The sequence below is a fragment of the Schistocerca americana genome, chromosome 3, assembly GCF_021461395.2.
Source record: "Schistocerca americana isolate TAMUIC-IGC-003095 chromosome 3, iqSchAmer2.1, whole genome shotgun sequence".
Taxonomy (NCBI): Eukaryota; Metazoa; Arthropoda; class Insecta; order Orthoptera; family Acrididae; genus Schistocerca; species Schistocerca americana.
Genome location: NC_060121.1, coordinates 213,510,939 through 214,562,850, shown reverse-complemented (window position 1 = coordinate 214,562,850; position 1,051,912 = coordinate 213,510,939). Strand labels below are relative to the sequence as shown.

General features: G+C 42.8%; 5 protein-coding genes, 1 non-coding gene and 1 pseudogene across 8 annotated transcripts in view; 5 read left to right on the top strand and 2 right to left on the bottom strand.

The window, feature by feature from the left end:
* Positions 1–47,692, top strand: part of LOC124607435 (protein ecdysoneless) — a 94,325-nt gene extending 46,633 nt beyond the window's left edge. The window contains exons 7-13 of the mRNA XM_047139764.1: positions 1,842–1,970; positions 32,286–32,466; positions 40,203–40,374; positions 41,011–41,177; positions 41,276–41,377; positions 41,503–41,606; positions 46,386–47,692. Of these exons, the coding sequence (XP_046995720.1) occupies positions 1,842–1,970; positions 32,286–32,466; positions 40,203–40,374; positions 41,011–41,177; positions 41,276–41,377; positions 41,503–41,606; positions 46,386–46,589 (1,059 nt within the window). The 3' untranslated portion in view covers positions 46,590–47,692. The remainder of the gene's footprint in view (positions 1–1,841; positions 1,971–32,285; positions 32,467–40,202; positions 40,375–41,010; positions 41,178–41,275; positions 41,378–41,502; positions 41,607–46,385) is intronic.
* A 30,525-nt stretch (positions 47,693–78,217) lies between these two features.
* On the bottom strand, positions 78,218–136,134 carry LOC124606991 (tether containing UBX domain for GLUT4). 2 transcript variants are annotated; one of them, XM_047139131.1, is made up of 10 exons: positions 135,888–136,134; positions 125,234–125,289; positions 104,578–104,747; positions 104,333–104,492; positions 103,801–104,257; positions 103,351–103,484; positions 86,904–87,127; positions 81,749–81,932; positions 79,232–79,425; positions 78,218–78,339 (listed from the first exon to the last, which is right to left on the bottom strand). In XM_047139131.1, exons 1-9 carry the CDS (start codon positions 135,972–135,974, stop codon positions 79,248–79,250), a joined length of 1,650 nt encoding a protein of 549 aa, XP_046995087.1. In that variant the 5' UTR covers positions 135,975–136,134; the 3' UTR covers positions 78,218–78,339; positions 79,232–79,247. The 2 variants fall into 2 exon arrangements, with proteins under 2 accessions (XP_046995087.1, XP_046995086.1); XM_047139130.1 differs by lacking the exon at positions 78,218–78,339 and having other exon boundaries at positions 79,167–79,425.
* A 412-nt stretch (positions 136,135–136,546) lies between these two features.
* On the top strand, positions 136,547–602,795 carry LOC124606710 (sphingosine kinase 1). The gene is made up of 9 exons (XM_047138740.1): positions 136,547–137,161; positions 567,978–568,207; positions 578,264–578,382; positions 579,080–579,179; positions 585,085–585,205; positions 588,145–588,434; positions 594,335–594,560; positions 597,715–597,854; positions 601,169–602,795. The coding sequence occupies exons 1-9, from the start codon at positions 136,636–136,638 to the stop codon at positions 601,352–601,354; spliced, it is 1,938 nt and encodes a 645-aa protein (XP_046994696.1). The 5' UTR covers positions 136,547–136,635; the 3' UTR covers positions 601,355–602,795.
* On the top strand, positions 478,512–478,585 carry Trnan-guu. Its single transcript has one exon. It is a non-coding gene; the product is annotated as a tRNA-Asn (tRNA).
* A 50,725-nt stretch (positions 602,796–653,520) lies between the features above and the next one.
* Positions 653,521–664,906, bottom strand: LOC124605397 (ankyrin repeat domain-containing protein 54-like). Of its 2 annotated transcripts, none has more exons than XM_047137041.1 (7): positions 664,400–664,906; positions 664,189–664,315; positions 663,965–664,096; positions 663,318–663,468; positions 655,995–656,110; positions 655,125–655,252; positions 653,521–655,045 (listed from the first exon to the last, which is right to left on the bottom strand). In XM_047137041.1, exons 1-7 carry the CDS (start codon positions 664,628–664,630, stop codon positions 654,872–654,874), a joined length of 1,059 nt encoding a protein of 352 aa, XP_046992997.1. In that variant the 5' UTR covers positions 664,631–664,906; the 3' UTR covers positions 653,521–654,871. The 2 variants fall into 2 exon arrangements, with proteins under 2 accessions (XP_046992997.1, XP_046992998.1); XM_047137042.1 differs by having other exon boundaries at positions 653,522–655,045; positions 663,974–664,096; positions 664,400–664,904.
* Positions 664,907–741,755: 76,849 nt separating this feature from the next.
* Positions 741,756–815,753, top strand: LOC124606654 (glutamate-rich WD repeat-containing protein 1). The gene is made up of 8 exons (XM_047138656.1): positions 741,756–741,979; positions 750,541–750,674; positions 751,009–751,155; positions 754,725–754,923; positions 770,607–770,781; positions 790,080–790,248; positions 805,034–805,201; positions 815,523–815,753. Exons 1-8 carry the CDS (start codon positions 741,814–741,816, stop codon positions 815,658–815,660), a joined length of 1,296 nt encoding a protein of 431 aa, XP_046994612.1. The 5' UTR covers positions 741,756–741,813; the 3' UTR covers positions 815,661–815,753.
* Positions 815,754–902,816: 87,063 nt separating this feature from the next.
* LOC124607597 lies at positions 902,817–902,934 on the top strand (annotated as a pseudogene).
* The last annotated feature ends 148,978 nt before the right edge of the window (positions 902,935–1,051,912 follow it).

The following is a 1,051,912-nucleotide window of genomic DNA, read 5'->3' as shown; positions in this document are numbered from 1 at the left end:
AGTATTTCAAGCTACAGTCCTACATTACCCAATGTATTAGTGGCCACATTCACATGGGTTGGTATGTATCCCTGATAATTTTCAGAGGGTCCTTTGTAAAGTCAGGAATATCTTTTGTCTTGGCCAGTGAATGAAAGATGATTTTGATGTTGCATTTTCCAAGGAACATCGTGATCTTGGCTGAGAATGGCTGCACGTAAGGAAGAAAAGTGAATATCATGTTTCTTTCCTTGTTTTCCCCATTTGCTGCATCTTTTCTTTCTCCTGACAGTGGGATGGGGGTTTGAAGTGTCATTATCTTATAAGTAAGTTACACTCATGTTATGTTGTTGAAGGCCTCTTGAAGGCTCCTTCCAGTGTCACAGAAAAAAGTGTATAGTTCCATTTAATGTGCTGTATGTTATCACTTACTTCTCAATCTGAAATCGGAATCATAGCTGTTTGTTCATTGTCCATTCTTAATCATCCTGTCGTATGTATGTTCAGTGGTCCATGGGTTGGAGTGACTTTAACTTTCTTTCAGTAGCTGCTTGCTGCTACTATGCACAGACCATTTACCCCCCCCCCCCTGCCCCCCCTCCCCTACTTTTGTATATCTTTTTCCTGATGAGGGAATTTTGAAAACTCCAAAAAAATACAGAGTTTCAGTTTGCTTATGTGTGGCGTTCATGCTCCACTTGTTCCTATTTTGATAGCTAATGAGTGGTTGCTCATCTTCTGTAGGAAACAAATGGTTTTTATTGTAACGATTTGATCATTAGCAAAAATTTAAGGTAAATTTTTATTTCGTTCATCATCTATCACTAGACATGTTTCACTTTGTTACACTTAAGCATCTTCAGAGCTGCTGAAATGCAATAAGTATTATAATTTGCTGCAGAAAAGCTAAATATGCCTAGTGATAATACAGAAACAAAGCTGCTCTATATAAACTTATTTTTAACCAAGTCATTGCAAGGAGTGACCTGCAGATAATAATGGTCATACATTACTGAATTTTAGTTCCTTATTTCATTATTATTATTATTATTATTATTATTGTTATTATTCACCATTTTTAAATATATGTAACACGTTGCACGAAAGAAACTTCTTTTGGTGCTTTTGTTATTAGTATTTATTTTAAAAGTAGTAAATTCCTGTAACTTGTCAGGTTTTCCAAGCATTGCAGCTGAAATATTATTTATCTTATGTTGAGGAATGCCACATGTCTCATTGGTACAATGCTTTGATGCTGTTACATTCAATACTTCAATGATACTGCATTGTCATTGTCATATGCTGACATATTTACTGTTGCATTTTCACTAATATAGGTTTTACTCATTTTTAAATAACAGAGTTTCTGTCATAATTTATACAGGCCGGTGTTGTTACTGTATAACCATCAAAAAGCAATATCAAGAATTAATATGGTGTAGTACATCTGTTTTTGTAATGTCATGGTATCTCGCAGTTCTGTGGTATTGTGGTGATCCTAATTGTTATTAAGGTGGATCTTTATACATGTATTATGAAAGCCACACACACACACACACACACACACACACACACACACACACTCTCTCTCTCTCTCTCTCTCTCTCTCTCTCTCCTGTGCCCTACATGGTGCTGGGTGGACACACAATGCTGAGCATCTAGCCAGTGCCATGGAGGGACATAGGTGGTGTGCATGCGTGTTTGTGTACGTACTCAAGATCGCTTTTCAGTGAGTTGTCTCCTTTAATCCAAAACTATTTGCATTCTGCCAGAACTTTCCTATAGATTATACTTAACATTCTGTGCTTTTTCAATTATTTTTCAAAATATTTCTCATGTGTGAGCATAATTATTTGTTTTAGGCTTGTGGGGTTGAGATACTTGCTTCTCAGTCCAAGCCACCGAGTGTACCTGACACAAGTGGAGAAATGTTCAGTGGCCGAAGTTGGCATACGTTTGTTGAAAGTCTGAGGAACCATGGCTATTTTCAGGTATTTTGCCTTCAGTTTTAAAATAGTTCATGCCCTAATTTAGTATCAAATATTTGTTGTGTATAAAAATAACTTTTCCTTGTAGATGAATAACAACTATAAGTGTGCAGGAATTAGAAAATTATTGACCTGAGGGAGATCTACTAGTCTTTTCCATAAGGTGGGAAGAGAGTTTCCAGTCTTACATCTGTCATTGGTATTGCACTGATGGTTAGGTTATCATATCTCCCATGGAGTTACTATAATTGTAAAATCAGACAGTTTAAAATTCAGAATGCAATAACTACAATATGAAAAGTATAGATTGCTACTCACCACATAGAAGAGGTATTTAGTGGCAGACAGGAACATCGAATAAGGATTGATAGGTATTCAGTGTAATATACATTTTTCCAATTAGAAACGTTTCACTTTGTTAAATGTTAACAAAAAATTGAAGAGAAATAAAACAGTAACACCACAAATACTGACAATTGAAAATTATGGTAATGGGCAAAGAAAAACAAACATAATATAATAGCTAGTTACACCACTATGAATGTTATTTTTATTTGAACTATAGGCTTATCTCAGCTATAAAGCCATCATCAGGTTATCTGTAATAGAAAATCTTATAAATTTTGGTACATTTGTTGTAGTACATGTGAGTTACTTATGAATAATATGATTTTATGTACATTTTCTAGTCCTGACTTCCATGCAGTATTGTTGTTTCTGTTGCTGTCTATTTGTTAATGATTATATTTTATGTTAATGTAGCAATAGCAATTAGTTTTGTAGTATGTCTTGACACTTCTTGTAATAGTGGTCAGAATTATATCTTAGTCTGTAGTTGACATTTATTAACAGCATTCATGACAGATGATCACTGATTTTGTGATTTCTGTTGCTGACTATTTCTTTACTGATTATATTCTTTCATTGTTCTTCTACTAGTAACCTGTTGTTTGTTATGTCTTGATGTTTTATTAATAATGGTCAGAAATAAACTTACTTTCCGGTTGAAATTTTATGAGAGCAATTATGTCAGATGATCAGCGATATTGTATGGTTACATCTGCTTATTGACAGTTCTAGCAGCAATGTGATTGGGTTATATTGAATGGATATCTGTGGTGTTGTGTTATTTAAGATAAATTTTGTCTCTGGTTATATTATAGTTTATCCAAGATCTTTGTGGATAATGACAGTAAAAATTTTCGATAAAATGTGTATATTATAGATCAGCTCATGCATCGAGGATTAAATGCGGATAATCTCATCTGTGTAAATATATCTCAGTATATCTCTGTATTCATCTACATGCAACACCAAAAGGACTGATAATGAATATATTGCAGGAAATTGAGATATATTTACACACTTGAAATTATTCACATCTAATTCTTAATGAACAAACCGATCTACAATATAAACACTTTATCAAAAACTTAACTTGCATTATCCACCAAGATCTCGGATAAACCATAATTCAACCAGAGACTAAATTTATCTTAAATAACACAACACCACATATATCCATTCAATATAACCCAATCACATTGCTGGTAGAATTTTCAATAAGCAGATGTAACCATACAATATTGTTGATCATCTAAAATAATTGCTGTCACAAAGTTTCGACTGGGAAGAAAATTTATTTCTGACCATGATTAATGAAATCTCAGAACATAACATACAGTAGATTACAACTAGAATAACAACAAAAGAATGAAATCAGTAAACAAATAGACAGCAACAGAAATAAAGAATCACTGATCATTTCTCACAACTGCTGTCACTAAATGTCAACAGCAGACTAAGATTTATTCCTGACCACTACAGAAAGAAAAGTGTCAGAACATACAACAGAACTGATTACTATTGCTACATTAACATAAAATATAATCAATAGCAAATAGACAGTAACCGAAACAATGATATTGCATAGAATTCAGGACTAGAAAATTTATGTAAAATCATATTATTCATAAATAACACACTTGCACTACAACAAACGTACAAAAATTTATAAGATGTTCCTTTACATATAAGTTAATGATGGCTATGTAGCTGGTACAGGACTATAGTCAAATAAAAGTAATAATCGTAGCAGCATAACTGGGTATATAAGAGTATTATGTCCTTGAAAGACATTTATTATGCAGCAGTCCCAGAAGATTACAAAAACAAACAATAAATGCCAAAGAAATAAGTTGTTACCATTTTATACCTGAATCAAAGTAACAGGGTGGTTGACAGTTGAGCATGGAAGGGGTGAATGTTGCTAGTTGTCTGCACAATGTCACTTCTGTGACAACAGACAGGCATTTCCATTGCAGGTATATTCACATGCAACCCATTTTAATGTGCAGTAATGGGTTTGCTTAGCATGATGGTAAGTCTTATCATTTTCTTGCGCATTTTCTCAGCTAGTAAAGAACATTCTGTTTCATAAAATAAACATGACACACAGAGAAACAATGAAAATGTATCGCAGTTGTTACGTTACGAGCTGCAAGTGCTGTCTGTAGCTGACATGGCAACTGGCACATGAGGTAGCAGAGCAATGTGACAAGAGGGGAACAAAATAGAAGGTGTGACCAGTTGATTGGTTGTTGCTGTGGTAGCGGTTATGTAAACAACTAGCTTTCAGTCGGTTTCCTATTTTGACCGAGCTACAGTCAAATGTACACTGAAAGCAAAGTTTTACATTACTGTACATTATACAAGGTGTTTCAGTATAGACTTAACAGCTTTACCATTGCATATAAATTTTTTGTGACAACTCATAGAGCTGATTCTGGTGTTACTTTTTAGCAAAATACAAGTTTGAAATCAGGAAGTGGCATACCGTCAAGTCTCACTACTGTTTGCAAAAGCTCAGTTTTGTGAGTGGTAACTGAGACTCCCTCGAAATAGTGGAAGGCAGCCATCAGTTGTGAATTATTTTGTGTTAGTTACTTAAACAGTTTCAGAACTCCTGTTTATTGACAGAATGTATAGTTGCGACTCCAAACTGTTGCATGAAAATGCACTTATATAGCAGACTGCAACTGTACTGCACTGTATTGTGCTGTCAGTTCTTCACTCAAACTGTTCATGTTTACTTTCTTGTGAATTCTCATAGTGTATCATTTTTCACAGGGTGCAGTCATGTGACAGTACTGTTGTTTGTGATTTGCTCTTTCCACCCCAGGTGCTACATTTGCACTGCTTATAACAGCCGTATCATTTGCTACCTGTGTGATGCAGCCTTATATATTAGACACTATTTAATTAGTCTTATGGTTAATTTATGACCAGTAAATTAATGAATCAGAGAATTGCATAATTCAGTATATTGCATCATAATTAATGAGAAAACCTTTCCCGTTAGTCAGGAGATTCTAGTGATACAGGCACGAGTCCACCATCAGCTTTTGCCATATCTACATGTCCACACAAAACATGAACAAAATCAAACTCATTAACCGTCTGTGTTAATGCTAACCCAAAAAACAGAAAATGCCGTTTGTCATCAATACATTCCACATCACTCCGTACAGAGCTTTGAAGTTTGCTGTCTGCCTGCATGCTAATATTTGCAACATCAGCAGCGGTATCCATTTGATAGCCACTAGTGGATAAAGGCCTTCTCTAGACCTCACCACATATCACAGTCTACAGCTATTTATTTACATTCACCTTTCTCCTGCATGTTTTCTAACACCATCTACTCACCCTCCATATGAGCATTGTCTCGGTCTTTTCGTATCAGCTGGTATTTGGAATACAACAAAGAATTTCCATTGTCCACCTACTGTCCATTTGCCTAGTTATATGTTCTGCCCATGCCCATTTTATTTTCATTATGGTCATAATTACTATTTAAACAATTATTGTAAAATGTATGTTCTATATTAACTATGCTGCAGTCCAATTCAGATTTTCAACAACATCATTTAATCCAAAAAGTGATAATTGCTAATCAGAAACATTAAAATATATAAAACACCACAGTTGAAATTTGCCTACAAATGCAGGTGAATTACATACATAGTTTAATTCTTAAATTCCATGCACATTTTTGTATTTAAGAGGTGTAATCTCCCATTTCGGTAACTAAAGTGTAGATTTGCATAGTCTGTTGCACAGTCTCATTTCTTTTCATTGGCCTGCTACAGAGCTCAGTAAAGCATCAGCCTGGATTGATAGCATGTCAGGAAAGTTAGTGAGCTATGTATTTACCTTTCTGTGTGGGCTTTTATAGTTATCCATCCTAGTAGTATGGACAGGACATGTGCATGCTACGTGGGACACAAGAAGAGGTGCCTGCAGTTAGCGGTCAGTGGAAGCTTTTGGCCATGGTTAGCAGCCTTCAGGCTATTGTGTCAATGTGTGGTTATGGCGAAGAATTTGGTGTGTTACCTCAGGTGTTGCTTTTTGCGCTTACAGGCTCAGCTGCTGAGGCACCTTGCAGTGTGCCGAGGCAGTGCATCAACCCTCACCGCAGGGTGAGTGGCAGGTGGTAATGTGTTCATGTTGTGTGAGACGGAGACTCAGTGTGGAGACTGGCCGTTCGGACTGCCCATCTGCCCTGTGGGAGGATATGTGGCTGCTCCTTCAGCAGGCACAAAGGGAGGGGGGGGGGGGGGGGGGAGGGGGTGTTACTTGTTGCTAGAGAAATGGAGTGGTGTTGGGAGGCAGAAATTGGATCTTGACAATTTGGAATTCATCAAGAAGGTGATCGTGTAGGACTGGAGAATGGACAGGATCATTGTCCATAACAAGAAAGACATGGAGTGGAGGATTCATCTTCAGCAAATAATTTTTCAGCAAAGAACCAAACACTTCGTTGATCTAACCACAAAAAAGATCACATGTCACCCAAGCCTTCTTATTGGACCTCCACATCACATTTAACCTGCTCTTCTGGAATTTAACTTCTTGAAGGCTCTTGGTGTTTCTGAGTGGTAAACAAGCAGCAATTTAATTTTCAAACTGCCACTTGCATTGGCACATAATAGCAGTGTGAGATGGTCTTCCATTGGCTTGTGACCGGGCAATGCATTCTCCTCTGCTATTGTAAAGGTTCACCTCAGCATCTTTTTCAAGAATAGACCTATCTTGTCACAATTAAAATCCCGTTGCGGCAGATAACCCTCAGAATCTATGAGCGTCTTGAAGTTGCTGACAAAGTTCTATGCTGACTTTGTATTAGAGCTGACAGCTTCACCATGCCTCGAAATGCTGTGGATGCTGGTTCTTCTCTTATATTTCTCAAACCACCCACGGCTTCCCTTAAACACTTCTTTGGTCGCTGATCATCCTGGTGTCTTCTTAACAAAGTTTGCAAAAATCATTCTCACCTTCTCACAAATGAAGTTCTCATTAATAGTGTTGCCTTGCAATTGCTTTTCATTTATCCACATAAGGAACAACCTGTCGACATTGTTCAGAATACAAAACTTTTGTTCAAATACTCTTGTAGCAATATGCTGCGATGTGGACCTGGCCATCAAAATAGTCTGCTAAACTGTTGGTCAGCTGCTCATAAGGGACAGCATGGGGTTTCTACCTCTGGATGCAACTGCTGCACTAAGCAATAAGTGTCGTGACCCACATAGGCAAGAAAAAATGCACGATGCTGGCCAATGTTAATGATTCTGTGGACAAGGAAATGTTGTTCCAAGCGATCTATATAATTACTCCACAGTTCAATAGACTTTTCAAATGGCGGTAACGCGGCAGTTGCAGCCAACGCCGGCACCCCCTGGAGGAACACTAGTCAAAGTCTGTAGACACTGAATCAGAAGTTCAGTTGTGTTTTGCATACGATCCAACAGCTCAAGGATGCGAGCCGATGGCGCATCTAAACCCGGAATACCTTCAGCCATGTCAGCAAACAATGGAGCATTGCAGGAATTCGAACAAACTCTTCGCAAATGCTAAATCTATGGAGCAAGAACCAACTTTTTTTTATTAAGGAAACTACAATAAACCACAAACAGTAACACACTATTCAAAACAAAACAAAAAAACAAAAATGTTCCCTTCTGGGGATCAAGCAATTAACAACTAATCCTATAATCAGAGTTCCCTTCGACTCTATACCCGTACAGCCGTTCCATGTCAAAGTCTGCTGTTAGTTCCCCTGTGGGTCGTGGGGTTAGAATAGGCCTGAGGTATTCCTGCCTGTCATACGAGGCAACTAAAAGGAGTTTCACACATTTCAACCTTTATGTGATGGTCCCCTGTAGGGTTTGACCTCCATTCTTCAAAATTTTCCTGAAGAGCGAGCCAATTGGGGAAAGGTGCCTTACAAGGTGCATCATGTCCATCGTGCATTGAGATCTTTAGCTCACTTTCTTGTCGTTGCATTGCAGTCCTGTTCATTCTCCATCTCTTGGGCAAGGACACCTTCCTGGGTGCATTTCCCACCATGCATTGTGCAGTGTTGATTTGTGTGTTGACGATGACCATGGACTTCTTTGCACCTGTTATCCAGCACGGTAGTCAGTCGGTTGTGGTGGGGCCGCCATGTACTCAGGTCGCCATGTACCCTGTTGGTTGTAGCCCCCTGACCACACAGGGATCGCTCTGCTGATGCCTGCACTGTTAAATCCCATGTATGCCAAGGGGTAAATGCCCATCCCCCTGGGGCATCGGGACTCCTGGCAATGGCCATCCTGCCAAGTGGCCTTTGCTGCAGCTGGGTGGCGCCCATGGGGAGGGCCCATGGTTGGAGTGAGTGGCATCAGGGTGGATGACACGTGATGAAGCGTAGTCCATCATCTCTTGCTGGTGGTGAAACACCAGCAGTCTCTAAGCGATCACAAGCTCAATTCAACGCACAGAAGTACGACCCGAAATTGTTTTTCTCCCTGGCCGCACCATGGGAGGAACGTGAGGCTGAGGATGGCACCGGATCTTATTTGCTCCAGTACCTTGTATGTACGAGAGCAGATGGAGAATCTTTCATGACGATGAAACCTCAATTTTTTGTTGAGCATTTAGAGGACAAGTTCGGGGAGGTGGAGGGCTTGTCCAAAATGAGATCTGGGTCTGTCTTGATCAAAACAGCATCCTCTGCCCAGTCAAGGGAGTTGCTCGCTTGTGACAAGCTGGGGGATGTTTCTGTAACCATCACGTCCCATAAGAGCTTAAATATGATCCAGGGTATCATATTTCACAGTGACCTTCTTTTGCAGTCGGATGATGAGCCGCGCGCCAATTTAGAGCAGCGAGGTGTACATTTCGTCCGGCGTGTCCGCCGGGGTCCGGAGCTCGCCTGACTGCAGGATTCTCCAGAAAGAAAGGAAAATATGGAGCACAGGACCCTGGACAGACTGACTTACACTGAGGCTAAGAGAAAATTTGAACACCTGCATCCTGTGTGTGTGACATCGTCTTACACCGCCGCCACTACAACAGTTCTGGCACCATCAGCTCTGCAAACTCAGGTCACCTTTCAGAGCCAGAAGACTAAACCTGCCCTCTTGATGGTGGGGGTCATTGCCCTCCCTGTTGTTCCTGCACCACCTACTTCTGGAGCAACACCCCCCCTCCCCTCCCCCCCAACACCACCCCCCCAACCATCGTGGACGTCCATCCCCACTTCTAAGCTGGAGAAGCATAAGTCTTCTTCAGCTTCTCTCACTAGGAAGGGATCCCGTGGGTCACTCCTGTCCCAGGTTTCTTCTAGTGGGAAAGAAGACACCCACCAGTGGCTGAAGAGCCCAAAAGCATCTGGTCGTAGGGCTTCACACTCATCCTCAGTCCTGGAGACTGAGCCAGTGAAGTCCTCCCAGCCAGGTAAACCCAAGGAGCAGTGACAAGAGTATCCAAAAAGAAAACCCCTAAGATCAATGATACTGCGGTGGCACCCACACCACCGCTAACTACAAGCTCTGTGGCTGAGGATGGGGTGGAGATTTTGGCGTCCGCTGAGGACCTATATCTCACCAGACACTCAGATACAATGGATATAGACTGCTCAGGCAATAAATCGGTGGCAGCAGGTGACTCTGAGACATAAACTGCCTCATTGAATGTTTCATGCCTTCCCAGTCTCACGATGTCATCCTCCAGTGGAATTGCCGCGATTTTTTCCACCGCTTGGCTGAGCTACGGCAACTGTTAAGCTTTACACCTGCTTTCTGCATTGCCCCCCAGGAAACCTGGTTCCTGGCAATGCAGACCCCTGTCCTCTGTGGCTATAAGGGCTACTGCAGGAACCGTAGCAACTATAATCGAGTGTCAAGTGGAGTTTTCATTTATGTCCTAAACTCAGTCTGTAGTGAACCTATGCCCCTTCAAACCCCTCTTGAAGCTGTGCCTGTCAGGATAAGGACAACGCGGGAAATAACTGTCTGCAATGTATATCTTCCTCCAGATGGTGCAGTATACCTGAATGTATTAACTGGACTGATTGACCAACTCCCTAAACCTTTCCTACTTCTGGGAGATTTTAATGCCCATAACCCCTTGTGGGGTGGTACCATGCTTACTGGCCAAGGCAGAGATGTTGAAACTTTACTGTCGCAATTCGACCTCTGCCTCTTAAATACTGGGACCGCCACACATTTCAGTGTTGCTCTTGGTAGTTACTCGGCCATTGATTTATCAATTTGCAGCCCAGGACTTCTCCCTCTATCCACTGGAGAGCACATGATGACCTGTGTGGTAGTGACCACTTCCCCATCTTCCTGTCACTGCCCTGGGGTCAGGCCCATAGATGCCTGCCCAGATGGGCTTTAAACAAGGCGGACTGGGAAACTTTCACCTCTGCTGTCGCTGTTGAATTACCCCCACATGGTAACATCTGTTTGATGGTTGAGTAGTAACTACAACAATCGTTTCTGTGGCAAAAAACACGATCCCTCGCTCTTTAGGGTGCCCCCGGCGAAAGGCAGTCCCTTGGTGGTCTCTGGAAGTCGCTGAAGTAATTAAGGAGCGTCGGAGAGCTATACAGTGGCATAAGCGGCAACCCTTCCCTGGAGCACCTCATAGCCTTTAAACAGCTCCGTGCCCGTGTTCGCTACCTTATCAAACAACGGAAGAAGGAGTGTTGGGAGAGATATGTCTCCACCATTGGGTGCCACACGTCACCTTCCCAAGTCTGGGCAAAGATCAAACGTCTTTTCGGGTACCAGGTGCCCAACAGTTGTCCCTGGTGTTACCATAAATGACGATTTATGCACTGACGCAAACACGACCGCCGAGCACTTTGCTCAAGCCTCTACATCGGAGAATTACCCCCCAGTCTTTCACACACTCAAACAGCGGCTGGAAGGGAACGTCCTCTCATTCACTACAGTGAATCCTACTGCAGCGAATCCTATAACGCCCCATTTACAGATTGGGAGCTCCTCAGTGCCCTTGCACATTGCCCCGACACAGCTCCTGGGCGAGATCGGACCCACAGTCAGATCATTAAACATCTCTCATCTGACTACAAGCGACATCTCCTCATCATCTTCAATCGAATCTCGTGTGATGGCATCTTTCCATCACAATGACGGGAGAGCACCATCATTCCTGTGCTCAAACCCAGTAAAAATCCACTTGATGTGTATAGCTATCGGCCCATCAGCCTCACCAACATTCTTTGTAGGCTGCTGGAATGTATGGTATGTTGGCGGTTGGATTGGGTTCTGTAGTCACGTGGCTTGCTGACTCCACGTCTGGGCGGCTTCCGCCAGGGTCGCTCTACCACTGATAATCTTGTGTCCATCGAGATGGCAACACCTGATTGCCGTGTTTTTTGACTTACGTAAAGTATACGACACGACTTGGCGACATCATATCCTTGCCACATTGTATGAGTGGGGTCTCTGGGGACCACTCCCGATTTTTGTCCGAAACTTCCTGTCGCTCTGTACTTTCCGTATCCAAGTCAGTGACTCCCATAGTTCCATCCATATCCAGGAGAATGGAGTCCAGCAGGGCTCTGTATTGAGTGTCTCTCTATTTTTAGTGGCCATTAATGGTCTAACAGCAGCTGTTAAGGCCTCTGTTTCACCTTCTCTGTATGCAGATGACTTCTGCATTTCGTACTGCTGCTCCAGTACTGTTATTGCTGAGTGGCGCCTCCAGCGAGCCATCCACAAGGTGCAGTCATGGGCTCTAGCCCACGGCTTCCTTTTTTCAACCACAAAGTCGTGTGTCATGCACTTCTGTCGGCGTCGTACTGTTCATCCAGAACCCGCACTTTACCTTAATGATGATCCATTCACTATAGAGGAGACATATCAATTCCTAGGACTGGTTTTCAACACTCGATTGACTTGGCTCCCTCATCTTCGTCAGCTTAAGCAGAAGTGCTGGCAGCATCTCAATGCCCTCCACTGCCTGAGCAACACCGATTGGAGTGCAGATTGCTATACGTTGGTGCAGCTCTACAGAGCCTTTGTCCAATCCCGAATTGACTATGGAAGTGTGGTTTATGGTTCGGCAGTGCATTCAGCATTGCATTTACTCGACCCTGTGCCCCACTGTGGCGTTTGATTAGCGACAGGAGCTTTTAGGATGAGTCCAGTGACCAGCATACTGGTGGAGGCTGGTGTCCCTCCACTGCAGATCAGACGTGCGCAACTGCTCGCCAGTTACGCAGCACAGAGTTTCCCTGAGCATCAGAGTTACCGTCCTTTTCCCGCCCGCAGCAATCCCATCTCCCGCATCGGTGGCCCAGATGCTCCGAACTGGAGTCATTCCCTTTACCACCTCTACTTGCAGACCATTCACGTACGCCTCCTTGGTGTACACCTCAGCCGCAGCTTCTTCTGGAACTTTTGCATGGCCCTAAGGACTCCATCCCTCCCCATGAACCATGGACCTTGCCGTTGGTGGGGAGGCTTGCGTGCCTCAGCGATACAGATGGCCGTACCGTAGGTGCAACCACAACGGAGGGGTATCTGTTGAGAGGGCAGACAAACATGTGGTTCCTGAAGAGGGGCAGCAGCCTTTTCAGTAGTTGCAGGGGCAACAGTCTGGATGATTGACTGACCTGGCCTTGCAACATTAACCAAAACGGCCTTGATGTGCTGGTACTGCGAACAGCTGAAAGCAATGGGAAACTACGGCCGTATTTTTTCCCGAGGGCATGCAGCTTTACTGTATGGATAAATGATGATGGCATCCTCTTGGGTAAAATATTCCGGAGGTAAAATAGTCCCTCATTCGGATCTCCGGGCGGGGGCTACTCAAGAGGACGTCGTTGTCAGGAAAAAGAAAACTGGCGTTCTACGGGTCGGAGCGTGGAAAGTCAGATCCCTTAACTGGGTAGGTAGATTAGAAAATTTAAAAAGGGAAGTGGATAGGTTAAAGTTCGATATAGTGGGAATTAGTGAAGTTCGGTGGCAGGAGGAACAAGACTTTTGGTCAGGTGACTACAGGGTTATAAACACAAAATCAAATAGGGGTAATGCAGGAGTAGGTTTAATAATGAATAAAAAAAATAGGGAGTGCGGGTAAGCTACTACAAACAGCATAGTGAACGCATTATTGTGGCCAAGATAGACACGAATCCCACGCCTACTACAGTAGTACAAGTTTATATGCCAACTAGCTCTGCAGATGATGAAGAAATTGAAGAAATGTATGATGAGATAAAAGAAATTATTCAGGTAGTGAAGGGAGACGAAAATTTAATAGTCATGGGTGACTGGAATTCGAGAGTAGGAAAAGGGAGAGAAGGAAACATAGTAGGTGAATATGGGTGGGGCTAAGAAATGGAAGAGGAAGCCGCCTGGTAGAGTTTTGCACAGAGCATAACTTAATCCCCCCCCTGCGGGTTCGGGGGTTAGAATAGGCCCGCGGTATTCCTGCCTGTCGTAAGAGGCGACTAAAAGGAGTCTCAAACGTTTCTGCCTTATGTGATGGTCCCCTGTCGGGTTTGACCTCCATATCTCAAAATTTTTCCGAAGAGCGAGCCGATTGGGGAAGGGCGCCTTACTTGGTGCATTGTGTCCGTGTTGTGTTGAGAACTTTCGCCATCTTATTCGTAGTTGCATTGCAGTCTTGCCCGCTCTCCATCTCTTGGGCATCGATGCGCCCCTGCGTGCACTTTCTGCCAAGCACTGTGCAGGGCCATTTTCTGCACTGACGACGCCCATGGACCACATGTCACCTAACATCCAGCACGGTAGCCAGTCCGTTGTGGTGGGGCCGCCATGTACCCTCTTGGTTGTAGCCCCCTGACAACACAGGGATCGCTCTACTGATGCCTGCGCCGTTCACTCCCCACGTATGCCAAGGAGTAGATGCCTATCTCCCTGGGGCATCGGGACTCCCGGCAATGGCCATCCTGCCAGGTGGCTATTGCTGTGGCTGGGTGGCGCCCGTGGGGAGGGCCCTTGGTCGGAGTAGGTGGCATCAGGGCGGATGACCCGCAATGAAGCGTGGTACATCATCTCTCGCTGGCGGCCAGCCGCCAGCAGTCTCTAAGCGTTCTCGGGCTCAATTTAATGCTCAGAAGTACGATCCGAAAACGTTCCCCTCCCTGGCCACGCCGTGGGAAGAGCGTAAGTCTCAGGATGGAGGTAACAGTTATTCGCCCCGATTCTTAGTTTGCACGAGAGCTGATGGGGAGTCTTTTCTCTCCACAAAGCCTCAGTTCTTCGTCGAGCATTTAGAGGACAAGTTTGGGGAGGTGGAGGGCTTGTCTAAAATGCGCTCTGGGTCAGTACTGATACAAACGGCATCCTCTGCCCAGTCCCGCAGGTTACTTGCTTGTGACAAGTTGGGGGATGTTAACGTTTCTATTACACCACATAAGAGTTTAAATATGGTCCAGGGTGTTATTTTCCATAGGGATCTCCTTTTGCAGTCTGATGACGAGCTGCGCGCCAACTTAGAACGTAGAGGTGTTCATTTCGTCCGGCGCGTTCATCGGGGTCCGAGGGACAATCAGGTTGCTACCGGTGCCTTCATCTTGGCCTTCGAGGGTGATACGTTACCGGAAAAGGTCAAGGTGATGGTCTACCGATGTGACGTCAAGCCCTATATCCCTCCCCCGATGCGGTGCTTCAAGTGCTGGAAGTTCGGCCATATGTCTTCCCGCTGCACTTCCAGCCTCACATGTCGCGATTGCGGACGCCCATCTCATCCCGATACTCCATGTGCCCCGCCTCCCATCTGCGTCAACTGCTGGGAGCACCATTCACCATGCTCGCCTGACTGCAAAGTCTTTCAGAAAGAGCGCAAAGTCATGGAATATAAGACCCTGGACCGGCTGACCTATACTGAGGCCAAACGGAAATATGACAGACTCCATCCTGTGAGAATGACATCTTCTTATGCAGCTGCTACAACAACTGTGCTAGCTCCATCAGTTTCGAGACTTCCAGCCAGCTCGATAAGCAGTAAGACTCCTCCTGCCCCCTTGCTCGTGGGGGGCTCTACCCAACAGGTTGCTCCTGCACCACCTACCTCGGGAGCAACCTCCTCCCACCCCCCACCCGTCGGGGACGTCCGTCCCCGCTTCTCAGCCGGAGAAGCGTCTAACTTCTTCGACTACTCTCGCCCGTAAGAGTTCCCTTGGGACCCTCCCTTCCCAGGGTTCCACCAGCGGGAAGGATGACGGCCACCAGTGGCATAAGTCCTCACCAGCGGCCGGGCGTAGGGCTTCACGATCCTCCTCTGTCCCGGAGACTGAATCGGTGAAGCCTTCCCAGCCGGTGAAACCCAAGGTTCAGCGAGAGAAGTCCAAGAGAAAGACCTCTAAGCCCAAAGAACTTGCGGTGGCACCAACCCCACCGCACCTTTCGCGCTCTGCGTCTGAGGATGAAGTCGAGATTCTAGCGTCCGCTGAGGACCTTGATCTCGCTGGTCCCGCAGACGCCATGGATGCCTCTCGTACGGGTACTGAATCGGTGGCAGTGAGTGAACAAGCGGCGTAAATTGCCTTCCCAGCCCTTTCACGCCTTTCTCAGCCATGGACAATACCATCCTCCAGTGGAACTGCGGCGGTTTTTTCCGCCATTTAGCTGAGCTCCGCCAACTTCTCAGCCTTCGCCCTTTCTTCTGCATTGCTCTCCAGAAAACTTGGTTTCCAGCGATGCGAACCCCCGCCCTCCGTGGCTATCGGGGTTATTACAAGAACCGAGCAGCTTATGAAAGGGTGTCTGGTGGCGTCTGCATATATGTCCTTCACACTCTGCACAGCGAGTCTGTCCCTCTCCAGACGCCTTTAGAGGCTGTCGCTGTACGCGTATGGACGCCACAGGCTGTTACCGTCTGCAGTCTTTACATTCCACCGGATGGTGATGTCTCGCAGCATGTCCTGGCTGCCCTGGTCGCCCAATTGCCGCCACCTTTCTTGCTATTGGGCGACTTCAACGCCCATAACCCTCTGTGGGGTGGGTCAGTGGCCACAGGTCGAGGCGCCATCGTTGAGCATTCCTTGTCGCAGCTCGATCTCTCGCTGTTAAATGATGGTGCCTTCACACACTTCAGTGTGGCGCATGGCACCTACTCCGCCATTGACCTTTCAATCTGTAGCCATAGCCTCTTACCGTCTGTCCAATGGAGTGTGCATGACGACCTGTGTGGTAGTGACCACTTTCCGATCTTTTTGTCACTACCACAGCGCCACTCTTCTGGGCGCCCTAGCAGATGGGCTATGAATAAGGCTGACTGGGATTTGTTCTCCTCCACTGCCGCTTTTGAGCCTCTCTCCACTGATGACATTGATGCGGTGGTTCAATCGGTCACCACCGGCATCGTTACTGCCTCCGAATCTGCCATTCCCCGTTCTTCTGGGTCTCCTCGGCGGAAGGCTGTGCCTTGGTGGTCGCCTGAGATCGCTGAAGCGATTAAAGATCGCCGGTGGGCGCTCCAGCGTCACAAGCGACATCCCTCCTTAGCGCACCTTATCGCCTTCAAACGGCTGCGTGCGCGGGCCCGCCTCCTTCTCCGCCAAGGCAAGAAGGAGTGCTGGGAGCGGTATGTGTCCACCATTGGCCTCCATGTCACTCCCTCGCAGGTCTGGGCCAAGATTCGACGCGTCTACGGCTATCGGACCCCTGCCAGCGTCCCTGCGCTCTCACTGAATGGAGCCGTGTGTACTGACTCCGACGTCATTGCAAATCGCTTAGCAGAGCATTTTGCTATGAGTTCCGCTTCTGCGAATTACCCCCAGGCCTTCCGCTCCGTTAAAGAGCGGCTGGAACGTCGGAGCCTTTCGTTTCGCACCAACCACCCGGAATCTTACAATGCTCCATTCAGTGAGTGGGAATTTCGCAGTGCCCTAGCTGCTTGCCCTGATACCGCTCCTGGGCCAGATGGCATCCACTGTCAGATGCTGAAACACCTTTCAGTGGACTGCCAGCGGCGCCTTCTCGATCTTTACAACCGTCTTTGGGTCGAGGGGGAGTTTCCGTCGCAATGGCGGGAAGGCATTGTCATTCCCGTTTTGAAACCTGGGAAGACCCCTCTGGAGGTGGACAGCTACCGTCCCATTAGCCTCACCAACGTTCTTTGCAAGTTGCTTGAACGGATGGTGAGCCGGTGCTTGCATTGGGTACTGGAGTCTCGGGGCCTTCTGGCTCAGTCTCAGGGTGGGTTCCGTAGAGGCCGCTCCGCCACCGACAATCTGGTGAGCCTGGAGTCGGCCATCCGTACTGCTTTTGCCCGCCGTCAGCACCTGGTCGCTGTCTTTTTCGACTTGCGGAAGGCGTACGATACGACATGGCGTCAACACATTCTTTCTACGCTTCATGGATGGGGTCTTCGGGGTCCTCTGCCGATTTTTATCCGCAATTTTCTGTCGTGTCGTACCTTCCGCGTGCAAGTCGCGGCCTCGTATAGTTCCTCCCACGTCCAGGAGAACGGTGTGCCACAGGGCTCTGTTTTAAGTGTCTGTCTGTTTTTAATAGCCATTAACGGCCTTGCTGCGGCCGTGGGAAATTCTGTCTCCGCTTCCCTGTATGCTGACGACTTCTGCGTTTATTACAGCTCTCCTGGCATTGCAGCCGTTGAACGTCAGCTACAGGGCGCTATCCGTAAGGCACAGTCTTGGGCTGTAGCGCATGGGTTTCAGTTTTCGGCAGCCAAGACCCGCGTTATGCATTTCTGCCGGCGCCGCACAGTCCATCCTGAGCCGCGGCTTTATCTTGCCGACGAACTCCTTTCTGTGGTGGAGACCCACAGGTTTTTGGGGGTGGTTTTCGATGCCCGGTTGACTTGGCTGCCTCATATCCGGCAGCTTAAACAGACGTGTTGGCGGCATCTAAACGCTCTGAGATGCTTGAGCCACACCCGCTGGGGCGCCGACCGCTCTACCCTGTTGCGGCTCTACCAGGCGTTAATCCAGTCCCGTTTGGATTATGGGAGCCTGGCTTATGGCTCAGCATCCCCATCTGCGTTACGGGTGCTGGACCCAATTCTCCACAGCGGGATACGCCTTGCCACTGGTGCCTTCCGCACCAGCCCTGTGGACAGCGTACTAGTGGAGGCAGGTGTACCTCCACTGCGGGTACGACGCCAACAATTACTCGCTGCTTATGCTGCCCATGTTTTTAGTTTGCCCGGGCATCCAAATTACCGTGTCCTGTTCCCACAGTCGGTCGTCCATCTGCCGGACCGTCGGCCCCGGTCGGGTTGTCCGATCGCCGTACGCGTCAAGGAGCTTCTCTGCCGGCTTGGGTTTTTCCCTGTTCCGCCTCCTTTCCAGGCGCCTCTGCGTACACCCCCGTGGTGTGTTCCTCGCCCTTGCCTTCGGCTCGACTTGGCACAGGGCTCGAAGGACTCGGTCCCTCCAGAGGCCTTCCGCCGCCGCTTTTATTCCATCCTTGCCACGTATCAGGGCTCTGGAATTGTTTACACCGACGGTTCGATGGTTGCTGGTCGTGTCGGGTATGCGCTAACTCTAGGGGACCATTCCGAACAACGGTCCTTGGCGGCTGGCTGCAGCATTTACACTGCTGAGCTAGTCGCCATCTTTCGAGCCCTAGAGTATATCCGCTCCTGCCCAGGTGAGTCCTTCGTGATCTGTAGCGATTCCCTGAGCAGTTTACGAGCACTCGACCAGTGTTTTCCTCGTTCCCGTCTGGTGATGGCTATCCATGAGTCCCTGCATACTCTTGCGCGTTGCGGCCGCTCTACGGTCTTCGTGTGGACCCCAGGCCATGTTGGGATCTCCGGCAACGAGAATGTTGACCGGCTGGCGAAAGAGGCGACTAGTGCACCATCTCTGGACGTTGGCCTCCCGGAGACAGATTTGCGAGCGTTCCTACGCCGCAAAATTCTGGACCTTTGGGACACTGAATGGCGCGCCCTGCCTTCACGCAACAAACTTCGGGCCATCAAGGGGGCTACCGGTGTGTGGCGCTCCTCCTTGCGGGTCTCTCGCAAGGAGTCTGTTGTCCTCTGCCGGCTGCGCATTGGGCACACTCGGCTTACGCACGGCCACTTATTGCGCCGTGAGGACGCGCCTCTATGTCGCTGCGGCTCCGTTTTATCCGTGGTTCATGTTTTATTGGAGTGTCCGTTTTTAGCCGCGCTCAGGCAGTCGTTCGCACTGCCTGACTCGCTCCCTGCCCTTTTAACAGATGACTCGGCTATGTCTGACTTAGTTTTACGTTTTATTCGGGCAGGGGGTTTTTATTCTTTAATCTGAGTGTTTCTGTTTTTATCTTATTGTTTAGTGTTGATTCTGGCTTTTGGCCTCCGGTTTTAAACTGATTTTTTAATGTGTTTCAAGTGGTCGGCTTTTCCTTTTTTATTTCTCTGGTCGGCCAACCACCGTCACACTCTGTGTGGTTTTAGTTCGTTTTGTCTGGTCCTTGTCTCTGTTTCTCTTGTTCAGTGTCGTCTGTGCTCTATTCTGTTACTCGTTTTTTTTATTCTCTGTGGGTGTTTTTTAGTACTTGGACAAAGGGACCGATGACCGTAGCAGTCTGGTCCCTTTAATCCCCCAAACCAACCAACCAACCATAACTTAATCATAGCTAACACTTGGTTCAAGAATCATGAAAGAAGGTTGTATACATGGAAGAATCCTGGAGATACTAGAAGGTATCAGATACATTATACAATGGTAAGACAGAGATTTAGGAACCAGGTTTTAAATTGTAAGACATTTCCAGGGGCAGATGTGGACTATGACCACAATCTATTGGTTATGAACTGTAGGTTAAAACTGAAGAAACTGCAAAAAGCTGGGAATTTAAGGAGATGGGACCTGGATAAATTGACTAAACCAGAGGTTGTACAGAGTTTCAGGGAGAGCATAAGGCAACAATTGACAGGAATGGGGGAAAGAAATACAGTAGAAGAAGAATGGGTAGCTCTGATGGATGAAGTAGTGAAGGCAGCAGAGGATCAAGTAGGTAAAAAGACAAGGGCTAGTAGAACTCCTTGGGTAACAGGAGAAATATTGAACTTAATTGATGAAAGGAGAAAATATAAAAATCCATAAATGAAGCAGGCAAAAAGGAATACAGACGTCTCAAAAATGAGATCGACGGGAAGTGCAAAATGGCTAAGCAGGCATGGCTAGAGGTCAAATGTAAGGATGTAGAGGGTTATCTCACTAGGGGTAATATAGATACTGCCTACAGGAAAATTAAAGAGACCTTTGGAGAAAAGAGAGCCACTTGTATGAATATCAAGAACTTAGATGGAAATCCAGTTCTAAGCAAAGAAGGGAAAGCGGAAAGGTGGAAGGAGTATATAGAGGGTCTATACAAGGGCGATGTACTTGAGGACAATATTATGGAAATGGAAGAGGTTGTAGAGGTTGTAGATGAAGATGAAATGGGAGATACGATACTGCGTGAAGAGTTTGACAGAACACTGAAAGACCAGAGTCGAAACAAGGCCCCGGGAGTAGACAACATTCCATTAGAACTACTGATGGCCTTTGGAGAGCCAGTCCTGACAAAACTCTACCATCTGGTGAGCAAGATGTACGGCACGGGCGAAATACCCTCAGACTTCAAGAAGAATATAATAATTCCAATCCCAAAGAAATCAGGTGTTGACAGATGTGAAAATTACCCAACTATCAGTTTAATAAGTCACAGCTGCAAAATACTAACGCGAATTCTTTACAGACGAATGGAAAAACTGGTAGAAGCCGACCTCGGGGAAGATCAGTTTGGATTCCGTAGAAATATTGGAACACGTGAGGCAATACTGACCTTAAGACTTATCTTAGAAGAAAGATTAAGGAAAGGCAAACCTGCGTTTCTAGCATTTGTAGACTTAGAGAAAGCTTTTGACAATGTTGACTGGAATACTCTCTTTCAAATTCTAAAGGTGGCAGGGGTAAAATACAGGGAGCGAAAAGCTATTTACAATTTGTACAGAAACCAGATGGCAGTTGTAAGAGTCGAGGGACATGAAAGGGAAGCAGTGGTTGGGAAGGGAGTGAGACAGGGTTGTAGCCTCTCCCCGATGTTATTCAATCTGTATACTGAGCAAGCAGTAAAGGAAACAAAAGAAAAATTCGGAGTAGTAATTAAAATCCATGGAGAAGTAATAAAAACTTTGAGGATTGCCGATGACATTGTAGTTCTATCAGAGACAGCAAAGGACTTGAAAGAGCAGTTGAACAGAATGGACAGCGTCTTGAAAGGATGATGTAAGATGAACATCAAAAGCAAAACGAGGATAATGGAATGTAGTCGAATTAAGTCGGGTGATGCTGAGGGAATTAGATTAGGAAATGAGACACTGAAAGTAGTAAAGGAGTTTTGCTATTTGGGGAGCAAAATAACTGATGATGGTCGAAGTAGAGAGGATATAAAATGTAGACTGGTAATAGCAAGGAAAGCATTTCTGAAGGAGAGAAATTTGTTAACATCGAGTATAGATTTAAGTGCCAGGAAGTCATTTCTGAAAGTATTTGTATGGAGTGTAGCCATGTATGGAAGTGAAACATGGATGATAAATAGTTTGGACAAGAAGAGAATAGAAGCTTTCAAAATGTGGTGTTACAGAAGAATGCTGAAGATTAGATAGGTAGATCACATAACTATTGATGAAGTATTGAATAGAATTGGGGAGAAGAGGAGTATGTGGCACAACTTGACAAAAAGAAGGGACCGGTTAGTACGACATGTTCTGAGGCATCAAGGGATCACAAATTTAGCTTTGGATGGCAGCGTGGAGGGTAAAAATCGTAGAGGGAGACCAAGAGATGAATACACTGAGCAGATTCAGAAGGATATGGGTTGCAGTAAGTACTGGGGGATGAAGAAGCTTGCACAGGATAGGGTAGCATGGAGAGCTGTATCAAACCAGTCTCAGGACTGAAGACCACAACAGCAACAAAGGACTCCATTAACCCCGCCGCTCTCCACTGTCACTTCCTCTCAATTCTTGACGTGTTCCGGGGCTCTGAAGTGGTTTACACCGATGGCTCAATGGCTGATGGTCAGGTAGGCTTCACATATGTTCATGTAAGACATATTGAGCAGCACTCCTTGCCAGTTGGCTGCAGTGTTTTCACTGCAGAGCTGGCAGCCATATCTCGTGCTCTTGAGTATATCTGCTCATGCCCTGGCGAGTAATTTCTCCTGTGTACTAACTCATTGAGACTATGTATGTGTGGAAGTCTTCCATGCAGGCCTCTCGCAGGGAACCAGTTGTCTTCTGCCGGCTCCGCATTGGCCATATGTGGCTAATGCATGGTTACCTACTCTATCGCGAGGACCCACCTCAGTTTCGCTATGGCTCCCAAATGACAGTCATCCACCTCTTGCTGGACTGCCCACTTTTAGCCGCTTTGCGGCAGACTTTTAACTTTCCCAGCACCCTGCCTTCGGTGTTGGGTGACAATGCCTCCACAGCAGCTTTAGTTACATGTTTTATCTGTGAGAGTGGGTTTTATACTTCTATGTAGGTTTTAGCGCATTTCCTTTCTCTCTCTGTGTCCTCCACGGTAGTGCTTTTAGGGTGGAGGTTTTAATATGTTGTAGAGTGGCTGGCTTTCCCTTTTTATTCTTGTGGTTGGCTAGCCACTGTAATCTACTCTCATGTTTTACTCTCTTCTGTTTCTAACGTCTCTGTTGTTTTGTTGTCCCCTTTTGTTCCTTTTAGTGTTCGTTGCCTTCCCTTTGTTCTTGTGGCTTTTCCTTTCTTTCCGTTTTGTGTTATATGTTTCGTCTGTTTTATTCTCACACTTGTGGCATTGTTTTATTAGGAACAAGGGACCAGTGACCTCATAGTTTGGTCCCTTCTTCCACCTTTAAATCAACCAACCAATCTGCTGTTAGCAGCTGGTAGATAGCCTAACACAACGAAAGCAACATCTCACAATCATTGCAGAAGCAAAGATGGTCGACGTGGCACACTGCTGGGCCGGCCAGTTTCCTCTGCACTCGGTGAGTTGAGAACTGCCTGCTGAACAGCTGGGTGCCCGCTTGTCTAGCCTGGGCAGAAGGATATGTCCGGGACTATTTGCACACACGTGAACACCAGGAAATAGTTCATTGATCATTGTGCCCCCTTTCTCCGCTGCTGGTTGATGCCCTCTGATGGACGTTGGCCATACATATGTGTATGTTGTCAACTGTGATACTTGCTTGTAAACGCTCTTGCATTGGTCAGGCTTCACAACGGGGTCGGCAACCCGCATCGCTAGTCTGTCTGCAAAGCTGCCACTGCCGTAGACATCTGTGATGACTGCAGAACAAGACTTGCCAGTCTTTACCAATTCAAATCGCCACTGGAAAGGAGAAACTCTTCCGTTACAAATTGGCACACATCATAATTACCAACATGAACCAGCACCTGCAGTTGGCTGCACATCTGGGATGATAAAACCACCACAATGCACTGTAACTGCTCAGTGATTGACACTCACTTTTCCCGTACCTTCAGCTGCCTCACTTTGGTGGGACCATCCTCATTTGGCACTGTAGTCACGATGACCTTATGCCACGTGACATCCTACTTTATGGGCTTGACTGGGAGACACCTGGCAACATGCTCCCGCAATTCCATTCACTTCCACCTAGTAGTTAATGTTATATTACTTTATCTATCTGTTTCTAAGTGAAACTTTGCTTCTGTCCTCCTTTACGCAACTTTCTGTGGTTTGCCAGCTCTACCTGTGAACTCAAGAATCATATAGATTTTGTTGTTGGCAGCAGATACAGTCAGCCTGGTAATGTGCGCTTGTAACTAGCTGCAATGTCACCAGTCAGTAACCCACATGGGCAGGCCCTCACTCAAGCTACTGGGAAAGTATCCTGTGTTAAATGTAGCTCATATTTTCAAGAATTCTTTGTCATTTTCAAGACACTTTAGTTTTCATGTGGTACTTTTTTCACAGAATATTAGTTGTGAAATTGTGAACTGATGTAAGTAAAAATATAAATACTTTACTAAAATTTTGTTTGCAAGAGGGGGCATCATGTCCTCCCTTGGATCCACTCCTATGTCAGACAGCATTTCAGCACTGTCTAGAAAATATGGTCATATGGTGGTGGATATTGACAATAAAGAAACCCATGAACAAATTATTCGAATCCACATGGTAATTCGTTAAACTGTATATTCACAAAAATAACTGAAAACTATTGAGGCTGATGAAGAAATAAACATGCAGCCATGAAATTATTTGCAGTTCTGTCATTTTATATTATTTATATCCCTAGATGATACTAAAGACTCATTTATACCTGTGTACCTGATGCCTAGTCACGTGGGCCTGTGTTTGCCTCACACATGACAAGAGGCACACATGTAGGTGCAGCACTTTTTATCAACATGAGTGCATGCATGGTTCTATTCACACCTAGGTAGACTCATGCACGCTGCCACAGTAATCAAAGTTTTTGCTTTGCTAGCAACAATTGTCGCTACAGCCTGTATATTCTGAGACAAAGAGGAAACCAAAGAAATAAGTGCAAATACTGGGATGTTCCATTTTGCGTAATTGTGCACGGCTGTGCTACAGTTCAAGATATCTACTGCACGGAAATCTGTCATCATCCCAGAAGTTTTCCAGACTTTGGTGAAATCCTAGGAAAGCTACATATAGTTTATGATCACTTTATATTTCTTTCTGTGGAAAACAAACATTTATTTGATACTTAACATTCACAGTCAGTAATCCAGCAATATTGAGTTCCTGAATATGCAACACAATAGAGGTGTGTAGAATAGAATCACTGAAAGTTTACATATACAACAGTTAAATGCCATCAGTGTGTGTGGGGCGGGGGCTTAGTTCGTCAAAAGCATTAATTAGATTTGGATTTGTTTATCGTCAGCCTCCAAACTCTAGAGAAGAGTGTCTAGGCATCACACACAATTTTGAATTGAGGCGGAATTTCAAGCACTGTCTGTGGACTTTATATGGCCGATGTGTGGTTCTGCACCCACACAGCAGGAAAACAGCTATTTCGATTATAAGTATGATTTCAGTGTTCTTTTATTTTCTCTCATTGATGCAAACTATTTACGAATCAAAGTGGTTTATAAACCAAGGATGACATCATTAAATTAATTGTGCCTGAATCACTCCTCTTTTAAGGTTTGCCTTTGTTGTTTCCAAGTTATACTTATTTGTGAGTAAGTGTTAACAGTCTTTTCGTTTCACTTTGTCTTCATAGTCTGTTGAATTAAAAAACCGCAAACAAGGAAATCGGTGATAATACTCTTCAGGTTCCATGTGTTTCTTCTTAAAGCACTCAGCCAAAGTGCTAACGCAAGGATAAATTTCAATGTGTGCAAAAAACCTAATCTTTTAGAACTGCAGGCAGCCACATAACAGTTACATGTGCCTCCCCAACTGACATGGAGAGACTCCAGTGCTTGCGCGTGGCATCCAATGCATGCAAAACAGAGGCAGGCGTTACTTCGCACCATTGCATCTCCCCTTTGCCTCTACATGCAATGGTCACATGCATTTAATGTGCACAGAAAGCAGTACAGGTGTATACACAAATTAAGACTCTTCATTTCTTCATCCATTTTTTCCATGTTGATTAGTGTTTGATGGCAGAAAAAAATCAGAAAGTATGTCGTTAACAGTCCCTTTTAATCTTTTCAGCACCCATTTCTCTTAAAATAAATTGCTTCCCAAAGTAGATACATGTGACAACTCCTGCTAGGTACTGAACCCAAGTCATGAGAAAGCTTGGGGCATGGAGCTTTCTTGATTTTTCCCAACCGAATTTCATGTGTTGATCCTCTAGCATAATTTGAACTGGTATTAAAGTAACATTTACTTCAAAAAATGCACCTATTGCTGCTGCTGCTGCTGCTGCTGTTGTTGTTGTTGTTGTTGTGGTCTTCAGTCCTGAGACTGATTCGATGCAGCTGTCCACCTATTGCTAGGGACAGGAAAATTTCACGAAAACAATAACACAAAAAATAATGAGAAACAGTCAGTTTCACAGTGACATAATGCAAAATTGGCAATTTTTATGAAATATTGTGAAAGTTATGTTCCCACATAACAAATGTTATAAATCTGAGAACAGTAGTTTGCCAGTATTCATAACTGATAGTTATTGAATGCTGAAATTGCGTTTTGATTTCCTCAAGGCTGTGATTCATGTATAATCTTAAAATGATACTTCATTTTCCATGTATGGTGTGATGCCGAAAATAGCTACAAAATTGGCAAAAAATAGCTCTGAAATTGGCAGTAAAACAGCAAAATTGATAAAAAAAATATTGAATCTGGCAACAAAAGGTAACACCGAATGTGGCAAAAAAAAAAAAAAAGTTACATCGAATCTGGAAAAAATGGGGAGGGGGGGGGGGGGGGTTTACACTGAATCTGGCAAGAAAAGAGTAACACCAAAAGTGGCAAAAAATAAGTAGCAGCAAATCTCACAGTGACAAAAAGGAGTAGCAGAAAATCTCACAAAAAATTTGGCAAAAAAGAAAGTAGTTCCATATCTGGCAAAAAGTAATGACGAATCAAATCTGATAGAAAAACGACAACCAAATTTGAAGGGGTGAAGGGGGGGGGAGGCATCGAAGTTGGCGATAAATACCGAATTTAGCAAAAGAAGTAACACCAAATTTGAGAAAAAAGTAATCCTCCATGTGGCAAAAAAGGTAACACAAAATGTGGCAAAAAAAGTACAATTGAATCTGGCTAGAGAAAATTGACACAAAATCTGTTAAGAAATAGCCTCAAACAGGGGGGAGGGGACTGAATTTGGCCATAAAATAAAACAATTTATTCTGTCCCTGCATAATACCCCTAAGTTAAGAAGAAACTGCTGGACATAACACTATCTTGTTGCCAAAATGTTATAGGTTCATTAAGTTTTTACATCTGAGTACTAGGTGGTGCGTTTGACCTGTGGCATTACTATTGTTTTAAAACTTGTCATTGTTGTTAAAACAATGACAACTCAGAAACAGGTCAAGTAGATTGCTTATAGCAAGTGTTAAAGACACAACCTTGTTAAAAAGTGGAAATTTTATAGGAAGTTTACCCTTATACAATGATTTTTCAATTTTTGTAAAGGCTTAACTCAACAACATTATTTCGCATAGCTTTGTTCAACTTTTTGTAATCAATCTCCCTCTGAAAAGACTCACACTGCCAGAGTGGGACAGCTTTCAGATATTGTGCATGGGCAGTTGCAAGGGGGGGGGGGGGGGGGCAATTGATTTTCCCGCTCACTTGTTTTCATATTTCTCTACCTAAGGTCAGATGCTGAAACTTAGCAAGCAGGACCAACTTCCACCATAATTTTTGCAGCAATTTCTTTGTTTTTTTGTTTTCTTTTTCTGTAAATGTACTACAAATTGAAAAGCTCATACGCCAAATGAGCGTCACATAAATTATTATTATTATTTATTTATATCTGTAGTACTTTATAAAGACAAGTTATTGCTTAATGTTGTTACCAAAACTCTCAAAGTTCATGATGAATTTACATCAGATTTCTAGTTGATGTTCTAATAAACATTCTGACAGACATAGGCTACATGTTTTTGATATGTAATGTATAAAGGGGAAATGTTAATATAAAAATCCTGATAAGTTGTTGCCTGATTTACTTGAAATTTTTACATGATACAAAACAAGTCCTGTGGGGATCCACCAACTGCTGTCTCGGCGAAAGAAGAAACGGGAAGAGTCTCTGCGGGAATATTTTCTTGTAATGGAGGGACTTACCATCCATGCTGATACTGATAACAACTCACTATTTCAGTATTTGTTTAGGTGCAAAAACTTCCACTGTACTGGGCTGGAAATGTAAAAGAGTTTAAGGAAAAAGTGAGACATTACAGAAGAGCTGTGAGGCCATTGCCAAAAAGAAATAACAGCAGTGAAAATTGAAACTCCAGTAAGAAAGATGCTAATGACCCAAGTAGTAGAAATACTAAGTGCAGCTTGAGAGCCAAATAAAGGGTGTTTCAGTTGTGGTGCCAGTGGTCTCAGATCAAGTGATTGCAATTCCCAGAGCAAGAGAAAGATGCTCCAATTGGAACAAGTTTAGCCATGGATCAAACTAAAGCTTTAATAAATAAGTGTGATGTTACTATTAGGATGCCAGAAGGGGGAGCTCATCTTATGTGTATCCATACACCAGACAAACCAAAGCTCTGTTAGTGATGAAACAAAGGAACGCGTCAAAGATTTAGTGACTAATAACATCCCAATAAAGACAAAGTCTGCTGATGTCGGAATGAAGATTATTGAGAGAGAACTACAACAACAACTGATATATAGTAGATCAAGAAGATTGTCACCAGATGAGAAAGAAATTGTTGACAACCAAGTCCAGATGTCGCATCTTCGAGGAGTAATAGAACCTAGTTCATCTGAATATGCTAGCCACATTGTAATTGTAAAAGAGAAAAATGGAGATTATCGCATCTGTATAGACTACAGAATATTAAACAAGATCACAGTGAAAGATCATTACCCATTGCCCATCAAAGGAGACCTTTTAAACTTCAAAACATCTGTGTGTTTTCCACACCAGATCTCAAAAACGTTTTTTTCTACATTGATGTTGAAGAAGAAAGCCAAAAATATACCTCATTTGTGACATTCAGGAGAGTTTTAATTCAGGAAAGTTCCATTTGGATTATCAAATTCACTTGCAGTGTTCCAGCGTTGTTTAAACATCATGCTTTTGGGCACTGGCTTTGAGAAAACTTGTTATTTATTTACATAGAATATATAATAATACCAACAATGATGATGAGGCACGGTTTGGTTTAGTGTTACAACTGCAGCAGAATATTACTTGGAAATTAATTTTGCGAAATACCAGTTCTCGAAGAGAACTGTTGACATTTTCGCGTGATGTTATACAGTGTGAACAAATCTGACCTCCTTCTGAGAAGATAATAGCTATTCAAAATTTTTCAGAACTGGAATCTGTGGCAGCAATAAAAAGTTTCCTATGTCTTAACAGGATACTTTAGGAAGTTTACCTCACATTACTTTGCAATTGCCAAACCTCTGAGTGCTTTACTAAGGAATAATTGAGAACATAAGTTTGAACAACAGCAGAAGCAAGCATTCAAGATGCTTAAAGATATTCTTTCATCAGATCCAGTTTTAAAAATCTACAGCCCAAAACCCAAAACTGAATTACACACAGACACAAGCAAAGAAGGCTTTCGAGCTGTGTTATTACAAAAAAACATCAGATTATGTCAAGTTCCATTCAGTATCGTATATGAATTAAAAAGAAACACCACAAGAGTGGAAATACTGTAGCTTGAAGTCTTAGCTATTGTTAATACCGTAAGTAAATTCTAGGTGTATTTACTAGGAATACGTTTTAAAATTGTAGTGGAATATGCATCAATCCAAGAGACTATGGATATGAAGGACTTCCAAGAATAGCTAGATGGGCATTACTGTTAGAAGTGTGTTCCTACAGCATCCAACACTGATGTGGTTCTACGATGAAACATGTAGACACCTTAAGTCGCCGTGTGAATGTAATGAGGATGAAGGTTGAGCAACAATGTAAGAGCTATCTCAAAGAATGGCCTTATGAAAACTTTTTAATGAGAGACGGAATTCTTCTGAAGTTCTGAGATTGATAAGAGACTTTGTTTGTTCACGCAGTATGCAATGTGAAATCATCAAGCTTGTGCATGAGAAAGTTCATCATGCAGTTAACCGAATTGAAGAGGAAGTAAGATTTGACTGACAAGGTGAAAAGAGTGACCTCCAAGTGTATAAAATGTTTGATTATGGATAAGGAATCAGGAAAGAAGGAAGGTTTCATTCATAACTTATTCAAAGAAAGTGAGCCATTATGCTGGATCACTTCAATTAATTACACAGAGAATACAAACACATTCTAATTGTTATTGGTGTATTCGACAAGTTTACCTGGCCATATCATATAAAGACTACAAAATCAACAGAAACAATTAGTAAGATGGAATTAGAGAAAACTGATTTTGGGAATCCAGTCCAAATAATTGATGATGGGTGACTTGCTTTACTTGTCAAGAATTCAAGGAATATTACATTACAGAAGGAGCTGAACACACTTTAATAATGATGGGATTCCCTAGAGCCAATGGACAGCTAAAATAATTGCTAAGCTTACGGTAGTATTGATAGCTCTAATGAATGGTATAAGATGGTACCATTAGTTCAGTATGCCATGAATTCAACATATCACAGAAGTAGTGGGAAAACACCATTCAGATAGGAGTTAAGGTCCCCACACAGATCTTCACATCACAAAATTATTATAAGAATAAATTATTAATTCATTTGAAGAGAGATGCAGTAAAATGAAGGAAAGGTGAAGGTCAAAAGTTAAAACAAATCACACCCATGATGTGCCGAGAAGATGATAACCACAAAGATTGCAGGACCCAGGCTAAAAATAGCACTGAGAGCCTGAGGTTTATCAACCTGAACTAAGAATAGAGAACCTCTGAAGTGCTTTGCGGAGAGTACTTTTAGCTTCTAATTTTGCTTTTTTGGTCATAAAGTGCTGTTGGTATGAAGTTATCTGAATATTAATATCATATTGAAGTGTAATTGTTAAACCTCACTGGCATGTTAAATGATACTCCACTTTCAGATGAGTACAGATCATTCAGTGATGATAATTTTCAGTCCATATGATGATAACATGCTGAATGGATTCCAAAGTGCTCTGGCAGTTATCTGCCCTGTGAACCTCACAGTGTGTTGTACCTGCTGAAAAGTTGAACTGAATTCAAAATGCACAAAGCTCTTCACTGTCGTCATCAAAAGAATCAACTCTTCCTAACTGCCCGAAATGAAATAGATTGTTCGTTGGAAGCATGGAGAACACACTGCTTTATCAAATTCTAAAGTGAGCGTGTTCTTTTGGCTGAATCAAGTGAGGGGTCACAGTGGTTACTGTGGACTTTTATTTGTGAGGAAGGCGATTTGGATTCCCATTCTGCTATCCAGATTTTCAGTGGTTTCCTTAAATTGCTTAAGGAAAATGCCAGAATGGTTCCTTGGTAGAGAGCATGGCCATTTTCCTTTCCTAGCTTTCCCTTAACTGAGATATAATATGAAGCTGAACCCTAATGTTTCCTCCTTTCTTCCTTTGCCTGAATAAAAACCACTGCTTTTTCTGCATGGATTGTAATAATTTTAGTGAATATCCTGTATGTTGTGGGAAAGCTGATAGACAAACCCAGCGAGTAGCAAGGGATAATAGCTGCCGTGGCTAGACTAATCCCTTCCACACTAAAGTGTCTCTCCCATATAATCTGTTCAGTCACGAATGGCACATCTTTAATGACGAGTAATCCCTTGCCCAGTGTGCTGATGGTCTTACTAAGGCCTTCACAGATAGAACCTCTCCCCCCCCCCCTCCCTCCCTCCCTTTTCCTCTCAAACATAGTCCAAAGACAGACTTCATGCAACATTTTGACAAGTGTGTACTTAATCCTCTGGCTACCCCCAGGAACCAGCTGCAAAGAAACACATCCCCCCCCCCCAAAAAAAAATCACGAAAATGCCATCCTGTACTGGAGCAGCTGAACTATATCATTTGCCAGGGCTTCAACGACTTATCAACATGCCCAGAAATGAGGAACATCTGAAATGCTATCCTTCCCACTCCTAAAATTGTATTCCACCAGCCATATAATCTACTCAATATCATAGTCAATTGTTGTGCCACATCTACTCCTTACCCCTTGCCATACAGGTCATACATACACTGTGGAAAATCCAGGTGCAAGAGTTGTCCAGCTAATCTCTTTATTCAGATTTTGTAAGAAGTATTACTAATGATGCCAATGTACGCAAATTAAACTTAAATGGTGTGTAAAATAAATATTCCACCACTATCCATTTTAATAAATGAATTTTAACAGAAATTGATAAAAGTATTAGATTTGCTGTTTCGCTTTGTAGTGTGTGTACAGCTCAGACATCTTTTCTTGTTTCAGGATGAGCTTGAAGGGTCTAAAGGATACAAGAAAAAGCTAGAACAAGCTAAGCAGTATTATGTGGAACATCGGGACAGTTTACACTGCCGTCCTTCAGTGGCCCAAGAATTGTTACAGATTCTTTCCAACTTAGATTTTGATGAAGATGCCTTGCGACATGCAGATGTTCCACCACCTGATGGTAAGAAACTCAATCAGTAAACAAGTTTTATTTTGTGCATCGAAGAAAAACTCAGTTGAAAAAACTAGTCAGTTTTGAGACAGAATTGCTTACCCTGTTTTACTTACAGGATGTGAAATAGTACTGCTGATAGAAGCACATAATAGGAACGCTCTACATAGCTTTTGAAACTAATAGTTCCTTTGTTTGGGAGAAAAGAAGTATATCTTGGGGAAAGTTAGAAAGGAAGGCAGGCCACTCAGACCTCAGGATGAGAGAGACCCATCTGTAGTGAGGGCAAGGGTATGCAAGGTGAAGTCAGAGAGAGGGGTCACAGATGGTACATTGTTAAGCACTGTGTCAGCTCCGCTCCAGAGATGATAAATATAGATAATTAAGGGTAAGCTACATAAATAGTGCAAATTAAGCCCGAGAGCAAGTTCTCATCTCCTGAGTTCAGAGAAACTTGTACTGGGTGGGAGAATCCAGATAGATCTGTGTGGTGCAGCATGCACTCAGTGCCCCCTTGATTCATACTGTAGAACATGTTCAACAGCTGGGTGCTTGGTGTCCTCAAGGCAGATGGTTCTTCTGTGCTCACTCCTGTTCTCAGTTTAGTGATGATTACAGCTGTATAAAACACTGTGCAGTGGACACAAGTTAACTGATGAACATGCATTGTTTTGCAAGTTGTTTCTGTCTTTGATTATGTAGTATTTATTAGTGTTGGGGCTGGAGTACATCCTGGGGGGTGGGTACAGGGGGCAAGTTTTACAACAGAGACTGTTGCATGGGTAGGGCCCTTGGGACAGAGATAAAGGTATGAAATGTCATTAGGTTTGACTAGGTTGTTACCAAGGTTATGAGGGCAACTGAAGGCAGTTGTGGATGATGTGGGGAGGATATCAGGACACGAGGAGCTCGGTTTAGGGCATGACTCAAGAAAGTCATAGCCTTGATGGAGTAAAGTATTGAGGCATTCAAGGCGAGGGTTGCACTGGGTAATAAGAGGGTGCTTTAGAGTTTCCTGAAAGTGGGAACTTTATTATTCAGAGGGTACTTCCTGGAAGATTTGTTTGTGAATAAGATCAGCTGGGTAGTTACAGAAGAGGGAAGTCTGTGAGAGGTTGTTGGAGTAGGTGTTGATGCATTTGGTGGTGGAGCAGATATGTTTGTCTTCGATGCCTAGGGTGGAGGACAGGGAGTGTTCAGTGTGAAAGGAGTGGCAATTGTAGGTATCATTGCTTATTGGCTGGTTTTATGTGGGCTGAGGTTTAGATTTGGGCTTCAGTGAGGTGGTGTCAAGTGTTAAGGAATGTGGTCCAGCTTCTGGGTCAAGATAAATTATTTTTCCATGTTGTCCATGAAACAGTTAACTTAACAAGGGTCATCATGATTCCCACAGTTCCCTTGATTTATTTGTAGATTTGGCCATAAGAAATGAATGGGTATGGATAAAGTCAGCTAGGGTGACTATAAATGAGGTTTTAGGAAAATTTTCAGGTTGTTGTTGTGAGTGATAGTGCTCTGTGGCTGAGAGACTGTGCGTATGTTGGATGTTTGTGTAAAGCAAGGTCGCAACAAAGGTGATGAGGGGTCCAAATGAGAGAGGGATGAGATATTCCAAGAAGAATCTTTTATGTATGATTGAAGGCTCTCTGTGGTAGGATGGAGTTGCGGATCAGCCAGGTCTGAGATGCATTGGGTGAGAGCTTTAAAACGAGCTGTTGTGGGACAATTAGGTTGGTTGTATTCGTGTATTTTGGGAAGTAGGTAGAAAGTGGGAATATGTAGATCAGGAGATGTATGGAGATTTATGGAAACAATTTTTGAGTTCTTGTGAGGGGCTTAGGGTTTTCACGATTTTCTGCACCTCTGTCTGGATGAAAGGATCATTAGAAACAATTTTGTATGTCGGGGTGTCCGAGAGCTGATGATGTCCATCTGCCACATGCTCTTCTTGGTCAAGTACTGCAGTAGTCAAGTTGTCCAAAGGGAGGTGATTTCTTATTTAATTTTGTTTGGTGCATATAGATAAGCTCATTGGAAAAAATGTTAGTCACCCCTATAAGAACACACTGATAACATTAGAATTCTGTAGATGGTGTAGAACTGGTACCAAATGTTGATGTGACCCTCCACAACTGATGTTAGTCATGCCAGCGAAGTGATGTATATGCACCAGTTAGTTTATTGAAACAGCACAAGATGATCTGTCAACTCTGCGACGTGACAGAAAGGCAGAAGAGAGGTATCATGATTGTACAATGACAGGCACAAAAAAAACACAATACTTCAATTTCTTACAAAAACTGAAATTTATTTTAAATTTATGACATAATCCACTGTCTGATGATGGAATATTGTGGTGTGGTCCCATCTATGTGTCCAACAACTTAATAAGAAAGACAATTATAAACAAATTTAACAAATTAAACCAGAGGACACTTTGAGGAAATTTTTAATAAGCTCATAAAGTTAATGCAAGTTTGTTTTGATGTTGTATACTTCACACTTTACTTTACAGACCTTGGAGACGATCTTGGAGACCCCGTTCACATCTGCAAAAGAATGTATTGTCACCTCTTGCACCAGTAACGGCATTCAACCTTTCAGGCATGCTCCTGATTAATGCGGTTATGTTCTGTTGACGAATCTTCTCTCATTCTTCCAAGAGGGAGCTCCTTAAGTGCTGTAGGCTCTCTGGACAGAGCTGATGGGCCTTCTCCCCAGCTGGTCCCAAACGTGGCCAATAGAATTCAGATCAGGGTCTCGAGCAGGCCAACCCATAGCATGAATCCCTGTTTCATCCAAGAACTCTTGCACAATTCTCGCAACATGCGGGCGTGCATCAGTGTACAATCATCACCAATAAATGGACCAAAAGACACAACATGCTCCAGAAGGATTTCCTCCACGTACCAATGTGCAGTGAGGCTCCCGTGCTCCACAAAGACCAAATCCATCCTTGTAGCTGTATTGATTCATGCCCTCACCATCACAGAACCACCCTGAAAAGGCATCCTGGATGAGACTGTGCTAAGGGAATACCTTTCCCCTGGCCTCCTTCAGACCGACTCTCTTCTGTCAGGTGATCAGAGGCCAAATTGCGACTCATCGGTGAACAACACTTGATCCCATTGTTGTACTGTCCAGCAAAGATGTTCCCTTGAAAAACGTAGTCAAGCTATGCAATGCTCTCTGGTGAGTTCTGAGCCTGTAGCAGGTCTTATGGACTGAAGATTGGCTTCTTACAGTCTTCTTCGAACAGTTCTCTCCGTAACATTGACCCCTCGAACCTGTTGGAGTTGATTTCGTGCTTCAGTAGCAGTGGTGTGATGGTTGCATAGAACTTGAAATTGTAAGAAGCATTCATCTCTCTTGGACCTGCTCCTGGTCTTCTTGCAAAACCTCCAGTTTTCCTGCACCTTCTTACATTTCCAGAAATCGTGGAAGGTGTAGTTCTTAACAATCCTGCAACATAATGCCTGCTTTGGCAGCTTGTTAAGGGGTTAATGGTGTATTTACTCCAGAAAACTGATTATGACAATCACAGAAAGATCCTACAAACACGTATGAGTGAAAGGGGAACAATGCAGGATACTACAATAAGCACTACAAGAACGAGAGAACATTATTCGCTCACATTCAATGGTAGGTTTTCCATGTTGTATGGGGAACAACCATTGAGGTTAGTGCAATAAAAGATTGACAGTTCATTGTTTGCTTGCAAAGCAACGCCAATAACATACCCCGTCTTAAAAAATTGATTGAAGTGCTTCACTGTGATTAAATGAATAATTACACATCATTTACTGGGTGTTGCATTTTTCATGCCAGTCAGTGTATGTGCACATGATCACACCCCGGCCAATTTGTTCGTGCATCAACACAGACTGTCCATTGTGTCTATAAGAATGGTGTACCAATTGCAGCTTTGTAAAAAGGCTAAAGAACTGTGGTTGCACAAAAAAGCTAACCACCAGAGACTGAAGATGAGAGTCATGCCTTGTCAGTGGCTATCAGTTTCAAACCCAGCAGGAATTGCTGCTGTTAGTGAATCCAGATCCATCTCAACCACCATCTGAGTGACCATTGCATGCTTGCATGCAATAGAAAATGGAGTAGGGAACCCCAAAAAAGGATATTGCTTACATTGCCACGTAGAACTGTAAATCTTCAATGGGTCTAACCATATAGGAACTGGACAGTAGCTGACTGGATGTATGTAGTTGTGTGGCAGGTCAACATCTTGCCTCTTTGCAAGTGATGCAAAGTGTTGAAAGCTTTGATGACCCAATGAGGTGATTAATTTGCAATGTGTGAGGTGTTTTCTTCAGTGTGGATGTGGTTCTGTGATGTTTTGAGGGTGTTTCTCATACCATGCCAGTCCATTCATTCAGATTATCATGAATATAACAAGGACATTCATTTCAACATTCTTGTTTATGTAAGTGCAGCCCTTTCTTCATCACGAGTACTATGTGTTTATTCCCTTCTTCCAAGGTGACAACAGTCTTGTTCATAGATTGCGTGCATTATGAACACTCGGGCAACCCTATCACAACTTGACTGGTCAGCTAAATCACCTGATCTTAATCCCAAGAAAAGTATCTGCGACTGTTTGGAACAGAAATAGCAGCCAACATCTTCGCAGTGTGATAGTTCTGCTGTCCATTGTGCAGTAAGACACCACTGGCACCTTCTAGGCTAATCCCGTAGACAATCTCCTCTTCAAGGGGTGGAGGGAGAGGGTGGGGGGGGGGGGGGGGGAGGTCTTATGTTTTAGGTTCCAACAGTACCAACTCTTACTCACTTACACAATCTCCGTCCAACAATTTCCTAATCATTCAACTTATCAAATTCTTTTTCATACAGGGAGCATTAACCCATTGCACACCCACTGTTGGGTAAGATTACCAGTTGGAATGTGCCTCGAGGCTGTCTGTTGGGATGTCTCCATGACCCCCTTAGAGTGCTCCTTGTATTTTCTATTCTGTTTCTCAGCTTTGGCACCAATATTGTGTTCAGTACACAATTTTGCCACTCCTACATACTTTCATAATTTGATTAAATTTCTGTCTTACATCAGTAACTCCATATGACCTATCTCATGACTGAAGGAGTGGCAATCTTACTGTTTATCTCCACCCCCCTTCCATTTCCTAATCAACCAACTACCTGGATAGCTCAATCTGTAGAGCATTTGCCCAAAGACAAAGGTCCAGATATTGCATTCAGTTTTAATCTGCCAGGAAGTCCCAACACAGTACCTACTCAGCTGCAGAGTGAATCCTCCATTCTGGACACCCTGTTGCTGCTTCTGCTGCCAAATTAACCATGTCTGTAGTATGCCATTAGCAATAAAAGATTTTATTTTCCAACTAAATTCAGTAAGGTTACCATATTTTTGAAGGGTGAATAGTAATAGAATTCAGTGTAGTCATTACTTATAAAACTGATCGTTCTTACAAACATGCCAGTTATTGTAATGGTTATGTAACGAAGTTCTGCTATGAATATCTCAGTATGCTTGACATACATATTATAGTGCATGAGAAAGAATTGTAATAAATATGAACGTCTCCTCACCTTCGTGGGGAGCTTGTTGCATATATGTTTTCATCCCAGTCCTCACGTGTTGTATCTCAATCTAATTTTCAAATATTATCTGCATCTGCATACATACTCTGCAAGCCACCACACAGTGCATAGCAGAGGGCACCCTGTATCACTGTTAGGCATTCCCTTCCCTGTTCTTATAAATGATACAAGGTAAAAGCAACTGTCCATACACTTTTGTGTGAGTCCTCATTTCTCTTATCTTGTCTTCGCAGTCCTTACCTGAGATGTATGTGGTGGCAGAACGATTGTTCTGCAGTCTGCTGCAAATGGCGTTTCCCTAAACTTTCTCAAGAGTGTTTTGCGAAAAGAATGTCTTCTCCCCTCCAGAGATTCCCGTTTGAGTTTACAGAGAATTTCCCCAATGCTCACATCTTCATCAAATGTCACAGGAACAAATCTAGCAGCAAAAATCTAACTTGCTTTAATGTCTTCCTTTAATCTGACCTGAAGGGAATCCCCAAATACTTGGAAGCAGTACTCAAAAATGGGTCACACAAGTGTTCATACACGGTCTGCTTTACAGATGAGCTGCACTTTCCTAGAATTCTCCCAGTAAACCAAAATTGGCCATTTGCCTGCCTTACAACTGATCACATGTTCTTGTTCCATTTTATGCCGCTTTGCAATTTTATGCCTAGATATTTAATGGGCATGACCGTGTTACGTAGTGCACTGCTGGTATTGTATTCAAATACTAAAGCATTGTTTCTCCTATTCATTTACATTGACTTACATTTCCTCCACATTTACAGTGAGATGCCATTCATCACACAAATGGAAATTATATCCAAGCCATACAGTCACTCAAAGATGACACTTTTCCATTCACTACAGCATCTTCGACAAACAAGCCCATATTGCTTCTCAATGTATGCATCATGTTGTTCATGAATAAAGAGAAGAAAAGCCATCCTATCACACTTTTCTGAAGTACTCTTGAAGGTGGCTCCAACGAACACTTGGCGTCCAGGACAACATACTAAGTTTTAGTACTTAAAAAGTCTTGGAATCACTCCCATGTCTGAGACCCTATCCCATATGTTTGGACCTTCATTAACAGGCTATAATGTGGCACTGTATTGAGTGCTTTTCAGAAATCTGGAGTGGGGAATCTGACTGTTGCCCTCCATCCATATATGACAGGTTGTCGTGTGAGAGAAGGAGAAATTGTGTCTCGCATAAGAGATGCTTTCTAAATCAGTGTTGATTTGTGGATATAAGATATCCTCCTCCAAGGACATTTATTATATTCTAGCTTAGAATATGCTTAAGAATTCTGCAGCAAAGTGATATTAAGGATACAATAGTGGTTCCATTGTTTTACTCTCTCAAATACAAGAATCACCTGCAGTTTGTTCCAGTTATTTTGGACACTCTGCTGGGTAACAGATTCAGGATATATACAAGCTAAGTATTGGGCCAACGCCAATAAGTAATCTCTGTAAAACTGAATTGGGATTCAGTAAAAGATAGGGAAGGGTCATGCAAATGAGCCATTTCAAGGATATGGATGGAAATTCACCCAAGGTCTCACGTTCAGAGAAGATCAATGCCACTGATTTTCCTCTTTCCTGTCCTCTTGAAAATATCCTGATGAGTGTACTTGGGTAACTTTCCACCCGTGTTATTGAAATACTACTTTTGTCTGATTCTTCCCTACCTTTTGCTCAGCAGAGTTTCGTGGAGCTTGAAGGTAGTGAATCTGATAGTTTTTTTCATGCCACTGTGTCTGCAGCCAACTGATATATAGAGTTTTATTCCTTCTTTGTAAGATTGTTAACTTTTTATATCCAGGAGGAGGAGCAATTCAGAAAATAGCAGAAAGAATGGAAAGCACACTAATTCCCTTTGTAGATACTGATAGGAACTTTCCTCTTATCAGATTTAAAAGTGTTTGTGCTTCCCACTATGCTGTCACCTATGTCGGTTGTAGGGGATGCTTCATTTCAAATTTAATACCTTTGTTGGACTGGTACTGATTTAATCCCAGTTCTTAAATTATATTTCCCATTTTGTGTACTTTTGATTTTTACTTCGCTTTCAGAAAGAAAGTTTTTTTCTCCTTCTGGTAAAAATTCAAGTAGTTCATAGAACAAACATTTTTGAATTGTAAAATTTAACTTTGCTTGCAGATGATTCTTGGTTAGAAGTGAGTCCAGCAGACATTGATCGCATGTTGGAACAGAGATACGGCAGAAAGGATTTCATGACAGCAGATAAGACCTCAGATCCATCAAGTATATCGGCTCACCTTAGCCGGTTTCTTGATCACATGTCAGGTGTCGAAGGGGCTGAATTTCCTAGGTATTTTGATGATACTATAAATTTTTTTTTAATGACAAAATACTAATTGGCTTATCTTAAAAGGCTAGCAATAAATGTCAAATATTGCTTTTCAGAATGTCATTGTATAAAGAGAATATGACAACTTGGCTGCAAGCTCAAAAACTTGTAAATCAGTATGTAATTAAATCACCTGACACAATATTTGCTACCTGTCTTTCAGTAAGTTTTCGATAAAAGCATTAACTCAGATGTATCATTCGCATAGTCTTTTTACTATTTATATATCATTTCTGAAAATTTGGAATTGGAGCAGGAGTGCTATGCTGCTTATAAACCTTTTGTGAACAAGGCAGAAAAGCTTTCAAAAGTCATTTGCAGCTCTCCAAGATACATGATTCCTATATGTTATTATTACTAAGAGGGGTTTGGATGTACACAATTATTTATGATCTCCCCAGTTCCAATAAGCTATGTAATATGACTGTGGGTTATAAAATGTGGCATCAAGGGCACATCACAAGCCAATACACACATCACAGATTATGATTATTGTTGTAGTTTTTATTCATTCTAATGAAAGTTAAAATTGGAAAGTACTAAACTTTTCAAGTATTTGACTTATTTAAATAGTTTTGCTACATGTCTAAATTATAGTGATGACCTGCCACCAAAACGTCCAAAGAGAGGCATTAAACCATTCAAGAATAAGAATTCTGAGGCAGATCTCCAGGGTAACGAAGATGAAATGTCGGCCTCAGTTACAGAGAATAAGATTGCATTTGATCCAGAATCATTTTCTTGTGCAGTTCAAAATATTCTTGGTATGTTGATATGTACTTAATAAACAATAATATCTATTGCCACTAAATTAAAGACTATGGTAGTAAATTTCCATGCACTATGTTCCATTTTGTTCAAGACTTTGCCATACCAGAAGATAGCTGGGATCTTGAATCAGATGGATCAGGAATGAGTTCTTATGAAGATGAACTTGATATGGACATTGATCAACTAAAGAAAGGTATGAGTAATTTAATCATATCCATTGGTCTGTATGTTCTTCATTATACTGTGGTGTACGATTAGGTATTATAGCATTTATAAAAACGCTGTAGGAATTATTAATTATTTTATTAACACTTTAAGGTAAAGGTGGAGAACAGCCCAAATCAGAGTTGAAGCAGTACATGGACCAAATGGATCAGGAACTAGCTTCTACCACTATGGGTCAGAGCTTCGAGAAGTCTGAGGTAAATTGTTTCTATTAGAAACGATACCTTTTCTACTTTCCAGAGTTAGTTGTGTAAGTACATGTGCCTAGAACACACACACACACACACACACACACACACACACACTCACACTCACACTGGATCTATGCCATCCTTCACAGTAAGCAATAAGCTTTCTAAGATGTCCATCATCAGATCTAGTGAGGGTGTTTTGATTTCTTAAGATGTTCTAACACATTCCAGAAACACTAAGAAAAAAATTGTAACACCAGGAAATAATTAATATAGAATAATGAAATTTCAGGAACACATTTGTCTGTGTAGCATATGTAAGTGATTAGCATTACAAAATCGCAGGTTAATGTAAGCACGAGATAAGTCATTACAAATGTGAAAAGTTGGTGCATTAATAACCAGTGCAACTGCCAGAATGTTGAATGAAAGCTTGCAAAAGTGCATGCATTGTGTTGTACAGGTGCTGGACATAAGTTTGTGGGATGGAGTCCCATGCCTGTTGTACTGAGTTGAGCAATACAGGAACTGTTAATGGTGCTTGTGGGTGTCACTGGAGTTGTCGTCCAGTGATATCTCATATGTGTTCATTGGAGACAGATCTGGTGGTTGAGCAGGCTAAAGTAACATGCCGACATTCTGTAGAACATGGGTTACGACAGCGATATGTGGTAAACTTTACCTAGCATAAGTTATTCTGGAAACACCCCCTGGAATGTTATTCATAAGCGGCAGCACAATGGGTCAAATCATCAGACTGATGTACAAATTTGCAGTCAGGGTGTGTGGGATAAGCACAGAGCACTGCTGCTGTCATACTAAATCCCACCCCAGGCCATAACTGCAAGTGTAGGTACAGTGTGTCTAACGTGCAGACAGGTTGGTTACAGGACCTCAGCTGGCCACCTGCTATCCAGCACACAGCTGCCTCTGGTTATGAGGCAGAACTAGTTTTCATCAGAAAACACAACTGACCTCCAGCCTTCCCTCCAGTGAGCCCCCACTGAAGTCACAAAGGCTGGTGTTTTTGGGGTCAATGGGATGCACGTTACAGGGCATCTGGCTCGGAGCTGTTATTAAAGTAACCGATTTGTAACAGTTTGTTGTGTCACTGTGGTGCCAACTGCAGCTCAGATTGCTGCTACAGTTGCATTACGATGTACCAGAGCCATACGCCGAACACAGTGGTCTTCCCTCTCAGTAGTGCCACATGACAATCCGGAACCCAGTCTTCTAGTGACCCTCTGTTCTCATTACCACCGTTGCCAGCAGTCACATACAGTGCATTCCTGCTAAGTCTTTCTGCAATATTGCAGAAAGAGCATACAACTTCTTGTAGCCCTATTACACGACCATGTTCAAACTCTGGAAGGTGTTGATAATGGCATGTTCGTAGCCTTAAGGCATTCTTGACTATTATCAACTCACCACATCTAATCTCAAAGGTAACTAACACTCTCAACTGTTACAGTGAGTATTTAAAGCAATCATTTGCACCCTGACTCTTACATGAGTGGCATGAAATTTGAATAGACATTATCTTTCAGGTGTAGAAACACACGTACAAGTTTTCGTTTGTCTCACAATTCCTTCTTGGTGTTGAGATCTTTTTCCATCAGTGTATTTTTACATAAAGTAAAGGCAACCACTCACCTTGAGCAGACTTATGTATGTCACATAGACACATGTAATGGCACACAATATTAACTAGCTTTCGAGCTCTGGCTTTTCTTCTGACAGTAAGTACCCACATTAACAGTCACAACAATACAGACGCCCAAATGCTCACTATTGCAGCTGCAGTAACACTGATTATTAGAGAGCAGCTGCCTGGGCTGATGGATATGGGGAAGGTGTAGGGAAGGACACACGAGGCAAGAAGGGGGTAGTGGAATAGGGCGAGGCGGAAGTGGGAAAGACATCACTGAGACATATCAATGACAAAAGAAAAAAGTAATCTGAGGCAGTGGAAAAACAGATTAGTGGAAGTTTATACCAGAGGGGTTGAGAGAAACATATGCTGGATGAGATCATTCAAATGGCATGTGTAGTGAAGAAGCAGCTTTTGAAGTCCTCTTTGGCAGCCAGATAGTAAAGTTTGCAGTCTGCCGCAGTTTGGTGGTGGACACTCTGCTTGTAGACAGTTGGTTACCCATTACGTGTTGTGCCCAAGAAGAATGCTGCACATTAACTGCAGCGTATCAGACATATAACATGGGAGCTCTCATGTGTGGCCCTGCATTTTATTGTGTAGGAAATGCCTGTGAGTGATAAGAGGACTACTGGTCGGTGGCTGTTTAACAGGTTTATTGCTGTCAGAGGAGTGGATGGCACAGGAGATCTGTTATGGATGAGCTGGATGGGATATGGTTTGTCCATAATGGGTCCAGCACAGCTATAATATATTACAGCAGTTTTGTCTGTATTGTAATAGATGTGTATAAATAATTATTTTGTTGTAATATGCACAGTATTAATGTGAGTTGTTTGTGAAAAATTTGAGCATAATGAAAGAAAAACTTTATAACATTCAAAGCAGCATATAGTTTTTCAGTGACGGGTTGAGTAGTACTCTCCAATTGGCCTTTTCAAGCATTTATGTGCACAATGGTGTAATGGTTGAGGCATTGGACTTCCATTTTGGGAGGAGGACCAGTCTTTAAATCTTCACTTATCCAACCAGATTTAGATTTTATATACTTTCTCTAAATGACACCAGGTGATTGCTGAAATAGGTTATTTAATAAGCGACAGATAACTTGAAGTTTTTCTCACCAATTTAGTTAGTGTAACCACTGAAATACTTAAGTCATATATATTGCAGAATTGATACTACAAAATTCGATGGATGGTTATGTTTAACTATATGTCAGCATTGTTTGCCTTTGAAGTTAGCTGGTATCACCTTGTGGCATGGTCTGGGATGCAGTGGTGTATCATCAGTAGTCTCAGTCACTCTAAATTTTGCACGTCGTAAATTAGGCTACTTGTTTATCCCAAAACGGTGTTCTTCATTCATTCATTGCACTCCAGAAGCCATTTACGAACAGAATAGTATTCATCCACATATTGTAAGGGATGTTCAGTATGTCATATCCTCAATACAGCATATTCCCTCACCTGTCAAGTTGTGTGACCCTTATTTTCTCATTCTACTACAATGTCACCCATTGAACATATCAGGAATTTAATTGGTCAGCAACTTGTTCATGACATTTTTACCTGGATTGGAAGCACCTGAGATATCATTCATCCAAGTACATTCAAAGTCTGTTTGATGTGATGCCTTTGGGTATAGAAGTTGTCATTGCAGATTCACCAGATAGTGATTTTGAACATAATATAGAAAAACAAAATATCATTTCTTTGTGTTGCTATAGGTCCTATGCAGGCTAAACTGAAATTATTTCTGGTAATGCATGTATGGTGCTGAATTTTTTTCATTTAGTATAATGAAACAAAAAATACTGCATTTATTTATTCAAATGTGTCAATCAAGGTGATGAAATTATCCTTTGCACACTGGATTGTTTGGTTTTTTTTTTAGTTTCCAGTTAAAGATATTAGAGGTCATACATGTGGTTTAATAATTAACATTGTCACTTTGTGTTATTGATGACATCCCAGGTTTATTTCGACCAGATGACAATGTGGTTTGGGTGCATTTGTTTTGTGCACTTATAGTTACTTGTTGACTTTGGATCCTGTAAATGATGTCTTTTTTACTGACATATTCATAGATGAAAGATTTTGGTTGTTGCAACAGCTACATCATCCTGGGAGGAGGAGTGGAGGAGAAATGTATGTCAGGCAGTGGAATGGGAGAGGTTAATATGCAGTTAGAGAAAAGTGGTGTGTGACATACTGTATGGTGCAAGAGGGGGCGGGACAAGGAATTATGTAAATGAAGGGAGAGGAGGAGGAGAGAGGAGGGGGTGCATGCAGACATCAAACATACTAGAGACTGTTTTTTTTTTTTCCCCTCCATAAACTCCATTTGTTGTCATAACACTTGATATAATAGCTCAAGGAAGCAACTGCTGTTACAGGACAGCTAGTGTAAATTATTCTCATTGGGAGTTTATAAGATTCAGCTAAAATGCCACATGTATCACTGGTGAAATTATCATTAGATTTTAGTACTTTTCTCCATAGCAAAATACAGTCTTCAGCTTGTTGAATAGCCCAGTTTAAACACTGGTTACTTAACTATGAAGTTGTATTTTTCTCTTTACTTCCACATTCCAATCTGAAATAAGCAAATGGTCACATTTGCTTCCTACTATGCAAATAACATTTTCTTCAGTTAATGCTAATAAGTCATTTGTGAGAAAACTACACGCATCTCTTAACATTAATGCAATACACCACCTTATTATCTGAGATGTTACAAATGACTGTTGATACAAACTAAACTTTGCACAGTAATGTAATTAGTCACACTTCTTGTTTTTTTTTATTTATAGGTAACTAGTAGTTTATGCACTATGATGGATATTAAAAAAAAGTTTGCTGATAATGTCACATTTACCATTGCCATATCCAGCATTTAAAATGCCTGCAGTCTCTCCTCAGATTCCACTTCCCCTTCTCTAGTTTTTTTTTCCCAGTGTCTTACTATAAGTGTGAAAAAGAAAACATTTTGTGTTCAGTTGATGAATTTGATGTTTTCAGGTACTAGCTGTCATGTCTGTAATGTTAATAATCTTACTCTCAATCCATTCCAAAATAAACATTCCTAAACTTGTGTATTGGATACTTGCTTTAATTTGCCTTTTTTTTCAGATACCAGAGAAAAAGTGGAAGGATGACTTTGAAGATGTTGAGGATTTTAAACCTGTGGACATTGATTTAACTGCTCTGAAGAATATATTGGAGTCATATCAAGCTCAAATGGGAGGTTCTGGGCCTGCTAGCAATCTGTTGGGTCCAATGGGTGTACACTTAAAGACAGATCCTCCTGATACAGATTCATTACCAGGACCTTGAACAGTAACAGGTCATTCAGAGAACAATAAGGCACTCTAGTCAGCTCCTTTTTTTAATTATTGGAATTGAATAATTCCAATGCACATGCCAGTTTTCAAGCCAGATGATACACTTTTATATCTGAGAATCTTCATATATTTCCTGTTCTAAACATTGGTGCTTATTGTACAAAGAACTGAAAAAAAATTGCAAGGCCAGTCAGATGTGGAAGAAAGTATATTGTTACAGACAGTGAAGGAATTCAAATGCAGAAAGTATACAGTTGTTACATGTTTTATTAAAACAAATCTGAATATTGTTGAAGGACGTACGACAGGGAAAAAACGTATAACAATCTGTATTGTGAATAGAAATGCAAATCAGTTCCAGAAGACCCATGATTAAAGGTTATTTTTGCAGTGAATGAATTTATGGTATATCAACCAGATGCTCAGTTATATACAATGGTCACAATGAAATGTCACTGTAGTGGCATTGTTTTGAAGCTATAATTTGTAATAGGAGGATGATTTCCTGATTTATATTTATGGAAGTAGTTTGGTAATGCTTCACTCTCAAATCTCTTGATAAACCAGCTTAAAAAAAGTTGTCCTACATAACTGAAATTAAACATTTTTTTAAGAAAAATCAGGAAGAAGAAGGGACAAGCCATTGAAATCAGCCAGAAAATTACACACTGTTCTTACATTTTAAAGTTTATGTCTGTTGGCTTTATACTCACAGAATGAACAAATTTGCAGTGTTAAATGGTTTAAACAGGGAAGTTTTTTAATGTGAAATATTTTCTTCATTATTTTACAAAGTATTTTTATCAAAATTATGGCCATAATTATTTTTGTTTTGTACTTGCTACAGGAGTCATATTAAAAAAGGTGTGATTAAACAGTCAGCTTGTAATGACATGTGATCACTGATGTACTTACTAATTTGTATGTTTGTGTGTGTGTGTGTGTGTGTGTGTGTGTGTGTGTGTGTGCACATACAAAATCCATGGCACCAAACAAAACATTAAGGATGTGGACTGTATTTGACAGAAAGTTCTGTTGAAGTAAAATGCAACAATTTTGTATTTTAATTTTCTAAATAAAATGCTTTTTTCAGGATATTAATTATTTGTTTCCTCCAGAATGTGTACAGTATCAATTTGAGAAGTTTTGGTTGCTATTGATCATGCTTTACAAATTCATCTCTTGCTCAGTGTGTGTCAGTATCATGTAGGGAAACTGACAGACTATTTTACATTGATGTCACACCTTACCTATAAAATTACTGGTGTGATTAGGACATCACAATGTTTAAGAGCAATTTCAAATAATTTAATTTGCAAAACAATATGAAATAAAAAGCACTATAGAAATATGTCTTTCGCTGGGTGGCTATTACTAGGAGTATTATTATTATTGTTATTGTCATCTTTCTCATAATAGAAATTGCATTGTTAGATATAGTCAAGACAACTCCAAGTTACTTCCATCTTCCTCATGAGTATCACTCAAGTGATTTTACAATACACAAGATATGGGCAGTTCCAAGTAGCATTATATCTTTTATCTCACTGTTTTTATTACATCCTGGGACTCGAGACACTGCTTGCTTTAAGTTATGCGTTATTGATTCCAGATAGCAATGATTATCAGGATGACATCAGTTTTAACATTCCACATTCAGCTGACCCCGGCACTCGTATCCTTATATTTCAGTTTCTTCTGAGCAACTTTTAATCATAACGTTCACCTCACACAGGATTGATAAATCGATTAAGAGGCAAATATTTAGCTGGTCTGACATACCACATCGGATTTATTGATTGCAACTGCTTGGTCCTTATGTATCTGACCGTACAGGATAGTGTAACATCCATCTGCTATGACTGCTTTAGGTGTGTATTCTTACCATTGTTGGAGATGTATCTGGTAACACTAGAGCTCTACATATTTGCAAATGAAGGTATGAGCACAGCTTAATTGTGCCTCTTGATGTATTTATTCTTTGCCAAAATATGGCATTCTGATGTTCTTTGGTCTCAGAGCATACTCCACAAAGTCAACGTCTTATCATCTTGAGTTGTTTTCCTTATAAATTTTTCAGCTGCAGGACCTGGTGTTGGGAAGCTGCTAATAAAGCTTCAGAGTCTGCTTTTTCTTCTTCTTACGCCCCAGCTATTCCAGATCTAAATCAGTGTCTATATATACTCTCCTCAAGCAGTTGTACAGTACATAGCAAAAGGTACGTGTACAAATATTATAGATTATCTTTGCTATTCCAGTCGTGTACTGAGCAAGCGAACGGTTACTGTCTGTATGCATCTTAATCTCTCTCATATTTTTCTCATGATCCCTATTTTCATTAAACTTTTGTATAGGCCTATAGCAACCAGTTACAATCCTAGCATCATTTCTCTGAATTTTTCTGATATCTGTTGTCATACATACCTGGTAAGGACTTCCAACACTGAAACAATAGTCTGCAACTAGTTGCACTATCTGTGTCAGGGTTGGGGGGGGGGGGGGGGGGGGTTGGAGATGTCAGATTAAGGGTGTGTTCTACTATGGAACCACAACCCGTATCGAAGTTTTAGTGCCCATGGTTGTCTCAAATTGTGTTAGCTATATAGCACATGCTACAGGCCTTACACCGGCACTGCAGTTTTCCAGGAAAAATTTAATCAACTAATTATTAGCAGCTTTAAATTAAAATAATCATATTGTTTAGAATTTTGTATGCACAATTTGCAGCATTTTAGTTTAAGAAACTTTGTCACATTCCTCACAGGCTGCAGGCAGACCCGGATCTATGATATTTCCAAAGCGAGGCAAAACCCTTATAGCACCACCGCCCCCATCCCCATAGAGTGTTTGACATAGGATATCAAAAATCTTTAAAAAATCGATTTTTTTCAAAAATATCTTCATTTTATAGCACACATCTTACTGAAGAGTTTGATATAAACAACGTACACTTCTTAACTGTGCCAAAGTGCAGTGCCACGCCTCTTCACACAGCATTCTCCTATCGCACATCGCTGTATTTCGCTCTTTGGAATTCAAACATCTATATTTTGTAATGGAAGCCATCAAATCAGTATAATGCACAGCGTAAATTAAAATGTCGTGTGGTGGCTCTTCTGCTCCCTGACAGCTGATTTGACATCCTACCCCTCCTTTTTTTAAAAAAAGAAAAAGAAACCCCTCACAATAAATGCTGAGTGGGATATATTGTGGCTGGAAGAATAGCCATTCCAATGCTTTGGTAGTGGAGTAGTGACCTTAAAGTATCTATTTGGCTATATTCGAAAACGTGTTGGCAAAGCTAGCCCTTAATTAATTCCAAAAGTATTGCTTGCTTAACTATATATGTTAAATTCATGATTTAAACAAATAATTTGGCCTAACTCTTGCAGTAGAAGAAACTGCTAAAAAAGGCACAATTTTTCAATGTATTCAGTTAATTTAATGAGTTAAGTTTTAATTGTAATTTCTGTAAATTTAACTTTGAACAATGTGTAGTTTCAGTACCTATTATTGTGAGGATAAATAAGGGCCTGATTTTTGGTCCCAAGACAGGAAGTCCACAGCCAAGTTTCAGTCGAGGAACCTGTGTTGGTTAGAACGATAACAATGCATCAAGAGTGTAATAAGTGTTGCACAATTAGGCTGTGTGTTAAAACAGTGACAGTGTCTGCTCCATACGTATCTTTCTATTCTTCAAGAACTGTGAACTTTGTGATTAGGCTTTTACTGCTCACATATGTAGCAGTAAGCTATTTTAGCAGTGTGTGGATTTTCACCTGCTAACTATTAATGAGGCTTATGGGAAGTTCGAACAATAGTGCACTGGCCATATATAACTGTGTATTATTGGGGGGAGGGGGGGGGGTTGTGAAAAGTGAAAGTACAAGACTGTGCATCTGTCAACTACATCATTTATAGTAGACAGTACTGCACATCCACCCCCTATTTTTTCAGCCAGTAAGTCGAGACCGAGGACAACAAACGAAGAAACAAAGTAGGTGAACCGCTAAAATTTGTAATGTACAATGCACCCCTCAAGGATGCATTTGGGCAAACCAGTGCCAAATGACCAATTGTTTTGTTCATCAGCTCCACATCAGTCACGTCATTAAGAGAGACGGAATACTGCAAAATTTTGCCTCTACTAATATAAGTGAAAGGCACCTGATTATATCCATAATAATTACAAAAATGCTCGTACGTTCCACATCTTCTCCTAAACCACTGGACTGACTTCAACCAAACTTGGTACAGATATTATTTACTTTCCAGAACATATCATTGTGGGGTACGAATCTCCTCCCCCTATCAAAGGGGTGGAGGTGGGGGTGAAAAATCAGTGTAGCCCATGACGTGAGAATACCCTTACTTCAGTTATCCAGTATTTGAGAATGAGAGCACTTAGAGACTTGAAACAAACTTTACACATAATTTCAAACCCTAACAAAATTTTTTGTTGCTTATGACCTCCACAAAATTATGTTAAGGAAAAATGTTTATCGCTTCCTTCATTTTCACTGTTCATGCAGTGAAACTGCCCCATGAAACATGATGTTTTAATTTATTACTTCTTTACTACTTACTGTATTCGTGACACATTTTGCAGACAGTATTCACGTGTACCACTGACTGTACCAGAAAAATTACATTATTGTGTGACACTTAGTTTAGGAGATACAAAGTCATAAATGCTGACGTAAATGAAAAACTATCATATCATGCAAGATGTTTAAATTTATTACTTCATTGCTACTAACTCTATTTGCAACACTTTATCGCAGACAGTATGCAAATTTGCTACTGAATGTACCTATACAAATATATCATTGTACGACACACAGTTCAGGAGAGATGATGTCAGATGCTGAGGTATGTGAGAAACTGCCGCATCATGTGTGACATTTTAATTTATTACTTGTTTACTACTAAATGTATTCACTGCACGTTTTGCAGTCAGTAGGCACACACAGCACTGGGTGGACCCATAAAATTATATCATTGCATGGAACATAGTTGAGGAGATAAGGCATAATGACCATAAAGCTTCTTGGAGTGAAACTGCAGCACGAAAGTCGCTAGACATACGAGGTATGCGAGAAAAATTAACGAGACAAATTTTTTTACATACCAAAGTTTTTATTTTTTTCAAACAACAGTATTGTCCCCTTCAAAGTAGATCCCTTCGGCAGCTATACACTGGCAGTCTTGGTAGCAATGCTAACACGTCTATCTCGAGTTACAAAATGAAACCGTTTTAAAGACTTTTTCGATTTTGGGAAAAGAAAAAAGTCACAAGGACTCAGACCAAGTGAGCAACAGGAATGTCTTTCGAGGTCAAGAATTCCATTGTGGAAGTGGCTGTTTGACATGGGGCATTGTCATGATGCAGCATCCACTTGTCTGCAATGTCTGGTCTCACTTGATTCACCCTTTTCCTGAGCCTTTCAAGGATGTCTTTGTAAAATGCTTGGTTGACAGTTCTTCCTGAAGGAATAAGTTCTTTATGTACAACACCCCCTATTGTCAACAAAGCAAACCAACATTCTTTTGATCTTTGATTTGCTCATTTAAGATTTTTTCAGTTGAAGAGATGTCTCAAGTGTGCCATTCCTCACTTTGCCGCTTTGTCTTAGGATCATACTTAAAAATCCAGAATTTATCACCTTTGATCACATGACTGAACCATTCATTTGTCAAGATCAGTGCACATGTTTCTTCAATTGCCTTCTGCTAACTTGAAAGGTTTTTTGGCACCACTTTGGCAGAAACCTTTCGCATGCGCAAATCTTCAGTCAAAATTAGATTTATGGTGAAAGTCAACAGTCACCCTCGTCCTTATTGTTAAACACCAGTCTGATGTCAGAACAGCATGCACCTCTTTGACATTTTCATCACTTTTTTAAGTTGAAGGTCTACCTGAGTGAAGTTCATCTTCAACATGTTCTCAGCCTTCCAAAAATGATTTGTACAGTGAAAAACTTGTGCTCTTCTTAAGGAGTGTTCCCCATAGACCTGTTTCGACTTTTGAAAGGTTACACTCACAGATTCCCCAAGTTTAACACAAAGCTTGATTGCATAACATTGCTCTGAATTCCGTTGTTCCATTTTCGTAACACACAACAAAAATACAGCTTCATGGATGGCGCTCTCAAAAATCACCTGAAGGCTGTATGGTGCTGAAACTCGGACTGAGTGTCTGGAAGGACTGAACACTCGGGTCTACACACTTAGAATAACACAGTGTTGCCAGATCACTTACAGTGTTGTTAGTCTCATTACTTTTCTCACACATCACCACAGGTGAAATAAGTGTGTGAAATATATTTGACATGTGCATATTTAGCTAAGCCACATGTAAAAAGCTCATCCTGACCCCATGGAACAAATTCAATCAAATTTGGTACAAATATTATTACAATATGGAAAGAAATACTGTATGATTAAGAACCACCAGTCTCCTATCGGGGTGAGTTTGATTATGAGAACAGAGAAGATAGGATGAGGAGATGGACAGAGAGATGGGGAAGAAGAGAGGCAAAGAGATTTTTTTTTGGGGGGGGGGGGGGTTGTGGAGGAGGAGTGGAGATGATGGAAGGGGACAGGAGGGATGGATAGTGAGAGGAGGGAGTTGAGGTGGATACACACAGAGAGAGAGGGGGAGGGGGGGGATGGACAGAGTGTTGCTTGGTTTCTCAGCTCGTGTGTGTGTGTGTGTATGTGTGTGTGTGTGTGTGTGTGTGTGTTTCTCCTCCTAAATCCCCAGGATCAATTTCAACCAATACTGGCACAGAAACAACAGGGCTCGAGTATCAGCACTAGCTGCAATAGGAGTGGAGATATAGGCAAAAACGTGTTTTTGTAGCTCCTGCCTTATAGGCTGCCCTGCTTGACAGGCGTGTTATTGTAGTGGTGGTGGTGGTGGTGGTGGTGGTGGTGGCAGTAGTAGTAGTAGTAGTAGTGGTAGTATTGGCCTGCTTTATCTATCTGCTTTGCATGGTGGCCTGTACATCATGGACACACAAATGATTTTCAATCCCCTGATGTGTAGCCTGCACTACATGATAGGTTTGTTGTGGGAGAATAGTATTTGCCTGCTTTACTGAACTGTATTGCAAGGGCTACCACAAGCATGAATAGATAGAGAGAGAGGAGAGGAGGGGAGGGGGAGATGCTTGATGCAGGCGGAAGGTGTAGTGGGCAAGTGGAAAAGCGAACGGTGGAGGCAGAGATAGAAAGAGGAGTATATAGTCAGGGTGAGGAGAGATGAAGATAGGTTTGGGGAGGGGGGTGGAGGAGACAGAGGGAGGAAGAAGTGAGCATAGAGAGGGGGAGGAGGAGGTGTATTCAATATATGCGTCAACCACACATGCAGGCAAAGTTGCGGGGACAAAGACTAGTTTGATCAATATTTTCTTAAAGAAAACATCAACCAATAAAGCAATAGACAACTTAATTCCTTTAATGAAATGGAAAAAAGCTTTATACAGAGCTTGTGACTGAAGACAGACCCCAGATCATAAAAGACAATGAAGGCAAGACTGATGAAACCGTGCAAAATATAACCATTATGGTAGCACATTAGCTAAAATGGAAACTGGCCTATCGTCTTGTCCTGAATATATTATTGTGGAATTATTGAAAGTTGCATGACACCATTTGAAGAAAATAGCACTCCTTACGAACAATTGTCAATAGACTGAAATACCATCAAAGTGGAAAAGACCATAACTGATTTTTATTTTCAAGAAAGGGAATAGATAAGCCAAAAACTGTTACGGAGGCATTGGTCTGAACTGCACAAAGAGCCACACTTATGTGGAAAAATTATGAATGAGAAAGTAAGGCAGAATGTTGGCCACCATATTGTTGAAAATCAGAGTGGGAGTACACAGAATAGACTCTGTGCAGATAATCTCTTTATTTTACAACAGCTAATGAGGAAATTTATAGCTGTGGGGTAGGAGTTAAAATTGCCCTTCTATATTTAGCAAAATTTTACAACATGGTTCCTAGAACAGGACTAGGAAGCTCTGTAAAGTGTAGATATGGTGACTTTATTTTACAAATTATTAATGAAATGTAAACATCTATTAAGGTACTGAAATATTGAAAAACTGATTCCAAACACATTTTGTACCACAAGTTTGGCAATTTCTAGAAGAGGAAGGACTGTCACAGAGGGCTGTTCTGGTACCGAGCGCTGCGGGTTTCGAATCCATGCCAGACAGCATGGAACTCGATGACCATTGCAGCAGTCGTGCTGTAAGAGTCTAACGTGAGGGCGCCACTGTGGAGCACTTGGTACCAGTGGCAAATAGCGACATACCGATATACCCTGTCGTGTATTTAGGCGGCTGCCTCTCACGCAGTGAGGCAGTCTGTCACGCAGTGAGGCAGTCTGATATTCGCGTTGAGTCAGTCTGGTTGATATCTCGCTTACAGACATCGTGTTTACATTGTGTGTGCTTACTACCTGTTGAAGAGTGGACGTTGTTTTGATTTCGTGATGTTATCTCTTGTGACCCGTTGCTTAATACTTTGGTGTTGATCTTGATGTCTTGCTCGGTTATCTGCCTGTCGTGCTTGCACTTCCATTCCCGTTCGTCCATCTTGTTTGTTCATGGGCTGCTCCCATTTAGTTACACAGCATTTTTGTTAGCGGCAACCCCATGAATGTTCCTGTCGCTGCCCTTCCTTGTCCCAAGGACTTATCTGCAATCCAGGTGTTTTTGGGCATGGTTACTTATTACTTAAAGTTCTTACCCCAAGCTGTGTCTGTTGCTCAACGCCTCAATCACTTGCGACGCAAAGGGGTGACTTTTGATTGGACTCCCACCTGTGACCAGGGTTTTCTCTGTTTAAAGACGATGCTGAGTTCCACCCCTTGCCTTACTCCCTTCTCTCCGCACCTCCCCTTGGTTGTGATGGCTGATGCGTCAGCATACGGCATTTGGACAGTCCTCGCACATCGGAATACCGATGGCTCAGAGCAGTCCATCGCTTATGCATCCAAGAAGTTAACCCCAGCACAATGGAACTACTCCCAGATTGAAAAGAGGCCCTGGCGAGAGTGTTCGCCGTCCAAAAATTTCACGTCTATCTCTTTGGGGCAGACTTCACCCTCCTGATGGACTATAAACCCTTAGTTACACTTCTCAGACCCCACTCTCACCTTCCAGAGAGGGCGGCTCAACGTCTCCAGCACTGGGCATTATTTTTACAGAATTACACTTATACCATTTGGTACAGCCCCGCTGCCCACCATGCTAACGTGGACGCTTTATCATGTCTCCTAGCAGGCACCGATCCTGCGTTTGACCAACAGGAGGTCCTCTGCTTTCACATTGATTCCGCCTGCCGGGGTGCACTGGACGGTCTGCCTCTTATAGCTGCTCACATTTCCACGGCTACACACAGAGACCCTATCTTGTGGCAGGTTCTCTGCTATGTGGTCCATGGCTGATCCTCCTATATTACACTTGTCACATGCGGACTGACTTCAGCCTCTGGCATCATCTGTCCCCACGGGCTCTCCGTGGTCGATGATTTCCTTCTGTTGGCCACAGAGTTGGATGCCCATCGGCCAGTCATCCCTCTGGATTTTCGATATCACATGCTCCGTTTGTTACACCGCGGGCAGTAAGGTATGTCCCACATGAAAGTTTTGGCTCGCCGGCATTTGTATTTGCCCGGCATCGATGGTGATGTTGACTGCCTGGTCCGCGGGTGCACTGTGTGCGCATGCATCACCAGGCAACCCCCCCCCCCCCCCCCCCCCCCAGTCCTTGGCCCCTGGCCTGTGACTTGCTGGTCCTGTGATCGCATCCATCTCAATTTTGCGGGCCTGTTTTTGGGATCCATGTGGTTACTTATCGTTGATGTTGTTGTTGGTGTTGTCTTCAGTCCTGAGACTGGTTTGATGCAGCTCTCCATGCTACTCTATCCTGTGCAAGCTTCTTCATCTCCGAGTACTTACTGCAACCTACATCCTTCTGAATCTGCTTAGTGTATTCATCTCTTGGTCTCCCTCTATGATTTTTACCCTCCACGCTGCCCTCCAATGCTAAATTGGTGATCCCTTGATGCCTCACAACATGTCCTACCAACTGATCTCTTCTTCTCCCCTGTTCTGTTCAGTACCTGCACATTAGTAATGTGATCTACCCATCTAATCTTCAGCATTCTTCTGTAGCACCACATTTCGAAAGCTTCTATTCTCTTCTTGTCCAAACTATTTATCGTCCATGTTTCACTTCCATACATGGCTACACTCTATACAACTACTTTCAGAAACGACTTCCTGACACTTAAATCTATACTCGAAGTTAACAAATTTCTCTTCTTCAGAAACGCTTTCCTTGACATTGACAGTCTACATTTTATACATCCCTCCAGACCCTACAAAAATTAAAAAAAAAACTCTTCTGTTTTGATCTGAAAAAGAAACTTGCACAAACACTTGTATTTTTAATTATTGACTACAGTAATGTTATTCTACAAGGTATTTCTCAGGAAAATTCACAGCACGTGGAACTGGTTATGAATACCTGTCTCTGACAGAATTACAATGTCATTGGCGAACCTCAAAGTTTTTATTTCTTCTCCATGGAAGAATTTTTCTTTTGTTTCCTTTACTGCTTGCTCAAAATACAGATTGAATAACAAGGCTGCAACCCTGTCTCACTCCCTTCCCAACCGCTGCTTCCCTTTCATGCCCCTCGACTCTAATAACTGCCATCTGGTTAATGTACAAATTGTAAATAGCCTTTCACCCCCTTTATTTTACCCCTGCCACCTTTAGAATTTGAAAGAGAGTATTCCAGTCAACATTGTCAAAAGCTTTCTCTAAGTCTACAAATGTTAGAAATGTAGGTTTGCCTTTCCTTAATCTTTCTTCTAAGATAAGTCGTAGGGTCAGTATTGCCTCACATGTTCCAATATTTCTGCGGAATCCAAACTGATCTTCCCCGAGGTCGGCTTCTATCAGTTTTTCCATTCGTCTGTAAAGAATTCGCATTAGTATTTTGCAGCTGTGACTTATTACACTGATAGTTCGGTAATTTTCACGTCTGGCAACACCTGCTTTCTTTGGGATTGGAATTATTATATTCTTCTTGAAGTCTGAGGGTATTTCGCCTGTCTCATACATCTTGCTCACCAGATGGTAGAGTTTTGTCAGGACTGGCTCTCCCAAGGCCGTCAGTAGTTCCAATGGAATGTTGTCTACTCCCGGGGCCTTGTTTCAACTCAGGTCTTTCAGTGCTCTGTCAAACTCTTCACGCAGTATTATATCTCCCATTTCATCTTCATCTACATCCTCTTCCATTTCCATAATGTTGTCCTCAAATACATTGCCCTTGTATAGACCCTCTATATACTCCTTCCACCTTTCTGCTTTCCCTTCTTTGCTTAGAACTGGGTTTTCATCAGCGCTCTTGATATTCATACAAGTGGCTCTCTTTTCTCCAAAGGTCTCTTTAATTTTCCTGTAGGCAGTATCTATCTTACCCCTAGTGAGATAACCCTCTACATCCTTACATTTGTCCTCTAGCGATCCCTGCTTAGCCATTTTGCACTTCATGTCGATCTCATTTTTGAGACGTTTGTATTCCTTTTTGCCTGCTTCATTTACTGCGTTTTTATATTTTCTCCTTTCATCAATTAAATTCAATATTTCTTCTGTTACCCAAGGATTTCTACTAGCCCTCGGTACCTACTTGATCCTCTGCTGCCTTCACTACTTCATCCCTCAGAGCTACCCATCCCTCTTCTACTGTATTTCTTTCCCCCATTCCTGTCAATTGTTGCCTTATGCTCTCCCTGAAACTCTGTACAACCTCTGGTTTAGTCAATTTATCCAGGTCCCATCTCCTTAAATTCCCAGCTTTTTGCAGTTTCTTCAGTTTTAACCTACAGTTCATAACCAATAGATTGTGGTCATAGTCCACAATTTAAAACCTGGTTCCTAAATCTCTGTCTTACCATTGTATAATGTATCTGATACCTTCTAGTATCTCCAGGATTCTTCCATGTATACAACCTTCTTTCATGATTCTTGAACTAAGTATTAGCTATGATTAAGTTACGCTCTGTGCAAAACTCTACCAGGCGGCTTCCTCTTTCATTTCTCTCCCCCAATCCATATTCACCCACTATGTTTCCTTCTCTCCCTTTTCCTACTCTCGAATTCCAGTCACCCATGACTATTAAATTTTCGTCTCCCTTCACTACCTGAATAATTTCTTTTATCTCATCATACATTTCTTCAATTTCTTCATCATCTGCAGAGCTAGTTGGCATATAAACTTGTACTACTGTAGTAGGCGTGGGCTTCGTGTCTATCTTGGCCACAATAATGCGTTCACTATGCTGTTTGTAGTAGCTTACCCGCACTCCCTATTTTTTTTATTCATTATTAAACCTACTCCTGCATTACCCCTATTTGATTGTGTGTTTATAACCCTGTATTCACCTGACCAAAAGTCTTGTTCCTCCTGCCACCGAACTTCACTAATTCCCACTATATCTAACTTCAACCTATCCATTTACCTTTTTAAATTTTCTAACCTACCTACCCGATTAAGGGATCTGACATTCCACGCTCCGATCCGTAGAACACCAGTTTTCTTTCTCCTGATAATGACGTCCTCTTGAGTAGTCCCTGCCCGGAGATCCGAATGGGGGACTATTTTACCTCCAGAATATTTTACCCAAGAGGACGCCATCATCATTTAACCATACAGTAAAGCTGCATGCCCTCGGGAAAAATTATGGCTGCAGTTTCCCCTTGCTTTCAGCCGTTCGCAGTACCAGCACAGCAAGGCCATTTTGGTTAGTGTTGCAAGGCCAGATCAGTCAATCATGTAGACTGTTGCCCCTGCAACTACTGAAAAGGCTGCTGCCCCTCTTCAGGAACCACACGTTTGTCTGGTCTCTCAACAGATACCCTCCGTTGTGGTTGCACTTACGGTACGGACATCTGTATCGCTGAGGCACACAAGCCTCCCCACCAACGGCATGGTCCATGGTTCATGGGGGCAGGTTATCATTGATGCCTACTCCAAATATCCATGTCATCCGCCACCACAGAGACCACACTCACAGCCCTGGCCCAGGTTCTTGCCATTGAGGGCGTGCCTCACACATTGGTCTCCAATAATGGCCCCCAATTCACGGCATCCTCCTTCCACGACTGCTGTCAGGTCAACAGTATCAAACATATCTGTAGCTCGCCTTTCCACCCTTCCTCCAACGGTGCAGTGGAGAGGCTTGTCCGCACATTTAAATATCTGTTGACAAAGGCGGTCAAAACATCTCCAACCATGTCGGCCCTCACCCTGTTTTTGAGCACATATCGCACCACGCCAATTGACGAAAACAGTCTGGCACAGCTTCTCCAAGGGCGGCAGCCATGGACCCTGTTCTATTTGCTGATGCCATCACCCTCCCACCACTGCTCCCGGCCCTCTCAGTGCAGCCGTGTGGGCCCGCGTGTACGGGAACAAGGCAGGTTGGACACCTGCCACGGTCGACACAGCCCATGGGCAGCGTGTGAAGTCAGTGCAGATGTCAAAAGGCTTGGAGCGCCGTCATCATAACCAGTTTCACCCGCATACCCCCGCAGGCCTCCTGCTGCTGCCTCCTCCAACACTCTCTCCTTCAGGTACAGACGTGGTCCTCTAGTCGCTGCCACTGCCCCCCGGTTACCGCCTCCTCGCATGCCTGCCGCCAGCCCTCCCCGCCCCCAGATGGATTGGAGGCTCCCTCTGACGCCCTGGCCTTTAGGTTGACCATCATTGACACCCCAGATATCCCTTCCTCCCCGACAATGGCAGTTGATGAGCCTGGGTCTTCTCCCATCTGCCAACCACTGCGCCCCCGTCTGGGGCATTTTTGCCTCTACGTGCAGGTTTCAGGGGGGTAAGGATCTGGTACCGAGCGCCACAGGTTTTGAATCTGCATCAGACGGCATGGAACTTGATGACCACGAGAGGTCTTTGCAGCAGTCGTGCCGTAAGCCATGGCTGCACACGCTCCTGGCCCCGAGTCTAACGTGAGGGCTCCGCTGTGGAGCATGTGATCCCAGTGGCCAATAGCGTCATACCCTGTCATGCATTTAGGCGGCTGCCTCTCACACTGCGAGGCAGTCTGGTATTCGCGTTGAGTTGGTTGATATCTCGCTTACAGACATCGTGATTACGTTGCATGTGCTTGCTTCCTGTTTATGAGTGGGCGTTGTTTCGATTTCGTGAGGTTATCTCTTGTGACCCATTGCTTAATACTTTGTTGTTGATCTTGGTGTTCTGATCGGTTGTCTGTTGTCGTGCTTGTCCTTCCATTCCTGTTTATCTGTCTTGTTTGGTCGCAGGCCGCTCCCATTCGGTCCCGCCGCATTTTCGTTAGTGGCAACCCAGCGACCGTTCCTGTCGCTATTACAACAGCTGTTCTATTGCTTGATAACGCCCCTTCTCATTCCATTGTGAGGGTTCTCGTATCTGATAATGGTCTCTTCGTGACTAAAGTTTTTACCTCCTAAAGTGAATGCCGTTATACAGCCAATAGGCCAAGGTGTAATTGCATTGGTAAAATGACGCTACTGGCTAGTATACTGATAATACTAGTTGATGAGGATGATTTGATGGTATTCTGGAAGAAGGTGACAATTTTAGATGATATACACTAGTTCAGTCATGGGCGAAAATTCTGCCAGATGTGTAAGAAAGTGATTTTCAGTGTTGATGTAAACTTGAAAGAGTGGCTGAAGATCAATGATTGCAAGCCCAGCTTCCAGTATACAGATGATGCCAAAATTGTGACCACTACTTCACAACAAAACAAAGAAAAGGACAGTGAATGTGAAAGTGGGGATAAAAACAGTGACCTTATCAGACATTGTACAGCTTTGCAATGTGTTGATACTCTTCTAAATTATGTGGGCCAGAGGGTGTATCAGTACAATGACATTAGTGCTGCAAGAAAAATTCAAAATGCCGTGTCTAAAAATGTCAACTTATCTTAGAAGCAGAACATCACAGACTAGTTTAAGAAATAAACAGGCCTACAGTAGCTATGCACAGAAGTAGGGTAAAGTTTTGAACGAAGAATAAATGATTGAAAATATCTCAATTATTAGGGTTTTTTGATTACTTGGTATCTTCTTTCCCCCATTACCTCACATAATTGGGCAGTGTACTGTATAGGTAAGAGAAAAAATTTTCACTTATGAAGAAGATTACACCCATGAAACTGGGTGGCAGAAACATTTGATCAGAGCGTAAGGAAGTGCAATGCAAAGCAGAGAAAGCAGTTTACTCAAGAATTACTTATTAAAACTCACACTCTTATGAAAACTGAAGCTGCTTAAGCTCATTGCAACATTACACTTATGATTGTCTCCAAACAACCATAATTGCATGCTCTAAAGATTCCAGTCATGTAATTAATAATATGACTATAGCCATTGTCATGGCAGGTAGCCTTCAATGAACGCTTTCCTATTCGTTCCAGTTCCCTGAAGGCAGAATTTGTTTTAATTCTTTCTGAGTCACAGATAAGCACAACAAAAAAAACTGTCACAAATATAGCTTTCGGCCAGTAAGGCCTTTTCACAATATTGTTACATTCCATCCTGCATTTTCCATATTTTGATTCTTTTTCTGTTATGATGAACAGTTGCTGTCTGCTGTTCATCCTGGAGATGTTTTACCAGGTTCAAGTCATTAAGGGACTCCATCTGATATTCTTCTAATCAAGATGCTATGGTCTTGGCTTTGTGGACAGGAGAATTATCATGCTTATATAGAACATCCCCACTTCCAGACTGATACCACTGTGTAAAGAGCAGGTTATTGAATTTTAGTTATCACTACACACACACACTAGTTGTGCAATGAAGGGGGAGCAAAACTGATAGCATTCTGTGAACAATTTGATCTCTGCATTGCTAATATTTGGTTTAAGCACTGTCAGTGAAGATTATATATGTGTAGAGTACCAGGTGATATTGATAAGATACCAGACTGAGTTATCACAATCAACTATTTATTAAGAAACAGTATTAAGATGGCAAAAACTTTTCCAGGACCAGAATCAATACAGACCATAATTTACCTGTAGCAGATATTATGATAAGATTACAGAATATTAATATAAAGACAACAGATTACGATATGGGACATTGGTAAATTCAAGAATAAAACTTTAAGAAAGAGTACAGTAATTATGTCGAAAATAAATTGGAATGTGTAAGGCAAAGCACAGAAGTCACTGAAGAGCAGAATATAGTGTTGGAAGGATTAGAGATAAAAATTGGAGAAGTGAAAACAACAAGGAATAAGAAAAAGTGGATAACATGAAGTATGTTGAATAAAATGGAGAGCGCAGGAAATGGAAAAATGATAATTTGGAAAAAGGCTGAATACAGTATAGAAACCTGAACAATGAGCTAAGAAGGTTAAATGATCAGGCATGAGAGTACTGGATGAGAAAGCAATATAAGGAATTTGAAGAATTGGAAAAGAAAGTAAAATTGGAAGAAATGTACAGAACTGTGAAAGCTTTAACAAAAAGAGAAGTGAGGAAGATAAAGTGTGCAAGGATTTTAAATAAACATGGGAAGAAGACAGTATGTAATAGAAGAGGAGGAGAAAATTTGGATCAATTACGAGGGCTGTTCAGAAAGTAGGGAATGTTTCAGTCTGACACCACTAGGCGCATGCCGATCGTGTATATTTTGGTATGTGCAAGCTTGGCAGTTCACTTGGCATCCATCCATAACAGTGGGAGCATCTCTGCGCATTTGGTTTTTTCGAATTCAAATTTAAAATGTGCGGTGCAATCAAAAATCCCATCAGTTGTGAGGTGCAGACTGTGATACGGTTCTTGTTAGTAAAAAAACCTAAAACCTATAGAAATTTATTGTGAACTGTGCGAAGTACATGGAAACAACATAATGAGTGAATGTTCCGTCCAGAAATGGTGCATTCGGTTTAAAAATGGCCGAACTAATGCTCATGATGAAGAGAAGAGTGGACGCGGACGCCTGAGCGTTGTAACGGACGATTTTGTCGCTAAAGTTGATGAAACGATTTGAGGAAACCTTCACTTCACAATAATGGAGCTTTCACTTTCTTTTCCACAAGTGTCATGGACTTTGTCACTCAAAAGCTAGGCTACCACATTTTGTGCACGATGGGTGCCCAAAATGCTTACAGAGCACTGTAAAGAACAGCAAATGGGGGCAACGTTGACATTTCTGGAGGCCTACCACAAACATGGTGATTCATTATTGGATCTAATTATAACTGGTGAAGAGACTTGGGTGAAACACGTCAATTGCCAGACAAAATTATAGTCCATAGCATGGGGACACTCAAGGTCCCCCCCCCCCAAAAAACCAAGAAAATGTTTGCAAACCTTGTCAGCAAGGAAGTTGATAGTGGCAGTGTTTTGGGATAGGCAAGGTGTGCTCCTTATTGATTTTTCTCGAGCATGGAGCAACCAATAATTCTACCCGGTACTGTCAAACTTTGCACAGCCTTAAAAGAGCAATTCAAAACAAATGCCAAGGAATGCTGATGTCCAAAATTTTGTTTTTGCCCGACCTCACACAGCAAACTGCACTAAAGAACTCCTTAATTCACTCAAATGGGAAATTTTCCTACAGCCTCGATCTTGCACCAAGCGACTTCCACTTGTTTTCCAAGATGAAGAACTGGCATGCAACACAGTGCTTTGATGACGACACGGAACTCCAGGCAGACGTGAGTCACTGGCTGAAGTCTAAGGCGGCAGAATTTTACGATGAAGGTCTTTCAAAGCTTGTCCACCGCTATGATAGGTGCTGCTATGTGTTTAGTGACTGTGGAAAAGTAGTACATCAGTCGCTCTTTCAGATGTATATAATAAAATTTATTTCTTGTACTTAATTTTTTTTTAATGCCAAAATGTTCCCTACTTTCTGAATAGCCCTCGTATATGGAAGAGTTATTCAGTGCATAGGTGGATAACACCAGAATGGGTTTGGAAGATGAAAGGGGATCAGAATGAAGAAGAGCGAGGTCATAACATAATGAAATGGAAGTTGGAGAAAGCAATTCAAGAGCTCTGTGAAATGAAAGCATTGTAACCTAAAAAGTGCAACACAAAGACCACGAAACAATTACTTTTATTAGTAATGTTACAAAGGCTGTAATGAAATTCATACTGAGGAGCATTGAAAAGAAAATTGAGGAAAATTACTGGGTCGGACCAGTTTTGGTTCAGAAAGCATAAAGGAACAAGAGATGCTATACATTGTCTGAGGAGAAATAATCCATTTGCACAAATATCCATCATCTTTGGGAGTCAGCATTTAAAATCCATAGTTCTAATCCATAGCACAGGACAGATTCAACAATTTGCCTTTTCTTATTGTTGTTGGAAATGTCCACCAAAAATATTGGTGAATGAAAGACAGAAATGAACAAGGATATATTGACTGGGAGAAGGCATTTCATAGTGTCAAATGGAGTACACTGCTGAAAATGTTTGGCAAGTGGTCTGCCTTACTCCTAAACTATTCACATTCTGCTAGAACTTGTTGGTATCGACTGGAGAGATAGAAGTTTAATAACACTCCAAGTAGGAACATCAACAATGTAGAAAAGACAGATTGCTACTTACTGTAAAGATAACACACTAAGTTGCAGACAGGTATAATTAAAATACACTTGCACATAACCCGGAGATGGCAGTCGTGTGCGTGAGGTATGCTTGCTTGTGTGAATAAATGGTCTGTGTTTCTCTTTTTCCGACCAAGGCGGTGGCCGAAAGATTATGTGAAAGTGTCTTAACTATATTTGTCTGCAACTCAGCATGTTACCTTTACAGTAAATAACAATCTATCTTTTCCTACATTGTTGAGATTTAATAAAGGCTATGTACACAATGCAGAAAGTGATAAACTAGGCTATGAAGAGAGGGAAGAGACGAAATTTTAAAGGGGTGTAAGGCATGCATGCTCACTGTCACCGAAGCTGTACAACATATAGAGAGAAGTAGAAGTGTAGGCTTCTGTGTCCACTGCAACAGTGAGTAAAATTCTTCTGTGTATGTGACCGCATCGTCAATGTGTAAAGTTCTCAGACATTTTGGGCACTGTTGCTAATGGCCTCCCTCAGGATATTTTTGCTAACAGCTGAATGAGAGAATTTTCTGTTCTTTCTTACTGGTGGAAGAGGCTGTTATCATAATCTAATAAGATATGGATGAGGAGCACAGATGTTAGACCTCCTTTATTGGAGTATCCATTGTTTCTTTTCATTGGTGGAAAGAGATGTTCTTGATTGGTGTATGTGTGTGCTTGATTGTTTGCTGGGAATAGACAAAAGAGAAACAGTTGGTATTTCAAGGTGTATATGACTTGGGACAGCCGGGAATTCCGGGAAAAACCCAGGAATTCATTAGAATTCTGGTAATTTTTCATTTTTTTTAGTTTACAATTAAATTTACTTAATTTCGACTGGTAAGAAACAATACTCTAACAAAGGATATTACTGTATTTGCTACTGCAGAATAATACTGCAGCAATAAAACATGAACAAGAGATGAAAAACAAAAATAAAACTTAACTTACAAGAGAAATGCACCATATACAACAACAACAAAACACAGTGTCCATACAAGCGTCTGCCAACAGCAAAATGTGTCAAAGGCTTTATGAAGAATATGCAATGCCTCATAACAACAAACTGCCTTCGATGAGCGTGATGTCACAACTGTTTACATTAGATTCGTTGGAGCAGTTGCGAGCAACCTCATGTGCATGCACAGTCAAGTCGCTTATGAGTAATACCACAGTCCTTTGTTAGACTGTGGTAGTACCTACTCCTGCTTCTGGCTACAGAAGTGTGGCTGTTACCTGAATAAGCAGTAGCAGTAAGCAGTCAGATGTTACTCGGAAAAATTTTACTGGCGTGCACAAGCTGCCAGATTCATGCATGCGCAACAGGCCCGGGTCTAGGGGACGGGGGCCAAACTGGGGTATCTGTACTGGGTGGCAACTTCAGGGGGGGGGGGGGGGGGGGCAATACATATTCTTGAGGAAAAAAACCTTCTTTCTCAAAGTGCCTAGCTTCCACTGCACATTTGTCTATCAACTATTCATGTGATTTTGAAACGCATCCCTGTTGGTTTTTGAACATTTAACACATTCTAAGTTGATTATTGAATGAATAAGCTGATTTTTGAATGCGTACATAGCACACGTGATGTCTCTGCCATGGGAATCCTCATTGCATCTAGAAATAAAAAATCCTGCAGACAAAATGTGACGGGGCTATACAAGCTGAGTGTAATAAAGTCAAACGGGTGAATGCCAATCACTGTTTATGTGATTGGCTGGGCTTTCGAATGATCAGCATTGTTATAAGTGCTAGTGAAACCATAGATTCAGACCACTAGAATGGAAATAAGTGACTAACAGTGGATTACTTATCTTCTTGGTGTAACCAAGAAAATGAAATTTTGACACAAAATTTTTGGCCAGACCACTACACTAGTAAGGACCAGTTGTAGAGTCCCAGTTGCTTAAGTTATATTCTGGGAGTAGTGCGGAAAACGCATTGTACAAATGCGTAATAACGCCTAACCAAAGAATAAGGATAGCTAAACTGGTGATTGTGGCAGGGCTAGTGAAGTTAACCGGAGAATAAGTTTTGACACTGGCAGGAATAGTTTCAAAATTAGTGATGACATAATTGTTAATTAGAACGAGGAAGAAAAAGAAGTGAGGACATCATGCAATTATCGAAGAATATGAGGATTCCAAATTTATATAAAAATTTCATACTACTACTTTTCGGTCTCATGCTTCAGCAACTGGAGAGTATAAACAAAATGTGAAACTATTTTGTAACATTAAGTCTGTTGCTTGTAGTAGGCCTAATAGGCATTTGATATTGGTACTTTGTGATTTATATTCTGTCATGTTATAAAAATGACCATTTGTGCCAAAACTGTTTTGTTTAGTTGGTGTGTTACAATTGCTACAATATTAGGCAAGCCTGATTCGTTTTATCTTGCAGATGGTGACAAAATACATGTAATCAGATCGAGAAACCACACGAATCTTTGGTACTATTTGTATTAACACCTTTTTCAGTATTAGACAACAACATTTTGTTTTTTCATGTAGCAAAATGTTTGACAAACTTTGATGAGGTAATAGATTCTTTCCTTGAAAGGAAAGCACGCCATGTAAAGCTGTAGCAAGATTAGAGAGAAAAAAATGCTAGGACTTAATGACTGAAGAAATGTGTGCTGTCTTGCTTGTCTCTTGTCTTTCTTGTTTTTATGTATCCTATATTTAATTTTAGGTCGCACAAAACAGCAAGTTATTAGCTAATAAGCAATAAAAAGTGCAAATTTTCTGAAGAGTTCTTGTTCTCCCGTTTACAAATAATCCCACCCAGTATTAACTGAGGTTGTTTCTCCCCCCCCCCCCCCCCCCCCCCCCCCCCCTGATGTCATCCATTACAAAATATACACGTTTCAATTCCACAGAGCGGAATACAGTGAGGTGCGATAGAAGTATGCTGTATGAAGAGGCGCACACTTAAGACCAATAACGTCATACATTTCCTCGAACACCACGTTTTATGTATCAGACTCTTCAGAAAGATGTGCGACACAAATGAACATTATTTCAAAAGTCTATTTTTTAAAATTTTTGGTGTCCTCCTGCCTCAAATGCTCAAGATTTGGGGGGGGGGGGGGGGGGGGTCATTGTGGCGGTTGTGGTGGTGGAGCGGTGGGTACCACTATCTAGTAATACCTTGGTTCAGAAGTATTGTGGATCTGTGGCTGATGCACACAGCAGTCTGAATTGTAGTGGGGAAGCAGGTAGTCTCCAGGTGACTCGTGTTTACATTTAGTGATTTTGCCATTTCATCTTCTTTTATTGCTCTCACGTCACATGAAAACAAACAGATTTCTGTGGCTGAGAGCTATCAAGCGAATTAAAACACATTCAGGTAATTCCGGAATGCTAAAATATGTTACTAGTTTCAGATTTTATTTTATTTCCACCTTTCTGACAGTCAAGCATTAATTGCCTTCCAGAACAATGAAGTTATTTTTGTCGGTTTGCTGAAGAAATTTAGCTTTTATTAATCTTTTCCATTGAGGCAGTCTATTTCAAACAAAGTGTTTAATTCTATATAAAAACAAAGATGAGGTGACTTACCGAACAAAAGCGCTGGCAGGTCGATAGATACACAAACAAACACAAACATACACACAAAATTCAAGCTTTCGCAACAAACTGTTGCCTCATCAGGAAAGAGGGAAGGAGAGGGGAAGACGAAAGGAAGTGGGTTTTAAGGGAGAGGGTAAGGAGTCATTCCAATCCCGGGAGCGGAAAGACTTACCTTAGGGGGAAAAAAGGACAGGTATACACTAGCACACACGCACATATCCATTAATTCCACGCTATTGGCTAGTTTTTGCCGTTCGCTGCATTTCAAGTGCACATTTTAATTTTCTAGCACGTATGGCATTATGCCATAATAAAGAACCAAACGTAAGATAATACAGTACAGGTACTCCAAGAAAATTTACATCCGAATCTGGACATGTCAAAGTGCATTTTAAGCTGAATTATGCATTTTAGTGGGGTTCACAAAATTCCGCTCTTGGAGTATCCTTTAATGTGTTGTTTCTTTTATGACACAATGTAAGATCTTTTCATATTTTACACTTATGAACATACGGGCTTCCTGCATCATCGTAGCTTCATGAGTGCAGTGATGCCTATTACTTGGCGCGCTCTGGCAACTGTTGAAACGAACCTATTTCTAACAGGTCGCGGGAAAATATTGCGAACGGTTGTTTGAAAAGCAAAAGCGTTACTTTCAAAGTAAATTTCCTTTTATGCAAGATGAACTATGTGCGGTAAAGTATGATGAATTTCTTAAATCACAGAGTGTTTGACTCTCATTTAAAAATCAACTCTTTAAGGACGACCAGTTAGAAGAATTTCGAGCCCAGAAGATCAGACATTTATGTCATTGTTAAAACTTTTACTGGCACATTTGTGTGATATTTCTTAAAGTGTAACACACGCAAAAAAGATCAATATTATACTTGAAAGCTTAGCCTCTCTTGCAGCTTATTAATCTTCGAGACTGTTACATGTGAAAGCTTAGCTTTCTTTTTCTTGTAGCAACACTATGCATATTAATTTAAACCATTAACTTTCCCTATTTGTGTGTTCGTGCTACTTAACAGTGATGCTGCTATTGGCTGACTACGTCACGTCCTATGCTCTGAATATCGGCTGGTGAGATCATGTGACATGAGCTATGCCTGGCTTACAAAAGCACATCGCAATCTCGATTCCAGTGCTTCAGAAAGTAACATACAGTGTTAGGGAGAATTCGAATTTATGCTTTTGTAACACGAAAATATGCAGTGTACATGTTGCTGCACATAAAATATCTTTCCAAAACATGTTGTTTCCCCAAGTTTCGTTTTCTAAAGTGCCAGGAAATTCTACGCCAGTGTATAAAACCTTAACCACTGAAAGGGTAAGTTTTACAGTTCTGAGGAAAGATATGCTGTCACTTAACATGGAAAAAGTGTATTTTGAACAGGGAAAAACACGCTCGCTCGCCCCCCCCCCCCCCTTTTCACACACACACACACACACACACACACACACACACACACACACACACACACACATCCCGTATTTACTTGCTGCCTACTGCCAGCTGAGGCATTGCAGTTATCCTGGTGTCTGCCACCACTGAATTGGTGTGTTGTCTTAGTTGGACATACCTTTTATGTTCAGACATCCATGTGCTGATTGGTCGCCCCATCTCACCTACATACAATGGTCCACACTCCTACTTTGTTTCATAAACTCCAGCAGCATGTAGATTGTTAATTGCACCTTTCATTGAGCCAAGAACATCTTTTATTCTGCTGCTGTATTGACTCGTCTACAAGTCCCATGTGCACAGAAGATATATAGTGTACCAAAGGCCCGCATAGGAGCAATGTGAATAGCATTAATTCACAATGCTGCAGTCTAGTGGAAGAACTGGCTCCAGAGCTTCAACATTTGGTGGGCCACATAGATTCATACATTAAGGATTCCACCCATTTTGTAGTGCCTTTACAAGAGAAGTATATCTTATGGACCTGATGATCAGCTTCAATGTGAAGTCATTATTCTCGAATGTACCAGATTCAGACACCGTGAATATCTTAGAGGAATGTGTGGTACTTTATGTCTGCAAGCAAGTGTGCCACTGTTTAATGACCACCTCTTTCACGTGGAAAGGCAGATTCTATGAACAGACAGACGGCAGAGCTATGGATTACCCTCTCTTGCCTAATGCAGCAGACATCTTCGCGGGAGCATTTGACGAAAACAGCACTCTAGTCCACACCTTTACGCCCAGAATGCTAGCTCCAATATGTTGATGAAACTTTCATAAACATCTCAACCAGCAGCATACCAAAACCCAGTTCACTATGGAAGTAGGAGAGAATGGAGTGCTGCGTTTCCTCAACATGTAAGTTTACTGAAAGCCTGATGGTAAACTTGACCACAGAGTATATACAAAAGCCCACCAGCATGAACAAGTACCTACATGCCTTATCCCACCACCACCCTACACAGAAGAAATCTGCACAATTTAACCAAGAGGACCCACAGGATTAGTGATGGAGAACATCTGAAGGCTGAACTAAAATTGTCAGCATTTTTTGAGCCAGTGGTTATGCACTGAAGGTGGCAGATAAAACTATGGCGATAAAGGATGTAGGCAACAGGGAAATGCAGAAGGAAGCACAAATCATCGCCCTCTTACCATATGTTCAAGGAGTCATTGAACATGTGGGAAAAATTCTCCGGTGAGCAGGTATCACCCTGATTTTTCGAAGCAGTAACAGAATAAAAGATTTTCTTGGCACAATGAAAGATGCAGTTGACAAGCTACATGCTGCTGCAGTTTTTGAAATAGAGTGTGAGTGTGGACTAGCGTATGCAGGGAATATGGGGCGACCAATCAGCACATGGATATCTGAATGTGGAAGATACATCTGACTAAGACAATACACCAAGACAATGGTGACAAAACACCATGATGAGTGTGGCAAACGGGAGATTTCGAGAAGACTGCATACTGGTGAAACAACCTCTTATCTTCACGAGGAAGAATAGAGAGGTGATATAAATAGCCAAGCACCACACCAACATGAATAGAGACGACAGGTACAGACTACTGGCATCTAGGCTGCCACCAGCAACACCACTATGGAATGGCAGAGGTGTGCAGGAGACTACAGCGACCACAGATACACAGAGTACTGGCATGCTTCAGCCAGCACAAAACAGCAGGTAAACAGTGCTACGTGCCAACTGCTATGTTTCTCATTCACCTATTTTCACTTGTGGCAACCAATCAAGCGGATACCAGTCGAGACCTTCTATTTCCTCCAATGAAAAGAAATCGTGCAAAGACCAATAAAAGACATTTAACACCCTTCCTCCTCATCCACAATACCCTGTCAGATAACGATGACAGCCTCTTCCACTAGTGCACAAGAACCAAAAATTCTCTCATTCAGCAGTGAGCTAAAAAACCCTGAAGGAGGCCATTTGCAACAGTGCCTGAAACATTGGAGAATTTCGCACATTGACAATGGGTCACACATACAGAATAATTTTACTGGATATGTGGAGGAGAATTGGCAGGCAAGTCCATAGAGATGCAAGAAGAATTGTAATTGGAGGAAAATACATGGACAATCAAGCATGTGCAAGCAGATACGAAGAGAAGCAAGCTTACAGTGGATAGTGAGGAGTATAGCAAGAATGTCTCGAGTGTAGTGCTAGGCAACAGCGAAACATGGACAGCTAAAAAAAAACAAAAAAGTTATTTATTAAGTTTTTAATAAGAGCATAGGGAAGAATGCTTAAGGTGATGTGGACTGACAGACTTGAATGGGGATGTAATAAATGAAAATAGGGGAAGAAAGAAGATTGCTGGAAGTGACCAGAAAGAGGAAAAATTCTTTGCTAGGACATAAACTGCATTGAAATTGTTCTGCAACAAAGAATTATGGAGCAAGAAGAGGTAGGAAGAGAATTGGAATGATGAATGACACTAGAAATGGATGACATACAAACTGATGAAGGAAGATATTCAAAACACAACACAATGGAGAACTTCCAGTTGAAACCTTTCATAAGACACTAGCAACTGCAATGTCTCATCATGTACTGTCACTTAATATTTTGGAATATTAACTTGCAATGAGTAACAAATCAATGACATTTTGTTTGTGTCACATTGTGGCATCACACATTAATCCTATGATCAGTAACTTCTGGGTACTAGAACACTCATAAAAACCGTGCTCCACTGACCTCTTTGTCCCTGTTATCCTGTTGGCTCCCTCATCACACGTACATAAGTCCTCTATAAAAAATATTAGTGAACCACTTCAAAAGTGCACACTGTGCTCTGTAGATGGTGTAGAACTGGTACCAGACAGTCATGTGACCTTCCACCACTGATGCAAGTCAGCAGTGACGAGGTGTGTGCATATGTTAGTTGGCTATATGAAATCAGTGCAGTAAGATGGGCTGACATGAAGAAGTGACAGACTGTCAGAAAGAAGTTTTCATGTTTGGACATACCCATGACCACACCATAAATGAAGTTGCCCAATTTGTTGGTGTATCAATGCAGATTGTCCATTGTATCTACAAGGACTAGTGATCATACAAAGACTCTAACAGAAAGGGATCAATAAGAGTATCCTATGTCCTGCAAATGACAGTTGGTTGCTACTGTCAGTGAATGCAGGTTCATCTCTAACAGTTTTTGAGTGAATGCTGCGAAGTGATCTGCATGCAGTGGACGTTTGGAAGCAGATACCTTGCTACAGACAACTAGTCACAGCAGCAAATAAATCTGCTCATCTTCTGTGGGCCAAGCAACACTGAAATTGGACAGTATCGGACTGGAGGCATGTAGCGTGGTCTAACAAGTCACTGTTTTACCCTTTTATATATATAAAATTTCTGCTTGTGTCTGTGCATGTGCGGATGGGTGTGTGTGTGTGTGTGTGTGTGTGTGTGTGTGTGTGTGTGTGTGTGTATGTGTGCACGCGAACGTATACCTGTCCTTTTTTCCCCCTAAGGTAAGTCTTTCCGCTCCCGGGATTGGAATGACTTCTTACCCTCTCCCTTAAAACCCACATCTTTTTGTCTTTCCCTCTCCTTCCCTCTTTTCTGATGTAGCAACCACTGGTTGCGAAAGCTTGAATTTTGTGTGTGTGTGTTTGTGTGTCTATCGACCTGCCAGCACTTTTGTTTGGTAAGTCACATCATCTTTGTTTTTAGATATACTTTTCCCATAGAAAGAAACATTCCACATGGGAAAAATATATTAAAAACAAAGATTCCATGACTTACCAAACGGGAAAGCACTGGTAGATACACACACACAAAATTTCAAGCTTTCGCAACCAACGGTTGCTTCGTCAGGCAAGAGGGAAGGAGAGGGAAAGATGAAAGGATGTGGGTTTTAAGGGAAAGGGTAAGGAGTCATTCCAATCGCGGGAGCGGAAAGACTTACCTTAGGGGGAAGAGCATGAAACAGGGTCCATTCAACCCTGTGTGTGTATGTATGTATCTACCGCGCGCGCACACGCACACGCACACACATCCATCCACTGTATACAGACACAAGCAGCCATATGTCTTTCCTGGTGAACCAACCGTAGGTTGCAAAAGCTTGAATTTTGTGTGTGTGTTTGTTTGTTTGTTTGTGTCTCTATCAACATACCAACGCTTTCGTTTGGTAAGTTACATCATCTTTTTTTTTTATTGGGCCAAACTCTTTGCCTTTAATATGTCTGCTTGTGTCTGTATATGTGTGTGTGTGTGTGTGTGTGTGTGTGTGTGTGTGTGTGTGTGTGCGCGTGTGTGCGCGTGTGTGTGCGTGTGTGTGCGTGTGTGTGCGCGCGCGTGCGCGCGAGTGTATACCTGTCCTTTTCCCCCAAGGTAAGTCTTTCCGCTCCCGGGATTGGAATGACTCCTTACCCTCTCCCTTAAAACCCACATCCTTTCATCTTTCCCTCTCCTTCCCTCTTTCCTGACAAAGCAACTGTTGGTTGCGAAAGCTTGAAATTTTGTGTGTGTGTGTGTTTTTTTTATTGTGCCTATCTACGAACGCTTTCCCGTTTGGTAAGTCATGGAATCTTTTCCAGTAAGGTATTTAAACTGCAGTACGTGTCAGTTGTAGTTCAGGTCAGAGATGTTGCAAAAACATGTGTCCAACACATCACAAAATGGTGTCTTGTCCAATTCATTCAGCTCACTGTGAACACAAGTTAGGATGTGTACTTCAAAATTTATGGTGATCTATGTCGGTATTTCTTCTAGATGTTCATTATGAGTATACTGAGGACACTCTCGTCTTTCAAGATTACAATAGCAGTGTTCACAGAGCTACATGCTTAAGTTTGTGGTCTGATGAACACTTAGGTAACCTGATCTAAATACATAGAAAATTCCTGGGAAAGTTTGGAACAGCAGTGAAATGTAACAAATCACATCTCCCAGTAAGATATCATCATCAATGAGTGGCTTCAGCTGGATACAGCATACCTGAAGAATTTTGTCCAAAAGGCTATATGGTATTAGCATGATGTATCCTGGCAGTGACTAAGTTTTGGTCTACTTACACACTTTACAATGCACTGTACACTGCAAGGTGGAGAAAATTTTTTACCACTGTCAGCTACTTTCTGTTCTATTCCAGCAGTCTCCATGATCTAGATGTTAACTATTGATATGGAGGTCTGAAGTTCAATATCAGAAATATCAGATTTTCTTTGGGCTGGAGGGGGGGGAGGGGAAGAGCATGAAACAGGGTCCATTCAACCCTGTGAGCCCAAATGAGAAGTTGATTCATAGAATAAGTAGTGGAACTGATACACAAGCTGCCAAAGTTTACATCTGGCCAGAGGAGGGGGCATATACCCCCTCCCCGTACCCCTTCTCAGTCCACATACAGAGTGACAAAAAGAAATACTGTCCTATGCCTTGGTAACATTTTAAGCAGGCTTACTTCCTCCATAGTGTTAATTCTTGGTGCTTTGCGTCTATGCTCCATCTAAGTGCTTGTGGGGGTCTTTAATTCTTGATACATTCTCGCTTTTTTATGCCGTAAAAACAGCTGCTGCCAGCCAGAAGATTCACACATCTCTACATGTACATTCTTAACATTTTTGTATTTATGCTCCATCCCAGTAGCTGCTGGGGTCCATCAGTTTTTGGCATGCTACTCACTGTCCACCAGGCTCTTCGCAAGGTGTTCATTCTTAAGCGAGGCAAGGGCTACCTCCTGCATAGCTCCAGAAAGCCCCCATGTCCATCTCTCTCCTGGCCACTGAAACGGGCTGGACTTTCTCCCCCAGCCTGGGACTGGGATGCAGGTGCTGTGAACTGGCCAAAGTGGCTACCAGCAGACGTATCAAGTACATGTCCTAATCTCACAACAGGATGGAAGATCTCTGGCAAATACTAATGAGCTAACTTACAGTAGGAGGAGAATAGTCAGTTTTTGGAATCTGTGACTAGCTTCCTGGCACATTTGCTGATTAATCTAAAGATCTGTTAGGTCAGAGTGCTTGTTATCATAAACTCTATTTTGCTTGTTCTATTATCTGTAGGTACACACTTGACAACAATGTGCAAACAAAGTTCATTTCTTGTTAAGCGAAATCAACAATAGAGTTAGTGAAAGACTGCGTCTTTACCATGACTGAAGATAGTAAAATTGGAGAGAACCCAACATGCAATATCCATTTCTTATAGGAAGGTACCATAGTGATCCAGCATTACTGTCAAGTGCTGGATCAGTCACATAAAAGTTCATTATGGTGATCAAAGAACTTGCTCATCCACCATGAAAAAGTTCTTGGCTATATAATGCTGTGTCAAAATTATGTTGGCCAAGAACAAAATGACAAATGGTTTTGCACCCACTTAATCAATGTTCTTAAAAATGTAAACTGCAAGGATTACTCCAAGTTAAGTTTTCTCGATATTTCTGTGTTTCAGAATTGGTATTATTCAGTAAATCCATAAGCTGTATTGCATAGAATGAATATTGATCAGTTCAACTCATAACATCCCACCAAAATTGTAAATGAATATCAAGAATATATGGGTATTTTTGTGAGCAATGCTGAAATTCTGAAGGTTTGTTGTAGTCATATGTGCCTCCCTACATACTGTCATAATCCCAATTCCAAAACTGAACAATAAATAATTTTAAAAAGGAAATACGGAGTACTTGCACATCTTCAATACAGGAATAGCTTTATTCTCTCTCATATATTAACACTTAGCCGTCCGCATGTCCCGTACAAATTGATTCGCTTGGCACTGGCAGCACTAATTCGGGTTACTTGGCTTGTCACCAGCCATTCTTGACATTATTGGGAGATTATAAATTGTTAAGGTTTACTAATCTTCATCATTAGTTCTCCTAAGTTCTCAACCTTGTTCCCCTACTTACAATAAAGTTAGAAGATAAAATTTGTTTGTTTCGTATATGTGTTTATTTGGATTGTCTTTGGTACTTAGTATTTCTCTTTCGTGTGATATGCAGCAAAACAGTCTCCAAGATGTAATGCAACTCCACAAGACTTGCACATTAAGTCTGTTGTGGTTCTTTTTTTGTTTTTGGAACATACATATCAGTTTCTTTGTTTTGGAAATAAGTATTAGTTTATGTTGCTTTATGTGACCGGAAAGTCTGTCAACCAGATCAAGATGCAATGTAGTGGCAACCTCCAAGTTTTGCTCAGAAGCAGGTACATGGTCTTTTATCCATGAATCACTTTCAATAAAATCGGAGACTCTTGTGTTCTGTATTGAAATATTGACATGTACTGAATGCATTAAATAATGCACAATTAAAGAGGTACTTGCAAACCTTTTTTGACCATTTTATAGTTTTTTTGTATATTGGATAATAACTCAAATATTGGTCTGCCCAATCCACTCCTTGTTGTAGTCTAATACACTTTAAGGTTTTTTTTATTGTGTAATTGGTTTTTCTACATGTTCTTTGAGTGTCAGTCAAAGTGGCATTATGTACTGTAGAGATCATTCGTATGTTTTAGTTTTCGAAGCTCTCCATACCTGTGCGAGTACTTCACCTTTCTGCTGATGACAATCTTCAAACACATTGACTTGTGCACTTTAATTTTTCCGGAAATCCTCTATTATGCCATATCGTTCCACAAACTCAAATTTTCAAGTAACTTCTCTGCAAGTTCTACACTGTTATAATAATTATCTATGTAGAGGTGATACCACTTTCCATCAGAAGGTGTCAATAGTTCCATCATTGTTTCTGCTAAAGGCTGTCCAGAGCCAGAATATATCTTGAATGAAGAAACATGATTGTACTCTAATCATTTTAATGAGCTCTGATAGAGTCATCAACAATTACATTCAAATTTTGTGGTTTAGATGGTTCTCAACTGGAATAAGATCTACAAATGTTTCAGCCACTTCTTTGTATGCCCTATCTTTTACATTCTTGTTCATGTACAGTTCACGTCTCAATTTCCATAAACCAGGCATGCTGTAGTAAGTTTTTCTAAGTGGTCCTTGGTCAATCCCTCCATTACTCGTAGCAGCTAAAGCTTCCTGTCACCTGCAAACCACAAAAAACTCACTGACTTTGTGAACACGGCCCATCATAGAAATCCACTCATGTGAAGTGGGATTGTCAGTTCCAAGAAAGGCAAGTAATGTACTGCAGGTTGTGTGTCCACTAACATACATACGGGCCTTCGAGTTTTTCCAGAATCTGTTGGAAATATCTGTGGTATGTTACTAAAATCTGCTCACATGTGGCCAGCTGTTGTCACCTGGCAGCATCTGTTTCCATTATTTTCAACAGCATAATTAAGAGAAAACAACTAGTTTGACATTAACAAGGGTTTCAACATTTTCCACAAAATGTGCGAGATGTTACTTCTCCAAACATAAGTGATTTAACTGAATATGACCTAGAATAACAAATTGACAGTAGGCAGCATAAAAGGGGGCAGTGGTTGCAGCAGTAACATCTGTAAAGTTCCATACTGCATAAATTCCCACATTCTCTGCTAACACATAATGTTGAGTATGCTTTGCAGGATCGTAATAGCCTGGTCACTTGTCTGCGCACATTCACTACTAGCCTCTGCTGCATAAAATAATCAGCACAGTGAAACAAAGCATGTAACCAATACAATTTACAATAGTAATTTTCTTGGTTACACTTGATAGTGTAACCAACACCTGAGATAGCAGAACAATATTACGACAGTGAACAGAACAGAACGTGTGGCTAAGTTATTTTTCTACTTGGCTGTTGCTATTACAGCTGCCCTGTTACTCTGATACAGGGATATTTAAATATTACAAAATAATATAATTTTTACAATGAAATAAATATAATTTTCAGATTTCAGGTAAAATATATTGACAAAATAGTAATTTTATGAACATGCAGTTTTAATAAAAATATGGATAAAACATCAAATCAAACCAAAACTTACAATTATAAACAAAACATTATAATGGTTTAAACCACTTAGGTATTTTATTTGGATGTATGTCCGAAGAAACAGTAGCTGCTCTCTGGCTTGACTTGTGAACTGGGTTCTCTTTAGAGTGATGTGGCTGCGTCCCACTAGTGCTTGGCTTATCAGTATTTACAGTTTCCCGATTCTGGGTGACATGGGGTGTGGCCCTACATGACAAACAATTAGTTACACACTGTAGCATCATCAAATACTCCACAATTCAGAAGTGTTATTTACTTATCTGAAAAGTGTAATGACATAATTACTAGTTGTAGTGTGATCAACAAGAGCACTGGAAAATATAAATGCACTAATATGAAAAAAAATTACACAGAAGTAGTTGGAACATAAAGGCGAATATAAGACTCAAAATACCTAAATAAGTGTGGATAGTGGACGGTGTTAAAATAAAAGTACGCATAGACACTAGAAAGAATGACAACTTGGGGAAAGGGGGATTTATGTGAAACAGTATGAATCAGAGCCGGATAATAGTAAGAATAAAGTAGGTGGTTTAGTGCTCGTCTCCAACTGAAGAGTCTGCTGTGTGGAAAGAGGAAGGGAAGACATCTATCTCTCTTGTGATGTTGCAACATTTGCTCTGCTAAAGGAGTACTGTATGTTGCAAGCATCCAATGTTTGCCACTGTTTATGGGATTTTTATTAAAACCTTATTCTTCTGTTACTGCTGAATACTTCTCCCACAGTGGGTTCTGTCCTTGGTATATCACAACACTCATGATCCTCATACATGATGGGAGGGTGCACAAGTTGCAATTTTTGTAAAAGACACACTGAAGTGATAAGAAACAGGTTATGATAAAAGCAATTTCCAAGTTATCATAGAGGCTCAAACAGACTACAGACTTTAACAGTGATAAAAAGTTACTTTAGCAGCATGATCACAAGAAATCACAAGCCTGTTGCAGAATTTAGTCAATAAAGCATATGAAACCTGAACAACTTCCAGATCTCCTCTGATGATCCACTAACTGTAAGAGATTGTTTTAGATCTTTCCGTAATATGTAACTAAATGTGTTCAGTGCTACATCACAAGCTAGCAACTTCCTCTCCTTATCAACTGTTAAGAGGAGGAGGAAGTAGTAAAGGTCTAGGTAATCACCCAGCTGCAAATGAATGATGGATGACACACAGACACAGATATACTAGAAACGGGAACGAGGCAGAGGCAGAGGATCATGGAGGCTTTCATTACCTTTAGAAGCTAGTGTTTTGAATAATCTGTTAAAATGATCTTATCTGTCTCTTATTGGAAAAAACAATTACAATGTAGTATCAAGCATGTCACTGTTAATCCTTAACATACCAAACTGGGATCTTGAGGGGACCATGCCTCCCCCCCCCCCCCCCCCCCCTCAACTTAGTAGAGTAGGAGGTTCCCCACATAAGCTTCTTTGGATATTTGAAGGTATATTTAAATTTAACACACACTGTTGATGTGTTGTTTTATCTTCAAACCTGATAAACTGAATAATATACACAAACTGATTATGTGACATGGCAGCAGTAAAAATTGATCAATGAATATTTTTGTACGTTGTCCACATTTCAGATACTGATTCCTCTAGGCAACAAAGAGCTCCAGCAATCAGTAGCACACCAAAAAGTGCTCTCTTTTTGACAGAATCTGTATGTGCACAAATTCTCATTCTGCTTAGAGCAGCACTTGTACTGTAATGAAAACAACACCTGACATTTCAGCATTGGTGAAGGGGCATATAGTATCTACAATTTGGTCATCACAGGACATGTTCAAAAGTTCAGGCACTGTGGGTGCAACGTCACTTGCACGCATTGTTCCGGGAGATCATTTGACAATGTTATGTTGACAACAAAGGGTTAATTGGGAGCACTGAACTTTTCCATTTTTGTCCCGACTTTCAAATAAACTCCTCTGCTCCACTGGAATGCCCACCAGAATTTTCGATGACGATGTCGAATTCTTCTGAATTCACTTCAAGGTTATCTTCTGATTCTGACACAATAGTTCTGGAATAAAGATCACATCATGTTTTCTCAAGACATCAACTGGATCATTTAGATCACATTCATCCAGCATCTGAAGAGTGTCACCATCTGGGATTTGCTTGCAGGCCATTTTTGTAACTATATGACCATTACGTATAAAAAAATCCATTCAGCTATGTAACATAGTTACATCAAGTCCTGGAATGACGACTACAAGTGTGTTTTCATTTTTTTAAATTTTTATAAAAATGCATTATAGATCTAATTATGCAATATATATCTTAAACGGATGCAGAATACATATAAAAATCAAGAATAAATTGGTTCTTATAGTTGCAGCAGTATCACTGAAAATCCCTCTCCGAGGTCCATGGAGGACCCAGCTTGGTTTGTAAGGGTCAAAATGCAGATCTGTTTTTAATGCTCAGTTGACATAACACAAATTAATATTAAACATCTGAATGGAAATCCATATAGCAAGGATAATGGAAGAATATTACCTGTGACGACTAGCTATGTTTAAAGCTGCATTGGGGGATGTCAGCCGATTCATGATGTCAGGTTTCAGATAAGATCCATCCCCAGCAGGTTTCTCTGATCCAAAGTGGATCACTGCACTGGGAATTAGGCCAGCTTCTACTAGATGTAGGTCATCTGAAAGTACTTGCTTTGGAGGAGCTGTAACTGATTTAAAAAGAAATAAGCTACAATATAATATTTGACTAGAATAGAATTGTTGTATAACACTTCCACTGTCAGTATGTTTTCCCGTACAAGCACTACCATTAATAATATCTTATTGTTATGAATTTCATAAAGAAACATATATTTGATGGAATAATGAGTTAGTGTACAAATATTATATTTGTCATTGGCATAAACTGGGTAGGTCACTGACATGAACCATGTAACCTGTGACTATCAAAATCAGCCCTAGAGGGAGAACATTATGAATAAAGTAATGAGAGCTAAATAAGCTGAGCAAAGCCAAAATCATAAAATATAAAATAAACGGCATTCCATTTCAAGTCTAGGCCCAGAAGGCAAGTTAAAAGCACTGCTGAGAGTTCAACAACAAGATACAAAGTGCCAATGCAGCTGTTAGACCTCATATTTTATTACTTTAATGGACCAGTGGCCATCCCTATGCAATTTGTTTGCCACATACGCTGATGATACCGCCATCCTGCTCTGAGTCAGTTTTGGGATATTAGATCCCTTCCCCCTTTAACCAGCCCTTATGGCCAGTAATGCTTGGTGTGAAACTAGCACTGGAAGAACAGGGGGGAAGGCAAAGCAGGAATCTCTGCCAATTGCTTGGTGACAACTGGTAGCATGAGGGCAGAACTTCAGTGGGTCTTTAGCATGGGTATAGGTTCTAAGTATGTGTTGGCTGGAGTGGAGATTAGGAGTGTAGAAGTCTGGGAGATGGTCACCTGGACACAGGAATGCTGGATGGCGTAGCCGGCAGTGGGGCAGACTTAGGTAATTACATCAGCCTTAACGATATTGGGGAGGGTGGGGGTTGGCGTAACATCATGCAATCATCTCGGTTGAAGCTGAAGCTGTTCAGTCACTACTTCAAACTGACAACCTCTGTATCTAATGACAACCCATTGGGTCCACCCAGACTAGAGAGCCAGTATTGCAGCACAGATATAGCTGTGAAGACTGCAGAGAGGAAAAATGTATAAAGGCTTTCTCAGAGGTTGCCATCATAGTTTTGTTCATTTGTGACTTAAACTTTCTGACCAACTGCTCTGCTTCTGTGTTAGACCCAAGATTATAAAGAGGGAGGGTCAGATGTGTTGTATTGTTCCTCCTTGTTGGAACTCTGTTAATAAGCACAATGGGTCATTGTTGGATACAATAATTTGTGGCGCTCCTTTTATGGTGAAGATCATCACTAGTGCCCAGACTGTAGCTCCTGATGTAATTGATAATATACAGATACCATATGGGAAATTATCAAGAATATGTCCACCACAAGCAGCCACAGTCTCCTTGAATGAGCCTGCAAAGTGATATGCATGTAATACCATGCTGATTGGGAACAGGCCATGGGGAGAAACATCACACCTGATTCCAGGTGTTTTGCACATGTCAGGTAGGCCTGAATCTCACATTCAGTCAGCATCAGTACTTCGTCAATATATGTGAAGCCTTGCCAATGCCTCCATCCTCCATAACCCGGTGTACATTATGCAGTACCTTGAGACCAGAGTGTAATAGGGATCATAGTCCAACCCTCAGAATCTTCCATGGCCAGCAGAAATACCCATTAAGTCTGTGCCACATCAAAGAAAAAGTCCATAGTGCAGGTTCCATAGCTTTGTACAGGTGCTCTGAGCAACCAAAAAGTGCATATCTTACTACTTCATTAGATACCTTCTGGGCTGTCATGGGGAATTTTTCAAGTGTGTCTGTACTCTTTTCATTAAGCTGGTAGCATGATACAACATCAGTGTCAATGTAGTGGGCAGGGGGGTTGATCTCATAATGATGGTTCTGTTGTATCATCTACCTTTCACTGTCATACAAAACTACAGTCCAGGTACATACTTTAAGAAAAGAATTCTTAATATTTAAAATTATATTACATGCTAACATACTTCCTTTTCAGTTTTTTTTCTCAATACTGCATTTTATATTCTCTCTCTCTCTCTCTCTCTCTCTCTCTCTCTCTCTCTCTCTCTCTACTTCAGTTATCATCAATTTATTTTGCTCTGCAAAAGCGAAACTAACTACTTTTAGTTTCTCATTTGTTAACCTAGTTCTCTCAACATCACCTGATGTAATTTAACTACAGTCCATTCCTCTCATTTTAATTTTGTTGAGGTTCATCTTATAATCTCTTTTCATGACACAATTCATTCCTTTCAACTGGACTTTGAACTCCTTCACAAGCCCTAACAGGTTTACAATATCATAGGAAAAGTTAACTTCTTATCCCTGACTTTGTACCATCACCCAATCTCTCTCCATATTTAATACTTTCAACAGACATGTAAAGGGTACACACACACTATCCTAGCTTTTGGAACTATCAGTTTCTAACTCACTGAAGAGAGAGGAATACACAGGGGAAGTTTAAAAAGGAAGAGCAGGTCACTCGTACCCCATGATGGGAGGACCCGCCTGTTGTGAGGACGAAGGGGGAGGAAGACAGGAGTAGTTGTTAATTCAGTGTGTGTGTTAAAAATATTCTGGTTGATGGGTCTGTTTTCTTTGTGCTTATTATTCTTTCTTATGTGTGTTTTACCTAATGCCCCTGCCCCCTCATCCATTTTTATATGAACACATCTTGAAAACTAAATAATACGTTCAGTGACATTGAGGGACTGTGTATATACATTCCATTAAGTGGTTTTTATTGTAAAGGTGTAAATATTGATAACCTCAATAATGGAAATAATCATCATTCTGTTCTGCACTTGTACCTAATGCTTATGATACAAGAAGACAGGCGCAACTGGTAACTATCTTGGTGAAAAAGCACATGTGCAATCTTTTCCAGCTGTATTTCACACAATGCTGGAAAGAGCTTGTTCTTCAAAACATCTTGGTAGGATGCACCTGTCAGCACAGTGCCCTTTGGAATACAATGAGTAAGGTTTATGCCATCGCTGTCCCACAACATGGCCACCAGCATTTTTTCAGCACTGGAAATTTCCCGAAATTTTTTTTGTGGTGGTGAGTATGTGTGCACTTCCAATGAGCTGATTGGCACTTCATTTCAGGGTTCAAAGACAGCATCCACATCTCATCCATTGTCACAATAGATGAAAATAATGTCCCATTCATGCTGTCATCACTGCCTGGCAACATGCCACGTGCACAGTCTTGTGGTCATCTGTCAGCATTCGTTGCATCTATCTGGAGGACACTTCACATTTTCAGGTCTCAATGCAAGACTCTGTGTACAGATCCAAGGAAATGTCAACTTTGGAGGCTGTGTGTTCCACACTCCTTAAGTGATCTTACACAACAACTTCCTCCATTTGTTCCATCAGGTCATTAGACTGGTTGGTGTGAGGCCAAGATTGTATTGGTTTGTTGTCACACAATGATCTGTTGCCTTTGAACTGTCAAACCCATGAACACTCCTTAGACACATCCATGACACCATCACTGTATATCTCATTCAATTGGTAATGAATTTCAATCTGTAAACACCATGCCTATGGAGAAAAAAATGATTAGACACTTTCCTTGTAATGAAAACATCGCCATTCTAAGTATCAAAAACAGTCCTCACTCTTGCTGCTGCCACTAGGATTCTGTGAGCCATACAGTGCTGCCATCTCTGTCACTCACTCTCAATGAGTGCATGCATATTTTAAAACAAACCACATGTTTCTATTGGTTTCCAATTCTGATAAAAAAAACAATCTGAGGTGGTGTAACTTGAATGCACTCACATGTAAGATGGAGGATGATAAATGTTACCTGTTATTTCATTTATAGGCTCCTCAGTACTCTACTTGTTAATGTTCAACTATAATTTTTCACTGTATGTTTTGTGTTTACATACATTGTATGTTTAAGAAATATCTTGAAATTATTGCCACATTCAGTTGTGTGATTTTCAATTGTATCCCAAAGAAAATTCACTTGAGGAAACTATAAAATTACTGAATGGCTGCCCAGTACTTACATTCAGAAGGTGAAATACCAGTATTGCTGATGGGCCCATTAAGAGGGACAGAGAAAAAACAGGTCAGGTCACGCAGATTCCAGGATGAGAGGGACCTTTCTGACTTTCCAAAACATACTCTTCATTCCTCCATGGGACAGGAATTAACAGTTTCACAAGTCAGGAACAGTTTTTTTCACTTTTAAATGTGCCTACTGGCAGCATTCGAATTTCACCTCTTAAAAGTAAGTACTGGCCTACCATTATGTTTTTTTGTAAATGTATAGTTTTCCCAAGTAAACTTTCCATTTAATGCAATTGAAAATTAAGTCACTCTCAGTGTAGATAGATCCCAGATATGCAAAGATAACTTAATATGAAATTCTTTTACTTCTAAAATGAAAATTTACATAGAATTACACAAGACAAAAAAGTCAGTGATTGCAGAAAAGCAGCACACACAGATTCTGGCCACTTATGTACGTGTGAGGTGTGCTTGTTTGTGTAAATGTACAGTGTGCGTATTTTTTTCTGGAGAGAGCTTTGGCCATAAGCTAAATGTGTAACAGTCTTTTTGTTGCACCTATCTGCAACTCAACGTGTTATCTTTATGGTGAATGGCAATCTATCCTTTTCATAATACTGTCAAATCTTAACTCTAAGTTTTTATATGCAGATGTACACAGAATGTCCCTGAGTGCATTTCTGAACGAGTGAGCATGATTGCCTGCTGCAATACATAGCTATGCCTACTCCTACACTCACTACTGTAGAGGCGAGGAGAAGTAGTTAATCTTAAACTACAGAAATCACTCTCTCCCTTCAATGTGTATTTACTTACTGTTCGTGATGTCATTTGCAAGATTAATGGATATCAATACCATAACAGCAAGTTTACAAGAGATCATAATTAGAGACTCATGTTACTACCAATCTAATATTTTGTGCAGTTACATGTAAATTATGGAAGTGTTTGGTGTTTATAAATTAAACAAGAAGTGTGAGCTGCTGTAACTTACAAAGATAAAACTGTAATTCAGGATCACAAAGGAAGCCCCTTACAAACTGTGCCACAGTGCTGACTGTTTCATGAGGAGCAAAAGTGCCTTGTAAAACTAGCTGGTCTGGGAAGTAAATTCGTATCACAGATTTCTTGTACCGGCCCAAGTTGTTGAGCACCTGCTTTGACGCTTCCAGTTCCCTCATGGCAGATGTTGTGATTGGAGCATCCTCCAGTTCAGCCCTGTGAAAAACACATATTTATTACAACAATATGATCAAAATGTTAGCATTATTGTTTTACAGTAAATATACTAAAAATATAATGGTAATATGAGTATGTTACTATACTTTATACTGAAAAGTGTTCCCTAAAGCTTCTACTTCTTTATTGTGGTAAATCTGCTTGGTTTTGGTTTTGATTTGCTTTAGGGTGCAAAAAACAACTGGGGTCATACATGTAAAAGTCAAAACTAGAAAACACGGCAACAGAAAGTAGTTAAAAAACGACTATACTTCAGGCCCAATTGACATAGTAGAAGACAGCTAAGGGCTAAAAACACAAAACTGAAAATTAAATGGCCTTTGCCACATTGCTTTGGTGTATAAAAAGTAAAACACAGTCGACAGCCCATGCGACATTTGCTGAAACGGCCGATAAATCAGACGGCAAACCCAAGCAGGAACGTAAATGGTTAAAAAAATGGGCATTCCTCCAGGAATTGGTGAACAGTTAAAACTGGGGCGCAATGTGTACAAAGTGGTGTGGCAGCACCACTTCGCAAATTACTATGGCTAAAAAGGCAGTGCCCAATATACAGCCTAGTTAAAATGACTTCCTCCTGGAGGGAGGACCGAGAGGAGGTCGTGCAAGCCGCTGGGAGAGACTTAATAAGCCAGAGCTCATTCCCGTTAAGGGCGGACCATTGGCGATGCCAAAGGGGTACCAGCACCTGACAGATGGCGACACAGAGATCATCGGAGGGAATATAGGTACTTGCAGTCTGAGGTACAAGAACTGCAGCCTTGGCAGCAGCCTCATTTCCTGGCAGACCAACATGACCAGGAACCACAGAAACATCACACTGGCTCCACTGATAGTGAGCAAGTGACAGTTTTCCTGGACCCGCTGCACTAAGGGATGGGTGGTGTACAACGCAAACAGACTTTGAAGGGTGCTGAGTGAGTCTGAGAAGAGAACACAAATGAAAAGGCTTTGTCACTGGATGTACTCCATAGCCTGATACAAGGCGAAGAGCTCAGCTGTAAACACTGAGCAGTGTGCCAGATGGCAATAGCGAAAGACATGGGTGCCAATGATGAAGGCACACCCAACCTCACTGTCAGTCCGAGAGCCATACAAAGGTACTATCGCGAAGTTCCATGCAAAGGTCATGAAACTGAAGGCAATAGACCGAGGCTGGGGTAGTGTCCTTAGGAAGCGAATGAAGGCTAAGGTTAACATGGGCCACTTCACGAAGCCAAGGTGGTGAAGGGGTCACAACCACCAGGAAAGTTGCAGGTAGTGTGTAGTTAAGCTGCCATATCAAGTGCCAAGCAGACTCCAGGAGGTAACAGAGAAGAGGGACATGCCCCATACTGACGATCAAAGGAATCATCAAAGTAGGAGACATAGGATAGGTGGCCACACGTGGCAGACAAATAGCATGCATACCTGCTGAGGAGAACGTCATGGCGGTAGGACAGTGGTAGTTCAGCAGCTTCAGCTGGACTAGAGTGAAAGATGCCCGCGGCGAAATGGATGCCACAGTGGTGGATAGTGTTGAGATGGCGTAAGAGGGATGGGCATGCAGATGAACAAAGCACCCATACTCGAGTTTCGAATGGACAAGAGACCAGTACAAACGAAGGACTGTGGTTTGATCAGAACCCCAGGAAGTACCATTGAGGACATGTAGGACATTTAGGAACCGTGTACAGCAGGCTGACAGATAAGACACATGGGAGGACCAACAGAGTTTCCTATTGAGCATGAGCCCCAGGAATTTTGTAGTTTCAATGAAGGGAGCAGGCCCAAGACGTAAGGATGGTGGGAGAAACCACTTGCGTTGCCAGAAATTCATACAGACGGTTTTGTCAGTGGAAAAGTGAACGCCACTGTTGATGCTCCAGGAGTAAAGACGATCAAGGCATCACTGAAGACGCTGCTCAGTAAGACAGGTCCGTGGAGAACTGCAATAGATGGCAAAATCGTCAACAAAAAGGGAGCCTGAGATGCCCAGTGGGAGTCAGGTCATTATAGGGTTAACGGCAATAGCAAAGGGGACGACACTCATGACCAAACCCTGAGGCACACTGTTTTCCTGGGTAAAGGTGTCCGACAAGGAAGAACCCACATGCACCTTGAAAACTCGAACTTTTAAAAATGCCTGAAGGAAACAGGGCAGGTGGCCATGAAAGCCCCACGTATAAAGAGTACGGAGGATACCAGTTCTCCAGCGTGTGTCTTAGGCTTTCTCCAAATTGATAAACACTGCCAGTCTGGGATTTCCGCACAAAACCATTCATGACATGGGTGGACAAAGTAACGAGATGGTTAACCAATGAACACACTAAATCCACACTGTGCATTCGTCAGTACATTGAGACACTTGAGCGACCATACCAGCCGGGCATGAATCATACATTCCATCACCTTGCAAACACAGCTGGTAAGAGAGGTGGAGCGGTAGCTAGAACAACAGTTTTTGTCCTTACCGGGCTTAGGCTTCATGCCAGCACCCAGGAAATGTTCCCTCTGCCCAGATGTAGTTGTATGTGTTAAACAGAAAGTGCTTGCCAAAACAGAAAGGTGCTGCAACATCTGAATGTTGATGGCATCTGGCCCTGGGGTGGAGGATCGAGATGAACTAAGAGCATGATCTAGCTCCCTCATAGTAAAGGCGGCATTGTAGCACTCACAATTCGGAGAAGAGAAGGGTATCACCTGACCCGCCTTTGCTCGTTTCCAACGGAGGAAGGAAGGGTGATAGTGGGAAGGGCTCGAAACTTCCACAAAATGGTGGCCCACGGTGTTGGAGATAGCAGTAGGGTCCACAATAACATCTGCTACTTTCAGGCCAGAAATTGGGGACTGGATCTTGGTCCCAGAGAGCCATCGGAGGTTGGCCCACATGACAGAGGAGGGGGGAGGGGGGGGGACTGTTAAAAGAACTAGTGAATTAAATCCAGGTAGTTCTTTTGCTGTCCCGAAGAACGCAATGACACTTTGCACTTTGCACTCTGTTTATAAGTAGCGCAGTTTGCCATCGTAGGATGACAGTTAAAAACACGGAGAACACATTGTGTCATGGCATGCCTCAGTGCACCAAGGGACTGGGACACAACATAGTAAAGAGGAACTGCGAGGAATGAAATGTTCTGCAACAGTAAGGATAATCTTTGTGAGATATTCCACCTGGGCATCACAACTGGGGAAATATTTTTCTTCAAAGGTCGCCTGGCAGGAGTAAAGCTGCCAGTCAGCCAGAGTAAGCTGCCATTTGGGCATGCACGTGGATTGGATAGGAGTCAGCAAAAGGATAGCACGCAGGAAATGGTCGCTCGAGTAGGTGTCAGAAAGAACGGACCATTCAAGATGATGGGCAAGCTGGGCAGTGCAAAAGGATAGGTCCAAATGGGAATAGCTGTGTGAGGAGTAGGAAAGGATAGTGGATGCTCCAGTGTTGACCTCTTCTGCCTTACACTGGTTAAGGAGGTCAGCCAAGAGGGCAACTCTCTGACAGGTCCTGGGAGAACCCCCTAAGGTGATGATGCACATTAAAGTCACCGAGTAGCAAAAATGGAGGAGGAAGGTGCCCAATAAGGTGAAGGAAGTCTATCCTGGTGACAGTGAATGACGAAGGTACATAAATGGTACATAGGGAAAAAGTTAGGTGGGGAATAAAAAGGCAAACTGCAACAGCTTGAAGATTGGTAGTCAGGGAGATGGGTTGACTATGAATGTCATCCCGTAGGAGCAGCATGACACCCTCATAGGATGGAATGCCGACCTCAGGGGGAAGGTCAAAACGAATCGTTAAGTAATGCGAAAGCTCAAAGCGGTCATGAGGGCCTAATTTTGTTTCCTGAAGGCAGAGTACAAAGGGATGCTGTGATGCTAAAAGCAGCCGTAAATCCTCTTTGTGGGACCAAAGGCTGCGAATGTTCCATTGGAGGACAGTCATGATGATGAAGAGATGTAAGGGTGTCAACTCAGCGGCTGCCGAGTGGCAGCTGGTGTAAAGTTGCTACTACAGAGCACAGAAGCAGGAGGCTCCTGCTCCATGGGGTTCACAGAAGCATGGCTTGCTTGTGTGGTTGGTCCATGGAGTCCAATGTTTAAAAACGGTTGGTGGTGCACACTGGCAATACGGAGGCGGGCTGGGCTAAGGTACCATGGGGCGAGACCGCCTAAGAGGATCTTCGAGTTGGCGAAGGAGAAGACCTTTCGCCTTTGGTGGACTACTTCGAGCCTTTCCAGTTAGAGGAAGACTCTGGTGTTGTTTGGCTGGAGGGATGCAGGAAGTCTACATAGGAGTACTCCTCCTGTCCTTTCGGGCCCATTGGTTGTGTAGCTGGTGGCTTCGTTCCTTGAGGTGAGAGTTTGACAGTTTGTTGCACAGTTGGACAGAGGGATGTGATGCTACCTTGACACCGGATGGTTTCACAACCTCAGAGCTGAATTTGAGGTTGGATGTCTGCATGGCCATGTCCTTCATGGAGCAAGGAGTAACAAGAACAAAACTATAGGTGACAGAGAGGAGCACACAGGGTTTGCAACTAACCAGCAGTTTGCGAGCTACTGAGTAAGGCATTTTTTCCTTTATCAGATCTCTTGGACAGCCCGCTCATCAAGATACAAAGGACAATCCCGAGAGGAGAAGGCATGGCCGCCATTGCAGTTGATACAGCGGAGAGAAGGAGGCGGACAATTGTCCTCAAGCGCATCCCTACCACAGATTACATATTTGGCTGGGTGTCGACAAGACATTTTAGTGTGGTCGAAACGATGACACTGGACACTGGTAGCAGCGCATCAGGTTCAGAATGTGCTGCCAGCCTGTGATAATTTCCTAACCTGCTTTGATCTTGGACGGCAGCACCACTCTGTCAAAGGTGAGGAGAAGAGTGCAGGTGGGCACTAAGGAGGAATCTATCTTTTTCATTACATGATGGATGGCAATGACATCCTGTTCAGAGAGATAAGACTGGATTTCGGCCTCAGCTAGACCGTCAAACAGCCTGGTGTACATTACACCACACAAAGAATTCAAAGTTCTATGGGTCTCGACCCGAACAGGGTAGCCATGGAGAAGCGAGACAGCAAGCAGTTGTTGTGCTTGAGAATCAGAAGCAGTCTCCAAACACAAAGTGTCATTCCACAAACGAGAGCAGGATTTCACAGGGGTGGGAATTGTATCAAAACCTTTCTGAATAATAACTTGATTGACCATGGTGAAGGACTGACGATCTTCAGTACATGAGACTACGAGGAACTGTAGTGCAGCAGGAAGGGTCTTGGAATCATTAGCCTCATTATGTTTACGTATCATAAACTTGGATTGGGAAGATGGTTGACTCATTGCAAGAAAATCTCCATGATTGCCGGCGTGTCTGATGGTGTGCTCCTACCAACTGGGGGCTCCCTTCACAAGGGTGCACACCCGGCTTAGGTGATTGTTCACATCTCCCAAACACCAGACAGAGGGACCAATCAGCAATTTGGGAAGGTTGCAGCTAAGGCAATCATCCCTCCCTGGGTCTGGCCTGTACCAGGGGGTACGTGCAAACCGTACCTCTCAACCCAGCACTGGGAATTATGCGTTACCCAGTCACCTGTTACGCATCAGACATGTGGGCCGTCCTTCAGGAGCGCACAGGGAGGAAGAAGAAAAATGCCAAAGTGGATGAACGAGAAAAGAAGGGAAACAAAGAAAGGAAAAGAGAGCGAAAAACAAAGGTGAGGCTGTTCTTACATCAATGACAGACCATGCAAAACATTCCCAGTAACATCCCAAAAACAGCGAGGTCATGGTCATTGGTCTCATCGGATTAGGGAAGGACGGGGAAGGAAGTCAGTCGTGCCCTTTCAAAGGAACCATTCCGGCATTTGCCTGGAGCGATTTAGGGAAATCTTGGAAAACCTAAATCAGGATGGCCGGATGCGGGATTGAACCATCGTCCTCCCGAATGCGAGTCCAGTGTGCTAACCACTGCGCCACCTCGCTCGGTGTTCCCCAAGGGAGGGGAAAAAGAATAGCAAGAGGATAGACATGCAGCACGGAAGAGAAAAAATGCTGCAAAGGCTGGGGCCACGTGGTAGCCAAGCATGAACCCGCCAAAGAGTGGTGAGCCCCCTGGGATGGAGGTGGTGGTAAATCTGATGTTTGCAGAAAAAGGGGGACAAGAAGGTATTAATATATAATATAAACAGCCACATACTGTGTAGCAGAACAAACACAGAAGAGACGAAGAGATTCACTAAGTTATGTGCCCAGACACACACACACACACACACACACACACACACACACACACACACACACACAGACAGACAGACAGACAGACAGACAGAGAGAGAGAGAGAGAGAGAGAGAGAGAGGGAGGGAGGGAGGGAGAGGGGGGAAGGAGGGGAGAGAGGGGGGCAATAAAACATAAGACAGGAACATATGACCACTTTGTGCAAGAGTGACATGAACCAGGAAAAGAAGTCAGTGTCAATGTTTTTCCAAGTTATTTGCAGCCATTATATCTTCTTGGCCTAGGCAGTGGCCACGCACACACATTTATGTAGTTACAGTGCTTTGGAAGATGGCACTACATATAAAGTCCAAAAAGTCACTGCATGGCGGAACTTCTAGGCCGTAAATGGCTGGTCGAATGACATGTGGCACTGCAGCTGGTATGCTGGCACTCATAGACGTGACAACTTTGCCCTGCAGGCCAGGTCCAGTTTCATGTTCTCTGGCGAGCTTTTGAAACCACTGACCAGGATATCAGATCTGTCCCCCTCCCTGAAATGGAGGTGTATGGCCAGAAGTGTTCTAGATTGTTTCAGGAGGTGAACTAGTGGTATAGTTTGTGTCTCTGCACTTACGCCTGCTGGCTGGTGTGAGAAACTGGGAACATCCACCATCATATTTGGACATGGCAATGTGTGCACATTGGTTGTAGTTGTGGAAGCTGCAGGAAGATTCCATCTCCAAGTCTGCATCCACTGAAACTGCCACTGGTTTTCTTGGATGCAAGCTATATCTTTGAACGCGTGGGACTGGCAATGGTGGGCTTTCTAATGCAGTGTGTACCACCGGTAATGATGCCGTCAGTTGGCTATGATGACATTCAAAACACTTCAGTGTGTCAACTGACCTGATGTGCCACCTGTATGTGTCCACATGTCCTTTGTTCCCTACAAGCATGTACACACTGGTGTTCCAGGTGTGTATTACCATGTGTGCCCGGTTCGGGTTTTCTAGGGCCAGAATATGGAGGAGTGTCATGGTTGTCTCCCATGGAGGTGATCCACTAGGCTACAGTCCTGAATGAGGGTGGTACTATATGTACTCAGGAACAGCAGCTGTTATGTTGGTTTGCACAGCTTTCAACATTTGTTGCTGAAACGTCTGAAAATCCTGGATTGCTTAGACTTCATGGCAGTAACTGTTAGTGCGCCACACGTAATAATGATGAAACTGCTGGATTTGATGTGGAACTGCCTGTAGATGTCACCTCTGAACTATTAGTAGTACAGTTTCTGATAGAGATATTATTATATTTTGTGCATGTGAACTTTTACAGAATATATCAAACAGTTAAAACTTAAAAACTTTTACTTACAGTTATAGGTCCTGATCTAACTGAATAAACAACAACTAGGAACATTTTCTTTCAGTGAGCACAACGAGGAATGTGGGCTTGCAAACTGGAAATTATGGTCAGTATGTTTTCCACTGCTTTCTAGCTGACCACAAAAATAGTTTTCAGGCTCTTGTAAACAGTGAAGGTAAGTGTAAAGCGTGCACAGACCATTCAAGTGTTATGACATAATGGAGTACCGACCATTTGATTATTTACCTGCCACTCCAGAAATGGTTCATTGGCTGACAAACCATACTGTGAAAGTGATTTGTACAAAATAGGGAACTCTATAGACACTAGCAGGATACTGAAATGAAATATGCTGAAACCAGTGCAAGAACAGTGTTAAGATTTGCTCAAGAGTGTGGAAACTACATTGTGAACATTAGCCACTGTAAACTTGAGGAACTGCAAGCTACTGCACACACTCACCAGTGCCCAGTGGAAAGTGGGTTTCACAGCTGTCACATCTGACAGGAAAGATGAAACCAGAAAGGACAAAGGATAATCATGGGACTAGTAGATAAGCTGCTTTGGTATTGGCAGAAAATCATTTCTGCACCTAGACATAATGTGGCTAGGTTAATTGAGTATCTAGAGAAAGTGGAAAGAGTAGTTGCTGTTGTGGAGCAGGTGCAGAGTAGTAATAGGTCCTCTAACAGTCATATAAACAATTGAAACAAGGACAGTTGGAACATGAATGTTAGAAGAATGGAATGCCATTTTAGATGAAGAAGAGGTAGACAGCCACTGAGCTTTTGCAGTAATTATTATGACAAAGGCAGAAATATAAATAATGTATAGTTGAGACAAGATGGAGACCAGAATGCTACCCGATCTGAATCTGAATCAAATGAACATAATTCACCATGTGTGAGAAACTACGTCCCCTCTATTAGGAAACTGGTGCTCACCAGGTGGAAGCAGTAACACAGCCAGTAACAAAAAACAGCCCACAGAAAGTTAGCACACACCAACCAATAACAGGACAGTAACAGTAATGTACTAAACTGCTCTCATTATCTAGCTGACAGAATTTTGGACACATCAGAAAAATGGGACAAGAAGGAAAAAGAAAATGCTACAGATAATGGGGAAGAACAAATTACGTGGGATAAATCATATGAGGATGAAGATGACAATAATGGCAATCCGAAGGCTGAAGTTTTGGTAGAGGAAGTAGAGTCAGTTTTGCAAGGTTTTGAGGAGGAGGAATTGTAAAGATGAAAGGAGTAGCAATAATAATGAGGTCAGGGAACGTATTAGCTATAGTGACTTGCCACAAACTGTCAAACTGTAAAAGCAGACAACAGTATTAAAGGTAGCAATGTTGCACAGGGACGCAGTTGCTCAGAGGTAGAGAACAGTTTAGCTGACGTGACAGGAAGTCATCAAGTACTTTGATTTAAAACGGGTGGACAGGTTGGAAAAAAGCAGCTACAGACGTAATGTTTGATGCCTCTGTGAATCTACGCACAAATGTACTTGCAACTGAACAAATTTACTTTAGTTGGAGACAATTTCATGAGGAACCTGTTCAAACTAGAATAACTCACACTATTACAAGAACTAACATCTCAGGAATAACGGTGCACTGTCTTCTCGACAGTGGTGGCGAAGCCAGTGCTTTGGCCCCAACATTCTTTGATTCTGTTCCCAATAAGAATGTGTTAACTGTCATGAAAGTAAGCAGTTTAAGGGTAACAGGTGATACTGGAAAAGTTTCTAGGTCAGTGCAACGTGAATCTTTTAGATTAGTTGGTACAGGTAACATAATAATAGATCACTTCGTATAATTGTGTTCAGGTTGTGTGCCAAAATGTTGATTGGTACAGCCCTTTTAACTAAATATCAAGGAAAGATTAACTTTGATCAGAGCCACTTAGTATTAACTTTAACAGAACAGATTCTCAAGGGATTATCGAGCTTTTCATTGGAAATTATGTGGGCAGTAATAATGAAGCATGGGAACTGCCTATCATAGTAGTGAGAAATAAGGGATATGTGCAGGAAGATACTGAATTTAGGAATAATGTGCAAAATGCTAATGCAGAAGAGAACTATATTCTGGAAGAAATAGAGGCTAGGATACAGTCAATAGGTCAGACTTCTGATAAAGAGTAGAATTAGGGGAAATGTTCACCACTCATCACAAAGTATTCTCAAAGACGCTTGGTTAAGTTAATGGATATACATGTCATTTGAATGTAAAGCCTGGACAGAAATTTTTAAAACACTTTATAAGATGTATGTTGTGAGAATGGAAGCTGTTAATGAAGAAGCATTCAGGACAATAGCTAAGCTTCATGCAAACGCATACTGATTGGAATAGGTCTATGAAACCTTGTAGATCTGAAGCCTTTTCAAAATTGATAGTAATTAGATTCTGCAGAGAGTGTGCCACTCTTAGGTGGACACACAGTTTTGCGCACTGTGCAGTCCCACTAGTTGAATCTTTTTCCCCTTTCAAGTTTCATTCTCTTCTTCTATTTACCTAAAGTAAGTAATGAATATGTGCCTTCATGTTGTCCATATGCTTTTAGTTTGTAATATCTTCCTAGTAAGTAAGAATGATTCCTGAAAATGACTATACCCAATTGACGACCTATAAGAGAATAGAAGAGGTAGTTTGCAATAGCAAGTTCTAAATGTTCAAATAACAGTTAACTTCTTAGCATCACTCATTGAAAAATAATGGCTAAAATTAACGAATAATATGAAATATCCGCAAAAATACAGATACTTTGCATTAAAAGAAATAACTGAAGTTGGAAAGTCCTAAAATCTGAAAGAATACGCTCTGCATAAATTAATAATTTTCATGTTGGAAGTAAGATTGTCTGCAGATAGAGAGTACTAATATGGTGCCAATAGAGGCAAGACAAAGTGTTTTGATACTAACTGAAGAAGATGTACAAATGTGGTGTGAGGATCACACCAAAAATATATACAAATACTGAGGTCAGTAGGCTGACGAAGATAAATGGGAGAAAGAAGCATCGAATATGTAGGAAAGTGAAATATATGAATAAATGAAAATAGGGAGAAGTATGAGAAATGAAGTCAGTAGGCTGATATATATATGGTAAAATTGTGGAATTTGGGATTTAATTCCCTCCTGTCTCATAAAATAGGACTGAGAAACGCGTAATCTTGCTTAAAGCAAATGCTCAATTAACAGATAAATACTGACACATACAGACAACAATACAGATAAACGAAGGTGTTAAGAATGTGAATTGTAGAGTACTGGTATGTTATAATGAAAACAGCTTTTAATTATGTGTGTAACAGAGCAAAGTAACTGCTGGTGGACAAATGACTCCTTTAGCGTACTGATCCGTACGATAATTGAGCCATATGAAGACGGAGCTTACAAAGGTTACTCGTTTTGCTAAGTAAAGCAACATCTAAAGTAATGAAGTGAATTGCAAACTAGCCCAAAATGTGACATTTAAAGAGACATATGCTGACTTTCAGAGCACAATGGCTGTAGTTAAAAAAAAGGCAAAGTTAGTGATTCAAGTACAATAATGAAATAACAAGGAAAAGTGAGCTAGAGTTACATCACAATTTTATGAAGCAACATATTGCCAATAACCATTCCGAAAAATTAACAAGTTTCCCAAATAATAAATTTTTTCAAATAATAAAATTTTAAAAAAGAAAAATTCTTTTTGATAACTGTTAAATTAATTATAGAAGGAAATTAGAGTATGGAATGTGTTTTGTCCTCCCTTAGATATAAATTGCGAACAGAAACTTAGGGTATGTTACCTGTTTCTCAGGGATGTGGAGGCTCCATGAAAGGCATCCTACAAGCTGTACTGGAGAACAAAGCTAGGAGGACACCAACAACAGTGACTCTTCCCCTTTCCATTTTTGTAAGACTGTCAGAGGGACACAAACCATAGTGACTTCCCTCCATCTACCTTAAATGTTTTAGTGAAAGTGGTTCATAAGGAGACACACATCACAGCACTTACAGTTGTGGTTAAACGAGTGAGTACTACAAAAATCTGTAAAGGAGTGAAATGTTTCTGTGCGTTCCTCATTCAGGTAAAGTTTGGTTGTAAAAACCCACTATATTATGTTTTTCTATATGGTTAACTTTGTGGGTACATTAATAAGGAAAATTTAGCTAAAATCAATTCCATTTAAAAGCAGTCGGCTATAGTAACATCACTTGTTTACAATATTTAATTTTGTTCAAAAATAAATTTTTCAAAAAGATAAATGGAGGGTGACAAGGCAAAACAAGCGCTGTATCATTGTAAGAGGTGCAGAGGCAAGTGTGTGTGCCAGGGGTTGCCCCAGTTCACTATTACCAGCACCACACTGTCATAACACACCTGCCTGGGCTTAACATATAAAGGATTGCACCGTACCTAAGAATGAAAATTAAAATTAAAATAACTTTTCCAAACTTCATCAGTGTATGCTTCAGTATATTAATATTAACATTGTTAGGTCTCAGAAAGATCAAATGAATATGTTAGACAAAATATACGAGCTTAAGAAAAAAATAAATGGCATGAATAATAAGACTACAAAGCTAAAAGTTGTTCAGAACATGCAAATGTATGTCACAGTTAAAAGTTACAGGTCTCAGCTTGATTAGAGCAATACTACGTTCAAAATCTGCTTTTGGACAAAAAGTTGAAGCTGTCACATAGATGAAAGTCCGTATGTAACCACAGTTCGACGTAAAAGCATTAAATAAGTAACATTAATAAGCTACCTATATTAGTTTTCAAGTTACCTGCCAAAAACCAAATTTGGAACGAAAATTTCATGATAGATTAAGTATCATTTGTACACTCCTGGAAATGGAAAAAAGAACACATTGACACCGGTGTGTCAGACCCACCATACTTGCTCCGGACACTGCGAGAGGGCTGTACAAGCAATGATCACACGCACGGCACAGCGGACACACCAGGAACCGCGGTGTTGGCCGTCGAATGGCGCTAGCTGCGCAGCATTTGTGCACCGCCGCCGTCAGTGTCAGCCAGTTTGCCGTGGCATACGGAGCTCCATCGCAGTCTTTAACACTGGTAGCATGCCGCGACAGCGTGGACGTGAACCGTATGTGCAGTTGACGGACTTTGAGCGAGGGCGTATAGTGGGCATGCGGGACGCCGGGTGGACGTACCGCCGAATTGCTCAACACGTGGAGCGTGAGGTCTCCACAGTACATCGATGTTGTCGCCAGTGGTCGGCGGAAGGTGCACGTGCCCGTCGACCTGGGACCGGACCGCAGCGACGCACGGATTCACGCCAAGACCGTAGGATCCTACGCAGTGCCGTAGGGGACCGCGCCGCCACTTCCCAGCAAATTAGGGACACTGTTGCTCCTGGGGTATCGGTGAGGACCATTCGCAACCGTCTCCATGAAGCTGGGCTACGGTCCCGCACACCGTTAGGCCGTCTTCCGCTCACGCCCCAACATCGTGCAGCCCGCCTCCAGTGGTGTCGCGACAGGTGTGAATGGAGGGACGAATGGAGACGTGTCGTCTTCAGCGATGAGAGTCGCTTCTGCCTTGGCGCCAATGATGGTCGTATGCGTGTTTGGCGCCGTGCAGGTGAGCGCCACAATCAGGACTGCATACGACCGAGGCACACAGGGCCAACACCTGGCATCATGGTGTGGGGAGCGATCTCCTACACTGGCTGTACACCACTGGTGATCGTCGAGGGGACACTGAATAGTGCACGGTATATCCAAACCGTCATCGAACCCATCGTTGTACCATTCCTAGACCGGCAAGGGAACTTGCTGTTCCAACAGGACAATGCACGTTCGCATGTATCACGTGCCACCCAACGTGCTCTAGAAGGTGTAAATCAACTACCCTGGCCAGCAAGATCTCCGGATCTGTCCCCCATTGAGCATGTTTGGGACTGGATGAAGTGTCGTCTCACGCGGTCTGCACGTCCAGCACGAACGCTGGTCCAACTGAGGCGCCAGGTGGAAATGGCATGGCAAGCCGTTCCACAAGACTACATCCAGCATCTCTACGATCGTCTCCATGGGAGAATAGCAGCCTGCATTGCTGCGAAAGGTGGATATACACTGTACTAGTGCCGACATTGTGCATGCTCTGTTGCCTGTGTCTATGTGCCTGTGGTTCTGTCAGTGTGATCATGTGATGTATCTGACCCCAGGAATGTGTCAATAAAGTTTCCCCTTCCTGGGACAATGAATTCACGGTGTTCTTATTTCAATTTCCAGGAGTGTATTTGTAATAGAAAGTTCTAATTACAACCCCTTATTACATGCATGCAATATTACAGCTGAACCAAGTTTCAAGATGCTATTGTAAATGACAGAGTTTACAAGGAGTCTTAAAGAGGCAGTTCAGAGGACATGCTCTACTATGTACTTCATTCTAAAGATTCTAGCTGGCAAAGTTTAAATGCAGCTAAGCTAAAAAATTTTCAATAACTAAAGCAAACTTAACTATTTATATCAAAATTAAGAAGATTGTAAATTGTTAAACAACAGAGATAGTAAGTAACACAGGCCTGAGAAAAGGGCCATTTAAATACTGCTACCTGGGTCTAGGGCAGTTGACAGCAGATGTTCCGTTTGGCAGTCCACTGTGCCCATTTACAAATATGGCCAGTGAGACAGTTCGATGGAGACACTTCACACCGAGATATAAATCTGTTCGTGTCAGTCAAATGCCTGCATATGTTTTGTCTCAGATGACGTCAGAACTGCGCAGACTTGAAGGCATTTTTGGTAAAAGTAGAAAGTGAACTCTTGAGGACTGTATACTGTCCTGGGTCGTTTAGATTTCATGGACGTGTCACCCATAATGTTTATTAAACGCATGGCAAATGGCAAAATTATTTTGCACTTTTAAGGTGAGCAATTAACTTTTGGTATTAGAAGTCAGGGCGACACACCTTTTTACTTGGAATTTCCTGTAAATGTGCCCTCTAAACTGTTTCTGATAGGAACATTATAATGATCATCACCATTAGGGATATTATTATATTTTGTGCTTGTGAACTTTTACAGAATATATCAAACAGCTAACACCAAAAACTTATTTATGGTTACAGCTCCTGATCCCACTGACTAAACGGCAAGTAGGAACATTTTCTTTCAGTGAGCACAAAGAGTAACATGGACTTGTAGACTAGAAATTATGGTCAGTATGCTCTCCATTGCTTCCTGGCTGGCCGCAAAAATAGTTTTCAGGCTTTTGTAAACAGTGAAGGTAGGTGTAAAGCACGCACAGATAATATGAGTATCTTTTCAAAATGGCAAAGTACTAACCATCTGATCATTTATCTGTCACCCCACAAAAGGAAAAAAAAAAACATTTTTGATCAGGTACAATGAACATAAAGACTCATTCAGATTAAGTAATTATGACAAATCAGTTGTAGTGAATCATATATATGAAATATGACATCCGCTTGTGGGAATAAAAAAGGAATTAAAAATATTGCACACATAAAAGAAGGGGAGGAACCTCTACTTGCTAGAAGAAATAGAGATTCATTAAAAGAAACACAGCAATGTTCCGAAAATACAAGACAATGAAATAAGATTTTTTAGTCGCTTTGTGGAATTATTTTAGGGCATTTACACAATTATAAATTTGTTATCTCTCTTTGATGCATGTCACTTCACAACAACCCCCTAACCCTGCATAAGCATCAACCTGACACTCTGATCCCACACTATAGAAGCAAGACGTAGCCTGGTATAGTGTGTGCTGCAGGATGGGGCAGCCATGGACTGATACCGATTGTAATGTAAGATGAGCACCCATATTCCAATTGTCTTTATACAATTTTATCTTATGAACGCCATAATTATTATTGTTGGTAGATTTTTTTAGTGTTCATGAACAAAGTTTTACAACCTGACGGTGAAGCATCATCTGTGAAAATGCTTTGTTGAGCAGTGTGTAGGACACGAATGCTACTAATTATCACTGTGCAAACTTAACAGCTTCACCTCATACCTGTAAAAGTAATATTAAAAAACAAAATCCTACTATCCTTGTGTATTACTCGAATGTTTGGGATCTGTACCAGATCAGATTGAAGGAAGATATCAAAGCAATTCAGAGGCGAGCTGCTAGACTTGTTAATGGTAGGTTCAAACAACACGCAAGTGTTATGGAGAGTCTTAGGGAACTCAAATGGGGATCACTGAGGGAAGGCAAAGCTCTTTTCAAGAAAATTTAAAGAACTGGCATTTGAAGCTGACTGCTGAATGACCTTACTGCTTATAACATACATTACACTTAAGGACATTGAAGATAAGATACAAGAAATCAGGACTCATATGGAGGCATACAGTCAGTCATTTTTGCCTCACTATTTGCAAGTGGAACAGAAAAGGAAATGATAAGTAGTGGTACTGGGTACCCTCCACCACACACTGTATGGTGGCTTCCGGAGTCTCTATGTAGATGCAGAAAACTGATGTTCCCATAATTAAAGGAGCAAGTTGGTGCTTATGTAACTTTCATCAGAAGATGCTGTGTTCATAAATGTAGCAGTGATCTCAGTAATAACATTCTGTCAAATTGACAGTCAAAAACCACAATTCTCATTTAACCTTAGCTGCAAACCTACCTTCGACGTTTTATATCTCTCAGTAATATTCGTGCATCCTCTACAGTCAGGTCAAAAAAATCATCTGGGAGATCATCATAAACAGCACTCTGCACGCAAGCAGAATTGAAAGCAATAGCATTTCTATCACCTAACTGAAAAAGAAACAAAACTTAATTTACACAGGTATCACAGTGTTATGAAAAGTCAAAGCACTTCAACAGTGCTGGTAAAAATACATTAAAATTTTTCTCCTCACGGAACATCACAATTGATTTCCACCGAAAACTTAACATTATTTTATGATATTCAAAGTTTGGAGATTTGAATCAAAAACTAGTTTCATTGTTAGATCCTTATCAATTATTGAAATAAAGTTATAAGGAAATAGCCAACCCATCATTTAAAACAGAGCATGATGATATGACTTTTGAACCTCATTTCACCAGTTCACAATGATAGACATCTTACTAGAATAAGTTCTTCTTCAACAGGTTCAGGACCTGGATCTGCACAATGTGGTGTTGTAGGAGCAGCTTCTCTATCAACAGGAACATCCATCTTCAAAGCATCATCTCTATCAATTTTCTTTGTTTTATTTTCAGTACACCTCTGGGAATCAATGAATATGTCCTGATTTTCTTTTTTCTCTTCAATTTTAGTAGTAGTCACTTGCTGTACATTGGTTACATCTGTGGAATGCACACACCCTTCCATGTCTGCACTAGTAACATTCCTTATTGCTGATTCAACTGTCTTTGAAGTTTCTTTGTGGGGTTTTAACTCCTTGGGTGATAATTTTAACTGCTCTGGTGGGGATTTAGCAATCTCAGGTGCCTTTTTAGTAACAGGTTCCACAGATCTGTGTGCTAAAGGAGCTGATACATTGGCTTGATACTGGAGCTCTTCTGGTGCACGTTGAATCAACCTGCAAAATTAAAATGTAATAAACAGAAAAATATAATTTTGAATGGTAGTGGTTACTGCAATGAAAGACTGTTACCTCAACATGGCTCTACCACCAGTTATGCCCAGATTTCTTAATGTTGTTTCTCTAAGTTTCTGTACGCCCACTACTTCTGAACGCATATATATCACCACAGGGTTTGAGCTAATATCTGTTCCTTCTGGACAAAGTTTCTGCACAATGTCCCATAAATTATCTAAAAATAGAGAGTGAAGAACACAGTGAGCGAAACGAAAACTTCATTAGTCTTTCATCCTAGATTATTGTTGAAACATAATCACCTGTTGGCACAAAACTTCCCATGTTCCTGCTTCCAGACTCAGACTGTAGAGCAACAGTAACTTCAGATTCTTTTCGTTGCTTAGCTATTGGTGCCATTTCCAACTGTGCATTGTTTGGAAGGCCAGAAAAACGTATTGCTGAGGTCAGGTCCAAGACATGATTGTGATGTCTGAAGGCACAAAATTAAACTAATGTAATTCTTAATCATTTTTTCATAACTGTATTAACCTCTTACAATGAATAAATGTTCACAGTTACCATTCACCATCAAGCACTTACCCACATTGTTTATAAAAGAACAACAGAGACTCAAGAATCAAATGTTTATTAATAAAAGAGGCCTGAAAAGTCAAATAGAAAATAAAGCTGAATAGTTCACACAGCAAATGGAAATGTTTCTTTCAGAGCAGACACACTGAGATTGAAAGATCTAAAATTTACATCATGCATTATGGTCTGCAGAGACGATAATATGCACAAAAACCTCTTCCCAATATCATTTATTTTAACTTCAATCGTAAAATTGCTATAAAGCTGCAGCTCCATTATTTTCAAGATAATGAGTATCTTCTAACTGCCAGCAGTCTCACCCACACTGCAACACTCCATCACCCATCCAATTTATGCAGTTATCCTAGTCCATCACTATGAAGCTACTGCCATTCCGCAATGTACAGGTCATTCTTCTCATCCATAATCAGCTATGCTGTGATTACTTTGTAACATTTTACATCAGTACAAGTAACTAGACATCCACCACACCTCCAAATTTTGCCTGCGTAGCTACAACTCTAGCCCCCCACCTACTCCCCCCCCCCCCCCCCCCCCTACTGCTGACTATGCCCAACATCATCACACCAGTGACTTTGGCAGCTGCTTCAAAACCCGTGTTATTTGGATTCACCTTTCTTCAGAGAGAGAGAGTGTGTGTGTGTGTGTGTGTGTGTGTGTGTGTGTGTGTGTGTGTGTAAAATCAACAGCATACTTATTGCAATAGAGAACTCAGTATCTACTTTGTTCATTACAGTCTTCAAATACAATTTGAGTGAAAGAAAGCATTACTAGTAAGTCAAACATTGTGATGGTATGCTTTTATATATCATCTGCCTCAGAAGTCAAAGTGGTGGATAGTCGTGTCAGGCATGCAAAATATTTCAATAACAGAATGAGTTGCTATCATCAGGTATGCATATGGACTTATACCAAGAGGTTGGATCAACTACTACTCACACCTGCAGGCACCATGGGTGAGTCAGGCATTCCGCACGCTGTCTGCACTCCAGTCTGTGCCCCAGTGCAGTATATGGAGAAGATGAAACTCATGCTAAATTAGCCTACCTACAGAAACAACAAACCAACCAGGAAGGTCCATGGGAAAACACTGACACTTCTCCAAGCATTCAGTCTGGCACAAAATATTACCTAGACGTTGTGTACGCAAGGACTGGTACAGTGAAGGTTATACAAACTCCCTAAAATGCATAATGAAGGTGTACTATTTTGCTCCAGCTTAAGAAACGTATGGTATTTCCAAGTATCTGAAAGACATTCTCAGCATGTATGTTGGTAAACATCAACACCATATTTGTAACCCACAGGACTTTCAACAACAGTGCAGTCAATTCAAATTTCAAAACACTAGCATTCTTGTCAATATTGACATTGTTTCCCCTCTTCAGCGCAGGTGCCACTAGAAGAGAATAAAAAGCTGATCAATGAGAAATTCAATGATGAGATGATGGTGCTATTTAGACACATCCCAATCTCTATCTATTTTATCTTTAATGGAGACTGCCATGAAGAGACCAGTGTGGTTGCTAAGGGCAAACCCTTTTCCACCATTGTCACAAACCTGTATATGAACATTCAAAAGAGGAAGTTCTAAAATCAGCTAACTCACTTCTTTTGTTAAGTAGTCAACATGCTTTTGATGAGACCAGGTGGGAAAGACAAACTACACTGACAGAAATGGGAAGTGTTATACCATTAAGCAGCAGTTCAATATTTATTAGACATTGTGGAGATATTTACCACACAATAGGCATATGGTTATAATAGAGGGAAACATTCCACGTAGGAAATATATATCTAAAAACAAAGATGATGTGACTTACCAAATGAAAGTGCTGGCAGGTCGACAGACACACAAACAAACACAAACATACACACAAAATTCAAGCTTTCGCAACAAACTGTTGCCTCATCAGGAAAGAGGGAAGGAGAGGGGAAGACGAAAGGAAGTGGGTTTTAAAGGAGAGGGTAAGGAGTCATTCCAATCCCGGGAGCGGAAAGACTTACCTTAGGGGGAAAAAAGGACAGGTATACACTCGCACACACGCACATATCCATCCACACATACAGACACAAGCAGACATATGTCTGCTTGTGTCTGTATGTGTGGATGGATATGTGCGTGTGTGCGAGTGTATACCTGTCCTTTTTTCCCCCTAAGGTAAGTCTTTCCGCTCCCGGGATTGGAATGACTCCTTACCCTCTCCTTTAAAACCCACTTCCTTTCGTCTTCCCCTCTCCTTCCCTCTTTCCTGATGAGGCAACAGTTTGTTGCGAAAGCTTGAATTTTGTGTGTATGTTTGTGTTTGTTTGTGTGTCTGTCGACCTGCCAGCACTTTCATTTGGTAAGTCACATCATCTTTGTTTTTAGATATACACAATAGGCATAAATTGATTAAACTTTCATTACATTCAGAACTGAAGTCCATCAACAGCAGCTGAGCACAAATACACTCAAACTTGTTGTAACAGGGCAGCAAATAGCCTCTGAATGTCGTCTTGAGGAATTTCTTGCCGTACTTGAAACACATGCTATCTGGAGGCTCACATGGACCTATGTCATCCAATAGTATTCCATACAAGCCTTATGGGCAATGCAGTAGGCCAGATACGGATCCATAGATTCCTAGGAGTTTGCGGTGTGAACTGCAGAGTGGTGTCTTGCATTCCAGTTGGAATATGCCATTTGGTACTGGGATCATGAAGGGTTTGGGAACAGGATTTACCATTATTGCCACATACTGGAAAGCAATCTGACTCCTTCAACAATTACATCAATCTTGTTGTCGTATCCAATAGCTCCCCACACCACGGGTCATGGAATTTGAGAGATATGGACTGAATAATTTCTGCTTCCTGTCACCTTTCACTGCAGCTACCCTTCTGGTAGATGTGTGGCTTGTGCTTTCTTACAACCATTGGGCACACAGATTTCTATTCAGGGGTCTATAGTTACTGTTATGGTCTTCAGCCACAATACCAGTTTGCTGCAGCTCTCCACACTAATCTATCCTGTGCAAGCTTCTTAAGCTCTGAATGACTAATGTGCCCTCCATCTATTTGAATCTCCTTAGTGTATCCATGCCTTGATCTCCCTCTTCAATTCTTACCCTCCTCATTACACACACACACACACACACACACACACACACACACACACACACACACACACAAAATGTGGATAGAATATTTACGTTGGTACGAAACAGATTAATTACATCATGATCTAATCCCATAATTGCCATGGAAATTCATTCCAAATACCAATTAAATAGGGAACAGATATCATGCATCACTCCTGAGAACTTTCCTGGTGTGTGCTGCTTGTATATATGAAAGAGATGATATTCATTTACCTAATGCTGTTCTCCATTTTTCATGTATAGCTCTATGCAACATTCGATAACCAAATTACAGCTATGCCAGACAAGTTGTCCAGCCTCAGATACTCAGTGATTACTAAGCAAAGCCAGAACAGGTCACTAGCTGGAGTCAGCATACACAAAATACCCCTCATCCAATCTTCCATGTGATGCCCAATGTCAACAGAAAGTGTCAGTTTGTTTCCTATTACAAACAAAGTTATTTTTAAATTGTAATTTTACGTTCCCATTCAATAGAGCACTACCAAATTAGTCTAGTATGATATTTGTTTTATGTACTAACAGAGACAGCAAAACATGAGGACTTAACAGTAATCAAGCAGCAACTCAGTAGTGTTGCACGTTTGGTGCTAACAACGAGTGCGGGAGCCAGGACAGAGCTATCGCTGCTGGAGTCCTGATTTTTCTTTGTGTTTTACTATCCTTGTTAATACAAACTGATAAAACAGATATCCCACTAGACTAACTTGGGAAAGTTCTATCTACTTTGAAAATAATTTTGTTTGTAACAGGAAACAAACTGACGCTTTCTGATGACAATTGGCATCACATGAATGACATGATGTGCACTATTCTTTGGGCTGACTAATTACACAATGAAAAAACAAAATTGCAAATATCTGCTGAAATGCTAGTGAAAATGCACCTTACGACTCTTAGGAGTGACCCCTTGTATAAACTGAAGTCCCCCGCCACAGTTCTCTCTGTACATTTCGACTAATCACAGAAACTACTGCTGGGATTTTGATGTGGTTTTCACTAATAGATAGACTGCTTTATAAAGAAAGCTTGTGTATGTAGCTCACATATATATCAAGCGAACTGACTGAACTATAGTAAATTAAAGTCTCCTCCCCCCACTGCCATCTAGCCAACCATAGGTCATTCCATATCTGGGTGAGCAGAGATCTTATTTGCACCCATAAGTCTCCACCTGAGAGCAGTAAAGCAAATGGGGCCAAGTAATCACTCTAGCCAAACAGTCAGTCTGTTCATTCCCTGGGATACCCAACCAATATGACTTGGGGGGGAGCCCAAAGAAAGACAGCCAAGCAGTCAATATGATTAAGTTCAGTGAGAAGGTGATGAATAGCAGAGACCACAGGCTGACAAGATGGTCTGAAGACTGCTCATTCAGTCACAATTAAGTCGAGGGCTCTGTCAATGCTTGTCAGCTCCACTAAAAAAATACTACTCTTTTCTGGCAACAAACATTGTTCCTGACTGGCAGGAGATGTAAAAGCATGTCCTGTCTTATCCACACATTTAGTGCCATCAGTGTAAAAATTGGTAGTACCCTGAAACTCCTGAAGAACTGAATAACAAATGCCAAAAGGGGCAGGGGTGAGGGTTGCATGTGAAAAGAAGGTGGGCAAATCTGAGGGAAGAGAGGCACAGATCATGAGAGAGGGCTGAGAGGCAATGTATCAGGAGGTAGATGCCCACGGTATGCAAAAAGACTGGGATATGTTGGATGATCAGGGAATTGCACAGGAGACAAAGAGTTGGTATCGATGGAACTGAAGAGGTAAGATCTGTGCTTCAGCAAGGAGACTGTCCTTGGGACTAGTCCGGAAGGTGCCAGTAGCCAGAAAAACTCCACAATGTTGTAATGGGTCCAACAAGTTCAAAGCCAAAGGCTCCACCAAGTCATAAACCTGCCACCCACAGTCTAGTCATGACAAGATCATGGTCCAGTAAATACAAAGAAGAGTAGGCTGATCGACACCCCCATGAGGTGTGTGCATGGAAGCAGAATGCATTAAGCTTCTGCATGTTACTACAGGGTATGTCAAAAAATGTATTCCCTGTTCTACATGGTTCAGCTACTGGGCAAAAGTAATGTTATATTTCTTCAACAGGTGGCAGCAGAATTGTAACTCTTGCTGTGCAATCCCGCTAGTGACAAGGATGTAACCTCGACGTGGCTGATGTATGTTTGAGCTTTGAAGTGTGGAAGTAAGTAATTAAATGGTACCAGAAGTTTCAGAATGTCATTATGGTTCAAAGACAGTGGAGAAGTGAGTATGGTATAGCACCACCTTCAAAGTTAACAATGACATGTCTATAAGACAAATTCAAAGTTCACGGAACAGTGTGTAATGTGCACAAAAAGTGGCACATGAAAGTATTGTTAAGTGTTAGTTGTGTGCTACCCATTCTGAAGAAAGGCATGTTTCATGGGTACATCCCAACGCTTGTGCAACATCTCAATGACAACGTATCAGACTGAAGGTTAGATTGTTCAGAATGGATTCAGGAGATGTAATAAGTGAACCGGGATTTATGGGTAGCATAATTTACTCAGATGAACCCCAATTTACATTTAATGGAACTGTCAATATGGCACAATTACGTATATTGGGCTTAAGATAATCCTCACATTACAGGTGAAAAGGCTGTGAATTGTCCTGGTGTGAATAGGTGGTGTGGTTCGTTTGCAAGGGGGCTAATTGGGCCTTTCCACTTTGAAGGCAATGTAGCTGGAGAAAAGTATCTACCACCACTTGTTGATTCCATATTCCCTGCTATACATGAGTTGTAAGATAATGACAAATTTTGATACCAACAAGATGGAGCCTCACCATGTTGTCATAGGGGCGTACCTGTATCAAAATTTGACAGGCCAGTGCATAGGATGCAGGAGACAACTACGCTGCTCGATTTCTTCTTATGGGACACAGTAAAAGATTAGATGTGCACACAAGAACCACATAACCTAAACCTACTTTGGAGTGAGATTCAAGCAGTTTGTGCAGAAATCACATTGGACACTTTGGTATGATGTACAGAATCAATGGTGACTCATGCTCAGAAATGTATTGATTCCGAAGATCACCGTTCTGGAAATCAATCAGAAAGAAAGTACATTAACTTTTTAAACTTGCCTTTAATCTTTCCATTTGCAGAAATTTAACCTTGTAGAATGGAAAATAAATTTCCTGTGACAGTTCAAAGTGTGTATACATTTGTTTGAGGCACCCTGTAGTCAGCTTTTTATCAAAAGTAAGGCTCAAAAAAACAGGACTGTGCAACAACTCTGAAGTATTGGGTAATCAAGTAGAGCTCTGGGTCAGGATGGACTACAGAACGACGACAGAAATGGATGACCTGTATTTTTTCAGGAGAGATCTGGAAACTGGGGAAAGGGACTGATAGCAGTCTTGTGGGACCCAGCAGACCCAATGGAGAATGCTACTGAGCCACACCTCAAGTGGCTCTGCTGTCACAATATAGGAAGCCGGCAGCAGCCACTCAACACACTTGCAGTTAGAGTGTCTTTGCTATTACACCATTGTCCATGTTTAGAACAGGCAAGCTTCATCCTTGTTCATATTGAGAACTGGGCTCTATTTCTTGTTGCATTATTTGTAATGAGTCTTCATACTCTTGAGGAAATACAAGTTAAGTAAATCTTCTGTTTGCTGTGCTAACTTGCTCACTTATCATTTCTGCTCCCGTCCAACTTTCCTACGAAGAAATCTGCTGCATCACTCTGTAGCCTCTCCTTACCATTGTGTACAAAGTCGTAAACAACAATTTATATGAGCACCAAATATTCCACAATGCTGGTATTCACGCAAATACTGAACAATCCAGAACATATAAAAATTACAAACATAAGTTATTTCAAGAACATTGCTGAAATATAACTACTAAATAATAAGGAATACTGGTGGTGGTCGGGTTTGAACTGGCGACTCGCAGCATGCCAACCAGCAACGATAACCACTACACGGCATGATGTGTGTTATAGCTCGTAGTATTTGTTATATCAAGACAATGGCTGTGTCGGAGTATACCCTCACCGAGGTGAACAGCAACTCTGAACATGCACAAGTCCACCGATGCAGGCCAGTGGGGGTAGTATTATGCTATGAGAGACATTTACATTTGTAGGCCATGGGACCTGTGATAGTAATCAAAATCACTGTGACCACTGAGGACTACATGAACATTACTGTAGACCACTTGCAACCCTTCATACTTAATGTCTTCCCTGATGGCACTGGCACCTTTCAGGAGTATGATAGTGGACTCCCACAGATGTCTCAGCCAACAAATTCACCTATCTGAACATGATACTATCAGGAGCTAGTTCTACATCCACAAACCACCAGCCCATGATTTACAGCAATTGTGTGACCTGTGAGTAGAAGTCTCGTGCCACACAAGGTCACTGCTGTAGTGAATTCCAAAGATGAAGCAGCATGCTATTAAACTAGTGGTCATAACGTTTTGGCTGGTCATTGTATACAGTAAATTGTGCTGAGGATTACCCCTTGAAGGGGACCCCGTGCTATTCTGCCTGGGTCCACCATCTCATTGCTTGGCCAATTAGTGTGTTGCAGCCCACACATACCTGTGACAAAGGTACAGGTAGATCCCATTACATGCAGATTCATTACACACATTTTCACACGTACACGAATTTAGTTTTAAGTCCACTGATGCCATCTGTTAACAGTACACAAATGCAAAACTGTGTTAATGCATCTCAATGCACATCTTTGGTCATGTCTGTGGATACATGACTCATCGGTACAGGTCAACAGAGCTGTGAAGTTGCACTTGACCATGTCTATATCTAAAAATTTTAGTAAAATGAAATTTAGTGAGCCTGTCGAGTAAAAGAAGTATGTATCAAGGTGGTATTCGTTAGAAACAAAGTGACAACTTTGGATCGCTATGAGAAAAGTGGGTGCATTGTTGACATTCAGCATGCTTTGCGACTTAGTGAACCGACTGTGACAACTGTTTGTTACAATGCAGAATCATTTCGAAAAACTTCATACTGTTAAACTGACTTCAGTATGAGTTAAGTGACTGAATCTCACATGGAAGCAATGGAAAGAATGGAAAGAAAAATGTTAAGCCATTGGACTGAGCACCACGACCAATAGCACATGCCTCTCTCTGGAGCTGCAACTCAAGCTAAATCCAAGAGCTTGTATGCAGTTTTCATAAAAGAAGAGGATGATCCAGCACCTTTCTTGGACAGCTCTGGTTGGTTTGAGCACTTCAAGCATAGTTTTGGCTTTCACAATAATATAATGACATGAGAGGTAGCTGCAGCAGATGTTGGGGGCTGAAGAATTAGAAAGAGGTTTAAAGGAATTGTGACAGAAAAATGCTACACTGCAAAGCATATTTTCAACCTTGCTGAAATGGGCTTATTTTAGAAAGAAGTGCCGAGCCATACAATCGTTTCTACTGAAGAAAAAACGGCACCTGGATTTAAGGCTGCCAAGGACTGATACACCCTTCTTTTCTGAGGAAATGTTGTGGCTGATTGCAAATTAAAACCCCCTTTTAATCTACCAATCTCAGAATCCTAGGGCACTAAAGAATTGTGACGAGCAGACTGAGAGTTCATTGGAGATGGAATAACAACAACTTCAGTGAATTATTGTGTGTTTCAGTGTTAAATTAGTATGTGTATAAATTTCACATTAAAATGTGTTTCACTAAAATGATAATAGTTATTTTTGGTAAAAATACTAAGAAACACTGCAACTTGAAACTTGATATGTGAGTAGATGAGAACCTAACCCCGTATTTTACACATAAAATAACTCAATTTACGCAAATTCTGCATGTGTGATGACTGTGCAGAATGTAACAAGCACATATAAAAAGATTTGCCTGTATCAGGTACTCTAGAATGTTAAGCATATATTTAGCGACTTTTCCACTGTCGTACACAAATGAGATGTGGAGACTATATTGAGAAGGCTGCCCAGAGACAACAGGACCATGATAATACAGGGCTATTACAAATGATTGAAGCGATTTCATAAATTCACTGTAGCTCTATTCATTGACATATGGTCACGACACACTATAGATACGTAGAAAAACTCAAAGTTTTGTTCGGCTGAAGCCGCACTTCAGGTTTCTGCCGCCAAAGCGCTCGAGAGTGCAGCGAGACAAAATGGCGACAGGAGCCGAGAAAGCGTATGTCGTGCTTGAAATGCACTCACATCAGTCAGTCATAACAGTGCAACGACACTTCAGGACGAAGTTCAACAAAGATCCACCAACTGCTAACTCCATTCGGCAATGGTACACGCAGTTTAAAGCTTCTGGATGCCTCTATAAGGGGAAATCAACGGGTCGGCCTGCAGTGAGCGAAGAAACGGTTGAACGCGTGCGGGCAAGTTTCATGCGTAGCCCGCGGAAGTCGACCAATAAAGCAAGCAGGGAGCTAAACGTACCACAGCCAACGGTTTGGAAAATCTTACGGAAAAGGCTAAAGCAGAAGCCTTACCATTTACAATTGCTACAAGCCCTGACACCCGATGACAAAGTCAAACGCTTTGAATTTTCGGCGCGGTTGCAACAGCTCATGGAAGAGGATGCATTCAGTGCGAAACTTGTTTCCAGTGATGAAGCAACATTTTTTCTTAATGGTGAAGTGAACAGACACAATGTGCGAATCTGGGCGGTACAGAATCCTCACGCATTCGTGCAGCAAATTCGCAATTCACCAAAAGTTAATGTGTTTTGTGCAATCTCACGGTTTAAAGTTTATGGCCCCTTTTTCTTCTGCGAAAAAAACGTTACAGGACACGTGTATCTGGACATGCTGGAAAATTGGCTCATGCCACAACTGGAGACCGACAGCGCCGACTTCATCTTTCAACAGGATGGTGCTCCACCGCACTTCCATCATGATGTTCGGCATTTCTTAAACAGGAGATTGGAAAACCGATGGATCGGTCATGGTGGAGATCATGATCAGCAATTCATGTCATGGCCTCCACACACTCCCGACCTAACCCCATGCAATTTCTTTCTGTGGGGTTATGTGAAAGATTCAGTGTTTAAACCTCCTCTACCAAGAAACGTGCCAGAACTGCGAGCTCGCATCAACGATGCTTTCGAACTCATTGATGGGGACATGCTGCGCCGAGTGTGGGAGGAACTTGATTATCGGCTTGATGTCTGCTGAATCACTAAAGGGGCACATATCGAACATTTGTGAATGCCTAAAAAAACTTTTTGAGTTTTTGTATGTGTGTGCAAAGCATTGTGAAAATGTCTCAAATAATAAAGTTACTGTAGAGCTGTGAAATCGCTTCAATCATTTGTAATAACCCTGTATTTGTTAGTACTGTGCTACTGTCATATGCTCTCCAACACTGGTGACACTGTGTGTGTTTGGCAGTAAGTAATAGTGTTCTAGCCATTAATTCTTTTGTGCCTGAACAATACATTCTAGAGTTTTTTCTAACAAATGAGTTTGGTGCAGTTAGCCTATAGCCTGGCAGTACTGTGTTCTTTTCCTTGCTTTAGTATGGGCACAATGATTTGCAAAACCCATATCACCAGGAGCAATTCATAGGCCACATTTAATAGAGAATTCATAGATGTTGTAATGGGTTTGATGACAAGTGTGTGAACACAGGTTAAAAAATGTTGTCAATCAAAGAAAGGAAAAGAGTTTTTCACTGCCAGTTGCAGTTCCCTCATTGTAATGAGTGTGTGTTTAGAGAGTAATCTTTCACAGTGAGTTTGAATTAAATTTCTGTAGGCTTCACAGACGATGAAGTGATTATGTCCACAAAGTCCACCGTACAGCCTGTGACTGTCTATCCAATTTTTTAGGTGCATTTTCTGTTTATAGAGCTCCTGATTTTCTGCCATATGTCCATCATGTCAGCACTGACCATCAGTGGGGCACAGAATTACTTCCAAGGTTCAGTTTTGCATAGTTTAAAGATCTGCTTCACTCTAGTGCTGACATATTTGAATTTGAGACACTTTTTTTTCTTTGAACTGTTGTCAAAATACACTTAATTCTGCCCCCCTTTACATCAATAGCCCAAAAGCATTCCAGGTTGCATAGTATCATAAGCAGTTAATTTTGGGAATGGCGAACAGCGTTCCTTGGAATGGTCATTGAAGCTCTTTTTTAGAACATGACCACCGAGCAAAGTAGCACAGCAGTTAGCACACTGGACTCTCATTTGGGAGGATGACAGTTCAAACCAGTGTCTAGCCATCCTGACTTAGATTTTCCATGATTTCCCAAAATCGTTCCAGGCAAATATCAGGATGGCTTCGATGAAAGGGCACAATACATTTCCTTCCCCACCCTTGACACAATCTGAGCTTGTGCTCCATCTCTAATGACCTCGATGTCAACAGGACATCAGACTCATATTTCAATATGCTTGAACAAACTATCTGAAATGGAGGAAATGAATTTGCTGCCAAATTCATTGTAATCATATGTGGGGAAGCGTTCACCAATTTAATTGGTATACTTAATATCAGGAGCATCACAAGACTCAACTGTATGACAAGCACTACATTCAGTACTGCTGATCCAACACTTGCATTGTTTTCTGGCATGTGCAAAGTAGAGGCAACTAAAGCACTATCTCATGCAACGGATGTATGGTGCCATCTGGCATCATATTTACACTACTGGCCATTAAAATTGCTACACCACAAAGGTGACATGCTACAGACATGAAATTTAACCGACAGGAAGAAGATGCTGTGATATGCAAATGATTAGCTTTTCAGAGCATTCACACAAGGTTGGCGCCGGTGGCGACACCTACAGTGTGCTGACATGAGGAAAGTTTCTAACAGATTTCTCATACACAAACAGTTGACCAGCGTTGCCTGGTGAAACGCTGTTGTGATGCCTCGTGTAAGGAAGAGAAATGCATACCATCATGTTTCCGACTTTGATAAAGGTCGGATTGTAGCCTATTGCGATTGCGGTTTATCGTATCGCGACATTGCTGCTTGCGTTGGTCGAGATCCAATGACTGTTAGCAGAATATGGAATCGGTGGGTTCAGGAGGGTAATACGGAACGCCGTGCTGGATCCCTCGTATCACTAGCACTCGAAATGACAGGCATCTTATCCGCATGGGTGTAATGGATCGTGCAGCCACGTCCCGATCCATGAGTCAACAGATGGGGGCGTTTGCAAGACAACACCATCTGCGTGAACAGTTTGACGACGTTTGATGCTCCATCACAGACAGGAGCACCTGCAATGGTGTACTCAACGACGAACCTGGGTGCATGAATGGCAAAACGTCATTTTTTCGGGTGAATCCAGGTTCTGTTTACAGCAGTATGATGGGCGCATCTGTGTTTGGCGACACTGCGATGAACGCATATTGGAAGCGTGTATTCGTCACCGCCATACTGGCATATCACCCGGCGTGATGGTATGGGGTGCTACTGGTTACACGTCTCTGACACCTCTTGTTCACATTGACGGCACTTTGAACAGTGGACGTTATATTTCAGATGTGTTACGACCCGTGGCACTACCCTTCATTCGATCCCTGCGAAACCCTACATTTCAGCAGGATAATGCATGACCGCATGTTGCAGGTCCTGTACGGGCCTTTCTGGATACAGAAAATGTTAGACTGCTGCCCTGGCCAGCATATTCTACAGATCTCGCACCAATTGAAAACATCTGGTCAATGGTGGCCGAACAACTGGCTCATCAGAATACGCCAGTCACTACTCTTGATGAACTGTGGTATCGTGTTGAAGCTGCATTGGCAGCTGTACCTGTACGCGCCATCCAAGCTCTGTTTGACTCAATGTCCAGGTGTATCAAGGCCGTTATTACGGCCAGAGGTGGTTGTTCTGGGTACTGATTTCTCACGACCTATGCACCCAAACTGCGTGAATATGTAATCACGTGTCAGTTCTAGTATAATATATTTGGCCAATGAATACCCGTTTATCATCTGCATTTCTTCTTGGTGTAGCAATTTTAATGGCCGGTAGTGTAGTAAATAATAACATCACTTAGTAAATCTAAAAATCAGATGTCAGTAACATCTCAACAAATATGATGAGCTGCTAATGACGAACACTTAGCACATAGTAACATTAATCTTTGGATAGGAATAACAGTGCAAAGTCACATAATCTCTTTAACTTTAAGTGAGCTGGCTAGCAGACTATGCTTAGGTACGAAGCGCACACACACACTTCTCCAATCAACCAAAATAATTAAATGCTATAGGACACTCATTGCTTGGCAACTGAATATGTGTAATAACTATTTACTCAGCAAAACAGATCAACAGTGGATGTACAAGTATGTACTAGTTAGCACAAATTATCATTCTCTCTTAAAAAATAGGTGTGTATCATCATCAAACAGAAAGCCACAAATACAGACTCATAAAACATGAGTAAGAGACACTACTATATGACGAAATAAAAAGAAGTAGGTATTGTCCAGGGAAAATAAGGCAGTTCTATTTTTTTTGGATAATGTTTACTCATTTCTACTGACGGATCAGATTTGATTGAAAACTAACTTTTGACAACATTCTCTGCCAAAAATAGCACAAGAAGAAGTATAAGAAACATTTATTGGTTGATTGGTTTGTGGGATTGAAGGGACCAGACTATTAGGGCCATCAGTCCCTTTTTCCATGAACTTTTAAACACCCACAAAGAATAGGAACAAACAATGGAGATGACAAGAGACGACGCAGGACAAGAAAGACACAGAAAGAGACCAGAAAAAAAGGAATTAAAATCACACCAAGTGTGTCAGTGGTTGGCCGACCATAGAAACACAAAAAAGGAAAAGCCTACCACCAAGAAACGCACTAAAAACCCCAGTCTAAAATCGTAGGCCAAAGGCCAGACTCAACACAAATAAAGGACAAACACTTAGATCTAGCGACAAAAACCCCCTGCACGAATAAAAGCCAAAACTAAATCTGCCATCGCAACATCATCTGATAAAAGTGCAGGAAGTGTATCAGGCAGCGCAAACGTCTGCCTGAGCGGAGTTAAAAGTAGGCAGTCCAACAAGATTTGGACCACCATCAAAGCTGACCCACAGTGACATAAAGGTGGGTCCTCTCGGCGCAATAAATAGCTGTGTGTTATCCAGGTATGGCCAATGCACAGCCGGCAGAGGACAACAGAGTCCTTGCGAGAGACCTGCAAGAAGGAGTGCCACGCACTGGCAGCCTCCTTGATGGCCTGAAGTTTGTTGGGTGAAGGAAGGGTGCACCATTCTTCACGCCAGGTGCAAAGTACCTTCTGCCGCAAAACTGACCTGAGGTCATTCTCCGAAAGGCCAATCTCCAAGGCTGGTGCACCGACAGCCTGTTTGGCTAGTGTGTCAACACATTCATTTCCCGGGATGCCAACATGACCCAGGGTCCACACAAAGACCACAGAGTGGCCACAACGGGCAAGAGTATGGAGGGACTCCTGGATAGCCACCACCAGACGAGAGTGAGGGAAACACTAGTCGATAGCTCTTAAGCCACTCAGGGAGTTACTACAGATAACGAAGGACCCACCTGAGCAGGAGCAGATATACTCTAGGGCACGAGTGATGGCGACCAGCTCGGCAGTGAAAACACTGCAGCCAGCCAGCAATGAGTGTTGTTTACAATGATCCCCTAAAGTAAGAGCATAACCGACACGACCAGCAACCATTGAACCATCAGTATAGACAATGTCAGAGCCTTGAAATGCGGCAAGGGTTGAAAGAAAGTGGCGGCGGAGGGCCTCAGGAGGGACTGAGCCCTTTGAACCCTATGCCAAATTGAGCCGAAGGCATGGGCGGGGCACACACCACGGGGGTATACACAGAGGGGCCCAGAAAAGAGGTGGAAGAGGGAAAACCTCAAGCCCAGAGAGAAGAGCTCTGACACAAACTGTGATAGTACACCCTAACCGGGGCCACCGTTCCGGAAGATGGACGACCGACTAAGGGAACAGGAGACGATAATTGTGATGCCCGGGCAAGCTACAAACATGTGTAGCATAAGCGGCCAGTAATCGTTGGCGCCAGAACCGCAATGGAGGGGCACCTGCCTCCACAAGTATGCTGTTGACAGGGCTTGTCTGGAAAGCTCCAGTGGCGAATCGGATCCCACTGTGAAGGATGGGGTCAAGCAACTGCAAAGCGGAAGGTGATGCCGAACTGTAAGCCAGGCTCCCATAATCTAGACGGGACTGAATTAACGCCTGGTACAGTCGTAGAAGGGTAGACCGATCGGCACCCCAGCTGACGTGACTCAAGCAACGAAGAGCGTTAAGATGCCACCAGCATGTCTGTTTAAGCTGCCGAATATGAGGAAACCATGTCAACCGGGTATCAAAAACCAATCCCAAAAACCGATGCATCTCCAACACAACAACAGGTTCGCCATCAAGATAAAGCCGTGGCTCAGGGTGAACAGTGCGTCGCCGGCAGAAATGCATAACGCAGGTCTTGGCAGCCGAAAACTGGAAGCCATGCGCTACTGCCCAAGACTGCGTCTTGCGAATAGCGCCCTGCAGCTGCAATTCAGCAGCTGCAATACCAGTGGAGCTAAAGTATAGGCAGAAGTCGTCAGCATACAAGGACATTCGCACCGCCGCATTGAGCCCATTAATTGCAATTAAAAAGAGGCAGACACTTTAAGACAGATCTTTGCAGTACCCCATTCTCCTGGACTTGGAAGGAACTATGGGAGGCTGCAACTTACACGCAGCAGGAACGAAGCGACAGAACATTTTGTATGAAAATTGGGAGCGGACCCCAAAGACCCCAACCATAAAGCGTACAGAGGATGTGATGTCGCCATGTCTTATCGTATGCCTTCTACATGTCAAAAAAGACGCGACCAGATGCAGGCAGGCAAAGGCCATATGGATGGCAGACTCCAGGCACACCAGATTATTGGCAGCAGAGCGGCCCTTAAGGAACCCACCCTGAGACGGAACCAGAAGGCCCCGAGACTCAAGTAGCCAACTCAACCTCTGGCTCACCATGCGTTCGAGCAACTTGCAAAGAATGTTGGTGAGGCTATTGGGACGGTAGCTGTCCACTTCCAGTAGGTTCTTGCCAGCTTTTAACACGGGGATTACGACACTTTCCCGTCATTGCGACGGGAACTCACCCTCAACCCAGATACGATTGAAAAGGTCTAGGAGGTGTCGCTGGCAGTCCACCGAGAGGTGTTTGAGCATCTGACAGTGGGTTCTTGCCAGCTTTTAACACGGGGATTGCGACACTTTCCCGTCATTGCGACGGGAACTCACCCTCAACCCAGATACGATTGAAAAGGTCTAGGAGGTGTCGCTGGCAGTCCACCGAGAGGTGTTTGAACATCTGACAGTGGATGCGGGAGCCGTATCAGGACAAGCGGCTGGGGCACTATGGAATTCCCACTCACTGAAGGAGCATTGTACGATTCAGAGAGGTGTGTGTGAAATGAAAGGCTCCGACATTCCAACTGCTGTTTCAGGGAGCGGAAGGCCAGTGGGTAATTCGCAGAAGCAGAACTCTGAGCAAAATGCTCCGCCACGCGGTTTGCAATTGTGTTGGAGTCAGCACAGACTGCTCCATTTAGTGAAATCGCAGGTACGCTGACGGGGGTCTGATAGCCATAGAGTCGCCTAATCTTGGCTCAAACCTGCGATGGAGAGATATACCTTTCCCAGCACTCCTGCTTGCATTTGCGAATGTGGAGGCGGGCTCGCGCACGGAGCCGTTTAAAGGCAATGAGGTGTGCCAATGAGGGATGCCGCTTGTGACACTCGAGTGCCCGCCTGCGATCTTTAATTGCTTCAGTGATCTCGAGCAACCACCAAGGCACAGTCTTCTGCCGATGGGACCCAGAAAAACAGCGAATGGCAGATTCTGCGGCAGTAATGATGCCGGTGGTGACCGAGTGAACCACCGCATCAATGGAGTCATTGGAAAGAGGCTCAATAGTGGCAATGGAGGTGACCAAGTCCCAGTCAGCCTTATTCATAGCCCATCTGCAGAGGCGCCCAGAAGAGTGACACTGTGGCAGTGACAGAAAGACCAGAAAGTGGTCACTACCGCACAAGTCGTCATGCACATTCCATTGGACAGATGGTAATAGGCTAGGGCTGCAGATCGAAAGGTCGATGGCTGAGTACGTGCCACTGAAATGTGTGAAGGCACTAGTATTTAAAGGAGAAAGGTCAAGCTGAGCCAATACTTGCTCAATGATGCTACCTTGGCCTGCCACTGATCCACCCCACAGAGGGTTATGGGCATTGAAGCCACTCAGTAACAGAAAAGGTGGCAGCAATTGGGCTATCAGCGCAGCCAAGACATGCTGCGGGAGACTGCAGCCAGTAACAGCCTGAGGCATCCAAACCCGAACAGCGACAGCCTCTAAAGGTGTTTCTAGAGAGACAGACTCGCTGTAAAGAGAGTGAAGTACGTAGATGCAGACACCACCAGATACCCTCTCATAAGCTGCCCGGTTCTTATAATAACCCCAACAGCTACGGAGGGCGGAGGTTCATATCGCCGGAAACCAAGTTTCCTGAAGAGCAATGCAGAGGAAAGGGTGAAGGCTGAGAAGTTGTCAGAGCTCAGCGAGATGGTGGAAAAAACCACTGCAGTTCCACTGGAGAATGACATTGTCCATGGCTGAGAAAGGCGTGAAGGGACCAAGGAGGCAGATTACACTGCTGGGTCACTTGCTGCGACCGATTGAGTACCGACGGGAGCAACATCCATAATGTGTGAGGACCGACGAGATCTAGGTCCTCAGCGGATGCCAAAATCTCCACCGCATCCTCAGACACAGAGCTTGTAGGTAGCGATCGAGTGGGTGCCATTGCAATTTCCTTTGGTTGCCCTTGCTGGGAGGGCTTCTTTGATTCGGTCTCCGGGACCGAAGAGGACCACGAAGTCCTACGACCAGCTACCTAGGGCTTCTTCAGCCCCTGGGGGGTATCTGGTTTGCCACTGGTAGGAACCTGGGAAGGGAGTGTAGACTTACACTTCTCCGGCTTAGAAGTGGGGACTGGTGGCCCTGATGGTTGGCGGGGTGCTGCTCCCGATGTAGGTGGTGCGGGAGCAACAGGGAGGGAAGTGCCCCCAACCATCATGGGGGCAGGTGTGGTCATTCGGCTCTGAGAGCTGACTGTATGTGGTGCAATGGATGGAGCTGTAACAGGAGTGACAGTGACAGCATAAGATGACTCGTGCGCACCGAATGAAGCCGTTCAAATTTCCATTTAGCCTCAGTGTAGGTCAGTCGGTCCAGGGTCTTGTATTCCGTTATTTTCCGCTCCTTCTGTAGAATCTTACAGTCCAGCGAGCAAGGGGGATGGTGCTCTCCGCAGTTCACACAAATGGGAGGTGAGGCACATGGAGTATCGGGATGGGATGGACGACTACAATCATGACATATGAGGCTGGAAGCACAGTGGGAAGACATATGGCCGAACTTCCAACACTTCAAGCACCGCATCGGGGGAGGGATATATGGCTTGACATCACAGCAGTAGACCATCACCTTCACCTTCTCGGGTCATGTGTCACCCTCGAAGGCCAAGATTAAGGCACCGGTGGCAACCTGATTATCCCTCGGACCCCAGTGGACGCGCCAGACGAAATGGACATCTCATCGATCTAAGTTGGTGCACAGCTCGTCATCGGACTTTAAAAGACGGTCCCTGTGGAAGGTAATGTCCTGGACCATATTTAAGCTTTTATGGGGTGTGATAGTAACAGAAACATCACCCAGCTTCTTACAAGCGAGTAATGCCCGTCACTGGGTAGAGGATGCTGTTTATATCAAGACTGACCTGGACCGCATTTTTGACAAGCCCTCCACCTCCCCAAACTTGTCCTCTAAATGCTCTACGAAGAACTGAGGCTTCGTGGACACAAAGGATTCCCCATCAGCTCCCGTACAGACGACATACTGGGGCGAATACGTCTCGCTGCCATTCATAGCCTTTCGTTCCTCCCATGAGGTGGCCAGGGAGGGGAACGATTTGGAGTCATACATGTTTGCATTAAAGCGAGCCTTCGAATGCTTAGAGACTGCTGGTGGTTGACCACCAGCAAGATAAGATGTGCCACGCTTCATTGCTTGTCATCCACCCTGATGCCACCTACTCCGACCAAGGGCCCTCCCCATGGGCGCCACCCAGCCACAGCAAAGGCCACCTGGCAGGATGGCCATTGCCGGGCATCCAGATGCCCCAGGGAGATAAAGGCGCAGGCATCAGTAGAGCGATCCCTGTGTTGTCAGGAGGCAACAACCAACAGGATAAATGGCGGCCCCACCACAACGGACTGGCTACCGTGCTGGATATTAGGTGGCAAGAGGTCCATGGTCGTCGTCGTCAGCGTAGAAAGCGACACTGCAGAGTGCATGGTGGAAATCGCACCCAGGAATGTATCCTCGCCCAAGAGATGGAGAGTGCGCGGGACTGCAATGCAACGACGAATAAGCTGCCTAAATGTCTCAATGCACGATGGACACAATGCACGAAGTAAGACGCCCTTCCCCAATTGGCTCACTCTTTAGAATAATTTTGAAATATGGTGGTCAAACAACAGAGGGGACCGTCAGATAAGGGCCGAAACATTTGGTACTCCTTTTAGTCGCCTCTTACGACACATTTATTGAAGAATGTTGCTGTGAGGAAGTATTTTCCCATGTTGGCTTTACTTTTTTTACCCAACCGAAGAGAAATGGAAAAAATCCAAAGATTTTGGTATACACTAAAAAGAAACAAAGATGTGTATTACTCAGTTGATACAACACTACATTCATGAAGGGAAAAATGCTAATTATGAACATCACCAAATCCCTGTGACTTCATACGAATTTCAACCAATTATCCATACTACACTTTTTATCGAGATTTAGTGCATATGCAGCAGAGATGTGGAGAGTACTGGTCATAGTCTTGTTTAAGGGTTGAGCACTATATTTGTAGTGTGAAACAGCTGAATGACAAGCATTAGACTGTGTATCAATTACCATCCTCCCAATCAGCTGCCCATTTGTTTTTAATACTATCTTATGTTGAACTTGACTGTATAGGGCATAGTGAGCCACAGAAGAGAAGTCACAAACGAACTAATTGTAGCCCGTAAAGTCTAATTTTAAATAACTATGATATCTATTACAAACTGTATAACTAGTCAAACTAGACTATATCTTAAAACACTTGAACATACTTAATGTCATATTCTTCTGCTTGAAATCCATGCTTATGGCATACTTCTTCGAGGACCTATAATGAAACAAAAAGATAATGTCAGTCTGTCACTAACATAAACAAATGAATGTTGCCAAATAGGTAATTTATTTATATTATTTATAATATTTAGAAATATATTAGGATCAGTTAGGTTACTGGTAACTCAGTCTTATGCTTCTACAAGAATTATTGTAGTAGTAGTAGTAGTAGTAGTAGTAGTAGTAGCAGCAGTAGCAGCAGCAGCAGCAGCAGCTTTATTCATCCGTAGATCTCTTTTTACAAGGATATAGGACCAGTCAAAGTATTTACAAGTTTAGATCAATTTAAAATAAAGTAACTCGTATGCACATACATTTACAGACTTCCAGTTACAGACAATCATTAGATTTTCTCTTGGTATACAATACTTTTTTTACAAATAACTTATTAAATAATGTAATAGCACTCTGTTCACTCATATCTCATCATCAATCACTGCATAACACTTCACTCACTACACACACAAACATGCGCGTAACCCCCCCCCCCCCCCCCCCCCACACACACACACACACACACACACACACACACACACACACACACAAACAAACATGCGCATAACCCCCCCCCCCCCCCCCCACACACACACACACACACACACACACACACACACACACACACACACACTCACTCTCTCTCTCTGGGCCATTTTCTGTACCGCAACTTCGCATTTGCTATCCTGAAAAACTGAGTCAGCATCCCTCAATAATGAGTGACACGTTGAGCTCAGAAAGAGGAAGAGGTGATAGTATTGCGCTATGCGTAGCTTGGCACTCAGTATTTCTAGAAAGGAAAAAAGAAGGGAAAAAGCATGAAGTGAAGATGTTATGGGGAATCTTGGATGTTTTATAATAATAATTATTATTATTATTTATTTGTATAACTTTTTTATCAAACCCCTACTTTGTTTTATCTAAGTAATCCTTCAATCTATAAAATGTACTGCATAACAGGTACTTTTTAGCTTCCTTTTTAAATAAGTGTATTTTGCAATTTCTTTAATCTCTTTTGGTAATTTATTGTACAGTTTCATTCCTTGGTAGAAAATGCTGTTATGAGTTTTATGTTTATTTTTTCTTGGTAAATGTAAGCTGAGTCTATCTTTTGTTGCATGGTCATGGACAGAGATGTTTATGCAGTAATTACCAATGTTATTTTTGATGTGTACAACTGACTGGTAAATGTATTCACATGGAGTAGTTAAAATTCCCTTTGTTTTGAACAGATCTTTACAATGAGCTCAACTAGTATTTTTGGTTATTATTCTTATGGCTCTTTTCTGGAATTTGAAAATTGTGTTCATATTTTGTGTGCTTGTCCCCAAAAAAGAATGCCATAGCTAAGAATTGAGTGTACATACGAATAAATTGTAACTAAAAGACACTGCATGTTACACACTGATGATAGGATTGTAAGGGCATAACATGCTGATGACTTCTTTTTGCTAGTACCTTTGTGTGTTCACAACAATTCAACTGAGAATCAATATTTGTTCCTAGAAATTATGTATTTGTTACACAGTCTATATAGGGGTCATCTAAATTTAAGATTTGACAAAAAGCGACTTACGAACAGACAAGAAGTAAGCCAGAGAAAGAACAGTACAGATTTAAACAGCTGGGACCAACTGAAGGAGACTTGTGAAGACACCCAATGAATTCACCCCCTTCATGAGAAGAAGGAAGCATCCATAATGGAATGAAGACTGTGACAATGCAATAGCCCAAAGACAGACACTCTGGGGGAAGTGGAATTGTAAGAAAACCAAGAAAAATTGGGAGAACTTTTTGGAACAAAGAAGGCTTACAGCGAAGATAATTCAAGGAACCACATGGACCTTCACACAAAACCAAGTAACCCAAATTGAAGAGAGCTTTGCTAGGTATAACTCCTGTGATTTCTACAAAGCCTTCAAGTATACACTCAGAAAATACAATCTGCCAAGCCTCCACTTCACACACTCACAGGGCAAACTGGTTTTTAACAACAAGGACAACTGCCATCTCTTTGCTCAGTACTTTAAAAACCTACTCAACTGTGATCCACCCAGTGAAGACTTTGACTACAAAAAAAACCACACCAAACCCAGACTCGCTGCCTCCTTCATTGGAAGAAGCTGGACAAATCATTCAACTTTGAAAGAATAATAAGGCAGCTGGAGAGGACTATCATTGTTCAACACTGGAAATGCGCTGGAAGAAATGCCTTGGCCAAGCTCACCGAGATCATCCAGGACATCTGGAAAACAGAGAAATTACTACCTGATTGGAACACGGCTCTGATCCATCTGGTTCACGAAAAGGGAAATTTTACTGATTTGAACAACTACCGTGGAATCCCTCGTTTCGGTAACATACAAGATTCTCTCCAAAGTATTAGTAATAAGGGCAGAAGATCGACTCGATAGTCAACTTGGAGAATATGAGGGAGGTTTCAGGAAGACCTGAGCCTGTGCTGAACAGATCCTCAGCCTTAAAACAATACTTGCATACTCCAAGATGAGAAAACGCAAGGTGGTAGTCACGTTTGTCAGTTTCAGGAAGGCCTACAACTCTGTTGATAGAGAAACGCTTAACAAAATACTCCAGGTACTAGGACTAGACAACAAAACCTGCAGACTCATTCTAGAAACCTTGATCAACACCTACTTCAAGGTCAAATTTAGAGTTGAGATCTCAGAAAGCTTCGAGATAAAACCTGTAGTGAGCCAGGGGGATGGACTCTCCCCACTTCTCTTCAACTGTGGCTTTGAAAAGGTTGAGAGAGAATAGCGTAAGGAACTGACCAATTTGGGTGTTCAGGGTGGTGTCTATCTGGGCCGTAAGAACAAAGGACTGATTGTAGATCGCGGGGCTTTCGCAGATGACATGGCACTGATTGCTGATTCTCTTGAAATGGCAACAATGCAGGTAAACTGCCTCAGCAAACAGGCAGCCAAAGGGGGTCTTCAAGTGTCGCTGGAGAAAATAGTTCTTCACCAACATCAAAGAAGCTAATAGAGAGATGTTACTAGACCAGAGAAACATCGAAAGGACTGAGAAGTTTAGGTATCTTGGCGAACGGATTGAACCCAGCTTATCAGAAAAAACGTAATTATCCACGAGAGTCAACAAGTGGAACTAACCTATCAACTAACTACAAACACCTACAACAAAAAATGCCTGTCGGGCAACCTGAAACTTAAGCACTACACATAAGTCATACAAACCAGATGCCCTGTATGCCATTGAATGTCTTTCCACGAACCAGAGAGGTCTGATGGAGAAATTGAAAGTCAGAGAGAGGAGATTCCTCAGGAAGATCCTAGGCCTGGTAGAAGAAGATGGGGAATTGAGAAGGCAACATACCTCTGATCTCTATGAACGTATCAAGAGGCTCTCTGACTGAGCAAGAAAAAGAAGGATAGCTTTCTATAGCCATGTTGCAAGATTGTCTCCAAATAGATTGACCAACCACCTGTTCATCTTCTGGGAAAACAAGAAGGTTCGCACCACTTGGCTGACAGAAACTGAAAAGGACATTAAAGAACTGGGAATAACTGATCTCCAGAGCAGACAGTCTGTGAGATGTACCATGAAGGAAGTCCGAGGATTTCAGGAAAATCCCCGAAGGAAAGGTAACCCCTGGACAAAAGAAAGGAAGGAGTTACATCGGCAGAGGATGCGACAGTACTGGACAAAGATCAAAGCCAACAGTTGAACAAGCATGGTACAAAGTAGGCCCATTTGAAACAAGAAGAAGAAACCGATACAGTGGCTTGATGATAGCTTATAACTCAGAAAGTACTGTGAATTAACTGGGAAGGTAAACACAATGACACAGCAGAAAAATATTACTGAACTGCCAAGAATGTGCCTTGGTTTGAAATACCAATACACATAACTTTTAAAATAATGGTGCTTCATCCACATCTACATACATACCGTACTCTTCAAGTCACCATACAGTACACAGCAGAAAGTCACCATACAGTACACAGCAGAGGGTACCTTCTACTGCAGCTAACCATTCCCTTTTCCATTTTACTTATAACAAAAACTGTCCATATGCTTCCATATGAATCCTGATTTCTCTTACCTTGTATTTATTGTCCTTACGTGAGATATACATTATTGCCAATACAACTGTCCTGCAATCCATCGTAAATGCCTGTTCTCTAAACTTTCTCAGTAGTTTTCCACAAAAATTATTTGTTTACCATCTCCAACCACTTGTCTTCTCACTAAAGCATGATCCAGAGCTCTGTCCAACAAGTACATCATCTCTGCCAGAGAACGGCACACCAAATCCGAACACCTACTCTACATGCTTCCTTGGCTATTTTGACAGCTGCACCTTTTTACCATATCCCAAATTATCATGATACCCAGCATAATACTAGCTCTTTGCCTTTATTTTTGATCTGCTGTATGGCATCTTATGTGGTCTGAATATTTTTCTGCTCAATATATTTGATGAACAGATTTCAGGGCCTGAGTCAGATCATATGAGAAACTTTCTACTGCAATGGCTTCTCACTCACGACTTCTTGTTCCCAGCATTATAATTTGTAGTTGCTCTGGAAGATAAACTCTGAAAATCAGAGAAAACAGCTGAACAGCGGACTCCATTTCCCTTCTTAAAGCAATCCAAATATATAACGAAAATACTTGATACAGGCTTAGAATTGAGGAAAACAAACATTTAAAAATGTAATGTGTAATAAGAGATTTCTTGCACTCCATAAAACTTAATATCACTCTGGGTCTCCGTAGATGCCAAAGTGGCAGTTTGATTCATCCCTGGCTCCTTATCCTGAGGTCTAATACATTCAGATCAATGTAATGTCCTTCAGTGCAGATCCCAAATGACTTCGCTGTACATGATTCATTTCTGATTATGCACTCAAAGCCTCCTCATTAACTCCTGAACTTGCATAGTTGATGGGGAACAGAATTCACAAATTTGTTCCATTTACTGTTGATGGTCTATGTTTGAACTTCAACAAAGTTACGCACCTGGCTCCGATTGCTGTGTGGCATTCTTCATTACACCATGGGGCGGGTTTTCTTCCGATATGATTGCTAGACTTTGCAATGGATCCTTCAGCAATTTGGTGGGTCACAGCTAATATGGTCTAACCTGTCCTGGCTGTATAGGAATAGTCCATATCAATTCAAGCAGGATAGGAAAAAAATCTTACCTTCATAGTCTCTGATGTTATTGAATTTAGCATATGTTAAAATGAAGGACTAAGTAAGGAACATTTATTTTTTTGTTTTCTCCAAAAAAATTTCTGCTCCGAGATACAGCCCTCCAAAGATGACACACTGCATACTATTTTGACGATGCAAATTTTGGAAAAAAATTTAAAATGCTGTATCTCTGAAGCAGTTCTAGATTTTTTTTTATTATTATGTGAAAGATAATTGCTTTATGATTACAAAGAAATCCCCCATTTGAACTTATCTGTCAAAGTTCTTTTAGTATAGCATTCTTAACTTTTTTTGTAATTTATGGATCTCTTTTTCAAAACTGCCAATCCATAAAATTTGATTTTCTTCTGTTGATTAGTACCATATAATTCTACATTCCCTGAAAAGGAGAGCTTACACTTGTACGTTGAACATGTTTTATAAACAGTTGAAATTTTTGCCATACATAAAATCTGTTTTATTACCACATTATCACACAACAGGCTCATAAAAATCAAACCCTAGTCTTAGTTAACATATTTTTAGTTTTGAAAGATGAGTAACAGACTCATTTTTCATGATTTTTTTAAATGGTTCCAAAATGTATGCGAAAGGTCCAGAGACTTACAGGTTTCAATTTATATAACTTCTGTGCACTCTGTTTTGCATTTAAATTAGCCAGTCAATGAACTAAAAATGTGTTCCACTCCTTCAGTATCTTTCTTTGATATAGAGTGATGCCTTCCTATTGAACCAATAGGAACTGGAGTACTTACAGTCTTCAAAACACTGAACAGGAGGTGAGCACTGGTGGCATTGTTGCTGTCCTTCAGCTGGAAACCTATTTCCAGCAGCAGGTCCATGTGGTAGCATAAAGTACAATTTCGTTTAACTCACAACTGGAGTCTATAATGTCTGCAATCCACCACACACACACACACACACACACACACACACACACACACACACTCCCCCTTCTCAGATTATGAATCTGAATGTTATCCTACTGTTTCTGAGGTGTTGGCCAAATGAACGAAATTTCTTCTTTCTTGCTCTTTGAAGTGCTTGCAATATGAGTTCACCCACCATTTTGAGTCCAAAAATGTGTCTTAATTCCTTTCACAGGAGTTTGTTTGGACCATTATTCTTTTTTTTCTGCTCACGGAATTCTTCAAGTTCCTCTTTGGACAAAAGATGTGGATGTGTAAGATTTCGTGACACTCTTAAAATCCTCAGCATTCTGAATCACAGATGTATTTGGTGTGGAAAGATTATGTTTTGTAGAAAGGTGCTTCAGCAGCCCGCCCACACTATCACAAGACCCCTTCCCGTGACAACTAGCACTGTATACACAGTCAGTTGGCACAAGTGACTTACTCAATTCAAAGAGCTGGTAATGATTATTAAAATGACTAGGAGCACCATCAGAAATAATAGAGATCTTCTCTGCCCCTGTTTGCACTTGAAGAATTTTGCACATTGCTGGCAAAGCATGTGCTGAGTCATGTCCTGTGTCATCACTTATAACTCCAACACTTGTGGTCTTGTTTTGAAAACATGTCACTCCAATGATATCCTTGTACTTCTTGTGGTAGAATTACAGACCAGTGCTCTCAGCAAACTCATAGTGAAGCATTAAACATAGTTCTTCAGCCTGTACACATCCTTCCACTTCTGCAATGTTTCGTTGTTGCAATTTCTTCAGAAGCTGGTGTGTTACTCGTTTCACTGACCATTTACCAAGTTCATCAATGAAACTGTCAAAGGCAACAGATTTCTTAATTAGTTTAGTTTCCTCCCATGTCGCACATGTAATTTCTGCAGAGTTACTTGCTACGTCTTCCAGGCCAAGTGTCTGTAAAGACAGTGCTTCCTTTCCATGGCAGTCACCACATTCTTGAAACAAACAAGTCTCTCACTTTATGTCACAGAGTACTAATGGCCCAATACACCCAAGCAAGGTGTCATACGTCAAGTGTTCCAGTAACATCTTCAAAGTTACCACACAAAGTTCAAAATTTGTGCAGTACATACATAAACAGACATCTCTGGGTGGGTGTGGAACTACCCACTTAGGTTGTAGTGCATAAAATTTTGATCTTCCAATATGTGAAGTTGTATAGTTGCTCTTATAAACTGCAAAAGTGTCTTTAATACTGCGAGTCATGTACCTCTTCACTTTCACAAATTTCTGACCTTCGACTGTTACAGTTATAGTGTCTTTTTTTGTTGGCACTCTGACAAGAACAGTCCCATTTATCTTCCAGATAAAATGACTGCACTATTTGAACTTAAGCTGCTTCTACAGGATGACTATAATAGGGAACTGGTCTTCCAAAGACTCCTTTTACAGACCACACATCTCTTGATTTTCCTACCACGTACTTTGATACTGATGGAACGTGGTTCAAAATCGTTTTCTTTGAAAATGTTTCAAGAATAATAGCTAACACTTGCACCTTTTCCTGTAGGATGTACAATATTCAACAAAAAAAGTGAAAACAATTAACTGCATCAAAGAAAACACAAATAAACATTGTAAAAAAGAAATTAGTAAGAAACAAATTCAGTGAAGACGTACATTACCCTTGAAAGTAAAAAAAGATTTTTTAAAAATAAACCTGTCCAACTTAAAAGTGGAAGTTCCCCTTTACAGAGAATATAGTACTACATGATATTAATCAACAGAGAAAAATCTTAACTTTCCTGGATTGGCATTTTCTGAAAAAAAAAAAAAAATCACAAGGTGACAGTAAAAGAACTGTTACAGATATGTCCAAACAGAAGGTACCATTGTAATCATAAAGCAATTATCTTTGAAATTAAAAAATTGTTAACAAAATATCTAGAACTGTTAAAGAGACATAGCATTTTAAATTTTTTTCCAAAAATTGCATAATCAAAATGGTGTTCGCAGTGTCATCTTTGGATGCCTGCACCTTGGGGCAGGAATTTTTTTGGAGAAACCAAAAAAAAATGTGTGTTTCTTACATACTCCCGACTTTTAACATATGCTAAATTCAATAACATCCAAGACTATGAAGGTACCCCCCCCCGCCCTCCCCGCCTGAAGTGATACGGATTATGCCAGTGTCCAATTTGCCCTGTTAAGTATTGACTTTTGTGGTGTCTTTTCGAGCTCAGCTTCATTCATCAGACGGATACACATTGGAAAGTGATCTCTGGAATGCATATCTACAGCTTCTTCTCACTGAACAGAGTTTGCAAGAACTGGAGAGCCGAGGCAAAAGCCAATAGCTGAAAACAAACTAGTAGCTGTACAAGAGTGTATCAACTGACTGCAGTTCAAAAGATATCTCTTCTACACGAAGAAGCCTCCCAATGACTAAAAACATGGGGCATGTGGTAGCTGAACCTCACAACACATCAAGTGCATTGAACTGCCCCATTGCAAGAAATGGGTGGGAGAAAGGAGTTCTTTAGGAAGCTTCTTCAGTACATTTTCATTCAGAGGATTGTGGGGTGGCAGGTACGTAGAACATACTGTGATCTTGATAGCTGTATGAACTGCCATTGCACTCACCCATATATCCATGGCAAGAGGGAGTGGAAAAGATGGTTATCTGAAACTAACAAAAACAGGTACCCTAACCTTAGACTTTTTCCTGTAATATCATCGTTCTTCTAGAAGCATATCCACTTAGAAAATTGTCAGTGAATTGGAAATGAGTGCTTTATAAACAGGTATAAATTGGTTTTTCCTGCACCAACAGCTTCAATTCTTTCTCCCAAAACTTTCTGAACCTATTTAAGTTCCTCTGTAGCCTAGAAACGTATTGGCGAGAGCCTTAGATTGTTGTGGGTTTTCCTTTCCCATCTCTCAGCCACAAGGATGCACAGTAGAGATTAAGAGGAACATTAGTCCGAGTGTGATTCTCTGGTTCCTCAATGGGTGCATCAATGTCGTTAACATTGCAATCGTCATTGGAAAGTTGAGTGCTTACAAAGCTGACGGTTTTACTGCTATTTTCTTTATCTATGGATGACATTTTGTTAAATATTGTTCTTTGATTGCTGAAAGTGGTGATTGTGTACATGAAGACATCATCTTTTGTGATGATGCATATTTAAGTGAAGTGTTGAAGCTCTTGTTGGCTTCAGAGTGGTTTCCGGATCGGATGCAATCCTACCTCCACAAGTGCTCGTATTACACATTCACGCTCAGCTCTGATGTTCGAGTTGCTACTGATCCGTTTGTTGTGCCTCCACAACTCCCAAATGTAACTCATCATGACAGAACACTGCATTATCACCAAATTTTTGGCATTTGATGCATCATAACAGTTTGGGACATACAATCCAATTTTAAGGTGGATATAACCTATAATAATGTTTCAGGTAGTTAAAATACATGTTACCATTTTATTCCAGTGTACCAGTGACGTTTTCATGCAGTTTTTCACTACCCCAGTCTTGCACCCTACACCCAGAAATACTCTCCAGATATTGTGAGTATAGTAAGGTGAGGTCTTTTCAAAGATTCACTCCTCTGTCTTCATTACTATGAAGGTATAATGGCAAACCCGAGCCCTATTTATATCTTTCTGATGTTACTTCTCAGTTGGGCTAACTGCCCAGTCTCTCTTTGTTGGTTGGGTGTAGGTGCTGCCTCATGGTACGTCCTTCCCATATTGTGTATTGTTGGCCCCATAGAAATCTCATGAGCAACTAAGGAATTAAATGTCAACTTAGGCAGGGTTTCACTTTCCTGAGCTTTCCACATACAATGGAATTGTGAGAGATGCCCAGAGGTTGCCTACTAGCAACTGTTTCACCTTAACAATCATCCACCCCCTTGGCACATAACACATCTTGAGGGTGTTTTAAGAGAGCTTTGTACCTTCCTTGTGGTTCAGCAAGTTAAGCCATGTTCCCAATCATCCAAAAGACACAATGTTCCATGCCACAGCCGATAATGTTGGCTGTAGTATGCTCAGCATTTACGGTAGAAAAGTACTGGCAGGACTTACTATGAACACAACCGGAAATTTTTAGTTATTTATTCATATTTCTTTATATCAATTCCGGCTCTGGTCGGTATACTTTTTTGTACAACAAAGGTCGAGGTTTATCTAAATGGTACGCGGGCGTGGAAAAGAAAAATACTGCTACATTTAGCTCTCAAGAGGCAAATTCTTTTTTTCTCTTTCCGAACTTCATAGTTTGCAGACTACGTATATTGTGTGGTCCAACTACACTCAACAAGCGTTCACGCGAATATTACTGACAAATGCAGAAGACAAGAAAAAAATCCGTTTATGTGTCGATTGCATTAGCTATTAAATGCGTTTCCACTTCGTATGTCTGTTGAGCCAATGCTAAAAAGTGACAGCTAAAAGTAATCTGACAACTGTTAACACAATCATATAGGATACAGCTCGAAATTTGCTTTTATACCTGCAAAATCGTGGTGTTCGGTGTAACCTTCACTGTTTGGCGTCTGCCGTTCGGTGTTAGTACAATTACTGATTTGCCACCGGACATTATGACACTGAAAGTGTTCACCAGCAATATTTCATTAAGGCATCTCACTTCTTCACGCGTGAAAACACTGACCTGTCACGAATGCATTACTACGCGAAATTCAAACAGACGAAAACAACACCAAAGTATTTTGATTCATGAACATCTGCAATGACTGAAAACGACAGATATTCCTATGAAAAAGGAAGATCGGAGAAAAACAGAAATTTTGAGAATTATAGATCGAAATCAGAAACTCTTTACGCCTAAAAAGATTCGATATAAGCATTGCAAAGTATTAACAGAATATTGAAGACAATATTCTTCAATCAAACGAAATACCACTTTTAGAATTTCATTTCTATAGTGTACAGCAAGAAAACTACTCAAAAGACTACGGATAAAACTAAAATTTCCAAGTTACGAAATGTTTCGCGAGGAAAGCTTTCGCTGACGTGTGATCCTTGTGGTAGGTCATAGCTGCCAAGTCTCTTTCGAACTTCTATCTTTCGTATGATACTCTCAGGCTTGTGTTTTTGTTTGGTACTGACATATCTTGTTAAGGTCCTGCCAGTCTGCAATAGGCGGTGGGGGGATGCGCTGCGAAGTCCGCGTGTGCTTTGCAAAGTGAGCGGTGTGTGATGTATATTGCTTTAAATGGTTCGCGTGTTTAATAAATAACATGGAAGGCGGGAATATAAGCGGTGGTCCAGTTCTTGAAGAAACTTTTTACATCCTTTCAAAAAAAAATACGGTCTATAGGGTGAAACTGACAGAAAAGGGACTGAGTTTGCAAAAGGAAAGTAATGGCAATACAAAAACTGAAACAATTAGAATAAATGATATTGTGGGTTGTCGCTGTATGAGAAGTAAAAGAAGATCAGGAAAATCGTGTGCATGTCATCCTAGCTCCAACAAGCGAAATGACTTAAGAGTTGTTGAGGAAAATTCGAGTGAACAAGATGAGACCGACATAAGTGCGTACCTTTACATATACGCCTACGTACTCAAAAAAATTAAAATGAAATCTGGACAGAAGAGAGAACGAATGACAATAACTCTGCGATTCAGATCATTTGACAGGTACGAAGACAATATGAAGGAAGCTCAAAAGTGGCGAATAGCATTGAAGTGTTTGATAAGGAATAAACCAGTGCCACGAAATATCTTGACAAACGGAGAAGGACCTCTCACGCCGGTGGAAACTGGTAAATACCTGCTTTAATATCTATTTTACTATTTGTCTGTTTCAATTTCAGTAGGCTACCTTTCCATGCTGTGAACTGAGTTCACCCCTGTTGTGTGTTCAGGATTGCGAGAAATGTTTGAATTGATCGAGCTGCTGTTTGTATAAAATTTGCCTTTAATTTCATAGCGTGTAGTATTCGTAATGAACTTTTATTTCTATGAATGTAACATCGGCAACCATTATAAGCATGAAAGATGCGCTTTGACTTCCCGTAATGACAAATCCGTGATCAGCGGCATGAGACATCGTTTGTTTTAGGAGAAGTATTTTGGTTGATTCTGTTGTCTCGTATTCCACCGAAGTAGACATTAAACTTTAACTCTTAAGCGCAGAATATTGTATAAGTAATGCAGATGAGAAAAGAATAGATATTAAAATAGGTATATTTTGAGAAATTTTTGAAAACAGTAATTTCAGCTATGTTGATCTTATAGAACTTTCTGCCATTCAGCGTTGTATTTGTGTCATAATCGTTGCCGAACCTGCAACACACCTACAATGAGGCGGGAAGTTTATGGAAAAAGGGCATCTCGTTACTGACTGACCGTGTGTTGCCTGAACCAATACTAGGAGACGTAGGCGAAAACTGTTTTTCCTCCAGTATTGGTTATCTTAGAAATCTGAACTGAAGAATTTTCGTCCATGTCAGTACTGCGCAGCACAATGAGGTCGCAACGATATTGGCATAAGTTTTCAAAATACTCGGCGATGAATAATTTTATACACCATGCACATACCAGGGCAAAAATATTTAATTTTTATAACAATGAAATAAAAAGAATCAATCGTTCGTTAGGTACAACTACGCTACTGTAAGTCTTCAAGTGTTTAAGGCCAGTAACAGATATTCATTTTCATCTACGACGGTTCATTTTCTGCGATGAGTTTATGTTCCTCGAAATTTCGTCATGGATGCGTATTTACGACGTTATTATTTTGCACAGTACGTTCTTGGAACTAGAGGTTATTTTTGCCTTCGAGGATTTAGCAAATTCCACAATAATTACAGGGAGCTGATTGCAGCATGGCATACTAAATACCGAAATGACTACCGAAAAGAAAGTAGTAAGTTTTCATGTACTGTGCACGCTTTGTGAACAGAAACTGGCGAATTTACATGGAGCCTTACTTTGCCGTTTAATTTTTATACTATATTTCATGACATTCACACATACAGACAAAGAATATAAAATTTACAGCAATTTAACACTTATCTTACCGCACATTTTTCTAGATGACTTATTTTAAATGCTGAGCGCTTCACCGGTCGCCGCGGAAAATATCTTATTTCATGTATTGTCGACAATAGGGTGATCTCCCACAAGTTACATTCGGGGGTTGTTGTATTACGTTTGTTGTGTAGAGTTTTTGCATATGTACTTTGTCCACTAAATATATTTAAGGAAACCTGCTGTGCGCTGATTTAAATGTTACTGTCAGAATAAGATTCAAAAAGCCGCCCTCCCTTATTCCTACGACTGTCACAAAGTAGCTACCACTCTTGTATTGTAAAGCGCGCTTGGCCATCTCAGAGTACGCGACGCTATTCATTTCGAGTTGCGCGCCATTTTAACCCGTCAGCGGCAGTATTGACGTCAGCTGTTATGAGCCCGTCCTAAGACGAAGCTGATAGCGGTGCGGGGCCAAGGGATTTCGGACTCCTTACGATCACCGTTCACTACACGGAAGGTTACTGAGCACGCATATCAAAATCTGGTGTACTTGCGGCTCCTTTTGTATTACGTTTTAATAATACAGTCTGGTTCAAGTCTTGGTATAACGTAAACCGAAAATTCATTTGCACAAAATTGCTGCTAAAAGTGTAGATCGAAAGAATGTAGCAAATATGTGAAATATAACAAGTAACAGATAACTCATCTGATCTGCAGGGATAGATATTGCCATGATTTTCGTCGCCTTTTAGGTGCTATGTGACGTAAGCATTAAGTACCAAAAAATTAAGACGTCACCACGGAAATTAAAAAGAATATACTTTCTGAAACAACGTGAACTTTGAGATGAAAGGCGTTGCCGTGAATACTTTTGCCTACAGTATGAAGGTTACCAACAAGACGGCGGCAGCTCCCTGTTCCAGAAACGAGGTTCTCTCGGAGTTATTATTAGGAATGCTTATATTTCAGTATAGATTTCATGATGACAACTGATCACTCGATGAGACTTCCAACTTCGGTTTCCGTAAACCCTCCCAATACCAATTGTAGTTAGCCTTGTATAGTCTATGCTCCGAATATCAGTTCTGGATGTGGAGTTACAGCTGCCGGATTTCCTGTTCAGAGTCGATATTAGCTTCCAAGTAAATGCTCCACCGTCTTTAAAACGTGTGTGGATTATCAAGTTTTCAAGTTTCTATTTCCTTTTAAAACTACATTTTCAGGAGGTTGTGACCCACAGCTCTTTATATATATATATATATATATATATATATATATATATATATATATATGCGCGCGCCTTGAACTGCTGGGAAATAACTTCAATTATACAACCAGATTTCGTCGTCTGACAATCAGCAGGTTTATAAAAGTATTCGCAGCATCATGTTACGTGAAATATAGTTATCGCCAGATGGTAAAAGAATGAACTACGCACTGTTACATCATAATGTAAATTACATCGTCAATCTATAAAAAAAAGATCTATTTTAAAAAGTTGGCTGCTCTGCTCTGATCAAGAGTTACCTTCCTCCATATACAATTCAAGAATAAGGCCTTCGTGCCGAGTGCTGACGAAATCGGGAACCGGAACAGCTGATTTCGGAGGCCTAGAACAACTGACGATCGGAAAACCGATGTTTGACTCGCTTCATCAACACCTTGACTCTTCCGTCGGAAGCTCTTCGAGAATGCTTTTTATGTATGGCAGTTGCTTCTGGGGCCTAACCGTGTCTACAGTATATATGATTCCGTTCACTTTTGGAAAGAGAACGAAATCTCGCAACGCTGATAAGCCTGTGGGATATAAGTGTGGCACGAAATGTGTTGTCTTAAATATGTTCACAAAATTTTTGTTTTGGACACCCTGTAAGCAGGAGCACTGGAAAAATTGTACAGCCAGACTAACCTGTACTACTTATCAAGGTTTTCTTGATCGCTGAGCTCGCTATTTTTGAATCTTAGACGACTTCCAGTTGTTAGTGTTTAATGTATGATCACTGCCAACGTTACAGATCAGACAGTAATAATAAACTTTATATTATCTAAGTAGCCATTATAAGATGTTGTGTGCTGTCAAGTTAGCTTGTTACGAAGCATTTCCAAGCCCGCCACTGGCGCTGCATACGACTCCTCAGAGATTTGTTAGAATACAGAGCGAAATGAGGAAAATAGTCATTAATGTGAATATTGCTACGGTAATAACAAGATAGCGGAATCTGTAGCAATAATTACTGCTCTTCAAAACGTATGTCAATACGCAGTTTCATCAAAGAGCTCAATATTTTTTACCTCGTTATATTAATTCAGAATTTAACACACAATAAAGCAATGTTAACACATGGCTGTCTGTGTTTAAACCATCGATTCTACATAGTTGAACATGCAATGTAGCAATCATAAAATAAAATCATTTGGACAAAATTCATTGTTTTACTTCAAAATTACCCACGTATCACTCTGTTTTGTTCCGTCACACTATTGCCCCTTTGCCTGATTGCCTCTTTTTCAGCAGTCTCTGTGACCGCGTGCAGTTATTACACCAAATGACTTTTAGTACGATGGATTATCCAGTGAACGCTAAATACAAAGTGCCATATGACTGCACTGTGCAACTGCGCCCTTTCATTCCAAAGTTAATAACTTGGTGTTATGCCGAAGACATATTTGCTTTAGTTATCTGTGATACCTTACACACATCCCCCATTCAGACAAGGGCCTTTTAGTTAAGATACGCGTTTTAGATTATTTGAATTTTAATCAGAGATCTATAAAGGGCGCTACAAACGATTGACCAACTTGGTGGGCGCCGTGCTCTTCAGATTTGCTGCTGCTTGTTGTTTGCACTGAGGTGACAGAAGTCGTGAGATAGCGATAAGCATATACACAGATGGCGGTAGTATCGCGTACATTAGGTGTAAATGCTGTTTGTACACAGGAGATTCATGGGAATACGTTTCCGACGTGATTGTGGCCACACAGCGAGAATTAACAGAGTTAGAACGTGGAAGGGTAGTTGGAGATAGATGCATGGGACAGTCCATTTCGAAAGTCGTTCGGGAATTCAGTATTCAGAGATCCAGTTTCAAGAGTGTACCGATAATACCAAATTTCAGACATTACCACTCGCCACAGTCAGTGCAGTGGCCGGAAGGCCTTCACTTAACAACCGAGAGCAGCGGCGTTTGCGTATAGAGTTGTCAGTGCTAACATACAAACAGCACTACATGAAATAACCGCAGAATCAGTGCGGGATGTACGACGAACGTATCCTTTAGGTCAGTACTGCGAAATTTGGAGTTAATGGGCTATGGCAACAGACGACCGACACGAGTGCCTTTGCTGACAGCACGACATCGCCTTCAGCGCCTCTCCTGGACTCGTTAAAGTATCGGTCAGATACTAGGCGACTGCAAAACCATTGCCTGATTGGATGAATCCCGATTCAGTTAGTAAGAGCTACTGACAGAATTCGAGTGTGGCGTAGACCCCACGAAGCCATGGACTCAAGTTGTCAACAATGCACTGTACAAGCTGGTGGTAGCTTCAAAATGATGTCAGCTGCATTTATATGGAATGTACTGGGTCCTCTGGTCCAACTGAACCAGTTATTAATCGGAAATGGTTATGTTCGGCTACTTGGAGACCATTTGCAGCCATTCGTGGACTTCATGATCCCAAACAATGTCATGTTACTGGGCCATAATTGTTCGCGTCTGGTTTGGAGAACATTCTGGACAATTCGAGCGAATGATTTGGCCACCCAGATCGCTAGACATGAATCCCATCGAACATTTGTGTGACATAATCGAGAGGTTAATTCGTGCACAACATCCTGCAACGGGAACTCTTTCACAGTTATGGACAGCTAAAGAGACAGCACAGCTCAATAGTTCTGCAGAGGACTTCGAACGACTTGTTGAGTCCATGCCACGTCGAGTTCCTGCGCTACACCGGGCAAAAGGAGGTCCAACACGATATTAGGAGCTGTGCCACGATTCTCGTCACCTCATTGTACGTAAGCAAAGGAAAAAGCTGGCTTTAGACATAGATAAACCACAGTGGACTATTTTCGAGTTGTAAAAGCTACTATGAAGTGAATCAATGAGTGACGTTTATCACTTTGTGTGAGATTCATAGATCCTGCAAAGAATTTTGAATTTGTTTTCACAAAATATGTGCTAACAGCCTAATAGACAATACAATGATTTTTGATTACAGCTTCCATAAACTTCACCAGGGATGTGGGAAATTGAGAATTAAAAGAAAAGTCAGGTCTGGAGAAACTGTATCACCATATTTTGTTTTAGCAGTCCCAGGGGAAGTTGTCACATCCTTAAAACTGGAAAACGAAGTAGAAATGTCGGTTAATGGAAGACAATTGTGTGTGCCACATTCGTGTTGCTGACGATGTAGTTCTGTTTGCCACTAGTGCAGATGAACTTCAAGGAGGAGTGAAGAAGGTGACAGAGTAATTTTGAAACTAGATCTGAAAATGAAGTATAGTAAGACTAAAATAATGTACATTGACCACATCGAAAAGAAAATACTTCACAGTGAAATCATAGAACTAGTAAAATATTTATAGTTGAGACAATTGAAGACTACACAACGGACATAAGAGTAATGATGGCCTGGAATGCTTCTTAATAAAATACACTACTGGCCATTAAAATTGCTACACCACGAAGATGACGTGCTACAGACGCGAAATTTAACCGACAGGAAGAAGATACTGTGATATGCAAATGATTAGCTTTTCAGAGCATTCACACAAGGTTGGCGCCGTGCTGACGTGAGGAAAGTTTTCAACCGATTTCTCAAACACAAACAGCAGCTGACTAGCGTTGCCTGGTGAAACGTTGTTGCGATGCCTCGTGTAAGGAGGAGAAATACGTACCATCACGTTTCCGACTTTGATAAAGGCTGGATTGTAGCCTATCGCGATTGCGGTTTATCGTATCGCGACATTGCTTCTCGCGTTGCTCGAGATCCAATGACTGTTAGCAGAATATGGAATCGGTGGGTTCAGGAGGGTAATACGGAACGCCGTGCTGGATCTCAACGGCTTCGTATCACTAGCAGTTGAGATGACAGGCATCTTATCCGTATGACTGTAACGGATGGTGCAGCCACGTCTCGATCCCTGAGTCAACAGATGGGGACGTTTGCAAGACAACAACCATCTGCACGAACAGTTCGATGACGTTTGCAGCAGCATGAACTATCAGCTCGGAGACAATGGCTGCATCGCAGACAGGAGCGCCTGTGATGGTGTACTCAGCGACGAACCTGGGTGCACGAATGGTAAAACGTCATTTTTTTCGGATGAATCCAGGTTCTGTGTACAGCATCATGATGGTCGCATCCGTGTTTGGCGACATCGCGGTGAACGCACATTGGAAGCGTGTATTCTCCATCGCCGTACTGGAGTATCACCCGGCGTGATGGTATGGGGTGCCATGGGATACATGTCTCGGGCACCTCTTGTTCGCATTGACGGCACTTTGAACAGTGGACGTTACATTTCAGATGTGTTACGACACGTGGCTCTACCCTTCATTCGATCTCTGTTAAACTCTACAGTTCAGCAGGATAATGCACGACCGCATGTTGCAGGTCCTGTACGAGCCTTTCTGGATACAGAAAATGTTCGACTGCTGCTCTGGCCAGCACATTCTCCAGATCTTTCACCAGTTGAAAACGTCTGGTCAATGGTGGCCGAGCAACTGGCTCGTTACAATACGCCAGTCACTCCTCTTGATGAACTGTGATATCGTGTTGAAGCTGCATTTGCAGCTGTACCTGTACACGCCATCCAAGCTCTGACTCAGTGCCCAGGCGTATCAAGGCCGTTATTACGGCCAGAGGTGGTTGTTTTGGGTTCAGATTTCTCAGGATATATGCACCCAAATTGCGTGAAAATGTAATCGCATGTCAGTTCTAGTGTAATATATTTGTCGAATGAATACCCGTGTATCATCTGCATTTTAATGGAGAGTAGTGTATGTTTGGTTTAGGAAGCGAAGCTTCTGACAGCTTTCACCTCCTTTCAGTTACTATAGTGAGACATAAACATTTACTGAAAAATCCATTCAAAAACTGAGGGCTTATTGGCTAGGAACGGAGAGATACATGTGGGGAATTGCTAGGAGAGCCAGGAAAAAAAGGCCAGCGGATAGTCTTAAGAGGAAGGCAGGATTACAATTCAAATAAAATAGAGGTGTTTTGAACATCCAGGCTATTGGATAGTAGCTGGATTAATGAAGTACATTGTTAAATTATAAGCGAGAAATTTTGCGCCACCTGGTTATGTCAGGCAGGTGTGTTGCTGTTGTGACTGTTTCTGTACCGATCAGAAGGTCACCTCTAACGTTGTTTGTAAACTTTTAGACAGTTGCCGTGAGCGCAGCGTGGGGTAGAACGCCGCACTCGAATAGACTGCAGCATTTCAGCCGAAAGTAAATCACCAGTAGGGGCGCATTGCAGAAGTCTGTGTAACAGTGAAGTGAACATCTGTCATGCCGCGAAGGACAATCTCAACCAATGTTCGGGCCTACATCATCACATAATGTGAAGAAGGCTTGTCAATCAGGGCTTTGCTCGACGTATGCACTGAGATCAAAGTGATGTGGTGCGGACATGGAACTAGTTCGAGTAGGCAGGTAGTGTAAACGACTTACAATACAGGCTCGACAGTTGCACATGATGATAGATACCTACGACTTTCAAATCAAAGTAACTGTGGGTTGAGTGCTCGACAACCGAATCTGCCGTTCAAAGAGGCTGCAGGATATCATGTTTCACGTCAAACTCGTAGGAGATGATTGCATCATGTGACTCCCATTCCTAACGACCATGGCGAGCACCACATCGTACAGCACAGCACCATGGATTCCGTTGCAGATGAGCAAGAAATCGTGCAAGATGAACACCTCAGAATTGTCACCGGGTGTTGCTTATAGAGCAAACTGTGATTTGTTTGTACCCTGGTAACCACAGACATGTTTGGAGACAACCTGGTAATATAGAACGCCACCGACACTATCCTACATGTGCAACGAGTGACATCTGGGTTGGCATTACATGGGACCACCGTACACCTCTTGTTGTTATTAAGAACAATCTCGCTGCTCTGTGGTGCCGGGATGAAATCCTACAACCAATAGTGGGACTGCATTGCCGACATTTTGGTGAATTTCTTCTTCACAGATTAGAATTCGCATGCTCATCGTGCTCTTCTGGTGAACACGTTCCTTCAGCATTCTAGGATCACCAGAATGGAGTGGCCCGCCTGTTCGCCGGGATGAAACCAATCGAGCATGTGAGGAATCGATTGAAACGACCTGTTTTTGGAAGTTGACAGTGACCACATACTGTGCACATCTTACACAGACTCCCCATTGAAGACTAGCACAATTTGGACTACAGCTGGCTTTATGATCACATCGATGGTATTCCACAACGGATTCAAGTAAGCATCTGAGCAAGAGGACATTCCACCTTGTACTGAAGTCACTCGGGTGCTGTAAAAACCCCCCGTGGGAAACAGAAGATTTTGTCGTTACACAAACTTTTTTTTTATGTTCTGGACACAATCCAACTCAGCTCAGGCTGCAAAAATTGTTTTCTGGTTTATGAATTTCGGAATAAACGGTAGATACAAAACTTTTGTTGATGGGTGCAGTAAAGCAGGCAGAATACAGGTGATTTTGGGGTAACTTTAGTACACAGATATGCCACCTCTGGCATCAACAGTCGTTCTGCTTTGACTGAGCATTAGCTCCAACCAGGCTTGCGTGACAAATACGGATATGTCATTCCGTGCTGCTTCAACTCTATGCCAGATTCATCAAGTGGTGGCACGGCAGTCTCATCGCAACCCATAAGCAGATTTTTTAATTCCAATACCCTTGCATTATCTTGTAAAATGTCACGGAAACCTCGAAGATAGGGCACAGCAAACGGCATTTGCACGTCAGAAACGTAACGCCTGTTGTCCACGTTACTGGCTATACAAACCAGAAACGATCACATTGTGTACCCACTGTCACCCCGCACTTCCATGTCATGTTCTCTGCCCGTATTACGAATACGAATTCAGTCCGGCAACGTTCGTTGTTCTCAGAGCCTTCACATTCAGATATGCCTACGCGCAACCAGGACTCATCTGAAAAGACAAGGTGTCACTCCTGTGTCCACTGTTGTCTGTGGGTGCCCCACAGTCGGCTTGCCTTTCTCTGCTGCTGTTGCAGCTCAGGCTGCAACAATAGTCTTAGTGTTGGCAGCCTGTGTTGCTTCTGATGTCGTCGCACTGTCCTGGCATGGCTGTGTGATCCTTCAAGGCCAAGCGGACAATGTCTCGAATTAAGGCGCAAACGTAGTAGACCAACGAAGTCCAACCAACGACAGGGCTTCTTATCCGCACCAAACGAAGGGCTTGGGGTCAAGAGATTATTTCATGTGGAATCACAGTTGGCTAAGACAACTTTCTACATTCATTCTGTTTGATAATTGTTATAAAGTAGCGTTTTAGTTACAGTTTCATTGGCCAGTATTGCGAGAGAAGGAGAGGATTTAGCATTCGTCACATGCGCAGCATATATTTTACTGCAAGAAGCTGGTCATAAGAAAAAGAAGAAACGACGCTCGTGTGCGACATCTCTCTTAAGACACAGGGAGCAGTGGGGTGGCACAAAATTGTCTGAGCTTAAAGGTGGTCATGAAACAAACACCCAGTCGCTGTCTTCCACATTTAGAAGCTCCTCAAAATTTTCCAACAGTGAGCATACATGCGATAATTTAAACGTTCTGTAACAACTGCAAAAAGGACATTTCTTGATACCTGAGGAAATTTATCATACAACATCGAAATCGTAAATGGTCTGTTCTCTCTCACTTTATCAACTTTTGCACCAAATCAACAGTAATGACTGAAGGTCGTCCACTTTGTTCCTCATCGTGCACATTCGTACGGTCATCTTTAAAAGCTCTCATCCATTTCCATACCATCCTATCGCTCATAATGTTTTCCCCATACACTTCACTCATTTGACGATGGAATTTCAGCCGTTTTCACGTCTCTAGTACTAAGAAAACAATTCACAGCACGTACTTCAGTCAACGGGATTCTCAATCGGAGCAGGCATTTCAAATACTCACAAACAAACTTAAACACGCCAAATGACTCGGTAATGGCGTCTGTGGCTTGCCAACAGAGTGCGGTAAATGCGACAAATGCCGACCGCGATGCTGCAGCGGCGGAATTTCAAAACGGTACTTACCTTAAAAACACTCCTCGTAGAAGTACTGCATGCGATTGTGCTGAAATGCCAATCATTTACTTATATAAGCATGTAGTCCATTTCATGCCAATTTTGATGTCTTTTATATACCGCCTTGATGGTGCTGCAATTTTATTTGCAAGCAGTGTAACTACTGCAGATAGATTTTCGTAATTTATTCTCTAACAATATAGATTCGCTGTTTTGAACGTAGTCTTTCCAAATGTCAGGAGATACCGCAAATGGTTCATTTAGAATCAAAAACAGGTGCGATAAGTTACAACCTTGCCTTACACCCTTCTCAACACTAATTTGTCTTCCTTAATATTTTAGTTTCATTACACCTACTTGATTCTTCCTTCTGAGACGCAGTTTTTTTTTCTTTCCATCTCCCAAGCAAAAGTGAGACTCTGTAGGAGTAAATAACTATCTATATTGAGAAGAAGTGTTCTTGTAGTCCGTCTGATTAAACAAAGAACTTCAGAGCTGAAAAGAAAAGCTATGTTTCTGTGCCTTGTGTTTCTCAGCATATGTACTACCTGATCAGAAGTATCCGGAGACGTTAAATGTATTGGACGTCAAATGTGTTGTGGCCGTCCTTTGCCTTTATGGTGGCTTGGACTATTCCGAGGACACTTTCAGTGAGATATTTGTTTGTCTGTTGAGGAATGGCAGCCCGTTCTTCCTCGAGAACTCAAACTAGGTTAGGTAATGATGTTGGACGCTAGCAAAGTCGACGTCCGAAACCATTTGAAAGGTGTTCCATTCAGTTCAGGTGGGGACTCTGATCAGGTCTCTCCATTACATGCTACTGTTCACAAAATGTCGCGTCACAGATGCTCCTTCAAACGCAGTACACAGTCGATAATTTTTATCTTGGCTGGAGCCGCAGTCACTGTAATTTTTTTGAATAATGCTGCTGCAATTTGACTGTAATAATTTTTATTTTATTGTTATACGGTGCAGATTTCGGGGCGGGCCATTTCTTGGTTCATTGTGCTGGCGTGTTGGACCTTTAGGAGCATTTAGGAGCATTCACGTATTGCTGTTGCAATTTGTAACAATGTATATTACTAATCGCCTACATAGTGCACCATGTTCCCCACAGTCGTTCAATGAGCAAAGTAAGAGCATATGGGCTATCAGACCAATTGTGTGATTGGATTGAAGAGTTCCTAGATAACAGAACGCAGCATGTCATTCTCAATGGAGAGAAGTCTTCCGAAGTAAGGGTCATTTCAGGTGTGCCGCAGGGGAGTGTCGTAGGGCCGTTGCTATTCACAATATATATAAATGACCTTGTGGATAACATCGTAAGTTCACTAGGGCTTTTTGCGGATGATATCGAGAGGTTGTAACAATGGAAAATTGTACTGAAATGCAGGAGGATCTGCAACGAATTGGCGCATGGTGCAGGGAATGGCAATTGCATCTCGATGTAGACAAGTGTAATGTGCTGCGAATACATAGAAAGAAAGATCCCTTATCATTTAGCTGCAGTATAGCAGGTCAGCAACTGGAAGCAGTTAATTCCATAAACTATCTGGGAGTACGCATTAGGAGTGATTTAAAATGGAATGACCATATAAAATTAATCGTGGGTAAAGCAGATGCCAGACTGAGATTGATTGGAAGAATCCTAAGGAAATGCAGTCCGAAAACAAAGGAAGTAGGTTACAGTACACTTGCTCGCCCACTGTTTGAATGCTGCTTGCCGGTGTGAGATCCGTACCGGATAGGGTTGATAGAAGAGATAGCGAAGATCCAACGGAGAGCAGCGCGCTTCGTTACAGGACCATTTAGTAATCGCGAAAGCGTTACGGAGATGGTAGATAAACTCCAGTGGAAGACTCTGCAAGAGAGACGCTCAGTAGCTCGGTACGGGCTTTTGTTGAAGTTTCGAGAACATATCTTCACCGAGGAGTCAAGCAGTATATTGCTCCCTCCTACGTATATCTTGCGAAGAGACCATGAGGATAAAATCAGAGAGATTAGAAGCCACACAGAGGAATACCGACAATATTTCTTTCTACGAACAGTACGTGAGTGGAATAGAAGGGAGAACCGATAGAGGTACTCAAGTACCCTCCGCTACACACCGTCAGGTGGCTTGCGGGGTATGGATGTAGATGGATCTAGATGGAGATGTTTTACAAAGATGGAAATTCCATGTTTGTTACACTTCACGATGTTTAAATGTGAACTTTAATAGTGGAGTTCCATGTCTTAATACTGTAAACACTCTTATTTATCAGTGTAAGCAAAGATAATCTAATTATAAGGCAAAATAAACGGTTCATCTATCTTGTTCCCTAACACCACAGGTTGCATTGCGTGGTGTCTCTTACGCGATCTTTAGAAGACCGTTTCATCTATGGCTATGCCGGTTGTTGTACAGACACAATAATGCGGCAGTGAAAGTCTGCAATATATTTAGGAGTTTTAGAGCTGTTATTACTTTTACTAATGAGATATTTGGCCTATATGACCAGATATGCTTCTTCAACAAGGATTTGTATTTCATGTCAGTCTGATCTCTTTTGAGACATAAATAAAGTAAAGAACCATTGTATTTATGCACTATTTTTCATGGTTGCCCTGTTTCTTGTTTTTGTGATTTATAGTTCTATTGTTTGTTCTAGTTTTTGTACTTAGAAATGGTCTAAGGCCCAAATCTGGATCGTATGAGATTAAAATCAAAAATATTACAGGCGAATGGCGTCAGCTTCATTAAAAGAAAGCAGTACACAGTGCGTTAAATGTTTTCATATCCTTCCGCATTTAGCGTTTTCTAAAGCGTAAGAATAACACCCCCATATAACACCACCTGCTTTTTACTTCACTCGTCACACGCCATTATTATTATTATTATTATTATTATTATTACTATTGGAACTACACATGATGTCAGATGACGTTCTATAGCCATTTGCCAAACCCAAACCCTTCTATTGGAATTGCTACATGTTATGGCATGGCTCAACACTCCAAATCATTCGTTTCCAGCCATCTACGATCCAGTGGCGTAGCTCTTTACGCCACCTCAGGTGTCGCATAGCACTGTTCACATGAACATGTGTCTTATGAGGAGCTGCTCGCACATTGCACCCCATTCTTTTTAAGTGCCTACGCATTATTATTGGGCTAGCTGTACTGTTGATAGTTCTGTGAAATGATTTCATGCGGTTTTTTATAGCCGCCCTCTGTAATAGTCAGAAGCCCCTGTTCGTCAATACACGAGGTCCGTCTGGACACTGCTTGGGTCTGATTGTCCGTTAGCTTCTTTTAATTCAGAGTCACAAAACCAACAGTTGACTTGGGCAGCTTTAGGAAGGGTTGCAATGCCCCCGATGGGTATGATACTCAAGTGACCTCCAATTAGTAGTCGACGTTCGAAGTAGGACTGTTGATACTTTTAAAAATGTCGGGAATTCGACATATCGATATTTAAAACATGTCACAGTTGGACCTCGTCATATCGAAAAATTTCTCGATATACAGGGTGTTTATAAATGTATATCGGGGTTTTAACGCTTTATAATATTTATTCCATTAAACTTACAGTTATAAATGATATGTCAAATGAAAGAGCAACTCAAACAGTTTTGAGAACTTTTAACATTGCAGCGCGTTAACAATCGTGAGTCATTTAATGATTATAAAGAAACCGCCTCGATTGCAAATAGAAACCGGATGTTGACCTAGGTTTCGGCGCGGATAACCACGCCTTCTTCGGAACACACTAAACTACAAACTGCCTAAAGAGGCATGGTCTAAAGAACTAATGTTAATGTTGGACCATGCCTCTTTAGGCAGTTTGTAGTTTAGTGTGCTCCGAAGAAGGCGTGTTATCCGCGCCGAAACCTAGGTCAACATCCGGTCTATTAGCTATCAAGTCGGATTCTTAATAATCATTAAAACAGTTTTACCAAGAACCTCATAAATGTTCAATATGAGCACCATTTGTCACACGGCACACATCAAGTCTACAGCCGAGTTTGGTGAACCTACCGTAACTGGCACTTCTTACCTTGATACACTAGAGCAATGGCTCTTCCCTCAGTTGGAAGAAGATGAGCCAGAGTACTTCATTTTCCAGCAAGATGGTGCACCACCTCACTGGCATAGCGAATACGCGATTGGTTGAACTTCATTGTACCCAAGCACTGGATAGGCCGCAAGGGGCCCAATGACAGGGCTTGCTTTGCATGGCCTCCACGTTCACCCGACCTAACGCCATACGATATTTTTTCCTTTGGGGCTTCATCAAGAATCGTGTGTACGCGCCTCTGCTACCAGCAAACCACCTCGAATTAAGAAACCGGATTGAAGCAGCTGTTGCTACAATCACTGAAGACACACTTATCAACGTTTGCGAAGAACTCGGCTATAGACTTGATGTGTGCTGTGTGACAAATGGTGCTCACATTGAACATTTATAAGGTTCTTGGTAAAACTGTTTGAGTTGCTCTTTCTTTTGACATATCATTTATAACTGTAAGTTTAATATACCAAATATTATAAAGCGTTAAAACCCCGATATTCATTTATAAACACCCTGTATTGACGGAAAACATATCGACGTACCGGCAATATATATATATCGGCTGCACATTGTAAATATAGAGCTGGTTTTAGTGCCGTTTGTTTAAGTATTGATTTGATAATAGATATTCAGTACGTCAACAAGCTAGCAGCCTGCTTATGCCCCTTATACAAGAATTGAAAGGAAAACTATGCCGTTCACACTTGGCGATAATCACTTTGCTAATGTCGTTCGGTTTCGTCACATAACGGGTTTGTCTGGAACCTTCGACTTCCCTGTTTTCTTCGTTTCTGCAAACGCCAGCGACCTAGCAGTTGTAGTGTCAGAATGCGTGGTGAAGTTAAACGTTGCAGGTTCTTTTGGTAGCACCGAACGCCGATTACGTCAGCAATTCCCCTCACACGTCTTGTCATTTAGATTTTTTTCATCAGTTTCAGCAGCTGTTTTTGAAGAATGCTGATGTGAAGAAACATCACACTAGTTGTGTTAAAATTGTTTTTTAATGCAACTGGTGTGCTATTTCTTCTCAGCGGAGATATAGTTATTCCATTCACACGCCACTCCCCCGCCCCCCTCCCACCCGTGTGCAATGAGACTACTTCTTTAATTCATCTACACTTGCTTCACACAGTCAAAGAGGAAGACTGGACGTGATGAAGGCTCAAGAAGCAGTAAGACGCCTTCATACAGTGAAAGTAAAATTATGTTCTACTACAGTTTCAAAAGAGCCACATATATTTATCGAATATTGCGAAAAAAATATAAAAAGTATAAATATCGGCAGCCGAAATTGCCATTTCGATATAGATATATCTGTGGAAAAAATATCGCCGACATACACTACTGGTCATTAAAATTGCTACACCAAGAAGAAATGCAGATGACAATCCGATATTCATTGGACAAATATATTATACCAGAACTGACACGTGGTTACATTTTCACGCAATATGGGTGCCTCGATTCTGAGAAATCAGTGCCCAGAACAACCACCTCCGGCCGTAATAACGGCCTTTATACTTCTGGGCATTGAGTCAAACAGAGCTTGGATGGCGTGTACAGGTACAGCTGCCCATGCAGCGCCAACACGATACCACAGTTCATCAAGAGTAGTGACTGGCGTATTGTGACGAGCCAGTTGCTCGGCCACCATTGACCAGACGTTTTCAGTTGGTGAGGGATCTGGAGAACGTGCGACCAGGGCAGCAGTCGAACATTTTCTGTATCCAGAAAGGCCCGTACAGGACCTGCAACATGCGGTCGTGCATTATCCTGCTGAAGTGTAGGTTTTCGCAGGCATCGAATGAAGCGTAGAGCCACGGGTCGTAACACATCTGAAATGTAACGTCCACTGTTCAGAGTGCTGTCAATGCGAACAAGAGGTGACCGAGACGTGTAACCAGTGGCACCCCATACCATCACGCACGGTGATACGCCAGTATGGTGATGACGAATACAAGCTTCCAATGTGCGTTCACCGCGATGTCGCCAAACACGGATGCGATCATCATGATGCTGTAAACAGAACCTGGATTCATCCGAAAAAGTGACGTTTCGCCATTCGTGCACCCAGGTTCGTCCTTGAGTACATCATCGCAGGCGCTCCTGTCTTTGATGCAGCGTCATGGGTAACCGCAGCCACGGTCTCCGAGCTGATAGTCCATGCAGCTGCAAACGTCGTCGAACTGTTCGTGCAGATGGTTGTTGTCTTGCAAACGTCCCCATGTGTTGACTCAGGGATCGAGACGTGGCTGCACGATCCGTTACAGCCATGCGGATAAGATGCCTGTCATCTCGACTGCTAGTGATACGAGGCCGTTGGGATCCAGCACGGCGTTCCGTATTACCCTCCTGAACCCACCGATTCCATATTCTGCTAACGGTCATAGGATCTCGACCAACGCGAGCAGCAATGTCGCGATGCGATAAACCGCAACCGCAATCGCGATAGGCTACAATCCGACCTTTATCAAAGTCGGTAACGTGATGGTACGCATTTCTCCTCTTTACACGAGGCATCACAAAAGCGTTTCACCAGGCAAAGCCGGTCAACTGCTGTTTGTGTATGAGAAATCGGTTGGAAACTTTCCTCATGTGAGCACGTTGTAGGTGTCGCAACCGGCGCCAACCTTCTGTGAATGCTCTGAAAAGCTAATCATTTGCATATCACAGCATCTTCTTCCTGTCGGTTAAATTTCGCGTCTGTAGCACGTCATCTTCGTGGTGTAGCAATTTTAATGGCCAGTAGTGTGTATCGGTACCTCTTGGGAAATGTATCGATGTTCTATCGACAGGCCTATTTCGAAGTCACTGATTTCTCCAACCGATACATTCTGTTACTGCTGCTTTACTGACAACACAGTATTCGTTGCCTCCTTTAATACTGGAGTCTGCCTCTCGTGACATGTAGTGGTCCGTTCTGCATTGCATAGTGGTGTCTGGATATTTTTGACGAGATAACATAGCGGCCGTTCCATGTGGGTGTATGTTGGTCAGAACAAAGTCTGCCCTGGTATTCTTGGTTATGGGAGTACGCGCTGACCCAGTTCATTTTAAAAATAACCTGCATGCGGAAGGCAGCGCGCACTCCGGAATAGATTGAGTCAAGTCAACAGCTGAGCCAGTGCCACGCTGCAGTCGCAAGCGTCACGCGGCAATCCGGACCTTATCCGCTTGAGCAGCTGCAGCAGCTGCGCGCGGTAATCGGCGAGTATAAATACTGCTGGGTGTTTACGAAGTAATTTATGACACACGCCTAGAACCTCATTATCTTGTACACGCCTTCGTGCCAAGACTTTCTTAAAACCTGGAAATACAATACTGTTGCCCAAGCTGACAGTTGGCAACAAGACATCACCGAGTGAAAGTGAGAAAGGACGATCGAAAAACGGGGAAGCATGGTGAAGAATCCCTTTAGTTTGTTATGAGGAGGGGGAAGGGGGGCGGAAGGGGAGGAAATAGGCTATTTTCTTATTACGTTTCGTCCATTCGCACTTGCTAATTGTTGTAATTTAGTTGCTGTCATTTCGAAGCAATAGTGGCTCCATCTTTAGGCAGTTCACTACAACTCTACCCTACGAATGTATCCCAGGACACTGTCTTGTAGTGGTGTAGTATAGCAGTAGTAGTACTATACTCTATCGTAAGTTTAACACGGAAATACACGTTGTACCTGACGGCTCAACACAAAAGTTTTTTTCTCAAGTACAGATAGTGTTGAGGATCAGTGGACAAAGCTCAAAACCATCGTACAATATGCGTTAGATGAGTATGTGCCAATCAAGATCGTAAGAGATGGAAAAGAGCCACCGTGGTACAACAACCGAGTTAGAAAACTGCTGCGGAAGCAAAGGGAACTTCACAGCAAACATAAACATAGCCAAAGCCTTGCAGACAAACAAAAATTACGCGAAGCGAAATGTAGTGTGAGGAGGGCTATGCGAGAGGCGTTCAATGAATTCGAAAGTAATGTTCTATGTACTGACTTGGCAGAAAATCCTAAGAAATTTTGGTCTTATGTCAAAGCGGTAGGTGGATCAAAACAAAATGTCCAGACACTCTGTGACCAAAATGGTACTGAAGCAGAGGATGACGAACTAAAGGCCGAAATACTAAATGTCTTTTTCCAAAGCTGTTTCACAGAGGAAGACTGCATTGTAGTTCCTTCTCTAGATTGTCGCACAGATGACAAAATGGTAGATATCGAAATAGGCGACAGAGGAATAGAGAAACAAATAAAATCGCTCAAAAGAGGAAAGGCCGCTGGACCTGATGAGATACCAGTTCGATTTTACACAGATTACCTGAAGGAACTTGTCTCCCTTCTTGCAGCGGTGTACCGTAGGCCTCTAGAAGAGCGTAGCGTTCCAAAGGGTTGGAAAAGGGCACAGGTCATCTCCGTTTTCAAGAAGGGACGTCGAACAGATGTGCAGAACTACAGACCTATATTTCTAACGTCAATCAGTTGTAGAATTTTGGAACACGTATTATGTCAGAGTATAATGACTTTTCTGGACACTAGGAATCTACTCTGTAGTAATCAGCATGGCTTTCGAAAAAGACGATCGTGTGAAACCGAGCTCACGCTAATCGTCCACGAGACTCAGAGGGCCATAGACACGAGTTCCCAGGTAGATTGCCCGCATCTCGTGGTCGTGCGGTAGCGTTCTCGCTTCCCACGCCCGGGTTCCCGGGTTCGATTCCCGGCGGGGTCAGGGATTTTCTCTGCCTCGTGATGGCTGGGTGTTGTGTGATGTCCTTAGGTTAGTTAGGTTTAAGTAGTTCTAAGTTCTAGGGGACTGATGACCACAGATGTTAAGTCCCATAGTGCTCAGAGCCAGCCAGGTAGATTCCGTGTTTCTTGACTTCCGCAAGGCGTTCGATACAGTTCCCCACAGTCGTTTAATGAACAAAGTAAGAGTATATGGACTATCAGACCAATTGTGTGATTGGATTGAAGAGTTCCTAGATAACAGAACGCAGCATGTCATTCTCAATGGAGAGAAGTCTTCCGATGTAAGAGTGATTTCAGGTGTGCCGCAGGGGAGTGTCGTAGGACCGTTTCTATTCACAATATACATAAATGACCTTGTGGATGACATCGGAAGCTCACTGAGGCTTTTTGCGGATGATGCTGCGGTACATCGAGAGGTTGTAACAATGGAAAATTGTACTGAAATGCAGGAGGATCTGCAGCGAATTGACGCATGGTGAAGGGAATGGCAATTGAATCTCAATGTAGACAAGTGTAAGAAAGAAAGATCCTTTATCATTTAGCTACAATATAGCAGGTCAGCAGTTGGAAGCAGTTAATTCCATAAATTATCTGGGAGTACGCATTAGGAGTGATTTAAAATGGAATGATCATATAAAGTTGATCGTCGGTAAAGCAGATGCCAGACTGAGATACATTGGAAGAATCCTAAGGAAATGGAATCCGAAAACAAAGGAAGTAGGTTACAGTACGTTTGTTCGCCCACTGCTTGAATACTGCTCAGCAGTGTGGGATCCGTACCAGATAGGGTTGATAGAAGAGATAGAGAAGATCCAACGGAGAGCAGCGCGCTTCGTTACAGGATCATTTAGTAATCGCGAAAGCGTTACGGAGATGATAGATAAACTCCAGTGGAAGACTCTGCAGGAGAGACGCTCAGTAGCTCGATACGGGCTTTTGGTGAAGTTTCGAGAAACATATCTTCACCGAGGAGTCAAGCAGTATATTGCTCCCTCCTACGTATATTTCGCGAAGAGACCACGAGGATAAAATCAGAGAGATTAGAGCCCACACAGAGGCATACCGACAATCCTCTTTCCACGAACAATACGAGACTGGAATGGAAGGGAGAACCGGTAGAGGTACTCTAGGTACCCTCCGCCATACACCGTCAGGTGACTTGCGGAGTATGGATGTAGATGTAGATACATTCTTCATGTTTGTTGTTACTTTGTTGGGATCTCCTTCCCACATAGTTTAACGGCGCCCTATCGGTACGGTTGCGCTGCAACTCGCACATGGCCTTCCAGCTTTTTTAACCTTCGTCTGCGCTGACCATCTATACTTTGTTCATCGGAAGAATAAACATGATTTAAACAATACGACTGTAGTCTTCCTCGTTTGCTGAGATCTCATTGGATTTCTGTTCATGTGGAACGGAAGCCAAGCTGTCTAGAGTACAGTTAAGTACGATAATACCGATACGTTTTATGCTGGCGTTACACGCACATCAACTGAACGATAATACGGGACAAAGCTTTACAGGCGCGCTTAACTTGGACAGCACAGGTCAGCCAGATGGTCCAACCAACCTACAGTGATGTAAGCAGCTGCAGTTAAGACGTAAAAAGAGGCGAGCAGAGAAACAATATAGCTTCGAACATCATTTAATTTATAAACAGAATTAAATAATATTCGGCAAAATTCTAGAACGCTTCTTAGGGTGCCGTCACATTGGCTCCGATATCAGTAAAGTCCGCCGACGACAGACATCGGCCGGAGATGGCCGATTTTTTCAAATCAGTGCGCAACGACATGCGCGGCCACACATAGTCGTTATCATCTCCGGAACGTACAGACTTCGGACGAAATTCAAATTGCTTTCTTCCGTCAAATCGACCGACGTTCTCGCACCCGAAATTTGGAGCTTGAGAAACTGATAAATTTAGTCCACGAAATAATGAGTTAGTGGCATCATGAGGATGAAAATACCATCGTATTATAATTCGCGAGCTATGGACTGAAATCGCAGGTTTATTTGAAACCTCAAATAGGCAAAATCTTTATTGGAAATTTTAGGCATACGTTATAACCTCAAAAAATAATTTGTTCAAGTGAAAAGGGTGGCGTATCTATATGCTTACAGCGACTGTACTGGATCTTTTTTGTGATAGGTTGTCGTTAGTAGTCTGCAAATTGTTATTACTGCTGACTGGCGTTTTATGCCAGCAGGGTAGTGATTCTGTTAATATGAAATTGTTTACAAATGTGGACTTTCCTTTTCTTAGTGCTTTAGGTTTTCAGATATCTTACGCTACACTTTAGGCTTGTCTTTCACTCGTGTGCTAAACGTCAGTCATTGAAGGGTAATTAATGTACGTCTGCAAAAGTAAACAAATACAGCGCCGCGCGGGATTAGCCGAGCGGTCTAAGGCGCTGCAGTCATGGACTGTGCAGCTGGTCCCGGCGGAGGTTCGAGTCCTCCCTCGGGCAAGGGTGTGTGTGTTTGTCCTGAGGATAGTTTAGGTTAAGTAGTGTGTAAGCTTAGGGACTGATGACCTGAGTAGTTAAGTCCCATAAGATTTCACACACACTTGAACAAATGCAGCGAAACAGAGTGTTTATAACTTGATTTTCAAGGTCACCACCAATTACATCGAGTATGCAGCCGAACGTTTCTCCCGTCATCTCATAATTTTGCAAAACTTGTCAGTTTATTCCGATAACTGACGGCAGAATATATAGTACTCGCCACGTACCTTACGAGACAGGAACGCTCATTCACATGCATTCGACTTCTCTTTAAAAGCAAAAGCCGCTATGCAGCACTCGTATCCAAGCACAGATACGTCGTGGTATCCACCCCACCCTAAGAGGATAAAATCTAACCCACTTCTTACATAGAATAGATTCTAACCTAACCTCCTTTGACCCTGTCAAAAACTGACGGTGGAGATGGGGCGCACTACCACCACGCCATCGGTCTTAGGGGACCAGACGGAAAGCATAACATGCTCTCCTTCTTAGCTAACATAGTACTGTAATTATAAACAGAGTAGTGAAAATGCCTAACTGAAACACAGGGTAATTTTTCTGCGCGAGCAATCTTTGACTCAAAAGTGCATTGCTGGGTTTTCATCGTACAATTAAATATTGAAACCACTTAAGGTGTTACTTACAGTCAGCCGTCTGATAATTCTGAACTCGTTCTAGATCTGCCACGTTGATAACGAGTCGATCAACAATGGAATCCACGAAGCTATCCTAGCACAACATTTTCCCCTCGTCTTTCATGAACTGCCATTCCGTACCCTGCCGGCGTTCGGCAGTGACGTGTGACAAGTGCATTAGTCCCAATGCGTCTGGTACCTTAAATGGCTCCAGATCAGTTCTGTTGGGTTCATATTACCGAGGTACTGTGGCAGTTTAAAAGTGCAGCATTTGTATGGTGTGCTCGGCGCCGTGAAAATTGTTTTCCGTGTTTCTACAAAGCATAATCTCTCCGGCTCGTGTGAGACCACATATGCGATATAAAACAATGAACGTAGACCAAATAGACAATTTGTCTTAAACATTTAATCTGTTACGTTTCCTTAATTTAAACAATCTCGGATAATCAAGAATGTGTATTTGCAATAAAAACTGAAATTTTGCGAGCAATATTGAGTAGCATATGTTTGAATTTTATCTTTCAAATATGCAGGTATTCCAAAGTGAACGAAAAAAAGAAGACCAAACTAAGATTATTCCACCTTACGATTTTACAACGCTACCGTTTCAGCCATACGTCCCGTTTACAAAAACGCCTTAATTTAGTAAATAAATTTCACGAAAAGTTCAAAGCCAGTTTTTTCCGTAAACTTATGAAAAACTTTAAGAACAATCTATTTCTCGGCACTTTTTAACAGTGTTCCACGCTCGTGTTTTACTACGGAACAGGAACCAGCGTCAGCCATTTTCATACTACACAAAAGCTTGACAATCAGAGCACAACAGCATAGAGACTGCGACAGTACACGATTTTCGAAATGAAAACTACATAGGTAAAGTGTGATTAAGAAAAACGTTGATGGCTGTTAATTCATTAGAAGAGTTTAAAGAATCATTTGCCGTAACGTAGTAACAATCTACCGAATACGTAAATAAGACCTACTTCCAAGAGCGTAACAACACCAGTATACATGTGGTACGGCTGCTGACCAATCATCACGGCCGGCCGTTGTGGCCGAGCGGTTCTAGGCGCTTCAGTCTGGCACCGCGCGACCGCTACGGTGGCAGGTTCGAATCCTGCCTCAGGCATGGATGTGTGTAATGTCCTTACATTAGTTAAGTTTTAGTAGTTCTAAGTTCTGGGGGACTGATGACCTCAGATGTTAAGTCTCATAGCGCTTAGAGCCATTTGAGCCAGCCAATTATCACGTTTTTGTTTATTTACATCAGATTTATTCTTATGATGAACGAAGTATGGCCGTTGGAATCAACGCCAAGGATTAACTGGGCTACGCTGTAGCATTAACTTGTTGCAACAACCGGGCAATGAAACATCAAATTCCCTGGATACGTGATTCATAAAATGATGAACAGCCGACAGACCGTATAACTTCAAGATCCATTTAGTACAGTTTGTAAGCACAGTGAAATAATGTACGGCAAAACTCCGTAATATGCTACTAGAAGAGAGCAAGCAGAAAGTGGAAGCTACGAGAGAGAGGGAGGAGGGGGAGAGAGGAAACGAGCCGCTGAAAAACCTATCGCAAACATATACAGGGTGATTCAAAAAGAACACCACAACTTTAGGAATTTAAAACTCTGCAACGACAAAAGGCAGAGCTAAGCACTATCTGTCAGCGAATTAAGGGAGCTATAAAGTTTCATTTAGTTGTACATTTGTTCGCCATTTCAGCTAATAAAGTTTTTGGTCCCTTTTTCTTCGAAGGTGCTACTGTAACTGGACTACAGTATCTGGAGATGTTAGAGAATTGGCTGTTCCCTCAGCTCGAACAAGAAGCACAACAATTCATATTTCAGCAGGATGGAGCGCCACCACATTGGCACTTATCTGTCCGTAACTACCTGAACGTCAACTACCCGAGGCGATGGATCGGCCGCCAGGCAGCCCGTGACAGAGCACTTCATCACTGGCCTCCAAGAAGCCCTGATCTTACCCCCTGCGATTTTTTCTTATGGGGGTATGTTAAGGATATGGTGTTTCGGCCACCTCTCCCAGCCACCATTGATGATTTGAAACGAGAAATAACAGCAGCTATCCAAACTGTTACGCCTGATATGCTACAGAGAGTGTGGAACGAGTTGGAGTATCGGGTTGATATTGCTCGTGTGTCTGGAGGGGGCCACATTGAACATCTCTGAACTTGTTTTTGAGTGAAAAAAAAACCTTTCTAAATACTCTTTGTAATGATGTATAACAGAAGGTTATATTATGTTTCTTTCATTAAATACACATTTTTAAAGTTGTGGTATTCTTTTTGAATCACCCTGTATTTCACCCGCGTGAGAAATGTGTAGTATTGTCGAGGTTTACGCGCACCTAATGCACTCGACAAAGAAACACCTGTAAACGCACGTGTTATTTGTGAAATCTGTTGTATCGGTGGCAGCAGACGTTTCTTCCCAAACAAATTTCCCAGCGCCTTCGAACGACAGGACTCCGTGAACACGATGGAGGAGACTGAGAAAGCGACTGTCCAATGAGATTTGAACAAAAGCTACACATTGCGCGCCTCAATGTGTCGTTCGCGTTAGAATAACCACTAAATAACTAGTACTTAAGCACGACCTAGTTTCAATGTTGTCACAACATTTTTGGCTTAGGTGCACTGCGCCGGAAGACCAATCGCTGAGCTACCTTAGTGGGCGTTTGTTACCATTAAGTTTAAACTTAGGACGAACAAATAATGCTTTGCTTGAGCATGGTTCGAACAGTTGAACAGATCGAGAAATCTCGGGCTTTGTTCGAGCTGTCGATCGTTGTTCGATCTAAAGTTGATACTTCCTCCACAAAGGATCAGCATTATTAATCTATTATGCATTGTAATAATAAAAATAACCTTGAGACATGGACAGCAGTGTCTAAAGAGTGCAGGTCATATGTAAAAATGGCAACTAATGAGTAAATAAATTATGGAAGTCACGACTCAGTCTAATTACAGTTTCCTCTCGTTCTGTGATGTCGTGACGTCTGTTGGTACTATTGACACGTTGGATCTTACCGCTGTAATTTATTCTCGCGATCGCAATCAATTTAATAGTATTTAGTTCGTTTATTAGGCATTCCTTTATTAATTTTCTTCATTTTTCATCTTAACGTTACCGTCTTGTTTCCCGACGATCCAAAACTGGTAACTTTTATGCACGTCATTCTAATCTGTGAACAGGACCGAAATGTTCGTTTGCAGCTTAACTTGGTAAATCATTATAGCCTGTAATAAGTAAATAAAATATTTTATTGGGTACATGGATGTGTGTGTTGTCCTTAGGTTAGTTAGGTTTAATTAGTTCTAAGTTCTAGGCGACTGTTGACCTCAGAAGTTAAGTCGCATAGTGCTCAGAGCCATTTGAACCATTTTTGAGCACAACATTTGCTCCCTTTACTGTAGTTCACCTAAAAATCACCATAAATGTTTATATGTCCATAGAAACCGTATGAGAACTCTTATAGCGACTTTGTTTAAACGCAACAGGAGTTTGTACGGAGTTTGTATTTATCGCTATCTCCACTCGTGCTTCACGTGAATTGTCGAAATATCAAGCAAAGTTGTTGCTCGTTTGAGTTTCTCGCGTATCGCTTGCACTCGCGCCATTTGCGAGAAATGTCAAACGATTGCTCGAGCAGCGCTCGATGCCGTATGGAGTTCTGTGGGCGTATCGGGCAATCTCGAATCCGTTGGAACGCCCAGCCCTACGAACAAAGTATAAGTCATAGCTACGACTCTAGATGCTACGTTTCATTGACAGAATCTACATGCAGTGTCGTACCACACTGATCGCAATGCTAAAGTGCGTAAAGATTAAGCCTTAGTTCCGCAAAAACCGATCGCAAATAAATTAAAACAATAACGCAGCTTCGTGGATGAAAAATACTAAGAAATAGTCCAGTCCTCGACAGGAAAGTCCGCCTGCTTAGCTGAGTGGTGTTTGCCTACCATGCAGCGGGCCCGGGTTCGATTCCGGGTCGGGTTGGAGATTTTCTCCGCTCGTGGACTGGCTGTTGTGTTTTCCTCATCATCCCTTCATCGTTGCACAATGTGGCTTCACCTGAAATAAGACTTGCATCCGGCGGCCGAACTTCTCCGGATGGGGCCTCCCGGCCATCAATGCCACACGATCGTGGCATAGGAAAATGTTTCACAGATTACTCTCCTACTTCCAGCGTTATGGAAACAACAACAATACCTTCAGTGTTTTTAAAGGATGCATGGTTTTGGTTATGTCGTCGATGACGAGGTCGTTAGTGACGGAGTACAAGCTCGGATTGGGGAAAGACTTGGAGATGGACGGAAGCTGGTCTTGTTCTTTTTGATGAAACCACTGTGTGCGGTTAGCCCATAAAACTAAATCTGGATGCATCAAATGTATTCGCAGCTGCGAATATAGACAGGCATCAACTGTATAATGGAATGATGACAATGCGAATTTGTGCCGGACCGACCGTAGTTGCCGCTGTTCCTGTTCCTTCGGAGATGCATGCATGTCCCAAGGAACATTACGTCGGATTTCTGAAGAACACAGGCACTGCAATATCGTAAATCTGGATGGCCTAACGGGAATTTAAACCGCCGTCGTCCTGAATACGAGTGCAGTGTCTTTCTACTGCGCCACCTCGCTCGGTTTCAGAGCTCTTTTTTATAGGGAGTGGAGTGAGTAGAAGAAGTTCCGTGGACCTGGCTCGTTCCAGGTGAGCAGTTTTCAGGTACGCAGCATGCCTTCGGCCCCTCATTGCCGTAGTCTGCTGCCTGGTTGCATTACGCATCCGCACCTAATCTCTGTGAATTGGTATAAAGTGAAAGGTAGGGATTTCTTTTTGTACCCCATATTACAGTTTTCCCCCATTTCATTCACGTGCAGCGTGGGAAGAGTGGTTGTTTACAGGCTTCTGCGCAGGCTGTCGTCAATGTTATTTCGTATCCCTCTTCGCTTCTGGCGCGATACACGAGGATCTGAGAAATATTCACAGATTCTACCTTGAAACCCAGTCCCTGTACGTGGATACACACGAAATATTCGGTACTTTTCTTAATTTCTTAGAGCGGCTGCCATTTAAGCCATACGCAGAAATATCGCAGATTCCCTGTTGATCTTAACAAGCCTGTGGCCACTGGCCCAGGCCTCTGAGCTCGTTCTCGCCTGTTAATCCGACACCAGTAACCCCACCCTGGTTCTTTAAAGAATCGAACTCTCACATATAAAGCAGTTCCGGTTTAAGAAAAACCAGTTTTCATGCTTCTCAGTGTTTATGACGTCATATATCCTGAACTATATCTCGTGCAATGATATAATTTTGCAGGTACATGTGTGTGGATACTGTCTGCAAAGTGTTTCGCCAATGGAGTTAGTAGTGAAGGAGTAGTATACGAAAACGTCATGCGTGATGTTAAGTTTCAGTACATGAACGGCGGAAATGTAGGAAGCGATAAACATTTTTCCTTTCATTACTTTGTTTGTGTGTGTGTGGGGGGGGGGGGGGGGGTGGTTCACCGAGAAGAGATTTAAAATTGTGTGTGGAGATTGGTGGAATTCGCTAAGTGATCTCATTCTCAAATACTGGATGAATATATTCTGGATACTTTGCGCGCTGTGTATTAAGTTCTCTCGGCACAAACACACTATTTCTAGCTTTAATTGGTTGTTAAATCTTTAACGTGAGATTATGCCTCTTATTTAGTAGATAATGACAGAATTATTAAATTCTGTTAATAATTATATGAACTACTCGAAATCAAATGTTTGTTGCTCTTGGAAGCCACTGGAGAGGCAACCTACAACTAGGACTTACGTTACTAGCCATTTAGTAATGTACGAGGGGCGTTTAATAAGTAATGCAACACCTCTTTTTACTCCACCAAGTTCGGTTGAAAAAAAAATGCGGAATTTGTTGTGGGACATCGTAGAATATTCCCACTTCGGTCCCTGTTGTTTCATGAAGTTCCGGTAGATGTACGTAACGGAGATGCGATTCAAGCAGAGAGTTATTGTTGAGTGGCCTTTGACGGAGAACCAGAGCATCGCAGATATTCACAGTTTAATGCGATTCTGTCTGTTTAATTATTCGGGAGTAGACCATCTGGTTTTACACTTTCTTTGCTTTTTGCGTTTAATTTGATTGGGAAACCGTTGAGATTGAACTTAACATATTCATGGATGGATATGAGAAATGAAAGGTTACAATAAATTTTTCATCTGTGATCATTACTTTACGCATGAAAAATTTTGTTGCAGATTAATAAAAATGAATTTCTTGGAATATTCCAAAATAATGATTCAAGTTTTACTTTTATTCAAGTACTAAGGATGTTTGTGCAAGAATGAAATTATTATTGTCCATCGAATTTAGCAAACATTTTCACGTTGCAGTGGATTTTTGTTTAACTGGATATACCCCGACTAGCTTTGAAGCATAAGACTATCTTTACTATATGAAAATGTTTTCTTTTTTTATATTGCTAAGCTCTCATGAAAATTATCCACTCTTAAATACACTTTTCGATATGTTCAGAATTTATCACTTTTTTGAATGAAAATTTACAAAAGCTGCAGCTTGTATCCACTTGTAAATGCACAAGATAAAATCTACTATCTCTTTTTATTCTGCGTCTGGAATGCTGTGAAAAGAAACACTTTATTATTTTCCTTCACCTCTACCTGTACCCTTTTTAGGGTGTGGTCGTTATTGCGATCGTATATTTAGATCTGCCGCTGCTGCAGACTGCTCGCTCGCGGGGCAGCTCCTCACCGCCAGCGATATCCAATAAAATGCTGAAATTTCTTAAATAAAATGGGTAATGTCCGGTGCGGACTTTACAGTAATAGTGACAAACAGATTTTACTAGATAAATATATTTTAACAGAAACAATTAAAATCTTTACACACCTTCTACAATCCCAGCAACAAATGGCGTCGATCATCGACTTATGACAAATGAAGACTACCTAAGAGCCTAATGCAATGTCACGGATTCCTCTCCCAGTCAGTCCGTGCAGAAGACAAGCGATTCTATTACAATATATTGCCTATTTAGATCTTAACTAATTCTTGTACATTCTTTGTCATTTTTAATTACATATCGTTTCTTCTGTGGCGGTTTTCACATCCTCTGCCACAGATAGTATTTCACACTCTTTGAATAATCATTTATAATAGCAAAATTCATAAGTATCTTTTTCCTCACAAAATTAAGTGGCCTTTTGAAATTCAATTAACAGAAATACATATAAATTATTTGTTACAGTGAACATTATACATCGAAATGTCCTTTTAAGTTTCACTTTGGATGCGTGCTGCCAGAGAACGTCACAACAGGCGCTTGTAGAATGTCTGCGGAGACCAGGCAGTGAACAAAAGCACGATGAGTCGTTGGGCGAGGCGGTTTTCAGCATCGCAACAAGGTCGCGCAAACATTTCCGATTTCCCGCGTGCCGGCCGGCCGCACGCAGCTGTGATTCCTGCGAAGCTGGAACGTGCGAACACTCTCATTAGAGGTGATCGACGGATCACAACCAAACACTTCGCTGCAGAACTGGACATCTCTGTTGGTAATGCTGACACACTCGTCCACCAGTTGGCGTTCTCAAAAGTGTGTGACCGCTGGGCGTCTCGCTGGCTAACAGAAGGCTATAAAGAGCAACGGAGGAACATATGCGCGTTACGAGGCTGATCGTGAAAATTTTTTGTCGAACTTTGTCACAGGCGATGGAACATGGGTTCATCACTTCGAACCGGAAACCGATAGTCCATGGACAGGTGCCACACTGCCTCTGTTCAAAGCCGCACGCTTAGCCGGTAAAGTCATGGCGACAGTCGTCTGGGATCTGATGGGGGTTATTCAGTTTGATGTCTTCGCTTATGGTGCAACTATCAGCTCTGAAATGTGTAATGCGAACTTCACCTTCTCCATGATAATGCGAGGTCTCAAACAAATATGTACACCCGAGAGGAGCTTTCAAAGCTTCATTGAACTGCTCTTCCTCATTCACCCTACAGCGCTAATTTCGCACCGTTCAACTTCCATCTGCATGGCCCAATGAAAGATACACTCCGCGGGAATCTGTGCGATGGTTATGGAGAACGTATTGATGCAGCAAGACACTTGCCAGTAGAGTGGCACCCCGCACGCATACTGGCTCTCCCAGTAAGATGGCGTAAGGCCGTCGCATTGGACGGTGATTACGTTGAAAAATAAGGTTTTCTAGACAAAAGAATGGGGTATAATATGGCTTATTGGAACCCTGAATAAAACCAACATGCTTACAGAAAAAATGGGTTGCCCCGTCGTAGATAATAGAGATCCCACACACTCCAAAACTATTGTTTCAGGTCGTTAAAAAAAAAAACTTCTGTAAGAAACTGAGATCTATAAATGGTTTTCCCAGATATTTGTAGAATGTGAAGAATGAAGGATTACAATTTAACGCACCTCCGACGCAAGCTCGGGTAGGACTGGGCGGTGAAAAACAACGGTCGATTCCATTTTCAAAGTAACGGCCTTGACACCGCTGTTATTAATTTACGGAAAATACATATGTCAGATTGGATGACCGAATGGTGGGTTCTGCCCGTTAGTCTTCCGAATGCGAGGCCGACGCCTTACACACTGCGCCATATAGCTACGTTCGATGTGAATTCACTGACTGCATTTATGAACGATTAAATACACAATCAATTACTGCTACAATTTTGGGTAGACAAAACTGAAACCAAACATCGCCGTCATGATCTTGATTTCGGTTGATAATGTGTGTAGTGTTTTCATTATAAAATAATGTGTGAATAGTATAGTGTGTGGGATAATCTGTTTTGAGAAATGAACGAATAGCTTTTTACGCTACGAAATAACTTCTTGGCAACACCCTATAAAGGAAACTGTATTGTAGACTACAGATAACACGAATGATGTTGCGCTATTTTAAGCAGGCTGGTTTTTTTAAATGGGAGTATGGAGTCTCCGTCCGGCCATCCTGATTTAGATTTTCCGTGGTTTCCCTAATGACGTCATGCAAATGCCGAGAGGCTCCTGCTGTATGGCCAAGGTCCACTACCTGCTCCATCCTTGTAGTATATAACTTCTCGGACCAGTACACTGTGGGTTTAAAATTTGTTTCATGTCGGAATCTGTCCTTAGTTAAGCTTATGTGACTTAAACTAGGCCTAATATAAACTCTGAATTGTCAAAACAAACTGCAGTATAACACCTCCAGTGTTGAGAGGCTGTATGGGTACGTTCCGAAAGCCAAAACGAATAAAAAGTATTTAAATGTCAGTATGTATGAATTACGTCAGGGTGTCAGGTCTGAGGTTTTAGGTGGCCAAGAGCGGAACACAACTTCTAGTGCCGTACGACCGATCCAGTAGTTTGAAAGATGTGAACCTCAATACTCCATTGGGGAGGGGGGGGGGGGGGGGTTGCTCCATTTGATGAAAGAAGTAATCCGTATCAACCTGTGACATCAGCATTGCTCATATGTGTGTAGACACAGGTTTGTTGAAACAGTGAAGAAAAAAAAATGAAATGTGCAATTTTTGTGCTGGCATCGCAATAGAACACATTAACCTGCGGTGAGATAGGCTGATGTTCGATAGCGCACGAAGGGTTTTCTCTACGCCATATTCGGACGTTATTGCAGTTACCCTGCCACGCACGTAGGAGGTTACCTTCATCGTTAAAAATGAGAATTGCAGCAAATCTTTCTCCCTCCTGAAATCCAGCATTGCCGGCTTCCAGTTAACTGTGTTGCGCAATAGGCCGGCCGAAGTGGCCGTGCGGTTAAAGGCGCTGCAGTCTGGAACCGCAAGACCGCTACGGTCGCAGGTTCGAATCCTGCCTCGGGCATGGATGTTTGTGATGTCCTTAGGTTAGTTAGGTTTAACTAGTTCTAAGTTCTAGGGGACTAATGACCTCAGAAGTTGAGTCCCATAGTGCTCAGAGCCATTTCAACCATTTTTTGTTGAGCAATAGCCCAGAGTTTGAACTTTGTTTCACATCTTCTGTAATTCTTATCGCTATGCGTTAAATACCTATAGCTGTTTGTAATCGCTATAGTCATTTTGAGTTGCCCTGCGTACCATCAACAATTACACTATCTCAGTTTTCAGTGGCACACAATAAATCACATCGTCCTCTCTACCGAGCACAAAGTATTGTGTTATGCCTGTTAGGTTCTCTATCCCACCCAGATTCTTCTGGATATCGCATGCTAACTAGTTCCCTTACGTAACCGACGACGTAGTACTCCATTTGAATGGTGTGGGAGTAGTTCCAGGTGATGGTATCGTAGTGCAAAGATTTCCAGGTAGTTATTGACTATTGTGATGGCATATTATCCGTGGGGATTATGGATTTTGTGCACCACATCCTAATTCAGACAGTACCGAACGACTTTGATATCGGTTGTTTCAGGCTTTTCCATCTCTACCTATCCAAATCACTTCCACAACTTCCATCATAGACTCATTCTAGTATAATCGGATTAACCAGATGCAGCGCAATGATTGTGACTAGAGTTAGTCGACACAGTCTCCCATCAGAGGTAATTCAGTGTAAGACGATTACATAAATCTAGGCCGGCTGCGGTGGCCGAGCTGTTCTAGGCGCTTCAGTCTGGAACCGCGCGACTGCTACGGTCGCAGGTTCGAATCGTGCCTCGGGAATGGATGTGAATGATGTCCTTAGGTTAGTTAGGTTTAAGTATTTAAGTAGTTAAGTTCTAAGGGACTGATGACTGTAGCTGTTAAGTCCCATAGTGCTCAGAGCCATTTGAACATAAATCTAGTTCCTGGGGAGGCTGACGCGAGGCTGAAAAATGGTTCAAATGGCTCTGAGCACAATGGGACTAAACTTCTGAGGTCATCAGTCCCCTATAACTTAGAACTACTTAAACCTAAGGACACCACACACATCCATGCCCGAGGCAGGATTCGAACCTGCGCCCGTAGCGGTCGCGCGGTTCCAGACTGAAGCGCCTGGAACCGCTCGGCCACACCGGCTGGCGCCAGGCTGAATTTCATTAAAAAAAAAATAAACCTCATTTCATTGGAAAAATACACGAAGGAGATAGCTTACCAAACTGAAGTCTGGCTGAATATGGAATTGCTTCTTTTCAGTCCGGAATGACCACTCACTTCGAGGAACATATGGAGTTTCCTTTATGCCGATGATCTGGCATTAGCAAGTCAAGGGAAATTTGAAGACGTTGAAGCCCACGTGGCACAAGCATTGAGATAGTTGAGTGTCTATTTCTATAACAAACAATAGAGACCCAGCTAAAACCCAACTGTGTGCGTTCCGTTGAGCACAGTCAAGCACGTCGCAAACTTAACATCACATGACAGGAGATACACTTCGGAAATAACCCTCCATCCAAAACATGTGGGAGTCACTCTGCATCGTACTCCGACGCACAAATAGCTTTGCGAGAATACGAGCCAGGAATGGCTCTGAGCACTATGGGACTTAACATCTATGGTCATCAGTCCCCTAGAACTCAGAACTACTTAAACCTAACTAACCTAAGGACATCGCACACATCCACGCCCGAGGCAGGATTCGAACCTGCGACCGTAACAGTCGCGCGGCTCCGGACTGAGCGCCTAGAACCGCTAGACCACCGCGACCGGCGAGCCAGGAATAACATCCTTCGCTAGATCACTGGTAGCAGGTGGGGCTCTCGACCACAAACCCTGAGAACGACGACACTAGCAATATGGAACAGTGCTACAGAGAACGCGTGCCTACACTGGTACAATTATACTGACGCAAACATAGTTAAACGAAACGTGTGGGCTTATTACAGGTTTTTTGAAACCTACTCCACTTGTAAAATATCACCAGCTCATATGCATAGCGCCACGAGATACTCGTCGTGAAGTAGCTGCCATCGCGGAGAGAACAATCAGATTCATCGGGAAAACCACTCTTTATATGGCCACGTTGCAGCAGCCCCAAGTTTGAGGTCCAGAAGATGTTTCCTCAATAGCCCATCACTCTTGCAAACGGCAGCTACAGCAAGGACCCAATGATGCAGTTCTCGACGTAAGAATAACATTACTTAGCCTCTCCCTCCGGAAACCCTCCCACCTGGGCATGAACAGATTTGCATCTGTGGAGGTCACTCAGCCGTCTTCTTTCTGGAGTTGAAATATCCAGGAGAATATCCAGGAACGGCACTTCCCTGTGGATACTACCAATTCTGACTTCGGAGAAGCACAGACCATTGAAAACGTACTGGATTATCAACTACGCCCTGCATCTCGCGCAGAAGAAGCTCTTCTGCTTGCACCGAGCGAGATGGTGCAGCGGTTAAAATACTGGACTCGCAGTGCAGAGGACGGCGGTTCAAATCCGCGTCCGGCCATCCAGATTTAGGTTTTCCATGCCGGGATGGTTCCTTTGAAAGCACACGGCCGATTTCCTTCCCCATCCTTGAAATGATCCGAGCTTGTGCTCTCTCCCTAATGACCTCGATGTCGACGAGATACTAAACCCTAATCCTCCTTCCTTCTTCTGCTTGCGACTCCGAACACAAGTGAATTTGGAAGATTTTTGTCAATAGTAGCGTAGCTTGTAACAGCTTTCATTTACTTTACTCTACTTGCCCCGAGTATGAAACTTCAAGACGACTAAAGAAACATACTTTTTCTGACGAGATTATCTTAATCAAATGAAACTTTGATTCCAGCGACTTTTTCAGGTCTCAAACATCTGTGCTGTATATATGCAGACTGAAGCGACGAATGAAACATTGTACCAAGGCCGGGATGCTGTTCGAGTATAGAGGAATACCAAATGGACTGAGGCGCGAATGGGAACTTGGACTGACGAGGGAGGCGTGCTAGGGTAGTCCGTAGAGTTGTGCAAATCTACTGTCCCAGGGTGGCGCAGTCGTTGGTGCATCTGCCTAACGAGCGGGAGACACGAGTTCGAAGCCCGGCCTTGGGACAAATTTTCATTCATCGCTTTAGTCTGAATATATACATCATTGATTTCTCTTAGGTTACGAACATAATACTAAAATTAGAAATTCTGACCTAGGCAGAGGCATATCGTCTCCCGTTCTTCTCGCGCAGCATTCGCGAATGGAATAGGAAGTTGCGCGGAGGGGGGGGGGGGGGGGGGGGGGTGAGCGGCCTCTTTCGCCGCACACCGTTCAGAGATTTGCCAACTGCTGATGTAGATTGAAGGAATTCCAATATTCTGCACCACTGTTTCTACTCTTAGGTCCTTAGACGGCCTCTACTTTTCCCTTCTGTCTGTCATATCCCCCTCGAAGGGAAAAATCTTCCACGACGTAACCACGCCCGATAAGTTCTAGATCTCTATATAATACGCACCAAACCACCATACGGTGCACGGCGGAGGGTACCATCTACCATTGCTAGCCATTCCTGTTACACCCGCAATTGGAGCGAGGGGAAAATGACTGTCTGTATGCCCCCGTGCGAGCCATACTTTCTCTTATCCCGTGCTCTCGGTCCTTACACGAAATGTACTTGGGCGACAGTAGAACCGTTCTTCAGGCAGCTGACAATGCAGTTTCTCTAAATTTCCTGTTTAATGTTTCACGAAAAGAGCGTCGTCGCCCCTCTAGGGTTTCCCTTTGAGTTCACGACAAATCACCGTAATACTCGCGTGCTGATCGAACCTAGCGGTAACAAACCTAGCAGTCCGCCTTTTGATGCCTTCGATTTCTACCTTTAATCTGACGTGGAGGACATTCCAAACAGTTGAGCAGTTCTCTTAACTCTGTCGCACTACTATTCTATACGCGGCCTCCTTTGTAGATGAGCTACACTTTCCTAGAATTGTTCCAATAAACCGAAGCCCGTTATTTGCCATCCCTACTACCATCCTTATATGGTAGTTCATTTCATACGACTTTGCAACCTTACGCCTAGATATTTAATCAACGTGACTGGGTTAAGCAGCACACCGCTAATATTGTATTCGAACATTACAGGATTGTTTTTCTCTACTCGTCAGTATTAGTTTATATTTTTCTACATTTAGAGCATGCTGCCGTTCATCGCGCAAAATAGAAATTCCGTCTAAGTCACCTTATATCATCCTACAGTCTGTCAACGGCAACAATCCCCCATACACTACAGCGCCACTGATTGCTACTCACCCTATCAGTCATATCGTTTACGTACATAGAGAAAAGGACCGGAGGTATCAGACTTCCCTGGGGCACTCCTGACGATACCTTAGTCTCTTATGAACACTCGACATCCAGGACAGCGTATTGGGTTCTACCCTGAAGCGCCAAAGAAATTGGTATAAGCGTGCGAATTCAAATGCAGAGATACACTATGTGATCAAAAATATCCGGACACCGCAAAAAATAAGTTTTTCATATTAAGTGCATTGTGCTGCCACCTACTGCTAGGTACTTCATATCAGCGACCTCAGTAGTCACTACACATCGTGAGAGAGCAGAATAGGGCGCTGCGCGGAACTAACGGACTTCCAACGTGGTCACATGATTAGGTGTCATTTGTGTCAACCGTCTGTACGCGAGATTTCCACACTCCTAAACACCCCTAGGTCCACTGTTACCGATGTGATAGTGAAATGGAAACGTGAAGGGACACGTACAGCACAAAAGCGTACAGGCCAACCTCGTCTGTTGACTGACAGAGACCGCCAACTATTGAAGAGGGTCGTAATGTGTAACAGGCAGAAATCTATCCAAACCATCCCACAGGAATTCCAAACTGCTTCAGGATCCACTGCAAGTACTATGACAGTTAGGCAGGAGGTGAGAAAACTTGGATTGCATGTTGAGCGGCTGCTCATAAGCCATACATGACCCCGGTAAATGCCAAACGACGCCTCGCATGGTGTAAGGAGCGTAAACATTGGACGACTGAACAGTGGAAAAACGTTGTGTGGAGTGACGAATCACGGTACACAATGTGCCGATCAGATGGCAGGGTGTGGGTTTGGCGAATGCCGGGTGAGCGTCAACTGCCAGCGTGTGTAGTGCCAACAGTAAAATTTAGAGGCGGTGGTGTTAGGGTGTGGTCGTGTTTTTCATGGAGGGGACTTGCACACCTTGTTGTTTTGCGTGGCACTATCACAGCACAGGCCTACATTGATGTTTTAAGAACCTTCTTGCTTCCCACTGTTGAAGAGCAATTCGGGAATGGCGATTGTATCTTTCAACACGATCGAGCACCAGTTTATAATGCACGGCCTGTGCCGGAGTGGTTAGACGACTATAATATCCCTGTAATGTACTGGCCTGCACACAGTCCTGACTTGAATCCTACAGAACATATTTGGGATGTTTAGGAACGCCGACTTCGTGCCAGGCCTCACTGACCGACATCGATACCTCACCTCAGTGCAGCACTCCGTGAAGAATGTGCTGCCATTCCCCAAAAATCCTTCAAGTACCTGATTTAACTTATGCCTGCGAGAGTGAAAGCTGTCATCCAGGCTAAGGATGGGCCAACACTATATCGAAATGCAGCATTACCGATGGAGGGCGCCACGAACTTGTAATTCATTTTCAGCCAAGTGTCCGGATACTTTTGATCACATAGTTTATGTAAACAGGTAGAACACGGCGCTGTAAGACATTAAATGTCTGGCGCAGTTGTTTGATCGGTTACGGTTGCTACAATGGCAGGTTATCAAGATTTAAGTGAGATTGAACTTAGTGTTATAGTCGGCGCACGAGCGATGGGACACATCTCCGAGGTAGCGCTGAAGTGGGAATTTTTCCGTGCGACCATTTCACGAGTGTACCGTGAATATCAGGAATCCGGTAAAACATCAAATCTCAGACATCGCTGCGGTCGGAAAAAGATCCCGCAAGAACGGGACCAACGACGACTGAAGAGAATCGTTCAATGTACAAAAGTGCAACACTGCCATTCAACGAAACATCATAGATATGGGCTTTCGGAGCCAAAGCCCACCGCTCGACATAAAAGCTTTACGCTTCGCCTTGGGCCATCAACACCGACATTGGATTGGTACTGACTGGAAACATGTTGCCTGGTCGGACGAGTCTCGTTTCAAACTGTATCGAATGGGTGGACGTGTACGGATATGGAGTCAACCTCATGAATCCATGGACCCTACATGTCAGCAGGGGACTGTTAAAGCTGGTGGAGGCTCTGTAATGAAGTGGGGTATGTGCAACGATATGGGACCCCTGATACGTCTAGATACAACTGACAGATGACAGGTACGTAAGCATCCTGTCTGATCACCTGCGTTCATTCATGACCATTGTGCATTCCGACGGACTTGGGTAATTTCATCAGGACAATGCGACACCCCACACGTCCAGAATTGCTACAGAGTGTCTCCAGGAACACTCTTCTAAGTTGAAACACTTCCGCTGGCCACCAAACTCTCCAGACATGAACATGATTGAGCATATCTGGGATGTCTTCAGAAGAGATCTCCACCCCTTCGTGCTTTTACGGATTTATGAATAACCTTGCAGGATTCATGGTGTCAGTTTCTCGCAGCACAACTTCAGACATTAGTCAAGAGTCCATGCCACGTCGTGTTGCGGCATTTCTGCGTGCTCTCGGGGGTGCTACATAATATTAGGCAAGTGTTCCAGTTTCTGTGGCTCTTCAGTGTATATCACGTAAGAAATCTTCGAGCCACTCAAAAACTCTGATTAATAATTCCGCCATTTCGTTTCATTTCAGTACAACATTGGCAGAATCTGTAGCGATCGCCTTCGGTAGCAAAGAAAAGGCATATAATACTTTTCCTTGTTTCAACTCCCATAAGCCACTATATCATCTCGACTATCTTCTGTCTGTCTGCCGAGGCATGACTACTTGGACCTTGTACTCAACAGCTTATCATAGAGCCGCTAAAAAGAAAACCTCCAGTAACTCATGTCCAGGTATTCTTGAGATTAATGTCTCTGTTAGCTGCTGTGGTCGTTATCATGATTTTTTTCGCAATTAGATCATTCCGATTCATTGCTTGCTTGTTTTACCTTGAAGAATAGTTGTTGTTTCAACTGTCAAAGTGGTGTCATAACAGTACATAAGGTTATTTACAATGTATCATCCGGATTTCGCACCTGAGTTTATATCTCAGCCATGTATGCTTATCGCGATATTACTTGGGAGCAGAGTCTGCGTTAAAGAACAATGGGCACAAGTATTTGCCCTTTCTTGTGCTCTATATAAATCTGTAGATAATGGGTTCGATCGCTGAGCAGCCTAGAAATTTTTCTGGCAGTGCATTGTGAACGTCAAAGAATCATGTTTCACTGTGATCTGAATTTAATTTTAAATGTAGGTCCCTCTGGCTGGCATGTTGGAAGGGTGACGCTTCTCATGTCGGTGTAAGGTAAGGGTAATCTTTCTGTGATAGGACGTCTTCTATTGCAGCACTGCATTGTTCAAACCAACATTCGGATTGATGATATATTTTTTATTTACTCGCTAGTTCTAAATATTACGTAGAACAGTTAGCTTGAAAAACCAAAGGAGTGGGCCAAAGCTGTTGCGATGTTCTTGTTATACTAATAGCCTTCAGTGTTGTACATTCTGCAGCCTGGTTGTAGTTTAAGCTATTTTCCGCGCCAGTTTAGGTAAATTTCAGGCTGATCAATCTTACAAAGCGAATATACCAACAGTTAAACCAATACCTACTAACATACAACAAATGCTTCGTAGACAACACACACTCTGTCAATCCAGTCACAACTGAGGGGCAATATGAAATGGAATGATCACATAGGCTTAATCGTAGATAAAGCATGTCTCAGACTTCACTCAATAACAGAAGAAATAACCGTGGTAGCTGTTGGCATGGTACCAGTATTAATTATTTGTATTTGTTTGTCTGTTGATAGCTTTGCACAGTGACATGGGAGCTTAGAAATTATAAAGACAATGTTATACAGCGTGGGGACATTGAACTGTCGGAAAGGTGAAAAAAAAAGAAAAAGAAAGAAAGAGAATCCAAGTCATTCAGACGAGGTGCTACAGAAGTGTGTTGACGGTAGGTGGACTGGTAAGGTTTAGAAATGCGGAGGGTAAAAAGTGTAGGGGAAGACAGACACTGGAATACATCAAACCAGCAATTGAGAACGCTGTGTGCAAATGCTGCTCTGGGTTGGCGAGTTTGGCACAAGAGAAGAAGTTGTGGCAGTTGGCAACAAACTAGCCAGAGAACTGACGATCCCAAACAGAAACCAACCTATTACACGATATATTCCACGTCTACTTGCTATACTTTAGCCCTCTGGCAAACTGATGGACAGCTATACACAGCCGGAATACAAAAGACACGCAACATGATACTGCGCTATTCACTTATCTACTTCTTTGTTGTTACTACAGTATCAGTTTCTCAAATTACACTTCTCTATTAAAATTCAGTATAAACTGTGTTCAAAGTTGGAGTTGAATAATAGGTGTCTCGCCTGTTCAAATATTTCCTACTATTTTGCGGGTCTGGTGGTCCTCACGCGCTGTGGCTCGAACCCCAAAGAATATGCTGTCATGGTTCTTGTTCAACATCACACATGTATTCATCTTCTCCCGTAAGAGACGAGGAGTGGGATGGCTGTCAGGATCTCCGGAAATCTTTCTCGTCCTCCCGATGATAATCTCCCCACCGTTTGTGGAAGAATATTGTAGTTGAATGTATTCGGTGAAGATGTTCAGGGGATCTGTGTAAATCTCGCCTATATGGAGGGACTGCAGTGTCACTGGGACTATTTTTCCTTTCAATGGAACCCTTGAGGCCAACGTCCGTAAGGGACCGATGACCGTAGCAGTCTGGCCCCTTTAATCCCACAAACCAACCAACCAACGTCCGTAAAAAAGCCCATTACATAATGGATGGATGGGTGCGGCTGGTAATCGATTCACACGGGTACAATTGTGCTCACGCGAACGGAAGACGTGATAAGCCAACCTCAACAACGCTGCGTCAGTCCATTGTCCACTGTTTTGTGTGCGTCGTCTGACTTATATGATTCGGTGTACCAGATATCTGAGTGCGCCCAGCTATCCACCTTCTCAAGGTGCCTTGAGTTAGAGGATTGGAGTTCCACGCTGCGGTAATTATCTTACTCGGTGCGGTCTCGAGCAGTCATCATTGCCACACAATTATGAGTGCCTTTCTAGTTGTTATGTATCTATTGTAAACACTTTACTCTGTTATTCGTAAAAATTCTACACCCGATTCGTCGTACACCGATATTCTGCGCACGGCCACAGCGTAATAAGCCGTTTGCTCGATGCTCCATTGCCTTAATAAAAACAGTGCCGACGTCGTAAAAGACACGGCCTCCTCTTCGAACAGTTGGCTCCAAGTGCAGAAATAAAAAACCTCTTCTATGTGTCACTTGACCCATTCCTGTTCTTGTTTTTTTTTTCGGTCCTCTTTAAAATTTAGTGATAGTCGTTTTAAAGATGAAGTGCTTGCTTGACATGGTATGTAGTGCACTTGTTTTTGCATCGGGGATGTAAGCCTAACACATTTGAAATGTCCACGTTGGGTTAAACCTTTCACCATGACTTCCAGGAGGCTTCTGACGTCATTTTAGGCTGTGCTGGGTCCACAGATGTGCCTGACAAATTACAACACACACACACACACACACACACACAGGGGCGGGGCGGGGCGGGGGGGGGGGGGGGGGCGAGCGCACTGCCGCAGTGAAGAAGCACACGTAACAAAAGTCGTACCATAATACCATAATTGACGGATTACCAACGTAAGTGATTGCCTACATGGAAACCAGCTAGCAGGCTATATTCAAGGTGAACCGGCAATGCGAAACGTAACCTGAGTGAAGCATAACAACTTTGTCACACTACTCTTCCTCGTCCACACATCGATGAGGCATTGAATATACTCTTAGTATTGTTTCCACTGGCATTTCAGAGAGGTACACCTCTTTCATCAGGTGTACTATCGTCAGTTAATAAGGAATGTGTGTATGAGCTGTAAGCATGAGTTTGAGTAACCTGTTGCACTGTCTGACAGCAGAGGAAAAAAAACCATATTAGTACAAGGTTCAAAGTTATGTGGTGGTTACTTGATTGCATAAATAAACTGTAATACAAATGTCGATACCTTTCAGTGGTCACAGGTTGCTTTTATGTTCACCTTTACATCAAATACATTTTATATAGACTAAACTAAGCAGATATGACATATTAAAAACTAACTAGCGTAAATAACATAAAATAATGTTGTCAACGATAACTTTGTATATAACAATTAAATTTACTTTACATGTATTTATGGGAACGTATGAGGGCAGAGACGTAAAAGAAGGGTAGTAAATAATTGTCTCTTTGATAGCAAAGACGTTTCTAGACCGAGCGCTAACTTGGTTTCATAATGACGGGGAAGGAAACTGAACGGCGCCTGCTCGAAACAACCATTACAAAGTTCGAATGATATTATTTCAGGGAACCACAGAAAATCTAAATAGAGAAGCTCAGAATTGAATTTTAACCTGAGCGCTAGTCCAGTGTCTTAATCAGTGCGCTATCTAGTTCAGTAGACTTGTTTCAGATCATGCACATGTAAGTATTTCCTGAACAAAAATGGAATGGGATAAGCGAAAAATGGGCGAGGGAGCTATCTTACACAAGACCAGAAGACTCCAACATCGAGGGGACGTTAAGCCCTAAACTGAGCGAGGTGGCGCAGTGGTTAACACACTGGGCTCGGATTCTGGAGAAAGACGGTTCAGATGCGCGTCGCCCCCCCCCCCCCCCCCCCCCGACTTAAGTTTTCCGTCATTGCCATAAATCACTCCAGGCAGTTGCCGGTATGGTTCCTTTGAATGAATACGACCGATTTCCTTCCCTATCCTTGAAACAATTAGAGCTCTTACCGCGTCTACAATTACCTCGCTGTCGACCGCACTTTAAACCCTAATAATCCTTCCTCCCTTTTTAAGACGTAATTTACGTTCTTTACGTCTGGGATCGTTCGAGGAAGGGTTGAACCGGTGATGACTGAGCCGCAGTGAAAGCTGCTACAGATTTTTGAGTTCTTGCAAGATTCTTGTAAAACGTCACTTTTAAAGTGCCGCTCGTGGCATGGGTAGACGTGAAGTGCTAGAGTTTGCGTGAGGGAAGTGCATAGTTCTGCGCCCACACAGCCTGCGTAGCAATCGCATGACAGGGGCCGTTGCATAATGCAGAATGAAACTAACTCAGAGACTGTGTCAGGGAAGACTTCTCATTGTCCGAAACGATCCTTATGAAGCTTATCCCAGGAAACACTTGCAGGAATAATCCAACATGAATGCACCTTCATAGTACTTCCAGGCGTGTCACTTACAAAAGTGTCATACGGACTGGCCCTCTTCCTTTTTTTTATGCTTATAGAATTTGAAGGCGAGTGCTTGGACAACAATTTCCTAAAGCAGTACGACGCAATTTAAAAAAAATATGTAGGTCATATAAGAAAGCTCTCGTGATGCAAAATGAATCCTGCTCTAGTTAATCTTTTTATTATCCTTGTTTTCATTAAATGTTGGCTTAATGTAACTCGAAGAATATGTTGATAATGGTTTAGCTGTGGATCAACATTTTTAAAACGTTGTAGTTAATTGTACATAGTCCAACCACATTAATGTGACCACCATCTACACTCATGCTCATAAATTAAGGATAATGCTGATACACGGTGAAACAACGCTGTTGTGGGCGGTTTGCGGTGCATTTGACCTGCGGTCGTCGCATGGTGGCGCTGGCAGCAGTCCACATATGCAGAGATGTGTTGATGCATGTAAGAGTACGGTGCAGCGAGTAAGTGTGCAGACGTTTCAGACGTGCTAATGGTGATTGTGTGTTGAAAATGGCTCAAAGAACACATATTGATGACGTTATGAGGGGTAGAATACTAGGGCGACTGGAGGCTGTTCAAACACAGCAGGTCGCAGCACGGGGCCTCCGTCTGCCACAAAGTGTGATCTCAAGATTATGGCAACGATTCCAGCAGACAGGAAACGTGTCCGGGCGCTACAGTAGGGGACGTCCACAGTGTACAACACCACAAGAAGACCGATATCTCACCATCAGTGCCCGCAGACGGCCACGGAGTACTGCATGTAGCCTTGCTCGGGACCTTACCGCAGCCATTGGAACAGTTGTCTCCAGACACACAGTCTGCAGACAACTGAACAGACATGGTTTATTCTCCCGGAGATCTGCAAGGTGCATGCAGTGATCCCTGGTCACAAGAGAGCCCGTAAAGCCTGGTGTCAAGAACACAATACATGGTCATTGGAACAGTGGTCCCAGGTTATGTTCACGGACGAGTCTAGGCACAGTCTGAACAGTGATTCTCGCCGGGTTTTCATTTGGCGTGATCCAGGATCCAGATACGAACCCCTTAATGTCCTTGAAAGGGACCTGTACGGAGGTCGTGGTTTGATGGTGTGAAGTGGGATTATGATTGGTGCACGTACGTCCCTGCATGTCTTTGACAGAGGAACTGTAACAGGTCCGGTGTATTGGGACGTCATTTTGCACCAGTATGTCCGCCTTTTCAGGGGTGCAGTTGGTCCCACCTTTCTCCTGATGGATGATAACGCACGGCCACACCGAGATGCCATCGTGGAGCAGTATCTTGAAACACTAGATATCAGGCGAATGGAGTGGCCTGCCTGTTTTCAAGACCTAAACCCTATCGAGCACGTCTGAGATGCTCTCGGTCGACATATAGCTGCACGTCTTCAAACCTCTACGACACTTCAGGAGCTCCGACAAGCACTGGTGCAAGAATGGGAAGCTATACCCCAGCAGCTGCTCGACCACCTGTTCCAGAGCATGCCAACCCGTTATGCGGCCTGTGTTCATGTGCATGGTGATCATATCCCACATTGATGTCGGGGCACATGCGCAGCAAACAGTGGCGTTTTGTAGCGCATGTGTTTCGCGACGGTTTTCTCAACTTATTACCAATACCGTGGTCTTAAAGATCTGTGTCGTGTGTGTTCCCTATGTGCCTATGCTATTAGCTTTAGTTTTGTGTAGTGCCACGTTGTGTGGCACCATATTCTGCAATTATCCTTAATTTATGAGCATGAGTGTATGTTCGACGTCAACGTGCAATAACTAGTCATAGAGGGCAGGTCGCAGCACTAACAATGGAGGGTACATAAAGAGATCATCCAGAAACGACTAAGTTTGTAAAATTTTCACGCACTATTGTGGTTAAAATATACCGTGTATGACGAAACGGCGCCATCCAAAACCGGCGCTGAGGCAGCAGTAGTGCACCATGAGCCATACATGCTAGCTGCGAACGACGGCTGCGGAAATGTGTTCGGACGAACAGACGTGCAACTGTTGAGCAACTGACCGCCCAGATGAACAAAGGGGGTACCAACGATGTTTCCGTTATGGCCTTGCAACGAACGTTGATGCGTATGGGCCTCCGCAGCAGGCGCCTGGTTCGTGGTCCAACACTGAGTGCAGCTCATCGGTGACGAAGGCTGGAATTTGCACGCCAGCACTGCAAATGGATGTCCACTAAGTGGCCTCCTCAGATGAATCAAATTTTTGCTCTGTCGGACAGATGACCGTTGGCGCGTACAGCGTGAAATATCCGAAAGCAAATACCCTGCAGCAATCGTCAGAAGGGTCCAGGCTGGAGGAGGGAGCATTACGGCCTGGAGAATGTTTTCGTGGCACAGTGAATCAGCACAACCATGCATCTATCCTCGGGGACTATGTCCACCCTTATATGCAATTTGTTTTTCCTTGGCACGATGGCACCTATCAGCAGGACACTGCAACACGTCACACACCTTGCTGTGAAGGTCCGTGGTTCGAAGGGCACCAGAGTGAGTTTGTTCAAAAAAATGTTCAAATGTGAAATCTTATGGGACTCAACTGCTAAGGTCATCAGTCCCTAAGCTTACACACTACTTAACCTAAATTATCCTAAGGACAAACACACACACACACACACACACACACACACACACACACACACCCATGCCCGAGGGAGCACTCGAACCTCCGCCGGGACCAGAATGAGTTTACCGTGCTCCACTGTCCCTGATGTAAACCTAATCGAGAATCTGTGGGATCAGTTCAAAATGGTTCAAATGGCTCTTAGCACTATGGGACTTAACATCTGAGATCATGAGTCCCCTAGACTTAGAACTACGTAACCCTAACTAACCTAAGGACATCACACATATTCATACCCGAGGCAGGATTCGAACCTGACCGTAGTAGCCACATGGTTCCGGACTGAAGCGCCTAGAACCGCTCGGCAACAGCAGCCGGCGGGACCACTTCGATCGGGCTGTTCCCGCTATGGATTCTCAACCGAGAACCCTAGCGCAGCTGTCCGCAGCCCTGGAGTCGCCATGGTTCCACATGCGTATCAGTACCTTCCACTCACTGGCACTCTTCATGCACGTCACGCAGCAGTCCGCGCTGCAAAATGTGGTTATTCAGGCTTTTGACAGGAGGTCACATTAATGAGACTGGACTCCAACCAGACTGTGACTTACTGTTGGTATCGCGCCGCTATTTATAGCCGAGTTCGAGTCCCGGCTCTCGCCCTTCGATGCTCATTTGTTTGTCAGGTACCACACTGTTATTCAGCGAAATGAAGGAAGTAGCCCTTAGAATAGTTAGCTAAGAGTAGACAGTAGATCTTACGCATTAAGAAACTAACTCATTATCTCCTGTAGCATGTAGGTTTACTAAAAACTAGAAATAAAAAAAGTAAAAATGCTGCTAATATTATTAAAATGTATGTAGATTTTAAGACCCATTAATGTATAAGGTGGTGAGTTATGATGTATGATACTATTGGATTTAATAAAGAATTTTTTTAAAAAAAACAAAACAATGAATATTTTCTCAGCGTGTTCCGGCTCTCCGACGAAATCTTGATAAACCGAATGCCGTACTCCAAACCTGGTTTCAGTTCAAACATCCGCTCCAGTTTGTCATTTATTTCGACGTCTTTCTTTCGACTGACTCCTTAATTACGCTGTTCCGGAAACAAACGTTTGCATCACTGTACAGGTCTCCTTGTATTTTATTTCAGTATTATCTTCGAACCACTTCATTGTTGCAGTCGGATATTTCTCTCGTCGACTATGTTACCTTCTTTAAGTTCGTCGAGCTCCGCAGTCAGTGTCAGTTTGAATTAAATCACTTTGAGTGTTAAGTTGCGTCACTTTAAAACATTAAGACAGTTATACAAAAAGAGTTTAGACCATCTTTGCATAGGTTCTCGATAGACCAACTACACTACTAGATTATGAGAATTGTCTTCCCTACATACAGCTGACAACCTACACGAAACAATATATACATGGTGTTTAACTACCATATAAGGGGCGATTAGAAAGTTTCCATTTGAAGAACTTACAGCCCAGAATTGGTATGCCAGTCACGCACAACTGCCGTGAGCATTGTGGCAATCGTTCCACTGGCGCACCAGGTTGGAGATAACCGTTTGGTATAAGACCACATGCTGCTGCGCCATGAAGTCAGTAACTCCCTGCTGCACATCGCCAACGCTTCAAGGCCTTTTTTAAGGGACCGTAGGCGTGATAATAGCATGGGCAGATATCAAGACTATAGGGCTGGTACTCGGGTATCTTCCTTGTGAATTGAGGTAACTTCTGCGTTACGACATTTGCGATGTGGAGACGTGAAACAGCAGTACCCCTTGTCGCAGTTTTTCTGGACGTTTCGCCTTAATTGTACGCCATAATTTCTATAGCGTTGAACTGCACCATTCCCCAGTGATGGAGATACCAGTTTGCTAGATATAAATAAGCAATGGGCCCTGGTAATCAAAGAACAAGATGATGATCATCTTTCCAGCAGGTGACTTGCTCTTGAACTTATTGGGACGAGGGGATGACGGATGACACCATTACATGTTGAGCGCCCTCACCCAAAATAATCACCACCACCACTGCATCGTCAACGCTTTCGACTCCTGTTGGTGGCACCAGCTTTCGTCGCTTGCAACAATGCGCTCAAGGAACGTGTTGCCTTCAACACTGTCGTGTGACTAGGGCCTCCTGTCGGGTAGACCGTTCGCCGGGTGCAAGTCTTTCGATTTGACGCCACTTCGGCGACTTGCTCGTCGATGGGGATGAAATGATGATGATTAGGACAACGCAACACCCAGTCCCTGAGCGGAGAAAATCTCCGACCCACCTGGGAATCGAACCCGGCCTCTCAGGATTCACATTCTGTCGCGCTGACCACTCAGCTCCCGCGGGCGGACGCCTTAAACATTGAAAGGCATCAGGTGTTTCAGGCAAAGAACCATCCGGTTTGCTTTGTGATCAGCACTCAACGCCTTCGGTATCCAGTAGCTGAAGACCTTACGATAGCATGGCACTTGCCGAATAATGTTTCGCATACTACCGAAGCTGACGTAGAGATCCTTTGTTAGCGTAAGACGTGCGCCGATCCGCCTCAGTCGCATCAACCGCCTACTTGTTATTCTCCGTATTGGACGAGGCTGACGACCCATATCGATGGGCGTCTTTTATCGTATCGCGATCAGCACGAAGCTTGGCGCACCATTCCAGAATGGTAGTTTTCGGTAGATGTGCTGCCCCATACATATTCTTCGTTCTCTCGTGGATGTCTTCCAGTGTTCGTCTTTGGGTAGCCAAGAAAAGAATAACAGCACGTCGGTCCTCTTTGGACGCATTTGGTAATAAAGTCAGCATAGTTCACGTTTCTGCATTTACTGCACGCAAGTGAGGAAGATATGAGTGGCACACTAAACCACTACCTACTTGTCGGTTTCAAACGGAAACTTTGTGATCGCTCCTTGTAGCTGCAAACAAAAGGGGCGAGTAGAGAGCAATAAAATAAGCAAATAATCCTACTAAACATTGTTCTGGAAACCGATGCCCCAGTGCTGTCATGCCAATGTTCATATAAAGGCTACTTTTATTTATAAACACCAAAAGTTAGGCGTAAAGTACAAAATGAAAACTTCCCTCGTTTCATTTTATCATTATTCTGAATATGCAAGTACTGGTAAACAGCGTTTCGACTACAGGTGTATCAGAGGTGGCTCGGCAGCACCATGGGCTCCCAAATCCCCCGACTTGAACCCGATGGATTCTTTTGTGAGGGAGTATTTGAAATCTTCGGTGTATTCCAGACCTCTTGATAGTGTCGATGAACTCTGGGAATGTACTGTCTGTGATTGTCGGTGCATTCGGAACAAGCGTGGAATTTTGGAACATATATCGCCATTGATAAGGAGACATGTTGAAGCCAGCCTTCACATGAAGTGTGGCCATGTTGAACACTTGTGGTGTGTTTGTGCTCATGTACATATTAGCAGTTTGCACCCTTAGGGCTCTGTTATATGGTGTTCATGTGCTCAGTCGTGATACGTCCCGGACCTACGTTTATTAGGACTGTTTGCTTGTCTCCCTGCCCTGTACTCGCCCTTTTCGTTTTTGCTACAGTAGTCAAACACCCTGTATAGGGAAGACCCATCCCCATAATCTAGTAGTCTAGTCGCCCCGAAGGCAATTGCTGCAATGATGGTCGAATCGTCGATCTTGTAGTCATAAGAGAACGAAGTCTTTCTCGATGGCATTGTTGTATAAAACATTCTTGACTTCTTTCTGCGTCAATTCAGGGTAAAACCTCGAGCTTTCCACGATTACCTCCATCATCTTCGTCAGAAGCACTTTGTCTCTTGCTTCTTACGAGACGATGGAGGTAATCCTCGACAAGATGTCAGAGAATGTTTTATACAATTGTTGTATAGTTGTTCTAGTATTTTATACTGTCAGGGCCAAACAACCAGAGTGGTTTCATTAAAACTTTTTGTTTTAGTTGACGGTAGCATCCAGTGTATTTTCGCTCCGTCCTGGACACAGTTTGTGGGTGCAGGAAGACATGTGAAATTAACGACAACTACACTGCCTGACAAAAAAGTGAAGCATCCAGAAGGCAGGGTCGGTTGTCACTGTAACTCCGTACGCGTACACGTCATCGGCAGCTATGTAAATGATTGATAGTTGCAATTATCTGCGACAGGTAGAACGACCACGAGAATTCATTAGTGTTGTTCGCGTTTAGTGATTTTACCAAGTCTGGCGGGATTTATAAGTGTTATGAAAAGCGTCAGAAGTTGCATGGTCATTATGAAGAACACGGAGATCCCACGTACTCGTGTGAGACTGCATTATCATCACCTAACAGAGTCCGAAAGGGACCTCATTATGGGTCTCCATTTGGTCGTCTGCTCAGATCGTGCAATATCCAGATTTGTGGACCATTAGCATGTGGCAGTGAATGGATGTTGGACTGCGTGGGAGCGTGAGGGCAGGTATACTCATCGTCAAGGTCCTCGTCGACCTCGTCTGACGCCCACAACAGAGGATCACCGCAGTATGCATCAAGCACTGTGTAACCCCTTCTAATCTGCGCTTGCGATCCGAGAACAAGCAGCGGTCATCCTGCATTAATGTGTGTCATCCTGCACCACCGAGCGAGCAACTGTTTTTGAAGAATGCCGATGTGAAGAAATAGCACACTAGTTGCGCTAAAAAACAATTTTTAACGTAACTGGTGTGCTACTTTTTCACATCAAATATCTTGTTATTCCAATCACACCGCCAACCCCCAGTGCAATCGGACTTCTTTTGTGGCATCCGTACTTACTTCACACAGCTAGGAGAAAGACCGGACCCGATGAAAGCTCAAAAAGCAGTAAGAATTCTTCACACATTAAAGTTATGTTCTACTATAATTCTAAAAGAATGTTTCAAGTATTTACCGGAAACTGCGATAAAATATAAAATAAAAATATCGGCACCCTATATTGTAATTTCGATACCGATGTGTTGGTGAAAGTAAGGCCGCCGATATATACCGATATTTTTTGGGAAACGCATCGATATATAGATATTTTGCCAACACCTCTAGTGGGAGAGTCATCATAGTTTAGATGTTTACGAGAGGCAGAGGGTTGTTACTTCTGCCAACAGGCAGGGTGTATCACTTCAATGCAAGTATGCTCGTCCATATATCGCAAGGGTCCCTGTGAACTGTCCGCGTGACATTGAGGCACTTTCAAGTCCAGCACGATTCTCAGATCTGGCCCCCCAATCGAACATATGGGGCACCAGCTCGAACATAAAGTTCATCTCAGTGTCAGTATCCGGTATATTGGGGACCGGTTAAAGCAGTTGTGGGTTATCTCGCCTCGGGAGGGGGTACAACGGCATTATGACGCCCTTCTCGACTGAATAAGGGCATGCATCAGGGGCCAGAGAGGGTACAACGCGGGCTCATACTGCCAAGTTTTTTGTAAATTTGGCTCGATTTTGTAATCACTGAAATAAAATGACATATCCTCTGAACTTGAAGTTTCATTTCGTTTCCTCTTCCCCTTCTGAGTGCCCCAAGTTTTTTGTCAGACAGTGCATGTAGCTCTAGTGTTATCCACGGCGCCGACTCTATTTGTGGCAGTCACGAGAAGTGAGGAACAAGTAGCAAGTAACTTCCTCCGAACGCCGGCGCGTAGAGTACGACGGCGCGGCGCGTCGCGGCGTGGTGCCTAGCTGACTGATCGTTACCGCCGCCGCTCGCCGCCTGGGGTCTCGGCCGGCGTTTTCGCCTTTAACGGGCTCGCCTCATTAATTATGCACTGTCGTTCAACCCCGCCTGATCTGCTGCATTACACGCCCGCTTTGCCTGCCAGTGTAAATTTTGCTAGCGCCGAGTGCTAGTCCATAATCGAGCAGCTGATGCGGTTCGGTGGCCCAGAAGTAAAGTGCAAGATTACCAATCCAAAGATCTCAATCCTCGATTAGTTCTAGGATTATTATTTGTCGCTTTTCACTTTTCTCACCTCTAGCAAAGTTTGTTAATGTGAGACGTACTCAGTGACACCGTGGTTCAGAAGTACGTTAGCATTTTCTTCGGAGTGAAAGACATTAATGCATGGTTATTTTAATTAACGTCGTCGACAGAAATATCAGGAGAGAAATACACTACTGGCCATTAAAATTGCTACACCACGAAGAAATGCAGATGAGAAACGGGTATTCATTGGACAAATATATTATACTACAACTGACATGTAATTACATTTTCACGCAATTTGGGTGCATAGATCCTGATAAATCAATACCCAGAACAACCACCTCTGGCCGTAAAAACGGCCTTAATACGCCTGGGCACTGAGTCAAACAGAGCTTGGATGACGTGTACAGGTACAGCTGACCAAGCAGCTTCAACACGATACCACAGTTCATTAAGAGTAGTGACTGGCGTATTGTGACGAGCCAGTTGCTCGGCCACCATTGACCAGACGTTTTCAGTTGGTGAGAGATCTGGATAATGTGCTGGCCAGGGCAGCAGTCGAACATTTTCTGTATCCAGAAAGGCCCGTACAGGACCTGCAACATGCGGTCGTGTATTATCGTGCTGAAATGTAGGGTTTCGCAGGGATCGAATGAAGGGTAGGGCAGCGGGTCGTAACACATCCGAAATGTAACGTCCACTGTTCAAAGTGCCGTCAATGCGAACAAGAGGTAACCGAGACGTATAACCAATGGCACCTCATACCATCACGTCGGGTGATACGCCAGTATGGCGATGATGAATACACATTTCCAATGTGCGTTCACCGCGATGTCGCCAAACACGGATGCGACCATCATGATGCTGTAAATAGAACCTGGATTCATCCGAAAAAATGACGTTTTGCCATTCGTGGACCCAGGTTCGTCGTTGAGTACACCATCGCAGGCGCTCCTGTCTGTGATGCAACGTCAAGGGTAATCGCGATAGGCTACAATCCGACCCTTATCAAAGTCGGAAACGTGATGGTACGCATTTCTCCTCCTTACACGAGTCATCACAACAACGTTTCACCAGGCAACGCCGGTCAACTGCTGTTTGTGTATGGGAAATCGGTTGAAAACTTTCCTCATGTCAGCATTTTGTAGGTGTCGCCACCGACACCAACCTTGTGTGAATGCTCTGAGAAGCTAATAATTTGCATATCACAGCATCTTCTTCCTGTCGGTTAAATTTCGCGTCTGTAGCACGCCATCTTCGTGGTGTAGCAATTTTAATGGCCAGTAGTGTATATCTCCTGCCGTTTCGTTTTCCAGTGCGAGAAGGTTAGACATGCAGGGTTACTGATACGTCCCTCCGGGGTTTCAGAATACAACTGCACAAAAACTACAAGACATAACAAAAACAGCCACACATCGGCGGATAGAGCATCTCCAAGTTTTTAACATACAAGGGTACCATTTGTAGCACGGTAAGCTCTAATACGGATGATTCATTTATACGACTGTCCGCCACGTCAGCGCGACGGAACGCCGTGCAAAGGGGCCCGGGTTCGTTTCCCGGCTGGGTCGGAGATTTTCTCCGCTCAGGGACTGGGTGTTGTGTTATCCTCATCATCGCCATATCATCCCCATCGCCGCGCAAGTCGCCGAAGTGGCGTCAACTCAAAAGACGTGTACCAGGCGATCGGTCTACCCGCGGGAGGCGTTAGCCACAAGACATTTCATTTCATTGATACGACTGTTCCGAGAAGGCGCAACAGCAGCCCACTATGCAAACTTGTTCGTTGAGTTGCCTATCTGCAGGCGCGATATATTTCGATACGATACTACAGAGCGCAGCGGAGTAGAGGGTTAACAGTGAAAATTGAAGACAGCACAACGCATCTATAAGATTTGTGCAAATAATTAGCAGGCTATCCCTTACCAGTTGGACACTGATACATAGCAATAATATGCAGAAAATTCCCACTTGTTCGCTGATAATCTGTCGTGGGACTCATGCGATCCAGTGGTAGCAAAAGGGGTAAACTGTAGATGTCCCTATAATTGGCTAAGTAAGTCAGTTCAAAGGTCAGAGAAAGAAAATGGCATGCAACTTTTTATGTAACCTTAGACCTTCGCCAGTTTTTTTGGAACAAGAGTTGCTGCAGTGGACAGGGTGTATTATAATTAGCAACGAAAATTGACGCAGATAAAAGTAAGTGATAATACGAGGGTTGGAACTTTGATAGTGGCAACTATTTATTTACAGCTCGTACAAGATAGATGCGGCTTTCAAAGTTTTACTGACCTTCAAAGTAGTCACCAGCATTATGTATAACCCGTTGCGAGCGACGTGGAAGTCGTAGAATACTCTTAGCAGTGCCAGTTGTGTTGACAGTTCGAGCGGTGCGGTCTATTGCCCGACGAATTTGTAGAAGTTCTGAAGCGAATGTCGTGAAGTGTTTCCTTCAGTTTAGAAATCGAGTTGGACTCACGAGGGCTTAACTCAGGGGAGCGCAGTAGATGGTATTGCAGCCCCATCAGTCAAACAAATCAGTAACAGCTTGCACTGTACGTGCTTGAGCATTGACATGCAAAATGATTGTCAGGTCATGCAGAAAGTGTCATCACTTCTGTCTGTAAGCTGGTCGTAGATGGTGTTCCAAAAATGGACAGCATATGACAATATTTCACAGTGAAATTAATGGAAGGCTCGTAACTGTAACTTACATTTGCACTTTCCTCACGAACTGCTCGTTTGCTGTCCCGTGTTCCGGATCTGTTATCGTATGCATTCACACGTATCAGTTTTCCCTATTAATTGTAATACATCTTGTGTAAGTGATTGGATCGTTATCCGGTATTCGAGCTGTTAGTAAAATTCTCATTATGACACCTATGGCGGCTAATCCTGATAATGTGCAAATCCTCTTTCCGCCATATTATTTGTTTTTCCGAGGTTCCCTCAAATTACTTCAGAAATATTACTCCTTGTTTCCGAAATCAAAGCAATGAGATTTCATTTTCCAGTCTCAACCCGCTGAGCTAACGACCCTGATAACGATGGAACGTGAGGAAGTAGCTTCCATTCCATGACTGCGTCTTTCGAGAACACGATTACTTCAAAAAGTATACGTCTACATGAGTTTATGCTTCAGGGTGTATAGATAGTGGAAAATTGTCGGAATGAAATACGAGCTCTGTTCAAAAAATTCCGGAACTTCGAGTACAATTTTTTTTTTTTACGCTTACCTTTTACTGATTGTGCATAGTCTCCTTAGATATATTCTCCTCCATACCTCAAACACCGCTCCCAAGGAACCGATCACCCTAGCAGTCTGGTCCCTCTCCCCCCCCCCCCTTCTTTTAAACCAACCAACAAACCGCTCCCAACGCCGTTCCCATTTCCTAAAGCAGTTTGATACATATCTTGCAGGATCGAGCGAGGCACCGTCTGCGAAATTTCTTGTATCTCGTCTGTCGTTGCAAATCTTCGTTCTTTGAAAGGGGTTTTCAACTTTGGAAAGTAAACGAAGTCTGTAGGGACCGGGTCTGGAGAGTACGGAGGATGAAGCAGCACAGTGATTTCGTTTTTCTTCAATAATCACGTATCAACAAGGATGAATGTGTGGGTGCATTATCGTGATGCAAGAGCCATGAATTGTCTTGCCACAATTCAAGCCGTTTCCTTCTCACATTTTCTCGCAGCCGTCGCAACACGTCCCGATAGTACCATAAAATCAAATGGTTCAAATGGCTCTGAGCACTATGGGACAACTTCTGAGATCATCATTCCCTTAGAACTTAGAACTACTTAAATCTAACTAACCTAAGGACATCACACACATCCATGCCCGAGGCAGGATTCGAACTTGCGACCGTAGGATAATACCATCGATTGTTGTCCCTGTTGCACGAATTCATGGTGGACTAATCCTTCAAAGTCAAAGAAAACTATTAGCTTCACTTTGACATTTGACCTGACCTGTCGAGCTTTTTTTGGTCTTAGAGAACCTTTCCCGACGCATTATGAAGATTGAACCGTGGTCTCAACATCACAACCGTAGACCCACGTCACACCACCAGTTATGATTCTCTTAAGGAACATCTCTGTCTCATCTGCGAGATACAAATGCTTTCCTCAGATTACGAGGAGAAGGGTCTTCTTGGTCTTGACTCATGAGCCGTGGGACGCTCTTGGTGGCAAGACGCTGCATTCCAAGATGCTGTCAGGATTTCATGACATGATCCAACTGAAATGTTACATTCTTCTGCAATCTCGCTGACAGTCAGTCTTCGACTGGTACGTACAACTTCGTTGACGTTCCTGACATGAGCGTCGTCAGTAGACGTCCTGGTCGAGGGTCATCTATAACTTCCATTCGGCCATTTTTCAAAACGTGCGAACCATTCGTAACACCGAGTACGGCTTAAGTACTCATCACCGTTGACTTCCTGAATCTTTTGGTGTGTCTCTGTAAAGGTTTTCTTGAGTTTCATGCAAAATTTAATGCAGTCGCGTTGCTCCTTTAACTCTGCCATCTCGAAATTTGCAAACTGTGCGACACAACGTTCTAATCAATATACACATCAAACACAGGCGTGTGCAGGGATGCCAACCACATTGCGCTCCAACACATCACTGACGCGGAATTACGAATGTTCCGAAATGTTTTGAACAGACCTCGTACAGTAGGGACAGCGACCTGTTTATTAATCAGTGAAAAGGAGAGTACAATAAAGAAACACAGATTTCTGTTTACATAAACATAGTTAAACAGTCAAAAGGCAAGATCGTCAATTTGTTATAAAAATAAGTATTCATGAGCAATACTGAAAAATGACACTCCGAACATAGAACGTTAGGGTTAGTACTTAGCAGGCCCTGGTTTCCTCTTTGTGATCTCTTGAATTCTCCTTGGAATGGATTTCACCAGAGATTCTGTTGTTTGCAATGTGATTTTACGCCATTCCTCTATTAAAGTGTTCCTTAGATCATTAGTGTTTTATATTTGATGATTCCTCATATTTTTGTCCAGTACATTCCGCAAGTTCTCTATCGGATTAATGACTGAGATTACGGTGGTGTCGGCCGGCGGTTCTAGGCGCTTCGGTCTGGAACCGCGCGATCGCTACGGTCGCAGGTTCGAATCCTGCCTCGGGCATGGATGTTTGTGATGTCCTTAGCTTAGTTAGGTTTAAGTAGTTCTAAGTTCTAGGAGACTGATGACCTCCGATGTTAAGTCACATAGTGCTCAGAGCCATTTGAACGGTGGTGTCGGCACCCAGTGGGGAGTGTTGTACAACAGCCACAGGCGTTCATGTGTATGTTTTGGATCATTACCTTATGTGTTTTTGATCGTTATCATCTGGATGTTTATTAAATCGTGTGGACCATAATTCTTTCGATAAAACATAAATCCCCCACACCATTTGCACTCTCGCAGCGCCAGACAGGTACTCAACCTCTTCCTTGTCTAACTGGGGCTGTTATATTTCTCTTTTCAAGTTCACAATAATTTTTTCTTCACAGTGTTATTCGCCCATTTGACTTACCTCTCAAGTCGACTCTTGTCAGTAAGTACATCCATCTTCCATAAATTAAACACACGGGATTTGTGTTCTCTTGCAAATGCATCTAGCGTCCTCTAGTTGATTTTACTGATGTAGGATTGTCTTGGGCTGCTCGGCCTTCATACCTGGCTTCATAAAGCACATTTCTTTCAGTCTGTGGTGAAAGAGACTTTTCCGTAAGCATTTAAATTGCAGTAGCAAGTTTTGGAGCGCTTAGTTTTGGATTTTTCTGGACTTCTCTAAGTAGCTGACGTTCTTCCATCTCGGATAGAAGTGCAGGACGACCGCTTCGTGACTGGTTTTCGTGCATTGTGTTCTGATTAAATCTTTGTATAATACTCTTCACTGGTAGGTCTGCTAGTGGTTTCACTGATTTCTTGAAAAGGTATTTGTTTTCGAATCACTCTAATTAAAATTTCTCTATCTTTCATAGTTTCGCGACGTTTTCGACCCATAGTACTCAAAAATCACTGAGCGGCTTTGAAAACAAGGAACTCTCCTCTGCAGTGGATGAAACACGACTGCCAAAGGAAAGGGAGAGGGGTGTATGTCGGTGCAGCACCGTACCTGAGATCTACATTACTTGACGAGTACTTGTTTGACATCAACTGGGACATGGTTTTAAATAACGGGTATTTGTTCACAAATCAAGCAATTCTGGAAGCAAAATGGCGTTCTATTTCGAAATGAAAGTATTAACCTATTTAAATAAATAGTTATTGTTCGTTTATTAACTATATTTTTATGATTGTGTTTATTATATTCTATGCACTGTGGTCAGTCTAATACTTTTTGGCGTCACTGTATCTCCATCATGTGGAACGAATTTCCTCGCAGCGGCATTATTGAGCAAAATGTTGCCGGTATTCTTGCGGCGTTTTATTTTTTAAGATTACCTCAATCTTTGTTAGCAGCATCTGACTGTCATGTTGCGAGCGATCGTGTCAATGCCGGCAAAGCTAGTGGCGCCTATTGGAATGTAAACAACTCGGCGAATTTCAGTGTTGTCTCTCAAGGTGGAGAGCTCCCTTCCATGCACCTCTAAGATTTTCGCTGCTGTTCCAGTTATTGTTGCACACCTTGACCTCTACGGTTTCTAAGATGACATCTTCTCAGGAGATCGATGCGTGGGACATGACTTTCGTTTCATTAAACATAATTTGATATTGATTTGTGTATTTGTACTCATGGACCGCTGAATCTACTTTCTCGCAGTTTCTGCTGCACCGTTGGTGTTCTACACGTTTGCGAACAATACATATTCCTTAACCGATTTAATTGCTTCTACACTGACAAGAGGTGCTGCAAACTCCAGGGATTCGGACGACCAGAATACCGAGCATATTTTACACACTTCTTCATCAAGCTTGACGCTTGGGCGTGTTTTCTGAATACCAATAGTTGGTTTTGTTTACGTCCTTACTAGTTCTGTTATCGCAGTAAAAGACACTTAGATTACTTCCATTAGCAATAATCTCATAATCTCACTAGGTTTTATCGTCATTGCCTTGATTTCTATAAAACTATAGCTACCTCTTGTGATTAACGTCACTTCCAGTTTGCGTAATCTCGACGATGTGTTGCTGCCTACTGAATAGAAGTTGGCGGAACGTAATATTTTCCTTCTGTGAGGTCTAGCATAGTACACCAGTTTCTGTATCAGTCAGTGAATTTTCTGAGAATAGAGTACTTGTACCAGACTGCTGAATCTATTCTCCTTTCAATTCGGAACTGTAAAGCTGGAGATTTTTTTCTTTATCTTCCTAACGATTGTTCTTTATCGACATATCCGTTTCTTTTCGTCCTTCCTCCTTGAGGCAGACAGATCAGTCTGTTTGGTTTCGCTGATCGTCGTAATATCGCTGTAGGGTATCCTACGTCGTAAATAGAGAACGTTGGTATTGCCTCTCGAATTTTCTTCTTGCATGGTGTAATACGAGGGCTATCCACAAAGTACATTACGTTTTGGAATTAAAAATAAATAAAGTATTGGAAATTTTTTTTATTATATACAGATGAAAGCCACACTTCAATACTACTTTTCTACATAGTTGCCATTTATATTAAGGCAGTTATCGTAGCAATGGACGAGCTTGGAAATTCCTTCGTCGTAAAATTCGGCCGCCTGCGCCTTCAACCACGTGGTTACCTCTTCTTGAAGCTGTGCGTCATCAAAACGCTGCATAGCCAACCACTTCTTCATTGCTGGGAATAAGTGGAAGTCGCTCGGTGCCAGGTCGGGACTGTACGGCGGATGAGGAAACAACTCCCACTTAAAAGATTCGAGAACTTCACGAGTGGTATTTGTCGTGTGGGCCCGGGCGTTGTCGTGAATCAGCAAGATCTTTGAGCCCAACTTTCCCCTGCGCTTGTTTTGTATTGCTCCTCTGAGGTTGTGCAGAGTTTGGCAATACCTTTGAGAGTTTACTGTAGTGCCTCTTTCCAGTAAATCCACAAAAATCACACCTTTTCTGTCCCAAAAGAGGTAACCACGTGGTTGAAGGCGCAGGCGGCCGAATTTTACGACGAAGGAATTTCCAAGCTCGTCCATCGCTACGGTAAGTGCCTTAATTTAAATGGCGACTATGTAGAAAAGTGGTATTTAAGTGTGGCTTTCAACTGTATATAATAAAAAAAATTTCCAATACTTTATTTATTTTTAATTCCAAAACGTAATGTACTTTGTGGATAGCCCTCGTACAATCAATTGTCCTAGCTGATTTAGAAATATTGTATTAGTCTTTCTGTATTACGCTATGTGCGATCCGTAGAAGGACTTAGCAACGAAGAATTTCATATTACCTTATTTGCGTGAAACAACCAGCTAACCCCCCCCCCCCTCGATCTACACACACACTCTCTGTGAATATGGAAACAAACTGAAATGTCGAATGTTGCTGCTGCACATTCTTGTTGTTCTTCGCATGAAATATGACGTTAATGTCGTTACGTTTTACATGTGTGTAAAGCAGTCGGCATTGTATCTAACTGCGTTCTGCAACCACTGGCTCGTCGAGGATGACCACTGTAAAGAGAGAGAGAGGGGGGAGGGAGGGGGAGAGAGAGAGAGAGAGAGAGAGAGAGAGAGAGAGAGAGAGAGAGAGAGAGAGAGAGAGAGGGGGGGGGGGGGGGAGGGGAGGGGTCCATCGTCGATTCTGCATCCTCGACACGACTTTCAAATATCTCACTTAACGTAGTTATCCACTGTTTGCCGAAAATACTGACGCGGTTGCAATCGTTTACTTTTCCCTAGCCGAATAACACAAATATTTTCACTTCTAGCAATGGTATAGGCGTTGCGTACGATAAGAGTCAGTGCCACTTTTAGCACCACTCAAGGCCAACAGTGCAAACACAAATACACAAATATCATATGTCGGCTGGAGAGTGTGTATAGACATTGCGCTGGCGTAAATACTACAGTTGTCCTAGACGAGACGGTGCTTCCGTGACTGTGTGCATGTGTGTGAGCGTGTGCGTGCATGTGTTTCCGTACGAATCACAGTGAGAATACGGAAGTAGAGCAGCCAGTGAAAACGCTGTCGCAGCCCAGTAGCTCGTGTTGCACAACCTAATTTCCTGCCCGGCTGCCGGGTAGTCACATTCGAGGTAGTGTGTTGAGAAGCCACCGAGGTCGCAGAATTTTTTAAACCTAGCATGTTCTACATGTCCTTTTTCATGGTAGCCTTGGAGTATTTTATAAACACTTCCGGCAGAGCTTAGTGGCTGACGTTCAGTGTAGAAGCACTGGTCCTTCATTCAGTTCACATGGACGACAGCCGGTCGAAAAGTGTACACAACGAACGGAGATAGTGGAAATAATGAAGTGCTTTCAGTGTTGTATTCTACTTGAATATGTTCATCAAATACGTTCTTTTTTAACTCGGTCGTCAGATTTCGTGGGCCAAGTACGTACCCAAAGGGTCACCATTTTGCTCAACTTTTACACGATTGTAGTATGTATTCGGACGTAGGGAATACTGCTCTACTGCGATTCGTTTCTAAAGCGTTCCGGAGAAATTGAGGTTCAAGGTTTTAATAAGTCTGTTGAATATCATACGGGAGCGCAGTCGACGACCAGCAGCATTAGCGCAACCGGCAATGGACGGCAGGCTAGAAGTCTGCCCAGAACTTACTGAGTATCTCGTTATTTTTATTTTTCTACTCTTTCACTATTCACTTGTATCGCTACAACGAAAAATCTATTTTTCTATTCACATATATCGCTACAACGACAAATCCAGTGTTGCTTGATGAAATCTTCGCGAATGAAAACGGACAAGCAGCCTGTTCGCATACGATCTTACCATCGAAATTCTCACCGTCTTTTCAATCTTGCAATAATGTTATTGACAGGTCAAAAATGTATTGACTCGATTTCAGAATGCTTGCACATTGTCGCAAGGTTCAAGTGGCTCTGAGCACTATGGGACTTAAAATCTGAGTCATCAGTCCCCTAGAACGTAGAACTATTTAAACCTAACTAACCTAAGGACATCACACACATCCATGTCCGAGGCAGGATTCGAAGCTGCGACCGTTGTCGCAAGGCCAGAGACAAATAAGCGTATCATCTAATGAGGATTGCATCACTCTTCATTGGTACTACGCCGGTTGAAAGCTCTGGTATTCGAACGCACGGTTTTCATCAAAAATTGTTTCTAAACGACCATTCTTTTGAAATACTAATGACATGTGTTTTCCGCTATCATTATTAAAAATCAAAAGTGCTTGTCAGTATGTGCCACTCATGAAAATGTGTATGTGTTAGGGCTGTGCTGGTTTTTCATGCATTTGTGATAGATACCGCTCTAAATGCAGGCCTTGCGACTCTCGTCGGAGGAACCATAGGACCTATAATTCCTTCGGAAATCAGTTTGAAAACTGCTGGTGTAAAGAGTGCAAAAGATTACTCTGCTTGTAAACGTCGCACAGACTCAACAGAACTGTCACTTCCGCTGTTATCTTTTGCCGATAAGATTGTCGTAAGAAGCTGCAAGTCTCAGCAGGGAACTAAACTCCCCGTCAGGAAGAAGTACTGAAGTTCTACAAACCGAGTCGGGTGACGTTTTCGAACAATATTTGTCGACTGTGTTTTTAGACATCTATCCCGGAATGAGATATATAGAATCACTTGTGACAAAACAATCACTGTTGTGCATGTGCTGGCCTAGCATTTATCAGAATGGGAGGGAATGAGCTGCCGGGACTGATGTGGGCCAGCCGTATCGTATGAATAAATCGGATTCCAAAGCGTCAGGTGTGTCGATTGAAACCTGAACTGTCCCCCACGTTCTCAATATCCAACAGATATGACTCATTACACTTTTCAGTTATTGTTTCACAACATGTATCTCAGGAAGATCAGGCACTGTAACATGTGTTTTGTATCACGAAAAAACTGATGTCTGTTCGTTTACGCCGGCCGAAGTGGCCGTGCGGTTAAAGGCGCTGCAGTCTGGAACCGCAAGACCGCTACGGTCGCAGGTTCGAATCCTGCCTCGGGCATGGATGTTTGTGATGTCCTTAGGTTAGTTAGGTTTAACTAGTTCTAAGTTCTAGGGGACTAATGACCTCAGAAGTTGAGTCCCATAGTGCTCAGAGCCATTTGAGCCATTTGTTCGTTTACGTGTTTCGAGCTAGGTTCCTTGGTACTGTCTACTGCAGATACACGTCCGAAAAATGTTGGAATATTCGATCCGCCGGGGAAACTCCAGGAAACACGACATATAACTAGTTTCCTTCTTTAAAAAACAGCTCACTTTACATGTCAGTTATTCTTATTCCGTTCTAGTATTCTGTACGCATCGGTACGCTGAAACACATCAAAATTCAACAAGGACATTGAACATATTGTGCTTCAGTGACGAAACGTGACATTGATGTGCTTATTGTTGTTTCAGTTTTTCAGTAATTACAATGATGAAAAATGTAGTAGTATTTTGTAATTGGTTCGAAATTCCTGAACTCTGGTCTACGTGCACACTCAGCTTAATTGACAGGATGATTCAGACAGAATCACGTCACGCGATTTTTACTGTAGTTCTTTGAATACAGCTTTTCGCCCTGAAGGAGCAGAAGTACTCTAAACAATTACGCAATACTTTATAATTGTGTTTTCATTCTTAACAGCGCAGACTTTGTTTGTACTGAACATTATACTGCCGGGAAAAATCGCAACTCCAAAAAATAATCAGTGTAGAGTAATGAAATTTCAGGAACGCAAAAGTCGGGTAACATATTTAAGTGATTAACATTACAAGATCACAGGTTGAGGAAAGCGACAGATAAGCCATTGCAAATGTGAAATCCATATACATTAATAACCGATGTAACCGCCAGAATGTTAAATGCAAACGTGCATGGATTGTGTTGTACAGGTGTCGGATGTCAGTTTGTAGGATGGAGTTATATGCCTGTTGCACCTGGTCGGTCAATGCAGGGACGGTTAATGCTGGTTGTGGATGAAGCTGGAGTTATCGTCCGATGATGTCCCTTACGTGCTCGATTGGAGACAGATCTGGTGATGGAGCAGGGCAAGGCAACATGTCAGTACTGCGTAGAGCATGTTGGATTACAACAGCGGTACGTGGACCAGCGTTATCCTGCTGGAAAACGCTCCCTGAAATGCTATTCATAAGTGGCAGCACAACAGGTCGAATCACCACACTGACTTACAAATTTCCAATCAGGGCTTGAGGAAGAACCACGGGAGTGCTTCTACTTTCGTACGAAATCGCAGACCATAACTCCAAGTATATGCCCAGTGTGTCTAGCACGCAGATAGGTTGGCTGCGGGCCCTCAACGGGCCTCCTCCCAACCAACACACGGCTATCATTGACACCGAGGCAGAACCAGCTTTGTAAGTTCTAGGGGACTGATGTCTGCAGATGTTGAGTCCCATAGTGGTCAGAGCCATTTGAACCACTTGTTTTGGTATCACTAAGATGCGCATGTTATCTTCTGGATAAACGAGATGCAGTTAGCGCCGCGTAACGTAGTGAATAGCAGTTAGCGAAAGAAACAGATTCCACGACGAAAAGCGATCTACATAGTTAAGACAGTGGACTATAACTTAGATGGACCGTTGTTTACATTCCATGTGGCCATACCGAATTGTTTGTCTTCTTACTCTAAATCACGTCAGGCTAGTTGTTGTTGTGGTCTTCAGTCCTGAGACTGGTTTGATGCAGCTCTCCATGCTACTCTATCCTGTGCTAGCTTCTTCATCTCCCAGTACCAACTGCAGCCAACATCCTTCTGAATCTGCTTAGTGTATTCATCTCTTGGTCTCCCTCTACGATTTTTACCCTCCACGCTGCCCTCCAGTACTAAATTGGTGATCCCTTGATGCCTCAGAATATGTCCTACCAACCGATCCCTTCTTCTAGTCAAGTTGTGCCACAAACTCCTCTTCTCCCCAATTCTATTCAAAACCTCCTCATTAGTTATGTGATCCACCCATCTAATCTTCAGCATTCTTCTGTAGCACCACATTTCGAAAGCTTCTATTCTCTTCTTGTCCAAACTATTTATCGTCCATGTTTCACTTCCATACATGGCTACACTCCATACAAATACTTTCAGAAACGACTTCCTGACACTTAAATCAATACTCGATGTTAACAAGTTTCTCTTCTCCAGAAACGCTTTCCTTGCCATTGCCAGTCTACATTTTATATCCTCTTTACTTCGACCATCATCAGTTATTTTGCTCCCCAAATAGCAAAACTCCTTTACTACTTTAAGTGTCCCATTTCCTAATCTAATTCTGTCAGCATCACCCGACTTAATTCGACTACATTCGATTATCCTCGTTTTGCTTTTGATGTTCATCTTATACCCTCCTTTCAGGACACAAGTCAGGCTAGTGTCAAGATGGTTTCTTGCTGTAGGCCAAGTCTGGTTTCCTTCCCCAACATTGTCCAATCAGGCTCGCGCTCTAATGTCCAAGATGTTGCACTTTAATGGCCAAGATGTTGACTGAACGCTGAACACCTCGTGGTCATCACGGAAGATAACTTAGATTTACGTAGTTGGCCATGAAGGAAGAACACAAAAATGGTTCAAATGGCTCTGAGCACTATGGGACTTAACATCGGAGGTCATCAGTCCCCTAGAACTTAGAACAACTTAAACCTAACTAACCTAAGGACACACATCCATGACAGAGGCAGGATTCGTACCTGCGACCATAGCAGTTGCGCGGTTCCGGACTGGAGCGCCTAGAAGCGCTCAGCCACAACGGCCAGCAAGGAAGAACACATCTAACCAGTTTCAAATAATCTCTCTTACAGTTCTATGGTCATATAGCTGTCATTTCGAGTTGTATGGAGAGAAAATTTCATGTGATATAAATGTGCGAAACCGCGCCCTCATTTAACAACAGTTGCATGCAGAAAAGTTTATGGCAAAAGTTATAAAGTCCCGCTGGTAAGATGGCCTATATTATTCGACCATAATATTATTGCACCTGGCAGCGCGGACGCCTCTGCCGGCTCGTCATGAGTCAGCGTGTAATCGGGATTGATAGTATATGCGCAGCTGTACTGAAAGCATTGACAGCATGATGCGTTTTCCTTAGTTACCACTGTACTTGTTTATTGTAAAGTCACCGCATATTCACAATGACGGCCAAGTGCAACAATATCATGGTAGAGTAGTACGTAGGACTAATAGTAGGTACTACAAATAAATACATTCTCGTTTCTCGTCATGTTTTACGTTTTCCATCATTCCTTAGGTGCTTCAAAATTCACGGAGGTTTGTTCCCTCTTTGCAACTAAATGAAAGGCAGTCTGTTTTCTGCCATACGCATATCGCTTCCTTTATTTATGAAGCATCGTCAATGGCTTGTAATAGATGCTTGTTTTTTGCTGTAAAATTAGTGGGAAAAGGAATTGGAAATAAGGGAAATACTATTTAAAGGGTTAAATGATTTTTAAGATTGTTTTGGAATATATAATCGGATAAAGAAGGGGTTTCGTCTATCCGAACAGTCACCGTAGCTTATGGAAAAAAATGTAACAACAAGATTTCGTCATAAATACATAGATATAAAAAGTAAAAATGTTCTTATGTCCCTTCTTGAAACGATATCTTACACCTCTTCATCTCTGCGGTGACGCGTTGGTATTTCCACTCCATTATTACTGGTGTCCTTGCAGGTCCTCACAATCGTCCAAACATTTATTACGATGTGCTTTCGTGGACTAATAAATAAATATTCAGACAAGTTTTAAAAACTGTTCCGAATTTATTTTCACACACAACCTTCACGTAATACATTCACAAGGTTAATAATACTTGGCGTGCTTATTTTTTTTACACAAGTCATAATATGCGTCTGGTCTCTTTCAGATCTCAACACAGACAGCCACTAATTAATTAATGCACGCTGGATTGCTCATTAACAGTCATCTCTGACCTCGCTATCTTTTATCGTTGTCACAGATGTTATCGCTATCTAGCGGCTAGAGAGCGCGTCTTTTAATCAACTTAAAAATTACCGCCGCAATATATATAAATGCAATATGTAGTACTTAACCAATATGTTACTATGTTAACTTTTCTCGTGTTTTTCAAATTACAAAACAACTTTTTTAGCACAAGTTTCGCAGTGTTAAATTATCGTTTGGTGTTTCATACCATTTTCATTGTTGCTAGTCCACTGCGTTGTCCTGGAGATGTGTTCATTTGGTCCCCATACTCCATTTAATACATTCTCCTTCGGATGTTTAAAATCCCTAAACTATGCGTTGTTACAAAATGCTTCAGAGCATTTGCGGAATGCTCGAAATTGCGCTCTCTGTTAGCTAAAGGCTGCAATATTCATTGCAATTCGTCTGCGCTTTATTCATCGTAGTTTCAGATCCGACAGCATTTACAAATTTATGTCGGTTTCTGGAGCGCTCCCTGCAACTGTCGAAGTAAATGAAGCTTTGGATTGAAGAACGTTGCTGTTCGTTTTTACCTGAGAGTCTAATACTAATAAAGCGGGCGTATATAATACACTTGATTTCGATACTAAATTTCATATATTATCACCAATTATACGCTGATAACTAAGAGGACTTAAAATGCTGCCGGCCGCGGTGGTCTAGCGGTTCTAGGCGCTCAGTCCGGAACCGCGCGACTTCTACGGTCGCAGGTTCGAATCCTGCCTCGGGCATGGATGTGTGTGATGTCCTTAGGTTAGTTAGGTTTAAGTAGTTCTAAGTTCTAGGGGACTGATGACCACAGATGTTAAGTCCCATAGTGCTCAGAGCTATTTGAACCTAAAACGCAGGTAATGCTCAATATTTTCGAAATGAAACTTACTGCTTCCGTCTTCAAGACTTTTCTACACTTCAGCATTGTTTTACCTAAGGTTCTAAGTAGAAATAGCAACATACATAAAGAACATAATTAGTGGCACACTTCAGTTCTTCGGCAGGATAATGGGAAAGTGCAATGAGTTTACAAAGACACAATACACTGGTTTGAACCATTCTAGAATATTGTTGAACGTTTGAGAGCCATATCAAATACGACTAATAAGAGATACAAGGAAGGGCAGCATGAGTGGTCACAGGTTTGTTGGACTCATAGGAGAGCGTCGCAAGGGTGCTGAAAAACCAGATGTGGCTGACTAAGCTCGAAGATAGACGCCCACTAGCTATCGGGCAAGTGTGTTCACAAAGTTTCAAGTACAGTTATAAATGGTAAATGTAGGAAGGTATTGCGACACTCTTCCAGTAGGGGCCACGAAGATTGATTGGTTGGTTGGTTGGTTGATTTGGGGGGAGAGGGGAACCAAATAGTCAAGTCATCGGTCCCATCGGATTAGGGAAGGAATTCGGCCGTGCCCTTTCAGAGGAACTGTCCCAGAATTTGCCTGAAGTGACTTAGGGAAATCGCGGGAAACTTGAATCAGGATGGCCTGACGCAGGTTTGAACCGTCGCCCTCCCGAATGTGAGTCCAGTGTGCTAACAATGCGCCACCTCTCGGTGGCCGACGGAGACAAGATCAGACTATTTGTAACACGCACAGAGGCATTTACGGTCCATTTCTGCAACTGAGTGATAAGCGCGGCTGATTGCCATGCGGAGGACCCGGGTTCGATTCCTGATGTTGCTAGGTATTTTTCTTTGGTGAGAGAACTGGAACAGGGAGCTCGTGATACCAGTTGAGGCACTATTTGACCCAGTGGTAGTGGCCGGGAGAGCGGAGTGCTGACACCACGCACCTCTATAGCGCAACCAATGGCACCATTGGGAGAGGATGACACGGCGTTCGGTCGGTACCGACGGGCTGGTCAGGGCGAGTGGACGGAATTTTTACGTTTTACAGAGACATTTAAGCAGCTATTCTTTCCACGGTCCTTACACGAATGGAACTGGAAGAAACCTTCAGGCAACGTGCACTACCCTCTGCCATAAAATTCGGTGGTTTACAGATTACAGATGTAGATTTGTATTAGTTATTAGGGACCGTGGACACTATGTGACAGACTAGATCCTCAATACTGTATCACCGCCACTCTCAAGGAACGTCGCCTACAGTGGCTAGTGTACTTATGCCGTACGGACCACTCCCGTCTAGAGAGACAGCACATGCCGATAGACCCCCTGCGAGTCCTGCATTGCCCTTTAAAGATTTGGTCAAGTGCAGCATGAACGCATTTAATATTGACTAGCACAAATGGGAGGAGCTGGCCGAAGACGGTAGCAGATGAAGGAAACTCATCAAGGGTGGCAGCAACTTCCATGACGGCTTCTGGCTCAACAACTTATCTGCGAAACGAGCTTGTCAACAATCGCCTCCGACCAACCGCTCTTCCGGGATGATAAATGCTTACCCCCCCCTCAGGGTGCCCTATGGGCTCTCGTATTGGACTCATAAGTCACCAAAGAAAGTGCCTTCGTGATGTTACTTGAATCTTCCAGTTGGAAGTATAGGCCATTAACTGGTTGATAATAAATAGTTTATCGGTCAGAATTAATGGAACCCGCAAATTTTAGCTCAGGGGTCCAGTAATTATTGGTGTTATTTACTACCTTATTTCCCTAGGCACCAAACTGAGTACTGAAGGGACTCTCAGAAGTTAGAGCAGAAGTATAAAGTAGGTCCAAGGAAGTTAAGTCATTTGAGGGTTAGACTTTACTGATGACTTTTCCTAAGCTCACATTGGTTCAGAAACATGCAGGACAAAGTACTGAAGTTAGAGATCAAGCGCATGTGTGGTTTAAGGTCACCAACAATTCGACTGGATGAAGGGATTAACTCAGCATTTCTCGAAAACCAAGTGGTAAATTTTGAGAGGTAGTTAGTGAAACTGATAGGATGGTAGTCTCAATTGCGTATACAAAAACTTACTGGTGCATTTATCTAAGTAAAATAAATATGGTAAATCAGTCACATCCCCAGGGAAGGAAACGATGTCTGAATATTCAGAAGTGATGTGAAATCTTGCTACGTGAGTGTGAAACATGTAAGCAACCAAACGTATCACCAATTAACTCCATCATATTAAGCGACCTGACGCGGCAATGAATTCAGTCGACACTCGTGCTGTACGATTGGAGTTCAGAGAGCCTTCTGGCCACCTTGATTTAGGTTTTCTGTGTTTTCCCTAAAAGAGTTAAAGAGGGTTTCGGCTCGATTCCGTGGAATAGGCTACTCTCTGCTGTCTTCCGAGGTGTTCCTTAACATTGGATGGTCAGAGGTAAGTTCAAAGGATATTCTGGAGCAGTTTATCGAGTCCAGTCCAGTGAGTGTAGATCCCGCAGAATATGGAAGTGATTAGGACAGAGGCGGAGATAATAGAGGAGACACGGCCGTGACGCTGCACTAGAGTGAAACAGGTCGGAGACAACTTGGATGTGAACTACATGGAAATATACTACTGAAGAGTAATAAATAGGGGCAGGGATAAAGTATTTGGCTATAGGAGAAGCAGCTAGTGCTAGGTAAAGTTCAGAGGTCGCAGCTGTAACCGTTTCCTTTCTCCTTTACTACGAGGATTCTGCTCATGTCTGCCAAATTGCCGTTTCAATTCACAAGAATACCGTTTCCATTAAGATAAGCATTTAATTTCACTATAAGTAAGTCACAAGGGTAAACGTTAAAATAATTTGGCATTATTTTGAAAGAATCGTTCTTTTCTCGCTATCAGTTACACGGAGCTTGCTGCAGAATGGGAAACCCAAATAATATGACGAATATAATTCATAAGCGAATATTGTGATAGAATAGGTTTAGGTGCATTTTAAAAGAAACGAACCAGAAGTTGTAAAACTAAAATGGCTGATGAGAGCGTAATGACATAACCTACGGAAGAAGATGCGGGTCCTACGAACTAGTCGCTAGAGGGGCACAAGCGCACGTGGACAGAGAGAGCACGCCCATGCGTTGATCGTTCACTGCATTCAGTCGTTCTGACATCCGAAGAAGAGTGGGTAACGGAAATTCTTCAAAGACTGGCCTAAGTTTACTGAGAGCACTGCATGCCCGTTGCAGGTATCGAGACGTAGTACAAACGATCCACGGAAGGACGGATGTCGTTGACTGTTGAAATTTCACGATGTGTGTGCTCCAATGGGTACGTCATAGTCTTCAACCAGGACAGGAACCATGTTGGAGGAAACGCTCTCTTGAACATCTGAAGTGTAATGTAAATGTCGTGTGGCTAGGGCCTCCCGTCGGGTAGACCGTTCGCCTGGTGCAATTCTTACGATTTGACGCCACTTCGGCGACTTGCGCGTCGATGGGGATGAAATGCTGATGATTAGGACAACACGACACCCAGTCCCTGAGCCGAGGAAATCTCCGACCCAGCCGGGAATCGAACCCGGGCCCTTAGGATTCACATTCCGTCGCTCTGACCACTTTTTTATTATTATTATTATTATTATTCCCAAAACCAGTAACAAAAATGGCTAGCTCACAATGAAATGACATAAATAAGGTGCAGATAATTGCAGTCATAAATTACAGCATTCATAGACTGAGGACTGACGTTCAGTCTTTAGAGTCTTTAGCAGTAGACACATTTAGCACCTTCAGTGTGACCTTCAACTGGTGGCAGTTCAGCATGCACATGTTGTTCTTCTGCAGTCTGAGATTCCTTATCACCATTTCCCAGACCTAAATTAATCATTCAGTAAATCCTTGATGTATGTTCCTTCCAGGGTAAATTACGTAGACAGAAGAGCAGACCCGAACAGTGACATCGCAAAGTCCTTCACTGCCTTGTTATTTTTGTCAGTTCCTGCCTTCTAAACGCATCCTTAGGAAGTTCAAGATCTTCCTTTATAACAGACACCAGATGTTTGCCATCACATTCTTGTATCTGCTGTACTACTGATTTATTTTTCATGTGTGACTTGCAGGTCAGTTTAGGGTCGGGAACGTGACACAACCCATCCCCTCTCCACAAGGAATCCAGTTCCTAACCTATACCCATTCTGTTGAAGACAATTCGGAGCATGTTACCATATTTATTATTGTGATTCTGATACTTAAGTGTTTTCTCGAATTCATTTTCTATATACATATTGTATTCAATATGTTCATCGCTCCCGATATTGTTACAAATGTAACTTGTATATTTGCCCATTAACCAAATCACTGCGTTATTTTTTGCCTGAGGGTAGTAACTTTCTTGTGATCTGAAGAAAATGTTAGTCGGTACATTGTTTGCTGAAGTTCTTGTTATTTGAGCAATTTTCTCCCTGGTCCGCCTCCAGCTGATAATCCGATCTCCGCATGTGTAACGATGAGGCACACTATCAACGAGGTTGCATCTGCTGCAGAGGTTAGTGTCACTTAAACCAATGGCAAAGAGACGCTCATTAGTGCTGATGATGTTATTGACTACCTTGTACCACGCTGTTGTCATGTCAGACGAAAGAAAATCGCTACTGATGTTTTTCCAGACCACTCAACTACCGGGGGCGGACGACTGAAGTGTTACGCCAAGGAAGGGAATGAATTCTTGCCACGAGTGGTAGGTGGACACGAGACAGGATTTCGCCACTTCGAACCCTAGTCAGGACCACAAATTCTGAAGTGGAAGCGTGCAAGGTCGCCACCAACCAAAAAATCCAATGCCGTCCACACAAGTCCGGGAAAGGTAATGCTCCATTGTTCTTAGACTGAGTGCAGTGAATTGTCGACGCGTGCTCGCTGTGTCGCTACATGGGTGTGTTCCCGTGTGTCCCATAAGCGGCGAGTTTGGGGCTCAGCGCTCGTTTAGAGACAGTCGTATCTTCCGCCGGCAATGACATTACGATATTTCCTACGGTTTTCATTTTAGAGCCTCCGGATCATTTCATTTTGGGTGCGCTTTATAACTGAGTATGAAATAAACTGAAAACAAAAGAGTGTTTCCGTTTACTAAATTCTCCATTGAGAATATTATGATTTAGTTTAGCTTTATAATTTCTGTTCTTGAAGATTCCTTTGCTTAGTTAGCATTGAAAAGTTCACATTAAAAAATTCACGTTTGATGGAGAGGTTTACGATACCTCCAAACCCAACCACCGCCAATCACTGATTAAACGATAATGTTTCGTGATTTGGTTCAAAAAATGGTTCAAATGGCTCTGAGCACTATGGGACTTAACATCTGAGGTCATCAGTCCCCTAGAACTTAGAACTACTTAAACCTAACTAACATAAGGACATCACACACATCCATGCCAGAGGCAGGATTCGAACCTGCGGCCGTAGCGGTCGCGCGGTTCCAGACTGTAGCGCCTAGAACCGCTCGGCCACTCCGGCCGGCGTGATTTGGTTCCTTCAATTTTGACAGCTGGGGTTTTCTGTGATAGGTACAACTTTGCTTTCGGTAACAAAAGCCTTCAAAATCCTTATTAAATTTTGTTGAATACTATCGAAAGCTTTCTCGGTGTCTTTGAAATAAACGAAGTGACAAAACTCACATTCTGACAGCGGTGGAATGGAATTACCGAGCATTATTCATGAACTTCATACTGTGGCGTTATTCATGAAGTTCGTCGCATTCGAACGGAATAGCTGTTTAACACGTGCACTGTAATTGCAACAGTGTCGTAACACCGAGCTGACTGTAAACAGTTGACAAAATAATAGACTATATCGTTCTGATCGTTAAGAATCGTGTCATGGGATTTTTCATTCTTTCGTCACTTGTTACAAGCTATGAAACAAGAGGATGGCACACTGGTTATTGCCTCGGATTCGAACCGCAGAGGGATTAGTTACAAATCCCACTGTCATATTGATTTCGGTTATCACGAATCCCCTTCCACAGTTAACTCCGCCGCAACAGCTGTGTCTCTAACGATAGAGATGAAAAAGACTTTAAACGCTTTAAAAAGGCATTAAGCTGGTGCATAAAGTTTGCTGCGGAAATCTGCCTGCGTCCTGGCGTTACATGGAGTTCGGAACTAGTTAGTTATCAACTGTTCGCTACCCTTACTCCTTGAACACTGAATAAGGTCGAGATAAGCGTTGGTAAAAACAGTACTGCGGCTCTCTACTCTTTTTTTTTTTATGGAAACTATTTTCGTTGTTCGCCTTAGCAGAAAACTAACCGACCTTGAAGCAGCATATGCGCAATTACAGGAGGGAAAAATTGCTACGATTATACTACAAAGCGAGCCTGTGAATTTCCGTTCTGAAATAACGACCTCGTTTTTATCTATGAGAGCTGTTAAGAGAGTAATGGAAAAGTGGTCACAACGTCGTCATTATGAGCTGACTAGCGGTGTACTCAACGTTGCCCGGACATGTACGAGTATTTATCGCAGTTCTTAGGAATTTGTTAACATGGTGAGACTGAAAATTGTGACAGTTTCATCATAAACATGACTTGTTTAGGTAAAGTTATACTTCCGTCTTCAGGTGTACTGAAACAAGGGAGGATATATAAGTCCCTGTGGTCTACAGGGAATTCTAAAAGAAAGTAACTACTAATACTAATTAACTTACAATTCGATCGCACTTTTTTCGGTTATTATTGTAAGTGAATTCCGATTGGTAATCAGGGACTTAGACTGTATTCCCTCCCTTGTTTCAGCAAATTTGTACACCTGAAGATCGGAATATACACTACTGGTCATTAAAATTGCTACACCACGAAGATGACGTGCTACAGACGCGAAATTTAACCGACAGGAAGAAGATGCTGTGATATGCAAATGATTAGCTTTTCAGAGCATTCACACAAGGCTGGCGCCGGTGGCGACACCTACAACGTGCTGACATGAGGAAAGTTTACTCATACACAAACAGCAGTTGATCGGCGTTGCCTGGTGAAACGTTGTTGTGATGCCTCGTGTAAGTAGGAGAAACGCGTACCATCACGTTTCCGACTTTGATAAAGGTCGAATTGTTGCTTATCGCGATTGGGGTTTATCGTATCGCGACATTGCTGCTCGCGTTGGTCGAGATCCAATGACTGTTGGCTGAATGTGGAATCGGTAGGTTCAGGAGGGTAATACGAAACGCCGTGCTGGATCCCAACGGCCTCGTGTCACTAGCAGTCGAGATGACAGGCATCTTATCGGCATGACTGTAACGGATCGTGCAGCCACGTCTCGATCTCTGAGTCAACAGATGGGGACGTTTGCAAGACAACAACCATCTGCGCGAACAGTTCGACGACATTTGCAGCAGCATGGACTATCAGCACGTAGATCATGGCTGCTGTTACCCTTCACGCTGCATCACAGACAGGAGCGCCTGCGATGGTGTACTCAACGACGAATCTCGGTGCACGAATGGCAAAACGTCATTTTTTCGGATGAATGCAGGTTCTGTTTTGCAGCATCACGATGGTCGCATTCCGTGTTTGGCGTCATCGCTGTTAACGCACATTGGAAGCGTGTTCAAAAATGGTTCAAATGGCGCTGAGCACTGTGGGACTTAACTGCTGAGGTCATCAGTCCCCTAGAACTACTTAAACCTAACTAACCTAAGGACATCACACACATCCATGCCCGAGGCAGGATTCTAACCGTAGCGGTCACGCGGTTCCAGACTGTGGCGCCTAGAACCGCTCGGCCACTCCGGCCGGCTAGTGATGATTGAGAAGTTATTGATGCAGCAAGGCGTTGTCTCATACATCGATCAGTAGACTGGTACCATGCGGGCATGTAGGCCGTCCCACTAAAGTGGCATAAGGCCGTCGCACTGAACACAGATTATGTTGAAAACCAGCGTTTTGTAGTCAGAGGAGTGGAGAATAATATGTTTTGGCGTCCTGAATAGAACCAACCTGCTTTCAGAAAAAAAATGTGTTACATTACTTATTGACCGCTCCTCATATTTTGGGTGCAGGGCAGGTCGACAATAAAACGTTGAAACTCTCTCTCTCTCTCTCTCTCCCCCCCCCCCCCCCCCCCCCCCCCACCTTTTCCCTCCCAGAACAAAACTCGGGATCTGTGACTGGAGCAAGATGATTCAGGTAGTTTTAGGGCGGGTCGTTTGCGATAAGCATGCTGTTTTCCTGAAATGCAGGTGAAAAAGAGGCAACTGTCGCGGTGGCTCGCGGCCTGATATGCAACAGCCCCGTGACATTTGAGCTGTGAGTGGAGGGCAGCGCCAAGGCGTGCGGCGCCAACATAACGACAGGCCATTACGGCGGCGCGTCGTCAGCACGTCACCGGCCCGGGCCAGGAGCCGGCGGGCAGGAAATGAGCCCTACCGCTGAATCATAATGAATGCGGGGCATCCGCGCGTGCGCATGTAAAGTCGCTCCCGCATCTCGCTGCCTGCCTATGCGCTGTTCGCGCCAGCCTGGGCAGTGGAGCGTAGCGCCAGCCGCTGCGTAAGCAGTCGCTGCAGACAGACACCGCACCTGATACCGGGAGTTGCACGTGTTCGCTTGGAGGTCCACGTGTGGCTCTCCGCGACTTAGGCTCCGACTCAGTGTTCGCTTTTAACGGGGAAGAAGGGTCACACGATTTTTTTCGTTCCCTCCTCCACTCATAAATAAGACGTATTATTAAAAAACTTCCTGGCAGATTAAAACTGTGTGTCGGATCGAGACTCGAACTCGGGACCTTTGTCTTTCGCGGGCAAGTGCTCTACCACTTGCCCGCGAAAGTCAAAGGTCTCGAGTTCGAGTCTCTGTCCGACACACAGTTTTAATCTGCCAGGAAGTTTCATATCAGCGCACACTCCGCTGCAGAGTGAAAATCTCATTCTGGAAACATCCCCCAGGCTGTGGCTAAACCGTGTCTCCGCAATATCCTTTCCTTCAGGAGTGCTAGTTCTGCAAGGTTCGCAGGAGAGCTTCTGTAAAGTTTGGAAGGTAGGAGACGAGGTACTAGCAGAAGTAAAGCTGTGAGGATGGGGCGTGAGTCGTGCTTGGGTAGCTCAGATGGTAGAGCACTTGCCCGCGAAAGGCAAAGGTTCCGAGTTCGAGTCTCGGTCCGGCACACAGTTTTAATCTGCCAGGAAGTTTCATATCAGCACACACTCCGCTGCGGAGTGAAAATCTCATTCTGAAGACTTATTGTAGTTAGTAACTGTGTAAATGTCTTGAGGCGAATAACCAGTCTATATTTGTCAACTATTTGAGAATGGCAGAGGTACAAAAAATTGGCGACTTGCAACAAACTTTACAAGTAATTACAAACCTCTAAGAAACATTATCTCACTGACATCTTCCACAAAATGATGAAAGGGGGAAAAAAACCTCTTACTACATTTTCGATGTTCACGGAGTGAAACTCCCGCATCAATTATGATGTTTTAATGTACCGGGTGATCAAAAAGTCAGTATAAATTTGAAAATTGAATAAATCACGGAATAATGTGGATAGAGAGGTACAAATTGACACACATGCTTGGATTGACATGATGTTTTATTAGAACCAAAATAATACAAACATTCAAAAAATGTCCGACAGATGGCGCTTCATCTGATCAGAATAGCAATAATTAGCATAACAAAGTAAGACAAAGCAAAGATGATGTTCTTCGCAGGAAATGCTCAATATGTCCACCATTATTTCTCAACAATAGCTGTAGTCGAGGAATAATGTTGTGAGCAGCACTGTAAAGCATGTCCGGAATTATGGTGAGGCATTGGCGTCGGATGTTGTCATTCAGCATTCCTAGAGATGCCGGTCGATCAAGATACACTTGCGACTTCAGGCAACCCCAAAGTCAATAATTGCACAGACTGAGGTGTGGGGACCTGGGAAGTCAAGCATGACGAAAGTGGCGGCTGAGCACACGATCATCACCAAACGACGCGCCAAGAGATCTTTCACGCGTCTAGCAATACTTTTTTTGGTTCTAATAAAACCCCATGTCATTCCAAGCATGTGTATCGATTTTTACCTCTCTATCTACATTATTTCGTGGTTTATTAAGTTTTCAAATTTATACTGACTTTTTGATCGCCCGGTATTTCTTCTTTACTACTAACGCTTTTCGCAGTAATTTTGCAGATAGTACCTATGTACACCACTCAAAGTACCTGCAAAGTTATATCATTGTACGACGCATAGTTAACGAGATATGACGTCATAAAAACTGAGATTCATCCAGTATTTGATAAGGAGGGCACTTGGTGACTTCCAGCAAACTTTAAACATAATTTCTAAACTTTGCCTCGCTTGGATGCGTAACGTCAAATATTTAACACATTAACTCACCTGTAAACTAATCGGTCGTTTGAAGCTGTTTTAAGCGTGTGAATTCGATTCTCTAAAAATCGGAGGTTTACTGGGATGCCTACAAATTTAATAATAATAACAATCGTCGTCTTTGTGTTCACTTCCAAGGATTATGCTGTCTCTTCTCTCTTCAAAGATTATTATTGAGCCCCTCTCATTTTGTGCCTAGCAGGGTTTCTTCTTCCTCGCGGCCCGTACCGCAACAATACTTTCGTCGGCCTTTCTTCTGGCGCGTCGCATTCCCCTTCGCTTAAAAGAAACGATCGTTGATGAGTCTGGTAAATTTTTGTCGTGCCTTCAATATTGGTAAGCTTCATTATTGCAGGGATGGTATAAAGAATTTTAACACTGTACAGCGTATATTCATTGCTGACAGCCGTGAGAACTGGTCATTGTGTCAGCTGCGATTGAAAATGGAGAAAACAAGAGTTTTCATTTGAAGGGTTGGACTGCCGCACAGATGGATGAAGTTCATGCGGACTCTGCACCTTGACTGAAGACAGTTTATTCTTGAACTAGTGACTTTAAATATGGCTTTAAATATGGCTGGACAAGCAGCGAAGACGATGCGCGCTCCGTTCGTCCAATTAAGGTCAGCACAAAAGAAGCTACTGACAGAATCTATGATATGGTAATGGAAGACTGTAGACCAAAAATTCTTGAGAATGCTGAGACTGTAGGCCCTCTCAACTGAGCGAATGCATAATATCTTACACGGAGAATTGGCTATGAAGAAGCTGTGCGCGAGATGCCGCTATTGCTCCCAGTTGACAAAAATGCGCATCCGGCACAACATTTTGACTCAATGTTTGCCGATGTTTAATCGCAAACCGTCATAATTTTTGCACCAGTTTGTGACTGTCGATGAAACCTGTATCCAGAATCAAAACGGCAGTCAGAGCAACGGACAAAGGCTGATGAAACTGCGCCGAAGAAGACCACTGAGTCAACTTCTAATGTGATGGTCACTGTTTTTTGGGATTCCAAATAAGTAATTCTGCTGGATTACTTGGAAATAGGCGACACCATAAATGGACCCTGGTATGCTTAATTGTTGGATCGTTCGAAATTTTCGTTAGCACGCAAAAATATGTTCTTTCGCCAAGACAGCACAGCATACCACACATTAGCGATAACAATGGCGAAAACGCATGAATTGGGCTGTGAATTGGTTCCTCATCCACCGTGTTTACCAGACTTAGCTCCAAGTGGCATTTACCTGTTCACTTCTCGAAACTTTTGTTTACGAAAAAACGTTTTTTCTTGCTTTCTTTACCAGACTTGTCAAACCAGCTTCGAAACAAAACAGTGATGAAGATCGGTCAGTTAGTTCTGTGGCCATGATGGTCTTCCTAAAGTGCGGCAGTGAAAACACGGGTCTGATTTGGTGGCCATTTGGACTTAGCTGTGGCATCATAGCACGCTAAGGTTTTCACAATTGGAATTTCAACCTTCGTGTACCAGCTGACGTATGGCTGATAATTTTCGAAAAATGACACTTCTTTTTAAAATATCGTCATTTCCGGTCAGCGTGAATGTCCGTAGTACGACGCCGGTAAGAAAGACTTTGGATAGAGCTTGCCATTTTATTTAGGTCTTAATACGCAAAACACCTGCTCAGAAGAAGCGAAAATAAAAGGACATTTGCAAGACAAGAACCATCTGCACGAACAGTTCGACGACGTTTGCAGCAGCATAGACTATCAGCTCGGAGACCATGGCTGCGGTTACCCTCGACGCTGCATCACAGACAGGAGCGCCTGCGATGGTGTACTCAACGACGAACCTGGGTGCACGAATGGTAAAACGCCATATTTTCGGATGAATCCAGGTTCTGTTTACAGCATCATGATGATCGCATCCGTGTTTGGCGACGTCGCGGTGAACGCACATTGAAAGCGTGTATTCGTCATTGCCATATTGGCGTATCACCCGGCGTGATGGTATGTATTGGTTACAAGTCTCGGTCACGTCTTGCTCGCATTGATGGCACTTTGAGCAGTGGACGTTACATTTCAGATGTGTTACGACCCGTGGCTCTACCCTTCATTCGATCCCTGTTAAACCCTACATTTCAGCAGGATAATGCACGACCGCATGTTGCGGGTCCTGTACGGGCCTTTCTGGATACAGAAAATGTTCGACTGCTGCCCTGGATTTTCGGAGCTCCAACGTCGATTGTTCTGAGAATGCAGCCTTGCTTCATCAGAAAAAAAGCATCTCAGGATCAACATCTTCATCGGGTTCAGACTGCAACAGCCAGCTGCAATTACGACGTCGAGCAACAGTATCTGAGTTCCTCTGTTGATGCACTACCGTTATTTTGTATGGTTTCAAATTCAGTTTGCGCACAGCGTCATGAGCAGATGCTCTTGGCACACCAGTCTGAAGTGCCAAATGGCGCCGAGAGTTTCTCGGTCTTCCTTCGAAGGCCTGCCCTATCTCGTCTAATTTATTTTCTGTTAAAACACCAGGTTCTCTAGGCCTCCGTTTGTGTAACACAGATCCAGTCTCTTGCAATAGTGGTATCGGTAGCTACGATGCCACGGCGTAGGTGCAAGTTCTGAGGTTGGCGCTACGACACCGACGACAGCGCCCCCTAGCCGGCGCTGTGCAGCTCTACGAGCGCCGCTCCAGATTCAGCCCATTTGATTCCGAGCAGACGACCAAGCAACATTGTTTCTAGTTCATAGTGGGCGAGCCACTGCAGGTTTGCCTTTGTAACTTCTAGTAGCTGTTGGCGCTGATGCCTGTGCGGCTTCGCACCTACGTGCTCCTCCCAGCCAAAGTTACAATTCATGTATTCAGGTTATTGTGTTGTGACATAGTAAAACTATTTCTAAGAGCAGTACCGAAGCATTTCACCTTTTCCTGCTCCTACTCACTTCCTACATTCGGAATACCCTTCAATTTACAGGAGCAGACCCACGCGACGCCTTCCAGGCCGGGATACAAAAGAAATGACTGATCTGCGTATCGTCGAGTAACTGAGAACATGCACACCGGGAAATTTTGGTATTAATTCGAGCCGACATTCCACATGCCATTCTGTTTTTGCATAGTTAAACCCAAAGAACACTCATTGATCCTTCGTGTATACCATATCGAACGGAACCTCGACAGGAAACTCAAAATAACACTAACACTCAGTCCTACAGTGCAGAAGACACGCGCACGTGTTTTTGTCTGAGGACAGGGCCCAGTGTCAGACGGGCAAGGAAAGACCCGGACTCGGTGTAGTTGCGATAATGACGTCTAGCAACAATATTTGAAGCGATTAAAGTTGACAAAAAAACTCAAAAGAAAACACCAGTACACTCAGTCGCACAGTGTAGGGGGCACGCGCGTAGTATTGATGTCCGATAAGTACGCATAGCGACAACCAGCAATCGCAGCGGCGAACGCGCCGCGCCACCGGGCGTCTTTCGTGAGACACGCTGTACCTAGATACTTGTACTTACCCGTGAGTAGCGGGGACGGGTCTCTGTTTTCTCCTAAAATGTAAGTTTGCTCGAAATTTCCTATTTCTCTTCATGCACAGAGCAAGTTTAATGCCGCGTAGAATCCCTACTCAGTAACATGTACTTATATTTCTTAAATATAATGAGGTACCGTCTAATATAAATTTTCTTTCACTAATTTTAGCACTAACAGATTCTATTCACCATGATTTTTGAGACTATTATTTGAGCAACACAATCAACATTCCAGAATGAGATTTTCACTCTGCAGCGGAGTGTGCGCTGATATGAAACTTCCTGGCAGATTAAAACAGTGTGCCGGACCGAGACTCTAACTCGGGACCTTTGCCTTTGCCGGGAAACTGCTCTTCTGCCAGTATCTCGTCTCCTACCTGAGATACTGGCAGAAGGAAAGCTGTGAGGACGGGGCGAGAGTCGTGCTTGGGTAGCTCAGATGGTAGAGCATTTGCCCGCGAAAGGCAAAGGTCCCGAGTTCGAGTCTCGGTCCGGCACACAGTTTTAATCTTCCAGGAAGTTTCACAATCAACATTACTCAAAAAATTGATACTAAGCATCTCAGATTACTCTTATGACGAATAATAGGTCTCTCCATCAGAAAGTTTTGAAATAATTTTTTTTTAACTCTGACTACTAAGTCATGTCTACACTGAAAATGAACAGGGTGCCCCTACTTTTGATTTCACTAAGTGGGGAGAGCAACGTAACCGCTGTCCCATTTTCATATCTTCGCTCCAATTACCGGGGAGCAGAACTACACAGCTGCCCACCGTTTCTAGCGCTGACTTGTACAGGCTGTCTCTAAATTGTTTGCAGCCCACATTAAAAAGTAAAATTGTTTTCTTATAATATCGGTTTGAGGTCCGTCCCTGGTAGCTGAGTGGTCAGCGCGACAGACACTCAATCCTAAGGGCTACCGACACGGTAGCTCAGCGTGTACGGTCAGGGGATTAACTGCCCTCTGTAATAAAAAAAACTGAGTGAACACATCAACAAACAACCTGAACGGGTGTCATGAGATGTCCGCCCCGAACATATACAACGAGCAAAATAGAACAAAATGAGATCAACAAAGGATTTAAAAAATAAAATAAAAAAAGGGTCAGGATTCAATTCCTGGCTGGGCTGGGTCGGAGGACACACACACACACACACACACACACACACACACACACACACACACACACACCCATGCCCGAGGGAGGACTCGAACCTCCGCCGGGACCAGCCGCACAGTCCATGACTGCAGCGCCTTTGACCGCTCGGCTAATCCCGCGCTGACCTTTCTATACCCTTTGTAATCGAGCCATATTCCCAATGACAGTCTGAAAGCATCCATTTCCCGTGGCCTCCAAGTTCCTCCTCTTATTCTCTGTAGCTCAAAACCTTTCAGAAATACCTCGAAAGGTGATGCACACGCATACACACACCGTGAGGACACGTTGCGTCAAAACGCAAAATTAGTGTAAGGAATATATAACAGGATCATAAAAGCAGCACTAACAGAGCTGAATTATTGTTAACCTTAATTCAAACAAATAGCTGCCAGAGTTTTGTAGCATCCTGGTTGTCCGACTGTTTCGCTGAGCAGGCTGTGTGGTTTGGTCGACAGACGATTTCCGGGGAGCTTTCTTAACAATATAGAGCAAATAATCTCCATTGACAATATTGTGTCGCAAATTGATAGTATTGCATAGCACGCATAAGTGAAACTGAGCATCTAAATAAAACTGTTATGCAAAATTGTAACTCGTTAATAGTAGTTTACTGAAATAGATTTACATCGAATGTATTCTTAAACGTTCGTAAATACACACAATTTCATGTCAGTGAGTGATTATTTCAAGTTACTTGAAAAATACTCCTAAGTACACACAATTTTATGTCAATGAGAGATTATTTCAAGTGCTTTAAAAATATTCTTAAACTGTGTTGTAATTTTCAATACAGAACTGCTAATGTATAATTTTTCCCCTGAAAAATTAGGCTGTGTGATGCAGGACCCCTGAGATTCGGGGACTTGTAGCATATTCTATGTGTGCTGTATGGATAGACCGTCCCTGTCTACACCAATAATTTTACAGATATTCATCAGGTTTCATAATGTGAGTGAAGTATTTTGATTTCTAACGAAACATCTTGTCCAGTATTATTAATGTTTATAACGATCTTTTATTCGCAGTTAAAATAAGTATTGTGGGGGGACAACTTCTACGTGCTAGATCTACCAAACGTAATATGGAAGCACTGCACCACTTGGTTTTAGACTTTTTAGAAACAAGATATTGAACTATTCCAATTGAAGCAGAAAGGCAAGATACCTCTATTTTGATTGCTATTTTCTCAAGCGAGACGGTTTTAACTATTGTTGATTAATTAAAAATGAGTGTGATAACACAGATTATTTTTCAAATACGTTACCCAGACAAAACCAGATTCCACATTTATGGCCCATAGATCCAATGCTATCATATGATGTGCGTAACTCTTGAAGACTTCATTACGAGGAAAAATTATTTCTTTATATGTTTAGATCTTACTTTTCTGCCCTCATATCAACAGGTTCGATTAATGTCATATAAACATGATTTGCATGCGTACACAACAGGATGTCCCTTTTATTTTATAAATCACTAAATTACACAGTAAACTGGGCTTCGGCCTGAATGAACAGTATGCAAACATAAGTTGCAAAGTTGGAAAGGATGTTGGTGGGGGGGGGGGGGGGCGGCGGCAATGTGTGGCAGTTACAGGCGGAGACACAATATGTCATTTGTATAACTAACATTGCCTTCGTTCGAAATTTTGTTTGTGCATCGCTCATATCAGCCATATTTGAATTACACATTCTACGTCAGTGTTATTTGTTTATATTTCGAGGTGAGAAACAAACACATTACGGAAAGTTTTTCATTTAATTGATTCATGGCAACATGTCAAGGAAACAGTTTTAAAGACAGAGAAGCGTTGCACCTACGTCTATGGAAGATACAAGAAGCTGAAAGGTTTAAAAGACGAGTGTATCCAGAAGTCTTTCTTTTTTATTTTGCCTTTGTCAGCAAACCATTAAGCCATAAACTACATACATCAAACACATCATAAAAATGAGCAAATATATCACTCAGTACAAAATACGAGGGAGAATCGGAAAGTAACAATAATTTTTTTTTCCTCCACTGCTATTGCAGCTGGAACGTTGAAACTTCACGATGATATAGTTTGAAGTTTGAGCTACAGAGGTCATTTTGTTTTCGTGTGTGGCTCTAGCGAGAGAATCCTGAACGACGAAACAAACATGGCGCGCTTGTTTTTGTCGCCAACTTTAGGAGAGCAGCGAGTTATAGTTTGATATTTGTGGGTATAAACAGAGTGAAATTCGCAGGGACATGAGTGGCGTGTATGGGGATGACTGTATGGACCGTAGTAATGTCTCTAGGTGGTGTGCATTCTTCCAAGAGTGCCGCCTGAACCTTTGTGATTCACCACGCGCTGGGTGTCTGGGAACAGCTGCAACCCCGCAGAATGTTGGACCCATTGAGGCGGCAATTTTGAACGACCGGCGCGTGCAGCTGCGAACCTTATGGCAGCAGTTCAAAATTTCTTGAGGTGATTGGCAATGACACTTTGAAATTTCGTAAAGTTAGTGCTTGCTGGTCGTCTAAGAACTTCACAGGCAGCCACAAGGGTCAGCAAATGATGACACGCTTGCATCACTTAACGCGTTATACCGCAGCGGGGCATGAGTTTCTGAAAGGAATCGTCACTGGAGATGAGCTGTGGGTGTTCCAGCGGAAATGAAGTCCCACGATTCTTGACAGAGCGTAGGGGAACGATGCGGGAGAGACGCACCGCCTTGCTAGGCAATGTCCTAATGGACGTGGTTTACCGTTGTCTTCATCCGACCATAATGCGGTGAATGATGAAGATGAAGACGACACAACAACACCCATCTCGAGGCAGGTGAAAATCCCTGACCCACCCGGACCCCGTATTCGGGAAGCGATAACGCTACCGCGAGACCACGAGCTGTGGACAGGCATTCCAATGCACGACCGAAACCAAGCAGGCCTCTAGGGAGTGAAAACATGCTGGTTCCGTGCAGGAAAAAAAAAAAAAAAACAAAGTGACTCAGTCTGTTAGGAAATAGCTAGTGACAGTGTTCTGGGGTATGCAGGGTGTGTTATTATGCAGGGGGTGTTATTGGTGGACTGTACTGAACAAGGGGCCACTGTGATTGCTGGAGCCTATATTAAAGCTTTAGTTAAGTTGCGTCGTGCCCTTCATGACAAACACCACAACATTAATTCTGATGGTGTCAAACTGCTTCATGACAATGTTCGTCCCCATGTTGTTGCTGCTCCTGCTCGTGAGGAAGTCACCAAATTTGGGTGGGAGGTACTCCAGCATCCACCATACAGTCCCGACCTTGTGCCGTCGGACTTTCTTCTGTTTGGCGCATGAAGAAACGCCTGGCCGGCTAACGCTTTGCGATCGATGCGGAAGTGAAATCCGCATTCCGCGGAGGGCTCTACTCCAACCAAACTGACTTCTACATACAGGAAATATTGAAACTGGTACTACAATAGGAAAAATGTGTTGGAAACGTTAGTGGCTACGCAGAAAAGTAGGTAAAAGATGTAAGCTCGCCGCGCGGGATTAGCCGAGCGGTCTAGGGCGCTGCAGTCATGGACTGTGCGGTGGTCCCGGCGGAGGTTCGAGTCCTCACTCGGGCATGGGTGTGTGTGTGTGTGTTTGTCCTTATGATACGTTAGGTTAAGTAGTGTGTAAGCTTAGGGGCTGATGACCTTAGCAGTCAAATCCCATAAAATTTCACACACATTCGAACATTTTTGATGTAAGCTCATTTGTGAGTTTTTTTTGTTTTTGTTGTTATCTATTAAATATTTTGGTAATAAAATTATTGTGAGTTACTTTCCGATGTCTCTTGGTAGATCTAATTGTACGCATAAATATAGATAGTAACAATTGCAGGTTCGAATCCTGCCTCGGGCATGGACGTGTGTGATGTCCTTAGGTTAGTTAGGTTTAAGTAGTTCTAAGTTCTAGGGGACTGATGACCACAGATGTTGTCCCATAGTGCTCAGAGCCATTTGAACCGTTTTTAACAATTGCATATTCACACTCCATCGCAAATAAATGAATTCACATAAACCTTAAACAATCACAGTTTAATGTTCACTGTAAAAATGTATCCCATAAGAACATCGTATATTTATGGATTGTTGGCACATAGGAGACACTTGGTGGGAATCAACTGAGTGACGTCTTCTTCCGTTTATTTAGAAACGGTCCTGTGTGTGCGCTGCACATCTTGCAAGTGAAAATGATATGGTTAACATCTGGCGAACTACCGTCGCACTCACAGCTGGAGGCATCCAACAAATGAATTCTGTGCAGACGAGTTCAGTTCAAATGGCTCTGAGCACTATGGGACTTAACATCGGAGGCATCAGTCCCCTAGAACTTAGAACTACTTAAACCTAACTAACCTAAGAACATCACACACATCCATGACCGAGGCAGCATTCGAACCTGCGACCGTAGCGGTCGCGCGGTTCCAGACTGAAGCGCCTAGAACCGCTCGGCCACTCCGGCCGGCAGACGAGTTGGGAAAGTACCATTCTTAAATCTCATTCTAATAGTATTGTGGATACTTCCTTCCTTTGGGAATTAAAGGAAGCGAACCATGTGTTGGCACTGTAGGCTTGATTTTGCGTATGGTACTCTTAAAGTTAGATGCAAGGGTTCATTGTTCTTGTCACTTACACTGCTCTCTTCCTGACAGAACGGTTAAATTCCACAAACGTGAGTTCAGTATTGAATAGTAGCGCTTTGCGAGTAGCCTCCTTGGCAAGTTCGGCAGCTCGTTCATCATGATCGATATTAGCTTGTACGTTTGCAAATTGAACACGATGGCTTACCCTCGCCGAACATATTCATAGTAGGTTTTGCGGGTTTGCAAGACGTATTTATTTGCTCTCTTATTCCATTGGGAAAATTCCAGAGCGCTTCGGGAGTTGGAGAGTATCAGACAAGAATTTAATGTCTCAGAGGTAGCAATAGTTTCCGAAGAGAAAACCAGCGATTTTTCTAGCAGACGGGATAGTCGATTAGCTCATAACTGTGATGCAGAAATACGCCCATCCGAATGAAGGCGGCTGTAGTTTCAGTAAACAGTGGTTTGTGTTTGATAATTCTTCTGTTATCTAATGCTCTGTTAACACTGTTCGTCGTATAAGTAGGGGCATCCTGCGAGTTTCAATCACTAGGGCTTTGATTGGCATTGTTTTAATTGCACCCAATCATATCCCGAGGGCACAGAGCTGTAGCGTATCTGTCTTGTCAAGCTGTCTGATATTGCCATTCTCGCATAAACAAGTCAGAATCTGATTGCAGATACGTAAAAAATTAATAATGTCGATGGATGAGCACTCCTCCAAACCGGAAGACAACGTACGACGCTCAGTTCCCGATTGCACGAAAGTACTGAAGGGTTGTTGTATCTGAGTTTTCTATCAAGGATGATTTCCAAGAAGCAGATTGCAATTTTAACTGTATTTCCCTGCCACCTAATGACGGTAAACTCGTTTAGAGATATGTCACACGCCTGGAAAATATTACTGAATTGGTCACTAATTTTTACATGACTTGGAAGCTTAAGTCGTCTGAGAATTTAAGAGTCTTTACTTGTGGAACTGATATCCACTCTACATCGGCAGTATAGACAGTATATACGAAAATCGTTGGTTTGTCAATATAGCTATTACAGTAACGCAGGTTCGAAATAGTTGCCAGTAATCCAATATTTTCGTTGACTGTGTTCCACAGCTTCGACGTATTGTAGAAATGACAGCAAATTATAGTATTAACTGATGTTATTCCTACAATTTGCCAATAATCCCTATGCCGACCGCAACCTCACCTACTTTCTGACCAGAGAGTCGTATGTAGATTATTTCACATAGGAGTACAGTGCCTTCTACACTATGTGATCAAAAGTATCCGTACACCTGACTGAAATGACTTAGAAGCTAGTGGCGCCCTCCATCGGTAATGGTGGAATTCAGTATGGTGTTGGCCCACCCTTAGACTTGAAGACAGCTTCCACTCTCGTAGGCATACGTTCGATCAGTTGCTGGAAGGTTTCTTTGGGAATGGCAGCCCATTCTACACGGAGTGCTACACTGAGGAGAGGTATCGGTCTGTGAGGCCTGACACGAAGTCGGCGTTACAAAACATACCAAAGGTGTTCTGTAGGATTCAGGTCAGGACTCTGTGCATGCTAGTCCATTACAGGGATGTTATTGTCGTGTAACCACTCCGCCACAGGCCGTGCATTATGAACAGGTGCTCGATCGTGTTGAAAGGTGCAGTGGCCGTCCCCGAATTCCTCTTCAACAGTGGGAAGCAAGAAGGTGCTTAAAACATCAATGTAGGCCATTGCTGTGATAGTGCCACGCAAAACAACAAGGGGTGCAAGCCCCCTCCATGAAAAACACGACCACACCATAACACCACCGCCTGCGAATGTTACTGTTGGCACTACACTGGCTGGCAGATGACGTTCACCGGGCATTCGCCATACTCACACCCTGACATCGGACTGCCACATTATGTACCGTGATTCGTCACTGCACACAACGTTTTTCCACAGTTCAATTGTTTAATGTTTACGCTCCTTACACCAAGCGAGGCGTCGTTTTGGCATTTACCGGCGTGATGTGTGTCTTATGAGCAGCCGCTCGGCTATTAAATCCGTTTTCTCACCTCCCGCCTAAATGTCATAGTATTTGCAGTGGATTCTGATGCAGTTTGGAATTCCTGTGTGATGGTCTGGATAGATGTCTGCCTATTACTCGTTACGACCCTCTTCAAAGGTCGGCGGTTCCAAACGGCTCTGAGCACTATGCGACTTAGCTTCTGAGGTCATCAGTAGCCTAGAACTTAGAACTAATTTTTCCTAACTAACGTAAGGACATCACACACATCCATGCCGAGGTATGATTCGAACCTGCGACCGTAGCGGTCGCTCGGTTCCAGACTGTATCGCCTAGAATCGCACGGCCACTCCCGCCGGCAAAGATCGGCGGTGTCTGTCAGTCAACAGACTAGGTCGGCCTCTACGCTTTTGTGCTGTACGTGTCCCTTCACGTTTCAACTTCTCTGTCACATCGGAAACAGTGGACCTAGGGATGTTTAGGAATGTGGAAATCTCGCGTACAGACGTATGACACAAGTGACACCCAGTCACCTGACCACGTTCGAAGTCCGTGAGTTCCACGGAGAGCCCCATTATGCTCTCTCACGATGTCTAATGACTTCTGAGGCCGCTTATATGGAGTACCTGGCAGTAGGTTGCAGCACAATGCACCTAATATGAAAAGAGTATGTTATTGGTGTTGTCCGGATACTTTTGATCACATGGTGTATCTCCTTGTTTCATTTTTTGTCGATCTTTAAATCGCCTCCACTAGCCATGTTATATTTAAGGAACATTTTATTTTACACTACATGCAATAGGGTCATAATTATTAGTAACTTCATCTGTATAGTCAACGCATTGTCAAAAGGATTTCAATACGTCGGCAATTATTCTTCAGATAATTTGTTTTTGTAACTGGAAAAATTTTCACCAGCTTCTGTTGGCAGTGATCTTTCGTTTTTTGATATCTTATGGAAGTCTGTCTTTCTCTCTGTCGTCAACACGACATATCTGACTCTGTGATCCAGGTCTTAATCCACCTCTATAGATAAAACAGTAGATATATTGCAAACATAATACTTTCAACGCTACGAAAACACCAGTCACAGCGCAGGAATGACCTGTTCAGCTAAGTCACAGAGGTCCTGTGTGCAGAGTGCAAAGCTGCAACAAATCGGTGCAGACTCCTGCCCCCAGCACGGGCCGGAAAGCGAGTAGGTAGCGAAATTGGCAGGCGAACGAACGCCACTCGACCCCGGAGAGGGAAAACCACACCTGTTTCGCCGAAATTGGGTCCATCGGCAGCGGCAGAAAGTGGCCAATATGCTACAGATCGATAGGATGCCGAGGAGCCCCGGGCTGCGGTCCGCTCTCCACCCTCGTGCTGACGGATCTGCAGCGCTGCCGCTGGCGCCCACGCACTTTCACTTTAACTGCGCATTTTATGACATGTGACGTCATGTCTCAGCGATAACTTGTATGATTAACGGAAACAACAGTGCAGTTCTGGTAGGCCGTCCACCTGCACGACAGATGAGTCTTTCGCGTCGTGCCCTAAACGTGCAGTGACAATTGCTTCTCCGAAACGCTGAACTGCAGCGGACAGTGTTGTGTTACCTGGAGGTTTCCCCAGTCAGTTACGGCAAGTGCTAGGATAGTGTTAAGCCCGGTCCACACGCAACGATCTGTCTGCGCAGACATCGCCGCAGATGTCTGTACATGCAAAAGATCGCTGCAAATGTGGTGTGTTCACACGACACAAACCCCAATCTACTACTCGCCCGCCATCTGTCGGTGTAGAAAAGAAATATCAGTGGCAAGCGACTACGCTCCCCGTAAACGTCAAAAATTTAATTCAGTTATTGTGAAATATAGAAATGGAGTAAGTTCTGTTGTAGTCTGTGTTCGCAACTTGTGTTGCAAAAAACATTCAGACCAACTGCAGGACACAGAGAAAGCGGTCAAAATGGCGTAGACAGTGGCTGCTAAAGCGGAAATAGTTTTCTCACGTAAATTTACTGCGAGAGTTGCAGGGCGAACCTAACGACTGGCGAAATTATTTGCGGATGGATGTCGAAACTTATAATTATCTCTTAAAGCTTGTAACCACTCATATTATGAGAAAAAATACTTGTATGATAAGGGCAATTTCTCCTCATGGACGGCTGGCGGTAACATTAAGATTCCTAGCAACAGGAAGGAGCTACAAGGATTTGGAATTTTCAACTGCGATATCGAAACAAGCGTTGAGTGAAATAATACCCAACACATGTGAAACTATTTACGCTGTCTTGAAGGATGAGTTCTTTTTATAACAGCAGTTAATTTTCTATTATGTTTTCACACAAATATATTCTTTTGAATAAACTTTTGATAAACGTATGTGAAATACACTCCTGGAAATGGAAAAAAGAACACATTGACACCGGTGTGTCAGACCCACCATACTTGCTCCGGACACTGCGAGAGGGCTGTACAAGCAATGATCACACGCACGGCACAGCGGACACACCAGGAACCGCGGTGTTGGCCGTCGAACGGCGCTAGCTGCGCAGCATTTGTGCACCGCCGCCGTCAGTGTCAGACAGTTTGCCGTGGCATACGGAGCTCCATCGCAGTCTTTAACACTGGTAGCATGCCGCGACAGCGTGGACGTGAACCGTATGTGCAGTTGACGGACTTTGAGCGAGGGCGTATAGTGGGCATGCGGGAGGCCGGGTGGACGTACCGCCGAATTGCTCAACACGTGGGGCGTGAGGTCTCCACAGTACATCGATGTTGTCGCCAGTGGTCGGCGGAAGGTGCACGTGCCCGTCGACCTGGGACCGGACCGCAGCGACGCACGGATGCACGCCAAGACCGTAGGATCCTACGCAGTGCCGTAGGGGACCGCACCGCCACTTCCCAACAAATTAGGGACACTGTTTCTCCTGGGGTATCGGCGAGGACCATTCGCAACCGTCTCCATGAAGCTGGGCTACGGTCCCGCACACCGTTAGGCCGTCTTCCGCTCACGCCCCAACATCGTGCAGCCCGCCTCCAGTGGTGTCGCGACAGGCGTGAATGGAGGGACGAATGGAGACGTGTCGTCTTCAGCGATGAGAGTCGCTTCTGCCTTGGTGCCAATGATGGTCGTATGCGTGTTTGGCGCCGAGCAGGTGAGCGCCACAATCGGGACTGCATACGACCGAGGCACACAGGGCCAACACCCGGCATCATGGTGTGGGGAGCGATCTCCTACACTGGCCGTACACCACTGGTGATCGTCGAGGGGACACTGAATAGTGCACGGTACATCCAAACCGTCATCGAACCCATCGTTCTACCATTCCTAGACCGGCAAGGGAACTTGCTGTTCCAACAGGACAATGCACGTCCGCATGTATCCCGTGCCACCCAACGTGCTCTAGAAGGTGTAAGTCAACTACCCTGGCCAGCAAGATCTCCGGATCTGTCCCCCATTGAGCATGTTTGGGACTGGATGAAGCGTCGTCTCACGCGGTCTGCACGTCCAGCACGAACGCTGGTCCAACTGAGGCGCCAGGTGGAAATGGCATGGCAAGCCGTTCCACAGGACTACATCCAGCATCTCTACGATCGTCTCCATGGGAGAATAGCAGCCTGCATTGCTGCGAAAGGTGGATATACACTGTACTAGTGCCGACATTGTGCATGCTCTGTTGCCTGTGTCTATGTGCCTGTGGTTCTGTCAGTGTGATCATGTGATGTATCTGACCCCAGGAATGTGTCAATAAAGTTTCCCCTTCCTGGGACAATGAATTCACGGTGTTCTTATTTCAATTTCCAGGAGTGTATATTGTTTTACATTATCTCGTGTTCCATTTCCTCGCACACTGACACTCTAATTTCATCTTCAATTGTACTCCTGCTTGGTCTTGGCGTTTCTTGATCACTAAGAAAGCCAAGCAGATCAAAATACCATAACGTTGGCTGGTATACTTGATCTACTCCTACACCAGATCTTCTAGATTTCTGAACTTTGGATAACTCTTTTCGGTAAACAGTTCGCAACGAATTTATTTTTTATTACTGTTTCTCTGTTAGCCGAGGCGTCAACTGCCAGCAATTTCTCAATTAGAGCATTGTATGCTGCTGTCTTTTTGTCTAGGTCACTATATTCTTTACTTTTAATCTTCCACAAACATGGGTGCTTTCTATATATTTCAATGAATTCACTTACAAACTCTCGAGAACACTGACGAGTATCAGCCATTTTAATGTGTGCGCACAAATACAAACACTAGACTGAGCAAACAGCTGTTTCGCGCCAGATTTGCGGCCATCTCCTGTCCACACGCTCCAACTTGTCTGCGCAGATGTGGTTTGAACCCACAGATTTGAGAGGTTTCGCTCAAACCTCCAACTCGAGCTTCCAGGTTTGCACACACCTCAGGTTGGTGCAAATCTTCTGCCCACACGCAACGATCTGTCTGCGCAGATTTGATGTGGGCAGACATTTGCGCAGACAGATCGTTGCGTGTGGACGGGCCTTTATGGAACAGACCACCAACAACGTTCTTCTGTAGGTACTTTGAGCTAAGTTTGTATCTCATCTCTAATGACAGTCATTGATGCGATGTTTTCCCTCTGCCCACAAGGCGAGGTGGAAAATCACCCGTCCACCCTATTTGCCTTTGTGGCATGTGCGGTGTAGCTCAGGTCCTGTCCTCATCTGGGGTATCCTTGTAGCCCGTCACGCTCACAGTATTGGAGGGACTTCCTACTCCGTTGTACGTAATACTGGCTCCAACACGATCTTCGGATGGGATTTCACCTGACATTGCTATGAACGTGACGGTAGCTCGGTTGGATTTCTACCGAGCCTCGTTAATATTGTTAATTTTTTGTTCTATTTTACGGTATACCACAATGGCCCACAAAACTGCGTTCATCATCCCAGAAGTAGTTTTAGACGAGTTCCAAAGCCAAATAGCGATGGATTCTGATGATGCGGATGCGATGGATTCTGATGATGCGGATGAAAGCAATTTTGATGATTATTGCTTGGGAACTATCTGATGATGAGGCCAACGACGGTGAATTCGAAACTGAGAACGAATTCTTTCAGGAAGGAGCTACTCGAAGGCAACAACGAAAAGCTAGATATTTTACGCAGGGGAAAGATTCAGAAACAAAATGGACAAACACACCTCTAAAGTCTAATGTGCCAAGACGCCTACAAAAAAAAATGTAGCATTACAGCTTCCCTCACCTAAGGATATCGCTAAAGGCATGACGAATGAGGGAAAACTATTTTCATCGTTTGTAAATGAACAAATGATTAACATGTTGGTGACATATACAAATCAAAAAGTCGAACTAATAGGCGGGCGATTCAATTCTGTTAAAAGGTATATCGTAGCCACAGACAAATCTGAGATGAAAGCACTTTGTGGATTACTATTGAGGAGCGGATACATGTAGAATTCCCGTTTTAACACCGAGGAAAAGCTTCCAAAAATTGATGGACACCTGATTTTTCGATTTACAATGCATAAAAGCCGGTTTGATTTCTTGTACGTGCCCTTAGTCAACGACAAAAAAACACGAGACCAAAGGAAACAAAACGACAATTTTTCGGTCTTTCGAGCGCTCTGGACTCCTTTTTTACCACTCAGTGTAAAGGTCATTATATGCCATCTGAATTCTTGTTTTTGCCAAAAAGCCCTAGCAAACAATGCTTACAAATTGTCACTGTTAGTGTATATGACGCAAAAATATTTTATTTTTTGGGTGGAATTCCTGACGTTGGGAAGAAAAAAGAATCAATGAATCTTTCCATGCCAACGAGGTATGTCCTATAGCTTTGTGAATCTGCAAGATACACAAACTGAAGTATCACGGCAGACAATTGGTTGACATCGTGCGAATTGGCCGAAGAGTTGACAAAAATGAAACTCACATTAATGGACATGTTACGCAAAAATAAACCGCAAATGCCACCGGAAATGATCTACTCCAGGAACGAACCTTCTTTGCCATCTCATTTTCCCTACGGCCCTGATAAAATGCTCGTTTCTTTTACACTAAAGAAATACAAAAATGTTATTTTATCATCCATGCATGGTTCATTTGGAATAGATGCGCAATCGCAAAAACTTGAACAAATCGAATTCTAAGATATGACAAATGGCCACTCCGGTATTTTTACGGAGTTCTGGATGCTGCTGGTGTGAACGCATTTGTACTTTCAAAATTGAAACTTCCCCAGACGCATGGTTTCTCTAGTAGGGCACGTGACCGATTCCTTAAAAGATTTTCCCATTGACCACTTCCAAAGAAGCTAACTTATAATTCTCATCTACCAAGAGAACTTCGACTTTCTATCGAGAGTTATCTCGGCGAAGAAGAAGATGAGCCGGAATTCGGGAAGCTGCGAAAGAACCTCTTCGATGTGACGTCTGCAATGAAAATAATTGTATTTTTTATTACATATGAACATCTTAATATATCCATACATAAATAAGCACTGAAGGCAAACACAATTAGCATTGAATAGGTACTAGACTCACAAAGGAAATATTTTTGTGCTGTATTCAACAGTAAATGTGTAAACTGCACCTTAAGTTCACTTTACAAGAAAATTTTCTTTATATGTGAACATATAATTATGTGTTGAATGCAAACACAGTTAACAGTTTATAAGAATTAAGTACCTTCACCTAAATTATTTTTGCACTGTATCCTATAGTTATATGTTCGATACGGTGCAAAAATAATTTTGGTGAAGGCGTTATTCAATTTGTACAAAATGTGATGAACCTAAGAATATGGCTTGTTCCAATTGTGTTTACACGCAGCAAAGTAATACCAATTCTTATATTTGGTTATTTTGAATTATTTTGTAATAGATTGTTTACTTTTTTGGAGTACTGTTGTCACGTGAAGTGAAGTGATGAAAGTACCTGTCTGACGGTAATATTTGACAATAGTAAAATAAAAAAATGTATGGAAGTGAAACATGGACGATAACTAGTTTAGACAAGAAGAAAATTGAAGCTTTCGAAATCTGGTGCTACAGAAGAATGCTGAAGATTAGATGGATAGTTCACGTAACTAATGGGGAGGTACTGAATAGAGCTGAGGAGAAGAGGAATTTCTGGCACAACTTCATAATAAGAAGGGATCGGTTGGTAGGACATGTTCTGAGGCATCAAGGGATCATCAATTTAGTATTGGAGGGCAGCGTGGAGAGTAAAAAGCAAAAATCATACAGGGAGACCAAGAGATGAACACACTAAGCAGATTCAGAAAGCTGTAGGTTGCAGTGGTTACTTGGAGATGAAGAAGCTTGCGCAGGATAGGGTAGCATGGAGGGCTGCATCAAGCCAGTCTCTGGACTGAAGACCACAACACAAAATAATGCAAGTAATACAGAAGATTTTTGTGCTTACAGTTAAGTGTTACCTATTTCTGTGAAATGTTGCGCATTTTTATTGTTTCTTTTTTCCATCAATGTCAACAAAAATGGTTCAAATGGCTCTGAGCACTGTGGGACTTAACTGCTGTGGTCATCAGTCCCCTAGAACTTAGAACTACTTACACCTAACTAACCTAAGGACATCACACACATCCATGCCCGATGCAGGATTCGAACCTGCGACCTTAGCGGTCGTGTGGTTCCAGACTGTAGCACCTAGTACCGCTCGGCCACTCCGGCCGGCCAATGTCAACAAAAATTTGATTTATTAATATCAATTGTTGTACTTTAATTATAATTAAAAATACAGAAGTATTTCAGTGATGGTATTCCACCCGACCTTGATGTTAACGTCCTTCCAATTCACATTGTGGGCAGAGAATTAGACTATATCCTCTAATGCCGACTTCCTCAACTTTATTATCTTTCTACCTCGTTTCGTTGCCTTTTTCGACAGCGCGGAGACATTACATAGTAATAATGGCATTATGCTTTATTCGGTTTGTTACCCCAGTTACCTTCGTTTCTTTGAAAATACCTTCACAACAGTGACAAAGCCTGTGATAAGCGATCATCAAGACGAGCAACGCAAAACTCGGAGTAAAATGCAGATGCAAAGGTGCAATGATGTGCTTGACGTCGCTGCGGAAATAGCTCTGTCCGCTACCTCACGCCACACTCCCACTACGTCCAGTGAGTACTTGGACGAGATGCATACCGGCCAATTCATCATCATTACACTTCCGTACTGCTGTGTATCACAGTTAACTTACAACTAATGAGACCGTATGGAAAGAGAGAGAGAGAGAGAGAGAGAGAGAGAGAGAGAGAGAGAGAGACCGAACCGAGCAGTACTGAATGCGGCCTTGAGGTGCAAAGAGCAAAGGGGGCATTACTGTTGTCAACAGCAAATACCGTGCGTGAATGAAACAAGTTTGTTTCGAAACAAGACACAGTTCATTCCATCGAAATTTTCACTGTCGTACAAATCAGGATGAACATTATTTAAACCGACAAGCCGTGAGAGATTGCACTGGACACAAAAAGAAAGATTTTCCTCTAATGTCATATTTTCCTGTGAGGATTTTTTAAACCGATAAAAGGAGTTTTTTCTGCACGAAAATTAATGAAAGAAACAAACTCCGTGAGGTTACAAGGGAAACTGAAAAACACTTTGTGTGGAGTGTTTTGCTTTGAGGCACCATTTTACATTAAATCTTACACTAGACAAAAAGTAACACAAACAATTTTTAAATCTATGTTTCCAAAAGACAATATAAATAAAACACAATTGCGTCAAAAATGCCTCCATTGACTTGTAAACGAAGGTTACATCGGCAGGTAGTATTCTAACAGATTCAACAGGGGCTCTGGAAACAAGGCTGCACGTCTCTCCCCCCAAAAAAGTCAAGGATGAAATCAGGGGATACAGTAGGGCATGATGTAGGATCACACTTGCCAACCCACTTCTCTGGAAACTCTGTTCAAGAATCGACGCACAGGACGACTGAAATGATCCGTTTCCCAATCATGCTAGAACCATAAGCGCTGTCTCATAACAAGTGGTAGGTTATCCAGAAATCCTGGCAATTCTCCAGCAGGAAAATGTAATAATGCCTGCCATTTAATGCCCTAGGTGACGGATTTGGCCCGATTAAACGGTCACCAACGACACTTGCCCACACATTCACGTAAAACCGCACTTGATGAGCGCGAATAAATTTGGCAGGTGGATGAAACTCACTCAAATTGTGGATGTAGTGAGCAAGAACCATATCAGTGTATTCCATCGAGGAGTTCCCTCCATTTGTAAACAAGTATTGGGCCGGGCTAAGACGTACAACGAAATGTGAATGTGAAACAACTATTACGACTGAAGAGTGAAGTATGCCCTCTACTGGTGCAACGAGAACAACTGACAACAAATCAGTCATTACAACTGAAGAGTGAATAAGCTCTTTACCAGATTAAACAATGCTCACAGGAAATTATGACATTAAAAAAATATTTGTTTTGATGTCTTGTGCAGCTAAAATAATGTTCGTTCTGTGTATTCAGTTCAATATAAATATAAAAAATAATTAGAATAAGAAGTAATGTAACAGCCAAGTAACTACCTACTGTGTGAATTATGGATGTATGGAAAGCAGATGTAAGTCTGAAGTCTATAAATAGTGCAAGTTTAATTTCAAGTCTTGTACATAATTTGACTGTTCTTAACTGAGGATCCTTGAAATGAATAATTTACTTTAATTTTTGACAATACTTGGTTGTAATAGCCAAGTAACTAGCTACCGTGTGAATGATAGATTTAATGAAAGTAGATGTAAGTACTAAACCTGTAAATGTTAGAAGTTTAATTTTAATTGATGTACTTAATTTTAATGTTGATTGACTGAGGATCATTAAAATTAACGAAACTCAAGTTTTTCTAATTACATTTGTGTAATATGTTTATCTGACCTGTTCTACACCCAGGAGGATCCTCTCTCTTGTGGGTCTATGGAATGAATAATTAATCTAATCTAATCAGTACAATACAGATGTAAAAAATAATTAGAGTAAGAAATAATACAAAATGCAGTTCTCTGTAAAGACCCGCCGAAGACCACGCATCACTTACTTATGGTCAGAAAATATCCGTGAATAACTTCGTAAATTTTCTCGGATGAGTCTGGAGTCGCCCTATATAAACTTGAAAAATTTAATTACTGTTGATGTAAAGAGACATATAGTTCCGTTAGTGTGATTCTCTTGGAAAAAGAAATGTAAATTTCAACGGTACCAGGAATTACATTGATCTTATCACCCTTCAAACGAAAATCACCCAAGTGTTGGACGAGAAAGTGGGCATCATATCCACTCAAATTGTGAAAGAAGACGGATATGTGCCCTGACAGTTGGTAATCCAAGTTTGATACGTTCTGAGCTGCACCATGGAACTTCGCTGTTAAACGACAACGATCTTTACATAGAGTTTCTCTTCTCTATCCAACGGCAGCCCACATATGACAATCAACTGCCTTTTCGCAGATGGCATCATTCTTCTGCAAATCTATCATGGGAGCATTGTTGCGATAAATTCCATCGACTTCCCAGGCAAGTTTTCCGAGCTCAGCGAGCAACCTTCACAAAGGATTATCCCCGACGTATGATTCGAATTTGTCGCTACTGGAGTTATACGAGTGTGCAGACTTAAAGCAGTATTGGCTGTTAATCGACCGTGAGTGAAGAACATGAATAAGTTGATTTAGAGACCGCTACTAGTCACAAACCTTTGTTGCTTTACTTAAATTATTTAATGAATGTTTCGAGACATAAACTTCATCTTCAGGTTAAAACGATGACACAAAAAAATTTAACAAAAATGTGCATAGATTTGTAAATTGTCCTTTGCATGTGTTAAGGCCTTCGTGCGGAGAAATAGGATAACCTAATATCATGGAATATATACTTCAATTGTCAGTCTGCTGTTCACATACATTTTTAAAACAAATGGCTCGAAACATCAGTGGTTAAATAGAAAGAAATTTTGCGTTGGCCGCCTTTTTGTTTCTATTGTACAGTAAAGTTGATTGTGAATACGTGTTTGGAGTGCCTGTGGAAATTTTATAAAAAGTGGTTAACAAGGGCCCAGGAGCCACAGTAAAGGCTGTAAAACTGAGCACACGACAAGGAGACAGCCATTTCATATGAACAAGGTGAATGATAAATTAATTTGTTTATGTGAACAGCAAAGGAAGCGAGTACTCCCTCATATTAGTTTATTCTTCTCTTTCTCCAGAGTACGGACACAGCACATGCCAAGACTGTAAACAAACAAATTTAATATCTACACTCCTGGAAATTGAAATAAGAACACCGTGAATTCATTGTCCCAGGAAGGGGAAACTTTATTGACACATTCCTGGGGTCAGATACATCACATGATCACACTTTCAGAACCACAGGCACATAGACACAGGCAACAGAGCATGCACAATGTCGGCACTAGTACAGTGTATATCCACCTTTCGCAGCAATGCAGGCTGCTATTCTCCCATGGAGACGATCGTAGAGATGCTGGATGTAGTCCTGTGGAACGGCTTGCCATGCCATTTCCACCTGGCGCCTCAGTTGGACCAGCGTTCGTGCTGGACGTGCAGACCGCGTGAGACGACGCTTCATCCAGTCCCAAACATGCTCAATGGGGGACAGATCCGGAGATCTTGCTGGCCAGGGTAGTTGACTTACACCTTCTAGAGCACGTTGGGTGGCACGGGATACATGCGGACGTGCATTGTCCTGTTGGAACAGCAAGTTCCCTTGCCGGTCTAGGAATGGTAGAACGATGGGTTCGATGACGGTTTGGATGTACCGTGCACTATTCAGTGTCCCCTCGACGATCACCAGTGGTGTACGGCCAGTGTAGGAGATCGCTCCCCACACCATGATGCCGGGTGTTGGCCCTGTGTGCCTCGGTCGTATGCAGTCCTGATTGTGGCGCTCACCTGCTCGGCGCCAAACACGCATACGACCATCATTGGCACCAAGGCAGAAGCGACTCTCATCGCTGAAGACGACACGTCTCCATTCGTCCCTCCATTCACGCCTGTCGCGACACCACTGGAGGCGGGCTGCACGATGTTGGGGCGTGAGCGGAAGACGGCCTAACGGTGTTCGGGACCGTAGCCCAGCTTCATGGAGACGGTTGCGAATGGTCCTCGCCGATACTCCAGGAGCAACAGTGTCCCTAATTTGTTGGGAAGTGGCGGTGCGGTCCCCTACGGCACTGCGTAGGATCCTACGGTCTTGGCGTGCATCCGTGCGTCGCTGCGGTCCGGTCCCAGGTCGACGGGCACGTGCACCTTCCGCCGACCACTGGCGACAACATCGATGTACTGTGGAGACCTCACGCCCCACGTGTTGAGCAATTCGGCGGTACGTCCACCCGGCCTCCCGCATGCCCACTATACGCCCTCGCTCAAAGTCCGTCAACTGCACATACGGTTCACGTCCACGCTGTCGCGGCATGCTACCAGTGTTAAAGACTGCGATGGAGCTCCGTATGCCACGGCAAACCGGCTGACACTGACGGCGGCGGTGCACAAATGCTGCGCAGCTAGCGCCATTCGACGGCCAACACCGCGGTTCCTGGTGTGTCCGCTGTGCCGTGCGTGTGATCATTGCTTGTACAGCCCTCTCGCAGTGTCCGGAGCAAGTATGGTGAGTCTGACACACCGGTGTCAATGTGTTCTTTTTTCCATTTCCAGGAGTGTATGTGTACTTTTGCTAAAAGTTTCTGTATTGCTGCTGCTGCTGATTATCAGTTTAAGGAGACGAAACATATAAGGTCATCTATCTTCTATTCACCACCCTTTCCTCCCCTTCCCTCAAACCCAACCTCATCCCTCGGACGGAATGAGGGTACCCCCAGAACGTCTGCGTCGAGAATGAATTCTACGTGAAAGTGCAAGAAAGTTTTCCATGCGCATAGCGTGTACCTTCAGCGGCAAGGAACCAGCCCAGTATTCACCTAGTGGGATGTGGGGAATCGCCTAAAAACCACATACAAGCTGGCCGACCCTCGTCGCCAACCCTCTGGACGGATTCAATGAGGCCGGCGCGACTCCCAGTCCTGAAACCGAGCGCTTTAACGCTCACGGTTATCCGTACGGGGTTCTCGGGGTTCTGTATTGCCATTGTAGTCTGTAGAAGAGGTTTGTACCTTGAAACATTATTTATAAAATAATTTATGTAAGTAAAATAGTGTCTGTGACCGATAGTGGTCTCCGAAAAAACCTTTACGTGTTAAGACTCGTGAAACGAGCGCTGCTAATGTTTGTATCGTCAGGGCGCGCGTTTCAACCTGTATGTGGTGTTGTAAAACGTTGAATTTTAGAGTTCCGTACTTCAATTCGTAAAAAGGGAACCTTTGATATTCGCAGACTCACTCATTAAAACCTATAGCATACTTACTGTTGACCTAGAATCATGAGAACTGGCCAGAAGCAAGGTTTCATAGTGCAAGTCAAGCAAAAGAAGGATCAGAAAATTATCATTTTTTAATTATATTTCACGAGAGAAATTTCTTTTTTTATTGTTTATCCGCCCACGAACTTAAAAAACGTGCTCGAAAATCTTGGAATTCCCCAGTCCAATATCTTGCCAGTATCAATGTCTGTAAGAGCCAAAAATCGTAGACATTCTCGGGTCCCGGAATGGATGAACTATCTATACACCTTATTAAGTTTCTACGAAACACTCAAATCGCGAGTTCTAAAAGAGCGAGCGAGCAAGCGAGCGCTCACGCTAGTGTGTGTGTGTGTGTGTGTGTGTGTGTGTGTGTGTGTTTGTGTTTGTGTTTGTGTTTGTGTTGTTTTTGAGTGTTTGTTGTTGTAGATAAAGAGTGTTCAAGTGGCAGGCAGTGTTTGTTAGTCACAGTACTTTCCGCCGGATGTGCTTATAAAGTATGGAGATAAGATGGTAGTCATTCATTTCCCCTGACGTTCGCAATGAATAAGCGTTTTCATAGCATCTGCTGGTGCGAAGTTTGAGAGTGCTCGGTGTGACTAAACGGAGATTTCTGCAACGGCAGTACAGTTACAAACGGTGTATACACGAGACAGTACACAAAGAGCAACTGATGAGATGAAATTCTTTTATTGTATTTCAAAGCCTTAGGCCACACAACCGAGCTCGACGTCTGAGTAAGTCATAAGGTGTTCTGTTTAAAAGCAAAGAAAAGGTGCGATATTAAAATGCCGGAAAACTAAATTACAAATAAAACTTAACATTTATTCGCAGCTATACATATCTGAATCTGTTACATTGGAATTCATCTGAAGACCCCAGGAGAGAGGTTTACAAATTTATTTATTTATTTATTTAAATGTCAAGTTCCGTAGGACCAAATTGAGGAGCAAATCTCCAAGATCATGGAACGTGTCAGTACATAAAAAGTAATAACAGATAAAAATAAATGTTCATGAACCTGAAAGCAAACGCTATCAGCAATACAATGAGAATCATCTTAATTTTTCAAGGAACTCCTCGACAGAATAGAAGGAGTGACCCATGAGGAAACTCTTCAGTTTCGATTTGAAAGCGCGTGGATTACTGCTAAGATTTCTGAATTCGAGTGGCAGCTTATTGAAAATGGATGCAGCAGTATACTGCACACCTTTTTGCACAAGAGTTAAGGAAGTCCGATCAAAATGGAGGTTTGATTTCTGCCGAGTATTAACCGAGTTAAAGTTGCTTATTGTTGGAAATAAACTAATATTGGTAACAAGAAACGACAATAAGGAATATACATATTGAGAGGCCAATGTCAAAATACCCAGACTCGTGAAAAGAGGTCGACAAGAGGTTCGTGAACTCACACCACTTATTGCCCGAACCGCCCGTTTCTGAGCCAAAAATATCCTTCTAGAATGGGAAGAGTTACCACAAAACATAATACCATACGACATAAGTGAATGAAAATAAGCAAAGTAGACTAATTTACGTGTCGAAATATCACTCACTTTCGATACTGTTCGAATAGTGAAAATGGCAGTATTAAGTCTTTGAAGAAGATCCTGAACGTGGGCTTTCCACGACAGCTTACTATCTATCTGAACACCTAGGAATTTGAACTGTTCAGTTTCACTAATCATATGCCCGTTCTGTGAGATTAAAACGTCAGGTTTTGTTGAATTGTGTGTTAGGAACTGTAAAAACTGAGTCTTACTGTGATTTAACGTTAGTTTATTTTCTACAAGCTATGAACTGAGGTCATGTACTGCTCTACTTGAAACCGAGTCAATGTTGCACACAACATCCTTTACTACAAGCTAGTGTCATCAGCAAGCAGAAATATTTTAGAGTTACCCATAATACTAGAGGGCATATCATTTATATAAATAAGGAACAGGAGCGGCCCCAACACTGATCCCTGGGGCACCCCCCACTTGACAGTACCCCACTCAGATCCCACATCACAGCCGTTATCAACATTGTGAATAATGACCTTTTACTGCCTGTTGTTAAATTAAGAGGTGAACCAATTGTGAGCTAATCCCCTTATTCCGTAATGGTCCAACTTCTGGAGCAATATTGTGTGATCAACACAGTCAAATGCTTTTGTTAAATCAAAAAATACGCCAAGCGTTCGAAACTTTTTGTTTAGCCCATCCAGTACCTAACAGAGAAAAGAGAATATAGCATTTTCAGTTGTCAAACGACTTCTGAAGCCGAACTGTACATTTGATAGCAAATCGTGTGATATAAAGTGATCAATTAACCTTGCATACACAGCCTTTTCGATAACTTTTGCAAACACTGATGGCATAGAAATAGGTCTAAAATTATCTACATTATCCCTTTCTCCCTTTTTATAAAGCGGCTTTACTATTGAGTACTTTAATCGCTCAGGAAACTGACCATTCCTAAAGGAAAAATTACAAATATGGCTAAATACAGGGCTAACATGTGCAGTACAGTACTTTAATATTCTACTAGACACTCCATCATAACCATGATAGTCCTTAGTCTTCAGTGATTTGATTATTCTCTCTATCTCCCTCTTGTCTGTATCACAGAGGAGTATTTCAGACGTCAATCTCGGAAAGGCATTTGCTAAGAAATTTATATGATTTCCTGTAGATACTAAATTTTTATTTAATTCACCAGCAATGCTCAGAAAATGGTTGTTAAATACTGTACATATATCTGATTTATTAGTAACAGAAATATTATTACTGCAAACTGACTTTATATCGTCAACCTTGTGCTGCTGACAAGACACTTCCTTCACAACTGACCATATGGCTTTAATTTTATCCTGTGAATTAGCTATTCTATTTGCATACCACATACTTTTTGCCTTGCTAATAACATTTTTAAGCACTTTACAATACTATTTGTAAGGGGGGTACTGTAGCTTGATTGTGACTGCTTCTAACATTTTGATATAATTCCCGCTTTGTTCTACAAATGTAAGCATATCTGCGCCATGATTGTTAGAATTGAAGGACACGTAATACTAAAATGTTGGTGACTGTTAAATCAGAAATCCTAAAGTTTGCTATTTGCACACTCTAGCGGGCGGTCACAAGTATACACAACAGACACAATGAAACAACTATGAAATCAAGCTACTTTTAAACTGGTGCGGACCAGCAAAAAAAGGGATACCAACAAAACAGATGGTGAGAAATACGGTCAACGGACATAACAGGTCAGAGAGTGTTTCGAAACAGCTTTGTTACGTAAATCACTTTGTTCCTTGAACAAATTTTATGGTTTTTCTTCTTCTTCTTTTTCTTCCCCTTCCTCGTCCTCATCCTGAAACGTTCCCGCTTATGCTCTTCCAATCTTATCTTTTCTCCCACAGTCTATCATTTAGTATCTCCTCCTATTGCAGTCTCATCTTGTTTGTGGTCTTTCAATTAGTCTCCATCCAGATTCTGTCCATTTTAGGTCCCTTCAAGCCTGCTACTCTCCAGTTTCGTTTAGGGAATTGATCTGCAGGTTTTTAATTTGTCAAGTTCTTAGACTGTCTCAAAACGCCAACCACGAGGATTTGCGATTTAAGAGTCGCTAGATTTCAACTGTTACGTAGTTGACTGTTCCCTTGTGTTCCAACAACCACAGTGTGAGCGCCTGAGTGGGCCAGTTCAGTTTATTACGGTAAAGTCGTCGAAAGAAGATTCCTGACAGTTGGCAGCAGTGTTGTCAACTGTGAAGCACAGAAGACTGCAGGCGAAAACAATATTTATCTACATACCTGGCTCAGAATAACAAAGTGACGGGTAGCTGCCTTAGCAACAACAAATCTGACGAGAGTTTGGTCACACTTTCCGTCCTGTGCACAGTTTCATATCGCTATGCTACCCCAGCTGCCGGAGGGCAATCAGTCTGCTCCTGAATAATAGTTACTTTTTTAATGTCCTTTCTAATTGTAGTGATTTGCTCTCGTATGCTTTGTTTCTTAGTGCGGCATGTTTCTTTTATACCGTTAGAATGTGAGATGCTAACTGTGAAACTGCTTAGAGAGGTGATAAGACTTATGACCCTACAAAGCGAACTCACTATTCAACATTGAGGCTAAGGCTGTACGGGCGTTTTGAATGCAGCTTTTTTGCGATGAATAACACAAGAAATATGGACTCAGTGTTGTGTACACACTATGTGATAACAAGTTTCCGGACACCAGGCTGAAATGACTTAAAAGTTCGTGGCGCCCTCCATCGGTAATGCTGGAATTCAGTATGGTGTTGGCTCACTTTTAGCCTTGGTGACAGCTTCCACTCTCGCAGGAATATGTTCAATCAGGTGCTGGAAGGGTTCTTGGGGGATCGGAGCCCATTCTTCACTGAGTGCTGCACTGAGGAGAGGTATCGATGTCGGTCGGTGAGGCCTGGCACAGAAGGGAATGTAGCATGCTAATTACAATAGTGGAAATCACAAAAACTGCTCAAATACGCGACCACTGGACTGTATGCACGCAGTACATCGTTGAACCATTCATTTTGTTGTGTCCGTTCAAAGATTCCTGGCATGTCCGCAATGGTACAGGCAGCGACGGCAGTTGTAGCGACGAGCTCTTCTGTTTTCACAATGGTTTCATACACCAGCTATTTCATCTGCCCGCAGAGGAAGAAATCCGGAATCATGAGGTCAGCTGATCTCTTGCCCAGACCACAGGGCCACTCGGCCGAACCATTGACTCCCGAAGGTTGGCTCTGAGATGATTCCCCACAGCAATGCTGAAATGGACTGGTGCCCCATCGTATTTGAAGTTCGCTGTTTGTCTGACATTCAGAGGTACATTCACCCAGTACAGCCAGCCATCCGTACACTGGGAAATTTTGAATGTCTGAACGCATCACCAGTCAGCTACACTGAAACAACAGCTTACGTCACCACCACTAACAAAGTTTTCTCTAACGTTAGAAGTTGACGTCAGAGACCACATATTCCTTATCGAAATACGTTTGTTTTGATTTCTCTGTCTCCTATATTAATTTGCACGAATACACTACTGGCCATTAAAATTGCTACACCAAAAAGAAATGCACATGATAAACGGGTATTCATTGGACAAATATACTAGAACTGACATGTGATTACATATTCACGCAATTTGGGTGCATAGATCCTGAGAAATCAGTACCCAGAACAACCACGTCTGGCCGTAATAACGACCTTGATACGCCTGGGCATTGAGTCAAACAGAGCTTGGATGGCGTGCACAGATACAGCTGCCCATGCAGCGTAAACACGATACCACACTTCATCAACAGTAGTGACTGGCGTATTGTGACGAGCCAGTTGCTCGGCCACCATTGACCAGACGTTTCCAATTGGTGAGAGATCTGGATAATATGCTGGCCAGAGCAGCAGTCGAACATCTTTTGTATCCAGAAAGGCCCGTACAGGACCTGCAACATGCGGTCGTGCATTATCCTTCTGAAATGTAGAGTTACGCGAGGATCGAATGAAGGGTAGCGCCACGGGTCGTAACACATCTGAAATATAATGTCCACTGATCAAAGTGCCGTCAATGCGATCAAGGGGTGACCGAGACGTGTAACCAATGGCACCACGTACCATCAAGCCGGGTGATACGCCAGTATGGCGATGACGAATACACGCTTCCGATGTGCGTTCACCGCGATGTCGCCAAACACGGATGCGACCATCATGATGCTGTAAACAGAACCTGGATTCATCCGAAAAAGTGACGTTTTGCCATTCGTGCACCCAGGTTCGTCGTTGAGTACACCATCGCAGGCGCTCCTGTCTGTGATGCAGCGTCAAGCGTAACCGCAGCCATTGTCTCCGAGCTGATAGTTCATGCTGCTGCAAACGTCGTCGAACTGTTCGTGCAGATGGTTGTTGTCTTGTAACCGTCCCCATCTGATGACTCAGGGATCGAGACGTGGCTGCACGATCCGTTACTGCCATGCGGACGAGATGTCTGTCATCTCTACTGCTAGTCATACGAGGCCGTTGGGATCCAGCACGGCGTTCCATATTACCCTCCTGAACCCATCGATTCCATGTTCTGCTAAGTCATTGGATCTCGCCCAACGCGAGCAGCAGTGTCGCGATACGATAAACCGCAATCGCGATAGGCTACAATCCGATCTCTATCAAAGTGAGAAACGTGATGGTACGCGTTTCTCCTCCTTACACGAGGCATCACAACAACGTTTCACAAGGCAACGCCGGTCAACTGCTGTTTGTGTATGAGAAATCGGTTGGAACCTTTCCTGATGTCAGCACGTTGTAGGTGTCGCCACCGTCGCCAACCTTGTGTGAATGCTCTGAAAAGCTAATCGTTTGCATATCAGAGCATCTTCTTGCTGTCGGTTAAATTTCGCGTCTGTAGCACGTCATCTTCGTGGTGTAGCAATTTTAATGGCCAGTAGTGTAGTTTTGGATCACCTTGTACATGTGTATTGGGGGGGGGGGGGGAAGCGGCGTGTCTTGTCATAAAATTAACCAGTCTGTGCTGCGAATTTTATGATACATTTGTAGTCTTTCTTTTTCCTTTTTTGGGGAGGAGACTGCATGCCCGGCAGCCTTTATTTCCACTGTCCCAATCCCGCTGTCATTCGTGAAACGTGCTTCCATTATTGTGAGTATTTCCTGACCACAAGACACGTCGTACACAAGCTCTGTTCGCGAGACCTGCCGTGTCGAGCTGCGTATAAAGGCACCGCGAAGGGCAGCAGTTAGCCTATCGCCACAACTGCATAATCGTGTTGACGTCCGTGCAGTGGGGGCCCCGAGGCCGTCCACTGGAAATAAAAGGCAGCTGAGGCGGCCCGTAGTGTTGTCGCGCTGATCACCCGCCCATGATTGATAGGCCGGCGCTCTCTGCACAGTGAGAATGCAGTGTTGTGCCAGCGGCGTGGCTAAGTTGGCACGTTGCTCTCCTATCTGTTTTAGCAGACTGTGCGGCTGAGGAGGTGAAAGTGCATTGCTTCAGTCTGCAGCTAGCCGTCTTTCACACTTTCCCGGACATCCAGTCAAGATGTAACGCTTTCCCGGTTCCTTCTGCTAACGCTAGCTGCGCGAAGGCGTTCGTAATCAGGAGTGCACTCTTTATCGTTGGCTTTTCTCTTCTGATATTGAAATTTCTCTTGTTTCATCTAGAGCAGTGGTTCCTAACCTGGGGGTAGCCTAATTACCCCCTGAGATGTAGAATGAAAATTTCTGAGAGGTAAAAACAGAAGCGCTCAAATTGAGTTTCGTTCACGAAACTAGCCGGCCGGGGGAGCCGAGCGGTTCTAGGCGCTACAGTCTGGAACCGCGCGACCGCTACGGTCGCAGGTTCGAATCCTGCCTCGGTCATGGGTGTGTGTGATGTCCTTAGGTTAGTTAGCTTTAAGTAGTTCTAAGTCTAGGGGAGTGATGACACATGTTAAGTCCCATAGTGCTTAGAGCCATTTGAACCATTTTAGCATTAACGTGTAACACAATGTGGTGGAGATTAGTGCTTGAGAAACGAATTTATGAAAAACATTTTCCTTACATATTTTAACCACTACATATATACTTCGTACTATGCATATACGACAGTAAAATGGTGACTTACACGTCGCACATACTTAAATATCTCATTAAAATGCCTTTTCTGAGTTGTAGATAGTTCCCCCAACAAACCAGAAATCGCTTCATTATTCACTTCACTACGTTAAAAGAACTAATTGACAGCACAACTCATAAGGACCGATGACCTCAGCAGTTTGGTCCCATAAGACCTTACCACAGCACAACTCGGCAGTAACCGCGTAATGGCTACTCCACCGCTGTAGGACCTACACTGCAATAATAATAATCATTATTATTAGCAGCAGACACAAAGCACTCAGAACCTGGAGTAGTCCAATTTCTGCCAGTTCAGAAGTAAGGAGTCCAGCAACCATGTGATTTTCAAGCAACAAGTTTACTGCATGTAATTAAATTTGGTTGATTTCAAATGGGGATGCAGTTCAAGTTAGCTGTGAAAACCCTGTGAAAATTCGTCTAGTAGCTTCGGAGATTATCGTGTTCAAACAGGCAAAGTTTTTAAAAGTAGTCTTATAGTATTTTGTTACACTCCCTACATCAACCGCAGCCAGTTTTGGGCAAATACTTTCAAACTACAGACACGACAATTTTACAGCTTTGTTATTATTATAAATATAGATTACCATCACACCTGAGATAATTGCTGAAGCTAATATTTAACGGACAAAGAAGTGTGCTGATCGCGGCATACTAGAGACTGGGGTAGCTTGCGCTACTGTTTGCGATGAGTTTTTTCGTTGTTTGCGGCCTACGTACAGGACAGGAAGAGGAGTGGACTGGCGTGTCGCGTGTTTGCAGCCGCCTGCTGGTAGCCGAGGCTCCTTCGCCTGACGCACGTGCATCAGCTAGCTGCCTCGCGTCACTCGGCACAGAGATAAATGGCGCTTCTTGTGGCGGCCAGCGCAACGTTCAAGGGCTTGCGGGTGCAGCGCCCAGTCTACAATAGGCCTCATCACTCAACTGTCGAATGCCAGAGTAGCAGCGCTGCGCAGTGCGTCTGAGGTGTCCTCGTACCCTAAACACAATGCTGTATGTTGGAATAGTTACATTTAAGAACTATCTATCCAGCTGACCTGTATACAGGGTGTTACAAAAAGGTACGGCCAAACTTTCAGGAAACATTCCTCACACACGAAGAAAGAAAGGATGTTATGTGGACATGTGTCCGGAAAACGCTTACTTTCCATGTTAGAGCTCATTTTATTACTTCTCTTCAAATCACATTAATCATGGAATGGAAACACACAGCAACAGAACGTACCAGCGTCACTTCAAACACTTTGTTACAGGAAATGTTCCTGTAACAGAGTGTTTGAAGTCACGCTGGTATGTTCTGTTGCTGTGAGTTTCATTCCATAATTAATGTGATTTGAAGAGAAGTAATAAAATGAGCTCTAACATGGAAAGTAAGCGTTTCCAGAGACATGTCCACATAACATATTTTCTTTCTTTGTGTGTGAGGAATGTTTCCTGAAAGTTTGGCCGTACCTATTGTAACACTCTGTATATAGTTAAAGGCTACCCAGCCATTGATTTTCGTCTGTGCGAATGCGCACAGGTTGCCCGAACTCTTACGGGAATCGTCACGTTAGTCTGCTCTAGTAATGAGTGGATGGGCAAATATCTATTAGGTACATTACGTATGTAAATTGTGGACAGTTGGGAATGTGGGTCTCACGGGCAGCGTGCAAGCGATAAGTCCCTGCAGTCGCGCTATTCATCTGTGGCTCGGATGGAGCTGGCACGGTAGCTCAGCGTATTCGGTCAGAGGGTTACGTCCCCTCTGGAATAAAAAAACTGAGTTAATCGATCAACAACGAACTTAAACGGATGTCTTACGACGTCTGCCCCGAGCAGATGCAACGAACAAAAGCGAACAAAATAAGGTAAAAAAAGAAAAGAAAAGATGGATAGAGCGTCTGCCGTGTAAGCAGGAGATCTCGGGTTCGAGTGCCGGTCGGGGCACACATTTTCAGCTGTCCCTATCGAGGTATATCAACATCTGTCGGCAGCTGAGGGTTTCAGTTAATTATCATTTAGTTTACCACAGTGACTGTATTCAGTAACGCACAGCTTGACAGGCCACTGCTTAATTCTGCAAGCACATCCACCGAGTTCTGAACAAGAAGTATCACAGCGCATAAACTGTATATTTGTGTGTCACTCGGCCCCTCCCACCGGAGGTTCGAGTGCTCCCTCGGGAATGGGTGAGTGTGTTGTTCTTAGTATAAGTTAGTTTAAATAATGTATAAGTCTAGAGACCGATGACCTCAGCAGTTTGGTCCCTTAGAAATTCACACACATCTGGACAGTTTGTGTGTCACTAATATGTTTGCTCTGTCACAGTTCCTCCGTCCATCTTGGGGCACGTAAAGCTAATACGACGTGTGCGACCGTACACATCAAGTAGAAAATGAAAAATGCAAATAAAGCGTTTCTGGACCCATGTCCATATGACACATTTTACTACTCGTTTCGCCGCGCGGGGTAGCCGCGCTATCTAGGGCGCGTTGTCACGGTTCGCGCGGATCCCCAGGCGGAGGCTCGAGTCCTCCCTCGGGCATGGATGTGTGTGTGTTGTCATTAGCATAAGTTAGTTTAAGTTAGATTAAGTAGTGTGTAAGCCTGGGGACCGATGACCTCGGCAGTTTGGTCCCATAGGAACTCATCACCACTCGTTTGTGAGGAATGTTTGGCCGTATGTTTTTGTTGCACCCTGCACGTTTGCCGCTACATGCTAATGGCTGGACAGCTTATTGTCCAGTCCTCATGCTCACCAACTATCTCTTGACAATGCCATAACAGCAGAAGCTGGCCAAGAGTGAAAAATTAACAGTAATTACAGTCGGACATGCAAAATATTGTCATTTCAGTAATTGCGATGACTGTGGTACCTACCCGAAGAAAAGTAAATTCAGGGTGAGCACGAAGTCTTGCCCTGATTATAACAATTTATTACAGAGTAACCGTTTGACATAATAATTTACATTTGATGTCGTTAAATAGGTTAGTGTTACTAGTTTTTTTAAGACCACTTACGTTAGTAAACCTCAGCGTCTGCTCCCTTGGTAGCTCGTAGACTGTCGAGGTGGTATTCCAGTTCCCGCTACGTGTTTCGTAACGTGGGCTCTGTCATACTACCCACAGCAGATTGTATCCTATCCTTCAGTTCGTCAGCGTCAGCAACTGGTGTGACGAAGACCCTGACCTTGATATATCCCCAGGAAAAAAAGTCATGGGGCGTAATGTCTGGAGAGCTGGTTGGCCAGGGTGTTGGAACGATCCTTCCAATCCACCGATCTGGACATTACTCTCCTCTCCAGACAGTACGCCCCCTGACTTTTTTTTCTGGGGCTATATCAAAAACCGAGTCTTCATCACACCATTTGCTGACGTCGACGAACTGAAGGCTAGGATACAAGCTGCTGTGGGTACTGTGACAGAACACATGTTACGAATCACGTGGCGGGAACTGGAATACCACCTCTACATTCTCCGAGCTACCAAGGGAGCAGACGTTGAGGTTTACTAACGTGAGTGGCCTTAAAAGAAACTAGTAACACTAACCTATGTAACCGCATCAAATGTAAATTATTATATCAAACGGTTATTCCGTTATAAATTTTTATAATCAGGGCAAGACTTCGTGCTCACCCTGTATTTTTACTGCTCTTCTGTACCAAAATGTAGTTAATCATTGGGATTTTTAGCACTGTTACGGGATCATCAGACTTAGGCCCGGAAATTATGACGAACCGAGGTTAAATTGTTTATCCGGCCTGATACAGGTTTTCCGCGGTTTTTGTGAAGCTCTCAAGATGAATACCGGGATGATTCGCTTTCAGAAGAACAAGGCCAATTTCCTACCCTACCCTACCCTGCCCTTGTCCTTTTTCTTGACCTGAATGGCCGTGTTGTCGACGCGACTTCGTGATTTAATTCCGTTTAACTCATAGCGCTTTTCATAAATCAGAGATCTATTTCGACCAATCCATCTGGTCCAGATCGACTGCTGCAAATCAGAACTGTTTTGTTCGTCAAACCTAAACTCGACGTAATAAAAGTTGGTTCTGATATAACATCATGGCCACTGCACGAAATTGTTTACAATTATCCATCCCTTTTCAGATCAGCCTTTTTACTTACATTTATTTTATCTGCTTTCTTCGTGTGTTTAAAGTTTATGTATTTTGTTTCTCTTTTAGAAGTTATCCCCGGCTTCACTAACATGTAGAGGGAGTCAGACAACCGCTTATACCGGGGCCCATGAGAATATGGGCCCTGTAACGAACTTGTGACGTCACACTAGTCGGCTTGTCCGCCACACTTCGGAATGTTCGGCTCGGAGCAGCGCCCAGCGGAAATCAATACGTAATTAAAAAGGTACCCACTAAAGGTCTTAACTTTACCGTCGGCTATCGAGAGCTTGCATATTAAACTCGTCTGAAATAGTTACTCGCTCCCCGCTGGAGACGGCTGCTAGCACTCGTAAGACCTGTAGTGCCACGTGCTGTGACGTATGTGCCACGACCTGTCCTTCTCGTGGACCTCGCTTATTCGGAATTACGTAAGAAGTTTTGTGGGGGATGGATTTCGTCACGTAATCTTACACCCCCTGATGCGAGAACACTATAACATCTTAATTTGACACTTTTTAAGTAATGGCTTTTGAAGCAAATAACGCATTTCAGTCTAAGCAGGAAGTCAAAATACCTTGTTTCTTACAGATAATTTCACTTAAAAGACGATGTTTTAGTAACTAATAATTAATTAAAATATTGCTGAAGACATCAATAACTTCCATAATGTCGTAACTCCGTAGGCTTCACCGACCGGTGTCAAGACGATTAAAAATCTCAAAATTTTAAACATGGCTGAAGCAGCAACTGTTGAAAATCTTCACGGTAAATGATAACAGCTAAACTGTTGCAGGATAAAGATTTATTATCCTTGACCACGGTTTCGGTATATCTAAATATACCTTCATCAGAATCAAAAATACACCTGAACAGGAAGACACCTTAATTAACAAAAAAACTTAGCATCATAACTGAGATAGAAGAAAAAAACGCTTATAGCTTTAAGTAACAGTGAAAATTACCAAAGTATTACAAGCACAAAAACTTTTAGTCACTTAATAAACTGTCTGCCCTAGGGCTTCCACACCCTCTTCATGCTAGTTCACAGGCTAAGTACGGATAATATGCCGTGTTTCGCATCGACCCTCTCTTCATAATTATGCTGTGCAGATAGTGGTGATATTTTAACTACTGACGATGCCTTTGTCACGATTGTTTTATGTATCTCCACTGCAGGATGTGATTTTAGTAAGTGACTAAAAGTTTTTGTGCTTTTAATACTTCGGTAATTTTCACGGTTACTTAAAATTATAAGTGTTTGTATTTTTTTCTTCTATCTCAGTTACGATGCTAAGTTTTTTGCTAATAAAGGTGTCTTCCTGTTCAGATGTATTTTTGCTTCTGATGAAGGTATATTTAGATATACCGAAACCGTGATCAGGGATTTCAATAAATCCTTATCCTGCAACTGTTTGGCTGTTATCATTTACCGTGAAGATTAAAAATCTTCTGGATGTTGCACCACGTCATTGTATGAAATACATATAAAGTACTTTAAAATATATTAACTATAATACCAGCGTTTCGGCCGTATTAGAACAGCCTTTCTCGGGTAATATTTTCATAGTACTTGACCTAAACGAAATTAAATTATAGTTTTGTAATCCTCTGATCAAACTGAATCGTTTGATGCTCTGCACGTCATGATGACACATAGTTACATAGTTCTTTTTATTTTCATACATTTCTAGTGATTTTTGTTTTTGTATGTTTTTAGCCCTTTCTATCCTTGTCAGTAGGGTAGAATCAAAACATTACAAACACAATTTTCCCGTAAACAAAATCGGCAAATTGAGAAGGATCCCTAATGTCCTTTATTTAGTATTATTAGCCATTAACATAGTTTAAATCGACACAACACGTAATTTGAAGCATTAGGCGTGTCGTAATTCTGATGTAGAGCTTGTCTAACGTCACGCTAATGTCACTAGTCCCTAGAACAAAATCAGCAGCCTCAGTTGACGAAGGGTTGATTTTGGCAACAGTACTTGCACGATAGCTTGTTGTTGGTCAGATGACAGACGTGCGTATGATTGCAAGGTGGCGCTGCACTGTTTTTGCCTTGGGTGAAGTTGGCAGCTCTGACTCACAGCAGTTGTCCACAACAGAAATAAATATTTATTTGAAGCTGTGCACCTGCACTTTGCAAAAGGTACAAGCTAATTATATCCACGCGAATTGCGGATTTGAGCTTCTACATTATCAGTGGGGCTCGCACGGCCCGTTTGTTGGTCGGGAAATATTGTATGTCACAATTCCCGTTCTCGTTTCCGAACAAATCTATCGCGGGAATTCGAAAAGACTGCCCCGTTTATACAGGGTGTTACAAGAAGGTACGGCCAAACTTTCAGGAAACATTCTCCACACACAAAGAAAGAAAATATGTTATGTGGAGATGTGTCCGGAAACGCTTACTTTCAAGTTAGAGCTCATTTTATTACTTCTCTTCAAATCACATTAATCATGGAATGGAAACACACAGCAACAGAACGTACCAGCGTGACTTCAAACACTTTGTTACAGGAAATGTTCAAAATGTCCTCCGTTAGCGAGGATACATGCATCCACCCTCCGTCGCACGGAATCCCTGATGCGCTGATGCAGCCCTGGAGAATGGCGTGTTGTATCACAGCCGTCCACAATACGAGCACGAAGAGTCTCTACATTTGGTGCCGGGGTTGCGTAGACAAGAGCTTGCAAATGCCCCCATAAATGAAAGTCAAGAGGGTTGAGGTCAGGAGAGCGTGGAGGCCATGGAGTTGGTCCGCCTCTACCAATCCGTCGGTCACCGAATCTGTTGTTTAGAAGCGTACGAACACTTCGGCTGAAATGTGGAGGAGCTCCATCGTGCATGAACCACATGTTGTGTCGTACTTGTAAAGGCACATGTTCTAGCAGCACAGGTAGAGTATCCCGTATGAAATCATGATAACGTGCTCCATTGAGCGTAGGTGGAAGAACATGGGGCCCAATCAAAACATCACCAACAATGCCTGCCCAAACGTTCACAGCAAATCTGTGTTGATGACGTGATCGCACAATTGCATGCGGATTCTCGTCAGCCCACACATGTTGATTGTGAAAATTTACAATTTGATCACGTTGGAATGAAGCCTCATCCGTAAAGAGAACATTTGCACTGAAATGAGGATTGACACATTGTTCGATGAACCATTCGCAGAAGTGTACCCGTGGAGGCCAATCAGCTGCTGATAGTGCCTGCACACGCTGTACATGGTACGGAAACAACTGGTTCTCCCGTAGCACTCTCCATACAGTGACGTGGTCAACGTTACCTTGTACAGCAGCAACTTCTCTGACGCTGACATTAGGGTTATCGTCAACTGCACGAAGAATTGCCTCGTCCATTGCAGGTGTCCTCGTCGTTCTAGGTCTTCCCCAGTCGCGAGTCATAGGCTGGAATGTTCCGTGCTCCCTAAGACGCCGATCAATTGCTTCGAACGTCTTCCTGTCGGGACACCTTCGTTCTGGAAATATGTTTCTCTACAAACGTACCGCACCACGGCTATTGCCCCGTGCTAATCCATACATCAAATGGGCATCTGCCAACTCCGCATTTGTAAACATTGCACTGACTGCAAAACCACGTTCGTGATGAACACTAACCTGTTGATGCTACGTACTGATGTGCTTGATGCTAGTACTGAGCGCAATGAGTCGCATGTCAACACAAGCACCGAAGTCAACATTGCCTTCCTTCAATTGGGCCAACTGGCGGTGAATCGAGAAAGTACAGTACATACTGACGAAACTAAAAGGAGCTCTAACATGGAAATTAAGCGTTTCCGGACACATGTCCACATAACATCCTTTCTTTCTTTGTGTGTGAGGAATGTTTCCTGAAAGTTTGGCCGCACCTTTTTGTAACACCCTGTAGAGGCACCACACTAGCTCGCCTTAGCGACCACTGCTGTGTTGTGCGGGATGAGCAAAGGGTGTCGCGTGCAAGATGACATAGTCGTTTTCTCAGCAGCGAAATTGTTTACGAGTCTTGCGGCTTCCGCCCGAAGGCATTCTTTTTGCCCCCTCTGAAAATTTCCCAGCAATGAAACACGTAAATTCCCGCGGAGCATGCTATTAGTAGATGTTGCGACCTTACGTAATGGGTAATCAAGTGGTCCGACGACTAAGGTGCCGCTTTGAAAAATGCAGCTTTTAATTACAGCCCTCTGTGAGAATGTTCACCGTGCTTGCATGCAACGTTCGCATGCCCGCTTTAGAGACACACAGAATTTCTCAAGGTCAGCAAACGAAAAGTAGGTAAGTAGCAGACGGGTACCGTGATTATATCGAAAAGATGAAGTGTTTGCTGTGCTGCAGAGGTCGGCTCTTTACTGCAATCTCTGCACGACTGCAGCTGAGGTTTCTCATTGCTATTCAATACGCGTCTCCGCGCCCGGACACCGCACTGCAACGTGATCTGATCTCTCTCTCTCTCTCTCTCTCTCTCTCTCTCTCCCTCCCTCCCTCTCCCTCTCCGTCCCTCCCTGTCCCTACACCTTTTAAGAGTGAAGAACACGAATGCAGCAGTCCGTATCCTCTGCAAAACACCATAAGGTGCGTCATAGAGGCTACACGAGCATCTCTGTCTTTTTTAATACACAGGGTGATTTTTTTTCAACGTGCACAAACTGTTCGCACTGATCGATGAGAGGATACGGAACAAAGAAGGGCTAATGAACTTACGTCCGGAAATACATTTTCCACGCTAGGTAACATTTATTCAATCGTACTTTGTAACAGAGTGTGCTGTCTAATACCCGCTGTACCATGCAGTATGTGTTGAAAATGGTTTGCATGTGCCTCAACGCACGCGTGTACGCGCCGTAGCATGTTGTGTCTGACACGTTCAGATCGGCCAGACTGCATTCGAAAAGTGTCAAAGGCAGCATGAATACGCTGCTCCAGTGTCTCCCCATCTGGAATGGGCTCTGCATACACTATGCTTTTGAGATGGCCCCATAACCAGAAATCGCACGGATTGAGAGCTGGTGAACGAGCAGGCCATGCAACTGGACCCCCTCATCCGGTCCATCGACCAGGGAAGACATGATTTGAGACGCGTCCGGACGTTAACAGTGAAGTGGGCTAGAGCACCAACGCGTAGCAGCCACGTAACTCTTCGAATAAGCAAAGGCACTTCCTCCAGCAGGAGAGGCTAAGTCACCCGCAAGAAACGCCGATAGCTCCGACCTGTTTAGCGACGTGGAAGGAAGACAGGTCGCAAACTACGGTCGCCAATTATCCCCACCCACACATTCCGGCTGTACCGATGCTCATGATTCGCCTGCACCATGCCATGGAGGTTGTGCGTACTAGCCCACAGATGACTGTTATGAAAGTTGAGGAAATCACTCCGCGTAAAGGTGGCCTCATCTGTGAATAGGATGGAGGGCACAAATCCCGGAAGCGTGGTTGCCTGGCGAACAAACCAGTGACAAAACTGCTCCCGGTGTGTACAGTGTGTCGCTAGTAGGCCTTGCACACGCTGTAAGTAATGAGGGTAGTAGCACTTGTCCTGGAGAATGTTCCACACGGTCGTCTGGCTTACCCTGTACTGGCGGACCAACTGCCTGGTACTGACACGGCGGTCGCCTTCCACAGTGTTAATCACATTTTCCTCCAAGTCTGGTGCCCGAACATTTCGGATACGTCCTTCATGATTTTCTGCTTCCTGGAACGACCCTGTCTCAGAAACCGCGAAACGCTGTTGCAAACATTTAATGTTGTGGTTGAGCGCGTATTAGACCACAGTCTCTGTAACAAAGTATTATTGAATAAATGGTCTCTAGCATGGAAACCATGCATATTCGGACATAAGTTAATTATACCCTTTTTTGTTCCGTATTCCCTCATCGATCAGTCCCTAGAGTTTGTACACGGTGGAAAAAATCAACCTGTAGGAAATGGAATTCCCCTTTTCCCGAAAACGTACGAACAAAAAAAAAGTTCAAATGGCTCTGAGCATTATGGGACTTAACATCTATGGTCATCAGTCCCCTAGAACTTAGAACTACTTAAACCTAACTAACTTAAGGACATCACACAACGTACGAACAAATCTTATTTGTATAACCTCCTTGAAACTGTAGGTACAAGCGCATAATGGTAAACTTCTTAGTGCTAACTCGATGATATATGTCTCCCAGATAAGGTTGTTCAGAGACGTCTCATAAAGAGAGAAGCTCACCTATGTTTTTTGAAGGGGAAGACAATTCTGGTTGAAAATACGAGGGTTGGAACTTTAATAGTGGCAATTATTTATTTACCGCTCGTAAAAACTAGATACGTCTTTCAAAGTTTTACTGACCTTCAAAGTAGTCACCAGCGATGTGGAAGTCGTAGGATACTCTTAGCAGTGCCAGTTGTGTTGACAGTTCGAGCGGCGCTGTCTATTGCCCGATGAATTTGTAGCAGTTCTGAAGCGAATGCCGTGAAGTGTTTTTCCTTCAGTTTAGAAATCGAGTTGAGCTCACGAGGGCTTAAGTCAGGGGAGCGCAGTAGGTGGTCTAGCACTTAGCAGCCCCGTAAGTCAAACAAATGAGTAACAGCTTGCACTGTACGTGCTTGAGCATTGTCCTGCAAAATGATGGTCAGGTCCTGCAGAAAGTGTCATCACTTCTGTCTCTAAGCTGGTTGTAGGTTGTGTTCCAAAAATGAACGGCATAGAGATATTGATATTTTTTAAAAATATCGAGAATCCGATACATCGAAGAAAATTATCGATATATTGGCTGCACATTGCAAATATATTGCCGGCTTTGGAGCTGTATATTTAAATATTGATTTATTATTAGATATTCTGTAAATCAACAAGCTAGTAGCTTGCCTATCCCCCTTAGAGCAACAATTGATAGCAAAACGATGCACGTTCACTTTGGTAATAATGGTAACTGCATGTAAGTGGCACAAAAAAAGGTGTCGGATGGGTCAATCGTTCGGTTTTGTCATATATCGGAGTTGTCCGGAAGACTTCCTGTCGACTTCCTCGTTTTGTCATTTCTTCAAACGCCAGGGACCTTGCAGTTGTGTCGAAATGGCGTAGTAAAGCTAAACGTTGCAGTTTCTGTTGGTAGCCCTGAGCGCCGATTATGTCAGTATTCCCCTCGCATGTCTCCGTCCACCATAAAGACCAGTCTTGTCATTTAGATTTTTGTTCATTATTTTGAGCAACTGTTTTTGAAGAATGTCGACGTAAAGAAATAGCACACTGGCTGCGTTAAAAATTGCTTTTTAACGCAACTGGTGTGCTGTTTCTTCACATCGAAAAAGTTGTTCACACCGCCACCCTCCCTCTTCCCCCCCCTAGTGGAATCGGTGTTATTCTTTTGTGCGACATATAATTGCTTCACACAGTCAAAGAGAAAGATTACACGTGATGAAAGCACAGAAAGTAGTAAGATTCCCTCACACAGTGAAAGCAAAATTGTCTTACTACAATTTGAAAAGAACTTCGAATATTTTCCGAAAATCATGAAAAAATATAATATAAGAATATCGGCCCTTGATATTGCCGTTTTGATGTCAATATTTTTTCAACAGCCTTAGCTTGAGGTGCGGCTATTTGGTCCGCCAGATCCCACACGACCATTATAGGCGTCTCACGAAAACTTGCAATGCCATTGCTGTCACTCCTGTGGGATGGCATCGATACGTGATAGCACACTTCTGGTTGCCTGCATGGAAATTCTGTCTTTGTACACTGTATTTCAGAAAGGGTATTTTGACGAAACAAGAAACTTCTCTCTTTCCTAGCGTTTATCCTATCGTATTGTGTTAGTCATTTTATTTTGTTTTAACTTTGCGGGCAGATGTCCTGTCTGCACAGTCGTCAGATAAGGTAAGGGAGGAAAGTTGTTTGCCCCGTATGTGCGTAAATTGTGCAAAATTTTATTCCGTTATTGCATTTTAACTGTTTCTGTATCGTATTTTCTGAGGCAGAAATTGGTGACCACTCCAGCATTTGCCCACCTGAGTGTTCAAGAAAACTCACTCAGCCCTACTCAGGGTACCGGACCACCAGTTGCAAGTTGGCATGTGGGCTCCTTAGAAGGCTGGCTCACATCTGTGTCGTGCAAGCTACAGTGCAGTTAACCAAGTACATTGGATAAAGCCTGAAACTACCTTCTCATATTTGTTAACTATAAGACTTTTCTTCCATGTCCACGTCCACGAACTGTTTTAACAATCTTCGTTGGCCAGTGGTCATTAATATTGTGGACTACTCGATCCAAGTTTGCATCACCTCTTTATCTTCCGAGGTAACACTGTAACCTTATGGCTTAATGCTCTTTCAACCAACAGGAAACTTAAGAGACTGATTCAAAATAATTGACAGTTATCATGAGAGTTGGTTCAAATGGCTCTGAGCACTATGGGACTTAACATCTGAGGTCATCAGTCCCCTAGAACTTAGAAATACTTAAACCTAACTAACCTAAAGACATCACACACATCCATGCCCGAGGCAGGATTCGAACCTGCGACCGTAGCGGTCGCGCGGTTCCAGACTGAAGCGCCTAGAACCGCTCGGCCGCACTGGCCGGCGATGGCAGATATACTAAAGGAACTGCGATCTACTTGATTTGGAGTTCATCAGCGAAACAATGTGCTCCGGTCGGACACTGGTCTCCAATTTCGCGCAAGAGAAATCGTCCTTTCGTTTACCTAGTCATGCCCCTTGATTGGATACGGATGTTGTTATCATTTCTTATCAGAGACAAATACTTGAGAAAGCGGCTTGCGGAGAACGTAAGTAACTGATTCGACAGGCCGTGGCTTTTACAATGCAAACATTTTTCCCACGGTAAACTTTTTTTCACTTGCGGGTACTGCTGTGTAAGTTATATTAAGGAGATAAAATTCCACAAACGGCATAGATTTTCTATGCCTGTTCTGAAAGACGTTCATTTCAGTGCGCTGCTGCTTCACGGTTAGTTTCTTTATCACACTTGTCAATTTCTCGGTACAATTACAGTATTAGCTTAACAGTTCGCCCTTCTTATACGAGTTTTGTGCTCGTATTTGGACTGTTCAATATCCGTGGGAATAACATTTTCGAACCAACAAGTCAACTCATAAAATACTTGAAGCGGAGCAGTTTACTGTAGCCTTTCTTGTCCAGCGTCTGTCTTCGATTACGTAAAGTGACAGTTTATGATTGAAAATTAAAGTAAGTGATGTCCGAAGTGTGTAATTTCTACTGCCGCAGCGGTGGCTGAGCCTGTGAGGTGGGAGGGGAGGAGGGGTTGTAACCTGCCTCCATCGTTATTCAAACGGTACGTTAAGCAAACAGTAAAAGAAACGAAACACAAATTTGGAAAGGGAAGTAAAGTTCAGGGAAAGGATATAACAACTTTGAGGTTTAACGACGACCTTGCAGCGTGTGTGAGACGGATGGCAAAGGACTGGGAAGAGCAGCTGACCGGAATCGGTTATGTCTTGAAAAGAGATTATACGTTCAACATCAACCAGTATAAAACGAGGGTAATGGAATATAGTCTAATTAAAGCAGGCTATGCTGAGGAAATTAGATTAGGAAACGAAACAATAAAAGTGGTAGATCGGGTTTGCTATTTGGGCAGTAAAATAACTGATGATGGCCAGCGCAGAGAGGATTTACAAGGCACGCTAGCAGGAGCAATAAATGCGTTACTGAGGAAGAAGAATTTGCTAATAGCTAATAGAAATTTAAGTTCTAGTATGTTCTTTGTGATGTCTGGGATGTAGTCTCGTCCGGAAGTGAATCTGGAACGACAAGCATTTCAGACAAGAAGAGAATGGAAACTTTTAAAATGTGATGCTACGGAAGAGCGTTAAGGATTAGATATTTAGATGGAATAATTGACGGTGAAGTAACGAATCTAACGGGGGAAAAAAGAAATTTATGGCACAACTCGACTGAAAGGAGGGATAGGTTGGTAGCATTCATGAGGCACCAAGGAGTAGTCAGTTTGGTAAAATTGTAGAGGGAGTCCTTACCATGAAAATAAGAGGCTTGCACATGACAGCATCGAGAGCTGCATAAAACCAGTCTTCGCACTGAAGACAGCGCCAGCAGCAGCAATAACAACAACAGCCGTTCAAACGAGGCCATTAGAGAGAGAACGTAGGAGAAATGGCCTTCTGGGTTGCGTTCGGTTGTTTTGGGCGAGGAGACCAGACAGCGAGGTCATCGCTCTCATCGGATTAGGAAAGGCAGTCGGCCGTGCCCTTTCGAAGTAACCATCCCGGCATTTGCCTGGAGCGATTTAGGGAAATCATGGAAAACCTAAATCTGGATGGCCGGACACGGGATTGAAGGCCTTCTGGTATTTGAAGCAAAGACTGAATATCTTGTCGTTAGCAAACGTGAAGACGTACAAGAAAAAATGGTTCAAATGGCTCTGAGCACTATGGGACTTAACATCTGAGGTCATCAGTCCCATAGAACTTAGAACTACTTAAACCTAACTAACCTAAGGACATCACACACAACCATGCCCGAGGCAGGATTCGAACCTGCGACGGTAGCAGCAGCGCGGTTCCAGACTGAAGCGCCTAGAACCGCTCGGCCACTGCGGCCGGCCAGACTTACAACAGTCTCACCGATTTTGCGAAAGGATAAGAATATCTAAATACCTTGGAGAAATGTCAACAGACTGAGATCATATTAAATATCCAAGCCGGAACTTTTTCTTACTTAACTCCCAGTCAATTGCTTAAGTCATACAGTCTGTCGAGAGTTAATTCAAACACCAAAAGTACAGGACATTCAACTAAATAGTGATATAGTATGGAAATTTGACGTGGATTTCCAGGACAAATGACTTTCATGTCAAATTTATTGTAACAAAAAACTCGTCATGACAGTACAAGATGCGAAGACTGGAGAGTGTCAAATATTGCACAGTTTTCAACCGAATGAAACTCTAGAACAACCCAAACCAGGAAAGACTTATTGTCACCGATCACGTCACTCAAAAGATGTCCATTCTTCATTGTCTGCAAAATATTCTTTTTTCCCGGCGCACTGTGGATCAGAATCCTGAAAACTTGCTCAAAATTTCAAAATCTCCCCCAATATGGCCGAAAACAGGTGTAATAGGTTTTCTGCCCTTGTGATAGCGATTTTTGTATCAAAATTGAAAAATTTTAAACAGCGGATGCAATATGGCGAGTAGAATCTGGAAAAAGTTAATGAAGTGCACAAAAAATGTTTTCGGTGAACATTTATAATTTGAACTGTAAACTTTATTACAAAAATGCATGCGTTACTGTTTTTATTACAGACTATAAAAGTAACAAAAATTGAAAATTTTATAAGTGTTCTTAATCATCTTTCTCTTTTGCTTCGTCTTCTTCATTTTCATTTCCTTCTTCATCTTCCTCCTCACCGACATTTGTAGCCTCTTCGTAATCTGCAGCATCTGGTTCCCCATGGTCCTCTGCAGCACGTACCAAGACGGCAACACCTTCCGATGAGTTTTCACTTTCCTCATCATGGTTTCCGCGAAGGAGAAATGTAGGGAATGGTTGTTGCCAGAAGTCTCTTGAGCATATCCTTCATATTTTTCACGCGAGATAACTTTGGGGCAGAGTTTAGGCGCTGTTGTCTTATTAACTTGGCGATTCCCGCGCATCTTTCGACAGTGACCGATTGATAAACTTTTAGAAGCAATTATATTTTTATTTTGTAATTGCTTTTTATCAGTGTTATTTCTATAACTGTATGATTATGTGTGCATATGTGTTCTATTCGTATTTTAGTAAAATTTTCAATTCTATTTCTTCAGGGTAACTAACATCAAATCGCAACTGTCACTAAAAGAGTGGCTCAAAGCCGGAGTTGCCGCTGGTAGCTGGATTTTAAGTTGATCCGCGAAGATGAATCGTACATACTTATGGACAGGAAGAAAAATAAGCCGGAACATCGTGGTATTTAAAACGTATCTCTAATTTTCGCAAGCATTTTACAATTTTCGTGCTTGCATTCCGACAAGAAGTTAATTAACAAAAACCAGCTGTTAATTAATGATTAAATAATAGAATAAGTGTTTGTAATTAAGTGCAGAATTCTGGAATAGCCTTTATTTAAAAAAAATCGGTCTGATTTCACCGAACAAAAATATTTCATCCGAACGACGCAGTACTTTTACAGCCCGTCTAGCTCGGCCCGCGGCTCGCAAATGAATGCCGCTTCTAACACCGGGATTCGGTAGGCAATCTATGGAACAAAACTTCTTAACGCCGAACTTTTTTTTAATTTATAGCCTTTTTTTAGGCTTCTGGCCCAATTTGCGGTGGAAGAAGGCCGCAGGGAAGAACAAGAAAAAATGATAGGCTGAACTCCGTGGTTATTTGCTGCAAATTGACATACGGGACGATTGGCGACAGGGTGCAAGAAATGCACCCAGTGGGGTTGGGTTGTTTGGGGAAGGAGACCAGACAGCGAGGTCATCGGTCTCATCGGATTAGGGAAGGACGGGGAAGGAAGTCGGCCGTGCCCCTTGAAAGGAACCATCCCGGCATTTGCCTGGAGCGATTTAGGGAAATCACGGAAAACCTGAATCAGTATGGCCAGACGCGGGATTGAACCGTCGTCCTCCCGAATGTGCACCCAGTGGAGAAGAAGCCTATGGTAGATGCCGTGCAGCCACCTGGCCTTGACTTCGATATAGGCAGTCTCCAGATGAAGAAAACATGATACCCCTGTGTGTGTTTCTTTTTCGTCTGAAAGCTTTGATACTTCCTATGCAATGAGAAAATAAGAGTATTGTCTTTTGTATAAGGAACAGACGATAACAAATTGGGATAACGTAGATCGACGCAAATGTCTGTTGCTTCATACTTCGTTGGCTGGTAACTATCGGTACATAAACGGTGCTTGCACGCCTGACCTATTGTCTTTCCTATGTTAAACAGGAGACTCCGTTCTGTCGCCTTGCTGATACTGTGCGTCTGAAACGTCTGTCGCATATTCTTCATATTCGATGATCAGAGCTCGTGCAACGTACCAACTACTGGTGACACGGCCTTCACGAGTCGCGTGCAACGGATCTTTCAGATCAGGTGTTATGGCAGTCAATTGTAAACCGGAATGATCCGGTTTCTCACAGGTGCCTACGTGCGGATGCAAATGTACTGCGATGTGGTTGCCGTCGCTGCGAGAACAGCTCAACATAGCGTCGTAGTGCCATTCTCTCGTAGCATGCTGAATGCAAACCCATACACGAGGTAAACATCGGCCAACTCAGTCATCAACAAACCTATCCATACTGCTGTGTATCTCTGATAACATTCAACTAACGCTGCGATAAATACAAACCCGAGACAGAGCTGAACAATACTGAACGCAAGCTTGAGGAAGGTAGTAAAATCGGCGTTACTGTTGTCAACAAAATACATCCTAAGAAAAAAAAGCAATGCATCACGAAGGAATTATCCGAGCAGGACGGAAATCGCTAGATGTTATGCGCACGTACAAACAAATAATTTCAATTTCAGAAAAATTGGATGATTTATTCAAAAGAAAGGGCTTCGCAAATTGAGCATATTGGTAATGCGTTGGTCCACCTCTGGGCCTTATGCAAGCAGCTATTCGGCTTGGCCTTGATTGACAGAGTTGTTGTTCGTCGTCCCGAGGGATATTGTGCCAAATTCTGACCACCTGCCGCGGTTAGAGGCGCCTTGTGACTGATTGCGTGGCCCCTCCCGCTGGAGGTTAGAGTCCTCCCTCGGGTATGGGTGTGTGTGTTGTTCTTAGTTTAAGTAGTTTGTAAGTCTAGGGACCGATGACCTCAGTAGTTTGGTCCTACAGGAATTCACACACACACATCTGACCACCTGGCGTGTTAGAGCGTCAAAATCCCGAGATGCTTGGAGGGCCCTGCTCATAATGCTTGAAACATCGTCAGTTATGGACAGATCCGGTTACCATGCTGGCCAAGACAGGGTTTGGCAAGCACGAAGACGAACAGTAGAAACTTTCACTGTTTGCTGGCGGGCATCATCATGCTGAAATGTAAGCCCTTGGTGGATTGCCACGACGGACAGCAAAGCAGGACCTAGATAATCGTCGATGTATCGCTCTACTGTAAGGATGCCGCAGATGACAACCAAATGGACCCTGCTATGAAGAAAGTGGCATCCCTACCGTCACTCCCGGTTGCTGGGCGACAGTCTGATAGGTATCCCACCGCTGTCTTTGGTATCCCCTCAGACGTCTTCTCTGGCCATTGGGGCTCAGTCCGAAGTCGGGCTCATCATTGAAGACAATTCTACTCCAGGCAATGATACTCCAGGCCGCTTGGTGCCCATCCTCGAACTTCATGAAAGCAACAATTAAAACATTAGGCATACTAATAAGACCCTCGCACTACATTTATTCTTTTATCGAGTTTGTTGTGAAGACCCGTGCACGATTTGAAAATAATAATAGTAGGATTCATAACTGTTACCTTGGAACAAAAATAGTCTCGCTATCCACGATTTAACCTGACTCTAGCACAAAGAGGAGCAAAGTATGTAGCCATAAAAATATTTGACCAACTTACCTTGCGAATTGAGGCATCAAGGGATCACCAATTTATTATTGGAGGGCAGCGTGGAGGGAAAAAATCGTAGAGGGAGACCAAGAGATGAACACACTAAACAGATTCAGAAGGATGTAGGTATTGGGTTCAAAAAATGGTTCAAATGGCTCTGAACACTATGGGACTTAACATCTGAGGTCATCAGTCCCCTAGAACTTAGAACTACTTAAACCTAACTAACCTAAGGACATCACACACATCCACGCCCGAGGCAGGATTCGAACCTGCGACCGTAGTGGTCGCGCGGTTCCAGACTGAAGCGCTTAGAACCGCTCGGCCACAGCGGCCGGCGTAGGTATAAAGAATCTTGCACAGGATAGAGTTGCATGGAGAGCTGCATCAAACCAGTCTCTGGACTGAAGACCACAACAACAACAACCTTGCGAATTAACGGTACTGACAGATAATGATTGACCACTCCTTCTACTTCATAGACGGATTTCTGGGTAGATGGTGTGTAAGGGGCTGGGATACACTTATCATCTTTTGTTGTAGATTAAAATCAAGACAAAAATTCCAGTTACGTATATGGTCAACATGCAGCCATATACCGGCCGGTGTGGCGAGCGGTTCTAGGCGCTTCAGTCTGGAACCGAGCGACCACTACGGTCGTAGGTTCGAATCCTGCCTCGGGCATGGATGTGTGTGATGTCCTTAGGTTAGTTAGGTTTAAGTAGTTCTAAGTTCTAGGGGACTGATGACCTCAGATGTTAAGTCCCGTAGTGCTCAGAGCCATTTTGTAGCCATATCTTGAGAGAAAACGCATCTTCTTAGTAAACCTACTGACACGCTCCACATCGTGACGAGTTTTCGCGAATATGACCTAAGGAACATGTAGAACACTAAACTAAAGAAAACTACTCTAAAGTTTGCGAGTGTACTGGCACCGAGGCGAGGGACCAGTGGTTGAGTCACTACATTCTTATTCGAGAAGGGCAGGATTTAAGAGACCAACTGTTTATCCTGATTTAGTACTCTGTGGGTTCTTAAAATGTTTCTAGCGAATGTCACAATTTTTCCTATAACAACATAGTCCTGTCCTCCATCCTTGTCCAAGTGAATCTCGATTTGTCGACGAGACGTTAAATTAGAGCTTTAACTTTTTCTTTTTTTCCTTATTTATTTATTTCTTCCTTCCATCCATCCTTTCATCGTTCCTTAGAGTGCGCTTGTTTTTCGGTACGGCGCAGGTGCAAATTGCACTTGAGGCTTCACATTTTGCACATCACTTGGTCACGCGGGAAATAACTCCGCCTGTTTTTGTGAGTAACGTTACGCATCGAGCGACCGGTAGTCTTCGCACAAGATACGACCCACAGCGGTGCCATAGACTGCACAGTGTAGCGCGAAGGAATATATCACGACGATGACGACGTAAACGACAAATCAGCGTTCTGCAGGTCTGCCGTGAACAACGTTCCAGAAGTAAATGTCTGAATGGGAAAAATATCTTTGCTTAGCTGTACAGTGACCGTTTTGGTACAAGGTGGTATTTGATCCATTTTGAGATACAGAATCCTCAGGTATTTCCAAGTCGAGCGTCGTAAGGAGCCGTTCAGGTGGAAGATACGAGACCAATGTGATTACGAACGATGTATACGCATTAAGAAACGTGAACTAGATATTAACGTTGTTTAACTGGCGTTTATCATTTCCCCGATAAATGCATCGTTTCTTTGCAATTGAAGTCCCTTGTATTGTACTACAAAATGTGCAGGTTGCCACCAATAACAAGATGACCTGTTTGCAACGATTAGCAAAATTCTTTGAAATGTCAAAACCACTTCGCTGCGGGAAGGTCGTGATCTTTACAAATATAAATTTATTTTTGTATGTGAATGAATTCGTATGCAGTAGTCAGGAAAAAAGGAAACTTTTGCTCTCAGTACAATGTCTTTTTTTATTCATAACGCATAAAAAGTAAAGTTTTATTTGGATACCACAGTGCTTGGCAAGGGATGGCCCTACTGGTGAATACGTAAAGTCGCCATATTGGTTGGAAGACTTCGAGGAGAATATTTACAGGGGGGGTGGACCAAAAATAGAAACACAACACAACACATTATCATGCCTAATACGCAGTAAGAAAACCGTTGCCATTCGAAACAACTTCCAGTCATCTCTCAATGGGTAAATAAAGATCCTTTTTGCAAAATAGTGGCAAGATCAGGTAACGGTGATGGAGGTGGACAGGGATCACGTACCCTTCTCTCCAAATTAGTCCACAAAGGCTCAATATTATTGAGATGTAGTGTCTCTGGTACATCTAGGGGAGATGCTACAATTCATCCTCGTGCTCACAAAACGAGCTCTGGACGATGCGAACTGTGTGACCAGGAGCCCCGTCGAAACACAGCATCACCGTTTGGGAACAAACGTTGTACTTTCGGATGGACGTGATTAGCCAAAATGGCCATGTAATCCTTGGCACCAATGCGAGCTTACAGAATAACCATGGGGTCCATGGGATACCACCATATGACTGTAGAAATCATCATCGAACCCCCTCCATCTTTCACTCTTCGGACATAAACTCGGCCAGAAGTTGGTAACAATGTGCAACAAGACTCATCCGACCAAATGACTTCCTTCCCTTTCTTCCATTGCTCCACAGTCCAGGTTTTACGGCTTCGGCACCACGTTTCCTGTTATGGGTATCTGAATAACTGATGAGTGCTTTTGGAATGCCAGCTCTCCCTGCAGTTTCTTGCTCAAAGAGCTCCCTTCGTGTTCTAGTGCTGACTGGATTGACAAGTGCGACATTTAGTTCCGCTGTGACTTTCGCTGTAGGCGTCGTTTTACTTTTCGTCACAAACCTCTTCAATGACCGTCTGTCACGATCACTCAGCACACGCTTCCGTCCGCGTTGTGCCTTAGCGAATGTTGTTTTTCCGCGTCCCCTGTATGCGATATAAATCTTCAATATGGTGCCTCTTGAAACACCAAACACTCCGCTACCTAAGTTACGGAAGCACCCACCATATGAGCATTAACAATTTGTCCACGTTCGAAGTCACTTAGCTCCGACATAATGCACTTACAACTACACGGAACACTTTCCTGACCACGACTGACACTTGCAATGTACAGAGAACATTTCACAGGTGCCGTTCGTCGTCAAATATAATAGCGCAACTTGCAGGTTTGGCTAGCATCTGCGTTTAAATTCAAGCATGCATTTCCCGCGGTGTTCTATATTTATCTCCAACCCCTGTAGCTCCGGCAACTACACATGTTTCCGTTCTTTGTGTAGATTTACACCTTTTTCCCACAAATTGTGCTCGAATAGTGGGTAGTCGGGTGAATGTTGTTGTTGTTGTTGTTGGTGGTGGTGGTGGTGGTGGTGGTGGTGGTGGTGGTGGTGGTGCATCAAGAGAGCTATCAGCTTAAATACATTAGCATCGTAATTGAAGATATGTCTGAGGACAACGAGACCACTTCTAATGTAACACCGTCTAACGGTGTCTATCTTTTGTCGTAATATTTGGTCACCATATAAAATATCTTCTCACAGATGGGTTTGAGATTTATTGCTGGACACTGTCTGGAGATGTGATCACCAGGTACATTGTCACCACCTCTTCTCCGTTAGCCAGCCAACTGCTGTCGATGAAAACTGGTTCGACTTTCAGGATCTGAACTGGTTGCACCTATGTCGAGCACCATCGTACTATTGTTCTCGTCTACGGAGGCGTAGCCTCTCTCCTGTATTCCTTCACGCAGATTACACTCTTATCAACCAGTTACATGCGAAACAAAGTGGTACACGACAAAGAAGGCCAACAACCTTCCCTAAATACATTGTATGGCGCTGAAGAAAATGTATGTAAATTTTTATGGGACCAAATTGCTGAGGTCATCGGTCCCTAGACTTACACACTACTTAAACTAACTTACGCTAAGAACAACACACACATCCATGCCCGAGAGAGGACTCGAACCTCCGATCGGGGTGGGGGGGGGGGGGTGCATGATGTATGGCGCTGAATCTGCTCATTCTGAACAGAGTAACAGTAGCAACAGTAGCGAACTAAAGCGGTTGCAACAGCTGCATTTCATCTCGTCTACGCGAGCAACAGATCCTGTGGCGGTAGTTCATTTTGCTTTTTGGAAGAAAAGTATTATTAAAAATGTTGTGGAAAAGAATTCTGCCTGAGAAGAAAACACAATATTATTCTTTTCTTACCCATATATTTTTCAGTGCAGTTTCACCAACACCAGTGGATTCTTGTTATGATCTTTTTTTAGTTTCACATACTGCTGTAAATGTACGTGTCTGTCGTCTGAGCACTGGCGATATTTTGGTACAGTGAGGCATTTTGAACTTCGCTTAGATATTGTTGAACAGGTTCGTAGGCAGCTCATAGAGTTAGCTTCATATTGGGCGGGACTTTCTTCTACTAATCACATCTTCATGGCAGTCCCTCTGAAGAAGGCGCCATTATAAAGGCTACAGGCATTCAGAGACAGTATTAACGCGATGTCTCCTGACGATGACTAAGTTTTTGTACAATCTTCTTAGGTACTCGTACATTCAGAGACTTGTCGGTCAGGGTTGGCTGCATGCCAGCAGTTGTGCCCTGCTCCCTCCCCCCTCCCCCATCCACCACCATAATAAGGTATCAGAGCTATTTTATTCGAATTATATCTCACTTGCTTTATCAGAAACGGCCGTTTCCTCTCTTGTCCTCAGAGATTGTAACCCAACGCTAGTGATATTGGGACCCGTCTTCTTTAAGCCGAAAAAATGCTATATTTCGGTCTCTGTGGCTAAAAATATAGTGAAGTTTATGGCCATAAGGTAGATGCAAATTGTCTTCCACAGATAAGTAATACAATATTGCTTTTAATTAAAGGATAATTTTGGAGGATGCCGAGCGGGAGGAATATTTTTGGAGTTCAGAATTTTCATGATTCACTGCAACTGGCATCACATCGTTATGCACAATGCCTTTGGCATTTGAACTGAACACTTTATTGAAATACTGGCAATGAATACCCTATGTCTGAAATAAATATAACGTATTAATACTTCTTTTGGAAATTCCGTGTTTTTCACTTCCACACTGTGGCTTCGGTTTTAAAGTAGTTTGCAGTACGAGTAATACTTTGACGTGTCGTGTGTCCAGAAATTTTATTTACAGATTAATCACCAGACGAATTCTCGGTGATCTTGCGTCGTACAGCAATACTGCAATCGCATTGACCAACAGAACTTACAGACAGAAAATGATCACAACTAGTTCCACGTGTCTCCGTGGCCGAAGTATCCAGTATGTCGAAGTATTTTTTTCTGAATCAGTTTCTTTCGGGTAATGTAAGTAGTAATAGTGTTACGGACTTTAGAAAAAAATGAAACTTTCTTATTTTTTAAATTGCGACTCCTGAGGTAATTATAATTTTCACTTCGGAAATGTTCACTCAGGTACTTTTTCCAAACCTATAGGTGTAAAACTCGAATTTGTTATTGGTATCCCTGAAACATACGTTTGGTATTAATCAACAGTGACGGCTTTTGGTGTTAGCTTAATGCTTAGAAACAGTACTGTTATCGTCTAGAACATGTGTAGGAGTTCACGAATAAAAATTTTTTCTTTGTTCTTCATCTATTATTCAGCACTCTTTTTGTTTCGCTCCAAAGCAAGTATGCCGCAACTAACAAAAACAAGTACGTAATCACAAACAGATCTGTAGGTACCGTATCAAGAAGTTGTTATTGATGAATAGCTGTTTCTGATACGTGAAAATGAACTAGAAATAAAACTTGATGTGCACGAAATCTAAAATATTTACGTATTAACTTCATTAGTTCATGTAAGCGTTTGTAATATTTACCTCTTTTTTTTTTTACTTAGTCCCATCTGTTACGACAAGCATAAGCGTTGATTGATTTCCACAAACTAACTTTCGGAATCCAGTTGATTTTATTCCTAATTTCTATTTAGCATTCTCTTCGGCACTATTAGTTAATACATCAAGTGAGCGTTCAACTTTAGTCACTGCCATATGGAGAACATGGGTTCGCCTCCTGATACTGCAATAGGTTTCTGTTTAGCTAGAGGGCTGCAACAGTGTCGATTCAGGCTCACGAAAACAGCTGAGGATATTCTTGAAGAATTAAGTTAGTAACAGCTACAGTTTCAGAAGCTGATAATAATGGCTGATAGTGATGTCCTAATAAATTTCCTAACCTTTCTGGGCCTCCAGTAATGCCTTGGACGGATAAAGAACGAACGTGTCGATGTGATTATCCAGTACATGGGCCTCTTTATTTTATTTACTGTTTCACCCATCTGTCGGCTCTGCATAATGCGAATCAAGGTTTGAGTTTTGTGAAAATGAACGTATTAACGCTTTTCATCGACTGGAATAAAATTAAGAGCAACGCAGGTCCTAATGTTTTGGACTTGTGAAGACATTGCTTCTGAAGACATTGCATGACTCACTCCGATCGTAGGCTTTCTCCGCAAGCCACCTGGTGTGCGGTGAATACTTTGTGTGCCTCTTTGTCGCTTCCTCCTCTCCTTTATTCCCACTCCCCTTCCGTTTCCAGTCGCGCGAATGGTTTGCAGGAGGAACGAAGCTTCCTTGTGAGCTCGAATTTCTCTAATTGTACCTTCATAGTCTTCTTGCAACATATACATGGGCAAAGCAATATATTTGTTGACTCTTCTAGGAGCGGACGCTCTTGAATTTTAACAGCAAACCACATCGTGGTGCACAATGCCTCTCCTGTAGCGTCTGTTTCTGGATCTGGATGAACATCTCCGTTTCGTTTTCTCGCTTAATAATCGAACCTGTGATGAAAAGCACAGCCCCTCCCGTCGGAGGTTCGAGTCCTCTTTCGGACATGGGTGTGTGTGTTGTTCTTAGCATAAGTTAGTTTAAGTGAGTTTAAATAGTGTGTAAGTCTTTTTAAAAATAACGCCTGACACATACATACAGAATGTGCACAATCGCAAGTTGGTCAGCCATCATTCCAGGTTCTATAGCTTTAGCCCAACTATTAACTGAAACAAAACACATCAAACTTGACCAAAATTTTTGAAGTGCGGCTGCGACATTTTGTATCCCTTCAATCAACAGGCTCATACAAACTATTAAGATTAATAAGCTAGAAATTGTTATGAATAGTTTAACAAACCGGAACGTAAAATATGAACCAAATCTGAAATGGTCAAACGGGGACACAAGATCTCTTGACGTGAACACATTATATGTGATTCGGCAGAGGTGTTACATTTCAGAGTCCGCCAAAACTTAAGTGGTGAGGGGACTAGCGTATGCAAAGTAGCTAATATACATTCGTTGTTAGTCGCCATTTGAGTAACGATGGAGCCTGGGTCAATTTAATAATGCGTCTTTCTTTACGACATCATTGTTGCAACCGGTCATCTAGTAGTGCCGACGCAGCGAAGATTTCGGTAACAGTTCAATGTTGGTCGACACAGTGCTGTCCAATTTAGCCGAACAATAACAGTGGCTTAAATGGCTCTAAGCACTATGGTACTTAACGTCTGAGGTCATCAGTCCCCTTGATTTAGAACTACTTAAACCTAACTAACCTAAGGACATCACACACATCCATGCCCGAGGCAGGATTCGAACCTGCGACCGAAACAGCAGCGCAGAGCCAAACTGAAGCTCCTAGAACCGCTCCTTCACAGCGGCCGGCTTAATAAAGTGGTTCAGTAACTTCAGAATAAGAGGAACGACTTGGAACAGGTCGGGGAGCTGTCCAGACAGTTAGGGCAGCAGAAAACATAAAGTAAGTTCAAGTTGTTGAGACTAGCCCTCGGCGTTCAGCGGTAGACATGCTAGCGCTTTTCACGTTTCGTTCAGGTCAGTTGGCCGCATTTTTCACTTTGACCTCAACTTTCATCCTTTTAAAATCATGGTGGTTCAACAACTGAAGCAAAATGGCTATGTACGGCGGCATATGTTGGCAGAAGGGATGCTGGAAACCTTGGAAAATGACAGTATTCTAATAACGAGTGATGAGATTAATTTTCACTTATCAGGTGCTGTGAACAAACAAAATTGACGGTACTGGTCGGAAAATAATCCGGGTACTCCACGAGTGGCCCCTAAATAGTGAGAAAATAACTGTGTAATGTGGATTAGCCCGAGGTGGCATCATTGGGTCCTACTTTTTCCGAGAATATGGACGCACAGTGACTGTCAACTCATAGCGTTACCTCAGGATGTTGGCAGAATTTTCGATGCCAGAACTGAGAAGTTGTCAGATTGGCCACGATGATCTGTGGTTTCGACAGGATGGTGCTACTTCCCGTAACTCAAGACCGCCCATGGCTTTTCGAAAGGAATTTTTTCCAGGTCGTCTCATTTCTTTGCGTGGGGATGTGGAGTGGCCTCCTCGATTTCCAGATCTTTCTCCTTGCGATTATTTCAAAATGGTTCAAATGCCTCTAAGCACTATGGGACTTAACATCTGAGATCATCAGGCCCTGGACCTGGAACTACTTAAACATAACTACCCTAAGGACATTACACACATCCATGGCCGAGGCAGGATTTGAACCTGCGACCGTAGCAGCAGCGCGGTTCCGAAATGAAACGCCTAAAACCGCTCGGCCACATCGGGCGGCGAGCGATTATTTCTTATGGGGCTACATGAAATCTCCGGCTGGCATTGAAAACCAACTGACTCTTGAAGCTCTTTCAGAAGTCATTACACGAGAAATTCCTCTTGCTATCCTTGGAAGGTGTATGGACAATTATTCCACTCGGGTGCAAAATGCCTGAGCAAGAACGGCGCCAATTGGATGGTATATTTCGCACTTGAATTGCAGTGCATCCTTGTTTGTGCTTTATCTTTATTAAACTGCATTGTCTTTGTAATCTTTGAGATATATAAACATTGGAATTGATTTAAAAAATTAATGTGTTTTGAAAAGTGTAACACTTCCTGTGGTGTCACCGCCAGACACCACACTTGCTAGGTGGTAGCCTTTAAATCGGCCGCGGTCCGGTAGTATACGTCGGACCCGCGTGTCGCCACTATCAGTGATTGCAGACCGAGCGCCGCCACACGGCAGGTCTAGAGAGACGTCCTAGCACTCGCCCAGTTGTACAGCCGACTTTGCTAGCGATGGTTCACGGACAAATTACGTTTTCATTTGCCGAGACGATAGTTAGCATAGCCTTCAGCTACGTCATTTGCTACGACCTAGCAAGGCGCCATTATCAGTTGCTATTTATCTTGTGATGCATGTACCGTCAGACCGATGTTCACCAATTATGGATTAAAGTTAAGTATTCCAGAAGCTACGTACTTTTTTTCTAGACTCAACTCTTTTAACTGTTCCAGACCTCACGCCAGCCTGCGTGAGCTTAAACGCGTGCCTTTCGGCTATCTCATAGTGGCTTGGCTGTCTTGCCAAGTCACAACACTTCCTTTCCGGACCCTGTAGCTAGTAATTACAGCACTATACCAAGTTATCGTTTAAATGAGTTTGTCATTGACTTTCGCGTGTGACTGAAAATACAACGTAATATATCGCGTCTTTCAGCGAGCCTGGCAGGACCATTGTAGACAATATGCCTCCATGTGTTCTCATTGCAAACTCCCTCTCTTTTTATATCTTGCAATGTTACTCCTTTCTGAAGAAGGTCTTCGTTTTTTTTTTTCTTTTTAGCCTCTTTCTTCTGAGATTTCCAACAGGTCTCCTTCCGTATACTGTAATTTCCAAATAATTTGTGTGGGTTCCAGTTTCTTGCATCCTTTGCACGTGCCGAAACCATATCAGTCATGCAATGCGTAATATTTCCTTCACTGTACAGGTCATTTGCATGTCGTAAGATGTGTCACAAAATACGTCAATGAAATTTACTTCTAAAAATAGACGAAGAGGTGAGGAAATTTTTAGTTATTTTAGTTATTTAATTTAAAATCTGAAAGGTTGTGTGTCACAAAATACGCCAATGAAATTTACTTCTAAAAATAGACGAAGAGGTGAGGAAATTTTTAGTTATTTTAGTTATTTAATTTAAAATCTGAAAGGTTGGCAGCCCATTTAGTGGCTATTGCAACCGGCGTTGCCTCATGCCCCTATATATATAATACTTTCTTTTCGTGTGCTGTAAGAAACAGAGTGGCGACTATAGGCGGAACGGCGTGCGTATACGTGTTATCACCTGTATGCACTAGTGACCAGTGCAGGTGTCTGCTCTCCTCAAGCGGACCACAGTGTCTGTAGGTCACGCTCCAACTGCTGTCGCAACGTCCGCTACGGCGGCCTTGTATCGAACTCGTTTCCCTTCAGTGCAGCCGGCACACACACTCATCGCGCTACGCTGCTTTTAATCACTTCCTCGAGCCGGCTATCGACTCGACAAAGCGTCGTCAGCGCCGTACGTGTGGCAACACGTTACTTAATTACGGAGGACTCTGTCACAGGACTCTGGCAGTGACAAACAACTTTGAGACACGTGTAGGCTTTCTCGGGCACCTTGGACAACACTCGCTGCAGTCACTCATTCTACATTCTTGCATTCTCGTCTCCAGCTACATCGAGCCCCAGAAATGTTGCGACAAACTTGCAGATGAGGTGGGACACATCATAAGGATTGAGAATTCCATAGTAGCCCATGGCCGCAAACGCCGTCGTACGCCGCAAGGTGATGTTGCACACGAGTGTTGGAGGGGCCTTCACTTAACACCCGAGAGCAGCGTCGTTGTCAGTGCTAACAGACAGGCAACACTGCGTGAAATAACCGCAGAAACCAATGTGGGACGTACGGCGAACGTTACCCGTCAGAACAGTGCCGCGAAATTTGGCTTTAATGGGCTAAAACAGCAGACTACCGACGCGAGTGCCTTTTGATAACAGCTCAACATCGCCTGCGCTGCCCATCCTGGGGTCGTAACTGTAGCGACGTAACAAGACTGTTACGCCACTTGAAGTAGCCGGTAGGATAGGCACGCGTACACACACGCCGACGGGCGTCAAGTCTGGAACAGGCTACGTAATTAATGCTATGAAGAAAAGTACATAGCTGGATTAATACTTATCTTTAATCAATCATTGTGGTACATCGCTCTTGACTATACACAGGAGACTTTAATTACAATCACTGTAAGGCTAGTGGCGCCTTGCTAGTTCGTAGCCATTAACTTAGCTGAAGGCTATTCTGTCTCTCGGCTAATGAGAGAGAAAGGCTTCGTACATCTAGTCGCTAGCTAGGTCGTCCGTACAACTGGGGCGAGTGCTTGTTCGTATCACGAGACCTGCCTTGTGGTGGCGCTAGGTCTGCGATCACACAGTGGCGACACGCGGGTCCGACATGTACTAAATGGACCGCGGCCGATTTAAACTACCACCTAGCAAGTGTGGTGTCTGGCGGTGACACCACAGTAACCATACCCGTTGCACCCTAGATGACTGGAAAACTGCAGCCTGATCAGATGAGTCTCGATTTCAGTAAGAGCTAATGATAGGGTTCGAATGTGGCGTAGTCACCACGAAGCCAAAGACCTAAGTTGTCAACCAAGGCACTGTGCAAGCTGTTGGTGGCGCCATAGCGGTCTGGGCTGGGTTTATTTGGAATGGTCTGGGTCGACTGGTGCAACTGAATCGATCATTGATTGGGAATGGTTATGTTCGGCTACTTGGAGACCTTTTGCAACCATTCATGGACGTTATGTTCCCAAACAACGATGGAATTTTTATTGATGACAATGCGCCTTGTCACCAGGCCACAATTGTTCGCAATTAGTTTGAAGAGCAATATGGACAATTCGAGTGAATTATTTGGTCACTCATCGAATACCGATTGGATACAATCGAGAGGTCAGTAAGTGTACAAAAACCAGTACCAGCAACACTTCTGTAGTCATGGACGGCTACAGAGGCAGCATCGCTCAATATTTCTGCAGGGAACTTCCAACGACTTGTTGAGTCCACGCCACGTCTAGATGCTGCAATACGCCGGTCGAAATGAGGTCCAACATACTGTTCGGAGTTATCACATGAATTTTGTCATCTCATTGTACCATTCCACTTGACTGCCACTAATTATCACACCTTTCTGGAACAAGTTCTTCCTGGCTTGCTTGATAACGTTCCAGTAAATGTGAGGCGCAGCAAGTGGTTCCAACATGATGGCGTGCCTGCTCATTTTGAACTGACTGTTCGTAGGAATTTGAAGAGGTCATTCCGGTGTCGATGGATTAGGCGTAGTGGACCGGTTCCCTCCCTCCCCCCTCCCCCTCACTGAATTTATCGAGCATTGATTTGTCTTTGTGGGGGGACATGAAGTCTCTCATATCTCATATATTACAATCCTGTGAAGTCTGAAATGGCTCTCGTCGCAAGAATCACCTGAGCAGTTGCTACAATCAAAGGAACTCCCGCTGTATTCGAGCGTGTCCGGCAGTCAGTGCTCCGTCGGCGTCAGGCATGCGTGGCATCGAATGGTACGAACTTCGAGCATCTGTTCTGTATTCATGTCTTAAGCGGTGCATACTCATGTCCAGTAAATGTATGAGATGAATCACTCTCATGTTGCCTTTACGATCTTTGACCTCTGCCACCACTTACCACCTGATGTTTACGGCCACTATAAGCATGAGTAACGTTGAGTCACCCATAGCGGCCAGCAGTGTGCAGAGATGCTGACCCACTTTGTGAAGTACCGCTCAGATGTCTTCAGAACTTCCAAACCAAGAGTTTTGAAAGCAAGAAGCATGCACAAATGTTCGGTCTACTTACCTGATGTAACTTCGTAACATACGCTTTCTTACAGAAAATCAAGAAGTCAGTGACACAAATGCGCAACAAGAACCTGACAACTACTGTGGCAGGCAGTAGGAAAATGGGCTCTGATGCCTCCTATTTGGAGTAGTGGAATGTTTAGTGGCTAGAGCAGCCGGTTTTTCCCTCACTCGTCAGTTAAGACATTTCCTAATCTTCGGTAATGGCATTTAGGCATTTGGGGAAAACACGCAGCCCAAAAAGCTCACATTAGTGATCTGCTTCCTTCTCCCGCGTTATAACTGAGATGCTGGAGTCTGCAGCTAAGGTGCTGACATTTCTAACATCCATTGAGATTTTAGATGTGATAACTACAGGAATTTTCAACATTATTTATCAATGTCGAAGAGATCGTAAGGAGATTGGAGTAATTTGAGGGGAGGTTAGAGGAATGATGGGTGACGGTTATTACACTGTAGATTTCACGATGTTCCTGTGGCTAGTAGACTTAACTGTAACCATTAGAATACGATTTCTGTGAAAAAAAATTGTTTCGAAAGCGACAATAGTTTGTCTAAAGTATATTTTCATTCCGTTGGTTCTGAATGTGAAGAGGGTACGGTTAACGAACATTTTTGGGTGTGCGTATTGATGAAAACTTGAACCGAAGAAATATATTACTGAACTGCGCAAACAGTTATATTCAGCTATTGTTGCTCTTCGTATAGTTGCTAGAAACGAATCAGTTTCCTAATGTATTTTGCAAATTTTCACTCGACAATGTCTTATGGAATAATTTTCTGATGCAACTCATCAATTAGAAACATAGTATCATCAATTAGAAATAAAGTATTGCTTGCAGAAAACAGAGCCGTGAGAATTCTATGTGATGTTCATGCGCTGTTGTCTTGCAGGTATCTTTCACAAGGAGTCAGACATTAACTGCACCTCGTACATGTTCGGTAATGGAAGTCTTCATAAACAAGCCATCACAAATGGATAAGAATAGTGATGTTCATACCGATGACAGAAGAAGAAAAATGACCCTTATTACCCTTTATTAAAACTGTCAGAAGCTCAGAAAGGGAGTTAAGTATGCAGCAACAGAAATTTTTAATCATTTGCCCAGTAATATAAAACAGCAAAGCAAATTTTAAATCTGATATAAACTCTTACATAGACGAATGTTCATTTAAAAACTGGTATAAAAAAACCATGTTTTTAAATGTAGCTTCACGAGTACAACTACAAATTATGGTAATTAACGTTAAAACTTATCAACAGTGCTTACCCTGTAGAGTCACTCGTTTCACATCTTTTCGATAAAAACTATTCAAGTGTTCTATTGAGCATGTAAACAGCTATCATTAGCTGTTGGTGCAAATTATAAGTTGTTTATGCCAATAAAAACTGCATTTTCGGTTCCGACAATCAGTTCCTTATCTCAAAGTACTCATTTTAGGTGCATCTATCGTATGGATAATTTTACCGTAAGTTTTATGAGAGTCTGAACAGCCCGGAGCAGTTAGGGTTGGACAAGGACAACGTAAAGATCTGTGACTCCATGTAAAGGTGTGTGATCCCACACACAGTAGGCACTGACTCCTTCGAAGACAACCCTCACACGGATACCTGACGGGAGGTGAAGGGTTTCATCGTCTTACTAAGTGAAATATCTGCTTTCTATTTAGAATGTAAACTGGGCTGTGTCCTCGAAGTGAAGATCCCGTGGCTGATCTACAATTCAGGGCCATGGTGGCGTTACCGCCGAAAGCCTCCTGTGTTGCGCACACACATCAGCGGCCGTATTGTATGCACAGTTCCTGAATGAATTCTTCAGCGCACGTCCCTGAAGCAGGAGCAGATCGTAAATGAGATAGGGATCACTGTCCTATTCCTTCAAGTCGATAACAGCATATATCTATCTTCGGCACGTGTCCTACACTTGGCGGTCTGTTGCTGAAACTGCGAATTGTTTTTGCAGTTACTGAATAACATAAGAGTCTACCAAAAGCATGTATCGACGTTCACAATATAATTCGTCACAAATAGACACGGTCCAGTCACAATGTGACCACCGCCTATGTGCGACGTCGACGTGCAATAACCACTCACGGACGACAGGTAGCAGCACTAGCAGTGGACAATATGCAAAGCGTGTCGGGTGTGCCGAGAACAGCTCAGCCGTTATAATGTGGAAATGGAATGATTTATCTGACGTCCAAAAGGGCATGATCACTGGCTTTCGGGCAAAGCGTGGAAGCATTTCCGACACGGATAATTGTGTAAACCGTTCGCGTGCCGCCGTGGTATACCATGGATGACAAAACCGCCGCCGAGGCAACTACAGTGCACCAGGGGCCATAGATGGAGATATTTACGGACGAATAGACGTACAACTGCTGCTCAACTGACTGCCCGCATGAACCAAGGGGCTAACAACAGTCTCTGTTCAAAGTACGTTCAGCGAACATTGCTACTTATGGGCCTCCGAAGCCAGCGCTTGGTTCATGCATCCATGCTCACTGCTGTTGATCGAGGACGAAAGCTGTAATTTGCACGCCAGTACCGCAAATGGTCATCCAGTGGGTGGCGAGGTGGTCTTTTCAGATAAATCACGCTTTACGTTCCACTGGACAGATGCCGTTGGCGTGTACGGCGTGAAACGACTGAAAGCAGGATGTTTTCGTGGCATTCCCTTGGTGATCTCGCTGTTCTGGAAGTCACAGAGGATCAACACAAGCATGCATCTATTCGTGTTGACTGTGTCCACCCCCATATGCAGTTTGTTTCCTCAGTTCGAAAACATCTACCAGCAGGACAATGCAACGTATCACACAGCTCGCAGTGTACGTGCGTGTCGAAGAGCATCAGGGTAAGTTTACCGTACTCTCTGGATTTAAACACACAACCCACCCAGGTCGGGCTGTTCGTGCTGTGGATTTTCAAGCAAGAAACCTAGCGCATCTGGCCACGGCACTTGAGTCGGCAGGGCACCACATCTCTGTTGGTACCCTCCAGAACCTAACTTGAAATGCCTGGTTAAATCCGCAGGACAGAACAGATAGTTGGAATTGTGGAAAGGGGCCAGAAATGAGCGGCTGTCAGTTAACACTCGAACACGAATAACTTTATTTAGTTGCCCAAACATTACAGCGCAAATTTCCGAGCTTAACTATGGACTGAATATGTCACACAATCTTGTGGCTTAAGGGCACAACCACTTTCATTTTTAAAACGGCTGAAGGCCCATGATTTCAAACACAACTACAATAAAGTTTCAAAAGGCAAAAAGCGCAAGGTCTTATCCTTAAATAATATTTCAAATGAGGCTGATATCCCAAACAATCTAAGATTTAACAAGTAAGAAATTTAAATTTTAAGATGGCTAAAGGCCCATGATTGAAAAACAACTACAATAAATTTTCAAAAGGCAGAAGGCCCAAAGCTTTATCCAAAATATTTTAAATGAGACTGAAGGCCCAAACAATGCAAGACTTGACAAGTAAGGAACTTTCCATTTTAAAGCGGCTGAAGGCCCATTATTTAAAACCCGACTAAAAGCATACAAATTCAAACCATCGGCTATGAGTCATTAAAATACACGATCAAACACCAATGAGAAAAGGCAGTACAGCCAGCGGCACTCAGAAGTTTCCGGGGGTCGGTCTGCACTTGAAATATTAAAGTTCGCTTAGGGGAGACAGGTAGTCGGTCCAACTATATCCGAACCGCCGGCAACCCAACGAAGAGACAGTCAACGGACCCACCGACAAGACGACTTGCTTTCCACCCGACCAGTGCACAAGGAACCCCAAAACCAAAACGTAAAAGGCGTAGCCGCCCACAACCAAGTATGCATAAGCTGTCAAAACTACACACACGTGTTGGACAGCGACAACACGGTGAGGAAAGGACACTGCCTTAATTTTACGTCAGCGGCCAGGGCAGGTAACCGGAACGCTAACGGCCGCAAGGCAGAAAATTCCGCTGGTGCACTTGGACTTCAAATGACCAAAATACAGTTAAACTCCACCGGATGGTGCCCAAACTTTCGCCAACTCGAAGACTTGTTGTTGCTCACGGGAATACCTCTCCAAGAGCAAACCATGATGATCAACGGGGCACAATGTGAACAGACTGGCTTCGGTAATTAAATCACCACTCAACTTTGATGTCCTGGGTCGGTGAGCCACGAACCTCGTAGCAATCCCACACACTCCGACACTGCATAGAGACCAACAGCAGGCCCGGCTCACTGCGCCGCGCGGAGATTTGCTGGCTGATCCACACCAACCGACCGACTGCCGCACACCGGCTAGCCGGAAACTATAAGCCAGACCAAAGATAGTACAAGCTGCAAATATCGATACACATCGCTGCTGCCACACGTAGAAAGATGAAGAACCACGATATAACTGCAATAACCGCGGGAAACCAAACGCAGAGTAGCGGTCAAGGTTTAAACCAACGCATAAACCAGAGCCAGCACGGCTCTTGACTGTTTCTCTTCCTCCACGTCTCGCAGCTGTTTGTAGTGCAAAAGATGGTTATTCAGGCTTTTGACAGGTGGTCATATTAATTTGATTGGACAGTGAAAGAAACGTGCACCAGAACTATAGTGACAGACATAGTAAAACAGATTAATATTTTTAAGTTGCACATGTTGCTGGGCGCAAACTGATATTTGGTGGCAAATAAGAAAAATGTTACTGTGCATGAGTCGCACAACCATACCGAGAGCGTACTCCATACATAAAACAAAGGCGACGCATTGGCTTCTCAAATACATAAAACAGAGTAAATGGAGCCATTATTGCTACTTTCCTGTTGGGCCGCAGCTATAACGGCTCCACAGACGAACTCGCCTCCGCTCCGGGGCACACTGTTGGTGCTATGAACTTTTTATTTTCTCTGTTTTTATGTATTTGAGAAGCCAATGCCGCGCCTGTGTTTCACAAATAGTGTGCTCTCATTATGGTTGCGCGATTCATGCACAGTAATATTATTTCCAAAAGATCCAAAAATGACAGCTAGCTTTCGAAAACGATCATTGAGACAATAGAAATATTTCAACAACCGATCTTGGCTGCAGAAATTGATACGAGGGTCACTCCAAAAGAAAGACACACTATTTTTTAAAAAATCCGTCTTTTATTCTACATGTTTGAAAGTTTTACAGTGTGTAGATACATCCTTTAGGAACAATATTTTCATTTCACCACATAATTTCCATCTATCACTACTGCTTTAGCCATCTTGGAACCAGCGCCTGTATACCCGCACAGTAAAATTCTGGACCAACCTGTTGGAGCCACTATTTGGCAGCGTGCACAAGGGAGTCATCATCTTCAAACCTTGTTCCACGAAGAGAGTCTTTCGGTTTCCCAAAGAGATGATGGTGACATGGAGCCAGGTCAGGACTATAAGGCGGGTGTTTCAGCGTTGTCCATCCGAGTTTTGTGATCGCTTCCATGGTTTTTTGACTGACACGTGGCCGTGTATTGTCGTGCAACAGCAAAACATCCTGCTTTTGCCGATGTGGTCGAACACGACTCAGTCGAGCTTGAAGTTTCTTCAGTGTCGTCACATATGCATCAGAATTTATGGTGGTTCCACTTGGCATGATGTCCACAAGCAAGTGTCCTTCGGAATCGAAAAACACCGTAGCCATAAATTTTCCAGCAGACGGTGTGGTTTTGATTTTTTTTTTCTTGGGTGAATTTGCATGATGCCACTCCATTGATTGCCTCTTCGTCTGTGGTGAAAAATGATGGAGCCATGTTTCATCACCTGTCACAATCCTTCCAAGAAATTCATGCCCACCATTCTCGTACTGTTCCAAAAGTTCGCTGCATATCGATTTTCTTGTTTCTTTGTGAGCCACTGTCAACACCCTGGGAACCCACCTGGCACGAACCTTTTTGAACGCCATCACTTTCGGTATTCTGCAAACACTTCCTTCCCCAATCCCAACGTAGCGTGACAATTCGTTCACTGTGATGAGTCTGTCAGCAGTCACCAATTCGTTAACTCTCTGCACATTGTCTGGAGTGCGTGCAGTACGCGGCCTGCTGCTGCGAGGACAGTCCTCAATATTGCCGTGCCCGCTTTCATCACGTAACCTGCTTGCCCACCGACTAACTGCACTGCGATCGACGGCAGCATCTCCATACACCTTTTTCAACCTCTTGTGGATGTTTCCCACTGTCTCGTTCTCACAGCACAGGAACTCTGTGAAAGCACGTTGCTTCTGGCGAACGTCAAGTGTAGCAGCCATCTTGAAGACATGCTGTGACGGCGCCACTCACGGGAACAGGTTGAACTAAGTTTGAAAACAAGCGGGAAGGATGTATCTACACACTGTAAAACTTTCACACATGCAGAATGAAAACTGTGTTTTTACAAAAATAGTGTGCATTTCTTTTGGAGTGACCCTGGTACCAACCGGCCGCCGTATCACCCTCAACCCATAGGCGTCACCGGATGCGGATACGGAGGGGCATGTGCTCAGCCAGCACCCCCTCTATAGGGGGTGCTGGCTCAGCACACCGCTCTCCCGGCCGTTGTCAGTTTTCGTGACGGTGCCGCTACTTCTCAGTCAAGTAGCTCCTCAATTGGTCTCACAAGGGCCGAGTGCGCCCCGCTTGCCAACAGCTTTCGGCAGAGCCGGACGGTGGCCCATCCAAGCGCTAGCCAAGCCAGACAGCGCTTAACTCCGCTGATCTGACGGGAACCAATGTCACCGCTGCGGCAGGGCCGTTAGTATATTTAAATCTTGAGAAAACATACAGCAGAGTAGACAAAAAAGTTATCGATTACATGTAGGAGTTAATAAAATGTAAAGATTGTAAATATGGTTCTGGGGCGAGACGTCGTATGTGGTTGTGAAATTTCCACAACATTTCCTCGGCGCAACTGACAGACATCTTCAGGTGCGGTGAACGTGCAACACAATGAAGCATGAGTTCGTCACTTCGAACCGGAAACAAAACAGTGGCACTACGCCATCTCTCCTCCGAAGAAAAAGTTCAAAACCGCGCTCTCAGTCAGTAAAGTCATGGTGACGATCTTCTGGGATTTTGAAGGGGTTATTGTGTTTGCTGTCTTTCCTCATGGCGCAACGATCAGTCGTGAAGTGTATTGTGCTACCCTCAAGGAAACTGAGGAAAGGACTTCAGCGTGTTCGTCGCTACAGTACTGCTAACGAAAGTCTCCTCTGTGATTACGCAAGGCCTCACCTAAATCTGCGCACGCGAGTTGAGTTCACTGGCCTGTTACTTCTCATCCATCCTACAGCCTGGATCTCGCACCTTCCGACTTCCACATGTTTGGCCGAATGAAGGAAGCACTCTGCGGTAGGCAGTGGATGATGGGGAGGCTACTGATGCAGCAAGACGAGGGGTTGGGTTGAGTTGGGTTGGATTGTTTGGGGGAGGAGACCAAACAGCGAGTTCATGAGTCTCATCGGATTTGGGAAGGATGGGGAAGGAAGTCGGTCGTGCCCTTTCGAACCATCCCGGCAATTACCTGGAGCGATTTGGGGAAATCACGGAAAACCTAAATCAGGATGGCCGGACCCGGGATTGAACCAAGACGTTGGCTGCGACGTCGACCGGTGGAGTGGTACCATGCCGGCATACTGGACCTCTCAGGAAGGCGGCGTAAGGACGTCGCTTTGAACGGAGATTATGTTGCAAAATAGGATTTTGTAGCCAAAAAAGTGGGGAATAATATGGTGTATTGGAATCCTGAAAAAAACCAGCCTGCTTTCAGAAAAAAATGTGTTGCACTGCTTGTCGGACGCCCCTCGTACTGTGTTATCAAGGGACGAAGTTTTATTTCTCCTTTGTTTCCTTTACCGCTTGTTCAGTGTACAGACTTAATAACATGTAGGATAGGCTGGTACTATGCTTTCCTTTCATGTCCTTCACACCAGTCAACATTATCAAAAGTTTACTGCAATTCTACAAATTTTATAAAAGTTTGTTTGGCTTTCGTTAATCTGTCTTCTCATATCAGTCGGCGGCATACTGTCCGTAATGTTTTCTTCGCTCCATGTTCTCAGTGGTGACACTTTAATTCAATGAAATGAAATAACCCATTCTATCTCGACCACTATTTATCAGTTACGTATGTAAAACTTCAGTAAAGCCATTCGTAATACGAAATGTAATCGATGAGGTACAAATGTTCCCATTTACGCGTTGTCATCAAAATAGCAGTCACCGACTTATGTTTTTTTTAGTAAGTCTTTATTTTAGTGTCTGTTATGACTAATGTACATGCAGATGGGATTCTGTCTATATATGTACTTCCTGGTCTTCTGCTTGGACATGTTTTTCCTTTGATGAGAATTTGCGATTCTATGGCAGGGAGTCTCTGAAGTCACTTGGTGGCGGACATGGCGCCGGTTCCCACGTCATACATTAAAACATGAAATTGCTCCACGCCACTCGTTCGCCGACAGCAGTACTGCGTATCATCAGCTGCAGCACTTCCGTTTCACCGACGTATTACCTCTTAACTCGCACGTTTTAAGCTGATTTACGTCTCCCTTCAACACGAAATGAGCATTGTAGCATTGGCTGCAATGCCTAATTATTACTGTGCTCGAAAAATGTTGGAAGCCCACAGTGCTGCCGTCTCCAAGGTCCTAGAGGAAGTGGTTTGTCGTTGCCTTCCTTTTCCCTATTCTGAAGTGTCATACATGTAACTGCGTCATGTGGATTAGTGATTAACTTGCTCAATGCAGTGTAACGCTAGTATTATTGGTACATGTGTAATGAAAACAGGAGACGGGGTGCAATCCAGTCCAACTAAACTGTTCTGTTAGAGTCAGGACATCTACATATACATGTACCCATCTACGTGATTACTCTGCTATTCACAATTAAGCGCCTGGCAGAGGGTTCAATGAACCACCTTCAAGCTGTCTCTCTACCGTTCCACTCTCAAACGGCACGCGGGAAAAACGAGCACTTAAATTTTTCTGTGCGAGCCCTGATTTCTCTTATTTTATCGTGATGATCATTTCTCCCTATGTAGGTGGGTGCCAAGAGAATGTTTTCGCAATTGGTGGAGACAACTTGTGATTAAAATTTCATGAGAAAATCACGTCGCAATGAAAAACTCTTTTGTTTTAATGATTGCCACTCCAGTTCACGTATCATGTCTGTGACACTATCTCCCCTATTTCGCGATAATACAAAACGAGCTGCCCTTCTTTGTACTTTTTCGATGTCATCCGTCAGCCTCACCTGATGCGGATCCTACATCGCAAGGCAATACTCCAGAGTAGGGCGGACAAGCGTGGTGTAAGCAGTCTCTTTAGTAGACCTGTTGCACCTTCTACGTGTTTTGCCAATGAATCGCAGTCTTTGGTTTGCTCTACCCACTACATTGTCTATGTGATCGTTCCAATTTAGGTTATCTGTAATTGTAATCCCTAAGTATTTAGTTGAATTTACAGTCTTCAGATTTGTGTGACTTACCGCGTAATCGAAATTTAGCTGATTTCTTTTAGTACTCATGTGAATAACCTCGGTTCTAGGCGCTTCAGTCCGGAACCGCGCTGCTGCTACGGTCGCAGGTTCGAATTCTGCCTCGGGCATGGATGTGTGTGATGTCCTTAGGTTAGTTAGGTTTAAGTAGTTCTAAGTTCTAGGGGACTGATGACCTCAGATGTTAAGTCCCATAGTGCTCAGAGCCATTTGAACCATTTGAACCTTATTCAGGGTCAATTGCCCCTTTTCGCACCATACAGATATATTATGTAAATCATTTTTCAAGGCGTTTTGACGATCTGATGAGTTTACAAGACGGTAAATGACAGCATGATCTGGAAACAATCTAAGACGGCTACTCAGATTGTCTCCTATGTCGTTAATATAGATCGGGAACAATAGAGGGCCTATAACACTTCCTTGGGGAACGCCGGATATTACTTCTGTTTTACTCGATGACTTTCCCTCTATTACTACGAACTGTGACCTTTCTGACAGGAAATCACGAATCCAGTCGCACAACTGAAGCAATACTCCGTAGGCACACAGTTTGGTTAGAAAACGCTTGTGAGGAACGGCTAAGTGCTCTCGACAGGCCTGACTAACACCGCTAGCGAAATACCGCGGAGAAAACTTCAAAATTTAATTGGGCTGCAGTTAAGAATATCTACAATATGAGTTCCCTTTCATTTTTATTAGACTAGTACTTTTAATTTCAGATAACATTGGTAGATCTCTTCAGCAGAAGCAATAATAATGCAAAGATTTCACAAAATCCGAACGACGGAGAATAATTTCCTGAATCAAGCTGTTAGAGCGCGGACCATGGCGTACATGTTCTCTCTCTCTGTCTCTGTTTCTCTCTCTCTCTTTCTCTTTCTTTTTCTCTCTCTTTCCCGAGATGATTCAAATGGTTCTGAGACTTAGAAATACTTAAACCTAACTAACCTAAGGACATCACACACATCCATGCCCGATGCAGGATTCGAATTTGCGACCGTCCCAGCAGCGCGCTTCCGGACTGAAGTGCATAGAACAGCTCGGCACAACGACCGGTTCCCGAGATGATAAGCAAGTCACAAAATCACGAAGGAATTATCCGACTGGGACGGAAATCGGTAGCTGTGGTGATGTACAGACAAACAAATGACTACAATTTCAGAAATTCAGAAAAACAGGGTGTTTTATTGAAGAAAAAGCGATTCAGAAATTGAGCAAGTCAATAACGTACTGATACACCTCTGGCCCTTGTGCAGGCAGTTATTCCGTTTGGTGTTCATTGCTAGAGTTGCTAGATGTCCTCCTAAGGGATATCGTCCAAATTCTATCCAATTGACGCGTTAGGTCGTCAGAATCCTGAGCTGTTTGGAGAGCGCTTCGTGTAATGCTCCAGACGCTTTCAATTGAGATCCGGCGATCTTGTGGGCCAAGGTAGTGTTTGGCAGGATTGAAGACAAGCGGTAGAAACTCTCGTCATGAGCGGGCGGGCATTATGTTGCTGAGATGTAAGCCCAGGATGGCTTGCCACGAAGGGCAACTAAACGGAGCGTAGAATGTTGTCGACGTAACGCTGAGCTGTAGGGGTACCGCGGATAACAACCAAATAGGTCACGCTGTGAAAAGAAATGGCACCCAAGACCTTCATCCCTGGTTGTCGGGCGTCAGTCAGATTCTTACCACACCGCTGCCCCGTGCGTTTCCAGACAGGTCTCCGACCTGGAATCTCACAGACTGGGGTAGAATTGTCTTCAGTGATGAGTCTCGATGCAAATCGAGCCCCTATGACCAGCGACAACGTGTCTGAAGACGCCGCGGCTAGCGATGGGATACCAACCTGATTGTCGCACACCGCACGGCCCGATATCCAGGAGTGATGGTGGGGAGCATTTCTTTTCGTTGCAGGGCCCCTTTGGTTGTCATCCGAAGCACCATTACAGCACAGCGGTACGTCGACGGCATTCTACGCTCCGTTTTGTTGCCCTTCTTGGCAAGCCATCCTGGGCATACATTTCAGCAAAATAATGGCCACCCGCACAAAGCGAGAGTTTCTACTGCTTTCCTCATGTTTGCTAGACCCTATCGAGGCCAGCAAGGGCACCGGAGCTCTCCCTAATGGAGAACGTTTGGAGCATTATGGGAAGGGCCCTCCAACCATCTCGGGAGTCTGACGATCTATGCGCCAATCGGACAGAATTTGGCACGATATTCCTCAGGAGAACATCCAACAACTCTGTCGATGAATACCAAGCCGAATAACTGCTTGTATAAGGGCCAGAAATGGATCAACTGGTTCTAGGCGCTTCAACCCGGAACCGCGCGACCGCTACGGTCGCAGATTCGAATCCTGCCTCGGGTATGGATGTGTGTGATGTCCTTAGGTTAGTTAGGTTTAAGTAGTTCTAAGTTCTAGGGGACTGATGACCTCAGCTGTTAAGTCCCATAGTGCTCAGAACCATTTGAACCATTTGGATCAATTGGTTAATTACTTGCTCTGTCTGTGAAAGTATTTCTCTTGAGTAAATCATGCATTTATTCTGTAATTGTAATCATTTTTTTGTCTGTGCAAGTACATCACATCTACCGATTTCCAACGGTCCCATTTGGATAATTCCTTCGTGGTGGGTTACCTTTTTTTCAGTATGATGGAATTCGACCTATGAGTATCACGCGCGTATCGTGATTGTTAATCCCTGCCAATGCTCTGTGACTGTCCAAACGCCCATGTGCACAGAGATTTTTATGCTACGTATGCCTCTCCTCTCCCTGCACTTTTTCTCTCCCCCTCACCGGATATCTGAAACGACTCGTAAGTCTTATGAGGACCAAAACACCTCTCTGAAGTGCAGTAATGTTCAAACCAATTTTAAAAGGCTCTAACTACTATGGGACTTACCATCTGAGGTCATCAGTCCCTTAGACGTAGAACTACTTAAACCTAACCAACCTAGGGACATCACACACATCCATGCCCGACGCAGGATTCGAAGCTGCGACCGTAGCAGCAGCGCGGTGCTGGACTGAAGCGCCTAGAACTACTTGGTCACAGCGGCCAGCAAACCAATTTTATGGTTGCTCAGAAATTTTTAATTAAAAAGTGGTAGAGTAGTCATAAGACTCAAAGAAATGAAACTAGATGAATAAGTACTATAAGCAGCGTTCGCAAACTGTGTACGTAACGTGGTATACGCGGACAGGTATTCAGCTGAGTAAATGTGGATAAGTGTATAAAACACCCGTTGAGAGCAGGCGTGATTTTCTCCGTTCGTGTAAGTCGTCTAAAGATCGTCAGAGTACACAACGTGTGCAGTTCCACTTGCTTCATGTCTTGCGTCAAAGCAGTACTGAGTACCACGTTATGGGCGAAGCTTAATGGGTTCGCAGATTAAAAGCCGAGCTCGACAGCTGCTTCCTTCACTGTCGTTAAGCCGGTCCTTTATTTGTTTGCTGGTCTGTAACAGTCAGTTGTTAGTTTTAGGGTTCCCGTAACAGCAGCGTAACTTGCATTATCTTATCATACCGGAGGAGCAAGGACTCCTGACACAACACACACACACACACACACACCACACACACACACACAGTTTATTGTGGTTGAGACGGCAAGTACGTAGACGCTCTTACGGGAAAACAACTTTCTCCTTCATATTGCCGTGAAAGAGGCCCCGTGCAGTTGGTAGTTCCAGTGCATTATAGATAGCGCTGGCCGCGTATGAGATGGCCTTAAAATTTCTGGAGAATTTTCGATCTCTGGAAGCTGGGCTTCCGTATAAGAGAACCACTCGTCATAGTGTTGCCGTCAGAACTTGGTTCGTACCTCGGGGACGCGCTCTTGAGATGTTCATTGACGCTACTGCCTCTTTGGGCTGGCTCACAGTTCAGTTCAGAACCTTATCTTTGTTAGTGACTCTTCTTCTTTCGCAGCAGTGGCAAGTGGATCTGCAAAACTGTACCCCATATACAGCGATCCTTCAAAAGCTGATAGTTCAAGTACGACATTTATTCAAAAAATTCCGGAACTTTGTCCATAAAATTTTTCTACGCTTACCTTTTGCTTAATGTGCATGGTCTATTTCTAAATGCCCTTCTCCAGTACTGATAACACCGCTGCCAATGCCGTTTCCACTTCCGGAAGCAGTCTTGGTACACCTCTTGCTGGATCGCGCGAAGGGGCGTCAGCGAATTTTCTTTTATCCCGTCTATCGTTGCAAAATGTTCAAATGTGTGTCAAATCTTACGGGACTTAACTGCTAAGGTCATCAGTCCCTAAGCTTACACCCAACTTAACCTAAATTATCCTAATGACAAACACACACACCCATGCCCGAGGGAGGACTCGAACCTCCACCGGGACCAGCCTATCGTTGCAATTCTGCGTTCTTTCAATGAGGTTTACAACTTTGGAAATAAAAGAAAAGTTCGCAGTGGCCAGGTCTGGCGAGTATGGAGGATGAGGCAGCAGAGTGATTTCGTTTTTTTTTGGCGATAAACACGCACCATGGTCTTGACTCATGAGCCGTGGGACGAACTTGGCGGCAACACCATGCATTCCAAGATGCTGTGTCAGGGTTTCATGGCATGATTCAATTGAAATGTTACATTCTTCTATAATCTCTCGGACAGTGAGACTTCACGCACAATTTCATTGACTTTCTTGACATGAGCGTCGTCGGTAGGCGTCGAAGGGCACCATCTTTAAGTTCCGTCCGGCCATTTTTAAACCCTGTGTACCATTCGTAACACTGAGGACGGCTTAAGCGCTCGTCACCGTAGGCTTCCTGCATCATTCGGCGTGTCTCTGTAAAGGTTTTCTTGAGTTGCACGCATAATTTAATGGAGACGCATTGCTCCTCTAACTCTGCCGTTTCGAAATTCGCAAACTGTGTGATACCGTGTTCTACTCAACACAGCACTGAACAATAACTAACAGAATCACAACAATGAAATATCCGGCAATTGCACATTAAACACAGGGGAGTGCAGGGATGTAAACCGCATTTCGCTGCAACAGACCATTTGCGTGAAATTACGAATGTTCCAGAATTTTGTGAACAGATCTCGTACTGTTGTCGTGTCGTTGAAAACTTGTTTAATCCAGAAAACATTGACACTTATTACGACTGCAAATAATTGTAGCTGCATACACTTTATTAAAACGACCAGATATGTACCGTATATTTAGTGTACCTACAAGAAGTTCGAACGTCAACTCACAACTCACCTGGTGTCCGCCCCCGGCAGCTGAGTGGTCAGCGCGACAGAATGCCAATCCTAAGGGCCTGGGTTCGATTGCCGGCTGGGTCGAACATTTTCTCGCTCAGGGACTGGGTGTTGTGTTGTCCTAATCATCATCATAATCATCATCATCATCATCATCATTTCATCCCCATCGACTCGCAAGTCGCCGAAGTGGCGTCAAATCGAAAGACTTGCACCCGACGGTCGCTCTAACCGACGGGAGGCCCCTAGTCACAAACGAACTCCCCTGGCGTTGCGTTTCAGATCAACATATCGTATTCTGTCAAATTACCTACATTCCTGTGGCATTTTCGGGGCCTTACGTTGTATAGGGGAAATGTGCAGAAAGATCAGTAGCCTTTGGAGTTTTTCACATGCCTTTAGGGTTGCACATAAAATTGTGGAATGGCCGATTTTAGTGCATTGACAATCTTCAGATCTGAAACTTTGAGGTAGATTAATACTGTGTCCCACACATAGGGCTCGAACCCGGAGCCTTGCCATTCGCAGGAAATGTTCTTACGGACCTAGCTACCCAGGCACTAGATCCGGCCGTTCAGATTCAATTTTATCTATACCTCCCTCATACTTTTCAAGCTTCTCTGAACTCGTGCATAGGCGGTGGGACTCGCACCCCTCGAACTTAGCCACAGCGTAAGGCTTACATTCCAGAAAGAATTCTTCACTCCTCTACGGAATGTGTGTAGCCAGCTAAAGTGATTGTTACAATATATATATGAGCCGAACATCGATGTGTAATTTCTATTTACTGCCGTTCCGTCGTGAGAAAATTCTGGCAGTCGTTGCTATTGCACAGTCAGCTTCAGGGAAGACATTTTCAACACCTTATCTAACTGCCTGTAGGTGACTCGGCAATGTATACACCTCTTCTTGAAACTAACACCTAAAAATAAAACTACTTCAGTTCTGTCGACATAAAAGTTTTCTGGGTTTGGTACCGCGTCATAATGTAAAAACTACTGCTAGAGAACTCTGTCATCCGCTCTTTGGCAATCCGTGCTCAGCGCCTAAGTGATGCTCAAAACATCACATCTGAGCTCAAAAGGTTACGCGCAACGTTTTTAGCCAATGGCTACAGCCATAAATCGATAAACACAGCCTTGTCCACCAACACAAGCAAGAAAGATAAGCAGGAAATAGACAAACTGCAGCCAACAGTACGCTTACCGTATGTGAAAAACGTCACTGACCGAATAGGTAAACACCTTCGCCACGTTGGAGTGCAGCCTGTCTTCTATAGTGGTCGTAGGATCCAGGACGTGCTAGGCTTCACCAAGGACAAGGTGGATGCATTACACACTGCAGGCGTTTACAGGGTGGAATGTGAATGTGGAGAGGCATACATCGGCGAGACTGGTAGGCCAATAGCAACGCGCATTCGTCTAGGGCAACACAATAAATCCGCAGTGGCAGAACATCACCATGACTGCGGATAAGAAATAAAATTCAGCGAAGCCTGTGTGTTGGCCAAGCAGCCAATTATGACGAGACGCAAAATCAGAGAGGCCATCGAAATACTCAAACACCCTAACAACATGAACAGGGAGGATGGACTCACGCTTGCCCCATCTTGGCTGCCAGCAATCAGAGCCCAACAGACCGCACTGTCAACACGAGGCACGAGCACTACCGGCGAGTAACTGCCGCCGCGCGGCCGACGTCCAGCAGTTGGTAAACAGCAGCAAACTTCTCTTTCGACTATGGCCACCAATCATGGCACGTAACACAAGAGCCAATGGACAACAGAGGTCACGTTCTCCCTCCACCGCAATAACGTATTAAAATAAAGTTCCCTCTCCTTCTTCCTTAAGTGACCAATAAACTAACTACCTTTCTAAAATTATGACGTAATGGCAGGCGCAGTGAACACTAACAACAAAATATAAAGGACACTGCATAGCTAGAACGCACCATTAGACCCAGAAGAAGGCCGCTGCAATCGTGGCCGAAACGTTGGCTTTTCTATAGCAGCAGTAGTTTTTACATTATGACGCGTTACCAAACCCAGAAAACTTTTATGTCGACTGACTCTGGCCGCGGAAGCCTACGCAATTATACTTCAGTTCTGGTTTATTTGTGTAAAACACACCGCCTGACAAAACAAGAAGCAGCACCCAGAAGGGTAAGCTGAGACAAAATGAAATTTCAGCGTGATAAGAGGCTGTTATTTCAGTGATTACAAAATCATACAGCTCCCACATATCAGTGTGACGTTGCACGCGGTCTGACCTGGGTGATTACACTTACTTGGGTGGGAAGGCTGTCAGAATGCCGTTGAATCCTCTTCTGAGGCAAGCTAGCTCACAGCTGTTGCACTGGGACAGAGCTGACGTCCGAGGTAGGCCGACACATGTCCCATCGCGGACAGGTCTGGCTGGGATCTCGCTGGCCGCGGTCGTACATCAGCATCATTACACAGTTCATAGACACGCGTGCCGTGTGAGGACGAGCACTATTGGAAAAATGGCACTACGATACTGTCGGGTGAGAGGCAACACATATTAGGGCGTAGGATGCCAGTGACGTACCGTTGTACCGTCAGATTTCCATCAGTCCATGCGTCCTCGTCACGGCACCGCTCCAAACCAGCTGTTCGTGTTGTAGTGTTAACGGCAGCCTACGCATGGGATGGTAATCTCCTACTAAGGCTGATTCTAGTATCGGACCATTGGTCAGAAGTTTGAAAGGAGACCGTTACCTGATCTCGGATGGCAGGCGCAGATGTGAAGTCGTTCTGGACTTACAATACGGCGATCTTCCTTGTGGTGGTCAGACGTGGTAAGAGCGGAACCTTGACGACTAGTACGGCTTTCCTCACGTTTCTATGCTGTCCAGTATCAAGTCAGCGTCACATGCGGAAGTCCCACAAATCTGGATATTGCACAATTCTACCAGACGGCCAAATAGAGACCTACAATGAGGCCTCTTTCATACTGCCAGGTGCTGAAAACGCTGTCTCAGAGAAATACAACGGCGTCTCAGTGTCCTTACAGTGATCAGTCGACCTGTGACGCTGCTCATGTCCTTATATACCCTACCACGCCTGGTAACAACACGAAACACGAACAATGCACTCTGGCGGCTGCTCTGCCTCTCTCAAAGCATCACAACTCCCATCATTTAAGTACCCGACGATCGTGTGTGCGTGTACGGAGTTACATTGATATCTGACCGTGTCTTCCGGGTGTCCATGTTTTAAAAGAAAAACTCTGGTTCTAGGAAGGTACATGGCCCCAGTGATGCCTAAAGGAGAAACGGTAGCAGGGACAGGCCGCCAAAGCCACAGACTTTTACTCGAGGCCTATCCTGACGATAACATAAAAGTCAGATGCAGCAGTGTAATCAGGCTGTGAATTACTGTCATTAGAAAGGTCGTAGAAGAGGGCGTTTTAGATTGGGTCGCCGTTGCGCTTCTCCGACTTTCTTATGAGATAAGATGTTATGCGTGTGTCTATCCCGAGTGTTTGAGTGCGAGAAATGCTTATGCAATGCGTTTGTGTTGTTATGGATGTGCGTGAAACGAAAGAAAGTGTGAGAATGAAACCCATTGTCAGAACATAGTTCACAACTATCGAACAGAACCAAGACAGTAGAGCTACACGTCCCTATCTGACGTACGAACGAATCGCCAGCAGTAATGTCACTTTCTCACCTCGCTGAGACACTACAGCAAGATCTGGAATCCGAATCGTGACAATGATGAAAAATCTGGTGTTGAAACTTTGCGCCACAGTTGATTCTTCTCTCGTCTGCCACACCCTAGTGAGCAAAACCGCAGTTCACTGCCCCCGTGTTCCTTCGTCAACAACAGTGCACCTGCCACTTGAATATTAGCAGAGAGCGAGGAATCGCAAAACATTTAATAAACAATATGTGATGTCAGTGTCACCACAAGCATTACATTTTTTCACTTTTTAGAGGAATATAGCAAGTCAACCGTGCTACCTAACGAAAGTATTTACGAAGGGATTGGAAGCTCTAAAAAGGCAAAAGGAGCCACAACTGAGACTGTTACTAATTTATTACACCGTAAAGTACCAGGCTGATATGTATCAAACTTTATGGAGCTGTTCATCACATGAGTTACTGTCATTTGTTGTTGTTGTTGTTGTTATCTTCAGTCCGAATACTGGTTTCCTGCGGCTCGCGCCGTTAGTCTATCCTGTGCAAGTCTCTTCATCTGTGCATAATTACTCCAGTCGACATCCATTTGAACCTGGTAACTGTATTCGAGTCTTGCTGTCCCTCTAATACTTCTTAACATCCTATGCCGCCCTTCATTACCCAATGATGATTCCTTGATGCCCAAGCATAATGACTTGTTTTAGCCAAGTCATGTCATAAATTTCTTTATCCCCCATTTCGATACAGTATCTCTTGATTAGTAATCCGACTTACACATCTAATCATCATATTTTTTCTGTAGTACAGTATATCAAAAGCTTCTTGCATGAACTGTTTATCGCCCACGTTTTACTTCTGTAGAAGGTTAGAGTTCACACAAATACCTTTAGAAAAATCTTTCCGCCACTGAAATTTATATTCTATGCTAATAAATTTCTGTCTCTCTCTCTCTCTCTCTCTCTCTCTCTCTCTCTCTCTCTCTCTCTCTCTCTCTCTCTATGTCAGAAACGCTCTTCGCTGTTGCCAACCTGTATTTTGTATCCTCTATATTCCGCCCATCATCAGTTATTCTGCTACATAAGAAGCAAATCTCATATTGATTAATTCAACTACGTTCCATTACCATTGTTTTACGCCTTTTGATATTCATCTCATAACCTCTTTCTTCAGAACACTGTCCAACCGCCCTTCCCTTTGCCGTCTCTGACTAAATCACAATGACATGCGCAAAACTCAAAATTTCAATTTCTTCTCTCTGAACTTTAATTGCTTTTCCAGGTTCCTCCGTTGTTTCCTTTACTTCTTGCTCAACGCACAGACCAAATAACATCGGGGTGAGGCTACAACCGAGTCTCACTCCCTTCTCAACCACCGCTTCCTTCCAACTGCAGTCTCTTTTCTGTACAAGTTGTAAAGAGCCTTTCGCTCCCTGCGTTTTATCCCTGCTACCTTCAGAATTTCAAAGAGTTTATTCCACTCAGCTATGTCAGAAGCTTTCCCGAATTCTACAAATGCTACAAACGGGGGTATTGACTTTCCTTTCCTGTCTTTTAAGAGACGTCATAGAGTTGGTATTTCCTGGAACCCAAACTGATCCTCCCCAAGGTCGGCATCCACCAGTTTCTCAATTCCACTGTGCATACACACATCAAACAAAGTTTTACATCACCCCGGTTCCCAGATTTCCTGAAGATGCACGTTGACTGTGGATATTGTATCACAGACACAATCTCTTTGACTGTTCAGAGATGTCACTAAACTCTGCCAAAGATGTAAACAACCACGCATGAGCAGCGCCTGTTAGACGGAGGCGGTCGGGCAGCCGATCAGTTCCAGACATTCCACCAGGAAGCAGGTACACGGCTCGTATTATGTGTAGTTCAACAATGCCTAGACAGTTCGATCGCGTCCGCATTGCTATTTTGTGCCAGGAAGGGCTCTCAACAGGGGAAGTGTCCACGCGTCTCGGAATGAACCAAAGCAATATTGTTCGACATGGAGGAGATACAGAGAGACGGGAACTGTCGATGACATTCCTCGCTTAGGCCGCCCAAGGGCTACTACTGCAGTGGATGACCGCTACCTAACGATTATGGCTCGGAGGAACCCTGATAGCAACGCCACCCTGTTGAATAATGCTTTTCATGCAGCCACAGGACGTAGTGTTAAGACTCAAACTGTGCGCAATACGCTGCATGATGCGCAACCTCACTCCCGATGTCCATGGCGAGGTCCATCTTTGCAACCACGACACCATGCAGCGCGATACACATAGGCCTAACAACATGCCAAATGGACCGCCCAGGATTGGCATCACGTTTTCTTCATCGATGAGTGTCGCATATGCCTTCAACCAAACAATCGTCGGAGACGTATTTGGAGGCAACCCGGTCAGGCTGAACGCCTTAGACACACTGTCCACCTAGTGCACCAAGGTGGAGGGAGGTTCCCTACTGTTTTGGGGTGGCGTTATGTGGAGCCGACGTACGCCGCTGGTGAACATGGAAGGCGCCGTAACGGCTGTACGATACGTGAATGCCATCCTCCGACCGATAGTGCAACCGTATCGGCATCGTATAACCGAGGCATTCGTCTTCATGGACAACAACTCGTGCCCCCATCGTGCACATCTTGTAAATGACTTCCTTCAGTATAACGACATCGCTCGACTAGAGTGCCCAGCATGTTCTCCAGACATGAACCCTATCGAGCATGCCTGGAATAGATTGAAAAGGGCTTTTTATGGACGACGTGTCCAAGCAACCAGTCTGAGGGATCTACGCCGAATCGCTGTTGAGGAGTGGGAGAGTGGGGCAATGTGGACCAACAGTGCCTTGATTAACTTGTGGATAGTATGCCACGACGAATACAGGCATGCATCAGTGCAAGAGCAGGTGCTACTGGGTATTAGAGGTAACGGTGTGTACAGCAATTTGGACCACCTCCTCTGATGGTCTCGCTGTATGGTGGTACATACTGCAATGTGTGGTTTTCATGAGCAACAAAAAAGGCGGAAATGGTGTTTATATGGATCTCTATTCCAATTTTCTGTACAGATTCAGAAACTATCGGAACCGAGGTGATGCAAAACGTTTTTTGATGTGTGTAATTATTATCAGCATTTTGTGACTATGACTTTTTAAATTGGTAGTTCGGTAATATTCACACCTGTAGCTCCTGCGTACTTCGGAATTGGAATTGTGGCATTATTGTTGACGTCTGAGTGTGTTTCAATTGCCTCATATTTATTGCACAACAGGTAGAAGAGTTTTGTCGTGATTGGCTTATCCAAAGATCTGTAGGAATGCTGTCTACTAAAGTCGCCGTGTTTCGTCTTCGGTCTTTCAGTGCTCTGTCAAAATCTTCTTTTTGTACCATATTTCCAATGTTATCTTCATTCACTTCTCGTACCTTCTATCTTCATCAAGTTCATTTCTCATGTGCAGGGTGGGCAAAATGAAACTGCCTCTGAAAAGTAAGACTGCCGCGGGATTGGCTCTCGTTAATCACTGAAGATCTTGAAAACAGCCACTGTTGACGTCGCTACAGCGCAGTGCTCGATTTATCAAATTGTGGGACACGCGTAGCAGCTCTGCGTGTGGGATAGCAGCAATAGAGTTTCAGTCTTCTGCTGTAGCTCTTCCAGCGTGTGTAAGGATTCTTTGAGTACACCTGATCTTTCACTTTGACCCACAGGTAAAAATCACGGTGGGGAGAGATCAGGTACCAAACACTTGAGGCACTAGTGAGAAGTTTGTCAAATGGTGACTGCTGTTGCTCAGTGTTGCTACGAAAATCCGTACAGTCGTTCACCTTCCGTGAGCTGATCCACATTAAACACTGTCTGGACATGCAGGTTAGCATTAACAGTTATGGTCTGTCGAGGGTGAGGACACCAGCCACTGCACATTAAACGCCAGCTTTGAGATTATGAAACGGCTCTTCAAAGTACTGATGGGGAGTCTCCGATGCGTAATGGTACATATGGGGTTCACCTACCCTGAACCAGTTCTCGTTCGAAGAAATGAGGACACTGAGGATCGAAAAGACCTCATTCCAAATTACTCAGAAACCACCGGCAGAACTCAACACGAGAAAGTGATCACTGTAACAAGTAGAAATCTACTAATACCAGTATTGCTCACCTCTGTTTCGAACACAACCGAGGTAGATTCTTCCCGCACATCAGTCAGGGGCCTGAAGATGGTGTAGCAAAATTCTGGAATTGGTTGCAAAATAATATAAGGGTGGAAATTTGACGGCTGAAAGGTGTTTAATTTGACATCCTCTATCGAACAAGCCGAGTCCCGCAACCATCTCTAAAAAGATGGACACACAAAAGTTCATCTAGTCGCTTTAATTCACGCACAACAGTAAATTTGTAAGGATGCAAAATGGTTCAAATGGCTGTGAGCACTATGGGACTTAACTTCTAAGGTCATCAGTCCCCTAGAACAGAACTACTTAAACCTAACTAACTTAAGGACATCGCACACATCCATGCCCGAGGTAGGATTCGAACCTGCGACAGTAGCAGTCGCGCGGTGCCGGACTGAAGCGCCTAGAACCGCTTGGCCACCGCGACCGGCTGTAAGGGTGCAGATGCAGGTCCTTTTTGATAATGTTTTGACACGACGATCTCTTAATTTCTACTTGCACAGATAAACGGCATTAAGTTTTCGTCGGACTTTGCTCCAGGCTTACCTTCACTCGCGCGATGTTTTGTGGTGTTCGAAGATGTTTCTAAAAGTTAGGGTTTGTATTCCCTGCAGGATGCTTTTCACACCACTTTGCCACTAAATTTTGCACTGCGACTGGAGGTTCCGCCAAAACACTCCCAGTCTTAAACTCCTATTCAGACAATTTCGCACGTTTTTTGTACGACTTGTTCTTTGCATAACACCCACAAGAAGAATATAACCCGATTTCCTATGAACTTCGCTCAGTGGAAGAGGGGCACGTGTCTGTTTCTGGAAACACGACTGTCAAAGATTTTTTAGGTATTTTCCAGTGACTGTGCCTTTTACGCCATATCCTAGGACGAAATGGTGGCACAGTGTTTTGCGCCGTGGCGTCTTAATTTTCCGCCCTGTGTTAGAAACTGGATTATTTCTTTCAGTTTTGTTTTTCATGTATAAACCCATATCTGTAGAAAATTACTACACGAATGTTTTCCAGTGTATGTTGATATAATGTTGCCCTTATTCGTCTAGTAATTGTATGTCAGATGAATGAATTCTTTTTTTTAAAAAAAGAAGACAAAATAATTTGAAATTGTTTTCGGTGAAATTCCTGTTGTGTATCCTGATTCATAATCAGTTTTCGTAACAGAGAACCGTTACGCATGATTTCCCGCGAAATCATTGCTAACTCACGATATCTTCACCAATTTTAACGACGTTTCTTTCCCGAGTGAGATTCATACGAAGAAATGTCTTGAAACAAATCTTCCTTCTTACGACGCTCGTGCTGTTCGGAATATCCGTGTTTTAAATGTTTCTACAATTGGTATCGTTCAAGGGAATACACTAAATCTTTCTGAAGAATAAACGCCTGAATAAAATATAAGAATTAATATAAGAATTTTTATAGAATGAAATATCAGAATATGAAAACTGAAATAGATTGTAATCACTCAGCGTGCGATACACACATTTATTATATAATAAACGTGTGAAACTTACTGTAAAATCCAGTTATAGTTTCACAGTTAATATAATGCCACTAATTTGATAAGAAACATTCGTGTAGTAACCTGCTACGGACATGCGTAGCTAATGAAAACAATAAAAAATAAAAACAATAATCGGATTTTGAAAACGGGGAGCAATATAAGAATCCGTGACGCTAACCACTGAGCAACCGTTTCGTCTAAGAATACCACACGGTAAAAGACATGTAAAGTACCTCGAAAACTTCGGCCGTCGTTTTTTCAGAAACAGTCTAGTATCTGGAGATAAGCCGAGACACGTGTTCGCTTATTTTGACTCCTCTTCGACTGAGCGAAGTTCCTGAGAAATCGGTTGATAGCACTTCCCGTGTCCTCCTCGTCAGCAGTTCCATGGGCTGTTTTATTGTGAACACCATTTTGTACTGCACTCCACTGGTGATTAGACACGTCTGCTCCTCTCAGTAAGTCAAACATAATGACGTAGCGAAATACTCGGGACAGAGCATGCAGGAGATGCGCGTGCGCAGACACATGACACCAACTGACTGGTGCATCGATATCACGGTTTCCAGCATTTCCTGTGAAGGACAGTTCAGCTATTCATTAACAAGGATCAGTTCCACTTCGGTTCATAAATAATTTTCGGATCAGTTTTATATATAAGTGAATTAATGGGTGAGCAAAATATATGTGTATTTTCCCTTCTTTGCTTGGTACTGGCTTGGCATGTGAGCTCATGATATTCCTACAACTGCTTCTCTTTTCACAGAAGATCTCTTACATTTTGCTATAGGCGGTATCTATCTTTCCCCTAGTCATGCATATTTCTAGAGCCTTGCTTTTATCCACTAACCACTGATTTTGTTATCAGTTTAAAAATCGTAAGTTCTCGGACTACTTGCTTATACGTACAAGCTATAAACTTGCACAGTTAGCACATTCCCTGTTACGAAATTAGTTAATGAAATTCCTGGTCTGAGTTGCAGTTTCTACGTTCTTATTAATGCCAAAGGGTACAGAGTATCATTTTCGACAGCCAATGGGTGGGGTTTGTAGTATTAATTACTCGACCAGCAATTTAATCTAGCCGGCGTTTTTACGTTGATTGAATGCGATGCGGGAGACCGCCGCAGCTTCGAACGTCCTGTCATTCACACGAGTGGCCGGTGTATCCGATAGTATTCTGCGCAAGTCGCGGCAAACTCACGTGCATGCCATTATTTGTGCAGCCTGGGCTGTCTGTCACGCAGACGTGGTTGGCATTCGGGAAGCTTAACAATACAGGCTAAATGCTGTTGTTCAAATTTCTGGGCTGACCGAAGTGACACAGGATTTCCCATTCCCAGGAAGTTTCTGTAAACATAAAGTATTAAATTATAGTACGAAAGTTGCTGGCAGGTGGCAGCAGCCTATGTGGGCCCCCTGTTATTGGAGCAAGGGGGTAGGAGCAATGTAAATCCCGATGAGTAAGACGGAAAGGAGAAAGATTGAAGATTAGCGTCTCGTCGACGACCGTGTCGTTAGAGAGGAAATAGAAGGAAATTAGTCATTTTCTTCTTAAAGAAGTGGTTGACGGAAACCATGAAAAAACAATCTACGTGGAAGAGTGGGGATTTATTTATTTTATTTATTTATTTATTGTTCCGTGGGACCAAATTAAGGAGAAGTCTCCATGGTCATGGAACGAGTCAATACATGAAATTATAACACGATATTAGAAACAGATAAAATGAAATATAAAAAAACATATTCAGGTGACGAACGCGCTATCTTCTGGAACTCAATTCAGTGGCTTAACCAATGCATCAATTCGCTCGGTACTCAGACAGAAGTCAATCTATCTGTAGCTGCAGTGTCTGTGGGCTAAACGAAATACGTAAATAATTCAGGAAGGAGGTTAGGTATGTCGTCCGAAACCACGATCATTGAGCAACAAGAGTGGCGTATTGTCAGAAGAGATACCAGCGTTTTTCGGATTCCTGCAGACGCAGTTCTGCTACGATATTCATAAGTATCATCGCAGTGTGAGAGTGAAGTGGCGCGGAACTCGAAACGTACTCCGGAGTTGATTTACACAGAACAGCATGATTCTTGGACCCAAATGTCTACATTACACACAGATTCTGTCAATAAATGGATAAAATGCGATGTCGCGTCCTGCTGTAGTGAAATGGGCTAACAGTTTGCCTGGACATCAACCACGTATAGTAGCTTCGGTCAATCGACGACCTGATTCGCATCAGTCGTGGAGTGGCATTCGATGACACTGCTCAGCAGATGCGCATCTCATTAGGGAGTGCTAGTCTACCTCCGATATCGTCTGTGATATCGCGAATTGTACTCACACTGGGCTCCGAGATCACTGTCAGCTGCACACAAAGACGCAGATTTATGGTGTCTCTGGGTTTCCTCGAGCGTTGCTTCGTGGAAGTCGGTGATTTCCTAAGCCGCCTCATTACGGGTGATGGGACATGGGCCCATCAGTTGGCACATGCAACAAAGAGAGCATATCTGGAACGGATTCATACTGCCTCGCCCCCCCCCCCCCCCCCCCCCCCCGGAGGAAATGCTGAGTTGCGCCATGAGCAGGGAGATTTATGGTCGCTGTTTTCTTCGACTGTGAAGGAGTTGTGTTCTCCGAGTTTATGGCAAAGGGCACAACCACTAATGCCGATTCTTACTGTGCAACTGTGACATAGTTGCGCAACGCCATTAAGAACAAGAAGCGTGGAAAATTAAGCAAAATCAGTGTTCTGCTGTAAGACGTGCAACACCCTATACGGCGCTCATAACACAAGTTCCGCTTAAACGTTTTCGATGGGGAGTTTGGAAGCATCCGCGATACAGTCCAGATCACTTCGTCTCGGCGAGCTGAAGCAACATCGGCGGGGGGGGGGGGGGGGGGGGGGGGGGGGGGAGGGGGGGGGGCCAACGATCAGAACGTTCATGCAGAGGTTCTCGAAACTCGTGACGAAGGAGCGGATTTCTGTCTTCGAGGAATTGAACGATTGGTGGAACGTCCCGACCGTTGTTCATGGACTTGGTGAGAATGTCAAAAAGATGTGTAGTGTATCAGTGTTACTTTGAAGTGTAGTGCAACAGTGAATCAAAGTTGTTTGGCCTTCAAATATAATATCTAGCTTATATTTTCGGGGATTGTTTATAAGCGAGAGTCGGTTGCGGATCTTAATCTAGGCCACTAGGAGGCGGATTACTGGCGTCCTAAGGGACATAGGCTGTGGTCGTCAGTTTTCCGTTTTGCTGAGATGGGCGATGTGGACCATAAGGATCAGCGAAGTTTCGATTCCAGTGGGGAAAGGTAGCCTGAAATCACAGTTTGATTCGTTCGCAGAGATGAATCGGTCGTTCCGGAGTTTGAAGGATTTTCAAGGGGGGTGAGTTGTGACAAGCAGAGGAGGGCAGTTTTGTGTGCGATTGTGGAGTTTGTTTGGGCGGCGGGTGTTGATAAAAAGAAGAGCGTATCGAGATTTGTTAATCTGGAAAGAAATCAGATTGTTTCTATGTATGTAGAGTTTTCCGTGAATGCTTTGTATCTCGTATTTTTTTTTTTAAATTTTATCACGAGTCTTTTATTTGCCGAGACGCGATGAAGTTGTAGGGAACTATTGTGAGGTTTGTATGGAGGCTATATGCCTTATACTGTTTCCGTCAAGGAGTCGGGGCAATATCCTATCTGAGTGCAATCAGATGCCTATTGGAATCATAGCAACGGTATCATTGTGACTATATAATCATATCTCGCATGTGAAAACGAGGGTGCGCTACCTGTGAAAACTATTTCACTCGTATTCCAGTGCAGAAAGTGTATTCGAGGCAGCCGAGTAATGTGTAGTTTATTGATGGCTGTGTAATTACGTCTCGTATCAAAGTCGAGTGGTGTGGAATTATTGTATTTAGAGAAGCATGTAGAGTGCTGAATATATGCAACAGGCTTAACTGTGTGTCATACGGGACTGGAATCAGTATTCCTTCCTTTGTAGGCAGTACTTGCACCCAGCCTGCCGACAGAAAGAAATGCGAAGACGCCGAAGCTTTCAATCCAACAGCGAAGAGGCACTACGCTTACTTACTGGAGGGATATCCAGCACTGGCCATTAAAATACCAACGCCATGAAGGAACATGCATCAAACGTCAAATTGTCTGTACTACATGCTTTGGTACGCATGTGATCAGCATTTCAGCGGAATACCATCTGCGTTCCGTTTATTAGAAGAGATTACGCAGCGGATTTCCCATTCATAAATCAAATGTGAATGTTGGTTACTTGTGAGAAGAGCATGTAACGCTTCGCTTAAGAAAGAGAAACATTTAATACTACTTGTGGAATTCGATAACGGCTCGATTGTGGCCTGTCGAAACTGTGGTTTGTCGTTCCGCAATATTGGTTCTCACGTTGGTCGGGATCCTACGACATTTGAATTTGTAATGGATGGGTTCAGCAACGTCATACTTGACACTATGCAGGATCCCTCGTGACTATCGCCGGAGAGCCGTTGTTACTGCCTAAGATGGCAGCACTGTGCACAAAATTTCACAGTCTGCATAGTACGAGGCCTAGTAACCTCAGTCCTTCTAGTTACTCGTCTTCCTACATCTCTTCTTCTTAATTGGTATTATTTGAGGATTTTGCGCAGGACCCGCGCAGTCTCCATCCACAGTACACGATCTTTCGGCCTGGTGGTCTAGTGGCAACTGGAAACAGAGAGGTCGCGGGATCGCATCCTGCTCTCAACAAGAAAATTTTTTATTCTGAGTTTATGCTGGCCTACATCTCTCAGTTATCTAAAGGTAGGCCAGGAAGGACACATGGTTCGGGTTTCACTGTAGGTCCCTTTCCCCAGTAGGATTACTGAGGTAGGTTAAAGGTATACAAGTCGCTGAAGTGAAATCCAATTAAAAGAACATGCAAACAGGCGGCTGAAAATCCCTTTTGAGCGACTCTCAGACAATCATGGCATACAAATTTACTTTTTTCGAACATATTCTGTAGCTCTGTACTGTACTGAGGACTGGTCTTTCGCCCGCATCTCGTGGTCGTGCGGTAGCGTTCTCGCTTCCCACGCCCGGGTTCCCGGGTTCGATTCCCGGCGGGGTCAGGGATTTTCTCTGCCTCGTGATGGCTGGGTGTTGTGTGCTGTCCTTAGGTTAGTTAGGTTTAAGTAGTTCTAAGTTCTAGGGGACTTATGACCACAGCAGTTGAGTCCCATAGTGCTCAGAGCCATTTGACTGGTCTTTCTTTGAGATCCTTAAGGGTGTCATTACATCTTTCGTATCCCATAGTGTGTAGGTAGCTGCTCTTCTCATGAACTGGAAGTCGGCGCTCATTAGTCTCCGTTCCGTCATCTCTATATAGTGTCGAAGCTTCGCTACCATAAAAGAGGATGTGGCTATGGTTTGTGTATAGCTTGAGTCTGGTGTACCGCTGAACAAGAAATGGGCTGAAGATACTATTTATTAGTGCTGTGAGTTTTGTAACATTTTTAATTTGTGTTGCTTGTCGTATGTAGCTGAGGTTGTACGCTAGGTATTTGAATCTTGATACTTACACGTGGGTTGTGTTGTCTATTGAAGTTTTGCTTCTCTCTTGGTTTCTCCCGATGAAGGCCATATCTTTCGTTTTATTGTTTTACATTTTTGCTGCTGTGTGTAGGTTACACATTTCTGCATATTATCTTTGGATACTGCAAAAAGTACTGCAAACAGTAGTGTGTCTAGGTCAGTGTCAGCTATAAACTGAAGCGAGGATGTCCCTCCTATTACACTGTATACGGACAGTAAGTAATATTTCCTTTTTTTCTTATTCTTGCTAGTATTGCAGTTTTAATGGCCAGCGGTGCAGTTAATTTCCTTGTCCAATCTCGTATGGCGTTTTCGTCGTCTCTTCTCGACTCACTTCAAGCATGTGCACCATTGTTTCCTTCTAATCGACACAAACGACTTCTTGCATCCTCTCTCGTACAACTTGTTAAAGGCCGCGGCATGTAGGAAAGCGGCTCAATTTTCAGCAGTTATGCGCACCCGCCTTCATTAAATGGTTCAAATGGCTCTGAGCACTATGGGACTGAACTGCTGAGGTCATTAGTCCCCTAGAACTTAGAACTAGTTAAACCTAACTAACCTAAGGACATCACAAACATCCATGCCCGAGGCAGGATTCGAACCTGCGACCGTAGCGGTCTTGCGGTTCCAGACTGCAGCGCCTTTAACCGCACGGCCACTTCGGCCGGCCGCCTTCATTAATCCCTGGCAGCCAATAATACAGGGTGTACGTGAAGTCCGGGAACACTTTCAATTATATATTGCACAAGAGCCAAACATATGTCATTTTGAAGAGATACCCTGAAAGTTTTTTTTTTCCATGTATACCGCCACAGCGTACTTTGGTAATCTGCCGATAGTCAGCGCTAGTCGGAAACATGGCGAGTTCAAGTGCGCAGCGAGCTTTTTGTGTGTTGCAGTTCGACTTGGACTTGTTGCAGGAAGGGCTGATGCCTCAAATGCAATCAGACTCTCCGTTCATCTTTCAGCAGGATGGGGCTCCACCCCATTTTCATCGTGAAGTTCGTGGGTACCTGAACACGGAGCTGCCGCATAGATGGATCGGCTGTGCTACAGAAGGGTACAGCTGTTTCATGAGCTGGCCTCTCCGATCACCAGATCTCACTCCGTGTGAGTTTTTTCTGTGGAGAAATAAAAGGTCTGGTGTACATACCGCCTCTACCACGTGACGTAGCAGAACTCCGGAAGAGAATACGGCGAAGCGACTGCCACAGTCGACACAGGCTGGGACGGGTATGGCAAGAATTCGATTACCGTATTAATTGTTGTGCAATAAATAATTGAAAGTGTTTCCGGACTTTATGTACACCACCTATTCATTGTCTTCCCGAGCTACTATCTGCAAGTTACAGCTAGACGGCGAGAATCTCTCTTGCAAGCTGCACTCTTACCCTATTTCTTGAGAACTGCATTCATTATTCATTCAATCGTCGGTGTGTTTTTCTTGTGGCTGTACAACTGTGAATGTGAAACTGTGTGACATGTTTGTGCAATTTCCATATAAATATGTCAGGTGACGGCAATAAACGTGAAGCGCTTCACAATCAGGCGAGGGGGATTATTGCGGTCTATATGTTGCGGTATATGATGTGCTGGCATTGATCGTGTAAGTATGAAGAACTTCGAGGTGAGTCAGTATTTAAGGTTCCAGTATAAGACAATAACTGTCGTCGACCTAGAGATTGGTCAATTCGAATTAACAAACTGGGTTAAGTCGGGTTGAGAGTATTTAGAGTCAACCCGAATAAGATTTTTAATAACTCGAGTTGTGTTCACATGCTGCGTGGTTTCGGCTGAGGCTGCAGTTTACCGCTGTCGCGGCCACCGAACCCGAGTTTAATCTATGCCTACAGAACAGGATGTCATTTAGTGTGATCTTTAGAGATGTAGCAGCTTATTGTGATTTATTATGTTTGATGGAAATTTGTAAAGAGTTTGATGTTATGTACAAGCGAATCCATACGGAATATTAGCGCCATGAGAACTCGGAAATATATGTACGTATTGGAAATGAAACGAGCGTTTGGCGTCATTGGCCGAGAGGCCCCTTGCGGGGCAAGTCTGGCCTCTCTGGTGCAGGTCTTATTACATTCAGCGCCACATTGGGCGACCTGCGCTCCGTATGGGGATGAAATGATGATGAAGACAACACAACACTCAGGCCCTCAGCGGAGAAAATCTCCTACCCAGCCGAGAATCGAACCCTGGCCCGTAGGACGGCAATCTGTGAAGCTGACCTCTCAGTTAACGGGGCGGACTATGTACGTATTAAAATTTAGAGTGCAAAGTGATTGAGGGAGACGATGACGAAGCGATTACTTTACATCATTCATACTCGAGCTACGGTATTTGGCTACCTTAATATCGTCGCAAAAATCCTTACAGCACATTCCGGATGTTTCATGAGTGTGTTTTCGAATTAAGACCTTATAGCACAGCTACCATTCATGCACATGACGAGGCATTTGGCCACCTTAAGAGTGCACGATCACCGTCCAAGTCTTACAGCGAAATCAAAGTGTCTCATAAGTGTATTTTCAAATTTCAGCTTGTAGTGTAGCATCCACTATTTCTCGCGGCGAGGCATTTGGCCTTAGAGCGCCGAATATGAACCGTCCTCAAGAAAAAAAATGTACTGATATCACCAGAATGATATTTTCACTCTGCAGCAGACTGTGCGCTGTTATGAAACTTTCCTGGCTGATTAAAACTGTGTGCCGAATCGAGACTCGAACTCGGGACGTATGCCTTTCACGGGCAAGTGCTCTACCAACTGAGCTACCCAAGCACGACTCACGCCCCGTCCTCACAGCTTTACTTCCGCTGTTTGTAAAGTAGGAGACGAGGTACTGGCGGAAGTAAAGCTGTGAGGACGGGGCGAGAGTCGTGCTTGGGTAGCTCAGTTGGTAGAGCGCTTCCCCGCGAAAGGCAAAGGTCCCGAGTTCAAGTCTCGATCCGGCACACAGTTTTAATCTTCCAGGAAAGTTTCAATGTACTGATACGTTTGAAGGTTTACAAAATATATAGCGTGTAAGAAAAAATGGCACAGAGCGAGGTGGCGCAGTGGTTAGCACACTGGACTCGCATTCCGGAGGACAATGGTTCAACCCCGCGTCCGGACATCCTGATTTAGGTTTACCGTGATTTCCCTAAATCGCTTCAGGCAAATGCCAGGATGTTCCTTTGAAATGGCACGGCCGGTTTCCTTCCACATCCTTCCCGAATCCGATGGGACCGATGACCTCGCTGTTTGGTCCCCTCCCCCAAATTGACCAACCAACCAAAAATAGGCAGTAGGTGAAACGTATCGCTTTAATATCGGTTATTTGTATGTCGGACAGTAAAGAAAAGTTATTTCAGTTTGATCGGCGATTTCACACAATAAAGAAAATTGCAATCAAAGCCGTTCACAAACCTCGCATATGCTAATGAGAGAAATGAACGCTGTTAGAATTTTCCTACCGACTCGGTTTGGTAACCTTATATGAAGAGAAGTTACAAGCCAAGCAGAATCTGAACGTGGCAAACGACGTTGAACGTTAATTTAGCTTTTCCTGTCTACCTGGTTCGAGTGAGCTTAAGGGGCAGCTCGGTTTATGAAACGGGGTAACTTGGGACCGCAAAGCTCGGGTTGGTTAACTGAAATTAATCGTAATCCTCGCGAAAGAGAGATCTGCGTTGGACGCTACCTTATTTTTTTCTTCCCAACTTGGTCTGAACTCGGTTTATGGGAACTTTCAGCTAGCTTAACTCGACATCTTCAATTTTTGTAGTCCTGTCTTCCTCAGTTGCGTGTAATATTACGGTATATTGATAATTTTTGCTTATGGACCGTCTGACAGCAACTGAATAAAACACAATTTTAGTACCATACACGTTTCGCCTTTATTTTCTGCAAGGCATCATCAGTGGCCTGGAATATGTACATATGTTTGCTATTTAATTTACTTTAAATGCGAACATTTTTAGGTTAGGCTTTACCGTGACTGTTACTGACATCAAATGAAACAACAAGTTTACTGTTACCAGTCACTGTTTTATTTTTTCCACGACGCGTTTCGAAGGTTTAAACCTCCATCATCGGGTGGATTTACATTAGTTAGTATTACATATGTGTGTATGTTGTGTTACGGCTTTGGAGTGTACTGCCATACAGTATACCGTATGGCAGTATACATGTGAAGTGTTACGACAGAAAAAGGAACCTGTGACCACTGGAGGCAGTGCCACAAGTTCCTCCAAAGCCGTAACACAACATACACACATATGTAATACTAACTAATGTAAATCCACCCGATGATGGAGGTTTAAACCTTCGAAACGCGTCGTGGAAAAAATAAAACAGTGACTGGTAACAGTAAACTTGTTGTTTCATTTGATATTTAATTTACATTTTTTTCACTGTACCTATTGGTTATAAACAGTTCTGGTGGTTGGTATTTTCCATTAAGTAGTAATGTTTTGAACTGTACTTACAGGTTGCTGGACAATTTCTTACATTTTACGCTCCTGTTGCATTTTTGGTGTTGTTCTTCTTCTTGTGAATGCCAATTTGCGGTTTTTCCCCCCACATTCCACAGCACTATGAACTGAACGCTTGTTTCAATGCAATGTTTTGGTTTCTGTTGCCGACTGTCAAGTGTTTTTGCCAAAGATCGAATGTTATTGCCAAACACTTTCGAGTGTCATCATTGAAGTATCTATGATCTGTTTGCGTATGCATTTGTGTGTGTGTGTGTGTGTGTGTGTGTGTGTGTGTGTTTTGGTGTGCTATTTTTTTTATTTTTTTTGTGGGCTGTGTGTGTGTGTGTGTGTGTGTGTGTGTGTGTGTGTGTGTGTGTGTGTATGGTGAAGGGGGGGCAGTTTTTTTTTGATTTATCTTATCCTTTCCTTTATTAAGTGTAGTAGGGAGACTGTGCTGATGTGTGTTTGTTCATTTATCACATGTTTGTTTTCTGCAATGGCTTTCTGGATGTGGAAGTGAATAAGCAACCATGACAAACATCTTATACAAATGCAAGAAAACTTCCACAGCCAGAAAGCCATAGCAGAAAACAAACATGTGATAAATGAACAAACACACATCAGCACCGTCTCCCTACTACACTTAATAAAGGAAATGAGAAGATAAAACAAAAAAACTCTTCCCCCTTCACCTTCTGGACACACACACACACACATGCATACCCAAATAGATCACAGATACTTCAATGATTACACTCGAAAGTTTGCCAATAACGTTCGATCTTTGGCAAAAACACCTGATAGTCGCAACAGAAACCAAAACATTGCATTGAAACAAGCGTTCAGTTCATAGTGCTGTGGAATGTGAGAAAAAAACCGCAAATTGGCACTCATAAGAAGAAGAACAACACCAAAAATACAACAGGAGCGTAATATGTAAGAAATTGTCCAGCAACCTGTAGGTACAGTTCAAAACATTACTACTTAATGGGAAATACCATCCACCAGAACTGTTTATAACCTATAGGTAGAGTGACACAAATGTAAATTAAATAGCAAACATATGTACATATTCCAGGCCACTGATGGTGCCTTGCAGAAAATAAAGGCGAAACGCGTATGGCACTAAAATTGTGTTTTATTCAGTTGCTGTCAGACGGTCCATAAGTAAAAATTATCTATATACCGTGATAGGTTAACTCGGTTTGGCGTAAACCCGAGTTGGCCCATCGCTGCGTCAACCGTCCCGCGTGGCACGCTCTGCGCATGCGCCTGCGCCTGCTGTGACGCGCGCGTCACGTTCTGTGTTGCTGCTGTGCTGGGAAGCGTAATTGCCGGGGCAGAGGTCCCGGCAGTGCGCAGCGGGGGAACCTGTTTTGTTGCGTCAGGGCGGAGGCGGCGACGTCCGCCTTCTGCTCGCTGCGGGTGGGCGCTCTCAGGTGACTCAGCAAGGCCGGGGCTGCCTGCCGCCTGCACTACGCCGCGGCCGGCTGTCCCAGTCTTCGGTGTCGTGCTGGCCCTTCTGGCGACCGTGACTGCGCAGCCATTTCGGTCTTGCTGGCGGTCGAAACAGATCGAATAGTGAGCACAGGGCCGCCGTCGAGCTTCCGGGCAGCTTCCTCACTGTATGAACACAAGAGCATGCTTTAATTCCGTGGAAAAACGAACAGGATTAAAAGTAGTAGCGGTAATGCGAAAATGCCGGAAAGTACACAATACAGGATGGCGTAGTTAAAAGTAGCCTGCCTCCCCTTTGAATGCGAATGATTTGATTTCTGAAACAGAGTAAACAGCTGCAACAATGGAAAGTTTTAAGCAATATTCGATTGTTAGCATTCTTACCCTCAGACGTCAAGAAGAATATAGTAATTCCAATCCCAAAGAAAGCAGGTGTTCACAGATGTGACAATTACCGAACCATCAGTTTAATAAGTCACAGCTGCAAAATACTAACGCGAATTCTTTACAGACGAATGGAAAAACTGGTAGTGTCCGACCTTGGGGAGGATCAGTTTGGATTCCGTAGAAATGTTGGAACACGTGAGGCAATACTGACCTTACGACTTATCTTAGAAGAAAGATTAAGGAAAGGCAAACCTACATTTCTAGCATTTGTAGACGACTTAGAGAAAGCTTTTGACAATGTTGACTGGAATACGCTCTTTCAAATTCTAAAGGTGGCAGGGGTAAAATACAGGGAGCGAAAGGCTATTTACAGTTTGTACAGAAACCAGATGGCAGTTATAAGAGTCGAGGGACATGAAAAGGAAGCAGTGGTTGGGAAGGGAGTGAGACAGGGTTGTAGCCTCTCCCCGATGTTTCAAGCAGTAAAGGGAACAAAAGAAAAATTCGGAGTAGGTATTAAAATCCATGGAGAAGAAATAAAAACTTTGAGGTTCGCCGATGACATTGTAAATCTGTCAGAGACAGCAAAGGACTTGGAAGAGCAATTGAACGGAATGGACAGTGTCTTGAAAGGAGGATATAAAATGAACATCAACAAAAGCAAAACGAGGATAATGGAATGTAGCCGAGTTAACTCAGGTGATGCTGAGGGAATTAGGTTAGGAAATGAGACACTTAAATTAGTAAAGGAGTTTTGCTATTTGGGGAGCAAAATAACTGATGATGGACGAAGTAGAGGGGATATAAAATGTAGACTGGCAATGGCAAGGAAAGCGTTTTTGAAAAAGAGAAATTTGTTAACATCTAGTATTGATTAAGTGTTAGGAAGTCGTTTCTGAAAGTAATTGTATGGAAGTGAAACATAGACGATAAATAGTTTGGACAAGAAGAGAATAGAAGCTTTTGAAATGTGGTGCTACAAAAGAATGCTGAAGTTTAGATGGATAGATCACATAATTGATGAGGAGGTATTGAACAGATTTGGGGAGAAGAGGAGTTTGTGGCATAACTTGACAAGAGGAAGGGATGGTTGGTAGGACATGTGCTGAGGCATCAGGGGATCACAAATTTAGCATTGGAGGGCAGTGTGGAGGGTAAAAATCGTAGAGGGAGACCAAGAGATGAGTACACTAAGCAGATTCAGAAGGATGTAGGTTGCAGTAAGTACTGGGAGCTGAAGAAGCTTGCACAGGATAGAGTAGCATGGAGAGTTGCATCAAACCATTCTCAGGACTGAAGACCACAACAACAACAGCAGCATTCTTCTGTCAGCATTTCAGTTTAATTCGTCAGTGAAGTTAGACGTTTCTGTTTGCGCTGTGGAGAATGACTTTCTCGTTAGAAGAATGAATTGAAATTGTGGAGGCATATTGTAACACCTGAAGAAAGCCGAAAACCCAAATAAGAATGTCGTGATAATTTAAAGTAGCCAACAGTGGTATCCTAATAGGTGCGACAACTTTGACAATAATATAACACCTTAAAGTTTTAATGAACACCAATTTCAATAATTACTGAGGATGTCATGATGTAAAAGTAGAAAGAAAGAAAGGTTATTTTTAATTAGCTATCAAACATCTCAGTAATAACTGCAAATCAGTACGACGAAAGCTAAGTCCAAAGTAATATGTCGGTCAGAGATAACATTTATTGTGAAAGAGAATTGTAAACGCGGCGAAAAGGAAATTCAATGCGTCTACAATGCTCGATCATGAAAATGTTAGTAACTTGCTTGCACCGGCCGGCCGCTACAATCTGGAACCGCGCGACCGCTACGTCGCAGGTTCGAATCCTGCCTCGGGTATGGGTGTATGTGATTTCATTAGGTTAGTTAGGTTTGAGTAGTTCTAAGTTCTAGGGGACTATTGACCTCAGAAGTTAAGTCCCATAGTGATCAGAGCCATTTGTACCATTTAGCTTGCTTGCTATCAAATCGTGAGGGAGCATCGTTTGTTATAGTACTACAAACGGAACGCTACAAGATTGTTTCTATTAAAAAAAAAAAAAGTACTATTGCGTGATAGAGATGCGCGGACTTTGTTCTCAGTTATTCTGACTTGAGAACTTGAACTGAAGTGATATTTTGATAGTGTACGACGAGTTAATGAACTTTAATTATTGGAGACATTATTGTTGGACTCATCCTTCATCAAAGTGAACAGTTACAACGAAGAATGGACATAGTATCGAAGACTGCAATACCTGATTAGCCTTGAGTAGGAAACATTAATACGACCACACGAAGATAATACAAATACGCCGATTGTAAAAGTTGTCGTAATTGTCACGATCAACGAACTGAAAAGAATTGTAATTGATCTGATCCATTGGTGTGCGTGTGGTGTGTTGATTATAAACTAACTGCTAAGAAGAAACAAAAAAAATTGTTCGTCAGTAATGGAAATCTCACGTGTTGGCGCCATGATTAATTCAACTGTGTGATAGTTGATGATTAAAATTAATTAACTGTGAAAGTTTTAATTGAAAGAGTGAACATTGAGCATTGAAAGGAGTGTTTTGCCGAAATAATATTACGATGCACGAAAGCAAGATAGCATTATATATTATCTCTGGATTTGCGTCGTGTCGTAGTGAACAATTCTGCCTAGCAACGTAACAACAACTACTGATACTGAACCGCAAATGAATTTTTCCTCGCTTCAGTGGTGTGAAACGACGCCGATGATGAATGATTCACTCAATACTGCAATAACTAACTAACCAGGCTTAGCAAATCATCATAAAACCATAACAGACAATTAAAATCAGCAGTTCGCATCGCTGAGAAGACTGTGCGGACTCGCAAACGGACTTTCAAACATTTCGCGAGGAACAATTTTCTTTAGAAGCTTTCAGGTGCTGTTCCACGTTATCCGACGGGGACAATCATGACTGCGCGTCGCGCCTCCATTCCACAGACCGAGCTGTAGCGGTAGCGGCTCAACATCAACAGCGACAACAAAAGGGGAGAGGGGACGTCACAATATGAGCAAACAGGCTTAATTAAGAAAACTCATGAAATTTTCGGGATTAAGTATCCGGATAGAGGACTACCAGCAAAGAGAGCAACACAGTCTGTATAAAAGCTGACGCATCTCCGGCCCCTTGCGAAATGTAAAACGACAAAGAAATCCTTCAGTTCGCACACCAAAAGTTATTGCAGACATTCGTCGAAGAATTATTCAGAACCCAAAGAAGTCTACACGTAACCTGGCCCAGCAGGTGCGTGTGTAAGTAGGGGGAGTTGCCAGCGTATAATGAAAAGTCATAACTCGAAGCCATATCGAGTGACGGTTGTGCAGCAGTTACGGGAGCATGACAGCCAGAAACGCTTACAATACTGCACGTGGCTTTTGAACAGCATCAACAATGGTTTGTTAGACCCTTTCCATTACATGACGAGTAATGAAGCAAGGTTTCATGTTTCCGCTCATATGAATTCACAGAACACGAGGTACTGAGCAACGGAGAACACTAACTTTGTGTGTTAGCAACTTCTTCATGATGAAAAAATCGGCATTTGGTGCGGCGTAATAGGAACGCCCATTATTGGGCCGATATTTTTTGGCACTACCCTCAACAAGGTTGCATATATGGGAATTTTTGATACATTTTGTGCTCAATTCACTGAATTTGAAAGACAACACTGCTTCTTCCAGCACGTCTGCGGTATCCCGGGAACGAGTCCATGTTGTCTTCACTGAGGAACGAACTGTCAGCAAACATTTATGACCACCATGTTCGCCAGGTGTAACGTGTGATTTTTTCCTGTGGGAACACTTGAAGAGCAAGAGCTATAAAACAAATCCACACACAATACAGGAGCTGAAGAATATCAAGCTTGAAACTGCCGCCATCGATATCGGAACTTTACGCCAGGTGTATTTGAATATACTTAGACGTGCACAGCTGTGTATAGATGTTGCAAGGAGTCACTTTCGGCATCTTCCAGAAATGTATTTTTCACTGTATTTTTCATTGTAAATAAATGGTAAGTCCGTTTCAGCTCTTCGTTTCTGTAATTTCACTGCATTTCGTTTTTACTTACACAGGCTACATTTATCCGCGCTACCCTGTATAAGAAAATACGAAAGAAACATAAGTATGATCATGAGGCGACTGTCCAAGGTGACGTCAGAAGTCTCTTCGCGGGCAATCCGATAGCATGCATACATGCGGTATCCGTGGAACGGGCAGTGGGACAGGAAGTGCATCATTTCGCTGTATACTAAGAACCTCCGACTAGTGGTACCACCGGTGAGCAGTGCGGATGTCGTCGTCAATGGCGGGCAGCTCGTAGAATGAGAACGGAGGCTAATGATAGGAACTGCACGGAGACCAAATCACCTCGGTGTATTGTTACAGCAAGTCCTTAAAAATATCGTTACTAATTTAAAAAGTTTTGTAAGTACAACTATTCCCCTGATCTTGTTGGTTTCCTTACTTCCATTATTCCCCAACGATTGTTGTTGTGGTCTTCAACTCGAAGAATGAATTGTTGTAGCTCTCCACGCTAGTTATCCTGTGCAAGCCTCTTCATCTCTGTATATTTACTGCATCTCACATTCGTTTGAACCTCCAATTCAGCTTCCCCTCCCTCCTTACACACACACACACACACACACACACACACACACACACACACACACACACGATTAGGGACTGATGACCTTATCTGTTAAGTCCCATAAAATTTTACACACATTTGAACATTTTTGAACTTCCCGCCATTCTTGATGCCTTATGAATTTTCCTATCAGTCTATCCCTTATTTATCCAAGTTGTGGCAAGAAGTTCATTTCTGCCCAGTTGGATTCAGTATGTTTTCATTAAACGAGTTGCGTAGCAAAAAGTCCAAATCGATCCAGGAAAGTATTTTTATATTTATTCCATTTACGGACCACGATATTTTATGCCCACTTATTTTGGCCTATGACCGCCCATGTAGCCGAGCGGGTTAGAGCGCTGCTTCTGGAATACCAGCCTGCCCCGGGTCGAGTCCGTCTCATGGCTTAACGACAAGGGCTGGCGAACCGGCCAACCTGGATGCGGTTTTTAGGCTGTTTCCCACATGCAGCTAGGTGAATACCAGGCTAGTACCCACGTCCCCTTCAGATACACGATACGCAGAAATTGAGAAAACGATCTCACACTTGAACGCAGACAGATGGGGGGCATAGATTCCATCCTGGGAGGAGTGATGACGTCAGGAAGGAGATCTGGCCACCACTTGGCGCTAAGATTTCGTCAATCCATAGAATAGTGTCGACCCCGCAGAGAAACGGGAAACGGGAAGAAAAAGAAGAAGAAGATAATGGCTTCTCAAATATTCCGCGGGTGCCAGTGTTGTACAGTCAGTTGTAATGTTTGACCGTCTCCTTTTGCTCCCCTTCCCGCACCCCACTTCCTGCAATTATCATCTGTTGTTCTCTTCCTTGCTATTTCTAGGTATACTTCCTATACTTCTGGTAGTTACTCATAGTTTCAACGACTTGGCCTTTTGTCGCTATCAACAATCGCTCAGTTTCTCCATGCAAGCCTGTGTGCGTCAACCAATATTTCGTTTCTTGCAAATGGACATTATATTATTATTATTAACTAATTATTTATAACAATAAACATAGTAGACGAGTTCATCTGATCATATTCATCATTATGAATGAGTGAAGGAAGAGTAAGTGTAGAACGAGGAGCAACAGGAAAAACGACAAGAAGAAAAACGTGAGATGATCATATAGTCGATAAAGAGGAGATACATCAATTCAAGTAACTAATGTTTTTCTGAAAGAATTCTCAAGGTGATTCATTCCGCCTAAAAACGTTACTCCTGCTAGACATACCCTAATTAGTGAACAAAACAAATCTTACATCCTGCTCTTGAAGTTACTGCGCCTCTCTCACATCACCACCTCCCCCTTATTTCTTTTTCTTCGTTGTTGTCACTTTTTGCGTGCATCCAAGCTATAGTTACTTCTTACTCTTGACCTTGGCAAATGATCTTACGACTCTCGGCGCGTGACTATCGCTTGCAAAGACGAACTGTAGCGATCTGCTGCATAAAGCAAGTAGAGAAAAGAAAATTTTTTACTGGCACAAAGTTTTTTCCGCCTTCAGTTTTAGCATTTTCGAATGTCCAGCGCATATACTTATAAGAAAACTGTTACTTTAGTTGCCAGCGACCAGTATGTTCATTTCCATCACCATTTTTGCGAGTGGTTTTTTGTTAGTATGGACTGGAGGAAGCAAAAGAAATGCAAACTATTTTTTTAATCAATCTTTTATTCTACATGTTTGAAAGTTTTACAGTGTGTAGATACATCCTTTAGGAACAATATTTTCATTTTTCCACATAATTACCATCCCTCTTAACTGCATTACGCCATCTTGGAACCAGCGCCTGTATACTCGCACGGTAAAATTCTGGACCAACCTGTTGGAGCCACTGTTTAGCAGTGTCCACAAGGGCGTCATCATCATCAAACCTTGTTTCACGAAGAGAGTCTTTTAGTTTCCCAAAGAGATGATAGTCACATGGAACCAGGTCAGCATTGTAAGGCGGGTGTTTCAGTGTTGTCCATCCGAGTTTTGTGATCACTTCCATGATTTTTTGACTGATATGTGGCCGTGCATTGTCGTGCAACAGCAAAACATCCTGCTTTTCCGATGTGGTCGAACACGACTCAGTCGAGCTTGAAGTTTCTTCAGTGTCGTCACACATACATGAGAATTTATGGTGGTTCCACTTGGCATGATGTCCACAAGCAAGAGTCCTTCGGAATCGAAAAACACCGTAGCCATAACTTTTTTAGCAGAAGGTGTGGTTTGGAATTTTTTTTTCTTGGGTGAATTTGCATGATGCCGCTCTATTGATTGCCTCTACATCTCCGGTGAAAAATGATGGAGTCATGTTTCATCACCTGTCACAATTCTTCCAAGAAATTCATCTCCACTATTCTCATACTGTTCCATAAGTTCGCTGCATACCGTTTTTCTTGTTTCTTTGTGAGCCACTGTCAACATCCTGGGAATCCACCTGGCACAAACCTTTTTTAACGCCAACACTTTCAGTATTCTGCAAACACTTCCTTCCCCTATCCCAAAATAGCGTGACAATTCGTTCACTGTGATGCGTCTGTCAGCAGTCACCAATTCGTTAACTCTCTGCACATTGTCTGGAGTGCGTGCAGTACGAGGCCTGCCGCTGCGAGGACAATCCTCAATACTGCCGTGCCCGCTTTCATCACGTAACGTGCTTGGCCACCGACTAACTGTACTGCGATCGCCAGCAGCATCTCCATACACCTTTTTCAACCTGTTGAGGATGTTTCCCACTGTCTCGTTTTCAGAGCACAGGAATTCTATGACAGCACGTCGCTTCTGACGAACGTCAAGTGTAGCAGCCATCTTGAAGACATGCTGTGACGGCGCCACTCACGGGAACAGGTTGAACTAAGTTTGAAGACAAGTGGGAAGGATGTATCTACCCACTGTAAAACTTTCACACATGCAAAATGAAAACTGTATTTTTACAAAAATAGTGTGCATTTCTTTTGAAGTGACCCTCGTACATTCTCCGATTAAGGGAGTCTGGACAACCTACGTAATTCGGGATGGCCACCGGGTGTCACGAGGGGTGGGCCTGCTCGCATAAAGGGGAAATTGTGTTGTCAGTGGCAGGCCAGTAAGAGCAGATTGGATCGGTCAGGGGAATTCAGTGGTTTCAACTGTGAGCTGGGCATTAAATATTGCCTGAGTAGCATATCTGTCAGGGGCGTTTCAAGCCATAAGCTCCTCCAGTCGATTGTGAGGTGATGAGGGTTGGAAATCCGAAAGAATAATCTCAGGTAACCCAAGTGGATTTGACATGCTGACGGGCGGGGGTATACATTGTTGCACATGCAATTGCTGGTACAAGGACTCGTATGCTTTGTACAATCGTTAGCTTTAAACAAATCCAGATGCGGACACAATTATTTAAAATCGTCGAAAGACTTTTTTCGCCTGCGAGAGAGTAGAAATTCACATAGTTTTTTTTTTTTTTTTTTTTTTTAAATTGTGACATTCCTGGTGTTCTACCGAGTTGTTGTTCCCTTTTTCGCACAATATTTTTATAAACGATCCAGCCGTCTTTTTCAGGTATTGAGAGTTTCTCTGTTACGCGTACTTGCTGCCTGGACTCCAACCAGCCTATGAGAAATTGTTAATCTCACGCCGCTATTTATAGCAGAGTTCAACTCCCGATGTACTACGCCCTTTGATGCTCACTTGTTTGTCACAGTCCGCCCTGATATTCTGTGAGACGCAAAGTCTTTCAGCGTTTTCAAATTCTGGTGGCTGCGATGGCCGGCGAGACTTTAATAAATTGAGTGCCGGACCCCAAGCCTTGTCTAAATTGTAACCTATCACCCCACTTACACCAGGTAGTGCGGGCCCATGTCCCCGCACATATAGAGAATAAGTGCGGCCCCATCATACTTACCCGGAGAATCCCCACCGATACCTGTTCAAACTAAATAACCGGAGTTTTCTTCACAAGTTATAAAACTGTATGTCAGAACACGACTTATCATTCGTATGCTGCAATATGAAGCATAAAATGCAGAAAGCAGCGGCAGCACACAAGCGGAAATCAAAACAGTGGCACTCTTCTTCCACTACAAACATCTAAACAGGTAAATCAACTCTTTTAAATAATTTCCTGAGAATGTATTGCTGTTATGTCGCTTGTCTTTAATAAGAGTCGCTTGCTGCGCTAGCCGCTGCCTCGCTTTACTCCTACAGTGACGTCGCTGCGCCGGCCAATCACAGCCGATTTAGCTTCGGGCCTAACCTCCTTTTTCAATAACCTTAGTGTGTAGCGTAGATTATATCAGATGACAACTTCCGGAAGGTACATACACAAACAAACGATGTGCACCACATTACAAAAAATTGAGTGCCGGACCCCCAAACCTTGCCTAAATGGTAACCTCCGTACCTGTTTGTTAAAATTTTGACCCCTGAATTACGCTGTCACAAAAATTCGACGTTTGCTCCACTTCACTGGTCTCTCTGTGTTAAATTTCATGATTGTACGCAAAGCAATGCTGGACGACAGTCAATATGCGTTGTAGTTTTAGTCAGGTGTGCCGCTGATGTTTTCTTGCATCCCTCCTCGACTTTTCTAGTAGTCTGCCCCACATAAGACATGCCGCGCTCGCATGGAAAGCGATGCACACCCGGCTTTCAGAGACCTAGATTGCCTTTAACGTTACAAAGCTTACATAAAGCCTTAGTTATAGGAAGCGATATGCAGGGGATGCCATGTTTCCGAAGCAACGGCCGTTCAATTTGACGGTCTGAGTGGCCATTCTTTCGGAGCATATCCTAAACAGCTGACTGCAAGGAATTCGCATTCAGCTGAGGTGACAGTCATCGGATACCTCCTAATATCTTGTCGGACCTACTTTTGCAAAAAATGGTTCAAAGGCTCTAAGCACTATGGGACTTAACTTCCGAGGTCATCAGTCCCCTAGAACTTAGAACTACTTAAACCTAACTAACCTGAGGACATCACACACATCCATGTCCGAGGCATGATTAGAACCTGCGACCGTAGCAGCAGTGCGGTTCCGGACTGAAGCGCCTAGAGCCTCTCGGTCACAAGGGCTGGCCCCTACTTTTGCACTGAGTAATGTCGCAGCCCGGCGTTGCATGACTCAAGAAGTCGTTGAAAGACACCTGCAGAAATACTGCGTATATAGCCGACCGTAACTGCGAAAGTGTTGCCGCTGTAGGGTTTTGTGCACGAACTCACTCTCGACTATGCCCCATAATTGTTCTGTGGGTTTCATGGCGGGCGATCTGGGTGGCCAAATCATTCATTCGAATTGCCCAGAATGTTCTGGCATTGCGCACTGTTATCCATAAAAATTTTATCGTTTTTTGGGAACATGAAGTCATGAACGGCTGCAGATGATCTGCAAGTAGCCGAACATTACCATTCCCAGTCAATGATCGGGTCAGTTGGACCAGATGACCCATTTCATTCCGTGTAAATACAGCTCACACCATTATCGAACCACCACCACCTTGCAAAATGCCTCCATGGTTTCGTGTGCTCTGCGCCACACTCGAACCCTACCATCAGCTGTTACCAACTGAAATCGGGACTGACTCGACCAGGCCACGGTTTTTCAGTCGTCTAAGGCCCAACCGAAATGGTCACGAGCCCAGGAGAGGCACTGCAGGCCATGTCGTGCTGTTAGGAAATGCCTCGAGTCGGTCGTCTGCTGCCATAGCTCATTAACGCCAAATTTCGCCGCACTGTCCTAACGGATGTGTTTGTCTTACGTCTTACCTGTCTGTTAGCACTGACTATGCAGACGCCGCTGCTCTCAGTCGTTAAGTGAAGAGCGCAGGCCACTGCATTGTCCGTGGTATGAAGTAATAGCTGAAATTTGGTGTCCTCGGCACACTCTTGACAGCATGGATCTTTGAATATGGAATTCCCTAAAGATTTCGGAACTGGAATGCCCTGTGCCCCTAGCTCCAACTGTCATTTCGCTTTCAAAGTCTGTTAGCTTCCGTCGTGCGACCATAATCACTTCGGAAACTTTTCATACGGATCACGTGAGTACAAATGAAGGCTCCACCAATGCACTCCCGTTTATACCTTGTGTACGCAATATTACTGCCGTCTGCATATGTGCGTATCGCTATCCCATGACTTCACCTCAGTGTATTTCGTATAGCTGTGGATCGTCGGCATGCACTATTCGTAGGTGTTCGAATTCTTTAGTTGTAAGGTGGTTATAATTCCGCACCTTACAAGAACTCATCCACATACTTTGCCATGATCTACAAACACAGTTAGGTATCATGTGATAAGTTGTACATCGTGTATAAGAATATACACTACTGGCCATTAACATTGCTATACCAAGAAGAAATGCTGATGATAAACGGGTATTCATTGGACAAATATATTATACTAGAACTGAAATGTGATTACATTTTCAAGCAATTTGGGCGCATAGATCCTGAGAAATCAGTACCCAGAACAACCACTTCTTGCCGTAATAATGGCCTTGATACGCCTGGGCATTGAGTCAAACAGAACTTGGATGGCGTGTACAGGTACAGCTGTCCATGCAGCTTCGACACGATACCACAGTTCATCAAGAGTAGTGACTGGCGTGTTGTGAAGAGCCAGTTGCCCGGCCACCATTGACCAGACGTTTTCAATTGGTGAGAGGTCTGGAGAATGTGCTGGCCAGGGCAGCAGTCGAACATTTTCTGTATCCAGTAAGGTCCGTACAGGACCTGCAACATGCGCTCGTGCATTATCCCGCTGAAATGTAGGGTTTCGCAGGGATCGAATGAAGGGTAGAACCACTGGTCGTAACACATCTGAAATGTAACGTCCACTGTTCAAAGTGCGTCAATGCGAACAAGAGGTGACCGAGACGTGTAACCAATGACACCCCATACCATCACGTCGGGTGATACGCCAGTATGGCGATGACGAATACACGCTTCCAATGTGCGTTCACCGCGATGTCGCCAAACACGGATGCGACCATTCATGATGCTGTAAACAGAACCTGGATTCATCCGAAAAAATGACGTTTTGCCATTCGTGCACCCACGTTCGTCGTTGAGTACACCATCGCAGGTGCTCCTGTCTGTGATGCAGCGTCAAGGGTAACCGCAGCCATGGTCTCCGAGCTGATAGTGCATGCTGCTGCAAACGTCGTCGAACTGTTCGTGCAGATGGTTGTTGTCTTGCAAACGTCCCCATCTGTTGACTCAGGGATCGAGACGTGCTTGCACGATCCGTTACAGCCATGGGGATAAGATACCTGTCATCTCGACTGCTAGTGATACGAGGCCGTTGGGATCCAGCACGGCGTTCCGTATTACCCTCCTGAACGCACCGATTCCATATTCTGCTAACAGTCATTGGATCTCGACCAAGGCGAGCAGCAATGTTGCGATACGACAAACCGCAATCGCGATAGGCTACAATCCGACCTTCATCAAAGTCGGAAACGTGATGGTACGCATTACTCTTCTTTACACATGGCATCACAACAACGTTTCACCAGGCAATGCCGGTCAACTGCTGTTTGTGTACGAGAAATCGGTTGGAAACATTCCTCATGTCAGCACGTTGTAGGTGTCTCCACCGGCGCCAACCTTGTGTGAATGCTCTGAAAATCTAATCATTTGCATATCACAGCATCTTCTTGCTGTCAGTTAAATTTCGCGTCTGTAGCACGTCATCGTAGTGTAGCAATTTTAATGGCCAGTAGTGTATAAACGACATTGCATGAAAGGTGACAGAGTGTATTTATTATAAAAATGGTTGCCTATATTAGTAGAGGTTAGAAGGCCAGTGGAGATGAAATGGCTGGGTGGAAGACCCGCACAGGTGTTGGTCCTGCTTAAACACAGGAAGTAGCTACACGGACGTCGTGGCACCTGAGCTCTGGAGCACAATAGGGTGACGGCCGGCCGCTATTGTAGTAGGGGCCGGAAGGATAACCTAATAACACTTCCGAACGCTGAAAATCTTGGACGCAGGTGAGAGGAACGAAGAAGCTGTACCCCGGAAACTACGCTGGCTGGGTTATTTCCAAGGATTTTTACTCAGAAGCGTACCATTGTACGAGTGTAAGTTTTTCCTCGCAAACTTTTTGCGCTGGACGATAAAAGACTAAAATATTGTTGGTCGGCGTTCGAAGGAATCTGTAGAGAGGGAGAATATTCCGTGGTTTCGGGAATACGATTCGTTTTCGGAATTACGATGGTGGGGAGCGAAGCCTTGCTGGGAAGCCAGAACTGGAGAGACGTGGTCTTCCGCTGTGAGCGCCCGTGTGTGACGGTCGCTCGATACGAGCTTTGTTGGTACAGACAGACTTGCAGTCTTTGCTCTCAGGAGAGTTTATAGTTAGAACAGTTAGGCACTGTATTGTTGCCAACCTATACGATTCTGGACTTCACCTCCGGGTTGGAAGTCGTCGTTGAGTACACAGCGTTCAGTAATTGAGAGCACTTCCTCTGCCTATACTTTTGAGATGTTATCTGAACTCCGTCCTTGTGGCTGGGAGTTCGCGTTTCTCGTCTGTAGAACACAGAGAGGAGAAGACAGTATTAGTCAGAGGACCGCCTTCTGCCGTCCTAGTGTTTGAAAGAGTTTATTTGTGGCTGGAGGTCTCCCATCCTCGCTGACGAGTACGAGAACCATCACTTCGACGCACCGGACGCAGTACATACGGCGATATCGCAAATTGCTTCTGCTTAATAGAGCTATAAAAGCTAAACAGCTGTGACCACGTTAGTTTATTTCCACTGAGGTTCCACACCACCGTAGATCATCTTTGAAAGTAGTGTCTTCTAGTGTTTGGTACGCAGATGATGTCAGTCATTTCGTGTAATTGATATTAGACCGCGCAGTCATAATAAAGGACAGAGTTGGGCAATTGATTAGTAATTTTACTTAGGAAATGAAAGCTTTATATTACAAAGTTTTTTTAATCCTCAATAAATACACTACTGGACATTAAAATTGCTACACCACGAAGATGACGTGCTGCAGACGCGAAATTTAACCGACAGCAAGAAGATGCTGTGGTATGCAAATGATAAGCTTTTCAGAGCATTCACACAAGGTTGGCGCCGGTGGCGACACCTACAACGTGCTGACATGAGGAAAATTTCCGACCGATTTCTCATACACAAACAGCAGTTGACCGGCGTTGCCTGGTGAAACGTTGTTGTGATGCCTCGTGTAAGGATGAGAAATGCGTACCATTTAGTTTCCGACTACGATAAAGGTCGGATTGTAGCCTATTGCGACTGCGGTTTATCGTATCGCGACATTGCTGCTCGCGTTGGTCGAGATCCAATGACTGTTAGCATAATATGGAAATGGTGGGTTCAGAAGGGTAATACGGAACGCCGTGCTGGATCCCAACGGCCTCGTATCACTAGCAGCCGAGATGACAGGCATCTTATCCGCATGGCTGCAACGGATCGTGCAGCCACGTCTCGATCCCTGAGTCAACACATGGGGACGTTTGCAAGACAACAACCATCTGCACGAACAGTTCGGCGACGTTTGCAGCATCATGGAGTATCAGTTCGGAGACCTAAGCTGCGGTTACCCTTGACACTGCATCACAGACAGGAGCGCCTGCGATGGTGTACTCAACGACGAACCTGGGTGCACGAATGGCAAAAAAATTTTTCGGATGATTCCAATACCTGTTTACAGCATCTTGATGGTCGCATCCGTGTTTGGCGTCATTGCGGTGAACGCACATTGGAACCATGCATTCGTCATCGCCATACTGGCGTATCACCCGTCGTGATGGTATGGGGTGCCATTGGGTACACGTCTCGGTCACCTCTTGTTCGCATTGACGGCACTTTGAACAGTGGACGTTACATTTCATTCGATCCCTGCGAAACCCTACATTTCAACAGGCTGATCCACGACCGCATGTTGCAGGCCCTGTGCGGGCCTTTCTGGATACAGAAAATATTTGACTGCTGCCCTGGCCAGCACATTCTCCAGATCTCACCAATTGAAAACGTCTGGTCAGTGGTGGCCGAGCAACTGGCTCGTCACAATACGCCAGTCACTACTCTTGATGAACTGTGGTATCGTGATGAAGCTGCATGGACAGCTGTAGCTGTACCTGTATACTCCACCCAAGCCCTGTTTGACTCATTGCCCAGGCGTATCAAGGCCGTTATTACGGGCAGATGTGGTTGTTCTGGGTACTGATTTTTCAGGATCTATACACCCAAATTGAATGCAAATGTGATCAGATGTCAGTTCTAGTATAATATATTTGTCCAATGAATACCCGTTTATCATCTGCATTTCTTCTTGGTGTAGAAATTTTAAAGGCCAGTAGTGTATATAAGCAGGAACAACGTTTATCATTTACATCTACATTTGTAGTCCGCAAGCCATCCAACGGTGTGTGGCGGAGGGCACTTCACGTGCGACTATCATTATCTCCCTTTCCTGTTCCAGTCGCATATGGTTCGCGGGAAGAACGACTGCCGGAAAGCTCCGTGCGCGCTCGAATCTCTCCTCGGGAGGTATAAGTAGGGGGAAGCAATATATTCGATACCTCATCCACAAACGGACCATCTCGAAACATGGACAGCAAGCTAAACCGCGATGCAGAGCGCCTCTCTTGCAGAGTCTGCCACTTGAGTTTGCTAAACATCTCCGTAACGCTATCACGCTTACCAGATAACCCTGTGACGAAACGGGCCGCTCTTCTTTGGATCTTCTCTCTCTCTTCTGTCAACCCGACCTGGTACGGGTCACACAATGATGAGCAATACTCAAGTATAGGTCGAACGGGTGTTTTGTAAGCCACCTCCTTTGTTGATAGACTGCATTTTCTAAGGACTCTCCCAATGCATCTCAACGTGGCACCCGCCTTACCAACAATTAATTTTATATGATCATTCCACTTCAAATCATTCGGTACGCATACTCCCTGATATTTTACAGAAGTAACTGCTACCAGTGTTTGTTCCGCTATCATGTAATCATACAGTAAAGGATCCTTCTTTATATGTATTCGCAATACATTACATTAGTTGCTTTCATCATTCATTTATGTTTAGATTGTAATTTATAGGATTAAGAGGTGGTAAGATCTGCTTCAGGGGGTAGTCAGACAGGGCCAAATCTTCATTTTAGCGTTTATTATTCTCCGTTACATCCCCTCTGGAGCAGCACCTTGGACAGTGAAGATCTCTTTATCCGATCTCTTTACCATAAAATGAAAAGAATAACTCGGCAGAGCACCAGGAAGCACATCATTAATGAATCACGTGGAGGAAACCTGAGAGGTGACATCCCGTCGGACGTTACTGCAAATTGCCACTAGACGTTGTCGTCCCCTGTACAAATAGAACGTACGGCGCAGGAATTAATTGGGTGCAATTGTACTTGACTCTATGGAGAAACCACTTAGCCCCTAAACGAACGAGCGCGCTCTGTGCTGGCAGTTAACCGGTACGGATGACAGCGCCAGCGGCCGCAGCTGCGTGTGAGTAATTGAGAGCAGCGGCTGGTGCGGGCTGGCTGAGATTCCCCGCTGCCGCTGTCGGGTATTGAACGAGAGCGACGGGTCACCCCAGACGCGGCGCCTGGCCTCTGATCTGCGGTGCAGCGGCACATTACGGCCCTGCCGAATGGACCTCTGTCCGCGGGCGCCGGCAGTTTGTCTGCCGAAAGCAATGAGCACGTAGCTGGGCTGCGCTCTGCGCCAGTGCGGCACTGCATGCCGCTATTCACATCTCTGCCTTCCCCCGCTACGCAGTTGCTCTGCTGGCTTGACACTGCATCTGGTCGCCCACAGTTCTCATGTAAACAGCAAATGGAAAGCGCTACCAACAATAGGAACTGCTCTATAAGGGGCAGTCAAATGAAAACCGAACATCCGCCACAAAAGTAGCATGGATGGTTCCATTTAATAGGAAGACGAGTGAGCGGGAGTGACAGATAATGTGCTGCGCCTAGTACAGCTCACTACGGGGCTGTGGCGTACCTCCTTTCAGCCACGAATGCGGATGAGGTTCTCCTTACTCGTCTCGCATGGGACACAGCCGTCATGGTTTTTGGTTGCAGCGCGTCGATCCTCCAGTGTGCGGCGCTCGTGGCGTTCAGATCACTGCGTACCACATTCTACTGGACTGTGTTTTATTTTTGGACCAGATGGCAGCGGCTAATCTGGCCTCTATTCTAAGTGACGTTCAAACGAATGTGGTGAGACTTCTGAGGTTTCTGGTTTCCAAAAATTTTAGGAAGATGTTCTTAATGTGGATCAAATGTTCTCGGGTTTCCAACCGCGTCAATTGCTTAAAACTACACGAGTTTTCGGCCAAGCACTCCTTGGCCATTGTCAAGTGGTATGACTGCCAGTGGGCTGTCGGTGCGCCCTTATATACGCTAGCTGCCGGCTGTGACGTCACTGGTGCCCGTGACATTGCCATATATGGGTATGTTTTGAGTCGGCGTTCGATGTGCCCTCTTCAACAGCGCGATCGCTGGATCCCACGCAGCGCTGAGCTGCAAGCCACTGTCTCTATTGAGGGTGTTTGCGATAATTTTTATGCGAGCCACGACAGAGGTATCGTCAAATTTTAGAGAATATTTACAACAGTATTGTTGAAGGCTTTCAAAATTCGGTGTAATATAGTATATATGAGTCACTTAGATGCAAAACTGTCCATGTCCACTTTTTAAAAAAATGAGTTGGCAGCTCTGGATTGTAAAGTTTGACATTTTACACATGCTTGAAATGCTATTTATGCTGAAAGCTCTCCATGTCCTATGGAAAACAGCTCACGAAAAGTGTGGTTAGATTCAAAACTGTCCATATCCATCAGTAAGTTGGGTGCAAAACTTACCTTGTCCCTTTTGACAAACCGCATTTATGGCTGGTGTCATGTGACTGTAATGCTGGGAGAAAAGCTGTCGCGTGTGTTTACCTGCGACTCTCAACATTACAAAGATGTGGCGACATTACAATTCCGTGGTTACTACTGAAAACCGAGTCAGGCAAAAGTTTTTTAGGAACACATTTAACAAAATTTAACATAGGATTTGGGTCTCCAAAAACAGATGTTTGTTCCATGTGTCTCAGACTTTTGGAGCAGATCAAAACTGAAAAGTGTGACGTTAAGAAAGCTCAGCTTATGGGTCGAAAGAGACTTCATAACCTTAAAGCAAACAGTTTCTATTCACTGCTGAAAGAAAAGCAAGACAACCTTCTGACGATGTCCATTGACTGCCAAAAGAATTAACCCTTGTCAAAAATACCTGATCACAGTGTCTATTACAGTAGGCAATTATATCTATACAATTTTGCCATTGTAGTAGGTTCCTCTAAATCAAAGTTAACCACTAATAATGTCTTCATTCACACTTGGCTTGAACATGAATGTAAGAAGGGGTCAAATGAAATATGTTCAGCTCTTTACCACCGTTTGTGCCATACAGACATGAGCAACATACATACTTTGAGATTAATTGCCGATGGATGCCCTGGGCAAAATAAGAACACAATAGTTGTCTCAATGCTGTGTCACTGGATGTACAAACATGCGCCAGGAGTAAACAAAATAGAAGTTATTTATCGCTTAACTGGACATTCATTCATGCCTCCTGATAGAGTTTTTGGGCTCATCGAAAGGCAACTGCGGAAACGAGAAGTGATAGTTCAGCCATCCGAGTACCGTACCATCTTGAAATAGTATGGGACCCTTCCCATTCTATTGAAGAGACTGGAAGGTAGTTGACAGGAAAGGAGCCATTCAAAACATCACTAAACCCGCAGCATCATTCCCCTTCCAGATAACGAAAGTAAAACGAGTGATCATCATCTGTGATTCTCAGAATGCTATAAAAGTCCAAGGGGAGCCTAATTATAATTCTGAAATCAACCTACCAGTGTCCGTATGCAAACGTGGGAAACACTTAGGACACACAAACTCGAGCTGCATTACGAACACGGTCGTTCCTATTAATGAAAAGAAACTGGAGGATGTTTCAAAACTCCTCGAGAAACACTATGGTGAGTCCTGGAGGGAACGTGAATCCCTGTCGTGGTACATGACATTACTAGGTTCCAGCGGGTCAGGGGCATCAGTTGAATCAGAATGCCTAGCAGGAGATGATGATGACATTGTTCCAGATATGTTGTATTAAGTGGATTGCAGTTTGTCAGTTGTTACACCATGTACCTTCAGAAATATTAAAAGAAATTAAAACTGAATACACAGTTTTATGTTCACTCCATATCCTCTCCTCATGTACAACTAGTCAGGTTCAAAAATGTCCATGTCCATTTCAGTTGCATGCAAAAGTGGCCATCTGCAAAGTCAGATGCAAAACTGTCCAAGTCCATTTTTATTTTGCTTACATCTTACATGCTTTGAGTTCCTGATTTATTTTTTTTTTTTTTTCAATAGCCCAAATGGTTTTGTAGTAATCCATACTTATGTATACAACATACAGTGTAGGGTAGTGTGTATTTACTCAGTGAAAACAGTTTTTCCACTTTTTCTCAGAACCGGTTATGGAGGACAAGGACAGTTTTGCATCTAGGCGACTCGTATGATCTATTATGGTAAACTATATGCATGTGTTCATAAATTTGAGCATCGAATGAAAAACGAAAGTACAAAACTTCGTCGGGTATTCATCTCTTTGTGATGCAGGCAGCCGACAACTATGCACTGCAATCGTAATGCTGTCTCACATGCAAACCGGTGTCAGCTGGTCTCGCCACCTGAGGTGTTGTTATTGTTGATGGTGGTTGATTGTAGATCCAAACACATGCATAAATAATAATTTTCTATCTGTCCTAATGACATTTGAAAGAGCTGGAAACACATTTTTATTGGCGCCTTCTATTCCACACACTTGAATCAACGTTGCATGCGTCTCCGTTGCTGTTCGACACGTTGTTTTTTAGCTGCTGTTTACAGTATATCATACGCGCACTTTTAAAACCCATTGCCATTTAGATACTGGCCTGTTCTTTAAATCTTTGTTATTGTAGTCATTGCATCTTGTATTTACTTAGAACTATATAGTAAGATGAGTAATGATAACCTTGCGGTGCACATCGCATTGTTTAACTGTTTCTGCTATTTTAAACAAGTAACCTTGTCTCCACAGTATTGCTGTGACTAAAGTACTGAAGTCGATTGAATGCTGTTTATCTGGTAGATAAGAATAGCTTTGCTTGTTTTTACAACTAAATTTTATTTTGTTTCCTAATTAAATACAATTAATTTAAGTGTTTGACGTTCTTCTGAGGCCTAGAAAGGAAGTGATCACACACTGAAGCGACAAAAGTCATGCGATACCTCCTAATATCGTGTCGGACCTCCTTTTGCGTGGCGAAGTGCAGCAACTCGGCGTTACATGGACCCAACAAGTCGTTCGAAGTCCCGTGCAGAAATATTGAGCCATGCTGACCCTGTAGTCGTCCATAATTGCGAAAGTGTGTCCAGTGCAGGATTTTGTGCACGGACTGACCTCTCGATTATGTCCCATTTATGTTCGATAGGATTCATGTCGCCGGATCCAAGTGGCGAAATCATTCGCTTGGACTGTTCAGAATGTCCTTCAAATCAGATGCGAACAATTGTAGCCCATTAACGTGGGACATTGTCATCCATAAAAATTCCATCGTTGTTTTGGGACAGGAAGTCCGTGAATGGCTGCAAATGATCTCAAAGTAGCTGAACATAACCGTTTTCAGTGAATGGTCTGTTCAGTTGGACCAGTTTCCATGTAAACGCACCCCACACCATTATGGACGCACCACCAGCTTGCACAGTGCCTCGTTGAAACTTGGTCCATGGCTGCGTGGGGTCTGCATCAGACTCGAACCCTACTATCACCGCTTACAACCTGGAATCGGTACTCATCTGAACAGCCCACGGTTTTCCAGTCTTCTAGGGTCGAACCGATAAAGGTCACAAAACCAAGAGAGGCGCTGCAGGCGATATCGTGCTGTTAACAAAGCATCCCCATCGGTCGTCTGCTGCCATAGTCTATTAACGCCAAATTTCGCCGCACTTTCCTAACGGATACGTTCGTCTTACCTCCCAAGTTTATTTCTTCGGTTATTCCGCACCGAGATGCTTGTCTGTTAACACTGACAATTCTACGCGAACGGCGCTGCTCTCTGCCGTTAAGTGAAGGCCTTCGGCCACTACGTTGTCCGTGGTGAAATGTAATGCCCGAAATTTGGTATTCTCGGCATGTTCTTGACATTGTGGATCGCAGGATATTCAATTACGGAGCAAGTTCCAAAATGAAGTATCCCATGCGTCTGTCTCAACTACCAGTCCGTGGTGAAAGTCTGTTAATTCTTGTCGTGTTGCTAATAATGACGCGGGAAGTCTTTTCCCGAGTACAAGACATAGTTCTGCAAATGCACTGCCCTTTTTTTTGCCTTGGGCAGCGATAATACAACCATCTGTATAGCTGCATATCGCTACCTCATGTACTCAGTCTCCTCAGTAATCATCGTTTACTTACTATTAATATTTTAAATCCTTCAGTTTAGATGTTTAGTGTTTCATAGCAGAACTTTTAAGTTAACTTGGCGTCTACGTTAGTTGAAGTAAAATATGTAGCATAAAAACCTAATTTTTACTGTTTTTTTTTTTTTTTTTTTTTTTTTTTTTGTACGGGGCCACTGGCCCTTTTGCTATCACTTAAGGGGAGAGAGAAAAAAAAAGAAATATTCTTGCATAAAAGTTTCCACTGTGGTGCGCTCGGCTGCCCTTCCCATTCTTTGCTGTCAGTGTAATTGAAGGATAATGGGGAGTATTGGAGCAGAGGGGATAGCAGTGGTTTTCGGATGTTGGAACAGGAAGACGTGGTGTGCTAGGGTTACAACTCATGTGGTACTTGCTGTGTGTGCGTGTGTTATATGCCCAACCCTATAAAGAAAAATTAAGTATGATGAACGATGGATGATAAATGATGAAAAGAGCACAAACAGAACAATAATATTTTCCACTGAGACACGACTTCCAATATAATTATATATTAAGAAAGTGGGATAAATACACAAGAACGCGTGCAATTGTCCTTTAAAAATCCTTGAAGATGTCTTGAAAAATTAGGTGAAATATGTGTGATTAATAAGCAAAACAATATTCGTGGGCAAATGTTTCATGGATTTCTTGCCGCGTCAGATTAGTCTCCTTGACATAAGTAGGCCAACTAAATAAAGTACCACTCAGCTTGCGGAACACTCCTAACGATGAGGACAGAACATCGGCGAACATATCCACCTGACGATGCAAGAAATTCGTTGGAACATTTATCCATGGAGGTAACTACATTCTCAAAATAATGTTTCGTTTACGAAAGATGAGTATCAGCCAATCCCAGGAGGAATGGTCAGTAGCCAAGGATATGACAGGAACGATCATTCCAACTCTGAAAGGAATCTCTTCTACTGCAAGCTCTTTGGTTTTTGTGTGTGTGTGGGCGAGGGGGTGTTAGTACGCACCGAAACAAGGAAAAAGTTGTTGAGTACACATGGGCTCCAAAGTGCATGCCTGAATAACTATGAACACTTGTTCAGTAGAAGAAGAGAGGTGTTTCGCTCTAGGGAAGGTGAACAAGTGGCCATAGCTTTTAAGGTATGCACCTTAGAGACCATTTTTACCAGACTTTTTTGATTCGAATGATCGTTCCTGTTACATGCCTGAATATCGACCAATCTTGCTGAGACACCCTGTATATAATTAATGATACTGAACTAGCAGCTGAGGACGAGTGGCTGCACTATTAAAAATGTAACGAACAGTATATACTCGTGTACGTGAGATGTTTGATTATTCAGGACGAGTCTCTAGGACTAGACGTTCCTGTATATGAGCAGTTTTACGAAAAACTATTGTCTGCGGATGGTGTTTTTTCCCGTCATGTAGACTGAAATTTCCCCTGCAGAATTTTTAGTGTTTGTAGGAAGGTAATTACTTATTTCTTCTTTACCTGAAGTAGCACTGTAATTCGCTAGAAACCTTTGTGTTACACTGTATTTTTCTCGAAAAAGAGTTACTTTCTGTATATTATCCAAGAAATACTCTACTCACAAATATGTGACTATAAAGAACCAAAAGCACAGTTGAGTATGTGAGAGTCAGAGGATGTTTCTGCCTTTGGTTTCAAATAAAACTAACAATATTAATTTGGACAACGGAATATCAAGGGCTGTAACTTAATTGGCACAAGAAACATGTCTTACGCATCCCGTGTTGAGCCATTACCTTTTTGCGACACGAAAACATTGATTACATAACTGTTTGTTTACTCGAAATTAAAAACTGTATTGCTGTTTACTGATCTGATATATATGCTTGGTCTTTCGATTTTATATCATTATCATCTCATTTTCAAGAATTAGGCTGTTGTGTGTTCATAACTCTCAAACAAAATCATTCCCATCTTTTTCGAGGTCTTCCACTATATCTTTCCCCATTCGGCTTGTAGTTCAAGGTCTTCTAAGAAATTCTGTGACTTGACATTCTCATGAGATGTTTGTCTGCAATCTTCACGATATTCTTGACTTTTTTCATTCATGCTGCAAATATTTAAGTCTGTTATAATATCGTCGTTTGTAATCATATCTCTTCTTGTACAGCCCTTAGTCTTTCTTAGGAACCTCGTTTCTGCTGTTTGAATTTCTTCTTTTTTTTGTGGTAACCCAGCCTCTCTTCCATTGGGTAACACAGGAACCGCCATTGATTTATAGAATTAAATTATGGCTTCTTTTATGTTATGTAAATGGTATCACAGACAGCTTTGAATTTGTGTACTTTATTTTCTATATCAGAATCAAAATCAAAACTTACTGCACAGCCTGAATAGGAGATCTGAGACACTTGTTCTAAAACAATTATCCAAAACAATGTTTGATCTGACTGGATATTTTCCTCGGAATGCCATTATTTTTGTTTCGTTGCTAGAAATTTTAAAGTTGTACTTCTTGTAAATTTCGTTCAGCTGGCATACTGATCTTTGGCAGTCATCTTCATTCTTTTGAATAATAACGATGTCATCAGCAAACAAAAGTCATTCACGTATTCCTCTTTATCTCAATTCCTCCCTTTATTTTACATTTCCATTTGCGAAGAATGAAGTCAATATAAATATTAGAAAGCGTAGGTGATAGTCCCCAGCCTTGTCTAACACCATGGCTCTGAGTACTATGGGACTCAACTGCTGAGGTCATTAGTCCCCTAGAACTTAGAACTAGTTAAACCTAACTAACCTAAGGACATCACAAACATCCATGCCCGAGGCAGGATTCGAACCTGCGACCGTAGCGGTCTTGCGGTTCCAGACTGCAGCGCCTTTAACCGCACGGCCACTTCGGCCGTCTAACACCATGATTAATAATTATTTCATCTAATCGATTCCTACCGATTGTATATCAGGAACGAAATTAATATTTTCAACGTCGGAACAAGATTTAATACATCAAGTTAGCTCGAGATTCTTGAAATTGACGTAACAGTGTTATGAAACGTGTAGATATATATCAAAGCCAAAGTTCGAGGAAATCATTTGAAGGAAATAATTTTAAAGGTGATAAAAATGGCTCTCTCTCTCTGTCTCTCTCTCTCTTTCTCTTTCTCTCTATGTGAAAAGGTGAAATAAGGTAAAGGAATGACTGAAAACGTGAACAAGAACGTGAATGAATCACATAGTTATCATTGTTGATGATAAGATAAATATAAACAGGTGACAGGAAAAGTACTACTACCTTTCCATGTAGTTTGAGCTGTTGGCAGTGAAACTTCTCATGAAGAGCGCGAGAGTGATGGTGAAAAATTTACGTAGTTAGGTTTACTGCATTTATTACACTATTTAAAATATTGTGCTACGAAAAAATGGTGAAGATTAGATGAGTGGATCGTGTGACTCATGAGGAAGTACTGAATAAAACTGGAGACGAAAGAAATTTGTGGCCCAACTTGAGTAATAGAAGGGATCGGTTGATAGGACACAATGTGAGTCGTCAAGGAGTCATTAGTTTAGTGGGGGTGGGGGGTAAAAATTTTAGAGGGAACCCACAGACGGATATGGGTTACAGTAGTTATTAGGAGGTGAAGAGGCTTGTACAGCGCAGCTAAATCAGCAGCAATAACAATGACGTTTGAAGATTCAAATAAAGTTAGAGGGAAGATTAATGTTCAACGTTCCGTCGACAACAACGTCATTAGACACAGAGTGAAGTTCAATTTATACATTTCTTGCAACATAGAGAAAATACACCTACAAATTTGGTAGTTGCATCGAAGATAAGGGATACAGTCAGCTGGCGGACATGATTCCGTGCGAGAGTACATGATTTATTTTCCAAAAACACAGCACATGTTGCCATCCGTGGCCAGTCAGTGGCAGGCTTGGGCTTAATGGAGCTCTTTTGCTCCTTTTGGTGGATTACACAACTTGCTTCTTTGAGCATATCACAGCCGATAACCATCCTATCATTTGATAATCTTTGTAAGTGCTTGTTTTGATGGAAGCTTTCGGGCCGTATCGCCACATTATCAGCTAACTAGCCTGTTCAGGCTAGACGGCACGCAAATGTTCATACAGGTGGATGTGCGAGTTACGCACACCTGCTTATTGCCAGATCACCAGAAAAGAAGGTTGTTTGCTGTGATGACAAGTTCCTGTCTTCCAATCGCTTCTCTCGTTTCCCACGCCCGGGTTCGATTCCCGGCGGGGTCAGGGATTTTCTCTGCCTCGTGATGACTGGGTGTTGTGTGATGTCCTTAGGTTAGTTAGGTTTAAGTAGTTCTAAGTTCTAGGGGACTGATGACCATAGATGTTAAGTCCCATAGTGCTCAGAGCCATTTGAACCATCCAATCGCTTCTTCGTTTGCCATCCAGGGACGGCTGGCCATACCATTACATCTACATCCTGTAATGTGAAAAGCTCTTCAGTCACATTGTTATCTGTGCTCGCTATCATTTTAATGCTGCAAACACTCCGTACGGCCTAGTGAGGCTTGGTTGCTTGTGTCTCTGTTGATAAACACTGCAGTACATTAGCATTAAGACCTTCGCTGAATTTACCTAATGCTCTAATAAAAAGGCAATCGAACTGAATACGGCTGAGGACAAACTAAGAGCCACGTGGACACTCCAAAAACTAAAGTAACTGCCCTATCACATTTAGTTCTGCATAACGACGATAATAAACCCTTACAGAGGCAATGTTCCATGAATTGAAGCACGCACAGGTCAAAACAGCAATAGGACAGGCAGCACTGCAATCAAGTTGCAAAGTAACACAACACCATATTAAGAAGCAACTACACAGCATACTGACAAGTCAAATGTGGCACCGATGTTCATGGTTGGGGTCTTTCGTTCTCATAAATGAGCACACCAATGCTCATTTGTACACCGCAGACGTTATTTTAAAGTCCCCGCCAGGACAGTGTGCGAAGTTCATCACAGTCTTAGTACTTCACTTCATCTCAGCACATACGTCTGTGCGTCACAGCTGTTGATGAAGAACTTTTCCATGACTCTTACAGTCACCGAGCGCAGTGCTATCGTTATGTTACTGACAATCTGTATCGTGATTGCTCCCTTCGTAGTTGCACATGTGTAACTTTGCTTATTAAAAATTAAGGATCAAGAAGCAGCTTTATCATGCAGCGTCAAACTGTTTAGGCTCTCTCGACAATCAACATGCAAAGCGAATAGTTTATCAGTACACAGGGTGTTAGAAAAACAACTGTCACATATTCCGTCAGGATGAAATACGGTCGAAACTAGATGAAAAGTTTTTATGGTTATATGTCGGGGAAGAAATACCTGTTGAGATTTGGGCCGTTTTACTTGCGGCGAGTAGTGTATAGTATTTGGTGGTGTAGGCAGGATTTACAAGATATGGCATAGCAAAATAACCACAACACGCACATGTGGGGAGATACAGATCCTCAAGGAACCACGGAAGTGAGACATCAGCTTCTCCTCAGTATCAGATTATGGACAGGAATTGTCGATAACAGACTCATAGTGCCATACACTTGAATAAACAGTCAACAGATGCGGTGTATCACGGACTTCTGTACGATGTATAACGAGTGTGGTTCATACACGACGGGACAGCACCCCATTTTCTACGGACCGTAAGACAGAACGTTACTGCAAGGTTTTATGAACTATGGCTTGGTTGAGGTGGTCTGATAGCATCGCCTTCCCTTTCAGCGGACCTGAATCCATTGAATTTCTGGTTGTGATGACATTTAAATGCATTGGTGTACGCCCAACCCATCCACAAGGTACGGACGTTACTCGACCGTATGACCAATGCGTGTAACACAATCCGAATGTAGCCAGGTGTATTTGAAAGAATGCGTCATTCACTGCGAAGAAGGATGCGTGGTAATCAATTGCAGCCCTGCCTGTAGTATATACTTCGACGTGACAGACAGATGGGAATGGGAGGAGAGACTGGCCCACATCTCAACGGGTGTTAGTTTCTGGATATATCGCTATAGGAACTTTTCTTCTAATTTTGGTCAATACTGCTCCCTGTAGGAATATGTGACACTTTTGTTAAACGCACTGTGTAACTGATATCCTATTTCACATAGCTATAAGCAAGTTATGAAGGTTATAAACAAATGTCAAATGGTTCAAATGGTTCTGAGCACTATGGGACTTAACTTCTGAGGTCATCAGTCCCCTAGAACTTAGAACTACTTAAACCTAACTAACCTAAGGACATCACACACATCCATGCCCGAGGCAGGATTCGAACCTGCGACCTTAGCGGTCACGCGGTTCCAGATTGTAGCGCCTAGAACCGCTCGGCCACTCCGGCCGGCAAACAAATGTCATTATGTTAATTTTGCACAACACGGCGGGTCAGTAGAGTTTTCTAGTCCTATAGGAAACGATTGTAATTGAAAGAAAGAAAAAAATATATACGAATCGATTGGGTAGAATTACAATGTACACACATACTCATGTGGCCTATCTACAATGCATGTTGAGTGCGTAGTACCAATATTGCCCATTTCTTTTCCTGTTCCATTTGGAAGCGAGAGAAATATGACTATGCGTCTGTACGAGCTATTCTACATCTACATCTACATCCACACTCCACAAGCCACCTGACAGTGTGTGGCGGAGGGTACCCTGAGTACCTCTATCGGTTCTCCCTCCTATTCCAGTCTCGTATTGTTCGTAGAAAGAAGGATTGTCTGTATGCTTCTGTGTGGGCTCTAATCTCTCTGATTTTATCCTCATGGTCTCTTCGCGAGATATACGTAGGAGGGAGCAATATACTGCTTGACTCTTCGGTGAAGGTATGTTCTCGAAACTTTTAACAGAAGCCCGTACCGAGCTACTGAGCGTCTCTCCTGCAGAGTCTTCCACTGGAGTTTATCTATCATCTCCGTAACGCTTTCGCGATTACTAAATGATCCTGTAACGAAGCGCGCTGCTCTCCGTTGGATCTTCTCTATCTCTTCTATCAACCCTATCTGGTACGGATCCCACACCGCTGAGCAGTATTCAAGCAGTGGGCGAACAAGCGTACTGTAACGTACTTCCTTTGTTTTCGGATTGCATTTCCTTAGCATTCTTCCAATGAATCTCAGTCTGGCATCTGCTTTACCGACGATCAACTTTATATGATCATTCCGTTTTAAATCACTCCTAATGCGTACTCCCAGATAACTTATGGAATTAACTGCTTCCAGTTGCTGACCTGCTATTTTGTAGCTAAATGATAAGGGATCTATCTTTCTATGTATTCGCAGCACATTACACTTGCCTACATTGAGATTCAATTGCCATTCCCTGCACCATGCGTCAATTCGCTGCAGATCCTCCTGCATTTCAGTAAAATTTTCCATTGTTACCTCTCGATTACAGTGATATGAGATGGAGTCAGGAGAAAGTCCGTACAGTGATTTCCAGTACTAGTTCTGTTGCGACTCGAGTGCGAGGGTCACTTTGTGAACAGGAGGACGAGCGCAGAGTGTGGGTGAGTGGTCCAGTTCACGACTGGAGGCGTCAATACATCGGCATCCGTAACGTTATTTACAGTTCCGGATGAGACTTAGTACATCTGGAAGGACGACGTTGATTTTCATCCGATGACGGCATATGCTACCTGGGGAATAGTAGGTGTACTTAACTGATAATGGGTTCAACATCGTCCGCCAACAGACAGCGTAACAGCATAGCTACCGGAGCGCCATCTATGTCTACCCTTTAACAGGGAATGCTCGCAGCCAGAAGGCTCATTGTGGTGCAAAAGTATGAAGCAAGCAGGCAGTCATGCCACGGAGACGCACTCGTGCTAGCTACAGCCAAATGAAAGAGTTTGAAATGGAGTTAAATTATCGTCTTCAGAGTCGTGTGATGGTTGTCTCGGAGAATCGCCACACAAGTTGGACTTGCTGCGTGCGACATTTGTGCAACGATGCTGTTATCGGTGGTCAAGTGAACATTCTCACATCCGTTATGAGTTTCTGGACGTCCACGCAGTACAGACGCCTGCCAGGATCGTCGCATTGTATAATGAACCACACATTGAATTGTGTTCCTGTTGCCTGCATATATGGAGAGTGGCGAGAATGGCTGACTGCACACCGCTTGTGCGCGATGTTTATCGACTGATTTTATCTGCACGACATTTACGGGATGGATATGTATGTGGCCTAAGAACGTTTGTAGTTTCTGGGCTCATAGGCGGGTCTTGCAATTTTCCAAGCACGTTATTGGGAGATGTACGGCGTCTTGCTTAGAGTTGTACCAGCCATTTTTTTAAAATTTCTTTTTAATTTGTTACATTCCTCACCAGTCAAACAATCCTCTGACCATATTGACAGTATTCCAAAACAAGATGATCGTTCTTGACGCACTATTATAAAATGTCTATTTTAAAAATATGTACCTTGGAAAAAGAAGACTCAGATTTTGCAACAGCCACAAGTTCAATGAGATAGCATTAACACGATTGTGCACACGTCGCGATAACGTGATATTAGTTTGTCAAATCTTGTACGCCGAACAGTTTCGATGATGCTCCTTACCGTCACCACCACAGCGTATGCACATTTAACTGACTTCGTTACGTAAAACTAGTTACTACATTTAGTTGCGAATAAATGTTGTAATCATTAGTCCATAAAGTGTCATTCTAAGATTAGTTAAGGGCTATGTCAGCCTTATCTATCGTTGTTATTAATTTGTTAGAGAATTTACTCTTGTTGCGTTGCCATCAACAGGTGAAAGTTTCATCAAGTGTTTGTCGAATGATGATTTCTGGCAGCACTGTTCCTAAAAGATGAAATGCAGCTGCAGCGTTCATACTACCAGAGTTCAAGGCCTCGGATACTGTACTGATTCTTTCTAGTGCTTTACATTGAAAAACAAACTGTTGCATTCGATTGTGCTATTAAGGCGTGTTACTGCACTTCGTTCCTTTCTCGTGAGAGTTATGTCAACGAATAGCCTCTAAGTGCATAGATGGCGTCGTAAATGCTAGTCCGACGCCTTGAGCGTAGTGCCTTTAGCTTCACCTTGAAAGTACTCACGTAACAAGTTTTTTGTGAATAGTTACCATAATTAGGCGGCGATTATTTTCCAGTCGTTCTCTGAGAGTAAACAACGGATCGCAACGTGCTGCAATCCTCAACAATAGGTGGGTCCCTTCAGCGGCCCATAACCTTGCTTGGTTTACGGTTGAGACGAGACGACTGGAGAGAAACACTAATGTATTCATTCCCAGTCAGCAAATTCTGAAGAAAACCTTATAGCGCAGTAAAAGCACGGAGCAACGATAGCAATCAGAAGCTGAGTCGTCAACAAACACCTGAGTCATGACAATCTCTGCCACCCAAACCACGGGCGTCAGATCGATTGCCATTTTCTGCGGACGCACAGCATGAATTCTCAGTGGCAGACACAGCAGCTATATGCAGAGTAATTTCATTTTGCAAACCCGTCATTCAGACTATATATAGCAGCATGTTTGAAGCAGTTGGTGTTGGAGAAGTCCAAATGTTACAAATCTTGTAATTACAGGATAGTCGGAATAAAACGGCTCATATATTCTGCAAAAACGTTGTTCATTCGCTCATACACATGATGTTGAGCGCGTGGAGTGCATCAGGATGGTCTATGAAATAAAACGTCTTTCGCGCACTTATCATAACAAATAATATGTTTTATAAGAATGTGTAATACCTTGTAAACGCATTTGATACGTTAAGCATCTGCCATTTAAATTAATGGAATCTTGAGAACTGTGGATATCAACGAAATGAAATGCATTTTGAAATTGTCATTTTTGCTAACATATAGGTAAGAGCGTGCAAAAATGTAACAGGGCATAGAGAATGCTCCACTGAACAATTTGAGCTAGGGAACCTGGAGTTGGAGAAAGCACCTGAAGGATATATGGAAGTAAACTTGTCTACTGCTTTGTCTGACTATAGTGTTTTCCAGCTTATTTAAAACTAACATGTGTACAAGATTACACGTACTGTGCTGTATATTTACATGTACATTTTTATTTCCTGCAAGGAAACAAGGAGGACGAGCCAGATTACTAAGAAGTCATGATGCAGTAGGCGGTCTGAATGGCCACCTGTACCTGAGGTGTACCTGAGTTGTTGGAGAACGTAATCTTGGCTGTTCGTGAGAGGATGTGGATAAAGCATGACGGTGCACCATTTCACTTCAGTATGGTTGTCCGCAACTATCTCAATGCTGTATTTCTTGATCGCTGGATTGGAAGGGGGGTCCTATTCCTACGAGGCCCCCTGAGCTGGATCCCCTTGATTATTTCCTATGGGGATATATAAAGTCACTTGTGTATGAGACCCGAGTGGATACGGATGTGGAATTAGCTGCCAGAATTGTAGCTGCTTGCGATGTGATGCGAAACACGCCAGGGATAGCTGTCAGGTTGCGTCAGAATCTTGTTCGTCAATGTCGTGCTTGCATTGAAGTTGATGGCCGTCAGTTTCAGCACATTTTGTAAGATACAGTAGAAATGATACGTTCATTGCGTCATTGAGGATATTTGCAGTTAACTGTAATTAATGTAAATAAAAAATTACACAATAATGTGTTTCTGTTCCTCCTATCTCCTTAAGATGGCTTCTTTGACCCCAAGTTCCCTACCTCAAATTGTTCAGTGAAGCATCCTCTATGTCGTGTTAAATCTTTTACACGCCTCTATGAAAACACCCTGTATAGTTAAATAAGGTTGATCAGCTTTATTTTCTGGTACAGTGCATCCATATACACTTGGGTTCTCGTCTTGCTGGGCCTGTATCATCTTCGGTGATCAGAATGTAATGCTACGCGTAGTATACCTAACAACGTATCTCTCATTGATTAATGCCGTCATCGCTTGTACATATCCTCTTACGACCACGTGTACCTGGTCTGAAACATCAAGTAATATAAAGGGTCACGATCGATATATCGTTGGTAAACTCGGCAGCAGTATCGCCTACAGTAGCTCTTATGTACGCCGCCGTACGGAGCATTAAAAAAGGAACTGAAACTAGTGTTTTGAATGTGAATGTATCGATAAGTTCTGCTCTGGAAAATTTTCTGCTGCGTTTAGCAACAGTGTTTCGGAAAACTGTGATATATCCGCTAAGGAAGTATTCGGATTTAAATTATCTGTTACTTAGCTTAAAAAGGACTTGCATTGTGTGTATCGAAACGGGGGACCTAGAAACGACGGAGAGGCTTCGCCCCACCGTAACCGGCAGTAGTTCACAACCCCACAATAGGCCACAGTAGTCCACCCACCCCACCGCCGCCCCACCCAGGGTTATAGGTTCAGCCCCCCCCCCCCCCCCCCCGCCCCCCTCGGGGGGAACGTGTCTTATACCAGACGAGTGTTTGTGTGGTAGAGTAATGATGGTGTACGCGTATGTGGAGACTATGTTTGTGCAGCAATCGCCGACATAGTGTAACTGAGGCGGAATAACGGGAACCAGCCCGCATTCGCCAAGGCAGATGGAAAACCACCTTAGAAACCATCCAAAGGCTGGTGAGCACCCCGGACCTCGACACTAATGCGCCGGGCGGATTCGTGCCGTGCACTGGCGCGCCTTCCCGCTCGGGAAGCAGCGCGTTAGATCGCGCGGCTAGCCTGGCGGGGTAAAAAGGACTTACTAAATGGTCTCCAATTTTGAGACTACCTTTAATCAGTTTATTATTTACCTTTAAAGAATTTTCCTGTTCTTTTTTCCTGCCTCATTTTTACTATGTTCCAAATAGTTCTTACCTTACAGCAGATAATTTTTTTCTTTTTGAAAATATGTGCTGTGGCAACAGTCTGAACTATTGTTCGGGAACCCAGTGGCTCAGATCACTATCCGACAAATCAGACTTAGGTTTGTCGTAATTTTTTTAAATTGATCAATACGATTCATTTAAATTTAAATTTTTCTTTACTTCTCACCTTTTTTCCTTCTTTTTGGCGCCATGGGGCCCCTCATTGTCGGGGGCCTTTGGGACTTTGTCCCAGTCGTCCCAACTTAGTTATGCCCCTCTCAATAATCCATCAGGCTTGTAACATTCCTCCTTGCTCTCACATAGTATGTATGGCGGCAAGTCAAAGAGAATCTGAGTAGCAAGCTTCGTATGTGCAGCATCCTTCACCTCTTCGCCGGAAATGAATGGACGACCTCTTTAACCATATATAAGTGGACCAGAGAAATGGAAATCTGACAGGACATAATGTCTGTAAACAGGATGCTCTAAGACTCCTATATGCATGTACTGAACAGTTTGGTATGTGGACGGGTGCTTTCATAAAAAAAAACACCACCACTGACTAATTACAGCTGACCACTTATCCTGATAATGTTCCTGAACTGATACTTATGCGTTCCAAAAACTGAAACCATCACTTTTTCCTGCAGAGGTTTGACTCTTGATGCTGCCTCTATAGCCGTCCATACCGAAACTGTTGCTGGTGCAAGATTTTGTGCACGAACTGACCTCACTAATATGTCCCATGTCGGGTGATCTAGCTGACCATATCATTCGTTCGAATTGTCCAGAATGTGCTTCAAACCAGTCGTGAACAATGGTGGTCCGGTGACAGGGTGCATTATCATCCATAAAAATTCCACTGTAGTTTGAGAGCGTGAAGTCCATGAATGCCTGCAAGTGGTCTCCAAGTAGCCGGGCATAACCAGAGGACCCAGTCTATTCTATGCAAACACACCCCACGCCATTGTGGACCCACCGCAAGCTTGCACAGTGCCTTGTTGACAACTTGGGTACATGGCTTCGTGAGGTCTGCGCGACACTCGAACCCTACCATCAGCTCTTACTAACTGAAATCGGGACTCATTTGACCAGGCCACGGATTTCCAGTCGTCTAGGATCCAGCCGACAACTTAAAGAGCCCAGGAGAGGCGCTGCAGGCGATGTCGTGCTGTTAGAAAAGGCATTCGTCTCGGTCTCTGCTGCCATAGCCCATGACAGCCAAATTTCGCCGCACTGACCTACCGCATACGTTCGCCGTAAGCCCGACGTTGATTTTTGCGGTTATTTCAGGCTGTGTTGTTTTGTCTGTTAGCACTGACAAAACTGTGCAAACGCTGCTGGTATCTGTCGTTAAGTGAAGGCTGTCGACCGCTGTGTTGTCCGTGGCGAGAGGCCGCGGATCTCGGAATACCAAATCAAATTTCCTAACGACTCCCGAAGTGGAATGTCTCATGCCTCTAGCTCCAACTACCATTTCGCGTTCAGAGTCTGTTAATTCTCGTCGTTCGGCCATAATCACGTTGGAAACCTTTTCACGTGAATCACCGAAGTACAAATGATTGCTCCAGTAATGCACTGACCTTTTGTACCTTGCACACGCGATACTACAGCCATCTGTGTATGTCCATATCACTGTCCTGTGACTTCTGTCGCCTCAGTGTGTCCTCTCTTTTAACAACGTGGCACTCTTGTTGCAGAGTGGTCGTAGTGGGGGACAATATGTGCATCTTACATTATGAAGTCCCTACGTAGATGTATCGTGGTATATTTATCCATTAATTAGCTCTTTCTCATTTTGGGGCACAGGTTCTTGCCCGGAAGCAGTATATCTTCTGTGCCTGTTCGGACAATGTACTCGTACTCACTGTAACAGCCAATTTTCGTGAGCCATTATGAAACTTCCCCTCTGAATGTAAAGAATGACCGTGCTGGTAAAACTTCTACGTTACTTGATTTTCAAGATCCACAGTGAAACGGAACGTACTGAGACTGTTTCCTCTTTACTTATTCTAATCATTTCTAAACTGACACACAATATTTTAGTGCAACGCAATCTGACTTTTAATAATCCCTACAAAAGAATAGCCCTGACTAACAATAACCTATAACCTGCATGAATCACTTACCTCACAAAAATCTTCGTTACTCGAACTACTGCAATACAGCGAGCGCTAGTACTGCCAGTTACATAAAAGATTCTAACTACTGAAGGCACTAACTGCTGATAGGCGAATGAAAGATTTTGGTAGAGAACAAACTATCTATTTACCTTAATGGTGTTTATACACTCCTGGAAATGGAAAAAAGAACACATTGACACCGGTGTGTCAGACCCACCATACTTGCTCCGGACACTGCGAGAGGGCTGTACAAGCAATGATCACACGCACGGCACAGCGGACACACCAGGAACCGCGGTGTTGGCCGTCGAATGGCGCTAGCTGCGCAGCATTTGTGCACCGCCGCCGTCAGTGTCAGCCAGTTTGCCGTGGCATACGGAGCTCCATCGCAGTCTTTAACACTGGTAGCATGCCGCGACAGCGTGGACGTGAACCGTATGTGCAGTTGACGGACTTTGAGCGGGGGCGTATAGTGGGCATGCGGGAGGCCGGGTGGACGTACCGCCGAATTGCTCAACACGTGGGGCGTGAGGTCTCCACAGTACATCGATGTTGTCGCCAGTGGTCGGCGGAAGGTGCACGTGCCCGTCGACCTGGGACCGGACCGCAGCGACGCACGGATGCACGCCAAGACCGTAGGATCCTACGCAGTGCCGTAGGGGACCGCACCGCCACTTCCCAGCAAATTAGGGACACTGTTGCTCCTGGGGTATCGGCGAGGACCATTCGCAACCGTCTCCATGAAGCTGGGCTACGGTCCCGCACACCGTTAGGCCGTCTTCCGCTCACGCCCCAACATCGTGCAGCCCGCCTCCAGTGGTGTCGCGACAGGCGTGAATGGAGGGACGAATGGAGACGTGTCGTCTTCAGCGATGAGAGTCGCTTCTGCCTTGGTGCCAATGATGGTCGTATGCGTGTTTGGCGCCGTGCAGGTGAGCGCCACAATCAGGACTGCATACGACCGAGGCACACAGGGCCAACACCCGGCATCATGGTGTGGGGAGCGATCTCCTACACTGGCCGTACACCACTGGTGATCGTCGAGGGGACGCTGAATAGTGCACGGTACATCCAAACCGTCATCGAACCCATCGTTCTACCATTCCTAGACCGGTAAGGGAACTTGCTGTTCCAACAGGACAATGCACGTCCGCATGTATCCCGTGCCACCCAACGTGCTCTAGAAGGTGTAAGTCAACTACCCTGGCCAGCAAGATCTCCGGATCTGTCCCCCATTGAGCATGTTTGGGACTGGATGAAGCGTCGTCTCACGCGGTCTGCACGTCCAGCACGAACGCTGGTCCAACTGAGGCGCCAGGTGGAAATGGCATGGCAAGCCGTTCCACAGGACTACATCCAGCATCTCTACGATCGTCTCCGTGGGAGAATAGCAGCCTGCATTGCTGCGAAAGGTGGATATACACTGTACTAGTGCCGACATTGTGCATGCTCTGTTGCCTGTGTCTATGTGCCTGTGGTTCTGTCAGTGTGATCATGTGATGTATCTGACCCCAGGAATGTGTCAATAAAGTTTTCCCTTCCTGGGACAATGAATTCACGGTGTTCTTATTTCAATTTCCAGGAGTGTGTGTGTATATATATATTCGTGACATCCAGTTTAACAAATTTCCTCTTTCTGACGGACACACGTCCAGACCTTCTGCTCATATTAACATCTCAGAACTCTGGCATCTCTCTTCCCACATCCACCACTGCTGGCGGCTCACCCCCAACTGCCCAACGCTACGGGCTGTTCACATCCAACTGCACAACACTACACTGGGGAATAACTTCCAACAATGAGTCCAGACTGCACACAGAGCAGTCAGCGATTTTAATAGAGAGCGCTAAGTGGCGTTACCAACAGAAAAACCCAAACAGCCTACTTACAATTAGATAGACGCAGTAAACAGTGTGTCCCAGGAGCAGTGGTCAATATTCAGGGATATAACAGGAACGACCAGTTCGAAGCAAAAATGTCTATTAAACACGGGCTCTAAAACGCATGCCTTCAGAGCTGCAGCACTTCATCACCTTCGATACTATGAAACAAATCTCGTCTACGGCAAGCACAGAACTTCTCATATACTGAAAGGTGGTAGTGTCGACCAAAACAATAAAAAACGTCCAGTAAACTTTGTCTGTAAAGTGTATACCTTAGGGCGATGAGCACTTGGTCGTCTTCGCCAAGGTGCAATACGTCCCTTTTGCGGAGAAAGTGCACATAGCTCTTAAGGTAGATGCCATCTTCCTTGACTTCCGGAAGGCGTTCGATACAGTTCCGCACCGTCGCCTGATAAACGAACTAAGAGCCTACGGAATATCAGACCACCTGTGTGGCTGGATTGAAGAGTTTTTAGCAAACAGAACACAGCATGTTGTTCTCAATGGAGAGACGTCTACAGACGTTAAAGTAACCTCTGGCGTGCCACAGGGGAGTGTTATGGAACAATTGCTTTTCGCAGTAAGTATAAGTGACCTAGTAGATAGTGTCGGAAGTTCCATGCGGCTTTTCGCGGATGATGCTGTAGTATACAGAGAAGTTCAAGCATTAGAAAATTGCAGCGAAATGCAGGAAGATCTACAGCGGATAGGCACTTGGTGCAGGGAGTGGCAAGTGACCCTTAACATAGACAAATGTAATGTATTGCGAATACATAGAAAGAAGGATCCTGTATTGTATGATTATATGATAGCGGAACAAACACTGGTAGCAGTTACTTCTGTAAAATATCTGGGAGTATGCGTACGGAACGATTTGAAGTGGAATGATCATATAAAATTAATTGTTGGTAAGGCGGGTGCCAAGTTGAGATTCATTAGGAGAGTCCTTAGAAAATGTAGTCCATCAACAAAGGAGGTGGCTTACAAAACACTCGTTCGACCTATACTTGAGTATTGCTCATCAGTGTGGGATCCGTACCAGGTCGGGTTGACAGAGGAGATAGAGAAGATCCAAAGAAGAGCGGCGCGTTTCGTCACAGGGTTATTTGGTAAGCGTGATAGCGTTACGGAGATGTTTAGCAAACTCAAGTGGCAGACTCTGCAAGAGAGGCGCTCTGCATCGCGGTGTAGCTTGCTGTCCAGGTTTCGAGAGGGTGCGTTTCTGGATGAGGTACCGAATATATTGCTTGCCCCTACTTATACCTTCCGAGGAAATCACGAATGTAAAATTAGAGAGATTCGAGCGCGCACGGAAGCTTTCCGGCAGTCATTCTTCCCGCGAACCATACGCGACTGGAAAGGGAGGTAATGACAGTGGCACGTAAAGCGTCCTCCGCTTGCGGAGTATAAATGTAAATGTAGATGTAGAAGGTATGCATTTTAGAGCCCATGTTTACTAGGCCTTTTTTTTGCTTCTAATGATCGTTCTGTCATATCTCTGAATGTTGGAGCATTCCTCTTGTGACAACCTGTATATGTACGTAGACGCGAGAGGGTTCGTAGTAAGACGGCAGTGTGCAGGGACGCAGTTGATCGATGTCTTGGTCTCATGCGGAAGCTATACACGTTATGTGGGTATTGAGGCGATGTACCCATTGTAACAGCCTATTTTCCTGCGCCATTATAATACGTACGTAGATGGTGGCCATAAGGAGGTTGGCAGTAAGACGGCAGACTGCAGGCACGCAATCGATCGGGGATGCGAGTGCGGCTGTGGAGGCAAGAGTGTTGCGGTGGCGTGCCCAGGCAGCAGGCAGCGGCCCTAGCCGGCCCTGGGCCAGTCGTAATTAAGCGGCGCAGACGCCGCGGGGAATATTTCTGTCCTCGGCGCTCTCAGGCGGCCCTTGGCGCGGCGGGGTACTCTCGGCACGGCTTGCCTTACCTCGCCGCCCCTACAGCCGTGTTCCGGCGCGCTCTTTCCGGCCGTTCCACTTCACTGTACACAGCGCCCGCCGTGCTCAGCCCGACAAGGTTACACCAGCTGAATAGGCGACAGTTCAAACGGACTTCACTCCCGTTTATATGACGCATTACTTTACTGACTGTGGGGGTCTTCAAAATTAAATCTCTGCTGCCGGAGTAGAGAGACATACGAGGGGGGACCCAAAAAAAAATTTATTGATGAATTTTTTTACAAAATTACTTGTCACCTGCAAAATACTCTCCAGTACATGAGACGCACTTGTCAAGTCTCTTTTCCCACTGTTGGAAGCATGTTTGGAACTCTTCAAGTTTGATATTGCCCAGTGCCCTTTGCGAAGCTGTTTTTACCGCCTCCACAACGTCATAACGCTCCCCTTTTAGCGTTTTTTTCATTCGTGGAAATAGGAAAAAGTCGCACGGGGCTAGGTCCGGCGAATACGGAGCGTGGGGAACGACAGACCACCTCTAAGATGCCAAATAGTGGATCACTCGTAAGGCCGTGTGTGCTGGAGCGTTGTCGTGATGCAGAAATTAGTCACCTGATCGCCAAAGTTCCGGGCGTTTCCTCCTCACATCGTCTCGCAGACGCCTTAAAACATCCAAGTAAAAGTGCTGGTTAACAGTCTGGCCAGGGGGTACGAATTCCCGATGCACAATTCCACGAACAACAAAAAAGACAATGGTCATCGTCTTTACATTTGACCTCACTTGCCTTGCTTTTTTGGTCTGGGAGAGTTGGGAGACCTCCACTGGCTTGACGCTTGCCTGGTTTCTGGGTCATACGCGTAACACCAACTCTCATCCCCTGTAATTACTTTGTTCGAGAAGTTTGGATCACGTGCAATCTCTGTTTTCAAGTCCTGACACACATTCATGCGGAGTGTTTTTGCTCCTGTGTGAGAAGGCGCGGAACAAATTTAGCAGCAACACGTCTCATGTGCAAATCCTCACTCAAAATCCGATGGCACGAGCTCCAACTGATTCATGTCTGTGCTGAAATTTGGTCGATCGTTTGGCGGCGATCCTCGTTGATCTTTTGGCGGACCTTTTCAATGTTCTCCTCATTTCGCGATGCTGAAGGGCGTCCAGAACGAGCTTGGTCTTCAACACACATCTCACCACGTTTAAAGCGCCCAAACCACTCGAAGACCTGTGTGCGGCTCATAGCATCCTCCTGGAAAGCTTCCTGAAGCATTTCGTGTGTCTCCGTTGCAGTTTTTTAAAGCAGGAAACAAAATTTCACACACGCTCTTTGTTCTTTTAAAGAAAAGAGGTAACCCGCCAACAGTATGAGAAACACAATACCACACTTGCACGTTCAGCTCTACACAGACGCCGTCTGCACAGCTGTTTTATGAAGGTCTCTACTTACACCATCTAGCGTGAGAACCCTGCACTACGTCTACGAGTGGCAGCGCCCTCGGAGTCCGGTTTCTTTTGCCCCCCCCCCCCCGCCCCATCGTACGTCATAATGTTTCCTGCTGTAAACTGTATGCTAAAATTATAAATAAGAAATTAGTGCCAGTAGCGGAGGCAGGTATGTTAGAGGTATATTCTGATTGTCTTTTCACATTGACACAAGTGGCCGAGAAAGGAAAGCAATTTAGATTTCCACACGCAGGGTTGTATCATGGAGCTAGTCACTGTAGGATGCATGATCACTTGCTGCAAGATCCTTGGATACCCTCATCTCGTCATCTTCCTGATCACTCCAGATCCAGTACATCACACGTAGGTGCCATCTCGTGTCCACTACTTCAAACATTGTCGGAAAGAACACTCCGAACAATCGACCTGGTGAGCCACACAGCATGTTGAACAGCCTGCGATTTTCATGTCAATGATTAGACCCCTCTCAAACAGACTTAACTGTGAGAAATGTTGCCTGAATGTCACCTGGCATTCTGTGCCCAAGAATGTCCTCCGCGAGTCAGGGTGTGATCATAAAATATATCACTTGTCCACTATGCACCATTTAAATAGTGTCCCCTGCCCGACTGCAGCATCCGTGAACAGGCGTATATTGGATCTCACTATACTTATTCCAAAGTTTCGCATTTTTATCTTTCTCCCCTCAGGGTGCACTATTTTCAGTGTTCATGAGTGATATCATTACCTATAAAGACTTCACTGAGCCATATGTTACACATCTATAATCAAGCCAGTATCTCATAAGGGCTCTGACCAATGCCTAAGTATTTCAAGATTTTAAAAGCTCTCAATGCTCTTGCCTTTAGTCAACTGAGGCATCAAATTTTTATCGGCTATGAAAAGGCCATTGACAAGATAAAGCGGAAAATGTTGTGGGAATCACTTAAGGAATTGGGTGGCAGTTCAGTCGTTATACAACATTTATAAAACAAGGATCCGTACTGTGAGAAATGGGACAGAACCTGCCGATAGCAATCAAGTAGTCAGTCAGGGCTGCCCACAGTCCCCATCCTTTTAATGTTTACGTTCACGATATCATTCGTAAATGGTTGACTTCAGTACATCGCACATTAAGAAGTGATAACTTCAATTTTATGACTATGCTATTTTTTAAGGATCATATTGTCATAGGAAAATCTGACGAAAAGGTTGAAATTTCAGTACAAAAATTGAATCAAATAGCCGCTAAATACGGAATGAGAATGTCAACAGACAAACCAAAAGTGATGGCATTTCAAGGACTGGAACCCATAACGGCTAAAATGTTATATGTGGTCGAATAATTGAACAAGTAACAGAATTTAAATATTTAGGGTAAAATTTTAAATTTCCCGTGTCAGATGATCTAGAGATGAAGTAGGCCAGTTTCAGATATTTCTGTGGAACTAGACAACGTACATTAAGACATAACGTACGGAAAGCAACACCAATTAAAGACCACAAAGTAATAGCGTTACCTCTGCTGCTGCATGGTAGTGAATGTTGGACCCTAGCATCTGTTCAATTACTACGCATCGAATCATCGGCGATGAAGTTCCTCCGCTCTGTAGCGGAATATTCACTCTTGGACTGTAAAAGAAATGCCGATGTTAGACAACTAAATGTTGAACCTGTTACAAATGTAACTGAAAAATACCAACTGAAAGGGAAAAACTATGTCCAACATATGTCTAATGATTGAATAACTAAAGCGGCAATGAAATATAACTCAACTGGCAATAGGAACGTTGAACGTCCCTTAGAGAGATGGCGTGAACAATTCTGAGGCAAAACTGGCCAAAATGCCTGTTCCTTGAAGACGAAGACGACGACGATTATATATTTCCGCGGAAAAATAACAAACATGGTTTGCCCGATTGCGGGAAGCTGAAATACACAGCTACATAAAAGATTCTAACTACTGAAGGCAATAACTACTGATAGGCATATAGTTAGAGCAGCTTCTCCTTTTAACACATTTGTTAATGATACAAATGAAAAGGAAAGACAGGCAAATTAAAAACTATAGCTGAAAAAACAGTACAATACAGGTATTGAACTAATGTAAGAGGAAGACAATACGCAGCGTGCAAAATAATAAAACATTTAAACAAAGATTATAAAGACCATACCCGAAACTAACTGGTTACAGTGCTATAAAATAAACTCTGGACGGAAGTGTAATATATACAGATTGGTTCTGGCTGAAACAGAGAGGAATGCAGGTTTAATAACGTTGGAGGATCTACAGGATGCAATAACGCCTAGCAAGAACAGGGTGTGATTGGGAATTTCTCACCAGCAGCTGTTATTTCTTTCGGATTGCCTGAAGGATCAGTGAATTTAGTTATACATCTACATCTGCACGATAACTCTGCAATTCACAATTAAGTGCCCGGCAGAGGGTTAATCGAACCACCTTTAAGCTACTTCTCTACTGTCCCTCTCTTGAATAGCTCGCGGGAAAAACGAACACTTAAATCTTTCCGTGCGAGCTCTGATTTCTCTTGTTTTATTATTATGCAATTCGTTTTGATCATCTGATGACTTTACAGGACCGTAAATGATAGTATCATCTGCAAACAACCTAAGACGGCTGCTCAGATTGTCTCCTAAATCGTTTATGTAGATCAGGATCAACAAGGGCCTATAACACTTCCTTGAAGAACGCAAGATATTACTTCTGTTTTACTCGATCACTTTCCGTCAGTTATTTTGTGACCTTTCTGACAGCAAATCACGAATACAATCACACAATTGATGCGACACTCCATAGGCACGCAATTTAAGCAGATATCGCTTGTGAGGGACGGTATCGAAAGATTTCTGATAATCTAAAAATATAGAATCAATTTGACTTCCCCTGTCGATTGCACTCATTACTTCGTGAGAATAAAGAACTAGCTGCTTTTCACAAAAACGATATTTTTCTGAATCCGTATTACCCATTTGTATGATTCGAGGTCCGTATTTTTGGAGAAATTCTTGAGAAATTTAGCCTTGCCTTGTTGAAAAATGCAGATGTAGAGTCGTAAGCACTCATTGCGTCGAGAAAGAACATGTGGTTGGCAGTTTTTTTCTCCCCTACAACTCCCGTATGATATTCGTGGAAATATACGCTGGGGGGAGTTTGGAGACCCATCATTGTGACCAGAAGGTCAGCATTTTCTCCCAGAACTGAGACAATCTAGTGAGCTGAATCATCTTCCACCTCACCTCCAGAGGGCCTGCCAACTGCATGGAGAGCCCGTGGAGGCTGGTGCAAAGGTTACACGCACAGAAAATGGTACTGTGCATGAGCTGTTACAAAATCGATAACTGACTCTATACGTTATACTATACTTCTTCCAAATTCATCATTTAGGTTCCTCACGAGTGCGAGCAGATTTCCTCTAACGATTAGTTTTGTCACAAGGTGCACCAAATTGCGTTTCAAGGGAAATTTTGTTTTGTTTCTTGTCATAGGCCAGAGACATACATACGAGAAACAGAGTTTTAAAGGCAAAGTCAGGGGTAGCTGAACGCAGCTGTTTGGAGTCAGGATTTTCTTGAGCTTTGTTCAAATAAGCAGCTACAGACTTTCTTATACGTAAATTTTAAGATATTTGTCATGAACTTCAGTTTCATTGTTCGTCGTAAATAGTACAAACTTAGCATTGTGTCTTTTCTTACTGGTTTGAATGAAAGATTTCAGTCCTTTTTCTGCCATAGCACTCGTCTGCGTCCCATCTTCTAACAGTTTGTCACAAGTTAAACGTTGCGGACGAGACATGATGTACGCACATAATAACACAAACTTAAAACTACATGGGAAACTGAGAAAATACTGTAGCCCCAAAGATACGACGTGCTGTTTATTCCGAGCTGACCGACTCACCACACGTACTTATTTTCCAATTAATAAAATCTTTCTGGGCAAAGATTTTCGGTGTTCCTATCAGGCAAAGAGCTAAAACACGGCTTAGCCCAGCAATGTCTTCTTTCGAGCCAAAGATGCTCGTTAGGAAGAAGGGCCGTTTTGATGAACTACAACATTTAACAACTTGATGTAGAGGTCCTGCCAAACGATGTAGTTCTCAGTAATTGTATTCTTCAAAAATGCTCTCCAATCAATTCATTCGAAACAGTCTCTTTTTTAAGCGCAATGCTCAAAAAGTACAACTACGATGAGAGGTGGGAGTGGACGTTTGAGAATAGAGCGCAGAAGGCATTTTTCGTAATTTTCGCTTTGTTCCCTCCCTCTTGTGAGAAAATTTAATGTTAGAGACCTCTCCTGTAGAAAAGTTAATGTTCTTTCAAGATTTGCTGGGGCTTTTATTCATAACATTACGATTTTCGAATTGTAGGGGGTGAGAGTCTGCGTTTCTGGCATTTTTACAGAAGGGCCAAAGAAATCGCCGTTTTTCAGTGCCCTCGAACGCCGATACCACTTGTCAGAAAATTTGAAGGAAATTTTGTCTACTTTACTTTTTTCCGAGCTTTATTTTCGAAAAACGCGTAGTTTTCGAGATTTACGCGAAACACTGAGTAAGGGCGAAAATTTTGAGGCTTTTTGCGTTTTTCGTTTCGCAATTTTGTTAAGAAAACGTCTGCTTTGAACATCAATTGACTGGACGAAGATACAATTATGATAACATTTCGCAATGTAACCCGTTTCAAGCACACAGCGGTCGTCTGCAAACTCTTATCCGCAAACGCCGCATTCAGTGACACAGTGCACTGAGAGCTCCTGGTGTTAGTTCATGAGAGGCGGGTGCGGTTATAGTCGGAGTGTAATCACTGTGTGGCTGAAAGCGGTTCTTGTGATTGTGTCGGTATAAGAATAATAAGATATAAGAACGTTCTCCATTTATTTCAAAGGTATCTGCCATGTGCCTTAATAACAGATGTGGCAAAGTTCAGTCATTTGCGTAAGAAGAGCAAGAAAAATTTAAACTGGAGTGTTGCCACAGCTTTCTGTTTCACTAGATCTTACTCGCTAAAAACTGAGGAAATATATGTTGAATTTTTATTTTTAATGGTAAGTCACTGTCATCGCCGTGACGAAAAGAGTTGGTACACACTACTCAGGAGGATATATCTAAAATAAGTTGCTCGTTAGTATACTGAATTAATCACAATTATGAGAGTATTTTCTGACATTCGACGAGAAACCCTCAGCACTTGGTAGGTCAGTCTGTTCGATTACTGAGACGTCTGTTGATCTTTCACAGGGGCGTGCGGGAATGTTTGGGAAGAACACGCATGAGTGTTTATAAAATATCTCTATCACTTTGAAATAAAAATAAATCTAGTATTAGCTGGATACCCCATATACAGGGTTATTACAAATGATTGAAGCGATTTCACAGCTCTACAATAACTTTATTATTTGAGATATTTTCAGAATGCTTTGCACACACATACAAAAACTCAAAGTTTTTTTAGGCATTCACAAATGTTCGATATGTGCCCCTTTAGTGATTCGGCAGACATAAAGCCGATAATCAAGTTCCTCCCACACTCGGCGCAGCATGTCTCCATCAATGAGTTTGAAAGCATCGTCGATGCGAGCTCGCAGTTCTGGCACGTTTCTTGGTAGAGGAGGTTTAAACACTGAATCTTTCACATAACCCCACAGAAAGAAATCGCATGGGGTTAAGTCGGGAGAGCGTGGAGGCCATGACATGAATTGCTGATCATGATCTCCACCACGACCGATCCATCGGTTTTCCAATCTCCTGTTTAAGAAATGCCGAACATCATGATGGAAGTGCGGTGGCGCACCATCCTGTGGTACGTTTAGCTCCCTGCTTGCTTTGTTCGTCGACTTCCGCGGGCTACGCGTGAAACTTGCCCGCACGCGTTCAACCGTTGTTTCGCTCACTGCAGGCCGACCCGTTGATTTCCCCTTACAGAGGCATCCAGAAGCTTTAAACTGCGCATACCATCGCCGAATGGAGTTAGCAGTTGGTGGATCTTTGTTGAACTTCGTCCTGAAGTGTCGTTGCACTGTTATGGCTGACTGATGTGAGTGCATTTCAAGCACGACATACGCTTTCTCGGCTCCTGTCGCCATTTTGCCTCACTGAGCTCTCGAGCGCTCTGGCGGCAGAAACCTGAAGTGCGGCTTCAGCCGAACAAAACTTTGAGTTTTTCTATGTATCTGTAGTGTGTCGTGACCATATGTCAATGAATGGAGCTACAGTGAATTTATGAAATCGCTTCAATCATTTGTAATAGCCCTGTATGTATATATATATATATATCTCTCTCTCTGTCTCTGTCTCTGTCTCTGTCTCTCTCTCTCTCTCTCTCTCTCTCTCTCTCTCTCTCTCTCTCTCGTAGAAGGCAATTCCTCTTGTTGACTACGAAGTCTTTCGCGACGGAGTCCTTGCATAAAAAGTTCTCGGTTTACTTCCCGCGTCAAATTTGGATAAAATCCCGAGCTTTCGATGACTGCCTCCGTCATCTTCGTCAGGGATAAAACTGACTGTCGTGGACCTGTGAGGCTTCCCCTTTTATAAGCAGAGGATGGCTTCCCATAGGCTGGATGACGAAGATGACGGAGGTAGTCATCAAAAGCTCGTGATTTTATCCAAATTTGACGCGGCAAGTAAACCGAGAACTTTTTATGCAATTCCTCTTTTTATTCGCCTGTACTATTTAGTTTGCGCAGGCAAAGAAAGGGTGAAGATAGTGTATGAAGATGTAGAATCTCGTTGGTGGCAAGCAAACAGAGCCCCACGCGCACCATGTTTCCGCTTGGCTTGCATAGGTTGTTCCATAACTTATAGTCGCTTAAAAGGTTGGACGATCCGCAATTCCGGGCCACTCCCGTTTCCTCCACGCTGTTATGAATATTTAATTTCCTGTGCACATAGAACGATATTCCATCCCACAATGATGGCATGTTGCGGGGAAAAGGAGTCTCCCGAATATTACATAATTTAAAGATACAAAAATAATAACAGACTCGGCGCAACCTTCGAAGATGACTTACAGTAAACAAATGCCCGCGACAGGGTTTCTCGCTATTTGTTTTGAACGGCCCGTCTTGTTTTCTGTAGCTTCTCAGAGCATAATACGTCAGCACTAGAAATAAAATTCGACTGGAAGTGGTCCTTATTAGTCACAGAAAGTCTGTTACGCTTCCTCGCCATTAAAAGAAGTTTTGAATCATTTCACTTATATTGATCCCGTGTGCAACATTCCATCAATCTTAACATATTCCTACGCTTTTGCTATGCTTTCTATAATCTAGTCGCCTGTCACATTGTAGGCTATAAGAACAATTTTTTCAGTCTCTCCGTAAAGTTTGCAATTACAGGAACTTGTAAACGAAACGAGCACAAGAATTTATTTACCGTCAGGGTCATAAATATCCTTTTTACTTACAGGGATGGGTTTCGGTTCTATTCAAAAACCATTTCAGATCTTGAACGCATCCAGACGATTGTAATCCAGAAGCTAAAACCATTGGTATAAATTATACGGATCGCGTCCCAGCCTACTCTGTTGGCCATCAAAACTTCAACACCAAAAAGAATAGCAAATACAGAAATTTTACTTACTGTGGATGTATGGTATAGTAGGGAAAACACATTATTAAACCTGGAATTTTAAAACATACATCTTTCACTCCCAACTTGTGAGAGCACGGTAGGCTGTTGTAGAACCTCGTCGTTTTCCATAAAATATCCCAACTATTTGGAGTGGGGCAGACGGACTCCTGCTTGGAAATGTTTGGGAAGGGATATCCAATTCCAGGATGGACGAATGATTATCTCCTGAAATCCTTTATCGGACTGAGGGGATTTAAATACACTGTAAGAAAAAACAATGCATTACGAAGGAATTATTATAAATCGAGCGGTCTAAGGCGCTGCAGTCATGGACTGCGCGGCTGGTCCCGGCGGAGGTTCGAGTCCTCCCTCGGGCATGGGTGAGTGTGTTTGTCCTTAGGATAATTTAGGTTAAGTAGTGTGTAAGCTTAGGGACTGATGACCTTAGCAGTTAAGTCCCATAAGATTTCACACACATTTGAACATTTTTTGAATTATTCTAATGGGACGGAAATCGGTAGGTGTGATGTACATGTTCGAATAAGTGATTACAATTTCAGAAAAACTGGATGACTTATGCAAGAGAAAAGCTTCACAAATTGAGCAAGTCAATAACGCGCTCGTCCACCTCTGACCCTTATCCAAGCAGTTATTCTGCTTGGCATTGACTGACAGAGTTGTTGGATGTCCTCCAGAGGGATGTTGTGCCAAATTCTGTCCAATTGGCGGGTTAGCTGCCAAAATCTCGAGCTGGTTGGAGGGCCCTGCACATAATCCTCCAAACGTTCTCAGTTGCGGAGTGATCCGGTGACGTTGCCGGCCGAGGTAGGGTTTGGCAGGCAAGACGATAAGCAGTAGAAACTCTCTCCATGTGCAGGCGGGCATTATCTTGCTGAAATATGAGCGCAGGATGGCTTGTCATTAATGGCAACAAAACGGGGCGTAGAGTATCGTTGAAGTATCGCTGTGCTGTAACGGTGCCGTCAATGCCAACCAAAGGGGTCCTGCTAGAAAATGGATGGCACCCCAGACCATCACTCTTGGTTGTTGGGCCATATGGCGGGCAACACTTAGGTGGATAACCCATCGCTTTCCAGTTTGTCTACCTACGCGTCGTCGCTGGTCTCGCGGTCGCGTTCTCGCTTCCCGAGTACAGGGTCCCGGGTTCGATTCCCGGCAGGGTCAGGGATTTTCACCTGCCTCGAGATGACTGGGTGTTTGTGTTGTCATCATTTCATCATCATTCATTTACGTGGCAGGGTTGGACTGAGAAAAGGTTGGCAACTTGTACGGTCGCTGATAACCGCGCAGTTGAGCGCCCCACAATCCAAACATCATCATCATCATCATCAGCAATTCTACTCCAGTCAATGAGATTCCGAGCCGAAGACGTCAGGAGACGCGCCGAACAGCAGTGGGATATCAACCTGGCTTGCCCGGCAACCAGGAGTGATGGTCCGGTCTCTCATTTCTTTTCATAGAAGGACTCTTTGGCTGTCATCCACTACATCCTTACAACACAGTGCTACGTTGAGAATATTCTACGCCTCGTTTTGTTGCTTTCTTGGCAAGGCATCCTGGGCTACATTTCAGTACACGGTGAGAATTTCTGTTGCTTGCCTCCGTGCTTGCCAAACCCTAACTTGGCCAGCAAGGACGCCGGATCTTTCCCCAATTGAGAACTTTTAAAGCATTATGGTTCAAAAATGGCTCTGAGAGCTACAGGACTTAACATCTGAGGTCATCAGTCCCCTAGAACTTAGAACTACTTAAACCTAACCAACCTAAGGACATCACACACATCCATGCCCGAGGCAGGATTCGAACCTGCGACCGTAGCGGTCGCGCGTTTCCAGACTGTAGCGCCTAGAACCGCTCGGCCACCAGGGCCGGCAAGTATTATGGGCAGGACCTTCTAACCAGCTCGGGATTTTGGCGATGTAAAGTGCCGATTGGACAGAATTGGGCACGGTATGCCTCAGGAGGGTATCCAGCAACTCTATCAACCAGTGCCAAGCCGAATAATTGCTTGCATAAGGGCCTATGGTGGACCAGTGGGTTATTGACTTTCTCAATTTGTGAAGCTCTTTCTTTTGAATAAATCATACAGTTTTTCTGAAAATTTAATCATTTGTTTCTCTGTACTTGTAAATCACATCTACTGATTTCCGTGCAACTCATAAGATTCCTTCGTGGTGCGTTTCTTTTCTCTTAGTGTATTTTTCTTGGTTGTCCAATGTCTCAGTCAAAACTTTAAATTTTGTGCATATATTTGTGCTAGGTGATACGGAGGTGTACAAGGTGTGAAATTAAGTACACAGAGTTGCTATTTTCAACAGAAACTATGGCTTTAACCCAACTAAACATCAAATGGCACTAAACTTTGATGACGGATACACGTACGTCACTGCATGCTGATTCAATCCTATGCCAGAGTCCATCAACCGTTGTGGCTGGCGAGTGGTGGTATGCCAGTTTCTCGGCAAATATCACGTACGTGAGTATGCTGATGTTTAAGACTACTTACACATTATTTTCTTTGGTGTTCGTTGTTAATTAGTGTTAATACAGGCAATCTACAGTTTCATTCCAGGTTTTTAAAACCTCCCAGACAAGCAGCTCAGTTACTCTTCTTTTGTCCCCTCTAATATTCCGTTAAAGAAAGTTACTATCATGTTCCCTTCCGATGAACTGAGAAGATCTGTCTGTTTACTTTCTCATGATACCGTTTGTCCAGATTCTGAAAAGAGCCTGTGCTGATACCAGTAACTGCCGTGGCTTCCATTGTACTTTATACTGATTCCAGTATCAATACCACATCTCGCGTTCAGCACCGTGTTCGCATGGTTTGAAGCGAATTTTATGCAGACCTCGTCATATTCCCAAAAGGCCTCAACAAAACCCACAATTACTCGTCCAGTAATTAGTTCTCGGGGTCTCCCGTGATACCGCATCTCCTTTGTCAGGCTAGTTCAACACCCAGTTGTTCCTCTAAGTTGTGCCCCACGTTGTTTGCTGCATAGCTAAGATTAAGACCAGGTTTCATTAACCTTGTGACCTGTGTCCTAAAACTTAATTTCTCCTGCAGCTGTTGGCCTGTACTCCACCAAGACTGCTGCCTAGCCTTTGTATTATTATTCCACGCTTACGATTCCTGACATTGTGCTGCTTCATCATGTATTCCAAGAGCATCAGGAAGCGACGGTTCCTTCTACATTCCACCTAACAAATAAAACGGGCGGTTCAGTTTTGAATGTCGTATGAAATTATGCCTACCTTGCCCATTGTTTGTTAGATTTTCATAGCGGTTATTAAATTTCATGCTCTCTACGTGCTCTACAATTATTCAATCTTTCTTTCGTAATCTATACTTCCATAGCAGATTCTCACTGGACATCCTATCCTCCTACTGTAATCGTCCCAGCTATCCTTAAATCCATAGATTCCAGAAATTATTCCTGACCTACATGACATTCACACATTTTAGTAACCCATCACTCAAAACCACCAACCAAATCCTTTACATTTTCTTACGAGCCACTGAATGTTATTGTTTCTCCGGAAATCGGTGGCAACTGACAATCCTCTAAAATTCAGGCAATTAGTTCATGGTAGTTGAATAAAAATAGCTGCGTCGTTTATTAACTGACCAGAATAATTTATTCTTTCCCCTTGGTCGTGACAATACTTGTATTACACTGAAGAGACAAAGAAACTGGAACTCGCGCCTAATATCGTGTAGAGCCCACGCGAGCACGCAGAAGTGCCGCAACACGACGTGGCGTTCACTCGACTAATGTGTGAAGTAGTGCTGGAGGGAATTGATACCATGAATGCTGCTGGGCTGTCCATAAATCCGTAAGAGTTCGAGGGGGTGGAGATTTCTTCTGAACAGCACGTTGCAGGGCATCCCAGATATGCTCAATAATGTTCGTGTGTGGGGAGTCTGGTGGTCAGCGGAAGTGTTTGAACTCTGTAGCAATTTTGGACGCGTGGGGTGTCGCATTGTCCTGCTGAAATTGCCGAAGTCCATCGGAATGCACAATGGACATGAATTGTTGCAGGTGATCAGACAGGGTGCTTACTTATGTCTCACCTGTCAGGTGACCTATCAGGGGTACCATATCACTCCAACTTGAACAGTCCCCTACTGACATGTAGGGTCCATGGATTCATGAGGTTGTCTCCATACCCGTACACGTCATTTCTCGGCACAGAAACATCTTCGCAGAGTGTCTGCGACTTAGAATATGAAAAAGAAAAGTTTGTACTGAAAGTTAGGATCGTGACAGACAAATTTCAAACTATGTAGCCAACTATATTGTTATTTAACGTGTTTACGAATTGTTTTGTTGCGGTTACACTGAAATTTAGATACCTTTCACTCTCTGAAATATCTACAGAGGGAACACAAAAGAACTTCACATTTTCAAAAATTCATACAAACGAAACGGTACAACTTGTTCGCTTCGAACCTTAAGCTGTTAATAGAACCTCTGTGGAAGTTTTTTTACAACTTACGGGGACTCGACATATGTTCCTCGAGACACACGGCAAACGTTGAGACGTTGTTCGTACTCTACTCAAACCTTGCGCAACATGTGAATGCACTGCACCGGAGCTGTGATTCGCCGCCGTAACTGTTAGAAGGATTGTGGCGCACTTTGTCTTTCACATAACTCCATAAAAAATAGCAAGACGTTATGTCTAATGATCATGGTGGCCATTTTCACCACACGTTATCAACAGTGATTGTACGGCTGAGCCATTGTCTAGGCAGATGTTGATTAGGTAATTCCGAACAGCTAAGGAAACTAAGGAGCTTCACGATCTTGTTGCAAGATAAGGTTGTAGGAGTCGTCTTGCAACTGAGGCATAAGCCACATAAAAGCACATCGAGTAGCAAATTCCCGAGGCGGTTTTCTCCATTAAAAAGAAGGCGCGTAATTTTCTCTCTTTATATTGTGCACAACGTATTTACTGAATCTCGTTGTTCAACGAAGAACTGGGAGATTTTTCTTGCACAAAAACGATCACTTAACCGATTACTTTCACTTTTAGTATGAAACGTTGTTCATTCACTAAAAATTAACCTCTTCAAGGTGCCGTTGTCGTTGTTCATGATTGCCAACACCTCACTCCAGCAGTCAGTTCATAGTGCATAGCGGCCGATTTGGCCTAGCTGTTCTAGGCGCTTCAGTCCGGAACCGCGCGACTGCTACGGTCGCAGGTTCGAATCCTGCCTCGGGCATGGATGTGTGTGATGTCCTTAGGTTAGTTAGGTTTAAGTGGTTCTACGTTCTAGGGGACTGATGACCTCAGATGTTAAGTCCCATAGTGCTCAGAGCCATTTGAACTTTTTTTTTCATAGTCCTAGGTTCCTGAAGTGAGAGCGAGGACCAACTGCAGTCTTTGCGGTTTCATGCACAATTTACGCAGGATTTTGGAAACGGTTATTTGTGGTGTTTGTAGCTAACGTCTTGCTCGACATGATTTCTGTGGGCTTCGCTGGAACACTGATCGTACGCAATCAGTACATTTTTCCGACAGAATGCTTTGTTCCAGCCATAAATGGAGGCTCTACTGGGTGGCTCCTGGTGAAAGTTTGTACAAAATGCTCGTTGAACAGCAGTTATCGGCTAATTTTTGCTAACTGAAGAACACACCAGTTCTTGTGTTGTGTAGTTGCCTTCATCTACACTAGCGCTCTCTGGCGGAGACAGCCTGCAACAATAGATTTGTGCCCATAAGTAAACAAAACGTCCAATGACACTCTATTAAATGGATAAGATTAGAAGTGAGCAACTCATACCGTTTCGTTTGTATGAATTTTTGAAAGTGTGAAGTTACTTTGTGCGCCCCTGTACTATCACTCGAAACTAGACAAACATACACGCTTTCTTATTCTTGTTTTTATTTTTTCCGTATCAGTCATATAGTTTTCTGCTGAGGGTATTAGTAATAAATTGACAATCGTATGGCACTTTTAGTAAGTTGTTGGAGTCAACCAGTAGAGATAAAAACTACTTTGACATGGGATTAATACCGCGAACGAATAACCATTTAATGAGTAAATAACTGCAGCAGTTTCTTCTTCTGGCAACATTTGACCGGTGGGGTCATGTGTTTGCTCTTATTCGTGTGACATGAAACTTTGCAGTTTATTTGTGAATGGCTGTTTCTTGAAAATATTTTCCAATGTGGATACAGGTGTTTTGACTGCCGACAAGGATTCATGACACTTTGGACAGGGGAATTTTCAGTTTGACGATTGCCTTGTAAAGTTTGGTCTGCTGATCGCGTAGCAGGAGCGGTCAAGCAGCTGATAATTTAGATATGTCAGCTCTGAAGGATGATCTACACAGTATGGATTCTGTGGAGATGTGCAGGACAACACTTCCTTTCACATTCTTATCGTTGATGCATGACGACGTGAAAGTTTCAACTCTGAATACCATGTTGTTCTAGAAATGAATGACTGGATCCGCGCAAAGCTTTATCCTCCCGTCATCTGAATGTAACTAATGACACTTCAGATAAATGCGTTCAGGCGATCCTAAGACGAATGACAATGCTGTCGAAAGCTAATTTTGTGCTTCGTGTAGAGCCGTCGTTTTACGGAGTCAAATGTGTGAATTCCTAAGGTCCCAACTGCTGAGGTCATCGGTCCCTGTGCTTACACACTACTTAGACTAACACTAACTTATGCTAAGAACAACACAAACACCCATGCTCGAGGGAGGACTCGAACCTCCAACGGGAGGGGTCGCGCAATCAGTGATACGGCGCCTCTAACCGCACGGCCACCCCGCGCGGCTTTACAGAGTCGTAAAACGTTGTTTCATGTCTTACTGTTTGATAATATATTTTTAACTATCTTCCTGTGTTCGGGACTTACTTATAAATGTAACAGAAGTATGTTCTGCAATATTCGATGTTATTTAGATATAAGAGCGCTGTCTCCTCAGCATGTTATAGTCTTAGGTGGAGATTTCAAGTTACCAGATATAGACTGGGACACTCAGATGTTTAGGATGGGTGGTAGGGACAGAGCATCTAGTGACATTATACTGAGTGCACTATACGAAAATTACCTCGAGCAGTTAAACAGGTGGAGATAACATCTTGGACCTATTGATAACAAAAACAGACCCGAACTTTTCGACTCTGTAAGCGTAGAACAGGGAATCAGTGGTCATAAGGCCGTTGGAGCATCCCTGAATATGGAAGTAAATAGGAATATAAAAAAAAGGGAGGAAGGTTTATCTGTTTAGCTAGAGTAATAGAAGGCAGATTCCAGACTACCTAACAGATCAAAACGAAAATTTCTGTTCCGACACTGACAATGTTGAGTGTTTATCGAAAAAGTACAAAAAAATTTTAAAATGTGTGTGAACTCTTATGGGACTTAACTGCTAAGGTCATCAGTCCCTAAGCTTACACACTACTTAACCTGAGTTATCCTAAGGACAAACACACACACCCATGCCCGAGGGAGGACTCGCACATCCGCAGGGACCAGCCGCACAGTCCATGACAGCAGCGCCCTAGACCGCTCGGCTAATCCCACGCGGCGAAAAAGTTCAAGGCAATCGTAAAACGCTTTTTAGAGGGTACGTGCCGAGTAAAACTGTGAGGGACGGGAAAAACCCACCGTGGTTCAACAACAAAGTTAGGAAACTACTGCGAAAGCAAAGAGAGCTTCACTGCAAATTTAAACGCAGCCAAAACCTCTCAGAGAAACAGAAGCTAAACGATGTCAAAGTTAACGTAAGGAGGGCTATGCGTGAAGCGTTCAGTGAATTCGAAACTAAAATTCAATGTACCGACTTGACAGAAAATCCTAGGAACTTCTGGTCTTACGTTAAATCAGTAAGTGGATCTAAACAGCATGTCCAGACACTCTGGGATGATAATGGCATTGAAACAGAGGGTGACACGCGTAAAGCTGAAATACTAAACACCTTTTTCCAAGCCGGCCGGTGTGGCCGTGCGGTTCTAAGCGCTTCAGTTTGGAACCGCGTGACCGCTACGGTCGCAGGTTCGAATCTTGCCTTGGGCGTGGATGTGTGTGATGTCCTTAGGTTAGTTAGGTTTAAATAGTTCTAAGTTCTAGGGGACTGATGACCACAGATGTTAAGTCCCATAGGGCTCAGAGCCATTTGCACTATTTTTGAACCTTTTTCCAAAGCTGTTTCACGGAGGAAGACCGCACTGCTGTTCCTTCTCTAAATCCTCGCACAAACGAAAAAATCGCTGACATCTAAATAAGTGTCCAAGGAATAGAAAAGCAACTGGAATCACTCAACAGAGGAAAGTCCACTGGACCCGACGGGACACCAATTCGATTCTTCACAGAGTACGCGAAAGAACTTGCCCTCCTTCTAACAGCCGTGTACCGCAAGTCTCTAGAGGAACGGAAGTTTCCAAATGATTGGAAAAGAGCACAGGTAGTTCCAGTTTTCAAGAGGGATCGTCGAGCAGATGCGCAAAACTATAGGCCTGTATCTCTGACATCGATGTGTTGTAGAATTTGAGAACATGTTTTTTTCTCGCGTATCATGTCATTTCTTGAAACCGAGAATCTACTCTGTAGGAATCAACATGGATTCCGGAAACAGCGATCGTGTGAGACCCAACTCGCTTTATTTGTTCATGAGACCCAGAAAATATTAGATGCAGGCTCCCAGGTAGATGCCATTTTCCTTGACTTCCGGAAGGCGTTCGATACAGATCCGCATTGTCGTCTGATAAACAAAGTAAGAGCCTACGGAATATTACACCAGCTGTGTGGCAGGATTGAAGAGTTTTTAGCAGACAGAACACAGCATGTTGTTCGCAATGGAGAGACGTCTACAGACGTTAAAGTAACCTTTGCCGTGCCACAGGCGAGTGTTATAGGACCATTGCTTTTCACAATATATATAAATGACCTAGTAGATAGTGTCGGAAGTTCCGTGCGCCTTTTCGCGGATGATGCTGTAGTATACAGAGAAGTTGCAGCATTAGAAAATTGCAGCGAAATGCAGGAAGATCTACAGCGGATAGACACTTGGTGCAGGGAGTGGCAACTGACCCTCAACATAGACAAATGTCAAGTATTGCGAATACATAGAAAGAAGGATCCTTTATTGTATGATTATATGATAGCAGAACAAACACTGGTAGCAGTTACTTCTGTAAAATATCTGGGAGTATGCGTACGGAACGATTTGAAGTGGAATAATCATATAAAATTAATTGTTGGTAAGGCGGGTACCAGGTTGAGATTCATTGGGAGAGTGCTTAGAAAATGTAGTCCATCAACAATGGAGGTGGCTTACAAAACACTCGTTCGACCTATACTTGAGTATTGCTCATCAGTGATCCGTACCAGATCGGGTTGACAGAGGAGATACAGAAGATGCAAAGAAGAGCGGCGCGTTTCGTCACAGGGTTATTTGGTAAGCGTGATAGCGTTACGGAGATGTTTAGCAAACTCAAGTGTCAGACTCTGCAAGAGAGGGCGCTCTGCATCGCCGTGTAGCTTGCTGTCCAGGTTTCGAGAGGGCGCGTTTCTGGATGAGGTATCGAATATATTGCTTCGCCGTACTTACACGTCCCGAGGAGATCACGAATGTAAAATTAGAGAGACTCGAGCGCCCACGGAGGCTTTCCGGCAGTCGTTCTTCCCGCGAACCGTACGCGACTGGAACAGGAAAGGGAGGTAATGACAGTGGCACGTAAAGTGCCCTCCGCTACACACCGTTGGGTGGCTTGCGAGATATAAATGTAGATGTAGATGAATGAGTTTCGCGCTGTAGTCTGATTAAAAGAAGGGAGAATAAATTGCTGCAAGTGAAACGAGCAGCAATGACATTCATATTCTTATTCACCAAAAATATTTGGCTGTTTATTTTCCGGATAAGTCGCGTTTTTCGAGGGTATGGTTAGGTAGGAATCTAAGAACACAGCTTGAAATGCTGCGAGTGATAGGAGCAGCACTGACACTTGGGTACTTGGTTCCCACAAATATTTAGCTGTTTTTTCCGTATACGTCGCTATTTCCGAGGGTGTACTCGCAGTCAAAGAGACACTTACTAATGTGTATGGGTCGTGTGGGTAGAACGGCTCGCAAACGTTTATTAGATTTAGGTGCTCCAAGTTGGACGGAGGAACTATGACAGTGCAAACAAATTAGTGACACACACATACACACCTCATTGTACAGTAACTTGCTGTATGTCCTGGCGGATAGATACGTCTAACAGTGGCCTGTCAAGGCGAGCGTTACTGAATATAATGTCAACAGGACTATGTTATATTCACTTTAACCGCTTTTATGTCGTCTCGTTGTCTCTGTAGAGCTGTACCTAGTAATGCTAGGAGAGGATGTTGGTTGGTGGCCGGTATCCTCGTCCTATAACACAAACTACACGTAATTAATAATGGGGTTCTTTATTCATAAAAAAGAGCTATGTAACTCAAGTTTCCTTGTGCTGAGGTACAAGCTCTCTTCTGTATAGTCCACAGAGCCTCAACGCTGTTGAAGTAGTAGTCCGCTATGTTCACTATAAGGTTGCTACGTGCTGCCTGTCTCTGTTCTAGACGCTAAGTCTGCGGCTCCGTCTCGGTGACAAGCTGGAACTTCACGGCGTAAGATGCTCGAACTAACTGGCTCTCCGGACCAAGGCGGCGATCCTAAATACTGGCGGCTGAGAGGACGTTGGCAGCGCGTTTCCAGCGAGTCTTGTCGTTGGCCTCTATCGATACTCGCGTAACCTCTATGCCGCATGGTGTGCTGGCGCCAGCGCACGCCAGAAGGATGTCCGTCCTGGGCACTATACTGTCAATCACTGTATTAAACAGCTGTCTCTATGGATATGCTATAGGTGACTCAACTTGTAGATTAAGTCTCGCAGGCTGATTTCTCCTACGAACAGCAACCGTGGAACTCTGTACCGGAACTGTCGTACTCCAAAGCCGAATATGAACACGTTGCTGCCTCTGGCCGTCGCTTATTACAACGCAGAAGTCCATGACATTGGCGTCGGCGCAGAGGTTGCTGTTTGGGCTGCGCTTGTGATTGGCAGTGAAATTGTAAGAGCTGCCTGTGGCGCCAGTTGGAAACGATCTCAGCAAGCCAACTGCGGTTGCCTCCGTTGGTGAGGACGCAACTCTTACTGGGTCGACTGCTATCGAGTTTTGTGGTCGCATCGACTACGTCTGCTTTTGATGTCACTTCTGAGTAAGCCGAACGTTACACAAATTTTCGCCGTATAAGACAGCATTCTGTGATTACATCTCTTACTGCAGAAGTTGAAACGCCAAAACGCATTTCTTGAAGGCTGAAGAAGGTGTACTGAGATGATACGGTCGTCGTCAGTACCGTTAGGTGGTGGGTCCGTCGCTGTAGAGCAACTGAAGGGCAGATGCAGCTGGGCTGATGCAACGCTCAGCAGTCGACCAGCGACTGTAGCAACTTCACACAACATCCAGTGTGTCGACCAAATCATCCGCGAGACCGCCGGATAACGAGAGACGAAATGTCTCTCCAGTTACCCATGACGTAAAGGCAGCGTGATGGCCATTATTGAAAAACTGAGCTATTGGTTCTGAGCACTATGGGGCTTAACAGCTGTGGTCATCAGTCCCCTAGAACTTAGAACTACTTAACCCTAACTAACCTAAGGACATCACACAACACCCAGTCATCACGAGGCAGAGAAAATCGCTGACCTCGCCGGGAATCGAACCCAGGAACCCGGGCGCGTGAAGCAACTGAGCTATTCCAAGATTTTTGTGCACTGGATACGGAAAATGTTGACCAACTAGGATAAAGAAAATTTGCACCATCAAACTTCCATCTGTTCGGCCCACTGAAAGAATCTTATCAGGGGTGTCACGTGGAAGATGTGGTCTTGAAAAATTCTGTGCGCCGTTGGCTGAGTAAGCAGGACCACGATTATTACTGCACAGGTGGAAAAGAATTGTGGACAAAGATGATGATTTTATTTTTGTTGTAGCTTTTATCCTGTCAGTGGCATTTACGTGTTTTATAAAATGAATATTAAAAAAAATAGCAGGTCAGAAATACTGACTCGCTTTTAGCCAGTACCCAGAGTTCTGCAGAGATTGTCCGACAAGCGACCTCCAATCCCAGGTTTCTGTCTTGCAACAAAGAAAAATCTGCTGTAAATAATAGCAGGAAATAGAACGTTTGGAACTATTTTTGCGTTGTTACTTCTAGTATTGTAGTCGACCAGGGATAGTTAATAATTTATGTAAACGGAAAAGATAATAGAAGATTCAAAAAAGAGCTGTTGGATTCATCAAGGTTTTGATTAATCAGCTTCCGAGCATGACAGCGTCAACAAATTAGAGAAGCCCAGTATAACATAGGGATACTTACTACATTTAGTCCCACGTATGGTCTGGAACTTTAAAAGGAAGGGAGAAAGAAGATTATTCTGCTTTCTGCTAAGCTATGTATCCGCCGTCGCTCACCGAACGGAAGCTTTTAGAATACAAACTAACGACCCTCCCCAGATAAATATCTATAGCTGAACGACTTGACTAGTTTAGCGTTAATAGATTAGACACAGAAACCTTTCTCAAGAATCAATTTGTCTATTAGTGAAAATCATATCAGAACTCCTACAGTAGTTCGCTGAAATTAGTCTCCTAATATAGACAGAAAAACGCGGAGGAGGGGACTTTAATTTAGTAATATGCAACGCTCTTTTTCTAAATAAAAAAAATTTAGGGGAACTCATAACACTAGGTATAATGCAGCGACAGTTACTGAAGTTTTCAATGCATATTTTTATTTATTTGACTGTAAAACAACAGTACGTTGTAATTAAGTTTAACTAACGCTTTGGTCTTCACGCTTTCTTACCTTACTCTTTGTGTCAGTTGCAAGATGCCTGCCTTTCATAAACCAAGAATGTACATAATCCATAGGCTGAAACACTAACGTGGGGGACCACCCAGCTCATCGAACATTAGATTGCTGACAGTAGCAAGATGGAATAAAGGTCTTGTAGATATGACGATGAAATACATTTGATGTAATTAATTATTTTAGTACACGAATTTCAAGAATGTAAAATGCGGCCCATGTCAACTCCGTTAAATTCTTGGGGATCAGTTTCTGTACCAAAAACATTGAAAGGTCGATTATTTTTCGCTTCTTTAAAATCAGTGCAAAATATATCTGGTGTCATCTCCCGTTCAGTTTGAAACGCATTAGTGCAAGCATTTTCCATAGTCTTCTTTTTAGCACAAAGTAGTATTTGGGCGGCAGCTAGATGAACGGAACTTCGTTAGTTTAAATAAAAAGAAACCGTCTCTTCTTTTCTTGAATCACCTGAAGACGATAGATACGATAGCTCAATGTTGGGCTCATTCACTCCTTGTTTGTTTCGACTTGCGCCCAAATTTCCTCTTTCTTCGCAAATTTTTAAACCAAGTTTTTTGTTTGAAACGATTAATCAGTCATTTTTCACACAAAATGCTGTTTCTTGAGCCAAAGTCAATCGTTGTGAACGATCTTTTGACTTTCTTAGTGCACTTTTTCACTCGTAGGTTCAGTGTTCACATTCTGACTTTTGTCATCCAACGACAAGGTTGAAATTCCTGATTTTTAATTCGTACAGGAATTAAATTAGCGCCGGCCGCTGTGGCCGAGCGGCTCTAGTCGCTTTAGTCCGGAACCGTGCTGCTACTACGGTCATAGGTTCAAACCCTGCCTCGGGCATAGATGTTTGTGATGTCCTTAGGTTAGTTAGGTTTAAGCAGTTATAAGTCTAGGGGACTGATAAACTTAGATGTTAAGTCCCATAGTGCTTAGAGCCATTTGAACCATTTTTGAAGATTTAGCTTTTTAGACGCATGAGAGTAAATAAAATAGTTTATTTTACTGTTCCTCTTAACCTAACCTCTAAGATCACGTGCAACGAATAACAAGGCTTACTGTACAGTCACGTAGCCAGTAGAATGGGAATTATAAGTGAATAACGAAGTGGGACGTGTCCCGTGTGCCGTCTCCCTCACAGAGGAAGAATGTTGACACACTGCCTGTCAGCGATTCAGTTATTGAGAACGGTTGCCTGTTGCTTCGAAATAGTTAAATGTATCGCTTTTTCCACGACTGGCTGCACTGGCATCGTTCATATTGCGATTAACAACATGAAAAAATGAAATCCGATTTACGTCCGTGAAATAACTCGTTGACAAACTTTTAAGTTCTCCAACATCGTAAAGAAGTTAGTTTACGGACAGGAAAAGTTTAGGGGTGCACGTCCCCCAAGCGTTTTCCCAGAAAAAGAGCAGTGGTAATATGTATAGAAGTCGAAATAGTGACTGACACTATCTCAGTTAATAACACGCTGAAATAGACTGTATCTGCCCGCACGGAAAAAGTGAAAAGTCGAAGAAGGGTGGTCGGAAGATCAGAGTTTGACGTTCTGCCGACGGCGACTTCGTTAGAAACACAACGCCTCCATGTGTTCTGACTGGGACCGTCCAAGCATTTAACTTAAGCAATTTAGGGTTCAAATTGTTCAAATGGCTCTGAGCACTATGGGACTTAACATCTATGGTCATCAGTCCCCTAGAACTTAGAACTACTTAAACCTAACTAACCTAAGGTCGTCACACAACACCCAGCCATCACGAGGCAGAGAAAATCCCTGACCCCGCCGGGAATCGAACCCGGGACCCCGGGCGTGGGAAGCGAGAACGCTACCGCACGACCACGAGATGCGGGCGCAATTTAGGGAAACCATGTTTTGGTTGATATATTACACGTACTGCAGATCTAATTGAATAATGTTAACAAAACCAGCGGCTGTATTTGAATCCACGTCGTTTATTCTTTTTAAACAAGCAATCATTTTCGACGCCAAATGGTGCCATCTTCAGGTTTCAAGGGTACGGAATCCATTTAATTTTGACCCGCTGCATACAGTTCTGTTCATTGCACATGAAAACGGTTGTGGGTGGCAGGCTACGCTTGGGCCTTGAAGGTAACACCATTTGGTGTCGAAACTGGTTGCATATGTTGAAAAGAATGAACGACATGGTTTCAAGTGCAACCGCTGATTTTATCATTATTCAAGTACTTAAGAGTCCGGCTGTAGTCGCACTTTCCTTGATGGGTTACCAGATACTGCAGAACTGGTGCTGAGCGCTTGGATGTTACTTGGAAGGTACCTGTAGGCTTGTGAGGTACAGATCGGTATACGCCGACAATGCTTCCTAGCCACTCAGTACGGCTGATAGTATGATGCCTGCCATTTCTTCACTTTTGCTTCCTTTTCAAAAAGTGCAGCAGCTAATCTAATGTGTTAGGGCCAAGTTACTTAGCGAGCGCTAAATACTTAACAAAGTTAGAATAATAACCTGAACTACGGTTTTGGAGCTAATTTTATTTCTCAGACACCTTGTCTCGGACATAAATACACTCCTGGAAATGGAAAAAAGAACACATTGACACCGGTGTGTCAGACCCACCATACTTGCTCCGGACACTGCGAGAGGGCTGTACAAGCAATGATCACACGCACGGCACAGCGGACACACCAGGAACCGCGGTGTTGGCCGTCGAATGGCGCTAGCTGCGCAGCATTTGTGCACCGCCGCCGTCAGTGTCAGCCAGTTTGCCGTGGCATACGGAGCTCCATCACAGTCTTTAACACTGGTAGCATGCCGCGACAGCGTGGACGTGAACCGTATGTGCAGTTGACGGACTTTGAGCGAGGGCGTATAGTGGGCATGCGGGAGGCCGGGTGGACGTACCGCCGAATTGCTCAACACGTGGGGCGTGAGGTCTCCACAGTACATCGATGTTGTCGCCAGTGGTCGGCGGAAGGTGCACGTGCCCGTCGACCTGGGACCGGACCGCAGCGACGCACGGATGCACGCCAAGACCGTAGGATCCTACGCAGTGCCGTAGGGGACCGCACCGCCACTTCCCAGCAAATTAGGGACACTGTTGCTCCTGGGGTATCGACGAGGACCATTCGCAACCGTCTCCATGAAGCTGGGCTACGGTCACGCACACCGTTAGGCCGTCTTCCGCTCACGCCCCAACATCGTGCAGCCCGCCTCCAGTGGTGTCGCGACAGGCGTGAATGGAGGGACGAATGGAGACGTGTCGTCTTCAGCGATGAGAGTCGCTTCTGCCTTGGTGCCAATGATGGTCGTATGCGTGTTTGGCGCCGTGCAGGTGAGCGCCACAATCAGGACTGCATACGACCGAGGCACACAGGGCCAACACCCGGCATCATGGTGTGGGGAGCGATCTCCTACACTGGCCGTACACCACTGGTGATCGTCGAGGGGACACTGAATAGTGCACGGTACATCCAAACCGTCATCGAACCCATCGTTCTACCATTCCTAGACCGACAAGGGAACTTGCTGTTCCAACAGGACAATGCACGTCCGCATGTATCCCGTGCCACCCAACGTGCTCTAGAAGGTGTAAGTCAACTACCCTGGCCAGCAAGATCTCCGGATCTGTCCCCCATTGAGCATGTTTTGGACTGGATGAAGCGTCGTCTCACGCGGTCTGCACGTCCAGCACGAACGCTGGTCCAACTGAGGCGCCAGGTGGAAATGGCATGGCAAGCCGTTCCACAGGACTACATCCAGCATCTCTACGATCGTCTCCATGGGAGAATAGCAGCCTGCATTGCTGCGAAAGGTGGATATACACTGTACTAGTGCCGACATTGTGCATGCTCTGTTGCCTGTGTCTATGTGCCTGTGGTTCTGTCGGTGTGATCATGTGATGTATCTGACTCCAGGAATGTGTCAATAAAGTTTCCCCTTCCTGGGACAATGATTTCACGGTGTTCTTATTTCAATTTCCAGGAGTGTATAAAGCCGTAGTGCATGTTAAACAATCTGTATATGCTTGGAACAGATTGTAGTCGAAAACCTGGTCAAAATGTGTGACACTTTCGTCGTAAATAGGGCGCTGCAGGACATGAGACGGCTAAGAGAGATAGTGCCCTCAATAGAACGCGTTTCAGTGAACGGAGAGCTGTCAGGAAGTGATATATGAACGACCATTCGTTATGATCATTATTTTGTTATATTATTTGAAATGTGCATCCTTTGTTTCCATACTCAACCCGCGTTCATCTCATGGCAGTAACATGACTTACAACGTGTCGGTCCATATAGTACTGGCATTATATGGAACATAAATATTTCAGCTTTCTAACCTTATTATCTGTTATTTGTCGTCTTCGTAGTAAGACTTGATATCCTGCCAACGATTATGTCGTTTGACGGGGCCTATATGTCTAATGGTTGAAATGGCTCTGAGCACTATGGGACTTAATATCTTAGGTCATCAGTCCCCTAGAACTTAGAACTACTTAAACCTAACTAACTTAAGGACATCACACGCATCCATGCCCAAGGCAGGATTCGAACCTGCGACCGTAGCAGTCCCGCGGTTCCGGACTGTAGCACCTAGAACCGCACGGTCACCGCGGCCGGCTACAGGGCCTATAAAACTGTTCCAGTGGTATGTTCGTATTCTGAAGAAATGTGGTGCGAATTCACGGTCAGTCATTTTGATTCAGAATCTACGCTCTCTTTTTTTTCCTTTTTTCCCTTCAAATCGCATGGGGTGCTAGAGTGATTTCCTTAACAAGGGCATGGCCGATTTCATGCATTTTCCTTGACCTACACGAACTTTACTCAGTCTACTATGAATTAGCGTCGAGAGGATATTATATAATAACCATCATTCTTTCAAATACGTGAAAGCTGTAACTGTTAAAATTAAAATGTCAGATTCGAAATTGATGAATGCGGCAATAAACACCAAAACTTGGGATGGACTGCATTCTAATTTCCAAGATCAGGCGCAAGTGGTATAAACAACTATAGGCACAGATCCAACGGAGCAGGCAAGGGGGATGGTGGGTATTATGAACGACTCACCCGAAAAAAAGCATAAGCAATGTAATTGTATTAAAACACTATATATATTGTGTTGTTCGTCATGTTAGATTCCACGTGAATGATTGTAGCCGCGCGGGATTAGCCGAACGGTCTAGGGCGCTGCAGTCATGGACTGTGCGGCTGGTCCCGGCAGAGTTTCAAGTCCTCCCTCGGGCATGGGTGTGTGTGTTTGTTCTTAGGATAATTTAGGTTAAGTAGTGTGTAAGCTTAGGGACTGATGACCTTAGCAGTTATGTCCCATAAGATTTCACACACATTTGAACTTTTTTTTCTTTTTTTTTCTTGTTGGAATCATTGTGCCACACGATCGTGACGTAATCCAGGACAGAAAGGGATTCACCATCGTGTCGTAACATCATCTGTTTTTTATTGCATTGCACATCTAGATTTCAACTGACAGTTCTGCTGTCATCGGTGCTATAAATACAATTAATACAAAAATGTAACATAGAAACAGCACATTGATCAAACGCCATGTCACAGTTATGCACAATTACAGTTCCACAATTCCATACCGTTATCTACAACTACATCTACATTTATACTCCGCAAGCCACCCAACGGTGTGTGGCGGAGGGCACTTTACGTGCCACTGTCATTACCTCCCTTTCCTGTTCCAGTCGCGTATGGTTCGCGGGAAGAACGACTGTCTGAAAGCCTCCGTGCGCGCTCGAATCTCTCTAATTTTACATTCGTGATCTCCTCGGGAGGTATAAGTAGGGGGAAGCAATATATTCGATACCTCATCCAGAAACGCATCCTCTCGAAACCTGGCGAGCAAGCTACACCGCGATGCAGAGCGCCTCTCTTGCAGAGTCTGCCACTTGAGTTTGTTAAACATCTCCGTAACGCTATCACGGTTACCAAATAACCCTGTGACGAAACGCGCCGCTCTTCTTTGGATCTTCTCTATCTCCTCCGTCAACCCGATCTGGTACGGATCCCACACTGATGAGCAATACTCAAGTATAGGTCGAACGAGTGTTTTGTAAGCCACCTCCTTTGTTGATGGACTACATTTTCTAAGGACTCTCCCAATGAATCTCAACCTGGTACCCGCCTTACCAACAATTAATTTTAAATTATCATTCCACTTCAAATCGTTCCGCACGCATACTCCCAGATATTTTACAGAAGTAACTGCTACCAGTGTTTGTTCCGCTATCATATAATCATACAATACAGGATCCTTCTTTCTATGTATTCGCAATACATTACATTTGTCTATGTTAAGGGTCAGTTGCCATTCCCTGCACCAAGTGCCTATCCGCTGCAGATCTTCCTGCATTTCGCTACAATTTTCTAATGCTGCAACTTCTCTGTATACTACAGCATCATCCGCGAAAAGCTGCATGGGACTTCCGACACTATCTACTAGGTCATTTATATATATTGTGAAAAGCAATGGTCCCATAACGCTCCCCTGTGGCACGCCAGAGGTTACTTTAACGTCTGTAGACTCAACGTAAGTATAGTGACACCTATTCCTGTCCAACTCAGTCATATACAAGCATTAGCCCAATTGAGGCTGCTGTTTACAGATCCGTGCACCTAACGTCAGTTTACATCATACTGGGCAGCTAACACCCTCTATTTATTGCACATATTTAAAAGATTCGGTTGAGACAAAAAAAATTATACACAAAAATACAGGGAATTCAAATAGTACTTTTGTCTGGAAGCAAAGAAATTCTAAAAATCATTACGATAAAATGCTATATTACGTGAAATGCATTCGCAATATGGACAACCATCAGATAAGCAATGAAATGACGACAATGAAAATTTGTGTCGGACCGGGACCGAACTCGAAATTCCTGCTTATCGCGAGTGGTCGCCTTAATATTAGGCCAGACCAAAATTCTATATGGCATCAACCATGTGTCATGTGCTATATTACGTCATACTGGGTAGCCAACGCCAACTATTGTTATTGCCCGTATGTAAAAGAATGGGTTGAGATCAAAAAATTTTATATACATAAAAATACAGTGCATTCAAATAACAATTATAATATACAGTTTTGTCTGGAGATATATAAATTAAAAAACAATAAGTGTTACATGACACTGAATCACTTACCATGAAGTACATCGGCATATTAAACTGTGTTTCCGTAAATCACTGAAACAGGATTAACAAATGGGCAAAAAAATTACAATTTACCATTCTCTACTTAATCGTATCGTCTGAATGTAAACAATGATCGTCATTGTACCTGTGTTTGTATGAACACACCATGTAATATTTTAAAACTGATATCTTAGGTTTCACAGAGAATGTGACATACAGTAAAATGGTTATGAGATGTTTATAAACCAAATTCAAGCAAGATAAATAGCATATGTTGATGTTAAAAACTACATTACAAAATATAGCCTATAATGCTGGCAAGACGGCTTAGATATTTGGTTACAGCGTTCTTACTCGTTTGGTATACTGTTACAACGCTAGTACACGGACATGGATCTGTTAGGTTGAATGCATCCCTCCTGGATCACAACCATGCCTTCTACCAAGAAGGCGGTTTAAAAAAAAACTCCCAAACATGGGTGCTACTCATTGCCACTTGTTCATTCAGCAAGAATGTGGGGGAAGATCTGTGATGGCAGAATATCTCCATCTCCTCTAGTAAATCCAAAAATTTATTCTTCTTGTCCCTATGAAGTAATTTTAATTGTAAGGTCATATCCGGAACCCTGTATCCGCTGTCAGTTAAGTAGGTGACAAAATCAGATTTATCAGCCACGTTCCTTCTTTCCAGTGCCACATGCTCGTGCAATCTGGCCTCGAGCTGTCTCCCTGTTTGGCCCACATGACAGGCATTACGGTCTGAACATTCCAATCTGTATACACCTGGATGGTGAAAGATGTTGGTTTTTTTTTTTTGTATATTATGCCATAATAAACGACTAAGAGTGTTCACTGTCGAAAAATAAACAGTATATAATTCTTAAAAACTGATGCCACTCTTGTGCTAACAGTACCATAGTAAGGTAACATAATAAATTTCTTTTCGTTACCTTTTGTGCACATCTGATGTTACATTTTGTTCTATTTTTCTTGCAATTTTGTTGAAAATCGTAGTTACATAATTCCGTGCATAATTATTAGCTCTTGCAATGTAGTTGATAATGTCTATCTCTAATTTGTGTGCAGTTTCTAACAGTGGTAGTTTAAAAAGGCGATTAATGTCAAAATTAAAAAATGCCTTCTTGTGTTGGGATGGGTGGTTTGAGTAAAAATCTAAAACTATCTACACAGGTGTCTTCTGGAAAGTACCAGTGGTTTGTTTCCGATTTTCATTCCTAACTTCTTAGTCTAGGAAATTTATAGAATTATTGCCTATTTCACTTGTGAAATGTATTTTCTCATGTCTGTTATTAAATAGCGTGGCAATTTTGTTAATGTCATCTTCATTACCTTTTATTAGCAAAAGTAATAAACAGTTTTAAGTATCATGTTGGCATTTTCACGGAAAGACCTGTTTAATAGGTGGTTAATAAAAATGTCTGCTAATAAGCCAGAAATTGAACTCAGCATACTTAACCTGTCGTTTTGGAGGTATACTTTCCTAGTGCTAACAAAATAATTATATTTCAGGATTAGGGACAACAGGCCAATAAATTCCCCAGTCTGTTCCTTGAAGATCTATCCTGTACAGTCAAAATTCTCGTAATGATTTAAACAGTAGCCTCAACCGGTGTATTTGTGTACAACTTAACTATATCCAGTGACACACATTGCATTTCTGTTATTACTTGTACATCACGAATACTATTAGCCAACTCGTGACTGTTTTTAACTGAATACTGGCTAAATTCGAGGACGTTGACGAGTAAACGAGAAATTGTGACATTGATTACAGATCGATAAAGTGGTACGAGGCCTGTTATCAGGCATATTACCACATTCTCCATAGAGAACTTTGGAATCAGGTGTTTCTTATCTGTGACGTGCGTTTCTTGGTGGAGTTCGTTAACTTGCATCTGACCCAGATGCCACAGATACATCTTATTTTGTATAATTTTGATTTAACCGTTTCTTTATTAAAGTATGTATTTGATCAGGTCCAAAAAGATAGTTTTACGGTGAATAATGTTTTCATGAGTGATTACCTCGTTAAATACTAATTTTTGTGGCACAGTTCCAGTTACGTCTGTTAGCGACAGAGGGTGAAGCCACAGTTAGTGGTCAGACAATCGACTCATATTAGGGGAGAGGGAGGGAGATGGAGGCGATTCCCGGGCTGACTCCTTTCGAAGGGCACTGTCGATTTTTTCCCCAACCGAAGCTCTAATCACCTCGTCGTTCTTCCTTCTAGCATTCATGCTTGAACCCCTAATGGAAAATGCTGCTATGATAGCAGAAAAAAGGCGAATATGTCCTGGGCAGAGTTAGGGGTGTAAAAGATGGGAACTAGCTTTACGTCTTACCTGGCGGCTTCAATGACATTCAAATCAAAACAGCTTGACATAAGCGCGTTGTTTTACTTGCTGTTATTAGTTCCTATGTCCCGTAATATAATGCATCGTGTGAAGTAAAGCAACATGATGCCTGATGTAATGTTGTATAACATGATACATGCCATAATGTTATTCAATACGGCATTTGTAATCTGTACAATATGGAAAATGGAAATGAGCGTTTGGCGTCATCGGCCGGGAGGCCCCTTGCGAGGCAGGTCCGGCCGCCTTGGTGCAGGGCTTATTACATTCGACGCCACATTGGGCGACCTGCGCGCCGGATGGGGATGAAATGATGATGAAGGCAGCATAAAACCCAGTCCCTGAGCGGAGAAAATCCCCTACCCAGCCGGGAATCAAACCCGGGCCCGTAGGACGGCGATCCGTCACGCTGACCACTCAGCTATCGGGGCGGACATCTGTACAATATAACACAACGTGTCATCGTTTAGGATGCATGTATACCCATTCTCGGATACTTTCTATTATAGCTGCATCCCATTATCTACATTCTCTAGAAGAACATAAATTTCTGTGTAGTTGTTTTGACAACCGCCCCATCATACATGTAACAAGGGATGGTTTTGAGGGAGAAGTAGCCCCCTTGGGGACAACAATAACCCCCCCTCTCCTACCCAGAAGTTAAAAAATTGTTTTAGTGTTCCCCCTGGATCAAATCCACCACTAGATATTTTTGTCCGCCCCCCCCCCCCCCCATGCGAGAACAACGTTTTTAGCTGTTACATGTGTGCTCTTCAGCCATATGATATTATATATTGTTTATTGTGGCTGGCGAATCTTCTAGATCACTGGCACAGCATCAGGGAATGTAGCCTATAAATGGTGAGATGCAGGTTTGCCAACACCTTGCAGCTAAGGAAGTTCGCCGCGCCTTGCAAGTCGGAATAATCTGCAAAAAAGTGCAAGTATGTCAAGATGTTTTGACTGAAATGTCTTTGACTCTGCCATATAAGTTCCCTTCTTTTATATCCCTAACTCTGTCCAGGATATATTCGCCTCTTGTTGTGCTATGAAAGCAGCATTATTCATTTTGGTTCCCAACTTTTACTCTACCATGATGCTCGCACTAGATCTCCATATCTTTGCAAACGATGTGAAATTTTGTTCACTCGGGCGATGACTGGCCCCGGTTTAGGCCTTTTTTATTGTCATTCGAATCATTTTGCTTATGTCGTAGCAACGGTTAAAGCTTCCCCAAAACAACAGGACGACCATTAATTACATGTATTTGTCTACCTTCGTACAAAATTTGAACCGATTCGCACAAGTCTGAAACATATAGAAACGGCGTGCGTAAAACAGGTGTTTTTTGCACGTAAAACCCGAATGAAGCTAGTTTTGAAAGTGAGTTTCAATTTTATCGTAAGAATGGCTTTTTTATTTATTTTATTCACTTCAAACCGTTCCCGCGCGTTTAGTTCTCTTAAGAATTTTACATGCTACATTTAGCTCGACTTCAAAACATTGTATCTCAACAACGTATAAAGATTACCTGATAAATAAAATTTAATGTTGACTTTATCCACTTATCTACCTTTGGGCAAAGTTCGAACCGACTCTAAGTTTAAAGTATACGCGGTGTTTCCGTAAGACAGCGCAAAAGTGTAACATGACACAGAGAATGCTCCACTTAATAACTTGAGGTAGGGAACTGGGCTCAGAGAAGCCAGTAAGGAGACACGAAGTAAACTTGTCTACCGCTTTGTCTAGCAGCACTGTTTTCCATCTTATTTACAGCTAACATGATTACATCTTTACACGTACTGTGCTGTTTACATGTATATTCTTTGTTTCTTGCAAGGAAACAAGAAGGACGAGCCTGATTACTAGGAAATCAGCCTGGCTGTCTGAATGGCCACCGGTACTTCATATTCGTACAAAGTGTTCTACATGAGTTGTTGGAGGACGTACCCCTTCGTGAGAGGAAGTGGATAGAACATCACGGTGCGCCGTCTTACCAAAAAAATTGTTCAAATGGCTGTGGGCACTATGGGACTTAACATCTGAGGTCATCAGTTCCGTATACTTAGAACTACTTAAACCTAACTAACCTAGGAACATCACACACATCCATGCCCGAGGCAGGATTCGAGCCTGCGACCGTAGCAGCAGCGCGATTCCGGACTGAAGCGCCTAGAGCCGTCTCACTTCAGTGTGGATGTCCGGAACCATGTCAGTGCTGTATTTTCTGGTCGCTGTGTTGGAAGGGTAGGTCCTACTACATGGCCTGTGAGGTCCCCTGTCGTGAATCCGCTATGAGGACATCTAAAGACACTTATGTATGCTTCTCCAGTGGATACGGAGATGGAACTAGCTGCCAGAATTGTAACTGCCTGTGATGCGATTCGAAACACACCAGGGATATTTGTCAGCGTGCGTCAGAATCATGTTCGCTGATGCCATGCTCGCATTGAGGTTGATGGCCGTCAGTTCCAGCACATTCTGTAAGACACAGTACAAATGGTACGTTCATTGTGTCAATGATAGTATTTGCAGTTAACTGTAGATAATGTAAATAAAAAGTGTACAGTAATGTGATTTTATTCCTATTTTCTCCTTAAGTTAGCTTCTCCTACCGTAGGTTCCCTACCTCAAATTGTTCAATGGAGCATCCTCTGTCTTGTTAAATGTTTGCACGCTGTTACAGAAACACCGTCCAGAAGTGGAGCGCTTCATAAACGTCCAATAAAAATCTGTTTTTTGCTCATAAAATCCAAACGGCGCAAAATTTTTTTTAAACGGCTGAAAGTTATCTTAGACCAAGGTCCAATACACCGGTGGACAAAACTTGAACCACCAGTCTCGATCCAGGCCGGAGTTACTTAAGGTGGACTTTTTTTTTGACGTGAAAAAACACTAGGGGTAAGCTACAAGCCTCCCTCACGTCCTTCCCTACTAGTCTCCTTTTCAAGCTATAACCGCAGTTTTGTTGCTGTATGTGTTGTAGATAGCTACTCGCTGGCCATATTTTATCCCTGATAACTTCAGAATTTCAAAGAATGTGCTCCAGCCATCATTGCTGAAAATTTTTTTTGAGTCTACAGGTACTAAAAATACGGTTTTGCCTGTCTTCAAAAATGGCTCTGAGCACTATGGGACTTAACATCCGAGGACATCAGTCCCCTAGAACTGAGAACTACTTAAACCTAACTAATCTAAGGACATCACACACATCCATGCCCGAGGCAGGATTCGAACATGCGACTGTAGCGGTCGTGCGGTTCCAGATTGAAGCGCCTAGAACCGCTCGGTCACAGCGGCCGGCGCCTGTGTTCTACTTATCTTCTGAGATAAGTCTTAGGCTCACTATTGATTCGGCGTTGTGCTACATTTCTCCTGTATCCAGTCTGATCTGTCCCCACCTCGGCTTCTACCAGTCTCCGCATTCTTACGTAAATAATTCGTGTCAGTATTTTGCAACGATGACTTATTAAGTTGCTCGTTCGATAGTGTTCACACCTCTCAGCGCCTGCCATCTCTGGAGAACGCAGGCTTAAGGGTCAAGCAACACAAACCGCCGCTTGGGCGCCATGCTGAGAGGGGCGCCAGAGGTGCAACTGTAGGATTTCTATACAGGACGTATCGTCATTTTTAGCTTCCGCTTAGTGCACCAAGGTAAAGAGGGATTCCAGGGGCGCCAGGTGGCAGCTACGTGTAGTGAGTATATCACAGTTAATGACGAAAACCGACATGCGGGAACTGTACGAGGGGAAAGGTGGAGCGGACAAGATCTGAACTCTTCGGAACACAGTACACCCTTCTAGTCAGCTACTGTCCAGTTTGTGTGTCGTTTGATCCACTGAAAACACTAGCGTTTTTACGAGGTACGCGACTCGAAATGTCCACTTGTCTGCAGCTCCCTTCGCACTGTTCCCTGGGAAAGTGGTTGAGATGGACTTACATTCGTTGACAGCATCAATTCCTGTAAGTGTTAAAACCGGAATCATTGACAATGCGTGACATTCGTCCTCTGTCGCTGAGGACATTTTTTATGAGCACTGTTCTAAAGCCTTGTTACAAGTTGCAGTCCGTGTTGATACAACATCAAATCGGGCAACTTCATTCATGGCACGTCGAAAGACTACAGCTGCTTTCTGCCATTCTGTCACACATACACGTCGAACCATTTTACTGCGCTGATTCCACAATATTGCTGGCACGTAAACAACACTTCACTGCCATGACTTCCATCAGCAGTAGACAGTTACATGAACGACTGGTAGCAGTTGTGCAGTTAGGTGTGTGACTAAAGTTCTGTCCCTCGAGCTTCCATTTGTCTGGGCCTGCCGTGGTAAGGTGTCCCCTCCTACACTGACGCGGTAGAGTGGAAGCGGAAGGCGCTCCTGTCCGGGTTTGGGACAAGGCCGGCCTCGTTGCGCCTGTGACACCTCAGAGCCGGCTTTCCCACGGCCACAGCGGTTAATCAGGAAGTGCAGGCGCCTCTGCCGTACTGCCGCCTCGCGGCCCTCCACATTGCCTCACGCACCCACTGCTGCTACCACCGCTGCTGCTGTCAGCAATCATCACGACGTGAGACCTGGTGACTACACCTTACTGGACAGAATAAAACTGTGTTAAAAATCAATAAAAACAATCTCTCTCGCATTTTAAGATTTTTCATTATTTGTTCTCAGCCGGTTTCGGCCTTTTCCTCGCACCATCTTCAGGCTTACACTGCTGGTGGCGGCAAACGGAACGAGTTCCGAAGTACGGTTGTCACTGCAGTACATCTACGGATCTCGCTCCGTTTGCCGCCACCAGCAGCCATAATGGCGATGTAAGCCTCAAGATGGTCTGAGGAAAGGGCCGACACCGGTTGCCAACAAATAATGTAAATGTAAACGTAGGTTTCCGCGGCCGTTGTCACAGTCAATAAAATTCTTCTGGGTTTGAGGCCGCATTGTCTTCTGTAAAATTCCGACGTTTCGGCGACTTTTGCAGGGTGCCTTCGTCAGGGTGTATTGCTAACTGCAAAATCTGAAAACACAATCGAGACTGATTTTATTGATTTTTAACATTTTATATCGATCACTGTGCTCCAGTCAAGAATGCTTTCTTGTAAAGCTGTGTGGCTGACCAGGAGTCGACCCCGAAATCTGGCCTTCCACGGGCAGTTCCTTACCGGCCAATCTTCCAAGCCCCTCTGGTGGTGACGCACGCTTGTGTCCATAAAACATGCTGCAGGTGTCTCCTGCTTGCCCCATATATTAAATACAGGGTGTTTCACATGGGATACACGCTCCTATCGTCGCGTACGGTACGGCACAGTCTTGGGACTCTGGCAGGCGGCTCATCAGTTTTAATCAAACTACACGAGTTTGGAACGGCCTCGCCGGGAAATCTGACAAAATCTTTGCGCCATTTAGCGCTTCGGTGTGTCAGTAACGTCTACTCAAAATACGGTGCACGCTGAAGTTTGGAAAATTACCATTTATTACTTCAAGAATCACTACATGATAAGAAAACAGGAGTATGTAGTGCAGTAAGTGAAACGTCCTGCTTAAGTCCGCAGGACAGAACAGGTAGTTGGATTTGTGGAAAGGGGCCACATATGACTTTATTCGGTTGTCCGGACAATACAGCAAAATTTTTGAACTTAGTTATCTGCTGAAGAGGCCACACTATCTTACGCCTTAAGGGCACAACTGCTTAAATTTAAAAACGGCTGAAAGCCATTAACTTAAAATTCAGATTCAAAACATAATATTTAGAAGGCAGAAGGCCTCACGTAAGTTAGTTCTATAACCTGGCTGAAGGCCCAACAAATCTAACACTTGAAAAGCAAACAAGTTTAATTTAAAGACGGCTGAAGGCGCATGATTTAAGACTGCAGGTAAAAGTAATTTAAAAAAAAAGAAAGTCAAACAAGGCAGAAGCCTTACCTTCCATTAGGCTGAAGGCCCCACACAGTCTGACACTTGAAAGACAAGAACTTTAATTTAAAAACGGCTGAAGGCCGATTACTTAAAACAACTAAAATGATTTTTAGAAGGCAGAAGGCCCAAAGCTTTATCTTTAAACAATATTTTACACAGGCTGAAGGCCCAAATAATCTAAGATTTAACAAGTAAGGAATTTAAATTTTAAAGCGGCTAAAGGCCCATTATTGAAAAATACAACTACAATAAATTTTCAAAAGGCAGAAGGCCCAAAGCTTTATCCAAAAATTATTTTAAATGAGGCTGAAGGCCCAAACAATGCAAGACTTGACAAATAAGGAACTTTCCATTTTAAATCGGCTAAAGGCCCATTATTTAAAACCCATCTAAAAGCACACAAATTCAAACCATCGGCTATACGCCATTAAAATACTCAGTCAAACACTAATAAGAAATGTGGTCTTCAGTCCTGAGACTGGTTTGATGCAGCTCTCCATGTTACTCTATCCTGTGCAAGCTTCTTCATCTCCCAGTACCTACTGCAACCTACATCCTTCTGAATCTGCTTAGTGTATTCATTTCTTGGTCTCCCTCTACGATTTTTACCATCCACGCTGCCCTCCAATGCTAAATTTGTGATCCCTTTGTAGCTTCAGAACATATCCTACTAACCGGTCCCTTCTTCTTGTCAAGCTGCGCCACAAACTCCTCTTCTCCCCAATCCTATTCAATACCTCCTCATTAGTTACGTGATCTACCCATCTAATCTTCAGCATTCTTCTGTAGCACCACATTTCGAAAGCTTCTATTCTCTTCTTGTCCAAACTATTTATCGCTATGTTTCACTTCCATACATGGCTACACTCCATACAAATACTTTCAAAAACAACTTCCTGACACTTAAATCTATACTCGATGTTAACAAATTTCTCTTCTTCAGAAACGCTTTCTTTGCCATTGCCAGTCTACATTTTATATCCTCTCTACTTCAACCATCATCAGTTATTTTCCTCCCCAAATAGCAAAACTCATATATTGAAAACTCATATATTGAAAATCGAATTTTTCTTGCCCCTACGCTGCAAGTGGTGAGGGCTCCGGGATACCATTTTAGTAACATTCTCATAGATTTCTTGCCGAGATAGGCCATGACTCAGATTTGAGCACAGTTAGGTTAGGAAGAATTTGCATATGAACAAATTTGTACTAACTAGGACAATGTTTCATACTTGAGTGACAGCTCATAACTACACAGTCTGTTATCTCGCGAACGGCTCGTTGCTCTTCTCCCGAGTTACGAAGGTACGATCATAGATTACCAGATATGTGAGTGGCTCGAAGACTTCTTAAGTAACGTAACCCATTATGTTGTTCAAATGGTTCAAATGGCTCTGAGCACTAAGGGACTTAACATCTGAGGTCATCAGTCCCCTAGAACGTAGAACTAATTAACTTAACTAACCTAAAGACATCACACACATCCATGCCAGAGGCAGGATTCGAACCTGCGACCGTAGCGGTCGCGCGGTTCCAGACTGTATCGCCTAGAACCGCTCGGCCACAATGGCCGGCCATTATGTTGTCCTTGACGGCGAGTGCCCCAGGGAAGTGTGACAGGGCCGCTATTGTTTTCTATGTTTGCTGATGATGCTGTGGTGTACGCGAAGATGTCGACGTTGAATGACTACAGCAGGATATGAGGTGTCGTAGATAAACTCTGTACTTGGTTTAATGAATGGCGGCTAACTCTAAATTGTAAGTTAATGCGAATGAGCAGGAAAAACAAACCGATAATGTTCGGTTACAGCAGTAGTAGCGTCCTGCTTGACTAAGTCACGTCGTTTAAATATCTGGGTGTAACGTTGCAAAGCGATATGAAATGGAACGGGCATGTGAGGATTGTGGTAGGAAAGGCCAATGGTTGACTTCGGTATACTGGGATAATTTTGGGAAAGTGTGGTCCACCTGTAAGGGAGACAGCATATAGGACGCTGGTGCCGACCTATTGTTGAGAACTGCTCGAGGGTTTGGAATCCGCACCAGGTCGCATTAAAGGAAGACATCGAAGCAGTTCAGAGGCGGGCTAGATCTGTCACCGGTAGGTTCGAACAACACGCAAGTGTTACGTAGATGCTTCGAAAACTCAAATGGAAATCCCTGGAGGGAAATGCGATTTTCTTTTCGAGGAACGCTACCGAGAAAATTTAGAAAAATGGATTTTGAAGCCTACTGCGGAATGATTCTACTATCGCCAACATACATTTCGTGAAGGACCATGAAGGTGAGATACGAGAAATTGTGGGTCACACGGAGGCTTGTTGACATTAGTTTTTTCCTCGCTTTGCTTGCGAGTAGAACAGGAAAGGAACACGAACAGGCTGCGGTAGAGGGTACACTCCGCCACGCGCCGTACCCTGGCTTGTGGAGTATGTACGTCAATGTACATGTAGATTTTCGTAAAATGAAGAACAAACCGCCTTCAGTCACAAGTTGCGTTTATTTATTGCACTATGCATTTCGAACCCTGGAGGCTCGTCTTCAGGTGCTTTTTAGAGATTTAGATCAGGTTTTTTAGTTGTTTACCTGTTGATATTACATTTTTGTGTTACAACATGGTATATTGTAGATATAAGTTTAACAGCGTTAATAATATGAAACTAACTTACAGTTTAACATTGTAACATTGTATGTGGTCTGCTTCTGTTGTGCAGTTGGTATACATAATACACATCTTTAATTTTGCAGTACATACTGGGATATATACATAGTCACACACTTTTTCGCACATTATAGTAGCAGAACGTAAACATGCCAAAGATTGTCGTTCATACAGATGTTCTAAATATAACCGATTTTCTTGTTTCATAGAAGTTGAACCAGAATCTTTGGCATGTTTACGTTCTGCTACGACAATGTAGTATATAATCGATTTTCTTGTTTCATAGAAGATAATATGATATCATATTATCTTCTATGAAACAAGAAAATCGATTATATTTAGAAGTAGAACATATGTATGAACAAGAATCTTTGGCATGTTTACGTTCTGCTACTACAATGTGCGAAAAAGTGTGTGACTATGTATATATATATCCCAGTATGTACTACAAAATTATAGATGTGTATTGTGTATACCAACTGCACAACAGAAGCAGACCACATTCAATGTTAAACTGTAAGTTAGTTTCATATTATTAACGCTGTTAAACTTATATCTACAATATACCATGTTGCAACACAAAAATGTAATATCAACAGGTAAACGACTAAAAAACCTGATGTAAATCACTAAAAAGCACCTGAAGATGAGCCTCCAGGGCTCCAAATGCATAGTGCAGTAAATAAGCGCAACTTGTGACTGAAGGCGGTTTGTTCTTCATTTTACGAAAATAAAACAGTCGCGGACGAAACACTGAAAGACAATGGGTAAAATTAAGACATGTAGATTTACTTCTGTTTAACCACTGAGCTCTTGCCGTTTGAATTTATTTGTAATTCTAGAAACTAGTGCACTAAAGTATCATTTCGTTACATTTCCAGAGGGATCGTCCTATCTTTATTGGTCGCTACGAAGGGTGCGCATGAGGCGGAAAGACATCCAGAATCCCTCCTTCGAAACGATATTCTCACGACTAAGTCCTCATAGTCTCATTACTTCTTGTAGTCAAAAGACAGTCGTTGAAATGCAAAGCTGTTGCCTTGGGGCAGGGTAGGTGTGGAACCTCGCAGTGGCCTGACACACGGCAGCCTCACGTGCACCAGTTGCGGGCGGTTTCTCCGGCAAGTGGCTGAATTGGAGCTGTTAACTGCTGTTTTCCAGAAGGAAAGCGCGCGCCGCCCGGTGCTATCCATCTCAGTGAAATATGTCGCTTTTCGGGACGTGCATTGCACGTATTTCTTTTAACGAAACGAAAGCGATCTCAGTGGTGAACACTTTCTACATTAGTTTAATACAGGCGAATTATGGACTTCAGAATATGAACTAATGTAAATGTAAATGTCGTGTGACTAGGGCCTCCCGTCGGGTAGACCGTTCGCCGGCTGCAAGTATTTCGATTTGACGCCACTTCGGCGACTTGCGCGTCGATGGGGATGAAATGATGATGATTAGGGCAACACAACATTCAGTCCCAGCTGGGAATCGAACCAGGGCCCTTAGGATTGACATTCTGTTGCACTGACCACTCAGCTACCGGCGGGCGGACTATGAAATAATGTAGTTATAGAATACAAGCATTAATCTATATTGCTGTCTGTTTGGATGTAAGCGTCCAGTGTCCAGTGATGACGAACGCCGATAGACTGAGCAAGATAGAAGTTAAGCCTCCGACAAGCGTTCATGTAGAACTGCTTCTGAATTGCGTTAACTAAAAGACACGTTGCTGGAATATAAGACAGCGGGTGCTGTATGCTTGCAGTAACGAGATTGAGGTAAAAGTTTATTGTTTCGCAATGGGGAGAAAGAGTAGTTGATTTGCTCTGCGATAGTACGTGGTGCAATAACTAAGACTGAGCAGAAACATTTGATAGGTGCAATATTCATGTCACTGTTCGGTTGTTTTAAGTTAAATCAATTCAACCGACCTTCTTTTCTCCAACTTTGTACAGCCTACTTATACATGTACAGAAATACACTGCACAAAAGAATTAAAGGGTAACTTTTTTGAAACCCCAAAATTTTCCTCCATTGCAACACAGAAGTTTGAACTAGGCTCAGAGGTGCCTACAGACCACCTCTGTAATGGTGCAAGAGCCTGCTTGCGACGCGACCCTCGGGTTCGGCGATGCTTCAAATAGCAAGGTGTCGGCAGGGATTGCCTGCCCACAGGCGCCTACGAATCGGTCAAGCATGGTCTCTGTACAGGCACCTTTTTAAAGTGCTCAATAAAGGTGCATAGGTGGCAGCAAGGGTTTTGCCGAATTGTGGGCTCTTAGAGGGACCTTTCACCATTTCATACATACACATATCAGTCCCCCTCCCCCCCCCCCCCCCCAATGATCACACTGTAGTAGGGTGTGAAACAGAAGGGCTGAAGAGCTTCAACACCCTTTGCTGGTCTGGATGCGTTCAAGTTTCGTGATACGATTTCGAGCTGTCCCTAGTGGTTCCACCCGTATACCAAAGCAAAAATTGCGATCGCACTACACCCCAAAGGGGTTAGACCATGTTCAGTGGGATTGCAGCCTAACGTTGTCCTTAAAGGAGGGATGAATCTTCTGGGGGGCCTGGGGCCTCAGCAGCGTCAAGCATGTCGTTCTGTTACACACTGCACTGCAGACCGTCGTTTTCGATCGCGAAATGTGTGTAAATGAACGTTCATGGGGGGTGGTTTCATTGACGCCCTTTACGGCACCTCCTGCGGCCTTTTAGTTTCTTATGTTTCCTTTAATTTTCGTCTATGGTCACAAACTTTTTGTTAACAGATTACCGGTTTCGGTCTATAATGACCATCATCAGATCTGCAGCAAAAATGGGAAAAACATAAATACACTCGCAAACTTTATACAGCTTCAGAACAATACATAGACCATAATGAAAAGCTGCAGACCTGATGATGGTCATTATAGACCGAAACCGGTAATCTGTTAATAAAAAGTTTGTGACCATAGACGAAAATTAAAGGAAACTTATTACATATACGGGTCACTGTTTTTTCGCGACGATGTCGCAGTTGTGAAACTTTTACTGTCTATTCTGAGCCATGGTGTACCTGAAATATTTTCCTCAGCCACCCATAAGTGAACCGTGCGATTTCAACGCTGGGCATCGCACTCTTTTCGTGACATACATCTACTGTGGCGTTGGGAAATTTGCTGCCAATGTGACTTCATTAACTCACCTTACGCCTCACATAAACTTCTGAGATCTGGTCTCTTTTTCCCATGGACATTGCTTTTTGAATCGTCGCCGAGACATAGCACGACTTGGCAGGACGACAGGCATTTTGACCTGTGCAGAGAAAAGTTGTGGGCACCTTAGAACCAAATTTCAAATATCTACTTGAAAAGACAGGTTTACAAAAGAGTGACCTTTTAATTATTTTGTGCGGTGTTCTTAACAAGCCACCGGCCTTGTCGCAGTGGTAACATCGGTTCCCGTCAGATCGCCGAAGTTGCTGTCGGGCTGGGCTAGCACTTGGGTCGGTGACCATACGGTCTGCCGACCGCTGTTGGCAAGCGGGGTGCACTCAGCCAATGTGAGGCAAACTGAGGAGCTACTTTATTGAGAAGTAGCGGCTCCGGTCTCGGAAACTGGCACACAGCCAGGAGAGAGGTGTGCTGACCACATGCCCCTCCATATCCGCATCCGGTGACGCCTATTGGCTGAGGATGACTCGGCGGCCCTTCGGTACCGTTGGGCTTTCATGGTCTGCTCAGGAGTAGTTAAGTTTTTAGTTTAGTATGTAGTGTACTTAACAAGCCATTGGACAGTGTATGCCAGAAGTAACTTCACAGCAGTCGTATCCATTTATTGTCGTATTCCACAAGAGTTTTAATCGAGGAAAAGTTGACTGTTTGCTTGCACCTGTTCGCTCCTTAGTGTGATTTAAGTCCTATGGCTCCTTCACGAGATACACGATGGTGATAACTGAACTGTCGCACAGTTTTCGGCCAATAGCTGTTTCCTTAAATTGCGCAAAACAGTTTCAAGAGAGCAGCGTTGCCTCCTTCCAATGATTCTCATTTAATTTCCCTTTGCGCATCTGTTACACTTTCCCATGGGCTATATCGACCTGTTACGATCCCGTCTGCCCGTCTCTTAGTTCGTTAGGCGTCTAATGTCAAGCTATATTTGGTAACAGAACACTGGAAACATACACTAGAAATGTTCTCACTGCCATCTCGTATGAGCATTAGTTAATAGATGCGTTGTTTTTACCCAAAATCTTCCTGACTAATCTACATCTTTCGTCCGGCCTGCACAGTACTGAGTCATGTGTTAGATTTCTTGTCATTTCGTTGTGCTACTCCAAGATATTTTTCATATGCAAGACTCCACAAGCTCTTGCATTTGGATGTTACCTCTTTCTTGCTGTGTGTTGTTTCCATTTTTCCGCGTTTTGAAAGAGCTGTCGTGCAGTGCAGCAATTGGAACACTGTCTGAGTCGTTCGGTATTTCCTCACCATCACCGGTGACGACGATTCTTTATTTTAGAAAATAGTTCTGTTAAAACTAACAATGTGAAAGCGGTGTTGACCTCTTGTGCTTAATCATTTGCGTACATTGACAACATCGGCGACTGTAGTACGCTTTCTCGAGCACACCCGATGTTAAGTTTCCCTAACATAACACTCTGGGACCAGTCACTTTAAAATACTGTACCTTGTCTTGTAATGTAATGATATTAGCCGAATTCGCCCACTTCACGTGATTTTGACTCAGATTGTCCGAGAAGTATTTAACTGCGAGTATTTTAATTTGTTATAAAAACTCCACGCCTTGTTTTTGTCTTCCGCTTCTGACGTGTACTCTCTCTCTCTCTCTCTCTCTCTCTCTCTCTCTCTCTCTCTCACACACACACACACACACACACACACACACACACACAAACTGAGTTTGCTTTTGTGCAAGGCGTCGGAAAGGAGTGGCACAGAAATGCTCTGTTTACGACGATCAAAACCTTTTGTGCTCCACTAGTGAGACTCCGGAATACTCCGGCAACTTAAACGTTGTTTATGTTGTCACAGGATTGAGTTAGCCAGTGATGTCGACCATTATGACCCGTATATGTGCTGTTACAGTCGGCCCGAACCCTCGGCGATCCTTGGCATCGACACTTGAACCATTTCAGTTGACCCTGATGGTGTAGTTTACCGGAATCGATGTACTGACAGTAGACAATTGTCCGCCCCGGTAGCTGAGTGGTCAGCGTGACAGACTGTCAATCCTAAGGGCCCGGGTTCGATTCCCGGCTGGGTCGGAAATTTTCTCCGCTCAGGGACTGGGTGTTGTGTTGTCCTAATCATCATCATTTCATCCCAATCGACGCGCAGGTCGCCGAAGTGGCGTCAAATCGAAAGACCTGCACCAGGCGAACGGTCTACCCGACGGGAGGCCCTAGCCACACGACATTTCCATTTCCAGTAGACAATTGACGCGGGACCCCGTGGAAGGCTCGATGCTTGTATTACTTGGGAGCCGATGCATCTGCCTTCGAAGACTTGACAGTGACTAAATGCGCTGACATCGCTCGTCTCCCCAAATCCTGTGTGCGATTCTTATTCAAAGGGCAGGTGCAAGGGTTGGCGGCATCACGGTCATTTAAAACGCGGAACTGTTCTATTCGCTGAAGCGTCATGAGAGCTTTCTCGAACAAGGTAGCTGTTGGCCGGCCGCTGTGGCCGAGCGGTTCTAGGCGCTTCAGTCCGGAACCACGCGACTGCTACGGTCGCAAATTCGAATCCCGCCTCGGGCATGGATGTGTGTGATCTCCTTAGGTTAGTTAGATTTAAGTAGTTCTATGTCTAGGGAACTGATGACCTCAGATGTTAAGTCCCATAGTGCTTAGAGCCAAGGTACCAGTCTTTGATTGGAGCAAATCGCTCTCTGTGTGCGGGTGGGGGAGGGACACACAGAGGGGTAGAGGAGGTTACTTCTTCGTCACCTGTGTGTTTCAGATATGCATTTAGTGCAATCACCGATACCGTGGGGAATATGTTGGTGAGGTATATGAAAGGTACTTGCTATTTCTTTGATTTTCATAACATTCTTGCTGAGAAACTGAGTAAATCACTGTAGATGAAAATTTCATTCTGGAAACATCCCCCAGGCTGTGGATAAGCCTTGTCTCCGCAATATCCTTTCTTTCAGGAGTGCTAGTTCTGCAAGGTTTGCAGGAGAGCTTCTGTAAAGTTTGGAAGGTAGGAGACGAGGTACTGGCAGAAGTAAAGCTGTGAGGACGGGGCATGGGGCTTGGGTAGCTCAGTTCGTAGAGCACTTGCCCGCGAAAGGCAAAGGTCCCGAGTTCGAGTCTCGGTCCGGCACAAAGTTTTAATCTTCCAGGAAGTTTCAAGGTGTGACAGTCACTTACGGGGCTAGCTATCATTCTAGTAAATATACGCACATCTGTAGCTTAGCTGGCTAGACCGCTTAAAAAGGCATACAGTATTGATCACAAAGTATGCATTACGCGTTTCGGATTTATTTCCATCTTCAGAAATCCAAGTGCGAAGGTAGCACAAGGACAAGAGCTTTACAAGTTGTGTACGTAACATGAAATTACAGACCCCATGGATTGTAAGACAGGAGGTCAGATTTGAACATACGAAAATGTAAGCCAGGGCACAATCCTAAAGCCGATGCTTCGGTGTCTCGAACGAGCTACAGTGGTTTACAAAAATTTAATGTTCGCGGTTGCGGATTCGGATAAGTGACTTGCGGATGCGGTGTGATGCGTAGAACTCTGTCACCCTACCCCTTCACGTAGTGAAGTTTTTTTCTTTTATTTATAACGTGTTCCATTACAATATTTTAATATTGCATGTATGTATTCTTTGTGTATCCGCCAGGGTAGCCGAGAGCGCTAACGCGCTGCTTCCTGGACTCAGGAAGGCGCAACGGCCCCGGATCGAATCCGCCCGGCGGATTCACAACGAGGGCTGGTGTGCTGGCCAGCCTGGATGTGGTTTTTAGGCGGTTTTCCACATCCCACTAGATGAATACCGGGCTGGTCCCCACGTACCGCCTCAGTTACACGCGTTGCAGACATTTGCAACACGTTCGCACTATTTCACCATTTACACTGGATGCAGACAGCTGGGGTAGACTGATTCCATCCCTAGGGGTACGGAGTGGCGGCAGGAAGGGCATCCGGCCACCCCTACAACTAACCTTACCAAATCCGTTCCAACCACGCCGACCCTGCGATCGCTGCGGGACTATGGCGTAAGCGAAAGAGAAAGAAAGTACAGGGTGAGGCAGTGAAACGGCACGATTTCGATAGTGGTTGTCGGGCGCGGAGGGGGGTTGCGAGAGTGGGGGAAGTGACCTTGGGCGTCTAGAGTGGTGGAAGTTTCAGTAGCCATGGAGCGTTGATCGAGTGCGCAACGTGCATATGCCGTAAAGGCATATTACAAAAAGGCGGATAGTGTGGTTGGTGCTCAACGCGCCTTTCGTCGTGAATTCAACCTGCCGCCACGGGCTCCCGTGCCATGAAGGAAAGCCATTCTCCTTTGGGTTAAAACCTTTGAAGCTACTGCTAGCACAACAAAGAAAAGAGGCGGCAGCACAAAAACAATACGGACACCCGAGAACATTAATCGTGTGCGCGAAGCGTTGGGACGAAGTCCGCGAAAATCCGCGAGACGGCACAGCGCAGAACTTGGTCTCAGCAATCGATCTGTAAGACGGATTTTGAAGAGTGACCTTCACTATCATCCATACAAAATTCAGGTAGTGCAAGCCCTTAAACCTAATGACTACAATAACCGTATACGCTTTTGCCAGTCAATGCTTAACGTTATTGAACGAAATGAAGAAAGAGTGCATAACTTATGGATGAGTGATGAAGCCCACTTTCATCTTAGTGGGTACGTAAATAAGCAAAACTTCAGATATTGGTCCTCAGATAACCCGCACGAACTTCATGAGAAACCTCTCCATTCTGAAAAAGTAACAGTCTGGTGCGCAATGTCATCTCGTGGAATCGTGGGGCCCTATTTTTTTGAAGATGAAGATGGCAACACAGTGACGGTAAACTCTGGACGTTATGCTGACATGTTGACCATTTTTGGTCTGCCTGGAATTGATCGACATGATCCAGATGCTGAAACACTCTTCCAGCAAGATGGTGCAACAAGCCATACTGCTAATGTCTCAATGGAATTGCTCAGACTTGCATTTCCACGACGTCTAATCAGCAGGAATGGCGATTTCCCCTGGCCTGCCCGTTCACCAGATCTGACGGCACCAGACTTTTTTCTTTGGGGCTACCTCAAGTGCAAAGTCTTCCAGGAAAATCCACCAAGAACAAAAGAAGACCTGAAGGAGCGAATTCGACAGGAAATTAACAACATTCCAGTACAGATGCTACGAAACATCATGGGACAATTTCATCTCAGGCTTAGACAATGTGTGCAAAACCAAGGACGACACCTCACTGACACCATATTTAAAAAATGATTGTTTTTAAGTTAAATCTTTAATTTCCACTCTTGTACTTGAGATCCATGTTCAACTATTATGATTTTACTTGTAAATAAATCTTTGGTGGTTTTACAAAATCGTGCCGTTTCACTGCCTCACCCTGTATGTGTTCCTTGTGTGTGTGTGTGTGTGTGTGTGTGTGTGTGTGTGTAGTGTTTGTTGCATGAAGATGATGAGAGAAGGGAGAAGGTGAAACCCGGTGCCGGCACCTAGCCTACTCTTCGCAAATAGCACCAAGGGGGCCGCAAAGTTTGATTTCCCCATCCGACGAACGGATCACCATCAAGAGTATCACATGGCTTCACCTCACACTGCGGAGAGGTTTGATGTTTAAACCAAGACATTGGCGCAAAATCTGGTGGTACTTCAGGGCCACCACACCATCACCCCTTACCGGCCAAACACTAACTGTGAAAACTTTTCCACCACCAAGATTCGAACTTTCTTACCCGGGGATGAGCATGCGTTTGCGACCTCAGCCACGGAGACGGGTTTCTTGGGGTGAGTGTTTTGTATGGTATTCGATCCCTGGCGGTGCTGCGGAGAAGCTCCTCATTTTTTATCTCATTAGTCCAGTTAATTTTAAGCATCCTTCTAAAAAATTCTCTTTTTTCGCGGTCTTCTCGCTTCTACCTGGTACTGAGCTGTGGTTGCTGGTAACGTTCTGCCCACGTTCCGCACTGCTGCTGCGGAAGGTCAGGTGTAATGCGTGGCCCGCAGCGAGTGCAATAGCCACAGCCCTGAACACCCACGTGCTGTGGGTTAAACAGCGAGTCAGACTTTACCTCTTCAAAGGCCACACCACCGCCTCATATTCATCGCGACAGCGGTGCCGCGAGAGCTGAAAGAGCAGTGCAGGTGTGTCCACAATAAATTGCTGGCTTTGACGACTCCTGTCTTTTCACGAGAAACTGCCGTGGAGTACATTCAGTTTCACTGGGTGCCACTGAATGGCACGAAGGAACGAATGGAAGACTGGTTGCGCACTATTTTTTCCTCCCGTAAACGGCCGTAGAAGTGTGTGTTCACTAGCAAGAAAACTTCTACAAGTCGCTTGCAGAAACTATTTCTCCAAGTTTATTGACATGGAAACAACCCACAGCAAGTCGGCTTCTGTAAGTTTCGTCAACTTCCAGAAATAGTTTCCGCAACTTAATGGAAAGAGTTTCTTGTACCTTGGTGCAAGTTATTACTGCACGTCACAGTCGCTGGAAGTTTTTCTCGAACTTCTAGAAGTTACGTGTATTCAATACCGGTATGAAAAGGTGCGCCGAAACAAATGTACCACTGAAATCCCTAAACATACTGTATAATTGGCCACCGACAGCCAAAGGAGTGCGAAATTAATTCACCAGTTCCTTTGTTTCACCAGAAGGGAAGCAGAATGGCAGTAAATACACATAAATTTTAGCTGTTTTTTTTTTTAAAGGTAAGCCGGCCGTTGTGGCCGAGCGGCTCTAGGCACTTCAGTCCGGAACAACGCTGTTGCTACGGTCGCAGGTTCGAATCCTGCAGCCGGCCAGAGTGGCCGAGCGGTTCTAGGCGCGACTGCTACGGTTGCAGGTTCGAATCCTGCCTCTGACATGGATGTGTGTGATGTTCTTAGGTTGGTTAGGTTTAAGTAGTTCTAAGTTCTAGGGGACTGATGACCTCAGATGTTAAGTCCCATAGTGCTAAGAGCCATTTGAACCATTTGATTTTAAGGTAAATGCAAACTTAAATGCATCACATGTGTAGTAAAAGTAACAAATACTGTTTGCAAAAATCAAAAAGAATTAAAAGGTGATTTCTTGGTAATATAGTGCCGAATTTTTCTATACAGTTTTCGACTGTATGCTCTTCGAAAGTTACATACGACAGTCTCAGAAAGTTTTTGATCTAAGCAAAGCTCTCTGGTATTATTTTATTCAATAGTGTTATTTGGTAACTTAAATATGTATCCCTCTGTATCCACTTCTTCACCCAAACATTTTTTCTTAACTTTTTGTTTTTCGTCGCGAGTTTTGTTCAATAATAATAATAATAAAACTGAGAAAAGACATCGGACAGCTAACACAATTTATAAGAAATGAAATATCACACAAAAAACGAAAAAGGTTAGGTAAAATCTCACAACAAGAAGCGATAGAGCAATTAGATGAAAAGAAGCAGAGATTACAAGCATTGGCCAAACGACATAGAAGATACAAAAAAAAGTGAAAATAGAAGGAAACAAAACCAAACATTCAACACAAACCAAAAGAAATTTTACCAGACAATAGCTAACACACACATTAAAATAGACAATCCACCAAACATAACAGACATGGAACACTTCTGGAGCAACATATGGTCAAACCCAGTACAACATAACAGACATGCACGGTGGATACAAGCAGAAACAGACACATACAAGATGATACCACAAATGCCTGAAATTATAATTTTGCAACATGAAGTCACCCCAGCAATTAATTCTACGGTAATTGGAAAGCCTCTGGAAAAGATAAAATAGCAAATTTCTGGCTAAAGAAGTTCACCTCAACACATTCACATCTAACTAAATTATTTAACAGTTACGTTGCAGACCCATACACAGTCTCTGATACACTTACACTAGGAGTAACTTATCTGAAACCTAAATATCAAGCAGACACGGCAAACCCAGCAAAATATCACCCCATAACATGCCTACCAACAATATACAAAATATTAACTTCAGTCATTACACAGAAATTAATGACACATACAACACAGAACAAAATTATTAATGAAGAACAAAAAGGCTGTCGCAAAGGAGCACGAGGATGCAAAGAGCAACTAATAATAGATGCAGAGGTGACACATCAAGTTAAAACTAAACAAAGGTCGCTGCACTACGCATACATTGATTACCAAAAAGCTTTTGATAGTGTACCGCAATCATGGTTACTACAGATATTGGAAATATACAAAGTAGATCCTAAATTGATACAGTTCCTAAATATAGTAATGAAAAATTGGAAAACCACACTTAATATCCAAACAAATTCAAATAATATCACATCACAGCCAATACAGATTAAGCGTGGAATATACCAAGGAGACTCATTAAGTCCTTTCTGGTTCTGCCTTGCTCTGAGCCCACTATCCAACATGCTAAATAATACAAATTATGGATATAATATTACTGGAACATACCAACACAAAATGACACATTTGCTATACATGGATGATCTAAAACTACTGGCAGCAACACATCAACAACTCAACCAATTACTAGAGATAACAGAAGTATTCAGCAATGATATAAATATGGCTTTTGGAACAGACAAATGTAAGAAAAATAGCATAGTCAAGGGAAAACACACTAAACAAGTAGATTAATTATTGGATAACCACAGCGACTGCATAGAAGCGATGGAAAAAAACAGATGCCTATAAATATCTAGAAAATAGGAATAGATAATACAAATATTAAAGAAGAACTAAAAGAAAAATATAGACAAAGACTAACAAAAATACTGAAAACAGAATTGACAGCAAGAAACAAGACAAAAGCTATAAATACTTACGCTATACCAATATTGACCTACTCATTTGGAATAGTGAAATGGAGTAACACAGAACTAGAAGCACTCAATACACTTACACGATCACAATGCCACAAATATAGAATACATCACATACATTCAGCAACAGAAAGATTCACATTAAGCAGAAAAGGAGGAGGAAGGGGATTTATCGACATAAAAAACCTACATTATGGACAGGTAGACAATTTAAGAAAATTCTTTATAGAACGAGCAGAAACTAGCAAAATACACAAAGCAATCACTCATATAAATACATCGGCTACACCACTGCAATTTCATAACCGCTTCTACAACCCTTTAGATCACATAACATCAACAGTTAAGAAGAAAGTAAATTGGAAAAAGAAAACACTACATGGCAAGCACCCGTATCATCTAACACAGCCACACATCGATCGAGACGCATCCAACACATGGCTAAGAAAAGGCAATGTATACAGTGAGACGGAAGGATTCATGATTGCAATACAGGATCAAACAATAAACACCAGATATTACAGCAAGCATATTATTAAAGATCCCAATACCACAACATATAAATGCAGACTATGCAAACAACAAATAGAAACAGTAGATCATATCACAAACGGATGTACAATACTAGCAAATACAGAATACCCCAGAAGACTCGACAATGTAGCAAAAATAATACATCAACAACTTGCCATACAACATAAACTAATAAAACAACACGTTCCCACATACAAGTATGCACCACAAAATGTACTGGAGAATGATGAATTCAAATTCTACTGGAACAGAACCATTATAACAGATAAAACAACACCACATAACAAACCTGTCATCATACTCACCAATAAAAAGAAGAAATTAACACAACTAATCGAAATATCCATACCCAATACAACAAACATACAGAAGAAAACAGGAGAAAAAATTGAAAAATACATCCAACGGCTGAGGAAGTCAAGGACATGTGGCATCAGGATAAAGTTGACATTATACCAATTATACTATCAACTACAGGAGTCACACCACACCATATCCACCAGTACATCAATGCAGTACAGCTACATCCAAACCTATATATACAACTACAGAAATCTGTAATTATTGATACATGTTCAGTTACCCGAAAGTTCCTAAATGCAATGTAACATGTACCATACATTAAAAGGAAGTCACGCTTGATCAAGGTCCGCGTCACTTTCCATTTTTAACCAGACATAACGTCTGAGAAAGGAAAGAATAATAATAATAATAATCCAACAACGGTGACGGCTGCTTTGATTTTTAAGCACGACGCTGCAAACTTCCACTTGCCTATCTCACGATGCTGCCCTAGAGGCAACACTGTTGCAAGTACTTGCAGCAAGTTCCTGAAATTAACTTGCACAAGCGACCTGCAGAAGTAAACTTGCGCAAGTTTTTGTTTGTAGTGTAGACATCTCAGCAAATGCTTGCGCAAGTTACTTGCTAGTGGACACACGTCTCAAGGCAACACTGGTGTTCCCGAGCAGTTCTAGTATCACGTCTACTTCCCTTTTGAAATGCTGCAACTGTTTACAGTGTAACCATTCTCACCCTATGACGGGAATAGTAGCTCCACCTGCAAGGTGATAAATGTAAGGGTGCTCCCATAAACAAGAGAGAGACGCAGATAGCGTTAGTAGTAAACCTGCGAAGTCTGATGCAAGTTTAAATATTCAGGTTGTCGCAAAAGGAGTGGTCAGTGTTGAAGAGTATGACAGGAACGATCATTCTGAGCAAAAAACTGTAGTAAACATGGACTCTAAAATGCATACCTTAAGAGCTCTGACACTTGCTAAGCAGAAGTGTTAAGTTTCACTGTAGCGAATATGAACAAGCGCTCATAGCTCTTAAGATATGCATTTTAGGGTCCATGTTTATCCGACTTTTTTTCTTGTTTTGATCTGTACTACCACTTCTCAAGACATGGAAAGCAAAGAGCTTGCAGTAAAAGAAATTTGTTTCACACTATCGAAGATGTGCTCATAGCTCAGGTGTGCATTTTAGAGCCCATGTTTACTATCATTTTTTGCTTCGAATGATCGTTCCTTTCATATCCCCGAATACTGATCACTTCGTGGGAAACCCTAGAGAGAGCGCGACACTACTAAGCGATGTGTAATCTGACAAGCAAGCGAATTAAGTACTACGGAAGGCCATACAAAACAGCAGTGTGACCAATTCCAGAGTACTGTTCTAGTGTTCTGTTTCTTTATTCTGTAAACCTGATGATAGGCGCCGAAGGCATTTAGAGACACGCTACAGAGATCGTAACAGGTCAGTATGACACGCACGGAATTGCAGCCGTGGCGGCGCTCAACAGTATTAAGCCGACCGGTGTGGCCGTGTGGTTTTAGGCGCTGCAGCCTGGAACCGCGCGACCGCTACGGTCGCAGGTTCGAATCCTGCCTCGGGCATGGATGTGTGTGATATCCTTAGGTTGGTTAGGTTTAAGTAGTTCTAAATCTAGGGGACTGATGACCTCAATGTTAAGTCCCACAGTGCTCAGAGCCTCTTTTTTTTATATAAACCACTTGATATAAAGTAGTAGTCGACTTATACGTTAGACTCTGCTTCCGCTTGTTTTGCCGAGGGGGTGCTTCATCCAGCTTGGTAAAACATTACAGTCCCTAATATCCTGACAAAATATTATACTGAGTTTACATTCAGCTAATATTTTTCGAAGGACGGCAGTTTCGTCATTAAAAATGAGCATAAACGGTTATACGTATATCATCCATACCTATTCTATTAGAACTCGTCCTGCAAATTTGTTCGAATACAACGAGGGTCTGTACGGTGGCAGGATTTAATAATATTTCAGCCTATGTTTCACTGAATTGTAAAATTTTAAGCAGAGCTATAGCTTGTTGTTGTGGCCAGTTTCTCGCGTATCTCTTCCGCTCGCGATGAGTCAAATATCACGTGGCTGTTCGAGGAGGCTCGATACCGTATCGATCGCTGCGGCGTATGGGAAAATATAGAGACCTTTCGAACGCGTGTATCGTTTGCCCAGCTCTGCTGGGACAATGTTTGGTTGCGCCCTTGCTGCTGCTACTACTCTACCTTTACCTGTGCACGTCTAAATCTTCGCTTATTGGTACTCTCAGTTCACTGTCCTCCAATGAGACATTTGTGGCAGCATCACAACTCTTTACCTGGCTCTACGCTATATTACTCGCAAAGGCTCTCCTATTGGCTTGTTGATTATGAGTACAGAGTGGTCCATTGATCGTGACCAGGCCACATATCTCACGAAATAAGCGTCAAACGAAAAAACTACAAACAACGAAATTTGTCTAGCTTGAAGGGGGAAACCAGATGGCGCTATGGTTGGCCTGCTAGATGGCGCTGCCATAGGTCAAACGGATATCAACTGCGTTTTTTTAAAAATAGGAACCCCCATTTTTATTACATATTCGTGTAGTATGTAAAGAAATATGAATGTTTTACACTTTTTTCGCTTTGTGATAGATGGCGCTGTAATAGTCACAAACATATGACTCACAATTTTAGACGAACAGTTGGTAACAGTTAGGTTTTTTTAAATTAAAATACAGAACGAAGGTACGTTTGAACATTTTATTTCGGTTGATCCAATGTGATACATGTACCTCTGTGAACTTATCATTTCTGAGAACGCCTGCTGTTACAGCGTGATTACCTGTACATACCACATTAATGCAATAAATGCTCAAAATGATGTCCGTCAACCTCAATGCATTTGGCAATACGTCTAACGACATTCCTCTCAACAGTGAGTAGTTCACCTTCTGTAATGTTCGCACATGCATTGACAATGCGCTGACGCATGTTGTCAGGCGTCGTCGGTGATTCACGATAGCAAATATCCTTCAACTTTCCCCACAGAAAGAAATCCGGGGACGTCAGATCCGGCGAACGTGCTTCGACGACCAATCCACCTGTCATGAAATATGCTATTCAATACCGCTTCAACGGCACGCAAGCTATGTGCCGGACATACATCATGTTGGAAGTACATCGCCATTCTGTCCTGCAGTGAAACATCTTGTAGTAACATCGGTAGAACATTACGTAGGAAATCAGCATACATTGCACCATTTAGATTGCCATCGATATAATGGTGGCCAATAATCCTTCCTCCCATAATGCCGCACCATACATTAACCCGCCAAGGTCGCTGATGTTCCACTTGTCGCAGCCATCGTGGATTTTCCGTTGCCCAGTAGTGCATATTATGCCGGTTTACGTTACCGCTGTTGGTGAATGAAGCTTCGTCGCTAAATAGAACGCGTGCAAAAAATCTGTCATATTCCCGTAATTTCTCTTGTGCCCAGTGGCAGAACTGTGCACGACGGTCAAAGTCTTCGCCATGCAGCTCCTGGTGTATAGAAATATGGTACGGGTGCCATCGATGTTGATGTAGCATTCTCAACAGCGACCTTTTTGAGATTGCCAATTCACACCTACTTGGGCATCATCATTTGTTGCAGGTCGTTGTTGACGTTTTACATGTGGCTGAACACTTTCTGTTTCCTTAAATAACGTAACTATCCGGCGAACGGTCCGGACACTTGGATGATGTCCTCCAGGATACCGAGCAGCATACATAGCACACGTCCGTTGGGCATTTTGATCACAATAGCCATACATCAACGCGATATCGACCTTTTCCGCAAATTGATAAACGGTCCATTTTAACACGGGTAATGTATCACGAAGCAAATATCGTCCGCACTGGCGGAATGATACGTGATACCACGTATTTATACGTTTGTGACTATTGCAGTGCCATCTATGACAAAGCGAAAAAAGTGGTCCAACTAAAACTTTCATATTTCTTTACGTACTACACGAATATGTAATAAAAATGGGAGCTCCTATGTTAAAAAACGCAGTTGATATCCGTTTGACCTATGGCAACGCCATCTAGCGGGCCAACCATAGCGCCATCTGGTTTCCCCCTTCAAGGTAGACGAGTTTCGTTCTTTGTAGTTTTTTCGTTTGATGCTTATTTCGTGAGATATTTGGCCCGGTCACTATCAATGGACCACACTGTATACAGGGATTAACAACTGCGCTGTGAAGTTCCATGGAAACACGTCTCACCATCATTATCGTATGGAGGCAGGGAGTGAGCAATTTTCCTTGCTTCATACGCGAATGTAGTCGGGCTTGGAAAGGAGAAGGAAAGCACCGCCATTCTGGTCACATACTCGCCTATGGAGTCCAGACGACCGCCACGGCATCCTCAGGCAATGGCGTCATCGAGACGGGGTATGAAATCGCGTGGAATCAGCACTGCGCTCTTCCGGCCGTAGGTAATTTAGCTGACCTGGTGCTGCTTTTGCTCGGTCGAGTAGCTTCTCAGTGGACAGGCGTCTAGGGCCGACAGAAATGGGAATTCTCAGATTCCAAGCAATCCGATACATGTCGCCAAAGTCAAGTTAGCCCACTCATATCTCCGAAATGTGTCTTTTCTGTAGAGTATGTATGGATATGGTTTGAAAATTCACTCGGAAAGTTCACAACAAATGAATGCCACTGCTGAAAAGAATGTGTTTAAAAGGAATGCGATGCGTACAACATTGGACCTCCCGATTTAAGCGAAACTATGCTGAATGAAAAGGTGCTAGCATGTGATATTTGACCCCGCCCCTCTCCCTACCCCTGAAATCTTGGCTGTCGTGACAGTGGTCCGTAGCATAGCCCGTGTTCTAGGCTACGTTGGAAGGTGATATTAAGTGTAAATAAATTGCAGAACACATTTTTATTAAATTAATGTGAAAGTCCGAGAATATTTTGCAAACACAAAGGTGAAAGAAAATTTAACACATGATGACACTCGAATCTACTTCCTTCTGTTTATAAACTCCCGCACTCTTCACACCACAATACGCTGCATGTATATCTTAACAATGACATGAAGGCTTTCTAACGCCGACATGTTATTAACTGACAATTATAACAAATTCTAAAAAAGAGGGAGGTATTTGTGATAAATCTTCTCTCCGCCTTGCCTTGAAAGTTGAATTTTGGATCACCTTCTCCCGAGCTAAACAGCAGATATGAGCACCATGGATTCGCGAAGGATCTTGGTAGTACGATCGTAGCGACATCTATCGGATTGCTCGGTAGTTGAAAATCCCCATTTCTGCTGTTGCCCCTAGACGTCTGTCCTCAGTTGGCATCACGAAACTAAGTGTACGTAATTCCCGTCCTCCCAGGAAATACCGGGAATCGAACCAGGATACTCCGCGTTGACTACTTTATTTATTTTTTTCTTTCTTTCGATCTGTTTCTTCTTAGTTTTTTCTCAGTGCTTCTGTGCGGATGTAGCATGATATCTTTCATATTCTATCGATGAGAAATTTCACTCCGTTTGTTTTTACGGAGGGTGGCCAGTCACCTGACAAAACACGCTGAGCTCCCGCGCTAGCTTAATTTGGGAACTGTGCTCTTAGGCACTTCACTACCTACGCACTTTACCACTCAGGTACGGAGGCGGACTAGCCGGATGTGGAGTGGCTGGATGTACCCTCTGACAGACAGTTACGATTGCCAGCGGAGAGCGTATCCAGAGGTGCTACATTTGCACTCATGTGCGCGACGATTACTATTTCGATCGCTCGTTCGCACACTGTGGCGTTCGCCATTTTCCACGCAGTATATGCGATTTGTATGTAGTTACGAGCTTTATGCTGGGTGTGTCTCGTAAGTTGTATCACACCTTTGAACGTTTCAAGATATCGAAATGCGGTTTTCGGATAGTGATAATATGCAACAGGGCTCGTAATTTCTTTGTATGTATAATACTGTTAACTCTTGTATCGACGGAGTGTTGAACGAAGTAGGTCTTTTTAATGAAACTACACTACTGGCCATGAAAATTTCTACACCAAGAAGAAATGCAGATGATAAACGGGTATTCGTTGGACAAATGTATTATACTAGAACTGACATGTAATTACATTTTCACGCAATTTAGGTGCATAGATCCTATGAAATCAGTACCCAGAACAACCACCTCTGGCCGTAATAACGGTCTTGATACGCCTGGGCATTGAGTCAAACAGGGCTTGGATGGCGTGTACAGGTACAGCTGCACATACAGCTTCAACACGATACCACAGTTCATCAAGAGTGGTGACTGGCGTATTGTGACGAGCCAGTTGCTTGGCCACCATTGACCAGACGTTTCCAATTGGTGAGAGATAGGGAGAAAGTGCTGTCCAGGGCAGCATTCGAACATTTTCTGTATCCAGAAAGGCCCGTACAGGACCTGCAACATGTGGTCGTGCACTATCCTGCTGAAATGTAAGGTTTCGCATGGATCGAATGAAGGGTAGAGCCACGGGTCGTAACACATCTGAAATGTAACGTCCACTGTTCAAAGTGCCGTCAGTGCGAATAAGAGGTGACCGAGACGTGTAACTAATGGCACCCCATACCATCACGCCGGGTGATACGCCAGTATGGCGATGACGAATACACGCTTCCAATGTGCGTTGACCGCGATGTCACCAATCACGGATGCGACCATCATGATGCTGTAATCCGAACCTGGAGTCATCCGAAAAAATGACGTTTTGCCATTCGTGCACCCGGGTTCGTCGTTGAGTACACCATCGCAGGCGGTCCTGTCTGTGATGCCGCGTCAAGGATAACGGCAGTCATGGTCTCCGAGCCGATAGTCCATGCGGATGCAAACGTCGTCGAACTGTTCGTGCAGATGGTTATCTTGCAAACGTCCCCATCTGTTGACTGAGCGATCGAGACGTGGCTGCACGATCCGTTACAGCCATGCGGATGAGACGCCTGTCATCTCGACTGCTAGTGATACGAGTCCGTTGGGATTCAGCACGGCGTTCCGTATTACTCTCCTGAACCCACGGATTCTGCTAACAGTCATTGGATCTTGACCAACGCGAGTAGGAACGTCGCGATACGATAAACCGCAATCGCGATAGGCTACAATCCGACCTTTATCAATGTCGGAAACGTGATGGTACGCATTTCTCCTCCTTACACGAGGCATCACAACAATGTTTCACCAGGTAACGCCGGTCGATTGCTGTTTGTGTAAGAGAAATCGGATGGAAACTTTCCTCATGTCAGCACGTTGTAGGTGTCGCCACCGGCGCCAACCTTGTGTGAATGCTCTGAAAAGCCAATCATTTGCATATCACAGCAATTTCTTCCTTTCAGTTAAATTTTTGCGTCTGTAGCACGTCATCTTCGTGGTGTAGCAATTTTAATGGCCAGTAGTGTATATTGCAGGTTGTTAACGAAGGTACGAGCATATGGAATATGTTCACAGATATGAGGGTGACTCGAAGACTTGTTAAAGAATAGAACCCAGTATGTTGTCCTCGACGGCGAGTGTTCGTTATAGAGTAGGGTATCGCCAGGATTTCACCAAGGATGTGTGATAGGACCTCTGTTGTTCTCTATATAATAAATGATTTGATGGACAGCGTGGGGAGCAAACTGCGAGTTTTTGCTGCTGATGCTATGATGAACGGTAGGTGTCGAAGGAAGATACAAGAGTACTTAGACACCATTTATAGTTTAAGTTAGATTAAGTGGTGTCTAAGTCTAGGGACAGACGACCGCAGTAGTTAGGCCCCCTTAGGAATTCACATACATTTGAACATTTTGAACACAGTCAAGTCGTTTAAATATCTGCGTGTAATGCTGCAAACCGATATGAAATGGAACTAACATGCGAGAAATGGTAGGGAAGGCGTATGGTCGTGTATGTCAAAGTCCCAGTCGTGCCTTGCACAAGCTGTCCATATGAGTCCAATCGGTGAGGGGAAATTCGAACGGTCCCCTTGTCAGCAACATTTTGTCCTTCGCGGAGTGAGCCGTCCGTAGTGTTGCGGGGAGTCTCTGTACGACGAGGCAGGAGATAAACAAGCCGCCCGACGCGCGTCGCGGAGCACTGCAGCCGTTTCATTACGGTGCCCTCAGCGCGCTGGCGCCCCTCCCACTCGAGACAAATGCCGCTCAGGGCCAAGGGCGGCCGCGTCAGCCTAGGGCGCGCCGAGGTCGGCCGGTCCCTGCTGGCACGCGACGCCTTGCCGTGTCACGAGCTGCTTACCGTGCCGCTCGGCCCCACAGGCGTCCGGTCGCAGCGCACGCCGGGGCGCTGGTCACCCGAGCGGACCGGTACGTGTAAACCAACATCTTCTCACAGCCTACTACGTGATTGTCAGACTTCATCCGGAAGCAAACTTTACCTGCTGTTAATGTTTCGGTTGTCAGCCGTTCAGCCATCGTCGGCGCGATCCGGAAAGACTGACGATGAAGCGCTCTCGTCCACCTTGTATTTTGGTAGAGGGCGATAATAGCAGGCGCGTCGAATTATAGTAGAACAAATTACTCACGTACGGCAGAGATTAGATATTCAAAACTACCCGGACACTCTTGTGTATTGCGGTATTGATCTCTAGGTGTCACGAAGAGGCTGTCCCGCCAGTATATAAAGTGTCTGGGAGCATTGTGTTGTCAGTAGAAAAGCAGTAACTAAAATGGCTCTGAGCACTATGGGACTTAACACCTGAGGTCATCAGTCCCTTAGAACTTACAACTACACTACTGGCCATTAAAATTCGTACACCACGAAGATGACATGCTACAGACGCGAAATTTAACCGACAGGAAGAAGATACTGTGATATGAAAATGATTAGCTTTTCAGAGCATTCACACAAGGTTGGCGCCGGTGGCGACACCTACAACGTGCTGACATGAAAAAAGTTTCCAACCGATTTCTCATACACAAACAGCATTTGACCGGCGTTGTCTGTTGAAACGTTGTTGTAATGCTTCGTGTAAGGAGGAGAAATGCGTGCCATCACGTTTCCGACTTTAATAAAGGACGGATTGTAGCCTATCGGGATTGCGGTTTATCGTATCGCGACATTGTTGCTCGCGTTGGTTGAGATCCAATGACAGTTATCAGAATATGGAATCGATGGGTTCAGGAGGGTAATACGGAACGCCGTGCTGGATCCCAACGGCCTCGTATCACTAGCAGTCGAGATGACAGGCATCTTATCCGCATGGCTGTAACGAATCGTGCAGCCACGTCTCGATCCCTGAGTCAACAGATGTGGACGTTTGAAAGACAACTATCTGCACGAACAGTTCGACGACGTTTGCAGCAGCATGGGCTATCAGCTCGGAGACAATGGCTGCGGTTACCCTTGACGCTGCATCACAGACTGGAGCGCCTGCGATGGTGTACTCAGCGACGAACCTGGGTGCACGAATGGCAAAACGTCATTTTTTCGGATGAATACAGGTTCTGTTTACAGCATCATGATGGTCGCATCCGTGTTTGGCGACGTCGCGGTCAACGCACATTGGAATCGTGCATTCGTCAACGCTATACTGGCGTATCACCCGGCGTAATGGTATGGGGTGCCATTGGTTACACGTCTCGGTCACCTCTTGTTCGCATGGACGGCACTTTGTACAGTGGACGTTACATTTCAAATGTGTTACGACCCGTGCTCTACCCTTCATTCAATCCCTGCGAAACTCTACATTTCAGCTGGATAATGCACGTACGCATGTTGCAGGTCCTGTACGGGCCTTTCTGGATAGAGAAAATGTTCGACTGCTGCCCTGGCCAGCACATTCTCCAGACCTCTCACCAATTGAAAACGTCTGGTCAATCGTGGCCGAGGAACTAGCTCGTCACAATACGCCAGTCACTACTCATGATGAACTGTGGTATCGTGTTGAAGCTGCGTGGGCAGCTGTACCTGTACACACCATCCAAGCTCTGTTTGACTCAATGCCCAGGCGTATCAAGGCCGTTATTACGGCCAAAGGTGGATGTTCTGGGTACTGATTTCTTAGGATCTATGCACCCAAATTGCGTGAATATGTAATCACATGTCAGTTCTAGTATAATATATTTGTCCAATGAATACTCGTTTATCATCTGCATTTCTTCTTCGTGTAGCAATTCTAATGGCCAGTAGTGTAGCACGAGCGTACACAGCGAATTGTAGTGGAAGAAATTACTCACGTACGCAGAGATTGGTTACTCAAAAGTACCCGGACACCCTTGTGTATTGCGGTATTGATCTCTCGGTGTCACGAAGCGGCTGTCCCGCTAGTATAAAAAGTCTGGGAGTATCGTGTTGTCAGTAGAAAAGCAGTAACTAAAATGGCTCTGAGCACTATGGGACAACTTCTGAGGTCATCAGTCCCCTAGAACTTAGAACTACTTAAACCTAACCAACCTAAGGAGACATCACACATATCTATGCCCGAGGCAGGATTCGAACCTGCGAGCGTAGCGGTCGCGCGGTTCCAGACTGAGGCGCCTAGAACCGCTTGGCCCCAACGGCCGGCAAAAGCTGTAACTGCAGAATGAGTTGTTCAGGAGAGCCCAGTGAGATTTTACGTGGATCTCGCCCGATTAACAACTGAATCAGGAAGATTTCAACCCTTCTAAAGTTGTCCAAGTCGACCGCTGCGATGTGCTTGTGAAGTGGAAATGCGAAGGAACAACCAGATCTAAACCAAGACCAGACCGACCTCTTGTACTGACGGACAGGGTCTGTCGATCATTGTGCAGGGTGACTGAAGCGGAAATCAGCGGAAGATATCGCAAGTGAGTTCCAAAGTGCTACCAGCAGTCCAGCTAGCCCAGTGACTTTGCCTAGGAGTAAAAATTAAATGTCAAGTGACTAGGGCCTCCCGGCGGGTAGACCGTTCGTCGGGTGCAAGTCTTTCGATTTGACGGCACTGCGGCGATTTGCGCGTCGATGGGGATGAAATAATGATGATTAGGACAACACAACACCCAGTCCCTAAGCTGGGAATCGATCCCGGGCCCTTACGATTGACATTCTGTCGCGCTGAACGCTTTTTTTTTTATAAAAAATCTCATTTTGTTCGCTTTAGTTCGTTCCACCTGCTCGGGGCGGACGTCGTGAGACATCCGTTTAAGTTTGTTGTTGATCGATTAACTCAGTTTTTTTATTACAGAGGGCAGCTAACCCTCTGACCGAACACGCTGAGCTAGCGTGCCGGCCTCTGTTTTTTTATACTTAAACTAACTTGCGCTATGGACAACACACACACACACACACACACACACACACACACACACACACATGCCCGAGGGAGGATTCGAACCTCTGCCGGGACCAGAAATCCTGCCTCGGGCATGGATGTGTGTGATTTCCTTAGGTTAGTTAGGTTTAAGTAGTTCTAAGTTCTAGCGGACTGACGACCTCAGATGTTAAGTCCCATAGTGCTCAGAGCCATTTGAACATCAGCGTTCCAGAAATGGACTAGCTTGCCCAGCGTCCCGACCTGAATCCAAATGGACTCCTTTGGGATGAGTTACAACGTCCAAGTCGCTCCAGACCCCTGAATCCAACGTCAGTACATTCTCTGGTTTCGGCTCTTGAGGAAGAATGGGCTGCCATACTCCCACAGACATTCAGACACCTTCTTGATAGTGTCCCAAGCAGAGTACAAGCCATCTTAAAGGCAAAGGAAGCACACACCCCATCTTAATGTCGAATAATAGGTGTTAGGATACTGTCGATCAGTAAGTGTATTTCGGTTGTCAAGACCGACAGACTGTAAAGCGCTCCGGTCCACCTTATATCCTGTCAGAGCGAGTTAATTACTCTTGCGTACACCATAAATGATAGTGGCAGAACTACCATATGGACGGAAGAAATGTATGGTATCGCGACCCATCTGTGAAGGAGGTTGTTTCAAAAATTCTGGTCGACAGGGGGACGGTACGGTTTTCTAAGATGCTTAACTATGGCTAGTGCTGCTTGGTTGGTTGATTTGGGGGAAAGGGACCAAACAGTGAGGTTACCGGTCCCATCGGGTTAGGGAACGATGGGGAAGGAAGTTGGCCGTGCCTTGTCAGAGGAACCTGAAGCCATTTAGGGGAATCACGGAAAACCTGAAACAGGACGGTCGAACGCGGGTTTGAACCGTCGTCCTCCCGAGTCCAGTGTGCTAACCAATGCGCCACCTCGCTCGATGATAGTGCTGGATTACACATTTTGTCAAGATTAAAAGCATCGTCACGGCTAATTAAATCATTCGTCAGATTATTTCAGTAGTTTCCCTGAAAACTGGATCGCAGAAGGACGAGTCAGATATTAAATTTCGGACGTTATTGTAGTCCATAGCGTGACTTGCCCTTATACAGTGCTCGGCCATTGCCGATTTATCAGGCTATAGCAGCCAGGTATAACGTCGATGTTATAACGCATTGTTCTTGAATTGTACAGAAATCACGTCCGATATACGACTGACTGCACTGCCTTCCGCAGTGTCAAATCGTCTTCCTCGTAGCGAACGAGCGTTGCTATCGTTGGTGCTGGCAGAAACGTAACCTTGCTTTTATGTTTAAAGCGCGTAGGACCTAATTTAGAAGAAAAATTCCCCACGAACGGTATAAAGGCCGTCGTCTCAAAGTTTTTGGGTTCAGCTTCGTAAGGTGGGACTCGCACATTCGGTTTTAATTGTAAAGCCTTGCAGATCTTCGATGGTGGATAGCCATTATCTTAAAAAAATTCAGATGTTGGATTTTTTCCTATAGGTGACCCTTATAAGCAGTCAAATGTGCCCTGCGTACAACTTTATTCACGACTCCATTGGTCTGCGCAGGATGATGACGGACTTCCAAGAAAGAAGATGTGCATTTTTTCCATCTCCACGATAAATTAGCTGCTCCCATGAACGGAGTTCAGATGGTCCAAGAACTGATAAAGTGTCTCCTCCCAATGGAAGCACTTTCACATTTTCCTCATCATCTTTTTGAATCCCTAGGTAAAAAGCCTTGAACTGAAACATTTTATTTAGTAGTTGAACCTTCAAGTCATTGTTACGAGAGCGTGCAGTAAAGTAACGCCTCCGATTTTTTTGTGAAAACACTTAAAAATTTTTAAATAACAGAAAATTTATTAACAGCCTAAATCTTTATTTTTCATGTCTAAATATTAACTATTTCTCAACATTGTCACCATGGCGACGAACAAATTGCTCCCAACGAGAGGCCAGTTTGTTGATAACGTCAATGTAGAATGTTTTACTTTGTTAAGGGAGTCACAACCTCATCTCTGCGTGCACCGCTTAATCGCTAACAAAGTGAATTTCTCGAATGCGTTCATTAAATTCTGGAAACAGATAAAAATCGTATGAGTCCAAGTAGGGACTGTATGGACTGTGATCGGTGGAACCAGAGGCGTCTGACTGTTGCAAATGCCGCAGCACGCTGTGTTGTCTAACATTGTCACTGTACAAAACTTTCATTTTTTTGTGGATTTCAATTGGAAGCACGTTTTCTGCGGTTAGAAACTCGATTACAGCACTCTGTTTCTCACGCACCGACATAGTTACGTTACGTACTGGCATTTTACACGGCGCAATTTGGAGCTCTCTAGCTGTAGGGGTTGCAGCTTGCATCAGCGAAGCGGGAAAGTCGACCGAGTAATATGCATAACGTATAATACCTCAATAGATACTGAAAACAGAATAAAAAGTTCGGAGGCATTACTTTCTAGCACGCACTCGCATATCAACTAAGTTTTGGGTCGATGTAATGATCTCTGTTTTGTTAATTGAATCCAGCTTCCTGGGAAACCCAAAATGGGAATAAAATAATTCGCCTGCCTCAAGCCTCTGTCGCAACATAGATTCAAACAGGTCTATGACACGAAGGAAACTCATAGTTTTTAATTTTTCTGATGGGGTAGGCTCGACGTGTGGTGCTTCAACGGATGACAAACGTACGTTTGACTGACATAGCAGTAATAAATTATATACAAAATGTCATTCGTCAGTCTGCCTATTAGTGGTTCAAATGGCTCTGAGCACTATGGGACTTAACATCTAGGGTCATCAGTCCCCTAGAACTTAGAACTACTTAAACCTAACTAACCTAAGGACATCACACAACACCCAGTCATCACGAGGCAGAGAAAATCCCTGACCCCGCCGGGAATCGAACCCGGGAACCCAGGCGCGGGAAGCCTATTAGTGGAAACCGCATAAAAACTCCTACAGTAGTTCCTGGGATTAGCTTTCACATGTTTCACATACAGACAGAAAAACTCATCGGGGAAGTTTAATTTATAGTATGTGCTTTTACCATCTAAAGAGCCACGCGTTTGACTGGCTGCAACTGGGAATTTGGCGTGAGGGAGCGCGGCGTTTGAGAGGCGAGTGATGACTTAATTCATCAGCTGTCAACTGGAAAATCAGCCGAATAGGCCCAAATAAAATAATTATGTCTACTTTTTTACGACTGTAAGAGAGCCCACACAACAGTGTTAATACAAAGACTTATTGTACGTAAAATTTTTGTTGTGCTGGCGCATCGGCTGCAGCGCACATAGCCAGCGTGTAAACACGGCCCTGCGTGCCAGAGGTGTGTTGAAAGAGGCTCGCTAGTTTTTAAACACAAGCATCGCATGTTGTATCGAACCACGAAACTTAACGTCGTCATCAGAATATGCTTTGTGGTCTAAGATTCCGTCATTTTGATTTTCAGCGTGTTATTTTTTTAATTGCATGAGAATTACAACGCCTTTGAAAGCATTAAATTATGCGCATCTTGATTTGATAAGGAAAACATAGCACAATATTTTTTAACCTGTGATTAATATTAGTTAGAGACTTTGCAGTTAGATAGTTCATCTTTCGAAAAATAGTACACTGAAATTAAAAATGAAACTAATTGTATGTTTCTAAAGCAGCATGCTCCCAAAACTATCAAAGAGGTTGTTTACAAAAGAGACTGCCTATAGAACTACTGTGCGTCCCATGATAGAAATATACTCTTGTGTGGGATCCATACCAAACATGACTAACGATCATTGTTTGCGGAAACCCTTGTCTATTCTGTTGTAGTATTTTGCAGCACAGCAACCCACATATAATTACCAGAAGTACATAAACATTTGTTTATTGAAAGATTAACTCAAACAGTGCTGCTTAAGCACACATTAATCTGTCCGAGCTGAGAACTAAGTTTCACAAAAGAACAGTTACTTTCAGAAGTAAACACCCGTCCAGAGACAAAGTGAATTGTCCGCAGCTCGTGGTCGTGCGGTAGCGTTCTCGCTTCCCACGCCCGGGTTCCCGGGTTCGATTCCCGGCGGGGCCAGGGATTTTCTCTGCCTCGTGATGACTGGGTGTGTGTGATGTCCTTAGGTTAGTTAGGTTTAAGTAGTTCTAAGTTCTAGGGGACTGATGACCATAGATGTTAAGTCCCATAGTGCTCAGAGCCAACAAAGTGAATTAATATGCATCGCTACTAAGGCTGTGGGCAGCTCTTTACTCATAGATGCTGCCGCTGACTGCATAGCTGATGCCCGCTGACCGAGAACTGCTGAAGACGACCCCTGGCTGCCGATAATGAACTGTTGGTTGCCGAGGAACTCTGAGCTCTTCGCTCCGCTGTTGCAGAACTCTGTTGAACTCCAGGTGAACTCCGCCGATGAACTGGCTGCTCGCTTCTTGAACCGCGAGCTATAAAGCAGCACGGGTTACTACACTGAATCCATGCTATTGATTGATGCTGCGGACGATAACAGAGGCGTTCGTTGGCTTCGCAAGCGGGCTGATGTCATAAGTGTGTGCGACTGGCGCACGTCAGGAGGTATGGCAAAACAGTGCAGTCGCCGCTAGCGGCATCTGGGGACAAGTTCTCACCACTCTTGGGCGCGCCTAGATGTAAGCAAGTTGACACGCCGCTACGACAGAAGGGTTGACTACGTGACAGGGGTAGTGACAAGGAATACAGCAGATTCCTAGAAATTTTCAGTCCCCCCGAAAGGTTATAATTATAGATCATAAAACATGTTGGAAATTTCTGCAAAATACCGACGACAGCGACACAGCTTTATATTTGTGTGCGTCTGTTCGATGACCCTTCTTGAAAACGGGAATAACCTGTGCAATTTTTGCAATCACTTTGAACGCTCGGCTGGTCCCGGCGGAGGTTCGAGTCCTCCCTTGGGCATGGGTGTATGTGTTTGTCCTTAGGATAATTTAGGTTAAATAGTGTGTAAGCCCGACAGACCCAGCCAGTGGCTGGAAACTGTCCAAGATGATGATGATGAGTGTGTAAGCTTAGGGACTGATGACCTTAGCAGTTAAGTCCCATAAGAACTCACACACATTTGAACGCTTCATTCCTCCAACGACCTGTGGTAGATAGCTGCTATAAGAGATGTAATGTCTTTCGCATATTCTCTGTATAATCATATAGGTATCCCATCAGGCATCGAGGTAATCTCTGAGGGTACAGGCAAAACCTTATCCATGACCGCACATGACATTTGTCGTCTAATCGTTTCCTTTCGTAAAAGGCCACTACAGTAGCAGTCGCGCCAGTTAGTTGCTCCTGATTATTACGATAATGGAAGTCTTTGTATATGCGAGTTCATTCTCAAACCCGGCATGAAGACAGAAATATTGTAATCTATTCTGAAATTAGAATTAATGAAGTATTCGTAGTGGTCATATACAATTTTATTATATAGTAGAAAGTGTTAGTATGCAACTTACGAACAGTTATAACTATAAATAACTAAGATACAGTACATCATGTACAAGATTAGATTTGATTGCCTCCCGTTATCAAAGCTCTACCAACGAAATCATCCGCCCACTTGACTCGACCCAATTCGAAGCTTAAACATGGCAACACTTCTTTATAAACTGGAAGGAAGTAAGCTTAACATGACCTCGAATTCTAGGTAATTAAAAATGAAGATCAAGCACAGGGGTGTAGAACGGTGTGTTTGAAGCAACTATTCCGATATTTGACTGGAGTATTTTAAGGAAGCCGCTCCAAACTAGATTCTCGGTGGATTGTTAAGGTCCATTCTAGTCTGGTGGTTTTGGGGGATCTTGAAGTTCACTCAAATCTCCTGCTAGGATCACAAGCCTCATTCCTGACACGTGTGCCTCATAGTGTGCTTTGGTGCTCCGCAACCACATTCTAGAAGATATATGCTTGACCATCCACAAGAAGAATCCGCCAACCGACAGTGTCCGAGGTCAGGTCTGTTTATCCCATCTGAGATATATCTTTTAAGCTTCACGTTTGGAAAATGGCTCTGAGCGCTATGGGATTTAACAGCTGAGGTCATTAGCCCCTAGAACTTAGAACTCCTTAAACCTAACTAACCTAAGGACATCAGACACACATCCATGCCCGAGGCGGGATTCGAACCTGCGACCGTAGCGGTCGCGCGGTTCCAGACTGAAGCGCCTAGAACCGCTCAGCCACACCGGCCGGCTTCACGTTTGGCGTTTTGTGGAAACCACCGATAAAGATCCAAGGTTTCCCAGGGACAGACAGTCTTTGCTCGATCAAACTGTTAATTCCTAATTATTTATCTACGATTTTCCTGTTAACGTAGGAGTTTTTAAAGTAATGGAATTGTATTAGTGTTATTCCTCGCTGTCAAGCGTAAGATAACTTTAAAGCTCTGCGACTACGCGTATGGGTAGTTGTTCCTTGAGTAACACGTCAGAGATTAATCTGCAGCTCCCAGTTTACTGTTTAGCTCAGGATGATCAGATACTGCCCCTGACGGGATGGCTCGCAACAGAATTCTAAATATCGACGTAGCAGCGACATCAGCGAATCTGACGCGAAAACTGCGTTTCCCTGTGGGTTCCCATACGTATTCAGAATGAAAACAATCACATTTTTCACCCATTGCTTTCTCAGCCGTCATTCCGGAAGAGATGGTTTCGGTTGCAGCTACATGGTATACTTTCCCTTTGCATTGTTCGTTTTACACACACACACACACACACACACACACACACACACACACCGGTACCACGTAACTCACGGCCTTGTTTAGCAACCTGAGCAACACTTGTTTAATACGCTCGTAAGTCGTTTCTTACCATATCCGAGATTAGACTTCTTTTGCACATGACGGCTTCCTGCGTTGTAAAAACGTAAACGAACAGTGATGTTACGTCAGATTGAACTGTCACCAGCCATGACCGTAACTCTACGTTTATCAGAATACGAATTCATGGGTGTGCGACGAAGTGTGATGACCTTTAAAGAGGTGATAACGGGCTTAGGAAAACTGCGTAAGGAAATGCAGTGTTAATTTGACTGAATGTGCCTCTGTTAATAATTGAATACGCTGTACGGCATCCATTGTAAAGGTTTAGAATGGTATTGCTTTGGTGTCGACAGCAAGAGTATCGTGTATTAATTCAGTGTTCACCGGTGAATATCGTATCATGCCGTCAATCTTTACTGGCACTATTCTCTTACTGGCGCTACACTCTTACTGGCTCTGTGACATCATCCATCCAGTGTTCTTTCTGATATAATACAATTTACTTACATATGCATTGAGGCTCTGTTCATTTGACACATGATCTGAAACATATCGTTACATATCCTCATGTTTTTAAAGAAAATATATGTTAAAGGTTGAGCTATAAAGGACCTGAACTAATAATACTCGTAATAATAATAATAATTTAACTGCTGTTGTTTGTTATTTAGCAGTTTTCTCGTACGGTAGAACCCATACCTCACTTTTGCACATCAGAGCAGAAATTATTATGGTTTGCGCCAGAAGTTCATACTTTCTTAGGTCTCCGAAAAAAGCACCATTAATGATTTTCAGTTAGTTACACTTCCAACAGATTCTGAATCTCTAGATGCCAAGATACCCTCGCCAGTGGGAATAACAGGATTGTGCTCTATAGCTACCAAGTGAAAGTCTTGAGTGGATGTTTGTGAGCATTCCTCACTGACTACAGTTGTTCCTAATCATCAGCCATTATATTCATCCACAGCTGTCGAAACACAAACTGCATAAAAATTTAAAAATGTTGTTACTTGTCGTACTATTAAACATATTTTTCTTAAAATCTTCTCTTTCAACAATAGCTGATTCTGAATATCTATCCATTCTTTGTAGTATGTTTATCATTGGAAAAGGCGTCATATACGGCTAGAGAGAAAATATTCCTAAAAAAAAAAACTGCACAAGTCCTGGATCACATACGCGATAGTGCAACCCGTTTTCTAGCCTGGCTTGCTCACAGCGGTTTCTCGACGGAAGCGAATGCTACTGAGGACGAAAGTTCACACCGATGCACTTAACCTAACTAGTTTCCATACCAGTTTCTTGGAAGTGAAAAGCTCTCCCACTAACTTCGGTGAGAACTGGCTATTATTCTTGGCTCACAGCCAGTGCTGTCTAGCTTGGCTTTCACTGTCTTCAGCCATTCAGGTTACGAGTGGATGATGCCGTTTGTAAGTACAAAACTCTAAATACTAGTTCCTGGAAAACATGGCAAAGACACTCAGTTTTATGAAGTTCGCTCGGCTCCAACAAATAATACGCGATATCAGGAATTAACAGTTTTTGTTTAGCAGTCTGGTATTGCCAAGTTTTTCACATGCGACCGATTTCGGATTTACGAACGATTCATTCTCCAATTCATATTTGTTATAAACTAACTCGTCAGTTTCGGAGCTGAATAGCATCCGCACGTCGGAGGACATGTGGATGCTATTTAACTCCTAAACTGACGAGTTTCGGGCATCAAGTCCATTGTATGCGACATATCGGCAGCGTGAAAATGTAAATAATGCAACAGTCACTTACGTTCTTACGTCTTAAAGAACGCCACAATATGAGAATACGAGAACCATAACCGACAATTGCGCTACGAGGGCTATCCACAAAGTACATTACGTTTTGGATTTAAAAATAAATAAAGTATTGGAAATTTTTTTATTACATACAGATGAAAGCCACACTTAAATACTACTTTTCTACATAGTTGCCATTTAAATTAAGGCACTTATCGTAGCGATGGACGAGCTTGGAAATTCCTTCGTCGTAAAATTCGGCCGCCTGCGCCTTCAACCACATGGTTACCTCTTCTTGAAGCTGTGCGTCGTCATCAAAACGCTGCATAGCCAACCACTTCTTCATTGCTGGGAATAAGTGGAAGTCGCTCGGTGCCAGGTCGGGACTGTACGGCGGATGAGGAAACAACTCCCACTTAAAAGATTCGAGAACTTCACGAGTGGCATTTGCCATGTGGGTCCGGGCGTTGTCGTGAATCAGCAAGATCTTTGAGCCCAACTTTCCCCTGCGCTTGTCTTGTATTGCTCTTCTGAGGTTGTGCAGAGTGTGGCAATACCTTTGAGAATTTATTGTAGTGCCTCTTTCCAGGAAATCCACAAAAATCACACCTTTTCTGTCCCAAAAGAGGTAACCACGTGGTTGAAGGCGCAGGCGGCCGAATTTTACGACGAAGGAATTTCCAAGCTCGTCCATCGCTACGATAAGTGCCTTAATTTAAATGGTAACTATGTAGAAAAGTAGTATTTAAGTGCGGCTTTCATCTGTATATAATAAAAAAATTCCAATACTTTATTTATTTTTAATTCCAAAACGTAATGTACTTTGTGGATAGCCCTCGTATAATATCAGTTTTACTGTGCTTGAAAATGCGCGTTATACTCGAAAGACGATTTGTAATTGCACTGGTCAACATTTTTGTTGCATTGCTATCAGCAGCAGTTCTTACCTAATGTAAGGGTGCTGATTTCAAATCTGTGGCCGCTTTTCTTCTGAAAGCTCCATTTTTGTTGCAATCACCAAATGCCAGTATTTCATCTTTCTATCATTAGATCATAACGTAGGTCGACAAATTTAACTCCCTTGGACTTAGCCGGGTAACGCAAATGAAATATATAAAACGGTCTAAATATACACTCCTGGAAATTGAAATAAGAACACCGTGAATTCATTGTCCCAGGAAGGGGAAACTTTATTGACACATTCCTGGGGTCAGATACATCACATGATCACACTGACAGAACCACAGGCACATAGACACAGGCAACAGAGCATGCACAATGTCGGCACTAGTACAGTGTATATCCACCTTTCGCAGCAATGCAGGCTGCTATTCTCCCATGGAGACGATCGTAGAGATGCTGGATGTAGTCCTGTGGAACGGCTTGCCATGCCATTTCCACCTGGCGCCTCAGTTGGACCAGCGTTCGTGCTGGACATGCAGACCGCGTGAGACGACGCTTCATCCAGTCCCAAACATGCTCAATGGAGCACAGATCCGGAGATCTTGCTGGCCAGGGTAGTTGACTTACACCTTCTAGAGCACGTTGGGTGGCACGGGATACATGCGGACGTGCATTGTCCTGTTGGAACAGCAAGTTCCCTTGCCGGTCTAGGAATGGTAGAACGATGGGTTCGATGACGGTTTGGATGTACCGAGCACTATTCAGTGTCCCCTCGACGATCACCAGTGGTGTACGGCCAGTGTAGGAGATCGCTCCCCACACCATGATGCCGGGTGTTGGCCCTGTGTGCCTCGGTCGTATGCAGTCCTGATTGTGGCGCTCACCTGCATGGCGCCAAACACGCATACGACCATCATTGGCACCAAGGCAGAAGCGACTCTCATCGCTGAAGACGACACGTCTCCATTCGTCCCTCCATTCACGCCTGTCGCGACACCACTGGAGGCGGGCTGCACGATGTTGGGGCGTGAGCGGAAGACGGCCTAACGGTGTGCGGGACCGTAGCCCAGCTTCATGGAGACGGTTGCGAATGGTCCTCGCCGATACCCCAGGAGCAACAGTGTCCCTAATTTGCTGGGAAGTGGCGGTGCGGTCCCCTACGGCACTGCGTAGGATCCTACGGTCTTGGCGTGCATCCGTGCGTCGCTGCGGTCCGGTCCCAGGTCGACGGGCACGTGCACCTTCCGCCGACCATTGGCGACAACATCGATGTACTGTGGAGACCTCACGCTCCACGTGTTGAGCAATTCGGCGGTACGTCCACCCGGCCGCCCGCATGCCCACTATACGCCCTCGCTCAAAGTCCGTCAGCTGCACATACGGTTCACGTCCACGCTGTCGCGGCATGCTACCAGTGTTAAAGACTGCGACGGAGCTCCGTATGCCACGGCAAACTGGCTGACACTGACGGCGGCGGTGCACAAATGCTGCGCAGCTAGCGCCATTCGACGGCCAACACCGCGGTTCCTGGTGTGTCCGCTGTACCGTGCGTGTGATCATTGCTTGTACAGCCCTCTCGCAGTGTCCGGAGCAAGTATGGTGGGTCTGACACACCGGTGTCAATGTGTTCTTTTTTCCATTTCCAGGAGTGTATTTAGTGGTACAAATTGAAACACATACACCATGAAGGATGTTACAGTTAGATAACAGTGACTTATAACTAATACATTCCATTGACGCAGGTAGTTTCGTGTTTCAAGCTCTTTTGTTTGTTCACTACTTCAAGGAGATGTCATTTAATACTCTAGCCGTAGTCTGCCATCATATGTTTGTTCCATCTCCCTTGATAGCGATTTTCCACAGTGCTGAGGTCATGATGGAACCATTCGCCTTGCTCGTCACTGATTTTTCATGACTAATCAGGGAATTTGTAAGATAACTGTGTGCGAAGTGAAGTGACACACTCACATGACACCCCTGGATCTGAAAGCTGACAACATACCAGCTATGAGATTTTTCACAATTAGTAACTTTTTTACTATCCCGCAACGAATGACACTCGTGGAATCGTTTCCTTGATGTTAATCTTTGTTTTAAACTCCTCATCAAGTACAAGTGGCTGAATCTGGAGTCCTTTAAACAAGTCCTTTAAACACTCCTGTATTGATCTTCTCAAGGTACAAAGCAGGAAGGGCACTGACCATATGTTGGAACCATTGAGGGTCTCCATCTAATGCTTTAAAAACCTGTTGTCTCAAATCCAGTTTGATATGGCGTGGAGGGAAAATCATTTTTTTTCTCGACAATTGGGTCGCTGACAGCATTCCAGTACCTATCTCGTCCCTGGATATCCTATATGCAAATAAGACAGTGATACTTTGTAATTCTGCTCCGTTGGCCATGTTGCAAATTAACCATTTTGAGGTCCACGAATATTATACTGGAGAGCTCTTGGTATTGAGGTGAACCATACTCTTCAGGTCATTACGCTCCTCTTGTAAATACGCGAAATGACCCACTGGAACAGGTGCATAGACATTTCCATTATGTAATAGACACACTTCAGACTGCGTTTTGAACTGTCTACAAGTAAACGTCAGTCATCAAGATTGTACAATATAATTCCAGATTCCTGGAGAAGACCTCATAGATTATGGCAATAAACAAACTTAGCCGGCCGGTGTGGCCGTGCGGTTCTAGGCGCTTCAGTCTGGAACCGCGTGACCGCTACGGTGGCAAGTTCGAATCCTGCCTCGGGCATGGATGTGTGTGATGTCCTTAGGTTAGTTAGGTTTAAGTAGTTCTGAGTTCTAGGGGACTGATGACCTCAGAAGTTAAGTCCCATAGTGCTCAGAGCCATAAACAAACTTATCTTTCGGTGTAAAATTTGAAAGAAAGACTTTTTTCTGCTTTCGGTAATGTGCTACTTTTGTAATATCACTCGGCAGACATTTTTCTTCCAATCCAGAGGCTAAAACTTCAGCTGCAAGTTTGGAGAGAAACCTAATTTCATTTTAAGCTCTTCCGTTTGTGGAAAACTTCAGGGAGGTCTCGTTTAACGTACCAGCAACAGTCTACCATCACATGTTTGTCCCATTTCCTTTCTAAATAATTAATGTAACCGCATGCTGCTTGAATGGAAAAGTTGGAATTGTATGAAAACCAGAGCATGCACAGCAAAACAGATTTCAAATTTAAAGTCAGCCAAAAAAAAAAAGTGAGAATCAGTAAAAAAATCTCACTCAAATAAGTGTTCGAAAAAAAGTTGTTGACCATTGTTGTTCACTTGGTTCGTAGATGATACAATACAGCTGTAGCACCCCACAATTAAGGGTGATGGTGATGGTGATGATGTGATGTTAAGGGGAAAGAAGAACAAGAAGTAGTACTGTGATCGGTACTTCCATTGTGTCGTGTCGTTTTTGTCGCTGGAAGATGAAACCCGGTGCCGGGAGATGGCCTACGCATATCGCAAAGTACCAAGCTTAATGCCTTCATCTGACGAACAGGTCGACTGTGTCCTACGGTCAAGTTATATGACACGGTACGAATACGTTTAGACTTTAAACCAAACATTGCCACATAGTGTGGTAATAAGGAACTTCTCAAAATATTCTCTTCCTTACGACTCCGTGCCTAGTGGTTCAGCGACACTGCAGTTTTGTGCGCTAATTCATGGTAGTGCTAGGCTGTTATACCAGGAGCTACTTGATTCGTGTCCTGGTAGTGAGAAAAGCTATCCTCATCACCAACATCATCTTCTGACGAATATTCTAGGACAGTGCCGGACAGGTGGATGGTCAAGAAGTAAACTTTAGGACACAACTTTCTATTCCCTTTCCGGTCAAAGATTGGCAATTAAAATTTCTTCGATCGCTAGGTTTAGGAACTTGCGTATCTAACGTGCTTTCGGAATATTGGTTGAGAAGGCTGGTGCCAAGATACACAATAATCATAGAGCTTTGCAGTCGGCTGGAGATGCAGTTGGTGATACCAGTAAAAACAGATCCACCAACATACATTTTGATGAAAAATATGTAAATCTAGAGGTAATAAGAAACGTGGTGCGGAGTGCAGATCGCATATGTTGTATACAGGATGAACAAAACTTGGGCTGTTATTCATGGACATTTTCCGAGTGTTCTGGTACAAGGCAAATGGTTCAAAAGGCTCTGAGCTCTATGGGACTTAACTTCTGAGGTCATCAGTCCCCTAGAACTTAGAACTACTTAAACCTAACTAACCTAAGGACATCACACACATCCATGCTCGAGGCAGGATTCGAACCTGCGACCGTAGCGGTCGCGCGGTTCCAGACTGTAGCGCCTAGAACCGCTCGGCCACCACGGCCGGCGGTACAAGGCACCCGTGGCCTCCGGGAGCTCGTTACTCAGGACATCCATTCCGCTAGACTTTGTTTTCACGCCTTTATAGGTTTCCGTGCCTCAAACTGTAAAAACGGAACCCTTATAGGATCTCTTTGTCATCCGTCTGTAAGATCCCTCTCTGGAACTACTACACTTATCAAGTTAAAATTTATGTCACATATTAAGATCTGTGGTCCCTTGGCGGTGTAGAAATCATATACTTTGGGTAATTCCGTCAAAAGATACGGTAGTTAACATCACATATTTTCACGATCTGAAACTCGCTCATCACAACCTATAGCGTACTTCCCGTTAACCTAGAATCATGAAATTTGACAGGAAGCAAGATTTCATAGTGCAAATAAAGGGAAAAATCCGAATAATTTGTAAATATACAACACGAAAAAATATCTTTCGTCTTTTTTTTATCCGTCTGTTGAGATCCTTTTTGTCTAGAACAATTTGGTGAATCATGTTGAAATTTAAGTCACATACTTACTAAGGTCAGTGGTTCCTTGCCGGTGTAAAAATTTTAAGTCCATGTAATCAGAAGATAAGGCCATTTATGTCACGTATTTTGATACTCAACAACACTCATCAAAACGCATAGGTTACTTCCCGTTGACCTAGAATCATGAAATTTGGCAAGAAGCGAAGTTTCACAGTACAAGTAAAGACAAAAATCGGAAATTGTTAATTTGTAATTATGTCAAACAAAACAATATTTCTTTTATCACTTGGAATTAAAACATTCTCGAAAGTCTTGGTATTCCTGGAACCGAAATCTTGCCAGTATCAATGTCGGTAAAAGGCAAAAATCGTCAATACCCTCGATCCCCGGAATGGATATACATAAATACGTGCGTACGGAAACCACAGTGCGCGAGTCCGCTCACACTTGGCCATTTTTTTTAAATGTATTGCCCTGAACACATTCGTACAACAGTGCAGATGTCAACGGTGTTTGCTGGGTGCCTCTGGAAACAAACTTATTCCGTTCAGTCGCGGCGCTTGCTGCTGGCAACAGTAATGTCCACCTTACTCTTATCCCTCGAGACTGCATTGAGTAATGCCCGGGTGCGTCTTGGGTTTGTTTTTCCAGCAGTGTTAGTAGTACTTTAACAGTTATGTACAGCAGTTTACTGATGAAGAGTTGGCCATATGCACCTTTTGCATGGGTTCACTGAATGCAGTGGAAAAGTGACATAACGACGGCATGGGAATCTCCTCCCGTAGCAACGACAGCCACATCACAGTACATTAGCATCTGTCTGAGGGCTGTTGCGTTACTCTGTCTTTTGCGTTGCACGTTTTGATGATTGCGTCATGGAAGCGTTTTCGCTTTTGTGGAGGCATTTTCGCAGGAAGAAAGGTAATTGGGGTAATAAACCGAATAAATCATAATTACCTTATTCCTCTGTAAAGAGTCACCAAGTACATGGACAACCTCCGAAATTTTATCGGCGGAGTTACTGTTGACGTTGTAGAGCTAACTTCGATTCGGTTATAAGGGCGAGAGAAAGTTCCTAGGAAAATATTAACGTGAAACGTATCTAGTAACAACGCTGGTCGCGTTGTTGTGCAGACTTCGAAATCCCTCTCTAGCGTCGCTCAGTATGGGAAAATAAATTGCACGCCTCATCTCTTACGTTAAGTATTGAAGATGATACTGTAGAGGCGACAAATTTTAAGTTATATGCGAGAGAGGGAGGGAAGGGGGGGGTGGAGAGAGAGAGAGAGAGAGAGAGAGAGAGAGAGAGAGATGGCGAAGCGCTCTCATTCTGGTACCTGCCTAGCGATTTAACGCGTATGGAAACACACATTGAACTTGCATTACAAACATTCCAACTGTCTTCACTTTTGTATTCTGATTTTTCTCACATTTTCGATTAATATCTGGCTAGATCCATCAGTAAGGCCACATTAATAATTTCACCGTGGATTTCCTTTTAAACTAGCGCTTCCCTTCCAGCGACATAACTGATAGTGGAGTTGGTCATTGAGTGAGCGCTTGAGACTGGCTGGGTGGTTGACAAATGGCGGGGTGAGATATGATGAAAAGAGCTTTGTTACAGCTTCTTTGAAGATGTCGCATATGACGAGATTTCCGAAATGTTATAGCAAGTCAGAGAATTTTGCGCTGGTCAGGAAGAGCTACATGCCGAAAACACTTATATCTCTTCATTAGCAGCTAGTTCTAACTGTAATGACAAAGTAATTTCAAAAGAAAGAGAAATACGGGCACAGTTTTCAAAAGCCGCTCCGCAGAGAAGCGAGAGTACGCCATGTGAACTAACCGATTTTCTGTAAATATCGGATTCTCGTTGCACTAGGCTGTAACTTTACTTTCGTTCCAGAATTGAACACATCCGAACAAAGACGTCTTTCCACCGGAAGACATGCGACGAGTAACGAGGTCAGGTGTCCTGTGCATGATATTCTCATTAGGTCTTGCCTGACAGAGAGATGAACTGGGGAAGCTGAAGAAAATCTCGCACTCAGTGCTCCGTAGGATGTTATTGTGATGTGCTTCACTTTTGAGAGTATGTCCCAGCCGTGTTTTCGGCTATAAGCTTTTTTTGATGGTGAATGCAAGCATCGCATGCACGCCACACTTCGAGGTTTTTATTTCTTAATGATCCTAAATGTTTTGTATTGCTCGGTTCTGATTTTCAAATGTATATTTGTACATACACGGTCAAATGGTCACTTAAACTACTAAGAATGCTATCGTTTGATATGTAGCAAATATCGTATTGAGCATTCCGTCATAGTGTGTCGGTTCTCCCTAATGGTCGATCTTAACGCGTAACAGCCCCTGATGGCTCATTCAGTTCGCTTTTCGATTTCACGTCGCTAACATGCGAGCGCGTATCCCCCGTGCTTCTCCTTCATCGTATTGCATCATCATTGTGTCTACGCTATTTCATAGTAGACATCTCAATGTACATTTTTAAAAAGTTGGAGCTTCAAAAGCAGTTGTTTATTCTGATCGCTCTTACAACACTCCACATTTTGTTATATCAACAGCATCCACAAAGTTTATTAAAATTATTTTTTTTCGAATTAGTGGCAAATTTATCAAATATCTTATATATTTAAACTTCATGATCGGATACCCTTTCTGTCGCCCCCCCCCCCCCCCTCCCCAGTACAAAGGTAACCGAAGAGAGAGAAATCGTGTACACCATTTGTCTCTAAATTGCGTGAACTTTTTTCTGTGTGTTATCGTATTTTAACTATTTGTGTATCGTTTTTCCCGTGGCACAATTTGAGGACCAGCCCAGCGTTTGCGCCTGCGGAAATGACTCCGGAAACGAATTTTTTTGTAATGTCAAGGTTGCACATGTGTCCGAAAAATCTATCCCTGATTGTAAGCTTCATCTGTGTCTTCGTAAGAGCAAGGGAGCAATAAAACTAATCTGCATTCTTGGTAGCACGCGCAGTGGATATTTAGTTCCAGTCCGAGCGTAACAAGCGCAACAGTAGAACTAGCAATAATATTAGCTTTCGGTATCTGGTACTGGAATTCTGTACACATGGTCTTACACATGGTCCTGTACGAAGTAATTTAATGGGACGAAGGCGAGAGTGCTAGGAACTCAGGTCGACCGGCCTTAATAACCAAGTATCGTTTGGGAAAAAATAGCATTCACTCAGGAACAGACGTTTATTTATATATTCGGCCTTGGTTTATTAAACTATATTGCCAACAGCTTGGTACAAATATAAAACATTATAGACAAAGAAATCACAACGTACAAAGTTTGAACAATGATTTAAAATCATTTTGTAATGTCCTCATAAGTACAAGACATGTAGCTGAGGGAACTTGACATTTTGAATAGAGACAAAATTGTTAATTAAAAGAAATCAACAGTGACAGGGAAGAATACACCCGGAGATTAATGTGTTAAATGCAGTGACAGACAGAACACCAAATTTTATGTAGACGTATTGCATTCTCGTAGAAAACAAAAAAGGGTTATGTATTTTTTAGTATGTTAACGACATCATAAAACAGGAGCAGGGGCATCTTCAGTTTCACAAGATTTTGTAGCAACTCGTTTTCCTGTGTTTCGAAGAAACTGCAGGAAAACGATAAGTGGTTGACATCTCCTCCTCACTTTCTTCTGGTAGTCGCAGAAAGGATTGTGACTACGTAGGCTTTCCCGGCGTAATAAGTATTGAAAGTCTCTTCGGGTTTGCTGCCGGATCCTAAAATCAATTTGACTCGATATTGCGGCGATCCAACTGTTCGCCATCTTCAGGAAATGCTGCTTCTGCTGATGAGTCCCGCTGAGAACTGACGCAAGATTGCAGTTCGACGTCCTATATAGGCCACTGTTCAGTACACGGCGCATGCGCCGCCCATCACGGTTTCTGCCGTCTCCGGAGGTGTTCGAAGAGGAACATAGATCTGTGGCCTTCCTTTCTTCCTTATGCTGGAGGCTTATCGTTTAAGATTGGACGAATTTTAAGGAATTTTAACATTAAGAGTGTGTTCCGTCCACCTTCTAAGATTAGGGCTCTGCTCGGCTCTGTGAAGGATGATTTGGGACTTAGGAAACCCGGGGTGTACAAAATCCCGTGTCAATGTGGGAAAGCTTACGTTGGCCGTTCTATTCGCACAGTGAATGACAGGTGTGTGGAACATCGCCGCCGCACGAGGCTACACCAGCCGGAAAAATCGGCCGTAGCGGAACACTGCCTAAATGAGGGACACAAAATGAAATTTGAGGAAACTGTTGCGATTGCCAACATTTCCGGTTTTTGGAATAGTGTCTATAAAGAGGCGATTTAAATTAGGTTGGCTGATAATTTAATCAACAGAGACAATGGGTTTCCTCGTAGCAAAACGTGGAATCCTGTATTATCTCGCATCAAATCTGAACGTTCTTCGGTGCGGCCTTGATTGCGATATATCGTTGCCAGCAGTGTTTCACTAAGGGCGGCGCCACCTCCCTGTTTTGGAAGGCAGAAACCGTGATGGGCGGCGCATGCGCCGTGTACTGAACGGTGGCCTATATAGGACGTCGAATTGCAATCTTGCGTCAGTTCTCAGCGGGACTCATGAGCAGAAGCAGCATATCCTGAAGATGGCGAACAGTTGGATCGCCGAAATATCGAGTCAAGTTGATTTTAGGATCCGGCAGCAAAGCCGAAGAGACTTTCTTGAAAGGATTGTGCTTGATGCCTATGCAAGGTAAGTGTGAACGGAGCGAGTTGAACCATGCTTGGTATGCATTAGTACCAAGGCAGTTGCCAGCCTCGTGCTCACCTGAAATTTTTGAAACCAGGGGTACTTCTAATTATTTATTGTTTGGATCGTAGCCTACTATTTGACCTCTATGGTAGATTGAAGGGCGCCAACACACTGCCCATTGTTCCTCGGCCAGTTATCCCATCCGTAACTTGAAATCGGATGATGGCAGACTGACGGTCATTACAGGGAGAGAGACACAGGCATCCTTCGCCAGCCGGTCGACCTTGTCATAAGAGGCCAGTCATACATGAGCTAGGTCCCATAGGAAAGGGATTCTCATACCTCTTCGTTTATTTAGCAGTGCATCTCGTTTGATTTCCAGTATTTGAATGTTCATTTTAATGTTCCATTTCGGACTTTCAATAGTGTGTGATACGCTTTTTGAGTCGTCACTATTAGCAGGTTCTGAAGCCTAACATGGTGACTGAATTTGAGAGCCTCTCGAACCGCTGTCTCTCCAGCTCTATTTACAGAGACACACCAAATGATACAGGAAGCCTACACTGATGAGTGCTTAAGGCGTACTCAGTGTTACGAATGGTTCGGACGATTTTAAAATGGCCGGACGTAAGTTAAAGATGACCCTCGTTCAGGACGCCCTTCGACGCCTACCGACGACGCTCATGTCAGGAACGTCAACGAAATTGTGCGTGCCTTTCCGAGAGATTGCAGAAGAATATAACATTTCAGTTGGATCATGTCATAAAATAATGACACAGCATCTTGGAATGCATTGTGCTGCCGCCAACATTGTCCCTCGGCTCTTTAGTCAAGAACAGAAAGAACTTCGCCTCGCAAATTGTGGAGAGCTTTTGGATCGCGCAAATGAGAACGAGACGTGGATCTACAGTTAGGATGTTGAGACCAACGTTCAATCTATACAAAGTGTGGGGAAAGGTTCTCTAAGGCCAAAAAAACCTCGTCAGTTCCGGTCAAAAGCCAAAGCCATGCTGATAGTTTTCTTTGACTTTGAAGGGTTACCTCATAATGAATTCGTACAACAGGGATGAACTGTTCATCCGTGGTACTATCGGAATGTGTTGCGACGCCTGCGAGAAAATGTAATAAAGAAACGACCTGAAATGTGGTGAGACAATTCATGGCGGGGGGAGGGGGGGGGGCGGCATGATTATTGCACAAGAAACGAAATCACTGTGTTGCCCCCATCCTTCGCACTCTCCACACTTGGCCCGTGCGAACTTTTTTCTATTTCCAGTGTTGAAAATCCCATTGAAAGGACGAAGATTTTCAACGATAGACGAGACAAAATAAAATTCGCAGACGGCTCTTCGCGCGATCGAGCAAGAGGCTTATAAAGACTGCTTCCGGAAGAGGAAACGGCGGTGGGAACGGTGTACCGATTGTGGAGGAGAATATTTCGAAGGAGATCGTGCACAGTAAATAAAAGATAAGCGTAGAATAATTTTGCGGACAAAGTTCCGGATTTTTTTGTACAGACCTCGTACAATTCAATTCTTGCTCTGGAGCTTGGTTGACATGTAATAGTAATAAAGCCGGGTTTCGTCGCCTGTAATGATACTACGGAAATGCTGCGCTGGCCCGTTTCTTGAGCATTCCTTCGAAAGACGAGGAACAATCTTCCATGTGGTTCTGTGTGAAGGAGCGTAATACACAGAAAGAACACAACTGCTTCCGTTTTATGCCGTTTTGCACAATGGCGTGGATTTCATATAACGATGTTGCTAGTAGTAGATACCTGTTATCGATTAAAATGTTGTTAAAATCTGTTCGTCGCCCTTCATTCGTCCATTTCAACATGCTACCATTTGAATACCATTTCTCCAAGACAGGCGCTCTGCATCGCGGCGTAGTTTGCTGTCCAGGTCTCGAGAGGGTGCGTTTCTGGATGAGGTAACGGATATATTTCTTCCCCCTACTTATACCTCCCGAGGAGATCACGAATGTAAAATTAGAGAGATTCGAGCGCGCACGGAGGCTTTCCGGCAGTCGTTGTTCCCGCGAACCATACGCGACTGGAACAGGAAAGGGAGGTAATGGCAGTGGCACGTAAAGTGCCCTCCGCCACACACCGTTAGGTGGCTTGCGGAGTATAATTGTAGATGTAGATCAAGATGTAGATGTGCACTCCGCTGTCAACGTACACAGAAGCAAGAAGTAATTTGTCCACTTAGAGCTTCAAATTAGTAAACCTTCTTCGTATTTTTGCATATGTATGTACCCTTCCAACTTACCATTTACACATTTAGACCATGTATAATATGTGTAGCGGGGTTCTCTCTTTTCTGTAATGATTAATTAGGCTCAAATGGCTCTGAGCACTATGGGACTTAACTTCTGAGGTCATCAGTCCCCTAGAACTTAGAACTACTTAAACCTAACTAACCTAAGGACATCACACACATCCATGCCCGAGGCAGGATTCGAACCTGCGACCGTAGGGGTCACGCTGTTCCAGACTGAAGCGCCTACAACCGTACGGCCACCTCGGCCGGCGATTAATTAGGACAGCCACGTATTTTCTCTTCCTGTACTGACATTTGTTTTAGTGAAGCCAAGATGTCTTTCAATACTTCTGAGAATACTCACTTTTATGAGGCGGCCCTACACGATATTAGACGGGTATACCAGTTTCTTTGGCTGTTCAGTGTATTTGATATCACTAAAGCGCGTTTGAATGAAAAAAATATTTCTTCGCCTGTTCCTTTCTTGCGTCGTCTACAAGGATGTGGTCTCTCTTCGTCGACACAGTTTCGTTGCTTCTTTGACTGTTGTCAGTATCGTTCCTACTAACCTTCTGAATTGAATTTCTCCGTTTTGTTTATCTGTGGCCTAAATACTACACCAAGTACGCTATACAATGCATTCATAGGTCCCCTAAATAAGCCTTTCTTCCTTTTTGTCAGAATGGCTATGTCGACTGCGAATCTGTTTCCCTCCTTCCCTCCCATGCCGTGCCCTTCCTAATGCCCCTTCTCTTCTCCACTCTCCTGGATTTGCAGAAATGCTGGGAGAGACGGCCTCGTGAGTCACAACGTGACAACGCAAGATGTTTTCCCACTGCGCGAGGTTTTTCTTGACTGCCGCTCGTGGTTTTGAAAGTTGTTTCGCCAACTGGCCTCACTGTCACCTTTCTGGAAGAAATGAGGATTTGGACTTTGCCACATTGCGATATTCACGCTCTTGCTCTAGTAATATTGCACGACGTCTCAAAAAACCGTTTGTCCACCTTGGATGCTCGTATTTCATTATAGTACCCTTTCCCATATCAGACAGTAGTAAGTTGCCTCATTGTCCCAGCATTTTATTGTAGCAAAGCTTTCACACACATTTTAACGTACAAAAGACATAACATATTCCCGTTTCACGTGACAGTTAATTTCATGGGTATTAAACACTGTTGTGGCCAAGTAAATTGATGCAATCCTGTTGCGGTAAATTGCTATTTATTATTTAACGAAATTGAATAATTGATAGGAAAGATAAATTTGCCGAAACAGTTGTAGCGTGCCAAACTAATTCGAAACGAAGTATAGCACCGCTCATTAACAACAAACTTGCACTCGCCCGAGAAGCACACGTTCCATGTGCAACGTGAACAGTAGTAACAAAGATGTATAGCGAACAACCAGTTTCAGCAAAGATGGTCAGGCTGTTACCGGGATCATACGTATGTAGTATACTGCGTATCGAGAAACGTGTGCTCAAAAATTTTAGATAAAAATTCCCTTTGTTAAATTGTGGCATCCACCGTTTGCGGGAAAATCTGCGGAGAATGGATAGCGTGATTTTAGTTGGTCTCAAGACATAGCAACACACTGCACAACTTGCTGTCGTAGCCAGATAGTAAAGTTCTATTTCCAACAAACTGAAACTGAAACACATTTTCATTGTCACTTTAAGTTTATTTAGTACTATGTTTAATTTTTGTTTTCTTTGAGCGTAAGCGCACTATTCATCACTCTTCGTCCATGGTAAGCGAAGATATTGTAACAAACCACGTTCAATGCAGTTACAATCATAACAGTGAACATAGGTCATTGGATTTAAAACACTCTTAATTTAGTGCATTAATTTTTCAACGGATGTTCGAAATTGTTTTCTTCTGAACAAAGAACGTCCTCCTGTGGCAAAGCAAATACGGTCCAACTACGCATATTGACCTCATTTTCCCAAAATGACCTCAATTCTTGAACTGATACCTTTACCCAATCTTATTGAGAGTTTCTACATGTATGTCAGCACAAACGTCAAAAGGCTATCATCAAAGGCAATGCTTTGGGACTACATGTTTTTACAGGCTTTTGTTGTTGTTCTCCCTGTCCTGTGAACGGCTTTTTAAAGTTTATTCCGTTATTTATTCGGCATCTAACTTGTAATTCCGTTAAGGAATGTAACCTTCTGTGCATATAATTTCGTATTACACTAAATAATGCTACTCGTTTTTGCTTCAGTTCTTCGCTTTATTTCTCCGCATGTGTTGAAACTGCTATTGATTTCGTATGTTTCTCGTGGAGATGCTTAGCTGTCTTATTTTCGTGATCATAATAAGCACTCTCCTGCTTATCAGATTTTCGGCGCTTTCGCTGGTTCCACACGGGAAGAACAAGACGGTGGCTCTGTAACTGCCAGAATGCGGCACGAGAACAGCGAAAGCGCCAATTTCTCGTGCACTAATTAATTGGGAACCTTAATTAAAACGGGTAATTTAGTATCGGGCAGTGATTCAGATTCCCCACTGAGCCTGGCTATCGATATGAAGAGAAGAGGTAAAAACAAAGTCGTTTTTGGTTACGGCGAGATCTTTTCACGAAATTTCAATCACCAAATTTCTCCTCTGAATATGAAAATACACGCTGGCCGGAGTGACCGAGCGGTTCTAGGCGCTACAGTCTGGAACCGCGCGACCGCTACTGTCGCAGGTTCAAATTCTGCCTCGGGCATGGATGTGTGTGATGTCCTTAAGTTAGTTAGGTTTAAGTAGTTCTGAGTTCTAGGGGACTGAAGACCTCAGAAGTTAAGTCCCATAGTGCTCAGAGCCATTTCAACCATTTGAACCATGAAAACAAAAGGAAGCGTCGAAGAAGCTGGTATAGGAATGCGTACATTCAAATACAGAAATATGTAAACAGGTAGAATACGGCGTTGCTGTCGACAGTGCCTATACAAGAGAACAAGTGTCTGGCACAGTTGTTAGATCCATTAATGCTGCTACAATGGCAGGTATCAAGATTTAAGTGAATTTGAACGTGGTGTTATAGTCGGCGCACGAGATATGGGACACAGCGTCTCCGAGATAGTGATGAAGAGGGTTTTTTCCTGTACGACCATTTCACGAGTGCACCGTGAATATCAGGAACCCGGTAGAATATCAAATCTTAGACATAACTGCGGCCGGGAAAAGATCCTGCAAGAACAGGACCAACAATGACTGAAGAGAATCGTTCAACGTGACAGAAATGCAACTCTTCAGCAAATTGCTGCAGATTTCATTGCTGAACAATCAACAAGTGTCAGTGTGTGAACCATTCAACGAAACATCATCGATATGGGCCGAAGGCCCACTTGTGTAGCCTTGATGACTGCACGACACAATGCTTTACGGCTCACCTGGGGCCGTCAACACCAACACTGGGAGGTTGGTGACTGGAAACATGATGCGTGGTCGGACAAGTCTCGTTTCAAATTGTATCGAGCGGATGGACGTGTACGGTTATGGAGACAGCCTCATGAATCCATGGACCCTGCATGTCAGCAGGGGACTGTTCAAGCTGGTGGAGGCTCTGTAATGGTGTCAGGCGTGTGGAGTTGGAGTAATATGGGACCCCTGATACGTATAGATACAACCCTGACAGGTGAGACGTACGTAATCATTCTGTCTGATCAACTGCATCCGTTCATGTCCACTGTGCATTCCGAAGGACTTGGGAAATTCCAACAGGACAATGCGACACCCCACACATCCGGAACTGCTACAGAGTGGCTCCAGGAACACACTTCTGAATTTACACATATCCGCTTGCCACCAACCTCCCCAGACATGAACATTATTGAGCATATCTGGGATTCCTTGCAACTTGCTGTTCAGAAGAGATCGTCACCTCCTCGTCCTCTCACGGATTTACGGACAGCGCTGCAGGAGTCAGCGCTGCAGTTCCCTCCAGCACGACTTCAGACATCAGTCGAGTCCATACTACGTCGTGTTGTGGCGCTTCTGCGTGCTCGCGGGGGCCGTACACGATATTAGGCAAGTGTACCAGTTTCTTTGGCTCTTCAGTATAGTCAGTATATTATATCGTCGGCAACCTACATAGGGAGAAATGCCCATCATAATAAAATAAGAGCAATCCGAGATCGTACAGAAAGACTGAAGTGTTCATTTCCCCCTCGTGCTGTTAGTGTCGAATGTTGTGTGTGCTTGTGCATGTATAATTGAGTGTATGGTGTTCTTTCGGACCACACGGACTACCCTAGCACACCGTCTGTCAGACCCAAATTCTCAAGTTATAGCAGACAGTGCTGATGTAGTGCCCTTGCTCTTTAGCCTCTTGCCTGAAAGAACAGACACGATATATACAGTACAATAAAGGAGATGACCGCCAATGATCCCATCAATGAAGATGCACACTAAGCTCTGACTCCTGCAGGGACTGCCGAGATGCCGCAAGTAATGAGGCTAATGATCAGGGACCCGACATCAGTAATGTGTGGTATAAATTGTAAATTTTGAGTCTGACCGGAAGTGTGCTATGGTAGTCCATGTGGTTGTGGTGACCACTGTGCCCGGATGGCGTAGAGGTTAATGCATCTTCCTAGTAAGCAGGATACTTTGATTCGAATTCCGGTCCAGCAGATATTTTCAACGTGCCCCATTGATATAAATAAATGCCTACTTACAGCCGATGTCTTTCATTCCTTTGTCTTGGTAGAGAAATAGCCTGAAGGTGATTAGAAGAACCTTCTGTCAGGCACTTAAGTGCGAATTGCAGAGGTATCCTCTAGCTGCACATGCAGATGTGGATGATCGGAGATACTCGGTCTTCGTGCCAAGGGCGCCGCTGCGGGGATGTCAAATGGGTCCTCTATTGAAGCGACATTGACCATAAATACCGCTGCCCCGCACTTGTACGGCATTCTCGCTGCTTTCGGAATACATAGTAGAGTGAGTGACCTTGCCTCTGTTTACGTGTTTCAATTTGTAATTTTCATGCTTGCACGCATTTAGGTCGACTTTCACTACGCTCTGGACTTTGCTTCTGGCTAGCCATTAACTTGGTGAAGTTCACCTTCATCGGCGGCAGGAACAGCCTGTTTGTTCCTCTGGTCTCAGCGTAACCGCCAGTGTGTAAGTGGTGATAAACTGTGTTCTATCTACGCCTAGTAGGATAGAAAAACTAAATACATTACTGACCATTAAAATTGCTACACCACGAAGATGACGTGCTACAGACGCGAAATTTAACCGACAGGAAGAAGATGCTGTGCTATGCAAATGATTAGCTTTTCAGAGCATTCACACAAGGTTGGTGCCGGTGGCGACACCTACAATGTGCTGACATGAGGAAAGTTTCTAACCGATTTCTCATACACAAACAGCAGTTAACCGGCGTTGTCTGGTGAAACGTTGTTGTGATGCCTCGTGTAAGGAAGAGTAATGCGTACCATCACGTTTCCGACTTTGATAAAGGTCGGATTGTAGCCTATCGCGATTGCTGTTTATTGTATCGCGACATTGCTGCTCGCGTTGGCCGAGATCCAATGACTGTTTGCAGAATATGGAATCGGTGGGTTCAGGAGGGTAATACGGAACGCCGTGCTGGATCCCAAAGGCCTCGTATCACTAGCAGTCGAGATGATAGGCATCTTATCCGCATGGCTGTAGCGGATCGTGCAGCCAAGTCTCGATCCCTGACTCAACAGACGGGGACGTTTGCAAGACAACAACCATCTGCACGAACAGTTCAACGACGTTTGCAGCAGCATGGATTTTCAATCGGAGACCATGGCTGCGGTTACCCTTAACGCTGCATCACAGACAGGAGCGCCTGCGATGGTGTACTCAACGACCGACCTGGGCACGAATGGCAAAACGTCATTTTTTCAGATGAATCCAGGTTCTGTTTACAGCATCGTGATGGTCGCATCCGTGTTTGGCGACATCGCGGTGGATGCAAATTGGAAGCGTGTATTCGTCATCGCCATACTGGCGTATTACCCGGCGTGATGGTATGGGGTGCCATTGGTTACACGTCTCGGTCACCTGTTGTTCGCATTGACGGCACTTTGAACAGTGGACGTTATATTTCAGATGTGTTACGATCCGTGGCTCTACCCTTCATTCGATCCCTGCGAAACCCTACATTTCAGCAGGATAATTCACGACCGGACGTTACAGGTCCTGTACGGGCCTTTCTGGATACAGAAAATGTTCGACAGCTGCCCTGGCCAGCACTTTCTCAACTGGTTCGTCACAATACGCCAGTCACTACTCTTCATTATCGTGTTGAAGCTGCATGGGCAGCTGTACCTGTACACGCCATCCAAGCTCTGTTTGACTCAATGCCCAGGCGTATTAAGGCTGTTATTACGGCCAGAGGTGGTTGTTCTGGGTACTGATTTCTCAGGATCTATGCACCCAAACTGCGTGAAAATGTAATCACATGTCAGTTCTAGTACAATATATTTGTCCAATGAATACCCGTTTATCATCTGCATTTCTTCTTGGTGTAGCAATTGTAATGGCCAGTAGTGTACATGAAAATAAGCAGCTTTCGCCGCTCCTTCCAAAGAGAATTGGTCCTACTGAAAAAATACAGGGAGTGGGCAAAAATATGGGAATACCACAAACAATGGTATGGGCGTTCCCAATTCGTAGTGTCCTTATGGTTGGTCGCAGGGTGTACGTTGGGGATATCGTTGGTGATTAGTCTCTTTGGTTTGCGGGTTCTTAAGAGGGAGCGATCCCGAAGTTTGTGTGAGAGCCTGGAGAGGGAGCTGATGGACAGACGGTGTTCTCGAGCAACATAGAGAGGGCAGCGCGGGCTGTCGGCGGAACGCCCACGTGTGTTAAAGGGGGCAACTAATGGGGGGAACTGATCTCCCTTACCATCTGCGCCCGTCCTGTCCATCTCTCCCCCACCCTCACCTACCTTGGCTTCACCATTGACCGTCACCTCACCTGTATCCCTCATCTCATCTCCGCTCCATGCAATCCAAAGCCCACAACCGCCTCCAACTCCTCAAACTCCTCTCTGGCCGGACATGGGGATTGCACCCCTCTATCATCCTCCACACCTACAAATCCTTAATCCATCCCATCCTCTGTTATGCCAGTCCCGCCTGGATATCCGCCCCTCCCCCCCCCCCCCAAATCTGTAAGTCCCTCCAGATCCTCAAGCACCATGCACTCTGCCTCGTCTCCCATATACGTCTCCCGTCCCCCACACGGATCCTCTATGACCACATTTCTTTCCCCCATCTGCTCCTATTCCTTGAACTTATCCGCATACTCTACACCTCCCGCCACCTTGATCCCCCTCACTACCTGGTTACTCCTCTCCCAACCCCAACCTCTGCCACACCTTCACTGTTGTGTCCCCCACCTACCCTCCATCTCTACACCCTATTTCTCCTTTCCCAAGGTGGCTTCCGTCAACTCCTCCTCCCGGATGCTGCCCTCTCTCCCTCCATGTATCCCTGCTATCAACTCTGATCCTGACCCCCCCTCCTTTCCTCCATCCTTTCCCCGAGCTCTCTCCCCCCCCCTTCCATCCTGTTTCTCTCCCTGCCTACCCTCTCCCTACCTCCCTCCCCCCTGAGTCCCTTTGTATTCCCCTCCTCTGCCTTCCCCACTCCCTGTTGCGTCTGCCGATCACTCCCACCCCCCTCTTATGGGACCTCGTCCTCCATCGGCTCCTTCCACCCCCTTCCCCCCTTCGTTTTTCCTCTCCTTCCCCCCTTTTTATTTTCCCATCATCTGTCCAGGTTCCCCCCACCTGCCCTCGGCTGTGGTTCAAATGGCTCTGAGCACTATGGGACTTAACATCTGAGGTCATCAGTCCCCTAGAACTTAGAACTACTTAAACCTAACTAAACTTAGGACATCACACACATCCATGCCCGAGGCAGGATTGGAACCTGCGACCGTAGCGGTCGCGCGGTTCCAGACTGAAGCGCCTCGAACCTCTCGGCCTCTAACGGCCGGCGCCCTCGGCTGTGGTATGTCATATTTGCCAACTTTTTAGTGCAGTGTTCAAGTGAATGTTGAGTGTTGTTCGTCTTTCCAAAGTATTCCGAACAGAAATCATGCTGTCGCTGGGTGTGAATTTTATGTCTCTTGCGAACAGAAACCAGGCTGTCCCCGTGTTTTTTAATTGTCTGCCTATTATTTTACCTGTCTGCTTCATGTGTATTTTATTAGCATCATGATCCCTTTGTTTCTATGTTTTAAGTTCTACAATTTTTTCCGTCATGTTACCGTTTAAGTCTCCGATTTTATCGACTGTTTTTATTATTATCTTCCTCTTTTTAAAGCAAATTCTGTAGGCTGAAGAGCGGTATACTAAGCTGCTGCCAGCCCGCCCCCTTCGGGGGGGAATCGAAACTCAAATAAGAAAAAAAAGGGGGGGAGGAACTGACTGTGATGTGTGCAATGTGTCGCGTGTCGGGGGTCGGTGTGAGCTGCTCTTCTGGCCACTACCTATATTGGTGAGCCGCTTGATTTGAAGTTGTTCTACGGTTCTCACATTTAGTGGTTACTGTTAAAGCTCCCATGCGTGCAGTATACTTAGTTTTTCTACACCACGTCGGCGTAGCCGTTATTTGATTTGGCTTGCTTGTGTCCGGGTTTTTAGTCCCTTCCAGCATGCCACTTTCTCGGAACACACGGCTTGTTAGTTAACTGTGGATAAATGTAATTTGGGGATATCTTCCTCTGATATTAGGGGAATTTGGAAGTTATAAAGTGGTTCAGTGTAAACTTAGTACCGTGAATTTTTTTAAAGTCTGAAAGATTTTTTTCTCCTCGTTAATGATGGCTCAGTTTAACCTTAATATTTTACAAACTATGAACATTTATTTAAAGATTTAGTTCTCTCTTGCAAAATTTGCTTATGTTTTGGAGACGTTTTTTAAATTCTCAAAAGAGCGCCTAAGGATAAATTTTTTGCTATTTTAATCCACCAGTTAAAGGTGGTTTGGAGTAATTGAAATTAAAGTTTGGAAAAGGTTTTTATCCACCCTTTAAAGACAGCTCTCTTTGAATTCTGCTCTTTGGTAAGAATTGCTATAAACTACCTTTAACGTTTTCCTTGCGCTCTGATTAGGGGTAATGTCAATTATAAGTCTTGATCACTTGTACATTAGTAGAGTAAAATGTATTAAGTACCTTTTGGTGTGTTTAGATCACTTCAACTTATTTGTGTAACACTGCTGAAGTAATTCTACGCTTAGCCCGGCTCCTACGTCACATAAGAGGACAATTACGCCATCACTTTGTTATATGTTGTTCTTAACCTTGGGGGAGGGGAGGAGGGGGAATTTACTTCTATCTAAGTCCTAAGGAAAGCTATAAAATGTGTGTGCATGTTTATTTTCAGGCATCTGAAATTGCTCAGTTTTATTGCGTTGGAAACTTCTCCTATTTTTACATTTCTAGTCAAATTTTGCTTCAGTTAAAGTTTCTCTGAGCATTTGTTTTGAGTGTGTTCTACTAGTCTACTAGTTCCCGCCGCAACGAGAAACACCTTTGTTCTTATGATGTCCGCCCCAAATCCTGTAACATGTTCGTGACACTCTCCACTGTTTCTCGGTTATACAAAACGTGCTGCCCTTCTTTGAAGATTTGAGCCTGCCTATAAAATCATATTTTCCTTAATTGTTGCAAGTCAAATTTTATTTTAGTCAAAATTGCTCTAAACATTTGCTCTGATTCTCTGCTTCACTATTTAGACTGCTGAGCCTGCCTGTAAAGTCATAGGTTGCTTGTTACAAGTTAAATCTTTTCCTTAATTAAAATCTGTCTAAACTTTGTTCTGATTCTTGGTTGTGCTACTTAGATCGCTGAGCTTGTCTGTAAAACCGCAAGTTTCTTAACTGTTCCGTGCGTGCTACCAGTGTATTATGCCTCGTCAAATAAAAGAAGAAATATTTTTGCTGTATCCTCGACTTGGATTTGTTCCTTCCACTCCAACAGCACGTGTCCTGCTATACTACCATATCAAACTCATTGCCACACCCAGTACCGTGTAGGAAACCCGTTGGCCTTCAAAACAGCTTCCAGTCGTCTGGAAATGCGTAAATAAAAGTCATGTATGGTTTTTAAGGGGATCTCGCCAAATAGTGGCAAATTCGGGTAGCGATGATGGAGGTGTATAACGATTACGTATCATTCTCTCCAAAGCACACCACAAAGGCTTGATAATATTGAGATCTAATAACGGTGGTGACCGGGAAGATGCTCACAATAAATAGTCCTGGGTGATGCGAACTGTGTGGACGGGGGCTCTGCCACCTTGGAACGCAGCACTGCCGTTGGGATGGACCTGATCTGTCAGAACGGTCATACAGTCCTTGACAGCATTGAGACCTTGCAGAATAGCCATTGGGCCCATGTTGTAACATGATATGGCCATCCACATCATTACCGAACGGACGCCATGTTTCACTCTTGGGACCAAAACTCGACCAGAAGTTGGAAACAATGTGAAACGATACTCATACCATCGAATGGAATTCTTCCATTACTCCATAGTCCGCGTTTTATGCATTCGGCACCATGTTTTCCTGTTATAGGGGTCTGCATCACTGATACACTATTGGCCATTAAAATTGCTACACTACGAAGATGACGTGCTACAGACGCCAAATTTGACAGACTGTAAGAACATGCTGTGATATGCAAATGATTAGCTTTTCAGAGCATTCACACAAGGTTGGCGCCGTGGCGACACACACAACGTGCTGACATGAGGAAAGTTCCAACCGATTTCTCGTACACAAACAGCAGTTGACCGGCGTTGCCTGGTGAAACGTTGTTGTGATGCCTCGTGTAAGGAGGAGAAATGCGTACCATCACGTTTCCGACTATAATAAAGGTCGGATTGTAGCCTATCGCGATTGGGGTTTATCGTATCGCGACATTGTTGCTCGCGTTGGTTGAGATCCAATGACTGTTCGCAAAATATGGAATCGGTGGGTTCAGGAGGGTAATACGGAACGTCGTACTGGACCCCAACGGCCTCGTATCACTAGCAGTCGAGATGACAGGCATCTTATCCGTATGGCTGTAACGGATCGTGCAGCCACGTCTCGATCCCTGATTCAACAGATGGGGACGTTTGCAAGACAACAACCATCTGCACGAACAGTTCGACGACGTTTGCAGCAGCATGGACTATCAGCTCGGAGACAATGGCTGCGGTTACCCTTGACGCTGCATCACAGACAGGAGCGCCTGCGATGGTGTAATCAACGACGATCCTGGGTGCACGAATGGCAAAACGTCATTTTTTCGGATGAATCCAGGTTTTGTTCACAGCATCATGATGGTCGCATTCGTGTTTGTGCGGCATCGCGGTGAACGCACATTGGAAGCGTGCATTCGTCATCGCCATACTGGCGTACCACCCGGCGTGATGGTATGGGGTGCCATTGGTTACACGTCTCAGTCACCTCTTGTTCGCACTGACTGCACTTAGAACAGTGGACGTTACATTTCAGATGTGTTACGACCCGTGGCTCTACCCTTCATTCGATCCCTGCGAAACCCTACATTTGAGCAGGAAAATGCACGACCGCATGTTGCAGGTCCTGTACGGGCCTTTCTGGATACAGAAAATGTTCGACTGCTGCCCTGGCCAGCACGTTCTCCAGATCTCTCACCAATTGAAAACGTCTGGTCAATGGTGACCGAGCAACTGGCTCGTCACAATACGCCAGTCACTACTGTTGATGAAGTGTGGTATCATGTTTACGCTGCATGGGCAGCTGTACCTGTACACGCCATCCAAGCTCTGTTTGACTCAATGCCCAGGCGTATCAAGGCTGTTATCACGGCCAGAGGTGGTTGTTCTGGGTACTGATTTCTCAGGATCTATGCGCCCATATTGCGTGAAAATGTAATCCCATGTCAGTTCTAGTATAATATATTTGTCCAATGAATGTCCGTTTACCATCTGCATTTTTTTTTTGGTGTAGCAATTTTGATGGCCAGTAGTGTATGATGTTTTGGTATTTCAGCTCGCTCTGCAATTCCCGGCTTATCGAGCTACCTTTTTGAGCGTTGTTTTGATCAAACAGGCTTCCCTAATGTGTAATTCAGTTCTGCAGTGACTTTTGCAACAGTCATCTTCTTATTTTTCGCCACAGTCCTCTTCAATGACCGTCTGTCGCGATCACTCAAAAGAGACTTTCGTCCGCGTTGTGACTTAGCAGATGGTTCGTCCTGTTTCACTGTATGCAGTATAAATCTTCAGTATGATACCTCTTGAAACACCAAACACGTCGATTATATTGGTTACGGAAGTATCCACCATATGAGCACCAACAAATTGCCCACGTTCGAATTCACTTAGCGCCGACGTCACGTACTCACAACTACACAGAACACTCTTGTCAACACGACTGACACTTCCAACGTATTTAGGACACAGGCGTCGTTCGTTTTCAAATAGAACAGCGCAATCTGCACGCTTGGATAGCATTTGCATTTATGTTCACACTTGCATTTCTCGCGATGTCTTCACGTTTGTCAAATCCATATATGTGCTGATGTTAGTCCATGACATGTAAACAAATTCTTCTCTTGACACTGATTACAACTTACGAACATATTCTATCCAGATCAACTTAGCTCATTATTGTTACTATGGTTCTTCATCGAAGTTTTGCACTGTGAACTTATTCATATGTCTCTACATCTACATGGCTACTTCGCAAAACATACGGAAGTGCCTGGTAGAGGATTCATCGAACCACCATCACATTAATTTTGCCATTCCTCTCTTGAACAGCGCACAGAAAAAACGGACACCTATATCTTTCCATGCGTCCTCTGATTTCCCTAATTTTACGATGATCGTTTCTCTCTAAAATATTTTCCCATTCGAAGAAGAAAATTAGTGATTGAAATTTCGTGAGAAGATCCTGCCGCAACGAGAAACATCTTCTTTTTTATGATGTCCACCCCAAATCCTGTAACATGTCCATGGCATTCTTTCCCCTATTTCTCGATTATACAAAACGTACTGCCCTTCTTTGAAGATTTGATTGATTTATCGTGAACCGAAATTTAACAGATCCCTTTTAGCGCTCATGTGGATAACCTCACACATTTCGTTATTTAGGGCCAATTGCCGGTTTTCGCAGCATTTAGATATCTTATCTAAATAGTTTTGGAATTGATTTTTTTTCTTCCGATAACTAGACGATAAACGACAGCATCATCTGCAGACAACTTAAGTCGGCTGCTTAGATTGTCTCCTAAATCGTTTATATAGATAAGGAGCAACAGAGGGTCATAACAGGACCTTGGGGGACGCCAGACATCACTTTCGTTTTACTCAATGGGTTTGGCGTCAATTACTATGAACTATGATCTCAATGACAGGAAATCACGAATCCAGTCGCATAACTGAAATGATATTCCATAAGCAAGCAATTTGATTGCGAGCCACTTGTGAGGTACGGTGTCAAAAGCCTTCTGGAAATCTAGACATTTGGAATCAGTTGGACGTCTTTTACTGATAGCATTCAACATTTAGTTTGACTCAATGTGTCTTGTTTCAATGTGTCTTGTGTCTCACAAGAACGATGCTTTCTAAATTCGTGTTGGCTATGTCTCAATGAACAGTTCTCTTCGAGATAATTCATAATGTTCAAACACAATATAAGTTCCAAAATCCTGCTACATATCGATGTCAATGATATGGGCCTGTAATTTAGTGGATTACTCCTTCTACCTTTCTTGAATATTGGTGTGACCCGTGCAACTTTCCAGTCTTATGAGTACAGATCTGTCGTCGAGAGAGCGGCTGTAAATGATAATTAAGTGTGGAGCTATTGCATCATACTCTTGAAGGAACCTAATTGGTATACGATCTGGAGAGAAAGACTTGCTTTTACTAAGTGATTTAAGTTGCTTCACTAATCCGAAGATATCTACTTCTAGGTTAATCATGTTGGCAGCTGTTCTTGATTCGAGAATGTTTATTACTTCTTTGGTGCATTAATTTCGGAAGGTTGAGTTTAGTAACTCTGCTTTACCAGCACTGTCATTGATAGTAATTCCATTGCCATCGCGCAGAGAAGGCTTTAATTGTGTCTTGCCACTAGTATACTTTTACATATGACCAGAATCTCTTTGACTTTTCTGCCAGGTTTCGAGACAAAGATCCGTTGTGGAAAGTATTATAAGCATCTCACATTGAAGTCGACTTTCTGTATGAGAGTTACTTTCACGACAGATCATGTCTGTTTTTTTATTGTAGCCCAATAACTTGATGATCCAGTTAGTTCGCCTGTATGACTAAATGACACCAATTTCTCTAAATTAGTCACGTAAGACAGTGTAAATAAATGAATGACGTATGCTGTAATACTGTCACTATTAATGACTTCTTCTATATTTGTTTGCCATAGACATTTTATAACTTCCTGAGAGATTAAATATTCATGCAGGTCTCACGAAATGACTAAAATGGAGAAGCGTATCTTTTCCTATGGAGATTTATTCCAATCAGGTGCGCAGGAGAATTGTTGCGAATCGAAAGTGAGAAGAAGGTGGTAATTCCAGAATATAGCTTTGACTTGGACCGTGCGGTGTGTTCAAATGAAATAGACGGAAAAATGAAAAGATGTGGATTCCAGTTGCTATCTGTTACAAAATTTTAACGTGACAGAAAATTACATTACAGCGTACTCTCGTCTGCTTAGAGGGAGATTCAGTCTATAATGTGTGAGCACTGTTTTATTTTTCTTGTTAATCGTTTTTTGATATATGAGTTGTCATGGCAATTGACTGTGAAGGCTTTCTTATACATTTTTCGTTTTTAATATCGTATTTCATTTTTAATATCATATTTCAAAGTTGTTCATCATATCGCTTTGATGACGATAGTCAGTTGTCGTCTGATTATGCCCTAGCAAGCTGAGCCCAGTAAATAATGAAACTAAATATAGTAAAAAAAATCAGTCTCTATTACTCGTTCTTAAACTGCTGCAGAATATTCCGTGACTTGGTGCGTGAAACATGTCTTACAGCTGCGTTCCTTGTAATTGCAGCGGTGACTAAGTGTTTGTGTAAATTATTCTGCCGCTCTCTAAAAAATGTTGACAAATTTTAAAAAACCTACTGGACTGTCATACACATAACAACAGTTATAGTGCAACTCTAGTTCTGTGGCGCGTTGTGTACACATTTTTTTGTTCTGAAATGTATGCGGTAAAAGAATTCTGTTGTTAGTGAAAATTTGCATGGCTAAACAATTTAGTTCAACTGGTCTGATATTCTGCTGCTTGTTGTATTATTAACACGTTCGTTCTTCATTATAACACGACGAATGCAGTCGTTAATACTAAGTGTTGAATGTTGAATCAGTTCGTTGTGTGTGTAGTCTGTGCTGGACCTACGTTGTGGTATGACATACTTTTATAAAAATATTGTTGCTTATTATATCTGAATACTGCGAGGTCGTTAGCCGAATTAACATGAAACAACACACAGCAAACTTACAATCGTAGGGGAAACTGACGCAACTCACCACAGACAACAAACAAATCTATAATCACAAAACGTGAGTGTAATGCTCTCGTTACGCTGTCTGAGTAATAACTGATTGCTGAGCTTGAGTACTGTGTACAAAGATTACACTGTCACAGTGAGAACGACAGATTTAGGTGTTCAACAAATTATATTTTATTAGCGAGTCGCCATACCGTGAATAAGCTGTAAAACAAACATCTCGAAATTCAAACGTCTGATTGCAACAGATTATTATGTATTTGCTATGTCTTGCACAAATTCGTAAAAAAAATTGACAGAAACCGAAGTTCTCTAAAATCTCTATTGAATTGACACAAAATGACGCTAACACTGTGGGGAGGTACCAAATTATATGGAAGACAGCAAGGAGAAAATGGAACAAGATATCCTTATCTGGGCAGCTCCTGAATCCAAAGTTAATGAGACAAAATTACGAATTGCAATAAAATAGACATCTAAAGTTGCTTGCCATAACGACTAGGTAGTGAGCTGCTCAGAACAGGGACCACACTACTGCGGAACGCAACACTCATATTTCCCCAAGACAGCAAAGCATGTGCCCGTCAGCACCAGGCGGCAGACGGGAAACCCAATAGACGACATCCAGGAGATGAAATGCCACGAATTTTTCTTCTCTACATTCAACTCTACTTTTCAAGGAACTCTCCATGGACGTGAAGATTCAATGCTGTTGCCAAAGTGTTGCATGAGAATGTCGCTTAATTCATGAAGGAAAAAAAAAACGGGAACGCAGCATAAACTTCATACTCCATCATACAAAATGTACTTCAACAAACATGAGGTTGGTTACAGGCCTAGAGCAGTGTCTCCTCGATTGGTCGGCTTCTTTGCATCAAGCATGGTGGTGGGCTGACACATTTCTTATATGTAAACTGAAGGTGGAGAGAGGAATAAAGGAAAGGAGAGGGGAGAGATCACTGCTGTCAGCTGCATCGGGACATTACGCAGAATCGGAGACGACGAGAGAAAATGAGTACCGGATAGGGATTCGAACCTGGGATCTCCCGCTTACTAGGCAGGTGCGGTTAACCATTGCGCCATCCAGGACACAGTGTTATCGCAATTGCACGGGCTATCTCGGCTCATGTCACGGCCGATGCACACTCCCATCGAACTCCACTTATCCACAGTCCCTGTCCCTCTCCTCCATATTCGCTCTTCTGAGATTCCCACAGGAAGTCGGACGTATGTGTGCATCCGCACTGAAGAAGGTGGATTCATTGCCCAGCTAGGACTATCATATTATATATGACTGTGTGGTGTCTGTTCTTTCGGACACATCCGAATGCACAAACACGTCCGACGTCCTGTGGGAATCTCGGATGAGCGAATATTGAAGAAATAGACAGGGACTGCGCATAGGTGCCGCTCGGTGGGAGTGTGAATCGGCCGTGAGGTGAGCCGAAATAGTACGCGCAGTTGCGATTACACTGTGTCCCGGATGGCGCAGTGGTTACTCCACCTGACTAGTAAGCGGGAGATCCCAGGTTCGAATCCCCATCCGGTACTCATTTTCACTCGTCGCCGCCGATTCTGCGTAATGCCCCGATCAGCTGACAGCAGTGATTCCTTTCCTTTCCTTTCCTTCCCTTTCCTTTCTTCCCCTCTCCACCCTTCTCCTTCGTCAGGACCCTTCAGCATCACGTGTGGCTTGTTTTGCCCGTCTTCTTTCTTCCCAATACCTTCTCATTCTCTCGCTTCTTCTGTTAAGACAACTTTGATTTTGGTGTCCGGCCACCTGTGACCATCAACCAACCCTTTATAATTCTCCCTTCCTGTACTATTGCTTGCAGATTCCTTTCTTTTATTCCTACAGCCTTCCAGTCATCTTTGACTTCCTTCACCCAGTTGTTTCCCGTATGACATGTTGCATTCCATATCTTCTTAGTCAACCTTTCCTCGTCCATCAGCCGGCCGGAAAGCTGTCCGGTTCTAGGCGCTACAGTCTGGAGCCGAGCGACCGTTCCGGTCGCAGGTTCGAATACTGCCTCGAGCATGGATGTGTGTGATGTCCTTAAACTAGTTAGGTTTAAGTAGTTCTAAGTTCTAGGCGACTGTTGACCTCAGAAGTTAAGTCGCATAGTGCTCAGAGCCATTTGAACCATTTTTGAACCTCGTCCATACTCGTGATGTGCCCAACAAATCGTAACCTCCTCTTCCGTATCTCGCTCGCTATGGGCTCAATATTTTAGTACAGTTCCTGTCGTGTTCTGTTTACCCAGATATCCCCGTGTTCTTTGGTGCCCCATATGTCTTTCAATATACAACACATTTACTTGTCTAAACAAAAATTTTTTGAAGTGAATCAACGAACTGTCACACACTGACTGGGCGGCATTCTGGCGCCTGGTCCTTTGATGTTCATGCAGAAAAGGCAAAAATGTCTTGATCCGTTATTCTGTAGGGAAGGTAGTGGTGCCTCGGCGTCCTCTGCCCTCATCAAGGACAGATGCTGGTTCTGCCCGCAAAAGCACGAAGCAGGCCACAGCCCCACTTGTGCGAAAACTCCCCATCTCCCTGTGGAATCTCGACTCTCCTAATAAGATTCACTGATTGCCTTCTGCCTACAAAGAGGAACCTGACACCACACCTTCCTAATGCGAAAAACGACAAGTCCCAAGCTCACGTGTGCAGAATTCTCAATGAAACAACCACAAAACTGTGGCAGAAAAATGTAACGATATCGCTTAATGCCATGTGACAATAATGCCACATTAGATTTAAATGAAATGCGTCAGTTGCCAGTGAAGTAGTAATCTTGTGGAGAGAACGGATTTAGATTTAGTTGTGAATTATTCTCAAATGTCTATGGTATTATAAAACATTTTTCCAGTCAGAAAGAGTTTAATATGAGGGCTGTCCAGAAAGTAAGTTATGATTGATCGCGAAATGAAAATCACAGTGAAAATCAGGAATGTCTCATTTGTAACAGTTAGCTACACCTTTCAGCTACTTTTCTACGTAGTCGCCGTTCTGACTCAGACATTCGTCGTAGCGTTGTACCAACTTTCCAATACCCTCATCATAGAAGTCAGCCGCCAGTGCTTTCCGCCAATTCTCTACGCTGGCCTAAAGCTCGTTGTCTGTGCCAAAATGTTGTCTTCATAGCCAGCGGTTCGTTTGAGCAGAGATGAAACTCAGTGGGAGACAATTACGAGCTGTATTGTGGGTAACCAAACATTTCCAATTGAAACGATGCAGGAACATCTTCATTGCCCCTGCAGAATGATGCTGAGAATTGTCTTGAAGAAGAAACCGCACGACAGTTATGTAATGTTGGTTGCATAGCTTCAGGGGAAAATTCTCACCAGGCCCTCGTACTTGGCGGGAGACGCTATTTTCTATAACATCTTTACGCGCTCACTAGCAGCTCAGGAATGAAAAGAGTGACATAATTCTACCTAGAGTCATACTAGAGACACTGCCCAACACATCTTTGCAAAGCTTTATCGGATTTTCATAGTCGTTTCCATTTCACGACCGATCGTAACTTACTTTCTGGACAGCCCTCGTAACAACACTAAAACATAGCTGCATAAATAATTCAGGAGAATGGTATACGCATAGGCAGCATAACGTTCCACAAAACCAAAGTCAGCAGTTCGTTGTACTTAAGTTCTTTTTTTTTAAATATAAAGTTCATGGTCATACAAACACTTTCAGTTCATTACAAATATTGTAACGTTTATACGTACTACCTCTAGCTGAAATTAACGGAATCTATCTTTACTAATACTCTAGATCATGTTAATGTAAGAACACAAATCTGCAGTTCATTTGAAGTTTTGTTCCTGTTTTTAACATTAAAGTTTAACGTCATAAAAACAGCTGAAGTTCATTGCAAATATTATAACTCTGTATTATTTTATTCCTGGGCATTAAATAAGACACCGAATCAGTTGAAGTTTGTTCTTGTAGTAATTTATTTATTTATTCATGTATTTTATTCTGGGGTTTCATGTTAACGCCAGTTTTGACTAAAATATTTGCCCATACATCGACTGTAATATATGCAAACAAAAACACATAATGTCTCTGAGCAAAGTAGGCCTATGTCACATCCTTGTGTGAAGATTTTTGTAACAAGTAACAGTTGTATGGCATATGCCGGATACTGGCAAAGTTCAGTTATCAGAATGTATACGCAAATACAAACTCTGTAAAAGTGAGTGATGTGGCACTAGCTGGGCATCACAATGGAAGCAGACAGATGGACAATAACAAAAGTCGCTCCATACTGTCGCAGTAAGTACAAAACTAAATTTTGGATCGAAATCGGCAGATAAACAATATTCATGGCGATGCATTAAAGCATGTTCCATCTTCTTGTCACAGAGCCAGCGCCCAGCATTATGCTTGAAATAGCTTTGTAACTTCCTGTACACCATCTGAAGATGAGCCTGAAAAGATTCGAAAACCGGATCGTGCAATGAATAAATAACTATTTTTAAAAAAGTGACTGGTTACAGTTTTTTGTACTTACAATGAATAAACAGTCACGGACCCTTAAACGTTCGTAAAGGATGAGCTTAATCTACAGAACATGTTTTCCGAAACTACTTCCAACTATGAGGAGCAATCAACTGAAAACCGAACACCCGCCCCAACGAAACCATGGAATGGTTCCATTCAAAAGTAATCACCACTCGTGTGAAGACATTTATCCCACTGGGAGACGAGAAGATCAATTACTGTTTCGTAGAACGCGGTCGGCCGCTTATGAATCCACAACCGCACCCACTCTTGCGCATCCTCGTCCGACGGAAACTGACGTCAACGCATGTTTTTCTTCAGGTTGCCAAAGTGTGAAAATCATAGAGTGAAATATCCTGGCTGTACAGGGGATGTTTCCCAACCAAACTGCTGAAACGTAGCCTTCTTCCGTTTCGAAGTGTGGAGGCAAGCGTTATCGTGCAAGAGGATGATTCCATCCAATAGCATTGCGACAGCCCGAGGGTAAATCGCAAAGCCAACAGTGGGAACAACCACCATCTTCCCCGCCAGAGACATCCCAAGGTCTTCACAAGAGTTCCGGTAAGGTCGTTATGAGTTCCTCCTCCGATTGCATGGACCCTCTGCTCGTCTAGTTCCTCGAGCGTGGAACCCCAGTCAGTGTACAGCTCTATGAAGAGACTTTGCAGACACTGCCACGCGTCATTAAGCCAAAGCACCCAGGAATGCTATCGGACAGAATCATCCAAATGGGGAATCAGCGATTATAAAGCGGTTAGTGCATCGATGATTTCAGCCGTAAATAGAGATATTAAGAAAGGTAGGAAGATTTTTCTGTTTAGCAAAAGTGACAAAAAGCAGATTTCAGAGTACCTGATGGCTCAACACAAGAGTTTTGTGTTGAGGATCAGTGGACAAAGTTCAAAACCATCGTACAATATGCGTTAGATGAGTATGTGCCAATCAAGATCGTAAGAGATGGAAAAGAGCCACCATGGTACAACAACAGAGTTAGAAAACTGCTGCTGAAGCAAAGGGAACTTCACAGCAAACATGAACATAGCCAAAGCCTTGTAGACAAACAAAAATTACGCGACGCGAAATGTAGTGTGAGGAGGGCTATGCGAGATGCGTTCAATGTATTCGAAAGTAAAGTTCTGTGTACTGACTTGGCCGGAAACTCCTAAAAAATTTTGGTCTTATGTCAAAGCGGTAGGTGGATCAAAACAAAATGTCCAGACACTCTGTGACCAAAATGGTACTGAAACAGAGGATGACAGACTAAAGGCCGAAATACTAAATGTCTTTTTCCAAAACTGTTTCACAGAGGAAGACTGCACTGTAGTTCCTTCTCTAGATTGTCGCACAGATGACAAAATAGTAGATATCGAAATAGACGACAGAGGGATAGAGAAACAATTAAAATCGCTCAAAAGATGAAAGGCCGCTGGACCTGATGGGATACCAGTTCGATTTTACACAGAGTACGCGAAGGAACTTGCCCCCCTTCTTGCAGCGGTGTACCGTAGGTCTCTAGAAGAGCGTAGCGTTCCAAAGGATTGGAAAAGGGCACAGGTCATCCCCGTTCTCAAGAAGGGACGTCGAACAGATGTGCAGAACTATAGACCTATTTCTCTAACGTCGATCAGTTGTAGAATTTTGGAACACGTATTATGTTCGAGTATAATGACTTTACTGGAGACGAGAAATCTACTCTGCAGGAATCAGCATGGGTTTCGAAAAAGACGATCGTGTGAAACCCAGCTCGCGCTATTCGTCCACGAGACTCAGAGGGCCTTAGACACGGGTTCCCAGGTAGATGCCGTGTTTCTTGACTTCCGCAAGGCGTTCGATACAGTTCCCCACAGTCGTTTAATGAACAAAGTAAGAGCATATAGACTATCAGACCAATTGTGTGATTGGATTGATGAGTTCCTAGATAACACAATGCAACATGTCATTCTCAATGGAGGGAAGTCTTCCCGAAGTAAGAGTGATTTCAGGTGTGCCGCAGGGGAGTGTCGTAGGATCGTTGCTATTCACAATATACATAAATGACCTTGTGGATGACATCGGAAGTTCACTGAGGTTTTTTGCGGATGATGCTGTGGTGTATCGAGAGGTTGTAACAATGGAAAATTGTACTGAAATGCAGGAGGATCTGCAGCGAATTGACGCATGGTGCAGGGAATGGCAATTGAGTCTCAATGTAGTAGATAAGTGTAATGTGCTGCGAATACATAGAAAGATAGATCCCTTATCATTTAGCTACAAAATAGCAGGTCAGCAACTGGAAGCAGTTAGTTCCATAAATTATCTGGGAGTACGCATTAGGAGTGATTTAAAATGGAATGATCATATAAAGTTAATCGTCGGTAAAGCAGATGCTAGACTGAGATTCACCGGAAGAATCCTAAGGAAATGCAATCCGAAAACAAAGGAAGTAGATTACAGTACGCTTGTTCGCCCACTGCTTGAATACTGCTCAGCAGTGTGGGATCCGTACGAGATAGGGTTGACAGAAGAGATAGAGAAGATCCAACGGAGAGCAGCGCGAACTCCAGTGGAAGTCTCTGCAGGAGAGACGCTCAGTAGCTCGGTAGGGGCTTTTGTTGAAGTTTCGAGAACATACCTTCACCGAAGAGTCAAGCAGTATATTGCTCCCTGATACGTATATCTCGCGAAGAGACCATGAGGATAAAATCAGAGAGATTAGAGCCCACACAGAAGCATACCGACAGTCCTTCCTTCCACGAACAATACGAGACTGGAATAGAAGGGAGAACCGATAGAGGTACTCAAGGTACCCTCCGCCGCACACCGTCAGGTGGCTTGCGGAGTATAGATGTAGATGTACAATCCACGATAATATCCGCTCCCACACGTCCGATCGGACTAAGGCTAGGCTTCACCGATTTCATTGGGAAACTCGGCAACATCCTCCACACAGCCCGAATCTTCCACCGTGTGATTTTCATTTCTTTGGCGAAGTGAAGTTAGACGTGAGTGGACGTCGGTTTCAGTCCGACAAGGTGGTGCAAGAGTGAGTGTGGTTGTGGATCCGTCAGCGGCCCTCTGTGTTCTATGAAACAAGAATTGATCGTCTTCTCTCCAAATGGGATAAACGCCTTAACGCATGTGGTGGTTACTTTTGAATGGAACCATTTCATGGTTTCGCTGGGGTGGGTGTTCGGTTTTAATTCGACTGGCCCTTACACCTAATGGCTCCACGCTCTACTATGAGGCGTATCTTTTTGACCGAGCAATTCCACGCTCACTAATCCGCAACACTCGTCAAAAATGACTTCAGAAATATGGGGTTGTTATAATTAAACTTTTGCTGTTTGAGAGGACCTCCATGCGAAACGAGTGATCGTAAGGCAATGGAACTTTGTGGAAACATTTGGAAGGAAATGTGGAAGAGAAATAACGAATAGACCGTTGAAAGAAACGCATTTTAATTTCTACATGAGAGAGTAATAGCTGACTGTCTTAAACTGTAATGCACACCTATGCTTGTGCTTCAACCCTACGGCGCCTAACGGCAAGTCATGACACTGACACTACTAACAGCGCAAATCCTGCAGCGCACAATGTGAACATCATTTTCTGAAAGTTGCGTCCATACGGTAAATAGTTTTCCGTCTACTCTGCCTGACACAGCGAAAGTTTGGTTATAACCACCCTGTAAACCAAGAAAAACACCACCTCCGCCCCAGAAGGCACACAGCTTCTGATGAGTCTGTAATTGAGATAGCCAAGATAGATATACATCGACAAAAAAGTAACGCATTACTAAGTTTGTTTACGTTATGTATACTTGGTAATTGAGATCTATACACTGAAGACCCAAAGAAATTGGTACACTTGCCTAATATCATGTAGGGCCCCCGCGAGCACGCAGAAGTGCCGCAACACGACGTGGCATGGGCTCGACTAATGTCTTAAGTAGTGCTGGAGGGAAATGGCACCATGAATCCTGCAGGACTGTCCATTGCAGGGCTGTACATAAATCTGTAAGAGGACCAGGGAGTGGAGATTTTTTCTGAGCAGCACGTTGCAAGACATACCAGATATACTCAATAATGTTCATATCTAGGGAGTTTGGTGGCCAGCGAAAGTGTTTCAACTCAGATGAGGATTTCTGGAGCCACTCTGTAGCAATTCTGCACATGTGGGGTGTCGAATTGTTCTGCTGGAATTGGCTAAGTCCGTCGAATTGCACAATGGACATGAACGGATGCAGGTGATCAGACAGGGTGCTTATGTACGTGTCATCTGTCGGAGTCGTATCAGGGGTCCCATATCACTCCAACTGCACACGCCCCAACCATTACAGAGCCTCCACCAGCTTGCTGACATGCAGGGTCCATTGGTTGAAATGGCTCTGAGCACTATGGGACTTAACATCTGAGGTCATCTGTCCCCTAGAAGTTAGAACTACTTAAACCTAACTGACCTAAGGACATCACACACATCCATGCCCGAGGCAGGATTCGAACCTGCGACCGTAGCACTCACGCGGTTCCCGACTGAAGTGCCTAGAACCGCACGGCCACCGTGGCCGGCTAGGGTCCATTGATTCATGAGGTTGTCTCCATAGCCGTACACGTCCATCCGCTCGATACAATTTGAAACCAGACTCGTCCGACCAAGCAACATGTTTCCAGTCGTCAAGACTCCAATGTCGGTGTTGACGGCCCCAGGCGAGGCGTGAAACATTGTGTCATGCAGTCATCAAGGGTATACGATTGGGCCTTCGAACCATATCGATGATGTTTCGTTGAATGGTTCACACATTGACACTTGTTGATGGTCCAGTATTGAAATCTTCAGCAATTTGCGGAATAGTTGCATTTCTGTCACGTTGAACGATTCTCTTCAGTCGTCGTGGGTTCCGTTCTTGCAGAATCTCTTTCCAGCCGCAGCGATGTCGGAGATTTGATGTTTTAGCCGATTCCTGATGTTCACGTCACACTCGTGAAATGATCGTACGAGAAAATCTTCACTTCATCGCTACCTCGGAGATGCTGTGTCCCATCGTTCGTGCGCCGAGTACAACACCACGTTCAAACTTGCTTAAACCTTGATAACCTGCCATTGTAGCAGCAGTAATCGATATAACAACAGCGCCAGACACTGGTTGTGTTATATAGGCTTTGCTGAACGCAGCCCCGTCTTTTGTCTGTTTACATATTTCTGTATTTGAATACGCATGCCTATACCAATTTCTTTGGCAGTTCAATGTATAATTTTGGTTATTGTGAGTTATTTGGTAGTGCTCAGTCATTTACGGAGATTAATGATCTTAATAGGAAAAAATGATCTTGAGTGCTGATACAATGTTCTAAGTCACTGAGAAGTAATAATCCTTAGTAGCTTTGTGAGGCGACGATGTCACTGCAATCTTCTGCACTAAGGTTAATGCAAGTATGAAGATGCACTGAATCTGGGGCAAAGCTCTGATTGCGGTTGCTTAAAAGCACGCACCGGCCAATGAGAGACACAGGCAGTGCGGTGATGGGAATTCAGCGTCCAGTGGTGGGGTGTATGATGGCGCCATCAATCGGAGAAAGCGAGCGACGGGAGAGCTATCTCGCCCGGCGGCACGCTGGCGGGATGTTTACATGTACCGCCTTCCACAAATCTATGAGCGGCGCGCCTTGTGCGATGACAGAGACGCCGTCGATGCCGTAACTTCTACATCCTACGAGGGCTGCCAGTTGACTCCTGGATTTCCCCAATGCCAACTCGACGCCACGAAATTATTTAATGTAATTCTAAGCCAATCAGGACGGGGAGTAGAATCTAGGTCATTCCCTGCTACTGCATACAGCGCTTCTGTAAGGTCTTGCCTTCTGGAAGAAATGTAAGAACTATGTTGGTAATGCCAGCCGCGGAGAGGAAGTATTCTCTTTGTAAGCCAGCCACATGAGCTCCGGTCACAACCCGTTCAGGACGAGTACAGGAAGACCAGCCGATGAGATCGAAGCTGAAGAGAGACCCTATAACAGAAATTTGGTGAAAAATAACTAAATGAAAGTAAGGAGTGGAAGGCGATGTGCACAGCATATTATTAGGCATTTTTTATCATCTAAACTGAGCGCTTCAAGGCATAGCCCCAGTGTCTACTAGATGCTGCCGAAAATTGGTATGCAGACTTCTGCTCCCACACATTACACCATCCGGCACTGATTATCACCGTTTTGATTACACTGAGATACCACGGAGGCTATGAAATAATAAAAATCCGAACACTGTTCTATTTTTGCGCCCTGTATCTTCACTGTTTGTCTGGAATTGTTTTTGCTCGCCTGATGTTTTCTATCGATGCCTCGTGGAAGCCGCTTGTTCGTGTTGATGTTGTTGTAGTTGTGCCCTCCTGTAATGATTTGTGGTTGCTGGCTGGATGAGGAGAGGGTGATAAGATAGGTGGGTGGCGGTTTCCTCTCACCGCAACACAAAATGCACACGTGGTTAAAATACAGTTTATTAAAGGAACCAGTTGAGTATTTAACTTTAGTGACAATTCTTGAATCTTCTCCGTGTGCATTTCTCAAATAAATATAATGACTAACGTTGCCCCACAGGTTCGAGGGGAGGATATCACTGTGGAAGACTGGAGCACAGTGCGACGTATTGAGGTGCAATGCTAACTGAGTCCCGATGCGACGTACTGAGGTAGTGAGCTTGACAGACAGCGAGAGGCACAGCTCGGCCGTCGTTGTCGTCGTCGGCGGCGGCCTGTATGCACGCTGCCGAGGGGGGCGTTATCGGCGCGTAGCCTGGGGGCGTGTCTTAGTCTTCTCGACTTGTTATAGGCGCGCTCGGTTCAGCGTCTGCTATGCATTGTTTCCTAGTGCCGACCGCTGTGCTGGTGAATGTCCCCATTCAAAAAAATGGTTCAAATGGCTCTGACAAGGGAACCTCCCCATCGCACCCCCCTCAGATTTAGTTATAAGTTGGCACAGTGGATAGGCCTTGAAAAACTGAACACAGTCAATCGAGAAAACAGGAAGAAGTTGTGTGGAACTATGAAAAAAAATAGGCAAAATATACAAACTGAGTAGTCCATGCGCAAGATAGGCAACATCAAGGATTGCGACAGCTTAGGAGCGTCGTGGTCTCGTGGTTAGCGTGAGCAGCTGCGGAGTGAGAGGTGCTTGGTTCAAGTCTTCCCTCGAGTGAAAAGTTTAATTTTTTATTTTCAGATAATTATCAAAGGTCAGGCACTACACAAAATCAACTTCGCTCTCCAAAATTCCAGGACATGTTCAGATTTGCTTGGACATATGCAGGATTTGACGGTCTACACGCGGAAAAAATTGAAAACGTTAAAAACATATGTTTTGACAGAGCACAAGGAAAACTGTGCGACTGTGAAACTGTTGCATTCATTTGTTGCAGTTTATGTGACAAACTCTTATGTTTTCATCACTTTTTTGGGAGTGATTATCACATCCACAAGAAAACTTAAATCGGGCAAGGTAGAAGAATCTTTTTACCCATTTGCCAAGTGTACAAGTTAGGTGGGTCGACAACATTTTCCTGTCATGTGACTCACATGCCGTCACCAGTCACGTATAGAATATATCAGACGTGTTTTCCTGTGGAGAAATCGGTTGACCTATGACCTTGCGATCAATTGTTTTCGGTTCCCATTGGAGAGGCACGTCCTTTCGTCTACTAATCGCACGGTTTTGCGGTGCGCTCGCAAAACATACACTAAACTTATTACAGTGAACAGAGACGTCAATGAACGAACGGACAGATCATAACTTTGCGAAATTAAAGAATGAAATTATTTCACTCGAGGGAAGACTTGAACTAAGGACCTCTCACTCCGCAGCTGCTCACGCTAACCACGGGACCTCGGCGCTCCTGAACTCACCATATCCTTAATGTTGCCTTTCTTGCATATGGACTACTCAGTTTGTATATTTTGCTTATTTTTTTCATAGTTTCACACAACTTCTTCCTGTTTTCTCGATTGATCTGTGTTCAGTTTTTCAAGGCCTATCCACTGTGCCATCTTATAACTAAATCTGAGGGGGGTGTGATGGGAAGGTTCTCTGTTCCTGTCATGTGACGCACATGCCGTCACCAGTCTCGTATAGAATATATCAGACATGTTTTCCTGTGGAGGAATCGGTTGACCTATGACCTTGCGACCAAATGTTTTCGGTTCCCAATGGAGAGCCACGTCCTTTCGTCTACTCATCGCACGGTTTTGCGGTGCGGTCGCGAAACACAGACACTAAACTTATTACAGTGAACAGAGACGTCAATGAACGAACGGACAGATCATAACTTTGCGAAAATAAAGAATGAAATTATTTCACTCGAGGGAAGACTTGAACCAAGGACCTCTCACTCCGCAGCTGCTCACGCCAACCACGGGACCACGTCGCTCCTGAGCTCACCATACCCTTAATTTTGCCTATCTTGAATATGGACTACTCAGTTTGTATATTTTGCTTATTTTTTTCGTAGTTCCACACAACTTCTTCCTGTTTTCTCGATTGATCTGTGTCCAATTTTTCAAGGCCTATCCACTGTGCCAGCTTATAACTAAATCTGAGGGGGGGTGTGATGGGAAGGTTCTCTTGTTAGTTCAGCGTCTGCTATGCATTGTTTGCTAGTCCGACCGCTGTGCTGGTGAATGTCCCCATTCGATTCTTCTTCTCAACAGGCCGCGATTGCGTTGCTCATATATTGAATGGTGCACGGACGAACAGTGATACAAATTAAAATCCAAATTATGCCTCAGCCGAAATAAAGGAACGGACAATGACGTAGCATGCCACGAATGCCTCTCCAAAATTTATTCAAACTTTGACGTGAATCGCCTGCAGACGCAAAGAGCCAGTAAAAGGAAATTTTGAAAACTGGAATATTTCCTGAACGCCGTGAATAACAATATCATCGTACGCAATATGCTTTAACATTTAGTTTTTGTATCTTCCGGTAATATCACACGAAACATTTCAGTGTCACTCAGCGTCCTACCTCTTTACGTCTTTCAGTCCCGAACGCAAATCCTGCCCCCTCCTGCTCGCTGATAGTGCTGACACACTCGTCCACAAGTCGGGATACGGAAGGTGATGTGCCCACTGGGGTTCCTCGCCGCTTAACAGATGACTGTAAACAGCAACAAAGGGCCCTCTGTGCTGAATTGCTTGCGCATTACGAGGCTGATCGTAACAATTTTTTGTGGAGCATTGTCACAGGCAATGAAGCAAGGGTTCATCGCTTCGAACCGGACAAAACGGCATTGCATGGAGTGGCGCCACACCACCTCTCCTCCGAAGAAAAAGTTCAAAGCCGCACCCTCAGCCGGTAAAGTTATGGCGACATTTTTCTGGGACTCTGAAGGTGTTATTCTATTTGATGTCCTCCCTCATGGTGCAACGATCAACTCTGAAGTGTATTGTACAATACTTCCCTCAGGAAACTGAAGAAGCGACTTCAGCGTGTTCGTCGCCACAAAAATGCAAACAAACGTCTCCATGGTAAAGCAAGGCCTCACACAAGTCTGCGCACCCGAGAGGAGCTCCCAAAACTTAATTGGACAGCTCTTCCTCTTCTACCCGACAGCCCGCATCTCGCATCTTCCGACTGCCATCTGTTTGGCCCCTGTGGCTAATGTACTCTGCAGGAAGCAGTACGTGGAAGATGGGGAGGTTATTGATGCAGCAAGGGGACCAGTAGAGGGGTACCTTGCGGGGATACGGGCCCTTCCAGTAAGGTAGCGTAAGATCGTCGCATTGAACAGACATTATGTTGAAAAATAGGGTTTTGTAGCCAAAGGAGTGGGGAATAACATGGTGAATTGGAGTCCTGAATAAAACCAACCTGCTTCAACAAAAAAATTGTTGCATTACTTATTGAACGCCCGTCATATGTATTCCTGGACAATTGTCGCAGAAATTTGCTTATGAGGACAGACAAACCTCGATATTTTCATATCCAGTAAGGGCACTAATAACCATGCTACTGAGCGCCCTAGATCCATCGTACTCGTTAACGTCGTCGGTCTGCAGGTGAAGCAACCCTGCGAATGCTTGTGGTAGCCATTACAACGGGACGGGGCAATGATTTTTCGCTTAATGAATGTAATTATTTATTACGGAACAGGTGTTTAAGAACTTAGTTGCCGACAGACCAAGAGATGCAGAACACTAGGCGGAAATGTACATTTGTAGGGAAGGGAACTAGCGTTCTTTCTGAAGCACTCATCTCGACATTCGCCTCAGGAAACAAAGGGAAACGTAAATAATATTGGCGGTACGAGATTTGGTCCCCGCCTCTCACAATGAATTCAGCCACGAAGCAAAGAACGTGCACTCGCATTTCAGGAGGATCTGAGTGTCTACATTCTGCCGCTGCCAAACCACTACTATTTTTCATGGAATTCCTCAATCGCTTAAGGCACATGCAACGGATTGTCTCGACTGTCTGCGTACAGTGAAGCTATTTCTGCATTTCCATCAGCGTTAAAAACCGCATTATTTTTAAAAATGCGATTCTCCATCTACACCGTCACTCCAAAACGTTCCGAGACTGATTTCATTGCTGACGTATAAACGACGTCTGCGCATTGACTGCGGGGGCAACTTGAGCTAACAAGTGTAAGACGTGCAGCCGGCCAGTCAGTAGTGAGCAGACAGTGGTAAGTGGTGGACATGCGACCGCAGTGTTTTAACGTTGTTGTCACACATTGCTATGGAACAACACGTAAATAAAGTGTTCAAGAGGTTTCCAGATTATTTTCAAGGAGAGGAAAGTGGGTGCACAGTTTGTCCCGCACACCTGAACTCTCGAACAAGAACGACGACGCGTGGCACCTGCCACCAGTTGATTGAAATGCAAATCACGGATGAAAAGATTTCGTCGTTCTGTAGAGGGTTTGTACCGATAACGCAAAGTGCAGAAATTGATACAAAGACTAAACACTTAAGACATAATCGACATTTAAGCCAGTGTGACGCGCGATTTCAACATCATCCCAGAAAACAAATTTTCTGACTGTTTCACATGGTTGGTTGAACTTTCTGTTCATTGCACACAAGTGTGAGGGACTATATAGGACGCATGAAACATTAAAAACCACCTTCTTAACGATTCTCTGTTTTTTATTAATCCGGTCTCGAAACATTTTGGAGGAGGAGGAGGAGGAGATTAGTGTTTAACGTCCCGTCGACAACGAGGTCCTTAGAGACGGAGCGCAAGCTCGGATGAGGGAAGGATGGGGAAGGAAATCGGCCGTGCCCTTTCAAAGGAACCATCCCGGCATTTGCCTGAAGCGATTTAGGGAAATCACGGAAAACCTAAATCAGGATGGCCGGAGACGGGATTGAACCGTCGTCCTTCCGAATGCGGAAACATTTTGGACCGATGGGGTATACACAGGATGGCATCTTATGGTGTGTGGCCGAGGGTATTTTGTGCACCTCTGTTCGAGCTGCGAATGGTCCGCGGGAAGAAAGATTAATTGGTAAGCCTCCTTCTGAGCTCGAAAATCTCTCGACTTTACCTTCATGATCTTTGCGCGAGATATATGAAGGAGGAAGCAATATATTGGTTGATTCTTCTAGGAATGCACCTTCTCGGTACTTTAAGAGTAAACCACGCGCTGATGGATAGCGCTTGTCTTGCAGCTTCTTCCAAGAAATCGTCTGAGCGTCTCTGTAAAGGTGTCGTGCTTAATGAATGAGCCTGCGGCGAAACGGGGTACCATTTTTTGGGTCTTATCGATTTCCTTCTTCAATCCCTTCTGGTGCGGGCACCAGACTGATGAACAGTATTAAAATATCGGTAAATTGAAGGTTTTGTAAGCTACCTCCTTCACGCGTAGACTAAACTTTCAGAGGAGTCTTCCAACGAATGTCAGTTTGGCATTTGCCTTTCCTACCATTAGTTATCTCCTCTCATTCGACTTTATATCGCTCCGCACACATACTCCCACACGTTTAATAGATGTTACGTGCTTGCAGCGTGTTCTGCAATAGTACAATCATACGCTAACATGTCTTTCCGATTGTTCATGCCCAAAACTAGACATTTATTTATGTTGAGGATCAACCGCAAGTCCGTATACCAAGCGTCGAGGTTTTTGTTGTAATACTTTTACCACTCCCATGCCACTGATAGTACGTTATATGGCGCTTATCTGTTTGCAGATGGGTGCGCCCGTCGGATGGTATCTGTATCGGCGTTAAACTGTGTTATGCTGTGAAATATGTACACTGCATCTGGCCGGGAACCAGAGCTGATGGTAGAAAGACGGGTACAGCGCCTCCAGACATTTACGGCTTGTCGTAAACACACACACACACACACACACTCACACTCACACTCTACTACTGTCTCCGCAATGTTTACATCGATAACTCGTGGCGTTCGCGAAAACTACTCGGCGGCATGTGCCTGGTGACGCAATTATTTATTTATTAGCGTTTGTGTGTATGCCATACATCCAGTAGGTACTTACTTAGGTGGTAGTACTGATAATAAAGAAAATTGTTTTAGGACATACGGAGCACATGGTAGACGACAACAGATCACAGTAAGGCATCGCGGTAACAGCCGATAGATACAGTTTGTTACTGCCCTACACCATTCGGTAGTCGTGCAGTCGACCGTGATTAAATGAACCTGATTACGGGAAAAAGACACCCATTCCAGAGAAAATGAACTGAAACGATGCGGGAAAGTGTAGAGCTTATCGTGCCTATGGCACGAGGATATGTTGCGGTAACAATGATCGGACGCAAACATACGTAATTGAAACATCAATTTTGATCAGATAAGCGAATTTGTTACTGCTTTTGAAACTGCAGTTTAGTGGAACTGTAGTTATAGAGTGAAATAATACAGTCGCATCTCTTACTGATTGTGGTAGCTTGAATCTTAACTTAAGGAACAATTAATGATACGTACATGGGCGACAACGGTCGTTACTTAAACGGGAGCGCAATTTAAAATGCAAACTATTACAAAATTAAGTTAGTGAGCAACTATTATATTCAACATTTTAGAATTATTTAAAATCAAAACTCAGTCACTGTCTCATGCGATCCGGAAATATTACGTAGCGTGACCACCGAGTAATGTTCACTGCCACTGAGTTTAACGAACCACTCTTGGCAAGCAGTAACATTTTTTTACCAAAAACATAATAATTGATTGCAAACGGCATCGCAATTAGCAGAAATCTATTAAAGCAGCGCCGAAATACGATACCCAAGAGATAGTTGCACGGAACTTGTAAACACTCAAAACTGAATAGTATAGCTCAGTGATCGTAAAACTGTGACCCTAATTAAATATTCGTGCGGCCCGCGGTTCTCAACCGTATTTTATCATAATATGCATCTGGCAACTAACAGTCGAATCCAAAATAGGCAACGAAACTTAAGAGCTGAAGAATGTATTTTCCTGCCCAGTAACAATCTAATGTCCGTAGCTCGAGGTCTTGCGGTAGCGTTCTCGCTTTCCGCGCATGGGTCCCGGTTTCGATTCCCGGCGGGGTCAGGAATTTTCCCTGCCTCAAGATGACTGGGTGTTGTTGTGTCGTCTTCGTCATCATCATCATCCACCCCCATTACGGTCGAAGGAAGCCAATGACAAACCCCCTCCGCTAAGACTTTGCCTAGTACAGCGGTGCGGGTTTCCCTCATCGTCCCCTACGCTCCTCGGAGTGTGGGACCTCATATTCATCAACAAACAAAAATTCTTACAGAGACATAATATTCTAAGATGTGCTTAATTTTAATTGACGTTGGCAAATTCGGCCGTGAACTAATGATAATGAGCTTACTTCATGGGCAGGGAGGTTAGTACAGTGTGTTAACTGTAAGACGGCAGAGTTGTGAGGGGAGTGCGGGAAGAGGAGGAAGCAAGCATTGGCTGGCGAGGAGCCTGAGGCGGGGGGGGGGGGGGGGGAGAGAGACAAGGCACGCCTACCAGTTGCAGTGCTGGCACTACAAATTGCACGTCATACTTACACGAAAGCAGACGAAAGGCTTGCTTGGAAGTTGTTGGCGACTCCCGAGATGGGCCAGCAACTACTCATTTTGATAATGTTTAGCACAACTGCACAATAAAAACACGCAGAACAGTACAGCGCAAAACAATAACGAAGCAGACGACAATGGCTACCTTGTACAACACAGTCAGCTACGTAATGTTGGCAGCAGTCGAAACTGCGTGCGTACCGAAGCCTCCCGACGTTTACCGACTTCTACCGACTCAGGACTAGGGAGAGGTCTGCCATCTAAAAGTTTACACACTTTAGTGCGGACATGCAAGATTTGAGTACGTCGGAGAGGGGGAATGTTTTATTGCTTGTCTTCCAGTGCTGATAGCTCGTGGACGTGTGTGTTTCGTACTGATCAGCTGCTATGGTGTAAGTTTTAAACGAAACTAACAGGGACTCGCGGATATGCTTTATGGAGACGGTCATCTTCAAATGTGGTATTTATTTATGCAAGGAATATAAAATTAACTTAAGGCCACTGTAATACAACGCAATGCATACAAGAAAACTGACATTCAAAATATTTGTTTAACATTTATGATCGTGTCCCTTATGGCATGATGCATACATATAAGTAGAATTACTGTTACTAATCAATTAATCCGCTGCTCACACAGATAACACAACACTTCGTCAGGCAATTACAGTGTCACTGCTGTGGGATCGGTGCGGTTGGCAGCAACCTGAAACAAAGACCTTTCGACCAGAAGTCTTCGAACGATACGGATTTCTAAGGATCAGTACTTGGGGGGCCTGTGATCAGCTTATCGCGCCCTTACCGTAGCTAGTGTATGGGGAACTCATAACGTACTAATTCATATGAGTTACCAAATTAATAATAAGATCGGTACACATACGGTCCGAGGTGGCGCCCCACGATGTCAGTAATGGCTCTTGACCAAAAAAGTTTGACGACACTGGTACACCTGGGTCATAGTATAAAAATTACTGTAGTTTGACTTACCAGTGATTTCAGCATTTAATTAACCTTATTTTTAAACATGTGCTTAATACTGTTGCAGTACAAGACTTACGCGATTACTTCAACCACAGCGAGAATGAGTTTGTAACTGAAAATTTAGCTTTACTTTTTGCCACCATTATCATTTTTATTAAAGTCTCTCTCCTTTTCGCAATGTGATGCTAGGATAATAGGATATGGACCATGCTTATGGTAATAATGAGTTGCGTAAATAATTAGCATAGGATTACGATTAATTTTTACACACGGAATATATTGTTCACAGAAAATTTGTTCCACTGCCAAGTCTTTTATGATACTAGTTGTCTGAGAAGCGATGAGAAAGCAGTCACATGTGTCGCAAGGATAATGTTTGTTTATAATTATTTTCTACGTAATTAACGAAATAGTTGTCATGTTTTTGCGTTCCATGCGCTAGTAAATTACCAAGAGACGTGAGTTGTGAAATACATTTAAAAACACCCTACTTGCACTGATACAAAGACGTGTACTAAAACTTGTTCGAGTCCTTCCTTGGGAATGGGTGTGTGTGTTGTTCTTAGCATAAGTTAGTTGAAGTTACTTTAAGTAGCGTGTAAATCTAGGGACCGATGACCTAAGCAGTTTGGTCCCTTAGGTGTTGTTGTTGTTGTTGTTGTTGTGGTCTTCAGTCCTGAGACTGGTTTGATGCAGCTCTCCATGCTACTCTATCCTGTGCAAGATTTTTCATCTCCCAGTACCTACTGCAACCTACATCCTTCTGAATCTGCTTAGTGTATTCATCTCTTCGTCTCCCTCTACGATTTTTACCCTCCACGCTGCCCTCCAATACTAAATTGGTGATCCCTAGATGCCTCAGAACATGTCCTACCAACCGGTCCCTTCTTCTGGTCAAGTAGGTATTCACACAAAAAAAATTAAAAAAATTAAAACAAAAAACCAAAAAAATAAAGTTGTTATATTAACTTAATTATGTTGTTAAATTAACTTAATTATGTCATGTGTTGGAAAATTTGACTCGTTCCACATCATTACGAAATATCGTATTCATGATCCATGGAACTAGTATTAATCTAATCTAATCTAATCTTTGAGCATTTACAACTTGTTCATGAAGAAATACATTCGAAATGTGTATATTGTAGCTTATTCCGCTGAAAGCTAGGGAATATAACCACTTATTTCATGCATGAGAAGCATATATTTATGTTGTTGTTAGCACAATCAATTTCCTTTTTATGGAGTCTAATGATTCTCCCATTCTTACCTTCACTCGCCTTTTAATACACGAATATTTTTGAAAATGAAATTACTTTTGCTTCAAAAGCGATTGTTTTGAAGATTCTTGCCGTTTATGGTTCAAAATGGTACAAATGGCTCTGAGCACTATGGGACTTAACATCTGAGGTCATCAGTACCGTAGAGCTTAGAACTACTTAAACCTAACTAACCTAAGGACATCACACACATCCATGCGCGAGGCAGGATTCGAACCTGCGATCGTAGCAGTCGCGCGGTTCCTGACTGAAGCGTCTAGAACCGCTGGGCCACCGCGACCGGCTCCGTTTATGGCTCAGATTTAGCAACAATTACGGAATTGCTCTCTCCAGTGTTGGAAAACAGTTTTATTGTGCTTTTGACGATTTGTTATCACGTCTGTGTAGCTTTTCCTGAAGCTACAGTTGTGGTGGCTTATTTAGTACGTTAAATAATGTAGGTATTACATTCCATATAGCTTTCAGACGTTCCACATTCACTGATTTGGCTGTTACTGTAGCGAGTAAAACTATTCTTTGTTGTTTAGATGTACGACGCCTTTCCGCTAAGGGTCGGGTTTTCCGGTGTTTGCTATTAATTTTTTGTTATTATTCAGTAAACGTCTATACGTAACAAGGCAATCATAAATAAACTGTCCTGTAATGTACCGTTTCGTACCTCCCAGGGTCCTTACGAAAGCTAAAAATGAAAAATATTGTCATTTTTACTTATTATTGTCGATTTTTATGGCACTACATATTCTCCCTATTGTAAAAACTATGGTACAAATTAGTATAAATGTAAATATACGCACTCATCCGATCTCGTATTTAGAAGTGTCGCTTGTTGGCCGCTTGGGGCGCTGCTATCTCTGGGTAACAAAAACGAAACCGAGTGTCGCGACTGTTACGTTAAGATGTGTTGAAGGTGGAGCTTCTGGCGCAACGTAATAGCACGGCGACAACAATTACTTTGACTAAGTTCACCATCCAGTCAGAGATAACTTTAAACATGCTGCAACCACACCGTACTCCTTCATTAATTATATTCCTGAAGCCTCTTAGTTAATTAGCTCTGTACTGTGGCTTACAAAGTTGCATTCATCACACCCACAAAGCCTCGACACACACACACACACACACACACACACACACACACACACACACACACACACTGCCAACGCGCCGTCGAAATACACTCCCATGGTTATTGTTGCAGCTACATAGTGACCAATCTCCTTCACATCTTCCGACTATTGCTCTCTCATACGCCGTAGGTACTGCTACCGTTTAAGTCTTACGTTTGATTGTATATAAAGCGAAGACTCTGACATTGCGTATGCGTCTGCTTTACAAAATTTATAAAAATCGTTACTAATAGTTACGCGAAATAACACCACCATATTGCAAATGGTCATACACAAGATACAATGAAAATATTTACTCTCATTACAAATGAGCAACGTTGAAATATACGAAAGAAATATTGTATCATAGTGTGACATATTGTGTTGTAGTGTTAAAAATTGCTTGAAATATGGAGTGTAGACTTATCATTCATTTTAAAATTGTGTATCTTTGCTAAGAATGATTGGATTTCTACGAAACTGCAGATTTAGTATTACAGAGCGCGATGAAAAATATCGCGACTTTAGGAATCGCTTCGTAATTTCGGTTTGGTTGCTTATCATGCTGTTCACGAGAAATTATACCATTTCCTTGGAGCGGCAGTGGTTCCTGCACTGTGCCGCTGGTATGATAGATGCGAACTTTTGCAGAACAGAGCGGAAATACAATCCTCTAGCTTTTCTCTATTCCTCGCTCGTACAGCCCTGGCCGAGCCGCAGAATAGGATCGGTTCGCCACCCAACGTAGCTAGTGTATGGGGATTCACAGTTCTTCAACAGAGATCGTCTAGGTCACGTAGAGGCGTGGTATACACAACGTCTTTCACGTAACCACACAGGAAGAAATCCAGAGGGGTTATGTCACGTAGAGGCGTGGTATACACAACGTCTTTCACGTAACCACACGGGAAGAAATCCAGAGGGGTTATGTCTGGAGAGCGCGGTGGCCACGTGGAACAGTGTTTTGTATGCATTTTGTAGTATAATGTCATGCTTTGCGATGACATGGGCGTCAGTTGCCTTCTCCTATCTCATCAGCGGTGCATGAATATGGTTGTTGTACAGTGTGTCGGTCCACATGAAATCTCCCTGATTCCCAAATGCAATTAAAAACAATATATGATCCATATATACTTCCTGTTGGCGAGATCATGTAAAGTAACTCAAAGTTTTTCCCAAAAAATTAACACACATCTAAGAGTATACGGGCTCCTTTCGTGGTTCGTAAAATGTCTAGGCGATACTCTATCCCAACCGATAGGCGCACAAGTATCTGTGGGGTGATGGAAGCTATTGCATCCACAGTTCTTCTGCGGAGATCGTCTAGGTCATGTAGAGGCGTGGTATACACAACGTCTTTCACGTAACCACACAGGAAGAAATCCAGAGGGGTTATGTCTGGAGAGCGCGGTGGCCACATGGAACAGTGTTTTGTATGCATTTTGTAGTATAATGTCATGCTTTGCGATGACATTCGTTTATGAACCTCGCTACAGTGTGCATACACTTTATCCATGTGAAGAGGAATAAGCAGATTCTAACATTTTGCGAGATGTCTGTAAAAGGTATACGAGTTGCATTGATAAAGATAGCAAAAGTCAAGGCCTGCGTGGCGCAATCGGCTAGCGCGTTCGGCTGTTAACCGAAAGGTTGGTGGTTCGAGCCCACCCGGGGGCGAAATCGTTTTAATCGCCACAGAGGAGAGGACACACGTCGACTTTATTAGAGATACACAGCTACTGTGATGATTTGTCTGTGTCTAAATGATGCCACAGAGGCTTATACACATTCAGCCAAGTGAAAGTGTGGGTAAAAACATGGCCGTACACAGACTTTCTACTGTTTTCCTATTTATGTGTCATGTGTGACACTGCAGCAGCGCAACGCCCACTAAAGAAGACGTATTATTTACATTTAATTTCAGCGTATACACCGCGAGTGCCATATTGTAGGACCTCTCTCTCTCTCGACGTCAATTTGTATTTGGTGTCCCTTAAGTGCCAGTCTGCAGTAGACCGCTGTTGGCCGACCGACGTGCCCTCTCCTTAACTTTAGTAATTATTTAACACCTGAAACAAAACGAAAGAAATCGTTCGGAGAAAATCTACATAAAACTTTGTGAGTTCCTTTACATGAGGCACCAAAACGCTAAATTAAAAAAAATGTATTTGGAAATCACGAAGGTTTCATTAGGACGTCCTGTATTATATCGGGCCGGCGCCCGTCCCCGATTCCCAAAAGAGCACTTCCTGGCCTGAAGACGGAGTGCTTTCGTCCTGCAGCACCGTCTGTCACACCCTGTCACACAAATAGTTTTTATCTTATGTCTATCGACGAACAAAACCCGTGCTGGCTTGCTGAAATTACAATGTTTAACATTGTTGAGCGATTGCAGTAGACCCTAAGGAAAATGACTTCGCCTTTCGACCCCAGTACGACGGTCGGATCAAAAAGCGCGATTACCTGCGGTGGAGAGGAGGAAATGGGCGTCAAATTTCAAAGCCAAAAAGACGTCCCCTCGAGAAGTGCCATTATCACCACCTCCACGAATGATTAAACACTGTGTGAAATTTTGAAAGACCTGACTGTTGTAAAAGTTTTAAAACTTTGCATTCCATACAGAGTAGTACTCAGATCGTTGAAAGCAGGTTTCACTACTATTGTAATGTATTTATTTCTATGTTCACGGTGGCCGAATTACATCTTACAAGGGGAGGCCGCCAATTGTGAAATTCAGATTCGATTCATACTGCGCATAATAAAAGCTCATGGCCAGAGGTGTAATGTGGCAAAGCACCAAGATGCACTTCTCAGCCGTTGTCGAGAAAATCGACAGTTAAAATAAACCGTTGCGGTGAAATACTCTCTACGAATTATAATTTTCTACAGCGTCGTGGCGCAGCGGTAAGCGCTCGGGTTCGTAATCCGAAGGTCGCCGGATCGAATCTCGCGCCATGCAACCTTTTTTTTTATTATTAGTTTTCTGTAATTCAAATATATACGTATATATATATATATATATATATATATAACTATTAATTAATTGCTTATGCATGTTGGTGAAGGCGGATCGCTCTCCAAATGCACCGTCTCCATTTTTCCGTTTGTTTAACAGGGTGTACCAAAGCTCTCACGTCCGCACTGATTTTCGACGATGTTATAACTTGCGCTAGGAACCGCATCTACCTTCTTTCGAAGTTAGCAGGCAGCTACGCTGTTATGCAGCGGCTAGTTTCGGCCCATTCAACATCTGTCCTTCAAGTGTAACGAGCGAGTAACGGAGTTCATATTTCATACCTGCCACAGCAAATTTGTGTTCATGGGGTTTCTATTCTAATTCGAACGTTTGACTTACGCTATACGTATTCGTTTCGGAATATCGTTTCTACGTCTTCCGTTAACTATACGTGGTTAACATTATGAAGACAATTAATAACATTTGTGAAATACAACTTTGTTTGCGGAAAACATAATGATGTTCGAAGTCGCCAGTTTTTCCACGACAAACGACTTTCAACAACTTATTATATGCATAATTGTTGCAACTGATTGCCGGGAATTATATATGTGTATATACACACATTTGAATTACAAAAAACAAATACCAAAAAAAAGGTTGCATGGCGCGAGATTCGATCCGATGACCTTCGGATTACGAACCCGAGCGCTTACCACTGCGCCACGACCCTGTAGAAAATTATGAATCGTAGAGAGTATTTCACCGCAACGGTTTATTTTAACTGTCGATTTTCTCGACAACGGCTGAGAAGTGCATCTTGGTGCTTTGCCATATTACACCTCTGGCCATGAGCTTTTATTATGCGCAGTATGAATCGAATCTGAATTTCACAATTGGCGGCCTCCCCTTGTTAGATTGAAACAGACACATTTCACTTTACACCGTAGATACACACATTTTTACATGGCAAAAAAGTAATATATGTAGATGTAATTTTTATATTGTAATAACTATTTTACTCCTAGTATGTATAGTAGAAAAATTAAAAATAAAAGAGAGAAAAGTATACTAAAGTGTGTAGTTATGCTGCGCTTCTTCTTTTTCCTCCTAATGGTCAATCAGTGACCTGCATCTAAAATGCCTTATTATTTCGCAATTTTCTTTATTTACTCTTTATAAAAAGGTAACATTTTTAGCCAGCTACGCAGAAGACGCAGGATTGCGCGCGCCCGCTTGTGTGTGTGTGTGTGTGTGTGTGTGTGTGTGTGTGTGTGTGTGTGTGTTATACAATTTGAGCCCATTGTCTCACCATTTTTATCGCGGCTGTTACTGGAGCAAATGACTGGACTGCCGCTTGATACAAAACAAAAATCAGTGCGCATAGTGTGATTCCCTGGCGGTGTCTTCTACATCTGCATACATACTCAGCATACCACCGTATTGAGCGCGCAATCGAGGGTACCCTCGTATCATCATTATTCGCTTCCGTATGATCCCTATTTGCTCGTATTTTATCTTCGTGGTCCTTACGAGAAATGTATGTTGGCGGCAGTAGGATCGCTCTGCAGTCAGCTTCAAATGCCGGTTCCCTAAATTTTCTCTGCAGTGTTTCTCGAATAGAACGTCGCCTTTCTTGCAGGAATTCCCATTTGAGTTCCCGAAGCATCCCGTAACACTTGCGTGTTGCTGGAACCTACCAGTAACAAATCTAGCAGCCCACATCCGAACTGCGTCGCTGTCTTCCTTTAATCCGACCTGGTTGGGATCCCAAACATTCGAGCAGTGCTGAAGAATGGATCGCACTAGCGTTCTATACGTGGCCTTCTTCACAGACGAACCACACTTTCCTTAAACTCTCCCAGTAAACCGAGGTCGACTCTTTGCCTTGTCTACGCAATCCTCACATCCTCGTTCCACTTCATATCGCTTTGCAACGTTGCACCCAGATATTTAAAGGACTTGACTTCTTCAAGCAGGACGCTACTAATGCTGTCCGCTGCCGGTAACTGAATGGTCAGCGTGACGGATTGTCAATCCTCTGGGCCCGGGCTCGATTCCCGGCTGGGTCGGGGAATTTTCTCCGCCCGGGGACTGGGTGTTGTGCTGTCCTCGTCATAATCCTATTATCGTAATCGACTGTAGGTCGCCGAAGTGAAGTCAAATTGAAAGACCGGCACCCGCCGAACGGTCTGCCCGACGGGGGGCCCTAGCCATACGATTAAATAAATTAAATAAAAATTACTAATGCTGTATCCGAACGTTACGGGTTGTTTTTCCTACTCATCCATATTAAATTACATTTCTCTATATTTATAGCCAGCTGCCATCATCACACCAACTAGAAACTTCGTCCAAGTCATCTTGTTATCATCCTGCAGTCCCTGAAGATAAACTGTGCTCTTTAATATTTTGTACAGACTCATGGCTCTACAGTGCCCTAATTCATAGTGTGATAAATGTAAGTTATAGACATAGAGACTGAATTCTTGCACCTTGTATTTGCAGACGAGACGGACCCGGAAACTGGCTTCACTGTGTGGGATGTAGCAAATTTGAATTCTCGCGCCATTGGTTCTCGTAAAAGCAGTTCTCAGTACGGTATGTACATCTCCGGAAGCTTTCCACGTTGTGATTGTCCCCAAAGGCGTGACGTCCGTCCCTTGTGTGTGTGTGTTACCGGGACTGCATGCTATAGACAGCCGGCCTCAGTGCTCTCGGGGCAGAATCGTTGCCTCGAAAAGCGCAGGTCATAAGTTCGAGTCCCACCTCGAGCATTCGTATGTATTTGAAATGTGATGTCAGTGTGTGCTTCCTTAACAGAATAAACATTAGAAATAAAAAAATAGCACTAAGAAAATACAATGTGTACTCAAAGATTAAATGTGATCGGTGTAAAGCTAACCAACCAAAACTTAAGAAATAAATAGTGACCTGCAATTGAGGTATATGGTTGACAGATGTAACGTACAAATCAAATAAACAGTCTGAGAGATTTTTTCCCAGGTATGTCACCATAGGACCTAGAAAACAGCGTTTTACAACGTAATAAAAAGGTGCAACATGTTATAAAATCTCAGAAAAATAAGTTAAGCTGTAGGAAAAGAAGCTTAAATACAATGCTTGTAAGAACCAAGAAGGAACGACAAGATTGCAACACGATTAAAAAGGGATGCCGTCTGTTCATCCAATACAGTGAAGAAAAAATGAACGAAATTAAACAAAAGGACAGTACATTAATTAAAATTCTGGGTGAAATGATATCAGTGAAAATACTCGCTGATAATATTTCTGTCCTGAATGAAAACGAGGAAGAATTTCAGGACGTCCTGAAAGAAAATAAATAGTCTGTGGAGTACAGAATGTAGATTGAGAGGAAAACGAAGAAAGACAAACGGATGGAGGAGTAGTAGAAATAAGATTAACAACAAACTTATCATAATGGGGTGGGGCCACAAAGTTGGCGAAGTGAAGGAATTTTTCTACCTTGTAAGCAAAATGACACATGACGGACGAGGTAAGGAGAGTATAAGATGCAGTCTGGGGCAGGCAAAATGGACATTCGTCGCTAAACGAAGCCAACTACTATGAAACATCGGCCTGAGTTTGAGGAAGACTTCTTTGGGAACATACGTCTGGAGCACAGAATTATATGGAAGTGTGAACCAGAAAGAAAGAGAATCCAATCGTTTGAGATGATGTACTATAGAAGGATGTGGAAAATTAGGTGGTCTGACAAGATAAGAAATGAGGTTATCCGTAGAAACGGTGTGGAAGATATTGACAAAGAAAAGTGACAGGAGAACAGGACATCAGGAAATAACACCTATGGTACTACAGGGAGCTATAGAGGTTAAGAACTGTACAGAAAAACGGAGATTAGTATATACCAACAAAATTAATTGCGTTTGGCGTAAACACTGTTCTTGAGGTAAAGAGGTTAGGTCAGGAGAGGAAGACGCGGCGGGCCGCATCGTATCAGTCAAAAGACTGATGGAAAAAAGTATCTCACAATATATCGAACGAACGATTTAACACCATTATGTCGTAACCAGGAAGAAATACATAGTATATAGCAGTAGTCGCTAAACGAAATCAAAATCGTACCTTATACAAAAGTCTCCAAATTCAGTCTCCAGATCGGTGTTCTTTATTTCCACATCACCGGTTTCGAGCAAGCTGCCCACCTTCAGATCTATTACAAACAATTTTTAAGTTTTAAGCACTTCAAAGTACAAATAGTTATATCGATGTGTGTGCAGACAGTTTCAAAATTCTTAGCAAATTTGTTAGAACATAACAGTTGTGCAACATAGCATTAGTTACGGTTTAACCTGTGGAATATACAGTGAAGCGCGAAAGAAACTGGTTATAGGCACGCGTATTCAAATACAGGCAGACAGGCCTATATAAGACAAGAAGTGTCTGGCGCAGTCGTTACATCGGTTACTGCTGCTAGGATGGCAGGTTATCAAGAGCTAAGCGTGTTTGAACGTGATGTTATAGTCGGCGCACGAGTGGTGGGACACAGTGTCTCCGAGGTAGCGATGAAGGGGGGATTTTTCCGCACGACCATTTCACGAGTGTGACGTGAATATCAGGAATCAGCTAAAACATCAAATCTCCGACATCGCTGCGCCCGCAAAAAGATCGTGCAAAAACGGGACAAACGGCGGCAGAAGAGAATCGTTCAACGTGACAGAAGTGCAATCCTTCCGCAAATTGCTGCAGGTTTCGGTGTTGGGCCATCAAGTGTCAGCTTGCAAGCCATTCAATGAGACGTCGTCGATATAGGCTCTCGGAGCCGAAGGCCCAATCGTATACCCTTGATGACTGCACGACACAAAGCTTTACGCCTCGTCTGGGCCCGACGACACCGACATTGGAGTGTTGATGACTGGAAACATGTTGCCTGGTCGGAAGAATCTCGTTTTAAATTGTCGAGAGGATGGACGTGTACGGGTATGGAGACAACCTCATGAATCTATGGACCCTGCATGTCAGCAGTGGAGTGTTCAAGTTGTTAGAGGCTTTGTAATGGTGTGGGGAGTGTGCAGTTTGAATGATACGAGACCCCTGATACGTGTAGATACGACTCTGGCAAGAGAGACGTACGTAAGCGTCCTGTCTGATCACCTCCATCCATTCATTCATCCTGCATTCCGGCAGACTGGACAATTCCAGCAGGACAGTGTGACACGGTACACGTCCAGAATTGCTAGAGTGTGGCTCCAGGAACTCTCTTCTGAGTTTAAAGACTTCCGCTGGCCACCAAACTCCCAAGACTTGAACATTATTGAGCATATCTGGGATGCCTTGCAACGTGCTATTCAGAAGAGATTTCCACCCGTCGTACTCTTACGGATTTATGGACAGCTCTGCAGGATTCATGGAGTTAGTTCCCTCCAGCACCATTTCAGACATTAGTCGAGTCCATACCACGTCGTGATGCGGCACTTCCGCGTGCTCGCGAGTGTCGTACACGATATTAGGAAGGTGTACCAGATTTTTTGGCTCCTCAGCGTAGAACTGAAAGTTCACTGTCGTATGTAGCCACGCACAGTCTACTACGGCTTGTATATAGTGCTCAGAAGTGCTTTCCATGGACTGAAATAATACACTCCTGGAAATTGAAATAAGAACACCGTGAATTCATTGTCCCAGGAAGGGGAAACTTTATTGACACATTCCTGGGGTCAGATACATCACATGATCACACTGACAGAACCACAGGCACATAGACACAGGCAACAGAGCATGCACAATGTCGGCACTAGTACAGTGTATATCCACCTTTCGCAGCAATGCAGGCTGCTATTCTCCCATGGAGACGATCGTAGAGATGCTGGATGTAGTCCTGTGGAACGGCTTGCCATGCCATTTCCACCTGGCGCCTCAGTTGGACCAGCGTTCGTGCTGGATGTGCAGACCGCGTGAGACGACGCTTCATCCAGTCCCAAACATGCTCAATGGGGGACAGATCCGGAGATCTTGCTGGCCAGGGTAGTTGACTTACACCTTCTAGAGCACGTTGGGTGGCACGGGATACATGCGGACGTGCATTGTCCTGTTGGAACAGCAAGTTCCCTTGCCGGTCTAGGAATGGTAGAACGATGGGTTCGATGACGGTTTGGATGTACCGTGCACTATTCAGTGTCCCCTCGACGATCACCAGTGGTGTACGGCCAGTGTAGGAGATCGCTCCCCACACCATGATGCCGGGTGTTGGCCCTGTGTGCCTCGGTCGTATGCAGTCCTTTTTGTGGCGCTCACCTGCACGGCGCCAAACACGCAATCGACCATCATTGGCACCAAGGCAGAAGCGACTCTCATCGCTGAAGACGACACGTCTCCATTCGTCCCTCCATTCACGCCTGTCGCGACACCACTGGAGGCGGGCTGCACGATGTTGGGGCGTGAGCGGAAGACGGCCTAACGGTGTGCGGGACCGTAGCCCAGCTTCATGGAGACGGTTGCGAATGGTCCTCGCCGATACCCCAGGAACAACAGTGTCCCTAATTTGCTGGGAAGTGGCGGTGCGGTCCCCTACGGCACTGCGTAGGATCCTACGGTCTTGGCGTGCATCCGTGCGTCGCTGCGGTCCAGTCCCAGGTCGACGGGCACGTGCACCTTCCGCCGACCACTGGCGACAACATCGATGTACTGTGGAGACCTCACGCCCCACGTGTTGAGCAATTCGGCGGTACGTCTACCCGGCCTCCCGCATGCCCACTATACGCCCTCGCTCAAAGTCCGTCAACTGCACATACGGTTCACGTCCACGCTGTCGCGGCATGCTACCAGTGTTAAAGACTGCGATGGAGCTCCGTATGCCACGGCAAACTGGCTGACACTGACGGCGGCGGTGCACAAATGCTGCGCAGCTAGCGCCATTCGACGGCCAACACCGCGGTTCCTGGTGTGTCCGCTGTGCCGTGCGTGTGATCATTGCTTGTACAGCCCTCTCGCAGTGTCCGGAGCAAGTATGGTGGGTCTGACACACCGGTGTCAATGTGTTCTTTTTTCCATTTCCAGGAGTGTAGAAGACAGCGAGCTTCAGACTAAAGTTGGACAGTTTTGTGTAAGTAACGATCGCGGACGCTCCCTGATGACGATTATGACTAGTTTTGATAAAAATCCTTGCTCGTCTGCTATCGTAAAGAGTCGACCAAGAAGCACTCGAGCGTAAGTAGAGCGCGAGCTGGCGGAGTGGAGAGGGAGAGTGGACTCGCACTCGGAATGACTGCAGTTCAAATCCTCGACCAGTCAAACAGATTTGGATTTTCCGTAACTTTATTAAATAATGCAAATATCGGGATGAATTCTTTGGAAGGACATGGCAGATTTCCTTCCCGTCTGAGATTTTGCTCTAGCTCTTGTCACCTCGTGCTCGACGGGACATTAGGATTTAACCTGAGCATCTTCCTTTCTCCCTTCGAAGATGTACTGCATTACTGCTTGACCTCTGGGCAGCTGTTCCCAGAAGCTGGATGGGGGGGGGGGGGGGGGGTTCGTGATGGCTGTTCAGTACCGAGTGATTTTGATAAACTATCTGAAGTGATCTGTGTCTTAAAAAGCTACTGCAGGTATGTGCTGCACCGTCTGTAGAACACAGAGCAACCATAACAACGCGCAGCAAACGTACCACAGCAACAGACTACTACGTAGGGACTTCAGAAAGTAAGTTACAAATTTTGCCCCGCGATATTGCCATAGCGGAACAAGAGTGGCGCATTGTCAGAAGAGAGTACATGTTGCGCATTTCCTGCAAACCGAGTCCTGCTGCAGTGCGGATACCACGTGCATCATGGTGTGGCAGTGAAATGGCGTGGCAGCTGGAAACGTAATACAAAGCTGAACTACCCGACAGTACTATTCTTGTGGTCAACACGTCAATACTGCACACTGTCACCGTGAAATTCTGGCGGTGTATGGACTAAACGCAGTGTGCGTCCGGTCGTAGTGAAATCGTACCAACAATTTGACCGAGGCCGCACAGATGCGACTGGTGGTGATCGGGAAGTAAGACCATCGACATCGACCACAGACGGTAATGTCCACTCAACTGGCAAGCTGAAAGAACATCTGCGGGTAAAGACATTTTTCAAAGAGGAGAACATTCGTACATTGGTTCTCGGTTGACTCACTGTCCAACAATGGGATTCCTGTCGTCGAGGAACTGAGCGATTAGTAGAACGTTCCGACCGTAGTTTACAGAGACTTGGCGACTACATTGAAAGGTGTAGTTCTGTAGTCAGTGACGTTACTTTGCCTGCCGTAGTAAGGTGCAACTTATGTTCTGAAGTCCCCTTTTAGATCAGGTGTGACTGAATTGCAAAAACAGTGTATCAGCAAGTTCTACTGAAGATCCACTTGGTTTCTGCCGATTTGTAAAACGAATCACAAAGCGAACTACAAAAAGACCAGCTAGAAATTTAACATTGATATATCGTACACCACAGTCAACTGCCCCAACGCAGGGTGATCCGGCAGTCCTTAAAACTGCCGTTTATGCAATCCGCAATGTTACTTCTGGCATACATAAACCACGCGCGAGATGTTCGTATTCTCTCGCTCACCACGCGCAAGCTATTAGCCCTACAGAAAAAAATGAGCAGGACCTTTCTGCAGAAAATTTAATTTTGTACAGGGACACATTTTCTCTGGAGGCCGCGGTTTTCCAGTTATTCAAGAACAACACACAAAAGCGAACTTCAAGCGCACCTCCACCCAACTCTCATCCCTCACTAATCAGGATTTCTAGCATGTTGTTCGTGGCACTCCCTCCTATCCCTGTACAAAAATTTACTTCACGAGCTATTCCAGACATTCGACCTATTTTGGTTTCTGTTGATTTAGCTATTACGCCACTAGTATAGTCAGCTACTTCGTCACAATAATTAATTTAGACGTGCCTGTGAGACTAATGAACGACCTCGACTTTTGTAAAGGTTACGCTAAAACTAATCACGTTGGCAATTCGAACCAAACTTAACCTTTAGAAGCACAATACTATGGTAAACTGGAAGCCTGACGATTACAACAATGTAATTGTTTATTTTATGCTGTTAAAATTCACAAAATCGTTAAATAAAAGTTACACAAACGTCAGTTTTACAATTTTTAAATGCTCGACGGAGCCAGTGGCGTAATAAGGCGAGTCAATGAAGACCAGAAAAAAAGACCGAATGCGGGAAATAATTCGTGCTGTCGCAAATATTTGTGCAGTGACAGGAGGGAGTGCCGTTAACAACATACTAGAAATCCTGACCGTGGGGGCTGAGTGTGGGAATGGGCGTGCGTTTGAAGGTCATTTTGCACGTTTCCTTAAATATCTCGAAAAATACGGAATCTAGCGAAGACGTATCCCAGTACAAAATTTCACTACATTAAATTACCTACAAAAACGTTCTGTGCATTTTTTTCTGTAAGACTAATATTTCTGTAAAGTCAGTACCGCCATTAGAGTGTTTTTTATTTGCCGTGTTACATTTACACGATCATGTTTCGGCTATAAAGTGCCATTATCAAGTGTTTTAATGTTATACAGTGCCTAAGATGGCATACTGTCGTATTTAAAATACACTATTAGACGTATTGCCTAAGGGTCAATAGTTCTGATAAAAGCCTACCAGAAATATTGACCCTTAGACAATTTTAAATACGACAGTATGCCATCTTAGGCACTGTATAAAACATTAAAACACTTGATAATGGCGCTTTAAAGCCGAAATCATGACCGTGTAAATGTAGCACTGGAAAAAAAACTACTCTAATGCCGGTACTGACTTTAAAGAAATATGACTGTGGCCTCACATTACGAAAAAATTAGTAAGAGAGATTATGAAAATCTCGCACGTGGTTTATGAAGGACATATGCGAGGATGGGAACTTAAATAGTGGCAACTATTTATTCACAACCGATACAAAAGTGTTACATGTTTGCACCTGTTACTGTCCTTCAAAGTAGTCTCCAGCGTTGTGTAGAACCCGTTGCCAGCGACGTTGAAGGCGTAGTATGCCGTTAGCAGAGTTTGTCCTGTTGATGTGCGAATGGAGCGGTCTAAAGTTATGGTGATTCTCGTGTACGACTGTGATGGTGTTACCCTCACGCAATACGTTCCACCACGACAGACCGTCAATGCACAGTATTACTGTTCGTTTTTGGAGCATCACCTGCGACCAGCTTTGCGAAAGAAGCGGCGACACTTCCTGCGCAACCCACCCATCATTTTGCACGACAATGCGCGGGCGCATACAGCGCAACCTGTGGCTGCTCTGTTCGGTCGATGGGACTGGGAAATACTGTACTATCCACCATACCCCCCGGACTTAAGTCCTTGTGACGTTGATTTGATTCCGAAGATGAAGGAACCACTTCGTGGCATTCGCTTCAGAACTGTTCCAGAGATTCTACAGGCAGTAGACCGCTCCATTCGCACCATCAACAGAACAGGCTCTGCTAACGGTATACTACGCCTTCACATCGCTGGCAACGGGTTCTACACAACGCTGGTGGCTACTTTGAAGGACAGTAACAAGTGCAAACATATAACTCTTTCGTATCGGTTGTGAATAAATAGTTGCCGCTATTTAAGTTCCAGCCCTCGTGTAACATTGCGGGTTGCATAAAACGACAGCGGTAGGAGCAGCTGAATCACTTTGTGTGATGCTCTTAGATAAATCTAACGACAGCGAATGGATTGTTGCCGTCGCAGTTCCTAACAACAAAAAACTAAATCTTACACTTGAGGCACACGAAGAAGCTGAATGTACTGTATTGATGGAAACCGCTAAGGAGAGAGAGTTTAATGTTGCACGTGTTGCTAGAGTGACGATAATGATTCTAAGCGCAGGATCTATGTCGCGAACAGCCCATGGAAATCGTACAACAGAAGAGGCACTCCAGCAAAACACTGGAAGGTGATACAGAGTGCCCCGATAGTTGCAATGATAAGGACAGACGGGAATGTCGTGGGAAGAGGAGACTAAAAGTGAAAATATTATGCCTTAATTTTCAGTATACCGTTATATATGTATTGATAAGTAAATAAAAATTAATACGTAAACACCACTTAATTTTTGCATGGTGTTGAGTGACTCTCATATTATTCTAACACTGGCTTACCCGCACATTCTTGTGTATGTGAATACAATTGGGTTCGTTATCAAGAGGAGCAAGGTTAGAACCTCATTCCGGCTGAACTATTTAAGGTCTTTTTGTTGGTCTATCGTTTCAGGAGAACGCTAAACTACGAAAAAGGCTAATCATAACTTGCCTGAGTGTATTATTAACAATCTCCACGTCTAAAGTCCATCTTCTTCAGTACCTCCATCTTCAAAGTGATATATTTGGCGACTTGCACGTCAGTCCCAGGGTTACAGCTATTGAGGTGCACGTCTGTGCTTCCTATGCTATGGTTTTCAAATGTGTCTGTATCTCTGTTAGAATTTTCCGCCTGTGTATGATTCCCCCTACCTGTCATTAACTTGACATTTATCTTGCAGAAAAGGAAGATGGCGCTCGGACCAAAGCTTGGTGAGTATGACGACTAGGGAACAGTCACATTAATGCTCGACGTCAGTCTGCAATAACCATTCACAGACGATAGATGGCAGCATTAGCCGTGGATGGTACATAAAGCACGTCGAGGGACGCAGAAAACAGTGCAATTGTCGTAGTGCGGAAACGGAGCGATTTATTTGCTGTCCAAAATGGCATTATCTTTAGTTTTCAAACCAAGGTTGGAAACATTTCCGAAATAGCGAAGTCTGTCTATGGTTAAAGTATACTGTGAATGGCAAAATGGCGCCATCCGAAACCGACGCTGAGCATGTCATTCTCAATGGAGAGAAGTCTTCCGAAGTAAGAGTGATTTCAGGTGTCCCGCAGGGGAGTGTCGTAGGACCGTTGCTATTCACAATATACACAAATGACCTTGTGGATGACATCGGAAGTTCACTGAGGCTTTTTGCGGATGATGCTGTGGTACATCGAGAGGTTGTAACGTTGGAAAATTGTACTGAAATGCAGGAGGATCGGCAGCGAATTGACGCACGGTGCAGGGAATGGCAATTGAATCTCAATGAAGACAAGTGTAATGTGCTGCGAATACATAGAAAGATAGATCCCTTATCATTTAGCTACAATATAGCAGGTCAGCAACTGGAAGCAGTTAATTCCATAAATTATCCGGGAGTACGCATTAGGAGTGATTTAAAATGCAATGATCGTATAAAGTTGATCGTTGGTAAAGCAGATGCCAGATTGAGATTCATTGGAAGAATCCTAAGGAAATGCAATACGAAAGCCGGCCGCGGTGGTCTCGCGGTTAAGGCGCTCGGTCCGGAACCGCGCGACTGCTACGGTCGCAGGTTCGAATCCTGCCTGGAGGAGGTACACTGCGATGCATTGATGTGCTCAGGCAAAATACTAACTACAGAAACTTTCGACAGTTCCTCGTATAATATTTTATCAGTGTTTGTGAAATTGCTACACAAGGGCAATATATACAGAGAAGTAACTTACGGTTTCGTCGTTTTATTTTGTTAATTAACATAATTTCTCAGAGGTGGCACATGCTACAGAACAAACCTTACCAAAGACTCCTTATGATCTTGGTGTAGACAAAATGGTTCGCCACTTACAACGTCATTATGAATTCTCCCAAAAGTTGAATAATAAACTAGCAACTTCTAAAACACTCTTGCTTCTAGGCTATCACTAAATGCGATATCACTCTCTCTCTCTCTCTCTCTCTCTCTCTCTGTCTCTCTCTCTCTCTCTGTGTGTGTGTGTGTGTGTGTGTGTGTGTGTGTGTGTGAGAGAGAGAGAGAGAGCACGAGCGAGCTAACATGCCGTATTGATATATGGAACACTTATTAATTGTCCCTTTAATCCCAACATACATATTTTAGTGGCAAATAGCAGTCGAATGAATGAATGTTAGTGGTAAATATCTTGGCCTCCAGTCACATTTACTATTGATCTTCATGAGAAACATAACTTATTAACTGCAGTCCCATTACTTAGCAGGAGGGAGTGGACACAGGTGGGTATTAAAATCTGTACATTTCGCTAGACTTAGTTTCATTTTCGAGCAAACACAAGCATCAGTGTGCATTACAATTGCAGACAACTAACAGGAGTCTGGACAAGATGAGCAGGGCGTTACTCGTCAAGCTGTTTTATTAAAACAACAGCAATTGTGCTGCCGTTCTTCGCGAGAATCGAGGAGGAGTAGAAGACGATTGTCCTGTCGACAACGAGGTCATTACAGATTGAGCACAAGCTCGGATTAGGGTAGGATGGCGAAGGAAATTGGTCGGACCCTTGCGAAGGAACCATTCCAGCATTTGCCTAAAGCGACTTGGGGAAATCACGGAAAACCTAAATCAGGTTGGCTAGACGCGGATTTGAACCGTCGTCCTCCAGAATGCGAGTCCAATTTGCTAATCGCTCCGCCACCTCGCTCAGTGAGAGTATTGACACATTAAAGGAATAAGGAGAGGTCCTCTTTTGCCCTGGGATTGAAGAACATGATTCGGATGTTCGAATTAACGGGCAATTTAGAAATTACTGCTAGGAGAGGCCGAAGGCCACAAATTGCTGTAGGAGTTACTGTTGCCATGGCTGGGAAAAGTAGGCGCTGAACATTCCATGGCCCACTGTTCGAAAAGTGCTTCGATCAGTTGTGAAATTTCTCTCTCTGGTGCGGTTCTAGGCTTTCGTGGATGCAGATGGTCGTCACATTGAGCAACAATACTAAACCGGAACGTAAACATGGAACGTAATTCACAAATATTACCCTCCTCATGTGGAAATGAAAATGTGTTTCCTTCAATGATTTATGCATTATTTCTCTTCGGAATGCTCTTACAAATGTTTCCATGAAGTTTCATTGTCCTCCGATCACTCGGTTTTCACTGGGGCTCTCATGTAGCGAAAGTTTAATTATAACCACCCTGTACTTCAACCAAATGAAATTATATGTTTCCAGAGACCTTTCCAAGCCTCAGACATCTATGCTGTATGTATGCAGACTGAATAGACAAATGAAAATTTGTAGCAAGACCAGGATTCGAACCCAGGTCTACTGCTAACCATGCAGATGCTGGAACCGCTACGCCATCCTGGCACAATGACTTTTCACGACTGCTAGGACTACTCTCATGCCTTCCTCAGCAATCTAAATTCCCATTCAGGCATCAGCCCACTTGATATTTCCTCTAAACTCGAACAGTGTTGCAGGCAATTGCCCAGTGAGAAGGAGAACTGGGTTCAAATATTGGCCTCGGTAAAAATTTTGATTTGTCGCTTCAGTCTGCGTACATACATCATAGACACTTGAGACTTGAATATCTCTCCTGAACCATACAGTTTCATTTTATGGAAGCACCTATGCCTGTGTTTCAGGCAGGAGCCCTCATTTCATTTGATGCTGAGTTGCTATTCCAATATAGTTGGAGAACCTCTGCAATGCAGTTCGAGTTTAGGGGGAATATCAAGTGGGTTGGTTCAAATGGCTCTGAGCACTATGGGACTTAACATCTGAGGTCATCAGTCCCCTAGAACTTAGAACTACTTAAACGTAACTAACCAAAGGACATCACAAACATCCATGCCTGAGGCAGGATTCGAACCTGCGACCGTAGCGGTCTCGCGGTTCCAGACTGTAGCGCCTAGAACCGCTCGGCCACCCCGGCCGGCTATCAAGTGTGCTGATGCATGAATGGTAATTTGGCTTGTGGACGGAGGCATGTAAAGATAGTCCTTGCTGTTGTACAAAGCCACTGCGCCAGGGTGGAGTCGTGGTTAGTGCATGTTTCGAATCCTGGCGTGAATACAAATTTTCATTTGTTGCTACTGTCTGTACATATACATGACCCTACACATCCCTTAATCGCATGTTATGCCCGCAACGCCCGCCACTGTGGCAGAGCGGTTCTACGCGCTCCAGTCCGGAATCGCGCTGCTACTACTGTCGCAGGTTCGAATCCTGCCTCGGGCATGGATGTGCGTGATGCCCTTAGGTTGGTTAGGTTTAAGTCGTTCTAAGTCTAGGGGACTGATGACCTCAGATGTTAAGTCCCGTAGTGCTTAGAGCCATTTGAACCTTTTTTTTTTGTGCCCGCGACGCCACCACGCTGCATTCGAGCTAATGGTAGGCAGTGGTCATAATGTTTTGCTCATCAGTGTATGAGCAACGGTTTGTCATATTCCCAAAGAAGGCTCGAGCTTCAATTCAGTGATACGTGCACAAGCTAAATGTGTTTAAGGCTTGTGTAAAAATTCGTACATCTACTTTTATTTTGTACACCTTCGTTAAAAAAACGGCGCGCTTGCCATAGAAGATAGTACTGTCTGAATAGTAAGAGTTTTTGCCTCACGGCAATAACCAGCGTTGTATCGAGTGAAACCAGTGTGCCAACAATTTGAGCAAAAAAAAACAGCGATCGTAGGGTTGGCATGTTATGATCGTTTTGTTCACAGGTGCAGTCAATGCTGGCGAATTGTCTGCGAAAGCTCGTCCGCTTGTATTAGCTTCCTTTCGCTCTGGTATAAAATAGGTTTAACACGATCGTAACAAATGGACGACGCCGTAAAGCCAGCCGAAGACTGATGTTTTAGAAAATAGAGTGCGCGATAAATTTAATGGTCCACTCCCTTACAGACATACAAGCAGAGCTGACGTGTATGAGTCAGCTGGAATCCATGTCCCCCAGGTTGTGGGGACAACACGCGACCAGGCCTTTCGCTTGGCGCCGGGTACAGAGTGTTGTAAGCGCCTGCAGCGGAGCCCTCAGGCGGCCGCCTAGCGCACTAACTTTGCCGCAGTTTGATCCACCGGCGTCTGGGGCAGCAGCTGCAACAGCTGCGGCCAAATCGTTGGGCCTCCGGCGGGACGCATCACGTTAACTTACACTAGTGCCCTTGTCATTCTGCTGGTGATCATGTAACTAATGCAAGGACTTTGTGAGACTTCACTGCTACTTTCATGAAATAGGTGATGAGCAACTGCACTTTTTTACGCCTTTCACGGTTAAAATTGGTTTTACATATATTTGAAGAGTAAAAAGTCCAAAACTGTCTTCCTTTGTGATAAATAATACACTTTCATCACCAAAAAAAAACAAGTTTAAGTCTGACAAATTTTGAAAACAGTGCGTCCCACGAACCTAAGTGGCTTCATGTTTTGATGAAAATCTAAGATTTTCAGAGTTGAATTTTTAGTTTTAGAATTATTTTACTAGGGCAGAAGTTAGGCAAAAGTATTGCAAATCAGTACCAAATCACATTTATTTCCCTCACAAAGCAAAACATGAATTGTCGCACAAAGATTTTCGACATAACATTTGAAGATGGCGCTGACGTACCCACCGATTCCATATTCTGCTAACAGTCAATCCAACTTTTATCAAAGTCGGAAACGTGATGGTACGCATTGTTGCTCCTTACACGAGGCATCACAACAACGTTTCACCAGGCAACGCCGGTGAACTGCTGTTTGTGTATGAGAAATCGGTTGGAAACTTTCCTCTTGTCAGCACGTTGTAGGTGTCGCCACCGGCGCCAGCCTTGTGTGAATGCTCTGAAAAGCTAATCATTTGCATATCACAGCATCTTCTTCCTGACGGTTAAATTTCGCGTCTGTAGCAGGTCATCTTCGTGGTGTAGCGAGTTTAATGGCCAGTAGTGTATTTCCCGTCAACTGTAATGATATTCTGACGGAAGTGTTTGTACCTACTACAAGCCAGATCGTAACGAATCAGCAAAGACGAAAATACCTTACTCGCTGATTTTCGATGGTGCCGCTTAATATGTGTGGTACCCACGTACGTAATTTTTACACCTTACTCAATGAACGCAAATGGCGTACAATGGTTGAGTCATCGTATTACATAATTTGTGCCAGTTCCCGTGTTTTACTGTCGACGATTATTGTGAACCAACTGACTGAGGCGTCTTTCATAAAAAAAGATAGAGGATATTCTTGAATGTGGCTCATCACAAAGGTGGATGTGGATTGCAGCAGTTATTCGGAGATGAAGAGTCTCGCACAGGATAGAGTAGCGTGGAGAGCTTCATTCAAACCAGCCTTCGTACTAAAAACCACGACAACAAATTGGCATCATTAGTGCGCCTCCATAGTTGAATGGTTTAAATGTTTAACCTGGGTCTTCGCGGAAACCTAAATTCCTGATACTGTGGCAGACCAGTTTCTTTTCTAATAGCAGTGGAACAAGAGAATTAACATTAGGTTATGAAAGCTGACAACGGCTAGAATAGTCGTGTACTGACCACATACCCTCAATATCATTTCCAGATAATGCCATTTCCAAATGATACCATTGTAGGAGTACGACAAAACGACTCTTTAGCATCGCGTGGGCTTCAGAGCCTGATCACGGATTGTTACCAAATTATACTGCTAATTGGTACTAAGGAGACACAATATTTCTTTCGCAAACTTTGCTTGACGAGAACGTCAATGACCTTTACTAATTAACGCATGAATCTTCAGCAAATAACCACTTTCGTTTCCTGTTTTTTATCCCTGCTAGCATCAGAAGTTGAAAAAGTGTATTCAAGTCAACATTGTTAAACGCTTTCTTTAAATCAACCAATGTTATAATGTAGGTTTGCCTTTATTTAACCATGCTGGAGTTGTAAGTTGCTTCTTGGGGTTGTCTGTAGGGCTCTGTTTGGACAGCTACTCGTGATGTGAAGCGTGGACGATAAACAATTAAAACAAGCAGAGAAAAGAAGCTTCCAAAGTGCGGCGCTATAGAGAACGCTGTAGATCAGGTTGGTAGACCGAGTAACAAATCAGGAGGTCCTAAATCGAACTAGGAAAAAAAAGAAATTTATGGCACAAATTGACTAAAAGAAGGGATCGGTTCGTAGAATGCATCCTGAGGTGTCAAGGAATCATGAATTTGGGATTGGAGTGAAGTGTATCTGTGTGCGTGTCTGTGTGTGTGTGGAGGGGGGGGGGGGGTGAGGGGGTAGTAAGAATTGTAATTATCACATTGTTTTTACAGTGCAAGGGTATTTTGCCTGTCTCATATAACCTGCACGCCAAGTGGAACAGGTTTTTCATGGCTGGCTCTCCCAAGGATCTCAGTAATTATGACGGAATGTCGTGTACTACAGGAGCATTGTTTCGACTTGGGTACGTCAGTGCTCCGTCAAATTCCTCTCGCAATATCGGATCTCCCATCCCCATTTACTTCCTCTTACAGTTTGTAATACTGCATTGAAGTTCATTGCCCTTGTACAGCCCTTCTACTCATATCTTTTGCAGTTTTCCTCTCTTTGTTTAGTACCGGATTGTTACCTGAGCTCTTGATTTTCATACACGTGTTCCTCTTTTCTCCAAAGCTCCTACAGGTGGCATCTATCTTTCCCTTAGTCACGCGTGCCTCTACAGCTTTGCATCTGCCCTGTGGCCATTCTTGCTTAGCCATTCTATACTTTCTTTTTTAAAAGTCTATATACCCTTTCGCTGGCTTCATTTGCATGATCTAGATTGCCGAAATTAGGAGAGCTTAGTCAGCTGCATTACATGAGTTTTCAAAGTCGGTTGTTTGACTGTTGCAAGACTCTTTGATGTAAAACGGTTCAGTGTTCCTCTCTTTTGCTCTTACTGGATAGTATATTCTCTCGATTATGTTATGTAGGGGGTTCCAAGCAACATGGACACGATCAGTATTTATTTCCAATACAGTCCAAGACATCGAAACTGCGGTTTCGGCGATGTCTTGGACTGTATTGGAAATAAATACTGATCGTGTCCATGTTGCTTGGAACCCCCTACATAACATAATCGAGAGAATATACTATCCAGTAAGAGCAAAAGAGAGGAACACTGAACCGTTTTACATCAAAGAGTCTTGCGCATAGGAGATTGTATATTGAAGCATGTTTAATACATTTATGGATGCAGCTGCGTATCAGAGAATCTGTGTTTTATATTTATTTATTTATTTATTAAGCGGAACTATATCCTTTTTTCACGGCCTTCGATAACTCGTAAAAAGAACGTTATTAACATGTAGCATACGTCAACATCTGCAGTGAATTATTTTTGCAAATATATCCGAGAAATATGCCAAATGTGAGTTCTGTTTAAGAACAACTATAGTACACTATGGGTGTTGTGTTTCTGGACTCTACTCACAAAGCGCTGGAGGGGAGACATTTCAGACTAGTGTTCGAAAAGTTTGCGCCGTTATGTGGATGTAGGCGAAGCGTTTATGCACGATTGCTCACGGAGTCAAATCTGCAGTCAAAACTTTGGTTTGGCGACGGTGAAGGAGCACCGAAGAGCTCAAAACTTTCGTCGGCGGAAGCAGTAAGGGCGACTGTTTTTGAGACTTAAAGTGGATAACGTTTTAGGGTTCCGGGCCTCAATCGGCGAAAACGGAAACCTTAAAGGGTCGTTTCGTTGTCCGTCTGTCAAACCCTTTTTTTCTCAGGAACGGTTAGACGTATCAAGCTGAAATTAATTTAACGTACTAAAGTCTCTGCCGGCCAGAGTGGCCGAGTGGTTCTAGGCGCTTCAGTCTGGAACCGCGCGACCGCTACGGTCGCAGGTTCGAATCCTGCCTCGGGCATGGATGTGTGTGTCGTCCTTAGGTTAGTTAGGTTTAAGTAGCACTAAGTTCTAGGGGACTGATGACCTCAGATGTTAAGTCCCATAGTGCTCAGAGCCATTTGAACAATTTGAACTAAAGTCTCTGGTCTTTTGGCGATATAATGAACGTTAGCTTCTAATTTAATGCAGTCGAAAGGTACGGCCATTTATGTCACACATTATGATACTCGAGGACTCACTCATTAAAACCCATAAGGAACTTCCTGTCGATCTACAACGATTTGGTAAGAAGTGAGGTTTCGCAGTACAACTAAAGGGAAAAAAAACACGAAAATTGTTAATTTGTGATTATATCACAGGAAAAAAATATTTCTTTTGTCATTTGTTATCCCTCGTCAAGCTCGAAGTTCAAACAGGTCTTCGAATGTTTGTTTCACATCCAAGTTGAAATGCCGTATCTACGTGCTATAATCGCTCCTCGATATCTGATGATGGATAAATTCCGAAACGCGTCTTATGAGCAATAAAGTCATTCCTTGCCTGATGACTGACTTTTCGCGCCTGGCCAGGTCCTTTTTTATTTTTATTTATTTTTATTGTTTTAAGAAATGATACATATACAGAGAAGAGCGGCACGAATGGTCACTTTTCTGTTAGAATGGTGTAAGAGCGTAACATATACGAAAAATCCTAACTGGAAGAGCATTCGAAGGAGGATACTGTATAAATCGCGAATACCAACTTTAAAAAAATTCAGGGATTTGCTATGAGGATGGAATTTACGAAGACTCTACAGCCCTCTTACATATCGATCCCGATGGTATGAGGAAGATAAATACAAAGTAATTAGCGACCCACCCCGGCTCCACACCGTAGCAGTATGTATGTATGGCCGGGAGAATTGTCTAGGGTAGTTCGAAAATTTCGTGACTGTCGAAAGTGACCAGTTGCATCATAAATCTGATTCCGCGTTACGCTGTTCGTTCCTCGCAATGAGCGAGGTGGATAAGCGCCGATATCGCGAACACTTAATCACACAACTCAGGACACAAGACGGTCGCTTCTATACGGCCCAAGCAACCATAGTAAAGGCGGTGGAGGATCATTTTCGTCATCTTTACCAGGAAAGAACGGTAGATGACGAGGCCACTACTGAAGTGTTACAGCAGGTAACACGTACTATCGACGAGGCTACCGTGAATGCACTAAACGGAGGAAGTCTCACTCGAAGAAGCCGAAGACGCTCTGGACAAAGGTGCGGCCAGTAAGTCTCCTGGGCCTAATGGAATCCCCGTCGAATTCTACCGGACCTTCCGTGACGACATGATGCCTCGCTGGGTTATAATGTTCCGCGAACTTATGTCTCCAGACTGTGTTGTGCCGCCAGCGTTTGTAGAAGGACTTCTCATACTGATACACAAGCCAGGTGGAGGGCGATCAATTAACGACTATCGGCCGCTCACAATGCTGAACGCCGACTACAAGATTTTCACCAGGCTTATGGCAGGCCGTATTAAGACGACTTTTCCGATGATTCTCGCCTCAGAACAGACGTCAGCGGGGGGGATAAGCCAACATATACATGACCACCGGTGACCGCAGGGACTTAATAGCGATCGCCTCTGCGTGCCGTCTGAGAGCGGCGATCGTCTCCATCGATTTCAATCACGCCTTTGATAGAGTGCACCATAACTTCCTCCTACGAGTGATGAACGGTATGGGATTTCCGCCGGGCCTCATTGACATCCTACGGCGTCTTTGGACCGCAGCCAACTCACACGTCCAGGTCAATGGAAGGACGGTAGGACCAGTACCCGTTAAGAGGTCTCCACAACAGGGTTGTCCCCTTTCTGCCTACGTTGTGCAATCGCTCTCGAGCCACTCCTCGGGGGCCTTAACCACCGGCTATCAGGCATCACGCTGCGGGACGTAACCTTTCGCTATAGGGCATACGCTGACGACCTGTTACTGCTGGTTCGTTCCAATGACCAAGTTCAAAGGGACAGGCCGCAGACAGTCTTGTGAACATCAACAAGTCGGCGGCGTTGGATATTGGGCGTGGTCTCGGACCGGAAGTCCTCGCTCCCCTCCCACTAGTTTCTGATCTGCGATATTTGGGAATCACGTTCACGAAGGATTTACGCAAAACAGCTGCAGCAAACTGCACGTTTACTACAGATCATACTCGCGATGGTGCGCCAGAACCTGCTGTGGGACTTGAATCAGCTACAACGTGTTGAATACTTGAACATCTACGTGGGATCAAAACTCAACCATATGGCACAAATCCTCCCCCTACCGCTGCAGATAGGTCGCCGGCTTCAGGCGGCCTTCAGTGACTACGTTTCCACAGGTCATAAATTTAAAGGGCGATACGACACTCTTACCCTCCCAGTGCACAAAGGTGGGCTGGGATTGATCAACGTCAGGGCGAGAGCAGCTGCCCTTTACATGATCAACATGTGGAAACGATGGAAAAGTCAACGTCCTTCTCTCACTGGTCGTTTACTACAGGTTGTGATGCCAGTCTCTCAAGTCCCGCCGGTGTTGATTCCGCACGTCGCACCACAGCTTTCCCATGTGTCGACCTTCATTCTTGATTACAGCTATGTAATACGTTGTCCGACTCTTCCCGGAAAGTGCTCTCTCGAAATTTCAATAGTAAATCTTCCGTGATGCACAACGCCTCTCTTTTAACGTTTGCCAATGGAGTTTGTTGAGCTTCTCAGTAATGCTGTCGTGCTGACTAAACGATTTCGTGAGTCACTTCGTTGGATCTTCTCTCTCTCTCTCTCTCTCTCTCTCTCTCTCTCTCCCTCTCCCTGTCTCCCTCTCTCCCTCTCTCTCTGTCTCTCTCTCTCCCCCTCTCCCCGTCTCTCCCCCTCCCTCTCCCGCCCTCTCCCTCCAACTGCCCCCCTCCCCTCCCCTATCCTACCAGCCCTGTCTGGTAGGGATCCCAGACAGACGAACAGTACTCAAAAATCGGTCGAACAAGCACCTCATAAGCCACTTCCTTCGTGGACAAGTCCTTGATGCTTCCTATGAATCTTAGCCTGGCACCTGAGTCTGTTCCTTCGTGGTTAGGGCGCGATCCCCTATTTGCGGCTTAAGAATACAGAAGGATACGAACATATTTTACAGCCTATGCTCTGAGTGTTGTCTACTGTGCAATTAGGCGCCTGAACGGTAGAGGAAGAGTTACGACAGTTATTCTTACAAAAAGTGGGAATGTCGTAACAAAGTCGAGTGAGTAGCAATTAAAACATGTTCAAATGGCTCTGAGCACTATGGGACTTAACTTCTGAGGTCATCAGTCCCCTAGGAACTTAGAACTACTTAAACCTAACTAACCTAGGGACATCACACACATCCAAGGCCGGGGCAGGATTCGAACCTGCGACCGCAGTGGTCGCGCGGTTCCAGACTGTAGCGCCTAGAACCGCTCGGCCACTTCGGCCGGCCAGTTTATTAAAAATTAAAACAAAATTAATTATGGATACGTTGACAAAGACTGTGTCACGAATTCACCGCCCTGTTGGGAACTGCAAGAATAGGAAAAGTGACTTAAGAAAATTTGAAACATCAACTCGATAAAATATATAAGTACAAAATCAGTTTCAGAAGGCAGTACGTAGTGCATTTGCTTTATCCTTTGTGTTTTATTTCCTCCGTAAGTGCCAAGTGAGATACAAACTATTTTTCTTCTTCAATAAAGCTGACTTTACGACTGATGCAACAGTTTTAATCTGTTTACGTTTTTATTTACGCACAGTGTAGATTTTTTCCTTGTTATGACATGGAAAACCTAAATAACCTTTTGATTTCAGTTATTTTGGGCTCGCCTATGAGAGAACTGTCCTGGGAAGTTTTCATGAAGCCTGTGCCGTATGTCACGAAAGCAAAGCAAACAATACAATAAATATTAAGGAGACACAGTCAACAGCATTCTCTAGATTTCAGAGAGCTACACTCGTCGCTTTCAGTTATTGCCTGTTGGCGTTACTGGACCATCCGTGCGTCATTGGCAGTTGATTTACAGGCTGGCATGTGACGCGAACCCAGCACAGGTAGTTGATTTAGATAAGAAAGTCGCTCGTGCAAAGCAGGCGTTACACACGGAAGTGTGGCTATGCAGATAAAGTTGTTTGCATTACTGAAAGGCTGCACCGGGAAGTTATGCACCCACGGTGCTTACCGCAATGCACGCGACATAGGGGACACGGAAACTCGAAAGGCCGAATATTGAGGCGAGGTGTGGTCTTGTCCGGAGGCGGGATGTTGGACTGTTACGTCCACTATTAGTATGATGCCTCCGACCGTTTGCAAGGACTGCGCCTCATGGTAACTACGTTACCATATGCAACCTTTTGTTCAAGGGACAGAGTAGTAGTACTTTATTTCTGGAGTCAAGAGATGCTAAGAAAAGAATTTTTGTTGTCATCTTACTCGTACATTAAGTCTACGCTACAGCGTTAAGGTTTGTCCGTAAGCGCTCTGCAGTTCTGTGTGCCATTGTATCACTATTATGGACACAACTCATTCGAAAATACCGTAAAGCCTATACTCGCGTATTATAGGCTTTTAACAATTTGCGTTCAATATAAGGAATGCAATTGGTTAGAGATTTGAAGAGAGAAATGTAAGGGCATTTCACATGCGAAAACTGGAAAACTGTCACAACTCCGATGTCCCTATTTTTTTCTTTCTTGTTGGAAGAGAAGTGCTAGCCATCGTTGTTTTAGGCCTTTGTATTCCCGAGTCTCTGCTTTAATAAATCATTCTGCGGTGACATTGTGTAATGGCTTCCTACTACGACAGTTAGAAAGTGTCCCTATAAAGTTCGAATTTGGACCTACGACATGCAGCAAATTAGGCTTTTCACACTTTGAAATGATTTTTTAACCACATTCTTCCGTTTTTCTTTCTGGTACTATCTTTTTAACCTTTACCCTTCCTCAGGGAAAATAAAATAAAGACTAATCATGTCATAGTAACTTTACAACTACTGTAAAATAAGCACAATGGTTTGGAACAACTGAATCTTCTCCTTCTTCCGTTTCTCTACGCGCGCGGTGTTGTTATATGGTTGAAGCAAATTAGTGACAGTTGGTGATCGAATGCTAGTGCTGACGCCATCACGACGGACTCTGTGTATCCTATCTGTCTGCGTCTAGTGTAAATCTCCCGTTCAAGTGTGAGAACGTGGTGGGTTTCTGAGGCGGAACTTGGGTTAAAATAGGGTTCAAATGGCTCTGAGCACTATGGGACTTAACATCTGAGGTCATCAGTCCCCTAGACATAGAACTACTTAAACCTAACTAACCTAAGGGCATCACACACATCCATGCCCGAGGCAGGATTCGAACCTGCGACCGTAGCAGCAGCGCGGTTCCGGACGGAAGCGCCTAGAACCGCTTGGCCACAGCGGCCGGCGGAACTTGGGTACCAGCCAGGTATTTACCCAGGTGGATGAGCAAAGTTGCCTAAAAACCACATCCAGGTTGGTGAACTCATCACCCCTCGTCGTTCATCCTCGAGGTGAATTCAATCCGGAGGAGGCTAACCTCCCCGAATTTCGTAAACAGGGAATTTATCCAGCGGCGGAGGTTCGAGTCCTCCCTCGGGCATGTGTGTGTGTGTTTGTCCTTAGGATAATTTAGGTTAAGTAGTGTGTAAGCTTAGGGACTGATGACCTTAGCAATTAAGTCCCATAAGATTTCACACACATTTGAACATTTGAATTTATCCAGTACTTACTTCGTAAACACGTGACCATACGGTCACTTAGAGTAGTCCTACAGCCTTAAGCCTTCATTAGACTGTATCTCCGTATTATTCGATTACCTGCATTGCCCGGCGTTGCGGTCCGCACGGCTCCACCCCCCCCCCCCCCCCCCTCCTCCCGACGAAGGTTCGAGTTCTCACTCGGGCAAGGGTGTGTGTGTTGTCCACAGCCTAAGTTAGTTTAAGTCATATCAAATAGTGTGTAAGCTTAGGGACCGATGACCTAAGCAGTTTGGTCCCATAAGATCTTACAAATTTACGCATTGCGCGTGGTATTTACTGTAATATCTACCACACAAAGTGATTGGCCCTCTGCCTGGAAAAACGATGTTAATGTTGTGTTGAGAGACATTTCGGCTGTTTCTTGAGCATTCTCTTTAGTTAAGTATACACTTTAAGCAGACAACGGTTGGGTATCGCTGGTGGATAGGAAAATTTAAGCCGTGCCAAACGGCCTCCTAACTCCTAATACAGAGTCCTGATTGGTACTGAGTCACCTCGTCCGCCGCATTTTCATCGGCTAATCCAAAAACGGTGATGTCACTGCGTTTGGTGACGTATTTGCAAACGTACTTAATAGATTTAACAGAGTGGTACTTCTCCACCATGATGTGCGCGTGAAACATTTTTGTAAGGAGAGGGCAATAAGGCACAACCCATCCGTTATCGGTTTCGTTGTTTCTGTTTTTGTTGTTAACTTTAATTGTCGCTATGAAGCCTCCATTTTCAGTTTTCCGTCTTCTGTATAACGTATAATCATCGTTACCTGATTGGGTATCATCATGAACTGGCGCTGACAGTTCTTAGAACATTTTCCCTGTATGAAAAGGTAATTAGTTGCGCCATTCATTGTTACGTTTTGGGATAAGTGTCTCATTGTGTTTTTGGAGAATTCGTCTCCTATTCTTTCAGCTCAGTCTTCATTGTTTCAAATAGGGCTGTGTTTGAGCACGACTCCAACTATTCGAACAGTTTACGTCACAGTTCTGGAACTGTCGGGTTCTATTCTGATTTGATCGGCCCGCGATTAGTAGAGACTTTTGTTAGTACTATATCCACGATCTGACGTTTGTGTGACACTAATAAGAGAAATAACTGTGGAACAAGGACTAATATATTTTCTAAGGTATGTGTCTTATGTAACAAGGACAACTAATCAATAAATAAGAGTTTGCAATCAAGTTACTCTCAAATTCTCGAGCTTTCGTTCGTAACGCGAGCTAATAAGGACTGATGGTACTATATCCAAGGCGGATACCCGTTGTAATTTGTTCTCGCGATAGAAATTATTCCATGGGACTTTTTTGTTTGTTAGGCATTTAATTTTTCATTGATTTTCTTTATTGGTTCATCTCAACGTAGAAATCTGAAGTAAATCAGCCAAAAAGGTTGACGTAAACCGGTCACCTACTTTTCCAGAAGTTTGGTAAAACCGTTTGTCATATATTTTGTGTTTTTTAAAAAAAATATGGAGGCGTAGCCTACGTCGCCCAAATGTTCATTTGGGAATCGTGTAGATATTTCAAGTAAATGGGCCAAGAGATTTTTGGTAACAACCTTTCCGCTTTATACACTGACGCGCCAAAGAAATTGGTATAGGCATGCGTATTCAAATACAGAGATATGTAAACAGGTAGAATACGGCCCTGTGATCGGACATAGCATCCCAGATAGCGGTGAAGTGGGGATTTTCCTGCACGACCATTTCATGAGTGTACGGTGAATATCAGGAATCTGGTAAAATATCGAATATCCGACATAGCTGCGGCTGGAAAATGTTCCTGCAAGAACGAGACCAACGACGACTGAAGAGAATCGCTCACCGTGACGAAAGTACAACCCTTCTGCAAATTGCCGCAAATTTCAATGCTTGGCCATCAACAAGTGCGAACGATTCGACGAAACATTATTGATATGGGCTTTCGGAGCCGAAGGCCCACTCGTGTACCCTTGTTGACTGCACGATACAAATCTTTACGCCCTGCCTGGGCCCGTCAACACCGACTTTGGACTGTTGATGAATGGAAACATGTTGCCTGGTCTGACGTGTCTCGTTTCAAATTGTATCGAGCGGATGGGCGTGTACGGGTATGGAGACAACTACATGAATCCACGGACCCTGCATATCAGCAGGGGACTGTTAAAGCTGGTAGAGGCTCTGTAATGGTGTGAGGCATGTGCAGTTGGAGTGATAAGGGACCCCTGATACGTCTAGGTACGACTCTGACAGGTGTAACGTAAGTAAGCGTCCTGCATTCCGACGGACTTGGGCAATTGCAGCAGGACAGTGCGACACCCCACTCGTCCAGAATTGCTACAGAGTGACTCGAGGGCCACTCTTCAGAATTTAAACACTTCCGCTGGCCATCAAACTCCACATACATAAATATTATTGAGCATATCTGGGATGACTTGCAACGTGCTCTTCAGAAGAGATCTCCAACCCCTCGTCGTACTCTTCCGGATTTATGGAGAGCACTGCACGATTCATGGTGTCAGTTTCCTCCATCACTACTTCAGTATGTAAGCGGGGCAGACACGGACGGGGATAAAGGGCAGATTATTGTTAGGCAGAGTGTATGAAGGAATATCTCGAAAACGGCGAAGCTGATGGAATGTTCATGTCCTATTGCCATGAGCATCTACGGAAAGAGGAAGAACAGTGGAACTGCCACCAAGCGTTAAGCGGTTGTACGTCCACGACTCTTCACGGAATGTGGGGTTCGGAGGCATGTCTGGCGGAGGAGGCCAATGCTCATGCACTCACGAATGTTTCGAAGCACACCGTTCATCGTACGTTGTTAACATGGAGCTCCGCAGCAGGCCACACCTACATGTTGACATGTTGTTCCAACGATATCGCCATTTAAGATTGCAGTGGTCACAGAGCCATCGGGATTCGACCGTCGATCAATGTAAACGTGTCGGTTCTCTGGGCGAATTACACTCTTCCTACACTGTCTCCAGAAACGCCGTCATCGAGGTGAACGACGGCTCAAAATGTGCACCGCGGCGTGGACGCAGGCTGGTGGGAACAATATTATGCTGTGGAACACATTCTTCTGCGCTTGCATGGGACCTGTGGTAGTAATCGAGGACGCGCTGACAGCTGCGAACCACTTGCATTCCTTCGTACTTGGTGTCTTCCCCGACGGCGATATAATTTTTCAGCAGTATAACTGTGTGGTGTTCGTACTGTAAGACCTTCGGTACACACATCATCAGATTATTTGACTTCTCGCTCTAACGAAGTAGGCGAGTGTCAGCAATATGTCTCGTGGTCTTATCGTGGCGTGTTTATCTTCTGCCGTTAGGTCAGACGATAGAAATGCCACTTGCACGCTTAGAGTAGCAGATTGACGGTGACCAACTTTAAACAGAACTTGATAATTTTCACACACATTTATTAAAATAGTAACAAGCATAAACCTTACGTAACTTGATTCTGGATGCTATTTACAATTGACAATCTGAAGTTCCTTTGGTCTTGGTACGTTAATCTTATTCTCACATATCTCTGATACTTGACAAAGTGTCTATACATTTTTCTTCGTGGCTATGTACAGGAATATGATAATCTTATTAGGCGCAGACTGAAACTTGACTATAGACTGGTACAGACAAATGCAGACAAATGCAGACTAATGCAGACTAATGCAGACTGACTAATCGGAGGTCTGTACACTCGTTATAATACCTCGAGCGTTCAGGTATCACTGCGTGAGTGTGATCCGCAAGGAGAAAAGGTCCCACATTAGTAGCAATCTCATTGGCTGCGTTACATATTAATACGCGGATCGGCGGAAGCAGAATTTGGTCCGTCTCTAAGACAGCGCCATCTCGTAGTGCGGAGACAGACGAGCGCTGCGCCTGCGCTGTTGTGCTTAGCGGGGCGCGCTCTAGTGGGAAAGTTGTGTACGCGCTGACTACGCGGAACTATGTACCCAACAAACTGTATCTCGGAGCCAGAACCTTGCTACTGTGGTCTGAGGATCATTATAGTGAACTCATGTTGATAACCTGGCGACCAAATTCGCCCGATACAAATCCTGCGGAATCCATCTGGGTCGCTGCCGCACGGCATCATCGCGTACACAAATCAGCGACCCCTTCATTTACGCAAATTACATGACCTGTGTGTAGACACCTAGTGCCACATACACTCCTGGAAATGGAAAAAAGAACACATTGACACCGGTGTGTCAGACCCACCATACTTGCTCCGGACACTGCGAGAGGGCTATACAAGTAATGATCACACGCACGGCACAGCGGACACACCAGGAACCGCGGTGTTGGCCGTCGAATGGCGCTAGCTGCGCAGCATTTGTGCACCGCCGCCGTCAGTGTCAGCCAGTTTGCCGTGGCATACGGAGCTCCATCGCAGTCTTTAACACTGGTAGCATGCCGCGACAGCGTGGACGTGAACCGTATGTGCAGTTGACGGACTTTGAGCGAGGGCGTATAGTGGGCATGCGGGAGGCCGGGTGGACGTACCGCCGAATTGCTCAACACGTGGGGCGTGAGGTCTCCACAGTACATCGATGTTGTCGCCAGTGGTCGGCGGAAGGTGCACGTGCCCGTCGACCTGGGACCGGACCGCAGCGACGCACGGATGCACGCCAAGACCGTAGGATCCTACGCAGTGCCGTAGGGGACCGCACCGCCACTTCCCAGCAAATTAGGGACACTGTTGCTCCTGGGGTATCGGCGAGGACCATTCGCAACCGTCTCCATGAAGCTGGGCTACGGTCCCGCACACCGTTAGGCCGTCTTCCGCTCACGCCCCAACATCGTGCAGCCCGCCTCCAGTGGTGTCGCGACAGGCGTGAATGGAGGGACGAATGGAGACGTGTCGTCTTCAGCGATGAGAGTCGCTTCTGCCTTGGTGCCAATGATGGTCGTATGCGTGTTTGGCGCCGTGCAGGTGAGCGCCACAATCAGGACTGCATACGACCGAGGCACACAGGGCCAACACCCGGCGTCATTGTGTGGGGAGCGATCCCCTACACTGGCCGTACACCACTGGTGATCGTCGAGGGGACACTGAATAGTGCACGGTACATCTAAACCGTCATCGAACCCATCGTTCTACCATTCCTAGACCGGCAAGGGAACTTGCTGTTCCAACAGGACAATGCACGTCCGCATGTATCCCGTGCCACCCAACGTGCTCTAGAAGGTGTAAGTCAACTACCCTGGCCAGCAAGATCTCCGGATCTGTCCCCCATAGAGCATGTTTGGGACTGGATGAAGCGTCGTCTCACGCGGTCTGCACGTCCAGCACGAACGCTGGTCCAACTGAGGCGCCAGGTGGAAATGGCATGGCAAGCCGTTCCACAGGACTACATCCAGCATCTCTACGATCGTCTCCATGGGAGAATAGCAGCCTGCATTGCTGCGAAAGGTGGATATACACTGTACTAGTGCCGACATTGTGCTTGCTCTGTTGCCTGTGTCTATGTGCCTGTAGTTCTGTCGGTGTGATCATGTGATGTATCTGACCCCAGGAATGTGTCAATAAAGTTTCCCCTTCCTGGGACAATGAATTCACGGTGTTCTTATTTCAATTTCCAGGAGTATATCTCCACAAACCTACCAATAAACTGTCTGATCCTTGATACGCAGAATCAGTTATGCATTTCGTACCAAAGACGGACAGACACGCTATTAAGCAGCTGTTCATAATGTTTTGGCTCATCATTGTGTATGTTTCAAGTCAGCCTATGAAGCTTATGTAGGTAGTATCTTCCTCTTGTCCTTAAGGTAAAGCGTACAAAAATTCTTCAGGATCGGAATAAAACGGTAGAGTTGTATGAATTAGAAAGAAAGAAACAGGCACTCTTCTCTATATATACAGATGGACAATAAAGCACCTTCTAACTGTATGATAAATATAATTAGACCTGTGTGGTCTCCATGAACAGAAACGTTTTCTCCTTTGATGAACTACGATTTGCATCTGTTGCAGCAAAAATCCAACACCATAGCTGTTATTAATAACTGAATGTGTGAAAATAGGAAAAATGTAATTTCGGTCTTAACACAACTTCATGTGACTATTTCGGTTTGTTACTGATGACATGCGCTGTGTGCTATACGCACCTCTTCATATAGTGTGGTTTATAATGAATTGAAGCGCCCTCTGGTGCTAATCACAGACGCAATTAAAACTATCGAGACAGCATGAGGCTTGGACTTGGTAGCTGCTGGCATTACTGTCTCCGTTGTAGCGAGTACAAGGTGACATCCTGAGCTCAAGTGCTGGCAGTGGTAAGCGACGGATATTTTCAAGATGTCCCTACCGTCATTCTTTGAGCCCAGCAAGCGTATATAATCAAAATGTTTGTTGCGTTGAAGGTTAAGGATATTTTCCAAGTATTAATACACAATCTCTATTCACCAGTAGAAGTTATGCAACTTTTCGTTGTTTGTTTCAGAATTTAGCGTATAGGCATCGCTTGCACTTCTCCGGGGTATACACTCTGCCTACCGCACTGTGCCCTTCGTACCAAATGTTTGCGACACAGTGACGTCCTCCTCTGTAAGCGGCGAAGGCGGTGGAATATTCCCTATTAGCACTTCAGACCAGGACAAACAGGACAGTTTTCAGACGAAGTTTGTCTTCGGAGCTGCCGTCAGATGTGACTCGTAAAATTCACGTACAGGTGATGTTTACTATGCATGCAAGTGTAATTTGCGGGTAAATCATGATGATTCGGATGCTTGGTGACTGCTCATCTTCGCAGCTGTTTCATATTATCCACGTGTTATTTGAATAGAAACGTCTAATAAAAATACTTAGTGTCGCCCAAACCTGGAATTTACGCGATGCTGCATACGTTGAGTATATTAACTAGAGACGGCGAAAGCACGTTGCCTCTTTCTTAGTTCAGTAGCTGTGCCTGGACCAAAGATTGGAAATTGTACACTATTGCATCCCCCCCCCCCCGGCCACTCCTTGCCACCACAGAAGGGCTAATCATAAAAATTTATTTATCATCTCGAAAAAGTGCTGCTGCAACCCGCTGATGGCGTTAGTCTATCTGTGCATATCAACTCTCCAGTGTGAGACCTTTTTTGTAAATGACAGATGATTTAGCGGTAACTTCGGTTTCCCAAGTGTGCAGTTTGGCTGTTCTGAAACTCCTCGAAAATCACTTCGTCGTCCTGCCGCAAATGGTTTCTTGCACCAGGGGAAAGAGAAAGAAGTCACTGGGTGTTAGGTCTGGAGAATTCAGGGGTGATGGAAAATTTGATGGCCCCGTGAACAAACGAAGCAGCATGTGAGACACTGTGCTACGCAAAATGCTCAGGGAGTTATCGTGAAGAGAGATCCAAATTCCCCTTTGAAAGCTTTCCGTGACAGTTCATTTTCGTCAGGAGATTTCGGTAGAATGCTCCTGTGACGCTTTGCCTCTAACCACACCACAGCAGACCCAGAGATCCCTTGCCCGATGATGGTCTCTATGAATCCAAATGTTTCCTCAGATTGCTTTGCTCCTTTGTCTCAGAGTCATAGTGGTACGCCCAACACTCGGCCATGGTGATTGGACAGTTAAAGAAATTATGTGGATTGCAACATTTCCGCTGCCGCCTCAGTCCGGCAGACGGAAACCTTTGTCATTTTCTAAATGTCGTGCAAGATGTTGAAATATGATCCATGACTAACTTTAACTTTTTCCACTGTCACTTCCATTGTGATATGCCAAGGGCCAGGGCCGCCTCTTGTCTTACTATTCCCGGTCCTTCACACAAACATGGTCTGCCACTTCGTCATTTAAAGATGGACTAAAAACAGTCTTGACAGCAATAAAATATTAGTTTCTAATGGTTACCGTCTGCTTTCGTGGAGTCATAACATCTGATCCGTTCACTGCCACCGCCTACCACATGGTATAAATGGGCTGAAGATGGTCACATCGTGATCGAAACCGGTACTCATTGCAAATAAATATTTCATTGCTGTCAAGACTATTTTCATCCATTTTGAAAGTATTTTAACCAGACAACTCTTATTCTCCGCGATAAATGTTCTCAAAAATTACTACTGCGTCATTCCGACATCGGAAGTGTCTGTCCCATTTAACCTCTGTGTCATATGGCTGCACGTTTTTACTGTACGCTTTCAACAACTCAGCATGGATTGTTGTAGCGTTGTTCACCGTCTAACGCAGAAAAAGAATTACTGCAAGATACTCAACTTTATCAGTGGTCTGCGCCATTTGATTTGGTTCCTTTAGTGGTGTGCTACGGTATTTGGTGCAGGGATTTCATTGTATATCAGCAGTGCAGACACATACCTGCAGAAAAACAAAAAAGTGAGTATCATCAGCATCATCATCAGCATCATCATCATCATCATCATTTAAGACTGATTATGCCTTTCAGCGTTCAGTCTGGAGCATAGCCCCCTTATAAAATTCCTCCATGATCCCCTATTCAGTGCTAACATTGGTGCCTCTTCTGATGTTAAGCCTATTACTTCAAAATCATTCTTAATCGAATCCAGGTACCTTCTCCTTGGTCTGCCCCGACTCCTCCTACCCTCTACTGCTGAACCCATGAGTCTCTTGGGTAACCTTGCTTCTCCCATGCGTGTAACATTACCCCACCATCTAAGCCGGTTCGCCCTGACTGCTACACCTATAGAGTTCATTCCCAGTTTTTCTTTGATTTCCTCATTGTGGACACCCTCCTGCCATTGTTCCCATCTACTAGTACCTGCAATCATCCTAGCTACTTTCATATCCGTAACCTCAACCTTATTGATAAGGTAACCTGAATCCGCCCAGCTTTCGCTCCCATACAACAAAATTGGTCGAAAGATTGAACGGTGCACAGATAACTTAGTCTTGGTACTGACTTCCTTCTTGCAGAAGAGAGTAGATCGTAGCTGAGCGCTCACTGCATTAGCTGTGCTACACCTCGCTTCCAGTTCTTTCACTATGTTGCCATCCTGTGAGAATATGCATCCTAAGTACTTGAAACCATCCACCTGTTCTAACTTTGTTCCTCCTATTTGGCACTCAATCCGTTTATATCTCTTTCCCACTGACATTACTTTCGTTTTGGAGATGCTAATCTTCATACCATAGTCCTTACCTTTCTGATCTAGCTCTGAAATATTACTTTTCAAACTTTCAATCGAATCTGCCATCACAACTAAGTCATCCGCATATGCAAGACGGCTTATTTTGTGTTCACATATCTTAATCTCACCCAGCCAGTCTATTGTTTTCAACATATGATCCATAAATAATATGAACAACAGTGGAGACAGGTTGCAGCCTTGCCTTATGCCTGAAACTACTCTGAACCATGAACTCAATTTACCGTCAACTCTAACTGCTGCCTGACTATCCATGTAAAGACCTTTAATTGCTTGCAAAAGTTTGTCTCCTATTCCATAATCTCGTAGAACAGACAATTACTTCCTCCTAGGAACCCGGTCACATGCCTTTTCTAGATCTATAAAGCATAGATACAAATCCCTGATCCACTCATAACACTTCTCCATTATTTGGCGTAAGCTAAAGATCTGGTCCTGACAACCTCTATGAGGCCTAAACCCACACTGATTCTCATCCAATTGGTCCTCAACTAATACTCGCACTTTCTTTTCAACAATACCTGAGAAGATTTTACCCACAACGCTGATTAAAGAGATACCTCTGTAGTTGTTACAATCTTTTCTGTTTCCATGTTTAAAGATTGGTGTGATTACTGCTTTTGTCCAGTCTGATGGAACCTGTCCCGACTCCCAGGCCATTTCAATTATCGTGTATAGCCATTTAAGACCTGACATTCCATTGTATTTGATGAGTTCCGACTTAATTTCATCCACCCCAGCTGCTTTATTGCACTGCAATCTATTGACCATTTTCTCCACTTCCCCAAATGTGATCCTATTTCCATCATCGTTCCTATCCCATTGTACATCGAAGTCTGAAACATTACTGATCGTATTTTCACCTACATTGAGCAGCTCTTCAAAATATTCCCTCCATCTGCCCAAGGAATCCACAGGATTCACCAGCAGTTTTCCCGACCTGTCCAAGGTACTTGTCATTTCCTTCTTACCTCCTTTTCGAAGACTGCTAATAACACTCCAGAATGGTTTTCCAGCAGCTCGACCCAAAGGCTCCAACCTGTTTCCAAAGCCTTCCCAAGATTTCTTCTTGGATGCTGCAATTATCTGTTTGGCTTTGTTTCTTTCTTCAACATAACTTTCTCTGTTTACCTGAGTTCTAGTATGTAGCCATTTTTGATACGCCTTCTTTTTCCTTGAGTAACGTAACTTTTTTAAACAGTGTGCAAATTATAGCTTTATGACTAACCCACGTATTCTACTGATGAAGAGGATTCAAACTGGCTTCCTCCAGGGAGGAGGGGTGTTAAACAGTTACTATTTCAAATTTATCATGAAACAGTACAAGTCTTATTTTACTTAAACTGGTGAGCGGTTTCGGCTTAACCATCTTCATACAAACTGTTAAAACAAAAGAATAAAGTGAGTCGTAAAATATATATATAAAATTACGATATAACTAACGAGTGAAAAAGCATTACAGGCTTTTAAGTCTATGGTGAAATGGCATCCGTAGCAGCACAGATGAGGTGTTACCTTGCGCTAGGTACCAATCAGCTGTGTAAAGTACACAAAACAGCCTGTCACTGACCAGCAACAAAGCTGGGGGTTATTTATGGTTACCTCATGTAAAGTAAAAATGTACGCTGCTGGCCATTAAAATTGTAACACCATGAAGGCGAAATCCAACAAACGTCAAACTGGTGTGAAGCGCGCTTCGTACTTGTATTAACGAATGATCAGCATTTCAGTGCAATCGCAAAAAAAGATTCAGCATTCAATATCGCATAAAATATTTCTTTATTTAAGACAGCCGGTTTCGACAGACTTTGCTGACATCTTCAGGTCTGTAAGAAAGTGCATATACATGGAATATGTCTCATAAGTTAAGATGCAACATTTGATGCAAAAGCTTGTTTGGCATTATAAAACCCGGAAGTGGATCCGTACATTTACATACCTTAAAATCTGTGTATACTCGAAGGAACATTAGGATTGAATGTCGCATCGACGGCGATAATATTGGATAACGGGTCACGAACTCTGTTTGTGGAAGAGTATGGAAGGAAACTGGCCGTACCTCTTTAAGAACTATCCCACCACTCACCGTAAAGGATTTAGGAAAATCGTAGGAAACCTAATTCTGAATGGCTGGACAAATCTTGCGCGATGTTTATATTGAAATGTGAAAGAAATTGTAACACTGATGTGATGGCTGTAAGGATTGAGACGGCAAAAGCCACATTGTGTATTGAGAGAAAAATATAGATCATTGTCAGATCAACAACTACCCTATGGCAAGATAATTATCGGTAAGACAGAGCTGCCTGAACAGATTTGTGTTTGAGAAAGATACATATTTTGCTTCCACTTTGGCTGTTAATATGCCTTTCAAGTTATTTTCGACGGTCTTAACTACAGATGCATGTATTGTGGAAATAATATTTGGAAGCAGGCGGAGTTACCGGGGCTTAATGTATTTCAGGACCGTAATTGGCAGAAATCTGAAAAGAAGAAAGATTTATTGCCAAAGCGCAGTAAAGGGGCTTGCTACAAGCTGTCTGACTCTACTTTCAAAGCGACACAATATTTATGCGGACTTTCACTTAAAGGACTAACAGAAATAAAGTTCTTTCGAAGTCTCTCTGCAATGTCTGCAAACTCAGTATGATAATTAAATAATTTGATGGTGGTGACTCTCGAATAGCGGACAGACTCTGAGCCCACGTTTTTCCATAAACTGACCCCAAACGTTTGCCGTTTATTTGATATAGAGGGGTAAAGTTTTCCTCAGAAGAACGAAGTTCCCGTGCATAAGAAAATCTAAGATTGTCGTGTCGTCTATCACTACCAGATAATCTCGTCCTGTCTTTGTTGGTAGATGATCTGAGTGTTTTCTCCCATATCTTAGTTCCTTATCAGGAATGAAATCACCTGCCACTTAAGACTTCGGTGGCCACTATTTATGGAATACACTCAACTAGGATAAGTGAGTTCTTAAAAGTTGTTTGTTTATCGACATACGATCTCCACTTGCAGCATTAAACTGTCCTAATTTTTTTGTTTTAACACAAGTTAATTTTGCAAACAAATGTATTGCCTTCCTTTATTGAGAACAGCTTTGTGGTTTTCGTGTGTTATTAGCGTGCACATCAGAGCAGGAGACTGTAGCACAGAGATTTCCGCTGCTTATAAATCTTTGGACGTGATATTCTTTTCATACCGCAACGCAACAAACAGCTGATGCAGTAGTCAAGTCACTGGAGTCGTGCTGAAGAGCGTCAGCCGTTAAATCCGCGTCTGCCCATCCTGTCTAACCGTAAGTGTCTCATCAGAAACTCAAAGTTGCAGCCATTTTACTGTAGCACAACGTAAAAGATCCGTCGCACGCTCAATATTTATTACGCAATACTAAGTATTGCACTGTAATATTGACCGACTGGGAGGTGACAAGTCATGGGATAGCGATATGCCCATATACGGTTCGCGGTAGTATGACGAGGACAAGGTATAAATGGATAGCGCATTAGCGCAGCTGTCATCCGTACTCAAATGATTCACGTGAAAAGGTTTCCGACGTGATTACGGCCGCACGACGGAAATCAGCAGACCTTGAACACGGAATGATAGATGGAGCCAGATGCTTGGGACATTCCGATTCGAAAATCGTTAGAGGATTCAATATTCCGAGATTCACAGTGTCATGAATGTCACGAGAGGGTACCAAATTTCAAGCATGATGTCTCACTGCCGGCCGTTGTGGCAGAGTGGTTCTAGGCGCTTCAGTCTGGAACCGCGCGACCGCTACGGTCGCAGGTTCGAATCCTGCATGGGGCATGGATGTGTGTGATGTCCTTAGGTTAGTTAGGTTTAAGTAGTTCTAAGTTCTAGGGGATATTAAGTGCTCAGAGCATTGGCTGACGTCCTTCACTTAACGACCGACAGCAGCGGCTTTTGCGTAGAGTTGTCGGTGCTAACAGACAACCGCAAAAATCTATGTGGGACGTACGCCTAACGTATCTGTTTGGACAGTGCGGTGAAATTTGACGTTAATCGCCTATGGCAGAAGACGACCGACGCGAGGGCCTTTGCTAACAGCACGGCATCGCCTGCTGCGCTTCTCCTGGGCTTGTGCACCCTAGACGACTGGAAAACCTTGGCTTGGTCAGATTAGTCCCCTTTTCAGTTGGTAAGAGCTGATGGTAGGGTTCACGTTTGGCGCAGACCCTACGAAGCTATGGACCCAAGTTGCCAACAAGGCAGTGTGCAAGCTGGTGGTGGCTTCATAATGGTGTGGGCTGTGTTTATGTGGAACGGGCTGGGTCCTCTGGTCCAACTGAACCGATCATTGTTTGGAAATGGTAATTGTCGGCTACTTGTCCCGAAACAACGGTGCAATTTTTATGGATGACTATGCGCCGTTCACAGGGCTACAATTGTTCGCGATTGGTTTGAAGAACATTCTGGACAGTTCGAGAGAATTCATTTGGACACCCTTATCGGCCGACATCAATCCCGTCGAACATTTATGGGACATACATTGGGAGTTTGGTCTCCGAAGTGGCAAAAATACAGAGTCAGCCATAGTAGAATTCACAAAAGTTGTACTTGATGTTCTTGATAAAGATGAGTGTGTCACAGGCATATTTTTGGATCTTTCTACGCCGTTTGACAGAGTCGACCACAAGCTTCTATTAAATAAGTTGGAAGCATTAGGAATAAGAGGGATAGCTAAAGACTGGTTTCGATCATACCTTACAGATAGGGTACAAAGAGTAGAGATAACACATACTTCAAATAGATCTAAACATTTAGTAAAACACCTGTCAGAACCAAAATACATTAATATAGGAGTTCCGCAAGGTAGCATATTAGGACCAATACTGTTCCTGATATACATCAATGGCTTTCCCAGTAATATTACTCATGGTGAAAAAAATTATCTTCGCTGATGACAGCAATATTATAGTCACTGAGAAAACAAGAGAACTCCTTGCCAAGAAAGCAAATGAAACTCTCAAGGAAGCTTATGATTGGTCAATAAGCAATAAAGTGACATTGGACATAAAGAAAACTAATGCCATGAATTTCAGTTTGAAGAGGACAAATGACAATGTTAAATTAAGTGTAGGTGGCACCTCTATAGACTATGTAACAAATGCAAAATTTCTAGGAATGAATATTGATTCTCAGTTGAAGTGGTGTGAACACACAAAGGTACTTGCAAGCAGAATGTCATCAGCATGTTATGCCCTTAGAATCCTATCATCAATGTGTAACATGCAGTGTCTTTTAGTTACAACCGGCCACTGTGGCCGAGCGGTTCTAGGCGCTTCAGTCCGGAACCACGCTGCTGCTACGGTCGCAGGTTCGAATCCTGCCTCGGGCATGGATGTGTTTGATGTCCTTGGGTTACTTAGGTTTAACTAATTCTAAGTCTAGGGGACTGATGACCTCAGATGTTAAGTATCATAGTGCTTAGAGCCATTTTTTTGCAGTCATTAAAAACATCATTTGCTCCACGTATATCGAACATACATTGAACTGACAAAAGTCATGGGGTAGCGCTATGCACATACACAGATGCCGGTAGTATTGCGTACACAAGGTATAAAAGGACAGTGCATTACTGGAGCTATCATATGTACTCAGCTAATGTAGCTGGAGCTAAAAGCATGGGGCGTTCCATTTCGGATATCGTTAAGAAATTCAGTATTCCGAGGTCCACACCGACGAGTCTGCCGAGAATATCAAATTTCAGCCATGGTCTTTCATTACATGCAACGCGCTGGCCGACGGCCTGCATTTAATACGTAGCAGCTTCGTTTGTGTAGAGTTGTCAGAGCTAACAGACTGCGTGAAATAACCGTAGAAATCTATGCAGGACGTACGACTGACGTATCCGTTAGCACAGTGCGGCGAAATTTGACGTTAATAGGCTACGGCATCAGACGACCGACGCGAGTGCTTTTGCTAACAACACTACATCCCCTGCAGCCCCCCTTCTCGGCTGTGGCCATATCGGTGGGCCAAAAACGACTGGAAAACTGTGACCTGGCCAGATGGTTTCCCGATTTCGTCTGGTAAGAGTTGATGGTATAGTTAGTGTGGCGCGGACCCTGCGATGCCATTGACCAAGTTGTCAACAAGGTACTGTGCGAGCTGGTGGTGACTCCATAATGTGAGGGCTATGTTTACATGGAATGGCTCAAATGGCTATGAGCACTATGGGACTTAACAGGTCATCGGTCCCCTAGAACTTAGAACTACACTCCTGGAAATGGAAAAAAGAACACATTGACACCGGTGTGTCAGACCCACCATACTTGCTCCGGACACTGCGAGAGGGCTGTACAAGCAATGATCACACGCACGGCACAGCGGACACACCAGGAACCGCGGTGTTGGCCGTCGAATGGCGCTAGCTGCGCAGCATTTGTGCACCGCCGCCGTCAGTGTCAGCCAGTTTGCCGTGGCATACGGAGCTCCATCGCAGTCTTTAACACTGGTAGCATGCCGCGACAGCGTGGACGTGAACCGTATGTGCAGTTGACGGACTTTGAGCGAGGGCGTATAGTGGGCATGCGGGAGGCCGGGTGGACGTACCGCCGAATTGCTCAACACGTGGGGCGTGAGGTCTCCACAGTACATCGATGTTGTCGCCAGTGGTCGGCGGAAGGTGCACGTGCCCGTCGACCTGGGACCGGACCGCAGCGACGCACGGATGCACGCCAAGACCGTAGGATCCTACGCAGTGCCGTAGGGGACCGCACCGCCACTTCCCAGCAAATTAGGGACACTGTTGCTCCTGGGGTATCGCCGAGGACCATTCGCAACCGTCTCCATGAAGCTGGGCTACGGTCCCGCACACCGTTGGGCCGTCTTCCGCTCACGCCCCAACATCGTGCAGCCCGCCTCCAGTGGTGTCGCGACAGGCGTGAATGGAGGGACGAATGGAGACGTGTCGTCTTCAGCGATGAGAGTCGCTTCTGCCTTGGTGCCAATGATGGTCGTATGCGTGTTTGGCGCCGTGCAGGTGAGCGCCACAATCAGGACTGCATACGACCGAGGCACACAGGGCCAACACCCGGCATCATGGTGTGGGGAGCGATCTCCTACACTGGCTGTACACCACTGGTGATCGTCGAGGGGACACTGAATAGTGCACGGTACATCCAAACCGTCATCGAACCCATCGTTCTACCATTCCTAGACCGGCAAGGGAACTTGCTGTTCCAACAAGACAATGCACGTCCGCATGTATCCCGTGCCACCCAATGTGCTCTAGAAGGTGTAAGTCAACTACCCTGGCCAGCAAGATCTCCGGATCTGTCCCCCATTGAGCATGTTTGGGACTGGATGAAGCGTCGTCTCACGCGGTCTGCACGTCCAGCACGAACGCTGGTCCAACTGAGGCGCCAGGTGGAAATGGCATGGCAAGCCGTTCCACAGGACTACATCCAGCATCTCTACGATCGTCTCCATGGGAGAATAGCAGCCTGCATTGCTGCGAAAGGTGGATATACACTGTACTAGTGCCGACATTGTGCATGCTCTGTTGCCTGTGTCTATGTGCCTGTGGTTCTGTCAGTGTGATCATGTGATGTATCTGACCCCAGGAATGTGTCAATAAAGTTTCCCCTTCCTGGGACAATGAATTCACGGTGTTCTTATTTCAATTTCCAGGAGTGTACTTAAACCTAACTAACCTAAGGACATCACACACATCCATGCCCGAGGCAGGATTCGAACCTGCGACGTAGCAGTCCCGCGGTTCCGGACTGCAGCGCCTAGAACCGCACGGCCACCACGGCCGGCTTACATGGAATGGACTGGGTCCTCTGGTCCAACTGAACCGATCATTGACTGGAAATTGTTATGTTCGGCTACTTGGAGACCATTTTCAGCAATTCATGGACGTGATATTGCCAAGCAACTATGGAATTTTTATGGATGACAGTGCGCTATATCACCAGGCCACACTTGTTCACGACTGCTTTGGAGAACATTCTGGACAATTCAAGCATATAAGCAAATAAATTGGCCACCCAGACCGCCCAACGTGAATCTCATCGAACTTTTATGGAACATTTTCGAGAGAAAAGTTCGTGCACAAAATTCAGCAGCAACACTTTCGCAATTGTGGACGGCTGTTGAGTTAGCATGTCGACACATCAAGAAGCTGCACTACGTCGGGCTAAAGGAGGTCCGACACTGTGACTTTTGTCACCTCGTGTATTTTCTTCTTAAAAGAGGACGAAATTGTTTTCAACTTTGATTACTGTAACTTTTTTCTGCAACCAGCGGCAAGGGCACGGGCACTACAGTTCGTCAAAAACATCATTTTTTTATTTTTGTGCACAATGTCAAAATACCTAATTTGGAAGCACTTTTCTTTCAATTTCTGTTTCTACCATAGGAATATATATTGGAAATAAACTTCTCACTCTGTGGTATTCAGTTACTCCATGTGCAATCGGGTGATTCTGCTGTTGTGATTCATACATCACTACTCGAAGCTATGCTCTAGAGTTTTCAACCCTGAGTCGTGAAAATTTAAAAAATTACATCATTTACTCAGTATGGTGAATATATTAAATAACCTTTGACAGCTATTATGAGCTAAAATAGGCAGACCGAGATAGGTAGCTAATTGTACCTGTATAAGGAAACCACGTAAACAAATTAAACACATGAAGCTTTATTATAATTAAAAAGGCATTAACATTTACTTACACTTATTATTATCAGTTCTGGCTGGGTAAAACATCTGACGATGTACTTCAACCTTTGGCGCACTCTGGTCCCGGCGGAGGTTCGAGTCCTCCCTCGGGCATGGGTGTGTGTGTTTGTCCTTAGGATAATTTAGGTTAAGTAGTGTGTAAGCTCAGGGACTGATGACCTTAGCAGTTAAGTCCCATAAGATTTCACACACATCGCATCATCTTTGGCGCACTTGAGGTGGACATGAGTCACGACTGACGTTTTGAAGGGCCAAAGAAGTGCTTTGAATACTAGAATCAGAGTAAGTAGTTAAGAGTGTGTCCCAGATGGACCTGTTCTTCCAAAAGCGAGTAAGACTCTTCCAGTTCGTCGATTTCGACGTTTGTTTCCTCAATAATTTCCATAAAATCCACTTCTTTTTCAGTTTTTTCATATTACGTACTTTTTCACAGTGGACTCCACTGCAGTTCTTGCAGATGGAAGAGTATTTCGAACCTGCAATCCAGCTCCATTTCTCAGGATGTTTCCAGTTCCCCGTCCAACTTTTGTAGGTAACTCCGTAATAAACGATGTTGCGCGGAATCTCTTTTGGATGGCAACCTTGCAAAATTAAGTGTGCTTTGATGGCGGACTTGGCGAATAGCGGGTACCGCGAATCATCTAGCGTCTGGAAACCACTGAGACCACCTCTATACAATGCGTTTATAAACTGTTTCCAGGTGTTATTATTTCTTCACGCGTAGCGTCTGGTTCCTTGAACGTGATAAATGCTGAGTTTAAGTGTCCATGTTTCTTATTAGTGTTCCAAAACGTCATTTTTCTTTGACCGAAAAAACCGAATGTTGTATCACATCCACTAAGGGCGTGCATGAACAAAATATATTCACTGTCTCACTTGTAGGTTGCATTGCAAAATCAGTTTCCTTCTGCAACTCCTCTTCCTGACTTTAGAGCAAATAAGTTTTTGATGCCTTGTCCTAATCAGTCATTAGCACAAGGTGGTCAACGTCTTCTCCCACTATGACCAGACTTCCAGAATCGTCATTTCCTGCAATGGCGGATACCACAATCATAGCGTCAGCATCATCTTGTGCCTCGTCCACCTCAGTGCTACACTCTCGACATTCCTTTGTAAGAAGAGTGATCAAGCGGTTCTTGTTTTGTTAGTTGTACAAAAACTTGCCCGGAGGTACTTGGTTGACCGAGCACAAGGCGTAATGCTGCTGAGACAGTTCAGGAAGAAATGGAGACGGTAGCGGGTTCGTCTATGCACGGGGAAGTCAGCGCTCGTGCAGTCGCACGTCGCACCGGCATTCCATACACTACTGTTTGGTTGGCACTGAGGCGTACCCTCAGATGCTATCCGTACAAAATCCATCGGCATCATGAACTGTTACCTGGCGATTTAGTGAAGCGGTGGGCATTTGCGGTGTCGGCGTTTCAAAAGATAGCGGAAGATGACGATTGGTTGAGTAATGTGTTGTGGACCGACGAAGCTCATTTCACGCTCCGAGGGTCTGTCAACGCCCACAATTACAGAATTTGGGCTACCGAAAATCCTAGAACTGTCGTGGAAACTCCATTGCACGACGAGAAAGTCACTGTATGAGTTGGATTTGCCACATCTACCGTTGTCGGGCCTTTTTTCTTCGAGGAAATGCGTGATTCTGGTTTTGTAACTGCTACCGTGACGGATGAGAGGTACGTCGATATGTTGCAGAATCGCATCATCCCCAGCCGGGCTGATAAACACCTGCTGGAACGTACGATGTTTATGCAGGATGGCGCTCCACCCCATATTGCTAGACGCGTGAAAGATCTCTTGCGCGCGTCGTTTGGTGATGATCGTGTGCTCAGCCGCCACTTTCGTCATGCTTGTCCTTCCAGGTCCCCAGACCTCAGTCCATGCGATTATAGGCTTTGGGGTTACCTGAAGTCGCAAGTCTATCGTGATCGACCGACATCTCTAGGGATGCTGAAAGACAACATCCGACGCCAATGCCTCAACATAACTCCGGGCATGCTTTACAGTGCTGTTCACTACATTATTCCTCGACTACAGCTATTGTTGGGGAATGATGGTGGACATATTGAGCATTTCCTGTAAAGAACATCATATTTGCTTTGTCTTGCTTTGTTATGCTAATTATTGCTATTCTGATCAGATGAAGCGTCATCTGTCGGACATTTTTTGAACTTTTGTAGCTTTTTGGTTCTAATAAAACCCCATGTCATTCCAAGCATGTGTGTCAATTTGTACCTCTCTATCTACATTTTTCCGTGATTTATTCAGTTTTCAAATTTATACTGACTTTTTGATCACCCAGTACATAAGGAATGCACGAGTGCAGGTTGTAGACGCATTATTGACGACATATGGGAGTTTGGGTGTGGTCGTGAGCCAAAAGGCAGCCAAAAGGTAAGACGACCGCTCGCGATAAGCAGAAAATCTGGATTCGAGTCCCGGTACGGCACAAATTTTCATTGTTGTGATTCCATTATACGGCTAATGGTTGTCCATTCATTGAATGTTGGTCCAAATATTAAAGAAGTTACACGACAGTGCTTAGATGTTTAGTGGTTGGTTGGTTGGTTGGTTTGGGGAAGGAGACCAGACAGCGTGGTCATCGGTCTCGTCGGATTAGGGAAGGAAGTCGGCCGTGCCCTTTCAGAGGAACCATCCCGGCATTTGCCTGGAGTGATTTAGGGAAATCACGGAAAATCTAAATCAGGATGGCCGGACGCGGGATTGAACCGTCGTCCTTCCGAATGAGAGTCCAGTGTGTAACCACTGCGCCACCTCGCTCGGTGATGTTCAGTGTTCTACGCATTAATTTGATGCGTAGTTTGGCAATCGGTAACTGTGTGTCGCCACCGCCAACACCCCCCTCGCTTCCACCGCCTCTTGCTGAGCAAATAATGATATGGAATTGCCTTGAACCGATTGCTTCGGAATCGAGCATCATCGCAATGGCGTACACTATCGATCTCGGCTACGGAGGCGAGTTTTACAGGGTTTTGCATTTTACTGCTCGCTGCCCACGAATAGCGCAGATTTCCATTCTGCGCGGCATTGCAGGCAAGATTCCTTACTGCTCCTGAGGTTCAAAGTAAAGCGTAAATCTCTGAAGAGTTTCAAAGAGAACACAAAACAGAATCTGGCGTCTCTTTGGGCGAAATAAGAAACGCCGTGACATCAGGTAACACGTTAGCCATAACTGCCGACTTGCGACCTTCTTCGAGAGCGAGGACTTTCGGCGTGAAATGGCTGAACACGTTTCTTGGCCAAGTGTCAACAAAGAAGTCTCAAAACTCTGCGCAATACTGTGGCGGCTTTCGACAGTTTTTTTTCTTTTCATTTCTATTTGTCCTGTGGACACATACAGCATTCGTTCACCTCGACCAACATACTGATAGCCATTAAAATTGCAACACCACGAAAGCTGCATGTATCAAAGGTCAAAATTACGTTGTGTACTACGTTCTTGGATATACGAGGCGTGTTTTTTAAGTAAGTACCGTTTTGAAATGAAAAAAAGATGCGCTAAGATATCTCAATAATTTTATTGTTACATGAAAGCCTTTACCTTAATCTACTTTTCTGCATGATTTCCGCCAATATTGAGGCACTTGTCATAATGTTGTACCAGTTTTTGAGTACCCTCCTCATAGAAGTCTGCCGCCTAACTTGTTAACCACTGCATCACCACTGTTTTGACTTCGTCATCGTCTCGAAGACGCTGACTGCCCAGGTCTTTCTTCAAGTGCAGGAACATTTGGTAGTCACTGGGCGCAAGATCGGGGCTGTACGGAGGATGCTCTCGAGTTTCCCATCGAATAGATGTGATGAGATCTTTGGTCTGATGCGCCACATGCGGACGGGTATTGTCTTGCAGCAAAACGATGCCCTTACTCAACTAAACGATGCCCTTGCTCAACTTCCCACGTCTTTTGTTCTGAATTGAACGGCGCAGATTGTGCAATGTCTTACAGTAAGCTGCTGCATTGATTGTCTCATTAAGAGGCAGAAATTCCACAAGCAATACTCCTTTTCTGTCCCAAAAAACTATGCACATGATTTTCCGGGAAGAAATTGTTTGCTTATACTTCACTTTTCTGGGGGAATCTGAATGCCACCATTCCAAGGACTGTTGCTTTGATTCTGGTGCAACGTACGCCACCCATGTTTCATCGCCCGTAACAATTTGGCATAAGAAATCATCACTGTCGTTGTGGTACCGCTCAAGGAAAGTCAATGCACTGTTTAAAAGTTTTATTTCGTGCAGATCCGTCAACATTTTCGATACCCAGCGTGCGCACAATTTTCGGTAATTCAAGTGCTCGGTCACAATGCCATACAAAACTCTACGAGAAACATTAAGAACGTCATCCCGCAAGGAGGAAATCGTAAAGCGTCTGCTTTCTTTCACCTTATTGTCCACTTACTGCACCAAACTTTCATTAATGACCGAAAGACGCCCACTCCGTTGTTCAACATGCAAATTTGTGCGGCCATCTTTAAATGCTCTCACCCACTTTCTTACCATTCCATCGGTCCGCCCCGGTAGCTGAGTGGTCAGCGTGACAGACTGTCAATCCTAAGGGCCCGGGTTCGATTCCCGGCTGGGTCGGAAATTTTCTCCGCTCAGGGACTGGGTGTTGTGTTGTCCTAATCATCATCATTTCATCCCCATCGACGCGCAGGTCGCCGAAGTGGCGTCAAATCGAAAGACCTGCACCAGGCGAACGGTCTACCCGATGGGAGGCCCTAGCCACACGACATTTCCATTTACCATTCCATCACTCATAATGTTTTCTCCATAAACTGCACAAATCTCACGATGAAAATCGATTGCTTTTAGACCTTTAGCAGTAAGAAATCTTATAACATCCCGTACTTCACAGTCGGCGGGACTCACGATTATCGGAGGCATCTTAAACACTCAGTGCACAACGTAAACAAGGAAGAATCGGACTGCAATGACGTCAGTGCGTAGACAACAGATGTAGGTACCCAGTGCGCATGTGCAGAACGCCGACCGCAGCGCTGCGGCCGCGGTGTGGCAAAACTGTACTTACTTAAAAAACACGCCTCGTAAATTCCCACCCACTGCGACGCTCAAGCTGAAATTTGGCTCAAAAGTGCGGACTTTTTTTTTCACACCTCTATGATGGAGGTCAGAACCACGATAGCCAGCGTTGAAACCTCGCGGTTCGCTTATGAGTGGCCGAGGAAAACATTCCAGACACACTGCCTCTCAGAATCGGCTCGAGAAGCCCACCTTATTCCCTGACGTGTTGATTTCTACACATTTCATGGTGAAATCGACAGTTCACAGAGCGATGCAACAGGAAGACATTATTCACAACCTTTCGCACTGCTGGCATCCTCGGGTGTTTCAGCCTTTCTCTGAGGACATTGTGGAGCTGTATCCCCATCGAATGTGATTGCACCATCTGGACTGCAGCGCACCCACAGTTTCTGCCCTCAGGTACTGGTTGGAAACACTAGGGACCATTCAAAACCCAAGAGTGCTTGTGTTTTTTCGGCGCTCCTGTTTTGTCTCATCCTGTGGAGTGATCACAGGGGAATGTAAGATTGACTCGTGCGTCAATAAAATGGCAAACGGTCCCTGTAAGCCTATCCAGTTCGGCAAAACTCTCAACTGCACCCGACCACCTTTACTGAGAATTTTAAAAATATACCTGTCCAGACAGAACCTCTGACAAGAATACCAGGCGCCTGGAGGCAGGCTTCACTGGTGCTCTTGCGCCTCATAGTAGGCCATCCAGAATCATTGAGTGTCAAAGGGGTTGCTGGTCTGCAAGCGCCAAGACGCGGTCACGGTTGCGTCTGTACAGATACATTTTTAAAATTCTCAATAAAAATAGGCAGGTGCCACAAAGGGTTTTGCCAAACCAGAGGATACTAGACAGACCCTTTGCCACTTTATTCGTGCATCTGTCAATTTCACATCTGCCTGTAATCACGCCACAGGACACAAAACGGGAGCGCTGAAAAGCCATAAGCACCCTTTGCAGCTTCGGTTCATGTTCTGATTTCGGTGGATCGCTTTGAATGTTCCGTAGTGATTCCAACCTGCGCGCGAGAGCAAAAACAGTCGTTTTGCACTCCAAACAGGTGCGGTCGCGTTCGATGAGGATGCAGCGGCACAGTGTCCTCAGAGAAGGGTTGAAACATCCGAGGGTGTCAGCTGTGTCAGAGGTTGCGAAGGACATCTTCCTGCTGCTCATCGAACTGCGAACTGTCGTTTCCGACGGCGAAATATTTGGGAATGGACACCGCAGGGAAATGAGTCGTATCATTGACGCCCTTTATGCTACCCCGTGCAGTCTTTTTGTGCCGATTCTGTGCGGCGGTGTGACTGGAATGTTTTCCTCGGCCACTCATAAGAAAACCGCGAGATTTCAACGCTGGGTGTCGCGATTCTAACCTCCATCGTAGAGGCGTCAAAATAAAGAGTGAAATATTTTTAAGAGGGGGTGTGACGACTTTCCGAGCGTGTGACACGTCCACAGTGACTTTGGGCAGAATTGCGGTGAAATTTGGTGCCATCGTGATAACATTAACTTACCTTACACTTCAGAAGAAATTCTGAGGTCTGGTCTCTTTATTGCAAATGTCGACACCATGCTGTTTAAAGCGTTGTCGAGCCCGACGGTGACGTCGCAGGGCGCCATGCTATTGCACCTTTACAGAGGAAGGCTGTAGGCACCTTTGAACCAAATTTCGAACTTAAGCGTCGCAGTGGGTGGGAATTACGGGATTTCGAAAAGGTGATCCCTTAATTGTGTTGCACATTGTAGACAGTAGTAAGGTCATCTGTATACCATAAATATGGAAAGATTATCCAGAGGTTTCCTCATTCAGAAATTACATTCTGAATGGTTGTTTGTTTGTGAGAAGATCGTATTACACTTAATATAAAGGGCAGAAAGGTTTACTAGCACTTTTTGGAATATGACAGGCGGTGGATCACGGCGCATCGAGACTGCAGTTTGTGGTTCAAATGGCTCTGAGCACTATGGGACTTAACATCTATGGTCATCAGTCCCCTAGAACTTAGAACTACTTAAACCTAACTAACCTAAGGACAGCACACAACACCCAGTCATCACGAGGCAGAGAAAATCCCTGACCCCGCCGGGAATCGAACCCGGGAACCCGGGCGTGGGAAGCGAGAACGCTACCGCACAACCACGAGCTGCGGACTGCAGTTTGTGATTCAACGATTTTGCTGCTGGCGTTGGTTGGTATACCACGACTGTCGTGTGGATATGGGTTCAGGAGGGCCTTTCTGAGCATCAGACAGGATCTCAACGACCTCGCGCGACTCGGCCATGGAGGAAAGTAAATGTACGTCACGTATCTTGAGTAAGGAAATGGGACGATGTATGGAGCACAATGGGCGATCAACACGGTGACAATTGTTGCGGCTTCCTCTGACGTGGCAGCGAACCGGCCAGCGACAATACTGGACATGCGAGTGACGCCGCTTCATGTTTTCAGAGGAATGCCGGTTCTGCGTACAGCATCACATGGTGGTATCCGCGTGTGGAGCCTCTGAGTTAAATGAACGTTGTCAGATTACATTTGTCGTCCTCTAGAAGCTCAGCAACTGGCGTGATGGTATAGGTTACCACTGGTTACACAGCAGGATCGCCTCTGTTCGCATAACCGGTAATTTAATCAGGAGTCATTGCGTTTCTGTTCACTCTGTAGATTAGTGGTCAGTACTGCATACTGCGTGTGGGGGACCTGGGTTCGATTCCAGATACTATCAGGCATTCTTTTCTTGATGGGAGGAAATTGCAAATTTGTATTAAGTTCAATGGGACCAACCTGCTGATGTCATCGGTCCCTAGGCTTACACACTACTTAATCTAACTTAAAGTAACTTACGCTAAGTACAACACAAACACCCATGCCCAAGGGAGGACTCGAACCTCCAACGGAGGCAGCCGCGCGAACCATGGCAAGGCGCGATAGACCGCACGGCTACCCCGCGTAGCTGGGTGGACTTTACTAATAACATTTCACATGCTGAGAATGACACGGTGGCCAGTCGGTACCTGTTTGGACAGTATTTTGTTTTGGTACATGGTCTCCATTGGCTCGTTACAAAGCAATACTCAGAAAATACTCCTGAACAACCTCAAAAATATTGTCGGTGGTGTTCGGGTTCACCCTGTGTACGTTCATGTGAACATGACTATGAGTTACTCCACCCGAACAAGCCGTGAAGGCCCAGCGGTACAGACTATCAGTGAACCGGCCCTGGAGATTGACGTTTCGGAATGTGATCTTCAGTCAGTACCAGGGCTGATGAATGGCGCATCCTGCCTTCACCCAACAAACTTCGGATCATCAAGGAGACTACAGGTGTGTGGCGCTCCCCCATGCGCATTGGCCACACCTGGCTGACGCACGGTCATTGATTGCGCCGCGAGAACCCACCTCTATGTCGCTGTGGATCAGAATTGACAGTGGTCCACATCTTGTTGCTTGTCCACTTTTAACTGCGCTCAGGCAGACGTTTGCGCTGCCTGATACGCTCCCTGCACTTTTAACGGATGACGCTGCAATGGCAGGCTTAGTTTTGAGTTTTATTCGAGCAGGGGGCTTTTATCGCTCAGTCTGAGGGTTTGTCTCTCTTGTGTGTTGCGTCTGGCCTTTGGCCCACGGTTTTCGATTGGGGTTTTTAGTGTGTCTCTTGGTGGTTGGCTTTTCCTTTTTTTTTTTTGTTTCCATGGTCGGCCAACCACTGTAAAACTCTGTGTGCTTTTAATCCCTCTTTTCTGGTCTTTGTCTGTGTCTTTCTTGTTCTGTGTCGTCCCTTGTCCTCTCCATTGCTTGTTTTTATTCTTTGTGGATGTTTCATGGTCGTGGAATAAGGGACAAATGGCCTTTGCAGTCTGGTCCCTTCAACCGCCACAAACCAACCAACCAGCCCAACGGTATCGACCGGCCGCCGTGTCATCCTCAGCCCACAGGTGTCACTGGATGCGGATGTGGAGGCGCATGTGGTCAGCACACCGCTCTCCCGGCCGTATGTCAGTTCACGAGACTAGAGTCGCTACTTCTCAATCGAGTAGCTCCTCAGTTTGCCTCACAAGGGCTGAGTGCATCCCGCTTCCCAACAGCGCTCGGCAAACTGTATGATCACCCATCCAAGTGCTAGGCCAGCCCGACAGCGCTTAAATTCGGTGATCTGACGGGAAACTGTGTTACCACGGCGTGTGTTTGTGAATTCCTAAGTGACAAAACTGCTAGGGTCATCGGTCCACAGAGTTACACACTACTTAAACTAACTTACGCTAAGAACAACACACACACTAATGCCCGAGGGAGGACTCGAACCGCGCGGCCACTCCGCGCGGCGGTGTTACCACTGCGGCAAGGCCGCTGGCGACTTGACTATAGTACGCACTAACACATCTCCATGAGTTACAATGTTCCATTGTTATATATGGATCTCCACCCAGAGTTTATAATTTTACCAAAATTTTATTTAGTTCAGTAAAAAGCCCTGTACACCACAGTCACATGTGCTCTTCCATGCTATCAGCACTGCAGTGACTAGTCTTTTAGAACGATGTCGACTTTAGCTGCGTATGCCTCGACCTGTATGATAGGTAGTTCGGACGTCGGTGGTGGAAAGAAGAAATCATAGCGTCCTGTGCTAAACTGGGAAGCTATCCGCAAGGTCTTATGAAGATATGAGGTAAAGCTCTGGATATCGATCTGTCCTCCTGGAAACCACGTTGTCTAACGGATACTTTATTGCATATCGAGAGGAGTACGCTACCTGCCAACAGCATTTGTCACCATAGCCCCACACCTCCCCCTCAACCAAAACTATCTACAGAGCAAACGCAACGCTCTTTTATACTCAGGCACAACTGTCAGTCTCACTTTATAGAGATACGCTTCACACAAATCCACCCATGTGTCTTACTTAAAGAAATATTTTCAGTGGTCGAACTGACTCGGTTGTTCTCTCAGCCAATGTTGACCTACTATCAACTCTCCTGGTGGAAAAGAACAAGGCTCTATAATGCGCCCTACCGCGAACTGTCTGTTCCGCTCTTCGGGATACACAGTCAAATGAATTTTATATAAAAACAGCTTTTTTGACGCACAAAACACCTCCCCTCCCCCCCCCTCTCTCTCTCTCTTTCTCTCTCTCTCTCTCTCTCTCTCTGTCTCTCTGTCTGTCTGTTTTTAGCTGTTATTTAGCTTCCTAATTGGATAGGAAATGCAAGAAGAAAATAATAATAATAAGAATCAAGAAATCGCCAAAGACCAGAAGTGCAGACTTTGCAAGGAACTTGGGGAAACAATTTTTAGCTGTTGCAGGAAGATCGCTCTGACTGATCACATGCAGAGGCACGATAATGTGGCACGAATGATCCACTGTTACTTGTACCAAAATTACCGCCTACTGGTGGCAAGGAAATACAGTCCTGGAAATTGAAATAAGAACACCGTGAATTCATTGTCCCAGGAAGGGGAAACTTTATTGACACATTCCTGGGGTCAGATACATCACATGATCACACTGACAGAACCACAGGCACATAGACACAGGCAACAGAGCATGCACAATGTCGGCACTAGTACAGTGTATATCCACCTTTCGCAGCAATGCAAGCTGCTATTCTCCCATGGAGACGATCGTAGAGATGCTGGATGTAGCCCTGTGGAACGGCTTGCCATGCCATTTCCACCTGGCGCCTCAGTTGGACCAGCGCTCGTGCTGGACGTGCAGACCGCGTGAGACGACGCTTCATCCAGTCCCAAACATGCTCAATGGGGGACAGATCCGGAGATCTTGCTGGCCAGGGTAGTTGCCTTACACCTTCTAGAGCACGTTGGGTGGCACGGGATACATGCGGACGTGCATTGTCCTGTTGGAACAGCAAGTTCCCTTGCCGGTCTAGGAATGGTAGAACGATGGGTTCGATGACGGTTTGGATGTACCGTGCACTATTCAGTGTCCCCTCAACGATCACCAGTGGTGTACGGCCAGTGTAGGAGATCGCTCCCCACACCATGATGCCGGGTGTTGGCCCTGTGTGCCTCGGTCGTATGCAGTCCTGATTGTGGCGCTCACCTGCACGGCGCCAAACACGCATACGACCATCATTGGCACCAAGGCAGAAGCGACTCTCATCGCTGAAGACGACACGTTTCCATTCGTCCCTCCATTCACGCCTGTCGCGACACCACTGGAGGCGGGCTGCACGATGTTGGGGCGTGAGCGGAAGACGGCCTAACGGTGTGCGGGACCGTAGCCCAGCTTCTTGGAGACGGTTGCGAATGGTCCTCGCCGATACCCCAGGAGCAACAGTGTCCCTAATTTGCTGGGAAGTGGCGGTGCGGTCCCCTACGGCACTGCGTAGGATCCTACGGTCTTGGCGTGCATCCGTGCGTCGCTGCGGTCCGGTCCCAGGTCGACGGGCACGTGCACCTTCCGCCGACCACTGGCGACAACATCGATGTACTGTGGAGACCTCACGCCCCACGTGTTGAGCAATTCGGCGGTACGTCCACCCGGCCTCCCGCATGCCCACTATACGCCCTCGCTCAAAGTCCGTCAATTGCACATACGGTTCACGTCCACGCTGTCGCGGCATGCTACCAGTGTTAAAGACTGCGATGGAGCTCCGTATGCCACGGCAAACTGGCTGACACTGACGGGGGCGGTGCACAAATGCTGCGCAGCTAGCGCCATTCGACGGCCAACACCGCGGTTCCTGGTGTGTCCGCTGTGCCGTGCGTGTGATCATTGCTTGTACAGCCCTCTCGCAGTGTCCGGAGCAAGTATGGTGGGTCTGACACACCGGTGTCAATGTGTTCTTTTTTCCATTTCCAGGAGTGTAGTAGAACATGCCTATTTACTGTGGAATTGCTGATTCCAGACAGATCGGCTGCTAGAACACAGTACACCAGACAATTGTGGAGAAAAAGGAACTGTGGATCGTTGACATTGACATCCCGGGTGATAGCTGAATCGACGAGAACCAACTTGAACTTACCAGATACTAGTACTTGAAACTCGAACAACAGCAACTGTAGCGTAAACAAGTGGTTGTTGGCAGACAGAAAGCAGTTTTAGAAGATCTTAATGGGCATCTGAATACCATTAGCATCGATAAAATATACATATGCAAACTACCCACTTTACTGGGATCTGCATGAATTCCCGGTACATCACTCAGGCCTAGATGCTTATGAAGTGTCTGACAACAGATTACTACATTTTCACTGTTCATGTAGTAAAGCTGCAACATGAGGTTCTAATTTATTATGATTATTAACTCTATTTGGAACAGTTTTTCAGACAGTATCCACATTTACCCCTGAATGTACCTGCAAAAATACATCATTGTATGACACATTATTCGATCGATATGAATTTTTAGACACTCGAGTTCGATTCTTTAAAGAATTCGCATGTGTGTGTGTGTGGGGGGGGGGGGGGGTTACTGGCAATAACAACAATAATAATAATAATAAGCCGATGGATACGATCCAGTTGTGAACTACTGAGGGCTTTCACTTACGATCACTGATTATCTTGCAGAAAACATCGAGGGAGATAGTCACGTAGCGTGACTAAACGCGTTGTTGTGGCTCCGCAACATAATAGACAAACAGTCAACAGCTGTCTCATATGGCCTATTCGTTTTACACGACGGTGCAAACCTTCGTATGAAAGTACGTATGACCGACTTGGAGCAAAATTACTGGTAGGAAACTTCGTCTGGCTTTCTAAATTTCAGGAACCCATCCGTGGACACCGTTTTAGCCCTCTAATAGAGTTCTCTGCGGCGATTACCTTGCAGACTGTCGGAACTTGGTCTTTCACAAGATGTGGACTACTTACGAGCGTCCCTGCAGTAAAGCACACTTGGGTTGATAATCAAAATGGTTCAAATGCCACTGAGTACTATGGTACTTAACTTCTGAGGTCATCAGGCCCCTAGAACTTAGAACTACTTAAACCTAACTAACCTAAGAACATCACACACATCCATGCCCGAGGCAGGATTCGAACCTGCGACCGTAGCGGTCGCGCGGTTCCAGACTAGCGCCTAGAACCGCTCTGCTTGGTTAATAATGTATTGTGCAAGAATTAAACAAAATAGCCAGATTATCATTTGGTACTAACGTCAGAATGCGAACGATTATCCCGCTGAAGATGGGAGAAAGAGGCGTAATGGTATGTTTTTGTATGTCCATCCTTTTGGCAGGAGGTCTGTGGGACGACGGCCGTTTACTATTGTGACAAAATAAAACACCTACAGCCGTCCTTACGATTTTATTTTGTTGCAATCAGTTTCAAAGCTTCAATGCGTCATCTTCACGCTGTTGTTGATGCGCTACGGGTTGATACGATCCCTATATATATCGCATCAGTCGTCAGCATTAATAGATACGCAGATAATGTGTCAGCACTCCAACCATTAACTGCACTTGGAGTGCTGACACATCATTTGCGTATCTATTAATGCTGACGACTGATGCGATTTATATACCCGTAGCGCATCAACAACAGCCTGAAAATTATGCATTGAATCGTTGAAAATGGTTGCAACAAAATAAAATAAAATAAAATCATAAGGACGGCTGTAGGTGTTTTATTTTGTCACAATAATGGTATGTGAGTTGGCTTCTGTGTTCTTCGTGGAAGAGACAGTTTCGAAATGTCTTGCAAAAATTTGTTTAGTGCAGAGGCATTCCTAGCATCGTTACATGTCTGAGAAAGAACGTACCTTACATGGTTTGCAGAGAAAGAAGGCCAGCGAGTTATTGTGGCGACCTTGGAGGCCATGGAATTGATTTACCGTGACCCATCGATCGTTCCTGATTTCTGCTATGGAGACGGTCACGTACAGATCGTGTGATACACAATAGTGGCCAAGTATGCTGGAACTTGACGCTTAGCTGAATATTCAGCGGCTCATCTCGGAGCAGCGCAGGTTCTGTAGTAGCATATTGAATGACTCATATATTTCGTTTTCTAAGACGCCACCCAATTTAATACCTACAAATTTGATCATAATTCACAAATATTAAGTTCGATCACAATAATGTTGTCGCAGTGCACGAAGGTATGGTACGCAGGTATACCATTTCCAGTGAAGTGCTATCGGTATGTTTGTAAAGCGGGGCTTTTCCAAAAGATTCATCTGATTTTGCAAGACTATGCCACCTATATAAACAAAGATAGAAACTTCGGACAAATTTTATCTTACACATAGCAATAAAAAGTTTTTATTTTCAAAAGAATGATCCGATTTTACAAGCTCATGTCTTTTATATGCATGAAAATACAACCTTGGTTTACTTTTTACAGTTACGTTTAGGATCAAAGTTATTATTTACCCTTCACAAATATTCAGTGTGCCTTCCGCCCGATACACGACAAACACCCGGCAATATCAAACACAACCGACACTTCTGCGAGCATGTCTTAAGTTACTGCATCAACTGCTGTTGTTTTGCGGCATCACATTTCACCCGCAGTTGTCAGGAGGGAACTCAGTCGGATGGAATCCATCACACCCCAGTCAAAATCGTAACATCAGCGACCTTGGAGGCCAATGATGACTCGTACTGTTGAAAAACTAAATTTTCAGCGTGTTCTCTCAATTGCGCAAAAATTCATATCTGCAAAATATCTAAGTGCACAATTCCAGTGACCGTCTTTTCTGGGCCGTAAATCATTTCTCAGAAAATGGCATAAACCACTTGAAGCTCTGGAGAGTTCGTCTCGCGCTCGACTATCGTTATGTGGCTGCTGTGTTTTCCATATTCTTACGTTGTGGCGTCTGAGTTTTTCGGCTAAACAGAACGTAGCCTCATCACAAAACCAAGCGTGAAAGCAACTTATCTTTCTTCTACACGAGCAGAATGAATTCACAAAACTCTACACGTTGTTTGCCACCATCATGACGGGCTTGTAAGGCCGTTTTACACTATCATATTTCTTTGACAAAGATAACATAGACTGCGTCACATTACTGAAACCAACATCTAAGTCACGTGACTCGGGGCAAGAAGCCGAGTATGTCATTTCGCATTTATGACATTTTGTTATAGATCAAATGTTGTGCATTTTACTAGATGCAGAAGGAAAGACCTTCACATATGCTCAGATAAGTCTCGGTTTGTGTCCTGCAGGTTAGGTAAAGTGATGAAAATCTCGGTTGTGTAAGTGAATTACTTTGAAATACTTGCAGAGATATTTCCATAAGTTGAAACTTAGGATGCATGTTGGTCCTCGGATGTAAAATTTGTTGAATGACTAAGCTTTTTAAACGACATATAGTTAATACCTAGTTCACAATACCAGTGTAATTAAGGTTTTGTAATATATTACGCTTCCTATCTTGACATCGTTTCGGTATCTGTACTGGAATAAGCAAAAGTCACAAAACATATGTGCTTACTTTGCGTAGATGCCACTCTTTAACGTCCTTTTTCTGCCGTATATACTCGCCAGACAAAATTTTGTGAGAGACATTTTTTTATCGCTGGCATGTGAAGAGTCACGCTGCGAAGCCCGAGTGCGCGAATCCTGTATATGGTCTATGGATATTACACTGTCGCCATATTTTTCGTCATATTTCAAGATGGCGGACAGCAATAACTTGTTATTATGCGCTGCAGTTGCTTGTGCCACAATTACATTGTGTGTGCATTTGGAAGAAAAGCGGCGGAAAAAAAGGAAAGACACTTGGGTGAGGCTATGGGTATTACTTCGAGGTAGTAAAAGCAGTCAGCAAAATTTGTTACGAGAGCTGCAATTGGAGGACGTCAAGTCTTATATAAATTACTTGTGAGTGGATGAGAGTGCATTTCAGTATTTGCTCAGTAAAGTGGCTTCTCATATTACAAAACAGAATACTCACTTGAGGAACGCTATATGTGCAGAAGACATGCTCACTGTGACACTGCGATTTTTTCGGCACAGGAGAGAGTTACTCTAGTTTACAATACAGTACTCGACTGCGACAATGCACATTAACCAAAATAATTCCAGAAATGTGTGAAGCGATAGGACTACTTTCATTCTTGAATAATTTAATTAACAGAATTAGTGAAACTTCCTGGCAGATTAAAACTGTGTGCCCGACCGAGACTCGAACTCGGGACCTTTGCCTTTCGCGGGCAAGTGCTCTACCATCTGAGCTACCGAAGCACGACTCACGCCCGGTACTCACAGCTTTACTTCTGCCAGTGTCTCGTCTCCTACCTTCCAAACTTTACAGAAGCTCTCCTGCGAATTAGTGTTCCAACAGCTACAAAATTAATAAGAAGTGCGAAACAGATGAAACATCTTTTAACTTGTGGCATCCAGAGTTCAAAATAGACAAAGTAGAATGGAAAACTAAGAATTTTTTTTATTTTAGAGTGTGACCACCTCCTCTATTCTGGCTTGCTGAATAGCTGCCTGGATATTTCCAGATGTAGAGGTGGATGGCTGTAGCTGTGATTGTGGAAATAAAGTTGCCTGCAGCATATTCCACCTGTCCATCAGCACACTATTAACAACATGCATTGAGCCCCTTGCTCATCCCCCACCCCAGTCGAAGCAAGGTTATTAAAAAAACAGTCGAAGAAACACACCAACTTCGAAGCCATGTGCACAACATACCACAAAGATGTCAAATAGCTGTAGCGATGTCAGCGCTCCAAGCGGTTACCTTTCACATTGCAATGAACAGAAGAACGACTTTTATGAGCAAATCTACGGCGAGGCTCCAGGTGTGATCATACTTCTTTGGCGAAAGGCGAGATTTGACAAAGTTCCTTAATACGCTATCAAATTTCTTTGACATAAATTTTGACATATCAACTTTGACAAGGAAATATTGTAGTATAATACGGACCTAACGATATAATCCTGTATGGTCTGAAATACAAACGTCGCCTCAAAACTTGCCAGCCAGACACGTGAGGAATGTCTAACTCTCGGATGCCACGACGAGTAGACTTACGTGGGCTACCTGTAAAAAATTTTGAATGCACCCTACATCTTGAACAGGGTGACATGGATTTCCCTTTGCGTAAACAACGTGTGTCTTAAAACTGCTAACATATCATCGATGCGTTGTGCTGTTGAAGGTGCAGGTGCGCAAATCACGCCGCACAGTTGTAACCGAGTTGCTTCTTGTGAGTTGATTTCCACCTTCATTCACTAAAATACCGAAGCAACGAAGTAATGCACGTTGTAACTATCCCAGATTGGCGTAGGGAGCAGAGCAACTAAAGATCAGGATGGCGAAAAAAGAAAACTAACAACCAGGCGTCTCCTAGCCGGCCTAAAAAAAATAAAAAAAGGCCGCACCCTTGTTTATTTGTGCAGATAATAAAAATATTAGCATATGGATTCTTTGGTCCTCATTCGAAATATGAATGATAGATTCCTTTGCACAAGCATACACCAAGTTTCACAAAAACAATTATTAGTGAAGGCATCTTACAATCTATTTAAACGGGGAATGCAAAACGCCTTTTGTTGCCGTGCTATCTCCATCCCGACCCGACACACATTCGGTAATGAACGAGCAAGCGAGCGAGGTGACCCTCTGAGACCCTTACCGGCTAAATGTCAACGGCAGCTTACAACTGGCGCAAGGTAAACTTTTAGTTTGGATGCGAAGGTTAAAATGTGCCCGCATGTTTCTGTCTTCATTCGTGAACAAGATGTAGTCTTATGAAATCGGATGAATCTTTTTGACACACCACGTATACAGGGTGATTTTGCAAAATGGGGACGAAGCGCAGGAAACTACCCCTGAGAGGATAAGGAGCAAAACGTGCCATGTGGCCATTTGGTCCCAAGGGAGGCACATCCACTTGATGGTGGATACTGAAGATCTTCGATAGTGTAGGTATCAGTGGTTGAAAGAACGCACGAGAACACGCTAGCCAACTGCGCATGTTCTGTGTCCGCTAGTGGTTTAGCTCCACATTCGAGAGAGTCGTGAGCTCTACTACTGTCATATAGTAGCCACATTACTCTCCGTACCATCACAAGAATGTCTTCCACAGGGGTGGTAGGATCAACTGCAGGAAGTGCTGATATACACCATCTGCGAGGCGTTGTGGATGAATGAATGCTCTCACAAGGCGGTCGCTAATAATCCCAGCCCACACATTGAGGCTGACCCGGTCGTGATGGTTCGCTGCCACCACATCATGGGGATCTCCTAGCCAACAGATGGTGTTAAGAAGGTTGGCGATACAGCCCATCGTACAAGTAGCATCATCTGTGGGTAGAATGGATGATAGATATCCTACCACTTGGTGGTCTATGCGCCGAACGAGCGGCAAACCGTAGCCATGTAGGAAAGTAACAAGGCGTGCGCGCATTGTAAGTGATAGGCTAGTCTTAGTTGTGGAATGTGTTCCACACGGTCGTCTAGCTTATCCCATGCTGACGGGCCACCTGCTTGGTGCTGATACCAAGATCATTGTCAAAAATCTTTTACCTCACCCTTCAAGTGGGTTGGAACACATTTTCGGCCATATGTCCGTGCCATCATTTTTGCTTCCTGTTATCTCAGGGACAGTTTCCTGCAGTTTGACCCCATTTAGCAATATATCTGAGTTGCGATAACGTTCTTTCCATATCATGGTCCCGGCGTCAGCAGAACGTTATGGAAATTAAGTACATGTCGCTCACACTACAAACTGAAGCAGAGAATATTCTAGCAGTGGTAATGTGGCCGGTTTAGAGCCCAATGTTTTATTTACTGAAGTCGATAAACGAAAGAATCTTCAGTATCCCCGTGGCGCTTGGTTGCCATTTGTGTTTTGGTGTACGTAATAATTGTCTTCTCGGGAGAGAACTGTTCTTTTCATCACGATAATGCACCATTCTAAACACAACAGAGATTTCAAACCATTTGTCTAGACCCAAAGTTGCCATGATATTAAGCTAATTGAACGTCTATCGGACCACGACGAGCGTCATGTTCTCTGTGGGACACACTGGTACAAAATCTTAGTGGTCTAGGGAAGCACTACAGACAGAACTACCATGGGAGACTGAGAAACGTCTAGCTAGTCTCGTTGCCGCGTGTGTATACTGTGCACGGAGCGAGAATAACCGAAGATCACTAAAGCAACGCAAGTGTTCGGAAAAAGGAGTGAAACGAAAGATAGGGAGTTCAGAGATGTTATATGCGGCATCGGATGACGCACTAGTTTATGCATCCATCAGTACGTATATTTTTTGACTGTTCCTAATATCTGCACTTTACAGTCGTTACTATTCGCAATTCCAATGAGCCTTGCTTACTGCGCTTTTTGCATATAACGACGCAAACAATTTATATTGTTGTCGTTGCCCAAATTTCATTGGCTTGCTCGCACTTTGATACGAAATACGAGTACAGGATTATTCTAAAAGATGGACCCAATTTAATTTTTATTTCATAAAAATATGAATAATTTTACGCTTTTTGAAGGAAGAAGATGTGGAGTTTCGATTACTACCGCTAGACCGCTGATAATTGCTGAAATGACCACTAGAGTGTTCGCACCAATAGATACCGTTACCGTCAGCCGTGAAGCAGATGGTTACCGTGCAGTATAAAGTTTTCTCCGTTCTTGAGTTCGGATGAAGTGAGCCGAGAACTGCAGTGCAGTTCTCCGGTTTGGCATTAATCCACCAACTAGGGCCGCGCGGTGTAGGGGCGTCTCGTCACGGTCCGCGTGGCTTCCTCCGTCGGAGGTTCAAGTCCTCCCTCGGGCGTGGCCGTGTGTGTTGTCCTTAGTGTAAGTTAGTTTAAGTTAGATTAACTAGTGCGTAAGCTTAGGGACCGATGACCTCAGCAATTTGGTCCCATAAGACCTTACGACTAATTTCCAATTTCCACTAACTAGGAAATGTGTAAGTCATTGGTTTAAGCAACCGTAACAAACGTGATTTCTCTGGAGAGCCCGAAGCACACACCGACCGTGTGTGTGTCAGGTGAGGACGTGATACAAATTGAAGAGTAGTCCAAGTATGTCGACCAATAAAGCGAGTACAGAGCTACCAATACCGCCCAATTGGCACCTTGATGTCGCAGCAATTTGCTCTCTCTCTCTCTCTCTCTAAGCAATCCCTTCCCAAGCGATAGTCAGGTTGAATGGGAAAAAGACGATCTGGCTCTTTCGTTGTGGCCGCTGAGAGCTTATCTCACGCTGAGTGGATTTTCTTGACGGGGCTTTGTAAAAGAGGCAGTTTACGTTCCACATCTACAAACAACTCTGCCCAACTTGCGGAACCGTATGACAGCTGCGGTGGACGCGATACTACAAGAGATGAGTCTTCGCGTGCGGGATGAGCTCAACTATTTCGTAAACGTTTACTGCACGGCGGGACAGTAATGAAAAAATGAAATGAGCGTGTGGTATTGTTAGCCGGGAGGCCTCATCCGGAGAAGTTCGGCAGCCGAGTACAAATCGTATTTCAGTCGACGCTACATTCGGCGACGTGTGTGCCGATGATGATGATGAAATGATAATAACAACAGAACACCCAGTCCACGAGCGGAGAAAATCTTCAGCCCTGCCGGGAATCGAACCCGGGTCTGCTACATGGGAGGCAAGCACGTTACCGCCCAGCTAAGCAGGCGGACAGCGGGACAGTGACACATTGTTTATAACCTATGTTTTTAAGCCTTAAAACTTTCTGTATCCATCGGTGAATATGGTATTTATAACGAACTCATATTTAATGAAATGAAAATTAAACAAATTGGGCCGATGTTTTTTGATATCCGTGTGCTATTCATGATCCAGTGTGAGGTATAAACAACATGCACTGTTCAGTAATTCACTACACTACTTCACGTTGGGGTTGACATTAGCTAGTAGGAAGACACAAGGCGATTTGCAAGCCTAGGTGTCGCTAGCATGGCACGGAGGCTGTCGTCCAATAATGAAAGCCTGTGGACAGCTGAAGATCAATAACATGGCTGTAAGCAGGTACTATATAGTCTGTTGACAGGACGGGTCTGAACAATCGAGCAGTGGCTAAAGCCATCCTGGTGGAAACCTTTATGTTTGACGCCAGTTCGTCGGCTTACGTATCAGTTTTTCTGCTTACGTTAGCAAGGGGCTTCCCATTTGGCGTCACGGATTCCACACCTTCCCACTCAAGAAAAATCTTACATGGTCACTAGGAATCAATCCTGTACTTCCGTGTTTCTATGCAGCGATGCTAATCAGCAGACTACGGAGGCGCCCTGCGATAGATCTTACAAAGACCACAGGCTGTATGTTTACATGCGGCTAATGGTTTCACTATGGTGGGCGTGATCCCGCTAGTGACGCCACTCTCCTGTGCTGACAAGAGCAGGCACTGCTAACTCGATGAACATACTATCGAGTTTTTTGTTTCTTGTTTGGCCTTCAGCGTGGGCACGCAATTCGCCATCAGCAGTTACACCGTTTATTTAGCCTCCAACAATTTTACTGTTCAACCTTCAATAATTACACAAATGAACATTTAAAAAAAACATGTAAAGGTAATATTTTTATCCATCCGCAGCATCTGTATTTGTATTTATTGAAATAGTCAGCAACCAGTTGCGCAAAAGAAATTTTATTTCGTTATCCGGTTTCAGGCACTTAATGCCTCTCTTCAGAGGGTCTTAATGATGAATCATTCGGAAGTGTCCAAAATGAGTTGCCTGTAGCATATTGCTGTGCTCGTGTCGCTCCTAGTGCCTGTACAAAAATGGTATAACAAAGCCAACCAACAAGTGCAGACATCACACCAGAACTGCCCAGTGTTTGTATGAGACAGCAAATTCCAATCGTGACTCATTAATGTTGTATTCTTTTTTCTACATTTTGTGCAGAGCACAACTTTACACTTGTGAATATTTGAAGCAAGTTGAGAATCTCTGCGCCACTCTGAACTCCTAGCAAGCTCTGACAGAATATTAGTGCAGCTTTTTTCGGGACAATATTTCGTTATAGATAATTGTATCATCTGCAAGGAAAGTCTGTCGTTACTATTAATATTTCCTACCAGGTCATTAATACACAACAAGAACAGCAAGGATCCCGACATAATTCGGAGGCACAAGTGGACGACATTCGCCGTTTCGTTCTTCCGTCTTTTCCAATCGATTCACACCTATCTGTGATGTGATAGTACCGTGGGTGATTCGAGTCCCTTGAGGTAAAATTGAAAACATTCTGGTTAGAATTGGAATGGCTGTGTTTCGCACTCTCTCGGCGCGGAACCGTGGCTGTGCCATCAGTCGTGTCGCCGTCACAGTACCGCGATTGATTTCTCGCGGACGTGCAACTCGAGGAGTGTGGGAGTATTCTGATTTCCCATTTTGCAGATGGTTTTCATTTATCATGGGAACTTTTAATGACCAAAGACTTATTGAATCAGTGTGCAGGTGGCTTGTGGAGCATTGATATAGGATAGCAAATTATCCGTTGCTGTATGGCTTCTCCAGTCCAAAATATGTGGGTACAGATTTCAAGAACCGTATTTGGAGCAAAACTGGAGAGGAAATCGAAACAAAGAGTACGAAATTCATGTTTTTTGCGTTATTATTTATTATATTGTTAACAGCAACGTCTTTTGGGTACCAAGGTTTATACAATAAAAAAATTGTACTTGTGCAGCAGACGCGTAGTTAGAACTTAACATTTACTTATATCTCGGTATTTCAGTGCCTAGGTAGAGACCTCAGCATAAGAATTAAAGTAATCCGTGAATGTTTCTCTTGCCAAAATGCACTTGTCCTTGCGTTCTGTCCTTGTTGTTGTCGTTGTTGTTGTTGTCGTTGTTGTTGTTGTGGTCTTCAGTCTCAGTACACCCTCACAAACATAAAATACTATTCGACGAAACAATAGTATTACCCCAAGCTCCTACGTGCTGGACTCTGTAATTGAAGAGGCCATAGAAATAAGAATATGTAGGAAAATCTTCAATTGTGACAGCGTATATGATCTTAGCGGTGCATAGAAGCGAACTCTCGATTAGTCCAATGTTTACGCTACGGCGGGAGTGGTGGCGCCACCAGCGCAGACGTTGACGCCATCTCGACAGCATGACGTAACTACCGGCCAATCACAAGCCGTCTTTGAGCTATACAAGTGCACGACAGCAGCAGTTTGACAGGCAGTTGCTCCTGATGAAGACGATGGAGGTGATCGTCGAAAGCTCGAGGTTTCACACTGAACTGACGCAGCAAATCCAGAACTCCCATAGGACCATATAACTATTGGTTCAGTTTGATACTAAATTCGTTAAGCTTTAAAGTGCGCTGACTATTAATGAAAAAAATTTTTTAGTTAATACTGAACATGTTGTCGAAGGTGAGCATGAAGGGGTGCTATTATAATATGCCAACACTGGCAGACGGATGGCCTGCTAGCATTGGTGGAGCCCAAACAGTTTAAAAAATTTCCCAAAAATGGGAGCTCTTCGTCTGCTCATTGAGCAGCTTGCCATGAGACGACTGCTAGTGGCAGAAAATTTCCAGTTCATCCAGCAGGTCCATAAATTTCCCCTTTTCACATGAGAGGAGCGATTATTAGATACTGATAGCTGTACATTTCTCAATATTAATAAATGCGGTCGTTGAGCATAACTTTTTCATGGGGAATAGAACCTGAGTCATACTGCAGTTAGCCGGCCGAAGTGGCCGTGCGGTTAAAGGCGCTGCAGTCTGGAACCGCAAGACCGCTACGGTCGCAGGTTCGAATCCTGCCTCTGGCATGGATGTTTGTGATGTCCTTAGGTTAGTTAGGTTTAACTATTTCTAAGTTCTAGGGGACTAATGACCTCAGCAGTTGAGTCCCATAGTGCTCAGAGCCATTTGAACCATTCATTTGAACCATACTGCAGTTATAATAAGAGTCGAAGTACATGAAAGAGAAGCAGTACTTGAGTAGTGAGTGGGACATGGTTATACCCTGTTCTCAATGTTACTCAGTTTGTACATCGAGCAAGCAGTAAATGAAACCAAATTTGGAAGGGAATTAAAAAGTTAGGTACAAAAAATGAAACTTCGAGCTTTGCCAGTGAATACGTTTTTGTCAGAGGCAGCGAAGGACATGGAATATCCATTGAAATGAATGAATGCTGTTGTTGATGTTCATTTTATAACCTCTTTTCAAGGCAATAAAGGAATGCATTCGCATTAAATCGAGCGATACTGATGGAATTACGTTAAGAACAGGGGAAGTAGTAGATAAGTTTTGCTATTTGGGCAGCAAAATAGCTGACGATAGCCGAGGTAGAGAGGACATAGAATGCAGACTAGGAATTGAAAGAAAAGCACTTCTAAAATAGGGAAATCTGGGAACACTTAACGTAAATTTAAGTGCTGAAGGTATTTTTCTGGGGTGTGACCTTGTACCAAAGTGAAACAAATACGATAAACATGTCTGGCAGAATGATATTAGCTTTTGAGATGTGGTGCTACAGGTAAAGCTAGAGACTACATGGGTAGATCGCGTAACTAATGAAGAGGAACTGAAGCGAACTGGGAATAAAAGAAATTTGTGGCGCAGCATGACTAACGGAAGGCATCGGTTGACGAGACGCAGTCTGAGGCGTGAAGGGATAGTCGCTTTGGTAATGGAGGGAAGTGTGCCGGGGTAAAAATTCTAGAGGGGGACGACGGCTTGACTGCAGTAAGCAGGTTTAAATTGATGTAGGCTGCAGTAGTTAAGTAGAGATGAACGGGCTTGCACAGGGGAGACAAAACGTGGGTAGCTGCCTCAGACCAGGCTTCGGACTGAAGATAACAGCAACAGTACTTCTTTAACGATTTTACTGAAGGGTGTACACTGTTCTACAGGTCCCATATACATTACGCTTTCAGCAGAACGAAAGACAAGCTGTGATCGATAGTTCCCAGGTTTTCAGATCTAAGGTCCTGTGTGGCACCCTTCCTTTTTATGTGCTTGTGTCCCTGTCAGTAGTTTTGAGTCGCTAGCTGTAATGTTACTATTTATGTCTTGTTTTAGTTTTAAAAAAATCATTAGGGTTCTGTGAATTACTCGGTAGCTTTGCCTCATTCTGTCACACAGTAAAGAAAGGGAGATACAGGTGTGTCAAGCTCACACAGAATTCGAAGCTACGCAACGCAAGTACTATTTCATGCAGACCATATATTTTACATTATTTTGTGTGGAACTCGATTGCTCAAAATTAACTTGTAGGTCATCCCGGTATGATGATCGCTGATGTTGTTGATATGCGGTAGGTGCTTTATCTACTGCAGCCGCGGTCTTTTTAAGAACACCTGTGCATTACCTGTTAGACCGTTAGAAAACCTGCGTGTGTTAAATTCTTCTCAGAGGAGCTACGATCCTTCGATCTGCAGGGAAGCCTTACCGACGCTGTTTCGCCTCCTTCACGCAAAGCCGTCAGCGGCATCCAAAGTGCCTCCTCGTGTTACTCGCAGCAAATTGCCAACACTCAGGTTCTCATTGGCGGTGTCAGCTAGATTCACCCGACCGAGGATGGCGCCGCACTGTGGCTACCACCTGCTCTTGTTTTCCCGCTAAACACTCACTTTTTGTAGGCAGAAGTCATCGGGCAGCCATTGCTGTGTAACTTCTATTGTATAGATCCTCCATTTGCTACCATTGCAGAGTTTAATCTTCAGAAAGTACACTGCTGACCACTAAAATTGCAACACCACGAAAGGATATACAGCAAACATTAAATTGGCAAATGTATTGCGTACTTGCGCATACAAATGATGACAGCGCATCTACACAAAGTAGATGGGAGTAACGCCATCTCCATCCTGTGTATAAAGAAAGGTTACGTAGCGGCTTTCTTATTCAGAATTCGCAGTTTTACGTTAGATGTTTGTGAAAAGTCATGTTATATCTCGTGTAAGGAGACTAATCGTCTACCAGCACGTGTCTGTATTTGAAATGGCAGAATTGCGGCATATCGAGAATGCGTTTTAGCGTCCGCAATATTCCTGCTCGCATTGGTTGGGATCCCAAGACTGTCATATGACTTTGGATTCGATGGGAAAGCCAAACTAAACTCCTCCCGAAGAGGTCATGAAGGCCCAACGGTACCAACCGGCCGCCGTGTCATCCTCAGATCACAGGCGCCACTGCATGCGGATATTGATGGACACGTGGTCAGCACACCGCTCTCCCGGCCATATGTCAGTTCACGAGGCCGGAGCCGCAACTTCTCGATCAAATAGCTCCTCAGTTTACCTCACCAGCGCTGATTGTCCGCCCCGATAGCTGAATGGTCAGCGTGACGGACTGTCGTCCTAAGGGGCCCGGGTTCGTTTCCTGGTTGGGTGGGGATTTTCTCCGCTCATGGACTGGGTGTTGTGTTGTCTTCATCATCATTTCATCCCCATCCGGCGTCGAATGTAATAAGACCTGCCCCGCAAGGGACCTCCCGGCCAATGACGCCAAACACTCATTTCCATTTTACCAGCGCTGAGTGCACCCTGCTTGCCATCAGCGCTCGGCAGACCGGATGGTCACCCATCCAAGTGCTAGCCCAGACCGACAGCGCTTAACTTCGGTGATCTGACGTGACTGACGTGAGCTGGTGTAACCACTGCGGCAAGGCCGTCGGCTATCGATGAGTTCTGGACGGGCATTAATATGGGTTGTATCCACCCTCTGCTTTTATGACAGTTTGAACTTTGCTGGGAACATAGTCAAAGAGATGTCTGAAAGTCTGTGGAGGAATGGCAGCCCATTTTTCCTCAAGAGCCGAAACCAGAGACGGTAGCTATGTTGGATGCTGGAATCTGGAACGTAGTCGACGGTCGAATTCACCCCAAAGGTGTTCCACTGGGTTCAGATCGGGACTCTAGGCAGGCCAGTCCGTTGCAGAAACGTTGTTGTCCACAGACCATTATCTCACAGATGGTGCTTTATGATAAGATGCACTGTCGCGCTCATACAACCAATCATCGTTTCCGAATTGTTCCTCTAGTGTACGCAGTACACAACACCGTAAGTGTGAAATGTATTTATATCCTTCTCCAGTTAGAGCTTTCTTAAGCACGGTAGCCGTACCACATCCTAAAACTGAAAACGCATCCATACCGTAAAACCACTTCCTCCGTCCTACACTGTTGGCATTACACATGTTCGCAGGTAACGTTCTCCACGCATTCGCCAAAGTGAAACGTATGGCCCAAGACATAGCGTGATTTGGCACTTCAAATCATTTCTTTCCAACCATCCACTGTTCACTGGTGTCGCCCTTTACACTATCTCGAGCGTCGCTTAGCAGTGAATATAGAAATGTGTGGCTTATGAGGAACTGCTCGACCATTATACCCTCTCTTCCAAACTTAACAGAAATTCGTACCTTGGGACCAGTAATCCTGGAAGAAAGGGTGCTGCGGACAAATGGCCGTCATAGCGCAAGTGATTGTCTTCAGAATGAATCGTTTCTTCGAGGAGTGCTAGACCCAAAAGGTATGCAGACGTCTATGAATTTGGGAAGGTAGGAGCGAGGTACTTCATGCTCCTGCCACGAAGATAAGAACACACTAATTACAGTGCATACTGGATGTATTTAAGCTTCTTACGCATCTGGAACAGGATGAAACGCCTGTGGTGCAATGGGAAGTAGAGTTCAAATGGCTCTGAGCACTATGGGACTTAACTTCTGAGGTCATCAGTCCCCTAGAACTTAAAACTACTTAAATCTAACTAACCTAAGGACATCACACACATCCACGCCCGAGGCAGGATTCGAACTTGCGACTGTAGCGGTCGCGCGGTTCCAGACTGAAGCGCCTAGAACCGCTCGGCCACACCGGCCGGCTAACATTTCCAATTCACAATGACATCACCAACAGTCGACTTGGGCAGCTATTAGGTCGAACTGTCCCTAAGGGATTCAGATGTTACATCCAATGATCACGTTCGAAGTCACGGAGCTGACCCGACCAACCCAGTGTGCTGTTACTGCTTCCCTACTGACAGTTCAATATTCCCTGTCTCCTTTTACACTATCGGGTGCGCCTCTGTGAGATCTAGTGGTCAGTTCCGCATTACATTGCTTGCCTTGATACTGTTGATCAGACAGTGTATGTTTAATATGTAATGGTGACAACTTTAAAGGAGTCAGAATCTGTGTTAAGTTCCCGAGAGATTAAAACTGTGTGCTGGACAGAGACTTCAGTATGGCACATTTCCGTTCGTGGACAATGTTACCGACTGAGTTATCCAGGTAAGGCTCACGACCCGCCCTCATTGGTTTACATCTGCCAGTACTTCTCGCCTCTCTTCCAAACTTCACAGAAGTTCCTATCTTACGGGACTAGTAATACTGGAAGGAAGGGTACTGCGGAGAAATGGTCGTGTCATACCACAAGTGATTGTTTTCAGAATGAATCCTTTCTTCGAGGAGTGCTACTAGACCCAAAAGGTATACAGAAGTCAATGAATTTGGGAAGGTAGGAGTGAGGTATTTCATGGTGCTGCCACGAAGATAAGAGCAAAGCTTCTTAAGCGTCTGGAACAGGATGAAACGCCAGTGGTGCAATGGGAAGTGCCCTCAGCCATAGACATCACAGTGGCTTGCATGATATGGATGTAAATACGGCGCTACGGTCGCAGGTTCGGATACTGCCTCGGGCATGGATGTGTGTGGTGTCCTTAGGTTAGTTAGGTTTAAGTAGTTTTAAGTTCTAGGGGACTGATGACCTCAGATGTTAAGTCCCATAGTGCTCAGAGCCATTGAGCCATTGTAAATGCGGATGCTCAGAGTTAGTTCTGCGTCTCGCGACCTGATAAACTTTGGTATTTTCCGTTCTCATCGCCGAAGCCGTACACGCAAACGATCGTCACTGATGTCAACACGTAGTCTGCTCTCAGCGCTAAATACAATATTCCGCTCTTTGTCCTTCCCGTGTGGTTTCTCTTGCTCCTGGAGACTGGCTACAAGGTGTGGTGAGACGCAGATAAAAGACGACTTCAAAGAAGTTCATCCGGGTACTGCACTAATATGTAAACTGTTTGCTTCTTAATTCGTGAATGTAAAGGTGGTCGCAGAAACAGTGACAATGAAGCCCTTTTTGGACCGACAGTTTTGATAATCACAAAGGAGGCAAAAAAATTTCGACACACGGTAGTGAAAGATCGAAAAGCTTCTATTCGCTGGATGTTACGATGTCGCGGAACAACTCTGTGACGCAGAATGCTACAACATTTTGGCTCCAAAGCACAAATTTTTGCGCAGATTCGCAATCGTGAATTAATCTGGGACCAGTCGTCGTATTGTCCCTTCCAAACGAGAATCGTAAACATGTACCGAAGGTTGTAGGAGTGAGTGAGTGAGCGAGTGAGTTGATTGGTTAGCTACTTGTTCCAGGGATCATATACACGATAAACGTTATGATGTGGTGCTTGTCATCAGAACAATCTCTCTCTCTCTCTCTCTCTCTCTCTCTCTCTCTCTCTCTCACACACACACACACACACACACACACACACACACACACACACACATACATACATACATAAGATAGTAAGAAACAGTCGAAATAGCTTGTAAGGGTGTTACATGATAGGCTGTGCTGAGAAATAATTGCTAAGGAAAAACAGTCAATGCATTGCGCTGTTTCCGAGATAATTAGAATTGAAGTTAGCCAATCAGCCCGTTGTGCGCACAAATTCAACCAGCCAGCCAAAGATAATGTCGTCAAACGCGTTCCTCGTTTGGTTTCCTAAAATCGAACAGCAGAGCGCCAAAAATTGGAGATGATACGGTAATAAGGACCGAAACCGAGCCAAAGGCTGCTCAGTCTTGGGCATTATCATCGACGCTATGAGAACAACCGACACTAATTGTATCTGGCGGCCCGTTTGAATTTGCGAAGGCCTGATTGGCTAACTTCAGTGTTAATTAACTCGGAAACGCTGCGGGGTAGCTAATTTTTTTCTTAAATGTTATTTTTCGGCGCATTCCACCCTGCAACACATTAACAGGCTTTTCAAACTGTTTCGGACCACCCTGTACATATGTCTAGGTCCTAATAATCTGTAAAACTGTCGTGTCTCTCTGCTTGTCTTTAAACACGCTAATCTTCAAAACTGCTAGACGAATTTCCATTGGGTTTTTGCAGGTCACTTGAATATAGTCTGGGGCACCGAATAAGCTTTAGTTCATTAAAATAGGGTAACGGAAAAAAGATATCACGATTTAAAGTTTGACTGAAACTTTGTCTCTCTGTCTGAACACGGTAATGTCCAAAATTATTAGACTGATTTTTATCGGGTTGTCACTGATATTTTCGGCGTAGCTAAGTGCACCGTATAGGCTGTAGTTCATAAAGATCGAATCACAAAAGAAAAGATATTCAAACATGTATTATTTATTAATACATGTTTTTATGTTATAAAAATGTACGTATGCGTATATGTATGTCCCACGTCTCCGAAATTACTGGACCGATATTTGAATACTACTGTAGTATTCAGTGAACTGTGGATGAACCCGACCAACAGGCATTACATGCATTTGCGCGAAAATAATGGTGCACTGAGAATGGCTAGCTTCTAGCCGAAATCTAGATCTGAACAATAAAATTTAAAAAGGACGACTGATCGCTGCAATTTACAATTTACAAGTAAATGTAACAGTCGCTGAGTTCAACAGCCTTCTGAATGGAAGGTAACCTGATGAGTTTCAGTTTCCCTTTGCCGAAAAAAGACGAAGTCGTTATCACAGTCACTGAAGGCTTCTAGGAACTAACGGTATATTGTCTTTCGACGTTAGAGAAAACTTGAAATTTAGGGGGCTCTAGACTACCGCGCCATCTCTGCCTTTGCCTGGCTTCAGTAGAGATGTGGAGACTGGGCTGAAGCGGTCAGAAACAGTTTCCATGAACAACAGCAACAGTGCATTTCACGAAACCAACATGTTTACTATCTTTTCTCATCTTACTTCTCGCTGTAAATGTTCGTACCCCACTCTCCTTCCTTGTGACGACATCCACCCCGTCCACAGAACTTTCACCACAAATACAACTCTCAGACATTGCATTGATTTCTACTGGAGAACGTAAGTGAACAATGGCCAGACGCCTGCTAGAAGTATCAACACTATGCGCCCCGGCAAGTGTCTGTTTCAGACAATGGTGGAGCACCGAACTTTGAAGATTGAAGACACCGATAAGTAAACGAACAAGAGTGGGAAGAAGTCACTGAAATTAAAGTAAAAATGGTGCTGGTCGTTAACCATGTCATTTACGTATAATTGAATAATGGTTAGTTTTTTATCATTTTGTTTGACTTTTTGAAAACACGATTTAATGCTCTCCAACTTTTCTCTTATAAAATTTTGCGTCAAATTGGCTAAGTCTCAGATGCTCCACGTTTCATAGCAACGAAACGAGTGTGTTTTGGAAAGTGTGAGAAATTACCGTTGTCAGATGTAGCTTTGTCTACTAAAATTTAATTAAATAGCAAAGTTTTGTTATTCGATTGATGCAGAATTAAACACTCTACATTTTTGGTAACCTTGGCTTTTTCTAGTAAACGCTTATTTTTGGAAGAATTTTGAAAAAAAAGGAGAAAGACCGAACTTTTGGTAGTTTTTGTTTCATTATTGGTGAAGCTCCACTCAGAAATCGAGGCAAACTCAAATTATTCAAATCAGATGCCTACATGAATGAGTAAAACAGTTTCCGGTTTCCAGTTATGGAACTAATTTCAATGCCCTATTTCAACTTGAGCACGTTTCTCGATTACTTTTGCAGAAAGGTTCAATGCCAACATTAACGAGCAATCCCTTTCTCGTCTTTTCAAGAGCTAAAATATGCTCTCGGTTGATACATATGTGTTACCCATGAAATAACGTTACTGCCCATCTGCGGTACTACCCATCAAATAAAATGACATGCCCCTCTGCATTCGATCATTTTCCGGAAACCTCACTTCTGTATCTTGTAACGAAAATTACCGGTACCTGTACCTCGTTCCTACCGGCGTGAATACTATTCAGAGCAGGACGCTGTGAAGAAAGACACGGAAGTACAATGACCTCCTTGCTAGACGGAATTGCTCAGTTTGCTTGTGTCACTAATGTCAGTGACTACGCAACTGAGCCGCTATTAACCTACAGTGACGAAACTGCCATAACACTGCTGTTGTTTGTGAGCGCGCGAGCCATTGCTGCGATAAACAGTGCCGTTGACACGATGCACGTCTGTTTCGACGACTTCTGGTTCTGCTTACAGGAACTGCACTGCGGTATTGAGGCTTAATTTCATGGTGCCATTATTTGTTTTAATCTATCTTTCTGCCACGACGGCAAGATTCGAAAGTGCTACAATTTTTTTCTCAGTCTATACATGTATAGCGATCCGTTAGTCATGTTACGAAGGAGAACCAAGAAGGATGTGTAAATTCGTCCTGCTATAAAAGACAGAAGATTAGCTTTCAGAAACTACTTCTGTTGCCTGTTAAAAAAATCTTCTCAAGTTACGACGCGACAATGTATTCAGTTGCGAGGAGCGAACCGCATTACTGCTGAAACAACTAAACAAAATTTATTCGCTGTTTAGAGAATATTTTCCTTCTTCTTCCTCATCCTTAAAGTATTAGGCAGGTGCCAGTTACGTCCTATTGTTCGGTGCCTCTGTAGTCTGCGGTTAGTTGCTACTTGGTCTCTCTACCTCTTTCTCAGTCTACTTATTGACCTATTCCCTATCGGGAAGTGCTATTTTAGGAGTTCTGTTTTCATTCAGTCTTGTGACATGATCTCTCCATTTATTTCTATACTGCTCCTTAATCTGTAAATTTATGCATTTACTTCCTAGTTCTTGTCTGACTGCTGTACACTTTATCATATCAAATTGTCTACCGGTAAATCTCCGATTCTTTAAAGAATCGAATTCCCATGTGTGAAACAGCTTCAGACTCTTGCTTACTTTACAGATGAGTTAATGAGTTAAATACTTGACGTTAAGCATGTAAGCGAGAAAAACTTTAGAAAAGGTTTGAAATAATGTTGAAAGTTCCTTGGAAGTCGGTAAATGCGATCATTATCAAACACTGGATGAGTATAGTCTGGGTAATTTGCACCCAGCTTTAAGCAAAAGGTAGTTTCTCACGCATCTCAATGTTTATGACGTCATATTTCCAGAACAATGGGCCGTACAGTGATATAATTTTGCAGGCACATTCAGTCGTGTATGTCGATACTGTGTGCAAAATTTGTCGCGAATAGAATCACTAGTGAAGAAGTAATAAATGAAAACGTCATGACTTGACAGCTTGAACAGCGAAAATATAGTAAGCGATAAACTGTACAGTGTCTTGTATGCAACCTATTACGTAGAAAATATGCAATTCCTGATTATCCTAAAATCGTCAGTGTGGTACATCCTCTTCATATCTGTACATATTATTACTCCAAAATATGTTGATGGCCTTTTTAACTCTAGTTGAGACGCAGTCCTTTAACGCCGACGAGATAAAGAACAGTCCGTGCGAGCGAGCTCCGCTATACACGGAAGTAGCAACAACAAAAACGGACGCATGACCGGATACCATACGTGACGAATTTCCCGTTCTCCTTTCGAATCCAGACGTTGGTCCCTCACAACAGGTAATACTATTCGCGCAATTCATAGGGTGTTCACAAAATAGTGTCCCAGTTATAAATTTTACTAGTATCAACAATAAGCGTTGCAGACAGTTGGATCGAAGTGGCAATTAAGAATAACTCAGGGTGTTAGCACATGCCCGAGTACTACTTTGTTTTCCCGCTTGTGGCGCCACATACGCAAAATGGTGATTCCTGACCATAAAGCCTTTGGTGTTCTACAGTTTGCTAAGAGTGAATCTGTTAACTTCAGTCGAATGTGCGTTTCATTTAAGGTTTAATTGTGATCCTCATGTGGCAACAACATCTGCCGATGGTACAGTCAGTTCGAAACCACCAGATGCTTGTGTAACGGGAAAATCAAGGGACAACAAAATGCGCCTGAAGAGCATATTGACAGTATCAGAGCATATTGTTTTCATGGAGTCCGCCTCCGTAGCGTAGCGGTAGCGCTTCCGGCTATTACGCAGGGGGCCCGGGTTCGATTCCCGGTAGGGGGCTGGGTGTTATGTGTCCTTCATCATTATTTTCATCATCAGTCGCTCATTTCCATTTTCTTCATGGTACTAAGAAGTCTGTTCGGAAAGTAGGTCTTGAACTACGTTTGGCAGAGACGACAATGTGGCAAAGTTTACAAAAATGATAACACATGCCTCCATAATGGTTACGGTTGGTAATGGTACTTGCTTTAGAGCCAGATGACTGTGGTGTACAGTATAACTTTGCAAATGAAATGTTGCAGCACATAGATAAATTCTCATCGTGTGATAGTAGTGAGACGATAAATACCCATAACTTTCCTATCAGGGATTCAGAACACTCTCATGAATCTGTACAGTAGTTCTAAGTTCTAGAGGACTGATGACGTCAGATGTAAAGTCCCATAGTGCTCAGAGCCATTTGATCCTCAAAATTAAACATTTTCTGATATGTTTCCCGACGTCCAGTGTACAGACTTCTTTTTCTCTCGCTCAAGCTACCGTACAGTGCTGGCTTATCTGGACTTGTAAGAATGGGGTTTCCCAATTAGAAGGCGAACTTGAAAACTTTATTCGGTAAAATATGCCGCATCTTCCCATTGGCATCTCTTTGTATGAGAGTGGTTGCAAGACAAAGTCTCTGATCGTTGAATTGGTCGTAATGGTCAATAAGACAGAGCTCAGTTTCGCAGGCATCCGCATTCTTGCGATTTTTTTTTCTTTCGGGGCTTTGTAAAAGATCGGGTCTAAGGTATGTCGCTACCTAATGATTTGTAAGAGTTGAGGCACAGAATTGAAGAGGCTATTGTTTCCATTACTCTGGGCTTTTTAGTTAAAGCGTGAGGAGAATTAGATTTTTGGATGTGTGCCATGTAACTGAAGGCGCACAAACTGAATATTTGTAAGAAAAACTAGGTTAGTTTACTTTCAATTTGATTTATGATTTGTTGTAAATAGTCCAAATTAAACTGTTGTAATACGCCACTGAACCCGTGACTTTTTTTTGTGGACACCCTGTATATTATTAAAGCGCTATCCTGGATGCCAGTAACAGCTGCAGACTGCCTATCTAGCGGCTTCGAGGGGGAAAAAAATTATTTTCAGCATTTCGCATGATTATTGCCCTAAATTAAAAATTTTAAATACTGACTTAATCCACTCATTGAGAGGATCGTAAGGGCAACTGGAAACGCAGCAAGCAGAAGTTGGTGTAAACTCCTATTTGAAGCAAACCAAGATACTACAATAGTCTGTACATTCCCGAGGTGTTTACTTACATAAAGAAAATTTCAGAGGCTAAAAATAACTTTATATGTACAAATCAAGTAGACCACTGACACTGTCAGGCAAAAACTGAACGTTCACAGTTAATATGCTAACACAACTCTCAGACCAAACTGACCTCTGCAGACTGAAAAACTTTACAATGAGCTTCCTCACTACATCAAGGCAAAAAAGAAATAACAACAATCAAAAATTTCTTTTGTTACCCATTGTACTGTTATTTCTGTTATTTTAAGGTGTTATATTGCAAAGCTTTATTGTTCTGTATTATACGCCAAATATTATCTATGGTACTGGTACCTTATTGAGTCAGTTTTATTGTAATGTGTCTTGCATTTAAAACCGTGTATTAATGTACGCAAGAAAGTGTGTCCTATGTCAGTGATTTAATTAAATGGACGTTTAATAAATAATAAGGGATAAATGGTTCAAATGGCTCTGAGCACTATGGGACTTAACATCTGAGGTCATCAGTCCCCTAGAACGTAGAACTACTTAAACCTAGCTAACCTAAGGACATCGCACACGTCCATGCCCGAGGCAGGATTCGAACCTGCGACCGTAGCGGTCGCGTGGTTCCAGACTGAAGCGCCTAGAACCGCTCGGACACAACGGCCGGCAATAAGGAATAAATTTATGTTAAAGATTTAACACACTAGACAAGTGTTACCGTTAGAAACTGTGTGTGTGTGTGTGTGTGTGTGTTTGTAGAGACAGCGTTAAATGACAGCGCGCAAATTTTCGGACTATATTCATTCAGTATTAGAGGATGAGAGTACAGACTTTACACATAACTTCAAACTTTTACGAAGCTTTTCCTCGCTGAAACCCCCTACACAAAGATGAAAGGAAAAAAAGCGTATCGCTTACTACATTTTCGCTGTTATGCACTCAAGCTTCAGCATTAGGCACGACGTTTTAATTTGTTACTTTCTTTACTCTTACCTCTATTCGTAACACCTTTTGCGGACTGCATAAAATACATATGCCACTGAAAGTTTGTGTAAAATTATATCATTGTACGACAGACAGTTCAGGACATACGACGTCATAACCATTGAGATGCATGAGAAACTAGCTTTTGCTTAAAGCGGATCGCAGATTTCCCAGATCGTACTCATCCAGTGTTAGATAAAGGAAGCATGTATCTACTTCTAGACATTATTTCGAATCTTTTCTAAACTGTTTCTTGCTTCAAATGGCTCTAAGCACTATGGGACTTAACACCTGAAGTCATCAGTCCTCGTTTCTTGCTTCCACGCTTAACGTTAAATATGTAACACATTAACTCATTTGTAAAGTAATCAGAATTTTGAAGCTATTTTATTAGTGGGAGTTCAATTCTTTGAGGAATCGGAGTGTACTGGTCCAAGCTGAAAATCGACGTGGTGGCTGACGGGTGCAACCGTAAATGGAAGATGCTTTTAAAGGATCGCTCCCATCAGCCCCCGCGCCGAGTGTCAGCTAGAGTAGGGTTGCCGGGTCCAAAAATAGAAAAGCCTGACTCGGCGTTATATTTAGCCAGACATTTTGCCCTAAAAGCCGAACTATCTGTTTTAAATAGAAATAGTCAGTTGGTTATATCCAGCCGTTTACCAATAATGAAATACCACCAGTTTTGTTGAGAGATCAATCTTAAACGTGCTTAATCTAAAAAAGCAATCAATAAACAGCCTACATTTCTTTGGTTCACTTATATGATCACAAATATTGCAGGTCTCAGACTACCGATTTTGATCAGAAACGACAATCTTCAGATCTGCAGCAAAATACAAATACAACTCGTGGATGGCTACAGGTCCTAATACAGGGTGTACATAAAGTCTGAAACCACTTTCAATTATTTATTGCACAAGAATTAAACATTGTACAGATGTCATACGTATTGCATTTTGAAGAGAAACTGAATTTTTTTACAAACATTCAGTATGCGAATCATGAGTGACCTGGCAGACGTCAATACGGTAATCGAATTCTTGCCATACCCGTCCCAGCAGTCGCTTCCCGTATTCACTCCCGGAGCTCTGCTACATCACGTGGTAGAGGCGGTACATACACCAGATCTTTAATGTGTCCCCACAGAAAAATGTCACACCGACTGAGATCTGGTGGTCGGGGAGGCCACTTCATGAAACTGTCCCCTTCTGTAGCATGGCCGATCCATCGATGCGGCAGCTCCGTGTTCAAGTACACGCGAACTTCACGACGAAAATGGGGTGGAGCCCCATTTCGAGTTCACGGGGTGCACGACGCACCGATTTCCTTGGACTCCTTATGAATGTCTCTCGTACGCGCTCCACATTCACTTCACTCACACTGGGGCGTCCTCTTCTCCTTGCCGGGCACAAGCAACCCGTCGTAACAAATTTGTTGTGCCAGTGGTAAATGGCCTTCCTTGTTGGTGGCTTCTTACCGTACTTGGTTCTAAACATCCGTTGAACAGCTGTTAGCACAGTTGTTTTTGTCGAACTCCCAACACACAGAAAGCTTACTCCGCACCTGAACTCGCCACGTGTGCGACTAGCGCTGACTATCGGCAAATTACCACACTACGCTGAGGGGGGTATACATAAAAAAAACCACTTTCAGGATTTCTCTTCAATATGACATCTGTACAATGTTTGGTTCTTGTGCAGTAAATAATTGAAAATGTTCCCGGACTTTGTGTACACCCTGAGCCATAGTGGCATCGTCAAATGCTAAACACAAAATTAGCGGCAGCATCGTCACATATCCAAATTAAGGTATATACTAGAGTCATCTTGTTAAGAGTACTGCTGTTCAAAACAAACTACTGTATACAGCAGCCACAAAATGTTTGTCCCCTCCCCCAAATTAACCAACCAACCTAACCAATCCAACAAAATGTTTGTGTCGCTAGCACAACAAACGTCGCTCCTGTAGGCATACATGTACTCTCCAACGATATAATTATACGATATAAAATGAAAAGAATACAATCAATGAACTCTGTAGTAGGCTTACCAGGCGTAAAAGTCATTACAATAATAAAATGCAATAAATTAAGATATGACAAAAGTTAGATTATCAAAAAGGAAAAAGTTAAGCGACAATAATTGTGACACTATGTGGTGACGAATTTTGGATGAAAATGTGAATGCATAAGTAATAACCAGCTTACGGAGTACACAGCATGACATAAAAATGACAAAAACAAATACCGAAAGAAGCCCAATGACAAAAACAAATACCGAAAGAAGCCCAATGAATGAAAACATACTGTAGCAAATAATCAGCGCCCTCTGTTCGTGCTACTCTCAGTATGGCGCACGGACGAGAAGTTGTTAGAGGAATGTAACCTCTAGAAGGCCCCTCATACCCTCCGAAAGGCCGTTCAGAGAAAAGAATGATAAAACACCGTACCAGTTCATTAACAAGATTATCTAGTTCGTCAAACATGTTTTATAAACAGAGAACAGAGCTCAACCAAAGAAGATGAAGTAAATATGTAAGGCACTCTGTATTAGGTACAGACATAGGCAATATATACACTGAAGCGCTAAAGTAACTGATACAGGCATGCGTATTCAAATAGAGAGATATATATAACAGGCAGAATACTGCGCTGCGGTCGGCAACGCCTATATAACACAAGTAATCTGGCGCAGTTGGCAGATCGGTTACTGCTGCTACAGTGGCAAGTTATCAAGATTTAAGAGAGTTGGCCAGCATCTCCGAGGTAGCGATGAAGTGGGGATTTTTTCGTACGACCATTTCACGAGTGTACCAGTGAAACATCAATCTCCGACACCGCTGCGGGCGGCAAAAGATCCTGCAAGTACGGGACCAACGATACTGAAGAGAATCGTTCAACGCAAAAAAAGTGCAACCCTTCCGCAAATTGCTGCTGATTTAAATGCTGGGCCATCAACAAGTGTCAGCATGCGGACAATTCATCGAAACATCATCGATATGGGCTTTCGGAACAGAATGCCCACTCGTGTACCCTCGATTGCCCCCCTAAATCCATGGACCCTGTATGTCGGCAGGGGACTGTTCAAGGTGATGGAGGCTCTGTAATGAAGTGGGGAGTAATATGGGACCCTTGATCGTCTAGATGCTAGTCTGACAGGCGACGCATACGTAAACATCCTGTCTCATCTCGTGCATCCATTCATGTCCACTGTGCATTCCGACGGACTTGGGTAATTCCAGGAGGACAATGCGACATCCCACACGTCCAGAGTTGCTACAGAGTGTCTCCATGAAGACTCTTCTGAGTTTTAACACTTCCGGTGGCCACCAAATTCCCCAGACCTGAGCATTATTGAGCATATCTGGGATGCCTTGCAACGTGCTGTTCAGAAGAGATCTCCACCTCCTCGTACTCCTACGAATTTATGGACAGCCCTGCAAGATTCATGGTGTCAATTCCCTCGAGCGCTACTTCAGACATTAGTCGAGTCCATGCCACGCCGTGTTGCGGCAGTTCTGCATGCTCACGGGGCCCTACACGATATTAGGCAGGTGTACAAGTTTCTGTACATGAGAAAGGCGTTCAATGATTACAGTAGAACGGTGTCCAGAAAAGGAAAGTAGGCATCGGATGCAAAGGTGGTCATTGCTGACCGAAACAGGTAATTAGAGGACGTACTTGTGACCATAGACCTAAAGTAAAGAAATTTATTCTACATTTTCAGATCGCTATCCCATTCGCGATCATGTCGCAGCTTGTGAAAATAAACAGTCTTATAATTTGGCAATTATGGTAGAAATTAAGTGCTCAGTCTTCCTAATAGCTTTCTTAAGACAATCTTATGTCAAAAGAAACTGAAGGTTCTTCATTAAACAATCTCTCCCCTTCTGGGACAAAAAACGAAAAGAAATTCAATTAATTTGGTTATTTCAATTAGAGTTTCAAAGAAATAACAATAATCTGTAGTTAAGCATTAATATTTATCCTCTGAACTCTATATTTCTTGGAAATCGTTTCGTGTAACTCCTGACAGAATAATTTTAAATTCAACAACAACATACACTATGTGATAAAAGGTATCCGGGCATCCCCAAAAACATACGTTTTTTTATATTAGGTGCATTGTGCAGCCACCTACTGCCAGGTACTCCATATCAGCGACCTCAGTAATCATTAGACATCGTGAGAGAGCAGAATGGGGCGCTCCGCAGAACGTGGTCAGGTGATTGGGTGTCACTTGTGTCAAACGTCTGTACGCGAGATTTCCACACTCCTAAACATCCCTAGGTCCACTGTTTCCGATGTGATAGTGAAGTGGAAACGTGGAGGGGCACGTACAGCACAAAAGCGTACAGATCGACCTCGTCTGTTGACTGACAGAGACCGCCGACACTTGAAGAGGGTCGCAATGTGTAATAGGCAGAGATCTATCCAGCCCATCACACAGGAATTCCAAACTGCATCAGGATCCACTGTAACTACTAGGCGGGAGGTGAGAAAACTTGACCACTACGGTCGCAGGTTCGAATCCTGCCTCGGGCATGGATGTTTGTGATGTCCTTAGGTTAGTTGGGTTTAAATAGTTGTAAGTCTAGGGGACTGATGACCTCAGATGTTAAGTCCCATAGTGCTCAGAGCCATTTCTGTGAGAAAACTTGGATTTCATGGTCAAGCGGCTGCACGTAAGCCACACATCACGCCGGTAAATGCCAAAGGAAGTTTCGCTTGATGTAAGGAACGTAAACATTGGACGATTGAACAGTGGAAAAACTTTGTACGGTGTGACGAATCACGGTACACAATATGGCGATCCGATGGCAAGGTGTGGGTAAGGCGAATGACCGGAGAACGTCATTTGCCAGCGTGTGTAGTGCCAACAGTAAAATTCGAAGGCGGAGGTGTTATGATATGGTCGTGTTTTTCATGGAGGGAGCTTGTACCCCTCCTTGTTCAGCGAGGCACTATCACAGCGCAGGCGTACATTGATGTTTTAAGTACCTTCTTGCTTCCCACTGTTGAAGAGCAATTCAGGGATGGCGACTGCATCTTTCACCACGATCGAGCACCTGTTCATAATGCACGGCCTGTGGCTGATTGGTTAAACGACAATAACATCCCTGTAATGGACTGGCCTGCACAGAGTCCTGACGTGAATCCTATAGAACACCTTTGGGATGTTTCGGAACGCCGACTTCGTGCCAGGCTTCACCGACCAACATCGATACCTCTCCCCAGAGCAGCACTCCGTGAAGAATGGGCTGCCATTCCCCAAGAAACCTTCCAGCACCTGATGGAACGTACGCCTGCGAAGAGTGGAAGCTGTCATCAACGCGAAGGGTGGGGCAACACCATATTGAATTCCAGCGTTACCGATGGTGGGCGCCACGAACTTGTAAGCCATTTTCAGCCAGGTGGCCCGATACTTTTGATCACATAGTGTATCTGTGATTGTCGGTTTGCAATTTATTACGTTCTTTTGTCACTTGGCTGTTATTGAAAGAGAACACCCTTTCGACTTTGGCACTATGGCTTTGAATTGCAAAATAATAATCTGTAAGTGTTAATAATTCCGGATTAAATTCTTCATCACACACTTGGCATATCTCAAGGCGGTTAGGAACGGCGCGTGAGCGTTGAAGGGCGGGATTGTTTTGCTTGTAGCGTGGTTGTGACATTGTGTGTTAGGTTCGTTACGCCTAGGAATAGAATTGGCTGGTATATCTACATATCCTTATGGTACAGTGATATATCTCCTTATACGTACATAATTAACTCGGAACCTGCCTTTGTTATACTTTCTCTATTTCATCGCTAAAAAAAACTAACAAAAGGCGGTCGTGACCATAAAATGCCAGGGCCGGACCTGGCAACCGTAGCTAGGAGTCCGCGAATAATTTTTAACTTATAAATAAGGACATATTGTTACTTTTATATGAATTATGTACTGGTAATTAGTTTACATAACATACATTACGTAACAAAGACGAGTGTATCCGTTCCGAATGGAACGCCCAGCTGTGCTCAACAATGAAAAAAAACTTTTCCATGTGCATAAAACCGTTACCCTACTGTACAGCCTATAATAGCTATGATTCTATTACCGTAAAGAAATACAGTAAGTTTGTCAGGAGTTTTTTTCTGGTTTTCATCCGTCTTCATTTGGCGAAATGTGTTCATATACAGAGGAGAAAAATTGTAGTTCTTCACGTAATTCAGGCCATGGCCATGAGGCTCAGCCACCATTAACGTGGATAAATTAATAATTTTATTTCATTTCATTACCGATACTGAATCAGTTATCAATGTAAAAGATAGAAAATTATCAGACATATGATTTCGATTGATCGTTTCAATAATGTGTTACATTCTCCTAAGTGATGTGCCTCATTTTGATGAAAATACACATTTTTTGGGAAGTGTATAGTTTCCAACACAGAAGAATTTTGTTGTCCAGTGGTTTTCCATTTAAACAGTTCTTTGCTGATGTATTTACCAATTTGAAAGTTTTGTTCCACCAAAACCATCAATAGACAAGCCAAGTATGTTGTAATCATACGGTGCTGTGTCCGTGGAGTGTAGAAAATACAGAACACTCTACATCTCAACTCTGCCTAAGTATGGATGGGGCATAGGAGGAGGGGGGCATCATCCTGTTGTAGTGGTGTATTTTCAAGTTTAAATTAGCCATATTTTTTTTAAACTTGCAACTTCAACTCAACTGAAAGCTTGAAATAAAAATTAACGTGAGGCAATTGAATCACAGAGTATGAACAGAGCAGGACTCTATTGAGTTGTGAAACAACATGGTATTTATTTTTCATGTCTTTTAGACAAAATAGCAATAGTTTCCACTGCCTGTGCCCTAGATGTCGACTAAAGTTACTTAGATTTTAACAATAAATTCTTTATGTGGTAGATATTAATAACAAATATTTTTCAGAACTCTCAAATGAATTTGGAATATGTAAACAATTTCTGTAACGTTTATATCAAAAAGGATCATCCAAAAACCCTTGTTTTCACATCCCTCCCCCCTTAATCAGTAGCCTAGATTCAGAATTTGCGCACAAGACTTCCCAAGCTGCTAGAGAAGCTGCTAGAGTAACTGAAAATGCTCTGAGTTTTCAATTAAGCATTCATGCATCTGAACAAACAGGTAATATTACTTTTATGTCAACATGTCATGTGATCATGTTGTGCAATCCTCAACCTTGATGTAAATCATGGGATTGAAGTAGAACGTATGTGCCAGTTGTCTGTATGGAATTAGCACAGTGAGATAAGTTAAAGTGGGTATGTGGCAGAAAAAATCTGTTGCATTTCAATGTGCCCATGACCACACTTAGAATAAAGTTGGCCCATTTGTTGGTGTATGATTACGGGCTGTCCACTGTTACTGCAAGGAGTGGTGTAACAGCCATGTAACAAAGTGTTCTAACAGCAGTTTTAACGTGATCCTAACAGTATATGAGACAAGCTTCATTCCTCGCAACTGACAACTGGTTTCATTCCTGACAGAAAATGTTGATGTTACTGAATGCATGGCCATCTCAACCAATTTTGAAGTAAATGTTGTGAACAGAGCTGTATTCAATGGAAATGTGGAGTCTCAAGTACCTCATAAAAGGTCGTTGCTTCAGTGGCACATAAAACTGCACGTCTTTAGTTGGTCAAACATCCAAGGAACTGAATAGCAGGTACTGAGGGCATGTAAAGTGGTCTGACTTGTCGGGATTTTTGCCTCTTTTCAAGTGATGAAGGGCATCAAATGCACTGATGATCCTACGAGGCACTTAACCTGCAACATTTGGAGGGTGTAATTCGGACTGGAGATGGTTCTGTGATGTTTAGGACATATTTTTCATTCTGGGCCTTTGATCCATTCATTTTGGTTACTGTGCAGTTGACCCAGGATGTTCATTTCAACTTGTTGACCATGTGTTGTCCTTTATCTACATCTGCATCTTGAGTATTTTGTGGACACCCTTGTTCGTAGGGCTCACACAAATTTTGCTTGTTGAGCACCCAGGTGTCCTCCCACACCTCAACTAATCTGCTAAACCATCAGATCTTATGCCAATGTAAATGCTCGGTACTACTTGGAATAGTGGGCGAAACACAGCAGTCAACATTGCCACAATTTGGGAGGCATATGGGATCTAATCATCAATGAGTGGCTTCAACTGGATATGGCATAACTGAAGAAACTCGTGGACTATAGTGATGTGTCTCCTGAGACTGACTAATTTTTTGGTCTGTTTGTGCTTCTAAAGAAAAGCAACATTGAGTGATTAAATTGGGATAGTTTGTTTAAAAAGAATAGATACTTCTCTCTGAGCAAAGAAAATTGTCCTATATTTTGTGATTGACTGGCAGAACCTTCAGCTGCACCCATTATTAATGAGAAACTATTTAAAGTAAATAGTGCCAAGGCATATTAACCATACAGTGTGTGTGACTTGCCAGTGGAAACTCAAAAACCCTAGCTAATAATAAGTATTCTGGCATCGGTGAGTAGAAAAAGGCAGCTATATCTAAGATTTTTGTGTATGTTGACTTTTTTTTTTCTTTTTTCCAGGTGATGAACAAGAGCAGCGAGTACTGGTATTACTTAACCCAAAATCTGGTCCAGGCCGAGCTAGAGATGTCTTTCAGCAGCGAGTTGTACCTGTATTTGCGGAGGCAGAGATACCATTTGATCTGCATGTTACTAAGCATGCTGGGTACGCCAGAGATTTTGTGAGGTCTAGAGATATTTACCAATGGCGTGCAATTGTAGTAGTTGGAGGAGATGGGATACTGTTTGAGGTGAGCAGCTGCATTTAAATTTCAAATTCTTACAGATAGAAGTTACTCATTTTGTAAGTCAGGGTAGGACTACTGTTGGTCCTGTTTATTTCACAAATTCAGCAAGCTTCCGTAAAGTTTGCTAAAGAAAGAGATTTTGCCCCAAATTTATTTCAGAACGAGTTTAGTTGGTTAATTGGCTGTAAGATTAAGATCATCAGCACTGCGGATATTGACACCCATACAAAACTGTTATAGGAAAACTGATGGAATACTGTAATTTCGACATTATCACCTGTGAAATGAGCCAGTCGTGTGTATAAATGAAGCATACTACAATGTAGACTTTCACGGCCAGAAATGTCATGTCCATTATAATTATCTGGGCTGTTATGCTGTGGTCGGTTGATGAATTCTGTGTCAATTCCCAACGTTTCGTCTCCGACTGTGGGAGACATCTTCAAGGGGGTCCGTAGCTCGATGGAAGATTCAACACACCCACTGGCTCGCTACTGACTGTAGCGTGCCAGTGGGTGTGTTGGATCTTCCATCGAGCTACGGACCCCCTTGAAGATGTCTCCCTCAGTCGAAGACGAAAAGTTGGGAATTGACACAGAATTCATCAACTGACCACGGCATAACAGCCCAGATAATTATAATGGACATAAATGAAGCAGACATATTGATACATTCCTTTTATATATACACCACCAGCACACTTGCTCGATCAAGTTACATTCACAGTATCGCCTTCTAAAGAAAACTTACACATTTTCATATGTGAGATGGCTGTTGTATGTTGCCATTGTAAAGGCAGTGCCAGGTGTCATATAAATTCAGAGTGCCAGAGAGCTACTCTTATATTGTATTGATCCTCTTAGATATAACAACGAAAATAATAAATTTCTGATTATGTAATGCAATCGGATAGATTAAAAAATCTACTTACCAAGTGGTGGCAGGAGAACACACACATAAAAAAAGGTTTTACTTATGCAAGCTTTCAGAGACAGTGGCTCCTTCTTCCAGCAGAAGTGCTGAAAGTGAACGAGGAGGGGTGAAGCAAAAGGGACTGGAGAGGTTTAGAATCCTAGGTCAGGGGAGATTCACCAGACCTGATGAGAAAGAAAGACTGATTTTTGGAGACTGCATTGGGCAGAAATTGAAAAACAATGAAAAGTCCAGAATGGAATAACAACAAAATTGTTACTCGCCACATGGGGTGGGGGGCGGCACTGAAACTCACGGGAGTACCTGTTTTTTAGGATAAGATCGCTGTCCCATGATTCAACATCGAATTTAATTAAGCTTAATGAGAAGCTCAGTGAAAAATCATGTTAGTATTTTCCATCAGAATATCAGGGGGTTTAAAAAACCAAAAGAAACGAACTTCTTGTTTGTTTAGAAGATTTAGAAACTGAGGGAAGAATAGATGTACTACACCATATAGTCACAGATATGGAAAAGGTAAATGTAGGTGGATATAAGCTTTCAGTACATGTAAATAGAGACACTACGGAGAGAGGAGGAGTTGCCATATATGTTAAAAATTATCACAGTGTGAAAAATTTGGAAACTAAAAAATTTTGTGTAGAGCAACATATAGATGCATGTGCATGTGAGCTTAAACTAAATAATGGTACTTTTGTAATTGTAGCTGTGTATAGGTCCCAATAAGTAAATTTTCAGCTATTTTTGAAAAATTAGGATTCTTTCTATCTGTCAGACAGAGGGAAGCAAATTATTGTTTGTGGGGACTTCAATGTAGATTTTTTGCAAGAGTTTGATAGAAAGCTTGACAATGAAGTAAAACTTGGTTCTTTCAGTTTGACATCAGTTACTGATTTTCCTATTCAGATGGAACAGGAAAGTAGCACACTGATAGATAATTTTTTATGGACCAAGGTAAATTGAATCAAATAAAAACATTTCCTGTTAAGAATGGTCTGTCTGATCATGATGCACAGCTAGTTATGGTATATAACATAGCTACATACAGCAATGCAAAACAGTTCTCCAAATTATTGCAACAATTGCAAATTGTAGAGAATGCTGGCAACAGTTAGACAGGGATGAGGCTTACATGGAACTTGACGCTAATTTAAAATTTAACCTATTTCATGATACCTTTGTGAGCATATCTGAAAACTGTTTCCCTAAGAAAACAGTGAAACATAATTGTATGAGTTCGAGTCTCGGTCGGGCACACAGTTTTAATCTGCCAGGAAGTTCCATATCAGCGCACACTCCGCTGCAGAGTGAAAATCTCATTCTGGAAACATCCCCCAGGCTGTGGCTAAGCCATGTCTCCGCAATATCCTTTCTTTCAGGAGTGCTAGTTCTGCAAGGTTCGCAGGAGAGCTTCTGTAAAGTTTGGAAGGTAGGAGACGAGGTACTGGCAGAAGTAAAGCTGTGAGTACCGGGCGTGAGTCGTGCTTCGGTAGCTCAGTTGGTAGAGCACTTGCCCGCGAAAGGCAAAGGTCCCGAGTTCGAGTCTCGGTCGGGCACACAGTTTTAATCTGCCAGGAAGTTTCATAATTGTAAGAAATTATCTGGAAAGCGATGGCTTACTATGGGGATAAAAATATTTTGTGAAAAGAAAAGGGAAATGTATCTTACAGCTAGAAGGAGTAATGATTCAGATACAGTAAACATTACAAAACTAATGCACTGTGTTAAGGAAGTTTATCAAAAACTCCTGAAGTATGTGACTTATGTCTGAGATTAGCACCTCTGATGATAAAATTAAAACAATTTGGTGTATTGGTAAAAAGGAAACAAGGCAACTGAGAGCACAGGAAGACTGTATTTCTGTCAAACTCAATGAAAACAATATAATGGAAGGAAACATTCCACGTGGGAAAAATTATATATAAAAACAAAGATGAGGTGACTTACCGAACAAAAGCGCTGGCAGGTCGATAGACACACAAACAAACACAAACATACACACAAAATTCAAGCTTTCACAACAGACTGTTGCCTCATCAGGAAAGAGGGAAGGAGAGGGGAAGACGAAAGGAAGTGGGTTTTAAGGGAGAGGGTAAGGAGTCATTCCAATCCCGGGAGCGGAAAGACTTACCTTAGGGGGAAAAAAGGACAGGTATACACTCGCACACACGCACATATCCATCCACACATACAGACACAAGCAGACATATTTAAAGACAAAGAGTTTGGGCAGAGATGTCAGTCGAGGCAGAAGTGTAGAGGCAAAGAAGTTGTTGAAAGACAGGTGAGGTATGAGTGGCGGCAACTTGAAATTAGCGGAGATTGAGGCCTGGCGGATGACGAGAAGAGAGGATATACTGAAGGGCAAGTTCCCATCTCCGGAGTTCGGATAGGTTGGTGTTGGTGGGAAGTATCCAGATAACCCGGACGGTGTAACACTGTGCCAAGATGTGCTGGCTGTGCACCAAGGCATGTTTAGCCACAGGGTGATCCTCATTACCAACAAACACTGTCTGCCTGTGTCCATTCATGCGAATGGACAGTTTGTTGCTGGTCATTCCCATATAGAATCCATCACAGTGTAGGCAGGTCAGTTGGTAAATCACGTGGGTGCTTTCACACGTGGCTCTGCCTCTGATCGTGTACACCTTCCGGGTTACAGGACTGGAGTAGGTGGTGGTGGGAGGGTGCATGGGACAGGTTTTGCATCGGGGGCGGTTACAAGGATAGGAGCCAGAGGGTAGGGAAGGTGGTTTGGGGATTTCATAGGGATGAACTAACAGGTTACGAAGGTTAGGTGGACGGCAGAAAGACACTCTTGGCGGAGTGGGGAGGATTTCATGAAGGATGGTAGGATTTGAGGAAGTCGTATCCCTGCTGGAGAGCCACATTCAGAGTCTGGTCCAGTCCCGGAAAGTATCCTGTCACAAGTGGGGCACTTTTGTGGCTCTTCTGTGGGGGATTCTGGGTTTGAGGGGACGAGGAAGTGGCTCTGGTTATTTGCTTCTGTACCAGGTCGGGAGGGTAGTTGCGGGATGCGAAAGCTGTTTTCAGGTTGTTGGTGTAATGATTCAGGGATTCCGGACTGGAGCAGATTCGTTTGCCATGAAGACCTAGGCTGTAGGGAAGGGACCGTTTGATGTGGAATGGGTGGCAGCTGTCATAATGGAGGTACTGTTGCTTGTTGGTGGGTTTGATGTGGACGGACGTGTGAAGTTGGCCATTGGACAGGTGGAGGTCAACGTCAAGGAAAGTGGCATGGGATTTGGAGTAGGACCAGGTGAAACTGATGGAACCAAAGGAGTTGAGGTTGGAAAGGAAATTCTGGAGTTCTTCTTCACTGTGAGTCCAGATCATGAAGATGTCATCAATAAATCTGTACCAAACTTTGGGTTGGCAGACTTGGGTAACCAAGAAGGCTTCCTCTAAGCGACCCATGAATAGGTTGGCGTACGAGGGGGCCATCCTGGTGCCCATGGCTGTTCCCTTTAATTGTTGGTATGTCTGGCCCTCAAAAGTGAAGAAGTTGTGGGTCAGGATGAAGCTGGCTAAGGTGATGAGGAAAGAGGTTTTAGGTAGGGTGGCAGGTGATCGGCGTGAAAGGAAATGCTCCATCGCAGCGAGGCCCTGGACGTGCGGAATATTTGTGTATAAGGACGTGGCATCAATGGTTACAAGGATGGTTTCCGGGGGTAACAGATTGAGTAAGGATTCCAGGCGTTCAAGGAAGTGGTTGGTGTCCTTGATGAAGGATGGGAGACTGCATGTAATGGGTTGAAGGTGTTGATCTACGTAGGCAGAGATACGTTCTGTGGGGGAGGATTTGAGGAAGTCGTATCCCTGCTGGAGAGCCACATTCAGAGTCTGGTCCAGTCCCGGAAAGTATCCTGTCACAAGTGGGGCACTTTTGTGGTTCTTCTGTGGGGGATTCTGGGTTTGAGGGGACGAGGAAGTGGCTCTGGTTATTTGCTTCTGTACCAGGTCGGGAGGGTAGTTGCGGGATGCAAAAGCTGTTTTCAGGTTGTTGGTGTAATGATTCAGGGATTCCGGACTGGAGCAGATTCGTTGTGTCTATCGACCTGCCAGCGCTTTTGTTCGGTAAGTCACCTCATCTTTGTTTTTATATATAAAACTCAATGAAAAGTTTGATAACAAAAAGTCAGAAGTAGAAAATATTGTGAATAATCATTTTTTAAGTGTTGTAGAGGAAATAGGTTCCAGCTACGTATTAAAAAAAAGCAAGGTTGTATATGGGACAATACCTACGCAATGTGATAAAATTAAAATTCAACTCACCTCTCCTATTGAAACTAGGAAAATAATAAATTCAGTAAAAAGTAAGAGTTCGCATGGAATTGATGGCATTTCCAACAGAATAATAAATGCTTTTTCCCATCTAGTAAGTGCTTGTTCCTGACAGATAAGTGGAATTATCAGCCGCATATGTAGTAGCCCACTGAGACAGGGCATTTTTCCAGATAGACTGAAATATCCAATTGTTAAACCATTGCATAAAAAAGGGGACAAGTCTGATGCTAACAACTACTGCCCAATCTCACTTCTGATGGCATTATCCAAAATTCTTGAAAAAGTAGTGTATTCAGGAGTAGATTCATATATTTGTAAAAATGAAGTACTGACAAAATGTCACCCATTGGGATATTTTGTGATCTCTCAAAGGCTTTTGACTGTGTGAATCACAAAATTCTTCTAGATAAGCTTAAGTATTGTGATATAAGTGGGACAGTGCACAAATGGTTTAATTCGTATTTAACTGGAAGAATGCAAAAGGTTGAAATTAACAGTACAGATAGTCTGAAAAAATCAGGTCAATCCTCTAAATGGGGAGGTATCAAGAACAGAGCCCCACAGGGTTCAGTCTAGGCTCTCTTATTGTTCTTAATATATTAATAACTTGCCACTCCATATTCATGAGTATCCAAAGCTAGTTCTTTTTGCTGACAATGCAGATATAATAACCACATCCAACAAACAAGAATTAGCTGAGGAAGTTGTAAATAATACCTTTCAGAAAATTAGATAGTGGTTCTCTCCAAATGGACTCTCACAAAATTTTGAGAAAACATGTTATATAAAATTCTGTACAGTAAATCGCATAACACCATTGATAAATATAGACTTTGAACAAAAGTTTGTTGCTAAGTCAGAATATTCAAAATTTCTGTGTGTGCACATTGATGAGAAATTGAATTGGAAGAAACACATCAATGATCTGCTGAAATGGTTAGCTTGGACTTCTTATCTATTAGGGGTATTGCAAATTTTGATGAGAAATGTATCAGCCTACTATGCCTGTTTTCATTCACTGCTTTCATATGGCATCATATTTTGGGGTAATTCAACAAAAGAGAAAAAGTATTCATTGCACAAAAGTGTGTAATCAGAATAATAGCTGGAGCCTATCCAAGATCTCCTTGCAGACATTTATTTAAGGAACTTGAGATTTCACAGTACCTTTGTAATACATACATTCACTTACACAATTTGTTATTAATAACCCATCCCAGTTCAAAAATAATAGCAAAGTGCATAGCTACAACACTATAAGAAGGGATGATCTTCATTATTCTCGATTAAATCTGACTCTGGCACAGAAAGGGGTGAATTATGCTGCCATAAACATGTTTGGTCATTTGCCAAATAGCATTAAAAGTCTGACAGACAGCCAACCAACATTGAAAAACAAATTAAAATAATTTCTGACAACTCCTACTCAATAGATGCATTTTTAGATACGAAATAGTAACTGAAAAAAAAAGTGTAATGGTAACTTGTGTTAGACTGGCATGTTCCACATCATTATGAAATGTCATTGTATTCATGATCTCTGGAAAAAGGATTAATATAATGTAGAGGAGTCACTGAGTCGCGAACAGAAACAATGAAAAAGAATGCTAGGAATTTTAGCTTTCAGGCTGACTCTTCTTTTTAAAGAGACCTGTGACGACAGTCCTTGAAAACTGAGGTATTAGCTCAACACTTCTTTGTAAATTGAGGAATACACAAGCCTGTGATATAGCTTCCGTAGACTACTCCAGAATGAAAAATGCTCCTATCATATCCCAAAAATGTGAATTTGTCCTGGAAAGATCTAAGGACATAAAATAAGGGACTAGCTTTTCAGTTTATCTGGCAGCTTCAAAGACATTTAAATAAAAATACCTTGACATATTCATACCTTTTTACTTGGTAGTATTAGTACCCATGTTGTGTAATATGATGCATTGTGTCAAGAAAAGTAACATGATACATTATGTCAAACCCCCCCAATCAACAAATCCACCCACAGAAATTTTATATTCTCACCCCCCCCCCCCCCCACCCCCCTGCCCCCAGAAAACTTTTTTAGTTATTGCATGTATGTTCTTCAGCCATATGATATTAATATTTTTTACAATGGCTGATGAATCTACTGAATTTCGGGCACATGATCAGGGACTTTAGCCTGTAAATTGCAAGATACAAGTTTGTCAACATCTTGCAGATAAGAAAGCTTAATGTGACAGGAAGTAGGGTTAATTCGTAAAAAAGTGTGAATATGTCAAGATGTTTTGACTTAAATGTCTCTGAAGCAACACAGATAAATCAAAAAGCTAGTCCCCTAGTTACATCCCTAACTCTGACCAGGACTTCTTCAGATTTTTTTGCCTTATGATAGGAACATTTTTCATTCTAGTTCCCAACTTTTACTCTATCATAATTTTGATGGTAGACTGCCTTAACTCGCAACCAATGTACAGTTTTGTTGACTCTGCCAAAGATTGATGAGTATATGTTTTTTTATGGTTTTTCAAATCATGTTGCTTACATTGTGGCAATGAATAAAACTTCCACTAAACAATAGGACTGCCTTTAATTACATGTATTTGTCCACCTTCTAAAATGTGAATAAGTTTGCACAAGGTTGAAACATATAAGCGACGCGTATAAAAAAACCCTCACAAAAAATGTGTTTTTTGCACATAAAATCCAAATTTTTATCATAAGAATGCATTTTTTAAAAAATTTTCTGAAACATTTTAAACTGTTTCTGTACATACAGTTCACTTAAGAATAATTTTGACTTGCTACATTTAGCTCGACTTTAAACCATTGTATCGTGACGATGGATAAAGATTATTGAATAGAAAACATTTCGTTTTGAGTTTATCAGTGTATCTACCTTGGTGCAAAGTTTGAATCAGTTCACGCAAGTTTAAACTGCAGAGGTGCGGCACTTCATAAACCTCCCAGAAAAATTTGTTTTCTTTGTGTATTTGCACAATAACATCTGAACGGTGCACATAAAAATGGTATGGTGCGATTAGCTGAGCATTAATTTAAAACCAATTAGAATCTTTTGCAAAAGATATTAATTGATTCGCAGAATTTTCCTGGATGCCAGCTCCAGTTCGTTGCACGAACCTTGCTTAATATACTGCAACATAGCTACAGTAAGACATATATTTGAATGCCTATAAAAATGGCTGTGAGTCCAGGCCAATCTAAAACCTTTTTACCTCATGTTCATAGCTCAAATGGAAACTGAGCAATGAGCGCCCTTCCTCACAAACTCACAATTCTGCATGTGGCCTTTTCAGACATATTTGTTACAGTGTTTCCACACTGTAACGATAATAATAGTGTGAACTGAGGGGGATTTGAGCAAGGAGGTTCCATGTCTAAAAATGTATTCTCCTGGAGGAAGCTTTCAGACCCAAACCTGAGGAAAGCAAATGAGAATACATGTTATTGGGAAATACCTGAACCATCATCATTTTGCTGGTGACATTATAATGTTTACATCTAGCACAAGTTGACTTCAACAAAAATTGGACTAACTTAGTCTACTAATTCTGAAAGTAGGACTGAAAATAAACCACACACACACACACACACACACACACACACACACACACACACACACACGCACACACACACACACACACACACACACACACATGTTAACAGTGAAGTCATAGAAGATATTTAGGATAGCTGAAGACAGTGACTGGATGAACACCAGAAGAAATAAACAGATACATAGAAATGGCGTGGAATGGGGTCGGTAAACTAAATAGTTTGAAAGAAAAACATTAAAAAACACATTTGCTCAGCATTCAGTGTAGAAAGAAATATATTGGGTATTACTAGAACAGTTAGGAAAACAAGTAAATAGATCAGATAACAGACTTTAGTGTAAGGTGTAGTTGCAGTCGTAATGAAAAACAAATGGAAAGTAGCAAGATGAGTGGATGTTAAGTCAACCAAGGAAGTTCTTTGTTGGATTGCTAGAGAGAGGGAAACACTGAGGAGGTGATCTATGCAAGGTATGTAAACGGCATTAGAAAATATGCAGGAGCAACACTGATGTGTGTCGCTATGGACAGTATTGCATGGAAGGTTCTAGAGGCGACCTTTATTAAGCAGTATATGTGAAATGGCTGATGATAATTCTGTTGTTTGTGATTGATAGAGATAATGATGCTATAAAAACTGACACTTGTTTTTACACATATTAAGCGTTTACTATTTCACAATTTCGTAATATCTTCTCACATTTAAAAAATTCCTTGAGAATGTGTCTACGCTCTGCTGAGTTTATTTTGTATTCCATTTATTGGTATTTGTGTGTGTGTGTGTGTGTGTGTGTGTGTGTATGTGTGTGTGTGTGTGTTTTCCTTTGTAGCCACACAGACATAGGTTTGGGGTAATTTCCATCAATTATTTCATTTGAAGTTATTGATTCTGCCAAGAACATTACAATCAGTTCCTTCCCCCATCCTTACCAAAACTTAAATGTTCTGATACCTAATATTCTTGAGGTAAAATTTGGTCTGTTAAAGCTGATAATATTATTTGGAGAAAAGGCAGGGTTGGGAGGAGGGGGGCAATAGCAGAAATATACAAACTATGACTTCGTAATATTTATCTTTCTTATTTTCAGATCTTACATATTTTTACTTTGGGTTAATCAACCACTAAATAATCCAATACCCAATATTTATTTATATTTTATAAGAAATACAGAACATTAGTTGAAAGAATAACTTTATTCCAAATAATTAAATAACCATCCCATTCTTAATTTGTAAGAAAATCAAATGTTTTTGATTGATTTGGCAGGTAATTAATGGCTTGTTTGAACGACCAGACTGGCAGCAGGCATTTAAGGAAATTGGTATTGGAATTATACCCTGTGGTTCTGGAAATGGCTTAGCGAAGACAATAGCTTATATACATGAGTACGTATGCAGGTTTTACTTTCTTTTGTGATAAGGTATTAATGGCACTGAACAATGTATTTATTTGTACCCCATTTGCTCTAGAACATTAAAGTGCACATTAAAAGTAAGTAAATGCCCTAAATGAAAATTCAATTTCTCACTTGATCTTCAGGAATTGCATGTGTAAAAGATTAAGTATTTTGTTTGTGAAGCGTTTGTAAAGTTGAAATGACAGTGTGTTCCTCTCCTCATCCATTTCATCTGTTCTTGCTGTCAATCTACTTCCCCTGTAAGATAAATTCATTTCTTTTGCTGCTGCATCTCATTTCTCACTTGGGTCAAAGCTGGGGCTACCAAAATCACAGACATAAGCACCAAAATGTGCCTATAAGATACACAGATAGATAATTATGTAGATTAGTGGAGAGGTGATTGTTTTTCTTTTAATAGTTATTCTGAGTTGCATTCCATAAACTGCATATTCTACATCTATAGCTTCTTGCTAATCCCTAATTTTACCCCTTCGACAATGCTATTAGTAAGATAGACACAAAGGTAATCACTGGAAGTAGTTAGTGCCATTGTTTCACGTATACCGAGATATCGAGAATGTTTCTAGTGTGAATTAATAGTACATTTGTAAAAGATAATTTTGAAGATCCCTCTTTGTCTTAATTCAGATAAGTAATACCTGTACCTCTTTATATTTATACAGGGAACCATTTGACCAAAACCCTGTACTCATCTCTACACTGAACATTATAAAAGCCAAAAAAGTACCCATGGATCTTGTAAGAGTGGAGACAAAGTCACAGGTATTCATTTAATAAATGTTAGTAGTATCTGAAGAGTTATGCATGACTCTTTTAGCAGTGTGTAAGTCATTTAATTACTGTATTTATTGTCTGCTAAATCATAACTTTACATACAGACAAAAGTAAATTAGATTGTGATTCACAGTTATATTTGTCTATATGCCAAAGTTCAGGACATATTTATTGGCAGTTATAATACTACAGATGGCTGTCGTTTTAACATAAATTTTAAAACATTTTAATCTGCAAGCAGTCTTAAGTTTTAGATGGTGAATGTTATTTGCTAGATAACACAAAATTGGTAGTAGGTAGACGATACTTCATTATACCAATGATAAAAATGTACTGTTGAATCACTGACTTATCTCGTCTTTCCTTTCTTATGTAGCCTTTTGTACTCAATATTTCCCATTGACTCATCTGAAGAAATGCAACACATTGATGTCACAGAAAACAGTAAAGCCATCTTTCTGTCTGCCATCATGCAAAGGTTGTCATTAAACCAAGAAATTTTCTACAAGTGTCACATTATCAGATGAACTCTGGCATTAAAATAATTTTTAAGTTTGCTCTATATTTTATTGGTACAGTAGAGCATAAGAGATATTCCATAAGGCTGCTTTTTGACAGATGCAGAGTGTTCCTGATTTCAGCCTCTTCCATCATTCCGTTGCCATACTTGCTTGCAACAATAAGATATTTATTTTGTTCTTATTAAGTTCTCATCACAAACCTCTACACTATGTTGTAGGGGATTTAGGAATGGCGGGCTGTGGGTTGCTGCCGTTGAAGCTGGAGGCCCAACAGCTGAGGAAGGTGTTGATGAATTGCAGTGCTGCTTTATTAACAACATATGCAATGGATAGCCATTGATCCCACTGGACTGTAGGTGTTGGCCCATGGCTGCTGACCAGGTGCTTACCTGGTGTTATTTACCATGTCATTTTATAGGCTGGCAAGCTGGGTGGTACGCAAGTCTATTGCATTCTGGTTAGTGTTTTCATTGGCTTGCAGCTGTTGCAAGGTTTCATTTTTTTTCTGTGTCCTCGGAGTCAGCTGTACTGAAAATGGTTTCTAATATGCATCTATCCAACTTCTTATTCATCGTACCCCTGGGACTATCTCCATGGTGTGGCAAAACTGACTCTGTAGTTGAGTAAAAGCTGATATTCTCCCTGGATATCTCTGAACTCTGTCTTGTTAACTATAATAGCTTGTAGCTTGTCAAAAGTACCTTCCAGCCATCTGATCTCATTTCTTACTGCTCAGATATTGAAATCTAATCTTAAAGTCCACGAGTGGTCCAACATGATCATACCTGGCTGTCATATGAATAAAACTCATCCCGTGAAAGGATGTTCTTCAAAGTGCTTGCATCATCCTGCTCCAGCTTAGCAGTCCCATTAGGATTACTGTTTTCATGCTCCTTTTCCCCATCATCCCAGGCTCCATGCTTGGTGCCGGAACTGCCTTTCTTTGCCCCAAGGCCAGACCACTCTTCCTTAAGGGAAAGGGAAGCCTAGTGTTAGTTCATTGTCTTGGCTTGTGGCCAAAGTGCGTAGCGGTGCATCAGGTTAGTGACTGTGCTGCCATTATTTTCCTGCCTCTTTCTGTTTTTTTCTCCTGCTGATCTCGGAAACTCCTCCCTCCCAATCGGTGGAAGCTGCCGACAGGAGGTAGCAGATCTATGACACCTCCAAAACGGCAGACATGACTACTATGAACAATCAATGTATAGTTTGGAAGCTATAGCTTACATATACTGATGACAGCATCTCAGTCACCTGAAATGGCCCCTGATAGTGTGACGAATTTGTTTGTCATCCCTTTAGGTTTTCAATAGTTGGTTAACATGTCCCATTGGCCAACCAAATATTTTAGCAGTACCGCCTTTTTGGTATGGGCCCTCTCCTACCGCTCTAAAGCTTTCGTGTTCATTTTCTGCACATATCAACAAAAAGTTTCTAAACGTTTTGTAAACTCTTTTTATTTGTGAAACATCTCCCTCCTTGGGTGCTTTGACAAAATTAACAAATGATGGCTTCTTTCAATCAAAAATAACCTCATGCGAGGAGAGCCACATGCTCTGATGGACTTTCAAATTGTACATCCCCATTACAAAGGAAGTAGACTGTCCCAATCTGTGAGCTATGAATTAACATAATAATTTAACATTTTACTTATTGTTCTGTGAACCCTCTCAGTACGGCCATTCATGAATGGTTGCAAGATACTGATCCGTAGTTTCTTAATACACATTAAGTGGCAAAAGTATTTCATTAGGTCAAACATAAAATTCGTTAGCAACCATTGATTCACCAATTCATCCAGTGCGTGAGCCATGGTTTTCGTGTGTTGGTTAGGCATGGCTATGATAGCTATAAAATGAAAGGAATGATTGGTAATTATGAGCACATATTGATTTCCTGTGTTGCGTGGGCAAATGGTCCACACATGTCAATTCCAATCACTTGAAAAGATTTATTAACTTCAGGTAGTTGTTATAATCCAATATTTTAGTGCCTTAGATCCACTCTTAGGGCACGTGGAATGCATTTCTTGATGTAATGCTCGGTATCTTGCTTGCGTGTCATCCACCAGTATGTTTTCACCACTCTGCGTTCTGTTGACCTATGTCTCACATGACTGGACGTAATTGAGTCATGGGACTCTGTCAGTCCATCAGTTTGCAACCCACATCTTGTTTCCCTGTAAAGGAGACTGTCTTCCATGCAGAACTGGGCTGCCTTGTGAATCACTGACAGTCTGAGTCACGACTCTGTGCTTGTCTCCAAATGTTAGCATTAACACCAGCACATTCCACAGTGTGAATTTAGTGACTCAGGCTGTCTGCATTCACATGTGACTAGCCCAGATGATGTATCACTTCATAACAGAATTCACTACCTTGTCTTATTGCTGGCTGGATCTTCAAAGGACTAGTAGACACTGAAGTGCTGTGTGAATCCATAACCACCTTGGACCATCTGCCATACAAATAACATATGAAATATGTTACAGTCAATATGAGTGCAAACATTTACTTCTCAGTTGTAAATAGTTTTTCTCAGCTGAACTTAGCTGCCTAGATACATATGCTAAGGGACGTTCATGCACATCAATTTTCTGACTCAGGATGCAGCCGAGAGTGAAGTTGCTCCAATCACAGGATAATATGAACAGTTTTTTGAAATTGGGAAAAACACAAACTGGAGATGAAGTTAATAAGCCTTTTAATGTTTGAAATTCTGCTTCACAGCTTTCATATTATTGAAATTTTACCCCATCTGCAATAACTATGTAAGTGATCTTGTAATTTCCACAAAGTGCAACATGTATTTTCAGCAGAAAGTCAGCAGGCAAAAGTACAGAACTCTCTTTGTGTGGCAGTTAGTCACTCTGTTATGAAGAGTGCTTCAAGCGCTGTGTGTAAACATGTGCACGCCACGCTGAGGTGCTCAGTCTTGGCTTGGCAGCCGTTGAGAATGCAGCTCGCGTTGGATGTTGCCACCAAGTGCGAATTGCACGCACTTATTCGGTTTTTGAACGCAAAGGGCACTGCGCTGATTGAAATCCATCGCCAATTGATGGAAATGTATGGTGAGTCGTGCATGGATGTCAGAAATGTTCGTAAGTGGTGTAGAGAGTATGCAGCTGGTCGGACCGAAATTCACAAGATCGGACCGAAACTCACTACGAACAAAGGAGTGGGAGACCGTCCTTTCTGAGGAGACAGTGTTGAAGGTTGAACAAAGCATGCGTGAAGATTGGCGGATCACCCTGGATGATCTCTGCACCTTGGTTCCTGAGGTTTCCCGAAGTACCGCTCACAGAATTTTAATGGAAAAATTGAACTACCGGAAGGTGTGCACTAGATGGGTGCCACGTCAACAAGTTGATACTTCCCGCGCATTTCTTCACAACTTTCTGGACTCAATTGTCACGAGTGAGGAAACCTGGGCATACCACCTTACACCTAAGACTAAGCAACAACTTTCTGAACAGCATGGCGGCCAGCTGGTATGTCATGGGCATACAAAATCTGCCACAGCGTTTACAAAAATGGATCGACAGAAATGGTGATTATGTCGAAAAATAGCTAAATGTTCAAGCTGTAAACTGATGTAAACCTTTGTAGAAATAAACAGGTCTATGTACTTATAAAAAAATAGGAGACCTTACTTTTGGGACTACCCTCGTTTAAGTGAAGTAGGTGTTGGAAAATTTTTCACAGCTTCCACTAGATGAATGACAGTGCTTATGTCATCCTGTCCAATGATGTGCCATAAATATGCACTTCAAGCAAAATAAAATGGCATTTCTGTAAACTAAGTGGCTGTCTTCCTGAACATAATCAATCAAAAATTTCATACAAATATAGGAGATGTTGTAGAATGGCTTTAGCAAACTATTATATCATCTAGATAACACAAGACACTGTTTTGGCTTTAAACCATTCAGTACACCATCCAAAAGGCTCTTAAATGTCACTGGCACATTCTTTAGTCTGAAAGGCATGAACTGATACTGATGATGTCCAGACAGGGTGGAAAATGCAGTTTCTGTCCAATCTTTGGGTGCCACCCCCAACTGATGATATCTGGTGCTAAGGTCCTTAGTCATGAAGTACCTACATTGCCCTCAGATAATCTAGGATGTCACTTATTGTAGGCATAGGGTACATGATCTGAAACAATTTTCTCATTCAATAAACAGTTGTCACAACAGAATCTATAAACTGGTGAATTTTTCATACAGTGACCACAAATTCTGACTGTGGACTGGTACTACGTTCTGTGATGCCTTCCCTGCTTCATTCCCTGTTGGAATAAGATGCTGGCATATTGGTGTGGCAGGCAGAGGTCCAGGAGTGTCAAATAGGTCTTTGTATCTACGAGTTCCTGCAACAGCTTCCTCATGCTTTCTCTGTCTTTTCCCTGTAAATGTGCTACTTCTCCCTTCATTGTGGACAAACTGAAAGACTGTTCCAGTGCTGCACAGCGATGCAAGAATTTCCTTTCCAATTTGTCCTCATCCACTGTTTCTAAATTAGCTGCCTGTACACTGTGTGGTAGTTCCCCATCCTCAGGGCTGAAATTATCGATACATAATAGTACTACTTTCTGTCCTTTACTTTCCTGAGCATGGGACGAGGTACATCAGAGAAAACACTGAATTTTATCCTTTTTTTTTTTTAATGGATCCACAGTACACAATGAATTTAGCGACAGATCATGTTCCGTTTCAACCCAGATCAACCTTTCATACAATATCCCATGAACTAACAGTTTATGCGGCGCCCTTTGTCCTGGAGGTGTGCCTTGGGACAGTGATGATTTACCAGCCCTACAACCAAGATGAAACAGAGTCCCATCCAGTTCTATAATACACCGCCAACCCTTCCACTGATCACATGATAGTGTGTCATTAGTGGGTTATGCCAAAGTCTCTGGTCATTACCGTATTTTGTAAGGTATTGGTGGCTGGGTGTCATAAGAGGCAGGAGGTCACTTGCAGTAACCATTTGGAGCTGTCCAGGTGCACGGTCTGATGTAACAGTACTTGGCAGGGCGATAGCCAGTGCTGTGTGTCCCTGATTCTGCACCCAGTAGCTTCCCCTGGCCCAACCTCTGTATCAAGTCTTGGGTTTCTACAGTACACTCATATTAAAAAAAAGAAAAAAAAAGAAACAAAGAAGAATCTGAATAATGACATTTCTCAACACTGTCACATGAGACTACTGTCTTGAATCCCATTGTTTCTGCATGCAGCATGGAATTACATTTTAAATTCTTATTTCTTCTTACTTTATTTTCTTTGCCTATATTGCTAGGCTTGTTATCCCACAAGTCAACCAATTTTCTTCATATTGTACAGAAAAGTAATGAAGTATTTTGTCTTGCAGATAATGTTCTCATTCCTATCTGTTGGGTGGGGATTGCTGTCCGATATTGATATTGAATCGGAGAAGCTGCGAGCTATTGGAGGCCAGAGGTTTACTGTATGGAGTGTGGCTAGGCTAATAGGTAAGAGAAAGTCAAAGTTTTCAGTGAATTTGTATTAAATGAACAGTTTGTGCATCGAAGGGACAAAATAATTTTGACGCTATTTAACACATAAGTACAGATACTACATGACATCCTCTGTACAGAGCTAGAGTATAGTCTTGCATGTCAAGAGACTGACTAGGTACATAGAGTATGAATTTAGAAATATAAGGCAGGCTATAACACAAAACTGGCATATCTTACCAATCAACATAGAATTATTAAGATAAAATGTATTTACGAGTTATGAGAATGCCAATATGTACATTTTTTCATCCCAATAATCAAATTAAGGTTCATAAAATTATCAGATCACTCACTGATTCCTCCAATATTAACTATAAGTTGCCCACAATTAAAGTTCCAATTTTAAAACATTTTAGAAAGAGAACCACCACTCAGATGAACAGCATATTATTGACGCTGGGGGAAACATCATGGAACAAAAAAAAGTAACAAAAAATTTACCAATAGATGGCACTGCAAAGGTCTTAACGCAAATGGGGTCGCTCACAAATGATAGATTAATCATAGTAAAACGGCTATGATTTGAGTTACATATTACACCATCTGTACTCTTCAGTGTGCATGACTGCACAGTTTTGGTTGTCAGCAGTTGTGGCACTGCTAGTTAAGTAAGCCCATCCACCATGGCAAGGTCATTCCACATCAAAAGGAAAAACTAGGTTTTTAATTGTCCCGAGGCCAAAAACCACATAAAAAGCAAAATGACATTGGTTTTTAATTGTCCTGGGGCCAAAAACTGCATAAAAAACAAAATGACATTGGTTCCTAATTGTCATTAGACTGACACAAGACATGTTCAACATGATATCCACTGTTTTCTTGAAAGTTGAAATCAAGAAATAGCATGTTCCACACCAGACCGGGGTGTGACATTCAGAATGCACTGTCCAGTGCCTGCCTTTGGTTCAGCTATGTTTGTGACTGGAACACTGAGCACTACATCTTTCACATAACTGCACAATCAGAAGTCATCTGGGTTAAAATCAGGTGATCTGGATGGCCAGGCTGTAGGGAAATTATGGCTGCTAATTCTAGTATTTGCGAAATGTCTCTGCAGCAGTTGCTTCACTGGCTGTTCAATGTGCAAAGGAGTGCCATACTGCATGAAAATGATCATACCCCCACATCCACACTGTTGAATACTTGCAACGGTATTGGTGCACAAAAGACTTTCACGGTATTTGCCAGTGATGGTACAGGTAACATGAACTGCAAGACTCATCTCAAAAAATGATGCCATCAACTTGCACCACAGAGACACTTTTGCAGAATGAAGTTGAACCAGTTGACGTATGGGCATATTTTCTGTTGCACATTTTCTGCAATTTTGGATATTGACATGTCCTTGGAGACGGAAATGGGCATCGTCTGTTGATAGAATGTTCCTTGGCCATTCATTGTCCACTTCCATGTGAGCAAGAAATTCTGGAGTGAATGTTTGTGCTGCTGGCTGGTTGGCAGAAAGCAACTACAGAACATGGGTGATTTTGTATGGATAGCAATTCTGGATGTTTAATAGAATTTTATGCACTGTGCTCACAAGCATGTACAACCTTTGGGCCCTTCCCTATGCACTGCATGTTTGCACACCACTACTCAGGCCCTCCTACAGTGCTGTGGCCACATATTTGACAGATTTTTGATTCAACTGCTTTTCTCCTTCTGCAGCATTGCACTTCAAAAAACCTTTCTTTTCAAATTTTGTAATAATTTTCTCCAGATCATTAGCAGACATCAGACCAATGCCTTTTTTCGTACCACTGAGTGGCCACGACTTCTGGAAGACTACTGGTACACAGTCACTGTTCTTATAAAAGAGATATACCAGCATCGCATGATCCTCCAAGGAGATAGTCATGTTGGGCCTTGTGCTGTGCATCTGTTGGTGTGCATATTCTGTTGCTTATGGTGCATCTGTTGGTCAAATTTTCGTTATTATTTTTTTTTTTTCCCTGTGACTTTTCTCGCTATGTCAGTATTATGCTGTTAAAATTTGACATCATTCTGAGCAGTAGTTCTCTTTCTACAGCATTTTAAAATTGGAACTTTAATTATGGGCATCCTGTATATTATTCACTTATATAAGTAATTCAAAGAGGCAGACAAACTCTCCTTTCATGATTGTGTGTGCAATAGTAAAGCACCATGTCACAAAGTTGTTTTATTCCCTTGTCTCCTCCCACTACCTCTTTGCTATTACTTCCCTCTGTACTCCCTCTCTTACTGTTTCTCCACTAACCTAATAGACCTGTTTCTCCCCTCTCTTAACAGATCTGCCCCACTCCTTTAACATTGCTCTTACTACTGCTCTCACATTGTCTTATTCCCTTTCCCCATATTGTATGCCCACTCACCCTCTCTGCATCCCCACTCTCCGACTTTCTATCCTCCTGCTCTTCGCTTTCTGTTCCTATTCACCCATCCTCTTCTTCCACCTGCACTCTCCTAACTATCTCTATAAACTTTTCTGCCTTTCCATTCCTTACCTCCCCATATGCCTATCATTCTCATATATCTTTCCATTTTCCTCCCTATCCATTCACCTTTGTCACCTTCTCCCTTCCTCTTTTTCTTGCTTCTGCTTTATCTCCACTTTTCCTTCCCCCTCATCCCACATCATTGTCCCTCCACTACCTCCCTCCAGCCAAACTCGCACATCTCCTCTGCCTTCTCTATTCCTTGCCTCCTTCTCTAATGTTTGCATCCTCTTCTCTCCACTTGAATTATTTCAAACTGATAGGTTCTTATTCACCATATCCTTTTCAAATATGTAAGTTATCTAATTTGTATAACTTATATCTTATAAAATTAAAATAGCCAACTGAAACAATAAAAAATCTATGTAGCTGTTACATGTGACTAAGAACATTTGACTTCTGACCTGTCTGCAGGGCTGCGGACTTATCGTGGTCGTCTGTCATATGAGCCAGTTGAAGATGGCCTGTCAGATGATAAGAACCGCATACGACCCAGTGAAGCACTTCTCACACGGAGTTCAAGCCATTACCCCACTGAAACAGTCTCTACAATGAGAGAACACACAAATGGTGTCCCTTCTGAAGGGCGTCTGCAGGCCATGCATGCCAGTCGGAGTTTTGATTTTGGTGCGCTTCCTGATGATTTCCTGGATGAACCAGACACACTCACCGATTCTCTTAGCTTGGAGACAGCGGTGTCTCAGGTACATATTGCTTTATTTTTTTGTTGTTTTCTTCAATATTACCTTACGGAAAGTACAATAAAGTAAACTTTTTTCCCTTTAGGTTATTGTGTTCATTGTGAATGACTGTTTTATTTATCAAGTTTTCTTCCACTGAGGCTGTTGTTATAAAATTTTTGATACACAAATCATTACGGACTAAATTTAAAACTCAAGCCTTCAAATATCATTACCATTGCCCTCATCATCAGGAAACAAAAATACGTCTGCCAATTTGTGTCCATGGTTATCTTTCTATGTACATAGCCATTTGCTTCTATTTCCATAAGGGCAGTCCAGAGGTATTCTAAACTATGGCCACTGCCTGTATTGCTGTCAATAGTTATGACATCCAAATGAGAGTGGAGCCATCCCCAGTATCAATGCAATGTTTATATTCCCTTCTGTTCTATTGTTCCACCATCAGCACCCTGTTCTATGTATTAAGTATATTTCTGTTGACAGAAGATTTTTAGGTTGACTCTATAGCACTGCTGATATTTAGATCGTGTGAATACTGATGAGCTTGCCGCTTTGTATTTTCAGTTAGATTTTTTTGTGTAAAGTGGGTAACGTGACTTGAAAAAGGTGTGCACTAGATTCTGCAGAGGGTATTAAGAGAAAAAGTAGTGGCTCATATAACAAGTGTATGTCTTAGTGAAATATTAGAAAACTTGCATCCTTTGTGCAAATATTTAGGAAAGAATGAGCATGTTATAATAGTAAATAGGTTAGGAAACAGTATTGAGAGTGATCTGGTAAGGGTAGTTTCACAAAAAAATCATACAAATGTTGAGATTACTCCTGATATGAAGTGTTATGGTCAGCATCAGTTGAACAACTCTGTGTGTCAGGCAAACAGAGTTAGATCAATTGCATCTGTCAGTTATGGAATTTAACATAATGTTATGGGCAGTAGGATTTTATATGTCGTGGCATGTATCTCAACAATATAGAGAAATGAGGTGTTGCTACTTACATTAAACATATTAATTGTATTGCATAGTATGTTAACCGGGGACCTAGAAACGACGGAGAGGCTCTGTCCCTGCCGCAGCTGCAGTGGTCCACAACCCCACGATGACTACCACAGTCTACTTCACCCCTCCGCCGCCCCACACCGAACCCAGAGTTATTGTGCGGTTCAGCCCCCGGTGTACCTCCCCAAGAGACATCTCACATCAGATGAGTGTAACCCCTATGTTTGCGTAGTAGAGTAATGGTGACATACACGTACATGGAGAGCTTGTTTGCGCAGCAATCGCCGACAGTGTGTAGCTGAGGCGGAATAAGGGGAACCAGCCCGGAGTGCTTTTACCATCAAAAGCTTGAACAATGATCATAAAATGCAAAAAGTAGATAATTGAAATTGTTGTTCTTATAAGAGCATGAATGAAAAGTATAAAAGGTACCACATTAGCCACAGACTCAGACAGGACAATATGTCAAGGAAGTCCGTTATCACTCAGGCAATCAACATTGTCATCTTTTATGAGCTCAGTGCTGACAGAGCACCTCAAGGTGGCCCTCTAGAGCAGGCCTGTTCACCGATCTGCTCATGTGCACTGGGTTGTGCTCACATGACAGCAATGAGAAACCAGTTGGCCCACAGCAACATATGGTGGGGAAAGGAGGAGTGAGGGTAAGGTAGGGGAGGGAGGTATCAGAACAAGGTAGCTTCACTCTTCACAATGCGTCTTAATTCTGCAGCCAATAATGTTATGTTATTCGTAAATGCATTGCTTCATGGCCACTCATTAATGCATTTTGTGGCAAATTTATTTTTATGATTGTTATATTGATGAGAAATGACAATCAAATGAAACATCTCTTTTTAATATTTTGAAGAAGTTCTTCACTTCAGCGAAGTACAGAACATCAGATTTCTTAAGACCGATGGAGCCCAATAAGGAATGACATTTTAGGACAAAATGTAAACTGACAGACTTTATTTCATTACCGTTTTCTTTATACGTTACACATAGAAGCAAAGAAATTTCTTATTTTGCTTTTAACTAAAGTATCACTGTCTGGTACCATTTTTGAGTACAGCTAATTCAAAGACAAGCTTTTAACTTAAAAGTCTGTCAGTGAGTTTTGTGGGTAAGGTTTCATTCTTTTTGTCATGGAAAAAAGTTGTTTGCACAAGTATGCAGACCAAAACAATGACATAATCATTGCTGCAGGTTTGTTAAGTCATGGAAGTTTATGATGAGGAAATAAAACACTGCGAGATTAGTTTTGTAATGAGACTTATAACAGAACCGTCACACTTTAGATCTAAAAGTTCTAACTATAGCTCAGTTTCAGTATTGTCAACATCAACTGAAAATCAGTGAAACTGCACAATGCTGTGCAAACTGGAAAGCAGTAAGGTAACTTGCTTGAACTGCAGATTCATTTGTTGAGATCCCTCCTGAAAATGAAAATATATTTTCATAGTGGAAATGTTGGGATAAATTATACAGATGTTTATTTCTCTGCTTCCACATGATTAATACTTTCTTTAGTCACATCATGTAATAGTGCTTTCTTTAATTTTTGCTTCTCCCTTCTTGCTCTTCACTTTTGTAAGTCTCCATAATCCTTTACACCGAAGATATTGCAATTTTTTTCATTGTGTTCAGAGCTTTGAAATTAATTAAGCATATTCAGATATCATTACATACCATTAATATATAGCAATCTGGCTATGACATGTTCTAAATTGATGTTCATCTGTCTGACCATCATTTTGAATTTTCTAACCCAGCTATGACGCTACTTTTCATGTTGTAAAACCGCTGCTCTCCACTTGGCATGCTGTACCATAAATATATAATTATTTTCATCTGTAAGACTACACCAAACGTAACTGTGGTCATTCCTTTGAAGGCAGCGCATTGGTTGCACTTCCTCTGTGCTATGTAATGACATCAGACCACCTCATTTTTCTGCTAGTGCTCACTCCCCAGGCAGCAAACGAACTAGAGCGCTCTTGCCCGGGTAGCCACACCCTGAACAGAACTGCTCTTCAGCTGACCTTGAAGAAAATTGACAAAAAAATCCACATTCTTAGGATTATCTAACAAAATGTTTAAAGCTATCAATATAATAGAGGGAAACATTCCACGCGGGAAAAATATATTTAAAAACAAAGATGATGTGACTTACCATACGAAAGCGCTGGCAGGTCGATGGAAACACAAACAGACACATACATACACACAAAATTCAAGCTTTCGCAACAAACTGTTGCCTCATCAGGAAAGAGGGAAGGAGAGGGAAAGACAAAAGGAAGTGGGTTTTAAGGGAGAGGGTAAGGAGTCATTCCAATCCCGGGAGCGGAAAAACTTACCTTAGGGGGAAAAAAGGACGGGTATACACTCGCACACACACACATATCCATCCACACATATACAGACACAAGCAGACATATTTAAAGACAAAGAGTTTCCAAAGAGTTTGTCTTTAAATATGTCTGCTTGTGTCTGTATATGTGTGGATGGATGTGTGTGTGTGTGCGAGTGTATACCCGTCCTTTTTTCCCCCTAAGGTAAGTCTTTCCGCTCCCGGGATTGGAATGACTCCTTACCCTCTCCCTTAAAACCCACTTCCTTTCGTCTTTCCCTCTCCTTCCCTCTTTCCTGATGAGGCAACAGTTTGTTGTGAAAGCTTGAATTTTGTGTGTATGTATGTGTCTGTTTGTGTTTCTATCGACCTGCCAGTGCTTTCGTATGGTAAGTCACATCATCTTTGTTTTTAAATATATAAAATGTTTAAAGCATTATATGAAGTTGATCTATTTAAACAATATGTCAGATAACAGAAAGTGGAACGTTAAGATCCAAAAATTGTGGATGTTGGAGTATGAGGGTATCTCCTAAGCCACCAACCATTTGAAACTGCAGGAGAGAGATAACGCTTGGAAATGAATATCAGCCGCTGAAGATTCCAGCATTCAGACCAATCTTTGTTATTGATAAAACAGTTATTAAGTCACATTTCCACTTAATGTGATTCCACTCAAGAGATTGAGTGTTATGTTAGATGGTGTACATCCCATCTAGGTCTTCATCCATGGCAAAAGAGAAGCCAAATGTGATGTTAAGGAACTCTGTTTTATTTAATATAAATCATTGTTTCTAATTAATGTCTCATGTTTTGGGAGTTACAGCCAAAATTATGAGTATCATCATGAAAGAAAATTCTGATGAAGGGGAAAAAAGCTTTGACAATGTTGTTGGCTTTACATACAACTACACAATTTTATTTTGATTGCATTGTCTTTGTGGCCAGTGTTTCCTGTCTTTATTGTAAAAATTTGACATCTATGATGGTATCCAGCTGGAGACAATTGTTTTTCTCTTGGTCATAGCTTTGAAAGCATGATCATGCAATGTATGATTGGAGGCACAGAAAAGAAAATCACTACTGTTCAGATGAGAACTGTAGTGAAGATAAGAAAATTACTTTCAGCTGGAAATTATTACCATGAATAGGAAATGCTGAAAAATGCATTTTGCAATGTACGTGTGCACTCATGGTTATGCTGTATGGCATAAACTCCTTGCTGAGTCTGTAACACCATGTGTGAGCTCTACCAAGTTACAGAAATTATCCAACATAGTCTTTTCTGGCAACAATTAGTTGCTTCAATGCATGGAATGCTGTTGTGTGTCAGTGGTTGAGTGCAGAGCCTATGTTTTAAAGTCAGTAAGAATGTGGCCAAAGAAAACATCTCACTCATTATTATAACACCTCAGGAAGTTTTCTGCTTTTCTGTTAGTATCATCAGCAAGGACAAAGGACATAGTTGGAGAGTAACACTCAAGATGATATGTAGGTCTCTTTGTGTAATTACTAGATATCGAAACTCAATTATAATTACAAAATTGTTGCAGCAGTACTTTGGATCAATTTTTCAGTAAGTACTGATGCTCTCATTATTGTTTATTTTAAAACTACTGATGTCCTGAACTAAATACTCAAACCCGCACACCAGCCAGTGATTCACTGATTGCCTTGTCCTTGAAAATGTTTCAGATTTGTATGTTTGTTTGCATGGCCATCTGCCACTGCAGCTATTATATGTTAATGGTTTTTTCATCTTAAGCTACCACCAATTGGAAAGCATATTCCACCAGACATGTTTTTCTTCTGTGGCGTTTGGTGTTTTTGCTTCCAGTTTACATGTTATGAAATTCACTGCCTTTTTCTTTGCTGTTAGTGAAGGTTGAGGGCCAAAACTTTTGTCGTTTTTGAACCATCCTTTCCTTGCCCTGAATCTGTGTTTTTTTAGTATTTCAAAAAAGTGACATGAAAATAACACAAAAAAGGTTTTCATCATTTTTAAACATGCTTTTTCTTGTGCTACATTTGTGTTTTTTCTATTCCACCCTACTTGTGAACATCACAATGACATTATTTCACTCAACACACTAATCTCCATCACTCCAACATTCTGAATACAGAATTATTTATACAAACTTGCGCTTTTCTTCTTATTTTCTCTTATTCTTCCCTGTTTAGCAATTGGGCTATTTTTATAATTCAGGCAAATACATTACCTCATTTGGCATTCAGCCACAAGTTCACTTGCCACAATGGCGTAGAGTCCACCCACATAAACCAAAAGCCCCACACATACAAATAAACCTTACCGTACTCCATGTAATAAGTGACTAATACTCTACTTTTTTTTCAGATCCACTGGTGTGTTTCATTTGTCACAAACTGTATTGTTAGCATTTAGGAAATAACAGTGAGGGATTTTCTACTTTTTATTTTTAATTTGCTTTGATTGGATAGTTAACATAGTGTGTTTCTGTCCACTGCTCCTAATTATGATTAATATTTACAAAACAATTAACATTGCATATCTTTTTTGTGTCAAACATTAGGGTATGAGTGACCTAGACAGTCCAGGATCAACAATGAGGCCACGTCTAGACAGCTATTACTCAGCAAATTCACGCTACAGTGCATACTTTTCAACTGCAGACTCAAGTTACCGATCTGTGGATGTGACAATAGCAGGTGACGGTAGCCCGCATGTTGTATATGGACCACCTTCACGTTTACCAGCCCTTACACAGCCAGTGCCATCACACTGGAAGACTATTGAGGGTATGTGCATGATGAACATGATATTAAAAAAAAGAAAAAAGTAGTCTGTTTGGAGTTTCGTATTGGACATTCACAGTTTCTTAAATTAGTTATTGTAGCAGCCACTGAAACCAAAGTAATCTGGTAGCATATGTCCAGTTGGCTGAAAATATTTGGACTGGACTTAATTTTTATCCACCAGTTTCATTGAAACGTCTATTAAAAATATTATCAAAATTACTGATTCCATTTTTCATTATTTTTGGTTGCATTCCTAATTTTATTTTCTATCCCTGAATCATACTCACAAGAATTACTCATAATTGCCACTTTTCCATGCGAAGGTAAAGTTTTCTTTGCATATGTCTTACTACAGGAATGACAAATGTCTTTGTGCTTACCCATTGCTCAACACCTTCAGTACACTCTGTTCATTCCAGTATTGATATCTACAGAGGTTTTTGTAAATATCTGGCTGTGTCAGTTACGGATAGTTTAAACTTGTGTAGTTTTGATTTTTGGTAATTAAAGTCAGCAAAGTAAATAAATACATTTGATTAAACAGTTTGTTCTTTGATGTGACTTCTGAAATTTTCCCAGCGTATTTCTTCTTCTAATAATTTCCAGGTATGCAGCCGGATCCCGTCGACATTCTGCCACGATATTTTGGCCCAGAGAGGTCTGGCCATCATCAGGTGAGTACACAACTACTGAAGAGCCCAGGTGCAGTCGCGGTATTTATGCCAAATCTCGCGCATGCGAAATGTACTGGCATCCGACAGTGCATGCGTCAGATGTTGACATGCACGGCATAGCCGAGTTGTACGTGCTGCCCTCGGAGGTGAAAATAAAAGATCATCTAGTCATTGAGTATCGAATGACGCTGTCGATTCCGCTGTGATTGTATAATTTTAATAACAGGATTCCAATTTTTATCCAGCTGAAAGCCGTTGTCACGATGTATAAGATTATCGGCAAGACATATTTCCACTGATTGTTTGACTACGGAATTCCAAAATCCAGAAACCGGAGCTAAAATTTTTGTTCCATTTTGGGATTCCGTAGTCAAAGAATCAGTGGAAATACGTCTCGCCGATAATCTTATAAATCGTGACAACGGCTTTCAGCTGGATAAAAATTGGAATCCTGTTATTAAAATTATACAATCACAGCGGAATCGACAGCGTCATTCGATACTCAATGACTAGATGATCTTTTATTTTCACCCCGAGGGCAGCACGTACAACTCGGCTATGCCACGCATGTCAACACCTGACGCATGCGCTGTAGGATGCCAGTATATTTCGCATGCGCGAGATTCGGCATAAATACCGCGACTGCACCTGGGCTCTTCAGTAGTTGTGTACTCACCTGATGATGGCCGGACGTCTCTGGGCCGAAATATCGTGGCAGAATGTCGACAGGATCCGGCTGCATACCCGGAAATTATTAGAAGGGGTTTGTTCTTTGTCATTTATCGTAAAGACACACACGACAGCCAAAATGAATAGTTTTGGTTCAAGCCATTCTTTTTTTTTTTTTAACTCTGCCTTCCTGAAATCACCAAGTGTGGTGGAACAGTGGTTAGCACATCGGATTTGCATTACAGAGTTTGGAGGCAGTTCTCATTCCCAACTGGCCTTCTATTTCCAGATATTCTGTGGTTTCTGAAATTATAAAGGAAAATAATGTTGTGGTTCCTCTGAAGAACATGTACGATTTTCTTACCCCAGTCTGAGCTTATGCTCTGTCCCTCATGACACCATTGTCAATGGGATTTGAAACCAATCTTCCTTGCCTTGTTTCAAAAATCTGTGTCAGGTCAAACACCTCAGTTAATCATACTTCTTGTACTAACTCCTCTATACGATTCATCTCGTTCTGGTCTTAGTCGAAAGACTGATTTGATGCAGCTCTCCACGCACCAGTCTATCCTGTGCAAACCTCTTCATCTCCAAATAACTACTGCAGCTTACATCCATTTGAACACACTTACTGTGTCAAGTGTTGGTCTGTCTCTACAGTTTTTAGAATTTTCTATATGTTTAGGAAACTAGAAACAAAGAAAATTTCATGTTACCATCTCATAGATTAAAAATTTATTGCAATACCATTCAGTAGATGGCTTTGCAAATTTATGATGAATTAAAAGTGAAAACTTTCACAGTAGGTATCTAGCTTTGCTGAGAAGAAAATTAAATGCCAGTATTTTTATTGTCACAGAAATTTTGAATTATGATAAAGCTGTTGGGTCTTCAAGGCCTGTTCGGAAGTATTTATTGTTTTTATTTGTGTAGAGTAATGTAATATCCTTGTGAAGATGATTGTACATTAAAATTAATTTAAGTTTTTTTTTACTTTTTATATCTCAAAATTATTTCACTTATATTTAAAAGTCTCGTGTACATTAAATCAGTGATTTATGTATGTACATAATGAAATAATAAAATAGTGATTCTCTTTTCAAGTCACTGACCATTCTTTTCAACTGCTCTTCTAAGTGCTTCAGCACGAATGACAGGATAACAGTGTCAACCTCAAAGTTTTTGTTTTTTTCTTCCTGAACTTTAATTCCTTTTCCAAGTTTCTCATTTGTTTCTTTTAATGCTTGCTCAGTGTACAGATTGAATAAAATTGGGGATAGGGTACAGCCCTGTTTCACTCCCTTTTCAACTACTGCTTCCATTTCATGTCCTTCGAATCTTATAACTGCAGTCGAGTTTCTGCACAAGTTTCAGACACTCCTTTGCTTGGTGTATTTTATCTCTGTATTTCAGTCAACAATGTCAAAACCTGTCTTTAAATCCAAAGATTTACTTTTCTTTGGCCTATCTTCTAAAATACATCATTGAATCAGTACTGCCTCATGCATTCCTACACTTTTCTAAAACACAACTGATCTCCTCCAAAGTTGACATCTATTACTTTTTTCCCTTCTTATGCAAATAAATTGTGGCAGTATTTTGCAATCATGATGTATTAAATTGAGAATACATAAATCAGTTTAATTTGAATACTTTTGCATAAATTCAAAGAATTTTTGGAATTAATATTACTACTAGTATGTAATTATAATAGACACTGTCATAGAAACGCATGCAGAATTATTCAAGTACCTTTCGATATTGTTGTTTTGTTCTCCACAAGCTAATAAATTTATTTCTTCTCCATGCAGGTGACTTTGTCTTGGTGCATGCATCATACCAGACACACCTTGGCTCCGACTGCCTCTTTGCACCCAGTTCTAAACTAGATGATGGTATTATCTGGCTGTTAATTATTCGTGCGGGAATAACGCGTACACAGTTGTTACAAGTAAGGTTTTGATAAAAATATATGAAACACTTTTTCACATTGTTGGCCCTAATTATGGTTACATAATTTTAGTTAATTATGCTATCTTGAAAGAAAATATTATACTTCAGCATACATTATCCAAAATAATAATGTCACCTGCTATGTAGTTGGAAAAATAGACAGTTTGATATGTATTTATTTATTTTGATCCAACATCTATTGATTTTAAAAAAAATGTTCCAGTTTTCTGGATAAGTCAGAGCCTTACTTACTAGAGTTACATATTATTGTCTGGCATTATTGGCATTATTATCTACACAACTTTTTCTAAATTTAGTTGAGAGAACAATGTTACATATATGGACAATACATAAAAACAATTTACTATCGCACGGTGTAAGATCTGAGATTCAAATATTTCTAGATAGATGGTCTTTCATCATACAAGTGTACTAAATCTAGAAACTCATGTATTGAATACATAGGATTCTCTAGGAGCCATAATTTTAATTTCTTTTTTAGTTCTGTAATGGGCAATTTGGAGGTACTAGGATGGAAGCAATTCAGTAGTTTTATGGCTGCATAGTAAGGGATTTTTTCATAAAGTGTTGTTCTATGAGGTATGTTGTAGGGTCTCTGTCCATAAGTACAGGGCTATTACAAATGATTGAAGCGATTTCATAAATTCACTGTAGCTCCATTCATTGACACATGGTCACGACACACTACAGATACGTAGAAAAATTCATAAAGTTTTGTTCGGCTGAAGCCGCACTTCAGGTTTCTGCCGCCAGAGCGCTCGAGAGCACAGTGAGACAAAATGGCGACAGGAGCCGAGAAAGCGTATGTCGTGCTTGAAATGCACTCACATCAGTCAGTCATAACAGTGCAACGACACTTCAGGACAAAGTTCAACAAAGATCCACCAACTGCTAACTCCATTCGGCGATGTTATGCGCAGTTTAAAGCTTCTGGATGCCTCTGTAAGGGGAAATCAACGGGTCGGCCTGCAGTGAGCGAAGAAACAGTTGAACGCGTGCGGGCAAGTTTCACGCGTAGCTTGCGGACGTCGACGAATAAAGCAAGCAGGGAGCTAAAGGTACCACAGCCGACGGTTTGGAAAATCTTACGGAAAAGGCTAAAGCAGAAGCCTTACCGTTTACAATTGCTACAAGCCCTGACATCCGATGACAAAGTCAAACGCTTTGAATTTTCGGCGCGGTTGCAACAGCTCATGGAAGAGGATGCGTTCAGTGCGAAACTTGTTTTCAGTGATGAAGCAACATTTTTTCTTAATGGTGAAGTGAACAGACACAATGTGCGAATCTGGGCGGTAGAGAATCCTCACGCATTCGTGCAGCAAATTCGCAATTCACCAAAAGTTAATGTGTTTTGTGCAATCTCATGGTTTAAAGTTTACGGCCCCTTTTTCTTCTGCGAAAAAAATGTTACAGGACACGTGTATCTGGACATACTGTAAAATTGGCTCATGCCACAACTGGAGACCGACAGTGCCGACTTCATCTTTCAACAGGATGGTGCTCCACCGCACTTCCATCATGATGTTCGGCATTTCTTAAACAGGAGATTGGAAAACTGATGGATCGGTCATGGTGGAGATCATGATCAGCAATTCATGTCATGGCCTCCACGCTCTCCCGACTTAACCCCATGCGATTTCTTTCTGTGGGGTCATGTGAAAGATTCAGTGTTTAAACCTCCTCTACCAAGAAACTTGCCAAAACTGCGAGCTCGCATCAACGATGCTTTCAAACTCATTGATGGGGACATGCTGCGCCGAGTGTGGGAGGGACTTGATTATTGGCTTGATGTCTGCCGAATCACTAAAGGGGCACATATCGAACATTTGTGAATGCCTAAAAAACTTTTTGAGTTTTTGTATGTGTGTGCAAAGCATTGTGAAAATATCTCAAATAATAAAGTTATTGTAGAGCTGTGAAATCGCTTCAATCATTTGTAATAACCCTGTACATACAGGTTATGAACAGTTAGTATTTTAAATTCTTTAAACAAATTCCTGCAGGACTCCCTGGCACATTTCTTTCCCATAATTCTAAGTGCCTTCTTTTGTAGAATAAGTACACTTTTAATATTACCTTTACTGCTGGATCCCCATACCTCTATCCCATAGCTTAGGTGGGATTCAAATAGTGCAAAATATATTTGCCCCAGAGTGGTAATGTTACAAAAAGGTGTTAGTTTTCTTAGGGTATATATGCTAGTTGATAGCTTTTTGCAAATGTCGTTTACGTGATTAGACCAGTTTAACTCTGCATCAAGTGTCAGGCCAGAAAATTTGGTCAAATATTCTTTTTTATTGTAGTCATCACCCATTAAAATTTGGTTTCCATGAGGTTTTTGTCTATCAAGATCAAATTCAATATAGGTGGATTTATTTGTGTTTAATTTTAGTTTGTTTTCATTAAAATATGTGCATAGTACTGGATAATTTGTACCTTTATTTCCCATTGCAATTTAATTGTTTTGCCTTTTTTACTGTGTGTGTGTGTGTGTGTGTGTGTGTGTGTGTGTGTGTGTGTGTGTGTGTGTGTGTGTGTGTAGGGGGGGGGGGTACACATGGGTGCTTGTGTACATCAGTGAGAAGGAACCGTTACGGCTAACAATATGTACAAATAACTTGACAGATAACACATTTAGCTCTCAGTTTGTTTAAAGATGACAGTTTTGCACATGGAGGTCTACCATTAAAAATTGTTACAAAGTGTATAAACACTTTCAAATGATAAGTACTTGATGCAAAGACTGGCAGCTGGCCCCTTAACATAAATAAATATAAGGTGTGCGAGTAAATAGACAAGACCACATAATGTTGTGTTATGAGTTTGTCATTCAGTCTCTGAAATCAATGACAACTACTAAGAACACCAAATGAATTGAATTAATGGAGAAGGTAGGTAAGTTTCAAAGAAGAACTGTGTGGTTTTGTGATAGCTTCATGCTTCAAGAAATTTTTTATTTTGTGCAATGTGGAATGCCTTGTTCTCTAAACAATGAGTACCGGAAGTCTAATATGAATCAAGGAATACATTGCTTCTAGCAACATATGATTTGTGTAATGTCCACACTGCTAAAATTAGAGATTGGGGTTGGTGCTGATGGGTATCAACAGTTGTTGTTCTAGGAAATTGTATAGAAAGGGGACAATAGTTTTGGTACATTGTGTGTTCTGCCATTTGATGGCTTGTGGTGCACATAGATATAGTTATATGAAAGAGTGCATTCTGTGATGATTGATGATATGTTCTGTTCCAAAAATATTTCATGTTGCTAAATTCCAGTTTTTGTTGCAGTTCTTGCTTGGTCTTTCATCAGGAAGTCACTTGTCCTGTCCTCGGGCAGAAATGATTCCGGTGACAGCATTCCGCCTTGAGCCTGAGTCTACTCGTGGACACCTGACGGTGGATGGTGAACTTGTGGATTATGGTCCTGTGCAAGCAGAGCTTATGCCATCACTGGCAAACATTATGTCACGTTGATGAGGCTAGACAGGTTACTGCTATTCTGCCTTAGGTCTTCCTGTACGTATTTCCATGGTTACAGCTTTCAGGAAGGAATGTGTTTTCAGTCGGAGCTGTTATTGCAGCCTGTTTCCATTTCACTAACTGAAGCTGCGTCTGTATGATAAACCATTCACCATTTGCCCAGTATTCTGTGTATTGAGACTGATTGTTTGCTCATTTGAGTACATAACTTCTGTACAACTTGCCTCTAAAAAGCTACACAATTTGTGTAGAAGTATGAAACTTGCCCTAAAAATCTGCACAACTTGTGTTGAAGTATGTCTTGCCTATGTTGCATGTGAATTTTGTATTTTAAAGAGAAGCACAAAAAGTTACAACCATGTTGTATGCAAACAATGTAAGGTGCTATTTTAACAAAATATTTACCAAAGAGGTAAGTGGAACATTCTCTAGTTGTCTGCATCACACAGTGGAATGCAACAGTTCCACAGCCTTTTTTGTGGGTGCATTGTGGCTACAATTATCATGTTTTCATGGTTGTAGAAAATTTATGTGCTGTTTAGTACTGGCAGTCTGATAAGACACACTTCTGTCTCAACGCTGCTGTGAATAGTACAACCTCATACTTTGTAGAGTGCAGATGTCCACTCCAAATTATTTTTCATTTTTTGACCCCAGACATATTACTGTACAGTCCTACATTCAGTATTTTTAAAATTCCATTGTGGATTTAGCTTTTAACTATGTAGTATCAAAACTCTGTCAAAACTATCTTGGAGTCTAATTATGGCTTGGAAGGTAATATTTGTATTGTTTATCCAGACCGAAACAGTAAACGATCATAGTAGGGTTTTAGTAATTTGTGAAATTAAAGACTAAACATAGTTACATATTACCCCCAGTTTTAGAAGAGATTTGCCATGTTAGATTTATCAAAAGTTCCTTTTCTGTTAATGGGATCTCTTCTTACAGGATTTGTGAATTTGTTTCTTACTTAACTGTGTACGAAGAGTACAAGGAACTCAAATGCTGAACGTTTGATACACACTGACATGGCAAATGATGCGAGGGTCTTGCCATTTCCTGTTTTCTGTGCAGTCATTGTATGTTTGTTAAAATGTGAGCAAGTGCCAGGTTATAGGTACACTTAGTACTATAACAGTATTTTAGCATTCTTAAATAAACAGTATATTTGTAAACCATAGTAAAATTTACTGCCTATGAATAAAAATCAAACACAAATTGTACGGTAGTTTTACTGCAGAAATTCATCTGCATGTAAAGGTTTGCATTGGCAATAGTCCATTTCAAGGATGTTTCACTTCTATTTTTATGTGCTTAAATCAAGTCAACAATGCTGCAGAGTGATTCTTTACAAACTTGATTAATCATTTAAATATGGTGCTTTGCTGATATTGTTACCCAGTTTTCCTCGTAAATGCACTGTAAATATTTTTGCTACATTTAATTTGGACCTGTATTGGTCACTGGGCTGTATATACTGTAACTGTTTTGTACAAAGAACATGCTTCATACATTCCATCCAAGTGTTTAAAAATTTTAAAGTGTGTACATTTTTAATTGTAATAAGCATAAAATGAGTTACTTGTTCAGAATCTGCTATTTTTCCCAACAATATGTTGTAACTTAATGTTTTTCAACTTGCCAATACATCTTTATGTAGGCTATAATATGTGATGATTTATCAGCACCTTGGATTTTTATTCACAGAGTTTTGTATTTTATCTTAAGCAAAGTAAATATAGTTCCTAGGGAGTAGCAGGAGAATAATATAAATTGCAATCAAACTTTTAATCATTCTAAATGTTTACAAATCTGTTAATGCGTTGGTTGTTGTGGTGGCTGCTGATAGATTCTTGGTCATGGAATCATAAAAAAGGCAGTATTTTAGTGTCACAAACTTTGTAATAAAATAGAAAGACTGTACTTACTACAAATGGAAGTCATGACAGAACTGCCATGAAAACTGAGGTAAACAAAAAATTGCAATAGAGAAGCAATGAATACATTTACCAGAACCATAAAAATAGAAACAGAGCAGAAGTCTAGATATTAAAGGAGAAAAATAAGTCTTGCAGTGACTTAGAGAACTAGAAATATCAGATGATGTCATGGAAGAAATCAAATGTTTTATTTCATTGGACCCTGGAAACTATTAAATACTTCAGTTGTTTCCCAATTTTTCTTGCTAACTTTTGTAGACTGGACTTTAGTCTTGGACACTCAAGATCAGTCACTGGTTCTTATCATGTTGCTGTCATGTGCTGCACACTTTCTACTTTTTTAATATGTCAATTATCCTGTATAGTGTAATTTTTATATTTGACTTTTAATATTCAATACTGTGTATATAATATCTACTAAGACAATTTATATTATTATTAGTGTTGGACACTCCCTAGTCTGAGCCGGAATACCCAAAGAAAGTCTTAACAAAACCAGTCTCTGAAAAAAAAAAAATTCATATTGGACAAAAACTACAGCCTGTAAGTTACCACAATATACCATCTTGAAGACACGTACATATTGATTATTTAAGTCTGAAGTTGAACGACTTTCAGTACAAAGCATATCATGCAAATGGTGTAAATTAGGCATCCTGTGGTTAGTTATTTGTTTGCCCTTGTTCCAATGTTTTTAATTCTGTACTTTTATTCATTATTGCAAAAAATGAATAAAAAAAAGAAATGAGTAGAATTGTACACAAATTGAGAACGGAATGAATGTCTGGAACGGATAACGAATTTCTTGGAATTATGACTTGTTTGAGTGTGAACCTGGCATCAAAAATGATTAAATATTTTGTATGTGGACAGATGTGAGACACAATTACAGGAAAATCACCACTCCAAAATTGTTCATTCTTTATTTCCAACTGTATGAATTTACAGTATGACTTTTGGCACCACAGTCAGCTGAATCAATCCCGCATTAAGGTAGTTCTCAACCTTATAGGAAGTGGTCTGCATTTGCATCTTGTCTCAGTATTTCTGATTTGATTGATACATTGGCCATCCTATTCATCATTTCTCACATTCTGTTTCTTTACACTTTCATACAGTCAACAAAGCTTCGGAAAAAGATTCAAAAGGAATTAGGTTTTGTGAGTTGAAGTATGAACCGAAGCATACCACCCTTTTTAAGATACAAATAAAGTTTTAAAAATCTTATGATCATGTTAATAATGGATGCTTCATTTTACTTGCTGATAGTAAATCACTCACTGGTTTTATGTTAACTTAAAAATGTAGCACAAAATGGCTTATCAGTTTATCTGCACAGTGCCATACTATTCACTATGTTACATAGTGATAGAGAAATGTTGCTCACTTTCATCTGGCACCAGTGTACATTGTAAGCAAAATAACAAAGTCTTTATTTGTATATTTTACTCACTAGCTCCTTCCTGTCACTACTTTCTTATTTTAAATATTTTCACTTTACTTTTTTTGTTGTTTTGATTTTTTTAAATTTATTTACTTGTAAACTTACCAGTCATGTCATTGAACCACTATTTCACATCATCTAATTGTTTCCACATTTATACAATGCTGAAGGATTGTGAACAGAATACAAACAACAGGATCAGTGAAAGCTTCATAACATACTGTCAAATCCGAGATCAAAGTCTGAGTGTCTTCTGCTTAGCATTGATACAGTAAGTGATCATCTTTAATCATTCATTCATTATTAGTTTGCTATTTTTCATAGTTGTCCATAAATTAAAAGTTTCTTACTGCTTAGCTACAGTCCATATTACCATCTTACCCTGTGTCATTATTTTCACTTAAATATAAAATACTGATTTATTAAAACCTCATCTTTTCATGTTCACATTTGCTTCTATTGTGTGCTTTCTTATTATCTGCACTCTCTCCACCATCATCCTATAAAGCAGGCAGACTGTACTTATGTACATATTGTTCAGTTAAGCAGTCCACCTATTAATAAAACTGATACTGTGATATGCTTTGATTAACTTATAATGTGAAAAACGAAGTATTTTTATATGAATTGCAATAATAAAAAGACAGCTGTTCCAAGTCCTCAACCCTCAATGAGATTGATTACAAGACACAGATTCTTCATTAGTTGTTGTTTGTTAATACTGAAATGCTGCCTCATTTATGATGTGAAAATTTGAGTTATTAACATTTGTGTATTTTTGAGGAACTGACTTATTAGCCTATGTGTAGTAGACAATGGCTCTTTGCTGGAGGTGTTGAGTTTTTGGAAAGATACAAGAGCATGACGTCACTAAGAAGAGAAAGAAGTAGAACAAGGGAGCTGAATTTTTCGGTAGCCATATTCACTAAAATATGCACTGCAGGTATATGTTGTGGTGGCAGTGGATGCCTCTTTTCTATAAATGGATAACTGTTGTTATATTTGACGTTTGAGAGTTTGTTCACAAATGCTGTGTTCCATATTGGCATAATTCCTTTCTGAATATGAATTATTACGTACTCATCTGTCTTAATCTTTGAGTTTTCTTGTTTTCAGTTACAGTTGTTTTATTGAGAAATATTACTACTGGGATTTCACTTGTATTTCAATACACTATTTTTAACAGTTTGTTTTTCTCTGACTATCATAAAAATAAAAGGTTAATTGTAACTGCCTTTCGGTATATCAGCTCACAAAAGTTTATACCTTGTCTTGAACAATCCTGGAACCATTATACAGTATTGACTGTATTTTAATGGTGAAGTCATGAGACAGAACTTTTCTCCAGTTATAGCAGGCCTTTTTCTCTTTCAAAGTTACTATACACAGTTTGTTTTCTCTGCGAGAAGTGCTTAAGATCCTGTACTAACATTTTGGAGGAGTGTGGTTGATATGCTCATCAAGATATGGGTTTTGTGTGGTTTCCATTACTTCTGGTGATTGCTGGGGTAGTCTTGGTACAATTACATCATGTCTACTACCCTCTTCTGTCCCCATACAATTTATAGGATGTTAAAATTGTCCTGCCTTTCATCCTTTTCTCATTGCATGATCAATACATTAATCTGATGCATGACCATTATGATTCTCATCATCTTAATTCTCCTTGTTCTTTTCCTCCTTATCTCTTGACGATCTTGAATTCCCCTTATTTCCAATCTGTCCCCATGTGTTCATTCACATTATATATTTCCTTACTTCTTCATTTGTCATTTTCTTCTCCTACCCTGTTTTTGTCATATGCTTCAATTTTGATTCCCATGTGCCTTGTTCATGGTCTTTTTTTTCCCATACAGACTTGGCAAGTACTGCAGGCTGTGAGTGCACTTTAGCCGTGCTTTAACATATCATAGCAAATGTTTCTTTTAATGACACACTAATCTACAAATAATTTATTCTTATTTTCTTCTCTCCTTTGCAGATTACAGGTGACATTCCCTTTTTTCTAATTTTTATTTCATATTGAATTTTTTATAAAAAAATATTTCATATTCATTTGAGAGAAGATTTTCTTCATTAGTAGCGGAACATAGTTTTTGGACTAATTTACAGAACTGTAATGTGTTCAAAGATTAATTCATATTTGTAATTGTTTCAAACAAATATTGCCACTAGTAGAGAATGATCTTTACTAACTGCAAATAATTTTAATGTGATAGAAACAATACATCATCAGCACTGTTGTATCTTTTAAAAGTTTTTGTATTATTGTAGAATTTATTTTAGAAACAGCAATTACATTATTTCACATCACAATTTGGCAGTGGTATTTATGTTTTGGGGCCATTAATTTAGAAATTTGTGTTTTTAATTCTGAATTTGGTTTCTATATCTGCAATCTGCAGATATGTTATAGGTCTGTTATAGCTGTTGAGAGACCTATGATCAATAATTTCCTCCTCCATTGTCTGCTTCCCCATTGCTCCACTTGCCTTACATATCTGTGACATAAATTCTCTTTCTTTCCAAGAGACTGAATTCTTATAGGATGGCTTCCAAACACAATGTGGATTAATATGAGTCCACTAGTCGAGAAGAACATTGATAAGTGTTTCTTTTAGAGAGGTGATACTGATATTCTATTGATCTCTTGGAACAGAGTATGAAATATTTACAATAATGTGGTGTACTGTGATTGAAAACTTTGTGGTTGTGCCATGGTAATAAATGTATAGTGTGTACATACCTGTTTGAATATATTATTTTATATTTTTGGTATTTCTTATGTTATTGTAAATAAAATGGATCTTATATATAATAAATGTGTGGGAATAAATATAAACTGCACAGTTTTCTCAGCTCCTGAGTAAATTTCTCAGACAGATTTGTTATAGTTTCTGGAATGACAAATAAAATGTTCCAAATAATAAAAGAATTTTTCAATCATTTACATTAGTTACTGTTCCCAAAATCACACCAGAACTTTCCCAATTCCGGGAAAGACTAGGTTTGTGACTTCTGTTGCGTTCATATTAGTAGTGGTTTAGATCCTATTACTTTTCTGCAAGCTATAGAGAATGGCTGAGCATAATTTTGTACTGAATTAAGCTGTATTTTGTCATATGCTGTTAATAACATTCATTATTGTATTTTGGAACTGCTTCGATTTTCACTTACTGCTATACATTTTCTGATATATTTCGGCGTATGTGATACCACAATTACTCTTTCTAGTCATTTAGTTGCTCATTGTGTGTTCACATGTCCTTCATTTTCTTCCATGCCTGAGTTCTTTTATCTTCACACTGCAAGTTCTGGATAAGAAGACAGCTGTGAGCAAATTTACCTTACGCTCTAGTTATGATCTAATGAAGCAAAGTTGGATATATACTATTTCACACTCCTTAATCAGAAAACGGATGCCTTTTCATAGCAGTAAAATAAATGATGGGAACATATAGAAAAGATTTTCACATTTTGGGTAAGAGAAATTATGAAACAGTACAGCATGTGCAAGGAAAACCTGTTTTTACTTAAAAATAATAGCTTGAAATGGCCTGGAAGTCGGGACAGGTTCCATCAGACTGGACAAAAGCAGTAATCACACTAATCTTTAAACATGGAAACAGAAAAGATTGTAACAACTACAGAGGTATCTCTTTAATCAGCGTTGTGGGTAAAATCTTCTCAGGTATTGTTGAAAGGAAAGTGCAAGTATTAGTTGAGGACCAATTGGATGAAAATCAGTGTGGGTTTAGGCCTCTTAGAGGTTGTCAGGACCAGATCTTTAGGTTACGGCAAATAATGGAGAAGTGTTACGAGTGGAACAGGGAATTGTATCTATGCTTTATAGATCTAGAAAAGGCATATGACCGGGTTCCTAGGAGGAAGTTATTGTCTGTTCTACGAGATTATGGAATAGAAGGCAAACTTTTGCAAGCAATTAAAGGTCTTTACATGGATAGTCAGGCAGCTGTTAGAGTTGACGGTAAATTGAGTTCATGGTTCAGAGTAGTTTCAGGCGTAAGACAAGGCTGCAACCTGTCTCCACTGTTGTTCATATTATTTATGGATCATATGTTGAAAACAATAGACTGGCTGGGTGAGATTAAGATGTGTGAACACAAAATAAGCAGTTTTGCATATGCGGATGACTTAGTTGTGATGGCAGATTCGATTGAAAGTTTGCAAAGTAATATTTCAGAGGAAGATCAGAAATGTAAGGACTATGGTATGAAGATTAGCATCTCTAAAACGAAAGTAATGTCAGTGGGAAAGAAATATAAACGGATTGAGTGCCAAATAGGAGGAACAAAGTTAGAACAGGTGGACAGTTTCAAGTACTTAGGATGCATATTCTCACAGGATGGCAACATAGTGAAAGAACTGGAAGCGAGGTGTAGCAAAGCTAATGCAGTGAGTGCTCAGCTACGATCCACTCCCTTCTGCAAGAAGGAAGTCAGTACCAAGACTAAGTTATCTGTGCACCGTTCAATCTTTCGACCAACTTTGTTATATGGGAGCGAAAGCTGGGTGAATTCAGGGTATCTTATCAATAAGGTTGAGGTTACGGATATGAAAGTAGCTAGGATGATTGCAAGTACTAGTGGATGGGAACAATGGCAGGAGGGTGTCCACAATGAGGAAATCAAAGAAAAACTGGGAATGAACTCTATAGATGTAGCAGTCAGAGCGAACAGGCTTAGATGGTGGGGTCATGTTACACGCATGGGAGAAGCAAGGTTACCCAAGAGACTCATGGGTTCAGCAGTAGAGGGTAGGAGGAGTCAGGGCAGACCGAGGAGAAGGTACCTGGATTCGGTTAAGAATGATTTTGAAGTAATAGGCTTAACATCAGAAGAGGCACCAATGTTAGCACGGAATAGGGGATCATGGAGGAATTTTATAAGGGGGGCTATGCTCCAGACTGAACGCTGAAAGGCATAATCAGTCTTAAATGATGATGATGATGATGATGGTGAATAATAGCTTTTGAGGCCACTAGGGGGGGTCACATGCATGTTGGGTTGCAATTGGTGATTGCTCACACATTTGAATGTGAATTGTGCTGAGGGTGTGGATAGGAGTGGTGCAGTTCCTTAGTGCACAGGCCAAGTTTCACAGTGGGAACAGCCTCAAGGATAAAATAATTTATTTGTGGGAGGGGTACATGGTGGGAGCTGATAGGATTTTCATTAGTATGTTGTCAATGTTGATTATATGAAGGAACACTTCTATGGGGTGAGGCAGAAAAAGTTTTCTGAAAATTATGTTCTTTTAGCATATAATTTCAGTTCAGCACAAAAGCTGGCTGGTGCTTTCAAGATAATTATATCATTGTACCACAAGGGGTGTACGTACCACTATGCCATTTGTCAGTACATGCATCAGTTCTGGGTGTATTTAAGATTGATGGGATGATCATTAATTAAAACTTCTGGGATAAGAGGCTATGGTCAAAGAGTAGAACTTCTTCCTCCTGATGTTTCATTACCAATTGTGGGCAACATCTGAGGTGAGTCAATGACTGGCGGCTGCTGGACCATGGAGGTCCCGTTTACATAGAGTGCAAAGAGTGTGCCACCACTCATCATGTGCTGTCAATAGGGAAAACTCTCTCTGACTAACGTCATTACTCTCAATCAAAGATAATCAATTGTCACATAATTGTTACAAAGTAGACTGCCATATCTTATCTAACTTTAAGCCTCATTCTTTTCTGTTAAAATCATTGTGGTGTTTATAAATCTCTATGGCTTCTCTGTGCACACATAATGTGATGTCTTAGGTACCATGCTTGTCTCCCTAAATTTTATTTTATGATCACAGTTTTCAAAAACATGTTCCACTACAGCCGATTTGTTGGTGTGTCCCAGACGACAGTTTTTTTTGTGTTCAGTTAGGTGGGTATTAACACTTCTTTTCATTGTTCCAATATAAACCTTTCCACGACTATACAGAATTTTATACACCACAGGGATTGCAAAAGGGTGTCGTATGTCTTTTGCCGATCTTAAACATTTACGGATTTTCTCAGTGGGTATAAAGATCGTTTCAACTCAAATCTGTTCCAGAACTTTTCTTATACAGTCCATAATGTTGTGGATAAATGGGAGAAAGACTTTCCCAGCCAAAGGAGGTGGTTGTTGTTGTTGTTGTTGTTGTTGCTGCTGCTGCTATTGTTGCATGTTTTCGGACACTTTTCTTCTGGGATGGAGTGCTTGATCTATCTCATTATCAATGTATCCATTTTTCTTAAGAGCTGTTCACAAATTATTTAGTTTCTGTTGCAAATAGACTGGCTCAGATTTTATGGGCCCTGCCCACCAATGTTTCAGTAACACCTCTCTTCTGCCTGGGATGTACAGAGAAGTGATAGAGATTTATAAACATCACAATAATTTTAACAGAAAAGAATAAGACTTTAAAAAGTTAGATACGATATGGCAACCAATGATGTGCACAATACCTTTGATTGAGAGTAATGACATTTGTCAGAGAGAGCTTTACTGGTAACAGCACATGATGAGTGTTGGTGCCCTCCAAGCACTCTAGGTAAATGGAACATCCATGGCCCAGCAGCCAGTCATTGACCCGCTTTGGGAGATGCTGCCCGCAGTTGGCAACAAAACATCTGGAGGAAGAATTTCTACCATTCGACCACTGCCTCTTAGCCCGGAAGTTTTAATGAATGAAGATGCCAGACGTGAAAGCCTACACGTTATGATTGATGGGGTGGTTACCGTATTTACTCGAATCTAAGCCACACTTTTTCCGGTTTTTGTAATCCAAAAAACCACCTGCGGCTTAGAATCGAGTGCAAAGCCAGCGTAAATTATGAAAAAAGTTGGTGGGTACCGCCACAACTTACTTCTGCCGTCGAATATATGTAGCGCTACACAGGCATGCTTTGTAGGCACAAAGATAAATACTGGGGCCAAAACCTCTGCGTCAGTAAATAAATTTAAAAAAAAGGTGGAAGACGAGCTATTTTCAATGTACTACAAAAATCCGACTGGCAAGACTGTTTGGGATGTTTGTCAATATGGCCAACTCTACGTTCTGAATTTTTTCCTATCTGTGAGAAGAGATGGTTGCTATAATAGGAACTTTTATAAATTGTGCATCATATGCAGTATTCTCGTCACCATAAGAATAATACGCATATAAACGTTTTGCCATGTATTGTTTCACGTTTGCTGCTATCTCATTTAAATCCGGCCTGCCTAATAAACTACGAAACTAGAGTGAGACAACAGCAAACGCGGAAGAATATAAATATCATGTCATGTTTATATTCGTATTATTCTTATACTTAATAGTGATACAGTCAGAAATGAAGTACGGCAATTGACTAGATTTTTAAATCTAAGATGACTCTAATTTCTGTGTAGAATGTAATGTATTAAAGAGGCGCCTGCAAAGATTTTCAAATGGAGAAAAATTTTCACTGAACTCTCGTTCAGAACATCTTCTATCATACGCAGTCTATTATTTGGTTCTTGTTGATCATTATCAAAGAAAGCAGCAGTGTAAGTAACAACAAATAGCAGTTTCTTGCCATTGTTTCGCTAATGAGACGATCCCTCTTTTTTTTTAAAAAAAAAAAAAAAAAAAAAAGAAGGGCGGTAGCGCGCACAAAAGCATGCCATGCCGCGAGCGGCGACAGGCCGTAAACACGCACTATCAGAATGCGGCAAACAATGCGTGACACAATACAGTAATGCATTTTCAGCTTAGAGTGACGTAAACTGTCTAACAATGAGGAAAGCATTTACTGCCAGAAGAAATGAAACATTTTGTCTTCAGCAATAGTTTGGGATATATCATCTGTATTATTTTTAAAAGGAAAGCAGTTGATTATTCTGGAATTCATATAAGGATAAATCCTTGTGGTCTACGTATGACATGGTTCTCGGGAAATCATCCTCAGAATGATTGGGTATACACTAGTAATGTAACGTGTAACACTCGATCACAATGCACTTGCCTCGTTTCATGCCTGCTGCAATGTGTTGGCAACCTACATGCTTCCTTCCAGCACAAAATATTCAGAAAGATGGTGGTGCCTTACTGTACTGAATTCAGCTGTATTTTGTCATATGCTGTTAATAACATTCATTATTGTATTTTGGAACTGCTTTGATTTTCACTTACTGATCTCTGATTATATTGCAGGATGCTGTCTGCTCATTTCCCACTCAGACATTCCACCTATTCCTTTGTGCTTCTGTCAACATCTTTTGCATTACCGATATGTTTCTTTATTTTTATCTACTCATTTAACTAACCCCTACCGAACCCAATACATTATTTCCATTGAAACTCTTCTGCTTCACCTCTGTCCCTTCTCATTTTGCAGACTCTGACTACTGCTGCACAGCTTTAAAAATTAGATTTAAGGATTTTGCTCTCATCTTTTATAACTGATTTTAATTTAATTTCCATCCCACACTGTTTCCTCTCCCATCATATATTTACAAGAAGTTTCAAAAACTCTTCCTTCTCCCTGGAAAAAGAAATTCCAGATTCTCAACAGCCATCATTCTGCCTTTCCAACTTCTACCACTGTTTTACCAGTAGTAGTCCTCTTAATCTTTCCTTCGTAACTTTTCAAGTACGTGTCTTGTGTAGGCCTAAAGTAAATACATGAAGGTCTCATATGAAAAGCTCATTTTTTTAAAAAAAATAAAATAAAAACTGTGTCAATGAAATACTTTATTCTGAATTTTAGCAGAGTGCCTTTCTTGCTCTCAGCTATATTATCGTTAATGATCTACATCTACAGTGTACTCTGCAAACCACTATGAAGTGCATTGCAGTGTGTACTTCCCATTGATTGTGCAAGTTATTGGGGGTTCTCCCCAGTCTACTCATATACAGAATGTGGGAATAATGATGGTTTAAATATCTCTATGTAATCTACAATTAGTCTAATCTTATCTTTGAGGTTGCTACAGGAATAATACATAAGAGGTTGTAATGTAGGCCTAGAATCATCATTTAAAGTTGGTTCTTGAAACTTTGTAAGTAACCTTTCGCATGATAGTTTGTGTTTATCTCTTAGCATCTGCCAGTTAATTTTTTTGGCCTCTGTGTGATGCTCTCCCATGGGTCAAACAAATGTTTAACCATAGCAATTTTGTGCTGATCTTCTTCGTATACATCCAATACGCCCTGTTAATCACATATGGTATGGGTGCAACAGATTTGAACAATATTCTGGTACGAGTTGCACAAGTGTTTTGTAAACTATTTCCTTTGTACACTGATCGCATTTCTCTAGTATTCTACCAACCAGCCAAAGTATGTAACCTGTTTTAGCTGTTACTGAACTTATGTGATCATTCCATTTCATACCCCAACGAACTGCTACACCCAGATATTTGTATGAGTTGACTAGTTCCAACAGTGACTCACTGATTGTGTAGTCATATGATACCATATTTTATCATTTTGTAAAGTGCAAAACTTGAAATTTCGGGACATTTAAAGCAAGCTCCTAATCCTTGCGCTACTTTGAAATCTTATTGAGAGCTCCCTGAGTATTAGTGCAAGTTTTTTCATACAGAACGTCACTATTAATGTTGTGTACAAGTTCATTAATGTTTGAGGGGTATTGAATAAGTAATGTAATGATTTTTTTCCTTGGACAATTTTGGTTGAAACGTGTGGAATATTCCTGCTTCAGCCCCTATAGTTTCAGGAAGTTCCAAAGGTTGCAGTGCAAAATGCTGTCCATAATGCTGGTGTGTTCCAGGCTGAGAGCTGTCACTGAGTTTCTTTTAGCAGAAAACCAGAGCATTGCAGATATTCATAGATGCTTGCAAAATGTTTATGGAGACCTGGCAGTGAACAAACTCGCTGCGAGTCATTGGGTGAGTCGTCCGTCATCATTGCAGCAACAAGATCGTGCAAACCTGTCTGATTTCCTGTAAGGCAGCCAGTCACACATGGCTGCAACTCCTGCATTGTTGGACTTCAGTGTGTTCATCGGCCTCACACAGGTCTGTATACCCGAGAGGACCTCACAAAACTTCATTGGACTGCTCTTCCTCATCCATTTTACAGCCCGGACCTCACACCTTCTGACTTCCATCTGTTTTGCCCAATGAAGGATGCACTCTGTGGGAAGCAGTATGTGGATGATGGGAAGGTCGTTGATACAACAAGACCTCGACTCCAATATTGACCAGTAGAGAGATACCATGCGGGCATGCAGTCCCTCCCAGTAAGATGGGTAAAGCTGTCACTTTGGATGGAGATCATGTTGAAAAATTGGGTTTTGTAGACCAAAGACTGGGAAATAATATGGTATATTGGAATCCTGAATAAACCCTACCTTCTTACAGAAAAAAATGTGTTGAATTACTTATTGAATGTCCTTTGTACAACATGAACAGCAAGGGTCAATGACTGTCCATACAAGATAACATAATTATAAATGAAAAGCACAAAATTGTCACAATCTAGCTTGTTGCAGAACATCCAAGATTTTGCGCTTTTCATTTATCATCACAGAATTATTCTATCAAGAAGTGACAGAAGAGTCAGTTAGCAAAATGACAGTGCACCCTCCTACCAAGAAATCCTCAATCCAGGAACAAATTCTGTTCAATTGGCCTACCCCACACAATCATCCTTTTGATGATAAGCTATGCATGATACTGAGTCAAATGCTTTTCTGAAGTCAAGAAACACCGTGTCTACCTGACTGCCTTGATTCATGGCTTTCAGTATGTCAAGTGAGAAAGCTATGAATTTGGTTTTAAATGATTAATATCTTCTGAATACATGCTGGGTGGCATAGAGGAAGTCACTTTGTTACCTCATTACATTTGAACTCGGAATACGTTTCAGGATGTTGGAAAGAATGGAAGTCATGGGCACTGGAGAGTAGTTGTGTAGATACTTCCTGCTAGCTGTCTGGTATACAGGAGTGATCTAATGTATTAAGGTTAAAAAAGTGTCTAATTCAGCTGCAAATTCAGTATAGAATCTGATAGGAACTCCATTGGTTCCTGGAGCTTTGGTCAATTTCTGCTTGCTGTTTCTCATCACCACCAACACTATCTATTTCACTCATTTTTGCAGTGGTGTGAAAATTAAATTCGGGCAACATTTCTAGATTTTCCTTTGCAAAGGAACATTTTAAACGGGGGTTCAGTATTTTTGCTTTGGCACTGCTACCTTCAGTTTCAATTCCTGTCTTGTCCACGAGTAATTAGGTATTAACTTTGGTGCCACTAACAGCCACTACCAGAATTTTTTTGGGTTTTGTTGATTATCTTTAGACAATATTCTCTTATGATAATAATTGACAGCTTCTCTCATTGCTGCCCTGACAGTTAAATGCGTTTCATTCAGAATCTCACTATCTGTAGTCCTATGCTTTGTTATGTCTATTATGCATTAGTCTCCATTTCTTTTGAAATTTCTTTACAGTGAATGTATACCATGGTGTGCCTCCCATCAAAAACTGTTCTCTCGGGTTCTTATCTATCCAGTGCATGGTCAATTAGGCTTTTAAACGTGTCACAGTTACTTTACATGCTCCTGTCTAGAGCTAAAAGTTTCAAGTTCCTCTTTGAGACACAACACTGCTGCTTCTTTATTATACTGAACATGTAAATCTTTCTACTTCCTTTCGTAGCCACTTGTACTTTGGTAATCATTGTTGCTACAACTGCCTTATGGTCACCGATGTGGACTACTTCTAATACTTAAGGTTTGTTTTTTGGACATTAGATCTTATATATTTCCACCTTGAGGGGGTTTCGAACTATCTGTTCTAGGTAGTTTTCAGAGAAGGCATTTAGGAATGTTTCACAGCACGTCTCTTCATGCCCACTATTAATGAAACTGTAATTAATCATCCAACAACCAATGGAGACAAAGTCTCCTCCAATGACTGCAGTATGATTGGAAACTTACGTGCTGGTGAACTGAGGTCTTCTCTAAAGTTCTTGTTTACATCAGAACGTGAGTCTGTCGATTGATAAAAGGATCCAGTAACAATTTTATGCCCACCCCTAATACTGAGTCTTGCCTAAACAGTTTCTCATGAAGCTTCGGTTTCCATCTCATTGGGTTTGAGCATCTTGTCTACTGCATCAAATACACCATTTCCCGTTTACCATTAGCCTATACTTTTGATACAGGCTTAAATTTTTCCCAAAAATCTCACTGCTGTCAGCTGTGGGTTTTAACCAGTATCTATTATTATGCAAGCATCGCTGCTTTTCTGGAGCAGTTCAGACTCTATAACTTTGTTGTGAATACAGTTACCCATGGTATTTTAATAGTCTTGCCTGTGGGAGGCATTGCTTTGGATATTATACTAATGCTTATGGGTCTCCTCCAGTTATCATTAAACCTAAACTGAAAAACCATTGTGTGCAACGAAAACACAGTCAGCATCTTGGGTAGCAGCCTCTGATGTGCACCTCACGTGACCCATGCAAGGGACCTTACAAATTTTCACTCCTATGGCACAAGTCAAGGAAGCCGTCACGTGACCCATGCAAGGGACCTTACAAATTTTCACTCCTATGGCACAAGTCAAGGAAGCCGGTACAGCTAGTCACTGAACCCTCAAAGCCTTTGTTTCATACTGTCCACTGAACACAGACCCAGGAGGCAATCGTCAGTTCTGGGGACAATGCTGCAGATTGTGAGCTTCACTGAAACCCTGCAAGCAAGGCCAGTCATCTTAAGCTTCTGCACCAGTTGCTGGAAGATTGTGTTGAGTGTGATGTTAAATGAGTGTCTACAATACTTTTATCTGTGTTGTAGGCTACCAGTGGGAAAGGCACTAAACTGGATCATGCTCAGAAGTTGACTTTGTGACTAAATTTGTAATCAATGATGAACAAAGCAAATTATGTGTTTATTACAGATAAATAGGGCCTAAGTGCCAGACTACAAATCCAGAGGTTGTAAGTTCAAAACCTAGTCAGTCAAAAGTTTTTTTCTGTTATTTTTAGCATCTCTCATCTGTCACAATTATTTGTTAATGTGAACAATGACAAGATGCACCGAGGTTCAGGGCTCACATTAAATCATAGGTTCTCTTACAATTGGTTGGGTAACTTTGTTCGAGGTTAGATGAAGGCAGTTGCATATCACATCCATGGAAATTGCTGTGGTGTTCTGACCAACCTGTGGGTTGATGACAGCTTTACCTTATACAGGATACCCAAAGATGAGTAGAATTGAGGCCATGAAAACATCAGCAACCAAACAAACACTATTGGTGAATTATGTGTTTCTACATTGTCTGGACTTACAGCCTGACTCTTTGACATCATCTGATATTCAATGTAGTATCTAGAAAAACTAATTGTTATCAGCACTATAAGGTGAACATCAACAAAAGCAAAATGAGGATAATGGAATGTAGTCGAATTAAGCCGGGTGATGCTGCGGGAATTAGATTAGGAAATGAGGCAGTTAAAGTAGTAAAGGGGTTTTGCTATTTGGGGAGCAAAATAACTGATGATGGTCGAAGTAGAGAGGATATAAAATGTAGACTGGCAATGGCAAGGAAAGTGTTTCTGAAGAAGAGAAATTTGTTAACATCCAGTATTGATTTAAATGTCAGGAAGTCGTTTCTGAAAGTATTTGTGTGGAGTGTAGCCATGTATGGAAGTGAAACATGGACGATAAATAGTTTAGACAAGAAGAGAATAGAAGCTTTCGAAATGTGGTGCCACTAAAGAATGCTGAAGATTAGATGGGTAGATCACATAACTAATGAGGAGGTATTGAATAGAATTGGGGAGAAGAGGATTTTGTGGCACAACTTGACTAGAAGAAGGGATTGGTTGGTAGGACATGTTCTGAGGCATCAAGGGATCACCAATTTAGTACCGGAGGGCAGCGTGGAGGGTAAAAATCGTAGAGGGGGACCAAGAGATGAATACACTAAGCAGATTCAGAAGGATGTAGGCTGCAGCAGGTACTGGGAGATGAAGAGGCTTGCACAGGATAGAGTAGCATGGAGAGCTGCATCAAATCAGTCTCAGGACTGAAGACCACAACAACAACAACAACTGTGATTTAATACTAAAAATAATAATATCAACTGTGATGCATACTACAGTGGTCTAAAGCACAGTTAATGAAACTGATATACTGGATGCAAGTGGGAAATGAAATATTTTTCCACATGATAATCAACTGACAATCATTTTACTCTGCTAACGGTTTTCATCATCAAATACTGAACTGCTGCTAAAGTAGAATTTTATGCTGTCAAGTCCAGTTTTTGTTTATACCAATGTCAAAGACAAGTTTCTCTGCAGCCTCTACTTGTGATAAACATTTTGATCTCATTTTGATTGAAGAGAAAAGAGAGTGTTTGCTTGTTCCTAATGATTGGGTCTGTGAATTAAAATACAAGAACAAGAAATCCACTTGTGGTAGAGAATATGGGAAAAAGAAGACCACTTTACTACAAAGCAATTAGAAGTGACCATCACCAGATGAAAAATATCAACTAGAAAAAAATGAAAATCATTTTTATAGCACTAAGCTAAATGAAATAAATAAATTCAGCATATTGGGACATCCAAAAGATTCCACAGTTCCAATAAGAAAGATACATTTTTGTTTCCAGAAGGGTACTGAATGACTACTGCAAGGGGGAAAAAAGGTATTGAAAGTACTACATTATGTTTCATCCACCCACCATGGAATATGCACACTTTAGAAATCATGATCTATCTATCAATTTTTGCATTAAAAAAAAAAAAATCCTCTTACATGCTACCCCAAGAATGAGTAATCCACATATTTTGCTGTGGTTAACAGTTTGATGAAATAAACCATGGGGAGCTACAAATTTATAGTGCTTTCAACTTAAAATGTCATACACAATTTTTATTGCAAATCTCACAAAGTCTCTTACAGGAAGACCTATTATACTTATAAGTAACTATACAGTGATATCACACACTGAGGTGACAAAAGTCATGGGATAGTGATACACATGTATATAGATGGTGGTAATATTGCATACAGAAGGTACGATTCATGTGAAAAGATTTCTGACTTGAGTATGACTGCATGATGGGCGTTAACAGACTTTGAACTTGGAATGGTAGTTGGAGGTAGACACATGGGACATTCCATTTTGTAAATCGTTAGGGAATTCAATATTCCAAGATCAACAGTGTCAATAATACGCCAAGAACACCAAATTTCAGGCATCACCTCTCACCACAGGCAATGCAGCGACTGACGGCCTTCACTTAATGACCGAGAGTAGCGACATTTGCATACAGTTGTCAGTGCCAACAGACAAGCAACACTGCATGAAACAACTGCACAAATCAATGTGGGATGTACGACCAACATACTGAACAGGACAATGTGGTGAAATCTGGCATTAACAGGCTGTGGCAGCAGATGACAGACACACGTGCCTTTGCTAACACGGCATCAGCTGCGGTGTCTCTTCTGGGCTTGTGACCATATTGATTAGACCCTAGTCAACTGGAAAACCATGGCATGGTCAGATGAGTCCCAATTTAAGTTGGTAAGAGCTGATGGTAGGGTTGGGGTGTGGTGCATACCCCATGAAACCACGGACCTGAGCTGTCAACAAGACACAGTGCAAGCTGATGGTGGCTCCATAATGGTGTAGACATGTTTACATGGAACGGACTGGGTCCTCTGGTCAAACTGAACTGATCATTGACTGGAAATGGCTATGTTCGGCTAATTGGAGACTGGCTGCAGCCATTCATGGATTTCATATTCCCAAACAACAACGGAATTTTTATGGATGCACCATGTCACTGGGTCACAGCTGTTCAAGATTGGCTTTGTTGCATATCAACCATACTAGGTCAAGAAGTATGCCAGAGTGGAAGTGAGTTGCAATAGAGCCAGCTGCAGACAGGCAAGAGCATTATGCATTGCGAAGCAGAACATAGCTGACAGATGTTATGAAGCAGAGCCAGCTGGTTGCGGTTTAGCAACAGCCAATGCTGAAATATGCTAGCAGAAGGACGGAAGCCTGTGCTCACTTGCTGCCACAGAAGTGTTTAAGCTATAAACGAACACAGTCTGGAGCATGTAAGTACTCAGCCATTCGTGTACTAAAATATTCTCATCTCAGTATCACAGTTCTGACACCCAGAGCAACATCCTGGGATGCAGTACAGTGTCCACTGTTTGACCTCAGGACAGGGCATCCTGCCCTGAGTCACAAAAACAGCCGCTGCCAGAGCACAGAGCTGCCTGCTCACTGCAGGGAGGTCACAGCCATGTAAACGGTATTGCTAGCTGCGCTGCCATGCTGTCATCACAGTCGCAGCTGAAGATATCACTGACAGCGGAATTCAAGTGATGCCATGCTCAGCCCAACTTCTATGCTGTCAGCAATGCTGATCATGTATTGTTTCGCTTGAGGGAGAATAATGCCTCCATCAAGCTGTTCTTGATGTACTACAGCTGAGGGCCAGAATAAAGAAGTTAAAAAACAAATCTACTGTTGACCTGACGTCTCACTTCACTTTCCATGGGTGACAATCTGTAGATCATCTAACATTGGTGTCAGATCAATGATGTTGCCTTCTTAGAGAAATGTGTGAACCTGCAGCCTACAGCACAGTGAGTCCAAAACTTTTGGTTGTATTTTGGTCATGCATTTTATAAAATAGATTTTATTGCGAGTAGAGAACCAGTTGATTTGCCTACATCTCCACCTACATCGACATGGTTACTCTGCAATTCACACTTAAGTGCCTGGCAGAGGGTTCATCGAACCATTTTCATACTCTCGAATGGCGCGCTGGAAAAAGGAACACCTAAATCTTTCCATTTGAGCTCTGATTTCTCTTATTTTATTATGATGGTCATTCTCCCTAAGTAGGTGGGTGTCAACAAAATATTTTCGCATTCGGAAGAGTAAGTTGGTGACTGAAATTTCATAAATAGCTCTCGCCACAAAGAAAACTGCTTTGTTTCAGTGACTGCCACCTCAACTCGCATATCATATCAGTGACACTCTCATCCTTATTGTGCGATAGCGTTGAACAAGAGGCTGTCTCTTTAGTGGGTTTGTCACACCTTCTAAGTGTTCTGCCAACAAAGCGCAGTCTTTGTTTCGCCTTCCCCACAATATTATCTATGTAGCCTTTCCAATTTAAGTTGCTCGCAATTGTAATTCCTAGGTATTTAGCCGAATTGACAGCCCTTAGAGATGTGCGATTTATCATACACCCTAAATTTATCGGATTTCTTTTAGCACCCATTTGGATGACCTCGCATATTTCTTTGTTTAGTGCCAATTGCCACTTTTCACACCATACAGAAATTCTCTCTAGATCATTTTATAATTGGAATTGATCATCTGATGATTTTACTAGACAATAAATTACAGCATCATCTGCAAACAATCTAAGGGCACTGCTCAGATTATCACCTAGATCATTTATGTAAACCAGGAACAGCAGAGGGCCTATGACAGTCCCTTTCAGAACACCAGATATCACTTCTGTTCTACTCGTCGATGATTTGCAATCTATCACTATGAACTGTGACCTTTCTGAGAGGAAATTATGAATCCAGTCACACAACTGAGACGATACTCCATATGCACACAATTTGATTAATAGTCGCTTGTGAGGAATGGTGTCAAAAGCCTTCTGGAAATCTCGGAATATGGAATCGATCTGAGATCCCTTGCCGACAGCACTCATTACTTCGTGGGAATAAAGAGTTAGCTGTGTTGCACAAGAATGATATTTTCTGAATCCATGTTGGTTATGTATCAATAAGTCATTTTCTTTAAGGTGATTCATAATGTTTGAGTACAGTATATGCTCCAAAAGCCTACTGCAAATTGAGGTGAGTGATATGGGTCTGTAATTCAATGGGTTACTCCTATTTCCTTTCTTGAATATTGGTGTGGCCTGTGCTACTTTCCAGTCTTTAGGAACAAACCTTTCGTCAAGTGAGTGGTTGCATATGATTGCTAAGAAAGGTGCTATTGTGTCTACATACTCTGAAAGGAACCTAATTGGTATACCATCTGGACGGGAAGACTTGCTTTTCTTAAGTGATTTGAGTTGTTTCATAACACCTAAGATATCTACTTTTATGTCTCTCATGCTAACAGCTGTTCTGGTTTTGAATTCTGGAGTATTTACTTTGTCTTCTTTTGTGAAGGAATTACAGAAAACTGTATTTACTAACTCTGCTTTAGTGGCATCATCATCGGTAACATTTCCATCGCTATTGCGCAGTGACGGTATTGACTGTTTTTAGCCACTTGTGTACTTTACATATGACCAGAATTTCTTTGGGTTTTCTACCATATTTTGAGGCAATGTTTCATTGTGGAACCTATTGAAAGCATCTCGCATTGACATCCGCACTAAATTTCGAGCTTCTGTGAAATTTAGCCAGTCTTGGCTAGTTTTAAAGGTAATGAAAGTCATGATTGGTTAGTGTCTGTGAGATGTGCACAGTGCAACCTTGAGAGCCACTTGGGACCATGTACGGAATCAGTTCCTGTAAAATGTAATACATGTAATCTTTAGGGGCATATGGCTAGGCAATGCTGGAAGTCGAGATGGCTCATAGTTAGACGTAAGAATTAAGTTAAAGTATTTCGTGTTCTTGTCTTGTGAGGGCTAGATCTCAAAGTGAGTGTTGTCGAGGATTAAGCTTTGACAGAATGAGAGACTCAAGGTGTGTCAAGCTGGAAGAAGTACACATATTGTTAGAAAAGGTAGCACAACTAACAGCAGATAGTACACAACAGCACAGGTTGGTAGAATTGCGATCATCACAAAGGGGTGTACATTTGTCAGTTGCAAGTGTAATTGCTCCTTTTTCTGGTAAGGCAATTAAGGATTTGCAGGCCTTTGTGGAGACCTTGGGTATCTATCTGAGATGGAAGGTTTGTCTGATAAGGAATTATTGAGCTTTACAAAACTGAGACTAACAGGGGAAGCTAAAACTTATTTAGGGTATACAGAAGCTTTTGAGGGAGCCACAACATTTGAAGACTTTAAAGAAGGATTGATTCAGAGATATATAGTGCCAGTCACTATACAGAACAATTAGGAATAATAACTGAGAGAAGTACAGTAACTGTGGGACAATTTGCGGAGAGGATAAGCAAAATTAATGGATGTACCTATGAAGTAGGAGACAGTCAATGAAATTATTTTGCAAGAAACTTAGCCGAGGGTGCTCAGTGCTTCTTTAAGAGGGTTGCATGCAGAAATGTGAAGACGTGTATGGGCAAGGGGTCCGATGTATCTGTGCACAGCAGTGCGATTAGCTATAGACTGAGAAGATTGATTTGTCAGCTGGAATGCAGGGTAAACAAAGAGTGTTTTCAGCTAGTATAGAATGCTTCAGGTATGGATGAATAGGGCATGTAGGAAGGCAGTGCTGCCAGCCTCAGGGTGATGTGGATAAAGTAAGCGGAAGTAATAGTTTTAGAAGTAGAGAAGAAAATGGTGTAAAATGCCAACAGGAACCACAGGTCCACCTACGGTAATTCCTAGTAAGACTGGATGCTACAAAATCAGATGCAGAGGTGGACTGTGCAATAAGAGAAATAGTAGGAAAAAAACAGTTGCAGGATATTTTTGAACACAGGAGCACATGCGTTGGTCGCCAGTAGTGATCTTGTGAAACATGAGCAATGGGACCCACCATGGTATCTGTACCATGTGCGGAGTGGGGGATAAAGATTTCACACCATTAGGGTCAGTGGACATAGACTTTTGCCTGGATACAGTTCAGTTTAAACGTGTAGAGATTGTGCCACATGTCAGTGAGGGCTGTGACGTGATTCTGGAATTAGATTTCTTATATCAGCACTGTGGCATAATTGATCTTAGGCAATATAGAGCAGAACTCGACAGAAAAATGTTTCAGTTAAATGAAGTCATTGCCAGTGTACCGATGTTGCGAGGGGCTCTGTCGTGAAAGACAAACCGATTATACGATGAATTATCACACTGAGACCTGATTTGCATGATTGTGTACCTAAGGATAATGGGAAATCACTTTGGGTCAGTGTTGAGACTAGCCTTCTGGTAGGATTTTTGTGTGTGGTGAAACCATTAGAACTGAATTAACTATAAAATCAGGCAGGTTGCTTCGTGACAAGAGGTATCGTACACATACAAGAAATAAAGAATGAAAAGGCAGTACAGGTTTTTAAAGATAATTTTAGCACAGAGGACATAGGATTAAAAATGGGTTGTTAATTGCTAATATGGATATCCTGGAGGAAGAAGAATGGGACATGAGGGGTGTAAGCTATGCACAATGACCTGGTCCCATTGAAACTGCATTACAAGGAAAAGTGAAGGTCCTAGAGGGAAGCTATAGGAAGTGGATGGAAAAATTACTTTTGGAATTTAAGGAGTTATTTTTTCCAAAAGAGCCATTACCAGGCATGCAAACTGCACAGTACTGCCTACAAATGGGAAATGAATCACCAGTCTACTGCAAACGATATGGAATACCTATGTACTTAAAGCCAATTTTGGAGTAATTTATGGATCAACAGCTGAAAAATAGAATAATTGAAGAAAGCAATAGTGCATGGTGGGAAAGAATTGTCATCATGCAAAAAAAAATCAACAGATGGAATACGAAAATAGAGGTTTTGTTGTGATTACAGACATCTAAATACGAAAACCATAATGGACGCCTAACCTTACCAAAAATCACATAAATCTTGGGTCATTTAGGGTAGTTCAAATATTTTTCAACAATGGATTTGAAGAGTTGTTATCACCAGACAACAGTTTCACCACAGGATCAATAAAAAATGCACCTACAACATTTAAGAGATTGTCAGAATGGAGTACTCGGAGGTTTAAAACCATGGCAATGCTTAGTGTATCTCGATGAGATTATTGTCTATGGGAGTGATATCGAACAGCATATGCAGTGATTAAGGGAAGTATTCCTAAGGGTAAAAGCAGCAAAGTTAACATCGAGTACAGAAAATTGTAGTTTTGTGATGGAAGAGGTAGCATACCTAGGTCTCATAAGTAAAGATGGGGTTAAGACAGACCCAAGACTAATTAGAGCTGTACGTGAATTTCCTGAATCTGCAAAGGGGCTGCAATCATTCCTAGGAGTCACAGACAATTATCACCAGTTCATAAAAGGATTTACAGATATTGCCAAACTGTTGACACAGTTGTTAAAAAAGGGTACTAAATTTGTGTAGTTAGAAGAGTGCCAGCATACTTTTAAGGAGCAAAAGAAGCTTTAACATCGAGTCAAATATAGCTATTTCTGGATTTTAATAGAGAACTTGTTTTAGCATGTGATGCATCAAACCATGAACTTGGCTGTGTGTTGTCACAAGAAGTAGAAGCCACAGAACATCTGGTAGCCTATGCATCAAAACAACTAAATTCTGCAGAAAGACATTATTCAATGATGGAGAAAAACATGTTAAGCCGTATTTATGGAATTACTTATTTAAAATGTTATCTGTATGGTAAAATGTTTAGAGTAATTACAGATCATGTGGCATTAAGATGATTGTTAGTGTTATATGATCCTTCTAGTAGGTTGATGAGATCAAGGACATAGCCAAAGGGGGTGGTCTGGACCCCTCCTGTCACCTAAACAAAACTCAACACAACCTAGCTGTCACATAGTGAAATTGAAAGATATAAGGGACGATCAGAAAGTTTCTGTTTGAGGGCGTTGCTGCAGCATATCTGCTGCACAGACATGTGGGCAAGGTATCAGTGTACCATTCATGCCTGTCTTATGTATATGCGGTAAATGCAGAAACGCGAACTGTGGCAATGTTATTGCCAAATGTGTCCACACAGGACCAATGTGCTGCTGCTCTTTTTTGGCATCCATCAGAGAATGAAGAATGTGTATGGGACAGCATGTCTGTCAAAAACCACTGTTGTGGAATGGTGTGACAAGGTGTGCTGATCCATGATAATGCACATCCCCATATCACAAATGCTGTATCACAGAAGTTATGTCAACTGAAGTGAGACACACTGGAGCATCTGTCCTATAGTTCTGATATCTCCCCATGTGATTATTATCACATCAGAATGAGATTTTCACTCTGCAGCGGAGTGTGCGCTTTCAGGAGTGCTAGTTCTGCAAGTTTTGCAGGAGAGCTTCTGTAAAGTTTGGAAGGTAGGAGACGAGATACTGGCAGAAGTAAAGCTGTGAGGACTGGGCGTGAATCGTGCTTTGGTAGCTCAGATGGTAGAGCACTTGCCTGCGAAAGGCAAAGGTCCCGAGTTTGAGTCTCGGTCGGGCACACAGTTTTAATCTGCCAGGAACGTTTCATTATCACATCAGTTTGTTGCAGGATTCTCGAACATATTCTCAGTTCGAATATAATGAATTTCCTTGAGACAGAAGAGTTGCTGTCCATGCATCAGCATGGCTTTAGAAAGCATCGTTCCTGCAAAACGCAACCTGCCCTTTTTTCACATGATATCTTGCGAGTCATGAATGAAGGGTATCAGATGGATGCCATATTCCTTGACTTCTGGAAAGCGTTTGACTCTGTGCCCCATTGCAGACTCCTAACTAAGGTACGAGCATATGGGAGTGGCTCGAAGACTTCTTAAGTAATAGAACCCAGTACATTGTCCTTGTTGGTGAGTGTTCATCGGAGGTGAGGGTATCATCTGCAGTGCCCCAGGGAAGTGTGGTATGTCCACTGTTGTTTTCTATCTACATAAATGATCTTTTGGATAGCAATGTGCAGCTGTTTGCTGATGATGCTGTGGTGTACGGGAAGGTGTCAGCGTTGAGCGACTGTAGGAGGATACGAGATGACTTGGACAGAATTTGTGATTAGTGTAAAGAATGGCAGAGAACTCTAAATATAGATTAATGCAGATGAATAGGAAAAAGAATCCCATAATGTTTGAATACTCCATTAGTAGTGTAGCGCTTGACACAGTCACTTTGATTAAATATTTGGGCATAACATTGCATAGCAATATGAAGTGGGACAAGCATGTAATGGCGGTTGTGGGGAAGGCGGATAGTCGTCTTCGGTTCATTGGTAGAATTTTGGTGAGATGTGGTTCATCTGTAAAGGAGACCACTTGTAAAACACTAATAGACCTATTCTTGAGTGCTGCTCAAGCCTTTGGGATCCCTATCAGGTCGGATTGAGGGAGGACATAGAGGCGATTCAGAGTCGGGCTGCTAGATTTGTTACTGGTAGGTTTGATCATCATGTGAGTGTTACGGAAATGCTTCAGGAACTCGGGTGTGAGTCTCTGGAGGAAAGGAGGTGTTCTTTTCGTGAATCGCTACAGAGGAAATTTAGAGAACCAGCATTTGAAGCTCACTGCAGTACAGTTTTACTGCCGCCAACTTATATTTTGCGGAAAGACCACAAAGATAAGATAAGATAGATTAGGGCTCATACAGAGGCATATAGGCAGTCATTTTTCCCTTGATCTTTTTGGGAGTGGAACAGGGAGAGAAGATGCTAGTTGTGGTACGAGTTACCCTCCGCCACGCACCGTATGGTGGATTGCGGACTATGTATGTAGATGCCTTTGTCCTTAAAAAGGGCCTTGAAGGGTTAACTATTCCTGTCAGATGAGGATGTGCAGCAGGTAGTTGTGTACTTCTTCAAGCAGCAATACATGGTGTTTTACCAAAAAGGTATCTTCAGCCTGGTGCATTGATGGAATCATTGCCTCAGTGTCCAGGCGGTTATGACATTGTCTTACCAATTCTGGACTCTATGCCCTCTGAACAGAAACTTTTTGATCCTCCTTGTAATCTGTTTTCAGTTGTATGGCAAAAAAGGATACACACTATAAACCGTCAACGAGATCATCGATAGACTTAACCTATCAATATTTCAATAGCACTTCGGCTACCCCTATCCCTGCTTTAGCCAAAACCAAGTATTGTACATTGTTGGCCTTACCTGAAGTCAGTTGTTATTTTATTATCAGTTCACTTCTTACCTGTAGCTGAATTTAGTGTAAGTGCTACCATTTATTGTTTTTATGCTGTGTGTAGTTTTAATAATTTCCAACTTTGGATAAGTTTGCTATAAGAAACAAGAGGAAAACTGATTTTGGGTCACCCACTCATGTTGTGGTAAGTTAAAAATATGTATGCACTACTATAAAAGCCTAATTACCTATCTATAGCTGTTTAATGTTGGCACTGGAGTCCTTATTTGGAGACTTGTAAACTGTGGGGTTGCAATATTTCAATTGTATTGTATTGTATTGTATATTTATTGGTCCTGTGAATCATACACTGTACAGGGGTACATAATTATATAGGACAAGTCAAATAATTTGCAATAAAGTTTAACAGAAAAAAGCTGTTGTATGGTTTTCAGTATATAGCAATATAACTGTAACATATGGGAATAACATTTCACAAATAAATTTTACATGCACACATTTCATACTTTTGGCCTTGATTATACAGACACACACATGTATGTAATAGACCACATATAATAAACAGATAAATCTACATGTACGCATTTCTTACTTTGGCCTTAATTGTATAAACTATTTAAATTTTTCACATATTTACATTGTAGATAAAAATTCATCAACACTATAGTAACAATTCTGTAGCAAGTAGTCACTCACTGCAGTTTTGAATTTATGCATGCCAGTTATTGCCTTAATTTCTTTAGGTAGTTTGTTGTACAGTTTTTTTCCTGCTTGCAAGGGTCCTTTTTGTTTTAGTGTTGTATGTGAAAACTGCATATGTAAATCTTGATTTTTTTCTTGTGTTGTATGAATGGATATTTCGGTTTTTTGGAGCAATCTTGTTATTTTCATCTACGATTTTCCTTATAAACATTATTGTTTCTAGGATATATAGGCATGGTAATGGAAGAATATGAAGCTTTTTAAATGAGGGTTTGCATGAAGATCGAGGTGCTAAGCCTTTCATGGCTCTTATACTTATTTTTTGTGCAATAAAACAGCTTTTGCTGGGTGGTGAATTTCCCCAGCAAATTAAACCACATCTTAGTAATGATTCTGCTTGGGCATACTACACATTTTGTATGGTTTGCATAGATGTGCATCCAGCTAGAATTTTTATACTATAACAAATGGTATTTAATTTATTACATAGGTGTTGTGTGTGTTTCTGCCATCTTAGGTCATCTTGGATCCAAACTCCCAAAAATTTGGTACTATTTACAATTTCAAGTCTTTTGCCTAACAGTTCTATGGTTGCAGTTAAAGGCTGTTTATTCTGCACTGTGTGTAGATGCATAGTGTTTGTTTTATGTGTGTTTATTATTAAGTTGTTCATTGCGAAACATTTTGATACATGTGTAGTGCTCTTTTTTATTTCATTTTGGAGCTCTTCTTGGGTCTTTCCTTTGATAAGTATATTTGTATCATCGGCATATTTAATGTACTTATAGTTAGAGCTGGATGGTTCCAGGTCATTTACAAACAGCAAACAACATTTACAAACAGCAAACAAATAAGTGGAACAGTAAAACAACATTACAAATAATATTCAAATCAGTGCATAAAAATACACTTGTATTTGCCTGTGTCACCCAGAAATCTCATTAAAAATTGCCCAAACAGTTACTTATGTTTCTTTAAAAAAAATTGTTCAAAATTCTATCATTAATTGGTCAAATGGTAAAATATTGCCCTGTCTGGTCACATGGCTGGTACTCAAATTACGAAAACCGGTTCTGATACGGAATGATGGGGAAAGGGATTTGAGAGTTGTCTGTGATAACAGCACATTCTGTAGTTCATTCGTTTATAAAAACTTTTTCAGCGGGCTGCTTAAATTTGTCCAAGCTGACTGAGACCTGCATCCCTCCTCCCCCCCTTTCATCCAAAATCTATTTACGCTCTTGTAATACTGTAATAACTGAAACCATGAATACCCTGCACTATTAAATCTCAAAATACTCATGCATTCATGTTTGCACTACCAGATGATGATACATACACAGTTAAAGCAAAAACATCCAGTATCAGAGTTCCACTTTTTGTTGCAAAGCATTTTATTTTACTTGAAAACAATGTAAAACAATTAGTTTTTCCAAATTCTCCATCTATCGGATTAGCTCTGTGCCTTGAGGCACTGTGCTAGCAGACTCTGGATTCAGGCAGCAAGGTGGTTCAAATGTGTCTGCCAACAACTTCGAAAATGGTTTTCTGTGGTTTCCCATTTTCAATTTAGGCAAATCCTGGGATCAGTCCCATACAATAGGCCATAGTCAATTCCTTCCAAATTCCTTTCTTTCCTGACAGATTCCAGTTTCCTTAAAGATGCAGCCTCTCTGTGTACATGGAAAGAGCTGCATCGAAGGTGAACCAAATATATCTTCAGAGACTCTTAGCAGTAAAAGCCATATTTACATTGGAAGGAGGCTAACAATCATTATTTTATACTATACATCTGTGTATAAAGATGCCTCACTTGTGTAATGGTGATATATCGTGTCTTCAAGTCTTATTACAAGAATGATGTTCTACTGTGAAACCTTTTATTTGTGATATTGTTGGAAGAGTGAGTCCAACCATCACAATTCTAATGATTTGTAAAGAAACATCATATAAATGACAATGTACATCTTGGGGGAGTTTATTAGCATCAATGGTTACATAACTACATTATCATGGATAAATACAAACTGATTTAAGATGTTGCATACATCAGAATCTAGTTGAAACTAACACATGAATCAATGTTAAGATCCTAAAACTGTATCTCATAGTAGCTGTGTATTGTGTTTCATTCTTTAATTAAATTTTGTTGCTATAGTTTCAAGTTGACTGTTGAAACAATAATCTAAAAGAAGTTCTTGATCAGTAAGGGAAACGTAAGCATTTTAATGAAATGAAAGATATTTAACAAAATTTGCGTTTGGATTGAGGAACTTGGGGTGCTTTGATGTGCTGAAGGAATTCTGACTTGGTTTCAAATAAGTTGAAAATTTAAATAGAAGTTTGCAGTAGGAGAAAAATAGCAATTGTCAAAAGAGACCCGAGCCCGTTCACCTTTATAAGTTATTCAACATAACATTAAGATTCTTCTCCTTTGTAATGGTGAAATTTATATTTGAAGACTCAGTTGTGTTTTGTTAACTTTTCTGGGTTAATTTTATGGATCAAATACTATTTGTATGAAGATTTCACGAGAAACTTAATAAATAAATAAATGAGTTTTCAGAATAAAATGAAAACCATGAGCCTTTTTAAGGCCCTCTTTAACAAATTGGATCCCCCCCCCCCCTTTTTGATAATATCCTGCCTATGTCCTTGATGCTATGGGCAGCGAAATTGATTTTGAAGACATACATAAACCTGGAAAGAAGCACAGACATGCTGATGGCTTAAGTAGAAGTGTAGCAGTATTAAATATTGAGGGTAGTGACCATGAGGAATGGCAAACTGCACAGAGAGTGGATGATGAATGTAAGCAGTATTTTAAGCAGTCACAGTTTTTTATGCAGGATAGGTTGGTATGCAGGGAGATCAAGTTGAGACTGCGGGTACTAGTGAAACTAAGGAATACAGCGCAACTAGAAGCTCATGATCACATATTAGGGGGTCAAGGAGGTTGCAGATCTACCAACAGAAGGGTAGCAGAATGATACTGGTAGAAGAATAGGCAGATGGACGTAAACCAGTACTTGCAGAACTGCATACAGTGCACACAGAGAGAAGATTTATGTCGAGCAGGAATACCGTTGCAGAGATTACCTGAAGCATTAGCACCATCCGAATTTCTGGGGATTGATGTTTTACGTCCATTCCATAAAACATCTGCAGAAAATTAGTACATACTCACAATCATGGATCATTTTTTGAAGATATGTAGAAATGATTGTGGTGCCAAACCAGCAGGCAGCAACAGTGGGACGAGCACTTGTGAATAATTGGATACTGAAGTTAGAAGTGCCTGCAACAATAGTAACAGACCAGGGAACGAAATTCATGTCAGATCTATTCAAGGAATAGTGTAAGTTATTGAACATGAAGAAGTTAAGGACAATTCTTCTCCATCCACAAGGCAATGGAAGAATTGAAAGAGCGCATAGAATAATCAGGAAGATGCTTGGACACTACATTGACTCATATGACACCAACTTGGGTGTGTATTTGAAGTATGTCATCTCTGCCTACAACCCAAAACAGCATACAAATACAGGATTATTATCAAACGAAGTAATATATGGTTCTAAAGTGCTATCACCATTCGACGTGTTGAAAATGAAAAAAGATAAGACCGGAGAGTCTTGAGGAATTTGCCAGAGTGATAAGTGAAATTTGCAATAGACTATGGAGGTCAAATACATATGCTCTGGAGAAACAGGAAGAAGCAGTGGGCCATACAGGAAGATTGCTACAGTATAAGTAAGTTTCTTCAGTGGATGATGCTATCAACTTCATGTATGCAGAAGGAAAGGACAAAGACGTTTTTTTGCAAAGTATTAGGAGCCATACCACGTGGTAGAGACAGTTGCTGTGGTCTTCAGTCCAAAGACTAGTTTGATGCAGTTCTCCATGCTACTCTATCCTTTGCAAGTAACTACTGCAACCTACATCCTTCTGAATCTGCTTACTGTATTCAGCTCTTAGCCTCCTCCTATGGTTTTTACACACCACACTTCCCTCCAGTATTAAATTGGTGATCCCTTGATGCCTCAGAATGTGTCCTACCAATTAATCCCTTCTCCTAGTCAGCTTGTGCAACAAATTTCTCTTCTCCCTAAATCTATTCAGTAACTCCTCATTAGTTACGTGATCTTCCCCACTAATCTTCAGCATTCTTCTGTAGCACCACATTTCAAAAGCTTCTATTCCCTTCTTGTCTAAACTTTATCGTCCATGCTTCACTTCCATACATGGCCACACTCCATACAAATACTTTCAGAAAGAACTTCCTGACACTTAAAGCTATACTCGATGTTAACAAATTTTTCTTCTTCAGAAATTCTTTTCTTGCCATTGCCGGTCTACATTTTATACCCTCCCTTCTTCGACCACCATCAGTTGTTTCACTTCCCAAACAGCAAAACTCTTCTACTACTTTAAGTGTCTTGTTTTCTAATCTAAATCCCTCAGCATCACATGATTTAATTTGACTTTGTTCCATTATCCTCATTTTGCTTTTGTTGATGTTCATCTTCTATTCTCCTTTCAAGACATTGTCCATTCCGTGCAACTGCTCTTCCAAGTCCTTTGTTGTCTCTGACAGAATTAAAATGTCATCAGCAAACCTCAAAGTTTTTATTTATTGTCCCTGGACTTTAATTCCTACTCCAAATTTTTCTTTTGTTTCATTTACTGCTTGCTCAATAAACAAATTGAATAACATCAGGGATAGGCTACAACCCTGTCTCACTTCCTTCTCAATCACTGCTTTCCTTTCCTGCCCCTCGACTCTTATAACTGCCATCTGTTTTCTGTAAAAATTGTAAATAGTCTTTCGCTCCCTGTATTTTTACCCCAACCACCTTCAGAATTCAAAAGAGAGTATTCCAGTCAACATTGTCAAAAGCTTTCTCAAAGTCTCCAAATGTAGGTCTGCTTTTCCTCAATCTGTCTTCTATGAGAAGGCTTAGGGTCAGTATTGCCTCGCATGTTCCTACATTTCTCCTGAATCCAAACTGATCTTCCCTGAGATCGGCTTTCACCAGTTTTTCCATTCTTCTGTAAAGGACTCGTATTAGTATTTTGCAATCGTGACATATTAAACTGATAATTCGGTAATTTTACATCTCTCAACACCTGCTTTATTTTGAATTGAACTTATTATATTTTTCTTTAAGTCTCAGGGTATTTTGCCTGTCTCATACATCTTGCTCACCAGATGAAAGAGTTTTGTCTCACCTGGCTCTCCCAAGGCTACCAGTAAAGTGGTAGAGGCTACATTGCCAGTAAATGTCAAGATTCAGGTACCAACAAGAAAAACAATTGTGCATGTATGGTGGTTGCAATCTTTTCAAGGGAGTCCAGAAGCTATTCCAGGGAAAGGGAGAGACAGGAGAAAGATATCAGAAGATAAACAAGAGGTTGTGAATGAAATGGTAACAAGGATACTGTGTGGGTTAAGGCCTAGGAGATAGTCATTTAATATATATTTTTAGGTTAGGTATAGATTTAGTGTAATTAGTATGAGCAGCAATGAATTTAAGGGGAGGGGGGGGGGGAGGGGAGAAGTAGCAGGTATTCTTATCATGGGGGTGAGCTGCAGAGAAGACAAGATGATGTGGTTCATAGCATGGCTACTGATCTTCATTGGGGTGGAAATGTTACAGAACCAGCGCCTGGAAGGGTGAGTGCTGTTCATCAGGCAGGAAGATGTAGTGATCACCAGTCACTGCTGGGTGATACAGGTAGTATTCAGTGCATGGTAGATGCATAACAAGGTGAGAAGGTTGGAAGAAGCATTTGAAAAATTCCATCAGGGAATGGAAAGGCACAGGACACTCAAAGGAAGGGCCGGGGTATGTGAGAGAGTACATGGAGCATATGAGAAATTAAGGAGTGAGAGGACCCAGGTACTGGGTGTTATTACACATACATGAAAGAAGAGGGGATGGATCAACACTGGATGTCGGCTTATGAAAACAGATTGAAAGTTTAGAGAAGGACCTATTGAATTACACATGACAACAACAACAACAACAACAACTGACTGTAGAAGTAATGCGGTATGCCAGAGCTGCAAAAAATGCAGTTAATCAGAATATCAGGGAACTACAAACCAAAGTAGAAGTCTTAGATAGGGAAAATGGTTGTAGTCCATAAAGACAGGTTTGGGAAGCATGAGGGAAAGTAACAGAACTACAGGAGACTATGCTGTAGGTTGTAAGAGGTCAGCTAAGAGTAAACATGTTGTCACCAGTGCAGTATTTAACGGGTCTAAGGAAAGTACAGATGGAACTACTGCTGGAGTTGGGATTGGTTTCAGGACCTGCGCACAGAAACTTACCTTTTTATTTCAAGGTAGCCATAGTACCAGTGAGAACTGATAGAACAAAAGTTTACATTCCCATTTCTATACCAGTAGCAGGAAAACAAGCATACTATGAGTGCAATATACTTCATGCATACCCTGCCTAGTGGGGGATATTGAAGAAATTTGTAAGAGTAAAAATGCAGCAACTATTGTTGATTGCTAAAGACAGGGGAGGATATGTAGAAATGGAGGAAGCTAAGTTACAAAAATGCTACTGAGGTGAAATCACAATCTGTCCGAATATGGTATATGAGATGAGCATAATTCCTGAGCAGTGAAATTGCTAGTGGGACTAAGGGAGGTAAGAGAAAGCAATAAAGAAATGATTGAGCTGGAATTGTACTTTCAGCAGGTCGAGGCATATTGGTTGTACTCTACCTTTGTCAAGATTTGAGCAGGGGATGCTTGTGTCAGCAAAGAGGATAGAATTAAACAAGAGTGATTTGTTATTAAATGGAATAGCATGTGAGATAATGGGGCCTACTTTCCATCTGCCTGCCACAATTTCAGGGATAACTCACCTGAATTTTTCACACCCTCATTTCGATTGGTGCTATCGATTGGAAGTGCTATCGGCTACATATCTAACCAGCTTAAATCAAACTCTAGGGCCAGAACTGTTACAGTCTATAAACATGCTTCTGAACCAGCAGGAGGGGTGAGTCCCCTGGGAACCTTATTGCAGCATGTAAATTTGTATTGGGAAAATCAGTAGCAGAAAGAGACAAAATTGACTATTGTCATACCAACCACCACAGTACCACTTATTCTGCTGAGCTTAGTCCTTGTGTCGATACGTAGAAGACAAAGCACAAGACTGAGTTCAGACCCAGCCATCATTCAAATTCCAGTGGATTGAATACCCTGAGCATTAAAGCAGTCAGAAGGAAAATGAATACTCAAGGGGGTAGCATTAAGGATAATTGATTCATTTTGTCTTGTAAATTTAGAATAGAGAGTTAGAAGTTACTGCAAAATGTAATGTAAAAAAATAAAAATAGTTGTGATTCTTTTTCTTTACTTTTTCTTTACTGTAATGTAATAGACTAAATCTGAGCCATGACTTATATAAAAAAAAGAAACACACATTAATGCAATGGCTCAGCATAAAAGAGAAATAACTAATGTAGGAATATTATTAACCAAGTAATATGTTGTTTAATTTTGCCCAACGTGTATAAGCACTCAGTAAACTAACTCAGTTCTCAAGGGTTACAGAATTGTAAATACTCATTTGTTTAGCCATTAAAACACCACAGATATTCCTCAATATATGCCTAGTCGATGTTAAGTTATACAACAATAAATTCCATAACTCAAAATTGTGGTTTTGTCTTGATTCCCAATATAAGATAATAAGCGTAGCTTTTGCAAATGAAATCTTATACCAGAACTAGAATTCTGTGACCAGGCCTTCCTGCCTGGGATGTTATCTCACAACTTTGAGAATATCTGAAAGTGAATCTTATTAAATTATTTGCAGCAACCACCAGGCTCGTAGAATCCAAAAGAAAGGTTTAGTTTTCTAACCGGCAGCATGTCTCAATGATGAGCTAAAAGAAAGTTCTTAATTATTTTTTAAGATGGCACCTAACAATGAAGAATTTCTGTTAAGGCCCATGTCTACTCCGGACGAGCAAGGTTTAGGATTACATATGATTTCAACACGGACACAATTTTTAAGTCACAAACAACTCTATTTTAGGTTTTGTTAATAACTTAGATTGGCTGATACAGCAAGATGAACCTTCGTTAAACACTCCTTACGGTTCACGTCCAGATCATAAGACAAGAGGAAGAATAGTAATGACAAAAGAGGTCAGAGTTCAAACACAGAATCTCAATTCCATGGAACAGGCATACATTGTAGCGTAATATCTTGTTCCTTGGTAAAACTCACAAGTTACTCATACAATACTTATCGCAAAAACATGTAATCTATACGTTGCACATTCATGTCCACCCAGGAGAAACAGTACAAAAGGAAGCCTAGCAAAGAAATAAGTTCCATGGTGTTTGAGACAAGGAGCAGGGAAGGGGCCCTGTAGAAATGTGTAAGATTAAGTGATAGGGTTAAGGAAACCGACTGTTAGAATAATTCTTAAGAGATGTAAGAGGGTCAGAAGGGCCAGTCGCCAGGAACTCTAGTGTAAAGGATAATCTAGTTTGATTGAACCAAGGGGCCGGGTCTTCATAAAAAGGAGGGCAATGTAGCATATTGACCATATTCGTTCAAAAAAGTATGCCAGAATAGAAATGAGTTGCAACAGATCCAGCCACAGGCAGGCAAGTGTGTCGTACATTGCAAAGCAAAATATTACAGACAAGCATTGCAAAACAGAGCCAGCTGGGTGCAATTTAGCAACAGCCAATGCTGCAATGCGCTAGCAGAAGGACGGAAGCCTTTCCTCAGTTGCTGCCTTGGAACTGTTTTAGAGTATGTGCCTCACGCCCTAAATGAACATAATCTTGGTTGTTAAGTACTCACCCACCCATGTATTAAAATATTCTCTTCTGAGTATCACAGCTACACCCTGAGCCTGCGGCACCTTGAGTGACATCCTGGAGTGCAATATGGGTCTGCTGTTCGATCATGGGACAGCGCAGCCTGCTCTGAGTCATGAAAGCAGCCATACCCGGAGCAGAACACTGTCTGCTCGCTGGAGGGAGGTCACGGTCGCCTCCGCAGTGTTGCTAGCTGGGCTTCCATGCTGTCATCATGGCTGCAGCCAGAGATATTGCTGACAGTGGCATTCGAGTGATGCCACACCTGTCCTGACTCTTTGCACCGTCAGCAATGCCGGACTTCTATTGTTTCACCTGAGAGGCAACTGGACACCTCCACTAAGCTGTTCTTGACATATTACAACCGAGGGCTGGAATGAAGAATTTAATTAAACAAATCTACTCTCATGCTTGTGTTTCATTTCACTCTGCATGGGTAACAATCCATGGGTCATCTAACAGTCTGAAGAATATTCTGGGCAATTTGAGCGAATGATGTGGCCATCCAGATTGCCCAACACAAAGCCCTTCAAACATTTACAGGGCGTAATCAAGAGGTCAATTGTTTGGTTTTCACAATTATGCACAGCCATAGAGGCAGCATGGCTCAATATTTCTGCAGGAGACTTCTAAAGACTTGTTGAGTCCGTGCCTTGTCGAGTTACTCCACTATTCTGGGCAAAAGGAGGCCTGACATTGATATTAGGAGGCATCCCATGCTTCTGTCACCTCTCCATCTACATCTGCATCTACATCCACACTCCACAAGCCACCTGACGGTGTGTGGCGGAGGGTACCTTGAGTACCTCTATTGGTTCTCCCTTCTATTCCAGTCTCGTATTGTTCGTGGAAAGAAGGATTGTCGGTATGCCTCTGTGTGGGCTCTGATCTCTCTGATTTTATCCTCATGGTCTCTTCGCGAGATATATGTAGGAGGGAGCAATATACTGCTTGACTCCTCGGTGAAGGTATGTTCTCGAAACTTCAACAAAAGCCCGTACCGATCTACTGAGCATCTCTCCTGCAGAGTCGTCCACTGGAGTTTATCTATCATCTCCGTAACACTTTCGCGATTACTAAATGATCCTGTAACAAAGCGCGCTGCTCTCCATGGGATCTTCTCTATCTCTTCTATCAACCATATCTGGTACGGATCCCACACTGGTGAGCAGTATTCAAGCAGTGGGCAAACAAGTATACTGTAACCTACTTCCTTTGTTTTCGGATTGCATTTCCTTAGGATTCTTCCAATGAATCTGTCTGGCACCTGCTTTACTGATGATCAACTTTATATGATCATTCCATTTTAAATCACTCCTAATGCCTACTCCCAGATAATTTACGGAATTAACTGCTTCCAGTTGCTGACCTGCTATATTGTAGCTAAATGATAAGGGATCTTTCTTTCTATGTATTCGCAGCACATTACACTTGTCTACATTGAGATTCAATTGCCATTCCCTGCACCATGCGTCAATTCGCTGCAGATCCTCCTGCATTTCAGTACAATTTTCCATTGTTACAACCTCGCGATATACCAAAGCATCATCCACAAAAAACCTCAGTGAACTTCCGATGTTATCCACAAGGTCATTTGTGTATATTGTGGATAGCAACGGTCCCACGACACTCCCCTGCGGCACACATGAAATCACTCTTACTTTGGAAGACTTCTCTCCATTGAGAATGACATGCTGCATTCTGTTATCTAGGAACTCATCAATCCAATCACACGATCGGTCTGATAGTCCATATGCTCTTACTTTGTTCATTAAACGACTGTGGGGAACTGTATCGAACACCTTGCGGAAGTCAAGAAACACGGCATCTACCTGTGAACCTGTGTCCATGGCCCTCTGAGTCTCGTGGACGAATAGCGTGAGCTGGGTTTCACACGATTGTCTTTTTCGAAACCCATGCTGATTCCTACAGAGTAGATTTCTACTCTCCAGAAAAGTCATTATACTCAAAACATAATAGATGTTCCAAAATTCTACAACTGATCGACATTAGAGGTATAGGTCTATAGTTCTGCACATCTGTTCGACGTCCCTTCTTGAAAACAGGGATGACCTGTGCCCTTTTCCAATCCTTTGGAACGCTACACTCTTCTAGAGGTCTACGGTACACCGCTGCAAGAAGGGGGGTAAGTTCCTTCGCGTACTCTGTGTAAAATTGAACTGGAACTCCATCAGGTCCAGCGGCATTTCCTCTTTTGAGCGATTTTAATTATTTCTCTATCCCTCTGTCGTCTACTTTGATATCTACCATTTTGTCATCAGTGCAACAATCTAGAGAAGGAAATACAGTGCAGTCTTCTCTGTGAAACAGCTTTGGAAAAAGACATTTAGTATTTCGGTCTTTAGTCTGTCATCCTCTGTTTCAGTACCATTTTGGTCACAGAGTGTCTGGACATTTTGTTTTGATCCACCTACCACTTTGACATAAGACCAAAATTTCTTAGGATTTTCTGCCAAGTCAGTACATAGAGCTTTACTTTTGAATTCATTGAACGCCTCTCGCATAGCCCTCCTCACACTACATTTCGCTTCGTGTAATTTTTGTTTGTCTGCAAGGCTTTGGCTATGTTTATGTTTGCTGTGAAGTTCCCTTTGCTTCCGCAGCAGTTTTCTAACTCGGTTGTTGTACCACGGTGGCTCTTTTCCATCTCTTACGATCTTGCTTGGCACATACTCATCTAATGCATATTGTACGATTGTTTTGAACTTTGTCCACTGATCCTCTACACTATCTGTACTTGAGACAAAACCTCAGTGTATAAGCGGTTGACCACTTATTCATAATTTAATACAGCTTTCTCTATGCTTTATTATTAAAGGTCCATTCTCAAGGAGATCAAAATGGGTATGAAAGCCTGTATGGCTTTCAATATCTTTCAGTTATTTCCAACAATAACATCACTGCTGAAGTTGGCAGAGAACAATATAGCTTTAGCAGTTCACACAACAGAGCAATTGCAGGATCATGCCAACGTAAAGATAAGTCTGGTAGTCTACTCTTCAGCACACAGCTTGTGTGGTAGTACAGCTGATACAGTGCAGTTGTTTTCTGTAGCAGCCATGGTTGAAGTCCAGGTAATGGTGGTTTTGACGCTCCTTGAATAACAGCAGTTATTATACCAGTAACACTCTGGTAGCAATAGGTATATTGCGTACAAGTTTTTCCACCACTTCTGGTGTACTTTACCCATTCTTTGTTACACACTTCCTTGGCTGAGAGTCTACCTCTTCAAAGGAAATCATTAGCTGGGATTCCACAATGACCAGCCTCTGTACTGTGACTCCCTTAACTAAAACACCAAACAATTTGCATTTCCTTTATCTAGCAGAGGTTCCCGTCCTGCATCAGTTGAGGAATAATATTAGCAATAGTTGAATGTTATACACAATGGGGTGATTACATCCTTCAATACATAAAGATTTCTGCAAAGTATGCATTGACCTAAAATTCTTTATCTTGTGGGTGAGCATATTGGACACACTATAGGAAAGCTGGTGTTAGAATAGTGATGTCCAGTGGAAGCTTCTGTTTTTGTCATATGTACATTAATATATAAAGGCCTGACACTTCTCCACTTGTGGAAAGATACTTTTCTAGAATAGTGTAAGTCTTTTAAAATAATGTCTAATGCAATTTCTGACTGTAAGACAGTACTCTGTTAGCTAGCAACAAAATAGCGTAGTATATGGATACACAAGCTTTTCATGACGTAAGAACTCGTGTTGCATACTCTGCTGCAAATGAGGGTAGGTGCCTCTCCACACGTGTTGGCTACCCCTTGAATATTCATTGAGTTTTAATCTTCCAAAAAACTGCACTAGTTTTAAGAAGAATTTTGCACTGAGATATTGATGTCTTATTTGAAGCAGTCTATTGTGTCCATCAATAATGTGAGCACTGATGAGGATACTGTGGCACCCCCGGGTTCCCGGGTTCGATTCCCGGCGGGGTCAGGGATTTTCTCTGTCTCGTGATGACTGGGTGTTGTGTGCTGTCCTTTAGGTTAGTTAGGTTTAAGTAGTTCTAAGTTCTGGGGGACTGATGACCATAGATGTTAAGTCCCATAGTGCTCAGAGCCATTTGAACTGTGGCACTGGCAAACTCTGACTGCTTTGTATCACCACTTGACAACGCAGCATGACACGAATAAGAAGCTAAATCAAAATGCAGACAGGCATGACCAAAATGAATCCAAACTTAAGCATGATCTATGTTGAGTTCTACTGTCTGGTTGGTTGGTTGGTTTAAAAGAGGGGGGGGGGGGGGGGGCAACCAAACCAAACAAACTGTGAGGTCATTGGTCCCTTGTTCCCAGCAGAACAATTACCCAAGGGAATGAAGAAATCAGAGAAGATATACAGCATAATAACAGGAGAAAGGAAGAACCAGAAGAACAACAGAAGGACAACAAACACTATCATGGACAAAACAAGACAAGAAAAGCACACAGACACGCAAGAAACAGGAAGAGGAGATTAAAAACAAGAAAGCAGATTACCATGACTGGCTGACCATGAGAATAAAAAAGGAGAAGTCGGCCACTCTGCAACACATTAAAACCTCCAACCTAAAAGCCATAGGACGGAGGCCACAGAGGGACAAAGGACATGTACAAAAACTCGGATCAAATCATAAAACCCACCCTCACAAATAAAATGTAAAAATAAAAGCTGCTGTTGAGGCATTGTTGTCCAACACCGAAGGTAGGGTGCTGTGAAAGTTAAAAGTCCACCACAGAGTGGCTAAAAGTGGGCAGTTCAGCAAGAGGTGGATGACTGTCATTTGGAAGCCACAGCGACACTGAGTTGGGTCCTTGCAATGGGGGAGGTGACCATGTGCGAGCCATGTATGGCCAATGAGGAGTCCACAAAGGACAACTGATTCCCTGCGAGAAGCCCGCAGGGAAGACTTCCACACATTCGCAGTCTCCTTAATGACACACAGTTTGTTGTGCATACTGTTATACCACTCCGTCTTCTAAAGCCAAAAAACCTGGCGGTGTAAGACAGAGTGCAGGTCAGTTTCAGAGAAGCCCATCTCCAGGAGCGGTTTCCGCGTACCCTGTTTGGCCAGCCTGTCAGCAAGTTTGTTGCCTGGGATTCCGACGTGTCCTGGGCCCCATACAAACACCACTGAACGACTGGACCATTCCAGATGTGAGATGGACTCCAGGATGTTCGCTACCAAAGGTTGGTGAGGGTAGCTCTGGTTGATAGCTTGTAAGCTGCTTAGGGAGTCAGAAGAGAGAAGAAATGACTCACCAGAACAGGAATGGAATGTACTGAAGTCCACGAGATATGGCCACAACTTCTGGATTGAATACACTGCAGCCAGCAGGCAAGGTATGCTGTTCAATATGGCCTCTGTGAACATAGTGAAGCCAAAATTACCATCAGCCATCAAACCATCGGTGTAAACAACTTCAGAGCCTCGGAACATGTCAAGAATTGAGAGGAAGTGACGGCGGGGTTAACAGAGTCCTTAGGGCCCTGCAAAAGGTCCAGCTTCGGCCGAGTTGTACGTGAATGGACCTCAAAATAGACCTGGTAAAGGGAAGAACTCCAGTTAAGAGAGAAGGGATCGGACGTGAACCACAATCGTAAGCCCTGACCCAGGCTGCCGTTACGGGAGATGGTCATTCGGATGCACATGAGAACTACGAATGTGTGCAGCATAACTGGTGAGCAGTTGTGCACGTCAGATCCGCAATGGAGGGCTCCAGCCTCCACCAGGACACTGGTCACCGGATTCACTCTAAAAGCTCCCATTGCAATGTGAACGCCACAGTGCAACACTGAGGGCACCGCCGAACTGTAAACCAGACTCTCATACTCAAAGTGTGATTGAATTAGGATTCTGTAGAGCTGCAGCAGCATAGAGTGATGTGCACCCCTAGTTGGTGTTGCTCAGGCAGCAGAGACCATTGAGGTGCTGCCAGCACTCATGCTTAAGCTGATGAAGGTGAGGTAGCCAAGTGAATTGGGCATCTAAAACCAGTCCTAAGACTCAATACATCTCAACTACAGTGAGTGGATTGTCATTAAGATAAAGTGTGGGTTCTGGATGAGTGGTACGACGCTGACAGAAGTGCGCAACACACGACTTTGCAGCTGAAAACTGGAAGCCGTGGGCTAGAGCCCATGACTGCACTTGTGGATGGCTCCCTGGAGGCACCGCTCAGCAACACCAGTACTGGAGGAGCAATACGAAATGCAGAAGTCATCCAAATACAGAGAATGGGACACCAATGGCCCTACAGCTGCCGCTAGGTCGTTGATGGCCACTAAAAATAGAGATACACTCAATAAGGATCCCTGGGGAAGTATGGAAGCTACCAACTTGGACATGGAAAGTACGAAGCGAGGGGAAGTTTTGGATAAAAATCGGGAGCAGGCCCCAGAGCCCCCACTCATACGATGTGGCAAGGATATGATGTCGCCAGGTCATGTCATATGCTTTACATAAGTCAAGTAAGATGGCCACCAGATGTTGGCATCTGGAAAAGGCTGTTCGGATGGCAGACTCGAGGGACACAAGATTATCAGTGGTAGAGGAGGAGGAGATTAGTGTTTAACGTCCCATCGACAATGAGGTCATTAGAGACGGAGCACAAGCTCGGGTTAGGGAAGGATGGGGAAGGAGGTCGGCCGTGCCCTTTCATAGGAACCATCCCGGCATTTGCCTGAAGTGATATAGGGAAATCACGGAAAACCTATCAGCGGTAGAGCGACCATCGCAGAAGCCACCCTGACATGGATCCAGTATGTCATATGGCTCCGTGACCCAACCCAACTGCTGACACACCATACATTCCTGCAGCTTACAGATAACATTGGTGAGGCTAATGGGCTGATAGCTATCCACATCAAGCGGATTTTTGCTGGGTTTTAGCACCGGAATGATGGTGCTCTTCTGCCATTGTGATGGAAAGACGCCATTGAATCAGATCCAGTTGAAGATGAGAGATGTTTAATCATCTGACTTTGGATCCGATCCAGCCCAGGAGCTGTGTCAGGGCAATGTGCAAGGGCGCTGAGGAGCTCCCACTCTGTAAATGGGGCATTATAGGGTTCACTGTTGCGAGTAGGGAATGAGAGGACTTTCCTTTCCATCAGCCATTTGAGGGTTGGTCTCCAATGCAGAACTCGAGGATAGTGCTCAGCAAAGTCCTTGGCAATAGTGTTTGTGTTGATAGAGAGCACACCATTGATGTTAACGTCAGGGACACCTGTTGGAGTCTGGTAGCCAAAAAGATGTCTGATCTTCGTCCAGACTTGGGAAGGTGATGTATGGCACCCAATGGTCGACACGTACCTCTCCCAACACTCCTGTTTCCAACGTTTTATAAGCAGGCGAACCCGGGCACAGAGCCGCTTAAAGGCTATTAGGTGCTCTAGGGAAGGATGCCGCTTATGTCCCTGTAGAGCTCGCCAACACTCTTTAATTGCTTCAGCGACTTCCAGTGACCACCAAGGGACTGTCTTTCACCAGGGGCACCCTATAGAATGAGGGATCGCATTTTCTGCTGCAGAAATTATTGTTGTAGTGACCTGCTCAATCACATCGATGGAACCATGTGGGGGAGATTTAATGATGACAGCAGAGGTGAAGGCTACCCAGTCTGCCTTGTTTAAAGCCCATCTGGGTAGGCATCCGTGGGCATGACACCGGGGGAGTTACAGGAAGTTGTCACTACCACACAGGTCATCATATGGTCTCCAGTGGATAGATGGGAGGAGTCCTGGACTGCAAATTGATAAATCAAAGGCCGAGTAACTACCATGAGCCACACTGAAACGTGTGGCGGTCCCAGTATTTAAGAGGCAGACATTGAATTGGGGCAGTAAATTTTCGACATCTCTGCCACATGCAGCATGATGCTACCCCACAAGGGGTTATGGGCGTTAAAATCTCCCGAAAGTAGGGAAGGTTTAGGGAGTTGATCAATCAGTGCTGCTAATATGTTCAGGGGTACCACACCACCTGGAGGGAGATATACGTTGCAGACAGTTATTTCCTGCATCGTCCATATCCTGACAGCCACAGCTTCAAGAGGAGTTTGAAGGGGCACAGGTCCACTACATACCGAGTTTAGGACAAACGAAAACTTCACCTGACACTCTACTATATTCGCTATAGTTCTTGTAATATCCACTGTAGCCACGAAGGGTAGGGGTCTGCATTGCCGGGAACTAGGTTTCCTGGAGGGCAATGCAGAAAGCAGGTGTAAAGCTCAACAGTTGCTGTAGCTCAGTCACGTGGTGGAAAAAACTACCACAATTCCACTGGAGGATGATGTGATGATGGGACTGGAAAAGCATGAAACACTCAATGAGGCAGTCTACGCGTCAGGGTCACCTGTTGCCACTGACTTATTTCCTGAACAGGCAATATCCATTGTGTGAGGGTCTGGAGAGTACTAGGTCCTCAGCAGACGCCAGAATCTTCACCTCATCCTCAGACAAAGAGTTTGTAGGCAGCGGTGGTGTTGGTGCCACCGCAATTCCCTTGGTCTTGGGGGTCTTCTTTCTGGATTTATCTCGCTGATCCTTGGGTTCCTCTGGCTGGGAGGGCTTCACTGATTCAGTCTCCAGGACTGAGAATGATCATAAAGCCCTACAACAAGCTGCTTTTGTGCATTCCAGCCACTGGTGGGTGTGATCTTTCCCACTAGCAGAAACCTGGGAAGGGAATGACTCAAGGGACCCCTTCCTAGCAAGAGGAGCCGAAGAAGACTTATACTTCTCCGGCTGAGAAGTGGGGACTGGTGTCCCCGATGGTTGGGGCGACAGTACTCCTAAGGTAGGTGGTGCAGGAGCAACAGGGGGGGAAGTGCCCCCCACCATCAAGGGGACAGGTGTAGTCTTCCAGCTCTGAGAGCCAACTGGAACTTGTGGAACTGATGGGGCTACAACTCTTCTCGTAATGGCAGCATAAGAGGAGGTCGTAGCCACAGGATGTAGGCGTTCAAATGTCCTCTTGGTCTCAGTGTAGGTCAGTAAGTCCAGGTTCTTGTAATCCATGATTTTCCTTTCTCGCTGTAAAATCCTGCAGTCTGGTGAGCAAGGGGAATGATGTTCTCCACTGTTGACAGAGATGGGAGGTGGGGCACATGGAGTATTGGGATAGGACGGATGTCCACAATCTTGACATGTGATGGCCCTCAAAGGCCAAGATGAAGGCACCAATGGCAACCTATTATCCCTCGGACCCTGACGGATGCAATGAACTCCTCGGTGCTCTAAGTTGACATGCAGCTCATCGTCAGACTGCAAAAGAAGGTCCCTGTGGAATATAACACCCTGGACCGTATTTAAGCTCTTATGAGGCTTGATGGTAACGGGAACATCCCCCAGCTTGTCACAAGTGAGTAATGTCTGTGACTGGACAGAGGAAGCCATTTTTATCAAGACTGACCCTGACAGCATTTTGGACAAGCCCTACACCTCCCCAAACTTGTCCTCTGAATGCTCTACAAAAACTGAGGCTTCATCAAGACAAAGCAGACCCATCAGCTTTCATACATATGAGGTACCGGGGCGAATAAGGTTCGCTGCCATCCTTAGCCAGGCGTTTCTTCATGGTGTGGCCAGGGAGGGGAACAATTTAGGATCATACTTCCCTGCATTGTACTGAGACTGGGAATGCTTAGAGACTGCTGGCGTTTGATCACCAGCAAGTGATGATGTGGTATGCTTCATTGTGCGTCATCCACCCTGATGCCACCCATTCCGACCAGGGGCCCTCACCACAGGCGCCTCCCAGCCACAGCAAAGGCCACCTGGCAGGATGGCCATTGCTGGGAGTCCTGATGCCCCAGGTTGACAGGCATCTACTCCTTGGCATACATGGGGATTCAATGGCACAGGCATCAGCAGAGTGATCCCTGTGTAGTCAGGGGGCCACAACCAACAGGGTACATGGCGGCCCCACCACAACAGACTGGCTAACATGCTGGATATGAGGTGCAAAGAGTTCCATGGTCCTCGTTGGTGCAGAAAACGACACTGCCTAGTGGGTGGAGGAAAACGCACCCAGGAAGGTGTCCTTCCTCAAGAGATGGAGAATGATCAGAACTGCAATGATACGATGAGAAGGTGGGCTAAAGATCTCAATGCACGATGGACATGACGCACCATGTAAAGCACCCTTCCCCAATAGGCTCGCTCTTCGGGAAAATGACAGGCAGGAATACCTCAGGCCTATTCTAACCCCCAGGCCCGCAGGGGGGCCATCTAGTCTGTTCCCCAATTGATTCTCATTTATGAACACAGCATCATTTTTTTTCTTTCTCAGTTCACTAGCATGTAATAATGTACATATTCCACTGGAACTTCTAGTCAGAGAAAAAGCAAGATACTTGACCACTGTATGGACCTGAAACCCATGTGGTTGTAAGTCTTCAAGTGTGAGCCCTGATGTCCAGTGCCTAATAGTAAAGACTGCAAAGATTTGGTATCTGAGATGCCTAGACAATTTGCCTCTGTATTGAGAATCATTTAACTATCAAGTAATCCATTTTAAGCATAATCTCTGTTAGTGTGTCACCCTCTGTTAGATACATAAATCATCAGCATATTGTAGGAGTCTTATGCTTAGTTTTAAGACATTGTGGAAGTGCATAGTGGACATATTAAACAGGAGGGAGGACAAGATCAATCCCTTATGGACGATCTCTGCCAATTCTCCTGGGAGCTACTTAATGAGCATCGTTTTTATGATCAATGATGTCTTGTAGCAACATGTTCACAAAGCCAGTTGGACTTGGAACATTAACTGTTTATTCGTTGACATAATTAATATGCATTAACAGTGGCAGTGAAAATTGTTACAAGTTATCCGTTTGCATTGTCTGTTGGTAATAAATGGAATATAATTTGTGCCATGGCCCAGACAGTCATGACCCATGTAATTTTTCAATTACATTTTCCCATATATTATGGAAAAGACTGTATAGCAGTTTCTGTCCCTGCAACAGCAGGTGTGGTAACATGTCATTAATGTGTCTTGCCTAGATCCGAGACCATACTTTTAGCCAAGGAAGAACTTGGTTCAGTTCTTCGATCATGGAGGGTTCATTTAAAAAAGTATGGTGATATTCTTCATTGGGCTAATTAATTTGCATATGACTCAATCCAAAGCAAACTTCTCCATAATTCTTCACACGGCTCAAGCTGTCTGTAGTTCAACAATGCCTAGATGGTCAATACCACAGTTTGATCATGTCCGCATTGTTACTTTGTGCCAGGAAGGGCTCTCAACAAGGGAAGTGTCCAGGTGTCTCAGTGTGAACCAAAGTGATGTTATTCGGACATGGAGGACATAGAGAGAGACAGGAACTGTCGGTGATATGCCTCGCTCAGGCCGCCCAGGGGCTACTACTGCAGTGGATGAATGCTACCAATGGATTATGTCTCATAGGAACACTGACAGCAACGCCACCATGTTGAACAATGCTTTTCGTGCAGCCATGGGACGTTGTGTTACGACTCAAAACTGTGTGCAATAGGCTGCATGATGCGCAACTTCACTCCTAGCATCCATCTTTGCAACACCACCACCATGCAGCATGGTACAGACGGGCCCAACAATGTGCCAAATGGACATCTCAGGATTAGCATCACATTCTCTTCACCAATGAGTGTAGCATATGCCTCCAACCAGACAATCGTCGGAGACGTGTTTGGAGGCAACCCGGTCAGGCTGAACGCCTTAGACACACTGTCCAGCGAGTGCAGCAAGGCAAAGTGGAGGTTCCCTGCTATTTTGGGGTGGCATTATGTGGAGTCAATGTATGCCGCTGGTGGTCATGGAAGGCACTGTAATGGCTGTACAATACGTGAATGCCATCCTCCGACTGATAGTGCAACCATATCAGCAGATATTCGCAAAGCATTCATCTTCATGGACGACAATTTGCACCCCCATTGTGCACATCTTGTTAATGACTTCCTTCAGGATATGACATTGCTCGACTAGAGAGGCCAGCATGATTTCCAGACATTAATTCTATCGAACATGGCTGGGATGGATTGAAAAAGGCTTTTTATGGATGACGTGACCCACCAACCATTCTGGGGATCTTCGCCGAATTGCCGTTGAGGAGTGTGGCAATCTAGACCAACAGTGCCTTGATGAATACAGATATGCACAATGCAAGAGCATGTGCTACTGGGTATTAGAGGTACCGGTATGTACAGCAATCTGGACCACCACCTCTGAAGATCTCACTGTAAGTTAGTACAACATGCAATGTGTGGTTTTCATTAGCAATAAAAATGGCAGAAATGATATTTATGTTGATCTCTATTCCAATTTCCTGTAAAATTTCCAGGACTCTCTGAACTGAGGTGATGCAAAACTTTTTTTGATGTGTGTATTTATGCCTGTTTTTGTTCCACTACTGCTGCTGTACATTCATCATCCCATCACACTCTGGGGCAGTACATTTTGATTTCAATGAACCAGTTTGGAGGATTTTGCCTAAATTTGCAGCTGATAAAATTTGCTTACACCCTCTGCAGATTACCAGTTTCTTCTAAGATTTGCAATTATCCTGTTATGATTAATTGACATTATAACCATGTACAAAATGTAGTGTCACGAAAGATGAAATGAAACACTGATTGTCTCCTGATTACATTTTAAAAAACTGAGAAAGTGACTGCTAAGTAAGCAAAACTAGGTTCTATATCTCTTAAGAGTTCAGCATATGGTTCACTTTCCCTTGCCGTCTGTGAGACAATTCCAAATGTATGGTTATGAGCTGCCACAGACTTCAGTATGAATGTATTTATATTGTAAACTTCTTGATTCAGTCCCCATTTGAGTGGGCTTACATTTCATCCATGGCCTATCTTACTTGTGCAATGTTGAGGAAAGCAGTTCCATGCACAATGGGGTATAGGCACATTGTTATGCTGATAGAGTACGACATCTATCTTGCCAACATCGCCCAAGATGAATCGGACAATTACAGCATATACCTTGGCCACTGAGGACACCTGACAAGTTCCTGGCCTTTCCTGTTTGGAATCATTTCAAAAGAAAAGTGTACAATACTCCCATTGATATAGTTGAAGAACTGGAGCAGCAACTTGTACAGTCATCAAGATTTATGAAATGATCCAGGGTGTTTGAAGGAATTTAAGACTGACTGCAAAGATGAGTGCAGTATTGCCTCCAAATGTGAGGGCATGTGGACACATCTTTAGAAGGTATGAGTGCACAGTAATTTGTAACACGTAATGTGCTGGCATAATATTTTATACCTTGTTAAGTTAGACCTTGTGTAAAACGTGAACCCATTTAGATGGGGACTGAGTACAAGTGTATTTGAAGTGCAAAATTTTTGTCAACTAGACATTTCCATCTGAAGGCAATATCGACTTCTAACCATACATTGAAATTATCTTGCAAACAGCTTGTTTGCAGCAAATTTTTACTGGAACATTTTTGCTTCTACAAATATTATCAGATACTCTGACACGTCAGTTTTGCTACTAACCCTGTATACATATTTTACACTTCAGTACCTCTATTACCGCTCTCAGCTCGGCAACCCTACGTGCCACTTCAGTCTTAAACCGGCCAACAAAAGCATACCGAAAACATTTGATCTGGGGAAGAGAGTCTTTTCCTTCACATAATCAAACATTGGACCAGCTGTCTCCCCCCCCCCCCCCCCAAATTTAAGGGGGGAGAGGGATAGAGAAGGTGGGAAGAGAGGGGAGGGGGGGGGGGGTCGGAGAGAGGGAGGGGGAGTAGAGGGGCAGAGGGATCCAATTTAGTCACTGTCATGAATGATGACAAAATGATGAGGACAACACAAACACTCAGTCCGTGTGCAGAAAAAAATCCACAACCTTGCCGGGAATCAAACCCAGGACCCTGTGATCCAGAGGCAGCAACACTAGACCACTACCTACAGACAAGGTGGGGTGGGGGGTGGGTGGAAGGAAGAGAGGAGGGAGGGAGGGAGGGAGGGAGGGAGGGTGGGAGGGAGGGAGATCTCTTTGCATCTTTGCACGCTGAACTCGCATACTGTCCCACTACAAACATAACCGTACCATTTCAGTAATAGTTTGAAGGAAACAAGGAGATGTAATGGATTGTTTAGTAGAAAGTGTATGCTAAACCATTTGTCATTGTTCCCCCTGAAACTGAAACGTCCAGATATCTCTTGATTCTAAAAGCTTCTAGTAGTGTATTACCTTCAATTCGCAATGTTTTTCTTATTTCCCACCTACATCTAAAACTGCTAACCATATGGATACAGAAAGCATGTGTCTGAACATTACTTCAATGACAGCAAAATAGCATGTACAAATCTCATACGAAGTATGCTTTCCCAGTTTAGTGCACTGCACGTAATATGTACAATTAGTATGTTTGGTGATTAATAAACATAGTTTTGAATTTTATTTCATAAACTGTTTTCTACAGAGAAAGCCATACATGACCTTATAAACAAAGTCATGATAAGGTTAAACAAAGCAAAAATATGTTGATGACATGGCCTGGCAACTTGCAAAAATCTTCAACTTTGTGAACCATAAAATTTGATTTAGGAAACAAAAATTTTACGTATTTGCTAATTGTGTTCAGTACATCCCACTATAGAGGAGAGGCTTCCAGCATATGGAACAAACCAAACTATACATTAGGCAGGCAGGCAGTAGTAGTATATCAACTGCACGGACAGCTAAAAATTCTTACAGTACACTGATATCTGTGTTTACAGCATGCAGATAAGTATTGTTCTATAATAAATATCTGTGTAATCATACAGACAGTATTAGAATAGAACAAACAGCTGATTTGTGCAAAATCATTGAAGGTTCTCCTTCACAATGAGATCTGAAGGACAAATGTTAAGACAAAACAAATTTTTCTGCCCCTTTTTATCCCAACAATCTATGGAGTTCCAAAATGTACTTTCTCCAGTTTAAATTCCCATAAATATTAACACCAATAATTCTGAAGTTTCCACCATATTTATTATTTCCTCACCACATGTTACACTTACCACTGGCGTTGGAACCCTAGCGCAGAACGGAATGTGTTGTGTTTTTTGTAAATTGATGATGAGATCATTCACAGGAAACAAATCAATGATACTTCTAAGAACATTTTTTTACCATTTCTTCTGTTGCTGTATGTACATTAAGCTTGATCACGTAATTAAACTGTCACATTTGATGAACACTAGGTGTTTAATTTTGTAGATGTGACCAAACAGCTAAGGAACACTTTCTTCTCACATTTTTTTATTTGATTTACATTTCTACAAGGTATGAAGTGACTGTTCATGTTACTATAATACACTTTGAATACATTACAAACAAACTTTCTTTAAATTGCAAAACAAAATACATGTACAAATGTACAAGACAAATTTTCCAGTCAATAAACTGAAATCCCAATCTCCCTTCACTTTGAATCCTCATTAAAAATTCGACATTCTCTTTCACTAAGAATAATATTTTCTCTTTCTTCCCTTCTCCAGCTTACATTTGCTGTAATGTAACAGCAAAATTTCAAGATAATGAACACAAATAATCCCAAGAATAGCTTAATGATTGTGTAAACACCTGTTACAAGATCATGGACCTGGGATACTTAAATGTCACATGTACATTCATTGGCAAACACTTGTAGAATAACATGCCCCTAGAAACTGTCCAAGTTGCCATCAACACACAAATGGTGTTTGCTATTTATCAGTCTCAGTGTAATTATGTGATCAGTTTTATGCGAGAAACATCATACATTGGTGTCACAACTGAAATTAATTCATTTCTTTTTCAGTCAGCTTTTTAAATGTGTACTATTATGCAAAAAAGATGAAATATTGTAGTACTGTACGTAGTTTGTGCAGTCCATCTGAATAGTCAGATTATTAAAATATTCTGGTTTCATCAATGTGAATGCCTTCTGATAGACATTTATAACAATAACATATGATGCATCTTTACTTACTACATTTCTGTAATAAATAAGTATGTAAATATGACAGTACAAAAAAGGAAAAAAAGCTCCTTTCTTGGTACCTCAGTTAAATTTCTAAACACTGACATAGAAAATGGATTAGTATGAAAATCTTTTTATAATGCACAACACACACACATACAAAGAGCGGCAGTGAAGATTAACACTCCAAGTATAATAAGTATCATGTCCTTTAGATATACAACAATACTGCAGTATCAGTCATATTGATAATATCATTGAGTGAGTTTGCAACAAATGCAAACCGATCCTGTCCTTACTTTTTTATATTTTTGAAAATAAATCTACTTACCTAAGTTACTTGACTGTTTCACAAGCTACCTGCCTTATGCAGCAGGATACTAAAATCATGAAACTAGCTAAAAATATAAGACAACTGCTTGATAATGTCAGTTCATCTTTCACAACCACATTCTTATTTAGTGTGGACTATCAAGGAACAGAAGAGGTACTCAATCCTATAGCAGCCACTATTATAAGTACAGATACTAAAATAGAGAAAGTATGCAGAAAATTTTATATGCACTGTCACACATCCAAATATCTAAAATTGACTTCATCAAAATCACAAGCTGCCTTCTTCAAAAATAATCATTTCTTTGTATCCAAGGTCAAATTGTTAAGACTCGCCAACAAGTCTCGCACATCAGTTTCAACTTCTTCTTTTGAGTTGCTTAGGGTCACACGGGATGAGAATGCAGTTAAAAGCTCCATTTCCATTTGTTGGCCTTTCTTTTGCAGATATGCCATCATCATGTCTATGACCTAAGAACATTTACACATTATATTAGCAAATTACATCTCATACAGTACCAAGGATCATATTTTGGAATGCCATTTTTACCTTTTGCACTTCGCCTTTAATAAATTTTGAATCTTCATTGTCACTTCCTCTTTGTAGCAATTTCAGCTTTGCCTGAGCAAGCTGCAATGGATTTCGTCCGAACAAGTCCAACGAACTTACATCAGTTCCTGACAATGGGGAAAAAATTATGTTAATCAACATTTCTTAAATGTACATCTTAAATCTGTTTTCGATTTGTAGAAAATATGCAGATTAATATCCACACTTCATATAATAATGACAGTACTCACAAAACCTCTATGGGTTCTTTCAGAGTTTCAACCCCTAAATATTAACAGTGAACACAAGTTACGTTCATTTATTCTAGCTAAAAAGTTCTGCGAGATAACATTTTACTACACACTGATTAAAAAAAATATTTTGTGGCAAGTCTATCATACAAATCTCAGGTTTGTACCAATATTTAATGTTTTGACATCCAGTTGGTCAAGATCTGTGAAAGCTATCTCCGTCAGATATTATGTGCACCTTATACTCTACAGTTTTCACTGCTTACCATAAGGGTATTTTTAATGATCTGGCCACATATTGTTGCCCATCTGGTATTAGTCGGAACTATGAGATCATCTAGGAAAGAATTTAATTCTTAGATCCGACACACATTGATCATTTCTAAAAATACTGTCTTTTTTATTTCAGTAAATTCACACAATTGTTCATGAAAGAGAGTAAAGCAAACATTACAAGTACCCTCTTAAATAGTTAATAAGAAGATATCAGTAAATAAAAGCAAAAAAGGCACATAAAGTGCAGAGCAAAGTTTATTTAACATCTTGGAACAAATTGTTACTAGAAGGAAATGGCGATTGCAACCTTGCACACATGACGACTCTGTTTGGTGGTACTTACCAGCCTTCAGCAGGAGTGTGACAACACTCAAATTGTTTGTGCATGCAGCCAGATGGAGAGGCGTGTTTCCAAGAGAATCTCTCTGATTAGGGTTTGCTCCTTTGTCTAGTAGTAGTCTAAACAAATAATATTTTATTAGCATCCATGATTAAACAGTCAATTTAAAATTTATGGTCACAAATAATTTTAAAATACTTTGCTTATCAAATTAAATTAAATTTAATAACATACAAAGGTGCCACTCATGATGGGCTATATGCTTGAATACTGAACTAATAAATACATACTTCTGAACTGAAGCCCACATTCAACAACAAGATGTCTTTACATGTTTGATCAATTTCATGTCATTTCACAATTTGTGAGTAGATACATTAATTGAAATAAGAGTATGTTACATTGGTTGCCACTGAGGCATTCCATTGGTGGTGGGGGAGAAAAAAAAGGGAACTTAGTTTGGTAGCATCAAACGTATCACGGAATTTTGTTAAGATATTATATCAAACAAAACATATAGAGGAACAGAAATAAACAGATATTACAACAGTGCTCTTCTTATGCACAGTAAGAGACTGATATATTCCTGGAGAACATGACAGCAAGTGATTGTAAGAGAGAGAGAGAGAGAGAGAGAGAGAGAGAGAGAGAGGCAGGAGGAAGGGGGGGGGGGGGGGATGGTTTGCTTTAGCCATCTTTCACACATGTCTGCAGGAGATATAAAACATAGCACTAACTCTGAAAATCTCTCTCGCACACATAAATGCACATGTACGCACACACATCAACAGCACAATTCTTCACTCCTCACAGGGTATGTTCGGTCAATTTTACGTGGCAGTCGTCAGCAGGGGGTGTTTTGATGTACGGTTGCTGAAGATATCAGTCGAGATCGGGCATGAACTACCATGTAACGACAACACCATCTGCTAACAACTGTGCTCCAGCTGTTACCAAATGATTTATGGGGTCCACTTTGCTTTGAGTTGTGCTTGCTGGTTGTTTTATTTTCTTATTTTGAAATAAGTGCAGAGAGGAATCTTGCTCTGTCACAGGGTTTGAATATGACACACACAACACCAGATGGAACCAGTGATCCATATGTACATTATTACATCAGCTCTGCCTTCCCAGCAGCTCAGAACATGGACGTAGGCTGCCAGCCGTGTGAGTGGGAAGTGTGGCTTGTCACACCACTCCGCTCTTCTCCCCATGACAGCTAAAATTCGTTGTTTGTTTTACGTTCACGGCCGACTGCCGTAAAAGTGTCCACTACAACATAAGTGCCAGTATGAGAAATAATAGAGCATGTGTAAATTATTCGAATGTGTAATCTGGATTTTGCGAAGCAAATTTAATGAAATTACCAACATTTAAAACTAAAAGCATTGTACCCACCAAAAGCATCAACTCCATGACTTTGAGAAGACAGCTTCAAAATAATTAGTAGGAATTATATTGTAAATTGATTCGTCGCTCCTTCATGTTGGCAAAAAAATCTGTCATCATAAATGTTCCATTTAACACATGAATGACTTTTCACACAATAGCATCCCTAAGGCACTCAGTCATTCTTCTTTCATGGTGTTTCGTAGGAACGTTTTAATTCTTGTGAGCATGATCTCTGCCCAAACTCTTTGCCTTTACAAATTTCTGCTTGTGTCTGTGTATGTGCGGATGGATATGTGCGTATGTGCGCGCGAGTGTATACCTGTCCTTTTTTCCCCCTAAGGTAAGTCTTTCCGCTCCCGGGATTGGAATGACTCCTTACCCTCTCACTTAAAACCAACATCCTTTCGTCTTTCCCTCTCCTTCCCTCTTTCCTGACGAAGCAACCGTTGGTTGCGAAAGCTTTAATTTTTTGTGTATGTTTGTGTGTCTATCGACATGCCAGCGTTTTCGTTTGGTAAGTCACATCATCTTTGTTTTTAGATAATCACACACACACACACACACACACACACACACACACACACACACACACACACACACACATATATACACATCATATTTGCAAACCACCTCAACAATCACCACCCTATTGTTTTAAAAACTCCAGCAAGCAGTAGGCTAATTACAATCTGTAGACAGGTAGTGCTCACCTATCACAACCCAAAATAGATCCTCTACAGTAACTTTAAGCATCACAATTGACCCATGCCACCTTTCTCACTTGAACACCTAATATTTTACAGTTATAATCTATGCCTAAAATGTCTGATACAGATTTTGCCTGTGTTGCACATGACATGCTGCATTTTAAGGATATACATGAAATTGAAGTGGATAGACAGCTACAGAACATGCATAAAGTAATATAAGGTAATACTCAATTAATTATTATTAAATTTCTAAGTTGTCTGACACTTACTGCTTCCAAAAATGCACTGATTTCAGGCCACAGATTCCAAGACATATCTTTATTACTACAATCTCATCCTCCAGATCCCAAGCAACTCCCTTCTTTCTCATAAACCATGTTTAGAGCGTGGGAACATCATCCATAGGAAACAAACTGATTTGAATTCTGCCGACTGTTGTCTGTAGGATCAGGGATTGAGATCTGTTGCACTGAGACCACACATGCACTGGCACGCTGATTTGAAAAGATCAGGCGTCTTCAGCCGATGACGGGTGTAAGCAGAATGGTTCACTGTTGGTGCCAGTGACCACAGGCTCCATAACATGCCTAACACTGGAGCTCCCAATACCTAGCAAATCCCTCCCTCCCTGTGCCTGCTTTGACCCTGCTGAAGAAGTAACCACTTGTCCATTCATTTATTGAGGGAATGGTTGAGGCGAGATGGCCAGTCCCCATATTCATCCTCCACTCTGAGTGCCACTAACATGTTACACAACTTGCCACTTAATCTGCAGTGAGTGAGGTTCTCTCGTGTTGGGTAATTTTGCACATTATAATACTACCTGCTATTCTTGCACACTGGAGTAGTCTACACTTTTTTCCACTCACTTGGGCCTGCTCTCTGTGAGGGAGATTCATGATAATGCTAGGGGCCAATGCCTCCAAGTACTGACCAGGAAACCAAACTGGATTCCACCATCGGGGCCTGGTGCCTTATTTGTCTTCAATTGGTTCAAGTTGTTTCTCAGCCAAGAGGCTTATTTGTGAAAGTCAATAGGGCCAGTGGCTTACTTACATGTTTCATGCACAAATGATGTCGGCACTTGCCATGAGGTATGATGGTAACAAAAAGAGGTGTTTCAGTTGTTTGTATTATGCAGCCAAGGAGAGAGCAGCAGGCAGATGACATGTTTCAGAGTAATACATTTGGAAGAAAGGGTGAAACATTTCTGTAAATCAGGATTACAAATTTAAGTGCTCCTTGTTAGAGTTGCAGCTATTCTAAACTCTGCTAGCGTCTGCAAACCGAGGACAGTGTCACAGCCCATGATATATTGTGAACTATTTCTCTGCTCTATATCGTTACACAGTTGTTCTGTGCAAGCGCAATGAGTAAGTGGATCAATGTTTATTAACATACTGACAAATAACTATTATTACCTAACACTGATCGGGTCAATGGAAGCATCTGATTCCACTAGTCGGCTTTGACCCGTGATGTAAGGCTGTTGTGGTGTGTGACATCACGAAGGCGCGGAGTTTAGTTTGTGAGAGTGGCATGTTTGTATGTGTCGTTTTGATGTGATCAGTGGTGTTCTCTGGTGGTGGTGGTGGTGTTGTGTGTGTGTGTGTGTGTGTGTGTGTGTGTGTGTGTGTGTGTGTGTGAGGTGATGTTTTTGGTTTAGTTTGCTTGTGTGGAGTGTTTATTGGCGGCGTATTGTTGCGGTCGGTGGTCCTCTCTGGTGGTGAGTTTATGGGTAGTATGTTATGTGGCATATGGGATTCATTTGCATGGTAGCATTGCACGTGTGTGGTATCGGTCGTGACTGTGCTTTCAGCGGAATATTTTTCAGCGAGTTAACGATTTTGGTTTTGTTATGTCAATGTTATTGTAGTTTTTTTTTCTGTTCATCGTGTGTGAATTTTGGTAAATTGCTTTGCTTATGTCTTTGGTAGGTATGGATATGACTGACAAGGTCAACACTTTTTGGTTGTCGACGATGATGGGGGACAGAGCGTTGTCTCTAATAAAATTTCTTCAGCTATTCGGCCTGCTGGCTGAAGTCGTGAAGTGTTCAGTGTGTCATGAAGAAATGAGGTTTACTAAAGTTCCGGCATCTCGGACCAGGGACGGCTATATGCGGAGATGTCGTAAGGATAACAGGTCAAGGGAAGTGTTCGATTTAAATTTTGATTTTCTAGGTGTTTTTTTGCGGTAGGGTTAAGTGTGGTGGTAGTGAATGTTTTTAGATTTATAGTGTGGCATCGGTTGTTTCTGTTGACCTATATAGGTCAAGGCAAGTGATAGTTTCCAGTGGATTTTTGTGTGTGGTGGAATTTGGGAAGGTTGTGGGGTCCTGTTTGTTGTGAATGGTTGTTTCCGCCATACTGGTGACATCATTGGCCAAAGCAGAGGGGTGGAATCGGACACTTCCATTATCCCCATTGATCAACCTACCTTCTCCTGTGATTCAATTAAAAAACACTGATCCACTTACTGAAAATGGCAGTTTCTGCTGTAGTTCCAGATGGCTCCACACAAACCTTTTGCTCATTAAGTCATTTCACTGCCAGATTTTATACATTTTTATGTTTCTGCACTTAATCTATGAGACATGAACCAATAGCCAAAGACACTGTGCAGAACTTAATAACTTAAATAAGTCCTCTTTATAGCACTCACTGCCGTAACCGCAAAATATTTCTCTAGAAACTCACTAATGCACCAAAAACCAGCAAACAAGACAGTGGTTTGTTTCCATACTACAAATACGTTGTCTCTGGTCTCACCTCTCATTGGTTATGTCAGAATCAGCCCACTGGCTACATGAAATTGACGCATTGCCAACCTATGAGTAGTAGATAGGCACTGCTGTGACTGATTCTGGTCCTGACTAGACTTTAGATACCTTATTTCTGTGTCATCCAATTGGGAGTTTGTGAGGCAGTTTAATAATAGTATGATTTCCCCTATGAATGATCTCTCTAAATGCTAGATTTAAGACTTCAGCTTCCCAGTTGCTGGTCTCTGGTTCCACACCAGACTGGCAAAGAACTGAATACAAGCTTTGATGAAAGACTGAATATAAGCTTTCCACTCACATATCAATTTCATGCAGCATCACTAAATCTATTGAAATATTTTTTCATGTATGACTGTGGAAGTTATTGTATGTGTCATGCGTAGCTCTCCTTATAAAGACACTCAATAATGTTTACCAAGTATTGAATGTCAGCATTTCTGTATCCTTTTTTTAATCAAGAATGCAACAATCTCAGTTTCCTCTGCATTTTATGAATGTTGTTATTAAATCAGGGTGACGCTAGATGTCAAGGTGTAACTAAACAGAGAACAGACGCAGAATATAAACATGATGCACAAACTAAAAAGTCAAGATTGTGAATACCAGAATGCCTTCTTTTTGTTATTAAGAGAAGATGTTAAACAATATCTCAAACAGCAATATTTAAGTGCTGACATTTTGTAAAACTTTATTCTTCTTTTAAGAGCCGTATTACAGCAAGCTGGTATCAGGCACGATACAATTTTTACTTTTGTTTGTCTGGAATGTTAGCCGTAAGGCAGGATAGCCTATTCTTAAGATGTATACAATATAACAGAACTCAGCGGTGCAAACGGCAGAAGACATCATTCACTACAACAATGCTAACATTTACTAGATACAATTCTGAACAGTGTAGATAGCTATTGTGTTTTGTGCCACTGTTGCTAAAAAATAACCCTGCGAATACAACAAATATGGTGAGTCAGTTGGTATCCAATCGGAACACTCCTCCGAAACTTCCTATGGTTCCTAAATAAAGTTAATTGAGGGTTTTGTCCCATAAATTAGAATTTAGCCATAACACAATTTTTGGCAAAATTTGAAATAAGGCATAAAAGTTGTTCATTGCAATGATGCATGTATCTCTTCAGCTATGCTACACACCACCTATTATGACAACTATTATTTTTGTATAGATATTCATTGGCTTTAACAGTTTACAGGCAAACTGTCACATTTTAAACTAACCAACACTTCGGGCTATAGTATAGGTCAGTTTGTCAGCACACATAGTTTTCTTCCAACTCTTCATGCTGAAAACATACATATTCCATCTGTATCGTCTACTGAAAGAAAGCATTAGATTTAGCAATTACCACTGTCTACCATGTAGGCTACTATCACCTGATTGGCTACCACCATCAACAAAATGCCAAAATCAGCACGCAACGGAGAAACTGCAGACATCAGAAGTGTACTTGTCACAGTATGCCATCTTGTCTTGGTGTAATTTTAAGAATTTAATGGTTTGATCTCGGTTTATACTATGTAACTCATACTGTCCACATAGCAAAATTTTTAAAGAAGTATTGCACATACATTAAGAACCAACAAAAAGGAGAGAAAAGTCATTATGTTTTGCTTTCTGTAATCTTGAGAATCTGTACACTAATGGCTGGTGACTGATACGGCTTCAGCAAAGCTTCTCCAGGAACTGTTACTTTACCAAGCAAACTGTGCACAAAGCACTTGAGCAATTTTATACTGATATTTACATTTCACACAAGAGCACAGTTATCAGAAAAATTTTATCTGATCAGTGGCACATAATTATATGTTAAACGAAAGACGTGAGACAATGTACTAGTTGGTTAAAACCCAAAAAAATAACTTCTTTTTTCAACTCAGAAATTTGAGAAGAATAAATATGGCACTATCACAAAATTGTTTCTCAAAGATAATACTAATTTTTTTCTCAGTCAATATAAAAACCTAAAAAACAAAAACACTAGAAAAAGAAAGTGTACAGATGGTTGCAAGATATACCTAATGACCAATATAAAATCTTGTTGCTCATAAGCTCATAAATATTAAAGAATTAGGATTTCCACAATCCCTGAAAACTGAAATGCGTCAAACATTGCCACGACTAAAAATGAATTTTGTGACTGCACAGTGACCTTCACCATGAAGCAAGTCTCATTTTTTTTAAAAAAATCAAAGAATGTCTACAACTCATTATTATTATGTCTACTGTGCAATTTTAACAGCCACCAAACTGCAGCAGCCAGGGAGAGTTGAGGTTATTCATTCAGTCAGCAATGCAACAAAGGGAGATTCAGTAACTAACGATAATTTCACCCAACTTTTCCATTACTGAATGTAAAACTGAATTCCTATATGTAACAATCTAATTCGAGAGTGGGACCATGATGATAATTGTAACCCATTACTTACTTCACAACATCAGCGTATCCGCGGCATGCAGCAAGATGTAATGGTGATCTGCGCTGATCATCGTAACAGTTCGGGTTGACGCCCAATTCAAGTAAGGCTTGAACCAAATCTAAATTGTTTGTGGAGCATGCATGTCTTAACTTCCGCTCATCTGCAAACATCAATGCATTTTCAGTATGTCACTTTAATGTTTAAAAAGTGGTCATAAACTGTTTTTTCACCCAATGATCAGGATGTAATTTATAATGGTACAGTGTTACTAGTTCAGTGAGCTTGATAATTTTACACCCTGGGACAATCCTCCAGATATTCCTCCCTTCTTCCCCTCCCCCCTCCTCAAAGCTGTTAATTACAAAGTTATGTCAAACATTACACCCCTGTTCTTTCTATTATTTGTGTGTTATCTGTTCATTCAATTAACACCGAAAACCAAATAAACATATTTTACATATATACTGGGGCCTATTTACCAGTAATAATGGAGCATAGTAGACAGTAAACTACAGATGGTAGAAAAGCTGCTAACACAATGACAAATACTATTATTATTAAGCAGTTTAAGAAAAAAAATGTCCCATTTCCTTGGTGCCAACCAAATACTGTTTTCTGAGACTACCAGTTTTAATGAATAAAAACAACGAGTTTACAGAAATTACTGAGAGGTCCTTTAAACTGCAACCACGCTTCACGAGTAGTCTTCAGCCTGCACCGCACAGCTCGGAGTTTCCTCTGAAGTTCAAATTTCTGGTACACAGCTGTCAGATCATAACCTTTGTTCTCTGTAAACGAAAAATAAATTTTATAGCGAAATCAACCTAATGTTCTCTGAAAACGGAATGAATAGGTTTTTTGACTCCTAGAATTTACTTACCAGCCCTGACCACTTCATAACCATTTCCAAGACCAAGGCTTGTGCGCTGTACATTACAGAATGTGAGTCCAGCTGGTGGATCGATTCCAGGAATTGGTCTTTGAAGAGGGAGCAGGAAATTTACAACCTGACGAAAGAAAATAATACTAGTGATATACAATGTTGCTAGAAATAGTTGTATAACAGTGCTCTTAAGCCACCATGAACTAACCTTGTCATCTGGCTTTATCCTGACTAGTGGAAACTGGATATCATGATCCGTCGTCGAACATGATTTGTCGACTGCTGTTTGACACACAGTAAGGGTCTGTTGTATGTCGGTCGTAGTCGTCGTAATTAATTTTGCTGGGGTTATTTCAAGTGTTGGTGACTGTGGATCATGTGTCGCACAACTATCATTACTGTCATTGCCAGTTTCAACGCCAGAATCAACCGATGTCATTTGTAAACCTTCCTGTGACGACGCACTAAACTTTCTCCTATCCTCTTGTTTTTCAAACTTGTCCTTGTGACTTCCCAAGAATTCGAAAACAAGTAAATTACTGTTTTAATACAAAACGCCAAGCGAGGACAACATCACATATTCTTTCGTCACATTAAATTAAAGCACTAAAGTACACTTCCGACGCTTTGACATATAAACTTCCATTGGATACAAACTCAGTCACTGGCGTGTTTACGCTTCACAGTGTATATGCGTACTTGCGTAGGTAAGAAGTGTGAAGTCTTTGCTTATATAAATAGCAAAGACGCAAATATTTGTGATATACGCAGTAAACACATGTCATACGATCAAGAACGGCAACTGTGAATCATTACGCAGGTAATACAAAATAAATGTCAGATTGAATTTATTTTGTGTGATGTTCACAACTGAGAAGGTTAACCATAAGATTCAGTTCATAAATTATGACAAACGCAGGAGCCAGACGAAGTATCACAAAAATGTTATAATCTGGGATTCAATTAGGAGTCTCCAAATTTCTTATGACGTGGGAATCGTTACTTCTCAAGTAATAAAGTCCAGTATTACCCAGTGACACTGGTAAAAAAATCTAGTGTGGTCAAAGAACGGAAGGTTCTAAGCGCCTCCACGAAAAAAAGTTGTTAAAATCACGAATGAGACCCAAACAGTACACAGACGGTTCAAGTACCGATGTTTTTAAATAACAGAATTATTAAATTTATTAAGTGATATTATTTACGAAATAAGAGTCTAAAAATGAATGGACGTTTCCAAAATGGGTCTTTCACTCTACACCAGAATGTCCACTATTTTGAAACGTTCTAGCAGATTATAACCACAGTCTAGCATAACAGTCGCGACACTTCGCCTCGATTTTGTTGCCTTCAGCGCCAGCAGTGCCCCAAGCGGCCGGTAGGTTGAACTGTGAGTTCGGCGCGATCGTGAAAGCGAATAGTGATTGTTTATTTTGATGTATACAATGATTTTTACCATCGGGAGCGTTTGTAGCGCAATAAATTGCAGCAGCAATAGGAAGAAGACACCACAGCTGTCTTTTTTAGATTTCCTAAGGATCATGAGAAGTATATACCATCATGTTACTAAACTGTATCGTCAGGATTCATTTGCAAATGTGTATAAATCATGAATGTTTCGTTTTAGGAGCAAAAAAATGGCTAGTTAATAGCAGACGAGAAGACCTTATGAAGAAAGACCCGGTTTACCTGACTCATAAACCACACCAAATAGGGGAGAGGTACTGGCAGAAGTCAAACTGTGGGCGTGGGCCATCAATTGTGCCAGTATAGCTAAGCTGGTAAGATCACTGCAACTGAAAGCTAAGGTTCCAAGCTCATGTTCAGGTCTGGCGTATCTATTTAACCTGTCGTAGGTTTTGAAAAACCACACACTTCACTACTGAGTGAGAGATCATTCTGGCAACAGTGCTGTAAGCTGCAGACATATCTCTGCAACATCATTGCCTCTGGAAGTGCTAGGCAAAGGTACACATGAGAGCATCTTCCCTTTCATGCGTATTGTTCTTACCAGTTGAGCTATCCAGGCATGAATCTCAGGTCACGATCTACCATCACAATTTTACTCCTGCCAGCACTTGTCCCACGTAAGGCAATGTGGTGAGTCACACCTGCATCATTCGACCAATCAGAGTATGGCCTGCAAAGAGCAAGATTTTGAGTTTGAGTCCTGATATATAACATATATACTGAAAATTTCTGGTGCATTAGAACTTTGTGCTAGACCAGTCTCCTGCAGCATTTTTTTGTCTGTATGTGAAGGCAAGTCACAGAATCTACTGTAGCAATTTTGATACGCTTTTCACTGATGGATTGATCTGCATTGAAGGAATACACTGCGCTGACAAAAGTTATGGGATACCTCCTGATATTATGTCAGATATACTTTTGCCCAGCATAGTGAAGCAGCTAGAAGAGGCATGGACTCAACAATTCGTTGGGAGCCCGCTAGAGAAATACTGAGCCAGGCTGCCTCTACAGACATCCGTAATTGTGAAAGGGTTGTCAGTGCAGAATTTTGTGCACGAACTGACCTCTTTATTATGCCCCACAGATGTTTGATGGGATTCATTTCGGTTGATGTGAGTGGACAAATCACTCGCTCAAATTGTCCAGAACATTCTTCAAATCAGTCACCAGCAGTTGTGGCCTGGTGACATGACATAGTTGTTTGGGAACGTAAAGTCTATGAATGGCTGAAAATGGCTTGCAAGTACCTGAACATAACCATTTCCATGCAATGATCGGTTCTGTTGGATCAGAGGACCCAATCCATTTCATGTAAACACAGCCCACACAATTATGGAGCCACCACCAGCTTGCACAATGCCTTGTTGACAACTTAGATCTGTGGCTTTGTAGGGTCTGTGCCAAATTCGAACCCTACCATCAGCTGTCACCGATTCAGATCGGGAGTTATCTAAACACGCCATGGTTTTCGAATAGTCTAGGGTCCAACCAATATGGTCACGAGCCCAGGCGTGGTGCAGCTGTTAGCAAAGGCACACACATCAGTCGTCTGCTGCCATGGCCCGTTGATATCAAATTTCGCTTAATTGTCCTAACGAATATGTTCACCGTACGTACCCCATTGATTTCTGTGGTTGTATCATGCGGTATTGCTTGTCTGTTAGCACTGACAACGCTACGCAAACATATTTCATTAATTAACCTTTTTTTAACAATGAACAAGTGAGCTCTATTGAAGGATGTTGGAGTAGAATAAGCAGTCGTAATAAGCGCATTAGTATCAGTGCAGCAGTAGTGCAGCAGCAGTGCAGTAAGGAGTCGCATATTTAGCATTCATATTTGTTTTGTAGTTTGATTCTTAATTTCGTTCCGAGTGCTTGTGCACTTGCATATTTAATTACATAAAATCGACTTGCAGTCGTCTGCAAGTTGTTGCTCACCTTGGCACCAATGATGCCTGTCGCTTGATTTCTGAGGCGATCCGCAGTTCATACAGGCAGCTGGCGGATTTGGTGAAGACCGCTGGCCTCGCACGTGGGGTGCATGCAGAGCTCCCTATTTGCAGCATCGTTCCCAGAGTAGATCGGGGTTCTTTGGTTTGGAGCCGAGTGGAGGGTCTCAACCAAAGGCTTCGTCGACTCTGTGATGGTCTTGGCTGCAGATTTCTAGACTTGCGCCATTGGGTGGGGAATTGTAGGACGCCCCTATATAGGTCAGGGGTGCACTACACAAAGGAAGCAGCTACTCGGGTAGCAGAGTACTTGTAGCGCGCACACAGGGGTTTTTTAGGCTAGGCAGTAGTGCGAGGTGTCCTGATGAACAGTCACCAGTCGACGTGCAGGCAGGGAAATCAGGACGTGCTCAGTGTAAAGACACTTCAGCTATCAAGATATTAGCAGTAAATTTTCATAGTGTTCGGAATAAAGTTCCTGAATTTACTGCCCTCCAGGAAGCGTGTGGCGCGCAAATTATTCTCGGGACTGAGACCTGGCTGAACACTGGGGTAGGAAGTTCTGAAATATTTAGTGAGAGTTGGAACGTGTATCGGAAAGACAGATTAGACACCGTAGGAGGTGGTGTCTTCATTGCAGTTGACATAAATATTGTGTCTACTGAGGTCGAAGTAGAGTGTGATTGTGAAGTTATCTGGACACGTTTAACAGGGCTAGGAGAAATAAAGTTAATTGTCGGATGTTATTATCAGCCACCAGGTTCCACTGTGACAGTTCTAGAATCATTCAAATTCAAAGGGAGTCTACACTCTGTATCGCAGAAGTACCCGGATCATGTTATATTAGTCGGAGGCGACTTCATCCTACCTAGAATAGACTGGGATGTCTATGGATTCATTACAGGTGGTACAGACAAGCCGCCATGTGAATTACTTTTGAACACATTATCCGAAAACTATCTTGAGCAACTAAATCGACAGCCAACGCGTAATGGAAATATTTTAGATCTGGTAGCCACGAACAGACCAGACCTCATCGACGGTGTCAGTGTTGCGAGAGGGGTTAGTGATCACGATGTTGTCATTACGACTGTGGTTATGGAAGTTAAAAAGTCGGTCAAGAAGGCTAGGAGAGTATTCTTACTAGAAAGAGCAGATAAGCAGTTGATAGCATCCCACTTAGTAAATGAATCGACTTCATTTACTTCCGGTACGATGGACATGGAAGAATTATGGGCAAATTTTAAACACATTGTAAATCGCGCATTGGAGAAGTATGTGCCGAAAAAAGGGTTATGGACGGAAAATACCCACCGTGGTTTAACAGCGCAATTCGGAGAATGCTCAGGAAGCAAAGACAGTTGCACTCGCGGTACAAGAAAGATCAGGAGAATAAGGACAGGCAAAAAGTTAGTAGAGATTCGTGCTGCTGTAAAAAGAGCGATGCGCGAAGCATACAACCACTACCACCGTCATACCTTAGCAAAAGATCTTGCTGAAAACCCAAGGAAATTCTGGTCTTATGTAAAATTGGTAAGCGGATCGAAGGCTTCCATCCAGTCACTCACTGATCAGTCTGGCCTGGCAACGGAAGACAGCAAAATGAAAGCTGAAATTTTAAATTTAGCATTTGAGAAATCTTTCACGCAGGAGGATCGTACAAACATACCGCCGTTTGAGTCTCGTACAGATTCCCGTATGGAGGACACAGTGATAGACATCCCTGGGGTTGTGAAGCAGCTGAATGGGTTGAAAATAAATAAATCGCCAGGTCCTGATGGGATTCCAATGCGGTTTTACAGAGAGTACTCTACTGCATTGGCTCCTTACTTAGCTTGCATTTATCGCGAATCTCTTGCCCAACAAAAAGTCCCGAGCGACTGGAAAAAAGCGCAGGTAACGCCTGTATATAAGAAGGGTAGAAGGACGTACCCTCAAAATTACAGACCAATATCCTTAACATCGGTTTGTTGCAGGATTCTCGAACATATTCTCAGTTCGAATATAATGAATTTGCTTGAGAAAGTCCCGAGCGACTGGAAAAAAGCGCAGGTAACGCCTGTATATAAGAAGGGTAGAAGGACGTACCCTCAAAATTACAGACCAATATCCTTAACATCGGATTGTTGCAGGATTCTCGAACATATTCTCAGTTCGAATATAATGAATTTGCTTGAGACAGAGAAGTTGCTGTCCATGCATCAGCATGGCTTTAGAAAGCATCGCTCCTGCGAAACGCAACTCGCCCTTTTTTCACATGATATCTTGCGAACCATGAATGAAGGGTATCAGACGGATGCCATATTCCTTGACTTCCGGAAAGCGTTTGACTCGGTGCCCCACTGCAGACTCCTAACTAAGGTACGAGCATATGGGATTGGTTCCCAAATATGAGTGGCTCGAAGACTTCTTAAGTAATAGAACCCAGTACATTGTCCTCGATGGTGAGTGTTCATCGGAGGTGAGGGCATCGTCTGGAGTGCCCCAGGGAAGTGTGGTGAGTCTGCTGTTGTTTTCTATCTACATAAATGATTTTTGGATAGGGTGGATAGCAATGTGCAGCTGTTTGCTGATGATGTCGTGGTGTACGGGAAGGTGTCATCGTTGAGTAACTGTAGGAGGATACAAGATGACTTGGACAGGATTTGTGACTGGTGTAAAGAATGGCAGCTAACTCTAAACATAGATAAATGTAAATTAATGCAGATGAATAGGAAAAAGAATCCTGTAATGTTTGAATACTCCATTAGTAGTGTAGCGCTTGACACAGTCACGTCAATTAAATATTTGGGCGTAACATTGCATAGCGATATGAAGTGGAACAAGCATGTAATGGCAGTTGTGGGGAAGGCAGATAGTCGTCTTTGCTTCATTGGTAGAATTTTGGGAAGATGTGGTTCATCTGTAAAGGAGACCGCTTATAAAACACTAATACGACCTATTCTTGAGTACTGCTCGAGCGTTTGGGATCCCTATCAGGTCAGATTGAGGGAGGACATAGAAGCAATTGAGAGGCGGGCTGCTAGATTTGTTACTGGTAGGTTTGAACATCACACGAGTGTTACGGAAATGCTTCAGGAACTCGGGTGGGAGTCTCTGGAGGAAAGGAGGCGTTCTTTTCGTGAATCGCTACTGAGGAAATTTAGAGAACCAGCATTTGAGGCTGACTGCAGTACAATTTTACTGCCGCCAACTTATATTTCGCGGAAAGACCACAAAGATAAGATAAGAGAGATTAGGGCTCGTACAGAGGCATATAGGCAGTCATTTTTCCCTTGTTCTATTTGGGAGTGGAACAGGGAGAGAAGATGCTAGTTGTGGTACGAGGTACCCTCCGCCACGCACCGTATGGTGGATTCTCTGTATCATCCATCACTCCTATTTGGTGCGGATCCCAGGCCGACGAGCAGTGTTCAGATAGTGGCCAAAAGGGTGTTTTCTAAGCTAGTTCCTTTGTTGATGGACTACGTTTCCTGAGGGTTCTTGCAACGAATCTCGGTCTGACATCTGCCTTACCCATAGTTCCATGTAAAATAGTTCTGTATGAGTACTCCTAGAGATCGTATGGAAATAGCTGCTTCCAGTTATTGATCTGCAGTTGTGTAATAGTACAATAAAGGGTGTCTCTATATAAGCATTCGCAATACGTTACATTAGTTTACGTTGAGGGTCAACTGCCACTGTCTGCACCAAGTGTTAATTCTCTGAATGTCTTCCTGCATTTCACTACAATTTTCTAACTTTGAAGATTCTCTGCACACTTAAGCATCATCCGCAAATAGCCTCATGGAACGTCTAACATTATCTACAAAATCATTTATATACACTCCTGGAAATGGAAAAAAGAACACATTGACACCGGTGTGTCAGACCCACCATACTTGCTCCGGACACTGCGAGAGGGCTGTACAAGCAATGATCACACGCACGGCACAGCGGACACACTAGGAACCGCGGTGTTGGCCGTCGAATGGCGCTAGCTGCGCAGCATTTGTGCACCGCCGCCGTCAGTGTCAGCCAGTTTGCCGTGGCATACGGAGCTCCATCGCAGTCTTTAACACTGGTAGCATGCCGCGACAGCGTGGACGTGAACCGTATGTGCAGTTGACGGACTTTGAGCGAGGGCGTATAGTGGGCATGCGGGAGGCCGGGTGGACGTACCGCCGAATTGCTCAACACGTGGGGCGTGAGGTCTCCACAGTACATCGATGTTGTCGCCAGTGGTCGGCGGAAGGTGCACGTGCCCGTCGACCTGGCACCGGACCGCAGCGACGCACGGATGCACGCCAAGACCGTAGGATCCTACGCAGTGCCGTAGGGGACCGCACCGCCTCTTCCCGGCAAATTAGGGACACTGTTCCTCCTGGGGTATCGGCGAGGACCATTCGCAACCGTCTCCATGAAGCTGGGCTACGGTCCCGCACACCGTTAGGCCGTCTTCCGCTCACGCCCCAACATCGTGCAGCCCGCCTCCAGTGGTGTCGCGACAGGCGTGAATGGAGGGACGAATGGAGACGTGTCGTCTTCAGCGATGAGAGTCGCTTCTGCCTTGGTGCCAATGATGGTCGTATGCGTGTTTGGCGCCGTGCAGGTGAGCGCCACAATCAGGACTGCATACGACCGAGGCACACAGGGCCAACACCCGGCATCATGGTGTGGGGAGCGATCTACTACGCTGGCCGTACACCACTGGTGATCTTCGAGGGGACACTGAATAGTGCACGGTACATCCAAACCGTCATCGAACCCATCGTTCTACCATTCCTAGACCGGCAAGGGAACTTTCTGTTCCAACAGGACAATGCACGTCCGCATGTATCCCGTGCCACCAAACGTGCTCTAGAAGGTGTAAGTCAACTACCCTGGCCAGCAAGATCTCCGGATCTGTCCCCCATTGAGCATGTTTGGGACTGGATGAAGTGTCGTCTCACGCGGTCTGCACGTCCAGCACGAACGCTTGTCCAACTGAGGCGCCAGGTGGAAATGGCATGGCAAGCCGTTCCACAGGACTACATCCAGCATCTCTACGATCGTCTCCATGGGAGAATAGCAGCCTGCATTGCTGCGAAAGGTGGATATACACTGTACTAGTGCCGACATTGTGCATGCTCTGTTGCCTGTGTCTATGTGCCTGTGGTTCTGTCAGTGTGATCATGTGATGTATCTGACCCCAGGAATGTGTCAATAAAGTTTCCCCTTCCTGGGACAATGAATTCACGGTGTTCTGATTTCAATTTCCAGGAGTGTATTTTGTGAAAAGTAACGGCACTACAATAAGCCAGAAATTTACTTTTACGTCTGAAGACTTCTCTTCATTCAGAATGACATACTGTGTCCAGTTTGCTAGAAAGCTTTCAATCCAGTCACACGGATATTCTGTGTGGTCGTATTTTGTTCATCAGGCGGCTGTGCGGAACTGTCCTAAATGCCATCTGGAAGTCAAAGAACATAAAACCTATCTGGGAACGTGTACCAACCGCTTTCTGGGTTTCATAGACAGATAGAGCGAGCTGAGTTTCATTCGAGCGTTCGGAACCTGTATTGATTCCAACAGAGGAGATTTTGGGTCTCCAGAAATGTTTTAATACCAGAGCATAAAACATGTGCCAAAATTTTACGACAGGCCGGTCTCAGAAAAATACTTCTGTTGTTTTGTGCATCTGTTCGACGGCCATCCTTGAAGAGAGAAAATACCTGTGCTTTTTTCCAATCATTAGGAACGTTTCGGTTCTCTAGAGACCTGCGGTATACTACTGATAGAACAGGGCCAAGTTCTTTCGCATACTCTATGTAGAATTGTATTGATATCCCATCAAGTTCGGAGGCCTGTAACCTGTCGAGCGATTTCAGTTGTTTAGGTATCTCTTGGTCATTTATTAGAACATTTTCGTTTTGTCGTTTTTGCAACGATTTAGAGGAGGAACTACTTCATGATACACATGTGTGAAACAGTTTTAAAAAAGATGTTTAGTATTTCGGCGTCTTTCTTTATCATCATCTGTTTCAATGCTATTATAGTTACATAGTGTCTGAACAAATGGCTTCGATCCGTTTACTGATTTAAAATAGGACCAGAACTTTTTAGGATTTTCCATTAAGTCGGTACATAAATTTTACTTTTGGATTCGTTGACCCCTTCATTCATAGCCCCCCCCCCCCCCCCCCCTTCTTTCAATTTTTGTTTGTCTGTGTGGCTTTCGCTACATCAAATTTGCAGTGAATCTCCCTTTACTTTCGTAGCAGCTTTCTAGTAGCAGTTGTCAAACCACAATGGGTCATTTCCACCTCTCACAATTTTGCTCGGCACATACCTGTCTAAAGCATACTGTACGATGCTCTTGAACTTTGTCCATTGATGCTCCACATTATTATTGCTGGAGATGAAACGTTCGTGTTGACCTGCCAGGTAATCTGAAATGTCTCTTGTCACTCTTGCTGAGCCGAAAGATCTTCCTACCTTTCTTTGTATTGCTATTTACAGCCGAATTCAGTGACGCTGTAATGGTCTTATGCTCACTGATTCCCTGTTCAACTACGCTAAGTCGAAAAGTCTTGGTTTGTTTTTATCAGCGGGTCTAAGATATTATCTTCAAGAGTTGGTTTTCTGATTAATTGCTCAATGTAATTTCCGGATAAAGTTGTTATTATACTTTCACTCGGTTCTTTGTCCCTACTACCCATCCTAATGACTTGAGTCTTCCAATCTAAATCTGGCAAGTACGAGGGTGGTTTGATAAATCTGGCAAATTTCCATGCGCGGTCCATTGTTGGTAAGCATGATTATTTCTAGAATCGTATAAGGAATTTCGACAATATACAGCATACAGTTCATTGTTGACAGTCGTCTGAATTGGTCAATGTGTCAACTATGATTGAAAATGTAGAAAACCGAGCTAGGTTTTGTATTTTATCTTGGAGGGCTGGACGGCAGCACAAATGAGAACAGAATTGGATGGAGTCGACGTGGACTCTGCAACATCACGGAAAACCATTTACTTTTGGATTAATTAATAATGTGCTCACGTGGTCACACAAGCACAGAAGACAAAGCGCACTCCCGCCATCCACTTTAGGTCACCACAAGAGAATCCATTGACAAGAAAAATTATTGAGACTGCTGAAAATGTAGGCATTTCAACTAAGCGAGTGCATAATTCCTGCACGGAAAATCGGTTGTGAAGATTATGTGTGCATGATGGGTGCCGTGATTGCTCACAGTCGACCAAAAGCGCATCTGGCACAATATTTCAGCACGATGTCTACGATGTTTAATCACAATCCCCAAGACTTTTTGCGCCGATTTGTGACTGTTGATGTCATTACACACGAGAGTCAAAACGGCAGCCAAAACAATGGACAAAGGCTGTGAAACTGCATCGAAGAAGGAAAAGACCATTTTGTCAGCTGGTAATGTAATTAATACTTTTTTGGGGGGAATTCTCAAGGAATAATCGTCGTAGATTACTTGGAAAAAGGCAGAGCCATAACTCAACCCTATTATGTTTCGTTTTTTAATCATTTGAAACTTGCATTGTCTGAAAAAAGACCAAGAATGACAAGCAAAAAGCGCACTATGATCAGGATAATGCACCATCAAGTCAGAGATACCAATGCCGACAGAGTAATAGTATTTTTCAGAGTTTGAAAGAACATTTTTTCTGATGGCGTGAGAAAGCTGAAGGATTGCTGGATACAGTAAATATCTCTCAAAGGAGACTATGTCGAGAAGTAAGATGAGTTGTTTATGAAACAGATGTTATGCTGAAATATTGTGCCAGATGCACTTTTTTACCAGAATAATCAAACCACCCTCATATCGCCACCTAAAATTGTAACCTGACTGGTAAATTTCCGCGAAATATTCTCCAGATTTCCCCTCAGATGTTCCGCCACCACTGCTGCTGAGGCAGCATCTGATGACCATGTTTGATCCACCTTTAAAGCTTTTCTTTACCTAAATTATTTCGCATTCTGTATCTGTACTAATCTCACTTTTTATAGGTATCCACACGCCTCCACCACCAGGATTCATCTTATTTTTGCGATATAATTCCAATCTGAATTTAGAATTTCATTGCTACTGACATCTGGTTTCAGCCAGCTTTCTGTCCCTAGTGCTATGTGGACATTGCGACGGTTTATAAACGCAATTAGTTTCGGGATCTTTCTATAGATACTCGTGCAGTTGACTAATAGTACATTACAGTTTCTTCATGTGACCTGCTATGACAAATGCTACCCTATCTGGATACAGAACACATGTTTTCGGACCTGTGAAGGGATTCCTCTATCCTAAAAAACGCATATGTGCAGGAACGTGCCAGTTGGAAGGTGCAGCGGCAACAGGGATCCTACGCAGCACTAGAGGCTCCAGAGGTACCAAAGCTTTTTCGTCAGATGCCACAAAACACCATAGCCCAAGGCAGCAGTGTGACGCCTGTCGACCATGGCCAATACATCTTCCACATATTTATGGACAGTGGCCAATAGCCCCTGAATCCGTACACAACTCGTGCAGTGTCTAACCATCTTTCATCAGTTTTCATCTATATCACAAGTCATGTAACACTAACTGTGACGGTACGTCACATAAATATTGACATTTTTATCGGTTGTAAACCGTAGTTAACGTATTTTATGAATATAATTAGTATAAAAGATACTGTTAATGTTCTTGAAACAATTGATATGCAGCGATAATTTAAGAGTAGCATCTTTATTTAATGTCTATGATAATAAAAAAGGACCGAAAGAGAAGCGATTGTACGGCCGAGGAGGAAGGACGTACTTTATGGTACACACACACTGTTTTGTTTCGCGATGCGGAAGGCAACCATTGAGCGGCTACACATATTTTATGTAAGTTATTCGTATTTCTGCCAAAATAAACTTGTTAATGTTATCACAAATTGAATTTCTTAGTAATTGTTGTCACCTCAAATGCTCGCAGTGGCTAATTATTTTTAATAAGCATTTTTTCAGTAAATTGCGCTGCGAGAAGCTCATATTCCGATGCAGCCTTTGGTCGGCCATTACGCGTCGAAGTATTAATTTATTTTTCAGTGTTAACAGTAAATGTAAACGCGAGAGATTTCGTTGTAAGAACCTTTCTAAATTGCAACATATAATTAATTTACATTAAAGTTCATTTTTTAAATAATACAGATTCCATGAGTTCAGTGTTTTATCTTGGCCACTCCACAGCAACAATCGAAAATTCTCTCGAGCCTTGCTTTGCAATCAATAAATAGAAATTACCAAAATTACATTCAATTCAGTTAACGGCAACTATATTTTAGTCATCGCGTTCAAAATCTTAAGCTGGTACATGAATAACAGCGTCCCTTCAAGAACCCGTTTCATATTTACTTATGCACGTAAGTAAAAGTGATAAGAAACGACAATATCCCTGAGAGAAAGAATCATGCTCTAACAAAAGAAAAATTCATGCTGTTAAACTAAAAATAAAAATACAATATTATATATATATATATATATATATATATATATATATATATATATAATTTTTTACATACAACGTAACAAATGGCACCGACGTCACATAACCCAAGAACGCTGGGTGCAGTCTAGGTTCTGCAGCTACAGTACGTTACCTCTAGTCTATACTACTCGAGAAAGTCGCCTCCACACAAAGATAATGCACAAAAATTTACGCAAAACGCCTGAAGTAAGTTATTATCAATAGTCTACACAGTAAAATACACAGGTACAATTAAGTTCTTCTCAGATGCAAACAGAAACTATGCTAAGTTGCTGTGTATTAGACAAACTTCCACAACAGCACAGGTGCGTCCTCTCAGCTTCGTGATCCCGCTGCAGCGCTTGTCCAAGCACTGTATCCAACCGTCAGGAGATTCGAACTGACTCACGTGACGTGGAGCTTTTGGTATCGGAAAACTACACTAGAAAGTCGCCTCAAAAAAAGACATGCATTAAAATTTACGCAAAAAAATGAGAGTAAGCCCGTAACACAAGTCTACACAGGAAAATGCACAGGCACAGTTCCCTTCTTTACGGAAGCACTTGAAAAACGGAAAGTGGACATATTCGTCATAAAAACTTACTACACCTGCAGGTGTGTCCTTTTGGCTCCGCGACTGCCGATAAACACATGTCGTATACATCGTTTCGAATTATTTTCGTGATGTAATATTTTCTTGCTATGACATCCACGAGTATTCTCGTTCGGGGGCTTCGTTAACAACTCTGCTTGATTTTTATGTGTCCGAATGTATCGAATGTTAATTGTTCGATCTACATATTTTCCCTGATGAAATGGTGTTTTATGGCGATGTGCATTCTTATTGGCAACGGCCTTGCCGCAGTGGATACACCGGTTCCCGTGAGATCACCAAAGTTAAGCGCTGTCGGGTGTGGCCGGCACTTGGATGGGTGACCTTCCAGGCCGCCATGCGTTGTTGCCATTTTTCGGGGTGCACTCAGCCTCGTGATGCCAATTGAGGAGCTACTCGACCGAATAGTAGCGGCGCCGTTCAAAGAAAATCATCATAACGACCGGGAGAGCGGTGTGCTGACCACACGCTCTTCCTGTCCGCATCCTCAACTGAGGATGACACGGCGGTCGGTTGGTCCCGATGAGCCACTTGTGGCCTGAAGACGGAGTGCATTGCTCTTGATTTTTCTATAAGATACTTGGAGTGTGTAATTGCCTAAGGTGTTACTCAACAGTTATTTCTTTCAGGTCAAGACTCTGCGATAGCTCTCTCATCCATACCACATCTTTTGTGAAGTCTTTCACTGACACACGTTCTGCTTCCATTGTGCTCAATGCAATCGCGCTTCGTTTCTTATCCCTCATGAACGCTAAGGATCATGACAGTATTATCACATACCTGACAATACTTTTGCGATCATCTGTTAGCGCTGACGAATGCTTCAAGTACACACATCAAAAAAAGTTTTGCGTCACCTCGGTTCCGAGAGTTCCGGAAACTGTACAGAAAATTGGAATAAAGATCAACATAAACATCATTTCCGCCCTTTTTATTGCTCATGAAAACCACACATTTCATGTTGAACCGCCATACAATACAGCGAGACCTTCAGAGGGGGGTGGTCCAGATTCCTGTACACACCGCTAATACCCAGTAGCACGTCCTCTTGCACTGATGCATGCCTTTATTCGTCGTGGCACACTATCCACAAGTTCATCAAGGCGCTGTTGGTCCAGATTGTCCCACTCCTCAACGGCGATTCGGCGTAGATCTCTCAGAGTTGTTGGTGGGTCACGTCGTCCATAAACAGCCCTTTTCAATCATCGCATGCATGTTCGATAGGTTTCATGTGTGGAGAACATGCCGGCCACTTTAATCGAGAGATGTGGTTATCCTGAAGGAAGTCATTCACAAGATGTGCACGATGGGGGCGCGAATTGTCGTCCATGAAGACGAATGTCTCGCAATATGCTGCCGATATGGTTGCACTATCGGTCGGAGGATGCATTCACGTATTGTACAGCCGTTACGGTGTCTTCCATGACCACCAGCAGGTATGTCGGCCCCACATAATACCACCTGAAAACAGCAGGGAACCTCTACCTCGCTGCATTCTCTGCACAGTGTGTCTAAGGCAGTCAGCCTTAACCGGGTTGCCTCCAAACATGTCTCTGGCGATTGTCTGGTTGAATGCATATGCGACACTCATTGGTGAAGACAACGTGATGCCAAACCTGAGCAGTCCATTCGGTATGTTGTTGGGCCCATCTGTACTGCACTGCATGATGTCGTGGTTGCAAAGATGGACCTCGCCATAGACGTCGGGAATGAAGTTGCGCATCATGCAGCCTATTGCGTCTAGTTTGAGTCGTAACACGACGTTCTGTGGCTGCACGAAAAGCTTTATTCAACATGGTGTCGTTGTTGTCAGGGTTCCTCGGAGCCATAATCTGTAGACAGCGGTCATCCACTACAGTAGTAGCCCTTGGGCGGCCTAAGCGAGGCATGTCATCAACAGTTCCCGTCTCCTCCATGTCCGAACAACATCGCTCTGGTTCACTCAGAGACACCTGGACACTTCCCTTGTTGAGTGCCCTTCCTGGCACAAAGTAACAATGCGGACGCGATCGAACCGCGGTATTGACCGTCTAGTCATAGTTGAACTACAGACAACACGAGCCGTGTACCTCCTTCCTGGTTGAGTGACTGGAACTGATCGGCTGTCGGACCCCCTCCGTCTAATAGGCGCTGCTCATGCATGGTTGCCGGCCGAAGTGGCCGTGCGGTTCTAGGCGCTACAGTCTGGAACGGAGCGACCGCTACAGTCGCAGGTTCGAATCCTGTCTTGGGCATGGATGTGCGTGATGTCCTTAGGTTATTTAGGTTTAATTAGTTCTAAGTTCTAGGCGACTGATGACCTCAGAAGTTAAGTCGCATAGTGCTCAGAGCCATTTGAACCATTTTGAACCATGCATGGTTGTTTACATCTTTGTGCAGGTTTAGTCAAAGGGACTGTTTCTGTGACACAATATCCACAATCAACGTCTATCTTCAGGAGTTCTGGGAAACGGGGTGATGCAAAACTTGATTTATGTATTTGACCATGTTGATATATATATTTCGTATGCGTACAACAAACAATTTACAAAAATCACACATTATAGAATAATTTGTCCTCTATAAAATTTACAATATTACAATGCTAATTTATAAAATAAAATAAATGGAACGTTATATACAGTGTAATAAAATATTATGCAGTCTTTGCTGCATATCTCATTCTTCCAAAAGTCTACATATGCCCTCGCTGTTTCACTGCACGCCATCAGGTCTGGGGCCGTGCACGCTTTTGGACTGTTTACTAGCGGACATTGAAGCAGGTGGTTCATAGTCTGGATGTTCCCACACGGACACAAAGCATTTTCACTAATTCCCCACCTGTGCAGATTTTTGTTACATCTGCCCATTCCTGAACGCAGCCTCTTCAGGCTTTTCCATGTCTCCCACTCAAGTTCCGCACCTGGTGGCAGCACTTGCTCAGAATCGTGGGCAGATTCTTGTTGTTCCTGCTACAGTCTTTTTCTAGAAGTTTTTGGTGGATCTGTGAGTGGTTCGGTTGAGTGGAGAAAACTACTTCTGGACTTTAAGGCGTTTTGGTACTATTTGGTACCCATGCAGCGGATGACGTTGATCTTGAACCTGTTTTGTTCGTTCAATTCTGCTCTGTATTGAACGTCGGACATTTGGCGGTTCAATTCCTGATAAGGAGTGTAGGTGTTCTACTCTTGCTGGCTTAAGACATCCAGTAATATGTCTACAAGTCTGGTTCAGGACAGTGTCCAGCTTGTTTGCGGCATGACCGCTACCAGACAGGACTTGCAAACTCAGCAGCAGAGTAACAGAATGCCATTGCGGTGGTGCGTAAAACTTTTGGATTAGCTCCCCATTTTGATGTTGTTATCTTGCCAAGTACGTTATTCCGTGATTGGACTTTTGTCCTGCTCTTCTCAATGTGCTGCTTGAATGAAAGTGCCCTATCAAGAGTAACTCTCAAGTACACTGGGAAAGGGCAGTGTGTTAATCTTGTGTCATTCCGCCAAACATTCAATTTTCGCTTCGCCTCTCTGCTGTTAAGGTGGAATAGACAAGTCTGGATCTTACTGGGATTGGGTTTCAGCTGATTTTTATTGTAATAGTTGGTTAGATTTTCCAGGTTCTCAGCTAGTATTTCCTCAATATACTTATCGTTTGATGCCGGAACTGCTATTGCTCTATCATAAGTATAAATGAAATATGTTGAATGGGGACCAATCGGTTGGTCATTTGTATAAATATTGAACATCATGGGGGCAAGAACACTGCCCTGGGGAAGTCCATTTTTTTGTAGTCGCCATCTGTTCTTCTTACCCTGGAACTCAACAAAATATCTTATGTTAAATGGAGCTGATTTAAGTACAGCAGTCAGTTGAAGGCTTTTTGTTGTTTTTTGCACTTTCGCACTGAGATTTATGAAGTTTTTTGGTATCATATGCTGCTGTCAAATCTATAAACACCACCCCTGTAGCTAGTCTTTTCTCAAACGCATCTTCAATATACTGGGTTAGACTGAGAGCTTGACTGGTACAAGATTTGCCAGGCCTAAATCCTGCTTGCTCTTTTATTAGGATGCCCTCAATCAGCTCTTTGAATCTGTTTAGTATCAGTCTTTCAAACAGTCTGTAAGTTGTGTGCAACAGAGAGATCGGCTGATAACTCTTAGGATCCTCTGGGTCCTTACCAGGCTTAAGAATTGCAATTATTTTTGCTTGCCTCCAGATTTTAGAAATTCGTCCAGTTGCCCAACAGCAGTTCATAAACTCCAACAGCCACAGTTTAGAGCAAACACCAAAATGTATCAGCTGTTCATTATAAATATCATCTATGCCTGCGGCCTTCCCAATCTTTAAACTTTTGATTGTTTCGTTCAATTCTGATAATGTAAATGCGTGATCGAGTGTTTCATTATTTTCTTCTTGGGAAGCATTTAGTTTCCTCGTATGCCCTTTCTTCAGTCTGTGTTCCGCTTTACCGTTTTTCAGCAACTGGGAGGCTATTTGATTTGGTGTAACGCCAACAAAAGCCTGTTTTTTCTGCAGAAATACCATCTAGCTTTTTGAGCAGTCTCCACGCTTTCCATCTACTGTGGGTCATGTTAATGCTTTCTACAGTGTGTTGCCACTTCTGTCTTCAAAAAAAATGGTTCAAATGGCTCTGAGCACTATGGGACTCAACTGCTGTGGTCATTAGTCCCCTAGAACTTAGAACTACTTAAACCTAACTAACCTAAGGACATGACACACACCCATGCCCGAGGCAGGATTCGAACCTGCGACCGTAGCAGCAGCGCGGCTCCGGACTGGAGCGCCTAGAACCGCTCGGTCACCGCGGCCGGCTTCTGTCTTCTATTTTCAGTCATTGTTGTTATGACTTCTTTGCCCGCCTCCATTGCTCCTGGAGAGAATGGGTTGACGTCATAAAAATCACAATACGTTTTGTATTTGTCCTCTGTCTCATCGCTGTTGCCTGGAATGTACGAGTGTCTACATCCTCTGGGTATACCCTGCCGTGCACAGTATTTTAAAGCTTTGACAAACTCAATGTAGTTTTCTGGTAGAGGTTGAAGAAATGAAAGTTTGTTGTCCTCTCCTTTCGAGAAAGCTTCCCAGTTAGCTTTTTGGAAATTAAAACTGTTTCGAACGGGAAACTCTGTTGGTTGTATCACTGGGTAGATTTTGCAGAGTATTGGCCGGTGCTGGGACTTTGGGATGGGATTCAATACGAGCTTTTGGCTTATGTTCGCAAGAGTATTGCTAGTGAAACATAGATCTGGATTGTAGCCTCTTTTCCATCTGCCACTGTTGAATGATGGAGGCTCTTTGGGATCGTGGATCAAATGGAGCTTGTTGTTTTCAGCCCACTGTTCCACTAGTTCCCCATCTTTGTTAGTTTGTGTATATGCCCAGGCCACATTATGACTGTTGAAGTCTCCCATTATTATGTCTGGTATATCCTTGTTGTTCCTCAGGGGTGTAGTGAACTGATATGGTATGTTGCGCGACTTGTATACAGAGTGGATGTTTATGTTACCCAGACTTACAGAGACTATTTCCACACTGTTTTGATCAATAGTTCTACCTTCTGTGATTTTGAGATCGTTCTTGACGAAAATTGCACTTCCGTATTGGTTATGGGGAATCTGTTTGATTAGTTTGATTAGTTGTATTCTTGGCCTTGTGGAGTCTGGCCCTCTGTGCGTTTTCTGGAGGCACAGAACATCGCACCTATAATCCTTGCACATATTTGAAATAAGATCTAATTTTGCATGTGTCAGTCCTGTGTTGAATGAGATAATTGTAAGTGTTGGCTCTGAAAGGAGACTTTTATGATCTCTTATTTTCCGCACTCTCATGAGGTTTGTAGTCGCTGGGTAGAAAGATTAGCCGGCAAAGTGCCGTTGCCCAGGGTACGCCCAACTGGGTATTTCTGATGCTTCTTGGAGGCTCTTCCTTGGTCCTCTGCCATGTTGATGATGGTACAGGGTGTATCAAACAGAACGACGTGATTTCAAAACTTCGTATGGACTAATGGAAATATACACTACTGGCCATTAAAATTGCTACACCAAGAAGAAATGCACATGATAAACGAGTATTAATTGGACAAATATATTATACTAGAACTTACATGTGATTACATTTTCACGCAATTTGGGTGCATAGATCCTGAGAAATCAGTATCCAGAACAACCATCTCTGGTCGTAATAACGGCCTCGATACGCCTGGGCATTGAGTCAAACAGAGCTTGGATGGCGTGTACAGGTACAGCAGCCCATGCAGCTTCAACACGATACCACAGTTCATCAAGAGTAGTGACTGGCGTATTGTGACGAGCCAGTTGCTCGGCCACCATTGACCAGACGTTTTCAATTGGTGAGAGATCTGGAGAATGTGCTGGCCAGGGCAGCAGGCGAACATTTTCTGTATGGACCTGCAACATGCGGTCGTGCATTATCCTTCTCAAATGTAGGGTTTCGCAGAGATCGAATGAAGGGTAGAGCCACGGGTCGTAACACATCTGAAATGCAACGTCCACTGTTCAAAGTGCCGTCAATGCGAACAAGAGGTGACCGAGACGTGTAACCAATGGCACCCCATACCATCATGCAGGGTGATATGCCAGTATGGCGATGACGAATACACGCTTCCACTGTGCGTTCACCGCGATGTCGCCAAACACGGATGCGGCCATCATGATGCTGTAAACAGAACCTGGATTCATCCGAAAAAATGACGTTTTGCCATTCGTGCACCCAGGTTCGTCGTTGAGTACACCATTGCAGGCGCTCCTGTCTGTGATGCAGCATCAAGGGTAACCGCAGCCATGGTCTCCGAGCTGATAGTCCATGCTGCTGCAAACGTCGTTGAACTGTTCGTGCAGACGGTTGTTGTCTTGCAAACGTCCCCATCTGTTGAGTTAGAGATCGAGACGTGGCTGCACGGTCCGTTAGAGCCATGTGGATAAGATGCCTGTCATCTCGACTGCTAGTGATACAAGGCCGTTGGAATCCAGCACGGCGTTCCGTATTACCCTCCTGAACCCACCGATTCCATACTCTGCTAACAGTCATTGGATCTCGACCAACGCGAGCAGCAATGTCGCGATATGATAAACCGCAATCGCGATAGGCTACAATCCGACCTTTATCAAAGTCGGAAACGTGGTGGTACGCATTTGTCCTCCTTACACGAGGCATCACAACAACGTTTCACCAGGCAACGCTGGTCAACTGCTGTTTGTGTATGAGAAATCGGTTGGAAACATTCCTCGTGTCAGCACGTTGTAGGTGTCGCCAACGGCGCCAACCTTGTGTGGATGCTTTGAAAAGCTAATCATTTGCATATCACAGAATCTTCTTCCTGTCAGTTAAATTTCGCGTCTGTAGCACGTCATCTTCGTGGTGTAGCAATTTTAATGGCCAGTAATGTATTAGAAAACAGAGACAAATCTCAAAATACTCATAAAATATTTAAGTTTTAGTTATCTTATTACAAATGGTCTATATGTCCACAAGCAACAGTACAGACAGTGTCCATATGGTAGACACATTCGTCATAAAAACTATTTATCCTAACATATCAATGCCTACGTAAGTCACTACAGTTCTTATTCTATTCTTCAGCTCATCTATGTCATGAAGTAAAGGGACTATGAAAACACTTTTCCTTACATAACCCCACATGCTCAAATCCATCATGGCGGCCCTGAGGCGGAACTCGACGAGATGCGGCGCGAGGTGACACAACTGAGGGTAGCCCTGTAGTTCGCATCTCGCACGAGACATGAAGAGGCACCGACACCCACGCGGAAGCGCAAACGACCGTCTCTCTGGCCGATGCGGCAACGCAGGTTGCTACGGAGGTGGTCATGGAGTCGGGGAAACCCACCGACAGCAAGAAGACGCCCCCCTTGGACATGGCCGCCCCTTCTGCCTCTGCAGATACGCAGACGGCCGAAGTGACGCCCATGGAGACCGAGGGAGAAGAAGACGATTCAGAATTTCAGTGCCTGCCCCTGCCGAACAAGAATTGTGTGAGGGAGGTACTCAGCAAGATTGCAGACTCCCTACGTGACGGCAGCTATCCCCACCATGAAAATCCGTATCTCTTCACTGAAACCAATATCCCTCCCCTGCTCCACAAACCCTATTCGTTCCACTGGGGGTGTGAACCCCTAAAAACCAGGAGGTCAAAGGGAGGGAACTCGCCCGGTGTGAGGATCTGGAGTTAATGAACTGCTATCCGATCTTCACCGACGACGACTGGAAGTACGTGACGGAACAAGCCGTCCTGTACATCAAGCAGAACACGCCGCCAGTGGACATCCCCCGTCTGATCAAAATCGAGTTTGGATAGCCACGGAACCACAAGAAGAAGAAGAATAGGAAGCAGCCAGAGACTTCTGGCCGATAATTCTTTTTTACAGAAAACCAGAGGCCCATCCAGAACCAGAGGCAAAACAACCCAACCAGCCAGGAATAGAGGAGGAACAGCTTCCGAAAGCTTAAACTCCTATGACTCGGGCCAAGAACAAGGCCCATCATTTAACGTCAGCGTCAGCCAGCCGGCAGAGCCCCGCAACCCTTGATCGCCGCTGTAGACGTCTGGCTCTGCACCACTCTGCCTACCTGTCCAGTTGTCGATTACCCTAGTGGTCTGCTGTTGAAATTTTTTTTCTTTTGGTTTTGTTACAGGTACATTAAGCAATACTATCCTATGGTATTTGTTAAGAGAAAATTTTGCCTCTTCCCTTACGTTGAGGTTGCGGTGCTATGATTCTGTTTAATTATTCTCAGTGGCCCAACTTTAAATTACCATTCATAATTTTTGGAGTTAATAAGTTAAGAAATGTAACGGATAACGCTAGTCGCAGTTCAACCAACACATTCACCATAGAGGTAGGTAACTCTTGGTTGAAACATGCCCCTAACCAAGCTGACACTAAGCTGAACTACAGGAATATTATTAATTATTTAATTAAATTTCAATCAACTTTCTTACTACTCTTTTCTCTTATGGAAGTTATATTTGATTTCCATCAATCAATCAATAAAGAGTGGGCTAGGAATTGTCATGGACAACACTTAATTAGTATGAACGAACTTCTTTTATTGTATCAAACAACATTCTCTCTGAATATGAATTACATGGACTATAATTAACATTATTTCTGAACTTGAATGACATAAACTTTAGTTATATGGAATTGCTAGTAAATGAACTTCTCTTAATCGGTCTCTTAGTCATGAATTACCCCTTGCCACACTATCAAGAAGGCAAGAGGGGGAAACGCTCTCAGAACAACGCAACATTTTCTCGCAATGACACTCACAGATATGCACTTCGAAATCAGCAGCATGCTACCGATAAAACTAACCGCGTTAATATACGTCATGCAAAAGCTCTGCAACAAAGATGCCTCAGGGCGCATTGTTTACGTAAGCTCGTGAAATGAGTGGGGAAGGTTGAATTAATGAGCAAACACATGTTCAAAGTGGAGGTTTGATTACGATCAGTAATATAGAAAATGTTTTATCACTTGAACCAATGACGTAAGCAGACAGTGGTGGGCCATGAACTTTTGGCGGGAGCACTCAGAACTGCTACAGCAAAAAGCAAACAAACACGGTCCTAAAAGACCTTGAAGACCTAACGGTACCGACCGGCCGCCGTGTCACCCTCAGTCCTTAGGTGTCACCGGATGCGTATACGGAGGGGAATGTGGTCAGCACATACACGTGCATATAATAATTCCAATCCCAAAGAAAGCAGTTGTTGGCAGATGTGAAAATTACCGAACTATCAGTTTAATACGTCACGGCTGCAAAATACTAACGCGAATTCTTTACAGACGACTGGAAAAACTGGTAGAAGCCGACCTCGGGGAAGATCAGTTTAGATTCCGTAGAAATGTTGGCACACGTGAGACGATACTGATACGGCTTATCTTAGAAGCTAGATTAAGAGAAAGCAAACCTACGTTTCTAGCATTTGTAGACTTACAGAAACCTTTTGACAATATTGACTGGAATACTCTTTCAAATTCTGAAGGTGGCAGGGGTAAAACACAGGGAGCGAAAGGCTATTTACAATTTGTATAGAAACCAAATGGCAGTTATAAGAGTTGAGGGGCATGAAAGGGAAGCAGTGGTTGGGAAGGGAGTGAGACAGGGTTGTAGCCTCTCCCCGACGTTATTCAATCTGTATATTGAGCAAGCAGTAAAGGAAACAAAAGAAAAATTCGGAGTAGGTATTAAAATCCATGGAGAAGAAATAAAAACTTTAAGGATCGCCGATGACATTGTAATTCTGTCAGAGACAGCAAAGGACTTGGATTGGATTGGATTGTTTTGGGGAAGGAGACCAGACAGCGAGGTCATCGGTCTCATCGGATTAGGGAAGGACGGGGAAGGAAGTCGGCCGTGCCCTTTGACAGGAACCATCCCGGCATTTGCCTGGAGCGATTTAGGGAAATCACGGAAAACCTAAATCAGGATGACCGGATGCGTGATTGAACCGTCGTCCTTCCGAATGCGAGTCCAGTGTTTAACCACTGCGCCACCTCGCTCGGTCAAAGGACTTGGATGAGCAGTTGAACGGAATGGACAGTGTCTTGAAAGGATGATATAAGATGAACATCAACAAAAGCAAAACGAGGATAATGGAATGTAGTCGAGTTAACTCGGGTAATGCTGAGGGAATTTGATTAGGGATTTTAGACACTTAAAGTAGTAAAGGAGTTTTGCTATTTGGGGAGCAAAATAACTGATGATGGTCGAAGTAGAGAGGATATAAAATGTAGACTGGCAATGGCAAGGAAAGCGTTTCTGAAGAAGAGGAATTTGTTAACAGAGAGTATAGATTTAAGTGTTAGGAAGTCGTTTCTGAAAGTATTTGTATGGAGTGTAGCCACGTATGGAAGTGAAACATGGACGATAAATAGTTTGGACAAGAAGAGAATAGAAGCTTTTGAAATGTAGTGCTACAGAAGAATGCTGAAGATTAGATGGGTAGATCGCATAACTAGTGAGGAAGTATTGAACAGAATTGAAGAGAAGAGAAATTTGTGGCACAACTTGACTAGAAGAAGGGATCGGTTGGTAGGACATATTCTGAGGCATCAAGGGATCACCAATTTAGTATTAGAGGGCAGCTTGGAGGGTAAAAATCGTAGAGGGAGACCAAGTGATGAATACAGTAAGCAGATTCAGAAGGATGTAGGCTGCAGTAGGTAATGGGAGATGAAGAAGCTTGCACAGGATAGAGTAGCATGGAGAGCTGCATCAAACCAGTCTCAGGACTGAAGATCACAACAGCAACATCATGTGGGCAGCACAATGCATCCCACCACGAACCACAAAAATAGTCAACCGAACACTCAAATTAATCGAGTAAAATATCATTCTCGCAATTCGTGCTACCTCTAATAATCCCTGACCACAGATAAACACTCATCGATCATGGTTTTCGTGACTGATGCCACTTCTTCTCAATCAGGGAGCTCCTCAATTGGCCTCACAACGACTGAGTGCTCACCGCTTATGAACAGCGCTCAGCAGACCCAGACAGTGACTCATTCGAATGCTACTCAAGCTCGACAGCACTCAAGTTCGGTGATCTGATAAGAAGCGGTGTTACCACTGCGGCAAGGCCGTTGGCCAGAACTGCTGTCACTCACGCAAAATCCGCATGAATGTTACCATAAACATGGCTGAAGGCCGTTATAATTCTGATAATGAAATCGAAAGAGGGGGCAGTAAATGGAAAACAATGGTCACAGGGACCACGTGGATGCTTGCTAGGGACGTGGCTATCTCTCCCTCACAAAGAAATGCATTCAAAATTACACAAAATTCACACAAAACTAACATCAAAATGTTCCAAATTACGCGTTAGGACACTGTTTTATTAACTTGGCTGCTTAGTTCATGACAATACCTACCAACTGCTTACACGTGGGCACCACAATGCATCTACCACGAACCACAAAAAGAGTCAACCGAACACTCAAATTAATCGAGTAAAATATCTATCTCGCATTTCACGCTACCTTTGATAATCTCTGACCGCACTCATCGATCTTGGTTTTCTGACCGTTACTGCTTTCTTTCGGAAGTCGCACTGATACGTGGTGCGGACTCAAGCTACAAAGAAACTGCCAGGAATTCGTCCAAAAATTAACTAAAGGCATTGTAGCCCGGTTTCTGTTATATTTCCTGAATGTTCTCTGTCACTGACCGTTTTCAAACCTACGCATTTTCTGCACTTATTGTGTCGCACTGGGATTGGCGCGATGCAGTGGCCAAGACCTCATTACAAAGAAAACTACTTCAAAATTTACCTCCATTCCACAAAATTATGTCAGCAAAGAAATATCTTTACACGCTTTCGTAAATACCACCATTTGACACTCTGAAGGTTGTCCTGTAAGGTGCAAGACTCATGATCAGCAGCAGTAGAAAGACAGATGCAGCTACCACTCACTGATCATCTTATTCCGACAAAATAATAATAATTGCGTCAACATTCGACACTTCATTAATCAAATCAATCCCAAATAACACATCGAGAGTCCTATCCACAATGATGTAACTCGTTTTTCAACTTCTTACCACCGCAGTGGGCAACAGCCTTGCTGCAGTGTATACACTGGTTCCCTTGGGATCACCGAAGTTAAGCGCTGTCGGTCGTGGCCGGCACGTGGATGTGTGGCCATCCAGCCGCCATGCGCTGTTACCATTTTTCGCGGCGCACTCAGCCTCGTGATGCCAATTGAGGAGCTACGCGACTGAATAGTAGCGGCTCCGGTCAAAGAAAACCATCGTAACGTCCGGGAGAGTGGTGTGCCAACCACAAGCCCCTCCTATCCGCATCATCAACTGAGGATGACACGGCGGTCGGATGTTCCCGATGGGCCACTTGTGGCCTGAAGACGGAGTGCTTTTTTTTCACTACCGAAGTTAAGTGCTGTCAGGCTTGGCTAGCACCATCCGAGTCTTATGTGCTGTTGGCAAGAGTGCGCTCAGCCTTGTGAGGCCAATTGAGGAGCTACTTGACGAAAAGTAGCGTCACCGCTCACGAAAACTGACAAGGGCTAGGAGAGGGGTAGCTGATCACATGCCCATCTGTATGAGCATCTTGTGACACCTGAGTGCTGACCGGACTTTTTCTTTTACCACATACCAAGCGGAACTCAGCCACAGCAGTCTCTTCAGCTCAACGCCACTAGGAGTATTGCCGGAACATGGCTGCTTTCCGGAAACAGCGGCCCCTTTTTCAAACCATTGGTCTCCAATTGACTGCAGGCCAACTTACGCCCTTTCCTTTCATCCGAGTCGATCTTTCTACCGCCCCCTGAGATAAACTCTGTGCTTAGCTTTCCCATGCTATGCTTTGACAAGCCTGTTGCTTCCTAACTATCCTTGGGTTGGTTCGTCACCCACCTACATCTTATTATAATCTCATATCATGCCTCCATACACACTAGGAAAGGTATAGATAGGACGAGGAAGTGTGATACTGAGGAGTACTTATCGTAATGAAACATACGGTTGCACAATTTGATGTCTGTTGGCCGAGGCTTATGATTACGAGAGAAGAAACACTCTTGTCATGTCATAGATTACTGTGAATACTACCTAATTTGCTTTCTGATATCACTTGCATATCGACAATTGAAGCGTAACAGCAGTAGCACTTCAGGGTCACTGGTGAAAATGGTTGGGCAAGCTGGCTTGTCGGTAACGTCTTCCTTGCCATAGCCTGACGCCCCATCGCTCTGCCCTGTGTGATGCCATCAGCTCCCCGTAGCTCGCTCTTCCATCCACCCACATGCCCGTTGCACAGAGCTAATAAGTCCTACGTTAATTTCTACTAAAACATTGGATGTATGTAACAAATTGCAATGTTTACAGATATTTCATAAGAGTAAACTTCTTATTGAGAAAACAATTCTTTCTGATAACTTTTGCCGGTCGGGGTGGCCGAGCGGTTCTAGGCGCTACAGTTTGGAGCTGCGCGACGGACACGGTCGCAGGTTCGAATCCTGCCTCGAGCATGGATGTGTGTGACGTCCTCAGGTTAGTTAGGCTTAAGTAGTTCTAAGTTCTAGGGGACTGACGGCCTCAGAAGTTAAGTCCCATAGTGCTCAGAGCCATTTGAAGCATTTTGATAACTTCTCATGATAATGGAGGGAGTTACATCTAAGAGTCTACATGACAAAAGTGACTTGTTATGGGATTTATACAATAATGAAATAAGCGTATGACATCGTTGGCTGGGAGGCTCCATCCGGGGAAGTTCGGCCGCCAAATGCAAGACTTACATCAGTCGACGCTACATTGGGCGACTTACGCACCAGTGATGAGCATGAAATGATGAGGAGGACAACACAACACCCAGTCCCCGAGCGGAGAAAATCTACAACCCGGCCGGGAATCGAACCCGGGCCCACTTGCATGGGAGGTGAGCACATTACCACCAAGCTAAGCAGGCGGGCTGGGATTCACAGATTATTAAATTAATATGTATTTGACTCATGGTGAGTTATTCGTTAGTCTTATTTAGCTTGTTAATAATTGTGCAACGTCATTTTCTTTCGTTTTTTTTTTGTCGTGCAATGTTTCAAGTTTATGTACCTTCTTCATGTCGTTCGTTTTATGCCTTTAAACTGCCACACAATTCATGTCTTAAACTGCGCTAATTACCGTTTATCTACTCAAGTACAAGAGCAGGAAACCTTCATCGTATCATACACAGCATTTACTATGTGTCGTTCTCTGTTTTCTTCTCTCATTTTATACGTCATACCTTCCTCATCAGCTATACGACCTTTTCATTGGTTGTCATAGTGCTACGAATCATTCTATCACCTTTTCAGGAACCGCGCCGCTGCTACGGTCGCAGGTTCGAATCCTTCCTCGGGCATGGATGTGTGTGATGTCCTTAGGTTAACTAAGTTTAAGTAGTTCTAAGTCTAGGGGACTGATGACCTCAGATGTCAAGCCCCATAGTACTTAGACCCATTGGACCATTTTTCTTCTTTTCCGTCCTTCCGCTCCATCTGCACGTCGACAAACTGTAGGGACGTATTCCTGACTGGAAATGGAGGAAAAAAAGTCACACAAACACGTGTTCGGAAATGCATCGTTGCCACAGTACATGACGATGGCGAATGACAGTTCGTCTGACTCCGGTGCCCTGGGTTCCTTGTGTGTTGCAGGCTGTGTGGCTGACTTACCGTACTGTAAACAGCAGAATGATCCAGAATTCATGTTGGGAACACACTTGAGATGGTGTTTGCTTCCGGCCAAGTAGGTGGAAACGGTCAAGAGGCAGCACAGCTGTACCAAGAGAAGTACCCTCACAGATACCGACACGTTACGCAAAATTTCAAGACCTCTTTCGGCGTTTGTGTGATCATGGTTCCTTTCAGACAGACGACCGTGCAGAGAGGCGGCAAACTGCGTACACCAGATTTGGAGGACCGAGTCCTACTGGATATTGAGGCGAACGTTAGTACAAGCTCGAGGCGAGTGGCCCGCTAACGTGGTGCAAGCCAAAGTACGGTGAGGTGTATCCTGTATGACATTATACCCCATGGGGCCACTCTGAAGCTATCTTATGACGTGGATTTGATACAGCTCTGTGCTGTGTTCCGGGACAATTTGTTGCCGTTGCACGCACATCGTCCGTTGCTGAACAGATATTTATAGGACCTTTTTTCCTCCATTTCCAGTTAGGAATCCGTCCCTGCAGTTTCTCTTTTTTTTAATGTTCACCATACATATTTATGCAGATGGTGCAGTCATTGTCATCCGTACTTACATAATCAAGTTTCGTGCTTCGTTAGAATAATTTAGAATCTCGTCTTACAGTTTCCTTCTTGATGTATTCTCTTCGTCGTGTCCATATTGTCCTTGAATTAGTTCTCCTTCTCTCATGCTGGCGTCATAACACTACATAAATAACAGTCTTATTAAGACAAGTGGCCCCTTACTTAACGTTCCGTGTATTTGAATTGTGATGGTCGGCTGGTGAGCATCGAACTCCCAGCTGTGCGGCTCACAATGTCACACTTCTTAAATATCGCAGAACGTATACATTATCTCCTACAGACACAACCTCATGTCTCGACATAGCATTTCTACAGAAAAACAAACCTGAAGAACACTTAACTCCATTACAAAGACATCTGTACATGCATTTATTATTTTATCATGAAGTTCGATGTAACAAACAGAACATAAACTGATATCCCACAACTGACTATCACCCAAAACAAATATCACACTGTTCCTCACATTCCTACCCATATGCGCGAATAATTACCCCCCCCCCCCCCCCCCCCGCCGCTTGTATTTCAATTAATCTTTTATCTCCTTCCTTGTCTCCCATATTCTAGACTGACCATTATTTAATTTCGCACAAATGTCTGAAATGACCTAAGACTGGACCTTGCACTTCTTCACTTTTTTCGCGTACTGGGAAAGCCGAGGAACGAGTAAGTGGTGGTGATAGGCTGTAGGACCTAGGGCAAACACTGTTAAGAATTACGAAGATCTTTACTGATCTTACAAGGGAACCTCCCCATTGCACCCCCCTCAGATTTACTTATAGTTTGGTACAGTGGATAGGCCTTGAAAAACTGAACACAGATCAATCGAAAAAACAGGAAGAAGTTGTGTGGAACTATGAAAAAATAAGCAAAATATACTAACTGAGTAGTCCATGGGCAACATATGCAACATCAAGGATGATGTCGGCACAGGCGCGCCGTGGTCCCGCGGTTAGCGTGAGCAGCTGCGGAACGAGAGGTCCTTGGTTCAAGTCTTCCCTCGAGCGAAAAGTTTAGATACTTTATTTTTGCAAAGTTATGACCTGTCCGTTCGTTCATTGACGTCTCTGTTCACTGTAACAAGTTTAGTGTCTGTGTGTTGCGACTGCACCGCAAAACCGTGCGATTAGTAGACGAAAGGACGTGCCTCTCGAATGGGAACCGAAAACATTTGATCGCAAGGTCATAGGTCAACCGATTCCTCCACAGGAAAACAAGTCTGATATATTCTATACGACACTGGTGCCGGCATGTGCGTCACATGACAGGAATATGTTGTCGACCCACCTAACTTGCACACTTGGCGAATGGGTAAAAAGATTCTTCTACCTTGCCCGATTTAGGTTTTCTTGTGGATGTGATAATCACTTCCAAAAAAGTGATCAAAACATAAGAGTGTGTCACATAAACTGCAACAAATGAATGCAACAGTTTCACAGTCGCACAGTCTTCTCTGTGCTCTGTCAAAACATATGTTTTTAACGTTTTCAGATTTTTCCGTGCGTAGACCGTCAAATCCTGCAATGTCCAAGCAAATCTGAACATGTCCTGGATTTTTGGAGAGCGAAGTTGATTATTTGTAAGTGCCTGAACTCTGATAATTGTCTGAAAATAAGAATTAAACTTTTCACTCGAGGGAACACTTGAACCAAGGACCTCTCGTTCCGCAGCTGCTCACGCTAACCACGGGACCACGGCGCTCCTGAGCTCACATCGTCTTTCATGTTGCCTATGTTGCCCATAGACTACTCAGTTTGTATATTTTGCTTATTTTTTCATAGTTCCACACAACTTCTTCCTCTTTTCTCGATTGATCTGTGTTCAGTTTTTCAAGGCCTATCCATTGTGCCAACTTATATCTAAATCTGAGGGGGGTGCGATGGGGAGGTTCCCTTGTTAGTACATAGCGGAGCCCAGTCGTCGCATGGTCCAATGTCGCTCTGGAATGATAAGTGATCCCTTCCCAGAAATCCAAAGTTATTTATATGCCTCCAGTGCCCATTTGTTTCGCTACATCCCAGTCAAATATTCTATAATATTAAGTTTATATACGTAAGGGTGTCGTACAAGATCATTCTCCACAATCACACTGATGAAATACAGCTTTATGTAGCTGTTAGTGAATCGATTTATTAATCTATATCAATGCTGATTGTAATATGAATGAGGGTACACTAGAATAAATAGTAGGTCAATATTAATAAGGTACGTAATTAAAAATGATAAGATATGGTGTCAGCAGACACTTCATGACATAACGCGTCAATTAGAATATATATTTTAGTTACAGGATCATTAATATAGGACTGGTGGACCATTTACATATGTGTCAAAGCATTGTAAGAAGTGTTTAGCTTGGTGGGGAGTTGCTTGAGCTCTCATCGGCTAAAATGTTATGACGTTGGTGGTGGAAAAGGTGCTTTTCGGAGCAGGATGGAGCAAGAAATGGGAGAACAGCTCACGATATCTACTGAGAAGGAGAGACTCTAGCTTTAGGAGTTCGGAGCTTACTGAATAAACCATCTGTTCTTAAAGTTAAATGTACAGTGTTGCCTGTGTTTATTACAAATTTTTCTCCATTTTTTTTATTTTCAATAATTTATAATTCACAGTACTTGTCTACACTCAGTTATTCGACCTCAGGATCACCTTTCAATAAAACATTTTGCTTGTAAAGCACACGGTGTATAGCTCGTTTCTAGGAAAATTACGAACCAAGCTTTATTCAGAGCCATAAATTGCACTGCCCCATTAAAAGCAGAGCAGAAACGTCGCATCCTCTACCTCGTAATTTCTGATTTTTACTTTGGCGTCAACGTCTCGTGATGCGACCGTAACCTCTACCTCGTATCACAGTCCACAGCGCTTGCTAACTCCATGTTTTCATCTCCCCCTGTTTGCTTTTCGGATGCGCTATGATCTGCCTGTTCCATGGGAAATGTTACCTGCTCCACCCCCGTATCTACCTCTTCACCGTCCTGACTTTGCTCATGTTTGTTGCTGGGTTAACATTAGTCTGGTCTCTTGTTAACCTGCTTTGCCTTCTCGTTTTCATTCAAACCATGAGCTACTCAAAGATGTTTCAAAAACCTACGACAACAAAATTACAAATAAAGACAATACCTAAAACATATATATCCCAACCGATCCAAAAGCTACAACGCTGTTACCGACGCCGATATTCACAGGATGTGGAACAGAACCCACAGAATAAGAGGAAAGCTGTAAGGAAAATACATCACTTAAGTATTTGCGCCAGCAACTGAAACTAAAATTATATTAAGGGGGTGCTGGTGTATCTCAAACATTCTACAATGAAAAGTAGCTATAACTGATTATACTCAGATCTATGTTATCGGTTTAACGATTCAATCCTAACCGCCTCTCGAAAAGTAACAGAAATATCCGAAATTATGGCCAAGGTCGGCCAATTTATGCGAAACACCTCTCGCTGTTAAAGAGAGTGAGAAAAGATGCTAGTTATCTATCTAAATCTCCCCCCCCCCCCCACAGACACACAATGAACTATTATAATTAAACTGCATGCAATAGAGTAAATGAACGCCAATTTTCCTCCCAGCAATGGATTAACGTGTGGGAGCAGTCATGTAGTTTTCTGAATTGTGAACAACAATGACTAGCTATGAAACGAAGTTCAAAGTTACTATAAAGTCTTCAGTTTATTCGCACAAGTCGATTTCGTTACAAACGTTCTCAACTTATTCAGTAAAAGTAACTCCAGATGCAACAGCAGTAACAACAAACACAAAACAAGATAAAACTGAAGTGACCGATGGCTGGCAAAGTTCAGGAAGGGGAGTACATTATGGTAAGTTCAGCTCTCTAACATATTAAATTTTAACTGACTCAGGTCCGCTACTGGACAACACTGACTGCAGTCTTGACTGGAATACAAGTGAAATTCTTGTGCAACCATACTAACCCCAGTGGTCAGTTAGAACCTAAATGTGAAATTATTGACGGTTATTAAATTCATCAACAAAAGCAAAACGAGGATAATGGAATGTAGTCGAATTAAGTCGGGTGATGCTGAGGAAATTAGATTAGGAAATGAGACACTTAAAGTAGTAAAGGAGTTTTGCTATTTGGGGAGCAAAATAACTAATGAGGTCGAAGTAGAGAGGATATAAAAATGTAGACTGGCAATGGAAAGGAAAGCGTTTCTGAAGAAGAGAAATTTCTTAATATCGAGTATAGATATAAGTGTCAGCAAGTCGTTTCTCAAAGTATTTGTATGGAGTGTAGCCATGTATGGGAGTGAAACATGGACGATAAACAGTTTGTACAAGAAGAGAATAGAAGCTTTTGAAATGTGGTGCTACAGAAGAATGCTGAAGATTAGATGGGTAGATCACATAAATAATGAGGAGGTATTGAATAGAATTGGGGAGGAGTTTGTGGCGCAACTTGACTGGAAGAAGGGATCGGTTGGTAGGACATGTTCTGAGGCATCAAGGGATCACCAGTTTAGTATTGGAGGGCAGCGTGGAGGGTAAAACTCGTAGAGGGAGAAGAAGAGATGAATACACTAAGCAGGTTCAGAAGGATGTAGGTTGCAGTAGGTGCTGGGAGATGAAGAAGCTTGCACAGGATAGAGTAACATGGAGAGCTGCATCAAACCACACTCAGGACTGAAGACCACAACAACAACATTAAATTCACGGCAACCTGTACCACTGGTGCTACCCGTAAATCTCACCATCGTTGGAGCGTGCTCTGGCTGTGGAAGGTGCCAATGTATCGCTGTGTGGGTGCCGCTGCTGCATCGTCCTCGGATGAAGTCTGACTGGCGAAGTCTCTGTCTGGAGGGCCATGACCGCAAAGTGTCGCATCTGCGAGCGGAGCGCAAAGTGTCTCTACCGAGTGTAAGACGCAAAGTGAATATGCTGCAGTCAGAGGCTGAAGTGTCCCCTCTGCAAGCGCAGCCCGAAGTCGGTCTACTCGGAGCAAAATCCGAAGTAAAGTTAAAAGTGCAGAGTGCGTCAGTTCTGAGGATGATTCCCGCATCTGAATTGCCAATCAGAAAGTAACATTTTTGTTCCACAACAGAAAAATTAAGCTCACGCAGTTGTACTTCCAGCAACGTAAGAAAAATTGGCCCTTCCCACTCGAGTGTACTGAAAACCCTATTCCATAAACTTGTGTCTGAAAATTGTATTTCACGATATTCCAACCAATCCATATCTCTTATACACTCCTGGAAATTGAAATAAGAACACCGTGAATTCATTGTCCCAGGAAGGGGAAACTTTATTGACACATTCCTGGGGTCAGATACATCACATGATCACACTGACAGAACCACAGACACATAGACACAGGCAACAGAGCATGCACAATGTCGGCACTAGTACAGTGTATATCCACCTTTCGCAGCAATGTAGGCTGCTATTCTCCCATGGAGACGATCGTAGAGATGCTGGATGTAGTCCTGTGGAACGGCTTGCCATGCCATTTCCACCTGGCGCCTCAGTTGGACCAGCGTTCGTGCTGGACGTGCAGACCGCGTGAGACGACGCTTCATCCAGTCCCAAACATGCTCAATGGGGGACAGATCCGGAGATCTTGCTGGCCAGGGTAGTTGACTTATACCTTCTAGAGCACGTTGGGTGGCACGGGATACATGCGGACGTGCATTGTCCTGTTGGAACAGCAAGTTCCCTTGCCGGTCTAGGAATGGTAGAACGATGGGTTCGATGACGGTTTGGATGTACCGTGCACTATTCAGTGTCCCCTCGACGATCACCAGTGGTGTGCGGCCAGTGTAGGAGATCGCTCCCCACACCATGATGCCGGGTGTTGGCCCTGTGTGCCTCGGTCGTATGCAGTCCTGATTGTGGCGCTCACCTGCACGGCGCCAAACACGCATACGACCATCATTGGCACCAAGGCAGAAGCGACTCTCATCGCTGAAGACAACACGTCTCCATTCGTCCCTCCATTCACGCCTGTCGCGACACCACTGGAGGCGGGCTGCACGATGTTGGGGCGTGAGCGGAAGACGGCCTAACGGTGTGCGGGACCGTAGCCCAGCTTCATGGAGACGGTTGTGAATGGTCCTCGCCGATACCCCAGGAGCAACAGTGTCCCTAATTTCCTGAGAAGTGGCGGTGCGGTCCCCTACGGCACTGCGTAGGATCCTACGGTCTTGGCGTGCATCCGTGCGTCGCTGCGGTCCGGTCCCAGGTCGACGGGCACGTGCACCTTCCGCCGACCACTGGCGACAACATCGATGTACTGTGGAGACCTCACGCCCCACGTGTTGAGCAATTCGGCGGTACGTCCACCCGGCCTCCCGCATGCCCACTATACGCCCTCGCTCAAAGTCCGTCAACTGCACATACGGTTCACGTCCACGCTGTCGCGGCATGCTACCAGTGTTAAAGACTGCGATGGCGCTCCGTATGCCACGGCAAACTGGCTGACACTGACGGCGGCGGTGCACAAATGCTGCGCAGCTAGCGCCATTCGACGGCCAACACCGCGGTTCCTGGTGTGTCCGCTGTGCCGTGCGTGTGATCATTGCTTATACAGCCCTCTCGCAGTGTCCGGAGCAAGTATGGTGGGTCTGACACACCGGTGTCAATGTGTTCTTTTTTCCATTTCCAGGAGTGTATATGGCGCCTTCTGTGCACTGTTTCCAAGCTTGGGAACACAAAAAGAGAAAAAAGGAAAGGAAAGGGAAAAATATTGGGCTAGATGCCGAACAGGCGGCTGAAGCGTGTGACCATCATTCTCAGGGACTTTCCGTGTCTTTTAGAAGGCTTTCAAGATCAGTGTCCGTTACCTAACGGATATTTTCCAGAGTAGTTGCTCTCCACACAGCGTTCCATAGAGCAAATCAAATGCGACTTTACCTAACCTTGCTTGTACCTTAGGTAACTGGGCTATGCACGTCTCTGCTTGAAAAAAAGGAAAAAAAGCCATATAATGTGGTAGGTTCGAGCCGCACACATCTGTTTTCATACCCAGTAGCGACATCGTTGCAAATAATAACTTGCAGCCGTGATCCTGCAGTGCAGTTTGGCTACAATTGTGAATTAATAACATAAACAGACATATTCAATAAAGCAAAATGAATAATTAATAAAAAGGATTCTGTTCTAATGTCTGTAATTGATGTAGATGACAGAGAATTATGTTGAATAATGTTTATTCAAGAAACTAAAATCCAAATAAATGGAAAGTGATCCGGCGATAACTAAGTGTATTACAGTCAGAAATAAACTTATTAAATGCAGTACAGTTACAGTGAGAAGGTTAAAAGAATTGTAGCAGAATTCTCAAACTAAATAGTCATCCAAGAGTCGCGAAAAGTAAGTCAATTTCGTGACCAGAATACACGAAATACTCCAAGCTCAAAACCGTTCACAACTCCGAATGACGTTGTACGAATTATCACACGTGAGATAACGAATGGAAACTCATTTTCTGTCTCTTCTCAGTTCCGTTATGCAATCGAAAAACGTTAACGTTGTGCACTGGAGCACATTCAGATCTCGTGTGGATTAGAGTTCCTTGGAAAGGTAGAGTAGTGACCGTACACCATCCAGAATCAGTTACGCGTATGATCGAATAAGTCACGCTACCACAGACAGATTTGCATTCGTCCAGAACTCACGTAAAAGTGTCCGAATCGCTCCCTTGAATGCACCACTCAAAAAGTGTTCCGTCTCCAATTGTCCCCAGCAGTGTTCCACCACTGCCTGCTTCTCCACTGAATGCCGTCCTTATCAAAAATTCATCGTTGTTATGTTCTACAGACATGGTTTTGACTCAGCTTGACCACTTTCTGCACTAAACTAATACATTACAACAACATTTAAATAAAGAAATGTTATAAATATTTGGTCACATTCACAATAAATATAAATAAAGCTTTGTTTATAAATAAATAAGCCCTCATTGTTGCACCAATGTGCTCACGTCAAATGACAACAAACTGTCGTGAAATACTGTTAAAACAAATATGTCTCCTTGAGAGAAGCATCTTTTGCTTCTCTTTTCAATGACGGTGACGGCTAGCACATACTACTGATCACTTTTAAATTATTGCGCTTTGGAAAATCAGTTGTAATCAACATTTAAATAACGCAATTGCCAAAATAGTAGAAATTCAATAAATAAGTATCGAAGTATGACAAGATATGAGATATTCATGCTGCATCCATTTGCTGCGATATTGTGGAGAATTCTATGTTCTGACAGGCATTTGCACAATGAAAAAGGTACAAATACGTCATGAAGTCAAAAATAAATTAGATACAGATGAGTGGCTTTGAGGGATGATAGTTATAGTACAATTCTGTCATCTGGGAAATATGAAGCGTTGTTAATTATAAAGTTCGTTGTGAAAATATTTAGTCACTATAAATTATTAACTTTTGTAATTTTAAAAATATTGAAAATATTATTTTTCATTAGATATGCCTCATTTATCTGAGATTGCAGATGTATTCAGATTTGTTATATTGTTGAACTGTAGTTTCTTATAGAGTTTCTAAGAGCTGTAAGCAGCCATATGCCAGACTGCCTTCAACTCCACCATTCCCGGTGAATCTTCTGCACGCTGAGTAAGCGACCGACTGCTGTCTGCCTGTTCTGGGGTTTACCCATTTCTGGCTAAGTGCTCCTCTCCTTTGTACTTGCCCGACCGTGCCAGCAATGGCCTCTGTGTCCGGCACGGCCGCAGCACTATGTGAGAGCTGGCCACACCGCTCCCAGGCCCCTGGGGCCGCTAGCGTTCAACTGCACAAGCAAAGTCATCTCCTACTAATTCTAGGCGGCTGAATAATGCGCCTGCGTACTCGTTATGTTACGCATTTCAGTTTTGTGACATGTCATTCGAGGTCTGTACACTGCAGTGAGAGGATTATGAAACGCCAGAAGGTATCAGCCACCACCACTTACGACCAGAATAAAAAGAATACGAGGCTGTCACATTCAAAAGTAAGTACAAGGGGCATTCAGTAACTAATGCAACACGTTTTTTTTACAATGAAATGAATACCCCTAGCTGCATACAGGCGTTGATATAAGTCAATGGGGACAGTTGAAAATGTATGCCCCAACCGGGACTCGAACCTGGAATCTCCAGCTTACATGGCAGATGCTCTATCCATTTATTTTTTTTTTTTTTATTTCAAATGTCACACCATCGTAACATGAATCAGTAATGAAGGAAACTAAGACAGAATCGTACGAAGATTTGTGATTAGCTCGTTGAATGTTTGGCTTAGACAATCTGAATGGAATAGGCAAGTTATAAGATGAACATCAAGAAAAGTGAATTAAGGGTAATGAAATGCTGTAGAATTAAATTAGGAGATGGTGAATTAATAAAATTAGGAACTGTGACACTAAAAATAGTTGATGTGTTTCCAAACTGGGCAGCAAAACAACTGATGATGCTTGAAGTAGAAAGATTCAAGTGCTACAGCACGAAAAGCATTTCTAAAAAGAGGAATTTGTTGAGATTGAGTATCAGTTTAAGTGAAACTTCCTGGCAGATTAAAACTGTGTGCCCGACCGAGACTCGAACTCGGGACCTTTGCCTTTCGCGGGCAAGTGCTCTACCATCTGAGCTACCGAAGCACGACTCACGCCCGGTACTCACAGCTTTACTTCTGCCAGTATCCTGTCTCCTACCTTCCAAACTTTACAGAAGCTCTTCTGCGAACCATGCAGAACTAGCACTCCTGAAAGAAAGGATATTGCGGAGACATGGCTTAGCCACAGCCTGGGGGGTGTTTCCAGAATGAGATTTTCACTCTGCAGCGGAGTGTGCGCTGATATGAAACTTCCTGGCAGATTAAAACTGTGTGCCCGACCGAGACTCGAACTCGGGACCTTTGCCTTTCGCGGGCAAGTGCTCTACCATCTGAGCTACCGAAGCACGACTCACGCCCGGTACTCACAGTTTTACTTCTGCCAGTATCCTGTCTCCTACCTTCCAAACTTTACAGAAGGTAGGAGACAGCAACATGTAAAATATCCATATTAATTGCGTCCTTAGATAGAGTGACAATAAATAAAAGGAAAGCATTTAACACTCCCGTTATGACATTGTGGGAGCCTTAGAAACATTAACGTAGATACATATATCAAAAAGGCAGGTGGCGCTTACGCCATAAGTTACATGCAGTGGCATATACAGCCAGAATATAAAAGAAAGCATTTAACACTCCCGTTATGACATTGTGGGACACATCTAGACGGTTGGATCCCCTCCTTCGAAAGCGTCAGATTGCAAAGCCTGGGCTACTCTCAGGGTGGAATCTCCGTCTTCGAAGATTGTGTGTGTGTGTGTCTGTCTGTCTGTCTGTCTGTCTGCCCGCTGCTGTCGCTGTTCGTTCGTTCGTTCGTCCGTCCGTCCGTCCGTCCGTCCGCCTGCTGGCTGTCCATCGCCGTCGTCGCAACCGCCGCCGCCGCCGCCGCCGCCGCCGCCTGCTGTTCGTCCGTCTGTTCACCGCCGCCGACGCAGCCGACGCCGCCTGCTGTTCGCCGCTGCCCATCGCCGACGCCGACGCCTCCTGCTGCACGTCCGTCTGTCCGTCGCCGTTCGTCTGCAATGAGTACTCCCACCTCCACCGTCATCTACACCTCCCCCTCCCCCTCTCCCACAGTCACTTCCTGGAGTGCCGCCTCTGGCCTCCCTCCTTCCACCTCCCCTTCCCTTCCTCCACTTACCCACCCCCCTATCTCCTCCCCTGCTGTATACCCACACCTCTACACCCTTCCTCCAGCCTCCACACCCTCAACAGCTCCCACTACTACGCCCGCCCTCACGTACGCCTCTGTTGCCGCCTCTGCTGCCGCCCCTCAGGTGGTTGGCTTCCCCTCTCTCACCGACCCCGTCGCGTCGTCTTCTGCATCTCCCGCACGCATCACGTTGCGCCGAGCCACCATCGCCACCACTGAACCAGCTGCTTCTCCCGGTGCCTCCACTACGCCACAGGGATCTGCCACCCGCCACCTCCCTCTCCTCCCCGTCCCTCTCCCCTCCTCCCAGCATCCAGTCTCCAAAAAACCCCAAAAGCGCGTCCTTACCGACTCTGCTCCCGCCACTTCCCACAAAAAATCAACGCCACCTCCCCCTCCCCCTGCCGTCACCATGGACACCACCCCTCCTCCTGCCACCCCTACCTTGGCCCCCACCCTCCACACCTTTGTCCTGTCAACTCCCGATCCTAAGTTCCTCGACGCTCGTACCCTCACCAAGGAAATACGAAAGTACTTACCTGGTGCTCCCATCTCCCAACTCATTCCCCGCAGGGACTCAGTCCTTATCAAGTCCCCGTCCCCATCATTTCACACAGACCTCCTGCGAAAACTCCCACGAGTTATGTTTGGCCCCCACGCCTCTCTGACACCCTTCCTTTCCGCTTCCACTCCTCGTCAGCCTCAGCCTCCCCGTCGCCCCCCCACCTACACCGCTGTGATCACCAAGCTCAGCCCGGTGATCACAGAGGATGAAGTGTTGGTAGAACTGAACTCCCACCCGGACTTGGAAATCCGCTCTGCCCGCCGTATCCACAATGCTTCTGGTCCCACCTACCTCATGCGGGTATTCTCAGAGTCCGCCCCGTCCATAGACCATCTCCTCACTCAGGGTGCCCTGATATACCACCGTCGCCACCCTGTTGACTCCTCCAAATCCCCTCCCCAATCCTACCGTTGCCAATGGTGCCTGATGTACAATGACCACCTGACTCCCAACTGCAAAAACCCCCCCCCACCTGTCCCCATTGCAAGGCCTCCCACTTTCTCAAGAACTGCCCCAACCTCGCTGCTCCTCCTTCCTGTAATACCTGCAATGGCCCCCATCCCACATACTCCCACAAGTGTAAAGCTAAACCCCCTCCAGCCACCCCTGAACTTACAGTCCCAGTTCGTCCCGTCGATCCTCCTGTCCATCCTAACAATTCCCTCCGTCCACCCCCCACGGCCGAGGACATCATCCGGTTCATTACCGTTGTACTCCAAAACATTCACCCTTTTCAGCGCCCGCACACCTTCCAACAAATATCCCTTGCTGCTCGCTCTGTTTTCCACCTGAACACCTTCGCCACTTACTCCCACAACCAATCCCACTTCACCTTCACCCGCCTCGACACCCTCGTTTAAGTCTCTTCCCTTCCCTCTCTTCCCCCCCTCCTTCCCGTCATGGCGTGGCACGAGTCTCGCATCCTCTTCCAGAACATTCGCTCCTTCCGCTCCAACAAATACCTCCTCATGCACACCCTCTCCCACCACCAGGTCGACACCTTCCTCTTGAACGAAACCTTTCTCCAGCCCCACCATTCTATCCGCACCTCCCCCTATATCCTCCACCGCACTGATGCTCCTGGTCCTCGTGCGCAGGGTGGAGTCGCGATTGGCCACCTTAAGCATATCCCCGTCCGGCCACAACCTCTCCTCAATGACCCCACTGAACACCTTATCCTTAGCGTCTTCTTCCCCTCCCTCACCATTACCTGTGCCACCATCTATGTCCGCTCCACTGCTCCTCTTCCTTTTGACTTCATCTCACACATTGACTACACCTTCTCCACCTATGTGATTGCCGCCGACCTCAACATCCATAGCCGCACTCCTGCTGCCCTTCGGCGGTGGCATCCGTTCCTCTCCACAATCCAGGGTGACCTTGTTCCCATTCCCCAGCACACCCGACCCGAAAGTAACACCACCCCCGATGTTGTCATTGCCTCCGCCAACCTCCTTGGGCGTATCACTGTCGCCGTCCTTGACCCCACAGGTAGCGATCACCTCCCTGTCCTTCTCACCATAACGTCTGCAAACCGCCCCCCTCCAGCTCCGCAACCTGCACCCCCTCCCAAGGTCGTCCATGACTATCGCCGTGCCAACTGGGATGCCTACCGGGACTCCATCTCCACCCAGGTCGAAAGCCACCCTTTTACCTATCGCCATCCTGACGACATCATCCGCGCTTCGTCCTTCCTTCAGACGGTAATTACTGACGCTGTGGAGGCCCATGTTCCTACTAAAACCATCCACCCACACCGTCCCACTCTCCCTCCGCGGGCTGTCCTCCTCCTCCGTGAATCCCGCCGCCTCTATCGCTCCTTCCTCCGCACTCGTGACAGGGATACACTCCAACGCCACCGGCAAATACAGCGACACGTACGGAACCTTATTACAGCAACGAAACGCCGGGACTGGCGCCAGACCTGCACACGACTCAATGACACCCTCCCTATCAACTCCTCCAAGTACTGGTCTGCCTTCCATCGTCTTACTGGTTCCCTTTCCGCTCCCCACTACCCCCTTCTCCATAACGATCGCCCCCTTCCAGACAACCTCAGTAAGGCCAACCACTTCGCTTCCCACCTTTCCGAGGTCTTCTCCATCCCCGATGATCCCCACTTTGATTATTCTCTTTTCCCCACCGTCATGGAACGTGCTGATACCTCAGTCGCTCCACTTGCTCCTAGTCTCCAGTACTTGGGGCAGTTGCCCCCCTCCGACGTCAACACTCCCATCACAGCACAAGACATTAAACTTCTCCTCCAGTCCAAACGCAACACGGCCCCTGGTCACGACTGTGTCACCTACCGTCACCTTCGAGAAAGCCCCTATTCCTTCCTAACCGTCCTCGCCCATCTCTATAATGTCATCCTCTCTACTGGCTTCTACCCTGACGTGTGGAAGACCTCCCGCGTCCTCCTCTTCCTCAAACCCAACAAACCCCCTTCTGCCGCCTCTTCCTATCGTCCCATCTGCCTCACCTCCGTCTTCAGTAAGGTCCTTGAATCCATCCTCTCCCACCGTATCCATCGGCACCTTGCTCAACACCACCTCCTCCCCCTTACCCAGTGTGGCTTCCGACCCTCCTTCTCTGCTGACGACCAACTCCTCAACCTTGTTCACCTTCTGTCCCTCCAGCTCAACTCCCGTCGCTCCGCCATTTTGGTTTCCCTTGACCTCCAAAATGCCTATGACCGTGTATGGCATCCCGGTCTCCTCTTTAAACTCCAAACCTACGCCCTGCCTATCAATTTTGTCCGTCTGGTCGCTTCCTTCCTCTCGCACCGTCCTTCCTATGTCACCCTCCACAACACCAACTCCCGTATCTTTTATCCCACGGCTGGCGTCCCCCAGGGTTCTGTCCTCTCCCCTGTCCTTTATCTCTTGTATACAGCTGATATGCCCAAGCCACCCCCACCAGTTCACCTTCTCCAATATGCTGATGACACCGCCTTCCTGGCTCTCTATCCTACCCTTCAACGGTCTCAACGTACCCTCCAAACCCACCTTAACCAGTTCACCACATGGTGTAACCGGTGGCTCCTCCGTCTCAACCCCTCCAAAACCCAGGCAATCATCATAGGCCGTACCACTCGCTCCTTTCGCCTCCAAGATTTCTACCTCACCCTTTATGGTCGTCCTATCCAACTCACCCCCACCCTGAAATACCTTGGCCTCACCCTTGACCGACACCTCACCTGGACCCCTCATCTCCTGACCATCCAGCAGAAAGCCCATTCCCGCCTCCGCCTGCTGAAACTCCTGTCCGGCCGGACATGGGGATTGCATCCTTCTACCATCCTTCACACCTACAAATCCCTCATCCGTCCTATCCTCTGTTATGCCAGCGTCGCCTGGATCTCCGCCCCCACCCGCTTTTACAAGGCTCTCCAAATCCTTGAACGCCATGCGCTCCGCCTTGCCTTCCATATCCACCTTCCTTCCCCCACACGGCTCCTGTATGAACTGATCCCCTTCCCCCACCTCCTCTTGTTCCTCCAACATCTCCGCATCCTTTACATTGTTCGCAGGGTTGATCCCCCCCCACCCTCTGGTTTCCTCCTTCCTCTCCACCCCTCGCCCGTTGCCGCGCCTCTATCGCTGTATCCCTCCCTCTCTCCACCTCCACACCCTCCATCTCCTTCATCAGGGCAATTTCCAACGCCTCCCCCTCCCGGATGACGAACTTCGCCGTGACATATACCCTTCCTTCCAACTATAACCCGGCCTTGTTCCCCCCCCCTCCCCAGGGCCCCCTTCTCCTCTTTCCTCCTTCTCCCAGAGCGGATTTTCCTCCATCCCCCCCTCCCCTGAGACCCTGCACCCCATACTTGCCTCTCTCCTTCCCACATCCCTCCCTACCTGGCCCTCTTCCGAGCGCCCCCCATTCCCCTCCCCCATCTCTTCCCCTCCCTCCCTTCTTCAGGTCTCCCTCATCTCCTTGAACCTGGCAGATCCTCTGTATTGATCAACATCAGTGTGCCACGTCAGTGTTGTGTTTCGTGCTGTTTCTCGTGTGCGTCCAGAGGTGTGATTTTAATTGTGTACTGCCTTGAGGTTCGCCGTCAGTGTTACGTTGTGTGCTATGCCATCCGTCAACACCTTTATGCTCCAGTCATACTGTGCCTTGTGTTCTTTTAATCGTCGCAGTGTGTGGCTTTTTGTGTGTGCTACTTTTAAACAGTTTTTTTTATCTCCATTTTACAGTCACCCCGTTTTTTGTATATTGCCTTCCATGATGTTCTCCCTTTTTTATATCTATGTTCGCCTTCTTCTCTCCTTTGCTGTTTTTAAATGTCTTCTATTGTTTTGTTCTATGTCTTTCGGCTGAAGAGCAGCGCATATGCTGCTGCCAGCCCGCCCCGATGGGGAATTGAAATACAATAAAGAAAAAAAAAAAAAACATTGTGGGAGCCTTAGAAACATTAACGTAGATACATATATCAAAAAGGCAGGTGGCGCTTACGCCATAAGTTACATGCAGTGGCATATACGGCCAGAATATAAAAGTTATATTATCCCTCCCTACCTGACCCTCTTCCGCGCGCCCCCCATTCCCCTCCCCCATCTCTTCCCCTCCCTCCCTTCTTCAGGTCTCCCTCATCTCCTTGAACCTGGCAGATCCTCTGTTTTGATCATCGTCAGTGTGCCACATCAGTGTTGTGTTTAGTGCTGTTTCTCCTGTGCGTCAAGATCTGTGATTTTAATTGTATACTGCCTTGAGGTTCGCCGTCAGTGTTACGTTATGTGCTATGCCATCCGTCAACACCTTTATGCTCCAGTCATACTGTGCCTTGTGTTCTTTTAATCGTCGCAGTGTGTGGCTTTTTGTGTGTGCTACTTTTAAACAGTTTTTTATCTCCATTTTACAGTCACCCCGTTTTTTGTCTATTGCCTTCCATGATGTTCTCCCTTTTTTATCTCTATGTTCGCCTTCTTCTCTCCTTTGCTGTTTTTAAATGTCTTCTATTGTTTTGTTCTATGTCTTTCGGCTGAAGAGCAGCGCATATGCTGCTGCCAGCCCGCCCCGATGGGGAATTGAAATACAATAAAGGAAAAAAAAGTTATATTATCATATTAGTGAAGCACATAGATCGTATATAAATCAAAACTTTAAGAATAACCAGTGATGGCTCTTAAGACATAAATAACGAAACCTGGTCAACAATCCAGTTAATATACATTCTCAGGGAGCCAAGGTGCAATACCTCAGGAAATTGAAGAAACGACTTCAACGTGTTCTTCCTCATCCACCCTACAGTCCACATCCCACACCTTCTGACTTCCATCTGTTTGGACCAATAAAGGATGCGCTCCATGGGAAGCAGCATGTGGATGATGGGGAGGTTACTGATGCAGCAAGACGTTGGCTGTGACGTGGGTCAGTAGAGTGCTACCATGCGAGCATACAGACCGTCCCAGTAAGGTGGCATCGAACGGAGAGTTTTTGAGCCAAAAGAGTAGGGAATAACATGGTGCATGGAAATCCTGAATAAAAACCAACCTGCTTTCAGAAGAAATATGTTGCATTACTTATTGAACACCCCTCACTATAGTCCATCCATCACTCTCATTATTAATCATTTATTAATAGTGTGTGTGTTTCTACATACCATTTCTCTTTTCCCACAAATGATCATTTATTTATTAATACTCTGTGTGTTTTTGCTTAAGGTTTATTTTCTTTTTTTCAACAGCACGACAAGTCCCTGATGTGTCACTAGCAGATATTGTGCTAGTTTCATCATTCGAGGTCTGTACGCTGTAGTGAATGGATTGTGAAGCACCAGTAGAGATCAGCCACCATCACTGCAATGTCGTGTGACTAGGGCCTCCCGTCGCGTAGACCGTTCGCCGGGTGCAAGTCTTTCGATTTGACGCCACTTCGGCGACTTGCGCGTCGATGGGGATGAAATGATGACGATTAGGACAACACAATATCCAGTCCCTGAGTGGAGGAAATCTCCAACCCAGCCGGGAATCGAACCCGGGCCCTTAGGAATGACATTCTGTCGCGCTGACCACTTTTTTTCCCGATATAGTTCGTTGCGTTTGGTCTGGGCGGACGTCACAAGACATCCGTTCAAGTTGATCGTTGATCCCTTGACTCAGTTTTTTTTATTACAGAGAGCACGCAGCACTCTGACCAAACACGCTGAGCTACTGTGCCGGCACCACTCAACTACCGTAGGCGGACAGCCACCATCACTGACCAGAATAAAAAGAATAAGAAGGTTGTCACATCCAAAGTAAGTATTAGTCCGTCCATCTCTCTGATTATTAATCATTCATTAATATTATGGATGTTTATACTTATGACTTTTCTTTTTCCACAAATGAGCAATTTTTTATTAATATTGTATGTGTTTTTACTTACGATTATTTTTTCCCAACAGCACAACTGGGCACTGAAGCGGTACGAGGAGGTATATTGAACCAGGAAGACAGGTCTGAGATTCTGTTGTCTGTACCACTACAACAGCAGCATCCCACAGTTGGCCCACCATATTTATTTGATCTACAGTTTGAGTATCTCACGCCACCACAGCAGCAGATACCTGAATTATGGGATCAGGAAATACAGCAGATGCATGGAGTTTACTCAGCTTGCTGAGCCGCTGTCACGTGATTCCTAAATACTGCTCTTTGCCAATATTTAAAATGTGACTGCCAATGGATCAGAACATGTGAACGTAGCCTTGGCAGCAGATAGTGACTTTCATGTAATAATTGAAATTGAAAATGTTCAATGTGTTGGTCTTAAGTGCAGTATACATGGTATGAGCGGGACTGTTTGAGAAGCAATGCTAAAATTAACTTCTGGAGACTCGTACATTTACATTAAATATTTAAGTGTTGTGAACTATACAGTGCATTAGCGACCGCGACAGGTTGATTTGGTGGCAACAGAACGTCAGAGCTATGTTCTATGACTTAATAACCTACCCGAGTGGGTGTAATGAATGAGTTCGAGCAGTTCATAAATTTCTAAAATCTGTAGTTGTTTTCCCCATAATTACAAAATCCTTAGAAACAGAATTTACAGATGTAATACCCACGTATATTATTTGTCCTATAAGGCAGAATACAATATGAGGTGAATTTAAGGCATATGGTAAACAGTTATTTGCAAAATACTGTAAAAAAGTAATAACTGTAATTTTGTGATGATTGACAGTATATATTTATACAGGGTGTTTCAGAAGTGATGGTCAATAATTCACACATGGAAAATACAGACCAAAGATAGCTAAAAAGTTCCAGTAAACATGGATCCACAAATCCATCGTTGTCGAGATACAACACATTTTCTGTTGCGGTTCTTCAGTGTTTAGGAACACATAGCATCTCTAACGTTTAGTATGTGTTCGAAATGTTGTCCATGCATCTGAATGCAACATTGAACTCGTCTCTGTAAAGTGTTGCGAATCCTCTCGAAGAACAGAGCACACTGCTGCTCCCTGTTCCTCCGCTAATTATTTTCCGAAGTTAAAAAAAAATAGAAATAGTGATAAAATTGAAAAATTTTAATAGGGCATGCGGTGCACATCTACCATACATTGAATATATGCCCCTGCCGAAAAATTCGTTATTTCAATATACAGCGCCAATAATCCTAACGGGATAAAGACTCAAAACAAAAAGGTTGTTGGCCTAATAAAAGCTGAATCGAGTGGGTCCAGGTTGTGGAGTTTTCTGAGTCTCAGGCCCAAATGTATGCATACCTTGGCGATAGAGGTGCCATCTAAAGATGGGATAAGTGAGTGCATCATGTGGTCTCAATAGCTCTCACGATTCATGATAACAAGGATTGCCTGCCCATGGTGCTGACACTGCCCTGCATATTTTGCATTAAACAATCATGCTGTTGCAAGACCGTGTGGTACATACTGTATCGCAACTGAAAGGCGGCCTCTCATGCCCTGATGACAAAGGGTTCATCTGTGAAGAGAGGATCAGAACTTCCCTGTTTTCTCACTATTTACCTGGCTGATTGAGAGGAAGAGAGTGCGTGGGTATTTATTTGTAAAATGTGGATATTTGTATGAGAAAAGTAATATCCACCATTTGTCATAATGTAAACAGGTCTGTGTGCTTGCCTGAGTTGACTGCACGCAATGAGTGTGTGTATATACACTCCTGGAAATTGAAATAAGAACACCATGAATTCATTGTCCCAGGAAGGGGAAACTTTATTGACACATTCCTGGGGTCAGATACATCACATGATCACACTGACAGAACCACAGGCACATAGACACAGGCAACAGAGCATGCACAATGTCGGCACTAGTACAGTGTATATCCACCTTTCGCAGCAATGCAGGCTGCTATTCTCCCATGGAGACGATCGTAGAGATGCTGGATGTAGTCCTGTGGAACGGCTTGCCATGCCATTTCCACCTGGCGCCTCAGTTGGACCAGCGTTCGTGCTGGACGTGCAGACCGCGTGAGACGACGCTTCATCCAGTCCCAAACATGCTCAATGGGGGACAGATCCGGAGATCTTGCTGGCCAGGGTAGTTGACTTACACCTTCTAGAGCACGTTGGGTGGCACGGGATACATGCGGACGTGCATTGTCCTGTTGGAACAGCAAGTTCCCTTGCCGGTCTAGGAATGGTAGAACGATGGGTTCGATGACGGTTTGGATGTACCGTGCACTATTCAGTGTCCCCTCGACGATCATCAGTGGTGTACGGCCAGTGTAGGAGATCGCTCCCCACACCATGATGCCGGGTGTTGGCCCTGTGTGCCTCGGTCGTATGCAGTCCTGATTGTGGCGCTCCCTGCACGGCGCCAAACACGCATACGACCATCATTGGCACCAAGGCAGAAGCGACTCTCATCGCTGAAGACGACACGTCTCCATTCGTCCCTCCATTCACGCCTGTCGCGACACCACTGGAGGCGGGCTGCACGATGTTGGGGCGTGAGCGGAAGACGGCCTAACGGTGTGCGGGACCGTAGCCCAGCTTCATGGAGACGGTTGCGAATGGTCCTCGCCGATACCCCAGGAGCAACAGTGTCCCTAATTTGCTGGGAAGTGGCGGTGCGGTCCCCTACGGCACTGCGTAGGATCCTACGGTCTTGGCGTGCATCCGTGCTTCGCTGCGGTCCGGTCCCAGGTCGACGGGCACGTGCACCTTCCGCCGACCACTGGCGACAACATCGATGTACTGTGGAGACCTCACGCCCCACGTGTTGAGCAATTCGGCGGTACGTCCACCCGGCCTCCCGCATGCCCACTATACGCCCTCGCTCAAAGTCCGTCAACTGCACATACGGTTCACGTCCACGCTGTCGCGGCATGCTACCAGTGTTAAAGACTGCGATGGAGCTCCGTATGCCACGGCAAACTGGCTGACACTGACGGCGGCGGTGCACAAATGCTGCGCAGCTAGCGCCATTCGACGGCCAACACCGCGGTTCCTGGTGTGTCCGCTGTGCCGTGCGTGTGATCATTGCTTGTACAGCCCTCTCGCAGTGTCCGGAGCAAGTATGGTGGGTCTGACACACCGGTGTCAATGTGTTCTTTTTTCCATTTCCAGGAGTGTATTATATATGTATGTTATGCACACATCTGAATTTATTGTGTGTGTGTGTATGTGTGGTTTTTTCCTCATGCTGCTAGTTGTACCAGTCAGTATTGTTACTGTCTTGTTTGCACGTAAAATTAATAAAAGCCTCTATGTATTCAGATTGTGGTTTCAAAGAGGTATCTGTCGTGTAAAAATGCTGTTTAAGAAAAAGATAATTTTCCACGTAAAAATAATAAAAGCCTCTATGTATTCAGACTGTCGTGTAGAAATACTGTTTAAGAAAAAGATAATAGCTGTAAAAAACTGAACTGTACAAAAACACATCTGTTATGTAAGAACGAAACAGAAAAGAATAATTAAAATTTTTGTAAAGATTGTTTTGCGAAATGTAGTATATAGTCGTCATTGAACTACAAAATAAGTTAACTAAAATAAAACGTATTGTAAAAATCTTTGTTAGTAAACAGTAAATTACTGATGAACTAGAATTTGTTAGCAAAGAAAAGATATTGTTAATAAACCAAAAATTTAAAGGGTGTTAACGAAAATAAAATGTGTTGCAGACCTTTTTTAGCAAGAAAAAATAATCTTAATAAAAAAGGAATTAATTTGTTATCGTATTTATCCTCATTATTGTTTACAAAAAAACCTATCAGCTGATCCTTTCACTACCACGTAGAGATCTCAAATGACGAAACTCACACTACTGGAATAATAATAAAAAGGGGGAGGGAGGACTTGATGTAAGTCATCCTATCGTCCTAGAGAGAGCTGGGGGAAGGGGAGGGTCGCTTTTATTTTGGATCCAGAAATGGCACAGTGGATGGGTGACCATTTTCCCGCCATTTTTATGTCACACAGTTGCCTGAGAGGTCTGGGCTGGGTATTATGTTGCATTCAGACCTTGAATGTACCACACAAATTTGCCCAGTGGCATGGGCGGTTTATCACATTACACTATAACCTTGAATATGGAAATATGTAAAGGTTTTCTAAATTACCGCTACCAGTCAAAAACTTTGTCAACTATTGTATTACTTATTTATTTAGCGACATGTTTCGAGGGTTACATCTCATCTTCAGGCTAAATGGCATTACAAGAACAACTTTACAATAAGGTCATACTGATGTTACATAGTCTTTTCGTAAATGCTGTGGTCATCTTTGTTCTTCTGGCGTGGTGATCACGTTGTGATGTGTTGCGGTGTTTCTATTTCCGCGGCTCTCTTGACACCGTTCGCAAATTGTCACCAACATAGCAGTAACTTGGAAACAAGATCACAAACAGTTCTGTAGTGCTCCCTGCACCTGCCAAACCAGTCTGATCATGCCCGACTTCTTCCAAATGGAACATCAAAATCTCTGCACAGACAATGACCTGCATGCAACTGGGACAACAAGACGAACTACTGGTAACCGCACTCCAGTGGTCAGTGCTACTGCTGGTATCACGTACAGTTTGGTGACACCACATGTAATTGTCATTCGCCTTGCAACCACCCAAAAGAGTTGAGTTAATGCAGTTCGCGATAGACACACTGAGCCATGGTTGCCATGCAAGTCGCCTTGTTTCAAGTGTCAACAGTTCACCACCACCTCATCAATAAGCAATAAAGGCAGGGTCCACATCCTGTATCGACGAGGACAGCAACACTAATTAATCGATTCAGATTCAGTCGTTAGTGTGATGTCCCCCAATCTCGACCACCACAGCCTACAATAAGAGGGCAGTTCAATAAGTAATGCAACACATTTTTTTTCTGAAACATGGGTTGTTTTATTCAGCATTGAAATACATCAGGTTATTCCCCAATCTTTTAGCTACACAACACTATTTTTCAACGTAATCTCCATTCAATGCTACGGCCTTACGCCACCTTGAAATGAGGACCAGTATGCCTGCACGGTACCATTCCACTGGTCGATGTCGGAGCCAACGTCGTACTGCATCAGTAACTTCCGCGTAGTGCCTCCCACGGATTGCGTCCTTCATTGGGCCAAACATACGGAAATCCGACGGTGCGAGATCGGGGCTGTAGGGTGCATAGGAAGAACAGTCCACTGAAGTTTTGTGAGCTCCTCTCGGGTGCGAAGACTTGTGTGAGGTCTTGCGTTGTCATGAAGAAGGAGAAGTTCGTTCAGATTTTTGTGCCTACGAACACACTGAAGTCGTTTCTTCAATTTCTGAAGAGTAGCACAATACACTTCAGAGTTGATCGTTTGACCATGGGGAAGGACATCGAACAGAATAACCCCTTCAGCGTCCCAGAAGACTGTAACCATGACTTTACCGGCTGAGGGTATGGCTTTAAACTTTTTCTTGGTAGGGGAGTGGGTGTGGCGCCACTCCATTGATTGCCGTTTTGTTTCAGGTTCGAAGTGATGAACCCATGTTTCATCGCCTGTAACAATCTTTGACAAGAAATTGTCACCCTCAGCCACATGACGAGCAAGCAATTCCGCACAGATGGTTCTCCTTTGCTCTTTATGGTGTTCGGTTAGACAACGAGGGACCCAGCGGGAACAAACCTTTGAATATCCCAACTGGTGAACAATTGTGACAGCACTACCAACAGAGATGTCAAGTTGAGCACTGAGTTGTTTGATGGTGATCCGTCGATCATCTCGAACGAGTGTGTTCGCCCGCTCCGCCATTGCAGGAGTCACAGCTGTGCACGGCCGGCCCGCACGCGGGAGATCAGTCTTGCTTGACCTTGCGGCGAAGATGACACACGCTTTGCCCAACGACTCACCGTGCTTTTGTCCACTGCCAGATCACTGTAGACATTCTGCAAGCGCCTATGAATATCTGAGATGCCCTGGTTTTCCGCCAAAAGAAACTCGATCACTGCCCGTTGTTTGCAACGCACATCCGTTACAGACGCCATTTTAACAGCTCCGTACAGCGCTACCACCTGTCGGAAGTCAATGAAACTATACGAGACGAAGCGGGAATGTTTGAAAATATTCCACAAGAAATTTCCGGTTTTTTCAACCAAAATTGGCCGAGAAAAAAAAAGTGTTGCATTACTTATTGAACTGTCCTCGTAAAACAGCTGTAGAGCTTTTCACAGCAAACAGTTCTACAATCTCTGTTTATGGCTCCAAAACATCTTAGATATGGGATTCGCAGCAACATCTACATGGAGCTTTCAAATTGCAGATGTTAGCAATCCTGTCCATGGAGCAGATTTCACAGCACTATTATGGGCTACTACTGGATTTATTCTGCGGCACGCTAACCAAATGTAACACCAGCTGCGTAGTCTTCGGCATCATCAATCGCGCCCTTCCTCAGAAGCGACACAATATCACTGCACCTCGTTCAAACGGCGAACGACAAAGTACTGAAACGGATCCATATTATCTATCATCAACTCCTTGCCTGCATCACCATGCTTAAACAAATCAAACAAAACCAGTTTCGTTACACTGAAACACAATTAGAGCCTCTACATCTTATTATGTATTAGTATGTAGTGGCAGGTCTGTGTCTTTGTACGGAGAATTTCTGATGCCAATGTTCCCTGCCTTTAGCTTATTCCTTCAGTTTGCTGTATCTCTTTCCATGTCATCCAAAAGTTGAATTCTTCTTCTTCCTCGGCCTACTATTCCCTAATTTTCCCTTCAATGACTTTGTGTATGAGCCCTCCGTGTCTAAGTATGTGTCCGATCCAGTTGGCCGTCCTCTGAGGAATTGTACTCAGAATGTCTCTCTTCTCTCCTACTCTTCTCAGTACATCGTTATTCATCATCCGATCGGTCCACTTGACCTCCATTCTCCTCCACCACCACATTTCAAAACTTTCAAGGTATTTTTTTCCCTTTTTTCTCATGGTCCACGTCTCTGTTCCATACAGTGCAATGCTCCAGATGTAGCACTTTACCAGTTTCTTCCTTAATTCCAAGCTTAACTTGCTGGTCAGCAGATTGCTCTTTTTATTGAATGCAGTTTTGGCCATAGCGATTCTTGCTCGAATTTCACTGGTGCATTGGGCATCCTTTCTCACCAGATTTCCCAAGTACTTGAATTGCTTCACATCCTCCAGTTCTCGATAGTCGGTGGTTATTCTCAAAGGTCGGTCCCTTTTTGATATCGGCATCACTTTTGATTTTTCGATGTTGATTTCCATGCCTTATTTCCTTCCAGTTTCCACCAACTGGTTCATCATGTGTTGCAGTTGTCTTTGGTCTTTAGCAAACACTACCAGATCATCTGCATACTTGATGGTATTGATAAGGCGTCCTCCTATCCTGAAGTTTCCACATCCATTCAAAGCATCTCTCACCAGCCATTCCCCATACACATTGAAGATACTCGTAGATAGACAACATCCTTGTCTGGCGCCTCTTCCTATTTCCACGCTGCTTGTCTCTCCATAGTTCAGCCGCACCTTTACTCTTTGTCCCAGGTTCAAGTTGAGAATTAGTCTCCTGTCTCTCCAGTTTATTCTTATCTCCTTAAGGATGTTCATCAATTTTATCCAGTTGACTCTCTCAAAAGCCTTCTGCCAGTCTATCAAACAAACACAAACTTCTTCGTTAACATCCAAAACTCTCTCTGACAATATCCTCAACATGCTGTTGACGTGTCTGGTCCCTTTTCTCTTCTTAAATCCAAACTGATCCTCTCCTATTACTTCTTCAATTTTGTGTTCCAGCCGTCTGTTGAGCATTCTTGCAGTAATCTTCGCTACATTTGAAATTAAACTGATTGTTCTGAGATCACTACATTCTTGGCTTGCTGTTTCTTCTCAAGAGCAACCACGGTGACATCCAAAAAGTCTTTAGACCATTCCCCAATTTCGTAGATTTTGTTTATGAGATGCATCAATGCCTTCAAACCCTCTTTTCCGATTTCTTTCAGCAAATCCACCGGTATGGCGTCTTCTCCTGCGGCTTTCCTCCTCTTCGTGTCCTTAATCACCTTCTCTACTTCAGTTGTCAGTATGCTATGTCCTTTTTCGTCTTCGTCAATCTCTTCCTCTGTCTCTATTTCAATGCCTTGTGGGCGATGTTCCTTACTGTAGAGTTCCTTTATATATTCTTCCCATACTATCAGCACCTCTTTTGTTCAGTAACATTTATCCTCTAAGGTCTTCTGTCCCGAAAGCCCTTACTCCTTTGTTTTCTGTAAATCCCAGTCCTTTGTTTTCTGGTACATAAGGTCATACCTTCCTCTTCTTTGTAGGTTCAGTATTTCGTCGCACATTCCTTCTATATACTTTTCTTTAGCTTTGTCGGCTTCTCTTCCACTTCCTCCTTTCCTCCATCTTTTCCAACATCTTATTGGTGAGCCATGGTTTCCTCGCTCTCTTTGCTGCCCTCCCAACTTCGCTCTTTAACGTATTCAGTAAAACCTGTTTAACATTTACCTATTGCTCATACGTATTTTCACTCGTATTTGTAACTCTCATTTCTCTAAATTGTTGTTCCAAGGATTCTTTTACTGCCTCATTGTTCTCTCTTAGCTTTTTCAAGTCCCATCTCTGCTTTCTCTTCCCATACTGTCGTATCCTCTTCGATCTTGTACTGATGTCTGCAACCAAAACGTTGTGGTCAGAATCGACATCAGCAGCTGGCAGAGTCTTAGTGTCTTTCACACTACCCCTAAACCTGTGCTTGACGATTATGTAGTTTATCTGGTGTCTGTTAATGTCTCCTGGGCTCTTCCATTAGTAGAATTTACTCTTCCTTTTATGGATCCAAGTGCTCACCACCACCAAGTTGTTTCTCTGAGAGAATTCCACTAACATCCCTCCTCTGTCGTTTCTTCTTCCTAATCTATATTGACCCACGATGTTTGCTTCTCTACCTTGTCCAACCACGCTATTCAAGTCGCCCATGAATTTGATGCTCACTCTTCATCTTCCTTCAGAATGTATGATATCTTCTGTTCCATCGTAAATTTTCTCCACTTCTTCGTCATCATGGTCTGATGTTTTGCATGTACACTTGTACTATCAGAATGTCTGCAGGTTGTGCACTTATTTTCACAAACATCAACGATCACTATGTCATACCACTTTAGTCCCACTTCGAACTATTTGATTTCCCATCACTATTGCTACACCACATTCAAAACTTTTTCCACCAGTATAACACATTGTGTAGTTACCTAATGTCACTTCACCCCTATCTATCCACCTCATTTCACCTCATTTCACCTACACCCATTACGTTCACTTAATATTTGTCCATTTCTCTCTTTAGATTTTCCAGTTCTCCTGATGTTCAAAGTGTTCTTACATTCCATGTCCCAATCCTGAACTTAAAATGATCATCCCTTTCGATGACTCCCTCAGAAATACTTCCCACCCGGAGATCCAAGCAGGGGAGTAGTTTACCTCTGGAATATTTTACTCCAGGAAGTGCCATCATGATTCTCCGTCTTCTGACGTTCAGGAAATATAATTATGTGGTAATCTTTCCATTTGCTTTCCACATCGCAGTATCATGGTCGAGGAACCAAACTATGATTGGTTTTCCCCATGAGTCTTCAATCGATCCATCTAAAGTATCATTTGCTCTGTGCATCAAGTCGATACTGGTGCCTTCTGCCTGGTACCAGCCTCTCTCTCTCTCTCTCTCTCCCCCCCCCCTCTCTCTCTCTCTCTCTCTCTCTCTCTCTCTCTCTCTCTCTCTCTCTATATATATATATATATATATATATATATATATATATATATATATGATCTTCGTCTCCGCCATCCCTGCCATTGAGGTCTCCACCACTACCCTGGCAAGGGACCCTCGTGAGGCACTATCACCCAGGCCTGGTGAACCAAGGTTTTTTAATGAGGTGTTGCTCCTCCCGCTCCTCCTTTCTGAACCGGGCTTGGGACCAGCTATGGCAGAGTTCTCTACATCTGATGATGATGATGATAATGTCCCATACTCCGAGGAGCATTGGAGACGATGCGGGAGACCCACACCGTCGTACTAGGCAAGGTCCTAGTGGAGGTGGTTTGTCATTGCCTTCCTCCTACCATAATGGTGATGAATGATGATGATGAAGACGACACAACAACACCCAGTCATCACGAGGCAGGAAAAATCCCTGACCCCGCCGGGAATCGAACCTGGGAACCTGTGCGCAGGAAGCGAGAATGCTACCGAAAGACCACGAGCTGTGGACTCTCTACATCTACAACAGGATAATAAAACACTACGTCTGGTGATACTGGAAATGTTCGACAGACTCGCCACAGCATGACACCATATCCAAAATCTGCAGCCAACTCCAGCTGTCAATGACAACTTCAGCGAGTAGACACAGCACAGCCATGGCACGCCTCCGTCTGTCTCGTGAAAAGCGCCATCGCCTACACAACCTGCATATACCAACAGGGTCAAGCACATTCCAGCCCCTTGGCATCCAGTCTGCACTTACTGCCACCCACAGACCTTTTGCGCAGTGTGCCATCACAAACGGCACTGTAAACTAGCCAGTGCTCCCAGTTCTGACAGAGTATGCCAGTTTTCACCCAATAAACTCTGCATGGCGAAAGCAGCTGTCGATGAACTACTAAAAGCAGGAACAGTTAGATTCTCAGACAATCTATGGGTTTCTCACATCAAACTAGCGCCAAAGAAACACTGTACTTCATGCTTATGACGTGCCACAGAATCCTTTATACGCATAATATCCGTTGTGCCGTGCAAAGAGGTGCCAAAGCGAGGTTGGCACCTTTCAACGAAGCCACAGAACAATATAGTCGCCGCTTTAGACACGCCGCTTTAGACACGCGTCATAGACCTCTGCTACACCAGCGAAATGGCTCATCTACTTACGGCTGAGCAGAGGAACTTCTCCGAGTTCGCAGTTAACGATCAAGACGACAGCATCATCTTAGATAGGCCACTAGCGTATTAAATGTTTTAGGCAGACCATACTGTTAACATTATGTCAGTTGCTCTTCAAGTAAAGAGTCTTGTAAATGTGTCTGCATCCTGTTACGCTTTAGTATTCAGAGACAGTTGTAAATACTCAGAGCATCCCTGCAGAAATGGATTGCACAAATTTAACGAAATCCTCATATCTATCTTGTAATTAAGTGAACTAATATTTTATGTGTTACAGTTTCACTAAATCTTCTCCTGGAGCAAGCCAAGGAACCCACCGTTATGCAAGCGAATGTATTTTCGTATGGCATAACAGTTGGCGACGACGCTGGTTGTAAATTAGCCTTGCATCTGCCGCTGCATGGTTGCAATGTGCGAATGTGCACCCTCTTTCACTGCGTGGTGTTGTTAGCATCCTGTTTTTGAATTTTGTGTCACATACCAAGTGTTTCACCAAGCCTGAGCCACCACAGGAAATGTCCCTAGCCGAACTTGCTCAGTTTCAGGCGCCACAGATTGATTGACTGCTGCTCGGTATTCAGCGTCTGAGGTCACTACTTTCTCATCAAGCAGCACCGCCACGGGCTGTTGCACCTAAATTTCACAAATACCATAGTCAGGAAGTAGTATGGTCGAAGTATCTGGCTCAGTTCTTAGAGGCCCATTTTTCTGCTTACAGCGTAACAGGTATGGAGTGCAGTGATTTCTTTTTATTGACAGTCAGCGCCAGCGTCAACCGCCTGTGTGTAAAACTATGTTCAGTCACTAGTCGCGAATCAGTAAAGTACGATGACCTTGTCAACCTGAGTCGTGAACATTTCGATAGTCAGATTCATGTCAGATTTAAATTGTTTCGTCTCAAGCAGCAACAGTGGATTACCGAACTCAGGAGGCTAACAAGGCATTGTAAGTTTGAGGAATCTTGTGTAATCAGTTCCAGTGATTTCGTCTTACATGATTCAATCAGATGGGATGTGTCAGACGCACACATTCATGCTGATTATTATTAAGCAGAGCCTGTGAACGAGTATCTCGAAAACGGCGAAGCTGGTCGAATACTCACGCTCTACGTTCGTGAGCAACTACAGAGAGAGGTAGAAGGACAGTGAAACTACCACCAGACGCTAAACGGATAGACGTCCACGACTCTTCACAGAACGTGGGGCTTGGAAGCTTGTCTGATCTGTAAAATAGGATAGATGGCAATTTGTAGCATCTCTGCCAAAAGAGCACAATGCTGGTGCACGCAAAAAATGTTTGGAGCACATTGTTCATCGTACATTGTTGAACAAGGAGCTCCGAAGCATATCCCCCGTACGCTATGTATTCAAAAGTATCTGGACGCCTGGCTGAAAATGACTTACATGTTCGAGGCGCCCTCAATGCTGAAATTCAATATGGTATTGGCCCACCCTGAGCCTTGATGACTTTTGTAACCGCGACCGGAACGGTCGCGGGGTGGCGGAGAAAGCGCGGCGGGATCAAACGGAGAGCGGTCCTCGAACAAACAAACGAACGGAAAGGACGGACACGAAACAACGACGGACGATGGAGAGAGACCTTACGACGACAACACGCAAGAAGCAACGGAGTGACAGAGACAACCTAACGAATCCAAGACGTCTACTAGTAATGAAAACAAAGAACGATAAACACGCTGTCTGTTGTCGAGGCCAAGTGTCAAGATTCACGCAACGATTAGACTCGCTGGCTGAGCTTTTTTTCCCTTTTGTTGTTATTTGAACACCTTATACAAAAGGTGGGCCGGCAGCGGCAATATTACGCCGCTCTTCGGCCATAGACACCACAAATAGAAACTAGGAAGACAGAAAAAAACAAAACCTAATGTTGGACAAAAATCAGTAGACACATAAGTAAAAAACATGGAGCTGTTCACAGGTGTAGTAAAATAAAAAACGATCAGCACTGTGCACGAATACTGATGACTGAGATGACACACGTGAGCGATGGAGCGTGGGCGGTGAAAAAACTGAAGCACTAACACGACGGCGCACACACGGAACTGATGGCGATGATCTCCAGTGCGTGAATGTTCACTTGAAGTTTGCGAATCTGGGGACCTGCCAAAAGGAGAAAAGGTGGGAGAGGAAGGAGAGAGGAGAGTGTAGATGCCAGTGGCGGCAAAGGAGATGGGAGGGGGAGGAAAGAAGGCACAGGGTGATAGGGGAAGCTCAGGGGGAGGAGGGGGGCGGAAGGGAGGAGGGAGAGTGGGTGCCCTAAGGAAAAAAACACAGGGTGGGGAAGGGGAGGATCAAAGTTGGTAGGAGGGGTAGATGGAGGGGATGAGGGCATCATCAGGAAGGGGGAATTGGTGGAAGCCACCTTGGGTGAGGGTATGGTCTGTGGAGAGATGGAGAGCAGGTGGGACGTGGGAATACAGGCGTGGCAGTGGATGGGGGTGGGAGAGGATGGGAGAGACAAGCGGGTGAGGGGGATCAAGTTTATGGGAGGTGTAGAGGATCTGTATCTGTTCGAGGAAAAGGAAGAGGTGCGGGAACAGAATAAAGTCATACAGGATCTGCGTGGGGGAGGGGAGACAGAAGCGATAGGCGAGGCGGAGAGCATGGCATTCTAGGATTTGTAGGGATTTGTAAAAGATACGAGGGGCGGAGATCCAGGCAGGGTGGGCATAGCAGAGGATAGGGCAGATGAGGGATTTATAGGTGTGGAGGATGGTGGAGGGGTCCAGACCCCATGTGCGGCCAGAAAAGAGCTTGAGGAGATGGATTCGGGAGCGTGCCTTGGCTTGGATTGTCTGGAGTTGGGTTTCCAGGAGAGGCGACGATCAAGAGTGACGCCAAGGTACTTGAGGGTGGGGGTGAGGGCGATAGGACGGCCATAAATGGTGATATAGAAATTAAGGAGATGGAAGGAATGCGTGGTTTTGCCTAGAATGATAGCCTGGGTCTTAGAAGGATTGACCTTGAGCAACCACTGGTTGCACCAAGTGGTGAACCAGACAAGATGGGATTGGAGATGGTGTTGGGAGCGTTGCAGGGTGGGGGCGAGTGCAAGGAAGGCGATGTCATCGGCGTACTGGAGAAGGTGGACGGGGGGTGAAGGTGGCGGCATGTCCGCCGTATACAGAAGGTAGAGTAGAGGGGACAGAACCTTGGGGCACACCAGCAGAGAGGTAGAAGGTATAGTAATCAGTGTTATGGATGGTGATGTAGGAAGGACGTTGGGAAAGCAAAGACCCGATCAGACGGACGTAGTTGATAGGAAGGGTGAAGGTTTGGAGCTTAAAGAGGAGACTGGAATGCCATACACGCTCATAAGCACGCTCAAAGTTGAGGGAGAGGAAGATGGCGGATCGACGGGAGTTGAGCTGTTTGGAGAGGAGATGAGTGAGGTGAAGGAGAAGGTCATCAGCAGAGAAGGATGGTCGAAAGCCACACTGGGCAGTGGGAAGGAGGCGGTGCTGGTGGAGATGCTGGTGGATGCATCGGGTAAGGATGGATTCCAGGACCTTGCTGAAGACCAAGGTAAGGCTGATGGGACAGTAGAAGGAGACAGCAGATGGTAGTTTGTCTGGTTTACGGAACATCAGGATATGGGAGGTTTTCCACGGGTCGAGGTAGTAGCCGGTGGACAAGACCGCATTATATAGCCTGGCCAGGGTGGAGAGGAAGGAGGTGGGAGCTTCACAGAGGTGGTGATAGGTAACATGATCGTGACTGGGAGCGGTGTTGCGTTTTGTGCGGAGTGTAGTGATGATATCCTGAGTAGTGATGGGGGCATTGAGTTCGTAATGTTGTCTAAGTACTGTCAGTTCGATCCTGGCTGAGCGAGAGGCAGACGCTTAAATACCCTATCGGGGGTGCCGCTATTGGCTGCTGGAACGTGTTCCACTGTGGCGCCCTCACACTAAATGCAGGCTAGGAAGCGCGCGCCGCCACAGCTTACGGCGCGATGGTGCAGATACCTCTAGGGGTCTTCGATGTCCATGACGTCTGGTGGGGATTCAAATTCTGCGGCTCGCGGTACCAGAATGACAGCTTCCACTCTCGCAGTCATACGTTCAGTCAGGTGCTGGAAGGCTTTTTTGGGAATGGCAGCCCATTCTTCATGGAGTGTTGCACTGAGGAGAGGTATCAATGTCGGTCGGCGAGACCTGGTATGAATTCGGCGTTCCGAAACATCCCAAAGATGTTCTATAGGATTCAGGTCAGGACTCTTCGGGCCAGTCCATTACAGCAATGTTACTGTCGTGTAAAAAATAAAAAAAAAAAAAAAGTTCAAATGTGTGTGAAATCTTATGGGACTTAACTGCTAAGGTCATCAGTCCCTAAGCTTACACACTACTTAACCTAAATTATCCTAAGGACAAACACACACACCCATGCCCGAGGGAGGACTCGAACCTCCACCGGAACCAGCCGTACAGTCCATGACTACAGCGCCTAGACCGCCCGGCTAATCCCGCGCGGCATTGTCGTGTAACCATCAACCACAAGCCGTGCATTATGAACAGGTGCTCGATCGTGTTGAAAGATGCAATTGCCATCCCCGAAGTGCTATTCAACAGTGGGAAGCAAGAAGGTGCTTAAAACATCAATGTCGGCTTGTGCTGTGATAGTGCCACGTAAAACAACAAGGGATGCAAGCTCCCTCCAAGAAAAACACTACCACACCTTAGCATCACTGCCTCCGAATTTTACTGTCGGCACTACAGACGCTGGCAGATAACGTTCACTGGGTATTCGCCATACCCACACCCTGACATCGGATCGCCACATTGTGTACCGTGATTCGTCACTCCACATAGTGTTCAATCGTCCAATGTTTATGCTCCTTACACCAAGCGAGGCGTCGTTTGGCATTTAGAGGCGTGATGTGTGGCTTATGAACAGCCGCTCGACCATGAAATCCAAGTTTTCTCACCTCCTACCTAACTGGCATAGTACTTGCAATGGATCCTGATGTAGTTTTTAATTCCTGTGCGATGGTCTGGATAGAAGTCAGCCTCTTACATATTACGACCCTCTTCAATTGTTGGCAGTCTCTGTCAGTCAACAGACGAGGTCGGTCTGTACGCTTTTGTGCTGTACGTGTCCCTTCACGTTGCCACTTCACTATCACATCGGAAACACATAAGCTACTAAAGTCCCTCATATGGAGTACCTGGCAGTAAGTGGCAGCACAATGCACCTAATATGAACAATGTATGTTTTTGTGGGTGTCCGGATACTTTTAATCACATAGTGTATGTGTTCACATGTTGACCCAACGACATCGTCAATTACGATTGTAGTGGGCAAGGAGCCATCGGGATTCGACAGTCGATCAATGCAAACGTGTCGGCTCTTCGGAAGAATCACATTTTTGCTACACTAGGTCTCTGGTCGTCTCCGCAAACGTCGTCATCGAGGTGAACAGTGGCTGAAACGCACAGCGCTCAACGGACGCAGACTGGTGGGAGCAGTATTATGCTGTGGGAGACATTCTCCTGCAGATGCATATGACCTGTGGTAGTAATCAAAGACATGCTAACAGCTGCAAACCACTTGCATCCCTTCACGCTTCATGTCCTCCCCGACGGCGATGCCATCTTTCAGCAGTATAATTGTCCTTTTCTCGTAGCCAGAATCATGCTACATTGGTTGGAGGCGCATTATGTGGTGTCACCGCCAGACACCACACTTGCTAGGTGGTAGCTTTTAAATCGGCCGCGGTCCGGTAGTATACGTCGGACCCGCGTGTCGCCACTGTCAGTGATCGCAGACCGAGCGCCACCACACGGCAGGTCTAGAGAGACGTACTAGCACTCGCCCCAGTTGTACAGCCGACTTTGCTAGCGACGCCACACTGACAAATACGCTCTCATTTGCCGAGACGATAGTTAGCATAGCCTTCAGCTAAGTCAATTGCTACGACCTAACAAGACGCCATCACCAGGTTATATTGAGATGATAATACTGTATCAACAAGACCAATGTTCACCAATTGTGGATTAAAGTTAAGTATTCCAGCAGCTACGTACTTTTCTTTATAGCATTCATTACGTATCCTGTTTCAGACCTCACGCCAGCCTGCGTGAGCTTAAGCGCGTGCCTTTCGGCTTCCTCTCATTGTGTCTAGGCTGTCTTGTCTAGACACAACACATTATAGTGAACTCACGTTGATGTCTCGGCGACATCGCGTAACGTAAATCCTATATAACCCATGTGGGTCGCTGCTGGGCGCCAACATTGCACATGCAAATCAGCGGCCCGTTACTTACTCGAATTACATGACCTATGTGTGGACGTCTAGTGCCACATACCATCACAAACGCCGACCGTGGTGGCCGAGCGGTTCTAGGCGCTACAGTCTGGAACCGCGCGACCGCTACGGTCGCAGGTTCAAATCCTGCTTCGGGCATGGATGTGTGTGATGTCCTTAGGTTAGTTAGGTTTAAGTAGTTCTAAGTTCTAGGGGACTGATGACCTTAGAAGTTAAGTACCATAGTGCTCAGAGCCATTTTTGAGCCATCACAAACCTACCAACAAACTGTCGAATCTCTGATACGCAGAATCAATGATTATTTCGTTCCAAAGACAGAGGAACAAACTATTAACCAAGTGCTTTGGCTCATCAGTGTATATGACAGAATCGGTATCCCAGTACTACAGCAACGTACTTATATTCCCTGTGCCACAATGGAAAAGAAATTCCAGTCACTGGCGTGGGTTATTTACCTGCAACTTTTCGTGGTGTGACAAAGTGCGTTTCGTTTCATGTACTCAACTACAGAAAGATTGCAAACATTGTTGGGTTAGATTTATTTGATTTTTTCATCCTGTGCTTACAAGACAACGTATTACAAATCAGTGGGTCAGTGCCACACGGTAATGGCTCTGACTCGTGTAGTATGTACAAGAAACTGTCTGAACCAGGTTCAGGAAGGACCAAAAATTTTGAAGTGCGCAGTAGTGTGAAAGATAATGCACATTCGCAGTTTTTTTGCACATGGCCTGTCTCATACACAGTGCTTTAGCAGGTTGCTCAGGAACTGCAAAGATGGGCAGACATTGGGGTTATCCACCACATTTCTACGAGCCAATGGCTATTGTGGTGGTTTGCGCCTGTGTGGCGATTTTAAAGCAAAAGTAAACCCACGACCTGTCATAGATTCTTTTCCTCTTCCATGTCTGGAGGAGCTGATGGACGAACTGGGACAGGGCAAATGCTTTTCAGAGGCTGAGTTTCTTGAGGCGTATTTTCAGCTACCACTAGAGAAGCATTCCAAGCAATACTTTGTGGTAAACACACAGCTAGGTTCAAAATGGCTCTGGGCACTATGGGACTTAACATCTGAGGTCATCAGTCCCCTAGAACGTAGAACTACTTAAACCTAACTAACTTAAGGACATCACACACATCCATGCCCGAGGCAGGATTCGAACCTGCGACCGTGGGAGTCGCGCGGTTCCGGACTGAAGCGCCTAGAAGCGCTCGGCCACCCGGCCGGCTACACAGCTAGATTTCTCAAGTTTCAAAGACTACTGTTTGAAAGCGCTTCAGCTATTATTATTTTTCAACTGTTCCTTCTTGTATACACTATTTTGGCGATATTGTACTCGTGGGTCATACGCTTACATGGCATTTAGCAAACCTATACTGCTTGTTTAAAGTTTTTTCTGCGGTTGGCCTAAAGCGTAACAAAGAAAGGCGCTCCTTTTTCCAGGAAGAAATGAAGAAGCTAGGCCGCGTAGTTAATGCACAGGGTATTGATCCTGCTACATCACACTGTTCTGTGGTTAGGGTTCTGTTGGCACCATGTGACATTAAGGAACCCCAGTCAGTCATAGTGAAACTCAACTATTACACGAAGTTTATTCATGAAGCTGCACAAACTGCTGTACCGCTCAACCGGCTGCTCCAGAAAAATGTTTTTTGTGTGGTTCGAAGAATGGAAGAACGCATTTTAGCAAATGAAGGATGCATTTTTAAGTCGTCGATGTCTACCGTATCTTCCTTCGCCGCCGGCGTTGTCGTGGTTACCGTGAGACACCGTTATACCAAGAGGAAAGGCGCGTCGATCTTAGAGCATGAGATATGATGACCTTAAGCCATTGACAACACACAACGGTCACGGTAGCACCTGATTCCAGAATAGCTGCAGTAGTTAAGATCTACGAACTATCCCCTGTTGACCAGGTCCCCAAAACTTAACTCGTAACGAGATCCCTTCAAAGCAAATTGTCATAACGATCGTCTATAAAGGCTTCGTACAACGAGAATAAATGTTACGGTTTATGGAATAATAATTTTTCTCCTTTTTATAAATTGGAGCCCGCTCTCCGTGATATAATAAAAAAAAAAACCGGTCTCAATACCGCGTCCATCATGAGATGCGAATAGACTTATCCCGCAATTGACCGCCCTGTAGGTGTACTCAATTTAATGACCACACTTCACTGTCCGCTATTTCGCGTAACTGAATGTCCATTTGTTAGTCTGATTGTACACTGTAGCTATTTAAAATTCGCCCCTATATTTTTCACAACGCACAATTAGCGTTACTTGTTTTCTTTTTTTTTTCTTCTAAGAGTAAACGGAAAAAAGACGCCGTATCATTGGCTTAGTCGATATAAAGCAAAACACCTTAATATGCCCAAATTTACCTCTTCTTATAGGATCGGCTACCTTACTTATTAATTTATAACATATTATTTCCAATAACGCTAAACAGGTATCGCCGTTATATTTTAATTGTATTCAAAAGCATGTTACTACTATTATGACCGACCAAATCGTAACAAATCGCGCGGCGTGCGTTTTTAACGATAACTTTACGCTATTCAAGTTCCGTTACAGCTGTCTTGACTCGTAATGTTACAGATGTTTGATTCATTTTGACACCTGCTGTGTTGGCTGTAGACGTATCTTCTTACGGGATCGGAGCAGTTCTCCCCATAAAATTGTTTCTTCTGGTAGACCTGCTTGTGCCTCGAAAACTCTTAATAAAGCATAGAGTAAATACTGTCAGCTTGAAAAAGAGGCACTCGCCATTATCTCTGATGTTCAAAGCTCCACCAACATTTATACGATATGGAGATCTATTTACTGGCAGATCATCGGCCTTTGATGGCCTTGTTCAATCCTGCCAAGCGTGTCCCAACTTGGACAGTGCAAGAATTGGAACATTGGTCTCTGATAATGTCTAAGTATCAGTATCAGTTGCTGTACAGGCCCACTGGCCAACATTCGAATGCTGACTTGTCGTCTTGCCGACACAGCGTTTGATTCGTCCAGGAAATCATGTTTTCAAACAGATACTCAGAATTTTGAACATCTTCAAAATTTTCCTCTCGATTTTTGGTGTGTAGCTGCAGCAACTGCTTCAGACCCAGATCTTCAGCTTGTTTTGTAATATGTGTGCCATGGAAGGCCACACAGTTTGGAAGAAATTCTGCCCTGTAGCCTGTCGCTATCATACACAAATCTGTGTACTTTCCCGCAATTAGGTATTCTGCTGTTGCGTACAGAGAATGACAACATGCATGTTGTGCATACTCACCTCTTCAGTAGGAAGTTTTTTCTTTATTGCGCCGCATTCATTGGGGCATAGTTCGCACGAAGCGGTTCCCCTGACGTCGTTGTACTTGGCAGGGAATGAATGCCGAGATTGAGCAAATGATATCTTGTTGCGAAGTTTGTGCGAAATATCAGTCAGCTCCGCCGCAACTCTGTTTTGAGTGGCCATGCCAGTCCAGACTATGGAAACACACACTTGTTGATTCTGCAGGTCCGTTCTGGAAGACGCTATGGTTGTTAGTGTTAGACACTGACACCATGTGACATCCGCCGCTACTGCAAGTACGGTTTCGGCTTTGTCTTCTTTGATTTCTTAAAGGTCTTCCAGTGGTCATTGTCTCGCACAGTGGACCACAATTCACGTCAGCTGATTTCCAGTAGCTCTGTGCTGTCAATGGCGTACACAGTGAGATAGGTGCAACTTTTCACCCTCAGTCTAACGGTGAAACTGATCAGATCATTATTCGAATGCTCAAAAGTCCCATGGAGAAACTCCATTCCTCTCACTCGTCTGAAGAAGCAATAAGGATTTTTCTGTTCTTCCTAGTGCTCCTTGCTTGTGAGGGAAAGTTGCTGACAAAACTGTTACATGGTAGTAGACACTGTGCCCTGTTGCATCTTCTGGAGCTGCCATGAAAACAATTCATTTCACCAACTCAAAGTTTCAGCCACAAGACGAAGTCATCTACAAAATTTTCGGAAAAAACAGCATTAGGAGCGCAGGATCATTACCATAGCTATCGGACGTTCTTCTTTTGTCATACAAGCTTCTGTTGGGCTGCAGCAGCGCCACCAAATCAGCTGCGGCGCGCTCGTGGATATATCAGTGATTCTGTGCAGGATGTTTGCCCACAGACCTAGCACGTTCCTGGCGTCCTCAACAGCTATCGCTTCCGTTTCTCCAACGGTTGCGGCTGTCACCAACGACTATGGTGCTCACGGCGGTCGACGCACCACTGACACTACTGCTGCCGCCACCTCTGATGTCGCCAACGTCGTCGCCCGTCCCACAGTCTGAACCAATGCCTATGGATGCATCACCCCTCCTTGATGGTCATCACACTGCCCCAAAAGAAGATCACTTTGCTATTCAATTGATCACATTATCTGTGGTTCTGGTTGTGAGCATGCACACTGTGATTGGTTTTTCAACCTGTGGTCCCTGTTACTGCAAGGTAGATCCCAGAGTGCAGGCAGACAGGTGCTATCGACTAGAGTTTACAGTCCCTGTGTCCTCATCTGCGTCGACATTCAGTCCTGCACACCCCCCCCCCCCCCCCCCGCCCCACCACCATCGTCACATACCTCTGCCATACACGATGAGACAGTCTGGAGGTTGTGGGTGGAGGAATGTTGTGCCGTGCGAGCAGGGCGCCAAAGCAAGGTTGGCATCTTGCGACAAAACCACAGAACAGTATAGTCGCTGCATGCCACACCATGGAATGAAAAACGCAGCTGTAGGCGTGCATCATAGAGCTTTGTTACATGGGTAAGCCACCAGTGTATTAAATGTTTTAGTCAGACCTTACTGTTAAAATTATGTCAGTTGTTCTTCAAGCGAAGGACTTGTAAATTTGTCTGTACCACCTAACGCTTTAAAATTCAGAGATGGTTGTAAATACTCAGAACATTCCTGTGGAAACAGATTATACAAAATTAAGTAAATCTTCATATCTATCATGTAATGAAGTTGAAAGACCGTTGTTTTATTTGCCATGACAATTTGCGGGTAGTTTTGGCCATAAATGTGAATGAAGTTGAGAATTTGATAAATGCACTCAACCTCTGTTGCATCGATGTAACCATATTCTTTGTAAGTCTGTTCCTGAGACCACAGACCTCGGTGAGAGAGGTTAGTTTTACTTTGTCAGAGTATTGGTCAGTGTGTGTTGGACAGTCTGGCAATGTACCAATGTACCTGGTTTGAGAACGATGGAAACTGACATGCTTTATAATGGAGGCAGCATTATTTCTAAAAGATCTTGTAATATTTTGTATTAATGGAGAAACTATGTAAGCCAACTTGTCAGGTAATCCAGTTTTTTAAATCTGTAATTTTGTAGTTTCCTATTGTTAGAACGTTGTGTATGATTGAAGTTTGAGGTAAAAGTTTTATAATGCAACATGTGGTTTTGTCTTATGTTTGAAACAAGCATCAACGAAAGTAATTGTACACAGGTAAGTTATTAAGAAATATTTTGCCAATTTGTCTAGTTCAGAAAACTCTATGAAAGGTGTATTATTGTTATGGCTTAGTGAACAATTCTGGTACAATTACTGTTTGCAAGACTGAGATAAAGATCAACAATCTTCAGGTCCAGTATTTTAATTGGAATCATTCTGTTTTACAGCTAGGTAGTATATATAAATACCATTGAAAATGGATTGCTTTCTCGCAGGCGAATTATTTGATGTATTATTGATGTATTAACTAGTCAGGATTTGGCATCATATAGCATGAGCTTCCCATGCTTCTATTCTAAATTTAATTTTGAGACATTTCTGTTGCCTTGCACTAAGATTTACGTATTTTCAGATCAAAGTAAGTTTCATACATTTTTTTAGGATACCAACCTGTGGATTACAAAAACGAGTTTAGAAGTTTTTTGCAATAACGTTTCAAAGTCAACAAACATTTTGCGTCTTATTGTTTCACTTAATGTCATTCTGGAGCAAACTAAATTATCTACTGTTATCCAGCGAGTGTATTTTCTTGCAGTGCAACAATATCATTGATAGTTACCCAATATCCAATATACAAGACTTTACTCACTGTCTTCTGGGTGCATCTGTATTCAGTGCTCTGGAAAGTAAACAAGCTTCACAACAAAATGAAAACCAGTCAAGCACACTCCTCTCACTCTCACAAGTCTCATGACTGATGCACTGGCAATATGTTCAAAACACAGCAGTCATCACCCCAGTCAGCCTGTTCAAAAACACAGCCCAGATGTGGTAGCAGTTTTTGGGCAGTATCATATTCAAACTGCCCTTTTGCTACATATGCAGGTACCATACAGGCCCAAATAACAGAGGCACTAAAAAGGCAAAAGCACCAGTGGCAGATAGGAACTGCAGTGGACCAGTGACATGCACACTGCCTCTCAACATCTAAATCACTGCCTCACCCAGGCAACAACCCTGGACCATCTGCTCCCTTATGTACATATTTCAGTAATGCCAGATGTAAGCAACGTTGCAGTCAGCACAGTCCCCCAGCAAGAGATGGCAGGCATCCAACAACCAATCAGATTCGTTTCTGGAAATTCACTGTCTCACAAAGCAAATGGCCAGCTTATGAGTGTGAATGCTTGGCTGTCTATTAATCAATTTGCCAGTTTAAGGATGATGTCGAAAGTAGACCATTGATCCCCTCGATTCCCAACTGACCACTAGCCGATTCAATTTGTAACCCAAAAAATACTTACGTCCAAGACGTTTCTGACACCTGGACTACATTGCACAATTCTTGACTGAGGTATGTCAAATAAATGTCATGGATCACATCATCACCAATTACTTATCATGCGTCAATCTACCTACACAAAAATCAATTACATTGAGTTTGCAGAAGCACAACAGCAACTTATTTTCAAGACCTAATCAATGACACAATCACAAACCTCAAGTTTGAAAATCATCTTCTGGCAGGCACAACAATACAGATCTTGTGTGATGTCTCAGAAAATCGTACTGACAGCTAATACCATGGCAATTTCGGAAGTTCATTTTCGACCAGTTGCACAGCTTAGCACAACGCAGCATCCAACCAATGAAAAAGCTTTTTACATACTGTTTTGAATGGCCACATGTAAAGAAGGACTGCAGAGATTTGACATGCACATGTATACCTTGTCAGAGAAGCAAAATGGGATGACATACACAACCACTACTCTAACAATTTGCCATACTAAAATAGTGGTTTCAATGTGTTCACAGTGACTTGGCGGGGCTCCTTCCCGAGTCTGAGGTTTACTGGTACATATTGTCAATCATTTATCACGTCACTTGTGCATAAGCTACTTGTCTACATGACATGTTGACAAAATTATTATGTTCAGAGCTTTCACCTAAACCTGGACTACTCGCTGCAAATGCCCTGTGTTTATTTCCAGTGACCAGGTCCAACAGATTGAGTTCGCTCTATTTTCTGTATTATGTGCTCTCTTTGGCAGGCAGCATTACCCAACTATTGTGTACCACTTACAAAGCAATAGTCTGGTGGATCAGTGGTACAACACGCTCAAGGCTGCTCTAATGTGCCATGGAGATAACTGGACAGAAGTATTGCTGTGGGTGTTTCTAGGCATACACTCCGCACACAAGAAAGAACTCAACACATCCATACATGGAAAACGACTCGCCCTTCCCTCCAATTTGGTGCTTCAGGTGCCACTGACAGACACCATTGAACTTCCCACACTTGTCATGTTAATGAAAGAACATACTCCTTACCTGAAAATTCCTCGTCTAGAACTTCAAGGCACTCCTAAGATTTTCATCCATAAAGCGCTCTCAGATTGCACCCACATCAAGCTCTGTGGTAATACAATTTGGTCCACTTTGAGGCCTCTGTATATGAGCCCCGTATGATGTGCTGAAATGCAACACACACACTTTCGACATACTTCTCAATTGTAAACCCACTACATTTCTGGTAAACCACTTGAACCCGGCATTGACACTTCAGAATGGTCCATCCACCATTTTGACCACACTCACCATGCCCCTTGGTGACTTGTTGATAAATATTCACACCAAAGACTTCCAACCTGACGAGCTGAGCGGTTAAACTAATTGAAATTTCCTTGTCGTCAAAGGCAAACACCCTGAATGCAACAGCGAGAATAGTTTCATCAACTGCCACTTCATCCAGTCTTGTGTACTCCCTAATGATGTCGATGTAACAACCATCTCATCACAGCTATCTCCCAACGGTTTTTGTCACCATTATCATCCCTTTAACGTTACTACCCACTACAGTAGCAATGAAGGAAGATGAGGACGACATATCACAATCCAATCCTCATGCAATACCTCAGCTGCCGGATGCCCCACAACAATCCCATTATGGCTGTGCATAGCACGCATCTGCATACCTACAAGATTATGATCTCCACACATTGCGATGATCACTTCATTACCTTCACTCCAGTATTCTGCACGATTGGGGGTAGTGGGGAGGAGGGCTTTGTGGAAACTTCATGTGATGTACCATTGCTGACAAGTGATTTTAGTTTACAGCGGATGATCTTTGTCTCAGCTGTGTGTTCAAACAGGTGAGCTCAATACTAAACTGGAGAGACTACTAAAAGGCATCTTTGTCTAGAAAACCGTGAGGCTTTTTGGTGGAGTCGCCATATTGTAAAGGGGCTATAGTATTTCTTGTCGTTCTTTTCTTCTTGTGACTTTAATGTGATTATGTTTCCTTTTTTGACAATTATGGTCAAGAGTTGTATTGCCTACAGATGCAGTGAAGTGGTATTCAATTCTACCATTTTACAAAAGACAGCTACATGTTTCGACCAGGAGCAGATAGACAGCTGCTGAAGGATGACGCTGTACCAAGTTTATTCAGTTTTTCACGCCATTGGCAAGTCACAATCAATCAGAGAAGGCAACTAGTTCAGAACAAACCATCAGTTTCTGAGGTAAATCCATCTATTTAGTTATCAACAAGGATACTCACTGCTATTAATGGATCTTTCTGAATTTCTAGTAGCTCGTAATTGTTATTAATGAAGTCTTTGAATTTTGTTTCAGGAAATGAATGAGATCCAAACGACTAGTATGTTATGTGAACCCAATGGCAAACATGAGAAGTGTGACACAAGTGTTCAGGCTGATGTCTCTCACAGAATTGTGGCCCTTAGGAGAAAAGTGTAACGATTGCAGATGAAACTGAAACGGTGTGAAAAACATGTGGAAACAATGCCAAAATTGATAAGTGTTGAAAAAAATAAACTGTGTAAATGATAAACTATAAAGTGTTCTTCAGGAATATTTTAGTGGCTTTCCTTTAGACTTTATTGTTATCCAATTCAAAAACAGTGCTACAAAGAAGCAGTCCAGGAGATACAGTGAACTAACAAAACAATTTACCCCCACTCTGTATTTCTATTCCCCTAGGGTGTCTAGGTTTATATGCTCTACGTTCCTTTTGTCCCACCCCAGTATTATTCGTGGTTGGGTGTTATCAGTAAATTGTGAACTTGGCTATCTAAAAGAGGTTTTCAAGTGCTTAAAAAACATAATACCAATGACAAACGATATTGTATAGAATGTGCAGCTATTTTTGATAGTATGTCAATTAGGAAGCAGCTTGTGTGGAACACCAACAAAAAAAAAGTGTGCAGGCTATGTTGATGTGGGCAACATTGTGAATATACCAATAGATACAGAAGAACTGCCTACTGAGGCTTTAGTTTTTCAGATAGTGTCATATGCTGAAAAGTTAAGTGTCCAATTGCATACTTCTTTGTGAATAAACTGCTATCAGATGTAATGACTGAAATTGTGATAGTTTCTATACTGAAACTGTTTCCTGTAGGCCGTCTTGTGGAATCAGTGACATGTGATGCTGTCAACAATCAGACACTGAAGAATCTTGGGTGCTTTCTGAATCTGGAAAATGTTGCTCCTTACTTCAAGCATCCTGCCAATGACCGTAATGTTTGTGCAATTCTTGATCCATGCCATATGCTGAAATTAGTTTGTAATACTTCATCTGAAAAGAAAATTATTAACTGCAGAGCTGGAGATGTGAAGTGGGACTTTATTTTGAAATTATGTTGTCTGCAAGAATGTGAATCTTTAAAATTTGCCAATTCACTCTCTGGTTCACTTGTGAATTTCTGTAATAAGAAGATAAATGTCTCTTTAGCACCCCAGACAATTAACTCCAGTGTTGCTGATGCCATTGAATTTCTAGAGTGTTCCCAGCACCCAGATTTTCAAGACATCAATGCCACTGTAGAATTTATCAAAATTATTGGTAAACTGTTTGATGTGTGCAATTCTAGGAATGTTAATGCTAAAGGCTTTAAACAGCCATTGAGAACTGAAAATGTAAATTATTGGGCTGAATTTCTTTGTTAAGCAGAAAACTTCCTTGAAAAATTAAGGATTGATGGTGTGTGTGCATTAGTACATCCACAAAAAACATTTGTGCTGAGAGTTTTGATGTGCCTACATGGTGTTAGAAGCCTCTCCCAGGAGTGTAGATGACACTGACAAAATGAGCTCTTTCACTGTTCATGAATTCATGTGCCATGGGAAGCAAAGTGATAAGTTCACTGATGATAGTGAAGATACTAGTTACTTTGAGGCTCCTGATTAAAGTTCTCAGTGAATACAAGGAGAATATTATTTATTACATATAAGGATGTGTTATGAGAAAGATTACACAAATGTTAAGATGTGCTCAGTGCAAAGAACTTATTACTGTTCCCAATATCTGCCCAAATGATCAGCAGTTACTGTAAGATCCCTGTGGCAAATCTAGCTTCCTTTACTATGAAGGCTGACTGATGTGGTTTGCTTCACCCATCTGTATCAGTGTTTGAAATAGTGCAATATACAGAAAAATGCTTTCATTCTGCTCTAGTCAGACTTACTTTAAACTCAAACCATTTTAGGACAGTCTTATTAATTCTGTTTGTCATGTCTTTGGTGAACAAACCAATGTATTTGTCAAAGCATGTATGCTAGTCTCTGCCATTGACTGTGAAGACATGTATGAATCACAGTTAGTATGATGTATTGCTAATGTGTACCTTCAGATTAGATTAAAGGCACACACAAAAAAGAGCAACAAGTGCTACACAGGGTAGCTATTCTGACATGAGGCAGAGGTTGAGGAAGCTAATTTCATTTGCCGATGTGTGACATGTGAATATATTTTGAATGATGCAAAACAATAAATAATAACTAAAATTTGATGTTTACCTGTTAATAATTTCACCACCTTCTTCCTTTTCTAAAATTCTTTCCTGTAAATTGTTAACATAACAACATGTAAAGTGGTTCATATTAAGATGGAATATTTTTTTCTCCTGGCAGGAGCTGAAATTAGCAACAAAGCAATGGTTTAGCACTTTTGTTGCCTATTGATGTGTGCAGAACATTTCTCATTAGGTTTAGAGAGAAATACAGTTTGCATCAAATGTGTTATTGTGTGGAAGTTTGCCACATACCTGATGGGGTAACTGCAACAAGAAATTTTTCATGTCAAGGTTTTGGTCATTTTGTATCACTATATAGTTTCGTCATTCAGAAAAAATAATGTGAAATGTGGAAGCAAAAAATATATTTCACAGAGGTAAGATTTTGGAGAAGGATAGTTTGTCATAAGCCTTAGCGGCAGTACGAAAATTACGTATGTAAACACAGCAGAATAATTGCGAAGTTGATGTTGCAAGGAACACCTAGAAGGTAAAAGGCAATAGCTAACAGCGTCATGTAGTGCATAGAATCAGAATCATAATTTTATTGTCTCATAACACACACGTCAAATCATTGATTTATTGCACAGGAGACTCATCAAACTTATAGCTATTATAGGATGTACATGGAATACAACATGTACCCTATATATATTTTTATCCTACTCAAATGATCAGCTCATCATTAAAAAAATTCATCTATAGAGGAATAGCACTTTGTACCAGATTGCTATATAATTTTCGTTTTACTGAATTGGTTTCAGGCTTTTGAAAATTTGTCTTTTTTTAACTTATTGTAAATTTTCATCTAAATATATTACGGGGTCTGCGCGAAAAGACTGAGTCTATGTGTAGGAATTATGAAACTTTCTTTGTTTCTAGTTTGGTAATTGTATTTTCTCTATGTAGCAGAACAATTTGACACCTTGCCTCAGTTTAACATGGTGACTGTGACGTCACGCTCACGGCTTTGCTTCCTGTAGCTGTCTCTCCAGTTGAGTATTGAGCTCACTGGTACATGATTTTCATGGAGGTATGATGATTTTAGTGGCAGAAATATAACAACCGGAAGTGCCATTGGTTGTAACATGTGAGGTATCTGTCTCTTCATGATCTTTGCATGCACTAGGAAATAAGTAGTCAGCGTATTGATTATATATATCTCTTTGTAAACAGCCAAATATTTGCATAATGTAAGCTCTCCTCTGAAGTTTCTGCCTATCCACATATTCAGAAATCGCCACACATTCGGAAACAAACAGCCAAATATTTATTTTATCTTTTGTTTTGTAATCAGATGGAAATGTAAATAACATCGAATACTGCAGACACACTTGTATTACATTCGCAAGGAAATCTCAGAATGTGTCTACAACACTATGATAAAAAAAAACCCGCATTGTTCAGCAGGCGAACCTACATACTCTAACTCTGGAATCGACGACCTTATCCAATACACGAAGCTAATGTTGCGATATTTGCGGCAATGGTCTCGATTATTTAACTTTCTCTCGAATGCTTATATCATTGATGAGTTATTAACTAACTTTTAATGATAAGAATGACGTGTTTGTCATAAATATTCAGTGGTCTGTTCTTTTGAAACGACATATCACACGTTGCGACACAAAACAGCTATATATCCCAATATCAGTGGTGTCTGCTGCACCACGTCAAAAATAGTACACCTGCACGGTGTAATTCTCCCTGGCCCTAAACGGAAGTGATAGCGCCGATAATTCTGCTGTTAACGTATACTCTCAAACAGTGCGTTCTGTGCTTCCCTGTAGAACGGTCGTGTTTATCTCCCTGAATAATAATCGTCGTACTGTGTCGTATCTTGTGTATACTGTACCGGAGTACATATTTAAAAACTATATGTTGTTGATGTTTTAATTTTTTATTGCAGCCTCCTATATTTTAATCTCTTTTGGCTAAAGAGTAGTGTATTGTTTCGCTGCTAGGCCCCTCTCGTTTCTCTCGGACGAGGGAATGAAATAACACTAGAGGAAAAACTTGCCACATATTTGCGCACTAGGCGATCATCTTTGCTTCGCGTTAGTTGTAGTAAAGTATATCTATGAATCATCTGGTAGTAGCACGTGTTGTGGTGTAAACAGTGACAGAAGCCGAAGATGGAAAATCAGGAAATGGACTTGGATGAACAGGACTCGACAATAACAACAGAAGATGGAAGCCAAAAGAAAAAGAAGGTTTATTTGCCTGGCAAACCACTTAAAGACGGCCAAGAATTGGTGTGTGACGAGTCAGCCTATATTATGTTGCATCAGGCACAAACAGGTGAATTTATATTTATTTCCCAAAACATTCACAGTGGTTTTTGAATTTGAGTATTAAAAAAATGACAGAGCTCGAGTAATGTGACAGAGGATGTTAAAGTGGAGTAAAAACAGACAGTGGTTCATTTGCTCTAAAAAGACTCATATGTGATAATTTGAGGACGGTAACATTATTTTTATGGTTAGGCCTAATAACTGAAGTAGCCTCTGTATATAAGTTATTCGGGTCAAGGGAAGTGTCCGATTCCAGAGGATATTGTGTTTAGTGGAATTCGCGGAGTTTTGTGTTGTCAGTTTTTATCGTCGTTTTGTGTGGTTTGGAATAGTCCTGACTACACTAATAGCAATGATAATAGCTGGAGCACAACAGCACAGAGCTGCCTTGATGACCCGTGCATAGTTCCCTTAGTTTGGTTGTATCACTGTTAAAGAATGCAAAGACTGACCTACCCTATCAGGTTCTCCAAAAGTTGCTTGATGACATGTACATAGGCCTAGTTCCCTTACTTCGGTTGTGTCACTGTTAAAGAATGAAAAGACTGACGTACTCTATCAAGTCCTCCAAAAGTAAGAACTAAACATGAGCACATACTTAAGAATAACTAGCTCAACAGCAACTCCCAATGCCGGGACACCCACAACCACAATTGGAATCGAATACTTCCCATGACCTATATAGCTCAACAGCAACTCCCAATACCAAAAAACTCACAGATATGACCACAAATTGGAATCGAAAACTTCCCTTCAACTACATACCCACAAACGAACACACGATACCAAATCACCAATACAACAAACCACACAACTCAGAACCAGCCACAACAACACACAACAAATACACTAAAAAAAGAAAAAGAAAAACTTACAACGAAAGTTCCGGCACTGCAACTTAGGTCAGCCAAAACACACACACACACACACACACACACACACACACACACACACACACACACACACACACACCAACAGAAAAATACACAATCAAAAGAAAGACCCAAGCTCCCCACTCACCCCAAAATAAAATACCCATAAGCAAGAAAAGACAAACAAAAAATAAACAGATCTCAGTCACACACTACAACTCAACAAAAACTGCAACAAAATAGATCCTCCACAACGAAATCACAAACCAACACACTCCCCCCACCCCTCACAAACACTAAACAGAAAAAGCCACTGAAGGTTAGAAAAGTGGAAAGTGCTTCTACCCCTCCCAAGAACTGACTTAACGGCCCCCCACATCCCCTCTATGGTATTTGTACAAGCCCACATCTCATAATTTTTAAACTCTAAATTATGGTTCACTACTAAATGATTGTACCCACTCTCACCCAACCAAGAAGAAAAAGCATCAAAAACTACAGTAGAACCCGGTTCTATAGACTCAATTAACCCCACTATTTCCATCTAAGACCACCCCTCCACAACCCTAAAAACACATTCTGAACACCCACCCCTCAGTACAACAGCCCCCCCCCCCCCCCCACACCCAGAGACCAACCACAGACTTACCCCTCCAATACTTTCTTGTCCTGAACTGCAACTCGTCCACCTCCACCACAACCTCAAGCCCATCTAACTTACCCCTGTACTTAATAAACTCAGAACATACTTCACGACAAAACAAAAACCAGTCAAGCACACTCTTCTCACTCACACAAGTCTCATGCACGCAAAAACTGTGAGAGGATTTATAACAAAAGTAGTACGTCAACAACACAATCTCACGCATGCCCGACCTAGACTTCTAGAACCAGGAACCGCGACATATGGAGTGCCATAGGTTATCCCTACGGCACCGCCACACATAATCATCCCTGGTCCAAGACACCGGAACTTTTGCCCATTTCATGTCATGCCCACCAACAGCACACTTCACAACCTCCGCCAACTAGCCAAACAGCTGCAGAAATTTAGTCAACTCCAACGGACTCACCTGTTAATTTTATCCATCAATCCGTACCTAACAAGAGCAGCAACAAATTAATTTACTCAAATTAACACACAACCTACAGCAAACAGCACTACAATAACTTTCACACAAAAACACTAAGTCGTTAACTCACTGAAAATAATTCCTCTCCACACACAGCCAAACCGAGAACCACTCAGAACAAGCAGTAACACCGAACTGAACCCAATACACCACACAACACAAAACCCCTGAACACACCACCAGAGGACACCACGAACAGCAACACGATGACACCTACAAACACGCCTCACTCACAAACCAAATTCCGCGTCGTCATGACGTCAAATACAACAACAGCCTTATGTCACGGGCCAAAGCTGACGGGTGGGATTGGACGCTTCTGTCAACCCCAGAGCTGTGGGTAGAATAGGAACAATTTACACTTGAGGACACTGAGCGCATATCTCTATTTGCTGTTTTGGAAGAGAGATCTGTTTCATGCACCAGTCGAAAGTAAATATCATAAACATCTCAAGATAGTGCTGACAAGTTTTTCCAAACAGGTGAATTTGAGAGAGTTGTAATGTGATCCTTCAAAACAGATGCACTGCAAGTTATAACTCAAATAAAATAACTTTGACACATGTGGCTGTGATGGTGTTTTCTGGCTAGTACCCACGATGTCGTACATTTGTGCAATTGATATAAATCACTGCGCAGTTTGGCTCTTCCCCCTATAACCTGTATAATGTGCCTCTCCTGCATGCACCTGCAGAACAGGTAATACAACAAGCACATTGAGCATGAGAAAAAACTGCAGTTGGCTTACAGTGTGCCCCAGTACTTGATTTGCTGTGTTTGCAAAGTTATCATCAAAGTACTGATGTGATGTAGGGGAGGGAGCTCTGGCTATGCCTTCTATCAACGTGCCACAACAACAAACATTCCAGAAATAATATAGATGCAAAATAAATGTCATAATAGTTTTGTTCTATCAAATTTGCACATGTGACACCACATCATTGTTTAGTGGCTCAAAGATGATGTCTGCTATTGGTAGGTTTAAAGTACCTATCGGGTATTGTTTTGTGGAAGCTGTAGTCGTAGCTGGTGAACTTTATAAAGGCACAGGAGGCAGCAATCAGCATCCCAGGAAGAGACGCTGTTATGGCACAAACAGTACAGTATTAAATTTAGTCTGTAATTTCTGTTGAAGCCAACATATGAGGCAGCTATGTTAGGTTAGAATTGAAAGAGTTCTAGAAAACTGTATTTTTGGTGAATCACTATGTAAATCAAAATTCGAGTGTGGATGCTGTGTTCTCTCTCCATTCTCATCACTGTGTAGTGAAAGGGTCGACAGAAGCGTCCGATCCCACACGTCGGCTTTGACCCGTGACGTAAGGGTGTTATCGTGTGTGACGTCATGACGGCGCAGAGTTTGGTTTGTGTGTGGCGTGTTTGTAGATGTCGTCGTGTTGTGATTTGTTGTGCTCTCTGGTGGTATGTTCAGGGTTTTCGTTCGTGTGGTGTAATGGGCTCAGTTTGCTTTTGCTCATTATCCAGAATTGTTAGTGTGTCAGCTGTGTTTGTAGTGGAATTCGTTTCAGTGAGTTAACGATTTTGTGTGAAGGTTAATTTATCGTGTTCGCTGTACGTAGTGTGGCAATTTTAGTAAAATTAATCAGTTGTTTTTGTTCAGGAATGGATATGACGGATAAAATTAAGTGCGCAGGTCAAGGGAAGTGTTCGATCCCGATGTGTGGCTGTGTATGTTGGTATCAGGAGATGTTTTTGAGCTATATAGGCCAAGGGAAGTGTTTGATCCTAATTTATGGGATCGGGAGCTGCTGTTGAGCTATATAGGTCAAGGGAAGTGTCCGATTCCAGATATTGTTTAGTGGTATTTGGGAAGTTTTGTGATGTCGGTTTTTTTCATTTTTTTTGTGTGGTTTTGTATGGGGGTGGGCGTCTAAATTTGTTTATATTTAGTTTGGCCACCACCCAAAACACCCCATTTCCCGCGCTTGTCCCGTTAGTGTCATTAGGCTTCTTGCGGAAAGTGTGTGTGTTTGTTTTTCGATGTATTTTCGTCCTCACAATGTGTACATAACGACTTTATATGCGCCATATTGGAATCGTGGTTTATGGTAGTTTCCGCCATATTTGTGACGTCATGGGTCAAAGCAGATGGGCGGGATCGGACGCTTCCGTATTTCCAAGTGAAATATGCAGTTGTAAATGTGAAAGATGAAGCATTGTGTTAAACGATGAGAGCAGAGTCTGCGTTGCCATCAATGAAGTGAAGAAGTGTGGTGTAGACTAAAAGTGCAAAAGCTATGGGTTAATTGAAGCCTTAGGTATTTCTTTGTCAACTCATAACCAAAGTGTCACTATTCAACCTAAGCCAACCTTTGCCTTGGGCTGGGTGCACATCAGTTTGTCACTACAAGTAAGATTTCATATTCATTGGCTTTGCTGACTCACAACAAAACTGTCACTAGCAGCTTAGTCTGGATTTCATTGTATGATACCGATCATTCCAGAGTCTACATTCCAAAAAATAATATAGACACACAACAAATGCTGTATGTTCTGTTTGTGCAGTTGTGATGTCTCCTATCTCAACATTACATCAAAAATGGCTACTTGTACAATTTGTTTTAAAACTTGTTATTAAATTGGAACTTTTAAGTTTGTGTGTGTGTGTGTGTGTGTGTGTGTGTGTGTGTGTGTGTGTGTGTGTTTTCAAGGGGGATGGGGGGGTATCTGGCATTACATGCCAAGGAATTACAGTTTGATTTAACTTTTTAAGTCATTGTATGTTTAGACTGGCTGTAAAAGTATGACTAAACATGGCTCAGTCGATGTAAAGTAGACCATAAGATATCAGTCAAGGACAGGATCAATTTGTGCCATTGACTGCAATGATCATGAACTGGTTTTTGTTGAGGAAACAATGATCTGTTCAAAATAAATCTAGAATATCATCTAGCTCAGTCTGTTTCCGTAATACAAGCACTCTGTCTTCAGGCCACAGGTGGCCCATCGGGACCAACCGACTGCCCTGTCATCCTCAGCTGAGAATTCGGATAGGAGGGGCGTGTGGTCAGCACACCACTCTCCCAGTTTTCTGTAATATAAGGAAGGTGTTTTCTTCCATCAGTGCAATGCAAAACCATTATTTTAATCAGCAAGGCCTTTGAGATGTTCACCAATTTCTCTTAACAGCACTTTCACCAGATCTCTTCCTCACTGAGTATGTAGGATGGCATGTGGTCATGTCTGTTACTGGTAATGTCCCTTCACCAGTTATGACAGCAGGCAAAAGTTGTAAGGGTGACTGTCTCCCAAGATTGTGTGCATGCTTGCAAGGTGACACTGTAGCTAGAGAGGCTACACAAGATTTTGAAATTGTTAGAGAAAATTTACCCATTGTGACAAATTATCACCGCTTAAGATTGTTGTGCCCCCCCTCCCCATTTCTACCATCTTGCTGAACTTATGAACGTAACAATGTGCAGTGTAGCAAGTGGTATAGCTATACAGAATACCCAGTTTCAATCAGACTGTTCTCTTTTCATCAGACATAACAAAGCTTATTAAAAAATTTTAACTGACTTTGGGTGGCCATCAGATGAGGTTCACTTGAAGTAGTAGCCATGTGTATGTAAATACACGAGTTTCATGCTTTGCAATATTTATCTATCGAAAGATGGAGTGCCATATAGTTGATGATAATTGATTTGTTCTTTCAGCTACCTACAGCCATCCCCATCTTTGTCGAGCATTTCCAAAATTTCTCAGTGAGTTAATCAACTGGAACAAGTGTTATTTTATTTTAATATTTGTTTCAATATCCAGGTTTCCCACTCTTTTTAGCTGAGCACAAGGCATCTTATTTGCTATCTGTATATGGCTCCCAGCTTCCTTTTTTTATGTATTGGAAGATGCATGATTAATTATGTGGCAGCGAGCACTTTGTAATTGTTCTTTCACTGTCAAACTGTAAATTGAATGTTTTTTTGCTAGCCTTCTGGCATGCACATACACTCATTGTCTCCACCCAGGATTACAGAAGTGTCTTGATTCCACACGACTGCTTTGACCCATGATGTCATCAGGATGGCGGAAACGGGTATTCTAAGCATCTCCAATATGGCGCCTATGACGTCACTACATACACACGGCAACAAACACGAAAATACATACAAATAAGACAAGAACATCTCCCTCCAAAAATACAGTCAAACAAATGGGACAACTGCGGGAAATGGGGGCTTTTAGGATGAGGACAAGCTAAATATAATAGGAAAAAAACACCATGATACCAAAACACAAAATTACTAACATTGTTCTACACCAACAAAAATCTGCAGGCATCGGACACTTCCCTTGACCTATATAGGTCAACCACAGGTGATGATACCAAAACACCAATACTTACAACTAAAACTACGAAAATTGAAATCAGACATATCCCTTGACCTATATAGATCAACCACAGATGACAATACAAAAACACCAACACCTACAACAACAAAAATGGGAATCGGTCATTTCCGGTGACCAATATAGATCAACCACAACTATTGAGACCTAAAAAACCAACACCTACAATTATGAAAATGGGAATCGGTCATTTCTGGTGACCTATATACCTCAATCAGAACCATTGATACCAAAAAACCAACACACACAACTGCAAAAAATAAAACCAAAACCACAACCTCAATAATCTACAAATCAAACATCCCTACATAAATTAAAACACATTCAATACACCATAAATATGCAAAATGTCACAATTAAAGAAGGATAGAAAAAAAATGACTTACCACCAGCAAATTTCAGCACTGCAAACTAGATCCCCCCCCCCCACACACACACACACACACACACACACATACACATACACACATTAAACGTCTGACCACACTACAAACAACAAACCAATAACACCTAACAAAAATGCCAAACACAAAAAAAATTGTTAACTCATTGAAAAAACTTCCAAACCTTATGTTTGGAATTATAAACACTGCTGCCAATGACTTCACACATCCAACAGCAAAGCTGAAATAAACCCAATACAACACATTATACTCAGCGAGCGTGGGAGCGCGTGTGCGCACACACACACACACACACACACACACACACACACACACACACACACACACACACACCCCAGAGGGCACCATGAAACCACAACAACACCCTCACGTCACAGGTCAAAGCAGACGGGTGGAATTCGATGCTTCCATTGACCCCTCCTCCCTAGCCCCTTTTCTCTCATCTTTGTCTCTAGTAGCTCTTAATCCCTTTGGAACATGTAATCGTTTATTTGAGTCTTCACTTGTGGAAACAAAGCAATGTTACGGAGTAATATCAGGGATCTATAGACACACAAAGGGTGTCTTTTTCAGGAGCCATCAGGTGATTTTTCTGTGGTGTTTCATCAGATATTTGCAATTTTGTTTCTTTCAGTACATAGTTGAAGTCAGCCCAAACAGATACTGCTCATTACGTCCTTCATACACTGTTCATTGTGGACGCAAAGTGTCAGTTAATTTCCATTGTGAACAAAATGATTTTTACAGTGAAACTGTACAGTGCGCCAGCGAAGTCTCTCCACAGTGGTGAGCTCCGCGTGTGTCACTTTGCAGGGCGCATAAGGTTGGCAGCACTTTCATGTCATTGTATAAACTAGGAGCCGAGATTTACTGCTTGGGAATGCAGTTATGCTGTTAGATGGGATTCAACATTATTACAATTGTAAGAATGAAATTAATTAATTGTATTAATTATAGTTGAATGCACTGTACTCCCAATAACACAGTAGGTGCTGGAAATGGTTTCCTCTTTCTTGAAGGTGTAGTTCAACAAGCTTACACATAGTTGTGAACACTTTTACCAATGTTTTGTGTGTAATTGAATGCAGATAATGTTATCACTGTCTTCAGTGCATCTATTGTCTTTGGGTTATTTTGCTACACAAATGTTTCAGCCACACCCCAGAGGGGTGTTGGGTGGAGACAGATCTGGTGAGTGCAGGGACCAGAGCCTTTTTATAACTACTCCATCTCCAAGGATTTCATCTAAAAGTCGTAGTACTGTGTGCTGGATGAGCAGTAGCATTTTCTTGTTGGAAGATTGAATGAATGATCTCATTTTCATTCATCAGGGCAATAAATGGATAAATTATCTTGCTACAATAAACAGCAAAAGTGATGTAGTATCGAACAGATCGACCCTATAATTCACACTCGCTTTATGACAACCTACATTCCTGCAATAGCATTTCTCTTAAGGCATGTGGGTTTTCTGATGACCAAAGTTTGGGCATTAATGTAGCCAGATAGGCTAAACTAAACCTCGTAAGTGAAAAAGGTTCGGTCTAAAAGACCAACTCCATATCTCTTAACAAAATGCTGAAATGCTCACTATACATTATTTGTTTTGCATGGTCCTAAACATGCGCAGAAAAAAATCTGACTTATTTATTTGTAGTCCAACATTGCAAAACTTTGCTCCTACTCACTGCACAAGATTTATCATAATATTTAGCATTTTAATAGAGCCTGTGACAATATACATGCAAGCCTGATGATCACATTCTTAATGTACTGAATTATTTACAGGTTCCCCTTGTTTAAGCTTTGATATAATAAAAGATACATTAGGAGACAACAGAGAGAATTTCCCACTGACTGCTTATGCTGTAGCAGGAACACAGTCACCCAAAGTACATACCAATAGCTTAATAGTGATGAAGGTAAGTTAGAAACTACTTAACAACTTTTCTTGAAATTTGTGCTTTTAACTGCCTACTGCATTGCATTGCCTTTTTCCCTGTTGCTCTGTGATTCATTTTCCTCCAGTAACCAGTTTCTCTCATCTCTCTATCAGTGTTATTAGTTGTCAAGCTGTTTCTTTAATCTCTGTTCTCTCTGCCTTTTCACACCCACTTCCATAAATAATAGGAAACATACCGGTATTGTACTCTGGATCTTCAAATGAAATATTTTCAAAAATACTTGTGACATAAGCCAGTGATTTTTTGTTGTAAAGTATTCTATTGTAAATTGTGTACTGTCATTCATTTTCAGCTGTCTAATATGCATCAGATAAAACAAGATGAAGAAGATGATGAGAGCAGCGATAGTGATAGTGATGACGATGATGATGATAACAGTAAAAAACCTCAGATGAAGTGGTCATTCATACATCACAAAGGTTGTGTAAACAGAGTGCGAGTAAGTAAAACTAGAAGTATGTTAATTGCTGTATTGGTACCAGAGAGAAATTTGAGGTCACAGTTGGAATCACTCAACTTGTACAAATATCTGTGTGTAACAATTTGGGGTGATAAGAAATGACGAAATAAGCTTGGTCATAAATAAAGCAGCTGGCAGACTTTGATTTATTAGTAGGATACTGGGAATATCTGTCAATCCATAAAGGAGATTAATTGCAAAACACTAGTGTGCCACATCTTAGAACATTGCTCACTTGTGAGGTACCCATGCTAAGAAGGACTAACAGGGAATATTGAACCTGTACAAAGAAGGCCATTGTTCGGTGCGGCCCTGAGTGTGATATATCATTGCCAGCAGTGTTCTACTAAGGGCGGTGCCACCTCCCTTTCTTGGAGGCTATAAAATAAATAAATAAAATAAAATAAAATATTAATTATTAATTATGTATGATAGTGATTGGTTGTAATTAAGATTTGCTTATCTGGAATGTGGACGTTTAATTATTTGGTATCAGACGCTTGACAATGGCTTTTTCGTAAATGCAATGTTATTCGTAGTAGACCATGAAATAAGACTCAAATAATCGGACTTCGTATTTAAATCATTTCCAAAGACTGCTGCGGTAGGTGCAGACTCAAAATCTAAATCTCAATATTAGAATAATATGCCAGCCATGTCAATACGTCGTACAGAGGTGACTGTCTACTAAACATAAAAAGTTTACACAGTTAGTTAAATCAGATATATTCAACGAATAAGCCTACAGTTAAATAATTCTACTTACTTTCATAAATATAAATTCTTTACAGAATCGAGTGCCTAGTAAGATTGCAACCCCCAGTGTTCTTATATAACATCAAATATGGCAGTGTACCAGTTAATAAAATATACGTGCTTCCCGCACCAGCTATTCTACTCGACCTATTTCTTGTTAATGAAACATAAGAGTGTCATAATTGTATTTTGTTTTAACAGTGGCATAGTGCTGCAGTTCTGTGCCATAGGCTTTATTTATTTGTCAGAGATTAATTATTTAATTAAGATTTCGCGTTTCCGAGGAAACTCACGCATGACATGCAAATTTGCCTTTATAAGGCCAGCAACCCATGCGCCGTGTACTGAATGGTGACCTATATAGGACGTCGATTTGCAGCCTGGCATCGGTTCTCAGCGGGGCTCATCAGCAGAAGCAGCATTCTCCTGAAGATGGTGACCAGTTGGATCGCCAAAATATCGAGTCAAGTTGATTTTGTGATATACCCTTTCAGATGACATCTGGCAAGCGAGAGTAATTTCATGTACTTTCAATCGGCGATTCTCCATGACAGTTTTGTGCACTTGATTTCTACAGTAGTTACACAACTTGGCTGACCACTGTACAGATCATCAACTAAGCTCTCCCAATCAAATTTACATTCATTTGTCCACTTGGCAAGAGTTGAATATGAGGGAGCACAGTACCCCAGTGTATTCTGGAAATCGGCATGAATCCCTTTGCTTTCATATCTTTCTTTATGAAGTACTTAATCACTGCTCAAATCTAGATTTTTTTTTCCATCTTCTCAAATCACTACATGGGAACAACAACAGAGCCACATCACCACCACCACAGCTCTCTTCCAAGAGCACTGATGTGGCATGTGTTTACAGGCAACAGTCCAATGAATATCATGTGAACAACTTGTTGCACTAGCGCTGACATGTCGTGGTGATTCCGAGAACTTTTCAAATCACCCTTGTATTTTGTTCATGGCATTTATTGCCATTGTATCTCATCTTCCTGTGCTCAGTCATTACTTAGAGAATGTTTAATAGTCACCACAGCAAATCCAAATGCTGAACAATGTTTTCAATAGACTAGATTCTTCACCCAAGTGCTCTCGCACACGGCATTGCCTTGGACAAAGTAAAAGTCATGTCCATAGTGCGAGTGGAGAAGGTGATAGAAGACAGCAGGGAGTACAGTCTTTGCAACTGTTGGACAACAATATAGGTCTCACGTGTATACAATCTTGTCACATTAACATGACCACAGCCTGTGTCTGACATCAGTGTGCAATAACCACTTACAGACAGCAGGCAGCAGCACTAGCAGTGAAGGGTGTAGAAAACATGTCGAGGGGATGCAAAAAACAGTGGAGTCATTGTAATGTGGAAACAGAGTGATTTATCTGAAGTACAAAAGAGTTTGATCATTAGTTTGTGGGCCAAGTGTGGAAGCATTTCCAAAGGATCTAAGTTTGTAAACTGTTTGCATGCCATTGTAATTGTGGTATACTGAGCATGGTCAAATGGCACATCCCAAATTGTCACCGAGTTTACAGTACTCCCCTGGCTAACAAACTACCAGGATTTTAGCCCAGTTGAGAATTTGTGGAACCACCTTGTTTGGATCCTCTGTAAAGAAAACTAGCACAGCTACCAACAGGGCCACATCTCTATCTATACCTTCCAGAACCTCATTGACTCTTCCTCCGTGTCTCACAGCAGTTCACATACTGAAGTATGTTATTCAAGTGTTCTACAGGTGGGTGTTAATGTGACAGGACAGTGTGTAATTCTAGTAATTTGATGAATGTCTACACTGGAGAGAATAGAGAGAATCTGGTAGAATTGAGTACCATCACAAATGCATACACACAGATGACAGGATAGAGTTTACTTAGATTATTACATAGATTGAATGGTTAATGCATGGCTAAACCAGATAGACTAGAGAGAATCAATGGTGGTGTGTACTTAATGGAAGATGATGGGTAGGTTTAAGGCCAGGCAATGACACTTTGGCAATGACACTCTCAGTGCTTGAAATGGGATTAGCCAAACTTCAGCATATCAGAAAGCTGCTAGGCTGCTTCTCGGTAGATTTTTTTACGAGTTGAAAAATTTTATAATGCTACCTACTCAGCCCTACGAGGCTAAATGGGGAACTAATTGAGTAATAAATGGTTGCAATGACAAGAAAACTGTTGAAGTGGTGTCAAATCCTAAAGCTGTGCACCAAAGGAAAACCACACTTTTGTTTTTGTACTGCTGTGTTTGTTCCTTTGTTATTGTGATTGAGAAAGTGTATCATTTACTGAAATTACTGTCCGCTAGATGGTAATAGTAATTTGTAATATTTGCGGAATAAATTTGCACTCTGCAGGCGAGTGAAATATGCTGGCTGGGACTGAAACCTGGGCCCATTGCATTTTGCAGACAAGTGCTGTACCAAGTGAGATATGCAAGCACAACTCTTCACTCATCCTCGCAGCTTTACTTCTGCCACTATCTTTGAGTTGTTCTTTGATAGCATAGTCAGTAGAGCCCTTGCACAAGAAAGGCAAACGTCCCATATTTGAGTCTTGGCCTAGCACACAGTTTTAATCTGCCAGGAACTTTCAATGTGTGATGTAATTATGATTTTACCTAGCACTAATATATAATTATTATACAAGAGTGAGATGTTCTGTGATATGCCTGATATTATGATGCATGCAGGTTTTTCATATCACTGTAGATGTGACATAGTTGTTTTTACACTTTGTACAAGAAGGAAGGTATTTATTATCTTTTATTTGCAGGTTTCTACATATGAAGACCTTGTGCTGACTGCAGCATGGTCAGAACTAGGAAATGTCAGTGTTTGGAACATAACACCACAGTTACGAGAAGTGGATCAGCCACAAAATGACAGTGGTACACTTCCTGGCCAACCGCTGTATACATTTACAGGACACCAGTCTGAGGGCTTTGGTTTAGATTGGTCTTCTGTGATGCCAGGTTTGCTATATTAATTTATATTTGCCACTATATCAACTTTGAGGGTCACTGCAAAAGTCAAGGCAGGTATTTTTTGTCTCACAAATGCTAATGAATTAAAAAGTTCTGAAATATGCATAACGAGTGTTAGTCCATATGTAAACATGACATGTAGGGAGATGGATGAACATGCACACCGCCATAAAGATATAGCACGAGAAAAAAGATGGAACAATGTGTGTTACCTTCAATTTCAACAGCACACAATAGTATGAGGCAGGAACACAGACCTGTGACATCTTAGAGAGCCTCGAAATGGTCTCCCAAGGTATCTGTCACATACTGCCAATGCTGTGGAAGACACCGAATACCCATGGGCTTAGCATGAGTGAAACATCGGATCTCATGAATCACTTCTGTGGCTATGTCTTCAAGTGTTCAAAAGCATGTACCATGCAGCAGCACCTTCAGTTTTGGTATGAGGTCATAATCGTGAGGTAATAAGTCTGGCAAATATGGTGGTAGCTTGAGTCTTTCCCATCCTCATCACGCAAGCAGATACTGCACACAGCTGCTGTATGAGCTCTAACATTGTCCTGAAGAATTAATGTATCGTGTAGATGTTCAGGATGTTTCTCCCAAGTAGCCCATCATAGGTGTCATTGCAGGAAAGTGCAACATTAGTACAGTGCATTAACAGTTTGCCCCTGTGGGATGAAATGGCACAAAATCACTCCTCTAATGTCATAGCCTATGATGACCATTAACTTGACAGGAGAGGGATTGTGACAAAATTTCTGCCTGTGGATTGAACCTGGATGATCCCATTCTTTGGACTGGCATTAAGTTCTGTCTCATAGGCTCTGGCCCAATATTCATCTAATTCGACAATTCTTGCAAACATGTTGTCCCCTTCCTCCTCATAACACATTAGATGCACACAAAAGTTTCATAACATGTCCACTTCTCCAATTCACTTAGTGCACGAGACACTCACTTTGCAGCAACTTTATGCATGTGTACTTGTCGCGTAAAATCCTTTAGGTTGTTGTCTTCTCAATACCAGTATGGTGCTGTAATTCCTGCAGTGTCCATCTTCTGTCATTCTCCAAGCATTAGGTGATCTGGTTATTAACACAGTCCATACTCACATTAACGGGCCACCCGAATCGGTGCATGTCGACCATTGCAGCTCTACCACGTCTCAATGCATCTACCCACCAAGCAGCCATTCGGTGTGGTAGAGCAGCATTTCCTACTACTTCCATATCCTCCTCATGGCATTGTCATGCATTCGATCCATGGTGAACTGCAACCTTTATGTAAGAGTGCTGTTCTAAGTCGGGTAACATCCATCCTGAATGGCTGCTCAGCTCACACTGTGGATTCCTCTTCACACTTTGTTCTCCTGGAAAGGAGTGCCACCTTGCATCACGTCATGTTTGAATTCTTTGGGAGATTGCTGATACCATGGAATGCATTTAGTTTGTAGTGTACTATTACAATTTACAGTGATACACATTTGCAACAACAAACATTTTTTCACCTTTTTTCTCACACTGTATCTTTCTGGCGATGTGTGTGTTCATCCATCTCCCAGCATGCAATGTTTACATATTAACTAACCTTCCACTTGCAAATTTCAGAATTTTGTAATTCATTACCATTTTTGACACAAAAGTAGTTGCTATGAATTTTGCAATGATTCTCGTTGCAAATAAATCCTACAACTGATGATAATTGTGTGTGTGTGTGTGTGTGTGTGTGTGTGTGCATGTGTGTGTGTGTGTGTGTGTGTGTGTGTGTGTGTGTGTTATATGGATTGTGCGTGTCAGGGAGGATAGTGTGGCCAGAGTATTTCACCATAAGTTATGATGACTAGGTTCTCCCCAGTCACAGATTCATTGTCCATAGAACTATTAGTAAAATTGTGATGTAACTGTTCACAGTGGCTCCTGAGGAATAATGCTTATGGCATCCATTGAAATTAGTAATGTATGTTAGGCACCTGGGGCATGTATGTTGGAGGTAATTTAGCCAATTTTGACTGGGCTGGACAGCACTGCAAGCACTGACAATGGCTGTAAGTTCTGGGAATGCTGTATGCTTCAGTACACTGTTGGGGATGCTGGTAGTACACTGTGTGTCATAGCAAAAGAGAATTTTTACTGAATATCCAAATCATGATTATGGTATAAACATTGTGATGGGGAATGGGCTATGAACTTTCTTTCTCAAGATATGCTTCACACCAGTGGGATGGACGGCTGTCAGCTGAAACAGTCATTGGAGGACATCCTCTAGTGCACTTGCTGCACCTCAGTTGTATAACCGTATTTATGTGAACATATGCTGCACTTTTTTCCCAAAATTTTGGCTTGAAAAATCATGGTGTGGCCTATAGTTAAGATCTTTCCCCTCGGATCATAACTCCTCAATTTCAAAATGACATGTATAAGTATCTTGTGGCTTAAAAACTTAATACAGCAGTTGTTCTTAAATAAAGAAAAGTGACTTTGTTTTCCAGAACTGCATCAATTTGTTTGTACAAACCCTTCATTTTCTAAAGAGCCTTGGTGCAGCAACTGATGTGAGATGGTATTTCAGTATGAATCAGATGGCCTCAGTTGGTTCTGACAGCTGTTTCAGTGCAGCCAATGTAGCCAACTGTAGTTAGCAGATGATAGTGTGTTCTACGTATGTACATACTCATAAATAGAAGCAAATGTACATAAAACACAGAGTTCCAAATCACAAAATGTTACATGTATTTGAATTTGATATGGTTTAAAATTGATGATGTGTTCAGTGAAACTAGTTTTTGCTACAAAATACATAGCCATTACTGCATAAATCAGATTTATTATTAAAGGTATTTTAAAGCTGTTTTGCTGCTTCTAAAGATGCATACTGTATTTACCCAAGTATAAGAGGCTTTTGAGAAAAAATTATTTTTAACATTATTCTGACCAATCTAAATTGCATACTGACACATACACTGCTGGCCACCGTAAATGCAACACCCTGAAGGAGGCATTCAAATCAAGTGAAATTTACTCCATGGGTTTGCAGCGATGAGATATGCAACTGATTAGAATTTCAGCGCAGACGCACATCACGCGCGCCTGTGGCGCCACCTCATAGCGCCATTTAAGGCTTGGCGATTTCGACGAGTGTACGTTCGGCACGTGTGTTTACCTTGTGGTTGTTTCACAAGACGATCAGTTATGCCTCGTAGACAACAGCGAACATCTTTTGATCAAGTATCCGAGTTCGACAGAGGAAGGATAGTGGCTTACTGAGATTGTGGATTATCATACAGAGAAATCGCTAGTCGTGTTGGACGAAACCAAACAACTGTAATGCGGATATGTGACCGTTGGATGCAGGAGAGTACGACGGACCGACGTGGTCGATCGCATTCACCTCGGTGCACCACTGCACTTGCTGATAGGCAAATTGTGCACATGGCAGTGATGGATCGCCCAGTGATATCCCGAACCATAGCACAGCACATTGTGTCTGTAACGCATCATCCAGTGTCTGCGCGTACCATTCGACGCCATTTACAGCAGAATGGTCTGTCCGCAAGACGTCCATTGCATCGTCTACAATTGACGCAGGACCACAGACGTCCCCGTCGCCAATGGTGTGATGATAGACGGATGTGGACGGCAGAATGGAATGATGTTGTCTTTACTGACGAGGCACGCTTCTGTCTGCAGCACCACGATGGTCAGATTCGAGTGTGGAGACACCGTGGAGAGAGGATGCTGGACAGCTGCATTATGCATCGCCACACTGGTCTTGCACCGGGTATTATGGTATGAGGCGGTATTGGATATTACTCTCGCACGCCTCTAGTACGCATTGCCGGTTCTTTAAATAGCCAGCGCTACATATCCGAGGTGCTGGAGCCAGTTGTCCTTCCTTACCTTCAGGGCTCGGCCACAGCCATATTTCAACAGGATAATGCACGACCACACGTGGCACGCATTGTCCAAAGGTTCTTCGTCAATAACCAGATTGAATTGCTTCCCTGGCCGGCTCGCTCTCCGGATCTTTCGCCGATAGAAAACATGTGGTCCGTGGTTGCTCAACGAGTGACCCAGATTACATCCCCAGCTGCCACACCAGATGATCTTTGGCAACGTGTGGAAGCTGCTTGGGCTGCTGTACCCCAGGAACACATCCAACGTCTCTTTGACTCAATGCCGAGACGTGTGGCAGCGGTGATCTCCAACAATGGCGGCTACTCTGGCTACTGATTCTGGCAGGAACCACATGTCACAGACGTCTGTAAACGTAATCATTTGATACTTGGTCAACATGTTATCTACAAAATAAATTTTTTTGTGCTACCTCTTGTCTTTCTTGGTGTTGCATTTACGGTGGCCAGCAGTGTAGTATCTGCCTAAAAGGTTAACATTACACCTATTCTAAATTTATGCCATTTATTTATCGTCTGTATTCTGATAATATAGGGAGAAATAAACTAAACAAAAATAAATGGTTTACATTAATTTGCATACTGTTTTCCACATTTTTAACTTGCTTGCTGTGGTATCACTATTTTTAATCATTATCCCAATAGCACAGCTGTGAAATTTATATCTTCATTGACACAAACTGATTCTTCCAAATATGTTGTGATTTTTGTGGTTGTGGTTACTGGGGGCTTGAGAAAACAGCTGTTTCTATCCGAATACACAACAGATCTTGCTTCTATACTGACGTGAGAATGTTACAATGTCTCTTGCTGCCAAACATATCATGTGCCCATGGCTCTTGCATTGACAGTGTAGAACCAGCAGCTGACATATGTCACATTGAGTGTCGACTACATTACTGCACGAAACTCCATTGGTGACAATCTAGACTTTTACTGTCTCATGCAGAAATGAATACTGTTGTTGGGTATTTGACCAATTTTAAAGTCAATTCAGTTCCAACTACAGATAGATTCAGGCAAAGTGCAGTTTAAATGTGGTAGATGCTCCTAAAAATGAAAGTATGTGGTATAGATTCCCAAGGTTGGCAGTATAATGTAATTTGCAACCTGCTCACTACAATACTCCCCTCCCCACACTCGGTGCTTTCTCAGCCAAGCCAACATCACTGTTCCCCTTCTATCCCTTCCATAGTGCTGTGCTTGAGCAACTGTGAAACATGGACTGCACTGTCTTCTAGGATGCAAGTCATATGTAACAACAGAAACTAATACATAAGTAAAAGATGGCAGTCGTGATTTATTCCAGTTCTTAAACTTTTGCTCATGCCGTGATCTACTGATGTCTGTTTGGTACTATCTCCACGATGGGTCTTGCCACTGTAATCTATTCTCATGAGGATAATTAGATTAATACGATTCTGTTTGTTAGACATTTCATTATGGATTAATTTTGCTTCTTATTTCATCTGAAAAGTCACCATTTTGTTCTAAAGCTGATTGGAAGATGGTAACATTATTACCCAGTATTGCAATATGTGAACAGTGACCAAATATCTCACTTGGAACCTATTTAGTAAGTCATTACAGTTTCTCATTATCAAATAAAATACTGATCTGGGTTCTGAATCGAGTAGCGTTCTTGAAGGTCAGTAAATCTGCTTTTAAGTGTTACCTTTACTTAAAATGCAACAATAATGTTTGTACACAGTATCTGTACATGTATGAAAAGTGCTATTGGAAACCTGTTCAAATACAACAGGAATTTTTAAGATGATAGAATTCAGTGCTATTTCTTCCCATTTTTCACAAGACTGTCAGATTTTAAGCAGAGCAATAGATTGTTGTAGTGGCTAGTTCATAGTTTATCGTGTATCCCTTGCACTAGCACCATGAGAGTCCAATGTCATGTGATTATTCGAGCAATGCCGATACTGCATCGAACGCTTTGTCACATCAGGAAATCTTGAGCCAGTTGAGACGCGAGTATCATTTGCCCGTTCCTGCTCTCCCAAATTATTCAAAATAAATCTGCACATGCTTTCAGTAGCCAAAGATTCATCTGTAAATGTAAGACGACCACCTATATATCCTCTAATAACAATGTAAAAATGTTAACCTCAGCAACAATAGTTTAATCTGTGAATATAAGACAACTTTATATTTTTCGGATGACGAATTTGGGGAAACACCTAGCCTTATGATCAGGTAAATACAGTATATTTTACCTTACATATTCTGTTTTATTTATTGAAAAATTGTCAGTTGTGGCATTTTTGTCTGGTTTCTGTTTATTTATGGAAATGTTGTTTGTTTCCACATTTTTAATAGTTTGCAAATGTGGATTTTAAATATGTTTAACAAACCTAAAGTATTTATGAATGCTGTGGCCACAAAAATGAAGAATTGTAATCAAATCTAGATTAGACAGATAGAGGTAAGATTCACACAACATGGAATAGATTAACAATGAATTTTTACTGCTTTTGCCAAAAATATATAACTATAAGTATATTAAATCTAAATACACTGGAACATTACACAATAGAAATATTTACCCCAGACTATAAGTTTCACCCAAATCAAGCACAATCACATTTCAGCATCTCCAGCATCTGATTCTTCACCCACACTAAATGATCCATGATGCTGCTCAGTGTCACTAACACAGTCATCATCAGTCCCATCCAGATCATTGGAAATTACTTTTTTTTCTTCTTCATGATAAGTTCTGCTGATATTGACTGCCAAGCAGCCAAAATCCAATGGCACACCTTCTGACAAAAAAGCACATATGCAAATGGCCTCCTGGCATCAGAGTTGCTTTGTTCATTATATAATCTCAATAGAATTGTCTTACACTAGCTTTGGATGGATGACTGACACACACATCCAAAGGCTGCAACACACTTGTCATGCTGCCAAGAATAATCACTAGGACAATGTTTCCTTATTTCAGATTTTCAAACAATGGAAAATCCAGGATGGAATGTAACAATAAGAGAGAAGGAAAGTTGCTACTCACCATATAGCGGCGATGCTGAGCCACGATAGGCACAGTAAAAAGATTCACACAAACATAGCTTTCGGCCATTAAGGCCTTTGTCAGCAGTACACACACACACACACACACACACACACACACACACACACACACACACACACACACAAGTGCAACTTGCGCACACATCTGCAGTCTCAGAGAGCTGAGTGTAGTTTCAGCTCTCGGAGACTGCAGATGTGTGTGCAAGTTGCACTTGCGTGAGTGTGTGTGTGTGTGTGCGCGTGTGTGTGCGCGTGTGTGTGCGCGTGTGTGTGCGCGTGCGCGTGCGCATGCGCGCGCGCGCGCGTGTGGGTGTGGGTGTGGGTGTGGGTGTGGGTGTGGGTGTGGGTGTGGGTGTGGGTGTGGGTGTGGGTGTGGGTGTGGGTGTGGGTGTGGGTGTGGGTGTGCGTGTGGGTGTGCGTGTGGGTGTGCGTGTGGGTGTGCGTGTGGGTGTGGGTGTGCGTGTGTTTACTGCTGACAAAGGCCTTAATGGCCGAAAGCTATGTTTGTGTGAATCTTTTTATTGTGCCTATTGCGGCTCAGCATCTCTGCTATATGGTGAGCAGCAACTTTCCTTCTCTTGTATTGTTATTTCAGATTTTGTTTCATTTGATCACTAGTGTGCCTGCAAAAACCATCCCACACAAGTGCTGATTTGAAGTGAAGAAGAGCACCTGGCCCCTTATTCCACATTGCCAGAATCCGTTGAAGACCAGTTTTTCTGTCATCCACTCAATGCCCCAAGCTCTTACAGTGATACCAGCTTGGAAGATTTCTCCCTCAGGGACAGTTTTCTGATTAAAAACTACATATAGTGGCAATTTTTGTCCATCAACGATAATGCTGTGTCGCTGTGTGTCACTGCTTTTCACCATCATATGTACATATTTGTACACTATGCTCCCCTGCGTTATTTACTGTCTGTAGTACTGTTTGACATATCAGAATAAACTGACATTTGATCTGCATTCCCTACCTGGAAAAGTAAATAACAATTTCTTGTCACAGTTGGATTACATGAGATACCAAACTGTTTTTATAATGTGAGGCAGTTTTTGCACAATAGTAGTTTTGCAATGAATAGATAGATTATTTTGCTGCATAAATCACCAAATCCATTCATATTAAACTTTAAATTCTATTGGCAAAGTGTTTCTTTTATGTGCTATTTTGCAGCCTTCAGTTTGAATTATTTCCACCATAATGACATATTCATGATTCCTATTTTGAATTACAAAATCAAGCAAGTCTTTTCCCTCATCTCAATATTTGCACTTTTGCCCTCTGAATGCACACTGACTTTTCGAACTATTTAAGAATCTCTCTTCACTTGACCACTGATGAACCTTTTTTTTCAACATCAACTCTGTGGGCAGCTTCTCTCTTTCTGTGTTTCGTTGCATGGGTGATAACTTGAAGTTTAAATTCCACTGTGTAACTAGTATGCTCCTTTCCCATCGTCACTCACAAACCAAAAGATCAACTTTTCTCTTACCCTCAACATACACTGCCCCTGGAATTAGACACGTCATTACACCTCCCAATAAATCTGGTATGTCCATGATACATGTGTACAAGTCACGTGTAGACAGTCTGCCACCTAGTGGCAGAGTGGGTGAAGCTATGATTGTAGCAGAGCCATTCTGTTCTGTCTACGTAACAGTTGCACTGTGGTTATGTGGGAGTTGAAGAGGATGAGGAGGGAGGGGGGGGGGGGAGTGCGGGAGGGGGGGGGGGGGTTACAACACTAAGTACTGTGTAATAGAACTTCATCATAAATTTGGTAGTGCAGCTGATATTTGAGATTTACTTTTTACAGTAATCTCGACATTTGTGTAAATATGGTATGTACTTGTTTAGATACGTGGGGCTCTACCTAAGTCGACATATTTTCCCAATTGCTTGTGGTACAAAATAGCCCTCAACATACACACACTGTATATTCCTAATGGGATAGATGTGCCATCAAGTATCATTTGAGGTGTAGACATTTTATATAAATAAAGGCATGTAATTTATGTAGCAGAATGACATTTTTAGTCTTCTTTCCTTGGTTTTCCTTGGTATATCGTCATGGTGCAGTCTCTGGGGCCAGTCTGGTGAGGATTGTGGTGTAGTGTATTTCAGCATTTGGATTCTTTACTACCCTATCAGGGGTTGCACAACAGATTTTTTTTCATTTTACCAGCTAATAAAGTTTCCTTGTCTTTGAGTTTCGTGGCAATTTAAAGAGGTGCGAAGAAGTGGTCTGTCATTACATTTTTTCCTTGATTTGGAGATGGCTCCATAAGATACAGAACAGTGAAATCTCCAGATGGTTGCTTCTGTCTAAGCTTGACCTCTTTTCCAAAGTGTGGGAAAGCATTACATATACACTTTGTCCTACGTCAGCAGCAATACAGAATTTGAGAACATATTTGTTGGGCTTGGATTGAGTGAATCTTCATCTTGTTTTGCTTTGAAATAGTAGCTTGTCTATGGTTATATTTTCTCCAGGGCAGTAAGAACGGAAATTGTTTTTCATGAACTTTCCCCAAGTTTTGGATACGAGAGATATGATGTTGGATGGCAGGCATTTTCTATCAAAACAGAGAAATCTGTCCCTTGGCTTAATGTCCTTGATAAGAGTGGGCGCTCAAGTGTGTCACCAAATATCAGCTGCAGACATTCCTCAAGTGACATGGTCCAATCATTGTTTTTTAGTACTTTTTGATATGTAGCGTTGCTTCATCAAAAATAAGGCAGGAAGCACTGATGAGAGTTATCTACTTGTTGGCAACTGTAAATAATGGACCCTCCTCTCTCCTCTAGAATGGAGCTCTATCCCCAGTGACCATCTGTGCAGAGGCATTCAGCTGGGTGTGCTATTATAGATGAGGTGATGACGTATCAACATATGAATCCTCTGCCACTAATCCCTGCTTGTTCACATCTTCATCTTCATTTGTTTCTGGTAAAAAATTCTCATCTTCATCAGTGAAGTCAATTTCTGACAGAATTCTGTAAGAGATGTAACATTTCTTCAACAGAAAGTCCACACTGTTGACACATTTTTCAAAAATATATTTCATTACAAAGGGTATTACCTGAATGACACGATATAAATTGTGACAGATTGAAATGTGCACATACTAAGATGCAACAGTGAGCAGCATTGACTGTGAGTGATCACTGAGTGTTGCCACTCCATTGTAAGATTGTGTTGTAATTAGAAGATAAATTATAGTAGTGTCAAATTGAGCCCTCGTGCCTGATAAATCATCATAAAGAGGAGAAAAAATTAGGAGAAATCCTATGATTTCAGGAACAAATTAAAAAAAAAATTGGGCCTGACATTGAAAAGTATGACAGGGATCATTTTGACCCCTTCCACTATGGTAGTGTTAATGAGTGCCGAACATAAAAAGCACTGAAAGGGGGAAGGAATAACAGATTTGAAAAAAATATTATGAAGCTTGAGGAGGGCAACCATGTCCACTGTTTAGGATGTTCATTATGCAAATAATGAAGATGTAACCAAGTGTTCAGCACCGCTGTTCTCTGTGAACAATTTGGGAAACATAGTATGGATGTTCCTCTGATGGAAAGGAAAATTAAAGTGGTCAAGATTATGTGACAAATATATTCTGATGCAAAACAGTGGAAACTCCAGGATCAAATAACAATATGGAAAGTATAGAGGAGACATTAAGTCACAGACAGGCCCAGTGATGAAGAATGAAGGTTGGTTGGTTGGTTGGTTGGTTTGTGGGGGAGGGACCAAACACCAAGGTCATCAGTCCCATTGGTTTAGGGAAGAATGTTGGCTGTGCCCTTTCAAAGGAGCCATCCCGGCATATCCCTGGAGCTATTTAGGGAAATCATGGAAGACCTAAATCAGGATGGCCAGAAGTGGGGTTTGAACCATTGTCCTCCCGAATGTGAGTCCAGTGTGCTAACAACTTCACCATCTCACTCGGTCAGTGATGGAGAATGCTGTAATACTTAAGCTGGAAGAAGTCGTCCTTCCATTGTGGAACACACAACACACATGCACATGGCACTACTGTCTCCAGGCACTATGGTCCAACTGCGAGTGCTTCTGACATGAGCAGCAGTCTAGCTGTGGTGGGTAGCAGGGGTAAGAAAGAGGTGTGAGGTGGGGAGACTGAGGGTTACCAGGGTAGCTGTAGGGAAAGATGCTTGTTCTACCTATGGGATGGTGCAGAGATGTGGTGAGGACAGGATTGGGTTGCTATGTGGAGGATCAAGAGACTGTGCTGGGAGGGGAGGGGAGAAGAAATGGAGAGAAGAGGAAAGGACTGTGTAGGTGCATCGGTTGGCGGGTAGGGGGTGTATGCAATACTGGAGTGTAAGCAGGGAGTAGATAGGCAGATGGATGAAAGGGACTTATGAGTCTGAAGCCATGGTAGCTGCAGGAATGAAGGATGTGTTGTAGGGAGAGTTCCCATCTGTGCAGTTCCAAAAACTGGTGTTGATGGGAGTAATCCAGATAGCACAAGCTGTAAAGCATTCACTAAAGTGAAGCACATAGTGTTGGGCAGCATGTTCTCCCTGCTCTCTGCCTCCTTCCCAGCACAGCCTCTCTACGCTGCACCTAGCAGCCTGATCCTGTTCCTGAACATGTCTGCACACTCTCACAGGCAGTACTGGCATGCCCCCACCTGCACTCTGCTCTTCCTACCCCTCCCTACCCTACACTTCTTTCTTAGGCCCACCCACTACCCAAGCCCGCAACATTACTGCTCCTGCTAGTCACAGTCACAGTCACAGTCGGGCTGTAGTACCCAATGACAGTGGCCATCTGTGTGTGAGTTATGCTTGTGGAAGAGAGAGAGAGAGAGAGAGAGAGAGAGAGAGAGAGAGAGAGAGAGAGAGAGAGTTCTACTTCTGAAGAAGGAATCAGAAAGCTTCAGTATTATTGCATTACACTGACATGACAAAAGTCATTATAGACCCCTAATATCATGTCGGACCTCCTTTTGCCTGGTTTACTGCAGCAACTTGGTGTGGCATGAACTCAACAAGTCACTGGAAGTCCCCTGCAGAGATACTGAGCCATGCTACCCTTATAGTTGATCATAACTCTGAATGTGTTGCCGTTGCAGGATTATGTGCATGAACTGACCTCTCGATTATGTCCCATAATTGTTCGATGGGCTTCATGTTCTGCAGTGTGGGTGGCAATATCATTCATTAGAACTGTCCTTCAAACTGGTGACATGACACATTGTCATCCATCAAAACGTGATTGTTCTTTGGATACATGAAGTCCATGAATGGTTGCATGTGGCCTCCAAGGAGCTGAACATAACCATTTCCAGTCAGTGATTGGTTCAGATGGACCAGAGGATCCAGTCCATTCCATGCTAACACAGCCAATACCGTTATGGAGCCATCAACAGTTTGCACAGTGCCTTGCTGATAACTTGGCTCCATGGATACGATGTACCACCCTTGAACCCTTCCATCAGCTCTTACCAACTGAATTTGGGATTCATTGACTAGGCTATTGATTTCCAGCTGTCTAGAGTCTAACAGGTATGGTCATGAGCCCAGGAGAAGCACTGCAGGTGATGTCGTACTGTTAGGAGAGGCATTCACATCGATCATCAGCTGCCATAGCCCATTAACACCAAATTTTGCCGCACTGTCCTAACAGATGTATTTATTGTACATATCACCTTGATTTTTGTGGTTATTTCAGACAGTGTTGCTTTCCTGTCAGCACCGACAACTCTACGCAAAAGCTGCTGCTCTCTGTTGTTAAGTGAGGGCCATCGGCCCCTGCATTGCCTGTGGTGAGATGTAATGTCTGAAATTTGGTATTCTTGGCACACTATTGACACTGTGGATCTCAGAACATGGAATTCCCTAATGATTTCCAAAATGTAATGTCCCTTCTGTCTATCTTCAGCTACCAATCCGTGTTCATAGTCTGTTAATTCCCGCCATGTGGCCATAATCACATCGGAAACCTTTTCACATGAATCACCTGAGTAAAAATGGCAGCTTTGCCAATGAACTGTAGTTTTATACCTTGTGTACGCGATATTACTGCCGTCTGTGCATGTGCATATCGCTAACGTGTGACTTTTATCACCTCAGTGTATTTTTCATTGTGCTTGTCTGCAAGTCGGTACTTCTTCTATACATTGAGTAGCAGCCTATCCTGTGCATGTTGAGATGTGAAGAAGTGGTATTTTGTTCAGAAACATTTATTGTTTATCAGTGGAAAGAAAAAGCAGTTGTGTCTTCAAGTGAGCATACAGTACAGAATTTATAGCTAAATAAGTAGTCTTTTTCTCACCATCAACAAAGGTGGCAGTTAAGTGCGCACCACCAGAAATCAGATTCATCGCTCAGACAGCCCAAGAACAACCAGTATCCCCAATAACAAAACCAGTCTCCGTTGAAGGAGAGGCACTAAAATATAAAACAGAGAAGAAATCATTTGAAGGCACCAGGCCATGATGTGCCAGAGCTAAATAGTGAATGAGTGATGATCCAAGCACAGATGATATGGCTGTTGAAATCTACTTGATGTTACCACCAGTAAACCACTTTTAACAGCCCCCCCTCCCCCCACCCCACCCCACCCCACTCACTCACACATCCACCTATCACCTTCCTACCACCAAATCAGTAGCAGATTTATGTGTGTTGCAGTGTGGTTGGTACATACATTTTAGTTTAGTGACCAGCTGGGCACATCTACCTGTGCAGCATTTTGTTATGTTAGTGACTGTCGTCATTTGTATTAAATTTTTATCAAGAACTTAAAGGACTGATTTAGTTTGTTTTTGTGTGTTTCCATGGAATATTTTGTATTTACTTTAGAGACCACATTTAACTTTTTACAGTTCTTTATTGTCAATTTTACTCGTGCCTAATAAGGCCCAAATCCAGACTAAATGGGCAAAACTGACTGAAAATGCTGTACCTGTTGGAATAGCTATCAGTGCCTTTCATCTCTAAAATTGCATGTGGAGCTGCTAGCACCACCTGAAGGCCAGTGTGTTTACCACACTATGTCGTAGCTGCACGCACAATGGGAGCGAGCCTGTTGCTTTGTTTGATAAGTGAAGTGCAGCTACTAATGGCAGAGAAGGTGGAAGCCAGTTTTCATTGGTGTTGAGCTGTTACTTGGAAAGTTGCTTAAATTTATGCACTTAGTAATGAAGAAATAATTGGAGTGCAAGACGGGCCATTTGCATATCACACAGTATCGTGATGCAAAAATCCTATAGGCACTCAACAGAAATACATACTAACACATTGGAGGAAAAGTGACTGAGAGTGATAACGGAGAAGGAACAGCACATTGGTGTGAGAGTTCCAAAAGTTCTGAAATGTCATATCCGGCAACTGAAGGAACTAGAAGTCAAAGTCAGTATGTTGCTTCACCCCCAGTAAGTGTTGTACAGAATATTGACGACTGAACGTTGGATCATATTTATGAGGACATGGTTACAATTCGTATAATTCATTTGAAATTCAGTGATTATTCTTGAAACTGAGAAATACTTAACGGGGATTCTTAGTTGATATGTGAAGGTTAATTGGCATCAATAAATCATTTGTATTTTCTTTTATAAAAAAATTGACTAAACGTCTTTAATCATATAGATCAACATCTTAGACATGATAAATTTGGATTTTCACAGACTCCAGAGTCCACTAAAATGGAGTTTGCACTTTACAGTTTTGTATTTTTTGCATCATCATTGTCCTTCATTTCAGTTTTTGGTAGTTTGCTGAGGAGCCATAATGCATGTTTTTTTTTTTGTACAGATCTCAGACTCCTCTGTTATGCTAAGTCATCCCAGTGTGAATATTTGTTCACTTTTTAGATACCCTTTTCATAAAATTGTAGGCTTCTTCTTTGTTTTCCAACTTCAGGACATATCTTATTCTTTACAGTAATTGAAGACTTCCTATCTAATACATGATTGTCAGGCACCACATCTCAAATTTTTATTCAAATAATCTTTAGTAGTGGCATTCCATATTTCTCATCTATAAATTTCAATGTGCTTTCTGTGAGGTCAACAGAAACTATTGCAAATAAATCACCATAAAGCATATCCTCAACATATTACACATCAAAATACAAACAATCCCTAGTTGTCTGTCCTGTGCTAAACAGTACAAGAGATTCCTATCTATCCCGGGAAGCATACTCATGCACAAATGTGCACAAATAGTTGCGCTGTTGAAAATATAAGTGTATGGCCAAAGTTGAAAAGAAAAAAGGCATTGTGTAGATACATCTTAAGTGTTGCATGTGTTAGTATATAATGTTTCAAGCAAATGTTTAGCTTTTGGCCAAATAATAAACGACTTATGACACTTGTGTGTCTTGTAGTCATAGCTGTCTGTCAGGTAGCATTGTTTTTTTTTTTTTTTTTTTTTTTTTTTTTTTTTTTTTTTTTTTTTTTTCCCCCCCTCGGTGACTTGTGTTTCTCAAGTCTCTAGGTTAGATAAACCTTCAGACATATATTGTACACAAATGAAGAGTTTTAGAGATAAGTGACTTGATGGAAAGTAGAGTAGACACACATCCTTCTTTATAATTTGTTTTTATTTATATTTAGCTGTTTGAGCTGGTTACTTCCCATGTAAGTAATTTAATGTGTGTGATTGTGAAGCAGAACTCAAGTATTCTAAAATCTTATCATCATCATCAGTTGTGATTTCTGTTTATTCCAGGAGTGCTAGCATCTGGGGACTGCAAACATGGAATTCATGTATGGAGGCCTCAAGAAAGCTGGACAGGTTGGCATGTTGATCAGAGACCTCTAATTGGTCACACATCATCAGTGGAAGATCTTCAGTGGTCACCTAATGAACCTAACGTGTTGGCTTCATGTTCTGTGGATAAAAGGTGAGTGAAAAAGAGATGGGGAGATGGATGGAGGTAGAGAGGGGGGGGGGGGGGCTAGGAGATATGGATATATGTGTAGGGGACGAGGGAGGGGAGACGTGCTTTGTTAGATTTTAGGCTGCTAACTTCACAACATTAGAAAGTGCAGTACTCATGGTTTTCGTGAGGTATGTTAAATATTTCAAGAGGTGGCAGCATGGAAAATTTAGAATTAAAAAGTTCATATAAACAAAAACTTTTACAATGAATGTATTTATAGCAGTTTCAGTATTGCACATGAAACAAACCTCATGGTATTGATGAAGGCCATGCAAAACACTTATTGAGCAGATTACTGATGCAGAATAACCAGACTTTAGTGGGGGTAACACAGTTCATACTGTTATCAACAGATGTATTCCTTGTATTTACTTGCTCTAAAGTATTTCAATACCATCCTGTTGGGTAAGTCTTCCTTGACTTCAACTGTATATTTTTAGTTCAGTCATTTGTTTCATAGATATAATTTAAATATTTTTCTTACCATAGGCAGTCACTTGTAGTCTAATTAAGTCGGGTGATGCTGAGGGAATTAGATTAGGAAATGAGGCACTTAAAGTAGTAAAGGAGTTTTGCTATTTGGGGAGCAAAATAACTGATGATGGTCGAAGTAGAGAGGATATAAAATGTAGGCTGGCAATGGCAAGGAAAGCGTTTCTGAAGAAGAGAAATTTGTTAACATCCAGTATTGATTTAAGTGTCAGGAAGTCATTTCTGAAAGTATTTGTATAAAGTGTAGCCATGTATGGAAGTGAAACATGGACGATAAATAGTCTGGACAAGAAGAGAATAGAAGCTTTCGAAATGTGGTGCTACAGAAGAATGCTGAAGATTAGATGGGTAGATCACATAACTAATGAGGAAGTATTGAATAGGATTGGGGAGAAGAGAAGTTTGTGGCGCAACTTGACCAGAAGAAGGGATCGGTTGGTAGGACATGTTCTGAGGCATCAAGGGATCACCAATTTAGTATTGGAGGGCAGCGTGGAGGGTAAAAATCGTAGAGGGAGACCAAGAGATGAATACACTAAGCAGATTCAGAAGGATGTAGGTTGCAGTAGGTACTGGGAGATGAAAAAGCTTGCACAGGATAGAGTAGCATGGAGAGCTGCATCAAACCAGTCTCAGGACTGAAGACCACAACAACAACAAGGCAGTCACTTTAAACTGCATTCTTGATGGATACAAACATCTGTCACGAACTTCAGGAATCTATTGGAAGACATTATTTTTCAATACATACATGAATGGGTGATTGAGTACCTAGGCTTCATGTGGATACTGTTCTTGGTGCATCAACTAACCACAGGATATGTAGATACTCCTGAGAGTCTTCACATCTTTTGGACTGTTTACCTGCCAGGTACAGAACTCAATGATCATCTAGCTGATTGTCATGTTACAGAGTATCAGGCTTACATCCACACATCAGAACTGTATGTCTCAAGTTCAGACTTTGCATGTGATGCCACAAGACTGATCTTTGAAGGACTCACATGTAACTTTACAAGATTTGAACCCCCTACTTATCTCTCTTTATTCAACACATAATTAGCCACTGACACAATGAGCACTGCTCTGATGAGATGATCTGACCAATAAACATGCAAGTGGAATGTGCGAAACCAGTGTGGGCTCCATTCATATTGCATTACTGAAGTACATGAGCAAGTAAAATAACTATGCACTAAGCAAATGACTTGACTGTATCTCCAAACAAATAACAAGGCATTTCTAAAGAGACTAACTTAAAAGTTTTTCCTCCCTTATGCAATCTATTGTGTATGTAGTAACTTGTGTAAGCAGGAGATCCCAGGTTTGAGTCCCGTCGGGGCACACATTTTCAACTGTCCCCATTGATGTTTATCAACAGCTGTAAGCAGTTACAAAGATCTGGATTTCACTGTAATTTCATTCTTTGAAAGCTGCAAGATCACCAATGGTGTCTGTTCTTTCAGACACCATGTTCATATAACTTGTGTTAGTCTCTTGTAAGACTACAAAAAGACTAAAATATTTCACTACACATTGTCCATTATTGAATATGGTAAAGACTAGTGTTTTTTTTAGTATTGATGCATTACTGACAGAACTGGCAAGTTCCCAAAAGAGCAAAGATTTGTAGGCAGATGTGGTAGTCAGTAGAGAGATGTCAGTGATTAAGACAGTGTGTTCAATCTTTTGATGTTTCCACAGAATATACCTGTAACAAGAGCTTTCAGAGACTATGAAAATAATTTCATGTGATCTTTCAGTTTGTCAGATTTGGATATTCAGATGATTGATGACCATACTGAAACACAGACTGACTGGAAGCAAATGGGAAATATTAAACTGAATTCTGTTTTAGTTGGTTTTCAGCATGGAAGTCATGAGAAACGTTAATATTGTTTGTGATATTATGACATGTTCAAACATTGAGTAGAACTTCTCCAAATACGAGAATCACACATTTCACTATTAGTAAGCCAGTCATCACAAAGTTACTCATCAGTGTGACAGGATCATTCTCTCCAGTATAATTTGTGTAACTAGCTTCTTGTGACAAGTATGTACGAAATTTGTAGTGGAACGTAAATAACTTAGGAGTAAAGCAGACCACTCACTGAATAAATATTAAGTTGTCAACTGGCACACACAAAACAGAAAGAAAACTTGCTAGCTTTTGGGATAAATCGTTCAACTTCCTGAGATATGCATGCAGTTGCCATGAGAATTTCTTTTAACCAGATTCTATGTATGTATTAAGGAGAAGGTAGTGAAAGGGAATTCATAAAATTTAAAATTTTTAAAAAATCATGATTTTTTCTGCAGTGGACATTGGGCCGTGGTGATGCAGAAGTAAGCATTAGAAATAAAGAAAAAAAATGTAAGAAAAATTATTTTATTAATAGTTTGATATTAACACTCTTATTAGGCAGATACCACTCATTTATCAACACTAATTATTAATTTAAAAAAGATATAAACTGTGACACTTTCATTTCTGATGATATTCAGAGAAACAGTTATTCTTTGATGTTAGACAGAGGAAAGCTGAACAACTTGGGCAACTTATTTTGATTTTATTTGTACAGCTAGTGTTCTTATTCTTCATGCCGTTTTTCAACTCAGTCATTTGCAGAAAATGGGGTACAGTAGGTGGGCATGATTGTGAGGGTGATAGTTTTTGCCCTTTTGGAGTTGAGTCCTCACCCTCCCCTTCAGGATATTGTTCCTTTTCACCACTTAATAAATCAAAATGCTGCAGGATACTCTTATTTGGCTCATCATTCTTAATTCCGTCAATACTGTATTGAATTCAGTTGTTGGCAGTACAAAGTGAAAAATAGTTTTACAGTCCACTTTCTGGTTCTGGTGCTGATCATTATCCTTCCAGTCATGTATCTGCCACCTTTATCTTTCTTGTGGTACTGGATTACTGCTGGATGGGGAACCTGATTGTATCTCCCATCGTTCTTCAACCATCTTTTACACTGATCTACGGACTGATTCCCAATATTGGTAGATGAAGTTATGACTGGCTTTTGTTCATGCCATTTTACAATAGAAATAAGTTGGTCTTTCCTCACTGTCTGGTCAGCAGACCTACAGCCTTGATTTCTAAGAACCGTTTTTGCTGTCAGATGGACTTTCCTGAGTATTCTTGACTTCATTATTGTTCCAGTGGTGGGCTAGTTTTTTTTCAGCCGGTGATTCTAGTAAGGACACAGAGGTAAATTATCTATCAAAAAACATGTGTTCCTTTTGGAAGATTCTGGCAAAGTGTGAGGATTGCTGAGGCTCGTATTTGTTATTTTAATTGTTGACCAGTCACCTCAGGGAAGTTCCTTACCCTGATAAATCTTAAATCTCAAAGTGAAGGACTTGTCCTGAAGGAGAACCCAACACAAAATTTTTAAGCCCTTCAGGATTTAGCTTTCCTGGTTTTTTTTTTTTTTTTTTTTTTTTTTTTTTTTTTTTTTTTTTTTTTTTTTTTTTTTTTGCACTGTCTGAAGTTGTAGGCAAAATCAGACATGCTCTCTTTACACATTCCAAAAGTGTCCTTGGTTTCCACAGTTTATCCTGTCTTCTACTTTCTTCATTGTATCATTACCGTCTGTGTCCTTTAAATGACTTCCAATGGTGAAGTATCAGTCTAGAGTAATATTTTCATAAATGCTAATAATTTGAGTTGTTTTATGCCAGTACACCCTGACTCTAGTATATCCCAAACAAGAGATTAGTATTGTTGCCATGGAAAAAATACTAGCAGTTCCTTGGAAGACAGCTTTAAGGGCCTTCCAGTCTGCTGTACGTATCTTATTTGTAAACTCAGCCATTTCATTGAAAAAAGCTGAGATTTGATATGTCTCCATTCAAAAGGCAGGCTAAAATTTCTTCCAAAATGAGCTCTGATCATATCCTTTAAGAAAATTATTGTGTTAATATAGTGCCTACTTTCCTTACAGATAATAATGATGATGATGATAATAATAAACCCCGTGGAGGCCCGGGAAAAGAATAGGCCTTCGGTATGTTCTGCCAGTCGTAAAAGGCGACGAAAAGAACAAACCACTAATAGGGCTAACCCCTCTGACAAGCGCTGTCATTGACGGGGACTACGCTTGAACCCTATGCCCGTCCACAATGGTAACGACGCTGCTAGCCACATGGAAAATGATTTAAATCCAAATAGAGGTGTTTTGCAGGATATGCTTCCTGCAACCACTCTAGAAGGAAAACAAAGACAGAGGATGAGATGGTCAGATGAAGTTAACCGACACCTCATGTTCTGTTATTACCAAGCAACAAACTTAGGAACCAATACAACTGGATACAGATCACAAGTATACACAACATTTATTACCAGATACCCAGAATTAAAATTTTTAACAGAACGACGACTAGCTGATCAGATCCGTGTAATAATCAAAAATAACAGGATACCCCAGTCAGAATTAGAAAACATCACACAACATGTACAACAAATACTGGAACAAAATAATGTGCAATCAGAAGAAGAAGAAAATACAGTAATGGACTCAAACATCCCAGAGCAAACAAACAAAGAACACAACGCATCAATTAAACAATTAGAGGAAAACGAAATCTTAAGACAGCCACCAGAACAAGCACAAATAGAACATGAAGTTACACACATGTTAGATATAGAAGGAAAATTTCAGCTAACATATATAGAATACAAAGACACAAATACAGACATTAGACCATTCTTGCATAGACCACCAAATAACCTACAAGTCGAAACAACAACAACAACAACTATCAACACAATCATACACAACAAAATAAATGAAAATACAACTATGGAAGAGCTACAAATACTAGTTTATACAGGAGCGCTCACTACACTAAATATACACACTAAGCAGAGATCAGAACAAACCAACACACAAAAGAAACCCACAAAACCAGCATGGCAACACAGGCTACAGAGCAGAATAGAAAAACTGAGAAAAGACATCAGACAGCTAACACAATTTATAAGAAATGAAATATCAGACAAAAAACAAAAAAGGTTAGGTAAAATCTCACAACAAGAAGGGATAGAGCAATTAGATGAAAAGGAGCAGAAATTACAAGCATTGGCCAAACAGCTTACAAGATACAAGAAAAGTGAAAATAGAAGGAAACAAAACCAAACATTCAACACAAACCAAAAGAAATTTTATCAGACAATAGATAACACACACATTAAAATAGACAACCCACCAAACGTAACAGACATGGAACACTTCTGGAGCAACATATGGTCAAACCCGGCACAATATAACAGGCATGCACGGTGGATACAAGCAGAAACAGACACATACAAGATGATACCACTAATGCCTGAAGTGATAATTTTGCAACATGAAGTCACCCGAGCAATGAATTCTATGCACAATTGGAAAGTCCCTGGAGAAGATAAAATAGCAAATTTCTGGCTAAAGTAGTTCACCTCAACACATTCACATCTAACTAAATTATTTATCATGATTTGACTTACCAAATGAAAGTGCTGGCAGGTCGACAGACACACAAACAACCACAAACATACACACAAAATTCAAGCTTTCGCAACAAACTGTTGCCTCATCGGGAAAGAGGGAAGGAGAGGGAAAGACGAAAGGAAGTGGGTTTTAAGGGAGAGGGTAAGGAGTCATTCCAATCCCGGGAGCGGAAAGACTTACCTTAGGGGGAAAAAGGACGGGTATACACTCGCGCGTGCGCGCGCGTGCGCGCGCGCGCGCGCGCGCGCCCGCACACGCACACGCACACGCACACACACACACACACACACACACACACACACACACACACACACACACACACACACATCCATCCACACATATACAGACACAAGCAGACATATTTAAAGACAAAGAGTTTGGGCAGAGATGTCAGTCGAAGCAGAAGTGCAGAGGCAAAGATGTTGTTGAATGACAGGTGAGGTATGAGTGGCGGCAACTTGAAATTAGCGGAGATTGAGGCCTGGTGGATAACGGGAAGAGAGGATATATTGAAGAGCAAGTTCCCATCTCCGGAGTTCGGATAGGTTGGTGTTAGTGGGAAGTATCCAGATAACCTGGACGGTGTAACACTGTGCCAAGATGTGCTGGCCGTGCGATCCATCCTTCATGAAATCCTCCCCACTCCACCAAGAGTGTCTTTCCGCCGTCCACCTAAGCTTCGTAACCTCTTAGTTCATCCCTATGAAATCCCCAAACCACCTTCCCTACCCTCTGGCTCCTACCCTTGTAACCGCCCCCGGTGTAAAACCTGTCCCATGCACCCTCCCACCACCACCTACTCCAGTCCTGTAACCCGGAAGGTGTACACGATCAAAGGCAGAGCCACGTGTGAAAGCACCCACGTGATCTACCAACTGACCTGCCTACACTGTGACGCATTCTATGTGGGAATGACCAGCAACAAACTGTCCATTCGCATGAATGGACACAGGCAGACAGTGTTTGTTGGTAATGAGGATCACCCTGTGGCTAAACATGCCTTGGTGCACGGCCAGCACATCTTGGCACAGTGTTACACCGTCCGGGTTATCTGGATACTTCCCACTAACACCAACCTATCCGAACTCTGGAGATGGGAACTTGCTCTTCAGTATATCCTCTCTTCCCGTTATCCACCACGCCTCAATCTCCGCTAATTTCAAGTTGCCGCCACTCATACCTCACCTGTCATTCAACAACATCTTTGCCTCTGCACTTCTGCTTCGACTGACATCTCTGCCCAAACTCTTTGTCTTTAAATATGTCTGCTTGTGTCTGTATATGTGTGGATGGATGTGTGTGTGTGTGTGTGTGTGTGTGTGTGTGTGTGTGTGTGTGTGTGTGTGTGTGTGTGTGTGTGTGCGCGCGCGCGAGTGCATACCTGTCCTTTTTCCCCCTAAGGTAAGTCTTTCCGCTCCCGGGATTGGAATGACTCCTTACCCTCTCCCTTAAAACCCACTTCCTTTCGTCTTTCCCTCTCCTTCCCTCTTTCCTGATGAGGCAACAGTTTGTTGCGAAAGCTTGAATTTTGTGTGTATGTTTGTGGTTGTTTGTGTGTCTGTCGACCTGCCAGCACTTTCATTTGGTAAGTCAAATCATCTTTGTTTTTAGATATATATTTCCTACGTGGAATGTTTCCCTCTATTATAAATTATTTATCAGTTACATTGCAGACCCATACACATTCCCTGATACACTTACACATGGAATAACTTATCTGAAACCTAAAGATCAAGCAGACACGGCAAACCCAACAAAATATCGCCCCATAACACGCCTACCAACAATATACAAAATATTAATTTCAGTCATTACACAGAAATTAATGACACATACAACACAGAACAAAATTATAAATGAAGAACAAAAAGGCTGCTGCAAAGGAGCACAAGGATGTAAAGAGCAACTGATAATACACTCCTGGAAATGGAAAAAAGAACACATTGACACCGGTGTGTCAGACCCACCATACTTGCTCCGGACACTGCGAGAGGGCTGTATAAGCAATGATCACACGCACGGCACAGCGGACACACCAGGAACCGCGGTGTTGGCCGTCGAATGGCGCTAGCTGCGCAGCATTTGTGCACCGCCGCCGTCAGTGTCAGCCAGTTTGCCGTGGCATACGGAGCTCCATCGCAGTCTTTAACACTGGTAGCATGCCGCGACAGCGTGGACGTGAACCGTGTGTGCAGTTGACGGACTTTGAGCGAGGGCGTATAGTGGGCATGCGGGAGGCCGGGTGGACGTACCACCGAATTGCTCAACACGTGGGGCGTGAGGTCTCCACAGTACATCGATGTTGTCGCCAGTGGTCGGCGGAAGGTGCACGTGCCCGTCGACCTGGGACCGGACCGCAGCGACGCACGGATGCACGCCAAGACCGTAGGATCCTACACAGTGCCGTAGGGGACCGCACCGCCACTTCCCAGCAAATTAGGGACACTGTTGCTCCTGGGGTATCGGCGAGGACCATTCGCAACCGTCTCCATGAAGCTGGGCTACGGTCCCGCACACCGTTAGGCCGTCTTCCGCTCACGCCCCAACATCGTGCAGCCCACCTCCAGTGGTGTCGCGACAGGCGTGAATGGAGGGACGAATGGAGACGTGTCGTCTTCAGCGATGAGAGCCGCTTCTGCCTTGGTGCCAATGATGGTCGTATGCGTGTTTGGCGCCGTGCAGGTGAGCGTCACAATCAGGACTGCATACGACCGAGGCACACAGGGCCAACACCCGGCATCATGGTGTGGGGAGCGATCTCCTCCACTGGCCGTACACCACTGGTGATCGTCGAGGGGACACTGAATAGTGCACGGTACATCCAAACCGTCATCGAACCCATCGTTCTACCATTCCTAGACCGGGAAGGGAACTTGCTGTTCCAACAGGACAATGCACGTCCGCATGTATCCCGTGCCACCCAACGTGCTCTAGAAGGTGTAAGTCAACTACCCTGGCCAGCAAGATCTCCGGATCTGTCCCCCATTGAGCATGTTTGGGACTGGATGAAGCGTCGTCTCACGCGGTCTGCACGTCCAGCACGAACGCTGGTCCAACTGAGGCGCCAGGTGGAAATGGCATGGCAAGCCGTTCCACAGGACTACATCCAGCATCTCTACGATCGTCTCCATGGGAGAATAGCAGCCTGCATTGCTGCGAAAGGTGGATATACACTGTACTAGTGCCGACATTGTGCATGCTCTGTTGCCTGTGTCTATGTGCCTGTGGTTCTGTCAGTGTGATCATGTGATGTATCTGACCCCAGGAATGTGTCAATAAAGTTTCCCCTTCCTGGGACAATGAATTCACGGTGTTCTTATTTCAATTTCCAGGAGTGTAGATACAGAGGTGACACATCAAGCTAAAACTAAACAAAGGTTGCTACACTACGCATACATTGATTACTGAAAAGCTTTTGATAGTGTACCCGACTCATGGTTACTACAAATATTGGAAACATACAAAGTCGATCCTAAATTGATACAGTTCCTAAACATAGTAATGAAAAATTGGAAAACCACACTTAATATCCAAACAAAATCAAATAATATCACATCACAGCCAATACAGATTAAGCGTGGAATATACCAAGGAGACGCATTAAGTCCTTTCTGGTTCTGCCTTGCTCTGAACCCACTATCCAACATGCTAAATAATACAAACTATGGATACAATATTACTGGAACATACCAATACAAAATCACACATTTGCTATACATGGATGATCTAAAACTACTGGCAGCAACAAATCAACAACTCAACCAATTACTAAAGATAACAGAAGTATTCAGCAATGATATAAATATGGCTTTTGGAACAGACAAATGTAAGAAAAATAGCATAGTCAAGGGAAAACACACTAAACAAGAAGATTACATATTGGATAACCACAGCGACTGCATAGAAGCGATGGAAAAAAACAGATGCCTATAAATATCTAGGATACAGACAAAAAATAGGAATAGATAATACAAATATTAAAGAAGAACTAAAAATATAGACAAAGACTAACAAAAATACTGAAAACAGAATGGACAGCAAGAAACAAGACAAAAGCTATAAATACTTATGCTATACCAATATTGACCTACTCATTTGGAGTAGTGAAATGGAGTAACACAGACCTAGAAGCACTCAATACACTTACACGATCACAATACCACAAATATAGAATACATCACATACATTCAGCAACAGAAAGATTCACATTAAGCAGAAAGGAAGGAGGAAGGGGATTTATCGACATAAAAAACCTTCATTATGGACAGGTAGACAATTTAAGAAAATTCTTTATAGAACGAGCAGAAACTAGCAAAATACACGAAGCAATCACTCATATAAATACATCGGCTACACCATTGCAATTTCATAACCACTTCTACAACCCTTTAGATCACATAACATCAACAGATACGAAGAAAGTAAATTGGAAAAAGAAAACACTATATGGCAAGCACCGTATCATCTAATACAGCCACACATCGATCAGGACGCAGCCAACACATGGCTAAGAAAAGGTAGTATATACAGTGAGACGGAAGGATTCATGATTGCAATACAGGATCAAACAATAAACACCAGATATTACAGCAAGCATGTTATTAAAAATCCCAATACCACAACAGATAAATGCAGACCTTGCAAACAACAAATAGAAACAGTAGATCACATCAGAAGCGGATGTACAATACTAGCAAATACAGAATACCCCAGAAGACATAACAATGTAGCAAAAATAATACGTCAACAACTTGCCATACAACATGAACTAATAAAACAACACGTTCCCACATACAAGTATGCACCACAAAATGTACTGGAGAATGATGAATACAAATTATACTGGAACAGAACCATTATAACAGATAAAACACCACCACATAACAAACCTGACAGCATACTCACCAATAAAAAGAAGAAATTAACACAACTAATCGAAATATCCATACCCAATACAACAAATATACAGAAGAAAACAGGAGAAAAAATTGGAAAATACATCCAACTGGCTAAGGAAGTCAAAGACATGTGGCATCAGGATAAAGTTGACATCATACCAATTATACTATCAACTACAGGAGTCATACCACACAAAATCCACCAGTACATCAACGCGATACAGCTACATCCAAATGTATATACAGGGTGTTACAAAAAGGTACGGCCAAACTTTCAGGAAACATTTCTCACACACAAAGAAAGAAAATATGTTATGTGGACATGTCCGGAAACGCTTACTTTCCATGTTGGAGCTTATTTTATTACTTCTCTTCAAATCACATTAATCATGGAATGGAAACACACAGCAACAGAACGTACCAGTGTGACTTCAAACACTTTGTTGCAGGAAATGTTCAAAAATGTCCTCCGTTAGTGAGGATACATGCATCCACCCTCCGTCGCATGGAATCGCTGATGCAGCCTTGGAGAATGGCGTGTTGTATCACAGCCGTCCACAATACGAGCACGAAGAGTCTCTACATTTGGTACTGGGGTTGCGTAGACAAGAGCTTTCAAATGCCCCCATATATGAAAGTAAAGAGGGTTGAGGTCAGGAGAGCGTGGAGGCCATGGAATTGGTCCGCCTCTGCCAATCCATCGGTCACTGAATCTATTGTTGAGAAGCGTACGAACACTTCAACTGAAATGTGCAGGAGCTCCATCGTGCATGAACCACATGTTGTGTCGTACTTGTAATGGCACATGCTCTAGCAGCACAGGTAGAGTATCCCGTATGAAATCATGATAACGTGCTCCATTGAGCGTAGGTGGAAGAACATGGGGCCCAATCAAGACATCACCAACAATGCCTGCCCAAACGTTCACAGAAAATCTGTGTTGACGACGTGATTGCATAATTGCGTGCGGATTCTCGTCAGCCCACACATGTTGAATGTGAAAATTTACAATTTGATCATGTTGGAATGAAACCTCATCCGTAAAGAGAACATTTGCACTGAAATGAGGATTGACACATTGTTGGATGAACCATTCGCAGAAGTGTACCCGTGGAGTCCAATCAGCTGCTGATAGTGCCTGCACACGCTGTACATGGTATGGAAACAACTAGTTCTCCCGTAGCACTCTCCATACAGTGACGTGGTCAACGTTACCTTGTACAGCAGCAACTTATCTGACGCTGACATTAGGGTTATCATCAACTGCACGAAGAATTGCCGCGTCCATTCCAGGTGTCCTCGTCGTTCTAGGTCTTCCCCAGTTGCGAGTCATAGGCTGGAATGTTCTGTGCTTCCTAAGACGCTGATCAATCGCTTCGAACGTCTTCCTGTCGGGACACCTTTGTTCTGGAAATCTGTCGTGATACAAACGTACCGCGCCACGGCTATTGCCCCGTGCTAATCCATACATCAAATGGGCATCTGCCAACTCTGCATTTGTAAACATTGCACTGACTGCAAAAGCACGTTCGTGATGAACACTAACCTGTTGATGCTACGTACTGATGTGCTTGATGCTAGTACTGTAGAGCAATGAGTCACATGTCAACATAAGCACCGAAGTCAACATTACCTTCCTTCAATTGGGCCAACTGGACTGACGAAACTAAAATGAGCTCTAACATGGAAACTAAGCGTTTCCGGACACATTTCCACATAATATCTTTTCTTTATTTGTGTGTGAGGAATGTTTCCTGAAAGTTTGGCCGTACCTTTTTGTAACACCCTGTATACAACTACAGAAATCTGTAATTATTGATACATGTTCAATTACCTGAAAGTTCCTAAGTGCAATGTAACATATACCGTACAGTTAAAAGGAAGTCACGCTTGATCAAGGTCCGCGTCACTTTCCATTTTTGACCAGATATAACGTCTGAGAAGAGAAAGAAGAAATAATAATAATAATGCATCAAATAACATCATTTAGCAACAGTTACAACAAGAAATGAATTGGAAATAAGCAAAGATACCTTATGCTGAAGAACCAGTGCTCAAATATGTGACACCAAAGTCCACGTATCCATTGCAGTGGACATTACTGTTTTGTAACTGTAATTAAAGAAACATGCAGTACTACCAATGCTTATTACATAGCAAAACCCTGTAAACAACACTTACAGATATTGTCTACAAAAGGTACATATTTTCATGAAATAGATTTTGAAGAATACACAGTAATGAAGGAGCACTCACTCCCCGTGGTAACAGGTCATAAACAAAGCTACTACTTGGTTCCGGGTGATTGTAGTGACTGTTTCTCCCAGCAGAGAACCGCACCATACTGTCCATTCATATGGACGATAGGTATTGTGACGGAAAATGCGGAATCTCTTCTCAGTTCTTCACTGTAACATGTGTTGATCATTTTAGCAATGGGAAAGGATATGGGCAGTTTTCACCTACATTATGCCTTGTGGAGAAGTGGACATGCTACACTCAAATGTATACTGATGGCTCAAAAATGGATACAGAAATGTAGATGTGATGCACCTTTTTCTGCCCATGGTCTGCTGAAGAAAGGAAGTTTCAACTTCCAGGTAATGCTTCTATATTTCTCACTGAATCATTTGCTGTTCTGCAGGTGGTACAATACGTAAGCTCTCTCCAAATCAATAATAATCATTGACTCACCAAGTGTACGAAAATCTATCAGCTACTGGAATTGGAACAAAGTAACTTGTAAAACCTGAGACCTAGTATCACTACTATCAAGCAAAAAAGGCTTTTCACATTATAGAATCATTTTGCATCAAATCACATTCTGGTATTTAATGTAATGACAAAGCAGGCCAACTAGCAAGAGATGTGATTAGCGGCAGAAGACTTATGAACATCAGACTTCGATACACAGACTGCCTTTTGAAAATCAAATTAGAAGTAATTGTTTCATGGCAGGAGAAATGAACTGATAGTCAAAAAATGAGGGGTACCAAGAGAACCATAGTTTAAATTCTAAACACCCAAGGAAAATATCATCTATTGTGTGGATGGATCTCAATCATGGATCCATCCCTGCCTACTTAAATCAGATCGGCATATCATGGACATCTTACTATCAATGTGATGACATCACAATTTGAGAAGCAAATCACATTCTATCTCAGTGCAAGTATTATTAGACCATCAGAGTTAACTTTTGACAGGAGCCATCGAGACTTGGTTGCAGCCAGCCATTCTGTACTATTCCAGTTCTTGGAGATACATTCAGGTGTACCTCTGATGCCTTAACCAAGTTTATAGCTGAAGAGAATGTAAAAATCTGAAAGCAATGATGGCTATCAATCTTACTGCGGGAACTGAATTATCGGGTTTCATACAAACAAGTGGTTTACTGTCTCTTGTATCTAGTACTCTCTTCAAATACATGTCACCATTATACTCTAAAATTGCATTTAAGAATGTCTCCTCTGCCCACAAGGTTAAATGTTACACATTACTCTAATCGACGTTTTATTTAAATTCTGGTGGCTAAATAGTGCATGCTAAAAAAATTTAAAAAATACACACACACACACACACACACACACACACACACACACACACAGGAATGTGGGAGCGAGGAGTGGCAGGTGCATGGGCTAGGCCTGCAATGCATTGTACCAGAGATGGTGCAGTGCAATGTATGATGAAGGTGATGCAGAGATGTGGATTGGGAGAGGGATACAGGACAGAGGAAGGGTGAAATATTACGTGGAGGGAGTAAGGACAGTGAGTAAATGGAGATTGAGGCCAGAAGGTTTATAGGAGTGAAGGAGATGTTTAACTCCCATCTGCGTAATTCAGGAAAGCTGGTGGTGGAGGGAGGATCCAAATGGTCCAGATTGTGAAGCAGCCATTGTAATTGAGGTTACTGTCCTTAGTCGCATGTTGTGCCCCTGTGTTGTCAACTTTGTTCTTGGCCACAGTTTGGTGGTGGCCATTCATGCTAATGATCAGCTGGTTGGTTGTCATACCAACATAGAAAAGTGTGCATTGATTGCGGTGGAGTTGGTATGTTTCAAGGCTGCTTTTACAGATGGCCCTGCCTATGAAGGACATGATAAACCTGTGACAGAACTGTAGTAGGAAGTGCTGAATGGGTGAACTGGACAGGTCATACCCATTGGTCTTTTTGTGGGTGTGATCTTTGTGGCACAAGGGGTTGAGAGTGGGAGTGGCACAGGGATGGACCAAGATGTTGTGTAGGTTGGGTGCATAATGGAATATCAATTTGGGAGGGGTGGTGAGGATCTTGGGTAGGGTGATCCTTATTTCTGGGTATGTTCAGAGATGATCAAAGCCCCGGTGAAGGATATGGTTCAGTTGTTTCAATCGAGGATGATATTGGGTGATGAAGGGGATGCTCCTATGTAGCTGTTTGTATGAGGTGGTGGAAGGATTTAGGGATGTGTGAGGATATAGCACAGGCACCTTTTTTGCATGTTAGGTTTGGCCAGTGGTGTCTGTCTGTGAAGATCCTCATGGTACCCTCATGATACCGGGTGCAGGAGTACTTGTCACTGCAGATATGCTGTCCATGGATGGCCAGTTTGTAGGGAAGTGCTTTCTTAGTGCGGAAATGACAGCTAATAAAATGAAGGTTCTATTGGTGGTTAATGAGTTTAATATGGACAAAGATGTAAATGGAGTAATCAGGTAGGTGGAGGTTAACATCCAGGTAGGTGGCACATTGTATTAAGGAAGACTAGGTGAAGTGGGTGGCAGAGGTGTTGGGATGATGGAAGAATTGAGGATGGGTGTTTTGTCCCTGAGCCCAGGTCATGAAGATATCATCAGTGAACCTGAATCAGAAAAGTGCTTTGGGGTTTTGAGAGGCTAGCAAAGCTTCCTCTAGATAGCCAATAAAAAGGTTAGCATAGGACAGCGTCATATAGGTATCAGTGTCTGTACCATGGATTTGTTTATAAAGCTTCCCCTCAAAGGAGTAGTAGTTGAGTGTCAGGGTGCAGTCGGTAAGGGGTATAAGGAATGAGGTAATGGGTTTGGAGTCTGACAGATGTTGGGCAAGTTACTGTTCGGCAGTGGCAAGACCTTGGGCATGAGGAAGATTGGTGTCTTGGGAGGCAGAATCAGCATAGATGATTAGGGATCCAGATGGGTTGGGACGATGGAAAGTCGATGATGGGAATGGTTTGTATCTTTGATGTGTGAGGCTAGGTTTCAGCCAATTGGTAGGAGGAATTGGTCAACAAAAGCAGAATTTCTTTCAGTAGGAAGACAATAAGTAGTTGCAATGGGGTGTCCAGAATTGTTCAGTTTGCAGATTTTTGGGGAGCATATAGAACGCGGGTATGCAGAATGTTGTTGGGTTGAGAAGGGTGATGGACTTATGGGAGAGGTTCTGAAGCTTAATGGTACAAATTATGCAGTTCTTGATCTTTGAAATGGGATTTGTAGAATGTTAATCTGCCTTACGATTGAAGTTGTATTAAATAATAATAATAATAATAATAATAATAATAGTGATATAGTGTATCTGTTCATACAGCCCATTAAGTACTAGGATGGTTTAGTCCCACATTTGAAGGCAGATGTTTGTTGTCAACACAGTGTGGTGTTATTGTGTGCCTCCATCTTTTAAATGACATAGGAACAAAGAAACACTAAGTAATAGCTAGTTTGGTTTTGACAGTCATTTCTGTAAGATTTGCAATGTGGTATTTCTTCTACACAGTTTGCCTGATGTAGGTTAGATGTTACACATCAACTTGAGCCTTACTTTTGTATGAGAAAATTAGTGCTGGGATAAAGGTGAACCAGGGTGCTGCTTGTGATGGTCAGACATCTGTTTTGATGATTGATCAGCACGCCCAGCAAATGTGGTTACTGAAGAGGTCATTGATACGAGTCCATGATATGATTCTTGCTGACAACCGAATAAAAGTGCCCAATGTACAATGGGCCATAAGTGTTTATATGGGATTGGCAGTTAATATTTTACATGATATGTTGATGATGAAAAAAATTATTGACCTCTGCCATAATTGCTATGCTGGACAGCAGTTGGGTTCTAACCCACCAGGGTAGCCGAGAGCGCTAACGCGCTGCTTCCTGGATTCGGGTAGGTGCTCCGGCCCTGGATCGAATCCGCCCGGCAGACTAATGATGACGGCCGGTGTGCCAGCCAGCCTGGATGTGGTTTTTAGGCGGTTTTCCACATCCTACTAGGTGAATACTGGGTTGGCCCCCACATCCCGCTTCAGTTACACGACTCGCAGACATTTGAAACACATTCACACTATTTCATGATTTACACTAAATGCAGACAGCTGGGGTACACTACTTCTGTCCCGGGGGGTATATGGGGTGACGGCAGGAAGGGCATCTGGCCACCCCTTAAAATTAACCATGCCAATTCCAGCCTTAACCCTGCTGACCCTGCACACAATGCAGGATATATATAAAAAAAAAGAAAGAAAGACAGCAGTTGGGTTCTACTTTCAACTTTGAATCTGTTTTCCACACTTGGTGCTCTCTATCTCTCACAACATTTAGGAATTTAATTTTTGATAACTAAAATTCGACGTTGTCTGGACAGAATATATTTTTAGACTTTATTATTTCATACTGGTATTGAGGTTGCATCCTCATATTCACTGGTAGTTACAGTGTACCACTGAAGTTGCATATGTGGCCCCATATTGTTCCAGTATAATAGAATTTCAAAATAAATCATATATAGCCCACGATGACTTTGTAATTAAAAATAAACTTCCTGAGTATGTTGTTATATTTTGAGAAATTTAAGCAACAGTTTTTGCATAAAATTATCACTGTCTATAAGACCTAGATTCATCATCATGTCCCAGAAACAAAGGAACAATAAAAAAAAAATGGGCTGAGACTGATGAATCTGCACCACATAAGGCATGGACTGCCAAGTTATGACACCAATATTATGGGATTCAAAGGTTGTAGAATTCTGCAGATAAAGGGAAAACAATTGCTACACTGTGATGCAATAAGAGAGTACTTCAGTATGAAACTGAAGGAAATTTGCCTCCATTTGGTGAAGAAGAACATGCTGTTTCATGATGACAGCCGTTCTTTCAATAATGGATATCTGTCTCATGATGTATCCACTGCACGGATGTTCATCTTTTGGGTGAAATCAAAAGACATGCCTGCTTATTTTATCAAAGTTTTATTACATAGCAATTTATTTGCTGGTATTGTTGTCTCCTCTCAGAGGTACGATGATCTTGAGTTCTTGTTGTACAAAGAAATCTGTAATTCTGTAATTTTTCAGCATTTTAAATGGAAAATGTTCACACTTTTAACATCTGCATTATGGAACATTCACTTGATTAGTTGACAACAATTAACATCAATTCACTCACTTGAGCTATGATCTCTAATTAAATGAAAACGTCTTTACTCTTTACAATAACTAAAACCCAACTGCTTTTTACAACAACTAAAATGAGTGCTTCTTACAGTTTTGTTGCCAGTTGCAAGAGAGAGTTCAAGGACTGCATTTGTAGGGCAAAGTCTTAAACTAGGTAGCTCACTGGCAAAGATATTATTTGAATGTTTAACATAGCTCAGTGGAAAACAGAGGTACATATTTTTATTTAGAAGCTTGAAAATTATCTTAATCACACAAAATGTAAACAGCAGTGGCTGAAGTGTGGAATCCTGGTATAAATAATTTTGTATGAGCTGCTTTTCTTATAAATTAAAATATTGATACTCATTAGTATCAGAGTTCATAATGAGTATTAAGGATGAATTGTACTAGGAATTGCTGCCACAATCCTTGTACTCGCATGACCTGTCTCCTGCTATTTCTTCTTATTTCCAAAACAAGAAGAAATAGGTATCCGGTAAAAAATTCCACTCAAATTCAGTCATCATGAAGGTAGGGGCATGGTTTAGAGCGCTTGAAAATTCCTGTATTTTGGATGGTTTATAAAACAGGGCAAGACATTGGAAAAAGGTATATCCTTTAAAGGCAATTACGTTGAAAAGTAAATAATTTGTTTTTGGAAAAAAGGAGACTTCTTCATTCCTAACATTTTTTCGTATTGAAGTACCCTTGTACGTCGTGAGATAGTAAATAGCACTGTAGACAGAAATGCAGCTAACTTAAATCAACATGTGAACATGTTCTATGCTATGACTTTGATATATATATATATATATATATATATATATATATATATATATATATATATATATATATATATATATATATATATATATACCATTCAAGATATATATATATATATATATCTTGAATGGTATATAAATTTTCAGTATAAGTTTGGTAATAAATGTTCTTTCTCTCTCCCTTTTTTAGTTTGAGAATATGGGACACCCGTTCATCGCCTCAGGATGCAAATAAATTAACTGTGGAGAATGCTCATGAAAGTGATGTGAATGTCATCAGTTGGAATAAGCATGAACCACTCATTGTTTCAGGAGGAGATGATGGCATTCTCCATATATGGGATTTAAGAATGTTCAAGGTACTGTTAGTAAATCTGCTTTACACAATTTATAGCAAACAAATTACTGAGTATTTGACATAAACTTGTCACAATAATAATGGTAGAAGAAAGTAAGTTACTTATGAAGGTTTAATGGAAGAATTTTACTCGTATTTGGTTCAGTTCTCTGGATCACATAGACATAATGACTGTCTGCTTCAGCAAAGAAAGAAACAAAGAAAAACAAATAGTTGAAACTAGTTAAGAATGGCATGAAAGAAAAAATAATGTGTTTTTGACAGGCACCCATGAATGAGTTGCACTAAGCATTCTTCCATTTTTTTGTCACTTTGAAAGTGTGGTGAAAATAACAAAAGTATTTTTTTTCCTGAAAGCTTCCCTTCATATCCCTTTCCTTCAGAATTTTGTGGTTTGTGGATTGGATAACCAAATGGAAGACCTAAGTCTCTGTTAACTATCCATTCATCATAATTTCCCCCCACTCATTTCCACAAGATAGTTAGTTTCAACTCAACACCCGAAAGGTATTTAAATCGTGTACCTTTTCAAGTGAGAGAGAGTCAGGAAGTTGCTATGTGCAGAGGTTTAACTGTGCTGAAATATGAATTTCCCACTATTATCACATAGAGAATCATGATGTACTTTTAAAAAGATTGTAACATGCACATATCATTGAGTTGTTTCCTTGGAGAGCTGCTCTGCAAAGTGCTGAGCATGTCCTTACACAATTTTACTCACCAAATGTACCTCTCATATAATACAATGCTATCTGAATGATATGTAGACCAAATACAATTAAAAAAGAAAGAAAAATGAGAACTCTTGTTCAGCTTGTGTGAACAGGTGTATCTCCTCAAACAATTCAGTGAATGTGGCATAGTCTGCATTCTTGTACTGTTCTTGAGGAAAATTTAATAGGCAAGTACATTATTCTGGGGACCGAGCACAGATTGTTTCTTTTGTGTTTGGGAAGATCAAGAAATCAGGTCAGATCAGCTCTGGTCTTTTAGTGCATGCTGGAGACAAGATGTGTCATGTTAGAACAAGAATTTAACAAATGTCTGCCTCAATTGCTTCTCCTGCATTATTTATCTCTCTCTCTCTCTCTCTCTCTCTCTCTTTAAAATAAATCCTATTGCAATGAATGGTGTAAGCACTACTTTTTTGCCACAGTCTTCAATCCTTATCTTACAAGAGTGCTTTGTTCTTTGGGTCTGATTGATACACCCATATTTTGTGATCTATTAACACGTTGAATATCACTTTTTCTATGTATTATAATTGGAACTATCAAGTATCTGTTGACAAAACTCTAAATTTATAAAAGGTTTTATTCCCTCTTGATCACAGAGGTTGTGATCCAGACAGAAGAAATTGTTATAAATTGTGAAGATCACAGATAGAAAGACAATATGTCACAGCTTAAAATGACTGTTTTGATCCAAGCAGTAACAAAAACTTCAAAATTATAAGGATTACAGATCCCAGGATACCTTGTCACAGCTTAAAGAACAATTGCTATGCCTCTGCTCCTGGGTCAATGTGATACCCACCAACTGCGGGTCATCTTCGCATGAAGACTACCACATGTATCTCAAAAATAGCATTTGATCAGGTCTCATGAGTAAAAAAATATTCTTGTTAGTGCAGCCTATATTTCCTGCAATTACAAATGATTTTTTTTTACGCGGAGTATTTTATAAGTGCCCATACCAGGTTTTATCTTTCACAGAATGTATTTTATTAGTCTTAATTTTCTCAACAACTGACAGATTGTGACTATGGGAGCAGAAGTGAACTCCTGACATGCGTTTCCTAAAAGTATATATTCAGACTCCACCACTGTAAATATTGCACATTGTTAAAATTTGCAAAAATAATTAAGAAAGAATGAATGATGATACAATTTACTGCTGCTGCTGTAAGTGCTATTAAAGAACAGAAAGTAGTGGTTCCCAAATCTTTCTGTATATGCTTGTTATGATTGAATTACATTTAAATGTTTGTATTGGTATCAATTACATTCCAAAAATTCATCTTTTCCACTGTTTTATTGGAGTGATGACTTCTTTGTTAGTCTATGTGCTTGGTCTTATTTTTTCTTTGTGTTGAATAGTCTGAACTGAGTATGTATTTGCCGCTGTTTTTTTGTGTGATGTTACTTGCAAGTGATACTACTTTTTTGTGTACTCTGGCTTACTTTTAAAATGAATTATTTCATAAATGATGTTGAGAATAAATGATGGGAAACTGTGATCAACTGAAGGCCATGAGAAATGGGGAAAAGCATTTGTAATTCTTTTTGAAAATGCAAGGAATTTTTAAAGAAGACTTTCCATAACAAAGAAAACAAAGGGAAGCAAACAGAACAGATATGTTAGCCAGAAATCATGATGCTTATAAAATTATTACTCCATTCCCACATATCAGATTATTAGTTTATTTGTACCTGAATGTAGTTTTATTTCTTATATTGCTGGTAATATTAATTTCGTTTCATTTACCTTTCTATTTACCAATTCTTTTTTGCTGTTGTGTCTCTGTTGTCCCTATTCCCAGATTTTTATTTTTGTCTCGTGTTTTATTTAGCTGACTATGCTGCATGTATCACACTTATTGTTTTTAATCATGTGTAACATTTCTTTGTTATTGCAATCTTAATTTGTTGGGAATCTGTCTTTCACTTTAATAACTCATCAGTTTGGTGTGAAACAAAATTCACCATGAATTATTAATCATATGTTTTCCCCTCAACATCTGTTTGGTACTGAAAGTCAGTTCAGTTTACAACTGAAAGTAGGTTCATATTTGATGTATTTTTATGTACTGTGCAAAATTTCAAGTCAGTTGATAAATTCATCCTTCATAAATACTGTTTTCAATTCTCTTACTCCAATTTACAAAGCCTCAGCTACGAATTTTTGTTCAATGTTTCAAGGAGTACCACCACACTCTTCATCAAGAATGAAACTGACCTACTACTGCTGTAAAACACACCTTTGCTTCCATCGTGCATACCAGCTGAAATATACCTTACTTGTCTTGCAGCATAAACATGTTGTCATGGGGAGAGCATGATTGTTATATATACAATATGGCATTGATCTTGGTCTGGAGGGAGGAAACTTCTTCATTTTTTGCATTTTGAGTGTGACAGCCCTGGACTTCCAAAGACAGAATGTTGCAGAAGATAGAATATTGTAGACTGGTCTATGACACTAACTACTGTGTGTGATGGTGGGATTGAGAAGGCTGATAAAAAATATAATCATGTTTGCATAAAACAAACAGTTATTCCTCAACATAAACTCCATACAGCTCAGTGCAATTATTACAACAATATTCCAGTATTTTTGTCCCTCCGCCCCCCCCCCCCCAAAAAAAAAGAAAAAAAAATTATTTTTGATTCTACATAACACGTGTTTGCCATAGAAGTAATCTCCTTACTTGATGACCGCTTGTCCTGTCCACTCACTCTCTTTCCAAGCCTTTTTTTTTTAATTCTGTGAAAGGAATAGTTTGTTTGGGGAACTATTTTGAGGCCCAGTTCATATGCTTTTGCTGTCACAATAGTCGCTATGTGAGCAAATGCTAGTGTGGGATGCCACAAGCCCCAAATACTATCTTGTAATCCTTGGCAGTTTCTCTGTTGAGTAAGCATACGAGACACCCTCTCAAACTCGGCTTCTTCACATGCCAAATTCAGTCTGAGTAATGTGTACCCAATCATTTGAAGCACTTACTATCTCTACACTCTCATGAATCTTAATGTAACAGGCTTCTATCAGGAAAAAATGAATTTTTTTGACCATCTGTACAGAAAAATCTCGATCATCGAGATTTCACCAGATGTGTAGCACTTGTGTAACCACATTTAAATTAATTTCTACGGTAATAAGCTCCCTTTAGATATTTCTGAAGAGTTTCTGTGAGAGATGTTTTATGTGTAGCCATATCTATGAAACACAGGACACTGATCACCGAAGACTGATGCATTGAACAGCTGTGCATTATGTCTGTTATGGAGTGTGAACAAAACAATTACAAAAATTGTACTTACCAGTAGTTGTGCATAAGAAAATTGTCCACTATATCATAAAATGTATGACTTAGTGATCCACACTCATTCTTAAGGGGTAATGTACATCAGTGACACTACGAAAGTTTTAATTTGACATTTCTGCAGCACTATTAGGAGAAGGAGATTTTGCCCAAGTTTGTTGTGGTTAAACATTACGTAAGGTCAACCGAAGTAAATAATATTTTACAGAGCACCAGCCTGGCCATCGTCAAAGAAAGGATATGACATACAAGTTATGAACTGGATATGAATGCACGCAGGTTATTAATTGCTGTGTCTATTTATCTGCTTATCTCTCAACTGCAAGTATATTGATATGTTGACAGCAATACAACAGCTAAAGAAACAAAGAAATTTGAGCGACTTGTAACCACACAAAAATTTTTGTCGTCTCGTGGAACAGCAAGCACTGTCCTTGACCTGTCAGACAAGATCCTGGATGAAGGGGCCATCTCCGCCCTTAATGGAGGACTGAATTTTGCACCTACACCACACACTGTACCTATCATGGAGTTCATTATTAGAGTGGAACAGGTAGTACAACATCTCCCACAAGACAATGCCGACGATGTACGAGTTACATCAGTTTCATTATAGCCTCAGCAAAGCTGCCCAAATCTAACATCAGTAGAGCAGAGAGAGGGGGAGGGGAGATTCCATGCATTGCGGAAAGATCAAGATGTTATGGTACTTCCAGCTGACAAGGGGAATGCCATGGGTGCTTTTTTAGTAGCACTGAATATTGCAGCAAAGGGGCATCGTTGTTGGAAGATGGCACATACAAATGCTTAATCTTAGAGCACGAGTTCCTAGACCTCTTAAGCCGTATGGATTACTTGAAACCCACAAGGAAGGTATTCCATTGAGGCCAGTTGTTAGCACTATTGGTTCTCCTACCTACAGGCTAGCCAAATTAGCCCAAAAAAAGGCCATGCTGGCAAAAAAATAAAAAAAATAAAAATAAAAAAAATAAAAAAAATGCACAAGCTGGAAATAATTTTAATCGACGTTAGGCATCCCAAATAAGGGTTGTATGAGTTTGCAATGGCTTCTGATTTCTGCTAAACTTTTGAGGGCTGAAAACAATGAAAGTTTTTAACTTTTTAGTTTCTCATTTATAACTTGAAAATAATGCATGCTACAGAAAATTTTGCCAATGCCAAAATGAAAGAGCATAAAATTTCATGTAGAATGATCTCCATACAAGTTAAAATTGGTTCAGCCATGTTGCTGCAATCACTCATAAAAAATCAGCATTTTTTACCAACTTCATGGAGAAGTGAGTAATGCTCATGTTACAGCACCTGTATCTCCAAAATAACTATTCCAAATGAAAAATACCATGCATCAGATTTATAGAGCATTAAATTCTACTTAAAAAGAGCTCCTATATTTTAAAATTTGCTCACTCCTATGCATAGATACCAATAAAATCATGAAAGTGTTTGTAGCGCTAAAATATTGCAAAGACATTTTTCTGGAGTATAATTACTTTTAAACCCAAGTCTTCCACATTGTCCAAATATTCAAATTTTAGAGCAATTTAGTTAGGTACCTATATACTTGGGTAGTTAACTCTATTTAGTAATTTGATTATTGAAGTAGGTAATTCATAGTTTTTCAAGTTAATTACTTGTGTAATGTTCATAGGTGTCCGCAAGGGAAGCGGAAGAGACAAGAGAGGCTACTTGCGTGTTCTTGGACTTAAGTAGGCTAAACCCAGAAACGATTATATATATTTTTATAGAAAACAACTTGTCACGAGTCATCAGCTGACCCAGTTTCTCAGTAATGACTTGGGAAGGGGAGGGGGGGGGGGGGGGGGAGAGAATAAAGTATACATTGTGGCGTCTCTCGCTCATCGGCACTCTATAAACCATCCTAGTGCCACTTTGCACTTTGGCAATAGGAACATGTTTACATCCCCTCCATACCGCCGTACCCCTAAGCTAACGGCTGGGCTGGTGCCCAGTGCTCCTTTGTGCAGACACTTCCATCTTCCGATGTGGACCATCCAGCTCCTCTAACATAGATTCATTTCCAAAAGTTGCTTAGGGAGAACTTTGCTTTGCTAAGTCTGCTATAAGATAGAGTATCAAATCGTGGCATCCGCCTCACCATCATTTGAGGTAAGTGGGCTTTGTGTTGCCTGTAGCAATCACCATGATAAGGCACTCAAACTCCTGAAACAGGAGTTTTCCCCTTGGTTTAAATGTCAATTGCAATACTGATCAGATCCACTCTGCAAGTTTCTACATGTGGGTCTTACATAAATGGATATGCACAGAATGTTTATGGTAATCATACAAAAAATATCAACCAATACCTATTTATTAGTCTCCCTTTGTTGCTTTCAGAAATCTCACTCTGGAGAAGGAGAATCAAACAATTGGTGATCTGGCATATCCCAATTAATGAAATTGTAGTTATTAACTTAATTTGTTTTGCCATTTGCAGGGTTCCACAACTTCTTCCCATTGTGGAAGAAGTGATGTGGGAATTCCAAGCACAGTTACATAACTTGGAGGAGAAAAAAACTCAACAACTAAACTATGTGTGCAATATTTCCATTTGGTTTCAATACTTGAATAATTCAATGGGGCTGACATAAATGGGGATTGGGAGTTGTACCTATCAAGTGTGAAGAACGAGATGCCCTACTTTCACACAAGTGGCCATTTCCACGACACCAAAACTAGCCAAATATACTTGGAAGATATGCAGGAGCTTGATAAAAACTCAGTCCTATTGAATGTGAGCAATTTGTAAATAAATGTTATTTTACTGTCAGATGAACCCAAACACAATGGTCAGGCATGTGGTGAGACATGACCTTCGAACACGTTCTCATGAGGGCTATATTCTCCTCTGGGGGCATGTCACGAAGACAGGAGGTTACTGATGGAATTCTGGCTAGGTGGTTTGCTGGAATGCCAACAGTAGTAGATGCTACACACCAAATTGACTAATTCTGTGGTGTATCGCTTACCTCATCAGATCAGCATGTTGATACCACAAATCTTGGATGAAAAGAGACAACACCGATGTGGATAAATTCAGTAAATAGTTTGATTCTCATGACCCATTCCTTCAAGGAACGTCCATCATATGCATTAGTACTGGAGTGTTGGTAGGTGATGACATCAACTGCCAAGAGGCTTATGAAAAGGGGAAAAAACACAGAAAATTTTCAATGGGAAAACTTTTAAGGAAGTGCAGTTCCTGAGGAAGATCAGAGTATGCCCCTACAAGCTGTGAAATGTACAATCAAGATGAATGGCGAACCAGTTCCTCTCAGTTCTGATACAATTTTCTGTCAAATTCCTTTCCATATGAAGTCATCACAATAGCTCAATTCATATTTCACCTTTAAGTAAGCCCCATATCCTTTATCTCTTTTTGATGATGATGGAATAATGCACAAGACAAGAAAATTGGACGTCTTTAAGCTGTTCAATCCAGTCAATGTTGAAATCACAAGCAACACAGTCTTCATCCTTGACGATGGGTTGCTCTTACACCGTGTAGTATGCAATACTGATTAAGTGTTTTCCTCCATAATTTAAAAGTACCTGAAGTATGTCAAAAAATACTTTGGGTCACAATGCACCATAGTGTTTGATGGCTACCGTGAGGAGGAGCTGAGAAAACCATAAAATATGCTGAACGTGCTCAAAGAGCATGCACTATGTCATCTGCTTCTGTTTTATTTGATGAAACAGCGTCACCAAATATGTCAAAAGAACAAATAATTGAACTTGTGAAGAAACATCTTATCTCAGTGCTGACAGAAAAATTATGTGGTGGAGGATATCAGGTCAAGCAGGCCATTGAGGATGCTGGCTCCTTGATTGTTGGCACAGATATAGAAAAGTCGAGACAGGGAGGCAATGTCTTCATTGTTGGGGAAGGTACTGACTTTTTGGTCCTGCTGACTGATGACTGTCACAAATATCTTTCTTATGAAACCTGGAAAATGCAAGCAAAGCACATCCATTAAACCCCAAAAGTTCTAAGCTCTCTGTAGAAGCCAGGAAACTTGTTATTTCTTCTGCCTTCAGTGGCTGTAACACCATCTCTACTTTTTTTGACATGGCAAACTAACATTTATAAACAGATTTCAAAAGAACATGAGCCTCCAACACGTCATCTCAGACTTCCTGGATCCCAACGCCATTCCTGATGTAGTAGCTGAGGCAGTTCATTGTGTTTGTACATGGGTGGGAGCTCCAAACCTTTGAGTAAAATTCATCTGCAACTGTTCCATAGAGCTATAACAAAAAATAATATCCTCAATTTGACATGTTTGCCTCCCACTGAAGATGCTACTCGCCAGCACTTCCTCAGGGTCTTCCTCTAGGGCCAGATCTGGAGGAACAATCAGCTGGATCCACTGACATGGGGATGGAAGACAACAAAAAATGTTCTGATACCCATTGCCACCACCCAAACTCCAGTGCCCCAGGAACTGCTCAATACAAAATCCTGCATGTGCAGAAAGGTATGTCAGTCAACTTGTTCCTGCAGGAAAGCATTCATAAAATGCTCGGCTATATGCAGTAATTACAAGGGGGCTTTCATCCTTTAATTGTCTAACAGAAGAGAACATCTTCCTTTATTCAATGCATATCAGGAATGAGATTGACACTGTCGAGGGAGAATTGGTTTACATCCAATGCCAGAAGAAGACAAAGAATTGGGCGATATTTCCTCCCTGGGACCATGTTCCCCGAAATGCAGAAAAACATTTTAAAAAATAAATAAATTGTAAGTAAATGTAAATACAGAACAATAATTCAGTAATATAAAGAATGTTTGTAAAGAGTTAACTATCTAGATAGGTATGTTCTTAATTAAACTGCCTTTGAATATTTGGACGAATGTGGATGATTTTGGGTGCAAAAGTAATTGGACTTGGCAGGATTTTAATGTTACAAATACTTTCATGATGTTATTGGTGTCGATGTATAGGAGTGAGCAAATTTAAAATTTAGGAACTCTCTCTAAACAGAATTTAATTTTCTACAACTCTGATGCAAGGTATTTTTCATTTGGAGTATTCATTCTTGAGTTACAGGCATTGGAACATGAGCATAACTCACTTTTTCACAAAGCTGGTAAAAAATGCCAATTTTTGGTGAGTGATTTTGGCTAAATGGCTGAACAGATTTTAACTTGTAAGTAGGTTATTCTACACGAAATTTTATGTGCTTTCATTGTGATGTTGGCTAAATTTTCTGTAGAATGCATTGTATTTGAGTTATAGGTGCAAAAATGAAAAAGCAAAAGAAATTCATTATTTTTCGGCCCTCTAAAGTTTAGCACAAGCCAGAAACCGATGCAAGCTTATACAACTCTTATTTGGGATGTCTGAAAGTGATTAAAATTATTTTAGCTTGTGCATATTTTTTAGTCAGCAAAAGTCTAATTTGCCTGGGCTAAATATTTAACCAAGTTGATGATTCCGATAGTTGACAGCTGCAGACATTACATCAAAAACCCTCAGATGCTTGTTGAGAAAAGTAAACAGATTAGAGTTGGCCCTAACAATGTCTCAGTCAGCGTGAATGTGGTCTCACTTTTTACGAAAGGGCCTGTGGAGGACACATTGAAACTGTTGACAGAGGATTTTCCTGCTGAAATGATAAAGTTGTTTCAACATGTTATGATGACCACCACTTCTTATATGGCAGTAAGTTCTATGAAATGACTGATGGAATCTACATCTACATCTATACTCCGCGAGCCACCTTACGGTGTGTGGCGGAGGGTACTTATTGTACCACTATCTGATCCCCCCTTCCCTGTTCCATTCACGAATTGTGCGTGGAAAGAACGACTGCTTGTAAGTCTCCGTATTTGCTCTAATTTCTCGGATCTTTTCGTTGTGATCATTACGCGAGATATATGTGGGCGGTAGTAATATGTTGCCCATCTCTTCCCGGAATGTGCTCTCTCGTAATTTCGATAATAAACCTCTCCGTATTGCGTAACGCCTTTCTTGAAGTGTCCGCCACTGGAGCTTGTTCAGCATCTCCGTAACGCTCTCGCGCTGACTAAATGTCCCCATGACGAATCGCGCTGCTTTTCGCTGGATCATGTCTATCTCTTCTATTAATCCAACCTGGTAAGGGTCCCATACTGATGAGCAATACTCAAGAATCGGACGAACAAGCGTTTTGTAAGCTACTTCTTTCGTCGATGAGTCACATTTTCTTAGAATTCTTCCTATGAATCTCAACCTGGCGCCTGCTTTTCCCACTATTTGTTTTATGTGATCATTCCACTTCAGATCGCTCCGGATAGTAACTCCTAAGTATTTTACGGTCGTTACCGCTTCCAATGATTTACCACCTATGGCATAATCGTACTGGAATGGATTTCTGCCCCTATGTATGCGCATTATATTACATTTATCTACGTTTAGGGAAAGCTGCCAGCTGTCGCACCATGCATTAATCCTCTGCAGGTCCTCCTGGAGTACGTACGAGTCTTCTGATGTTGCTACTTTCTTGTAGACAACCGTGTCATCTGCAAATAGCCTCACGGAGCTACCGATGTTGTCAACTAAGTCATTTATGTATATTGTAAACAATAAAGGTCCTATCACGCTTCCCTGCGGTAGTCCCGAAATTACCTCTACATCTGCAGATTTTGAACCGTTAAGAATGACATGTTGTGTTCTTTCTTCTAGGAAATCCTGAATCCAATCACAAACCTGGTCCGATATTCCGTAAGCTCGTATTTTTTTCACTAAACGTAAGTGCGGAACCGTATCAAATGCCTTCCTGAAGTCCAGGAATACGGCATCAATCTGCTCGCCAGTGTCTACGGCACTGTGAATTTCTTGGGCAAATAGGGCGAGCTGAGTTTCACATGATCTCTGTTTGCGGAATCCATGTTGGTTATGATGAAGGAGATTTGTATTATCTAAGAACGTCATAATACGAGAACACAAAACATGTTCCATTATTCTACAACAGATTGACGTAAGCGAAATAGGCCTATAATTATTCGCATCTGATTTATGACCCTTCTTGAAAATGGGAACGACCTGCGCTTTCTTCCAGTCGCTAGGTACTTTACGTTCTTCCAGCGATCTACGATAAATTGCTGATAGAAAGGGGGCAAGTTCTTTAGCATAATCACTGTAGAATCTTAAGGGTATCTCGTCTGGTCCGGATGCTTTTCCGCTACTAAGTGATAGCAGTTGTTTTTCAATTCCGATATCGTTTATTTCAATATTTTCCATTTTGGCGTCCGTGCGACGGCTGAAGTCAGGGACCGTGTTACGATTTTCCGCAGTGAAACAGTTTCGGAACACTGAATTCAGTATTTCTGCCTTTCTTCGGTCGTCCTCTGTTTCGGTGCCATCGTGGTCAACGAGTGACTGAATAGGGGATTTAGATCCGCTTACCGATTTTACATATGACCAAAACTTTTTAGGGTTCTTGTTTAGATTGTTTGCCAATGTTTTATGTTCGAATTCGTTGAATGCTTCTCTCATTGCTCTCTTTACGCTCTTTTTCGCTTCGTTCAGCTTTTCCTTATCAGCTATGATTCGACTAGTCTTAAACCTATGATGAAGCTTTCTTTGTTTCCGTAGTACCTTTCGTACATGATTGTTATACCACGGTGGATCTTTCCCCTCGCTTTGGACCTTAGTCGGTACGAACTTATCTAAGGCGTACTGGACGATGTTTCTGAATTTTTTCCATTTTTGTTCCACATCCTCTTCCTCAGAAATGAACGTTTGATGGTGGTCACTCAGATATTCTGCGATTTGTGCCCTATCACTCTTGTTAAGCAAATATATTTTCCTTCCTTTCTTGGCATTTCTTATTACACTTGTAGTCATTGATGCAACCACTGACTTATGATCACTGATACCCTCTTCTACATTCACGGAGTCGAAAAGTTCCGGTCTATTTGTTGCTATGAGGTCTAAAACGTTTGCTTCACGAGTTGGTTCTCTAACTATCTGCTCGAAGTAATTCTCGGACAAGGCAGTCAGGATAATGTCACAAGAGTCTCTGTCCCTGGCTCCAGTTCTGATTGTGTGACTATCCCATTCTATACCTGGTAGATTGAGGTCTCCCCCTATTACAATAGTATGATCACGAAACTTCTTCACGACGTTCTGCAGGTTCTCTCTGAGGCGCTCAACTACTACGGTTGCTGATGCAGGTGGTCTATAGAAGCATCCGACTATCATATCTGACCCACCTTTGATACTTAACTTAACCCAGATTATTTCACATTCGCATTCGCTAATAACTTCACTGGATATTATTGAATTCTTTACTGCTATAAATACTCCTCCACCATTGGCGTTTATCCTATCCTTGCGGTATATATTCCATTCTGTGTCTAGGATTTCGTTACTGTTCACTTCCGGTTTTAACCAACTTTCCGTTCCTAATACTATGTGCGCACTATTTCCTTCAATAAGAGATACTAATTCAGGAACCTTGCCCTGGATACTCCTGCAGTTTACCAATATTACGTTAACTTTTCCTGTTTTTGGTCTCTGAGGACGGACATTCTTTATCAACGATGATAATGTCCTCTCTGGTAAGCCGTCAGGTATTTTATCGTTTCGCCCAAGGGGGGGTCCCTCTAACCTAAAAAACCCCCGTGTGCACGCCACACGTACTCTGCTACCCTAGTAGCTGCTTCCGGTGTGTAGTGCACGCCTGACCTGTCTAGGGGGGCCCTACAGTTCTCCACCCAATAACGGAGGTCGATGAATTTGCAACCATTATAGTCGCAGAGTCGTCTGAGCCTCTGGTTTAGACCCTCCACACGGCTCCAAACCAGAGGACCGCGATCGACTCTGGGCACTATGCTGCAGATATTAAGCTCAGCTTGCACTCCGCGTGCGATGCTGGTTGTCTTCACCAAATCAGCCAGCCGCCGGAAGGAACCAAGGATGGCCTCAGAACCCAAGCGGCAGGCGTCATTCGTTCCGACATGTGCTACTATCTGCAGCCGGTCACACCCAGTGCGTTCAATAGCTGCCGGAAGGGCCTCCTCCACATTACGGACGAGACCCCCCGGCAAGCACACCGAGTGCACACTGGCATTCTTCCCCGACCTACCCGCTATTTTCCTGAGGGGCTCCATAACCCGCCTAACGTTGGAGCTCCCTATAACTAATAGGCCCGCCCTCTGTGACTGTCGGGACCTTGCCGGAGAATCGGCCACTGGCCCAACAGGCGAGGCACCCTGTGGTGGCTCGGAAACGATGTCATCACCACTAGGCTATGGGTTCTCCATTGTTTCTGGTAGTGGCCAACTTTTTATGGAAAATTTTAAGGAATGCGCATTAAATTTGGTTCCCCTTCATCCATCTTCATTTTATCGTTATGCTGACGATACATTTCTGGTGTGGCCGCACGGCGTAGGAGCTCTTGGGCACTTCCAAGAACAAATGAACAGTATGTGCCTAAGCATTCAGTTCACTGTAGAGATAGAGAAAGAAGGAAATCTGCCATTTTTAGATGTTTTGTTGCAACGAAAGTTGGATGGCTGTCTCAGCCACTCAGTGTACCACAAACCAATGCACACTGATTTATATCTTAGTATTAGGAGTTTTCACCATCCAGTTCAGAAGAGAGCAGTTTTAAATACACTAATACACAGAGCAAAAGCTGTTTCTGTTGAGGACCTCTTTGATTTTGAAATTAACCAGCTGAAGTACGTGTTTCAAAGGAATGGCTATGGGTCTTGTGAAATGAATTCGGTGTTTCCAAGAAAAGGAAATATGGAAATGTTGAACATTCACATGATGAGCCACTGTTTACATTGCTTTATTTCTGCAATTCCATATCCATCAAAATAGGCAGAGTCCTAGGAAGATGAGTTATAAGATCTATTTTCTGACCTCCTAAGAAGATAAAGGAGATGCTATGCCCTGTTAAGGACTGTCTCAGCCTCAGGCTCCCTGGGATTTATAACATCCATTGTGAATCCAAATTACGTTGCTCAGTCCATCCATACCAAAATGACCATTGTGCAGGACATGAACAGCATATTAAAAATTGAGAACTGGAGAAATAGGCAGTTGGTAAGTGTGGCCTCACAAACAAAAACAAAATATTGTTTGTGGAAACAGAAGTTTTGTCCCAAGCTCCTACATACTGGAGTTCTGTAATTGAAGAGGCTGTAGAAATTAGAATGTGTGAGAAGAACTTCAGCTGTGATGATGAATATAATCTTAGTGGTGAATGTACCGTAAGCACCCTCTTGATGCAGAGAAGAGGCAGAGATATTTATCACAATGTCTACACAGTGACACGGATGGTAGTGCTTCCAGTGCAAATGTCGACACTATCTATGACAGAACTGCATAATTACTGACCAGTCAGAAGCCATCTTTGGGCTATATGAGGCCATCACAACAGCAATTTTGACAGTCAGTCACTCTTGATAAAGCCAATGGACATAATCATCGAAAGCTCAATGTTGTTCATTGAATTGATGTGGCAGGAAGTCTAACAATTGTTTTATACTGCATACTGTATTCCTCCCAAAAAATATTCAGCTCTAGTAGCAATAAGTGTAGATTTGCATTAACCATAACTAGTTGACCATCTTTTGTACATTGTTTTCCTTTGGCAGTGAATTTTCTCTGGTGTTTGAAAAAATAAATAGCCATGTATAAGAGAGTGAATATAATTATCAAATTGATGTTCTGTCTTCCTATTGAATATTTTTCAGGAAGGGTCAGCTTTGGCTACCTTCAAGCATCACACAGAGCCGGTGACTACAGTCGAGTGGAATCCTGTGGATTCAACAGTTTTTGCATCTGGTGGTGCTGATAATCAAATAGCCCTTTGGGATTTAGCTCTGGAAAGAGATGACACTGCAGAGGAGGAAGATCTGAAGGTAATTTTTTTTTCTGTGTATAATCTTCATTAAAATCACATTGCTAAATATGTGCAAGTACTATAGTCCAAAACAACAGAAAAAATGCTTCAAACTACAGTTCTGATGTACTACTTGTACTTTAGCAATTGTGACTCTTTTACTGTTAGTCATTGTGACTAACTTTTTGACTGTTTTGTAACATGTACAGTATCTCTGGCCTGTCTGCTCTCTATTCCTAGCAAGATATTCAGTTTTCGTGATGATGTACTCATTGATGACTTAATTGAATGGGAACTTGTAAGCTGGAAGTAATGCGTGCATTTAGCCATTAAAATAACTACAAGGGTTGTATCAAAATCAAGGTTCCCAATGAGCTACACCCTCGAGGGAAGGTGCTAGGCTAAATCCAACAATAGTGCCATGCGCAGCGGTTCCCCCACTCTTGAGCCCGCCTGTCCATGATTTGCTACGACGCTCAGTGTTGGATGGGCAGCCATCAGAGATGGAAGTATTAATCACCGCTCCCACCAAGTGCAAGGTTTGAGCAGTAATCCGGTTTCTCCATGCAAGGAAAGTACTGCCCATGGAGATTCATCGACAACTGACTGAGGTTTATGGTGAAGAGTGCATGTCTGTTCAGCATGTCCGCAAATGGTGCAGGGCTTTTGCTGAGGGTCGCATGGAAGTTCATGATGGAGAACGGAGTGGAAGACGGCCGGTTTCAGATGTGATTTTCCAGAAGATCAACAGTGAGCTGCTCAAAGTTCGTAGGGTCACTGTCTTTGAACTTGTTGAACGCATTCCTTGAAGCTTCTCATGGCACAATTGAAAGAACTTTAACAGAACCATTGGGTTGTCGCAGGGTGTGCTCACTGGGTACCCCGGATGCTGACTGATGGACACAAGGAGCAACTCCTTGACGGTGCTCGCAAGTTTCTTCAACAGTGTGAGGGGGCAGGCAACAAGGAGAAGTTGTTGGACTCTATTGTTGCAGGAGGTGAAACGTGGGTGTTTCACTACATTCCTGAAACAAAACAACAATATCGTCAGTGACGTCACTCCGGTTCACTGCCACCAAAGAAATTCAAACAAACTGTGTTTTGGGATCAGAAGGGGGTACTCCTCATCGATTTAATGCAACCTTGGATGACAGTAAACTGAGACAGATATTGTGAAACATTGACCAAACTTCCGCAAGCAGTCCAAAGTCACCAGAGAGGACAACTGACAGAGGGAGTAGTGCTTCTTCATGACAATGCTTGACCCCACATCGCTCGTCAAACACAGCAGCTTTTGAAGAAATTTGGGTGGACTGTTATGCTCCATCCCCCGTACAGCCCAGACGTAGCCCCCAGCGATTATCACCTCTTCTCCAAACTAAAGGAACACTTAGGTGGCAAACGCTTCAAAAGCGACAATGATGTCCAAGCAGAGGTCAAACACTTTCTCAGTGGGTTAACGGGAGTCTTTCTTGACTTAGAACTACAAAAGCTGGAGTACCGTCTTGAAAACTGTGTGAACAAATGGAGACTGTTGAAAAATAAACAAAAGTGTAAGGTTTTCAACAATATATAAATTAATAACAATAAACAATGTTTTCTGTTTAAAAAATTATGGGAACCTCACTTTTGGTACAACCTTCACATCTTAATTTACCTTCCTTGTAATTATTTTTTATTTCTTGGTTCAGTAACATTAAATGGCAGTATGTGATCATCAAATGGACTGCTTGAGGAACACTAGAAGAAGAAATTTAGATACACGTCAATTCTAGTTTGTGTTGCCCTTCTTGTTGTTGAAAGACCATCTCACATTAAATTTTTGGGTTCATAATTTTTCACGTTTTCATTATGTAATTGTAAAGAATTGTGGCAAAGCTTTTTCCATAATCTGAAACGTTTACAATTTGATAACTTCAAGTCTCTTTTGAGAATATTTTGCTTATTTGTTCCTAAGCAAATACATGTCTGTTGTCTAGGTTTTTGTTTGTGAAATGCACCAAATTATTATTGAGATACAGATGGCAGTGCAGAATATAGTATTCTTTCTGTAATGACTCCATCTGAACAGTTTTGGTACATCGAGATCAATTTTTTGGGATTTGGAATTACATATAGCAATGTCATTCTGGATACTGGAAGGCTTAATGTTCTCTATGGAGTAATATTCATTATAAATCATGGTATTGTGGCTATATTGTTTCCATGACAGTTGAACAGGGCTACAACAGTGTGTGCTTGGTGGAAACAATATTTAATTCTAATGATTTCGTATATCTTTGTTGAAAAAATATGTATGCTATGATGCCCAGCACGCAGTGGAGGAAGTTTCTTTTATCATGTTAAGTTAGTGATTTATACTTATTATTATACAATTAATTTTGTCTGAATTAAATTTGTATACTTAATGAAATTGTGAAATTCATTTGCTTCTCTAAGCAGCATGTAGCTGTCCGATAATGCAAAACGTCATATGAAATTTTACACACATCATCATGCTGTATGTTTTGGTCAATGTTACACTTGGAAATTATAGTTGGTAATCTCTTAAAAATATACCCCCAATAATTATTATAGAAAGTGTTTTCACCATCTGTCTTAAAATGTGAACATATTTTACATCATCTTACCCTGGCAATATTCCAGTTTCATTACAGATCTGTGAATGTGTCGAGTCTTTAATCTAACACTGATTTCTGTTGTAAGATACTCTTATAGATGACTCTTAAATCATATCAATCTAACAGCAACTGTCTGTGAACTGATAAAGTATATTCTTTCTTTGTTTTTATTCTTTTTTTGTGTTTTATCTGTTTGTATGATCGATAAATTAAAAATTTTTACAGTGAAAACTAAAATCCATATGCTTTCACTTCAGAGAAAACTGCTGTGATTGCCACCATCACCCAATCTCTCAAAGTTTCGAGCATGGTAGTGAGGCTGTGAGGACAAAGAAAAAGTTCATTCATTAGTGAAATGCACTACACTGGCTTATTGTTGACAAGCTGTTTCCATTCAGTGAGTCAATATGACCAAGTCAATATCGGGCTTAAAAAAATTATAGTTGAAGCATCAAAAGTGTATTAAGTGCCTTCTTTTCAGGACATATGTACAGGGTGAATCACTTGAAAGTTGCACCAAAAATATTGTTGTAATGGAAAGTGCTCTTGATGTCTGGTTTTCACAGACTTGATTGCTAGTCAAGGGGTCTTATCGTTAGACAATAGAGAGATTGTAATAATACTTAGAAAGTGTATTTTTTGTGCAAACACACACTTTTTTTGAAATGAACAATGCCTATTGACATTAACAAACTAAAAGTAGAGTACAATAGAACATTAGTGGAGTTTCTTGGAGTAGTCTAGTGCAAGTTGTTAATGAAATGTTGTATTTTGGAAAGTTCCAACTTTTGCTTGTGCCATTCAGCTTGCATAGTTGCTAGGTATAATGTTGTTATGCTTGCTTACAGTGTGCTTGTGTGTTTTATGAGTGCATTGGAACTTGCTACTCAGTTAGTGTGTCACAGTCCAAACAGTAGGTTGTGAGTGAACGATGGGACTTACCAGTGCAGAAAAAGCCAACATGCTTGTGGTGTATGGAGAGTGTAAGAGGAATGCAGTTTGTTCTTGTACAGTGTATGTGGCTAGACGTACCAATAGACGTCAACCATTTGGCAGTTACGTATCGATCTCTTCAACCAGTCAGCTGAAAGTTGTAGTGGAACACCTAGACAACATAACAGAAGGAAACAAGTGACAATAGAAGATGGGGAAATTAATGTTCTTGTTGCTGTTGCAGTTGATCAGCACATTAGCTCTTGTACAATCACCTGAGGAAGTAGCATGACTCAGACAAGTGTCCTACATATTCGCCATCGACATAGGTTTAACCCCTATCACACCTATCTCCATCAAGAGCTTCATGGAAACAATTATGAGAATCGTGTTAACTTCTGCACATGGGCATTAAGACAGGATAATTCAGATGTATCATGTATATTGTTTAGTAATCAAGCCATGCTTACCAATCATGGCCAGGTAAACCTCTGAAACGTGCACTATTGGTCTGTTGACAGTCCCCCTTGGCCTTGTCAGGTGGAACATCAGCATCAGTGGAGTGTAGTGATAGTGAAGTGTGGGATAGTGAAGCATCAGCTCATAGTCCTGTTTTTGTAGATGGAAACTGAATGTGCACAAGTTTCGCAACTTCCTAGCTGACCATGTTTCACGGATGTTAGAAGATGTTCCTCTGCAGACTAGGAGGACTACCATCATGCTGGCTGTCCAGCTCATAGTGCATGAAGTCAGACAGAATGTCTTCATGAATTGTTTCAAAATCATTGGATTGGATGCAGAGGACCTGTACCTTGGCCAGCTCGTTCCATGGATTTGATGCCTGTAGACTTTTTTTCTGTGGTGAAAACTGAAAGATGCTGTACACAACAACAAACCAACTACACCCGATTATATGCAATGAAGCATTATTGCATCCTGCTCGGACATCTCCACTAAAATACTTGCACATGTGCAGTGGTTGTTCCATACCAGACTGGAAGTGAGTATTGCAACTGCCGGTGGTCATTTTGAACGCAATCTGTGATGGTCAGTTGTTTTGTTACTGGTCAGAATGCACATAGCTACTGTGTGCACTTGGTTTATTCTTTAGTGTGTGCTACCACAGATATTGTACAAGTGTCAGTGTGGGAACTTTTCAAAATACAATATCTCGTAAACAACTCACACTAGAATCCTGCAACAAACACCACTGACATTCTAAGGTACCCTACTTATAGTTTGTTAATGTCAATAGACAGTGTTCCATTTAAAAAGTGAATATTTGCACAAAAATACATTTTCTAAGTACTAGTACACTTTGGCTAACGATATAAGCCCCTGACTATCAATCCATTCTGTCAAAAATACACATCAATAGAACTTCCCATTTCCACAATATTTGGAGTGTGTGTCATAGATAATTCACCCTGTATGTTATGGTGTAGTGATTGTCTCGCGTAGATCCATTGTTCAAGATTTCCCATTGTTTGTGTATAAAAATGTTTAGTCACAAAAATAGTTATAGATCTAATTTACATCGCTGCAAGACTTTTTGTTTAAAGGTATTGTAAGCAGGTATTTGACATGGATTATGACCAGCAACAAGTTTTGCTGCTTTCTTTATGTTGGTTTGTAAGGTTCAATTACTTTGTTGCACGAGGTATTAATCTTGCATCAGGCTGAAAATTTAATTGTGTTTAAAAGTTTTTCACTTCTTCACACAGTACTGAAACAGTTCTGAGTGTTAAGTTTATGCCTTGATGTAGTGTCCACACCATTTTGTGGAATTTGACTGTTGTTTATTTTTACATCGTGACTGGTCATTTGTTACTGAACCAAGATTTGGGTCTTATGTACCCCTACCAGATACATATACCAGTGAATGGCAACCAATGAGTTAAATTAGAAAATTCTCTTCTGGTCACTTTCTGTGGCATGATGCCAGTATACTATTTTGATGCAATATCTTGTTTATTTCTTGTCGTCTTTCATTTGTTCCCTTTCTTGTGTAACAGTAGAATTTCATTTATAAGTCTGTTTTGCATAAATTCCCATTTGGAAATATAATTTTATTATTTGAGCATATACTATTTCATGTTACCATAATTTCAGAATAAAATTTGATTCCAACATCTCCTGATGTTAAAAGTACTGCTGATACTATGATTATAATAGGAAAATACAAGTTTATTTATCTGTATTCATCCAATGATCATCTCACGATGATAAAACGATTTGTCAAGGGAATACAATGCCAATTAGTAGGCCAAAATATAACACACATCATGCTTAACATGCTTCAAGAGGATAGGACTGGTGGCCTGTGGGATTGGACAGGTGCTTGGCCATATCTTAGATTAAGGACCATCCTGGAATTTACCATAGGGACCCAGGAAAACCAAGGAAAACTCAGATCTGGATGGCAGGAGTCTCGAATATGAGATCAGCGTTGTGACAGCTTGACTGCCTCATTCGCTAATTCTGTGTTACATAATGTACCTTCATTTACACACACATTGTTTCAGGTCAATTGCTAAATAAAACTTAGTTTCCTTCTTCACTGCTCACACACTGGGGGCACCCACTGATGACTCCTGGACTCCTTCCAATCATTTGTGGTGTAAAACATAGTTCCACTTTTCATTGTTGCTCACACTAAGACACCCACTGATGACTTCTGCATTGGAAAGATGTTGTTATGACCCTTGCCTCAATTCCAGACTGCACACTCAACTGTCCACCTGAAAACCTGAGCCAATGGATGCTATTGTCGTGCATTATACATTTTGACAGATGACTGTTGTGAAAGCAGTAAACCGTAAGCATGTACTGAAATGAAATGTGACAATGTACTGTAGTTACCCCTGTCACTGCTATCCACTACTCTGAGTCCTCTAAGTAATCTTTAGTTGTGTAATGTGCATTACTTGTGAAGAACATTTTAGCTGACTTTTTACACAAATTTGTTTTAGTAGTATTTTTCACTTCCTTTGACAATGTATTACACAATTTTACCCCAAATATAAAATACCTTTTTGAGTTTTTTTGTTTGTTTTCTCTGAGTAAATATAACTCAAAACTAGACCTTCTTCCATGATCAGGAATAGAACTATTGGTGTAGTATTTGTCACATCTTCCCTGAAATGCACCACAGACTTGTTTATGTACTCACTTGCTGCAGTAAAGATGCCTAATTTTTTAAATAGCTCTTTACAATGAGCCTGACTACTACTTCCAGTTCTTGCGGGCCTTTTCTGCTGTTTAAAAACTGTGTCCATTTTTTGGCCTTCGATCGCCAAAAAAGAATCCCATAGATAAGAATTGAGTGTATGTAAGGATTGTGTGTCGCCACAAGGCACTGGCTGTTACAAACTGATTCTAACATCCTAGGAGCATAGCATGGTGATGACATTGTTTTTGCCAGTATCTTTGTATGTTCACTCCATGTTAGCTAAAAATTAATGTTCATTCCTAAAAGCTTTGTTTTTTACACAATCTATAGACTTTCCATCTATGCTTAAAGTGACAGAGTTGCTTCCTTTCTTTACCCTGAAATGCTTACAGTTCATTTTCTTTATGTTCAGTGTTTATTTATTACTACTGCCCAACTGTAAACATCCTTGAGGATCTTATTTGCTTTTTCTAATAGGAGTTCTGATGTTTTATCAATGACTATGGTGTTGTTGTATAGGCAGAGAGAACTTTTCCTCCATGTCTTACTCTGCCTGAAAGTCATTGATACATATTAAGAAAAGAACTGGACTCAATACACTACCCTGAGGAACACCATTGTTTATATATTTCTTCTCTGATAGTTAATTTTTTATTAAAACATCATCAGCACACATGTGAACACTCTCCACCTTTTGCGGCCTGTTTTCCAAGTAAGACTGAAACTATTTATTCACTGTTCCTCTGATACTTAGTGCTTCTAGCTTGCTCAGTAGTATTTTATGGTCAACAATGTCAAATGCCCTGGAAAAGTCAAAGAAAATCCCTGGTCAAAAACTTCAAGTACAACTTTTGTGAACTCTGCAATGACTGATATTGTACTTCTTCCACTTCTAAATCCAAACAGTGCATCTTCAAAGAGGCTGTATTTACTCAAATAACTTATCAGTCACTCTTTCATAACTGCTTCAGTTATTTTCAAGAATGAAGACAGCAGTGAAACTGGCCCATAGTTTTTCATTGCTTTCTGCATAACTTTTCTTTAGCAAGGGCACCACTCGGTCATGCTTTGTCTATAATGGAAAACATATGAACTAAAAGAGCCATTTATTTTGCTTGTTAATGTATGCTGTCCATGCACACCTTCAGAACAGAGGCAGGAAATGTATGTGTGCCTGCTGCTGACTTTGTATTTTTTTAAATTGTTGTAGTGTCTTCCTAACTTCAAGCTCTGTTGTGGAAAACATCATTATTGTGCTTGCTGTGTATGGATGGGTGCTATGTGTGTTTTATGAAGAGTTTGCTGCAGCTTCTCCAAAATACCAGACACAAAATTATTTACTAAATTTGGTAATTTCTGGGGACTTACTATTTTTCTATTCCCTCTTTAATTTGTATGTTGTTACGCCTTTTCCAGTCTTGTTTTATAACTCCCCCAACCACACACCACTTTACTTTTATTTCTACATTATATATCAAATTGTCATTGGATTATTTTTGTCACAAGCAGTACCCTCCTGTATATTTTTTGTTGTGTCTGTGATAGAACTCAAGGAAATATGGATTAGTCCAGTGCTTTTCGAAGGAATGAGAAATTTGTCTCTCTGAGGACTTTCTAATATCTGTAGTTATCCATATATTTTCTTTATCTGCAAGGAGTAAAAGTGGCTACGTTTGGAAATGTCAGCTCAAAAATTAATTTAAACAACATCCAGAATTTAGAGAACTTAGCATCTATGTTGCTTTCCGTGTACACTTCATCCCAGGTTTAATTTGCCATTGGTCAAGAAAAAGTATGCATTTTATGACCCCAGGAAATCATTTTGTAGGCCTGCAGTTTTGCAGATTTCACTGAGTGTGTCTTTAACTATAATATTTGATCCAAAATCTCTTTCAAATACTTCACAATTTTTCCTGTTAATTTCCATAAGTTCATGATCTGAAACTGAACTTTCTGAGATCCTCATAGCAGTGTTTACCATTTGTGCTGCACTGAAAGCACACAAAATGTCACAGAAGTTATTACTCATTTCACCCTCAACATCTCTGTTGATATTCATGCCTCCACACATTATTATGCGTGTTTTGGGGACTGAGACCCTTTCCAAGACTTCAGTTAATTTGTTCAAGAAAGTGTTCATATTACTGCTAGATGAGCAGTAAACAACAGAATGATTGGCTTCTTGTAGGTGTCTCGCTTTGTTACTTCAGTTGCTGACAGCTCAAAATGCCTCGTTTACACTAATTGTGGTCATATCTCTAGCTGTAAAATGTGTGCCATCCCTGAAATAGATAAATGATCCCCTGCCTCTTAAGGTAGACCTTCAGTAGCATCTTGCACGTTCATATGATGATAGCACTATAGACTGCGATACACCGTCTCAATGCCAGTGCTTTGTAATGCGTACTACCATGCTCCTCAAGTACTGTCATTCAACTTCAGGCTGGTGTACTTTAGTCTTAATGGACTACACATTTTGATGAATAATAGATAATTCTGTACGAATTTCCAAGGTGCTTGCCCACTTCAAAGTGGCACATTATTTTTCCTGCTTATATGGTGCAGAAATCTCCAAGTTGTTGGAGACCCTCTTAAGACAGGGGAGCCTGTCGTCATGGCTTATCCTAAAAAAGCCCTAGTTCCCGTACCTATAACAACAGATGTTTGACTGTGCATGGCTCCACACCCACCCATTACACTCTCACTGATCAACTCCACCAACCTTCCTTCACTAAACCTGCTGAGGTGCAGACCATGCTTAGTGTAACCCCACCTTCCGATAGTCCTCACTTGCCCCACCACAAAGTGTGTGTGGCCAACAGTCATCAACACCATCTCCAGCTCCATATTGACATGCCTCACAGCAAGACGAGACTGATTGTGCCACTGGAACAGCACTACTGTGCTCACATTGATGCCCCCAGTTAGGGAAGCAATCTTATTCATGTCAACACATATGAAGTCTGTCCCTGTCCCTGTCCAGGTTGTTCCTTGCCCCACCCACTATCACTACCTGATACTCTTTTGCGTAGCTCTTACACAAAGGCCTTAAAACTTCAATCACCTAATACAGCCCAGCACATGGCTTGAAAATGTTAGTGACCCAATACTCCTCCCCAACTTCTCCTGCAATCGGGGGCCAACACCTCGGACATTACTGCTACTTAGCAGCAGCAGCAGTACCTTCTCCCTAACATTAGTGTTATTCCTAAGCTTCCTAATCACAGGCAGAGTCTACTGCACATATGCTACTCCTGTGTCATCCTCTCCCTTCAAGGCTGGCACCTGAAACATGTTGCTGGGAGCCACAGTAAAACTATCAGACTCTGTTCTCCTTGTATTAGCCCTAATACCAGCTGCCAGTTCCCAGCCACCACCCTGACCCTTACCTTCCCTTAACTCATCAGTGCTCTCTCTCTCTCTCTCTCTCTCTCTCTCTCTCTCTCTCTCTCTCTCTCTCTCTAGCCTGAGCCAACAGTTATTAATAATTTATGTTTTAGTTATTAGTTTTGTTTTATGAAACATTTTCAGCCTCTGATGATTATCATTAGTTCATATTGTTATCATTAGTGTTCATCTTCTTTTTCTGAATTGTCTTTGTACTTAATTTACAGGATATACCACCTCAGCTGCTGTTCATTCACCAGGGTCAAAAAGATATCAAAGAACTCCACTGGCATCCACAGCTGAAAGGTGTCATCCTCAGCACAGCTCTCAGTGGCTTCAATATTTTTCGTACAATTAGTGTGTGATAGTCTTCCAACAGAGACTGCAAGCAAGGGAAGACTAATGTGGACTGTAATCATTCCAGAGGGAGTGATTGGATAAGTTGTGAAGGGGTAATCTTTGTCCCATGGATACACTGGGGGGGGGGGGGAGGGGAGGAGGGGGGGAGGCGGGGAGGCAATGATGTAGGAAAAGACAGTGCTACTTACTGTAAACAAGACACATGTTAAGCTGCAGATAGGTGCAGTTAAGCCACTTACATAAAGCTTTCAGCCACAACCTTCATCAGCAAAAGAGAAACATACACCATTCATACACACAAGCAAGCACACCTCGTGCACACGTGTCCGCCAACTCCAGCATCTCGGGCCAGAATGCATTCTAGCTCAAGTGACTTTTAATTGTGCCTGTCTGCAACTTAACATGCCTTCTTTGCAGTTAGTAGCAATCTGTCTTTTGCAGCATTGTTGATATTTCTACCTGGAGTTTCCATTGTTTAAATAAAGTATTTTATGCAGTAATTCAATGATCCAAAGGGCAATGAATTGTGCTTTGTTGACTATATGTTTGTATAATTTTACAAAAATGCATTAGACTCAGACTAGTGCTTACTTGCCTAAGTTTTTCGCTCTATATATTGAACTGAATAAAAAATTTTCGAGAAGCTTTTTTCAGGAAATTGTGCAAAAGTTTGATGACTCAGACATTTAGTGAACTTACTGTTGTATATTATTGTATTGTACTTGTGGTTATTGAGATGTATTGAGTAAAACCTCTGCTGAAGGTTGATTTTCTAGTTATCTTTTAAACATCAGAGTGTGAAGAGATCAGATGAAGTGAACTTCTGTCATCAAATTTTCTTTCTCTTTTATATAAAGTTATGTTCCTTGAGATTACAATTTACAAAAAACAGATCACTATGTAATGCACGCACAGACTATTGCCTCAAATGTATTTATACATTTCCCGGTGTCCCAGGGGTTTCATTGATGCTTGTACTTATGTGTGTAGTATATGGAAGTGCATACACTGTCTAGTCTGCTGTTCTAAATATGCCTTAAATTATTCAGTCGCCGTTAGTGCTCATGGGTTTCGACCTGCTATTTGGTTCAGGTCTGTCATGCTAATCATTTTTCATCACTCGGCAGTTATTTGCAGAGTTGTAAGATAGGTTGTTCTTCAGCTAACATCATCAAATCAACAAATACTCAGATGTCAGTTTAAAATATGTATTCTTCAACTTCATAAACATTTCACGTCTTGCAGAACACCAAATTAATATCCCGATTATCAGAGCTGAGAGTGTTCTCTCTGTGATAGATTGTTACAGACGATCCAAATCAACTCTATTTCGTATTTCTGCACAGAGGAGAACCCGATCGCGAATTGTCATGCATAGCAGTATTCCATGGGCAGACCTCATCTCTCACATGGAACCAGTGTCCCTACAGCACAGCAGGTGGCAATACTGCTCATACTGCTCCTCAGACGTACAGCATCCATGTATTATTCCATCTCTGCGCAGAATTTCTCACACAGAGGGCTGTCTGGTCTTTTTGCCTAACTTGCACATTAAGAAACGGTCCAACACATCTCAGCTGTTAAGCCAAGCCTTGAATGTGACATGCTAGTTGATGCAAAATAGCCTGTGCCACTACAATTTATTACTTCTGCATTTGTGTTCCATTAGACAAAGTTTAGAAGAGGTGAACGTGCCAACGCCACCTGTCTGTGTTTATCCACTGGAGGTCAGGTTATTAAAAAAAAATATTTTTAAGTAGGTGGTATGTATAGTTGGAATGAAATGAATTTAAATGATGGATTTCACTGTGGCTCAGTCAATAGACGTAACTGTAGTGAATGTATGACATTTATTATGACATACATAGTGTCACTAGTAATTGTACATGGTGGCACCCAGTCAATGAATATTTTAGGGAATTGGTTTAAAAAAATTTTTTCAAAGGCCCAGTCAAATCTTTACAAGTGTTCTCCCCAAGTAACTTACCCTGTGCCTATGTGACACAAGTCGCTTGTCTTTCAAAACTAGGCAGTTCTGTCCAGTTAAAGTTGCTGACAAGATACACCTTGAGTCCTCTGCTGAAACTGCTAGTGAATTCACATAATTGGTTTTAGCCAATAGCATGTGCAGGATACCGATCATGTGTGTGGACACTGGAGTGGTCTGTGGTGTAGAACACAGTTGCTTCTCTCTCATGTAATTCAGACCTTGAGCAGAAAAGATGTCTTTTTGGAAAGCAGAGCCTCTGGCTCTGCTTTAATACCTGGCCACTAACGTAAGTTAACATGAACCGCTTCCCCTTACGTTGCCCATTTCAATTAATTGTTCAACCTCCTAGCCTGGTCTAAACCTGGTAACTTCCGACCCTAGGCACACCCCTTGTACACCGTACATTGAAATACATCCTCTTTATTGTAACTAATTTCCTGTTTTGTTATTTAACAGCAGCCCTGGATGCCCCCTCTCAAAACCTGACCGCTCGACCTCCTGCACACTGCCGCCACGAGGTATACGCAACAACCCCCCCTGCCCCCCTTTTCCCAAATCCTGTATACATCTACTACATAATTGTGTTTATAAATGTAATCACTTAAAACGCAGGTGTCAAAACCAGCATGAATAATAATGAGTGTTCGATCTTAAGCTTGGTCCAGTTGGTAAATACTGTAAGATTCAGCTGAAGTTTTGCTGGAAAATGGGTTCTTAATTACTAGCTACTTCCATATGATCCCGGACAAGTAAAATTTCGTATCATAGTAGACGGTGTCAAAGATAACATTCACAGGAAGTGTACAGCTGTGTTCTTTTATAAAAGTACAATTTTGCATAAATGTTATAGATGTATAATAGTTTGTTCTTGCTTTACTTTGACCTTTCAGAGTTAATAAACACAGTAACACAGAAACTGGATTACTATCTAATTGAGGAATAGACAATTAGAAGTGAGTTTATTATAAAAAGTGTGATAGATCTTATGTTGGATTACTCAGAATGTATGTGTCATTTAGTAAGTACTGGAACCTTCTAAGGGGCAAGGATACAAAAGAAACATGCCTGCCCCAAAAAGAGAGATGTGTGAAAGGAAGGATGAACATATATAAAGGGGATAGGCAAAATAATGTGAACACCTGTACTTAGTTGGGAATGGTTTGTTAATAAGAGGTTGGACCGCCATTTGCCCATAATACAGCTGTGATTCTTCTTGGAATACTGGTATGTAATGACTGTATAGTCTCCAGTGGAATATATGCTACTCTCCGATCAGAACTTCATCTAACTCCTGTAGTGACGAGGGAGGTAGAAATCTGCTCCGGGATCTGCACTCCAATACTGCCAACAAGGGTTCGATAATGTTCAAGTCCGGGGACTCTGCTGGCCAGGGAAGACGCTGCAGTTCAGTTGCATGCTCCTCATATCATGATTGTACTTTCCTGGTTGTGTGAATGGGTGCATTATTGTCCTGAAATATGGCATCATTGGGGTACAATATTTGAATCATGGGGTGCACCTGATCACCTAAAATGTTCATATAATCTCTGGCTGTAACATGGCCTTTGAGATTATTAATGGGACCAGTGGAATACCATGGAATGGCTTCCCACGCCATCACACTTCCACCTCCATGCTTAACCGGTGAAATCAAGCAATCAGGATTGCAGGCTTGTTTCAGCATTATCCAGTTGTAAACCCAGCTCAAGGTTGGAAATAATGAAAACATTGGCTCATAGGACCATATGTGTTTCCACTGATCAGCCGGCCAGGCTTTATGCTCCTGACACCATGTTTTACGCTTCTATGTCTTTGTTGTCATCACTAATCATTTTGGTATAGCAGCTTATTCATGAATATTCACTTTAAGGCGTTCTCGGCGGACAGTGTTGATAGATACGGGGTCTTGAAGATGGCTGTTGAGCTCTGCACTCACTTTAGCTGCCATAGTTTTGTGTTGTTTTGACACAATTCTTGTTAGTTTGCAACGATCTCTTGTCATTTAGTTTTGATTTGCGCCCACTATACATTTACATGATGATGTCTTTCCATGCTAATCATCCTCCATAATCTGCCCTCTTTGGAACTATGTTAGGTCTTTCATTGCGCCTCGACCTCAGCCTCTGAATGCAAATACAAAGTGTGCACTACTTGTAAACAACCTGCCCTGATGCCTAATTCATAATGAACATGCACAGTCCAGTGTGACGCATGCCTTACCTGCATTGTTGACTGCCAAATGCAACCATCATATTACTACCACTGTTCACATTATTTTGCCTATCCCCTGTATGTACTCTAATGTTTCCTTAAGCCGATATCAAAATTTTGACTCTTTCAACTATCTCTCTGTTCCCTTCCATGGTTCTGAGAGGACGTATTGTGTGTGTGTCAGACAACATTATATGTTTGTATAAAAGTATTTACAATATATCTTCTGGAAAGGAGGACAGTTTCTTTCATTTCTAAATTGCTTTATCCTGCATTGATGCCTAGATATATCATAGCCTGCAGACTTCGTAAGACACTGCAATATTATTTATTATTGTATTATACTGCATTATTTATCACGGTGCTGGATGCTGGTTCCTCTTCTTCAAGAAAGAAAAGTTAATATATCAATCAGTTTAGATTGTTACACTGGTAATTGTAGCGAGAGACTGGAGGTGCGAACTTAGATGCATAAATTGCTGATGGTGAATGTATCCGCCAGCCACACACATCAAAATAATCCTTGTTATTTACACCTCCATACGGCACTAGTACTTAAATATCCGTCAGTATACAAGCTTGGCCATTGTGGTAACAAACAGTATATTTGGAATAACAAGTAACTGAAGAATATTACTTCATTTCAACTGACATTTAACCAAGTGATCTTTCTAGGTTATTTTAAGGAAGAACTTGGAAAAATTAATCTTAAAATTATATTAGAGAATTATCACATAGAGTGACAACCTGAAAAATTATAAGATGACGATCTGACCTATAGAATTAGACTGTGGATCCAATTTTGCAATTAATAAAATTCTCAGAGGTGATCCACAACTTTCTGAATTCATACTAGCTTCGGTAATTGTGACTAAATCAATATACCCACTTGTGAATAAGGAATATTTCTCTTATTCTGAGAATATGAGGTTTCTTAAATACTTAAAGGGCTTTCCCACATGTCCTTCTGGTTTTTATATTTTTTAACATTTTTTCAGAACCAACTTACAGAAAAGCTACCAAGTCATTGACAACATCACACATCAGGATAAAAAAACAAAAGAATATTACAGACTGATTGCTGCATTTACATTTTATTTCATCTTTTAAATTATGTGAATTTTGCTGATGAATATACATATAAAGTGATGGAAGCATGCAATGTTCAAAATGTCACAAACTTGGTCTACACTGCACATTGCCAAGCCACCACAAGCCACAGAAAAAAATAATAAAAAATAGTCAGTGTTCTACTATATTGCTGTTTGTGTACATCTGACACCGCATGCCACATCATTACAAGGATCAAAACAAACATCTGGTGTTAGTAGATTCAAGCCACCCCAAAACTCAGACAGAAAGAAATTCAAGAGGGAATATGTAAAGCTGTATAGTTAAAAGTAGATCAACAAAGCAACAATTAGTTCAAGTAATACAAAATAATTGACTTGAAAAAGCGAGTCAGATATGTAGTTCTGAAAATAATAATTTATGAAAATATGTTTGACTTAAGTATATAGTTTAATGTTAGATGTAAACATTTGGACGTTGTTGAGACTTAGTCTTAAGCTCTGAAGTAGTGGAGATGATTTCCTCTAAGTTTGAAGGTTGGTATTTGGATCCCTATACTTATGCATCTGTATCTAGCATGCTGGTGAAAAGCAGGATAATGATACCATTACTAGCCATCCACGTTTCCTTTGCTATTCTTTCAGTAGATGAGTAATGATTAGGAAGTATGAAAGTTGGTGAGAAAGTAGTACCTAATAATTAATTTACCTTTTAATTCACGAGAAAATGACAGTTCAATTGATACAGCCTATAGTAAGAACCTCCACCCTCTGGATGTGATCAGTAGCATAACTGTTTTGCGCTGATGGCTTATTATTCCTATTGTTGTATCCAGTGTGTGTTTACCACGTCAGTAGGATCATATCTCACTGTCATATGAAGAATTTAATTTTGTCTGTGCAATTCTTCATCACTGTTTTGATTAAACTATGGGTGAAATCCCTAAACACAGGACAGGATAGGACACGGAAAGAATGGAGGATGAACACAGAATAGTAGCGTCATTTGTCATTTGAATGGTTACATTTAGTTAACCACCACATAATAGCATTAATAAATAAAAACAATAATCAAAAATAATTATGAGTGACAGGGTAAGGATATTTAGTTTTTTACAGCAATAATCAGCTGGAACAAAAGATTTTGCCGCAACAACCCACAAAACATAGTTGCCAGAGTAAAAATAAAACACTAACTTTTTTAAGGAAAACAGCAAAGATAACTTTAAGACACTATGTAGTGGAAAGAAGTAGAAGGTACCGTATTAAGACTTGTCTGAGCTTTCCAAGTGATTTATTGTTTCCAACTACAGTGCTCCCGTACTTCTCGATCTGCATCACTGGGTCCCGCAATGCTGAGGACACCATTTCGCTGTCTGCGAAACGGCTTGGTGTGGAATGGCTGCCTCAGCGACCCGTGCACGCACTGCTGTGTGTCGGCCTTGTACGGCAGAGGGGTTGCGTCGTCATCAGGATGCTGGCAGTTGACTCAGCGGTCTGCAACCCTGCCAACTCAGCGCCGCTCGGTTTGAGCCGCAGGTGGCCAGGTGCTTCTCGCCGGTGCGTCTGTCTCGGCGACAACAGGTGCCTGTGATCCGGAGTCTGAATCTGCAGCCCTCGCCTCGGGACGCCTCCGACCTGTGTTGGAAGCCAGGATGACTGCCTGCAGTAGCGAGCTGTGGAGTGGCGCGCCACTGGCTGGCTACGAACCCTGCACATTAGCCTCAGAGGGTCGAACCAGTGACCCGCCGTGGACTGGAATGCTGGGGCTCCATCTGCTGCTGTGTGTAGCTGGTGGTTTGACGCGCCTTGCCGTCCAGGAGAGCTGCCACACGTGAATGAATCTCATTAGAAACTCGCACCTATTTATATGCGACTGTGCATCTCTGTTTTGCCATACTTACTGCTTTGAATCACGTACTCATAACACGCTACGTTGGCTGGATGGGGCCCCTTCTGCCTGTGATTTGCAACATCCAAAACCGCTACGTATACTCTTTCAGCAATATGACGGCCCTGTGGCCTCTATTCTACTTCGCAACTGTTGGTATGTGTAACTCACTGCAATTCGGCCCACACCTGGCTGATGGTTTTGATGAGTGAGTTTGCATATATCGAAATATGTGGCATAAATGGCCATTTCTTCTGACTGCATTGACTTAGAAACTCCTATTTTTTACACCACCAAGGGACTGTAGTTCTTAGTATGTGAGATAAATTTCAACTTGACATGTCTACCCGTTCCAGAGAAAAACGGTTTTCAACAGTCGGGCAGACTGAGGTACGGAACCCTAATAAATGAATGAAAACAAGGAGTTTGACGTGGTAGTCCGAGAACAATCTCTCCATCTCCTATCAAAGGAGCCAATCAGATAATAAGAATATTCATTTGGTATAATGCCTCACAATAGGTGCACGTGTAGTCCGTCCTACATTTAGGTAATAAATAACTTTTTTGCTCCCACTCCCCCAACTACGATCTTAGATAATTATGAAAACAATAAGCTGCAAAACTGTAAATAGGATGTTTAAAATAAGTATAAAAAATCTTCGAAAAGGAAACTACTTTACAGAATTATCATAACTAACGTTAAGTTCAGGGTACAAAGATTGGTTGCAATGTGTCCAAAGTTTAGGATGGAGACCCTAAACATACCCTACTGGCCATTAAAATTGCTACACCATGAAGATGACGTGCTACAGACGCGAAATTTAACCGACAGGAAGAAGATGCTGTGATATGCAAATGATTAGCTTTTCAGAGCATTCACACAAGGTTGCCGCCTGTCGCGACACCTACAACGTGCTGACATGAGAAAAGTTTCCAACCGATTTCTCATACACAAACAGCAGTTGACCGGCGTTGCCTGGTGAAACGTTGTTGTGATGCCTCGGGTAAAGAGGAGAAATGTGCACCATCATGTTTCCAACTTTGACAAAGGTCGGATTGTAGCCTATTGCAATTATGGTTTATCGTATCGCGACATTGCTGCTCGCGTTGGTCGAGATCCAATGACTGTTAGCAGAATATAGAATCGGTGTGTTCAGCAGGGTAATACGGAACGCTGTGCTGGATCCCAATGGTCTCGTATCACTAGCAGACATGCCACGTCTCGATCCCTGAGTCAACAGATGTGGACATTTGCAAGACAACAACCATCTGCACGAACAGTTTGACGACGTTTGCAGCAGCATGGACTATCAGCTCAGAGACCATGGGTGCGGTTACCCTTCACGCTGCATCACAGGCAGGAGCGCCTGCGATGGTGTACTCAACGACGAACCTGGGTGCACGGATGGCAAAACGTAATTTTTTTGGATGAATCCAGGTTCTGTTTATAGCATCATGATGGTCGCATCCGTGTTTGGCGACATTGCGGTGAACGCACATTGGAAGCATGTATTCGTCATCACCATACTGGCGTATCATCCGGCATAATGATATGAGGTGCCATTGGTTACAAGTCTCGATTACCTCTTGTTCGCATTGACGTTACATTTCAGATGTGTTACGACCCGTGACTCTACCCTTCATTCGATCGCTGCGAAATCTTACATTTCAGCAGGATAATGCACGACCGCATGTTGCATGTCCTGTACGGGCCTTTCTGGATACAGAAAATGTTCCGACTGCTGTCCTGGCAAGCACTTTCTCCAGATCTCTCACCAATTGAAAACGTCAGGTCAATTGTGGCCGAGCAACTGGCTCGTCACAATACGCCAGTCACTACTCTTGATGAACTGTGGTATCGTGTTGAAGCTGCATGGGCAGCCGTACCTGTACACCCCATCCAAGCTCTGTTTGACTCAATGCCCAGACATATCAAGGCCGTTATTACGGCCAGAGGTAGTTGTTCTGGGTACTGATTTCTGAGGATCTATGCACCCAAATTGCATGAGAATGTAATCACATGTCAGTTCTTGTATAATATATTTGTCCAATTTTATCATCTGCATTTCTTCTTGGTGTAGCAATTTTAATGGCCAGTAGTGTATATTATTATTACGCCCACGCACGTGCACACAGAAGATAATTCAGTAGAAACGAAAAAGGATAATGTACACTGTTAAACGAAAAAATTATGACCATTGCCCACCGCGACGTTAGATGCCTCCTGATCGTGTCGCGGGCACGTGATGCATTAACAGAAAAATGTAAGCGGAGCAGTCACGGATGGGGGATCACCATAGAGAAGGTATGGGCTGCAAATGGAGAAATCCATTGAGACAGGCAACTTTGACAAAGGTCAGATAACTATTACGCAGAGTCTGTGAACGAGTATCTCAAAAACAGCGAAGCTGGTCGAATTTCTTAATTACATTCATTTATAAGCTTCTCTTTTAGACATCGCCAGGAGACCGTAGACCTAAATATGTGACACTAATTTGAGCTTGATACGTCAACCCTTTCCTACGAAAAATTGTTTTTTAACAGTCGGACAGACGGACAACAACGTGATCCTATAAGGGCTCCGTTTTTACAGACTGAGGTACAGAACCCTGAACATTAGCAGGATTCGAAATCTGAACCTATTAAGGAATTAAAAATTAGTCTGGTATTTAAAACGTATTAAGAATAAGACACAAAGGAACTACAAGCGTTGGCTGTGGGTGGGCATTCATAATGGCTGCTGGATCAAAAGTGGTCTACGGTCTTTCCGACATGTCCAGAGGAATAGGTACCATGTATATACTCATGAGCCAAAACATTATTACCACCTGCCTTATAATTTGTTTGTCCGTCTTTGGAAAAAAATACATCGCTGATTCTGTGTATCAGGGATTCTACATTTTGTTTGTAGGTTTATGGAAGCATGTGGCATTGGAAGCCTACGTATATGTCATGTATTTCTCATAAATAACGGGCCGTTGATTTGCGTACGCGACGATGAAGGCCAATAGCGACTCAGATAGGTTCCATAGGATTTACACCAGGCGAATTTGGTTGCCGAGACATCAACGTAAGTTCACTACAATGCTCCTCAAACCGCTTTAGCACGCTTCTGGCTTCGAGAAACGGAAAGATGACATTGCCGTCGGGGAAGACATCAAGCATGAAGGGATGGAGGTTTTTCGCAGCTGTCAGTGTGTCTTCGATTACCACCACAGGTCTCACGCCAGTGCCGGAGAATGTCTCCCATAGCATAATACTGCTCCCATCAGCCTGCGTCCATGGCGTGCTTCTCCTTTCGAGACGCCGTTCACCTCGATGACGGCGTTTGTGGAGCAAAAATATGATTCACCTGAAGAGCCGACACGTTTCCATTGATCGACGGTCGAATCCCGATGGTCCCGTGCCCACCTCAGTTGTAACTGACGATGTCGTTGGGTCAACATACGAACATGTAGGGGTGGTCAGCTGCGGAACTACATGTTTACCAGTGTACCATGAACGGTGTGCTCAGAACAGTGGTGCGTGCTCTAGTATTGAGCTCTTTTGGCAGAGAATCCACAGATCACCATTTATTCAACTTTACAGAGCAGACAAGCCTCCGAACCCCATGTTGCGTGAAGAGTCATGGACGTCCAACGATTTAGCGCTTGTTAGTAGTTCCACTGTCCTCTGCTGACGGCAGTAGGGCGCAAGCATTCGACCAGCTACGTCGTTTGCGAGGTACTCGGTCACAGGCTTTGTATAATAATGATCTGCCCTTCGTCAAAGCCGCTTGTGTGAATAAATTTTCCCATTTGCAGCCCATATCTTCGCTAGGGTGATACCCCGACCGTGTCTGCTCCACTTACATACTTTTGTTACCGCGTCATGTGCCCGCAACTCCACCAGGCGGCATCCAACGTCGCAGGAGGCAGTGGTCATAATGTTTGAGGTAATCAGTGTGTGTGTGTGTGTGTGTGTGTGTGTGTGTGTGTGTGTGTGTGTGTGTGTGTGTGTGTATACATATGGTTGAGAATAAATGGTGAAAAATGAAGAGTGATAAAAACGTTTAAAAGAAGTTGGGAGTGTTTATAATGTAAACTAAGGACTCATATCTTTGAACATTTTTTACTCTCTGTACTACCATAATTAATTGCAGACGAAAGATGCAGTAAGAATGGGGACACAAGAGGATACGTTAGATCTTAGAAGGAGGTGATGGACAGCATCAAACCAAACGGAAGGCTGAATAAACTGAAGAACATCAACTGGCTGCTCAAAGGGTGGTAAGTGTATCGTCCACATATTGTTCGATTCCATTTAGAAAGGTCACCCGAGCTATTTTCCAGGTGTGTTGCTGTTTCAGGCATCGCCCTTAATGAGAATTGGACGTATCTGTCGCGCTGAAGCGCCCCCTGTCGGCCGGACGTAACAACGCGTGCGGCGACCACGCCCTGACAGCAACACCGCCACTGCGAAGGCCGACAGCCACGCCCACCGCTTACCAGAAGAGTGGTGGCTGCGTGGACACGTTGGATTCCTGAAGCCTCGACTACACCGGAGCGGACTGTAACATTTCTGGCTCTTTAAGCCATAACCTTCATTCCCACGCACACACGTTTTAGTTGAGCGAAGATGCAGTATCTGACACTTGATGTTACACAGTCTCCACTTTATGTCGTCATGCGTCAGCTATTACATATTCGCTCCACTGAAATGTTAAGCTTGCGAAGGTACGAAAAATAAATGGTATTACGAGCAGCCCCATATTTACGCATGGGCCACACTGGCCGAGGGCCAGGGCGGCAAATTATTAGGGGCGGCAAATTTTTGAGTAAAAAGATTTACGCGTGCCAAAAAAAAAAAAATAAATAAATAAAGAAGTATATAATTAAAAAACCCAGCAGCCATGGTTGCGGAAAGACTTTAGTGAGACGGAAATTGTAGATAGACGGATGGAGATGCGTACATCGTGGAACTGGCAACACTTTCTCTGTGATGTTTTTGTGTGGCTAGGTACGGACGCATAAGATGTAGAAACAAAAACTTTGGTGTTGCTTGGTATCAGCTTTGTGCTTTTATTATTGTTTGTATTATTTCCCCCCTGTTTTGTTAATGTTGTGGAGTTCTGATATAAAGTAAACGTCAATATCAACGGTAGGAAACGTCTCAGTGGCTTATACTACAGGAAATCAGTTGAAAAAAAAGAGGAAGCGGCAAAAGGAAGCGTTAGATCAAACGCCAAAGTTACACACGTGTTTCGTTAACAAAGGACTAGATTCCGTAGCTGCAAGTTCTTACTAAGGACTTGAAACCAACAAATGATTCACAGTGCGGCGGTAACTGGTGATAGTGAATCTGTGATTGATAACCAACGTAAAACAATTCTCCGGCAAGTAAACCAGTGTTAGGCCTAGAGAAGTTTCCTCGGACTTCACAGTTGATGAAGATCTCTTCCTTTGGGAATCAGTGAAAAAACACGAGATTATACAGTACGAAACGGAATTAATCAGAATAGAACCTGTGATTCTGTAAAGTCAGAGAGAGCATGTCCTGATAAACGAAGATTTATATCCAAGGATTTGTTCGAAAGGAAATTTTTGAATGGAAAATTCTATTTACTCTCCCACTGAGTAGTCACTTAACTGAGCACCTTACAAACCGTTTGGAGGTTCATCGCAGTTCGGTACAAGTCGTCTTAATGATTGGAAACTCGCTAATCAAAGGATAACTGAACATGAAAATTCCAGTGCACATAGTGATTGTGTTGTATGTTTCAAAGAAAGTGGAGATGCTCTATGTGGAATTGAAAAAAAAATTATTATTCTGTTGCGAGTAGAAGTGCATCATCATCATCATTTAAGACTGATTATACCTTTCAGCGTTCAGTCTGGAGCATAGTCCCCCTTATAAAGTTCCTCCATGATCCCCTGGTCAGTGCTAACATTGGTGCCTCTTCTGACGTTAAGCCTATTACTTCAAAATCATTCTTAACCGAATCCAGGTACCTTCTCCTTGGTCTACCCCGACTCCTCCTACCCTCTACTGCTGAATCCATGAGTCTCTTGGGTAACCTTGCTTCTCCCATGCGCGTAACATGACCCCATCATCTAAGCCTGTTCGCCCTGACTGCTACATCTATAGAGCTCATTCCCAGTTTTTCTTTGATTTCCTCATTGTGGACACCCTCCAGCGATTGTTCCCATCTACCAGTACTTGCAATCATCCTAGCTACTTTCATATCCGAACCTCAACTTTATTGATAAGGTAACCTGAATCCTCCCAGCTTTCGCTCCCATACAACAAAGTTGGTCGAAAGATTGAACGGTGCACAGATAACTTAGTCTTGGTACTGACTTCCTTCTTGCAGAAGAGAGTAGATCGTAGCTGAGCGCTCACTGCATTAGTTTTGCTACACCTCGCTTCCAGTTCTTTCACTATATTGCCATTCTGTGAGAATATGCATCCTAAGTACTTGAAACAGTCCACCTGTTCTAACTTTGTTCCTCCTATTTGGCATTCAATCCGTTTATATCTCTTTCCCACTGACATTACTTTCGTTTTGGAGATGCTAATCTTCATACCATAGTCCTTACATTTCTGACCTAGCTCTGAAATATTACTTTGCAAACTTTCAATCGAATCTGCCATCACAACTAAGTCATCTGCATATGCGAGACTGCTTATTTTGTGTTCACATATCTTAATCTCACCCACCCAGTCTATTGTTTTCAACATATGATCCATAAATAATATGAACAACAGTGGAAACAGGCTGCAGCCTTGTCTTACCCCTGAAACTAGTCTGAACCATGAACTCAATTTACCGACAACTCTAACTGCCGCCTGAGTATCACGTAAAGACTTTTAATTGCTTGCAAAAGTTTGCCTCCTATTCCATAATCTCGTAGAACAGACAATAACTTCCTCCTAGGAACCCGGTTTATGCCTTTTCTAGATCTATAAAGCATAGATACAATTCCCTGTTCCACTCGTAACACTTCTCCATTATTTGCCGTAAGCTAAAGATCTGGTCCTGACAACCTCTATGAGGCCTAAACCCACACTGATTTTCATCCAGTTTGTCTTCATTTAATACTCGCACTTTCCTTTCAACAATACCTGAGAAGATTTTACCCACAACGCTGATTAAAGAGATACCTCTGTAGTTGTTCAATCTTTTCTGTTTCCATGTTTAAAGATTGGTGTGATTACTGCTTTCGTCCACTCTGTTGGAACCTGTCCCGACTCCCATGCCATTTCAATTATCCTGTGTAGTAGAAGTAAAGTATTGGAAAACTTATAAATATTATGCGGAATACTGTCACAGAAGAGATCACAAAGGAAGTAGTCAGTTCAGAGTATTTCTCCTTCATTGTGGATTCTACGCCTGCTGTTTCACATTGTGATCAGTTATGTTTCATTATGCAATATGTGGATAAAGATGGTGTACCACAACAGCGGCTTGTATGGTTTGCGATAAATACTGGGCATGCCGTAAAAGAATTGACATATGCAGAATATAAGTTCCTCAACTCTCGTGGATCAGATATAAGCAATTGCCATCGCCAAGGGTATGGTAATCCAGCAAATATGGCGGGAATGTACTGGGGCTTACAATTCAGAATCAAGTCCTTCAATCCCTTTGCGTTTTTCATCCCTTGCTTCCCTCATTCACCGAATCTGATAAGGATCAAGTGCCGCCACAGGTTGTAAAATGGTTATATCATTTTTTTGACCTGCTTCGAACAATTTAGAATTTTTTCGGCATTTACAGAAAGCTGGAAAATTGTAGAATCAATTTTTGAAGACAGGAACGAGTTCAGCCTCTCTGCACTACAGGCCGGTCAGCTTGAGAATATGCATGCAAAAGCATAAATGCTAATTGGGATGCAATCAATAAAGCTCTTAAGCGCATTTCGGAAGAAAAAGGCGGGAAAACCGTGATCACCAAAAGCAACAGAGATATTGCAAAATCTTAGCTCTAAAGGTATTACGTTCGTGACTACAATGTGGGGGAGTATTTTGCAAAGTTCCATTGTAGTGACTACAACACTACAGTCAGAAGAAGTTGACATACCTGCAATAATGAAACTTTGTACTTCGGTTCTAACTTTCACAGATGAGATTACAAAATCTTTAAGTGTACAAAAAGTCCGGAAAAAGAAAACTGGGGGCTACACAACAACTTGTACAAATCAACGAAACTAAAGAAAAACGTGCGAAGAATCGAAAGAAATTCTTTGATGGCTCACACTCTGCGTGAGAAAATGAATCTGTCAATAGCAAATCTAATGGTGACATATTGAAGACCAATTATTTAATCACACACATCAATAAAAGTTTTGCTTCACCCCGGTTCCCAGAACTCCTGATGACAGAAGTTGACTGTGGATGTTGTATCACAGACACAGTCCCTCTGACTGTTCAGAGATGTCACTAAACTCACCCAAAGATGTAAACAACCATGCATTAACAGCGCCTATTTAGACGGAGGGGGTCCGACAGCCGATCAGTTCCAGTCATTCCACCAGGAAGGAGGTACACGGCTCGTATTGTCTGTAGTTCAACCACGCCTAGATGGTCAATACCGCGGTTCGATCGCGTCCGCATTGTTACTTTGTGCTAGGAAGGGCTCTCAACAAGAGAAGTGTCCCGGTGTCTCGGAGTGAACCAAAGTGTTGTTGTTCGGACATGGAAGAGATACAGAGAGACAGGAACTGTCGATGACATGCCTCGCTCAGGCCGCCCAAGGGCTACAGTGGATGACCGCTACCTACGGATTATGGCTCGGAGGAAACCTGACAACAAGCCACTATGTTGAATAATGTTTTTCGAGCAGCCACAGGACGTCATGTTATGACTCAAACTGTGCGCAATAGTCTGCATGGTGCGCAACTTCACTCCCGGCGCCCATAGCGAGGTCCATCTTTGCAACCACGACACCAAGCAGCGCGGTACAGATGGGCCCAACAACATGCCGAATGGACCGCTCAGGATTGGCATCACGTTCTCTTCACCGATGAGTCATATGCCTTAAATCAGACATCGGAGACGTGTTTGGAGGCAACCCGGTCAGGCTGAACACCTTAGACACACAGTCCAGCGAGTGCAGCAAGGTGGAGGTTCCCAACTGTTTTGGGTTGGCTTTATGTGGGGCCGACGTACGCCGCTGGTGGTCATGGAAGGTGCCGTAACGGCTATATGATACATGAATGCCATCTTCCGACCGATAGTGCAACCGTATCGGCAGCATATTGGCGAGGCATTCGTCTTCATGGACGACAATTCACGCCCCAATCGTGCTTATCTTGTGAATCACTTCCTTCAAGATAACGGCATCGCTCGACTAGAGTGGCCAGCATGTTCTCCAGACATGAACCCTATGCATATGCCTATGAACATGCCTGGGAGAGATTGAAAAGGGCTGTTTATGGACAACGTGACCCATCAACAACTCTGAGGGATATACGCCGAATCGCCGTTGAGGAGTGGGACAATCGGGACCAACAGTGCCTTGATGAACTTGTGGATAGTATGCCACGACGAATACAGGTATGCATCAATACGGGAGGACGTGCTTCTGGGTACTAGACGTACCGGCGTGTGCAGCAATCTGGACCACCACCTCTGAAGGTCTCGCTGTATGGTGGTACAACATGCAATGTGTGGTTTTCATGAGCAATAAAAAGGGCGGAAATGATGTTTATGTTGATCTCTATTCCAATTTTCTGTACAGGTTCCGGAACTCTCGGAACCGACGAACTTTTTTTTATGTCTGTCTATTCACAGAGCTCAATAAGCGTCTTGATGCCTACAAGGGGGTTTTCTGAAGAGTTGTCGCTCTTATCCAGTTGACGAAAATAGGCTGACGAAGTGTATAGCTCTGCAAAACAGCCGAAGCATTTATATTCAGAGGATATAGAGGAGTTTTTCGGAACATAATGTGTCCATCTCGGTATGATAACGGTCCTCCTTTGCCTATGCTAAGAGAGAAATGTCTCTTTGATGCTTATCCAAACATCAAAATCTCTCTCCAAATTTATTTGAGCACGCCAGCAACGAAATGCTCTGATCAACGATGCCTCTCGGTTCTTGGAAGTGTTAAGAACTACTTGCTTGTTTCTCGGACTCGGGAGTGCTTGACTCACCTGGTTGCACTAGCAACAGAAGATGATCTGACTGTGAAACTGGACTTTGACAGTGTGATAAATCTGTTTGCTGATAACAAGGCAAGAAGAAAGCTATTGAACTACTGACATTCTTTGTTGGTATACTATTCCTTTTTGGTTTCTACTGAATTATCTTGTGAATGTGCTTAATAACAGCAAATGTTTGTCGTCTCCGTCCTGAATTTTGGACACTTTACAGCCAATTTTTCTACTGTGAACTCAAGGTTAGTTACCACAACTCCGTACAATATTTTCCTTTTCGAAGATATACTTGTTTTAAACAACCTATTAACAATTTTACTGATCATTGTTTTTCAGAATTGTCTAAGATTGTTGTTGGGGGAGTGGGGGGCAAAAAATTATTGGCCCCATGGACGTAACATTACCTAAATACACGTCTGACTAACAAGTGCACCTATCGTGAGAAATTAAAGCAATTGAATAGTCTTATAATCCGACTAGCTGCTTTGATAGAAGGTAGAGGTACTGTTCTCGGGCCATGGCATCAAACTCATTGCTTTCATTCATTTATTAGTGTTCCGTACCTCAACCGGTCAAAACGGAACTCTTATAGGATCAGTTTGTCGTCCGTCTGTCTGTCTCTATATCTGTTTGCCCGAGTGTGAAAAAAACTTTTTCTCGGGAACGAATATATACATCTCACATACTAAGATATACGGTCCCTTGGAAGCGTAAAAAATAGAAGCTTCTAAGTCAATGTAGGTAGATGATACGGCCATTTATGTCTCATATTTCGATATATGCAAACTCACTTATCAAAAACCTGTAGGGCACTTTCCGTTGACCTAGAATCATGAAATTTGACAAGAGGCAAGGTTTCATACTACAACAAAAAAAAAAGTTTCTTTTGACCCTTGGTATCCGGCTTTATACTCGAAATCAAAATGCTGTCGAAAGTCTTGGAGTCCCTGAGATCAATACCTTGTCAATATCGATGTCGATAACAGGCAAAAATCGTCAAGAACTTCACTCCTGCAAAGCATGGTTAATATACGTAAACAAGTTTGCAAGCAACCCTCAGTGCGCCAGTCCTACACGCACATTGTGAATATTTCTTCTTCAACTCTCTCAGGATTAAGTTCTTTATACAGGTGTTTCTGGTAGAACCATAGAAGATGGTAGGATGGATAAATCTGAGCAAAAATAGATATATTTTTTAAAGAGAAAGACATTAGAAATTCTTGGATGAACTTTCTGAATAGGAACCTCATAACAAAACCAGGCAGTTTACTTCTTCTCTCCCCTCTTGTTCGTGAATTTAGCAACAGTTTTCGCCCATCACACTTGGCAACAGCAAAGAGTCGTCCCTTCCATTTAGAGCGTTTTCAAATGGGGAATTGGGAAGGAGCAAGTGAGAGAGGGCAATCGGCAGCCGTTTTTGGCTCTAGAGAGGTAATTTGTGGGATCGCGTCCTAGCAGCCGTCTGGCGCTGTTCGGTATGACTTGCTCTTCTTTGAGGAGACCCAAGATCTCTATTTGCGGTAGAATCATCCATATTCTGAGCAGCTTGCTTACTTGCCAATAAATCAGAGACTGATGATGGGATGCCTGAAGGCACATCGAGGTCGACTTCCTCCATCCAAAAGCGTGGGTTTTTAAGTGACCAGTAATATATATTGCGAAAGCTGATTGCCCTTGCTTTGTAAAAGATGTTTGTGTGTAAAGTAAAGCTTGCACAGAAACGTCGCATCACTTCATAGCATAATTTTTCTTACTACTCAAAAGAAGAGATTAATGTTTTTTCAGCTGGTAATCTCGTTCTTATTGAACTAGAGTGTGTAGTGTCTCCGTGTGTCTGTGAAGTATAATATTCCGTGCGCCGTCGACGACCACCACAACGTACGTAATTTTGTACACGTAGACAAGTTAATCTCGTGGTGGAGAAGTATCTCCGACTCCGACGGTTGCCTGTAAAATTCTTGAAATGTAAGAGGAAGAAAACTTCTGTAGGATCTTCTCGGATTGGAACACTGCCATTCGCATTTGGTCATTCGATGATTGGCTGCGAGTGAAATGAGTTCCTTTTAGCAGAGTAAACTTTCTCCATTCTTTTGAGCGTGTTATTGAAGCAGGTTCTACAGCAAACATCTACCACAAAATGTTTGAAGTCCTATACAAGCTTGTAGTACATAATAGTTCATCACAGAATCCTTTGACCAAAATTAAATATGGGCAATTGCCTTTGAAATGCAACAGACTGTATTATGGCCGTTACTAAACTCCACATTAACATCACATATAGAATGTGAATCTCCAAAAACACAAATTATACAACATGGCGGCTAACAATGACTGTTTCCCCTCACACACTTCATACACGTCCTCTCGTTATCCTCTCTCGTAACAAAGGTCCTCTCACATTCTGATTTTCTTACTTTTCTTCGCACGCAAAGCTAAGTCAATGAATACACATTTTGCACGCGCAGGCGAAACGCGCCACCACGCGATATATATTCACTTTAAACCAAATACGATAGAATGGTCGTTGAACCGATGTCTATGCGCTAGAACGCGCCAAGGTAATTATAGTAGTTATTGTAAATACAATTCGGAGAAATTTCCCGTTTCCGAAAGCCACTACTATGAAGCTGTTGAAGGAATGCAGTGTGGAGAGGAAGAAACAAGGTGCGATGTAATATTCGCAGAACACTCCTTAATGCTATCTACAACCGTACTCCGAAAACCACTGTGAAGTGAACAGTACAGCGAACTTGACATTTTACCAATTATTGTGGTCTATTCACGTACAGAGCGTGGGAAGAAAAATGTTCAAATGTGTATGAAATGTTATGGGACTTAACTGCTAAGGTCGTCAGTCCCTAAGCTTACACACTACTTAACCTAAATTATCCCAAGGACTAACACACACACACACACACACCCAGCCCGAGGGAGGACTCGAACCTCCGCCGGGACCAGCCGTACAGTCCATGACTGCAGCGCCATAGACCGCTCAGCTAATCCCGTGCCGCGATGCAAAGCTGCCCCCTGCAGTCGGTGCGTTGAGGAATACAGCGACAGACAAGCTATGCAGTTGCCGGGAACAACTGGGCGAGGCGAGATGTCTGTTAACACCACCGCTGGTATTGCGCTGTTGTTGGAAGAGGAAGACGATGACATTTTATTGTTGCATTCCAGGAAAAGGCGAAAGCTGGCCTTTATATAAAAGTAGTACTGCAGAAGGTAGTTACACAGAACTGATAAAAAGACATTTGTCAGGTGATGAAAATATCTTCAGGAGCTACTGTCGTTTAAATAAAAGACAGTTTAATTTCGTGCTCAGTTTTATTAGAGATGACATATTGCCACAGTGCGGTAGAAACGCAATACGTACAGAAGAAAAATTATATTTTTTGACGCTGAGGTAAGTCCACAAAATGTTATACATTATTAGATTGTGCTGCAGTTCCAAGACTTTGTAAGAGAGTTGTGGAGGTTGAAGGGCTGCTGTTATCACTTGGCTGATGTGTGTTGCACTGTGCAGCCATTATTTCATAATCAGAAACGATCATACTAATTTTTCTTTTGGCTTCTGCCTTATAAACTGGAGGTAAACTCCTTACAACTGTGCTGATGTGACGGAAAAATAAGTCAATATCATCTTTGTGTTCCATAAACGTTTTTAGCAAATTTTGCCTAATTTCGTCCCTTTCTTTCCACATTTTTAATATTATATCATCATTACTACGAACTTTACTGCGTTTTCTTTTCCGTGCTGGCACATAACGTTCATCGTTTGTTACCACAGATGTTTCACGACTATTTCCTATTGTATGTGTTTCTGCCGTATGTTCTTCCTGTGATGCCGAAAGGTCCAGTTGACGAGTTCGATCTCCACTGTCTTGTTGGCTTTCTTGTATTACTGTCTGTGATGATGTCAATGTAATATTTGTTCCTCCAGATCTGTGTTGTGCAGCACTGTCAACGAACGATAGCTGTTCGTGTCTTTTTGTTTTTGAATTTTTTGATGCTGCAGAGCCCGTTCCTAATTTGCTTTTCTTCTTGAACCTCTGGTAACCGTCCCTTAAAAATTTCCACTTCTTCTTACAGTCATCACCTGTAAATGGAAATTATATTAGCTGTATGTTTTCGTTTGTTTCAGATTCTTGGCCACAGGCGAATGTTACCGGTCTTCATCATTTGCCTATCGTATCCATCTTACATATCAAGAATTGTTAAAAATGTTTTGAAGATATTAAGAATAAGGCTGCTGCCCACGTTGATGCCACCTTATCTTGAATCAGATATCAGACGTGTTGAAGAAGATTGGTTCAAATGGCTCTGAGCACTGTGGGACTTAACATCTATGGTTATCAGTCCCCTAGAACTTAGCAGTCCCCTAGAACTTAGAACTACTTAAACCTAATTAACCTAAGGACATCACACAACACCCAGTCATATTGAAGAAGAATTTTGGCTTAAATGCAATACACCTAATTGTGTAGGCGCTATAAATGGAAAACATGTTCCCATAAGGGCACCAGAGAAAAGTGGATCTCTGTTTCTTAATTACAAAGATTTTTTTTCAATTGTTCTGCTGGCTATTGTGGACGCAAATTGTAAATTCATTAGCGTTGATGTCGGCGCTTACGGAAAAAGAGTCTGATAACGGTATATTTCAGAAATCGGCTATAGGCAAGAAAATAGCCGCAAAGGAGTTTAATATACCTCCACCAAAATGTTTGCCAGGCACAAATGTGATATCACCACATTTCCTGATAGGAGACGAAGCGTTTGGTCTCAGTGATTGTATGATGAAACCTTATTCCAGAAGGGTTGCTGCATCACATCGAGACAAACAGATCTATAATTATAGATTATGCCGTGCTCGTCGAGTGTCAGAAAACGCCTTTGGGCTATTAAGCCAAGTATTTTATAGTCCCATTATTGTGGCGCCTGAAGTGGCTGACGACCTCGTTTTGTCGGCATGTTGTTTACACAATTTGCTACGAGACGGTTATCTTGCAGAAAATGGTATTCCGTTTTATAGTTATAGTTTTAATGTAGCAACCAGCCAAAACAACATGCATAACTTTTCTCGTTTTGGAGGATTCCTAAACAGGAGTGGTTTTGAAATTAGAGACAAACTTAGATTTTTTCTCCAGTGAATACGGTTCTGTGGCGTGGCAAGAGGCAGCAGTTAACAATGGGTTGTGAATAACAATGGATTGTAAATAATCATTTATGTAAGACGAAACATATATACTGTTGCCTTTTTAACATCTTCATATAATAATTGTTAGTGCACATACGGATCTATTTGTTAGTAAATAATTGGTTGAATATAAGTACTTCTTTTATTTAACTCTTGTGCTATAGCTTTGCAGACGTTATCTTTCACTAAAACACTTCTGTATTCTTCATGCCCTGCGTCATAAACTAACAGAATATTTCACCACACTGTTATCAACTTTTCTTCATCGGAGTCCGAGAAACTCATTTTCACTGAATTGGGTACGTTCGGCCAGTAAAAGCAGTCCCCGGTCGCCATGCGGTTCGGCGGCAGCGGCACTACTGGTCCCTGACCGGATGTGCGGTCTGCCGCCGAAGCAGGTATAAGGCGACAGACGACGCTGCCGCCGCGTTCACCGCGCCTCACATTGCAAACAATGGCAACCAGTGGTGCCGCCTGAAGCCGGCCGGTGCAGTCTGCGGTCTGCGGTCGTGTTCTGAATCACACCTTAATCCCGCGCGGCGGCGTGGGAAGAATGACAGTGAAAAGATTCCGTGCGCTGAAATTAATCTACTCATATCCTCGGATCCAAGCAGGAGCGGTGCCTAGGGTGTTGGGGTATATTCTTAGATTTGTTATTTAAACCCGATTCTTGAAAATTTTGTACAGTGTGTTAACTGTAAGACGGCAGAGTTGTGAGGGGTGTGCGGGGAGAGGAGGAAGCAAGCATCGGCTGGCGCGGCGAGGGGAGCCGGTGGGGTGGAGGGGGGGGAGGGGGGGGGGACAAGGCACGCCAACCAGTTGCAGTGCTGGCACTACAAATTGCGCGTCATGCTTACACGAAAACAGACGAAAGGCTTGGAAGTAAAACTCGCTTTAAATGTTGTTCGTAAACGAAACTGAAATCGCCATCTGTATTAATAGAGTAATCAACAATGTTTCAACAGTTAGGTTACTGTAGCATGCGTAGTGCAATTGATTACGTAAAGGCTTGTCACGCAGTAGATCCGAGTTCGATTTCCACTGCTTACAATTTTTTTTCATTTTATTTCATTCCCCGCAATGTTAAACTATTAATTATAAAATTTAAATATACTTAAACAGGTCGTGTAGTATGACGTAATTGTCAATCTCTATACATAAAAATGAATGTATGTATGTCTGCCCTCTGTGCGTTCCCAAACCATTCATCCGATTGCGATGAAATTTTGGTGATTTGTTCCCCGTACGCCCACGAAGGTTCCTAGCCGAAAAAAAGAAATACGACACATTCTTGAGGAGATATGGCGACATAAACAATGAGATGCCACCGCGGGAAAATACCCAGATTTATGCATCCACTATTTGCGAATGAGAGCACTTAGCGACTAGCAACAAACGTTACATACAATTTCAAACCTTTAGGAAAATTTTTCTCGCTGAAACCCCCCACAAAATAATGAAAGGAAAAAAGGTTGTCGCTTACTACATTTACTCAGTACATACCATAAATCTGCCGCAGTAGGCATGACGTATTAATGTATTATTTCGTTACTATTAACTCTAATCGCAACATATTTCGCATACAGTATCCACATATATCAGTAAATGCGCCGGAAAATTTATGTCTCTTAACGACATACAATTCAGGAGATGTGACGTGGTAAACATCGAGGTGTGTGAAAAAGTGCCGCGTCAGGCATGACGTTTTGTTCTATTATTTCTTCACTACTAACACTATTCGCAACACGTTTCGCAAACGTCTTAAAAAAAGTATTTGTAAATGGGGTGAAGCAATTTTTCTGCTCCCTTTCCCTTTCGCAGCATTCAATCACAAGCAATATAATTTTGCGAGCATCGATACGTAATGCTGGTTTCCTTCTAACCGTAGGCCTACCGGTAGGGGTTGTTGGCGACTCCCGAGATGGGCCAGCAACTGCCTCTTCACTCATTTTGATAATGTTTAGCACAACTGCACAATAAAAACACGCAGAACAGTACAGCGCAAACAATAACGAAGCAGACGACAATGGCTACCTTGTGCAACACAGTCAGCTACGTAATGTTGGCAGCATTCGAAACTGCGTGCCTACCGAAGCCTCCCGACGTTTACCGACTTCTACCGATTCAGGACTAGGGAGAGGTCTGCCATCTAAAAGTTTACATACTGTAAGCACTCTTTCTCGGGACGGTCTGCGTGTATCATCAACCACCTTTCAATTCAGATTCTTCAGCATCTGTATGACACTCTCCAAAAAAAAAAAAAGCCTGTAACCGTTGTTCGTGCTATTCTGTTCTGTAAACTTTCAATACTCCAATAAGCCCTTTTAGTCCTATTTAGTACATGTCCTACACACTTAAGCTATAATCTAAGATGAATCGCACTAGTGATTTGGAAGCAGTTTCCTTCGCAGACTGCCGGCCGCGGTGGTCTCGCGGTTCTAGGCGCGCAGTCCGGAACCGTGCGACTGCTACGGTCGCAGGTTCGAATCCTGCCTCGGGCATCGATGTGTGTGATGTCCTTAGGTTAGTTAGGTTTAAGTAGTTCTAAGTTCTAGGGGACTGATGACCACAGCTGTTAAGTCCCATAGTGCTCAGAGCCATTTTTGAACCTTCGCAGACTGATTGCATTTCTCTAACACTCTAAAAACGAATACAACTCTGCCACTTACTGTATCTACGACTGCGTGAATGTAATAGTTCCATTTCGTATTATAGTGTAGAAGCTGAATATTACGTTTTTTCGTTCTGTTGAACACACAACGTCAGATTCCTCAACATTTAGAGCAAGCTGCCGATCTTTTCACGATCCGACAGAATACTCTTCGGGGGAAAAAAAAAAAAAAAAAACAACGGCGCACCACTAAGGAATTATCTGAATGGGAAACCGGTAGATGTGATGTATAGACAAACAATGTATTCAGTCTTCCACCTCTCACCATCCCGTCTTTGCTCACTACTGACTTATCATTTGGGCTCTCGGTATTGTTACAGGTGTTTCTCTTTTCTCCAATGGTCTCTTCTATTTTCAACATATAGTAATTATGAATAGAAGTCTCAACATTCCAGAGTATCTTGAAATTTATACAGCGAAAAGAAATACCACCGATAAGTTCTACGCTGGAGAAAATGAAATTTCGTCGTCCATTTAATATGCATGTTGTAAGACTACCATGCCTGCCCGGTTAGCCGTGAGGTCTAACGCCGGGCGGACTTGTGTCGAGGTCCGGTGAGCCGGGCAGTCTGTGGATGGTTTTTAGGCGGTTTTCCATCTGCCTCGGCGAATGCGGGCTGGTTCCCCTTATTCCGCATCAGCTACCGCATGTCGGCGATTGCTGCGCAAACAAGTTTTCCACGTACACGTACACCACCATTACTCTACCACGCAAACATAGGGGCTACACTCGTCTGGTGTGAGACGTTCCCTGGGGGAGTCCACCGGGGGCCGGGCCGCACAATAACCCTGAAAGAGTGGTTCGGTGTGGGGCGGTGGAGGGTTGAAGTGGACTGCAGCAGTTGTCGTGGGGTTGTGGACGGCTGTGGCGGTTACGGAACCACTCCATCGTCTCTAGGCCCCCAGTTAACATACAATACAAGACTACCGTAGACTATCATAAGTAAGCTACACTCTGGTAGTTTTCCTAGTAGCTTTGGATAGTTGTCGTACCCACCTTCCTCTACGTTAGATCTGTTCCATACCAATCGGGTGTTACTCCATAACGACCGCTTTCGTTGTGTATGCGATCAGTGTCTTACTAGACTCCATTTAAATCCGGAAGCTGTGAACCGCTTAGCAACTGAGATGATATACAAAGGGCTGGGTAACCTATGGAATAATTTTGGTTTGGCAAAGTTATCCTTTTGTTCGTTACTTAAAAATGAACAGTATTTATAGCAAAATTGAAACTGTCAGTGTTTAACTTTGATTTTATTCGGAAACTGTTGATTTCTAACTTGAAGTAGAGGGATGATGTAGCAAAAATAAATAAAACAGATTTACAACATAGAGCTATAAAAAGCAATTTTCTCAACAAAAAGGTAAAAATAAATAAAAACCGCAAAACAAAAGTATATCAAACATCGCTACAGTATTTCGTGAACTTGTATAAAACATGTTTCTGTTTAGTCATTATCACCTTTCGCATTTATCGATAATAACACGAAATTCTTGTGTTCGTCATGATGGAGAACGTTCTACTGAGTACAAAATAACAACAGTAATTATATATATAATTTTTTGTATGTGCATGTAAACTGTACTTGCATCAAATGTAATTTCTTAGGCTACACGAAACCAAATAAGTTGCACCATCGATTAATTTTTATTACTTATAAAATGCAATTTATATTCTGTAAGGGCACAAAATACGCAATGGACCAACACTGAATGATGTGCAGTTGTAAGTATGTAAAAAAAAAAAAAAAAAAAAAAAAAAGAGAGAGAGAGAGAGAGAGAGAGAGAGAGAGAGAGAGAAAAAGACAAACAAGTCGTCGGATCTCAGTTTCTCTCCTACATATTCATTTGTGTTTTTTACCCTACCAGCGCTACAAATACTACCCGTAACTCTACCATTTACTACTTCATTTACAAAGTGTGCCAAAACTACCGAATTTAGTTTTGGTGGAGTGCAACGCTACATGTCAATCTCCTGAGGTGAGGTGTTTACAGTCATGCTACCTGCTACAGTCCTGTTTCACTGTTGGCAGTCTATCCAGTTACGACCTGCGTGCGAGTCTAGTTACCTGCCACGCCATGCGGCCTAGAATGTTTACACGGATTTCACTAGTTGGCCTAAAAACATTCATTCATTTAGTGCACAACACAACAGGTCTTATAAATAAATAATACCGCATTTTAGTAGGTATAGTTCTTGATTACGACTCCAAAACTCTGGGTTTAATTCCCAGTGATTCATTTTTCTATCGTCCAGTTCTTCCCTCACCTCTGGTAGTGATTTGTTAATGCGAACAGTTTGTTTTGCGTCTTGCGAGGTATTTCTGTTGTATTACGTCTAGTTTACAGGTCGCACATTTTCTGTTCACTGACTGATATTTTTAATTACAGTTTATTAACATTTACAGATCAAATTTTGGTTCTGGGAAATGAAGGGCAAGGAATACACATATGGGAATGGATATTTCGCTGGCGTGTGTGACGTGGATAATCAGTTACTTGTTATGAATTACTACTACTGTTTCAGTGTATTGAACTACATGGGGAAAAAACGTAAATCAGTTACAAACTACGGTGTTCATACACTTTTTCAACGTCACTAAAGATATTCGGATTTAGGTTATGACATCTTCGATATCATTAACGATGATGTGGCGCAGACGAATAGAGAAATTCTGGATGACCCACTGAAGTTTTGGAACATCGATGTTGTCGATGACCTTTTGAATGGCTATTTTCAGCTCAGCAATGGTTTTTGGGTTATTGCTGTACACCTTGTCTTTAATATAACCCCACTGAAGAGAGAATATGGTGACCAATCGAGACCCATGCCAATGGCCTGGAGGTACCACAGAGTCAGCATGCGGTCCCCAAAGTGCTCCTCCAGGACACCGAATACTCTGCTGCTTCGATGGGGTCGAACTTCGTCTTGCATGATGCATATTTTGTCGAAATCAGGATCACTTTGGATAACGGGGAAGAGATCATGATCCAAAACGTGCAGGTACCATTGGGTAGTCACTGTGCCATCAAAGAATATCTCACCGATTATTCCGTGACTGGACATTGCACACCACACAGTCACCCATTGAGGGCGAAGAGACTTCTCCATAGCGAAATGCGGATTCTCAGTCCCCCAAATGTGCAAATTTTGCTTGTTGATGAACCCATTCAAATGAATGTGGACTTCTTTGCTAAAGCAAACCATACTGGTTTCCATCATGCGCCATGACCAACCGTGCAGTTTGAACGTCCTAACGCAAACCGGTCGAAGTTATGACGATTTTATTTCGTATAGTTCAATAATTGTCGTCCTGTAAGTTCCGATAGGTCACGAAATGGAAACGACAGTGAAAATCTGGTGAAACTTTGCTGAGAGATGTTGGTCGGTGTCTCTAGTATTCCTGTCGATCGCTCTTTCCAGTCCTGAGCATACAATGTGCACGTAAAGACGCCTAGAACAATAGTGTCTCTCGTCAAGGTGGGTGCCCACTGCAAGGTTCAGCCTTATTTCATGCAACCCCACATAACATACCTGTCATGCATTTTCTTCTTCGTGGAAGTTCTCGGATGCACACTGCAGCAGCAATGAAGACGCCCCTGCAGCGTTTTGGATGAGAAGTGTTTAATCATCCATCACACAGCCTAGACCTGGCTCCTTCTAGACGTTCATCTCTGCTCACATGAACCGCTGGCTATGAAGACATTTAGGCACAGACAACGAGCTGCAGACCAGCGAAGAGAAGTGGTGCAAAGCACATAGAAATGACGAGGGTACTGGGAAGCTGGTACAACTCTACGACAAATACCTACCAATGGCAGGCCACGATGTTGGGACCAGGGGTTTTACTTGAGACTTTGTACACATTTTGTAGATCATTAAAACAACATAATGTGCAAGTAATAAGGTGCACTGCTCTGGAAATTTCGAGAAAATCGCAAAGACGTTTTACGCGTCTATTATGTAGTTGATTTATGTGTGCGAAGGTACCGGCCGTAAGAAGTCATTGTGGTCAAGCGGTTAGCGTCCGCGCTGTGCAGGAATGTCGTGGACGAAGCGACATTATTTTTCGTCACTGGTCACATTATTCAATTTACATGGCATTTGAGAGGTAATGTAATGAAAAAAAATCACGTGCATTTTCAAGAAGTTCTAGTGAATTTCATGTTATTTGACTGTTTACTATTTATAATTTAATTTTCAAGGACAAGGGACAGACTTGGAAAGCCAGTCAAACCTCGATAAATAATGATGCGAATAACGTTATTTAGTAATATAATAAGTCACACTGTGCCAGATCACAAGAGTAATGTACAGGTACTCGTCGGATGTGATGAAAAAACATACATTACAAATTAAGATTTGTCCTCTCATAGATATTCGTCTTATGCAGCTCGAACACTAATCACTTCACCAGCATGACCTCTAATGTCCGGCACCTACACACAGATACATATGCCACATAATAGACGTGTAAAACTTCTTTTTCGATTTTCTCGGACTTGCCAGAGTAGTGCATCTCATTATATTGTTTTAATGGTCTGTTAAAGGTGCACAGAGTTTGAAGTAAATGTGTGATGCCAACGTCGTTGCCTCCTCTTGTAAGTCAGAGCGGCAGCTAGGTAGAGAAGTAACTGGAAGATGTATCAAACCGTTACGAATAACACATTTTTGATTGTCACGGTGGTTTCCATTTCGCGAACTATCGGACTTCACGTTCCGAATAGACCTAGTATATTTTTCATTTTCGAAAATCAGCTACTGTGGAACTGTCTTTCCAATTCTGTGTGTCATCCTTTTTCTAAGTGAAGAAATACGTATTCTGCTTTTCCCCAACATAAAAGGAAGTTGTTAGGTCCAGAATGACGCACTGAAGAAATATCATGCTGTGACGAAAAAGAAGATATATAAAGCTTGGATATAACGAACTTCAGTGTTCAAAATCCCAGCAAGAATACCTGGAATGGCTTCAGAACATCCAAAATAAAACGTTAAACTTTGCCGCTCCACGCCCATTGTTCCAGAACGTCAAGGAAATTGTGTTAAATGGCCAATCTTTCACAACTATTGTTTGGTGTTTGTCCGACGTATAGAGTTCACTATCTGCCACATTACATGTATAGACGTGTAGGAATGATATTCGTTTTTGCGACGTAACAAATAGTAAAGTAGAAGTGCTGCTTTGATGTTACTGTGAATGTTGTCTTCTCATAGGCGAAGACATTTCGTGTTGCGACGCTACCTGTGGTGTCACCGCCAGACACCACACTTGCTAGGTGGTAGTCTTAAATCGGCCGCGGTCCATTAGTACATGTCGGACCCGCGTGTCGCCACTGTGTGATCGCAGACCGAGCGCCACCACAAGGCAGGTCTCGAGATACGGACTAGCACTCGCCCCAGTTGCACGGACGACGTAGCTAGCGATGCACACTGACGAAGCCTCGCTCATTTGCAGAGCAGATAGTTAGAATAGCCTTCAGCTAAGTCAATGGCTACGACCTAGCAAGGCGCCATTAGTAACATTGCATGTATCTAAAGAGTCTCACTTGTATCGCCACAATCTCCAGATGTACCAAAAGGATGGATTAAAATGAAGTATTCCAGAAGCTACGTACTTTTCTTTATAGCATTCATTACGTATCCTGTTTCAGACCTCACGCCATCCTGCTTTAGCTTACCGCGTGCCTTTCGGCTTCCTCTCATTGTGTCTAGGCTGTCTTGTCTAGACACAACACTACCTATATAGTTGTACATCCCGCAGCCGGTTGCTGTGGCCGAGCGGTTCTAGGCGCTTCAGTCCGGAAGCTGCTACGGTCGCAGGTTCGAATCCTGCCTCGGGCATGGATGTGTGTGATGTCCTTAGGTTAGTTAGGTTTAAGTAGTTCTAAGTCTAGGGGACTGATGACCTCAGATGTTAAGTCCCATAGTGCTGAGTCATTTGAATCATTTGAACATCCCGCGCGCAGTCTGGTAAAAACATGGCGGCCGCCTGAACGTTGGCCACTCTCCCTGTGTACAGGGTGTTTCACAACTCTTACTCCAAGCCTCCAAGGTCGTAGAGGGTACTTACTACATACGTTTTTGGTATGAAACATATGTCCAGAAATATACCGTTTGGATGTAAAATAAAGCTGACAATCGGCTCACCTTCAAAACGCTCACTTCTAGGTACGCTACATAATGGAAAAGCTGCACAACGCATGTATACATCTACGTCTACATCACACTCCGCAAGCCACCTAATGGTGTGTGGCGGCCAATCCTGTTTCATTCGCGAATAGCACGTGGGAAGAATGATTGTCGGTAAGCAGCTGTACTGGCTCTGGTTTCTCGAATTTTCTCCTCGTGGTCATTGCGCGAGATGTATGTGGGAGGAAGTAATATGTTGTCCGATTCTTCCCGGAAAGTGCTCTCTCTAAATTTCAATGGTAAATCTCTCCGTGATGGACAACGCCTCTCTTGTAACGTTTGCCAATGAAGTTTGTTGAGCATCCCCGTAACGGTCTCGCACCGGTTAAACGAACCCGTGATGAAACATACCGCTCTTCGTTGAATCTTCTCTATCTCTTCTTTCAGTCCTACCTGGTAGGGACCCCAGATAGATGACCAGCATTCAAGAGTTTTCGAACAACCGGCTTATAAGCCACTTCATTCATGGCTGAGTTACATATCCTTCAGATTCTTCCTATGAATCCGAGTATGGCATCTGCTTTACCCAGTATTTGTTTTATGTGGTCATTCCGCTTGAGGTCGCTCTGGCTATCTTACAGTGGATATTGTTTGCAACAGTTTGATATCAGTAGTGTATCAGTACAGTAGTGGATTTCTTTTCCTATGTATGCGCAGTATGTTACATCTTTTTACGTTCAGGTTTAAATACCAGAGCCTGCACTATTCATCAATTCTCTGGAGGTCATTCTGCAGATGCGTATGCTTGAGCGTAAGGAGTAGTGTTAGCGTTCTCGCGTATTACAGCACTTGCGCCCTGTGCTTAATCCAGTCTGCCAAAGCAGACTCTGGTGAACAATTGACGCTTGTTTCAGTCAGCATGAAAAGTAATTTTCATTTTCCTTTAACACTGTCATATATTCGTGGAGTCGATAAAGCAAAATTAAAAATAAATAATTTAAGGAAAAAACGTTTGGAAGTTACGTGAAATAATTTGAGTGAAAAGTAAGACATGAAATAAATAAGAGAAACACTTGCCAAGCCTTTTAATTATGCTGGAAATCATATGCAGCAGCCAAGATTCTCATACGTTAGTGACGTAAGACCACTGAGTGGTATTCCGCCAGACAAACATCCTAAGCACATGAAATGTATTCGCAGTTGCGAATATGGACAACTATCAGCCGTACAAAGGAATGACGGCAATGAAAATTTATGCCGGACTGGGACTTATCGCGAGCGAAGGCCTTACCATTATGCATGCATGTTATAAGCACTGCATGGTATTTCCGAACAACACAAGCACTGCAGTATCATGTTTATCCGCCGACAATGGGCAAGCGACTTTCAACCAAAATGTCTCCCCATACATATGAGTATCCGGCACATGGTTGACGACGTGTGAAAAGTTTGGGGTTGGTCGTGAGTCATGCTCGGATAGTCTAATGGTAAGGCGACCACTCGCGACGATCGGGAAATCCGGTTTCGAGTCTCGTTGTCGTCATTCCATTATACTGCCGATGGTTGTCAATATTCGCGACTGCAAATACATTTCATGCATTTCATAACGGCGGTAGTTCGGCGCAGTGCCTGTTCCTTTGGACATGCATGGATATCCGAAGAAACACTGCTTCGTTGCATCGTATTTCTTAACGACGTAGGAACCGCAATATCGTAAATACCCCAAGACCCTACGTTAAACATTGAACTTTAAATTCTCAAGCGGCGCTTCATTTTGTGTACATGATTTCTAGCATCGCTGAAATGTGCGTCAAATGCTTCTCTAATCTATTTTATTCCTTACTTTCACAAAACATTTGACCGTATTTTCTTTTAGCTTTTTTTTTATTTTCAAGTTTTGTTCATAAAGTATGAAATATATCCATACATCAGTCCATATTCTGTTATTATTTCTGTTACTATTAATGGTGTTACGATGCGAGTCGGTAATCGTTATGGCCTCCGTCGGAGGTTAGAGTCCTCCCTCGGGTATGGGTGTATGTGTTGTCCCTAGCGTAAGTTAGTTTAAGTTAGATTAAGTAATGTGTAAGCCTAGGGACCCATGGCCTCAACAGTTTGCTCCCATAGGAGCTTACCACAAATGTGGAGTCACCGCCAGGCACCACACTTGCTAGGTGGTAGCCTTTAAATCGGCCGCGGTCCGCTAGTATACGTCGGACCCGCGTGTCGCCACTGTGATTGCAGACCGAGCGCCGCCACACGGCAGGTCTAGAGAGACGTTCTAGCACTCGCCCCAGTTGTACAGCAGACTTTGCTAGCGATGCTACACTGACACATACGCTCTCATTTGCCGAGACGATAGTTAGCTTTGCCTTCAGCTACGTCATTTGCTACGACCTAGCAAGGCGCCATTACCAGTTTATATTGAGATTATTATTGATGTATCAACAAGAGCGAAGTTCTCCAATTATGGATTAAAGTTAAGTATTACATCAACTACGTACTTTATTTGCTACTATTAATTCCCTTAACTGTTCCAGACCTCACGCCAGTTGCGTGAGCTTAAACGCATGCCTTTCGGCTACCCGTCACTGTGGATTGGCTGTCTTGCCAGTCCACAACAACAAATTTCCAAATAATCGTTATGTTCGAGTAGTCAAGTGTTACTTCCTAGCTGCTAATGGTAAATGTGTGGAAAGTAGCCAAAGGGATCTGTAACAGTAGGAATCTTCTGGCATCTGTGGCTACCTATAAGCGTGCGTCTACATACACTGAAAGTTTGTCGGTAGAGTCAGCCATCAACAACTCGGTGTAAAGTTCCACAGCAGTTAGCTACGCGGAAGTAATCACTGCTAGCCAGGCGCCCAAGAGCCCGCCGCTCGTATAACACCGACCTGGTAGTCTCCATTGGTCGGCAGCCTGGAGGTTCCACAATAGTGGCGATGTACAAAACGGCGCTGGCGGTGGTAGAAGGAAACTTCGAGGCGCCGGCTCTGGTAATATCCACAGACTACTACACTACAGGGAGTATATAGATCAATAGCAAGCAGAGAATATTTGATTTATGCTCTGATTCGATATTTTTTGACATTTCATTTACATAGGTAGCAGTAGCCGCTCGTGAAATACTTCAATATTCCCTCAAACCACTAATTAAGTTTTCCTAATTATCATCAGTAACTTCAAGAAATTAAATATCTTTGTTTTGCAAAACTGGACCTCACACTGATCAGGTTTTTTACCCCATTTGCCCATATCGCATTCTTCGTTTGGCTATGAAAATTCGGGCAAAAATCCGTTGTCCAATTTTAGCTCAAATCCCCAGTTAAGTTTTGTTTATTACCCTGATTACTTTAATCTAATTAAATCCCTTTTTACAAAACTAGACTATCGATGGTCAGTTTGATACCCTATTTGTCCATTTCTCATTCTTCATTTGGCTATGAAAATCTGGACAGAAATCCATTGTATAATTTCTAGGGAGTCTTCTTTTCAGTCTGCTCGAAAATTTGGCCGAATAAACATTCTTCCTTTTTACTTTCTAGTTCTGATGATGACCAAAGGTGGTAGATATCAGTTAACGACATAAAAAATTTTAATGTGGGAAAGCGAATGACGTTATGGAATATTTTGACTGCAATTCCATTCTGAATGTGCATGGCTTTTCTCTTACGTAAAGATAGCGTCCGGGTCTATGACCAGTCCCCTTCCCAACTCTTTTAACTTTGCTAATACAGTGAAGCCATTCATTCACCTTTGTAATGCTCCAAGGACAGAAACCCCAATTAACAAACTTTGTGGAAACTTATAGCAGGGAAGTGAGTCATCTTGACACTGACGGCAACTATTGACGATAAAATCTACACTGGTAATATTTTGATTAACACCTATATCATTTAAATACTGAGAATAGCATACAAAAAGGGGAGATAAAAGGAAAGGATTATCATAGATTCTTTATCAAACATCTATAGAATAAATTCAAAATCATATGAACGAAGGTTAAATCCAAGAAAGTGATTCAGTCAAAGATAACATTTACAATGGAAGAGAGTTGTAACCTCATCGAAAAGGAAATTCAGTGCGACTACAACGCAACTCGGATATGGTTCAAGTGGCTCTGAACACTATGCGACTTAACTTCTGAGGTCATCAGTCGCCTAGAATTTAGAACTAATTAAACCTAACTAACCTAAGGACATCACACACATCCATGCCCGAGGCAGGATTCGAACCTGCGACCGCAGCGGTCACGCGGTTCCAGACTGAAGCGCCTTTAACCGCACGGCCACACCGGCCGGTCAACTCGGATATGGAAATGTTCGGTTAGTTAGTTTCTCTTGAGTCGCTATAGAGTACTTTTGCGATAGTTGTCTGGATACAAACGCTATTAGATTGGTTCAGTTTTGGAAGTTTGATAATTCGTGAGATAGAGATTGAAGTATTGCTCAGTCATTCGACTGAAGGAAGTTAATCTTTACCGTTCTCAACGCGACGTTGCAGTAAGATGAGTGTTAGAATTCAATTGAGTGATATTGGTTTATCGGACTTAGCCTTCGTACTGATGAGCAGTTACAAACCTTGAGAGCCATGGATCAACCACAGAAAAACAATTCGTAGTCTTGAGTAGGACACAATAAAACGAAGCCACGAAGAAAGACAAGTACGCCGATTAGTCAAAAGTTGTCGTCAGCGTCACGATTACTGAACTGAACAGAAGTTAATCTTGAATGACTCATCGGTGTGCGTGTGTTGTAGGGAGAAGCAATAAATTACAGAAAGAACAATAAAATCTGAGTCAAAAAGGTAAATCTTACGTGTCACCTAACTCATTAAACGGACAATACAATGTGTATTAATGCAAGTTTATTGACTCTTTAATAATTTTAAGTGACTGAGTAGATGAATAAGGGACAGTGAAGAGTGATTAGTTTAAACCAATCTTACGGCGTATTAAAAAAAAGAATTGCTTCAGCACAAGTTATCTCTGGAGTTACGTCGGACCGTTGTTGATAACTGGACGTAGCAATGGAATAACAACGGAATAGTAGACAGCAAAATTTCATCCTCACTAAGTACGACGTGAAAAACGACCGTAATGATGAAATCAAGAATCAAGATTTTATTTCATCACGGAACTAACCGGGCATAAAAATAAAAATAAACGATTGCAGTTTACCAGTTCGCACAAGCTGAGAAGACTGTTGCGGACAGGTAACAGAATATTTCTAAACCACGCGAGGAGTTGTGCTCTTACGAGAGCTACAGGTGCTGCTCCACGTCACACCGACGGGGACGAACATCGTTACGAGTCGCATCTCCTCCCAGCGAGTGAAGGAGGCAAGGTGACGTCAACACCTGGTGACAGCCTATCATACGTTGCACAACAATCGCGTCAGACGAGGACTACCTCGCGGTGGACGAGAAGGAGAACTCGCTGCCACAGTCAAATGCTACAATAAAGTCAAAACGAGTGGCCCGACTGCTACAAACAGCCGGTATTTCCGTCGCTGCTTCCAACCGGAACGCGTAAATTACATTTCTGGGATACTAGGCCACGGCTCCAGAAAAACACAACTTTTCCTCGCGTTTCACCTCTTCCTGTGACAGACATCAAGGACGTAAACTTTACTCCCCCATACTTTTGGAGAGTAGCCAGAAAGTGTTCCATATGTTCGATGTACTCGATTGTTTACTCTGAGACGACCAAATGGTATCCAGGCGCACGTAAACCGGGAAATAACCTTAACAACTGCAGCAGTCGAGTTGCAGCCGTGCCTGGCATCTTTCCAGAAGACACTTTGTCCTGTGTACTCGAAGCGTGTTTTGAATGTCCTAGGTAGCCACAACGTATGGGAGTAACGCGACTGGTAAACAAAAATTAGTGCTTACAGATCTTTAGTGAAGACGTACGACTGGATTGGGAAAAATCTTCGCAAACAGGATTGAGAACGTCGCAGCCAGTGTATATACATCGTCAGAAGTCAAATTAGAGGGTGCGCCTCAAGATAACTTCGTATCCGTAATCTGAGAAAAATACCATTTGTGACTTATTTATTTGTAACAATCACATAGCGTGAGATAGCTAACACTGGCTACCCCCACCCCACCCCCAAAGACAGCTTACAACATAATTCATAGCGAAAACTGACACAAGTGGACCTACACTGTAATCTAAATCTACATCTACATCTACATCCATACTCCGCAAGCCACCTGACGGTGTGTGGCAGAGGGTACTTTGAATACCTCTATTGGTTCTCCCTTCTATTCCAGTCTCGCATTGTTCGATGAAAGAAAGATTGTCGGTATGCCTCTGTGTGGGCTCTAATCTCTCTGATTTTATCCTCATGGTCTCTTCGCGAGATATACGTAGGAGGGAGCAATATACTGATTGACTCCTCGGTGAAGGTATGTTCTCGAAACTTCAACAAAAGCCCGTACCGAACTACTGAGCGTCTCTCCTGCAGAGTATTGCATTGGAGTTTGTCTATCATCTCCGTAACGCTTTCGCGACTACTAAATGATCCTGTAACGAACCGCGCTGCTCTCCGTTGGATCTTCTCTATCTCTTCTATCAACCCTATCTGGAACAGATCCCACACTGGTGAGCAGTATTCAAGCAGTGGGTGAACAAGTGTACTGTAACCCACTTCCTTTGTTTTCGGACTGCATTTCCTAAGGGTTCTTCCAATGAATCTCGGTCTGGCATCTGCTTTACCGACGATTAATTTTATGTGGTAATTTCATTTTAAATCACTCCCAATGCCTACTCCCAGATAATTTATGGAATTAACTGCTTCCAGTTGCTGACCTGCTATATGGTAGCTAAATGATAAAGGATCTTTCTTTCTGTGTATTCGCAGCACATTACACTTGTCTACATTGAGATTCAATTTCCATTCCCTGCACCATGCATCAATTCGTTGCAGATCCTCCTGCATTTCAGAACAATTTTCCATTGTTACAACCTCTCGATATACTACAGCATCACCCGCAAAAAGCCTCAGTGAACTTCCGATGTCATCCACAAGGTCATTCATGTATATTATGAATAGCAACGGTCCCACGACACTCCCCTGCGGCACACCTGAAATCACTCTTAATTCGGAAGACTTCTCTCCATTGAGAATGACATGCTGCGTTCTGTTATCTAGAAACTCTTCAATCCAGTCACACAATTGGTCTGATAGTCCATATGCTCTTACTTTGTTCATTAAACAACTGTGGGGAACTGTATCGAACGCCTTGCGGAAGTCAAGAAACACGGCATCTACCTGGGAACCCGTGTCTATGGCCCTCTGAGTCTCGTGGACGAATAGCGCGAGCTGGGTTTCACACGATCGTATTTTTCAAAACCCATGCTGACTCCTAGTCTCCAGAAAAGTCATTATACTCTAACACAATACTTGTTTCAAAACCGTTCCAAATGACCAGTTTGCGAGATAACTGTAAATGCATGCTACTGACTTAATTCGTTGTAGACATCAGTGGAGAGTATTTCGTGTACCATTGTCCCTTTCCCGTTTCCCGTTCCAGCCTTGAGTGGAGAGCAGGTAAAACGATTCTTGGTAAACCTCTGTGTGAGCCCCGATGTCTTTAATTTTAGTTTCATGATCTTCCGGCATCACATACGAGAGGCGTTCAGTAAGTAATTCAGAACACACTGTTCTGAAAGCTGGTTGGTTTTATTCAGGATTCCATTACAATACATTATTCTCCAATCTTTGGGCTACAAAACCCTGCGTTCATTGTTACGGCATTACGCCACCTCACTGGGAGGGTCTGCATGGCCACATGGTACTCCCTCGAATGGGGCCTCCGGCTAACAATGCCACACGATCATTTCATTTAATTTTTTTACCATTCTACTGGTCGACATCGGAGCCAACGTCGTGCTGCATCAGTAAAACTCCCCATCACTCATGTACTGCTTTCCGCGGAGTGCATCCTTCATTAGGCCGAACAGATGGAAGTCGGAAGCAGCGAGATTCCGGCTGTAGGGCAGAGGAGGAAGAACGCTACAGTCAAGTTTTGTGAGCTCCTCTTGGGTGTGCACATTTGTGTGAGGCCTTGCGTTGTCATGGAGAAGGAGACGTTTGTTGACATTTTTGTGGCGACGAACACGCTAAAGTCGTTTCTTCCATTTCCTGAGTGTAGCACAATACACTTCGGAATTGATCGTTGCACTATGAAGGAAAACATCAAATCGAATAACCCCTTCAGAGCCCCAGAAGACGGTCGCCATTACTTTACCGTCTGAAGGAGCGGGTTTGAAATTTTTCTTTGGAGGAGAGGTCATTGTCACGGTCATCCTCGTAAAGCGCAAGCAACTCCACACAGATAGTCTTTCGTTGCTACGCCGGCCGTGGTGACCGAGCGCTTCTAGGCGCTTCAGTCTGGAACCGCGCGACCGTTACGGTTCGCAGGTTCGAATCCTGCCTCGTGCATGGATGTCTGTGGTGTCCTTAGGTTAGTTAGGTTTAAGTAGTTCTAAGTTCTAGGGGACTGATGACCTCAGATGTTAAATCCCATAGTGCTCAGAGCCATTTGAACCATCTTTCGTTGCTCTTTATGATTTTCTCTTAGACGGGGAGGAACCCAGCAGGAATATACCTTGTAAGGTTTCTATGGAATTTAGCTACACAAGGTGAACGTTAATAAAAGAGACAAACTGCAGCGACGGATTCTTGACCGGAAATGGAGGAAAAAGGGTCCTATCAATGTAAGTTTTCCGTGATTTTCCTAAATCGTTGCAGGCAAATGCTGGGATGGTTCCTGCGAAAGGGCACGGCCGACTTCCTTCCCCATCCTTGCCTAATCCGATGAGACCGATGACCTCTCTGTTTGGTCCCCTTCCTCAAATCAAACAAAACAAACAACAATGTGCGTCTGGAAACGCATCATTGCCACGGTAGATGGCGCAGGCGAATAATGTCTCATGTGTTCGTTTTGTGTTGCGGGTCGTGTGATTCACGTAGGGTACTGTAAGCAGCGGAATGGTCCGGTATTCACATCGGAAACAAGTCGAGATAGTGTCTGTCTACGGCCCAGCAGATGGAGACGGCCAAGCGACAGCATGGCTATACTAAAACAAGTATCCTCACAGGCACCAACCACATCACACATTTCAAGCCCTTTTTGGGCTCTTGTGTGATCACGGATCCTTTCAGACAGACGAACGTGCCGGGAGACGGCTGACAGCGCGTACACCAGATTTGAAGAACCAGTTTCAATAGGATATTGAGACAAGCCCTAGTATAACTCCAGGCAAGTAGCCTGCCAACATGGTGTAAACCAAAGTATCATTATGTGATTCCTGCATGACAACGGCTACAAGCACTATCACCTGCACGTGCATGGAGATCACTATGAACATCTGTTGTGATGTGGATGAGATGCAACTCTGTTCTGTGTTCCAGGACGATTTGCTGTCGTTGCATTCATACGTCCTTTTCCGGACAAATGTTAAGAGGACCTTCTTTCCTCTATTTCCATTCAAGCATCGGTCCCTGTAGTTTGTCGGTTTTATTAATGTTATCCCCGTATGCGAAATACTTTATAATCCTTTTCAACAACTTTCTCCTCACGTAGCATGCGCGTAAGATATCGTATTCAACTGCTGAACAATACTGACTGTGTGTTGGCCCTGTATTGCCCTTGTGAACAGTGTCGCGAAACAAATGTTTAATCGTAGTGAAATGCTGAATTTGAAGTAATGAGAATGAATCCAATTAAATCCCAAAAGAAACTGTGTGCAATGTCTGACTTGAAATATACTGCTTGAAATACAGTGCTCAGCTCGGAAGAGAATAACTGTTTAACATTACCTTCACTGTCACTGCAAATTAATCTACTTACTTAGCACATCAGCTAAAAATTCTGATTAGGTACTGTTTGTTCACAAGAATGCAAAGTGAAATCATCCCTGAAAGAAAAGTAACTTACCTCTTGCTCAACATGCTATTTTGTGTCTGGTGTACTGACGCTCTCGAAAGCAAGTTGAAATAAGCAAGTACAGCAGCCAAAGAAAAATAATCTACCCACTACTAAATTTTTCTTTGCTTATCAGAAACAGTCTGTGGCTGTGTACGGTGTAAGGTGCAGTGCACACACGACAACGTATTTAGAACTTTACTAAGAAGGTGGGTCTTACGTTAAAGAAAAGCTTTCTTGAAAAATATGACTCTGATTATTTTAAATAAAGAAAGTGCAACACAAGAAGCCTCTAACACTTACGAAATCCACACATTACAAAACATTAGACATTTAAATCAGTTGTATTATTTGTGACATAATGAAAACAAAGAGATCAAATTAACGCTGTTGTTGTTGTGGTCTTCAGTCCTGAGACTGGTTTGATGCAGCTCTCCATGCTACTCTATCCTGTGCAAGCTTCTTCATCTTCCATTAACGCTAATCATGAATATTGTTTGTTATCTAAGGGAAAAAGATTTCCTTCAGTTAATACACTCATGCTCATAAATTAAGGATAATGCAGATACATGGTGAAACAACGCTCTGGTGGGCGGTTTGCAGGTTTAAATCACCTCGGGGTATGACCATGCGGTGTATTTGACCTGCGGTCGTCGCACAGTGACGCTGGCAGCAGTTCACATACGCAGAGGTGTGTTGGTGCATGTCAGAGTACGGTGCAGCGAGTAAATGTGCAGACGTTTTCAGACGTGCTAATGGTGACTGTGTGTTGAAAATGGCTCAAAGAACACATATTGATGACGTTATGAGGGGTAGAATACTAGGGTGACTGGAGGCTGGTCAAACACAGCAGGTCGTAGCACAGGCCCTCCGTGTCCCACAAAGTGTGATCTCAAGATTATGTGAATGATTCAAGCAGACGGGAAACGTGTCCAGGCGCTACAGTATAGGACGTCCACAGTGTACAACACCACAAGAAGACCGATATCTCACCGTCAGTGACCGCAGACGGCCACGAAGTACTGCAGGTAGCCTTGCTCGGGACCTTGCCACAGCCACTGGAAGAGTTGTCTCCAGACACACAGTCTACAGACAACTGAACAGACATGGTTTATTCGCCCGGAGACCTGCAAGGTGCATTCCAATGACCCTGGTCACAGGAGAGCCCGTAAAGCCTGGTGTCAAGAACACAGTACGTGGTCATTGGAACAGTGGTCCCAGGCTATGTTCACGGACGAGTCCAGGTATAGTCTGAACAGTGATTCTCGCCGGGCTTCATCTGCGGTGAATCAGGAACCATATACCAACCCCGTAATGTCCGTGAAAGGGACCTGTATGGAGGTCGTGGTTTGATGGTGTGGGGTGGGATTATGATTGGGGCACGAACACTTCTGCATGTCTTGACAGAGGAACTGTAACAGGTCAGGTGTATCGGGACGTCATTTTGCACCAGTATGTCCGCCTTTTCAGGGCTGCAGTGGGTCCCACCTTCCTCCTGATGGAGCTGCCATCGTGGAGGAGTACCTTGAAACAGAAGATATCAGGCGAATGGAGTGGCCTGCCTGTTCTCCAGCCCTAAACCCCATCGAGCACGTCTGGGATGCTCTTGGTCGGCGTATCGCTGCACGTCTTCAAACCCCTATGACACTTCAGGAGCTCCGACAGACACTGGTGCAAGAATGGGAGACTATATATCCCAGCAGCTGCTCGACCACCTGATCCAGAGTATGCCAACCGTTTGTGCGGCCTGTGTAAGTGTGCATGGCGATCATATCCCATATTGATGTCGGGGTACATGCGCAGGAAACAGTGGAGTTTTGTAGCACATGTGTTGTGGGATGGTTTCCTCAACTTATCACCAACACCGTGGACGTACAGAACTGTGTCGTGTGTGTTCCCTATGTGCCTATGCTATAAACGCCAATTTTGTGTAGTGTCACGTTGTGTGGCACCACATTCTGTAATTATCCTTAATTCATGAGCATGAGTGTAGTTCTGACAAACAAACATTACATTCTTGTGTATGCGTTGGTTACGTATGGCTCCAGAAATCTTCTCCATCAATACAGTCAAGAAAATATTTTTAAAAACAAGTTTTCATCTCCATAAAGTGTTCCCTCTGATTCTCAAATATCAGATCTGCTTCTCTAAAATTCAACTACACGATACTATGCCTCTATTAAGGATCCCCCTAGCGCTGTACAACTGACAAGTGACGTAGCGCACCACAGATTATGTCAAACACAGAGTCAAGGATCTTGTCTACTACTCGTGCAGGGCGCTCATGCGTCTTTGTCCCAGTACAGTAAAGATGAAATTTACAACAGCAGAAAACATATGAAAACCTTACAGTCTTTGAGTACCCCAACTGGTGGACGAGTGTGTCAGCTGTACCAACAGAGACTTTTTACAGCGAGGTGTTTGAATCTTGTCCGGGTGGCACTTCAAATGAGAGTGTCCGCACGTTCCAACCTTGCAGGAGCGACAGCCGTGTGAAACCGGCCGGCGCGCCGGAGATCGGACAGGTTTCGCGACCTTGTTGCGATGATGACAGACGCCTTGCCGAAAACGACTCACCGCGGTTTTGCTCATTGCCAGGTCTCCGTAGACGTTCTACAAGTGCCTATGAATATCTGCGATCTTTATTTTTGCGCCAAAAGAAAGTCAGTGACAGCTCCGTGCTTGGAACGCACATCCGTTACAGACGCCATTTTGAAAGCTGCGTATACGACTGCCACGTATCGGAACTTCACGTAACTATAGAGGCAGAAGCGGGAAGATTTCACGACGTCCCACAACAAATTACGCATGTTTTCAACCTAAATTGTCCGAGAAAAAATGTGTTATATTACTTATTGTACGCCCCTCATACTTAGGAGGAAATAATACAATGGCAGGCTGTTCTAGGAACATAAGCTCACAGACTTGTTAGAGTGAAGTGCTCAGTGAGGCACATTGCCTCTCTTGTAACATCTGACACGTGAGTTAGACGAGCATCTCTGCGCCTCTTTCATTCTTTCTAAACTAATCTGCAACGAAACATGCCGGTCTTATTTGGATTTTCTGTATTTCCTCTGTCAGTGATATCAAGTTATGGTCCCATACTATCCGGATCGAAGCGCCTAGAACCGCTGGGTCACAACGCTGGGCGTTAATTTAATTACTAATCTCATTTCTGCCAGTCTACACGACTTCTACTTCCTTTGATTTACTGCCAGACCATATTTTGCACTCAGCTGACTGCCAAATAATCACAGGCAGGGCAAACAACCAGCCATAGAACCATGGCGAATCAGCGACGAACATGCTTAACTTTGAAAGTTCCTGGCAGATTAAAACTGTGTGCCGGACCGAGACTCGAACTCGGGACCTTTGCCTTTCGTGGGCAAGTGCTCTACCAAGTGCTTGGGTAGCTCAGTTGGTAGAGCACTTGCCCACGAAAGGCAAAGGTCTGCCAGGAAGTTTCATATCAGCGCACATTCCGCTGCAGAGTGAAAATCTCATTCCTGATGCTTACCTTCGTCCGGCAAGCGCATGTTTTTTGGGGTGTCTAGCAGTATGGTTTTGTCTGACTAAATAGCTAGGAATTTTTGAGAAGGTGCGCAATTAATTTATGCGAATTTTTTTCGGAATGGAGGACTGTCGAGAACGGAGTTGTAATCAAACCATACCTATAGGAAACTCAGGATGGGTAAAGTGCACAGTGACCAGAGGCACATGGCATACCTGAGTTGTGTCAGATGTAGACACAATGGGGCCGGTCGGTGTGGTCGAGCGGTTCTAGGCGCTACAGTCTGGAACCGCGCGACCGCTACGGTCGCAGGTTCGAATCCTGCCTCGGGCATGGATGTGTGTGATGTCCTTAGGTTAGTTAGGTTTAAGTAGCTCTAAGTTCTATGGGACTGATGACCTCAGAAGTTTAGTCCCATAGTGCTCAGAGCCATTTTAGACACAATGGAACCTCGTTCAGGCCTGGTGTCAGCCAAGGTCAGAGAGGAACCTAGGTCTGGTGTTGTCAGCCTTAGTCAGAATGGTACCTTAGGTCTGACCTTGTGTCAGCCATAGTTACTATGGAACCTAGGCCTGGCCTTAAGTCAGCTGTAGTCAGAATGAAACTTAGGCCTGATTTGTGTCAGCCATAGGTGCTACGGAACCTAGACCTGGCCTTATGTCAGCAGTAGTTAGAATGGAATCTAGGTCTGGCCTTGTGACAGCCTTAGTCATGATGGAACCTAGGTCTTCCCTGGTGTCAGCCGTAGTCACTATGGTACCTGGATGTGGCCTTATGCCAGCCATTGTCACTATAGATCCTAGCACTGGCCTGGTGTCAGCTGTAGTCACTATAAAACTAATTCTGGCCTGGTGTCAGCCATAGTCACATTGGAGCCTAGGATAGCCCTGGTGTCTAACAGTAAAGTGCGTGCCTGGAAACCGAAATGTAGTGGGATCGAATACGGCTAGACCACGGATTATTCACTGTACTTTCTACCCAGCCTTCACCTCTGAATGATAAGGATATTCACCAGCGACGACACATGGTTCGGATTCCCCGTTAAACTGTAGGTGCCGTTTTCCCAGTTGAATAACTCGTGTATGTTATGGACATGCAAGTCGCCGAAGTGGCGTCGAAGTGACAGACTTTCACTAAGGCATTTAGCCACAGAGTAATAATGCAGCTACAGCAACGAAGAGTATGTGGCGGTGCATTTCATGTGTGCATCGGAATTGCACGTTTGTACCGACAAAAATACACAGAATGAAGGAACCCTGGAAGTCCACCACAGTGTCTCCAACAATTGGGGAGATCGTATGTGGGAGGGGAGCAGGGAGACTGCGTGCGTGAAGAAAAGATTTTTGCAGCAGTAGAACTCCATCCAACATGAGAGCGAAGTCTTTCGCGACGGCACTGTCGGGATAAGGAGCTCGTGCACATATTTGCTGTGGTTACTCATCGTACAAGGTCGGCAGAAGTGAATAACATTTTACGGAAGACCAGCCTGAGCATCGTGAAAGAAAGAATACGATATACAGGGTACGAATTGGATACTAATGCACGCAGTTTATATAACGGCCATCTCTTTTTACATGAAGTTCTCTCGTCTCTTGACTGGGAGTGAGTCGATATATCGAGGACGGATCATTAAAGAGCTCACCATAGCAATACAACGGCTAAACAAGTAAAGAAATACTTACAACCACGTAAAGATGGGCGTCATCCCATGGAACGGCGCAAACTTTCATCAACCTATCGGGCAAGAACCTGGACGAAGGAGCCATCTCGGTCATTAATAAAGGACTGAATTTCGCTCACACAGCAGGCAATCTACCTCTCGTGTTCATTAGTGGAGTGGAACAGGCAGTGCGGCGTCTATCACGGGACCACGTCGACGACATGACATACCACCAGTCGCAGTTTAGCCTCAGCCGAGCCCCTCCCCCCCCCCCCCCCCCCCCCCACTCCCCCCCAAAATCTAACATCAGCAGAGCAGAGCAGAGAGAGATAGAAAGAGAGAGAGAGAGAGAGAGAGGCAGGCTCCGTTTATTGTGGAAAGGTGAAGATCTTGTGGTACTTCCGGCTGACATTGGAAATGCCACGACTGTTCTTAATACCACTGAAAATCACAGAAAAGTGGCAGCGTTATTGGACGATAGCACGTACAAATGCCTAAAACGGGGCCCAACTCTGTCACACAGCAAGAAAACGGTGGAGCTCCTGAAGAAGTCTAATCTACCAGAGGATTTCATAAAAAATCTTAGAGCATGAGCTCCTGGATCCCATAGGCTGTACGGATTACCTAAAATCCACAAGGAAGGTATTCCATAGAGGCCAGTTATTAGTGCTATTGGTTCTACTGCCTGCAAGATGGCCAAATATTTAACTAAGTTGACAACTCTGATAGCTGACCGCTGTGAACATCACATCAAAAACTCTCACACATTAACTGAGAAAATTAAACAGATTAGAGTTGGCTGACAGGTTTCAGATAGATTATATAATGATAAGACAGAGATTTAGGAACCAGGTTTTAAATTGTAGGACATTTCCAGGGGCAGATGTGGATTCTGACCACAATCTATTGGTTATGACCTGTAGACTAAAATTGAAGAAACTGCAAAAAGGTGGGAATGTAAGGAGATGGGATCTGGATAAACTGACTAAACCAGAGGTTGTACAGAGTTTCAGGGAGAGCATAAGGGAACAATTGACAGGAATTGGGGAAAGAAATACAGTAGAAGAAGAATGGGTAGCTTTGAGAGATGAAGTAGTGAAGGCAGCAGAGGATCATGTAGGTAAAAAGACGAGGGCTTGCAGAAATCCTTGGGTGACAGAAGAAATACTGAATTTAATTGATGAGAAAATATAAAAATGCAGTAAATGAAGCAAGCAAAAAGGAATACAAACGTCTCAAAAATGAGATCGACAGGAAGTGCAAAATGGCTAAGCAGGCATGGCTGGAAGACAAATGTAAGGATGTAGAGGCTTATCTCACTAGGGGTAAGATAAATACTGCCTACAGGAAAATTAAAGAGACCTTTGGAGAAAAGAGAACCGCTTGCATGAATATCAAGAGCTCTGATGGAAACCCAGTTCTAAGCAAGGAAGGGAAAGCAGAGAGGTGGAAGGAGTATATAGAGGGTCTATACAAGGGCGATGTACTTGAGGACAATATTATGGAAATGGAAGAGGATGTAGATGAAGATGTAATGGGAGATATAATACTGCGTGAAGAGTTTGACAGAGCACTGAAAGACCTGCGTCGAAACAAGGCCCCGGGAGTAGACAACATTCCATTAGAACTACTGACAGCCTTGGGAGAGCCAGTCGTGACGAAACTCTACCATCTGGTGAGCAAGATGTATGAAACGAGCGAAATACCCTCAGACTTCAAGAAGAATATAATAATTCCAACCCCAAAGAAAGCAGGTGTTGACAAATGTGAAAATTACCGAACTATCAGTTTAATAAGTCACGGCTGCAAAATACTAACGCGGATTTTTTTGCAGACGAATGGAAAAAACTAGTAGATGCCGACCTCGTGGAAGATCAGTTTGGATTCCGTAGAAATGTTGGAACACGTGAGGTAATACTGACCCTACGACGTATCTCAGAAGCTAGATTAAGAAAAGGCAAACCTACGTTTCTAGCATTTGTAGACTTGGAGAAAGCTTTTGACAATGTTGACTGGAATACGCTCTTTCAAATTCTGAAGGTGGCAGGGGTAAAATACAGGGAGCGAAAGGCTATTTACAATTTGTACAGAAACCAGATGGCACTTATAAGAGTCGAGGGATATGAAAGGGAAGCAATGGTTGGGAAGGGAGTGAGACAGGGTTGTAGCCTATCCCCGATGTTATTCAATCTGTATATTGAGCAAGCTGTCAAGGAAAGAAAAGAAAAATTCGGAGTAGGTATTAAAATCCATGGAGAAGAAATAAAAACTTTGAGGTTCGCCGATGACATTGTAATTCTGTCGGAGACAGCAAAGGAATTAGAAGAGCAGTTGAATGGAATGGATAGTGTCTTGAAAGGAGGGTATAAGATGAACATCAACAAAAGCAAAACGAGGATAGTGGAATGTAGTCGAATTAAGTCGGGTGATGCTGAGGGAATTAGATTAGGAAATGAGACACTTAAAGTAGTAAAGGAATTTTGCTATTTGGGGAGCAAAATAACTAATGATGGTCGAAGTAGAGAGGATGTAAAATGTAGACTGGTAATGGCAAGGAAAGCGTTTCTGAAGAAGAGAAATTTGTTAACATCGAGTATAGATTTAAGTGTCAGGAAGACATTTCTGAAAGTATTTGTATTGAGTGTAGCCATGTATGGAAGTGAAACATGGACGATAAATAGTTTGGACAAGAAGAGAATAGAAGCTTTTGAAATGTGGTGCTACAGAAGAATGCTGAAGATTAGATGGGTAGATCACATAACTAATGAGGAAATATTGAATAGGATTGGGGAGAAGAGAAGTTTGTGGCACAACCCGACTAGAAGAAGGGATCGGTTGGTAGGAAATGTGTTGAGGCATCAAGGGATCACCAATTTCGTATTGGAAGGCAGTGTGGAGGGTAAAAATCGTAGAGGGAGACCAAGAGATGAATACACTAAGCAAATCAGAAGGATGTAGGTTGCAATAGGTACTGGGAGATGAAGAAGCTTGCACAGGATAGAGTAGCATGGAGAGCTGCATCAAACCAGTCTCAGGACTGAAGACCACAACAACAACAACAACGAGAGAGTTGGCCCAAACTGGCCTGGATGTCGTGTCATTATTTATAAAAATCCCTGTAGAGGACTCACTGAAACTGTTGGCAGAGCATTTTCCTCCTGAAGCGATAAAGTTATTCAGTCATGTTATCACGACAACCTTCTTGTACGGCGGTAAATTTTGTCTGCAGCAATATCCAACATTTTTATGGAACGTTTTGAGGAACATCCTTTAAGTCTGACTCCCATTCGTCTACCTTCATTTTATCATTACGCTGACGACACGTTTGTGGTCTGAACACTCACCGCTGAAGCTCTTGTGCACTTCCATCAACATATGAATATTATGCACCCAAACATCTGTAATGACTTGAGAATTTCGGTGTAAATTCTACAGACACTCGGCCTTCCACCATCTCTAACACCAGATATTTTAAAATTAAGTAAGAGAGCGGAAAGGTATCTTCTGCGTCGCCGGTTTCTGTGTGCCGGTTGGAAGTTTGCCATGAGAAGATGGTAAGAGGGGCAGTCGAACGACGCCAAGTGTTTGCCGCAAGAGTCACAGACGCTGTGTGAGAGGACATGGAGTAATTAAATGTTATTCTTTGCCGTGTTAGTGAATGTGATTGTTGAGAAAGAAAAGGAAAACTAACATTTGACTATAGACTCTTAACTTACTTCATGTCTTAGCTCTGAAAGAAGCATAATGCATGAGACGGCTATAAATTATTTCGTTGTGAAACCCAGGCAATTGTGATTATATTTAATTGTATCCAATGGGTATCGGTGTAGTTGTCTTGCAAGTTTTTGTATGCTCATATGAAACTTGTGGAAAGGAAAATACACCTGAGCTGAACTGAAAGTATGAGAGTACCGAGTTATTTCAAGTGAGAGAGATAGTAATTTTTTGATTCCTCTAACCAGCATTATTTCTTCGGAGAGGAAGTTATGGAGATTCACGCCGCCGCATATCCTGAGAGGAGGATCGGCTAAACGTTTCAGGTAAGTCAACTGCAGTAAGACAAGTGTTAAGTTCGCACCGCTTCTCTTGTCGCCGAGACCGTGAGAATGTGGCGACCGACGTTATCAGGACTCGAAGAAAGAGGACTTTTCAAACGAAATCGAGGTAAAAAGATATTGTGAGTTCCTATAGCAACCAGCAGTAATAAGGCAGGGAAATTGTTTCGCAGAGTTCGATTCTGCATAAACGGTAAAAAAGGGGTGAAAATTAATAAATACTGTACAAGAAAAGACGCAAGGAAAATCTCAACAGTGTAGACTAAGAAGAGTTACGACGAGATCTATTCGAAGACGAAGATCCAGTGTGGAGAGTAAGCAGCTCTCAAACACATCGCGGGGGCGTGGACCCCGTAACCAGCAACCGACGCCAGCTGCTGCTCACCGGTGCTTGCTACAAATCCGTTCACCGGCACCGACGCTGAATCCAATCTTTGACGTTGCCGACGCCCGAGCTGTTCACCGGCACTGATTCCACACCTGCTCACCGACGCAGCCTAAAACTCTATGCTGGGTGAGCGAAAGACAGTTAACTGAGTATGAAGTTAAGAACACTGTTAAATAATAGGCTGTTACTATAGTTATTATACTCAGAGGTGAATTTTCTTTAATGATAACACGATCTATAAGTAAAAAAAATATGGATAATGCTAAAAAAACCGGGGAAACATCAGAACCTGCCATGGCCATGACAGTGACAAAAAAAAAAAAAAAAAAAAATAAAAATAAAAAAAAATGCCAGACTGGACTGAAGTAGCAAAATTAATTAAAGCACTAAGTTTAAATTAGACTAAGTGAATATTCAACTAAACACTAGACTAGATGACCAAAGTGCAGCTGTAAATGCTCAAATTGCAACTTTAAGTGAAAAATTAGATGCACAGAGTGCAAATTAAGCTACTTTAAGACAAGAACTAACTCTTAAGTTAGATTCAGTAAATACTCAGTTAAATGATAGATAAGACGAACAGAAGGCGGATTCAGCTGCTATAAGAAAGGAACTGAATGCTGCTTTAAGTGAAAAGCTAGATGCTTTTTAAATGCTAAGTTCAATGCCTTAAAAGATCTACATATACATCCATACTCCGCAAGCCACCTGACGGTGTGTGGCGGAGGGTACATTGAGTACCTCTATCGGTTCTCCCTTCTATTCCAATCTCGTATTGTTCATGGAAAGAAGGATTGTGGGTATGCCTCTGTATGGGCTCAGATCTCTCTGATTTTATCCTCATGGTCTCTTCGCGAGATATACGTAGGAGGCAGCAATATACTGCTTGACTCTTCGGTGAAGGTATGTTCTCCGAACTTCAACAAAAGCTCGTACCGAGCTACTGAGCGTCTCTCCTGCAGAGTCTTTCACTGGAGTTTAGCTATCATCTCCGTAACGCTTTCGCGATTACTAAATGATCCTGTAACGAAGCGCGCTGCTCTCCGTTGGACCTTATCTATCTCTTCTATCAACCCTATCTGGTACGGATCCCACACTGCTGAGCAGTATTCAAGCAGTGAGCGAACAAGCTTACTGTAACCTACTTCCTTTGTTTTCGGACTGCATTTCCTTAGGATTCTCCCAATGAATCTCAGTCTGACATTTGCTTTACCGACGATCAACTTTATATGATCATTCCATTTTAAATCACTCCTAATGCGTACACACAGATAATTTATGAAATTAATTGCTTCCAGTTTCTGACCTGCTATTTTGTAGCTAAATGATAAGGGATCTTTCTTTCTATGTATTCACAGCACATTACACTTTTATCTACATTGAGATTCAATTGCCATTCCCTAGTGGAGAGTTTGCAATTAGGTTTAAAGAATGGATTAAGTAATTCCCTGACTATCCATGTAAAACAAATGTTCACTGATTTTAGTCAGACCCAGAGTAACCAATTTCAGGACCTAGCTAAAAAATTGGAATTTTATATTGAAGATAAATGTAATAATGTAGAAACTGAACTTGGCGAAAAGTTAGGATCATTTCAAAGCGCATGCAATGTTACATTCGATGCTGTAAAGCAGAGGTTGCATACCTTAAAAGAGACTTTGGAAAACAGGATAAATTAATACCTTTAGTCCAATCGCAAACTGCGTGTGTTAGTACCCGATTAGATAACGTGGAACGCTACTTAAAGGAGAAACTAATTACTTCAGATTTAATAAATGTAAGTAATCTGGAGGAACGGGTAGAGGAAATAATCGATCGAAAAGTTACAGAGAGAATAATCTCCGGAAACATTTCGACGGTTGCTTTTTCCGAACTTAATGACGCTAGCAAGGTTATAGATGACTTGTGCGAAGAATTCAAGCTTGTCCATGACAGAGTAGAAAATAGAATAACTTTACTTAATGTTGCGTTTCCTAGTATGGGCGGTAATTTAACGAGCAGTATTGGTCAGTAAGTAATCAAGTGAGGTTAGTGTCAGATCCATGGGATCCGGGCGGAGCCACATCTGTCTCCCAGGGACGTTAACGTTTTATGATAACGGGCGCAGTGGCGACCGTCGGATCCCTAGTTGTTTTCGGTGCTTCTTCTGCAATAAAATTTTACTGCACCGAATTCTCCCAACTTCTTACACTATTCCCCTACTTCTTACGCTATCACTCGACTTCTTATACTATCCTATCATCCACCATTAGAAGAAATTGTGCTAGGTTGTTAAGGATCGTGCCCGATAAGTATTTAAATCGCCTTCACGCTCCGCTCTATTCAGCGGTGGCATCGATTGTAATGCCGACAGCAGCCGACGCTCTCCACGTATAGTTAGGTCTTATTTTTGCCTAGCCAGCCAGTCTCTCCCTCCATCCACGTACAGTTAGGTCTTATTGTTTCCTAAGCTATTCTTTGAAAGTAATCTCTTTTCCAGTTGGTCTACACAAACCTGGGTGCAGATTAATAAACTGCAAAGAATGTTAGATTAATAGAAAATATGATTTTGCATGAATCATTACATAATTGTGATAATATGATACATCATTTTATACGTAATGCAGAATGTTTTTGTACCTTTTATGAGATGTGACGTATAGGGGAGGATTTATTAGTTTTTGGAGGGGTGGGTAGTGTAGCATGGCTAACACAGAACACACACAACATCTCCCAAACGACCCTCGCAAACGCAAACAAGTGTGACTGATTCTTCACCATTTGCCGTTCCATAGGTGTTGCTAAGATTTTTCTTCGAGGAACTCAATGGTGAAGGTGAGAATGTCCGTTCTGTAGGAGACGACTAACATCACACCTCCTCCGGCTTCTCACTTAAGTATTGGCGAGGTAGGGATCCTTGGGAAGGGAGGTGGGAAGGGTTTCTTGTCTTTGGGGCTCTCTTCTTTCTCTTCATTGATCTTAGCAATCATTTCTACTTTTTCCTTTCTTACTTCTCATTTGGGTACCTGTCTATCTTTCCCTCTTTACATATTCATATACTTCTATCGCAGAAGTCCTTCTCATTTTCCGTCGTTTCCAATAACCTTCAACTTATTTTATACAAGTAGGCCCAAGAATCAGGCTACGCATACATACAAAAAATACGATTTCGCAAACAGAACTCTTACACATCAACAGGGGAGAACCTCCAAGAGCTGTAGGGGGAAAAGAATGTATATATCAGGAAAGGTTGCACACATTGTCGTTCACTGTGTCGATTCTACATTGTCTAGGTACGTGAAAGAAACCATCATATATATATATATATATATATATATATATATATATATATATATATATATATATATATATATATATGGTGGTCGGAAAAGTCTGAAACGCTCGTAGGGGTGTTGCAGGGCAGATTGCACCGTGACATAAATGTTAAGAAAAAATTCGATACGTTGCACCGTTTCCGAGTTATTAAGCACTGAATGTAGCCAATCGGGCATCGCGCTCTCAAATTCAAGCGGCCTGTCAGAGGCGGTGTTACCTAACGAGTGCTTTGTTTGGTTAGCAGAAACTTGAATTCGCGCGCGCAACGACCTTATTGGCTAACTTCAATGCTAAATAACTCGGAAACGGCGCAACGCATCACATTTTTTTCTTAACATTTATGTCTCAGTACAATCTGCCCTACAACATCACGACAAGCGTTTCAGACATTTTCTGACCACCCTGTATATATATATATATATATATAACTACGATAATTCTACTTCAGGGATACACAAGAAGGAAGTGTGAGTAATTAAGGAGAGCTTAAGCCAGGGAGAAAGTAATTGTGATAATTATTCATGATTCCCCCCTATGAACCATAGACCTTGCCGTTGGTGGGGAGGCTTGCGTGCCCCAGCGATACAGATAGCCGTACCGTAGGTGCAACCACAACGGAGAGGAATTTGTTGAGAGGCCAGACAAACGTGTGGTTCCTGAAGAGGGGCAGCAGCCTTTTCAGTAGTTGCAAGGGCAACAGTCTGGATGATTGACTGATCTGGCCTTGTAACACTATCAAAACGGTCTTGCTGTGCTGGTACTGCGAACGGCTGAAAGCAAGGGGAAACTACAGCCGTAATTTTTCCCGAGGGCATACAGCTTTAGTGTATGGTTAAATGATGATGGCGTCCTCTTCGGTAAAATATTCCGGAGATAAAATAGTCCCCCATTCGGATCTCTGGGCGGGGACTACACCAAGAGGACGTCGTTATCAGGAGAAAGAAAACTGGCGTTCTGCGGATCGGAGCGTGGAATGTCAGATCCCTTAATCGAGCAGGTAGGTTAGAAATTTTAAAAAGGGAAATGGATAGGTTAAAGTTAGATATAGTGGGAATTAGTGACGTTCGGTAGCAGGAGGGACAAAACTTTTGGTCAGGTGAATACAGAGTTATAAATACAAAATCAAATAGGGGTTGTGCAGGAATAGGTTTAATAATGAATAAAAAAAATAGGAGTGCGGGTAAACTACTACAAACAGCATAGTGAACGCATTATTGTGGCCAAGATAGACACGAAGCCCACGCCTACTACAGTAGTACAAGTTTATATGCCAATTAGCTCTGCAGATGACGAAGAAATTGAAGAAATGTATGATGAGATAAAAGAAATTATTCAGATTGTGAAGGGAGACGAAAATTTAATAGTCATGGGTGACTGGAATTCGATAGTACGAAAAGGAAGAGAAGGAAACGTAGTAGGTGAGTATGGATTGGGGGTAAGAAATGAAAGAGGAAGCCGCCTGGCAGAATTTTGCACAGAGCGTAACTTAATCATAGCTAACACTTGGTTCAAGAATTATAAAAGAAGGCCGTATACGTGGAAGGAGCCTGGAGATACTGACACGTTTCAGATAGATTATATAATGGTAAGACAGAGATTTAGGAACCAGGTTTAAAATTGTAAGACATTTCCAGGGGCAGATGTGGACTCTGACCACAATCTATCGGTTATGAACTGTAGATTAAAACGGAAGAAACTGTAAAAAGGTGGGAATTTAAGGAGATGGGACGTGGATAAACTGAAAGAACCAGAGGTTGTACAGAGTTTCAGGGAGAGCATAAGGGAACAATTGACAAGAATGGGGGAAAGAACTACAGTAGAAGAAGAATGGGTAGCTTTGAGGAATGAAATAGTGAAGGCAGCAGAGGATCAAGTAGGTAAAAAGACGAGGGCTAGTAGAAATCGTTGGGTGACAGGAGAAATATTGAATTTAATTGATGAAAGGAGAACATATAAAAATGCAGTAAATGCAGCAGGAAAAGTCTCAAAAATGAGATCGACAGGAAGTGCAAAATGGCTAAGCAGGCATGGCTAGAGGACAAATGTAAGGATTTAGAGGCTTATCTCACTAGGGGTAAGATAGATACAGCCTACAGGAAAATTAAAGAGACCTTTGGAGAAAAGAGAACCGCTTGCATGAATATCGAGAGCTCAGATGGAAACCCAGTTCTAAGCAAAGAAGGGAAAGCAGAAAGGTGGAACGATTATATAGAGGGTCTACACAAGGGCGAGGTACTTGAGGGAAATATTATGGAAATGGAAGAGTATGTAGATGAAGATGAAATGGGAGATAAGATACTGCGTGAAGAGTTTGACAGAGCACTGAAAGACCTAAGTCAAAAAAGGCTCCGCGAGTAGAGAACATTCCTTTAGAACTACTGACAGCCTTGGGTGAGCCAGTCGTGACGAAACTCTACCATCTGGTGAGCGAAATGTATGAGACAGGCGAAATTCCCTCAGGCTTCAAGAAGAATATAATAATTCCAATCCCAAAGAAAGAAAGTGTTGACAGATGTGAAAATTACCGAACTATCAGTTTAATAAGTCACGGCTGCAAAATACTAACGCGAATTCTTTACAGACGAATGGAAAAACTGGTACAAGCAGACCTCCGGGAAGATCAGTTTGGATTCCGTAGAAATATTGGAACACGTGAGGCAATACTGACCCTACGACGTATCTTAGAAGCTAGATTAAGAAAAGGCAAACCTACGTTTCTAGCATTTGTAGACTTAGAGAAAGCTTTTGACAATGTTGACTGGAATACTCTCTTTCAAATTATGAAGGTGGCAGGGGTAAAATACAAGGAGCGAAAGGCTATTTACAATTTGTACAGAAACCAGATGGCAGTTATAAGAGTCGAGGGACATGAAAGGGAAGCAGTGGTTGGGAAGGGAGTGAGACAGGGTTGTAGCCTCCCCGCGATGTTATTCAGTCTGTATATTGAGCAAGCAATAAAGGAAACAAAAGGAAAATTCGGAGTAGGTACTAAAATCCATGGAGAAGAAATAAAAAGTTTTAGGTTCGCCGATGACATTGTAATTCTGTCAGAGGCGGCAAAGGACTTGGAAGAGCTGTTGAACGGAATGGACAGTGTCTTGAAAGGAGGATATAAGATGAACATCAACAAAAACAAAACGAGGATAATGGAAAGTAGTCGAGTTAACTCGGGTGATGCTGAGGGAATTAGATTAGGAAATGAGACACTTAAAGTAGTAAAGGAGTTTTGCTATTTCGGGAGCAAAATAACTGATGATGGTCGAAATAGAGAGCATATAAAATGTAGACTGGCAATGGCAAGGAAAGCATTTCTGAAGAAGAGAAATTTGTTAACATCGAGTATAGATTTAAGCGTCAGGAAGTCGTTTCTGAGAGTATTTTTATGGAGAGTAGCCTTGTATGGAAGTGAAACATGGACGATAAATAGTTCGAACAAGAAGAGAATAGAAGCTTTCGAAATTTGGTGCTACAGAAGAATGCTGAAGATTAGATGGGTAGATCACATAACTAATGAGGAGGTATTGAATAGAATTGGGGAGAAGGAGTTTGTGGCACAACCAGACTAGAAGAAGGGATCGGTTGGTAGGACATGTTCTGACGCATCAAGGGATCACCAATTTAGTAAAAATGGCTCTGAGCACAATGGGACTTAACATCTATGGTCATCAGTCCCCTAGAACTTAGAACTACTTAAACTTAACTAACCTAAGGACATTACACAACACCCAGTCATCACGAGGCAGAGAAAATCACTGACCCCGCTGGGAATCGAACCCGGGAACCCACCAATTTAGTACTGGAGGGCAGCGTGGAGGGTAAAAATAGTAGAGGGAGACCAAGAGATGAATACACTAAGCAGATTCAGAAGGATGTTGGCTGCAGCAGGTACTGGGAGATGAAGAAGCTTGCACAGGATAGAGTAGCATGGAGAGCTGCATCAAACCAGTCTCTGTACTGAAGACCACAACACAACAACAAGCCAGGGAGGAATTAATTGTGATAATTATTCAGGAATGTCAGTCGAACATTTGTTCTGATGATTTGTAGTATAGTGGGACAAGTATAGGATAAGTAAATGTATGATACATTGAATAGTGTATATAAATGCGGTGTCTACTGGAAGCTTCGAAGTGGAAGAGTAGTGGAGGACTCTGGGTTCGAATCCTGCCTCGGGCATGGATGTGTGTGATGTCCTTAGGTTAGTTAGGTTTAAGTAGTTCTAAGTTCTAGGGGACTGATGACCTCAGAAGTTAAGTCCCATAGTGCTCAGAGCCATTTGAACCATTTTTAAGTGAAGTATTAGGATGTGAGTGTTAAGTGTGAAATAGATTTTATTTTACAGTGGATATTTAATTATAGTGTCTATAAAGATGTATAGTTGGGAAATGTGCCATGAGTCCTACTCAGGAAGGATAAAGGGGGGGCGGGGGGCGCACCCAGGACTTATTGGATATAAAGGGCAGATAGGCAGATCTGTGAAAGACTGACCTATACTGTGCGGACAGGGGCACCAAGAAGGGGATTGACCTGTACCTTATGAGAATAGGAATTAAGAGTGGCGTACCCACCGAAACAGGAGGAGGACGTGCACTCATAGGGTCAACCCGTATGTAAGGTATAGGTGCTGTTCTTAAAGGGAAAATGACAGTATCGTGGCAGAAGTCACACATTTTGTAGGAATTCTTCTGGTAAATTTGAATTCTATATTCTACTAACATTATTATGTTTTATGTTTATGAGTGAGGGAAAGAACAGTTTCATTTGCCCTGAGTTCCTCCAGACTACAAGCTACTGTAGGTAATGAAACTATTACGTGCTAAAGAAAAAATAGGACAGAGAATCAGAATGAAGAAAGAAATAACTAAGTGTCTATGACACTTGGAGTTTGTGATTGGAAATCAAGAATGTAGTCCGCACGATTCCTAGATATAAAAGTACTAACTCCAACATTAGGTGAAATGCTCAGATAGTTATTATCAAAACGAGAAAAGAAGAGCTGGATATTAAGTACACGATCACTAAAAGAAATATAATGTACACGGATTAAAATGTAAATTAATGTTATGTGGGATATTAAAGTACATAATGAAAATGTATAAAATATCGCGTGTTCCAGCTAAAGGGAGAGATATGTAGTGACTCGAGAATTTCGATGTAAATTCTAGACACACTCGGCTTTCCACCGTCTCCAACACCCGATATTTTAAAAGTAAGAGAGCGGAGAAGTATTTACTGCGCCCCCGGTTTCTGTGTGCAGGTTGCAAGTTTGTGATGAGAGACGATAAGCGGGACAGTCGACAAGTGTTTGTCGCAAGAGCCACAGACGCTGTGTGAGAGGACACGGAGTAATTAAATGCTATTCTTTGCTGTGTTAGTGAATGTGATTGTTGAAAAAAAAACGAACATTTAAATTACGTCATGTCTTAGCTCTGAGCGAAGCAAGATGAATGGGGCGTTTATAATTATTTGGTTGTTAAAACCAGGCAATTGTGATTATATTTAATTGTATCTAATGGGTATCGGTGTAGTTGACTTGCAAGAGTTTGTATGTTTATATGGAACGTGTGGAAAGGAAAATACACCTGAGCTCAATTGAAAGTACGAGTTATTTCAACTGAGAGAGATAGTAATTTTTTGTTCCTCTAACCAGCATTATTTCTTCGGAGAAGAAGTTATGGAGACCGACGCAGCCGCATATCCAGAGAAGAAGATTGGCTAAACGTTTCAAGTCAGTCAACTGTAGTAAGAGAAGTGTGAAGTTCGCAATTCATATTGCACCGCTTCTCTTGTCGCCGAAAGCGTTAGACATGCAATTCACCGTCGAGATAGAGAAAAAGGAATGCTTCAATTTTTAGAAGTTTTGGTACACCAAAAGGCAAATGGACGTCTCGGCCATTCGGCGTAGCGCAAGCCGACGCACACTGATTCATATCTTAGCGTCCAGAGATTCCACCATCCAGTCCAGAAGAGGGCAGCTTTAAATATGTTGGTACACAGAGCAAAAACTGTTTCTGGTAGTGACTACTTGGATTTCAAGATTAATCATCTGAAGTGTGTGTCCTGCAATAACGGCTACTGGTCACGTGATATGAAGTCAGCGTTCTGCAAGAAAAGAAAACGTGAAAATGTTGAACATTCACGTGATGAGGCCCCGATTACATTCCTTTATTTCTGCGGTGCTACATCCAGCGAAACAGGCAGAGTCCTGGGAAGGCAAGGGATAAGATCTATTTTCCGATCTCGTAAGAAAATAAAGGAGATGCTACGCCTGGTTAATGACAGTCTCGACCTCAGGATCCTTGGGATTTACAACAACTCTTGTGAATGCGGAAGCAATTGCAGCGGTCAGTCCATCCGCACCGTTTCCGACCGCTGTGCAGAACATCAGCGGCGTATCAAGAATCGAGTAACGGAAAAATCTGCTGTTGCTGAACACAACCTCACAAACATAAAACACTGTTTGACGAAACAAAAATTTTACCCCAGGCTCGTACATACTTGGACGCTGTATTTAAAGAGGCTGTAGTAATAAGATTGTGTGTCAGGACAGCGGATAGCAGATATAATCTTAACGGTGCACGGAAGTGACCTGTCGAATTCAGAAGTCGTCTATGAGCTATATAAGGCGACCACAGCAGCAGTTTTCACAGTCAATTATTCCTGACGAAGACGATGGAGGTAATCGTAGAAAGGTCGGGGTTTTACCCTGAACTGACTCGGTAAGATGTCCGAGAATGTTTTATCCATACAGCATCTTCGACGGGTAGAAAAGTTACGCAAGTGCCTGTACCCACTAGCGCACGAATAATTTCACATTTCGTTACACTGTTAGTATACAATCTCCAATACATTCAGTTTTTCACAGAAAGAAATTTTCATCGTAGAGCGATTTTTTTCATCAACGGGTGCAACAAAAAGCAGAAATCAACCATCGGGTACAAGAAACGTTTTACAGCAGACAAAGTGGGGTTCACACGCGATGGTATTTTTAATTTTCGTAATACACATTTTTGGTGAGGGTGGAGGTATATCAAGGAAGAGCGATAGACTCGGGCCTTGGAGGTCCTGGGTTTAATACTGGCTGGGACTGTGTATTTTTCCTCTTTCCATCCACACTACGAAGTCCTCAAGTCTCAGTTGTCTCTCAGATGAGCACCGGGGATCTTTCCCGGAGCTAAAAAGCGGCCAAGGCGATCGGTCCCTCGCCCTACTACTCCTAGAACCACAGCGAAGAATGTCTGTATTCCACCTTCAGTCAAGCCAGAGCCGAGTCACAGCCTCTGCGCCACTGACTGTACCCTTCTTACACATTTTTTATGTGATGTAAAGCTACATGTCATTCAAGATTCAGCACATTAGCAACGTCTCTCTTTGAATATGTGGTTTGGGATATCAGGTGACCACGCATTCTTCCAAGAAAACTTGATGAAGTACCTTCGGTTTCCGCGGTTGGAACTTCCAGTAGTAGTTCAGGATGTTTCCCTTGCAGCCGAACGAGGTGGCGCAGTGGTTAGCACACTGGACGTACATTCGGGAGGACGGCGGTTCAAACCTGCGTCTGGCCATCCTGATTTAAGTTTTCCGTGATTTCCTTAAATTGCCCTACGCAAATGTTGGGATGGTTCCTTTGAAAGGACACGACCGATTTTCTATCGTGTCCTTGACACAATCCGATCTTGTGCTCCGTCTCTAATGATCTCGATGTCGACAGGACGTTAAACCCAGTCTTCCTTCCTTCCCCTTGCACTACGTAGGAGAATGTACTACACGAATGACGGACCCGTTATGCTGATGACGTAAGACAACGTATGACGCGCATATATTATTCGTGATGGATAGGCCGAGCAGGGTACGTACGTCGGCCTTTGAAGACCACCTGATAGCAGTCCTATGGATTTTTGTGTTTGGTTTATTTTCAAAAGTGAAGTGCACAACATTCCCGCTGATAAGACTGGTGAACATCATAAGCGAATTCTAAAGTACTGTTAAGTTTTACGAGATTATCTGCCGGCGTTTGAAAGAATTCGTACCTCACTGTAGAGAAGAATGCGGAATTGTATCCAAATGCGAGAATGACGGGAGGATCACGTCCTTTAACAGGCCAGAGTGCAGAGTAAATTGTAACACGTTCTAACGCTTTCTTGGACGACAAGAAACAGTGCTATTTGGGTTGCACGACTCACATGTCTCTTCCATTTGACTCATAAGTCGTGCGTGCAGCCGATCCTCTTCTTTGGGTCATCAACTACGTCGCTCTTGCCGTTTAATTCTTCTCTGAAGACTGTATCAGGTTAAAGGGAATAATATTAACCAACTCTCTATTCTTGAAATAAATCATGTACTCGTACAATCTTTTCAGTTCAACAACAAAATATTTTCAACTCCCATCCCCAAAGTAACAATTATTCTGTACAAGCTCCAGCAAGCCATCTGGTTCCAAGATAAATGTCAGAATCGACAAAACACCGATACAACTACGTACGTGCTGCCTCATGCAGAGCCAAGACATGAAGCAAGAGTCTCTATTCAATACACGCTTCACCTATCTCTGTATCAATCCTTATGACACCACAAACCACGGAACATTATACAAACACTCTTTGACATTCTGATATAAATTCCAAGGCGCTGCTGGTAACCACTTGGCGGGGTCGCTCGTCTAACGCGGCTCCTGGCTTCTCGTGACAGCTGTCCCTCCTGCACACACAGATATGTGATGCGCAGTAAAAAGGCTCTCTCACTCTTGTCATTAAAATATTCGGTGTTAGAGACGGTGGAGAGCCAAATATTTCTAGAATTTACCCCGAAATTCTCGAAGCACTACAACGTAACAAGCTGAAGCACTATTCTATATCTTGTTAAGGTTGATCATGATTGAAATGCGTACACTTAGGATGAGGACTTGGTCGAAAAGTTTGCATTTCCAGTACCTTTGTATTACACTGATATCAGGGGCGTTTCGTAACACACACTCGCAGTTATCTCGGAAAAACTTCTTTTGCGGATCTACGGTTAATGGAATATTTTTCATTCTGTTACCGTATACCTTCTCCTGTAGTTGCTTTCGTTCTTAGTTATGATGCACTCTGTACATTGAGAGCAGTATGCACTCGTGGTTTGGGGGTAGCATCCTTGCCTTACTAATCAAATTTACTCGTTTCTGGGTTCGAAACTCTCCAATACTTAAATTCTGAACAAACATTATCAGCATTGGCGGTCGAAGACTTCCAGCATAAGAAGTCACCCTCGTACTGCCAATGGCCCTGTCAAAGAGGACGGAGGAGCAGACAGAATTTCAGAACGCTCGTTTGCCCTTTGATTGGGAAACTGCCCCTAAAAGGCGAAAAAATCAGCAATGATCAACGGCATGGGGATGCAGAAGACAATGGAAATCACTGAATTAAAGACACATAATGTGTATGCACAGGAGCCGTGGTCTGTAACTGGAAAAGTGTCATAATGACCTTTCCATTGACAAAAGATTCTGGGCTAGTCCACCATTCTGACCTCCGGGAGGGGACTGCCGAGGTAGAGGTGACGGTGAGAAAAAGACTGAATACCCAATGAAAGGGAAACGTTCTGCGAACCGGGACGTGAAACGACAACACTTTGGACGTGGTACTGAAACTAGAAAATCTGAAAAGGGAAATACAAAGGCCCAGTCTAGATATAGTGGCGATCATTGAAGTGAAATTGAAAGAATATAAGGATTTCTGGTTAGACGAGTGTATGGTAACAACAACAGTAGCAGAAAATGACATAACGGGAGTAGAATTCGTTATGAAGAGGAAGATAGGGCAGAGAGTGAGTTACTGTGAACAGTTCCAGGGTAGGATTTTTCTCATCAGAATAGACGGCAAACACACTCCTCTCGCAAGCAGAGGATGAAGAGAAAGAGAATGTGTACAAGGATGTGGAACGGGTAACCAGAAGCTTAAATAGAGATGAAAGTCTAATAGTCATGGGGGGATTGGACTGCGGTTGGTTCAAATGGCTCTGAGCACTATGAGACTTAACATCTGAGGTCATCAGTCCCCTAGAACTTAGAACTACTTAAACCTAACTAACCTAAGGACATCACACACATCCATGCCCGATGCAGGATTCGAACCTGCGACCATAGCAGTCGCACGGTTCCGGACTGAAGCGCCTAGAACCGCTCAGCCACCGCGGCCGGCTGATTGCGGTTGCAAGAAAGGGAGTAGAAGAAAGGGTTATGGAAGAATATGGGATTAGGAATGGGAATGAGAGAGGAGAAAGACTAACTGAGCTCTGGAATAAATTTCAGATGTTAATACTCTGTTCAAGAATCATAAGAGGTGGTTGTGTACTTGAAAAAGGCCGGCAAATAGAGGAAGATTCCGGTTACATTACATCACAGTCAGGCAGAGATTCAGAAGTCAGATATTGGATGGTAAGGCGTACCCAGTAGCTGATACTGACTCGGATGACAGTCTAGTAATGATGAAGAGTAGGCTGAAATTAAAGTGTGTAGTCGGGAAAAATCATTAGGCAAAGAATTGTGATTCGGAAATAACAAGGAAGGGAGAAGTTTGAAGTTCTCTGAGGATATAGCTATTGCGATAATGAACAGGCCAGTAGGCAGTTCAGTTTAAGAGGAATGGACAGCTCTAGAAGCGGCAGTCACAGAAGTTGAAAAGAAAAACATAGGTACAAACAAGTTAGCTGTGAATAAACCATAGATAACAGAGGAAATACTTCAGTTCATCGATGAAAGAAGGAAGTACAAAAATGTTCAGGGAAATTCAGGAATACAAAAATAAAGCCACTTAGAAATGAAATAAACAGGAAATTCAGGGAAGGTAAGGCGAAATGGTGGCATGAAATGCGTGAAGATATCGAAAAAGAAATGATTGTCGGAAGGACTGACTCAGCATACAGGAAAGTCCAGACGGCCTTTGGGTGAACTTAAAGGCAAGGGCGGTAACATTAACAGTACAATGGGAATTCCACTGTTAAACGCAGAGGAGAGAGCGAATAGTTGGAAAGAGTACACTGAAGGCCTCTGTGAGACGATGATTTACCTGATGGCGTGATGGAAGAAGTAACATGTGTCGACAGGGAAGAGATAGGGGATCCAATATTATACGATTTAAGATCAAATAAGCAGAAGGAATGGATAACATTTCATAGGAATTTATAACAACATTGGGGGAAATGGCAACAAAACGACTATTCACGTTGGTGTGTAGAATGTTTAAGACTGGCGGTATACCATCTGACTTTCGAAAAAACATCATCCACGCAATTCCTTCTCTAGATTGTCGCACAGATGACAAAATGGTAGATATCGAAATAGATGACAGAGGGATAAAAAAACAAAATCGCTCAAGAGAGGAAAGGCCGCTGGACTTGATGGCATACCAGTTCGATTTTACACAGAAGGAACTTGTCCCCCTTCTTGCAGCGGTGTACCGTAGGTCTCTAGAAGAGCACAGCGTTCCAAAAGATTGGAAAAGGGCACAGGTCATCTCCGTTTTCAAGAAGGTACGCCGAAGAGATGTGCAGAACTATAGACCTATATCTCTAACGTCGATCAGTTGTACAATTTTGGAACACCTATTATGTTCGAATATAATGACTTTTTTGGTGACTAGAAATCTACTCTTTAGGAACCAGCATGGGTTTCGAAAAAGACGATCGTGTGATACCTAGCTCGCGCTATTCGTCCACGAGACTCAGAGGGCCATAGACACTGGTTCCCAGGTAGATGCCGTGTTTCTTAACTTCCGCAAGGCCTTTGATATAGTGTCGTAGGACCGTTGCTGTTCACAATATATATATAAATGACCTCGTGGATAACATCGGAAGTTCACTGAGGTTTTTTGCGGATAATGCTGTAGTATCTCGAGAGGTTGTAACAATGGAAAATTGTACTGAAATGCAGGAGGATCTGCAACGAATTGATGCATGTTGCAGGGAATGGCAGTTGAATTTCAATGTATACAAGTTTAATGTGCTGCGAGTACACAGAAGGAAAGATCCTTTATCATTAAGCTACAATATTTCAGGTCAGCAACTGGAAGCAGTTAATTCCATAACTTATCTGGGAGTAGGCATTAGGTGTGATGTAAAATGGGATGACAATATAAAATTAATCGTCGGTAAAGCAGATGCCAGACTGAGATCCATTGGAAATGCAGTCCGAAAACAAAGGAAGTGGGTTACGGTACACTTGTTCACCCACTGCTTGAATACTGCTGGGATCTGTACCAGATAGGCTTGATAGAAAAGATCCAACTGAGAGCAGCGCACTTCGTTACAGTATCATTTAGTGATCGCGAAAGCGTTACGGAGATGTTAAACTCCAGTGGAAGAGACTGCTAGAGAAACGCTCAGTAGCTCGGTACGGGCTTTTGTTAAAGTTTCGAGAACATACCTTCACCGAGGAGTCATGCAGTATATTGCTCTCTCCTACGTATATCTCGCGAAGAGACCATGAGGATAAAATCAGAGAGATTAGAGCCCACACAGAGGCATACCGACAATCTTTCTTTCCACGAACAATACGAGACCGGAATAGAAGGGAGAACCGATAGAGGTACTCAAGGTACCCTCCGCTCCGCCACACACCGTCAGGTGGCTTGCAGGGTATGGGTGTAGATGTAGATTCCGAAGATAGCAAGAGGCAACAAGTATGAGAATTACAGCACAATCAGCTTAATAGCTCGTGCGTCCAAGTTACAGACCAGAAAGAATAACACACAAAAGAATGGACAAGAAAATTGAGGATTTGATAGATGACGATCAGTTTGGTATTAGAAAGGTAAAGGCACCAGAGAGGCAATTCTGAAGTTGCAGTTGATAATGGAAGCAAAACTGAAGAATAATCAAGACATGATCATATGATTTGTCGACCTGGAAAAAGCGTTGGACGCTGGGAAAAGGTGCAAAATATTCGAATTCCTGGGAAAAACAGGAGTGAGCTATAGGAAAAACGGGTCATATACAATACAGACAAGAACCAAGAGGGAACAATAAGACTGGATGACCAAGAACGAAGTGCTTGGATTAAAAAGACGGCAAGACAAGCGTGTAATCTTTCGTCCCTTCTGTTCAATCAATACATCGAAGAAGTGATGGAAATAACAGAAAATATCAAGAGTGGGATTAAAATTCAAGGCGAAAAATTCGCTGATGGCATTGCTATTCTCAGTGAAAGTGAAGATGAATTACAGGATCTATTGAATGGAATGAACAGTATAATGAGTACAGAACAGGGGCTGAGAGTAGATCGAAGAAAGACAAAAGCAATAAGAAGCATCAGAAATGAAATCAACGAAAAACTCGACATCAGAACTGGCGATCACGAAGTAGAGAAAGTTAAGGTATTCTGCTACCTCGGCAGCAAAGTAAGCCATGATAGAAGGAGGACATAAAAAGTGGACTACCATTGGCAAAAAGGACATGCTTGGCCAAGAGAAGCCTACTAGTACCAAACACAGCTCTTATTTTGAGGAACATATTTCTGAAAATGTACATTTGGAGCACAGCATTGTATTGCAGGGAAAAATGGTCTGTGTGGAAATCTGAACAGAAGAGAATCTAAGCGTTTGAGACGTCGTGCTGCAGACGAATGTTGAAAATCAGGTGGGCTGATAACGTATGCCATGGGAAGGTTCTCCGTAGTATCATCGAGGAAAGGAATGGACGGAAAACACTGACAAGAAGAAGAGACAGGATGATTGGACATCTGTAAGAGGCTATAGAATATACTGGCCATTAAAATTGCTACACCATGAAGAAATGCAGATGATAAACGGGTATTCGTTGGACAAATATATTATACTAGAACTGACATGTGATTAAATTTTCACTCAATTTGGGTGCATAGATCCCGAGAAATCAGTACCCGGAACTACCACCTCTGGCCGTAATAACGGCCTTGATACGCCTGGGCATTGAGTCAAATATAGCATGGATGGCATGTACAAGTACAGCTGCCCACGCAGCTTCAACATGATAGCACAGTTCATCAAGAGTAGTGGCTGGCGTATTGTGAAGAGCTAGTTGCTCGGCCACCATTGACCAGACGTTTTCAATTGGTGAGAGATCTGGAGAATGTGCTGGCCAGGGCAGCAGTCGAACATTTTCTGTATCCAGAAAGGCCCGTACAGGACCTGCAATATGCGGTCGTGCATTATTCTGCTGAAATGTAGGGTTTCGTAGGGATCGAATGAAGGGTAGAGCCACGGGTTGTAACACATCTGAAATGTAATGTCCACTGTTCAAAGTGCCGACAATGCGAACAAGAAGGGACCGAGACGTGTAACCAATGGCACCCCGTACCATCACGCCGGGTGATACGCCACTATGACGATGACAAATACACGCTTCCAATGTGCGTTCACCGCGATGTCGCCAAACACGGATGCGACCATCATGACGCCGTAAACAGAACCTGGATTCATCCGAAAAAATGGTGTTTTGCCATTCTTGCACCCAGGTACGTCGTTTAGTACACCATCGCAGGCGCTCCTGTCTGTGATGCAGCGTCAAGGGTAACCGCAGCCATGGTCTCCCAGCTGATTGTCCGTGCTGCTGCAAACGCCGTCGAACTGTTCGTGCAGTTGGTGGTTGTCTTGCAAACGTCCCCATCTGTTGACTTAGGGATGGAGACGTGGCTGCACGATCCGTTACAGCCATGCGGATAAGATGCCTGTCATCTCGACTGCTACTGATACGAGGCCGTTGGGATCCAGCACGGCGTTCCGTATTACCCTCCTGAACCCACCGATTCCATATTCTGCTAACAGTCATTTGATCTCGACCAACGCGAGCATCAATGTCGCGATACGATAAACAGCAATCGCGATAGGCTACAAACCGACCTTTATCAAAGTCGGAAACGTGATGGTACGAGTTTCTCCTCCTTACACGAGGCATCACAACAACGTTTCACCAGGCAACGCCGGTCAACTGTTGTTTGTGTATGAGAAATCGGTTGGAAACTTTCCTCGTGTCAGCACGTTGTAGGTGTCGCCACCGGCGCCAACCTTGTGTGAATGCTCTGAAAAGCTAATCATTTGCACATCACAGGATCTTCTTCCTGTCGGTTAACTTTCGCGTCTGTAGCACGCCATCTTCGTGGTGTAGCAATTTTAATGGCCAGTAGTGTATCTTCCATAGAACTAGAGGGAGCTGTAGAGGGCAGAAAGTGTAGAGGAAGACAGAGATTGGAATACGTGCAGCAAATTATTGGGGACGTTGCAAGTGCTACTTTGAGATGAAAAGTTTGACACAGGAGAGGAATTCGTGGCGGGCCGCATCAAACCAGTCAGAAGAGTGATGAAGTTGAGGACGAATAAATGTATCTTCGTTTAGTTTTCGCTATGTTACAGTCGGCAAAGTGTACGTTTATAGCTGCCGAATTGTAATAGCACTTTGGCTGTTTGATTATATACTTTTTTCGCTAACTTTTAAAAAGAGCCTTCGAAGAGGACTACCAAGTCGTAAAATATATGAACTTTATTAAATACAAACAAGATAACAACGCCGCAAAGAGCTGCCCTGGCGTCAGCAGCAAGCGCCCCTCAAATGTTTGCCCTATCGTAACAAACGCGAGCAAACATGTAAGGTATTGTTCTGCTGTGTCTCCGCTAGGCGCGCAGCACGGCGCTGCATTCAGAGGCTGCCACACAACAGGCAGTCTCAGAGTGGCGCCGCAGTTCGGTCAGCCGCGTCCTAGACTGGACGCGTACCAGTAACTAATTTGTGCTACCGCTACAAGACTTTCGTATAGGCTACTGTTACCAACCTTCCGAAAATTCCCAAACTTGTCCTACATGTTAACCACTCGTCCAGTGCCTGGGGGGAATTTTTGAAGTGCCTGTGATGTCCTACAGTTTCAGAAACAAGCAGTGATCGTTAGAAAATTAAGAAGCAACTGAGAAAATAGAAATGTTTAATTGGTTATTAGCGGTAACTGCAACTTACTATGACAACATGGCTACACCAGCTACAGTTAAAGAGCATACTCATGTATTAGTAATAGAGTTGTAAAACTACCTTAGGCTACCGCGAAACATCATAAGTAAGCCTAGACTACGGTAGTTTTCCTAGTAGCTTTGGTCAGTTAAGGGGAGACAGAAGGCAATTTTTATCCCTATCCTGCCAATTCTATTTTACCCTTTGTATAGGTACACTTTTCAAAAGAACCAGAAGTAATAAAACAATGAAATTTTTGCTGCATATACAGGGTGTTACAAAAAGGTACGGCCAAACTTTCAGGAAACATTCCTCACACACAAAGAAAGAAAAGATGTTATGTGGACATGTGTCCGGAAACGCTTAATGTCCATGTTAGAGCTCATTTTAGTTTCTTCTTCCACCTACGCTCAATGGAGCACGTTATCATGATTTCATACGGGATACTCTACTTGTACTGCTAGAACATGTGCCTTTACAAGTACGACACAACATGTGGTTCATGCACGATGGAGCTCCTGCACATTTCGTACGCTTCTCAACAACAGATTCGGTGACCGATGGATTGGTAGAGGCGGACCAATTCCATGGCCTCTACGCTCTCCTGACCTCAACCCTCTTGACTTTCATTTATGGGGGCATTTGAAGCTCTTGTCTACGCAACCCCGGTACCAAATGTAGAGACTCTTCGTGCTCGTATTGTGGACGGCTGTGATACAATACGCCATTCTCCAGGGCTGCATCAGTGCATCAAGGATTCCATGCGACGGAGGGTGGATGCATGTATCCTCGCTAACGGAGGACATTTTGAACATTTCTTGTTACAAAGTGTTTGAAGTCACGCTGGTACGTTCTGTTGCTGTGTGTTTCCATTCCATGATTAATGTGATTTGAAGAGAAGTAATAAAATGAGCTCTGACATGGAAAGTAAGCGTTTCCGGACACATGTCCACATAACATATTTTCTTTCTTTGTGTGTGTGAGGAATGTTTCCTGAAAGTTCGGCCGTACCTTTTTGTAACATCCTGTATATAACATATATACGAGTAAAATGAACATAATGTCTCTTACGGTTTTGAATTAAAAAAAATTATTCTTTCACTAGTAAAATTTAACTTGTTTCTACGTTAATTATTATAAAACAGTTTCTGATTGTTTTGTGGTTCTCATTTACTTGTAATAACTTATCACCATCTGCAGTACAAATTGACCAAATTTGATGTTTCTAACCCCATTAGTTTATCAAATAATGATACCTGAAGGTAAAAAAATGTAGTTTTGAGAAAAATCCATTTAAAGTTTAATATTGCAATTCTAGTACAGTTATTGATGAGAATTACTTACCACTAATATTTTCCTGCACCGTACTGAGCATCATCTGAATCATACTGATCTTCTTTTCTTCTCTTGCTATTTCTTCTTTTCTGTCTGGCTTCTTTTGTGCATTTTAAATTAGCAATATCTGCTTTGCGGATTATCTCTTTATCTATTTTCACCAAGGATTTTGCAGTATTTCAACTAGATTTTATGCCCAATAATTCCAAAACATCCAGTTTTCTAATTCCACCATCATTGAAGCATAAAATAGCGTCATAAGCACCAAATTTGAGGGTTGTAAGCTGAATAAATACAGTTTTTGGTAACCGGTTCCAAATGACAGAATTCACACATTCATTTAAATTTCTTCAACAAGGCATCTTTACAAAGGTCTCTAAATATGGGTTTAATTTCACATCATTCGGGCAATGACCGGGCACTGGATTTCCATTTGTGGAAAGCTTATGGAAAAAGGTAGCCCATACAGATTTTTTCATGTTTTCTAAATTCCCTACATTTCTTCTTACGGCCAAGCCGAGGATACCAAGATTCAGGCATTACCTCTCACCAGGACAACGCAGTGGCCGACGGACTGCACTTAACGAACGAGAGCAGCGACGTTTGCGTAAAGTTATGACTGCTAACAGACAAGTATATCGATAGTAGATACAGTGTGGGAAACATTGAAGCAATAAAACAATAGAAGCATGAAATAATATACGAGGTGTAAAAGAATGCCGTGCATTATCTCTGCATGGCACAAAAAGGAAGGTGTGACATTTAAATAGCAGATTGCACAGAGCATCATATCTCACGAAAAAATGGTCGTACTTATATAAAACCAAAACTTTCACGCAGTAAAGGGCAGCCATTTCAAATATGCTAAAATCTAAAAATCGAATTTTTGAAGCCCACTTGCCTTCCGTCTCCCCTTAAGACTGTAACTGCGTTACCTATGCAGTAGGTGGGTTGCATACCCATCGGGCGTTACCTCTTTCGATCGCTTTGTTTGCGTATGCGATCATTGTCTTATTAGATTCAAAGATTCCCCTAGAAACAGGAAGCAGTAAACTGTCTAGAAACTGAGTGAGAATGTATAAGTAGCCGCGTAGCCTATGGAACGGTTTTGTTCAACATACCTGTCCTCCTGTCTGTTACTTCAAAATAAACAGCATTTATAACGAAATTGAAACTGCCAATATTTAATTCTAGTTTCATTCGAAAAGTGTTGATTTGTAACCTGAAACAAAGGGATATTGCAGTAAAAATTAAATTTGTGATATAGCCGAAGAAAACAAAGTTTCCTCAAAAAAAGATCAAATAAAAAACTGCAAAACAAAAATATATCATCGCTTCAATACTCTTTTGAACTTAGGTGAAATATGATTCTGTTATTGGTAAACTTTCACACTTATCAATGATAAGAGGAAACTCTTGCCTTTGATCATGATGAAGAATGTTCTATTGGGTACAAAATAACAAGAATAGTTTTATCCATCTTTTCTATTTGTGCATGTAAACTGTGTTACGTCGTAACATCAAGCGCCGGCACGTCGACCTGGAACGGTACAGCAGAGAAGGCCGTGAGACGACGTCAGCCAGTAGTACTCTGACAAGGACCGTACCACGACACGAGCGGCCCCTATACGAAAAAGAATATAAGCGCCGCTCGGCGCTAGCCGCGGACTCACTAGAAGATGAGCCGTGACTTGTGAGCAATATTATTTGCTTGCATGGAAATTATATATATCTATACAGGGCAATGTTCTTTAGGACAATATTATGGAAATGGAAGAGGATGTAGATGAAGATGAAATGGGAGATACGATACTGCGTGAAAAGTTCGACAGAGCACTGAAAGACCTTAAGTCGAAACAAGGCCCTGGGAGTACACAACATTCCATTAGAACTACTGACAGCCTCGGGAGAGCCAGTCCTGACAAAACCCTACCATCTGGTGAGCAAGATGTATGAGACAGGCGAAATACGCTCAGACTTCAAGAAGAATATAATAATTCAAATCCCAAAGAAAGCAGGTGTTGACAAATGTGAAGCCGGCTGGAGTGGCCGTGCAGTTCTGGGCGTTACAGTCTGGAACCGAGCGACCGCTACGGTCGCAGATTCGAATCCTGCCTCGGGCATGGATGTGTGTGATCTCCTTAGGTTAGTTAGGTTTAATTAGTTCTAAGTTCTAGGCGACTGATGACCTCAGAAGTTAAGTCGCATAGTGCTCAGAGCCATTTGACAGATGTGAAAATTACCGAACTATCAGTTTAATAAGCAAAATGCTAACACGAATTCTTTACAGACGAATGGAAAAACTGGTAGAAGCCGACCTCGGGGAAGATCAGTTTGGATTCCGTAGAAATGTTGGAACACGTGAGGCAATACTGACCCCACGACTTATCTTAGAAGAAAGATTAAGGAAAGGCAAACCTACGTTTCTAGTATTTGTAGACTTAGAACGACTTATCTTAGAAGAAAGATTAAGGAAAGGCAAACCTACGTTTCTAGTATTTGTAGACTTAGAGAAAGCTTTTGACAATGTTGACTGGAATACTCCCTTTCAAATTCTGAAGGTGGCAGAGATAAAATACAGGAAGCGACAGGCTATTTACAATTTGTACAGAAACCAAATGGCAGTTATAAGAGTCGAGGGGCATGAAAGGGAAGCAGTGGTGCGGAAGGGAGTGAGACAGGGTTGCAGCCTATCCCCGATGTTATTCAATCTGTATATTGAGCAAGCAGTAAAGGAAACGAAAGAAAAATTCAGTGTAGGTATTAAAATCCATGGAGAAGAAATAAAAACTTTGAGGTTCGCCGATGACATTGTAATTCTGTCAGAGACAGCAAAGGACTTGGAAGACCAGTTGAACGGAATCGACAGCGTCTTGAAAGGAGGGTATAAGATGAACATCAACAAAAGCAAAACGAGGATAATGGTATGTAGTCGAATTAAGTCGAGTGATGCTGAGGGAATTACATTAGGAAATGAGACACTTAAAGTAGTAAATGAGTTTTGCTATTTGGGGAGCAAAATAACTGATGATGGTCGAAGTAGAGAGGATATAAAATGTAGGCTGGCAATGGCAAGGAAAGCTTTCTGAAGAAGAGAGATTTGTTAACATCGAGTATTGATTTAAGTGTCAGGAAGTCGTTTCTGAAAGTATTTGTATGGAGTGTAGCCATGTATGGAAATGAAACATGGACGATAAATAGTTTGGAGAGGAAGAGAATAGAAGCTTTCGAAATGTGGTGCTACAGAAGAATGCTGAAGATTAGATGGGTAGATCAGATAACTAATGAGGAGGTACTGAACAGAATTGGGGAGAAGAGGAGTTTGTGGCAGAACTGGACTAGAAGAAGGGATCGGTTGGTAGGACATGTTCTGAGGCATCAAGGGATCACCAATTTAGTAATGGAGCGCAGGATGGAGAGTAAAAATCGTAGAGGGAGACCAAGAGACGAATATACTAAGCGGATTCATAGGGATGTAGGCTGCAGTAGGTACTGGGAGATGAGGAAGCTTATATATATCGAAGGACATTGATTATTTGCATGTCGTCATTTCCTTGCGACGCCTCATTGTAAATCCGTTTAGATAAGTATTGTCAATTCAGTTTACTGTAATAAACTCCATTAATATGATTTGCTTGAATTGTTATCTAGCTATCTGAGAAAACAGTTTCCTAGGCACCCTATATTAGACGAGTGGGCCGGACACTATGAACTGTAGTTAACATGGGGGTAAAAAGAAGGCAGGTGTCATTACGTCACAAACTTAAAACCAATGTCGTCATCTTTCTTAGGCCAATATATTATATTAGGTTCACCGCATTCATACCTCCATGGTTCACCACGGCGATACTTCCTCGTGATGTCACTCTGACGTGGCGTGCCTAGTTTCGACAGTGTTGGGAGCATTGACTCTGGAAACGTATTTGTTTCATCAAAAAGACCAGCTAATCGATCCGATCGTAATCTAAAGTTTAAAGGAATCTCGTTGCATTCCTAAGTGGAGCAATTCAATCGTTATTTTCTTTTGTATACAAGAATTATTGTTGCACTGTTTACTTTTATTGTAATGGTTTTATTTCTGTAATTTAAGTTTAGATTTGGCTTACTTTACTCAGTGTCGGTTCTTTCTCTTCTTTCCTGTGTTTTTCATTGACCTCCAAGTGGCACCGAGTCATACTTTGTCAACGTCTCGTCTCCGCACAACACACGGCTACGTAACCGCGCTGATTGTTGGAGCAGCATCTGATGCCCTAAATGCCTCTTGCCTCCCGGCCGACGTGGCCGTGCGGTTAAAGGCGCTGCAGTCTGGAACCGCAAGACCGCTACGGTCGCAGGTTCGAATCCTGCCTTGGGCATGGATGTTTGTGATGTCCTTAGGTTAGTTAGGTTTAACTAGTTCTAAGTTCTAGGGGACTGATGACCTCAGCAGTTGAGTCCCATAGTGCTCAGAGCCATTTGAACCATTTTTGCCTCTTGCCGATAAATATTATTCGTTGGTCACATTTACTTCCCCGTTAAAAAAGATTCTGGCTAAGATAGCCGAAGACAGCGGTCATGTGTGCTTCTGTTTTGTGTGTACTATTGTATGCATGAGTGTGTGTTCTGTGCTTCCTTTATGAAGAAGGCATTGGCTGAAAATGGATGCTCGGTGTGTGAGTAGCATTGTATTCGTTTCACAGTGTAGTTATTCCCTCGTGAAGTTTGTTGTAAATAATCCACTGCACTTCAACAGGAACAGTGATGTACATAATCACAATACCGGAAGAAAAAAAGACATACATTACGCCACATTAAGGTCGTCTGTAGCGCAAGCAGTGGTTCACAATGCTGCAACCAAAAGTTTTGATTACCTACCCATTGATAAAAAATGACTGGCAGACGGCAAAGTAAAAGTTGAAACCATGGTACGTGGGACATGTACTTATACTTGGAAACCTCAAACTGAACTTCAGAAGGAAAATCAAGCAGATTATTAAAGTAGACCTACATTCCAATCTTGTCATGTCTGGTTATTCCTGAAAAGCTGACAGAGTTACTGGCGAGAAGTATTCTGGAAAAAGAAGTAAGTAGGTTACTGTTGGAAAGTTAGGCCCACATCTTACACATGTTAGGCTATCATTAGTAAATAGTTACTCACATAGATGTTAAAGCGAAATATCCATTTTATTGGGTCTTAAGCGTTTGAGACCATTCTCTTTCACATTTATAGCATTTCACAGTGCTGGAAGATCCGTAAGTTGCTATTATTGGCCACACACTGAATGGCGCATCATAGGTAAGATTTCAGAGACAGTCTAATAAAACAAGAACTCTATTCTGCATGGAGGTGAAATTCTATGCAGTTCTGTCTCTTTGACATTTCAATAATCATTCACTTTGCTGACATGCACAAGATACGATAGCATGTCTTGCTTCTTTCCTCAAATGTTTCAAATGGCTCTGAGCACTATGGGACTCAACTGCTGAGGTCATTAGTCCCCTAGAACTTAGAACTAGTTAAACCTAACTAACCTAAGGACATCACAAACATCCATGCCCGAGGCAGGATTCGAACCTGCGACCGTAGCGGTCTTGCGGTTCCAGACTGCAGCGCCTTTAACCGCACGGCCACTTCGGCCGGCTTCTTTCCTCATTGCATACGTTTATGGGCTAGCAAAGAGCACGTAGGTTAGTCGTTTGCAAACGTGAGCACTAAAAGTGTTCTGCATACGAGCTGAAAGATGAAAATGTAACGAACAAGAAGCAGTACCGATACAGTAAGGAAATAATCATTGGTTTTGGAGTGCCAATTTCATTTGCTATCGATATAAATACAGTAGAAGGGCAATTAAAAGGATTACAAGAGCATGCCTTTCACATCACTTCGTTCTATTCCTGGTTTTCCAAAATATAGCAGCAAAACAACAGCTACATTAACGAGGCCAAACGTATCGTATTACTAGAACACATACGCATTCAAGAACAGAAAAACGTTCGAAATTGCCTTTCTGACACTACGTTATTCATGTAAACTCTATAATTTTTAGTATTTAAAGCAGTTGTTGCACGCACACGACAGAAATAATGAACAAGAAGCAATCGTAAACAGTAGTCTGCAGATGTTTTGGGCTACTAAAATGGCGGCAGGCCCCGCTCGCTCTGGCTTCAGAACAATGTACGGCGTAAGTCTGTAGTGTCACCTCTCTTCTTGTTTACTTCCACGGTACTTACATTAAAAGTAATTGCTTTGGTTACATAAAAGCACAGAAGTTCCGTGAGCATCTGATTTTCATTACTTAAGAAACGCAGTTTATATTTTGTAAGATACGCAATGGACTAACACCGAATGTGGTGCGGTTCTAAGTATGTGTAAAACAGACAAAAAAAAAAGACAAGTCGTTGAGTCCCATTTCCTCTCTAACACATTAATTTACGTTTCTTCTCCTACCAATGCTAGCAATACTACCGGCATCCTACCATTTACTAAGTCATTTGTATATTGTGACAGAATTACCGTAGTTTTTGTAGCCCCCCCCCCCCCCCCCCCCATGAACCATGGACCTTTCCGTTGGTGGGGAGGCTTGCGTGCCTCAGCGATACAGATGGCCGTACCGTAGGTGCAACCACAACGGAGGGGTATCTGTTGAGAGGCCAGACAAACATGTGGTTCCTGAAGAGGGGCAGCAGCCTTTTCAGTAGTTGCAGGGGCAACAGTCTGGATGATCGACTGATCTGGCCTTGTAACATTAACCAAAACGGCCTTGCTTTGCTGGTACTGCGAACGGCTTAAAGCAAGGGGAAACTACAGCCGTAATTTTTCCCGAGGACATGCAGCTCTACTGTATGATTAAATGATGATGGCTTCCTCTTGGGTAAAATATTCCGGAGGTAAAATAGTCCCCCATTCGGATCTCCGGGCGGGGACTACTCAGGAGGACGTCGTTATCAGGAGAAAGAAAACTGGCGTTCTACGGATCGGAGCGTGGAATGTCAGATCCCTTAATCGGGCAGGTAGGTTAGAAAATTTAAAAAGGGAAATGGATAGGTTAAAGTTAGATATAGTGGGAATTAGTGAAGTTCTGTGGCAGGAGGAACAAGACTTTTGGTCAGGTGATTACAGAGTTATAAATACAAAATCAAATAGGGGTAATGCAGGAGTAGGTTTGATAATGAATAAAAAAATAGGAGTGCGGGTTAGCTACTACAAACAGCATAGTGAACGCATTATTGTGGCCAAGATAGACACAAAGCCCATGCCTACTACAAGTTTATATGCCAACTAGCTCTGCAGATGATGAAGAAATAGATGAAATGTATGACGAGATAAAAGAAATTGTTCAGGTAGTGAAGGGAGACGAAAATTTAATAGTCATGGGTGACTGGAATTCGTCAGTAGGAAAAGGGAGAGAAGGAAACATAGTGGGTAAATATGGATTGGGGGGAAGGAATGAAAGAGGAAGCCGCCTTGTAGAATTTTGCACAGAGCATAACTTAATCATAGCTAACACTTGGTTCAAGAATCATAAAAGAAGGTTGTATACCTGGAAGAATCCTGGAGATACTAAAAGGTATCAGATTATATAATGGTAAGACAGAGATTTAGGAACCAGGTTTTAAATTGTAAGACATTTCTTGGGGCAGATGTGGATTCTGACCACAATCTATTGGTTATGAACTGCAGATTGAAACTGAAGAAACTGCAAAAAGGGTGGAAATTAAGGAGATGGGACCTGGATAAACTGAAAGAACCAGAGATTGTAGAGAGTTTCAGGGAGAGCATAAGGGAACAATTGACAGGAATGGGGGAAAGAAATACAGTAGAAGAAGAATGGGTAGCTCTGAGGGATAAAGTAGTGAAGGCAGCAGAGGATCAAGTAGGTAAAAAGACAAGGGCTAATAGAAATCCTTGGGTAACAGAAGAAATATTGAATTTAATTGATGAAAGGAGAAAATATAAAAATGCAGTAAATGAAGCATGCAAAAAGGAGTACAAACGTCTCAAAAATGATATCGACAGGAAGTGCAAAATGGCTAAACAGGGATGGCTAGAGGACAAATGTAAGGATGTAGAGGCTTATCTCACTAGGGGTAAGATAGATACTGCCTACAGGAAAATTAAAGAGACCTTTGGAGGGAAGAGAACCACTTGTGTGAATATCAAGAGTTCAGATGGCAACCCAGTTCTAAGCAAAGAAGGGAAGGCAAAAAGGTGGAAGGAGTATATAGAGGGTTTATACAAGGGCGATGTACTTGAGGACAATATTATGGAAATGGAAGAGGATGTAGATGAAGACGAAATGGGAGATAAGATACTGCGTGAAGAGTTTGACAGAGCACTGAAAGACCTGAGTCGAAACAAGGCCCCGGGAGTAGACAACATTCCATTAGAATTACTGATGGCCTCGGGAGAGCCAGTCATGACAAAACTCTACCATCTGGTGAGCACGATGTGTGAGACAGGCGAAATACCCTCAGACTTCAAGAAGAACATAATAATTCCAATCCCAAAGAAAGCAGGTGTTGACAGATGTGAAAATTACCGAACTATCAGTTTAATAAGTCACAGTTGCAAAATACTAACGCGAATTCTTTACAGACGAATGGGAAAACTGGTAAAAGCCTACCTTGGGGAAGATCAGTTTGGATTCCGTAGAAATGTTGGAACACGTGAGGCAATACTGACCTTACGACTTATCTTAGAAGAAAGATTAAGAAAAGGCAAACCTACATTTCTAGCATTTGTAGACTTAGAGAAGGCTTTTGACAATGTTGACTGGAATACTCTCTTTCAAATTCTGAAGGTGGCAGGGGTAAAATACAGGGAGCGACAGGCTATTTACAATTTGTACAGAAACCAGATGGGGGTTATAAGAGTAGAGGGGCATGAAAGGGAAGCAGTGGTTGCGAAAGGAGTGAGACAGGGTTGTAGCCTCTCCCCGATGTTATTCAATCTGTATATTGAGCAAGCAGTAAAGGAAACAAAAGAAAAATTCGGAGTAGGTATTAAAATTCATGGAGAAGAAGTAAAAACTTTGAGGTTCGCCGATGACATTGTAATTCTGTCAGAGACAGCAAAGGACTTGGAAGAGCAGTTGAACGGAATGGACAGTGTCTTGAAAGGAGGATATAAGATGGACATCAACAAAAGCAAAACGAGGATAATGGAATGTAGTCAAATTAAGTCGGGTGATGCTGAGGGAATTAGATTAGGAAATGAGACACTTAAAGTAGTAAAGGAGTTTTGCTATTTAGGGAGTAAAATAACCGATGATGGTCGAAGTAGGGAGGATATAAAATGTAGACTGGCAATGGCAGGCCGGCTGCGGTGGTCTCGCGGTTCTAGGCGCGCAGTCCGGAACCGTGCGACTGCTACGGTCGCAGGTTCGAATCCTGCCTCGGGCATGGATGTGTGTGATGTCCTTAGGTTAGTTAGGTTTAAGTAGTTCTAAGTTCTAGGGGACTGATGACCACAGCAGTTGAGTCCCATAGTGCTCAGAGCCATTTTTTGGCAATGGCAAGGAAAGCATTTCTCAAGAAGAGAAATTTTTTAACATCGAGTATAGATTTAAGTGTCAGGAAGTCGTTTCTGAAAGTATTTGTATGGAGTGTAGCCATGTATGGAAGTGAAACATGGACGATAACTAGTTTGGACAAGAAGAGAATAGAAGCTTTCGAAATGTGGTGCTACAGAAGAATGCTGAAGATAAGGTGGGTAGATCACGTAACTAATGAGGAGCTATTGAATAGGATTGGGGGGAAGATCAGTTTGTGGCACAACTTGACTAGAAGAAGGGATCGTTTGGTAGGACATGTTTTGAGGCATCAAGGGATCACAAATTTAGCATTGGAGGGCAGCGTGGAGGGTAAAAATCGTAGAGGGAGACCAAGAGATGAATACACTAAGCAGATTCAGAAGGATGTAGGCTGCAGTAGGTACTGGGAGATGAAGAAGCTTGCACAGGATAGAGTAGCATGGAGAGCTGCATCAAACCAGTCTCAGGACTGAAGCTAACAACAACAACAACAGTTTTTGTAGAGGGCAAGTCGAATCAGTGACACTGAACGAGAGATGCAGCAGCAGTTGCACTCCGAAGCAAAGAAAGCGATGCCTTTACTCTCATTCTTCCATTTTCAGTTTGGTAAACGAAGAATTAGAATACGGAAAGTTAACAGTTAATTTCCAGCGCTTTTTTTAAAAGCCGAAACGAAAATACAAATTCAGTGATGCCTTGTCGTTACAGTATATGGGTTTCAAGACAGGAAGAAGCGAACACAAAGCACGGTGCCGTATTTGTCTTCCATCTACAAATGTTTCTGTTGGTCGCAAAGGTAAGGTTACAAAACATATTGTCTTTTCTTATTTTTCATATTTTGTCTGTTTGGCTTGGCTGGCATAATGCTATGGCGGTTATTTGAAGAGTTATAAATTATAAGTGCCAGTTTTGTTAGATTATTATTAATTTATACGCAAAATTTTTCTTTTGCGCTTACGCAAGATTTGGAAGAGCAACTGTTTTCTAAGAAAGATAAAACTTCACAAAATTCAGGTGATACTTCAGATTTTAAAGGTTTACTTCCTCATCCCACACAATCAGCGTATCGTGTTAGTGCTGCAGGAGGAACACTTGAATTTCACATTGTTCATCACCACGCATTATACAAAGCTATGGACTGCATGTCTAAACTAAAGGAAAACTACACTGCGATTCTAATATTTGGAAGAAAGTTGCATGCGCAAGAACAAGACCGAAGTGATTACTAACAAAGTGCTTTCAACACATTGCGTTGGCTTGATAATACAACATCTTTTGGAAAAAACGACATTTTGTCAATGGAGTGAGTGATTGATTATTTTGAAAATTTGTTTGTTTATTTATAGACGCAATCACATTCTTATGACGGAGTCATAACCGGTTTCGGCCATACAATGACCATCTTCAGATTCTACAACAATACAAAAGAAAATTTATATTAAAACCTAAAAATTAATGCAATATTTAACCAGGCTTATTAGTAATCTACTGAATTTATGCAAAATACATATAGCTCGTACCTAAAGGCGGCATACATTGAACACAAGTTCATGCGTTGTCAAACTAGCTATAAAATGTAAAACCTCGGTCTTATATAGATATTTGTTAGATTTTGATCCCCCTCTTTGTGCTAGACGCGCGCGTCCTCTATAAGATGGTCTTTATTTTTCAAAAGCCTAAAATATAACAAATTTATTATTAATATTTGGGCCAAATGTATATAAAAAAGGGGAACAAAATCTAAAAAATTTTTATATCTATATAAGATCGAGGTTTTACATTTTATAGCTAGTTTGACAACACATGAACCTGTGTTCAGTGTATGCCGCTTTTAGGTATGAACTACATGTATTTCGCATAAATTCAGTAGATTACTAATAAGCCTGGTTAAAAATTGCATTTATTTTTAGGTTTTAATATAAATTTTCTTTTGTATTGTTATAGAATCTGAAGATGGTCATTGTATGGCCGAAATCGGTTATAATTGTGTCATAAGAATGTGATTGCGTCTACAAATAAACAAAAAATTTTTCAATACAACATCTTGAAGAAATTTTTTTGGTTTGGGGTTAGTACCGACAGCAGTACTCATGGTTTTCTGAAAGTATTTTAGTACAATATTTTGACGTTAAAGCTGGAAGTATGCAGACAAAGGTGGTCGAAACTGAAACTATTCCAAATGAAAGTGCTGAAACGACATCCTATGTTTGAAATACTTTAGTAGGATCAGGAGTAGAAAAGAAATGTATAGCATTTGAAGCTGACAATATGAACACTAACTTTGACGGCATAAGTCGTCCAGAAGGTAAAAAATCATTGACCAAATTAAAGTCCGTATTAATGAAAATTTAGTTGAAATGTGTTGCGCATTTCACATTATTAACACTGCCATTCAACATTGGGTCCATAGTTTAAGTGTGGATTTAGTGTGTTATTTCCAAGCTGTGCAATTACTTTTCTCTATCCACAGTAAGAACTGAGAGACTGTCCTCTGCTCGTGGTCTTGCGGTAGCGTTCTCGCTTCCCTGCCTCGAGATGACTGGGTGTTGTTGTGTCGTCTTCATCATCATCATTCGTCCCCACTACGGTCGAAGGAAGGCAATGGCAAACCACCTCCGCTAGGACCTTGCCTAGTCGTCGGTGTGGGTCTCCCGCATCGTTCCCTACGCTCCTCGGACTATGGGACCTCATCATCATCAACTGAGAGACCCAAGTAGTATTCTGAATTTGTAGAAATTAGATTCAAACAGCATCGTAGTCACGGTAAAACCAAGTGATAACCGCCGTTCACGGAGTAATTGAGATGTACGATGCTTCAGAATCTTGAAACTTCCTGGCAGATTAAAACTGTGTGCCGGACCGAGACTCGAACTCAGGACCGTTGCCTTTTGCGGGCAAGTACTTGCGACAGGCAAAGGTCCCTAGTTCGAGTCTCGGTCCGGCACACAGTTTTAATTTACCAGGAAGTTTCATATCAGCGCACACTCCGCTGCAGAGTGAAAATCTCATTCTGGAGACTTCAGAATCTTACTTTTTGTGCATATCCAATGCTCCTGAAGGTCTAAAGATTTCCTCTCAAAATAGATTGACTAAGACTTATTTACATCTAAAACTAAACTGAACAAGCCTCGGAAGGCCCAACGGTACTGATCATCTTCATCCGATATGCGTCACTGGATGCGGATATGGCGGCACATGTGATCAGCGCATCACTCCCCTGGTCGTCGTCAGTTTTCGTTACCGGAGCCGCCACTTATCAGTCAAGTAGCTCTTCAGCTGGACTCACAACGGCTGAGTTCGCTCTGCTTGCCAGCAGTGCCCTACAGACCCGGATGGTCATCCATCAAAGTGCTAGCCAAGCGGTACAGCACTTAGAACTATTGGCCTTATTTATATCACTTACATTCACTGATGACTGTATTTCATGATGGGATAAAACAGATTGAAAGTGAACAAACATCCATTGTTCAGATGACTACAATATTAGATAATGTATCTTCTCTTCATAAGAACAGCTTCGAGAGTAACAACCTAGATGTTCCTACATCTATCTACATCTACATTGCTACTCTGCAATTCACACTTAAGTGCCTGGCAGAGGGTTCAGCGAACCACTGTCATACTACTTATCTACCATTCCACTCTCGAATGGCGCGTGGGAAAAAGGAACACCTAAATCTTTAAGTTCGAGCTCTGATTTCTCTTATTTTATTATGATGATCATTTCTCCCTATGTAGGTGGGTATCAACAAAATATTTTCGCATTCGGAAGAGAAAGTTGGTGATTGGAATTTCGTGAATAGATCTTGCCGCGAAGAAAACCGCATTTGTTTCAGTGACTGCCGCCCATACTCGCGTGTTGACATTCTCACCCCCACTGCGCGATAACACGAAACGGGGTGCCCTTCTTTGCACTGTTTCCATGTCCTCCGTCAATCCTACCTGGTAAGGATCCCACACCGCGCAGTAATATTCCAGCAGAGGACGGACAAGTATAATGTAGGTCGTCTCTTTAGTGGGTTTGTCGCATCTTCTAAGTGTTCTGCCAACAAAGCGCAGTCTTTGTTTCGCCTTCCACACAATATTATCTAAGTGGTCATCCCAATTTAAGTTGCTCGTAATTGTAAATCCTAGGTATTTAGTCGAACTGATTTGTGTGATTTATCGTTTACCCAACATTTATCGAATTTCTTTTAGTACCCATGCGGATGACCTCGCACTTTTCATTGTTTAGTGCCAATTGCCACTTTTCGCACCATACAGAAATTCTCTCTAAATCATTTTGTAATTGGAATTGATCGTCTGATGATTTTACTAGACTATAAATTACAGCATCATCTGCAAACAATCTAAGCGGGCAGCTCAGATTATCACCTACGTCATTTATGTAAATCAGGAACAGCAGAGGGCCTATGACACTACCTTGCGGCCGGCCGCAGTGGCCGAGCGGTTCTAGACGCTGCAGTCTTGAACCGCGCTGCTGCTACGGTCGCAGGTTCGAATCCGGCCTCGGGCATGGATGTGTGTGATGTCGTTAGGATTAAGTAGTTCTAAGTCTAGGGGACTGATGAGCTCAGATGTTAAGTCCCATAGTGTTTAGAGCCAGCCACTACCTTGCGGAACGCCAGACATAACTTCTGTTCTACTCGATGATTTACCGTCTATCACTACGAACTGTGACCTCTCTGGGAGGAAATCATGAATCCAGTCACACAACTGAGACGATACTCCATATGCACGCAATTTGATTAATAGTCGCTTGTGAGGAACGGTGTCAAAAGCCTCCTGGAAATCTAGGAATATGGAATCGATCGGAGATCCCTTGTCGACAGCACTCATTGCTTCATGGGAAAGAGCTAGCTGTGTTGAGCTAGAACAATATTTTCTGAATCCGTGTTGGTTATGTACCAATAAGTCATTTTCTTCAAGGTGATTCATAATGTTCGAGTACAGTATATGCTCCAAAATCCTACTGCAAATTGAGGTCACTGATATGGGTCGGTAATTCAGTGGGTTACTCCTATTTCCTTTCTTGAATATTGGAATGTATGTTTTGCGCAAGGTCAGTTATTCAAAGAAGTGTAACAGACTGCTGTTGATGATCACACTGAAAACTATCTAAATTTCATGAAAATACAAATGTATGCATATTCCTGTGGGTATAAGTAAATAGAATTTAAACCATGATTGACATTATTATTAGATTCACTAATAATGTCTTACATTTTTGGCACATTTTCTACATTTTTTACCATTATGTCCTGCATTTCTATAATATAATTTACTATCCGCCATTAGTTATGTCCTCCAGCCGCTGCAGCCCTGAACTATTTTTTACATGGGCCAAACGGTTCACAGGATGACATTCCCACGTCGAGCACACGATTTAAGCGACTGTACGCAAACAGTCGGCAAATTCCAGTTACAGCGGTTGCAGCTCCAGCTACCACTCAGTTCTCGGAAGGTCATCACTCAGTTGTCGTCCAGCAGCCTTCAGTAGTCGCCACCACAAAAAATGGCTCAAATGGCTCTGAGCACTATGCGACTTAACTTCTGAGGTCATCAGTCGCCTAGAACTTAGAACTAATTAAACCTAACTAACCTAAGGACATCACACACATCCATGCCCGAGGCAGGATTCGAACTTGCGACCGTAGCGTCGCTGCCACAATTCTCTATAGTTGCCGATAAGTTATCAGCAGTACCGACCTACTTAGTCGTCAGAGAGTTTACGCCGAGTGTCAAACGTTATTCCAAGTGATACTCCAAGTGTTTATTATTGAGAGTCTGAACTTGAACTCTCTGGACTTCAGTAACACAAAACTCACGTAGTGTCTCGTAGACTAGGTTCATCAGTGCCACGCAATCTAGGGAAACAAAAGTTGAGTGTATACAGGAAGATAAGGGTTTAAGTGCAGATAATGTGATCATTGGTACCCGTGCCAGGGTGTTAGCCGTTTTTTCTCCGCAGCAAACAGTGTTCCCATAGACACGTCGTATAATTTGCTACCTGATTTTCTCTGTATTGTCGTAGCTACACCACTAAGTGGATTACGCCTGTCAGTGTAGACTAACCGTTTTGCGTCCACGTGTCCATGCATCAACACATGACCAGCTGCCCAGGGAAAATAAACATTAGTAGCTTACTCTTGCCACACGTACTTGGAGGTACTAACCAAACTAAAAACATACTATTCCTAATACCTACGGCAACGGCCTTGCCGCAGTGGATACACCGGTTCCCGTGAGATCACCGAAGTTGAGCGCTGCCGGGCGTGGTCGGCACTTGGATGGGTGACCATCCAGGCCGCCATGCGCTGTTGCCATCTTTCGGGGTGCACTCACCCTCGTGATGCCAATTGAGGAGCTACTCGACCGAATAGTAGCGGCTTCGGTCAAGAATACCATCATAACGACCGGGAGAGCGGTGTGCTGACCACACGTCCCTCCTATCCGCATCCTCAACTGAGGATGACACGGGAGTCGGATGGTCCCGATGGGCCACTTGTGGCCTGAAGACGCTGTGCCTTTTTCCCCCTAATACGTACAGCTGCAAAAGAAGTAAATGCTGTCCACAGTCACGAATAAAAATATCTCCACTTATACCGTTTGTATTTGTGATGTATATTTTTTAGTAAGCAATTATTACTTTACTCATGTGTTGCCACTAGTTATTCTGTGTTAGTAATATTTCCCTGTGCAGAGTGTGTAGCTGTTGTACCAGCAGGCCACTTCCATTTAACTACGTCTGTACGTCGCAGGGGATTCGCTTCCTGTTATCTTTAAGTTAGACACCTAGCTTAGATCTACAAAATACGTTCGTGTGTTCCCTATTACTAGTAGCATATCAAGAGATGAAAACATTAATCTTGGTCCTTGACGCATCCGATTTAGTAATTCCAGACGTTCACAAACGAATTTCATCTGGACTTACAGCAGTACAGGCGTTTCATTTCTACGGAAGTTGCCATTGTTTTCTTATAGACTTCTTGTTTTAATATTCCCCATAATAATAATCCGGAGATGTTAACTCTGAAGAGAGTGCAAGGCGTTTTGTGTTTTGCGAACGACTGATCCACCCACCTCAAAATGTTCATTTACGAAGGTCTGTAGTTATCGGCTATTATTGGCGAGGCCACCGTCATGTTCATATCATGTGGCTCGCTTATGTGGAGTGGGATGTCTTCCAATTTTTTCAGCAGTATGTGTGTTGGGAAAGGTAGATAGTAGGTGCCGTTTAGACACCCATCAGTGAAACAGGCAACAATGATGTGAATCTTAAAGACACAGCAGACCAAAGTCGTAGTCTATCCAGTACTCTCAGCTAGCGTGGATTTTCAACTGATGAGTAATGAATACTCCGAAGATTTATTTGGCAATGCACAGAAACGCCGCATCACTTTGAATTTTTCGTAAACACCACTCGGAGAACTGTAACTGCTTCTGTAAAACACTGCCACGATACTGTTAATAGTGCGAAATGTGGACAAGGATGAAATGGGTAGGACTGTACTGGCTGATTATAATTAAAGTGCAGCTATTCAAAGAGATCCAGAGTAAGCTGTAATTATCGTATGGCAGCGAAACTTGGTAGGTATTATAATGCATTAATGCAGAATCGATTTACTCTAGAAAAAAAATTAGTTCCAATTTTGGCCACCAGGGTGCAATTCTGCAGCTGCAAATACGAGAAAGACGTATAGAAATATTTATTTAATTGATTAAGAACGGCACAGGGACAGAAAAGCTCAAACAACTGGGAAAGTTTGATTTTATTATTTACCGCCACTCACACAGTTTGTTCAATATGAACGCCGGAGACGTCGACGAGATGCTGTACAGTGCCAGATTTACACCTGGTGGCCAAAATTGGAAGTAATTTTTTTCAGCATTAACGCATTAGTATATTTCCCAAGCTCCGCTGACATACGGTAATTACAGCTCACAATGGACCTCCGTGAATTGCTGCACTTTAATTTTAACCACCCTGTAGCTTTTCCAGAATACTCCCTCCGCTAAACCCAATTGCACGTTCAAGCTGCCTCTTAGTCGATGTCGATGGTGTGTGTAATAACGTTTGCAAAAAGAGATTGTGAACATTTAGCATGGTCAGGGTACATTTCAGCATACAACCACACCGCTGCTCTAACAGTTTGTCGACATTAGCCACATTTCCTGTTGTACACTGTGAAAGCTTGAAAAGCTTCACGTACCAGCTGTCTGAGTGCTACAATATCAGAGTACAGACTGACGGGCCTCAAGCGCACAGCTAAACACACGAACCATACCTGAGTCACGTGTTTGGTTACATTCGATACAGCGGGACAGACGTTCACGAAACTATTTCTTCTGACGTCGGGAAGTGGTTTGTAGTGCTGTCATCTTCTTGTTGGTGGATCGAGTTCCACATTGGTTAAGTCGCTGAACTCCTCTCAGAAAGTTATTTCCAATGTCACAGAAAGAGGAAGAAGATAAGCCCAAGTCAGTGTCATGATTCGCGAGTTAGAAGTGATTGTACTTACGTGCAGACATCAGAAGATTCCCCACATTATCCACTATCATCTATCGCAAAACACACCTCGAGGTATTTACTCAGCCAATGGCCTTGCCGTAGTGCTAACACCAGTTCCCGTCAGACCACTGAAGTTAAGTGCTGTTGGGCTTGGGTAGCACTTGAAGGCGGGTCACCATTCACGTCTGCTGAGTGCTGTTGGCAAACAGGGTGCACTCAGCCCTTGTGAGGCCAGTTGAGGAGATAGCTGATTAAGAAATAGCGACACCGGTTACGAAAACTGACAACGGGCGGGAGAGCGATATGCTGACCACACGCCCATTTGCATCCGATGACGCCTAAGGGCTGAGGATGACACGGTCGGCCGTCAGTACGGTTGGGCTTTCCGAGGCCTGTTCGTACGGTGTTTGTTTTATGTATTTACTCAGTTTGGACATACGAGGTGCGACAGTAAAGTAATGAGACTGATTTTCTTTGCAAGACGTGGCAACCCTACAGGCTTGCGTAGGCACAATATCCTTGACCTTGGTCTATAAGCTGCTTCTAGTCCAAGCGGCACATCGATGCAAGTGCTCAGTCGTGAGTTGTGCTGTAATAAGTTAACATGTGTTTGCGTCTCTCGTCACAGAAACCACATAATGTTGCGCTATGGTATGCCATTTCTTTTTGCGTTAAATTGGGTGAAAACTCGATGACAACTTACGGTAAGTTTCAGAAGGATTTTGGAGAGGAGGTTAGATCAAGAGCTCAAGTTTTTCGTTGGCATAAAATGTTTGGTGAAGACAGAACGAATGTTGAAGATGAAGACCGCAGTGGACGACCATCAAAGTCACGGACGGATGTCAACTTGGCCAGGGTGCGTGAACTCGTACGATCTGATCGAAGATTATCCGTCAAAATGATTGCAGAAGAACTGAACATCAATAGAGAAACCGTTCGTCTAGTAATAACTGAAGATCTTGGTATGAGAAAGATTTGTGAAGAAATTGTCCCCAAAAATCTCACACCACAACAGCGAGAAACACGGAAAAATGTGGCAGACGATCTGTTAGAGAAAACGGAAATCAATCCCGAATTGTTGAGCTATGTTATCACTGGTGATGAAAGTTGGTTTCTTCAGTAGGATCCAGAGACAAAACGCCAAAGTTCGCAATGGTGCTCAAAGGGATCGCCCAGACCAAAAAAAGCTCGGAAGTCAAAGTCAAAAGTTAAATGCATGCTTGTGTGCTTCTTTGATTCCAAGGGAATTGTTCATAAAGAGTGGGTGCCTCCCGGACAAACAGTTAACCAATATTACTACAAAGAAATTTTAGAAAGACCTCGTGAAAGAGTTCTTCGTGTTCGTGCCAACTTCGTTGACAATTGGATTCTGCATCACGATAATGCGCCATCCCATACTGCTCTGTCAGTACAGCAATTCTTAACCTCGAAACAAATTTCAGTACTACCACAACCATCTTATTCACCAGATATCGCTCCGTGCCACTTTTTTCTATTTCCAAGAGTCAAAACGGCGCTCAAGGGACACCATTTTCAAACAACAAAAGATGTCTAAAAAGCTGTGACGAGGGTCTTGGAGGATATTACAGAAGACGAGTTCCAGAAATGTTACCATCAATGGCAGAAGCACTGGAAAAAGTGTGTGCAATCAGAAGGGAACTACTTTGAAGGAGACAACACTAAACTTGACTAAAGCGGTAAGCAACATTTTTTTCAAATCAGTCTCAATACTTTATTGTCGCACCTCGTACACTCCTTGATAAAGAAAAGTGAAGTACCCAGAATGGGAGGAGTAAACGAAATGAAACTTCACTGGTTAAGAGGATTTGTGATTTTATTTCAGTGGTTATTCGACCATGTCTTCTGGGTGCTTCACCTTTATTGTCAGGCTGTGCATTTCTGCAGTCTCTGCTACCTGCTTCAGTCTGCGTGTTATGTTTAGGTAGAGGCCAAGAGGGGTGGCTCGGCGAGAAACAAGACGATCATTGTGGCAATGGAATGCTTAATGTAGAGCAGAGAAATTTTCAGGGCTAATTTAGCGATGCCAACCCTTCCAGAATATAAATGTGGCCTAGGATTAATTGATGTAAGGTAAAATGCAGGGTTTTACTTGTGAAGAATATGTTAAGTGAATTGAGGACATGTCCAGATAGTGGAAAAGCAGTAAAACCAAAGTACGTGCGATCTCCTGTTTACGTGAATAATATGAATCACAAACCTAAGCATTATCGTATTTTTAATTTAGTACAGTTATCTTAATAAGGAAGACAAAACAAGAAACTAAAGGGCGACTGAGGTCTACAGGACGCTGAGAGATCATGAATACACAAATAGGATCGAGACCTAAGGACGAAAAGTTGGATACAAAGGCGTTTGGAAGAAATGTCCACATAGGTGTATTACATAGCTCTGTTAGAAACATTTTATATACAGATTGTTTATGTAAGAGTGTGCGCCGCGCGGGATTAGCCGAGCGGTCTGAGGCGCTACAGTCATGGACTGTGCGGCTGGTCCCGGCGGAGGTTCGAGTCCTCCCTAGGGCGTGGGTGTCTGTGTTTGTCCTTAGGATAATTTAGGTTAAGTAGTGTGTAAGCTTAGGGACTGATGACCTTAGCAGTTAAGTCCCATAAGATTTCACACACATTTGAACATTTGTAAGAGTGTGCAAAAATGTAACAGGACATGGAGAATGCTGCATTGAACAATTTGAGATAGAGAACCTGGGGTCGGAGAAGCCAGCTTAAGAAGATATGTAAGTAAACTTGTCTACCGCTTTGTCTAGCACTAGTGTTTTCCAGCATATTTACAACTAACATGCGAGCAACTTTGCACGTACTGTGCTGTTTATTTCCATATATATTCTTCATTTCTTGCAAGGAAACACGGAGGACGAGCGTGATAGCCAGGATGTCATGGTGCAGGTTTTGTTTACTTTACGTGTCCATAAGGTGGCTCTGAGCACTATGGGACTCAACTGCTGAGGTCATTAGTCCCCTAGAACTTAGAAATAGTTAAACCTAACTAACCTAAGGACATCACAAACATCCATGCCCGAGGCAGGATTCGAACCTGCGACCGTAGCGGTCTTGCGGTTCCAGACTGCAGCGCCTTTAACCGCACGGCTGTCCATAAGGTGGCTCTGTTGTATCGTATTTATATTGTCCAGTGACAGAATGTGCTATGAATCAACGACAGACCTATTCATTCCTCGCTGCTATTCAGAGCTGTACAGTACAATACGATGGAGCAGTCCCTGTACAGTATTTTTTAGTCACTGGATTGGAAGGGGAGGTTCTATTCCATGGCCTGCGAGGTCGCCTGACGTGAATCCTCTTTATTATTTCCTATGGGGTTATCTAAAGTCACTTGCGTATCAGACCCCAGTGGATACAGAGATGGAATTAGTTTTAGAGTTGTAGCTGCCTCTGATGTGATTCGAAACACACCAGGGATATTTGTCAGGATGCCTCGAACCTTGTTCGCTGATGTCATGCTTGCATTGAAGTTGATGGCAGTCAATTTCAGCACATTTTGTAAGATACAGTACAAATGGTACGTTCCTTGTGTCTATGATGCTATTTGCAGTTAACTAATGTAAATAAAAAAGTACACAAAATGGCTCAAATGGCTCTAAGCACTATGGGACTTAACTTCTGAGGTCATCAGTCCCCTAGAACTTCGAACTACTTAAACTTAACTAACCCAAGGACATCACACACATCCATTTCCACGGCAGGATTCGAACCTGCGACCGTAGCGGTCGCGCGGTTCCAGACTGTAGTGCCTAAAAACGTTCGGCCACTCCGGCCGGCAAAAAGTACATAGTAATGTGATTCCGTTGCTGTTATCTCCTTAAGCTGGCTTCTGCGACCCCAGGCTCCCTACCTCAAATTGTTGACTGGAGCGTCCTCTACGTCCTGTTTACTATTTGCGCGCTCTTAAGGGAACACACTGTATGTCAGTAAATAATGTGAAACCGAATAGTTCAGCGATGAAAACTATTATATTAACTGAATGTTCCGTTGATGCCTGTCAGAACATGACAATAATATTAATTAGGAAACACTTTCCTAATGCTCTTCCAAATCCTTTGGTCACGAAACTGTTTTCGACTTCTTACAGTTAGGCCATAGTCAAAGTTATTTTGCAGAACATAAGGAAAGTTTTTCCTATCTCATCTTATGAAACCTATAATTTTATGTAACATCGATAAATGCTTAGGCTGCCAAAACGAGGACACAACTGAACAAATACGGAACTAGACTGTAGGTGGAATAGGTTCTAACAACATAAAACACAATTTCTCACTATACCAAGGGTGTTAACTAATATTTGCGAAACCTCCGAGGAACAGACTTAAAAAGATGCAAAAAATTCCATACATACATACAACCAACGATTTTTTCCTTTTTTTTTACTTTCTTAGTTACAGACACGATTTTGTTGCTACGTATTTGCTTCGTTTCTGGCTTTTTGTTTTCAAACTTCCAGCTTAGTCCTACAGGCATATTTTCTTTTCAAATGTTGTCTTCTGGTGGCTATATGCACAAAATGTCTACCGTTAGCTCTAACACAAGGTTCTAAATGCCGCATCGTGCATTGTCTTACTCCCTCTCATATTCCATGTCTGCTGTAGCTGCTGAGCCGGCCGAGGTGGCCGAGCGGTTCTAGGCGCTACAATCTGGAACCGCGCGACCGCTACGGTCGCAGGTTCGAATCCTGCCTTGGGCATGGATGTGTGCGATGTCCTTAGGTTAGTTAGGTTTAAGTAGTTCTAAGATCTAGGGGACTGAAGACCTTAGAAGTTAAGTCTCATAGTGCTCAGAGCCATTTTTTTGTAGCTGCTGAAATCCTTCTTGAGCACGCTGGTGATGACTGTCAATAGGTTTTGAATACACTATGTCTTTTTAGTTGTCCCTAAAAAGAACACTGAATTATGATCAGGAGATCGAGCAGGTCGGGATGTTCCTGCCCCACGACCTCCCCATTTATTTGGGAAACACTGATTTAAAATTCATCCTGTTTGCAGAGAAATATAAGCTGGTGTCCCACCGTGCGTGAACCACATGTTTTGACGTAAGTGTAGTGGAACGTCTTCAAGCAAAACGTGTAAGTGTTCCATTAAAAATTCGCTACATGGTGCTCCAATCAGTGTTCCATGGAAAATGGAAGGTATATCTAATCTGTCTCCAGTTATGCCAGCCCATACGTTAATACTAAACTCTTGTTGATGTCCTGTTTAGACAATTGCAAAAGGATTCTCATCCGTCTATACGTCAGTGCCATGAAAAATTCTACTCTCATTTCCTCATAAACTTCGCCTGTTTTAGTGAATAGCGCTCGTGAGAACATATCCCTAGTAACAAAGTAGAAAAAAACTTTCCTGGTTTGAAAATCTGTTTCAATGAACCCTGCACTCTCTGCAGCCGGCATGGATAAACGAGATCCTCTCCTAACAATTTCTACACTGTCCCATAACTCACATTCTCAGTTTCTGCTATTTCTCTGGTACTGCTGGCAATATCGGGCTCTATAACACAGATTAGATGTTCTAACATTATTTGGAGTTATTCACTGAAATGACCTTCCCTCAAAAGAACCTGTTTGCAGAAGACTTTCGTGTATTCTTTTAAATACCTCGTTGTTCGGTAAATGTCTGTTAGGAAATCTTTCAGCATACAAAAATCTGGTTTCAGATACATTGAAGTTTTCAAGTCCGTACGTCAGGTGCACGTCCACCATGTGCTCACTGGAATACACTTTAGCCAGAAATGCACTCTCGTCCGAAAAGTGTATGGCCGAGCAGACGTCACGTCCGTGGCTGGCGAGGCCCACGAGAAAGAAAGGTCGTGTCGCATACGTCACAGCACGTGACACTGCAGGTCTTACGAGTACCAGCAGTCGTCTCCGGCGGGAAGCGAGTAACTGTTTCAGACGAGTTTAATAATTATCAACTGCACGTTTAAACGCATGCAAGCTCTCGATATCACACGACATAGTTAAGACCTTTAGTGAGTACCTTTTCAGTTACATACTGATTTCCCGTGGGCCCTGCACGGAGCGGAGTGTTCGCGAAGTGTGGCGGACAAACCGACTAGTGTGACGTCACAAGTTCGCTGAAGGGGCCCGTTTATCTTCCGGGCCCCGCGTGACTGGAAGTCAGACACAGCACGTCGCGCCGGCCGGGGTGGCCGAGCGGTTCTAGGCGCTACAGTGTGGAACCACGCGACCGCTACGGCCGCAGGTCTGAATCCTGCCTCGGGCGTGGGTATGTGTGATGTCCTTAGGTTAGTTAGGTTTAAGTAGTTCTAAGTTCTGGGGGACTGATGACCTCAGAAGTTAAGTCCCATAGTGCTCAGAGCCATTTGAACCATTTGAACAACACGTCGCTCTTTTGTGGAGGTCGCTAACGCACGCTCGTTCGGTGGTGCCCCTCTCGGAAATAGCCGATTCGATTCCTGCTTGAGGGAGAATGTTCAGTACATACTAAACGATAGCCCAATAAGAACTATAGAGTAAGCTTCCACTACTCATGGTCTGTATTGAAACGATTTGTTTATTTTCTAGTACTGTGGCAACTCAGATAAACATAAGAAGACTTTGACCTAATATTTCTCAAAAGAAACGACATTAAAAAATACCTGTAGGACCAATCTGGAAATTTGAAAATAAAAAAAGGAAAAGAAGCAAACATGTATCAATAGAAAGGGGCTGCAACTAAGAAAATAAAATATTAAAGACACGTATATCTAAACCTTTTTGCTACTTCGTAAGTCCTTTATCCATTTCCCAGTATGTGGCCATATTTTGCACATTATACGCCCAAAGAGCAGAAGTAGGGTTAGAAAAGTACAAAATGATGTATAATTCAATGAAAAATTTCCCTGTGGCAATATTCCAAGATGGATAATGCTGCAAAACACTAGGACACAAAAAGATTTGATTTCTGTGCTAGAAGTATTTTAGTTACGAAAGTATTGAAAAACAGAAATAGCCTCAACATCGAATGTAATGCACATTTGTGACATGTAGAATATCAAGTAGCGTTTATATGTCACAGTGCTTTATTAAGAATATGTCTGCTAACTGCAGTGCAACAGTTTATACATTGCCTTCGAAAACTGTAAGGCCCATTTAGAGGCAAAGCACCGCCCACTAGGACAGACTCGTATTTGAAAATTAGAGAGGCCAACCGTGCCGTCTCGATACGGTTAAGTCTATAGAACTGTCTCCACTTATATCAAAATAAATGCAGGCACATTAGCATTTATTATCGAAAAGCATATAAAGTGGCACTAAATATTCAAATATTTTTGTGCAGTGCAGGACGACATTCAGAAATCAATGTAATGGGAAATATTAACCATCTGAAGACGGACATGATACACTGAAGAGCCAAAGAATCTGGTACACCTACCTAATATCGCTTAGGGCACCCGGGTGCACGCAGAAGTGCCGCAACACGACGTGGCATGGACTCCACTAATGTCTGAAGTAGTGCTGGAGGGAAGTGACAGCATGAATCCTGCGGGGCTGTCCATAGATCCGTAAGAGTACGAGGGGGTGGAGATCTCTTCTGAAAAGCACATTGCAAGGAATCCCAGATATGCTGAATAATGTTCATGTCTGGGGAGTGTGGTGGCCAGCGGAAGTATTTAAACTCGAACAGAGTTCCTGGAACCACTCTGTAGAAGTTCTGGACTTGTGGTGTGTCGCATTGTCCTGCTGAAATTTCCCGAGTCCGCCGGAATGCACAATGGATATGAATGGACGCAGGTGATCAGACAGGACGTGTCACCTGTCAGAGTCGTATCTAGACGTATCAGGGGTCCCATATCACTCCAACTGCACACGCCCCACATCATTACAGAGCCTCCACAAGCTTCAACAATCCCCTGCTGATATACAGGGTCCATGGATTCATCAGGTTGTCTCTATACCTATACAGTCTATCCGGTCGATACAATTTGAAACGAGACTCGTAACATGTTCTCAGTCATCAACAGTCTAATGTCGGTGTTGACGGACCCAGGCGAGGCGTAAAGCTTTGTCTCGCGCAGTCACCAAAGGTACACGAGTGGGCCTTCGGTTCCGAAAGCCCATATCGACGCTGTATCGTTGAATGGTTCGCACGCTGTCACTTGTTGCTGGCCCAGCACTGAAAACTGCAGCAATTTGCGGAAAGGTTGCACTCCTGTCACGTTGAATGACACTCTTCCGACGTCGTTGGTCCCGTTCTTGCAGGATCTTTTCCTGGCCGCGGCGATGTCGGAGATTTAATGTTTTACCGGATTCCTGATATTCACGGTACAGTCGTGAAATGGTAATACAGGAAAAGCCCCACTACATCTCTAGCTTGGAGCTGCTTTGTCCCATCGCTCGTGAGCCAACTATAACACCACTTTCAAACTCTCTTAAATCTTGATAACCTGCCATTGTAGCAGCAGTAGCCGATCTAACAACTGCGCCAGACACTTGTTATATGCAGGGTGGTCCATTGATAGTGACCGGGCCAAATATCTCAAGAAATAAGCATCAAACGAAAAAACTACAAAGAACGAAACTCGTCTAGCTTGAAGGGGGAAACAAGATGGCGCTATGGTTGTCCAGCTAGATGGCGCTGCCATAGGTCAAACGGATATAAACTGCGTTTTTTTAAAAAAATAGGAACCCCCATTTTTATTACATATTCGTGTAGTACGTAAAGAAATATGAATGTTTTAGTTGGACCACTTTTTTCGCTTTGTGATAGATGGCGCTGTAATAGTCACAAATGTATAAGTACGTGGTATCACGTAACATTCCGCCAGTGCGGGCGGTATTTGCTTCGTGATACATTACCCGTGTTAAAATGGACCGTTTACCAATTGCGGAAAAGGTCGATATCGTGTTGACGTATGGCTATTGTGATCAAAATGCCCAACGGGCGTGTGCTATGTATGCTGCTCGGTATCCTGGACGACATCATCCAAGTGTCCGGACCGTTCGCCAGATAGTTACGTTATTTAAGGAAACAGGAAAAGTGTTCAACCCCATGTGAAACTTCAACCACGACCTGCAACAAATGATGATGCCCAAGTAGGTGTTTTAGCTGCTGTCGCGGCTAATCCGCACATCAGTAGCAGACAAATTACGCGAGAATCGGGAATCTCAAAGACGTCGGTGTTGAGAATGCTACATTAACATCGATTGCACCCGTACCGTATTTCTATGCACCAGGAATTGCTTGGCAACGACTTTGAACGTCAAGTACAGTTCTGCCACTGGGCACAAGAGAAATTACGGGACGATGACAGATTTTTTGCGCTAGTCCTATTTAACGACGAAGCGTCATTCACCAACAGCGGTAACGTAAACCGGCATAATATGCACTATTGGACAACGGAAAACCCACGATGGCTGCGACAAGTGGAACATCAGCGACCTTGCCGGGTTAATATATGGTGCGCCATTATGGGAGGAAAGATATTTGGCGCCCATTTTATCGATGGCAATCTAAATGGTGAAATGTATACTGATTTCCTACGTAATGTTCTACCGATGTTACTACAAGATGTTTCATTGCATGACAGAATAGCGATGTACTTCTAACATGATGGATGCACATAGCTTGCGTGCGGTTGAAGCGGTATTGAATAGCATATTTCATGACAGGTGGATTGGTCGTGGAAGCACCATACCATGGCCCGAACGTTCACCGGATCAGACGTCCCCAGATTTCTTTCTGTGGGGAAAGTTGAAGGATATTTGCTATCGTGATCCACCGACAACGCCTGACAACATGCGCCAGCGCATTGTCAGTGCATGTGCGAACATTACGGAAGGCGAACTACTCGCTGTTGAGAGGAATGTCGTTACACGTATTGCCAAATGCATTGAGGTTGAAGGACATCATTCTTAGCATTTATTGCATTAATTTAGTATTTACATGTAATCACGCCGTAACAGCATGCGTTCTCAGAAATGATAAGTCCACAACGGTACATGTAACACATTGGAACAACCGAAATAAAATGTTCAAACGTACCTACGTTCTGTATTTTAATTTGAAAGACCTACCTGTTACCAACTGTTCGTCTAATATTGTGAGCCATATGTTTGTGACTATTACAGCGCCATCTATCACAAAGCGAAAAAAGTGGTCCAACTGAAACATTCCTTTACGTACTACACGAATATGTAATAAAAAATGGGGGTTCCTATTTAAAGAAACGCAGTTGATATCCGTTTGGCCTATGGCAGTGCCATCTAGCGGGTCAACCATAGCGCCATCTGGTTTCCCCCTTCAAGCTAGACAAGTTTCGTTCTTTGTAGTTTTTTCGTTTGACGCTTATTTCGTGAGATATTTGGCCCGGTCACGATCAATGGACCACCCTGCCGACCGCAACACCGTATTCTGCCTATTTAGTTATCTCTGTATACGGATGTGTATACCAGTTTCTTTGGCGCTTCAGGATAGCTCGAAACAGATTATGGCATTGAAAAATGGTTCAAATGGCTGAGCACTATGGGACTTAACATCTATGGTCATCAGTCCCATAGAACTTAGAACTACTTACACCTAACTAACCTAAGTACATCACACAACACCCAGCCATCACGAGGCAGAGAAAATCCCTGACCCCGCCGGGAATCGAACCCGGGAACCCGGGTGTGGGAAGCGAGAACGCTACCGCACGACCACGAGCTGCGGGTTATGGCATTGAAACAAAGTATTTTAATAGCATGTGTGATTGGGGCATTAGTCAGCAACACTCAGTGAAGTAATCGCATTCAAACGAGCATTGCTTGCTTCTCATTAGCCGATATCTTGTGGACATTAATTAACGAATTAACGACTGTTGCCATCAAATGGAAACTTCGGGTACGGTGACTGTCGTACGTGGCGATATTATTGATAGTTCTTCTTTCTGAATCCAGTGAAATTAAACATGTAAAATTCGACCATAAAGTTCCCTTACATCTAAACTAATCAGCATAACAAAATTTAAATTGTACGTCTGTTTCGCTTTAAGTTTTATTAATTAAATGGTACTGATGTTTGAGGGGAAGCTCTCGATATTTGAAACGGCTTACTAACGCCACTGTGATCACAATGGCAGACGTGCTGGGGAACTGTCACACGTAGCGCCCTTCTCGTCACGATAGCGTCACTCCGGTTCGCAGGTGGCGTCCATAAGCAACGGAAGAATGGGCCGCCTGTGCTCGTTCCAACATTAGTCTCGAGGCAAACGGGCGTGTTTACTCGTTCGCCGGCAACACAGACTCGCCGCTATTGTTTCCAGCTCGCGAGTTAGTGCCGCGGATATTCTGGGCGGTAACAACAGTTCGCGCGTTCGCAGCCGAAACAGCGACCGGCCATCCTCGCGGCGGCTCAATTTACCGGTCGCGCATTACTGCAGGCGCAGCTCGTTAGCGCAGCTACGACTTCTGGGAAGCCGCTTTATCACTATGCCCGGGCTCGAAATAGGGTCAGCCCGTCTCTTGTGCCGGATCGCCATCGGCAGTTACATCAAAACAGCGCAGACTGGCTACGTATTCCGTAAGGTACAGGAGCCCGTGACGTTATCCAATAGACTGCCTCATAAACTAGAGAGTTTACTGCCCGCATCTGCTGATGGAACGTTCGCGTAGCAAGCCGAATGAGCTTGTAAACTGTACCTGTGTTTGGGACTGTAGAAAGGAAAGATTAGCGTTTAACGTCCCGTCGTGAAGAATTTAATATGGTGAAAAGAATATAGGATTAATGTAGGGTAACGAACACCTTTAAATCAGCAATGCAAATATATACAGGGTGTTTCAAAAAGGGCTTAACAATTTTGAAAATTAATATAAACTGATTAATAGTACCTAGAGAGGTGATTGAAGTATCAATTTGTAAGGAAATACATCAAGTTTTGTCTCGTGTAGTTCGTTAGTGCCGAGTCGCGCCGTAAGGAGCGCTAGTGGCAGTCGCGTTAAAGATGGCTGCCTTCACTGGAACCGAGCGTGCTAGCTACGTGCTTTGGTGTGAAGAATCGAAGTCAGCGACAACAGTTCAGCCTAATTTCCGTACCAATACTCTAAAGATCCTCCTAGTAGGTCTACAGTTTATGAGTGGCATAAATGTTTTGTAGAAACAGAATGCTCGGTAAGACATGGGAAATTATCAGATCGTTCAATCACGTCCAACGAAGTCGTTGAGCGACTGAGACAACATTTTGTCAAAAGCCCTACGATATCGATCCGGCGTGCATCTCGCGAACAGCAAATCCCACATACGACCGTTTGGCTGGTATTGAGAAAATGTTTGCATTTGAGACTGTTCAGATTGACGATCGTAGAAGCAATGAAAGACACTGATAAAATTGTTCGCAATAACTTCTGTGATCGTATGTTAAATCGATTACATGAGGATGAACATTTTTTAGGCAAAATCTTCTTTCATGACGAGTCGACTTTTCACTTAAGTAGCAAGGTTAACACACATAACTGTAGTATATGGGGCAGTAAAAATCCATGTCAAACATTGCAGCATGTTCGTGATAGCCCAAAGCTGAACGTTTTTTGTACACTGAGCAAGAACAAATTGTAGGCCCCGTTTTTCCATGAGCAAAACCATCAATGGGGTAGTATACTTGGATATGTTACAACAATTTTTGATACCACAGATCGATGAAGATGAGCGAGAACGAAATGTTTACTTCATGCAAGATGGGGTCCCACCCCGCTACCTGGCTGTCGTCCGGGATTTTCTCAGTGACCACTTTCCAGGTCAATGGATTGGCCGTGATGCCCCAATTGCATGGGCCCCATGTTCCCAAGACCTGACAGCACTCGACTTTTTTTAATGGAGATTCGTCAAGGATATCGTGTTTGTACCTCCCGTGCCAGCTTCTCTACCTGAAATTAGAGCAAGAATTTACGCCACCACTGAGCAAGTTACACCTGCAATGCTACAGCGAGTTTCGGAAGAAACTGACTTCCTATAGGATGTGTGCAGGATAACCAACGAAGCCTCATACAACATCTTCAGTTTAAGGTAAAAGAACGTGATGTGTTTCCCTACAAAATAACACTAAACCCAGCTCTGTATCTTCTTTCAATAAATTTATATGAATTTTTAAAGTTGTCAGGTTCTTTTTGAAACACCCTGTATTATATCATAAATTTTCTGATACATTCAGGGAACTGACAGGTGTGATTACTACCAAACCATCATTTGCTAAACTCTGACAAGAATGGAAAAAATGAAGCAGCCGATCTTGGGGAACATAAGTTTGGGTTCCGGAGAAATTTAGGAAAAAGCAAGGCAATACTGATCCTATGACTTATCGTAGAAGATAAATTAAAAAAGGCAAACCTACGTTTATAAAACTGTTAGTGCTAGAGAAACCTTTCTACAATGCTGGCTGTGAAACACTTACGGAAATCTTAAGGTTAGCAGGGATAAAATGTAGAGAGCTAAAGGTTATGTACAATTTCCACAGAAACAGACTGCACTTACAAGAGTCAGGATACACGAAAGGGAAGCATCGGTTGAGAAGCGACTGAGAGCGTATTGTAGCCAGGTAGAAGAAATTAAAAGTTTGTGGTTTCCCTATGATATTGTAATTCTGTCAGAAGAACAAAGGAGTTGGAGGAGGAGTTGAATAGAGCGCATAGTGACACCAAAAGAGGTTATAAGTTGAACGCCGACAAAAGCAAAACGTGGGAAACGGAATGTAGTCAAATTAAATTAGGTGATGCAGAGGCAATTAGATTAGGAAATGAAACACTAAAAGCAGCCAGTGAATCTTGTTATTTGGGCAACGAAATAACTGAAGGTGGCCGAGAGATAGAGGATATAAAATGCAGATTGGCTATAGCAAGGAAAGCATAAAAAAGAGGGAATTGTTAATCTATAATATGATTTTAAGTTTCAGGAAGTCTTTTGTGAAGGTATTTGGAGTGTATTCTTGTATAGAAATGACGATAAGAAGTTAAGACAAGAAGATAACAGAAGCTGTTCATATCTGCTGCTATAGACGAATGCTGAAAATTAGATGGGTAGATGAGATCTCATAATGAGGTACTGAATCGAACTGGGGAAAAGAAATTTATGGCATAACTAGGCTTATAGAATGTATCGACTGAGATATCAAGGACTCGTCAGTTTTATAACAGAGAAAATTCTGAGGGGTAGATGCCGTAGAGGCAGACCATGGCATGAAGAGAGTGAACAGGTTAATACACATTTACATGAATACTCTGCAATTCACAGTTACGTGCGTGGCAGAGGGTTCATCCAACTATCTTAAGACTATTTCTCGACCGTTCCATTCTCGAACAGCGCGCGAGAAAACGAATACTTACATTTTTCCGCGCGAGCTCCGATTTTTTCTAATTTTATTATGATGATCGTTTCTGCCTACGTAGATTGGTGTCAACAAAAAATTTTCACATTTGGAAGAGAGAGATGGTGATTGAAATTTCGTGAAAATATGCCGCCGAAACGAAAAACGATTTTGTTTTAGTGATTGTAATCTCAACTCACGTATCATATCCGTGACACACTTTCCCCTATTTCGCGATTATACAAAACGAGTGCCCGTCTTTGAACTTTTTCGATGTTCTCCGTCAGTTTTAAGCGACAAGGATCCCCCGCAGTAGGTGCCCAGAACACGACAGAAAAGTGTAGGGCAGTCTTTTTGTTAATTCCACTGCATCTTATAAGAATTCTTCGAATAAAACGCAAGTTTTGTTTTATCCTCCCCACAACATTTTCTATGTGGTCGTTCCAACTTCAGTTCTTCGTAACTGTAATCCCTATGTGTTTAGTTAAACTGACCACGTTTAGATTTATGTGATTCAATGTGCAACAAAAAATTGACGGATTCCTTCTAGTACTCATGTGAATGTCCTCAAGCTATTCATTACTTAAAAGTCAATTAGCACAACACAGATATCTTATATAAATAATTTTGAAATTGGTTTTGATCTTCTGATGAGTTTGTTGTTGTTGTGGTCTTCAGTCCTGAGACTGGTTTGATGCATCTCTCCATGCTACTTTATCCTGTGCAAGCTTCTTCATCCCCCAGTACTTACTGCAACCTTCTGAATCTGTTTAGTGTATTCATCTCTTGGTCTCCCTCCACGATTTTTACCCTCCACGCTGCCCTCCAATACTAAATTGGTGATCCCTCGATGTCTCAGAACATGTCCTACCAACCGATCTCTTCTTCTAGTCAAGTTGTCCCACAAGCTCCTCTTCTTCCCAATTCTATTCAATACTTCCTCATTAGTTATGTGATCTACCCATCTAATCTTCAGCATTCTTCTGTAGCACCACATTTCGAAAGCTTCTATTCTCTTCTTGTCTAAACTATTTATCGTCCACGTTTCACTTCCATACATGGCTACACTCCATACAAATACTTTCAGAAGCGACTTCCTGACATTTAAATCTATACTCGATGTTAACAAAATTTTCTTCTTCAGAAACGCTTTTCTTGCCATTGTCAGTCTACATTTTATATCCTCTCTACTTCGACCATCATCAGTTATTTTGCTCCCCAAATAGCAAAACTCCTTTACTACTGTAAGTGTCTCATTTCCTAATCTAATTCCATCAGCATCACCCGACTTAATTCGACTACATTCCATTATCCTCGTTTTGCTTTTGTTGATGTTCATATTATATCTTCCTTTCAAGACACTGTCCATTCCATTCAACTGCTCCTCCAAGTCCTTTGCTGTCTCTGACAGAATTACAATGTCATCGGCGAACCTCAAAGTTTTTATTTCTTCTCCATGGATTTTAATACCCACTCCGAACTTTTCTTTTGTTTCCTTTATTGCTTGCTCAATATACAGATTGAATAGCATCGGGGATAGGCTACAACCCTGTCTCACTCCCTTCCCAACCACTGCTTCCCTTTCATACCCCTCGACTCTTATGACTGCCATCTGGTTTCTGTACAAATTGTAAATAGCCTTTCGCTCCCTGTATTTTACCCCTGCCACCTTTAGAATTTGAAAGAGAGTATTCCAGTGAACATTGTCAAAAGCTTTCTCTGAGTCTACAAATGCTAGATATGTAGGTTTGCCTTTCCTTAATCTTTCTTCTAAGATAAGTCGTAGAGACAGTATTGCTTCACGTGTTCCAACATTTCTACGGAATCCAAACTGATCTTCCCCGAGGTCGGGTTCTATCAGTTTTTCCATTCGTCTGTAAAGAAGTTTACAAGACAGAAAAAGAAAGTATCGCTGCAAACAACCTAAGAGGGCTGTTCAGATTGTCTCCTAAATCGTTTATGGGGGTTAGGAACAGCGGAGGAACTATATGACATCCTTGGGGAACTCCAGATTTCACTTCCGTTTCACTCACTTTCCGTCGGTTACTACGAACTGTGGTCGTTCTGACAGAAAATCAGAAATCCAATCACTCAACTGAGGTGCTATTCAGTAGGCACTCAGTTCGATAAGAAGCTATTTGTGGGGAACGGCGTCAAAAACCTTCTGGAAATCTAGAAAAATGGAATCAATTTCAGATCCCATGTCGATAGCACTCATTACTTCGTGCAGATAAAGCGCTAGTTGTGTTTCACAGGAATGACATTTTCTGAATCCGTGCTGTATACTGATAAATCGTTTTTTTCGAGGTAAATTATAGTATACGAACGCCGTATATGTTCTACAATCCTAGTGGAAATCGACGTCAGAGATATGGGTCGGTGATTCGTCAGATTATTCCGGTTTCCCTTCCTCAGCACCAGTGTGAGCTATTGAACCCAGTCTTTAGGTAAGGATATTTTGTCGAGCGGTTGTATATGTTTGCTAAGTATGTACTAGGGGCATTCAGTAAATAATGCAACACTTTTTTCTCGTCTAGTTTTGCTTAAAAATGTGTGAAATTGTTTTTGGACATCGTGGAATACCCAGCATCAGCCTCGATTGTTTCACGTAGCTCCGGTATGAGGCGGCGCTATTTGTAGCATTCAAAATGGCGTCTGTAAAGGAGGTGCGTTCCAAGCGTGGAACTGTCATTGAGTTTCTTTTGGCGGAAAACCAGAGCATCGCAGATACTGATACACACTTGCAGACTGTCTGCGCAGATCTGGCAGTAAACAAAAGCTCGCTGAGTCGTTGGGAGAGGCGTCTGTCATCATCGCAACAAGGTCGCGCAAACCTATCTGATCTCCAGCTTGCCTGCCTGCTGCACACAGCTGTGACTCCTGCACTCGTTGTAAAGTACGGACACTCTCAATCGAGGTGATCGACGGATCAGAACCACACATCACGCTGCACAACTGGACGTCTCTGTTGATAATGATGATACATTCGTCTTCCAGTTGGGGTACTCAAAGGTGTGTGCCCTCTACGTTCCTAACCGCCTAACAGAAGACCATAAAGAGCAACGAAGAACTATGTGTGCGGAACTGCTTGCATGTTACGAGGCTGATTATGACAATTTATTTGTCAAACATCTATGCGATGAAACATGGATTCATCACTTCGAACTGCAAACAGAATTACAATCCATGAAGTGGCGCGACACTGCCCCTCCCCCATAAGAAAAGTCAAAGCCACACCTCTGATACCGAGCACCGTGGGTTTCGAATCCGCGTCAGGCGGCATGGACCTCGATTATCACTAGAGGTCTCTGCAGCCGTCACGCCGTAAGGCGTGGCTGCGCGCGTTCCTGGCCTGCGTATAACGTGAGGGCGCCATGGTGGAGCACGTAGTCCCAGCAGCCAATAGCGACGCACCGTATCCTGTATATAAACTCCTGCCCCTCACGTAGCTAAGCCCTCCCACCACTCCTGAACTCACCATCCCTGATGCCCCCACCCCTCCTGGCAATTCCCTTCCCCCCCCCCCCCCCTCACCGCTGAGGACATCATCAGGTTCCTCAGCATCGTTCTCCAAAATGTCCACCCTTTCCAGCGCCCTCACACCCTCCAGCAGATATCCCTCGCCGCTTGTTCCGTCTTCCACCTTAAAATGTATGCCACCTACTCCCACAACCAGGCCCATTTTACCTTCTCCTATCTCGACACCCTCGTCTAAATCCCTGTCATGGTGCGACAGCACCGTTTCCTGTTCAACAACATCTGTTCCCTTCCCACCAATAAGAACATGCACACCCTCGCCACTCACCACGTGGGTGCCTTCCTCCTCAATGAAACCTTTCTTCAGCCCCACCACACCATACACACCTCGCCCTACCTCCTTCACCGCTCTGATAATCCCTTCCTGATAGCGTGTGGCGGAGTTGCCATTGGTCACCACCGCCAGATCCCAGTTCGGCTCCAACCTCTCCTTCCTGACCCCACCGAACACCTGATCCTTAGTCTCTTCTTCCCTGGCCTTACCATCACCTGCGCCACCATCTATGTCCGCCCTAACGCCCCTATTCCTTTTGACTTCCTCTCCCACATTGACCGTACCTTCTCCTCCTACATGATCGCCACCGACTTCAACATCCATAGTCGTTCTGCCACCCAGTTATGGTGGTGGCATCAGTTCCTCTCCTCCCTCCAAGGCAACCTTGTCCCCATTCCCCAGCACACCCGCCCCGAATCCAACTCCACTCCTGATGTCATCCTCTCCTCCCCCAACCTCCTTGGCCACATAACGGTGGATGTCCTGGACCCCATTGGTAGTGACCATCTCCCTGTCCTCCTCACCATTTCAGATGGTCGTCGCCCCCGCCCCGACCCCCGTCATGAACCTCCCGCGAAGTACGTCCATGATTATTCCCGTGCCGACTGGAATGTCTACCGGGATACCCTATCTACCCAGGTCGATGGCCACCTCTTCACCTACCGACACCCTGATGATATTACCGATGCCTCCTCCTTTCTCCAACAGACCTTGTCTGAGGCCATGGAGGTCCATGTCCCTTCTGTCGCCACCCACCCTCACCATCCTACCTTACCCCCACAGGCCGTCCTCCTCCTCCGTGAATCCCGCCGTCATGGCACATACCGTGCCTTCCTCTGAACGCATGACTCGGAGACACTACGACGCCACCGGCAACTCCAGAGACACATCTGTAACTTGCTCGCGGCTAAGAAACGCCGGGACTGGCGACAGACATGCACTTGTTTAAACGCTACACTTCCTATAAACTCGTCCAAATTCTGGTCAGCCTTCCGCCGCCTTACCGGATCTAACCACCCCCCCCCCCCCCTACTATCCTCTCCTTCATGATAACCAACCCTTCCCTGACAACCTTAGTAAGGCCAATCACTTTGCCTCCTACCACTCTGATGTCTTTACCGTCCCCAGTTCGATTACTCCCTCATCCCGGATGTCCGGGATGGAACTGACACCTCTGTCCCTCCCCTTGCACCTGCTTTCCAGTACTTGGACAACATTGCACACACCGAACTCAGTGCCCCTATCACTACACAGCATCTCATCGCTACACTCCACATGAAATGCAACACCGCTCCTGGTCACGATCGTGTCACCTATCGCCACCTTCGTGAAGCTCCTGCCTCTTTCCTCTCCACCCTGGCCAGGCTCTACAATGTAGTCCTGTCCACCGGCTACTACCTCGACCTGTGGAAAACCTCCTGTATCCTGATGTTCCTTAAACCCGGTAAACCGCCATCCGCTGTCTCCTCCTACCATCCCATCAGCCTTACCTCAGTCTTCAGCAAGGTTCTGGAATCAATCCTAACCCAACGCATCCACCAGCATCTCCGGCACCACCGCCTCCTTCCCGTTACCCAGTGTGGCTTTCGGCCGTCATTCTCTTCCGATGACCTTCTCCTTCACCTCACTCATCTCCTCTCCGAACAGCTTAATTCCCATCGCTCTGCTATCTTCCTCTCCCTTTGATCTTGAACGAGCCTATGACTGTGTGTGGCATTCCGGTCTCCTCTTCAAGCTCCAAACCTTCACCTTTCCTATTAACTACGTCCGTCTGATCAGCTCCTTTCTTTCCCAGCGTCCTTCCTATGTCACCATCCACAACACGGATTCCTACACCTTTTTCCCTTCCGCTGGTGTGCCCCAATGTTCCGTCCTCTCCCCTCTTCTGTACCTTTTGTATATGGCGAACATCCGCCGCCTTCACCCCCCCCCCTCCACCTTCTCCAGTACGCCGATGACACCGCCTTCCTTGCCCTTGCCCCCACCCTGCAGCGCTCCCAACACCTTCTCCAATCCCATCTTGACCGGTTCACCACTTGGTGCAAACAGTGGTTGCTTAAGGTCAATCCTTCCAAAACCCAGGCGATCATTGTAGCCAAAACCACCTGTTCCTTCCGCCTCCTCCATTTCTTCATCACCATCTATGGCCATGCTATCGCCCTCACCCCCACCCTTAAGTACCTTGGTGTCATCCTCGACTGTCGCCTCTCCTGGACACCCCACCTCCAGACGATCCAAGCCAAGGCACGCTCCTGACTCTGTCTCCTCAAGCTCCTTTCTGGCCGTAAATGGGGTCTGCACCCCTCCACCATCCTCCATACCTATAAATCCATTTGCCCTATCCTTTGCTATGTCCACCCTACCTTTTACAAATCCCTTCAGATCCTAGAATGCCATGCTCTTCGCCTCGCCTATCACATCCATCTCCCCTCCCCCATGCGGATCCTGTACGACCTTATTCAGTTCTCCCACCTCCTCCTTTTCTTTGAACGGATATGGATCCTCTACACCTCCCATAAACTCGGTCCTCCTCACCTGCTGGTCTCTCCCATCCTCTCCCTCCCCCGTCCACTGCTGCACCTGTATTTCCATGTCCCACCTGCTCTCCATCTCTCCACTCTCCATACCCACCAAGCGAGGTGGCGCAGTGGTCAGCACACTGGACTCGCATTCGGGAGGACGACAGTTCAATCCCATCTCCAGCTATCCTGATTTAGGTTTTCCGTGATTTCCCTAAATCGTTTCAGGCAAATGCCGGGATGGTTCCTTTGAAAGGGCACGACCGATTTCCTTCCCAATCCTTCCCTAACCTGAGCTTGCGCTCCGTCTCTAATGACCTCGTTGTCGACAGGACGTTAAACACTAACCACCACCACCACCACCACCTCCATACCCTCTCCCAAGGTGGCTTCCGCCAGCTCCCCCTCCCTGATGATGCCCTCCTCCCCTCCATCTACCCCTCCTACCAACTTTGATCCTCCCTCCATCTTCCTGTGTTTGTTCCCATGGGCACCCTCTCTCTCTTCTCTTCCCCTTCCCTCCCTCCTCCCTTTCTCCCCACTCCTCCTCCGGGCTTCCCCTACCCCCATTCCTCCACTCCTCCTACCATCTCCTCTGCCATTGGCATCTTTGCTCTCCCCTCTCCATCCCCCTCCCCCTTCTTCCCCTCTTGGCAGGTCCCCGAACTCGCACACGCTACGTGCACATTCGCGTGCCGGAGATCATCACCATCAGTTTCTCGTGTGTGTGCCATCGTGTTTGTGTTTAGTGTTCGCCGTCAAGCTCCTACGTTCACCTGTGCCGTCGAAATTGTCAGTGTTTGTGTGCCGTGCCGACAGTGTTTAGTGTGGTTTTCGTCGAGTGTGAACGGCTTCGTGTTTTTTTGTATTCTGTGTCTACTGTTTTTTGCCCGCCAATTTGTTCAGTCTTTTATGTGTCTTCTTTATATTTTCTCATTGTCAAACCTGACGCTGAAGAGCAGCGTAGGATGCTGCTGCCAACCCACCTTATGTACAGGTGTTAAAATAACAATAAAGGGAAAAAAGCGTAGCTAAGCAGTCCGATATTCGTGTGAGTCTATCGTCATCTCGTCTACAGACAGCCTGTTTACCATACTTTGTTCTCATTTACGAGTGGAGGTTGTGGATTCGTTTGGTTGTCCCCGTTGACACCGTGCTTCCTGCGTGTTGTCGTCGTAAGGTCTTCCTCGGTCGTCCGTCATTGTTCGTGTCCGTCCTTTCCTGTTCGTTTGTTTGTTCGTGGGCTGCTCTCATTTGGTCCCGCTGTGCTTCGTTCTCGGCAACCCTGCGACCGGAACGGTCGCGGTTACAACAACACCCTCAGTCAGCAAAGTCATGGCAACGGTCTTCTGAAGGGGTTATTCTGTTTGATGTAGTCCTTCATTGGGAAACATCAGCTCTGAAGTGTACAGTGTTACCCTCAGGAAACTGAACAAGCGACTTCATCCAGTTCGTCGCTACAAAAATGGAAACGAACTTCTCCTTCTCCAGGCTGCGCAAGGAAGGCCTCACACGAGTCTGCACACCAAAGAGGAGCTCAAAAAACTTCATTGGACTGTTCTTTCCCATCCACTCTACAGCCCATAACTAGCAGCTTCCGACTTCCATCTGTGTGGCCCGATAAAGGATGCACTCCGCACGAATCAGTAGGTGGATGATGGGAAGGTTATTGATGCAACAAGACATTGGCTCCGATGTCGGCCAGTAGAGTGCTACCATGCTGGATACAGGCCCTTCCAGTAAGGCGGCGTAAGGGCCTCGCATTGAACGGAGATTATGTTGAAAAATAGGGCTTCGTAGCCAAAGAAGTGTTTTCTTTTAATTTAGTCATATGGCTAGGGCCAGGTTAGCTGAGAACGCTAATGCACTACTTCCTGGACGCAGGTAGGCGCGCCGGCCCCGGATCGAATCCGCCCGGCGGATTAAAGAGACGGACCGGTGTTCTGGCCAGTCTGAATGTGGTTTTCAGGCGGTTTTCCACATCCCTCTAGGTGAATACCGGGCTGAGCCCCACGTCCTGCCTCAGTTACACGACTCGCAGACATTTGCAACACGTTCGCACTACTTCATGATTTACACTAGATGCAGACAGCTGGGGCACACTGATTCCGTCCCGGGGGGTACGGGGTGGTGGCAGGAAGGGCATCCGGCCACCCCCAGCGAATTAACCATGCCACATCCGGTTGTAATAGTGCCGACCCTGCGTACTGCGGGACAAAGACTCAAGTGATAGATAGATAGATAGAATCATATGGGTAGGGCCCCCTGTCGGACAGACTGTTCGCCAGGTGCTGGTCTTTCAATTTGACGCCACTTCGGCGACCTGCAGCCGATGAGGATGATAGGATGATGATGACAGCACAATACCCAGTCCCTGGGCGGAGAAAATTCCCCGACCCAGAGGATTGACAATCTGTCACACTGACCATTCAGCTAGCGGAGGTGGACAAGAAGTGGGTAATAATATGGCGTATTGGAATCTTTAATAAAACCAACCTGGTGTTGCATTACTTATTGAATGCACCTTCTAGCTATTACTTAGCACGTTCTGAAAGGAACGTAATTTGTGTACAGTCCGGACTAGAAGACATGCCTTTATTAATTGGCTGAAACTTCTTTGCTACACCAATGGTATCTACCTCTACGTTACTCATGTTGGCAGCCGTTCTTGATTAGTATTCTGGAATTTCGGAAAACTCCGTTTAGTAACTCTATTTCGGTGACAGTTCCATCAGTATCATTGTGTTACATGGCAGTTTTCCCCAAAACTGTCTCGTAGCCTATTTAATAATGTAACTGCAAGCAATAATAGTTAATGCTAATGATATCAGTTCTCATTAACTCTGTCTTTTTTATTTTGGCACGGTGAAGCCATTTAGGTGTCTGGCTAAAGAGAGAGGCACCAGGGAGAACCACTTGGATTGTAAAGATGTTTCTGGTGAAAGTCAAAGTCCCGTGCAGGTAAATGCAAGGAAGAGCAGTCTGCTGACCAAACGCAGTAGGAGCTACTACTGAGGAGGGACGGCCTGTCGTTAAACATCATTGTCCATAAATCTAAAAGAATTCCGTTCAACATCGATAAAGAACTGAAGGACAGGAGAAAAGATGAGATTACTGTGGAACCAGCTGTTAGACCCGAAAGAGGCCCGCTGAAATGTGTGTTCAGATTTTTGTGAATGGAACTATGATTCACACACAGTAATTCTTTTGATGCCGGGGTAGAATTGCCGCCTGTGGACACCTGCTCATTGGCCTTAACTATAAATGTATTATGCATTGGAGAGATTTTCTGCCTTCTACCCCGCTCCAAAAGAGAGATATACTTATTTGTTTAATCACGGCAGAACTCATGAGAGTAGGAAATTTGTTAACTTAGCGGAACTCTTAAGGTGCGTTGGAATTGTCCAATGAACTTCTAATGCTGACAGAACCAGCAAAGTTTAATAGACAAAGTAAGAACACACTTGCTCCACGGGTGCTGTGGAGAACTCTTCTCCTAAGAGCGGTCATGGTGTGAGAATTTCCTGTGGGGACACTGGAGAGAACACTTCTTCTTGGGATGTCATTGAACTGTATACATCGTGATACTCCCTATTTGTTCAGGATTATTTGTTGATATGAGGTCAAGAAAGCTTCGCAGCCATTTACATTTCGAGTGGACTCCAGAAGAAGGTGCTCAAAATAATTTTCAGAGAAAGCATTTTAGTATAGTCTCCTAATGCCGAATTTAAACATCCGTTTTCGCCAGCATATCCTGGGTAGCTTGAAGTCACTCCCAACTAGAATTGTGTGAGTGAGATATCTATTTGAAATGGGACTCAAGTTTGAACTTTTCAGCAACTGTATTATCTGAGTCCGGGTGTCAGTAAAAAGAACCAATTTTTAATTTATTTCGATTCTCAAGTTGGCTATAACCTCTACCCATATTTAATCACAAACACTATCTTCTTCCGTTTGACTAAAATAGAAACTACTCCTAACACCAATAAACACAACATCACCAGCTGTATTTAATTCATCCTTTCTAAACATCGTAAGCTCCGTTGTAAAATTTTCAGCTGAGCTTTATCTCTATCCAAACAGATGTAAATTGTAGCAGTTATTCAGAGATGAAGAGGACTCCACAGAGCAGACTAGCATGAAAAGCATCATTAAACTGCTCTTCGGACTAAAGACCACCACAACAATAGCACTTGCTCATAACGTGGATCAAACAGGGTAGGAAACTACATATATAAACAAGAATCTTTCGGTGTAAGAAAAAAAAAGGTCGAGAAGTGTTTGTGAAAGTCATGGAAAATGATACACGGTGCAAGAAGTGAGTGAGGATCAAACTCCACTACGGACCACGTGACTGATCAGCACCGCAGAAGAAAGTGATATCTTGTATATAGAATATCTCGTCCAATTCAAGATAAAAGCACAGTGACTATATGGCTAACAAGCAAAGTCTGTCTTAATGAACCTTGTTGGTGTTCGATCGCCATATTTTGCTTATCGAAATAGTATTTCCAGATTTATGCGACCACAAAGCCATCTACTTCAGCATCTGCGTTAACATTCTCGTTTACGCTTTATTTTGCGATTGTTTGTTTAAATTGATTTGCTACTGACTCAAAGATGTAATTTATTTCTTCTCTATGGGTGTAAAACCTTATGAATATGAGTCTCAGTTTTTTCCTTCTTAAATATATCTGTTCCATAAACGTTCAGTATGGGCCTTTCACTACATTACTACACGTTTCGTTTTAAGTCAGTTTCTGACACTGTTACTAGTAAAACAAAAAAATCTTACTTTAATCTACTATTTATTCAACTCATTTAAAATACTAAGTTACATATATGAGCGGCCTATAAGATATTTAGATTTTAACAAAGCTGCCCATTGGTGCGAGCCGTTTGCTGACCTCTACTCTATTACGGTTCACCGTGATATTGTCACTGCGGAGTAGAGCAGAACAATTCTGTTACTTAACTTGGAACTTCGTGTACAATGTTGGCTTAACGGTACATTGACAAGTACAGGGAAATGGACGGAAGGTTACTGTTCAGGACGTATAACTCATTGTCGATTCTACTCATCACCACGTTTAAAAGGTCTTGCTCACATAGGTAGTGAGTGCCACTGGAACCATGAGGTCGTCTGTCAATAAGAAGATGTGTTTTTAAGGCAATAGATGGAATTAGTCATTTAAAATTTTATTTATCACGGAAAAGTCACTACGGCTACAGTGGAAAAGTAATGATCAACGCCAAAATATTCTGAAGCAGATGTTCAATACTATCTGTAGTAGTTCTGAAATAGTCAGTAATTTTGAGAGTAACATTAGTAGACACAAACTTGCTTGCTAAACAGTTCACAGAGATTTGAAATAGAAATGGAATCAAACATGAATTTCATAAGTCATTGGATCCGTCCACCTCTGACATTGAACGTAAATAAGACATACAGAGCATTTTAAAGAAGAATAGACTTTAAAATACAATCGAGATAAATTCCTCTGGAAGTGTAAAAAGTTGTAAATTACTAGGCTGGATAAGCAAAACAAACATAATATAGAAAATCGTTTCTTTTTGTTTATACTAATAATAATTCTGTAAAACTGGTGTCTCTGTCTGTTTTTATATGCTTCTTCATAACTATTAGATAAATTTTCATAGGGTTTTCGCTCGTAACTTAAGCACAGCTTTGGGCATAGTACAGGCTTTATTTCATGAAAATCGGATCACAGAAAAACTATCATAATTTAAACGTTTACCTAAAACGTTCGTATCCGTCTGTGTGTTAGAATATGTTTATCTTTATTCATCTAGTATTTGAGAATGTTACTTGCAAGAAACTTTACACATAATTTCAAACGTTTATGAAACTTTTCCTCGTTGACAACTCCCACAAAATGATAAAAGGATAAACTGTAATCGCTTAGCACATCTTCGTTGTTAATGCAGCAAAAAATGTCGCATCAGACTTGGTGTTTTAATTTATTACTTCTTTACTACTAACTGCATTTGCAATACGCATACAATATTAATAAATACCACTGAATGTACCTGCAAAATGATATCACTGTACGACTCATAATTCAGGATAGATGGCGTCATAAACGATGAGTTGCGTGAAAACGAAATTTCAGGGCAGAATTCGCTAGACATAAAGGTGAATATGTGTACAAACATCTGTTCTATGGTTCAATTGGCTCTGAGCACTATGGGACTTAACATCTAAGGTCATCAGCCCCCTAGAACATAGAACTACTCAAACCTAACTAACCTAAGGACAACACACACATCCATGCCCGTGGCAGGATTCGAACCTGTGACCGTAGCGGTCGCGCGGCTCCAGACTGAAGCGCTTAGAACCGCTCTGCCACAATGGCTGGCATCTGTTCTACATCTATACCAATACTAATAATAAACATAGGCTAATTTAGAAAAGGTTTATTAGAAGGTATTTATTGATTTAAGGAATATTACACGAATTAGGGAAAGATATTGCCCCTTTGAAAAAGTTATTTAGTATTTTACATTTGCACTTTATCATATGGGTGAAAATGCTTTTATTGGATGATAGATGCAGCATGTAACGATTCCACGTAATGAACACAATGCTTATATAAACTTCAATGTGTTTAATCCATGCTTCTACACTTACACACTTGTAACACTGAAAATGCAGATAAAATACCTTCTTCACCATCCAAAATTTTCACCGTTTAATATCCACTGATAACTCGTACTGTACTTCTGATTCTCAATGTGTAAGCTTTATTTTCATAAACTTGATTTAATACGTAATCGAGGTAATAGTGTATTTATTTCTGATTGTATGTAATTGATTATAATTATAATGAAAGTATTGTAAATTGCTTGGTAATAGCCAAGGGTACTTTATTTAAATGTATGGCAGTAGCTGTGCAATTGTTTATTTTTGCGTATGGAGAGTCTGTGGCGTTGCGAGCAGAGAGGAAGCAGAGCAGCTTGAGTGATGAAAGAGTGCGAAGTGTTTGTTGGGCGCTCCCGTAGAAGCGGTGTGCAGCTATGCTCGCACCAGTGTGGACGCGCCTGATACGTTAACCCATATATATTGAGAGCTTAGAAGGAGTGGCCAGCCGGAGGAAGCTGCAGTTCTAACTTTTGCCAGTCCCGTAATTATCCATGGCTCTGGACACGACTCGGGGTTCTCAAAAAGCAACAGCGGCAGCTCAGCATTGGCTACATTCTTCATATCCGCACAGCTACAGCATCGTAAGACTGTTAACTGACAGGTATAGTACTGTAGGGGCTTTACCCTGTTGAATTTCTTTCACAAAGTATGACTAACTTGAATAATAACCTGCAATAGTTAAAACTTGTAGTGCTCTGGTATTGCCATTGTACTCAGACATTATAACTAAGCAGTATCCTGAATGAGAATTTCACTTTGCAGTGGAGTGTGCGCTGATATGAAACTTCCTGGCAGATTAAAACTGTGTGCCGGACCGAGACTCGAACTCGGTACCTTTGCCATTCGCGGGCAGGTGCTCTACCATTTTTAATCTGCCAGCAAGTTTCACATCAGCTCACACTCCGCTGCAGAGTGAAATTCTCTTTCTGGAAACATCCCCCAGGCTGTGGCTAAGCCATGTCCCCGCAATATCCTTTCTTTCAGGAGAGCTAGTTCTGTAAGGTTCGCAGGAGAGCTTCTGTAAAGTTTGGAAGGTAGGAGGCTAGGTACTGGCGGAAGTACAGCTGTGAGGACGGGGCCTGAGTCGTGCTTGGGTAGCTCAGATGGTAGAGCACCTGCCCGCGAAAGGCAAAGGTCCCGAGTTCGAGTCTCGGTCCGGCACACAGTTTTAATCTGCCAGGAAATTTCAAGCAGGATCCTTTTCCTCTCCATGCAATCGCCAAGTGTCGTAAATATATGAAAATTGGTAACCTATTTACTACCAGTTTTGTTTATTTGGTAATGACCAGCTTCAGTTTAAATTTTCTGCCTCAGTAACTGTTCATTATTGTATCGCATAACAAAGGCTTTACTAAATGCAATTTTCAGTATTAATTTCATTCACTTAAAGTGACGTAAAATTTCATCTGGCAAGACTAATAACTAAAGATACAGCACAAATTAAGAGTGCACAATTTCATTTATTCTGTATTTAGCTTAGCGAGTAACTTGTGTTGGCTTGGTACGTATTTTGTTGTTGTTATATTAAATGTAAAATCAGTTGCTGCTTGTATTGAAGGGAATTCAGTTCATTTTTCCAATAATGAAAAGTAAATTGCTTACTCTTTTTTAAATTTTGCATTACGTTACACTGAGGTTACTACAAGTAATTTTTTTACATAACTAATTCTTAGTTGCATTTATTTAACCAGTAACTCCATTTAACTCTGTAAGTAGGCTGTTTAGGTTTTTATGTTGGTAATGTCACGTAGCGCTCTGTATGAAAATCACTGGCTGTGCTGTGTGCAGTATGTGGCTGGTTGGCATTGTTGGAATATTCGCTATTGTAGTGTTGGGCAGCTGGATGTGAACAGCGAGTAGCGTTGTGCAGTTGAAGGTGAGCCGCCAGCAGTGGTGAATGTAGGGATAGGAATGGCGGAATTTTGAGAGCGGATGATCTGGACGTGTGTCCATCAGAGACAGTAAATTTGTAAGACTGGATGTCATGAACTGATATATATATATATATATATATATATATATATATATATATATATATATAAGACTTTTGAACTCTATTAAGGTAAGTGCATTGTTCTCTATCAAAATCTTTCATTTGCTAAGTATGCCTATCAGTAGTTAGTGCCTTCAGTAGTTAGAATCTTTTATTTAGCTGGCAGTATTGGTGCTCGCTGCTCGAGAAACGAAGATTTTTGTGAGGTAAGTGATTCATTGAAAGGTATAGGTTATTGTTAGTCAGGGCCATTCTTTTGTAGAGATTATTAAAAGTCAGGCTGCGTTGCGCTAAAAATATTGTGTGTCAGTTTAGTGTTGATCAGAATAAGTAAAGAGCGAAATGTCTGAGTACGTTCAGTTATGCTCAGCTGTTTGAAAATCAAATAATGTAAGAGGTCTATCAGTACAATTCATTCATAAATTTTTCAAAGGGAACGTTTCAACTTTACTTTCAAAATTTAGTATTTCAGAATAAGTAACTGCAAACTCAGTGCTTTCTGATTAATTTTGTATCCTCGTGAACTGTCGCGCTGTGGAAAAGTGTGGCAACCTTCTGTTGCCACGCCAGTAATTACTTGCTTAAACTTCTTTGTTATTACCTTTCTTAAGATTCTGAAGATTCACTGCTCTAGTGGGCTGGCGACCGTTTAATTATCCCCTTTTTAGCTAATCCGTATTTTTGTATTCAGTGTTTTTTGTTAAATATTACGTGGTATCCTTTTCCACCCTGTGTGGTTCATGAGCGATTGCTCTACATTCCACCCGTTTCAAAATTATCATCATTATTCAGCTTAAGTTTAGAAAAGATTATTCCTTCAGAAGGGTCTGTTGTCCTCTTTCCACCAACTAACCGGTATTATTTTTCTTCGGTAACGATAGCCTCACTCACTGTAAGATTTCATTAGGCATATTCTATGACGGCCAGTTACATCGCAGTCCAGTAGGCCGATTAGAAAGGCGGAGGTTACACACTGACTGGAAAAAATAGCAACATAAAAAATAATATAGGGTAATGAAATTTCGCGAATACATTTGTCCAGGTAATGTATTTAAGTGATTAACATTGCGAGATCACTGGTAAATGTAAGCGCGGGATAAGCCACTGCAAATGTGAAACACTGGTATATTAATAACCGATGTAACCGCCAGAATATTGAACACAAGTATGCAAACGTGCATGCATTTTGTTGTACAGGTGCTGGATGTCAGTTTGTGGGATAGAGTTCCATGCCTGTTGCAGTTGGTCGGTCAGTACAGGGACGGTTATGCTGTTCGTGGATGTCCAATTGAGTCAGACCTGATGATCGATCAGGCCAAGCCAACATGTCGACCATCTGTAGAACATGTCGAGTTACAACAGCAGTAAGCTGGCGATCGTTATCCTGTTGGAAAATATCCCCTGGAATGCTTTCATGAATGCCAGCACAACAGGTCGAATCACCAGACTGACGTACAAATTTGCAATCGGGGTGGGTGGAATAACCGCGAGAGTGCGCCTGCTGTCATACGAAATCGCACCTTCAACGATAACTCCAGGGGTAATTACGGGTTTTCTAGCACACTGACACGTTGGTTGCACACCCTCAACTGGCCTCCTTCTAACCAACAAACAGCCATCACTGTCGCCGAAGCAGAACCAGCTTTCATCAGAAAGCACAACAGACCTCCAAGCTGCCCTCCAATGAGCTTTCGCTTGACACCATTCAAGTCGCAAATTGAGGTAGTGTGGAGTAGGTGGATGAACGCTGCATGGCGTCTGGCTCGGAGCTGTCCTTGAAGTAACCGATTTTTAGCAGTTCGTTGTGTCACTGTGGTGCCAACTTTTGTACAAATTGCTGCTGCAGATGTAGATGGACCGAACGAGGTGGCGCAGTGGTTACCACACTGGACTCGCATTCGGGAGGACGAAGGTTCAACCCCGCGTCCAGCCATCCTGATTTAGTTTTTAGACAACATAGCTGTGTGGAAATAACAGCGATTAATTTACTTATAATCAATTATTCAAAATGACAGTCACAATCGCATTATTTATTTTGCCGCCAACCGGTTTCAACCCGCGATGGGGTCATCTTCAGGGCAATTTACACCATTTGGTCGCTCGCCGGAGTCGTCACCCTGCCTGTGCTCCGTTAACATCTGCGCACAGGCAGGGTGACGAGTCCAGCTAGCGACCAAATGGTGTAAATTGCCCTGAAGATGACCCCATCGCGGGTTGAAACCGGTTGGCGGCAAAATAAATAATGCGATTGTGACTGTCATTTTGAATAATTAATCCTGATTTAGGTTTTCCGCGATTTCCCTAAATCGCTTCAGGTAAATGCCGAGATGATTCCTTTGACAGGGCACGGCCGACTTCCTTCCCCATCCTTCCCTACTTCAATGAGACCGATGACCTCGCTTTTTGGTCTCTTCCCACAAATCAGTCCAATCCAGATGCAGATGCGCCAGAGCCATACGCCGAGCATGAAGGCAGAAATAAAGCCATCCAGATCCTGCATATACAAAAGAATTATGATGCACCTTTCTCACTCAGAAGTCCCGTTTGTTTGTGAGATGACATGCTACGCATCCGGCATCGATGAGAAACGTCTACCAGTATGTGCCGGAATTCGACAACTGCAGGATCATTGTGCCTTCCATCTGCACAATGTTTTTCATGACTACTGAAGCAAATGTCTGCAAAGATTACATTGTGCACTGTGTAAAGTTTTCCCCTTTCATTTGTTTCCCTCTGTCCATTTTCTACTATTTTTCCTCCTGTTACGTTTCCCTTTGTCGACTTACAGTCCTTCATCACAATTAAACATTCGTCTCACTTAACATACTGAATAACTTCTTGTATCGTATTTTTTCAAATGTCTTTATTATTAATGAAATAAATTATTTGTTACAGAGACATATCAAGTCTCAGCTTTATCTGTGATAGTGCATACAGACCGAACCAATAAATTAAAATTTGTAGCGAGGCCGAAAATCTAACCCAGATCTCCTGCTCACTATGCAAATGTCCCAACCACTGCCCGAACCTGACAGTGTGGCTAACAGGTCTGCACGGTTTACCCTAGTACGCCTCCCTCCCTAACACAAACTCCAGTTCACGCCTCAGCTCATCTTGATGTTCACCTTCTTAACTCATATCAGCATTGCAGAGGCTCTTCAACATTGCAATAGCACCTTAACATGGTTGGATTGGGGATAATCCTGCCTGTACCTCAGGCGCATGCAGTATATTAATCAGATAAAGTATATGATCCAGCTTTATCTCTCTTAATGAAGACAGGTTGAAGCAATGAATTAAAACTTGTTACAACGCCGGGATTGATTCTCTGCAGAGCTAGGTATTGTATATTCTTTCACTACTGTACGTGAATATACTCGTTCAACCAGTACGATTGCTTGAAGGAGATAGAACGGGTGACTCTGATAAGTTCTGTTCCCAAACTGAGACACTGCTGGAGGTTTTTATACTGCATAATGTATTTCTGTTTTCCCTCAACTCTCGCCCCCACTAGAGTCGCCATCAGCTTGGAAATGGAACCACTGCGTAGAACTAGACCCTCTGTACATAGCAGCAAACCACTGTACGTGTCATGCGAAGAATAATGATATGCCAAGTCTGCCTCCACGACATGTTCTATACCAGAATCCACTGCCACTTCTATGATTTTGTCTAAACTGACGATTTCCGTAATTGACAGCCATCTAACCCCCCAGTCCGCAGTGATTGTTGCCTGGGGTGCCTGTACATAAGTTGTTAACAACCAGATATATTATGGAACTCACACCGTCAAATGTGTTGAACTCTCCATCCCTTTTCGACTTATTTGCCTCAGAGCGCCTATGGACTCATTGGCTAAGCTCGCTGCGAAACCTCTGTTCAGAGCAGTGAAAAATATCGACAGCTGTCAACAGTTCCACGTCGACACATGTCTTGTTCAACATTGCATCTCACAAAAGCCTCTGCCCAGTGTAATAGAAGGAAGGAATCCACTTCGAAATTTCTAGAAAATATCAGTAAGCAAGTGTTTATCGGTGTATACATAAAGCTTTTAAAACTCCCCCTAAATCAGAGATCATAAATTCGTAGCACAAACATTCATTGCATGCATGTACTCCACATCTGTTAAGGCACTACCTCTGAGATTACTGGTAAATGTGGTTATGTCAGGCAGTGTGGTTTCATTGAGTGTCTTCATCAAATCCAGAGCCCCTTCTTCATCATGAGCTGAAACTTTGCTTCATTTGGATGTGCAGCTCTAGTGAGATGTATGTCCTCCTGACGCATTATCTCAGCAAATCACTGAAGAGGCACACAAATAAATTGTAGTGAGTCCAGGAACTGCAGCATAATGCTCTTGCTGATTATCTTCGAAGTGTGTTACTCAAGCAGGACAATAACTTTATAATTATCAGGGCCATAAAGAGCTAAGTGCTTGATGATGCAACGAGCATCATACCACTCAAATTGCTGAGGAAAACAGGTGTATATCATGGGTCTTTGCATTTCAATTTGCTTGCATTGTGCGCTGCACTGCAGAACTTTCCGTCTAGATGACAGTGGTTTCCACTTCTCTAGCTAACGGCAGGCCATAGGAATGACAGTCAGCGACTTTCTTGAGTAATGCAACATTCTCCTGCGATTCGGTCATGGGAATGCTGCTGTGATAAATGCAATCAACATTCCTTGGAAGTTGTTTGAGGTCATAAACCAACATTTACACAGGATTTTCTCTGAAATATGAATGAATCAATTAAAATTTGAGTCATATGAGTTTACAACTTGGTACACTGCCATATATGGAACAAACCTCTCTGTGAAGGTTGTATGGGAGGCTGTAGGGCTGACTTCACAGCCCACAACAGGAGTGAGGAAGAACTCGAAGCCACTGTATACTGCAAAGGGGCAATGTTCATGATGATGGTCATACCCAAACTTTAAGAACTTGTTTTCCTCAGTGGGCATTTCGACATGTACAAGTTCCTGGCTGAAGCACCTCCCCCCCCCCCCCCCCCCCCTTGGAGGTTAACAACAAATCTCAATGTTTCTCAAGCTAACCAGCTACTATGGAGAAGAAGAGGAATCTAACGACTTTTTTGCTTTGTCTTTTCTCTGCTCATCATACTCTTCTTCTGCCTTGTTTTCATTTCTCTTCAGGTCAGATATGTGAACCGAAATATGTGGATTCTGTACCTCTAATTTAGGAACATGCTGAAGTTTAATAGGGAAATCAATATCATTAAAGTTATAAATTCACAAACATCATTCATCTCATACGTATTTTGGTGATATTCATGTTTCTTTTGTAAGCCAGTAACCACCAAGTGAAACAGAATTCATCTTTGCGATTTGGACATTAATACAGATCTGCTTAGCAGCTAAATCTTCTGGAAGGGGGTATAGAAGGATTCCCATTTAATGGGTCATAAACATGTGAGTGGACATCAGAGTTCCAGCTGAGTGCCTTATTAGACCCATTCTCCTGCATATCAGAAAACTGCCCTACTATAGCACTTGAGATAAAGTCACAGAACCACTTAAAATTTAGTGACTCTGTGATTCTATACCATTTCCCTCCCTAATATATCTAATGGATTACTCCTTGGAATCCATACCATCTTCTTTTCATTGGTACATCAGTTCACAGCATAGTAATGCACTATAATTAATGGTGGGATGCTGCAGATCATATACAGTTATCTGGAACTCCCTTTCCAGAGTTAGTAGACACAGAATCGGGATACTATATATGTCTCAATAGCCTGTAATTATCTATGAAAGCATATGATATCCGGATCCTAAATGCGCCTGCAAACATGGAGTAGTTTAAAGCTGCATGCGACTGCCATAGTGCTGTCCTAAACTAATAGGATGAGCAAGGGAATTGCTCACAATCAGTTGTTGACTATAACTAGCCAACGATCATTACAGCAATGCTGAGATGAGACTCAGACCTGTTGAGTGCATTATCAAATGGGTTAGGACGGAGTGTTGTTGAAAGCTAGCCTCCGAATGGTTTCACGATTCCTGCAATGAAGTGGATGTGACAACATTGATAACTATTTTGTGAATAACAATTTCCAAACAAGAATCATATGTAAGCTTCAGTAACAATTTCTGGTGTGTATTGTCAAATATGGATAAAATCTCATTATCTATGTGCATGTTGCCTCTTACCATTGATTGGTGATTAGTGTCACCCACGATTATATTGTTATCGAGTGCGTGTAGAAAAAACAATCTCATTAGTACTCCAAGCAAATATAATGTATTGAAGAAGAAAAATGAATTACTACTACTACTTTCGTATCTGTCCGCTCATGACAGGAATCCATCCCTATGAGCTCATGGAGGAGAAAGGCGTCATGGCTTGGGATGGAAAGAATGGCTCATTTCGCTCAGACTCTATAGCTGTATATATATATATAAGATTATGATGTAAAAAAGAAATCAAATTATCAAAAACAAGAACCAGTTGGTTTTTGTTACTATATCATCCATATCAATGGGGACTATAACAATCCAGTCATCTATCGAGGATCAAATTGTCATAAAAAATTGATTGAATGTATGAAAAAAGAGGCTGAAGAAATCGGAAGAATTTATTCTGAAACTGAGGAAATGAGACAATTTTTGCCTGAAGAATAGTCAAGACATGAAAGATTTACAATATACTAATTAGTAGACATCATTATGAAAAAATTAATAGGGAAGTTCGCCATCATGATCATTTAACAGGAAAATACATGAATCCATTGCATAATAGATGTAATATACAATTGAAACACCTTAATTTTGTACAAATTTATTTATTTAATGTCTCAGGGTATGATGCTAATTTCTTTATAAAAGAACTATGTTATGTTAGTGAAAAATAGATTTAATACCAAATAATGAAGATAGATACAAGGTCCGGCAGAAAAACCTCCCCTTTAAGGAAAGCTAATAAAAACAAAACCAAATAAGGTAGAACAATTTTATTTATACTAAATAAAAGTACATATTATGCCATTTTAGAAAATACTCTTATGGTCTTACTTTTTAAATAAAACATCCCTTAAATGGCTTCCTGCACTGTCGACACACTGATTGAGTCTTTCCCTGAAGTTATACATTACTCTTTGAGTCATTTCTGGTGGAATAGCTTCAACCTCTTGTGTAATTGCTTCTTTCAGGGCTCGTAAAGATTGTGGACGTTGTTCATAAACTTTTGCTTTTAAATAGCCCAAAAGAAAGAAATCACAGGGCGTTAAGTCCGGCGATCGTGGGGGCCAGCCAATGTCTCCACGCAACGAGATCACATGTCCAGGAAACATTTCCTTCACCAATGCCAGTGACTGCCGCGCTGTGTGGGCTGTAGCACCATCTTGCTGGAACCACACGTTCTCTATTTCACCAAAAAGCTCCCTTAGTTGCGGTTGGAGAAAGTCGCGGAGCATGGCACAATAGCGTTCACTGTTGACGGTTAAATTCCTGTCATTTTCTTCGAAAAAGTAAGGACCGATCACTCCGGAATTGTAAACAGCACACCATACTGTTACTTTAGGGCTATGAAGTGGTCGTTGATGAAGTTCTTGGGGATTGTGTTCACACCAGTACCTGCAATTTTGGCTGTTCACTGTTCCGGCAAGGTGAAAGTGTGCTTCATCAGAAAAAATCACAATATCGTTGGGACGAATGTTCCGAAGAAGGTCTTGGCACAAACTTACACGGACACCACAGTCTCGTTCACTCAGTTCCTGCGTAGTTACAAGTTTGTAAGGATGCATTTTAAGATCTCGATGCAAGATTCTTCTCACACTTCGATCAGATATCCGTAATGCTGCCGCATGCTTTTTAGCGGATCGTCGAGGAGATTGTTGAACTGAAGCTCTAACTGCATCAACATTTCTGGGGCCTGTTGCAGTCCGTGGTCGTCCAGGTGGTTTCCTTTTTAATGCGGAACCTGTCTCATGAAAGTTAGCAACCCAAGAATAAATTGTTTTCTTATCGGGAACAGGGTCCCGTCGTCCGAGCGCAAAGCGAACGCGAAAAGCATGTTGAGTATTAATAGGCGATTCGCCATTTTGAATAAAATCTTCCACTATGAAGGCACGATGTTCACCAGACCACGCCATGGCGTACACTGAAAACGGCACGTAGGCAGCTACTTAACGACGCACCCCCCACCACTCTGCTCCTTCTAGTGTCCGCTGCACGTTACTTTGTAATCGGGGAGTTTTTTATGCCGGACCCTGTATATTAGTTTTGGTAAGAATACAGAAAATTTGAAAATGAGGTTTATTGATACATTTAGATTCTTGGGAATCAAGCCTTGACAAACTTCAATAATGCCTGAAAAAGGATCAAATGACCAAGATTAAAAAGTTTTTTTCCAGAAAATGCAGTCAATCTAGTAATCAACAAAGGTGTCTATCACTATGATTACATGGGTAGTTGGAAGAAATTGGAAGACACGGAGCATCTAGCCAAAAAATTTACAAAAAACTGAATGTATGAGTAAGTGATGAAGATTATAACCAAGCAAAATTAGTTTGGGAAAAATTTCGTTCGAAAAAGCTTGGCGAACGTTGTGATCTATAACTCAAAACTCATGTTTTGTTGTTGGGTAATGTTTTTGACAATTTTTAAAAAACTTGCAGAACGCATATGATTTGGATCCATCTTGGTACATTACTGCACCTGGAATTATGGATGCAATGCTAAAAATGACTCAACAACCATGGAATTGTTACATGATTATGCTTTCACTCTAATGATAGAAAAAAGAATTATATATATATATATATATATATATATATATGTATATGTATGTATAAAAGATTATGATGTAAAAAAGAAATCAAATTATTTAAAATATATAGATACAAACAATCAGTATGGTTATGCTGTGAGCCAATATTTACCATATGACTGATTTGAATGGGATAATCCACAATCTCCAGATTCTAAACAAAAATAAGTCAGATGTCAGACACTTGTGGAACTGGATGTGTATTTGAAGTAGATCTAGAATATTCTACAGATCAGTATGACATACATAGAGTACATCATTAGCTCCCAAAAATAAAATTGTGCCTGGAACTAATGAAAGTATGTTGGATACCCTGGATGATAGAAATAATCACGTAGTCCAATATAGAAATCTTAAACAATATCTGTTTCTAGGAATGAAGATAACAAAGTACACAATTTTTAAAAATATAAACAATCTGATTGGCTGAAAAAATATAAAGATTTCAATCCAGAATTGGGGACAAATGCAAAGTATGATTTCGAAAAATATTTCTATAAATTTATGAATAACTCAGTATTTGGAAAAACAACGAAAAATGTTGGAAACAGAGTGGATATAAAATTAGTTTCACATGGAGATAAATGTGAAAGACTTATAGCAGAGTCAAACGTCCAAGGAAGAACAACATTCAATGAAAATCTCGCTGCAATTGACATAAACAAAACGAAAATTATGTTTAATAAACCAGTTTACAATGGTATCAGTATAACTCATTTACCTAAAGAACTGGTGTGTGATTTTCACTATAGAATTATGAAACCAAAATACAATGAAAATATTGAGCTCTAGTGTGGAGATACAGACAGTGATATCTACAATGTACAGACTGATTAATTTGATACTAGTGACAATCCGACAGACAATATATTAATATACAATATTCCACAAGCAAACAAAGGAAAAATGAGAGATGAATGTAATGCGATAATGATGGAAGAATTTTGTGGTTTAAGAGCAAAAATGTATGTTTTCAAAGCTGGCAACAAGGAGAAGAAAAAATCGACAGGAATCAAGAAATGTGGTGTTAAAAATAAAATGCACTTTGAAGACTATAAAGATGGTTTATTTAATAATACTGAACGATACAGAACTATGAATTTGATACAAAGCTTTAAACATTAAATTTATTCATTTGAGGTTAGTAAAAAAGCACTGAGTCCTCATGATCAGAAAAGATATGGTTTGCAAAACAAAAGAGCTTCATTACATACAACATGAGCTTTACACAGTCAGACAACGCTTTATCAGCTGCCACTATCATCTTCTACACCATTGAAATCAAAATCTTCTTCATCTTTAAAAACTGAATAATATAATTCAAGTTTATTATGTAGCTATCACATCTGCTATCTTTTCATCAGTAAAAACCTTTATAAGATTTACAGCTTTTTTGTTGTTTTTTCTGATTTGTCCATTTATATAGAAAAAAACTAAAACATAAATTTAAATTTTATTCATTAAAGTTTTGGTATAGAAATGAAACCAGTACTCAAAATGTTCAATAATGGAAGCAGTTCTCATTTGTTTCAAAAATTAGCGAGCTAGGAGCAAACGTTTTGTATCATAATATTGGATGTGAACATTTTAATGCTAAATATGGAAAAATTGTATGGAACTTAATAACAAATTTAAGTTTCTTTTGCCAGACAGCTATTAGAATTAATAACTAGGTGAGGTTTTCAGTTTTTGAAGATGGACAGGTTAAACTGACATACAATGGATTGAAGAAAAGAAAAGATAATAATAACTATTATTAATGTAATGATCTACAATTTTTGTTGTGAATGCAGCTGCTACTGAACTTCATTGAAATTTTTACCTTACTTTATTTGAAGAGAAAAACAAATTTATCACTAATGATACTGTACGCTTTGTGTATGGAATTCCAGAGAGGGAATAGCCTCCAACTTGAATTATTAAAAATAAAAATAAAATAAAGAAATAACATATGTATTGATCCAAAATTGGTCATTTCTCTGCTCACAAAAAGTAAGCTCATGAAAAAGCTCCCAAGTGAACTCAATGTGCTCATGTACTACTAATAAAATATACAAATATAAACAATACTCATATATAAAATAAAGTATATAAAAGAAAATAAAAAATATGGATACTAAGGCAATATTTCTGCAGGGTCTCAAATTCTTGACAACCTGGAGATCTTCATAAATAAATATATCTAATATTGGTCAGTTCCATCCTCATTTACTTATTATTTTTCTTAGGATTGAGGCGAATGATTCGACGGAAAGCAGATTATTTCTATAGGATATCTGTTATTTTTTCTATAGAAAAAATTACACGATGCACGAAATTATGAGGGAATCCGAAGGATTTTGTGATTTATGAAATTTTTTCCCATAGAATAAAATGAGCTAGAACCTACAGAAGTAATATACTTATTCCGCATGATACCGTATGGTGCATGGTAAAGGGTACTTCGTACCACTATTAGTCATTTCCTTCCCTGTCTCATTCGCAAACAGGACGAGGGAAAAATGGTTATCTGTATGCCTCCATATGAGCCCTAATTTCTCTTATTTTATCTTCTTGGTTCTTACGAGAAATTTATGTTAGCAGCTGTCAGCTTCGAACGCCAGTTCTATAAATTTTCTCGATAGTGTTCCTGGAAAACAAAGTTGTCTTCCCTCCATGCATTCTCATTCCATTTCATGGAGAATTTCTGTAATACTCACGTGATGATCAAATTTACCAGTAAAAAATCTACCACGCTTCAATGGCTGATGGGGACACCAAATACTCAGGCAGTACTCAACACTAGCTTTTCACAAAGCACCTATTTTTGTGTAAAAAGCATGCTGAACATTCCCGTATTTATGCAATAAGATAAAGGAACAGAAATGAATAAATACAATAAAAAGCAGCACCAGAGCAAGCGCCGAGAATTACGTGAATATCACCATAAATGGGTATTGAGTGATGAATTAACAGTGGGACCGACATCGATAGAGTCAGTTTGGAACAGAGAAAAGCAACCCAGAGCTGTTACAACGGCGAATGACTAAGCTGCACTGAAGGTCATGATCCGATGTGCCATTCTCTATATGGTAAATAAAGCACTTAATGAACATGAAAACATTGGATCCATAACTTTCACTTGTGGAAAGTGTTGTCCGTTACTTTGATCATACATTTTATTTGCCTCCATAGCAATAGAGTGATCGTTATTAAACATGGCACCATTAAGCCAATATGTCGCTCACCTTTGCATGTACGCAAAGTGTACAATGAGCAAACGGACGCGATAACTATTGATCAGGCTGACAGGCTGGGCATAAAAGAACATACAGGCCAAAAGAAAAGTAGAAGAGGTAGAATATAAAGATCGGAAAAATTAAAGGTGGCAGAATAATAGCTTTGTCTTACCTCTTAATAATGGAAGAAGGCATAGAGAAGAACGGCCGGCCGCGGTGGTCTCACGGTTCTAGGCGCGCAGTCCGGAACCGTGCGACTGCTACGGTCGCAGGTTCGAATCCTGCCTCGGGCATGGATGTGTGTGATGTCCTTAGGTTAGTTAGGTTTAAGTAGTTCTAAGTTCTAGGGGACTGATGACCACAGCTGTTAAGTCCCATAGTGCTCAGAGCCATTTGAACCATTTTGAACCATAGAGAAGAACAAAATTAGCATCATAACATTTGTGGAACTGAAAACAGTCTTTGACAACTGAAGTGGAACGAGGGGGACATTTGAAATTTGTAGAACAGAAGAAGGAAAACAGAGGCAGGTGAGTAAACTGTGGTATTTGACAAGACTAAGTAAGAGTAACAGAAACGTAAAATGACAGAAGGAAGAATTGGTAAGAACAGTGGAATAAGAACCCTTCTAGAATAGCTGCTATTGTAATTCTTATGTCGAAGAGGCGACAACACACCTAAAGGATTCTTTCAGAAACGAAATAAACTGCATGTGTACCAAATCTCAACAGTAAAATTGACGTGTGACAGTTCTTCTGTTTCAGCCTGCCTGATGTACTGAGCTTCATACCGTTTTGCTGTGTATCATGATCACTCATAAATGACAATGATTCTAATAGTAACACGATAAAAGTTTCACAAAGCCCGGTTATACTGCTGAGATCTACATGCCGTCTGGAACAGAAGACCAAGTTGTGCTACATTTGATTATCTTTTTTTGTCGAAGCCGAGGTGCTATAAGGTACAAAAATAGCTGAAAATAATAATTTTGTTGTCTTTATTTATGTTTATCCATAAGGAAGGAAAATAGCAATTACCAATACCCTAGGTTTTTAATATCATTCTGTTACCTGCTTAAAATCTATCGAAAAATAATGGGAAACAAATCTACTCATTTGAAGAATTAAAATGATAGACAACAAAATACGGTTTTATTTTTTTCTTATGATAAAAGAATTATTTTCTGAGTAAGATATTGTAAAATAGGTTACTGATCAACAGCTAAGATAAGTTTAGGAAATTGGAATTTTGTTTATCTCAAAATCGATATGTGACTTCGAAGTAACACTGGACCACAGTGATCTAGTGAGTGGCATAATTAATTATCAATGTAAACTCGTAATACAATTTATTCTTAATACATACAATGTGAATTACTCAACTAGTCAACTAAAAACACATAATGGTATAAAATACTCTCAACAGTGTCAATCACCCATTAACAAAAGTTTGCGTATGGACATATTAGCGCTTCAGTTGTATCAGTAACATAAATTTTTTTGCAATTCAACAACGGTCAGTTTTTGTGCGATTCAACAAATCAATTTGATGTGGGTGTGAAACGTAAGTTAACTTTACGCTGAGAGTATACTGCCTCTGGCACACCAACGCAGCCTGGCTTCTTTGTAATGCCCTCTTCTGTCGGTGAATGCTGACCAGTGACTTTCTTCACCAGTCCTGACTTCCTTTTGAGGAATTACTGAAGTTATACAATGAAGGCTTTCACGACCGGACATTTCAGCTACCGAATAACGATAGGACACAGCGATGGCAGGACACGGTTTCTCTACCCTTCATCAAAAAAGTAACGGACCAAATCGGCAAGATTTTAAGGAAACATAACGTTCGACCTATTTTCAGACCATCTAAGGAAATAGGCCAAGCACTTCGTTCCGTTAAGGATATACGTCCCCCTCTGACTGCAAGTGGTGTATACAAGATTCCGTGTACTTGTGGTAGGGTCTACATTGGAACTACAAAGAGAAGTGTGAATACACGGTTGAAGGAACATAAAAGTCTTTGCCGATTGGGGAAAACAGACAAGCCAGCCGTGGCGGAACATGCTCTTCAGTCGGGTGATCACTTAGTGAAATGTTCGGAAACTGAAGTTTTATGTTCTATGACGAACTATTATCTACGGCTATATAGAGAAGCCATCGAAATATATACGCATGGGAATAATTTTAACAGAAAAGAAGAAGCCACGAATCGCAGCGATATATGGACAGTGGCGCTACAGAATCGATGAGAAGTTTTTATCTTTGACGTACTATGATCGATAGTAATATTTTACCCTTTACAAGGCTAATCTCTGCTATCACGTGAAATCCAGACCACACCCACTTTCCACGGTATTTAGGCCGTTCTTCGACGTCCGACTCGTCAGTCGGTAAGACTCAGCACACCCAGGAGCACCTCCGAAGATGTCTCCTTTGAACGAAACGTCAGGGATAGAAGAGTTCCATGGACCATGGCCATACAACCGGAAGAATTCCCAGCAGCTGAATTACTCAAGTGTTTCCTTTTTGTTTTATCTCTTAGGTTTGATTCTGAATTGGAGAGGAGGTAGGTCTTCCACTTTTCTTTGCTCCTTGAGAATTTGCCTGGTACAAACACGCAGCAATGGTGGTTTTGAACTCAGTGTACCAGGCTTGCATACCACTTTTTAGAACGAATCTTGGGGTGTCCATCAAGTACACACCCGCTATAGAAAATTTTGTGTATGGTTTTCTTTGATATTGTTGACAGTATTTTGTAACGTTAGGTGTTTTTTAGTTGACTGATTGAGTAAATCATCATAACTATATTTGTTTTCCATCACTCCAATCGCTTTATTCTACAAGCAGGATAAGTGTCAACAAATGAACATAATAAATGCATTTCACTGCAGTTGTGTGACTCTATCTTGTTTCAGTCAGAACTCTTTGAAAGAAACTCTTCCTTTTCTCTTGATATCTTTGTCTGTAGAGAATCCACATCCTCGAAGTCTGTTCTGGCGAACATTCCCTAAATACTGATTACCAGGCTTCTCCAATTCCATTTCTGATGCAATACTGGCGAACCAATTATTGAAATAGAGTTTACAGTATTGGACCCTTGAAACTGCGAATAACGATATAACCGTCCACCCTGCTTCTGACAGAGAAGGACCATCTATTGCTTTCCCCACATATACGAAAGGCAGTCAATAAGTAATGCAACACATTTTTTTTCTGAAAGCAGGTTGGTTTTTGCAGGATTCTAGTTAACCATAGTATTTATTCCCCACTCTGTCACTACAAAACCCTATTTTTCAACATTATCCCCTTTCCATGTGGCTGCCTTACACCACCTAACTGGGAGGGTCTGTATGCCAGCATGGTACTACTCTAATGATCAACGTTGGAGCCAACGTCTTGCTACATCAATGATCTCCCCATCCTCTACGTACTGCTTCCCGCAGAGTGCATCCGTCACTGGGCAAAACAGATGGAAGTTGGAAGGTGGGAGATCAGGGCTGTAGGATGAATGAGGAAGAACAGTCCAATGACGTTTTATGATGATGTTCGACAAAAAATTGTCACTATCAGCCTCGTAACGCGCAAGGAATCCCGCACAGATGGCTCATCACAGCTGTTTATGCTGTTTAGGCGGCGAGTAACCCAGCGGACACACGCCTCTGAGAACCCCAGCTGGTAGACGAGTGTGTCAACACAACTAACAAAGACGCCCAGTTGAGCAGCGAGGTGTCTGACTGTAATTAGTCGATCACCTCCAATAAGAGTGTCTGCACGTACCAACATTGCAGGAGAGACAGCTGTGCTGGCCGGCCGGCATGTGGGAGACCAGAGAGGTTTGCACAACCTTGCTGCGGTGATGACAGATGCCTCGTCCAACGACTCACCGTGATTTTGTTCACTGCCAGGTCTCCGTAGAAACTCTGCAAGTACCTTATGCTCTGGTATTACCCTAAGAGAAACTCAGTGGAAGCTTTCTGCTTCGAACGCCCTCCATTACAGACGCCATTTAGAAGGCTACGTATAGTGCCACTGTGGTGTCACCGCCAGACACCACACTTGCTAGGTGGTAGCCTTTAAATCGGCCGCGGTCCGGTAGTATACGTCGGACTCGCGTGTCACCACTGTCAGTGATTGCAGACCGAGCGCCACCACACGGCAGGTCTAGAGAGACGTCCTAGCACTCGCCCCAGTTGTACAGCAGACTTTGCTAGCGATGCTACACTGATAAATACGCTCTCATTTGCCGAGACGATAGTTAGCATAGCCTTCAGCTACGTCATTTGCTACGACCTAGCAAGGCGCCATAGCATTTGATATTTATCATAAAACATGTACCATCAAGGGCGATGTTTTCCAATTATGGATTAAAGTTAAGTATTACATCAACTACGTACTTTATTTGCTACTATTAATTCCCTTAACTGTTCCAGACCTCACGCCAGTTTGCGTGAGCTTAGAGGCGTGCATTTCGGCCTCCTCTAGCAACACAGTCTTGGCTCTTCTGCCAACACTTCAGCCACCATCTACCAGAACTTCATGAAACTACAGGAGATGATGCGGCAATGTTCCACCATGTAACACAAGAAATACCGCATTTTTTCAACTGAAACTGGCGAAGAAAATAATATGTTGCATTAATTACTGATCGCTGATCGTGGACGACACCTGGTGACTCACACATGGCTTGACTTGTTCCTCAAATACTGCTTTAGGCAGAGTTTACCTTTGAAAGGTGTTATTTGATCATCAATAAATAGTGTTTCATTCATGGGAATTTTACGAAAGTTGGCTGGTAGTGACCCGGAAACGAATTTTGGTCGACTGCAGAATTATCATTGAAATGAATCGATATTTTTATCTATCCCCATCTCTTACGTGGCATTGTTTCTGCCATAGCCGGAATACAAGTCTCGTTCTTACCAGACATTCTGGAAGCTGGGAACCAAAACCTGAAATGTTACGAGCAGCATCGGAAGAACTAGTCAATCTATTTTACTGTTATATCGGAATTTCTGAAGGGTCACGTTGTGTTACCTGTAAATTTGTTTGGCTGACCACATTTTCTAAAATATCATTTCTAGGATGTCTCTGCAGTGTTTCATGGGGTTATGGGATGCGTCAGGTTCTGGAGGCAGAATTCCTTTCCAGGGCTGCAAAGGTTTCGCAACTCTGTTCCTAATTCGTTTTCCAAATGGAGATTTCGTTATCAGCGTGTTATTCACCGTCTTCATTATTTTATCGCCTTCACGAAGTACAGCAGTATCCCACTTCGACTGCAAAACGCTTTCGTCGTTGTCGTAGCCACATGATTCATCATGACTGTTCAGATTCGTAGCTTTCTCTTCACCTGAACGTGATCCGTCACTGACAGAAATTTTCATATTCGACCTCGTCAGAATTTCTGTTCCGTCGTCACTCTCTGATGTCTGTGCTGTGTCATCAGATATATAGCCACTGATTTTCCTTAGGCGTGTTATTTATCTCTTCCTTCTTCCATACAACAGGTCAGGATTCAAAGTCGCAGCACTACAAGTAAAGGTAAACAAGTAAATGCCTTGTGGCTAGGGCCTCCCGTCGGGTAGACCGTTCGCCAAGTGCAAGTCTTTCGATTTGACGCCACTTCGGCGACTTGCGCGTCGATGGGGATGAAATAATGATTAGAACAACACAACACCCAGTCCCTGAGCGGAGAAAATCTCCGACCCAGCCGGGAATCGAACCCGAGCCCTTAGGACTGACATTCTGTCGTGCTGACCACTCAGCTACCGGGGGCGGACAGTAAAGGTAAAAGAGCTACGTAGATGGTTGCCTATCATATGTCATAGCTGACCAGTGTATCTTGAGCATCACGAAGAAATTAATCAAGTATATGCTAATAAAAATGAGAATATTTCCATTACTTGGATTGTGTATTAATTAGAATATTCAATAAGTGACAGCAATATTTTTCTTTTCTTATGACACATAAAATAAACACGAAAAAGAAGTAGTCAAGTGACAGCTCAGCAGGCACTAGACTGTGTGCTTCGCACAGGACATGTTATGTGGCATCTGATGACATAAATCATAACTAAATAATGCGTCAGCAACTGAACATTGTGGACATTGTGCACGTTTGTGTGTTCTACAGCTGCCGTTTATGATAGTTGAGAACCAAAACCGCTAGCAGAATAAATAACATTAACACAGACAGCACAGTGTTATGCATTTTGTAGTTTTGATGTTAGAGTGCTTCACAAAGGTCTATAATCAGCGACGTACAGGAAATAACAACAGAACTGATATGTGACTTTGAAGTCACATGGGGCTGTAGAGGGTATCTGAAAACTATAACGAACTAGCAACATTTGAAAGGAGGGGACTTCCTGCTTGCCTTTCCAGCTTCTGCTGCCCGCCGGACGTACTGGTGAAGCGTTATCGCCCCCTTATACTCGTTACATTGCTTTGCGTATTACATACAGCACATTGCAGGACGTTTAATGTCAGGAACAAAGCACCGGAAAATTATAAGGGTGTGCTGTAGCTTTTAAATTAATTGAAAAGCAGATCTTTTGATATCAAGTTTAAAGAACGCTTGACGGCTTCAAAACAATAAACGTCAAATGTCAGTTATCACGTCACATACGAACTGGGCATATCACACAGCTGATACTGTAATTGTAAACTTTTTTAATTTCAGTCATAGTCCGAAAGAGGACAGCTTATGAAAACAGCATATGCAAGCATCACTTGAACTGCAAAGATAGCTAATCTATTTCTAGCGTCCAACACATCTATAGACTAATATAAATGTAAATTAACGTGACCTGTATGTAATAGATACCCAACGAGAAAATAGCATGCAGGGACACACAAAAACTACTGAAACCATTTTCTGCAGCTACGTCTCTATCTGCACACATACTCCGCAAGCCACCACACGGTGTCTGGCGGAGGGTACCTTGTATTACTAGTCGTTCCTTCCCCTACTAAACTTGCAAATGAGGCGAGAGAAGAACGACCATCTGTATGCCTCCGTAAGAGACCTAATTTATCTTGTCTTCGCAGTCCCTACGAGAAATGTACGTTGGCGCAGCAGAACCGTCCTGTAGTCAGTCGAAAATTGCCAGGTCTCTAAATTTCCACAACAGCGCTTCACAAAAAGAACGCCAACTTCGTCGTCGTCTTCTTCTCTCCAGGGATTCACATTTGAGTTCACGGAGCACCACCATAATACTCGCTTCTCGATCGAATCTGTAACAAATGTAGTAGAGAATGAAGTTCTGGAGTTTTGTCAGATGTGCTCGCAGGAAACTGACGTATCATAGGATGAAATTTCGCAGAAAACTCAGGGAGATGAGTTACTCTTACCTGAATTTGAGATCGACGATTTTAAAAAATAATGAACGTCTTAAAGTTACTACGGCACTAAATGTACACTTGAGAATATTGAATTGGAAAAGGGGTTCTGCTGGACTGAGCTGAGAGAGAGAGAGAGAGAGAGAGAGAGAGAGAGAGAGAGAGAAAGGGTGGGGGAGAGGCACTCCTCTCACCATGACGAATAAGTGTGTATGGCATAACACGTGACTGGTATGACGTCAGAACTTGAACTAGTTGCCAGCGTGACAGTGAAGATCAAATAGGCAATACACACGATATCAGCGCATTTGATCGCTGCCAGGACAAGGGAAACGACAGGATACCTAAATTTGGGTGGTCAGACTGCGAATTGAACCAACTTCCCCCCCCGCCTCTCCCCTCCCCGACTCCTTTCAAATGCAACTCCAGCACATTAAACAGTTCACTGACCCACCTATCGCAACAGCACCAGTCGTACACAATAATTATGTTGCCTTTTCAAGTATACAGCTAATGTCCGTCGAAGTTTTTAGGCATCACAACTGCAGGACTACAATATACACTATGTGATCAAAAGTATCCGGACACCCCCAAAAACATACGTTTTTCATATTAGGTGCATTGTTCTGCCACCTACTGCCAGGTACTACATAGCAGCGACCTCAGTAGTCATTAGACATCGTGAGAAAGCAGAATCTGGCGCTCCGCGTAACTCATGGACTTCGAACGTGGTCAGGTGATTGAGTGTCACTTGTGTCACCCGTTTGTTCGCAAGGTTTCCACTCTCCTAAACATCCCTATGTCCACTGTTTCCAATGTGATAGTGAAGTGGAAACGTGAAGGGACACGTACAGCACAAAAGCGTACAGGCTGATCTCGTCTGTTGACTGACAGAGACCGCCGACAGTTGAAGAGGGTCGTAGTGTGCAATCGGCAGACATCTATCGAGACCATCACTGAGGAATTCCAAACTGCATCAGGACCCACTGCAAGTACTATGATAGCTAGGCGGGAGGTGAGAAAACTTGGATTTCCTGATCTAACGGCTGCTCACAAGCCACACATCACGTCGCTAAATGCCAAACGACGTCTCGCCTGGTGTAAGAAGCGTAAACATTGGCCGATTGAACAATGGAACACGTTGTGTGGGGTGACGAATCACGGTACACAATGTGGCGATCTGATGGCAGGGTGTGGGTATGGCGAATGCCCGGTGAACGTCATCTGCCAGCGTGTGTAGTGCCAACAGTAAAATTCGGAGGCGGTGGTGCTATGGTGTGGTGGTGTTTTTCATGAAGGGAGCTTGCACCCCTTGTTGTTTTGTGTGGCACTATCACAGCACAATCCTACATTGATGTTGTAAGCACCTTCTTGCTTCCCACTGTTGACGAGCAATAAGGGGATGGATATTGCATCTTTCAACACGGTCGAGCACCTGTTCATAATACACAGCCTATGGCGCAGTGGTTACACGACAATAACATGCCTGTAATGGACTGGCCTGCACAGGGTCCTGACATGACTTCTATAGAACACCTTTGGGATGTCTTGTAGGTGTTTCATTAAACTACGAACTAATAATTAATCGATGAGTCTATTAGTACTACTAATGCACTATGCTAATACACTATGCTAATGCACTATGTGATCAAAAGTACCCGGACACCACCAAAAACATATGTTTTTCATATTAGGTGCATTGTGCTGCCACCTACTGCCATGTACTGCGTATCAGCGGCCTCAGTAGTCGTTGGACATAGTGAGAGAGCACAATGGGGTGCTCTACGGAAGTCAAGGACTTCGAACGTGGTCAGGTGATTGGATGTCACTTGTGTATATATCTGCACGCGAGATATTCACTCTCCTAAACATCCCAAGGTCTACTGTTTCCGATGTGATAGCGAAGTGGAAACGTGAATGGATACGTACAGCACAAAAGCGTACAGGCCGACCTCGTCTGTTGACTGACAGAGACCGCCGACAGTTGAAGAGGCTCGTAATGTGTAATAGGCAGACACCTGTCCAGACCATCCCACAGGAATTCCAGACTGCATCAGGATCCACTGCAAGTACTATGACAGTCAGGCGGGGGGTGAGAAAACTTGGATTTCATGATCGAGCGGTTGCTCATAAGCCAACATCACGTCGGTAAATGCCAAACGACGCCTCGCCTAGTGCAAGGAGCGTAAAAATTGGACAACTGAACAGTGGAACAACATTGCATGGAGTGACGAATCACGGTACAAAATGTGGCAATTCGATGGCAGAGTGTGAGTATGGCGAATGCCCGGTGAACGTCATCTGCCAGCGTGTGTAGTGCCAACAGTAAAATTCGGAGGCTGTGGTGTTATGGTTTGGTCGTGTTTTTCGTAGAGGGGGCTTGCACCCCTTCTTGTTTTGCGTGGCACTACCACAGCACAGGCCAACATTGTTTTAAGCACCTTCTCGCTTCCCACTGTTGAAGAGCAATTCGGGGACAGCGATTGCATCTTTCAACACGGTCGAGCACCTGTTCATAATGCACGGCCTATGGCGGAGTGGTTACACGACAATAACATGCCTGTAATGGACTGGCCTGCACAGAGTCCTGACCTGAATCCTATACAACACCTTTGGGATGTTTTAGAGCAGCGACTTCGTGCCAGGCCTCACCGACCGACATCGATAGCTCTCTTCAGTGCAGCGCCCCGTGAAGAACGGGCTGCCATTCCCCAAGAAACCCTCCAGCACCTGATTGAACGTATGCCTGCGAGGGTGGAAGCTGTCATCAAGGCTAAAGGTGGGCCAAACCATACTGAATTCCAGCATTACCGATAGAGGGCGCCATGAACTTGTAAGTCAGTCTCAGCCAGGTGTCCGGATACTTTTGATCACCTAGTGTATACTATCTAATCAAAAGTGTGTAGACACCTGTTAGTGTGTCCACTCTTCTCCTTTATGAAGGTTTGAACTCTGTTGGGATACTTTCAGTGAGATGTCGGATTGTCGGTGGAGGAACGGCAGCTAGTTCTTCCTCAAGAACCGAAGCATAGAACATAGCACATTTGGACGCTGAGGACTGGAGCGAAATCGACGCTTTAACTCATCCCACAGGTGCTTTATTGGGTTCAGGTCGGGGCTCTTGAGACGCCAGTTCATTTCAGAAACGGTATTGTTCACAAACTTCTACTTTACAGAGCTGATACAGTCAACCATCGTCTCTGAACTATTCCACTAATGAACACTGTACATAACGCTGTAAAATGTGTTCACATCCTTCTGAATTTAGCGTTTTCTTACGCGCAGAAAAGGGATCACACCCTAACCACCGTAACAATACTTCATCTGTAGTTCAATGTTGTCATTCTACATGATGGCAGGTAGAGTTCTCCTCACATTTGCCAAACCCAAACCCTTCCGTCGGCTTTTCACAGGGTATTGCACGATTCATCCCTCCAAGTCACTCGTTTCCAGTCAACCTCTATCCAGTGGCACGGTTCTTTATAGAACCTCAAGCGTCGCATAACACTGCCTACAGAAATGTGAGGCTTATGCGGAGCTGCTCGACCGTTGTACCCGTTCTTTTTAAATCCCGACGGAGAGCCAATTTGCTAGCTGGACTATTGGTATCACTGTGGAATACATGAGTGATTCTTTCAGCTGATTTCTTGTGATTTCCTGCAATCACCCTCCGCAATGCACGACTGTCCTTGTCCGTTTGCCTGGTTTTGTTTTGGCTGTGGTTGTTTCTTCGCGTTTCCACCTCACTATTGCACCATCAACAGTCGACTTGCGCAACTCCAGTTGGATTAAAATATTCCCGACAGATCTGTTACTCAGCTGACATACAATGATGAGTACACGTTCAAGTCATAGAGTTCTCCTGATAGACCAATTCTGCTGTCACTCTTTCTCCACTAGCAACACAATACTCGAATAGTTCAAATGGCTCTGAGTACGATGGGACTTAACATCTGAGGTCAACAGTCCCCTAGAACTTAGAACTACTTAAACCTAACCAACCTAAGGACATCACACACATCCATGCCCGAGACGGGATTCGAACCTGCGACCGTAGCGGTCGCGCGGTTCCAGACTGAAGCGCCTAGAACCGCTCGGCCAAACAAATACTCCCCACCTCGTTTTACACTGGCGGGTCTGTCTGTAGTTGCATCTACTGCTCGATTCTGTATTACAAAGGGTGTTAGGGTAGTTTTGATCAGACAGCGCATAGTGAAAGTCATAAAGGGCAATCCGTCGCGGTTTCCAAAGTGTTACTGCAACATGGGACGGCCACTGGACAAAAATGACTACTGCTACTCATTATAATTTTTTTGACCCAGGGTCTGTTAAGGGCCATACAGCCATCTAACACAGTTTTAGAAATTTTCTGGGATTTTGCAGGGTAAGGTAACATTTATTTTAAAATTTCATAATATGTTTTAAAATTAATGTAGTATTTTGATGAATGAGGGCTGCTATATTAGTTGGTAATGACCAAGAGTCTGTAGTTAGTGGAACAACACAGTAGATACTCAAGTTTTGCCTAATAACCATGTGGAAAAATACTCTCCTTTTTGTATGCTATCATTTGCCAAAATCTCATTCCGATATCTCAAACCGTTTATGAAATACGAGGAACGTTGTGGATATTTCATTCTGGCTTTATGGCTGGCGCGGCGCTATCGCAAATGAGTGTGCTACATCAGATCAATTTTCTCGAGATTCGTGACGGACAGAGACCTCCACTCAAGTCTAAAGAAGAATGAAATATGTTAGCTAAATTTCATATACAGCAACATATTATGTTATATACACCAAACGCAAAATCATAGCGACCCCTATTTTTCATTGAAAACTTTTTCGAATTTCACTCAGTGTCTTCCTTACAGGTAAATGTCGCGATAATTATAACCACTAACCAACTTATGGGCACATCATCATGAACCTGATGTATAAAGCTACATGTAAGGGAAATCTAAATTTATTTACGAAATTGTTCCTGTGAAATTTTTTGAGTAAGATTGCAGGGCGTGCGCCTCAATTCTATCATCGCTAACCAGCCGAAAGGTGGTAGACACTGCCGGCCTCCAATTCCGAACAAACGAATGAACCTGCCAGGTGCTTTGGACGAAAACTGGTCACTGCGCATCATCCAACTTATCCTGCCCGTACTCTATCGCGGTACAGAGCCGCTGCTCAGTCGCTGCTGGAATATTGATTATTCTTTGTGTTTTACCATTACCCTTAACAATTGTAAATTTGTGGTAAGGACTATGAGACCAAACTGCTGAGGTCATCCGTCCCTAGGCTTATGCAATGCTTAATCTAACTTAAACTAACGACAACACACACACCCATGCCCGAGGGAGGACTCGAACATGGGGACATGGGGAGCCGTGGTTTCCACTTAATATTTAACGGTAAAATGAATAATGCAGTAGACAAATTTGAGACCTCTGCGTCGAATGGTCACGTAGAATTCCACTTTAAAAATAATTTTGTATATAATGGGAAACAAACTGCTTTTCGTAGATACTTGGCATCGTATAAAAAACGTGATGAACAGTATTTGTTTGCGGTGACTCCGGAAAATCGTCGAAAAAGAAATTACTAATATATGCCGGAAAATCAGAGAAAATGCGCCTCCAACCGATAGAAGAGACACTCGATATTGAAAGTTTCATGAGGCTTTTTGCGGATGATTGTGTTGTATACAGAGAAGTCACAACGTCAGGGAACTGTTGCGAAAAGCAGGAGGACCAGCAGAGGATCGACGCATGGGGAATGCACGGAGTGGCAATTAACCCTCTGTCCAAACAAATGTAACGTTATACACTGAAGAGTCAAGGAAACTGGTACACCTGGCTAACATCGTGTAGGACCCCAGCGAGCAAGCAGAAGTGCCGCAACACGACGTGACATGGACTCGACTAATGTCTGAAGTAGTGCTGGAGGGAACTGACACCATGAATTCTGCAGGGCTGTCCATAAATCCGTAAGGGAACGGGGGGTGGAGCACAGCACATTGCAAGGCGTACCAGATATGCTCATGTCTGGTAAGTCTGGTGCCCAGCGGAAGTGTTTAAACTAAGAAAAGTGTTCTTGCAGCCACTCTGTAGCAATTTTGGACGTGTGGGGCGTCGCATTGTCCTGCTGGAATTGCCCAAATTCATCGGAATGCACAATGGACATGAATGGATGAAGGTGATCAAACAGAATGCTTGCCGGCCGGAGTGGCCGTGCGGTTCTAGGCGCTACAGTCTGGAACCGAGCGACAGCTACGGTCGCATGTTCGAATCCTGCCTCGGGCATGGATGTGTGTGATGTCCTTAGGCTAGTTAGGTTTAATTAGTTCTAAGTTCTAGGCGACTGATGACCTCAGAAGTTAAGTCGCATAGTGCTCAGGGTCATTTTTTTGAAACAGGATGCTTACGTACGTGCCGCTTGTCAGAAACGTATCTAGACTTATCAGGGGTCCCACATCACTCCAGCTGCACACGCCCCACACCATTACAGAGTCTCTACAGCTTGAACAGTCCCCAGCTGACATGCAGTGTCCATGAGTTCATGAGGTTTTCTCCATGCCCGTACAAGTCCATCCGCTCGATACAATTTGAAACAAGGTTCGTCCAACCAGGCAACATGTTTCCAGTCATCAACAGTCCAATGTCAGTGCTGACGGATCAGGTGAGGCGTAAAGCTTTGTGTCGTGCTGACATTGTGTCGTGCTGTCATCAAGGATACACGATTGGGCCTTCTGCTCCGAAAGCCCATATTGATGATGTCTGGTTAAATGGTTCGCACGCTGACACTTGTTAACGGCCCAGAATTGAAATCTGCAGCAATCTGCGGGAGGGTTGCACTTTTGTCACATTGAATGATTCTCTTCAGTCGTCGTTTGTCCTTTTCTTGCAGGATCTCTTTCCGGCCGGAACGATCTTCAAGGTACACTCGTGAAATGGTCGTATCGAAAAATTCCCACTTCACCGCTATCTCGGAGATGCCGTGTCCCATCTCTCGTGCGCCGACTATAACACGACTTTCAAACTCACTTAAATCTTGATAACCCGCCATTGTAGCAGCAGTAACCGATCTAAAGCTGCAGCAGTCACTCATTGTCGTATATAGGCGTTACCGACCACAGTACAGTATTCTGCCTGTTTGCATATCTCTGTATTTGAATACACATGCCTATACCAGTTTTTTGGCGCTTCAGTGCATGTATGCAGAGGCGGAAAGACCCATTATTGTATGATTACACGATTGCAGTTAATTCCATAAAAATCTAGGACTATGAAGCAATTTTAGGTGGAAAATATCTAGGACTATGAAGTAAATTTAAGTGGAACAGCAACATAAAACTAATCGCAGAACAGGCAGATGCCAGACTAAGATTCATTTGAAGAATCCTCAGGAAATGTAGCCCATCAACAAAGGATGTAACTTACAATACTCTCGTTCAAACAGTACTTGAGTGTTGCTCGTCAGTTTGGGATGTGTACCAGTTAGGATTGATAGAAGAAACAGAGGAGAACCAAAGAAGAGCAGCGCATTTCGTTACGGGTTCACTTAGTAAGAACGAAAAGCTCACAGAGATGATCAACCAATTGCAGTGGCAGATGATCAATAGAGACGTTCTGCATCACAGTATAGATTGCTGTTAAGGTTCAGAGAGCATACGTTCCTGCAAGAGTCAACAAAAATTAATATATTGCTTCCTCCTATGTATATCTTGTGAAAAGACCACCAAGATCAATTTAGAGAGATTCTAGCACACATGGGGGCCTACCAACAATCGTTATTCCCGCGAACTATTCGCCACTGGAATAGATAGGGGGGAAAGTGAGAGTGGTACAGAAAGTACCCTCCACCACACACTGCAAAGTGGCTCTCGGGCTATAGATGCAGATGTAGATTTATCTTCATGAGACTGGTTTCTACTAGTCTTTAGATTGTTCTGTTTTGGCAGTTACTTGCAGCCGTGAGGTACTACACTGATGTTTAATATTCACACCTGCAAGGAGCTGCCTTTTTTCTATTGGGTGTACTCGTAAAAGTCTTCAACTAACATCAGATCATAGAGCAGATTAGCGTCGTTACAGAATTAGAGATTAATATTATTATAGAAACACGCTATTAAAACTCACTGGATAGCCTAGAAAGGTTCAAAAGATGGGTTAAAAATCAGGGTCAAAGGACGTCAGTGATAAGATTCGCTGATGAACTGCCATCCTCAGTGAGAGTGAAGAATTATTAAGGGAATTGTTGAATAGAATGAAGAAACTAATCAGTATATAATACGGATTGAGAATAAACCGAAGACAGACCATAGTGGTGAGGAGAAGCTGAAATGACATTAGAGATAAACTTAACATCAAAACTGGGGAGTAGACGAAGTTAAGAAATTTTGCTGCCATCGAAGCAAAAGAACATATGACGGACGAAACAGATGACATAAAAAGTAGTGCCGTTAACACAACACGTCGCGATGAAGGCGCCTACTTCCTGTTGGTCCGCAAGTCCAGCCTCTTGTGCCGCACAGCGTCACTTAGACGACGGAGGACATCCCTGAAGTACTCTTTGGTGATTGATTGATCCTGTGGCGCATACTCGTACCACATCGCTGGAATCAAAGAAAGCAGTCAGCATCACTTTGACGTTGCTGCGCACTTGCTGAGCGTTCATTGATCTTGGTGACGAGGAATGCTTCAACTGTGATCACTGGTATTTGATTTCTGGGTCATGCCTCTACACCCAGGACTCGACACCAGTGATTATAGTGTTTACGAAGTCGGGGGTCACTGTTTGTGGAGTCCAGCTTGTCCTGTGAGACTTCAACACGAAATTGCTTTTGCTCCATCGTCAGCAGCTTTGGCACGAATTTCGTCGACACTGTCTTCATGGCCAAATCTTCGGCCACAATGGAACGTGCAGAAAAAGTACTGATGTCTACCTCTTCCGTAACTTCTCTGATAGTCACACAACGGTCTCGTATCACCGTAGCGCTCACGTTGGCATAGACCTGGTCATTGGCCGGCCGGGGTGGCCGAGCGGTTCTAGGCGCTACAGTCCGGAACCGCGCGACCGCTACGGTCGCAGGTTCGAATCCTGCCTCGGGCATGGATGTGTGTGATGTCCTTAGGTTAGTTCGGTTTAAGTAGTTCTAAGTCTAGGGGACTGATGACCACAGCAGTTAAGTCCCATAGTGCTCAGAGCCATTTGAACCATTTGAACCTGGTCATTTCGGCATATTGATGGCCGACCGGAGCGTGGCTTTCTCTCCGTCGTGTGTAGCCGTCCTTAAACCGGTTGTACCATTCATTAATCAGTGTGTTGCCCATGACATCGTCACCGAAATCCGTCTGAATCTTCCGAATGGTTTCCAACTGGCTGTCACCCAATTTCTGGTAAAGTTTGATGCACTAGCGCTGCTCCAGTCATTCTGTCATTTCCCTTGCAAAGAAAAAAACCTAACCAAGCTCTACTCAGCACCTCACTCAACTACTGCTTGCCAGAAACTGACGCTGTCGACAGGCGGGAAAAAAAATTTACCCATGCGCAGAAAATTAGTCACAGATTTCATTTATTGAAAAGAGAACCATGAAAGATTAACGTTTAACTATCCTTCCACGACGATCTCAATAGAGACGCAGCACAAGCCCGTATTGGCAAAGCATTCTGATGGAAAGTGATAATATCCTTTTGCATGGAGCCATTCGAGCATTTGTCTTAAGTGATTTAGTGGAAGAACGAGAAACCTGAAATAAGTTGTTCAGGCAGGGATTTGAACTGGCGTCCTCCCAAATGTGAGTCAAACGTCATAACAGCTGCGCCACGTCTCTCAGTATCTATTGTTACCGGATCACATCTGAGTGTATTGCAAGGTATTTAAACGTTAAAGACGTTTAGTAACCTTGTAGAAAGTCTGTAAATAAATCGCTGACACATACCGAGTTTTGCCTTTTAGCAACAAACTATCGTTTTTAAAATTACTTATGAATATATTTGTGTCCTCGTAAATTCACTTTATGAAAAACTGCCCTAAGTTAAAGCAAATTATGAAAACAGTCGTACATTTTACAAAAAATGTTATTCATACTGTAGAGAAATTACAGTTCTTAGACTGGGTGGCATTTATGAGCGTGAATTCTCTTCTGAAAAAGCTGCCGTAGCGTGGGAGCGTGCGGCAGTTAATCAAAATTCCAAAATTACGAATAAAATTGAGAAAAATGAAATGAAATTCCGAATCAACAATTTCGAGCTAGTAGTTTAGCTGTTGTAATGTTCGAATGTAAAGAGTCGCCAGGTTAGTCCGATAGTTTGAATTTTAGGTCAAACTCATTGCTCTGTTGTGCACGATACGTCGGACTAACAGGGCGAAGAGGGTAACCGTGTATGGTTCAAATGGCTCTGAGCAATATGAGACTTAACTTCTAAGGTCATCAGTCCCCTAGAACTTAAAACTAATTAAACCTAGCGGTCGCGCGGTTCCAGACTGTAGCGCCTAGAACTGCTCGGCCACCCCGGCCGGCTAACCGTGTATCTCACTTCAGATATTTTCTCCTGTGAGCTCGTATCACGGAATTTTGCAATGGAGGCTACTGCAGAAGCCATGTCCTTAAATACACAGTGTGTTGTGCAGTCTTTCGACGTCTATTACATCTACATAGATACTGCGCGAGCGACAGTACAGTGCGTGGCAAAGGGTACTATTTGCCACTACTAGTCATTCTCTCTCCTGTTACACTCGCAAATACAGCGAGGAAAAAATGACTGTACGCCTCCGTATCAGCCCTAATATTTCTCTCCCTAATCCTCACGGTCCTTACACACAATGTATGTTGGCGGCAGTAGAATCGTTTAGCTGTCAGCTTCAAACGCTGGTTCTCTAAATTTTTTAAATAGCGTTTCTAAAAAGAACGTCGCCATACTTCCAAGGATTTCCATTTGAGTTTCCGAAGCATCTTCGTAGCACCTACGTCTTGTTCGAACCTACCAGTAACAAATTTAGCAGCTCGCCCCTGAATTGCTTCGATGTTTTCCTTCAATCCGAGCTGGTGCTGATCCCAAACACTCGAGCAGTAGTAAAGAGTAGGTCGTACCAGCGCTCTATATGCGGTCTCCTTGACATGTGCAATCCACTTACCTAAAATTCTCCCAATAAACCGAATTCGACTATTCGTCTTCCCTACTACGATTCTCACATGCTCGTTCCATTCCTTATCGCTTTGTAACATTACCTCCAGATATTTAAACGAGTTCACTGTGTCAAGCGGTGCACTACTAATTCTGTATCCGAACCTTACAGGTTTGTTCTTCCCATCCATCCTCATTAACTTCCATTTTTCCACATTTACAGCAGGCTGCTGTTCTTCACACCAACTAGAAATTTTGTCCAAGTCGTCTTGTGGCTTCTTACAGTCATTCAACTTCGACACTTTGGCGTACACCACAGCATCATCAGTAAACAACTGCAGATTGTTGCCCACCCTGTCTACAAAATCGTCTGTGTATGTGCAGAACAAAAGCGGCCCTACCATACTTCCCTGGAGCACCTCTGACGATACCCTTGTCTCTAATAAACACTCGCCGACAAGGACAACACACTGGGTTCTATTATTTAAGAAGGCTTCGAGCTACTAACGTATCTCTGAACTTACTCCATACGCTGGTACATTCGTTAACAGCCTGCAATGGGACACTGGTCAAATGCGTTCCGGATACCTAGAAATATGGAATTAGCCTGTAACCCTTCATCCATAGTTCGCAGTATATCATGTGAGGAAAGAGTAAGCTGGGTTTCGCACGATCAATGCTTTCAAAAACCATGCTGATTCGTTGACGTAAGCTTCTGACTCTCAAGAAAATTTATTATATTCGGGCTGAGAACATATTCAAGGATTCTACAGCAAACCGAAGTTAAGTATATTGGTCTGTAATTTTGTGGATACGTTATTTGCAACCAGTGTCTAGGTATGATAGATCACGTCATTGGGAACAACTTGTCGTAGAGAAAAAAATTTTCACTAACGCTTTCCAAAGAGTAGAAATATCTCTGGAGGGAGCATCCAGATGCGCTAAATTGATTTTGTGTTGTCAACATACGTTGAGACTGTGGTCACCTGGTCTCCTCTAAAATTTGAATGTCATTATACCGCTAGTAGAGATTATCTTCGTAGGTTCTACAGATTTGGTATGGGTGGTTTGTAAGCACCACAGTTTGCATTTGATACCTGGAATAAACTGGGCTATTAGATTTGAAGAGGAAAATAAACGGTCGTCACGTCACGTCACGGCACCGTCACTTCAGTGTGTGCTCACACTGTCCATCACGTCACGTCATGGCACCGTCACGTCAGTGTGTGCTCACATTGTCCGTCACGTCACGTCGCGTCACGGCATCGTCACGTCAGTGTGCGCTCACACTGTCCGTCACGTCACGTCACGGCACCGTCACTTCAGTGTGTGCTCACACTGTCCATCACGTCACATCACGGTACCGTCACGTCAGTGTGCGCTCACACTGTCCGTCACATCACGTCACGGCACCGTCACATTAGTGTGCGCTCACACTGTCTGTCACGTCACACGTCATGGCACCATCATGTTAGTGTGCCCTCACACTGTCCGTCACGTCACGTCACGGCACCGTCACGTTAGTGTGCGCTCACACTGTCCGTCACGTCACACGTCATGGCACCATCATGTTAGTGTGCCCTCACACTGTCCGTCACGTCACGTCACGGCACCGTCACGTCAGTGTGCGCTCACACTGTCCGTCACGTCACGTCGCGTCACGGCACCGTCACGTCAGTGTGCGCTCACACTGTCCGTCACGTCACGTCACGACACCGTCACGTTAGTGTGCGCTCACACTGTCCGTCACATCACGTCACGGCACCGTCACGTTAGTGTGCGCTCACACTGTCTGTCACGTCACACGTCATGGCACCATCATGTTAGTGTGCCCTCACACTGTCCGTCACGTCACGTCACGGCACCGTCACGTCAGTGTGCGCTCACACTGTCCGTCACGTCACGTCACGGCACCGTCACGTTAGTGTGCGCTCACACTGTCCGTCACGTCACGTCACGGCACCGTCACTTCAGTGTGCACTCGCACTGTCCGTCACGTCACATCACGGCACCGTCACGTCAGTGTGCGCTCACACTGTCTGTCACATCACGTCACGGCACCGTCACGTTAGTGTGCACTCACACTGTCTGTCACGTCACACGTCATGGCACCATCATGTTAGTGTGCCCTCACACTGTCCGTCACGTCACGTCACGGCACCGTCACGTCAGTGTGCGCTCTCACTGTCCGTCACGACACGTCACGGCACCGTCACTTCAGTGTGTGCTCACAGTGTCCATCACGTCACATCATGGCACCGTCACGTCAGTGTGTGCTCACACTGTCCGTCACGTCACGTCGCGTCACGGCACCGTCACGTCAGTGTGCGCTCACACTGTCCGTCACGTCACGTCACGGCACCATCACGTTAGTGTGCGCTCACACTGTCCGTCACGTCACGTCACGGCACCGTCACTTCAGTGTGCGCTCGCACTGTCCGTCACGTCACGTCACGGCACCGTCACTTCAGTGTGTGCTCACACTGTCCATCACGTCACATCACGGTACCGTCACGTCAGTGTGCGCTCACACTGTCCGTCACATCACGTCACGGCACCGTCACATTAGTGTGCGCTCACACTGTCTGTCACGTCACACGTCATGGCACCATCATGTTAGTGTGCCCTCACACTGTCCGTCACGTCACGTCACGGCACCGTCACGTTAGTGTGCGCTCACACTGTCCGTCACGTCACACGTCATGGCACCATCATGTTAGTGTGCCCTCACACTGTCCGTCACGTCACGTCACGGCACCGTCACGTCAGTGTGCGCTCACACTGTCCGTCACGTCACGTCGCGTCACGGCACCGTCACGTCAGTGTGCGCTCACACTGTCCGTCACGTCACGTCACGACACCGTCACGTTAGTGTGCGCTCACACTGTCCGTCACATCACGTCACGGCACCGTCACGTTAGTGTGCGCTCACACTGTCTGTCACGTCACACGTCATGGCACCATCATGTTAGTGTGCCCTCACACTGTCCGTCACGTCACGTCACGGCACCGTCACGTCAGTGTGCGCTCACACTGTCCGTCACGTCACGTCACGGCACCGTCACGTTAGTGTGCGCTCACACTGTCCGTCACGTCACGTCACGGCACCGTCACTTCAGTGTGCACTCGCACTGTCCGTCACGTCACATCACGGCACCGTCACGTCAGTGTGCGCTCACACTGTCTGTCACATCACGTCACGGCACCGTCACGTTAGTGTGCACTCACACTGTCTGTCACGTCACACGTCATGGCACCATCATGTTAGTGTGCCCTCACACTGTCCGTCACGTCACGTCACGGCACCGTCACGTCAGTGTGCGCTCTCACTGTCCGTCACGACACGTCACGGCACCGTCACTTCAGTGTGTGCTCACAGTGTCCATCACGTCACATCATGGCACCGTCACGTCAGTGTGTGCTCACACTGTCCGTCACGTCACGTCGCGTCACGGCACCGTCACGTCAGTGTGCGCTCACACTGTCCGTCACGTCACGTCACGGCACCATCACGTTAGTGTGCGCTCACACTGTCCGTCACGTCACGTCACGGCACCGTCACTTCAGTGTGCGCTCGCACTGTCCGTCACGTCACGTCACGGCACCGTCACGTCAGTGTGCGCTCACACTGTCTGTCACATCACGTCACGGCACCGTCACGTTTGTGTGCGCTCACACTGTCTGTCACGTCACACGTCATGGCACCATCATGTTAGTGTGCCCTCACACTGTCCGTCACGTCACGTCACGGCACCGTCACGTCAGTGTGCGCTCACACTGTCCGTCACGTCACGTCACGGCACCGTCACGTTAGTGTGCGCTCACACTGTCCGTCACGTCACGTCACGGCACCGTCACTTCAGTGTGCACTCGCACTGTCCATCACGTCACATCACGGCACCGTCACGTCAGTGTGCGCTCACACTGACTGTCACATCACGTCACGGCACCGTCACGTTAGTGTGCACTCACACTGTCTGTCACGTCACACGTCATGGCACCATCATGTTAGTGTGCCCTCACACTGTCCGTCACGTCACGTCACGGCACCGTCACGTCAGTGTGCGCTCACACTGTCCGTCACGTCACGTCACGGCACCGTCACTTCAGTGTGTGCTCACAGTGTCCATCACGTCACATCATGGCACCGTCACGTCAGTGTGTGCTCACACTGTCCGTCACGTCACGTCGCGTCACGGCACCGTCACGTCAGTGTGCGCTCACACTGTCCGTCACGTCACGTCACGGCACCATCACGTTAGTGTGCGCTCACACTGTCCGTTACGTCACGTCACGGCACCGTCACTTCAGTGTGCGCTCGCACTGTCCGTCACGTCACGTCACGGCACCGTCACGTCAGTGTGCGCTCACACTGTCTGTCACATCACGTCACGGCACCGTCACGTTTGTGTGCGCTCACACTGTCTGTCACGTCACACGTCATGGCACCATCATGTTAGTGTGCCCTCACACTGTCCGTCACGTCACGTCACGGCACCGTCACGTTGGTGTGCGCTCACACTGTCTGTCACGTCACACGTCATGGCACCATCATGTTAGTGTGCCCTCACACTGTCCGTCACGTCACGTCACGGCACCGTCACGTCAGTGTGCGCTCACACTGTCCGTCACGTCACGTCACGGCACCGTCACGTTAGTGTGCGCTCGCACTGTCCGTCACGTCACGTCACGGCACCGTCACGTCAGTGTGCGCTCGCACTGTCCGTCACGTCACGTCACGGCACCGTCACGTCAGTGTGCGCTCGCACTGTCCGTCACGTCACGTCACGGCACCGTTACGTCAGTGTGCGCTCGCACTGTCCGTCACGTCACGACACGGCACCGTCACGTCAGTGTGCGCTCGCACTGTCCGTCACGTCACGTCACGGCACCGTCACGTCAGTGTGCGCTCGCACTGTCCGTCACGTCACGTCACGGCACCGTCACGTCAGTGTGCGCTCACACTGTCCGTCACGTCACGTCACGGCACTGTCACGTTAGTGTGCGCTCACACTGTCCGTCACGTCACGTCACGGCACCGTCACGTCAGTGTGCGCTCACACTGTCCATCATGTCACGGCAGGTCACATCAGTTCGCTTAGCCCAGCACCAAACGGCGAAAGTGAGATTATGAGTTACCATCCGAGATAAAAGTAGTCAAGAGTATAGTGTGGGGATTGAGGAACTAACAACGACAAAGTTAATGGCCAAAGCAAAATTCGTATGTCCTCGATCAGCTTTGTTTGGTAATGGGATGAGAAGTGAAACAATATTTCAGAACATTGATATTTACTTGCTATCGATCATACATACACACAAAAGATCAAATAAGAGCTACAAAGGAATAAATGAAACCTGTTTACCTTGTTGTTGTTGTGGTCTTCAGTCCAGACACTGGTTTGATGCAGCTCTCCATGCTACTATATCCTATGCAAGCGTCTTCATTTCCCAGTACTTACTGCAACCTACATCCTTCTGAATCTGTTGAGTGTATTCATCTCTCCCTCTACGATTTTTACCCTCCACGCTGCCCTCCAATACTAAATTGGTGATCCCTTGATGCCTCAGAATATGCCCTACCAACCGATCCCTTCTTCTAGTCAAGATGCGCCACAAATTTCTCTTCTCTCCAATTCTGTTCAATACCTCCTCATTATTTATGTGATTTACCCATCTAATGTTCAGCATTCTTCTGTAGCACCACATTTCGAAAGCTTATATTCAATACCTCCTCATTATTTATGTGATTTACCCATCTAATGTTCAGCATTCTTCTGTAGCACCACATTTCGAAAGCTTATATTCTCTTCTTGTCTAAACTATTGATCGTCCACGTTTCACTTCCATACATGGCTACACTCCATACAAATACTTCAGAAACGACTTCCTGACACTTAAATCTATACTCTATGTTAACAAATTTCTGTTTACCTTATCCAAAAAAATGGTTCAAATGGTTCTGAGCACTATGGGACTTAACATCTGAGGTCATCAGTCCCCTAGAACTTAAAACTACTTAAAACTAACTAACGTAAAGACATCACACACATCCATGTCCGAGGCAGGATTCGAACTTGCCAATGTAGCGGTCGCGCGGTTCCAGACAGAGGCATCTAGAAGCACTCGGCCACAATGGCCGGCTTACCTTATCCGTCATGTTTTTGTTTTACGTAACTAATACCGTCATAAGCAACTGTATTTCACTTCTTGATTAAAGCTGACCTTTTCACTTAAAATATTATGTAATGTAAATGGCTTCATCAACTTCTATTTGCACACTTTGTGGGCATCAGCTCTGTTCGTTACTGTAAAATCAAAATAACTTTTCGCTTTGGAATATCTGACTTCACTTGTGTAAGAACAGTCAATGCAAAAAGTATGCAAGTTGTCATGGAACATTTGCAGTTTGCCTCAAAAGCAAAGGTTGATAATAAAACAAAGATTACAAAGACACAAAAGCACAAAATCCACAATTATAACACGAGTGACGGAGGTGAAAATTGGTTAACTTGAGATATTACCAGACGATAATATTGTCAAAACTTTCTTCCCGAGAAACCTTGACGTACCGTGCCCTACCGTGACTTGGCGGTCCTTTGAGGACCCGTGCGGACGCCGCCTTCTGAAATGCATGGTGGAATATTTTAACGCAACGTGGCGTGACGGCAATGTGAACTTGTCTAAAACAAACAGCGTCGTACCGAGATCACGTGACAATTACAGCTTAATTTTGACAACATGCGCAGAACGCGGTGCTCACTCTAGAGATATTCCTATCCTATGACACTTCTCGGCAACGATAGGGGTCCTTTAGACATGGCCGGCCCTGGAACAACGACAGTTCACAGAACTAGCAGCGTCTACTAACCAGATGTGCAGTAAATTGACAGGAGTGGTTTCCAACGCCAAAACCATGAGTGTTGTAAGCGGAGAAAGATATCTTAGAAGCGAGTCGGGAACAATTGTGCGCGAGCTACGGCTCATCATCCACAGCAGAGTACTGGTTGACACGCAACACACCTTGCATACGAAAATCGCAGGAGGTCTATGCTCTGTCGCGTCTCAGGGGCCGAAACAATGTCTAGCGACTCCAACGAGCGTCAGGGAAGATTTTGTGTCTAACAAAAGTTATTCCCCATAGCGTGATCTATCAATCCGTAGGCACTGGTCGCAAAGACTTTGGAACACCCTGTATTTACATATTTCATGGTTTCGTCACATATTAACTTTCCTAAATTAACTAGCACACAGAATCATTAGGAGCATAATGCATAATGAAAAGCAAGATATAAGTATTTGATAACATTGCACCATATTTCGACTTGTCCGATTAAATATGCACAACTTTTTCTTGCTTCACCTGTAAAATTTAATTATTGGTCACATATCTGGTCACATTTCGCATTCCTGCTGCAATGTGCCATCGTTTAGGCATTTATGAAAGTCTGTTATATAGTGCAAAATTTAGTCCAGATTTATAGAAATCGGGCATATTTTGCTATGGATGAATAAACAAGAAATGAAATGATCCTATAGCTGGACGGGGTGGCCGAGTGGTTTTAGGCGCTTCAGTCTGGAGCCGCGCGACCGCTACGGTCGCAGGTTCGAATCCTGCTTCGGGCATGGATGTGTGTGATGTCCTTAGGTTAGTTAGGTTTAAGTAGTTCTAAGTTCTAGGGGACTGATGACCTCAGAAGTTAAGTCCCATAGTGCTCAGAGCCATTTGAACCATTTTTTTAAAAATGATCCTATGACCAGGAGACCGACTGGGGATAATTCAACCGCCTAAGTGTAAGTCTTGCTATTAGACGCTACCTCAGCGGGCTGTGCGTCGATGGTGATGAGACAACGCAGACTCACAGTTCTTAAGAGGAGAAAATCCCTTACCCGGCCGGGAATCAAATCCGAGACTGCAGGGCCTAAAGACAGCAACGCTAAACACTAGCTTTCGAGCTGTGGACGTTATAGGTAAGTAACAAACGAAGAATAAATAAATTAATGAGTAATGAGAAAAATGGTGCTCCAAAGTTGATAAAACATAAATGATGGTACTATTATTTGGGATAAATACCATGTATTGATAGGAAGTTTTGCTTGTACTGCTGTCACAGTCGAGGTTACAAACGAAAGAGAATTTCGTGTTTTTGAAAAGTCACCTGTAGATTGCAACTGATTGTTAGCAACCTGGAAAAGTCACTGAAGAGACGATGTTCTGTACCGACTAATGCGGGACATATTATTTCAGCTTAATTTAGCAAACTGAGATTCAAATATTAACATTATTATTTGACTATGGTTTATTGAAACATACTGCCGATAGTTTGAAGCAAATGTAAGTCATATATACAGGAAAATCACAATCTAAATAGTTTGAACGATTTAGAATTTTGTCCACCATTTAGGATCCAAAATTTCGAAATTTTCAATTTCGGTATCAGGTTAGTCGTCAGCAAAGTCAAAAGTCCAATTACACCTATTTCTGTCCACCCTGACCAAGATTTTGATTTTTGGCCATGTCTTCGTAAATATGGCCCACTGTCCAGCGTCCATATCTGCCCAAAGCAGATATTTCACTGTAGGATAACCATCATGTGCAGCGCACTGCTTCGTTGTTAGGTCACTGTCATGAAACAAATTCTGTTAGTTACCAGTGTGAGAAGTGTAATAAATGTAAGTTTCATCGGTTTTGGGACACTTGATGGAGGTAATTATAGGCCGTATACAATATGTCCCGCCTAAGCGTCGCCAGGCTTATTTTTTCTCGTGTTCCGGCAGATATTTGCAACTTCTTTCTGCGTTGTGTAGCTCGAGTCAGCGCCAAAAAATACTGCTCTTCACGTTTTCCATGCGACACCAAGTGTCGGAGGAGAGTGTCAGTTAGTTTCCCATTACAAACACTATTATTTTGAAAGCGGAATTTTGCGTGGACAGTCGATAGAGCGGTCCTGCATTAGACTTATGAGATATTCCTTTGATCGATGTGTGTTAGCAGGGACAGTAAAACACGAAGAACAACCAGTACCACAGCAGCTACAGCGCGTGCCGGCCGCGGTGGCCGTGCGGTTCTGGCGCTCCAGTCCGGAACCGCGAGGCTGCTACGGTCGCAGGTTCGAATCCTGCCTCGGGCATTGGTGTGTGTGATGTCCTTAGGTTAGTTAGGTTTAAGTAGCTGTAAGTTCTAGGGGACTTATGACCTAAGATGTTGAGTCCCATAGTGCTCAGAGCCATTTGAACCATTTAGCTACAGCGCCACCATGGTCTGTGCTGTCTGCTGGAGCCATGCGGCAGCGCTCCTCTGCCCCTGTTAATACATATTGATAAATCAAATATCCCACCAGACTAGTGGTTCCCAGCCTGAGGGGTAAAATGTAAATTTCTGAGGGGTAGAAACAAGACAGTTCATTTATATTTCGGCACGAAATTAAACTATTTTAAAAGAGCATTACTATTATCATTATTTCGAAATATTGACTACATAGTTTATGAATAATGACATTTTTATAAAATACTAGCAGTAACTTGTAATACAAAAAAATGGCTCTGAGCACTATGGGACTTAACATCTATGGCCATCAGTCCCCTAGAACTTAGAACTACTTAAACCTAACTAACCTAAGGACATCACACAACACACTTGTAATACAATATGATGGACATTATGTAAGTAGGCTGTTTAGGTTTTTTTATTGGTAACGCCACCTTTGTATAAAAATCACTGGCTGTGCTGTGTGCAGTCTGTGGCTAGTTTGCATTGTTGTCTGCCATTGTAGTGTTGGGCAGCGGCAGCTGGATGTGAACAGCGTGTAGCGTTGCGCAGTTGGAGGTGAGCCGCCAGCAGTGGTGGATGTGGGGAGAGAGATGGCGGAGTTTTGTAATTTGTCATGAACTGCTATATATATTATGACTATTAAGGTAAATACAGTGTTTGTTCTCTATTAATATCTTTCATTTGCTAACTATCCCTATCAGTAGTTAGTGCCTTCCATAGATTGAATCTTTTATTTAGCTGGCAGTAGTGGCGCTAGCTGTATTGCAGTAGTTCGAGTAACCAAGATTTTTGTGAGGTAAGCGATTTGTGAAATGCATAGGTTAATGTTAGTCAGGGCTATTCTGTTGTAGGGATATTTGAAAGTCAGATTGCGTTGCGCTAAAAAAATATTGTGTGTCAGTCTAAGCACAGTCTTGTACAATTTTTCAAAGGGGACGTTTCATATGGCGACCCTGCCAGGATAACTCACTCGAATCTTCTGATTTTTTCTTGTAGTTTGTGTAATTAGTGTAGCTTTTGTTTATTGCTAGCGCGTAATTGTAGAGAGGATCTCCTTTGTAGTTGCAGTCTTTCATTGTTGTTGTGGCATGCATGTTAATGTGCACCAAGTATTTCGATGCTGCGCTTGCAATTAACGAGATATTATTTTCAGTGCTATGTTAATGTGTTCTCTTATTGTTGCTCTTCAAATTGTGTTTTTCTGTGTTATCGTGTGAAATATTGTGACAATAATGGCATGTGAAAAACGTAATACTAGGCTCCAAAGTAAACTGAGAAATGACAGTGAAGACGAAAGCAGTGTGTTAGCGCCACCGAGTAATGAATTAACTAATGTTCAAAGTAGTAATTTAGTAACTGTGCATAGGGAAATGGAGCGGGCTGCAAACAATGGCGTAGACAGTGAAATAGGTAGTGAACAGGGAAGTATTATCGATCGATCGCTCGGCAACAGCTCGCCTCAGCAATCCGAAATGACAGGACACAATTTTGCAAATACTGTAGATTCAGGTTTTGCGTCCTCACCGTTTTCTCAAATGAGTCAGGACACATTTTCCGCTTGTCAAAATGTGAATGTTGCCGGTGCAAATTCACTGCCGAAAAGCACTGAGGAACATGTTTCAGACACCAGTGCATTGTTATTACAACTAATGCAACAAATGGGCCAAAAGCTTGAAAAGTTAGACACAATGGAACAACACCAGAGACAAACACAGCAACAGTTAGACACAATGGAACAAAATCAGTGACAAACAAAGCAAAAGCTTCAAGAGTTAGACACAATGGAACAAAATCAGAGACAAACACAGCAAAAGCTTCAAAAGTTAGACACCACACTTGAACAAACACGTGAAGATTTAACTACTGAGTTACATAAAATCGAATCGAAATGTCAAAAAGTCTGTAATGACGTAAAAACACAAATTTGTGAGCATTTTCAACCTATTTTTTCGCGGCATGAAAATGCATTACAGAATCACGAAGCAGCCATAAAAGAACTGCAAACTATTGTTCATGAAAATCATGAGACCTTGCAAGCTAAATTTGACTCAGTTGCATCTACTGATTCGGTTACGCAACTTGCAAAAACTCAGGAAAACTTCAAGGACACAGTAAATTCGATTTCAACACAAATGGACACTCTGAAACTTGGTTCAGAAAAACACGCTGAGGAAATGTGTTCACTATCAGAGAAAGTAGCCAAACTTTCGGATCAGGTCACTAATTTATCTACGAAGGTAGATGATAATCTGAATGACAGAAAACCGGTAGTCTTCACTGACACAGAAGAGTATGAACAAATTAGAAAATTCAAACAAAATCAAAATTAAATCAATACACAGTACAAAAGAGAAATCCGGGAAGTACAAGATCAGTTGACGCAGGTAATACAAGAATTACATATTTCAGAGGACACTCGCGCTCCAATACGGGAAGAGGGACATAGAACTACGGAACAGCCACAAAATAATAACACAGCGCATTTCGGAAATTATGAAAGAAATTGGCAATGTGCACCGAATTTTGAGATTGAACCACCGACACGACGTAACAATGACCGACATGCGACTCGCCGACATGATGATTTTGACTATAAGCTGTTCTTTACTACACGTAAATTCAAAACATTTAAGAATTCTGACAACGACATTCATCCACAAGCATGGCTTCATCAATTTTCTCATTGTTTTCCTCCCAACTGGTCGTTAGAGCACAGATTAGAATTTATGTGTGGATACTTAGAGAATGAACCAGCAGAAAGAATGCGATCGGTCATTCACGATTGTCACAGTGAAGGAGATTTTTATCATGCCTTCCTCTCAGCATATTGGTCTCAAGCTACACAAGACCGAGTAAAACATAATGATGAAACGTTTCGAACAATCCGAATTTTCCAGTCTTATGAAATATTTTGAAGGCATGTTGCGTAAGAATCAGTATCTTTCAAACCCATACAGCCCCTCAGAACTCATCCGCATTTGCTTAATCAAATTACCTGAACATTTACGACATATTATTTTGGCAGGACGTTGCAAAGACGACATTGAAGCTTTTCAGGGACTCTTACAAGAATTAGAAATTGACACTGACAGTCGCGGGATGCGAAAACAGGAAAACAATCACTACAGGTCACATCCGTCACAATTCCGTGACGACAGAAGCAATAACTGGACACGACAAGCCTATTCTTACAACGTAAATCGTGACCAAAACAGACACCACCCGTATGACAACCGTTGGCAGGGTAGTAATAATTACAGGGAAAGATCACCTCTCCGCGGTAATGACTATCACAGAGACAATCAGAGAAACAGGTAATATGGGAACCAAAATAATTATTATCAAGGGAGACAGAATAACTTCAGATGCAACGGTCCAGCACGCAGTTACGATTCAGGGAGAAATTCTCCACCACTTAACCGACAAGAAAGAAACTACAGGAACTACCGACATAACGACAGACCTGAATTTCATCAGAACTGGCGGGATTCAAACAGAGCAGGGCACTTTCGACAACGTGAATTTGTAGAAGCTAGGTCTCCTAATCCCAATAACGATGCGCGCCAACAAAGGAACAGACAATGACTCGCACTGCAGGCAGCCACCTGCGCCGGCTGGCTCAGAGAAAAATAACACAGACGCTAACCTTGAGAAAAGATTTAACATTCCTTACCGACGTATAAAACATGACAATTGCTTTTAAGTTGAAACCCTGTGCACTAGGAAGAGTAAAGGTTTACACCACATTTCACATGTAAAACCGTTTATTGAAAGATAATCTGCTTTTTAACTTTGTCTTTGCCATATAACTTTTCACTTTACATTACTAGTATGCTTTGTCAGACTTTAGAAACTGTTAACATGCAACAATGTTTGAAGTTAAATATACAGTCAAGAACCAAGAGAACTTATTTAAACAGAAATTACGATTGCATTGTTATTGTGAACAGACGACACAGTATTATTGTGTGTGTACATTCTTGCTTGTTAGTTGCACGATCACGTAACGACTATAAGGCTCACATACTTAGAACATATACTGGCACTGCTAATGAGATTTTCACGCAACATTTTGGTTTACTTGAAAAGACATTCTTTATTTAAAGTACTTTCAGTGAGATACCAGATGACACAGTGGTTAGTTTATGTGACAGCTACACGATTTTATCACGACGCTACTAATGAGTGACAATTTACAATGTTGCTTTTGCAGTGTTTCTGTTTTATATCTGCACAGTTTTCTGTTTTATTCTGGAAAGTAAAACATGTTTTAGTAGTAACTTTTGAGGTATAGTTACAATGAGACTGCCTTTTCCGTAGCACAACAATACGCTACAGCACAGCACTTTCTTCATCATGGCAATAAGCGTAATAACTAAGATATCTATACATAAAGCATTTCACTTTTGTGTATCATGAGGTAAGTACATTGGCTTCTGCAGAACTTAGCTTTCAGAGGACGATAACTACGACACTTCCACAGAGATTATCTTACAGCAAGACGCACATTTAGCGCTACAGGACACGTATTTGAGTGATTAATTTCGCACTTAAAACATGCATTTTTTAAGATATTTGAAGTACAATGATACAAGGGTTTTCTGTGATATATTTCATTCCATTGCTGTAATCTGTAACACCTGAGGGTATAATTACATTAATCCTCAGGGGGGTACACGCTTACTTTGTGTATCACGTGTTTGGCAAGCACAAGGAGCCCTAGCTAATATGGTATTTGTTTATACAACTTTACACATCGGTACCATATTTCTCTAACACACAAATTACACAGCTATCTGATCATTTAACTGAGAGATAAACTTTTTTTTTTACTACGTCAGTGACACATGTTACGTAATTACACAGTTGGATAACTTCACACTTATGAAATTGTATTTTGTCTGTACTTTGTGAACTGTTCATATTTTTTCGGAACCATTGTGATACTATGAGAGCTTTGAGATATTTGGTATGGGATCATGATTTTTAAAGTGCATTTGAGGCAGATGACACTTTTAACATGAGCAGAGAATATTTTTAGGTTTTGAAATTATTGGAGGAAGCTACGACGATTTTGAGAGTTGACTGAGATGTTATGATATTATTTCGACGACGATGTGTATTATGCTGTTGAGGTATGTTTATGATCAATAAGATGATGATACCGTATATGAGGAGTTTGATTATGCTACGTATTTCTTATGATGTAATACCGAAGAAGTGTCGACGAATAAGGTAAGGAATAATGAGTAGTGATTAGGGACTCTGATTTGTGGAAAAGGTTGTTGGAAACCAAGAATCGTACTTTAAGAGTTATGAAATGTGTGTATATGCGTGAATGTATCACAATGCTGGCGAAAATGTTTTGGACGCTGTTATATTTATAGGGTTTTGTTTCTACACATTTGCAACCCAAATTCTCGACCCGTGAAATTTTGTGTATGAGACTGTCACAGTAGAGGAAACTGCTGTCGTAAATATTTCCGTAAGAAAGTTAAGTGACCACCTGCACGTAATGCATCGTGGGCACGTAGCTGTGTCAGACGCCGGGAGAACAAGTCATTAGTGAGTGCCTCATCAGAAGCACAAGTAGAAAAAAAGAAAGGGGAGGCCATTGTCCTCGCTATTGACATTTCCTTGTTGAAAGCATACTGTGGAGCTCGTAATTTATGATATTTACTAAAATGCCTAATGAAACGATTAGAAACATTTTACATCTATTGTCTTTGTAGTTAAGAGATTGCTCATTTTGTTTAATATCTGGTTTCCAGCTGTGTTGCAGCATTGGTTTTATAAAATAACTTAAATGCATCTGCTAATGTGAACACTTTCTGTCAACAGATTTATTAAATAAGTATTTTCTGATCCACATTCTTCGAAAAAGGAGCTCTTGGAATGGAGAGAACAATAAGAAGGGACTAATAACAGTAACTGCATCTATAATTTTCTTTTCAAGTACTTGGTAACTTTTTTGGTAGAATAACTTCTTGTGATGCACCACTTTAATTACATAGACATTAAGATGTGAATATACATTTCCCTTGTCTGCATTGTTATCTTTAGTGTACTATTTTTTCTGCTTGAGCTATGTCATGTTTAGGTATTTCATTTTCTGCTGCTGGTTGCCAGGCATAGTGTTACTGAATTTGACTTTGTATTACGCTGTTAAGCCAGTTTTACTACTGATTTATTTTTCTTGTTTGCTGCTCATTGCCTTATATTAGTTGTAATTTATGCTGCTTGCTTTGCCTTTTGTATTTTTTATCATTGCTGTTTATGTTAATTGTTTTGTGCTGCTGCATTGCCTCGTCCCTTAGTTTAGCATCTGAGCTCAGTAGATTTAAGTTAGCTTAAGAGGGGGTAGACTATAACAGAATGAGTTGCGATGAATTGGAAAAACAGCATTGAGAAGTTATATGAAAAATATTTGGGCCAAAATGAGTATTGTACACTGAGAAATAATTATTTTGAAAGAAATATGAATAGAATACAGAAAGCAGGTATAGATAGGACTTTTTGGGAATAATGACGAATGAAGGGAGATCTCCGAGAAATAAAGAAAGTTTTGTTTGCAAAATACTGCAGTATTGGAAACCCTGTCCTTTCCTTGTGTTATCCCACTATGTGTTTGTGTTCCCTTGTGTATTTGTGCTTTTCCTGTCTTTATGTGTTTAGCTAATAAGATTTATGTTGTAGAATTTTTCAAATACTATGTTATTTATCTTGTAAAGATGCTTAGAGATTATTTATTCTGTTTTGTTTTAATGCTCATGTGTGAAGTTGATGTTTCAAAAGTTATTCTGATCTTTTATGTATGTACTTATGTCATAATTCTTATAACACTGATGTACATGTTTATTTCTATTCTGTTGTAAAGCCTGTACTACAAATGTTATCTGTATTGTTATGTTTTTAATTATGTATTTTGTACCGTTGTTATTGTATTCTTATGTTATAAAATTGTAATTGATACCAGTTCATCATATTATTAACTTGGAAGTTACATTTCACTGCACACGTTTCTGTTGGTCATAGTATATGGACAATATGAGAGAAGTAGAGACTGATAGTGTTTGCATGAGTGTTAATAATTCAGCAAGGGACTGGATAACAGCATTGCTGGTTCTAAGGACATTTCAAAAAAAAAATTTGTGAGTGCACAAGTGGTGGTTATGGACTTGCTATATTGTCCACAAGACTCTTCGATGGTGATTGTGCACCTGCACAGTCGCAACAGATGGCTGCTGGCCGTGTCTACAAGGACTACAGTGGGTCTACACCTTTGAAGACTCACCAACACCACTATTTCTACAAGGACTGCAGTGGGTCTGCACCTCTGGTGGCCCACCAATATCGTAATCTCTACCAGGACTACAACGGGTATGCTCTGTGATGACCTACCTACCAATATTCTTCAAAACTTCGAATGACTCTGCTGTGGGTTTGCTCTGTTGTGACCCATTACTTGTCTGCATGTCGAGAGTCAGCACTGTCTTTCCATTGGAAGGACAACAGTACTTCTTCAAGACTGCATGGAAATCCACTACTTCTGTGTGCATTTTCTTTTACTGCTCAGACTTTGAGAAAAACACTACTATTTTACTGTGAGGAACGATTAGGACTGTCTTTATGGACTGTGACAAAATTTTAGCTTTTGACCAACATTGTATCAATAAGCGTGTGCCTTTAATTTCTTTATTATTGTAATTATGAAAAATTTTTTCAAATCATTATTGGCCACTGCCCAAAACAATTTGTAAAATTTTTTGTGGGGAGCATGGGGCTATGTAAGTAGGCTGTTTAGGTTTTTTTATTGGTAACGCCACCTTTGTATAAAAATCACTGGCTGTGCTGTGTGCAGTCTGTGGCTAGTTTGCATTGTTGTCTGCCATTGTAGTGTTGGGCAGCGGCAGCTGGATGTGAACAGCGCGTAGCGTTGCGCAGTTGAAGGTGAGCCGCCAGCAGTGGTGGATGTGGGGAGAGAGATGGCGGAGTTTTGTAATTTGTCATGAACTGCTATATATATTATGACTATTAAGGTAAATACAGTGCCACCTTTGTATAAAAATCACTGGCTGTGCTGTGTGCAGTCTGTGGCTAGTTTGCATTGTTGTCTGCCATTGTAGTGTTGGGCAGCGGCAGCTGGATGTGAACAGCGCGTAGCGTTGCGCAGTTGGAGGTGAGCCGCCAGCAGTGGTGGATGTGGGGAGAGAGATGGCGGAGTTTTGTAATTTGTCATGAACTGCTATATATATTATGACTATTAAGGTAAATACAGTGTTTGTTCTCTATTAATATCTTTCATTTGCTAACTATCCCTATCAGTAGTTAGTGCCTTCCATAGATTGAATCTTTTATTTAGCTGGCAGTAGTGGCGCTAGCTGTATTGCAGTAGTTCGAGTAACCAAGATTTTTGTGAGGTAAGCGATTTGTGAAAAGCATAGGTTAATGTTAGTCAGGGCTATTCTTTTGTAGGGATTTTTGAAAGTCAGATTGCGTTGCGCTAAAAAAATATTGTGTGTCAGTTTAAGCACAGTCTTGTACAATTTTTCAAAGGGGACGTTTCAATTACAGTTGGCGAAACGAATGAATGAGCATCATACTCCTCAAACAGTCCACCCATTACACACGTACTTTCTACTGTACATCTACGACAGTGAAACTGAGACATATAAGAGGTGCGACAACAAACTAATGAGACGGATGTGAAAATAAATGTTGCTTACTGTTTTAGTCAAGTTTAGTGTTGTCACCTTCAACGTAGTTACCTTCTGCTTGCACACACTTTTTCCAGCGCTTCAGCCATTGATGGTAACATTCCTGGAACTCATCTTCTGTAATATCCTACAAGACCCTTATTTGTTTGAAAACGATGTCCCTTGACCGCCGTTTTGACTCTTGGAAATAGAAAAAAGTCGCACAGAGCGATATCTGGTGAATAAGGTGGCTGTGGTAGTACTGAAATTTGTTTTGAGGTTAAGAAATGCTGTACTGATAGAGCAGTATGGGATGGCGCATTATCGTGATTTTTGCACAAATCTTTCTCATACAAAGATCTTCAGTTATTATTAGACGAACCGTTCCTCGATAGATGTTCAGTTCTTCTGCAATCATTTTTACGGATAATCTTCAATCAGATCGTACGAGTTCACGCACCCTGGCCAAGTTGACATCCGTCCATGAGGTTGATGGTCGTCCACTGCGGCCTTCATCTTCAACATTCGTCCTGCCTTCACTAAACATTTTATGCCAACGAAAAACTTGAGCTCTTGACATAACCTCCTCTCCAAAAGCCTTCTGAAGCTTACCGTAAGTTGTCGTCGCGTTTTCACCCAATTTAGCGCAAAAAGAAATGGCATACCGTTGCGCAATAGCAAGTGGTTCCATTTCCGTAACGAGAGACACAAACACGCGTTAACTTATTACGGCACAACTCACGACTGAGCAGTTGCATCGATGTGCCGCTTGGACTAGAAGTACACTCCTGGAAATTGAAATAAGAACACCGTGAATTCATTGTCCCAGGAAGGGGAAACTTTATTGACACATTCCTGGGGTCAGATACATCTCATGATCACACTGACAGACCCACAGGCACATAGACACAGGCAACAGAGCATGCACAATGTCGGCACTAGTACAGTGTATATCCACCTTTCGCAGCAATGCAGGCTGCTATTCTCCCGTGGAGACGATCGTAGAGATGCTGGATGTAGTCCTGTGGAACGGCTTGCCATGCCATTTCCACCTGGCGCCTCAGTTGGACCAGCGTTCGTGCTGGACGTGCAGACCGCGTGAGACGACGCTTCATCCAGTCCCAAACATGCTCAATGGGGGACAGATCCGGAGATCTTGCTGGGCAGGGTAGTTGACTTACACCTTCTAGAGCACGTTGGGTGGCACGGGATACATGCGGACGTGCATTGTCCTGTTGGAACAGCAAGTTCCCGTGCCGGTCTAGGAATGGTAGAACGATAGGTTCGATGACGGTTTGGATGTACCGTGCACTATTCAGTGTCCCCTCGACGGTCACCAGTGGTGTACGGCCAGTGTAGGAGATCGCTCCCCACACCATGATGCCGGGTGTTGGCCCTGTGTGCCTCGGTCGTATGCAGTCCTGATTGTGGCGCTCACCTGCACGCGCCAAACACGCATACGACCATCATTGGCACCAAGGCAGAAGCGACTCTCATCGCTGAAGACGACACGTCTCCATTCGTCCCTCCATTCACGCCTGTCGCGACACCACTGGAGGCGGGCTGCATGATGTTGGGGCGTGAGCGGAAGACGGCCTAACGGTGTGCGGGACCGTAGCCCAGCTTCATGGAGACGGTTGCGAATGGTCCTCGCCGATACCCCAGGAGCAACAGTGTCCCTAATTTGCTGGGAAGTGGCGGTGCGGTCCCCTACGGCACTGCGTAGGATCCTACGGTCTTGGCGTGCATCCGTGCGTCGCTGCGGTCCGGTCCCAGGTCGACGGGCACGTGCACCTTCCGCCGACCACTGGTGACAACATCGATGTACTGTGGAGACCTCACGCCCCACGTGTTGAGCAATTCGGCGGTACGTCCACCCGGCCTCCCGCATGCCCACTATACGCCCTCGCTCGAAGTCCGTCAACTGCACATACGGTTCACGTCCACGCTGTCGCGGCATGCTACCAGTGTTAAAGACTGCGACGGAGCTCCGTATGCCACAGCAAACTGGCTGACACTGACGGCGGCGGTACACAAATGCTGCGCAGCTAGCGCCATTCGACGGGCAACACCGCGGTTCCTGGTGTGTCCGCTGTGCCGTGCGTGTGATCATTGCTTGTACAGCCCTCTCGCAGTGTCCGGAGCAAGTATGGTGGGTCTGACACACCGGTGTCAATGTGTGCTTTTTCCATTTCCAGGAGTGTAGCTTATAGACCAAGGTCATTGTGCATACGCAATCCTGCAGGCTTGACACATATTGCAAAGAAAATCAGTCTCGTTACTTTATTGACGCCCCTTGTAAATCGCGTATGCTTAAATACAGGGTGGTGCATGATAAGTCACCTGATTTGTTTCATGAATAACACATCTGTTGTAGACAAGAGCCGGCCGGGGTGGCCGAGCGGTTCTAAGTGCTACAGTCTGGAACTGTGCGACCGCTACGGTCGCAGGTTCGAATCCTGCCTCGGGCATGGGTGTGTGTGATGTCCTTAGGTTAGTTAGGTTTAAGTAGTTCTAAGTTCTATGGGACTGATGACCTCAGAAGCTAAGTCCCATAGTGCTCAGAGCCATTTGAACCATTTGTTGACAAGATTTGTAATTTATTGATGTAGAAGTAAAGAACACAACTAGGAAATACAGTCTGATGAATCACATGTTCAATATGACTGCCGTTTTGGTTTACAACTTCTTCAAGTCGCACACGTGCATTTGTGACGAATCTCCGAGACAAATCTTCTGGAATAGCGTGGCATAACTCCATAATGACAGCCCTAAATTGCACAGCATTTTCAGGTTTTCTGTGTTCCCCCCCCCCCCCCCCCCCTTTTACGAATCCCCAAAGGAGGAACTCACATGGGTTAACGTTGGGGCTGTGGGGCGGCCACATTCCTCCTCCCGCATAACTTTCTGAGAATCTGTTTGACGATACCCGAAGGCCAAGTCTTTCGTGTAGGAAAACAAGCACAACGTTGACAGTATGGGGGCGTGTTCCATGCTGCATGGGCCATGGTGTCTGCAATGGAAGTCATGAGGCCATGAGTCGAGGAATAGCATTCACCAGTTACTGTAGCATAGAAGAAGAACGTACCGGTGATTCCATGGCTTGACATCGCGACCCACACGTACACTTTCTCCCCGTAGGTGTCTTTCGTGTGGATTATTCGCGGAGGTTCACGTGCCCAGAATCGAACTTCTGTTTGTTCACAACGCCGTTCACGTAAAAATAAGGTTCGTTAGAAAACCATGTGTTGTGTAGCACGGCCTCTTGGCCTTGCTCGATTGCCCATCTTGCAAACTGCAGTCTCCGCTCCTTATCTCTCGCAGTAAGCTTATGCGCCGCAGTCATCTTGTATGGATACAAGCGCAGGTCGGATTGAATAATTCTTTGTGCAGACTGGCGTCAAATTCCCAACTCGGCACTGGCTCTTGTTGTTGGTTTACTCGGACTACGACTCAAAGCCACTCGAACTGCTGCAATGTTTTGCAGCGAACGTACGGTACGTGCATACTCCAAAACAGATCCAGTACCTTCAAATTTCTGATGTGATCTGCGTATTGTCTGCAGGCTGGGAGCCCACCGTCAGCCGAAATAAGCACGAAACCTTCTCTGTGTCAATGTAACGCTGTTAGTCACCGCGAACAGTAACACAATCTTCGTCTTTTGTGCGACAGTCAACCGTCCTTTGTCTGCCATCGCGACAAACTGAAATGGCGAACGGAAACGATGAGCTCGCAACGACAACTGGCGTAATTTCCATGAACTGCACTAAGTTGGTCGCACAATTTGAAAGATATTGCTCCAATAGTATACTTGTAGTACCAAAATTCAATCGGGTGCCTTATCGTGCGCCGTGAAAATGCCCTCTTCGAGTTGTAGGAAGCCTAATGTCTTCCCGTTCCTGTCGCCACAAAAGGAGTGCAGCAGTCAAGTGATATACAAACAGTGGGCCTAGGCGTAGATTTTAACTTGTTTCGCTAAATATTTACGCGCGACTTTTGAAAGCGATATGAAATTGAACGCGCATGTAAAGATGCAAGTAGGTAAGGCTAATGGTCGTCTGCGGTTTATTGGGAGAATTTTACGAAAATATGGTTCACCTGAAAAGGAGACCACATTTAGAATGCTAGTGCGAGATCTACGAGTATCTGGGATCCGCACCAGGTCGGATTAAAGCAAGACATCGAAGCAATTCAGAGGCGGGTTGCTAGATTTGTTACCGTTAGGTATAGTCAACACGTAAGTATTATGGAGATGCTCCGGGAACTTAAACTGGGATCCCTGGAGGGAAGACGACGTTCTTTTCCAGGAACACTGTGAGGAAATTCAGAGAACCGGCATTTGAAGCCGCCTGCAGAATAATTCTGTTACCGCAGACGCACATGTCCCGCAAGGACCAAAAGATAAGATAGGAGAAATTACACCTCGTTCGGAGGCATGTAGACAGTAGGTTTCTTTCTCGCACTATTAGCAAGTGGAACATGAAATACCTAGTAGTGGTAAAAACTGCTCTCTTCCGTGTATCGCAAGGTGGCTTTCTCAATATGTGCGTAGACGTAGATTTTAAATGGGGCTGCACAGTGTGGGTCAAGCAAGTGTTTCTAGGGAGAAGAGTGGTGCTGACGAATCATGTTTTGTAACTAGTGTCTACCCTCATGGGGATACTTAGTTTTTTTGTGAGTAGGAGGTGTAGGTAGCACTAATGATGTGCATTGAGAATTGCTTCATTATTCTACAAAACAAATGTTGTTAGAAATAAGCAACACCAATTGTTTCATTGACCCATTTGTTCGCGGTAGAGTAAAACATCCACAAAAACTAAAAATTGTTTATCTTTCATTCTTTTAAAAATAAAGAGTTAAAAAAATTATTTTCCATTCTCAGATTTAATTAGGCGCTGATGTTGATAATGATGAGGGAGTGGTCAGCTAATATCTAACTGCACTCAAGGGTAATGATCACAGAAAGACTGGGGACCATGTACTAAATTAATCTGGGGCCGCTCTATCGAATGTGCACACAAAATTCCGCTTTAAAAATCATTTTGCTTGCAACGGGAAACTAACCGATGCTTTCAATGGGCAACGCACGAGAGAAGTGATGAGCAGTATTGGCTTTGTTCGATTCTAGTTACTCGTTGCAAATGGATACTGCAAAACTTGACACCCGGTATAAGCATAACGGGCAAGAAATTGAATGCCTCTGGCCTCGAGCCCCTGTAATGGCCACAATTCGGCGAGAAAGAGAGACCCCAAGTTTCTTCATGTGTGCCATATCCATATGGAGCTACGCGTTGACGATTGGACGCTGTAGAGCCACTGAACTCCGGGAATGTTGACTGCTACGTTCCACCCATTCTTAAGAACAGTCCCTCAAATTTTCAGTAGGATTAAGACCGGGCGCGATAGGATGCTTAAACAAGAAATGTATGTTGGCAGCCCTGCGAATACGGCTATTATATTGGAAGACACGAGTGTCCATAGCTTACCCATGACGAAGACATAGAAGGATAGACAATAGTTGGTAATCGAGAATGTTGCGTTAACATCGCGGTTCATACTCACAGTACAGGATCATACACTTCTGACAGAAACGAAACACATTACAGCAATATCAGCATACTTCCATCCGAACAAAACAGTCTTTGATATAATAGATGAAATAGACCAACTGATCACCCAGAGTAATCATAATAAACCACTAGTTATTAGTGGAAATTAAACCGCAGAACGAATGTACAAAACTGCAAAGCAAAAGTAATAGTGGAAAAGTTGCAGGAAGAAGGCTTTATCCTATTAAACAATCCCAACACACCTATATATATTCCCGACAATGGCAAAAGTACAACAGACATTTCATTCATAATAGGACCAATCAGGCGTAATGTATCATCTTTCTGCACTGCTGACCACACACCACTTCGGAAGCATATACATCAGGAAATAAATATCCAAGGAGCATGGCGAAAAGCTCATGAAAAAGGGGAAGAAGCACTTTCGAGAACAACAGACGTCGGGAAAGTGGAAGCAAAATCAGACGACAAAAAACAAATCGAAACGCTAATAAACAATTCGCTACTAGAGGAAGCTACAGAAGCGATAGGAGAACTCCTAAGATAAGCCCCCAATCCCAGGTACAAAAAAAGAGCGAAAAAGTGGCTCGACACAGAGTGTTAAAGTCTGAGAGAAGATTACTAGAAAGCCTACATGAACTAAAACAGTGCACAGAAGACCCTACACTCCTCAGAATTTACGACGGAAAACCAAATACCTATAAGAAAACTCTAAAAGAAAAGAGGAGAACATTTTGGGCAAGTGGAGTAGCCTCAAAAGACCCATAGCTTGCGCTACTCCCCAGAAAACGACGTGAACCGTATGTGCAGTTGACGGACTTTGAGCGAGGGCGTATAGTGGGCATGCGGGAGGCCGGGTGGACGTACCGCCGAATTGCTCAACACGTGGGGCGTGAGGTCTCCACAGTACATCGATGTTGTCACCAGTGGTCGGCGGAAGGTGCACGTGCCCGATATTACATCGATATGAAAATGTAGGAGACGCACTTCGACAACATACTGAATAAGGAAGGAGAGGGAGACCGGAGGGCAGAGAGGATACAATGCCACAAACGACCTGGAATGGGCCTATTGCCCAAAGAGGAGATCAAAGATCCCATTAACAGCACCAAGAACAAAAACGATGCAGGCCCTGATAGACTTTATAGTGGATGTTTACAAGACACGGACCAAACACTAACACCAGTGTGGACAAAATTCTACAATAAGTGCATAGAAACAGCCTCCATTCCAGAACAGTGGAGACAGGCAATAGTAAATGTGCTATATAAAGGGAAAGAATACCCCAAGGACCTTGGCAAATACAGAGGCACAGCCCTAGAAAACTTATCTTTCAAAGTGTTCACAAAAATAATAACAGAAAGAATAAAGCAAACAATCAGCGAACACCTCCCCGAAAGCCAAATGGGATTCAGGAAGGAAAGATCAGCTCTGACTGCAATAGAACTCCTGCTAAAGAGCGTATGGGGAGTCCTTGAAGACAGAGAAAAGTTTTATACAGTATTTATAGACTTCATAAAAGCCTTTGACTTTATAAACAGAAAATGGATCACCAAAAAACTAGAGGAAGTCCTAGGAGAAAAAACATATAGACACGAATCTTAAGTGTGGTGTCACCGCCAGACATCACACTTGCTAGGTCGTAGCCTTTAAATCGGCCGCGGTCCGGTAGTATACGTCGGACCCGCGTGTCGCCACTGTCAGTGATTGCAGACCGAGCGCCGCCACACGGCAGGTCTAGAGAGACTTTTTAGCACTCGCCCCAGTTGTACAGCCGACTTTGCTAGCGATGGTTGACTGACAAATTACGCTCTCATTTGCCGAGGCGATAGTTAGCATAGCCTTCAGCTACGTCATTTGCTACGACCTAGCAAGGCGCCATTATAATTTGCTATTTATCTTGTGATGCATGTACCGTCAGACCGATGTTCACCAATTATGGATTAAAGTTAAGTATTCCAGAAGCTACGTACTTTTTTTACTAGACTCAACTCCTTTAACTGTTCCAGACCTCACGCCAGCCTGCGTGAGCTTAAACGCCTGCCTTTCGACTACCTCGTAGTGGCTTGGCTGTCTTGCCAAGTCACAACATTAAGTGCAATGCTGCAATGGAACGAGAAAAGAATGTCAGATAACCTCCACCTATCGGAGCCGATACTCCAGTCAAACGGAGTACCACAGGAAGATCCACTTAGTCCTCACTTATTTATCCTTGCAGCGGAAGAAATTGTAAGAATACCCCAAAGCGAGGGAATAATTTCACATGCATATGCAGATGATATTGTAAAAGGTGCAAAGGACGTTGGAAGTTACAAGAAGCGATGAACGATATGGAAGATTGGTGTGGCGAAAACAGAAATAATGGTAGTCTTAAATGAAGGAAGAACACCTTCATCAGCTGACATCTTCATACGGGAGAAGAAAATGAAGATTGTACCAGACTTCATGTACCTACGGGTCACAATACAAACAACTGCAAAATATTACAGAAAGCAATGCAAGCAATAAAGGCAATCCATGAAATACAATACATCAGATCCCTTACCCTAGAGACAGCAGTGGCACTATTCGGAGCCAAAAACTTTCCAATACTGACGTACGGCGTAGAAATTATCGGATCACATCTTATAGTGAACTACCTAACGACACTAGAAGCAGTGTCCAAAACAACACGATCCAAACTTACCTGCTGGCGAGGGAACCCTTCCTCATTGAAGACCTACGGACAAACCCGATGCTACCCAACAGCAGCGCTTTGAGAAGTCTACTTAAAACACTGAATGAAAAAAGGGAAGACGTACCTCCGGAATTTGACAGTACAGGCGCCATGAATGATCGAACGTAGACAAAGGAAAACAACTTCGAGATGAGACACGTGACCACCAGAATGGCAGTCCATCGTTTCCACAACCTTATTTGCCACACGTCATATCACGAACTAAACGCAATGTGTGAGTACAAACTGTGTCATCAAATATCCAAACGATACCATATAGAACTCTGTACCAAAAGGGCACAGTCAATAAGTGACTATGGAAGTCACAATGTGTAAAGTTTCTAATTTCTTACAATTAAATGTTACCCTGAGGCATTTAAGTCTCTTTTTATTATCTGTGATAATGATCGAAGCAGACGAAGTGAATTAGAATTTATGCTGCAGCCGGGCCTCGAATCCAGGTCTTCTTGCTTGTTATGCGGAAATGCTAAACATTACACCAACGCAGAACGATAGTCAAGAGCGCTGCTCGAATTACCTAAGCTGTGTGCCCTCCCCAACGCAAACTTCAATTCATTTTTCCCTTACATATTGTCACTACTGCCAGGGCCCTCCGATATTGGACGTAATGCAACATCCTTGTACCATTGGTGATCTTATAGATCTTATAATTCAGTGTTTCTCTGAGACACTTAACTCTCTTTTTATTATCTAGATAGATGTCAAAGACCCAACTCTGGTCTGAACTACTTCCTTCCCATATCACAGGTTGAATGTCTTTTCGGCTGCCGGTGTACCCGACGTCTAGAATCGTTTGAAAAGATGCCAAATTGTGACTACTGGGACCACACTAAATCCCTCCAATCAGATATTGTCTACTTGCTGTGTTGAAGACGTGCGGCTTTGTGTGCCACTATGAACAATTGTCTTTTGCGAGATAAAGAAAGAAACTTACGTCCGAACAGGCCTCGGAAGACCCAGTGGAACCAAACGACTGCGGTGTCATCCTCAGCCGATAGGCGTCACTGGATGCCGATATGGAGGGGCATGTTGGCAGCAAACCGCTTTCCGGGCCCCTGTCAGCTTTCACGAATGGAGCCGCTACTTCTCAGTCAAGTAGCTCCTCAATTGGCCTCACAAGGGCTGAGTGCACCCCGCTTCCCAACACCGCTCGGGAGACCAGCAACCAACTGCTAACGAAGCCCGACAGCGCTTAAATACCGCGGTCTAAAGGGGACCGGTGTGACCATTGCGGGATGGTCATCAGGCGTTTTGAAAGATACCCGACTGCAAACATTAGCTGCATGCAGTTCTCTTCGAAATGTTGCCTCTGATAAGCCTGGTTCGAAACCGATCGTCATTAACACGGTGTGACACACGTCTCCACTCCCTGTGGGTTAGGATTTGTTCACTACGTGTAACATGGCTACGAATGGTGCATCATTCCTTGTGGACACGTCGTGCAACACACACTGATACACCAAGAAATCGAAAAACTTCATTCACTATGTGATAGTGGACTCCTCCAGACACCACAGCTTCATCCTGCCAGTCTCTCAGTCGACCATCTTAGTGACCTGGTTCTATACAACACATAAACAACACTTCACTGCTGTAACTAATGTCAGCGCTGGAGGGTCACATGACTGCCTGGTAATGAGTTCTGCACCTTCTACAGCGCTCCAAAGTGGCCAGTGGGATCGTTTAAGCGGATGTTCTGAAATTATCTGTTGCATATTATGTCATGAGGTAATTTCATTAATTTACTGATTAACCAGAAAAAAGTATTACGTCGCCCCTCTTTCACGTACATCTAAATCTACATGGATACTCTGCAAATCACATTTAAGTGCCTGGCAGAGGGTTCATCGAACCACCTTCGCAATTGTCTATTATTCCATTCTCGTATAGCGCGCGGAAAGAATGAACACCTACACCTTTCTGTACGAGCTCTGATTTCCCTTATTTTATCGTGGTGATTGTTCCTCCCTATGTAGATCGGTGTCAACAAAATATTTTCGCATTCGGAGGAGAAAGTTGGTGATTGGAATTTCGTGAGAAGATTCCGTCGCAACGAAAAACGCCTTTCTTTTAATGATGTCCAGCCCAAATCCTGCATCATTTCTGTGACACTCTCTCTCATATTTCACGATAGTACAAAACGTGCTTCCTTTCTTTGAAGTTTTTCGATGTACTCCGTCAGTCCTATCTGGAAAAGATCCCACACCGCGCAGCAGTATTCTAAAAGAGGACGGACAAGTGTAGTGTAGGCAGTCTCCTTAAATTTTCTAAGTGTCTTGCCAATAAAACGCAGTCATTTTTCCACAAAAAGTAACAAAAATCGCTAGTTTACAATGAAATGACATAAATAAGGTGACAGATAATTGCAGTCATAAATTACAGTATTCAAAAAATGAGGAATCATATTCAGTCTTTAGCAGTAGCACACATTTAGCACCTTCACTGTCACCTTCAACTGGTGGCAGTTCAGCATGCACATTTTCTTCTTCTGCAGCCCAGACCCAAATTGATCATTCAGTAAATCCTTGATGTGTGTTCCTTCCAGCGTAAATTACGTGGACAGAAGAGCAGTCCCGAACAGCGACATCGCAAAATCCTTCACTGCCTTGTTATTTTTTGGTTAGCCTTCCCCACAACACTTTCTGTGTTCCTTCCAACGCACTACATTTTACAACACAGTATGCTTTGTTCTTTTACACTTAGTTATTTGTTGCGTTTCCACGCAGGTTTCCAATCTATCTTTAAGTAGTCACCATGTTCATACAGAGTGAAGAGTAATGAACAAAACCAGGTGTATAACGTAAGACTGACGTGCCGCCGACAGCCGGTTCATAAGAGACTGTTGTTGTCCTGGATGACGTGTGTTCATCGGACACATATGCACAGTCAGGAGTGTCCCAGAAACTATGGCAGGATGGCTCTTGTTTCTTATATAAATACACTGATCAGACAGAACATTATGACCGACCTACCAGTCCAGGAGATAGCAGCGTCACGTCTTGAGGAATGACTGCTAGTCAGACACACGCACAGAGCAGGTTGTTTCCGTGAGCATGCTGTCCGTGCATAGAGTGGGGAAGGCGGACGATCTTAGTTTGACCGAGGCAGGTAGTGATGACCCAGAGGCTTGGCACAAGCATTTCGGAAACTGCACGACTTTTTGGGTGTTCGAGGAGTGCTATCTTGAGTGCCTTCAACACGTGGCGAAATCAAGTCGAAACCATGTCCAGATGTGGGGTTGGGCGGCCACCCCACGTTACAGATGTCGGACGTCGTAGGCTGGTCAGACTGGTAAACTGCGAACTGTGGCAGAACTAACATCAGACCTTAATGCTGGGCAGAGTACAAGTGAGTCTAAACACGCAGTGCACCGAAGACTCCTAATGATGGGGCCCTGCAGCCGACGATGCGTAATCCGTGCATGTGTCAACGTTTACACCTCGACATCGGCAACTACGATTGAAATGGGCACGTGACCATCGGCACTGGACACTGGCGCAGTGGCGGAGCGTTGCATGGTTCGATGAATCCAGATACCTTCTTCATTATGACGATGGGAGGGAGCGAATCAATCATCTTCCAGAGGATCAGCTCCTTGACACCTGCAGTGTGTGATGGAGACAACCTGGAGGCTGCTCCATTGTGCTCTGGGGAACATTCACGTGGGCATGCATGGGTCTAGTGGAGCTCGTGCAAGGCACCATGACAGCCAAAGAGTATCGGTCACTGGTTGCAGACCACGTACACCCCTTCATGACGGAAATGTTTCCCGATGGCTGTGTCATTTCTCAATAAGATAATGCGCCATTCACAAGGCCAGGAGTGTGATGGAGTGCTTCGAGGGAGACAGTGGCGAGTTCGAATTGATATGCTGGTCCCCCCAGCTCGCCAGATCATTAGATGACTTGAATGTTCAGATGTGGTGCCACCTCCCTCCAGATACCTACCAAGACTTCACTGCTTCCGTGCCAGGATGTCTCGCCGCCGTTATCCGTGCCAAAGGTGGACTTACTGGCTATAAGGTTGGTGTCTTAATGTACTGGCTGGTCAGTGTATATGTTGTGACAGATACTGTGAGCAGCAGATGCCACTATTTGGTGACGACACTACAGTGCACAGTGAAGTGTCGCCTCTGGGTGACTGTAAGAGGATACAGGATGGCTTAGATAGAATTTTTATTTCGTCTGATGAATAGCAGCTTGCTAGTTGCCGATGTCGAGGTGTTAATGTTGGCACATGCACGGATTACGCATCGTCGACTGCAGGGCTCTATCATTAGGAGTCTTCGGTGCACTGCGTGTTTAGACTCACTTGTACTCTTCCCAGCATTAAGGTCTGATGTTAGTTCCACCACAGTTCGCCATCTGTCCTGTTTTACCAGTCTGACCAGCCTACGCCATCTGTAATGTGGGGTGGTCGCCCAGCCCCACATCTGGACGTGGTTTGGACATGGTTTCGCCACTTTCCGAAGTCACTCAACATAGCACTCCTCGAACACCCAAAAACTCGTGCAGTTTCCAAGATGATGGTCCCAAGCCTCCGGGCCACCACTAACTGCCTCGGTCAAACTAAGATCGTCCGCCTTCTCCACTCTACACACGGACAGCAAGCTCACTGAAACAACCTGCTCTGTGCGTGTGTCTGACTACCAGTCATTCCTCAAGACGTAACGCTGCTATCGCCTGGACTGGTTTATATCGGTAGAAGATCGGTCATAATGTTCTGTCTGATCAGTGTATTTATATAAGAAACAAGAGCCATCCTGTCATAGTTTCTGGGACACTCCTGACTGTGCATATGTGTCCGATGAACACACGCCATCCAGGACAACAACAGTCTCTTATGAACCGGTTTTCGACGGCTTGCTCTAAACGTGGGACAATGTTAGTTACGACATACGAGTAGGGAAAACAATCGTGCAACGATCGAATACAGTATTGGTAATAAGCTGCTTTACACAGTCGAATCTACTTCGATTCATTGGGAGAATTCTAGGAAAGTGTGTGTGCTCTACAGAGAAGACCGTGCACAGAAAATTGGCGCGATGCATTTTTGAGTATCACTTGAGCGTTTGGGATCCCTATTGAGTGTTACCGAAAACTCTGATGGGAATGCGTGGAGGGAAGTAGTAGTTGTTTTTGCGAAACACATCTGAGAAATTTTAGGTAAACGTCATTTGCGGAAGACTGCAAAACTATCCTACAGGGAGTCACCAATACGTAACGAGCGCGAAGACAAAATAAAAAGGTATCAGGGGTATTTGCAAGCCGAATAGGAAAGGAAATGACTAGCTTGCTCTGTATGGTGTCTTGCGGATTACAGATGCAGTTGTAGATGGAGCCATTTAGCACTTCGTTTACTCATTTTTAAGAAAATTACGTGCAAATCAAACGTTGAAGCCGCAGCGAGATATAAACCCCGCTCTTTCCAAATGCGAGACCAGTGCCAAGCACTACATCATCTCACTCGGGCGAATCTAATTTAGTTTGAACTTTACGAAATGCTTTATTTGCTCATTACAACAGATATTCATTCTCATCGTAATCTTATTAAGGTCGATGTAACGATCGCTCTTGACTGTGCTACCCTATCCGTCGTGATAACTGTAATTTTCTCTGGTCGAGAAAGCGAAGTTTGGCAGCAGCCGCCCTGTATACATTTGGGTCATAACCCGATGCTCAAACAATATAAGCGACTCGAGGCCATTCTCTGACGTTATGTCGGGAGAAAATTTCCATTAGAAGTTTAATAATTTCCGGATGGCTGTCAAGTTCAGAGTACTATCAACACGGCCGCGGGCACGAGAAGTTCTGCTGCCCTCTGAACATTAATTTCACGAGAATGAGGTTAATATTTTAGGAACTAGTAGGCTTTGTAATAACGACCTGTCTGAAAGTCACAATAAATGTAAACAGAGAGGATAAATGCAAAAAACAACGAATATGCTCGTTTCAGATTCACTGACGAGAACAGTTGCTCATGAAGAGTGTCCATATATGTTTGTCGTAAGAGAATTGAAATGTGTTTGTAGTACTGAAGCTGTTGAAAGAATCCTACTGTTTTTCCACACTAAAAGTGTGGCTTGGCTGCTTCACGGGTACGTGAAATAAACGTATAGATTCCTGTTTTGTACCCTAGACCATTCGATAAATTCTTTCTTTTTCCATCTTTTGTTTTACAGTTAACATGAATTTCATTTCTGGAAATTATTTGCTATGAGAAACATTGTACAACGCTGCGTCGATCATATTTTGTGTTGAACTGCACGACCCATTAATGATGGCGTTCATACTTTTCTTTTCTCAAGAGAAACGTAAATAACAAATTATTTCATGTTCATTTACGTGCAGTGTCAATTCCAGCATGCAATGTCAGGCAATAGAAGTTTCTGTTGTCAGAAAACCTACATGTCGTATTACCACTATAGAAGTAATTTAACAAATTATTGCACACTCAGCCATATGCAAGGTCGAAGTTGTCCTGTTAAACATGCAGTAGTTTGTAATATATTATCAGGGCCGTTTTATGATGTGAAGGAAATTGCTATGATAAACGGGAAAAATTTTTTCAGTACACTCTGACGCTTACTAATGATACAGACATATGGAGGATCAAACGGAATTTGTGCCTGTACTGAGGATTTCTTGGTTGAGGCGATGCAGCATGTTGCCTTGGTTGGGGGAAGGGGGGGGGGGGGGGTCACTGATACATGAAGTAGTAGCTTCCAGTGTGCTCCAGGGAAGTATAAGGGAAGAACACATGTTGTTCATACTGTATAGCAATGACCTGGAAGACCAAAAGGGTGATTCAGCAGCCCGAACCGACGTCATTTTATGCAACCAGCGTTGTTATATTTGGCCTACATAACCCACGAGCGAGATTTTCAAATTCTCTCTCTATCTGCAAAATGGTTCAAATGACTCTCAGCATTATGGGACTAAACATCTGTGGTCATCAGTCCCCTAGAACTTAGAACTACTTAAACCTAACTAACCTAAGGACATCACACACATCCATGCCCGAGGCAGGATTCGAACCTGCGACCGTAGCGGTCGCTCAGCTCCAGACTGAAGCGCCTAGAACCGCTCGGCCACTCTGGCCGGCTCTCTCACTTCGCGCAAACTATTAGTCCCACACAAAAAGATGAACAGGGCCTTTTTGTAGGAAATTTAATGTAATTAAATTTTGTACTGGGATACGTTTTCACTAGAGGCAGTAGTTGTCCAGTTAGTCAAGAAAAACGCACAAAAGTGACCTTCAGACGCGCCTTCATTGCGACACTCTGGCCCCATCGGTCAGGATTTCTGGTATGCTGCTCATGACACGCTCTTCTACCACTGCACAAATATTTGCGACTGCACGAATTATTTCCCACATTCAACCTTTTTTTGGTCTTCATTGACTGGCCTTATTACGCCACCGGCTTAGTCAGAGAATTGTAAAATTCATTTGTGTAAATTTAAGTTAATAATTTTGTGGATTTTAATACTAAAAAATAAATAATTACATCGTTGTATTTGTCAGTTCTTCCGACTACGAAACTACTGTGCCTATAAGGGTTAAGTCTGGATCGAATTGTAAACATAATTAGTTTAGCGTAACGATTACAGTAGTCGTTTTTCTTTCACTACTCACGTGGGTACATTTAAATTAATAATGTTAACGAAATAGCCGACTATGCTGGTGGTGTAATAGCAGAATCAATAGACATCAGCCGCGTGGGGTAGCCGTGCGGTCTGCGGCGCCCTGACACGGTTCGCGTGGCTGCTTCCGTCGGAGGCTCGGGTCTCCCTCGGGCATTGGTGTGTGTATTGTCTTTAGCGTAAGTTAGTTTAATTTAGGCTAAGTAATGTGTAAGCTTAGGGACCGATGAACTCAGCAGTTTGGTACCATAGGGCCTTCCACAAATTTCCATTTCCAATAGACACCAAAAAACGTCGAATATCGCTAACAGTTCGTGTAGTTGGAAATTTTTGTACAGAAATTTTTGTACATTGGTAAGAGGGAGTGCCACGAACAACATACTAAAAATCTTGCCTGGTGAGGGATTAGTGTGGGGGTGGAGATGCGTTTGAAGGTCACTTTTATTCGTTATTCTTGAATAGTACGAAAACTACGGTCTCTAGCGAACATGTTTCAGTGCAAAATTTAACTACGTTAAATTTCCTGTAAAAAGGTCTTGCTCATTTTTTTTCTGTGGGGCTTATAGTTTACGCGTAGCGAGCGAGAGAATAGAAAAATCTCGCGTGTGGTTTTTGAAGGCCAGTTATAAAATTATGGGTTACATAAAACGACATCGGTAGGGACAGCTAAATCATTCTGTATACGTAGTTACCGCAGGTGTTTTGTAGGTGAAACATTATTTATGATGAAGTGCTGTCCGAAAAATGTTCTACAAATATTCAGTCCTCATAAAGCGGTGTAAACGATGGTGACTTTCTTAAAATTTTCAGTTACATCAAAGTGTGCACTTCAAAAAATGCAAATTCGTAGTACTCAATGAATACAATATCAATGAATCACAGGTGAAATCAGTAAACTGCTTTAAATACCTGGGTGTAACAATTTGTAGGGAAATGAAATGAAACGATGACCCTAAGCCACTAGTGCAAGAGAGGTCAGATGTTTTATTCTATCGGATATGTAGGATTATAAAGTCACGTTAGGGAATGGACTTGTTAGCAGCAAGACAGGTATTCATTCTGACTGTGCGGCGACGTCTGAAGCAGCACGGTGGTCATCGTTGCAGCTGTAGCAGCAGGGGGAAAAGTGTCAATAGTCATGCACCAAACGTGAACATTGGACACACAAGTGTCACCAAGTCGACTTTTCGAACGAGTCCCATTGCTGCGTAGGGGAGCCGCCATTGGCTGCTCGGCGGCGGTTCCTTGTGGCTAAACAGGCGTACAAGCTTCGGTCCTTTCCAACTTCTTGGAGCGACTCTATCGTAGGAGAGACGAAATTATTCGATATCCGGGCAAAGTAGCATTTATTGGATCTAGACGTGTCTCCGACAAACACATGGAGGGAGGGTTAGTGCAAAGCTCCGTCCTAGTTGTTGCTGCAACCTAAATTAATTTTAGATTTGACAGAATGCAACAAATTGTTCACTCCTGACTACGTTTTTAGGAATAAATTTATTACCATTGTAGCTAACAGGACTCTAACATAGTCTACAAAGATGAGTCCAAACTGGGAGATCCTATCGGCTGTTCTGTCACTTTTGCTGCCTCTGTCTTCAGATCCGACTGTTCAGTGAGTTCACTATTTTCGATGCCGAACTCTATGCTAGTCTTAAAGCTGCGGACCAGATGAAACGTGAACGTGGATCCAAATTCCTCACATGCTCTGACCCTTCGCGCGGAGTTACCGCGCGGTTTGAGGCGCCATGTCGCGGATTGCGCGTCCCCTCTCGCCGGAGGTTCGAGTCCTCCCTCGGGCATGAGTGTGTGTGTTGTTCGCATAAGTTAGTTTAAGGAGTGTGTAAGTGTAGGGACCGATGAACTCAACAGTTTGGTCCCTTAGCAATTCACACACATTTGAACACCTTTTGCTCTGACTCGCTTAGTGCACTGCAGACAATCCAGTCTACGCACCCAGCAGAGAGAACTGACCAGACCATCCACGACGCCATCCTGCACATGCACAGAGAAAGGAAGAGGCCTCTTTCTGCTGGGTGCCAGGATACGTGGGTATCCGTGGGAATTAGTTTCCCGATACCGCGGCCAAGGAGGCGTGTACCCTTCCGAACGTAGCTGACTGCCCAATCCCTATGAGCTCTGCGCTGTCGTTGCTGCGAAGGTCTGTTATGCGTCTTTTGGAGGAAGAGTGGCTGCGCGTGACGGGAAATAAGTTGCGATCAATAAAGGAGACTGCGAGGCCATGGCGCACCTCCTTCCGGCCAGTTAGATTTGATCAAGTCTGTTCAACGCGACCTCCAATAGGACACAGTCCTCTAACACATGGCTCCCTTCTCGGATGTGAAGAACCGCCTATTTGTGATGCATATGATGAGCTCATTACATTTCTCCACATTTTAATCGATTGTATTTTATATAATGACGAGCGGCTACAAGCTTCTTTACCGACAGACCTGCCTTCAATTTTAGATGATAACGAGCTGAAGGTGGCATGTGTTCTACGGTTTTACGATTTTATGTTTAATCTTCCGTTCTACCTAAGCTGTTAGGTCGAAGCTTTTAGTACGTTAGAGAACGATTGGCTCATCTAGTTATTATTTTCTTGATCCGCCAATCTCCTTTCCTCTTAGTGGCTGTCCTCATCTGGTGACACTGCTTTTAATGGTCAGCCATGACTCTCTTGCACCATTGTACCGTTCAGAGGAGTCGCGTGTGTTTATGTAAGAAATAATACAGGAGAGCGTGTGTAGCCATCATACAGTCAACATACGGGCGCTGATGACCACGGTGTCGAGTGTCCTAAAGATGCGACACCACCAACAAAAAACGTTTCTGCGGACAACGTCATAATGGACGTATGTTGTGACCGAGATTCGACCGAATGTCGGGAACAAATCGAGAGACACTGGAGGAGGCTGGAGCAACAGCGAAGCTATTAAAGTCCTGCATTGTAACTTACACGGCGGGCGCAAGCTCTAATTGGCCAGCCAAATGGTGTGTGCCGCTGCAGCCGACGACACCAGCACTTGGCAGTTACAACGGCTCTGCCTAGAGGCCGGCGTCCACTTCCATGCTCTCCTGTGGACTTTCAAAGTCACAACGCCAGGACACCAGATCCCTCCATCCTAAAATGAGTGCATGTGGCCAGAAGCGTCCTGGATGATATTTCGGTGTTGTATCGTATTGTGTGGTAGGTTAAACACCTTAACCGTGCTAGTTGCTGTTTGGAACGGGGACTGTCTGGCATTGCGCTGGAAGCTGACGTGGGCATTGTTGGCTCTGGTTGTGGAAGTTGTGTGCAGCTCGATTTCCACGTCTGTGCCCAATGGACTGACAGATGTTTTCTGGAGCCCAAGCTGCATCGTGAGGTTGTGGGTCTGCCAATGCTGGACTTTCTAGTTCAGGTTGTATCACTGGTGGCCATGCAGCTGGTAGGCATGGTTGGAGTTGGCTTGTGCAGCAGTGCTAAACGCTCTTCGGTGTGTCGACTGATGTGATGTGATGCGTGCAGGCGTTCACCACTGGTGGTAGTGTCCACGTTTTTTTGCTCTGTACTAATGTACCTACTCAGTTGTTCCTGGTTGGTATCATCCTGACTGCCAAGTCCAAGGTTTACAGAGCTGTGGATCCAGGACAATGAGCAGCATTTGTGGTTATCAAAAAAATGGTTCAAATGGCTCTGAGCACTATGGGACTTAACTTCTGAGGTCATCAGTCCCCTAGAACTTAGAACTACTTAAACCTAACTAACCTAAGGACATCACACACACCAATGCCCTAGGCAGGATTCGAACCTGCGACCGTAGCGGTCGCGCGGTTCCAGACTGTAGCGCCTAGAACCGCTCGGCCACCCCGGCCGGCTGTGGTTATCTCCCACGGAGTTGTACTGCCAGGCTATGCTCTTGGATGGGGGTGGTAGTGTATGTGCTCAGGAAAAGTGTGAGTGCTGTTGTTGTGGTGGTGGTTTCCACAGCTACCAACATTTTCTGCTTAAACGGCTACAATGAACTCTCCACGTTTCCATTGGATTTGGGTGAAATGGCAAACTAAAAAGATGTTTTATGTCCTTTGTTGTGTAGAATTGTATAAGAGCCATTACCGTGAATTCGGGTCAATTATACTATAGTTTGGGGAAGCCCTTCGATGGATAAGATTTGGGCTGGGGAGTTTATTGTGGTTTCTGTTGTGGTGTATACTACGCATACCAGATACGAGTATTTGGAGTCGGCGTCCACGACTGTTGGACATGGAGCCCAAAAATGTGCCCCCAAATGTATATTGTCCCAATGTTAGTGGGGCATGGTCCAAGGATATCGCTACTACAGCTACGGAAAAAGCGACAAGCAACATTTTCGCAGTGAGCATCGCAATACCGCCCCAATAGCAGAGTGCTTCTGAACGCCCCCCTTTCCCCATCATCCTTGAAGGGTGAGGGAGCAAGAGAAAGCGTTCTCCAAATTGTGGTCGAAAGCTGTCTATGGCGCCATCGGACCTCAAAAAAATGGTTCATATGGCTCTGAGCACTATGGGACTCAACTTCTCAGGTCATTAGTCCCCTAGAACTTAGAACTAGTAAAACCTAACTAACCTAAGGACATCACACACATCCATGCCCAAGGCAGGATTCGAACCTGCGACCGTAGCGGTCTCGCGGTTCCAGACTGCAGCGCCTAGAACCGCACGGCCACTTCGGCCGGCATAGGACCTCACTAATAATGGAAGCAAGGCTAAAGAAAAATCAAGACACTTTCATAGGATTTGTCGACCTGGAAAAAGCATCCGACAATATAAAATGGTGCAAGCTGTTCGAGATTCTGAAAAAAGTAGGGGTAAGTTATAGGGAGAGACGGGTCATATACAATATGTACAACAACCAAGAGGGAATAATAAGAGTGGACGATCAAGAACGAAGTGCTCGTATTAAGATGGGTGTAAGACAAGGTTGTAGCCTTTCGCCCCTACTCTTCAATCTATACATCGAGGAAGCAATGATGGAAATAAAAGAAAGGTTCAGAAGTGGAATTAAAATACAAAGTGAAAGGATATCAATGATACGATTCGCTGATGACCTTGCTATCGTGAGTGAAAGTGAAGAAGAATTAAATGATCTGCTGAACGGAATGAACAGTCTAATGAGTACATAGTATGGTTTGGGAGTAAATCGGAGAAAGACGAAGGTAATGAGAAGTAGTAGAAATGAGAACAGCGAGAAACTTAACATCAGGATTGATGGTCACGAAGTCAATGAAGTTAAGGAATTCTGCTACCTAGGCAGTAAAATAACCAATGACGGACGAAGCAAGAAGGACATCAAAAGCAGACTCGCTATGGCAAAAAAGGCATTTCTGGCCAAGAGAAGTCTACTAATATCAAATACCGGTCTTAATTTGAGGAAGAAATCTCTGAGGATGTACGTCTGGAGTACAGCATTGTATGGTAGTGAAACATGGACTGTGGGAAAACGGGAACAGAAGAGAATCGAAGCGTTTGAGATGTGGTGCTACAGACGAATGTTGAAAAGTAGGTGGTCTGATAAGGTAAGTAATGAGGAGGTTCTACGCAGAATCGGAGAGGAAAGGAATATGTGGAAAACACTGATAAGAAGAAGGGATAGAATGATAGGACATCTGCTAAGACATGAGGGAATGACCTCCATGGTACTAGAGGGAGCTATAGAGGGCAAAAACTGTAGAGGAAGACAGAGATTGGAACGCGTCAAGCAAATAATTGAGGACGTAGGTTGCAAGTGCTACTCTGAGATGAAAAGGTTAGCACAACAAAGGAATTCGTGGCGGGCCGCATCAAACCAGTCAGTAGACTGACGACCAAAAAAAACGGACCTCATTCTGGCATGTCTGGCGGATGATGAGGACATCTATTGCCGGTATGCAGAGGATGGTGAGCCTCTGCTGTCTATTCGATGTCTCCTTGTCGTGGTGCACCAAGCATATAGGGCTTTGTCAGTTGCTACATCGCCAGCATCTAGCTGCTTTGCGCAGCCGCCACTGCATCGTCCGCAGCCGACAAGGCCCTTTGCGATCAGTAATAGGGAGAGCCTTGCGGTACTACAGGTGGGGGGCATTATGGTCCAGAGCCAGGGGGGGGGGGGGAAGGGGAGTAAGGCACCCCCTGGACATTAAAGATGCCCAGATTACTTTTAGAATTGACTGGTTACTGGACGCGTTGTACATCAGATTATATTTTTACAATGAAATTTAACTGGAAGTGACATCACCACCCAGATTTCATTACTGTTTACACGGATGGGGCTAAGCAGGGAGACTTTATCGTTTTCTCTGTCGCGTTCTCCCAGGATAGGATTCCAGAGCAGTTTTCAGTTTATTACGAGGAACTAAGTTGAGGGCAGTGAAGAAGATGAGACGGCGTCATGACAATAAATTCCTTATCTCATCAGGTTCTCAATCCTGCTCGCTGTTTGTCAGATGTACCCAGCAGATCAGATGGTGCAAGATGTTCAGGACGCTCGCCATCTCTTGCAAAGACAGGACGAGGAAATAACTTTCCGCTATGCTCCAGGACACGTAGGGATTCAGACAAACGAACTCGTCGATGCGGCTGCCAAGGAATAATTCCTCCTCCTGTTACCTCATTTGTGACCAGGAAGGCCACGTGTTGGTGGAAGGCACAGTGGTTGGAAGTGAGGAATAATAAACTACGTTCCGTAAAACTTTCAATGCAACCGAGGTTCACTTCGTCCCTCCCGCGACGAGCTGAAAAAGTTGCCCTTTCACGGCTTAGAGTAGGACACTGCCCACTGCCACATGACTTTCACTTAGGTCGCGAGGAGCCCCAAGTGTGTCACAGATGCGGAATGCAGGTGTCAGTATGCCATATCATAACAGAGTATGTTTTATTCCACGCCCTGAGGGCTGATCTGGGTCTCCCACGGGACATGCCTTCTGTTTTAACTGATAATGAAGTGAGTATGGTTAGTTTTATTTTGTGATATCCGGACTTCTTCCTAAAATATAGGGTGTAAGATTTTAATGTATCACAGAGTGGCGCGGTCACCCACTATTTCGAAGTAGTCATTCAGCCTGTGGGGTCTTGCCCACTAGCTGCTTATAGGGTGCCTAAAGGATGTTGCGTTCTCGGAATGATATACAACAATTCAAACAAATAACATTAGTAGTTTTATTTCTAGAAACTAAATTAACAATACTTAACTTTTACTACAGCAAACCTTGCTAGCGAGAGGCGACATAAAAACAGTAAAGTTCTTGCTATACACGACCTCCAAGAAAGCACTTGACAGGATCACGACAATCTGATAGCGTAGCACAAATGCCCGTTGCAGACTGGAGCCGATCTGAGCTGCCGAGTCTAGCAGGAGCGGCGTTTATATTCACTTCTTCCAGATGTCGCTCTTGGCGCGGCGCGGTCCAATTCAGCGCACCATTGGCCGACGTTTCCTCATCGCCTTCTCTGGTCTTGCGTACTACATCTTCGTTCCGGCGCTTGTGGTTACGCCAGAACACAGCCACAGCCATCTGCCCCCTTTTTAGCAGTGTCTGTTATGGTATTTTATTCTCGATTTTATCTTGTTATTCAACTGTGTTTCGTCGGAATTTTATCAGGACTTTTCTGCTACTCACCTTGACGGATTTTCCTTTGAATTCTTGTGGGAGAACGCAACATGGTTTCCCTATTTATTTTCATTTTTTAAGAAATGTTCACCACGTTCTTCTGTATGTCATTCGTGCGAGGGCTCTGATGACCTTGGTGTTTAACGCCTTCACCCACAAATCATCATCATCATCATCATCATCATCATCATCATCACCATCTGGGAATTGGCTGCTGATTTAAAGTTTTACATAGTGTGAGTCTTCTAATACGAGGGTCGTGGCCCAAGTGCTTGTTTCAACTGGTTGTCATCCCGGTCTCTTGGAGTCTATCGAGATCCTACTCGACAGCTGTCCGTAAGGAAACTGGAATGCGACGTGCTCGATGGAAACGGGGCGGCGTGTGTGGTCACAACGAAATATGAGTCGGGAAATATGTGACGCATTGCAGAGGGAGTTCAAATATTGGTGCGAGACGTGGTTCTGGAAGGTAATAGTGTAAGAGACGAACTGATCTTCGTCATTGATGGAGGATCCAAACAGCGAGAAGGCATCCAGAGCGAAAATATTTCCGGGTAAATGACTATCGACTACAAATAGCGTTATCAGCCTAGTGACTTTTCTTTCAGGCTGTGGCGATTGTTAATTGACCCGGGAGTGAATGAAACTGTCACCATACGCTACCAAAGTACGGTATCGTGGTGCTAAGTCTGGGCAGCCTAGAGTGGCATATTTAGGAGGTTTGCCGAGGAAACAGCAGTCTAATTTCTATCTGGAAACGCACGTCTTTGTCCGCAATTCTGAACTGTATAAAGAGCTTGTAGCGAAAGGATCGCCTAAGGGAACTACTGCTCAAATTTCATGCGCCGTTCCTTCACGTAAGCAGGGAAATGGATGCGATCGTCCTGACGGTTTATGGCAGGCTGTTTATGGCAGGTGTGTGTGTGTGTGTGTGTGTGTGTGTGTGTGTGTGTGTGTGTGCTGTGAAGCAGTCTATGCAAGACGGAAGACCCCGTTGCACCCGCTGAAATGAAGTGTACATGTGGATAAGGCCTCCCACCAGGTAGACCGATCGTCTGGTGCAAATCTTTTTAGTTGATGCCACTTCGGTGACTTCCTTGTTGTTGTGAATGAAATGATGATGAAGACAACACAACACCCAGACCCTGAGCGGAGAAAATCTCCGACCCAGCCGAGAAGCGAACCCGGGCCCCTCGTTTGCCATTATGCAGCACCACCTAGTGTGGTACGACTGGCTGCTCAGAGGCCATTGACAAATATGATGTTGTTAAATCACAACGCCGCGTCTTGTAGTGGTTTGCTGGCATTTGGTGTTCCTAGAGCGCGATGCGGCGTCTAGACAAATGCTACCTCCAGTCGGCCATGAGGCCCTCATTAGTTACCTGCGCGATTTCAGAAAGAGTGCGCGATTGTGAAAATATATTCGAATGATGAGTTATCTAGTCTGAGTACTGGCGTGGATACTTCCGGTTCTGGAGCCAGTTGCATAACTACATTTGTAATCAAACATTCTGCACATGAGATTTTGCATGCTGGGTGCGCACAAGTCAAATGGCATTGGCTACTTAGTCCTTTGAAGAGTCGCCGAGAAGTGATATGTCTGTCCAGGCTGTTTCTGGTATAGATGAAATTCGTGTCTCAATGCGAGCTCATAGAATCACTGCGAATAGTAATTCGAAAGCTATTTGCACATTTTACCGAGTTTGAAGACGCCTGGATTCGAGAGAGGGGCCAACTTCTTAAGAAATAAAAACGTCTCCAGGAATGCCCAAGACAGGTCGGGCGACCGTTTGAGACTGTCATTAGTGCTCATTGAAATTCGTGGTGAAAACCATCAGCTGTCTTTTATTTTGCATAGGCAGCTCAAGGTTTTCAGCATGAATTTCAACGATTGTTTAGCAGGAAACTGCTGATCAGTAGCAGCTGTTGCTGTTTCTCTTTCAACAGTTTCGCAAACTTTGTTTCTATGGTATTCTGCTAACGTTTCACTTTGTCGCGAATTACTGAGATCGAGATTCGACAGAATATTCGGAATGACTCGAGAGAAACCCAAGGCGGCTGGACGAACCAGTCTGAAGCCGTCAACAGCGGGTCGCGAAGTGGGAACAGAAATGACAAGAACGAGGAAATAGACCAGTGGAGAAGGCAATACAGATGAACACAGACCAAAGAGTAGTACAGAGAGAGACAACCTGAGACGCAGCGAAAGCACAGACCAAGAACCAACGGTGTGTTATGAAAGTGAGATAATACAGTTGTTGTTGTTGTGGTCTTCAGTCCTGAGACTGGTTTGATGCAGCTCTCCATGCTACTCTATCCTGTGCAAGCTTTTTCATCTCCCAGTACCTACTGCAACCTACATCCTTCTGAATCTGCTTAGTGTATTCATCACTTGGTCTCCCTCTATGATTTTTACCCTCCACGCTGCCCTCCAATACTAAATTGGTGATCCCTTGATGCCTCAGAACATGTCCTATCAACCGATCCCTTCTTCTGGTCAAGTTGTGCCACAAACTTCTCTTTTCCCCAATCCTATTCAATACTTCCTCATTAGTTATGTGATCTACCCATCTAATCTTCAGCATTCTTCCGTAGCACCACATTTCGAAAGCTTCTATTCTCTTCTTGTCCAAACTATTTATCGTCCATGTTTCACTTCCATACATGGCTACACTCCATACGAAAACTTTCAGAAATGACTTCCTGACACTTAAATCAATACTGGATGTTAACAAATTTCTCTTCTTCAGAAACGCTTTCCTTGCCATTGCCAGCCTACATTATATATCCTCTCTACTTCGACCATCATCAGTTATTTTGCTCCCCAAATAGCAAAACTCCTTTACTACTTTAAGTGCCTCATTTCCTAATCTAATTCCCTCAGCATCACCCGACTTAATTAGACTACATTTCATTACCCTTGTTTTGCTTTTGTTCATGTTCATCTTATATCCTCCTTTCAAGACACTGTCCATTCCATTCAACTGCTCTTCCAAGTCCTTTGCTGTCTCTGACAGAATTACAAAGTCATCGGCGAACCTCAAAGTTTTTATTTCTTCTCCATGAATTGTAATACCTACTCCGAATTTTTCTTTTGTTTCCTTTACTGCTTGCTCAATATACAGATTGAACAACATCGGGGAGAGGCTACAACCCTGTCTTACTCCCTTCCCAACCACTGCTTCCCTTTCATGTCCCTCGACTCTTATAACTGCCATCTGGTTTCTGTACAAATTGTAAATAGCCTTTCGCTCCCTGTATTTTACCCCTGCCACCTTTAGAATTTGAAAGAGAGTATTCCAGTCAACATTGTCAAAAGCTTTCTCTAAGTCTACAAATGCTAGAAACGTAGGTTTGCCTTTCCTTAATCTTTCTTCTAAGATAAGTCGTAAGGTCAGTATTGCCTCACGTGTTCCAGTGTTTCTACGGAATCCAAACTGATCTTCCCCGAGGTTGGATTCTACTAGTTTTTCCATTCGTCTGTAAAGAATTCGTGTTAGTATTTTGCAGCTGTGACTTATTAAACTGATAGTTCGGCAATTTTCACATCTGTCAACACCTGCTTTCTTTGGGATTGGAATTATTATAGTCTTCTTGAAGTATGAGGGTATTTCGCCTGTTTCATACATCTTGCTCACCAGATGGTAGAGTTTTGTCAGGACTGGCTCTCGCAAGGCCGTCAGAAGTTCCAATGGAACGTTGTCTACTCCGGGGGCCTTGTATCGACTCAGGTCTTTCAGTGCTCTGTCAAACTCTTCACGCAGTATCATATCTCCCATTTCATCTTCATCTACATCCTCTTCCATTTCCATAATATTGTCCTCAAGTACATCGCCCTTGTATAGACCCTCTATATACTCCTTCCACCTTTCTGCTTTCCCTTCTTTGCTTAGAACTGGGTTTCCGTCTGAGCTCTTGATATTCATACAAGTCGTTCTCTTATCTCCAAAGGTCTCTTTAATTTTCCTGTAGGCAGTATCTATCTTACCCCTAGTGAGATAGGCCTCTACATCCTTACATTTGTCCTCTAGCCATCCCTGCTTAGCCATTTTGCACTTCCTGTCGATCTCATTTTTGAGACGTTTGTATTCCTTTTTGCCTGCTTCATTTACTGCATTTTTGTATTTTCTCCTTTCATCAATTAAATTCAATATTTCTTCTGTTACCCAAGGATTTCTACTAGCCCTCGTCTTTTTACATACTTGATCCTCTGCTACCTTCGCTCTTTCGTCCCTCAAAGCTAACCATTCTTCTTCTACTGTATTTCTTTCACCCATTCCTGTCAATTGTTCCCTTATGCTCTCCCTGAAACTCTGTACAACCTCTGGTTCTTTCAGTTTATCCAGGTCCCATCTCCTTAAATTCCCACCTTTTTGCAGTTTCTTCAGTTTTAATCTACAGGTCATAACCAATAGATTGTGGTCAGAGTCCACATCTGCCCCTGGAAATATCTTACAATTTAAAACCTGGTTCCTAAATCTCTGTCTTACCATTATATAATCTATCTGATACCTTTTAGTATCTCCAGGGCTTTCCATGTATACAACCTTCTTTCATGATTCTTAAACCAAGTGTTAGTTATGATTATGTTGTGCTCTGTGCAAAATTCTACCAGGTAACGTTAATATTCGGACACTATAAGATTTGTACTTTGTAGCATTACAACTTTACTCTTAACAAAAAACATAATCAAGTATTATGTTAAGTTATACGATTTGTAAACAACAGCGTGAAATTTACTAACATATCCTGAAAAAGTTCTTTAATAACAGGATTTAAACGAAACTCGGTCCAATTTTAACGTTACTTTAACATTCAGACACTTTTCAGGACTAATTATTTCAAGAGAAATTTTGTGAGAAATATATCTTTTAATATCTTGTTGGGTAGCCATTTCGTTGTATCACTTCTTTCAAACGCTGCGGCATACTGATGTTTTTTACATAGTCAGAACAGAGACTGTCGCATACTTCTTTTAAACGACGCTTCAAAATTTCTTTGGAAGATATTGGTGTTTTCCTAACACGTTGCTCTGGTTCAAATGGTTCAAATGGTTCTGAGCACTATGGGACTTAACTTCTGAGGTCATCAGTCCCCTAGAACTTAGATCTACTTAAACCTAACTAACCTAAGGACACCACAAACATCCATGCCCGAAGCAGGATTCGAACCTGCGACCGTAGCGGTCGCGCGGTTCCAGACTGTAGCGCCTAGAACCGCTCGTCCACCCCGGCCGGCTAACACGTTGCTCTAGTTCTTCCCACATATCCTCAGTAGGGCTGAGGTCCGGTGATTGAGGTGGTGGTTGTAAGACTTTCGAGCAATTGTACAATAAATATTCCTCCACAATACAAGCCTTATGTTTCGAGTCATTTTCCTGGTAAAACTTGACGTGTTTGATATGTACATTTGCAACACTTTTGTGTAAATTGTTTTTCAGTGTCTTCAAATAGACATATTTGACGGTAAGATTGTCAATGAACACTAATTCGTCCCGTCCAAATGTGGATATACAGCACCAGACAAGAACACTGCCACCTCCATCCTTTACAATCGGCTTAACATCTGTGACTTTCAATACTTAATCTTCTTCCGCCACACCATCCTTCGTCATCTGGCCCAAAAACGTTAAATTTACTTTCGTGGGTAAAACTGACCCGTTCCACAATATTTCTTCTATCGCAATAAAGTCTTTAGAAAAGTCCAATCTCTTCTTTGAATTCCGTTCATTCACTTGTGGTTTCTTCCTAGCCACTGTCTTTCAACGCTCTGGCAATTGTTTGAGGGTGTACTTTCATTCCAGTCTTGTTTAGAAGCTACTTGGTAATTTGGATGCATTGAGTGTAGGATCTTTCTTTAATTTTCGTGTTAAATTCCTCTTGCCACGTGCATCCAACTTCTTCGGTTGGCCGTTTGAGGTACAGAGTCTATACGGTCCCTGTTTTTGAATCGTCTAATGATGTGTGTCACACTCCTCATATTGAGTATGGCTTCTATTTGTCTACATGTTTTACCTTTCGCATTATGAAAAATCGCAACTCGTTATATATCAAGTTGTTGCGTGGGATTGTACCGTCTGGATAGTGTACGCTTGCAAACAAACACTGCCTTGTAACTCAGAGTGTATAACTAGGCGTAAACGATCAAAACACGGCTACACCGTCAACTGTACGAATATTAAAGTAACGTGAAAATCGAACAGTATTTTATTCGGATCATATTGTTTAACAATTGTTCTAAGTTGTGTTCATACTAATATTTACTGGACATCTACCTTAACGTAATGTTTGATGTTTTTTATTTTTGTATTGTTAAGAATAAAGTCATGATGCTGCGAAGTAAAAATCTCACAGTGTCCGAATATTAATGTTACTCTTTGTAGCTGCACCGTGGAACTTACCAACGCTGTCCCGAACTGCGATTGGCTGGTAGAATGATGTACGACTCCGCGGCCAGTAACAACTACCCCAAGCGGCCGAGATCCGGTTCCACGATCCCTGACGGGCTTTCAGAGTTGTCGTCCCTGGACACAAGAATGTATTCTTATTTGGAGGCTCCGAGGAGAACGAAAGTTATGAGATTGCAATCGTCACTGGCACGCGATCTCAGCACCTGGTGTGATGGTATAGATACGTCAGCGGGTGCACAACGGCATCTCTTCTGGTTAACATAGCCAGTAAGTTGCAGCAACAGGAGTTAAATTTCCGACATGTTGAGCTCGGTGACCGCGCCCTGCCTTCGATCTGTCCGTTACGTTTTCTTTCAACGTGGTATCACAAGACAGCGTGACACCCCTTCCGTCCCGACCGACCGCGACTGCTGCCCCTTCCAACACGTTCCCCAGATCTCTCACGCGTTGAAAACATCTAGTCATGCGTTGCCGGGAGGCTGGCACTTCTGATTTTTCTCCTATTTTTTACTTTGTCGACATGTAACAACTCAGCAAATCTCGCAACTCACTTCCGTGAATCTATTTAGATAACACGTCAACTTAAGTCAGAGAACAAATGAGAGGTAGAATTAGGACTGTTCATGAAATAGCTCATGTTCAGAAAGAAACAGAACACCTTGAACGACTAGAGAAAGGACGTTCATATTCACAGGACGCGTACATTAGCATGTTCTACAGAGATGATCAGCATTTCACCCTCACCTCGGTTCAGCGTGTGTCCTGTTGCCTTGAAGGCATAGGGTCTGCCATGGGCTCTGATAACTTGTTCCATGCGTGATGGCATCGGCGCGCACTGTATTACAACTGTTGTTTCACCACATCGCACAGTCTCCCCTGATAGCTGAGTGGTCAGCCGGCACGGTAGCTCAGCGTGTTCGGTCAGAGGGTTAGCTGCCCTCTGTAATAAAAAAACTGAGTGAATGGATCAATAACGAACTTCAAAGGGCGTCTGGGGACGTCCGCCACGAACAATTGCAACGAACGATAACGAACAAAATGAGATAACAAAAAAAAAGTGGTCAGTGTGACGGATTGTCGACCTAGGGGCCCGGTTTCGATTACCAGCTGGGTCGGGGATTTTCTCCACTCAGGGACTGAGTGTTGTGTTGTCTTCATCATCATTTTATCTCCATCCGGCGCGACGAGTGTAATAAGACCTGCACCAAGGCGGTCGGACCTGCCCCAATTTTTACCGTATCCCATACATTTTCGATTGGCGACAGGTTTAGCAATCTGGCGAGCCAGGCAAAACGACTGACATCCTGTGATACCAAGAAGGCACGTGTCCGTGCAGCAACATGTGGCCGAGCATTGTCATGCTGAAAGATAGCGTCTGGGACGGTGTGCAGAAAGGGTATGGCTTCGGGTCGCAAGATGTCAGTCACGTAGATCACACTGGCCACAGTGTCCTGGACTCGCACCAGGGGCGAGCTAAAATGCGGCCATCATTTTCTAACAAACAGACCCTGGATTCTTCCGAAAACACTGCCTGATGCTATTCCTACCCCAGTGACGTCGTTGTATACACCATTGCCTTCTAGCATGTTTCTATATTTTCTAAGAAGGTAGTAGGAGAAGTGGACGACGTACACGTAACCCATGCCGTAATAAACGGAGACCCCTTATAGTATAAAATGTGTTCCGCTGTTCAACTGTTGCGCCAGAGCCGAGAGGGACGCAGATCTGTCCTGCTTCTCGGGAGAGAGAGAGGGGTGGGGGAGGGGGGCGGGGGAGGGGTGTTCTGGGTGGTGCGACCTGACCTATCGCGTCGTGTTCTATGGTCTTCCGGGAACGTGAACCATCCTGCACACACCCTTTGCACTGCTGAAACACTTCATCCCACACGAGCAGAAATTTCTCTGAGGGATTCATCACATTCTCTCTTGCCAATAATGCGCTCTTTCAAACGCACTGATTTGACGGTACCCTTCGCGCATACATCTGCGAGGCATCCTGCACGTCTGCTCAAATCACACTGATCCATTAACTTCGGTTACAGCGACAACGAGAGCCGCAGGCACATTTTACATTTACGTGGTGTTGCGCCGCGATGTTGAGTTTGAACCCTCAGGCCGCCAGGGTTCAAATGCTAATCATTTCTGCAGAACATACTAATGTACATGCCGTGTGAATGTGAACATCCTGTCTCCAGTCGTTGGCAACGGCCTTGCTGCAGTGGATACACCGGTTCCCGTGCGATCGCCGAAGTTAAGCGCTGTCCGGCGTGGTCGGCACTTGGATGCATGACCATCCAGGCTGCCATGCGCTGTTGCCATTTTTCGTGGTGCACTCAGCCTCGTGATGCCAATTGAGGAGCTACTATCATAACGACCGGGAGAGCGGTGTGCTGACCCTACGCCCCTCCTATCCGCATCCTCCACTGAGGATGACACGGCGGTCGGATGGTCCCGGTAGGCCACTCGTGGCCTGAAGACGGAGTGCTTTTATCTCCAGTCGTTCAAGATGTTCTGTTTCTTCTGAACGTAAGTGTATATTATAAGTCCAGCAGCATTAATTTGCATTCTACACTTGAGGTTTCATGACATCTCTGCTGTTAGTTTGATAAACTGACGGGTATTAGCTTGAAACGTCCCCTTTTTTTACTATTTATGCATGACTGTGCTTAAACTGACACACAATATTTTTAGCGCAACACAATCTGACTATCAAAGATCCCTGCAAAAGAATGGCCCTGACTAACATTAAACTATACCTCTCACAAATCACTTACCTCACAAAAATCTTCGCTGCTCAAGCTACTGCAATACAGCGAGCGCCACTACTGCCAGCTAAATAAAAGATTCAAACTATGGAAGGCACTAACTACTGATAGGGATAGTTAGCAAATGAAAGATATTAATAGAGAACAAACAATGTATTTACCTTAATATCATCACAAGTCATAATATATATATCAGTTCATGACAAATTACAAATCTCCGCCATCTCTCTCCCCACATTCACCACTGCTGGCGGCTCACCTCCAACTGCGCAACGCTACGCGCTGTTCACAGCCAGCTGCCGCTGCCCAACACTACAATGGCGAGTATTACAACAATGCAAAGCAGACACAGACTGCCCACAGCACAGCCAGTGATTTTCATATTGAGCGCTACATAATGTTGCCAATAAGAAAACATAAACAGCGTACTTACATAAAGAAAACATAAACAGCCTACTTACATAGCCCCCATGCTCCCCACAAAAAATTTTACAAAATATTTTTGGGCAGTGGCCAATAATGATTTGAAAAAATTTTTCATAATTACAATAACAAAGATATCAAATGCACACACTTATTTATACAATGCTGGTCAAAAGCTAAAATTTTTTTTTCACAGTCCATAAAGACAGTCCAGATTGTTCATCACTGTAAAATTTCAGTGTTTTTCTCAAAGTCTGAGCAGTAAATGAAAATGCACACGGAAGTAGTGGATTTCCATGCAGTCTTGAAGAAGTAGTGTTGTCCTTCCAATGGAAAGTCAGTGCTGACTCTCGACATGCATACAGGTAATGGGCCACAACAGAGCAAACCCACAGCAGAGTCATTCGAAGTTTGGAAGAATATTGGTAGGTAGGTCATCACAGAGCAGACCCACTGAAGTCCTGGTAGAGATTACGGTATTGGTGGGCCACCAGAGGTGCAGACCCCACTGCAGTCCTTGTAGAAATAATGGTATTGATGAATCATCAAAGATGTAGACCTACTGTAGTCCTTGTAGACACGGCCAGCAGCCATCTGTTGCGACTGTGCAGGTGCACAATCACCATCGAAGAGTCTTGCGGAGAATATAGCGAGTCCATAAACCACCCCTTGTCCACTCACAAAAAATTTGTTTGACATGTCCTTAGAACCAGCAATGCTGTTATCCAGTCCCTTGCGGAATTATTAACACATGTGCAAACACTAACAGTCCCAACTTCTCACATATCGTCCATATACTATGACCAACAGAAACGTGTGCAGTGAAATGTAACTTACAAGTTAATAATATCATGAACTGGTGACAATTACAATTTTATAACAGAAGAATACAATAACAAAGGTACAAAATACATCATTAAAGAACATAACAATACAGATAACATTTGTAGTACAGGCTTTACAAAAGAATCGAACTAACATAGACATCAGTGTTACAGGAATTATGACATGAGTACGTACATAAAAGATCAGAATAACTTTCGAAACATCAACTTCACACATAAGCATTTAAACAGAATGAATAATGTCTAATATCTTTACAAAGTAAATAACATATTATTAATGCCAATTATATTTGATGATAACAGTATTCCTCATCATAGTGAATGTAGCTTAATATTAAAAGAGGGAAAAATTCTATGAAACTACACAGAGACAGGAAGAAAACAACTACACAAGGGTACACAAACACATAGTGGGATAACACCAATAGGAAAGGACAGGGTTCGTTTTCAGTGTAACATTTGGTACTGCAGTCCAACCCAAAACTTCATTCTATAGATCTTTCGTCTTATTTCAACCTTTGCTTCCCCCAAAAAAAATCTTATCCAAGCATGCTTTCTGTATTCTGTTCATATTTCTTTCAAAATAATTATTTCTGATTGTACAATACTCATTTGGGCCCAAATCCTTTTTATATAACTTCGCAATGCATTCTTTACCTATTCTCCATAGTCAGTTTCTCATATAGTCTACCCCCTCTTAAGCTAACTTAAATCTACTGAGCTCAGATGCTAAACTAAGGGACGAGGCAATGCAGCAGCACGTAAAACAATTATTATAAACAGCAATGCAAAAAATGCAAATTGGCAAAGCTAGCAGCATAAACGAGCAAAAGTCAAATTCAATAACACTATGCCTGGCAAACAGCAGCAACTTATACCTAAACATGACATAGCGCAAGCAGAAAAAATATTACACTAAAATGGCCATGTCTAATACCTATGTCACATCTTAACATTAGAGTGATGCATCACAATTTATTCTACAAAAGAAATTACCAAGTACTTGAAAAGAAAATTATGTGTTACTGTTATTAGTTCCTTCTTATTGTTCTTTCCTTTCCAAGTGCTCCTTTTTTTTAAAGAATGTGGATCATAAAATAATTATTTAATAGATCTGTTGACAGAAAGTGTTCACATTAGCAAATGCATTTCATTTTATAAAAGCAATGCTGCAACATAGCTGAAAAACAGGTATCAAATGAAATAAGCAGTTACGCAAACCAAAGCATAAAAATATCATTCAATAGTCATGTGACATTTCATAAGTTAGTAGAAATTCTCTCAACTCTCGTAGAAAGACGTAATCAGGTGTGCAGATGTACGAATATTTCCCATCAATTCATAAGCATTTCAGTAATTAGCACAAAGTGCGAGTAATCATATGTTTTCAAGTAACGAGGGTGTCGCATTAGCGATGAAAGGCACACCCTACTGGCTTGTTCTCCAGGTGTTTGACACGTCCCACGTCCCCTTTTTTTTCTACCTGTGCCGCTGAAAAGGGCTCGCAATAATGGCTTTTTCTCCAGGCGTCTGACACAGCTCGGTGCCCGCGACGCATTACGTGCAGGTGGTCACTTAACTTTCTTACGGAAATATTTACCGCTACAGTGACAGCCTCACATAAAAATATTTCACAGGTCAAGAATTAGCGTTGCAAATCTGTAGAAACAAAATCCTATGAATATAACAGTGTCCAAAAAATGTTCAGTGGCATTGTGATACATTCACACATGATTCACACATGTCATAACTCTTAAAGTACGATTCTTGGTTTCCAACATCCTTTTTCACAAGTCAAGAGTCCCTACCCACTATTCATTACTCCTTACCTTATTACACATATACGTATCCATCGACACTCGTCAATATTTCGTCATTATAAATATGAAGCATAATCAAATAACTCATATAGCCTCAGCCTATTAATCGTAAACATACCTCAGCAGCATAATACACATCGTCGTCGTAAAAATAACATCATAACACCTCAGTCAAATCTCAAAATCGTCGTAGCTTCCTCCAATAATTAAAAAAATTCTCTGCTCATGTCAAAAGTGTCATCTGCCTCAAACGTACTTTAAAAATCATATTTACCAAATACATCATTCAAAGCTCTCATAGTATCACAATGGTTCCAAAAAAATATGAAGAGTTCACACAGTACAGACAAAATACAATTTCGTAAGTGTGAAGTTATCCAACGGTGTAATTACGTAAACATGTGTCACTGATGTAGTAAAAATAAATGTTTGTCTCTCTCAGTTAAATGATCAGATAGCTGTGTAAATTGTGTGTTAGAGAAATATGGTACCGATGTGTAAAGTTGTATAAGCAAATACCATATTAGCTAGGGTTCCTTGTGGTTGCCACACACATGGTACACAAAGTAAGCATGTACCCCCCTGAGGATTAATGTAATTATACCCTCAGGTGTTACAGATTACAGCAATGGAATGAAATGTATCACGGAAAACTTTCTTTGTAATTCAAAAATCTTTAAAAATAAATGTTTTAAGTATAAAATTGATCACTCAAATACGTGTACTGTAGCGCTAAACTGTGCGTCTTGTAACATAATCTCTGTGGAAGTGTCGTAGTTATCGTCCTCCGAAAGCTAAGTTCTGCAGAAGTCAATGTACTTACCTCATGATAAACAAAAGTGAAATGCTTTGCGTATAGATATCATAGTTATTACGCTTATTGCCGTGATGAAGAAAGTACTGTGCTGTAACGTATTGTTGTGCTACAGAAAAGGCTGTCTCCTTGTAGCTATACCATAAAAGTTACTACTAAAACATGTTTTACTTTCCAGAATAATACAGAAAAACTGTGCAGATATAAAACAGAAACACCGCAAAATCAACATTGTAAATTGTCACTCATTAGTAGCGTCGTGATAAAATCGTGTAGCTGTCACATAAACTAACTATTGTCTCATCTGGTATCTCACAGAAAGTACTTTAAATCCGGAATGTATTTTCAAGTAAACCAAAATGTTGCATTAAAATCTCATTAGCAGTACTGGTAAATGTTCTAAGTATGTGAGCTTTATAGTCGTTACGTAATCGTGCAACAAACAAGCAAGAATGCACACACACAATAACACTGTGTCGTCTGTCCACAATAACAATGCATTCGTAATTTCTGTTTAAATAATTTCTCTTGGTTCTTGGCTGGATATTTAACTTCAAACATTGTTGCATGGTAACAGTTTCTAAAGCATACTAGTAACGTGAAGTGAAACGTTTTATGGCAAAGACAAAGTTAAAAGACAGATTATCTGTCAATAAATGGTTTTACATGTGAAATGTGGTGTAATCCTTTACTCTTCCTAGTACGCAGACTTTCAGCTTCAAAGCAATTATCATGTTGTTTACATCGGTAAAGAATGCTAAATCTTTTCTCAAGGCTAGCGTCTTTGTTATTTTTCCCTGAGCCAGCGGCCGCACGCAGCTGCCTGCTGTGCGAGTCATTGTCTGTCTCTTTGTTGGCGCGGGTCGTTACTGGGATTAGGAGGCCTAACTTCCACAAATTCGCCTTGCCGAGAGGGCCCAGCTCTGTTTAAAGCTCGCCAGTTCTGATGGAATTCAGGTCTGTCGTTTTGTCGGTAGTTTACATAGTTTCTTGTTTGTCGGTCATGTGGTGGAGAATTTCTCCCTGAGTCGTAACTGCGCGCTGAACTGTTGCGTCTGAAGTTATTCTGTCTCCCTTGATAATAATAGTTCTGGTTGTCATATTGTCTATTTCTATGATTGTCTCTGTGATAGTCATTACTGCGGAGAGGTGATCTTTCCCTGTAATTATTACTACTCTGCCAACGGTTGTCGTACGGGTGGTGTCTATTTTGGTCACGATTTGCGTTGTAAGAATAGACCAGTCGTGTCCGGTTATTGTTTCTGTCGTCACGGAATTGTGACGGATGTGACCTGTAATTGTTGTGTCCTTGTTTTCGCGTTCCGCGATTATCAGTGTCAATTTCTAATTCTTGTAAAAGTCCCTGAAAAGCTTCAGTGTCGTCTTTGCAACGTCCTGCTAAAATAATATGCCGTAAATGTTCAGGCAATTTGATTAAGCAAATGCGGATGAGTTCTGAGGGGCTGTATGGGTTTGACAGGTACTGATTCTTGTGCAACATGTCTTCAAAATATTTCACAAGACTGGAAAATTCAGATTGTTCGAAATGTTTCATCATTATAATAAAATGTTTTACGCGGTCTTGTGTGGCTTGAGACCAATACGCTGAGAGGAAGGCATGGTAAAATTCTCCTTCACTGTGGCAATCGTGAATGACCGATCGCATTCTTACAGCTGGTTCATTCTCTAAGTAGCCACACATAAATTCTAATCTGTGTTCCAACGACCAGTTGGGAGGAAAACAATGCGAGAATTGATGGAGCCATGCTTGTGGATGAATGTCGTTGGCAGAATTCTTAAACGTTTTGAATTTACGTGTAGTAATGAACAACTTATAGTCAAAATCATCGTGTCGGCGAGTAGCATCTCGGTCATAGTTACGTCGTGTCGGCGGTTCCATCTCAAAATTCGGTGTACCTTGCCAATTTCTTTCATAATTACCGAAATGCCCTGTGTTATTATTTTGTGGCTTTTGCGTATTTCTAAGTTCCTCTTCCCGTGTTGGAGCGCGAGTGTCTTCTGAAATACGTAATTCTTGTATTACCTGTGTCAGCTGATCTTGTACTTCCCGGATTTCTCTTTGGTGTTGCGTATCAATTTGATTCAGATTTTGTTTCAGTTTCCTAATTTGTTCGCTCTGTTCTGTGTCATTAAAGACTACCGGTTTTGCGTCATTCAGATTATCATCTACCTTCGTAGATAAATTATTTAGCTGATCCGAAAGTTCAACTACTTTCTCTGATAATGAACACATTTCCTCAGTGTGTTTTTCTGAACCAAGTTTCAGAGTGTCCATTTGTGTTGAAATCGAATCTACTGTGTCCTTTAAGTTTTCCTGAGTTTTTGCAAGTTGCGTAACCGAATCGGTAGATGCAACTGAGTCAAATTTAGCTTGCAAGGTCTCATGATTTTCATGAACAATAATTTGCAGTTCTTTTATGGCTGCTTCGTGATTCTGTAATGCATTTTCATGCCGCGAAAAAATAGGTTGAAAATGCTCACAAATTTGTGTTTTTACGTCATTACAGACTTTTTGACATTTCGATTCAATGTTATGTAACTCAGTAGTTAAGTCTTCACGTGTTTGTTCAAGAGTTTGTTCCAATGAGTCTAACTTTTTAAGATTTTGTTCCACTGTGTCTAACTTTTTGAGATTTTGTTCCACTGTGTCTAACTTTCGAAGATTTTGTTCCATTGTGTCTAACTTTTGAAGCTTTCGCTGTGTTTGTCCCATTTGCTGTATTAATTGTAATAACAATGCACTGGTGTCTGGAACATGTTCCTCAGTGCTTTTCGGCAGTGAATTTGCACCGGCAACATTCACATTTTGACAAGCAGAAAATGTGTCTTGACTTATTTGAGAAAACGGTGAGGAACCAAAACCTGAATCTACAGTATTTGCGAGATTGTTTCCTGTCATTTCGGATTCCTGAGGCGAGCTGTTGCCGACCGATCGTTCGATAATGCGTCCCTCTTCACTAATTGTTTCACTGTCCACGCCATTGTTTGCCGCCCGCTCCATTTCCCTATGCACAGTTACCAAATTACTACTTTGAATGTCTGTTAATTCATTACTCTGCGGCGCTAACACACTGCTTTCATCTTCACTGTCATTTCTCAGTTTACTTTGGAGCCTAGTATTACGTTTTTCACACGCCATAATTGTCACAATATTTCACACGATAACACAGAAAAGCACAATTTGAAGAGCAAAAATAAGAGAACACATTAACATAACACTGAAAAAATATCTAGTTAATTGCACGCGCTGCTGAGAAATACTTGGTGTAAAACTGCATGCATGCTACAACTGTTTTACTGTACCACAATGAAAGACTGCAACTACAAAGGAAATTCTCTCTATAATTACGCGCTAGCAATAAACAAAATCTACACTAATTACACAAACTACAAGAAAAAAATCAGAAGATTCCAGTGAGGTATCCTCGGCTAAGGGTCGACATATGAAACGTCCCCTTTTTTTACTATTTATGCATGACTGTGCTTAAACTGACACACAATATTTTTAGCGCAACGCAATCTGACTATCAAAGATCCCTGCAAAAGAATGGCCCTGACTAACATTAAACTATACCTCTCACAAATCACTTACCTCACAAAAATCTTCGCTGCTCAAGCTACTGCAATACAGCGAGCGCCACTACTGCCAGCTAAATAAAAGATTCAAACTATGGAAGGCACTAACTACTGATAGGGATAGTTAGCAAATGAAAGATATTAATAGAGAACAAACAATGTATTTACCTTAATATCATCACAAGTCATAATATATATATCAGTTCATGACAAATTACAAATCTCCGCCATCTCTCTCCCCACATTCACCACTGCTGGCGGCTCACCTCCAACTGCGCAACGCTACGCGCTGTTCACAGCCAGCTGCCGCTGCCCAACACTACAATGGCGAGTATTACAACAATGCAAAGCAGACACAGACTGCCCACAGCACAGCCAGTGATTTTCATATTGAGCGCTACATAATGTTGCCAATAAGAAAACATAAACAGCGTACTTACATAAAGAAAACATAAACAGCCTACTTACAAGCTTCTTACTTATAATACGCACGTGACTTTTTAAATGCCGTGTTGCAGACAGCTTTTTGTTTCGTATAGTAATTTCAGTTATTATGTTCTTTTCAACTTTTCGACACGGTTCAATTAAAGCTTTCTGATTCGTTTCAGTATATCTATTCCTCCATACACGTTTCGACACAGTGTAAAGCGTGCCTTTAATCAGGCACTTCATTTGTGGGTTTTGTATTTAACATATAAATTAAAAGTTTTTTTTAAGAATTGGGTTGTGTATAATTTTGTTTATTTTGAATTAATTTGTTGTGGATTTGGGCAAATTTCTTTATATATATATATATATATATATATATATATATATATATATATATATATATAAAGACAAAGATTATGTTAACAACAATGGGAATACAACATTGACAAAATAGTTAATTTATGGTAATCTTTTCTTCATTTAATTTGAAAGTTTGAACTAACAATATTAATGACAATAACTTCCATTGTAACTGAATAATACAACAATTTCTTAATACCGATATACATACATATCTAGCGGTCACAGGGCCTGTAGATCATTCGCTGCTTCCACAAACTGCCTCCATTCCTTTCTCTATTGTGCCCGATTCCTCCAAGTGTGTTTAGTCTCCAGGGCCATTAGGTCCTTCACCAGGTCGTCCATCTCGTACTGCCTTGGTCATTCAACTGGGAGCAGTGGAAAGTAACCATACAGTCAATTAAAACCTTCGGAGTAAGTAGCACTTTATTAATTACAAGAAAACTTATCTTTGCTCGCCAGTCTCGACTGTAGCTACAAAACTGCATGTGTGGATTTGCCGTTCAGAACACGCTAAATGAGTCACGATTGACTGCTACGGTCGCAGGTTCGAATCCTGCCTCGGGCATGGATGCGTGTGATGTCCTTAGGTTAGTTAGGTTTAAGTAGTTCAAAGTTCTAGGGGATTGATGACCTCAGATGTTAAGTCCCATAGTGCTCAGAGCCATTTGAACCATTTGAGCCACGATTACTGAGTGGTGAATTGATACAAGTTCAGAATGGCCGTACTGTGGCTTCACTGCGGTCATCAGAAATCCCAAGTGCCCAGACACTTGTTGACACTGTTCTGATAGCGTTGGCGCTTAGGCACAGTTGACAATGGACGGAAGTCTCTTCAGTCCCCGACAGCTGACACGGGCTGCGTCACAGCGAGTAGGCAGCTCAGCGGCGTTACACTGACAGGAACTTCCTGGACGTGGGCAGGATCCGACATCGAACAGAACTGCTCTCCTGACCTCTGGCGACGCCATTTCAGGGCAGAGACGCGGCGGGAGGCACGGCTTCTTCCTAGCATCTCACTGGCGCCTCGTGGTAACGCTTGCTATACAGTATTTCTGCAATGGTCGATACTTCTGGCACCGCTCTCGAACTCAACGACGCGGCAGATGGGATAACGAATTTAAGGGATGTACTGGTAGTAGAAAACATTCCATTAGAACTACTGATAGCCTTGGGAGAGCTAGCCCTGACAAAAGTCTACCATCTGGTGAGCAAGATGTATGAGACAGGTGAAATACCCCCAGACTTCAAGAAGAATATAATAATTCCAATCCCAAAGAAAGGAGCGGTTGACAGATTGTAACCTACCCGCAGAATTTTGAAAATGACAGTAATTAAATGTAAATGGGCATCGTGCTAAACGTAACCTCCCAGCAACTTTTTACAAGACAATACAAATGTTAATGTGAATAGGCCCTAGTGTAACCTCCCCACAAAATATTGTAAAAGACTATAATTACCTCCCGGCAAATAATTTACATGACTATATTTGAATGTTAATCGGAATAGAGCCAAATGTTGTTGAGCTCCCACAAAACATCGTTAAATTGAAATAAAAGCGACTGTACCTTCGCTACAAAAATATTGAAAAATAATGGCCCAATGTAAACTCGATACAAAAATTGAGAAATGAAATTTAATCATTAAACCCACAATAATAGGGCAGCATCGCTGACCTTAGGCCCTGTGCAATAATTAATCTGATAAATTGATTCAGGGAGGAAAAGCATAGGAAATATTGTTTCAATTGGAATGATTCTTTTCTTAAAAAAGATTGCTTTGAAAACAAAATTATTATTGGGGCATTTCTTGAACAAATTAATTACAATTAACATACATTACATTATCAGATGTGCGCAGTGCTGCTTCATTATCTTATTTAACAATATACCTCGTCTCGAACCGTGACCAGAGATGTAAAGGGCGCACGCCGCCGACCCATGCCGACGCCCGCTCAGTACTACCGTCCACTCGCTACTACAGTCGGCTGACTACTACCGACTCATTGCAGCTCGCAACTTCCTACTCGTTCTGCCGACTCCACACACACTACATCCGACCGAGTCCAACTCGCAACTGAACTCTCGCGCGGTCAAGCGCAGACTAGAAACGATAAACAACTCTCTGGTCAGAGATTCTGTCATGCCTCGCCATCGCTGGTACTGAATACATACGCGTTTCATAACCCTCCACTGGGGGGGGGGGGGGGGGGGGGGCAAAATTTGGCAGCGATGGTGAGTCATTTGGACTTGCCATGAGCAACAAATTTTTTCATAATTAATTAACTTTACAATCACAGAATATACAGTTTTCACAACAAATAAACATAATGAGTACAAATCTCATTGACAAATGACATAAGTGCACATGTACTGTAGTTCAGAACATATCAGCAAATCAAAATGCACATACAATGACTAGAAATCATGTTAGAAAAATGACAAAAGTGCACACTCACTGTAGTTCAGAATATATAAGCAAATCGAAAAAAATGTATAGGCCATGAATACAAATGATGTTAGCAAGAAAAAGGATTTTCACTATGTTACAAGAATTAGGATAGGAAAGGGAAGGCTTGCATCATGGTTGTAGCACTTTTGGTTGCACGCAGCTGCACTGAAAGTCCATATCTTTCCACAGAAGTACAACACCAAGTGAGACAATCTGAAGTTCTTTTCCCAGAAGTGTTTATCAGCGTAGCCAAGACACTGAAATGTCGTAGTAATATTCCATGTTACCATTTTGGCAGTACATCAGGTACACCAAACAGTGGGACCATAATAACGTCTCCATCGCTCACGGTGGTGGACAGCATGTCGTGTCAACACCACGCTCTTACAAGGTACACCAACGTAGAATTAGTGCAAAAACCAAATATAGTGCTCCATGATCAAGAGGATATACAGGACAAATGGATATTGCAGTAATTCAAGGTAGTTAGGTCAGGAGGTGAAGGACATTAAGTCACATTCTAGTCTTCATTGGGAATTACATTAGTAGTTTGCGGCAGTCATAGCCCAGTTATTGAACATTTCTGTACCATGTATGTAGTATTACAGAAAAATGTTCATTAATTGTTTTACACAGAACATTGGCACTCATTCTCTAATTACAAATCATAGAAGTCATTCGTTTTACAGAGAACATTTTACAGAGAACATTGGCATTCATTCCCTAATTACAAATCATCAGAAGTCATTACTTAAAACAGGAGGTAGTCAATAACATAGTATTACAGAATAATGTTGATAATTAATCATTGGTCATCCCAATACAGTAATCAGTAGCATTCATTTCCCAGTTACAAAGCATTATTAATTAATCATTGGTCATCCCAATACAGTAATCAGTAGCATTCATTTCCCAGTTACAAAGCATTATTAATTAATCATTGGTCATCTCAATAGAGTAATCAGTAGCATTCATTTCCCAGTTACAAAGCATTATTAATTAATCATTGGTCATCTCAATAGAGTAATGAAATTATGTGCATAATATTTAGGCATTCATTATTCAAGTGACATACTATTCAGAGCTAATCAGAATTACTCAGAACTCTCTTAAACTGGTATCATTATTTGGGACTGGTAATACATTTTTTTGTTAGCAATGCATTGCTTTGGGTAATTATAGGGGAAAGCAAGAAGAGAAAAAAAATTTGCTTCTGGGTTGTTCCTGTAAATGATAATGTGTAACGTCATTCGTCATGAGTCAGCTGTAGCAAGGTTATGAAACAAGTAAAGTATATGTAATCACATTCACAAATGACATAGATTTAATGAACAACTGCTTATAGCACATTAATTTCATAAATAATTTCTCCTGCAAATATATATATATATATATATATATATATATATATATATAAATGGATTATTAAGCTGAAAGAAGAAACGCATTTTATGCTGAAAGTAGTGAACTTCGAATTAACAGGTAGTGAAATGTGTATAAAGATGTGTTCCATAGCTATCCTTTCCAAAACCTTCAGTCATTATACTATGCAATATAACACCTGCTGTCAAAGCGAACTGCAACAAATACTTAAATAACTACATAGCATGAATACATAACTTCCACATTATCCTCATCTGTAAAGAAAAACTCCATTATCCATCACTTCATTATCTATATTATCATAACTCCATTATTATCATCACCTGTAAAGAAAAACTTCATTATCCATAGTAGCATATTCTTCATCATTATTCATCAGCATTCATTATCATCTGCAAAAAAATCACTTAATTACTCATTATACAACTATTCCTTATTTCTATCATATTTCATCACTAAAACTAAGATGTGTAGTTCTGTCTGACAGCCTGCATCAATCGCCTCGTATTCTGAAAGAAAAAATTAGTTAAGACTGCTATTCTACGATGTGTATAGTATATTCTTGTTAATGCTTGTTAATTCTGATCCATTTACTCTTCATCACGAAGTACTGCATTCTCTTTCGTTCATTCCGAAGGTGAAATTCCCATTTTGTTTAATTTATTTCTTTCACACATCATTTCTTTCTGAAATTGATGAACAAAGATTAATATCTTGCATTTACATCATATACTCACTAAATAATGACTCGTTTATGGTAACATAATCAAGCATACAGCATGACAAAAAACGTAATATGTGAAAAACTTATATAGTGTTCAGAGGCAAAAATGTACTCAGTGTATCACAATGTAACAGTAAAGTAGTCACGATGTTGAGATATCATACGGCAAAATGTCAAAGTCAACTGGTGTTTGCTATATCTTAACCATGTCATAGTGCATACAAACAAAACATGAAACGATCGTACATACAAGAAATGTGACCTTCTTTGTGTTCAGCTTGTATGTTGTGTAGTTATTAGAGGCAAGAATTAAAGACTTTAATGGAGAGAAAATTTAATAAAATTAATATGTCACTAGATAACATTGCATAATTATTCATAAGATACGTAAGTTTCTCTGGAAAAAATGTGCACAGTCTGATATGTAACGACAAGAAGAGCGACCTGCTAACCTTACCTTGCCGTGCACTTGCCAAGAAAAAATACGATAATCATCAATAAGTAGTCACATAAATATAATTGCATAAGTGGACATAAAATGTGTAAATTCATCTGGAAAAATATGCACGGTCTGATGTGTAACGACAAGAAGAGCGACCTGCTAACCTTACCTTGCCAGGCACTTGCCAAGAAAAAATACGATAATCATCAATAAGTAGTCATGTGAATATAATTGCATAAGTGATCATAAAACTAGCAAAATGGCATTATAGCATGTTAAATCATAAAGTGTCTTCATTCAATAAAAGGTTTGATGTTTGACCAATGGTGGTTGCCTTTGGATTTTCTAGTTCTCAAAGTTTCGACGTGTACAAACATTGGGGTGAGGAATGCTGCGAATCCGATATGGACCTGCGTATAGAAGTTCAAATTTACTGCACTTACCTTTTCCTTTGTTGGATAAATAGTGTGTACGTACTAATATTTTCTGTCCAATGTGAAAGTCACGGCGTGTACAAACCTGTTTTTGCTGTCTTCTCCGGCGCTCTGCGGCACGTTTGATGTTGTTCAGCGCAATGTCGATTATTTCGTGGTGTCGTAATCGACGAGATGTAGGAAAGTTTACTAATTCTGTAATTTTGTTAGGTGGTTCAACATTTTTCAGCATTACAGACGGAGATAGCATAGTGGATTCATTTGGAATGGAATTAATTACATCTTGGAATGAGAATATGTGAGTGTCCCAATCAATATGTCTTTTGTGGCAGTATATTCTACACAGTTTACCAATTTCTTTCATTAATCGTTCACAAGGGTTCGAAGAAGCATGGTACTTGGATATATAGATCGGAGAAATGTTTCTAGCTCGTAACATACGTGTCCATATAGCAGAACGAAATTGTGATCGATTATCGGAAATTACTTTCAACACATGCCCTACATGAAATAGAAAATGTTTTACAATTGCTTTCGAAACGGTTTTAGCAGTAGCTTTGCGTAACGGAGTGAAGGTAACAAATTTTGAAGTGAGTTCAACAGCGACAAAGATGTAGCAAAAACCTCTATTAGTTCTGGGAATCGGACGAGAAGTGTCTACAGCGGCCATATGTCTCAATTTAACAGGTACAATGGGATATAATGGAGGAATATGTGAAGTTGTGTCTGACTTAGCTTTCTGGCAGATTTTACATGACGCTAAAACTCGTCGTATACGTTTCTCCATGTTGGCAAAATAACAGTTCTGTCTCAGTATAAGAAAACATTTTCTAGCTCCGTAATATGCGTAACTTAAATGAGTATACCAGATTAATTTGTTAACAAGCTCGTCAGGAATGCATAATGACCAACTGTTGCTGTCAGGATGAGAGCGGTGAAATAGAATGTCATTGCGTACAGTGTAATGGTTTCTAATCGTAACATTATTCCTATCTTGCCAGAGGTGTTTAATCTCTTTCCACACGTTGTCTTTATTTTGCTCTTTTGCTATGTCCTGTAATGACGACGAAATAAAATTTTCAAATGCAATTTGCTGAATGTACATGACGCTGAAATTTGCTTTGCAGAAGTTGGTTGCGATGTCTTGTTGATTGTTGCTGAGAGAACGAGATAGTGCGTCTGCTACAATATTTTGTGTGCCGGGAATGTGAACTACTGTAAAATTAAATTCCTGCAAGTAAAGTTTCCATCTGCTTGATCTGTCGTGAGTGAATTTAGCTGAAAGTAAAAATTGTATCGCTCTGTGATCTGTGTAGATGGTGGTATGTCTTCCATAAAGAAAGTGCCTAAATCTCGTAAAAGCCCAAACAACACATAACGTTTCCTGTTCTGTAACGGAATAATTTCGTTCAGCAGCTGACAGAATGCGGCTTGCAAATGCGATGTTTTTAATTACTGTAGAGCCATCTTATTCAATTTCCTGCAAAATATGTACGCCTAAAGCGGTGTTAGAACTGTCGGTCGCAATGGAAAAATTTCTGGTAAGGTCTGGATGCGATAAAAGTGGTGCATTCAACAAAGCATGTTTCAGGTTCATAAATTCAGAATGTGCTTGCTTATCCCAGGACCAAATAGTGTTTTTACCTGTCAATTGGCATAATCTAGGTGTGTCTAAAGCAGAGTGATGAATAAATTTACGAAAAAAGTCAATTAATCCCAAAAAGCTGCGTAATTGTTTTTTTGTCGTAGGAACAGTAATGTCACGTAAAGCTTGAAGTTTTTCCGGGTCAGGCGCAATGCCTTCTGCTGAAATTACATGTCCAAGAAATTTTACAGAAGTTTTGCCGAAGTGCGATTTACTGAGATTAACTGTGAGTCCTTGTGCATGAAAAGTTTGTAACAGTCGTTCAAGAATCATATTGTGTTCACACCAGTTAGCTTCTGCAACAAGAATGTCGTCTACGTACATCGTGATAATGTCTTTCATGCAAACGTGTGTCGGATGGCGTCAAAATTAATAACATTTTCGTGAACAAGATTCTGCGTGTCAAAATTATTGCTTACGTTACTGGAATATGCAACCTGTACTGTATCTGGTCAAATTCTATCGTACGTGCTGTTATTTACGGGAGGATGCAGTGGCATATCCACTATTTGAACTGTTCTGTTATTTCTTCCTGACGTATTACGCTATAAATGACACCTATTGTCTGGTTCATTCATGATAACATGTTGTTGCTGATGTTCTTGCTGCTGATAAAACCGACTGTTATTAAATGTATGTTGGTAATTATGCTCATTGTTTTTACGTTTGTCTTGATAGTCACTTCTATACGGTGCATTTGCGATAGGAAATGAAATACTGTGTTTTCTATACGTAGTTATTTATTTGCTGCTGTGCGTTACTGTTTGTTGTAGCTGAGACTACACGTGCACGCGGCGAAACATTAAAGTTTGGTTGACCTTGTAAACTATATTGTTGGTTACGTATGCTAAGCGGCTGACTTTCATGCTGTTGTGGTGAAAAACATATATTGTTACCAAAATGTGGTTGCGACTGCTGAAAATTTTGTACATACTGATGATTACGATTTTATCTGTTATCAAATTACGCTGGTAGTTCTGGAGTGCCTAATGAAAATTGTCACTTTCGGTAAAAATTTGTCTTATCGGGTTTTAATTACATATTCTTAATCCTAAATAGGGCAATAGTTAAAGAGCTGTTCTGATAGATATAAAGGATAGTAGAAGAGAAGGCAGCAGTGCAGAAAACTAAAGATGAAACAGCACTACTACAGCTCGGGGCCCTATGCACGCTACGGCACATATTCATTAAAGCGTAATGAATCCCCTGAGGTCTATTACGCGCTGCAAATAAACTTCAGCTTTTGTGTTACAGGCAATGGCGGTAAAAATTCAGAAATAAATTGCTGTATCCATGCTTATTGTTGTTTCTTCATTACAGGCAATGCTATTGAAAATACAATAGCAAATTGTTGTATCCAGTTTAAAGCTAGTTTCTGCATTACAGGTAATAGCGGTGAAAGTACAAAAATAAATTGTCGTATACTGTTCAAATCGTGTATCTGTGCCCTGTCATTATTAAATTCCTTAGATTTTCTTACGGATAAAAATTGCTCGTAATCAACGTTCTCGTCACTGAATTTGAGAACACGTTCAGGTTTGTGTGAGAATCAGTTTGTCTGTGTCATTTCGGATTTGAAGTTGCGTAGCTTTTCAGATTTTAAGTCGCGTGGCTTTTCGGATTTGAAGTCGCGTAGTCTCCGTAGATTATCCAAATTATACGCGCTGCGTGATTCTGACAAATGTTCACTAAGTGGCGTTTGCTGTGATGTGTTAAACCCTGAAACATTTTTTATGTCTGTTACCTCTTGCTGTAAACATGACAATTTTCTACGCAATGTGTTATTAGACGAATCGATCTCATTGATTGTCTGCTGTAAATTTTGGAATTCAGGTGTTTGGTTAAACAAAATCGGTGCAGTATCGTCTCATTTGCTGTCATTATTACTTTCAATAATATCAATACGACTGGCCAATTCAACACATTTTTCAGTCAGTATTTTCACCTGATCATCGGTTTCAGTGTCAGACGCATTAATCTGCTTTTGCATTTTACGTGTGGTTTCGTTCAGTTTTTTAACGTCAGCTTTGATGTCATCGGAATCCTGTGTTAGTTCTAATTGTTCGAGTCTGTCGGTCACTGTTTGAATATCTACTGTGTGTGTATCTGTTTTTGATTTAAGCTCAGAAATTTCATCACGTAATTCGGTGTTCAACTGTTCGATGGTATTAATTTTGTCCGATACTGTAGCAATATTGTTGTCTACGTATGTTTTTGCCTTCGCAAACATTTTACGTTTATCTTCTTGTCTCTGTGCAGTAATTGTTTCATGACTTGACGTTTTACTTTATTTTCATCCTGTATAAATTTGCGGAAACGCGTATCACTGTTTTATAGGTGAAGATAAAAAACGTTCGTCAATTTGAGTGTTCTGTTGGTCGAATTTCGCGTCTATCTTTGCGTCCATTGTGCGCGAAAGTTCTGCTGTCATTAATTTAAACTCGTCGCGTAATTGTGTTGCCTTTTCAGAGCATTGTTTACCGACTGCGCTAATTTCCTCTCTAAGTGTTTCTGTTGTAGCTGTTTGCATATCCCTTAATTCTTGCGCAACAGATCTAATTTCTTCGCTACTTTTCCTTGAACAAGCCTCAATTTCCTCGCGTAACTGTTCTTTAGTATCATGACACTGCGCGGCAACGTCTCTAATTTGTTCACTTAACTGTCTGGAATTGTTGTCTAATTTTTCATTAAAGTGTTGTTTGAGATTTTCGTTATCTTCACTCTGTTGTTTCGAATTTTTGTCTAGGTTTTCATTAAGTTGTTTATTCATTTGTAGCAACAATGCCATAATTGGATCCGACACAAAATTAGCATTTCTATTCTCTGTGCTATTTGACGGTGTACCTGCAAATGTCACGCTTTGTGTGACCATTAGGTCATTCTGTGATTCACAAAAAGGTTTGCTAATCGGATGCGCACTGTTAGTCACTACCTCCGAATTAAATGAATCTGTCGTACTTTCAGTACACTGCTCATTTTCATTGGAAAAATTTGTCTGTTCGTCACGTGAATTTAGCAAACCGGTTGTGTTAAGCTGGGCAGCGCTCATTGCAACATAACACCCCGCGTCATCAATTGTCATCAAATTAACAGAGGAGACAATTGAGTTCGTTTGTTCATCGTTAAGATAAAAATCATCATTAGTGGTTGGAACGCACTGATTGTCAGTGAACGCCGTATTGTCATCATTACACTGCGTGTCACAAGTACTATCGATGAAGTTGTTTAAGTCGGTAATTTCATTCATTACACCTCGCGATGTACTATTAATAGTTTTTCGCGGCATTTTAACACAAATCACAATTATTCACAAATGAAACAAAGACAATGCAAAATTCAACAAATACAAATACAACAAAGAGCAACGAATTGCCGATGATCTGAGGAAAGAAAGTCACAAAATTAGTAAAAGCATTGCGCCAAATGCTAATTATATTTTAGTAAATAAAAGCAGATATCTGGCTACTTCTCCAAAGATTCTCAAAGAAATACGGTCCTGGCCGGATGTCGCCAAGTGTAACGTCCCCACAGAAATAAAAGAAATTTATTTTTAAATGTTAATGGACATCGTGCTAAACGTAACCTCCCAGCAGAAATAAAAGAAAAGTCTATGATAATGAAAACGAGCCAAATATTTGGTCCCCACAAAAATTATAGAATAATAATGACCCAAATGTAAACTCGACACAAAAATTGAGAAATGAAATTTAATCATTAAACCCACAATAATAGGGCAGCATCGCTGACCTTAGGCCCTGTGCAATAATTAATCTGATAAATTGATTCAGGGAGGAAAAGCATAGGAAATATTGTTTCAATTGGAATGATTCTTTTCTTAAAAAAGATTGCTTTGAAAACAAAATTATTATTGGGGCATTTCTTGAACAAATTAATTACAATTAACATACATTACATTATCAGATGTGCGCAATGCTGCTTCATTACCTTATTTAACAATATACCTCGTCCCGAACCTTGACCAGAGATGTAAAGGGCGCACGTCGCCGACCCATGCCGACGCCCGCTCTGTACTACCGTCCACTCGCTACTACAGTCGGCTGACTACTACCGACTCAGTGCAGCTCGCAACATCCGACCGAGTCCAACTCGCAACTGAACTCTCGCGCGGTCAAGCGCAGACTAGAAACGATAAACAACTCTCTGGTCAGAGATTCTGTCATGCCTCGCCATCGCTGGTACTGAATACATACGCGTTTCAAGATGTGAAAATTACTGAACTATCAGTTTAATAAGTCACGGCAGCAAAATGCTAACACGAATTCTTTACAGACGAATGGAAAAACTGGTAGAAGCCGACCTCGGGAGAGATCAATTTGGATTCCGTAGAAATGTTGGAACACACGTGACAATATTGACCTTACGACTTACCTTAGAAAATAGATTAAGGAAAGCCAAACCTACGTTTCTAGCATTTGTAGACTTAGAGAAAGCTTTTGACAATGTTGACTGGAATACTCTCTTTCAAATTCTGAAGTTGGCAGGGTCAAATACAAGGATCGAAAGGCTATTTACAATTTGTACAGAAACCAGATGGCGGTTATAAAACTCGAGGGGCATGAAAGGGAAGCAGTGGTTGGGAAGGGAGTGAGACAGGGTTGTAGCCTATCCCCGATGTTATTCAATATGTATATTGAGCAAGCCGTAAAGGAAACAAAAGAAAAATTCGGAGTAGGAATTAAAATCCTTGGAGAAGAAATAAAAACTTTGAGGTTTGCCGATGATATTATAATTCTGTCAGAGACAGCAAAGGACCTGGAAGAGCAGCTGAACGGAATAGGCAGTGTCTTGAAAGGAGGGTATAAGATGAACATCAACAAAAGCAAAACGAGGATAATGGAATGTAGTCGAATTAAGTCGGGTGATGCCGAGGGAATTAGATTAGGAAATGAGACACTTAAAGTAGTAAAGGAGTTTTGCTATTTGTGGAGCCAAATAACTGATGATGGACGAAGTAGAGAGGATAGAAAATGTAGACTGGTAATGGCAAGGAAAGCGTTTTTGAAGAAGAGAAATTTGTTAACATCGAGTATAGATTTAAGTGTCAGGAAGTCGTTTCTGAAAGTATTTGTGTGGAGTGTAGCCATGTATGGAAGTGAAACGTGGACGATAAATAGTTTGGACAAGAAGAGAATAGAAGCTTTAGAAATGTCGTGCTTCAGAAGAATGCTGAAGATTAGATGGGTAAATCACATAACTAATGAGGAGGTATTGAATAGAATTGGGGAGTAGGGAAGTTTGTGGCACAACTTGTCTAGAAGAAGGGATCAGTTGGTAGGTCATGATCTGAGGCATCAAGGGATCACCAATTTAGTATTGGAGGGCAGCGAGGACGATAAAAATCGTAGAGGGAGACCAAGAGATGAATACACTAAGCAGATTCAGAAGGATGTAGGTTGCAGTAGGTACTGGGAGATGAAGAAGCTTGTGCGGTGTACAGTAGCATGGACAGCTGCATCAAACCAGTCTCTGGACTGAAGAGCACAGTAACAACAACCGGGTTGGTTACTGAATAGTGAAGTTGTATCGCTGAGTTGATCCATTACACGCTCCTGCACTTGCCTGCCGGGATCTGTCATCTGACTTTAGTTCCATTTGATGCCCTGCCGGATTAGTGCCACTGTTTGTGCCACAGATGGCAGCTCCGTGTACTAAATTTCGCTCCTTGTGCACCCCCAAAGCATCTACAGAGTTAATAATCATTCTTCCCAGTACACTGTGTACACTGAATAAACAAAATTTTGTTGTTTCTTATCCTCCTTCATCACGCAATTTTAATGGTCAATAGTTTAGTTTTATGTATAAGGCGAAGAAAGAAAAGTAGTAAAACCGCCAATATAAGTGACTGTTCCAAGCAGCATGCTTATGAACAATAATTAAATTACATTTGCTGCAGAGTAAAGAACAAACAATCGATACCGTTGATAACGACATTCCTTTTAACGACGTATTGGCTATAACAGCGAGATATAACGGTCCCGTCTAAGGCCTACGTAAACGCGATATTTAAAAAATCGCTTACTACGACATTGTTTATTGCGACTTATCGTATAAGGCGACGTATCTTTAGCACACTTACGAAGAAATATGTCGGCTATAACGTCCAATGTTCAGTTTTGTTTGTTACATGTTTAGGGATTACCAACAAAAATAGATGCTTTTTATCAGACTCTTGTTTTCTGCAGCTGTCCGTTTCATATCAGCCGCTAAAACGAATTCATTGTGAAATACAAAATGCGCATTCAGTTGCAAAAAGCAAATAAAGGTAAATTATTACCTTAACTAGGATAGTGTACTGCAGTATGCTGGCTGTGATTGTAGAAATTAGAAAATTAAATTCCAATATGTTATTTTTTCAAAGTACAGAAGTGGAATAATAGTGTATTCGTTACTGATGGATTATGGTTATGTGTATTAGATATTTTCAGTGTGTTTTGTACATTACATCATTAGTGTACTGAATTTGAAGAGAAATGTAGGTGAAATTGTAGGCCTTCCTGCAGTTTATGTACAGAATTGTGTCCTTTCCTTTTGCAGCTGTTGATTAGTATTGTTAAACAGTAAATGGAACGAAAGGGTATCATTCATGACTGTTATTCTGTACAGCACTTACATAAAATATTAAACATGCTCGACATCTTTGTCGTTCATTATCCAAGAACATGTTTGACATTGTTGTACAATTTACATTGTTGCCACTTCTATCTTCACTTTACATTTTGCTGGCATTTTTTTGCTGTACGTACTGCATAAACAAATATTGTATTGTAAATACTCTGTGTTTCATCCATTTTTTGAAGTGTTAACTGTGTGTCAGCTTAAAAGTTACAGATACGAAATTTTCATAAAAAATAAAGCGAAAATCCGGTTTGTGCGACATTCCGCTGTAACGACCGTAAACCGTCGGTCCCTTCAGCATCGTTAAGCCGGTTTCTACTGTACTTTAAAAGAATAGTTTAATTACATTCAGTACAAAATTCTAGTCCCGTTTCGTTAAGTATGTTGGGAGGAATGTGTCGTAGCTAACGAAACTAACGAGTCATTTGCCTCGCGTGATCAATGGACAGCCGTGAAGGATGTAGCCTTCCCGAAATAAAAACGGAGCCTCAATTAATCTTCACGTCGATCGTGTAGCGCCCGAAGTCTACTGCGAAACACACCCGGAACTGTGCCCTGTTTTTCTAACAGCAGGACACTATAACGGCTGCCATCTATCCCGGTTGACACTGTCGTTAAGAAGTCTTGATATAATAAAATGTATTGGTGTGGATACCTTAGAGAACAACCTCAAACAGTAATAACTTGGGAAAACGAAACAGCTGACATGGAATGGCTGTGTTTTGCTCACGCAGTAGCGGGCATGTAAGTAGTGTACTTAATCCGAACGCATTTCAACTCCTCTACAATGGCCAACGAGTGCCTGGCGAAGATGGTTCCATATTGAGTTGATTGTACGCATTTCTTTCTTGGAACGATAAAAAATTGATGATTGACGCTACACATTCTGGCATAAGAGCATGATTGTTTCTGTTTTCTTTTATTCTAGAGAGAAGATAGCGCATCAGTGTTCACGAGTCAATCGTTTACTATAAGAGGGAGTTAAATGTGACGACAGTGCAGAAATAAGCACGACAATGCTTGAACTCGATTTTATTACTACTGTCGAAACTCCCTTATTTCCACAACTCCTGTAAACACTAATCAAGTTTTATCTCCTAACTTATGGGTAAGTACTTCAGTCTAATTATGTCTCAATCTGACAATAACAGAAGCAACAGTCCTCAGTTCAGAAAACCGGTAAGTATTGGGCTTATCGTGCCGGCCGCTGGTTGTCGAGCGGTTCTAGGCGCTTCAGTCTCGAACCGCGCGACGGCTACGGTCGCAGGTTCGAATCCTGCCTCGGGCATGAATGTATGTGATGTCTTTAGGTTAGTTAGGTTTAAGTAGTTCTAAGCTCTAGGGGACTGATGACCTGAGATGTTAAGTCCCATAGTGCTCAGAGCCATTTGAACCATTTGGGTTTATCGTACTATCGTATCATTTGATAGAGTACACGTGACTTGTGCCCTTATATTTAATGCATAGCATTGCAGCTTTGACCTCGTCAGATTCTTTGATTTTGTGACGCTGGAGGCTGGTCAAACATAGCAGGTCGTAGCACGGGCCCCCCTTGTGCCACAAAGTGTGATCTCAAGATTATGGCAACGATTCCAGCATACAGGAAACGTGTCCAGGCGCTACAGTACGGGACGTCCGCAGTGTACAACACCACAAGAAGACCAATATCTCACCATCAGTGCCCGCAGACGGCCGCGGAGTACTGCAGGTAGCCTTGCTAAGTGTCTTGCCGCAGCCACTGGAACAGTTGTCTCTAGACACACAGTCTACAGGTGACTGAACAGACATGGTTTATTCGCCCGGAGACCTGCAAGGTGCATTCAACTGACCCCTGGTCACAGGAGAGCCCGTAAAGCCTGGTGTCAAGAACACAGTACATGGTCGTTGGAACAGTGGTCCCAGGTTATATTCATGGACGAGTCCAGGTATAGTCTGAACAGTGATTCTTGCCGCGTTGTCACCTGGTGAGAACCAGGAACCAGATACCAACCCCTTAATGCCCTTGAAAAGGACCTGTATGGAGGTCGTGGTTTGATGGTGTGGGGTGGGATTATGATTGGTGCACGTACACCCCTGCATGTCATTGACAGAGGAACTGTAACAGGTCAGGTGTATCGGGACGTCATTTTGCACCAGTATGTCCGCCTTTTCAGGGGTGCAGTGGGTCCCACCTTCCTCCTTATGGATGATAACGCACGGCCTCACCGAGCTGCCATCGTGGAGGAGTATCCTGAAACAGAAGATATCAGGCGAATGGAGTGGCCTGCCTGTTCTCTAGACTTAAACACCATCGAGTACGTCTGGGATGCTCTCGGTCGACGTATCACTGCTCGTCTTCAACCCGACACTTCCGGAGCTCCGACAGGCACTGGTGCGAGAATGGGAGGCTATACTCCAGCAGCTTATAACACTGCAACTGGGTATTTACGTAGCTTATTCAATCAAATACCAAGTTTGGTTTAGTACGTACGATGCCCCAACGGAACAAATCAGTCCTGTCACGGAAAAGCCACGTATAACACTCCCGTCCGTTTGCTACTGCTGCACCATAACCTTAAAGTTGTAGGCAGGTCGTGAAATAAAACTATCTTGTTAAAGCAATTATGGTATAAAGCAACAGAGCAGTGTTACCCTCTGAGAGGAATTTTGTTATGTTGACCGTGTTGTACCTAACGGAGGTGGCTTATCGGAAATGAAAGTCAGAATTACGTAAATATTTGAACAGTAACAAACAAAATTTTGCCTATCTGCACTGTTTAACGTATAAAGAAAACGGTCGCCAGCCTAACTCGGCAAGAGAATGATTAACATTCTCGTTCAAGAAAATAGTTATTAGTAATTTTAACGGATAAACACAACCTATACTTTGTCACACGCGAGTGCAATGAACTCTGACACATACATATGTTTATAGGTTAAGTCTCTCTCAGTTAAATACTTTACTATTTAAAATGAAAGTTAATTGGAATCCACTAACAGGTTGCTTCTCACTATCATTTGAATAAAGAAATTATGGTTTTCATAATTAGTGGTCTTCCAATTACTTGTTACCCAGCATTAACACAATAGACAAACTGTGAATCCTGTTATATTATTAATATGCACTTCCAATACACAAGAGAGAAAAACACTTAGCAAACATGAGTATATAACTTTTCACAACTGCAGTTTTCCACTTTTACTACATTGAGAGACAAAATTAACATATGTAAGATACTGACTCACCTTCTGCGATTTACAACAGGCAGTAATGTGACCATTTACTAAGCAAAACCTTATAAGCCTCAGTCTTAAGAACTTTTAATTTGAAGTTGGCAACAACACATTAATAAGCAGTTTTACTAGGAAAATTATTTTCATCAAGCATCATTAACTTTAACTCACTCTCTTGCCACATTAACTTTAACTTTCTTTTTACTATGTTCAAGAGGCATCAATTAGCAAAACACTGGGCTTTAATGTTCTTTCAGTAAGGACACTCGGAAATCACTTTAGTTCAAACGGAGAGGAACCTGAGAGGTGTTATGATGAGGAGGTACATAAATTCAGATATAAATTACCTCATATTTGTGCACACTAAAGCATCCAATGAGCTAATCCTTCACTGTACATTATTATAGCATTCCGATACAGTAATTGCGCAATGTGTTGGCAACTGCATGTTGGTAGGTGGATTTGCAGGTAGAATTGCTGGACTCTGTCTTTTCTTGGTGGCGGTGATAGATACAAATTCCAGAATAGTTCCAGCAATTTATCCATCCAACCGAGGCATTGGAAGGTAGCAGAAAAAGCCTCTCTCGGAACCAGCACAATATGCATCTTTTACATGGCAATGCACAGTTTGGTAGCTCGTCCCCGACTCTTAGCTCGTCCCCGACTCTCAGTTTGTTAGCTCGTCACTGACTGACTCTTGTTCCACCTTTTCTACGTAGGCCAACCACAATTTGCGCGCGCTACACAGTTCTGTTCCCGAGGGGAACCACAACAACTTTCACATACAGAATAACTAAGAACCCTAAGTGAGGTTCAGCAGTTTACATAACAGTAACCAACTACATTAAATAAAACAGAACATTTGCACATATTAGTATTTCTACGAAAAATTATTCACACTGAAATTACAATTATATACAGTAAGTTTTGTTCCCTCCAAATGGGACAAAGAATTTAAATGATAGATACACCACTTTGCATAGAACCAAACCATGACATCAAAATTTGTACAAAGAAAGGAGTATACAATTTTGTGTTATTGATCCAATCACATTTACAGAAGCTCAACGATGTAACATTAAATGAAACAAAAGCAAAATAAATCCGTACAGCATTAGAGCTATGGTGTTACAAGCTGTTCGACCACCTGATCCAGAGTATGCAAAACCGTTGTGTGACCTGTGTAGATGTGCATGGTGATCATATCCGATATTGACGTCGGATACATGTGCAGGAAACAGTGGCGTTTTGTAGCACATGTGTTTCGGGACGGTTTTCTCAACTTATCACCAATACCGTGGACTTACAGATGTGTGTCGTATGTGTTCCCTATGTGTCTATGCTATTAGTGGCAGTTTTGTGTAGTGTTAGGTTGTGTGGCACCGCATTCTGCAATTATCCTTAATTTATGAATGTAGTAGGCACAAAGTCTTTAGATAGTAGCAGTTCTACATCTACATCTACATTTCTACTCCGCAAGCCACCCAACGGTGTGTGGCGGAGGGCTCTTTACGTGTCACTGTCATTACCTCCCTTTCCTGTTCCAGTCGCGTATGGTTCGCGGGAAGAACGACTGTCTGAAAGCCTCCGTGCGCGCTCGAATCTCTCTAATTTTACATTCGTGATCTCCTCGGGAGGTATAAGTAGGGGGAAGAGATATATTCGATACCTCATCCAGAAACGCACCCTCTCGAAACCTGGCGAGCAAGCTACACCGCGATTCAGAGCACCTCTCTTGCAGAGTCTGCCACTTGAGTTTGCTAAACATCTCCGTAACGCTATCACGGTTACCAAATAACCCTGTGACGAAACGCGTCGCTCTTCTTTGGATCTTCTCTATCTCCTCCGTCAACCCGATCTGATATGGATGCCACACTGATGAGCAGTACTCAAGTATAGGTCGAACGAGTGTTTTGTAAGCCACCTCCTTTGTTGATGGACTACATTTTCTAAGGACTCTCCCAATGAATCTCAACCTGGTACCCTCCTTACCAACAAGTAATTTTATATGATCATTCCACTTCAAATCGTTCCGCACGCATACTCCCAGATATTTTACAGAAGTAACTGCTACCAGTGTTTGTTCCGCTATCATATAATCATACAATAAAGGATCCTTCTTTCTATGTATTCGCAATACATTACATTTGTCTATGTTAAGGGTCAGTTGCCATTCCCTGCACCAAATGCCTACCCGTTGCAGATCTTCCTGCATTTCGCTACAATTTTCTAATGCTGCAACTTCTCTGTATACTACAGCATCATCCGCGAAAAGCCGCATGGAACCTCCGACACTATCTAGTAGGTCATTTATACATATTGTGAAAAGCAATGGTCCCATAACACTCCCCTGTGGAACGCCAGAGGTTACTTTAACGTCTGTAGACGTCTCTCCATTGGTAACAACATGCTGTGTTCTGTTTGCTAAAAACTCTTCAATCCAGCCACACAGCTGGTCTGATATTCCGTAGGCTCTTACTTTGTGTATCAGGCAACAGTGGGGAACTGTATCGAACGCCTTCCGGAAGTCAAGAAAAATAGCATCTACCTGTGAGCCTGTATCTAATATTTTCTGGGTCTCATGAACAAATAAAGCGAGTTGGGTCTCACACGATCGCTGTTTCCAGAATCCATTTTAATTCCTACAGAGTAGATTCTGGGTTCCCAAAAGCGACATGATGCGCGAGCATAAAACATGTTCTAAAATTCTACAACAGATCGACGTCAGAGATATAGGTCTATAGTTTTGCGCATCTGCTCGACGACCCTTCTTGAAGACTGGGACTACCTGTGCTCTTTTCCAATCATTTGGAACCTTCCGTTCCTCTAGAGACTTGCGGTACACGGCTGTTAGAAGGGGGGCAAGTTCTTTCGCGTACTCTGTGTAGAATCGAACTGGTATCCCGTCAGGTCCAGTGGACTTTCCTCTGTTGAGTGATTCCAGTTGCTTTTCTATTCCTTGGACACTTATTTTGATGTCAGCCATTTTTTCGTTTGTGCAAGGATTTAGAGAAGAAACTACAGCGCGGTCTTCCTCTGTGAAACAGCTTTGGAAAAAGGTGTTTAGTATTTCAGCTTTACGCGTGTCATCCTCTGTTTCAATTCCATCATCATCCCGTAGTGTCTGGATATGCTGTTTCGAGCCACTTACTGATTTAACGTAAGACCAGAACTTCCTAGGATTTTCTATCAAGTCGGTACATAGAATTTTACTTTCGAATTCACTGAACGCTTCACGCATAGCCCTCCTTACGCTAACTTTGACATCGTTTAGCTTCTGTTTGTCTGAGAGGTTTTGGCTGCGTTTACACTTGGAGTGAAGCTCTCTTTGCTTTCGCAGTAGTTTCCTAGCTTTTTTGTTGAAGCACGGTGGGTTTTTCCCGTCCCTCACAGTTTTACTTGGCACGTACCTGTCTAAAACGCATTTTACGATAGCCTTGAACTTTTTCCATAAACACTCAACATTGTCAGTGTCGGTATAGAAATTTTCGTTTTGATCTGTTAGGTAGTCTGAAATCTGCCTTCTATTACTCTTGCGAAACAGATAAACCTTCCTCCCTTTTTTTATATTCCTATTAACTTCCATATTCAGGGATACTGCAACGGGCTCATGATCACTGATTCCCTGTTCTGCACTTACAGAGTTGAAAAGTTCGGGTCTGTTTGTTATCAATAGGTCCAAGATGTTATCTCCACGAGTCGGTTCTCTGTTTAATTGCTCGAGGTAATATTCGGATAGTGCACTCAGTATGATGTCACTCGATGCTCTGTCCCTACCACCCGTCCTAAACATCTGAGTGTCCCAGTCTATATCTGGTAAATTGAAATCTCCACCAGCCGGCCGGTGTGGCCGTGTGGTTCTAGGCGCTTCAGTTTGGAACCGCGTGACCGCTACGGTCGCAGGTTCGAATCCTGCCTCGGGCATGGATGTGTGTGATGTCCTTAGGTTAGTTAAGTTTAAGTAGTTCTAAGTTCTAGGGGACTGATAACCACAGATGTTACGTCCCATAGTGCTCAGAGCCATTTTTTTTTAAATCTCCACCTAAGACTATAACATGCTGAGAAAATGTATGTGAAATGTATTCCAAATTATCTCTCAGTTGTTCTGCCACTAATGCTGCTGAGTCGGGAGGTCGGTAAAAGGAGCCAACTATTAACCTAGCTCGGTTGTTGAGTGTAACCTCCACCCATAATAATTCACAGGAACTATCCACTTCTACTTCACTACAGGATAAACTACTACTAACAGCGACAAACACGCCACCACCGCTTGCATGCAATCTATCCTTTCTAAACACCGTCTGTGCCTTTGTAAAAAAATTCGGCAGAATTTATTTCTGGCTTCAGCCAGCTTTCTGTACCTATAACGATTTCAGCTTCGGTGCTTTCTATCAGCGCTTGAAGTTCCGGTACTTTACCAATGCAGCTTCGACAGTTTACAATTACAATACCGATTGCTGCTTGGCCCCCGCATGTCCTGACTTTGCCCCGCACCCTTTGAGGCTGCTGCCCTTTCTGTACTTGCCCGAGGCCATCTAACCTAAAAAACCGCCGAGTCCACGCCACACAACCCCTGCTACCCGTGTAGCCGCTTGCTGCGTGTAGTGGACTCCTGACCTATCCAGCAGAACCCGAAACCCCACCACCCTATGGCGCAAGTCGAGGAATCTGCAGCCCACACGGTCGCAGAACCGTCTCAGCCTCTGATTCAGACCCTCCACTCGGCTCTGTACCAAAGGTCCGCAGTCAGTCCTGTCGACGATGCTGCAGATGGTGAGCTCTGCTTTCGTCCCGCTAGCCGCCGGAAGCCACAGAGGATTTCCTCCGATCCATAGCGACACACATCATTGGCGCCGACATGAGCGACCACCTGCAGATGGGTGCACCCTGTACCCTTCATGGCATCCGGAAGGACCCTTTCCACATCTGGAATGACTCCCCCCGGTATGCACACGGAGTGCACATTGGGAAGAGGGAAAAAATGCCACAGAAAGATGTGAGAACAATGCTCTGCAACAGTCTGGGTGGGTAATAGTGTAGCTTGCAGATTATAGTAATCAACTGTGACACTTCACGTGTCGATGCAAGTATTTGGTGGTTAAGTGTGAAAGACGTTCATCATATGGTCATCACTCAAATTATTTTTTTACGCGAATTATGGTTCGCTAAGCTGTAGCAAATGTATTCTGTACCCGAGTTATCGATTGCTAAGGGTACCACGGTGTTTGGCTGATAAGGTGAAGGTGCGTCTCTGGGTGAATACCTTGGAGCAAGAGTGAAAGGGCTAATAGGAGACTTGGCGCAGAGAGAGTTGTGGGTCAGCGTGGCCCGTTCAGTGTGACTGGAAGCATTCTTCATTCCGCTTCTGTTTCCACCTTGCTACAGACGACTGGTGTTTACTGCTTCTCAGCACTTGTTGGAGCTGGCTTGTGGAGGATGTGCATTCAGTTGAGCTGAAGTTCTGATGGCCTTCCTCATGCCACAGTTTACGAGAATTATGGTGAGACCGTGGCATGCCTGAGGTGTTCGGCGTTATACAGTATTTTGTTTACAACACTTTCAAGTCCGTGGGTGTATCTTCAGTTACGTCCAGATTTAACTTCCGTTCTTCGAAGACATTGATCTGTGTCGTACCAGTATTTCACTTATCCACCTGTGATTATTAGCGTACTGGGTTCGTTACAATTCCACTGATTTAATATTGCTGAAAGTTTTCTGACATGTATGGCGTTTTCTTTCGTTCTGGTTTTCAAATACCTTGGACGTGTATATTACGTGCTCCGTTATAGGACAAATATAAGTTGTTGTTCATTGTTACCCAATTATTATTAGTATTCAGATTTATAACGTGCGATCAAAAAGTTGCTGGTAGAGGACGTTGCTGCAGCGTATACGCAACTCTGCGCGACTCCGAAGCAGGTATGTAGGCACCGACGTGTAGGCATGATGTTAGGCTCTTGTTACAAGGACACCGAGAAGCACTTCTCTGCAACGCACAGAAATTTCACACGGCGCTACTGGAAAGAGAAGCAGCTCCCTTATCGCCGCTCTGCGCCGCTTTGATCTTCCGCTGCGCCGTGTTTTAATTCCGTCATAGAGTCTGATGTGCAGGATGTCTTTCTTTTACTTCTCTTACATCTACATCAACATGGTTACTCTGCAATTCACACTTAAGTGACTGGCAGAGGGTTCATCGAACCATTTTCGTACTACGTCTCTATCATTCCACTCTCGAATGGTGCGTGGGAAAAAGGAACACCTAATTCTCTTATTTTATTATGGTGATCATTTCTCCCTACGTAGGTGGGTGTCAACAAAATATTTTCGCCTCAAAGAAAACCGCCTTTGTTTCAGTGACTGCCACCCCAACACGCGAATAATATCAGTGACACTCTCACCCCTATTGCGCGATAACACGAAACTAGCTGCCCTTCTTTGCACTTTTTCGATGTCTTCCGTCAATCCTACCTGGTAAAGATCCCACACGGCGCAGCAATATTCCGGCAGAGGAGGGACAAGTGTAATGTAGGCTGTCTCTTTAGTGGGTTTATCACATCTTCTAAGTGTTCTGCCAACAAAGCGCAGTCTTTGTTACGCCTTCCCCACAATATTATCTATGTGGTCTTTCCAATTTAAGTTGCTCGTAATTGTAATCCCTAGGTATTTAGTTGAATTGACAGTCCTTAGATTTGGGTGATTTATCGTATACCCAAAATTTATAGGATTTCTTTTAGTACCCATGTGGATGACCTCGCACTTTTATTCGTTTAGTGCCATTTGCTACTTTTCGCACCGTACAGAAATTCTCTCTAGATTATTTTGTAATTGGAATTGATCGCCTGATGACCTAGACGGTAAATTACAGCGTCATCTGCAAACAATCTAAGGGGGCTGCTCAGACGTAATTTAAAAGTAAATTGTGGTTGCCACTATATCTCGAAGCGAGAATTGGTAAAGGTTTACCAAACAGGCAGCCAATTTACCCAACTGTGTGGCGGCTACAAATGGTAAACATGGATGTGTCATCAAGCTAGCTCATTGTGGTTGCTTTATAACAATACAAACTTTTCTCCATTTGGTAGTGGCCATGTGTGAGTCCCACCGTAGACTCACATTCATTGACGTTGGTGCAAATTAAAGATCGTCAGAGTGACCTGTGTTTAAGAATTCATTGCCTCATAAGATGTTGATTGACAATGAAATAGAATTTCCTCAAAGGAGGCAGTTGTATGAAGGCTGTGATTTCATTCCTCCTGTAATCGTTGATCATTAAGACTTCGTACGCCATCTTTTGTACTGCGCTGATACAGAGACAATTTCTTTCCGAAGAGTTTTCAGATACAATCTCTGTGGGGCTAGAAGATACGCTGTATGTACTTTTGGGATTCTTGCTAAAGAGTGCTGAATTTTTGATCGGCTTTGATCGGCTCCAGAATTTGCAGAAGATGGAAAACTTACTGTGTGTTTCGCGATTTTGTTCGTGATCGAGACAGATGATGCAGGTATGAAGACACTCTGAGGTTGTGTGCAATCTCAACAGATCCAACGCAAGGAGGAGGAAACGTGACACTCACCAGTCGTCTTCTTCTCTGGAGAACATTTGTCTCCAACGACCGACGAAAACTGCAGTTCGTCTGAATATTCCTCATACCCCATGTTCCATATTGGTGGCGGTCTTTCAGCTTCACAGATAAGATCTTCTGTACTGACTTCCATCTATATCAAGTTCACGACCGTACCACGAAATAATAGTGAGCAGCAATTCCAGTAAGTCACGAGGCGACTGTTCACATGCGTCGTTACCCGCTGCTTGACCGGTCAGCAGCGCCAACGAGTGGCGTCGTGTGAAGACTGTTAGTGGAAGCAGTTATGGAAATAAACGTAAACATTGTCTGTAGTAGGTTGTAAAGCGATGTTTATCTACTCGTGCGATTAGTTCAAATGGCTCTGAGCACTATGCGACTTAACTTCTGAGGTCATCAGTCGCCTAGAACTTAGAACCAATTAAACTTAACTAACCTAAGGACATCACACCCCTCCATGCCTGAGGAACGATTCGAACCTGCGACCGAAGTGGTCGCTCGGCTCCAGACTGTAGCGCCCAGAACCGCACGGTCACTTCGGCCGGCTGCGATTAGTTAATTTTGACTAAACACCATTGTCAAGCACATTTGTAACATCGGTGTTTCACGTAATTTTCAAATCACTCTTAATTACAAGTAAAAGATAGCGATATTCCGTGATTTTACGAAAGGCCCACACTACAGTGACATATTTTAGGATCGTATTCTTACAGCTGTTACAAACGTGCTTGACAATGACGCTTAGTCGAAATTAGCTAATTGCAAGATTAAATAAACATCGCATTGTAGCCTACTACGGACCATGTTTACGTTTATTAAGCATCTGGAGGCTGCAAATCCCCACAAATACAAAATTTTAACTATGGAAATGACTGTTTCAAACCAGCTATTTTACTCGACAGGCCTGCTTCGGCTTATTGCCATTATCAAGTGACCTGCGAAATAACATTAGTTAGATTATCTGTACATACATTGTGGCTGTTTTACGTTTACATTTGCGCTGGTCTTGCGTCTAATTGGATGTGACGACCTTATTGCATCTATAGCCAAGTCTTTCTGTCATGTCTCGGTAAGTAATAGTTCCTGTACTTACGAAACATAAAAATATGTTTATGTCAGATATTTTGACAGTTCAGTTTTGACAGTTCTTTGCTATGATGTTATAAGTTTACAAAGTACATACAGCTTACCAGAGATGATGTTACCTCCTCTACATCTACATGGATACTCTGCAATTCACACTTAAGTGCCTGGCAGAGGGTTCATCGAACCATTTTCATACTACTTCTCTACCATTCCACTCTCGAATGGCGCGTGGGAAAAAGGAACACGTAAATCTTTCCGTTCGAACTCTGATTTCTCTTATTTTATTATAGTGATCATTTCTCTCTACGTAGGTGGGTGTCAACAAAATAATTTTTGCATTCGGAAGAGAAAGTTGGTTATTGAAATTCCGTAAATAGATCTGGGCGTAAAGACAACCGCCTTTCTTTCAGTGACTGCCACCCCAAATCGCGTATCTCACCCTTATTGCGCGATAACACGAAAAAGCTTTTTCGATGTCCTCCCTCAATCCTACCTGACAAGGATCCCACACTGCACAGAAATATTCCAGCAGAGGGCGCACAAGTGTACTGTAGGCTGTCTCTTTAGTGGGTTTGCGCTTTGTTGGCAGAACACAGAAGATGCGACAGTCTTTGATTCGCCTTCCCCACAATATTACCTATGTGGTCTTTCCAATTTAAGTTGCTCGTAATTGTAATTCCTAGGTATTTAGTCGAACTGACAACCCTTAGATTTGTGTGATTTATCGTATACCCAAAATTTATCGGATTTCTTTTAGTACCCATGTGGATGACCTCGTATTTTTTTTTTTTGTTCCAAGTGCCAATTGCCACTTTTAGCGCCATACAGAAATTCTCTCTAGATCATTTTGTAATTGGTATTGATCGTCTGATGATTTTACTAGAAGGTAAATTACAGCGTCATCTGCAAACAATCTAAGGGGGCTGTTCAGATTATCACCTAGATCGTTTATGTAAATCAGGAACAAAAAAAATGGCTCTGAGCACTATGGGACTTAACGTCTATCGTCATCAGTCCCCTAGAACTTAGAACTACTTAAATCTAACTAACCTAAGGACATCACACAACACCCAGTCATCACGAGGCAGACAAAATCCCTGACCCCGCCGGGAATCGAACCCGGGCGCGGGAAACGAGAACGCTACCGCACGACCACGAGCTGCGGACTAAATCAGGAACAGCAGAGGGCTTATGACACTACCTTGCCGAACGCCAGATATCACTTCTATCGTTGGTCTTATTTACCTTTAAAGTTTATCAACCGTCCTTGTAACTTTTGTTTACTATCTGACTATGTCTTGTCGCGTCCTATTATGTCAATAATAGAACAAACTTACACGGACCATAGATAAAATTTAAAGGAAAATAAAAACAACGGTAGGTAACATCATCTCTGGTAAGTTGTATATACTTTGTAAACATATAGTATCATAGTAAAGAACTGTCAAAACTGCTGTGTCAAAATATCTGAAATAAACGTATTTTTATGTTTCGTAACTACAAGAGCTATTATACTTAACGAGACATGACACAAGAACTTTACCATAGATGCAATACGGTCGTCACATCCAACTAGACGTAAGACCAGAGCAAATATAAAGGTAAGACAGCCACAATTTATGTACAGATAATCTTACTAATTTTATTTCGCAGGTAATTTGATAATGGCAATAAGCCGAAACAGGTCTGTCGTGTAAAATATTAAAATAACTTATTTATTACCTTATTGCTGCTGGTTTGGAGCATTCATTTCCATAATGTCTTACGCCGACGTATACTATGCTTCCAGTCAATATTTTACGCTCTGTTGGGCCCGCGGCAATGTTCCACTCGCGGTGACACAGTGGCGCTTTTGCGGTGGTACGCCACCGAGCTCTACGGAAGCGTGGTGGCGCTGCGCGTCTGAAGGCGCCCAGTTAAACCAATGCTTTTGCGGCGGAAGTGCCAACGGAAAAGCGCAGCAGTGGCTCCGTGTGACGGGGGCCTTCGAATGGAAGCTTTTTGATCGCCTCTTACCCCAGTAATTTATGAAATCACTATAATATTAGGACTGCATACGTACTATTATATTTTTTCTTAAAACTGTACTTGATTTCAACACGATCTTAACAGTAAATTGGGTCTACCTTCCACCTGTCCGCTGAACTGCAGGTTCTCCGGATCACGGAACACATCAGCAAGGGTTTTAATTCCAGCACGTCGACGGCAGCGGTCTTCTTGGACGTGCAGAATGGTTATGATATGATTTGGCAGGTCAACCTGGTGTACGAGATGCTGACGCAAACGCCCATCCCTGACATCTACATTAAGATTGTGGATGATTTCCTTCACCAGAGGACCTTCCTCGTTGCCCAGCAGGGAAAGCGCTCCAGTGTACGCTACATCTCCATGGGTACCCCTCAGGGCTCTGTGCTGTCCCCTATTCTTTTTAATGTCTATGTCAATGA

What these genes read in the sequence shown, in the direction of transcription:
- LOC124606991 (XM_047139131.1), bottom strand. Translation starts at nt 135,974, where the DNA reads ATGTCCGGTGGCAAATCAGTAATTGTACTAACACCGAACGGCAGACGC. An exon ending in CGAACACCACGATTTTGCAG is followed by an intron (nt 125,290 to 135,887) that starts GTATAAAAGCAA and finishes GTTTCATTATAG; the next exon opens with GTCCTCGAAGAAGTATGCCA. An exon ending in AGAGATATAAAACGTCGAAG is followed by an intron (nt 87,128 to 103,350) that starts GTAGGTTTGCAG and finishes TGTTTTTCACAG; the next exon opens with GGCTGAACTGGAGGATGCTC.
- LOC124606654 (XM_047138656.1), top strand. Translation starts at nt 741,814, where the DNA reads ATGGAAAATCAGGAAATGGACTTGGATGAACAGGACTCGACAATAACA. An exon ending in GTTGTGTAAACAGAGTGCGA is followed by an intron (nt 751,156 to 754,724) that starts GTAAGTAAAACT and finishes TTTTATTTGCAG; the next exon opens with GTTTCTACATATGAAGACCT. An exon ending in TCATGTTCTGTGGATAAAAG is followed by an intron (nt 770,782 to 790,079) that starts GTGAGTGAAAAA and finishes TCCCTTTTTTAG; the next exon opens with TTTGAGAATATGGGACACCC.
- LOC124605397 (XM_047137041.1), bottom strand. Translation starts at nt 664,630, where the DNA reads ATGACATCGGTTGATTCTGGCGTTGAAACTGGCAATGACAGTAATGAT. An exon ending in GGATAAAGCCAGATGACAAG is followed by an intron (nt 664,316 to 664,399) that starts GTTAGTTCATGG and finishes TTCTTTCGTCAG; the next exon opens with GTTGTAAATTTCCTGCTCCC. An exon ending in GGATACGCTGATGTTGTGAA is followed by an intron (nt 656,111 to 663,317) that starts GTAAGTAATGGG and finishes TTATTTGTTTAG; the next exon opens with ACTACTACTAGACAAAGGAG.
- LOC124606710 (XM_047138740.1), top strand. Translation starts at nt 136,636, where the DNA reads ATGGAAGGCGGGAATATAAGCGGTGGTCCAGTTCTTGAAGAAACTTTT. An exon ending in ACACTGGAAGACTATTGAGG is followed by an intron (nt 594,561 to 597,714) that starts GTATGTGCATGA and finishes TTCTCCATGCAG; the next exon opens with GTGACTTTGTCTTGGTGCAT. An exon ending in CGCGTACACAGTTGTTACAA is followed by an intron (nt 597,855 to 601,168) that starts GTAAGGTTTTGA and finishes TTTTTGTTGCAG; the next exon opens with TTCTTGCTTGGTCTTTCATC.